The sequence below is a fragment of the Ambystoma mexicanum genome, chromosome 4q (genome assembly GCF_040938575.1).
Source record: "Ambystoma mexicanum isolate Mex_15411 chromosome 4q, UKY_AmexF1_1, whole genome shotgun sequence".
Classification (NCBI taxonomy): Eukaryota; Metazoa; Chordata; class Amphibia; order Caudata; family Ambystomatidae; genus Ambystoma; species Ambystoma mexicanum.
The window spans coordinates 67,771,729-68,925,161 of record NC_090928.1 but is presented as its reverse complement, the minus strand read 5'-3'; the positions used below and the strand labels follow the sequence as shown (position 1 = coordinate 68,925,161).

Below are 1,153,433 nucleotides of genomic sequence, written 5' to 3'. Positions count from 1 at the left end.
TGTTTAGCATTTTTCTGAAGCCTGTTCACCAGAGCTGCATCAGTATGTTGCTGACCAGAACATTTTGATCCCTTTAAGCTGTCCGGGCTAGCTGACAAGTGGGTCTCCCACCGGGTGTCCCCTAAGGACTCCAGTGGGAAGGACAAGGACAAAGAAAAGGGCACCTCTCAAAAAGCTGAGGAGTCCCAGAAGCAATCACAGTCAGGTAAACCAAAACCTTCCTCTCCTAAGACCCAAAAATCTAGTGGGGATAATTCATCTGTGGATGGGAATAAGAGTAGTGGTCCACCTGCTGCAAAGCAGGCTTCCCATGGTACCGTAACCCGCATTCCTGCCACTTGTTGGGACTGTGGAGCTCTGGATCACAAGAAGGGTGACCCCAAGTGTAAAGGTAAGGCACTTGGAGTCCAGGCGGTCAGCCTGAGCTACCCTTACCCCATGTCTGAGGTGGAGGCCACTGTCCTCCCTTCCTCTACAGGGAACACATTTGCGGCTCCTGTACAGATTTCCTTAGTGTCCCTTGGGCCTGGGACCAGTACGCGGAAGTACTGGCGACTATCCCACAGAACCCCTGTAGGTTTTTGAGAAGTGTCCTCTTGAATGGCCAGACTTCTACTGGTTTGAGAGACAATGGGGCAAGCATGACAGTGGTGGACAGGACCCTGCTCAAGCCAGAAGACTATGTAGGTGCTCCTCTGAGAACCACCAGGTTAGCTGGTTGGCCTCCCAAATTATCGCCTGTAGCCTTAGTCACACTCATGATTGAAGACAAGACAGCAAAGTGTCCTGCCCTGGTTCAGGACAATGTCCCTGCTAACATTCTGTTAGGAAATGATCTAGTAGAGTTGGGGTTGATCTCGCATGGTCTACCCATGACTGCTGCTGCAGTCACTAGGTCACAGGTGACACAGGGTCTGGCTGTGAGTCAGGTACCCGAGCCAAAGGCGAAGCCTAAGGCAAGAAGACGCAAGAACAAGAAGGCCACCTCTGTGAAGGGGGCTCCTTCTCTTCCTGCTTTTCCTACAGAACCCATTGGGATCCATGCTCTGGACTTGCTGGGTCCAGTGGAAAACCCAAACTCACCTCCTGAGGGAGAAGAGGCAGAAGACCCTCCTGCGTGAGAGGTTCTCAACCCGGAGGATCACCCTGACTTTTAATGCCTCCCAGGCAGACTTCTGTAAGGGACAGAGAGAGTGCCACTCTCTCGAGGGTCTGAGGAAACAGGCCCTGTCCCAGGCACAAGGAGAAGTGCCTAGAACATTCCGAATCTATTGGGAGGGTGAGCTCCTTGTTAGTGAGCCCACTAAGCCTGAACCTGGAGCCCTCAAGGGGTTGGTGGTACCCCAGGTTTACAGGCCCTTCCTACAGGCCTTCCTACTGCAGTTGGCGCATGAGGTGCCCTTGGCTGGTCATCTTGGTACCAAGAAGACTAAGCAGAAGCTCCCTGTCCATTTCTACTGGCCTCGGATGGGAGTAGAAGTGGAGTCCCACTGAAGGACCTGCCCAACTTGTCAGTTATCTGGCAAGACTGGAGGCAGTGGCATTGCCCCACTGCAACCAATGCCAGTGGTTTGCACATCGTTTGAGAGATGTGCAAACCATGCCTGCTGTTCGCTTACAGAGAGGTGCCTCAAGAGGGTGTTGGTTTCAGCCCCTTTGAGTTACTCTTTGGACATCCCGTGAGGGGCCCCTTGCCTTGATCAGAGAAGGTTTGGAAGCTACCCCTCCAGGTCCCGCAAAGCAAGTGGGGGACTATGTACTTGCTTGGCGGGAGGAGATCCCATGTCCTCCTTAGGGGCTCTTCCAAAGCACCTAGCAGGCCCTTGAGAGTTTTATTAAATCTCTCAACCTGACCATTGGTCTGGATATGAGGCCTCAGACGGAGGATGACACAGATGATGGGTCAGGTGACAGCAAATCTCAAGGCCAGCCAGGAATTGAGCAAGTGCTGGCATGACCTTAAAGCCTCGCAAGTGGATTGGACTCTGGGACAGAACATCCTTGTGATGGAGCCTACCAAGCCTAGAGCTTTGGCAGACAAGTGGACTGGACCCTTCAGGATCATCTCCAAGAATGGGCAAAGTCAATTATCTGGTAGACATGGGAGTCCCTGGTGTAGCCCCTCAGATATTCCATGTGAACAGACTCAAGCCTTTCCACAGGCGAGCAGAAGTTTTATGTCTCTTGCTAGCTTCAGAAGAGGATGAGAGTGAGCCCCTTCCTGATTTGTTGCATAGCAACCCTCAGGATGGCTACGTGGAGGGAGTGCATCTCTCTCCGGATCTGGTGACAGAGCAGCAGGGGGACTGCAGGGCTTTGCTCCGTCAGTATGCCTCTCTGTTTTTACTGACACGAGGCCTTACACCGTGGTGTAGGCACGAAATTGACACTGGTGACAGTGTGCCTGTCAAAAAAGCAGGTGCTACTGTATGTCAGATACCGTTAAGAACCACATCCAGGCTGAGGTCGCCAAGATGTTGGATCTAGGTGTTATTGAATCCTCAACCAGTCCCTGGTCCAGTCCCGTGGTCTTTGTCCCCAAGGCAAGTTCCCAGGCAGGTACCAAGGATTGGAGGTTCTGTGTGGACTACTGAGGAGTAAATGCCGTCACCAAAACTGACGCACACCCTTTGACCAGGGCTGATGAGCTTGTGGACACCATAGGTGCTGGCAAATTTTTGAGCACCTTTAACCTTACCTCAGGCTATTGGCAAATAGCTCTGACGGATCATGCTAAGGAAAAAACGGCGTTCTCAATACCTGAGGGACTCCACCAGTTTAGGGTCATGCCTTTTGGGTTGAAGAATGCCTCTGCCACCTATCAGAGATTGGTCAATCATGCGCTCAGTGGGCTGGAGGCCTTTTGTGTGGCCTACTTAGACGACATTGCTGTCTACAGTTTCACCTGGGAAGAGCATTTGACACATCTGGATAAGGTGTTGCAGGCCTTGAAAAGGGCTAACCTCACTATCAAGGCCACCAAGTGCCAGATAACTCAGGAGAAAGTCACGTATCTTGGTCATGAGGTAGGAGGGGGTCAAATCCAACCTTTCCTCAGTAAAGTACAAGATGTACATGACTGAGAGACTCCCACTACTCAAACCCAGGTGAGAGCCTTTTTGGGCCTCACTGGGTATTATCGCAATTTCTTGCCATACTATGGAACCATAGCTGCACCCCTAACAGCTCTGACTTCACCCAAACAGCCTAGGAAGATTAATTGGACTGTAGACTGTCAGAGGGCCTTTGATGGCTTGAAAGAAAGTCTGTGTAGGGCACCTGTGTTGTGTGTGCCTGACCACAGCAAACCCTTTATCGTCCAGACGGATGCCTGCGGTACCGGAATTAGAGCTGTCTTGTCCCAGTTAGATGACAAAGGGAGGGAACATCCAATCATGTTATTCAGTAGACAACTCAAGGGTAGAGAACTTAGGTGGGCTACTGTTGAAAAGGTATGTTTCATTATAGTTTGGAGCCTTAGGTGTTTTAGGCCCTACCTTATGGGGTCTACGTTCAAGGTCCAAACAGATCATAAGCCCCTGAAGTGGCTTATGCAGATGAAGGGTGAGAACCCAAAACTGCTCAGGTGGTCCATTAGCCTGCAAGGGCTAGACTTCACCATAGAGCATAGACCAGGGAAGAGTCACAATAATGCAGATGGCCTTTCCAGAAGGTATGTTGACCGTCTGGATGAGGGTGTCTATCTCGTGGGAGATAAGGCACCCTAGCATCAGTCTGGGGGTGGAGGGGCGACTGTGATGCTGGAAATGCATTGGAAGGACAGGACCTCCCTGTCCTTGTCATGTAGTCCTTTTTCATTTGTGTTCTGTATTGTTTTCCGCCCAGGAGTCCATGTGGGACTCCTGGCAGTGCAGCTCTTCCTGTTTTTAGTTTGGCGTACAGCCCCATGGGATACCCTTATGGCCCCCATGGGTGGGGGTACAACCCTGTGCCCCTAGTGTATGTTTTAGGGCACCTGTGTGTGGCCCACAGAGCAGGGTATGGGCTGTTGACAGCTCCATGCTGAATTTAACAGACATCCTCCATTTTGGGATACCCAGGCCCTGCCATTGGAATCAGTTGATTCCTGATAGGAAACAAGATGGCCCCTGTGGCCTCTTGCTTTCTATTGCCTGTTACCTTGTTTTCCCAAAGTCCTGGGAAGCCCTGACTCTGTCCCTTCCCCCTGACTGGATGTTGGGTGGAAGTTCCATATATGGTGTTGTTGTGAAGTCCAGGCCAGACTGGCTGGAGCCTTCCCAGTGACTGTATGTTATGGGTGCACCCTTTGGGTGGGACCCGAGTGAATGGAGTTTGTGACCAAAATGCACTTCTTGTTGTGGATGTCTGTTATCTGGTGTTTGACACAATGACTGAGACAGCCCTGCCCGAAACTGGTATGAATGCAGTGTGTAGTGCTGAATGGCTGGGCACTTGTCCCAATACACATTCCTTGTTGTGAGTGTCTAAGAGGGAGGAGAATGGCCTGAATGCACTGTATGCCTGATTGGCTGACTGACTGCTGAATGCCCTTCTGAGCAATTGGGTGCCTGAGTGTGACCCAGCAGAATGAATGGGAGATCAACTGGTATATCTGGGGGCCTCTCACTGCTAGAAATCGTTCAGAAGCTGGAGTTGAAACTGACCTTGAAACTGAAGCTGAATCTCGACGCCAAGCCTGAAGAAGAAGGTTGACTGCTGTCTCCCTTTGCCGAAATCAGAAAGCCGCTGAGCCGTCGAGACTGATCCAAGAGAGGACCTGGTTAGGCACCCTCTTCCCATGCTCCGAGCGACAATCGAGCACCGCTAATCTTCGCCGAAGCTCCCTGGAAGTCCGACTCTCGACAGGCTGCCGATCGGAGACGCAGACTGCTGAGGAGAATGAAGATAAGCACCGGACATTCTGTCCACCGTCGTCGACCAGGGTTCACAGGTTTGCTATAACCGCTGGAGGCCCTTCAAAGCCGGGTTGCCTAGAAGAGGGGACCGCTTGACGCCATGCCATAAATGACCGGAGTCGCAATGCTCCCTTGCCTAAGACTTTTGATTCACGGAGGCGCTCGTCCGCACCGCCGCCCGCCTTATCCTGCCGGAGAAGGCCATGCCGTCGACGCACTGAGGAGCATCCACCGGTGGGTTTCCCACCACCCAAACATCGTAGAGACGTCGAACGACTCAATGCCCTTGCTGGGCCACAGTTATTCACAAACTCTTTGCAATCCTGAATTATCAACATTGAGGTGCCCCACACGCCTCTTCCTTGCAGGACGTCTTCAAATCCCCGTCAACGACCACCTCTGAAACCGAAGCTGCCGCCTCGATGCCGAGTTCACTTTCTTCGAGGAATCTCGATGATCCGAGGTTCCTGCTTTAAAGGAAGCCGCTCAAGAAGGATCCGTCGACGACTCGTCGTCGAAATCTACTATTCCAGGTACATTGGGTGGTAGAAACATAAGAGAAGGAAATAAGACTTATTAAACAATATTTAGACTGGGCTGGTAGTGTATCTTTATTTTACAGGTTTCCCAGGTGGGGGGATCTCCACCCAGAACTGTGTTTACCGGTAGGAGCCAGTATTCTGCCAATTGTTCTAACCAACTGCTTTCCTCCTATATCTATTGTTGGTTACCTTTATTAAGTGGTATGTGTGACATTTAACCAGAATACAGTTGATGCACTTTAATGAAATCTGATAATAATTGTGGTACTACTTAGAACTGTATATATTTGCCATTGTAGATTAACTGAGCACAAAGTGAGTTATTGTGATTGTGTATATAACTTGAACCTTAATTATATAAAGACTGTGTTTTAACTAATACCATGTGGACATTCCTTTGTGGGTGCTTGGGGACTACACTGTACTTAAGAACCAGCCTGCATCACCTTCTGAGAAGCTAGGCCTTGATTGCTCGTCCATTGCTACCAACAATAGAGAATCTTGGCTGCGGTCCTCTGTGCCTCTCCTCTACCATATGGAGAGCAGGAGTACAGACACCCCCCTCCAGTCTTTACAGACATCACCATACCTGCTCACAGGATTGGAGCTCCTCTTTTTCTGGTCAGGACGGCTTCCCTGTTCTCTTCGACTCTCTCGGTTTCTTGGCATCCTTTTGGCGGTGCCCATGTACCAGTGGCCTCGGCGCAGTTAGCAGACTGGTTGGGGTTTCCTTACCCTTGCTTCTCCGGCTCCCAGCTCTCCCGTCTCATCCCTTGCAGGCCAAAGTTGCCTTCACGGAACAAAGGACCTCCTAGATTTGATCAGCTATGACTGCAATGCAGGTTTGAAACTCCTGTGTTTCTCCTTCCTGGCGATGACTCTCCAATTGGAGTCCTTCATCTCTTTTTATGTCACTTGGCTGGGCCCTCCCCAGTGGAGAATTATAGTCCTCTTACTCTTTCCACTGAGTGATCAGCATCACTCGCTCATTCTTCCTCTTCACAGTACCAGTAGTATTTATTTCTTATGGTTGTTCCATAAACCTTAGGTCACAATAACAAACAGTGGTTTGATCTTCTTGAGGCTGTTGATGGTCCCAGAGTGAGTAACTCAGGGAGTTCCTTGGTGGAACAGGAGTCCTTGACACCAAGGGGGGAGTCTCTCCCGGTGAAGTCCTGCTTGCCTGTACCGCTAGGCAAGGTATCGCCTAGCGGGCTCACCTCCCTATCCTCCCAGGGAAAGGCTCCCCCCTGGGGAGAAGTGACTGAATCTTGTGATTCGTCACAATCCCTTCTGAGCAATCAACCTCCAGTTGGGGTGCCACATCACTACCAAAACTGCTCTCAGACCCTGCTCTTAACAATTTAGCCCTAACATCTCACTCCTATTTGCAAAGTGGCTGGGATTGTTGTGTATGAGTGGTCCCATTTAAAATGTTCCTGCCCTAAGGGTAACACACCAGAAGAGCTTAATAGAGCTTACACTATGTAGATCATTGGAGCTACCGGGCCTAGTCTTTCACATGGCCGAGGGCAACAAGAGACAATCTAATTTGTCATTTTTCAAATAAAGATCTTCCTGCTGCACCCAGACAGAAGACTCACACCTCCAAGATGACTTCAGCAAGAGAATATAATGGGTCAGTGGTGGCCTTGGAATCCTTGATAGCTGAGGCTCTGGCCAATGCACAGCAAGGGGACCAGTCCAAATTGTCCATCAAGCTTACCCAAATGAAATTGGGTTTGACCCAGTTAACAGCAAATTCAACAAAGGATTGAGAATTAAAACGGATGTATATCTGAGGTAGAGCATCGAGTTGGGTTTCTGAAAGACAGCAGTTCAGAAGTGAGCCACGCCATAAAAGCACTGCAACAGGATGTGAATGGGATCCAAGCCAAGAATGAATATTGTATGGGTGGTCTGCATACCTGAATCTATTCCGGCGAGCAACATGAAAATCTTTATGGTGACGTTCATTAGGGAAGCGCTCTGTGACCCCCAACTATCTATGCAGTTCTTGATGGTGAGGGCACATTGAGTAGCCAGTCCAAATCCTCCACCTGGTCAAAATGCCCGCCAAATGATTGTCAGACTGTTGAACTACAGACATCGAGATCTGATTCTACGGCGAGCCCATGAATTAGCCAAACTAAACGATCTAGCGGCTAGAATCTCCTTTTACCCAGACTTTACATCATCCATCCAAAAGGCCCGACTATCATTCACCTCTGTAAAGCTCAAATTGTGGGACAAAGGCTTGAAATGTGCGATATTGTACCCGTCCAATCTTCTTATCATTCAAAACAATAAAACACACTTGTTTACTGGCCCAAAAGGAAGCACACTCTTATCTGGACTCCCTCCCAGCCTTTGAAAATACCAGAACCCCTGAGTTGAGCAGGATCTGGGAGTTGTGAGGCAGGCATGGTACCAAGAGTTAGACACAGACACAAAGATACAAGTTTCAACACCTTTATACGTTCTGGATGGGGTTGGAGACTTCCTAACTGGCCCTATATCTAGAATGGGAGAAGTCTCGAACCATCAAAGAAAAAATAACATAGTCAATGTCAGTCAGTCAAAATAAGAAAAGTCTATGTCAGAAACCTATGCTTGCCCTCACGCTTTTACAATAGCTAAGTGTGGGGAAATGTATCAAAACAAAAGAGTATATCAAAAGAAAGTCAGAATGGCAATGGAGGTGGTTCACAACTCCCTTCCCCAAGTTCAAGTCACTGGGGTTCTTTAAGAGTTCCTTTCGGTAGGCCAGTTCGCACAGTTCAAATAGTTCACACAAGTCTTTCAGGCTTCCCTAGCAATGGGTTGGAAAGCATGCAAGGGTCCAGCGGTGCGCTTTTGGTGGAGTGACCTCCAAAAGTGGACGCTTGCTGAAACCTCAGTGTGGCAAGATGCGGCCTGCCACGGCCAGGGAACACACAATGTGGACTTACATTCCTGGAAGCATATGGTGTAGGAATTGTGGCCTTCGGCACATGAGAATGCCAGGGTGCCAGTATTACACAGGCACAATTAACGGGCTAGTGGGAAGAGAAGGTGAGGGAAAGTAGGGTGTATGGTGTAGTACAATGCATGTAGAACAGGCTGGGTTGGGGATGGGGGGGTATATGGAGGGTGTGTGGTTATGCAGACACAATCCGCTGTACAATGTCATGTAATGTTATGGGAGTCTGTAAATTACACTGTTGTTACCAAACCAATAAATACGTTATTAAAAAAAAAAGGCTTTCAGGCTTCCCTCGCCTGATTCAGTTTCAGCTCAACACAACACAGTTCTCTCAGGCTTCACTCGCCTGATTCACCAACAGATCAATATAACACAGTTCTCTCAGGCTTCTCTCATCTGATTCACCATCAGCTCAAAGTAACACAGTTCAAGTATAACGATATTTCAGGGTGACTCTGTCACCATAGGCCCCTCAGGCTTCCCCTACCTGAGTCTGGACCTTTCTTTACTTTAGACAACGATTCAAAACAGTTTTACAACAGGCCCCTCAGGCTTCCCTCACCTGATTTCGGACCTCTCGGGGCTTTATCTTCTTTCAATTCGTATTTCACTCCAAAGTATTCCCTTCCCCAACCTTCTTGGTTGTCGGTTCACTTTCACGTAGAAGACTTTCGAAATTGCATAGAATTACTCAGGCCTATGCATGACCAATTCGACACAATGCATCTTGGTAATCGTAGTTCGAGATTCTTTCACAGTTCACAGTGATTTTCGATAATGCGTTCCGTTCTGAAGGAGCATTCTGTTACACTGTACTTCTTAACAATCAAGTCTTTCTCTATACGCATCTGCCGTCACACGTATAACCTTGCTTGCAACTTTGTTATCATTCACGTCTTCACAAACCAGGCTCTCTTTTCATCCAAGGACTCACCAGCTGTGATTGCTTTCAACGCATCCTTCACTGCTCTCATGTCCGAGATCAGGGTCTCTTCCTCTTGCCCCTCGGACCATCCCAGACACTCTTGTTGTTCCGGTAGAAACTAGTAACCTTTACGCACATCAAAGAAAGGATTCCTCCAGCTTTTTGGCTTTGCTCTCGGAACCCTTTCGGCTTCGTGGGGACACGGATCCCTCACCTGGCTTTTGCTTGCTCTCCTCTGCAGTCTGCTAGCTCCTTGGCCTTACGTTCCCCTGAACCTGGTTCCCAACAGCCCTTGCTCAGCTGTTCCTGCTCGTACCCATCCTTGTTCTCTGTGTGCTTCTTTGCTCTACCTCTTTTACTGTGTTTGGCCGTCAATGTGTTTCAGGTGTGTGTAATTGTGACTGAGTTCCTGACCCTGCATGGCCTCATTAGTGGGACAGGGCCATTGCATCTTACTAGCGGTGATCTTCCTAATCCCAGTCTTCTTCTTCTGCGTCTCAGTAGTCGGGTTGTCAGAGAGAGAATGGGATTTGTGGGGGTTGTAGTATCCCATAAATGCAGAGGGAATATTGGGTAGATAGCTGTCAGGAAATGGGGGGTACCATGTCTCGCCTTCGGGTGTCTCTTCCCCACTTCCTGAGGACCCCTACCCAGGTGATCCTCCCTCGCTTGCCCGCCCCCAGGGTTGGGACCCAATAGCAATGGCCCTTCCCTGGCCAGCTGAGTAAGGTACCCCCAGGGACTGGGCAGCGAAACACCCTTAGGTTTTTCACAGAGTAGAATATTGGAATGCACCCTCAACACCTTGACAGAAGGGTATAATTGAATGATGTAAGTTGAATAAACAGTGTCCCCGATGTCCCCACAATATTACGGTTTAACTCTTCTCTTTCATTGCACCTTTGACTCTATCACAAGGATGCCTACTGGGGTATCGTCCCCCAGCATATGCTTAATGATATAACATCTAAGTCCATTTTTGTCAAAAATTGATGATTCTGGAGCTCGTGCCTCGCCCACTCAAAGTGGGGACGAATAGGATGAGCGACTCCACTTTGCCCTTGGGCAGTTTCTAAAGATTTGATGTTTCGTTTTGTTTGATGGCATGGGTTGGTATTGTCACTGCGTGCTGTGGTCTGGAAATGTGGTTGGGGAGGGAATGGCTCGGCTTCTGGAGAGCAATGCAAAACTTAAAATTACTTCATATCACAGCACAGGGTTATCACAACATGCAGCCTCTTTAGTGCAACATCATGACGTCACCAAATCACTTCTAACGGGATACCCCAATTCCCCCCTCCTGGATGTGTGTATGTTATTAAATTGGAATGTTAAGGGTCTCAATATGCCTATAAAGGCCCACAGGGTACAATCCTACTATAACCAGGAGGGGCGAAAACAATCCTACTGCAATAAATGCAGCTCTCAAGCCAGGACACTGAGTCCTTTGCTAAGCTTTCAGGCTCCTCCAGATTTGTACATCCTTCTCTTCTAAATCACATGGAGTTCTCACCTTAATTGATAAGTCCCTTAGATTCAAAGTAGATAGTCATGAGCGAGATCTGAGGGCCGCTAATTGATAGTTACAGGCACATTTGCCCACACTAACTTGACCATTGTCAATAGATATGCACCTAATATTGATTACCCTACATTTCATAATCTCCTGCTTGGTAAATGTCAGTCAGTCTTGTATTTTGTTTATTTGTATAGCGCTCCCAGCCCGTTGGCATCTGGGCACATTTCTTACATAGCAGTTGCATAGGTACAATGACAAATGTCACAAATTACAGAATGTATTTATTAGAGAGAAAAAAAGCGCAGTAGTACACAGAATGCACCTAATTTACAGGGGTACATTTATTATACATTAAAAGAGAAGCATTCGCCTGGGATTGGATATTTACGGAATTGCAGGCAAGTCGAGTGGTCGTGTGTCTATGGTTCTTGAGCAAGGAGCCAGGTTTTGGCGTTCCTCCTGAATGGGTGGTAGGCTTGTTCAGTTCTGAGTGGTACAGGAAGATTGTTCCATAATTTGGCTGCAATGACAGGGAAGCTACTCCCACCTGCCTTTTGTAGCTTAGAGCCAGGTACTTTAAGGCAGTGTGCTTGCGCTGATCTCAGAGGGTGGTCAGAGGCGGTGCATGTGAAGCTTTCGGTTAGGTAGCTGGGTGCTAGGTTAGCGAGACATTTGTGGGTAAGTGAAAGGCTTTTAGAGGCAATCCTTTGCTTAACCGAAAGCCAATTCAGGTTGCGTTTTACAACGGAAATATGATGCGATCTGGGAATATTCAATGCTGCCCTGATTGCATTATTTTGCAGACCTTGCATCTTTCTCAGGTTATGTTGACTGGTTCCCAGGTAGAGAGTGTTACAATAGTCTAGCTTGGAGAGTACTAGAGCTCTGGCTATGGAAATGCAGTTGGGTGTAGAGAGACATGGTCTGCAGGCCTTGATTAATTTGCATGTGTATGCTGTAGAGGAGGCCGAAGCGTTAACCTGTCTTGATAGGTTTAGAGATGAGTCTATGTAGATGGAAAGAGTTTTCACATCTTTGGACACCTTGATGGAACTGCCATCAATATTCAAAGTTTCAAATTGTTTGCCTAATTTGTTAAGTTTAAGCTTGGAGCCTAAGAGGAGAAGCTCTGTCTTCTCGTCATTAAGACATAGACCTTGTTTGGCCATCCAGGCTTGAATGATAGTGTAGATGTTGTTAAGTACTTTGGTGTCTGTGTCATAGTCTCCAGTGACAGGGATGATTATCTTGGTGTCATCTGCGTAATAAGTGTAGGCGATACCCAGGTTGTCCAGGTCATCGAACAGGGGCTTTGTAAATACATTGTATAGGGTAGGGGAAACTCAAGAGCCTTGGGGGACACCGCACGTGACAGGTGCGGGGTTGGCCCGGGTAGCTGGCGAAAAAACTCTCATTGATCTAGTCTCTAAAAATGACTGTATCATGTGATGGATCTGTTGGAAAAGAGTGCTGCTGATGCTAGGTGCAAGAATAGGAATTTGTGGTCTACTAGGTCGAACGCCGCTGACAGTTCTAGTAGAAGGAGGAGGGCAAGTTTACCTTTGTCTTTTAACTCCTCAATTTGAGTCTTTCAGTCAATTAGGGCCGTCACAGTACCGTGCCTTGGCCTGAAGCCTGATTGCCTTAGGCCCAGGAGGTTTTTTGTTTCTGAATGATCTTGGATCTGCAGATACGCTGTTCTATCAATGATTTTGAGGAGAAATGGGACCGTGGTGATCGGTCTATAGTTAGTGGGGTATTAGGGTCAAGAGTTGGCTTCTTGAGTAACGGGAGGACCCATGTGTCTTTAAGGTTGTTGGGAACTATGCCTGTTTCGAATGAGGTGTTGATTAGTGTGGTGCTCAGGCAGTCAGTCAATATGTTTATTCGGATCAAATAATCCATCAAACACACACAAAGTACAACAACACAATACATATTAAAATAAAATTACCGCCCACTCTTGCTTATAAAATACAATATTCCAGAATAAAAATACCAATCAAATCACAACTCTCTGTAAAAGTGAATAATGATAACACAGAGTGCAAACAATTCATAGAATTCAGTACAATTCAATAGGGTGCATACTTTAAAATTCATAGGTTATGAACATTCATAAGGATTGCTGAGGAGGGAAAAAGAACCACAAAATACCCCCAGTTCATTAGGGCCAAAACTCCTTCAAGTTTTCCAGTAGATGACTATTCTTTTCAGAACACTTGGGTTAACAGCCCCTTTCTTTGAAACATGGCTTTTTTTAAAAATGATAGTAGTGCCCAAGCTGTCAGGACATAATATGCTGTCAAAAGAAACAGAAATGCCGGCCTATAGGTGCGGATGTTAGCTGACCTAAGGACCGGCAATAGGGTTTACCGTCTGATACTTTCATAGGCTGGGCAGAACAATAAAAGATGATCCATGTCCTCTCTAGAATCACCACATGATTTACTTTAATTTATTGAACTCATAGTGCGCAGCAATGGACCCGTGGGCTTGATGGCGCAGACAAGACAAATACATAGAACATAAGCAAGGGTCAGCCAGGGAGAAAAATTAGCAGAAGCAAGAGGTTTAATCAAACAACCAATTGTTTTACTTTTTCTTGAAAGGATCTAGTTTTGTTTCCAGCCTAAGATCCAACGGCATGCTATTCCAGGCCGACGGTGCCGCTATGGCGAAAGCTCCTTTTTCCGCCCTTTTGGATTTGCTTGAACGTAATAAGTTCATTCAGATAACGGAGCATAATGCCCAAAAGGCTCTTAAAAGGTAATCAGGAGGAGGCAGAATGAATTCTCCCCTCCACATGGAGCCAATGCAACGTTCTTCTGGCTGGCGTGACACGGTCACGTCTGGCTAGACCTGTGACAACCCGTACAGCCCTGTTTTACATAACCTGGAGCCGGTTTATTTCGGTTTTACTAATGCCAGTCAATAGACTGTAACAATAGTGCATTTTTAACCTACTATGGCTCTTGCTAGCGTTTCCGCATTAATCTGGGAAATCATGGGTCGCCAAAAATGTGCAAAGAGTCTTAGATAGTAGGCAGCTCCGGAGACCACTCTCCCCACGTGGGCCTTCATGGAGAGGTGCTGGTCCAAGATGACTCCAAGGGACTTTACTTTCTTGAGGGTATCAATCTTTATTTCTCCAAGTTGGAAATTTCTGTACCGGGGGTCCAGCTTGGAGATCAATCTAGGATACCTCACAATTATAAGTTCCGCCTTGGACCTATTCAAAGCCAATCCATTCATGACAATCCAATTATCAATGCATGTGTATGCTTTATTTATCCGGTCTTCGTCTTGTGCATGATCATACATAGAGTATCATCTGCAAAATTTGTAAACCAGATACCTTCTTGCTCGTGCATCGCAAAAAAAAGGAGCTGTAAAGATGTTATAAAAACAAGGAGATAGACTTGCTCCTTGCGGAACTTCATATTCAGTCGGCACTGTAGCTGTTTCGGCAATTTCCAAGCAGGCAGAGCTGACCCGGTTCTGGAGGAAAGAGGCTACCCAGCGGTAAGCATTGGTAGAAAACGCTGCCACTTTTTCGAGCCTGGTGACCAACAAAATATGGTCAACCAGGTCGAAAGTGGCAGAGAGATCCAACAGCATAAGCATGGTTGTGTCTCCCTTGCCGAGGTTGGACAAGAGCCTAGATTTAAGGGAGCTGGGCTGCCCGCCACATCAGAGTACCCACTCCATTTAGCTGTGGTTCCCCTCAGCTGCAGGCAATCCAATCTAGCGCAGGTGATCAGCCAGCATTCTCTTTTAGTAGAACCCCAAATTAAATAGGGCTGAATCTCCTTCACCCGGCTGATCACTGCATGTGCTTTGTCTGAATTGGTTGCGAACTCCATTAAATCCCTTTTCATCTTGAATGCTTCTCCCAGGCTGCTTTTATAGGATCTCATTTGGCCTTTGGTCAACAGGTTATCTGAGGGTGAATGTTCCCTGATGTTTCCGCAGGACAAAGCTTGATATATACACTAGAGCCACATGATTTTCCTCCAATTATCCCTTGCCATTAAAGAGCTAATGATGAAGTGGCATAGGGTAGTGTATTGATTCGCAGAATCCAGAAGGCTATTGGTGCCAGGGCCCATTGGTCCTCTCAGAATTCCATTCCCAGTTCCTTGTGAATAGAGATACAGTGGGTGGATCCCGGGAGACCCAATAGCTTTCTGAAAAATGTATTCTCCTTCACTTAAATATCAGGGGCTTTCTGAAAACCCCATAGTGGTGCTCCATATAAGGTCGCTGCTTTCATCTGGGCAGAGTAGATTTTTAAGACAACATCCAGCGGTTATCCTTGGCAGCAGGACAAAAAACTAGAGATCCCTCCCACTTGTTGACTTAACTTAGCTGATTGTTTCTTGATATGCGCATTATCTTTGATTGTCTCTGAGAATCTAACCCCCAGATAGTCAAATTCCTTGACTCTGGGGATTATCTCCCCATTGCAAAGCATTCGATGCTTCTTCGCCGACCTCTTTCGTCCCATACATCCCATTACTGCAAATTTCTTTGTGTTAATTTTGAGACCCAGATTTTCCATAAAGGCTGCGTAGGCAGAGATCAGCACCTGGAGGGCCCTTGGAGTCCTTGCACTTAGCACAGAGCCATCTGCGTATGCCAGGACTGGAAATGCCCTGTCCCCCAGATACAGATAATCTGCCTTGTGTCCACCAGAGCCTTGAGAAGCCCATAATATAAAGGGTGAAATGGATCAAGGACAAGACACACCACTGCTAGACTCCACACCTGACCCTAAAGCATGCAGTCCACTGTACCCCTGAACCACTGCACACACAAGGCTTGTTCTCCCTATGCAGTTCTTGTAACACCACCAAGATGGCCTCTGGACAACGCATGGAGCCGAGTATCACCCACAACCTTTATCTATCCACTTTGTTCAAGGCCATGCTCAGATCCATGAATGCAAGATACACTCCCTCCCACTACAGAAAACTGAGTTCAAAACAAGTAGGTATAGATTGAGGGTCTGTTCCATAGTACCCACCCATGGACGAAATCCAAGCTGGACATCAGAGAGGACCACCCTCTCCGATAACCAGGACTCAATCTGCCCCAGCAGAACCCTTCCGAAGATTTTAAAAGAGGTGTCCAATAACGAGATGGGTCTGTAGTGCATAGAGCCCGCTGGGTACCCTTTCTTAAAGATGGGAAAAATATAGCTGATTTCCATGAGGGTGGATATGAGCCTGTATCAATGCAAGCATTGAACACCTTGGTCAGCAAAAGGAGCCCAAAAATTCAAATTATCCTGAAAAAGGACTTAGAGGATGGCATCAAGGCCCAGTGCTCGTTTCCGAGCCTGTTGAGGGATGGCCTGAGACACATCCTCTAGCCTAAACTGTGGTGGAGGGTACCTTCTTCCAAGGCTTTCCGCTTGAACCCCACCACCAAACAGTTTGCCAAAATACCCCACCCATGCTGCTCCTTCCACATGCGTAACGCTAGACCTCTCCATTTTAACAGTGAATTGGCCCCCTTTCACAAATTCCCCAAAAGCTTTCTGGTCATTGCACCTTTAGGCACCCAAAAAGCCCTCCCAAGCTTCCTCTTCAATTTCAGTGTTCCTTCTCTTTAACTCCCCATGATAGTGCACTCTGGCCTGATCAATATACCCCTTGTGCCGATCGGTGCTTTCAAGGCCTTAGGAGTGCTTTCTTGGCATTGGTACAGGCCTCATCATACCACTCTCTTTTATGTGGCTTCACATTCTTTTTACAATGTATCGTAAAGCCCATGGGCAAAGCACCCTATAGCTTTGTGAACTGTTCAACTACCTGCCCAGGGGTTGCAGTGCTGTTCAAAATATCATAGATAAGGGATAGTTTCTCTGACAAAGTGTGTAAGTATAGGTTGAAGTCCTGTATTCTTTCCCATTTAATTTTCCTAATCGAGGCGAGTTTTGGTTTTACCAAGCACACAAGGGTGTCTTGGAGCCAACCTACCTACCACTCCATTCAGTTTCAGACAGATTGGGTGATGATCCCTACTGACATCCATAAGCACGTCAAAACCCACAATCCTATCCTACAATTCTAGGGAGATACAAGAATAGTCAATCTTCGACGAACCTTGGTGATTATTGATGATGGTAAGGTTACCCAGTATATTGGGTGGTATGCATCCGTTTACCATGCTCATCCCCCATTCAATGAGCCATAAACACATTTGGAGTCCTTTTGCACACACCCGTCCATCTTTCATCGTGGGCAAGGAAATGTTCAGTGACCAGTCCTCCAGTGAATCTAATAGATTCTTTGGCAGACCTACACCCAATTTGAGGTTAAAAGCTCCTACTCATATGTATTGCTCCTTACGATTCCTCCTGGTTAGAAATAACTAATCAATAAACACCTTGACCTTGGCTAACCTGTCTTCCTCAGCCTTATGGGGGCTGTTAAAGAGGTTCAAAATTATTAATGAGTCCCCCGTAGGGGGTGAAATACAGAGCACCTGTAGGTAGTCCATGTTAGTCTCCACTACCCTAACCCTACAGGTTAGGGAGGCCTTAATGAAAATGGCCAGACCCCCATAACATCGTCCTCTAGCATTTCCTTTCACTGAGATCCCCTACGATGTGGAGCCAACTAACAGTGGGGTGTCCAAGGCCCAGGTCTTTTGCAGGAGAATGACATTGTGGGTTTTTGAAAACTCCACAGTTCCTTCCTCTTCGAATTTCCCCCTAAGACATAATGAATGCCAATGCAGCACTTCAAACCTCAAAAGTCCTGGTATCGGATGGTCTAATGGCTGTATTTTTTTTATTAATTTTGTCCAAAAGTGTCCCTGCACTTGTTGAAAGTCTGGCAAGAAGCTTTACAGAAAGGCGCCCTCCCTCCTTCTTTGGTGAAGCCATGACTACGCTAATCCTGAAGCCCAAAAAAGACCCCAATAATTGTGCCTCCTATAGACCCATAGCGCTATTACCTACGTGTGGTGGTACATATCTAGTTGGTAGATATTAACTCTTGTCAGGAAGTTCTGTGGATGAGGGGGCGGATAGAAAAAGGGGGTGAGTGGTGTAAGGAACTCATGGTGGCAACAGTAAAGACAGACACAAGTGATCACAGTTCAAAGGTGTTTATTAAACTATATGCCGGTTGGAAAAACGCCTAACCTAAACCTAAATCTAAGATAGAAGCAAGCGTCAACCATCAAATGAAAATAAGGCAGTTCTTGTGGCGTTGCGTCAAATGAAAAAGGGCCTATACTAAGAATCCTACTGCCAAACCTTACAACTAAGACAAAAAGGGTGTGGGATAGTTTTCAAGAAAAGAAAGAAGAGTTCACAAATAATATGTCAGGATGTGGTGGCCTGGATCTTCCTTCCCCACGTTTTGAGCATGGGTTGAGGTGGAATCTTTGAGCACAGCACAGTCTTGAGCTCTCCCAGCTGAAACAACAGTTCTGTTTTAGCTTATCAGGAGCCTCAATGGCCAAGTCTCTTTTACCTTCAAAAAGTCTCTTGCCTTCGAGGGTGACTAAAATAACAAACAAACACAAAGTTCCTTTTCAGGTATCAATCACTTTCCATAAATCAAATATACAGTCCCTTTTTAGTGGGTCTTGGGTGATCCTCACTGTTACGGTCACCTGGTTCCACGGGGGCGCCATCCAGCAATCGGTATCCAGGTATCCCTCCCTGCGATGCCCAGTAGTGACCAGCGGAAGAATCCTGCCAGAAATACAGGTAAACAATGTTTAGGACCGGGTAACTGGGATTAACAGCCTCCCACCACCTGGAATGTCTGCGGTCCCTCTGGCCTTCCTCTCACCTTGTTCTTGATGTTGGCGGGATCTCCGTCCTGCTGTCTCGGCAGGGGCGCGTGGTGCTTTGCGGGCTATGGCGGTCGAGTTACTTCACTGATGCCGGCCCGAAGTGAGTCTTTCAGGTAGGTCTTATTGGTATGATGTTTTGCTGTCCTAGCATGCCTTTCTGGAATTAACAATGTCTTTTTTCTCTTCCTTAGGTACGTGGAAGTCCAATTCGTGGCAAAGATTGGATTCGGGGTTCGCTGGTAAGTATTAGCATTTTTGGAGCACCTAGACGCGGCGAGTTGGCGCTTAACGCAGCGCTAAGGTGCCTTGCATTTGATAACCTGTTATCTTTTGTCTTCACAGGTTGCGGTGCTCCACCAGAGTGTAGAATTCCAGAGATGTTGCGGAATGAAGTGCGAGTGGGAAGGTAAGCCTTTTGGCGGAGTTCGTTAATTGTGTAAAATGTCTAATGCCTAGTCTTTCCCTTTCTGCGGGTCCGTCGATCCGAAAGAGCGCTGGTTCCAGGATGCAGGTCGGAAGAGCTGAGGACCGCTAAGGATGGAATTCAGGTAAGCTGCAAGCTTTTCTAACGATGTCTTCTTTCTTTTTCTGCAGATGCTGTTTATCCGAGGTTCGTGGCTGAAGCGGAACGCGGTGAGCGTCACGTTGCAGAATTGCAAACTAACGCGAAGCGTGTCAGTCCAGTCGGGCGTGGTTTAAATAGCTTCAAGAAAGAAGTCCAGGTAAAAGAGTTCCAAGGTGCCACACCCAAACCATCCTTCTGCAAGCCAGGTTCCAAGAAGCCAAATTCTGTGGATGCTTCCACATTGAATGACAGTAACAAAAAGTAGTTCCCAAGCACAAACTCATTATTAAGTATGAGCCTGGTGTCAAAGGCACCAGGACTGGTCCCAAGAAGGCCTAGGTTGCGATTTAGTGGAGACTGGGGTCAAGGCTCCCCCTGGAACATGGGTAGGCCAGGGGGGCTTCGGGGTGAGGGTCGTGACAGCACTCTCCCCCCAAAGCCCCTCTCAAGGTGTTCCTTCTGTCCGGTCCAGGTTTAGTCGGGAAGTTTCGATGGTACCTTTTGATTAGACGTGGTGCGTGAACATTTTCGCTGGGTTCCCAGGATCTATCTTGGGGTCCAAACCCTTCCAATCTATTAGATAGTATAGCTTGCCCCTAGAGTACTTAGAATCCAGTGTACCTTTATTTTCAAATTCTGGTTCCCCGTCGACAAGAATGGGTTTAGGTGCCGTTCCAATACGTGTGCCTGGTTGCATCAACAAATAGCGTACTCGGCTATCCATAGCAAGTCTTTCCAGTCTCTTAGCTCGTGATGTAACATACATCGCAGGTACTGCTCTAGAGTCTGGTTGGTCCTTTCGGTCTGGCCGTCTGTTTGAGGGTGATGGCTAGTGGATAGCCGAATGTCAATTTGTGCCATACCACAGCACTTCCTCCAAAAGTTAGAAACAAACTGACTACCTCGATCGGAGATCAGGACTGACGGAAAGCCATGTAATTTAACAATATTGTCCAGAAATACCTTGGCTAACGTGGATGCATCTGGAAGACCCTTGAGTGGAATAAAGTGGGCCATTTTTGAGAATAGGTCGACAACTACAAGAATGGTGTTAAACCCTTGACTAGTAGGCAGCTCAGTGATGAAATCGAGGGAAAGAGTGTGCCATGGCGCTGGAGGAATGTCCAAAGGTTTCAGAAGGCCAGATGGTTTGTGTTTTTGCAAATTATTCTGTGCGCAGAATCCACAAGACTGAATGTATTGGATGATATCTCTTCGCCAGGTTGGCCACCAGTAGTTCTGTTTAACCTTGGCTAAGGTTTTGGTAATTCCGGGGTGTCCCTCGATTAGGGAGTCATGGTAACTTGAAATAACCTGTTGTTGTAAGTTCTTGGTTTCGATGGTCAGGTTCTTGGTGGGTATGTATAAGCGATTCTTGAAGAATGGTAGTTGGTCTTGGACGGAATACTGTTCTCCTTGCGCTTGCCACGCAAGGTAGGCATCCGGATTCATGCTCTGTTGAATTTCTTTTTTCAATTTTGTGTGGGTTAAGGCAGTAGTAAGGCCTAACAGCTTGTCTACTGGTATGATGGGGACTAGACCTGGAGCCGTATAAACCAAGTCATTAGTGGCAGTACGAGAAAGTGCGTCAGCCTTTCCATTCTTGACGCCGGGTCGAAACGTTATGACAAAATCATATTCGGCGAAGAAGAGAGCCCATCGCAGCTGGCGTGAAGATTGGGCTTTGGCTGTCTTAAGATATTGCAGGTTTCGATGGTCAGTGATTACTGTAATGGTGTGTCTGGCTCCCAGAATGTAGTGTCGCCAGGCTTTAAAGGCGGACTTGATTGCCAATAGTTCTTTGTCTGTTATTGCATAATTTATTTCTGGGGGTGAGAACTTCTTTGACCAGAAGGCCACGGGATGTAGCTGGCCAGTTTCGGGATCCTTTAGAGAGAGGACAGCTCCCATTGCTATACTGGAAGCGTCCGTTTTCACGATGTACGGGAGGTCTGGACGTGGATGTCGCAGGATTGGGGCTGATGTGAATCTTTTTTTTAGTTCCTGAAAAGCCTTTTCTGCATCTTCAGTCCAGGCGAATTTTTTGTTATTTTTTGCAGTAATGCGGTGATTGGGTGTACGATTTGAGAGAAGTCTGGTATAAACCGGCGATAAAAGTTCGCAGAGCCTAACATGCTTTGTACTCCTTTTACAGACGTTGGTGATGGCCATTTCAGAACAGCGTCAACTTTGTGCAGGTCCATCCTGATTCCTCCGGGAGTGAAAATGAAGCCTAGAAACTCTACTTCAGTTACATGAAAATTGCACTTTTCCATCTTGGCAAATAAAAGATGTTCACAGAGTTTGGCGAGGACTGAACGGACATGTTTGACATGGTCTTGTTTGGAAGTTGAGTACACCAGGATGTCATCAATGTACACTAAGGCGCAGACATCAATTAGCTCCCTCAGGACGTCATTCATGAAGTATTGGAATGCTGCCGGCGCGTTGCATAACCCAAAGGGCATGACTTGATATTCGAACAAACCATATTTAGTACGGAATGCAGTTTTCCATTTGTCACCGCTTCTGACCCGAACCAGGTGATATGCTCCCCGAAGGTCCAATTTGGTGTAAATTTGAGCATCTTTGACCTGGTCCAGCATTTCCGGAATGAGTGGCAAAGGATAACGGTTCTTTACAGTGATCTGGTTCAATGCGCGGTAGTCAATACAGGTCCTTAAGTCCCCTTCTTTTTTCGGTACGAAGAACAAAGGACTGGCTGCAGGGGACTTCGATGGACGGAGGAATCTGTTTGCGAGGTATTGGTCCAAATAGGACTTCAGGTGAAGGTTTTCGGGTTCAGTTAGAGCATAGATTCTCCCAAAGGGGACTTGGGCACCAGGGAAAGGTCGATTTGACAGTCATAGGGCCTGTAGGGTGGCAGGGTATTTGCCTGGTCCTTCTGGAATACATCCTGGAAATCGCGGTATTCCTCAGGCAGATTTCTGATTGCACCCAAGACAGATGTCGTTGTTCGGGGAGTTGTTGAACTACTGCAAGCTGTCTTCTGTTCTTGGTCATAACAGGTTAGAGAACAGTCACTGGGGAAGGTTAATTTCCTGTCTCGCCAGTTAATCAAAGGATTATGAGCGACTAAGCATGGCATCCCTAATATAAGCCGAAATTGAGGCGCTTTGATGATGTCAAACGAAATGAGTTCTCTATGCCCATCCTGACACAGCAATGTTATTTCAGCTGTGCATTGGGTAACGGGTCCGGAAGCAATTTCAGTTCCATCAACTGTAGTCACCTTATCAGTAGTCGGCTTGAAACATAAGGGGAGTCCCGTCTCTGCAACCAGATCCTGATCAATATAATTTCCGACTGCCCCACTGTCGATGTAAGCCTCAATGGCATGCATTCTTGAGGACCGTTGGTTGTTGATTAGGATTACTGGTATTGCAAAGTGTGAGGTCGGTGGCTCCTTTCTCTCACTCGACAAACTGACCTCTACGTTTGTCGAGCTGGGTAGTTTTCCGACTTAGGTTCTTTTTCCTCATCTTTCTCAGTGGCCCCGACGACCTTCCTAGGGGGTTTTACTGGGCAGTCCTTCAGAAAGTGTCCTGATTTTCCACAGTACAGGCATAGTTGTAGCTGCCTTCTTTTGTCTCGCTCTTGTTTGGTTAACGGGGGTCGCACTCCCCAAGTTGCATGGGCTCCACAGGGTTTTCTTGTGCACGAGTTACATTGGCCCTCATTACGACCCTGGCGGAAATCGAAAAACGATGGCGGAAATGCAATACCGCCATCGAATACCGCTCGTTGCGACTATGACCCGTCACCGTAAAGTACGATGCCATTAGCGACACCGTAGTGAACGCCAACGTTAACTGCACCAAGTACGCGCACGCGCACCATGCAAAACCGTAATTACCACCATGGCGCAACGGTACGCAAATTCTGACCCTAGCGGACATTTACATAACGCCATCAAGCATGGCGGAAAGTACCAATACGCCATGGCGAGAAATACGGCATCGTGAACCAACCGTAAATGGCCCAACTCAGTGCCTGTACACCACTCCCTGGCCACATTGCACAACACCTCGTAGGTGCAATGAAGTAAAATGCAACCAGTGAAATGCACAAGTCACCCACGCATGCCAACGAACAAATGAATGTAGGGGCTCCAAGTGCCTTGTGAGTGGCCATCCATATTTGGCATGTCACCATTGCCGTACTGATGCAGCACAGGCATGCGAAGGTTCAAGTACAGCAAAATGAACTGAAAGATGAGACAAAACAACAACAGGCCCCCATCGCCTGACACCAATGTAAGGCAACATTCAAAGCAGCATCCTTAGGGAGACTGCACCAGCCCTGTACACATGCCAGTAAACAAACCAACCATCAGCATAAGCATGTACCACACAAGTTGGCAGAGTGACTGAGCAGCCAGGCTCATCTCAAGAGGGGCCAATGGGAGCTGCAGGGCACAGATGGCACGAATACAGAAGCTATTCCAATGGACATGACCTCAGTCTCCCTCCAAGAAACGCACGCAAACACAGGCACCTGTGACCAGCCATTATCTGATAATCACATCATTCCACCAATCCACCTGGCTGACCGGCATCTGTTACACAAAAGCTAAACCCCCGCCCCTAAGCATGACATCATTAAAACAGTCATGATGGCAGCCCCTATCCCTGACCTCACTGGGCTTCGTAGGCAAACGCGGCCAGTACAGTACCACGCAACTATACTCAGAAGCCGGAACCCAATGCAGATCTACTCACAATACATCGCTCCACAAATAGGAATATGCTACATTACTTCCAAAGAATAACGCTACACGGTTAACATCAGACTAAAATGTTAATGCACATCAAATTCACCAAGCCCATACAGCTATTAGGTCATGAACCCCAAAATATCTACATTACTGTGGGCTGCATCCGCAATAAATGACCAGCTACTCCTTGTGTGACGCCCTGTTCCTTCATGGTACACAGGGGCTACATTCACGTCCAAAAAGGCAACATGGAAGCGCCTAGAACCGCAGGCCCGTCCCATTAGGTAGGCACTAGTCCAGCTGAAAGGTAGATATGTTGCTCCTAGCCACTAGTACTGCGTAAGGGCATGTGGCCCATTGGCGATCGTCCCATAAGATCGTAATGGTGCTCCACTGATGAACTCGAAGCAGCAGGTGTCGGGAGTAAAAGCCATCTGCAGGAGTGGCATACAGATGGCAGCGGCAAAAGGGGAGGAGATACCTGTCACCCAAATGAAATGAAAAAGAATAGTATGGCCATCAGAACTTCATTTGAATCACTCACTTCAATGATCACACCAAATCTACAGCCATATGCATGCTAGCCCACTCAAAAGGATCATTTCCACCCATGAATCACTTGCCAATCATAACAATATAAATCGAGGTGAAAACACTATTACAAACGAGTGTTTGTGTGCATGCGTCTGTTAAAACAGAATCCATGAGATGGGATTAGTAACGTGCATAGACACAAGTGTTGGAAGGCGCGTCGAGACAGGGAGGGTTCAACAAGGGCAGATAGACGATGGTCCCACTATGGCAGCTCTGCATCACATAGCGCAGGGGAAGGGGATAGATACCAAAAAGCCATGTACATGGCAAACTCTCTATTAAATCATCTGTCCATGCATCCATACATCATTCCCTCATCCCGGTATAAAAACGCATGATTATTAACTCACATTACATTTGAAATCTCCATTGAGTCTGTGCGTAATGCAGCCTGCAAAATCCACTGTGCTCCAGCCCGGAATTCTAGTGATGTGAAGTAACATGTATTTGGGAACGTCCTGCCTTATCGTCCACTACGCTATTGCGCATCCCATACTATTCATATCAATCATTGCATTCTCGCCATGGCCCCTGTCCCAAGGACATTAAACAATAGAACGTTATATTTGCAGTCAGACCTGTGGGCGTCTCCTCGCCGCTAGCTGAAAACCGAAAGCGCTGTCCTTCAAATTCCTCATTTGCAACATCACGTCGAAAAGGCATCCGTGGGCGCTCGAAATCACAAAATCATCCATGTAGTGCGGCAGTGTGTGAAAATGGCAACTGGCTTCACTCACAAATGGGACGCCCCGCCCGTCGGTGAACCTCGGTACAGTGCTCGCGCAAAGGGGATTGCAGCTGGCACAGGTGGAATGAATCACCACAGGTGGAGGCTATACAGCCTGAAAACACATAAATTGCACACCCAACCCCCTCCCACAACCACACCCACTCCAAAATGCTACCAGCAGGACTAGCGATGTTGGGCCTGGGGGACCTGATAGCACTGCAAGTACTCCAACTTCAAGAAGAAGACGAACACCAACTACTACAACAACCGGCCGCACAGAGGAGACGCAGGAGGAGGAGGAGGGCAAGGCAGGGCCAGCAAGGCCCACCAGCACAGCCACTACCACCACGCAGGCAGCCCGCAGTCCCACGCCTCCGAGCTCATCCGTTCAACCTCACTGATGAGCAGATCCACACCCTCTACCGTTTGGACCGGGACACCATAATCTCCATTGTGGACATGACACACGCTGACCTTGTCAGCATGATAGATAGCCCAACCGCCATCCCACCCCTACTGAAGGTGGTGTCTGTACTCCACTTCCTGGCCACAGGCACCTACCAGCACACAGTCGGACAGTTGCATGGCATTTCACAGCCACTGTTCTCACGGACACTATTGCAAGTGCTCGATGCCCTCCTGAAGCACGCAGACGACTACATCTCTTTACCACGCTCGGAGCAGGAGATTACAAACACAAAAGTTGGATTCCATGCACTGGCCGGCATACCGGGTTGCATTGGTGCCATCGACTGCACCCATGTGGAATTGGTTGTCCCACATGCCATGGAGGCCCAGTACCGCAACCGGAAGCAATATCATTCTCTTAATGTACAGATGGTGTGTGACTCCAACAGGATCTTTACACATTGTTGTGCCCGATTTCCTGGATCAACCCATGATTCTATGGTCTTGAGGAACTCTACAATACCACGCTACATGGAGCGACACGCAGGGAACAGATCCTGGCTACTCGGTGAGTCTCATTCCATGCATGATAATGTGGGGTATGTGATGCGGCAATGACCTGGCAGGAAGGGGGGGGATGCGTACGTAGCAATGTCATTCCACAAACATCCTTTCTTGTCCACATACAGGTGATGCCGGGTATCCACTGAAGAGATGGCTCCTTACACCACTCCGGAACCCACAGGACCAGCATGAGGAGGACTACAACCATGCCCACTCACGTACCCGTGTAGTCATAGAACAGGCATTCGGCCTACTGAAGGCTCGTTTCCGCTGCCTCAGCAGGTCTGGCGGGGCACTCCTGTACCGCCATGAGAAGGTTGCAAAGATAGTCATGGCATGTGTCATGCTACACAACATGTGCGTACGTAGAAATGTGCCCATGCCCCCTGACGCAGAACTGCACGCACCTGAAGATGGTCATGATGAGGCTGGGGATGTGGCAGCACCTCAGGGAGTCCGCGAGGCACAGGAGGCCCGTGAAATTCGTCAGAGTATCATAGATTCATGCTTCTAGCACTCACGCCTGGTGGCTGATACATGGACACGGGACTTGTGGCACTGTGTGTGTCTGGAACATGCACAATGTGGACTGTACGCCTATAAAGGCCTCGTACACAAAGATCAATGTCCACACGTCTCATTGGATGATTATGAAATGTTTATAGCATATGTGAAATTATATTACACACCCCATCGACCCGCCACCCAAGAAAGCCCAACACCCCCCCTCCACCCTCCTACCTCCCCCCCGAACACCAGTGTCCAAAGATGCTCATTGTCAGTGGGCAGACGCTATTGCAAGCCCCCTCTCCGGGTATCAGGGGCACCCCTGCCTGTGGAGCGCAGGTTCCTCCCAGATCTACGTTGGGGGCTGCCCTGGACGGAACTTGCAACGGATGATGTCTCTGCCTGCTCACGTCCATGCATGTCCCTAAGGGTTTGTGAGAGCTCAGTGAGCACACGGCGCACAGCGGCAAGTTCAGCACATACGTCTTTGGACGTCGCATGCAGTTCCCCCCTCAGGCTCTCGGTGCTTCTCTCCATTTGTACCCTCAGGCTCTCGGTGCTTCTCTCCATTTGTACCCTCAGGCTCTCGGTGCTTCTCTCCATTTGTGCCCTAAGTGTCTCAGTAGATGTTTCTATGGCTGCCTTAGTACCCCCACATTCATCAGCATGGTCCTTGAGGAGCGTGGCCAGTTGCTGCTGTTGCACGATCACCTGGTCGAGGGACTGTTGCCTCTGCTGTGCCATGGCCATTTGCGGTGGTGTCACAGAGGGGCTGATCAACTCATGTTGCCTTGCCACAGGGCTTGTGGGGGATGGCCAGTCGTCGTCTTGTGGGTGCCCCTGCGTGGTATCCTCATGGTGTAGGGGATGAAACAAACAGGGGGATTGAGACAGGTCATGGATGGGTCCTACATCGACAGCACCGTTGTCTGTGTCGGAGCATGCTGGCATTAATGCAGTGTCACCTATGGTGCTGCTGCCATCAGAAGCAGTGCCTTCTGTGGCATTCATTGGGGGGACCTGTGGTGCTGCTGGTGTGGGCATGCTGGCTGCTGGGGTGCCTGTTGAAGTCCCCTCCTGTGTGCTGCCACTTGATTTGGGCTGCTGCCGTGTTTTGATCCGTGCAGCTGAGGTGGAGGGTCTTTGGCCGTTGGTCTTGGCCCTCTTTGCAGGTGTGCTGGTAGGGGTGTCCTGCAGCTCGTCGTTTGACTCGGACCCTGTGGTGGAGTAAAGGAGGGCGAGCGTTATTTATGGGTCTGTGGAAATTGGAATGGCAATGTATCACATGCATTGGGGTGGTACCTGAGGGTGATTTGGGTCAGGGCCTTGGAGGTGGTTTCATTTCTGTGTGGATTGAGGATGCAGTTGTTTTGCAGCCTGCAGTTAGGGTGTGCATGCTGTACGTGTAGAGGGTGTTTTTAGGATTTTTAATTATTTATGTATTTAATGTGACTTTTAAAGTGCGCTATCAGGCCAATGTATGTGGACGTTCTCCTGGACATGTGTTTCTGTTGCACTATGTGGACACATGGTACTTCACATGATTGGACATTGTGGATTTAGCATTGTTTTATTTGGCCCACCTACCTGATTCTTCGGATGTCTGCACTCCTTTCTCCATCCCTCCGACTCCCTCTATGCTCTCCATTCCAAAGGTGGAGGCACAGATTTCTTCCCAGGGGGTCAACTTGATGGGTGATTCCGATCCTCCCCCGGTAGCTGTGGCAATGTTACGGTTGGCTGATAGTATGCTCCGTACGCGTATCCGCAAGTCGTCCCATCGCTTTCTGCATTGCTGTGGGTTGCGGGGTGCGGTCCCCACCGCACTTACCCGCTGTGCCACCAGGGCCCATGTGGCCTTCTTGTTCGCAAGTGCCGTCCTGGTCATTTGCGTCGAGAAGACGACGGAAGCATTCTCCTGGAGGGTCTCTGTGAGCACGGTGAGTTCCTCATGGGAGAAGTGGACCTGCCGCTTGCGGTCGCACGCTTTTTTTGCTACTTTTCCCATTTTGTTTGTTTTAACTAGGGTGGCTGTCGGGTTGGGATGTGTCTCAGGGTCGGATTTTTAATGGTTGTGTTGGGATTCTGATTTTATAGGTGTGCGGCGTGCTGTTTCCCGTTCCGGCCCCATGTTTTTACTTCCGTTTCCGTATATTTACGGTCACCGTATTTTGCGATTGGCGCTCATTACGGTGACCGCTATGATGGGTGGCGGAATTGCACCTAGGGCGCCGTACGACGGCGGAGAGGGGCGTTTTGGGGACATTTCCGCCATCGCGGACTTTGCACTTCCGCCATGGCGTAATGCTCGTGCCCGATGGGTCATAATTGGCCGCACTTTACTCCATCGTGCAATGGCGGAAACGCTATTTATGCTATGGCGGTCGGGTCAGTTACTTTCCGCCAGGGTCGTAATGAGGGCCATTGTCTCTTGACCGAACATACACTGCCCGTGGATCCATTTTGGAGCGATCTGCTTTTCGGTCTTGCAGCCGATGATCTAATTGCATGACTAGGTTTATGAACTCCGAACAGTCTTGAGGGGGTTCCACTACTTGAGCTAGAACGTCTTCTAACTCTCCACTTAACCCCCAATGAAACAACGTGGTTCTCTTGTTTTCAGGCCACCTAGCTTCAGCGACCAATCTGTTGAAAGTTGCGATGTACGTTACCAAATCCTGATTTCCTTGTCGGAGGGAAAGGAATTCATTGTCCACAGCATGTTCTCGAGTCTGACGAGCAAACAGCTTCTCCATCTCCCTCTGAAATCCCCCAAAGTCATGTAATATAGGATCATCATGGGTCACTAACGGTACTGACCAATCTGCTGCGCTACCGCTCAAATACGATAGAAAAAAGGCCACCCGAGCTTGGTCATTTAGAAATGCTCCTGGCCTGCAAAGAAAGTGAAGGTGGCATTGAGTCATGAAAGAGGCATATTTCTGTAGATCGCCTGTAAATCGTTCCGGTGGGGCTAAAGGAACTGCTCCTGGTAGAGTAATTTGCACCGGAGTTCAAGAAGCGGTAGGCAGTGTAGGGTTCTGCATCGTTGGATTGCCTCCCGGCAGGGGTGTCTGGCCTGCCTGTGATGTCAAGTATTGTCTGCTAAGGTCTTCTGTGCGCTCCTTAGTCACAATTAAATCTCTTCGGAGAGCATTAGTCTCCTGACAGGCAGAATGAACCTCGGCACGTAATTCTCCTATCAGTTGGGCCAATTGGTGTAGTTCTGAGGTTTCCATGGCGCCCAGGTGGATTTTAGTTTGGAGGCTTCGCGTTCTGTTACGCTTACCTGGTTCCACGGGGGCGCCACCCAGCAATCGGTGTCCAGGTATCCCTCCCTGCGATGCCCAGTAGTGACCAGCGGAAGAATCCTGCCAGAAATACAGGTAAACAATGTTTAGGATCGGGTAACTGGGATTAACAGCCTCCCACCACCCGGTATGTCTGCGGTCCCTCTGGGCTTCCTCTCACCTTGTTCTTGATGTTGGCGGGTTCTCTGTCCTGCTGTCTCGGCAGGGGCGTGTGGTGCTTTGCGGGCTATGGTGGTCGAGTTACTTCACTGATGCCGGCCCGACGTGAGTCTTTCAGGTAGGTCTTATTGCTATGATGTTTTGCTGTCCTAGCATGCCTATCTTGAATTAACAATGTCTTTTTTCTCTTCCTTAGGTAGGTGGAAGTCCATTTTGTGGCGAAGATTGGATTCGGGGTTCACTGGTAAGTATTAGCGTTTTTGGAGCACCTAGACGCGGCGAGTTGGCGCTTAACGCAGCGCTAAGGTGCCTTGCCTTTGCTAACTTGTTATCTTTTGTCTTCACAGGTCGCGGTGCTCCGCCGGAGTGTAGAATTCCAGAGATGTTGCGGAATGAAGTGGCAGTGGGAAGGTAAGCCTTTTGGCGGAGTTCGTTAATTGTGTAAAATGTCTAATGCCTTGTCTTTCCCTTTCTGCAGGTCCGTCAATACGAAGGAGCGCTGGTTCCAGGATTCCGGTCGGAAGAGCTAAGGACCGCTAAGGATGGAATTCAGGTAAGCTGCAAGCTTCTCTACCAATGTCTTCTTTCTTTTTTTGCAGATGCTGTTTATCCGAGGTTCGTGGCTGAAGCTGAACGCGGTGAGCGTCACGTTGCAGAATTGCAAACTAACGCAAAGCGTGTCAGTCCAGTCGGGCGTGGTTTAAATAGCTTCAAGAAAGAAGTCCAGGTAAAAGAGTTCCAAGGTGCCACACCCAAACCATCCTTCTGCAAGCCAGGTTCCAAGAAGCCTGATTCTGTGGATGCTTCCACATTGAATTACAGTAACAAAAAGTAGTTCCCAAGCACAAACTCATTATTAAGTATGAGCCTGGCGCCAAAGGCGCCAGGACTGGCCCCAAGAAGGCCTAGGTTGGGATTTAGTGGAGACTGGGGTCAAGGCTCCCCCTGACCTATGGGTAGGCCAGGGGGGCTTCGGGGAGAGGGTTGTGACACCCACCCTGGGATCCTCCTCTCCCAGGCCTGAATCGTAAAACAGTTCCTATCGATATCAAGGCATTCGGTGGTTGAGTCTCCTGTTCCTTAGGGCCTGATAGGTTTACAAAAATGACTAACAAACACAAAGTTCTGTTCTATGTATTTCTCGGGTGATGGCTTCACCCCTGGTTCCCCCTCTTCTGGCACAGACCCCTTGTTGCTTGCAGCCTCCCTCCAACGGGTTAACTATGGCTTATTTCTCGGGTGATGGCTTCACCCGTGGTTCCCCCTCTTCCGGGTGCAAACTCCTCTTTTCTTTCAGCCTCCCTCCACCGGGTTTAATATGGCTTTCTCTTGGTTCCCAAATCTTAATGTCTTTTCTAATAGTTCATAGTGGACATCCCTCTACCGGGTTCACGTTTGTCAAAGCACTATTTCTTGGGACTTTAGACTTTGTCCCCTCTTCGTCAGCATCCATCTTCCAGGTTGAATCTTGTCAACTTCACATTCACATTTACTTTCAATGTATCAGAAATTCACTTCCCTTGCTTTGTTAAGGTACTTAGGTCAATGGCTTTCGACTGTATGGGGATTTTGCTTGGCCTCCTGTATGATCACTTTGAGCTATCTTGGCAGCTCTCCTATAGCCTTTTTGGTATCTGTATTTTCACTCAGACGGGGATCGACCAGAGTTTCTCGGAGCAGCAACCACGTGGTGCTGGTCCCCTTCTGCAGCTGATATCCCCTTTACAATTTTACAGTTCTTTGAACTTCTCTTAGTTTGCCACTTTGCGACTTTCATTCCCCACAGTCCAGTTCTTATCGGTTTCTCCTTCGACTCACCGGCTGTGATGAATCACTTGGCTTGCCTCGCAACTGGAGCCAAGGCCAGTACCACAGTATCAGGAGTCTCCCTCGCTCCGGTTTATCAGTGTTGATACCCTCTGTGTACCGTTGACATCTGCCGCAGGATACTTGGGCTATTGTCCTCGGTCTTACGATTCCTTCTGCAGAGGATTTGTTGGGTTTTGTCGAGAAGGGCAAGGTTGTGTCTCTCCTCGTCGGCCTCTCGATGTTTGCCGCCTTTCTCCTCCTCTTGAACTGCCTGGTCTGGACAGCTGTCTCGTTGTGCGGTCTGCCTTGCTCGTACTATGCTCTCTTTATCCCCCTTGTATCCCTATGGGGAAGGGAAAGGGCCGTCAGGTGTGTGTGATTCTGATCAATTGCCTGACTTTGCCTGACCCTGGTATTGTGACAAATCAGGTAAACAGCCCTTGTGTTATTGTCTTTCATGGTGTGCGAAAGTATTCATGTCGGAAAAGGGGGGCAGTGTTTTTTAATATCCTACGGAATAAAATGGGGAAAAGGTGCTGAAGGAAGGGGGATACTGCGTCTCACCCATCGGTGTCCCACTCCCACTCCCTGAGGACCCCCCCATCCCGGTGATCCACCCCACCCTCACTAGTCCACCCCCAGGAATTGGATCCAATAGCGATGGCCGTGTCCTGGCCACCTGGATGACAGATCACTGGGATTTAGCCAGGGAGACACCTTCAGGTTTCTCACAGGCGTAGGGTGGCGCAAGCTTTAATCAGCCACTGAGTGACTAGTGTATGTTTTTTATAATGAAGGGAAAGTGTGAAAGGGAATTGTATCTGGGGAATTACAAGAAACTGGAGGCTCTGCCAAAGCTAGGGTGAGTTGGCAGTTAGTTGACAAGTTGTCCCACTGAGCTTGATCATAACCCTGGGGAATGGCTTCCTCCGAAGGTTTGCGTCAGGTTGCTTGATTGTCGTGAAGAGTATTGAAACCTCCGTCCCCAAGTACCACAGAGAGAGAATACAAGAGTACTCCCTATGCGATCATTGAGGCCACAGGTGGGTAGTTCTTGCAGCTCGGATCCACGGGAAATGTTGAAACCCAAGGCAGCTGTAAAGAAAATCTTTATTAGCAATCAACTGAGCACAGTACAAGCAAACAGGCAGAATAAAGAACAGGGCTTACCTAAACTGAACGGTGAGGAAGCCCAGAACCTAAGATAGTTGGTAATTCCGTGGATGGGCACGTGAGCTGATTTCCCCGATGACAGTAGGGAGAAGAACTGTAGGCTGGGTTAAAACCCAACTTGCCCTCCTGTAACTTGATGAAACAAAGAACCAAAATCCAAAGTACTTGATAACGTAATGCAGTGAAGAGACCAATGCCAAGTCCAATTCAGGGTAATCCAAGACAGTCCAAAAAGCGTTCCGAGTTCGAGATGATCCAGCAAACAGAGCCAAAGATGTGAGCAAAAGCAAATCCAAAAACAATCCAAGAGCCAAGAAGCCGTGAAAACACAAGATATCCAAACGCTGTACATAGTCCTCCAAAGAACAGCTGTGAAGCGCGGATGTGCGGAAGTTCAGCGCTTAAATAGCGGAAGCTTCAGCGTCAGCTGATCCGCGACACGTCACGTGACCCGCGGAAGCGACACGTGAGCCTGGTCTCCATGATCGCGGACTTGACTTTCTGCGAGCAGCGTCCTGTAGCCGGCGTCTGCAAGCTCCCTCTTGCAGACGCCAATGAAGGAACGGAGAACCCCTGAGTCTGCATGTGTGGCCCTTGGGGTAAACCCGCTCACGTGACAACCTTCCACTGTGAGGGACATGGAGTGGAAACCTGACTGGGGTAACTGGCGTATTATGAGTGTTGCCTGTCCTATTGTCTGACCCTGTCCTATTGTCTGACCTAGATGTTTGCGAAAAAGGGACAGAATGAGAGGACAGAGTGACAGAGTCCCCCCCCAAAGGCCCACGACCCCATGGGCACAACGGATTGTCCCTATGGAAACTGGAAACCAAACGAGGGGCATGTACATCAACCGCAGGAATCCATGAGCGCTCCTCCGGGCCATAACCCTTCCAATCCACCAGGTACTGCAAACCCCCTTTGAAGAAACGAGAACCCAGGATAGCAGACACTTCAAAAACATCCGGGGAGGAAGGGGAAACTGGAGCACCAGGGGAACGAAGACGGGTAGGACCAGGGCAAGGTTTGAGAAGAGAGACATGAAAGACGGGATGAAGCCGCCATGAAACCGGGACTCGAAGGCAATAGGCCACAGGGTTGATCACTCGGGAGACCACAAAAGGACCAACGAAGCGGTGCAACAACTTGTGGCAACCCTGTAGATGCAGATGACGAGAAGAAAGCCAAACTCTATCCCCCAAAGCAAACAAAGGGGCCACAGAACGTTTCCGGTCTGCGGCAGCCTTCATGGAATCCTGGGATTCTTTGAGATGCAGCAAGGTCTGCGCGTGGACAGCCGAGATATCTCTGATGCAAGAAGAGGCAGCCGGATTACCAGAAAGCGAAAAATCCGGGATGGGCAGGATTTTAGGGTGCTGACCATACAAGGCATAGAAGGGAGAGAAACCTGTAACGCTCACCTGATTCCCGTAGAGGCGCCGGTCTTGACTGGGCGTATACCGTATCTTCAAAGGTGATGTGTAACACACGGCTGGCTCTTTGGGCTGGACCTCTGTGCGCTGTATGTCTGACTCGAAGGGTAAGATGTCTGCAGATAGAAAATATGGGATTAAGGAACTGTGTTATTGAATGTCTCTCTCTTCTTCCCTTTCTCTTCTCCTGTAGAACCCCAAAGGTTAACGCTCTCACCTTAGGTAAGTGAACGCTGTGCTCTCCATCTGCCTCGGGGCAGGGTGCTGTAACCAGTTTCTTCACTGGATAAGGGGAGCAGGCCTCTTGACTTCAGAGGACTGCTGTCCGTCGTTTACTGTACGAACGGTAAGTTTCGAGTAATTCTAATGTCTTTAAAGTCTTTAGTAATGATGTCTCTTGTTTTGCAGGGTTCCGGCGATGGCGGATGACGGGCTGAAGTGAGTTGAAGATGGAGCCCGTGTGATGAATAGAAGCGCCTGGAAGCACGTAAGTAAGCGCTTGTTGCCTGCTTCACGATGCGCTCTAACTGTCTTTTTATTTTGCAGGTACAAGTTCGGAGCGGCTGCAGGGTGCCGGAATACCCACTGGGTTAGATGTGGAAAGGAGTAATGGCACGTGAGTATTAAAGTTCCCCAATGTCTTTAAACGCACCTTGTTTTGTCTTTCAGATGCGGGATGCAGCGCCGAAGGCCTCCGGAGCGTGCGAAGAGTTGGTAAGCTTTTGTCTTTCAGATGCCGGAATGCAGTGTGAAGACCTCCGGAGCGCACGAAGAGTAGGTAAGCCTTTGTCTTTCAGATGCCGGAATGCAGCGCGAGGCGTTGGTGACAGCCGATGGACCAGGTAAGTGAAGAGCTGTCACTGAAGACCGTAATGCTAACCTGTTCTTTCTTGTCTTTATAGGTGTTGCTGAAGACTGGATTCAGGATGGTAAGCCTTTTTCCTTAGGCCCAGGATCAGATGCAGAAGACACGATGAGCGTTCTGCTGCAGAGGATGCAGAATAACGCAAAGCAAGATTCATCCATCGGGTGTGGTTTAAATAGCCTCCTGTAGTGCTTAGGTGTCTCCTTCCACAGCGACGCCTAGGTAAGAAAAGAGTTCCTGCTTTCCAGAAGAGTTCCAGTGTTCTGAATCTAGGGAGTGGCTCCTGCCCCACCCAACAGGAAAAGTAGTTCCAAACAGAAGAGGATCAGAGGCTCAACTGGCAGGCAAGTAAGCAGCATGGTCTGCTGCAGGTAAGTCCACCCAAGCATTATGAGCCCGGCGCTTCCAGCGCTGGGACTGGGCATATTTATGAGCCTGGTGCCACTGGCGCCAGGACTGGGTCCAAAAGGTTCCAATTGGGACTGGTTGGCACTCGGAACCTGGGTTATGGATCTGCTTCCAAGGGAGTTGGGAAAACCCTGACCTTTTGGAAGCAGAGATCATGACAGTACCCCCCCTCAAGGCCCCTCCCAAACCGGGCTTCTCCGGGGGTTTTGGCTTGTCAGGAAATGTTCGGTGAAATCTTTTGATTAGGCGAGGAGCGTGGACATATTCAGCAGGTTCCCAGGATCTCTCTTGGGGGCCGTAGCCTTTCCAGTCAATTAGGTAAAATAGTTTAGGTTTGGAGATCTTGGAGTCCAGAATGCTTTTGACTTCAAACTCGAGTTCTCCATCAACTAGGATAGGTTTTGGAGATTTAGTTAGTCGGGTTTGAGGTTGCACGGGTTTTAATAGAGAGACGTGGAAGACCGGATGTATCTTCATGTGCGGGGGCAAGTCCAACTTGACCGCTACTGGGTTTACTATGGTAGTGATGGAATAGGGACCAAGGTATCTTAGGTTGAATGTGCGTGTCCCTTTTAGAGGTAGATATTTGGTGGATAACCAGACTTGATCCCCTACTTGATATTGAGGGGCTTCCTTCCGATGTTGATCTGCTCCTTTCTTGTATTGTTCTTTAGCCCTTTGAAGGTGAGAAACAGCTTCCTTAAAGGCTTGGGTGATTGTAGAATGCAGGTAGTCTACTGCTGGTGTTTCAAGATCTTGGAGGGGATCCAACTCCGAGGTTCGAGGGTGACTGCCGTACAAAAGAAAAAACAGGGTTTTCCCAGTTCCCGAATGGACAGAGTTCTTGTAGGCATATTCGGCTATCCAAAGGATGTCTTTCCAAGTTTTTTCAGTTTGTTTCAGCATGCAGCGTAAATACTGTTCCAGAGTTTGATTGGTCCTCTCGGTTTGTCCGTCGGTCTGAGGGTGGTGACTGGTCGATAGTCTCACATCAATTTGAGCCAACCGACAGCAACTTCGCCAAAAATGAGAAATAAATTGACTACCTCGATCCGAAATTAGAACCGAAGGAAAACCGTGCAGTCGGACGATGTTTTCGAGAAATTCTCGGGCCAGAGTTGCTGCTGTTGGCAAGCCTTTGAGCGGAATGAAATGCGCCATCTTGGAGAATAAGTCCACGATTACTAGAATCGTATTGTATCCGGAGCATGGAGGTAGATCGGTGATGAAGTCCATAGAAAGCGTATGCCAAGGGCGAGGTGGGATGTCAATAGGGCGTAAGAGGCCTGCTGGTCTTTCCTTTTGACTCTTGTTTTGGGCGCATACTCCACAGGACATTATAAAGTCTCTGATATCTTTTTTCCAAGACGGCCACCAGAAGTAGCGCTTGATCTTTTCTGAGGTCTTGGCCATACCGGGATGTCCTTCCATTAAAGAATCGTGATAACAAGAGATTACTTTTTTCTGTAAATCTGTGCTGGGTAGGTATAATCGTTCTTGGAAATACAATAAGTTGTCCTTTACTGCAAAGTCCTTTCCCTGCAGATGCCAATTCTGCATGTCTGCTGGAGTTACAAGTTGCCTGGCTTTATCCTTAACTTCCTCTATGGATTCTGTGGCGATTACACCCAGAATTCTTTGTTCGGGAATGATTGGTACAGGTTTAGGGTTGATCAAGTGTTCTTCCACTCCCATCCGAGAAAGGGCATCAGCTTTACCGTTCTTTGTACCAGGTCGATAGGTAATTATGAAGTCAAACTCGGCAAAGAATAATGCCCAACGGAGTTGTCTAGAGGATTGGGCTTTTGCGGTTTTCAAATATTGCAGGTTTCGGTGATCCGTAATCACAGTAACGGTGTGTCGGGCCCCCAGCAGATAATGCCGCCAAGCCTTAAAGGCAGACTTGATAGCCAGAAGTTCCTTGTCAGTAATCGTGTAATTGATTTCAGGAGGCGAGAATTTGCGGGACCAAAATGCCACGGGATGCAACTGATTGGTTACCGGGTCCTTTTGTGATAGAACTGCCCCCATGGCAAGGCTTGAAGCATCAGTTTCCACGATGTAGGGGAGTTCGGGGCGAGGGTGTTTTAAGATTGGTGCAGAGATAAATTTAGTCTTCAAATCCTGGAAAGCTTGTTCCGCCTCGGTAGACCATTCAAAACGTTTGTTTTTCTTTAACAAGGCAGTGATGGGCTGGACTATTCGAGAGAATTCGGGGATAAACCTGCGGTAAAAGTTAGCGAAGCCTAACATGCTTTGCACACCTTTTACGGAGGATGGTGATGGCCATTTGAGAACTGCATCGACCTTCTTTGAATCCATACGCACTCCGCCAGGTGATAATATGAATCCCAAGAATTCAACTTCAGTCACGTTGAAAACACATTTTTCCAATTTAGCGAAAAGTTTGTGTTGACGCAATCTTTCGAGGACCATTTTCACGTGTTTCCGATGTTCAGATTCCGATGAAGAATAAACGAGGATGTCGTCAATGTAAACAACAACACACACATCTATGAGCTCTCTGAGGACATCGTTCATAAAATATTGAAAGGCGGCCGGGGCATTGCAAAGTCCAAAGGGCATGACCTGATATTCAAATAGCCCATACTTGGTGCGGAAGGCCGTCTTCCATTCATCGCCCTCTTTTACTCGTACCAAGTGGTAAGCTCCTCTAAGATCCAGCTTTGTATATATGCATGCTTTTCTGACTTGGTCCAGGAGTTCAGGGATCAAAGGTAACGGATATCTATTCTTAACGGTGATCTGGTTCAGGGAGCGATAATCTATACAAGTTCTAAGGTCTCCTTCCTTTTTTGGAACGAAGAACAAAGCTGAAGAAGCAGGGGACTTGGAAGGACGAATAAACCCATTTTCCAGGTATTGATCCAGGTATTGTCGAAGGTGAAGGTTCTCAGGCTCTGTGAGGGCATAAATTCTACTACAAGGAGGAGTAGATCCAGGTATCAGGTCTATCTGGCAGTCATAAGACCTATGAGGAGGTAGAGAGTTAGCCTGATCCTTCCGGAAAACATCTTGGTATTCTAGGTATTCGGGAGGTAACTGGGGAGTCTCTGAAGAAATTGCTGCCAGTGCAACACCAGGTGGACGGTGACAAGTAGAGACACATTCTGGAAACTGGACCGTTCTTGCTCGCCAATCGATCAGAGGATTGTGTTTCTCTAACCAAAGTATTCCTAGAATAATCTGAAACTGAGGGGCCTTGATCACATCGAACACGATCTTCTCATGGTGTCCATCTTGACTTACTAGCGTCACCTCTTGAGTGGTATGCGTTACTGGCCCGGAGGCTATCTCCGTACCATCCACCGTAGTAATGACGTCCTTTACAGCCTTGGGACAAAGAGTTAGATTCATCCTCAAAACCATTTCATGATCCACATAATTGCCGATGGCACCGCTGTCGACGTAAGCTTCAATTGCATGTAATCGATCCGGATTATCAGGGCTAATGAGGACCATAGGTATCACGAAATGCGAGGTCACGGAACTGGTTTTCACGCTCGGCAAGAGGACCTCTATTCTTGTCGGGCGAGGTCGTTTCCCTGCTCAGAGTTTGTAACTTTGGTAACTGCAGCTCCTACTGCCTTCTTGGCAGGTTTCACCGGACAGTCTCGAAGAAAGTGCCCTGAGTTTCCGCAATAGAGGCATAATTGCAACTGTTTTCTCCTTTCCCGCTCCTTTTGTGTTAGAGGACCTTTCAGACCCCCTATTTGCATGGGTTCCCCGGAGTCTACTCCTTTGGAAGGAGTTGGCGGTTTGGAAAATACTCGAGCATCAAACTTGGAACGATCGGCCTTCCTGTTCTGCAGTCTGTGATCTATTTGAACGACTAAGTCTATATAGTCCGAACAATCTTGTGGGGGATTCACTACTTGGGCTAACACATCTTTGAGCTCTCCACGTAGACCTCTATAAAACAGCGTAATCCTTTTGTCCTCAGGCCATTGAGTTTCCACTATCAGTCTGTTGAAAGACGCAATATAAGCCAAAAGGTCTTGATTACCTTGTCGCAACGAAAGAAGCTCATTGTCCAAGGCCTGCCCCTGTGAATGTCTTGCGAACAGTTTTTCCATACTGAGCTGAAAAGCTTGAAAATCATGGAGGACCGGATCATCTTGATTTACTAGAGGGATCGACCAGTCTGCCGCATTGCCACTAAGGTACGAAAGCACGAAAGCTACTTTAGCTTGAACAGTTGGAAAGGCTGCTGGCCGGCATAAGAAATGCAACCGGCACTGATTGATAAATACTGCAAACCTCTTTGGGTCACCAGAAAATCGTTCGGGCGGAGCCAGAGGTACATTCCCAGGTAGGTTGATCTGCACTGGATTCATAGAGGATGTAGAAGGAAGATTTCCCCCAGATGCGGGTAACGGGGTCTGTCCGGCTTGTGACTGTAGCAATTGTCTAGCGAGATCATCTGTTCGCTCCTTGGAAATAATCAGTTCCCTTCTTAGAGCGTTCGTTTCCTGACGGGCTGCATGCACTTCTGCCCTTAGTTCCCCAAGTAACTGGGCTAGCTGGTCGGTATCCGAGGTTTCCATAGCGCCTGGACGGGAGTTTTGTGGTAGGCTTTGCGTTCTGTAACGCTCACCTGATTCCCGTAGAGGCGCCGGTCTTGACTGGGCGTATACCGTATCTTCAAAGGTGATGTGTAACACACGGCTGGCTCTTTGGGCTGGACCTCTGTGCGCTGTATGTCTGACTCGAAGGGTAAGATGTCTGCAGATAGAAAATATGGGATTAAGGAACTGGGTTATTGAATGTCTCTCTCTTCTTCCCTTTCTCTTCTCCTGTAGAACCCCAAAGGTTAACGCTCTCACCTTAGGTAAGTGAACGCTGTGCTTTCCATCTGCCTCGGGGCAGGGTGCTGTAACCAGTTTCTTCACTGGATAAGGGGAGCAGGCCTCTTGACTTCAGAGGACTGCTGTCCGTCGTTTACTGCACGAACGGTAAGTTTCGAGTAATTCTAATGTCTTTAAAGTCTTTAGTAATGATGTCTCTTGTTTTGCAGGGTTCCGGCGATGGCGGATGACGGGCTGAAGTGAGTTGAAGATGGAGCCCGTGTGATGAATAGAAGCGCCTGGAAGCACGTAAGTAAGCGCTTGTTGCCTGCTTCACGATGCGCTCTAACTGTCTTTTTATTTTGCAGGTACAAGTTCGGAGCGGCTGCAGGGTGCCGGAATACCCACTGGGTTAGATGTGGAAAGGAGTAATGGCACGTGAGTATTAAAGTTCCCCAATGTCTTTAAACGCACCTTGTTTTGTCTTTCAGATGCGGGATGCAGCGCCGAAGGCCTCCGGAGCGTGCGAAGAGTTGGTAAGCTTTTGTCTTTCAGATGCCGGAATGCAGTGTGAAGACCTCCGGAGCGCACGAAGAGTAGGTAAGCCTTTGTCTTTCAGATGCCGGAATGCAGCGCGAGGCGTTGGTGACAGCCGATGGACCAGGTAAGTGAAGAGCTGTCACTGAAGACCGTAATGCTAACCTGTTCTTTCTTGTCTTTATAGGTGTTGCTGAAGACTGGATTCAGGATGGTAAGCCTTTTTCCTTAGGCCCAGGATCAGATGCAGAAGACACGATGAGCGTTCTGCTGCAGAGGATGCAGAATAAAGCAAAGCAAGATTCATCCATCGGGTGTGGTTTAAATAGCCTCCTGTAGTGCTTAGGTGTCTCCTTCCACAGCCACGCCTAGGTAAGAAAAGAGTTCCTGCTTTCCAGAAGAGTTCCAGTGTTCTGAATCTAGGGAGTGGCTCCTGCCCCACCGAAACAGGAAAAGTAGTTCCAAACAGAAGAGGATCAGAGGCTCAACTGGCAGGCAAGTAAGCAGCATGGTCTGCTGCAGGTAAGTCCACCCAAGCATTATGAGCCCGGCGCTTCCAGCGCTGGGACTGGGCATATTTATGAGCCTGGTGCCACTGGTGCCAGGACTGGGTCCAAAAGGTCCCAATTGGGACTGGTTGGCACTCGGAACCTGGGTTATGGATCTGCTTCCAAGGGAGTTGGGAAAACCCTGACCTTTTGGAAGCAGAGATCATGACAAAACCAGTGGAAGAGTGCACCGCGTTGTTATAGGCGAATTCAGCCAAAAGCAAGATGCGAAACCAGGATTGTTGATCCTGGAGAATCAGGCAACGCAGATACTGCTCCATGGTTTGATTAACCCTCTCGGTCTGTCCATCCGTCTCCGGGTGGTAGGCCGAAGAGTAACGTGAATCGATCCCCACTAATCTAGTCAAGGCGCACCAAAAACGAGAAGTGAACTGAGGACCCCTGTCGGATACCAACACTGATGGTAAACCAAAAAGGCATACGATGGACTTGAAAAACAATCCTGCCAGAACAGGAGCAGAGGGAATGCCCGAGCATGGAATAAATCGTGCCATTTTGGTGAACGAGTCTACCACAATCCAGATGGAATCAAAACCTTGAATCCGGGGAAGGTCTGTCACGAAATCCATCGTCACGGTATGCCAGTGCCTCGGGGGTATGGGAAGAGGCTGCAGGAGACCCAACGGTCGTCCTTTCCTATGTTTGGATTGGGCACAAACAGAGCAAGTGTTAACATAGCATTCCACATCCCTTCTCATAGAAGGCCACCAACACCAACGTTGTAGAAGCGAAAGTGTTCTTCGATGCCCAGGATGTGCATGAACAGGGAGATCATGGGACCATTCAAGAGCCAGATTACGAATATCAGTGGTGGGTAGAAACAACTTGTTCTGAAAGAAAGGCAGACCGTCTTGTAATACCAAATGCCAATCTGAAAGTAAGGATGGGTGTGTGGAAACCCACTTACGGACCATATCCAGCAGAGTCAGAGAAGGAGTACAGAGGCATATCACATGTTTCTTATCTAGCAGGGACTCAGGATAGATTGGCAATGAAACCCCCCCAGGAGAGCGAGACAAAGCATCAGCCTTACCATGAACGTTACCCGGACGATGCATGATCTGGAAATCGTAAGCGGCAAAAAACAGATGCCACCTAACATGTCTGCTATTCGAGCATTTCAGAGAAGCTAAATCGCGTAGATTCTGATGATCCGAGAATACCGTCACCCGATGTTTTGCACCCAGGAGATGGTGACGCCATACTTGGAAAGCCTCTTTGACAGCCAGAAGTTCTTTTTCGATCACTGTATAGTGACACTCTGTGGGTGCAAACTTCCGGGAATGAAAGGCGACTGGATGCAAGCGTCCAGTAGAGACACATTCTTGAGACAGTATTGCCCCTAAGGCGAACGAGGACGTGTCCGCCTCAACTATAAAAGGGAGATCACTGTCAGGGTGTTGGAGGACAGGAGCAGTGGTAAATGCAGCTTTTAGGGTATCAATTGCAAGTTGTTGATCGTTGGACCAATTAAATGGAACTAGAGGACTGGTCAAAAGAGTAAGAGGTGCTGCTATGGAAGAAAATCCAGAAATGAATCTTCTATAGTAGTTAGCAAAACCCAAAAAAGACTGTAATGCTTTAAGGTTGGTGGGGGTCGGCCACTCCAAAACGCTTTGACTTTGGCATGGTTCATAGTGAGACCATCAGGAGTGATGTGAAACCCTAAAAATTCAATGTTGTCAGTGTGGAATTGACATTTTTCGGGTTTCGCAAAAAGGGAGAACATGCGTAAGCGTTTGAGTACCTCCCTTACGTGTCTGATGTGTTCCTCTTGAGAACGTGATAAAATGAGAATGTCATCCAGATAGACCACCATAAATACATCCAGAATATCACTAAATATTTCATTCATGAAGCGCTGGAATGTAGCAGGCGCATTGCAAAGGCCGAAAGGCATGACCAAATATTCATATAATCCGTAACGAGTGCAAAAGGCTGTTTTCCACTCATCACCCTTTCTCACACGTACTAGATTATACGCACCTCTGAGATCCAACTTAGTGTATACTGAAGCATGCGTGAGGCGATCCAATAGGGTCGTGATGAGAGGAATAGGATACCTGTCCTTTTTAGTGATGGCATTTAGACGTTGGTAATCAACACATGGGCGAAGGTCTCCCTCCTTCTTTGGGACAAAGAAGATAGGGCTGGCTGCTGGAGATGAAGATGGATGTATGTGACCCTTACGTAGGGACTCTTGAATGTAAGTTTTCAAGGCTTGTTCCTCAGGACGAGATAGCGAATATATACAACCTTTTGGGACTACAGAATCTGGAAGTAATTCAATAGGGCAATCGTACAACCTATGAGGTGGAAGGATTTCTGATGATCCCTTATCAAAGACATCCAGGTAGTCTCGATAAGGCTCTGGAATTGCCTCAGCTACAAGACCAACAATGTGCGTGTCTGCCAAGGTAACGGGAGAAGGTTCCAAAGTGAGTTGTGAAACAGTACTGAGAAATTGGGCTGGAGTGCTCTCAGTGGAGGGTGTAGTAAGGCAAAACTCCCGGCAAACTTCTGACTCAAAGAACACAGAACCAGTCTTCCAATTGATCAAAGGGTTATGCAGACGCAACCAAGGGATGCCTAAGATAAGGCCATATTGAGGCATGGAGATCAAGTCAAAGCTAATGGTTTCTTTGTGGTTAGTTTGTATGACCAAAGTAAGAGGTGCTGTCTGTTGTTTAACTGGGCCAGAGACTAACGAACTCCCATCTATGGTCTGTACGGGTTCTGGTTGGGTCTTGGCGATAAGAGGGAGATTAAGTGTGTGGGCCATATTGATATTGATATAATTGCCAGTGGCAACATAATCGATGATGACAGTTACTGAATGTGAGACCTCAATACTGGGTTGTAACAATGCATGTACCATCACGGGTCTGATGGTGCCAAACGCAGGTACCTGGTCCGAGAATGACTTATAGCACTCGAACCCACCCCCGGGTCTATGGTCGAGCTGCCGGAAAACCCTGAGCTTTAGCCTTTGGGCGACGTGGACATTCATTCACAAAGTGACCAATCAACCCACAATAATAGCAAGCATTGTCCACCCTCCTGCGCTCCCTTTACGTGGAAGTTAAAGGACTACATAGACCTCCCACTTGCATAGGTTCAGGAACAGACTCAGAATGAGAGGAACCTGTAGAAGTGATAGAACCAGAAAACACAGCTTCAGCTCTCCGTTCTGAACGCCTGGCATCAACCTGGAGAGCCCGATCTACTAAATCGGGGAACGCTGTGGGCAAGGAAAGAACTACTGATAAAGCGTCCTTCATAGCGTTGTTCAGACCTTTGTAGAATACCACAGCCCTCTTGCTCTCAGGCCATGAAGTCTCGGCTGACAGTTGGTTAAATTTTGTAATATATTCAATGGTTGTTCCCCTGCCTTGATGTAATTCTAATAGTTCTAGATCCCTGGACTGAGCTTTGTGACGGGTGTCAAAGACACGGGACATTTCTGTGACCAGGAGGTCAAAATCGTATAATGCTGGGTTATTGTTCTCAAGAAGTGGGTTGGCCCAAGCAGTGGCTGTACCAGATAAATGTGATAACAGAAAGGATCGGGGAAGGAGGTAGGTCGACACAGGAAGTGTAACTTGCACTGATTTATAAATGTGCGGTACTTGGTGGGATCCCCCTGGAATCTTTCAGGTGCAGCCAATGGAAAAGGAGTGGGTAGAATCACGGGAGCAGGAGTGGTTGGGGCTGGGACCTGGGGAACTGGAGCAGGTGATGCCACGTCCCCGAACTCTGCATCTACAGGTAATGGATTACGGGTACTCTGAAAAGCATCTAAAAGTTGGTGAAGGGCTGTGGTGGCTGCAGCCATGTCCGCTCTTAGTACTGTGATCGCTTGAATCATAGCTGCCATGGGGTCATCCGCGGCACCCTGCATACTCTGCACGACAACGAATGGCTTCACAGTCTGTCAAGTTGCTTGATTGTCGTGAAGAGTATTGAAACCTCCGTCCCCAAGTACCACAGAGAGAGAATACAAGAGTACTCCCTATGCGATCATTGAGGCCAAAGGTGGGTAGTTCTTGCAGCTCGGATCCACAGGAAATGTTGAAACCCAAGGCAGCTGTAAAGAAAATCTTTATTAGCAATCAACTGAGCACAGTACAAGCAAACAGGCAGAATAAAGAACAGGGCTTACCTAAACTGATGGGTGAAGAAGCCCAGACCTAAGATAGTTGGTAATTCCGTGGATGGGCATGTGAGCTGGTTTCCCCGATGACAGTAGGGAGAAGAACTGTAGGCTGGGTTAAAACCCAACTTGCCCTCCTGTAACTTGATGAAACAAAGGACCAAAAATCCAAAGTACTTGATAACATAATGCAGTGAAGAGACCAATGCCAAGTCCAATTCAGGGTAATCCAAGACAGTCCACAAGGCGTTCCGAGTTCGAGATGATCCAGCAAACAGAGCCAAAGATGTGAGCAAAAGCAAATCCAAAAACAATCCAAGAGCCAAGAAGCCGTGAAAACACAAGATATCCAAACGCTGTACATAGTCCTCCAAAGAACAGCTGTGAAGCGCGGATGTGCGGAAGTTCAGCGCTTAAGTAGCGGAAGCTTCAGCGTCAGCTGATCCGCGACACGTCACGTGACCCGCGGAAGCGACACGTGAGCGTGGTCTCCATGATCGCGGACTTGACTTTCTGCGAGCAGCGTCCTGTAGCCGGCGTCTGCAAGCTCCCTCTTGCAGACGCCAATGAAGGAACGGAGAACCCCTGAGTCTGCATGTGTGGCCCTTGGGGTAAACCCGCTCACGTGACAACCTTCCACTGTGAGGGACATGGAGTGGAAACCTGACTGGGGTAACTGGTGTATTATGAGTGTTGCCTGTCCTATTGTCTGACCCTGTCCTATTGTCTGACCTAGATGTTTGCGAAAAAGGGACAGAATGAGAGGACAGAGTGACAGAGTCCCCCCCCAAAGGCCCACGACCCCATGGGCACAACGGATTGTCCCTATGGAAACTGGAAACCAAACGAGGGGCATGTACATCAACCGCAGGAATCCATGAGCGCTCCTCCGGGCCATAACCCTTCCAATCCACCAGGTACTGCAAACCCCCTTTGAAGAAACGAGAACCCAGGATAGCAGACACTTCAAAAACATCCGGGGAGGAAGGGGAAACTGGAGCACCAGGGGAACGAAGACGGGTAGGACCAGGGCAAGGTTTGAGAAGAGAGACATGAAAGACGGGATGAAGCCGCCATGAAACCGGGACTCGAAGGCAATAGGCCACAGGGTTGATCACTCGGGAGACCACAAAAGGACCAACGAAGCGGTGCAACAACTTGTGGCAACCCTGTAGATGCAGATGACGAGAAGAAAGCCAAACTCTATCCCCCAAAGCAAACAAAGGGGCCACAGAACGTTTCCGGTCTGCGGCAGCCTTCATGGAATCCTGGGATTCTTTGAGATGCAGCAAGGTCTGCGCGTGGACAGCCGAGATATCTCTGATGCAAGAAGAGGCAGCCGGATTACCAGAAAGCGAAAAATCCGGGATGGGCAGGATTTTAGGGTGCTGACCATACAAGGCATAGAAGGGAGAGAAACCTGTAACGCTCACCTGATTCCCGTAGAGGCGCCGGTCTTGACTGGGCGTATACCGTATCTTCAAAGGTGATGTGTAACACACGGCTGGCTCTTTGGGCTGGACCTCTGTGCGCTGTATGTCTGACTCGAAGGGTAAGATGTCTGCAGATAGAAAATATGGGATTAAGGAACTGTGTTATTGAATGTCTCTCTCTTCTTCCCTTTCTCTTCTCCTGTAGAACCCCAAAGGTTAACGCTCTCACCTTAGGTAAGTGAACGCTGTGCTCTCCATCTGCCTCGGGGCAGGGTGCTGTAACCAGTTTCTTCACTGGATAAGGGGAGCAGGCCTCTTGACTTCAGAGGACTGCTGTCCGTCGTTTACTGCACGAATGGTAAGTTTCGAGTAATTCTAATGTCTTTAAAGTCTTTAGTAATGATGTCTCTTGTTTTGCAGGGTTCCGGCGATGGCGGATGACGGGCTGAAGTGAGTTGAAGATGGAGCCCGTGTGATGAATAGAAGCGCCTGGAAGCACGTAAGTAAGCGCTTGTTGCCTGCTTCACGATGCGCTCTAACTGTCTTTTTATTTTGCAGGTACAAGTTCGGAGCGGCTGCAGGGTGCCGGAATACCCACTGGGTTAGATGTGGAAAGGAGTAATGGCACGTGAGTATTAAAGTTCCCCAATGTCTTTAAACGCACCTTGTTTTGTCTTTCAGATGCGGGATGCAGCGCCGAAGGCCTCCGGAGCGTGCGAAGAGTTGGTAAGCTTTTGTCTTTCAGATGCCGGAATGCAGTGTGAAGACCTCCGGAGCGCACGAAGAGTAGGTAAGCCTTTGTCTTTCAGATGCCGGAATGCAGCGCGAGGCGTTGGTGACAGCCGATGGACCAGGTAAGTGAAGAGCTGTCACTGAAGACCGTAATGCTAACCTGTTCTTTCTTGTCTTTATAGGTGTTGCTGAAGACTGGATTCAGGATGGTAAGCCTTTTTCCTTAGGCCCAGGATCAGATGCAGAAGACACGATGAGCGTTCTGCTGCAGAGGATAACTGGTGTATTATGAGTGTTGCCTGTCCTATTGTCTGACCCTGTCCTATTGTCTGACCTAGATGTTTGTGAAAAAGGGACAGAATGAGAGGACAGCGTGACAGTTTGACAGCTGAGAACTAGTTCTGCCTCCAGTCACAGTCTCCAGCTACAGCACAAACAGACTCGTTTTTGGGATACTGAGAATGGTAGGATCCCTCTCTGACTGTTTCAATGTATTTCACTTACGCACATGTGTGAAGCGGTTGCATCCCCCATGTACAGCCGCCACTCACTCACATAAATACTAGAGCAGTGTCTTCTGCTTCTGGAACATGTCTCTGAAGTACAGGCAAGGCCCAGTTTGGTACAGAACCTTCCAACGTGCCACCTCAGCAATCTCTACCCCATGAGGCCGACGGGCAGCTGTAAGCTCCGTCTGCCGCAGGGCGTCCCTCTGTATCTGGAGGGTGATAGGGCACCGCTGCCACACCAGCTCAGGGAAGCCTTTCAAAAGCTACTTACTGGTGGTGCTGGTGTAGCAGCAGGTTACCAGTCAAATGGTCGAAAACATTTGGTCGACAGACAATTTGGTCGACACCATTTGGTCGAATGCCAAATGGTCGAATTTTTTTTTTTTTTTTTTTTTTTTACCCATTTTTTGGTTTTTTTTGGGGGGGTCCCCCCCCAACCCCCTTTTTTTCTTTTTTCTTTTTTTCCCCACACGAAAACCCACAAAACACATATATATATAAAAAAAAAAAAAAATTCGACCGTTTGGCATTCGACCAAATGATGTCGACCAAATTGCAGTCGACCAGTTTGTTGTCGACCAGTTGACTGGACACCGTAGCAGCAACATCCTATTTAAATTAAAAGCTCTAAGCTGCTGTGTTGGAGCAGAGAGCTTATCACTTAAATAGTGTGCCGCTGCCACACCAGCATGGGCAGTCTTTCAAAGGCTGTCCCATTCTGGTGTAGCAGCAGTGCACTAGTTTATGAAAAAAGCCCCGCTCCCATGCTGGAGCACCCAGTGCCAGCACGAGAGCGGGTGTTTTTTGTTTAAATAGGGTGCCTTAACCATGCCATCTTGGTGGAGCCCTTGAAAGACTCCCCTGAGCTGGCATGGCATCTGCACCCTTTGAAAAGCTACTCTGCCACGCTGGGAAGCAGCAGCGCCCACCTAAGTTGGACGCTGCTGTCGCCCAGCACAGTGGAGCCTTTTATTTTACATGAGGTGCATCGGCCACTGCCATGCCAGCACAAAGGAGCTCTTTAAAGGCCCCTCCATGATGGTGTGGCAGAGGCTAGGGTGCCTCATGTAAATTATGTTAATGTAGCATCCCAGGCAACTGCCCAGGTCGCATATGCCTAAGGCTGGAGCTTCCTTAATACCCGCAGGGACAGACACATGTAAATTATCTGATTTTGTTACACGTTAACATCAAAATGGTTTAATCATAGTGCTGCTAGAAAGAACCACCTTTTTTGTTGAAATGAGCTACCCGCCTTTCTAAGAAGGGACATTTGTTTTTATGAGGAGCAAATTGTAATATATGTTTCCGTTTTTCGGAGGTGTACTACAGGGGCCACTGCTTTTCCATTGTATAGAATGGTCGGTATGTGCAGAGCATGTAACAGACAATATAGATTACCCCTGCTATCTGCGCAGGGAGTATTAATTCTATTAAAGACTAGGAGGCGAGCATTATGCTTCAACTTCTTTAATTCACTACTCTTCAGCAGTTTCAACAAACTCAAAAACCATAACAAAACACTGAAAAATCAGTCTGAACAGACTTTTCTTCTTTAGAACTACAATCCCCATAGTCTCTGTAGTCCATCTCACTCCTTGCTCAGATATGACCACATCCTGCCCTGAGCTCCTCCTCTCTTTTACTCGCTCTGAAAGTCACACAGCGAACTCCACCTGCAAACTTCACACTAAGTCCTGCAACCGGCAATGACTTGAACCACTCCAAACGAAATGTCGAACTTCCTCGACCCAGGCAACTACCTCTGCTAGTCTCCTACATCAATTATTATTCCGCTCCTCTCCTAGGAATAAAAGAAAGCAGAAAACTCAGGGAGGTTTCCATGTATTGACAATATCATCATATCTTTATCACATACTATCATCCAATATTATGCTCAATACATTACTCGGGTGGGAATTTAATGCTCGCCTCCTAGTCTTTAATAGAATTAATACTCCCTGCGCAGATAGCAGGGGTAATCTATATTCTATGACAAGACTGGAGGCGAGCATTATGCTTGTTCAAAGCTTCCCAACACTGTGACCGCTAAACCCTCGGTCGGCTTGAAATAGAATTCCTTAAAAGTTCGATCATTCGACCAGTCTGCTGCTAGCATGATATCTCTAAGAGAAACCCCTGTCTTAAAAGCTTTAGATGCCATAACTCTGCGCACTGAATGCGCTCCATACTTCCCCACATCTATGCCTGCCGCTTGCATGATCTCTTTCACCCATCTGGCAATGGTTGCCGTGGATACCCCTTTGAAAGGCTTCCTGCGCGCTATAAGCAATTGCCTAGCGTTTGCTGCTCTGAATTCTGCTGTCCTGCACTCGTACTCCTTCACGCAGCCGGCTACACACCACTTAGGTCTACTCAGAAAATATGGATAGTGGACGGAAGATGTCCCAGTCTTAGTTCTCCCCACTATTGTAAAGGATACTCCCTCCGGCCCGAAAGCCTTGCGATCCACCTCTAGGGCTCTTACGTCTGACACGCGTTTACAAGATACTAGACACAGCAGCATCGCCAGCTTATCTGACAGTTGCTTTAGTGACAAATATTTGTTGCTAACTCTCCAGCAGTCTAAGCACCGACATCACATCCCAGATTGACTTATATCAAGGCTCTGGGGGTGCCGAAGACTTGACTCCCCTAATGAGTCGAACCACTGCTGGGTTTTCTCCTGCTGGGACGCCCTCGATAGGGAGGTGCCCCGCGGATATGGCGGACCTGTAGACCCCTATGGTGCGAAACGCTTTGCCCCCTTGTAACAACTGGGCCAAAAAGTTCAAAATCATCACTACAGGTGCTGAAACGGGATGAACACCTCTCCCTCTGCACCAGGCAGTCCACTTGGCCCAAGCTGTGTCGTAGCTCCTTCTCGTAGACGGGGCCCAGGATTCAGCGATAAGCTGCACAGCCTGAGCCGAAATGCCTGGCAACGCCCAGCGTCTCCTGATATCCTGCATGCGATGAGCGGGAGTGCCCCCTTCACTCTCATAGGATGATACGACCCAGTTGGGTCCGTGAGCAGGTGTTCTCCAGCTGGGAGAATCCTGGAGTAATCCACTGCTAGCTCCATCAGCGTTGGTAACCACACTTGCGCCTTCCAGCATGGTGCTACTAACAGCAGCTCCCCTGCCTCCCTCCAACACTTCGCCAGCACTCTGCTCAGCATCGAGAACGGAGGGAACGCGTAATGAGGGCCTCCGCTCCACTCCTGCAAGAATGCATCTGTCCCTTGAGCTCCCGGGTCTAGCCTTCAGCTGAAATAGTCCGCTGTTTGGGCGTTCAACTGGGATGCGAACAGGTCTATGTGTACTGGTCCCCATCTTTCGGTCAACCTCCGAAACACCGCCGGATCCAGTTTCCAATCGCTGGAATCCGTGAGGTAGCGAGAGTTCCAGTCCGCTATCACATTCAGCGTCCCGGGGAGGTACTCCGCTGTGACCGACGTCTCTGACTGTAGACAGAGGTGCCAAAAGTCCTTTGCTAGCTCTGCTAGCATTCTGGATTTCGTGCCGCCTAGATGGTTTATATATCGCACTGCTGAAATGTTGTCCATCTTCAGCAGAACACATGACCTCATCTTCCCTTTCGTGAAGGCTCTGATCGCAAAGGATCCCGCCAACAGCTCTAGGCAATTTATGTGCAACCGGAGCTCCTCTCCAAAAATGGCACGACCATTCCAGGCGTCCATATTCTTCAACCACCATTCCAGCTCCGTCTTGGATTCCTGATCCAACGGCACTAACTGATGGTATCGCAGGCCTTGCCGCAGATGTCTTATCTTCAACCTCTGCAGAGCTTGGTAATGTAACGGCCCTGGAAATATGGCCTGAATAGAAGCTGCTAACAGCCCTACTATCCTCGCTAGAGTTCTGAGGGACACGACCTGCTTCTGAAGGCATATTCTCAATTCTCTTTTGATGTCTCGGATCTTCCGGGATGGAAGCTCGAGCGTCGCCTTCCTGGTATCCAGTATAAAGCCTAGAAAGTCTAGCCTCTGCGCTGGCTCGGTATCTGACTTCTCTATGTTCACCAGGAATCCTAGGGAAACTAGTAGATCCTGGACCCAACGCGTCTGATACTTGAGGGACTCTCGATCCTCGGCCAGAAGCAGGAGGTCGTCTAGATAGATGATTAGTCTTATACCCTTCTCTCTTATCGCCGCCGCTACCGGCTTCATCACCTTGGTAAAGGCCCAAGGCGCTGAGGCAAGCCCGAAGGGCATAGTCCTGAACTGCCAAAGCTGTCCTCTCCAGCGTAAAGCTAGGAAAGGTCTGAACTCCTCCGCTATTGGTATCGTTAGGTAGGCATCCTTCAGATCCAGTCTCGTCAACCAATCCTTCTCTCTGAGCGAATCAAGGAGCTGGTGGATGCCCTCCATGTTGAAGTGACGGTAAACTACCCAACCGTTCAGCTCCTTCAAGTTTATAATTGGGCGCACCTTCTCTTTTCTGTGCACCAGAAACATATTGCTTACAAACATGGGGTCTTACCGGCATCTCTCTATGGCGTTCTTTGCTGCTAGTAGGCCCAGCTCCCGGTCTAGGAGCATCTGCTCTGCGTGCCCCAGATGCTGCTGATGCGGCCTGCGCTCTTGTACGGGTGGGTGGATGAACTCTAAGCCCATACCCGCCACCGTTCGTAACACCCAAGCGTCGCTGGAAAGCTTGCGCCAGTTTCTCAAGAATTTGCCAGTTCTCCCCCCTACTGGGGGATAATATGCTGCTCTCACCTTGGGTGAAACCTTGGCCACGGCCGGCTCCTCTTCCTCTGCGGCCCTCGGGAAGCGTCCTCTGGACGGGAAGAAGGAGTCCTGCTGCCTATTCTCCAAGTACTGTGCTCTGGGATTCTGGGATCTTCTTCCTCCTCGGTTGCGACCAATCGAACGACCCCTGGAGCGACTGGTCCCTCCAAAAACTCGGTTGGGAAAGATTTTCCTGATGGAAGCCTGTGCTTTCTCAAGAGACGTGTAGGTGCCAACGAAGCGACCCATCTCTTTGCCGAAGGTCTCTCCGAGGAGAAGTCCTTGAGCCGCCTCTCCGGCCTCGTAAGAGGCTAAATCACTGAGCTTCTTGTCTATTTTCAATAGCAGGCCTCTCCGACGCTCGGAAGCGATGGCGCAGTTTGCATTTCCCAAAAGGCACACGGCCCGCTGCGCTCAGCCTGCCAGGGCGTCAGGGTCGACTTCTTCCCCTGTATCACTGGCTCTCTCTGCCAGGTCCATGATCTTTGCGAGTGGCCCAGCCAGGTCCAGCACCTTCTCCTGGCTGCTCCTCCAAGATCTATCAATGCCCTTACGAGGGTCCTTGCTCGTCTTTGAGACGAAAGTCAGCATCTTGGGGTCTAACTCCGGCGTCTTGGCCACCTTCCCTGGGAGGTCTGGCCTCAGGCACTCCACTCGAAGTCTCTGGCGGACCTCCTTGTCCAGCGCTTTTCTTAGTCTCTTGGTCATATACTGAGCCACCCTCGGCGAAGGCTGCCAGTCTGACGACCTCGGATTCCGGATGCTGTCCGGATCAAACATCCCTTCCTCCTCTTCTTCGAGGTGTTTCTCCTTGCGGAGTCTCTTTCCTCCGCTGGGCTTGCACTCTTCCTCCTCTCTCGATTCCTCCTCCTCATCTTCCGGCTCCTCTCCCGAGCCTGGGTCATCATCTCCATCATACTCTTCCCCTGGAGCGGGGGTTGTGAGGTCCGGCACTGTCTGACGCCGCAGATATGCTTCCCGGAGCTTTGCGAAGGCGTCGACGACCTCTGGGGTCTTGTCTTTTGCCCCTTCCAAAGGGCCCGGGGGGTCGAGAGGGGCTCTCCTCTTTCGGCCTTGCTACTCCCCTGTGACCCTCTCTCTGAGGGTTCTGTGGGTGTGTGTTCAGTCCGTATGGTGCTGTCTATAGGCTGTTGTAGTCTCGCTTCCAAGCACTCCAGCCTATCTTGTAGAGGTTTAACCCCTAGAGCCACTGCATCTATCAGTGAGTTCCCTAGCACCTTCTTGAAGCTGGCAGCCAGGTCTGAAGGCTGCTCTTCCTCGCTCCACTCAAATTCTGACATTCTTGAGGATGCTGTGTGCCTTAAATACCTTAAAAAAGGTGTCGCAGCACGCCCCTTACACTATAGATGTTGCTGACGGGCCAGAGATCCTACAACCTCTTTATTCTTCCTCCCGTCTGTTTTATGTCGAATTATTGACAAAATATATATATATTTATTTATTATTATTATTATTTATTGTATTTTTTTTCACAAATCTTGTGGCTGCACCGGACTGTACTTTTTCTTGGATGCCTGGGATGGGCATTTGTCAATTAGCGGCCCCTCTGTGCTGGGCTTTGCGTATCAGCAAGCAGATCGCCTGCTTTCGCCTCCAGATGCTCTTCTGCACTAGCGTGCTGCAGCCTGCTCACGAGCGGGCAGCGCTGTCTCTGAGCGCTCCGCCCGCGTTCTGCAATACTGGAACTGCTGCTTCTTCTGAACGAAGTGCGTTCTTATTCACTGCCGGGCCCGGCTCCCCAAACATAGACCGCTCCGTTCCGCGTCGCGAAGAAAACACGCGGAAGCGAGTGGGGATAAAGCCCCTCCTTCCCAAAGGAGGGGGCCGGGAGACTCCTCTGCTCCCTAGCGCGGCCGACCACGTCTCCGCGAAGGAGGGGGCCTGCTGCTGCTAGGCGGCCCCGACAGCTCTCCAATGCTGCCGCCTCGGCTACCCCGAAGGGGATCCGGGCGGCACCCTGCTAACGCGCCTGAACGCTGCAGGTCCTCGTGACGGCGGCTCACACCCCCGCAGTGCCGGTCATATGGCACGGGGCGGCCGCGCTGCGTGCAGTCTTCGCCGCGAAAGCGAAAGTAAAATGCACACGAAAACTAAATGAACGCGTTCGAGCGCCTACGTGCTGCAAAACTAAACTAGCGCCCTAAGCTCGCATCAGAAACACATATGCAGTGTACTCCTCGCCCGCCTATGCGGCATCCTTCCTCAAACTCTAAATACCACACTATAGTAGGGAGCTTAATAAAAAGGCACTTATCTGCTTGAAGAGCAGTAAAAGAAGAGGAGGAGGAGCTCAGGGCAGGATGTGGTCATATCTGAGCAAGGAGTGAGATGGACTACGGAGACTATGGGGATTATAGTTCTAAAGAAGAAAAGTCTGTTCAAACTGATTTTTCAGTGTTTTGTTATGGTTTTTGAGTTTGTTGAAACTGCTGAAGAGTATTGAATTAAAGAAGTTGAAGCATAATGCTCGCCTCCAGTCTTGTCATAGAATTCAGAGCAGGCATATTAACCCTTTGTGCAATCTAACTGGGAATGGGACATTCTGACCCGTAGGATATAAGTATATCTCTGCAAAAGAGACATGAACACCCCTGACTAAATTACAGGGACTCAAACTTTTATCTCTTATTTGATTCATTTTTTATTTAACTTTTTATTTTAGTAGAATTATTTGAGTACTGATTAAATGTTGAATATTTAAGTTTTGTCTCCACTGGGTGCTGGTTTAGTTCTCTGTGAGCCAGAATTAATGCCCTAAATGATTTTTCATTTTGCATTATTCATATTAGCAACGTTTTTTTTTTTAGGATCAGACAGCAGGCAACCATTGACAAACACAGTCGGCCATTGCTGACTTTCGCCAACGTCCAAACCAGCCACGGTTGCCTATCCCCAAGCCAATCATTGCTAACCATGGCCCACATCCCCAATCATAGCCAACCATTGCCAAACATCGCCAATCATGGTCAAGTCTTGCCGATCGTGGATGGCGATTGTGGACCATGTCCGATTATAGCCATCTGTTGAGCCAGTAAGGTTGTTCCGTGGGTTGAATCCCCACCAAAGAGATCTGAGGATCACCTCTAGACTGAGCCTTTTATGCTTTCAGGTCTATCAAAGAGCTTGAAATTATGAGGTTAATGGTCAAGGTGTATTATTGAAGTGGCAAGAGTACATTTAGTTTATGGAGGGTGTTTTGCCAAAGATTATGTGAGAGGAACGGGTAGAGAGAGAGAAAGACAAACACAATTCAAGCACCCAATGTGGCATCCTGAAAATCATCATGGAAGGGATAAACACATGCTATAAGTGTAATCCCCACCTCTGGAACACAACCAATCACTGGGGAACCCTTGAATGGCATTAATATGCATGGCAATTAATCTGTTTTTACATACTGCCTGCGCCGGCTGTATGCATCTCCTTCTTAACAAATGTATGATATACACAGCCTATAAACTAGCTAGACTGGTAATATTGCTTTGGAGAGGATTACTACACTTGCTACAGTGATCTGCATGTGAGCAGGAGTAGGTGACAATTTTATTTTATTTATTTCAAATATTTTCATGGTGAAACATATTCTAATGAGGCCTCACAGCGTTGAAAACATTGACAGCTTGCAAGGTTGATGAAATAGGAACTGTTCCATTTTTTTTAAAAGGTATTTCTATTGACATATTCAAAGAAACAAGATTATTTCCCCTGCCCCCGCCCATCCCACGCCCTCACCCCACCCCCCATCCAAACCAAAATGCTTACCAATTACAGATTCACAGTATAGTCCTCAGCTTCATTTACATAATGTTCAAAATCCTCAAATTGTGTGGACACCATTGTTGCACAAAGTCCCTATTGAGATACTCCAGCACATCAACCCATTCCTGCCGCAATTGTTCTTGTTCTCCTTGCAGGTTATATACATCATCCACTCCAAGGCTACAAACCCCCACAGTTTAATCAGCCAATCTCGAACCCCCGGCGGCTTCTTCTGCATCCAAGCGCCGCAATAACCAACCATGCGCCGATCACCATCAACATAAAGGCCTTGCTCTGCGTTTTAGTGAGTACTATATTCTCTGTGTCAAATAGACCACATAGCCACACTGTTGGAGACCATTTATCAGTTTTAGGAAAGGCTTTAGTTACCTGTTGCATGATCTCCCCCCAAAAATTCTCTAATTCTGGGCAATCCCACCAAATTTGCCGCCAGTCCCCCTTCGTTCCGCACTCTCTCCAACATTCCTCCGAAGAGGCTGGAAACATTGTATGGAGTTTCTCAGGCATATAATGCCACTGATACATAACCCTATATCATGCCTCCATTATCTGTATGCATATTGTTAGTTTAGGGATATTTTCCCACAATAATACCCAATACTCCTTCGGCAATTCAGTCCACAATGTTTTCTTCCATTTAAGCGTATACCTCCAATTCTGTTCTTTTTTCTCATGAAGGAAGTTCAAATACAGTTTAGAGACCATTTGTCTATTCCCAGAGTGGGTATTGATACATTTCTCAAATAGCGTGAGGTCTCTCTCCACCGCTTCCCTCAACCCCGAACTATTCAGCCAATGTTGTAGTTGGTAATATTCAAGCCTATCCCTTTCCTCTAGCCCCAGTCTGGGTTTACACTATTCAAACATGCTCAAGGCCCCTCCCTGTACCATATCCCCTATCTTTATACAGCTCACTTTTCACCATTCCTTAAATGATTCCCTCACCGTCCCTGGGTAAATCTATGGATTCTCAAACAGTGGGGTGAATGGTGACGGGCGTGTAGATAAAGCCCCTCTATCCAGCAGGCGATCGCATATCTCTACCACTACTGATAGCACACTGCTAGCTTTTATATTCAGGGGTCTATCATGTCATTCCAGCCATAACATCCCATCTAGTGGGCATCCAGCCGCTGCTCGATCCATTTGTACCCATCATTTCCCAGTGTCCCCCTTAAACCATTCACGGGGCACCCGTAACTGTGCAGCCTCAAAATACTTTTCAAAGTGTGGCAAGCCCAGTCCCCAATATTCCCTAGATGCTGTTAAAATACGAAAAACCACTCTCGGTTTCGTATGCCGCCAGATATACTTCCTAATTTCTTTATTAAGTTCCTTAAAGTATGATCTAGGGATCATTACTGGAAGAGTTTGAAACTTATACAGCCATCTGGGTAGAATCACCATCTTAACTGTGGCTATCCTACCGAACCATGATATGGATTCCATCTTCCTAGATCTTTTTTTACTTGCTCTAACGCCTGTGTGTAATTGCATTCATATAATTGAGAAACCGTCCTGGTTATATTAAACCTCAAGTATTTTATATACTTATCCGCCTCTGTAAATCGTGAATAGGCAGATAACTCGTCCTTCTGACTTGGGGACAGACCTAGCTCCTAAATTTCCAACTTCCCCCTATTAACTTTCAACTCTGCCACCCGTTAGATTCTCCAATTCCTCGAATAAATTTGGTATTGATTGGTTGGGTTCCTGCAGCATCAATAACATATCATCTGCGAAAGCCGCAATGTTATGAACCACACTCCCAAACCTAATGCCCTTTATTCCATCTCTTGCCCTATTTTTACTTAGAAATGGTTCCAGGTACAAAGCGTATAAGAGGGGCGAAAGTGGGCACCCTTGACGGGTACCCATACTAATTCTGTGGCTACGTGAGATCTGTGTATTAATCACCAATCATAATGTAGGAGACTGATAATCGGCCCGCACCATTTGAACAAATTTAGGTCCCATGCTCGTTTTCCCATCACTTTAAACAAAAAAGGCCATTCTACCCGATCAAGCGCCTTTTCGGCATCAAGCGAAAGTATGACTGCAGGGATTTGTTTAATTTGAACCTTTTCTAGTATATGTGCAACTCTTCTAATATTATCCGAAGTGTGTCTACCTACTATAAATCCTGATTGATCCATATGTATTAATGAAGGCAAGCAAGGTGCTAATCTTGCTGCCAGGATACTTGCATACAACTTTGCATCAATGTTTAAAAAAGCAATATGTCTATAGGACCCACATCACGTCGGGTCCTTCCCCGGTTTCCCAAATACGACAACCTTAGCCTCCGACATTGTAGGCGTGACTGCCCCTTAAATACCGATCACATTGAAAACTTCCATCAACTTCGGGGCTAGTTGCTTAGCACACTTTTCAAAAAACAGCGCCGGAAATTGATCCGGTCCTGAAGCCCTATTTAATGACAAAGCCTTTCTAGCTGTCATCACTTCTTCCTCTGATATCGTCCTATCCAGGTCTGCCAGCTCTTCTGGAGTTATTTTAGGCAAGTCTATTTCAGTAAAATATTCTTGAATCTCTCCCTCCCCCGGATAGTCTGACGTATACAATATTTCATAATGTTGAGCAAATGCTTCAGTTATTTTCACCATCCCCATCGCCACTGACCCATCAGATCGATTTATTTGTTTTATCAATTTTGCAGCGTCTGCACTCCTCAGTTGAAGGGCCAACAGCCTGTCCACCTTGTTGGCCCGGATATAATATCCCAGCTTGCATATCAACAAAGATCTCTCAGCCTTTCTAGTTCTCAATAGGTTTAGCTGGCTATTCACCACTTTCAATGTATTAGTTAACCGCCACGTCCTCAGACTGGCGGTAGCTATCTGAGTCTCCCGCAGTTGAGATTCTAGTTCTAGCTTGGCCCTCATCTTCTCCCTCTGTGCTTTGAGCACTATAAACTGTCCCCGGATAACTGCTTTGAAAGCATCCCATCTGACCTCTTGTCATGATGCCTACCCCCGGAGCACCAGGCCAGGCCCAGCACCCCCGGGAGCAGGCATCATGCCCCCGGGTAAAAGCCCAGCGGCCGCTTATAGGGGCTCTTTGGACTCTGTCCTGGCGCCGTTGGCGCAAGTCTCATGTTGGACATCAGTCCTGGCGCCATAGGCACCAGGCTCATAAAGGAAGGTGTTTTGTGCACTTACCTGATGCAGACCATGCTGCAAGATTCAGGCCTCCCTGAGACCTGAAAGGGACTATTTTTTCATTGGGACTATTTTGCCACTCGGGCGTGGCCAGGGAAGGATACTTACCTGGAACTACTTTGGGGGCTATTTAAGCCACGCCCAGACAGTAGCTCACGCTTCGCGTTGTTCTGCATCCAAGCAGCTGACCGCTCACCGTGTCTGCTCCTGCATCTGGTCTCCAGCCACGCCCGCCTCGATCCTGGAACACCTGTAAGGAAAGAAGAGAAGAGAAAGGTGAAAACCAAGAATTCTATCAAGCTTCTTACCTGCATCCGGAACCTTCACGCCAGCGTTCCTGAGAAAAGACTTTCATTTAAAAGCACTGCGTTGCTCGCTGCAGCGCCGCGCTTCACTCACCTGTCCTCGGGAGTTCTTCTGGCTCCAGCGCGACTGTCTGCACCGGTCGCCACATCTCTGCGCCTAGGGGAGAGACGAAGAGACAAAAGGTGAGCAGAAGGAACATATGAGGAAAGCCTAATTTTCCGCCATAACACTTACCGGTCTTCTGTTGGTGGACCATTCCTCATTTCGGGTCGGCGCCGCTTCGTTGGCAGGCACCACACCCCGGCCCCTATGGGGAAAGGACAAAAGACATTACTGGGGGAATATAAAGACATTAAGAGGGATCGCCCCCATCGCTAACTCACCTGAGTTTACCATCGGCAATTCAATCCCTCAACGCATCGCCTTCATTCTGCACCTGAAATAAAGGACAGATCACAGGTTAGGAAGGCAACAGAAAAGGAGGCTCAACACTTGAACTTTTGTAATCTTCATACTTACGGCGTTCCGCTCAGAAAAGTCAAGTGGATTTTGCCAGCGCCATTCTGAAAACCAGTGAAGTAACTGGACAAACACGCGCCCCTGCAACAGAAGCAGGATGGAGAGTTCATCCTTTCAACCCATAAGGTGTGCTTCAACCGGGGATTTCGGAGGAAGTTAGAGAAGAACGAAGGGGGGGAGGACGGAGCAAGCACACTATTCTGCAGACTGTTAATCCCCTTTCTCATCTGCAGAAGGATATTCCTACTGGCCAGACAAGCAAGATTTGAGGGTCCAGTTCAGTCGGTGTTCCGAGTTCTGCGCATCATGCTCGAAGAGGCCACAGCAACCCAGACTAGACCAGCGCCTCCGTGGGAGTCAGGTGAGCGTTACACCTCTGGAGACACCTCATGAGAGGTATTCATAGCAAAATATTCCTCTATCCTGGCTCGAACCACATTGGCTATTACCTCATTGTGTGGAAGATCTCTAGGAAATCTCCACGCCCATAACCCCACCCGTGGACCAAAGTCCCTAAACTGAACGATCAAAGGGGCATGATCCGACAGAGCTATTGCTCCCAAATCAACTTCTTTCACCTCACCCAACAATTCTACCATCACCCACACATAGTCTATTCTTGATAGCGAATGATAAACATGTGAGAAACATGTAAACCCCTTATCATCGCTCTTTTTCATTCTCCACACATCCTGCAATGTTAAGTTCCCAAAACTTCTCTTCAACACTTGCGAGGGTTGTATCGTGCCTGCCGCCCACCCCCAGACCTATCTACTTTAGGGTCCTAAGCCATGTTAAAGTCCCCTGCTAAAATTATGTCACCGCTAGCAAATTCTTCCAGTTTATTTAATACTTCCAATATATATGCTACCTGCCCTGTATTTGGCACATACACCATAGCTAATGTTTGGATCTATGTGATTTTACCGAACCGAAAACTTCCACTCCCAAAAGTCTGTTTATTTTTTTTTTCAATTTTCCGCAAATATATATGTGGGGGGAGATCCCCCACAGCCCCCCACCTTACCCCCATGCATGTTTTATTCCCTTTATCCCTATATATATATATATATATATGTGTGCAGAAAATTGGGGTTCAAACTTTAGCGGGTCGAACTTTTGCCAGTAGATAATTTTGTACAATACCTAATGTTATCGATTTAAATTCTATACTTTCTACTGCAACACTGTTATCTTCAACAAATGTTTAATGCCTATTAGAACACCCAGAGTCTTCCCCCACCGCATTAGACTTGAATACTCTATCAAACATTCGAAATCTCCCCAGCGCCCTATCCACTTTTCTAATATGTGTATCTTACAACATTAAAATATTCACAGTCTCTTTTAATTATCATCTCTACCTTTCTCTGTTTAGCCAGGGAATTCAACCCCCTAACATTATATGAAAATACTTTGAATATTTACTATATATTTGGTTTCGCGACTAACTGTGTAATCTTCCCCATGAATACCTCTTCTTTTTCCTTCTGTTCAGTATTCCCACCCTCCCTCCCACACTTTTCCACCCCCCTTCCCAGGCCGATGATCCTATGATAACCTCGGGACAGATACCTCAAGCTAAGGCCTGATAGAATTCCTAGGGACATTCCAAGCGGGAAGTCTCCTACAACCTCATTGAGTTCCAAGAATTTCCCGCCGATCCCCCACCCTGACCAACCATTATATCTTCCCAGTGTTATACTCATTTATAGTTGCTAAGGTCTTCCCCCCTCAGAATAAACATTATCAGCCTTTTTAGGAGGTGCCAGTGCCACTCCCTTCCAGCCTACCTCCCAAACCTCTCCCTCGAGGGCCCTTTAAAACAGGTACCACAACCCCCTCGCTTCCCCTTTACCAGTGACCAATCCCAACGCTGCTTCCCTTGCTGAGCAGAAGACCCCGCCCGGCTCTCTTCATGCCTCTCTTCCTCTTCTATATGTAGCAGCGTCAGGCCCTCGGCACTCGCAGTTATGCGATGTTGCGTCCCTTCCAGGATAAATAACAACAAACAAAAAGGAAAGGTCCATTTGTACAAAATGTTTCTTGCTTTCAGAGTCCGTGTGTCAGGGTTATGACCAGGAATGTGTGTGGTGTGACAGGTGGGGGTAACTGGAGAGGAAAAAAGCAGCGAAGCTCAGAGCACAGGGCTTGTGCTCAAAACTCCAACGTGAGCGGTTGCACTCTTCAGAGCTCCAGCCTCGGGGGATAACGTGAGGGGCCACGCCCCAAAGAATCTCCATTCCAGCCCCTTGCACCTCATAGATAAGTGGCGCATGCTCAGCTGCAGAGAAGGGACGCATATTGCTGGGGAAAGGAGTCATAGGGGATCATGCACAGGTGGCACCGCCCCAAGTCCTTAAACCCCTCTGCGCTTCTGAAAGCTAAGTCTTGCACATATTGTTTAACTTGGCATAGTGCATGGAGCAGCACCTGCCTCACCGCGCCGCATGTTGAGACCGTGCATGTCAATCAGGCGCTGCATGTTTGACTACTAATTAGTCACGTGCGGCTACAGCAAATTCTAAACCTGTGGTTTGGGAAGCCGCAAGCTCAGAAACGGATTGATGCTCTGAGCCACGTGCAGTGTAGAATTACTGTATGAGAAGGGCCACACGCGGCTGACAGACGCGCAGGGCACCCGCGTGCCATTCATATAAACGCACGCCAAAAGCAGTTGGCAGCTGCACATAAAAACCATGTGCGGTACTAAGGAACGCACTACCTGAGCCAGGTGCAGCATCGAGAATAAACAGTGTGTTCTAAGAAGCCCGCATGAGTATGGCTTAGACAATACTATAGTGCATGAGACAAGTCTGTAGTGCATGAACGTTTGTGACACTGTATTGTAATCAGAACCATGCAGAGCACTTCTAGTTTAAGCTCTTGTTGCATCGTTTGAACCGCTTCTGAGAAAAACAGACCTGGAGTGCGCAAGCAGGAGGCCAGCACTCAACCCCAAAGCTAAGTGCCCTTTGGTTTCTTGTTCTAGCTTGACTGAAAACACAGCCAAAGAAGGATGCATGTATGTATGAATGAGTGGAATGGGGTTGCGGACGCCTGTGTAAGTTTGTACTTGCAGGTGCCAAAACCTCAGAGGGGGGTGGTTGGTTCGTGCCACTCCTGCGCCTGGACTCCTGGAGCTGTGACACTGTGTAACTTGACCCATGTCTCTCTGCTTCTGGAGCATTGCTGATACAGCTGAATCTGCATACCATTGATCGCTACTTCACCAGCTGCCCGTGCTGCCCGTTGAATGTTCTCTTTCACAGATTAATTTGTCATAGCAGCCACCACATCCCTGGGTTTAGCCCCTGTCTCTCTCCTTCTCGGGCCCACCCTATGAATCTGATCAATTCCTATGTCCTCCGGCTGTATGTCCGTCAGCAAGCTACCAAAACATTTTTGAACCGTAGCCTTCAAATCTGCATCCGTAACCGATTCACTTAAGCCTTTGATACGAATGTTAACTCTTCTTGATCGGTTCTCTAAATCTTCAACTTGTAGCTCCAAGTTATGGGAAACTCTCGCCAAGTGCTCCAACAATTCACTGTTTTGTCGGACCTCCTCAGACTTTTCTGTGAAGCCTTCTTCTGTGATATTGACTCTGCCACACAGCTCTTTCAATTCCCCCTTAAAGGAATAGTGTGCTCAAAAATATTATTGTCCCGAGCGTTTGGACATGTGGTTTTAAACAAACTGTGATCGATCGTAAAAACATTTCCTATGCACCTTACCATAGTTTTCCTCACTTTTACACATGTGAAATCAAGCAGCAGGGCGTGGCCACCTTATGCTAATCTTATCCGTTGCCGCATCGGCCTAAGCTCAAGTGCCCCTGCGGCACTAAATCATATCCCCCGCCCCTGAAGCTGACATCACTATTCCTATGATATGTTCCACCTATTTTCATAACGTTAGTGGGCAGCGTAGCCAAACGCACCCAGTCATCACCTACGTATAAACGTCACCTGCCGCAGAACCTGGAATATCAACACACACATCCTCTCACAGCACAGCGCATCTCAAATTGGAATAGAAAACACTATTTTTGAAGGAAACATCAATACTCTGCAAATTATAATATGCTTTTATTTCACAATAAACCCTCTGTGAACATCCGTCAATTTCAATTTTCAATTCTGTTTTCTTCAAGCATCAAATCTTTAGCATGAGTCACACGGTGTTCCTTTTGATGGAAAAAGCGCCTTTGATGCACCTTGAATCACAAGTCATTGGCATCGGCTTCTTGCTAGACCACCGTAAAAGATGATGGGTTACTCCTCGTCGCTGGTACCGCAAAAAGGCATATAGGTCCGGGGCGATCGTCCCACAACAGATTGACATCCATCCATTCCGTTGTATCTGGCCCTGCCAGTTGAAGAAGCCATCAATTGGTATCTGGAAACGTTGACATTCGCAGTAAGGAAGGATGTAGCTGTGTAGAAAACATAAAGAAAATATATTTCAGTAGCCGTTCTTTATTGAAATGTATCGAAACCTGGAAACAGTGCAAAGATGTGCTTCAGAGTTTATTGTCATCTATTAAGTTTAGCTCGCAATGGGTTGCGGAAGCTGACAGAAAAATTCTAACAACACATAGACGGCATTATAATGGAATATTAGCAAAGAACTTTGGGTGCTGGACGGCCCATGTGCCCGGGACAAAGACAAATACATACGGGTTGTGTTTGCGTGTCACCACAGTATGCCACAACCAACAACCCATTACAATGCAAGTAAGCAATACTGGCCAGAAAATGAAACCTTGATTCATTTTCTATAAGCTCGTCTACCATCAAACTTACATTATATTTGGTATTTCCATTTTCGTGGCGTAACGCAGAGTGCCCGCTCGTGCCCACTCAGTCCAACGCTTCTCATATGATGAAATAACATGTTGCTTTGTCCAATTTTAAAATGGTGAACCATATCTTTTTTTTAAAACATCACAGCATTCTACAACCCATAGCGAATCCTCACTTTCTTCCAAGCGTAACAACAATTGAATCTTGTTAGGAGCAAGTACGTTAAGTTTCGTTTTCCCGAAGGAAACCCACAAATTAAAAACATGCTGTACAATGAGCTTCGGTGTGAACTCTCCACAAGCAACATCAAATGCTGTGACCTTCAATCCTTGCAGTGATTAGCCCGGCTGACCGACCAGGCATTTCAAATATGTTTGAAAAATAAACAAATTGTCAGTGTTTGATCATTGCTAAAGCCAACATTGAATGACTGTATTTTCCATGAGAACTGACTCTCGCGGAGCTGGCAGGGGAAGGGTGCTGGCTGTGCATGGCACTCAGAGAGGGAGAAGCTGATAATTCGGGGCCTAGGAAAGGATTGTGTTATGAAGAGACCTAATGTACTCGACTCTACACCATTTCATCCCAATTGCCACATCTCCGTGGGCCCTGTTTTCGCAGAGGAATGTGCTCTGCGGATAACATGAGACACTGACAAGTCATAAATCCACGTGTCTTTCCATCTCCACTGAACTTCCCGTGCACTAACAACCTACACCCTGCAGTTCCTTTCATGCTGATATCCATCTGACCCTCCTGTGCCCTGATCAGTGAAGGACCCACAAGAGCTGGCTGAATGCGGGAAGGGGGAAGACTTACACTGTATGGCATCCTACAATAGGCACTTCTTACGAAAAAAAGTTGGCAAAGAGGATACATTTGAAAACACAATTTGGACGCTATGACCACCTATGTCGAGCTTTACAGACACCAAGCAACCACAGATATGCATGTTATCTTTCGTGATTTAAATGAATGATTCATAAACAGGATTAAAAGTGCATAATTAAATAATTCTTAATACTTTTAATAGCTTTGAAATTCGAGTTTAATAGCATTCCATTGTTCATGTACAAAGTACCAACATTGGGGAACATATCCCAACAGTTATACTGACCAACACTGCAAATCATTTGTACCGGGAAGTAAACTGTTCAACGACTTCTGCTTTAGGTGGACAGGGCTCGGTTGCAATGTTTTGCGGCATTGTTTGTCCCCTAGGAATAAAATCATGATCGATTCCATGAGTATACATGGCCAACACAGTCAAAGCGAGATCTTTCACAAAATCGAATTCCATTTCCTGGTAGATACTGGCTTGGCCACCCATATTTTGCTTCGCTTTGCAAATGCCATGGTGTAACGGGGCTTCCCAAAGTATCCACCAGTTTTTGACTATTCTCTGCTGATATTCTCGTTATGCTCTAATACCGCTAGTAGTGTTCGACATTACATGCCGTCAATGCCGAAATGCAAACTCTTGGGTCTGTACTCTAGGCACATATTGTAGAACACCTCCAAATCTCTGGTGTGACAGAATTCTGTGAGTCTCTTTAGGTCTCTTGAAAGAGTTTTTATCAAACACGATCTTTTCAAGAGCTTTGTGTGGAGGTGAAGATGGAACCAACCACTTCTTCTTGCGTTCCTGCGATAAAGGTCCATGTTCACATTCATGAAAATGTTGGTTTTCGGTCCATGAGTGAACATTGGAACAGTGGTGCATCAATGAGCGCCATTTTTCAAGTAGAATTTCCACAGACCCATGACAAGTTTTGGAGCTCCAACAAAGATGGTTTGTGAAAGACTGAGACCACTGTAAATTATTTCCCGAACCTTTCTTTTTCCCAGCAGCAGAAATGTTATTCACTGATTTGGCAACGTGCCATACATCAAATTGATGACAAATGTTTGGAAACTGCTCTCGCGTGGCCTCGGCTATTTGCATTCCCTCGATTGAAGATGTTCGACAGATTTTAAAAAACCATGTTTCTCCATGGTCACAGAGGATTTACATTCGGTCACCTACACAATCGCCAAACTCACCATTTTTTTTGTTTCCATGTCTTGAAAGTGGTATGTGCAGTACTTTGCTGAAAATCCTGGGCTATCACACTGTCCGTCGCCAGATAGCCTGAAGCGTTTTCCAGAGAATGTGTTTTCAATTGAGATTTGTACAATTTTCCACACTTCACTAATAGCGGGTAATAAAAATTCTCTTTGATATTTATATGACTGTGTTTTAGGTAGGAGCTGAATTCTAACAAATTGACAGAAACTGGACAACTTACTAAAAGTGGAACCACTGAAAAGCAAAGCTGCTGAACATAGTAGATTTCCAGCTGGCACTTTTCCGAGCATCGGTTGAGCGTACCACGGAAATGTGTTATGGAGCTGGACACAGCTGGCTTGGAGTTTCAGGTTAGTGCCTTGTAAAACACGAGTCACATTCACCAATGGCAGCCCGCATATTGTCCCACTCACTGCATGGACACATTTCAGCCTCAGTATAATCTCTACTAGGCAGCTGTCGAATACAATGTATTTGTGCTCCTTTATTAGCAAATTGTTGTGCGCGAATGTGGTTTGTGACTCAAGTGTGATGGACAAATCGGCCCAACTGCCCATACTGAAGTCGAGATCTTTGGCAAGTTCCTCTGTCAATTGCGTAGAAGCTTCAGTTTCTGTTAGTTCTGCTTGTGCAATTTGCACACGAATTGGAGAAACCGTCAACATCAAATGTTTATTGGGTAGAATTACTTTTGCCGGTGTATATTGTTTCAAGTGGTCTGTGAGGTATTCCAATCCATCTGCATTATATTCAGTATCATCTTGAGTATGTCTCACATTGTAGCAATTGTCCAAGTACACCTTGCTGGCTTCGCCGGTCTTATTCAATTAATTTTCTGGCCATTGGACATAAGCATCTCGAGTCTGCTTATTGACTGGACCACGCTGCGCCTCAAATTGTAGTTGCTCCATGGTGAAATCTGTTTGGCAAGCGGCATATTTGGTTTCATTTGTTGTCTGTGTCTTCATACTTCTTTTCTTTCTGGGCCTCTAGGAGATGGGTTGTAAAACATGTTCAATGTATAGCACATACACAACAGATAGCACTTAAAATACAAAACAATGTTATGCAGAAAAGACAAGCCAAAAACACTTGTAGAAAACAAAATTGTTTGTTATTTACCCTTGTTTTCTTGATTTTCTGTAAAACAGTGGTCTTCTCTGTAACCACCACACCCGCAAGCTGATCCGCCACCTGTGATCCCTGTGCCTCTACTTCTAATTCCACACCTTGTGTATATTCCTTGAATGGAATATTCATTAAAAATAAAAAAATAGTCAATCGTATTGGAAATTAAAAACTTTAATTGCACACAGCGCTTACAAACATACCCTTGCAAAGAGTCTACATCGTTTTGTCAAAATATACATTTAAAATTTCACTGGATTGATGGCAAGTGTACTTGATCAGAGATCACTGTGCAAAACATACTGATTGTGATGTTGCCTCAAACATTTTGCAATGTATTCTGCATTAGGGAGGAAGTGTAACGTTGGAACTGAAATCATAAAAGTTTGAAACACTGCATGTTTATATGAATGTCACTGTCTAATAGTATACTATGTGGGATTTACTTTCTTTCATTCAAGGGAACTGTCAGTAAGCATACCTCATACTCTGGACCTGCTCCAAAGGACAATGTAATTGTAGTCGAAGTACGAGCACCCCCCTGTAACACAGCACTTGTTTTAGTACAGATGAAAACAGCGAAATGGAAATGAGACAATGGCCCTCATTACGACCCTGGCGGAAATCGCGGTGCTAAATGCACCGCGGAGCACGGCGGAAAGCTGCCGATAGCGCCATGGAGGTTGGCGGATTTTCCGCACCATGCCGACCTTGGCGGGGCGGTAAATCCCCATTCCCCATTTTACCCTTCCCCATTCCCATTTTTGCCCCATAGGGTATAATGGGAGTGGGGAAGGCGTTAATTGCGCCACCGTAAAATACGGTGGCGTAATTAACATCAGGGTCCCGTAGCGCCATGGATTTCTCCGCCCGGAAAAACCAGGCGGAAAACGTTCCATGGCGCTACGGAAAGTCGTAGTAGGGCGGACGGGTCCGCCGCGAATAACGCTGGCGTAAACCCACTCCGCCAGGGTCGTAATGAGGGCCAATGAGATGCAGACAATGGTACATATTAAGAGAAACCCTAAATGACACAGGGCCTCATTCCGAGATAACCACACCGCTATTTGCGACATGGCTGCCTCCGAACTCGTCCAAACTCCGGCCTGGTGAATGGAGTAATTACTGGTCCATTCCGAGGTCGGAGGGACCGGTAATTCCCCATTCACCAGGGACATTCCCCATTCCCATTTGAGCCCCTATAGGGCTCAATGGGAAGGCGGCAATAATGGTACCCTAATTTATGGTACAGTTATTGACCCTGGAGTCCCTTTGCGGGTCCCATCCTTAACGCCTGCTAAAAGCAGGCTAAAAGCAGACGTTAAGGAAGGACCCGCAAAGGGAACTCGTAACAGGGCAGTAAGGGTTTAACGGTACTGGTCTCGTTACCGGTGACCGTTAACCCTTACCGCTCTACTCGGAATGAGGCCCATATAGTGTAAACAACCGACCGGATACACTAATAGAATTCATATTCTTTTAAATTCCAAGCATACTATATTCTGGAATTTGAAAGGTAAAATTACCTGATAGGCGCTTGAAGTTGTTGTTGACTCAGGTAAATAAATGGATGCAGAATCTTGCTCCTTCATTTTCAGTGCATTGTGATGAAGTGGCAAAAGGGACAATAAGATTTACATTAGATATGTCAGAAGATCCAACTGTCGAGAATATGAACTTCTGCAAGTCTGTAGAGTTCACCATTGATATACTGGACATGTCGGCGATTTCACCAGGGTCTGTGCTTCCATCAGTAAGATCTCCTAAAACAATTGATATGTCAAGCATACTGATTACGAAAAGATTATGCTTCTTTTTACGGGCAGTATGGCATTGTTTTCTATGGTCATATTCACTTGCTTTAATGCTCCATAAACCCGCGACAGATGCATATTAAAATGTGGTATAGTTTCAAAAGAAATAGAATCTGGTAAATATGCAAACTTTAGTAAGGCACATTTACACCGAAAGCACCAATCCGTTCATGTAGTTGTTACCTGTTCAGTACCCCACAGCTAATTCATCATCCGGGACTCACCCGAGGCAGCGGGTGCATGAGTATAGTTGGAATAGCATTTGGAAGCAATTTACAAGACGTTCTGAGTCAATGCTTTTTTGTGTACTGCATTTGGTTGTACATTTCATCTGTAAAGTGCAGGCTGCAGATGCGGAATTGATTGGCCCTCGAGTCTCCGAAGATTTCCTGGCCTCCACATTCAAACTCGTCCACCCGAAAACCACATCGAACCCATTCTCTTATTAAATCAAGATCCCTTGGGAATTTATGCAGGATTGTGCCCTCACGTTTGATGTGGCTCCTGGAATGGCAACCGAAAACCATACAAGCAGCCATCCTTGAAAAATAGATAAGATCTGTAATGTCAAAATGTAATGAATGCATTAGATTGATGGAATTATATAAAGGTTTTCTATGCAATGTTTGTTTTGGTCAAAGAATAAAAACCTGTGTAGTGTAGTCGAATATATACTTGGATAACGCTGATACAGAATTGATTGATTCATGCATCAAAAGGAAACATGCTTGTAGACATGGTCAGAGAAATATGCGATTCTATCACAATTGACACTGATGAAATTTGCTACATATCGAGATCAGAACACTTTAAACATTAGACAATGGTAAAGTCATTGAGATTAATGAACATTACACTACTGGGTACACTCGGTCGAAATTGCTAGAAATGTTGAGATCAGAAAGGGATGATTATAGTGAAGTTAATAGGTGACCTGCCATTACCTTGACTAACAAACAATTAGATTCAGCAAGCAGGGTAGTTAGTAGCAGGAGAACAGGTCGCGCGATCAAGAGTTAGACTTCCAGTGCGCACAGGTGTTCATAGGTAGCACAATCACGATTTGACTGTCATGATGCCTGCCCCCGGAAGACCAGACCAGGCCCAGCAGCCCCGGAAGCAGGCATCAGGCCACTTGGAGCATGCCCAAAAGCCCCAGTTAGGGGCTGTTTGGGTGCAGTCCTGGCGCCTATGGCGCCAGGCTCATAAAGATAAAGTCAGTCCTGGCGCCATGGGCGCCAGGCTCATTATTGATAACTTACCTGAAGCAGACCATGCTGCATACTCACCTGAGGCAGACCATGCTGCGTGAAGACTCAAGCCAAATGAGGCTTAGGAGGGACTATTTTACTGAAGTGACTATTTTGTTACTTGGGTGGGGCTGTGGAAGAATACTTACCTGGATCTTCTTCCAAGGCTATTTAAACCACGCCCGGACAGCCACAGGTGCTTCGCATTATTCTGCTTGCTGCAGCGTTACGCTCACCGTGTTTTCAGCAGCTCCAGTCTTCAGCCACGCCCGCTTCAGTCCTGGGACTCCTGAAACAAGAAGAAAAGAAGGATAAAGGTTAGAACAGGAGTTTTAACTTTAATCCTTACCTGAATCCTGATCCATTTCGCCACGGAGCTGAAAGACAGAAGTCTTTGAAACATCGCTTCGCATTCCTACGGCGCCGCGCTGAACTCACCTGCTTGGCGGTACTTCAGCATTCCATCACGCTCTCTCCATCTCGCGGCCGCCCTCCGACACCTAAGGAGACAAAGACAGCAAGGTGAGCAAGGGGACTCTCTAAGGCTATACAAGTTACCCCCAAGGACTTACCTGATTTACCGCGGGAGGTACTCACCTCATCTCGGGTCGGCGCAGTCAACTCTGCTTCATCGCCGTACCCTGGCCCATAAGGGGAGAAAGCAAAGACAATACCAGTTACCCCCCACAAAACTTACCTGATTTACCACGGGGGTCTCACCTCATCTCGGGTCGGCACAGTCAACTCCGCTTCATCGCCGTACCCCGGCCCCTAAGGGGAAAACCACAATAGACTTACCTGAATCTTACCAATTGCCATTTGGAAATCTTCAAGTGGATTAATCGGCAACCTGCAAGGAATCGGACAGAGTGAAGATCAGACATTTGAACTCTTATGAACAATTGGACTTTAGAGTCAATACTGGAACTCACCAATTCCTCTACGCCAGTGAATTAACTGGTCATCAACGCGCCCCTGCGGTCGACGCAGGATGGAGAGCTCATCCTTCCAAACCATCAGGTGAGACTAAGGAGGGGACATCAAGAGTGATCTGTGGGAAGACAACGGGAGTGGGGAAGGTGGGTTGACACTCAATTCCACGGGTGGTTAATTCCTCTTCTCCTTTGCAGAAGAATATTCTTGCGAGCCAGACAAACTAGGCTGAGCGGGCCAGTCAAGTCAGTCATCTCGGCGCTACACGTCACGCTGGTGGAAACAACAGCGGCCCAGTTCCGGTCGACGCCCCCGTGGGAACCAGGTGAGCGTAACATTGACTTTCTGTCATGATCTCTGCTTCCAAAAGGTCAGGGTTTTCCCAACTCCCTTGGAAGCAGATCCATAACCCAGGTTCCGAGTGCCAACCAGTCCCAATTGGGACCTTTTGGACCCAGTCCTGGCGCCAGTGGCACCAGGCTCATAAATATGCCCAGTCCCAGCGCTGGAAGCGCCGGGCTCATAATGCTTGGGTGGACTTACCTGCAGCAGACCATGCTGCTTACTTGCCTGCCAGTTGAGCCTCTGATCCTCTTCTGTTTGGAACTACTTTTCCTGTTGGGTGGGGCTGGAGCCACTCCCTAGATTCAGAACACTGGAACTCTTCTGGAAGGCAGGAACTCTTTTTTTTACCAGGAACTCTTTTCTTACTTAGGCGTGGCTGTGGAAGGAGACACCTAAGCACTACAGGAGGCTATTTAAACCACACCCGGTGGATGAATCTTGCTTTGCGTTATTCTGCACCCTCTGCAGCAGAACGCTCATCGTGTCTTCTGCATCCGGTCCTGGGCCTAAGGAAAAAGGCTTACCATCCTGAATCCAGTCTTCAGCAACACCTATAAAGACAAGAAAGAACAGGTTAGCATTCCGGCATCTGAAAGGCAAAGGCTTACCTACTCTTCGTGCGCTCCGGAGGTCTTCACACTGCATTCCGGCATCTGAAAGACAAAAGCTTACCAACTCTTCGCACGCTCCGGAGGCCGTCGGCGCTGCATCTCGCATCTGAAAGGCAAAACAAGGTGCGTTTAAAGACATTGGGGAACTTTAATACTCACGTGCCATTACTCCTTTCCACATCTAACCCAGTGGGTATCCCGGCACCCTGCAGCCGCTCCGAACTTGTACCTGCAAAATAAAAAGACAGTTAGAGCGCTTTGTGAAGCTGGCAACAAGCGCTTACTTACGTGCTTCCAGGCGCTTCTATTCATCACACGGGCTCCATCTTCAACTCACTTCAGCCCGTCATCCGCCATCGCCGGAACCCTGCAAAACAAGAGACATCATTATTAAAGACTTTAAAGACATTTGAGTTACTCGAAACTTACCGTTCGTGCAGTAAACGACGGACAGCAGTCCTCTCAAGTCAAGAGCCCTGCGCTACCTATCCAGTGAAGAAACTGGCTACAGCACCCTGCCCCGAGGCAGATGGAGAGCTCGGCATTCACTTACCTAAGGTGAGAGCGTTAACCTGTGGGGGTCTACAGGAGAGGAGAAGAGGAAAGAGATAGGGACACCCCAATAACCCCAGTTCATTAACCCCGTATTTTCTATCTGCAGACATCTTACTCTGCACGTCAGGCATACAGGGCACAGAGGTCCAGCCCAAAGAGCCAATCGGGTGCTGCACATCACCTTTGAAGATACGGTAGTCGCCCAGTCAAGACCGGCGCCTCTGCGAGAATCAGGTGAGCGTTACAGAACGCAAAGCCTACCGCAAAACTCTCGCCCAGGCGCTATGGAAACCTCGGATACTGACCACCTAGCCCGGTTACTTGGAGAACTAAGGGCAGAAGTGCATGCAGCTCGTCAGGAAACGAACGCTCTAAGAAGGGAACTAATTATTTCCAAGGAGAGAACAGATGATCTTGCTAGACAATTGCTACAGTCACAAGCCGGACAGACCCCGCTACCCGCATCAGGGGCAAATCTTCCTTCAACATCCTCTATGAATCCAGTGCAGATCAACCTATCTGGGAATGTACCTCTGGCTCCGCCCAAACGATTTTCTGGTGACCCAAAGAGGTTTGCGGTATTTATCAATCAGTGCCGGTTGCACTTCTTATGCCGGCCAGCAGCCTTTCCAACTGATCAAGCTAAAGTAGCTTTTGTACTTTCGTACCTTAGTGGCAATGCGGCAGACTGGTCGATCCCTCTAGTTAATCAAGATGATCCGGTTCTCCATGATTTTCAAGCCTTTCAGCTTAGTATGGAAAAACTGTTCGCAAGACATGCACAAGGGCAGGCCTTGGACAATGAGCTTCTTTCGTTGCGACAGGGTAATCAAGACCTTTTGGCTTATATTGCATCTTTCAATAGACTAATAGTGGAAACTCAATGGCCTGAGGACAAAAGGATTACGCTGTTTTATAGAGGTCTACGTGGAGAGCTCAAAGACGTTTTAGCCCAAGTAGTGAATCCCCCACAAGACTGTTCGGATTATATAGACTTGGTCGTTCAAATAGATCACAGACTGCAGAACAGGAAGGCCGATCGTTCCAAGTTTGATGCTCGAGTATTTTCCAAACCGCCAACTCCTTCCAAAGGAGTAGACTCCGGGGAACCCATGCAAATAGGGGGTCTGAAAGGTCCTCTAACACAAAGGGAGCGGGAAAGGAGAAAACAGTTGCAATTATGCCTATATTGCGGAAACTCAGGGCACTTTCTTTGAGACTGTCCGGTGAAACCTGCCAAGAAGGCAGTAGGAGCTGCAGTTACCACAGTTACAAACTCTGAGCAGGGAAACGACCTCGCCCGACAAGAATAGAGGTCCTCTTGCCGAGCGTGAAAACCAGTTCCGTGACCTCGCATTTCGTGATACCTATGGTCCTCATTAGCCCTGATAATCCGGGTCGATTACATGCAATTGAAGCTTACGTCGACAGCGGTGCCATCGGCAATTATGTGGATCATGAAATGGTTTTGAGGATGAATCTAACTCTTTGTCCCAAGGCTGTAAAGGACGTCATTACTACGGTGGATGGTACGGAGATAGCCTCCGGGCCAGTAACGCACACCACTCAAGAGGTGACGCTAGTAAGTCAAGATGGACACCATGAGAAGATCGTGTTCGATGTGATCAAGGCCCCTCAGTTCCAGATTATTCTAGGAATACCTTGGTTAGAGAAACACAATCCTCTGATCGATTGGCGAGCAAGAACGGTCCAGTTTCCAGAATGTGTCTCTACGTGTCACCCTCCACCTGGTGTTGCACTGGCAGCAATTTCTTCAGAGACTCCCCAGTTACCTCCCGAATACCTAGAATACCAAGATGTTTTCCGGAAGGAGCAGGCTAACTCTCTACCTCCTCATAGGTCTTATGACTGCCAGATAGACCTGATACCTGGATCTACTCCTCCTTGTAGTAGAATTTATGCCCTCACCGAGCCTGAGAACCTTCACCTTCGACAATACCTGGATCAATACCTGGCAAATGGGTTTATTCGTCCCTCCAAGTCCCCTGCCTCTTCAGCTTTGTTCTTCGTTCCAAAAAAGGAAGGAGACTTTAGAACTTGTATCGATTATCGCTCCCTGAACCAGATCACCGTTAAGAATAGATATCCGTTACCTTTGATCCCTGAACTCCTGGACCAAGTCAGAAAAGCATGCATATATACAAAGCTGGATCTTAGAGGAGCTTACCACTTGGTACGAGTAAAAGAGGGCGATGAATGGAAGACGGCCTTCCGCACCAAGTATGGGCTATTTGAATATCAGGTCATGCCTTTCGGACTTTGCAATGCCCCGGCCGCCTTTCAATATTTTATGAACGATGTCCTCAGAGAGCTCATAGATGTGTGTGTTGTTGTTTACATCGACGACATTCTCGTTTATTCTTCATCGGAATCTGAACATCGGAAACACGTGAAAATGGTCCTCGAAAGATTGCGCCAACACAAACTTTTCGCTAAGTTGGAAAAATGTGTTTTCAACGTGACTGAAGTTGAATTCTTGGGATTCATATTATCACCTGGCGGAGTGCGTATGGATTCAAAGAAGGTCGATGCAGTTCTCAAATGGCCATCACCATCCTCCGTAAAAGGTGTGCAAAGCATGTTAGGCTTCGCTAACTTTTACCGCAGGTTTATCCCCGAGTTCTCTCGAATAGTCCAGCCCATCACTGCCTTGTTAAAGAAAAACAAACGTTTTGAATGGTCTACCGAGGCGGAACAAGCTTTCCAGGATTTGAAGACTAAATTTATCTCTGCACCAATCTTAAAACACCCTCGCCCCGAACTCCCCTATATCGTGGAAACTGATGCTTCAAGCCTTGCCATGGGGGCAGTTCTATCACAAAAGGACCCGGTAACCAATCAGTTGCATCCCGTGGCATTTTGGTCCCGCAAATTCTCACCTCCTGAAGTCAATTACACGATTACTGACAAGGAACTTCTGGCTATCAAGTGTGCCTTTAAGGCTTGGCGGCATTATCTGCTGGGGGCCTGACACACCGTTACTGTGATTACAGATCACCGAAACCTGCAATATTTGAAAACCGCAAAAGCCCAATCCTCTAGACAACTCCGTTGGGCATTATTCTTTGCCGAGTTTGACTTCATAATTACCTATCGACCTGGTACCAAGAACGGTAAAGCCGATGCCCTTTCTCGGATGGGAGTGGAAGAACACTTGATCAACCCTAAACCTGTACCAATCATTCCCGAACAAAGAATTCTGGGTGTAATCACCACAGAATCCATAGAGGAAGTTAAGGATAAAGCCAGGCAACTTGTAACTCCAGCAGACATACAGAATTGGCATCTGCAGGGAAAGGACTTTGCAGTAAAGGACAACTTATTGTATTTCCAAGAACGATTATACCTACCCAGCACAGATTTACAGAAAAAAGTAATCTCTTGTTATCACGACTCTTTAATGGAAGGTCATCCCGGTATAGCCAAGACCTCAGAAAAGATCAAGCGCTACTTCTGGTGGCCGTCTTGGAAAAAAGATATCAGAGACTTTATAATGTCCTGTGGAGTATGCGCCCAAAACAAGAGTCAAAAGGAAAGACCAGCAGGCCTCTTACGCCCTATTGACATCCCACCTCGCCCTTGGCATACGCTTTCTATGGACTTCATCACCGATCTACCTCCATGCTCCGGATACAATACGATTCTAGTAATCGTGGACTTATTCTCCAAGATGGCGCATTTCATTCCGCTCAAAGGCTTGCCAACAGCAGCAACTCTGGCCCGAGAATTTCTCGAAAACATCGTCCGACTGCACGGTTTTCCTTCGGTTCTAATTTCGGATCGAGGTAGTCAATTTATTTCTCATTTTTGGCGAAGTTGCTGTCGGTCGGCTCAAATTGATGTGAGACTATCGACCAGTCACCACCCTCAGACCGACGGACAAACAGAGAGGACCAATCAAACTCTGGAACAGTATTTACGCTGCATGCTGCAACAAACTGAAAAAACTTGGCAAGATATCCTTTGGATAGCCGAGTATGCCTACAATAACTCTGTCCATTCGGGAACTGGGAAAACCCCGTTTTTTCTTTTGTACGGCAGTCACCCTCGAACCTCGGAGTTGGATCCCCTCCAAGATCTTGAAACACCAGCAGTAGACTACCTGCATTCTACAATCACCCAAGCCTTTAAGGAAGCTGTTTCTCACCTTCAAAGGGCTAAAGAACAATACAAGAAAGGAGCAGATCAACATCGGAAGGAAGCCCCTCACTATCAAGTAGGGGATCAAGTCTGGTTATCCACCAGATATCTATCTCTAAAAGGGCCACGCACATTCAATCCAAGATACCTTGGTCCCTATTCCATCGCTACCATAGTAAACCCAGTAGCGGTCAAGTTGGACTTGCCCCCGCACATGAAGATACATCCGGTCTTCCACGTCTCTCTATTAAAACCCGTACAACCTCAAACCCGACTAACCAAATCTCCAAAACCTATCCTAGTTGATGGAGAACTCGAGTTTGAAGTCAAAAGCATTCTGGACTCCAAGATCTCCAAATCTAAACTATTCTACCTAATTGACTGGAAAGGCTACGGCCCCCAAGAGAGATCCTGGGAACCTGCTGAATATGTCCATGCTCCTCGCCTCATCAAAAGATTTCACCGAACATTTCCTGACAAGCCAAAACCCCCGGAGAAGCCCGGTTTGGGAGGGGCCTTGAGGGGGGGTACTGTCATGATCTCTGCTTCCAAAAGGTCAGGGTTTTCCCAACTCCCTTGGAAGCAGATCCATAACCCAGGTTCCGAGTGCCAACCAGTCCCAATTGGGACCTTTTGGACCCAGTCCTGGCGCCAGTGGCACCAGGCTCATAAATATGCCCAGTCCCAGCGCTGGAAGCGCCGGGCTCATAATGCTTGGGTGGACTTACCTGCAGCAGACCATGCTGCTTACTTGCCTGCCAGTTGAGCCTCTGATCCTCTTCTGTTTGGAACTACTTTTCCTGTTGGGTGGGGCTGCAGCCACTCCCTAGATTCAGAACACTGGAACTCTTCTGGAAGGCAGGAACTCTTTTTTTTACCAAGAACTCTTTTCTTACTTAGGCGTGGCTGTGGAAGGAGACACCTAAGCACTACAGGAGGCTATTTAAACCACACCCGGTGGATGAATCTTGCTTTGCGTTATTCTGCACCCTCTGCAGCAGAACGCTCATCGTGTCTTCTGCATCCGGTCCTGGGCCTAAGGAAAAAGGCTTACCATCCTGAATCCAGTCTTCAGCAACACCTATAAAGACAAGAAAGAACAGGTTAGCATTCCGGCATCTGAAAGGCAAAGGCTTACCTACTCTTCGTGCGCTCCGGAGGTCTTCACACTGCATTCCGGCATCTGAAAGACAAAAGCTTACCAACTCTTCGCACGCTCCGGAGGCCGTCGGCGCTGCATCTCGCATCTGAAAGGCAAAACAAGGTGCGTTTAAAGACATTGGGGAACTTTAATACTCACGTGCCATTACTCCTTTCCACATCTAACCCAGTGGGTATCCCGGCACCCTGCAGCCGCTCCGAACTTGTACCTGCAAAATAAAAAGACAGTTAGAGCGCTTTGTGAAGCTGGCAACAAGCGCTTACTTACGTGCTTCCAGGCGCTTCTATTCATCACACGGGCTCCATCTTCAACTCACTTCAGCCCGTCATCCGCCATCGCCGGAACCCTGCAAAACAAGAGACATCATTATTAAAGACTTTAAAGACATTTGAGTTACTCGAAACTTACCGTTCGTGCAGTAAACGACGGACAGCAGTCCTCTCAAGTCAAGAGCCCTGCGCTACCTATCCAGTGAAGAAACTGGCTACAGCACCCTGCCCCGAGGCAGATGGAGAGCTCGGCATTCACTTACCTAAGGTGAGAGCGTTAACCTGTGTGGGTCTACAGGAGAGGAGAAGAGGAAAGAGATAGGGACACCCCAATAACCCCAGTTCATTAACCCCGTATTTTCTATCTGCAGACATCTTACTCTGCACGTCAGGCATACAGGGCACAGAGGTCCAGCCCAAAGAGCCAATCCGGTGCTGCACATCACCTTTGAAGATACGGTAGTCGCCCAGTCAAGACCGGCGCCTCTGCGAGAATCAGGTGAGCGTTACACTTTCATTGCTCACAGATGTTCTCAGGATAAATAGCAAGGGGTTTATAAAGAACTAGAAAAGTGGGTGTGTACGTAAATTAGTGACATGTTTACGGCACGGTCTGCCCCTGGAGGAGCCTGGAGACACTGGGTCTGGCGCCGCCATGTGAACAATGACCCCTGTGCGGAAGATACCTTCAAAGTGTACATGGTGTTTGACACATTGGCAGATCCCGCCATGCCTGCCCCCTTGGGAACGCGTGGCCACAGGTGCGAACTGCCATTGAGACTGGAGGGGCATGGTTGCCTATGAGGCATGCAGAAAAGGCCCGGAACATTGCTGAAGGGAGACACACTTATGTGGATTGCAGGGTTGCTGTCTGCCTACGGGCGGGTGGAGCCTGGAGACACTGGGTCTGGCGAGACCATGTGAACAATCGCCCCTGTGCGGAAGATACCTTTGAAGTGTACATGGTGTTCGACACATCGGCCAATCCCTCCATGCCTGCCCCCTGGGGAGCACACGGCCACAGGTGCGAACTGCCATTGCGACTGGAGGGGGCATGCAGAAAAGGCCCGGAACACTTCTAAAGGGAGACACACTTATGTGGATTACAGGGGCGCGGTCTGCCTCGGGGGGGGTAACCTGGAGACACTGGGTCTGGTGAGGCCATGTGAACAATGGCCCCTGTGCGGAAGATAGCTTTGAAGTGTACATGGTGTTTGGCACCTCGGCCGTTCCCACCCTGGCAGCCCGCTTGGGAGCACAGGTGCGAACTGCCATTGATACAGAAGGGGAAATGGTTGTGTTAGGGGAGATGTGGTGTGTCTTGCCCCGCTGTACCATTCTCGCCCCAGGTAAAAGATGTGAGTCAAGGGGGGATCCATCTCTGTCCTCCTGTATCTATGTGTATCATCTATTTCTTAATATAAGTGTATTAACGCTGTGATAGTGTATGTAGGTTTGACTCCATTTAGTTTCTCCTAAATGCCATCATTTGCGAGGCCTCTGTCGCTCTGCTGAATTGTCTTCTTTCCCTCCCAGAGCGACGTGCACAGCCAGGCCCGCCATATCCACCCCCTGACAGCGCTGCTCTATTCCTGTTCTCACGAAAACTCAGCTATTTCATTGTTGCTATTAGCAAGTATCAAGAACTGACATGATTTGCTGATCGCAGACTGTGGGACCAATGCCTGCTCCAGACCCAGTGCCACATCCATCTCTGGTGACCGACTCATGCCCTTTGTACCCCCTCACTGCTAAGCTATGGTCCAGTCCCCTCATGCCCTCGATTCCCTTTGAATGCAGCTGCCTATCAAGTCCTCCCTCTGGACCACCCTAAATTGCCCACCATATAACAATCTTTGTGCAGTCATATATCCACTCCTAAAACTAACACTTTTCTCCCATGTGTCTGGAACCAAGAGGCTCAGGGGCAACAACTCACTGATCAGCTCTTCTGATAAGGCACCTAAAAGGAAGACCCTTCCCCCATGCACCCATAAAATTTTGGGTTACAATGCCCATATATTTGTCTGCATTTTGGAAACGACCGCTTTTGATGAAATAACCAATGCCATTCATCTTTCAGCAAGAGGGGTCTGATTTATGGGAGCCAGGAAATGCTGGGTCTGACGAGGCCATGTGAACAATGGCCCCTGCGCGGAAGATACCTTTGAAGTGTACTTGGTGTTTGACACCTCGGCCGCTCCCGCCTTGCCAGCCCCCCTGTGAGCGCACAACCACAGATGCCAACTGCCATTGATACTGGAGGGGGCATGGATTGATACTCTAGGGGGCATGGATTATTGGTGATGGGGTGAGCGTTTACAGGGCACCAACCGTTGCTGTATGTCACCCAAACAAGTGAGCATGTCCTTGATTTACTGATAAATGTAAACAACTATTGATAAAAGAAGATTTTTATTTTGTTGCTGATGTTGATGGCACAAATGTACTACAAATTGTATACTTCTGGTTGCAGCACAGTGTTGGTAAATTCCAAGTACTGTCCGCTGTCGCTGGGGAATTTGGAGCGAATGGCTCCAACGACACAGGCGGGTATTACTCGTCCAACGCGGTATCCAAGCCTCCCATGAAGCCACCATGTAAATGAACGATAGGCCACCAGCCTATACCACCTGCGGAAGAGAAGCATACATACTGTATTTAAATGAACCTCATAAGTGCACAAACCTTATTTGAAAATGCACCCTGTATCCATAGTTACCCATACAAATGTTACTTCATGGATCAATCAACTTGGGCTTTAAAGTGTAGACACATTACAAAAGTGAACACCCATGCAATCCATAATGTTTGGGGCACAGAGAAATGTTGTTTCTTGGTTGTACGTGAGAGACACATAAAATGAACACTATGATTTCCCCAAAGCGCAAGAGATGTATTAACTTGCAAGATCACATTCATTTGGCAGTGATAGATCAAAGTTACGACAATATAGGAGACAAACATGAAATGTTAGTGGCTTCAGTGGTCAAAGTGACATCACATCTGGAGTACACTTACTCGTTACTTGGATTGCGAGGGCAAACTGTTGCGCGAAGTTCGTGCATAAGCACCATCATGATCCTCAACACAGACCTTGTGAGGCAGGCTGCCTTGAAGTCATGCATCTCAGTAACGCATAGCGGTGGTGTGCCTTCTTCCGATATGTAGGCCTTGCATCCTGAGTTTTAACTGCAGCAGCAGCTCTCCTCCTCGGTTGGCATGACCTCGCACCGATTGCAGGTACACCAGGTGGAGACATCTTCCATGCGACTTGCCTCTGGCTCAGAATCCGGTGATTCGTCCTGCTAACTGTCATCCCATGACCCATCGTTTGCGCATCTTTCTCTTTCAACTAATTCTGCCTCGGAATACTGCGGCTCGTGCTGGTAGGGCTGTATTGTTGCCATTATATGACAAAATTAAAATCGATAGTAATGCTAGTAGTAGTATATGTTTGCACGGGCTACGAGCAATGAAGAGAGCTGAACAGAGCAGAAATGAGTCACAGTATATTCGAAAAAAAGACAGTGAAATGATTGAAAAAGCAACTCTGATGTTGTCTGATGAGAAGCAGTCTGTTTATACTTATTGAGGAAAGAGACATCCTGCCATTTCCATGGAGACACGCCATTAGCTCGCGCACAGAGAACGTTGACACGAGATGTGCATTTACGTTGTGAAATGCGCTGTACGTGTCTAGTGATGTCAGCTTCAGGGGCGAGGGTTATGATTTAGTGCCGCAGGGGCACTTGAGCTTAGGGCGATGCAGCAACAGATAAGATTAGCACAAGATGGCCACGCCCTGCTGCTTAAATTCGCATGTGTAAAATTGAGGACAACTATGGTAAGGTGCATAGGAAATGTTTTTACGATCGATCACAGTTTGCTTAAAACCACATGTCCGAAAGCTCGGGACAATAATATTTTTGAGTGCACTATTCCTTTAACTTCCACTATGGAGGCTCTCAACTCTTCCCGCAGTGATGTAAATTGCAGTTGAAAATTATCTGTAAGCCTCCCTTCCATCCCTTGCAAAGACTCCTTAAGGTTCACTTTGCTAAACGCCATTTCTCCAGGCTCCATACCGTCTCTTTTCAATTCATCCCCACTGTGCTTTTTAGTCGAGCCTGCCTGTAAATCTCCACCTTGCTTCCAGTACCGCTCGAGCTGCCCTTCTTGTTCCACCGGTGGCTGCCTCCGTCTAGTGTGGACAGCCATGTCATTTGATTTTGACATCAGGGCCTTATTGGCGTTTTATGTTCCCTCACGGTGGTACTAATACAGTTCGACTTACTCCTATTTTCAACCTTCACTGCCTGGGTGGCCTTCGATCACTGATCATTTTCAATTATAAGTGGTTACAGGCTTCCACTACCTGCAACCAGCGTGGCTTTGTAGCTTGTCCCCTCTATTCCCCCTCAGCAACACTCACTGAATATGAACTGAAGAGAATTGGCCCCAACCCTCAATATGATCCCACAGTACAGCAAATTGGTCGGCAACTTGTTTCTGCCTCGATCAAAAATGATGGCCCACAGTTCTAATGCTCCACCACCTTCAAGGTGCCTCGATCCAGGTAACTCTGCTCTTTTATTGCAGATGATCCCACTCACTGTCTCTGCTTTCCTGAATGTTACACCTTCTTCTGGGACAAAGTTAGTCCAACCATGGGTTTCACTTGTGCATACTCTGTATTATCTAGCCGCCCGAAAAGGTCCATGTAATAATGCCGTCCAGACCCAGTACTGGCCTTTCTGCAGTTCAGTGCCACCAATCCTTATATACAACCGCGCCTTTCCTTCAGGTAACTGGGCCTCCGTATATCACCATCCACCATAGTATGTCTCTATCCCTGCCAGAAATCCTGGAATCCTCAAAGGGCACAAAGCGTCAGCTCCTCCTCAACCCTTCAACCAGACTGCGATATACAATCTTTCCCTTCCCCACTGTGAGCCCACACAGCTGCTATATAAGCCCTACCATAGCTATTGCAAGGGCATACACTTTACCCTGCTTTGGGCTCTTGTCATTACTACCTACTGTCTGTCTGCATTAATGCTGCTTTGAGCCCATTGCAGCCATCACAGCTGCATGCCGGCTTCACCCACTGTAATAGGCGATGCTCTGTTGCTCTGTTACACGTTGGAGTATTTCCACACTTAAAGTCTCCCCCAATCGGGCCCCTGCTGCCATGTACCTGTCCAGAGGGGGAACGTTGCCTGCTCTTCGATGCCTCCCGCTGTGCGCAGTCCGCGTAACTCTTCAATGTACCTCTCTGCCTGGGGGGATAACGCATTACAGTTGCCAGCACATTCTACGTCTCCATGGTAATATATACTGCGCTCCATCCAGGCTGCCCCTGCTCCTGTGAACTCCGCCGACACGAACAACAGCTGATAATCACTTTACTTCACGCCGTAGCTGCATCACGCTGGTCTTCACCGACGTCCTTTCCCTTCCTTTGTCATTATGATAGAACTGCACATTTAAAGTCTGGCACCATAACACAGTTCTTCGTTTGCCTCACGTCTCTCCTGCACCGGCCGGGCCTCCACTTTCTCAGTTCTGGGGAAACTCCCCCACTGGTCATTCCGTTTAAAGTGATCTTTGCACCCACTGTCTAAAAAAGGGAGTGGGAGCCGATCCACCACCAGGAAATGCCCTTCAAGCGCTCTCCGTTGGGTCTTCCTCAATGGTGCCCAGCCCACCAGAAGACTTGTATATGGGCTTGCTTATTCTCGGCCAGGGTCGGAGCAAGGGATCCAACGTACCTACTCACTGGCGGCCATCTTGGATCCTCCAAGAGTATCATCTGGTATGGCAGACTTTGCTAAACCAGGGGATTACACTGAGAACTGCACTAGAAGCAGCTAACATGCTTTGTTTGTTTGTTTGTTTTATTATTTATAATGCGCAAGCGTACCCGGGGGTATCAGGGCGCAGCCTTTACAAGAATTTTCAAAGCTTAGTTACAGTACAAAGAATATGCATGATACAAGAATAGAATACAACAATGTTATGTACAAAACAGTAGTGGGCCAACAAAGCCAGCAGTTTGTTATATACAGGTAAGCAGGAAGGCACACATGGTTACAGTTTGTGCGGGTAGTGCTGGGCACTTCATGGTGTTAGTGGGTCTCCAGTTTCAGCCAGGAGACTACCAGGGAGCAGAAGTTCTGATAAGGCATGTCTACTCTAAGGTTTGTAGGCAGGGAATTCCATAACTTGGCAGCTTTTACCGCAAAGCTGTTGCCCCCTATGGTGGCCCGTTTGTAGTGGGGAACAGATAGACAGTTTTTGTATGCAGTTCTGGTGGGTCTTAATGAGGACTGTCGGTGGAATCTGTTGATCAGGTAAGTTGGGGCTGCATTGTTAAGCGACTTGTGAGTAAGTGATGCAGTTTTCAGTAGAATTTTATCTCTGGTGGAGAGCCAGTTGTTTTGTTGACTGAGTCCTGTAACGTGTTCTCTTCTGGAAATGCCCAGAGCTGCTCTGAGGGCGTTGTTCTGCAGAGTTTGCAGTTTGCTTGTGGTGGCCTTAGTGGCTCCCAGGTAAAGGGCATTACAGTAGTCGAGGCAAGACAAAATAAGAGCTCTGGCGATTGTCAGGCAGCTGGAGTCAGACAGGAAGGGTTTAGCTGCGCGGATTAATTTACATGTATAAGCCGTAGATGATGCAAGGGAGCTCACTTGTCTTTTGAGGCAGCTTGTGGCAGTGGGGCTTCAGAGGAAAGGCTTGTTGAGCGAACTACACTATGCCCACCAGCATGGTGTGATAGCACATAGATGCTTTATGAAGAATAATAGAGTATCTTATTAACAATAACAAGACTATGGGCCTCATTATGACCCTGGCGGTCAAGAAACCATGGTACCGGTAAGCATGCCGGTACCATAGTCCCCGGACCGCCATACTACGGGCTGTGCTCGCGGGTGCCTGACAGCCCGCCAGGTTTTTCCTGGCGGGCTGACCGGGACCCGCGAGCACATCACGTCGGATGCACCGGCACAACTCTGTATGTGCCGGTGCATCTGACGTCCCCATCCCCATTCAGCCCTACGGGGCAGAATGGGGATGAGGAGGCCCTTGATTCCGGCACCAGAAAATGGGCAAGTACCGGGTCCGCCTAACTCGGCATGACCCGGTTCTTGTCCATTAACGGGTGCCGGAAAAAATGCAACTTTGGCGGCAGCCGTGCCGTTTTTACCGGCACGGCTACCGCCAGAGTTGTAATGAGGCCCCATGTGCTTCAGTTAAGGAAGTCAACTTTATCTGTAGGAATGCTCATTTCTACACATATCTCTCAGGCACATTACCTTTGTGTTCCTCTTCCTTGTCCCAGTACCTATTTTTAAGGTATCAGCCTCTTTGACAGAAACCCTTTAGGTGTCGGCATATGAGGAGGGCCATAGCTTGTAGATGTTGTTTGGCACACAGCTTGCAGACTTAATTGGTGCTGTAAACACGCTACTGGTGTAATAAAAATGCTGAAGCCAGGTCTGCATTCAGCCACTTGATTTATAAGCACTCTGTGTTTATTTCATTAAAGTCCTGTTAAGCACAAGCATTGGCAAAGCCACCAGTTTGGCGTGTGTATAATATTAGTAACTTGACGGGCACTGCTTAGATGCCCAGATACTCGCACCATTTTGCACCTGCAACTATCAATGGACAGTTAATATCAATACGACTGTGCCTGGAAAGTGCCTTTACCATGCCTACACAAAAGCCCAAACTGCTGGCATTGCTTTTTTTTAAAATATAATTTAATTAATTTTTCAACACAACCAAAAATACAAACCAAAACACAATGCAATTTACAACCGTTGCATTAACATCAATTAGTCTTCGCCCACTGCCCACCTAATCCCAGCCCCCTTCACGAGCCTGTTTGTCCTTCACATTCAGTATCTGCTATATGTGCCAGGGTATCACCTTCCCCGGATTCCTTTGGATCCGATATTGTTCCAAATAGTCCAGCTATTAATGATTTCCATGCCATCAGGGTACCCACTTCTTCTTCCCCACTCATGCTACTTGCTTCCTGCCATACCACTGTTTCAGCCTCCGCCCATTTCTGTAACTCCCTCCACCACACCTCCACCCGTGGCCTGTGACACTTTTTCCATCCCATAGCAATCCTCCGCTTTGCAAGCACATATGCTATGTCTTTCAGTTTCCCAACATGCTTCAGTTTTCGTGGTCTGGGAAACCCTCCCAGCAGGCAGCCCAGGCCATGTCTATGATGAGGGTGACCCCTTTCTCTGCTAGTTTTGGTGCCACTTCTTTCCAGAAACACTCAATTACTGGGCATGACCAAAACATGTGTGTCATATCAGCGTGCACGCCTGTCGCCCAGCATTTCTAAACTTAGATATCATCAGAGGGGTCATACACGCTCTATGCGTTACATACAGTTGTATTTGCTTTAATCTGGCATTCCTAGATACCTTCTTGTGGTATCCCAGGGCACGCTCCCACATCCCATCCTCCATCTGGGCTCCCACCTCTGCTTCCCAATCCAATCTCAAATGTGTCAATACTTTCCCAACCTTAATCATTACCATCTCATACAAACGAGAGATCTCATGCCCCCCCTCAGCTATGTCATATATCATCCTCATAATAGCGTCTGGTTCCTCCGCCAACACTGTCTCAGGCCACGTTTTCCGAATTTTCCGCACCGACCTGTGATACGTAACATACTGGCCCCCGTGCAATCCCGCCTCTTGCCCCAATCCTTCGAAATCTCTGATGGTACCCTCCTGCCAAATGTCCCCCAACGTTATCAGCCAGACCGACTCCCAGTAGGTTCTGATAATCACCCTCAGCTGCTTATCTCCTTCTGCCAAAGCAACCAGCGGCACCTGCGGGGAACACGGGAGAGGGTCCCCCATCATCCTACATGCCCGGCGCCACATTTTCCAACCCAGCACAATCATCCCCGGGCGCTCCTTCATTTCTGACTCAGGCAACCAGACAATTTCCTTCAGGTAAAGCGGTGTACAGTCCCGCCCAAACAATCTAAATTCGGGGGTCACTTCATCGGAGAGCCATTTGGCCACATATTGCAGTTGTCCCGCTACATAATACACCTCAAAATTAGGTAGTTTAATACCCCCTTTCTCATGAACATTTTGCAACTTCCATAGCGCCACTCTATTCCGGGTACCATGCCACAGGAAGTCTCTACACATACCATTCAGTTGAACAAAAAACCTCTTGGGAATCATGTGTGGAATAGTACTAAAATAATGTAGGAGCCTAGGCAGGACCACCATCTTAAGCATCGCCCCTCGTCCCATCATTGCCAAGGGCAATTTCTCCCAAAACCGCATACATTTATGGATTTTTCCAATTGCCATCTCGGTATTATGCCTATGTTCCTCTTCAGCTGTATGATACACATTTATGCCAAGGTATCGGAAGGAAACAACAGTCCATGGCACTGGCAACACCGGCAACCTTTCTACAGGGGTTCCCTTATAACTACCCAACGGGAAGATACTGGACTTTTGGGGATTCACAGCTATGCCGGACAGCCGCGCATACCTCTCCATCACCTCCAGAATATACTGAAGATTTTCTTCTGGGTATCTCAAATACAATAACAAATCGTCCGCATATAGGATATCAGGTGTCTTTCCCCTCCTACTTCAATACCTATCGTGTCATATTGTTGCCTGAGGTATATTGCCAGGGGCTCCAGAGCCAGAATGTACAACATCGGGGACCAGGGGCACCCCTGTCTAGTGCCCCTGCTAAGTTGCCATCTCTCAGATATCACTGCTCCTGTCCGAACCCTGGCTAGCGGCTCACTATACAGCATCCTTGCCCATCTGATGTACCCTGGCCCCATCCCATACTCTTCCAGGGCCGCTAGCAGCCACGGCCATCTAACCGAGTTGAAAGCTTTTACTGCGTCTAAAGACACAACTGCCATTTCTCTTTCACTATCACTACCCCACTCGACCACCCGATGGAGTGGCCTGTGATTGTGAGTTATGTTCCTGTTCGGGACATAGCCCGTTTGGTCTGGATGTATTAATTTACTAATTACTTTCCGCAATCTATTCACCAGGACCGCCGTCAATATCTTGCCGTCCTGGTTCAGCATCGACAAAGGCTTGTAGGAGCCACAGCTATGCCCTGGTTTATTAGGTTTGGGGAGCGGTATTATGATCGCTTCTCTGAGCGACTCCGGCAACCGTCCCACTTCAAACGCTTCATTAAGCATTTCTAGCATTGGGGGGAGTACTTCTTCCCTATATGCTTTATACAATTCACTAGGGAACCCATCTGCTCCTGGGGTCTTACTGGTAGGCAGCTGCCTAACAACCTCCTGCAAAGTAATTGGTGTGTCAAGTTCTTCTCTTTCTTCTGCACTGATCTTGGGCAATCCAATATCCTCCAAAGTTTCAAATATCTCATCCTGGCTGCCCCCCCACTCTGTCCGCGTATAATTCCCTGTAATAATCCGCAAATTCCCTATTGACTCCCTCTTGGGTGTCCGCTACCTCACCATCTTCTCTAGTTATTGTTCTAATCGGGGGCATAGGGGTTTCACTCTTGTATAGCCACACCAAGAGGCGGCCCGTTTTATCCCCACCCGCATGTTGTCGCTCAACGTACTTTTTGTAATTAAGGTTTGTCAGGAATAAGGGCAAGCGTGTATATACTGGGCTCAGAGGGCTAAAACACTGAAAAATCCAGCAATACTACAATTCCCAGCAGTACTTGGGAGGCTGGGTAGTTTACTGCCGTGCGCGCGTGGGGGCCAGCTGATCTTGATTGCTAACGGTTTATGAGCGGCTCACGGCGCACGGCAGGTGTGGCTTATTTTGTTTGGAGGTCGAAGCTGCGCCGGTCGAGGCAGCATCGGAGAAGTCAGGAGCCGCCCGCTATGGAATTGGTATGAACGCGGAGGCGGCGGGCGTGAGCATTGTGCAGCGGGGAGAGAAGTGATCCCGACGGCTGCTACGGGCAACAGCATTCAACGTCCGGGAAGGCTCAGGAGCTTCCGGACACAAGATAAGTGCAGAAAGGGCTAATCTTTTCTTTGACGAAATGCACACATGATTATGAGCATGCTAACTGAAGTACCCAGTGTTTGTTAGGTGTATGCGTTGCAAAAACTATAGGTAGTACGCAGAGGTGCCTTTAGAATTGCATTGTTCCAACCCAGCAGGGGTTACTACGGGGTATTTATGGAGACAACTACATACTGAGAGACTGTGCATATCTTTCTGTTATGCTGCAAGGAAGCACTTGGCAAATCTTTATGTTCTATACGTTTATGTGCTTGTTAGTACCTATAAGTGTTGCATATACCAGCCCAGGGGGCCATGTGTCATGTCTTCATCTTGGGAGTATTCCCATTGTATGTTTCATCTGCTAACCATGCTTGTTTTGTTTCATGTCAATGACACACAGTGTGTGAGATACATGTATTAAGGTGTTCTCAAGATATAGGTTAGCAGGTAACAGGCAGTACCACCACATATGATATCAAGTATGGTTTACAAGGATTACTAAGTGTAGGGTTCTTTCCTGTACTTCCCCCAGTCCTATCCAAACTAGGTTTTCCTCTACCCTCTATCCGGTGTTCCTAAAACTCCTCACCCTGTCCACAACCTCTCCCTAACCCTCTTCCCCCCACTGGCTGCCACGTGGTGTCCTGTCTATATATATATCAGGTGCCTGTGCCAACCACGGTGGGAGGGTCGACTTCATTCGGCTTCTGTGGTTTGGGGGAGAGTGTCGACCTCTCCTCCTATTATTGTGTATCTTGAGATAATAAGCCACCCCCATATTGGGATACTCAAACCACCCAAGCCAAATGGAAGCGACTCCTCTGCCTTTGGCCGATGTGCTAAAGGCCCTCCAAGATATGCAGTTGGAATTAGCTCAGACAAGACAAGAAGCTGATAATTTGAAGACTCAAGTTCAAAGTTTAGTTGCTCAGAGAACTCCATTGGAGGGATCAAGTGCAATGGGAGTTGCCTCTTCCAGTCAGAATTCCACGGTAATTGTCCACCCTCCCAGTAGTGTCCCTTTGGCAGCCCCCGAACGTTTTTCGGGGGATCCCCGAAAGTACATGATGTTCCTTACACAATGTAGACTACATTTCCTGTGTAAACCTACAGCCTTCGAGACTATCCAGGCTAGAACGGCTTTTGTCATTTCTTATTTGACCGGGGATGCTGCAGCATGGGCGATGCCCTTGGTACAAAAAGATGATCCCCTCTATTATATAACTGGGATGAGTTTTTGACGGAATTTGGCCGACTATTTGATCGCAGAGAGGTGTCTCTAGCTCAGGATAAGGAATTGTTGGGATTAAAACAAGGAGTGCGGGATCTAGTAACGTATGTAACTCAGTTTAACAGGCTAGTCATAGAGACGGAGTGGCCAGTAGCCAAACAAACAGTATTATTTTATCAAGGATTACGGGAGGAACTAAAAGATGCCATTGCACAAGTGGAGCCTCAACCGCGCACATGTACTGCTATGATAGATTTAGCGCTGAGGTTGGATCTTCGCATGAACGAAAGGAAAGGTGATAAAAAGAGACTGGAAGTAACACCTTTTGTACGATTAGACAGAAGTAGGGGAGGAAGGGCAAGTGAAGTAGAACCAATGCAGATTGGAAGTGTCAGAGGGCCTTTATCGGCGGCAGAAAAGGAACAACGTAGGTCCAATAAGTTGTGTTTGTATTGTGGGCAAGCAGGGCATTTTATACGGACATGTCCCAATACCCCTCAGAAGAGTGGGGAAAAAAGTTCGAAGGAGGCGGGAAAAGAATTGGGCCGGCCTTGAGGGGAACACAGGTGTCAGGCCCATTAGAAGTAAGTTTCCCCAGGTGGATTGCAAACACGGTGGGTGGTAAAACTTCCCATTTCTACATTCTTGTTACATTATGTTTTGCTTTGACGAAACAGGAGGTTAGGGCTATGGTGGACTCAGGGGCCACAGGTAACTTTGTAGACATCTCACTGGCTACTCAGTTAGGGTTACCTGTAGCTGACAAGCAGCAGGTAGAAGGAGTCCAGTCGGTAGATGGTTCAACATTAACATCAGGTCCCATACGACAACCGACTGAGAAATTGGAAATGATTTGTGAAGGAGGTCATCAAGAGATAATTACCTTTGACCTTATAGCAGCCCCGCAATTTGGGTTGATTCTGGGAATGCCATGGTTAAAATTACATAACCCGCAAATTGATTGGGTACTACGGACAGTAAGATTTCATGAACAACGGTGTCAGGAACATATTCTACTCGAAACAGGCCCCACAGCATTGTTAATTGAGAAAGTAGTAGGGCCCCAAGTGGTGGGAGCAGTGGAAAAGAGAATTCCCTCACAGTACATGGAATTTGCAAAAGTGTTTGACAAAAGGGTGGCGGAGCAGTTGCCTCCTCATAGGACCTATGATTGTGTTATTGAACTAGAAGAAGGGGCGAAATTACCTTGTAGTAGAATATATGCCCTTACGGAGAAGGAAAATGAACACTTACGAGAGTATCTTGATGAAATGTTGTCTAAAGGATTTATTAGGCACTCTACTTCTCCAGTTTCTTCTCCATTATTTTTTGTCCCTAAAAAGGAAGGGACGTTACGCACTTGCATAGACTATCGTGCATTAAACAAGGTGACCATCAAGAATCGATTCCCTTTACCTTTGATTTCGGTTCTATTGGACCAAGTAAAGAGTGCAAAGATTTATACCAAATTGGATCTAAGGGGAGCCTATCATTTGATATGGGTAAAAGAGGGGGATGAGTGGAAGACGGCATTCAGAACAAAGTTTGGATTATTTGAGTATCTTGTCATGCCGTTTGGTTTATGTAATGCCCCTGCCGCTTTTCAGTTTTTTATGCAAGAAGTATTGCATGAGTTTATTGATCTTTTTGTAATTGTGTATATTGATGATATTTTGATTTACTCAGATTCCCCAGAACAACATGTAAAACATGTAACAGCACTGTTGAAAAGGTTACAAGAATATCAATTATGTGTGAAATCAGAGAAATGCGCATTTCATGTAAGCCAGGTGGAATTTCTGGGGTTTATATTGACAAACACCGGGATTGTGATGGACCCAAGGAAGTTGCAAGCAGTGTTGAATTGGCCTTCTCCACAATGTATAAAAGACATACAATCCTTCTTGGGGTTTGCTAACTTCTACAGACGTTTCATTGGCAATTTCTCCAAAATCGTTAGTCCAATTACACAACTACTAAAAAAGGCAGTGAGATTTACATGGAGCGTGGAGGCAGAGCGAGCATTTCAACAACTAAAATCAGCATTCACTACCGCTCCTGTGTTAAGACATCCTAAACTAGAGAGAGCCTTTCAGGTGGAGACAGATGCTAGTAATGTGGCAGTAGGAGCTATTTTATCACAGAAGGATGAAGAGGGAATTTTGCATCCTGTGGCCTTTTTCTCTAAGAAATTGTCAGGGTGTGAACAAAACTATTCTATTACGGATAAAGAATTATTGGCCATTCGATTAGCATTTGTGGAATGGAGACATTATTTGATGGGTGCAAGACATCAGGTGGTGGTAGTAACAGACCATAAAAATTTGCAATACTTCACAACTGCACAATCACTAAGCCCTAGGCAGCTACGTTGGTCTCAATATTTTAATGAATTTGACTTTGTGGTTACATTCAGACCAGGTAGTAAGAATGGAAAAGCGGATGCTTTATCTAGACAACAAAATGTGGATAATTCAGTAGGGGAAATTAAAACTGTTATTTCACCTGAAAGAACTGTCGGGGCTATTACACAGAAAGTAATTGAACAGGTCAAGAAGGCATTACCAGTTAGACAACTGCAGGAATGGAGTAAAACTCATCCCGCACGTACCATACGGGAAGGTTTGCCCTATCATCAGGGTAGACTGTATTTGCCTACCAAGGAATTGCAGAAGCAAGCATTATACTGGTGCCATAATTCTCCATTGGCAGGGCATGCAGGTTTGAGAAAGATGCAAGAGATGCTAGGGAAATATTTCTGGTGGCCCACTGTAAAACAAGACTCAGAGAAGTACTTAAGGTTGTGTGAGAATTGTGCACGTAACAAGGCAGAGCATGGGAAGAAGAGAGGGTTGTTGCAACCCTTACCAACCCCAGGTCAACTATGGACTTCCATTTCAATGGATTTCATTACGGATTTACCTTCTGATAATGGTTATGATACCATTTGGGTAGTAGTGGATTTCATGTCTAAGCAGGCTCACTTTGTTCCATGTGTAGGAATACCAGGAGCTGGAAAGTTGGCAGAGTTATTCTTGCAACATGTGGTCAGATTGCATGGGCTACCAAAGTGTATAATTTCGGATAGAGGTTCACAATTCACCTCCAGGTTTTGGCGTGCCTTTTGTCAGATGCTGGGAAACAACTGTGCGCTCTCTACTAGCTATCATCCTCAAACTGATGGGCAGACAGAGCGCGTGAATCAGACCCTAGAGCAATATTTAAGAGGGTACTTGGGAGATGGCAGAGATTCTTGGGTACAAGCTTTATGGTTGGCAGAATTCACATACAATAATACCTATCACACTTCCCTGGGGATGGCACCAAATGAATGTTTATATGGACAAGTGCAGAATATGATACCCGAACATTTGCCAGAAGTGGGACAAATCCCCGCGTTACAAGAGCGAAAGCAGTTGCTTCTGGAGATCAGGCAAAAGGCACGGGCAAATCTAGAACAAGCCAAAAGACAATATAAATGTCAAGCTGACATAGACAAGCAGGTCCTAAATATGCAGTGGGAGATAAGGTGTGGTTATCCACATGAAATCTAGCCTTGATAGGTTCGCGGAAATTTCTGCCTCGTTTTATTGGGCCCTACGTGATAATTAAATGTGTGTCAGCCACTGCTATGAAATTGCGTTTGCCAAAAAATGTACCTATCCATCCGGTATTCCATGTCTCTTTACTTAAACCCGCAGCTCCGGGGATGACTGCTAAGAGACCACCAGCCATCATGAAAGAAGGTCAGATGGAGTATGAAGTGAAAAGTATTCTGGATGCCAAAAAAAGGAATCAACGGTTATGGTACCTGATTAACTGGAAAGGTTATGGGCCGGAGGACTGTTCTTGGGAGCTGGCGGAATCAGTACATGCTCCAGGGTTGGTTAAACAATTTCATCGACAACATCCGGGTAAGCCAGGTCCTGGGAAGGGCCCTCGGAGAGGAGGTAATGTCAGGAATAAGGGCAAGCGTGTGTATACTGGGCTCAGAGGGCTAAAACACTGAAATATCCAGCAATACTACAATTCCCAGCAGTACTTGGGAGGCTGGGTAGTTTACTGCCGTGCGTGCGTGGGGGCCAGCTGATCTTGATTGCTAACGGTTTATGAGCGGCTCACGGCGCACGGCAGGTGTGGCTTATTTTGTTTGGAGGTCGAAGCTGCGCCGGTCGAGGCAGCATCGGAGAAGTCAGGAGCCGCCCGCTATGGAATTGGTATGAACGCGGAGGCGGCGGGCGTGAGCATTGTGCAGCGGGGAGAGAAGTGATCCCGACGGCTGCTACGGGCAACAGCATTCAATGTCCGGGAAGGCTCAGGAGCTTCCCGGACACAAGATAAGTGCAGAAAGGGCTAATCTTTTCTTTGACGAAATGCACACATGATTACGAGCATGCTAACTGAAGTACCCAGTGTTTGTTATGTGTATGCGTTGCAAAAACTATGGGTAGTACGCAGAGGTGCCTTTAGAATTGCATTGTTCCAACCCAGCAGGGGTTACTACGGGTATTTATGGAGACAACTACATACTGAGAGACTGTGCATATCTTTCTGTTATGCTGCAAGGAAGCACTTGACAAATCTTTATGTTCTATACGTTTATGTGCTTGTTAGTACCTATAAGTGTTGCATATACCAGCCCAGGGGGCCATGTGTCATGTCTTCATCTTGGGAGTATTCCCATTGTATGTTTCATCTGCTAACCATGCTTGTTTTGTTTCATGTCAATGACACACAGTGTGTGAGATACATGTATTAAGGTGTTCTCAAGATATAGGTTAGCAGGTAACAGGCAGTACCACCACATATGATATCAAGTATGGTTTACAAGGATTACTAAGTGTAGGGTTCTTCCCTGTACTTCCCCCAGTCCTATCCAAACTAGGTTTTCCTCTACCCTCTATCCGGTGTTCCTAAAACTCCTCACCCTGTCCACAACCTCTCCCTAACCCTCTTCCCCCCACTGGCTGCCACGTGGTGTCCTGTCTATATATATATCAGGTGCCTGTGCCAACCACGGTGGGAGGGTCGACTTCATTCAGCTTCTGTGGTTTGGGGGAGAGTGTCGACCTCTCCTCCTATTATTGTGTATCTTGACAAGGTTGCAGAGCCTTTCCCAGTGTTCCGCACACTTCTGCTGTAGTTTAAGTACTAGCTCTGTGTCTACACTTCCATGTTTTAGTTCTCTTTCTAAATCATCTTCCATTCTCTGTAAGTCAGCCAGGACCCCGCCCTGCAGGCCTTTCGATTTAGCGATGGCTACACCCCACATCACCACCTTGAAGGCCTCCCATAGTGTACCTGCCGAGTCAACACTGCCTGTGTTTACCTCGAAATAGTTGATGATCTCATCTCTGATATCCTCTCTAAAAAACGGATATTTGAGCGCCTCTGCATGGTGGCAATATTGCCATCCCAGGACCAGGGGCGAGTGATCCGACAGGACCCTCGCCTTGTATTCTATGTGGACGATCTCTATCATTACATCTGGTGTGGCAAAAACATAATCAAGCCTTGTAACTGCTGGCTTTGCTAATGCTTGTTGTATCAGTGTGCTCTGTCTTGTCAATGTTCCTGTTGCTGTCTGTCACAGACACACCTTGTACCCACCGACTTTCCTTATGTATTGCTCTTTGTGGTTGTTTCTATTTGTGCCTCTTTTATGGATAATTGTATTTGAAAGATTGCATTTCTTGATTTATGTAAGGAATCAGTGGCGATATATGACGAGGATGTATCACTTTGTTGAAATTACTGTTCACACTCTTTGTTGAATATAACATTTTGACAAAAAAAAGTGTAGAACCTAATGGAGGATGTCTTATGTGGTGTGTTAAAGCCCCTCAATCAGGAGGATGGGTGAAATGCACGCTGCCCCTTACAGAATCTTACTTTAATCAGTGGGCCACCTCTCCCATTCGGCAATTCCTGCTCAGCACAGTCATTGTCCTGGCAGCAGGACACCTTACCCTTTTCTGAAACCTCTGCCAGGACAATGTCCCAAGGAGCTCCGGGGAGCAGCAGAGGTGCTCTCAAGTTGCTTTGTGTTAACAGAGCATTTCAATATGAGTCATTAGGTACTGATGGGAAGGAGAGGGGACTATTAGCAGGGACTTTTGTCCCTTTAGAAATGTGCATGAGAGAGAGTGATCAGCAGTGAGACGGTTGCATAATGCTGCAGGCTTTATGAAATAATAACTAAGGCTTTACTCAAGGGGGATTTGTTAGGCTCACATTAATCTGCATGATGCTATTGTGACTTTGCGTGCAGGATGGAGAGAATAAAACTAAAGCCACCCTCTTATTGCTCAACATATTTCTATAATGATGTATAGTGTAAGTTAATAATGAAAGGGTAGTTTCTTATGTAATGTGCTTTGCTTCCAAGGCATTGCTATAAATAAATTATTATTTAAGCACATGAAATGCAAAGGGAATCATTAATAAATATCTATATAAACTAAACCTCTGAAGGTGTGCTTGGTTGCTTAAATTGTCCACATCCCGGTTCCACTATTTAACCAAAGTGTGTGATCCTGGGCAGATAATGTAATCACAACGGGCCTCATTATAAGTTTGACGGTACGGTGCCAACAGTGCCGGTACCGCACCGGCACTGTTGGCACTGTACCGTCAAACTACGAGTTTTGCTCGAGGGTGCCTGACAGCCCACCAGGTCTGACCTGGCGAGCTGTGTGGCACCTGCGAGCAAAACCCGCAGATGCACCGGCACCATTGTGAACAGTGCCGGTGTATCCATGCTCCCCATCTCCATTCTGCCCTATGTGGCAGAATGGGGATGGCGAGCACGGTAATATCGCCACCCGCGAATTATCGGGCCGTCAAACTCGTGATGACCCGATAATTGGCCATTTGTGGGTGGCGGTGTCAGATGCGAGTTTTGTAGTAGCATACGGCTACCACCAAACTGTAATGAGGCCCAATGTGTCTTATCTGTAGCTCTGTAAGTGATTCACTTCAGAGCTTCCCTCATTACAAGTCAGGCGGTGGACCATGGTGCTATTAGCACCATGGTCCATGCCGGATTCCGCCATGGTGGATGGCGGAATTACCGCCCCATTCCAAGGTGAGTGGGGCGGTAATTCCCCATTCACCATTTGCCCTTCCCCATTCCCATTTTTGCCCCATAGGGCATAATGGGGATGGGGAAGGCGCTAATTGCGGCACCGTAAATTACGGTGCTGTAATTAGCACCAAGGTCGCTTAGCGCCTTGGACTTTAACGCCTGCAAAAAGCAGGCGTTAAAGTGTGAATCAGGCGTTAAGGGTTAACGGCGCCGACGGCACCGTTAAACCCTTAACGCCTGACTTGTAATGAGGGCCTATGTGTTAATATATCATGCTGTTATTTTTTTTTTTAAAGCCTGACTATAGAGTTGCTCCATATATAACACTGATATTTAGGTATTTTGCACCACAAAATGATTTGCCACTTGGCTTATTTATGACAACTTATTCTAAAGTCACTTCCATGGTGCCTCCAATTATCAAAAACTGATGATGCTCCTTGTGATGTCCTTTTCTGTGCAGTAATTTCTGTTGGTGCAATCCATATGCAAATTAGGTTTGTATGTATTTTGCCCCAGAGTGTTATGTCCTTGCCTGGGGCACCCAGGCCAGGTGGGCCAAGGCTCGGGGCACCCAGCTGACATCCTGGGGGCACCCAGCTAGCATACTTCGGCAGGGAGCACCCTACAGCCCATGAGCACAGTCTGTTCCATGGCCTGGGGGCACCCAGGCCACCACGACAGACGGCGCCAATGTTGCCCAGCAGGGGAGCTGGCGTCCACCAGCAGGGTTGCCCAGCAGGGGATCTGCTGGGGTACACAGGTAGCGTTGCCCATCAGGGACTCTACTCAAGTGGGAGCCAGCAGTCGTGGACAGTGTTGCCCCGCAAGGGGCACTGTCCTGGTGGAAGGCCCTGGCGGACAGGCCCTTAGCCAGCTATGCAGCACCAGCATGGTGCTGGCAAGAACAAAACGCACTCCTTAGTCCATTAGTTACAACCTGATGAGCCCTCATCGCTTTTATTAGTTTAGTCACGTGGTCACTGCCATGAGACATGAGCACGAGCCCTGGGACATACCATGCTCCCAGGGGGTGCATAGCTCTCAACTTACATGCTTTTGGCGGGTGTCACCTGCCTTGTAAAGGGCTGACTCACCCGCCAAGCCTCCTGCACGCTCATCCATTCCAATGGGCGTCTCACCTGCCAAAAACATAATCAGGTGATTTCACCCGCCTATAAGACAAAAATGGTTGAGAGCTATGGGGGTGAGACACTACACAAAGTGCCTGGACAGAGCTCTCCTAGATGAGTTCCCGGTATCTGTATTGATACTGCAGTTTTATTTGTTTGTTGTGTTAAAATGCCATAGGCCATTAGTAATGTTACCAAAAAAGTAGATTGGGGCAGGGGTGGGCGGTTTGTGGGCGTGAATGAGACCATATGGAATTGCCTGCGCTGCTTTTGGGGGGGGAAAGTAGCAGCACTTCGTTGTGGCTTCACTCTAGCCAGGAGGGGTCATATACATACATTTCCCGCAAATGGGAATAACAGTGGCTGGCAAGTAGCAGCGAGTCTGTGAGACAGCGCCCTGCACTGGCCGGCCTCAGCCCCCAGCATGCCTAATTCTGCAGTATTATTTATTTGTTGTGTTAAAATGCCATATGCCACTAGTAATGTTACCAAAAAAGTAGATTCTATGGCAAGACAAGAGGCTCCTATTATGCATTCAATCTTTACTCTGAAACCACAGCAGCAAAGAAAAAACCTTTACAAACAAAAAAGTTGTAAAGAACAGAACTAAATAGAGTTCAATGTCAATGTAAGGGAGCTCCCCAATCCATCATGGAGGGCAGGTCACCCCCTGCAGGAGACCAATGAGCAGGGACCCTTCCTTATATAAGTCCATTACTCTACACCCAACCCCTCTTTCTTTGCTGCTGATGCTACGGTTAAGTTACTCCTTACAGTCCTTTCTTTACTGTGCTGCCTTGGCTATTTTGTTTTCAGTATGTTCTCTGTGGAGTATTTGCTTTCATAGCGTCCTCTTGTGAGGAAGTGTACCAGTGTTTTTTCACTTTTAACCAGAAAGTATTTATTTGTTTAAGGCAGTTGCCTCAGACCTACTGTTCCTCTCAGCTGCCCACCGCGTGTTTGCTTTCATAGCGTCCTCTTGTGAGAAAGTGTACCAGTGTTTTTCACTTTTAACCAGAAAGTATTTATTTGTTTAAGGCAGTTGCCTCAGACCTACTGTTCCTCTCAGCTGCCCACCGCGCGTGCCGTGCCTTTGAAGCCCTCACTTCAGGCGGTAGCGGGCGGGTGTTGTTTATTTACCAGACCCCCCCCCACTCCCCATTTTAAGAGCACTGCGGCTCAGTGTTTTCTTGTTATTGTGGTGTAGGTTTATTACACCAAGAATTAATTACATGCTGCTCGCGTGTTTGTGTTGTTTTGTTCCCCTTATCAGTGACGCGCGATGCCTCTCAAGAAGCTAGGCTTCAAGCTCGCAGCGCGTCAATATAACGTGGTAGTGTAGAAGGAATTTATCACATGCTGTTCGCGTGTTTGTTTCTTTAGCTTCGATTCCTTATCAGTGACGCACGCAGCCTGCCAAGCTAGGCTTCAGGCCCACAGCGCGCCACTGTGAATTTGTAATGAAGAAGGAATTCATTGCACGCTGCTCGCGTGTATGTTTGTTTGTTTTCCCTTATCAAGAGCGCGCGCGGCCTGTCAAGATGCTACGATTCAGGCCCGCAGCTCGTCACCTTATTTTTTATAATACAAAGTTGATTTATGGCGCGCTGCTCGCGTGTTTGTTTATTTTAGCTTTCCCTCATTTTCAGTGATGTAGGTTGGAGAGGGGGCATTTCTTACAAATATTTACAGATATATATATATTTTTAGGGGTTTTAGGAAGTGATAAGGAGCTGGGCCCAACAACACAAGGTCCCGAGTTGGAATTTTCTGTGGAACTTAGTGTTTTTAGTTTATTTTTCTTTTATTTTAATTTATCAAAGTGTTTACGGTGTGTAACTCCCGCCCCTGCCCCTGGTGCAAACCTTTCAAAAGCTTGGCATCAGGTTTTGCACGGGGGGGGGACGCCTTTTGTAAGGCAACTTCAGGTCTTGCTTGCAGGGGTGGACTGGGAACTAAAAAAGGTCCGGGAAATAATTACTGGGGACCAAAAGAGGTCCTGGAGATAATGTTCAAGTTGTCCCATATGACACATTTTCAACAAACTCAAATGAGAACATTTGGAAATGCCACACAAAAGAGGCCCAGGGTGCAGAGGCCCTCTGGGAGAAATCCCCAGAGTTCCCTATAGTCCAGTCCAACCCTGCTTCCTGGCAAGACTGTGCAGTACGCGGGGTGATTTCCATACCCGCACTTAGGAACACAAATGGTTTGGTTTTCAGCATGTTTTAAGAAGATAAATGTATTCATTTCATTATGGGGTTTTTTCTTCTGGAAGATTTTTGGCACAGCTGGTTTGTCTTGCGGTAGGCATACCATGACTTGCTCGGTTTCTGGCTTTGACTGCATTATTCGGCAAGGTTAACCACTCGTATGCTGCTGAGTGCCACACCCTGCTAGGGTGAGTACTTGGAGGTGCGCTTGCACAATATCTTTTTCTTATGTTCCCCTCTATTTCAACCAGAATATGAGTTGTTGGATGGATTTTAACCCTTACCTGCGGGGTTTGTGGTTATATGTTAAGAGCAATAATAGAATTTTCATTTTTTCTTCTAATAAAAGTGAGATTTTCTGGTTTCAGCTCTTTACGTACATTGGCTAACTAATATTTTCACAGGACAACTCAGTCCTTTGCTCATCATTGCCCCTCCGACCCCCTTCCCCTCCCCCCATCCTTTTTTCCCTCCTCGGCTATCAGGGAAAGGAATAGGATTAATACTGACAGTTCCTTTTTGGATTTGGTAACTGTTACCCGCAGTTCCTTTTTCTTTCCTATATTGATAACATGGTGGCCTTGGGGGGGTTTACCCCCAGAATAAGGGCTAGTTAAACTTAGATCTCCCATTTTTGGGTGGCCCTCTTCCTGGATTAGACTGCTTCAGGTTATCCTTTGGGTCCCAAATAAAGGGGTAAGGCCCAGGAATGGGGGTAAATAAGACTTTGAGGATTGTCAAGGAAGGTTATAGAATGTGTTGGGTCAGATCACCCAGATTTGGTCTGGCTTGGCCTGTTGATGTGTGGGTACCTGCGGGGATAGATGTTAGGCATGGTTAGCCTGCTAGACATCATTAACACCTTTATTTCTACGGAACGGAGTAAGTACTTTTCTCATGTGCCTTCATCCTATTTGGACATTAAGTAAGGTTGCTTTCTTTGGGATATTGCCCCTCAGGGGAATATAGCCCGCTCCTTTCACTGTTTTTCTGGGCTCTTCCCATCCTCGACAAAGCGCATCAAGAGGTGCGCATTATTAGTCCTCTGCTCGAGGGGTTTGAACACAAATGTATTGGCTACTTTGCCGGCAGGGGCCTTGCTTGACCTAGAGTATCTCCTTAATGCCTCATGTGATGGCCAGAGTTTTCTGAGAGTTTTGGGTATTTCCTCCCCTTTTTGTCCGTTTCCCGTGCCTCCTTCCCTAGAGCTAATTAAGACAAGATTGACCTCACAGGTTCTCAGTTGTGAACGAAATAACTATGCTCCCGCTACATGGGGGGTGAAGGAAGGGGAATTTGTTGTCCAATAATAATGATCTTGCAAGCTCTAACTTCTATTGGTATACATCTTTAAATGGAAGGGTTTATTATCTTATGGGTCCCCTTCTCCCGGTGGACGGTAGGATAAAGTTGGACCTCAGGGATGAGGGACAGGTGGTTCCTCTGTTTCCTCCTCATTACAAGTCTTATCTTGGTTCCACTGATGGGTTAAACTTAACATTGTCCTCCCTTCGGTATGGCCCTTTCCCCATCGGTCTGATGCTTCATCAGGTTAATAAAACTAGTGATCTCTCCTCAATTCCAAGGAGGGTTTTCGGATTATTTTTTCTTTGTCGTCAGTTAGCGGTGTCCCTTCTGAAATTATGGGTTTGTTTTGTTATGAGTATAAGTGATTAGAAAGCTCTTCCCGATAGCAGTCTCTCTTTCGTAAGAAAGTAATCCATCTGCCCTTGATGGGAGTTTTTCCCTCAGTTAACTAACATGGATGGACAGATGGTCAGTTCCAGCTGAGTCATAGTTCCAATTTTCCTCGTAAGATTCTGTTGTTTCACACTTTGGTTTCTGTTCCCTGAGGTCACATTTGTGCTCCTTCAGTGGCTCAGGCTCATCAATGCCTACAACGGCTCGGCCCTTTCCTGTTCCCTCTCCGGGAGTCTTTCCTGGGTCAAATACCAACAGTTGGGCTAAGGATGTAAGGATGGGACATCTTTTCACAGGCAGTGGTTGTCCTCTTTAGGGAAGAAACTGCTTGCCAGCAGTCTGGAGTTGTTAGCGGACTATATTGTAGTCAGGAGTTTTTCTCTAGGTTCCAGGTCAGACATCTCCAGGACAGGAACAACGTAATGTTAGACATGACTCTCTTGGCCAAGAGGTTGTACGTTTGGGTTACAATTTGTTGGTTCTTTTCCTTGTCCCTTATATGTTAGGTTCCCCGGTTTGAGGTTAGAATATGGATCCCAGTGTACTTCCTTCCGACTGTTTCCTACTGGGTTGGCCGTTTCCTGGTAGTATAGTTCCCTTGTTTGCCAGGATAGCAATAGTTTTGGTTCAGCTGCGCATGCAATTGACATAGCTGGTGTGAGCCTTCGCAGGGGGTTGCTCCCAGCCTTATAGGAATCTTCAGTGGGGTTTTACTTGTATAGTTCCTCTCTACCCGTGGCCTATCTCTGTTCTGAAGTGGGTAAAGAATGGATAGGCAGTGTCTGGTCTGCAGGGCTTTCAGGTGCTTTAGTTGGAACTCCAAACAAGCTAGGCGTTTTTTCTTCTAGGGGACGTTTTACATTGTGTCTGACTAGTGCATTTTGTTTTATAAGGAAGGGTTGTCTGGGCTACAACTGCTTCTTCCAAGTTATCCAGGTGGTATATTTCTTCCCGTTTAAATGTTTTCCGATTTCAGGCCACTAGATATGGACAGTTTAATGTCTCTCTGAAGGGGAGTGTCATTTTCTTTGTTAACAGTAGGGGTAGCGTAGGGTTTCCACCTCCTATTATCAGGGGTTTTCAACATTTTTATGTATGAGTTATTAAGTGTTTTACAATGTTTCAGTGGGATTACAAGGGGTCTTAGTATCCTAATACATCTCAGCTGCTTTACTGTGGGAACTCGTTGCGGGGTCCCTTGCCCCTTTGACCAAATGGAATAAGTAGGTTATTCGGGAAAAGGGGTATTCTCCTTTGGTTCTTCAGTTAAACATGCTTCAGTGTTTAGGATTTTTCCTGAGGGGAGGGAAAAAGTTATCAAGCAGCTGATTGGTCAAGGGAAGAATAATTGGAATAATGATCACGAGTATAATAATAATGTTGGGATTGATGTGATGCAAGGGCTTTAAACTTGGATAATAAGAGCCTCTTGTCTTGCCATAGAATGACTAATCCCCCTCACTAACGTGAGAAGGGGGTTTAGATTCTATTAAAGACAAAGAGGCGAGTATTATCCCTCCCTCCCACCCTTGATATAATATGTTATGGCATTAATAGCGTGCCTATGCACAGGTGTTTCAAGAAAGAATATTTTTTGGTTTACTGTTATTCCCATCCACCCACCCTTCTTGCTTGTTGTTCTTACAGCTACGAGTTGAGGTTCTGATCAGAAGGGTGACTCACAGTTTCAAGATATGGAGTGCCTGGTGCGAGAGCTTCGCTGGATTTGTCGCCATCGTTTATCATCTGATCTGTGCAGTGGATGTCTAGTTCAAGACAGCTACAGAAAGAGGAGTTGGGTTTAGAGTAATGGACTTATATAAAGAAGGGTCCCTGCTCATTGGTCTACTGCAGGGCATGACCTGTCTTCCATGATGGATTGGGGAGCTCCCTTACATTGAACTCTATTTAGTTCTGTTCTTTACAACTTTTTTGTTTGTAAAAGTTTTTTCTTTGCTGCTGTGGTTTCAGAGTAAAGATTGAATGCATAATACTAGCCTCTTTGTCTTTAATAGAATCTAAACCCCCTTCTCACATTAGTGAGGGGGATTAGTCATTGGGGGCAGGCGTGGGCCCAAATGAGACCGTATGGAATTGCACCACTGCTTTTGGGGGGGGGGGGAAGTTGCAGGACTTAGTCTGGCTCCATTCTTGCTGGATACTCGCTGACTGGACAATTTAGAGAGTAAGCTGTAACTGTCTTGTTCTTAACAGAACGGAGTGGAGCTCCACATTTCATGAACTGTAACTAGTCCGAGCCATATGGCTTCCTCAGTCGAAGCCTCGTATTTTAATGACAAGTTAAAGTTTATGAAATGCAGAGATTCGTTCCGTTATGGGTATAGATTATTCTGAGAGAACGCTTTATAACAACGTCTTCCTCAAAAGCAGCCCCGCATTTTAATGAAAAGCTTTCTCTCCGAATAATAGGTGTTTATCTATTACAACAATGGAGGCAGCTCGCTCGGTACTCTGCTGCTTTTCTCTGTGACAGCTCGGTAGAGGGCCGGTTGTACCGGTACCCAGGCTCACAAAGGCTGGCTAAGGTTTATTATAGCCAATCAGCAATCAGCCAAACACCGCCAAAGACCAGGGGATACCAGAGCGGTATGGGATACCAAATATTAATGAACACCGGCAGCCAAAGCCTTCCCGCTCACTGAAGAAGAAGCAGCTCGGGAACAATCACAATGATGATGTAGGAAGTCACGTGAACAAGAGTAGGCCGTTGCTATGGTCCGTTTCGCGGATGGGAACTAGACACTCCCATATTATTACAGGCCTTATGAGCAAACGGATGATTAAGTGCGCACACCTGAGATTTAGTGATTACGCGCGCAAACCTGAAATTTAGCACTACGTCATCACGCAGACGTCATTAGTATAAAACACGTAAGGCAAGATGGCGACTGGTTTTGCCGCCAACAGCAGGTCCGGGGTTCACAGGTAAGCAAGCGCTACAAGTTCTCTGCTTATTATAAGCGACCTCGGGCTTCTACCCCCCAAGTCGCTTATAATATTGCCAGGTCGCTTGTTGTGGTTTTTGTCCGCTTATCTCACCGATTGTGTGCTTGTCTGTGAAAGGAGAACTATTGTCCGTCCTTTCACAGTTTTCTATTGTCATGCACACGCTGGCATAACTTGCTGCAATTGCGTTCTCTTAACCGCAGCGCGCCCTTCCTAACCAAATGTTTTGCCACTGACATAGCTCCCAACCTTTTTTGTCACCAAGGCGGGTGAAAACACCCGATTTTCTTTTTGGCGGGTGAGGGGCTTGGCCGGTGATTCATCAGCTTTCAAGGCGGGTGATCAGTGTGGTCTCTACGCCCCAACCACAGGGTTCATTCGCATAGTAAAAAGCTCTACACATACACGTAATGTTGCAGTTGGAAACCTTTTGGGGACTGTCTCACATGGTGGGGCTTTTCTGTTTGCCTTGTGGCATGGTCGTTATGGGAAGGTGGGGGATACGCTGAAATATGTACAAAATAAAGAGTCGAACTGCATCCACGGTGTGTTTTCCTTTTTTTCCCTTTGTTTTGTGAAGCATTCATCTCATTATAAACGGGAGCTCAGGCCTCTACCTGCAACAAAAAACTGGGACAGTTGTGGCAGCCAGGCGAGAAACCAAGAAACCGAGAAGCTTGCCGAAATGGAAACATTTTTTCCAAATCTTTTTTAACCACCTTTTCAGTAAAAGTCAACATGTATGTTAAATAAAGCAATTTGAATCTACTGATTTATTTCTGCAGATTAATTCCACCTACAGAATTTCAAAACCTTACCATGCTATAGGCTCCTTATGAAAGACACAAGGCTACGGAGGAAAGGGGTGGTCAGACAGTGAGACACACGCAAGAAAGTGTGGCAGAACATGATAGATAGAACAGGGTAAATGGGGTGCGAGGGGCACAGAATTGGGAAAATGAGAAGGGGAAAGCAAGAGTAAGAACAGGTAAAAGTAAGAAAGGGTAAAAGAAAATGAGAGAAGGCTGTGAGACGCTAAAGAAGGAAGAGGGAGAGAACACGAGCTATGAGCGGAGGGGGATTCTTAAGTGCTTCATATAGAACACATATACATACACTTATACAAACACTATCACCCATCCTGTGTTGGTACTCGTTTATCAACCGCAGGAGAAAAAATGGCTAAGTTGACATTGCCGGGAGTCGAACTTGCAGATCACACACACATTGAGTAGCGAGTGCTCTACCCACTGAGCTATCTTACCAATTATAGCTACTAGAAACCGAGCCATATGATGATGGCCACAGCCCAGGAGCCACAATGAAACAACAATTTTTTTAGGAGTAGCAAGCGAGACCACGGGTCGCATGCAACCCCTAAATGACATCCCTGAAGAGAGTACAAAATGATAGGTGGGGGTGAGAGTGAAGAATGGAGCTAGGACAGGTGAGGAAGATGGGTGAAGCGCAAGGACAAGAGAAAGAAAGGACAAGCAGATAGTGTCAAGAATAGATCTTGGGAGGAAGGAGGGTGACACAGAATACTAGAAAACAAGCCAGTAGCACAAAAAGTACAATATGATTTTGGGGAATGAGATGGTGAGCAACCTAGTGTACATTTCATCAATAGTGTCCAATATTTTGATCATGACAGGTTAGGTAGGACCTATGCTGATACTCAATTCCCCATCCTTCTGTGATTCAACCTGGGATGTGAAGCATTTGTCCCAACTCTTTTACCAAATCAAGAAATCCCTCTACTCCCCTTTCTTTGAATTAGGCAGAGAGCCTATTCGTCCAGACCTTTTTGACTTTACCAGAATCACATTACAAATGTGCGGCTTGCAATCTTTTTGAAGAATCAATATTTTGAAAGGCATGTATAAAAGATTGTGGGCAATTCGCCTTTTGGCATGTTACCTACTCCCAGCAATTGCCTCTGACCATGGATAGGTGGCTCTGTACAGTTGTTTCCTCCGTCCCTTTCAGTGACCTCGATAATAATGGGGCATGACTTCACATTTTTCTTTCGCTGGGTGTGTGATCCTGGGCAAGTATAGAGGACTCACCTTAGCAGGGCCCACTTTAATTTTCACGCCTATTGCTCCCATTCAAAAGTTGCATGGGCCAACTTGGAATAGTTAATTATGTACTAGAACCGAATTAGGTACAACCTCATTTATTGAGGCACTAAATGTGTAACTTCGCTTTGCACATCCCAGGGCCTTTTACTGGCATGCCCTCACCCAACGATAACACTCCCTTCAAGACAGGTTGTGTTAACTTTGGACCGCTCTTACAGCGACGTACAGGTGCCTTTCTTGTGTAATGATATCCAATATTAAGAAGAAACGCTTTGTGTACATCCCATATCCCTCACTAGGGACCATGTATCAAGATATGCAGCTCTCATTCTTCACCCTTCGGTGGAAACTTTGTGGGTGTCTGCTCTGGGTTTGTTGGGGGTTTTGGAAATTGCACAACAGCCCAGTATTCACGACAGAAGTGGGACATCTGTTTTCCTTCCAGGTAACATTGTGTCTGTGTGTCTTTACTGTCGCCCAGCTGCTGCCTACTGCTGATGCATATACAGGTCTATCTCGAGTCCAGGCGAACTGGGTGGCTTCTGCGGGAGATTACCTGCCCGTGCCCAGAGCGGAGCCTTGCTTTGTATGAGAGCCGACAAGTAAGGGCGTGGGGGGGTTTCTTCTCGCTTCCCCCTTCCTGTGTCTCGCTGACTTTATGGGAAGTTCAAGGAGCAACAGCAATATATATATATATATATAGAGAGAGAGAACGAGACCGAGAACAAACTGTTACTTGACGCTTTAGCCTAATGTGTACTGTTGAACCAAAGCAAGACTCCAGCTCCCAGAATGCTTTGAGTGCTTGAAAAGAAATGTAAGGTGTGTTGTCATCCAGGACTGTGTTGTCTAGTTGGTAAGACTTGTAATCTGGAGTTCTGCATTTTTCAGTACTGCTAAGCAACCTGGTTATCAGGTGTATGTGGTCCCATTGGGAAAAATTGGAAGGAGACCAAAACTGCATCTCCCAGAATACACTTTTTGTTTGTTTCTCAGCTGGAAAATCAGTGGTGAATTACATCTAGTTTTCGGGCCAACCTAGTGCCTAGGGGTCATATTCTCAAATATGCCCTGCTGCAAAAAATTGAGCAAATTAATGCAATGTTCCTGCTTAATATAGAATATAACGGAAGGGTTTAGGACCCCATCTCTATCGTTTGATGTTTTCACTAGGCGGTGTAGCTCAGACTTTAGTGTAACATCATTCTAGACTACTTTATCCTTATAACAAGCAGTGCTGAGCTCCTACATCCTACTCCATACTTGTGCAATGATGGCACTATTTAGAACGATTGCATTGCATATCCCAGTTCCCTCACAGGGGACCACAAATCACTGCATTCCCTCTCCCAATCACAACAGTGCCCAAGACAGCCTAGGCAAAGCTTGGTAGAGCTTAGAGGTTAAGCTCAAGCTTCACAGTTGGGTAAGAAATGGAATTGCACTAGGACCAGCTCCCTGCCATGGGTGCCGCCTATACAGAGATGCTTTATATGTAAGTAGAACTGAGGCATGGGAAAACAAAAGGGGTGTGTGGTCTGCTTGCCTTAAATACTTTCCCTTTATAGTGGGCGGGAGGGCAACACTGGATCCTTAGCCCATGTAATTTAAAATGTGAATTTAATTCCCATTTGGTGGAACACTCTGGGGCAGTTGATTTTTGTTAAAATTCGAAATTAACATAATTAAATTCCCAGTGTTTCCTGAAACTATAATTTAATTGGGCGATCCCAAGGCATAAAATAAGCAGTCTCGTATAGCAATTTGCAATGCAATTGTGTAGGTTTGCTAATTAGACACTTGTGAAGCAAAAATAGCTATTTGCCCTGTTAAATGAAAGCACAGCTCCCCCTGATTTGGGTGGCTCTCTATCCTTGTTTCCTCTGTTCACTGCAGTAATCCTCTCTTTCACTAAGTGCCAAAGGCCTGTGTGGGAGTGCTGTCAAGATTTCTTTATGCAAATAATTGCAAGCCAGCAGTAATCAGGATGAAACTTTATTCAGCCAACTAAATCCTTTCTGGCAAAGGCCAGTATCTGTTAACTTTATATTTCTTAAGAGTCATGCAATACCATTCCTTGCATAATTGCAGTATTGCTACTGTAAAATTTTATTGGGGAAGATGCATCATATAGAAGAGTGAACACTTGTACATGATTACACAGCCACATACTTTGGATGGTAAACTTAGTTCTGTGACCTACTGGTCACATACAGCTGCAACCAGACATACTAGTGCTCAACCCATGAGCTGAACCCATACTCCTGTACATCCCATCTTATCGCCCCTGTTGCTTTATACCAGCTAGCCTGAAAGTGAGATGGCCACAAAATACAATTTTCCACCTACCTTGTCCAGTTCTCTGCCTGCTACGCCATCCACTCTGCTTAGTCTTACTGTCCTTCCTCTTACATAATGAATACACAAAACGAACTAGATATGTACACAAAGTAGTGGTCAATATTTCTATCCAGTCTGTACAGTTACAGATCTGCTGCAATACCATCCGCTGTATTTAGCTTCTAGAGCTCACTTTGCTCTGATTCTGATTGCCTTGTATAACAGCACAAACGTGAGAGGTGTCCAAACTGTGTCCATAGCCTTTTTATCATATCTATTTGTGTCCAATCATGGAGGTAACCTTTTACAGACATTCCTCCAGGGCACTCAGTCTACTTGCCCACTTGAGTAGGCTTTATGAAGTGAATGTACCATTTGCAGGGGACATTTAATATTTACTTTGTTTGCATTAAATGTCAAACATTTCACTGTGCATGTCTGGCCTCTGGGTTGCTGCTGCATGCCAAACATAGCCGGTTTTTGGTGACTTGCACCATTTTACAGAAAGCGCATGTACATTTTGTCATCTGTTGCCATGGGTTTAGTGCATTTCCCTTAGGCCGAGTAGGTAAACATAGTTACTAAACCTGCACGTCTAGCAGAAAATCCTAAATTCTCAAATCATCCCATTGTTTACCACCCAGCTTCCCCAACACAGGCCATTCAGTCGAGGGTGGTCTAAAATCCAAAATTACCAAATCATTCCAGTTTTTCTGTCAGACTTTCCCCAGCCCAAACAATAGAGGTCAAAGGGTTGTAAAAAGGACTTTACGTTAAGTTATGTAATTTGCTATTTGTATAGCACCCAAATGTTATGGCTTCGAGAGGGGGGGGGGAGGAGACCCATCTAATAAACGCAGTCTATGAAAGCAATATGGACACAGTACAAAAAATAAACTGCTGAGTCGCCCTGTGTCCATATGAACAGCCCCGGCCCTGTGTCCATATGTATCTGTCCATATGAGTCACCCTGTGTCCATATGAGTAGCCCTGGCCCTGTGTCTATATTGCTTTCACTGACTGCGGTTATCAGACAGGCCTGTCTCCCCGCACCCCCCCTCCTAGACACCATTCAAAGCCATAACATTTGGGTGCTATACAAATATGAAATTACATAACTTAACGTAAAGTGCTTTTTACAACCCTTTGAATTTGATCCCTGTTCCCGCAGTAGTGCTTAAATGCATATTCCACTAATGTTTAAGCTTTTTTTTTGCCTGTTAACATCAAACGGAATCGAATTCTAAAGTGATACCTCTATTCATTTTTGACAACCCCTCAATGCGCCCAATGAAAATGAAGCCTCACTATATGTCAGTTCCATGATGCAGACACACAGTGTATGGGCTCGCAGTATTCAGTATGGCTTCAGTGTTTCACTTTAGACTGGCAAATTGTGAAGAGCATGTGATGCTGTCTGCTAACAGACAGTTATGCCATGCAAGAATAGCCGGCACGTGATGTAACTGCTACTGCGGATGAGATGTAGGTGGTCATGATTAGTGCATATTCTCTCTTGAACAAAAATATATTTTATTAAATCTCATATTTGTTTATTTTTTAGGGAAGTGAAGGAAGAAGGCTCAGCCCTGGTAAGTAGAAATGAATGTTTTGTTATAAGAAGCAGTCTGAAGGAATCTGCCCCAGATGTGGTAACGATGAAGCTTCATCTTAGACTAACACTGTGCACCTTTATTGCTTGTGTGCAGTATGGACATCTGCCATTAGGAGTGTTATGAAGTACAAATGTAAAGCGATATATTTACAAACAAACTACAAGACATGGAGAAAGATACCAATGCATAGCCATTACGTTGGCAGGTCCCTCGATGATATTAATTAATGAGACTATTAATTACGACATTTCCACTTTGATAAACATCTTTGTCTGCGATTAAGGAGGATGACTTTCAAAGAAATTGCATTCAGTAAATCTGACTCATGGAGAGGGCTTTACAATTCACAAAAATAGGTACTCCGGGTAACTTTGTTTTACTCCTGAACAGTATGTTCTCATGGGTAATTCTAAAGTCCCTATCCCTCTTTCTAGTCCCTGGACTTTAATCCCAAGTCTGTGCTCTGTCCTAGCATCTTTCTTGCTTTAGTCCTTAGTTCCTTATATTGGTTACTCTTCTACCTCAATATCCAGTTCCATCGCCAAACCCATAGAAGGTCTTGAATTGCCAGTAGATTATGTCTGAAAGTGGTTGTATTTTGATGTCCCATTCCGTATTCACTGCACATTTCAATGAAATGTTTTATGAGCTTTTATTAAACCAAACACCAAAAAACAGATTGTTTACTCTAACTCAACATACAAAAGAAAAGTTCAGTATTTCTAACTGAACAAGCAAAGAAAAAGTCAACCTATGGCAGGTTTTCATCAGGGCTAAATTGAGATGACATCTGTAGATCGCTTCCTAATCTGCACCGAATACAAACTGAATAGCTTGCGCTTGACTTAACTTGATATTTAGGGCTTTCCTCGTGGGCGCCCACGAGGAAAGCCGTCGGAGGGAGCCTGAAAGAGATCCCTCCAATATAGACGCTATGGAACACTATTTGTACATAAGTGATACAAGTAGGTAATGTACCTGGAATGTTGTGACCCCAGTTAAGACCAAACCATTTCCACTCAGAATCTCAGGCGTAGAAGCGAGTCTCAGGAACACAGGCTATGTTATATTTATTTTCCTTTGGGGTGGAATGTTCTAAATATCAAGTTACTTCAAGTGCAAGCTATTCAGCTTGTATTTGTTGCAGATTAGATCTACAGATACGGTCTCAATTTATCCCTGATAACCTGTGATAGGTTAAACGCGTGCTGACTTTTTCTTTGCTGTTAGTTGGAAATGATAGAACTTTTTCTTTTGTATGTTGATTAGTGAACAATCTGTTATTCGTCTTTGGTTTAATGAAACCTCATAAAACATTTCATTGAAATTTGAATTCAATACAGTATTTGAGGCATACACTGCAGGCAATTTAAGACCTTAGTGATATTTTAGATATTTGTATGATCTTTGGTACTCTGTAGCTTGCCAAACACATTGCTTTCAAATTGTAGATTTACATATATGACTACTAGGTGGTGTAGCTCAGACCTTAGTGTAACCTCATTCTAGACTACATTATCCTTTATAACAAGCAGTGCTGAGCTCCTACAGCGACTTACACACTCCATACTTGTGCAATGATGGCACTATTTAGAACCATCGCATTGCACATATCATTTCCCTCATAGGGGACCGTGGATCACTGCATTCCCTCCCCAATCACAACAGTACCCAAGACAGCCTAGGCAAAGCTTGGTAGAGCTTAGAAGTTGTGCATTTCCCTTAGGCTGAGTAGGTAAACATAGTTAGTACCACATGTCTAGCAGAACATCTTAAATTCTCAAATCATCCCATTGTTTACCATCCAGCTTCCCCAACACAGGCCATTCAGTGGAGGGCGGTCTAAAACCCCAATTCCCAAATCATTCCAGTTTTTCTGTCAGACTTCCCCAAACCATAGAGGTCAAAGGGTTGTAAAAAGCAGTTTATGTTGATTAAGTTATGTAATTTGATGTTTGTATAGCACCCAAATGTTATGGCTTTGAAGTGGGGAGTGGGAGGGGTGGAGAGGCCTGCCTGATAATTGCAGTCTGTGAAAGCAATATGGACAAAGGACTAAAACAAACTGCTGAGTCGCACTGTGAGTCGCCCTGGCCCTGTGTCCATATGAGTCGCCCTGTGTCCATATGAGTTAGTCCATATGAGTCGCCCTTGCCCTGTGTCCATATGCGTCTGTCCATATGAGTCGCCCTGTGTCCATATGAGTCGACCTGTGTCCATATGAGTTAGTCCATAACAATCGACCTGGCCATGTGTCCATATGTATCTGTCCATATGAGTTGCCCTGGCCCTGTGTCCACATTGCTTTCACAGACTGCGGTTGTCAGACAGAACCCCCCTTCCCCCGAAGCCATAACATTTGGGTGCTATACAAATATGAAATTACATAATTGAACGTAAAGTGCTTTTTACAACCCTTTGAATTTGATCCCTGTTCCCGGAGTAGTGCTTAAATGCACATTTCACTAATCTTTAAGCTGTTTTTTTGCCTCTTAACATCAAACGGAACCTAATTCTAAAGTGATACCGCTATTCATTTTCAACAACTCCTCAATGCGCCCAATGAAAATGAAGCCGCACCATATGTCAGTTCCTAGGAACCTCTGTTTGGAATTATAGAGACACTCACTGTATGGGCTCGCAGTATTCAGTATGGCTTCAGTGTTTCTCTTTAGACTGGCATATTGTGAAGAGAATGTGATGGTGTCTGCTAACGGACAGTTATGCCATACAAGAATAGCAGGCATGTGATGTAACTGCTACTTCTGGTGATATGTAGGTGGTCATGATTAGTGCATATTCTCCTTTGAACAAAAATATATTTCATTAAATCTCATGTTTGTTTATTTTTTAGGGAATTTGAGGAAGAAGGCTCAGCCCTTTTAGGTAGAAATGAATATTTTGTTATAAGAAGCAATCTTTCGGAATCTGCCCCAGATGTGGTAACAATGAAGCTTCATCTTAGACTAACACTGTGCACCTTTATTGCTCGTGTGCAGTATGGACATCTGCCATGAAGAATGTTGTGAAGTACAAATGTAAATCGATATATTTACAAACAAACTACAAGACGGGGAGAAAGATACCACTGCATAGTCTTTACGTTGGTAGGTTCCTCAATTATATTAATGAGAATATTAATTATGACATTGCCACTTTGATAAACATCTTTGTCTGCGATTAAGGTGGATGACTTTCAAATAAATTGCATGAAGTAAATCTGACTCATGGAGAGGGCTTTACAATTCACAAAAATAGGTACTCTGGGTAACTTTGTTTTACTCCTGAACAGTGTGTTCTCATGGGTAATTCTAAAGTCCCTATCCCTCTTTCTAGTCCCTGGACTCTAATCCCAAGTCTGTGCTCTGTCCTAGCCTCTTTATTGCTTTAGTCCTTAGTTCCTTATATTGGTTTCTCTTCCACCTCAATATCCAGTTCCAGCGCCAAACCCATAGAAGGTCTTGAATTGCCAGGAGATTATGCCTGAAAGTGGTTGTATTTTGATGTGCCATTCCGTATTCACTGCACATTTCAATGAAATGTTATATGAGCTTTTCTTAAACCAAACACGAAAAACAGATTGTTCACTCTAACTCAACATACAAAAGAAAAGTTCAGTATTTCTAATTGGACAAGCAAAGAAAAGTCAACACATGTTTCAACCTATGGCAGGTTTTCATCGGGGCTAAATTGAGATGACATCTGTAGATCGCTTCCTAATCTGCACCGAATACAAACTGAATAGCTTGCGCTTGAATTAACTTGATATTTAGGGCTTTCCTCGTGGGCGCCCACGAGGAAAGCCGTCAGAGAGAGCCTGAAAGAGATCCCTCCAATATAGACGCTATGGAACACTATTTGTACATAAGTGATACAAGTAGGTAATGTACCTGGAATGTTGTGACCCCAGTTAAGACCAAACCATTTCCACTCAGAATCTCAGGCGTAGAAGCGAGTCTCAGGAACACAGGCTATGTTATATTTATTTTCCTTTGGGGTGGAATGTTCTAAATATCAAGTTACTTCAAGTGCAAGCTATTCAGCTTGTATTTGTTGCAGATTAGATCTACAGATACGGTCTCAATTTAGCCCTGATAACCTGTGATAGGTTGAAAGGCATGTTGGCTTTTTCTTTGCTTGTTAGTTATAAATGACAGAACTTTTTCTTTTGTATTTTGGTTAGTAAACAATCTGTTATTCGTCTTTGGTTTAATGAAACCTCGTAAAACATTTAATTGACATTTGAATTGAATACAATATTTGAGGCGTACACTGCTGGCAATTGAAGACCTTAGTGATATTTTAGATATTTGTATGATCCTTGGTACTCTCTAGCTTGCCAACCACATTGCTTTCAAATTGTAGATTTACATATATGACTACTAGGTGGTGTAGCTCAGACCTTAGTGTAACCTCATTCTAGACTACATTATCCTTATAACAAGCAGTGCTGAGCTCCTACAGAGACTTACACGCTCCATACTTGTGCAATGATGGCACTATTTAGAACCATCGCATTGCACATATCAGTTCCCTCATAGGGGACGGCGAATCACTGCATTCCCTCTCCCAATCACAACAGTGCCCAAGACAGCCTAGGTAAAGCTTGGTAGAGCTTAGAAATTGTGCATTTCCCTTAGGCCGAGTAGGTAAACATAGTTACTAGACCCGCAGGTCTAGCAGAACATCCCAAATTCTCAAATCATCCCATTGTTTACCATCCAGCTTCCCCAACATAGGCCATTCAGTGGAGGGCGGTCTAAAACCCCAATTAACAAAACATTCCAGTTTTTCTGTCAGACTTCCCCAAAGGCAAACCATAGAGGTCAAAGGGTTGTAAAAAGCAGTTTATGTTAATAAAGTTATGTAATTTGATATTTGTATAGCAGCAAAATGTTATGGCTTTGAAGTGGGGAGGGGTGGAGAGGCCCGCCTGATAACTGCAGTCTGTGAAAGCAATATGGACACAGGACCAAAACAAACTGATGAGTCGCCCTGTGTCCATAGGAGTCGGCCTGGCCCTGTGTCCATATGAGTTAGTCCATATGAGGCGCCCTGGCCCTGTGTCCATATGCGTCTGTCCATATGAGTCGCCCTGTGTCCATATGTGTCGCCCTGTGTCCATATGGGTCGCCATGGCCCTGTGTCCATATGAGTCGCCCTGTGTCCATATGAGTAAGTACATATGAGTCGCCCTGGCCCTGTGCCCATATGTGTCTGTCCATATGAGTCGCCCTGTGTCCATATGAGTCGCCCTGTGTCCATATGTGTCGCCCTGTGTCCATATGGGTCGCCATGGCCCTGTGTCCATATGAGTCGCCCTGTGTCCATATGAGTAAGTACATATGAGTCGCCCTGGGCCTGTGTCCATATGTGTCTGTCCATATGAGTCACCCTGTGTCCATATGAGTCGCCCTGGCCATGCGTCCATATTGCTTTCACAGACTGCGGTTATCAGACAGGACACCCCCCGCCTGGACGCCATAACATTTGGGTGCTATACAAATATGAAATTACATAATTGAACGTAAAGTGCTTTTTACAACCCTTTGAATTTGATCCCTGTTCCCGCAGTAGTGCTTAAATGCACATTTCACTAATCTTTAAGCTTTTTTTTTGCCTGTTAACATCAAACGGATTCTAATTCTAAAGTGATACCTCTATTCATTTTCGACAACTCCTCAATGCGCCCAATGAAAATGAAGCCTCACCATATGTCAGTTCCCAGGATCCTCTGTTTGGAATTATACAGAAACGCACTGTATGGGCTCGCAGTATTCAGTATGGCTTCAGTGTTTCTCTTTACACTGGCCAATTGTGAAAAGAATGTGATGGTGTCTGCTAACAGACAGTTATGCCATGCAAGAATAGCAGGCATGCGATGTAACTGCTGCTTCGGGTGATATGTAGGTGGTCATGATTAGTGCATATTCTCCCTTGAACAAACCTATATTTTATTAAATCTCATGTTTGTTTATTTTTTAGGGAAGTGGAGGAAGAAGGCTCAGCCCTTTTAGGTAGAAATGAATGTTTTGTTATAAGAAGCAATCTTTCTGAATCTGCGCCAGATGTGGCAATGATGAAGCTTCATCTTACAGTAACACTGTGCACCTTTATTGCTTGTGTGCAGTATGGACATCGGCCATGAAGAATGTTATGAAGTACAAATATAAAGCAATATATTTACAAACAAACTACAAGACATGGAGAAAGATACCACTGCATAGTCATTACATTGGCAGGTCCCTCAATGATATTAATGAGAATATTAATTACGACATTGCCACTTTGATAAACATCTTTGTCTGCGATTAAGGTGGATGACTTTCAAAGAAATTGCTTTAAGTAAATCTGACTCATGGAGAGGGCTTTACAATTCACAAAAATAGGTATTCCGGGTAACTTTGTTTTACTCCTGAACAGTCTGTTCTCATGGGTAATTCTAAAGTCCCTATCCCTCTTTCTAGTCCCTGGACTGTAATACCAAGTATGTGCTCTGTCCTAGCCTCTTTCTTGCTTTAGTCCTTAGTTCCTCATATTGGTTTCTCTTCCACCTCAATATCCTTTTCCAGAGCCAAACCCATAGAAGGTCTTGAATTTTCAGGAGGATATGCCTAAAAGTGGTTGTATTTTGATGTCTCATTCCGTATTCACTGCACATTTCAATGAAATGTTATATGAGCTTTTCTTAAACCAAACACGAAAAACAGATTGTTCACTCTAACTCAACATACAAAAGAAAAGTTCAGTATTTCTAACTGGACAAGCAAAGAAAAGTCAACACATGTTTCAATCTATGGCAGGTTTTCATCGGGGCTAAATTGAGATGACATCTGTAGATCGCTACCTAATCTGCACCGAATACAAACTGAATAGCTTACGCTTGAATTAACTTGATATTTAGGGCTTTCCTCGTGGGCGCCCACGAGGAAAGCCGTCGGAGGTTGCCTGAAAGAGATCCCTCCAATATAGACGCTATGGAAAACTATTTGTACATAAGTGATACAAGTAGGTAATGTACCTGGAATGTTGTGACCCCAGTTAAGACCAAACCATTTTCACTCAGAATCTCAGGCGTAGAAGCGAGTCTCAGGAACACAGGCTATGTTATATTTATTTTCCTTTGGGGTGGAATGTTCTAAATATCAAGTTACTTCAAGTGCAAGCTATTCAGCTTGTATTTGTTGCAGATTAGATCTACAGATACGGTCTCAATTTAGCCCTGATAACCTGTGATAGGTTGAAAGGCATGTTGGCTTTTTCTTTGCTTGTTAGTTATAAATGACAGAACTTTTTCTTTTGTATGTTGGTTAGTAAACAATCTGTTATTCGTCTTTGGTTTAATGAAACCTCGTAAAACATTTAATTGACATTTGAATTGAATACAATATTTGAGGCATACACTGCTGGCAATTGAAGACCTTAGTGATATTTTAGATATTTGTATGATCCTTGGTACTCTATAGCTTGCCAACCACATTGCTTTCAAATTGTAGATTTACATATATTACTAGGTGGTGTAGCTCAGACCTTAGTGTAACCTCATTCTAGACTACATTATCCTTATAACAAGCAGTGCTGATCTCCTACAGTGATTTACACGCTCCATACTTGTGCAATGATGGCACTATTTAGAACCATCGCATTGCACATTTCAATTCCCCCATCGGGGACCGCGAATCACTGCATTCCTTCTCCCAATCACAACAGTGCCCAAGACAGCCTAGGCAAAGCTTGGTAGATCTTAGAAGTTGTGCATTTCCCTTAGGCCAAGTAGGTAAACATAGTTACTAGACCCACAGGTCTAGCAGAACATCCTAAATTCTCAAATCATCCAATTGTTTACCATCCAGCTTCCCCAACATAGGCCATTCAGTGGAGGGCGGTCTAAAACCCCAATTAACAAAACATTCCAGTTTTTCTGTCAGACTTCCCCAAAGGCAAACCATAGAGGTCAAAGGGTTGTAAAAAGCAGTTTATGTTAATCAAGTTATGTAATTTGATATTTGTATAGCAGCAAAATGTTATGGCTTTGAAGTGGGGAGGGGTGGAGAGGCCCGCCTGATAACTGCAGTCTGTGAAAGCAATATGGACACAGGACCAAAACAAACTGATGAGTCGCCCTGTGTCCATAGGAGTCGGCCTGGCCCTGTGTCCATATGAGTTAGTCCATATGAGGCGCCCTGGCCCTGTGTCCATATGCGTCTGTCCATATGAGTCGCCCTGTGTCCATATGTGTCGCCCTGTGTCCATATGGGTCGCCATGGCCCTGTGTCCATATGAGTCTCCCTGTGTCCATATGAGTAAGTACATATGAGTCGCCCTGGCCCTGTGTCCATATGTGTTTGTCCATATGAGTCGCCCTGTGTCCATATGAGTCGCCCTGTGTCCATATGTGTCGCCCTGTGTCCATATGGGTCGCCATGGCCCTGTGTCCATATGAGTAAGTACATATGAGTCGCCCTGGCCCTGTGTCCATATGTGTCTGTCCATATGAGTCACCCTGTGTCCATATGAGTCGCCCTGGCCATGCGTCCACATTGCTTTCACAGACTGCGGTTATCAGACAGGACACCCCCCGCCTGGACGCCATAACATTTGGGTGCTATACAAATATGAAATTACATAACTGAACGTAAAGTGCTTTTTACAACCCTTTGAATTTGATCCCTGTTCCCGCAGTAGTGCTTAAATGCACATTTCACTAATCTTTAAGCTTTTTTTTTGCCTGTTAACATCAAACGGATTCTAATTCTAAAGTGATACCTCTATTCATTTTCGACAACTCCTCAATGCGCCCAATGAAAATGAAGCCTCACCATATGTCAGTTCCCAGGATCCTCTGTTTGGAATTATACAGAAACGCACTGTATGGGCTCGCAGTATTCAGTATGGCTTCAGTATCTCATGTTTGTTTATTTTTTAGGGAAGTGGAGGAAGAAGGCTCAGCCCTTTTAGGTAGAAATGAATGTTTTGTTATAAGAAGCAATCTTTCTGAATCTGCGCCAGATGTGGCAATGATGAAGCTTCATCTTACACTAACACTGTGCACCTTTATTGCTTGTGTGCAGTATGGACATCGGCCATGAAGAATGTTATGAAGTACAAATATAAAGCAATATATTTACAAACAAACTACAAGACATGGAGAAAGATACCACTGCATAGTCATTACATTGGCAGGTCCCTCAATGATATTAATGAGAATATTAATTACGACATTGCCACTTTGATAAACATCTTTGTCTGCGATTAAGGTGGATGACTTTCAAAGAAATTGCTTTAAGTAAATCTGACTCATGGAGAGGGCTTTACAATTCACAAAAATAGGTATTCCGGGTAACTTTGTTTTACTCCTGAACAGTCTGTTCTCATGGGTAATTCTAAAGTCCCTATCCCTCTTTCTAGTCCCTGGACTCTAATACCAAGTATGTGCTCTGTCCTAGCCTCTTTCTTGCTTTAGTCCTTAGTTCCTCATATTGGTTTCTCTTCCACCTCAATATCCTTTTCCAGAGCCAAACCCATAGAAGGTCTTGAATTTTCAGGAGGATATGCCTAAAAGTGGTTGTATTTTGATGTCTCATTCCGTATTCACTGCACATTTCAATGAAATGTTATATGAGCTTTTCTTAAACCAAACACGAAAAACAGATTGTTCACTCTAACTCAACATACAAAAGAAAAGTTCAGTATTTCTAACTGGACAAGCAAAGAAAAGTCAACACATGTTTCAATCTATGGCAGGTTTTCATCGGGGCTAAATTGAGATGACATCTGTAGATCGCTACCTAATCTGCACCGAATACAAACTGAATAGCTTACGCTTGAATTAACTTGATATTTAGGGCTTTCCTCGTGGGCGCCCACGAGGAAAGCCGCCGGAGGTTGCCTGAAAGAGATCCCTCCAATATAGACGCTATGGAAAACTATTTGTACATAAGTGATACAAGTAGGTAATGTACCTGGAATGTTGTGACCCCAGTTAAGACCAAACCATTTTCACTCAGAATCTCAGGCGTAGAAGCGAGTCTCAGGAACAGGCTATGTTATATTTATTTTCCTTTGGGGTGGAATGTTCTAAATATCAAGTTACTTCAAGTGCAAGCTATTCAGCTTGTATTTGTTGCAGATTAGATCTACAGATACGGTCTCAATTTAGCCCTGATAACCTGTGATAGGTTGAAAGGCATGTTGGCTTTTTCTTTGCTTGTTAGTTATAAATGACAGAACTTTTTCTTTTGTATGTTGGTTAGTAAACAATCTGTTATTCGTCTTTGGTTTAATGAAACCTCGTAAAACATTTAATTGACATTTGAATTGAATACAATATTTGAGGCATACACTGCTGGCAATTGAAGACCTTAGTGATATTTTAGATATTTGTATGATCCTTGGTACTCTCTAGCTTGCCAACCACATTGCTTTCAAATTGTAGATTTACATATATTACTAGGTGGTGTAGCTCAGACCTTAGTGTAACCTCATTCTAGACTACATTATCCTTATAACAAGCAGTGCTGATCTCCTACAGTGATTTACACGCTCCATACTTGTGCAATGATGGCACTATTTAGAACCATCGCATTGCACATTTCAATTCCCCCATCGGGGACCGCGAATCACTGCATTCCTTCTCCCAATCACAACAGTGCCCAAGACAGCCTAGGCAAAGCTTGGTAGATCTTAGAAGTTGTGCATTTCCCTTAGGCCAAGTAGGTAAACATAGTTACTAGACCCACAGGTCTAGCAGAACATCCTAAATTCTCAAATCATCCCATTGTTTACCATGCAGCTTCTCCAACACAGGCCATTCAGTGGTGGGTGGTCTAAAACCCCAATTTCCAAATCATTCCAGTTTTTCTGTCAGACTTCCCCAAACACAAACCATAGAGGTCAAAGGGTTGTAAAAAAGCACTTTATGTTAATTAAGTTATGTAATTTGCTATTTGTATAGCACCCAATTGTTATGGTTTGGAAGTGGGGGGGATGGAGAGGCCCCGCCTGATAACTGCAGTCCGTGAAAGCAATATGGACACCGGACAAAAACAAACTGCTGAGTCGATCTGTGTCCATATGAGTCACCCTGTGTCCATATGAGTTAGTCCATATGAGTCGCCCTGGCCCTGTGTCCATATGCGTCTGTCCATATGAGTCGCCCTGTGTCCATATGAGTCGCCTTGGCCCTGTGCCCATATGAGTCGCCCTGGCCCTGTGCCCATATGAGTCGCCCTGGCCCTGTGTCCATATGCGTCTGTCCATATGAGTCGCCCTGTGTCCATATGAGTCGTCCTAGCCCTGTGTCCAAATGAGTCGCCCGGGGCCTGTGTCCATATGAGTCGCCCTGTGTCCATATGTATCTGTCCATATGAGTCGCCCTGGCCATGTGTCCATATGTATCTGTCCATATGAGTCGCCCTGTGTCCATATGAGTCGCCCTGGCCCTGTGTCCATATGAGCCGCCCTGTGTCCATATGAGTTAGTCCATATGAGTGGCCCTGGCCATGTGTCCATATGTATCTGTCCTTATGAGTCACACTGGCCCTGTGTCGACATTGCTTTCACAGACTGCGGTTGTCAGACACCCCCCCCCCCCTCCCCTCGAAGCCATAACATTTGGGTGCTATACAAATATGAAATTACATAATTGAACGTAAAGTGCTTTTTACAACCCTTTGAATTTGATCCCTGTTCCCGCAGTAGTGCTTAAATGCACATTTCACTAATATTTAAGATGTTTTTTGCCTGTTAACATCAAACAGAATCTAATTCTAAAGTGATACCTCTATTCATTTTTGACAACTCTTCAATGCGCCCAATGAAAATGAAGCTTCACCATATGTCAGTTCCTAGGATCCTCTGTTTTGAATTATACAGACACGCACTGTATGGGCTCGCAGTATTCAGTATGGCTTCAGTGTTCCTCTTTAGACTGGCAAATTGTAAGGAGAATGTGATGGTGTCTGCTAACAGACAGTTATGCCATGCAAGAATAGCAGGCATGTGATGTAACTGCTACTTTGGGTGATATGTAGGTGGTCATGATTAGTGCATATTCTCCCCTGAACAAAAATATATTTCATTAAATCTCATATTTGTTTTATTTTTTAGGGAAGTGGAGGAAGAAGGCTCAGTCCTGGTAGGTAGAAATGAATGTTCTGTTATAAGAAGCAATCTTTCGGAATCTGTCCTAGATGTGGTAACGATGAAGCTTCATCTTAGACTAACACTGTGCACCTTTATTGCTTGTGTGCAGTATGGACATCTGTCATGAAGAATGTTATGAAGTACAAATGTAAAGCGATATATTTACAAACAAACTACAAGACAGGGAGAAAGATACCACTGCATAGTCTTTACGTTGGTAGGTTCCTCAATTATATTAATGAGAATATTAATTATGACATTGCCACTTTGATAAACATCTTTGTCTGCGATTAAGGTGGATGACTTTCAAATAAATTGCATTAAGTAAATCGGACTCATGGAGAGGGCTTTACAATTCACAAAAATAGGTACTCTGGGTAACTTTGTTTTACTCCTGAACAGTGTGTTCTCATGGGTAATTCTAAAGTCCCTATCCCTCTTTCTAGTCCCTGGACTTTAATCCCAAGTCTGTGCTCTGTCCTAGCCTCTTTCTTGCTTTAGTCCTTAGTTCCTTATATTGGTTTCTCTTCCACCTCAATATCCAGTTCCAGCGCCAAACCCATAGAAGGTCTTGAATTGCCAGGAGATTATGCCTGAAAGTGGTTGTATTTTGATGTGCCATTCCGTATTCACTGCACATTTCAATGAAATGTTATGAGCTTTTATTAAACCAAACACGAAAAACAGATTGTTCACTCTAACTCAACATACAAAAGAAAAGTTCAGTATTTCTAACTGGACAAGCAAAGAAAAAGTCAACACATGTTTCAACCTATGGCAGGTTTTCATCGGGGCTAAATTGAGATGACATCTGTAGATCGCTTCCTAATCTGCACCGAATACAAACTGAATAGCTTGCGCTTGAATTAACTTGATATTTAGGGCTTTCCTCGTGGGCGCCCACGAGGAAAGCCGTCGGAGGGAGCCTGAAAGAGATCCCTCCAATATAGACGCTATGGAATACTATTTGTACATAAGTGATACAAGTAGGTAATGTACCTGGAATGTTGTGACCCCAGTTAAGACCAAACCATTTCCACTCAGAATCTCAGGCGTAGAAGCGAGTCTCAGGAACACAGGCTATGTTATATTTATTTTCCTTTGGGGTGGAATGTTCTAAATATCAAGTTACTTCAAGTGCAAGCTATTCAGCTTGTATTTGTTGCAGATTAAATCTACAGATACGGTCTCAATTTAGCCCTGATAACCTGTGATAGGTTGAAAGGCATGTTGGCTTTTTCTTTGCTTGTTAGTTATAAATGACAGAACTTTTTCTTTTGTATGTTGGTTAGTAAACAATCTGTTATTCGTCTTTGGTTTAATGAAACCTCGTAAAACATTTAATTGACATTTGAATTGAATACAATATTTGAGGCATACACTGCTGGCAATTGAAGACCTTAGTGATATTTTAGATATTTGTATGATCCTTGGTACTCTCTAGCTTGCCAACCACATTACTTTCAAATTGTAGATTTACATATATGACTACTAGGTGGTGTAGCTCAGACCTTAGTGTAACCTCATTCTAGACTACATTATCCTTATAACAAGCAGTGCTGAGCTCCTACAGAGACTTACACGCTCCATACTTGTGCAATGATGGCACTATTTAGAACCATCGCATTGCACATATCAGTTCCCTCATAGGGGACGGCGAATCACTGCATTCCCTCTCCCAATCACAACAGTGCCCAAGACAGCCTAGGGAAAGCTTGGTAGAGCTTAGAAATTGTGCATTTCCCTTAGGCCGAGTAGGTAAACATAGTTACTAGACCCGCAGGTCTAGCAGAACACCCCAAATTCTCAAATCAGCCCATTGTTTACCATCCAGCTTCCCCAACATAGGCCATTCAGTGGAGGGCGGTCTAAAACCCCAATTAACAAAACATTCCAGTTTTTCTGTCAGACTTCCCCAAAGGCAAACCATAGAGGTCAAAGGGTTGTAAAAAGCAGTTTATGTTAATCAAGTTATGTAATTTGATATTTGTATAGCAGCAAAATGTTATGGCTTTGAAGTGGGGAGGGATGGAGAGGCCCGCCTGATAACTGCAGTCTGTGAAAGCAATATGGACACAGGACCAAAACAAACTGATGAGTCGCCCTGTGTCCATAGGAGTCGGCCTGGCCCTGTGTCCATATGAGTTAGTCCATATGAGGCGCCCTGGCCCTGTGTCCATATGCGTCTGTCCATATGAGTCGCCCTGTGTCCATATGTGTCGCCCTGTGTCCATATGGGTCGCCATGGCCCTGTGTCCATATGAGTCGCCCTGTGTCCATATGATTAAGTACATATGAGTCGCCCTGGCCCTGTGTCCATATGTGTCTGTCCATATGAGTCGCCCTGTGTCCATATGAGTCACCCTGTGTCCATATGGGTCGCCCTGTGTCCATATGGGTCGCCATGGCCCTGTGTCCATATGAGTCGCCCTGTGTCCATATGAGTAAGTACATATGAGTCGCCCTGGCCCTGTGTCCATATGTGTCTGTCCATATGAGTCACCCTGTGTCCATATGAGTCGCCCTGGCCATGCGTCCATACTGCTTTCACAGACTGCGGTTATCAGACAGGACACATCCCGCCTGGACGCCATAACATTTGGGTGCTATACAAATATGAAATTACATAACTGAACGTAAAGTGCTTTTTACAACCCTTTGAATTTGATCCCTGTTCCCGCAGTAGTGCTTAAATGCACATTTCACTAATCTTTAATCTTTTTTTTTTGCCTGTTAACATCAAACGGATTCTAATTCTAAAGTGATACCTCTATTCATTTTCAACAACTCCTCAATGCGCCCAATGAAAATGAAGCCTCACCATATGTCAGTTCCCAGGATCCTCTGTTTGGAATTATACAGAAACGCACTGTATGGGCTCGCAGTATTCAGTATGGCTTCAGTGTTTCTCTTTACACTGGCCAATTGTGAAAAGAATGTGATGGTGTCTGCTAACAGACAGTTATGCCATGCAGGAATAGCAGGCATGCGATGTAACTGCTGCTTCGGGTGATATGTAGGTGGTCATGATTAGTGCATATTCTCCCTTGAACAAACCTATATTTTATTAAATCTCATGTTTGTTTATTTTTTAGGGAAGTGGAGGAAGAAGGCTCAGCCCTTTTAGGTAGAAATGAATGTTTTGTTATAAGAAGCAATCTTTCTGAATCTGCGCCAGATGTGGCAATGATGAAGCTTCATCTTACACTAACACTGTGCACCTTTATTGCTTGTGTGCAGTATGGACATCGGCCATGAAGAATGTTATGAAGTACAAATATAAAGCAATATATTTACAAACAAACTACAAGACATGGAGAAAGATACCACTGCATAGTCATTACATTGGCAGGTCCCTCAATGATATTAATGAGAATATTAATTACGACATTGCCACTTTGATAAACATCTTTGTCTGCGATTAAGGTGGATGACTTTCAAAGAAATTGCTTTAAGTAAATCTGACTCATGGAGAGGGCTTTACAATTCACAAAAATAGGTATTCCGGGTAACTTTGTTTTACTCCTGAACAGTCTGTTCTCATGGGTAATTCTAAAGTCCCTATCCCTCTTTCTAGTCCCTGGACTCTAATACCAAGTATGTGCTCTGTCCTAGCCTCTTTCTTGCTTTAGTCCTTAGTTCCTCATATTGGTTTCTCTTCCACCTCAATATCCTTTTCCAGAGCCAAACCCATAGAAGGTCTTGAATTTTCAGGAGGATATGCCTAAAAGTGGTTTTATTTTGATGTCTCATTCCGTATTCACTGCACATTTCAATGAAATGTTATATGAGCTTTTCTTAAACCAAACACGAAAAACAGATTGTTCACTCTAACTCAACATACAAAAGAAAAGTTCAGTATTTCTAACTGGACAAGCAAAGAAAAGTCAACACATGTTTCAATCTATGGCAGGTTTTCATCGGGGCTAAATTGAGATGACATCTGTAGATCGCTACCTAATCTGCACCGAATACAAACTGAATAGCTTACGCTTGAATTAACTTGATATTTAGGGCTTTCCTCGTGGGCGCCCACGAGGAAAGCCGTCGGAGGTTGCCTGAAAGAGATCCCTCCAATATAGACGCTATGGAAAACTATTTGTACATAAGTGATACAAGTAGGTAATGTACCTGGAATGTTGTGACCCCAGTTAAGACCAAACCATTTTCACTCAGAATCTCAGGCGTAGAAGCGAGTCTCAGGAACACAGGCTATGTTATATTTATTTTCCTTTGGGGTGGAATGTTCTAAATATCAAGTTACTTCAAGTGCAAGCTATTCAGCTTGTATTTGTTGCAGATTAGATCTACAGATACGGTCTCAATTTAGCCCTGATAACCTGTGATAGGTTGAAAGGCATGTTGGCTTTTTCTTTGCTTGTTAGTTATAAATGACATAACTTTTTCTTTTGTATGTTGGTTAGTAAACAATCTGTTATTCGTCTTTGGTTTAATGAAACCTCGTAAAACATTTAATTGACATTTGAATTGAATACAATATTTGAGGCATACACTGCTGGCAATTGAGGACCTTAGTGATATTTTAGATATTTGTATGATCCTTGGTACTCTCTAGCTTGCCAACCACATTGCTTTCAAATTGTAGATTTACATATATTACTAGGTGGTGTAGATCAGACCTTAGTGTAACCTCATTCTAGACTACATTATCCTTATAACAAGCAGTGCTGATCTCCTACAGTGATTTACACGCTCCATACTTGTGCAATGATGGCACTATTTAGAACCATCGCATTGCACATTTCAATTCCCCCATCGGGGACCGCGAATCACTGCATTCCTTCTCCCAATCACAACAGTGCCCAAGACAGCCTAGGCAAAGCTTGGTAGATCTTAGAAGTTGTGCATTTCCCTTAGGCCAAGTAGGTAAACATAGTTACTAGACCCACAGGTCTAGCAGAACATCCTAAATTCTCAAATCATCCCATTGTTTACCATGCAGCTTCTCCAACACAGGCCATTCAGTGGTGGGTGGTCTAAAACCCCAATTTCCAAATCATTCCAGTTTTTCTGTCAGACTTCCCCAAACACAAACCATAGAGGTCAAAGGGTTGTAAAAAAGCACTTTATGTTAATTAAGTTATGTAATTTGCTATTTGTATAGCACCCAATTGTTATGGTTTTGAAGTGGGGGGGATGGAGAGGCCCGCCTGATAACTGCAGTCCGTGAAAGCAATATGGACACCGGACCAAAACGAACTGCTGAGTCGATCTGTGTCCATATGAGTCACCCTGTGTCCATATGAGTTAGTCCATATGAGTCGCCCTGGCCCTGTGTCCATATGCGTCTGTCCATATGAGTCGCCCTGTGTCCATATGAGTCGCCTTGGCCCTGTGCCCATATGAGTCGCCCTGTGTCCATATGAGTTAGTCCATATGAGTCGCCCTGGCCCTGTCCATATGTGTCTGTCCATATGAGTCGCCCTGTGTCCATATGAGTCGTCCTAGCCCTGTGTCCAAATGAGTCGCCCGGGGCCTGTGTCCATATGAGTCGCCCTGTGTCCATATGTATCTGTCCATATGAGTCGCCCTGTGTCCATATGAGTCGCCCTGGCCCTGTGTCCATATGAGTTAGTCCATATGAGTGGCCCTGGCCATGTGTCCATATGTATCTGTCCTTATGAGTCACACTGGCCCTGTGTCGACATTGCTTTCACAGACTGCGGTTGTCAGACAGGCCCCCCCCCCTCGAAGCCATAACATTTGGGTGCTATACAAATATGAAATTACATAATTGAACGTAAAGTGCTTCTTACAACCCTTTGAATTTGATCCCTGTTCCCGCAGTAGTGCTTAAATGCACATTTGACTAATATTTAAGATGTTTTTTGCCTGTTAACATCAAACAGAATCTAATTCTAAAGTGATACCTCTATTCATTTTCGACAACTCTTCAATGCGCCCAATGAATTTATTTTTAAATGTCTTTATTGGCATTTGTGAGTAAACTTGTACAAGGATAAGATTCTGAAAGCAGTTACATTCAAAATGCAATAACTGGCGTAAATGTGATGTGGTGATCAGCTTATAACCAACGACAAAACTATTAATAAAGAACAAACAAACTAAGGAAGAAAGGGAAAAGAAGAGAAAAGAAATAACAATAACAGTAACAGTGACTGTCCCAACTCTCGGTGTGGTTTCTTAATCAATGTCGCCAGGTTCGGGGAGTGGGTCCGGAGGCGGGTATCGGCTTTGCTCCCTCAGTACAGTTGCTGGGTGGAGCCCTTGGGTGTGGTGGGCTAATCTGTAGTGTCTGTTGCTTTCTAGGATGCAAGGGGGGTGGGTTCAAGGAGGTTTGTAGCTCGTTGCAAAGACCATGTCTCTAAGGAGGGCTTTCCAGGCCTCCAGCACATTGCTCACATCGTCGCCGCCACATTTGTTTCCCTCCTCCCAGGCTACAGTCTCAGCCGTAGTCCATCTTTCCATTTCCCTGATCCAGGGGTCATACCTGGGGCCCGCTGGGGCCTTCCAGGCCATGGCAATTGTTCTCTTAACTAGAAGGCAGGCCATATCCATAAGCTTCGTCAAGTGTTTGATTTTACCAAGTCTCGGATAGGTGCCCAGTAGGCACTCCTTGGGTGTCCACTCGTAAGTTTCTAGGCCAGCATTCCTGCAGGTCCGTTCAGCGGCCTGCCAGAGTTTCTGAGATTTGGAACAGGTCCAAAACATGTGAATCATGTCCGCCAGGTCTGAGGAGCACCAGGGGCACCTTGAGTCCGCTTTGTTGTTGAACGTGGATATCCGGTGAGGGGTCATATACGTTCTGTAGAGTACGTTCAGTTGGATCAGTCTAAACCTGGCGTTTCTGGATACCTCCTTTGGATATATCAGGGCTCTCGCCCATTCGGCCTCTGTGATTTCAGTCCGGAGGTCTGCCTCCCATTTTACCTTCAGCCGGGCGCTCTTTGGGTTGGGTCGATCGTTCAGTTGAGTGTACAACCTGGACGTCGGTCTCCATCCGTCACCAACGTCATACATTTCTCTCAGGAGGGGGTGAGTTTCTGGTTCCTCAGGCCATGCGACCCAGTTCTTTCTGGCCACATGTCTCACTTTTTGGTACCAGAGGAAATGGCCCAGTGGTAGTCCATCTCCTTCTCGAAGCGACTCGAAGTCCCTGAAGAGGCCATCATGAAACATGTCCCCCCATGTGTAGAGACCATGGTTCTCCCATCTCCTCATAGTTGCCAGGTCGGTGGAGGTTTTGCAGACATCCGTCATCATGGGGGTGTCGGGTGTATAAGAGCGTTGCAGGCCCGCCATGGATCTCACCTTGTTCCATACCCGCCTTCCAACCTCTAGTATAGTGGGTGGGTTGGGGGGTCCAAGTCGGGGGTTCCAGAGTAGCTCCTTGGGATACAGCGGTGAAGAGGAGTGGGATAGAAGTTCTAGCTCAGCTGAAGGTTCATCTGAGAGCCATTTTGCCAGGTGTGTCGACTGAGCCGCCAGAAAGTATCTCTGGAAGTCGGGGAGCTGAATGCCGCCCTCTGCGTAAGGGAGTGTGAGGGTATTCAGTGTGAGTCGGTGCCGGGCTCGTCCCCAGAGGAAGTCCCCGATCAGAGAGTCGAGTGTCCTGAAAAAGGGTGGGGGAATGTAATACACCACGTTGGTGAAATAGTAGAGGAACCTGGGGAGGATTATCATTTTAGCTATCGCCGCCCTCCCCATCATGGAGAGCGGGAGCTTTGACCAGAACTGTATGGATCTCCGCACTCCGCCCATTGCGGCCTCCGTGTTGGCTTTGTGGGTGGATATTGGTGAATGTGTGATGTTGAGGCCTAGGTATCGAAAAGTGTCCACCTGCCAACGGATCCCGATCTCAGGAAGCTCCTCCTCAGGTTTATTTTTCAGTCTTGCTAGTGGGAACGCGCAAGACTTCTGCCTGCTAAATCTTATCCCCGAGTATCTTGCAAAGTTGTCCAGAACATCCAATACAATCGGGGCATTCTCCAAGGGGTCGCGCAGGTATAGGAGGACGTCGTCGGCATATAACGAGATGATGTTGTCTGATCCTCCAATGCTGATGCCAGCGTCAAAGAACTGCTTCCTGAAGTATATTGCCACCGGCTCCAGGCCTAGAATGTACAGCATTGGAGACAGTGGGCATCCCTGTCTGGTACCCCTCTGGATGGGCCAGGCCCTCGATATCATGACACCCGTTTTAACTCTTGCCAATGGGTCGCTGTACAGGACCTCTATCCAGCGGATGAAGTGTTCGCCAAGTCCGAACTCCCTCAGGGTTTCGATCAGCCACTCCCAGTAAATAGAGTCAAAGGCTTTTATGGCATCCAGTGAGAGTACTGCTAGATCTTCCTCGCTTTCGGACGTCTGTGAAATGATATGTTGGAGCCTCCTGAGATTGGCGGAGGTGTTACGCCCCGGAACGAAGCCATTCTGGTCCTCATGTACCAGGGAACCGATCACCCTCGAGAGCCTTTTGGCCAATATGGTCGTCAATATTTTGCCGTCGTAGTTTAGGAGCGCCAGTGGGCGGTATGAGTCACATCTATCGGCTGGTTTGCCTGGCTTGAGCATCGGGACGATGAGGGTTTCTCTCATAGTGTTAGGGAGAGTGCCCGACTCGTATGCCTCCGTATATACTGCGTGTAGTATAGGAGAGGTGATCTCCTCGTAGGCCTTGTAGAATTCTGGGATGAGTCCATCTGTGCCAGGAGCCTTGCCTGTGGAGAGGGATCTGATTGCATCTGTGATGTCCTCCACCGTAATAGGCTCCCCAAGTTTGTCCTGTTGTTCCTGGCTCAGCCTAGGCAGTCCCACCTCAGCCAGCGTATCCTTTATATCTGCTATGGGGACCTTCGTCTCATGAGTGTATAGGTCGTTATAGAATTCCGTGAAGGTATCATTAATCTCTTGTCGTGTTCTGCAGGTCTTTTCGTTCGTATCTTTGATCTCCTTGAGGGCCTGTCTCGGGTGCTCTTTCCTGCATAGCCATGCGAGTATTCTGCCCGGTTTGTCAGCTTCCCTGTGGGCCTTCGAGGTGCGCACAGAGAAGTCAAACTTCGAGAGTCTTTCCCATGCCTCCCTGCAATCCTCTCTGATCAGTTTCAGTTCAGCCTCCCTTTCGGTGGTTGGTGGGGCGCCACTTTCAAGTCGCTTTATTCTCTCCTCCACGACCTCCAGTTCTCTCCTCAGTTGTCGCCTGATCCCGCCCGCCTCGGCGATTATCTCCCCCCTTGTCACTACTTTCAGCGCCTCCCAAAGCGTGCTCCACTTCTCGACCGAACCCTTATTTATCGCTAAATATTCTTCCAGCTTTTCTCTTAGGGTTTCCTTGAATGCTGGGTCGGTCAAGGCATCTGATGGCATGCGCCACGTCGGGATGGGGGGGCGGGGGCCCTTGAGGGAGAGCTGCAACAGCAAGGGGGAGTGATCAGATATTGTTCTGCCCATGTATTCTGCCAATTCAACTTGCGGGGTTAGTTCGTTGGCGATGAAGAAGTAGTCCAGTCTCGTGTGGAGGCTATGGGGAGCCGAGTAGAATGAATATGATCTATCCGAGGGGTGGAGGTCTCTCCAAATGTCCGTCAGGTGTAGGTCTGCCACCATCCTGGGGAGGGCCCCAGGAGAGGCGCTATGGGGCATGCGTGGAGCTGTCGATCTGTCCAGTTCCGGGTTCATAATAGAGTTGAAGTCCCCCCCCCATATGAACGTATACTCTCGGTAGTGCAGCAATTTTGCGCATAGGTCCTTGATGTGTGAGGGTATATTGTGCTGGGGAAAATACGAGTTTACTATACACAGGGGAGTGTTCTCAAGCATGCCCCACACTATTGCATACCTGCCCTCTTTATCCAGCTCCGTTCCCATTTGTTGAAATGGTGTGTCCGGGCTCACCCATGTATAGACTCCTCTTGCGTACTTTGAGAAGGATGCGCCGCTACCCTGGCCTCCCCAGTATTTCAGGATTTTGTCTGTGGCCTCCAAGGTGAGATGTGTTTCTTGCAGGAGGGCCAATGATATTTTTTTCCTCTTTAGATAAGAAAAAATCCGGTTTCTTCTTATGTACGTTCCCATCCCTCTAACGTTCCATGTAATTAGCTTGAGTCTTGCTGCCATTGCATAAGTGGGTTCCTCGATGAGGGGAGTGCCACCCCTTCTCCCAGTGTTGCATGAGCCGTATTGTAGGGTGGGTGATGAGCCATTTGTGTGGGGTGGGTAGGCCCGCCTAGGCCCAGGAAATCTTTATTCATCCGGGTTGGGACAGTCATAACAATAACAACTTGGAACAAGTAACTAAAACTAATGCACCCAGCTTCAGCCACCGGGGTGGAGTGCTCGGGGGCCCTCGCGCCGTCCGACCTAGTCCAGGTCTCTGGCGCGAGTGGTTGTGTGCAGGAAAGAGGTCTGCACTGGTCAACGGTGGGTCCGTGGTCTGTGTCCATGGGCGGGAGGTCGAGTGAGCCCGCAGTCATTTAGCGTTCTGATGTGGTAGTTTTTCTTCAGTATTGGTATAGCCTCGGTTCGGTTTGGAGTATAATACCAAAGAAATGGGTGCTCCAGCCGCGTTAGTATGCGGTCAGCTTTTTGGGCGTGCTAAGTGCGTTCCTCTAGCGTGGTTTCTTTGGGAGCCTCAGCAAGGTTATTGCGCCCAATGAAAATGAAGCTTCACCATATGTCAGTTCCTAGGATCCTCTGTTTTGAATTTTACAGACACGCACTGTATGGGCTCGCAGTATTCAGTATGGCTTCAGTGTTCCTCTTTAGACTGGCAAATTGTGAGGAGAATGCGATGGTGTCTGCTAACAGACAGTTATGCCATGCAAGAATAGCAGGCATGTGATGTAACTGCTACTTTGGGTGATATGTAGGTGGTCATGATTAGTGCATATTCTCCCCTGAACAAAAATATATTTCATTAAATCTCATATTTGTTTTATTTTTTAGGGAAGTGGAGGAAGAAGGCTCAGTCCTGGTAGGTAGAAATGAATGTTCTGTTATAAGAAGCAATCTTTCGGAATCTGTCCCAGATGTGGTAACGATGAAGCTTCATCTTAGACTAACACTGTGCACCTTTATTGCTTGTGTGCAGTATGGACATCTGTCATGAAGAATGTTATGAAGTACAAATGTAAAGCGATATATTTACAAACAAACTACAAGACAGGGAGAAAGATACCACTGCATAGTCTTTACGTTGGTAGGTTCCTCAATTATATTAATGAGAATATTAATTATGACATTGCCACTTTGATAAACATCTTTGTCTGCGATTAAGGTGGATGACTTTCAAATAAATTGCATTAAGTAAATCAGACTCATGGAGAGGGCTTTACAATTCACAAAAATAGGTACTCTGGGTAACTTTGTTTTACTCCTGAACAGTGTGTTCTCATGGGTAATTCTAAAGTCCCTATCCCTCTTTCTAGTCCCTGGACTTTAATCCCAAGTCTGTGCTCTGTCCTAGCCTCTTTCTTGCTTTAGTCCTTAGTTCCTTATATTGGTTTCTCTTCCACCTCAATATCCAGTTCCAGCGCCAAACCCATAGAAGGTCTTGAATTGCCAGGAGATTATGCCTGAAAGTGGTTGTATTTTGATGTGCCATTCCGTATTCACTGCACATTTCAATGAAATGTTATATGAGCTTTTATTAAACCAAACACGAAAAACAGATTGTTCACTCTAACTCAACATACAAAAGAAAAGTTCAGTATTTCTAACTGGACAAGCAAAGAAAAAGTCAACACATGTTTCAACCTATGGCAGGTTTTCATCGGGGCTAAATTGAGATGACATCTGTAGATCGCTTCCTAATCTGCACCGAATACAAACTGAATAGCTTGTGCTTGAATTAACTTGATATTTAGGGCTTTCCTCGTGGGCGCCCACGAGGAAAGCCGTCGGAGGGAGCCTGAAAGAGATCCCTCCAATATAGACGCTATGGAACACTATTTGTACATAAGTGATACAAGTAGGTAATGTACCTGGAATGTTGTGACCCCAGTTAAGACCAAACCATTTCCACTCAGAATCTCAGGCGTAGAAGCGAGTCTCAGGAACACAGGCTATGTTATATTTATTTTCCTTTGGGGTGGAATGCTCTAAATATCAAGTTACTTCAAGTGCAAGCTATTCAGCTTGTATTTGTTGCAGATTAAATCTACAGATACGGTCTCAATTTAGCCCTGATAACCTGTGATAGGTTGAAAGGCATGTTGGCTTTTTCTTTGCTTGTTAGTTATAAATGACAGAACGTTTTCTTTTGTATGTTGGTTAGTAAACAATCTGTTATTCGTCTTTGGTTTAATGAAACCTCGTAAAACATTTAATTGACATTTGAATTGAATACAATATTTGAGGCATACACTGCTGGCAATTGAAGACCTCAGTGATATTTTAGATATTTGTATGATCCTTGGTACTCTCTAGCTTGCCAACCACATTGCTTTCAAATTGTAGATTTACATATATGACTACTAGGTGGTGTAGCTCAGACCTTAGTGTAACCTCATTCTAGACTACATTATCCTTATAACAAGCAGTGCTGAGCTCCTACAGAGACTTACACGCTCCATACTTGTGCAATGATGGCACTATTTAGAACCATCGCATTGCACATATCAGTTCCCTCATAGGGGACGGCGAATCACTGCATTCCCTCTCCCAATCACAACAGTGCCCAAGACAGCCTAGGTAAAGCTTGGTAGAGCTTAGAAATTGTGCATTTCCCTTAGGCCGAGTAGGTAAACATAGTTACTAGACCCGCAGGTCTAGCAGAACACCCCAAATTCTCAAATCATCCCATTGTTTACCATCCAGCTTCCCCAACATAGGCCATTCAGTGGAGGGCGGTCTAAAACCCCAATTAACAAAACATTCCAGTTTTTCTGTCAGACTTCCCCAAAGGCAAACCATAGAGGTCAAAGGGTTGTAAAAAGCAGTTTATGTTAATCAAGTTATGTAATTTGATATTTGAATAGCAGCAAAATGTTATGGCTTTGAAGTGGGGAGGGGTGGAGAGGCCCGCCTGATAACTGCAGTCTGTGAAAGCAATATGGACACAGGACCAAAACAAACTGATGAGTCGCCCTGTGTCCATAGGAGTCGGCCTGGCCCTGTGTCCATATGAGTTAGTCCATATGAGGCGCCCTGGCCCTGTGTCCATATGCGTCTGTCCATATGAGTCGCCCTGTGTCCATATGTGTCGCCCTGTGTCCATATGGGTCGCCATGGCCCTGTGTCCATATGAGTCGCCCTGTGTCCATATGAGTAAGTACATATGAGTCGCCCTGGCCCTGTGTCCATATGTGTCTGTCCATATGAGTCGCCCTGTGTCCATATGTGTCGCCCTGTGTCCATATGGGTCGCCATGGCCCTGTGTCCATATGAGTCGCCCTGTGTCCATATGAGTAAGTACATATGAGTCGCCCTGGCCCTGTGTCCATATGTGTCTGTCCATATGAGTCACCCTGTGTCCATATGAGTCGCCCTGGCCATGCGTCCATATTGCTTTCACACACTGCGGTTATCAGACAGGACACCCCCCGCCTGGACGCCATAACATTTGGGTGCTATACAAATATGAAATTACATAACTGAACGTAAAGTGCTTTTTACAACCCTTTGAATTTGATCCCTGTTCCCGCAGTAGTGCTTAAATGCACATTTCACTAATCTTTAAGCTTTTTTTTTGCCTGTTAACATCAAACGGATTCTAATTCTAAAGTGATACCTCTATTCATTTTTGACAACTCTTCAATGCGCCCAATGAAAATGAAGCTTCACCATATGTCAGTTCCTAGGATCCTCTGTTTTGAATTATACAGACACGCACTGTATGGGCTCGCAGTATTTAGTATGGCTTCAGTGTTCCTCTTTAGACTGGCAAATTGTGAGGAGAATGTGATGGTGTCTGCTAACAGACAGTTATGCCATGCAAGAATAGCAGGCATGCGATGTAACTGCTGCTTCGGGTGATATGTAGGTGGTCATGATTAGTGCATATTCTCCCTTGAACAAACCTATATTTTATTAAATCTCATGTTTGTTTATTTTTTAGGGAAGTGGAGGAAGAAGGCTCAGCCCTTTTAGGTAGAAATGAATGTTTTGTTATAAGAAGCAATCTTTCTGAATCTGCGCCAGATGTGGCAATGATGAAGCTTCATCTTACACTAACACTGTGCACCTTTATTGCTTGTGTGCAGTATGGACATCGGCCATGAAGAATGTTATGAAGTACAAATATAAAGCAATATATTTACAAACAAACTACAAGACATGGAGAAAGATACCACTGCATAGTCATTACATTGGCAGGTCCCTCAATGATATTAATGAGAATATTAATTACGACATTGCCACTTTGATAAACATCTTTGTCTGCGATTAAGGTGGATGACTTTCAAAGAAATTGCTTTAAGTAAATCTGACTCATGGAGAGGGCTTTACAATTCACAAAAATAGGTATTCCGGGTAACTTTGTTTTACTCCTGAACAGTCTGTTCTCATGGGTAATTCTAAAGTCCCTATCCCTCTTTCTAGTCCCTGGACTCTAATACCAAGTATGTGCTCTGTCCTAGCCTCTTTCTTGCTTTAGTCCTTAGTTCCTCATATTGGTTTCTCTTCCACCTCAATATCCTTTTCCAGAGCCAAACCCATAGAAGGTCTTGAATTTTCAGGAGGATATGCCTAAAAGTGGTTGTATTTTGATGTCTCATTCCGTATTCACTGCACATTTCAATGAAATGTTATATGAGCTTTTCTTAAACCAAACACGAAAAACAGATTGTTCACTCTAACTCAACATACAAAAGAAAAGTTCAGTATTTCTAACTGGACAAGCAAAGAAAAGTCAACACATGTTTCAATCTATGGCAGGTTTTCATCGGGGCTAAATTGAGATGACATCTGTAGATCGCTACCTAATCTGCACCGAATACAAACTGAATAGCTTACGCTTGAATTAACTTGATATTTAGGGCTTTCCTCGTGGGCGCCCACGAGGAAAGCCGCCGGAGGTTGCCTGAAAGAGATCCCTCCAATATAGACGCTATGGAAAACTATTTGTACATAAGTGATACAAGTAGGTAATGTACCTGGAATGTTGTGACCCCAGTTAAGACCAAACCATTTTCACTCAGAATCTCAGGCGTAGAAGCGAGTCTCAGGAACACAGGCTATGTTATATTTATTTTCCTTTGGGGTGGAATGTTCTAAATATCAAGTTACTTCAAGTGCAAGCTATTCAGCTTGTATTTGTTGCAGATTAGATCTACAGATACGGTCTCAATTTAGCCCTGATAACCTGTGATAGGTTGAAAGGCATGTTGGCTTTTTCTTTGCTTGTTAGTTATAAATGACAGAACTTTTTCTTTTGTATGTTGGTTAGTAAACAATCTGTTATTCGTCTTTGGTTTAATGAAACCTCGTAAAACATTTAATTGACATTTGAATTGAATACAATATTTGAGGCATACACTGCTGGCAATTGAAGACCTTAGTGATATTTTAGATATTTGTATGATCCTTGGTACTCTCTAGCTTGCCAACCACATTGCTTTCAAATTGTAGATTTACATATATTACTAGGTGGTGTAGCTCAGACCTTAGTGTAACCTCATTCTAGACTACATTATCCTTATAACAAGCAGTGCTGATCTCCTACAGTGATTTACACGCTCCATACTTGTGCAATGATGGCACTATTTAGAACCATCGCATTGCACATTTCAATTCCCCCATCGGGGACCGCGAATCACTGCATTCCTTCTCCCAATCACAACAGTGCCCAAGACAGCCTAGGCAAAGCTTGGTAGATCTTAGAAGTTGTGCATTTCCCTTAGGCCAAGTAGGTAAACATAGTTACTAGACCCTAAGGTCTAGCAGAACATCCTAAATTCTCAAATCATCCCATTGTTTACCATGCAGCTTCTCCAACACAGGCCATTCAGTGGTGGGTGGTCTAAAACCCCAATTTCCAAATCATTCCAGTTTTTCTGTCAGACTTCCCCAAACACAAACCATAGAGGTCAAAGGGTTGTAAAAAAGCACTTTATGTTAATTAAGTTATGTAATTTGCTATTTGTATAGCACCCAATTGTTATGGTTTGGAAGTGGGGGGGATGGAGAGGCCCCGCCTGATAACTGCAGTCCGTGAAAGCAATATGGACACCGGACAAAAACAAACTGCTGAGTCGATCTGTGTCCATATGAGTCACCCTGTGTCCATATGAGTTAGTCCATATGAGTCGCCCTGGCCCTGTGTCCATATGCGTCTGTCCATATGAGTCGCCCTGTGTCCATATGAGTCGCCTTGGCCCTGTGCCCATATGAGTCGCCCTGGCCCTGTGCCCATATGAGTCGCCCTGGCCCTGTGTCCATATGCGTCTGTCCATATGAGTCGCCCTGTGTCCATATGAGTCGTCCTAGCCCTGTGTCCAAATGAGTCGCCCGGGGCCTGTGTCCATATGAGTCGCCCTCTGTCCATATGTATCTGTCCATATGAGTCGCCCTGGCCATGTGTCCATATGTATCTGTCCATATGAGTCGCCCTGTGTCCATATGAGTCGCCCTGGCCCTGTGTCCATATGAGCCGCCCTGTGTCCATATGAGTTAGTCCATATGAGTGGCCCTGGCCATGTGTCCATATGTATCTGTCCTTATGAGTCACACTGGCCCTGTGTCGACATTGCTTTCACAGACTGCGGTTGTCAGACAGCCCCCCCCCCCCCCCCCTCGAAGCCATAACATTTGGGTGCTATACAAATATGAAATTACATAATTGAACGTAAAGTGCTTTTTACAACCCTTTGAATTTGATCCCTGTTCCCGCAGTAGTGCTTAAATGCACATTTCACTAATATTTAAGATGTTTTTTGCCTGTTAACATCAAACAGAATCTAATTCTAAAGTGATACCTCTATTCATTTTCGACAACTCTTCAATGCGCCCAATGAAAATGAAGCTTCACCATATGTCAGTTCCTAGGATCCTCTGTTTTGAATTATACAGACACGCACTGTATGGGCTCGCAGTATTCAGTATGGCTTCAGTGTTCCTCTTTAGACTGGCAAATTGTGAGGAGAATGTGATGGTGTCTGCTAACAGACAGTTATGCCATGCAAGAATAGCAGGCATGTGATGTAACTGCTACTTTGGGTGATATGTAGGTGGTCATGATTAGTGCATATTCTCCCCTGAACAAAAATATATTTCATTAAATCTCATATTTGTTTTATTTTTTAGGGAAGTGGAGGAAGAAGGCTCAGTCCTGGTAGGTAGAAATGAATGTTCTGTTATAAGAAGCAATCTTTCGGAATCTGTCCCAGATGTGGTAACGATGAAGCTTCATCTTAGACTAACACTGTGCACCTTTATTGCTTGTGTGCAGTATGGACATCTGTCATGAAGAATGTTATGAAGTACAAATGTAAAGCGATATATTTACAAACAAACTACAAGACAGGGAGAAAGATACCACTGCATAGTCTTTACGTTGGTAGGTTCCTCAATTATATTAATGAGAATATTAATTATGACATTGCCACTTTGATAAACATCTTTGTCTGCGATTAAGGTGGATGACTTTCAAATAAATTGCATTAAGTAAATCGGACTCATGGAGAGGGCTTTACAATTCACAAAAATAGGTACTCTGGGTAACTTTGTTTTACTCCTGAACAGTGTGTTCTCATGGGTAATTCTAAAGTCCCTATCCCTCTTTCTAGTCCCTGGACTTTAATCCCAAGTCTGTGCTCTGTCCTAGCCTCTTTCTTGCTTTAGTCCTTAGTTCCTTTTATTGGTTTCTCTTCCACCTCAATATCCAGTTCCAGCGCCAAACCCATAGAAGGTCTTGAATTGCCAGGAGATTATGCCTGAAAGTGGTTGTATTTTGATGTGCCATTCCGTATTCACTGCACATTTCAATGAAATGTTATATGAGCTTTTATTAAACCAAACACGAAAAACAGATTGTTCACTCTAACTCAACATACAAAAGAAAAGTTCAGTATTTCTAACTGGACAAGCAAAGAAAAAGTCAACACATGTTTCAACCTATGGCAGGTTTTCATCGGGGCTAAATTGAGATGACATCTGTAGATCGCTTCCTAATCTGCACCGAATACAAACTGAATAGCTTGCGCTTGAATTAACTTGATATTTAGGGCTTTCCTCGTGGGCGCCCACGAGGAAAGCCGTCGGAGGGAGCCTGAAAGAGATCCCTCCAATATAGACGCTATGGAACACTATTTGTACATAAGTGATACAAGTAGGTAATGTACCTGGAATGTTGTGACCCCAGTTAAGACCAAACCATTTCCACTCAGAATCTCAGGCGTAGAAGCGAGTCTCAGGAACACAGGCTATGTTATATTTATTTTCCTTTGGGGTGGAATGTTCTAAATATCAAGTTACTTCAAGTGCAAGCTATTCAGCTTGTATTTGTTGCAGATTAAATCTACAGATACGGTCTCAATTTAGCCCTGATAACCTGTGATAGGTTGAAAGGCATGTTGGCTTTTTCTTTGCTTGTTAGTTATAAATGACAGAACTTTTTCTTTTGTATGTTGGTTAGTAAACAATCTGTTATTCGTCTTTGGTTTAATGAAACCTCGTAAAACATTTAATTGACATTTGAATTGAATACAATATTTGAGGCATACACTGCTGGCAATTGAAGACCTTAGTGATATTTTAGATATTTGTATGATCCTTGGTACTCTCTAGCTTGCCAACCACATTACTTTCAAATTGTAGATTTACATATATGACTACTAGGTGGTGTAGCTCAGACCTTAGTGTAACCTCATTCTAAACTACATTATCCTTATAACAAGCAGTGCTGAGCTCCTACAGAGACTTACACGCTCCATACTTGTGCAATGATGGCACTATTTAGAACCATCGCATTGCACATATCAGTTCCCTCATAGGGGACGGCGAATCACTGCATTCCCTCTCCCAATCACAACAGTGCCCAAGACAGCCTAGGTAAAGCTTGGTAGAGCTTAGAAATTGTGCATTTCCCTTAGGCCGAGTAGGTAAACATAGTTACTAGACCCGCAGGTCTAGCAGAACACCCCAAATTCTCAAATCATCCCATTGTTTACCATCCAGCTTCCCCAACATAGGCCATTCAGTGGAGGGCGGTCTAAAACCCCAATTAACAAAACATTCCAGTTTTTCTGTCAGACTTCCCCAAAGGCAAACCATAGAGGTCAAAGGGTTGTAAAAAGCAGTTTATGTTAATCAAGTTATGTAATTTGATATTTGTATAGCAGCAAAATGTTATGGCTTTGAAGTGGGGAGGGATGGAGAGGCCCGCCTGATAACTGCAGTCTGTGAAAGCAATATGGACACAGGACCAAAACAAACTGATGAGTCGCCCTGTGTCCATAGGAGTCGGCCTGGCCCTGTGTCCATATGAGTTAGTCCATATGAGGCGCCCTGGCCCTGTGTCCATATGCGTCTGTCCATATGAGTCGCCCTGTGTCCATATGTGTCGCCCTGTGTCCATATGGGTCGCCATGGCCCTGTGTCCATATGAGTCGCCCTGTGTCCATATGAGTAAGTACATATGAGTCGCCCTGGCCCTGTGTCCATATGTGTCTGTCCATATGAGTCGCCCTGTGTCCATATGAGTCGCCCTGTGTCCATATGGGTCGCCCTGTGTCCATATGGGTCGCCATGGCCCTGTGTCCATATGAGTCGCCCTGTGTCCATATGAGTAAGTACATATGAGTCGCCCTGGCCCTGTGTCCATATGTGTCTGTCCATATGAGTCACCCTGTGTCCATATGAGTCGCCCTGGCCATGCGTCCATATTGCTTTCACAGACTGCGGTTATCAGACAGGACACCCCCCGCCTGGACGCCATAACATTTGGGTGCTATACAAATATGAAATTACATAACTGAACGTAAAGTGCTTTTTACAACCCTTTGAATTTGATCCCTGTTCCCGCAGTAGTGCTTAAATGCACATTTCACTAATCTTTAATCTTTTTTTTTTGCCTGTTAACATCAAACGGATTCTAATTCTAAAGTGATACCTCTATTCATTTTCGACAACTCCTCAATGCGCCCAATGAAAATGAAGCCTCACCATATGTCAGTTCCCAGGATCCTCTGTTTGGAATTATACAGAAACGCACTGTATGGGCTCGCAGTATTCAGTATGGCTTCAGTGTTTCTCTTTACACTGGCCAATTGTGAAAAGAATGTGATGGTGTCTGCTAACAGACAGTTATGCCATGCAAGAATAGCAGGCATGCGATGTAACTGCTGCTTCGGGTGATATGTAGGTGGTCATGATTAGTGCATATTCTCCCTTGAACAAACCTATATTTTATTAAATCTCATGTTTGTTTATTTTTTAGGGAAGTGGAGGAAGAAGGCTCAGCCCTTTTAGGTAGAAATGAATGTTTTGTTATAAGAAGCAATCTTTCTGAATCTGCGCCAGATGTGGCAATGATGAAGCTTCATCTTACACTAACACTGTGCACCTTTATTGCTTGTGTGCAGTATGGACATCGGCCATGAAGAATGTTATGAAGTACAAATATAAAGCAATATATTTACAAACAAACTACAAGACATGGAGAAAGATACCACTGCATAGTCATTACATTGGCAGGTCCCTCAATGATATTAATGAGAATATTAATTACGACATTGCCACTTTGATAAACATCTTTGTCTGCGATTAAGGTGGATGACTTTCAAAGAAATTGCTTTAAGTAAATCTGACTCATGGAGAGGGCTTTACAATTCACAAAAATAGGTATTCCGGGTAACTTTGTTTTACTCCTGAACAGTCTGTTCTCATGGGTAATTCTAAAGTCCCTATCCCTCTTTCTAGTCCCTGGACTCTAATACCAAGTATGTGCTCTGTCCTAGCCTCTTTCTTGCTTTAGTCCTTAGTTCCTCATATTGGTTTCTCTTCCACCTCAATATCCTTTTCCAGAGCCAAACCCATAGAAGGTCTTGAATTTTCAGGAGGATATGCCTAAAAGTGGTTGTATTTTGATGTCTCATTCCGTATTCACTGCACATTTCAATGAAATGTTATATGAGCTTTTCTTAAACCAAACACGAAAAACAGATTGTTCACTCTAACTCAACATACAAAAGAAAAGTTCAGTATTTCTAACTGGACAAGCAAAGAAAAGTCAACACATGTTTCAATCTATGGCAGGTTTTCATCGGGGCTAAATTGAGATGACATCTGTAGATCGCTACCTAATCTGCACCGAATACAAACTGAATAGCTTACGCTTGAATTAACTTGATATTTAGGGCTTTCCTCGTGGGCGCCCACGAGGAAAGCCGTCGGAGGTTGCCTGAAAGAGATCCCTCCAATATAGACGCTATGGAAAACTATTTGTACATAAGTGATACAAGTAGGTAATGTACCTGGAATGTTGTGACCCCAGTTAAGACCAAACCATTTCCACTCAGAATCTCAGGCGTAGAAGCGAGTCTCAGGAACACAGGCTATGTTATATTTATTTTCCTTTGGGGTGGAATGTTCTAAATATCAAGTTACTTCAAGTGCAAGCTATTCAGCTTGTATTTGTTGCAGATTAGATCTACAGATACGGTCTCAATTTAGCCCCGATAACCTGTGATAGGTTGAAAGGCATGTTGGCTTTTTCTTTGCTTGTTAGTTATAAATGACAGAACTTTTTCTTTTGTATGTTGGTTAGTAAACAATCTGTTATTCGTCTTTGGTTTAATGAAACCTCGTAAAACATTTAATTGACATTTGAATTGAATACAATATTTGAGGCATACACTGCTGGCAATTGAAGACCTTAGTGATATTTTAGATATTTGTATGATCCTTGGTACTCTCTAGCTTGCCAACCACATTGCTTTCAAATTGTAGATTTACATATATTACTAGGTGGTGTAGCTCAGACCTTAGTGTAACCTCATTCTAGACTACATTATCCTTATAACAAGCAGTGCTGATCTCCTACAGTGATTTACACGCTCCATACTTGTGCAATGATGGCACTATTTAGAACCATCGCATTGCACATTTCAATTCCCCCATCTGGGACCGCGAATCACTGCATTCCTTCTCCCAATCACAACAGTGCCCAAGACAGCCTAGGCAAAGCTTGGTAGATCTTAGAAGTTGTGCATTTCCCTTAGGCCAAGTAGGTAAACATAGTTACTAGACCCACAGGTCTAGCAGAACATCCTAAATTCTCAAATCATCCCATTGTTTACCATGCAGCTTCTCCAACACAGGCCATTCAGTGGTGGGTGGTCTAAAACCCCAATTTCCAAATCATTCCAGTTTTTCTGTCAGACTTCCCCAAACACAAACCATAGAGGTCAAAGGGTTGTAAAAAAGCACTTTATGTTAATTCAGTTATGTAATTTGCTATTTTTATAGCACCCAATTGTTATGGTTTTGAAGTGGGGGGGATGGAGAGGCCCCGCCTGATAACTGCAGTCCGTGAAAGCAATATGGACACCGGACCAAAACAAACTACTGAGTCGATCTGTGTCCATATGAGTCACCCTGTGTCCATATGAGTTAGTCCATATGAGTCGCCCTGGCCCTGTGTCCATATGCGTCTGTCCATATGAGTCGCCCTGTGTCCATATGAGTCGCCTTGGCCCTGTGCCCATATGAGTCGCCCTGGCCCTGTGCCCATATGAGTCGCCCTGTGTCCATATGAGTTAGTCCATATGAGTCGCCCTGGCCCTGTCCATATGTGTCTGTCCATATGAGTCGCCCTGTGTCCATATGAGTCGTCCTAGCCCTGTGTCCAAATGAGTCGCCCGGGGCCTGTGTCCATATGAGTCGCCCTCTGTCCATATGTATCTGTCCATATGAGTCGCCCTGGCCATGTGTCCATATGTATCTGTCCATATGAGTCGCCCTGTGTCCATATGAGTCGCCCTGGCCCTGTGTCCATATGAGCCGCCCTGTGTCCATATGAGTTAGTCCATATGAGTGGCCCTGGCCATGTGTCCATATGTATCTGTCCTTATGAGTCACACTGGCCCTGTGTCGACATTGCTTTCACAGACTGCGGTTGTCAGACAGCCCCCCCCCCCCTCGAAGCCATAACATTTGGGTGCTATACAAATATGAAATTACATAATTGAACGTAAAGTGCTTTTTACAACCCTTTGAATTTGATCCCTGTTCCCGCAGTAGTGCTTAAATGCACATTTCACTAATATTTAAGATGTTTTTTGCCTGTTAACATCAAACAGAATCTAATTCTAAAGTGATACCTCTATTCATTTTCGACAACTCTTCAATGCGCCCAATGAAAATGAAGCTTCACCATATGTCAGTTCCTAGGATCCTCTGTTTTGAATTATACAGACACGCACTGTATGGGCTCGCAGTATTCAGTATGGCTTCAGTGTTCCTCTTTAGACTGGCAAATTGTGAGGAGAATGTGATGGTGTCTGCTAACAGACAGTTATGCCATGCAAGAATAGCAGGCATGTGATGTAACTGCTACTTTGGGTGATATGTAGGTGGTCATGATTAGTGCATATTCTCCCCTGAACAAAAATATATTTCATTAAATCTCATATTTGTTTTATTTTTTAGGGAAGTGGAGGAAGAAGGCTCAGTCCTGGTAGGTAGAAATGAATGTTCTGTTATAAGAAGCAATCTTTCGGAATCTGTCCCAGATGTGGTAACGATGAAGCTTCATCTTAGACTAACACTGTGCACCTTTATTGCTTGTGTGCAGTATGGACATCTGTCATGAAGAATGTTATGAAGTACAAATGTAAAGCGATATATTTACAAACAAACTACAAGACAGGGAGAAAGATACCACTGCATAGTCTTTACGTTGGTAGGTTCCTCAATTATATTAATGAGAATATTAATTATGACATTGCCACTTTGATAAACATCTTTGTCTGCGATTAAGGTGGATGACTTTCAAATAAATTGCATTAAGTAAATCAGACTCATGGAGAGGGCTTTACAATTCACAAAAATAGGTACTCTGGGTAACTTTGTTTTACTCCTGAACAGTGTGTTCTCATGGGTAATTCTAAAGTCCCTATCCCTCTTTCTAGTCCCTGGACTTTAATCCCAAGTCTGTGCTCTGTCCTAGCCTCTTTCTTGCTTTAGTCCTTAGTTCCTTATATTGGTTTCTCTTCCACCTCAATATCCAGTTCCAGCGCCAAACTCATAGAAGGTCTTGAATTGCCAGGAGATTATGCCTGAAAGTGGTTGTATTTTGATGTGCCATTCCGTATTCACTGCACATTTCAATGAAATGTTATATGAGCTTTTATTAAACCAAACACGAAAAACAGATTGTTCACTCTAACTCAACATACAAAAGAAAAGTTCAGTATTTCTAACTGGACAAGCAAGGAAAAAGTCAACACATGTTTCAACCTATGGCAGGTTTTCATCGGGGCTAAATTGAGATGACATCTGTAGATCGCTTCCTAATCTGCACCGAATACAAACTGAATAGCTTGCGCTTGAATTAACTTGATATTTAGGGCTTTCCTCGTGGGCGCCCACGAGGAAAGCCGTCGGAGGGAGCCTGAAAGAGATCCCTCCAATATAGACGCTATGGAACACTATTTGTACATAAGTGATACAAGTAGGTAATGTACCTGGAATGTTGTGACCCCAGTTAAGACCAAACCATTTCCACTCAGAATCTCAGGCGTAGAAGCGAGTCTCAGGAACACAGGCTATGTTATATTTATTTTCCTTTGGGGTGGAATGTTCTAAATATCAAGTTACTTCAAGTGCAAGCTATTCAGCTTGTATTTGTTGCAGATTAAATCTACAGATACGGTCTCAATTTAGCCCTGATAACCTGTGATAGGTTGAAAGGCATGTTGGCTTTTTCTTTGCTTGTTAGTTATAAATGACAGAACTTTTTCTTTTGTATGTTGGTTAGTAAACAATCTGTTATTCGTCTTTGGTTTAATGAAACCTCGTAAAACATTTAATTGACATTTGAATTGAATACAATATTTGAGGCATACACTGCTGGCAATTGAAGACCTTAGTGATATTTTAGATATTTGTATGATCCTTAGTACTCTCTAGCTTGCCAACCACATTACTTTCAAATTGTAGATTTACATATATGACTACTAGGTGGTGTAGCTCAGACCTTAGTGTAACCTCATTCTAGACTACATTATCCTTATAACAAGCAGTGCTGAGCTCCTACAGAGACTTACACGCTCCATACTTGTGCAATGATGGCACTATTTAGAACCATCGCATTGCACATATCAGTTCCCTCATAGGGGACGGCGAATCACTGCATTCCCTCTCCCAATCACAACAGTGCCCAAGACAGCCTAGGTAAAGCTTGGTAGAGCTTAGAAATTGTGCATTTCCCTTAGGCCGAGTAGGTAAACATAGTTACTAGACCCGCAGGTCTAGCAGAACACCCCAAATTCTCAAATCATCCCATTGTTTACCATCCAGCTTCCCCAACATAGGCCATTCAGTGGAGGGCGGTCTAAAACCCCAATTAACAAAACATTCCAGTTTTTCTGTCAGACTTCCCCAAAGGCAAACCATAGAGGTCAAAGGGTTGTAAAAAGCAGTTTATGTTAATCAAGTTATGTAATTTGATATTTGTATAGCAGCAAAATGTTATGGCTTTGAAGTGGGGAGGGATGGAGAGGCCCGCCTGATAACTGCAGTCTGTGAAAGCAATATGGACACAGGACCAAAACAAACTGATGAGTCGCCCTGTGTCCATAGGAGTCGGCCTGGCCCTGTGTCCATATGAGTTAGTCCATATGAGGCGCCCTGGCCCTGTGTCCATATGCGTCTGTCCATATGAGTCGCCCTGTGTCCATATGTGTCGCCCTGTGTCCATATGGGTCGCCATGGCCCTGTGTCCATATGAGTCGCCCTGTGTCCATATGAGTAAGTACATATGAGTCGCCCTGGCCCTGTGTCCATATGTGTCTGTCCATATGAGTCGCCCTGTGTCCATATGAGTCGCCCTGTGTCCATATGGGTCGCCCTGTGTCCATATGGGTCGCCATGGCCCTGTGTCCATATGAGTCGCCCTGTGTCCATATGAGTAAGTACATATGAGTCGCCCTGGCCCTGTGTCCATATGTGTCTGTCCATATGAGTCACCCTGTGTCCATATGAGTCGCCCTGGCCATGCGTCCATATTGCTTTCACAGACTGCGGTTATCAGACAGGACACCCCCCGCCTGGACGCCATAACATTTGGGTGCTATACAAATATGAAATTACATAACTGAACGTAAAGTGCTTTTTACAACCCTTTGAATTTGATCCCTGTTCCCGCAGTAGTGCTTAAATGCACATTTCACTAATCTTTAATCTTTTTTTTTTGCCTGTTAACATCAAACGGATTCTAATTCTAAAGTGATACCTCTATTCATTTTCGACAACTCCTCAATGCGCCCAATGAAAATGAAGCCTCACCATATGTCAGTTCCCAGGATCCTCTGTTTGGAATTATACAGAAACGCACTGTATGGGCTCGCAGTATTCAGTATGGCTTCAGTGTTTCTCTTTACACTGGCCAATTGTGAAAAGAATGTGATGGTGTCTGCTAACAGACAGTTATGCCATGCAAGAATAGCAGGCATGCGATGTAACTGCTGCTTCGGGTGATATGTAGGTGGTCATGATTAGTGCATATTCTCCCTTGAACAAACCTATATTTTATTAAATCTCATGTTTGTTTATTTTTTAGGGAAGTGGAGGAAGAAGGCTCAGCCCTTTTAGGTAGAAATGAATGTTTTGTTATAAGAAGCAATCTTTCTGAATCTGCGCCAGATGTGGCAATGATGAAGCTTCATCTTACACTAACACTGTGCACCTTTATTGCTTGTGTGCAGTATGGACATCGGCCATGAAGAATGTTATGAAGTACAAATATAAAGCAATATATTTACAAACAAACTACAAGACATGGAGAAAGATACCACTGCATAGTCATTACATTGGCAGGTCCCTCAATGATATTAATGAGAATATTAATTACGACATTGCCACTTTGATAAACATCTTTGTCTGCGATTAAGGTGGATGACTTTCAAAGAAATTGCTTTAAGTAAATCTGACTCATGGAGAGGGCTTTACAATTCACAAAAATAGGTATTCCGGGTAACTTTGTTTTACTCCTGAACAGTCTGTTCTCATGGGTAATTCTAAAGTCCCTATCCCTCTTTCTAGTCCCTGGACTCTAATACCAAGTATGTGCTCTGTCCTAGCCTCTTTCTTGCTTTAGTCCTTAGTTCCTCATATTGGTTTCTCTTCCACCTCAATATCCTTTTCCAGAGCCAAACCCATAGAAGGTCTTGAATTTTCAGGAGGATATGCCTAAAAGTGGTTGTATTTTGATGTCTCATTCCGTATTCACTGCACATTTCAATGAAATGTTATATGAGCTTTTCTTAAACCAAACACGAAAAACAGATTGTTCACTCTAACTCAACACACAAAAGAAAAGTTCAGTATTTCTAACTGGACAAGCAAAGAAAAGTCAACACATGTTTCAATCTATGGCAGGTTTTCATCGGGGCTAAATTGAGATGACATCTGTAGATCGCTACCTAATCTGCACCGAATACAAACTGAATAGCTTACGCTTGAATTAACTTGATATTTAGGGCTTTCCTCGTGGGCGCCCACGAGGAAAGCCGTCGGAGGTTGCCTGAAAGAGATCCCTCCAATATAGACGCTATGGAAAACTATTTGTACATAAGTGATACAAGTAGGTAATGTACCTGGAATGTTGTGACCCCAGTTAAGACCAAACCATTTTCACTCAGAATCTCAGGCGTAGAAGCGAGTCTCAGGAACACAGGCTATGTTATATTTATTTTCCTTTGGGGTGGAATGTTCTAAATATCAAGTTACTTCAAGTGCAAGCTATTCAGCTTGTATTTGTTGCAGATTAGATCTACAGATACGGTCTCAATTTAGCCCTGATAACCTGTGATAGGTTGAAAGGCATGTTGGCTTTTTCTTTGCTTGTTAGTTATAAATGACAGAACTTTTTCTTTTGTATGTTGGTTAGTAAACAATCTGTTATTCGTCTTTGGTTTAATGAAACCTCGTAAAACATTTAATTGACATTTGAATTGAATACAATATTTGAGGCATACACTGCTGGCAATTGAAGACCTTAGTGATATTTTAGATATTTGTATGATCCTTGGTACTCTCTAGCTTGCCAACCACATTGCTTTCAAATTGTAGATTTACATATATTACTAGGTGGTGTAGCTCAGACCTTAGTGTAACCTCATTCTAGACTACATTATCCTTATAACAAGCAGTGCTGATCTCCTACAGTGATTTACACGCTCCATACTTGTGCAATGATGGCACTATTTAGAACCATCGCATTGCACATTTCAATTCCCCCATCGGGGACCGCGAATCACTGCATTCCTTCTCCCAATCACAACAGTGCCCAAGACAGCCTAGGCAAAGCTTGGTAGATCTTAGAAGTTGTGCATTTCCCTTAGGCCAAGTAGGTAAACATAGTTACTAGACCCACAGGTCTAGCAGAACATCCTAAATTCTCAAATCATCCCATTGTTTACCATGCAGCTTCTCCAACACAGGCCATTCAGTGGTGGGTGGTCTAAAACCCCAATTTCCAAATCATTCCAGTTTTTCTGTCAGACTTCCCCAAACACAAACCATAGAGGTCAAAGGGTTGTAAAAAAGCACTTTATGTTAATTCAGTTATGTAATTTGCTATTTGTATAGCACCCAATTGTTATGGTTTTGAAGTGGGGGGGATGGAGAGGCCCCGCCTGATAACTGCAGTCCGTGAAAGCAATATGGACACCGGACCAAAACAAACTACTGAGTCGATCTGTGTCCATATGAGTCACCCTGTGTCCATATGAGTTAGTCCATATGAGTCGCCCTGGCCCTGTGTCCATATGCGTCTGTCCATATGAGTCGCCCTGTGCCCATATGAGTCGCCCTGGCCCTGTGCCCATATGAGTCGCCCTGTGTCCATATGAGTTAGTCCATATGAGTCGCCCTGGCCCTGTCCATATGTGTCTGTCCATATGAGTCGCCCTGTGTCCATATGAGTCGTCCTAGCCCTGTGTCCAAATGAGTCGCCCGGGGCCTGTGTCCATATGAGTCGCCCTGTGTCCATATGTATCTGTCCATATGAGTCGCCCTGGCCATGTGTCCATATGTATCTGTCCATATGAGTCGCCCTGTGTCCATATGAGTCGCCCTGGCCCTGTGTCCATATGAGCCGCCCTGTGTCCATATGAGTTAGTCCATATGAGTGGCCCTGGCCATGTGTCCATATGTATCTGTCCTTATGAGTCACACTGGCCCTGTGTCGACATTGCTTTCACAGACTGCGGTTGTCAGACAGCCCCCCCCCCCCTCGAAGCCATAACATTTGGGTGCTATACAAATATGAAATTACATAATTGAACGTAAAGTGCTTTTTACAACCCTTTGAATTTGATCCCTGTTCCCGCAGTAGTGCTTAAATGCACATTTCACTAATATTTAAGATGTTTTTTGCCTGTTAACATCAAACAGAATCTAATTCTAAAGTGATACCTCTATTCATTTTCGACAACTCTTCAATGCGCCCAATGAAAATGAAGCTTCACCATATGTCAGTTCCTAGGATCCTCTGTTTTGAATTATACAGACACGCACTGTATGGGCTCGCAGTATTCAGTATGGCTTCAGTGTTCCTCTTTAGACTGGCAAATTGTGAGGAGAATGCGATGGTGTCTGCTAACAGACAGTTATGCCATGCAAGAATAGCAGGCATGTGATGTAACTGCTACTTTGGGTGATATGTAGGTGGTCATGATTAGTGCATATTCTCCCCTGAACAAAAATATATTTCATTAAATCTCATATTTGTTTTATTTTTTAGGGAAGTGGAGGAAGAAGGCTCAGTCCTGGTAGGTAGAAATGAATGTTCTGTTATAAGAAGCAATCTTTCGGAATCTGTCCCAGATGTGGTAACGATGAAGCTTCATCTTAGACTAACACTGTGCACCTTTATTGCTTGTGTGCAGTATGGACATCTGTCATGAAGAATGTTATGAAGTACAAATGTAAAGCGATATATTTACAAACAAACTACAAGACAGGGAGAAAGATACCACTGCATAGTCTTTACGTTGGTAGGTTCCTCAATTATATTAATGAGAATATTAATTATGACATTGCCACTTTGATAAACATCTTTGTCTGCGATTAAGGTGGATGACTTTCAAATAAATTGCATTAAGTAAATCAGACTCATGGAGAGGGCTTTACAATTCACAAAAATAGGTACTCTGGGTAACTTTGTTTTACTCCTGAACAGTGTGTTCTCATGGGTAATTCTAAAGTCCCTATCCCTCTTTCTAGTCCCTGGACTTTAATCCCAAGTCTGTGCTCTGTCCTAGCCTCTTTCTTGCTTTAGTCCTTAGTTCCTTATATTGGTTTCTCTTCCACCTCAATATCCAGTTCCAGCGCCAAACCCATAGAAGGTCTTGAATTGCCAGGAGATTATGCCTGAAAGTGGTTGTATTTTGATGTGCCATTCCGTATTCACTGCACATTTCAATGAAATGTTATATGAGCTTTTATTAAACCAAACACGAAAAACAGATTGTTCACTCTAACTCAACATACAAAAGAAAAGTTCAGTATTTCTAACTGGACAAGCAAAGAAAAAGTCAACACATGTTTCAACCTATGGCAGGTTTTCATCGGGGCTAAATTGAGATGACATCTGTAGATCGCTTCCTAATCTGCACCGAATACAAACTGAATAGCTTGTGCTTGAATTAACTTGATATTTAGGGCTTTCCTCGTGGGCGCCCACGAGGAAAGCCGTCGGAGGGAGCCTGAAAGAGATCCCTCCAATATAGACGCTATGGAACACTATTTGTACATAAGTGATACAAGTAGGTAATGTACCTGGAATGTTGTGACCCCAGTTAAGACCAAACCATTTCCACTCAGAATCTCAGGCGTAGAAGCGTGTCTCAGGAACACAGGCTATGTTATATTTATTTTCCTTTGGGGTGGAATGTTCTAAATATCAAGTTACTTCAAGGGCAAGCTATTCAGCTTGTATTTGTTGCAGATTAAATCTACAGATACGGTCTCAATTTAGCCCTGATAACCTGTGATAGGTTGAAAGGCATGTTGGCTTTTTCTTTGCTTGTTAGTTATAAATGACAGAACTTTTTCTTTTGTATGTTGGTTAGTAAACAATCTGTTATTCGTCTTTGGTTTAATGAAACCTCGTAAAACATTTAATTGACATTTGAATTGAATACAATATTTGAGGCATACACTGCTGGCAATTGAAGACCTTAGTGATATTTTAGATATTTGTATGATCCTTGGTACTCTCTAGCTTGCCAACCACATTGCTTTCAAATTGTAGATTTACATATATGACTACTAGGTGGTGTAGCTCAGACCTTAGTGTAACCTCATTCTAGACTACATTATCCTTATAACAAGCAGTGCTGAGCTCCTACAGAGACTTACACGCTCCATACTTGTGCAATGATGGCACTATTTAGAACCATCGCATTGCACATATCAGTTCCCTCATAGGGGACGGCGAATCACTGCATTCCCTCTCCCAATCACAACAGTGCCCAAGACAGCCTAGGTAAAGCTTGGTAGAGCTTAGAAATTGTGCATTTCCCTTAGGCCGAGTAGGTAAACATAGTTACTAGACCCGCAGGTCTAGCAGAACACCCCAAATTCTCAAATCATCCCATTGTTTACCATCCAGCTTCCCCAACATAGGCCATTCAGTGGAGGGCGGTCTAAAACCCCAATTAACAAAACATTCCAGTTTTTCTGTCAGACTTCCCCAAAGGCAAACCATAGAGGTCAAAGGGTTGTAAAAAGCAGTTTATGTTAATCAAGTTATGTAATTTGATATTTGAATAGCAGCAAAATGTTATGGCTTTGAAGTGGGGAGGGGTGGAGAGGCCCGCCTGATAACTGCAGTCTGTGAAAGCAATATGGACACAGGACCAAAACAAACTGATGAGTCGCCATGTGTCCATAGGAGTCGGCCTGGCCCTGTGTCCATATGAGTTAGTCCATATGAGGCGCCCTGGCCCTGTGTCCATATGCGTCTGTCCATATGAGTCGCCCTGTGTCCATATGTGTCGCCCTGTGTCCATATGGGTCGCCATGGCCCTGTGTCCATATGAGTCGCCCTGTGTCCATATGAGTAAGTACATATGAGTCGCCCTGGCCCTGTGTCCATATGTGTCTGTCCATATGAGTCGCCCTGTGTCCATATGTGTCGCCCTGTGTCCATATGTGTCGCCCTGTGTCCATATGGGTCGCCATGGCCCTGTGTCCATATGAGTCGCCCTGTGTCCATATGAGTAAGTACATATGAGTCGCCCTGGCCCTGTGTCCATATGTGTCTGTCCATATGAGTCACCCTGTGTCCATATGAGTCGCCCTGGCCATGCGTCCATATTGCTTTCACACACTGCGGTTATCAGACAGGACACCCCCCGCCTGGACGCCATAACATTTGGGTGCTATACAAATATGAAATTACATAACTGAACGTAAAGTGCTTTTTACAACCCTTTGAATTTGATCCCTGTTCCCGCAGTAGTGCTTAAATGCACATTTCACTAATCTTTAAGCTTTTTTTTTGCCTGTTAACATCAAACGGATTCTAATTCTAAAGTGATACCTCTATTCATTTTCGAGAACTCCTCAATGCGCCCAATGAAGATGAAGCCTCACCATATGTCAGTTCCCAGGATCCTCTGTTTGGAATTATACAGAAACGCACTGTATGGGCTCGCAGTATTCAGTATGGCTTCAGTGTTTCTCTTTACACTGGCAAATTGTGAAAAGAATGTGATGGTGTCTGCTAACAGACAGTTATGCCATGCAAGAATAGCAGGCATGCGATGTAACTGCTGCTTCGGGTGATATGTAGGTGGTCATGATTAGTGCATATTCTCCCTTGAACAAACGTATATTTTATTAAATCTCATGTTTGTTTATTTTTTAGGGAAGTGGAGGAAGAAGGCTCAGCCCTTTTAGGTAGAAATGAATGTTTTGTTATAAGAAGCAATCTTTCTGAATCTGCGCCAGATGTGGCAATGATGAAGCTTCATCTTACACTAACACTGTGCACCTTTATTGCTTGTGTGCAGTATGGACATCGGCCATGAAGAATGTTATGAAGTACAAATATAAAGCAATATATTTACAAACAAACTACAAGACATGGAGAAAGATACCACTGCATAGTCATTACATTGGCAGGTCCCTCAATGATATTAATGAGAATATTAATTACGACATTGCCACTTTGATAAACATCTTTGTCTGCGATTAAGGTGGATGACTTTCAAAGAAATTGCTTTAAGTAAATCTGACTCATGGAGAGGGCTTTACAATTCACAAAAATAGGTATTCCGGGTAACTTTGTTTTACTCCTGAACAGTCTGTTCTCATGGGTAATTCTAAAGTCCCTATCCCTCTTTCTAGTCCCTGGACTCTAATACCAAGTATGTGCTCTGTCCTAGCCTCTTTCTTGCTTTAGTCCTTAGTTCCTCATATTGGTTTCTCTTCCACCTCAATATCCTTTTCCAGAGCCAAACCCATAGAAGGTCTTGAATTTTCAGGAGGATATGCCTAAAAGTGGTTGTATTTTGATGTCTCATTCCGTATTCACTGCACATTTCAATGAAATGTTATATGAGCTTTTCTTAAACCAAACACGAAAAACAGATTGTTCACTCTAACTCAACATACAAAAGAAAAGTTCAGTATTTCTAACTGGACAAGCAAAGAAAAGTCAACACATGTTTCAATCTATGGCAGGTTTTCATCGGGGCTAAATTGAGATGACATCTGTAGATCGCTACCTAATCTGCACCGAATACAAACTGAATAGCTTACGCTTGAATTAACTTGATATTTAGGGCTTTCCTCGTGGGCGCCCACGAGGAAAGCCGTCGGAGGTTGCCTGAAAGAGATCCCTCCAATATAGACGCTATGGAAAACTATTTGTACATAAGTGATACAAGTAGGTAATGTACCTGGAATGTTGTGACCCCAGTTAAGACCAAACCATTTTCACTCAGAATCTCAGGCGTAGAAGCGAGTCTCAGGAACACAGGCTATGTTATATTTATTTTCCTTTGGGGTGGAATGTTCTAAATATCAAGTTACTTCAAGTGCAAGCTATTCAGCTTGTATTTGTTGCAGATTAGATCTACAGATACGGTCTCAATTTAGCCCCGATAACCTGTGATAGGTTGAAAGGCATGTTGGCTTTTTCTTTGCTTGTTAGTTATAAATGACAGAACTTTTTCTTTTGTATGTTGGTTAGTAAACAATCTGTTATTCGTCTTTGGTTTAATGAAACCTCGTAAAACATTTAATTGACATTTGAATTGAATACAATATTTGAGGCATACACTGCTGGCAATTGAAGACCTTAGTGATATTTTAGATATTTGTATGATCCTTGGTACTCTCTAGCTTGCCAACCACATTGCTTTCAAATTGTAGATTTACATATATTACTAGGTGGTGTAGCTCAGACCTTAGTGTAACCTCATTCTAGACTACATTATCCTTATAACAAGCAGTGCTGATCTCCTACAGTGATTTACACGCTCCATACTTGTGCAATGATGGCACTATTTAGAACCATCGCATTGCACATTTCAATTCCCCCATCTGGGACCGCGAATCACTGCATTCCTTCTCCCAATCACAACAGTGCCCAAGACAGCCTAGGCAAAGCTTGGTAGATCTTAGAAGTTGTGCATTTCCCTTAGGCCAAGTAGGTAAACATAGTTACTAGACCCACAGGTCTAGCAGAACATCCTAAATTCTCAAATCATCCCATTGTTTACCATGCAGCTTCTCCAACACAGGCCATTCAGTGGTGGGTGGTCTAAAACCCCAATTTCCAAATCATTCCAGTTTTTCTGTCAGACTTCCCCAAACACAAACCATAGAGGTCAAAGGGTTGTAAAAAAGGACTTTATGTTAATTCAGTTATGTAATTTGCTATTTGTATAGCACCCAATTGTTATGGTTTTGAAGTGGGGGGGATGGAGAGGCCCCGCCTGATAACTGCAGTCCGTGAAAGCAATATGGACACCGGACCAAAACAAACTACTGAGTCGATCTGTGTCCATATGAGTCACCCTGTGTCCATATGAGTTAGTCCATATGAGTCGCCCTGGCCCTGTGTCCATATGCGTCTGTCCATATGAGTCGCCCTGTGTCCATATGAGTCGCCTTGGCCCTGTGCCCATATGAGTCGCCCTGGCCCTGTGCCCATATGAGTCGCCCTGTGTCCATATGAGTTAGTCCATATGAGTCGCCCTGGCCCTGTCCATATGTGTCTGTCCATATGAGTCGCCCTGTGTCCATATGAGTCGTCCTAGCCCTGTGTCCAAATGAGTCGCCCGGGGCCTGTGTCCATATGAGTCGCCCTGTGTCCATATGTATCTGTCCATATGAGTCGCCCTGGCCATGTGTCCATATGTATCTGTCCATATGAGTCGCCCTGTGTCCATATGAGTCGCCCTGGCCCTGTGTCCATATGAGCCGCCCTGTGTCCATATGAGTTAGTCCATATGAGTGGCCCTGGCCATGTGTCCATATGTATCTGTCCTTATGAGTCACACTGGCCCTGTGTCGACATTGCTTTCACAGACTGCGGTTGTCAGACAGCCCCCCCCCCTCGAAGCCATAACATTTGGGTGCTATACAAATATGAAATTACATAATTGAACGTAAAGTGCTTTTTACAACCCTTTGAATTTGATCCCTGTTCCCGCAGTAGTGCTTAAATGCACATTTCACTAATATTTAAGATGTTTTTTGCCTGTTAACATCAAACATAATCTAATTCTAAAGTGATACCTCTATTCATTTTCGACAACTCTTCAATGCGCCCAATGAAAATGAAGCTTCACCATATGTCAGTTCCTAGGATCCTCTGTTTTGAATTATACAGACACGCACTGTATGGGCTCGCAGTATTCAGTATGGCTTCAGTGTTCCTCTTTAGACTGGCAAATTGTGAGGAGAATGTGATGGTGTCTGCTAACAGACAGTTATGCCATGCAAGAATAGCAGGCATGTGATGTAACTGCTACTTTGGGTGATATGTAGGTGGTCATGATTAGTGCATATTCTCCCCTGAACAAAAATATATTTCATTAAATCTCATATTTGTTTTATTTTTTAGGGAAGTGGAGGAAGAAGGCTCAGTCCTGGTAGGTAGAAATGAATGTTCTGTTATAAGAAGCAATCTTTCGGAATCTGTCCCAGATGTGGTAACGATGAAGCTTCATCTTAGACTAACACTGTGCACCTTTATTGCTTGTGTGCAGTATGGACATCTGTCATGAAGAATGTTATGAAGTACAAATGTAAAGCGATATATTTACAAACAAACTACAAGACAGGGAGAAAGATACCACTGCATAGTCTTTACGTTGGTAGGTTCCTCAATTATATTAATGAGAATATTAATTATGACATTGCCACTTTGATAAACATCTTTGTCTGCGATTAAGGTGGATGACTTTCAAATAAATTGCATTAAGTAAATCGGACTCATGGAGAGGGCTTTACAATTCACAAAAATAGGTACTCTGGGTAACTTTGTTTTACTCCTGAACAGTGTGTTCTCATGGGTAATTCTAAAGTCCCTATCCCTCTTTCTAGTCCCTGGACTTTAATCCCAAGTCTGTGCTCTGTCCTAGCCTCTTTCTTGCTTTAGTCCTTAGTTCCTTATATTGGTTTCTCTTCCACCTCAATATCCAGTTCCAGCGCCAAACCCATAGAAGGTCTTGAATTGCCAGGAGATTATGCCTGAAAGTGGTTGTATTTTGATGTGCCATTCCGTATTCACTGCACATTTCAATGAAATGTTATATGAGCTTTTATTAAACCAAACACGAAAAACAGATTGTTCACTCTAACTCAACATACAAAAGAAAAGTTCAGTATTTCTAACTGGACAAGCAAAGAAAAAGTCAACACATGTTTCAACCTATGGCAGGTTTTCATCGGGGCTAAATTGAGATGACATCTGTAGATCGCTTCCTAATCTGCACCGAATACAAACTGAATAGCTTGCGCTTGAATTAACTTGATATTTAGGGCTTTCCTCGTGGGCGCCCACGAGGAAAGCCGTCGGAGGGAGCCTGAAAGAGATCCCTCCAATATAGACGCTATGGAACACTATTTGTACATAAGTGATACAAGTAGGTAATGTACCTGGAATGTTGTGACCCCAGTTAAGACCAAACCATTTCCACTCAGAATCTCAGGCGTAGAAGCGAGTCTCAGGAACACAGGCTATGTTATATTTATTTTCCTTTGGGGTGGAATGTTCTAAATATCAAGTTACTTCAAGTGCAAGCTATTCAGCTTGTATTTGTTGCAGATTAAATCTACAGATACGGTCTCAATTTAGCCCTGATAACCTGTGATAGGTTGAAAGGCATGTTGGCTTTTTCTTTGCTTGTTAGTTATAAATGACAGAACTTTTTCTTTTGTATGTTGGTTAGTAAACAATCTGTTATTCGTCTTTGGTTTAATGAAACCTCGTAAAACATTTAATTGACATTTGAATTGAATACAATATTTGAGGCATACACTGCTGGCAATTGAAGACCTTAGTGATATTTTAGATATTTGTATGATCCTTGGTACTCTCTAGCTTGCCAACCACATTACTTTCAAATTGTAGATTTACATATATGACTACTAGGTGGTGTAGCTCAGACCTTAGTGTAACCTCATTCTAGACTACATTATCCTTATAACAAGCAGTGCTGAGCTCCTACAGAGACTTACACGCTCCATACTTGTGCAATGATGGCACTATTTAGAACCATCGCATTGCACATATCAGTTCCCTCATAGGGGACGGCGAATCACTGCATTCCCTCTCCCAATCACAACAGTGCCCAAGACAGCCTAGGTAAAGCTTGGTAGAGCTTAGAAATTGTGCATTTCCCTTAGGCCGAGTAGGTAAACATAGTTACTAGACCCGCAGGTCTAGCAGAACACCCCAAATTCTCAAATCATCCCATTGTTTACCATCCAGCTTCCCCAACATAGGCCATTCAGTGGAGGGCGGTCTAAAACCCCAATTAACAAAACATTCCAGTTTTTCTGTCAGACTTCCCCAAGGGCAAACCATAGAGGTCAAAGGGTTGTAAAAAGCAGTTTATGTTAATCAAGTTATGTAATTTGATATTTGTATAGCAGCAAAATGTTATGGCTTTGAAGTGGGGAGGGATGGAGAGGCCCGCCTGATAACTGCAGTCTGTGAAAGCAATATGGACACAGGACCAAAACAAACTGATGAGTCGCCCTGTGTCCATAGGAGTCGGCCTGGCCCTGTGTCCATATGAGTTAGTCCATATGAGGCGCCCTGGCCCTGTGTCAATATGCGTCTGTCCATATGAGTCGCCCTGTGTCCATATGTGTCGCCCTGTGTCCATATGGGTCGCCATGGCCCTGTGTCCATATGAGTCGCCCTGTGTCCATATGAGTAAGTACATATGAGTCGCCCTGGCCCTGTGTCCATATGTGTCTGTCCATATGAGTCGCCCTGTGTCCATATGAGTCGCCCTGTGTCCATATGGGTCGCCCTGTGTCCATATGGGTCGCCATGGCCCTGTGTCCATATGAGTCGCCCTGTGTCCATATGAGTAAGTACATATGAGTCGCCCTGGCCCTGTGTCCATATGTGTCTGTCCATATGAGTCACCCTGTGTCCATATGAGTCGCCCTGGCCATGCGTCCATATTGCTTTCACAGACTGCGGTTATCAGACAGGACACCCCCCGCCTGGACGCCATAACATTTGGGTGCTATACAAATATGAAATTACATAACTGAACGTAAAGTGCTTTTTACAACCCTTTGAATTTGATCCCTGTTCCCGCAGTAGTGCTTAAATGCACATTTCACTAATCTTTAATCTTTTTTTTTTGCCTGTTAACATCAAACGGATTCTAATTCTAAAGTGATACCTCTTCATTTTCGACAACTCCTCAATGCGCCCAATGAAAATGAAGCCTCACCATATGTCAGTTCCCAGGATCCTCTGTTTGGAATTATACAGAAACGCACTGTATGGGCTCGCAGTATTCAGTATGGCTTCAGTGTTTCTCTTTACACTGGCCAATTGTGAAAAGAATGTGATGGTGTCTGCTAACAGACAGTTATGCCATGCAAGAATAGCAGGCATGCGATGTAACTGCTGCTTCGGGTGATATGTAGGTGGTCATGATTAGTGCATATTCTCCCTTGAACAAACCTATATTTTATTAAATCTCATGTTTGTTTATTTTTTAGGGAAGTGGAGGAAGAAGGCTCAGCCCTTTTAGGTAGAAATGAATGTTTTGTTATAAGAAGCAATCTTTCTGAATCTGCGCCAGATGTGGCAATGATGAAGCTTCATCTTACACTAACACTGTGCACCTTTATTGCTTGTGTGCAGTATGGACATCGGCCATGAAGAATGTTATGACGTACAAATATAAAGCAATATATTTACAAACAAACTACAAGACATGGAGAAAGATACCACTGCATAGTCATTACATTGGCAGGTCCCTCAATGATATTAATGAGAATATTAATTACGACATTGCCACTTTGATAAACATCTTTGTCTGCGATTAAGGTGGATGACTTTCAAAGAAATTGCTTTAAGTAAATCTGACTCATGGAGAGGGCTTTACAATTCACAAAAATAGGTATTCCGGGTAACTTTGTTTTACTCCTGAACAGTCTGTTCTCATGGGTAATTCTAAAGTCCCTATCCCTCTTTCTAGTCCCTGGACTCTAATACCAAGTATGTGCTCTGTCCTAGCCTCTTTCTTGCTTTAGTCCTTAGTTCCTCATATTGGTTTCTCTTCCACCTCAATATCCTTTTCCAGAGCCAAACCCATAGAAGGTCTTGAATTTTCAGGAGGATATGCCTAAAAGTGGTTGTATTTTGATGTCTCATTCCGTATTCACTGCACATTTCAATGAAATGTTATATGAGCTTTTCTTAAACCAAACACGAAAAACAGATTGTTCACTCTAACTCAACATACAAAAGAAAAGTTCAGTATTTCTAACTGGACAAGCAAAGAAAAGTCAACACATGTTTCAATCTATGGCAGGTTTTCATCGGGGCTAAATTGAGATGACATCTGTAGATCGCTACCTAATCTGCACCGAATACAAACTGAATAGCTTACGCTTGAATTAACTTGATATTTAGGGCTTTCCTCGTGGGCGCCCACGAGGAAAGCCGTCGGAGGTTGCCTGAAAGAGATCCCTCCAATATAGACGCTATGGAAAACTATTTGTACATAAGTGATACAAGTAGGTAATGTACCTGGAATGTTGTGACCCCAGTTAAGACCAAACCATTTTCACTCAGAATCTCAGGCGTAGAAGCGAGTCTCAGGAACACAGGCTATGTTATATTTATTTTCCTTTGGGGTGGAATGTTCTAAATATCAAGTTACTTCAAGTGCAAGCTATTCAGCTTGTATTTGTTGCAGATTAGATCTACAGATACGGTCTCAATTTAGCCCCGATAACCTGTGATAGGTTGAAAGGCAGGTTGGCTTTTTCTTTGCTTGTTAGTTATAAATGACAGAACTTTTTCTTTTGTATGTTGGTTAGTAAACAATCTGTTATTCGTCTTTGGTTTAATGAAACCTCGTAAAACATTTAATTGACATTTGAATTGAATACAATATTTGAGGCATACACTGCTGGCAATTGAAGACCTTAGTGATATTTTAGATATTTGTATGATCCTTGGTACTCTCTAGCTTGCGAACCACATTGCTTTCAAATTGTAGATTTACATATATTACTAGGTGGTGTAGCTCAGACCTTAGTGTAACCTCATTCTAGACTACATTATCCTTATAACAAGCAGTGCTGATCTCCTACAGTGATTTACACGCTCCATACTTGTGCAATGATGGCACTATTTAGAACCATCGCATTGCACATTTCAATTCCCCCATCTGGGACCGCGAATCACTGCATTCCTTCTCCCAATCACAACAGTGCCCAAGACAGCCTAGGCAAAGCTTGGTAGATCTTAGAAGTTGTGCATTTCCCTTAGGCCAAGTAGGTAAACATAGTTACTAGACCCACAGGTCTAGCAGAACATCCTAAATTCTCATATCATCCCATTGTTTACCATGCAGCTTCTCCAACACAGGCCATTCAGTGGTGGGTGGTCTAAAACCCCAATTTCCAAATCATTCCAGTTTTTCTGTCAGACTTCCCCAAACACAAACCATAGAGGTCAAAGGGTTGTAAAAAAGCACTTTATGTTAATTCAGTTATGTAATTTGCTATTTGTATAGCACCCAATTGTTATGGTTTTGAAGTGGGGGGGATGGAGAGGCCCCGCCTGATAACTGCAGTCCGTGAAAGCAATATGGACACCGGACCAAAACAAACTACTGAGTCGATCTGTGTCCATATGAGTCACCCTGTGTCCATATGAGTTAGTCCATATGAGTCGCCCTGGCCCTGTGTCCATATGCGTCTGTCCATATGAGTCGCCCTGTGTCCATATGAGTCGCCTTGGCCCTGTGCCCATATGAGTCGCCCTGGCCCTGTGCCCATATGAGTCGCCCTGTGTCCATATGAGTTAGTCCATATGAGTCGCCCTGGCCCTGTCCATATGTGTCTGTCCATATGAGTCGCCCTGTGTCCATATGAGTCGTCCTAGCCCTGTGTCCAAATGAGTCGCCCGGGGCCTGTGTCCATATGAGTCGCCCTGTGTCCATATGTATCTGTCCATATGAGTCGCCCTGGCCATGTGTCCATATGTATCTGTCCATATGAGTCGCCCTGTGTCCATATGAGTCGCCCTGGCCCTGTGTCCATATGAGCCGCCCTGTGTCCATATGAGTTAGTCCATATGAGTGGCCCTGGCCATGTGTCCATATGTATCTGTCCTTATGAGTCACACTGGCCCTGTGTCGACATTGCTTTCACAGACTGCGGTTGTCAGACAGCCCCCCCCCCTCGAAGCCATAACATTTGGGTGCTATACAAATATGAAATTACATAATTGAACGTAAAGTGCTTTTTACAACCCTTTGAATTTGATCCCTGTTCCCGCAGTAGTGCTTAAATGCATTTCACTAATATTTAAGATGTTTTTTGCCTGTTAACATCAAACATAATCTAATTCTAAAGTGATACCTCTATTCATTTTCGACAACTCTTCAATGCGCCCAATGAAAATGAAGCTTCACCATATGTCAGTTCCTAGGATCCTCTGTTTTGAATTATACAGACACGCACTGTATGGGCTCGCAGTATTCAGTATGGCTTCAGTGTTCCTCTTTAGACTGGCAAATTGTGAGGAGAATGTGATGGTGTCTGCTAACAGACAGTTATGCCATGCAAGAATAGCAGGCATGTGATGTAACTGCTACTTTGGGTGATATGTAGGTGGTCATGATTAGTGCATATTCTCCCCTGAACAAAAATATATTTCATTAAATCTCATATTTGTTTTATTTTTTAGGGAAGTGGAGGAAGAAGGCTCAGTCCTGGTAGGTAGAAATGAATGTTCTGTTATAAGAAGCAATCTTTCGGAATCTGTCCCAGATGTGGTAACGATGAAGCTTCATCTTAGACTAACACTGTGCACCTTTATTGCTTGTGTGCAGTATGGACATCTGTCATGAAGAATGTTATGAAGTACAAATGTAAAGCGATATATTTACAAACAAACTACAAGACAGGGAGAAAGATACCACTGCATAGTCTTTACGTTGGTAGGTTCCTCAATTATATTAATGAGAATATTAATTATGACATTGCCACTTTGATAAACATCTTTGTCTGCGATTAAGGTGGATGACTTTCAAATAAATTGCATTAAGTAAATCGGACTCATGGAGAGGGCTTTACAATTCACAAAAATAGGTACTCTGGGTAACTTTGTTTTACTCCTGAACAGTGTGTTCTCATGGGTAATTCTAAAGTCCCTATCCCTCTTTCTAGTCCCTGGACTTTAATCCCAAGTCTGTGCTCTGTCCTAGCCTCTTTCTTGCTTTAGTCCTTAGTTCCTTATATTGGTTTCTCTTCCACCTCAATATCCAGTTCCAGCGCCAAACCCATAGAAGGTCTTGAATTGCCAGGAGATTATGCCTGAAAGTGGTTGTATTTTGATGTGCCATTCCGTATTCACTGCACATTTCAATGAAATGTTATATGAGCTTTTATTAAACCAAACACGAAAAACAGATTGTTCACTCTAACTCAACATACAAAAGAAAAGTTCAGTATTTCTAACTGGACAAGCAAAGAAAAAGTCAACACATGTTTCAACCTATGGCAGGTTTTCATCGGGGCTAAATTGAGATGACATCTGCAGATCGCTTCCTAATCTGCACCGAATACAAACTGAATAGCTTGCGCTTGAATTAACTTGATATTTAGGGCTTTCCTCGTGGGCGCCCACGAGGAAAGCCGTCGGAGGGAGCCTGAAAGAGATCCCTCCAATATAGACGCTATGGAACACTATTTGTACATAAGTGATACAAGTAGGTAATGTACCTGGAATGTTGTGACCCCAGTTAAGACCAAACCATTTCCACTCAGAATCTCAGGCGTAGAAGCGAGTCTCAGGAACACAGGCTATGTTATATTTATTTTCCTTTGGGGTGGAATGTTCTAAATATCAAGTTACTTCAAGTGCAAGCTATTCAGCTTGTATTTGTTGCAGATTAGATCTACAGATACGGTCTCAATTTAGCCCTGATAACCTGTGATAGGTTGAAAGGCATGTTGGCTTTTTCTTTGCTTGTTAGTTATAAATGACAGAACTTTTTCTTTTGTATGTTGGTTAGTAAACAATCTGTTATTCGTCTTTGGTTTAATGAAACCTCGTAAAACATTTAATTGACATTTGAATTGAATACAATATTTGAGGCATACACTGCTGGCAATTGAAGACCTTAGTGATATTTTAGATATTTGTATGATCCTTGGTACTCTCTAGCTTGCCAACCACATTACTTTCAAATTGTAGATTTACATATATGACTACTAGGTGGTGTAGCTCAGACCTTAGTGTAACCTCATTCTAGACTACATTATCCTTATAACAAGCAGTGCTGAGCTCCTACAGAGACTTACACGCTCCATACTTGTGCAATGATGGCACTATTTAGAACCATCGCATTGCACATATCAGTTCCCTCATAGGGGACGGTGAATCACTGCATTCCCTCTCCCAATCACAACAGTGCCCAAGACAGCCTAGGTAAAGCTTGGTAGAGCTTAGAAATTGTGCATTTCCCTTAGGCCGAGTAGGTAAACATAGTTACTAGACCCGCAGGTCTAGCAGAACACCCCAAATTCTCAAATCATCCCATTGTTTACCATCCAGCTTCCCCAACATAGGCCATTCAGTGGAGGGCGGTCTAAAACCCCAATTAACAAAACATTCCAGTTTTTCTGTCAGACTTCCCCAAGGGCAAACCATAGAGGTCAAAGGGTTGTAAAAAGCAGTTTATGTTAATCAAGTTATGTAATTTGATATTTGTATAGCAGCAAAATGTTATGGCTTTGAAGTGGGGAGGGATGGAGAGGCCCGCCTGATAACTGCAGTCTGTGAAAGCAATATGGACACATGACCAAAACAAACTGATGAGTCGCCCTGTGTCCATAGGAGTCGGCCTGGCCCTGTGTCCATATGAGTTAGTCCATATGAGGCGCCCTGGCCCTGTGTCAATATGCGTCTGTCCATATGAGTCGCCCTGTGTCCATATGTGTCGCCCTGTGTCCATATGGGTCGCCATGGCCCTGTGTCCATATGAGTCGCCCTGTGTCCATATGAGTAAGTACATATGAGTCGCCCTGGCCCTGTGTCCATATGAGTCGCCCTGTGTCCATATGAGTCGCCCTGTGTCCATATGGGTCGCCCTGTGTCCATATGGGTCGCCATGGCCCTGTGTCCATATGAGTCGCCCTGTGTCCATATGAGTAAGTACATATGAGTCGCCCTGGCCCTGTGTCCATATGTGTCTGTCCATATGAGTCACCCTGTGTCCATATGAGTCGCCCTGGCCATGCGTCCATATTGCTTTCACAGACTGCGGTTATCAGACAGGACACCCCCCGCCTGGACGCCATAACATTTGGGTGCTATACAAATATGAAATTACATAACTGAACGTAAAGTGCTTTTTACAACCCTTTGAATTTGATCCCTGTTCCCGCAGTAGTGCTTAAATGCACATTTCACTAATCTTTAATCTTTTTTTTTTGCCTGTTAACATCAAACGGATTCTAATTCTAAAGTGATACCTCTATTCATTTTCGACAACTCCTCAATGCGCCCAATGAAAATGAAGCCTCACCATATGTCAGTTCCCAGGATCCTCTGTTTGGAATTATACAGAAACGCACTGTATGGGCTCGCAGTATTCAGTATGGCTTCAGTGTTTCTCTTTACACTGGCCAATTGTGAAAAGAATGTGATGGTGTCTGCTAACAGACAGTTATGCCATGCAAGAATAGCAGGCATGCGATGTAACTGCTGCTTCGGGTGATATGTAGGTGGTCATGATTAGTGCATATTCTCCCTTGAACAAACCTATATTTTATTAAATCTCATGTTTGTTTATTTTTTAGGGAAGTGGAGGAAGAAGGCTCAGCCCTTTTAGGTAGAAATGAATGTTTTGTTATAAGAAGCAATCTTTCTGAATCTGCGCCAGATGTGGCAATGATGAAGCTTCATCTTACACTAACACTGTGCACCTTTATTGCTTGTGTGCAGTATGGACATCGGCCATGAAGAATGTTATGAAGTACAAATATAAAGCAATATATTTACAAACAAACTACAAGACATGGAGAAAGATACCACTGCATAGTCATTACATTGGCAGGTCCCTCAATGATATTAATGAGAATATTAATTACGACATTGCCACTTTGATAAACATCTTTGTCTGCGATTAAGGTGGATGACTTTCAAAGAAATTGCTTTAAGTAAATCTGACTCATGGAGAGGGCTTTACAATTCACAAAAATAGGTATTCCGGGTAACTTTGTTTTACTCCTGAACAGTCTGTTCTCATGGGTAATTCTAAAGTCCCTATCCCTCTTTCTAGTCCCTGGATTCTAATACCAAGTATGTGCTCTGTCCTAGCCTCTTTCTTGCTTTAGTCCTTAGTTCCTCATATTGGTTTCTCTTCCACCTCAATATCCTTTTCCAGAGCCAAACCCATAGAAGGTCTTGAATTTTCAGGAGGATATGCCTAAAAGTGGTTGTATTTTGATGTCTCATTCCGTATTCACTGCACATTTCAATGAAATGTTATATGAGCTTTTATTAAACCAAACACGAAAAACAGATTGTTCACTCTAACTCAACATACAAAAGAAAAGTTCAGTATTTCTAACTGGACAAGCAAAGAAAAAGTCAACACATGTTTCAACCTATGGCAGGTTTTCATCGGGGCTAAATTGAGATGACATCTGCAGATCGCTTCCTAATCTGCACCGAATACAAACTGAATAGCTTGCGCTTGAATTAACTTGATATTTAGGGCTTTCCTCGTGGGCGCCCACGAGGAAAGCCGTCGGAGGGAGCCTGAAAGAGATCCCTCCAATATAGACGCTATGGAACACTATTTGTACATAAGTGATACAAGTAGGTAATGTACCTGGAATGTTGTGACCCCAGTTAAGACCAAACCATTTCCACTCAGAATCTCAGGCGTAGAAGCGAGTCTCAGGAACACAGGCTATGTTATATTTATTTTCCTTTGGGGTGGAATGTTCTAAATATCAAGTTACTTCAAGTGCAAGCTATTCAGCTTGTATTTGTTGCAGATTAGATCTACAGATACGGTCTCAATTTAGCCCTGATAACCTGTGATAGGTTGAAAGGCATGTTGGCTTTTTCTTTGCTTGTTAGTTATAAATGACAGAACTTTTTCTTTTGTATGTTGGTTAGTAAACAATCTGTTATTCGTCTTTGGTTTAATGAAACCTCGTAAAACATTTAATTGACATTTGAATTGAATACAATATTTGAGGCATACACTGCTGGCAATTGAAGACCTTAGTGATATTTTAGATATTTGTATGATCCTTGGTACTCTCTAGCTTGCCAACCACATTACTTTCAAATTGTAGATTTACATATATGACTACTAGGTGGTGTAGCTCAGACCTTAGTGTAACCTCATTCTAGACTACATTATCCTTATAACAAGCAGTGCTGAGCTCCTACAGAGACTTACACGCTCCATACTTGTGCAATGATGGCACTATTTAGAACCATCGCATTGCACATATCAGTTCCCTCATAGGGGACGGCGAATCACTGCATTCCCTCTCCCAATCACAACAGTGCCCAAGACAGCCTAGGTAAAGCTTGGTAGAGCTTAGAAATTGTGCATTTCCCTTAGGCCGAGTAGGTAAACATAGTTACTAGACCCGCAGGTCTAGCAGAACACCCCAAATTCTCAAATCATCCCATTGTTTACCATCCAGCTTCCCCAACATAGGCCATTCAGTGGAGGGCGGTCTAAAACCCCAATTAACAAAACATTCCAGTTTTTCTGTCAGACTTCCCCAAGGGCAAACCATAGAGGTCAAAGGGTTGTAAAAAGCAGTTTATGTTAATCAAGTTATGTAATTTGATATTTGTATAGCAGCAAAATGTTATGGCTTTGAAGTGGGGAGGGATGGAGAGGCCCGCCTGATAACTGCAGTCTGTGAAAGCAATATGGACACATGACCAAAACAAACTGATGAGTCGCCCTGTGTCCATAGGAGTCGGCCTGGCCCTGTGTCCATATGAGTTAGTCCATATGAGGCGCCCTGGCCCTGTGTCAATATGCGTCTGTCCATATGAGTCGCCCTGTGTCCATATGTGTCGCCCTGTGTCCATATGGGTCGCCATGGCCCTGTGTCCATATGAGTCGCCCTGTGTCCATATGAGTAAGTACATATGAGTCGCCCTGGCCCTGTGCCCATATGAGTCGCCCTGTGTCCATATGAGTCGCCCTGTGTCCATATGGGTCGCCCTGTGTCCATATGGGTCGCCATGGCCCTGTGTCCATATGAGTCGCCCTGTGTCCATATGAGTAAGTACATATGAGTCGCCCTGGCCCTGTGTCCATATGTGTCTGTCCATATGAGTCACCCTGTGTCCATATGAGTCGCCCTGGCCATGCGTCCATATTGCTTTCACAGACTGCGGTTATCAGACAGGACACCCCCCGCCTGGACGCCATAACATTTGGGTGCTATACAAATATGAAATTACATAACTGAACGTAAAGTGCTTTTTACAACCCTTTGATTTTGATCCCTGTTCCCGCAGTAGTGCTTAAATGCACATTTCACTAATCTTTAATCTTTTTTTTTTGCCTGTTAACATCAAACGGATTCTAATTCTAAAGTGATACCTCTATTCATTTTCGACAACTCCTCAATGCGCCCAATGAAAATGAAGCCTCACCATATGTCAGTTCCCAGGATCCTCTGTTTGGAATTATACAGAAACGCACTGTATGGGCTCGCAGTATTCAGTATGGCTTCAGTGTTTCTCTTTACACTGGCCAATTGTGAAAAGAATGTGATGGTGTCTGCTAACAGACAGTTATGCCATGCAAGAATAGCAGGCATGCGATGTAACTGCTGCTTCGGGTGATATGTAGGTGGTCATGATTAGTGCATATTCTCCCTTGAACAAACCTATATTTTATTAAATCTCATGTTTGTTTATTTTTTAGGGAAGTGGAGGAAGAAGGCTCAGCCCTTTTAGGTAGAAATGAATGTTTTGTTATAAGAAGCAATCTTTCTGAATCTGCGCCAGATGTGGCAATGATGAAGCTTCATCTTACACTAACACTGTGCACCTTTATTGCTTGTGTGCAGTATGGACATCGGCCATGAAGAATGTTATGAAGTACAAATATAAAGCAATATATTTACAAACAAACTACAAGACATGGAGAAAGATACCACTGCATAGTCATTACATTGGCAGGTCCCTCAATGATATTAATGAGAATATTAATTACGACATTGCCACTTTGATAAACATCTTTGTCTGCGATTAAGGTGGATGACTTTCAAAGAAATTGCTTTAAGTAAATCTGACTCATGGAGAGGGCTTTACAATTCACAAAAATAGGTATTCCGGGTAACTTTGTTTTACTCCTGAACAGTCTGTTCTCATGGGTAATTCTAAAGTCCCTATCCCTCTTTCTAGTCCCTGGACTCTAATACCAAGTATGTGCTCTGTCCTAGCCTCTTTCTTGCTTTAGTCCTTAGTTCCTCATATTGGTTTCTCTTCCACCTCAATATCCTTTTCCAGAGCCAAACCCATAGAAGGTCTTGAATTTTCAGGAGGATATGCCTAAAAGTGGTTGTATTTTGATGTCTCATTCCGTATTCACTGCACATTTCAATGAAATGTTATATGAGCTTTTCTTAAACCAAACACGAAAAACAGATTGTTCACTCTAACTCAACATACAAAAGAAAAGTTCAGTATTTCTAACTGGACAAGCAAAGAAAAGTCAACACATGTTTCAATCTATGGCAGGTTTTCATCGGGGCTAAATTGAGATGACATCTGTAGATCGCTACCTAATCTGCACCGAATACAAACTGAATAGCTTACGCTTGAATTAACTTGATATTTAGGGCTTTCCTCGTGGGCGCCCACGAGGAAAGCCGTCGGAGGTTGCCTGAAAGAGATCCCTCCAATATAGACGCTATGGAAAACTATTTGTACATAAGTGATACAAGTAGGTAATGTACCTGGAATGTTGTGACCCCAGTTAAGACCAAACCATTTTCACTCAGAATCTCAGGCGTAGAAGCGAGTCTCAGGAACACAGGCTATGTTATATTTATTTTCCTTTGGGGTGGAATGTTCTAAATATCAAGTTACTTCAAGTGCAAGCTATTCAGCTTGTATTTGTTGCAGATTAGATCTACAGATACGGTCTCAATTTAGCCCTGATAACCTGTGATAGGTTGAAAGGCATGTTGGCTTTTTCTTTGCTTGTTAGTTATAAATGACAGAACTTTTTCTTTTGTATGTTGGTTAGTAAACAATCTGTTATTCGTCTTTGGTTTAATGAAACCTCGTAAAACATTTAATTGACATTTGAATTGAATACAATATTTGAGGCATACACTGCTGGCAATTGAAGACCTTAGTGATATTTTAGATATTTGTATGATCCTTGGTACTCTCTAGCTTGCCAACCACATTGCTTTCAAATTGTAGATTTACATATATTACTAGGTGGTGTAGCTCAGACCTTAGTGTAACCTCATTCTAGACTACATTATCCTTATAACAAGCAGTGCTGATCTCCTACAGTGATTTACACGCTCCATACTTGTGCAATGATGGCACTATTTAGAACCATCGCATTGCACATTTCAATTCCCCCATCGGGGACCGCGAATCACTGCATTCCTTCTCCCAATCACAACAGTGCCCAAGACAGCCTAAGCAAAGCTTGGTAGATCTTAGAAGTTGTGCATTTCCCTTAGGCCAAGTAGGTAAACATAGTTACTAGACCCACAGGTCTAGCAGAACATCCTAAATTCTCAAATCATCCCATTGTTTACCATGCAGCTTCTCCAACACAGGTCATTCAGTGGTGGGTGGTCTAAAACCCCAATTTCCAAATCATTCCAGTTTTTCTGTCAGACTTCCGCAAACACAAACCATAGAGGTCAAAGGGTTGTAAAAAAGCACTTTATGTTAATTAAGTTATGTAATTTGCTATTTGTATAGCACCCAATTGTTATGGTTTTGAAGTGGGGGGGATGGAGAGGCCCCGCCTGATAACTGCAGTCCGTGAAAGCAATATGGACACCGGGCCAAAACAAACTGCTGAGTCGATCTGTGTCCATATGAGTCACCCTGTGTCCATATGAGTTAGTCCATATGAGTCGCCCTGGCCCTGTGTCCATATGCGTCTGTCCATATGAGTCGCCCTGTGTCCATATGAGTCGCCTTGGCCCTGTGCCCATATGAGTCGCCCTGGCCCTGTGCCCATATGAGTCGCCCTGGCCCTGTGCCCATATGAGTCGCCCTGTGTCCATATGAGTTAGTCCATATGAGTCGCCCTGGCCCTGTCCATATGTGTCTGTCCATATGAGTCGCCCTGTGTCCATATGAGTCGTCCTAGCCCTGTGTCCAAATGAGTCGCCCGGGGCCTGTGTCCATATGAGTCGCCCTGTGTCCATATGTATCTGTCCATATGAGTCGCCCTGGCCATGTGTCCATATGTATCTGTCCATATGAGTCGCCCTGTGTCCATATGAGTCGCCCTGGCCCTGTGTCCATATGAGCCGCCCTGTGTCCATATGAGTTAGTCCATATGAGTGGCCCTGGCCATGTGTCCATATGTATCTGTCCTTATGAGTCACACTGGCCCTGTGTCGACATTGCTTTCACCCGCTGCGGTTGTCAGACAGCCCCCCCCCCCTCGAAGCCATAACATTTGGGTGCTATACAAATATGAAATTACATAATTGAACGTAAAGTGCTTTTTACAACCCTTTGAATTTGATCCCTGTTCCCGCAGTAGTGCTTAAATGCACATTTCACTAATATTTAAGATGTTTTTTGCCTGTTAACATCAAACAGAATCTAATTCTAAAGTGATACCTCTATTCATTTTCGACAACTCTTCAATGCGCCCAATGAAAATGAAGCTTCACCATATGTCAGTTCCTAGGATCCTCTGTTTTGAATTATACAGACACGCACTGTATGGGCTCGCAGTATTCAGTATGTCTTCAGTGTTCCTCTTTAGACTGGCAAATTGTGAGGAGAATGCGATGGTGTCTGCTAACAGACAGTTATGCCATGCAAGAATAGCAGGCATGTGATGTAACTGCTACTTTGGGTGATATGTAGGTGGTCATGATTAGTGCATATTCTCCCCTGAACAAAAATATATTTCATTAAATCTCATATTTGTTTTATTTTTTAGGGAAGTGGAGGAAGAAGGCTCAGTCCTGGTAGGTAGAAATGAACTGTTATAAGAAGCAATCTTTCGGAATCTGTCCCAGATGTGGTAACGATGAAGCTTCATGTTAGACTAACACTGTGCACCTTTATTGCTTGTGTGCAGTATGGACATCTGTCATGAAGAATGTTATGAAGTACAAATGTAAAGCGATATATTTACAAACAAACTACAAGACAGGGAGAAAGATACCACTGCATAGTCTTTACGTTGGTAGGTTCCTCAATTATATTAATGAGAATATTAATTATGACATTGCCACTTTGATAAACATCTTTGTCTGCGATTAAGGTGGATGACTTTCAAATAAATTGCATTAAGTAAATCAGACTCATGGAGAGGGCTTTACAATTCACAAAAATAGGTACTCTGGGTAACTTTGTTTTACTCCTGAACAGTGTGTTCTCATGGGTAATTCTAAAGTCCCTATCCCTCTTTCTAGTCCCTGGACTTTAATCCCAAGTCTGTGCTCTGTCCTAGCCTCTTTCTTGCTTTAGTCCTTAGTTTCTTATATTGGTTTCTCTTCCACCTCAATATCCAGTTCCAGCGCCAAACCCATAGAAGGTCTTGAATTGCCAGGAGATTATGCCTGAAAGTGGTTGTATTTTGATGTGCCATTCCGTATTCACTGCACATTTCAATGAAATGTTATATGAGCTTTTATTAAACCAAACACGAAAAACAGATTGTTCACTCTAACTCAACATACAAAAGAAAAGTTCAGTATTTCTAACTGGACAAGCAAAGAAAAAGTCAACACATGTTTCAACCTATGGCAGGTTTTCATCGGGGCTAAATTGAGATGACATCTGTAGATCGCTTCCTAATCTGCACCGAATACAAACTGAATAGCTTGTGCTTGAATTAACTTGATATTTAGGGCTTTCCTCGTGGGCGCCCACGAGGAAAGCCGTCGGAGGGAGCCTGAAAGAGATCCCTCCAATATAGACGCTATGGAACACTATTTGTACATAAGTGATACAAGTAGGTAATGTACCTGGAATGTTGTGACCCCAGTTAAGACCAAACCATTTCCACTCAGAATCTCAGGCGTAGAAGCGAGTCTCAGGAACACAGGCTATGTTATATTTATTTTCCTTTGGGGTGGAATGTTCTAAATATCAAGTTACTTCAAGTGCAAGCTATTCAGCTTGTATTTGTTGCAGATTAAATCTACAGATACGGTCTCAATTTAGCCCTGATAACCTGTGATAGGTTGAAAGGCATGTTGGCTTTTTCTTTGCTTGTTAGTTATAAATGACAGAACTTTTTCTTTTGTATGTTGGTTAGTAAACAATCTGTTATTCGTCTTTGGTTTAATGAAACCTCGTAAAACATTTAATTGACATTTGAATTGAATACAATATTTGAGGCATACACTGCTGGCAATTGAAGACCTTAGTGATATTTTAGATATTTGTATGATCCTTGGTACTCTCTAGCTTGCCAACCACATTGCTTTCAAATTATAGATTTACATATATGACTACTAGGTGGTGTAGCTCAGACCTTAGTGTAACCTCATTCTAGACTACATTATCCTTATAACAAGCAGTGCTGAGCTCCTACAGAGACTTACACGCTCCATACTTGTGCAATGATGGCACTATTTAGAACCATCGCATTGCACATATCAGTTCCCTCATAGGGGACGGCGAATCACTGCATTCCCTCTCCCAATCACAACAGTGCCCAAGACAGCCTAGGTAAAGCTTGGTAGAGCTTAGAAATTGTGCATTTCCCTTAGGCCGAGTAGGTAAACATAGTTACTAGACCCGCAGGTCTAGCAGAACACCCCAAATTCTCAAATCATCCCATTGTTTACCATCCAGCTTCCCCAACATAGGCCATTCAGTGGAGGGCGGTCTAAAACCCCAATTAACAAAACATTCCAGTTTTTCTGTCAGACTTCCCCAAAGGCAAACCATAGAGGTCAAAGGGTTGTAAAAAGCAGTTTATGTTAATCAAGTTATGTAATTTGATATTTGTATAGCAGCAAAATGTTATGGCTTTGAAGTGGGGAGGGGTGGAGAGGCCCGCCTGATAACTGCAGTCTGTGAAAGCAATATGGACACAGGACCAAAACAAACTGATGAGTCGCCCTGTGTCCATAGGAGTCGGCCTGGCCCTGTGTCCATATGAGTTAGTCCATATGAGGCGCCCTGGCCCTGTGTCCATATGCGTCTGTCCATATGAGTCGCCCTGTGTCCATATGTGTCGCCCTGTGTCCATATGGGTCGCCATGGCCCTGTGTCCATATGAGTCGCCCTGTGTCCATATGAGTAAGTACATATGAGTCGCCCTGGCCCTGTGTCCATATGTGTCTGTCCATATGAGTCGCCCTGTGTCCATATGAGTCGCCCTGTGTCCATATGGGTCGCCCTGTGTCCATATGGGTCGCCATGGCCCTGTGTCCATATGAGTCGCCCTGTGTCCATATGAGTAAGTACATATGAGTCGCCCTGGCCCTGTGTCCATATGTGTCTGTCCATATGAGTCACCCTGTGTCCATATGAGTCGCCCTGGCCATGCGTCCATATTGCTTTCACAGACTGCGGTTATCAGACAGGACACCCCCCGCCTGGACGCCATAACATTTGGGTGCTATACAAATATGAAATTACATAACTGAACGTAAAGTGCTTTTTACAACCCTTTGAATTTGATCCCTGTTCCCGCAGTAGTGCTTAAATGCACATTTCACTAATCTTTAAGCTTTTTTTTGCCTGTTAACATCAAACGGATTCTAATTCTAAAGTGATACCTCTATTCATTTTCGACAACTCCTCAATGCGCCCAATGAAAATGAAGCCTCACCATATGTCAGTTCCCAGGATCCTCTGTTTGGAATTATACAGAAACGCACTGTATGGGCTCGCAGTATTCAGTATGGCTTCAGTGTTTCTCTTTACACTGGCCAATTGTCAAAAGAATGTGATGGTGTCTGCTAACAGACAGTTATGCCATGCAAGAATAGCAGGCATGCGATGTAACTGCTGCTTCGGGTGATATGTAGGTGGTCATGATTAGTGCATATTCTCCCTTGAACAAACCTATATTTTATTAAATCTCATGTTTGTTTATTTTTTAGGGAAGTGGAGGAAGAAGGCTCAGCCCTTTTAGGTAGAAATGAATGTTTTGTTATAAGAAGCAATCTTTCTGAATCTGCGCCAGATGTGGCAATGATGAAGCTTCATCTTACACTAACACTGTGCACCTTTATTGCTTGTGTGCAGTATGGACATCGGCCATGAAGAATGTTATGAAGTACAAATATAAAGCAATATATTTACAAACAAACTACAAGACATGGAGAAAGATACCACTGCATAGTCATTACATTGGCAGGTCCCTCAATGATATTAATGAGAATATTAATTACGACATTGCCACTTTGATAAACATCTTTGTCTGCGATTAAGGTGGATGACTTTCAAAGAAATTGCTTTAAGTAAATCTGACTCATGGAGAGGGCTTTACAATTCACAAAAATAGGTATTCCGGGTAACTTTGTTTTACTCCTGAACAGTCTGTTCTCATGGGTAATTCTAAAGTCCCTATCCCTCTTTCTAGTCCCTGGACTCTAATACCAAGTATGTGCTCTGTCCTAGCCTCTTTCTTGCTTTAGTCCTTAGTTCCTCATATTGGTTTCTCTTCCACCTCAATATCCTTTTCCAGAGCCAAACCCATAGAAGGTCTTGAATTTTCAGGAGGATATGCCTAAAAGTGGTTGTATTTTGATGTCTCATTCCGTATTCACTGCACATTTCAATGAAATGTTATATGAGCTTTTCTTAAACCAAACACGAAAAACAGATTGTTCACTCTAACTCAACATACAAAAGAAAAGTTCAGTATTTCTAACTGGACAAGCAAAGAAAAGTCAACACATGTTTCAATCTATGGCAGGTTTTCATCGGGGCTAAATTGAGATGACATCTGTAGATCGCTACCTAATCTGCACCGAATACAAACTGAATAGCTTACGCTTGAATTAACTTGATATTTAGGGCTTTCCTCGTGGGCGCCCACGAGGAAAGCCGCCGGAGGTTGCCTGAAAGAGATCCCTCCAATATAGACGCTATGGAAAACTATTTGTACATAAGTGATACAAGTAGGTAATGTACCTGGAATGTTGTGACCCCAGTTAAGACCAAACCATTTTCACTCAGAATCTCAGGCGTAGAAGCGAGTCTCAGGAACACAGGCTATGTTATTTATTTTCCTTTGGGGTGGAATGTTCTAAATATCAAGTTACTTCAAGTGCAAGCTATTCAGCTTGTATTTGTTGCAGATTAGATCTACAGATACGGTCTCAATTTAGCCCTGATAACCTGTGATAGGTTGAAAGGCATGTTGGCTTTTTCTTTGCTTGTTAGTTATAAATGACAGAACTTTTTCTTTTGTATGTTGGTTAGTAAACAATCTGTTATTCGTCTTTGGTTTAATGAAACCTCGTAAAACATTTAATTGACATTTGAATTGAATACAATATTTGAGGCATACACTGCTGGCAATTGAAGACCTTAGTGATATTTTAGATATTTGTATGATCCTTGGTACTCTCTAGCTTGCCAACCACATTGCTTTCAAATTGTAGATTTACATATATTACTAGGTGGTGTAGCTCAGACCTTAGTGTAACCTCATTCTAGACTACATTATCCTTATAACAAGCAGTGCTGATCTCCTACAGTGATTTACACGCTCCATACTTGTGCAATGATGGCACTATTTAGAACCATCGCATTGCACATTTCAATTCCCCCATCGGGGACCGCGAATCCTGCATTCCTTCTCCCAATCACAACAGTGCCCAAGACAGCCTAGGCAAAGCTTGGTAGATCTTAGAAGTTGTGCATTTCCCTTAGGCCAAGTAGGTAAACATAGTTACTAGACCCACAGGTCTAGCAGAACATCCTAAATTCTCAAATCATCCCATTGTTTACCATGCAGCTTCTCCAACACAGGCCATTCAGTGGTGGGTGGTCTAAAACCCCAATTTCCAAATCATTCCAGTTTTTCTGTCAGACTTCCGCAAACACAAACCATAGAGGTCAAAGGGTTGTAAAAAAGCACTTTATGTTAATTAAGTTATGTAATTTGCTATTTGTATAGCACCCGATTGTTATGGTTTTGAAGTGGGGGGGATGGAGAGGCCCCGCCTGATAACTGCAGTCCGTGAAAGCAATATGGACACCGGACCAAAACAAACTGCTGAGTCGATCTGTGTCCATATGAGTCACCCTGTGTCCATATGAGTTAGTCCATATGAGTCGCCCTGGCCCTGTGTCCATATGCGTCTGTCCATATGAGTCGCCCTGTGTCCATATGAGTCGCCTTGGCCCTGTGCCCATATGAGTCGCCCTGGCCCTGTGCCCATATGAGTCGCCCTGTGTCCATATGAGTTAGTCCATATGAGTCGCCCTGGCCCTGTCCATATGTGTCTGTCCATATGAGTCGCCCTGTGTCCATATGAGTCGTCCTAGCCCTGTGTCCAAATGAGTCGCCCGGGGCCTGTGTCCATATGAGTCGCCCTGTGTCCATATGTATCTGTCCATATGAGTCGCCCTGGCCATGTGTCCATATGTATCTGTCCATATGAGTCGCCCTGTGACCATATGAGTCGCCCTGGCCCTGTGTCCATATGAGCCGCCCTGTGTCCATATGAGTTAGTCCATATGAGTGGCCCTGGCCATGTGTCCATATGTATCTGTCCTTATGAGTCACACTGGCCCTGTGTCGACATTGCTTTCACAGACTGCGGTTGTCAGACAGCCCCCCCCCCCCCTCGAAGCCATAACATTTGGGTGCTATACAAATATGAAATTACATAATTGAACGTAAAGTGCTTTTTACAACCCTTTGAATTTGATCCCTGTTCCCGCAGTAGTGCTTAAATGCACATTTCACTAATATTTAAGATGTTTTTTGCCTGTTAACATCAAACAGAATCTAATTCTAAAGTGATACCTCTATTCATTTTCGACAACTCTTCAATGCGCCCAATGAAAATGAAGCTTCACCATATGTCAGTTCCTAGGATCCTCTGTTTTGAATTATACAGACACGCACTGTATGGGCTCGCAGTATTCAGTATGGCTTCAGTGTTCCTCTTTAGACTGGCAAATTGTGAGGAGAATTGATGGTGTCTGCTAACAGACAGTTATGCCATGCAAGAATAGCAGGCATGTGATGTAACTGCTACTTTGGGTGATATGTAGGTGGTCATGATTAGTGCATATTCTCCCCTGAACAAAAATATATTTCATTAAATCTCATATTTGTTTTATTTTTTAGGGAAGTGGAGGAAGAAGGCTCAGTCCTGGTAGGTAGAAATGAATGTTCTGTTATAAGAAGCAATCTTTCGGAATCTGTCCCAGATGTGGTAACGATGAAGCTTCATCTTAGACTAACACTGTGCACCTTTATTGCTTGTGTGCAGTATGGACATCTGTCATGAAGAATGTTATGAAGTACAAATGTAAAGCGATATATTTACAAACAAACTACAAGACAGGGAGAAAGATACCACTGCCTAGTCTTTACGTTGGTAGGTTCCTCAATTATATTAATGAGAATATTAATTATGACATTGCCACTTTGATAAACATCTTTGTCTGCGATTAAGGTGGATGACTTTCAAATAAATTGCATTAAGTAAATCAGACTCATGGAGAGGGCTTTACAATTCACAAAAATAGGTACTCTGGGTAACTTTGTTTTACTCCTGAACAGTGTGTTCTCATGGGTAATTCTAAAGTCCCTATCCCTCTTTCTAGTCCCTGGACTTTAATCCCAAGTCTGTGCTCTGTCCTAGCCTCTTTCTTGCTTTAGTCCTTAGTTCCTTATATTGGTTTCTCTTCCACCTCAATATCCAGTTCCAGCGCCAAACCCATAGAAGGTCTTGAATTGCCAGGAGATTATGCCTGAAAGTGGTTGTATTTTGATGTGCCATTCCGTATTCACTGCACATTTCAATGAAATGTTATATGAGCTTTTATTAAACCAAACACGAAAAACAGATTGTTCACTCTAACTCAACATACAAAAGAAAAGTTCAGTATTTCTAACTGGACAAGCAAAGAAAAAGTCAACACATGTTTCAACCTATGGCAGGTTTTCATCGGGGCTAAATTGAGATGACATCTGTAGATCGCTTCCTAATCTGCACCGAATACAAACTGAATAGCTTGCGCTTGAATTAACTTGATATTTAGGGTTTTCCTCGTGGGCGCCCACGAGGAAAGCCGTCGGAGGGAGCCTGAAAGAGATCCCTCCAATATAGACGCTATGGAACACTATTTGTACATAAGTGATACAAGTAGGTAATGTACCTGGAATGTTGTGACCCCAGTTAAGACCAAACCATTTCCACTCAGAATCTCAGGCGTAGAAGCGAGTCTCAGGAACACAGGCTATGTTATATTTATTTTCCTTTGGGGTGGAATGTTCTAAATATCAAGTTACTTCAAGTGCAAGCTATTCAGCTTGTATTTGTTGCAGATTAAATCTACAGATACGGTCTCAATTTAGCCCTGATAACCTGTGATAGGTTGAAAGGCATGTTGGCTTTTTCTTTGCTTGTTAGTTATAAATGACAGAACTTTTTCTTTTGTATGTTGGTTAGTAAACAATCTGTTATTCGTCTTTGGTTTAATGAAACCTCGTAAAACATTTAATTGACATTTGAATTGAATACAATATTTGAGGCATACACTGCTGGCAATTGAAGACCTTAGTGATATTTTAGATATTTGTATGATCCTTGGTACTCTAGCTTGCCAACCACATTGCTTTCAAATTGTAGATTTACATATATGACTACTAGGTGGTGTAGCTCAGACCTTAGTGTAACCTCATTCTAGACTACATTATCCTTATAACAAGCAGTGCTGAGCTCCTACAGAGACTTACACGCTCCATACTTGTGCAATGATGGCACTATTTAGAACCATCGCATTGCACATATCAGTTCCCTCATAGGGGACGGCGAATCACTGCATTCCCTCTCCCAATCACAACAGTGCCCAAGACAACCTAGGTAAAGCTTGGTAGAGCTTAGAAATTGTGCATTTCCCTTAGGCCGAGTAGGTAAACATAGTTACTAGACCCGCAGGTCTAGCAGAACACCCCAAATTCTCAAATCATCCCATTGTTTACCATCCAACTTCCCCAACATAGGCCATTCAGTGGAGGGCGGTCTAAAACCCCAATTAACAAAACATTCCAGTTTTTCTGTCAGACTTCCCCAAAGGCAAACCATAGAGGTCAAAGGGTTGTAAAAAGCAGTTTATGTTAATCAAGTTATGTAATTTGATATTTGTATAGCAGCAAAATGTTATGGCTTTGAAGTGGGGAGGGGTGGAGAGGCCCGCCTGATAACTGCAGTCTGTGAAAGCAATATGGACACAGGACCAAAACAAACTGATGAGTCGCCCTGTGTCCATAGGAGTCGGCCTGGCCCTGTGTCCATATGAGTAAGTACATATGAGTCGCCCTGGCCCTGTGTCCATATGTGTCTGTCCATATGAGTCGCCCTGTGTCCATATGAGTCGCCCTGTGTCCATATGGGTCGCCATGGCCCTGTGTCCATATGAGTCGCCCTGTGTCCATATGAGTAAGTACATATGAGTCGCCCTGGCCCTGTGTCCATATGTGTCTGTCCATATGAGTCACCCTGTGTCCATATGAGTCGCCCTGGCCATGCGTCCATATTGCTTTCACAGACTGCGGTTATCAGACAGGACACCCCCCGCCTGGACGCCATAACATTTGGGTGCTATACAAATATGAAATTACATAACTGAACGTAAAGTGCTTTTTACAACCCTTTGAATTTGATCCCTGTTCCCGCAGTAGTGCTTAAATGCACATTTCACTAATCTTTAAGCTTTTTGTTTGCCTGTTAACATCAAACGGATTCTAATTCTAAAGTGATACCTCTATTCATTTTCGACAACTCCTCAATGCGCCCAATGAAAATGAAGCCTCACCATATGTCAGTTCCCAGGATCCTCTGTTTGGAATTATACAGAAACACACTGTATGGGCTCGCAGTATTCAGTATGGCTTCAGTGTTTCTCTTTAGACTGGCAAATTGTGAAAAGAATGTGATGGTGTCTGCTAACAGACAGTTATGCCATGCAAGAATAGCAGGCATGCGATGTAACTGCTGCTTCGGGTGATATGTAGGTGGTCATGATTAGTGCATATTCTCCCTTGAACAAACCTATATTTTATTAAATCTCATGTTTGTTTATTTTTTAGGGAAGTGGAGGAAGAAGGCTCAGCCCTTTTAGGTAGAAATGAATGTTTTGTTATAAGAAGCAATCTTTCTGAATCTGCGCCAGATGTGGCAATGATGAAGCTTCATCTTACACTAACACTGTGCACCTTTATTGCTTGTGTGCAGTATGGACATCGGCCATGAAGAATGTTATGAAGTACAAATATAAAGCAATATATTTACAAACAAACTACAAGACATGGAGAAAGATACCACTGCATAGTCATTACATTGGCAGGTCCCTCAATGATATTAATGAGAATATTAATTACGACATTGCCACTTTGATAAACATCTTTGTCTGCGATTAAGGTGGATGACTTTCAAAGAAATTGCTTTAAGTAAATCTGACTCATGGAGAGGGCTTTACAATTCACAAAAATAGGTATTCCGGGTAACTTTGTTTTACTCCTGAACAGTCTGTTCTCATGGGTAATTCTAAAGTCCCTATCCCTCTTTCTAGTCCCTGGACTCTAATACCAAGTATGTGCTCTGTCCTAGCCTCTTTCTTGCTTTAGTCCTTAGTTCCTCATATTGGTTTCTCTTCCACCTCAATATCCTTTTCCAGAGCCAAACCCATAGAAGGTCTTGAATTTTCAGGAGGATATGCCTAAAAGTGGTTGTATTTTGATGTCTCATTCCGTATTCACTGCACATTTCAATGAAATGTTATATGAGCTTTTCTTAAACCAAACACGAAAAACAGATTGTTCACTCTAACTCAACATACAAAAGAAAAGTTCAGTATTTCTAACTGGACAAGCAAAGAAAAGTCAACACATGTTTCAATCTATGGCAGGTTTTCATCGGGGCTAAATTGAGATGACATCTGTAGATCGCTACCTAATCTGCACCGAATACAAACTGAATAGCTTCCGCTTGAATTAACTTGATATTTAGGGCTTTCCTCGTGGGCGCCCACGAGGAAAGCCGCCGGAGGTTGCCTGAAAGAGATCCCTCCAATATAGACGCTATGGAAAACTATTTGTACATAAGTGATACAAGTAGGTAATGTACCTGGAATGTTGTGACCCCAGTTAAGACCAAACCATTTTCACTCAGAATCTCAGGCGTAGAAGCGAGTCTCAGGAACACAGGCTATGTTATATTTATTTTCCTTTGGGGTGGAATGTTCTAAATATCAAGTTACTTCAAGTGCAAGCTATTCAGCTTGTATTTGTTGCAGATTAGATCTACAGATACGGTCTCAATTTAGCCCTGATAACCTGTGATAGGTTGAAAGGCATGTTGGCTTTTTCTTTGCTTGTTAGTTATAAATGACAGAACTTTTTCTTTTGTATGTTGGTTAGTAAACAATCTGTTATTCGTCTTTGGTTTAATGAAACCTCGTAAAACATTTAATTGACATTTGAATTGAATACAATATTTGAGGCATACACTGCTGGCAATTGAAGACCTTAGTGATATTTTAGATATTTGTATGATCCTTGGTACTCTCTAGCTTGCCAACCACATTGCTTTCAAATTGTAGATTTACATATATTACTAGGTGGTGTAGCTCAGACCTTAGTGTAACCTCATTCTAGACTACATTATCCTTATAACAAGCAGTGCTGATCTCCTACAGTGATTTACACGCTCCATACTTGTGCAATGATGGCACTATTTAGAACCATCGCATTGCACATTTCAATTCCCCCATCGTGGACCGCGAATCACTGCATTCCTTCTCCCAATCACAACAGTGCCCAAGACAGCCTAGGCAAAGCTTGGTAGATCTTAGAAGTTGTGCATTTCCCTTAGGCCAAGTAGGTAAACATAGTTACTAGACCCACAGGTCTAGCAGAACATCCTAAATTCTCAAATCATCCCATTGTTTACCATGCAGCTTCTCCAACACAGGCCATTCAGTGGTGGGTGGTCTAAAACCCCAATTTCCAAATCATTCCAGTTTTTCTGTCAGACTTCCCCAAACACAAACCATAGAGGTCAAAGGGTTGTAAAAAAGCACTTTATGTTAATTCAGTTATGTAATTTGCTATTTGTATAGCACCCAATTGTTATGGTTTTGAAGTGGGGGGGATGGAGAGGCCCCGCCTGATAACTGCAGTCCGTGAAAGCAATATGGACACCGGACCAAAACAAACTGCTGAGTCGATCTGTGTCCATATGAGTCACCCTGTGTCCATATGAGTTAGTCCATATGAGTCGCCCTGGCCCTGTGTCCATATGCGTCTGTCCATATGAGTCGCCCTGTGTCCATATGAGTCGCCTTGGCCCTGTGCCCATATGAGTCGCCCTGGCCCTGTGCCCATATGAGTCGCCCTGTGTCCATATGAGTTAGTCCATATGAGTCGCCCTGGCCCTGTCCATATGTGTCTGTCCATATGAGTCGCCCTGTGTCCATATGAGTCGTCCTAGCCCTGTGTCCATATGAGTCCCCTGTGTCCATATGTATCTGTCCATATGAGTCGCCCTGGCCATGTGTCCATATGTATCTGTCCATATGAGTCGCCCTGTGTCCATGAGTCGCCCTGGCCCTGTGTCCATATGAGCCGCCCTGTGTCCATATGAGTTAGTCCATATGAGTGGCCCTGGCCATGTGTCCATATGTATCTGTCCTTATGAGTCACACTGGCCCTGTGTCGACATTGCTTTCACAGACTGCGGTTGTCAGACAGACCCCCCCCCCCTCGAAGCCATAACATTTGGGTGCTATACAAATATGAAATTACATAATTGAACGTAAAGTGCTTTTTACAACCCTTTGAATTTGATCCCTGTTCCCGCAGTAGTGCTTAAATGCACATTTCACTAATATTTAAGATGTTTTTTGCCTGTTAACATCAAACAGAATCTAATTCTAAAGTGATACCTCTATTCATTTTCGACAACTCTTCAATGCGCCCAATGAAAATGAAGCTTCACCATATGTCAGTTCCTAGGATCCTCTGTTTTGAATTATACAGACACGCACTGTATGGGCTCGCAGTATTCAGTATGGCTTCAGTGTTCCTCTTTAGACTGGCAAATTGTGAGGAGAATGTGATGGTGTCTGCTAACAGACAGTTATGCCATGCAAGAATAGCAGGCATGTGATGTAACTGCTACTTTGGGTGATATGTAGGTGGTCATGATTAGTGCATATTCTCCCCTGAACAAAAATATATTTCATTAAATCTCATATTTGTTTTATTTTTTAGGGAAGTGGAGGAAGAAGGCTCAGTCCTGGTAGGTAGAAATGAATGTTCTGTTATAAGAAGCAATCTTTCGGAATCTGTCCCAGATGTGGTAACGATGAAGCTTCATCTTAGACTAACACTGTGCACCTTTATTGCTTGTGTGCAGTATGGACATCTGTCATGAAGAATGTTATGAAGTACAAATGTAAAGCGATATATTTACAAACAAACTACAAGACAGGGAGAAAGATACCACTGCCTAGTCTTTACGTTGGTAGGTTCCTCAATTATATTAATGAGAATATTAATTATGACATTGCCACTTTGATAAACATCTTTGTCTGCGATTAAGGTGGATGACTTTCAAATAAATTGCATTAAGTAAATCAGACTCATGGAGAGGGCTTTACAATTCACAAAAATAGGTACTCTGGGTAACTTTGTTTTACTCCTGAACAGTGTGTTCTCATGGGTAATTCTAAAGTCCCTATCCCTCTTTCTAGTCCCTGGACTTTAATCCCAAGTCTGTGCTCTGTCCTAGCCTCTTTCTTGCTTTAGTCCTTAGTTCCTTATATTGGTTTCTCTTCCACCTCAATATCCAGTTCCAGCGCCAAACCCATAGAAGGTCTTGAATTGCCAGGAGATTATGCCTGAAAGTGGTTGTATTTTGATGTGCCATTCCGTATTCACTGCACATTTCAATGAAATGTTATATGAGCTTTTATTAAACCAAACACGAAAAACAGATTGTTCACTCTAACTCAACATACAAAAGAAAAGTTCAGTATTTCTAACTGGACAAGCAAAGAAAAAGTCAACACATGTTTCAACCTATGGCAGGTTTTCATCGGGGCTAAATTGAGATGACATCTGTAGATCGCTTCCTAATCTGCACCGAATACAAACTGAATAGCTTGCGCTTGAATTAACTTGATATTTAGGGCTTTCCTCGTGGGCGCCCACGAGGAAAGCCGTCGGAGGGAGCCTGAAAGAGATCCCTCCAATATAGACGCTATGGAACACTATTTGTACATAAGTGATACAAGTAGGTAATGTACCTGGAATGTTGTGACCCCAGTTAAGACCAAACCATTTCCACTCAGAATCTCAGGCGTAGTAGCGAGTCTCAGGAACACAGGCTATGTTATATTTATTTTCCTTTGGGGTGGAATGTTCTAAATATCAAGTTACTTCAAGTGCAAGCTATTCAGCTTGTATTTGTTGCAGATTAAATCTACAGATACGGTGTCAATTTAGCCCTGATAACCTGTGATAGGTTGAAAGGCATGTTGGCTTTTTCTTTGCTTGTTAGTTATAAATGACAGAACTTTTTCTTTTGTATGTTGGTTAGTAAACAATCTGTTATTCGTCTTTGGTTTAATGAAACCTCGTAAAACATTTAATTGACATTTGAATTGAATACAATATTTGAGGCATACACTGCTGGCAATTGAAGACCTTAGTGATATTTTAGATATTTGTATGATCCTTGGTACTCTCTAGCTTGCCAACCACATTGCTTTCAAATTGTAGATTTACATATATTACTAGGTGGTGTAGCTCAGACCTTAGTGTAACCTCATTCTAGACTACATTATCCTTATAACAAGCAGTGCTGATCTCCTACAGTGATTTACACGCTCCATACTTGTGCAATGATGGCACTATTTAGAACCATCGCATTGCACATTTCAATTCCCCCATCGGGGACCGCGAATCACTGCATTCCTTCTCCCAATCACAACAGTGCCCAAGACAGCCTAAGCAAAGCTTGGTAGATCTTAGAAGTTGTGCATTTCCCTTAGGCCAAGTAGGTAAACATAGTTACTAGACCCACAGGTCTAGCAGAACATCCTAAATTCTCAAATCATCCCATTGTTTACCATGCAGCTTCTCCAACACAGGTCATTCAGTGGTGGGTGGTCTAAAACCCCAATTTCCAAATCATTCCAGTTTTTCTGTCAGACTTCCGCAAACACAAACCATAGAGGTCAAAGGGTTGTAAAAAAGCACTTTATGTTAATTAAGTTATGTAATTTGCTATTTGTATAGCACCCAATTGTTATGGTTTTGAAGTGGGGGGGATGGAGAGGCCCCGCCTGATAACTGCAGTCCGTGAAAGCAATATGGACACCGGACCAAAACAAACTGCTGAGTCGATCTGTGTCCATATGAGTCACCCTGTGTCCATATGAGTTAGTCCATATGAGTCGCCCTGGCCCTGTGTCCATATGCGTCTGTCCATATGAGTCGCCCTGTGTCCATATGAGTCGCCTTGGCCCTGTGCCCATATGAGTCGCCCTGGCCCTGTGCCCATATGAGTCGCCCTGGCCCTGTGCCCATATGAGTCGCCCTGTGTCCATATGAGTTAGTCCATATGAGTCGCCCTGGCCCTGTCCATATGTGTCTGTCCATATGAGTCGCCCTGTGTCCATATGAGTCGTCCTAGCCCTGTGTCCAAATGAGTCGCCCGGGGCCTGTGTCCATATGAGTCGCCCTGTGTCCATATGTATCTGTCCATATGAGTCGCCCTGGCCATGTGTCCATATGTATCTGTCCATATGAGTCGCCCTGTGTCCATATGAGTCGCCCTGGCCCTGTGTCCATATGAGCCGCCCTGTGTCCATATGAGTTAGTCCATATGAGTGGCCCTGGCCATGTGTCCATATGTATCTGTCCTTATGAGTCACACTGGCCCTGTGTCGACATTGCTTTCACCCGCTGCGGTTGTCAGACAGCCCCCCCCCCCTCGAAGCCATAACATTTGGGTGCTATACAAATATGAAATTACATAATTGAACGTAAAGTGCTTTTTACAACCCTTTGAATTTGATCCCTGTTCCCGCAGTAGTGCTTAAATGCACATTTCACTAATATTTAAGATGTTTTTTGCCTGTTAACATCAAACAGAATCTAATTCTAAAGTGATACCTCTATTCATTTTCGACAACTCTTCAATGCGCCCAATGAAAATGAAGCTTCACCATATGTCAGTTCCTAGGATCCTCTGTTTTGAATTATACAGACACGCACTGTATGGGCTCGCAGTATTCAGTATGTCTTCAGTGTTCCTCTTTAGACTGGCAAATTGTGAGGAGAATGCGATGGTGTCTGCTAACAGACAGTTATGCCATGCAAGAATAGCAGGCATGTGATGTAACTGCTACTTTGGGTGATATGTAGGTGGTCATGATTAGTGCATATTCTCCCCTGAACAAAAATATATTTCATTAAATCTCATATTTGTTTTATTTTTTAGGGAAGTGGAGGAAGAAGGCTCAGTCCTGGTAGGTAGAAATGAATGTTCTGTTATAAGAAGCAATCTTTCGGAATCTGTCCCAGATGTGGTAACGATGAAGCTTCATGTTAGACTAACACTGTGCACCTTTATTGCTTGTGTGCAGTATGGACATCTGTCATGAAGAATGTTATGAAGTACAAATGTAAAGCGATATATTTACAAACAAACTACAAGACAGGGAGAAAGATACCACTGCATAGTCTTTACGTTGGTAGGTTCCTCAATTATATTAATGAGAATATTAATTATGACATTGCCACTTTGATAAACATCTTTGTCTGCGATTAAGGTGGATGACTTTCAAATAAATTGCATTAAGTAAATCAGACTCATGGAGAGGGCTTTACAATTCACAAAAATAGGTACTCTGGGTAACTTTGTTTTACTCCTGAACAGTGTGTTCTCATGGGTAATTCTAAAGTCCCTATCCCTCTTTCTAGTCCCTGGACTTTAATCCCAAGTCTGTGCTCTGTCCTAGCCTCTTTCTTGCTTTAGTCCTTAGTTTCTTATATTGGTTTCTCTTCCACCTCAATATCCAGTTCCAGCGCCAAACCCATAGAAGGTCTTGAATTGCCAGGAGATTATGCCTGAAAGTGGTTGTATTTTGATGTGCCATTCCGTATTCACTGCACATTTCAATGAAATGTTATATGAGCTTTTATTAAACCAAACACGAAAAACAGATTGTTCACTCTAACTCAACATACAAAAGAAAAGTTCAGTATTTCTAACTGGACAAGCAAAGAAAAAGTCAACACATGTTTCAACCTATGGCAGGTTTTCATCGGGGCTAAATTGAGATGACATCTGTAGATCGCTTCCTAATCTGCACCGAATACAAACTGAATAGCTTGTGCTTGAATTAACTTGATATTTAGGGCTTTCCTCGTGGGCGCCCACGAGGAAAGCCGTCGGAGGGAGCCTGAAAGAGATCCCTCCAATATAGACGCTATGGAACACTATTTGTACATAAGTGATACAAGTAGGTAATGTACCTGGAATGTTGTGACCCCAGTTAAGACCAAACCATTTCCACTCAGAATCTCAGGCGTAGAAGCGAGTCTCAGGAACACAGGCTATGTTATATTTATTTTCCTTTGGGGTGGAATGTTCTAAATATCAAGTTACTTCAAGTGCAAGCTATTCAGCTTGTATTTGTTGCAGATTAAATCTACAGATACGGTCTCAATTTAGCCCTGATAACCTGTGATAGGTTGAAAGGCATGTTGGCTTTTTCTTTGCTTGTTAGTTATAAATGACAGAACTTTTTCTTTTGTATGTTGGTTAGTAAACAATCTGTTATTCGTCTTTGGTTTAATGAAACCTCGTAAAACATTTAATTGACATTTGAATTGAATACAATATTTGAGGCATACACTGCTGGCAATTGAAGACCTTAGTGATATTTTAGATATTTGTATGATCCTTGGTACTCTCTAGCTTGCCAACCACATTGCTTTCAAATTGTAGATTTACATATATGACTACTAGGTGGTGTAGCTCAGACCTTAGTGTAACCTCATTCTAGACTACATTATCCTTATAACAAGCAGTGCTGAGCTCCTACAGAGACTTACACGCTCCATACTTGTGCAATGATGGCACTATTTAGAACCATCGCATTGCACATATCAGTTCCCTCATAGGGGACGGCGAATCACTGCATTCCCTCTCCCAATCACAACAGTGCCCAAGACAGCCTAGGTAAAGCTTGGTAGAGCTTAGAAATTGTGCATTTCCCTTAGGCCGAGTAGGTAAACATAGTTACTAGACCCGCAGGTCTAGCAGAACACCCCAAATTCTCAAATCATCCCATTGTTTACCATCCAGCTTCCCCAACATAGGCCATTCAGTGGAGGGCGGTCTAAAACCCCAATTAACAAAACATTCCAGTTTTTCTGTCAGACTTCCCCAAAGGCAAACCATAGAGGTCAAAGGGTTGTAAAAAGCAGTTTATGTTAATCAAGTTATGTAATTTGATATTTGTATAGCAGCAAAATGTTATGGCTTTGAAGTGGGGAGGGGTGGAGAGGCCCGCCTGATAACTGCAGTCTGTGAAAGCAATATGGACACAGGACCAAAACAAACTGATGAGTCGCCCTGTGTCCATAGGAGTCGGCCTGGCCCTGTGTCCATATGAGTTAGTCCATATGAGGCGCCCTGGCCCTGTGTCCATATGCGTCTGTCCATATGAGTCGCCCTGTGTCCATATGTGTCGCCCTGTGTCCATATGGGTCGCCATGGCCCTGTGTCCATATGAGTCGCCCTGTGTCCATATGAGTAAGTACATATGAGTCGCCCTGGCCCTGTGTCCATATGTGTCTGTCCATATGAGTCGCCCTGTGTCCATATGAGTCGCCCTGTGTCCATATGAGTCGCCCTGTGTCCATATGGGTCGCCCTGTGTCCATATGGGTCGCCATGGCCCTGTGTCCATATGAGTCGCCCTGTGTCCATATGAGTAAGTACATATGAGTCGCCCTGGCCCTGTGTCCATATGTGTCTGTCCATATGAGTCACCCTGTGTCCATATGAGTCGCCCTGGCCATGCGTCCATATTGCTTTCACAGACTGCGGTTATCAGACAGGACACCCCCCGCCTGGACGCCATAACATTTGGGTGCTATACAAATATGAAATTACATAACTGAACGTAAAGTGCTTTTTACAACCCTTTGAATTTGATCCCTGTTCCCGCAGTAGTGCTTAAATGCACATTTCACTAATCTTTAAGCTTTTTGTTTGCCTATTAACATCAAACGGATTCTAATTCTAAAGTGATACCTCTATTCATTTTCGACAACTCCTCAATGCGCCCAATGAAAATGAAGCCTCACCATATGTCAGTTCCCAGGATCCTCTGTTTGGAATTATACAGAAACACACTGTATGGGCTCGCAGTATTCAGTATGGCTTCAGTGTTTCTCTTTAGACTGGCAAATTGTGAAAAGAATGTGATGGTGTCTGCTAACAGACAGTTATGCCATGCAAGAATAGCAGGCATGCGATGTAACTGCTGCTTCGGGTGATATGTAGGTGGTCATGATTAGTGCATATTCTCCCTTGAACAAACCTATATTTTATTAAATCTCATGTTTGTTTATTTTTTAGGGAAGTGGAGGAAGAAGGCTCAGCCCTTTTAGGTAGAAATTAATGTTTTGTTATAAGAAGCAATGTTTCTGAATCTGCGCCAGATGTGGCAATGATGAAGCTTCATCTTACACTAACACTGTGCACCTTTATTGCTTGTGTGCAGTATGGACATCGGCCATGAAGAATGTTATGAAGTACAAATATAAAGCAATATATTTACAAACAAACTACAAGACATGGAGAAAGATACCACTGCATAGTCATTACATTGGCAGGTCCCTCAATGATATTAATGAGAATATTAATTACGACATTGCCACTTTGATAAACATCTTTGTCTGCGATTAAGGTGGATGACTTTCAAAGAAATTGCTTTAAGTAAATCTGACTCATGGAGAGGGCTTTACAATTCACAAAAATAGGTATTCCGGGTAACTTTGTTTTACTCCTGAACAGTCTGTTCTCATGGGTAATTCTAAAGTCCCTATCCCTCTTTCTAGTCCCTGGACTCTAATACCAAGTATGTGCTCTGTCCTAGCCTCTTTCTTGCTTTAGTCCTTAGTTCCTCATATTGGTTTCTCTTCCACCTCAATATCCTTTTCCAGAGCCAAACCCATAGAAGGTCTTGAATTTTCAGGAGGATATGCCTAAAAGTGGTTGTATTTTGATGTCTCATTCCGTATTCACTGCACATTTCAATGAAATGTTACATGAGCTTTTCTTAAACCAAACACGAAAAACAGATTGTTCACTCTAACTCAACATACAAAAGAAAAGTTCAGTATTTCTAACTGGACAAGCAAAGAAAAGTCAACACATGTTTCAATCTATGGCAGGTTTTCATCGGGGCTAAATTGAGATGACATCTGTAGATCGCTACCTAATCTGCACCGAATACAAACTGAATAGCTTACGCTTGAATTAACTTGATATTTAGGGCTTTCCTCGTGGGCGCCCACGAGGAAAGCCGCCGGAGGTTGCCTGAAAGAGATCCCTCCAATATAGACGCTATGGAAAACTATTTGTACATAAGTGATACAAGTAGGTAATGTACCTGGAATGTTGTGACCCCAGTTAAGACCAAACCATTTTCACTCAGAATCTCAGGCGTAGAAGCGAGTCTCAGGAACACAGGCTATGTTATATTTATTTTCCTTTGGGGTGGAATGTTCTAAATATCAAGTTACTTCAAGTGCAAGCTATTCAGCTTGTATTTGTTGCAGATTAGATCTACAGATACGGTCTCAATTTAGCCCTGATAACCTGTGATAGGTTGAAAGGCATGTTGGCTTTTTCTTTGCTTGTTAGTTATAAATGACAGAACTTTTTCTTTTGTATGTTGGTTAGTAAACAATCTGTTATTCGTCTTTGGTTTAATGAAACCTCGTAAAACATTTAATTGACATTTGAATTGAATACAATATTTGAGGCATACACTGCTGGCAATTGAAGACCTTAGTGATATTTTAGATATTTGTATGATCCTTGGTACTCTCTAGCTTGCCAACCACATTGCTTTCAAATTGTAGATTTACATATATTACTAGGTGGTGTAGCTCAGACCTTAGTGTAACCTCATTCTAGACTACATTATCCTTATAACAAGCAGTGCTGATCTCCTACAGTGATTTACACGCTCCATACTTGTGCAATGATGGCACTATTTAGAACCATCGCATTGCACATTTCAATTCCCCCATCGGGGACCGCGAATCACTGCATTCCTTCTCCCAATCACAACAGTGCCCAAGACAGCCTAGGCAAAGCTTGGTAGATCTTAGAAGTTGTGCATTTCCCTTAGGCCAAGTAGGTAAACATAGTTACTAGACCCACAGGTCTAGCAGAACATCCTAAATTCTCAAATCATCCCATTGTTTACCATGCAGCTTCTCCAACACAGGCCATTCAGTGGTGGGTGGTCTAAAACCCCAATTTCCAAATCATTCCAGTTTTTCTGTCAGACTTCCGCAAACACAAACCATAGAGGTCAAAGGGTTGTAAAAAAGCACTTTATGTTAATTAAGTTATGTAATTTGCTATTTGTATAGCACCCGATTGTTATGGTTTTGAAGTGGGGGGGATGGAGAGGCCCCGCCTGATAACTGCAGTCCGTGAAAGCAATATGGACACCGGACCAAAACAAACTGCTGAGTCGATCTGTGTCCATATGAGTCACCCTGTGTCCATATGAGTTAGTCCATATGAGTCGCCCTGGCCCTGTGTCCATATGCGTCTGTCCATATGAGTCGCCCTGTGTCCATATGAGTCGCCTTGGCCCTGTGCCCATATGAGTCGCCCTGGCCCTGTGCCCATATGAGTCGCCCTGTGTCCATATGAGTTAGTCCATATGAGTCGCCCTGGCCCTGTCCATATGTGTCTGTCCATATGAGTCGCCCTGTGTCCATATGAGTCGTCCTAGCCCTGTGTCCAAATGAGTCGCCCGGGGCCTGTGTCCATATGAGTCGCCCTGTGTCCATATGTATCTGTCCATATGAGTCGCCCTGGCCATGTGTCCATATGTATCTGTCCATATGAGTCGCCCTGTGACCATATGAGTCGCCCTGGCCCTGTGTCCATATGAGCCGCCCTGTGTCCATATGAGTTAGTCCATATGAGTGGCCCTGGCCATGTGTCCATATGTATCTGTCCTTATGAGTCACACTGGCCCTGTGTCGACATTGCTTTCACAGACTGCGGTTGTCAGACAGCCCCCCCCCCCTCGAAGCCATAACATTTGGGTGCTATACAAATATGAAATTACATAATTGAACGTAAAGTGCTTTTTACAACCCTTTGAATTTGATCCCTGTTCCCGCAGTAGTGCTTAAATGCACATTTCACTAATATTTAAGATGTTTTTTGCCTGTTAACATCAAACAGAATCTAATTCTAAAGTGATACCTCTATTCATTTTCGACAACTCTTCAATGCGCCCAATGAAAATGAAGCTTCACCATATGTCAGTTCCTAGGATCCTCTGTTTTGAATTATACAGACACGCACTGTATGGGCTCGCAGTATTCAGTATGGCTTCAGTGTTCCTCTTTAGACTGGCAAATTGTGAGGAGAATTGATGGTGTCTGCTAACAGACAGTTATGCCATGCAAGAATAGCAGGCATGTGATGTAACTGCTACTTTGGGTGATATGTAGGTGGTCATGATTAGTGCATATTCTCCCCTGAACAAAAATATATTTCATTAAATCTCATATTTGTTTTATTTTTTAGGGAAGTGGAGGAAGAAGGCTCAGTCCTGGTAGGTAGAAATGAATGTTCTGTTATAAGAAGCAATCTTTCGGAATCTGTCCCAGATGTGGTAACGATGAAGCTTCATCTTAGACTAACACTGTGCACCTTTATTGCTTGTGTGCAGTATGGACATCTGTCATGAAGAATGTTATGAAGTACAAATGTAAAGCGATATATTTACAAACAAACTACAAGACAGGGAGAAAGATACCACTGCCTAGTCTTTACGTTGGTAGGTTCCTCAATTATATTAATGAGAATATTAATTATGACATTGCCACTTTGATAAACATCTTTGTCTGCGATTAAGGTGGATGACTTTCAAATAAATTGCATTAAGTAAATCAGACTCATGGAGAGGGCTTTACAATTCACAAAAATAGGTACTCTGGGTAACTTTGTTTTACTCCTGAACAGTGTGTTCTCATGGGTAATTCTAAAGTCCCTATCCCTCTTTCTAGTCCCTGGACTTTAATCCCAAGTCTGTGCTCTGTCCTAGCCTCTTTCTTGCTTTAGTCCTTAGTTCCTTATATTGGTTTCTCTTCCACCTCAATATCCAGTTCCAGCGCCAAACCCATAGAAGGTCTTGAATTGCCAGGAGATTATGCCTGAAAGTGGTTGTATTTTGATGTGCCATTCCGTATTCACTGCACATTTCAATGAAATGTTATATGAGCTTTTATTAAACCAAACACGAAAAACAGATTGTTCACTCTAACTCAACATACAAAAGAAAAGTTCAGTATTTCTAACTGGACAAGCAAAGAAAAAGTCAACACATGTTTCAACCTATGGCAGGTTTTCATCGGGGCTAAATTGAGATGACATCTGTAGATCGCTTCCTAATCTGCACCGAATACAAACTGAATAGCTTGCGCTTGAATTAACTTGATATTTAGGGTTTTCCTCGTGGGCGCCCACGAGGAAAGCCGTCGGAGGGAGCCTGAAAGAGATCCCTCCAATGTAGACGCTATGGAACACTATTTGTACATAAGTGATACAAGTAGGTAATGTACCTGGAATGTTGTGACCCCAGTTAAGACCAAACCATTTCCACTCAGAATCTCAGGCGTAGAAGCGAGTCTCAGGAACACAGGCTATGTTATATTTATTTTCCTTTGGGGTGGAATGTTCTAAATATCAAGTTACTTCAAGTGCAAGCTATTCAGCTTGTATTTGTTGCAGATTAAATCTACAGATACGGTCTCAATTTAGCCCTGATAACCTGTGATAGGTTGAAAGGCATGTTGGCTTTTTCTTTGCTTGTTAGTTATAAATGACAGAACTTTTTCTTTTGTATGTTGGTTAGTAAACAATCTGTTATTCGTCTTTGGTTTAATGAAACCTCGTAAAACATTTAATTGACATTTGAATTGAATACAATATTTGAGGCATACACTGCTGGCAATTGAAGACCTTAGTGATATTTTAGATATTTGTATGATCCTTGGTACTCTCTAGCTTGCCAACCACATTGCTTTCAAATTGTAGATTTACATATATGACTACTAGGTGGTGTAGCTCAGACCTTAGTGTAACCTCATTCTAGACTACATTATCCTTATAACAAGCAGTGCTGAGCTCCTACAGAGACTTACACGCTCCATACTTGTGCAATGATGGCACTATTTAGAACCATCGCATTGCACATATCAGTTCCCTCATAGGGGACGGCGAATCACTGCATTCCCTCTCCCAATCACAACAGTGCCCAAGACAACCTAGGTAAAGCTTGGTAGAGCTTAGAAATTGTGCATTTCCCTTAGGCCGAGTAGGTAAACATAGTTACTAGACCCGCAGGTCTAGCAGAACACCCCAAATTCTCAAATCATCCCATTGTTTACCATCCAACTTCCCCAACATAGGCCATTCAGTGGAGGGCGGTCTAAAACCCCAATTAACAAAACATTCCAGTTTTTCTGTCAGACTTCCCCAAAGGCAAACCATAGAGGTCAAAGGGTTGTAAAAAGCAGTTTATGTTAATCAAGTTATGTAATTTGATATTTGTATAGCAGCAAAATGTTATGGCTTTGAAGTGGGGAGGGGTGGAGAGGCCCGCCTGATAACTGCAGTCTGTGAAAGCAATATGGACACAGGACCAAAACAAACTGATGAGTCGCCCTGTGTCCATAGGAGTCGGCCTGGCCCTGTGTCCATATGAGTAAGTACATATGAGTCGCCCTGGCCCTGTGTCCGTATGTGTCTGTCCATATGAGTCGCCCTGTGTCCATATGAGTCGCCCTGTGTCCATATGGGTCGCCATGGCCCTGTGTCCATATGAGTCGCCCTGTGTCCATATGAGTAAGTACATATGAGTCGCCCTGGCCCTGTGTCCATATGTGTCTGTCCATATGAGTCACCCTGTGTCCATATGAGTCGCCCTGGCCATGCGTCCATATTGCTTTCACAGACTGCGGTTATCAGACAGGACACCCCCCGCCTGGACGCCATAACATTTGGGTGCTATACAAATATGAAATTACATAACTGAACGTAAAGTGCTTTTTACAACCCTTTGAATTTGATCCCTGTTCCCGCAGTAGTGCTTAAATGCACATTTCACTAATCTTTAAGCTTTTTGTTTGCCTGTTAACATCAAACGGATTCTAATTCTAAAGTGATACCTCTATTCATTTTCGACAACTCCTCAATGCGCCCAATGAAAATGAAGCCTCACCATATGTCAGTTCCCAGGATCCTCTGTTTGGAATTATACAGAAACACACTGTATGGGCTCGCAGTATTCAGTATGGCTTCAGTGTTTCTCTTTAGACTGGCAAATTGTGAAAAGAATGTGATGGTGTCTGCTAACAGACAGTTATGCCATGCAAGAATAGCAGGCATGCGATGTAACTGCTGCTTCGGGTGATATGTAGGTGGTCATGATTAGTGCATATTCTCCCTTGAACAAACCTATATTTTATTAAATCTCATGTTTGTTTATTTTTTAGGGAAGTGGAGGAAGAAGGCTCAGCCCTTTTAGGTAGAAATGAATGTTTTGTTATAAGAAGCAATCTTTCTGAATCTGCGCCAGATGTGGCAATGATGAAGCTTCATCTTACACTAACACTGTGCACCTTTATTGCTTGTGTGCAGTATGGACATCGGCCATGAAGAATGTTATGAAGTACAAATATAAAGCAATATATTTACAAACAAACTACAAGACATGGAGAAAGATACCACTGCATAGTCATTACATTGGCAGGTCCCTCAATGATATTAATGAGAATATTAATTACGACATTGCCACTTTGATAAACATCTTTGTCTGCGATTAAGGTGGATGACTTTCAAAGAAATTGCTTTAAGTAAATCTGACTCATGGAGAGGGCTTTACAATTCACAAAAATAGGTATTCCGGGTAACTTTGTTTTACTCCTGAACAGTCTGTTCTCATGGGTAATTCTAAAGTCCCTATCCCTCTTTCCTAGTCCCTGGACTCTTAATACCAAGTATGTGCTCTGTCCTAGCCTCTTTCTTGCTTTAGTCCTTAGTTCCTCATATTGGTTTCTCTTCCACCTCAATATCCTTTTCCAGAGCCAAACCCATAGAAGGTCTTGAATTTTCAGGAGGATATGCCTAAAAGTGGTTGTATTTTGATGTCTCATTCCGTATTCACTGCACATTTCAATGAAATGTTATATGAGCTTTTCTTAAACCAAACACGAAAAACAGATTGTTCACTCTAACTCAACATACAAAAGAAAAGTTCAGTATTTCTAACTGGACAAGCAAAGAAAAGTCAACACATGTTTCAATCTATGGCAGGTTTTCATCGGGGCTAAATTGAGATGACATCTGTAGATCGCTACCTAATCTGCACCGAATACAAACTGAATAGCTTCCGCTTGAATTAACTTGATATTTAGGGCTTTCCTCGTGGGCGCCCACGAGGAAAGCCGCCGGAGGTTGCCTGAAAGAGATCCCTCCAATATAGACGCTATGGAAAACTATTTGTACATAAGTGATACAAGTAGGTAATGTACCTGGAATGTTGTGACCCCAGTTAAGACCAAACCATTTTCACTCAGAATCTCAGGCGTAGAAGCGAGTCTCAGGAACACAGGCTATGTTATATTTATTTTCCTTTGGGGTGGAATGTTCTAAATATCAAGTTACTTCAAGTGCAAGCTATTCAGCTTGTATTTGTTGCAGATTAGATCTACAGATACGGTCTCAATTTAGCCCTGATAACCTGTGATAGGTTGAAAGGCATGTTGGCTTTTTCTTTGCTTGTTAGTTATAAATGACAGAACTTTTTCTTTTGTATGTTGGTTAGTAAACAATCTGTTATTCGTCTTTGGTTTAATGAAACCTCGTAAAACATTTAATTGACATTTGAATTGAATACAATATTTGAGGCATACACTGCTGGCAATTGAAGACCTTAGTGATATTTTAGATATTTGTATGATCCTTGGTACTCTCTAGCTTGCCAACCACATTGCTTTCAAATTGTAGATTTACATATATTACTAGGTGGTGTAGCTCAGACCTTAGTGTAACCTCATTCTAGACTACATTATCCTTATAACAAGCAGTGCTGATCTCCTACAGTGATTTACACGCTCCATACTTGTGCAATGATGGCACTATTTAGAACCATCGCATTGTACATTTCAATTCCCCCATCGTGGACCGCGAATCACTGCATTCCTTCTCCCAATCACAACAGTGCCCAAGACAGCCTAGGCAAAGCTTGGTAGATCTTAGAAGTTGTGCATTTCCCTTAGGCCAAGTAGGTAAACATAGTTACTAGACCCACAGGTCTAGCAGAACATCCTAAATTCTCAAATCATCCCATTGTTTACCATGCAGCTTCTCCAACACAGGCCATTCAGTGGTGGGTGGTCTAAAACCCCAATTTCCAAATCATTCCAGTTTTTCTGTCAGACTTCCCCAAACACAAACCATAGAGGTCAAAGGGTTGTAAAAAAGCACTTTATGTTAATTCAGTTATGTAATTTGCTATTTGTATAGCACCCAATTGTTATGGTTTTGAAGTGGGGGGGATGGAGAGGCCCCGCCTGATAACTGCAGTCCGTGAAAGCAATATGGACACCGGACCAAAACAAACTGCTGAGTCGATCTGTGTCCATATGAGTCACCCTGTGTCCATATGAGTTAGTCCATATGAGTCGCCCTGGCCCTGTGTCCATATGCGTCTGTCCATATGAGTCGCCCTGTGTCCATATGAGTCGCCTTGGCCCTGTGCCCATATGAGTCGCCCTGGCCCTGTGCCCATATGAGTCGCCCTGTGTCCATATGAGTTAGTCCATATGAGTCGCCCTGGCCCTGTCCATATGTGTCTGTCCATATGAGTCGCCCTGTGTCCATATGAGTCGTCCTAGCCCTGTGTCCATATGAGTCCCCTGTGTCCATATGTATCTGTCCATATGAGTCGCCCTGGCCATGTGTCCATATGTATCTGTCCATATGAGTCGCCCTGTGTCCATGAGTCGCCCTGGCCCTGTGTCCATATGAGCCGCCCTGTGTCCATATGAGTTAGTCCATATGAGTGGCCCTGGCCATGTGTCCATATGTATCTGTCCTTATGAGTCACACTGGCCCTGTGTCGACATTGCTTTCACAGACTGCGGTTGTCAGACAGACCCCCCCCCCCTCGAAGCCATAACATTTGGGTGCTATACAAATATGAAATTACATAATTGAACGTAAAGTGCTTTTTACAACCCTTTGAATTTGATCCCTGTTCCCGCAGTAGTGCTTAAATGCACATTTCACTAATATTTAAGATGTTTTTTGCCTGTTAACATCAAACAGAATCTAATTCTAAAGTGATACCTCTATTCATTTTCGACAACTCTTCAATGCGCCCAATGAAAATGAAGCTTCACCATATGTCAGTTCCTAGGATCCTCTGTTTTGAATTATACAGACACGCACTGTATGGGCTCGCAGTATTCAGTATGGCTTCAGTGTTCCTCTTTAGACTGGCAAATTGTGAGGAGAATGTGATGGTGTCTGCTAACAGACAGTTATGCCATGCAAGAATAGCAGGCATGTGATGTAACTGCTACTTTGGGTGATATGTAGGTGGTCATGATTAGTGCATATTCTCCCCTGAACAAAAATATATTTCATTAAATCTCATATTTGTTTTATTTTTTAGGGAAGTGGAGGAAGAAGGCTCAGTCCTGGTAGGTAGAAATGAATGTTCTGTTATAAGAAGCAATCTTTCGGAATCTGTCCCAGATGTGGTAACGATGAAGCTTCATCTTAGACTAACACTGTGCACCTTTATTGCTTGTGTGCAGTATGGACATCTGTCATGAAGAATGTTATGAAGTACAAATGTAAAGCGATATATTTACAAACAAACTACAAGACAGGGAGAAAGATACCACTGCCTAGTCTTTACGTTGGTAGGTTCCTCAATTATATTAATGAGAATATTAATTATGACATTGCCACTTTGATAAACATCTTTGTCTGCGATTAAGGTGGATGACTTTCAAATAAATTGCATTAAGTAAATCAGACTCATGGAGAGGGCTTTACAATTCACAAAAATAGGTACTCTGGGTAACTTTGTTTTACTCCTGAACAGTGTGTTCTCATGGGTAATTCTAAAGTCCCTATCCCTCTTTCTAGTCCCTGGACTTTAATCCCAAGTCTGTGCTCTGTCCTAGCCTCTTTCTTGCTTTAGTCCTTAGTTCCTTATACTGGTTTCTCTTCCACCTCAATATCCAGTTCCAGCGCCAAACCCATAGAAGGTCTTGAATTGCCAGGAGATTATGCCTGAAAGTGGTTGTATTTTGATGTGCCATTCCGTATTCACTGCACATTTCAATGAAATGTTATATGAGCTTTTATTAAACCAAACACGAAAAACAGATTGTTCACTCTAACTCAACATACAAAAGAAAAGTTCAGTATTTCTAACTGGACAAGCAAAGAAAAGGTCAACACATGTTTCAACCTATGGCAGGTTTTCATCGGGGCTAAATTGAGATGACATCTGTAGATCGCTTCCTAATCTGCACCGAATACAAACTGAATAGCTTGCGCTTGAATTAACTTGATATTTAGGGCTTTCCTCGTGGGCGCCCACGAGGAAAGCCGTCGGAGGGAGCCTGAAAGAGATCCCTCCAATATAGACGCTATGGAACACTATTTGTACATAAGTGATACAAGTAGGTAATGTACCTGGAATGTTGTGACCCCAGTTAAGACCAAACCATTTCCACTCAGAATCTCAGGCGTAGTAGCGAGTCTCAGGAACACAGGCTATGTTATATTTATTTTCCTTTGGGGTGGAATGTTCTAAATATCAAGTTACTTCAAGTGCAAGCTATTCAGCTTGTATTTGTTGCAGATTAAATCTACAGATACGGTGTCAATTTAGCCCTGATAACCTGTGATAGGTTGAAAGGCATGTTGGCTTTTTCTTTGCTTGTTAGTTATAAATGACAGAACTTTTTCTTTTGTATGTTGGTTAGTAAACAATCTGTTATTCGTCTTTGGTTTAATGAAACCTCGTAAAACATTTAATTGACATTTGAATTGAATACAATATTTGAGGCATACACTGCTGGCAATTGAAGACCTTAGTGATATTTTAGATATTTGTATGATCCTTGGTACTCTCTAGCTTGCCAACCACATTGCTTTCAAATTGTAGATTTACATATATGACTACTAGGTGGTGTAGCTCAGACCTTAGTGTAACCTCATTCTAGACTACATTATCCTTATAACAAGCAGTGCTGAGCTCCTACAGAGACTTACACGCTCCATACTTGTGCAATGATGGCACTATTTAGAACCATCGCATTGCACATATCAGTTCCCTCATAGGGGACGGCGAATCACTGCATTCCCTCTCTCAATCACAACAGTGCCCAAGACAGCCTAGGTAAAGCTTGGTAGAGCTTAGAAATTGTGCATTTCCCTTAGGCCGAGTAGGTAAACATAGTTACTAGACCCGCAGGTCTAGCAGAACACCCCAAATTCTCAAATCATCCCATTGTTTACCATCCAGCTTCCCCAACATAGGCCATTCAGTGGAGGGCGGTCTAAAACCCCAATTAACAAAACATTCCAGTTTTTCTGTCAGACTTCCCCAAAGGCAAACCATAGAGGTCAAAGGGTTGTAAAAAGCAGTTTATGTTAATCAAGTTATGTAATTTGATATTTGTATAGCAGCAAAATGTTATGGCTTTGAAGTGGGGAGGGGTGGAGAGGCCCGCCTGATAACTGCAGTCTGTGAAAGCAATATGGACACAGGACCAAAACAAACTGATGAGTCGCCCTGTGTCCATAGGAGTCGGCCTGGCCCTGTGTCCATATGAGTTAGTCCATATGAGGCGCCCTGGCCCTGTGTCCATATGCGTCTGTCCATATGAGTCGCCCTGTGTCCATATGTGTCGCCCTGTGTCCATATGGGTCGCCATGGCCCTGTGTCCATATGAGTCGCCCTGTGTCCATATGAGTAAGTACATATGAGTCGCCCTGGCCCTGTGTCCATATGTGTCTGTCCATATGAGTCGCCCTGTGTCCATATGAGTCGCCCTGTGTCCATATGAGTCGCCCTGTGTCCATATGGGTCGCCCTGTGTCCATATGGGTCGCCATGGCCCTGTGTCCATATGAGTCGCCCTGTGTCCATATGAGTAAGTACATATGAGTCGCCCTGGCCCTGTGTCCATATGTGTCTGTCCATATGAGTCACCCTGTGTCCATATGAGTCGCCCTGGCCATGCGTCCATATTGCTTTCACAGACTGCGGTTATCAGACAGGACACCCCCCGCCTGGACGCCATAACATTTGGGTGCTATACAAATATGAAATTACATAACTGAACGTAAAGTGCTTTTTACAACCCTTTGAATTTGATCCCTGTTCCCGCAGTAGTGCTTAAATGCACATTTCACTAATCTTTAAGCTTTTTTTTTGCCTGTTAACATCAAACGGATTCTAATTCTAAAGTGATACCTCTATTCATTTTCGACAACTCCTCAATGCGCCCAATGAAAATGAAGCCTCACCATATGTCAGTTCCCAGGATCCTCTGTTTGGAATTATACAGAAACGCACTGTATGGGCTCGCAGTATTCAGTATGGCTTCAGTGTTTCTCTTTACACTGGCAAATTGTCAAAAGAATGTGATGGTGTCTGCTAACAGACAGTTATGCCATGCAAGAATAGCAGGCATGCGATGTAACTGCTGCTTCGGGTGATATGTAGGTGGTCATGATTAGTGCATATTCTCCCTTGAACAAACCTATATTTTATTAAATCTCATGTTTGTTTATTTTTTAGGGAAGTGGAGGAAGAAGGCTCAGCCCTTTTAGGTAGAAATTAATGTTTTGTTATAAGAAGCAATCTTTCTGAATCTGCGCCAGATGTAGCAATGATGAAGCTTCATCTTACACTAACACTGTGCACCTTTATTGCTTGTGTGCAGTATGGACATCGGCCATGAAGAATGTTATGAAGTACAAATATAAAGCAATATATTTACAAACAAACTACAAGACATGGAGAAAGATACCACTGCATAGTCATTACATTGGCAGGTCCCTCAATGATATTAATGAGAATATTAATTACGACATTGCCACTTTGATAAACATCTTTGTCTGCGATTAAGGTGGATGACTTTCAAAGAAATTGCTTTAAGTAAATCTGACTCATGGAGAGGGCTTTACAATTCACAAAAATAGGTATTCCGGGTAACTTTGTTTTACTCCTGAACAGTCTGTTCTCATGGGTAATTCTAAAGTCCCTATCCCTCTTTCTAGTCCCTGGACTCTAATACCAAGTATGTGCTCTGTCCTAGCCTCTTTCTTGCTTTAGTCCTTAGTTCCTCATATTGGTTTCTCTTCCACCTCAATATCCTTTTCCAGAGCCAAACCCATAGAAGGTCTTGAATTTTCAGGAGGATATGCCTAAAAGTGGTTGTATTTTGATGTCTCATTCCGTATTCACTGCACATTTCAATGAAATGTTACATGAGCTTTTCTTAAACCAAACACGAAAAACAGATTGTTCACTCTAACTCAACATACAAAAGAAAAGTTCAGTATTTCTAACTGGACAAGCAAAGAAAAGTCAACACATGTTTCAATCTATGGCAGGTTTTCATCGGGGCTAAATTGAGATGACATCTGTAGATCGCTACCTAATCTGCACCGAATACAAACTGAATAGCTTACGCTTGAATTAACTTGATATTTAGGGCTTTCCTCGTGGGCGCCCACGAGGAAAGCCGCCGAAGGTTGCCTGAAAGAGATCCCTCCAATATAGACGCTATGGAAAACTATTTGTACATAAGTGATACAAGTAGGTAATGTACCTGGAATGTTGTGACCCCAGTTAAGACCAAACCATTTTCACTCAGAATCTCAGGCGTAGAAGCGAGTCTCAGGAACACAGGCTATGTTATATTTATTTTCCTTTGGGGTGGAATGTTCTAAATATCAAGTTACTTCAAGTGCAAGCTATTCAGCTTGTATTTGTTGCAGATTAGATCTACAGATACGGTCTCAATTTAGCCCTGATAACCTGTGATAGGTTGAAAGGCATGTTGGCTTTTTCTTTGCTTGTTAGTTATAAATGACAGAACTTTTTCTTTTGTATGTTGGTTAGTAAACAATCTGTTATTCGTCTTTGGTTTAATGAAACCTCGTAAAACATTTAATTGACATTTGAATTGAATACAATATTTGAGGCATACACTGCTGGCAATTGAAGACCTTAGTGATATTTTAGATATTTGTATGATCCTTGGTACTCTCTAGCTTGCCAACCACATTGCTTTCAAATTGTATATTTACATATATTACTAGGTGGTGTAGCTCAGACCTTAGTGTAACCTCATTCTAGACTACATTATCCTTATAACAAGCAGTGCTGATCTCCTACAGTGATTTACACGCTCCATACTTGTGCAATGATGGCACTATTTAGAACCATCGCATTGCACATTTCAATTCCCCCATCGGGGACCGCGAATCACTGCATTCCTTCTCCCAATCACAACAGTGCCCAAGACAGCCTAGGCAAAGCTTGGTAGATCTTAGAAGTTGTGCATTTCCCTTAGGCCAAGTAGGTAAACATAGTTACTAGACCCACAGGTCTAGCAGAACATCCTAAATTCTCAAATCATCCCATTGTTTACCATGCAGCTTCTCCAACACAGGCCATTCAGTGGTGGGTGGTCTAAAACCCCAATTTCCAAATCATTCCAGTTTTTCTGTCAGACTTCCGCAAACACAAACCATAGAGGTCAAAGGGTTGTAAAAAAGCACTTTATGTTAATTAAGTTATGTAATTTGCTATTTGTATAGCACCCGATTGTTATGGTTTTGAAGTGGGGGGGATGGAGAGGCCCCGCCTGATAACTGCAGTCCGTGAAAGCAATATGGACACCGGACCAAAACAAACTGCTGAGTCGATCTGTGTCCATATGAGTCACCCTGTGTCCATATGAGTTAGTCCATATGAGTCGCCCTGGCCCTGTGTCCATATGCGTCTGTCCATATGAGTCGCCCTGTGTCCATATGAGTCGCCTTGGCCCTGTGCCCATATGAGTCGCCCTGGCCCTGTGCCCATATGAGTCGCCCTGTGTCCATATGAGTTAGTCCATATGAGTCGCCCTGGCCCTGTCCATATGTGTCTGTCCATATGAGTCGCCCTGTGTCCATATGAGTCGTCCTAGCCCTGTGTCCAAATGAGTCGCCCGGGGCCTGTGTCCATATGAGTCGCCCTGTGTCCATATGTATCTGTCCATATGAGTCGCCCTGGCCATGTGTCCATATGTATCTGTCCATATGAGTCGCCCTGTGACCATATGAGTCGCCCTGGCCCTGTGTCCATATGAGCCGCCCTGTGTCCATATGAGTTAGTCCATATGAGTGGCCCTGGCCATGTGTCCATATGTATCTGTCCTTATGAGTCACACTGGCCCTGTGTCGACATTGCTTTCACAGACTGCGGTTGTCAGACAGCCCCCCCACCCCCCCTCGAAGCCATAACATTTGGGTGCTATACAAATATGAAATTACATAATTGAACGTAAAGTGCTTTTTACAACCCTTTGAATTTGATCCCTGTTCCCACAGTAGTGCTTAAATGCACATTTCACTAATATTTAAGATGTTTTTTGGCTGTTAACATCAAACAGAATCTAATTCTAAAGTGATACCTCTATTCATTTGCGCCCAATGAAAATGAAGCTTCACCATATGTCAGTTCCTAGGATCCTCTGTTTTGAATTATACAGACACGCACTGTATGGGCTCGCAGTATTCAGTATGGCTTCAGTGTTCCTCTTTAGACTGGCAAATTGTGAGGAGAATGTGATGGTGTCTGCTAACAGACAGTTATGCCATGCAAGAATAGCAGGCATGTGATGTAACTGCTACTTTGGGTGATATGTAGGTGGTCATGATTAGTGCATATTCTCCCCTGAACAAAAATATATTTCATTAAATCTCATATTTGTTTTATTTTTTAGGGAAGTGGAGGAAGAAGGCTCAGTCCTGGTAGGTAGAAATGAATGTTCTGTTATAAGAAGCAATCTTTCGGAATCTGTCCCAGATGTGGTAACGATGAAGCTTCATCTTAGACTAACACTGTGCACCTTTATTGCTTGTGTGCAGTATGGACATCTGTCATGAAGAATGTTATGAAGTACAAATGTAAAGCGATATATTTACAAACAAACTACAAGACAGGGAGAAAGATACCACTGCCTAGTCTTTACGTTGGTAGGTTCCTCAATTATATTAATGAGAATATTAATTATGACATTGCCACTTTGATAAACATCTTTGTCTGCGATTAAGGTGGATGACTTTCAAATAAATTGCATTAAGTAAATCAGACTCATGGAGAGGGCTTTACAATTCACAAAAATAGGTACTCTGGGTAACTTTGTTTTACTCCTGAACAGTGTGTTCTCATGGGTAATTCTAAAGTCCCTATCCCTCTTTCTAGTCCCTGGACTTTAATCCCAAGTCTGTGCTCTGTCCTAGCCTCTTTCTTGCTTTAGTCCTTAGTTCCTTATATTGGTTTCTCTTCCACCTCAATATCCAGTTCCAGCGCCAAACCCATAGAAGGTCTTGAATTGCCAGGAGATTATGCCTGAAAGTGGTTGTATTTTGATGTGCCATTCCGTATTCACTGCACATTTCAATGAAATGTCATATGAGCTTTTATTAAACCAAACACGAAAAACAGATTGTTCACTCTAACTCAACATACAAAAGAAAAGTTCAGTATTTCTAACTGGACAAGCAAAGAAAAAGTCAACACATGTTTCAACCTATGGCAGGTTTTCATCGGGGCTAAATTGAGATGACATCTGTAGATCGCTTCCTAATCTGCACCGAATACAAACTGAATAGCTTGCGCTTGAATTAACTTGATATTTAGGGCTTTCCTCGTGGGCGCCCACGAGGAAAGCCGTCGGAGGGAGCCTGAAAGAGATCCCTCCAATATAGACGCTATGGAACACTATTTGTACATAAGTGATACAAGTAGGTAATGTACCTGGAATGTTGTGACCCCAGTTAAGACCAAACCATTTCCACTCAGAATCTCAGGCGTAGAAGCGAGTCTCAGGAACACAGGCTATGTTATATTTATTTTCCTTTGGGGTGGAATGTTCTAAATATCAAGTTACTTCAAGTGCAAGCTATTCAGCTTGTATTTGTTGCAGATTAAATCTACAGATACGGTCTCAATTTAGCCCTGATAACCTGTGATAGGTTGAAAGGCATGTTGGCTTTTTCTTTGCTTGTTAGTTATAAATGACAGAACTTTTTCTTTTGTATGTTGGTTAGTAAACAATCTGTTATTCGTCTTTGGTTTAATGAAACCTCGTAAAACATTTAATTGACATTTGAATTGAATACAATATTTGAGGCATACACTGCTGGCAATTGAAGACCTTAGTGATATTTTAGATATTTGTATGATCCTTGGTACTCTCTAGCTTGCCAACCACATTGCTTTCAAATTGTAGATTTACATATATGACTACTAGGTGGTGTAGCTCAGACCTTAGTGTAACCTCATTCTAGACTACATTATCCTTATAACAAGCAGTGCTGAGCTCCTACAGAGACTTACACGCTCCATACTTGTGCAATGATGGCACTATTTAGAACCATCGCATTGCACATATCAGTTCCCTCATAGGGGACGGCGAATCACTGCATTCCCTCTCCCAATCACAACAGTGCCCAAGACAGCCTAGGTAAAGCTTGGTAGAGCTTAGAAATTGTGCATTTCCCTTAGGCCGAGTAGGTAAACATAGTTACTAGACCCGCAGGTCTAGCAGAACACCCCAAATTCTCAAATCATCCCATTGTTTACCATCCAACTTCCCCAACATAGGCCATTCAGTGGAGGGCGGTCTAAAACCCCAATTAACAAAACATTCCAGTTTTTCTGTCAGACTTCCCCAAAGGCAAACCAGAGGTCAAAGGGTTGTAAAAAGCAGTTTATGTTAATCAAGTTATGTAATTTGATATTTGTATAGCAGCAAAATGTTATGGCTTTGAAGTGGGGAGGGGTGGAGAGGCCCGCCTGATAACTGCAGTCTGTGAAAGCAATATGGACACAGGACCAAAACAAACTGATGAGTCGCCCTGTGTCCATAGGAGTCGGCCTGGCCCTGTGTCCATATGAGTTAGTCCATATGAGGCGCCCTGGCCCTGTGTCCATATGCGTCTGTCCATATGAGTCGCCCTGTGTCCATATGTGTCGCCCTGTGTCCATATGGGTCGCCATGGCCCTGTGTCCATATGAGTCGCCCTGTGTCCATATGAGTAAGTACATATGAGTCGCCCTGGCCCTGTGTCCATATGTGTCTGTCCATATGAGTCGCCCTGTGTCCATATGAGTCGCCCTGTGTCCATATGGGTCGCCATGGCCCTGTGTCCATATGAGTAAGTACATATGAGTCGCCCTGGCCCTGTGTCCATATGTGTCTGTCCATATGAGTCACCCTGTGTCCATATGAGTCGCCCTGGCCATGCGTCCATATTGCTTTCACAGACTGCGGTTATCAGACAGGACACCCCCCGCCTGGACGCCATAACATTTGGGTGCTATACAAATATGAAATTACATAACTGAACGTAAAGTGCTTTTTACAACCCTTTGAATTTGATCCCTGTTCCCGCAGTAGTGCTTAAATGCACATTTCACTAATCTTTAAGCTTTTTGTTTGCCTGTTAACATCAAACGGATTCTAATTCTAAAGTGATACCTCTATTCATTTTCGACAACTCCTCAATGCGCCCAATGAAAATGAAGCCTCACCATATGTCAGTTCCCAGGATCCTCTGTTTGGAATTATACAGAAACGCACTGTATGGGCTCGCAGTATTCAGTATGGCTTCAGTGTTTCTCTTTAGACTGGCAAATTGTGAAAAGAATGTGATGGTGTCTGCTAACAGACAGTTATGCCATGCAAGAATAGCAGGCATGCGATGTAACTGCTGCTTCGGGTGATATGTAGGTGGTCATGATTAGTGCATATTCTCCCTTGAACAAACCTATATTTTATTAAATCTCATGTTTGTTTATTTTTTAGGGAAGTGGAGGAAGAAGGCTCAGCCCTTTTTGGTAGAAATGAATGTTTTGTTATAAGAAGCAATCTTTCTGAATCTGCGCCAGATGTGGCAATGATGAAGCTTCATCTTACACTAACACTGTGCACCTTTATTGCTTGTGTGCAGTATGGACATCGGCCATGAAGAATGTTATGAAGTACAAATATAAAGCAATATATTTACAAACAAACTACAAGACATGGAGAAAGATACCACTGCATAGTCATTACATTGGCAGGTCCCTCAATGATATTAATGAGAATATTAATTACGACATTGCCACTTTGATAAACATCTTTGTCTGCGATTAAGGTGGATGACTTTCAAAGAAATTGCTTTAAGTAAATCTGACTCATGGAGAGGGCTTTACAATTCACAAAAATAGGTATTCCGGGTAACTTTGTTTTACTCCTGAACAGTCTGTTCTCATGGGTAATTCTAAAGTCCCTATCCCTCTTTCTAGTCCCTGGACTCTAATACCAAGTATGTGCTCTGTCCTAGCCTCTTTCTTGCTTTAGTCCTTAGTTCCTCATATTGGTTTCTCTTCCACCTCAATATCCTTTTCCAGAGCCAAACCCATAGAAGGTCTTGAATTTTCAGGAGGATATGCCTAAAAGTGGTTGTATTTTGATGTCTCATTCCGTATTCACTGCACATTTCAATGAAATGTTATATGAGCTTTTCTTAAACCAAACACGAAAAACAGATTGTTCACTCTAACTCAACATACAAAAGAAAAGTTCAGTATTTCTAACTGGACAAGCAAAGAAAAGTCAACACATGTTTCAATCTATGGCAGGTTTTCATCGGGGCTAAATTGAGATGACATCTGTAGATCGCTACCTAATCTGCACCGAATACAAACTGAATAGCTTACGCTTGAATTAACTTGATATTTAGGGCTTTCCTCGTGGGCGCCCACGAGGAAAGCCGTCGGAGGTTGCCTGAAAGAGATCCCTCCAATATAGACGCTATGGAAAACTATTTGTACATAAGTGATACAAGTAGGTAATGTACCTGGAATGTTGTGACCCCAGTTAAGACCAAACCATTTTCACTCAGAATCTCAGGCGTAGAAGCGAGTCTCAGGAACACAGGCTATGTTATATTTATTTTCCTTTGGGGTGGAATGTTCTAAATATCAAGTTACTTCAAGTGCAAGCTATTCAGCTTGTATTTGTTGCAGATTAGATCTACAGATACGGTCTCAATTTAGCCCTGATAACCTGTGATAGGTTGAAAGGCATGTTGGCCTTTTCTTTGCTTGTTAGTTATAAATGACAGAACTTTTTCTTTTGTATGTTGGTTAGTAAACAATCTGTTATTCGTCTTTGGTTTAATGAAACCTCGTAAAACATTTAATTGACATTTGAATTGAATACAATATTTGAGGCATACACTGCTGGCAATTGAAGACCTTAGTGATATTTTAGATATTTGTATGATCCTTGGTACTCTCTAGCTTGCCAACCACATTGCTTTCAAATTGTAGATTTACATATATTACTAGGTGGTGTAGCTCAGACCTTAGTGTAACCTCATTCTAGACTACATTATCCTTATAACAAGCAGTGCTGATCTCCTACAGTGATTTACACGCTCCATACTTGTGCAATGATGGCACTATTTAGAACCATCGCATTGCACATTTCAATTCCCCCATCGGGGACCGCGAATCACTGCATTCCTTCTCCCAATCACAACAGTGCCCAAGACAGCCTAGGCAAAGCTTGGTAGATCTTAGAAGTTGTGCATTTCCCTTAGGCCAAGTAGGTAAACATAGTTACTAGACCCACAGGTCTAGCAGAACATCCTAAATTCTCAAATCATCCCATTGTTTACCATGCAGCTTCTCCAACACAGGCCATTCAGTGGTGGGTAGTCTAAAACCCCAATTTCCAAATCATTCCAGTTTTTCTGTCAGACTTCCCCAAACACAAACCATAGAGGTCAAAGGGTTGTAAAAAAGCACTTTATGTTAATTAAGTTATGTAATTTGCTATTTGTATAGCACCCAATTGTTATGGTTTTGAAGTGGGGGGGATGGAGAGGCCCCGCCTGATAACTGCAGTCCGTGAAAGCAATATGGACACCGGACCAAAACAAACTGCTGAGTCGATCTGTGTCCATATGAGTCACCCTGTGTCCATATGAGTTAGTCCATATGAGTCGCCCTGGCCCTGTGTCCATATGCGTCTGTCCATATGAGTCGCCCTGTGTCCATATGAGTCGCCTTGGCCCTGTGCCCATATGAGTCGCCCTGGCCCTGTGCCCATATGAGTCGCCCTGTGTCCATATGAGTTAGTCCATATGAGTCGCCCTGGCCCTGTCCATATGTGTCTTTCCATATGATTCGCCCTGTGTCCATATGAGTCGTCCTAGCCCTGTGTCCAAATGAGTTGCCCGGGGCCTGTGTCCATATGAGTCGCCCTGTGTCCATATGTATCTGTCCATATGAGTCGCCCTGGCCATGTGTCCATATGTATCTGTCCATATGAGTCGCCCTGTGTCCATATGAGCCGCCCTGGCCCTGTGTCCATATGAGCCGCCCTGTGTCCATATGAGTTAGTCCATATGAGTGGCCCTGGCCATGTGTCCATATGTATCTGTCCTTATGAGTCACACTGGCCCTGTGTCGACATTGCTTTCACAGACTGCGGTTGTCAGACAGACCCCCCCCCCTCGAAGCCATAACATTTGGGTGCTATACAAATATGAAATTACATAATTGAACGTAAAGTGCTTTTTACAACCCTTTGAATTTGATCCCTGTTCCCGCAGTAGTGCTTAAATGCACATTTCACTAATATTTAAGATGTTTTTTGCCTGTTAACATCAAACAGAATCTAATTCTAAAGTGATACCTCTATTCATTTGCGCCCAATGAAAATGAAGCTTCACCATATGTCAGTTCCTAGGATCCTCTGTTTTGAATTATACAGACACGCACTGTATGGGCTCGCAGTATTCAGTATGGCTTCAGTGTTCCTCTTTAGACTGGCAAATTGTGAGGAGAATGTGATGGTGTCTGCTAACAGACAGTTATGCCATGCAAGAATAGCAGGCATGTGATGTAACTGCTACTTTGGGTGATATGTAGGTGGTCATGATTAGTGCATATTCTCCCCTGAACAAAAATATATTTCATTAAATCTCATATTTGTTTTATTTTTTAGGGAAGTGGAGGAAGAAGGCTCAGTCCTGGTAGGTAGAAATGAATGTTCTGTTATAAGAAGCAATCTTTCGGAATCTGTCCCAGATGTGGTAACGATGAAGCTTCATCTTAGACTAACACTGTGCACCTTTATTGCTTGTGTGCAGTATGGACATCTGTCATGAAGAATGTTATGAAGTACAAATGTAAAGCGATATATTTACAAACAAACTACAAGACAGGGAGAAAGATACCACTGCATAGTCTTTACGTTGGTAGGTTCCTCAATTATATTAATGAGAATATTAATTATGACATTGCCACTTTGATAAACATCTTTGTCTGCGATTAAGGTGGTTGACTTTCAAATAAATTGCATTAAGTAAATCAGACTCATGGAGAGGGCTTTACAATTCACAAAAATAGGTACTCTGGGTAACTTTGTTTTACTCCTGAACAGTGTGTTCTCATGGGTAATTCTAAAGTCCCTATCCCTCTTTCTAGTCCCTGGACTTTAATCCCAAGTCTGTGCTCTGTCCTAGCCTCTTTCTTGCTTTAGTCCTTAGTTCCTTATATTGGTTTCTCTTCCACCTCAATATCCAGTTCCAGCGCCAAACCCATAGAAGGTCTTGAATTGCCAGGAGATTATGCCTGAAAGTGGTTGTATTTTGATGTGCCATTCCGTATTCACTGCACATTTCAATGAAATGTTATATGAGCTTTTATTAAACCAAACACGAAAAACAGATTGTTCACTCTAACTCAACATACAAAAGAAAAGTTCAGTATTTCTAACTGGACAAGCAAAGAAAAAGTCAACACATGTTTCAACCTATGGCAGGTTTTCATCGGGGCTAAATTGAGATGACATCTGTAGATCGCTTCCTAATCTGCACCGAATACAAACTGAATAGCTTGCGCTTGAATTAACTTGATATTTAGGGCTTTCCTCGTGGGCGCCCACGAGGAAAGCCGTCGGAGGGAGCCTGAAAGAGATCCCTCCAATATAGACGCTATGGAACACTATTTGTACATAAGTGATACAAGTAGGTAATGTACCTGGAATGTTGTGACCCCAGTTAAGACCAAACCATTTCCACTCAGAATCTCGGGCGTAGAAGCGAGTCTCAGGAACACAGGCTATGTTATATTTATTTTCCTTTGGGGTGGAATGTTCTAAATATCAAGTTACTTCAAGTGCAAGCTATTCAGCTTGTATTTGTTGCAGATTAAATCTACAGATACGGTCTCAATTTAGCCCTGATAACCTGTGATAGGTTGAAAGGCATGTTGGCCTTTTCTTTGCTTGTTAGTTATAAATGACAGAACTTTTTCTTTTGTATGTTGGTTAGTAAACAATCTGTTATTCGTCTTTGGTTTAATGAAACCTCGTAAAACATTTAATTGACATTTGAATTGAATACAATATTTGAGGCATACACTGCTGGCAATTGAAGACCTTAGTGATATTTTAGATATTTGTATGATCCTTGGTACTCTCTAGCTTGCCAACCACATTGCTTTCAAGTTGTAGATTTACATATATGACTACTAGGTGGTGTAGCTCAGACCTTAGTGTAACCTCATTCTAGACTACATTATCCTTATAACAAGCAGTGCTGAGCTCCTACAGAGACTTACACGCTCCATACTTGTGCAATGATGGCACTATTTAGAACCATCGCATTGCACATATCAGTTCCCTCATAGGGGACGGCGAATCACTGCATTCCCTCTCCCAATCACAACAGTGCCCAAGACAGCCTAGGTAAAGCTTGGTAGAGCTTAGAAATTGTGCATTTCCCTTAGGCCGAGTAGGTAAACATAGTTACTAGACCCGCAGGTCTAGCAGAACACCCCAAATTCTCAAATCATCCCATTGTTTACCATCCAGCTTCCCCAACATAGGCCATTCAGTGGAGGGCGGTCTAAAACCCCAATTAACAAAACATTCCAGTTTTTCTGTCAGACTTCCCCAAAGGCAAACCATAGAGGTCAAAGGGTTGTAAAAAGCAGTTTGTTAATCAAGTTATGTAATTTGATATTTGTATAGCAGCAAAATGTTATGGCTTTGAAGTGGGGAGGGGTGGAGAGGCCCGCCTGATAACTGCAGTCTGTGAAAGCAATATGGACACAGGACCAAAACAAACTGATGAGTCGCCCTGTGTCCATAGGAGTCGGCCTGGCCCTGTGTCCATATGAGTTAGTCCATATGAGGCGCCCTGGCCCTGTGTCCATATGCGTCTGTCCATATGAGTCGCCCTGTGTCCATATGTGTCGCCCTGTGTCCATATGGGTCGCCATGGCCCTGTGTCCATATGAGTCGCCCTGTGTCCATATGAGTAAGTACATATGAGTCGCCCTGGCCCTGTGTCCATATGTGTCTGTCCATATGAGTCGCCCTGTGTCCATATAAGTCGCCCTGTGTCCATATGGGTCGCCCTGTGTCCATATGGGTCGCCATGGCCCTGTGTCCATATGAGTCGCCCTGTGTCCATATGAGTAAGTACATATGAGTCGCCCTGGCCCTGTGTCCATATGTGTCTGTCCATATGAGTCACCCTGTGTCCATATGAGTCGCCCTGGCCATGCGTCCATATTGCTTTCACAGACTGCGGTTATCAGACAGGACACCCCCCGCCTGGACGCCATAACATTTGGGTGCTATACAAATATGAAATTACATAACTGAACGTAAAGTGCTTTTTACAACCCTTTGAATTTGATCCCTGTTCCCGCAGTAGTGCTTAAATGCACATTTCACTAATCTTTAAGCTTTTTTTTTGCCTGTTAACATCAAACGGATTCTAATTCTAAAGTGATACCTCTATTCATTTTCGACAACTCCTCAATGCGCCCAATGAAAATGAAGCCTCACCATATGTCAGTTCCCAGGATCCTTTGTTTGGAATTATACAGAAACGCACTGTATGGGCTTGCAGTATTCAGTATGGCTTCAGTGTTTCTCTTTACACTGGCAAATTGTGAAAAGAATGTGATGGTGTCTGCTAACAGACAGTTATGCCATGCAAGAATAGCAGGCATGCGATGTAACTGCTGCTTCGGGTGATATGTAGGTGGTCATGATTAGTGCATATTCTCCCTTGAACAAACCTATATTTTATTAAATCTCATGTTTGTTTATTTTTTAGGGAAGTGGAGGAAGAAGGCTCAGCCCTTTTAGGTAGAAATGAATGTTTTGTTATAAGAAGCAATCTTTCTGAATCTGCGCCAGATGTGGCAATGATGAAGCTTCATCTTACACTAACACTGTGCACCTTTATTGCTTGTGTGCAGTATGGACATCGGCCATGAAGAATGTTATGAAGTACAAATATAAAGCAATATATTTACAAACAAACTACAAGACATGGAGAAAGATACCACTGCATAGTCATTACATTGGCAGGTCCCTCAATGATATTAATGAGAATATTAATTACGACATTGCCACTTTGATAAACATCTTTGTCTGCGATTAAGGTGGATGACTTTCAAAGAAATTGCTTTAAGTAAATCTGACTCATGGAGAGGGCTTTACAATTCACAAAAATAGGTATTCCGGGTAACTTTGTTTTACTCCTGAACAGTCTGTTCTCATGGGTAATTCTAAAGTCCCTATCCCTCTTTCTAGTCCCTGGACTCTAATACCAAGTATGTGCTCTGTCCTAGCCTCTTTCTTGCTTTAGTCCTTAGTTCCTCATATTGGTTTCTCTTCCACCTCAATATCCTTTTCCAGAGCCAAACCCATAGAAGGTCTTGAATTTTCAGGAGGATATGCCTAAAAGTGGTTGTATTTTGATGTCTCATTCCGTATTCACTGCACATTTCAATGAAATGTTATATGAGCTTTTCTTAAACCAAACACGAAAAACAGATTGTTCACTCTAACTCAACATACAAAAGAAAAGTTCAGTATTTCTAACTGGACAAGCAAAGAAAAGTCAACACATGTTTCAATCTATGGCAGGTTTTCATCGGGGCTAAATTGAGATGACATCTGTAGATCGCTACCTAATCTGCACCGAATACAAACTGAATAGCTTACGCTTGAATTAACTTGATATTTAGGGCTTTCCTCGTGGGCGCCCACGAGGAAAGCCGTCGGAGGTTGCCTGAAAGAGATCCCTCCAATATAGACGCTATGGAAAACTATTTGTACATAAGTGATACAAGTAGGTAATGTACCTGGAATGTTGTGACCCCAGTTAAGACCAAACCATTTTCACTCAGAATCTCAGGCGTAGAAGCGAGTCTCAGGAACACAGGCTATGTTATATTTATTTTCCTTTGGGGTGGAATGTTCTAAATATCAAGTTACTTCAAGTGCAAGCTATTCAGCTTGTATTTGTTGCAGATTAGATCTACAGATACGGTCTCAATTTAGCCCTGATAACCTGTGATAGGTTGAAAGGCATGTTGGCTTTTTCTTTGCTTGTTAGTTATAAATGACAGAACTTTTTCTTTTGTATGTTGGTTAGTAAACAATCTGTTATTCGTCTTTGGTTTAATGAAACCTCGTAAAACATTTAATTGACATTTGAATTGAATACAATATTTGAGGCATACACTGCTGGCAATTGAAGACCTTAGTGATATTTTAGATATTTGTATGATCCTTGGTACTCTCTAGCTTGCCAACCACATTGCTTTCAAATTGTAGATTTACATATATTACTAGGTGGTGTAGCTCAGACCTTAGTGTAACCTCATTCTAGACTACATTATCCTTATAACAAGCAGTGCTGATCTCCTACAGTGATTTACACGCTCCATACTTGTGCAATGATGGCACTATTTAGAACCATCGCATTGCACATTTCAATTCCCCCATCGGGGACCGCGAATCACTGCATTCCTTCTCCCAATCACAACAGTGCCCAAGACAGCCTAGGCAAAGCTTGGTAGATCTTAGAAGTTGTGCATTTCCCTTAGGCCAAGTAGGTAAACATAGTTACTAGACCCACAGGTCTAGCAGAACATCCTAAATTCTCAAATCATCCATTGTTTACCATGCAGCTTCTCCAACACAGGCCATTCAGTGGTGGGTGGTCTAAAACCCCAATTTCCAAATCATTCCAGTTTTTCTGTCAGACTTCCCCAAACACAAACCATAGAGGTCAAAGGGTTGTAAAAAAGCACTTTATGTTAATTAAGTTATGTAATTTGCTATTTGTATAGCACCCAATTGTTATGGTTTTGAAGTGGGGGGGATGGAGAGGCCCCGCCTGATAACTGCAGTCCGTGAAAGCAATATGGACACCGGACCAAAACAAACTGCTGAGTCGATCTGTGTCCATATGAGTCACCCTGTGTCCATATGAGTTAGTCCATATGAGTCGCCCTGGCCCTGTGTCCATATGCGTCTGTCCATATGAGTCGCCTTGGCCCTGTGCCCATATGAGTCGCCCTGGCCCTGTGCCCATATGAGTCGCCCTGTGTCCATATGAGTTAGTCCATATGAGTCGCCCTGGCCCTGTCCATATGTGTCTGTCCATATGAGTCGCCCTGTGTCCATATGAGTCGTCCTAGCCCTGTGTCCAAATGAGTTGCCCGGGGCCTGTGTCCATATGAGTCGCCCTGTGTCCATATGTATCTGTCCATATGAGTCGCCCTGGCCATGTGTCCATATGTATCTGTCCATATGAGTCGCCCTGTGTCCATATGAGTCGCCCTGGCCCTGTGTCCATATGAGCCGCCCTGTGTCCATATGAGTTAGTCCATATGAGTGGCCCTGGCCATGTGTCCATATGTATCTGTCCTTATGAGTAACACTGGCCCTGTGTCGACATTGCTTTCACAGACTGCGGTTGTCAGACAGCCCCCCCATCCCCCTCGAAGCCATAACATTTGGGTGCTATACAAATATGAAATTACATAATTGAACGTAAAGTGCTTTTTACAACCCTTTGAATTTGATCCCTGTTCCCGCAGTAGTGCTTAAATGCACATTTCACTAATCTTTAAGCTTTTTTTTTGCCTGTTAACATCAAACGGATTCTAATTCTAAAGTGATACCTCTATTCATTTTCGACAACTCCTCAATGCGCCCAATGAAAATGAAGCCTCACCATATGTCAGTTCCCAGGATCCTTTGTTTGGAATTATACAGAAACGCACTGTATGGGCTTGCAGTATTCAGTATGGCTTCAGTGTTTCTCTTTACACTGGCAAATTGTGAAAAGAATGTGATGGTGTCTGCTAACAGACAGTTATGCCATGCAAGAATAGCAGGCATGCGATGTAACTGCTGCTTCGGGTGATATGTAGGTGGTCATGATTAGTGCATATTCTCCCTTGAACAAACCTATATTTTATTAAATCTCATGTTTGTTTATTTTTTAGGGAAGTGGAGGAAGAAGGCTCAGCCCTTTTAGGTAGAAATGAATGTTTTGTTATAAGAAGCAATCTTTCTGAATCTGCGCCAGATGTGGCAATGATGAAGCTTCATCTTACACTAACACTGTGCACCTTTATTGCTTGTGTGCAGTATGGACATCGGCCATGAAGAATGTTATGAAGTACAAATATAAAGCAATATATTTACAAACAAACTACAAGACATGGAGAAAGATACCACTGCATAGTCATTACATTGGCAGGTCCCTCAATGATATTAATGAGAATATTAATTACGACATTGCCACTTTGATAAACATCTTTGTCTGCGATTAAGGTGGATGACTTTCAAAGAAATTGCTTTAAGTAAATCTGACTCATGGAGAGGGCTTTACAATTCACAAAAATAGGTATTCCGGGTAACTTTGTTTTACTCCTGAACAGTCTGTTCTCATGGGTAATTCTAAAGTCCCTATCCCTCTTTCTAGTCCCTGGACTCTAATACCAAGTATGTGCTCTGTCCTAGCCTCTTTCTTGCTTTAGTCCTTAGTTCCTCATATTGGTTTCTCTTCCACCTCAATATCCTTTTCCAGAGCCAAACCCATAGAAGGTCTTGAATTTTCAGGAGGATATGCCTAAAAGTGGTTGTATTTTGATGTCTCATTCCGTATTCACTGCACATTTCAATGAAATGTTATATGAGCTTTTCTTAAACCAAACACGAAAAACAGATTGTTCACTCTAACTCAACATACAAAAGAAAAGTTCAGTATTTCTAACTGGACAAGCAAAGAAAAGTCAACACATGTTTCAATCTATGGCAGGTTTTCATCGGGGCTAAATTGAGATGACATCTGTAGATCGCTACCTAATCTGCACCGAATACAAACTGAATAGCTTACGCTTGAATTAACTTGATATTTAGGGCTTTCCTCGTGGGCGCCCACGAGGAAAGCCGTCGGAGGTTGCCTGAAAGAGATCCCTCCAATATAGACGCTATGGAAAACTATTTGTACATAAGTGATACAAGTAGGTAATGTACCTGGAATGTTGTGACCCCAGTTAAGACCAAACCATTTTCACTCAGAATCTCAGGCGTAGAAGCGAGTCTCAGGAACACAGGCTATGTTATATTTATTTTCCTTTGGGGTGGAATGTTCTAAATATCAAGTTACTTCAAGTGCAAGCTATTCAGCTTGTATTTGTTGCAGATTAGATCTACAGATACGGTCTCAATTTAGCCCTGATAACCTGTGATAGGTTGAAAGGCATGTTGGCCTTTTCTTTGCTTGTTAGTTATAAATGACAGAACTTTTTCTTTTGTATGTTGGTTAGTAAACAATCTGTTATTCGTCTTTGGTTTAATGAAACCTCGTAAAACATTTAATTGACATTTGAATTGAATACAATATTTGAGGCATACACTGCTGGCAATTGAAGACCTTAGTGATATTTTAGATATTTGTATGATCCTTGGTACTCTCTAGCTTGCCAACCACATTGCTTTCAAATTGTAGATTTACATATATTACTAGGTGGTGTAGCTCAGACCTTAGTGTAACCTCATTCTAGACTACATTATCCTTATAACAAGCAGTGCTGATCTCCTACAGTGATTTACACGCTCCATACTTGTGCAATGATGGCACTATTTAGAACCATCGCATTGCACATTTCAATTCCCCCATCGGGGACCGCGAATCACTGCATTCCTTCTCCCAATCACAACAGTGCCCAAAACAGCCTAGGCAAAGCTTGGTAGATCTAAGAAGTTGTGCATTTCCCTTAGGCCAAGTAGGTAAACATAGTTACTAGACCCACAGGTCTAGCAGAACATCCTAAATTCTCAAATCATCCCATTGTTTACCATGCAGCTTCTCCAACACAGGCCATTCAGTGGTGGGTGGTCTAAAACCCCAATTTCCAAATCATTCCAGTTTTTCTGTCAGACTTCCCCAAACACAAACCATAGAGGTCAAAGGGTTGTAAAAAAGCACTTTATGTTAATTAAGTTATGTAATTTGCTATTTGTATAGCACCCAATTGTTATGGTTTTGAAGTGGGGGGGATGGAGAGGCCCCGCCTGATAACTGCAGTCCGTGAAAGCAATATGGACACCGGACCAAAACAAACTGCTGAGTCGATCTGTGTCCATATGAGTCACCCTGTGTCCATATGAGTTAGTCCATATGAGTCGCCCTGGCCCTGTGTCCATATGCGTCTGTCCATATGAGTCGCCCTGTGTCCATATGAGTCGCCTTGGCCCTGTGCCCATATGAGTCGCCCTGGCCCTGTGCCCATATGAGTCGCCCTGTGTCCATATGAGTTAGTCCATATGAGTCGCCCTGGCCCTGTCCATATGTGTCTGTCCATATGAGTCGCCCTGTGTCCATATGAGTCGTCCTAGCCCTGTGTCCAAATGAGTTGCCCGGGGCCTGTGTCCATATGAGTCGCCCTGTGTCCATATGTATCTGTCCATATGAGTCGCCCTGGCCATGTGTCCATATGTATCTGTCCATATGAGTCGCCCTGTGTCCATATGAGCCGCCCTGGCCCTGTGTCCATATGAGCCGCCCTGTGTCCATATGAGTTAGTCCATATGAGTGGCCCTGGCCATGTGTCCATATGTATCTGTCCTTATGAGTCACACTGGCCCTGTGTCGACATTGCTTTCACAGACTGCGGTTGTCAGACAGCCCCCCCCCCCCCCTCGAAGCCATAACATTTGGGTGCTATACAAATATGAAATTACATAATTGAACGTAAAGTGCTTTTTACAACCCTTTGAATTTGATCCCTGTTCCCGCAGTAGTGCTTAAATGCACATTTCACTAATATTTAAGATGTTTTTTGCCTGTTAACATCAAACAGAATCTAATTCTAAAGTGATACCTCTATTCATTTGCGCCCAATGAAAATGAAGCTTCACCATATGTCAGTTCCTAGGATCCTCTGTTTTGAATTATACAGACACGCACTGTATGGGCTCGCAGTATTCAGTATGGCTTCAGTGTTCCTCTTTAGACTGGCAAATTGTGAGGAGAATGTGATGGTGTCTGCTAACAGACAGTTATGCCATGCAAGAATAGCAGGCATGTGATGTAACTGCTACTTTGGGTGATATGTAGGTGGTCATGATTAGTGCATATTCTCCCCTGAACAAAAATATATTTCATTAAATCTCATATTTGTTTTATTTTTTAGGGAAGTGGAGGAAGAAGGCTCAGTCCTGGTAGGTAGAAATGAATGTTCTGTTATAAGAAGCAATCTTTCGGAATCTGTCCCAGATGTGGTAACGATGAAGCTTCATCTTAGACTAACACTGTGCACCTTTATTGCTTGTGTGCAGTATGGACATCTGTCATGAAGAATGTTATGAAGTACAAATGTAAAGCGATATATTTACAAACAAACTACAAGACAGGGAGAAAGATACCACTGCATAGTCTTTACGTTGGTAGGTTCCTCAATTATATTAATGAGAATATTAATTATGACATTGCCACTTTGATAAACATCTTTGTCTGCGATTAAGGTGGATGACTTTCAAATAAATTGCATTAAGTAAATCAGACTCATGGAGAGGGCTTTACAATTCACAAAAATAGGTACTCTGGGTAACTTTGTTTTACTCCTGAACAGTGTGTTCTCATGGGTAATTCTAAAGTCCCTATCCCTCTTTCTAGTCCCTGGACTTTAATCCCAAGTCTGTGCTCTGTCCTAGCCTCTTTCTTGCTTTAGTCCTTAGTTCCTTATATTGGTTTCTCTTCCACCTCAATATCCAGTTCCAGCGCCAAACCCATAGAAGGTCTTGAATTGCCAGGAGATTATGCCTGAAAGTGGTTGTATTTTGATGTGCCATTCCGTATTCACTGCACATTTCAATGAAATGTTATATGAGCTTTTATTAAACCAAACACGAAAAACAGATTGTTCACTCTAACTCAACATACAAAAGAAAAGTTCAGTATTTCTAACTGGACAAGCAAAGAAAAAGTCAACACATGTTTCAACCTATGGCAGGTTTTCATCGGGGCTAAATTGAGATGACATCTGTAGATCGCTTCCTAATCTGCACCGAATACAAACTGAATAGCTTGCGCTTGAATTAACTTGATATTTAGGGCTTTCCTCGTGGGCGCCCACGAGGAAAGCCGTCGGAGGGAGCCTGAAAGAGATCCCTCCAATATAGACGCTATGGAACACTATTTGTACATAAGTGATACAAGTAGGTAATGTACCTGGAATGTTGTGACCCCAGTTAAGACCAAACCATTTCCACTCAGAATCTCAGGCGTAGAAGCGAGTCTCAGGAACACAGGCTATGTTATATTTATTTTCCTTTGGGGTGGAATGTTCTAAATATCAAGTTACTTCAAGTGCAAGCTATTCAGCTTGTATTTGTTGCAGATTAAATCTACAGATACGGTCTCAATTTAGCCCTGATAACCTGTGATAGGTTGAAAGGCATGTTGGCCTTTTCTTTGCTTGTTAGTTATAAATGACAGAACTTTTTCTTTTGTATGTTGGTTAGTAAACAATCTGTTATTCGTCTTTGGTTTAATGAAACCTCGTAAAACATTTAATTGACATTTGAATTGAATACAATATTTGAGGCATACACTGCTGGCAATTGAAGACCTTAGTGATATTTTAGATATTTGTATGATCCTTGGTACTCTCTAGCTTGCCAACCACATTGCTTTCAAGTTGTAGATTTACATATATGACTACTAGGTGGTGTAGCTCAGACCTTAGTGTAACCTCATTCTAGACTACATTATCCTTATAACAAGCAGTGCTGAGCTCCTACAGAGACTTACACGCTCCATACTTGTGCAATGATGGCACTATTTAGAACCATCGCATTGCACATATCAGTTCCCTCATAGGGGACGGCGAATCACTGCATTCCCTCTCCCAATCACAACAGTGCCCAAGACAGCCTAGGTAAAGCTTGGTAGAGCTTAGAAATTGTGCATTTCCCTTAGGCCGAGTAGGTAAACATAGTTACTAGACCCGCAGGTCTAGCAGAACACCCCAAATTCTCAAATCATCCCATTGTTTACCATCCAGCTTCCCCAACATAGGCCATTCAGTGGAGGGCGGTCTAAAACCCCAATTAACAAAACATTCCAGTTTTTCTGTCAGACTTCCCCAAAGGCAAACCATAGAGGTCAAAGGGTTGTAAAAAGCAGTTTGTTAATCAAGTTATGTAATTTGATATTTGTATAGCAGCAAAATGTTATGGCTTTGAAGTGGGGAGGGGTGGAGAGGCCCGCCTGATAACTGCAGTCTGTGAAAGCAATATGGACACAGGACCAAAACAAACTGATGAGTCGCCCTGTGTCCATAGGAGTCGGCCTGGCCCTGTGTCCATATGAGTTAGTCCATATGAGGCGCCCTGGCCCTGTGTCCATATGCGTCTGTCCATATGAGTCGCCCTGTGTCCATATGTGTCGCCCTGTGTCCATATGGGTCGCCATGGCCCTGTGTCCATATGAGTCGCCCTGTGTCCATATGAGTAAGTACATATGAGTCGCCCTGGCCCTGTGTCCATATGTGTCTGTCCATATGAGTCGCCCTGTGTCCATATAAGTCGCCCTGTGTCCATATGGGTCGCCCTGTGTCCATATGGGTCGCCATGGCCCTGTGTCCATATGAGTCGCCCTGTGTCCATATGAGTAAGTACATATGAGTCGCCCTGGCCCTGTGTCCATATGTGTCTGTCCATATGAGTCACCCTGTGTCCATATGAGTCGCCCTGGCCATGCGTCCATATTGCTTTCACAGACTGCGGTTATCAGACAGGACACCCCCCGCCTGGACGCCATAACATTTGGGTGCTATACAAATATGAAATTACATAACTGAACGTAAAGTGCTTTTTACAACCCTTTGAATTTGATCCCTGTTCCCGCAGTAGTGCTTAAATGCACATTTCACTAATCTTTAAGCTTTTTTTTTGCCTGTTAACATCAAACGGATTCTAATTCTAAAGTGATACCTCTATTCATTTTCGACAACTCCTCAATGCGCCCAATGAAAATGAAGCCTCACCATATGTCAGTTCCCAGGATCCTTTGTTTGGAATTATACAGAAACGCACTGTATGGGCTTGCAGTATTCAGTATGGCTTCAGTGTTTCTCTTTACACTGGCAAATTGTGAAAAGAATGTGATGGTGTCTGCTAACAGACAGTTATGCCATGCAAGAATAGCAGGCATGCGATGTAACTGCTGCTTCGGGTGATATGTAGGTGGTCATGATTAGTGCATATTCTCCCTTGAACAAACCTATATTTTATTAAATCTCATGTTTGTTTATTTTTTAGGGAAGTGGAGGAAGAAGGCTCAGCCCTTTTAGGTAGAAATGAATGTTTTGTTATAAGAAGCAATCTTTCTGAATCTGCGCCAGATGTGGCAATGATGAAGCTTCATCTTACACTAACACTGTGCACCTTTATTGCTTGTGTGCAGTATGGACATCGGCCATGAAGAATGTTATGAAGTACAAATATAAAGCAATATATTTACAAACAAACTACAAGACATGGAGAAAGATACCACTGCATAGTCATTACATTGGCAGGTCCCTCAATGATATTAATGAGAATATTAATTACGACATTGCCACTTTGATAAACATCTTTGTCTGCGATTAAGGTGGATGACTTTCAAAGAAATTGCTTTAAGTAAATCTGACTCATGGAGAGGGCTTTACAATTCACAAAAATAGGTATTCCGGGTAACTTTGTTTTACTCCTGAACAGTCTGTTCTCATGGGTAATTCTAAAGTCCCTATCCCTCTTTCTAGTCCCTGGACTCTAATACCAAGTATGTGCTCTGTCCTAGCCTCTTTCTTGCTTTAGTCCTTAGTTCCTCATATTGGTTTCTCTTCCACCTCAATATCCTTTTCCAGAGCCAAACCCATAGAAGGTCTTGAATTTTCAGGAGGATATGCCTAAAAGTGGTTGTATTTTGATGTCTCATTCCGTATTCACTGCACATTTCAATGAAATGTTATATGAGCTTTTCTTAAACCAAACACGAAAAACAGATTGTTCACTCTAACTCAACATACAAAAGAAAAGTTCAGTATTTCTAACTGGACAAGCAAAGAAAAGTCAACACATGTTTCAATCTATGGCAGGTTTTCATCGGGGCTAAATTGAGATGACATCTGTAGATCGCTACCTAATCTGCACCGAATACAAACTGAATAGCTTACGCTTGAATTAACTTGATATTTAGGGCTTTCCTCGTGGGCGCCCACGAGGAAAGCCGTCGGAGGTTGCCTGAAAGAGATCCCTCCAATATAGACGCTATGGAAAACTATTTGTACATAAGTGATACAAGTAGGTAATGTACCTGGAATGTTGTGACCCCAGTTAAGACCAAACCATTTTCACTCAGAATCTCAGGCGTAGAAGCGAGTCTCAGGAACACAGGCTATGTTATATTTATTTTCCTTTGGGGTGGAATGTTCTAAATATCAAGTTACTTCAAGTGCAAGCTATTCAGCTTGTATTTGTTGCAGATTAGATCTACAGATACGGTCTCAATTTAGCCCTGATAACCTGTGATAGGTTGAAAGGCATGTTGGCTTTTTCTTTGCTTGTTAGTTATAAATGACAGAACTTTTTCTTTTGTATGTTGGTTAGTAAACAATCTGTTATTCGTCTTTGGTTTAATGAAACCTCGTAAAACATTTAATTGACATTTGAATTGAATACAATATTTGAGGCATACACTGCTGGCAATTGAAGACCTTAGTGATATTTTAGATATTTGTATGATCCTTGGTACTCTCTAGCTTGCCAACCACATTGCTTTCAAATTGTAGATTTACATATATTACTAGGTGGTGTAGCTCAGACCTTAGTGTAACCTCATTCTAGACTACATTATCCTTATAACAAGCAGTGCTGATCTCCTACAGTGATTTACACGCTCCATACTTGTGCAATGATGGCACTATTTAGAACCATCGCATTGCACATTTCAATTCCCCCATCGGGGACCGCGAATCACTGCATTCCTTCTCCCAATCACAACAGTGCCCAAGACAGCCTAGGCAAAGCTTGGTAGATCTTAGAAGTTGTGCATTTCCCTTAGGCCAAGTAGGTAAACATAGTTACTAGACCCACAGGTCTAGCAGAACATCCTAAATTCTCAAATCATCCCATTGTTTACCATGCAGCTTCTCCAACACAGGCCATTCAGTGGTGGGTGGTCTAAAACCCCAATTTCCAAATCATTCCAGTTTTTCTGTCAGACTTCCCCAAACACAAACCATAGAGGTCAAAGGGTTGTAAAAAAGCACTTTATGTTAATTAAGTTATGTAATTTGCTATTTGTATAGCACCCAATTGTTATGGTTTTGAAGTGGGGGGGATGGAGAGGCCCCGCCTGATAACTGCGGTCCGTGAAAGCAATATGGACACCGGACCAAAACAAACTGCTGAGTCGATCTGTGTCCATATGAGTCACCCTGTGTCCATATGAGTTAGTCCATATGAGTCGCCCTGGCCCTGTGTCCATATGCGTCTGTCCATATGAGTCGCCCTGTGCCCATATGAGTCGCCTTGGCCCTGTGCCCATATGAGTCGCCCTGGCCCTGTGCCCATATGAGTCGCCCTGTGTCCATATGAGTTAGTCCATATGAGTCGCCCTGGCCCTGTCCATATGTGTCTGTCCATATGAGTCGCCCTGTGTCCATATGAGTCGTCCTAGCCCTGTGTCCAAATGAGTTGCCCGGGGCCTGTGTCCATATGAGTCGCCCTGTGTCCATATGTATCTGTCCATATGAGTCGCCCTGGCCATGTGTCCATATGTATCTGTCCATATGAGTCGCCCTGTGTCCATATGAGTCGCCCTGGCCCTGTGTCCATATGAGCCGCCCTGTGTCCATATGAGTTAGTCCATATGAGTGGCCCTGGCCATGTGTCCATATGTATCTGTGCTTATGAGTAACACTGGCCCTGTGTCGACATTGCTTTCACAGACTGCGGTTGTCAGACAGCCCCCCCATCCCCCTCGAAGCCATAACATTTGGGTGCTATACAAATATGAAATTACATAATTGAACGTAAAGTGCTTTTTACAACCCTTTGAATTTGATCCCTGTTCCCGCAGTAGTGCTTAAATGCACATTTCACTAATCTTTAAGCTTTTTTTTTGCCTGTTAACATCAAACGGATTCTAATTCTAAAGTGATACCTCTATTCATTTTCGACAACTCCTCAATGCGCCCAATGAAAATGAAGCCTCACCATATGTCAGTTCCCAGGATCCTTTGTTTGGAATTATACAGAAACGCACTGTATGGGCTTGCAGTATTCAGTATGGCTTCAGTGTTTCTCTTTACACTGGCAAATTGTGAAAAGAATGTGATGGTGTCTGCTAACAGACAGTTATGCCATGCAAGAATAGCAGGCATGCGATGTAACTGCTGCTTCGGGTGATATGTAGGTGGTCATGATTAGTGCATATTCTCCCTTGAACAAACCTATATTTTATTAAATCTCATGTTTGTTTATTTTTTAGGGAAGTGGAGGAAGAAGGCTCAGCCCTTTTAGGTAGAAATGAATGTTTTGTTATAAGAAGCAATCTTTCTGAATCTGCGCCAGATGTGGCAATGATGAAGCTTCATCTTACACTAACACTGTGCACCTTTATTGCTTGTGTGCAGTATGGACATCGGCCATGAAGAATGTTATGAAGTACAAATATAAAGCAATATATTTACAAACAAACTACAAGACATGGAGAAAGATACCACTGCATAGTCATTACATTGGCAGGTCCCTCAATGATATTAATGAGAATATTAATTACGACATTGCCACTTTGATAAACATCTTTGTCTGCGATTAAGGTGGATGACTTTCAAAGAAATTGCTTTAAGTAAATCTGACTCATGGAGAGGGCTTTACAATTCACAAAAATAGGTATTCCGGGTAACTTTGTTTTACTCCTGAACAGTCTGTTCTCATGGGTAATTCTAAAGTCCCTATCCCTCTTTCTAGTCCCTGGACTCTAATACCAAGTATGTGCTCTGTCCTAGCCTCTTTCTTGCTTTAGTCCTTAGTTCCTCATATTGGTTTCTCTTCCACCTCAATATCCTTTTCCAGAGCCAAACCCATAGAAGGTCTTGAATTTTCAGGAGGATATGCCTAAAAGTGGTTGTATTTTGATGTCTCATTCCGTATTCACTGCACATTTCAATGAAATGTTATATGAGCTTTTCTTAAACCAAACACGAAAAACAGATTGTTCACTCTAACTCAACATACAAAAGAAAAGTTCAGTATTTCTAACTGGACAAGCAAAGAAAAGTCAACACATGTTTCAATCTATGGCAGGTTTTCATCGGGGCTAAATTGAGATGACATCTGTAGATCGCTACCTAATCTGCACCGAATACAAACTGAATAGCTTCCGCTTGAATTAACTTGATATTTAGGGCTTTCCTCGTGGGCGCCCACGAGGAAAGCCGCCGGAGGTTGCCTGAAAGAGATCCCTCCAATATAGACGCTATGGAAAACTATTTGTACATAAGTGATACAAGTAGGTAATGTACCTGGAATGTTGTGACCCCAGTTAAGACCAAACCATTTCCACTCAGAATCTCAGGCGTAGAAGCGAGTCTCAGGAACACAGGCTATGTTATATTTATTTTCCTTTGGGGTGGAATGTTCTAAATATCAAGTTACTTCAAGTGCAAGCTATTCAGCTTGTATTTGTTGCAGATTAGATCTACAGATACGGTCTCAATTTAGCCCTGATAACCTGTGATAGGTTGAAAGGCATGTTGGCTTTTTCTTTGCTTGTTAGTTATAAATGACAGAACTTTTTCTTTTGTATGTTGGTTAGTAAACAATCTGTTATTCGTCTTTGGTTTAATGAAACCTCGTAAAACATTTAATTGACATTTGAATTGAATACAATATTTGAGGCATACACTGCTGGCAATTGAAGACCTTAGTGATATTTTAGATATTTGTATGATCCTTGGTACTCTCTAGCTTGCCAACCACATTGCTTTCAAATTGTAGATTTACATATATTACTAGGTGGTGTAGCTCAGACCTTAGTGTAACCTCATTCTAGACTACATTATCCTTATAACAAGCAGTGCTGATCTCCTACAGTGATTTACACGCTCCATACTTGTGCAATGATGGCACTATTTAGAACCATCGCATTGCACATTTCAATTCCCCCATCGGGGACCGCGAATCACTGCATTCCTTCTCCCAATCACAACAGTGCCCAAGACAGCCTAGGCAAAGCTTGGTAGATCTTAGAAGTTGTGCATTTCCCTTAGGCCAAGTAGGTAAACATAGTTACTAGACCCACAGGTCTAGCAGAACATCCTAAATTCTCAAATCATCCCATTGTTTACCATGCAGCTTCTCCAACACAGGCCATTCAGTGGTGGGTGGTCTAAAACCCCAATTTCCAAATCATTCCAGTTTTTCTGTCAGACTTCCCCAAACACAAACCATAGAGGTCAAAGGGTTGTAAAAAAGCACTTTATGTTAATTAAGTTATGTAATTTGCTATTTGTATAGCACCCAATTGTTATGGTTTTGAAGTGGGGGGGATGGAGAGGCCCCGCCTGATAACTGCAGTCCGTGAAAGCAATATGGACACCGGACCAAAACAAACTGCTGAGTCGATCTGTGTCCATATGAGTCACCCTGTGTCCATATGAGTTAGTCCATATGAGTCGCCCTGGCCCTGTGTCCATATGCGTCTGTCCATATGAGTCGCCCTGTGTCCATATGAGTCGCCTTGGCCCTGTGCCCATATGAGTCGCCCTGGCCCTGTGCCCATATGAGTCGCCCTGTGTCCATATGAGTTAGTCCATATGAGTCGCCCTGGCCCTGTCCATATGTGTCTGTCCATATGAGTCGCCCTGTGTCCATATGAGTCGTCCTAGCCCTGTGTCCAAATGAGTTGCCCGGGGCCTGTGTCCATATGAGTCGCCCTGTGTCCATATGTATCTGTCCATATGAGTCGCCCTGGCCATGTGTCCATATGTATCTGTCCATATGAGTCGCCCTGTGTCCATATGAGCCGCCCTGGCCCTGTGTCCATATGAGCCGCCCTGTGTCCATATGAGTTAGTCCATATGAGTGGCCCTGGCCATGTGTCCATATGTATCTGTCCTTATGAGTCACACTGGCCCTGTGTCGACATTGCTTTCACAGACTGCGGTTGTCAGACAGCCCCCCCCCCCCCCCTCGAAGCCATAACATTTGGGTGCTATACAAATATGAAATTACATAATTGAACGTAAAGTGCTTTTTACAACCCTTTGAATTTGATCCCTGTTCCCGCAGTAGTGCTTAAATGCACATTTCACTAATATTTAAGATGTTTTTTGCCTGTTAACATCAAACAGAATCTAATTCTAAAGTGATACCTCTATTCATTTGCGCCCAATGAAAATGAAGCTTCACCATATGTCAGTTCCTAGGATCCTCTGTTTTGAATTATACAGACACGCACTGTATGGGCTCGCAGTATTCAGTATGGCTTCAGTGTTCCTCTTTAGACTGGCAAATTGTGAGGAGAATGTGATGGTGTCTGCTAACAGACAGTTATGCCATGCAAGAATAGCAGGCATGTGATGTAACTGCTACTTTGGGTGATATGTAGGTGGTCATGATTAGTGCATATTCTCCCCTGAACAAAAATATATTTCATTAAATCTCATATTTGTTTTATTTTTTAGGGAAGTGGAGGAAGAAGGCTCAGTCCTGGTAGGTAGAAATGAATGTTCTGTTATAAGAAGCAATCTTTCGGAATCTGTCCCAGATGTGGTAACGATGAAGCTTCATCTTAGACTAACACTGTGCACCTTTATTGCTTGTGTGCAGTATGGACATCTGTCATGAAGAATGTTATGAAGTACAAATGTAAAGCGATATATTTACAAACAAACTACAAGACAGGGAGAAAGATACCACTGCATAGTCTTTACGTTGGTAGGTTCCTCAATTATATTAATGAGAATATTAATTATGACATTGCCACTTTGATAAACATCTTTGTCTGCGATTAAGGTGGATGACTTTCAAATAAATTGCATTAAGTAAATCAGACTCATGGAGAGGGCTTTACAATTCACAAAAATAGGTACTCTGGGTAACTTTGTTTTACTCCTGAACAGTGTGTTCTCATGGGTAATTCTAAAGTCCCTATCCCTCTTTCTAGTCCCTGGACTTTAATCCCAAGTCTGTGCTCTGTCCTAGCCTCTTTCTTGCTTTAGTCCTTAGTTCCTTATATTGGTTTCTCTTCCACCTCAATATCCAGTTCCAGCGCCAAACCCATAGAAGGTCTTGAATTGCCAGGAGATTATGCCTGAAAGTGGTTGTATTTTGATGTGCCATTCCGTATTCACTGCACATTTCAATGAAATGTTATATGAGCTTTTATTAAACCAAACACGAAAAACAGATTGTTCACTCTAACTCAACATACAAAAGAAAAGTTCAGTATTTCTAACTGGACAAGCAAAGAAAAAGTCAACACATGTTTCAACCTATGGCAGGTTTTCATCGGGGCTAAATTGAGATGACATCTGTAGATCGCTTCCTAATCTGCACCGAATACAAACTGAATAGCTTGCGCTTGAATTAACTTGATATTTAGGGCTTTCCTCGTGGGCGCCCACGAGGAAAGCCGTCGGAGGGAGCCTGAAAGAGATCCCTCCAATATAGACGCTATGGAACACTATTTGTACATAAGTGATACAAGTAGGTAATGTACCTGGAATGTTGTGACCCCAGTTAAGACCAAACCATTTCCACTCAGAATCTCAGGCGTAGAAGCGAGTCTCAGGAACACAGGCTATGTTATATTTATTTTCCTTTGGGGTGGAATGTTCTAAATATCAAGTTACTTCAAGTGCAAGCTATTCAGCTTGTATTTGTTGCAGATTAAATCTACAGATACGGTCTCAATTTAGCCCTGATAACCTGTGATAGGTTGAAAGGCATGTTGGCCTTTTCTTTGCTTGTTAGTTATAAATGACAGAACTTTTTCTTTTGTATGTTGGTTAGTAAACAATCTGTTATTCGTCTTTGGTTTAATGAAACCTCGTAAAACATTTAATTGACATTTGAATTGAATACAATATTTGAGGCATACACTGCTGGCAATTGAAGACCTTAGTGATATTTTAGATATTTGTATGATCCTTGGTACTCTCTAGCTTGCCAACCACATTGCTTTCAAGTTGTAGATTTACATATATGACTACTAGGTGGTGTAGCTCAGACCTTAGTGTAACCTCATTCTAGACTACATTATCCTTATAACAAGCAGTGCTGAGCTCCTACAGAGACTTACACGCTCCATACTTGTGCAATGATGGCACTATTTAGAACCATCGCATTGCACATATCAGTTCCCTCATAGGGGACGGCGAATCACTGCATTCCCTCTCCCAATCACAACAGTGCCCAAGACAGCCTAGGTAAAGCTTGGTAGAGCTTAGAAATTGTGCATTTCCCTTAGGCCGAGTAGGTAAACATAGTTGCTAGACCCGCAGGTCTAGCAGAACACCCCAAATTCTCAAATCATCCCATTGTTTACCATCCAGCTTCCCCAACATAGGCCATTCAGTGGAGGGCGGTCTAAAACCCCAATTAACAAAACATTCCAGTTTTTCTGTCAGACTTCCCCAAAGGCAAACCATAGAGGTCAAAGGGTTGTAAAAAGCAGTTTGTTAATCAAGTTATGTAATTTGATATTTGTATAGCAGCAAAATGTTATGGCTTTGAAGTGGGGAGGGGTGGAGAGGCCCGCCTGATAACTGCAGTCTGTGAAAGCAATATGGACACAGGACCAAAACAAACTGATGAGTCGCCCTGTGTCCATAGGAGTCGGCCTGGCCCTGTGTCCATATGAGTTAGTCCATATGAGGCGCCCTGGCCCTGTGTCCATATGCGTCTGTCCATATGAGTCGCCCTGTGTCCATATGTGTCGCCCTGTGTCCATATGGGTCGCCATGGCCCTGTGTCCATATGAGTCGCCCTGTGTCCATATGAGTAAGTACATATGAGTCGCCCTGGCCCTGTGTCCATATGTGTCTGTCCATATGAGTCGCCCTGTGTCCATATAAGTCGCCCTGTGTCCATATGGGTCGCCCTGTGTCCATATGGGTCGCCATGGCCCTGTGTCCATATGAGTCGCCCTGTGTCCATATGAGTAAGTACATATGAGTCGCCCTGGCCCTGTGTCCATATGTGTCTGTCCATATGAGTCACCCTGTGTCCATATGAGTCGCCCTGGCCATGCGTCCATATTGCTTTCACAGACTGCGGTTATCAGACAGGACACCCCCCGCCTGGACGCCATAACATTTGGGTGCTATACAAATATGAAATTACATAACTGAACGTAAAGTGCTTTTTACAACCCTTTGAATTTGATCCCTGTTCCCGCAGTAGTGCTTAAATGCACATTTCACTAATCTTTAAGCTTTTTTTTTGCCTGTTAACATCAAACGGATTCTAATTCTAAAGTGATACCTCTATTCATTTTCGACAACTCCTCAATGCGCCCAATGAAAATGAAGCCTCACCATATGTCAGTTCCCAGGATCCTTTGTTTGGAATTATACAGAAACGCACTGTATGGGCTTGCAGTATTCAGTATGGCTTCAGTGTTTCTCTTTACACTGGCAAATTGTGAAAAGAATGTGATGGTGTCTGCTAACAGACAGTTATGCCATGCAAGAATAGCAGGCATGCGATGTAACTGCTGCTTCGGGTGATATGTAGGTGGTCATGATTAGTGCATATTCTCCCTTGAACAAACCTATATTTTATTAAATCTCATGTTTGTTTATTTTTTAGGGAAGTGGAGGAAGAAGGCTCAGCCCTTTTAGGTAGAAATGAATGTTTTGTTATAAGAAGCAATCTTTCTGAATCTGCGCCAGATGTGGCAATGATGAAGCTTCATCTTACACTAACACTGTGCACCTTTATTGCTTGTGTGCAGTATGGACATCGGCCATGAAGAATGTTATGAAGTACAAATATAAAGCAATATATTTACAAACAAACTACAAGACATGGAGAAAGATACCACTGCATAGTCATTACATTGGCAGGTCCCTCAATGATATTAATGAGAATATTAATTACGACATTGCCACTTTGATAAACATCTTTGTCTGCGATTAAGGTGGATGACTTTCAAAGAAATTGCTTTAAGTAAATCTGACTCATGGAGAGGGCTTTACAATTCACAAAAATAGGTATTCCGGGTAACTTTGTTTTACTCCTGAACAGTCTGTTCTCATGGGTAATTCTAAAGTCCCTATCCCTCTTTCTAGTCCCTGGACTCTAATACCAAGTATGTGCTCTGTCCTAGCCTCTTTCTTGCTTTAGTCCTTAGTTCCTCATATTGGTTTCTCTTCCACCTCAATATCCTTTTCCAGAGCCAAACCCATAGAAGGTCTTGAATTTTCAGGAGGATATGCCTAAAAGTGGTTGTATTTTGATGTCTCATTCCGTATTCACTGCACATTTCAATGAAATGTTATATGAGCTTTTCTTAAACCAAACACGAAAAACAGATTGTTCACTCTAACTCAACATACAAAAGAAAAGTTCAGTATTTCTAACTGGACAAGCAAAGAAAAGTCAACACATGTTTCAATCTATGGCAGGTTTTCATCGGGGCTAAATTGAGATGACATCTGTAGATCGCTACCTAATCTGCACCGAATACAAACTGAATAGCTTACGCTTGAATTAACTTGATATTTAGGGCTTTCCTCGTGGGCGCCCACGAGGAAAGCCGTCGGAGGTTGCCTGAAAGAGATCCCTCCAATATAGACGCTATGGAAAACTATTTGTACATAAGTGATACAAGTAGGTAATGTACCTGGAATGTTGTGACCCCAGTTAAGACCAAACCATTTTCACTCAGAATCTCAGGCGTAGAAGCGAGTCTCAGGAACACAGGCTATGTTATATTTATTTTCCTTTGGGGTGGAATGTTCTAAATATCAAGTTACTTCAAGTGCAAGCTATTCAGCTTGTATTTGTTGCAGATTAGATCTACAGATACGGTCTCAATTTAGCCCTGATAACCTGTGATAGGTTGAAAGGCATGTTGGCTTTTTCTTTGCTTGTTAGTTATAAATGACAGAACTTTTTCTTTTGTATGTTGGTTAGTAAACAATCTGTTATTCGTCTTTGGTTTAATGAAACCTCGTAAAACATTTAATTGACATTTGAATTGAATACAATATTTGAGGCATACACTGCTGGCAATTGAAGACCTTAGTGATATTTTAGATATTTGTATGATCCTTGGTACTCTCTAGCTTGCCAACCACATTGCTTTCAAATTGTAGATTTACATATATTACTAGGTGGTGTAGCTCAGACCTTAGTGTAACCTCATTCTAGACTACATTATCCTTATAACAAGCAGTGCTGATCTCCTACAGTGATTTACACGCTCCATACTTGTGCAATGATGGCACTATTTAGAACCATCGCATTGCACATTTCAATTCCCCCATCGGGGACCGCGAATCACTGCATTCCTTCTCCCAATCACAACAGTGCCCAAGACAGCCTAGGCAAAGCTTGGTAGATCTTAGAAGTTGTGCATTTCCCTTAGGCCAAGTAGGTAAACATAGTTACTAGACCCACAGGTCTAGCAGAACATCCTAAATTCTCAAATCATCCCATTGTTTACCATGCAGCTTCTCCAACACAGGCCATTCAGTGGTGGGTGGTCTAAAACCCCAATTTCCAAATCATTCCAGTTTTTCTGTCAGACTTCCCCAAACACAAACCATAGAGGTCAAAGGGTTGTAAAAAAGCACTTTATGTTAATTAAGTTATGTAATTTGCTATTTGTATAGCACCCAATTGTTATGGTTTTGAAGTGGGGGGGATGGAGAGGCCCCGCCTGATAACTGCGGTCCGTGAAAGCAATATGGACACCGGACCAAAACAAACTGCTGAGTCGATCTGTGTCCATATGAGTCACCCTGTGTCCATATGAGTTAGTCCATATGAGTCGCCCTGGCCCTGTGTCCATATGCGTCTGTCCATATGAGTCGCCCTGTGCCCATATGAGTCGCCTTGGCCCTGTGCCCATATGAGTCGCCCTGGCCCTGTGCCCATATGAGTCGCCCTGTGTCCATATGAGTTAGTCCATATGAGTCGCCCTGGCCCTGTCCATATGTGTCTGTCCATATGAGTCGCCCTGTGTCCATATGAGTCGTCCTAGCCCTGTGTCCAAATGAGTTGCCCGGGGCCTGTGTCCATATGAGTCGCCCTGTGTCCATATGTATCTGTCCATATGAGTCGCCCTGGCCATGTGTCCATATGTATCTGTCCATATGAGTCGCCCTGTGTCCATATGAGTCGCCCTGGCCCTGTGTCCATATGAGCCGCCCTGTGTCCATATGAGTTAGTCCATATGAGTGGCCCTGGCCATGTGTCCATATGTATCTGTGCTTATGAGTAACACTGGCCCTGTGTCGACATTGCTTTCACAGACTGCGGTTGTCAGACAGCCCCCCCATCCCCCTCGAAGCCATAACATTTGGGTGCTATACAAATATGAAATTACATAATTGAACGTAAAGTGCTTTTTACAACCCTTTGAATTTGATCCCTGTTCCCGCAGTAGTGCTTAAATGCACATTTCACTAATCTTTAAGCTTTTTTTTTGCCTGTTAACATCAAACGGATTCTAATTCTAAAGTGATACCTCTATTCATTTTCGACAACTCCTCAATGCGCCCAATGAAAATGAAGCCTCACCATATGTCAGTTCCCAGGATCCTTTGTTTGGAATTATACAGAAACGCACTGTATGGGCTTGCAGTATTCAGTATGGCTTCAGTGTTTCTCTTTACACTGGCAAATTGTGAAAAGAATGTGATGGTGTCTGCTAACAGACAGTTATGCCATGCAAGAATAGCAGGCATGCGATGTAACTGCTGCTTCGGGTGATATGTAGGTGGTCATGATTAGTGCATATTCTCCCTTGAACAAACCTATATTTTATTAAATCTCATGTTTGTTTATTTTTTAGGGAAGTGGAGGAAGAAGGCTCAGCCCTTTTAGGTAGAAATGAATGTTTTGTTATAAGAAGCAATCTTTCTGAATCTGCGCCAGATGTGGCAATGATGAAGCTTCATCTTACACTAACACTGTGCACCTTTATTGCTTGTGTGCAGTATGGACATCGGCCATGAAGAATGTTATGAAGTACAAATATAAAGCAATATATTTACAAACAAACTACAAGACATGGAGAAAGATACCACTGCATAGTCATTACATTGGCAGGTCCCTCAATGATATTAATGAGAATATTAATTACGACATTGCCACTTTGATAAACATCTTTGTCTGCGATTAAGGTGGATGACTTTCAAAGAAATTGCTTTAAGTAAATCTGACTCATGGAGAGGGCTTTACAATTCACAAAAATAGGTATTCCGGGTAACTTTGTTTTACTCCTGAACAGTCTGTTCTCATGGGTAATTCTAAAGTCCCTATCCCTCTTTCTAGTCCCTGGACTCTAATACCAAGTATGTGCTCTGTCCTAGCCTCTTTCTTGCTTTAGTCCTTAGTTCCTCATATTGGTTTCTCTTCCACCTCAATATCCTTTTCCAGAGCCAAACCCATAGAAGGTCTTGAATTTTCAGGAGGATATGCCTAAAAGTGGTTGTATTTTGATGTCTCATTCCGTATTCACTGCACATTTCAATGAAATGTTATATGAGCTTTTCTTAAACCAAACACGAAAAACAGATTGTTCACTCTAACTCAACATACAAAAGAAAAGTTCAGTATTTCTAACTGGACAAGCAAAGAAAAGTCAACACATGTTTCAATCTATGGCAGGTTTTCATCGGGGCTAAATTGAGATGACATCTGTAGATCGCTACCTAATCTGCACCGAATACAAACTGAATAGCTTCCGCTTGAATTAACTTGATATTTAGGGCTTTCCTCGTGGGCGCCCACGAGGAAAGCCGCCGGAGGTTGCCTGAAAGAGATCCCTCCAATATAGACGCTATGGAAAACTATTTGTACATAAGTGATACAAGTAGGTAATGTACCTGGAATGTTGTGACCCCAGTTAAGACCAAACCATTTCCACTCAGAATCTCAGGCGTAGAAGCGAGTCTCAGGAACACAGGCTATGTTATATTTATTTTCCTTTGGGGTGGAATGTTCTAAATATCAAGTTACTTCAAGTGCAAGCTATTCAGCTTGTATTTGTTGCAGATTAGATCTACAGATACGGTCTCAATTTAGCCCTGATAACCTGTGATAGGTTGAAAGGCATGTTGGCTTTTTCTTTGCTTGTTAGTTATAAATGACAGAACTTTTTCTTTTGTATGTTGGTTAGTAAACAATCTGTTATTCGTCTTTGGTTTAATGAAACCTCGTAAAACATTTAATTGACATTTGAATTGAATACAATATTTGAGGCATACACTGCTGGCAATTGAAGACCTTAGTGATATTTTAGATATTTGTATGATCCTTGGTACTCTCTAGCTTGCCAACCACATTGCTTTCAAATTGTAGATTTACATATATTACTAGGTGGTGTAGCTCAGACCTTAGTGTAACCTCATTCTAGACTACATTATCCTTATAACAAGCAGTGCTGATCTCCTACAGTGATTTACACGCTCCATACTTGTGCAATGATGGCACTATTTAGAACCATCGCATTGCACATTTCAATTCCCCCATCGGGGACCGCGAATCACTGCATTCCTTCTCCCAATCACAACAGTGCCCAAGACAGCCTAGGCAAAGCTTGGTAGATCTTAGAAGTTGTGCATTTCCCTTAGGCCAAGTAGGTAAACATAGTTACTAGACCCACAGGTCTAGCAGAACATCCTAAATTCTCAAATCATCCCATTGTTTACCATGCAGCTTCTCCAACACAGGCCATTCAGTGGTGGGTGGTCTAAAACCCCAATTTCCAAATCATTCCAGTTTTTCTGTCAGACTTCCCCAAACACAAACCATAGAGGTCAAAGGGTTGTAAAAAAGCACTTTATGTTAATTAAGTTATGTAATTTGCTATTTGTATAGCACCCAATTGTTATGGTTTTGAAGTGGGGGGGATGGAGAGGCCCCGCCTGATAACTGCAGTCCGTGAAAGCAATATGGACACCGGACCAAAACAAACTGCTGAGTCGATCTGTGTCCATATGAGTCACCCTGTGTCCATATGAGTTAGTCCATATGAGTCGCCCTGGCCCTGTGTCCATATGCGTCTGTCCATATGAGTCGCCCTGTGTCCATATGAGTCGCCTTGGCCCTGTGCCCATATGAGTCGCCCTGGCCCTGTGCCCATATGAGTCGCCCTGTGTCCATATGAGTTAGTCCATATGAGTCGCCCTGGCCCTGTCCATATGTGTCTGTCCATATGAGTCGCCCTGTGTCCATATGAGTCGTCCTAGCCCTGTGTCCAAATGAGTTGCCCGGGGCCTGTGTCCATATGAGTCGCCCTGTGTCCATATGTATCTGTCCATATGAGTCGCCCTGGCCATGTGTCCATATGTATCTGTCCATATGAGTCGCCCTGTGTCCATATGAGCCGCCCTGGCCCTGTGTCCATATGAGCCGCCCTGTGTCCATATGAGTTAGTCCATATGAGTGGCCCTGGCCATGTGTCCATATGTATCTGTCCTTATGAGTCACACTGGCCCTGTGTCGACATTGCTTTCACAGACTGCGGTTGTCAGACAGCCCCCCCCCCCCCCTCGAAGCCATAACATTTGGGTGCTATACAAATATGAAATTACATAATTGAACGTAAAGTGCTTTTTACAACCCTTTGAATTTGATCCCTGTTCCCGCAGTAGTGCTTAAATGCACATTTCACTAATATTTAAGATGTTTTTTGCCTGTTAACATCAAACAGAATCTAATTCTAAAGTGATACCTCTATTCATTTGCGCCCAATGAAAATGAAGCTTCACCATATGTCAGTTCCTAGGATCCTCTGTTTTGAATTATACAGACACGCACTGTATGGGCTCGCAGTATTCAGTATGGCTTCAGTGTTCCTCTTTAGACTGGCAAATTGTGAGGAGAATGTGATGGTGTCTGCTAACAGACAGTTATGCCATGCAAGAATAGCAGGCATGTGATGTAACTGCTACTTTGGGTGATATGTAGGTGGTCATGATTAGTGCATATTCTCCCCTGAACAAAAATATATTTCATTAAATCTCATATTTGTTTTATTTTTTAGGGAAGTGGAGGAAGAAGGCTCAGTCCTGGTAGGTAGAAATGAATGTTCTGTTATAAGAAGCAATCTTTCGGAATCTGTCCCAGATGTGGTAACGATGAAGCTTCATCTTAGACTAACACTGTGCACCTTTATTGCTTGTGTGCAGTATGGACATCTGTCATGAAGAATGTTATGAAGTACAAATGTAAAGCGATATATTTACAAACAAACTACAAGACAGGGAGAAAGATACCACTGCATAGTCTTTACGTTGGTAGGTTCCTCAATTATATTAATGAGAATATTAATTATGACATTGCCACTTTGATAAACATCTTTGTCTGCGATTAAGGTGGATGACTTTCAAATAAATTGCATTAAGTAAATCAGACTCATGGAGAGGGCTTTACAATTCACAAAAATAGGTACTCTGGGTAACTTTGTTTTACTCCTGAACAGTGTGTTCTCATGGGTAATTCTAAAGTCCCTATCCCTCTTTCTAGTCCCTGGACTTTAATCCCAAGTCTGTGCTCTGTCCTAGCCTCTTTCTTGCTTTAGTCCTTAGTTCCTTATATTGGTTTCTCTTCCACCTCAATATCCAGTTCCAGCGCCAAACCCATAGAAGGTCTTGAATTGCCAGGAGATTATGCCTGAAAGTGGTTGTATTTTGATGTGCCATTCCGTATTCACTGCACATTTCAATGAAATGTTATATGAGCTTTTATTAAACCAAACACGAAAAACAGATTGTTCACTCTAACTCAACATACAAAAGAAAAGTTCAGTATTTCTAACTGGACAAGCAAAGAAAAAGTCAACACATGTTTCAACCTATGGCAGGTTTTCATCGGGGCTAAATTGAGATGACATCTGTAGATCGCTTCCTAATCTGCACCGAATACAAACTGAATAGCTTGCGCTTGAATTAACTTGATATTTAGGGCTTTCCTCGTGGGCGCCCACGAGGAAAGCCGTCGGAGGGAGCCTGAAAGAGATCCCTCCAATATAGACGCTATGGAACACTATTTGTACATAAGTGATACAAGTAGGTAATGTACCTGGAATGTTGTGACCCCAGTTAAGACCAAACCATTTCCACTCAGAATCTCAGGCGTAGAAGCGAGTCTCAGGAACACAGGCTATGTTATATTTATTTTCCTTTGGGGTGGAATGTTCTAAATATCAAGTTACTTCAAGTGCAAGCTATTCAGCTTGTATTTGTTGCAGATTAAATCTACAGATACGGTCTCAATTTAGCCCTGATAACCTGTGATAGGTTGAAAGGCATGTTGGCCTTTTCTTTGCTTGTTAGTTATAAATGACAGAACTTTTTCTTTTGTATGTTGGTTAGTAAACAATCTGTTATTCGTCTTTGATTTAATGAAACCTCGTAAAACATTTAATTGACATTTGAATTGAATACAATATTTGAGGCATACACTGCTGGCAATTGAAGACCTTAGTGATATTTTAGATATTTGTATGATCCTTGGTACTCTCTAGCTTGCCAACCACATTGCTTTCAAGTTGTAGATTTACATATATGACTACTAGGTGGTGTAGCTCAGACCTTAGTGTAACCTCATTCTAGACTACATTATCCTTATAACAAGCAGTGCTGAGCTCCTACAGAGACTTACACGCTCCATACTTGTGCAATGATGGCACTATTTAGAACCATCGCATTGCACATATCAGTTCCCTCATAGGGGACGGCGAATCACTGCATTCCCTCTCCCAATCACAACAGTGCCCAAGACAGCCTAGGTAAAGCTTGGTAGAGCTTAGAAATTGTGCATTTCCCTTAGGCCGAGTAGGTAAACATAGTTACTAGACCCGCAGGTCTAGCAGAACACCCCAAATTCTCAAATCATCCCATTGTTTACCATCCAGCTTCCCCAACATAGGCCATTCAGTGGAGGGCGGTCTAAAACCCCAATTAACAAAACATTCCAGTTTTTCTGTCAGACTTCCCCAAAGGCAAACCATAGAGGTCAAAGGGTTGTAAAAAGCAGTTTGTTAATCAAGTTATGTAATTTGATATTTGTATAGCAGCAAAATGTTATGGCTTTGAAGTGGGGAGGGGTGGAGAGGCCCGCCTGATAACTGCAGTCTGTGAAAGCAATATGGACACAGGACCAAAACAAACTGATGAGTCGCCCTGTGTCCATAGGAGTCGGCCTGGCCCTGTGTCCATATGAGTTAGTCCATATGAGGCGCCCTGGCCCTGTGTCCATATGCGTCTGTCCATATGAGTCGCCCTGTGTCCATATGTGTCGCCCTGTGTCCATATGGGTCGCCATGGCCCTGTGTCCATATGAGTCGCCCTGTGTCCATATGAGTAAGTACATATGAGTCGCCCTGGCCCTGTGTCCATATGTGTCTGTCCATATGAGTCGCCCTGTGTCCATATAAGTCGCCCTGTGTCCATATGGGTCGCCCTGTGTCCATATGGGTCGCCATGGCCCTGTGTCCATATGAGTCGCCCTGTGTCCATATGAGTAAGTACATATGAGTCGCCCTGGCCCTGTGTCCATATGTGTCTGTCCATATGAGTCACCCTGTGTCCATATGAGTCGCCCTGGCCATGCGTCCATATTGCTTTCACAGACTGCGGTTATCAGACAGGACACCCCCCGCCTGGACGCCATAACATTTGGGTGCTATACAAATATGAAATTACATAACTGAACGTAAAGTGCTTTTTACAACCCTTTGAATTTGATCCCTGTTCCCGCAGTAGTGCTTAAATGCACATTTCACTAATCTTTAAGCTTTTTTTTTGCCTGTTAACATCAAACGGATTCTAATTCTAAAGTGATACCTCTATTCATTTTCGACAACTCCTCAATGCGCCCAATGAAAATGAAGCCTCACCATATGTCAGTTCCCAGGATCCTTTGTTTGGAATTATACAGAAACGCACTGTATGGGCTTGCAGTATTCAGTATGGCTTCAGTGTTTCTCTTTACACTGGCAAATTGTGAAAAGAATGTGATGGTGTCTGCTAACAGACAGTTATGCCATGCAAGAATAGCAGGCATGCGATGTAACTGCTGCTTCGGGTGATATGTAGGTGGTCATGATTAGTGCATATTCTCCCTTGAACAAACCTATATTTTATTAAATCTCATGTTTGTTTATTTTTTAGGGAAGTGGAGGAAGAAGGCTCAGCCCTTTTAGGTAGAAATGAATGTTTTGTTATAAGAAGCAATCTTTCTGAATCTGCGCCAGATGTGGCAATGATGAAGCTTCATCTTACACTAACACTGTGCACCTTTATTGCTTGTGTGCAGTATGGACATCGGCCATGAAGAATGTTATGAAGTACAAATATAAAGCAATATATTTACAAACAAACTACAAGACATGGAGAAAGATACCACTGCATAGTCATTACATTGGCAGGTCCCTCAATGATATTAATGAGAATATTAATTACGACATTGCCACTTTGATAAACATCTTTGTCTGCGATTAAGGTGGATGACTTTCAAAGAAATTGCTTTAAGTAAATCTGACTCATGGAGAGGGCTTTACAATTCACAAAAATAGGTATTCCGGGTAACTTTGTTTTACTCCTGAACAGTCTGTTCTCATGGGTAATTCTAAAGTCCCTATCCCTCTTTCTAGTCCCTGGACTCTAATACCAAGTATGTGCTCTGTCCTAGCCTCTTTCTTGCTTTAGTCCTTAGTTCCTCATATTGGTTTCTCTTCCACCTCAATATCCTTTTCCAGAGCCAAACCCATAGAAGGTCTTGAATTTTCAGGAGGATATGCCTAAAAGTGGTTGTATTTTGATGTCTCATTCCGTATTCACTGCACATTTCAATGAAATGTTATATGAGCTTTTCTTAAACCAAACACGAAAAACAGATTGTTCACTCTAACTCAACATACAAAAGAAAAGTTCAGTATTTCTAACTGGACAAGCAAAGAAAAGTCAACACATGTTTCAATCTATGGCAGGTTTTCATCGGGGCTAAATTGAGATGACATCTGTAGATCGCTACCTAATCTGCACCGAATACAAACTGAATAGCTTCCGCTTGAATTAACTTGATATTTAGGGCTTTCCTCGTGGGCGCCCACGAGGAAAGCCGCCGGAGGTTGCCTGAAAGAGATCCCTCCAATATAGACGCTATGGAAAACTATTTGTACATAAGTGATACAAGTAGGTAATGTACCTGGAATGTTGTGACCCCAGTTAAGACCAAACCATTTCCACTCAGAATCTCAGGCGTAGAAGCGAGTCTCAGGAACACAGGCTATGTTATATTTATTTTCCTTTGGGGTGGAATGTTCTAAATATCAAGTTACTTCAAGTGCAAGCTATTCAGCTTGTATTTGTTGCAGATTAGATCTACAGATACGGTCTCAATTTAGCCCTGATAACCTGTGATAGGTTGAAAGGCATGTTGGCTTTTTCTTTGCTTGTTAGTTATAAATGACAGAACTTTTTCTTTTGTATGTTGGTTAGTAAACAATCTGTTATTCGTCTTTGGTTTAATGAAACCTCGTAAAACATTTAATTGACATTTGAATTGAATACAATATTTGAGGCATACACTGCTGGCAATTGAAGACCTTAGTGATATTTTAGATATTTGTATGATCCTTGGTACTCTCTAGCTTGCCAACCACATTGCTTTCAAATTGTAGATTTACATATATTACTAGGTGGTGTAGCTCAGACCTTAGTGTAACCTCATTCTAGACTACATTATCCTTATAACAAGCAGTGCTGATCTCCTACAGTGATTTACACGCTCCATACTTGTGCAATGATGGCACTATTTAGAACCATCGCATTGCACATTTCAATTCCCCCATCGGGGACCGCGAATCACTGCATTCCTTCTCCCAATCACAACAGTGCCCAAGACAGCCTAGGCAAAGCTTGGTAGATCTTAGAAGTTGTGCATTTCCCTTAGGCCAAGTAGGTAAACATAGTTACTAGACCCACAGGTCTAGCAGAACATCCTAAATTCTCAAATCATCCCATTGTTTACCATGCAGCTTCTCCAACACAGGCCATTCAGTGGTGGGTGGTCTAAAACCCCAATTTCCAAATCATTCCAGTTTTTCTGTCAGACTTCCCCAAACACAAACCATAGAGGTCAAAGGGTTGTAAAAAAGCACTTTATGTTAATTAAGTTATGTAATTTGCTATTTGTATAGCACCCAATTGTTATGGTTTTGAAGTGGGGGGGATGGAGAGGCCCCGCCTGATAACTGCAGTCCGTGAAAGCAATATGGACACCGGACCAAAACAAACTGCTGAGTCGATCTGTGTCCATATGAGTCACCCTGTGTCCATATGAGTTAGTCCATATGAGTCGCCCTGGCCCTGTGTCCATATGCGTCTGTCCATATGAGTCGCCCTGTGTCCATATGAGTCGCCTTGGCCCTGTGCCCATATGAGTCGCCCTGGCCCTGTGCCCATATGAGTCGCCCTGTGTCCATATGAGTTAGTCCATATGAGTCGCCCTGGCCCTGTCCATATGTGTCTGTCCATATGAGTCGCCCTGTGTCCATATGAGTCGTCCTAGCCCTGTGTCCAAATGAGTTGCCCGGGGCCTGTGTCCATATGAGTCGCCCTGGCCATGTGTCCATATGTATCTGTCCATATGAGTCGCCCTGTGTCCATATGAGCCGCCCTGGCCCTGTGTCCATATGAGCCGCCCTGTGTCCATATGAGTTAGTCCATATGAGTGGCCCTGGCCATGTGTCCATATGTATCTGTCCTTATGAGTCACACTGGCCCTGTGTCGACATTGCTTTCACAGACTGCGGTTGTCAGACAGCCCCCCCCCCCCCCCTCGAAGCCATAACATTTGGGTGCTATACAAATATGAAATTACATAATTGAACGTAAAGTGCTTTTTACAACCCTTTGAATTTGATCCCTGTTCCCGCAGTAGTGCTTAAATGCACATTTCACTAATATTTAAGATGTTTTTTGCCTGTTAACATCAAACAGAATCTAATTCTAAAGTGATACCTCTATTCATTTGCGCCCAATGAAAATGAAGCTTCACCATATGTCAGTTCCTAGGATCCTCTGTTTTGAATTATACAGACACGCACTGTATGGGCTCGCAGTATTCAGTATGGCTTCAGTGTTCCTCTTTAGACTGGCAAATTGTGAGGAGAATGTGATGGTGTCTGCTAACAGACAGTTATGCCATGCAAGAATAGCAGGCATGTGATGTAACTGCTACTTTGGGTGATATGTAGGTGGTCATGATTAGTGCATATTCTCCCCTGAACAAAAATATATTTCATTAAATCTCATATTTGTTTTATTTTTTAGGGAAGTGGAGGAAGAAGGCTCAGTCCTGGTAGGTAGAAATGAATGTTCTGTTATAAGAAGCAATCTTTCGGAATCTGTCCCAGATGTGGTAACGATGAAGCTTCATCTTAGACTAACACTGTGCACCTTTATTGCTTGTGTGCAGTATGGACATCTGTCATGAAGAATGTTATGAAGTACAAATGTAAAGCGATATATTTACAAACAAACTACAAGACAGGGAGAAAGATACCACTGCATAGTCTTTACGTTGGTAGGTTCCTCAATTATATTAATGAGAATATTAATTATGACATTGCCACTTTGATAAACATCTTTGTCTGCGATTAAGGTGGATGACTTTCAAATAAATTGCATTAAGTAAATCAGACTCATGGAGAGGGCTTTACAATTCACAAAAATAGGTACTCTGGGTAACTTTGTTTTACTCCTGAACAGTGTGTTCTCATGGGTAATTCTAAAGTCCCTATCCCTCTTTCTAGTCCCTGGACTTTAATCCCAAGTCTGTGCTCTGTCCTAGCCTCTTTCTTGCTTTAGTCCTTAGTTCCTTATATTGGTTTCTCTTCCACCTCAATATCCAGTTCCAGCGCCAAACCCATAGAAGGTCTTGAATTGCCAGGAGATTATGCCTGAAAGTGGTTGTATTTTGATGTGCCATTCCGTATTCACTGCACATTTCAATGAAATGTTATATGAGCTTTTATTAAACCAAACACGAAAAACAGATTGTTCACTCTAACTCACCATACAAAAGAAAAGTTCAGTATTTCTAACTGGACAAGCAAAGAAAAAGTCAACACATGTTTCAACCTATGGCAGGTTTTCATCGGGGCTAAATTGAGATGACATCTGTAGATCGCTTCCTAATCTGCACCGAATACAAACTGAATAGCTTGCGCTTGAATTAACTTGATATTTAGGGCTTTCCTCGTGGGCGCCCACGAGGAAAGCCGTCGGAGGGAGCCTGAAAGAGATCCCTCCAATATAGACGCTATGGAACACTATTTGTACATAAGTGATACAAGTAGGTAATGTACCTGGAATGTTGTGACCCCAGTTAAGACCAAACCATTTCCACTCAGAATCTCAGGCGTAGAAGCGAGTCTCAGGAACACAGGCTATGTTATATTTATTTTCCTTTGGGGTGGAATGTTCTAAATATCAAGTTACTTCAAGTGCAAGCTATTCAGCTTGTATTTGTTGCAGATTAAATCTACAGATACGGTCTCAATTTAGCCCTGATAACCTGTGATAGGTTGAAAGGCATGTTGGCCTTTTCTTTGCTTGTTAGTTATAAATGACAGAACTTTTTCTTTTGTATGTTGGTTAGTAAACAATCTGTTATTCGTCTTTGGTTTAATGAAACCTCGTAAAACATTTAATTGACATTTGAATTGAATACAATATTTGAGGCATACACTGCTGGCAATTGAAGACCTTAGTGATATTTTAGATATTTGTATGATCCTTGGTACTCTCTAGCTTGCCAACCACATTGCTTTCAAGTTGTAGATTTACATATATGACTACTAGGTGGTGTAGCTCAGACCTTAGTGTAACCTCATTCTAGACTACATTATCCTTATAACAAGCAGTGCTGAGCTCCTACAGAGACTTACACGCTCCATACTTGTGCAATGATGGCACTATTTAGAACCATCGCATTGCACATATCAGTTCCCTCATAGGGGACGGCGAATCACTGCATTCCCTCTCCCAATCACAACAGTGCCCAAGACAGCCTAGGTAAAGCTTGGTAGAGCTTAGAAATTGTGCATTTCCCTTAGGCCGAGTAGGTAAACATAGTTACTAGACCCGCAGGTCTAGCAGAACACCCCAAATTCTCAAATCATCCCATTGTTTACCATCCAGCTTCCCCAACATAGGCCATTCAGTGGAGGGCGGTCTAAAACCCCAATTAACAAAACATTCCAGTTTTTCTGTCAGACTTCCCCAAAGGCAAACCATAGAGGTCAAAGGGTTGTAAAAAGCAGTTTGTTAATCAAGTTATGTAATTTGATATTTGTATAGCAGCAAAATGTTATGGCTTTGAAGTGGGGAGGGGTGGAGAGGCCCGCCTGATAACTGCAGTCTGTGAAAGCAATATGGACACAGGACCAAAACAAACTGATGAGTCGCCCTGTGTCCATAGGAGTCGGCCTGGCCCTGTGTCCATATGAGTTAGTCCATATGAGGCGCCCTGGCCCTGTGTCCATATGCGTCTGTCCATATGAGTCGCCCTGTGTCCATATGTGTCGCCCTGTGTCCATATGGGTCGCCATGGCCCTGTGTCCATATGAGTCGCCCTGTGTCCATATGAGTAAGTACATATGAGTCGCCCTGGCCCTGTGTCCATATGTGTCTGTCCATATGAGTCGCCCTGTGTCCATATAAGTCGCCCTGTGTCCATATGGGTCGCCCTGTGTCCATATGGGTCGCCATGGCCCTGTGTCCATATGAGTCGCCCTGTGTCCATATGAGTAAGTACATATGAGTCGCCCTGGCCCTGTGTCCATATGTGTCTGTCCATATGAGTCACCCTGTGTCCATATGAGTCGCCCTGGCCATGCGTCCATATTGCTTTCACAGACTGCGGTTATCAGACAGGACACCCCCCGCCTGGACGCCATAACATTTGGGTGCTATACAAATATGAAATTACATAACTGAACGTAAAGTGCTTTTTACAACCCTTTGAATTTGATCCCTGTTCCCGCAGTAGTGCTTAAATGCACATTTCACTAATCTTTAAGCTTTTTTTTTGCCTGTTAACATCAAACGGATTCTAATTCTAAAGTGATACCTCTATTCATTTTCGACAACTCCTCAATGCGCCCAATGAAAATGAAGCCTCACCATATGTCAGTTCCCAGGATCCTTTGTTTGGAATTATACAGAAACGCACTGTATGGGCTTGCAGTATTCAGTATGGCTTCAGTGTTTCTCTTTACACTGGCAAATTGTGAAAAGAATGTGATGGTGTCTGCTAACAGACAGTTATGCCATGCAAGAATAGCAGGCATGCGATGTAACTGCTGCTTCGGGTGATATGTAGGTGGTCATGATTAGTGCATATTCTCCCTTGAACAAACCTATATTTTATTAAATCTCATGTTTGTTTATTTTTTAGGGAAGTGGAGGAAGAAGGCTCAGCCCTTTTAGGTAGAAATGAATGTTTTGTTATAAGAAGCAATCTTTCTGAATCTGCGCCAGATGTGGCAATGATGAAGCTTCATCTTACACTAACACTGTGCACCTTTATTGCTTGTGTGCAGTATGGACATCGGCCATGAAGAATGTTATGAAGTACAAATATAAAGCAATATATTTACAAACAAACTACAAGACATGGAGAAAGATACCACTGCATAGTCATTACATTGGCAGGTCCCTCAATGATATTAATGAGAATATTAATTACGACATTGCCACTTTGATAAACATCTTTGTCTGCGATTAAGGTGGATGACTTTCAAAGAAATTGCTTTAAGTAAATCTGACTCATGGAGAGGGCTTTACAATTCACAAAAATAGGTATTCCGGGTAACTTTGTTTTACTCCTGAACAGTCTGTTCTCATGGGTAATTCTAAAGTCCCTATCCCTCTTTCTAGTCCCTGGACTCTAATACCAAGTATGTGCTCTGTCCTAGCCTCTTTCTTGCTTTAGTCCTTAGTTCCTCATATTGGTTTCTCTTCCACCTCAATATCCTTTTCCAGAGCCAAACCCATAGAAGGTCTTGAATTTTCAGGAGGATATGCCTAAAAGTGGTTGTATTTTGATGTCTCATTCCGTATTCACTGCACATTTCAATGAAATGTTATATGAGCTTTTCTTAAACCAAACACGAAAAACAGATTGTTCACTCTAACTCAACATACAAAAGAAAAGTTCAGTATTTCTAACTGGACAAGCAAAGAAAAGTCAACACATGTTTCAATCTATGGCAGGTTTTCATCGGGGCTAAATTGAGATGACATCTGTAGATCGCTACCTAATCTGCACCGAATACAAACTGAATAGCTTCCGCTTGAATTAACTTGATATTTAGGGCTTTCCTCGTGGGCGCCCACGAGGAAAGCCGCCGGAGGTTGCCTGAAAGAGATCCCTCCAATATAGACGCTATGGAAAACTATTTGTACATAAGTGATACAAGTAGGTAATGTACCTGGAATGTTGTGACCCCAGTTAAGACCAAACCATTTCCACTCAGAATCTCAGGCGTAGAAGCGAGTCTCAGGAACACAGGCTATGTTATATTTATTTTCCTTTGGGGTGGAATGTTCTAAATATCAAGTTACTTCAAGTGCAAGCTATTCAGCTTGTATTTGTTGCAGATTAGATCTACAGATACGGTCTCAATTTAGCCCTGATAACCTGTGATAGGTTGAAAGGCATGTTGGCTTTTTCTTTGCTTGTTAGTTATAAATGACAGAACTTTTTCTTTTGTATGTTGGTTAGTAAACAATCTGTTATTCGTCTTTGGTTTAATGAAACCTCGTAAAACATTTAATTGACATTTGAATTGAATACAATATTTGAGGCATACACTGCTGGCAATTGAAGACCTTAGTGATATTTTAGATATTTGTATGATCCTTGGTACTCTCTAGCTTGCCAACCACATTGCTTTCAAATTGTAGATTTACATATATTACTAGGTGGTGTAGCTCAGACCTTAGTGTAACCTCATTCTAGACTACATTATCCTTATAACAAGCAGTGCTGATCTCCTACAGTGATTTACACGCTCCATACTTGTGCAATGATGGCACTATTTAGAACCATCGCATTGCACATTTCAATTCCCCCATCGGGGACCGCGAATCACTGCATTCCTTCTCCCAATCACAACAGTGCCCAAGACAGCCTAAGCAAAGCTTGGTAGATCTTAGAAGTTGTGCATTTCCCTTAGGCCAAGTAGGTAAACATAGTTACTAGACCCACAGGTCTAGCAGAACATCCTAAATTCTCAAATCATCCCATTGTTTACCATGCAGCTTCTCCAACACAGGTCATTCAGTGGTGGGTGGTCTAAAACCCCAATTTCCAAATCATTCCAGTTTTTCTGTCAGACTTCCGCAAACACAAACCATAGAGGTCAAAGGGTTGTAAAAAAGCACTTTATGTTAATTAAGTTATGTAATTTGCTATTTGTATAGCACCCAATTGTTATGGTTTTGAAGTGGGGGGGATGGAGAGGCCCCGCCTGATAACTGCAGTCCGTGAAAGCAATATGGACACCGGACCAAAACAAACTGCTGAGTCGATCTGTGTCCATATGAGTCACCCTGTGTCCATATGAGTTAGTCCATATGAGTCGCCCTGGCCCTGTGTCCATATGCGTCTGTCCATATGAGTCGCCCTGTGTCCATATGAGTCGCCTTGGCCCTGTGCCCATATGAGTCGCCCTGGCCCTGTGCCCATATGAGTCGCCCTGGCCCTGTGCCCATATGAGTCGCCCTGTGTCCATATGAGTTAGTCCATATGAGTCGCCCTGGCCCTGTCCATATGTGTCTGTCCATATGAGTCGCCCTGTGTCCATATGAGTCGTCCTAGCCCTGTGTCCAAATGAGTCGCCCGGGGCCTGTGTCCATATGAGTCGCCCTGTGTCCATATGTATCTGTCCATATGAGTCGCCCTGGCCATGTGTCCATATGTATCTGTCCATATGAGTCGCCCTGTGACCATATGAGTCGCCCTGGCCCTGTGTCCATATGAGCTGCCCTGTGTCCATATGAGTTAGTCCATATGAGTGGCCCTGGCCATGTGTCCATATGTATCTGTCCTTATGAGTCACACTGGCCTTGTGTCGACATTGCTTTCACAGACTGCGGTTGTCAGACAGCCCCCCCCCCCCCTCGAAGCCATAACATTTGGGTGCTATACAAATATGAAATTACATAATTGAACGTAAAGTGCTTTTTACAACCCTTTGAATTTGATCCCTGTTCCCGCAGTAGTGCTTAAATGCACATTTCACTAATATTTAAGATGTTTTTTGCCTGTTAACATCAAACAGAATCTAATTCTAAAGTGATACCTCTATTCATTTTCGACAACTCTTCAATGCGCCCAATGAAAATGAAGCTTCACCATATGTCAGTTCCTAGGATCCTCTGTTTTGAATTATACAGACACGCACTGTATGGGCTCGCAGTATTCAGTATGGCTTCAGTGTTCCTCTTTAGACTGGCAAATTGTGAGGAGAATGTGATGGTGTCTGCTAACAGACAGTTATGCCATGCAAGAATAGCAGGCATGTGATGTAACTGCTACTTTGGGTGATATGTAGGTGGTCATGATTAGTGCATATTCTCCCCTGAACAAAAATATATTTCATTAAATCTCATATTTGTTTTATTTTTTAGGGAAGTGGAGGAAGAAGGCTCAGTCCTGGTAGGTAGAAATGAATGTTCTGTTATAAGAAGCAATCTTTCGGAATCTGTCCCAGATGTGGTAACGATGAAGCTTCATCTTAGACTAACACTGTGCACCTTTATTGCTTGTGTGCAGTATGGACATCTGTCATGAAGAATGTTATGAAGTACAAATGTAAAGCGATATATTTACAAACAAACTACAAGACAGGGAGAAAGATACCACTGCCTAGTCTTTACGTTGGTAGGTTCCTCAATTATATTAATGAGAATATTAATTATGACATTGCCACTTTGATAAACATCTTTGTCTGCGATTAAGGTGGATGACTTTCAAATAAATTGCATTAAGTAAATCAGACTCATGGAGAGGGCTTTACAATTCACAAAAATAGGTACTCTGGGTAACTTTGTTTTACTCCTGAACAGTGTGTTCTCATGGGTAATTCTAAAGTCCCTATCCCTCTTTCTAGTCCCTGGACTTTAATCCCAAGTCTGTGCTCTGTCCTAGCCTCTTTCTTGCTTTAGTCCTTAGTTCCTTATATTGGTTTCTCTTCCACCTCAATATCCAGTTCCAGCGCCAAACCCCTAGAAGGTCTTGAATTGCCAGGAGATTATGCCTGAAAGTGGTTGTATTTTGATGTGCCATTCCGTATTCACTGCACATTTCAATGAAATGTTATATGAGCTTTTATTAAACCAAACACGAAAAACAGATTGTTCACTCTAACTCAACATACAAAAGAAAAGTTCAGTATTTCTAACTGGACAAGCAAAGAAAAAGTCAACACATGTTTCAACCTATGGCAGGTTTTCATCGGGGCTAAATTGAGATGACATCTGTAGATCGCTTCCTAATCTGCACCGAATACAAACTGAATAGCTTGCGCTTGAATTAACTTGATATTTAGGGCTTTCCTCGTGGGCGCCCACGAGGAAAGCCGTCGGAGGGAGCCTGAAAGAGATCCCTCCAATATAGACGCTATGGAACACTATTTGTACATAAGTGATACAAGTAGGTAATGTACCTGGAATGTTGTGACCCCAGTTAAGACCAAACCATTTCCACTCAGAATCTCAGGCGTAGTAGCGAGTCTCAGGAACACAGGCTATGTTATATTTATTTTCCTTTGGGGTGGAATGTTCTAAATATCAAGTTACTTCAAGTGCAAGCTATTCAGCTTGTATTTGTTGCAGATTAAATCTACAGATACAGTGTCAATTTAGCCCTGATAACCTGTGATAGGTTGAAAGGCATGTTGGCTTTTTCTTTGCTTGTTAGTTATGAATGACAGAACTTTTTCTTTTGTATGTTGGTTAGTAAACAATCTGTTATTCGTCTTTGGTTTAATGAAACCTCGTAAAACATTTAATTGACATTTGAATTGAATACAATATTTGAGGCATACACTGCTGGCAATTGAAGACCTTAGTGATATTTTAGATATTTGTATGATCCTTGGTACTCTCTAGCTTGCCAACCACATTGCTTTCAAGTTGTAGATTTACATATATGACTACTAGGTGGTGTAGCTCAGACCTTAGTGTAACCTCATTCTAGACTACATTATCCTTATAACAAGCAGTGCTGAGCTCCTACAGAGACTTACACGCTCCATACTTGTGCAATGATGGCACTATTTAGAACCATCGCATTGCACATATCAGTTCCCTCATAGGGGACGGCGAATCACTGCATTCCCTCTCCCAATCACAACAGTGCCCAAGACAGCCTAGGCAAAGCTTGGTAGATCTTAGAAGTTGTGCATTTCCCTTAGGCCGAGTAGGTAAACATAGTTACTAGACCCGCAGGTCTAGCAGAACACCCCAAATTCTCAAATCATCCCATTGTTTACCATCCAGCTTCCCCAACATAGGCCATTCAGTGGAGGGCGGTCTAAAACCCCAATTAACAAAACATTCCAGTTTTTCTGTCAGACTTCCCCAAAGGCAAACCATAGAGGTCAAAGGGTTGTAAAAAGCAGTTTATGTTAATCAAGTTATGTAATTTGATATTTGTATAGCAGCAAAATGTTATGGCTTTGAAGTGGGGAGGGGTGGAGAGGCCCGCCTGATAACTGCAGTCTGTGAAAGCAATATGGACACAGGACCAAAACAAACTGATGAGTCGCCCTGTGTCCATAGGAGTCGGCCTGGCCCTGTGTCCATATGAGTTAGTCCATATGAGGCGCCCTGGCCCTGTGTCCATATGCGTCTGTCCATATGAGTCGCCCTGTGTCCATATGTGTCGCCCTGTGTCCATATGGGTCGCCATGGCCCTGTGTCCATATGAGTCGCCCTGTGTCCATATGAGTAAGTACATATGAGTCGCCCTGGCCCTGTGTCCATATGTGTCTGTCCATATGAGTCGCCCTGTGTCCATATGAGTCGCCCTGTGTCCATATGAGTCGCCCTGTGTCCATATGGGTCGCCCTGTGTCCATATGGGTCGCCATGGCCCTGTGTCCATATGAGTCGCCCTGTGTCCATATGAGTAAGTACATATGAGTCGCCCTGGCCCTGTGTCCATATGTGTCTGTCCATATGAGTCACCCTGTGTCCATATGAGTCGCCCTGGCCATGCGTCCATATTGCTTTCACAGACTGCGGTTATCAGACAGGACAACCCCCCGCCTGGACGCCATAACATTTGGGTGCTATACAAATATGAAATTACATAACTGAACGTAAAGTGCTTTTTACAACCCTTTGAATTTGATCCCTGTTCCCGCAGTAGTGCTTAAATGCACATTTCACTAATCTTTAAGCTTTTTTTTTGCCTGTTAACATCAAACGGATTCTAATTCTAAAGTGATACCTCTATTCATTTTCGACAACTCCTCAATGCGCCCAATGAAAATGAAGCCTCACCATATGTCAGTTCCCAGGATCCTCTGTTTGGAATTATACAGAAACGCACTGTATGGGCTCGCAGTATTCAGTATGGCTTCAGTGTTTCTCTTTACACTGGCAAATTGTGAAAAGAATGTGATGGTGTCTGCTAACAGACAGTTATGCCATGCAAGAATAGCAGGCATGCGATGTAACTGCTGCTTCGGGTGATATGTAGGTGGTCATGATTAGTGCATATTCTCCCTTGAACAAACCTATATTTTATTAAATCTCATGTTTGTTTATTTTTTAGGGAAGTGGAGGAAGAAGGCTCAGCCCTTTTAGGTAGAAATGAATGTTTTGTTATAAGAAGCAATCTTTCTGAATCTGCGCCAGATGTGGCAATGATGAAGCTTCATCTTACACTAACACTGTGCACCTTTATTGCTTGTGTGCAGTATGGACATCGGCCATGAAGAATGTTATGAAGTACAAATATAAAGCAATATATTTACAAACAAACTACAAGACATGGAGAAAGATACCACTGCATAGTCATTACATTGGCAGGTCCCTCAATGATATTAATGAGAATATTAATTACGACATTGCCACTTTGATAAACATCTTTGTCTGCGATTAAGGTGGATGACTTTCAAAGAAATTGCTTTAAGTAAATCTGACTCATGGAGAGGGCTTTACAATTCACAAAAATAGGTATTCCGGGTAACTTTGTTTTACTCCTGAACAGTCTGTTCTCATGGGTAATTCTAAAGTCCCTATCCCTCTTTCTAGTCCCTGGACTCTAATACCAAGTATGTGCTCTGTCCTAGCCTCTTTCTTGCTTTAGTCCTTAGTTCCTCATATTGGTTTCTCTTCCACCTCAATATCCTTTTCCAGAGCCAAACCCATAGAAGGTCTTGAATTTTCAGGAGGATATGCCTAAAAGTGGTTGTATTTTGATGTCTCATTCCGTATTCACTGCACATTTCAATGAAATGTTATATGAGCTTTTCTTAAACCAAACACGAAAAACAGATTGTTCACTCTAACTCAACATACAAAAGAAAAGTTCAGTATTTCTAACTGGACAAGCAAAGAAAAGTCAACACATGTTTCAATCTATGGCAGGTTTTCATCGGGGCTAAATTGAGATGACATCTGTAGATCGCTACCTAATCTGCACCGAATACAAACTGAATAGCTTACGCTTGAATTAACTTGATATTTAGGGCTTTCCTCGTGGGCGCCCACGAGGAAAGCCGTCGGAGGTTGCCTGAAAGAGATCCCTCCAATATAGACGCTATGGAAAACTATTTGTACATAAGTGATACAAGTAGGTAATGTACCTGGAATGTTGTGACCCCAGTTAAGACCAAACCATTTTCACTCAGAATCTCAGGCGTAGAAGCGAGTCTCAGGAACACAGGCTATGTTATATTTATTTTCCTTTGGGGTGGAATGTTCTAAATATCAAGTTACTTCAAGTGCAAGCTATTCAGCTTGTATTTGTTGCAGATTAGATCTACAGATACGGTCTCAATTTAGCCCTGATAACCTGTGATAGGTTGAAAGGCATGTTGGCTTTTTCTTTGCTTGTTAGTTATAAATGACAGAACTTTTTCTTTTGTATGTTGGTTAGTAAACAATCTGTTATTCGTCTTTGGTTTAATGAAACCTCGTAAAACATTTAATTGACATTTGAATTGAATACAATATTTGAGGCATACACTGCTGGCAATTGAAGACCTTAGTGATATTTTAGATATTTGTATGATCCTTGGTACTCTCTAGCTTGCCAACCACATTGCTTTCAAATTGTAGATTTACATATATTACTAGGTGGTGTAGCTCAGACCTTAGTGTAACCTCATTCTAGACTACATTATCCTTATAACAAGCAGTGCTGATCTCCTACAGTGATTTACACGCTCCATACTTGTGCAATGATGGCACTATTTAGAACCATCGCATTGCACATTTCAATTCCCCCATCGGGGACCGCGAATCACTGCATTCCTTCTCCCAATCACAACAGTGCCCAAGACAGCCTAGGCAAAGCTTGGTAGATCTTAGAAGTTGTGCATTTCCCTTAGGCCAAGTAGGTAAACATAGTTACTAGACCCACAGGTCTAGCAGAACATCCTAAATTCTCAAATCATCCCATTGTTTACCATGCAGCTTCTCCAACACAGGCCATTCAGTGGTGGGTGGTCTAAAACCCCAATTTCCAAATCATTCCAGTTTTTCTGTCAGACTTCCCCAAACACAAACCATAGAGGTCAAAGGGTTGTAAAAAAGCACTTTATGTTAATTAAGTTATGTAATTTGCTATTTGTATAGCACCCAATTGTTATGGTTTTGAAGTGGGGGGGATGGAGAGGCCCCGCCTGATAACTGCAGTCCGTGAAAGCAATATGGACACCGGACCAAAACAAACTGCTGAGTCGATCTGTGTCCATATGAGTCACCCTGTGTCCATATGAGTTAGTCCATATGAGTCGCCCTGGCCCTGTGTCCATATGCGTCTGTCCATATGAGTCGCCCTGTGTCCATATGAGTCGCCTTGGCCCTGTGCCCATATGAGTCGCCCTGGCCCTGTGCCCATATGAGTCGCCCTGTGTCCATATGAGTTAGTCCATATGAGTCGCCCTGGCCCTGTCCATATGTGTCTGTCCATATGAGTCGCCCTGTGTCCATATGAGTCGTCCTAGCCCTGTGTCCAAATGAGTTGCCCGGGGCCTGTGTCCATATGAGTCGCCCTGTGTCCATATGTATCTGTCCATATGAGTCGCCCTGTGTCCATATGAGCCGCCCTGGCCCTGTGTCCATATGAGCCGCCCTGTGTCCATATGAGTTAGTCCATATGAGTGGCCCTGGCCATGTGTCCATATGTATCTGTCCTTATGAGTCACACTGGCCCTGTGTCGACATTGCTTTCACAGACTGCGGTTGTCAGACAGCCCCCCCCCCCCCCCCCCTCGAAGCCATAACATTTGGGTGCTATACAAATATGAAATTACATAATTGAACGTAAAGTGCTTTTTACAACCCTTTGAATTTGATCCCTGTTCCCGCAGTAGTGCTTAAATGCACATTTCACTAATATTTAAGATGTTTTTTGCCTGTTAACATCAAACAGAATCTAATTCTAAAGTGATACCTCTATTCATTTGCGCCCAATGAAAATGAAGCTTCACCATATGTCAGTTCCTAGGATCCTCTGTTTTGAATTATACAGACACGCACTGTATGGGCTCGCAGTATTCAGTATGGCTTCAGTGTTCCTCTTTAGACTGGCAAATTGTGAGGAGAATGTGATGGTGTCTGCTAACAGACAGTTATGCCATGCAAGAATAGCAGGCATGTGATGTAACTGCTACTTTGGGTGATATGTAGGTGGTCATGATTAGTGCATATTCTCCCCTGAACAAAAATATATTTCATTAAATCTCATATTTGTTTTATTTTTTAGGGAAGTGGAGGAAGAAGGCTCAGTCCTGGTAGGTAGAAATGAATGTTCTGTTATAAGAAGCAATCTTTCGGAATCTGTCCCAGATGTGGTAACGATGAAGCTTCATCTTAGACTAACACTGTGCACCTTTATTGCTTGTGTGCAGTATGGACATCTGTCATGAAGAATGTTATGAAGTACAAATGTAAAGCGATATATTTACAAACAAACTACAAGACAGGGAGAAAGATACCACTGCATAGTCTTTACGTTGGTAGGTTCCTCAATTATATTAATGAGAATATTAATTATGACATTGCCACTTTGATAAACATCTTTGTCTGCGATTAAGGTGGATGACTTTCAAATAAATTGCATTAAGTAAATCAGACTCATGGAGAGGGCTTTACAATTCACAAAAATAGGTACTCTGGGTAACTTTGTTTTACTCCTGAACAGTGTGTTCTCATGGGTAATTCTAAAGTCCCTATCCCTCTTTCTAGTCCCTGGACTTTAATCCCAAGTCTGTGCTCTGTCCTAGCCTCTTTCTTGCTTTAGTCCTTAGTTCCTTATATTGGTTTCTCTTCCACCTCAATATCCAGTTCCAGCGCCAAACCCATAGAAGGTCTTGAATTGCCAGGAGATTATGCCTGAAAGTGGTTGTATTTTGATGTGCCATTCCGTATTCACTGCACATTTCAATGAAATGTTATATGAGCTTTTATTAAACCAAACACGAAAAACAGATTGTTCACTCTAACTCAACATACAAAAGAAAAGTTCAGTATTTCTAACTGGACAAGCAAAGAAAAAGTCAACACATGTTTCAACCTATGGCAGGTTTTCATCGGGGCTAAATTGAGATGACATCTGTAGATAGCTTCCTAATCTGCACCGAATACAAACTGAATAGCTTGCGCTTGAATTAACTTGATATTTAGGGCTTTCCTCGTGGGCGCCCACGAGGAAAGCCGTCGGAGGGAGCCTGAAAGAGATCCCTCCAATATAGACGCTATGGAACACTATTTGTACATAAGTGATACAAGTAGGTAATGTACCTGGAATGTTGTGACCCCAGTTAAGACCAAACCATTTCCACTCAGAATCTCAGGCGTAGTAGCGAGTCTCAGGAACACAGGCTATGTTATATTTATTTTCCTTTGGGGTGGAATGTTCTAAATATCAAGTTACTTCAAGTGCAAGCTATTCAGCTTGTATTTGTTGCAGATTAAATCTACAGATACAGTGTCAATTTAGCCCTGATAACCTGTGATAGGTTGAAAGGCATGTTGGCTTTTTCTTTGCTTGTTAGTTATAAACGACAGAACTTTTTCTTTTGTATGTTGGTTAGTAAACAATCTGTTATTCGTCTTTGGTTTAATGAAACCTCGTAAAACATTTAATTGACATTTGAATTGAATACAATATTTGAGGCATACACTGCTGGCAATTGAAGACCTTAGTGATATTTTAGATATTTGTATGATCCTTGGTACTCTCTAGCTTGCCAACCACATTGCTTTCAAGTTGTAGATTTACATATATGACTACTAGGTGGTGTAGCTCAGACCTTAGTGTAACCTCATTCTAGACTACATTATCCTTATAACAAGCAGTGCTGAGCTCCTACAGAGACTTACACGCTCCATACTTGTGCAATGATGGCACTATTTAGAACCATCGCATTGCACATATCAGTTCCCTCATAGGGGACGGCGAATCACTGCATTCCCTCTCCCAATCACAACAGTGCCCAAGACAGCCTAGGCAAAGCTTGGTAGATCTTAGAAGTTGTGCATTTCCCTTAGGCCGAGTAGGTAAACATAGTTACTAGACCCGCAGGTCTAGCAGAACACCCCAAATTCTCAAATCATCCCATTGTTTACCATCCAGCTTCCCCAACATAGGCCATTCAGTGGAGGGCGGTCTAAAACCCCAATTAACAAAACATTCCAGTTTTTCTGTCAGACTTCCCCAAAGGCAAACCATAGAGGTCAAAGGGTTGTAAAAAGCAGTTTATGTTAATCAAGTTATGTAATTTGATATTTGTATAGCAGCAAAATGTTATGGCTTTGAAGTGGGGAGGGGTGGAGAGGCCCGCCTGATAACTGCAGTCTGTGAAAGCAATATGGACACAGGACCAAAACAAACTGATGAGTCGCCCTGTGTCCATAGGAGTCGGCCTGGCCCTGTGTCCATATGAGTTAGTCCATATGAGGCGCCCTGGCCCTGTGTCCATATGCGTCTGTCCATATGAGTCGCCCTGTGTCCATATGTGTCGCCCTGTGTCCATATGGGTCGCCATGGCCCTGTGTCCATATGAGTCGCCCTGTGTCCATATGAGTAAGTACATATGAGTCGCCCTGGCCCTGTGTCCATATGTGTCTGTCCATATGAGTCGCCCTGTGTCCATATGAGTCGCCCTGTGTCCATATGAGTCGCCCTGTGTCCATATGGGTCGCCCTGTGTCCATATGGGTCGCCATGGCCCTGTGTCCATATGAGTCGCCCTGTGTCCATATGAGTAAGTACATATGAGTCGCCCTGGCCCTGTGTCCATATGTGTCTGTCCATATGAGTCACCCTGTGTCCATATGAGTCGCCCTGGCCATGCGTCCATATTGCTTTCACAGACTGCGGTTATCAGACAGGACAACCCCCCGCCTGGACGCCATAACATTTGGGTGCTATACAAATATGAAATTACATAACTGAACGTAAAGTGCTTTTTACAACCCTTTGAATTTGATCCCTGTTCCCGCAGTAGTGCTTAAATGCACATTTCACTAATCTTTAAGCTTTTTTTTTGCCTGTTAACATCAAACGGATTCTAATTCTAAAGTGATACCTCTATTCATTTTCGACAACTCCTCAATGGGCCCAATGAAAATGAAGCCTCACCATATGTCAGTTCCCAGGATCCTCTGTTTGGAATTATACAGAAACGCACTGTATGGGCTCGCAGTATTCAGTATGGCTTCAGTGTTTCTCTTTACACTGGCAAATTGTGAAAAGAATGTGATGGTGTCTGCTAACAGACAGTTATGCCATGCAAGAATAGCAGGCATGCGATGTAACTGCTGCTTCGGGTGATATGTAGGTGGTCATGATTAGTGCATATTCTCCCTTGAACAAACCTATATTTTATTAAATCTCATGTTTGTTTATTTTTTAGGGAAGTGGAGGAAGAAGGCTCAGCCCTTTTAGGTAGAAATGAATGTTTTGTTATAAGAAGCAATCTTTCTGAATCTGCGCCAGATGTGGCAATGATGAAGCTTCATCTTACACTAACACTGTGCACCTTTATTGCTTGTGTGCAGTATGGACATCGGCCATGAAGAATGTTATGAAGTACAAATATAAAGCAATATATTTACAAACAAACTACAAGACATGGAGAAAGATACCACTGCATAGTCATTACATTGGCAGGTCCCTCAATGATATTAATGAGAATATTAATTACGACATTGCCACTTTGATAAACATCTTTGTCTGCGATTAAGGTGGATGACTTTCAAAGAAATTGCTTTAAGTAAATCTGACTCATGGAGAGGGCTTTACAATTCACAAAAATAGGTATTCCGGGTAACTTTGTTTTACTCCTGAACAGTCTGTTCTCATGGGTAATTCTAAAGTCCCTATCCCTCTTTCTAGTCCCTGGACTCTAATACCAAGTATGTGCTCTGTCCTAGCCTCTTTCTTGCTTTAGTCCTTAGTTCCTCATATTGGTTTCTCTTCCACCTCAATATCCTTTTCCAGAGCCAAACCCATAGAAGGTCTTGAATTTTCAGGAGGATATGCCTAAAAGTGGTTGTATTTTGATGTCTCATTCCGTATTCACTGCACATTTCAATGAAATGTTATATGAGCTTTTCTTAAACCAAACACGAAAAACAGATTGTTCACTCTAACTCAACATACAAAAGAAAAGTTCAGTATTTCTAACTGGACAAGCAAAGAAAAGTCAACACATGTTTCAATCTATGGCAGGTTTTCATCGGGGCTAAATTGAGATGACATCTGTAGATCGCTACCTAATCTGCACCGAATACAAACTGAATAGCTTACGCTTGAATTAACTTGATATTTAGGGCTTTCCTCGTGGGCGCCCACGAGGAAAGCCGTCGGAGGTTGCCTGAAAGAGATCCCTCCAATATAGACGCTATGGAAAACTATTTGTACATAAGTGATACAAGTAGGTAATGTACCTGGAATGTTGTGACCCCAGTTAAGACCAAACCATTTTCACTCAGAATCTCAGGCGTAGAAGCGAGTCTCAGGAACACAGGCTATGTTATATTTATTTTCCTTTGGGGTGGAATGTTCTAAATATCAAGTTACTTCAAGTGCAAGCTATTCAGCTTGTATTTGTTGCAGATTAGATCTACAGATACGGTCTCAATTTAGCCCTGATAACCTGTGATAGGTTGAAAGGCATGTTGGCTTTTTCTTTGCTTGTTAGTTATAAATGACAGAACTTTTTCTTTTGTATGTTGGTTAGTAAACAATCTGTTATTCGTCTTTGGTTTAATGAAACCTCGTAAAACATTTAATTGACATTTGAATTGAATACAATATTTGAGGCATACACTGCTGGCAATTGAAGACCTTAGTGATATTTTAGATATTTGTATGATCCTTGGTACTCTCTAGCTTGCCAACCACATTGCTTTCAAATTGTAGATTTACATATATTACTAGGTGGTGTAGCTCAGACCTTAGTGTAACCTCATTCTAGACTACATTATCCTTATAACAAGCAGTGCTGATCTCCTACAGTGATTTACACGCTCCATACTTGTGCAATGATGGCACTATTTAGAACCATCGCATTGCACATTTCAATTCCCCCATCGGGGACCGCGAATCACTGCATTCCTTCTCCCAATCACAACAGTGCCCAAGACAGCCTAGGCAAAGCTTGGTAGATCTTAGAAGTTGTGCATTTCCCTTAGGCCAAGTAGGTAAACATAGTTACTAGACCCACAGGTCTAGCAGAACATCCTAAATTCTCAAATCATCCCATTGTTTACCATGCAGCTTCTCCAACACAGGCCATTCAGTGGTGGGTGGTCTAAAACCCCAATTTCCAAATCATTCCAGTTTTTCTGTCAGACTTCCCCAAACACAAACCATAGAGGTCAAAGGGTTGTAAAAAAGCACTTTATGTTAATTAAGTTATGTAATTTGCTATTTGTATAGCACCCAATTGTTATGGTTTTGAAGTGGGGGGGATGGAGAGGCCCCGCCTGATAACTGCAGTCCGTGAAAGCAATATGGACACCGGACCAAAACAAACTGCTGAGTCGATCTGTGTCCATATGAGTCACCCTGTGTCCATATGAGTTAGTCCATATGAGTCGCCCTGGCCCTGTGTCCATATGCGTCTGTCCATATGAGTCGCCCTGTGTCCATATGAGTCGCCTTGGCCCTGTGCCCATATGAGTCGCCCTGGCCCTGTGCCCATATGAGTCGCCCTGTGTCCATATGAGTTAGTCCATATGAGTCGCCCTGGCCCTGTCCATATGTGTCTGTCCATATGAGTCGCCCTGTGTCCATATGAGTCGTCCTAGCCCTGTGTCCAAATGAGTTGCCCGGGGCCTGTGTCCATATGAGTCTGTCCATATGAGTCGCCCTGGCCATGTGTCCATATGTATCTGTCCATATGAGTCGCCCTGTGTCCATATGAGCCGCCCTGGCCCTGTGTCCATATGAGCCGCCCTGTGTCCATATGAGTTAGTCCATATGAGTGGCCCTGGCCATGTGTCCATATGTATCTGTCCTTATGAGTCACACTGGCCCTGTGTCGACATTGCTTTCACAGACTGCGGTTGTCAGACAGCCCCCCCCCCCCCCCCTCGAAGCCATAACATTTGGGTGCTATACAAATATGAAATTACATAATTGAACGTAAAGTGCTTTTTACAACCCTTTGAATTTGATCCCTGTTCCCGCAGTAGTGCTTAAATGCACATTTCACTAATATTTAAGATGTTTTTTGCCTGTTAACATCAAACAGAATCTAATTCTAAAGTGATACCTCTATTCATTTGCGCCCAATGAAAATGAAGCTTCACCATATGTCAGTTCCTAGGATCCTCTGTTTTGAATTATACAGACACGCACTGTATGGGCTCGCAGTATTCAGTATGGCTTCAGTGTTCCTCTTTAGACTGGCAAATTGTGAGGAGAATGTGATGGTGTCTGCTAACAGACAGTTATGCCATGCAAGAATAGCAGGCATGTGATGTAACTGCTACTTTGGGTGATATGTAGGTGGTCATGATTAGTGCATATTCTCCCCTGAACAAAAATATATTTCATTAAATCTCATATTTGTTTTATTTTTTAGGGAAGTGGAGGAAGAAGGCTCAGTCCTGGTAGGTAGAAATGAATGTTCTGTTATAAGAAGCAATCTTTCGGAATCTGTCCCAGATGTGGTAACGATGAAGCTTCATCTTAGACTAACACTGTGCACCTTTATTGCTTGTGTGCAGTATGGACATCTGTCATGAAGAATGTTATGAAGTACAAATGTAAAGCGATATATTTACAAACAAACTACAAGACAGGGAGAAAGATACCACTGCATAGTCTTTACGTTGGTAGGTTCCTCAATTATATTAATGAGAATATTAATTATGACATTGCCACTTTGATAAACATCTTTGTCTGCGATTAAGGTGGATGACTTTCAAATAAATTGCATTAAGTAAATCAGACTCATGGAGAGGGCTTTACAATTCACAAAAATAGGTACTCTGGGTAACTTTGTTTTACTCCTGAACAGTGTGTTCTCATGGGTAATTCTAAAGTCCCTATCCCTCTTTCTAGTCCCTGGACTTTAATCCCAAGTCTGTGCTCTGTCCTAGCCTCTTTCTTGCTTTAGTCCTTAGTTCCTTATATTGGTTTCTCTTCCACCTCAATATCCAGTTCCAGCGCCAAACCCATAGAAGGTCTTGAATTGCCAGGAGATTATGCCTGAAAGTGGTTGTATTTTGATGTGCCATTCCGTATTCACTGCACATTTCAATGAAATGTTATATGAGCTTTTATTAAACCAAACACGAAAAACAGATTGTTCACTCTAACTCAACATACAAAAGAAAAGTTCAGTATTTCTAACTGGACAAGCAAAGAAAAAGTCAACACATGTTTCAACCTATGGCAGGTTTTCATCGGGGCTAAATTGAGATGACATCTGTAGATCGCTTCCTAATCTGCACCGAATACAAACTGAATAGCTTGCGCTTGAATTAACTTGATATTTAGGGCTTTCCTCGTGGGCGCCCACGAGGAAAGCCGTCGGAGGGAGCCTGAAAGAGATCCCTCCAATATAGACGCTATGGAACACTATTTGTACATAAGTGATACAAGTAGGTAATGTACCTGGAATGTTGTGACCCCAGTTAAGACCAAACCATTTCCACTCAGAATCTCAGGCGTAGAAGCGAGTCTCAGGAACACAGGCTATGTTATATTTATTTTCCTTTGGGGTGGAATGTTCTAAATATCAAGTTACTTCAAGTGCAAGCTATTCAGCTTGTATTTGTTGCAGATTAAATCTACAGATACGGTCTCAATTTAGCCCTGATAACCTGTGATAGGTTGAAAGGCATGTTGGCCTTTTCTTTGCTTGTTAGTTATAAATGACAGAACTTTTTCTTTTGTATGTTGGTTAGTAAACAATCTGTTATTCGTCTTTGGTTTAATGAAACCTCGTAAAACATTTAATTGACATTTGAATTGAATACAATATTTGAGGCATACACTGCTGGCAATTGAAGACCTTAGTGATATTTTAGATATTTGTATGATCCTTGGTACTCTCTAGCTTGCCAACCACATTGCTTTCAAGTTGTAGATTTACATATATGACTACTAGGTGGTGTAGCTCAGACCTTAGTGTAACCTCATTCTAGACTACATTATCCTTATAACAAGCAGTGCTGAGCTCCTACAGAGACTTACACGCTCCATACTTGTGCAATGATGGCACTATTTAGAACCATCGCATTGCACATATCAGTTCCCTCATAGGGGACGGCGAATCACTGCATTCCCTCTCCCAATCACAACAGTGCCCAAGACAGCCTAGGTAAAGCTTGGTAGAGCTTAGAAATTGTGCATTTCCCTTAGGCCGAGTAGGTAAACATAGTTACTAGACCCGCAGGTCTAGCAGAACACCCCAAATTCTCAAATCATCCCATTGTTTACCATCCAGCTTCCCCAACATAGGCCATTCAGTGGAGGGCGGTCTAAAACCCCAATTAACAAAACATTCCAGTTTTTCTGTCAGACTTCCCCAAAGGCAAACCATAGAGGTCAAAGGGTTGTAAAAAGCAGTTTGTTAATCAAGTTATGTAATTTGATATTTGTATAGCAGCAAAATGTTATGGCTTTGAAGTGGGGAGGGGTGGAGAGGCCCGCCTGATAACTGCAGTCTGTGAAAGCAATATGGACACAGGACCAAAACAAACTGATGAGTCGCCCTGTGTCCATAGGAGTCGGCCTGGCCCTGTGTCCATATGAGTTAGTCCATATGAGGCGCCCTGGCCCTGTGTCCATATGCGTCTGTCCATATGAGTCGCCCTGTGTCCATATGTGTCGCCCTGTGTCCATATGGGTCGCCATGGCCCTGTGTCCATATGAGTCGCCCTGTGTCCATATGAGTAAGTACATATGAGTCGCCCTGGCCCTGTGTCCATATGTGTCTGTCCATATGAGTCGCCCTGTGTCCATATGAGTCGCCCTGTGTCCATATGAGTCGCCCTGTGTCCATATGGGTCGCCCTGTGTCCATATGGGTCGCCATGGCCCTGTGTCCATATGAGTCGCCCTGTGTCCATATGAGTAAGTACATATGAGTCGCCCTGGCCCTGTGTCCATATGTGTCTGTCCATATGAGTCACCCTGTGTCCATATGAGTCGCCCTGGCCATGCGTCCATATTGCTTTCACAGACTGCGGTTATCAGACAGGACAACCCCCCGCCTGGACGCCATAACATTTGGGTGCTATACAAATATGAAATTACATAACTGAACGTAAAGTGCTTTTTACAACCCTTTGAATTTGATCCCTGTTCCCGCAGTAGTGCTTAAATGCACATTTCACTAATCTTTAAGCTTTTTTTTTGCCTGTTAACATCAAACGGATTCTAATTCTAAAGTGATACCTCTATTCATTTTCGACAACTCCTCAATGCGCCCAATGAAAATGAAGCCTCACCATATGTCAGTTCCCAGGATCCTCTGTTTGGAATTATACAGAAACGCACTGTATGGGCTCGCAGTATTCAGTATGGCTTCAGTGTTTCTCTTTACACTGGCAAATTGTGAAAAGAATGTGATGGTGTCTGCTAACAGACAGTTATGCCATGCAAGAATAGCAGGCATGCGATGTAACTGCTGCTTCGGGTGATATGTAGGTGGTCATGATTAGTGCATATTCTCCCTTGAACAAACCTATATTTTATTAAATCTCATGTTTGTTTATTTTTTAGGGAAGTGGAGGAAGAAGGCTCAGCCCTTTTAGGTAGAAATGAATGTTTTGTTATAAGAAGCAATCTTTCTGAATCTGCGCCAGATGTGGCAATGATGAAGCTTCATCTTACACTAACACTGTGCACCTTTATTGCTTGTGTGCAGTATGGACATCGGCCATGAAGAATGTTATGAAGTACAAATATAAAGCAATATATTTACAAACAAACTACAAGACATGGAGAAAGATACCACTGCATAGTCATTACATTGGCAGGTCCCTCAATGATATTAATGAGAATATTAATTACGACATTGCCACTTTGATAAACATCTTTGTCTGCGATTAAGGTGGATGACTTTCAAAGAAATTGCTTTAAGTAAATCTGACTCATGGAGAGGGCTTTACAATTCACAAAAATAGGTATTCCGGGTAACTTTGTTTTACTCCTGAACAGTCTGTTCTCATGGGTAATTCTAAAGTCCCTATCCCTCTTTCTAGTCCCTGGACTCTAATACCAAGTATGTGCTCTGTCCTAGCCTCTTTCTTGCTTTAGTCCTTAGTTCCTCATATTGGTTTCTCTTCCACCTCAATATCCTTTTCCAGAGCCAAACCCATAGAAGGTCTTGAATTTTCAGGAGGATATGCCTAAAAGTGGTTGTATTTTGATGTCTCATTCCGTATTCACTGCACATTTCAATGAAATGTTATATGAGCTTTTCTTAAACCAAACACGAAAAACAGATTGTTCACTCTAACTCAACATACAAAAGAAAAGTTCAGTATTTCTAACTGGACAAGCAAAGAAAAGTCAACACATGTTTCAATCTATGGCAGGTTTTCATCGGGGCTAAATTGAGATGACATCTGTAGATCGCTACCTAATCTGCACCGAATACAAACTGAATAGCTTACGCTTGAATTAACTTGATATTTAGGGCTTTCCTCGTGGGCGCCCACGAGGAAAGCCGTCGGAGGTTGCCTGAAAGAGATCCCTCCAATATAGACGCTATGGAAAACTATTTGTACATAAGTGATACAAGTAGGTAATGTACCTGGAATGTTGTGACCCCAGTTAAGACCAAACCATTTTCACTCAGAATCTCAGGCGTAGAAGCGAGTCTCAGGAACACAGGCTATGTTATATTTATTTTCCTTTGGGGTGGAATGTTCTAAATATCAAGTTACTTCAAGTGCAAGCTATTCAGCTTGTATTTGTTGCAGATTAGATCTACAGATACGGTCTCAATTTAGCCCTGATAACCTGTGATAGGTTGAAAGGCATGTTGGCTTTTTCTTTGCTTGTTAGTTATAAATGACAGAACTTTTTCTTTTGTATGTTGGTTAGTAAACAATCTGTTATTCGTCTTTGGTTTAATGAAACCTCGTAAAACATTTAATTGACATTTGAATTGAATACAATATTTGAGGCATACACTGCTGGCAATTGAAGACCTTAGTGATATTTTAGATATTTGTATGATCCTTGGTACTCTCTAGCTTGCCAACCACATTGCTTTCAAATTGTAGATTTACATATATTACTAGGTGGTGTAGCTCAGACCTTAGTGTAACCTCATTCTAGACTACATTATCCTTATAACAAGCAGTGCTGATCTCCTACAGTGATTTACACGCTCCATACTTGTGCAATGATGGCACTATTTAGAACCATCGCATTGCACATTTCAATTCCCCCATCGGGGACCGCGAATCACTGCATTCCTTCTCCCAATCACAACAGTGCCCAAGACAGCCTAGGCAAAGCTTGGTAGATCTTAGAAGTTGTGCATTTCCCTTAGGCCAAGTAGGTAAACATAGTTACTAGACCCACAGGTCTAGCAGAACATCCTAAATTCTCAAATCATCCCATTGTTTACCATGCAGCTTCTCCAACACAGGCCATTCAGTGGTGGGTGGTCTAAAACCCCAATTTCCAAATCATTCCAGTTTTTCTGTCAGACTTCCCCAAACACAAACCATAGAGGTCAAAGGGTTGTAAAAAAGCACTTTATGTTAATTAAGTTATGTAATTTGCTATTTGTATAGCACCCAATTGTTATGGTTTTGAAGTGGGGGGGATGGAGAGGCCCCGCCTGATAACTGCAGTCCGTGAAAGCAATATGGACACCGGACCAAAACAAACTGCTGAGTCGATCTGTGTCCATATGAGTCACCCTGTGTCCATATGAGTTAGTCCATATGAGTCGCCCTGGCCCTGTGTCCATATGCGTCTGTCCATATGAGTCGCCCTGTGTCCATATGAGTCGCCTTGGCCCTGTGCCCATATGAGTCGCCCTGGCCCTGTGCCCATATGAGTCGCCCTGTGTCCATATGAGTTAGTCCATATGAGTCGCCCTGGCCCTGTCCATATGTGTCTGTCCATATGAGTCGCCCTGTGTCCATATGAGTCGTCCTAGCCCTGTGTCCAAATGAGTTGCCCGGGGCCTGTGTCCATATGAGTCGCCCTGTGTCCATATGTATCTGTCCATATGAGTCGCCCTGTGTCCATATGAGCCGCCCTGGCCCTGTGTCCATATGAGCCGCCCTGTGTCCATATGAGTTAGTCCATATGAGTGGCCCTGGCCATGTGTCCATATGTATCTGTCCTTATGAGTCACACTGGCCCTGTGTCGACATTGCTTTCACAGACTGCGGTTGTCAGACAGCCCCCCCCCCCCCCCCCTCGAAGCCATAACATTTGGGTGCTATACAAATATGAAATTACATAATTGAACGTAAAGTGCTTTTTACAACCCTTTGAATTTGATCCCTGTTCCCGCAGTAGTGCTTAAATGCACATTTCACTAATATTTAAGATGTTTTTTGCCTGTTAACATCAAACAGAATCTAATTCTAAAGTGATACCTCTATTCATTTGCGCCCAATGAAAATGAAGCTTCACCATATGTCAGTTCCTAGGATCCTCTGTTTTGAATTATACAGACACGCACTGTATGGGCTCGCAGTATTCAGTATGGCTTCAGTGTTCCTCTTTAGACTGGCAAATTGTGAGGAGAATGTGATGGTGTCTGCTAACAGACAGTTATGCCATGCAAGAATAGCAGGCATGTGATGTAACTGCTACTTTGGGTGATATGTAGGTGGTCATGATTAGTGCATATTCTCCCCTGAACAAAAATATATTTCATTAAATCTCATATTTGTTTTATTTTTTAGGGAAGTGGAGGAAGAAGGCTCAGTCCTGGTAGGTAGAAATGAATGTTCTGTTATAAGAAGCAATCTTTCGGAATCTGTCCCAGATGTGGTAACGATGAAGCTTCATCTTAGACTAACACTGTGCACCTTTATTGCTTGTGTGCAGTATGGACATCTGTCATGAAGAATGTTATGAAGTACAAATGTAAAGCGATATATTTACAAACAAACTACAAGACAGGGAGAAAGATACCACTGCATAGTCTTTACGTTGGTAGGTTCCTCAATTATATTAATGAGAATATTAATTATGACATTGCCACTTTGATAAACATCTTTGTCTGCGATTAAGGTGGATGACTTTCAAATAAATTGCATTAAGTAAATCAGACTCATGGAGAGGGCTTTACAATTCACAAAAATAGGTACTCTGGGTAACTTTGTTTTACTCCTGAACAGTGTGTTCTCATGGGTAATTCTAAAGTCCCTATCCCTCTTTCTAGTCCCTGGACTTTAATCCCAAGTCTGTGCTCTGTCCTAGCCTCTTTCTTGCTTTAGTCCTTAGTTCCTTATATTGGTTTCTCTTCCACCTCAATATCCAGTTCCAGCGCCAAACCCATAGAAGGTCTTGAATTGCCAGGAGATTATGCCTGAAAGTGGTTGTATTTTGATGTGCCATTCCGTATTCACTGCACATTTCAATGAAATGTTATATGAGCTTTTATTAAACCAAACACGAAAAACAGATTGTTCACTCTAACTCAACATACAAAAGAAAAGTTCAGTATTTCTAACTGGACAAGCAAAGAAAAAGTCAACACATGTTTCAACCTATGGCAGGTTTTCATCGGGGCTAAATTGAGATGACATCTGTAGATCGCTTCCTAATCTGCACCGAATACAAACTGAATAGCTTGCGCTTGAATTAACTTGATATTTAGGGCTTTCCTCGTGGGCGCCCACGAGGAAAGCCGTCGGAGGGAGCCTGAAAGAGATCCCTCCAATATAGACGCTATGGAACACTATTTGTACATAAGTGATACAAGTAGGTAATGTACCTGGAATGTTGTGACCCCAGTTAAGACCAAACCATTTCCACTCAGAATCTCAGGCGTAGTAGCGAGTCTCAGGAACACAGGCTATGTTATATTTATTTTCCTTTGGGGTGGAATGTTCTAAATATCAAGTTACTTCAAGTGCAAGCTATTCAGCTTGTATTTGTTGCAGATTAAATCTACAGATACAGTGTCAATTTAGCCCTGATAACCTGTGATAGGTTGAAAGGCATGTTGGCTTTTTCTTTGCTTGTTAGTTATAAACGACAGAACTTTTTCTTTTGTATGTTGGTTAGTAAACAATCTGTTATTCGTCTTTGGTTTAATGAAACCTCGTAAAACATTTAATTGACATTTGAATTGAATACAATATTTGAGGCATACACTGCTGGCAATTGAAGACCTTAGTGATATTTTAGATATTTGTATGATCCTTGGTACTCTCTAGCTTGCCAACCACATTGCTTTCAAGTTGTAGATTTACATATATGACTACTAGGTGGTGTAGCTCAGACCTTAGTGTAACCTCATTCTAGACTACATTATCCTTATAACAAGCAGTGCTGAGCTCCTACAGAGACTTACACGCTCCATACTTGTGCAATGATGGCACTATTTAGAACCATCGCATTGCACATATCAGTTCCCTCATAGGGGACGGCGAATCACTGCATTCCCTCTCCCAATCACAACAGTGCCCAAGACAGCCTAGGCAAAGCTTGGTAGATCTTAGAAGTTGTGCATTTCCCTTAGGCCGAGTAGGTAAACATAGTTACTAGACCCGCAGGTCTAGCAGAACACCCCAAATTCTCAAATCATCCCATTGTTTACCATCCAGCTTCCCCAACATAGGCCATTCAGTGGAGGGCGGTCTAAAACCCCAATTAACAAAACATTCCAGTTTTTCTGTCAGACTTCCCCAAAGGCAAACCATAGAGGTCAAAGGGTTGTAAAAAGCAGTTTATGTTAATCAAGTTATGTAATTTGATATTTGTATAGCAGCAAAATGTTATGGCTTTGAAGTGGGGAGGGGTGGAGAGGCCCGCCTGATAACTGCAGTCTGTGAAAGCAATATGGACACAGGACCAAAACAAACTGATGAGTCGCCCTGTGTCCATAGGAGTCGGCCTGGCCCTGTGTCCATATGAGTTAGTCCATATGAGGCGCCCTGGCCCTGTGTCCATATGCGTCTGTCCATATGAGTCGCCCTGTGTCCATATGTGTCGCCCTGTGTCCATATGGGTCGCCATGGCCCTGTGTCCATATGAGTCGCCCTGTGTCCATATGAGTAAGTACATATGAGTCGCCCTGGCCCTGTGTCCATATGTGTCTGTCCATATGAGTCGCCCTGTGTCCATATGAGTCGCCCTGTGTCCATATGAGTCGCCCTGTGTCCATATGGGTCGCCCTGTGTCCATATGGGTCGCCATGGCCCTGTGTCCATATGAGTCGCCCTGTGTCCATATGAGTAAGTACATATGAGTCGCCCTGGCCCTGTGTCCATATGTGTCTGTCCATATGAGTCACCCTGTGTCCATATGAGTCGCCCTGGCCATGCGTCCATATTGCTTTCACAGACTGCGGTTATCAGACAGGACAACCCCCCGCCTGGACGCCATAACATTTGGGTGCTATACAAATATGAAATTACATAACTGAACGTAAAGTGCTTTTTACAACCCTTTGAATTTGATCCCTGTTCCCGCAGTAGTGCTTAAATGCACATTTCACTAATCTTTAAGCTTTTTTTTTGCCTGTTAACATCAAACGGATTCTAATTCTAAAGTGATACCTCTATTCATTTTCGACAACTCCTCAATGGGCCCAATGAAAATGAAGCCTCACCATATGTCAGTTCCCAGGATCCTCTGTTTGGAATTATACAGAAACGCACTGTATGGGCTCGCAGTATTCAGTATGGCTTCAGTGTTTCTCTTTACACTGGCAAATTGTGAAAAGAATGTGATGGTGTCTGCTAACAGACAGTTATGCCATGCAAGAATAGCAGGCATGCGATGTAACTGCTGCTTCGGGTGATATGTAGGTGGTCATGATTAGTGCATATTCTCCCTTGAACAAACCTATATTTTATTAAATCTCATGTTTGTTTATTTTTTAGGGAAGTGGAGGAAGAAGGCTCAGCCCTTTTAGGTAGAAATGAATGTTTTGTTATAAGAAGCAATCTTTCTGAATCTGCGCCAGATGTGGCAATGATGAAGCTTCATCTTACACTAACACTGTGCACCTTTATTGCTTGTGTGCAGTATGGACATCGGCCATGAAGAATGTTATGAAGTACAAATATAAAGCAATATATTTACAAACAAACTACAAGACATGGAGAAAGATACCACTGCATAGTCATTACATTGGCAGGTCCCTCAATGATATTAATGAGAATATTAATTACGACATTGCCACTTTGATAAACATCTTTGTCTGCGATTAAGGTGGATGACTTTCAAAGAAATTGCTTTAAGTAAATCTGACTCATGGAGAGGGCTTTACAATTCACAAAAATAGGTATTCCGGGTAACTTTGTTTTACTCCTGAACAGTCTGTTCTCATGGGTAATTCTAAAGTCCCTATCCCTCTTTCTAGTCCCTGGACTCTAATACCAAGTATGTGCTCTGTCCTAGCCTCTTTCTTGCTTTAGTCCTTAGTTCCTCATATTGGTTTCTCTTCCACCTCAATATCCTTTTCCAGAGCCAAACCCATAGAAGGTCTTGAATTTTCAGGAGGATATGCCTAAAAGTGGTTGTATTTTGATGTCTCATTCCGTATTCACTGCACATTTCAATGAAATGTTATATGAGCTTTTCTTAAACCAAACACGAAAAACAGATTGTTCACTCTAACTCAACATACAAAAGAAAAGTTCAGTATTTCTAACTGGACAAGCAAAGAAAAGTCAACACATGTTTCAATCTATGGCAGGTTTTCATCGGGGCTAAATTGAGATGACATCTGTAGATCGCTACCTAATCTGCACCGAATACAAACTGAATAGCTTACGCTTGAATTAACTTGATATTTAGGGCTTTCCTCGTGGGCGCCCACGAGGAAAGCCGTCGGAGGTTGCCTGAAAGAGATCCCTCCAATATAGACGCTATGGAAAACTATTTGTACATAAGTGATACAAGTAGGTAATGTACCTGGAATGTTGTGACCCCAGTTAAGACCAAACCATTTTCACTCAGAATCTCAGGCGTAGAAGCGAGTCTCAGGAACACAGGCTATGTTATATTTATTTTCCTTTGGGGTGGAATGTTCTAAATATCAAGTTACTTCAAGTGCAAGCTATTCAGCTTGTATTTGTTGCAGATTAGATCTACAGATACGGTCTCAATTTAGCCCTGATAACCTGTGATAGGTTGAAAGGCATGTTGGCTTTTTCTTTGCTTGTTAGTTATAAATGACAGAACTTTTTCTTTTGTATGTTGGTTAGTAAACAATCTGTTATTCGTCTTTGGTTTAATGAAACCTCGTAAAACATTTAATTGACATTTGAATTGAATACAATATTTGAGGCATACACTGCTGGCAATTGAAGACCTTAGTGATATTTTAGATATTTGTATGATCCTTGGTACTCTCTAGCTTGCCAACCACATTGCTTTCAAATTGTAGATTTACATATATTACTAGGTGGTGTAGCTCAGACCTTAGTGTAACCTCATTCTAGACTACATTATCCTTATAACAAGCAGTGCTGATCTCCTACAGTGATTTACACGCTCCATACTTGTGCAATGATGGCACTATTTAGAACCATCGCATTGCACATTTCAATTCCCCCATCGGGGACCGCGAATCACTGCATTCCTTCTCCCAATCACAACAGTGCCCAAGACAGCCTAGGCAAAGCTTGGTAGATCTTAGAAGTTGTGCATTTCCCTTAGGCCAAGTAGGTAAACATAGTTACTAGACCCACAGGTCTAGCAGAACATCCTAAATTCTCAAATCATCCCATTGTTTACCATGCAGCTTCTCCAACACAGGCCATTCAGTGGTGGGTGGTCTAAAACCCCAATTTCCAAATCATTCCAGTTTTTCTGTCAGACTTCCCCAAACACAAACCATAGAGGTCAAAGGGTTGTAAAAAAGCACTTTATGTTAATTAAGTTATGTAATTTGCTATTTGTATAGCACCCAATTGTTATGGTTTTGAAGTGGGGGGGATGGAGAGGCCCCGCCTGATAACTGCAGTCCGTGAAAGCAATATGGACACCGGACCAAAACAAACTGCTGAGTCGATCTGTGTCCATATGAGTCACCCTGTGTCCATATGAGTTAGTCCATATGAGTCGCCCTGGCCCTGTGTCCATATGCGTCTGTCCATATGAGTCGCCCTGTGTCCATATGAGTCGCCTTGGCCCTGTGCCCATATGAGTCGCCCTGGCCCTGTGCCCATATGAGTCGCCCTGTGTCCATATGAGTTAGTCCATATGAGTCGCCCTGGCCCTGTCCATATGTGTCTGTCCATATGAGTCGCCCTGTGTCCATATGAGTCGTCCTAGCCCTGTGTCCAAATGAGTTGCCCGGGGCCTGTGTCCATATGAGTCTGTCCATATGAGTCGCCCTGGCCATGTGTCCATATGTATCTGTCCATATGAGTCGCCCTGTGTCCATATGAGCCGCCCTGGCCCTGTGTCCATATGAGCCGCCCTGTGTCCATATGAGTTAGTCCATATGAGTGGCCCTGGCCATGTGTCCATATGTATCTGTCCTTATGAGTCACACTGGCCCTGTGTCGACATTGCTTTCACAGACTGCGGTTGTCAGACAGCCCCCCCCCCCCCCCCCTCGAAGCCATAACATTTGGGTGCTATACAAATATGAAATTACATAATTGAACGTAAAGTGCTTTTTACAACCCTTTGAATTTGATCCCTGTTCCCGCAGTAGTGCTTAAATGCACATTTCACTAATATTTAAGATGTTTTTTGCCTGTTAACATCAAACAGAATCTAATTCTAAAGTGATACCTCTATTCATTTGCGCCCAATGAAAATGAAGCTTCACCATATGTCAGTTCCTAGGATCCTCTGTTTTGAATTATACAGACACGCACTGTATGGGCTCGCAGTATTCAGTATGGCTTCAGTGTTCCTCTTTAGACTGGCAAATTGTGAGGAGAATGTGATGGTGTCTGCTAACAGACAGTTATGCCATGCAAGAATAGCAGGCATGTGATGTAACTGCTACTTTGGGTGATATGTAGGTGGTCATGATTAGTGCATATTCTCCCCTGAACAAAAATATATTTCATTAAATCTCATATTTGTTTTATTTTTTAGGGAAGTGGAGGAAGAAGGCTCAGTCCTGGTAGGTAGAAATGAATGTTCTGTTATAAGAAGCAATCTTTCGGAATCTGTCCCAGATGTGGTAACGATGAAGCTTCATCTTAGACTAACACTGTGCACCTTTATTGCTTGTGTGCAGTATGGACATCTGTCATGAAGAATGTTATGAAGTACAAATGTAAAGCGATATATTTACAAACAAACTACAAGACAGGGAGAAAGATACCACTGCATAGTCTTTACGTTGGTAGGTTCCTCAATTATATTAATGAGAATATTAATTATGACATTGCCACTTTGATAAACATCTTTGTCTGCGATTAAGGTGGATGACTTTCAAATAAATTGCATTAAGTAAATCAGACTCATGGAGAGGGCTTTACAATTCACAAAAATAGGTACTCTGGGTAACTTTGTTTTACTCCTGAACAGTGTGTTCTCATGGGTAATTCTAAAGTCCCTATCCCTCTTTCTAGTCCCTGGACTTTAATCCCAAGTCTGTGCTCTGTCCTAGCCTCTTTCTTGCTTTAGTCCTTAGTTCCTTATATTGGTTTCTCTTCCACCTCAATATCCAGTTCCAGCGCCAAACCCATAGAAGGTCTTGAATTGCCAGGAGATTATGCCTGAAAGTGGTTGTATTTTGATGTGCCATTCCGTATTCACTGCACATTTCAATGAAATGTTATATGAGCTTTTATTAAACCAAACACGAAAAACAGATTGTTCACTCTAACTCAACATACAAAAGAAAAGTTCAGTATTTCTAACTGGACAAGCAAAGAAAAAGTCAACACATGTTTCAACCTATGGCAGGTTTTCATCGGGGCTAAATTGAGATGACATCTGTAGATCGCTTCCTAATCTGCACCGAATACAAACTGAATAGCTTGCGCTTGAATTAACTTGATATTTAGGGCTTTCCTCGTGGGCGCCCACGAGGAAAGCCGTCGGAGGGAGCCTGAAAGAGATCCCTCCAATATAGACGCTATGGAACACTATTTGTACATAAGTGATACAAGTAGGTAATGTACCTGGAATGTTGTGACCCCAGTTAAGACCAAACCATTTCCACTCAGAATCTCAGGCGTAGAAGCGAGTCTCAGGAACACAGGCTATGTTATATTTATTTTCCTTTGGGGTGGAATGTTCTAAATATCAAGTTACTTCAAGTGCAAGCTATTCAGCTTGTATTTGTTGCAGATTAAATCTACAGATACGGTCTCAATTTAGCCCTGATAACCTGTGATAGGTTGAAAGGCATGTTGGCCTTTTCTTTGCTTGTTAGTTATAAATGACAGAACTTTTTCTTTTGTATGTTGGTTAGTAAACAATCTGTTATTCGTCTTTGGTTTAATGAAACCTCGTAAAACATTTAATTGACATTTGAATTGAATACAATATTTGAGGCATACACTGCTGGCAATTGAAGACCTTAGTGATATTTTAGATATTTGTATGATCCTTGGTACTCTCTAGCTTGCCAACCACATTGCTTTCAAGTTGTAGATTTACATATATGACTACTAGGTGGTGTAGCTCAGACCTTAGTGTAACCTCATTCTAGACTACATTATCCTTATAACAAGCAGTGCTGAGCTCCTACAGAGACTTACACGCTCCATACTTGTGCAATGATGGCACTATTTAGAACCATCGCATTGCACATATCAGTTCCCTCATAGGGGACGGCGAATCACTGCATTCCCTCTCCCAATCACAACAGTGCCCAAGACAGCCTAGGTAAAGCTTGGTAGAGCTTAGAAATTGTGCATTTCCCTTAGGCCGAGTAGGTAAACATAGTTACTAGACCCGCAGGTCTAGCAGAACACCCCAAATTCTCAAATCATCCCATTGTTTACCATCCAGCTTCCCCAACATAGGCCATTCAGTGGAGGGCGGTCTAAAACCCCAATTAACAAAACATTCCAGTTTTTCTGTCAGACTTCCCCAAAGGCAAACCATAGAGGTCAAAGGGTTGTAAAAAGCAGTTTGTTAATCAAGTTATGTAATTTGATATTTGTATAGCAGCAAAATGTTATGGCTTTGAAGTGGGGAGGGGTGGAGAGGCCCGCCTGATAACTGCAGTCTGTGAAAGCAATATGGACACAGGACCAAAACAAACTGATGAGTCGCCCTGTGTCCATAGGAGTCGGCCTGGCCCTGTGTCCATATGAGTTAGTCCATATGAGGCGCCCTGGCCCTGTGTCCATATGCGTCTGTCCATATGAGTCGCCCTGTGTCCATATGTGTCGCCCTGTGTCCATATGGGTCGCCATGGCCCTGTGTCCATATGAGTCGCCCTGTGTCCATATGAGTAAGTACATATGAGTCGCCCTGGCCCTGTGTCCATATGTGTCTGTCCATATGAGTCGCCCTGTGTCCATATAAGTCGCCCTGTGTCCATATGGGTCGCCCTGTGTCCATATGGGTCGCCATGGCCCTGTGTCCATATGAGTCGCCCTGTGTCCATATGAGTAAGTACATATGAGTCGCCCTGGCCCTGTGTCCATATGTGTCTGTCCATATGAGTCACCCTGTGTCCATATGAGTCGCCCTGGCCATGCGTCCATATTGCTTTCACAGACTGCGGTTATCAGACAGGACACCCCCCGCCTGGACGCCATAACATTTGGGTGCTATAGAAATATGAAATTACATAACTGAACGTAAAGTGCTTTTTACAACCCTTTGAATTTGATCCCTGTTCCCGCAGTAGTGCTTAAATGCACATTTCACTAATCTTTAAGCTTTTTTTTTGCCTGTTAACATCAAACGGATTCTAATTCTAAAGTGATACCTCTATTCATTTTCGACAACTCCTCAATGCGCCCAATGAAAATGAAGCCTCACCATATGTCAGTTCCCAGGATCCTTTGTTTGGAATTATACAGAAACGCACTGTATGGGCTTGCAGTATTCAGTATGGCTTCAGTGTTTCTCTTTACACTGGCAAATTGTGAAAAGAATGTGATGGTGTCTGCTAACAGACAGTTATGCCATGCAAGAATAGCAGGCATGCGATGTAACTGCTGCTTCGGGTGATATGTAGGTGGTCATGATTAGTGCATATTCTCCCTTGAACAAACCTATATTTTATTAAATCTCATGTTTGTTTATTTTTTAGGGAAGTGGAGGAAGAAGGCTCAGCCCTTTTAGGTAGAAATGAATGTTTTGTTATAAGAAGCAATCTTTCTGAATCTGCGCCAGATGTGGCAATGATGAAGCTTCATCTTACACTAACACTGTGCACCTTTATTGCTTGTGTGCAGTATGGATATCGGCCATGAAGAATGTTATGAAGTACAAATATAAAGCAATATATTTACAAACAAACTACAAGACATGGAGAAAGATACCACTGCGTAGTCATTACATTGGCAGGTCCCTCAATGATATTAATGAGAATATTAATTACGACATTGCCACTTTGATAAACATCTTTGTCTGCGATTAAGGTGGATGACTTTCAAAGAAATTGCTTTAAGTAAATCTGACTCATGGAGAGGGCTTTACAATTCACAAAAATAGGTATTCCGGGTAACTTTGTTTTACTCCTGAACAGTCTGTTCTCATGGGTAATTCTAAAGTCCCTATCCCTCTTTCTAGTCCCTGGACTCTAATACCAAGTATGTGCTCTGTCCTAGCCTCTTTCTTGCTTTAGTCCTTAGTTCCTCATATTGGTTTCTCTTCCACCTCAATATCCTTTTCCAGAGCCAAACCTATAGAAGGTCTTGAATTTTCAGGAGGATATGCCTAAAAGTGGTTGTATTTTGATGTCTCATTCCGTATTCACTGCACATTTCAATGAAATGTTATATGAGCTTTTCTTAAACCAAACACGAAAAACAGATTGTTCACTCTAACTCAACATACAAAAGAAAAGTTCAGTATTTCTAACTGGACAAGCAAAGAAAAGTCAACACATGTTTCAATCTATGGCAGGTTTTCATCGGGGCTAAATTGAGATGACATCTGTAGATCGCTACCTAATCTGCACCGAATACAAACTGAATAGCTTACGCTTGAATTAACTTGATATTTAGGGCTTTCCTCGTGGGCGCCCACGAGGAAAGCCGTCGGAGGTTGCCTGAAAGAGATCCCTCCAATATAGACGCTATGGAAAACTATTTGTACATAAGTGATACAAGTAGGTAATGTACCTGGAATGTTGTGACCCCAGTTAAGACCAAACCATTTTCACTCAGAATCTCAGGCGTAGAAGCGAGTCTCAGGAACACAGGCTATGTTATATTTATTTTCCTTTGGGGTGGAATGTTCTAAATATCAAGTTACTTCAAGTGCAAGCTATTCAGCTTGTATTTGTTGCAGATTAGATCTACAGATACGGTCTCAATTTAGCCCTGATAACCTGTGATAGGTTGAAAGGCATGTTGGCTTTTTCTTTGCTTGTTAGTTATAAATGACAGAACTTTTTCTTTTGTATGTTGGTTAGTAAACAATCTGTTATTCGTCTTTGGTTTAATGAAACCTCGTAAAACATTTAATTGACATTTGAATTGAATACAATATTTGAGGCATACACTGCTGGCAATTGAAGACCTTAGTGATATTTTAGATATTTGTATGATCCTTGGTACTCTCTAGCTTGCCAACCACATTGCTTTCAAATTGTAGATTTACATATATTACTAGGTGATGTAGCTCAGACCTTAGTGTAACCTCATTCTAGACTACATTATCCTTATAACAAGCAGTGCTGATCTCCTACAGTGATTTACACGCTCCATACTTGTGCAATGATGGCACTATTTAGAACCATCGCATTGCACATTTCAATTCCCCCATCGGGGACCGCGAATCACTGCATTCCTTCTCCCAATCACAACAGTGCCCAAGACAGCCTAGGCAAAGCTTGGTAGATCTTAGAAGTTGTGCATTTCCCTTAGGCCAAGTAGGTAAACATAGTTACTAGACCCACAGGTCTAGCAGAACATCCTAAATTCTCAAATCATCCCATTGTTTACCATGCAGCTTCTCCAACACAGGCCATTCAGTGGTGGGTGGTCTAAAACCCCAATTTCCAAATCATTCCAGTTTTTCTGTCAGACTTCCCCAAACACAAACCATAGAGGTCAAAGGGTTGTAAAAAAGCACTTTATGTTAATTAAGTTATGTAATTTGCTATTTGTATAGCACCCAATTGTTATGGTTTTGAAGTGGGGGGGATGGAGAGGCCCCGCCTGATAACTGCAGTCCGTGAAAGCAATATGGACACCGGACCAAAACAAACTGCTGAGTCGATCTGTGTCCATATGAGTCACCCTGTGTCCATATGAGTTAGTCCATATGAGTCGCCCTGGCCCTGTGTCCATATGCGTCTGTCCATATGAGTCGCCCTGTGCCCATATGAGTCGCCTTGGCCCTGTGCCCATATGAGTCGCCCTGGCCCTGTGCCCATATGAGTCGCCCTGTGTCCATATGAGTTAGTCCATATGAGTCGCCCTGGCCCTGTCCATATGTGTCTGTCCATATGAGTCGCCCTGTGTCCATATGAGTCGTCCTAGCCCTGTGTCCAAATGAGTTGCCCGGGGCCTGTGTCCATATGAGTCGCCCTGTGTCCATATGTATCTGTCCATATGAGTCGCCCTGGCCATGTGTCCATATGTATCTGTCCATATGAGTCGCCCTGTGTCCATATGAGTCGCCCTGGCCCTGTGTCCATATGAGCCGCCCTGTGTCCATATGAGTTAGTCCATATGAGTGGCCCTGGCCATGTGTCCATATGTATCTGTCCTTATGAGTCACACTGGCCCTGTGTCGACATTGCTTTCACAGACTGCGGTTGTCAGACAGCCCCCCCCCCCCTCGAAGCCATAACATTTGGGTGCTATACAAATATGAAATTACATAATTGAACGTAAAGTGCTTTTTACAACCCTTTGAATTTGATCCCTGTTCCCGCAGTAGTGCTTAAATGCACATTTCACTAATATTTAAGATGTTTTTTGCCTGTTAACATCAAACAGAATCTAATTCTAAAGTGATACCTCTATTCATTTGCGCCCAATGAAAATGAAGCTTCACCATATGTCAGTTCCTAGGATCCTCTGTTTTGAATTATACAGACACGCACTGTATGGGCTCGCAGTATTCAGTATGGCTTCAGTGTTCCTCTTTAGACTGGCAAATTGTGAGGAGAATGTGATGGTGTCTGCTAACAGACAGTTATGCCATGCAAGAATAGCAGGCATGTGATGTAACTGCTACTTTGGGTGATATGTAGGTGGTCATGATTAGTGCATATTCTCCCCTGAACAAAAATATATTTCATTAAATCTCATATTTGTTTTATTTTTTAGGGAAGTGGAGGAAGAAGGCTCAGTCCTGGTAGGTAGAAATGAATGTTCTGTTATAAGAAGCAATCTTTCGGAATCTGTCCCAGATGTGGTAACGATGAAGCTTCATCTTAGACTAACACTGTGCACCTTTATTGCTTGTGTGCAGTATGGACATCTGTCATGAAGAATGTTATGAAGTACAAATGTAAAGCGATATATTTACAAACAAACTACAAGACAGGGAGAAAGATACCACTGCATAGTCTTTACGTTGGTAGGTTCCTCAATTATATTAATGAGAATATTAATTATGACATTGCCACTTTGATAAACATCTTTGTCTGCGATTAAGGTGGATGACTTTCAAATAAATTGCATTAAGTAAATCAGACTCATGGAGAGGGCTTTACAATTCACAAAAATAGGTACTCTGGGTAACTTTGTTTTACTCCTGAACAGTGTGTTCTCATGGGTAATTCTAAAGTCCCTATCCCTCTTTCTAGTCCCTGGACTTTAATCCCAAGTCTGTGCTCTGTCCTAGCCTCTTTCTTGCTTTAGTCCTTAGTTCCTTATATTGGTTTCTCTTCCACCTCAATATCCAGTTCCAGCGCCAAACTCATAGAAGGTCTTGAATTGCCAGGAGATTATGCCTGAAAGTGGTTGTATTTTGATGTGCCATTCCGTATTCACTGCACATTTCAATGAAATGTTATATGAGCTTTTATTAAACCAAACACGAAAAACAGATTGTTCACTCTAACTCAACATACAAAAGAAAAGTTCAGTATTTCTAACTGGACAAGCAAGGAAAAAGTCAACACATGTTTCAACCTATGGCAGGTTTTCATCGGGGCTAAATTGAGATGACATCTGTAGATCGCTTCCTAATCTGCACCGAATACAAACTGAATAGCTTGCGCTTGAATTAACTTGATATTTAGGGCTTTCCTCGTGGGCGCCCACGAGGAAAGCCGTCGGAGGGAGCCTGAAAGAGATCCCTCCAATATAGACGCTATGGAACACTATTTGTACATAAGTGATACAAGTAGGTAATGTACCTGGATGTTGTGACCCCAGTTAAGACCAAACCATTTCCACTCAGAATCTCAGGCGTAGAAGCGAGTCTCAGGAACACAGGCTATGTTATATTTATTTTCCTTTGGGGTGGAATGTTCTAAATATCAAGTTACTTCAAGTGCAAGCTATTCAGCTTGTATTTGTTGCAGATTAAATCTACAGATACGGTCTCAATTTAGCCCTGATAACCTGTGATAGGTTGAAAGGCATGTTGGCTTTTTCTTTGCTTGTTAGTTATAAATGACAGAACTTTTTCTTTTGTATGTTGGTTAGTAAACAATCTGTTATTCGTCTTTGGTTTAATGAAACCTCGTAAAACATTTAATTGACATTTGAATTGAATACAATATTTGAGGCATACACTGCTGGCAATTGAAGACCTTAGTGATATTTTAGATATTTGTATGATCCTTGGTACTCTCTAGCTTGCCAACCACATTGCTTTCAAATTGTAGATTTACATATATGACTACTAGGTGGTGTAGCTCAGACCTTAGTGTAACCTCATTCTAGACTACATTATCCTTATAACAAGCAGTGCTGAGCTCCTACAGAGACTTACACGCTCCATACTTGTGCAATGATGGCACTATTTAGAACCATCGCATTGCACATATCAGTTCCCTCATAGGGGACGGCGAATCACTGCATTCCCTCTCCCAATCACAACAGTGCCCAAGACAGCCTAGGTAAAGCTTGGTAGAGCTTAGAAATTGTGCATTTCCCTTAGGCCGAGTAGGTAAACATAGTTACTAGACCCGCAGGTCTAGCAGAACACCCCAAATTCTCAAATCATCCCATTGTTTACCATCCAGCTTCCCCAACATAGGCCATTCAGTGGAGGGCGGTCTAAAACCCCAATTAACAAAACATTCCAGTTTTTCTGTCAGACTTCCCCAAAGGCAAACCATAGAGGTCAAAGGGTTGTAAAAAGCAGTTTATGTTAATCAAGTTATGTAATTTGATATTTGTATAGCAGCAAAATGTTATGGCTTTGAAGTGGGGAGGGGTGGAGAGGCCCGCCTGATAACTGCAGTCTGTGAAAGCAATATGGACACAGGACCAAAACAAACTGATGAGTCGCCCTGTGTCCATAGGAGTCGGCCTGGCCCTGTGTCCATATGAGTTAGTCCATATGAGGCGCCCTGGCCCTGTGTCCATATGCGTCTGTCCATATGAGTCGCCCTGTGTCCATATGTGTCGCCCTGTGTCCATATGGGTCGCCATGGCCCTGTGTCCATATGAGTCGCCCTGTGTCCATATGAGTAAGTACATATGAGTCGCCCTGGCCCTGTGTCCATATGTGTCTGTCCATATGAGTCGCCCTGTGTCCATATGAGTCGCCCTGTGTCCATATGGGTCGCCATGGCCCTGTGTCCATATGAGTCGCTCTGTGTCCATATGAGTAAGTACATATGAGTCGCCCTGGCCCTGTGTCCATATGTGTCTGTCCATATGAGTCACCCTGTGTCCATATGAGTCGCCCTGGCCATGCGTCCATATTGCTTTCACAGACTGCGGTTATCAGACAGGACACCCCCCGCCTGGACGCCATAACATTTGGGTGCTATACAAATATGAAATTACATAACTGAACGTAAAGTGCTTTTTACAACCCTTTGAATTTGATCCCTGTTCCCGCAGTAGTGCTTAAATGCACATTTCACTAATCTTTAAGCTTTTTTTTTGCCTGTTAACATCAAACGGATTCTAATTCTAAAGTGATACCTCTATTCATTTTCGACAACTCCTCAATGCGCCCAATGAAAATGAAGCCTCACCATATGTCAGTTCCCAGGATCCTTTGTTTGGAATTATACAGAAACGCACTGTATGGGCTTGCAGTATTCAGTATGGCTTCAGTGTTTCTCTTTACACTGGCAAATTGTGAAAAGAATGTGATGGTGTCTGCTAACAGACAGTTATGCCATGCAAGAATAGCAGGCATGCGATGTAACTGCTGCTTCGGGTGATATGTAGGTGGTCATGATTAGTGCATATTCTCCCTTGAACAAACCTATATTTTATTAAATCTCATGTTTGTTTATTTTTTAGGGAAGTGGAGGAAGAAGGCTCAGCCCTTTTAGGTAGAAATGAATGTTTTGTTATAAGAAGCAATCTTTCTGAATCTGCGCCAGATGTGGCAATGATGAAGCTTCATCTTACACTAACACTGTGCACCTTTATTGCTTGTGTGCAGTATGGACATCGGCCATGAAGAATGTTATGAAGTACAAATATAAAGCAATATATTTACAAACAAACTACAAGACATGGAGAAAGATACCACTGCATAGTCATTACATTGGCAGGTCCCTCAATGATATTAATGAGAATATTAATTACGACATTGCCACTTTGATAAACATCTTTGTCTGCGATTAAGGTGGATGACTTTCAAAGAAATTGCTTTAAGTAAATCTGACTCATGGAGAGGGCTTTACAATTCACAAAAATAGGTATTCCGGGTAACTTTGTTTTACTCCTGAACAGTCTGTTCTCATGGGTAATTCTAAAGTCCCTATCCCTCTTTCTAGTCCCTGGACTCTAATACCAAGTATGTGCTCTGTCCTAGCCTCTTTCTTGCTTTAGTCCTTAGTTCCTCATATTGGTTTCTCTTCCACCTCAATATCCTTTTCCAGAGCCAAACCCATAGAAGGTCTTGAATTTTCAGGAGGATATGCCTAAAAGTGGTTGTATTTTGATGTCTCATTCCGTATTCACTGCACATTTCAATGAAATGTTATATGAGCTTTTCTTAAACCAAACACGAAAAACAGATTGTTCACTCTAACTCAACATACAAAAGAAAAGTTCAGTATTTCTAACTGGACAAGCAAAGAAAAGTCAACACATGTTTCAATCTATGGCAGGTTTTCATCGGGGCTAAATTGAGATGACATCTGTAGATCGCTACCTAATCTGCACCGAATACAAACTGAATAGCTTACGCTTGAATTAACTTGATATTTAGGGCTTTCCTCGTGGGCGCCCACGAGGAAAGCCGTCGGAGGTTGCCTGAAAGAGATCCCTCCAATATAGACGCTATGGAAAACTATTTGTACATAAGTGATACAAGTAGGTAATGTACCTGGAATGTTGTGACCCCAGTTAAGACCAAACCATTTTCACTCAGAATCTCAGGCGTAGAAGCGAGTCTCAGGAACACAGGCTATGTTATATTTATTTTCCTTTGGGGTGGAATGTTCTAAATATCAAGTTACTTCAAGTGCAAGCTATTCAGCTTGTATTTGTTGCAGATTAGATCTACAGATACGGTCTCAATTTAGCCCTGATAACCTGTGATAGGTTGAAAGGCATGTTGGCTTTTTCTTTGCTTGTTAGTTATAAATGACAGAACTTTTTCTTTTGTATGTTGGTTAGTAAACAATCTGTTATTCGTCTTTGGTTTAATGAAACCTCGTAAAACATTTAATTGACATTTGAATTGAATACAATATTTGAGGCATACACTGCTGGCAATTGAAGACCTTAGTGATATTTTAGATATTTGTATGATCCTTGGTACTCTCTAGCTTGCCAACCACATTGCTTTCAAATTGTAGATTTACATATATTACTAGGTGGTGTAGCTCAGACCTTAGTGTAACCTCATTCTAGACTACATTATCCTTATAACAAGCAGTGCTGATCTCCTACAGTGATTTACACGCTCCATACTTGTGCAATGATGGCACTATTTAGAACCATCGCATTGCACATTTCAATTCCCCCATCGGGGACCGCGAATCACTGCATTCCTTCTCCCAATCACAACAGTGCCCAAGACAGCCTAGGCAAAGCTTGGTAGATCTTAGAAGTTGTGCATTTCCCTTAGGCCAAGTAGGTAAACATAGTTACTAGACCCACAGGTCTAGCAGAACATCCTAAATTCTCAAATCATCCCATTGTTTACCATGCAGCTTCTCCAACACAGGCTATTCAGTGGTGGGTGGTCTAAAACCCCAATTTCCAAATCATTCCAGTTTTTCTGTCAGACTTCCCCAAACACAAACCATAGAGGTCAAAGGGTTGTAAAAAAGCACTTTATGTTAATTAAGTTATGTAATTTGCTATTTGTATAGCACCCAATTGTTATGGTTTTGAAGTGGGGGGGATGGAGAGGCCCCGCCTGATAACTGCAGTCCGTGAAAGCAATATGGACACCGGACCAAAACAAACTGCTGAGTCGATCTGTGTCCATATGAGTCGCCTTGGCCCTGTGCCCATATGAGTCGCCCTGGCCCTGTGCCCATATGAGTCGCCCTGTGTCCATATGAGTTAGTCCATATGAGTCGCCCTGGCCCTGTCCATATGTGTCTGTCCATATGAGTCGCCCTGTGTCCATATGAGTCGTCCTAGCCCTGTGTCCAAATGAGTTGCCCGGGCCTGTGTCCATATGAGTCGCCCTGTGTCCATATGTATCTGTCCATATGAGTCGCCCTGGCCATGTGTCCATATGTATCTGTCCATATGAGTCGCCCTGTGTCCATATGAGTCGCCCTGGCCCTGTGTCCATATGAGCCGCCCTGTGTCCATATGAGTTAGTCCATATGAGTGGCCCTGGCCATGTGTCCATATGTATCTGTCCTTATGAGTCACACTGGCCCTGTGTCGACATTGCTTTCACAGACTGCGGTTGTCAGACAGCCCCCCCCCCCCCTCGAAGCCATAACATTTGGGTGCTATACAAATATGAAATTACATAATTGAACGTAAAGTGCTTTTTACAACCCTTTGAATTTGATCCCTGTTCCCGCAGTAGTGCTTAAATGCACATTTCACTAATATTTAAGATGTTTTTTGCCTGTTAACATCAAACAGAATCTAATTCTAAAGTGATACCTCTATTCATTTGCGCCCAATGAAAATGAAGCTTCACCATATGTCAGTTCCTAGGATCCTCTGTTTTGAATTATACAGACACGCACTGTATGGGCTCGCAGTATTCAGTATGGCTTCAGTGTTCCTCTTTAGACTGGCAAATTGTGAGGAGAATGTGATGGTGTCTGCTAACAGACAGTTATGCCATGCAAGAATAGCAGGCATGTGATGTAACTGCTACTTTGGGTGATATGTAGGTGGTCATGATTAGTGCATATTCTCCCCTGAACAAAAATATATTTCATTAAATCTCATATTTGTTTTATTTTTTAGGGAAGTGGAGGAAGAAGGCTCAGTCCTGGTAGGTAGAAATGAATGTTCTGTTATAAGAAGCAATCTTTCGGAATCTGTCCCAGATGTGGTAACGATGAAGCTTCATCTTAGACTAACACTGTGCACCTTTATTGCTTGTGTGCAGTATGGACATCTGTCATGAAGAATGTTATGAAGTACAAATGTAAAGCGATATATTTACAAACAAACTACAAGACAGGGAGAAAGATACCACTGCATAGTCTTTACGTTGGTAGGTTCCTCAATTATATTAATGAGAATATTAATTATGACATTGCCACTTTGATAAACATCTTTGTCTGCGATTAAGGTGGATGACTTTCAAATAAATTGCATTAAGTAAATCAGACTCATGGAGAGGGCTTTACAATTCACAAAAATAGGTACTCTGGGTAACTTTGTTTTACTCCTGAACAGTGTGTTCTCATGGGTAATTCTAAAGTCCCTATCCCTCTTTCTAGTCCCTGGACTTTAATCCCAAGTCTGTGCTCTGTCGTAGCCTCTTTCTTGCTTTAGTCCTTAGTTCCTTATATTGGTTTCTCTTCCACCTCAATATCCAGTTCCAGCGCCAAACTCATAGAAGGTCTTGAATTGCCAGGAGATTATGCCTGAAAGTGGTTGTATTTTGATGTGCCATTCCGTATTCACTGCACATTTCAATGAAATGTTATATGAGCTTTTATTAAACCAAACACGAAAAACAGATTGTTCACTCTAACTCAACATACAAAAGAAAAGTTCAGTATTTCTAACTGGACAAGCAAGGAAAAAGTCAACACATGTTTCAACCTATGGCAGGTTTTCATAGGGGCTAAATTGAGATGACATCTGTAGATCGCTTCCTAATCTGCACCGAATACAAACTGAATAGCTTGCGCTTGAATTAACTTGATATTTAGGGCTTTCCTCGTGGGCGCCCACGAGGAAAGCCGTCGGAGGGAGCCTGAAAGAGATCCCTCCAATATAGACGCTATGGAACACTATTTGTACATAAGTGATACAAGTAGGTAATGTACCTGGATGTTGTGACCCCAGTTAAGACCAAACCATTTCCACTCAGAATCTCAGGCGTAGAAGCGAGTCTCAGGAACACAGGCTATGTTATATTTATTTTCCTTTGGGGTGGAATGTTCTAAATATCAAGTTACTTCAAGTGCAAGCTATTCAGCTTGTATTTGTTGCAGATTAAATCTACAGATACGGTCTCAATTTAGCCCTGATAACCTGTGATAGGTTGAAAGGCATGTTGGCTTTTTCTTTGCTTGTTAGTTATAAATGACAGAACTTTTTCTTTTGTATGTTGGTTAGTAAACAATCTGTTATTCGTCTTTGGTTTAATGAAACCTCGTAAAACATTTAATTGACATTTGAATTGAATACAATATTTGAGGCATACACTGCTGGCAATTGAAGACCTTAGTGATATTTTAGATATTTGTATGATCCTTGGTACTCTCTAGCTTGCCAACCACATTGCTTTCAAATTGTAGATTTACATATATGACTACTAGGTGGTGTAGCTCAGACCTTAGTGTAACCTCATTCTAGACTACATTATCCTTATAACAAGCAGTGCTGAGCTCCTACAGAGACTTACACGCTCCATACTTGTGCAATGATGGCACTATTTAGAACCATCGCATTGCACATATCAGTTCCCTCATAGGGGACGGCGAATCACTGCATTCCCTCTCCCAATCACAACAGTGCCCAAGACAGCCTAGGTAAAGCTTGGTAGAGCTTAGAAATTGTGCATTTCCCTTAGGCCGAGTAGGTAAACATAGTTACTAGACCCGCAGGTCTAGCAGAACACCCCAAATTCTCAAATCATCCCATTGTTTACCATCCAGCTTCCCCAACATAGGCCATTCAGTGGAGGGCGGTCTAAAACCCCAATTAACAAAACATTCCAGTTTTTCTGTCAGACTTCCCCAAAGGCAAACCATAGAGGTCAAAGGGTTGTAAAAAGCAGTTTATGTTAATCAAGTTATGTAATTTGATATTTGTATAGCAGCAAAATGTTATGGCTTTGAAGTGGGGAGGGGTGGAGAGGCCCGCCTGATAACTGCAGTCTGTGAAAGCAATATGGACACAGGACCAAAACAAACTGATGAGTCGCCCTGTGTCCATAGGAGTCGGCCTGGCCCTGTGTCCATATGAGTTAGTCCATATGAGGCGCCCTGGCCCTGTGTCCATATGCGTCTGTCCATATGAGTCGCCCTGTGTCCATATGTGTCGCCCTGTGTCCATATGGGTCGCCATGGCCCTGTGTCCATATGAGTCGCCCTGTGTCCATATGAGTAAGTACATATGAGTCGCCCTGGCCCTGTGTCAATATGTGTCTGTCCATATGAGTCGCCCTGTGTCCATATGAGTCGCCCTGTGTCCATATGTGTTGCCCTGTGTCCATATGGGTCGCCATGGCCCTGTGTCCATATGAGTAAGTACATATGAGTCGCCCTGGCCCTGTGTCCATATGTGTCTGTCCATATGAGTCACCCTGTGTCCATATGAGTCGCCCTGGCCATGCGTCCATATTGCTTTCACAGACTGCGGTTATCAGACAGGACACCCCCCGCCTGGACGCCATAACATTTGGGTGCTATACAAATATGAAATTACATAACTGAACGTAAAGTGCTTTTTACAACCCTTTGAATTTGATCCCTGTTCCCGCAGTAGTGCTTAAATGCACATTTCACTAATCTTTAAGCTTTTTTTTTGCCTGTTAACATCAAACGGATTCTAATTCTAAAGTGATACCTCTATTCATTTTCGACAACTCCTCAATGCGCCCAATGAAAATGAAGCCTCACCATATGTCAGTTCCCAGGATCCTCTGTTTGGAATTATACAGAAACGCACTGTATGGGCTCGCAGTATTCAGTATGGCTTCAGTGTTTCTCTTTACACTGGCCAATTGTCAAAAGAATGTGATGGTGTCTGCTAACAGACAGTTATGCCATGCAAGAATAGCAGGCATGCGATGTAACTGCTGCTTCGGGTGATATGTAGGTGGTCATGATTAGTGCATATTCTCCCTTGAACAAACCTATATTTTATTAAATCTCATGTTTGTTTATTTTTTAGGGAAGTGGAGGAAGAAGGCTCAGCCCTTTTAGGTAGAAATGAATGTTTTGTTATAAGAAGCAATCTTTCTGAATCTGCGCCAGATGTGGCAATGATGAAGCTTCATCTTACACTAACACTGTGCACCTTTATTGCTTGTGTGCAGTATGGACATCGGCCATGAAGAATGTTATGAAGTACAAATATAAAGCAATATATTTACAAACAAACTACAAGACATGGAGAAAGATACCACTGCATAGTCATTACATTGGCAGGTCCCTCAATGATATTAATGAGAATATTAATTACGACATTGCCACTTTGATAAACATCTTTGTCTGCGATTAAGGTGGATGACTTTCAAAGAAATTGCTTTAAGTAAATCTGACTCATGGAGAGGGCTTTACAATTCACAAAAATAGGTATTCCGGGTAACTTTGTTTTACTCCTGAACAGTCTGTTCTCATGGGTAATTCTAAAGTCCCTATCCCTCTTTCTAGTCCCTGGACTCTAATACCAAGTATGTGCTCTGTCCTAGCCTCTTTCTTGCTTTAGTCCTTAGTTCCTCATATTGGTTTCTCTTCCACCTCAATATCCTTTTCCAGAGCCAAACCCATAGAAGGTCTTGAATTTTCAGGAGGATATGCCTAAAAGTGGTTGTATTTTGATGTCTCATTCCGTATTCACTGCACATTTCAATGAAATGTTATATGAGCTTTTATTAAACCAAACACGAAAAACAGATTGTTCACTCTAACTCAACATACAAAAGAAAAGTTCAGTATTTCTAACTGGACAAGCAAAGAAAAGTCAACACATGTTTCAATCTATGGCAGGTTTTCATCGGGGCTAAATTGAGATGACATCTGTAGATCGCTACCTAATCTGCACCGAATACAAACTGAATAGCTTACGCTTGAATTAACTTGATATTTAGGGCTTTCCTCGTGGGCGCCCACGAGGAAAGCCGTCGGAGGTTGCCTGAAAGAGATCCCTCCAATATAGACGCTATGGAAAACTATTTGTACATAAGTGATACAAGTAGGTAATGTACCTGGAATGTTGTGACCCCAGTTAAGACCAAACCATTTTCACTCAGAATCTCAGGCGTAGAAGCGAGTCTCAGGAACACAGGCTATGTTATATTTATTTTCCTTTGGGGTGGAATGTTCTAAATATCAAGTTACTTCAAGTGCAAGCTATTCAGCTTGTATTTGTTGCAGATTAGATCTACAGATACGGTCTCAATTTAGCCCTGATAACCTGTGATAGGTTGAAAGGCATGTTGGCTTTTTCTTTGCTTGTTAGTTATAAATGACAGAACTTTTTCTTTTGTATGTTGGTTAGTAAACAATCTGTTATTCGTCTTTGGTTTAATGAAACCTCGTAAAACATTTAATTGACATTTGAATTGAATACAATATTTGAGGCATACACTGCTGGCAATTGAAGACCTTAGTGATATTTTAGATATTTGTATGATCCTTGGTACTCTCTAGCTTGCCAACCACATTGCTTTCAAATTGTAGATTTACATATATTACTAGGTGGTGTAGCTCAGACCTTAGTGTAACCTTATTCTAGACTACATTATCCTTATAACAAGCAGTGCTGATCTCCTACAGTGATTTACACGCTCCATACTTGTGCAATGATGGCACTATTTAGAACCATCGCATTGCACATTTCAATTCCCCCATCGGGGACCGCGAATCACTGCATTCCTTCTCCCAATCACAACAGTGCCCAAGACAGCCCAGGCAAAGCTTGGTAGATCTTAGAAGTTGTGCATTTCCCTTAGGCCAAGTAGGTAAACATAGTTACTAGACCCACAGGTCTAGCAGAACATCCTAAATTCTCAAATCATCCCATTGTTTACCATGCAGCTTCTCCAACACAGGCCATTCAGTGGTGGGTGGTCTAAAACCCCAATTTCCAAATCATTCCAGTTTTTCTGTCAGACTTACCCAAACACAAACCATAGAGGCCAAAGGGTTGTAAAAAAGCACTTTATGTTAATTAAGTCATGTAATTTGCTATTTGTATAGCACCCAATTGTTATGGTTTTGAAGTGGGGGGGATGGAGAGGCCCCGCCTGATAACTGCAGTCCGTGAAAGCAATATGGACACCGGACCAAAACAAACTGCTGAGTCGATCTGTGTCCATATGAGTCACCCTGTGTCCATATGAGTTAGTCCATATGAGTCGCCCTGGCCCTGTGTCCATATGCGTCTGTCCATATGAGTCGCCCTGTGTCCATATGAGTCGCCTTGGCCCTGTGCCCATATGAGTCGCCCTGGCCCTGTGCCCATATGAGTCGCCCTGTGTCCATATGAGTTAGTCCATATTAGTCGCCCTGGCCCTGTCCATGTGTGTCTGTCCATATGAGTCGCCCTGTGTCCATATGAGTCGTCCTAGCCCTGTGTCCAAATGAGTCGCCCGGGGCCTGTGTCCATATGAGTCGCCCTGTGTCCATATGTATCTGTCCATATGAGTCGCCCTGGCCATGTGTCCATATGTATCTGTCCATATGAGTCGCCCTGTGTCCATATGAGTCGCCCTGGCCCTGTGTCCATATGAGCCGCCCTGTGTCCATATGAGTTAGTCCATATGAGTGGGCCTGGCCATGTGTCCATATGTATCTGTCCTTATGAGTCACACTGGCCCTGTGTCGACATTGCTTTCACAGACTGCGGTTGTCAGACAGCCCTCCCCCCCCTCGAAGCCATAACATTTGGGTGCTATACAAATATGAAATTACATAACTGAACGTAAAGTGCTTTTTACAACCCTATGAATTTGATCCCTGTTCCCGCAGTAGTGCTTAAATGCACATTTCACTAATCTTTAAGCTTTTTTTTTGCCTGTTAACATCAAACGGATTCTAATTCTAAAGTGATACCTCTATTCATTTTTGACAACTCCTCAATGCGCCCAATGAAAATGAAGCCTCACCATATGTCAGTTCCCAGGATCCTCTGTTTGGAATTATACAGAAACGCACTGTATGGGCTCGCAGTATTCAGTATGGCTTCAGTGTTTCTCTTTACACTGGCAGATTGTGAAAAGAATGTGATGGTGTCTGCCAACAGACAGTTATGCCATGCAAGAATAGCAGGCATGCGATGTAACTGCTACTTCGGGTGATATGTAGGTGGTCATGATTAGTGCATATTCTCCCTTGAACAAACCTATATTTTATTAAATCTCATGTTTGTTTATTTTTTAGGGAAGTGGAGGAAGAAGGCTCAGCCCTTTTAGGTAGAAATGAATGTTTTGTTATAAGAAGCAATCTTTCTGAATCTGCGCCAGATGTGGCAACGATGAAGCTTCATCTTACACTAACACTGTGCACCTTTATTGCTTGTGTGCAGTATGGACATCGGCCATGAAGAATGTTATGAAGTACAAATATAAAGCAATATATTTACAAACAAACTACAAGACATGGAGAAAGATACCACTGCATAGTCATTACATTGGCAGGTCCCTCAATGATATTAATGAGAATATTAATTACGACATTGCCACTTTGATAAACATCTTTGTCTGCGATTAAGGTGGATGACTTTCAAAGAAATTGCTTTAAGTAAATCTGACTCATGGAGAGGGCTTTACAATTCACAAAAATAGGTATTCCGGGTAACTTTGTTTTACTCCTGAACAGTGTGTTCTCATGGGTAATTCTAAAGTCCCTATCCCTCTTTCTAGTCCCTGGACTCTAATACCAAGTATGTGCTCTGTCCTAGCCTCTTTCTTGCTTTAGTCCTTAGTTCCTCATATTGGTTTCTCTTCCACCTCAATATCCTTTTCCAGAGCCAAACCCATAGAAGGTCTTGAATTTTCAGGAGGATATGCCTAAAAGTGGTTGTATTTTGATGTCTCATTCCGTATTCACTGCACATTTCAATGAAATGTTATATGAGCTTTTCTTAAACCAAACACGAAAAACAGATTGTTCACTCTAACTCAACATACAAAAGAAAAGTTCAGTATTTCTAACTGGACAAGCAAAGAAAAAGTCAATACATGTTTCAATCTATGGCAGGTTTTCATCGGGGCTAAATTGAGATGACATCTGTAGATCGCTACCTAATCTGCACCGAATACAAACTGAATTAACTTGATATTTAGGGCTTTCCTCGTGGGCGCCCACGAGGAAAGCCGTCGGAGGGAGCCTGAAAGAGATCCCTCCAATATAGACGCTATGGAACACTATTTGTACATAAGTGATACAAGTAGGTAATGTACCTGGAATGTTGTGACCCCAGTTAAGACCAAACCATTTCCACTCAGAATCTCAGGCGTAGAAGCGAGTCTCAGGAACACAGGCTATGTTATATTTATTTTCCTTTGGGGTGGAATGTTCTAAATATCAAGTTACTTCAAGTGCAAGCTATTCAGCTTGTATTTGTTGCAGATTAAATCTACAGATACGGTCTCAATTTAGCCCTGATAACCTGTGATAGGTTGAAAGGCATGTTGGCTTTTTCTTTGCTTGTTAGTTATAAATGACAGAACTTTTTCTTTTGTATGTTGGTTAGTAAACAATCTGTTATTCGTCTTTGGTTTAATGAAACCTCGTAAAACATTTAATTGACATTTGAATTGAATACAATATTTGAGGCATACACTGCTGGCAATTGAAGACCTTAGTGATATTTTAGATATTTGTATGATCCTTGGTACTCTCTAGATTGCCAACCACATTGCTTTCAAATTGTAAATTTACATATATTACTAGGTGGTGTAGCTCAGACTTTAGTGTAACTTCATTGTAGACTACATTCTCCTTATAACAAGCTGTTTTGAGCTCCTACAGCGACTTACACGCTCCATACTTGTGCAATGATGGCCTATGTAGAACCATCGCATTGCACATCCCAGTTCCCTCACAGGGGACAGCGAATCACTGCATTCCCCCCCAATCACAACAGTGCCCAAGACAGCCTGGGCAAAGCTTGGTAGTGCTTAGAAGTTAAGCTCAAGCTTCACAGTTGGTTAAGAAATGGAATTGCACTAGGACCAGCTCCATGTTATAGGTGCCACCTATACGGAGAGGCTTTATATGTAAGTAGAACTGAGGCCTGGGAAAACAAAAGGTGGGGGGGGGGGGCGTCTGCTTGCCTTACAGTGGGCGGGAGGGCAAAATTCTGCTTGCTTAGCCTATGTCATTTAAAATGTGAATTTAATTCCCATTTGCTGGAACACTATGGGGCGATTGTTTTTTGTTAAAATTTGGAATTAACAAAACTCACTTCCCAGTGTTTGCTGAAACTATAATTTAATTGGGTGATCCCAAGGCATAAAATAAGCAGTCTCTTATAGCAATTTCCTATGCAATTGTGTAGGTTTGCTAATGAGACACTTGTGAACCAAAAATAGCTATTTGCCCTGTTCAATGAAAGTACAGCTCGCCCTGCATCCGGGTCGCCCTCTACCCTTTTTTCCTGTGATCAGTGCAGTAATCATCTCCTCCACTAAGTGCCAAAGGCCTTCGTGGGAGTGCTGTCAGGATTTCTTTATGCAACTAATAGTTTCAGGAAACTATTATTTTCCTGTACTTCTAATCTCTGTCAGCAACACCTCATGCTTCTGCACATAGCTAAATGTGTCTTTAACTTTAATTTTTCCAACAGGCATCTTATGAAGAAGCTTACATCAAATTTGACCAGCTTGCCATTTTGGTGGCATATGCAGCAACAGGCATTCTACTGCCAGCACTCACCCCATTTCAAGACTGGATGGGAAAAAATATGACCGATCACATCATCGGCTGGACCTTGAATGTGCGAAGGACATTGATGCGCAGGAGACTGACCCACCAGCACAGCCGGTTGCTTCTGAAGACACAAACTCAGCCGCAGAGGCGTCAGCTGCTGAGTCACATAAGGGTTTGCAGAGCAAAATAAGAAAAGGGGAGACATTTGCCCACTCAGTTATATTAGAGTCGTTTGTAAAGACCCACAAGAATGATTACCTTCCGAGACTTCACTCTCCACTGCATCCTCTTATGAATCTGAAGAGTCCTTTGATGAAGAAACCCCCAGTCTTGCAACCAAAGGAGACTTAAGGAGAGGGTTAAACATTTACTCTGCGGAACTCTTGGAATGCACCCTCTGCCAACTTCTATCGAGAATATGCACGTCGTGTGACTGTCCAATGAAGTACAAACAATAAGAAAAGTCATTATCTCAGATATTTGGCACATTTTTTAATTATGTTTCACTTTGTCTCGCGGAAAGCCATATTGCTGTTTTAAGAAATATGGAAATGATTGACTGTTTTCCATCAATTGATAACTGGCATCAATTTTGTTGCGGATACTGTTTTGAACTGTCTTTTGGAACATTATGGATCGGACTCTGAGTTTTACAAAAACTTTACCGAGGGCAATAATATGTTTGTCAGATTGTTAATTGACTTAATAATAGACAAAATGTCATCCACCTTTTCATTTGAAAGAGATGCTTTCATAGAGGTAGCACTCACTTCACTCGCAGCTCTGAAGACTGATTTTATGATCCTGAAGATTTTAAAGGATGTTAGAAAGGGAAGGACTCTTTGCGAGTCTACCTGAATACAGTCTGTTGGCAAATGGTTACACATCCACCTCCCAAAGATTGTTCCAAACATCCTATGTCAGTTCTTCAATATCAGTCAATACTCTGAAAGCCAACCAAATGCATCAGAGGACGAATGCGCTCAACTCTATCATCCACTAAGGTACATATTAATAAAGCTTATCACTAGTGGATCAACATGGATCATAAATAGATCCATCCTGAACACGCGTCTAAATGATGAAAGACACTTTGTGGCTGTTGCTAATGAAGTTTCTTTGCAGCTCCTGCAGTTTGTCCACACACCAGAAGCAGTGGCAGAATTTTTGGCCACTGGAAAATAATTTATGCTTGATGTTTTGGCCCAAGCAATCATTTTGGATATCAGCCCTTCTCTGCAGCCCCCAGTGCCTTGCAAGGTAATCATGTACTATTGCTATTATTATTGTTTTTATTATTTTATAATATATTATTATTATAAATTAAATATCAGTTAACAGTTCCGATTCTTCAATCAGAAGCAGAGGTAGTTATGATGCAAACATAGTTCTTCACATGATGAAATCCAAAAGAAACATATACAAGAACTAAAGGCATCACAGGGAATTAAAAATATAAATGCAAAACAATGCACTCTAGAGAAACCATGCATTGATCATGCAGCTATTGGAGTGAAGGGAAACTCTATAGTAATCTATATTTCTGATATGGAAATGAAATAGGAGTTTTTCTGTACTAATCTCCTTTTTATGGGTGGCAGATCTGATGGGAGGGGAGATGATTTTGGGAGGGGATTTCAACTAAGTACCTACCTAGAGCAAGAACAGATCACATGGGACACATACAACATTTGCAAAACTCCTCTTGCTTTTATGAGAGAAATTGGGGGATATTTATATGGTGGAAATCTGGTGGCAGACAGAACCACTCATTTATCCATAAAGGTTATTCCAGGATTATTGATTTAGTAATCGACACTAAATCATACCTGAAAGACAACACAAGCAGAAATACACCCCTAGAGAGAAAGCATCACCTTTACATGGAAGAAAAGCAGAGGCATTGCAAATCATGGTGCATTCATCAACTTTCCACTTTGTCACCATGGGTAGATTCGCAAAAAAGTGGTGAGATGTGAGAGCGCATCTCATCACTTGCACCAAAAAAGGAGCAGCCCAATCCATAAAGGGCATCTAAAGGAGCGCATCTTAGATTTGCTTATTCGGAGGCCCTTCAGTGTCCTCCCCCTGCTCCTGTTGTTGAACAGCCATAGCGAGAGGTTCAAATCATGATAGGGTCATTACTGATCCTGTCATGATTTCTTCTTTAAGAGTGACAGCTGTGCTTTAAACTGTGGCTGTCACCCTTGCATTCCTATCGCGCCTAGAAATACATGTGTACAGAAGCGTTATAAATGCCATATCATAGACAGATCCTAAAAGGGCCTGTTTCTTTAAAGTGCACCCCCAGCACCCACAGAGTTGCAGGGAGTGCATCATACATTAGTGGTGGTTGTGCGCTCTCAACACTAATGTCTGCAAGCGGGCTGGACAGTGCATCCTTGCACTACTGTCCAGCCACTCCTGAAATTCGCACATGAGCTTTGAAAACAATGGAATGTGATAGGTCAGAAGGAGGACTCGGACACTTGGGTACGGTGTGCTAGAGTTTTGTGTATTATGTTCACCTTCAAAAAGGACTCATCTTTCCCTTCACCCATAACTCCAAGCCCTACACTATAGCAGAAATAAGGACAAAAGGTCTAGATAACAAAATAACCAAGACAAGATGTTGGGAATTGCTCATTAAAGGGATGGCTACTGGCTTTTGACCCCAACCCTGTGTTTCTTTACCACAGGCCTCTGCCTATATTTATACTTCCAAGCATACCATTTGTTTTGTGCTGAGTGCCATGATGTGACTCCTGCCAGGCTGTGATGCTGGAAATGCATCGGAGGGACAGGGCCTCCGTATCCTTGTCCTTTACTGCTTTTTATCGTGTGTTCTGTTCTGTTTTCCACGCAGGAGTTCATATGGGACTCCTGGCGGTGCAGCTCTCTCTTTTGGTTTGGTGAACAGACCCATGGATACCCTTATGGCACCCATGGGTGGGGGTACAACCCTGTGCCCCTAGTGTATGTTTTTGGGCTCCTGTGTTGGCCCACAGAGCAGGGTATGGGCTGGTGGCAGCTCCATGCTGAATTTGACAGATGCTCTGAGTATCCTCCATTTTGGGGTACCCCGGCCGTGCCATTGGAATCAGTTGATTCCTGATAGGAAACAAGATGGCCCCTGTGGCCTCTTGCTTTCTATTGCCTGTTACCTTGCTTTCCCAAAGTCCTGGGAAGCCCCGACTCTGTCCCTTCCCCCTGACCGGCTGTCGGGTGGAAGTTCCATATATGGTGTTGTTGTGAAGTCCAGGCCAGACTGGCTGGAGTCTTCCCAGTGACTGTATGTTGTGGGTACACCCTTCGGGTGGGACCTGAGTGAATGGAGTTTGTGACCAATATGCACTTCTTGTTGTGGATGTCTGTTATCTGGTGTTTGACACAATGACTGAGACAGCCCTGCCCAAAATTGGTATGAATGCAGTGTGGAGTGTTGAATGGCTGGGTACTTGTCCCAATACACATAACTTGTTGTGAGTGTCTGGAGAGAAGTGAATGGCCTGAATGCACTAAGCACCTGATTGGCTGCCTGCCTGCATGAATGCCCTTCTGACCGATTGGTTGCCTTCGTGTGACCCAGCAGAATGAATGGGAGATGAACTAGTATATCTCAGGGCCTCTCACTGCTAGAATTCGTGTTCAGAAGCTGAAGAGTAACTGGAGTGAAACTGAAGCTTAACCTTGAAGCCCTGCTGGAAGAGAAGAATTACTGTTGCTCTCCTTCACAATCTGAAAGCTGCTGTGTCTCCAAGAACTGACCCAGAGAGGACCTGGTAAAGCGCCCTCTTCCCGAGCTACGAGGGACCATCGTGCACCAGCTGATCTTTGCCAAAGCTCCCTGGTAGACAGACCTTCGACAGGCTGCCGATCCGAGACGGGGACTGCCGCGGAATCCCAAAGAGAAGCGCTCAGACTGTTGTCCGCCACTGTCGACCTCCGTCGCCGTGTTCCTGTTTGCCTAAGAACTTTCCAATCCAGGGTCGCTCTCGTCCGCATCGTCGCCGCTGTATCCCGCTGGAGAAGGCCTGACAGTCGACGCGCCGAAGAGCATCCACCGGTGGGTTTTCCGCCACCCAAATACCACAGAGACGCCGACAACTCAACGCCCTTGCTGGGCCACATTTCTTCAAACTCTTTGCAGTCCAGAACTATCGACACTAAGGTGCCCCGCATGCCTCTTCTTTGCATGACGTTTACGCTTCCCCGTCAACGAGCACCGCTAGGAACGAAGCTGCCACTTCACCATCGTAGCTCACCATGTTCTCCGTCGGACGTTTGTCGACCCGTGACTCCTCCCTTAAAGATAGGGCACTCAAGAAGGGCTGTCGATTCCCTGCAGAGGAACGCTACAACGCCAGGTACTTTGGGGTTGCAGAACTATTGGGACGTCTATTGTGAACAATATATGCAATATATGGACTGGGCTTGTATCTTTATTCTACAGGTTGCCCAGGTGGGGGAGTCTCCACACAGAGTTGTGTTTAACGGTAGTGACCAGTATTCTGCCAATTGTTCAACCATCTTGCTTTCCTTCCTCTCTCTACTGTTGGCTTCCTCTTTCTTGATCTGTGTGACATTTTGACAGTATAGTTGATGCACTTTAATGAGATCTGATAATATTTGTGGTACCACTTTAGAACTGTATATATTTACCATTGTTGATTTTCTGAGCACAAAGTGAGTTATTGTGATAGTGTACATAACCTTGAATATTAATCATATAAAGACTGTGTTTTAACCAATACAGTGTGCGGACATTTCTTTGTGGGTGCTTGGGGACTACACTGTGCTTAAGAACCAGCCTGCATCACCTCCTGAGAAGCTTGGCCTTGATTGCTCGACCACGTACCAATAATAGAGAATCTTTGCTGGAGTCCTCTGTGCCTCTCCTCTACCATATAGAGAGCAGAAGTACAGACACCCCCCTCCAGTCTTTACACAGGCCTCTTTCCTTCTCTTCTGAATAGAGGTTACTCTTAGCCCTTCTCCCTTCGGGGAGACTTTCATCTTTCGTGTTCCCAAGTCTGGGGTCTTCTTAGTCTCTTCCCCACTCTGGGATCCCACTCCTTCTCACTCGCACTGTGGGGTTCTTTCCACCTTCCCCCAACTCTGGATCGTTCCCCATTCTCACACCCCACTGTGGGGGTTCATCCTTTGTTCCCCACTCTGTGGCTCTTTCTCATTCCCCACCATGGGGTTCCTTCTTTCTCTCCCTACTCTGGGGTTTGCCTCTTTCTCTCTTCCTGCTCTGGAGCTTCTTCATTCTCTCCCCAATCCAGGATTCACCTCTCCCTCTCTCTGTCTCTCTCTCCAATCTGGGGCTTCTCCATTCTTTCCCCCTCAGGGATTCTTCTCTCTCTCTCGCCCACCTTGCAGCCCATCTCCTGTTCCACTGGACCCACTGCAGATCTGCTTGCATTGAGCAGCACTCCTTAGCAGGGGTGTAGAGTCTGTTTGGGCCTCCACCAGCTGCAAAACCGCTTATGCAACTCATTAACAAGACACTACATGGCCATCTGTGACCCTTCTCTCCTGCTTGTTCGAAGTGGGGGCCAGTAGGTGGTTTCTCGGTGGGGCTTTTTCTTGGCCCTCCAAGGTATTCCGTTCTCATTCTTGTCGTTCTCCAACCTGTTCAAGCTGCTCGTCCGCTGTGCATGGCAGCGCTCTATAGTGCACACTGCGGGCTGGGATGCCACCTCTGGCATTCTTTCTCTCTAAATGGTGTGAGAAACTAAAGGGTGTCACACGACCAATCCCTTGGATCTGTCATCCAAGTGGCCGGGGCACGGCCATCGCTATTGGATCCAGGCCCCGGGGGTGGACCAGGGCGGGAGGGTCATCTGGATGAGGGGTCCCTGGGGAGTGGGAGTTGGGAACCCAGAGGAGAGACGCGCTATCCCCTTTCCCATTTCCTTATAAACCCTCCAGGTTCCATGTACTATCTAGGAACTTTACAGACTCACACACAGCCAGTCTGTTTGGCATGTCCCAACATCAGGATCAGGCACAGTCAGGCACTTGATCTCGATGACTCACACCTGAATCCTGTTACCTTTCCCCACTTGGATAAATGGCAGAGCATGAGAGCACCCAAGATCACAGTGAGAAGGGCAACTGAAGCCAGCAAGACCAGCAGAACGGAAGGGCAGGAAATCCATGGGAATGCAAAACGACCATGGAAGCAGAGCAGACAGGACCAGGAGGTGAATGAAAGGCTGTGGTCCTACCAGCTGCGGGGTGAAGGTTGCTGCAGAATCCCAAAGGGGCAACTCCCTGCTGCTGTAGAAGGTCACAGCTGTGTCTCATTCATGTGCAGTGTGAGGACTTTAAAGGAGGTGAGCCGCGCAGGGCCAAAAGCCTTGATTAGACGGAAGCTCTTGATAAACTGTATCAGCCGCTGCCGGTGAGTAAAATGGGAGACCGGCATGTGTTGATAAATGAAAAGAACAATGTTGTGCTCGTTGGGTTGTCGGGAAACCGCAAGCCAAAGTACATTGTAGCAAGAATGAAGAATGCCGAGATTGTGCGTGTGTTACTCTCACCTGGTCTCTGCGGAGGCGTTGGGGCACGGTTGCAGCCTTCCCGGGGGTGAAGTCGCTCGGGTCCGACTTCTGCACTTAAGTGGTGACTGGTGGTAATAGGTGATGCTGCTCGGGACTGGTCCTGTGAGGAGAATAGAGGGTGGTGTGAGTATGCCAGCTTGTGCGCCTGATCCACTTCCAGACCTCTTCTCCCAAACCGTGATACCCATGGGATGCGCTGTCCCTGGAAACCTCACCTGTTGATTAGGTTTGGCGAACACTCTGTCCTGGTAGTCCAGTCCTGCTGCGACTAAGCCACTAAATCTCGGGTAAGTATTCCTGTTTGCCTTTGTCTTTCCTAGTCTGTTTTTGTTGTATTGTAAAGTTTGTTGTCTTGTATTGCTGTCCGTTCCACGTTTGATGTTTGCTCTTTTGCTTTCTTCCATTGCAGGTGATGTTGCCGGCCCGGCAGAAGCTCTGGAGCTCAAGGCAGCAGCCGGAGGGAATGAGTAACGAAGCTGCAGCGGTACAGTAGCTGGTAAGTTGTTAACAAGGGGACGCACAGGGTTCAAATGCGGCGCGGCTCTAGGACGGATGTTCTAACCTTGTCTTTCTTCTTCACAGGGTCTGAGTTCGTGGATGCGGAATGCGGTGCTGCGGTGTTGGGATCAAGACCACTGGATGTCAGGAGATGAGTCTGCAGATAAAGCGATGAAGCACCGGTTTCCTGGAGGTGAGAATGCCAGAGAACGCCTGGTTTCAATGGTAAGTAAACTGGTCCAGGCGGCAGTGAGCATCACGATGCACACAAGTGCATAGTAACACGAAGCACCGGCCTTAAGGATGGAGCAGGTTATATAGCTGAGCTTCTGAAGCCACGCCCACCAGGTTCAGCCTGCCTGCCACACCCGATGGGTCAGCACATGAAGACCAGGCCCAGGGAGCCACACCCGATGAGTCACCACATGAGGATTTTCTCTGGAATAAAGGCTTTCAGCTCCTGGAAAGTTCTTGTAAACTAAAAGCTCTCCTGCACTGAAATAAAGTAAAAACACTTCTGCACTGAGTCCAGCCAAGGCCCCTGTGTTTATGGGTCCCAAAGGGACATAAGTGAGTCAAGGGACCGATTGCCCCCATCACTAGATGGTGTGGTTTTTGTGTTCTGGGGACTGTGGCCATGACAGCGTGTGAGAGAAGCCACCAAAGAAATCTGAAACACTTGAGTGTAACCGAGAAAGGAGGCTAAAGTCAAAGGTACAAGCCCCCCCTCATACAGACAAAAGTCATTGACATAAGGTGAAACGAAATATAAAGTTAACGTAAGGAATTAGTAGCCCTGTGTTTCCAACTAAGAACTGCAGATACCAGAAGGCCTCGGGAGAGGAGGCGGGTATAAACCTTTGAACTGTATCCAGTATTGTGGGCTGCACATAGGACGGCAGCTGTGAGAAAGAGAAGCCTGATTATTGAAAGTAAACACACTTGCTACAATATAACAGAGTGACCCGGCGAGACGCCATCGCCTATCGAAAATCTCTGTATTGAACTGTCAAGTACTTTGAAGTGAAAGCGTGAAAGATTGAAAAGTAAAAAGTGTGATGCTAGCGGGTTGAAGGCTTGTGTCTGATCAAGGGAAGCCAGAACTGCCTACAGAGGAAGGTCTGAGCCCAGAGGAGAGGACCTGAGTGAATCAGTGAAAGTGCACCAAATATTTGTTTAAAAAAACATTAAGAGTTCCTGAGTGTTATAAGCTAGTAGAACTGGTAAAGTTAACTGTACTGTGATTTAAAGGCTACAGTGATCCCGACAAAGGGATGCCAAGTGAAAGCAAGGGAAAGTGAATCCCGCATTTTGATAAAGTAACTGAACAGTGGTGTAAAGATGAAGGTGAACCCGACAAAGGGGTATCACCAGAAAGCCAATGAAGAGGGGAATCCTGCATGTTGCGAGCTTGGGAAAAGTCATTGATTCGAGGGATCCTGCCTTTCCTGAAGAAACTGCTTTCTGATGCCTATAGACTCAAGGGGTGCTCACAGTCATGCCACTGTTCCGCCCTGTCCTGTGATGTAATGTGGGAAAGGAGTACACTAGTTCAGCAGTCCTGAACTACTGAAACACTTTTGAACATTTCAGTTTGCACTACACTTTTTGTTATACCTATCATTGTCCTACACCCTTTTGTTATGTAGAGTAAGGATTTAGCAATAGGTTTATTAGTATAGGCCATTTTTGTTTTGACACAACAGTTCTAGGACAGTGTTTTCTTTACTTTGATGGTCGTAGCTTGCTCCCATCTTAGATTTAGGTTTAGATTAGGCGTTTTTCTTGCCCATATACTGTTCAATGAACACCCTTGGATTGTACTCCTTATATCTTATAACCATGCCTTCCTTACATATGGTGTCAGAGTGGGATGAGGCTCAATTGAGAAAAATTAGGGGCATTTCAGAAACTTAGTAGTCAAGCTTTTGATCGCTCAGTTGTGTCTGTCGTACATCTGATAACCATGCTTTCTTTACACTGGGCACACTGCCTCTCGGTGCTTTGGCGCAGTTGAACTCCCCATGCTTAGTGGACACTTTCTTCTGATTGTCTCTTTGAATAATGCTCCTCAAGGGGGCCAGTTGACTCGACTTTCTGAAGTTTTCTAGGGAGATTAGGCACAGCATGTGGCAGAAGCCGAGTCAGCCATTATTAAAGGGCTTATAGGATTATCATACACCCTAGTCCCTACCTACCACATAAAGGCTTTAGTGTCTGGGGGACAGATGGTGACTTATACCCCTCTCTGGGGTTTTTCTGTGACCTCGGTTGGAGTCACCTTCAGAAGGATCCCGCTTACCCTGTCCCCTAGGGGGTGTTAACTGTAGCAGGCTCCCCTCTCTAGTCCCAAAGGGGGTGGCTTTTCCTTGTGTAGAGATGACAATCTCCTTGGATTCATCACAATGCCCTGCATTTATAAAAGTAGTGCAAATTAAATGAGCACATTCTCTGCGCTCCTTTCATTTGCACTACTTTTTGAGACCCTTGTCCTGTGTTTTGAAGCAAATACCAACCTTTGATGCCATGTGACTCGATCTAGCATGCAGCCACCAGTAATAAGAGGAGAATCAATAACATTTGACAAACATTGGAAAAATTAATCACCACTCCAATTGCTAGAACAACTAATGGAATTAGAAAGGAAACACAAAAGCACTAGTGAAAATACAATTTGAGACAAATTAAATCATATAAGGTTCATAAGAAACATTGTTGGCTAAAGGTGTTTTTAACTAAATTCCAAACAGCTGTACCTTGACAAAAAAAGGTTTAATAGGATGTGAGCATTTTTAAAGGGAGTATAAAATATATAGACTATCCCAAAGTAGAAATCATAACAGACTTATCCCAAGGCTCTACAGACGAAACATTTTGGGAGCAATCTTTCAAGAAAAGTATTTTGAGGAATGTTTTTCTCTCCAAAATCCAATGAAGAACATAGAGCCAAATTAGAACATTTTAGAAAAACGCATTTAGTAGGAGATTGGGAAGGCCATCACACCATTAGCTAAGATTAAAGCCCTTGGTCCAGACAGATTCACTGCATCATTTTAATGAATTTTTAGAAAAACCAATAGTTACCTAACTATGCACCCCAAAAGCTCAATGGTGAATGACCAGTGACACCTACCCCTCTTTATCTAGCTTTCTCTCTCTCTCTCTCTCTCTCTCTCTCTCTCTCTCTCACTCTGTCTCTCTAACCTGTCTCTTGCAATCTCTCTCTCTGCTCTTCTCCCTGTTCTCTTCCTCTCCCTCAGGGCAAGAATGTGGTCTATGGGCTCAGCAGTGAATCAGCCTTGATTCATTATATTTCTCTCCTTTCCGCTCTCCCCCCTCTCTCTCGCTCTCCTTCTCCAGCTCTCTCTCTCTTGCTTTTCTCTTTTGCTCCTCCCTCTTTCTGCTCCTCAGTCATATCTCCCTCTGCCTGAGCTTGTGGAATGCACCTCAGAATACTGGCAATTGACTCTGCCACAGCCTTTGCCAGCACAGCATAGGCAGGTGCTCAATTCGTAGGACCTCTCTATTTTCCTTTCTATCTCATCTCCTGTTTTCTCCAATTCCTCAATGCCCCAAAATAATCTGGCCAACTACACCTATACTCCTAGATTCTGTTTTCCTCAGTGGATGATTTTGACATTTCAGCTCTCTGGATTCTTTTCTTTTATTTCTCTCCTAGCTCTTCAAGTATTTGAAAGTCTATGTTGAGACATTTCTTCTGTCTTTTTCTACCCTTTCTACAGCCCCCTCTGGATCTCACTAAGTCTTCTCACCTGTTCTCCTTTCTTCCCTTAAAGTGTATTTCATCTCCTTCACTATCTCCTATCACCGACATAATTCTTCCATCTTACATCTCCGACCTCTCCTTTTGATATCTTCTGTCTTCCTCATTCTCTCCTCTCGCCTCAAGATCTAACCCACATTCTTCACTCCCCTTGAGAGCTCTGTATTCTATTCCTACTCTTCCCGTAATCTCCTTCCTTCTGACTTTCCCACTTCTGCTCTTCTCTATTGCTCGGTCTGCTCACTGCTTTTTCACCTTTTTCGTCTCACTCTGGTACTGCTGAGCCTCTTCCAATCCTCACTACGCCCGCTTGAACTAATCATGTCTTTTATGCTTTCGAGCACCTGTGTCACGGATCTGAATATGACAGATTATATTTAGCTGTGGTGCACAGCCTACTCCATGCACATATTGGTTAGTGCAATTTAAATGTAAATTATTTCCTATACTAAGCACACTACTGTGTGAAACATTTTTTCTCTGTGTTATTAAAGCTGAATATCCAATCTTTATAATACTGTGTATTTATTCTGATGTTCCTTTAAGGTCAAGTGCTTCTTTGAACAATCAAACAATCTGTCTATTCCAAAAAGCATCTCCATTCCAATTATATTCCCAAAAATTCAGTTTATAATAAAATGTCTGTCAATGCACGTTACAATCAATTACTTGAGATTGTCCAACATTAGTTAGAATGGACTAACCCCTAAGCCCCATTCAATCGATTTCTAGTTTGTCCAATTATCCAACATGTTTCCAATGATTTCATTTTCACATCAATTATGTTGTGATAAACCTTAAGGCCACTTGTTTCCAGTGGTTAGATTGCACTGTCAATTATGTGGCTCTAAGCCTTAAACCAACAAGTGTTTTGACCATAAATAATTTCTCTTTATTTTTCAAGGATAATCTAGGCTGGTTCAAAGTCAGCATGCATTTCATAATATGCAAAGTCTTGCTCAATTTAATATGCCTCATTACAAGTTTGGCGGTGCTGGAACAAAGTGGCAGTAATTTTGCTACTGCCACTTTTCCCACACCACCAAATGATATGTTTTAGTGGAATTACCACCTGTGGAATTACTGTGTGGTAAATCTGCTGATTTACAGAGGGGAAAGTGGCAAATACACCTCCAGCTTGTTGCAGGAGGTAAATCCTCCACTTTACCCCAGAGGTACATGAATGTACCACACAGTAATTCCACAGATGTTAAATCCACCAAATGTCCCCATGGTCTCATATCGTTTCCAAAAATAGGCAATTACCATGACCATTAATCCCATGGAAACTCCACAGGGCCAAGTGGCGTAACAGTAATTCAATTTGGAGGTACTACAGCAGATTTACTACCTGAATTCCTTCAAACTCGTAATGTGGTCTTCTAAACATTGTATCAATCTAATGTCCTTAGGGACCTTTTCCAAACGTAACTAAAATTCGGCAAATCGGCAAGTACACAATGGGCCTCATTACGACCCTGGCGGTCCAGGAACTATGGTACCGGTAATGCTACCAGTACCATAGTTCCCGGACTGCCATAGTACGAGTTGTGCTTGCGGGTCTCGCTCTGCCCCGCAGGAGCATTACTCGTCGGATGCAACTGCACGATGCCGATGCATCCAAGCTCGCCATTCAGCCCTATGGGGCCTAATGGGGATGGGGAGTCCCTTATTACCGGCACCTGGCAATGGGGACAGGCCGGGTCCGCCAATGTCATAATCACAACATTTGTCCCCATTGCGGGGTGCGGGTATAATCACGGGTTTGGCAGCAGCCATGCCTGTGTTACCGGCACGGTCTACCGCCAAACCGGTAATGAGTCCCAATTATCAGTAGCATCTGAAAAACAAAGAAGATATAGGGGAAGATGAACACAACATTCTAATATTAGTTTTGATAGATATACTCAATCTCTGTGTACTTAATGGTCCAAAGACCATTATGTACACCTATAGTGTTACCTAATTTTATATCGGTCTTTTGTACAACAGGAAGTCGTATTGTCTGTTTATATACTTATACTTTCTCCTCTATTAATGGTCTGCGAGATAAAAAATAATTGTTTTCACTACTCCAAATGTTTGGGTATCCTCCTTGCATATAATTAATTTTGTGTTTTAAAAATTGAGCGATCAATTCTCTTACCTCTATCAAGTTTACATTCACCCTTGTTAATTTCCGTCTTGAATCTGATGGATGTTTGTTTACATAAATGTCACTGCTGATATTGATTTATATGCATTACATTTGAGAAAAGTCCTGCTTTTCAGTAAGTGTGTTTGAAGTAACAAACGTTTTCATTTCTCAAATAAAGTCATAGTTTTCCTTACATATTCAGGATATTCTAAAGCCTTTCTGCATTCAGCTTCGTTTGGCAAACCACATGGATCTCATATATATATTCAATGAAAAACTTTGTTAAAGGGACATTATGGTTCCAAGTAAAACCGAAAAACCCCTGAAATTCGCCAGTTATGGTAAGCTAAGCAACCATAACTCGCGCCACCACCGTGCACTGCTAAGACGCACACCCATGACATCAAAGATGACATCACAAATGTCATTGATGACATCACTGATGACATCACATGTCTGTCTCCCTCTTTTTTCCTTTACTGGCACATCTAGGCCACATGGTTTTCTTCAGTAACAGTGTTATGCTTGATTTATGCTTGGTTCAAAATGGCGCGGGCGCGCAATGCATTCTGGGAGCTCTCAGAGCCATGTTGGATATTTACTTCACTCCGCAGTGAAAGGCTGCACACATTTTGCTGAAGTGTTAGATTCACAGTGCTGAGACAAACATGTTTTTTCAAACTTGGTATGCAGTCAAGGCCATTTCTGCTGGGAAAACTAACGTTGTTATGGCTTGCTACTGTTCTCCGTGGAACGTGTTTTTAGAGCAGGGAGGCCCTGCGTTCCTTGGGGGGAGCTCTCGATTGACCCAGCTGGCAACCGACGGCTGTTCCTCAACTGTGCAGGTTCAATTCCAGAAGGTTCGAGAATGAACTCCCCTTTGTGGAGTTCCTATAAATGCGGAAACACGGAGGGGGTCAGGTGAGACTTCAGCCAGAGAAGGACGCTCTGTCTGGCCTTCCTGTGAGCTGTGGCACTCTCGGCCTGGCTGTCCCCGGAGTCTTTCAGCCGCTTCTGGGCGAGATGAGGAATCTGATTACGCTCCCGGTGATGTATTTCTTTTTCACTTCTTTACTTCTTCTGTGATCTATGTCCATATTAGTTTTATGAGTCATTTCTATGTACTTGTAATCTTTGAATAAATAGCCGTAAAGAGCTGATTATCTTCTAAAGAGTGCATGGCTGTGAGTTATTGTGTCTGTCTGTTTATGGGTTGAAGTATTTGCTCTATAATTGCATTGGTGATTTATGGTTGTTCCGTGCACTTTTCAGGGGAGAGCAATACAGTCAGGAACTAAAAATTGTAAACATACTATATTTGTAGACTTATCCTTCAAGTATGTTCTTACAGTAATTCTCTTAGGGTCCAGTCATATCATATGAAACATATTCATAGGGGAAGACACAAGCTTGAAAGACAGCAATCCTTTCTGTGCATGAAAATAATCAGTAGTTATCAGCACTTTCTGACAATTCTGTTGTTTTTTATTACTATACTATACTTTCCTTGTATATGTTCATTTTTGTAGACATTGTACTCGCACTACTTTCCTTAGGGTCCAGTCACATCATGTGATACATATACATAGGGTAAATAGCAGCTTTGCAACAGAGCAATCATGTATTAGCATAAAGATAATCAGTTAGGTTATGAATTGTTTCTGCCACTATTTCTGCTTTTTTGCTTACTTCACTTTCCCTGTATATACACATATTTGTATGCGTTATTGTGTATTTGTGTTTTGTGTGTAATAATGCAATTATGTAATATGTGGGTTTTATTAGCTGCTTATTACATATTTCACAGTACACAAAACTCTAATAAGAAAACATTTATCATTTCATTATTCAACATATCAACATTATGAATATTATATCTTCATCATGGATGCTGCACGCAATGCCTAGGTTTCTGCATGAGTAGCTTAGTATACTCGATAGAAATTCATAATAGCATGCTATTTATATCAATGCATTGCTTAATGCACTAATTAGCTCATGATATTTATTCCATGATCCTTGACACTTTTTTCTCAACATTATAATAAGAATACCTTATACAGACATTTCATGAAAAGTAAATTCATATGTGATGTCATCTTTGATGTCGTGGGTGTTAGTCTTAGCAGTGCACGGTGGTGGCGCGAGTTATGGTTGTCTTAGCTTACCATAACTGGCGAATTTCAGGGGTTTTTCGGTTTTACTTGGAACCATAACGGCCCTTTTAACAAAGTTTTTTCATTGAATTTCATAGGTTTTTAGTAGCACAACTTAACAATAATAACTCTGACTTCATGTACAACCCCCTCTACTGAATTTGATGTCCGCAAACTCTTTTAATGTCCGCAGACAACAGCACCACTACCCAAAAAGTCTGGGGGACATATGAACATTTTACAAATTCACAAACCAGCACACATACACATTATATGTAGTAATAAATAAGAATTGTAACCCATATATATAACACACTAACCATTCATTTAAATACAATATGTTCCAAAAATGGAATATACCAAAAGAAGAAAGATAGTCTTCGAACATGATTATCTCACAGAAACTCCACAACTAAGAGCAACATCAGATCTACAGACCACTCAGAACACACCTTACCAGAAGCTAGTAAGTGTACTGCATTTTACTCATATATTTGTAAACTTTCTGTGTTAGATACAAAAAAAATGATGTTTTTTTTCTCACAGAAATGTCTAGTACTCTGGAGTGGCTAGAGGAGCATTTCCCACGTGAGGAAATGTCAGAAGACAGTGAACCTAATGGTAGACACTTTAATATTTATTAATTGGTTTATATAGTAATATACATTTAACATAAATATATATATATCTTTTTTTGTAAAGACCATATAAAAATTGAAAATACTAAAGAAAAAGCAGTGTTGGATAAGACTCTTCAGCACATAGAAGAGAAAATGTACCTACTCTTGGCAAATTTTAATAATTTAAAAAACTTTGTGGAGGATCACTTGAAAACAAACTACATACCATTGTCCCACATGTACCTGTCCCCCCTCACCATATCCCACTCAATTATCCCCAAACCCTCTCCATGAACCAAAACGTTTTGATGAGACTTCCATCCCTTCTTCACTTCGTATAAATCCTATTGAAACCCCCAATTTTCCTGTTTTCTTTGTTTCTGCCTCACCTTTTCTGTCATAAATTTAACATCCATGTAAAATAAAGTAAAATTATTATATTGTGTCCTAATTAATTTCTTGCCTTTTTTTAAAAAGCAGTTCAGGTGTCCGCGGACAGCGCCGGTCTCCGGAATGTCCGTAAATGAAAATGGGAGCATCCTAAGGACACTATCTGTCCGTAATGTTTACATGCAAGTTGAAACTGTTCTAAGAACACACGCGGTGTCCTAAAATGTTCGTAAATAAACAAAATGGGGGTGTCCTGAGGACACTATACCTGTTCGTACTGTTCGTAGGCAGGTTGAAACTGTACAAAGAACACATCAACTGTCCTGGGATGTTCGTAAATAAACAAAATGGGGGTGTCCTGAGGACGCTATGCCTGTCCGTATTGTTCGCAGGCAAGTTGAAACTGTTCTAAGAACAAAAGCCTGTCCGTAACTGTTCGTTTCACTTGTGACGCACTTTTAATCACTTCAGGACCCGAACAGTGTCCGTAGAACACTAACGCGCATGCGCAAAACAGTTTCAGTGCATTTGGTGTCCTGCGGACACCCGCTCCTTTCGCGAACATGTTTGCGAACCTATCATGTGACCGCGCCCACGATGAGCGTATGTTCTGATTGCGAACACTGTTTGTGTCCCCGAACAATTTAAAACTACATTTTCAAGTAATCTACAATATTTTTCAATAAAAACCCACCATAGAACAAGTCCCACATAGTAATCCTGAGTTCCTACATACTTTTTGAACCCTTTTTTCTGTCCGATCTGTCCGCCGACAGCACGCATGTCCGCGAACCGCGCACAAGCACCCCTATAAAAGACCATGCCCTAGAGCTCATTCTCATTGTGTTTCTGGCTATCCTGCAGAACACAGCAAATTTTGCTGCCAATTTGCAGAGTTTCATCTCCAAGCTGATGGCTTCCATGGCTCCACTCATGCCACCTGGTGCTACATCTGCCTCAGCACCACCCCCTCCACCACCACCTCCCCAAGAGCCTGAAGAGGGGAACAGGAGTGAGGATGCACAGGAGGATGAAGAGGATGACGAGAGTGAGGTAGTGGAAGTCCCTACTACCAGCACTCGGCATGAGTCTTGGGTGTGGTGGTTATTTACCATTCGTGGTAATGGTCGTAAGGCGCGAGCAACCCAAGTCACCTGCAACGAGTGCAAAATAGTACTCAGTCGCGGGAGGCATGGTTCATACAGCTTTGGGTCAACTACCATGAAGCGATACCTGGGGCCATTCGCAAGGTTGTACCTTGCGAGGAGCATAGAAGGTTGACTTCCTCTACTTCATCCTCCATTTCCGATCCTGTCGCCACTAGGAACACTCCTGTGGGACAGCGTATTCCTCATGCTGCCTCACAGGCCATACGCAATACTGATGACCCTTACCTTTCAAGGGTCACAGTTGTGTGTATGTACTGCGACGCAGTACTGTGCAGGGGGGAGAGACTTCGTAGTGCTTTTGAGGCTATCGTCTCACAGCATGAGAAGATCTGCTCACTACCCAAGTAAAACCCACTCTACATCTTCCTCTCTCAGCTCGCCCTTTCTTATCCCCGTGGTTGGTGTCCCCCCTTTCCCCTCCTCTCCTAGTGTGTCATGTATAAAAAACCAAAAAAAATATAAAACAACAAGAGCCGCCTTTCACAGTTAAAAAATAGAAGTGAAAATAAATGAAGCAGGGCCCTGAGTATTTTTAAGAAGTCCGCGGACAGTCCACGGACATCGGAAATTTTGGGGTGCAGCCCTATCATAACCATTTCAGTTTTATCTGGGAGGATGTGGTGGCTCTGAAAAGAGCCTTTTGGTGGTTTTTGTTTGTGTTTGAAAAATTTGAAATGCTCAACACCTACTACAAAATGGATGCTGCAATTCCAAAAAAGGATGCAATGCATTTTGTACATTTCTCAGAAAAATCTGATTGCAGCATAAGTAAGATGGACTCTGCGAAAAATGTATGTACTACGAAACATAATATTTTCATTGTGAAAAGAGGACATGCCAAAATCTCTTAAAGGCACAAACAGCCTTAATGACATTGTGCCTTGCTTTCTCCATTTGTGGACCAAATGAAGAAGAACAAAGCCACATTTGTCTCTGCGTAATCCGTGAAAAAATTACTAGAGAATTTGGAAACATGTCCATGACCTTCCCAAGTCCTTCTTTCATTGCAAATTGCAAAGAAATTCCAGACACATGTCCTAAACTGTTCCCTCCACAATGAATTACACTTATGTCTGGATGTTGCTCTGTCTCCAAAGTAGCACAGAGAGGTAGCAAGTCCAACCACTTCATTCCACGTACTCCATGCCAGTGCACTTCCACATGTGGGAGTCCAAGATCTACAGCTACTCCACAGCTTTATGCATGCACCTTCAACCAATGTATCTACGATTCTCCCAAAATCCAAACAATCTGTTTTCTGAAACACACAGCCATAGCTATCCGTTCTTCTCTCAGCAAAAAGAGTATCTGAGAAACTCTCTACTGGCACAACACAGCCACTAAACCTTCCTGACCAATCCCTTTCTCTGCTCATTCTCATTTGCATGGCTCCCCAACCCAAAATCCCCGGATGTAACACCCCATGTCCGCAGACTACCGCCATGTACGCGGACATATCATAACATGGACAGTCCTTCTACCATTTTCATTTCACTTTCTGTGCCATTCCCTCATTGGATATAGCTAAGAAGTCACAAGAACATCCACCAATCACATCCAAGACCTCTACATCTAACTGCATCATCATAGATCAGCACTTCAAATGTACTGTTAATCTCTCTGAGTACAACTGTCATATCATTGGAAAGCACCTTCTACCATAAATACTGTACAAGTCTCCAAGATTTCTACTTGCAGCTGCATGCATATCCATATGCATGAACACAAACTACAGGTATGCATATTTTCTGTATAGTACATGTACAATTCTTATAGATTCATATAAACAGATTAACTGACTTTTAGCTTGTATAATCTATAAAATGAATGTACTGTCATATTTTCCATCTCCTAAAATCAACTGTCACTTCCAAACCTATCTGCTATTTAATTTCTTTTTACACACACATTTTCAAAGCATGTTGAACTAACATATTTGCAGTACAATATGAAGAGTTAACATACTCAAACAAAATTGCATGCAGACAGTATGTTCAAGTATCAAACAACAATACTTGTACAAAAACATAAACATTTATTTACTTATATTTATATACTGCGCAAGCAGCCCATGGCATTGAGGCACTGTTACCGAAATAGTGGTATTCTTTGGTACATTATGAATTCCACAAGGCATACAAATGATATTTTGGTTGGTACAGTTAGTCATTACAATACAGTTTATGCATTAAGAACATATGGTATGTATTCAACTGGTGCGACGCATCTTATGTGAATAAGATAGTTTTCATGATTTTGAGGAAGGCTCTGAGGATCAATGTCAATTAAAAAAAATCATTGTCTAAATTAAATACAGTGCTATATACAAACAAAATTACTAATTTGTTTCCTTTACAATTGCATGAAGACCATTCTCCTGAAAAGAAGCAGCCGAATTTGAAGTACAAAGACCAACTAAGAAGAAACCTGCTCATTTCAGAAAAAAAGTAAGTTGAATACCACCATATTATTTTTACTATTATTCAAACACACTGTAAGGTTAATTCATGCTATTTCTGTGCCTAAAAATAGAGATTGTGCACCATTCTGTCTACAAATCCCCATTTCTTAAACAGAGATTTACAGGCAGAATGGCGCACAATTTCCTATTTTTCGACACACAAATGACTCAACTCAGCCCCTTGAATTTTGATATTATAGAACAAACTGTTTTAATTGTATAACATTAGATTTTCTATTTCTACTTCTCCACACGACTAGCTTACTTTCTACTGTCATCTGAACCCCAGTTTAGTAGCACATAAATTCAAGAATACCCATCCAAACTAGTTGTAGTTGCCCAATGCACACCATTACATACATCTTTATCATCTTACTCAGACACTCATGCACACAGCACACATACATTAAGAACACCCCAACCCATACCTTCTTTATTTTTTCAACAGACCCTAAGAATGCCTACCAAAAATCAAGTCTGTAGAAAGAAATGGAGAAGCAGAGCAAATGAAAATAGAAGTGTCCAAAACAAGCATCCATCTCTAGCAGAATTTGTAAAAAAAAAGTTAAAACAAAACAGCTAATAGTCATTTAGCGAAACAAACTTCAACTACAGAAACGTTGCCTCCTCTATCAAAATGTAAAACGAACCACAAAACAATTAACAAAAAATCAGCTACCACTACAGATAAAACTGCTCCTATAAATCTTGATATAGTGCAAAGTAAGCATACCAAAAAAAGTATTTAAGCAAAAATGTTCCGTCACAGAGTCCTTCAAAATCTTATAAAAACAGGAAAGAAATCAAGCTCAACCCTTAAAACCTATCGTAGGAAATAAATTTTAGAAGCGTTGACAGACAGTGCACTCCTTCTCAAAAGAAAGTTATTTTTTTTAGTGTTACAAAAGGAAACCACTAACAAAACTAATGACTAAATTACAAAAAAGACTTTTCAATAAACAAAATGTCAACAGAAAGAACTTAAGTATCTGTGGAGGTGAATGGAGTCACACTACGAGCACAGAACCATATTTTAATGAAGAAGCATACAAACAAAAGCAAACAAATATAATTGCCATACATAGCAGTGGACGAGGTTATTAAAAAACGAGCTTATGAAAAAGTTAATAATACCATAATGGAACAAGAAATACTGCTTACAAAAATATCCCCAGAAAACTTAGAATTACCTCTCAACTGAATCAGAACGTCTACTATACAAATGGCCATGCACGTCAATGTGTAACATTCCCAAAAAATCAATCCAATTCCTCAATCAATATGTGAAAGACAAAATCAAAATTAAACTACTGCAAAATATGGATACCTGTCCAGTGCGCAAGTACACAGAACTACAAGGACATTCATTGGCCTGCATTACAGGACCTACTTGTAAAACCACTTTCCATGATATCAAAAGGATATCAACACATCATTCAACTATAAGAAATCTAGTCTATAAACTGTGCTATGCTAAATCCAGAAAAAATATTTTGGAAGTGAAAGCCATTTACAGAATGAAATAGCTTTAAACCAATTAAGCAACAATTCTACACATGGCAACCTTTTGCTAAACACATACAAAAAAGAAATACTGAAATTTAAAAGTACATCTGCTGAAGTACCAAACCATGTGTGTGTATGTTGCCGTAGAACATGTTATAAAGTAACACAAAAACTGTAGACCTAACATACAAAATAGAAGACAATGAAGATTCTAAATGGTTTGAATTAGCTCTCTACCTTATAGCAGAAAACAAATACGAAATAACTAACCCCTTAATACTTTGCAGTTACTGTACTACAAAACTTGACAACAACCAAACTCCTTCACATGCTATCACAAATAATTAGGAATTATTTCCACTACCAAAACCCCTACAACAACTCAATTTATATGAGAGCATCATAATTCAAACAGTGCACCCCTTTCAAGCAATAATACGCCTTCAACCAAAAACAGCAAAATTACCTCCCTCTGAATTGGTGAAAGGCATTCGTGGAAAAGTATTTACCATTAGATCTAAAACAAAATGTGCACACTCTGGGAGTGCAACGTCCAATGGAGCAATCTTTAATTATCTTAGTAAATGCTGCACCTACAAAAGACAAATACATTTGGCAACAACTGGTAGATTTACATAAAGTTCGACAAGCCTTGCAATATCCAAAAGACAATAATGAATACTACAAAGACATTAATATTGGAGAAAACTTGAAGAAAGCCACTGAAATAGTTCAAGAGTCACCAGAAGCTGGTCAATTTGAGCTTCTAGATCCTGCTACAGTATCCAATACTTTAGACCATTGTACAATTAATCCATTGCACTCTAATGACACCGTAGAAGATGCACTAGAAACGTACCAAATGTGACAAACAAAAGGATCACCAATCAGCATATGGGAAAAAAGTATAGAAGCACGTGCTTTTCCTCTACTCTTTCCTACTGGCAAAGGAGGAAGGTACGATGATAGACCTATTCAAATAACAGCATCACAATACTGCTCATTACGGATGTATTCTGGAGATCTCAGATTTAGACAAAATGTGGAATACATTTTCCACCTACTCTTTGAAAGTGAACTAGCACCTTTATGTTACAGAGTTGCATACACATTAAAATCAGTATCCCACTTTCAAAATATGTCAGCTACACAATTATTACAAAAAGTGCAAAAAGATGAGGTTTTACAATCAAATATTACAAATCTATTAGCAAATATGCGTCGTACTAAAGAGTACTGGTTTCGACATCATGGAGATGTACATTGTATGATAAGAAACCTTGGCCCACCCACTTGGTTTGTTACATTAAGTTGTGCAAAATATGCATGGGAAGATTTACATGATTTCCTACGCATATCAAACAAAACAAACATAGATATAATAACACCTGGAGAACTTTGTTCTCTAGATCCTGTTAATGTTTCAAGATATCTTCACCATCGCTTCATTGCTATGCTACACTTTATTTGTAATAAACCTGCTCCTCCCCTCGGAGAAGTGCAACACTTCTTTTTTTTTGGAGAAAAGAATACCAAGCCAGAGGAACACCACATATCCACATGCTTTTATGGATTAAAGATGCTCCTAAATTTGGTCAAGACAGTGATGCCACGGTTTTACAGTTTATAGAAAAATATGTCACTTGTGAAATTCCATCAGAAGCAACAAATAGTGATCTTCATGCACAAATTTTACAATTTCAAAGACACAAATGTGGCAAATATTGTCGTCGCAAATACAAAAACAGAGGGAAATACTACACCAAATGCCGTTTTTGTTTCCCTAGACCGGTTACAAAAACAGGTCAAGTGAACAACTTCCTGTCTTCAGTTAGACATAGTGTTAAAGGTAAATCACCTAAAAAGACATATTACATAAAAAAACAGAAGAAGAAAAATATATCAATGATTGCAATGCAATCATTGCCCACTTATGGAATGCAAACATAGATGTGCAGTACATTGCAGACAATTCCACTGCAGTTGCACGATATGTTACAGCATACTTAACAAAAGCTGAAAAAACAGAGCTCCAAGACCGCTGGAATGACCTGTCATCAGACAAAACAGAAATTATACAGCTTGGGCATAAAAATGCTCTCCCATAGAGAATGTGGCTCCTATGAAGCAGCAGATCGTTTAACTGGTACTGCTTTGTAAGGAAAATCTGAAAATATAGTATGGCTAAGTCTTGGTCCTGCTAAATCTAGAAAAAGAGTTCTAAAATCATATGAAGATATAGAAACAATAGCCCAACATGATCCCAACAGCCAAGACATTTAAAAAAACAATTTACTGGACACATACTACCCAAACAGAAGTAACACTTTGGAAACCATATTTCTATACCACATAGCCCAAAACTTTAAATACAAAAATAATATAAAACCTGATGAAAAAAAGGTAAATACAGAGTGACAAATTGTGAAGGAAGCTTAGTAAAACTCACCAAACGAAATTGAATGAATCATATCAAATTGTCATTAAAGACTCCTCAACAAAATGAACTATATTACATGTCCCTGCTTCAACTCTTTAAACCATGGAGAAAAGAAGAAGAAATACTAGATAACTGTGACTCACATGAAGACACTTTCAAAGCAAATGAAAGCACTATAACTGATGTAAACTTTACACAGTATAAAACAATGTTGCACAATGAAAAGCAACACGAAGAACTCCAGGCCCAACTAGATAAGGACACTCCTGACAGTAGTCAACCTTCTGTAACAGGAAGCCAAGAACCACTGGGAGAACCACTAATAATAAATGAGGCAGAATTAGCTATGATAGAAGTAGAAAACACCATGTGTCAGTATGAAGATAAAGAAGACTTAACTCTTCTAGAATCAAAGCTAAACAATGAGCAACGTAGCATTTTTCAAGAAGTAACAAAAGAAATTGCACATGGTGTACAACATGAAAACAAAGAATGCACCTGTCAAAATTACCAACCTATACTACTGTACATCAGTGGTGAAGCTGGTTCTGGCAAAACATTCTTAATCAAAATCATCCGTAAATTCCTTCAACAATTGACAAACAACAAACTGTCAGCTGTTGTCACTGCCCCCACAGGTTTAGCTGCCTACAACATAGGTGGTGTCACTTTACACCGATTACTACTCCTGCTAGCAGAACACCAAAACAAATTGGACTATTACAAACTTTCTACCGAAGCTGCAATGGAACTACGCAGAGCATTAAAACAAATTAAAATGCGACTAATAGATGAAGTGAGCATGGTCTCCAACCTAATGTTGGCTTTGATTCACCTCAGATTGCAAGAAGTACGCAAAACAAACTACGAAGAGCTCTTTTCAGGAAAACACATTATTGATTTGGAGATCTTCTTTGATTGACACCAGTGAAAGGTGAGCCTATTTTTAAAACCTTAGGACACAAACTCTGCCGTAAAACTGTAGGCAGCATAGGAAATGTCAACCTTTGGCAACATTTCCCATACAGAGAATTAACAGAAAACATGCGGCAATCTGCAGATCTCACTTATGCCAACATTTTAAAAAGTATCAGAGTTGGTATACTTTCTAAAGAAGCAGAAGCAATATTGAAAACCCGGCACATTAATGCACTTTATGGCGATAATGCATGTGCTACAGATGTTATGGAACAATTAGCCCACAAAAATGTCAATTGTATTGCCTTAATGCCAACTCTTGCAAGCTGTTTCAAATTCAATGAAACAATGTTAAAAAAAGAAATGCAACCAATATTGGAAATTAGCGCCACAGACAAACTAGACGCACATGGTATGACGCTACCCATGTGTGAACAAGCCACAACAAGACTAAATAGTTTAGAAAAATCAATCTCCAACACAGCTGAATTGGAATATTAAAATTATCCTTAAATTGCAGAGTAATGCTTAAACGTAACCTTGACGTGGACCAAGGACTAGTTAATGGAGCAGTGGGTACAGTTGTTGGCTTTCAAACATACCCACGTGACAACAACATTCAGTTTGTCAATATTCTCTTTGACAAACTCTCAGAAGTAAAAAGGATAGGACGCTCAACAGCTCGATTCCTTCTCTTCAAAGACATGTATGTACGCAGGGAATAATTTTCTCTAACTCTTGCATACAGTCACCATTCATAAATCACAAGGTCTTACCCTAGACGAGGCATTAATTGACATTGGTAACACAGACTTTAAAGAAGGCATGATCTACGTAGCACTATCACGCTTACGTACACTTGACGGTCTATTTCTAATCAACTTTGATGCAAGTAAAGTAAACGCTGATATTCCTTGCATTTTAGAAAACAATAGACTTCATTCACTATACACCCCCATCTAAAAACATATCCTGCTCCACAAAAAGTAAAATGTTGTAAAAGAAAACTAAATCAAACAGAAATACAACAGGATATCACTGCAAATTCTCCAAAGAGAGTAAAAGAAACTAATACTTCATCAAGTACCACAAGCAAAAAAAAAACAATTAGGGAAAGAAAACCAGGTACTTCGTCAAAGAAGGAAGACAAACTCAAAAAAAATAACTCGGATACAGAATTAAATGTAGCAATTAATATTCTATTTCAATTACCACCAATTGTTGACAACATATACTTACACAGTACAGACCAATTGTGTTTGTAAATGTTAGTACTTCATAGAAATGCAACAAACAATCCTAATAACACATATAGTGTTTATGGAATAAGACAACAATTGGACTCCTGTGCTGGAATGGTGAAATTCACTATAAACTCACAGGAAGATCCACAAGAATTTCTAATGTACTTACTACAAGTACTGGAAAATAAAAACATACCTATAAATGAAATCTTCCAGATTTCATACATGTGGAAACATACATGCACTCTCTGCAACAATGTGACACAAGAACAAATCCCCAATGAACGCTTTTTATATATATCAATACCTAATTGTGAATCCATTCCATTTCAGCAACTTGTACAAAATGCAAACCATGGTAGATTATGTTCTACCTGCAATTCGGATAATCGCTCCACTTTACTAATACAAACACATGGTAAATACGTAATTCTAATGCTTTTACGTTACAATGCAGATGGTACCAAAAACAACTGCAAGCTGACTGGATTCACACATGGTCAATTATCACTTAGTAAGAAAACCTTCACAACAATAGGTATAATCTACCACGCAGGAGCCACAACCAATTCAGGTCACTACACTGCATATATAAAAAAGAATTGTGGATGGTTCGAATGTAATAATACCATTATTCTAAAGCAGAGATTACCAGCAAATCTTACAAACGCTTATTTAATCTTCTTAAAACCAAAATGTATTAACTAAACTATACTTAAACCTTAACTAAACTTCTATTAAAAAACTATAAACAGTTAGAATACGCCAACTGGTATCTAACTGCCCCAAAAAATCTGCAACAAGCCAATACCTAGAGCATTAGCCAGAAACAAGTGAACACTGAAAACAAACAGACTGTAGCATAACAAAAAAAAGTTTTTTTTCTCCCACAGACCCAATGATGGGTCTGTGGGAAACACTGGTTTGTAATCTACTAAATATGAGGGGAAAAAATGTTCATTATTCAATGTTATAAGTCATTACAAAATACCAATACTAACATGATCTTTTCTTTTATCACATAAATGAACAAGAAATACATGTACTCCAGTTACTAAACCAAACAGTAAGTATATTATAATAAGTACAACCATTGCAGCAAATCACACCCATAGTGACTTATAACTTTGTTGCTTATAAATTTGTTCTTGGATCCCAAAGTTATAAGTCACTATGGGTGAAATACGCTGCGGTGGTTGTGGCCAGGGCATAGAGTCTTGGCTATGCTCCCAAGACTCTATGCCCTGGCCAGAACCACTGCAGCATATCACACCCATAGAGTCAAACATTTTGACTATGCCATATGGGCATTTTTAATGTCCGCGGACAGAACAGATTCAACTTGCCAGTGAACAATATGGACACCGTCCTCAGGACACTCCCATTTCATGTATTTAGAACATTTTCAGGACATTTGTGTTGTCCGCGGACAAATCAAACACAACAAGGAGATCTACCACCTAAATAAATACAACATTTAACCCATCTCTTACTCTCCCACCCTCCCTAAACAGTCTTACACACCAACACACTCTACTAAATAGCATTTCTCCACCAAGTTTCACCGCGCTGTCCGCGAATTCAAGATGTCAGGCGTTCCCGAAAATCTGACGCGCTTCACGCTCTTCGCCGTCCAATCAGCAAACACATTGCATGTCCGCGGACATGACGCAACCCGGTTAGCCAATGAGGACACTGTCCGCGGAGCGAACAGGGAAGTGTGTCCGCGGACCGAACATAGATATCACTAATTTTTTAACCTATTTTTTGTTAATTTTTTTTAAAAAAAACTGGATGGATTTTCACCAAATTTGCAAAATCACTCTTTTGGGACCAAGACGCTGCTCCTGGTCCAAATTTGGTGAAAATCCGTCCAGCAGTTTGGGCTGTAGGCGTGAGCAAAGTTTTTTCCCCATTCAGTCTATGGGAAAAAAAGAAGTTTTGGGACCCCCCTTATAACTTTGCCCCCCCCCGGACCAAACCTTACCAAACTTTGCAAAAGAAATTCAGAGTGACCCATATACTTTTTTTGCAAAGTTTGGTGAGTATTCGTCCAGGGAGAGCGAAGTTATAAGCCACCCAAAAAGGGCTCTTCCTATGGAAACAGCAATCTAACCATAACTACAAGGCCACTACCATGGCTGTGTAATATATATATATATATATATATATATATATATATATATATATATATATATATATATATATATATATATATATATATATTCAATGAAAAAAACGTTGTTAAAGGGACGTTATGGTTAAGTTGCACTAATACAAACCTATGAAATTCAATGAAAAACCTTTGTTAAAGTTTGTTATGGTTACAAGTAAAACCGAAAAACCCCAGAAATTCACCAGTTATGGTAAGCTAAGCAACCATAACTCGCGTCACCACTGTGCACTGCTAAGACTAACACCCAGGACATCAAAGATGACATGTTGCGGGGGCCACCCCTTATGTATTTATTTATTTTTTTACTTACCTTCAATGCATGCGCTACCACCAAAGGTTCAAACTTTTGGTGTTTGAACCTTTGGTGGTAGCATGTTTCTGACTTTTTCTTTCAGTGCGTTTGTATAATTCCAAGTCTAAATTGATTTTGTCAAGTTGGGGGCTAAGTTATATGACTAATGTATGAACATACCTTTTCACACTTTTGAAAAAAAAACATGGGCCGATTTCAAGCAAATTAATGTAAGAGAATTGGCAAGGACCTGAAAGCATGGTTTTGCAAATGTTCCTGTGTTTTAGTGTCATAATGTAGGTACAAAAAATAGTGATATACCTTTGGTGACTGAGGTATAGCCTGTGGCCATGGTCAGTGGCCAGATTGTCCAGTTCATGATATAAGGTCATGACCCGGACAATCTTTCTACTGGCCTTGATCCGCGAGGGATGAAAAATTGAGTTACCATGTCCACCTGGGACCCGCTATGTGATAAAGTTATTCAAAAGTAGGATAGATTTGAAAGGGAAAAAAATGTGCTTGTGGTAATAGGGTCATAGGGTTGTGTCTTCGCCTTCTGTAGGCTGCCATGGAAAGGGAAGAGGGGCTCTGTACTGAGCCCCCACCTTCTCGCTGTAGGAAGAAAAATCTATTTTTAGCACCCCAGGTTCTCGCTTTGGGAACCAGAGGTGCTAATGGCCTTTATCCGCCATTGCAGGGGCTGCAATGGAGGATAACGGTCTGGAGCCCTCGTTATTTATTTAAATATTTATTTATAATGCGCTGAAGCCTGCAGGCATCAGGGCACACAGATACACTTCGCTTGTGCCGATAACTTGGGCTGCCGGGCAGTTATCCCAAGTTCCAGTCCCTGGAACAGGGGATGAACGCCACATTATTGCCATTAGCATAACAAAAACTGCTAATGTAAATATTGGAAAAATGTATTGAGTCTATGTATGGTCACGTGGCACTCTCCGGAAGGTCCACAGTGACGTCAGACATTTGCGGACGTCAACGGAAGCAAAAACAGTAAATTGGACACAAATGTTGCTATATTGGGGTAAGTATGATATTAGTTAGTTGTAGGAAAATTGTATGCACTGGTAAAAACCAATGGAATTCTCTGAAAAAAAACTTTGTTACAGGAAGTTTATGGTTACAGGTAAAACCGAAAGACCTCAGAAATTCATCAATTATGGTAAGCTAAGCAACCATAACTCGTGCCACCACCGTGCACTGCTAAGACTAACACCCAGGACATCAAAGATGACATCACAAATGTCATTGATGACATCACATGTGAAATTAATTTTGATGAAAAGTCCCTACAAGGGGTAGTTTTTCTAAGGTTGGGAATAAGATGTCAGGGGTGATTGTCTAATGTTAAACATGTAATAACTAGCTAACAATTCAAGACTTACTACACACTTTGTCAGTCTGAAAAAACGAAACCCCTAACCATCGTGTTGCTCCCCCCTTGGGCAACCAAGCTGCGGTCTTCAGACAATCTTTGACAATCTCCTATTGGGGGTGTGGATCACTATACCCCCCCTTGACTGCATTCGTATCAGGCCCCATGTGCACTGTGGTTACTTACTCCTAGATTACGCCTAATAACATACACCTATCTTACTACCGTGGGCAATAACAAATAACATTAAGACAAAGAATCGATTCAATTTATAACAATGGGATACATTTATGTTTATACACACAGCTAAGCATAATGCATGACAATGCAGGCAGTTCTAATGCTATGTCTAATTTGCACCTTTTATACTTCTGGTGCAAAGCTACCATGCAGTATCTATAAGCCTTTCAGGTTCCTAATGTAAGCCTGTCCTGCAAATGTGTGGTTCTAATGCAAGCGCTAGTCGTCCATCACCTTCAAGGGCAAATCCACACTCTCCTCTCCCAAAGCTCTGTGTGTGTGTCTGTCTGTCTGTCTGTCTGTTCAATCAGTTTAGCCTATGCCAAAACCATACTTCCCATTCTGTTGTCAATCAGTCAGTGGCAGGTCTCAAGACTGCCAACTGCCAAGCTCTCTCTCTGCCTCATCGATCTCATCAAGGGCCATAAGTCTGCTGCACCATCTCCAGCCAACTCTTTCTCTGTGGCTCTCCCGATCTCTCTGGCCAACTCTCGCAGTCCCACAACTCTTGCAGACTCCCACAACTCTCCCGTCTCTCACAATTCTTCAGTCCTTTCTCTCCAGCCCTCCTGGTTATAGTCTCCAATGACGCACAGAATGTCTAAGAATGTCTCTCCCTCAGCGTTTAGCAAAATGCCTGCCTGTCTGTGTTTGCGTGCTCCTTGCACGGCATGTCCTGTTACTTCGTGTGCTGTCAGCGTGACCTCATATCTCTCTGCCTTGGCCTTCTGAGTATGTTGCGAAATACATCATCTATTCCCTGTTTCTCCATTCTCTCCACTGTAGGCTTCACTCTGCATTACAAAATGCTCTTAGGCCCCGTCCCTCTCATGCAAAAGGCATCTCTCCATGTCACTCCCTTCACGCAGCCCACACCTTTGCAGTCTCTCCGCGAAGCACACCAGCCAAGCTGATAAGCTTCCCTCTCGGACAAGGGTTCATGTTATCTGTGTATGTCTGCCAATGTTTACGACAGTGTACCATAACATTTCTCCGCACCTAGCAACTTCTGTCTTTCTCCATCAAAAAATGGCTCATAGGCCTCGTGTCTCATTCTGAATGCTTACTAGGGTTTACCGCAAATCTCTCGCAATGCAAGCGCTAACTACATAATGCAAACTCATTCTAAGTGCATAGATACATACATACATGACAATCATCTCTAAATGTGTCTCTACAAAGCATACATGTGTGCTATACTAAATATCTTTTCATGGCATTTCAAATATGCCAGTTTGTGTAGTGCAAGCAATGCATTTTCTCTCTCAGCCTAAGCGCTATATCTAATGCAAACATAGATGAACAGCAAATCATGGTGAGTAAATGTTGTGTCTCTAAAACACTACATGGCACTTCAAATATGTGCAAGTGTCATTCTATTTCAAATGGCAAAGTGGCAGCATGTTTCTCATCGCAAACAAAATATGCAAACATATCAATCTATAAGCAAATCTGCAAATGCATACACAGGTGGCAGTCTAATATTGGATAGTGTCTACTTGAGCAATGTACTATGGATAACTAAACATAATGCAATGATGAAATAGCAATAATGGAATGATTCCATAGCAAAGTGTAGCAATGTAGGCAATGATAATTCTAATGATTCTAACAGTGAGTCTAATAATGGGTAATGGTTCTCTACAGATAGTCTTATGATTTCTCATAATGGGTGTTGATTCCTTCTAATGATAACAATTCCAGGCTTCTCATTTTATCCAATTCCACAACTTGTGCTAGTACAAACAATACATCTGAAGACCCACAATGCATACAAATCAGAGGCACATACAGGGAAACTAAAGTAAGGAAGAAAGAAAGAAACAGCCTCATCAGAAAATGTTTTAGCATTAAAGTTTATCTTCATGTATACAAATGAATTGTGTGTTTTAGGCCTGCTACTGCCCCATGCATGTGCACCATGAGCTGAGACCAAACCCTAAGGAAAGTACTTTAAGAACAAATGACAAGGTTAATGTCTAGATATACAGCACCTTTTGAATTTTAATATTCTGAATGTCAGTGAACAAAACCACCTGGCCTAGATATTTCAGTGAACCAAAATAAGTGAGCCAGATATGAGATGTCATCAGTGATGTCATCAATTACATTTGTGATGTCATCTTACCGTGCCTTGAAACACGTGTGTATAGGCACGTTATAAATGCCATATCATATCTTTGATGTCCTGGGTGTTAGTCTTAGCAGTGCACGGTGGTGGTGCGGGTTATGGTTGCATAGCTTACCATTACTGATGAATTTCTGAGGTTTTTCGGTTTTACCTGCAACCATAAAGTTCCTGTAACAAAGTTTTTTCATTGAATATATAATATATATATTATATATGTGTGTGTATATATATATATATATATTTGCAAAACCGGGAAAAAGAATTCCAATTCTCCCAGGGAGGGATGGCACTCGTGGCAAGACACAAACCGCTGGTATAAATTACTTCCTCAAATCAAACCAATGCAGTATGGCGTTTAATTCAATGTCCAGTTTTATTAGGCATCAGCCAGATTAAAAAGTGCACGGTACAACGCGTTTCGCCGCTTACTCGCGGCTTGTTCACGCTATACACATGCATTCATACATACATATAGACATTTGGGGCAGCTTGGATTGGAATAAGAAAACGGCTGAAACTGTTCCTTTAGTGGCTGAGACTATGTAGAACCACTAGTTTAAGCATAACGTTGCAATCAAGGATCTTATTGGAATACCCAGGCATTATTACCTGTCCATGGTTAGTCTACATCAAATATTTGGCCATAGAGATATGATTGGAAATTGATTTCTCAGACCAACCCAGCATGAATAATATTCCTTATGAATAGGTCAGTAAGGTATATATAGATTGGACTCCATGTGATCAGTTGGATACATGTTGAAAGGGTCTTTAAGCACATCTGTGGATTATCTTGCCTTAAGAATGATGACTTTGAAACATCCTTGGCTGTATGGGATCGATGAATGACCCCTGCACAGCCATCTCACTGCATTTTCACACAGGGTTTTTATGGTAGCCAACCTCCTTCCTTGACCCTCACCACCACTTTCCCTTATTCCGTTACCTGTAACCCTCAAACTCCCTTATTTTATCCTCAACCTGATCCACATTTACTGCATTTTACCAATGTGAAATGTCCTGCAGTAAAATGCTTTGAAACGGCTCAGGGGAAATGGGGGGATACCACTATATGTTGGTTTGCAAAATGTCCCCTCTATATCTTACTACTGGCAGCTACATTATATAATTGGATAAAGCATATCTTGGTACATATCTGTTACCTGAGTGGCCATCTTTTTCTAAGTTAAGATCAAGAAGACCTTGTCTAAATGAATATGGGACTAGAACAATTAGAGATGCACTTTTGCTCTTCAAAATGACAAAGCAGAAACATGTGATTTTCGCACTCTCTAACTACATTATGATAGCTTGGAACTGACATAATAAGATTGCCTGGTATCCAGGTTTGCCAACCCGGACGTAAAGATTTTGCGATAGCAAAGATAGATTATGGGCCTCATTACGAGGACAGCGGTAGAACCCACCGCCGATAGACGGCGGGCTACGACGACCCCATTACACTGTTTCTGCTGCCTGACATCCCGGTGCCACCAGGATATCATGGCAGGTGGCACAATAGGAATGGAGACACTGAAGCACCGGCACGGTTGTTAACGGTGCCGTTGCTTCAGTGAAAACACTGCCATAGGGGCCTGAACTCCCGGCAGGTCAGGCCTGCGGGAGTTCTGTGCCCCTACCGGAAAACTCGCAGTTGGCGGCCTGGAAACGGTGCTGGTACGTTGCTACCAGCACCCTTATTTCCAGACCGCCAAATTTGTAATAAGGTCCTATGTAATCTGGTAGTATGCAACTATATTCAGGGACTAGAACCGTACATGTAATAACATAATTTAGATGGATGTGCATTTGTAAATCTAATTAATGGATTTGCACTTGCATTCTTACTATTTTGTGATGTTTTATATTTTTTGAAAAATCTATTGTTTGTAACTACTGAAAACTGATATTGTGCTGGTTGGTTTTATGAATTTCAAATCCGAAATAAACTAAATGAAAAAAAAGCTACCATCTTCTATTGCACACACAACAAGTTTATGCATGATCGATGGATTGCGGACATAAATTAGCCTCTGGACATTTGCGCTTTCTGAAAATCAGCTTTAGTTCATTTGTTATTCTTTTTGTAATCTCTGATGGCATCATCATTATGTTATAGACTATCTCCCATGCTCCCCTTTAAATGTAAGGAGGTCATCATCTAAAGTCACTCCTACGCTACTTTGCTTCAACATTCAGTTTGATCAATATTTTGGTTATCTGCTTTCTAACGCATGTATTGAAATACATAGCTGTTCTGTTGCCATTCATTCATTAGCTATGTTTGAGAAGGAGCTCCAACTTACACAAAGGCACAAGCAAGCACTCAAATGTGTGATTAGTTGGAGTAAAAGATTTCCAGGCAGTAAAATGTGCTGATTGGGAAATGTTTTGAAATGCTTCAATGACAGGAGGGTGAGGGGAAATGAGTTGATAAAAGAAAGGGAGACCTAGGTGAAAAATCCATATTTCAGAATAGTGCACAAAGCTATTTTTTTTAAGACTAGTTACCATACAATGTCTGAGGCGGAAGAAAGCCCACTTTCCGGGTCTTGTTGATTAAAAAAAAAGGTCCAGGCGAAAGTGAGATCCCCTGTTGAAGAGGGAGATTCAGGAAGTGGAGAGGGAATTGCTGGAGAAAGGGGATACGAAAGAAAAGGGCCTGATCATGGATATATGCACTAAAAGACAGGCGTTCAATGTTCTTGCGATTGGAGAAGTATTTAAGAAACCACATTTTTAAAACAATCTGTTGTTCCGTTGTGTGTCAGGAATATTGTTGTTGCATCTTAAATCAATTACCTCATTCATTTATTTACTGGATTATTGATAGCTGCCTGCTGCCTTCTGGTGGCATGCTTTGATGTTTGATAGCCTAGATATAATGAAGATATTTGTTTAAGGGCCACAGGGAGAGTATGCATGTTGGTTGCAACTGGGGCCATGAGAGCATAGAATAGGCATCCAGACACACATGCACCCATCACCAACCTGCAAATCTGTACACTTATCCTCCCATCATCTAATAGTACATCGTTAGATTTAAAGCCGATGTGCCTCACCTCGTGCCTGCTTGGAAGGGTGCGGTGGGATGCCAGATGGTGTTGTGTAAGAATCAAGTCTGCTGAAATTATTTTTTTTGTACAGTGAGACATCCCTTTCTATGTGGGGTCTCTTGCTGCATTTATCAAGCATTTCCTCTTCATTGTGGAATGTTCAATTTATGTTCCTTCCAACATGCTCAGCTGCATTTACAAACAAATGCTGACCGAGCCAAGGGCAAGGAGAGTAGAATACATGCAAAGAACACAAGGGTCCTCTTGAGGGTGGACAGGCAGAGGCTTTGATTTGCTGTAATAGCTGGCAGTGTAAGATGATAGATACAAGGTGTGTCTGGACATAGAACTTTAATGCTGTGAGATTGCAGAGGTCCTTTTGAGAGCTCCATGATAAGGGCTCTATGATAATGGCTGTCAATCTGTGTAATATGCCCTGAGAACCCCAGGCGTAGCCTTGAACAACACTAGCAGCACTAGAAGGAGAGAGAAAATCCAGGGGAGTCTCAGGTTTGGGCGGGGTAGCATGTAGGATGATTCTGAGAAATTGAGTGTATATATATATATATATATATATATTACATGGCCACAGTAGTGGCCACAGTAGTGGCCATGTAGTTATGGTTAGGTTGCTGCTTCCATAGGAAGAGCACTTTTTGGGTGGCTTATAACTCCACTCCCCCTGGACGAATCCTCACCAAACTTTGCAAAAAAATATTATATGGGCCACTCTGAATTCTTTTGTAAAGTTTGGTGAGAATTCGTTCAGGGGGAGCAGAGTTATAGGGGGGGGGTCCCAAAACGTCTACAGGTGAAACCGCTGGACGGATTTTGACGAAATCTGCGGCAGGTAAAGGGGCTTGGTCCAGAAAGCGTGCTTTTGTAAATTTTGTTACCATACGTGCAGTACTTTTCTTTATAATTATGAAAAAGTAGGTCTGAAATAATTAGTGATATCTATGTTCGCGGTCACACTTCCCTGTTCGGTCGATGAACAAGAAACCGATTGGCTAAGGGGCTGCCGTCATGACCGCAAACACGCAATGTCTCTGCCCATTGGCTGCTGCGAGACGTGTTCTGCGTCAGATGGTTGGATGCGCCCTACATCTTGGCTCCGTGGAAAGCAGAGCAACAACCAGCGTACACATGATTTTTTCATTAACCTATTTTGCTGTGTCACAGAGCATTGGGAAAGGTTCACACAGTAAGAAATGGGTGATCTATGCTTTTGTTCTTTGGCCGTCATGATTTAATTTCTATGGACACCTTGTACATACAGTAAATGTGGGGGATAATAACAATAGCACTTCAGTCCATGGAGTGGGCAGGAAATTTGTAACACTTCAGGCCATGTAGTGGACAGGAAATTTGTAACTGTTGAAAGCACAGGGTTATAGGCAGGCAACATTGAAATTGACAACATGCCGTGAACGCATTATTTTTTCCAATGGCTATTATTATATTGATTAGTACACCAGCATGGGTGGCACATGCAACAGTGGTTGTGGCCAGGGGCTACAGTCTTAAGATATGGGTGATTAATGCACTTGTTCTGGGGGTCGCTCGTCATGATGTAATGTGTATGGACATCTTGTACGCACAGTACACTTATACCTACTTAATGACATATGTGCTATGGCCTCCTTGTACACACAGAAAAGGAGGGGTCCAATAAGGCCAGTATTTGAGCCTGTGCAGTGCAGGGGGGAGTTGTTACATTTGTAAGGACATGTGTGGTGTTAGGGAACATTGAAATTGCCAACATGCTGAAATACATTATTCTTTCTAATGGCTATTATTATATTCAATAGTATGCCGCCATGGGTGGCACATGCTACAGTTGTTGTGGCCAGAGAGTCTTGGATGCATAGCTGTCGGCCGAAGGCCTTACTTACAAGAATGTAGGCCCTGGCCACAACCACCGCCACATGTGCCACCCATGCATAGACCCCTTGTGTTGCATTTTCATTGGCAAGTTGTGGAGAGTGCGTGTAGTGTTGGAAGAACAAAGAGGTGGTTGTGGGGAGATCCTGCACTCTTGGGTGCAGGGCCGAAGGCCATGCATCCAATAATACACTTATACCTACTTAATGACGTATGTCCTGCGGCCTCCTTGTATGCACAGAAAATGAGGGGTCCAATAAGACCAGTATTTCAGCCCGTGCAGTGCACTGGGGAGTTGTTAGATTTGTAAGGACACGTGTGGTGTTAGGGAACATTGAAATTGACAACATGCCATGAATGCATTATTTTTTCAAATGGCTATCATTATATTTATTAGTACGCCGCCATGGGTGGCAAATGCTACAGTGGTTGTGGCCAGGGCCTAGAGTCTTGGATGCATGGCCGTCGCCTGAAGGCCTTACTTACAAGACCGTAGGCCCTGGCCACAACGACCGCCACATGTGCCATCCATGCACACACCCGTAGTGTTGCGTTTTGATTGGCACATTTTGGGGAGTGCGTGCAGTCTTGGGTGCATGGCCAAAGCCCATGCAACCAAGAACAAAGTGGTAAGTTCTAGACTTGGAAGACATTGCACACCCATTCCATGTAAGATCTACAGACATACAAAAAACCTTGTACATACAGTAAATGTGGGGGGTAATAACGATAGCACTTCAGTCCATGTAGTGGAAGCCTCTGGGCAGAGGCACTGAAGGATAACACACCTATAGAATAACCCCCACTACCACACATCACCGAGGTGGTTGTGGGGACACCCTGCACTCTTGGGTGCATGGCTAAAGCCCATGCACGCAAGACTGAAGTCATAATCAGTGGAGTTACAAGTCAATATGGGTGTGGTGGATTGTGGTCGTTGTGTTGATGCCCTCGTGTCTTCACTTCATGCTGCAGACGATGGTCCAAAAAGTAAATTTATAAGCAGCTACTTTACAAGGACCATGTTTTACATATGCAGCGATGGTTGTGGATAGGAACTGTACTCCTTGAAACTTGGTTGTATGGCGTAGGTGGTAGGTTACTCACCGCAGATGAAAGGGCAGCCTACAGGAACTGCAGCATATTAGTACCTTAGATTAGATGAGTAGATTCCCATGTGTAGAAAATTACTGCCAATATACTCCTTACTTTGTTCAGAATCCATAAACATTTTTTTAAATTGGTTATTGTACTTGGCGGAAGTATCACTTTTTGCATTTCTGTGATGAAATAAAAAGGTGTGTTAGTGTTTGCAGTTCTTCCAAATTTACCACATTGCATAATAGACAGTTAACTTTTTTTTAGACCCTCATATTTAGTTTACAAACCAGTGTACTGTGCATTGTGCTCAGTTTCTGTGTTTGCTTTTCTAATCCTTGGGTCTGGGGAAAAAAATCCTTCAGTTCTTATGGAACTAAGTACTTCATTTTGTCCTTTCAGTAATTTCTTCATTTTTCTTATCAATGTTATGTGTGTTGCCTTCCTGCCTATTTTTAACAACAGTTAGATACCTATAGGCATATTCTACCTTTGCATTTGTTTCCAACGATCTGTGATAATCATTTATTTGTGTCATTCTTCCATCCTGTTGGGTAGTTAGATACCTGTAGGCGTATTCTAACTGTGCATTTGTTCCTACAGTTTTGTGATATTCATAACATTTGTGTCGTTGACATATCCTGTTTTCTTTATCTTTCCCATTAATGTTTAATTTGTTGCCTTCCTGCTGATTTTTAACAACAGTTGGATACCTATAGGCGTATTCTGCCTGTGCATTTGTTTCCAACGATCTGTGATAATCATTTATTTGTGTCATTCTTCCATCCTGTTGGGTAGTTAGATACCTGTGGGCGTCTTCTAACTGTTTGTAGTCTTTCACATACTTTGTTGACAATTTTGAAGTACACATTATTTCGTAAATTTTGGCTCCAAGAACATTAAATACGGATTTGTTAGGTTAGCTGGCAACCTCTGCTTTAGAGCAATGGTGCTATCATTACATTCAAACCATCCAGAATTCTTTTTAATGTATGCAGTGCAGTGACCTGCATTGGTTGTAGCTCCTGCATGGTGGATTATTCCTACTGTTGTAAAGGTTTTCTTTCTAAGTGACACTTGACCGTGTGTGAATCCGGTCAGTTTGCAGTTGTTTTGGTGCCATCTGCATTATAACGTAGGAGCATAAGTATTATGTAGGCACTATGTGATTGTATTAGTAAGGTAGAGCGATTGTCTCAATTGCAAATACTACATAATCTGCCATTGTTTGCATTTTGTACAAGTTGCTGAAATGGAATGCTCTCACAAGTTGGTATGGAAACATACACAAATAGCTCATTTGGGATTTCTTCCTGTATCACTTTGTTACAGAGAGTGCATGTATGTTTGCACATGTACGAAATTTGGAAGATTTCATTTACAGGTATGCTTTTGATTTCCAGTACTAATAGTATGTACATTAGAGATTCTTGTGGATCTTCTTGTGAGTTCATAGTGAATCTCACCATTCCAGCACAGTCGTCCAATTGTTGCCTTACTCCATGAACACTGTATGTGTTGTCAGGATTGCTTGTTGCATTTCTATGCAGCACTAACATTTGCAAACACAATTGGTCTGTGCTGTGCAGGTAAATATTGTTAACAATTGGTGGCAATTGAATAGAATATTTATTGCTACATTTGCATAGCAACTTATCCCACTTTCATTTGTAAATTTGAATGGGCCAGCAAGTTCTGTATCTGAGTGCATTTTTCAGTTTTTCAGTTGCTTCTTTGTCGACGTGCCTGTTTTACATTCCCTAATAGGTTCTTCTATGTTTGCGGCAATTGATGAAACTTTAGCTTCTTTTCTTTTCTTTGCAGAATTTGCTATTGCATTCTGTTTCATTTACTTTTCTTTTACCACGTTTCACTTTCTCTGGAACAGGGTATTGTTTCAGATGAGAGGTGGGCAGTGAACACGATCTATTGTATTCTAGAATGCAAGGAATATCAGCTTTGACTTTACTTGAATCAAAGTTTATTAGGAATAGACCGTCAAGTGTATTTAAGCGTGATAATGCTACGCAGCTCATGCCTTCCTTAAACACTGTCTTTCCTATATCTATCAATGCTTTCTCTAGGGTAAGACCTTGGGATTTATGAATGGTAATTGCATATGCAAGACTTAGAGAAAATTGCTCTCTACGTACATACATGTCTTTGAAGAGAAGGAATCGAGCAATTGAGCGCCCTATCCTTTTCACTTCTTAAACTTTATCAAAGTGAATATTTACAAACTGAATGTTGCTATCACGTGGGTATGATTGAAAGCCAACAACTGAGCCCTTGCTCTACGTCAAGGTTATGTTTAAGCATTACTCTACAATTTAATGATTATTTCAATATTTTTTCCAACCCAGCTGTGATGGAGATTGCATTTTCTAAACTATTTAGTCTTGTTGTGGCTTGCTCACACATGGGTACTGTCAAACCATGTACGTCTAGTTTGTCTGTGGCGCTAATTTCTATTATTGCTTGTATTTCTTTCTATAACATTGTTTCATTGAATTTGAAACAGCTAGCAAGAGCTGGCATTAAGGCCATACAATTGACATTTTTGTGCACTATGTGTTCCATAACATCAGTTGCACGTGCATTATCGCCATAAAGTGCATGTATATGCCGCTTTTCCAATACAGCTTGTGCTTCTTGCGATAATACACCAACTGTAATATTTTTTAAGATTTTGGCATAAGTGAGATCTGCAGCTTGCTGCATGTTCTCAGTTAATTCTCTGTATTGGAAATGTTGCCAAAGGTTAACATTACCTATGCTACCAACAGTTTTCCGGCAGAGTTTGTGGCCTAAGGTTTTAAAAATCGGTTCACCTTTCACTGGTGTCAATTTTAGAAGATCTCTGAAAACGATAATGTGTTTCCCTGCAAAGAGTTCTTCGTTATTACTTTTAAGTACTTCTTGCAATCTGAGATGAATCAAAGCTGACATTAGATTGGAGACCATGCTCACTTCATCTATTAGTAGCATTTTCATTTGTTTCAATACTCTACTAATTCCATTGGAGCTTCTGCAGAAAGTTTCTAGTGGTCTAATTTATTTTGATGCTCTACAAGGAAGCATTAGTAATCAGTAAAGTCACACCGCCTATGTTGTAGGCAGCTAAGCCTGTGGGGGCTGTTACAACAACTGACAGTTTGTTGTTTGTCAATTGTTGAAGGAATTTGCTGATAATTTTGATTAAGAATGTTTTCCCTGATCCAGCTTCACCACTGATGTACAGCAGTATAGGTTTGTAATTTTGGCAGATGCATTCTTTATTTTCGTGTTGTACACCATGTACAATTAGTTTTGATACGTCTTCAAAAATGGTGCGCTGATCGTTGTTAAGTTTTGCTTGTTGTACAGTTAAGTCTTCTGTATCTTCTTGATACTGATACATGGTGTTTTCTACTTCTGCCATAACAACTTCAGCCTCATTTGCTATTAGTGCTTGTCCTTATGGTTCTTGGCTTCCTGTTACAGAAGGCTGACTACTGTTGGAAGAGTCTTTATCTAGTTGGGCCTGAATTTCTTCTTCCTGTTGCTGCTCATTGTGCAACATTGTTTTGTAGTGTGTAAAGTTCACATCAGTGATAGTGCTTTCATTTGCTCTGAAAGCATCTTCATAGCACTCATAATTATCTAGTATGTCTTCCTCTTTTCTCCATGGTTTGAAAAGTTGTAACAGAGACATGTAATATAGTTCTTTCTGTTGAGGAGTTTTTAATGACAATTTCACATGATTAACTAAGCTTTGTTTGTTAAGTTTCACTAAGCTCTCTTCACAATCGGTCACTCTATATCTATGTTTGCTTTCATCGGGTTTTACATTATTTTTGTATGCATAGTTGTGAGCTATGTGGTATAGACACATGCTTTCCAGATTGGTACTCCTGTTCGGATAGTATGTGTCCAGTACATTGTTTTTTAGAATGTCTTGGCTGTTTGGATCATTTCTGGCAATTGTTTCTATGTCCTCATATGATTTTAGCACTCTTTTTCTAGATTTTGCAGGACCAAGTCTGAGCCATACTTTGTTGGCTGATTTTCCATACAAAGCAGTGCCGGTTAAACGAGCTGCTGCTTCATAGGCCCCACATTCTCTGAGAGAGCATTTTTATGCCTAGGCTGTACAATTTCTGTGATAATGTTTTGTCTGATGCTAGGTCATCCCAGATGTCTTGAAGCTCTGTTTTTTCTGCTTTTGTTAAGTAGGCTGTAACATATCGTGCAACAGCAGTTGAATTGTCTGCAATGTACTGCACATCTATGTTTGCATTCCATAATAGGGCAACGATTGCATTGTAATCATTGATATATTTTTATTCTTCCCTTCTTTTATGTAATACGTGTTTTTAGGTGATTTACCTTTAACACTATGTCGAACTGAAGACATGAAGTTGTTTACTTCACCTGTTTCTGTAACTGGTCTAGGGAAACCAAAGCGGCATTTGGTGTAGTATTTATCTTTGTTTTTGTATTTACGGTGACAATATTTCCCACATTTGTGTCTTTGAAATTGTAAAATCTGCCCATGCTGCTCACTATGTGTCTGTTGTGAAGGGATTTCACATGTGACATATTTTTGGATAAACTGCAAAACAGTACTATCACTGTCGTGCCCAAATTTCAGTGCACCTTTGATCCATAACAGAATGTGAATATGTGGTGCTCGTCTCGCTTGATATTCTTTTCTCCAAAAGAAGTGTTGCACTTCTCCAAGGGGAGGAACAGTTTTATTGCAAATAAAGTGTAGCATTGCAATGAAACGATGATGGAAATATCTTGAGACATTAACTGGATCTGGAGAGCAAAGGTCTCCAGGTGTTAATATATCTATGTTGCTTTTGTTGCTGTTTGCTATGCGTAGGAACTCATGTAAATCTTCCCATGCATATTCTGCACAACTTAGCGTAACAAACCAAGTTGGTGGTCCAAGGTTTCTGATCATGCAACGCACGTCTCCGTGCCGTCTGAACCAGTATTCCTTTGTACCATGCATGTTTGCAAACAAATTTGTTATACTTGATTGTAAAACCTCATCTTTTTCGTGTACTTTTTGTATTAACTGCGTAGCTGACATATTTTGAAAGTGCGTTCCAGATTTAAGAATGTGTGCAACTCCATAACATCGTGTTGCTAATTCACTTTCATAGAGTAGGTGGAATATGTATCCCACATTTTGTCTAAATCTGGGATCTTGCGAATACATTCGTAATGAGCGGTATTCTGATGCCCCAATCTGAGTGGGTCTATCATCGTATCTTCCACCTTTGCCAGTAGGAAATAGCAGTGGAAAAGCATGTGCTTCTATACTTTTTTCCTAAATACTCATTGGTGACCCTTTGGTTTGTCGCATTCGGTAAGTTTCTAGTGCATCATCTATGCTTTCATTGGAATGCATAATGTAATGGTCCAAAAGAGTGGATACTGTAGCTGGATCCAGATGTTTGAATTGTCCAGTTTCTGATGGCTCTTGAATTATTTCAGTTGTTTGCCTTAAAATTTCATCAATATCTATTTCCTTGTAGTACTCATTGTCATTTAGATATTGCAATGCTTGTCTAACTTTGTGTAAGTCCACTAATTGTTGCCAATTTTTTGTCCTTTGTTGGTACTCCATTTACCAAGACTATTAAAGAATGCTCTATTGAACGTACCACTCCTAGAGTGTGCACATTTTACGTTAGATCTAATGGCAAGTAAACTACTTTGCCACAAATTCCTTTCACCAATTCAGATGAAGATAAATTTGCTGTTTTTGGATGAAGGCATATAATTGCTTGAAATGGGTTATTATGCTCTCATACAAATTGAGCTGTTGCAGGATTTTTGGTAATGGAAACAATTCCAAATTATTTGTATTTGCACGTGAAGGAGTGTGGTTGTTGTCTAATTTTGCAGTACAGTAACTGCAACATATTAGGCGTTCAGTTATTTCATATTTGCTTTCAGCTAAAAGGTACAAATCGAATTCAAACCATTTAGAGTCTTCATTGTTCTCTATTTTGTATGCTATGTGCACATTTTTTGTGTTCCTTTTGTAACACGCTCTGCAGCAACATACACACACATGGTTTGGTACTTCAGCCGATGACCTATTACATTTTAGTATTTCTTTTCTGTATGTGTGTAATAGAAGGTTGCTATGTGCAGAATTGTCACTACTATGCTCTAAAACTGTTGAATTTTCTACGTGGCTCTCACTTCCAAAATACTTTTTCTGAATACGGTTGATTTCCTCTTTTAAGTATTTTGGTGTACCATGCAGAAGAGTGGTATTTAAATTGCCTAATTCTGAAGCTGGACTTTTTGCATAGTATATTTTATACACTAAATTTCTTACTTTGGAATGATGTACTGATATTCTTTTGATGTCATGGAAGGTACTTTTGCAAATAGGCCCAGAAATGCAGGCTAATGAATGTCCTTTTAGTCCTGTGTCTTTCCGTACTGCACAAATATCCATATTTTGCAGCACTTTCATTTTACTTTTGTCTTTACCTTTTACATATTGATTGAGGAACTGACGTAAAGATTTGAAAGCTTTGTTTGGAATGGCACACATTGATGTGCACGGCCATTTGTATACTGGACGGTGTGGTTCTGCTGAATCAAGAGGTAATTCTGAGTTTTCAGAAGATAGTTTTGTAAGCAGTGTTTCTTGTTCCATGATGGTAGTATTGATTTTCTCATACCCTCGTCCACTGCTATGGGTGGCAATTGTGTTTGTTTGATTTTGTTTGTATGCTTCTTCATTAAAATATGGCTCTGTGGTTATTGTGTGACTCCATTCACCACCACAAACATGCAAAAAATTATTTTTGTTCACATTCCGTTTATTGCTGAGTTTCATTTGTAGTTTGGTACTTAGTTTTGTTAGTGCTTTCATCCTATTTAACACTAATATGAACAACTTCCTTTTGAGAAGGATTGCACTGTCCACGAGTGCTTGTAGAATTAACTTTCTACGGTACATTTTAAGGGGTGAGGATGATTTTGGTCCTCTTCTTAGTAGATTTTGAAGGACTCTGTGACGAAACATTTTTGCTAAAATGCTTTTTTTACTATGGGTTCTTCTTACACTATCAGGATTATTAGGAACATTGTTAGCTGTACTGGCAGCCATTTTTTTGACAACATTTCTGTGTTTTGTGACACTTTTTGATGGAGGAGGTACAGTTTTGGTAGTTGAGACTTCTTTTATTATGTTACCCAACTGCATTAGCTGGTCTGTACCAAGATTCTCCTCTAACTCTACAACAGGTGGATGCTTACATTGGGCACCTTTATTTGTATTTGCTCTAATTCTGCGTTCCTTTCTATGGAGTTGCTTTTTGGTAGGCATTCTTTGGTGTCTGTTGAGAAAAAAAGTATACTTTGGTCTGTTTGCTGCAGTGTGCATGTGTGCATAAGTGTGATGGGGAAGCTCTTTGGCATGGTGTGTCAACGTACAGTGACCTCTAACTACCATTTGGTAAGGCTATTTTACTGTTTGTATACTACTACAATGTGCTTCAGATGAGAGAACAAAGTGCCCTTCGTGTGACGAGAACCATTATTAATAACTGAAATGCCAAAAACTTGCTACAGTAACTTATTTTCACAATCTAACCTAAGGATTTCCTATGTTATTTCAGTACCAAACACACAGGGATTTGTCAGCCATTCTCCCTGTTATTCTTTGTTCAATAAATGGATATTTGTAGATAGAATGGTTTACAAATGAATGCTTGCTTTGGTGCCCAAAATAAACAAATAACCCACACAGCCTCTTTTAGGAGTAGTTACAATATGAAGGTTGTACCGTACTTACTTTTTTGTGCAAGATGACCAGGTTTCTTCGGATATGTCGTCTGCAGTGTAGATGCTGTTGATTCTCAGGAGAGTAGTCTTCAATGTGAATTAAAAAAACAATATCAATTACTTTGTGTGTTTGCAGCGGTCATGATACGGCAGACATTACTTGTACTACTTTCGTCAGAGGTTTGAAGCATACTACTTTCAATATGGTACTTGAAAGACCTTCAAAATAACAACATTTTTTAAGGGTTTGCAAATGCCTTGTTCTTTACAAAGTGTAGTATGCATAGGAGAGAGGTTTGTAAGCTGTAGGGCAAAGGTCTAGATGGGCAAACATTTTGTACTTGTTAATGAAAAGCACGATGTCGAAAAATCGGGAGACCCTCCGAAGGACATGTCAGCACTACAATCGGGAGCGCTTACTATTCTCATACGATCACATTGCAAGTAGCATTACTGTAGGCAGTACAGAGTACAGAAGTCCGACATTTTCACATACAAAATTGAGGACTGCCCTAAATTATAGTTCTCAACTCACACGCTTTTGGCGGGTGTCATCCGCCTTGTAAAGGGCAGACTCACCCGCCAAGCCTCCTGCACGGCCATTCATTCCAATTGGCGTCTCACCCGCCAAAAACAAAATTGGGTGATTTCACCCGCCTTTAAGACAAAAATGGTTGAGAGCTATGCCTAAAAAGGCATTCTTGCAATGTATGTACAGGTTATGCGGAAGACAGTAAGCAGTCGTGCGATTTGTTAATGACAAATCGGCAATCTTACACTTTAAAAAGGGGAGCGTTGTTAAGTGTTCCCTATGGACATTTTCTTTTTCTATTTTAAATCATAAGGCTTCCACATGTACTCTGATTAAATATACATACCTGTACTCTATACTGATGCATGTGGACATGTATGGAGCTGTACGTAGAAATTCGCAATCCTTGCACAGTAGCTTGTGAAGTAGGTGCTTTGCAGTGGTATGCGATTTCCATTAAGAATCACCGACAGTAATTTGGAAGTGCGCAATGTTGATGATGGAGTTAAAATTAGCGATGTTCTATGTGATTGGTGGATGATTGTGCGCCCGCTTAGTTGTGTCCAATGAGGGACTCGCTTTGGTACCGCTGTATAAAGGCTGGAAGGACTGGGTAAGAGTTACGTGCCACACGTAGGCAACTCTTGTCCGCTGGTAGGGCGTGTCACATACGGGTTTCTACAGCAAATCCTGCATGGAAAGGCGACTGTAGGCATCAGCCAATCAGATGTTCACATTACTCTTTTGTGTCAAAAGACGGTGCGCACACTGAAAATGGCAGAGGTGCAGAGGGTCAGGGTTTTGCTGCTTGGAGACATTTTTGTGCAAGGCTTACAACACTATGCCGAGAGTAGGCATGTGGCACACCATTTCGATGTGCGAGGAGTGGAGGTGGTGTGGAGCGCTGACACTGATGCCAATGCTGCGGCAATTCTGCAAGTTTGTAGAGACATGCGTAGCATGAACACTCCTTATGTGGTAATTTTGCACTACGGTTGTCAGATCCTCACTCCTCTTGACAGGCGCAGAAGCAGCACAAACACCTCCCTCCCCATAGATTCTTGGCACCTGGGAAATAGAAACCGCAGGCCTCCGCAACCCTCTGGGGAAAGAGGGTTAGGGTCCGTTGAGTGGATGGGTAGAGGGAGTTCAGGATGACCGGAAAGAGGTTCAGGGAATAACTGTGGATGGGTAAGGGGAAATTAGGGTAACATACTCCTCGACTCCTGTGCTGATCTTGCAGGTGATCGTTTGAAGTGACACCGCCCTCTCACACACATCCTAGTATCACACACTCAGAGACTATTCTTTTGGAAAGGCTTTTGTATTGGAGCCTCTAACCAATAATCACCATATGCTCTGGTGTTGCTTTGGGTTTCACAATGCCTGCCTAATCAATCATGAATGACTCAGCGTTACACCTTCATTCCTGCATAAAGGTAAACCCTCCCAGCATCTTGTCATCTTGTGGTAACTCCCCACCGATATGCAAATCACAAGTACCCCACATTACCCCATGTGCAGGCAGCAATCAATAACATGCACTCAAAGTGCTAAAACACTTAGCTCTGGCTTCTGCGGGAGTTCGAGGTCCTTTGGGCTTTTCGTGTTGATGGGCTGTGATACGTCTCACCGAATCCGATTCAACAACAGGCTGTGAATAGCAAAACAAAGTCAGTGCACGTGCGTGCGAAAATAGTCGTTCCGTAGGAACGTTCCCTGAAGGGTTTAAGATTGTTAAGTGGTGCGGTTACTTCAACGCCAAGCCTACTCCAACTCAGGGTTAGTATTCATGCTCTGCATGCAACAAGCAACAGGTTTTCTCGTGCTTCAAATTAGCCTAAACACTTAAGTCTTGTAGCACGTAGCGCGTCTCCCTCCAACCGGATGAATCAGCTGTTCTAGATTAAAACGTGTACTTAGCTTTTCATGTACGCGGGGCCGGGGATGTAGCAGGCGGGCAGTGCCCCGCGTAGGCGTGCCTCCTGGAGCTCGGAAAGAACACGTCCTCTCTTGCCGGGGACCAGGATTGCGAGCGGTGCTTCTTGGGCGCCGCTCGCGCATGCGCAGTAGCGCACGTGTGGTCCTGTTGCTCCCAGCAGGACCGTGAAGCACACGGCCTGCTGGGAGATGTAGTTTCCGGGCGGTTCTCCATCCTTGGGCCTTCTTCAGGCAAAAAGGATGGAGAACACGCCTGGACAAGCTGTTGGCACAACCAAGGGCCTTCCTGCCTCCCCCAGTCCCCCCACAACACTGCCAATAGCTCCAGCCCTGACAACGGTGCTTGCCATTTGGGATACCTGACTTCACGTACTTTGTTGGCAGATTTGGCAAAGCTGGTTGAAGCACTCATGACCATCTTCCCAACAACGAAATTTATTTTTTCTGCTTTACTCCCGAGAGTACAATGGAACAACACTTCTGTTTTCTGTCCAGATCAAAGCATCGGGAGGGGTATCATCAATCGCAGCATGCGTGCATTCATGCTACGAGTTGGTATGTTTTTTTGCAGCCACGAAAACATTACTCCAAGCAATGCGCATTACTTTGAAGGAGATGGTGTTGCACTACCTTCTTTGGGAAATGCGATGTTCTTTTTTAACGTAAGGCTTGCTTTAGAGAAGGTTCTGTAATGTTTGCAAGAGTAAAGCAAGGACAAAAAATACAAAAAAATACCAGATGTCTGTACGATATCTGGCCAAAAATAAAAAAAACGGCTCTTTTCAGAGCCTACCTTAAAGGGGAATAGTACTTTAATGTACCATCGTCACGCTCTGATCCTGTACATGTCCGCGAACATGGCGGTAGTTAGCAGCCAGCACATATCACCACTGGGGATTCAAGGGTGCAGCCGCATGTAAATGAGAATAAGCGGAGCTAGAGATTGGTCCATAAAGTTCAGTCGGTGTGTTCTGACCGACGTACTTTAGTAAAACCGTCTTCTTCCTCGCAGGACACCACACAGCCATGGCTATCCATGCTCGAAAACAGATTATCTGGATTGTGGGAGACTCATGGATACACTGGTTTAAGGTGCATGCAGAAAGCTGCAGTTTATCTGCAAATCTCGGATTTCCACATCCGGAAGTGCACTGGTAGGGCGTGCGTGGCATGAGATGGCTGGCCTTGGTACCTCTTTGTGTTACAACTTTACAGACAGAGCGTCCTCCAGATATACTGATCATTCATTGTGGAGGAAACAGTTTAGGCCATGTATCTGGAATTTCTTTGCAATTTGCCATGAAGGAAGGACTTGCTAAACTCATGGACATGTTTGCAAATTGTCAAATACTTTTTTCCCGTATTGCCCAAAGACAAATATGGCTGCGTTCTTCTGCATTTGGTCCACAAATGGAGAAAGCGCGACGCAATGTGAATAAGGCTGTGTGTGGCTTTTTAAGAGATGTTGGCATGTCCTCTTTCCACAATGAAAACATTTTGTTTCGTAGCAGTTTCATTTTCCGCAGAGATGGAGTCCACCTCACATATGCTGGCAATCAGAAGTTTCTTCACAATTTACAAAATGCATTGCACGCTCTTTTGCAATCACACTAACCTATCTGACAAACCGTTTTCCCCAATCCACTGTTTTTGACCCACACAACACACCACCAAAAGGCTCTTTTCAGAGCCGCCACTTACTCCCAACGTACACTTTATTGCATTTTCTCCGCTTGCACCTTCCCTTTTTCCCTCTGACTGTCCGCGAACCTTTGCTGAACTCCGCAGGGGTCTACGGCCTTCACTTCATAGTTCTATTGTTATACTGAGAAAGGCGGCTCTGAAAAGAGCCTTTTCTGTCATTTTTGTTGTTTCTTATGTTTATTGATTAACAGCACTCGACACACTAGGAGAAGAGGTGAAAGGAGGGTAAGGAATGGACACCAGCCACGGGAATAAGAAAGGGCAACTGAACAGACAAATATTAAGGGTGAGCTTCATTTAGGTAAGGAGCAGATCTTCTGGTGCTCGGTGACTGCAGCCTCAAAAGCACTTAGAAAATTCTCCCCCCTGCAGAGTACTGCGTCACAATACGTGCACACTACTGTCACCTTTGAAAGGTAAGGGTCCACAGCATTGCGAATGGCTTGTGAAGCAGCTAGAGGGAGGCACTCCCCCACAGGAGTGTCTCTTGAGGTGGGAGGATCGGATACCGAGGATGCTGTGGAGGAACTCAAACGACTACGCTCTTCACATGGCACCACCTTCCGAATGTCCGCAGTATGGAACGAAGTGAGGTGTCGCTTCTGGTTGTCGTACCAAAACTGTATTCTCCAAATCTCCGGCGACTCAACACCACATTGCACTGGTTACACTTCACCAGGTTCGCACGTGCTTTTGGTACGTTCCCATAAATGGAAAACAACCGCCACACCCATGACTCCTGCCGAGTGCTCCTAGTACGGAGTTCTTTCACTTCATTCTTTTCCTCCTCTTGTTCCTCAATCTCTACATCCTCACCCATAGATCTCTCTGCAGGCCATTGTTGAGGTGGGGTTGGTGGCGGGTTTGGGGGTGGTGCAGAGGCTAATAACCCAACAGCAGCCATGCAAGCCATACCGATTAGTTACCTTTTGGTCACTACAGCAGTAAAGGCAACACAGCTCAATCTGCAATAGCTAGAAGGACAATGAAGATACGCTCAGGGTGTGGCCTTTTATAGGGGTGCAGGGGTGTGCCTCGTGACCGTCTCCATCCCTACAAAGCGGTGCACACATTTTACACAGCAACTCCTAAGGTGGCCAATTGTTTGGGATGGGTGAAATTACATTTTTACACTCTACAATACTTTGCCTTGTGTCTACAAGTTCATTTTTATTGTTGCGGAAGCACACCAACCGCGGAAACTAGTCCCCACGCTCAGCGTAGGTGCGGTCACAAGATGACGTCCTCAACACATCCGCCCCCGTAATGAAAGTCCCCTGGACAGCAAATGCAAAGAATCAAACATATGCATGCGCACAAGTGTCCTGCGGACAGTGTTCGGGTTCTTAAACTACTTCAGAGTGCGACACAAGTGAGACGGACTGTCACATCACGGAATACCTGGCGTTTGTGGAACCGATGGCGACACGAACGCTAGTTTCGTTTTCATTTACCTCCGTTTTGGCCACGCCCACTTTTCCTACGTTTTTCTCCCCTCTGCCCTGTTTTCATTGGTTGTGACGCTCCCCGACTCGGACTCTTTACCAGCTCCTTCCGGGTCGGGGATGCGTCGCAACGCTTCCGGGTTTTCGTATCCCTGAGCCTTGCAGCTAGTTTCCCGTTCGCCTCCCCCTTGCCAGCTACTACTTCCATCCCTTTTTGTTTTGTAGACTGCGCCTTTCTGGGCGCCGCTTTTTTCCACCTATATTTCCTATTTAACTAGCCTTTCTTTGTTTTCCCTTTTCCCGTAACTTTTCTTACACCCACCTTCTTCGCCTCCTTCCAGTCTGTTACCCCCCTTCCTTCCTTCTACGTTCTACCCTTTTCCGTCTTCCCTTTCTTGTTTTCCTTATTTTTTTAATATCTTTTTTACCAGGTCTTTCCTTCCTTTCTCACTCCTTGTTCCTTTGGGTATCTCTACCATCGCCCTGCCGTGTACCAGACCCTTGCCTGTTCTCCGGATTGCCTATTCTTGCCGCCTAAAGATACCTGCCTATTACTCACCGTGTACCAGACTCCTGCCTGAATTTGGACTGCCTTTGTTTATCGATTTGAGTTCAGACGCCTGTGTTTGTTCCTGGTTGTCTGTGGACTACTGCCCTTCCAAGGCATCACTCCACGGGATACTTCCGGTCTACAGTTCTACTCACCTTTCCGGAGACCAATCTACGAACAATATAGGATTTAGGGGTTTTTTGTGCCTTATAGGCTTTTTCCCCTCCTAGGCGATTCCGGGAGAGGAGCCCCCTGGTCTTCCTTATTGGAGACACGGTGGCTTCCTTTCGGGGCCGTCCTTACCTCCATAACAAAAAAAGAACCTTCCAGGAGAAGAGAAAAGAAGGGTACCTGGAAAGAAGAAGAAGGTGAGGAGTTAGGGGAGGGGGTAACTTCAGAATCTGATTCATCTGACAAAGAGAGCACTGATTCAACTAACAGACCTGACACGGACAGTTAGGAACTGGCGCGATGTTCGCAATACTTACGTTTGTACTGCGCATGTGCACGCATGCTATGTTCACTGTACAGACAGTTCCAGTGTCCTTAGGACAACTCCATTTTGTTTGCCTACGAACTTGACGGCCACCATGCATGTTCTACGGATGGCACCATTTTGACTGCGCCCAATACGGACCACTATACTGTCCTCATTTACACCCATTCCGGACATCTTGTGTGTTCTACGAACATGTATTATCTCGTTTCCAAGCAGTACGCCGAGGTAGTATATTCTTTGGACAGCCCTTTCTGTTTATGTATGCACATTTTCAAAAGATGGTGCAGTCACAAATCACATCCGTCTTACTTCACATTAGACAGCACCCACATTCCATTGCTTGTGGATAGGCCGAAGAGGCGCGCTGTTTGCAAACATTTTACGTCTTTTTATAAAGAAAATCTACACACACACACTCTTTCTCTACAACTACTGTACAAAAACATTTCAAACACACACACACACACATCATTCTAAAGAAATAGCAGGGGAAGCGGATACTGAAACAAATATGGGGGAATTAGGATTCAACACGGGCTGGTTATGAGGAGAAGATTTGTGAGGGGAAGAAGGGATGGATGTTTCGTCAAAACGTCTATTTTCCTGTTCACGGTTTGGGGATGGTTCACTAGGGAATGGAGAAACAGGGCAGGTGCAGACGGGGCAATGATAACAAACTTTTCCTCTAACACAGTCCACCACAAACTCCCGTAAACTTTGAAAATTGTCGTTTAATACGTCCATTTTCTGCTCTATCCTTTTTAGCCTGTCTTCTTCTGTCTCGTTTGCTGCCCTTTCTTCTTTTCTTTACTGGTCTGTTAAAAAAATAAATACATAAGTTAAATGCCTCTAAAATATTGGTCACCATTTTGTATATGCAGAGCAATGTGTACCATTATTGTCGCTATCTTCAGACATTTCCCCATGCGGAAAATGCTCCTCCAGCCACTCAAAAAGAGTAGCCATTTCTGAGTCAAAACAACAGAAAGAAATTATTATTTCTGCACCACATTCCACAAAAAAAACATCACCCATATAAAAAAAATGACCTGCACTCACTCTTTTGCTGTAATGTCCCTTTGTTGTACTGCGTCCCTCCACTGTCGTTACAGGCTGCTGGGTTTCTGTGAAGTGATTACGCTGGAGGCATCCTTTCATTTTTATGGCACCCTCCACTTTATTCTACATGGTCATAAAATGTGTCGTTTTCCTTTCCCAGCTTCAGGTTTCCATATTTACTTATTATAATTAGTAATATCTTTATGTTCTTCTTCTACGTTGTACATTTTTTATGTAAGACAATAGTACATTTTCAGATCCCCCTGCATCTTTGCCTAATGTTGATCCTGTCCTACCCCGTGCACGAACAGGCGCTCAGTCCGTCCCTTTCCAATATCAATAGGGAGGGGGGTTCTGTATGTTATATGTTAAATGTATGTCAAGTACATAGATTACACTACATAGCTCTCAAAATCACATGATTACAATCTATATTCTGCTCAACGACTTCATTTCCACTTTTTCATGCTTGAGTTCCACCTTCCAAAAACCTACTCAATTCCCTACAAAATAAACTTTGCTACGGGGACATTACAGTTAAGTTGCCCTAACAAAAACCTGTACACTTCACTAAAAGAAAACTTTCCTCCTCCCCTTTATGCTTCACAGTAAAACCAAAAAAACCCTGAAATTCGTCAGTTATGGTAACCTGAGCTCCCAACCCTGACACCGCCCCTGTGCACTGCTAACACTAACACCCAGACCATGAAAGATGTCATCTCAAATGTCAATGATGACATCAATGATGAAATCACTTGTTTAGCCCCTTTCTTTTCCTTCCTTGCCATACATATATATATGTACAAACAGCAAAAAAATGTCACTAAAGAAATGTTATACTTCATAGTGCAACCAAACACCACTGCACATTCCCCCATTATAGTCAGCTAAGCAACCATAACTCGCACCATCTACGTGCATTGCTAAGACTAACACCCAGGACATCAAAGATGACATCACAAATATCATTGATGACTTAACCATAACGTCTTCTCACCAAAGTGTTTTTTGTAGTGAATATATATATATATAGTCAGTAAAAAACTTTGTTAAAGGGACGTTATGGTTAAGTTGCGCTACTAAAAACCTATGAAATTCAGTAAAAAAACTTTGTTAAAGGGACGTTATGGTCCAAAGTAAAACCGAAAAACCCTTGAAATTCGCCAGTTATGGTAAGCTAAGCAACCATAACTCGCACCACCGTGCACTGCTAAGACTAACACCCAGGACATCAAAGATGACATCACAAATGTCACTACAAATAAATTGACAGATCATTTTACTATGTAGTTTGTGTCTGCAGCAAAGTCCCTGAGGTGTCCCCTGTCCCCCCTCCCTCAGATTTTATGTGTCTCCTACACCCCTGCTGCCACCTGAGCTCGTCATGGATCGGGTCCACTATGGTGGTGATGGTGTCACGGTCAAGCCGGTACAGGGTGTGGATCTGCTCTGGTGTTAGGTTGAAGGGGGTGGCTCTGATGCGAGGGATTGGGGGCTTGCGCGTGGTAATGGTGGCTGCACTGGTGGGGCATGCTGAGCCTGTCTCACCCTCCTTCTCCTCCTGTGTATCCTCTGTGGTGGGGGCTGTGGTGGTGGTGGTGGTTGTTGTTGCTGTTGTTGTTGCTGCCTTGCAAGCAGGGCCTCCAGCTCCAGTAATGCTGCTACTATTGGTATCATCTTGGTGTGGGAGGGGGTGTGGTGTGTGGGTGTGCTCCTTTTGTGCTGTGCCACACTCCATTGCCTCCACCTGTGCTGATTGTGTACACCTGTGGCTCTTGGAAACACTGCTCAGCGTTATTAACACCTTCTCGGAGAAGCCGGTATTTACTCCATGCCAGTAAGGTACTTTTCGGCCTTCAGTAGGCCGTTATTTGCATGTCCGCATGGCTTGTGATCAGCTCCGGTTTACGGCATGCCGGTAATACCGGCATGTTGTGTGGCGCACACGCACGCCTGGACCGCTATTTACGGCATCGTAAATTACGATGGCGTAAATAGCGGTCTGGTTAGTCAGAATAGCCTGTACCGGTAAGTGAGGCCGGTAATCCTTTACCGGCATCGTTTTTACTTTACCTCCAGCCTCGGAATGACCCCCTAACTCTTTGCTGTAGTAAACTATAGGTTTATGGTGTATGCCGTGTTTCTGAGTCTGAACAGCTAAAACAAAGCCATTTCCTTCATGACAGTATACTATGAAACCCTTTTTGTAATCGGGAAGTCCTAATGTTGGTGCACTAGCTACTCTATTCTTTATCTTAACAAAATCTTCTTCGGCCTTCAGAGACCACTTAAAAGGATTTACGGTGTTCACACATATGGGGGGGTTTGACAATCTCAACATATCCTTGAATCCACTGTCAGTAGTACCTGACCACACATAGAAATGTTCTCATCTGTGTAATTGTATGGGGTTTCAAGATCTTATGTACTGCCCCCTTCTTGGAAGGGGCTATCAGTCGGACCCATTGGGATATATGTCAGGTGTTAAGTAAGGCACTGTCTGTCGACATAACTGTAATTTAGTCTTGGATGCTTTATGTTCCTTCTAAGATAGGGCGTTCAATAAGAGGTGTGTGTCCTGTCTGCAAGCCTTGTATGATGTATGATGGTGAGGCAACCAACAAATCATCCACATATTGGGCCAGAATCACCCCATCCACCTCCAGGGAACTTTTCATCATCTAGGTCTTTCTTAAGTTGTTAGGAGAAAAGAATGGGGGATTCAGTGTATACTTGCGACAAATGCATCCAGGTGTACTGCTTTCCTCTGCGCAACAAGCAAATACATATTGTCTATTTCTATGTATGGGAACCGAGAAAAATGCAGCACATAAGTCCACTACTGTGAAGTGTGAAGCATCCGGTAGAATGCAAGACAGTATCATTGCTGAGTTTGATACTGCTGGGAATTAAGGGATGACCACTGCATTCATAGCTCTTAGGTATCAGATGAAATCGTAGGTGGTCTTTCCCTGCTGTTTGACTGATGATATCAGAGTTTTACATCAGCTGACTTAGAAGTGCTTCAATAACCTGGGTAATTCCTTGCTCTGCTTCTGGCTAGAGAGGGTACTGAGGAATTGGGGGGAGTTTCTTAATGGGAAACAAGGTAAGTTCCCAATTAAGGAACTTGCGTCCCCTGCACACTTTCCAATGTCTGGAAAACCAGACCAACAATTAGTTTGTATTCTAAACAGTGTTTCTAATAATATCTTTTGAATCCTTTGCATTAAACCAAGCTCAAGAAGGTCAATTATCAAAGAAATGAACATTAAGGCAAAATAGGTCACAAGAACCAAAATTCATATTTATTCTTGATGTTGAAACTGTGGATGGCCCAATGCGTTTCGAGTGGTACAACACTTCATCAGGGGCAAATCAAAAATTCTAAGGAAAGATATGTACAAAATTTACATTAGAGTGATATTTTCCATTAAGAACAATTTTGCAAAACAAGTCGTTTCAACAAACTTCAACTGGTATATAGGCTTATTGAATGAGCATAATTAACACTAGATATCCAAAGTTCTGGGTACATTGACGCAAAAAATAACATGTTTTAACTGGACAGCTACCATAATATTTCTATTAGAATAAAAGCAGTAGATCGGTGTCATGGGATTACTTTATAAACTGTGCTGTGCACAAGGTGGTCATGGAATAGATATAACAAGTGTGGACTAAAGAGTAACAGCAGTTAGAAGCGGCTCTAACCTTGTGAATATAGTAAAATATCTTCAAGCGAAGAGGTAGTAGGTCTGGGAAGAGGATCCCAGGTGAACCGACTCATATCTGTAAAAGAGGAGTGAGTATCAGAAGCTAGTAAGAGGGTGCAGGAAGAGAAATCTAAGGCTAAAAAAATAAATAAAAAATAAACTTACAACTGATGGCGATCTATCTGGACACTGAATAATAGTTTTAGCCATGGTATAGTTCCCAAGGTTCTTAGTGGTCCAAGGAGGTGGCTTGAAAAACCCAGATTGTAGCCAATAACCTTTTCAAATGTTCAGCAGGTATCCACTGTCACTAAAAGAAACAACAATGGGAAGAGTGGAAAAAAAGGTACAAATCTTAGCGGGAAAAAATTGGGAAGAGTGTAACTAAAGAGGTGAAGGACTTAGTGGGAAGGAGGTACTGTACAGAGAGGGCTCCTGTGCATATCAAGAATTCCCCTGGGTAGGGAAGATCTTACCTGTTTAACAATAGCGCTGCCAAATGGAGACCGGAGCCCAGAAGGAAAGCCAACGCCATTTGAAACACTGTGCGTGTTTATATTGAGTTCTAAGGCGTGACGTCATCACGCGGATGCGTGTGACGCGGCGTACTCAAATTAGAGTATAATTAGAAGATATGCCATAAGCATTATCTGGGGAAGGCATGTCATCATTAAGGGCAAAGCAATAAAACCCAAGTGCATGGAGTATAAAAAACTGGCGCATCTCTTGATTTCTGAGTATTCATCAATACCCCAGAAAATTATAGGCCGATAGCCTTACTAGACGTCGCAGGTAAGATCTTTGCCACAATTCTATTAAAATCCCTAACCACTTGGAGTGAAACAACAGGCCATAGAGATCCATGGCAATCCGGTTTTGTAAAGGGGAGGGGGAACCCCCCTGAAAATGTTCATATTAAACCTATTGAAGGCAAGAACAGTGAGAAAAAAGGAATTGAATTATTACATGGCATTCATTAACCAGTCAAAGGCTTTTGACATGGTCAAAAGAAATAATTTATGGACCAAATTAACAAACTGGAAATGTCCCGAAGTGGTGATGGAGAATATTAAAGATCTATATGAAGATACCACAATTAAAGTGAGACTGGATAAAGTAGGCCTGTTGTCAGAGAATATAAGCATTAACATCGGGTTGAAACAAGGATGTCCTTTGGCCCCCGGATTATTTAATCTTTTTATATCTGACGTCGAGGTATCCTTTCTGCTAATGAGATCATTCCCGCCAAAGATAGCAGGGTCATCAGTCGGGAGGCTCTTATATGCAGATGATATTGTCCTGATTGACCAGACCCCATAGGTCTTCAACATCAATTGCAAGCTCTCCAAGACTCTGTGGAAACAAACAATCTGATAGTTCAATTACAGTAGGCACATAGTCACTGAATTATGGCCTCATGTACACAATCCAAGAGCCCCCTAATTACTGAATTGGAATGTAAAGAATGTGTTGCTTCTGTGGGTCAGGACATGCTTGCCCTAAAACTGAAGGAGGAAGAGTGGGTTTGCCAGCTTGGTAGCCTACTGTAAATGGTCCTGATGTGGAGTGGAATCCGCTTTTTCTTGCTCCTACATTCATGTAACTGATGCAGGAATCTTAGTAAATGAAAGCTGAAACAATGGTGAAAGGTCAGTTTGCTAATTATTGTAGTGGTGCATTGGAGAGCCCTTGGATCAACTGCCATTGGATACCATAGGGCTAGGCAAGTGTTTGCTTTTCTAGTGTTCTTGGTGTAAAGGTCATTAAGTAAGGTGAGAGAATTGGGATTGACCAGAATGTTGCCAATGTCTGAAACTTCAACCTTTGCACGTTCTTTTTTCTGACCTCAGCTTTTTATTGAACTCCGCAATGAAATCACTGAGGGCTCAGGATATGTCTGATTTGCATCCGGGGAAGTGCAATCATCCAATCAGGTCGCTGGCACAGTAGGTGGAGAATATACATTCTCCTCCTGATGTTTCCAGCCACATGAGGCCCTTCCCCGGGTGGCACCATTTATTTTTCTTAATGTGGGGAGACAACAGGTAGCTGTTGCCCGTCCCCCCGAAAACAACCCAAACGTCTTCCACACTCCCTCCCCACTTACCTGCTGGACAGGAGCTTTGTGCTCTGATCCCAGCGTTCCACCCACTCCCGCCACTTAGTCCCCCCCTTTTCCCTATGGTGGTGGCCATCTTTTCCCTCAGGAGATTGGGTTAGATAAGAATTAGTGCAGTCCAACTGGTGTGGATCCACCCGTACTACACAAAGTGGTAGTGTGACTAAGCAGCCAGGCTTATTTTAAGAGAGGTAATGTGAGATTTAGAGCTATACAATAAAATCAGTAAATGCAAGTATCCAATGAGACAGTTATATAATAAAGCATTCTTTAAAAAGCAGTAATTAGCTGTAACATTACTCCCAAAGTAGGATTCAATTAAAAAAATGCACACTAAAGCAGGTGAGTAATCCATTCATACATTACACATGTTCCAGCACCCGGAGGTGATGTCATTTGAGGTCAGTATAGCATTTATGTAGTAAAAAAAAAGGAAAGGTAGAACAGACGGATAGGTTATGAGAACAGTTAGATTTTCCCAAAGGGATGCAGGCAGTCTATTTTCCCAACATAAAGTGTTCAATATTTAAAACCTGTAACGGTACAAGCACTGCCAAAGCCAATGGGTTCAGAAGGAGGCCTTTAGGGAGCCCTGACAGCCAAAGTCAATGGACAAAGTCGAAGTTCTGGTGCTCTTCTTCTTGGAAATATGTTCTTAAATAGGCAGTGTTCAAAAGGAAAAAAACACAGCAACTCGAGAGGAGTCACCTTTGGGAAGCACCAGCTGTAAAGCCAATGCAGGTAAATTACCTGCATTGGCTTTACAGCTGGTGCTTTCTAAAGTTTCTCCAAGCAGAGAGTGGGAGGTAGATCCTGTTCCTTGGCTGGCTCCCTGAAAGGTTCTTCCCCCACTCCCCTGGCAGACTTGACCTGTATTGACCTGTATTGACTTAAATTCCAGAAACTTCGCAAGACTTTCCTTTTCTCCTCTTCCTTCCCTCTCCCCTGCTAACTCTCCATCTGCCGCTGTGACTGGGAACTGGTCCCTTCAGAGTCATACAGGAGTCAGACCACCCCTCCCCGCAGCATCTTTTGCCAGCACTTGCCTTTGGGCTCCCTTTCCTGGACCAGCCCAACTTCATCCTTCCTGCCCACCGCACTCATCCTCCCTCCCCCTTCCTCCCCCATGCACTTACCACCTTTGTCCTACTCTTGCACAGTAGGATTGTCACAAGGCCTTTATAACCATTTTTGTTGTTCTACTTTTTGATCCCCATGTCCCACCCTCCCGCCATCTTGTCTTGTGGCGCCTGGAAACACTTGTGTATAGGCACCATACAAATGTCCAATAACATTTTAAAAATTTAACAAAACAGGACCTTAGTCTTAGAATTTTTTAGCGGTATCTTGTTGAAGGCTCTCAATAGGAGATAGCAACAGACATTTGATAGAAGTGGCTTTGGATGCAACAGCTGATGGGCTCTGTATAAACGGAGATTACTTGCCACACTGTTAATTAAGAACTGAACACCAACAAAGTGGATTAGCCATAACAATTTTAGGAGGTATGTTTCAAACAGTACGTGTGATAGTGCTTACCACTGAGACACTCTGTCTTTCATGGGTGAAACAAATGATGTGTAGGGTAGCTCAGAAACATCTTATTCTCTATTTAATTTGAAAAGATCTAATCCAACTGCAAAGTGAGGTACTGGATGCTGATCCACTCTAGTTCATTTGGATTGATGTCAGGAGAATCAATGTTGAATGGGACTGAGCGATCTAAACACCTCATAATAGCAACAATGCCAGAATCTACTTCTTCCTTAGGTTGTGAAAAATGGGAATGATCACAGACTCTGGTCACTTGTAGAGGCTGAAATCCATCCTGTACCAAGTCCAAGAGTGTATGCTGTTCTGGAGAGAAGTGCAATTAGTGTGTCACCATTTCTTCCAAAAGCCTAGCCAGCAATGGTAGCTTTCAAATAGGTCGGTAATTAGACAAATCTGGTTGACCTCCAGTTTGGTTTCTTGAGAACAATCTTAGAATTACCCTTTCTTAGAGACATCTGGGGCTGTGCTTTGCTGAGGTAAGGAGTTCTGCAAAAACCACATATGGTTGTACATCAGTTTGATTGTTGCTTGTCTTCAAGAGGCTGCAGCAGGACAAGGTTGCCAGCTTGACCCATTCCAATCTGTAGGTGCTTATCAAGTCCTGTTTTTTTCTTTGCATTCTGTGACTTGTTGTTTGACTTTTCCCTTTATAAAAATCATCCAAAAGTTTAAAAGAAAAAACAGGAATGGATACGCACTTACAGACTGGAATGGGCCATGTTGGCAAACATGCAAGGATATCGGAGGAGGGGACAGAACATTTACTCAAATGTACAGGAGACAGAAGCATGTCAGAGCAGGTTCTGCTGACAGTTCTGCCAGTGAAGGGGCAGGGCATAACTGGGTGAGCACTGGACTGCAACATCTTGATAATTGTCTGTGAAGTTCTTTACATGTTTTGTGAAAAATCAATTATGGACTCACATACTGCAGGGCATGGTAATATTTCAGATCATAGAGCAAATTTATTATAGTAAATTAGTACCTGGCGAGGGGTTGTGGCGGCCACCAAGCTGATGGGGAGGCTCAGAATCCATCTGCCATGAGCCTCCTCACGGCCGGCGGCCACCATCTCCCCTTGCCGGGGAATCAGGTAAGTCTTCTCCCACCCCTCTTGCCTTCCTTTCTGTCCATTTCGAGAGCGGATGCGCTGGAAACACTTCAGTCCCCAGCGAGTCTGCACCTGATCTGCGACAGGCCGTCATGGACAGGCAGAAGGGACTACCTGTAGTCCCTTCTCCATTACCATGGTGGCCATTTTGTTTGTTTACTTTTTTCAGTTCAATCCTGTCCTTTGATTATTCTGGTATGCAGTAAAACTAATCCCAGTTTTTGCTTCCATCTATCCCACCTTCCCTCCCTCTCAGTAATTCTCTCCAATCTTTTGCTCCAGAAGAGATCAATTAAATCACGGAGAAGAACCTGGATGTAACTGCCAGGCTTGAGTACATGTCACCTCTCTGATCTTGGAAGACATGGGCCTCTATTTTGCATCAAAATAGGTAGAAGTCCCTGCCATGTAAGAGCTGATTAACAAACTTGTTTTTTTAAATGTATTTATGAAATGTTCAACTTTTACACAAAGTCCTGAATGTATTGGTATTGACAACATTGCTTAAATACTTTACAGTAGCTAATAAAAAAAATCAAAAACACGTCATCAAGTCAGATCAAGGGGGGATATTCAGCTCATTGCAGCACCAAGCAGAACATATGCTATACATGTCTGGGGGCTCATTGCAAAGAAACAGACAAAAGTGCAAAATGGAGTACATCATTCATTTTGCCGATTAATTGGAGTAAGTAATACTTGTAATTCCACCAGCTATCCTTTAGATGAGAGTTGCAGGGGATACATTTGCAGGAAGTGTTCCACCTCATTACAGTAGACCAAGGCCCACAGCCTGACCTTTGAACACAGACTTGTCTCACTTCCCCAGTTTAGGTCAATTAGCTTTTTGGCCAATAACAGTGCTAAACAAGTGCATTTCTGGACAAGTTGGGGACACACGTTGTTGTGCCCTAGAGGGCCTGAGGAGGGGCAAATGAAAATGGGTCCTCTACTACTTTATCTACTGTATCAGAAACTTCCTGCCAAAATGACACAATATGTGCGCACCGCCATACCAGATGCAGAATGTCTGTCCGCTTTGCCAACATTTCTTACTACTGAGAGAACTATTTGGGGGGAATGGTGTGCCTGATGGATGCTTACCAAAAACCTTTTAAACTGAAATAATTCACAGTCCCACTATAGATCAGACAGTCTATTCCCCAGGAGCTCGTTCCACAAAATCTTTGCATGGCAGGCCCCTGTACATTCAATCCCACTTCGACATGTTGCACAAGCACAAGACTCATATAGTTTCAGTGTGTCAGGGATGTGGAACATTGAGTTGAAGAACGAGGTGAAAGTAGCTTTTGCTCTGTTGTACATAAGAACATTTAAAGTAGTCAAGTGACACAAAGTGCCCATCCAGGGATAGGCCACTGAAGACTTTGATCTGCACTTTGTTCAGCGTAGCCCTTCTCAAACATCAGTGGTTCGCCTGGGATTTTAAAATATGGGAAGCAGGCAAGAGTTTCCCCATTCCAGCCAGATTTTCCAACGCTCCCCACACTGCCATCCAGAGGTTGACTTTGCCTTGGGCGTTCCCCTGGTAGGCCCAGCATGTGTGACTTAATGTCCGCCACGCTCCCCTACATTTCAAAATGCGCTTGCTCTATCGCAGGAATAAAACAAACGGAGGAAAATAGGCCCTGGTCAAGAATATGCAACCACTGGATCCTCCCAGTCAAGACGCAATACCAGCTATTGCCACTTACTCTGGCGTTTCCTGCCCCAGATACAGTGATCCAAGCAGGCAGTGTACACAGTGGAAACAAACTCTAGATAGCTACAATGGTAGATTTAGCAAATGGTATCTGACCAAACATCTTTATCAATCTAATCCTCCTTGTGATGGACAATGGGAACAAACCCACACCATCGTGTGATAGACCATTTTAAACACAGTAACCCACAAATTCACACTGATCAGTGTCCAAGTACTAGTAATTTCAATCCTGTAAACATCTGGGTTCCCAGTGATGACTCTGACATCTGTTGATGTTCTAGTTACTTCTTTATTGAAGTTCCAGTACATCTTTTAATTACATCTTGTCAAGTTCATCAGATCCTAAGACAACATGCACCGGCATCCTCTCAGGTAGGCTACATGACTTCAACTGCTACATTGAGAACTCTCAACCATACATCAACATTCTGACCCACAGCATTCCTTGTCCCTCAGTCAACATTCCACTCATAATACACAGATAACATGGAAACCAAATCACTACAAATCCCTAATTATTTAACTCTGGTAGCAGCCCATGTGAATCCCTGTGGCACTGCAGTTAACCCTGCCATGTCACCAATGAGAGGAAATAGCTTTGATATGGACATTTTCATATTCATAGAAAAAAACACACAGTATCATTGACTGGGGTAGACACATGAATGTATCTACTCTTCTTAACCTCGATATTTCTGCCCAGTTTGAAACCCAGTGCTTTTGTAGAATACTGGCGACTCTAGGCCAGAGGTTCACCCAAGGCTTAGTAATCATACCTCACAATTGTGTTGAATATAATGAAAAATAGTTGTGCTCGCCCCACTTCTCGGCAATAGCATTGCAATATAACATTGTGTCTTTCATAATAGTTACACTTTTCTGTCCTATACATTACTACCAAGCAATCTCAAGTTCCACGTAAGCAGGCCATATTCATAATACACTGCCCTCACGACAACACAGACTTTTCGCATGCAGACACACTCTGGGCCTCATTACGAGTATGGAGGCAGCCCTGCCCTTAAAAAGGGCAGGGCTGCCTCCATACTGGGTCCCAGTACTGGATTCCTTCAATGAGGAGTAACCGGGTCATTCCGACATTGGAGGACCCGATAATTCCTCCTTGAAGGAACCCATCCCCATTTCCATTTGAGCCCCCACAGGGCTCAATGGGAATGGGGACGGAGCTAATAACGGTGCCGTTAGTAACGGCCCGTTATTAGCTCCCTGTTCCCCTCGCGGGGAACCCCCGGGTTTTACCAGGCGTCCTTACCAGGTCCCACAAAGGGAACCTCATAATAGGGCGTCCCGTAATGAAGGGTGCTGGTCCTGTACCGCACCCTTTATTACTGGAGCGCCTAGGTTATAATGAGGCCCTCTGTCTTGCTATACTGCTGTTCCCTCTAACATCAGTCAGTGCCAATTTGTCAGGGAAAGATATTTAACCTAAGTCGTATTTAAGCAGCAATAGCACCAACAACCCTTTGAACCCTGCCACTGAACACATGTTTTGCAGCCCCTGATTATACGCACTTAAGTCCACGGTGACAATTTTTGTTCAACCTGTAGACGATATAGTATAACAAAAATCACTTTAGTCATCCCACACGCACACATGTGACTATCACCACATATAACATCACTAGAATGCTCACATCGCCATGGCGGGGCAAATTTTAGGAAGTTGAAAAGATGCAGGCACACGTACGTCCTTCTTATTTTATTAAGAGCAGCACGCACCCCCCAATGGCTCTTCCACAGAGAGCTTTCCTTCTGTTTGCTCTTCATTTTCAAAGATGCACATGCCAATGGAAGATGCACATGCCAATGGAAGATGCACATCCACATAGTTCCAATACAGTGTTCTATATTCTTAGTATTCAGAATACAGAATATTTACACATTTTCTACAATTAAAATATGAATAAAGTAAGTGAAATCAAAAAGGGAAACAAAACACAATTAAACTTTAGCAATGTTCTTTTACTGGCAACATACATTTGAAAACAACACTTGAACAGTTATCTACATTTGAATAGTGCCACACTAATCTCTTCTGTACATCACATCTGGGAACGATATGTTGAAAGAATAAGATCCTTTTTCTTTCAACTAAATAATTAGTCATCATGCCCCCTCAGGTATAAAGGTCACTCCCTCCCTGGACGGCCACACCTGTCATCATGCGAGCTGTGTGATGCCACTCTCTTATAGTCATCTCTACTGTTTGGCCCACTACCTTGCCTCCACCTCTCTTCAGCGGACCCTTTGGTCAAACTGTGACAAACCCTATTTCTGTTCTGTACCTTGCCATCTGATGTTTTAACAGCCCCATGCAATCTTTTCAGCAACTTAACTTGTTAAGTTTGATACAGACTATGGGCCTCATTATAACCATGCCGATCTGGTAACAATTGTGCTGGTAAGCCTACCAGCACTGTTGTTACCGGACTGGCATAGTACTACTCAGCGGGCGGATGCCGTCCTGTCTGCCAGGGTCAGACCTGGCAGGCGGAACGGCACCCGCCGCAGATTTATTTATTATTTATTTATTCACATTTTTAAAGCGCACATCAGCCCTAGGGCATTGTGGCGTTGTTACAGATATACATTGCTGGTTGCAGAGGAAGGCTCAGAAATTACATTAACAATTAGCTTTTACGGATATTATTAGAGTTACATAGACATTGTAGATTGCAGAGTAATTTAGGGTTAAGCAGGGCTGGGTGTGTGGAGAGGCTGAGGGAGTAGTGTGAGGTTATGTGAAGAGTGTGGTTTTGAGGGATTTGCGGAAGGAATAACGCGAGGGTTCTGCTCTGAGTGCGTTGGGGAGGGCATTACAGAGTTTAGGTGCTATATGGGGGAAGCTGATGCCGTCAGCATTGGCTCTTTTTGTGGAGGGAACGCAGAGTTGGCTAGCATGGTGGCTCCTTTTGGGACGGGCAGAGATGTTCTTGGTTATTGTCTCTGATAGGTAGGATGGGGCGGAGAGATTGATGCATTTATGTATAAGGGTGAGGATTTTGAAGTTGATCCTCCCCTTGACTGGGAGCCAGTGGGCCTCATGTCTGGCCTGAGATATGTGGTCATTTTTGGTAATGTGTTGAGTGGCTCAGAGCACGTTATTTTGTACTATTTGGAGCCTGTTTATGTTTTTAGTTGAGGTGACTGCCAGAAGGGCATTGCAGTAATCAAGTCTGGCTCCTATTGTGGCTCTGGCGATGGGTAAGCAGTTATGAGTGTTCAGAAAGTGTTTTATGGCAACTATAAGTTTGGTGGTGAGAGCAGAGGTGGACGAGATGGCACTGTGCTGTCTTGTTATACAGAGTGCTGAGTCTAAGTAGACTCCAAGGGTTTTAACTGTGTAGATTGGAATATTATTGTTGTCGATGGTGAAGTGAGTGTATTTGGGGTCGAGTTTGGAGAGTATTTCTTTGGGGCCTAGAATGATAATCTCGGTTTTGCCCTCGTTTAGACGGAGACCACCGATTGCCATTCAGGTTTGTATGGTGGCATATATCTGGAGGAGAGCTTCTACGATCCCCAGTAAGGGGGACGAGGACTTTGGTGGCATCCGCATAGTTCGTGTATGCTAAGCCGAATGCATCCAGCCTGCCAAAGAGAGGTTTGGTGAACAGATTATAGAGGATGGGTGCAGTACATGAGCCCTGGGGGACTCCACAGTTGATGGTGGTGGGAGCTACATTAGCCTGGTCAGAATATACTTTCATTGCACTCCCTTCTAGGAAAGAGGTTATCCAGGAGGTGGCTTTGTGAGAAAAATGGGCTGCGTTGGACAGGTGGGAGGTGAGGATGTCATGGTCAACAAGATAAAACGCGGAGGAGAGATCGGAGAGGAGCAGGAGGGCAGGTTTGCTGTTATCCATTATTTTAGTGATTTGGTTATTTAAGTCTAGGAGGGTGGTTTCTGTGCCATGACCTTTGCGGAAGCTTGATTGTGTTCTGCCTAGGATAGCATTGGATTCCAGATACTGCTGGATTTGGTTGCAGGTGGCTTTGTATAAGATTTTGAGGAGGGTGGTGATGGGTCGGTAGTTGTTAGGGCGGGCAGGCCCTAGGCCAGCCTTCTTTTAGGCTTTGGGGTACGATTCCAGTAGAGAATGATGCATTAATAAATGCTATGATGATAGGGACCAGTGAGTCTGCGCATTCTTTGATGATGGTTGGGGGCAGATGTCCCCTTTGCATGTATAATGTTTGATGTGTTTGAGGAGGTCGGTGACCTCCATTTCTGTGACGTCTCTGAAGACGAATAGAGGTATTTGAGAGCGTGGATTAAGCAGGGGGTATATGTGAACTGTCCCGATTCGGAAGAGCTTTGCGTTGAGCTGTTATTTTATCTTGGAGCATTGTAACTTTGTTGATAAGAGCATCCTGGATGCTGGAACACCAGGCTACGTCTTTGATGATTTCATCCTGGCTGGTGGCAGGGGTGGTGAGTTCTTTGAAGATGGAGAATATTTCCCTAGATTTTGAGTTAGCTTTGGAGATTCTTTGGTTGAATGATTCTTATTTGGCTAGGAAAATAGCTTTTTTATACAAGGAACAGATCTCTTTGAATTCAATTAGCGAGGATTGGTTAGGCAAGGCTTGCCACTTGGCTAGAGCTCTGCGGTTATTGGAGCGTAGTGTGGATAGTTCTTCCATGAACCATAAGTTAGAGTGCAAGATTTTTCTTTTTCTTTTTTGGTTTCTAAGGGAGCTATCGACACAATGGCTTGGGTGAGGACGTGGGTATAGGTGTTGGCCAGGGAGATGGGGTTGTTGTTAAAAGGGGTTTGAATTCAGGGAAATTGAGCAGAGTTTCACAGGAGCACCAGCACCGTTATTAACGGTGTCGGGGCTTCCGTGGTCCCCATTCCCATTGAGTTTTATGGGACTCAAATGGGAATGGGGACTTACAATTACTGGCGCCTGACTTCCCGGACCAACAAGGCTGTAATGCCCTGGTGTTTCTGGCAAGCCAGGTGCTGGTAAAATGTGCAAGTCTGTTGGCAACATGCTGGTTTTACCGGCACGGTTACAGCCGGACTTATATCCTATATCTCCTACTTCAAACATCCTTCCTTTTGTGGCTTTCCTGATATCAAACCATTCTTTATTTTCTATTTGTTTCTTACCAATGTTATCTCTAACCATTTGGAAATTAATTTAGCTCATACCCGGCCTACCAAACCAGGGGTGCAGGGTACACTCTCATGTTAGGCTTACTCCCTCTGAGGATCTCAAATGGAGAAATTCCAGTTGTAGTATGAGGAGTAAATCTAGATGCTACCACAAGCTCATCAGCAGCCTTTTTCCAGTCCTTGCTTCAGCAATAGCACCTCTGATACTGTCCTTGATAACTCTGTTAAATCTCTCTACTGTTCCTTTAGTCTCTGAATAATAAACCAAACTAGTTCTATGCTTTATACCATTTCCGTTTAAGAACTTTTCCATTTCCTCCAAAACCAATTGCATGCCATTATCCTTAATGATCACTGATGGTTATCCTTCTCTTTTGAATATATCATCCAAAAATGTAACCTCTCCACTTGTAGATCCATTACTGTCCACCAGAAATCCTGCCTTAATAATTGCTTAGTTGTTGACATACCTTGATGACCCTTATGAGCCCCGGCCAAAACATTTCCTCTTACACTTTTGGGAGGGAACAACTTGTCCCCTCCTCATAAGCATGCAACCTTTACAATGTAATTCATCAAACACCAACCTCACTGCATCAGGAATAGACCCTCTCCTAATTTGATGACTCTTTCACCCACATTCAATGCGTTGCACAGTGTCTCTCAAAACATTGTCTTTTATCATGGTCTCCTGACATTTTTCTTCTTATGCCACATCTTGATTCATCTCCATTTCCAACACTTGATCTTCCTTGTCATCATCATCTACCTCCTGTTCTTCAATCACATTGGTCAACCTAGACAAACAATCTGCCGCCTTATTCTTTATTCAACATCCCATGTGTAATACTGAAGACTGGCAACCTATTTCCTAATCTTGGAGGACACTTTGTCTAGACCTTTAGTGATTAAAATCTCCTTTTAAATGTTTGTGATCTGGCCGATTCATAAACTTCACACCCCACAAGAATGGAATTTATCATAGTCCAATAGTGCAATAATTATTTTTTGCTTTTTTAAAACTGTATGGGTAAACGTAATGATGCATCCCTTCACTCCTTTAAGACAAAACAGCCCCCAATCCATGATTGCTGGCATCAGTAGTCACTATACTTCTCTTGCTTGAATCGTAACTATTCAAAGTTGGTGCCTCACTTAAAGCAGATTTGATATCCCGGAACTCTGCTTCACACATACTGTCCCACTGAAATTGTACACCTGTCTTCACCAGCTTCCTCATACTTACAGACTTAGAAGGTACCCCAGGGATGTACTTGAAATACTACTCAGCCATACCAAGGAATGAAACAACATGTGATTTGTCACAGGGACTAGGATAATTCCAAATGCTATTGCCGAGCTCCACTTTTGGTCTGAAACCCTTCTCTGAGATCCCACGTCCTAGATACTGAATCACAGTACTGTGAAATGTATCGGGAGCATAGCTCAGAGGCAACATGCTCTCCTTGAAAGCATGATATGATATGATACAATATGATATGGTATTTATAAATCACCTATACACAAGTGTTTGAAGGCGCGATGAGGCGAGGGAGGGGGAAACAAAGGGAAGACTGTCAGGATTAGCCCAGCACACCACCAACACTCTCTGTCATCTATACTATCTGGCAAAACCTCTCCAAGCGTTTCACAACATTCAGTACCCCGTTTCACCCGCAGCTGCCTCAGAACTCACACAGCATTGTTACCATGGTGATTGTGGTGTCCTCTCCACAAGCGCAACGCTATCGCGTTTCGCAGGGGAGGAGTTAAGCGAGGTTGCGGTCATCCGTTATAACGTTTCCGGGTTGCCGCACTCGCTGCTTCTAATTTCGAATCAAGGCTAGTGTTTGCCCGAATCTTGCTCTTGTTATTGACCCACCTTGCCCTTCATTTTCCTGTGTAATCCTCCATTGTGAACGACCTCGGCCTGCCTTTCTGACCTGTTTCTGCTTTTCGGATTGCATTACCCTCATTGCTTGTGCTCTGCAGCTTTTTACACACTACTGGTCTGCAATTAGGAGACTCACCTGTGAACTGCTGAAAGATATTAACGTTTCTCCTGATCACCTTGGGTCTGGCTTCCCTTCCCTTACTGCCTAGAGTGAACCTGCACCACCCAAACTCCAAAGCGCCTGGACTAGAGACTGTGATTATTGGCGCATAGACCGACAGGTGTCCTCGTTTTGTCGGGGTAGCACCTTGGACTAGAGACTGTCTATTACCGCTTAGGTGTCCTCATTCCGGCGGGGTTTAGGGCTAGGTTGGGTGGTGTATGAGTTCCTCTTTAGTGTTTTTCCTAAAAACCCATAGTGGTAAAGTCATATCCATCTCGCCTCATTGCTCTCTTCTTGATTTGGTATTTATGTAAATCTCTCGCATTCTTTCTGGTGCCTCGTTCTTATTCTGGTTTTTGGAAGATTATTTTGTTTTGATATCAGGTATTTCCTCTTCTACAGTCAACGGTGTTTGAATACTCCAACTCTTCTACAGTAAACGGTGTCTGAATACTCCAACAACAGATGCAGTGATCCCATCTTTCGGCTAATTGATTCCTTTGTAGTTTGATTAGAAATACAAAGGGATACATTGGTAGGAAGAACTCTACAGCTACACTTCTAGTTATTCTACTGGATTATCACCTCAGGACCAGCAGCCTGATAAAGACAGACAACGATCCTACTAGGCCAGGTGTCATTAAGGTCACGCAAGTGCATGGGAAGGGGAAAGGGAAAAGTGCATGGGGGAAGGGAGAGAGGAAAGCGCAGTACAAGGGATAGTAGCATAAATAAGATAGATAAAAACGGCCAGCTGGTGGCAAGTGTAAGGTAAGTGCATACATAGGTGCTGGTAGGGGGACTGTAAGGATACAGAAAACAGTCCCCAGGTGCAGGGGTTGGCAGGGAGGCAGTGCAGGTGGGCAACTGGCAAGCCTGGGCCCGATATCAGAAAGGGTGGCCAGGTAATCAGTGCAGTTTCTGTCAGGAAATTCAACAGGGGGAGGGGGAGAGAAAGCAGAAGCAAAGAGGAAGGTTTTGAGGTGCTTCCGGAACCGGAGATGGTTCTCCTTAAGTTTCAGGGAGGCAGGAAGGCTGTTCCAGAGGGAGCCCCATGCCGAAGAGAGAGATCTACCACCAACTTGTTGCTTGGAGAAGCGACTGACCCTAGGGGAGTTGGAGGCGGATGAGCGAAGAGCTAGAGAAGGAAGATATTTAGGGAGAGAGAGTTCAAGGTGTTGTGGCCCCAGAAGGCCTTGTAGACAATGCAGAGGGTTTTGAACTTAATCCTCGCAGCCACTGGGAGCCAGTGCAGAGATTTCAGTCCTGGAGAGATACAATTCCTGTGCTTGAGGCCAAGAACAAGTCTTGCAATCCTGTTCTGGATAAGTTGCAGAGGGCGGAGAATAGAGACAGGCAGACTTAGATAGAGGCTGTTACAATAGTCCAGCCTAGAGAGAAGCAGGGCTCTGGAGACAGTGAGCTTCTGGGGGAAGGAGAGGAAAGGAAGAATACCTCTGATGAGGTGCAGCTGGTAGTGTGACTTCTTAGAGACGTCAGAGTTGTGAGGAGAGAAGCAGAGTGTGGAGTCGAAGATGACCCCAAGGTTTTTTGCCTTGCAGGTGGGAGCGGGAAGAGGGCCAAGAGAGGCCGGCCAGAGAGCTGCAGGGAAGGAGGGTGTGTGCCGATGAGTAGAATCTCAGTCTTACTGGCATTAAGGCATAGGTTATTGGCGGCACACCACTCCTGGATGGCAGACAGACAAACAGAGAGGAGGGAAGGAGAGGAGGAGGCCGAGGGTAGCCTGAAAATGAGCTGGGTATCATCCGCATAGCACTGAAAGTTGGGGCAGAGAGCGGCGATGCAGTGGGAAAGGAGTGCCAGGTATTGGTTGAACAGCCAGGAAGAGAGGTTAGATTACGTAGAGCAACACAAGTTTGATCCCCGGATCTCCGCTTAGAAAGCTCTGAGCATTAAGCGTGTGATAAATAACCAATTACAATGCATACTTCTCCTTACTAAGTGCTAAACCATATTTCAGGAAAATATCTAAAACTTAACCATACATCATGCTCTTCCATAGTTGCTTCATATACCAGCATATCATCCTAGAATCATAAAACACCTTGAACATCATGGTATAACTGGTGCATGACTCATTCAAACACTGCAGCAGCAGACACTAAACCAAAAGTCATAGGTTTACATTAGAATAAGCCTTCTGGAGTAATAAATGCAGTGATGTTTCTGGAGTCAGGATGCAATACAACTTGATGGTATGCAGACCTTAAGTTTAGTGTATTCATAATCTTAGCACATTTTATTGTGCCCAGCATTTCTGTAATATTTGGTAAAGGATGTCTGTCTGGTATGAAACGATTAACAAATCAGAAATCAATACAAAGTCTTAGTTTTATATTTGGTTTGTGAACAATTACAAGGGGGGGACCCATTCAGAAGAGGCAGTCCTCTCTATCACGTGAGAGAAGGACTCAGGCCTCTCTTATAACGGAACTCTCCGAGTGAGATTGAAGTGACACACAGACCATCTTTGTCCGAATACACGCGTTAGTGTTTTCAAAATTCATTCATTGGGATCGTGATTCGCTGAGCATGAAACACGGATGTGTTGGAGTGTAGATGCCCGGGCAATTTTTGCCATACTGTCACACACATTTTTTGCAGACTCATCAACCATTGTATTGAGCTACTGGCCCTGAAGATGAACCGAGGGTCCGAAATGTATTATCATTTTTAGTTTTTTCTTATGGAGGCTGCACATAGAAGTCCAGAAAAACTGGTGTAAATAGCACAACTGGTGTTTTGTAAAAAACAAAGAGTTGTTTGGAGTATTATTTGGAATTTCAAGATTAATAAAGAAGACTGTATAGAAGAGGTTTAAGCACCTCACATCTAATGTCTATCTAGTCACTGTTCTAGATTAATGGTGAGCAAACCCGCACCAACAGTGTTTCGACCTAGGTCCACAGTGTTGGCCTCTACATCACCCCATTCTTCTCCATCTCTTCAAGTTCTTATTTTACGACAAGCCTGAAATATATAGGAAAAGACCTTGCCTTCTGCACCACAGGGGTAGAATCAGAATTCATTCTTATCTTGTGCGTGTAACCCTTGAAACATCCTAACTCGTCTCTAAAAATATTGTGACTTCCAACAACACTCAAAACACCACCATTCATGCCACCTACAGCATATACTGCCTTATCTGCATTGGGATGCAATTGTATATTTAATCTCTTCTAGTGAGACCAACTCAGTAGGGAAAAACTTCCTTTATCGGAAACATTGACTTCTCTTTCAACCTGCATATTCTTAAACTGCATCATGGTCCAGAACCAACCCAGTAGGTAAATGCATCTTCCCCCATATGTCACTGGTCTGATATCTACTTTATTAAGATTACATTTCTTGAGCAAGCTAGTCTCAAATATGTTCTTCTGCATAAAAGTGAACTTGGCATCTGAATCTATAACCATCTCAAAGTCTTTCCCTTCTATCATTATGGTAGCCATTGGTTTCTCAACATCTGCATTTTCATCTCCATTAATCCCAACACTGTTTATCACATCTTCATCTATGACATAATTACACTCCTCAAGATCATCAAATAACTCATCCACATAATCCAGTTTTCTTCTTGGTCCTGCAACAATTTGTAAAATTACCCCTCTTATTGCAAACACTGTTTCCTCTCTTCTTCATTCCTCTTCATCTTAAATCTGGCTTCTTTCTTTTTAATGGCAGGTTTCTTTTTGTCAGACGTTTTCCCATGTACAGCCAACACTTCCATCACTTGCACCTCTTCCCTTTTTCTCCATATCAGTCTGTCTTATTTCCAATTCTCTGAAACACTTGTGAGTGTGTTCAACCTCTTTCACAACCCTGAGCACCTCCTCAAGAGGAAGGTTACTTTAAGATCATAAGGCCTCTCAAACTTTACTATCAGTTGTGAGAGGTCAGAAATATGAGGCAGACAACTTGATGAAAATATTTCAGCAAATGCCATTTTATTAAATTAAAAGCTTGGATAAACACCTCACTATCCCTACCCTGAGGAGGATTTCCCTGCCTAAAGTAAGCTAAAGGTAAACACTCAAATAATAGGTTTCTGCCCCTCACACTTGTATATACACCAAAGCAATAAGGAATTATATGGCAGTTGAACAACATCAAACAATATAAATAATATCAGTTCCAACACAATATCTGCTTCTTCTGAAAACCTGGGCGAATTCTCCTTCTCAAGATTCAAAGAGGTCTTTCTTTAAATGTTCAAAAAGGATAAGGAAATCCTGTATCATAACAAAAAGTTCCACTTCAGTTATTTTGCTAATCCATCACGACAACAGAACGTTCCAACTTGAATTCCAAGCATAGTTCACAAAGGTATAATAACACTTTCCTCTTTCTACTTGTTCTCAAGGTCTTGAGATAGCTTCTTGTCATCAACAATTAATACTTTGTAACTTTATTAACTTCAAAGCAAATGTGTTTGTAAGGATGTTTTAGCACCACTTCAACTTCAATACTGCTTTATCAAAACTTTCGTCAATTAGGCAGATTTCAAAACTTCATTAGCTTAAAAACAAATGTTATTGTCAAGATGTGCTGGTATCACTTCAACTTTGTCATAAGCTTTACCTCCCACAGTACTTTATGAGCTTTTACATGGTTCACTCTCATGCCAGCGTTACCACTTCCACAACACTTTGTTCCGGTTTATTCTTGCCAGAACAGAACCATTGGCTACCAATGCTCTTGGTCTGGTATATTCTCCTGGCAGCCAAGACAAATCACTGCATTTCATTGTATGGGTAAACTCTCCTGCCGAACAGATGCAATTGGCACAAAGTTCCAAGACCTGTAATACTTCCTTGCCATGCCCAACTAGTACCTCTAAGTACTTCTGTGGTAAGGGTCAACTCCAAATGTTTTAACAATGTCTTCTGCTTCTGCATTACAACATTAGATTTAGAATTCTCTTCAGGGGATTCTCTCAGTAATTTGCACTAGAGTCGTAGGTCAAGGCACATGTCTGTGTTGAGAGTCCGAATTTCAGAGTTTATCCAAGGTTGACGATGGGAACAGAAAGGTGAGAATGTGAAAGCAGGATAGTGTTATTCAAATGGAGTAATAAGTGTATAGGAAAAGTCAGAAAAAGCATGGTCAATGGAGGAGGCATGAATATGGAAGGGAGATGAGAGAAATTGCACAGTGGACATCAGCCAAGGATGAATTTGATCCAGCATCACCTGATGAGTGAAACAGATGGTTGTGAGGTCACTTTTGCACCTCGAAGAGTTTGCCGAATAGAACTGTCATTAGATGCTATTTCTTATTTCTTTTGCATTTCTATGTGTGTTCCCATATTGCCTATTCTCCTAATCTGTCCATAAATAACACGTGAAAATCGACTGGGAGCAGCTCAGAGCATGTATCTGAATGCCACAGGTGCATGCCTGATACTTTTCTTTGGTATGAGGGATATTTATTGCCATACCTGGATTCGGGATGTGTGTGATAGACACACAAGGTTCTTTGCCATGAAGTCTGTTACTTGTAGGAATGGAACAAAATGTTGCAAATCACAGGATGCTGGATTAAGAGGCTGGACTGGATGGCTGATTCACACAAGGCTTTGGGACGGATAAGAGTCCTGCTACGTGTGGTTAAATAAGTCATTGTTGGCCAAATAATGCATACAAGATGGGTCCACATAGCTTTGCAAGGAATTTTTGGCCCCACTAATATAGAAATTGCCTTTTTATGTGCAGCTGTCTAAATAGTGATTTTGCATGTGCTCATTCAGAAATGATGATTGTCATGTAGCATGCATTTTTGTATTACTTTTCTGGGAAAATCACTGATGGGTTTGACATCCCAAGTGGCTAGGTGCCGCATGGCAGGCAGTCTCATGTACCCCATAAACGGTTATGCTCTCGAATTAGTCTCATAAATACCCTCAGCATACCTGCCAAAATATCTACTTTGAATCAGGAATTGATTGTTTAGTTTGGCCTTTTTATTCTATGCCTTGTACTGCCTGATTGCTAGTGGGATCTACTTGGCATTAGCACACACCATTGTGAAATATTTGGTGCCTCAATATGACAGTGTTATACTTTGGGGACGCATCATTGGCCCGAGCATAGGCTACAATTGGGTAATTTCCCAGCAAGTGTCTGTTTAGAGTTAACTCTACATTTATACCTATTCTACTTATAGCCACACTTTCCATGTTGCTGTCATGGTATTCAAATTGTGGGCAACTATGTGTTAGTAATGCCATATTATGCCAGTTATTGGTCTATGTGATACAACCAAGTAAGTTTGCTACAGAAAGGACTGGTACACAAGGAAATAGGTTCTAACGGGTTCTATACTTATCGTACACAGACTTTAGAGTTTTTCTTGCATGGCCAATTCTTACACCTCTGTACCTCAGTTACATAAAACCAGTTTAGGTTTTCCTTTCGTATTTGACGTTGACCAAGTTTCACACTTCTGCTCTTCCAAGTTGACCAGGTTTCAGGATTTAACATATATTTGTCCACACACTGTATTGGTTAGAACACAGTCTTTATATAATTAATATTCAAGGTTATATACACTATCACAATAACTCACTTTGTGCTCAGGAAAATCAACAATGGCAAATATATACAGTTCTAAATTGGTACCACAAATATTATTAGATCTCATTAAAGTGCATCAAAAGTAATGTAAACCTGTCACACCGATCAATAAAAAGGAAACCAGTGATAGAGAGGAAGGAGAGTAAGATGGTTGAAACAATAGGCAGAATACTGGCCCTGTTACCTAGACACAGTTCTGTGTGGAGATCCCCCCACCTGGGCAATCTGTAAAATAAAGCTATATAGCACAAGCCCAGTCCATATATTGATCAATAGTCTTATTCTCTCCTATAATGTTTTTACCCCCCCAATGTACCTGGTGGAGCAGAGTTCTACGAAGAAGCGTCCATGGATCCTTCTTGAGTGACTCCCTTTAAAGCAGGAGTCACGGATCGTCGATGGGCGTCGAAGAAGGTGAACTTGGCGTCAATGGAAAGTTCGGGGATGCCGAGGCCACGGCGTCGATCCAGGCGGTGCTAGTCAGCGACGTCCTGCGAGGATGAGGTGTGCGGGGCACCTCGGCGATTGAGTGTTCAGGACCACAAAGAGTTTCGGAAGAACGGTGGCCCAACAAGGGCGTCGAGTCGTTGAAGTCTTTGTGGCCTCTGGGTGGTGGGAAACCCACCGGCGGATCCTCCTCAGCGCATTGGTCGTCCTCGACTTTCTCCGGCAGGAATAAAGTGGTCGACGGTGCGGACAAGGGGGTCCTTCAATTCAAATGTTCTTAGGCAAAGGAGCGTGCGCCTCCGGTCATCGTCGGCACGGCATCAAGTGGTCCCCGCGTCTGGGCAACACAACTTCGACGGGCCTCCAGCGGTTACACAAACCTGCGAACCCTGGTCGACGGCAATGGACTTCGACGGCTGCGATGTCCGGGTGCTTCACTTCGTTTTCCTTAGCAGTCTCCGTCTCCGGTCGGCAGCCTTTCGAAGGTCTGGCGTCCAGGGAGCTTTGGTGAAGTTTAGCGGTGCTCGATGGTCCCTCGGTGCACGGGAAGAGGGCGCCTTACCAGGTCCTCTCTCGGATCAGTCTTCGATGAATTCGGCAGCTTTCAGATTGGGTCGAAGCAAATGCAGCCGCAAGTCTTCTTCTTCCAGCTGGGCGTCGAGGATCAGCAGTTCCAGTTACTCTTCAAGTGTAGACACAGCTTCTGAACAGTTTCCAGTGGTGAGAGGTCCCCAGATATACTATTCTGCCTCTCATCCACACTGCTGGGTCACACTCAGCAGCCAATCATACAGAAGGGCATTCATGCAGTCAGTCAGCCAATCAGGCATACAGTGCATTCAGGCCACACTCCTGCTCGACTCAGTGTGACGTTAACATTCATCTTGGCCATTTACTTGCTCTGCTTTTCAGGAATCTTATTCAAATGGAATCATATTGTCTTGTATGCATTGTATGGTTTTCTCAATGGGCACCTTGCTTCCAGGATTCTCCTAGGTATCAGTATTCCCAACGGCACTGCACGGTTTTCACACTCTGGCACCCAACATATAGGCAATACGGGTGAGGTGGTTGAGGTGGGGATACTTGGCTCCTCCTCTACACTCCCCTCTAGGCGATTTATCGACCACTCTCTCATCATCCTTCACATCCAGAGATCCTGGTCTGAAGAAGAATTTCTTCGGGATCCATATCTTTTTAACTCCCTTCAGGCATTCTGCTGATTTGACATGCTCGTCTTTGTTCCAAGTCATGAGCCTGCACTGTCCACTTGGACTACAGTAGATCCACCTTTCCACATACTTCTTATGGTTATTCGGATACAGGAACTTCATACCCTCAGGTGCATGGATACTAGCCTTCACAAAGTCTCTGATTTCTTCATCTGTCAAGTCTTTGGCCTTCCATCCTGGTTCAACATCGATCATGATCTTCATCTCTATGGCTTTCTTTGCAGTCTTCTTGCATTGTGAGATTATTATCTTGATCACACAGCATATAAGCAATATCATTACTATCAGGGTTCCAAGGAACTTGAAAATGTCTGCCATCCACTGTGGAACCCAAGAGAAAAGCCATCCAAACAAATTATCATCAGAAATGTCTTCTACTTCGTCTATCAACTGGCCATCGAGTTTCATCAGAATGTCTATGGCCTCAGTCAAAGTGACATTCTCGTCGTCATGAGAAGGCATGAACGTGCAACATGATTCTCTGATTTTGGCACAAATACCTCCATCCATAGCTGTAATCAAATCCAGGACGTATCTGTTCTGGGGAGTCATCAGTTGTATTGCTCTCATCTCTTCTCTGATAGCATTGAATCCCTTTATAGTAGTATTGATCGTCTGTAGTAATTCCCATCTGGTAATCTGCAGCCATTTGTTATTTGCTGCAACTTGGATCCTTGGCATAAAGATCATCGTGAACACTGAAGAAGTCTGGCTGAACAATCTGTGTTCATATGGAATGGCATCAAAGGCTTCTATTGACTTGGCTGAGAAATAGTTCTCTTTCTTCATTCTTCTTATCAGTTCCACAGATCTCTTCTTTCTCAGGTGAGCATCTGCTTTCGGGAAACTGTCAAGCTCAAGGTCACTTTTCAGAATTACCAATGCTGGAACATGAACATTCACTATTGAGCAAAGTCCTCCCCAATTTTCTGGCAATTTTATATAGGCTCTGGCTCCCCACACCCAATAGTGATCCATTATGACTGCTGCCCAATTTTCATTCCTGGCACGTCAAAGATTCAACCACAGCTCTGATTCTCTCCAACTCTACTTGTACCATTGTTTCTGAAGCACAGATTTTCACTCTCCAAAGGTACTATCTGTAAGGGTCCTCCTCTATCTTCGACCCAGGTCAGTAGCTTGGCAAATCTTGGCCATAGTGGCTTGCATCCATGCTGTACAATGCCAATAGTCGACTCAGGGTGACCAATTATCACCCAGGCTCTACAGATAACCACTCCTTCCCATGCGTCTGGTGAAAGCACTGATCCCCAGATCTGCATTTGACCTCTGTTTTTCCAATATTCGAACATCTTCTTCAGATTTTCCTGAACTTTCAAGCCTTTTGTTTACTTCCCATCTGATCCCAGCTCCTTTCACTCCAGTATTCTTGTATCTGATCACATAATTCTTGGTATGTTCTCTGCCTCTTGTCTTGTAGTCCTGTACATAATCCTCATTATATAGATCTTTCCATTCAGTTGCCCATTTGAGATAGGCATCTCGGCCCATGAACTGGCCTCTCGTATGGCAAAGTGCTATGTGAGAAAGACAATGTACTTTTTGGACATCTATTTCAATAGCTATGAAGATTTTGGACTTCCCCATACTATAAGGCAGGAGTGCACATGCAAAGCATTCCTCCTTTGAGGTTCTTCTTCCCACTTCCTTCATATGTTGATACCATATATTGTTTCCCAAGTGTGCTGTACTGTCCAGGTAATCATTTAGTTCATGATCATCCTCCCTAGCATTTCTCTTAGGCCTGCTTCTTTTCTTGCAAGCTTCTTTAACCATCTCATGTAATATGTCAGCATAATTCTTCTTTACTGGACCATTTATAGACACAAAGATCTAAAAGCCTTTTCCTATCTCTATGCCATTATTTAGCATTGGCGTATGACGGCCATAGAGAGTCTACTATAATCTCCATACATTACCTCCCTTTATCAGGTAACTCATGTTTAGCCATCATAGGTTCTGGTGATCTTGTGTGTAGCTCTAGAGTAGGAATAATCACATAAGGTTTCGGTTGCCTAGTAGTTGCCACGTCTGTACCTTCCTTCTGTTCAGGAAGATTCACAGGAGTCTTTGCTCCATTTACATCTATGTAATACGATGTGCGCACTGTGAGTGAGAGCAATATTATTATAAACAAAACACAAGCATAAATGATGCAGAAAGACGAAAACGTGTAGCATCGTCTTTTAACACATCGTGGATGTCTCTCAGGATCTGACATAATGATATTGCTACTAATGCTGCCCATTTTGCTTTTTTAAGGAAGGAAAACCTGATTTTTATTTAGGACACATTATGCATTCTTTTCAGGAATCTGCTGAGTTGATTCTGTAAATTCCCTCGATCAGCTGACTGCTTACTGGAGAATGAACACGAATTCCCAGTGGATTCCACAGATTGGTCTTTCACCAGACGACATAATGAGTTTCTTCTAGCATGAAACAAGAGTTCTTTCTAGCCAACAATCCTCTGATCTGTCCCTCGAAGGAAAGTTTCACTCCGATCTCAGAGTTCTCTCAGAATATGTATTTACTTGCACTATAATATCTCTCAAAATGTCATTTAATGCTGCATTATTTCTTGGGTCTCTCATGAACATTTGGACATCTGTGTGTCTATTAACAAGCTACGGGCATTCTTCAATCATGTAGTAAAACACTAAACTGACCAGTCTGTGTGCGTTATCAGCTGATAGGGGCATTTGCTCCATCCCCACTATACTCGGGAAGCTGGAGAACTTGCTCAATGATTGCTGTGAGCAATCTCCTTGCGATCGGCCGATTCGGACCATTCTTAGGATCTTGCAGGAAAACGTGAAGGCTACCAGTTCTCCCCACAAGTGCAGGATATGCATGCAATATAAACAGAAAAACTTCAAATATGATCCTTGAAACGCTGTCATTGGGCACCACCATGGACACCTCTAAACTGGAACTCAGTGAGAAATGAATCAGGGTACTGCAACCTCTTCCAATTGTCGAAAAAGAATGCCTCAGTCCAATGAGAACAAACTCCTGTCGCTCAAGATCAAATATCTTCCCTTAACTCCTTTACAAATGACTTAAAAGAGTGTTCAAAACAAGCCACACTCCAAATAACTATTTGTCTTTACTTAACTGCCTCTGTGTCCTTCTTCCTCGTCATAGATCTAGTTTGCACGTGCTGAGGTTCTTCCCTGATGCTTGCTTCCTATGGGTGCGAGGGTGAAGGGGTCTCTCCAGCATACATTTTTATGTCACCAAGGAAAGTCCAAGCATGTGTCCCTTGCACTTTGACTGCAGATGGCGTGACGTCCTGAAAGGGCCGTTGAAGCGGGGTTTGTCCCACTTTCTTGTAAAGTTGCGGATTAAGACCACATCTCTGGGGAATAATTTGGGAAGACAAAGATCTTGAAATACACTTGTTGAAGCATCTCCTTCTGTGTTCTGTACTGCCCAACACCGTTTTCACTGGAACTGATATGAAATGACAGAGATACTTGAAGTCATACAAATAAGGTAGTCACATAGCTCCATTCCTAACAGTTCTGAAGTCGGCTGGGCATCACTTCTAACTCTGGAAGGAGGTGTGAGGGATGTCATCATTCACATCCCTGTCACTATCTCATGGGGGTAAGATGGGGTCCGAACCTGGTTAGTTCCTCAATGCATATAATGCCAGTGGTAGGCAATGCAGCCACCCTTTCTTCAAGGTAAGTTTCAACTTGGCTATTCTTTCTTTAAGCAAGCCGTTGAGCCGTTCACAGATACCATTCCCTTGTGGATGATAATCCAAAGAAAACATATGCTTTATACAGGCATATCTGTTCAAATATTTGATTTACAAAATGAGGACCATTATCTGATCTTAATACTTCACATATTCCCCATATGGGAAACACTTCTCACACTAAAATCTTTGCTGCACAGGTGGAGTCGGGATGTGTACACGGACCAGCCTCAAGCCACCTTGAAAAAGGACAAACTAATACAATCATGCATCTATATCCATTGCATACTTGCAGCATGTCGACATAGTCAATATGCAAATGCTGAAAGGAGACATTGGGTCTTGGAATAAATCGGTGCGCAGTGTGTGCCCAGCAGGACCCTTTGACATACAATGCAATTCACTACATAGAATGCAACATGTTCTAACAAATTTGGCACAGACCAATCCTCTGAAATAGTAGCAGCGAGGTTCTCTCTAGTTGTGTGCGTAGGGTAGTATAGCTGTTACAACGCCACCCTCAATAAGGCTAGAGTTATCACCGGTTTACTAGTGTTGTCTTGTCACCAAAATGCTTCAGAGGGGTTTAAAGAACACCCTCTTCACGTCCACAAATCTTTCTCATCTTGAGATGCTTCTCCCTGGACCTCTATTAATTGTGTCTTTGAAAGATTACTATAACATTCAGACATACTCATCATTACTACCATGCTTTCATTTACATCAGGCATATCAAATGACATAATAATTTCTGAACATGCGCCGGGTTTGGCTTCATCATCTGCTGCTTGATTTCCACGTGAGATAAAGTCTGTCTTTTTATTGTGAGCTGTGCATTTAACTACTGCGATGCCTACTCGGAGCGGTAGTGCCTTAATAAGCCTGTCCAATAAGGCGACATGCTGCACTGGAGTGCCATCCGCTCGGAAGTAGCCCCTCCTTTTCCAATGTGCTAACCCTGCATGTACTGTCTACATCACGCAGGCGGAGTCACTGTACAATGTTACTTCTTGGTCTGCATGATTCTCGAGTGCGACTATCAGCACCACTAACTCTGCAGCCTGTGCTGAATAGTGAGACGGAAGGTCATGCAATCACCAATTTTTGAAACTCCCCATTGGGCATGTGCTTTACCACAGCAGCACCTGTATATCTCTGTCCATCATTTTGATCGATCCTTGAAGAACCATCAATAAAAGAAATTTCTCCCCCTGTCAAAGCATTTTCTTTTATCCTAGGGATTTCATCATAGAATTCTTCATAGTTCGCACTATCATGTGCATGCTCATCCCCTGCCAGTGGTTCAGCTACAAAAATGGCAGGGTTCACTATTCTGCATCAGATTATTTTAATTGCCGGATTTGATATGACTAATTTGTAAGCAGAAACCCTTTGAGACGTCAACGTCCCTTTCAGTTCCTCCAGATTGGCAAACAATGCATGCTCAACCAATAAAGTCATAGAACATCCCATCACTATGCTTGCAGTCTTCTCAATGGCGAATGCAGCAGCTGCCAAAAATAGTTTGCACAGAAAATGACCCCTCATTACTGGGTTTAGAATCCCACTGTAATATGCAAGGAGCTTGTACCCCAATGTGGTTCTCAGCGTGAGGGCTGCTGTCATAACAGTGCATTCCGAATGTGAAAACAAAAAGAATTCCTCTGCATAATTGAGAATCGCTAAGACTGGAGCTGTGCAAATTGCTTTTTTCAATTCATCAAACCCTTCTTCCATTTTCTCTGTCCACACAATTTTCTCATGTTGCCTGTGCTTTCTTTAGAGCCTGTAATAAAGGCCTTATGTATGAACTGTAATCAAAGACCCATGCTCTAACATAGATGCATAGTCCCAAAAATCTTTGCATATGTTTAATCATGTGTAGCTTCTTGGTTTTCAAAATAGCCTCAGCTCTTTCAGGAGTAGCCTTCTTTCCTTCATGAGAAATCAACTGGCCTACATACAACACTTCCTGTTGACAGTACTGTAATTTCGCTTTGTCAGCAAGTGTAATCATCAGCTGAATAGAATTGCGTCTGCAATCTTCCTCCGAGGTGCTGCAAACTAAAATGTCATCTACGTATTGCCACACAACACTTTCTAAGTCAATATTGCTTAAGTCCATCTGGAGGACTCCATTGAAAATTGATGGAGACTCACAGTACCCTTGAGGTAATCTGGTGCTTTTTAACTTAGTCTGTCTGAATGCAAATGACGTCAGATCCTGTGAGCCTATACGTTATGGGATTGAGAAGAACATATTTTTTAAATAAATCACAGTAAAATATCGTGCCCCAACAGGTATCCTGCTAAGATTGTAGCAGGATTAGGAACTAGAGGGAACTCAGCCTTTACAATCTGGTTAATCGGGCGAAGATCTTGAATTAAACTTCACAACCCCCCCTTAGATTTTTTGATGGGGTACACTGCAGTATTACATCATGACTCTGACGTCACTAAGATACCTTGCTCAATCATGGCAGAAGTTTTCTTGGAAATACCCTCATCTGCCTATCGAGACATGGTATACTGTCGTGCTCGAGGTACAATTGCTCCTGGTTTTAATTTAATCTTCACTTCCCTAACCCCCTTCAATAGGCCTACGTCATAGGGGCCTGTGGTCCATAATGAAACTGGCACTTTCACCATGTCCTCATGAAAATCCTCGGGACACTTTTGTGCTATCATCATCTTCTGAGGAACCTCTTGTTTAATTTCTTTTACCCAATAAGTAATACTCATTTCAAACACTACTTCGTCATCAGATGGATGATCTTTAAACAAATCTTCATCAGTGACGTCAGTCAATCTGTAACCTTCCCCAATGGCAATTACTGTACACCATCATCTGCCTTCATTGTCAACTCCATCAAGCATAGGCAATTCTCCTCGTGCTATGGCTGCTTGCAACTCTAAAGGGAACACTCATCCATCTTCCTTAAACATAGGTATCCTTGTCTGAATAAAAACTCATCAGGAATTCTCACAGTTCTACCTACTAGGCCTGATAGCCATGTCAACAGAATGCGTACCCCATAATGAAAAACTTCAGGTTCCAACAGAACTATTTGTATGGTCACTTGTCCTGCAAATGCCATAATAAAATCACTCACGTTTAAGTAACGCATTCCTGCTGTTGAACACACTATGCCTTCATCAGTGAACAAAATTGTCATGTTCAACTTGGTCATTATATCTCGACCCAATATATTAACAGGCGTATGCCTTGAATATAGCAATGGCACCGACATGTCACACTCTCCTATAGAGACTGGTAATTCTTCAGTAAAAGGAACTCTACTTGTAGCTCCTGTGAAACTTTGAGTATTCATGGCATTTCCAGACATTGCAAAAACAAAGAGGTGATGGCTGAAAGGTTTAAACTGAATCTTAACCACTGGCATTGCTCGGGGCAACCCTCCAGACCATCGTTCTTCGCCTGGCAAGCCATTACAGAAGGGGAAAGACCATATGCAAATCAGGCTTGGCCCCACCCCAAAAGGGGCAGTCCAGCCCGAACTGCTAGGTCACATCCCTTTTGCACGAGACCACAAGCATCCCCAAACATGTTTAGCCCTTGTTGGGGCTCATCAGTGAGGAGTAGCTTGGGTCTCTAGGCCCAGCAGGCACGGGACCCACGTCTGGGCAAACCCGTCCCACTCGGGGTGACAAAGCAAAAACAAAGAGGTGATGGCTGAAAGGTTTAAACTGAATCTTAACCACTGGCATTGCTCGGGGCAACCCTCCAGACCATCGTTCTTCACCTGCCAAGCCATTACAGAAGGGGAAAGACAATATGCAAATCAGGCTTGTAATGGCTTGGCAGGCGAAGAACGGTGGTGTGGAGGGTTGCCCAAAGCAATGCCAGTGTTTAAGATTCATTCTAAACCTTCCAGCCATCACCTCTTTGTTTTTGCATTTCCAGACATTGAACATTTTCCCTCTCGTATACATGAGCGCGTTGCGCCCAAGTCTACTAATAACAAAAAAGATTTACCTCCTATACTGTCTACCCTTGGTTCCTCATGAGGATACTGTGTCACAGATAGTATTGAACACATCCAGTCTCCCAGTGAACTGTCCTATTGAGGATACAACCTCATTCCTCTACCTGTAAAAGGATTTTACTCCCTCGACAGTGACACCCCCTATTCTAGGAGTCATTAACTGTCCCGTACTTGTGTTTTGCTGTATCTGCATGGTCGAATGCTGTGACTGCCCTTGTGGCAGATTCACTAGTGCCTGTTGTGTTTGCAAACCTTGCTGCATTCTCGGCACTTGTGTCTGTTGCATCGTTTGATTCTGAGCAAATACATCTCCATTCTGCTGTGAATACGCAAGCGGGTTTAAAGTCCCCCCTCTTGAAAATTGACCGTTTGGCACAAACCCTTGACTTTAACATACACGAGCAAAATGCCCTGTCATTCCACATGCCCAACATATAGGAGGTGAAAGTCTCCTACCCTGTCCATCCTGCATTTTTTAATTATCATTCTGCATGTCTTGAAATCCACCTTGATTATTCTGGAAATGTCCCTGATTATTCTGCCAGTTCCCTTGATTATTCTGGAAACCTCTTCCTCGAAATCCTCCCCTTCCTCGTGGAGCAAACCCATTATTGCCTTGGTCAAACTGCCTTTGGTTATTCATCTTTAGCATGTTTGCTACTTGCTGTGAATTCAATCCGTCTCCACTTGTCAACATCTTTTTTTTTTTTTTACATTTAGTTTAATTCAAACTTTTGTCACAACAGATTTCTTGTCATTTCATTAAAACAACAACTTCCTTAACAGTTCGCAACATCGACTCCAAAACTTCATTTCCAATATTTGATCACAGTGAACACATGATCTGTTCAACAGGTATAAAAAAATAATTATTTCATTTCGCTTCTTGATTGCTCCAGAATATTGTCCAGGAAGTTTATTACTGAGCATGTCAGATGCACAGAACTTCCGCCTAAAATCCTGAGCCACCATTCGTCCATGTTTTCACCTACTGGGGCAAATTGACTCAGGTGAGTTGACCTTTGGCTCTTTAGTTCAGTACATTCTGTTATTAAATGTTTAAGTGATTCTATACTGACCATACAGAATCTACATACATTGTCATTTGATGTTTCCATATGACGTACCACTAGCATTTGCTTTGTTTTATAAGCATTTAAACGCAATCTTAGAAACCCATTGCAATGGTGACGAGATGGACATTTTTGCAAATATTGAGGCATGTTGTCTATCCGATTCATTACAAGTCCAAGTTCCAGAGCAGTTGGTAGTTTATTATATTTGGACAAATTTTGAATCCAAAACCACTGTTTTATTTTCTTTTTTACGTTTTGAGGCTGATCCAACAGCATTGCCATCTGGATATCAGCTGCTTTCAGGACTGCTTCTAACTTTTGCGTCCATTTCTTGAGTAATCCAGTGTACGCAATGGTGTCTCTAGGCGCTAATATTTTGTATGCTGGTTCTGGCTTGGCAATTAACATTTTTTGTAGAATCACAAGGGATTTCCAGACGACCATATAGTTCTTCTAATACAAGTTTGTGCCTAATTATGATAGTTGATATATATTTAGGTAGTCTTAATACTCGCCACCAGAAAATTCCCTCTAGTTGTGTCCAAATTTTATGATCTAGGTTCCATCCTGTTTCAGCTCCAAAGATGATACTAGGGACTACTTTTTGCATGTAGAACTGCCGAACAGGGATTAGACTGAACTTTCCAAATAAAGTGTGGATTCTCGCTCCTTGTAGGGAGAACGTTTCCATACATTGAAACAGGTACGGTACCCAGCTTGTTTCTCGAATCGACCTGTTTACCACTACTCCCAAATAGCGGATTTCAGCCACTTCCTCAATTACCTCATTATCGATCTTCCATTTAAAATTTCGATTTATTTTTTTATTTTTTCCTTTTGCTGGTCCGAACTTCATGATTTTTGTCTTTTTTACATTAATTTGCAGTTCGTTTTCCTCCATATATTTTTGTAGACCTGATAGAAGTCGCTGTAGCCCTATTTGAGTAGAATCGATCAAAACCAGATCGTCGGCATATGTTGCGCAACAGATTTGATGTCCTTTTATTTTTGGAGGGAAGCATTTTATGTTTGTTAGAACATCGGGGATATCAGCGATGAACAGCTTAAACAAAGCAGCAGCCAATGGGCAGCCCTGTTTTACCCTTTTATTCATCTCTATCGCTTCTGATAGATCTCCATTTCCATTTATCTTAACACGAATTGATGTATTTGAGTGGAAGGCCTTTATTGGTTGTGGAATATTTTCTGGGCAACCCCAGTTTGTAAGTCTCCTCCACATTAGTTCACGATTTATTGTATCAAAGGCCTGTTGCATGTCCACAAAGGCGAGAAATAGATTTGATTTCTTCTCTAGGACTTCTAGTTTCAACAAATGAATCATTTTCAGGTTGATCTCTGTCCCGACTCCTTTTGTAAAACCTGTCTGTCGACAGTCTGAAATTCCTTTGTTGTTTGCCCACGTTGTTCGTTTTTGTTGGAGGAAAGTGGCCATTACCTTTCCAATAGTGTCAAGAAGGGCAAACGGCCGGTAGTTGGCTGGATCAGCCCGATTGCCCTTCTTGAAAACTGGCACTACAATCGCCTCAGTCCAGGAGGCTGGGAGTGCCTTTTGTTTAGCAATTCTATTGAATAAAATGGCTATAAAAATAGACTATTCATATTTATGCGCTTTTAACATCACATTGGAAATGCCGTCAGGCCCTGCACCTCTGGAGTTTTTCAGCTTGGAGATAGCAATTTGTATATCATCTTCAGTCTCCGATACTTCCCATCGCATTACCTCTGCATTCAGTTTTGTTGTTGTTCCAAGTTGAGTTTCCAAGAATACACCTTCAAAATGCTTTTGCCAGTCACCCTCGGAGACCCCATTTGCTAGCATATCCGTTTGATTTGCGTTATCTTGATTTAAAATGGGCCAGATCTCCCTCGAGTTGTTGGATTTAATTAATGATAGCATCATCTCACCACGTTCTTGATCTCTCATACAGGAGAACGTTTTTAGCCAGTTTCGGTATTTTTGTCGAAGTTGTTTGATAGGGGATACGGATTTCACTCCCATATTTCATTTTAACTCTCTTATATCTTTATTGAGCAGTTTCTTCTGATCTTTTACAACTCTACTCCATTCATGCCTATGTATTTTAGAATTTTGTACATTCCGTGATCTGCACATATTTTGATAAGGTAATAGTGCTACATAATTTGTCGAATCGTGTGTTGTATAGGATAAGGATCGAAACTCCTCTGTTAGACCTGTTATTTGTTTCTCTTTCAGGCGTAGCCGATTTCGCCCTTGATTTACTTCCAAGGTTTGTTTACAGATCTTTACTTACGATTTCTGGCTTAATGGCCATGTCATTTCCAAGACATCATGGTCGCTGCGTACGGTCTGCACAATTCGTAACTTTATGATCTTATTCCATAGGTTTTTTGATGTCCATATGTAGTCAAGGATCTTTTCATGACCGAAATTTCGCCAGGTGAAATTAGGTGGCATATCGCCAGTTACATGTCCTTTGACCATGCCGCAATCTCTTGCGTCCATTTCATTGTCCCATCGAACTCTCCTTGCAGTTGTTTTCTGTGCTTCCTTAGTTATAGTTAAGATAAGCTTAGTTTCATCATTGAACCATGTTAGGTTCATGTCTCCACATATGATAATCGATAAATCTTGATGTTTCATTTGATTTTTATCAATTATGGTCATTATTGGTGAAAAAAACTTCTCAGTTGTGATCTTCGCTGGATTCCAATGCGTGTTAATTAATAACAGGTATTGTGTTTTCATATGTTGTCCATTTGGTTTTTGAATTCGGGTCGCCTGAACAAAGCTATTTGGGTTTTCTTTTTCATATATTTCACAAGTTGTTCAATTTTTCATCATTGTAATTAAGCCTGAGAAGGGGCGGCGCTGGGCATTTTTCTCTGCTAGATTAAGCAGTGTCAGGTACCCATCACTTACGGGTGGAGTCTGCAACCATGTCTCTTGTAGGCATATTGCAAAATGTTCAGTCAAATCTACTGGGAACTCATCAAATAGGTGTTGGAACCCTCTTGTGTTCCATGATATCAGTGTGGCGAGTCCTTCTTGCTTATGTTTGCCTAGCTAATGCTTTCTCATTCTTGTTTCCGTACTATTTACTTGCAGCGGAAAAGATTGACTCGCTTTTAGCTGTTTCCTTAATGTGTCTCAGCGCTGTTCGTCTGTTTCTTTTTCTTTTGTGTTCTTATTTTGACCTGTAGGACTTTTCGGTACAGATAGTTCTTCTTCCGAGTTCTCAAATCCCAAAAACAGTAGTTCGTCTTTCGCGGCCATAATGGTCTTTCGTACTGCTTTTGATTTTGTATGCAGTAAAACTTGGTCTGCACGTTCTTCTGAAATGTATTCCACTATGCCAATATCTTGTGTGGTCACCGTCCTTAGTATTGGCACTGAATGCAATAGTCGAGTTACATTGCCTCTATTTAGATTTACATTGTTTTCATCATGGAATATGTTTTCAATCCGTATTTTCCCTTGCAACATTTTTGCTTCAATCGACTTTCGTTTTTCCACAACAAGTAGTTTGTTCTGTGATTGTGCTTTGGTAAGCTTTGGATTTAATGTCACATGGTCCTTTCTCGCAGTGTCTCGCTCTGGACTTTCCTTAATTTCAGGTACATTTCTCTGCTTTACTGTAAGTCCCAGATGTCTTTGAGACTCACCTTTTTTTTACGGGTTTTGCCATTGATTGTGATAAAGTTTGCTTTGCGGCTCTTTCGTTTAATTCCTTCATATTTAACTGACTCATTTCATCCATTTCTTGAAATTCTGACATATTGTCATCTCCAAAGTCATCCGAGTATGTCGACAAATCACAGAGGTCCACTGAAGATTTGACTGTTTGAATAGAGTCCTTATCTGAGTCCAGTCTCATTCTTTTTTTGGAATTTTTAGTGTTTGATTTGACTGTTACTCCAACAATATTTATAAGATTTTTTTCTTTCTCCGGGTCTTTGTGTTGACCCTGTTTCTCTCTTGTGAAAAGACTTTGTTTGACTGGTGTTGGCAAGTTTCGTATAAACTTTCTCGAACCGCTTGTTTGTTTTTTTACTAAGGCAAGATTTTTCTTTTTTTCTGTTTTTTTTTTGTTGCAGGGCACTGCTTATCAGCCTTAGGTTGAGAGGTTTGGGTCTCGTTTGCAATGTTTTTTGCTGCACCACCGAAGATTCCGTATGTCAATTTATCTGTGGAACAGTGAGGTTTTTCCGATTGCTTTGCAACATTTTCCAAACAAATTGTCGTAATATTTCTATTTCTTGAGTGAGAGTTTACCTCAGTTTCATTTGTATTAGCAGATGTCATTTCACTGTCACCCACCTGACCCATTTGATTTGATCCTATTGATGGTTCAGCGTTCTCATGAGATCTAAGACCTTGTGACTCCATAGGTTGTCTCGTTTTAGCTGAGCATTCTTCTCCATCCGATGTTTCAGACGAGCTGCCACCACCACTGCCTACAGCAACCTGTGTTTGCACGTTTTTTTGGAGTACCCGCAGACTTGTGGGTACTGTGGTCATGCTGTTAGCATCTGATCTCACTTGCATTAGACAGCCTAGCAGTACTTCTATTAAGGTATTTTTATCGATGTTATCTTTTCTGATTTGTTCACTTAACTCGACATAACAGGACGTAGCTTTGGAAACTTCATTTTCACAATATTGTTTGAATGACGCATTTGCACTTTCCATTTTAGTTATTTTTTCATTTAGATGAATAATTTGTGCGCTGTTATTTTGTAATTCCTCGTGGAGTGATTCGTAAAGTTTTACGAATGGAATCAATGCCAAGGACGTTGCGGCCAATACATTATTATGAATTTGTATTGCAGCCACGGTTGACAGATTTGATTTAAATGACTGCTCATTTTCCAAATCATTTTGTTGGATGTCTTTGATCCCGCTTCTCAACCCTCTTCCGTCTCGCTTTGGCTCTCCTATAGCCATAAGCGGCATCGGCCCAGGTTCATCTGACAAAATAGCCGGCTCTGGCGTTGAACAGCTTGCCATCGGCTGCAGAATAGTTCTGATTCCCTTTCTTGCCTCTTGATATTGAGTCCTTTTCTCATTTTGCAAATTTGCAGGATGGGCATACATTTGTTTTCTTAACAATGATTTGTCCGTGTTAGTTTCAAAAGTTGCTAGCTGACCATGTTTTTCCGGACTTATTTGTAAATTTGAGAGGTCTTTGTTCATCACGTATATTTGAGGAGTTTCAGAGTGTGCATATCTGCCTTTTATCTTACTGGTGGAGGTGAAGCTCTCCGCTAGTTTGCTCTTCCTAGCTTCAAAACCAGCTTTTAAGCGCTCTGTTAATCGAGCCTCACGACCTGCAAAGACAAATCTACTATTGGGTGTGCTGCCATTTGACGCTGCACATTCATTGCTGTTTTTACCATATTGACTTATGCACGAGCTTGATTTTCCTCTCACATGCATTGATACTGTATTTCGCGTGTTTCCATTTCTTTCTTCAAATGATTCCTTGTTTGTTGTTAAGGCATATGTATTGTCGCTTTTTTGTCGAAGCGCTCTGTTAATCGAGCCTCACGACCTGCAAATTCAAATCTACTATTGGGTGTGCTGCCATTTGACGCTGCACATTCATTGCTGTTTTTACCATATTGACTTATGCACGAGCTTGATTTTCCTCTCACATGCATTGATACTGTATTTCGCGTGTTTCCATTTCTTTCTTCAAATGATTCCTTCTTTGTTCTTGAGGCATATGTATTGTCACTTTTTTGTCCAAGGTCTGAAGGATTTTTATTTAAGTTCCTGCCCGTATTCAAGTCTTTGGCTCTTCCTTCAGCGGGCGGGTATGTAAATCTCATTGAATTTGCTTCGCTTTGTGAACACGGGACCTCTAGTTGCAATAGCTCAATGTCTGTTACATCGAATGGAGAGTCAAAGATTGCCATGTTGATTTCAATCTCTTTTTCTCTTTCACCATTGTGTAAAATTTCGTTTGGGTTTAGGCATAGAGCGCTATTGGTATTAGACTTTTCATTTCCTTCAGCGTCATTTGAAACGCCCCCAAGCCCAATCACTCCGTTTATTTGTGCGCCCTCTCTTCCATCTGTGCCTCGCTCATCTCCCGTGTCTACTTCAGCTGCCACACCATTCCCTGTGACACTTGTTAAAGACGTTGAAGACGTATGGAAAGGTGTTCGTGAGAGGTATTTACTTGCCAGTTGCGCTAATGATGGGAAAGCGGGGGGGTCTATCACTCGTTTTTGCACTGTATGATCTGTGTGTGCAACAGCAGCCAGCAGATTTTTTTGCTTTCGACACAGCCAGTTGTATCCCTCCAAATCACACTTACCGGGGTGCAGATTCCCCTCTAAAGACAACGTTTTATCAATCGCCTGTGTAGAGTGCTTTAATTTTGAGCGTGTCAGGGGGCCAGCCTCGGCCATAGTTAACTGCTTACCTGCTACACTGGCAAGGGATCGTGCCGGCTTCACTCCCAGTGAGCTAAGGGAGACACTCCACACGCCAGAGCTGCCAAACAGCTAAACAGCTCCCCACAGCCCTTCTGCCACAGGGCTTACGCTGCTAGGGCGGATCAGGTGTTCTGATGAATCCAGCTGATTGACACGTGACTTGTGGGTCACTGGGGAGGAGGTCCTCGTAATGTTGAAGCGACGGCGTCCTTTTCACCTTTCACTTTTACTAAAGTTCATGCAGGGAAGGAATTCAGCTTCTTCTCTCTGCTTGCTCTCACAATCCAACGGCAATCCAATGAAGTAAAGTAAATGATCCACACTGCCGCCACAGCTAAACAGCTCCTCACAGCCCTTCTGTCACAGGGCTTACCACTACTACTACTTGTCAACATCGCCGTCTCAATGGTGCACTTGGATACATTTTTCTGCACTAACTTTGCCTCTTTGACTTTCCTGATGTCATCTTTTTTGCGATTCTTTTCTTGTAAGAGTCTGCAATAATGCGCAATGGTCAGCTGAATCGGCGCCCATAGTTTTTCTTCCATACCCACTGACATCTTGAGCTGCTTCTGTACTGGGTCTGGCAGCCCTTGGCATAGTATATGGTAGAACACAGGTATAGATTTCCCCCAAGCCTCACATGTCTCCAAAGCCCACTGTTCTTGGAAATTCTGAATGTAAACCAGCGGGTCATCCCTTTCCTGCATCTTTTTCGTCATTATAGCTTGCATATCGGACGTGTTCTGATATAGTACTCTGAGCGCTTTCCAGTTTGGCGCTCTGCAGTTATTGAATGGTGCTCTGTCATGAGCAGTGTTAACCATATTAACACCAACATATCCTGCTCTGGACCAAACTTCATCAGCTCTCTCTCCAATGATGGCAATCAGGAGACCCTTAATGTCCCCTATAGCCAACGTATTTCCTCCTGTAATCTTCTCTAATTCGTGTAACCATTTCCGAGGCCCAGAAGATCGGCAGTTTACACCTTAAATTATCTTTGTCCATCTGGGGCCATGGTATATACTGCGGTCTGGCCCCCCCTTTCGCTAGCAAGGGAAATTGTGAAACCCCAAACCCGTTCCTCGCATCTCCCATCGTCTGCCTGTCCATAGTAGGGACTATGGTTCTGCACTGCCTTCTTCCTGGCAGCGACCTTAATCTGCTCACATAAGGTGGTGACTCCCCCCTCTCACCATGGGGTTGCCCTTTAGGTCAATCTAACCATGTTAATGATTCTGACGCCCGAGGTATAAGTAAGTCTAGATCTGACTATCTTACTTCCTTACCTATTGAAAAACATCACTCAGGACCACATGCGTCAGCTCTCTCCTCCCCACGGAAGGTGTCTCTGTCTTCGTCTGACATTTCTTGTGCCCAACTTGTATAACTTCTCTCTTCTTCATCTCTGTTTAGAGTCAGCCTATCTAAAAACAACTCTTTGGGCTTAATACTACATGAGGCTCCCTCTGTGTCGTACAGCTGCGTACTCTCGAGTCGATCATTTTTTCACTTTCCCTTTAATTCTTTCCTGGTTTTCATATCATGACAGACTTTATCGATCACTTCCCCAATGCTCCTAGAGTCAAATTCGTCTTCCAGATTTGCTCTAGACAGGCCTGGTAATGACTCGTATTCTGGGAAGAACTCTTCTATGTCCTTCCATGTTACGTCTGGATCAGGATTCCTTATTTCATTCTCTAGGCGATCAAGATCATGTACTCTCTGCCTTCTCTTTTGTTCTGTCATTGTCAAGCTCTCTGCGTTTTCTTGCTTCCTCTCTCACCCTGTCTTCCTCTTTTTTCTTTGTATCCCTTCTTTTGTTTGCCCTTCGCATCTCTTCATACATCGCCTTTGTATTCTTTTATCCCTTAATTTCTGTTTTTCCTCTTCCATTCTCTTTTTTCTAGCATTTCCTGCTCTTCTGGTATCGTGTTTTCTTTGCTCCTATTCTCTTCCCTGCTTCTTTAATTGCTCATTTTGATATAACTGCTCCTGTCTTTGTTTATCTTTCCTTTTTGCCTCTTCTTTTTTCAATCATTCCTCCCATTCTTTATCCTTTGTATCCTGCTTGTCTCGATATTCCCTTTGCCTTACGTCTTCGATGCCTTTAACATAGAGTTTCAGCAAAATCTGACCACCCACCCATTCATTCTGTAGAAGTGTTAACTTGTCAGTTTTATCTCTTTCTCCCTTCCATCTCTTTATTTCTCTTCCTATAGCTAAAGATGTACTTGCTCGATCACTCCTCTCTTCATCACGTTTCTCCTTGTCCCTCGGGACCTTAGAGATCACATCTTTCTCAGTATTTTTCTCTGGGTGCTCATTGCTGCTTTGCACAGGCGACTCATATACCGGGTTGCTGTACTCCGCTGCTGCCTTAAGCTACCTCAATGGGTATAACTGGGTATAACCCATTGTCTTTCTTACTTTCGCTGTCTATTCCAGGCGGAGCAGGGGAGCAGAGGGCTCCTAATCCCCCTGTTTGCATACTTTGAGAATCCATTCTATAGGAGGTGGCTCATCTCTCTCCTCCTCGTACATTTTCCAGAGCTCTAGGCTCGCTAGTCGCTTGTCTAGCTTTTTTCCCATATACGCTGCATGCAAATACATCGTCATGTGCTGCAGGACTGCCGTCGATAGTGACCCTCCTTGCAGCCATGGCATAATCATTTTTTCTGTAGTTCCCTTAACCCATTCCGCGCTATACTGCATAGGTTTTGGTGCATGTTTTGGCAATTGCTTTCAGAGGTGCACAAGTGGAGTAACATCTTCAATTTTTGACTCGTCTTTTTTGACTGTCAATACTCGCTTTTGCCACAGATTTAAAAATAAGTTTCAGAAAAACAACACAATATGAGCGTGCACCAATTGTCACAGGCTCCAAACCCTTTGAATCACGTTTTTTACTTTAATCTTGCTAAAAAACACCATCAACTTAAGTTTAAATAAACAATTAGTTTTTTCAACCTTGCATTTCTTCTTTTTTCATCGATCACTTTCGTCTATTATTTCTTCATCATTACGCAATCACGTAAAACAAACAGACATACAAACATACTCGATCGGTCACATATATTTGTTCTCTCAGTCTTTTTTTTTAAGATCCGTCTTGCCCTGTAAAAAAAACTCCTACATAGCTTAAATTGTCCTCTTTAGATTCGTCTTTAAGCAAATCCATTTTCTACCTCTTCCTCTATGGGATTTTAGGTACAATTTCTTCTGTTACGTTCTTTAAAATGCAGGCACAGGGCATACTCTTCTCATGATACCTCTTAATTGCTTGGCGTGTCACAAGTCAATTTCTACTCAATATCTAACAGTTCTTATTCTCAAGTCACGATTACCCCAGCCTCCCTCTGTTACTCGTGTTCCCTTTATCTTTTTTCTTCACTTATTGCCCATACATTTTTGCCACCTTGTTCAGTTTTTACTCAACATTTGCATTTTCGTCTTCCGACTCTCTGGATTGTACGCCTCTTTTACCGCCTCTTCAACTTTCTGTTCACTCAGCTTCCTGTAGACTTGGGAGGGGATTCCGTTTGAAAGCAGGGAACCCGTCACACCCTGCTTGCAAGACTGACAATTAAATGAAACCATTATCTACGGGGAACTTCACGTCCTTTTAGCCAAATGGCAGAGGTTTTATCGATATTGCCGGGACCCCAAAGTTTACTTATGTCGATGGGTCTTTAACCACCCTCTTCGCTACCACATGAACTGATAACCCAGCGCTTTAAGATGAGTAGCGATTACCCTGGAGATGGACAGGGATGCAGATTTGTATTCCTACATCAATCATTGAAACGACTCAGGTAGTTGGCAAAAAGATAACTGTTTTATTATCAATTATCTAAAACAGATACTACAACGAACATCAATGATAATGCTCGATCCTCTTACTCAACGAGTTTCATAAAAAACTGAGCTTGTATACTAAAAACTCATCATCATTGACGTTGACCTTCGTAACTACCAACGTCATCCTACGTGGCAAACTACAAAACCCTACGTGTAACGGTGATAGGCTCTCAGTGGACATCTAAGTATACGTTTCATACTAGTCTAAAAGAGTGAGAATATGTGATTGGTTACTTACCATCAGGTGGGGCAACTAAGCCCTCCCCTCAAAATGACCACTATGAACGTCACTAAATGTATGACATCCTATTGGCTAGACAACCTATATGACCCTTAATTACGCTGCCCCTACAATTGGTTGGCATCCTAACCTTCGTCAGTACTTTTCCACCTACGTCTAGCAGCACGCAGGCTGGCCATCCAGGTGCTGGTGAGCTCATCTTAACCATAGCTTCCCACCAATTAGCATATCTATCCATCATCACCTCAGTGGTCTGCTGTCAATTAGGGCTTTGAACTTGTCCTTGGGAGTGTTCTGTGCTCGGGAGAATTTAGGGAGTGAAGGTACGCTCTGCCTTCATGCGTAGGTGTGATCATTGTTAGGGAGAATTCTCACACAAGTGCTAAATTCCCTCTACCTTAGAGCCCTCCAGCTCTTTTGCTATATTTTGGGGCTTTGAACTTTTCATTTTCAATGTGTTTTACTTTTGTGTTCTTTGGCATCATCTTTTTCTGTGCAGTGGCACAGGGATATCTTTCAGACTCCCCAAGGTGTAAATATCTTCTCTGGGACTGACTACCGTCTCCCAGAGCATGTAAAGTTAAATTGGCTTTACTAGTTTTTTTAAATTTACTAACCCAGCACACACTATCATCCTATAGAGTGCTGGAGTCAAAACACTCATGTTACAGTCAAATGTTACCTTTTCCTACTTTAAATGGCTGGTGGCAGTGGTTTAGATCAACTATCATGATTTTTCCGACCGCTAACAACGCTAGCTAAAAATCGGTTCAGCCAAGTTTTTCAATATGGCGCCCAAGACCTATCTGTAAAAACAGACTCCGATCATCTTTTTTTGCCATTTATTTTAGGAAAGGTCCTTCTTGTGTTTGTATCTGTGTGCCAAACCAGTTTTGGTCCCTTTGTTCATTGGCCTTTGGTGGGCTTCAGTGCTGAAGCCCTCCTCTGGCGCCAGGGTGTCTGGGGTGGACAGGATGTAAGGGAGGTGCCCAAAACTCCCTGTGCTTAGTCTCCAAGGAGACCAGGATGCACTCTGGCGTGATTGGCCAGCCGGCTGTCCGGCAAAGACAGCCACCCTGCTGTGTGAGTGACAGCCAGGCCGGAATGAATGGGGGGAAAACTGTTTAAAAGCATGTGTCTGGGACTTGGAAAGCAGAGTCGACCACTGGAACGAAAGAACCGAAGAGGAGAGGAAGGAAGAGGACTGCTGCAACTCCTGGATGACCGGTGAAGCCCTGCTGCAGGTCCGAATTGCCTGAAACTCCGACGACAGAGAAGCCCTTCAAGGTTAACTTCTTCCCTTGAGTTTGGTGGGAACAACCAACTTGCAAGACACCTGGACAACGTCCTATTCTGGTTGAATTTTCATCAGAGTGCTGTTGAAAACCAGATAGCCAGAGGGAAGGAAACCAGCTTGTGGACTTTAAGGCACTCACACCTTAAACCAACGTCTTGCTACAGCTTTTGAGATCTGCTCAAACTGCCAGGAACAACTGCCTTAGCTACAGCTTTCTTCATTGACAAGGTACTGTGCAATCGTGGTCCAGAAAATCTTTTCGGCCATCGAGAAAGTGCGTGAAACTTTCCTCAACTATGAAGACTTGTCCTTCCCTAAACATTTGTCAAAATTTTCGCCTAGCCACATTTTTTTAAAATCTGTAGCAAAGACTTAACAGTTATATACCAGAACAGTGCTATCCTATACAAAAGACTCTGAACCATTGACTTTGGCCCAGGCCTATTGAGAATAATTGCTGGTTGTATTTAACTGAAACCCTTTGCCCTGCCTATGAATGTATTTGGGCTGTCTATTCTCATAACCTTGTCTTTTCCCTCCTTTATTAAGTATCTGAAGTGCCATTTTGCTCCCACTTCATTTTGGAGCTAAACTTGTTCATTTACTTACCGGTTGGATTTTTGTGGTGCATTAGTGTGTGATATTGAGCTGCTAATGCTAGAGTAATGTTTTCTAACTGACTGAGTAAATAAATGTATATTCTTTTACCAAGAAACCTTGAGTAAGTGTTTACTTGAATCACTGTATTAGCTGGTCCTTTTTGTAACTTGTTCTACCACACACTTAAACTCTTGAGATAGGTCTGACTGCTCAGCCATCGCTACCACTTTACTGTGTAGTACGAGCTTGTACCAAAGGTGAACTTGTGCTTACACTTGTAGACCTAATTGCCTGTAGTGTTCCCCAAGGGTACTGAAGGTGATTCTGCCTAACAATCATCTTGCTCGTCTAACTTCATCCTTCCACGTGACTGAAGACCATGGAATCGAGCTTCTAGAGTCTTTAAAATACTATTTTTTAATAGACCTCTGACATCTTCTTTGTTTTGCTCATGCCTTTTGCACTGGAGTTCTGCTCTTTCACTCGATTTGTATCTAAATGTCAGCTTACTCCAGCCTGATAAAACCTTGGCTTCTTTGGCTCAGCCAACCTCGCCTTTCCGAGATTCCCTTTGTAATTCGAATGCTTTTAACTGTGACACACTTAGAAATGAGGCCTTTTTTGTTCAAGTCCAGCACTGCTATAATACGTAATGGAAACATCCATCCTTTACTTGTCCATATGCAGATATATATATATATATATATATGTTGGCGCTTGCCGCAATCTATTCACTATAAAACTAGCCTCATGAATAGTTTGTCTGCTTGCGTTTCTTTTGCTTCTTACACGTGTAAAATGACTTGATATCTTCATCAGTTCTGTAGCGTAAGCTTCTTCACCTTGGTCCCAGAATATCACTTATCTTTGGCACTTACTTGATGCCTTATAGGATATCTTCATTCTCTTGTCTCTGCATCCTCTATGTACATCAGCTCGAATCAGTGTGACATCCCCATTCATATTGGACATTTATTTGCTCTGCTTCTTCAGGAATATTATTCAAATGGCCATCATATTTTCTTGTATGCAGGTATGGTTTTCTCAATGGGAACTTGCTTCTAGGATTCCCCTAGGTATCGGTATTCCCAATGGCACTGCACGGTTTTCACACTCTGGCTCCAAACATATAGGCAATACGGGTGAGGTGAGGGTACTTGGCTCCTCCTCTACAAGTTAAAATCACATATCATGTACATACCCAACAGTCATGCCGGACATTGCAGTAACCTCTCCATGATGGATGCAGATTGGTTGTGGCGAGTATCTCAGAGTCATGGGTGGATGCAGGCACACACGTTTACGAAGAGCTATACCCACATCACAGACCATCTACAATAATACTGCATCTGTCTGTTAACAAAGCTCTGTTCTCCTGCTCTAGTTGGTACAAGGGCAATATGTTTCGAGTTCAGGGCTAAACCACGTTGGGTAAGGCCATTAGTAAATAAAACTGGCCCTTGATCCAGTTTAGAACCGCAAGGTTGGTGGGAAAGTCAATGTATTGGTGCGGTTAACTTATCATGGCCAGTAACGCCGGCTAGGCAATGTAGGAGATGCATGGCTGGGTGATGCCATGTGCCACAGCCACAACGTGCTGAAATGTGTGTTGTGGCACAGACATGGAGCACAGTGAGCAGGTTCAACAGGGGTGGGATTGCTGTCCCTGTCTCTCTGGCAGTGTCAATGTAGTGCTCAGTTTCTGGCAGGAGGCTAAATATGCTGGTCATTTCCAGGGGGTAAGTTGCAAGGAGACAGAGATGGGACAATCTGTCTGTACACTCTTGGTGTGCCTGCCCTTCAAGCTCTCCTACCCCTCCTCCTTTCCTGGCTGTGCTTGGGGTGGCGTGTAGGCTGGTGAACTACCTGGGGTGTGGACTAGGGTGCAAACTCATCAGCTACCTGTGGGGGCTACTGCTGCTGTTGGCCAACTGTGCCTGGACAAGAATCCTTTGTAGCTGCCTCTGCTCAGTTGGAGCAACAAAGGTGGTGTTCCTTCCATGCTGATGGAAAGATGGGAGTGTGTGGCTCCAAGTGTACTGTCCCTACCCCCTAATTACTAGTCTATTACACGTGTGGCTTCTTCTAGGTGCCTGGATAGCTTATTTGGCTGATTAGGGCCCCCTCTGTGAAAACACGGATAGTATAGCTCAGTGGCAACATGCTTGTTTTGGAATCAAGACGAGATGCAGGTCAACAGGTTTGAATCCCAGGTCCGTGCTTAGAAACCTCTTTGGTATTAAGCGCTTTATAAATAACCAATTTTAAACCCACTTTTAATTATACAATTTGCACTTGCTTTAAATTGGTGCTGAAACAGGAGGAATGTTCCTTCATTATTCATGATGGCGTAAGTCAAAATCATAAACTTTGCATGTACACACATGACATACATCTGCCTTACAAAGAAAGTCTTATGCCTGGGTGGAGCAACTTCCCAACCTTTAGTGAATAATTCTGCCTTGAAGAGCATAGTACCAAAGAAGTAATTTAAAAACTCACAGAAGAAGAAACTTGCTAAATGACTTCTCCAAACCTAGACCGCACGTACAAACAAAATAGAAATTGGAACAAATCTGGAGGAAAAACCACTGACGGGCTTGCCCACCACCAGCAGTTACATGTCTACAGGGTCAAAATCAAGAAAGCCAAGCGAGCACACTGCTCCTACTCATAGAAGCGCGCAACACAGCCAAAAGCAAATGTTTAAGATCATACAAGAACCAGCCGCCTCTAGCACAGCCCTGACACTGCCTCGAGAACTCTGCAACCAAATTGCTGCACTATTTCAGAATAAAGGACATACAAATCCAAGAGCAACGGGAAACTAAAAGGTACACTGCCATCCCTTCTCTGACATTGTTCCACTACTCCTACCTACAAGACTTACTGTCTTCTCTGGACTCACTCAACTGAGCGGCATCCCACCAGCCCCAAACCTCCCTTGCCTCCCTCCCAAAGTTAAACAAAACAATCGTGAAACAGCAAGAGCTGCATGTGTCCTACTGGCTTTGAAATCAGCTTGCGTCAGGCGACTTTTCAAAAAACCCTCATCTGATTCAAATGACGTTGCAAGCTAATGCCCTATCGCAAACACTAATTTCATTGCAAATCTCTGGCACTATGTAGAACAAATGACCTAATTCATGAGGCTGAGCATGGTCTAAGGCCAATGAGAGGTACACAATCAGTCTTCTGTTCAATCTGGAACACACTAAAGAATCAAACCGATTACAACTCTGAGTGCTTTCATTCTACTGGACATCTTGGCAGTGATTGAGGCCAGGAGCCACAAAATTCTTCAAAGGAGATGAGAAGACTTTTCAACAAAAGGAGCTGTGTTATGCTAGATCACCTTCTTTCTTACAGGAAGAACCACAACTTATATCATGGCTCCTTACAGATCACAACCATGCCTGTCAAGGTGTGGAGTACCCCAGGGATCCAGCCTTTCGCCTCTTCTGTTAAATATTTACATGACCCCCCTATGTACCTTATCTGGCCTGGCTGGTCTCACCTGTTACAAATATGCAGATGACACACAGATGATTTCCAAACTCAAAAACAACCTCTCTACAGAGTCACCAGACCTAAAACCATGTGCCTGCGTCAAACACTAGCTTCATCTCTTGTCCCAATGAGATGGGCCGAGATTCAGTTTCATCATCATCCTCACTAATGAACCTCGGAGCAATAATTGACAATGGCTTCACGCTTGAATCATAGTTGCTTGTTCCAACTTCACACTTTAGCATGCAGCATGCCTTGCCTGTCCTTTACTCACAGGACAGATCTACGTTAAAAAATTGCATCCATGACTATGAATGCGAAAACATGCATTGTTTTTAATAATTTTATGCAAAGTAAATTTGGCTGGAGACCCCCACATCTCCCTACTTTAAAGCATCCCCCAACCTAACCCAACCCTATATTTTCACATGAAATCGTTATAAACGATGTCATGTTTCTGCATTTGCAGTAATGGTCTGCTAGTAATGTGGTGATAATAATAATAATTTACCATTTATATAGCGCTACGAACTCTCAGTCATCTCAGTGCTGAAAGGCTGAGTTTGGCCCTGCCGGGATTCGAACCTGTGTGAGCAGGCTATGCACAGATATCAAAGCGAGCGCTGTGCCACTCACAGAACCATGGTTGTGATATCAATAGTTCTGTTGGTGTGCAGTCAAAATATCGAATGAATAATGTCGAAAGTCATAATATAGAAAACAATAATGTCGAGAAAAAAAAGTCGAATGTTTTATTTTTTTATTTATATATTTTTTTGGGTCCGGGAATAAAAAAAAAGGGTAAAACAAAAAAGAAATGAAAAAAAGGGTTTTTTTTCCATTTCGAATAAAAAACGTAATAAAAAACATTTGACTATTTTGTTTTCGACATTTTTTTTCGAGATTATTATGACTTTCGACATTTTGACATTCGATTATATGATTATATGATTATATGTTAAGTCTGGACTACCCAAACAGCCTCTATTCAGGCCTCCAGGAACACTAAAGACAATAGAAAATGCAGCAGCCAGACTTTTTATTACAAAGAAAAGGTTTGAACAAACCACCTGGGTGCTGCGCATACTCTATTGGCTCCTGGTGAATAAAATAACAGACTTCAAAACCTTCTGCATCACAAACCAAAGAAACTGCAAAGTTTCCTTCATTAGGAAGTTCCAGCAATGCAAACCATTGATGGCTCTGAGATCCATTAATGCTGCTTTAGCACTGGTTTCAGCAGGAAAGGCAGGGATGATCCTACAAGCAATCAAAGGGTCGAGCTCGTTTCCCAGGCAACTTTGCCTTGGGGCCTGGGAGCATAGCTCAGGGGCAATGTGTTTGGCTTGGAAGCAAGACAACACAGAGCAAGTCCAGTTTGAATCCCAGTTCCACGTTTAGAGACTTGTCTCTGATATTAAGTGCGTAATAAAAGATTATTTAAAGCAGACCATCAGACTTTCAGGAAATAGCTAAAATGTGGCTATTGAACTTACTACTATAACTAACCATCAAGAGCTGAGCACGGTGTTGATCAACTAAACATCTGTTTAACAGACCACCATCTATGCACCTGTGTCTCCACCAACCAGACTGCAATGGTTACAAGCAGTGAGAGAACCCCATCTTGCATCTGAGGACGTTTTCTCCTGGGCCCTCTTACCTTTGTTCCTTTTTCCTATCTTTCCTGCCTCACTAACACTCCTATCAACACTCGCACGGTATCGATTGCAGCTCTCCCAACCGTGAGGCCTTCCTTAGGGATAACCTGCCTACCGTCCTTTCTCCCTTCTACTGAGAGAATCCATCCCGCCACATTGGTAACGGTGCGTCCGACCTGCACTCCTCAAAATCACCATTCTATGCAGATGTGTCTCGCTCTATTCCACTAACAGTTCCTTGATCCCACTGTTTCACGGAACCAAGTGCAGCAAAGACAACGTTATTGGCAGACGGGCGCTTTGGAAGACCACCAACCTTACCTTACCTTACCTTACCGTTACCGTTACAGAGCGTAATGCCTGTTTGTACACATGCGCGACCCTCGTTCCGGCTCACGCATGCAGGTTTAATAAAGAGGAACCCTTAGGCCCCATTCGCCGCCGGGACCCTGAAACGCATAGACCATAGACGTGTCCGTGTATCTCTTGTGCAGGTGCGTGTGTGGGCGGGCTGGGGAAATCCTAATTACCAACACTTACCTTACCTGTGTTTTCTTGCATGAAGTCAAGGTGAAAGGGCAGTGAAGAGGCAATATTCGGAGGTGAGTGAAAGCAAGGAATACAAATGCTAGTCCATGCTTTTATGCCAAATGTTTAAGTTAAGTATCGCTTTTATGTCAGTACAAAGGCATAAAAAATCACAAATACAAATAGCATAAAATGTAGTTTACAAGTGCATTCATTTGAGGAAAACCTAACTTTTAAAACATGGAAGTAGAATTTAACATACTTTATACAAAAATACGGTTCCAGCAAGGTGTTAAATTTACAATTAATAGCCATTTCGATATCTGCCAAAACCCTCCCTATTAAACTGGCATTTTTCAGCAAACATTTCAAGCACAATTAAATACCTTATAACAATTGATATTTTAGAAAAGTTTTAAATGGAAAACGTCCAGAATCTTAAAATGGGGAGAGTAAACTCTCAGCCGCAGTTGTATGCTATCCTGTGTCCCATGGTAGCTTGAGGGAGGCAGTGTTCGGCAATCTTCAGAGTCACGCTCACTTTGATTACCCCGCCCACCCACAGATGGCTATAGCCATACAAACAGCATCAAAATGAAAAATGAGAAAACACAGCGGCATAGCCCGCCCTCCGACAGCTCCCTTCCTGGGATTGGCCAGTGATGATGTTGTAGCTCCGCCCCTGCCCATTCCTGTCATCTGTATGGGATGCAGAATATCACACAAACCAAGAGTGCAACGAAATGTTAGCTCGCGAACAGTTCAACTCATCAAGCACTACCCATTTCCCAGTGTCACAGCCCCCCTGGGACACACAGGCTGCGTAATAAACCCCACAACACGTTTCTTATATCATAAGCAGCAGAGGCTTTCTTATGCATGATGGTGACTTTCCAATTGAAAGGCCCCAATCACCGTGCAAATCTGTGACATTTAAAGCGAGCAACACAATAAAGCACCATTTGAAAATGTTTTCACACCCATAACGTCTAATAGCTTTGTATCCCAAAACGTAAAGTGTGCTTTCGTGTCCTTAGTTGAATGTTCTTAAAACCATACATAACAACACGCTGGAGGTTTGTGACAAGTCTCCAAACCTAAGTGAGTTTTTACGCCTCTTTTATTGTGTGTCTGAAAGCGCTGAAAAAAAAGTGGCTAAATGGATATTTTGCCTTTGGCAACTTATAGTTTTCCATTCAGGATGTGGAAAATAAAGGTACGCTGATATTATTTTGGCCTAATGTGCTACTATAAGGATTTACAGGTTGTCATGATGCTTTACTATGCAATTTGTAGATTTTACAATTAGACTCTATAGGACAGTATTATTGTAGGTCTTGACACCCAAAACTTAAATATTTGTTCCAATTAAAGCGCGGAAGAAGGTGGCCATGCCCAAATTGCACAGTGGTTTAAAATCCCTGCTTCGCTGTTTAGCGAAAGTGTGTGATCCTGGGCAAATAATGTAATCTGTCACTGGGCCTCATTACAAGTTTGGCGGTAACCCTGCCGTGCTACTGGCGGGTTGCCGTCGGACTTGCAAAATTTACTGGTACCTTGTTTGCCATAAACACCAGGGAATTACGACCCCGGTGTTCCGGAAAGTCAGGCGCCAGTAAATGGTAAATCCCCATTCCCATTTGAGTCCCATAGGACTCAATGGGAATGGAGATGGCGGAAGCACACGCTTCCGTGAAAGTCTGCAGGCGGGTGCCTTTCTGCCCACAAGGTCTGACCCTGGCGGCCCGGATTGCACCCGCCCGCAGACTTGTAGTGTGCCGGTCCGGTAACAACGATGCAGGTACGCTTACCGGTACCGTTGTTACCGGACCGGCACACTCGTAATGAGGCCCACTGACTTCAACTGCAAAAATTGGAGTGCTTATAAGTGATTACGTTTACACCCTCACAATAGGACAGTTTGAATAAGTATAGGGACTAATTAGTTTACCCTGGCGCTCCTCTGCTAGTGGCCCCAATACTGTCACATAGAATTGCATTATTGCTGCACTGGCCCTCCCCCAGTCTCGGATCACTTGATTTGACAGGCAGACATAGGGCCTCATTATGAGTCCGGCAGTAGCCGTGCCTGTAAAAATGGCACGGCTGCCGCCAGAGTCATTTTTGTTCCAGTGCCCTGCAATGGGGACTTACCGAGGTATTACGGCCCTGGCGGTCCCTACGGCAGTGCACCGGAAAATGGGCAGGACGGATGCACCGGCACTGTGTGCAACAGTGCCGGTGCATCCGTCAAGGTCTGCGATCGGGTGACCCACTCGTAGTTTGCCGGTCCAAAAACAACAGTACTGGCAAGCTTACCGGTACCATTGTTTCCGGACTGGCAAACTTGTAATGAGGCCATATTCTCACCAGCCAGTAACTGTGGTAGAACCAACATTACATGTTCTCCCCTGTTGCTTCCAGCCACTGAAGTTGCTCGAGCCCTCCAGAATACTGATCCACACTCGGCTATGTCTTGTTATGCAAGGATATTGAGACACTAAGAGTTGGACCAAACATTGGGAGCAAAGGTGCCAGGAATAGCCCTTCAAAACAAACAGTGCGCAGGAACTAGAACATTACGTCTGCACGTAATATCTTTTACTTAAACTCTGCAAGCTAATCTTGGAGGAAAGATGGGGGCACCAAGCAAGCTCTGCAGCAACACAATCTACTGCCAAACGTCCACATCCAGGCCAATGGAAGATTTGTATTTAGCTCTGCTTGGACTTATGTATTTATAAACCAGTTATGAACTTATCATTTAATGTTAACAGGACTCTGTGGCTGTGTATCCCTGGTTCGTAGCTGCTGGGTTCTTCCCAGCCATGTTTGCTGTATACTTTGCTAGTGAGCAACAAGGACATCAGAAAAGACTGTGCCATGCAAAGAGGCGGAGGTGTGGCCCTCATTGCCTGGGATACCTTTGATATCAGAGAGGCAGAAGGGCATCTTGATCACAACTGTGACTACCTGCCACTAAAAATCAATGTCTCCCACAACTGCACTATCACTATGCATATTGTCTAAAGACCTCCTGACCTATCTCTGATTTTCAGGACTCCCTCATCCTATCACTATCTGACAACATCAAAAAGATGTCCCAAGTCATACTCATGGGCGATCTTAACGTAGGGCTCAATGACCCTAAGGATTTGCATGCCAAATCCCTCAAGAAAGCCCTTTCCACTCTGGGCTTCGCGCAATCTATCTCTGAACCAACTCATGCCAAAGGACGTACTCTCGACTGGATCAGCCAGCATAACTGTTCCATCCAAATCATCGCCAACAATCCGATCCCATGGTCTGACCACCACTACATTCAATTCAACCTTAATACAAAAAAGGGCCCTCTAGGCCCATCACCCCCTGTCCAGCAACCTTTGCAAGGAGCTCACGCAAATTGACGGCCGAAAACCTAGCACCGCTCCTTCAAGTGCCGGACCTGCAAGTGCCATTCTCCAAAAACCCAGAAACCTTAGCCAACACCTTCAAAGAAATTGTCACCCTAGCGGTCAACACCATTGCTCCTCTCACCCTTAAAAAAGCTAAAAAAAACAAACACTCTAACTCTTGGTTTTCACAAGAACTTTTTGACCAACACTCCCAGAAAAGGCTAGCATTATCCGCATGGAAAGCCAACCCAACTGAAGCCACTAGAAGTGTCTTTAAAGCCCTTTCCGTATCCTATAAAGCGAACATCACCCGAGCTAAAGCTGCATCCTTCAATTCCAGAATCAATGACGCCAAATCAGGGTCCAAATAAATATTCGCTTTGAAATCTTTAGGGAATTAGAAAAACCCTCAACCCTTCCTCCCACCCTTCTTAAGGACAAGAACTGGTGCAATAGTATTCAGGCTGCCATGCTAGATAAGCTCAACTCTCTTCAAACCAAAATCCGTGGCCATCAAAAAGCCCTATGCCATCTCATAGCCAACCTGCACAGTGAAACACCTAAGCTCACCACGACCAACTCCTCCCCTCCTTTTCACTTTAAAGATATGACAGAGGTGGAAGTCATCACCCTGCTCAAATCTATCAAACCCTCCAACTGCAAAGGAGACGCCTGTCCTGCCCAACTCATCAAAGATTCGGCACATATCCTAGAACCCTTCCTAACTGCATTCATTAACGCTTCCTTCCAATCTGGCCATGTTCCAACTGGACTTAAAGAAGCATGGGTGCGCCCACTCTTGAAGAAACCGTCCCTCGACCCTACTATCCCAGGGAACTATAGGCCCATCACCACTGTCCCATTTTTACTAAAAACCCTGGACAAAGCAGCCTACCTGCAAGTCCAAGAATTTCTGGAAGAGAACCGTCTCCTCGGCCTTCGGCAATCTGGCTTCGGCCCGCGCCATGGCACCGAGACGGCTTTCCTAGACCTAAAGAACCAGATGGACGATCTCAGAGACGCAAGCAAACCAGTGCTCCTTCTACTCCTGGATCTGTCCGCAGCCTTTGACCTGGTTCACCACAACAATTTGTGCCACCACCTAGCAACAGAGGCCAATTTCTCCCCGAAAGCATGTAAGTGGATCACCTCCTTTCTCCAAGAGAGGGCAATGAAAGTCTTCTCTGACTCCGCCTGTGCCATCCCCAACCTCATTAAATGTGGTGTTCCACAGGGTTCCTGTATTGCCCCCACACTTTCCAACCTCTTCACCAGGCCGCTGTTCAGCATCCTTGACTCCCTGTGCATCTCATATACAAACTATGCGGATGACACGCAGGTGCTCATCCCACTTACCGGTGACTTTGGTGCGGATATGAACACACTCACCACCTTTTACTCCACTATCCAATCCTGGATGGCAGACAACTACTGGCTCTGCCTGAACAGTGAAAGAACTGAGCTTCTGCTTATAGGGTCTCCCACTACTCTTGGCAACCTCGACAAGCAATATACATCCTTCACTATTGATAATATTCCTATCAAGGTCTCGAACTATGTCAAAACACTTGGAGTTTACTTGGACTCGGATCTGACCATGGATAGACAGGTTAATGCCGTCGCCTCCTCTTCAGCCTACTACTCAAAAGTGCTTAACACAGCCAGACCCTTCAGATCCCACCAGAAATGCGTTACCATTGCTAGGGCAATTATTGGTTCAAGGTTGAATTACTGCAATGCCCTCCTCGTAGGAACTTCTCAAGAAAATCTTGCCAAACTCCAGTTGGTTCAAAACAACGCCCTCAGGGCATCCACAGGTACATCAAGAAAATACCATATCTCTGAAGTGAGAAGGCAGGCCCACTGGCTCCCGGTCAAAGAAAGAATCGTCTTTAAAACTCTTACCCTCACTCATAAATGCCTCCATGAGCTTGCACCTCCGTACTTGTCCCAGAGAATCACCAAGCACACCGCCACAAGACCCCTAAGGGTGGGCTACTCTAACAAGATTCTCACACCAATAACCAGGAAAGCCCGCGCCGGGGCTCCTGTTTTCCTACACTGGCCGCCACCCATTGGAACGCACTCCCCACTCATCTAAGAATGAATCGAGTCCCATCAAGCATTCCACAAAGCCATTAAAACTAAGCTCTTTGTATGAAAGGTAAATATATATGGGCACATCCCTGTATAACTGCCGTACTGTTATCTTACGTATACCTGTAACACTGATCATATTTGTACCTCACTGAGTCTGTATTTGCAACTAAGAGAACTATGGTTTCCCCAAGAACATGTGAATCAAAACTTCTTACAAATTCTTGTAACAGCGCCTCGATGCCTCCGGCTGCAAGTGCGCTTCACAAATGTAAATAAAAAAAAAAAAATTGGCGGAGAATCAGGGACGGCGGCATGGCCTTTCAGCTTTTTCAAATGAAAGGGGCCTCGAGCCTCAGGGGGGCGCCAGCAACAGCCTCCATATTGCCACTCAGCAGTGTAATAACACAGCAATATATTCCTTTATATATTGCTCACTTTCTGAGTCTTACAGTGTGCGCTTGCAGTGCTGCTGCTGGAACCCGTCCTGCCGTCACTTCGAGGAAAATATTATCACCTACTTTCAACACTGTTCCTCCACGTCAGCCACTTTCTCATAAAGAAGGATCATTCACAACTATTCAGCGGTCATTCAGTGTTTTCAGCTCCCTGCTGGCTCGTGATAATTGGCAGCTATTAATCTTATCTTTATTTCCCTTATAATGTATGCCCTCCACCCCACAGGAGCCTCAGACTGATTTCTGCTCTAAGCAAGGGGAGCCCCAACCATCATGTTGAAATGGTCCCCCACACATCTTCACCCGGGCCTGCAGCGAATATTCCATTATGTTTAGAGAGGACATTATATCAGACCTATGTGCACCACTACATCAAAACTATTTTGCCCTGACATACCGCACGTCATAACGTTGAATACTATGCACATGTACTAGAGGTGCAGCATTCATACACTTACAAGAACAGTACAAACAATTTTGATAGTGGGGGTGCAAAATATCACAGCCTGAACAAACCTACAGTAATTTGCATCCCTAACTCCCTGAAGTTAATTTACACTAACACAAGTGGTCACCCTGTTTTATATTTACTCAGGTCCCAACCAATCTAGAGGCACCATCTATCCTTTCCCTGGACACCCCCATACCTTTTAATTATGGGGGTGCAAGACATCATGGTCTGAACACACCTATGGTAATTCGCATCCCCTGTCTCCCTGCGGTTAACTCACCATGACACACGTGGTCACCTGGACACACGTGGTCATCCTGTTTTATGTTTAATCTGGTCCCAACCGAAGGAGAGGTACCATCTAGCCACTCCCGGGACACCCCATACCTTTTGATTGTGGGGGAGCATGATATCATGGCCTGGACACACCTACACCAACACAAGTGGTCATCCTGTTTTATGTTTATGTTGGTCCATTTGAAAGCTTGATCACGGTCTGACCCCACATGTTCATAGCTATCTCTGAGGCAGAAAACCCAAGTAGAGGAAAGGGAGGCAGGGATGTATATCTGAATAAGGGATTAAAGGAATAAAAATGTAATTTTTGTAGTTATCTGTCTGGGAATACCTTCATTATGTAACCTGATCAGTCAGAGGGATAGGACATAACAATATATGTTTTTCTTTCAAGTGTTTCCTCTTGGGGCTTTTTAGTGGTAAGCAGTGGTCAGTCTCGTTGGTCAGCTGAGGGAAAGGTGATACAACATTCATCCTTGCAGATGCACAGTACCAAGTGTTCTCTCACTAGTGCCCCTGGGGGACTTGACACCCTGGGGGCATATTGCAGTCACATTTGAAAATGTTCTTTACTGTAAAGTAAGAAGACTATTGTACTATTCATGTACTATTTTAACTCCAGTTCTAGAAAATGTGGGTTAGGATTTGGATTTTGGGACCCGTAGGTAGAACACATGAAGCCCAGTGGGGTGGGTTGATTTTTCAGAGAATACTTAGGTCAACTGTGATTGCAAAGCTTTACCTGCTGTCACCACATACCCCAGGAGTACGTTATTTTGCAGTTTTTTTCTGGCAGGGCTTGTTTCAGTGCAGAAGTGAGCAGAATGCTCAGTTATAAGTTGTTCCGGAAAGAGTTCCCATACCTACATGCTTGCACAAGGCATTGTTTTATTTCTAAATTTCAGGGGAGACAACTCATTTACGTATTGTAGAGGGAAGCCCCTTTCATACAACTATTGGTGCAGATATGCAATGTCTGTATGGCTCATTGATTCATGAGCAAAGTCCTTGAAGTGGTGGAGTGTTTCTGCATCAGGAATAGCATAGCCCCTGGTGAGCTTTAGACACAAATGGTCATTAAGTGGACAGACTTAACATAACAGAAATTACCATTGAGGGGATGGGGTAGAAACAAATTGGTCTCTTGAACTGCCCTTTCGCGTATTTTAACCAAACCCTGATGTGCTAACAACAGACTATTTATTGTGTCAATAGGGTGAACTGCCCCTCGAGTAAGGTAGATTCCCCCTTGGGGGTTTAAAAACGCCAGTCCTGGCATTGCTTTGTATGTCTTTGGGTTCTTTTTAGTTATGCCTCTGCATAGACACACACTGCAGTCTACAGGACAAAGAAATGCCAAAAGCCCTAACCCATGATATATGATATGATATGATATGGCATTTATAACGCGCCTATACACAAGTGTTTCAAGGTGCGGTGAGGCCTGGGAGGGGAAACAGAGGGAAGACAAAGACAGCGATCCTACTAGGCCAGGTCACATTGAGATTGTACAAGTGCAGGGGAGGTGAGAGGGGAAAAGTGCAGAGGGAAAGTCGAGGGGATAGTGTGGTACATAGAATAACAGTAAGATAAATAAAGGATATAAATAAAGGCAATAAATAAGTGCTGCCAGCAGGTGGCAACGGTAAATGCAGCCATCAGGTGTCAAGTGCTAGTCAGGGCTGTAGGGATAATTGAACAGTCTCCGAGTGCAAGAGTTGCCAGTTGGGCAGTGCAGGTGTGTAACTGGCGGGGAGGGGACCTGGGTCCGAGATCAGAGGGTAGCCAGGTAACCATTGCAGTTTCAGATTCAGTCAGGAGATCAGCAGGGGAGAGGAGGAGAGAAAGCAGAAGCAAAGAGGAAGGTCTTGAGGTGCTTCCGGAACCGGAGCTGGTTCTCCCCAAGTTTTAGAGGGGCTGGGAGGCTGTTCCATAGGGAGGCCCCAGCAGACGAGAGAGATCTACCACCAACTTGCTGCTTGGAGAAGCGACTGACCCTGAGGGAGTTGGAGGTGGATGAGCGAAAAGCTCGAGGGGGAAGATATTTAGGAAGAGCGAGTTGAAGGTATTGAGGTCCCAGACCCCAGAAGGCCTTGTGGACAAAGCAGAGGGTTTTGAGCTTAATCCTCGCCGCCACTGGGAGCCAGTGCAGAGATTTCAGTCCTGGAGAGATACGATCCCTGGGCTTGAGGCCAAGGACAATTCTTGCAGCCCTGTTTTGGATGAGTTGCAGAATGTTAATCCATTCATAGAGTTCTTGTAGATATCCTTCCATCATTGAGTTTTCTTTTTGTGCGTCTTCTTTTTTGTAGATGATTTGTGTGTCGTCTGCATAGCTGTAGCATGTAAATCTGTGTTTTTTTAATGAGCTTGATTAGTGGAGCAAGGTAGATATTGAAGAGCAGTGGAGATAGGGATGATCCTTGTGGTACTCCACAGTTGGTGTCTCTTGGAGTGGATATGAAAGGTTTATTCCAGATGGTTTCCGTTCTGTCTGTTAGGAATTATTTAATCCAGAGTAGGGCCAGGTCGGTGATTCCTATTTCTTTGAGTGTCTTAATGAGGAAGTCATGGCTGACTGTGTCGAACGCTGCAGAGAGGTCCAGAAGAATCAGAGCTGAACTTGTGTCAGAGTCTGCATTTTTCTTTCGATGATCACAGATTGAGCAGAGTACCGTCTCAGTTTCTCTCTTAGGTCTAAACCCAACTTGTGCCTTGTCCAGCAATTGGTATTTTTCTATATGTTCCTGTGTTAGACCATAGACGTAGGTTTCAAGTAGTTTTGCTAGGTACAGGATGTTCGAGATAGGTCTGTAGTTGGAGAGGTCTTCCACGTGGCCTGCCGTCTTCTTGAGCAGTGGTTTGATGTACACCGATTTGAAAGAACACAGCACTTTCCCTGTTCTGATTGGTTGAAGAGGTTTCTGTAACATTCCAAGGGTGTGTCTTGTGTGAGGATTCATTTGTATATGTCTGTAGGGCAGGGGTACAATGGGGAGCCTGCTTTTTTGCTATTTCTTACCAGCTTCACGAAAGTCTCTGCTGATATTTGGGGGAAGCTTTGGAGTTTGTTCTGGGGATCCTCGGTTGGGGGAGTGGGTTGTGTATTTTGGTTGACTGGTCTGTTTTGTATGATTTGGTGGATGACACTGATTTTGATTTTGAAGTGGTCTGTGTGGTCGTTGCATAGTTTCACTGAAGGCACTCGGGTGTTGTTGCATCCAATTGGGTTCCTCATTTCGTTTATGATGTTGAACAGTTCTTTTTGGGTGTTTGTGGCTTTGGTGATTCGGTTGTCGTAGTATTTTTTTTTTGCCTTTTGGATTTCCTTTTTGTATGAGCGGATTTGTCGTTGAAATTGTGATTGCGAGTAAACCATTTTGCCATTGTTCTCTTGTGTGATGGGGTGAAGAGTTTTTTCTTGGATATATTGTTGATTGTTTCGGAGATTCATTTATGACGTTTTTTTGTCTGTCTATCGAGTATGATTTAGTCGAGGTTCATGGTTGATGGTATTGTGAGTTTGAGTTGTTCTAATAAGTTAGTATCTTTTATGGTTTCTTCTCATGACAGTCAGAAGTTTATTGGGTTGTTTGGCTGCTTTGACAGGTTGCCTGATCACAAATGGAATGATGAGGTGGTCGCTCCAGAGTATCTGTATTGGCGGTGCCGTGGCGATATGGTTTCTGTTAGAGATGATTGTGTCAAGTGTGTGTGTCCTGCTGCGTGTGTTACTTCTTTAACCAGCTGATGTAATCTCATTTTCTTGAGATGCTTGACTAGCAAATTTTGCGAGTTTGCATTTTCTTCTTAAAACCAGATGTTAATCCCCGTGGATTATCAGGTGTTTGTGTTCGATGGCCAGGTTGGTGATGGCTTCTGTGAAGCTGTCCACGAATGCTGCGTCGTATGTTGGTGGTCTGTAAACCAGAATGAATTGGATATTTGTTTTGGGGTCCATTGTCAGGTGAAGGATTAGGGATTCACAGTTTACGATGTTTAGTGGTTCGTTTGTTTTTATTTTCAGATGCTCTTTGTATGCCATTGCAAGTCCTCCACCTCTTTAGTCTTTCCTGTTTATCTGTGAGCACTTGAAGTTGTTGGGAAGGCAGCTGTGTAGTGTGATTTTGTAGTTATCTAGCCATGTTTCTGTAATGAATAGGATGTCGATACCTTGGTCGCACAGTAGGTCGTATATCTCTGTGGCATGTTTGGACATCGATTTTGCATTGATTAGATTGCAGTGGATCATTTTGATGCAGTTTATTTTCATTTTCATTATTGGCTTTGTGTTGTGGTTGTTATGTCGGTATGCTTCCATGTTGCTCTCCGGATGTGGTGGGTGTTCAGTGTGAACTGTTTCTTCATTGAATTGGTCTGTTAGATTAATTATTGGGTTGCTGATTTCTTCTGCTTCCACTTCTATATTTTGTTTCATTTGGGGGAGGTGTCCTTGTGTTTTTGTGTTATGTGGGGTGACAGCGTCTGTTTCGTTCATTTCTCTTTTTGGTGTGTCTCTTCTTTCTCTGTGTGCCTCCCGTGTGTTTTCAGCGTGCATAGCCAGGTCACGGGTGGTGGGATGTTCCGGTGCCTAGTTAGTTGCAAGATTTTCAGGAAACCTCGAGAATAGAAAGCGTAAGACCAGGAAACCAGGCTGAAGAATCCTGCATTGTGTGTCGGAGATACCCGGGGCCCTCCCGCGTCAATAACCAAAGCGGGGGGAATCACCAGCCACCGTGGTACCATCCTTGGCTCCAAGAACAAAGCAGCATGAGTGACTGATACAAGACCGGTCTATGTTGAAGTCAACATTGCAAGCAGCAACATTGTATGGCGAGCGCTGGAACAAACATTGTTAAAACGTGTGATAAGAAGAGTAAAGTTGAATTGCTGATGACTGACTGAACTTTAAAAACAAGATACAATACCTTTGACAGAGTGGCCCGCCACTGCGTGGGTGCTCAACCGAAGGTCTCTGTAAGGTATTCAGCTGAGGAGTGGCAAAAGTGAAAGTGAAAAAAATGTTATATCAAGAAGATAAAGAGTAATTGTTAATCAAAATGGTTCTGCGATATGTCAAGTAAAATCCTGTGCACTGTCGAAAGTCTTCAATTTTGAAGAAGTAGAGAAGTTGTAAATGTGAAGTATTTGGTCAAGACCCTGCAAAGGTATACCAATTGTAGATTGTGTGTCAAAGAGGGTCTGAGTGAGGCGGAGGAAGACCCGGGGTGAACAGTAAATCACTTGAGAAGTTGTATATGTGAAATCCTAAGAAGTAAGGAACTTTAATGTTTGTTGTGTTGGATCAGGCCTTCTGAAATAAGAGACTTTGAATGACAGACTTTGGCACAGAAGGCCCTGATGTTGAAGTTTTGACTGCATCCTCATGCTAGAGAACCCAGAGAGTGTGCTAAGCTCGAGTGTGACGCCTTGTCCCATGCTGAAAACGTGGGGAAGGGAAGCGAATGGCTTGAATATCCTGACATATCATTTCTTGAACACTTTTCTTTTGCATAACATTATTTCCCACACTATTTGTATTTAGAGGCAAGGATTGGCAATAGGTGTATTAGTATAGGCCCTTTTATTTTCACAGACTTGACTAGGACTGGGTTATTATGATTTAATGGTTGTAGCTTGCTCCCTTCTTTACATTTAGGTTTAGATATGCATTTTTCAAACCCAATTAAAGTTCAATAAACACCCTTGAACTGTGATCACTTGTGTCTGTCTTACTGTTTGATACCATGCCTTCCTTATACAGCCCCACAGACACATGTATAAACCTTGTTAGGTTCTGATCAGATTAACTCCCAGGTGCCCAAGGAGGACCCGTCAGATGGTATGGGGTATGGTACTGGCCTATCAGACAGGCTCAATGCCATGTGATAGATCTGTGCATAACATGCGAGGAGCACAGCAGACAGACTCGCTGATGGCTCTATGTGTGATAAGTACACAGCAGATTCACTAATGTAATGGCTCTGTGTGTCATCCAGTATAGGCACAGACTCACTGACCTGACAGCTCTGCATTTTACATGTGAAAGGGGCACATCAGACAGAGTCACTGACATATGAGGAGTCTGTGCATCACATGTGATAAGCCCACTGGTGACAGTGTAGCTACAATGTGAGGGCTTTGTGTACCACCTGTGATAGGCATGGCACAGACAGACTGGCTGACATGAGATGGCTTTGTGTATAATGTGTGATAGGCACATAACTGACAGACTCACTCGCATATGATGGCTCTGTGTAGAAAATGTGACAGGCAGAGAGCCGGCATATTCATTGACATGTGAGGGCTCTGTGTATCTCCCGCGGTAGGCACACAGCACACCTTGTCACTGACCTGTGATCACTCTGTGTATCACCTGTGATAGGCACATAGTAGACAGACTCACTTGCTTGGGATGGCTCTCTGTATAAAATGTGATTGGCACATAGCCAACAGATGCGCTGATATGTGATGTCTCTGTGTATAACATGTGTCAGGCACTGAGCAGACATACGCGCTGACATGTGACAGCTCTGTGTACAGACTGTGACAAGCACATAAGTGGCAGACCCGCTGTCATATGATGCCTCTGTGTATCAGCTTTATTAGGTACTGCGAGAAACCCGAGGGCGTCCTTACATGTAATTCCCTTGGAACCTCTTCTCAGGTGGCCAGGGAAAGGCCATCACTCTTGGATCCCAACCATGGGGGCAGATAAGCAAGGGGGGAGCACCTGGGTGGAGAATACTTTGGGATTGGAGATGAGATGTCCTCAGGTGAGATACATTATTCCACACTCCCTTCTCTCAAAGGATCCCCTATCCCAAACGCAATCATGGGATAGTGTTACCCCTACCCCATTGACAAAGAAAATGATAAAAGATTTTGCCAGTCTAGAGGCAGCAGGAGGATGGGGAAAAGGGAAGGGGTTAAAATTGTGGTACCCTTAGGAGGGACATGGTATCCCCCTTTGCCTAAAAATGACCTACCTAACCCTCCCCCAACCTTTATGGGCTACTACAAGACTGCTCCCCTCATTTCCCCACTCTTGACTGTTAAATGTTCTAGGACAAGGAAGAGGAGACTGAGAGTAGTAAACACTATGGGCCTCATTACAACCCTGGCGTTGGACCATGGTGCTATTAGCACCATGGTCCATGCCGGATTCCGCCATGGTGGATGCCGGATTCCGCCATGGTGGATGGCGGATTTACCGCCCCATTCCAAGGTTGGCGGGCGGTAAATCCCCATTCACCATGGCCCCTTCCCCATTCCCATTTTTGGCCCATAGGGCTCAATGGGAATGGGGAAGGCGCTAATTACGGCACCGTAAATTACGGTGCCGTAATTAGCACCAAGGTCCCTTAGCGGGATGGACTTTAATGCCTGCAAAAAGCAGGCGTTAAAGTGTGAATCTGGCGTTAAGGGTTTAACGGCGCTGCAGCCTTTTATGGCACCGTTAACCCCTTAATGCCAGGGTTGTAATGAGGCCCAATACCTTCCTTTTACCACTCTGGGACGAAGAAGATGCCTGCAGAGAGTCAGGCATGTCACTTTATTTGTGGTCAGGCAACGCCAAGTAAAGACACACACCTGCAACCTGTTAACTGGTGGCAGGTGTATAAAATGAGTGTCAAAGAAGCACAACAGGGACGCTGTGCGGGAGAGACCAGCAGAAGAACCCTTATGTATGGAGCCAGCTGTGGTGGGACCAGCGCAGGAGCCAGGTCGCCGGCAGAGACCCTGAAGAACTTGTGTGGCCCAAGGCAAGTGGGCCGTGTCGTGGCACAGATGTGGGAGCCTCCAATACAGAGTGCGAGCAGCAGGGGCTGTGGGAGAAGCCTGGAGAGAGAGAGAACACTGTTGCATCATGAGAGAAGGCCTTGAGTCTAGAAAGAAGCTGTGAGGGCCATCAGAGGGAGCTGCCATCAGCCGGTGAGTGTCGCGGGGCAACACTTGGGCACCGGGGCGCTCCGAACAGACCAGAAATGTTAACAGTCTTTGAAACAAATATTGAATTCCGAACCGAGCAGAAACTTGAAATTACATAAAATGAGTGCATCATGAATACCGAATTACATGAACACTTACAATTGAGCATAACAAATGCATTGTAGGGGGCATGGCTTGACAGCCAGGCGATAGAGACGCAGCTCCCTAGAGCTCCTGCATGATCCGGCAAGCCGATCCGACAGGCTGGCACAAAACGCAACGGCAGCCCTAGCCAACTCGAAGAAAGGGTGCCAAAAGGTCTGAGGCACAGTTGGGGAGATGCCAGGGCAAAAACAGAAGACGGAAAGGTCAGGAGAGAGCCCGAAGCAAGACTTGCACTGCCTCACAAAATGGCGGATGCAACATCGATTGGGTGAGCCCTTGCTCGATGTCATGCCCCGCATTCCTGTTTCTGGACACTTGCGGTTATTTACTTCCCGGTGGAAACTGCCCTGGAGACTGTTAACAGCTCACGGAATCCGCTGCACTACAAGGTCCAGAATTCCATCTGCTCGCGGTCACGTGAAACGCCCGCAACGTGCCTCGCGTTCTGAAACAGATTCCAGTACTTAGTGTGGCGTGTCCCTGTAACGGGTGCTCCTAAAACTGACTATTCAGTTTGAGTACTCGATCTACTGTTACTCTGATTCCTGTTTTATTCCTGATCCGGCTTTGTATCAAGGACTATTCTGAACGTCTTTTCCTTCAATTTCTGGCTCCTGGCTCCCTCGGTTGTTTCCCCTGGTTAATGAACCCCTGGCTCCCATTTCGGATTTGTTCTCCGCCTGCTCCCGTATGTTATGGTATTCGGATTTATACAAGAATAAAAGACCTTCAGTGCTACTCTCTGTTAAAGACTTCCACGCACGTTTCCTTCCCTCTGTTGTGCTATCACTATTGCACGAGTTTCCTGCTTCCCTTCCCTTTCAACTATTACACAGAAAATATACAAAGACAGATCCACGGCGCTGCCCGCCGCACAAGAAGACAACGCTCTACATACTGAAGTGACCAAACGGACGCTCTGCTGTTTCTGGTGGTCACTCCCTGGATTGGTTACACTTGGGGACGCTCTGCTGAATACACTTGGGGATTATTTTGGACACTTGCCGTTTCGGTTAGGTGGACCATTGCACAGACTTCCTTCAACTGGAACTTCCATTTTCTATCATCACGTCAACTTCCTACTACACTCTCTAAGGTTACGGGACTTCCGGACTTACTAAGCAGGTAAGAGGGGGCAAGTACGGGGGGAAGGAACAAGTGCTGTATTTTCGTACCTCTTTGGCGGCTATCTTGAACTATCCTTTTCTTTGTTCCCTTAGCTCTGTTGTCGCTGCTCCTGCCTTTCCACTTAAGCCCCTGGCCTGTTAGTTGGTATACTTTCTACAGGCTGCGCTCTTGGGGGGAAAGTCTTGTGCAAACATCGCATTCAAGATATCCCAGAACCATCTTGGTGATAGTCCAGGACGTCCCAGAGTGAAGGGGTTCCAAAAGCGGATGCTGACCTTGTATCCTTTAACGATCTGTATCCTTTTCCAAAATTGCGTAAAAGTTGTGACACTCGATTAGCTCTGCGAGTGGCATCGTGGTGGACAAGAGAGATACCAGACGCCTTGCGCCGGCACAGAGGGGCACTTCAACACCGAAATCAGACCCTTATCTGGAAGAAGGGGACCGGAAAACACCCCGGGGTGGCTGGCGGACCGGGATCGCACTACTGCATGCACAAGTGCGACCAGATCCCCGCAGCACCGGATTGAGAGCGAGAAGGAGTACCCGCAACGAAGGACAAGGGGCGAGTGAAGCCCATGAGGAGAGGCTGTAACAAATAGAGTCAAGGAATAAGGAGAGAGAGAGAGGGGAGAGCTGGACTCCGGAAAGGTGGGTAGGCAGAAGGCACCCTAGAGCCTCTTCACCTTCACCAAGCGGGGCACAGAACACCGCCGAGCAGCTCGAGAAGGCAAACCTGCAGGAACCTGGATGGCAGACCCGCTGGGGTGAGCTGGAATCCAAGAGCACACGGAGCTCGCTCACAGGCTCTTCAAGCACGCCTGCTGCATTATACTTGGGTGAACACTTAAACTGGGTACAGCCCCAGTGCCAAAGCGCACAGACTGAGTACTGCTGCGTACAGAGACACCAGGGAGGACGAGAAGCCGCAGGCTAGGCTGCATCGGGGTGCAAGGTACGCCAAAAAACCAAGACATAGTAAGCACTACATTGGTGGAGGGACCCCACCCCCCCTGGGAACTATCAGTAACAAACAGCCCTAGGGAAAAGGGAAGATCTAGTGGGCACATGAGCGCCCACAAGACATTGCGGGGGGGACCTGAGCGGCAGCAGTGCGCGAGGTGACAGGAGGCAAGAGAGAGGAGGGGGGAACAAGGAGTGCCACGACCCAGTATGATCCAGTGGGGCCAATTACCACCGGACAGCACCCCGCATGAGAGAGGGCAGCCCAGGGAACTGTGGCATCACGGCCGCTCACCAGGGGGGACCTTGGCCTGAACCAGCACAAACATGATTTGAAGAGAGAGGAGAGGGGGGCAGACCGGCGAACACTGATGCTTCTCACGCCAGCAGTAATAGCCCAATAGCAGGCCGTCTGCAGCATAGTGTTGGGCAGAGACCGCCAGGGGCGCTTGATGACACCCCGCACAGGAGGGTAGACACAGTGCACCGGTCACATCACCGCAGTTCCTTGCTGCAGCGGGGGCAATCCCCGAATCAGCCCAGCTAGACCCAGCACGTGGGACAGGAGGACGAGGCTCGATGGCAGAAGTGAGGACAAGACATAACGAAAGGGACCCAGAAGCCACGCACAATCAGCATGTGGCCGGCAGCTCACACCAGTAGACGAGGAGGACCAATATCGTATAGCAAGAAAAAGCTATATTACGAGGGAGGCCACAGTCCATTGGCACATAATCTAACACTCACTAGCTGCAAAAGGGAGGGCCTGGACTCAAATGGACACGGGAGCATAAACAACCCCAATAATGACTATGTAAGGGGAGGCCCGGTCCAGCAACCAGTGCACCACGGTACTCGCCACAAGGGGAGCCTGGACCAGAGACAGGCAAGCAAGGCACAAAGGCGAGCCACAGCAACAACCACAGCTGTCACGCCATAGTCTCTCTTCACAAACGGGGCCCTGACCGGACCTGGTGGGGCATGGACACAGAAGAAGGAGAGAGGTGCAGAGCAACAAGAGCTGCAGCAGTAGAGGACTGGAGCGACACGTGTACTCCCATGACACAGGAGGCCACACTGGTAGGCAGGGAGCTGCTCCAGTACACCGGCTGGAAACGAAAGCGGCGGCAGAGAGGAAGTGAGACTGGTGCCCCGACGCAAACGAAAAAGCGCCACCGGCACAGGCATGTCGGAGAAGCAGAAAGGAGGGAAAGGAAAACAAACCAGCATGGAGGCCTTCACCCGGAAGAACCTGGCGACCTAGATGGAGACACCAGAGAAGCTGGTTCTAGTGCATCCGCTCCCACACAGGTCGAGAAGCGAAAAGAGGAGGGCCACATACTCGAAGCCATAGCGACGCTGAAAACATCACTCGAATATAAGATGGACATGGTGATGGTGGACATGGGACTTCTAAGTCAAGATGTAAGGAACCTGTCAGAGGGTCAACACCACAGAACAGCAAGTGCAGAGTAATACAGCAAACTTAACTACCACCCAAAGCGAAATGACGGAGGCGCTAGATTGTATACGCACCCTGGAGCAAAGGGCCGAGGATGCAGAAGGAAGAGCCAGGCGTAACAATGAGCCTATAGTGGGCCTGCCGGAGGATGAGGAAGGCAGAGAACCCACAAACTACATAGAGAATCTACTGCTCCAGAAGGTGGGGGCAGGGACCTTATCCCAGGGATTTGTGGTTCAGAGAGCACATAGGGCCCTGACCAGGCAACCTCGCACAGGAGCACCCCCAAGACATATGTGTAACGCTCACCTGATTCTCGCAGAGGCGCCGGTCTTGACTGGGCGACTACCGTATCTTCAAAGGTGATGTGTAGCACCCGGTTGGCTCTTTGGGCTGGACCTCTGTGCACTGTATGCCTGACGTGTAGAGTAAGATGTCTGCAGATAGAAAATATGGGGTTAATGAACTGGGGTTATTGGGGTGTCCCTATCTCTTTCCTCTTCTCCTCTCCTGTAGACCCCCAAAGGTTAACGCTCTCACCTTAGGTAAGTGAATGCCGAGCTCTCCATCTGCCTCGGGGCAGGGTGCTGTAACCAGTTTCTTCACTGGATAGGTAGCGCAGGCCTCTTGACTTCAGGGGACTGCTGTCCGTCGTTTACTGCACGAACGGTAAGTTTCGAGTCATTCAAATGTCTTTAAAGTCTTTAGTAATGATGTCTCTTGTTTTGCAGGGTTCCGGCGATGGCGGATGACGGGCTGAAGTGAGTTGAAGATAAAGCCCGTGTGATGAATAGAAGCGCCTGGAAGCACGTAAGTAAGCGCTTGTTGCCTGCTTCACTATGCGCTCTAACTGTGTTTTTATTTTGCAGGTACGAGTTCGGAGCGGCTGCAGGGTGCCGGAATACCCACTGGATTAGATGTGGAAAGGAGTAATGGCACGTGAGTATTAAAGTTCCCCAATGTCTTTAAACGCACCTTGTTTTGTCTTTCAGATGCGGGATGCAGCGCCGAAGGCCTCCGGAGCGTGCGAAGAGTTGGTAAACTTTTGCCTTTCAGATGCCGGAATGCTAACCTGTTCTTTCTTGCCTTTATAGGTGTTGCTGAAGACTGGATTCAGGATGGTAAGCCTTTTTCCTTAGGCCCAGGACCGGATGCAGAAGACACGATGAGCGTTCTGCTGCAGAGGTTGCAGAATAACGCAAAGCAAGATTCATCCACCGGGTGTGGTTTAAACAGCCTCCTGTAGTGCTTGGGTGTCTCCTTCCACAGCCACGCCTAAGTAAGAAAAGAGTTCCTGCCTTCCAGAAGAGTTCCAGTGTTCTGAATCTAGGGAGTGGCTCCAGCCCCACCCAACAGGAAAAGTAGTTCCAAACAGAAGAGGATCAGAGGCTCAACTGGCAGGCAAGTAAGCAGCATGGTCTGCTGAAGGTAAGTCCACCCAAGCATTATGAGCCCGGCGCTTCCAGCACTGGGACTGGGCATATTTATGAGCCTGGTGCCACTGGCGCCAGGACTGGGTCCAAAAGGTCCCAATTGGGACTGGTTGGCACTCGGAACCTGGGTTATGGATCTGCTTCCAAGGGAGTTGGGAAAACCCTGACCTTTTGGAAGCAGAGACCATGACAATATGATTGAGAAGATTATGAACTTTAAGGACCGAGAAAAGATCTTAGCATTTTAGAGAGAAGGTGGGGTGATAACAAGGAATGCTCTCCTTGGACCTTGGTCTCACCTGCACGGGAGAGAATGTGCACATTAGGGCAAGGTTGGTTCAGTGGGTGTACAAGGCTCGGTCATCAGTGACATTGGCAGCACAATCAAGTATTCGTTGTGAAGGTTCCTGCTATCTCAGTGAAATGTTGGCATACATCCTCCACCTTCTGAGACGTGCATGACCTGAGGTTTACATGCAGCAATGTATCAATTGATATGTGGATTCCTTTGTGTGTCACTCTCATGTTGTACACGTACGCTAGTTCCTATTTGGTTACTTTCATTGTGGTGTGTGTTGTGCAAGGTGCAACAATCAATCAATGGACCATTTACTGCATGCACAACCCCAGTGTCGAAATGCCATAGTACTCTGTCCATTATCACTGGATGGGGGTAGCCTTATGTCTGCATGTTCATGTAACACGTTGTTAGGCCATGTGTCGTGGCATTCGCTATGGCTGGTGTGGCGTTTGCTACTTGGCACAGTCATGTACATTTAGCCAGGCATTTGATTGCCAAATCAAGGGTCAGTATCTCAGGGAGGGTTATGACTCCAACCACTCGTGTATGGTGGATTTGTGAATATGCCTACATTAGGACTCTATTGGCATGACTGTCTAGTGGCCAGGGTGGAATGTCTCTTCTGTGTCAGTGTGGGGTGCAGCACTGCGACACACAAGATGCTCAGTGGTAGTTGTGCTTCCATATGTGACTGTGCTTTCACAGGTATGTGACATTCAGACTCTGTTCTGCTGTGTTAAACATGTGCAAGGTTTCACGTGCGAGGCTCTGCCATGGGAATGTTGCAGTGCTTTTGCTGCCTGTGTCGCTTGCTGGCATTCCTCTGTTTATGCCCCCCAGAAGATGAAATTTTGCATGAATTTGAGGCTAGTTTTGTACTCACCCAAGATCAATGTGTTTTGGCCTTGGTGCCTCTCCATGTAGGCTGGCACAGTACTGTTGTGAAGAACCATGGAGTCGTGGGTGGATCCTGGGTAGTGGGCACAGCAGTGGGTGAAGGTTAGGCCAGGACTACACATCATCTGCACGTTCATTGAATGGTAATTCTTACGGTTCCGGTAGGCTGCCTCATGTTGCCGGGGGGCTACTAGTGCTACGTGTGTGCATTCCAGGGCTGCTATGATGTTTGAGACTTGTGCAATGGCATTGAACTGGCAACTGGCCCTTGAGCTGGGTGACCTGTGCCTGTGTGGCTGGCAATGCGATTTGCACATTGACATGGAGCAGCAGTGCATCCAGCACCTGTCCCAACACAGTACAGAACTCAAATAATTCCACCTCCCTGTTCAGTCGCTGGACAGCTTTAATGTCGGATAGGCAATTTGTCATGCTAAATGGAGGAGTTCAAGGAGACATACCCGCCAATCTGACATGGCGTAGGTAGAATCAACAGGCCACGATAGATTATATCTACACTGACCGATCTAGGTTTACTAACATCGATAACTTTGTCATTCAAAAACAAGATGTAAGCGATCATGATCAGCTAACTTTGTCATGGAGTTGGCCTGTCTCCTCTCCACTTCCTAGGGCTACTCATACTTGCTCTAATTTAGTAATTTCAGGTGGATGTAATCGCCTTCGAGGGTCATACCATGAACTTAATATATTACATGACATCTTGTGCTCCAAGGTCAGCAGATCCTTGCTTCCACCTCATGAAGATGGAGTTTATGTTTCAGCATTACAGCTCTTTAAAAAAAAACAATAGCAAATGGTAAACCGATTTTTACTCATAAGCATTTGTTTGATCCTACCGTCCAGCAGGAAAAAGCTCTTCTATGAAGATCCATAAGAACATTGACGACACTTCCTCGAGATGAGCAATTGATTAGGATGCGCTCTCTCAAAACAAAGCATAAGAACTGGATGAGATCTAGAAAGGCCCACATATGCCAACAAAAGGGCGAACAGATGCTATGCACTTTAGCATCCAAGAACTCACGAGATATATGGTATCTTCTTAACCAGCAATCTCAAACCTCTCAGGCCTCTCTCCAAATAAATTCTGTCACAGAAGAAGCCTGGACTGAACATTTATCTCAACGCTATACTTGTCATGATCAACATCATACACATATAGACAACATTGCATCCAAAGCCGCTTTATCATTGGGCTTTGATTTGGAAGACATTATAAACTATATCTCCCGGCTAAGTGCTTCCGGGGCTTGATGCACATTGGGCAAAGATTCTATATTGCATCTTTATAGAAGTGGCAAAGTCTGGCATTATTCCTTCCTCATGGTGCAAATAAATAATAGTTCCCATCTTTAAAAAAGGTAACAGACAATTACCACGCAACTATCGCCCAATTGCCTTTTTTGAAATCTGTGGCAAATTGTTTGTGCATATTTGTCTTGTGGATCTTAAAAAATGGATTCTATAAAACAATCTTTATGACCCTCACCAGACCGGTTTCATCCCAGGCCTTGGTACTGCCGTCAACCTCACTGTCATATCTGCAATATAAACGCAAGCCGCTCAAACCAAGCAGCCTAAATATATGGCATATGTTGATTTTAAGGCAGCTTTTGATTCAATTTCCAGGAATTTACTTCGAACCAAGTTGAAAATTGCTGGATGTCCTCCTTCTTTATTGTCCCTTGTAGTCCAACTACACTCGCATACAACCATTCAGGTGAGATTGACATTGGATGGAAAATAATCCTCTCCCATAAAAATGTATCAAGGCTTAAACAGGGGTGCATCCTAGCATCAATCCTCTTCAATTTTTTGTTTTAAACATGTGTAACAACTTCACCACTGTAATCTCTGATCCACCACACCTAGGCACTGTATCTGTTGTGTGGATTTTCTACGCGGATGATCTTGTGTTGTTATCAAAGACACCGCGAGGATTGCAGAACCTATTATCTGCTTTGGAGTTGTATGTAGAAAAAAAGGTATTACAGCTAAATTTATCAAAGACTAAAATTCTATGTTATAAACTTGGTCGCAGAATTAAAAAAACACTCAAAAAATTGGCTTTTGAATGGTAAGAAACTCGAAGTGGTCGATGAATGTAAATATTTAGGCATTAATATTAATAACCATGTCTCCGATTGCCCCTATCTGCAGAAACTAAAAAAATCAGAATGTCCTCATCTCAAGCTCGGTTAATTAAGGCAAGATACGCAAAATGTTCATATCTCCCCATTATAGTGTTCGACCTTCAAAAAGCCTTGGGCTTTGTATTATATGGAGTGGAAACGAAATCTTGCAAACCGGAATCATTTTGGTCTAAACTTGAGGGCACATATTGGAAGGCTGTTCTGAATCCCCCCAGAAGCCTCCCAATGTGTGTTCTGACATATGAATTGGGGATTCCCGGTTTGCATGTTATGTGAAAATGCAACTGGAAAATATGTGCATTATAGAGGAAATGCCTGATGGCTGAAAAAACCTTATACTCTCTTAGGTAAATTATCAGATTACATCCTCAATTCAGCCCATACATTTGCTGGTGAATGGAGAGCTCATGCTACCCTTTTATTAGCTGAAGCCAACATTACCGTAGATTTGCTGATTGGAAATCCCACATGGGCAAAGAACAAACTGTTCAAAAATGATTGGATAATTGAAAAATGCAGAAAATGTGAGTTTTCAACAGCATCCTTTCCTAGAAAAGAAATTCCAAAATCCATAGATCTATCTCTTAAAATTTCCCGCTTCAAACTTCAGGAAGACATTCATGCGATACCGTCTTAACCTTTGCAATACTAAGTATAGCAAAGCGGGGTGTGGCCAAATTCATAAAGAAAATGATATATGTAGGTTCTGTTCAGAGGAGAACAAATCGGAAACCCTCCAACACCTACTGACAGTGTGTCCTGCACTGATGAACCAATGAAACATGTATCTGAAACCAATCTTTCATGAATATAGAAACTTGATAGCACAAAAGGTCTCTGGTTGAAACTATTTCAGATGAATTTAGCAAGAGTATAGATTGCAATTGTTAGATTCATACACTTCCTGCAACTTGAAGAGTCAGTGAGGTCGTAGTGAAGGAGAAAACGCAATTTTCCTTGTTCCTCGATTCATCTTTCCCTCTTCTTTTTTAACTTTACTTGATTATTGTGATGTGGAACCATCTTGATATACTTGGATGTACCCCTGACAATATTTGTTTTATTGCACTCAAAGTGATTGGAGGAATTGATAAGCAATAATTTAATCGATGTCTACAATTATTAATTTAAGTACGTGTTCTTCCTTTTACATTTTATCAAATACTGTTTTTCCTTTTTTTCCTTTTCTTTCTTTTTTACTATACATCTAATTAATGTTTGTATACAAATCCCGAATCATGCAACATCAAGTAAATATTGAAAGGTTGATTCGTTCAACCATGACAATAAAAAAAAATAGTATTCAAGCTCATTTGAGATTGGCCAATCCCACTTTCGCACAAGACCTACAAAAAGAAGGATGCGCACATTTGCGCACGCTCATTTGAGAAGGGCTTTGTTAAGGGCTGTTTGGCTATTTGCTGGCTTGTGGATGAGTGGGAAGTGGAAGCACTGCTCACGTTGTTCTCCGAATTTGTGTTCCTATGTTAATGTTTGTAACCGTGTGATAGTTTTTATTTTGTATAATCTGCATATTTTGAATTCAAGCTTTGAATGGCTACGATATACAATTTAAAAACAAATGTGCCTTCAAATGAACATCTTGCACTGCATGCCGAAGAGGCAATTGTTACACCTAAGCAAACAATATTAACAGTAAAACTGTCCAAAAGCGAAAACTCGACCTCCAGATCTCACCCGCCTTCTGTTTCGGCTGATATGCGGAAGTACTGCCGCTTCACATTGGAGATAACTGATATTAGTGGAAATTTAATCACAACAACAACATCAGGCATACAGAGTCTTGGAATTCCACCTGTGAATGAACCCGTAGCAAATGAATCACCAAACTTGCTGGATTAATTAAAAACAGGAGCTTCTCACTAACCTCGTTGAAAGAAGAGGAACTTAATAACTCTGCTCCTAAATCTGAAACGAGAGTACTAGCTCAGATTCAAAGAGAATCAATATGTTCTCAGCCTAACCTAATAACACCATCAAATAATTTGGATTATTTATCTATCAGTACACAACAAATGGCACATGATGATAATGATCAAAAATGTGACTCACCTGTGAACATGTCGACGGCAAACGAAAATCATCTCTCTCAACAAGCACAGACACAAATACAAACTACTGAACATCGCGTCACAATGCCAGACACTAGGCTTGCCAAATCTCGTGAGCTCTCCCAGTCACCCAATATTTACTAACTCATTGCATGATTCTTCGACTTTGTCAATTTCATTTAGCTGGCCTACTCCTAGAAAACTAAACAAGCGCCCATCCCTCATCTCTTATCCCCCGCTTGAGAGTGAAACCTTTAGAACAGAAATCACTCTGCAAGCGATGAACACAGCCCTATTTACTTTGGCAAAACTGTATGAGACGCTGAATGTGAAAATTAATGAGCAATCAAGCCTTCTTTTAGGACTATAAACTGTGAAACTCATGAAAACACCCACTCACGATGCTAGTACTAATGTGAATGGGAAAGACTTACAATGAAGCATAGAGAAAGAACAGGACCTTGTAATTGAAATAGCTAATGACATTACTATCAAGGATGAAGTTCCCAGTTCAGATAAACAGCCAATTCATAGTCAAAAGGTAATATTAGAGAACCAATCTGTAGATGAACTGATAACTGTACAGAAAAAATGAAGAAAAAAAAGAAGAACATTAGGTTACGTCCTAACAAAAATACTACTTTGGCACAATTAGCTGTAGATGCCAAAACAATACAACCCGAACAACAGTAGCTACTTCAACTGGATTGCATAAAACAATGTTCGCAAAAAAAGATAAATCATAAAGCTTAGAGCACCCTCAGAAGAAACTCAAAAACATTAAACAAAACACTGTAGGCAAGCGTTCAACTTCAGGTCATTTTATCCACTCATTAACAACTCCTAAGAAAAGTAACAAGCAATTAGCAATCGCACCGTTAGCAAAGAAATATGCTAACCCGAGCTCACAGCAAGATGGGAAAAGACAGAACCTCATTACGAGGTTCACGGAACGGGTTAACAGGCTCCGCTAATGGAGGCGGACCCGTTAAACCCATCCTGTGAAATTACGAGGTCCCCTCGCGGGACACGGTAAGGACGCCTGGTAAAACCAGGCATCCTTAATGGGTCCCGCGAGGGGAAGAGGGAGCAAACAATGGGCCAATCATAATCGGCCCGTTGTTAGCTCCCTCTCCCATTTCCATTGATCCCTATGGGGGCTCAGATGGGAATGGGGAAGGCCCGGGCCCGGGTTCCCAGACTCGGAATGGCCCGGTACTCGGAATGGCCCGGTAATTCCCCATTCTGGGAACCCGGTAAAGGAGCCTGGTTTGGCGGCGGCCATGGAGCTAACAGCTCCATGGCCGCCGCCAAACTCGTAATGAGGCCCAGAGTCATCACAACTCCATACCAATTAACAACTACTTAAGTAAATGTTAGTGAGGAACCAATAGACGTTCTGCTTGCCACCATTGAAGCAGATCAAGAGCTCAAAAGGGCGATACAATTGTCAAAATTGTCAGTAGAGACACTTCATACCAATAAGAAAGCTCCACAAGAAATGGCCTCTCAAATCACGGAGAGACCCATCTTGGAGGAGAGATGAGAACAAAGTGCAAGGTCTGTGACTCAATATTTAATACGCCAAGAAAAGCAAGGAAATGACAAGTGTAATGAATGGGGTCAACAGCTAGAATTAAGCCTGAAACAGGCCATTAGGCCTGAGAGTCAGGTGGAAAAACATGACACTCCTTCATATGACTCCTCTACTAGATCTAACCTCCCGGATATACATAAAGTCAATAAATGAAGAAATCAAGGTTGCTCTGAGCGAACACGTCGTCAGTTAATATTGCAATGTAGAGGAGGGACATATCCAAATTATGATTTAAATAGGACTACTATCCTCAATATATTGGGGAAATTCCACAACTATAAGGCTTAACTACAATAGATATTGATCAAGTCGAGTTCATAAATGATCACGACTCATCTAAGGGCAAAATTTTGATGCAGTCAGGCGTAGTTATGAATTTAATATGGCAGGCACGTGAAGCACTATATGAGCTAGGTTTTTCTTTGTCATATCAGAAAACAAATATACACCTTCACCTGGAGAGATCTATAAGTAACATCACAAATAAGTGCCTACTATGATATGCACAGCCAGAGTTAACAGTGACCCGCTTGCAAGGTCCTTTTAAACAGATCTGGAACATAGAACTCTCATCAGGAAAGTCAACCCACTGTGCATCTAATTAACAATACATAAATACTCTTGCCACTGAATTCATGTTGTCCTCTTGGAATACAAGAGGCCATAAGCATTTAAACCAGACCAAATTAAGTCCAATACTGACCTATGATATTGTTGCATTGCAAGAGGTATGGTCTACTACCCCTATGACATGGTATTTCCATGAACTTTGTTTGATTCTGGCAAAAACCCAGCCGAAACAGAGACCTATGGCGGGACTACTAGTGGCTGGCCCATCCATAACACCTTTGGTGTTGCCAAATATGTACTTACAATTAGTTCAAATCAAAACAATCACGCATGTCGTTACACTTATTAATGTGTATTGGAACCACAAAGGTATTGGCGAAGATCAGTTTGTGCAAGCTCTTGAAGATCTTCTAGACAATATAGCTAGTGACACCTCAATTTACTACACTATACTAGCAGGAGATCTGAACATAAATTGTATAATAACTGGATTAGGTCACCCCCCCCAAAAATCATTAGCCGATGGAAAAAACTCTTGAAAGAGAGACATATGTTCATGCTTAATGGTGCGGATTTGAGTGACTTACCTCCCTCTAATACCTGGCAAAGAAGCAACCTAGTAGCCCTAATTGACTATTTATAGGTAGACAGAGCTCTATTCTCTCTTGTTGACAGATTTGAAGTAATACTGCAAGTAGCAAGTGATCACAACCTCCTTTGTTTAACGTGGCACTGGCCATTGTCACAACCAATAAATCGGACATCAGGGGTTCACGATTTAAGGCTAACGAACAGAAAGAACCGATTCCAGTGGAATCCAAGTCTACTGCAAAACTTAAACATGAATTTTACGCATCCCACGAATACATTGTACCCAAAGATAGAACATGTAACAACAAGATTCCTTTATCGAGCAACTCAACGAGCATTAAGCAAACTGCCTATAGGATAGTTGGATTAAAAGCATTGAAAACAAGATACAAAAATTAGATAAGGGGAAGAAGGATGAAAATGCTCCAAAATGATGTGGAGCATATGTTGCAGGCAATGGCTTCAAAGAGTAGTGCTTTAATATGGGGTCTAATCAATAAAGTAACCACTAATAGACAAATGCCAGCTCAGGTCAATGCGGTTCCTGAACAGGTGTGGTGAACTTTCTATAAGACACTATATGCAGGGACTCCATATAGCAATTCAGTTCGAGTGAATCAGAATTCAGGCTTAACAGATATAGAATTTGATCTGGAAGATATATTGCAGCTTATAAATAAACTGAGTACATCACAGGCTCTGGGGCCTGATGGTTTGTCCGATATCATATTGAAGCAACATCCACAATCATGGGCAAATATACTCAACACAATATTTACTCAGGTTATAGCCATTCGAGAAATACCACCGACTTGGTGAAAAACGATACTACTGCCCATCTATAAAAAAGAACACCTGAAACCTGAAAGTTATAGACCTGTGGCATTACTGGATGTGCCGGGTAAGGTTTTCACAAGATTGTTATTGAGGGATTTTAATACATGGCTTGATAGAATGGCTCTGCAAGATCCTTACCAAACGGGCTTTCTGAAAAGCTTGGGCACTACCATAAGTTTACAAACTCTCCATATAATTAAATCTCAAGAAATTGAAAGGAAGCAGCCATATTATATGGCGTTTATTGACTTTCAGACAGATTTCAACTCTATATCCAGAGAGAGTTTGCAATACAAGCTGTCTAAAGTGAATTTTCCTTCACACATCGTACATTGAATACGCCAATTCGACACAGCCTCCATACAGATACGAAACTCATTAGATGGAAGACTTGCAGAACATATTCCCACACACAGAGAGTTGAAGCAGGGGTGTATAATGGCCTCTGTACTCTTTAACCTTTATATATCTGACTTGGGAGATAACTTAAATGAAATAATTTCAGATTCACCTAGAATTGGTGGGCAAGCAGTCCCCTGGCTGTTTGATGCTGTTGATTTGGTGGTGTTGGCTAAGATGCCCAGGGGACTGCAAGCCTTGCTTATCTAGCTGGAAGGATATATATTGGAAAACCTTTTAAAGGTGAATCAATGGAAATGAAATGTTATTATAACTGCTCCAAAAACAACTAGAACAAAAAATATAATGAGATGGACTTTGCAGGGATTTGAGCTGTAGATTGTTGATATGTATAAATACCTGGGGGTAAATACGAACAACTCTTTCTCAGATCAGCCTTATCAAGAAGATCTAAGAAGAAAAGTTGAAAGAGCAACATCACAAGCTAGAGTACTGTTATCTAGATATGGAAAGTTTTCCTGATCCCCAATAGTCACATTTTACAAACAGAAGGTCACTCCAATACTCTTTTATGGAGCTGAGTCTAGAGCATGGCAGCCAGAGATTTTCTAGGTGCAATTTGAGGCTTATTTCTGGAAGAACTCTCTAAATTTGCCACCTGCATATTGAGACACATATTGAGACACACATTGGGCTTAGTATCATTAAATGGCAAATACACGTGGAGACTATGTGCACCCTACAGGAAATATATATCATCCAATAGTCAGAATATGCTGATCAATATTGTGTCAAATTACATGAAAACGGCACCGCATAAAGTGTTTCAAAAATGGAAGCAGAAATTCCAAGATATTGTACTAGAGGCAGGGATATCAGAGGAATTGTTAACAACCAATCCTAATAGAGCAAAGGCTAAGTTGCGGGATATAGATTGAATGTTAACGAGAGAACAGTGTTCACAAAAATGTTATTTGATGAGCATGCATTGTTGTCTAAGAAATTAAACATATCTGAGCAATATTGGATGAAATTCCATGACCCACAATACAGAGATCACCATTTAAGATTTAGATTAAATCTGTGGCCTACAAAGGAGGTATTCGCTAATCGAAGAATCATTACTAAAGAACAGAATGTATGTAGACTTTGTCAAATACCTGGACAGTTAAAGACCATGAAACATCTTTTAACTGTGTATGACTCCTTGTTGGATCAACAAAGGGAATACTTCCAGCATTGTTTCATGGAGTATGAACATATATCAAGTGAAGCCTTATGGAATATGCTTCTAAACTACACTCACCAGAAGATTAAATTAGCGCTTGTGAATTACTTTAGAGCTCTGAAACTGTCAGAATTAATTTGAATTAACCAATCTAGTGATTTAGCTATGATTTTCACCTTTTTGGAAGTTTTAGATGAAGGAAACACTTGCAGCAACTGTAATAAATGTTGATTATTGTATGTTGAAGTGGATCTGAATCCTAATACTTGAATTTAAAATAAAGTACCATGTTAGCTCAGAGGTCAGTGAATTCTCATAAGGAAAAAGTGCGGATATGGAACTATAGAATCCAATTAGATTTTGTGATCAATATGAATAGCACATCTGGTCATCTTGTACCAATGAATGTATGTTTTATGTTTACACACTGTATTCTGTAAAATCATAATTATGAAATATTTCTTGTTTGATGATTAAGAAATGACTTAATTTCTTACATGTCAAATGATGACATCTAATACTGTATAATTTCAAATTTGTATAAAAATGAATTGTTGAAAGGTTGATGTAATCAACTAAAACAAAACACAAAATCAAAAAAATAAGATGACTTTGCATTTACCAAGGCTTTGATGGAAGGGTATTAGATAGAAAGTGAATTGCATGAAAACAAAATGCAGATAGGGCAGGCTCAAATGCAACAATGTTAATGATGTTTGCCTGGCCAGGGAATAGTTCTAACATGAATAGATCATCCCACTCGGGGAAAGGAAAATCATGTTGCATGAATACCCTGCTTAGGCCACGTCTGGACATATTGAGATTGAGCTGGGGAAGCAAGGGGTTGAGCAGAGCCGTTGCTGGGGATGGGGGGGGGGCTGAGGGGGTATAACCCCCTGCCCCCTCTTTTGGTTGTATCACCGGATAAAAGCTCAGGGACTACAACTAAAAGGCTAGGTGGCCCCAAGTCCTGACAGTCCCGACATTAGCTTAGCCCCGGATCTTTTCCAGACCTAGCAACACCCCTGGTTGAGCATAGAACTTTGTTTCAAACGTCCAGCAGTAATGGCCACAAACTCTGGTTAGCCCTCCATGCCACGAGGAATGGAGCTAGACATGCCCGCAGAATCAGTGCAATTCACAGGACTGCGGACAGTTTTGTGCTGCTGGTAAACATTTGGCTACATCTGATTAAAAGAATTTACGAAGGGGGGCTGAACTCGTGCCTACCGTGGCACAGGAAAGAAGGCGCTCCGGTACACGTGTTGTGACCCCTCCGATCATCTCTTTATATATTACGGCCTGGCTCCAGAAAGTCAGAGGGCACTGGAACTCCTGATTCGGCAGGACTAGTTTGCAGTCGAAATTCCCTGCAAGTGTACAGAAGGGCCTCTGCAAGGGACTTCTGGATCAAGGGGCGCACAGTGTTTGCCCGAAGACTACATCACAGTATAGTTCCAAGAACATGTCAAGGAGAGTTAGCCCAACAGTTTTCAAAGTTTAGTCATGAAATACAAACAGGTGAGTGCCCCACCTCTTCTGTATTTCTAAATGTGCGCAATAATTCTGATAAAGGTTTTCATCTGAATCTGGATGCCGGGCTCACTATAGGATTCTGCAGTGGAAAAGGTTCCTGTGTGTTTCTTGAAATATGTCTGCATCTTTAGCTTTGCTAAGAGTGCCAGGATGCAGTGATACGATCCTGCCGACTTGCTTAACATATGTATGTGCTATGCTCACCCCACGAGCACCCACAGACACCACAGTCCCATTATTTTTTCTTGCAGTGCTCAGCCAGCAAGCCTACAATAAAGGTGCAATCAGGGCCGGCCTTAGGGCAGGAGGCGGGCTGGGAGACCACCTGGGGTGCCATTAGCCCCCTGCCACGCCAGCTCAAGGGAGTCTTTCAAGTGCTCCCCGAGCTGGCATAGTGGGAGAAGGCACGGCAGGTGCCCTTTTGTTATTCCATGCTCCCGTGGGGGCGGGCGCATTTAATAACAATAGGGGTTTTCATTTGAATAGGGCGCTCATAGTATGAGCGTCCTATTCCATTTATTAACTCCCTGCCAGTCGTCGGAGCAGGGAGGTACAAAAAAATGTGGCGCTCCTGCACCCCTACCCCCGCCTCTCCCCCCGTTGACCAGGGGTGCCCGGGGAGAGTGTGCCAATTTGCCCAGGGCGCTGCTTCCGCTAAGGCCGGCCCTGCGTGCAATGAGCTTTCCTCTGAGATTTGTGCAGCGAGTCACGTGTTCACTATAACGCAGAATTCATTTCCCGGCAGGAAAAGTCCCATTAGTCCAAGCAGGAAAATGGCCTCGGATTCAAAATACTCTGCCCTCTCTTACCTGCACGTGAAACACCAGAGGGTCACCACGAGGAGCCCGGGGCTGCTCTGGTGAAGGGAGCACCATCTGAAATGGCAGGTCAGCCTTTTGAAGTCTTGGTCTAGCCCCAAAACCCCAGAGCACACAAAGGTAAGGTAGTTAGGCTCAACCTATCCCAGCCCCTCACTCCTAACCAGCTACAGGTGCAACCCCTTACACAAAACCCAACCCCAGGAGAGGGGTTTTACAGTATGTAAGTCCAGAGTGCAAGCGTTCTCAGACAGTGCGTTCTCTTACAGGTGGAAGTGGGCTGCAGCTCCGAAAATATGTTTGTTTACTTCCCGCCTGAACTTAAAAACGTCGACTCAATGATGTGTGAGTCGGAATATTTGCCGGTGACACGTTCTATACACCTGGCCACATGGTGGCCATTTTTTGTAAATGGTAAATGGCCGGTACATACCAATACAATGCCTAATTGATCGAAAAATGATCTATTCCTCTGTTCTGCTGCTGAAAAACTTTTTTTAAAATATGCTTTTCTTAGGTATGCCCCAAAGCTATAGTTCACAGATGTATATTTGGGAGAGGCCCCCTACTACCTAAAAGAAATGATCACACAGTTTGTGCCAAGACGTCCTTTAAGATCAGAGCCATTGGGACATATTACAGTTCTTGCCTCTAAATAGTCAAACCGCCTGGGCCGGGCATTTCCGGTGAAAGCCAAGAAAGGAACCACACAACATTCAGAAAAAACCCTCAAAACAAATCTATCTAAGTGAAGGTCTCTTGACCCCCGAAGACCCGTCACATTACTAGGCAGGCTATGTTGTCCCATTTTATAGACAAGTCTGAGTCTTTATGTGTGCGCCCCGATGCCCATGGGCTTTCGGCGCGTATAAATAAATAAATAAAATCAACGCATCTCCATGAGGTCAATTTTTATATGTCACGGAAAGCACCAGAACCAATACCATTGTATGTTTGCTGCTCTCCCCCATGATTCTGATTTGTATCATAGATGTAACAATGGAATATGAATCTGAGCCGCCCTGGGTCCCTAACAGAAAATAATTGGCAATGTTGACTGCCATGTATGTGCACGAAGACTGGCGTGTCAATGAATCCCTGTGGGCGCTGCCTGCTGTTCACAGCTGAGGAATGCAGTCTGTGTCCATAGTGGTTCACGCCCCTCAGTCCACAGCAAAAAGTGAGTTGTGGGTGTTAGGAAAGATTTCATAAGTGTATGTAATTTTCCCTCCATGTGTCAAACCCCAAACTTTTTTCTGCTTTTTAGACGCTATTGACTGACTTTGCCAGAGAAGCACAGCCTTCAGCTGCACTCCTCTGGGCTTTCGCTCACTTTTTATGGGGAAACTGACATGACCTTAAGACAGTCAGTACTGAGAGACTTTGTTTCCCTTGGTCCTTTCCTCATGTTGCAGCTTTTGTGCAACATGTAACAAGTGTGCAATATATCTTACCATAAAGCACACTTGAGTCTATAGTAATTTCCAAAGGCCCTAGATACTCTCGCTGGACTTTTTATGAACTGTGCAGATGTGTCATGGACAGGACTCGGTGGCAGCTTTCTTTTTGCATTATTTTTTAACCCTTTCCTGCCATGTTAACCGCGTTTGGCACGAATGTGGCCTGGTTCCAAAATGGCCATGCCACAAGGTTCTTTGTCCTGTCCTTTGGCCATCTTGCCCCTTCACCTTCCCCAGGTCGAGCTGTGGACTGCAATGTCTGATTCCAATACACATCCTGGATGCCAGAGAGTCTGGAGTGCCTGGGAGCACCATGGTCCGTGACTGGTCCACGTATGGAGCATGTCTTTGTGAGCAGATCTCCCATTGGGTCCTCTCTGTTTTGGCACGAAGGGAACTTTTGATGAGGAGGCTGAAAACACCACTACCATGTCGATCTCCTGAGTTCTCACTGAACAAATGATAGGATCCAAGTATCCTGCAACACGAAGCCGAGTCGAGGAACCGCTGGTGACCCACTGGAAGGTTTGGCACCCTGAGCCCGCTGTCGTCCCGTGGGACCCCTCTGCATCTGGTCCCCCTAGAAGGTCTGCAAAGACGCTTTGACCCATTGGAATAGTGGGACCAACTATTCTCGGCACCTTCATCAAACCCTGCAAGTAAGCTTTCTTGGAAGTGTCCCTGGGCCAACCAGTGGACTGACCAGCTTACCCAGTTGCTTTGCTCTGTCACCGCCACCGTTTCAGGAGGCCCTCAAAACTTGGTGTACTGCTAGCCCTGTTTCCACGGCACCCTCACCCCAAATTTCGTACACTTGGCATTCCCAGGTCTAATGTGAGACGAGTGCACCAGGACCAGAGTAAGTGTGGTTACCGTGTTGCCCTGCCGCGGCAACGTCCTTTGCAAGTTTGCTGCATTTGTGACCCTCTTGCCCCTGAAGTCTGCTGCAGTGAAACTGGGTCGATTCATTCACCTGGAGCGGAGAAATCGCCACTATCCCGTTTGGGAATCATCGCTGTATCCCAGGAACTAAAAGGTGCCCAGATGTCCTTTTTGCCGCATTCGAACCTGCAAGCGAAGTGGACTGACCTGCCGAAGTTTGGGACCGCTTGCATTGGGGACCAGTGAGTACTCAATACCCCAACTGGTGGCCCCTAGCACAGGGCCCATTTTTACGCACGAGTGGCCCCTGGGGGGCCCTCTCCTTTCCACTGCTATTGCAAAATAGCGACTCCATCCTGAACTCTCAAACTGCCTCTGCCTTCAAGTGGAGGTCCTGCTTGAACAGTGGGAACTTGTTCTGCATCGCCTCATCCACCTTCCTGAGCTGCTAGAGACCCTGATGTTGAACTGGGCCTAAAGGTTACCTGCACTGCCTGTTTCCCTCCCCTCTATGTTGTCGACAAATTTCATGCAGTCACCCCTTTAGAGCCCAATGGTCTTGTATATATATTGTATTGAGTGTGATGTATTGGTTTACTGAGTGATATTGTGATTCTTTTGCTATGGTCTATGTTACAAAGGCCTTGTAATAAATGTGTCTATATTTTTGATATAACACCTGTCTGGAGTAATTTGTAAGTGTCCTTGCTCTGTGTGCTCATTGAGGTCCTTCAGTCACCCTCACCCCTCCTGAGACTTAGTCTTGACTGCCTGCCATTACTACCCTGATTGGTCTGGCTTGTCCAGAGGTTACCCTATTCCAAGAAACTAGGTTGGCCTTCTGAACCTCTGCCCCTCCAGGTCAGAGTTCAGAAATCCTTAACATTGGGCAGAGATGTTGGCATCATCCATCACGGACATGATGCAAAAAAAAGGGCAGACTTTATTCTCCGTCTGTCAAATCGAGAAGAAAATTTGAGCAAAATGTTCTAGTACATATTTACATTTGTAGCACTTCTCACAGATAGTAAACTGAATTATGCAACATTTACCACGGGCATAGAAATGTGCATGTTTGCAGTCCCACAAAAAAATTTAGCAAAAGGTAGTTTTATGTGCCAAAGTCGACTTGCCCGCAGAAAAAATTTCACATCAGCGTAAAATGCTGCGATTGTTGGAACAGACATTGTTTACTGACTCAACTAATTAAATGACCTAATGTCAATCTCAAGATGTTTTTGCTAATCTGGTGATCAGTTGCGCCCACAGAGTCTATCACGCTGATCCTAAATTCTAAACTTAAAGCGGTCATTTTTAGAAATCAACATGTCTATGCTTAGGTGACAAGCTGGCAACATCAATTGGACTCGCATTAAAGAGAAATCGGAATGGAATTCTACAAGGGATATTTTCTAAACATAGGTAAAGGGATGTATGCGATTTCTTCAAAAATATTTTACCTAATGGAGATTTTACAGAATTTATTTCACCGAAAAAAGAAATTAACTTTTTACCTTTTCTATTTTTTTTAATAAAGCTGGGCAGACCCCATGCAGCCTGCCTCACTCCACCCTATCCTAATGTATACTCTTACCCCGCACCCCACCTATTATGCGCTATACATATACCACCTTACCTACCATTTTCTGTGAAATAAATGCAGTGAAATCTCCTTAGGTAAAGCTGTATTCGGTGAAATGTAGGTATACGTTGTTAAATGCATGAAGTGCCAATGTTTGCACGTAACGTGCACTTGGGCCCCCTCCATGCAATTTTACACATTTAGTAAGAGTACATACAAAATATTAAACCAAGTGAAAACGCCTTTACACATTGTTACAAAAAATAGAAATACCACCTGCCATTTATGCATCGCAGACAAAATGTACCATGGATTCCTGGAGAATGCGCCTGCTTTAAGCAGGTGCGAAAACAGGCGGATTCCACGCACGCCAGCAAGAACATGCCAAGTTGACAGAAATAAAACAATTTGTGCACACCATACAGTAATGACAGACACAGTTATACATCCTATACCTTGCCCCACTCCGCCAGCAGAAAACAAAACAAACATGACGTGAAAGAAGGTGTTAAGGCAGGCGGAATACACTGATGCCTCTCATTCATGCTCCGGGTGACTGAACATGACACTCGTGCTCCTTTCTCCAATTGGCACGAATACGCACTGTTCCCTGTAAACCAACCACAAAAAGAACTAAAGGTAGTCAGTACTGACCTAAATATAAAGTAGCAACATCATTGAAAGGATGCAGGAGAAGACTGTGAGAGATAAAGAACTTCATCATACATATTTCTGGGTAGATCTCTGTCTTCGGCTTGGTCCTCCCTCTGGCACAGCCTCCGTGCCACTCTAAAACTGGAGGAGAACCATCTCCGGTTCCGGAAGCACCTCAAGACCTTCCTCTTTTCTTCTGCCTTCACTCCCCCTCTCCCCTGCTGATCTGTTCTCTCTTGGCACCGTGCCCCTGGCCACCCTCTGTCCTCCGGGTCCAGGTACCTGCTCATCCTGCCACCCTCCCGCACTGCCTCCGGGCTACCCCTTGCACTGGGGTCTGTATCTGTACCCATACAGACCCCCCCTTTTTCTTCCTGCACTTATCAGACCTACCCTGTCTGCTTCCTTAAACCAAGCACTTGCAAATTGCTGGCTGCACTATCACTGTTTGTTGCCTTTATTATTTATTTATTTATTAATATTTATCTGTTTTTCCTCTATTTCGTACTTTCCACCACGTTTCTTTCCCCTCCCCCTCGCACCTGCGCATTCTCAATGTCACTGGGCCTAGTAAGATCACTGTTTTGTTCTCCCCTGTTCCCCTCCCTTGCCTTGTTGTGCTCTGAAACACTTGTGTACGAGCACGATAGAAATAAAATAGCAATATCAATAAAAGATTGCTGGAGGATCTTACCACATCCGCGGCAGCACTTCAGAAAATCCACCAAATTCAAACCTATCGCCAAGCCCAGGGCTAACGCAGTTGTATTCCTGGAGCACAACCAGCTGTATTCCAGGAGTTCCACTTGCATTTTTTAAATGTTTTTCATACAAGGTTGAAAGGATGGAGCCTCTTGTTAGAAAGGGTGAAGCCCTATGAAGGCCTAAAACAAGGGTGTCTTCTGGGCCCAGTACTTTTTAACCTTTATATATTAGACTTAGATGAGCATTTATGGAAGGTTCAATCTTTTCTGCCTAGGTTGGGTACCTGTAAACTCCAGTGGTTGGAGTACACTGATGACTTGGTCCTTATGGACCAAACGCCGATTGGTTTGGAGCGGTCTTTGGCCACCTTAGAACATTACCTGCAGGTAAATGATCTAGTGATCAATACGGAAAAACCCAAGATCATGATTCCTGAAAGGAACGCTTTTGCTGGAGGCGTGGGTCTTCCAATCTTTAAGTTGTGGATGAGCTTCGATACCTCGGGTTTCAAACGTGGGAGGATAGTATTGCTGATAGTTCATTTGCAAGTTTGAGCGCTAAAGCGAAGATATTTGCGCCGCAAATGCAAAGATCAATCTAAAGTATGGACGTTTCTTTCGCCTCCCTGTTTTGGAATTCTTTAAAGTGAAAGCCGCCCCTACTATAAGCTTTTAGTATAAAACAAGAGCAGGCCTGGAAAAGGATAAAAGCGTAGTTGTGGAGAAAGGATGTTGCCCTCACCCCCTAATACAGTCCTGGGGTCCATTATAAGATCTGAACTGGGGATAACTTTGTTTGAAGGGTTGATTGGTTGGAACATTTTAGAGGTGCTTAGAAAGATATTGGATACACCTGTACACTCATCATTTGGAGCATTGAATGTAATCATGGCGGGAAAGCATGTAAAGTCCTCTTGGGTTGGTTAAGCAATTGTGATGACTTATTAAATGAACTTACTCTGAAAAGGGAATGCCTACTCTTATATCCTTTACATTGCATGCAGTGAGGAATGAATATGAAGACGCCCACAGAATGAGTACAATTCAATATATCACAGACAGTTCTGCTCTGCAGGTTAAAATGCGGTTAAATCTGATTCCATTTATTCGGAAGAGGAGGTTGCAATCATGCCTAGCATTGCACATATAAGGAGGACCTCCTTTACACATGCTGTGACACCTCCTATCATATCTTTGTAGATTGCTTCATGGGTCCAGAAAGCCAGCGAATACCAGACCTCCTGAATTGGCCAGGCTAGTTCTCAGGGACTGGACTTGACAGACTGTGTCCAGAAGGATTATCTGGAAGGGAATCAGAGATGAAAAGATGCACCATATTTTCCAGAGGGGACTACATCAGAATATAGTGCTAAGAACAATTCAAGAAGACTTAGCCCAACTGTTTTCAGAGTGTAGTCATGAAACACAAACACAAGTTACAGCAAGAGCCCATTAGTCATGTAATATGCTGCACACATCACATCAGAAGCAATGCATTTCGTGCGACAACAGTGTATCAATTTGGCTCATCCTAGGTCAACATTAGATTCGTATTAAGTCATTTCTCCTTCTCGCTCTACATTCTAAATGACCTATGGTTCATACATTACATTTGATAGCTATATAGTGCAAACAACTTATTTTCACACCATGCCATTAACATTCAAAATGAGGTCTGCTTCAGTTAGGTGACTTTGAATACATACAAAATAGTCCCAACACGTTTCAGTTCATAAGAAGTAATGAACCTTCTTCAAGGCACTGGTTATGTGGGGTTTGTAAGTATTTTTAAAACTGCGAGGAGAGCAGAAAAGTGATTCACAATTGACACTTTGGACCATTTTACAAATAAATACAAAATGGATGCTTCTGTGATAGTCCTTGCTGTACCTTAAAGGTAGGCTGCACACATGCATTGAAGTATATCTCTGTCTACACTTTGTGACATGCAGGAGGGAAGTTATCTTGTGTTAATCTCAGCTCTACTGATCTAAGCCCAATAGAAATGGAACTCTTCTGTGACAGACCAGCCTGAAGGACTCACCTATTCTTTTTCAGAAGGCACTGAAAACCTTCCGTTTTATATAAATCCTCTGTAGGGGGGGATATCTGGTGGCTCAAGAGGCATTGGACCAAATCTCTCTGGTGCTCATTTAAATATCACCTGCACCTAGATGCGGTTATTTCACTCAATTTGCACACTATAAATGCATCAAATCAAATCAATTTCAAGTAATGGCAGGTATTAGTTTATGAGTGCCCCATCTCTTCTGTCTTTCTAAATTTGCAAAATGTTGCTGATAAAACGATTCATTGAAGTCTGGTTGCTGTGCTCACTGTGAAATTATATAATGGAAGTGATGAGTCATGTATATAAGATGCTGGCCTCATTACAAGTTTGGGGGTATTTTGGTGGTAAATCCACTGAAATACCACCCATTAGATTTACCTTTATAGCCAGGAATTACCGCCTGATTACACGTTTTGGTAGGCAGTATTAGTCCCCATTTATTGGAGTCGATAGGACTGCATGGGGATTTCGGCTGAATTAACACTGGCGGTAATTCTGTCGATTTGACTGTTATTTTGGCAGTAAAGAGGCGGAATTACCTCCAGCATAATGCTGGTGGTTTTTCCTCCACATTACCCCCAAACCTCTAGTTCAGTGGTGCGGTAATGCGGCAGTGATGCAGTGGTAACTCAGTTATAGTATGAATGTCATGCTATATCAGCAGAAGCTGAGATCTCTTTGGACTGAGTGGTCTTACTCTATATAAGGAATATACGAGCACATTAGCAGGGACTTTTGCAACTTTATCCCGTCATAGATATGCGGAGAAAGCTCTGTGAAGGACATTTAGGGAATGCCTACTACGCTTCAGTTTGAATTGTTGGGCTACCCTGGAGGTGCTTGGTCCCGTCTTGGTCTCGCTGAGGGCCTAAGACATTATAGGGTATCTAAAACTGGGAAGAAGGAAACATTATACCATCTCATTTTGGAATGTGAAGCAGTTTTACCGAAAAGCACATTATATTTTAAGCATGTTATTTATTCTACCTCGTTGGTTCTTAAGAATAATCTGTGGACACAGTTTATTAGCCACCAACCATCTGTCTCTTTCGATTGCTCTGATATCCTTTTTGAATAACATTTCTGAACAGCTAAGAGATATTCCCGCTTTATCTCTGTCAGAGGAAAGTGTGCTCTATTTGGGCTCATTTTATATTACACATTTTTATTTTTACTTTTTGATGATCTTTGCATATCGTACACTTTACATATATTTATATATTGTCTGGATTTTGAAATAATTGTATACATGTTTTATATTGGTTTTTATAACTGTGAAAGGTTTTATGTAAACCGAATCACAGAAATAAATAAATATAGATTAAGAAAACATTATACTGGTTTAGGAAGGGTTTTAAATGGACATGTCATACTAATATCCACTTATGAAGACAGGGCGGAAACATCACTTATCATATCGACCCCACCTCCTTGTTGAGTCCTTGCCCACTCCTCTGAATTCTAAAATGCCATCTTTGCTCCAGTTGCAATCATTTCGCAACAGAGCTGAAGCCTCCATGGCTTTCAGGAGAACTGTCCATCCTAGGCTCTCTTCATGTGTCATTCTTTCGTGTGTCAAAGGGTACTGTAATCCAATGTTAGCGTCACTAGTGTGAATTAGGAATACAATGTCGTGAAATGGGAAAATGGACTGGGTAAAATAATTAGTTTCAGCTTATTGCAAAAGATCTCTTTGAATATGCACACCAGCGTGCATTTACATAACTCAGTAAGATCTTTGCACGACTTTCATTTTGAGACATAAAATCAATACATTGGGCCTCATTACGAGGTTGGAGGTAGCCATGCCCTTAATAGGGGTATGGCTACCCCCAAACTCGGGTCCAGCTCTGGGTTCCACAAAAGGGGAATTACCGGGTCATTCCGACCTTGGAGGGCCCGGTAATTTCTCTTTCGCGGGACCCGGATCCGGTACGTCCCCATTCCCATTTGAGCCCACATAATGCTCAATGGGAATGTGGAGGATGGTAGCAGCAGTGCCGTTTATAATGGTACCGTTGCTACCATCCTGTTGTGCTCGCGGATGCCGCTCTGCACGCCTGGTCTGTAATGTGGCGGGGTCGTTGTTGCCTTACCGCCACAGACGTAATGTGGCCCATTGTCTCTCAGACAATGGCCCTCATTAGGACCCTGGCGCTAAGGGGTCTGCGCCAGCGTTAGCTTCGCCGACCCCTTACCGCCAACTACGAGTTCCCGGAGCGCCATGGTCATTTTTCCGCCCGCTTTTTGCGGGCGGAAAAATCCATGGCGCTCTGGGACCTTGGTGTTAATTACGCCACCGTATTTTACGGTGGCGTAATTAACTCCTTCCCCACTCCCATTATACCCTATGGGGCCGAAATGGGAATGGGGAAGGGTAAATGGGTCAATGGGGACTTACCGCCCCGCCGACCTCGGAATGGGGCGGTAAGTCCGCCATCCGCCATGGCGTAAAGGGACTTTGCGCCATGGCCGGAAAGTCCGTCGATGGCGGAAAAAATCCGCCAGGGTCGTAATGAGGGCCAATGTAAGGAATACACCTACACTACATGTAGTGCTACAGGGGTCTCCTGTCAAGGCACTGATGTGAACCTCAGATAGCAGCCATTCCTGCACTGCAAGTAGGTAGGACTCAGCTACAGCAGTCACACAAGCCCTCAACTGTATGGCTATGCACCGCTTCACATTTTCAGCCAATCTGTGCTAAGCCACCACATAAGTCACTCAAGCTCAATGGAGGCTACTGCATTTTTTTAATGGAGGGGATAAATATTTGCCAGAAATATGCGCAAGCGACCAAGTGTAGCAGGGAACAACACAGGGAGTATCGGGGCGTGGAGGAGGGGGGGGTCCCCCCTAGAATATTTTGCGTTTTGAATAATGAGTTAAAATGGGTGCATTATACAGTACACTTTGTGGGAAATTGGGTAACATGCCAGTCAGTTTGCAATTGGTTTTGTAGAGAAACTTCAATCCAAAAATGAAATAGATGCAAGTTACCAACAAACGCATTTTCATGATTCCTTTCTCCACAATTTATGCCAGTTTAAAAAATGTTTTCATGCTCGGTGTGCTTATACATTTCTATGCTGTCTGCACCTATATATGCAAAATTTCCATATAAAAAAAACATACTCATAGTATAATTTCTGGCATATTGTGCAAAGCAAACAAAAGAAAACGTTTCCACGCTGGCTCTGCCAATATATGCCAGTAGCCGAAGGTAAAAACATACTCCTGTTGGCTGGGCCATTAAAAATGCCATGACACAATATGAACACATGTCCAAACGGGCTGCCCCAATGTAGGGCAGACTAGGCATGCAATAACACTCATTCTTGCTTTATCATAGATGCCCAGTGAAAAATATCCCCATCCTCCACCCAAATTTGCATTCTGCCCCTGCACATACACATTCACTCGATCATCCCAACTTATTCCCTTGCACGCCCATACATCATACACCATGCATCAGCACCCTGATGCCTAAGGGTTTGGCGTCCTCTATAAATGTTCAAATAAATAAATAAAATACACTCGCTCATTCACCCATACATACATGCATAAATACATATAATATGTACAAAATTCAAACCTACCTTTAGCCTCAGTCTGGGATACTGCTCCTGCCAAAATTCCGCCTGCCTTGATGAGGACCCTCCAGCTCCTGCCCACAAGAAAAAGATGCACAGAGCACTTGCTGGTTTGTGCACATGCCTGCGGGAGCTAGAGCACCACATTGTCAGCACCCCATACAGTCTGAATGTGCGGGGAGGCACAGGAGTAGCCCTCTGCACATACAGAGATGTAGGACCCCAGCCTGCAACCTCAGTGGGCAATGCACGGCTTGGGAAGCAAAACTCCCCCAGTTTTGCATGTTCCACTGGACATACACACTAACATGTCCGTTTGACAGTTTAAGCCACTACTCCGCCACAATGGGCTAGGGCACGGGCGGATCAGAGCCCCTTTGCCCACTATGGACGAGTCAATCAGGCTTGAGCTCCTGCACTAAAGACAGCAGGAAAAAGTGGAAGTCACTATGGCAAAGAGTGATACAAATGGCACATGAAGCATCAAAGAAGTTGTTAGGGAGAATTCCCTTATAAGGCTAATTTCCCAAACCAGGTGAGTCCCCCAGCAGCTTTGCTGGATTTTTGGTTTTTTTTTCTCCTGCTAAGAGTGAGACTCTTTTCCTCCCACTCTTAGGCATGATTTGAGGTATGTCTTTGACTTATTGTGTGCTTATGGGCTATGGGGTCTTTTACTCCACTGGGTATCATCTGATTTAGTGTATGTGTTACAGAGCACATATCTACACCTAATTAAAAGTAAAAAAGGTGAACACGGTAGCATTAGTGATTTAGAGAATGGGGGCAGAAACTCCCTTGTCACACATTTGTAGGAGCTTACCGGGATATGCTGAACGAATAAATAAATATCATGATCAATGGGTAACAGAATTGAAAGGGGAGGGTCTGCCCCAGATTTGGCCTGAGGGAGGGTCCTTTGACAAAAGCGTTCTTGATATGGTACGAGCATGTATTAGCCTCAAGTATAAGGGGAAGCAATGGCAAAATAGAAAGGAGATATTAGATCTCTGGAGATTGTTTGAGGAAGTACCCCCACCCAAAGCTCCGGCACCAAATATTGATTTACCTTCCACCACGGATAATCCACTGATGATTCCGCGAGAGGAAAAGGAACAGCTAAGTACAGAACGACCTGCGGAGGTGATTAGTTTGTACCCAATATTACATAAACCCGCCCCCGCAGCAGGATATAGCGACCCTACTTATGTGCCTCCCCCCTCAACTAGTACCCCACAAAGACCAACCGCACCCCCGCCATACGAAAGCACCAGAGAGCGCGCCCAGGGAAGCACACAGAGGGTGGACATAGAGAAGCTAACGAGCGACTTAGAGTCGAGGCTTACAGTGGCAAGGGATGAACTCTCAAGAATAAAAGACATATGTGAGCGCACAGCGTGCGCCCCCACACCATCAGGACGCACGTCTAGAGCGTCAAGCGAAAATAGACAAATTGAGGAGGGGTGGAAAAAGGGGGAAATACTGTTCAGAATTGAGGAAGAACCGACAAGAATAATAGAGGTGGGAGCAGTAGAAGGGAGCATTGGTGATGTGTCACGAGAAAGAGGGATCAGAGAGGATTTGTTATGTGATGTCAGAGGAGGGGTGGATGAGAGTGATAGGTTGAGCATGGCAGTAGGAGGGGAAAGCGAGGAGGTAGACGGTGCATGTTCACTGGGAACCATAGACGATGAATGGATGGGACGACTAAGAAATAGGGTGGGGAAGATGGCGTCATTGGAGTCAGCAGCAACTAAGGAAAAGGAGGGTGCAACTGGAAAAGGGAAGTTACAACTTCCATTGCTCCACAGAGGGGGTGGAAGACCAAACTACATACCATGGGCTCAGATGGATAAGGCTAATTTAATGAAATTATTGCCCCAGCTGTCAGGAGGGGCGAGCAAGTGGATATATGCATTTGAGAAACATACCGCCGGCATACCGTTGGCAGTAGGTGATGTGAAGAGCCTACTAGTATCCGCAGTAGGAGACCAGGCGGACAGAGTATGGGCTAAGGCTGGGTTCCCGGCTGTGACATTAGAGTGTGACCGCCATGATGGGGCTTCTTTTAATACTGTACGAGCAAGGGTGTGGGACGCACTGCGGGAGACATTCCCAGATACCCCTGATTTGCAGTCAGTAATGCAATGTACAATGAATGACGGGGAGGACGCTATGGATTACATTCTCCGGGTGCAGGAGATGTGGAGAGCGGAGACGGGCACGCCCTGGCACCAATCCACCTCTCTATTTTATTTTATTATTAAGAGAGGGCTCCCAAAGGAGGTGCAGAAGGCACTCGATAAAATAGCGGGCGTTGAGGCAAAGGGGTGGCCAGAGATCCAAAGCATAATAGTACACCACTGCAAACGGATCAAAGAGAGAGAGAGGGAAGTAGCACAAAAAAGGTTGGCAGACGAGGCAAAGTTGGTGCAATCAAAACTGGTGAAGGTCGCAGCAGCGGTAGCAGGGCTCCCACTCATGAGGGAGGGAGAAGAAGGAGAGGAGGGGCAAATAGCAATACAAGGAAGAATAGCAGCGAATTGGGCAGGACAAGGACAACGACAGTGGACCGAGCAGGAGCAGAACGGAGGTCCAACGTGGCAAGAGTGGGCCCCACGAGGGGGAAGAGGTGGGTACAGGGGTCGAAGAGGAGGACAAGGGTATGGAGGAATGGGAGGAAATGGGTGGCAGGGTCCCAGAGGTCCACAGGGGAGCTGCTGGAATTGTGGGAGATGGGGGCACTACTCAAGAGAGTGCAGGAGCAGACAAAACAACGGGTTCCAAGAGACAGAACAGTACGGACACCCCCACCCAGGAAGCCCCTACGGCCTCCCCATGGGACAGTACCAGCAACCAGACAATGTAGGACAAAGAAGTAACGCACAACTACACGGACATCAGTACAGAACACAAAACCACCCACAGAATAATGACAATGTGCAATACACGCCAGGTAACGCTTTCGCCACAGTAGCTAATGGAGCGCCTGCCCCCGCACCTTACAGTGGAGTGTCAGTAGTTTCGGGGAACATTTTCGATCAAGGGGGGGCAATGAGACACCCCGCATAGGACAGCCCACAGAGAACACTTGCGTGTCCAGTACTATCTACGACCCACAATGCATCAGAGGAACCATTGATAGGAGCGCAGATAGGAGACAAGCAGTTCATATTCATGGTGGATTCGGGAGCGGAGAAATCATGCATTAGAGAGGGCCGGTTCCCGTTATCTAATAGAACTTTAGAGACGCAGGGGTTCTCTGGGGCTGTAATTGAAGTTCCTTACACAGAGGTATTGGATGTGACAGTAGGGGGTAAAACAGTGAAAGCACCCTTACTGTACTATGAGAACTCTCCCATTAATTTGCTGGGGAGAGATCTCCTAAGCAAACTAAATATGACAATATCATTCACAGGGAGCGGTATCGTATGTTCAACGCCAGGCATATGCCCCCTCCGCATATTAGCAGTAATACACGGCCACACAACCATGCAAGAGATCAGAGGGTTACCAAGAAACGAGGAGATGTTTATTGAGGGCATGAGAACATTGGCTCTCATAGTACCAGAACTAAAAAGGATGGATTGGAGGATTCCAGCCGAATTCCTTTTTCGTCCCATAGCAAGCCCCGACACTGCTCTTGGGTCAGTGCTATCGTTGGATTTACACGCAGTACACGTATCAGCAAACAGAATATGTGTGATTGGCGTTGACATGGAAGGATGTGAGTGGCGGACAGTACTGTGTACAAATGCAAATATCCCACTGAGAGAGCACTCGGACGAGGAGCTATTTTCTGACAATGAGACAGATGGCGAAATAGTGATGGAGCTAGCAATGCCATGCGACATTGTAGTTAGAGCCAGAAAAACGAAAGTTGAATTAATGGCGGTAGTAGGAGCACCACATACATTTTTTGATGATGACATGAGGTCAGTACCCACTAACCTATGGACAAATGGCCCCCACGATGTGGGGTTACTACATGGGGTTCAGCCTGTGGTAATAAAACTAAAACAGGGAGCAATCCTACCCCGGGTGAAACAATATCCACTGTCACGCGAAGCAGAAGAAGGGATCAGAGAAACAATAGATGCACTACTAGCACAAGGAATAATAGTGCCCTCAAACTCCCCATGCAACACATGCATTTACCCAATCAAAAAGGCGAAGGGAGGTTCATGGAGGATGATACAAGATTTACGTCCACTCAATGATGTGATTGAGAAGGAGTTCCCTTTAGTCCCGAACCCGGCGACAATACTGTGCAACATTCCGAAAACGGCATCCCACTTCACAGTTATTGACTTGAAAAATGCATTTTTCTCGATTCCCTTAGCAGAAGAGAGCAGGTACTTAACAGCATTCACACTAGGGGGGAGGAGGTTCGAACACTGCAGACTACCACAAGGATATTGCGAGAGCCCAAGCATATTCAACAGGGTACTACATGAAGATCTGGGGAATTTGTCTGTAGAAAGCACAGTGATTCAGTACGTTGATGATTTATTGGTTTGTGCACAAACTGAGGAGGAGTGTAGAAAGGACTCAATAACACTCCTGACATTATTGGCCAATAAAGGGTACAAGGTGGACAAGGGGAAGTTACAATACTGTCTGACAGAGGTCCTATACTTGGGTCAGCTGATATCAAAGGATGGCAAGCGGATCATACCAGACAGGGCACAGGCGATTAGAACAGTTGGAGAGCCCAAAACAGTAAAAGAGATGCAGAAATTTCTAGGCATGTGCAACTATTGCCGAGCATGGATATTGGATTATGCAGCGTACACAAGGCCCTTGTTACAGGCACTAAAAGAAGCACAACAAGAAAACAAACACATAGAATGGACAGAGGAGATGAACACAGCATTTAACTCACTAAAAGAGCTGATATCAAGTGCTCCAGTACTGGCAAATCCAGATTATGGGCGCAAATTCTTCTTATTTTCACACTGCAAAGGTACGCTGATGACAGCAGTACTGACACAAAAAACATCGTTAGGGCACAAACCACTGGCTTACTATAGCGGCACCCTAGATGCAGTAATGCAAGGTCATTTCGCGTGCGAGCAATCCCTAGCTGCAGCCGCATTCGCGATTGAAAAAAGTGCCACGATAGTGATGGGCTGTTCGGTGACACTGTTTGTGGAACACTCACTCTTTGCAATATTAGAGCGATCAAAGAGCACATTGACAACACAACGCGCCACAGCGTATGAAATAATACTGTCCAGCGCTAACATCCATATAGTAAGATGTAAAACAGTGAACCCGGCCACATTCATCACAGAGGCATGCACCGTAGAGGACATGCAGAACCACAACTGCGCCACGTACACAGGTGACGAAGGTCAGGATCAAGTGATTTTTGAGAATGCCCTGAACGAGGGAGAGGTGTATTTCGTGGACGGGTCAGCATCAATAGACATGGAGACAGGAGAGAAACATGTGGGTATGGCAGTGGTACGATTAGAGGAAGATGAATACGAAACACTAGTGCAACACCGCCTCCCGTCACACTATTCAGCGCAAGCAGCAGAACTAATAGCACTAATAGAAGCATTGCATGCCGCCAAGGGGTGCGCAGTGACAATATATACAGACTCAGCATACATGACAACAACAGTCCACGGCGGGTTGGCACGGTGGGGGCGGAGGGGGTTCCGACGAGCAGATGGAACACCGGTTCAGCATGCAGAATTATTGAAAGAACTGATTGAGGCCCTGCAAGACCCCACGGCAGTGGCCATCGTAAAATGCCAAGCCCACACCACAAATACAGATTTTATATCTTTGGGGAACGCGGCAGCAGACGCCGCTGCCAAAGCAGCTTCGTATTTACAGAAAGCCGAAATAGGAGAGTACATGTTGCACCACACAGCAAGCCAGGAGGTCCCAACAGGATACAACATGATGCCCACACAGGAAATAATAGAGCTGCAAGAAGGAGCTAGTGCAGAAGAAAAATTGCTGTGGACTAAGAGGGGATGCAGCAAATCGCCGACTGATTTATTGTGGCGACAAGAAAGTTCAGGAAAAGCGGTAATGACAGTAACGTTGTTAGAAATAGCATTTCAACAACTACACTTTCCCGCACACAACGCAAAGCAACACATAATGGCGGAGATACAAGAAGATTGGTTTGCACCTTGCCTCCAGGAACACATCACAAGGCTGGCTTTAGAATGCACGACATGTCAGATTTACAACTCAGGTATGACATTGCGCACACTAAGAGGAACGATACCAAAACCAAATGGCCCATTCAGAGAGCTCCACATTGATTATGTAGACATGGGAGAAAGGTGTAACGGGGCTCGCTACATGATTGTGGTTGTATGTCCATTTTCGAGGTGGGTGGAGGCAGGCCCTTGTGCACGCCCTGATGCGAAGGGCGCCGCAAAGTTCCTAGTGCGGGAAGTGTTTCCGCGCTGGGGAATTTGCGACGTTATTCGCTCAGATAACGGCACGCATTTTGTTAATGAACTATTCAAAGAAGTGACTACGCTATTGGGAATAAAGCACAAATTATGTTCGATTTATCATCCTCAAAGTAATGGCGTCGTGGAAAAAATGAACGGTTTATTAAAAAGCAGATTGTCAAAACTGTGTTTTTCCCTTAAAAAGACCTGGATGTACTGCCTGCCTTTGGCCTTGTTCGAGTTACGAAATCAGCCAAGTAAGGACCACCACTTGTCCCCGCACGAGATCGTCACGGGAAGGAGAATGCACACAGCGCATTCGCCTCTCCGTGAGCGTTCTGATGCACACAGAAGCGCAGCGATATTGGGAGAGGAGTTCACAGAGTACTTGAGAAAACTGACACGGGCAGCGCGCGTAATTGCGAAGCAACTAGCCCCCCCCTCTACAAGAGAGGAGGGGAACACAACAGAATTAGAGACACTGCCTGAACAACCATTACAACTAATGCCTGGTGACCTTATATATGTCAGAAGTTTTGTGCGGAGGTGGAATGCACCACGTTTCCATGGCCCCTATGAGGTAGTGTTTTGCACGCCCACAGCAGTAAAGGTGAAGGGCCTACGATACTGGGTGCATTTGACGGACGTACGTAAAGCTTACAGCACCGCGGAAAGCGAGGTGCAGGACGAGGCACAGGCAACAGCGGACAGTGAAGTTGTGCAGAATGAATGATGGGAATTTTGTGTGCATTAAGTGATGAACAGTGAACGCGACTGGCGCACAACAAACATACTGGAATAAATATGTATATGTATATATAATTTTTTGACTGCAACCTTTGAAGGTTTTTGTAAGATTTTTTGGTTTTTGAAGAAGTTTTTGTCTCTCAACTTTCATTTTTTATATATATAAAATAATGTACGGATAATGATGATTGTAAAGTTACCTTGTCTGTCAACACACCCCCTCCCTCACCCATTCCTATATTTTGTCGAAGCAACGTCACAACGTTACAAATGTTTACATGCTTGTACTTAATGCACTTTTGTGTTTCAAACAGGATTTACCATGGCATCAAATGGGCAGCCTGCAACTAATAGATGTGTTAGATTTAGAGAAATGTTAGTAGATAGATTGACATATTCATATGAATGTGGTTTATCAATGTGTGTTATTGTGTTCTTCATCTCAATATTTTGCCTGATAACACATTGGGTCATAGCGTTCATCTCTACCGAGATGAACGAGGGGGGAGGGGGGAATAACACCACCCTTACCCCTGGAACGAGCTCAATTGCAAACATGAATATTAAAGAGGGTGATTTTTTGGTTTGGGACGGATCACACTTTGTATGGGGTTACTATACTACACCACCCACTGCTGCCCTGTCACAATCAAGGAATAAAAAAATGGAAAATGACACAATGTCCCTACCTGAAATATATAACAACCCCATGACCCTTCCCGCCCCGATCCAAAACAGCGATTTGCTGTTTATTGAGGAAAATGGAAAAGTAATTACAATGACAGAACGCAAGTTCCTACATGAAGAATTAGAAAAGGGGGGTGGGAAGGAGGAAGGGGGGCCTATTCTTACACCTATCGAAACCAAAAGGTACAGAAGGAGGGAGAAAAGTAGGCGGAAAAGAGAGACAAGTAGAAGGGGGTATGATGAGTATTATGGGTTAGGGTTAGACAAGATGGAAGACCCACGACACCCCCACCAAACAAATAAATGGTATGCAGATATGAGTACAACAGCTAAACAGACAACCAATGAAAGCTGTTATGTCTGTTCGCTCATCCCCCATGCATCAGGCACACCCAAAGTGTTGTTGCCAAGAGAATTGCCCATTGTGGATGCCCAATGTCTCCTTCATCTCACACTGTGTAGAATAAAGAACACCTTCCAAGCACACGATGTCTCTTTCAAAATGCTACAGAACAACAAAACGTGCTATTCACAAGCGTCTGGAGTGGTCTGTCTTAAAGAACCTTTCTTTGCAATACAAGGGACACTGTTTTCCGAAAACAAATGGAAAGAAGAAGAAGTACTATGCAAAGCGGAAGCACTGAGAGGTGTCCAACCAGACAAGCTGCGGTGGATGGAGAAAACGTGCTTGCCAACATGGAAAGAACACATCCCTAAACTAACATGGGTAACAGCGATGGAGAAACCCTTCAAGCTACAAAGTGAAATACAAAACGAACTATGCTTCAAGGGAGAAGGAAAAGTGGCAATGGGAACGAATAAGAACTGTAACAAAACTCTCACCATCCCAGACATGAAAAAAGGAACAGCAGCACTAATGGACACATACTGGGTATGCGGAAATAAGGCTTACTTGCACCTTCCCCAAGCTTGGAGTGGCAGCTGCTCAATGGCCACTTTGCATTCAGCCCTAATGGTGATTCCAGAAAGCCACATCGACGGAAATAAAAGGGTGCAAGGAAACGTGAACCAGGATGTGACTTCTCCCACTGCACAAGCGCACCTCTATGTCCTGTCCTCCGGAGGGAAAGGAGAGGAGCTATCACGGAACAAGCGAGCATCGAACTACATATCACAAGCATCATCCGATTTATTGGCACAGATCCCAGACAGATATCGCCTGTTCAGCTCCGCGGAAACGTTTTTTGCCTCACTAGTTTCAAGTGTCCAAGCAAGAGCAAATGCAAAATGGCTCCAGATCACACGGTGGGAACTGATTCAGTTGGCCAATGACACTGAAGAAGGGTTCAACATAATAAAGGTGGAACTACGAGCTCTGCGACTAATGACCATGCAGAACAGGTATGTTCTGGACCTGTTAACAGCAATCGATGGAGGTGTTTGCCGAAAAATAGGAAGTGCGTGCTGCACGTTCGTACCTTCCGAAGACGCAGAAAATGGGTCCCTGTCCCACGTCATTGAAGCAGTACATAACCTGGGCGAGAAGATGAAGATGGAAGGTGGAGCTGAAGATAGCTCATGGTTCGACAATATCTTCTCCTGGGTTCCCTCATGGCTTGGAATGACAATGAAGTTCTTGATACCAATTGTGGTGATCCTCCTCGTGGTGTTCTGCCTGTGCCAGGTGGGCCTCCGATGTTGTGCTAACGCAGTCCCTAATGGTGCAATGATGATGGTGACAATGGGCAACTCTGGTGGTACGATTAAGGCAACACAAGAAGTACATGTACAGACAGGAACAGATAGCACTCCCAAGTACCAGTTAGTGCCTATGTATCGTGATAAGTTCATAGTAGATAAACTATGGCACACCACTATCAAGGAACCCCGAGACGTGGAACTGGAATGGTATGAGGAGGTCTGGGTAGATTTGGAAGAAACTGGCGTCTGTATATATTTAACCTGTACACCAGACGAGTATGCTAGAAGAGGTGAGAGCTTAAGGGGGGTGTGTAGAGCATGGATGCCTAGAAAAGGAACCCCTGCATGGGATGACGCAGTGATAGAGGAACAAGAATGTAGAAGATTGGAAGAGCTAAAGAATTCGTTACTTTAGTAACGAAAGGGGGGAAATGTAGGGGAGGACTGGCCGCGAGGCCCTCCTCACCTGCAGCCTTCTCCCCAGGTGAGGACCATGACTCGGTGAGCGTCCCCTCATGCCACCCGGGCCCAGGTGGAGGAGGATTCACCCGCCGACGACATTGCCCACACGTATCCTTTCCTTGTATTTACCAAAATTTAGTTAGGCCTAGACGCCATCTTGTCTAGCAAACATGGCGTGAGTTCAGCACACTGTAACGAGGCCCCCACCTTTGGAGGGCCTTTCATGCATCTCTGCCGCCTCAGCAGCCCTGGCAGATCCGCTGCGAGCGCGTTCCCATGAGAAAGTCGGAGATGAGCTAAACCCGAGATGCCAACACGGCAACATTCTATCATTCACAATGTAATATTGCACCCCGTATGACCCAGACCGCGAGGCCGGGGTAACGGGGAAAAAAGCTGAAGCATCACTATCTGAAGAAGGTAGAAAACAATTCAAGTATTGGTATTAATGAACTACCTCTGTTTAAAATGTGAATAAACTATAAAAATGTAACGTTATATGATATCCCTCCAGGTCTGGACTAGTGCTGCTATAACCACGGAGAAAGATGTTGACCAAACGTGTAACCTCTATCTGTAAAAGTGTTTTTCAATATTATGTAGAAACTTGAACTCATATATGTTTTCTGAATCACCCAAAGCGGCGAGCATCAATCTCTGTAGGCCATAACCTAGATATCCCTCGTATAACGTCTAATGTACATACAATACGCACACAATGTAGTGAATATAATGTTAGGTAATGAAAAGGTACTGGAACCGACTGTATTAAAGAAATGTGTAATGAAATTGAAATATATATGTGTGTCTAAATAACGTCAAAATAAGGCAGAACAGTATAAAACTTCTGCATTCACTAATCAGCAACGCACGAGGAAAATACCTTTGTGGATATATGCAAGGCCATTCCCTCTCCCACCCTACCAAGCCTGCCAGATAAAAAAGCTAAGACTTGTGCCGCGCTCCCTCACCTCCCCCAACCAAGCTGGCGTTACTTCAGAGAGTCAGAGGCCCCGGCGCCGCAACCAAGGCCACAGCCCGCCACCTGTGTTATTTACAGCACGGTAATAAACCCACGTTTGAACCCACTGATCTACCAGCACCCTCTCATAAATCCCACAAACCCCCCTAGACCCCCCAAGAATCCTGACCCCGTGCAAGGACGATCCCCATCATTGGGACAAGACACAGAGACCCATCTATATAATAACTTCTAACGCAGCAGACAGACATGTATCATTCGGCCCAGGCCCCAGAGCCCAGTCCCGCGACCTAAAATACCGGTCAATAGGACACAGGTAAATCTCACCCCAACCGACAACCACCAGACCTCTCACGAGGTGCATTCCTCATGTGTTGCGTTTATTTTATAAGATAAGCTGTTGAGCGATTTATTAATGAACTTAAATGTCGTTTTCTGAATAACTGCAGTGTGCATGGCCTAGGGCAAATGAGACAGGAAAGGTATTCGTCATTGTCACAGGCTGCCCCAGCATACCAACACCGCGCGGATGACCTCAAGCCGGCCTGCCAGGCCCAACCCAACCCACGAGGCTGACCAGTGACGTCTTCACGCCAAGACCAACCACGCTGCAGCATCACCTATAGTTAGTCGACGCCACCCAATCCCAATTAACTTGTGCCCCCTATAGTGTGTAGGTGCTGATGACGTTTTTTGTATTAGAAATACGCCTGTCTTTGCTATTGTCAGACAGAGCGCTCTCGGAGGTTGCAGAGTTCTTTGCATGCCCTATTCTTGGATAAACTCCCATTTACGCTCACCCGCACTCTGTCTTGGCCTTATTCCCACTACGGGAGAGTCCTTTATTGTCTCTCATTGCGGGGAGGATCGTGCTGAAATTGGGGGCGCTTCCTTTCAGTGTCATAGTGACCCCCAAACATAGACTCCATACCCTGGGACTGACTACTGTCTCCCAGGGCATGTAAAGTCATCATTGTCTTTATTAGTCCAACATTGTGAACAGAACCAGTACAAACCATCTTATTGTGGAAGTACTGGAAGGGGTTAATTAGATTGCCCCTGGGTCTGTTTCCAAGGGGGCACTGTCCAGTCCATCCTTGTCGAGTTTCTGGCTGGTGGCAGTGGTTACCACGCAAAATATTCCACCGGAATATTTCCTATGGGATTTTCCCATTCATTTTAAACGCACCACTTTTTTGGTGCAATGTTAAAGATACCGCTGGTTTATTTATTTAAAATAAAATCACCGGTTGGGTCTTTTCACCAGAACTCTTTTCCAAAATGGTGTTTGTGTCCGTCTCTGTAACTCCAATCAAGGTCGGGCCCTTTGTTCCACTTTTTGGCGGGCTTCTCCACAGAAGCCCTCCAACTGGTGCCACTCTGACTGGGTTCCACAGGATGTGTGGGTGGGGGAATTGGCACCCTGGACTGCGTTGCCTTAGCAACCCAAGTCGCACTCTGCTCTGATTGGCCCAGTGGTGAGCCGCCCGGCTCACCACTTAGCATGTATGAGTGACAGCTAGGCTGTTAAATGGGGATCTTTCTGCATAAAAGCAGGGCTTTTGGGACTGGAACTTCAGAAGTCGCCACAGGACCTAAGAAATCCGAAGAGGGGAGAAGCTGAGCCATCTGCAATGACAACACCACCTGTGGAGCCCTGCTGCAACGACCTAACCACTTAGCCGACGACAAGAGAAGATCTTCTGCTGTAAGAGTCTTCTCCCTTTGAGCTGGTGGGAACAACCAGTTCGCCATTTGCCTTCCAAGACGTCCCTTGGTTGAATCACCCATGCCAAGCACCCTGGCGGCCGGATAGCCGAGCTTCACCACTGTGACCACGAATAAAAGGAACGCACCTATTTACCGAACGAATTCCGCGGCTGGTCCCTTCCCTGGGCAGTGCAACAACGCCACGTTTCCTCCTCGACGAGATCTTCTCTTCCCCTGGTCGAAACCACAAACTGCACCCACTGCCAGGAACAACTGCCACCGCTGGAGCTTCCTCACTTTTAAAGGTACTGTGTTCCACCTGGCCTCCCTTTCCACGGTTTGCTAAAGGTGACCCTTAAATCCTTGGCTTTCCAACTGGGTTGGCCCCCAAACCTTCCAACTTTACCTTTCACATCAAACCAACCTCTTCTGAACATTTTTGCAAAGAATTTAGTGCATTTTAAACTGTGTGATCTTGGGCACATTCCGCCTTGCTCCATTTAAAGTGGGCCTGGCCTATGAACTTTGGCTCTACAGTAGACTCTGCCTTCACTAACTTGCTGAGGTCTTAGAAAAGTGTTCGGGACTGTTTTATTTTCATGACCTGCCTTTTTCTCTCCCTTTAACTTAATTATTGGAGTGCCATCTAAATTACACGCTCTCATCTGTGGCGTTTTCAATGGTAATGGTAAATTTGCCGGAGCCGTTAACCCCTTACTGCCCTATTACGAGGTCGGCTCACGGGACCCACTCTGGACGTCTGGTTTTACCAGACATCCTTAGCGGGTCCCACGAGCGGCCCAGCATGCTAACAACGGGCCCGTTGTTATTATGCTCCCCATTCGCATTGAGCCCTATGGGGGCTCGAATGGGGATGGTCCAGGTTCCCTGAATGGGGAAATACCGGTCCCTCCAAGGCCGGAATGGGCCGGTATTTCCCCATTCAGGGAACCCGGACCGGAGTTTGGAGGCAGCCATGCCTCGTAATGAGGCCCCCAGACATCCCAAAAAGAATGTCGTGGAGGTGGCTGACATTCGTATGGCCTTAAGCATGAGGGCTTGCAATGGCCGGCTTGCCAGCGATTCCCTGGCAAAAAATGCATTAGCCAATGGTTTAAGAGTTTCCTTGATAGACTATATCATGGTTACTTTGGAATCATGGAAACTGATTGAGAACTTTGAGGTTTCGGTCAGAGGGGAAAGCGACCATTATCTACTGGTCTTGAGTGCCTCTCCCCCAATACTAGGGATAACAGGTGCAAGTCAGGGGAGGGACTATAGAGCTCGGACATGCTAGAAAGGCGATAAAATGGGCAACAATTGATAATCAGGTGAACATGATGCAGATTTATGAAAGAATTGTACCGGTGTTAGGAGATTTCTTTGCTATCTATGAATCGCCCAGAGGCGTGGTTGACGTGCATACTGCACCAGTGTACAGCTTGCAACCCTTTTTTTTATAACTAGCCCCAGATCTGTTTGCAAACATGTCACAAAGACAAACCCATTGGTTGACAGTGACGGCAGAAGAGCCATGAGGACATTCTTAGATGAATAAAAGAAATCTGTTCTACAGGTACAATGGCTTTGCAGAAGGCAGGGGCTAGTTGCAACTTCTAAAATATAAGACAAATGAGTTTGTTCGAGACACCTCTGATGCTTTATTGATGTTCATTCATGATAAGGACTCAAGAAGCTTCTGGAAACTCATAGGAAGAGGGAGCAAAGATACCCAAGCATTTACGCAATGCAACATTCCATAATCAGTTTGCTATACACGTTTTACCCAACTATACACGGACACCAGGGTGCCCAAGTACCCAGGAGAATGTGGTCTTGAGGGGACTGAAATAGGGTACACTCCACTCAGATTGACGATGGAGGAAGTATGTGCTGCCCTAGTGAGTCAGAACACTGAGAAAGCTCAGGGCCTGATAAAGTCCTGGTGGACTTGTTCAAGTCGGAACCTGCAATTTGGGTACCCTACCCGACGAGGCTTTGCAATGCAGCATTGTCACTGACCTCTGCTCCCCACACATGCGCACAAGCTGAAATTGCCTCAATGTATAGAGAGGTGGCATAGAGGATCCAGGCAATTATCGCCCCATCTCCCTGCTAGATACCGCGGGCAAGGTTTTTGCCAGAAGGTCTTCTACTTCATCTGGAAGCCTGGATAGATGAGACTAATAAAATTCATCATCTCCGGGCCGGATTTCAAGCAGGTGTAAGCGCTATCGATCAGTGTTTGAGGATGAGACGAGGATATGACAAGTATGCGCTACTGAGAAGTATGAACCTGCATGTGATATTCATCGACCTCGAAACAGCGTCCGATAGGCTCCCAAGGGTCAGGCTGTGGAGAACTTTGGCTCTCTGTTGATGGCCATCCAAAGTCTCTATACTGCCAATGAAGCTGTGATCTGGTGGAGCATGTATGGAAGGGCCACTGGTAATGTTTTTATCCAGATGGGGGTCGCCAGCGGTGCATGTAATGGAATTATCCCCACTAATTAATCTGCAGTGTGATGCATCATCAATGGCTGGGGGTAAATGCCCGATATTAATGTTTGCAGATGATGTAGCGCTCACACCGCTGACCCCAATCAGCGCAAAATGACTGCTCCTAGCTTATGAGGAACTCTGGACTGAAAATGGGCTTGTAATCGATGTGCAAAAGACCAAAGCCATGGTATTGAAAGCAAATCCAGCAAGAACAATAACCTGGAGCTGAAGCTAAAAGACAAGAGAGCGGAGCAGGTCAAAGGATATAATTATTTAGTTCTCACATTCACCGAAAATTGTGCACGATCAGCGCAGATTTCTACAGCCGATGCCACACTGGCTCGGTATTCTGGGCCATGGCTAAATGTACACGTCATTTTGGTAATGGCGCAGTAAACGTGTCACTGGATGCATACATCCTCCAGGCAAGGCATGCTGCTACATATGGGGCAGAGGTCTGGGTGGGATCACATTGTAGCCAATTTACAATAACTGAAAATACAATTGTGAAAAACTTCTTCGGTCTGCCATGAAGCACCGCAAATGTACCTGTTTTCTTGGAGATGGACCTACAGAGAATTGATCCCGTTTGTAAAGCTAAGCCATTATTCTGTTGGATCAGGGTATGGTCAACACCGTGATTGGCAGAGTAACAAGCTTGCGCTAGAGGATGTTTGTTGCAAGAAGGTGGTTGTTCATTGCCATGGTTCACACATATTAAAGAAACACTATATACTTTAGGACTGAGCGAATACTGGAATAACTGTTGCAATGTTGATCCGAGTTCCAAATTAACCATTAAAAATGCCCTGCTGGAAACACAGGAACGCAAGATGTTGGAAACTATCAGAAGCACAGAAGGTTCTATGAGATATTGGGAGGTGAAAAAAACCATGGGTTTTGAAAAGTACCTTGGTACAGTGCTCCCTAGGTTTGCAAGAGTGTTGTACTTAAAACGACACAGAGGTATATTAGAAATTAGTACCCGGCGAAGGCGCAATCAGAATGAAAGAGCCATTCTGATTGGCCCTCGCTGAGTCATTACCAGGCCGGGAACCCCTCTGTCGGGATTCCACAGCCTTTGTCCCCACTGTGGGGGCGTGGCAGCCCCTCAGCCAATGAGGATGCTCGAAGTGGGGCCATCCCCGCTCCGAGCCTCCCCATGGCTTAGAGGCTACCTTCTTCCCCCGCCGGGGACAGAGGTAAGGCTTTTTTTTCCCTCCCCTTTCCTCCCTCCTCCCACCTCCCTGCCCTCCCCACCCCACTTACCTTCTATGCCTTGGTCCCCGGCGGGGGACGATGGCAGCCTCCTGCCATGTGGAGACTCGGAGCGGGGCCATCCCCGCTCCGAGCCTCCACACGGCTGGAGGCTTCCATCATCCCCCGCCGGGGACCCAGGTACGTTTTTTCTTTTTCTCCCCTTCCCCTCCCTTCCGCCCTCCCAACCGCACTTACCTTCTTTATTTTTCAGGAGCGGACGCGCTGGAAACGCCTCTATTTCCAGCGCGTCCGCTCCCGATCGCCGCCATGGAAAGGGTAATCGACTCTGTTTTCCCTTTTCCCTTTCCTGGCAGCCATTTTCTTTCTTTTTTTTTTAAACGTTGCAGCGTTTCGGGACAAAAAAAAGCTTTTAGTGCCCCGGTCACGCATTTTTTCAGAGCCGGGGTACTAATAGCTACATGCCCCGAGCAGCGGGGGCATTGCCGACTCTGGTAATGCCCCGGGGCTTCACTCGGGCCTATAACTATGGGCCCCGGAGTCGGTAATGCCCCCGCCGTTCAGGGCATATTGCTTTATTGCGGAATTGTTGCATAGATGGAATAGCAATGTTTCCAATAAGTGTCCTTTCCGTGAGGATAGGATTGAGACTGTGGTACATGTTCTGCTTATATGTCCTGGCTGCTAAAAAACAAGGAAACAGCATTTTAGGCTGCTGTTTTTTGGCGAGAGCCATTAGAACAACGCAACAAGCAATTGCTCTCTGCCGCAATTCTAGAGATGACTTGGTAGTACAATCTGTAACTAGTGATTTTATCTGGGCGTGGGGAAAAAGATCATATATAATATAATGAAACAGCGATCCTTTTAGCTTGCTTGACGCTGTCATTTTAAGCTTTTACGGCTTAGAGTGGCGGTAAATATTTGACGCCACCGAAAGGAAATAGATTGGTAGACAGCTGGTTGTCAAAAGTGTTGTACGTGCTTGAAGTATATGGTTGTGCATGCCCAAACAATGCTTTTTGTTTATCTTGTGTAGTCTGCATTGATCACCAAAAAATATGTATATCTAAGTTATACATTTTCTGTATGTTTTTAATGTAATCATTTCAAATCAATGTTACTATTTTTATGTCTGGAATTTGTGTCATGAATTGTATGAAATATGTGTATTTATTGTAAGTATTGCTTTTCTGGTCTGTTGAACGAAAACAGCAATTAAACTCAAAACTCGAACTCGATATATCCTTTTCCGTGCCCACACTCGGCATGGAAAACAAAAAAAAAAAGGTAAAGTGAACAAAGGTGTTGCAGCAGGCGGAAAACATTGACACCTGTCTTTACCACCTCTTTTATGCTACGGTGCCTGGAAATTAGCACGAATAACAACTGCTCGGTGTAAACCTCCCATAAAGACAAATGAATGGACTTTCCTTTCCTCCATCTACTCTTTTCTTCTGTCTTTCAGCCCGCATTCTGGGCGTTATCTTTGATTCTTCTCTCTCTTTTTCCGTCCATATTGTCTCTATTGCTCATTCCTGTTGCTGTGCTCTGTTTCACTTTCGTCATGCTCGCGGTTATATTGCTTTTCACGCCACTAAACAACTTCTTTTTTCTCTGGTTTTCTCTCGAATTGATTGTTGCTTATTGTTATTACTTGGTCTCCCTCCTTGTCATCTTTTAGCTCTGCATTATATTCCTAATTCTTCTGTTCGTCTTCTTTTTTCTCTACCTCCCCGTTCCTCTATTACTTCTTCTTTACTCTCAATCTCATTCATTCCCTTTGAATACCGTTGTTTGTATCATTCGATTGTTTTTAAGTATATTCACGGCCAGGACCCCGTCTACCTCTCATCCTTTATTTCGTACTATGTTCCTTCACGCTCCTTGCGATCTCAGAAACTAGTTCTTTTGACTGTTCCTAAGCCACTCTGTGCCTCGCCTCGTTTTCGTTCCTTTTCTCTTTTAGCTCCTAAGCATTGGTATGCCCTCCCCCTTTCACTTTGTTTTTCTTTATCTCTTTATATTTTCCAAACTAATATTAAACTTTATCTTCTTGCGCCTCTAGTTTGTTAAGAGTAAAAACAAAATGATTTCCATCTCTCTGTTGATGTAAGTTTGTACTCATCTGTTTCATTTATGATTGTGCTGTTTGTTTGATTCTTTTATTGTACAGCCCCTTTGTGGAAAGTCGCTCTAAAAATGTTATAAAATACAAATACAATGATCTGTTCTTGCTATTTGCATTTTGCACAGTACACCACAGGGATTTTGCTACTAGCGTAACTATCTACTTTGACTGCCTGTTTCTAAACTATGATTGTTGTATATTTACAATGTTGTGATGACCCTTACGCTGCTGTGCTTTTATTGCTAATGCATGGCAAGACTTGAAGCAAGCCTTTAATGCAGCTTGGTGCCTTGATCACCTTTGCATACATATATCCAATGTCGTGACATGACGTGCGGCGTGTGATGCACAGATCCTCCCGCACATACACATTTCCTGACATGATTTAAAGTAGGGGGACAAATTAATCACGTATGCATTCTTATATGATAGGACATGTTTTAAAGCAAGAATGTAATGGAGCATGATGTATTGATCATCTTTGCATGCATAATCCATGTCGTCTCCTGTCATGACTTGAAGCAGGCCTTTAACGTAGGATTGATGCACTGTTGACACGGCTGGCTGAATAGAGCGCTGAGAAGTCAGTGACGTATCATGGGCCAACATTCATCTCAATCAGTGTCCACAAATACCCTTTAGTGGGCGCCTATCTTACATGGTTGCAATGATGGAAAGCTAACAAAATAGCTCAGTTGGTTGCGTGCTTGCTATGTGACGAATGTGTTTAACTCTAAGTGAAAAGTTAGAATCCAAACATAACCTGCTATTTTTAACTTCTGTCTGTTGTCACAAAAAAATCTGTACAGTGGATCTGTGCAATAATAATGACAATTAAGAATGTTAGCATGTGCCACACTTGGATGGAATTCTTAACTTTAGCCTGCATCGCATCTAGGTAGGATTAAGAATGTTAGCATGTGACACACTTAAATGATATTCTTAACTTTAGCCTGCATCGCATCTAGGTAGGATTAAGAATGTTAGCATGTGCCACACTTAGATGGAATGCTTAACTTTGGCTTGTGTCGCATCTAGACAGAAATGTGAATGTTAGCATGCGCCACACTTATATGTAATCGTGATCACTAGCCTGCCTCACATCTAGATATGATATTGAAGATTAGCAAGTGCCACACTCAGATGGAATAGTGAACTATAGCAAGCATCACACCTAGACATAACTGCAAGGACAGCAATGCCAATTAACCAATCCACTATCAATTTCACCCCTCTACATACACCTCTCAAACTCTAACCAAACACAAGCACGAGCCTACTAGACAACAATCTGCACAAGCTTCACTACACTGCAACACCAAAACAAACCATATATAGACTCGCACAACAGCACACAACGACTACCAACTGTAAAACACCCCAAGCCCAGCCAACGGACCCACCGGGCCTCAAATCTTGGGGATCAGGAATCGAAGTTTGGGTGACCTCTGGGCCTGGCTGGCATACCTGCCTACATTTGAAAACCAAAAACCCTGAGATTTATGCCCCCCTCATATCCACACAAGACTCTGCACATTTGCACATGGCTCCGCCCACACACCCCGCCCACCTGTCAAAAATGTAAACTCGGTTGCTATAGCTGTCATTAGAAACTTATTGGCAGTTTGCACTTTACAGTGGAATGCAATCAATGTGAACGTCCAAGGACATGCATTCGCCTCCCATTCAATCAATACACACACAAAACCAAGAGTGGATATTTCTTCAAATAGTGTTTTTGAAAACGTTAACATGTGTGCATGTTTTAAACTTCAAGAACGAATACAAAGGGTTTCCCTGGAACCTGTAGTACCCAAATTGGACATTTCACGTTAGTTGTTATTTATTTTTCATGAGGTTATATAGTGCAATGGTGAGGTGTCCAGCCTGAAAACCTGATGGCTGTGGTTCAATCCCTGAGGTCGGCTTTACATCATGAATTCAAAGAGGACCTTCCATGTTTCGTGTACCCTCAACCTGAGCCCTGGCAAACTGGCCAAAAAGAATGAAAGCTCAAATGATGTAACTGAGTTGTTTTGTACTTAACTGGGATATTTAGTGTGCTTTATTATTTGTGAATCCCTATGTTGTTCATATCAAGATTTATAATAGAATAGAAGGTAGCAATTGTCCGTGTCCACTGCTAATGCTCTCGGCGAGCTAACAGAGCCTAAAGGGAGCGTAGAATATCCACCCTAATAGATCATGAGCCAGTCTCAAAGTCACCCTGTGTAGGTAGTTCACCCCCAGCCCTGTTTCTTACTGCACCAATATGGCAGATCATTGCCTTGTGCTGGCACAGAGGAAGTGACGAACATGCCTACACCAAAATGGCAGCGCCTTGGAACCTTCATCCCCACTGTTGTCACCATAGCAGGTGTATACTCAGTTGGCGACAACCTACCTGGGACAGTCAATAGAGGGCACATTTTCCTGCACGAGAAATGTAGTCAGGGATCCCTGACTGAGACATGTAGATTGTATTGGCATCACACGAGATGAGGCATTGGGTGGAGAGGCAATTCATTGCTGGCAAATCAGTGCCAGTGATTTTTACTCCAACAAAACCTGAAAGCGGGGTATACTAGGACGTATACATGTTTCGCAGGTCATAATTGTTTTTACCCCCAGGTCTGGTACTAACTTGGAAAGGAGTTGTCAATCCGGGCCCATTCTTCCATTTCCTTTTGTCCAATCCGAATAATTTTAATACTTAAAATGCACTGTATGTGTTATCACACACTCCCTCGTAGTTGTTAGACTAATACATTAAAGAAATTCATGTATTGTCATGACTGGGTGATGAAGGGGGGGGGCAGTGATCGAAGTGAGCAGGAGTGGTGTTTCACTACTTTTCTTTTTTCCTTTTACCATTCCTCTACTTTTTAGAAACAACAATGCGAATCAGTACACTTAGATCTACTTTTGCGACCATATTCACCATTCTATACAGAGGATGTGTCCATTCATGTCCTTGTGCAACTGTAGAGCTGCAACAGAATCCTTAGTTACTACTCACTTAGACTATTGTGATGCCCCGGCTGCAACACCCTGTCACATGCTGCACTAAGCTTCCACCCACCCTCTCCCCTGCCGAGACCACAGTTCCACTACTCTATTTGGCACACTGCTACCAGTAAGGTTTATTTACTTCACAATGAGACAGATCAGGTTCTATGCACTTCTTGTTCCAGGTCATCTGAAGCCCCCTTAGGCCCAGGTCTTTCAACTGCTGCCTCCTTCTTCCATCATGGTTCAAGGCTGCCTCCTTGGTGGAAAACAGCCACTCAGAGTCGTTGGGTTTTACAGTGCCTCACACTTCTTTCTTTGCTTTCGTTAAGTCTTTCTTGGCTGTTTGCTTTTGCTATCAGTATACAGCGATGGACCCTGTGCACTGTCTTTATAAATTCCCCCTACCTGGTAACCTTAGGATTTCATTGGCGGTGGATGAGAACATGTACTGCTTTGTGGAACGGCCACCTCTTTCCGCCAGCTTTTTCTTAAGACGGCCTACCCACCTGGGTTTGTTGTGAGATTTGGACCACCTTCTCGACCAGCCTAAGAATCGTTTCAGTGCCCCAGTACACTTGGCTAGCTAACTGGCCATTCACCCCCACCCCACTATCCAGGGGTGTAGGAGACCCATAAAATCTGGGTGGGGGGACAAGGGACACCTTGGGGACTGTTTTTTTTAAAATGTATTTGTTGTGTTTTAGTCAAAGAACTCGACATTTCACAAAATTAAAACAGCAGTACGTATTAAATTACATATATCATCAAAACAAGAGAAAAGAAGGAAAGAAAACTGAAGAAAATTAAGAAAAAGAAGAGCAGTTCAGAGTATAAAATCCTCTCAGTGATGGACCTTTAGAGATCTTTAATAATACTCTCCCCTGCGCTTTAAGTGCAGATGCTTTATGGAGTTTTGCCACCCCATCCTATCCTATTCCACTTGAACCCTCAATTATGGAACATGAGTGTGCCCCTTTACAGCAGTGTATAGGCTGCAATCATACCTCGGCACCAGGGTATTCACTGGATTTACATGGAACAAGTGCTGTTTTGAATCTCGAGGCTCTGCTTTATTTTTTCTGGGTCACCCAGATGGCTTATGGTGGCCTCTATTAAAACTTGTCTACAACTCATTATTCAAAAATGCCGTTGAATCCCTATTTTAAAACCAGCGTTGGCAACGGCAACCGTTTGAGCTTTAATGTAGGCATGGAAAAGGCCCTTACAAAGCACCGCCATAGTGGCATTAGGTACTCACTGATGGTAGCAGCTGCAAAATGGTGCAAGTACCTGAACATTTAATAGCAGTGCCTGGCAAATGCCCAATATGTATAGACAAGCCAACACTTGCCATTGCTGGTTCTTAGCAGGACTTCAGTGAAGGAAATGCATAGTGCTAATAGAGTGATTGATTGATTTTTGATTGTTTATTTGTATAGCGCCTATGCAAAATGTGTTTCAAAGCGCTTTAAGGGGGGAGGGAGCATGGGAGAAATACAGTTAGATTCCTACAGGTCCTTGAAACAATTAAGAATGTGAAGAATAACTATCATAATCAGCCTGACGACATTTCAGATAGTGCAAGTGCAATGAACAATTAAGGAGAAAGGGAGTGGATGAAGGCATCCCTGGATAAGACATTTGTATTACATCAGTAGTATGTCCCAGCTCCAATGAAGTTATTAACTACACAGGGCTTTGTAGTAAACATCCCTAAGGCAGTGGCTTTATCTAAACCAGAACTGGCACTTGATGCGCCCTTTATAGATCATTCTAGTGTTTTTTTAAAGGAATAGGTTATGGCGTAAAATTAGTCTGCGGCCCGCATGGCATCTATCCACCAAAAACCCATGTAAGTTGCTAACATAGCCCAAATAACATGATGCTGTGTCGCAAGGCAAGATGCCACGCACCCTGACACCAGCTCCCACTACAGGACAGGTCAGAGGTGAATATATACCTCATTTAAGGTTAGTTCTGACTTCAAACCTATGCTGCAGGTAGGATTGAGTGAAAATGGAGTTGATGCAGGAACAGCCTGCTGTGACTATCTCTTCAAGGAGAGGAATCAGACAGCAGCGCAGATGACACTGGGGCAGTGGGAGAGCGCCAAGCCCAAGCTCCCACGTTCCCTCTAAAGAATCCTCCCCATGCCAGCCAGCACCTGGGAGAGGGGGGCCACTTTGTGTATTATCAGGCCGAATCAATGTGCAGACAGATATGATGTAGTGTATATATCTGCAATTATTTCAACAAACGACTTCTAATAGTCCTCGTGCAGGCCTCGTGAGAATGGATCAAGTGTTAGAAGAAGACGCATTCGTGACTGCACCCTTTATCTGGGAACATGAGGCGAGGCACCATTCTTCCTTGTACACATCTCCCCTCTGTACCCTTCTATACCCCACATTCTCGTCTGCTGTACACCCTTTTCTCCCAAGTCCCTTCCCTGCACCCCACACCAAGTCACTCCTCTGACACACTGCCCTCTGCACTTTCTCACTTGTCTGTACTTCTCTCTCATTTGCAAAACCCGAAGCACCTCCTATGCCATTTCTGCCCTACACCACTCTACCTGTGTTCCGGTCTTTCCTGCAACCCTCTCTCCCCTGCACACACTGGTCACCCTGTGCTGCAAACCATCCAAATCTTTCATCTGCACTCCGTTCTTGTTCCCATCTCTCCCGTCCCTTGCTCCTCTTTTTTCTGTCGTCCTGCACCCTTTCTACCCTTTTTCACTTTGCAGTGCCACATTCTACTGCACCCCAGTCCCCCGCTTCCCATTCCCCCATGGCCAGCACCCCACAACTCTCATCTACACTTACTCTGCACTTTCTCCTCAATCTTCAGAGCACCCTTGATATCCTGGCTTACATTTCACAGGTTTTCTCTTGCACGCCTTGCATAACCAACCACTCAATATAGCTTCTCAGAATAAGCTGAAACAGGCATGCCAAATCCATGACCTTAAAAGGGCCCATTGATACCTGCAAGCATTAAATCTTAAGACATAGTCAGGAGCATGGATATTTGGAAGGGGGGACAGACACAGAAGTCCCTAAATCCACGTACTGCCGAGGCTCTACCCCCAAAATATGATCGCACTGCGACCACTCAAGTATGCTGACAGAAACAGCCAGGCTGAATAAAACAGGGTGAAGCTTAGCCAAGACCTACAGAAGATTAGCGCTTGACTTCTTTTAAGAGATGCGCAGGATATGCACCAACAAATGGTTTATTTTGGGCAGGGATAGAGTTCAGTTCTGTGCTGGTAATAGTTTGCTTTATGGAATATAATAACACTTGGTCATAGCGCTTCATGCTAGATGCTTTCAGCTTCTAGGCAATGTAATAACAGGTATTATTACCCTCATTTGAACAACGCTGAATTTATAAAAGGTTAAGTGCACCCTGCTGCTGGGTTTGAACTAGCAAAATGCAGATAGCCCTCATGTCAGAGACCAAGCTTTAGGTGCAGTACCATCCAAACTTCAAGCAGGTGTGAGTTGGTGGGAAGATGTGGAGGGGTGTGCCTTAAGTGAGGCCTACTGATACTAGAGTATACACCAAGTGTTTTCCTTTGCCTACCTTAGACATTACTATGGAAAAGAGCACACATCCCACGTAGTGGCCCTTCTTGAGATTGGCTCATCCTCATTTTACTTTATATGGTTTCATGAGGATTTCGTATACAATGCTAGGTGGGCACAATGCACTCCAATTTTAGTCAGACTTTATATTTAGAAAGTCCTAAATTGAATCAATTACTGGAAAGTGTGGTATTTCAAAATATTTCAGGTGCAGGGGGGACAAAGAACAACCTTGGCATATAGGTTGTGAACAATACAAAACTGAAAAAAAAGTTCCCAATTAGGGAACTTACGTCCCCTGCACACTATCCTAAGGCCTAATATAAGGCAAACAGTTAATAGTCAGTGGTAAGTGGTTCCTATAAAGGGAATCACATCACTATTAGGTTTAACACATTTTAGTCTGGTAATATCTCAATTTTTAAATTATTAAATAAAAACAATTCATTTATAAAATATGATTTTACGGTAGCTGCTGGCTGCTCAGCCTGTTCTCACTCTGTCTCCCTCGATAACACACATTATGTGATGAGCACAGAGTCACTGCAGCATGCGTCGCTGCCTGGCTTCTCCATTGTTCTGAAAAAATGAAGGCTGAGGTTGCGCAGCTGTGCACTGCGCAGGCAGGGCACGTGCAGTTTGTTTGTTCCCCAGCCTGGGCACGTTCAATATGCGCAGGCGCGGGGCAGCAGCAGAAGTTGCAGACAGTCAGTCTACTGTAAGCTTGCAAAAGTAAAAGTAGACTCTACTTTAACTTTTGCAAGCTTACATACAGTGGCGTAACACTACCTTTGGGGGCCCTCCTGCAAGCCATGCTGAGGGGGCCCCCTCCAGTTCGGCAACAAATCATGGGTCGCGCCACACTCCGGGCTGGCCTAGATTACCACGCTTGCGCAATACACATGAGCGTGCTGCTCCAAGGGAATGCTGCATACTGTCCTTGGCGCAGCATACATACGTGTGTGTTTTAATGCATTAAACAGCACACTTTCTGAGAAAAATTGGCTACAAAGCCAGAGAGTTTGCAATTGTTTTGTAGGGTAACACCAGTCCAAAAATCCAATACATGCATGTCACCAACAGTGCACAGGAACATTAATGCTTTCATTAATGGAATGCTTTACTATTAAAAATGACATGCCACAATGAAAACATGTCCAACTGGCTGTGCAATGCAGACCAGTCTAGACACATAATAACATATTACAGTAAAGCATGGCAGGCAACATTTAGACATACCTAGATTGGTTGCACCAAAATGGAAGTCAAAGCAATAACACTTATCATGGTTATTTTTTCACAGATGCCCAGAAAAATATACAATGCCACAGTAAGAAACGGCAAGACTGGCAGCAACCAAAAGCCAGTCTAGCCAGGTAATTACATTTAGCAGAACTGCTTAATCAGCGATGCCCAGTTAAAGAAAGTCAAGCCAAACTAAGAAATGACTAGACTGGCTGCACCAAAATGCCTCTCTAGCCACTGATACCACATATCATGCCTGCTTAGCCTGGAGATGGATTGCCATTACGATTTATCCCACAATCCCTGCCCCCCCACAAATCCCCCTTCCTCCAACCAGCTGCTCCAACCCCCAAAATCAGCACATCGGCCCAGAATTACCTCCACATCCCTCTTCCTTGTCCCAGTGCTGACATATGAGGCACCTTCCTTCATAGATAAGTACAAGGACGAGGAAGAGTGGGGCTAGAAGTAATGAAGATTACAGGTAACTAAGCCAGGCGTTACCTCCATGTCCCGCTACCTCATCCCAGTACTTGTGTATGAGGCAAACTGCCTCATACACAAGTACTGGGATGAGGAAGAATGGGGATACGAGTAATGAAGATTATCAATAAGTAATCATGGCATTAAACACAAGCAGTGGCACAACACCATTGATCTGACTGGGCTTTAGTCCTCTTCCCCCACCCCCTGACATTTTGGGCTATGTTGACTCGACCTGGCTGACCTTCAAATCTGTTGATGGACAGAACAGGACACAGATGTTAAACAGCACCTGTGTTTGTTCCTAAAGGCCCAGCAAATACTTACGTATTTCACTGTTCGTTTTTAGGCAGTTGAAATCATGATATGGGTTTAGTACTTGCATGCCAGGGGAGTGATTGGAAGGGTAGAGAGGGGACAGGAGACCGCTCATTCTCACAACAGTCCATAAGTGGGTGCTTTCAGACTTGAAGGAGAGAGGTAACTGCTTGTAACAGCTGCACTAGAATAGTCTCATTAGAATGCATAAAGAAGTTAGATGCCCCCACACAAATGAATGTGCCACTCCACCATCGCTCGTGAAGTTAGCATCTCTCCCAACATTTGAAGCGTTAGCGGTCTCCCGAAATGTAGGTTTTGTTGAGCCGCTGAACACAAGCACACACACCATTCACCATACACATACACGCACGCACACCCAGCCACCCATACATCTAAGTGTGTACCCTTTCACCATACAGGCACACCCAGGCAGCCACCCGTACATTTAAGTGTGCACCCTTTCACCATACACTCACACACGCACACCTAGCCACTCATACATTTAAGTGTGCACACTTTCACCATACAATGACACAGGCATATCCAGGCCCAATCATGCACTCACTCATTAATGCACATTACATTATATACATACAGATACACACACTTACTTGCACGTACACACATTTAAAAAAATACACTTTCTTACCTTTAACCCATTGGTCCAGGGAACGAGACCATCAGCTCCCTGCAGTAGCCAGGAATGCTTGTTCCCGTCATCTGCAGAGGATCGGGAGGCCCCCGTGTCATGGGGTGGAGGCGAGTCCCATTACTTCAAAAAGAAACGGTTTCTTTTTGAAGTCACTCTGACTTCATAAAGAAATTATTTCCGTTAAAGGACCAAACTGAAACAGAAATAATGTTGTTAAGACGGCAGAGTTACTGCAAACATAAACTATGGGCTTCATTATAGGTGTGGTGGTCCGAAATCAAGGGTGCTGGCAAGCTTTCTGGCACCCTTGTTTCCGGACCGCCACACTCAGAGTATGCCTGCTGGGACCGCTGCATCCGACAGGTCTGACCATGGTGGGCGCAGCGGCCTCAGTAGGCAGACTCATCACAGAAGCACAGGCACCATTAGTGGCAGTGCCGGTGCTTCCGTGAACCCAAGGGGACTAACATTTCTGGCACCTAACTTCCCAGTCTGCCAGGACTTGTAATGTCCCGTTAGCACCGGGAAACTAGGTGTTGTAAATGGTATTACGAGGTTGGCGGCAACCCGCCGGTCACACCGGTGGTTTACCGCAACCTCGTAATGAGGCCCTATTTCTTTTTGAAGTCATAGCGCTCCCTGCCATATGCCTTGGAGGCCACTAGCCTTTAGGCTTCCACGTCATGGAGGTGGGGGAGCCCTCAGACTTCATAAAGAAATAGAATCTTTTTTTTAGTCACTTTGCCTTCATAATGACATTATTTGTAAAAAAAAAATCTTTATGAAGGCAGTGACTTCAAAAAGAAACAATTTTTTTCTGTTTTTAAATTTGCTTTGTAAAAAAAATATTTTCTTTTAAAAAAAAAAAAAATTGTCTTAGGGGCCAGTTACGCCAATGCTTACATGATAACTGCAGCCTGCAGTACAGGCTGCAGTCATATTTTACAGTAGTGACACAAATAATCTGGGGGGGATAAAAGCTATTATATCCCCCCCACTTAAAATTGTGGGAGGATGTGTCCCCCTAACCCCTCATGTCCTACACCCATGCCACTATCTCATATCCTTTCTCATCTTACATCGCCTTCTCTACCTCCTTCCACTTCTCCTCTTCACTGTTTCTACTCTCTCTTCCCCCTCCTCTTTCTGCCATCTGCTCTTTCTTGTCCTTTGCTCATTTTCTTTGCTCACTCTCCTCTTGCTCCTCCATTCACTCTCTCTCTGCTCTTCCTCCTCTACCTGCTCTGCTCCTTCTTTCCACTCTCTCCTCTTTGTTCCTTTTGTATCACTGCATAGCTTGGTCCCAGGCAGGGTCAGACTGGGACAACAAATAGGCCCGGAAAACCAAAAAGAAGTGGCCCACCCCTCGCCTCAAAAAGAATAATAATACGTGTGAATAGCCAAGCATGATGTGCCTGTCTGTTTTCCCCATTTACCACATGTATGTGCACAGTCAAACATTTCATAAAAGAAATTTGAATACAGTAAACGACGTGTGTGTCACGACCCACACTCTGAAGACCCTCTGGCCAACCTATGGGCCAGGGAGAGTCTTGATTCCAGTCCCCACTAAACCCACTAAACCCAAGAAATTGCAGCCTAGGCCTTCTTGGGGCCAGTCCTGGTGCCTTTAGCGCCAGGCTCATGTTTGAATATGGACTTGTGCTTGGGAACTACTTTTCATTAATGCCAGTCTTGTGGAGGCATCCTCATAACCTGGCTCCTTGAAACCAGGCTTGCAGTGTCGTGTTTTGGGTGTGGTACCATGGGGACTATTTTACCTGGACTTCTTTCTTGAAACTATTTAAACCACAGCCGAATAGACTGACACGCTTTGCGTTAGTTTGCATTTCTGCAACGTAACGCTTACCGTGTTCAGCTTCAGCCACGAACCTTGGAAGAACAGCACCTGCAAAGGAAAGAAGACATTGTGAGAAAAGGCAGCAGCTTACCTGAACTTCATCGCCAGCAGTCGCAGCTCTCCCGACCATCATCCTGGAACCAGCACTCCTTCGGATCGACGGACCTGTAAAAGAGAAAAAAACAAGGCATTAGACATTGTACAATTAACGAACGGTGCCTAAAGGCTTACCTCGCCAGCCACTCCTCAATCAGCATCACTTATGAAATTCCATACTTTGGCCGAGTACCGCGACCTGTGGAGAGGAAAAGATAACAGGTTAGCGAAGGCAAGGCTTCTTGAGCGCAGCGCATAGCGTCTACTCACTGCAACAAGGCGCTCCAAAAACGCCCATACTTACCGGCGAAACACAGATTCCGCCTTACCACATATTGGACTTCCGCGTACCTAGGAAGCAAAAGACATTGTTTAAAAGGCATGCAAGAACAGCAATATTCACAGCAATAAGACCTACCTGAAAGACTCAAGACGGGCCAGCATCAGTGAAGCAACTCGATCGCCATTGCCCACCAAGCACAACAGACCCCTGCCAAGACAGCAGGACGGAGAACCTGCCAACATCTAAAACAAGGTGAGGAGAAGTCCAGAAGGGTCGCAGACCTACAGGGAGGTGGGAGGCTGTTTACCCCAGTTGCTCGGTCCTGAACATAGTTTACCTGTATTCCAGGCAGAACTCTTCCGCTGGTCGCATCTGGGCATCGCAAGGAGGGACATCTGAACCCCAAAGGCTGAGTGGCGCCCTCGTGGAACCAGGTGAGCGTAACAGTGTATCCATTGCCATGTGTGGATGCCTAGGCTCCAGCATGCATTTATGTCCTTGGTAGTGGGGTTTGGAAATTTGAACAAGAGTATTGTACATCCCCAACCAAAACATGGTTTAATGTAAAATTACACAATTCTAACACAGGACTATGTTACACCTCCCAGTTCTTCACTAGTTCATTCACAACTGAAAGCTGCTACCGCTGATAAAAAGTACTACTTTATATTTTGCAGATTTGCGACACAGGATCCTTGGAGAAGACTGTATAAAAACACACACAGACTTGAGCATCACACACGCAAAAACACACACATACACACACATGCAGCAGCATCACGTCACCTGTAAAGTACAACTGCTACTGACACATACAAAAATAATGTGCTGAAATATCGCTTTCTGGCAGACAGACAAGGACATGACCCTAAAACGAGCAGGGGAACGTAACAAAGTCATGACACCCATGTCCCACCTTACACGGGATTTGAACAGTGTCAGGAGAATGATCTTGAAAGTAACTCTAGAACGAATTTCAATTCAAGCCGCTGCCAGACACAAAGACTAACTCCCACAAGAAATCGCTCTTCAGTAAACCTGTCTGGCATCTCGAGAATAGCAGCGCGAGGCTCCTTCCCATTGCTCAGATATACTTAACCCTTTTACGCCTGGAGTACGCGGGAGCGCTGTCCAGCACCAAACGAAGCCAACTTTGAACTTACCTTCTATGAGTTCTAACATGAAGGTGAGCTGGTGATTTACGTCTCACCAGACAGCTCGCGCGGAAGAGTTGGGCGAAGTGGCAGCGAGCGGGGGCAACTGGCGGAATGAGGTGAATGAGACGCAGGGCTCATAGGCAGGCGCCTTCACTGTGTAAGCTTGACGTCGGCTGCGCAGCATTGGGAGGTGCAGGTGCTGGCTTTGGGCTACATCAAAGGTTCCCCAGGCCGAGCGAGGAACTGAAGCAATTTGTAAGTTGCAAATTGAAACTTGAAAATGCGGACAGACGGGACTCATATTACAATTCACAGTGAGTGGGCCGAGCTGAGGCAGCACCAGCCCCCCCCAGCATGGCCGCTCCCAATATTTTGTAAAAAAGTAACACTTGTGTGTCTAAGTTCACCTGGCAGCTGGCGCCTTGGTGTCTCTGCAGAGCAATGGAATGTAACAAACTGGCCCAGGAGTGCTTCAGAAACTGCCCCCCTGCCTCCCAAGTGATTTCGGCCTAGCCACAGGCCGATGGGCCAAGGGCGAAGTCCGACCTTGGTCCCAGGATATATAATTGTCTGTGTGCATTCGAGTGTTTTTGCTGCATGACTGTGTCCTCTGATTCGCTACTGTTTTTGCAAACTTCTGATTTCCGAAGTAACTGGAATTGGCTAATGAACCACCCAGCATTTCCGATAGCCATTGCTATATGACATGCATCAGGCATATTGAACTGGAGATCTGGATGGTTCCTGAAACTAATCATGGGGGCCTGTGTCTTTGCTACTCCACATTACCATAGGATTTCAACGTTTGACATCTGTAGGACCCTGTGAGCGAAAGCAGGGGCACAGCAGGTTTACTCTGAGATCAGCACTCCAGAGCCTCTGTCTCTCAATGAACCACGCTTCCCATTTTGCATTTTAAGTCTTACATACATCCACTTTTGATAATTCCGCAGGTTTCTTTACTGCCTCCCAATTCTCTTTGTTTCCCAGTGATGTGTATGCTCTCCAAGATGAAAAGAGGCAGGGCTGTCATGCATGCAAGCCTAGGGATTGGCTATTGAGCCGTAACGTCTGCAACCCTCCAAGGCTTGCACAATGGAGCTGATAGTGCCCCCTGACTCCTAGAATCACCTCAGTCCCATCTCAGAGCCTCACACATGTGACTACACTGCATCATGAACACACAAAACTCGAAATCAGGACGAGTCGGAAGACAGGATCCCAGCCCAAAGCCCATTGTCTTCACTTTTGATGCCTCAACTTCTCCTTGATATTTTAGAGGTTTCCTCTTGTACTCTGAAAACCCTCAAGGCATAGTGCGTGTTAAAATAATGAATTCAGGGTGATGAGTCATCCCTTCAAAGCCTTCAAAAGATGTACAGCTCTCCATAAGTTGATACGACATAGCTTATTATAGGAAAAGTTGGGGTTCAACATTCTGCAGTAATTCACATGCATTTATTCAAGCTTGGTGATAATCAACGGATATGAGTCAAGAACAGAAAGATGTTGTGCAAAGTCTATTTTTGAATGGCAAACACGTGAAATGAAATGGCTCCCCCTTACCATTTACCTTAGGAAATGTAAGCGACTCACTTTAGTAGGGAAAATAAAGCCCACAAGCCATAACAAGCTTTTGTACTTGGAACTTTTCATTGTGCTGATTATTTTGACTATTTCGTGGGTTTTCTAATAATGCTTCTCAGAACAGCAGTGGATTTTTCCCAGTCTTGTGCCAAGTTGCCTCTCCACATGCTTTGAATACGGCTTCCATCTTACTTGCCTCACTCTTTCCGAAGCATAGCCTCTGCATTTTTCCATTTGCAGTAATATTGAACAGTTCACCTGTTGGCTAGATGCTTCAGCCCAATGGCATTGAGGCTGAGAACCTTTATAGCATACGGATATTTCTCAATGAAGGGCCACCATCCAGTTTCATGAGATAAAAGACCATGCCAAAATGTAGCCAGTACTTGCTTCTTCCCATGTGGCTGTACAGTCACACAACTGCAAAAGCAAAAGGGGGAGAGGAGAAGAGTGCCTCTAAAGCAGAGGGACACAATAACCAACTGGAAATGCTAGGGGCGGCATCCTGAATGCAGACCTTCCAGCAGCTAATGCCAGAACTTTAAGATGCGGCATTTGTGCACCCAATCAGGATCGCTGGACAACCAGTCTGAGATAGAAGCAAAAGACACAGACTTGTATTAACGTATGAACATGTAACTCTGGAATTTAATCCTGAAAGGAAAGGTAGTAGTAATATCCCAAAGCCAAATGTGTTTCCCTAGGTTTGTCACGAAAACATATTGCTAAACTAAAATGAATTACATTTAAAATATGGGTTTTAATATATAACATGGGTAACATAAAACATCACACATTAAATGTATATGACAATTTCACTCCAGTTTTGGAGATGAAAGTAGAGAAAGTGTGAGAAGGGTCATAGATGACGCTGAGGTTTCTAGTTGAAGAAGGGTAGAGAAGAGTTTCAGCTGGGAACTGGCCAGGCAGAAGAAGAGATGAGATAGAGCTTTTGGCAGGGAAAAAGAGCTCCTCTGTTTTGGTAGAGTTTAACATCGGAGAGTGTAACATCATCCAATATTTAATGATAGACAGACAGTTGGAAATTTTGATAGAGAAATCAGAGAAGAGTTCAGGAAAGGAGAAGAAGATTTGGGTGTCATCAGCGAAGAGTTGGTACGAGAACCCAAAGGAGGAGATTAGTGCCCATGAGGTGAGGTGTAGAGTGTAAAGAGGAGTAGAACCAAGAAATAGCCTTGTGGAACAACAACAGTTAGAGCAGTGAGTTGAGAGGTGTTGTTGCTGCAGAAGGCAGAGAATTGGCGGGGTGCAAGGTAGGGTTTAATCAGGGTAAGGGTTTGATCGCAAAATCCCAAGAAGAAAGAGGGTATTAAGGAGATCAGAGTGATCAACAGTGTCGATGGCAGCAGACAGGTCAAGGAGAATTAGGATAGAGGATAGGTTGGAGTTCTTAATAGAGGCGATGAAGTTGGACACATTTGTATGAGAGTACTAGACCCCTCATCCCCCTCAAACTGAATACAGATAGCATGATAGGCTGATCAATGCTTCCAGTATTGCAAAAATAAGAATTATAGTGATTTTTGAAGATAAAGAGTGCATATAGGGCGATATATATTTTTGGGGTCAGAATGACTCAGGAAGTAAAGGGTGTCTCCAGAGTTACTTACATATCATGAATATGTACAAATATAATCTGAAAACCGGATAGAAAAGGAGTTATGTTCAAAAGTAATTTGGTTTACCATTTGGTAGTCGAACATCTAGGCTGAAACAGGCTGAGATATTTCTAAGATGGATGTCAAAATACAAAATGGCATCTTGGGAGCAGGTGTCAAAAGTCCTTACTCATGCAGATAATAAATAATTCCTTGCCAACAGTTCACTGTAGATACTATGTCTGGGGTGGTATATTTAGAAGTTTTGGCAGGAAAAGCAGACAATGATTGATAGCAAATCAGATAAAGGCATGGGAAAGCTACCAGTTAGACAGAACAGCTGCACACTTACCAACAGATAAGATGAGCTCATGAGGTTTCACACAGTATAAACTGGCAAGTAAATTTGTCAGGAACCCGACGAGCAGATAAACACTATTTCGTGGCAGGATTTGAAGGATGTATAATTATGTTTAGCTGAGACTGGAATGGGATTATCAGCCTATATGTCAGTCAACCTATGCTTGCCAAGGTGAGATGATGTGGCTTGGTGAGTGGCATATGAGCCAACCAATCGAAGACAAGAAGGGGGTTATTTTTGCCTGAAGGGACCTATCAGATAAGTGTTCAGAAATTGTATGAAGCATTGCATCATTCTCAAAATGCCCATAAAAGGCAAGCTGATTGTAGGAGCTCTGTGTGATGCTTCCAGTGTCTTCTGAACCTGTAATAAAGATGGCTGTGAAATCTCATCAGGGCCTCCGTTCCTTTGTGTCATGCCACGGGACTCGAGACAGGTTTCAAGAATTCCACGATTCGCCAAGAGTCTCGCTAAACCTAATGCAGTACGGAAACACGGCAAAAGACTCCTGCGTTTCCGACCCGATTCATACAGAAGGGCTTGGAAGTTACCTTGGCAACGGTGGAAGCCGTTGTCAAGGGGAGGGAGTAGGCGCTCAGGAAGCAAACGCTAGTCACATGACTTGCTCTTCTTAAGCTCCGCCCTGTCCTAAGATCAGTGCTTCTGATTGAGCCTTTTTGGAATTCTGCTTCCATCTGTGTGTTTTTTGTGATTTCTGCTAACGTTTTACGGACCTGCATTTGGATTTCCCTAGTCTGTCTTGGTACCTCGAACTTCTGGTCTTCCGACATACGGCACTCGTCCCTGGACTCTCTCCTTGCCTGCTCCTTGGTTCTGTCGCCGCCCGCTTGTGTTTTTGATTCGGACTGGTATTTGGCTTGCTGTTCTTGACCCCTTGTATTTTGATGCCCATACGGACTTCAGGTTTTCCTCGTTTGAGTTCCTATCTTGTGTACTCATTTTTTTGTTACTTCCACGTATCTTGTACCGATAACTTTCTCAACCCTCGCTTCCTTGCGGGATAGGAGTTTTCAGCCTCAGCTGCACCGCGGGATATTAGCCTCTGCTGCACTGTAGGATCCTGCCAGCCTCCGCTGCATCGTGGGAATAGGAGTTTTCAGCCTCAGCTGCACCGTGGGATCTTGTCAGCCTCCGCTGCTACGTGGGAGTGTTGTGTTTTCTATCTTGGCCACCCCATAGGACTCGTTGAAGACCAAGACCCGGACTCAGCCTCAGCTGCACCGTGGGAGAGATCTAGTGGAACTAGTGCAGCATTTCCACGACTACTGACTAGATTCCTTGTCCTAAAAATTCTGGGTTTTGCCACTAGCCTCACAGCCACGAGGTCTCCAAGGATTCCAGTCTTTTGATTAATCAATCTCTCTGTATGTTCCTTTGTACATTCAGAGAGGTATATTGATAGAAAGAATTCTTCCTCTACACTACGGGGTAAAGTTCGTGAGGAAGAATTCTGACAAAATCAGAAGCCTCATAAATGGAACCTAACGAGACCCTGGCTAATTTGTTTCAGTTAGTGGCAGATTTGCACACTGACATGGCTAATGCACATGCCACGTTCCAACAACAAATCCTGGAAATACAATCGGCCATGCTTCCCCCCTCCCTTCCGGTTCATCCACCTCCATCTGCTTCGGGTGCAGGTGCTGCAGCCGCACAGGCCGAGGCAGGACCGGTTTACGTTACCTCACAGTTTCCGTTAGCTCCTCCTGAGCGGTTTCATGGGGATCCTAAACACTTTAGGACATTTTTGAATCAATGTCGGTTGCACTACTTATGTCGACCAGGATCTTTGCCTGATTCCGCAACCAAAGCCGCCTTCCTGTTTTCCCATCTTGGGGGTACTGCTGCAGCTTGGGCTAACCCTTTATTGGAAGAGGGTAGCCCTCTATTGTTCGACTGTGATGCATTGATTGCAGCCATGGGTAAGGTTTTCGATACACGGTACAAGGCCCAGGTCATGGAGTTGGAGTTGTTAAGTTTACAACAGGGGGATTCAACTCTTCTGGCTTATTTGGCCAAATTTAATCAGCTGGCTGCTGAGACAGGGTGGCCAGATGATAAGAAGGCCTCACTTTTTTATAAAGGGTTATCTGATTCATTAAAAGATACCCTTGCTTTGGTACCAGTCGTCCCAAGCACATTTCCAGAATTGTTGGAACTGGTTCTGCAGATCGATGCCCGCAAGGCCGCTAGAAAGGGTGAGAAAAAGGGGTTACCTCCTCCAGTATCAATCAACCCTATTCCAACTGCAGGAGGACCCGAGCCCATGCAAATTGGAGCGGCCACACAGAGACCCCTCTCTCCAGAGGAGAGGGAAAATAGAAAAAATAACCATTTATGTTTCTATTGTGGTGCTTCCGATCATCTCCTGAAGGAGTGTACCAAGAAACCCATGAAGAAACAGGGAAACTTGAAAGCTCGACAATAAGAGGAGTCCGTTTGTCGAGCCCTTCCATGTTAATGGTCTCCAGTTTGGTAACGCCCTTCACTATGACAGTTATGTTCATGTTCCCTCCTGGGAATCTGGTTCCAGCTACTGCGGTGCTTGATTCAGGTGCTACAGGAAACTATATCGATTCGCAATATGCCAAAGAGCTAGCCTTACCTATTCTCGCGAAGGACAAACCAGTGTCGGTTAATGCTGTAGATGGTTCTTCCTTGTTGTCTGGCATGGTTACCCATCAAACAATTGACCTTGTTATGGAAACTGGTCAGGGGCATACTGAGACCATTGGATTTGATCTCATTTCAGCTCCACGGCTCAAGTTAATTTTAGGGATTCCCTGGCTTAGAGCACACAATCCAACCATTGATTGGTTCACGAACACTATTGAATTCTTGTCGGAACACTGTGAAAACCAGTGTTGGCAGTCAAAATCTCCAGTAGATAATCCATTTCGTCCGTTGCTGGATGTTACATCCACCATCGAATCAGTGCTCACAGGGGAACTACCAAAAGAGTATGTTGAATTTCAAGACGTATTTGATGAAGGAAGTGCCATGGTTTTACCACCTCATAGACCCTATGACTGTCCCATAGATCTCATTCCCGGATCCAAGATACCTTCCGGGAGGATTTATTCATTGACACACAAGGAGGAACAAGTGCTCAAAGAATACAATGATCAGTCTCTTAACTCGGGGTTTATTTGTCCTTCTCGGTCTCCTTCGGCTTCCCCCCTATTTTTTGTTCCTAAGAAGGAAGGGGATCTGCATCCATGTATCGACTACAGGGCTCTGAATCTAATCACTATTAGGAATCAATATCCTATTCCTCTAATCTCTGTCTTGTTGGATCAGCTGGGTTCCTCAGCTATCTTTACCAAATTAGACCACCGAGGGGCCTACAATTTGGTTAGAATTCGTAGTGGGGATGAATGGAAGACTGCCTTCAAAACTAAATATAGCCTATTTGAATACAAAGTTATGCCATTCGGACTTTGTAATGCCCCTGCTACCTTCCAGTATTTCATAAATGATGTCTTTCATGATATGATTGATCAATTCCTTGTTATCTACTTGGATGACATTTTGGTTTACTCAGCTAATTATGACCCTTATGTACAACACGTCACCCAGGTCTTAGAAACGGCTTCGAGAGAGCCATCTGTTTGCTAAATTGGAGAAATGTATCTTCCATGCCACTGAAGTGGAATTTCTTGGGTATGATATCACGTGCAAAACTTCTATATAAGATTCATTAGGGACTTCTCTACAGTGGCAGCTCCTTTAACTGCTCTCACAAGCAGTAAAATGTTGTTTATATGGGGAGAGGATTGTACTAATGCCTTTGTTAATCTCAAGACGGCGTTTACACCCGCTCCCATTCTTCAACATCCAGATCCCTCCCTTCCTTTTGTGGTTGAAGCCGATGCTTCTGACATAGCTCTGGGTGCTATCTTGTCCCAAGAATGCCCAGATACCCATGGGTTACACCCGGTTGCTTTTCATTCCCAAAAGTTAACATCTTATGAAAGCAACTATACCATAACAGAGAAGGAGTTGTTGGCCATCAGGGATGCTTTTATGACCTGGCGACATCATTTATTGGGTTCAGCAGTACCAGTCCAGGTATTCACAGATCACAAGAACTTACTAGCCTTACAATCGATAAAGTGTTCCACGGCTCAACATGCCAGGTGGCATGAATTCTTTTCAATGTTTAACTTTACCATAACAAACAGACCTGGATCTTTACACACCAAAGCTGATGCATTATCTCGTATGCATGGTGCTCCTTCTTTGAACCGACCCGAGAAGCAGTTGCTTCTACCCCATCAGGTGGTATGTGCTTGTACTCGAAGACCCACTCTTCGTTCTGAACTACTGGTTTGGGTGCAGAGAAATCCAGACGAGGTTAAAAGATTGAGTCTTGATATCATCAGGGGTCTTCCGTATGTCAAAGGTTTGTTATACTTGCCAGATGAGACTACTCGGAAGAAAGCTGTTAGTTGGTGTCATGATTCTAGGGTGGCAGCACATACTGGTACTAAGAAAACCATGGATCTATTACATCGGTGGTGTTGGTGGCCATCCATGGGTAGGGATGTTACTGAATACATCGCTCGCTGTTATGTTTGCGCCCAGTGTAAAAGTTCCCATGCTAAACCAGTAGGTTTGCTACAATCCATGCCCATACCAGACCAGCCTTGGTATATGATATCTATGGACTTCGTAGTTGAACTACCTTCTGTGTCCGGTTTTGATACTATTTGGGTCGTCATCGACTATTTTACCAAGTTGCCGTTGTTCGTACCTTGCCATGGGATACCTACTGCTCCGGTGTTGGCGGAGTTGTTTCTAAAGAATGTCTTCCGTTTCTTTGGTCTTCCCTCAATTATTATCTCGGATAGGGGTTCGCAATTCACCTCTCATTTTTGGAAATCCTTGACTACTTCTTTTGGTATTGATGACAGGTATTCTAGCTCATATCATCCCCAGACGGATGGGCAAACGGAACGTTTGAATTCCACCATGGAGCAATACCTAAGATGTCTGACCCATCAATATCAGGACGACTGGCTCTCAGTCCTCACTATGGCGGAATTTGCGTATAATAATTCTCTGCATTCCTCAACTCAGTCCTCGCCCTTTTTTGCCTTATTCGGACGTAATCCTAGATCTTTGCCCTTGTCCCCTATTTTTCCTGCTAATCATCCCGCAGCGGCCTCTTGTGTGGAAAGTTTGGTGTCGATCTGTAGCCAGGTTAAGCGACATTTGGAACTGGCTCAGGAACGCACCAAACATTATGCTGATGCTCATCGTTCTCCAGCCCCTAGCTATTCTGTGGGTGGGAAGGTATGGTTATCTACGAAGAATCTGCACTTGCCGGGGAGAAGGGCCCTCTTGCCTTGTTATGTGGGTCCTTATGTGGTCACTGCAGTAATCAACCCAGTGACGGTGCGTCTGCGCCTTCCTCTGAAGTGGCGGATACATCCAGTATTCCATGTCTCCCTTCTGAAACCGTTCTACCCAAACACCTCCCTGCCTTCACGTCCGCTGCCTCTACAGATAAGGGAGGGTACTGTCATGCCACGGGACTCGAGACAGGTTTCAAGAATTCCACGATTCGCCAAGAGTCTCGCTAAACCTAATGTAGTACGGAAACACAGCAAAAGACTCCTGCGTTTCCGACCCGATTCATACAGAAGGGCTTGGAAGTTACCTTGGCAACGGTGGAAGCCATTGTCAAGGGGAGGGAGTAGGCGATCAGGAAGCAAACGCTAGTCACATGACTTGCTCTTCTTAAGCTCCGCCCTGTCCTAAGATCAGTGCTTCCGATTGAGCCTTTTAGGTATTCTGCTTCGATCTGTGTGTTTTTTGTGATTTCTGCTAACTTTTTACGGACCTGCATTTGGATTTCCCTAGTCTGTCTTGGTACCTCGAACTTCTGGTCTTCCGACATACGCACTCGTCCCTGGACTCTCTCCTTGCCTGCTCCTTGGTTCTGTCGCCGCCCGCTTGTGTTTTTGATTCGGACTGGTATTTGGCTTGCTGTTCTTGACCCCTTGTATTTTGACGCCCATACGGATTTCAGGTTTTCCTCGTTTGAGTTCCTATCTTGTGTACTCATTTTTTTGTTACTTCCACGTATCTTGTACCGATAACTTTCTCAACCCTCGCTTCCTTGCGGGATAGGAGTTTTCAGCCTCAGCTGCACCGCGGGATATTATCAGCCTCCGCTGCACCGCGGGATCCTGCCAGCCTCCGCTGCATCGTGGGAATAGGAGTTTTCAGCCTCAGCTGCACCGCGGGATCTTGTCAGCCTCCGCTGCTACGTGGGAGTGTTGTGTTTTCTATCTTGGCCACCCCGTAGGATTCGTTGAAGACCAAGACCCCGGACTCAGCCTCAGCTGCACCGTGGGAGAGATCTAGTGGAACTAGTGCGGCATTTCCACGACTACTGACTAGATTCCTTGTCCTAAAAATTCTGGGTTTTGCCACTAGCCTCACAGCCACGAGGTCTCCAAGGATTCCACTCTTTCGATTAATCAATCTCTCTGTATGTTCCTTTGTACATTCAGAGAGGTATATTGATAGAAAGAATTCTTCCTCGACACTACGGGGTCAAGTTTGTGAGGAAGAATTCTGACACTTTGTCCTTGACCACTCTCCAGTGCCAGAGTCTACAGATGTCAAAAGTTTAGTAGGAGAAGAGGGTCCTCCTTTACACATGGCAACCAGTGAAGGGATCCTGAAAATCTTCCAGGGACAAGAACCGAGGCTTCATGCTGACATGCTGACAGAGAAGGGGAGAGGCCCAGGAGAAGTGACAGGGTTAGTGAATCTGTAGTGCGCCCTCATTTTGTCGGGGAAGGCCTCGCTATGGCTGTCAGCATTGAGCACTTTGACATCTGTGGATTATGGTATGTATTGAAAGGGGACCGGGGATAAAGGAAAAATAAAATGTTACGCATATATTAAAGTGATCAATAAGTAATCAATACGAAATCAATAAGTTATCAATAAGCAATCAAAAAGTAATCAATGGTTTAAAAAGTAATGGGGATCCTAGAAAATTATGTAGAAAACATAATGAGTGGTTTTTTCTGTGTATATAAATAAGAGATGAAGAGATACAAAGCCCGGATAGTTCTGGTCCAAGGTGTCATGCACAACAAATCAGTTACACAACGTCGCACCACACTGCCCCGACACACACTGCTTATACTCCCCGGGTCACAGTCCGCCTCCCAGGCCATCCCTTCACCTATGGTGCGTGGGAGTCGTCATCACCGGCGGATTCGGGCCGTGCGCAGAGGCCGGCCCGGTTTGTTGCCTCGTTTCCATTGGCAACTCCCGTGGAGACTGCGTTCGGGCTGGAGCACCCGATCGCGGTTACTTCCTGGTTCCGCGACGGCTTCCCGATCACTTGCTCAAGTTTCCGCTCACGTGACTGGGAGCCGGCGCACGTAAAAGCCGGGAAGTTCGAGTTGCTCACCGCTTCACAGCTGTTTCACAACTCTGTTTGGTGCTTTCAGGATTTACGTTGTTTGCTGCATCGGATTTTGGACTCAGGCTTACGAACCATGGATTGGCTTTCTTGCTCCACGGATACTGTCACTCGGAACTCTGCACGGATATTGGTACTCGGGACTCTTTTGCTACGCTCAACGGATTGCTTTCGGATTTCCCCTTCTGGCTTTTGATCTTCCGACCATAGGCTTCGTGATCAGTTTCAAGTTCCCTTCGGCTACGGAAGGGCTACAGGTATCAGCCGGTACCTACCATCTGGGACGCGGCTGCCCGGATCTTTGACGCTCCCTCGCATCTGACCCAGGCACCCTAGCACCATCCCGCTAGACTTAGGTAAGAAAGTTTTGCACACTCTTTCATATCAAGGTACTGTGTTTGCCTGTGCTAACCCTAACTTCATTTTAACAGCCTCTGGGGTCCTCGGCGTCATCAGATCCGGCGAATCATCAAACCACCTGTGGCCTCAAAGCTCGCACAAGGAGTTCCTTTATTCTCTCCCTGTGGGTGATTTGTGGACAGAGGCCCATTTACTCTTCACTACGTGGCAAGTCAAGACAGACTGTGAAGCCGTTGCGTTGTGATGAGTATGGAGCCTGCAGCTGAGGACCCCGTGGCTGCCTTGGTACAGGCACTCACATTGCTAAGGGCGGATATGGGTGCAGCCACTGCTGCGATACACCAGAGGCTAGACTTGATCCAAAGTACACAACACCCTCTGCCCGCCGATGCTGAGTTCGGGGAGGCCGCTGCCGCGGCACAACCCCCAGCTGTCCAGCCTATTGTTCCCCAGCCTCCTATTGCCCCTACAACACCTCAGTTGCCAGTACTCATGCCCACGTCTTTTCCCATAGCCGCCCCAGAGAGGTTCCACGGTGACCCTAGAAAGTTTCGCATCTTTATAAACCAGTGCCAACTACACTTCCTCTGCAGACCTCAGGCTTTTCCTGACGCCACCACAAAAGCAGCGTTCACTTTGTCTCATTTGGCCGGCACCGCTGCAGCATGGACTAACCCTTTGTTGGAAAATGACAACCCTGTTCTATACGACTTTGAGCTACTGATCACAGAAATGTCTCGTGTGTTCGACACACGTCACAAGGCCCAGTCCCGGGACCTCAAGCTGTTAGATCTGACTCAAGGAAAGGGATCCCTCATAGAATACATTGCTCGTTTCAATCAGCTAGCTGCTGAAACATCCTGGCCTGAACAAAAAAAGGCAGTTGTCTTCTATAGAGGGCTCAACAACACCATGAAAGACGCTATGGCTGTCGTCCCTTCCTTGCCCACGACCCACACCGATTTAGTGGACCTCGCGTTACAAATTGACGCAAGGCGTTCCGAACGTCGGTTCGAAACAGGTGTCCCCAATACCAATTTGCCTTCCTCTTCCTCTGATACAGGCGTCAGGCCCATGCAGATAGGTGGTATTCGCAGCCCCATTACACAAGTAGAGAGGGACCGCAGAAGAACCGACCACGCTTGTTTCTACTGCGGCCTGAAATGGCCATTTTGTAAAGTCATGTCCCAGACGCCCTAAGCTCAAGAATCGGATTTTTCGGAATGCTCAACCCTAGACCCGGGGGCCGGCTCGAGCAATACTTCCATTTACCCGGACAGGTACCCCAACTTTGGCAGGATTAGGCCAGTGCTAGTACAGGCCACGTTAAAACCAATAACCGATATTGTTCACGCTGTCTCGATTTACTTAGACTCAGGCGCCACGGGCAACTATATTGACATTAAACTGGCTGGGTCCTTAAATCTACCTCTGATTACCAAGGAACATCCAGAGCCGGTACAGGCGGTGGATGGCACAGCACTGATTTCAGGCCCAATCAAGCAACAGACCGCCCCGGTGACCCTAACTATCCAGAACACGCATCAGGAAGTTATCTCATTCGACCTGATTACAATGCCACAGTTTGGGATCATATTGGGTCTCCCTTGGTTGCATCAACATAACCCTTTGATTGACTGGAAGTCTGGGCAGGTTCATTTAGAATCTGAAACGTGTCAGAACTATTGTCTCACCGCAACTGACGACACTGAATCACCCCCACGAGCCCTAGGGGCCATAGCGCAACTCACACTACACGAAGACGTTCCTATGGCGCTGGAGCCTCATGTGGTGGGGGCTGTTGCCATTGGTTTCCCTACAGAATACAGGGATTTCCATGAGGTCTTTGATAAGGGTTCCTCGGAGGTGCTCCCGCCACATCGTTCCTACGACTGCCCCATCGACCTGCTTCCTGACTCTGTGATTCCCACAGGCCGCATCTATTCCTTGTCTCCGTCGGAAGAACAAGCATTAAAGGAGTACATACAGGTAGCCTTGAAGGTCGATCATATACGTCCCTCCACCTCACCGGCGGCTATCCCTATTTTCTTTGTCCCCAAAAAGGAGGGCGATCTGCGTCCTTGTGTGGACTACCGCCGACTAAATTCTATTACCATCAAGAATCGATACCCGATTCCTCTGATTACCCCATTATTGGACAGGTTAAGCCATGCCACCATCTTCACAAAACTTGATCTCCGCTGGGCCTATAACCTGGTCAGAATCCGCTCCGGAGACGAGTGGAAGACGGCCTTCTGTACTCGCTACGGATTGTTTGAATATGTGGTCATGCCCTTCAGGCTTTGTAACGCCCCTGCTACCTTCCAACGTTTCATGAATGAGATTTTTCACGACTTGTTGGATGTGTGTGTAGCAGTATACCTGGATGACATCTTGATATACTCACAGGACATGAAGGACCACATATCACATGTCCGCGAGGTACTGTCCCGTCTCCGCCGACACTCACTCTATGCCAAACCCGAGAAATGTCAGTTCCACACTGAAAGTGTGGAATTTCTGGGTTTCCATATCACCCCTGGGGGTTTGGCAATGAACCAGTCCAAGGTCCGTGCGGTTTTGGACTGGCCGAAGCCCTGTAACATTAAGGCCCTGCAATCATTCCTTGGGTTCTCGAATTTCTACAGGTAATTCATCCAGGATTTCTCATCCCTTGTAGCCCCCCTTACTGCCCTGACCAGTCCCAAGTCACCTTTTGTCTGGTTGGATAAACACCAAGCTGCTTTTGATGCCCCAAAGTTAGCATTTATTACAGCCCCTGTCCTGAAGCACCCTGACCCAGAACTCCCGTTCATCGTGGAGGCTGATGCTTCCTCCTTCGCACTTGGTGCGGTCTTGTCCCAACGCTGTCCTTCTTCGGGTCAGTTACACCCGGTTGTGTTTCATTCTCGGAAGTTCTTTGCTACGGAGTTGCACTACACCGTCACAGGGAAGGAGCTGTTGGCCATCAAGGATGCCTTCCAGGTCTGGCGGCATCATCTGTTGGGGGAAAGGCACGCTGTCACTGTGTTCACCGACCACTGTAACCTCCAGGACTTGGCCTCGCTAAAGTGTATTAACAGTTGGCAGGTGCGGTGGCACTTGTTCTTCGCGGCCTTTGACTTCCAGATCAAACATCGGTCCGGTCTGTCCCATGGGAAGGCGGACGCGTTGTCTCGCTCTCCGGGTCGGGTATCCTTGCCTGTTTTCCCGGAAAATCTATTAGACCAACATGTCCTTTGTATTTGCACCCCTCCTCTGCCTTTGTTGGATTCCATTCGCAAATGGGTTTCACTACATCCTGATCAGGTTACCGAGTGGGATCCGGTGTTTCATGATGGGCTACCGTATATCCAAAACAGATTGTGGTTACCAACAACCGACGGTCGCAATCTCGCTCTGGAATGGTCCCACGATAGCGCCATCAATGGCCATCCCGGACAAAAACGCACGTTGGACCTCCTCAGATGTTGGTGTTGGTGGCCCTCCATGAAACACGATGTAGAAGGATACGTTAACACCTGTGCAATATGCGCCCAGTGTAAGCACCGCAGAGGGCGTCCGGTGGGGCTCCTGCTTCCTTTACCCATACCCCCCAGGCCCTGGCACACGGTATCTGTGGATTTCGTAACAGACCTACCCCGAACCAAGGGATTCGATACCATTTGGGTGGTGGTCGACTCCTTTTCCAAAATGGCTCGTTTTATTCCCTGTTCTGGCATCCCTTCAGCCCTGGCCTTGGCCGATCTTTTCTTTAAATCGGTCTTTTGCCTCTTTGGGTTACCCACGGTTATCATCTCAGATAGGGGACCCCAGTTCACTTCCCGTTTCTGGCGAGCACTCACGGTCCTCCTAGGTATCGATTCCCGTTTTTCCTCCGCATATCATCCGGAGACAGACTGCCAGACTGAGAGGGTGAACCAAGCCATGGAGCAGTATTTGCATTGTCTGGTGTTGCAACACCAGCAGTCCTGGCTGGGTTTGCTACACCTCGCTGAGTTCTCCTACAACAACGCCACGCATTCTTCCACTGGCTCTTCTCCCTTTTATGTTTTGTATGGTCAACACCCTCGCACCTTGCCTATCCCAGACCTTGCACCTTCTGATAATCCTGCTGCTGCTGCCGCCTGTGCTCGCGACTTGTCGGCCGTTCAGGCCCAAACCCTTACTCACCTTCGGGAGGCCCAGGAGTCTACGAAGGCTGCAGCGGATCGGAGGAAGACAGTGGCACCTTCCTATGTTGTGGGGGACAGGGTTTGGCTCTCTTCTCGCCATCTCAGGCTTCCTGGTTGTCGCAAGTTACTCCCTCATTTTGTGGGCCCTTATAGGATTTCCGCTGTGATCAACCCTGTGGCCTATCGCCTCTCGGTCCCTGCCTCCTGGCGCATACACCCTGTTTTCCACACCTCTTTGTTGAAACCTTGTCTGGCCCCTACCCGTCTCCGGTCTACGCCTGGCCCTGTTTCAGTGGGTGGCTCGGTGGAGTATGAGGTCTCGGGTATATTGGGTTCTCATATGGTTCGGGGTGGTCTCCAGTACCTTGTGGACTGGGCGGGTTTTGGCCCCGAGGAGCGCTGTTGGGTCCCCGCGTGTGATGTCCATGCCCCGAGGCTTGTTTCACGTTTTAACCAGGAACACCCTTCTTGCCCACGTGGTCGTGGGCCATTGAGGGGGTGCTCTGTCATGCACAACAAATCAGTTACACAACTATGCACCACACTGGCTGATACCCCGACACACACTGCTAGACTCCCCGGGTCACAGTCCGCCTCCCAAGCCATCCCTTCACCTATGGTGCGAGGGAGTCGTCATCACCGGCGGATTCGGGCCGTGCGCAGAGGCCGGCCCGGTTTGTTGCCTCGTTTCCATTGGCAACTCCCGTGGAGACTGCGTTCGGGCTGGAGCACCCGATCACGGTTACTTCCTGGTTCCGCGACGACTTCCCGATCACGTGCTCAAGTTTCCGCTCACATGACTGGGAGCCGGCTCACGTAAAAGCCGGGAAGTTCGAGTTGCTCACCGCTTCACAGCTGTTTCACAACTCTGTTTGGTGCTTTCAGGATTTACGTTGTTTGCTGCATCGGATTTTGGACTCAGGCTTACGAACCATGGATTGGCTTTCTTGCTCCACGGATACTGTCACTCGGAACTCTGCATGGATATTGGTACTCTGGACTCTTTTGCTATGCTCAACGGATTGCTTTCGGATTTCCCCTTCTGGCTTTTGATCTTCCGACCATAGGCTTTGTGATCAGTTTCAAGTTCCCTTCGGCTACAGAAGGGCTACAGGTATCAGCTGGTACCTACCATCTGGGACACGGCTGCCCGGATCTTTGACGCTCCCTCGCATCTGACCCCAGGCACCCTAGCACCATCCCGCTAGACTTAGGTAAGAAAGTTTTGCACACTCTTTCATATCAAAGTACTGTGTTTGCCTGTGCTAACCCTAACTTCCTTTTAACAGCCTCTGGGGTCCTCGGCGTCATCAGATCCGGCGTATCATCAAACCACCTGTGGCCTCAAAGCTCGCACAGGGAGTTCCTTTACTCTCTCCCTGTGGGTGATTTGTGGACAGAGGCCCATTTACTCTTCACTACGCGGCAAGTCAAGACACAAGGAATTTCAGAAGAAGTCATTATAAACTTCAAGTGAATTAAATCTAAGAGATGCAGAGGACAGGTCCCTGTAAAATAATGACTCAAACCCCTATCGGGTATATTTAGGGGCAGAGATAGAGCAAATAGCGCTGAGGATTAGTCTGTCTGTCTGTTATGTGTCTGTTTTAAAATTAAGATGTCAAAGAGCGACAGTGAGTTATCAAAAGTTGAGATGAGGTCAAGAAATTACATTATTTATTTAGGAGAGGTGATTTGCACCAATCAAATAGTAGGCAGGCATCAGTGAAAAAGGCAGAGGTTTTGAGCAAGCGATTGATGGGCGAGCATACATTTGTTTTTCTTTTTAGATATTTTTAAGGCTGTTGGTAAAAAGGATAGAAAAAATGAAGCCAAACATGTGACTAACTTTGCATCCTTAAGGCGGGCGGGTGAGAGGGTTTATTTTAATATACCTCCATAATTTACAGCTTTAAGATACCAAAAGGTCTTGCATGGTAGAAATCCACCAAACTCTTCATGCAAATTAACAACAGATAAGATGGGACATGTGAGAGAAATTCATCTTGCCTCAGACGGGCAACTACGCAGTTAGAAGAAGGGATAAATAGGGGTTTTAAATCCAATTGACACTAAATCCGACATCACATTCCTTTCCTGCTTGGCATAGTTAAGCTAATAAGATATGATATGTTTTAAAAATAAAATTACATACAGATAGGACCATTTTAATACGTGGTGCGCAGTTGACAATAAGCCTGCGCTGGCAGTACACAATGAAGATTGATGTTCAAAGCCATGCTGAGAATAGTTAAAAGCTCTTGTTCAAGGCTGAGAGATAAAAGTTGGCAGAGTCAGGAGAATAATTAATGGTTTCAGGAAAAAACAAAAGCTGCTTTTAAAGTTGAAACCATGGGATAAGTCCTGCGAATTGGAAAAGCTGTGTGCTAAGCTTTATATATAGAAAAGAGTAGTTTGTTGCTTCTGATGGCAGGAATGAAAAAATGTCTGAGAGTGATTAAAACAGAAAACAGAAAAATGAATGAAGATTTATGGAAAGGTGGCCAAAATTACTAAGGTTAAAGCTGACATGTGTATACGTATGTAAGAAAAATGTTTAGAGATTCATTTGTGCAGTTTTGAAAAATGTGTTTCTTTTGGTGCCAGGCTGGAAGAGGTTTGGGGCTGTCCCTGACTCTTATGGAAATATGAAGTTGAACAAGAACTCATTAAATTAATTTGTTTCTTTTTGAGATTTTTTGGGATATATATATATATATATATATATGTGTGTTCTGGAACAGCATTTTTGTTGATTTTTGACAGGAAAATTATATGTGGTTGAACTTTATTTTTGAATATACAGTTTTTTGAATGGGAGACTGTTCCCAGTTATTGTATATTTGTGAGCTGGGGAGACCCCATTGAGTCACTGTTTAGGGTCACACAAATCACTTCTCATTTTTAGGGGGTTAGTTGGTCATTTAGTGGGGTGGTGTTAGATGCCGTCCTGGTTGGGCAAACACTAAGAACGCCCCTGATTTGTTGATTTTATGTTGGGCAAGTAGCCGTCTTTTGTTAAGGATGGATGGGATATTTGGAAGGACATGGGTCCGGGTGCATGTATGGGACAATTGCCCAGGTGAGGAAAAAAGGGAAAATGTTTGCTAAAGAGGGTTCGGTGTGCCTTCAGAAGAAAGACAGATTGCAAAATGAAAGCACAGAAGAGTGCTGTGGGTGACCCCAATAACGAGAATACTGGTAGTTGGGGACAGAGAGAAGGCATGGGTTATGCCTACAATATATTGTAGAATCATAAGGGTGTTACACATCAGAGTTTAAGCATGTTCACCAAAGCCAGAGCAGATTGGATGATCACCGAAGGGGGGGCAGTGTTTTCCTCACCATACAGTATAACTATGCAATATAGGCGAATTTGAAGAAGAAAAGGAAAATGTGTGTAAAATCACACAAATTGAAAAGCATGGCGCTGAGAGTAAAAATGTAATTATGAGTGCAAATTACATTAGAATTAAGCCTGGTGTAATAGTGGATGATATTAAATTAAGCGCAGTGAATATTTATGGGGAATAGCAAGAATAGGGAAAAATATTATATAGGCATATATTAATGAAAATATGTGTATTTAGAATGCAGAAGCAGTGGGGAATGAGGGGAAGCGCTCGCAAAGCGCACTGGTTCTAAGGTCACACACAATGGGCCTCATTACGACCCAGGCGGATTTCGCGGTGCTAAATGCACCGCGAAGCACGGCGGAAAGCCGTCGATAGCGCCATGGGGGTTGGCGGATTTACCGCCCCATTCCGACCTTGGCGGGGCGGTAAATCCCCAATCCCCATTCTGCCCTTCCCCATTCCCATTTTCGCCCCATAGGGTATAATGGGAGTGGGGAAGGAGTTAATTACGCCGCCGTAAAGTACGGCGGCGTAATTAACAACGAGGTCCCGTAGCGCCATGGTTTTCTCCGCCTGGTAAAACCAGGCGGAAAAGGCCGCCATGGCGCTACGGGAACTCGTAGTATGGCGGAGAGGTACGCCATGCACTACGCTGGCGTAAAACCCTCTCCGCCAGGGTCCTAATGAGGCCCAATGTGGACAAAGGGTCATGATATATTTAAATAGTTGTATTGAGAAAACATTAGGTTAAAAAAAGTATTTTTTATAGAAGAACACGCCCTAAAGGTCTGACTTCTAAGAATAAGGAATCCACTATTTAGGGTTTTTTGCAGGGTTTTGTTAAATGAAAATGTAGTTATGGATAAGTAAAAGCAGGCTGAGCACTGATGAAAGGAAGAATAAGGGAGGCTTGGCACAATTATTGGGGAAAGAAATAGAGATGATTAAAGTTAGAATATCTGTCATGATATGCTTACAAGAAAAGACACACACACACACACACACACACACACACTCACTCACTCACTCACTCACTCACTCACTCACTCACTCACTCACTCACTCACTCACTCACTCTCTCACTCTCTCACTCTCTCTCCATAAATGCATATGAGCCTTACCCAGGAACCGCCCCTGCGGCTCGGCTTCCTTTTCATAACAATCCCATTTGTTTTAAAAGGCATGTGGGACTTACAACAGCTGCACCATCTTGTCTTTCATGATTTATATAGGTTTACTGGTGTGTGAGTACAGAACACAAAATGGCCAATGAAAGACCATAAGGAGTCACTCATTGGCCAGTTTTTCCCTTATGCACTGCAGACATGACTGCTACATGGTCAGCATTAAAGTGCATCCTATGTCAAGTCATTTGTAGTACCTCCACGTGTCTTTCCCCTGACACAAGGGCACTTTTGGGATTTGGGATTCACGCATGTCTCTTGTGGCAATGACTGATTTCAGAATGAAAGGAGAGCTATATAGGACTGTCTCTTGGATGATGCCTTATATTTTGTGTGCCACACCACAATACATAGAAAAGGACATGTTTGAATCACATCATGAATGTGGAGTGGATGAATAGGACTTAGAATAATGTCCTAACTAATCTGCAAACAGACCCGTTTTGAGGTGAACAACCTCATGCAATTGTACATGTCCCAGAACCACCTGTCCAGAACTGCCAAATCTCAAGAGGTACCCACAATAGGTGCGCGGCCCATACACAAGCATGACCATTGAGCCACACAAGTATGTGCTGCAGATCAAGTAACATACATGTTACTAATATGCTTGTCAGTCAGTCGTGGAAGTCCAAATAAAGAAATAAAGAAATCTGTTGTCCAAAACTACCCTAATTGACACTACCATTATGTAAACTAACTTAGGTTTGGAGAATGGCTCCCTTCTCCTTTGGATACTTTTAGTATCAGTCTGCTAATTAGTTTGGGATTCTTAAATATCTTCTCATTACTTCTTTGATAAGTCTCTGTAACTCTTCCAATGGGCTTGGGAGTTTTCTGTTCCCTTTTGGGATCTCTTTCGTGGGCTTATTACACGTTTCACTTTCTTGACTGCAGCTTTTAATATACTCTTGGTTATATTCCTGCATTGGGGTTTTTGTTTCCCTTCCTTTATTATGGTTCACTTCATTTTAGCCTGCCCAACCTTGTATCTGCTGCACTGTTTGTGCCTTTTTTCCAAGGTAATATGTTCACCGGCTTTTTTCTCTCTTCAGTCAGCTTTTTAATAACTTGTACTTTCGAGGGGTCATACTTTGCATTCATTTTAGATTCTTTCCCCTTTCCCTAGGATATTACATTCACAGGATCTTCTCTCTCAGTATTGAGCTTCTCAATTGTTTCCCATTTTGGGGTCTGACTCTTTCCCTTGATTTGCTTCAAGATTAACTGTGTTTCCAAATTAGTACTGAGATGAGTTGGATCTACAATATAAGGATCCCCTAATCGAGGCATCCATGGCTCCCATAGTCCTGGTTATCTTATTCTTCACAGGAGAACGTCTTCTGGAGTCTGGTTCTTCAGGATCCTTCTTGCCTGTTGTTGCCTGCCGGTACCTTTCGTTCTTTGGTATGTGGTTTCTAACACAGTCTCCTCTCCTCTTGGTTTCTTGACTCGTTTCGGTGCTCCGTTCTGTGAATATGGGCCCAGGCCCCTTCATGCTTCCTCTTCACAATGGTCCCAGGCTCAGCTGAGTTGTTTACACCGTCGGTCCACCACAGATGTTTCATGTGGTCCCACTATTATCTATTTGCAAGCTGCTGCTGGATTCTTTCATTGCTGCCATGCCGTAGTGTTGGTGTTCTGCCTGACATGCTGGAGCGAGTTTGAAACTTGTGGGCTCTCTTGTTCCTGCTTCCTCTATCTCGATTCCCCAAGGTTGCATTATAAAGTGTACTTGTCTCAGTGGATTGGTTATTTCTATTTAAAGTGACATAGTCCTTTTCAGTAAAATGATGGCATCTCTGTAGAGTTTCTTCATCCAGTTTGCAAGCAAAGAGGTTTCTGGAATTTGAGAACATCTCATGTATGCCATAGTATGTGTCACTGTAGGGAGTTCCTCATGGGAATGGAGCCCTTGTCCCCTAAACGGGAGACTCTCTCGGTGAGGTCCCACTTTCCTCTACCCCTAAGTGGGGTACTGTGGAGTGGGCTCACCTCCCTAGCCTCACAGGGGGGGCATTCCTCATTACTTATTTCATTTGTGTATTTATTGATGGTGTATATTTCTTCAGGAAGCAACTGAGTACTGTCTTATTCATATAGTGATGTGCACATAGATGGGAGCATGTGGCAAGGAATCAACACGATGGTGCTGGGAAGTAACAGAGGGCGAGTTCTGAAAGATATTAACATCAAGGGATCTACATGTAACCAGGTGATGTAACAGGGGGATGAGATGAGCCATTCTCAGGTTATGTGGGGAGTGAAGGGTAGGTGAAGGTAGCTGTTGTGGAGGATCCATTGCTTGCAGTCGATTGTATTGAGTTTAAGCCTGAGTGGTGAGGTGGGGTGGCAAATCAAATGTTGACTGGGAGGTTGTTGACATGTCCGTCTATCTGGTGGATTGTAAAGCTGAAGATATTCATAGATTCTCCACATGAATGCTTGGGGACTTGAGAGAAACAGTCTGGTGGATGCTGCATGCTATTGTGAAGGTGATATGTCTTTAAAGTGGGAGCTAATGCTTTTTTGGGTGTAAGGCTTATCAGTATAGTGCTGTAACATGAAGAACACATTCCTGCTGTGTTAAGGTGGCATCCAGAAAGCCTTTCAGGAGGACATTGCCAACATCCAATGCGTGATCGGGCCAAGGCTTGGACGGAGCATCTAATGTGTTTTACTACAATGATGGACATCAGCGTATGTCCTCATGAGTGCATGTTGGCAGTACACCCTTTTTCAATTCCTTGCTATGTGCTTCTTGAAAGAGAGGTTTCTAATCAAGCCCAGAGGGCTTTGCACAGCTGGTGCAAGTGGATGTAGGTCACGTGAGCTCTGTCCCACCCAGTGGTGTAGCCATGCTGCTTGCTTTCCTTTCTTCCCTGTTAGATCACAATCCATTCCTCCCTATAGCCTTCTAGGGTAGAGCAGACATAGTAAAACCAGTCCCTGTGTGGACAGGTTTGGATCGGGCGATCCCATAACCAGATCCCTTTCTCTGCACAAATCAGGTGAGCTCCCTGTAATGATTTCTACACCCCTCTCCCTCCTTCCAGCCCATACACACCATCTACACTTAATGACAGCAAGGCTGCTCAGTGTACAGTCTAACACATGTCACCATAGGTCCCATCAGAACTACATCAGCCACCACTACATGAGGAGTGATGTTCCCGTTCATCCGCTCAGCAACCTGGCACACAGCATACATCACAAACCGTAACCTCACACACGACTTGAACAACTTCTTCATGAATTATACCCATATGACTTCCACCTACAACAACATCCCAAAGGTCCTCCTGCACAATAACTATAGATTACTATGAGGAGACTGTCCAAAGAAGATGGTCAGAGGCATCGTCATAATTTACAATGGTTCATGCAGATGCACCCAAATTGACATCATCGACATCACCGAAACCTGCCTTCTTTCTCCCTCTCTCCCTGAGCCACGACGACGTGACCTGCTTTCCTTCTTAAAACCCCATGGTGCTCCAGCTTCCCTGATGCCGCATTGTGTCTCCCTCTCACTACCTTGCACATGAGGTAGGAACTCTGTAAAAGCATGATGAAAAGCTTTTTTCAAATTTACATTGCGAAAAGTGAATACATTTTTGCAAAGTGCTCTTCTGAATGCGCCAAATCCGCGCTGCATTGTTGGTTTTGCAACGCTGCCCATTTTATCACCTTAGGGCAGCATGCAATTTGGAAAAAGGGAGATCTACTGAAATTGCCCATTGCCAGCTCTCCTCGTGGCAACTCCATGATGGCCGCTGTGCCGTTCACCTTGGAGGAGGCCCTGAAGTCCTCCTCTTCCACCTACTTGCACCACAATTTGCCAGGAGGGGCTGATAAAATTGGCCTATTGGGGACCAGCAGGCTTTATACCAAAGGCCCACATCAAAAGGCCCTGTCTGTTACGCTGTCTGTTGCCTGGCTGGGTCCTCTCCTACACCACTAATCCCCACGTGTACACGGATGCTGAGGGGTACTCCATACGTTCTGTACACACTGACTAATTGGATCAACTATCATAATTTTTCTAAAGGTCAGTTCCCTCTAGGAACTTCATTGACTCTCATCCTCACACCTGCGACTGTCTCACCTCTCACTTTACCCCATCTGGACCCCCACTTTCTCTGACTGTGCCCAGTTGCTGCGTGTGTTTCACCTTAATCTGCCAAAATCGAACCTGGTTGTGCCCAGCTGCTGCGTGTGTTTCACCTTATCCTGCCATAATCGAATCTGGCTTTGACCAGTTGCCACGTGTGTTTCACCTTGTCCTGCCATTATCGAATCTGGCTGTGACCAGTTTCTGCATGTGTTTCACCATGTCCTGCCATAATCCAATCTGGCTGTGACCAGTTGCTGCGTGTGTTTCACCTGTCCTGCAAATGTCACATTTTGTTGTGCCCAGTTGCCGTGTTTGTTTCATCTGTCCTGCCATAATCGAATCTGTCTGTGCCCAGTTGCTGAGTGTGTGTCACCTTTTCCTGCCAAAGTCAAGTTTGGTTGTGCCATCTGCAGCCTCTTCCTCCTGCCCCCGTTCCTCCTCCACCCCCTCCCCTTCCCACCCTACCCTACCCTCTCTGCTAGCACTCTCTTCTTCTTCTTGTATACTCCTTGTGTGTCGATGTACTGCCCACTTCTGTTTCAACACCCTTCCCATTCTCCCCTCCACCCTACTTGCCCATTTCCTTATATCTTAAAACTGCTTAACTACTCTGAGTGTAGTTAGGCCCAGCAGTCTAACTTTGTAATTAGGCCCAGCAGTCTAACTTTCCTATGCTCCTCTTCCCCTCCCGTCCCTTCCACCCAACCCCCTCCCCTGTATTTATGTCACACCGCTATGCAACTGTTTCACTTCAACTTAGCATTGTATAGCAGCCTGTCTGTCCAGCCCCCCCCGTGTCACCCGCCTTTACCCTATTTGTGTTAGGCACTTTGAAAAACTAAGGACTGTCGTTAGACATTAGAAAGTTATCTTCACTGGTATATGTATTATTTGCACTTATTCATGGACTCCCTTGCCTTGTGCAGGCCTGCATCATTCAGAAACTCAAGGGTGCTGAATGACTGTTGTTTTTTTTCCCACTGTTCCCCTTCCCTTCTTGAGCGCATTGAAACACTTCTCTGTGTATAGGCGCTATACAAATAAACACTAAATAAATAAATGAATATGCTCTTTTTAACAAGTATCCGGACACTTCCTCATTTCCGCAACAGACACAGCCAGTTTCAATATCATTTAACTACCACCCAACGGCAAGCATTGTTTGATGGAGAATTCACTGACTTGGTCACCACAATATCTCTCACTCATCACATCTACTTCTTCCTCAGTGGCTCCACAATACCTACAGATTAATGTGAGGATACTGTCCGGAGAGGTTGGTCACAGGCCTTGTCATCATTTACAATGTTTCACACAGATGCACGCACACATACGTCACGAACATTGGTTTCTTCTAACAAATCTTCGGAGTCTTCCCGCTTTCATCAACAGACAGAGTCACCTTTAAAATCATTTAACTACCATCCAAAACAAACATTATTTGATTGGTGAGTTCACAGGCTTGGTCACCACAATGTCTCTCACATTCACTCACCACAACTACATTTTCCTCAGTGGCTTCAAAATCCCTGGCAATCTATCAAACAATTGGCTGAAGGATGGTGTCCACTGGCTGCTCAACACTGATCCATACACAGTACGCTATAGACCCAGCACACTGAAAAGGTTATATACACTTCCTCATCATCAACACACTATACACCCCGTGTCATGCCTCTCCAATCACACAGAACTTGTTGGAGAATCTGACAATTTACTTTCACATTAGCCACACCATTCCAGTAAAGCAAATACTTCAGTGAGCCAGCAAACAGGCATTCAGATCATTCAGTCACTTCCCAGTTTAAGAGGTCACAGAAGACATCAGCAACGGCAACCGCCTTCTCACATGGGCTGATGCCAGAGAACCTAACCATGACTGAAACTCCCATATCCTAACAATAAACAGCAGTCCTGCAGCCAACATCAACCAACATGAACCTGTGTGCCAACATACCCTGCGACCTTCAACTTCTAAACCATGGTACACCTTAGAACGCAACCTCTACAAAAGCATCATCAGTAGACAAGAAGTAATTTGGGAAATATTCCACCTGCATCCATGCAAGCCCAACTCTGCCAAGTGCGCTGCAGACAGACAAATGATCAACACTGTCAAGGCCACATGCTGCATGGCCACAATAGTCTAAGACACCAGTCAAGACAAATATTTCTTCAAGACCATGAAGCACAGCATGAAGTGTCTCTTCAAAACAAACATACTGTGGTCCCTGGAGGATTCCAACTCCATTAAATGTATTATCATGTATGAGTTCTTCAGGCTCTGCATGCACAAACTCACACCTGAGCGTTCGGTATGCCCATGGCGAAGGGTAACAGACTCGGGCAGAGAATGAGAAAACACAAAAGAGGTAGTACTGCTACTTAGAAAGGCTCAAACCAATTTTTGTTGATGAATGAAGCAAAACATTTAGGTTATGTCGGGGAGCCTTTACCAGTTATACTAATGGAATGTATCCCAAAGTTTATAGCCCATGAAATTGTCCAGGAAGAAAAAACACACACACATCAAGGGCTGTGAGTATAAATTATTTGTATTGAGACAAAACAAAGTTCTCTTGTGAACACTTACATATATAACGAAATTCCAAATTGTAGACAGACGTATATTGGAGTCACAAATAAGACAGTATGAACCGTGTTGTGATCCTTGAATTCTTAAAATGTAAGCAAAAGGTTTCAAAATCACAGCAAAAAACGTAAAAAGAACATGTATAAATCATATTGTCAGAATCCTTTTTGGCAGAATTATTAGAATAGGCAGATCTATGACTGCTGGAACTCACTAGGCATCTGAATCGTAAGATGCACTCCATAAGATTTCATGCACCAGCTACTTCAAACTTGGGCATTACTTTAAGGACATAGTCTCTCACAGATTTTAATAGGCGCTTAATCACTTGTGTATTTGATTTATGCATGTTCTTTTTTACGTTTTTTGCTGTGATTTTGCAACCTTTTGCTTACATTTTAAGAATTCAAGGATGACAAAACGGTTTTATTTTTGACTCCAATATATGTCTTTGTCTACAATTTGGAATTTTGTTATATATGTAAGAGAACTTTGTTTTGTCTCAATACAAATAATTTATACTCACAGCCCTGGATGTGTGTGTGTTTTTTCTTCCTGGACAATTTCATGGGCTATAAACTTTGGGATACATTCCATTAGTATAACTGGTAAAGGCTCCCCGACATAACCTAAATGTTTTGCTTCATTCATTGACAAAAATTGGTTTGAGCCTTTCTGAGTAGCAGAACTACCTCTTTTGTGTTTTCTGCATGCACAAACGTCTGCAACATGACAACTGATTGCACTACACACATCCCATTTTGTACAAAGACTACTGACCAGCCAACGTTCATGACTGTAAACATGGAAAATATGCAAGCATGCCAATGTTCACTGAAGGTCACATCGTACATGGTCAACATCCTCCCTGCCTACTCCGTGCTGTTGCCTCTTCTGACTTGTCGTTTCGCTGGCAATCATCCACCACTCCCTCAGTTGAGGCTCCTTCACTTCCATGCTGAAGATGAACAAATGCTTCCAATTGTCATGTAACCAAGGCTGGGACGCAACTACCTCAGAAACTACTGCCCCGTTATGGATCTTCCCTCCCTAAATGTGGTCTTTGCGGAAGCAGTAGCCACACATGACCTCCAGCACATGGAGGCCACCAAAATCCTTCAGTCCTAGCAATCGGCACAGACATAGCTACCGTCTGTACTGTTGTCTGGACCGTTTTTACTGGAATTGCATTTCACTTCATGATGCCGCATGTTGGGCTCACTCACACTTCGCACTCCCTCTTTCCGGTGCACTCCATGTTTCCATAGTGAGCTGTTGCGTATGATAGGCACACTCGCAGACTGTGTCTGCCTAGAGGAGGGTCGGTTGTGGTGCTCAGTAACACTGCCCCACACACTTGTTCACTTCCCCTGTCTAGCGCTTGCTGCATTTGCCTATTTAGTGCCTCCCCTAGCGTCGCATTGTGGGTCCAAGATGCAGTGTTGGCCTGGCCTGTGGCAGAGTTGTGGATGTATGTGGCATTACAGTTTTACCTTTGCGTGGTTGGGTTTAGAGTCACGTTTTACTTGTGAATCAGCTTGCCGCAAAATAATAACAGTGCTGCCTCAAACACGTTGCACTAATTTTGCGGTGTTTGTGTGAATCGGGATCAATGAGTGGTGCAATTAGAACTTTGCACGTTTTATTGTAAAGATCCTAAGAGAGGAGGTCAAGACATTGCAAGTCAGACAAGCCTTTCCATTGTTAAATGTAGAGTAATGTGGGTCACTTATTACTGTGTCTCTACACAGATGACTAGAAACTGCGCACCTTTTCTGTTATGTGCGCCCCATTGCACACCACCCTTAGGCCTCGTGCTATTCCTTTACCCCGCATCAGCATCGTTGATTTTGATCTAATAAGATGTGCACCATTAATATGCAAAATAAATTAGGGACATTATTTTCAAAGCTAGGAAACAGATTAGTAGGGCTGTGTCTTTTGATATCACAGGACAAAGGTTTCAATTACCTGGTGACATTTTATTGATGGGCTTTTAATGAAGTATCATTGTATGATTTCCTTTGAAGGAAATCATCCAGCGAGGTTCGCGGGAATCTATAACTTTTTTTTTTTCTTTAATTACTTGGTTCATAGATCATAGTAATTAAGTTTCAACAGATATCATGTATACTCATCTACAAGTAATTACTGCAGCTGCCAGCTGTGAGAAAATTAGGCTCATTTCGCTCATGACAAGTTTGCTAACAAGATCCTGACCGTTTTGTTTGCTTTGCCTCTGTTTAGGGAGATCACAGCCTAAACAGCTATTTCTAAGGGGAACAAAATGGCCGCGGGCTCATTTAAAATGTTGCCAGTGACCTCGGCCGCAACATAGAAATAATTTCAACAACATTTTAGCAATTGCATGGCTGTGTCTAAAATGCAACGCAGCAATCTGTTTATTGCAATGAAGAAAAGCAGATGGTTTTAGAGACTACAAATATTGCCTAGCATCATTATGCTGCGCCAGGGTGTAATGAGATTGGAATGGGAGTGAGGCAGTACACAGAGTCTATCGGAAATGCAAGTAATTTGCGGCAAAGACTGCTTTCAGTTTAAGAGAAGAATGCATTACTGCAGGGGACCTCATTGTGAGAAGGGCAGATTTTCTTCCCTGGAATCACTGCATGGCATCAGCCTCTTTAAAAGAAATCATCCAGGTTGGCAACAGGATGCAAAGTTATCAGAAATATAACTTGGCACAAAAGTGCAATGTGCAACCTTCAGTTCCATATGGAATACATTACTTCTTTTTGCTGACATTGTTAACGATAAAGTGAAAATCTATCATGAAGAATGATTTGGAGCATGACAGATTTATAATCTGCAAGTTTTCCACTAGCGCAAATGGCTCTTAAATTTGCACTCTACTGAATTTTGAATCGGCCAAAGGAAATTCCGCTCGTCGCCATGCATAGATTTTCCGCCTGCTTTCTCCCCCGTGCATTCCCAGTTTAAAGCCAAAGCAGTGCAAACTTAAACAAGCATTGGCAATGCCAACAGTTTGTGCTTTTGACTGGCCATGTTCATGCAAATCCCTATTGCCATTTGTGATGGCCGTGATCTCAGCCTGTCGCTCGCGTATCTCGCTGCGCATAAATAACAGGCAAACACGGAGCAGCTCATGCAACGTCTTTTTTATTCTTCATCCCGTTCCAACTGCCTGACCCCGCCCTCCTGCGTCACTTCCCTCCCTGCCTCCAGCCTCCCAAATGTCCCGGAACTGGAGTGTCAACATGACAGCCCCCCCAATTTTAAATGTTACCCAATAGGGTGATGAACAAACAGGAACACTGTTCTCTAAGCCATCTCCTTGATGAGGCCGCAAGGCTTATTCCTGGCTCTCTGAGGCCGAGAGCTGAAACGTTCAGCAGATCCGCTGGCCCTGGATCTTTCACCATGGTCTTCTCGGTCCGACACTTCGGAATCCTCTTGATCTCCATTGTAAGGATCATCGGATACATAGCCAATGCGTATCTCCACTCTTCCACTTAGTCCCCGTGGCCCCCAAAAGGGGAACCTTTTTGAAATGTGAGGAGTTTCGCGTGGACCGCGCCCTGTCTCCTTGGGCCGTGATCATGGAGACCTTCTTTTCCAGTATGATAGCGGTTCTTCTTGAAAAGAAGCCAAATGCTTGTGAGTCTGCGGTTGCTTTACAGCGACTACGTCCCCTATTTCAAGTTGGGGGTCACAAGCCTTTTGGCGACCATCAGCATACTCCTTCATGCGATCTTTCGCAGCCCCATCTCGTTCCCTCATTTCGGTGTCCAATGGTGATCGGTCCTCCTGGGGACTGGCATGGGACAGCAGGGACTGATTTCTCTCCCGAACATGACCTCTGCTTGGTTTTTCCAAGTGGTGCTGTGTGGCGTGCTTCGGTAGTCCCTCAACAACTGGTGGAGCACTTGTTCATAGGGTTGCCCCATGCGCCTGGCAACCTGTAGGGCTCTCTTCAGATTGGCCATGAACAGTTTAATCATACCATTGGCTTGGGGCCCTAATGGGGTGACCTTGTGATGATGGAACCCCATGTACTCGCTGAACTTTGTGAAGCTATGTCTGTTGTACAAAGGCCCATTGTCTGTTTTCACTTTCCGAGGAACTCCGTAGGCCATGAGGATGCGGTTCAACACTGGAATAACATGTTGGGCTGCAGTCGATGAAATGATTTGAGCTTCCGGATACCTTGAATATTCATCCTTGACAGCCAATACGTACCTCGACTCTTCAATAGGACTGAAGAAGTTAGCCACCACTGCTTCCCATATGCCCCACGGCAGTTCAAACATTCCCAATGGCTCGGGATGCCGATTCGGCGTGAGAAGGCAGCACATGGGGCACTGTTTCAGGAGTTCCTCCACCATGGCGTCTACCAGAGGAAACCACACTTTCTGGCGTAGCGTGCGCTTCGTGGAGACCACTCCTTGATGTCCCTCGTGGACCAACTCTATCACCTTCCTCTTTAGAGATGTTGGAATCACGACCTTGTGACCCTTTAGCAGGAGGTTGTCCTCGGAGAGCGCTAGCTCTTCCTTTACTTGCAAGGGCCTGTCCACCTCCTGCCGTACGTTTTCCGATGCAAGGAGACCCCGTTCTTTGGCCCTTTTCCATTGACCGGATTTGAGCCCCTCGCTCATAATCTGGCTTCCACTTCTTGGTCCGAACGGGTTGGTTCAATACCCGCCACCATGGCTTACTGGATCAGGTATTGGAGATATCGGTCTGCTACTGATGGGTTTTCCTCCTTTCCTGGTCTGTGTATGATTTCAATGCGTAGTCCTGCAGCCAGCGCCCCCACCTCGCAATGCGGGGTGGCATTTTGGCTTGTGGGTTGCCATAGAGAAACAAGAGTGCTTGATGGTCAGTCACTACTCGGAATGGCTTAACATAGAGAAACATGTGAAAATGCTCACACGCCCACACACAGTAGGGCTTTCCTTTTCCGCATGGAGTAGGACTGCTCGGTGGCAGAGAGGCTCCTGCCGGCGTATGCAAAATTTGTTTTTGCGTCTGGTCTTTAGAGTCATTTTGGGCCCGGATGGGGCCAGCCCCACTCGACTTGCGTCCACTCTTAGCTCTGTCTTCCGGTCCAAGTCATAGTAAGACATGTTTTCTGCTTGCGCCACTCTTTCTCGAATGATTTCGAAGGCGTGTTGGCAGTCCTATGACCAGTTGAACACTGCATTTTGTTTGGTCAGTGTTCTGAAGGGTTCACTGACCGTGGAAAAGTCCTTTCTGTAACTCCTGTAGTAGCTGGCGAGGCCCAAGAAAGATCTGAGCTCCGAGACATTGGTCGGTGGTGGTGTCTCATTAGGCACAGTGACTTTGTCCCGATCAGACGTCATGACGTTTTCTGAGAACACATGGCCAAAGAAGCGCAGCATGCTTTTTCTAAACTCACATTTTTCCTGGTTGAGGGTGAGTTGGCAGCTTCAAGAACCATGCACACTTTGGCTAGGGTCTCATCATGTTTTCCCACATCGGTCCCGAACACCAGGATGTCGCCGCTATAGTTTATACAGTTCGGGATGCACTTGATTACGTTGTGGACTTCTGCCTGAAAAATCTCGGCTGCTGAAGAGACCACAACGCTCAAACTTTTATACCTGTACAGTCCCAGGTGTGTGACAAAAGTCATGATTTTTCGGCTCTCTGGACTTTCTACCAACTGGTGGTAGCCCTTCTTTAAGTCCAGTTTTGAGAAAGCCGTGGCCCTGTTTAATAAATGTATCATATCCGTAATACGTGGGCCATGTGTCTTTCCCTTGGTTGGGCCGTCTCATGTCCACACACAGTCTAATTGCATCAGAGCCTATCTTCGGCACCGGACCAATGGGTGAGACCCATGTGGTGGGGTCCGTGGCCAGCTCTATGATGTCTTTTTCTAAGAGCTTATGCAGTTCATGCTCCACTTTCTTCTGAATGTACACCAGGATGCACCTGTAGTGGTGGGCTACGGGGCGTGCCGATTCATCAATGTGCAGTTTTATTTGTCTGTTCCGCAGTTTTGCAATGCCTCTGAATAGTGTGGGGTACAGGTCTTTTATCATGAGTACTGGGTCTATGTACTTCTGTACCATGATCTTGAAGAGTACATGTATTAGACCCATTTCGACGGCCGTCTTAAAGCTGAGTATGCAGCCGCTTTCGCTCCCTGTCATGAGCACATGTATCAGCTCTTTTTTTTCTTGCCCCTTGTAGCGGCATGAACCTTCGAATTGCCCTGTACACTTCAGGGGTGTTGTGGCTCCATATGCATATATATCTACAGAGGCCGGGCTTAGCTGTGGCCTTTGTGGCAGTTCTTTGAATACCTTCTCACTGACCACATTCACCGTCGCCCAAATGTCTATGAGAAATTCGGTTGGCCTTTCACTCAATTTTATTATCAGCGCTGGACTGTGTTCGGTGGCTACAGAGTTGCCCATTGTGTATACATATGCCTTCTTTCATTGCTCACTCCCAGATGAGCTGACTTCGGATTCCGGCAGGGATTGTTCTACCAGGTATCGCACGTGGCGTCTGGATCTTCGCTCTGGTCTCACACGAGTGACGTACCTTCTCCTTTCCCTTCTCTCTCCTATGTCTCTCATCACCGGATTCCCGCTCTTTTGATTCAGGGTCAACCAGTCTCTGTGAGGGAAGTGATGTTGACCCCGATGGTTGGGACATCGATGGAAGAGGTCTAGGTTTATATCTGTTGAATTCTTCTCTGCCTCTCTCTCTCCCTTTTTCTCTATTTAATCAGCACACTGCCTTGAAGTGCCCCTCTTCGCCACACATGGTGCATCACTGACCAATGGCGGGGCAGGTCCCTTTATGGGGGTATTCAAAGCCACACTTGAAACAAAATGGCTCCTCTTGCCTACTTTCCTGTTGTAGCCGATGCACTGTGTCCACCGGTGCAGTGGTGTTAAAGCTTTCAACTTGGCCCTTTCCACCCTCGCAAGTGTCAGTATTTCATCTTAAGTGCAGGCTATCTGTAGCGATTTCCACCGGAAAGTCTGGGACTCACATCTGTGATAATTTGAGATCACAGCGCATCTGTGATAGAGTAGTTTGCAAAGTCGCATTGCTTCATTTTGATTCTCATTCTCATGACGGAGGCATCCATCATTTCACCCTTTGCTTGTTTGGGGCTGTGGAATAAGTGGCACTCATAGTCCACATTGGTCTGCGGGTGAAATACGCTGACAGAGCCGCTTTTAAATCTTGTATGGAGTCAATGGTTGTCGCAGTCATCTCATCTATGATGTCACATGTAGCCGGTCCTACCGCCAGTTTGAGAAGGCATTTTTTGTCCATGCTCGTCAATGGGCCCCATGTACAATTCAAAGTCCTTTATCCATCTGGCCCACCTCGGCCCCATGTTGCTGTTATCTGCACCATCAAAGGCGCCTGAGCTGCCAGGGAGCCTGCAGTCTGTAAGGGGCTTGCCCTTGTTGAGCAAAAGGCCCTTAGTCCTGGGATCCCTGGTCCGCATCCTGAGCAGACATCCTCGATTATATAGTTGGCCTCTGGCTTCACTGATGGCCCATACGGCCGCCTAATAGGCACGAGCACTGTGTCTGTGTGTCGCTCTGTAAGTCTCCAACGTGGAAGGCTACAACTGCAATGGCCGCCTCACGGCACAAGCACCATTACTTAAGCCTTCCTCCTCCCCACTCACTGCCATAATGCTTGTCACCTCTGCGGCTGGGGAATCTCAATCGCTCACCTGGAGCGTTCTATCATAGGCGGGGCCCCATTTCACCACATCTGGCCCGGTTTCTGGAACGTTGCAGTTCCTTCGGTGCAGCAGGGTAAACAGCCTTGTCACCTGACACCCGTTCCACTCTGTGCTCTAACAGGGGTCCACGCAATGCCAGTGCGACCCCCTCGTTGCCAGTGTGATGGCCGGGATCTCGGCCTGTTGCGTGCATACCTTGCTGCGCATAATTAACAGGCAACCACGGAGCAGCTCATGCAATGTCTTCTTTATTCTTCTTCCCATTCCAACTGCCTGACCCTGCCCTCCCGCATCACTTCCCTCCCTACCTCCCGCCTCCCAAATGCCCCGGAACTGGTGTGTCAACATGGCACCATTCCCACCCACTTCCTACCCCTCCTCGCCTAAAACACATCCTCCTGGAATCTCTGAGATTGGTTTGTCAAGCCTTGCCATCAAACTTTACGTTCAAAGTACCTGCCAGTGCTTTTTCAAAGCAGTCTTCTGAAAGTTGACTTAATTTGCACTGTAAACATTCTACTGGTGTAATAAAAATATTTTATCCAGTCCTGCCTTCAACCACGCTATTTATAACATTCTGTGTGTCCTTCAATGAGGTTCTTTTAGAAACAAGCAAGCCAACAGTTTTGGCTTGTGTATAAGTACTAGGCCTTTGCTAGGCACTGCTTTTTTATGTCAGGAACGTGGACCTATTTGCACCTGCTACCATTGATGGCCAGTGTCAGTAGTTTCGGCAAATCTACAAATTTGGACTATATTTTTTAACAGGAAGAATTATGAAGGGGAGGTCTTATTAGCAGCGCTTAGTGGTAATTCCATAGTACAAAATCAAACATTCTGAGGCTAATCCATCTTTACAGATGGCAATCTGTCCAGCTGCGCGTTCTCTTTTCATCCTCGCTTAGTGTTTCTGTCTAAGCACCCACAATCCTTTTCAATAAGTACAAAGGAGTGTGCATTACAATAAAGAGGATTTTTTTTGTACATATGTACAAATAATACAATCGTTAATGAAAACTATTTCTTCAGCCGCTGGGATACCCCATTACTCAGAACTTTACCAAATACGGAGTATAAAAACTCTTACATAAAACATTATATTTGGAGACCTGACAAAGCATGCATCCCATTCCAATCCGAAGGGACTTGTCTAGTCCTCTTTTTATTTTTTACATTCTGGAACTTGCAGTCCTTGAGACATAATGGAATCTACAGGTACCAGAATGCAAAAAATAGACGTGAACAACACCTCCAATGTGTCAAGTTAGCTGTCCCTTTAAGGCCATATGTGTTCACTGACGGTGTCTCTTGTCTGGTGGTCACCTGGCATTGAGAAGCAGTTTTAACATTTATGACTGCTACGAAAAGAAGCACACGCAGTGACTAAAGTACCAGCCCGCCAGCGCATGGATACACAAAAGCAGGTAGAGAGTCCTGCATACATTCATTTTTAAAGAGACCACAAAGGCAGGTCAACAGGAACCACCCCCACACTTAATTTATGGGGCTATTCGAAATCCGGCCCCTCCGTTTTACCTGTTCTTTTACTGACTCTCTGTTCTGTACTCAATCACTGGCTCAGATGTTGACTACTTAGAATGAAAATTTGAGTTTAACTGTGTAGCAAGACGAGCCCCAAAACAAGCCCCGCCCACAAAGCTATGTGAACTACGGACTCAATTCTATGTCAAGACTGAGCAGCATATAACAATTACAACTCATAAAAGAACTCATAAAAGAATAATACATCCCAAAAACTACATTTCCCATGAAAATGGGCCTCATTACAGGTCGGGCGGTCCGGAATTAACAGTGGTGGTAAACCCGCCGCCACTGTTAATTCCGGACCGCCCGATCCCGAGTCCTGCAGGCGGGAGGTGATGTTCCCGCCAGGTCTGACCTGGCAGGTTTAACACCGGCCACCTGCAGGTGGACGTGGAAACACCAGCACCATCACGAGATGGTGCCGGTGTTTCCACTTCCCCATTCCCATTGAGTTTATTTATTTGTAACGCATGTTTGTTTATTTGTAACGCATGCCAGACCCGAAGGTATCAGGGTGCGAGAACAAGAATACTTTAAGCTTACAAGTTACAAGGTTACATGGTTACATAAGTACAGGTTAAAACAAATACAACAGGTAGTGGATATGCATTTACAAGTAAGGATATACAATTGCCTATACATTTACAAATAAAAAAAATGCAGTCAAAGAGAAAGGTCAGTTTGGTTGCTAAGTCAAATGTATGAGGTGGCTAGAGCTTATAGTGCATTTCCTTTTAGCCACTTGATAATATTCAATCTAAAGTGTGGGTAAGATTGGTCAGTCCTTGGAGTGGGGGGGAGAGAGTTCTACAATTGAGCTGCTTTGACCGGGAAACTATTCCCTCCAGTTGTAGTCATTTTAAAAGGGGGACTGATAGGCAGTTCGTGTAGGCTTCTCTAGTAGGTCTGGATGTGACTCATCTTTTGAACCTCTCTGTCAAGTAGCTCCGTGCTGAGTTATTGAGGCATTTGAATTTTAGGGATGCAGTTTTAAGCTTAATTATGTCAACAGTGGAGATCCAGTTGGCTTGTTTTCTAATCGTTGATATATGTTCTCTATTAGAGATTCCTAAGGCTGCTCTAAGGGCATTGTTTTGCAATATTTGGATTTTCTGAGTAATGTATTTGTTGGATCCCAAGTAGAGAGCGTTGCAGTAATCCAGTTTGGACAGCACAAGCGCTCTTGTTAGTGTGGTGCAGCTGGTTGTGGATAGGTATGGTTTTGCTGATCTGATCAACTTGCAAGTATCGGAAGTTGCTGATGCCATAGCTCTCACTTGTTTAGCCAGGGTAAGGCTAGAGTTTAGGTAAAAACCTAAAGTTTTTACCTCCTTAGCAACTTTGATTGTGTGGCCATCTATGATAAAGGATGAGTAATCTTGGCTAAATTGGTATATAGAAATGACTGGAGAAACCAGGAAGAATGCCGGGCCAACCCCTTCTTCCAGTCGAGGGGAAGGGGCAGGAGTAGAGTCTGGAGAGGCAGCAACAGAGGCCAGCAGACCAATACAGGTGAGGCAAGATGCAGACTCTCACAAGCACATGGTGTTAACAGGGACCCTGGTGGTAGGGGAGAACAGCACATCTCCTAGAACGATGGAGAGAGATATCAGGAGATGCATGGGTCGAAGAGACAGTGCAGGGTTTCCACATAGAATCCTGGCGAGAACCGATTCAAACAGAAGAGCAGAGGCCCATAAGGTTCACGCGAGAAGACAATGAGTTGCTAGACAGGGAGAGAGCGGAGCTGGAAAAGAAAGGGGCTATCACTCAGGTAGCCGACCATTGGAACAGGTTTGTGAGTTCCTGGTCAAGAGAAAAAAGAAGCACAGACTGGTGATAAAGTTGAGGAACCTGAACACATTGATAGTATACAGGCACTTCAAGATGGAAGGCATCCACTGCAAAGGGATGTATTACAGAGGGAAGACTGGTTAGTCAGGATAGACCTCAAAGATGCATATCTGATGATCCCAGGATCACACGAGGAATATGAAATATCTACGGTTATGTTGGAGAGACCAGAAATGGCAGTTCACATGTCTCCCATTTGAACTGGCCTCGGCCCCCTGGGCCTTTACGAAGTTGATGCAGACGGTAGTGGCTCGCCTCAGAGAACAAGGCATCAGACTGATAATATATTTGGATGACTTTTGTCTAATGGGTCAAGACAGGGAAAGACTTCTAGAACAAGCTAAGAAGACAACCCAATTATTAGAGGAACTAGTGTTTCTGATAAACTGGGAGAAATCTGTGTTAGTACCAGTACAGATGATTGAATTCCTAGGTTTTGTCATACACACAATGACAGCCGCGCTCAGCCTACCGATGGATAAGGTGAATGCGATCAAGAAGGAGATCAGCTCGATAATTGCAAAGAGAGAACTATCTCTCAGAGAGCTAGCCAGACTTGTGTGAAGACTAGCTTCATCCATTCAGGTGATCTTTCCGGGGCCACTGCATTACAGGGCTCTACAACGCCTAAAGATCCAACACCTGAGGAGAGGGTTATCTTACGAGCAAAAGCTGCCGATTTCCGTGGAGTCAAGAACAGAACTATGGTGGTGGTTCAAACGCATGGAGATCTGGAACGGGAGAGCGATATTTGGATCATCCCCGGACCTCGTTATAGAATTGGATGCCAGCCACTGGGGCTGGGGAGCCCGGTGTGGAGAACTGACAACGGGAGGCAGGTGGCCAGGAGAGGAACTAGAGCTCCACATCAATTGCCTGGAGCTACTGGCGGGGTCCTTCATGGTGAGATGCTGGACGCAGGACAAGGTGAACTGTTGCGTACTACTGAAGATGGACAACATCTCAGCAGTACGATACATAAACAGGCTAGGCTGGACAAAGTCCAGGTTGTTAGCAGAGCTGGGCAAGGATTTATGGCACATGTGCCTGGAAAACAAAGTCAGCGTCACAGCAGTATATATCTCCCCGGTCTGAAAAACGTAATAGCAGACTGGAATTCGAGACATCTGAAAGATGCCAGTTACTGGCAACTGGACAGGACAGTTTTAGAGTCATTGATGGAATTGAGAGGTCCAAGCAGAACAGATCTGTTTGCATCCAGAGGGAACACTCAGCTCGTGTGATTTTTCAGCTGGAGGCCCGATCCAGCAGCAGTGGAAATGAACACATTTTTGCCAACGTGGGGACTGGACAAAGACTATGCCTTTCCCCCATTCACTATGATCCCGAGGACGATAGCCCAGGTCAGGAGACAGCAGGTGATGGTAATTCTAACAACTCCAGACTGGAGGAGTCAGGTGTGGCTCCCGGACCTTCTGGAACTGTCAATCGTGAGCCCACTGGTGTTACCACAGTTCAGGGAACTGATTCGTAATCCAGTGGGAGAATGTCATCCACTGAACCAGGAAGGAGAGTTACGACTGATTGCATGGGCGATTTCCAGGATGCCTGGCAGAAGCCAGGACCTTCAGGAGATGCTGCAAAATGTATTAAGGAAGCGTGGGCTCCAGGTACCAGAAAGGCCTACAGACTGGCTTGGGCAAAGTGCACTAGCTGGTTTGTAGAATGACATATACATCCCAATAGAGCAGATGTCATGCAGATCGTCCATTTTTTAGCAGCCCTGGCGGCGCAAGGCATAGAGAACTGTAAATACATTTAGATCAGACATATCAGCGGGCCACCCGAAAATAGAGAATGTGGCAGTGGGAGAACACCCTCTCGTATGTAGACTCCTCAGAGGGATGAGACTATTGAAGCCACCATTACCCAAGTACACTCAGACATGGGACATGAACTTAGTCCTGAATATGTTTACCAGCTGACCAGATAACGACAGATTGGCAAGGAAGGCGATATCGGCAAAGCTCAGCACACAGCTCTTCCTCATATCCTGCATGAGAGTTTCAGACGTGAGAGCACTGGAGATAGACAAGAAGTCATTTTACCCCGCAGGGGCCACTTTTCACGTTAGCAAGAGGACTAAGACGTGTATCAAAACAGTGGCTCATTTGGCCTTTCCGGACTAGCCTAAGTTATGCTTAGTCAGGTGTCTAAAGAAATATGAGGAAATGATGAGTACGCTTAGGCCCGCAGGTGTGTCACAACTGTTTCTATCACTGAGGAAATCATTCAAGAGGTAGTGGGACCAACATTAGCCAGACGGGTTAGATGGTGCATGATACAGGCAGGCATTGACATTGGCTCGTACGGGCTGCATTCTATCAGAGTGGCTATGGCATCTAAAGCCTTTAACGCAGGAGCTAAATTGGAGAACATCCTCAAGGCAGCAGACTGGTCTAAGGGGTCGACATCTAAACAATTTTATTTCAGACCCATAGAGGAGATGCCTGCGTTGGTGGTAGATAAGCTTTAAACAAGCATAATCCGAGCCTCCGGTCTTGACATAGAAAACTGATTTTCCATGCTAGCGTTATAGAAAGTCAAGATTCTATTAAAGACAATTATGTATCACTCGACTATGATATAGAATTGATTTTTATACACAGGGAGTATCAAATGTTAACATTATGTATGTTTGACATTTTAGCTGTAATTTGTATGAGCGTATAATTAGTTATATTATATTAGCGCTTGAAAGATGGTTAATTCTGAAGCATGAAGCGGAAGGCTAACACATCTTCTCCAACAAAACGCCCTTTGAAAAATCATAATGTAATTATGAAACCAATTATAGATGCTAACAGTATAATTGAGGAAATTGAAAGATTACTATCTGACTTAAATCCGCAGAGCACAACAAGTGAAGTAGGGAGTATTAACGTAAAGAATGGTCTGAGAGGTTGCCAGACAATCAAAAGTTTTGGACCATTTTCCCTCTGTTATCAGTGAACCTAAGTTGTTCGTCTCAGGCGCAGCGAAAACGACACATTTTGTGTCAAAAACTGTACCTCAAGACCTAGATAAGTATGACATCTGCCATAAATATGCTCAGGGGGGAATCAAATTTTTAGAATACCTTATTTGGTTGCGCCCTTTTTATAGGAGCACACAGTTCTCTTGGTAAATGCCCAGCAAGTCCCTTGAGTCTTCATCATGTTGTATCCTATCGATTCTGAGATTTTGTAGATTGGGAGCCCTTTGTAATTCCAGCATGGTTATTGGCAGGAAAAACTGGACAGTCTTCCACTCAATATCAGGAATGTTCCAAAATAATGCAGTTTAGAAAAAAGTTGAAAACCCATCTGTTCACTTCCTGTTGCAAAATAATGGCCTGATATCTGTTCTGTTTTTCCCATTCTTAGTCTGAGGTATCGAGAGCTGAGATGCCTCTTTTTGGTCGTAGTGCCTATTTTCACTGAAATTGAGCCAGAACCCTGAGACAGGGAGGGGTAGATCATCTGCAAGCCTAGCCTGTTGCCGGTCTCCTGAAGAAAGGTCTTGATCCAGGCCTGAGCTCCTCAGCCCTGCCCTCTACAACTACCCAGGCCTCATTTTCAAGTGTGCGAGGGCCTGAGTTCAAGGCCTAGGGGTCTCACAGGAATGCAGGACAAAATGTATGGGACCTGAATAGATGGACTCAAAAGACAAGAAAAAAGTGCAGGCACACTAAAACCCCCAAACTATAAGTCACTTAAAACTGCCTGTATCCTGCAACCCCAGAGATCCTGCAATTGAAAATGAAGAAACCCTATTGTTGCTCATTTATCGTGTGACCCCGATTTGAGTACGAGGTTTCTGGGACTTGGATAGCTTATGCAACTACCACCTTAGCATAATTCTTTCAATGAATCCAATAAAAGGTATACAAACTTGGATTTTGCCTGATTTTACAACTGAACTAACACAGCACCGATCCCTTTCTCTCATGAAACCCAAAGATATTTTTCATTTTTTTAGCACAAGCGTCTTTTTTGTTGGAACCTTAAGGAAGGCCATGCCGTTTTGTGTGCATGTTTTTCCTATGATGACATTTATCAGTTAAAATGCAAGACTTCTGTGCATGTCTCTAATTTTTTCTTCTCGGCTTCATGACAGATGCTGCCAAAAGTAAGATAACTGGTGGCTGACCAAGAAATTCCACCACGTCAAGCACCGAAGCCTGTAACACCAACCACAAGGGCCAAGCATCCATTTTCTGCTAGCAATAAACTATATGGCATTGATGATGCTGATATTCTGGTTTGAGGTGGAAACTTATTTCCACAGGTCTAAGGGTCTGACTCTCCAGAGGAACACATGGGCAGATGGCACCAAAGGAAAGCCTGTCAGTGTCATATGACAAATACATTGGGGATGGGATGGGAGACATGGATTATCAGGACCTACACTTAGCCCGAAGATAGAATCCACTCACCCTCTACCCGCTGTTCTCAATTTAGAATTTAGCCCAATGCAATGATCCATTTATCTAGTCAATTATTTAACCAAGCAATTTTAATAGAGGGCAAAACCTTGACCTGACCACACTTTGTTAAAAGAAAAGGATTGCTATTAGTGGTGTGTCAAAAAGAACATTTACTATGTAAGGAAAACCTCCAGATAACCAGACACAGGAACAAATAAAGGAAAGAGGCTTGGTGCACCTCTTTGCAAGAAAAATAAATGTATTTTGTATACAAAAAGGAAAAAGGTGACAGAGTGTGCTGTATATCCCAACTGCCACAGAGCTCACTGGGTTAGTTCAAAGGATGCAGGTTGTTATAAGACATATCACTGACACTTGTGAAGCACACAATATACAGTATTCATCCACCACCCTCATTGGCTACCACCAATATAGATACTACCAGTCCCCTATCGTGCCTGGGCTGATTGGCCACACTCTAAACGACCCCTACCCACTAACACATGGTTCTCTATCTTGTGATCGTGACCCCCTGCTACCTAATTGGTGGGTTGCTTGATATGTTACCCTCCCCATGGGCCTAGTTACATGATGTGCACCTGGTCATTAACATGAGCTCAGCGGATACTTTCAGGGTCAAATTGTCTTGTTCAGAATAAAGGATTGTTTCTTTTGATCCCAGGCATACGGGTGCCCCCACCACGCCTCCCCGTTGCAAGACTAAATTTGTTGGCATCACCTATTGCTCCTCGTATTACAAATCATGGGATGGTTCACTCCTTGCTCCCCCCTTATTAGCTGTCCCTGCCCAGGGCTCCTCCTGGGCCTCTTGTGTACCAAATTAATTGCCGAATTGTGAAGGATTTAGATGTTCTTTTTGTGGGCATCTGACAGTTCAAATGGGATGACCATCATCCTGGGGGGCACCAGTGCCATAAATATAGACCCGGCCTCTGGCAGCTGAAGACCTCTGCCCTGGCTCCCATGGAGTTGTCCTTCGGGACGGGAACAGCCATACCCGTGCTCGGCAATTCACATTCCTTTCTGGTTTCGCAATCCGGCAACACAATACAATTGTATTTTATCTACCAGGCCTGAAGGCCTCTCTTTTTGGTTTCCCTGCTGGGGCTTGAGATGGGAAAGTGATTCAGAATGCATTGTCATGCTGTGCTGCTACTTTCACCAAGGCTTGTGGCATACGAGACCTCACTCTAAATATGGCGGTGCTTCTGTATTTCTTGCAGCGGTGACCAGGGCTGGCATTTACATTATTCTTCATTATATTTAAACTATTGTACTCTGATATCACACAGACACCCTACACCTGGGTCTATCTATGTTTCCAAAACTGCTACAAAACGCTGCAAATGTTACCACAGTCTTGCATATTTTACCCCCCTGTGACCGTGCATTCTCATTTCTTCATGCTGTAATATATTTTACTCAACCTACATCATTTCAGTGCGCATGGGAGCTGGATATGCATCCCAACATTCCCCCTTTAGTTAATCCTCCATTAACTAACCCAGCTGCTTCCCTTGTTCTATAATCGTCATCCTTTGGCACTCACACCCTGCACACATGACGTAAACTTCCCACATTATAGGCATATTTCCCCCTGGGGTACACATAAAATAGATACAAACCCCATCACCAGCTTCATCGTCCCAATGTTCTACATACATTTCTGGATCTGGTGGGGGTAAAGTCATGGTCCCTGGGAGATCTATTGGCCATTCAATTCTCACCATGTGTTTTTTTTTGTGCATCATCTGTTTCAGCATGTATATCTTTTGTACTAGGAGGAGCTATATCTGCCCCTATAGAGACCATCATCATGGCACTGTTCGGGACTTTCTTTATGGAGCAATGCAGTGTAATCTGGCACTTGCAGAACATTGGCAGCAGGAGTACTTTGATAGGGACAATATCTTTGCCCCTGCTCCGAGCCATGTTAGTGCCCCTGAAAACATTGTATCGAACCAACCTTCAGCTTCCACGCCTTCTTCAGTTTCCATGTGCCTCATTCCGAGTCTGGCGGTAACCCTGCCGGTGCTACCGGCTGGTTCCCGCCAGACTCAGAATAATTTATCTGCGAGTCCGGTGGCCGGGAAGTCGGACACCGGTAAATTGTTAATCCCCATTCCCATAGAGTCCAGTAGGACTCTAGGGGAGTGGGGACACAGGAGCACTGGCCATTAACAACGGTGCTGGTGCTTCAGTGCCATGTCTGCCTACCATGGCTGCTGTGCCCGACAGGGTTAGAGTTGTTGTGCACAGCGGCTCCAGCAGGCAGACTTGTAGTTTGTCGGTCCAGAAAAAAGGGTGCGGGTGAGGTTACCAGTACTTAAGTTTCAGGACCGGCAAACTTGTAATGAGGCCCAAAGTCTGTCTTTCATTTGTGGAGGGCCCCTAAGATGTGTGACAAGGATATGTTTCTACATCTTTTGGGGGGAGGTTTCCGATTTTCTTGCGCACACCCACTTCCATGGCCATCAACAGGTCCCGGATATACCGTTTTTGGAGAGTCATCAACCGGATGGCACGCATCTCGATCTTGATCTTGTTCAGCCCTTGTGTGGAGGAAAGGGTATCGATACCCCCTCCCGAACCACAGAAGCCAAAATGTATACAATCCCTCCCACCGTGGTTGGCACGAGTCTTTGGTTCCAAGTAACAGGTGACCACGAGGCAGCCAATGGGGGGAAGAAGGATAAGGGAGAGGTTGTGGATGGGTAAGGGTGCTGTAGGGAAACCAGAAAGAGGGGTAGGGTAACCAATTGGATAGGACAGGGAACTTAGGAAAATAATATCTTTGCCCCTTCACTAAACCACAAGTCGACAAGTTGGACAGACTGGGTGTCACCTACACTAATTATGCAGATGACACCCAGATCCTCATATTCCTTTCGGGAAACTATGAAGAGGACCTGGCTATGGTGAACAAAATATACACCCTCATTCAGGCATGGATAGCAACCCACGGCCTTTGCCTGAATGACGATAAGACTGAGATTCTACTCCTTGGATCCAATTCTAATTTAAAAAATCTAACTCCAAACTACACATCCTTTAACATTTACAATAATATCATCAAGGTCCTGCCGGAGGTAAAAACGTTAGGATTCTACCTGGACTCCTCTCTTAACCTAAAAAAGCAAGTTAACTCTCTCTCCTCTACCACTGCCTACACTTGCAAATTAATCTGAGCTGCCAGACCATTCCTGTCTAGCGTCAGTTGCATTACCTTAGCCAATGCGCTCATCATGTCCCGACTTGATTACTGCAACGCCCTGTACTCAGGAGCCAACAAGTATGTCACTGACAAACTTCAAAGACTGCAAAACAACGCTCTTAGAGCAGCGTTGAACATACCTCACAGAGAGCATATCTCTAAATTTAAGAAAGAGGCCCACTGGCTAAAAATAAAAGACAGAATCCTCCTCAAAACAATATCCCTCACCTCCAAATGCCTCAACACCCTAGCACCACCCTACCTTTCAGAAAAAATCACTAGGAAAACTGCCACCCGGCCACTGAGATCTGCCAACACCTTCCTGCTTGACATTCCCAGATTCAAACTTGCCACGGCTGGAGGATCTAGCTTCCCAGTCAAAGCTGCACAAGTATGGAACACACTCACTACTAACCTTAGATGCCCCCTCCCGTACTCTAGATTCAGAATCAACACCCTCAAATGGCTTCGCTCGAATGACCTATAACGTCTTTCTCTGCCTGCCTGTCTTTTCCTGACCTGCACTATCCAAATGCCCATGACTCACCTTTCTCGCTCTCGCAAGTGTAACCATAGGCCACCCATCTGTTGTTTCACCTCATTTACTGAATTATACTCTCTCTACAATTATTGCATATACTGAATCTTGCACTGTATTTGTTTTCTCGTAATGTAATATAATTTATGCACGTACCAACTATGTAACACTGTAACTAAGCTTTGAGTATTCTTGTACCGCTGCGCCCGGCTGCCCATGGGCTTGGTGCGCATTATCAAATAAATAAACAAACAAAACAAACATACAATCACTCTTAATTGTGACTCTGTAACAACCAGCATACACCCTTATCTCATGAACCTCGAGCACCTAACATCCCTTCACAGACTCAACCTCAATTATCACCTCTCCTGACCAATACTGGCGATATTTGCCCTCATACCCATGCAAGCAACATAAAACATAACAGTGGCATAGACAATGAAATGACATGATTAACGGATGAAATGATAACATATACGACATATGCTGAATGTCTTGATCAGCATTTAGCACTTCGCTCTGTACACCTTGCGTTCTTCCCTTCCATGTGTTCACCTCACACACGGAGGATATTAGGCAACCATAACTTTCCATTCCCGGAGCGTACAGAGGTTGCACAGCTCCAGAAAAACGTTTACAAGCATGTCCCACACTTCTGTGCACCACATCAAGTTCGTCTTCATAACACAGTCACTTATTTCCTAACATTGCCCCATAACAAGTTAATGCCCCGTGTATTCTGAGAATATGCTTAACATTCAACAAGGCCTCTTATCTGAGGCCTGGAAGCCTCGTCAGAACTCCTGAGCAAACATTGTCAGGCAGTATCCAAGTCTGACTCTGCCAGCACTGCGTCAGTTCCCAGCAACTCTCCCGTCTCACCACTGCAGCCCGGGAAGCATCACCACCACGGCCCGGGAAGCATTTGTTTAGATGGTTCACTGCATTCTCAGCGGCCGAAAGAAACAAACGCTCCACGCTCCTCCAAGAGTTTCAGCAACGCCCTCCGCCTGTGCCTCCAAACCTCAATCACCAGCACCTGGCACCGGTGGAGGCGCTGCTTATCAAGCTAGGCCTGCATGCCGTATGCCCCTAACAATGCTTCCCAGGCTTCTGGGTAATGAAGTCCGGGCCCTAAAGTACAGCATTGCCAGGGCTTATTATCTTTCTCTTGGTAACTACGGACACGATAACAGTAGCATGCCCCCACACTCCAACATTACTCCCACTCAATATGATAAGGTTCGGGTGATATCAAAGGTGCATAACTTTTAGGTTTCAAAGCTGTCACACAATAAAATGTACTAAAATAATAATAACACATATGAAAAGTACAAATTTAGCAAAGTGGCACTATAAACCTAGAACATCCAATTGTCACATTCAAGTCTTAGTGACCGTAGGAAGTTCATTGCAGCAAAATTACAACATTCCACTCCCCATTGAAAATGCTACTCCATAGCATATCATGGGAAACGAAAGTGAAGTTCTGCTATAGAAGTTCCATATATCTCCTTTCTTGGAGTAATGCCAGGCAGAAAATAAGAAGGTGTTTGAGCGTCTCCGGCTCTGTATGATTTCTACAAAATCTGCAGGCTCTGAGTGATGGAGCCGCTCTTGTTCTTTGACTAACGACCTCACGAGTTGGCCAAAGATTGAGTCTAAAATGTAAGCACATTATTCTAAATTTTGGGGCCGGATATGTAATTATCACTCAGGGCTATTCAAGGTCTTGCATGGAAAATCACCAGTTTTGAAATGTGAGCATTGCAAACGCTGTTACCATGTTACAATCCAATCAAAATAGCATAACTTTTGTTTGCCCACACCGGGTCGGTTACTAATAAGTCCAGAGAAATTACGGATACTAGCATGGTGGCTGAGATATTATTTTCCAGGGTACTAAGCTTTTCACTGCTTCAGTTTTAAAATATGAAGTTAACATTGACAGCAGGGATCCTTCACTATCGGCCAAAACACATTTTTTATGTAAATTAAGTATTGTCCAAGTAAATTTCGCACTCAGAGAAAGCAGGCCAAGTTTGTGATGAACTATGCACATGGGCTGACTAGGCGGAAGAGGCAATATTTTCTTCCAAATTTGACTTTCCAATTTGGTCCAGAAGGTCGAGTCTTGATAGGCTCTGGTCTCTGCACCATACACTATTGTTGGAACTACTTTCTGCTTATAGAACTTTATGAAAGGCTTTAAAGAGAATTTTCCGTATTTTCTTAGAAAAATTCTTGCTTGTGCAGCTGCAGTTTGGAATGTGCATGCCAAATCAGATGGATGATTGTTGGTGTTCAAACCTAGGTAAAAGTACTCATTTGTCATTTCTATTTGCGAGCCATATATACGCCACTTACACTTGGCTTTTTGATTTGCTGTGTCATTCCGCAAACCAGGATTTTGGTCTTTGACAGGTTTATAGTCAATTGATTTTGTTTGACATGTACCTCCAATGTGGAAAGTACATTTTGTAGACCTTTTGGTGTTTTTGAAAATAGAACTAGGTCATTGGCATATAGAAGCCACAGGAGCGGGTAAGAGCCAATCTTTGGAGGGTCTGAAACTACTGATTTAAAAAAGCACCCAAAACCAGTAATAAAGAAATTAAATAAGGAGGATGCTAAAATGCAACCCTGGTTGAGACCACGATGTGTTGCAATTGGCTCACACAAATTACCATCAGTGGACAGGCGGACTTGTATTGAGATATTTGTATGCAACTGAACAACCAAAGTATGCATGTAGGGAGGGCAATTCGCTTTCTTGAGTTTTTCAAACACAAGTTCTCTTGACACCAGAACAAATGCTGCCTTAAAGTCAATAAAGGCCATATAAATCGGTTGTTTATTCTGATAGCCATAACTCTTAATCACCCATATTGTGAACAAGTTCATTGCTGGTCCCAGGCCCGGAACACATCCTGTTTGATGGGTGTCAAAAACCCTCGCCTATTGACCCATGTGTGTAGGTCCTTAAATAGTAACCTCACAAATATCTTCCATGGAGTATCCAGGAGGGCAATTGGAGGATAGTTTTCTGGTTGTTCACAGTTGCCCATTTTGAAGATTGGTACTCTGAGGGACTTTCTCCATGTCAGAGGGATTTGTCTTTCTTCGATGACCTTAGAGAAGATGGCATAGAGGATTAGCACCCATTCTTCTGGATGAGATTTTAACATGTGGTTGTTGATGTCAACAGGGCCAGGTGCTCGAGAAGTGCTTAACTTGTTAATAATAAATAATAATTTCGCATTTATATAGTGCTACGAACCCTAAGCGCTGCTTATTATTATCGACCTCAGAAGGATGAAAGGCTGAGTTTGGCTCTACCTGCGTTAGCAGGCTCTGCACGGGTGTCAAAGCGGATGTCAAAGCGAGCGCTCTACTCGCTGTGCCACTTGACCGGTTGTTGATCCGAAAGAGTATGTCCGATTTGTCAAAACTCATATTGTTGGAAAATGTCCAGTGGCCTGAATCATCAATGTTTTGGGCCGTATGAGTAGCATACAATCTTTGAAAATGTTGAATCCAGTTCTCTTTGGGGACAGAATTAATTTGGTACACAGATTGAGTGATTTGGTATGCATAATTTATAATCTTCCAAATGTTAGCATTGTTCTTAGAGGCCATGGCTGATGAAATCAGCTCAGACTCTCTTTGGTACATTGCAGCTTGATGGGCTTTGGGCCAATTTTTATACTTCATCTTGAGAACTCGTACAGCGTCAAGCCTCACATAGAAAGGCAAATAAGCCACTTGTTTAATGAGTCTGTGCAACTCTGCTTTCTTAATGATCACCTCCTGATCAAAGCTATGTTTATGCTTATATGTTGGTCTCTGGTTGATTGACGAGTGCAGTCTAAACATGGACATGGCAGCCACATCGTGGCCGTCTAGCATCATAATCTCAGAAATGAGGTTTCGAGGTCAGCTCGAAGGGATTGCTCAAAGTCGAGCAATTGCCCCGCCAACCAGGAAAACCGGTTGCTGTCGCTTGAGAGCGCAAGTAGAGGCATGTATCGCTCTGGAAGAGATGAGGAAATTACCCAGGACCATTTCATTGACAAAAGCTCACGATCGCTATACACCTGTGGAACAACCCGAAAGTCTTCAATAAAGTCAAACATGCTGCATTGGACAAAAACATAATCTATGATGGCACTCTGATTTTCCCTCTTCCACTTGGGTTTCTGGGGAATGTCACCCCTGACAGCGCCATTTACCATAACAAATTATCTATCTCGCATCAAGGATAGCCACTTTTGACTAATTGCCTCCACTTCAGAAGGATGACCCGTGAGGCAGTGAATACTTAAATCACCTGCAAGGATCGTGACCCTGAAGGTAGGGTCTTAAGCAATAAGTTCAACATTTGCTCTAAGTGATGGTGAAAGACAAAATCGGAAATACAATCATGGTTCAGGTGCAACTTCAAAATAGCAAGATTGCCAACGGGAGCTTTGATTTTTCCCAATTATGTGTAAATATTAGGTGTGGCCCATGGTTCTAAAAATAAAATTCAGGACAGTTTTGACTGCTACTAAGAGACCAGCCGATGGACGACCACTATGAGAAACTTTGGCTCAAAGCAAGGATAGTGTGTAACCATGCCAAGTCGGAGGCGTAATATACCAGATCTCTTGAAGTAGGATGATGTCAAAGTCATTAAGGGGATTGTGTTCCAAGTGTAGTAAATGCTTAAACCCGCTGGCTAACTCGCAAGCGGTTGAACTTAGGTTGTGCATAAACCTCCTCCCTATCTGTTTGAGGGAGACCCCAATGACATGCGTTGCAAACGCCGGTTTCTGAAAATGACGAGACCTCCCGCATGTCGTCAAAAGTTCCCTGAGTGCAAGTAATTCTCAGCAGCGGATTTGGAGTAGTGATCACATGGTAGGGTGACCTCACAGGAACATGATCAGTTACCAATATCTCATTATGCAAGTCATCCTGCCTTAAAATAAATCCCATGTGATACAGTTCTGGTTTGGCTTCCTATAAGGTATTTCAAACTATGCCTGACTTGATCCGTAGTCTGGTTTGCGTGAGATCTTGGTGATGTGGAAACTCTACCAATAATATATCTGATGTACTTAGATCTTCAAGGAATTGTGTATCACCAAATATGGAAATAATGCTGCTCCTATTTAGGGTGTAAGTTTGAAAACATCCCCCTCTACACTGCAATAACAGGGAGTGAAAGCTTCTATGGGAGGCCGAGCAGTGCTCCTGATTGGCCATAGTACTTTTGGCAGATATGATCGATTGGACATACATGTCGTCAGGTCTCTCACTAATACTGTTAAATACAGCCTTGTGCTCCCTAATAGGGTGGGTTGTCACTCTCAATCCTATTTTTAGGCACATTACTGGAGATGGTGGAATGTGCGATCTTAGTTTGCCGCTGTTCCAAAGTTAGAAACGTAGGATGCAGGGCCACAGGTTTCATTGGTGATCTGGGGACTGAGCATATGGCTGCATTTGGATGGCGGATTGCAGCAGCCTGAGTGTTGCAAATAGGGTTGTGGGGAGCATTCTCAATTTCCAGGTAGGCAGCTTCTCGTATTAAATCATTGAGTGGCTCATGTACCATTACAGATCTTATCGACAATTCTAAAGGCGTAGTTGACTTAATCTTGTTAGTCGCTTTCTTTGCTAGGTGTCTGAGTTGAGTAAGTGAAAGTGTCAGAGAATGTATAAACTTTCGACAGCTACTCCGGGACGACTTTAGTGGAAGTTTTAGATTCTTAGATTTCTTTACGATAAGATTGTTAAGTGGCAAGGACTTGGAATTAGTGAATATGGTAAACAGGGGGCAGATGGAATTCGTGTTCGTTTGTTCCAGGCCAGAGTCTGCCCGAGAAATTAGTACAGACATCACCCCTTGCTTACTAGGGGCATCATGACACTCGTTAACAGGTTCCCCCCTCAACACCGTTTCCTGCAGTGTTGTACCCACAGCATTTTGGTTGACATTCGTGACATCACAAGTGTCCACTGATCGGGATATCTATAAGGTCAAGGAACTTGAGTCAACCAGAATCAATGAGGTATCTAATGCAGTGCATGGAGACTTAGAAAGAGTGTTTGCTCATGAAATTGAGCATGTAGAGTGTGTTCTATTAGATACAGGGCGGGGCAAAGGAGTGGGTGCAACTTGGTTAATAGTGATTGCTTCCTTTACAATGTCGACCCCCGAAATTTTAGAATAGCGACCTTCGTCTACCGCACATCGAGCAGTAAGATTTAACAGTAATTCTGTGTTTCCATTCATCCTGGCCTCCAACATCTCGTAGAGTTTAATGTTAGAGCTGTGTTCATGGCTCCCAAGGTGACCTCAAGCAGAGGAGGTGCACTTGCCTAGGAAATGACATTCTACGAGGCATTGGGTTTGCAAAGGAGACAGATAAAGGAGCTGAGGAAGAGTTTGAGAACATTATCAATGATTGAGACAACGCAGGTGACGGTTGTGGCAGTTGAAGAGGGCCATCTAGGGACTGATGGTCATGCACCTGAGCCGCAACAAGCATTTCGATCTAGGGCGCATGACTCAGGCCAGGAGATATCAGCTCAGCCCTACAATCATTCTGGCTCTCAAGAAATTCAGAGCGATTGTCTACAGCTGACCTAGAATATTCCATGCCATTGGAGCTAGGGTGTAGGTTCTGCACCTGCTTGCGGCATCTGGTGCCCAAATTAGGGACCGGAGTGGGAGTAAGTTGTTTCAAGATGTTGTCAGGATTGCTTGGGGATACCGGAGAGTTAAGTACAGGCAAATGCTCAGCCCTAATGGGATTGATCATGGCGTTAACTGTAATACTTCACCGGCCGCCGCGCCAACAAGGCGCGAAGCGTGTGATGAACGAAGAGGAAGGCTCGACACAGCCAAGAGTGGAGCCAGACCAGACTCAACTACAGCCGTGTCTGCAAAGTCAGTTACCATTGCGTCTGGAATATCAGAAACAGCCTCCACATTCGGCTGCATCTTGTCACTGGGAACGGCTATATGATAGACAGTTGCATGGGTAGATTTAGCCTTGCAGAAATCATGGATGTCTGCAAATTGCAAAGGGATGTGCCTGCGAGAAAGTGCTTCTGATTGAAGAGCAGACAATTTAGAGCGGTCATACTTCAGGTTTTTGCAGACCAAAATTTTAACATTAGATGGAATGGAGTCACTAATCGGCATAGCAGACTTCAAAGTGTAAGCACAACTCAAATTGCCCCTCGTACTGCATAAATCTGACTAGTTCTGAATTACGGCAAAAGCTGAAGTTTGCAGGAGCTCAAATTAAATAATACAAGCAAACATAAGAAAACGGGCTCTAAAGAGCATTGACTCACCAACTACCCGGCACCCATCCCAACTGCACTCGTCAAAAGCACTCTTTCAAATGTGCGCAGCTAGCTGCTTTTGAAGGCGGCAGGAAGTGGGGGCGGAGACAAGTTTAAACAGTGTCAAAATTGAATATAATTTCCACAAGGTGTCCATAAAATTCCACAAAGGATGGTTTTTGATACAGCCATTGATTAAAGTCCTTCCTGAATCCAACTGCACTCATCCAAAAGCACTCTTGCATATGCGTGTGCATTATATACCTCCTTGGCTTTCTCCAAATTTTGCAGTGCCTTTCGAGAAGCATCGGTTTGCACTCACGTATCGCAGGCACCGTTTCCATCTACGGTATGTAATAATTCAAGACTGACCTGTCTCATGCAGCAATTAGCGAGGCAAGTGGGGAGTCCCCTGAAGCCCCTAACACCTCCACTCCCTTTCCAAAAGAAAGAAGGGCTGTGCGAGGGGTCCCAAGGAAACCCTCCGGGGGAATAAAACCCTGCTAGAAGAGGAGCCGGATGGAACAAGTCGTCCTCTGGAAGCTGCTCCTCATGATGAAAGGACTCACAGGTTCTCGTCACGGAATCCCAACGAATTCTGTATATTAAATAAACAAACATGGAATGAGCAGTGGAAGGGAAATACAATGAGTGTCAGAAGCAGATAGGTCGGAATGTACCTAGCGTGCCTGGAAGGGAAGCCTAACAGAGCTTGTTGCAGGATTGTGGATAACTGGTGTAGGTGGCTGAACAGAAACGCAAGGCTGCAGGGAAGAAAAGAAGGAAAAGGGCAAGTACAGGAAAGAATCTGGGATAACATGCACCCTAGCTGCGAACTCATGTAGCGTCTGGGGAGAGAAGCGATGCACAGAGCCTCGGATCTGCTGTGTCATACCAGGATTCCCTGGTACAACGTGATGACGTCAGAGGACGTCCGACATCCAAACAAGAAAACACTGCACCGCGTCTTTGGAGAGGAGGAGCCATGTTAGGAGAAGGGAGAAGGGAAAACACTTGCAACCTCCAGCGTTGCCAGAGAGAACAGCGGCGCAAGCGAGCCGTGGCATGGTAATGTTTCCGGAAGCATATTTTGGGTTGTTCGGTAAGGGCACTCACTAGGTGACATTCCTAAAGAGACATTCTCCGTGTTATTGTAGGTAAATTCTCCTAACCACAATGCCAGCACCCAGGAGGTCATACCATCAGTCAACAGACAACGCATATATTGCTCCATAGTCTGATTGGCTCTGTATGTTTGTCTATCCTTCTGGGGGTGATGGCTTGTTGAGAGAATGCAGTTTATTTTCAACATCCTACAAAAGGCACACCAAAACTGTGAGGTCAACTGTGACCCCCGGTCTGAAACAAATGTCTTGGGCAAACCATGTAATCGAACAATGTGTTGCAAGAATAGTCCTGCCAACCGCCCAGCAGCAGGCACTACCCTACATGGGACAAAACATGCTTGCTTAGAGAAGTAATCTACAACAACCATGATCATGTCATACTATTGATCTTTCGGTAAACCGGTCATAAATCCATGGAAACATGTGTATCCAAGGGCCCTCCGTAGTTGGTAAGGGTTGCAAGAACCCCATCTTGTTGGAATGATCGGCCCTGCTTTGCATGCACACTGCTGCAAGTAATTATGTACTGATTCCTTCATGCCTGGCCACCAGAATTTATTTTTAACATACCTTTGGGTCTTTCGCTCTCCAGAATGACCCGCCAACGGTGTGTTATGACACCAATGTAATGCCCTTTCTTGCAACTCTTGCGTAGGCAAGTATAATTGCTGTGCATGGTATGCCAATCCGTTGCACACAGTTAGTGACGGATGACCTGTCCTCCAACCATGTAATCCTTCCCCACCAGACCTTTTTGTACTTTCTCCAGAATACCTTTAGTTACTGCCACAATAATCTTTTACAGGGGGGGTTATCACCTTGTTTTCTAGTGGAGCTACCTCTTGATAATGCTGCCTAGTCAAAGCATCTGTCTTCCCATTCTTGAGGCCGGGTTGATAAGTCACCACAAAGTAAAATTCACTGAAGTAATGTGACCACCTCAACTGTGGAGGACTCAATGTCCTGGCTGATCTTAGGTATTGTGAATTCTTGTGTCTGTTACCACCACCACCGGATGACGAGCCCCCATCAAATAATGAATCCACACTTGGAAAGCTGCTCTAATACCTAACAATTCTTTGTCCATTACTGAATAGTTTTGCTTGCACCCTGCGAGATTCCTGGAGAAAAATACCACTAGATGGAGAACTCCATCCTGATCCCGCTGTGACAAAACTGCCCCCACTGCTTATTTAGATGCATCTGTCACTACCTGGAAAGGACTCTCTAATGCAGGATGTCATAATACAGGTACTTGAAATGCTGCCTCAGCCTCCTGCCCCCATGCAAGCTGCATGTTTTTCCTGAGCAACTGTGTAATGGGTGTCACTTGAAAAGTTGCTGATAAACCATCTGTAAAAATTGGCAAACCCCAGGAATGCACATCCTTCACACACTGCGGTGATGGCCAATCAGTTACCGCCTGTGTCTTCTTCTTGTCTATAACTACCCCTCCTGAAGTCAGTATGAAATCCAAGAATTTCACTCTGTCAGTATGGAACACACGTTTCTCCAATTTTGCATATGGTTGATATTCATGCAATCTCTTGAGCACGGCCCATACGTGACTGACATGTTGTTCTGGGGACTCAGAGTAAATCAAAATGTCGTCAATGTATACAATGATGAATGCATCAATATAGCCCCTTAAAACCTCCTGCATAAAATGTTGAAATGCCAAAAGGAGCATTACATAATCCGAAAGGCATCACCAAATACTCAAAAAATCTGAACTTAGTACTAAATGCCATCCTCCACTCCTCTCCCTCTTTCACTTGTATCAACGGATATGCTCCTCTCAAGTCTAGCTTAGTGTAAATCACAGCAGTTTTCCCCTGGTCCAAAAGAACCGAGATTAGAGGTAGCGGGAAGCAATTCTTAATAGTGACCTTATTCAAGGCTCTGTAATCAATACAGGTCGTTAAGGTACCCTATTTCTTTGATATAAAGAACAAGGGATCAGATATCGGAGAACGAGAACTCCCAACAAACCCTTTCTCCAGCATTTCATCCAAATACTCTCTCAAATGTACATTCTCTGCCTTGGTAAGTGCATAGATCCTACTACATGGACGCTTAGCCTCAGGTTTCAGATTTCACTTTGTGAAAAACCCCTGTATACTCTTTAATATATGCCAGGAAGGACCGTCTCCACAGCACCAACCATGTTTATTGTACTGACCCCTTCCACCAAAAATGTGACTGGGCCCATCTTATGTAAATGTGTTTGACAACATTCAGATTTAAAAATGTATGTTTGCTCCACCCATTCAATTGTAGGGTTGTGTTTAACCAGCCATGGCATTCCCAATATTAACCCAAACTAGAGTGCTGCAATTAAATCAAATTCAATCTCCTCCTTATGCCCTGGTAAATGCAGCATGCATACTGGTTGTGTTTGCACTGTGACTGCACCTGATGTCAATAGTGACTGATCAACCGTTTGTACCATCTCCAGATATCCCTTACTAGACGTCGGTATTCCCAACTTGTCGGTAAACTTGATATCAATAATATGACCAGTGGCTCCTGAATCTTCCATGGCTGACACAATTTGTTCAGTTGCGGCAAAAAATAAGGGGGGGTCATTCCGAGTTTGGAGGTAAGGGGAAAACGATGCCGGTAAAGGATTACCGGCATCGCTTACTGCTACGGGCTATTCTGACCATCCAGACCGCTATTAGCGGCATCATAAAGTACGGTGCCTCTAATAGCGGCATGGGCGCAGGCACACAGGCCATCATGCCGGCAATAGTGGCATGCCTTAAATGGGTGGAGATCACAAGTGAAGCGGACATGCAAATACCGGCATCATGAAGTCGTTAAAAGTGGTTTCCGGCATGCCGTAAATACCGGCATCTCGGACCTACCGTAAAATGCCATGTGAAGTGTTCCCAACTGCCACAAGTGCACACAATCAGCACAGGTCAAGGCAATGGAGTCTGGCCCAGTACAAAAGGAGCACATCCACACACCACACCCCCTCCCACACCAAGATAATTCCAATAGTAGTAGCGTTACTGGAGCTGTAGGACATGCTTGCATTGCCACAACAGCAACAACAACAACAACAACAGCCTGCACCACAGAGGGGACGCAGGAGGAGAAGGAGGGTGAGAAGGCCAGCATGCCCCACCAGTGCAGCCACCGTTACCACGCAGGCAGCCCCCAATCCCTTGCATCAGAGCCAGTCCTTTCAACCTAACCCCTGGGCAAATCCACACCCTGTACCGTCTGGACCGGGACACCATCACCACCATTGTCGACATGATACACGACGACATTGTCAGCCTCATTGAAATACGCACCACCATCCCCCCCTCTACTGAAGGTAGTGTCTGTGCTCCACTTCCTTGCCACAGGCACCTACCAGCACACAGTGGGGCACATGCATGGCATATCACAACCCTTATTTTCTCATATTCTGAACCAACTGCTGGATGCCCTCCTCAAGTACACAAGGGACTACATATCCCTACCACAGACTCCCCAGGAGATTTTTGATACAAAAGTTGGCTCCCATGCACTGGCAGGCATGCCAAATTGTGTAGGTGCCCTCGACTGCACCCATGTGGAGTTTGTGGTCCCGCAAGCCATGGAGGTGGTGTACCGCAACCACAAGCAATACCACTCCATCAATATGCAGATGGTATGCGACGCCAGCAAGATCATCACACATTGTTGTGCCCGATATCCCGGATCAACTCATGACTCTATGGTCCTGCGGAACTCCACGCTACCATGCTTCATGGAGCGACATGCTGGACGACGTGCCTGGCTGCTTGGTAAGTTGCATGACTGGCACATGGCATTGGGGGGAGAGATGCACACACCACCATGCTGCCAATGTTGATGTGACTGCACGATGTGCACATCACCGAACACTGTGCCCCACAGCATCACAAATGGTACATGACACCCAAATCCCATAGGAATGAAGTAAGGTCGACACCTATCACTACATGACTAACAGTAAACCTCCCCACATCCCACAACACATGCACCACTCATCAGCGGCCCAAATCCCCCGTAACGCCATCCAGCACCATGCAGTGCATATGCACTATGTTGCTGTCTCCAGCAAATCACCACACAGGAGAAGCATCCCTGGGAGTGCATTGAACTGAACCAATTAGGGAATTCACTGTCTGTCACAGGGCCGCCACACCCACAGGAGTGGTGCATGTTACCATGGGAATAATCAGCGCTGATTGCCTAATATTGCACAGACTACTGCCTCCCTCTAAGTAAATCTCACAGAACACAACACAAATTTGACATGAACACAGCTATATGCGTACATGATGCATGTGCAACAAGACGCCAGTGCACACCATGTATCATCTTGAAGATGCAACACACACCATTAGTCCATGGCACAGGACACATTGAGGGACTGAAAATGGCGTAAATACATCCAGGGACATGTGCATGTGGCCAACGATAATCAGCAGGCATGTGTGACTAGTACAGCTGTCCATCATGAATCGACTAACAATGACCTTTTATTGCCTCTCATGCAGGTGATAGTGGCTATCACTTGAAGCCGTGGCTCCTCACCCCTGTCCGAAACCCACAGAACAGGCATGAGGAGGACTATAATCGTTCCCATTCCCGTTCCTGTGTGGTCATCGAGCAGACCTTTGACCTGTTGAAGGCACAAGTCTGCTGCCTTAGCCGGTCGGGTGGGGCACTCCTTTACAGGCATGAGAAGGTGGCATGAGAAGGTGGCCAAGATCATCATGGCATGTGTCATGCTGCACAATATGTGTATCTGCCGGAACGTGCCCCTACCCCCTGACATTAAACTGCTACCACCTGGTGATGATGAAGGGGATGAAGAAGATGTGACTGGACATCATTGCGGTGCCGATGCACAGGAGGGACGTGCTGTGCGCCAGTCAGTGATTGCACAATATTTCTGACACACATGGTAGCAGAGGGTGACATGATAGTTGGACAGAGGGCACTGGGTGTGGGGGTACATGTACACTATGCACTGTATATGAATAAATGACATGCGCAATGATGAATGTCCACTCAGGTCTTGCTTTTCACACAACAGGTGTATTAAATATAACAATGATAACGAAAGTGCAAAAACCCTCCACCACCCTCATCCCCCTCCCCCCCCACACAACTCCCCCACACACCCTCACTCCCCTCCACCTCCCCTCCACCTCCCCCACAACTCCCCCACACAAGTCACCAATGCCTACATGAGGGTGCCCTGACTTTCAATTCGCACTCCCTGGTCCAGGTGGCGGCATGTCTTGCCGGTGTTCACGAAGAAAGGATTTCACTGACGGGCCCATAGGTCAGCGCTCACCCTCTAGAACCTGTAAGACAAGATAGCTGCACCATGTGAGGGATGAGGGTGCAGGATTCACATACTCCAACATGACTCAATAAGGAGGACTAAGTAAGTTGGCAAAGGGAAGTCCGTTTAATGACAAGTACATCAAACAGAGAAAAAATGGAAATCAGCAGCATTGCGATCACCTGTCTCGCCCTGACTTCCTCGAACTTCAGTTGAACAGCAACTTTTATTCATAAAACCCGTCATCATTGACGTCTAATTCTACAAAACTCGTCATGCAATCATAATTGGTTGGGAAAGGTAACTTAAGTGTAGGTTCTATATCTGTATATGGTAACAAAGCATGCGGATTGGATAACTTATCGGGTGGGGGTCTACGTCCAACCCTCTACATCACGCGTGATGGACGTCACTACAACTGCGATGTCCTATTGGTTATAATATCTATAGGACTCCATATAACTTGGACCATTGTGATTGGGCGGGTTACACCCCTAGACATAAATCCCCATTTTAATTAGCAGCATGCAGAGTGGACACCCCGGTTGCCTGGTGTCCCAAGTTTCACCCTGCCTCCCTTCCACCAATCAGTATTTTAGGGCTATGTGTCAATTGGTTGGCTGGGTATGGCCTCGGAACTGTAGCCTCTTATCAGGAAAAGTTATGGCATCCTCAGGTTCTGGATGACATCAGGCGATGGTACCTCTTCGCGCCTGGCTGTTTACTTGTCTATTCACCATGGATCTGCTTCAGTTTCCAGCTTTTATTGTATTTAATTCTGCTTCGGCCCAGCCACCTGCCTGGGCCTCTCTTATCTTGACCTTCACGGGTGAGCTGGTATGTTCCGAAGTTTGATTCTTGCGAGTTGACGCTCTCCACCCTTTCTCTGGGTGACCTCGATTTCCCAGGCATGAGCTGCTCTCTGTTGAGTTTCGATTTCACTCTTCCTCTCTGTTCTGGCTGGGTAGATATGTATTTGGCGCATGCCGCTTTCCATTATTCTACTAAGCATAGCAAGCAGTATCGTTTTCTTTAGCTTCTTGCGTTCCAAGCCTATTTACACGTGTTTCCTTCCATTTCAGCATTGTCTCTCTCCTGTGTCCATTACATCTATTTTCATAATTGCTTGCGCTGGAGTGTTATCTTCGATAGCCGATTTGTTCATTTGCGAGTCTATTCAGGCACTTATATCATTTCTACTGGCCTTCCATTAAGGCTCTTGGGGTCTCTTCGTGGACCATATGTAGGTACTCCTCATTTCGTATCAGTGGCTGGTATGGCTGTCCAATAGGGTACCGTGCTGCCCAGGGTTGTCTGGTTATGGGCGCTTCAACAGGTACGGATCTTCTAATGTACACTGGGCAGAGTCCCAGTGCGGCTCTCTGTTGGTTCATTTGCTCTTCATACGTCACGTACCTTGGCGAGTACCTTCCTGGTAGCTCGAAATGAAGGGCTGGGGTGCAGGTCATGTCTGGGACCTCCTTTACACTCCCCCTCTGGTCGGTTCATCGACCACTTCTGCTTCATTTTTCGTCTCTATTTCCTTTGATTCTTCAGTATTTTGTTCATCGTCTTCAGGGTTAGTACATGATGGCGTGAACATGTGCGACTTTGGAGTCCATATATTTATCATGCCTTTCAAACTCCCTGCTGTCTTCATATGTTCGTCTTTGTTCCATGTCATTAGCTGACATTGTCCATTTGGACCTGCAGTAGATCCATATTCCTTCATACCTACTTCGTCTTTTAGGATAAGTGAACTTTGTTCCTACTGGCGCAAATTTGCTATCTTTCACAAAGTCTCTTATTTCTTCATTAGTCAGGTCTCTAGGCTTCCATCCTGGTTCAACATTGACCATTATTTTCATCCCTATGGCTTTCTTCGTAGTTTTCTGGCACTGTGTAATGATTATCTTGATAACACAGAATCCTAGCAATATCATTGCTAGTAGAGCTCCCAGAAACTTGAATATATCTGCCATCCATTGTGGGTTCCCACGAGAATAGGTCTCCAAACCAGCTGTCATCGCCCACTTCATCACTTTCATCGATCATCTGGTTTTTCAGGCTTGTCAACATGCTTATGGCCTCTGTTAGGGTTCCGTTTTCTTCATCGTGTGATGGTATAAATGTGCAACATGATTCTCCGATTTTTGCACAAACACCTCAGTGATCATGTCAAGCACATATCTGTTCTGGAGGGTCATCAGTCTGATTGCTCTCAGCTCTTCTTTGATCGCGTTGAACCCTTTTATAGTGGTATTGATGGTCTGCAATAACTCCCATCTGGTTATCTGCAGCCATTTGGTATTCACACCGACTTGGATGTGGGGCAGGAGCAATGTTGTAAACACTGTTGAGATGAGGCTGAACAGCCTCTGTTCGTAAGGGATTGCATGAAATGCCTCTTCTGATTTGGCAGAAAAGTAATTTTCTCTTTTTATCCTGGATACTAGTTCCGCAGATCTCCTTCTCCTTAGATGAGCATCTGCTTTCGGGAAACTATCCAAATTTAGGTCATCCTTGGGGATCACTAGTGCAGGAACATGGACGTTCACTAGTGTGCATATACCTCCCCAATTCTTTGGTAGTCTTATATATGCCTTGGATCCACACGCCCAGTAATGGTCAATAATCACTGCGGTTCCATGTACCAATCCTGGGGCATCTAAGACTTGTCCGCAGTTCAGATTCTCTCCCATCTTCCTCGTACCATTGCTTCTGAAGCATAATTTTGGGTTTTCCAGTGGTACTATCTGCAGGGATCCCCCTCTGTCTTCGACCCATGTGAGTAATTTTGCAAGTTTTGGCCATAATGGCTTGCATCCATTTCGCGCTGTGTTGATGGTAGGTTCGTATTGACCAATGACCACCCAGTCTCTGCAGATCACCACTCTTTTTTCCAATCCGTCTGGTGAGAGCACTGTCCCCCAAATCTGCATTTGGCCTCTATTCTTCCAACTTCGAGCCTCCTCTGGAGTTTCTCCATGAACTTTTAGCTTCTGATTCACTTCCCATCTAATTCCAGCCCCTTTTACTCCAGTGTTCTTGTACCTGATTACATGATTCTTCATATGGGCTCTGTTTCTTGTCTTTATGTGTCAGGGCTGGAGTCATTGGCAGTGTTGTGGGGGGCCTGGGAGGAGTTAAGGAGGCTTTGGGTGGTGCCAGCAGCTTGTCCAGGCGTGTTCTCCATCCTTTTTTCAGGAAGAAGGCCCGAGGATGGAGAACCGCCCGGAAACTACATCTCCCGGCAGGCCGTGTGCTTCACAGCCCTGCTGGGAGCAACAGGACCACACGCGCGCTACTGCGCATGTGCGAGCCGCGCCCAAGAAGCACCGCTCGCAATCCTGGTCACCGGCATGAGAGGACGTGTTCTTCCCGAGCTCCAGGAGGCACACCTACGCGGGGCACCGCCCGCCTGCTACACCCCCGGCCCCGCGTACATGAAAAGCTAAGTACACGTTTAACCTAGAGCAAGCAGTATTATTCTGTTGGAGGGAGACGCGCTACGCGCTGCAAGATCTAAGTTCCTAGGCTGAATCGAAGCACGGGAAACTTGATTGCTAGTTGCATGCAGAGCCTGAATACTAACCCCAAGTTGGAGTGGGCTAGGCGGTGAAGTAACCGCACTACTTAACAAACTTAAACCCCGCAGGGAACGTTCTAAAGGAACGACTTTTCGCACGCACGTGCATTGACTTTGTTTTACTATTCACAGCCTGTAGTTGAATCGGATCCGGTGAGACGTATCACAGCCCGTCAACTCTGAAAGGCCAAAGGACCTCGAACTCACGCAGAAGCCAGAGCTAAGTGTTTAGCACTTTGTTTGCATGTTATTGTTTGTTGCCAACACATGGGTAAATGTGGGGTACTTGTGATTTGCATATCATTCATGATATATTGGGCAAGCAATGTGAAACCAAACGTGACACCAGAGCAAATGGTGATTATTGGTTAGAGGCTCCAATACAAAAGCCTTCCAAGAAATAATCTCTGAGCTGAATGTGTGGTGCCAGCATGTGAATGTATGAGAGGGCGGTGTACCTTCAAATGATTACCTGCAAGATCGGCACAGGAGTCGAGGAGTTATTTCCCCCCTACCCATCCACTGTTATTTCCTGAACCTCTTTCCGGTCATCCTGAACTCCCTCTACCTATCCACTCAACGGACCCTAACCCTCTTTCCCCAGAGGGTTGCGGAGGCCTGTGGTGTCTATTTCCCAGGTGCCAAAACCCAATGGGAAGGGAGGCGTTTGTGCTGCTTCTGCGCCTGTCAAGAGGAGGGAGGATCTGACATTATGTCTTGAACATAATCATCCTTGTCGGGGTCAGTTGCTTCAGTTGCCCATTTCAGGGAGGCATCACTGCCCATGAACTGGCCTCTGGTCTTGCACATTGCTACGTGTGACATACAGTGTGCTGTCTGGACATCAATTTCTACAACCACAAAGATCTTGGATTTTCCTATACCATATGGCAGGAGTGCACAGACAAAGCATTCTCCTTCTGACTGTCTTCGTCCTACTTCCTTCATTTGCTGGTACCATATGTTGTTTCCAAGATGGGCTGTGCTGTCCAGGTAATTGTTAAATTCATTGTTATCTTCTTGAGGGCTTCTCTTGATCCTTAGCGTCCTTCTGTAGTTTGCTATGACTATGTCTCTAAATGCGTCTGTGCTGCTTTTCCCCTTCGGGTATAATGGTGGAGCAGGCTGCCTCGACTGCATCGCTGCGGTAGGAGACGGTTTTGTGCTTCCTTTTCTTTCCTTTTATAGTCTGTCATAAGCTTCCCCCAACCACCATTTGTTCGCCAACCTCCCAACGTGTGGCTGTGTTGTAGGCCTGCGGCTTGTTCCTTGCGTTGGAGCAGGCGTGCTTGCTGTTATAGTTTCTATATTCCTGTTTTTCAGCTCCTCGTGCAGCTTCTTTGCTTGAACTATGAATGGGAACAAATAATCTATTAGCATTTTTGTCTTCTCTGTAAATTCTTTCGTGGCCACTTCTGTTCTTTTGAGGGATTTTACTATTCCCTCCCGTCTTTGGTGTTTCACTTGGCTTTTCTTTGTCATTTCCACTATTCTCTGGGATTGAATGTTCGGCAAGTAGTCTCTCTTTCTCAGCTGCCTTCGTTGGAGGCCTTGTAGCCATTGATACTTGGCCTTGTTTGTGTGAATTCTGTGTGTGGGTGCGTGCCGTGGTCAGTGCTACAATATCATTAATTCCGTGCTGACCCTGTCGCCAGCTTTTCTCTCCATTCATCACCTCAAGTGTGTATGTATATCTGCTAGTTACATTTAGTTTTAGTTTGTTTGTTTTATCATCAGCCTTTCTGGGAACTGGAATCACTATGTAGGGTCTGGGTGCTTTCATAGGACCCAGGCGTTCATTATCCAGTGGGCGGGGCGTACTGATAGTGGGACACTTCGTGCACCAATAAAAAAAGCAGTTCTGATTGTTAATGACAGAAAAACAATAATAATCACTGTACATATGCACATTATCGTTCGGAACGACAGTTTGCAGCATTTTCTTCCAGGGATGTGGGGGCGCCCTTCTGTTGGGGGTAAAACTATGTTACTGTTCTGGACCCCTATTTCGACCGAGTCCATAGTCAATTATTTATTCTTTTCTTGCTCTGATCTCAAAGTGTTGAGTGCTTTTCAAATGTCCCCCTCTTGTGGGTGATGACGATAGTCTCTGGGTATGCCGCACGGTTCTGTTTGCTAGACTATGGAAAAAGGTTAGGCTAGCAACTTTGGTACATCACATTCATTTAAGCATATCTATAGTAGGTGGGGTCCCAGTGAACCCCTCGAACTTGCTTTGGTCCTGAGGACATGCTGGAACCTGTCCAATGTGAAGGAATGAAAGGATGGAACTGCTAAAAATCACACAAAAATAAAATGTAAAAATAAGAAAAAAAATAAAAATAAAAGTGAACATATGAAAAAATAGGAAAAAATGCGAAAAATGAAGAAAAAGAAAAATAAGATGGTGAAATTCTTGTGTCTGCTTTCGCTAGGTCTCTCGGCGGCAAGTTGAAGAACAGCGTCTCTCTCCTTGATCTGCTCCACGGCGGAAAGTCTTATTGTGGATCTCCTCCTTCTAAGGCTCTTCTCAGTAGTGGACGACCATAATTACTTCTCAGTTGGGCTATGATGGCTCTCAGGAGCTTTTTTAATTGCGCGTTCTTTACTGGGTCTCTGAGAAATGTGGGTATGTCAACATTGTTTGGTCTACCCATTAGTTCTGGAAAGTTCTCAATGAGGTGAAAGAAGACATGGTATGCATGTCTGCTGTCTTCTGGTGACAACGACATTCGTTCTGATTTTCTGGTCTCTAGATCATAGGCCTTTTTTGTGACGTAAACAGCCTTTACACTTTCCTGCTGCGTGGATCGCGACCACATAGTTCAGTTTATACCACACTTGGTTTAGGAATCCGTTGTTTCTTGGATCTCTGATAAAGGATAAAGTATCTGTGGTTCTCCCAACGAGTCCTGGGAATTCTTCTATGATGCGGAAAAACAGAGTGTATGTCAGTTCATCAATGATCACTTGTGGTGGGAGCATCTGTACCCTTATCACCGTACTCGGGCAGTACAATAAAGGCTTACGTGATGACAGTCAGCAGTTGCCAGATTATTTTCTTGTTGGCCAGATCTTGAATAAAGTCTGTGATACTGGTAACTCTCCCTACAAGTGATGGATACGTCTCCAATACTAGCCGGAAACAGGAAAGCACATCCTCTGTGATGTTTCTACTGGGGGATACCATAAGTTCTGTGAACAAAGTCTCAAGACTGATTGCTTCTGGATACTGTGTTACACTCTCAGGCAATGTCTTATTTTCGGTTTATCAGAGTCTTTGGGCTTTTTTCAATGCTTTGTGTGGCTTGAACGTTCATATGAGTAGCGTTACTGCAGCTTTGGATGTGCGATTCTCTTCTTTTATCCTGCACCATTGGCTGCACAGAGTGTCCGTTTTATTGTCTTTTATCCCTTTTAATGCTTAAAGGAAATGTTCAGTGTGAGGCCAAGATTTTCACGAAGAGCTCTCTCGTCTTGTCTTTTCTGCTAATGCGTCCTTCTTCCTCGCCATGGATCTTGTCTGCACGTGCTGAGGTTCTTCCCCGTTGTCTGTAGATTCTTCGCAGTTGGATGCAGCTGGAGCGCTCTCTCCTATATATGGCTTGTGCGGCGTGATATGATGGTCGGAGCCGGGTTGGTTCCAAAGTGCATACAATGCCAGTGGTAGACAGTGCAACCATCCCTTTTTTAATGTGAGCTTCAATTTGGCTATCCTTTCCTTCAACAGGCTGTTGAGTCGCTCACATATGCCATTTCCCTCAGGATGATACGCTGACGAGAACTTGTGCTTTATACCAAGCAACAAGCTAAACTGTTCAAAAACTGAATTTCCAAAGTGAACCCCGTTGTCTGATCTCATTACCTCACACACCCCCCATCTAGGGAACACTTCCCTCACCAGGAACTTGGCAGCACAGGTAGCGTCGGGGTGTGTGCAGGGACCTGCTTCTTTCCATCTAGAGAATGGACACACCACCACAATTAAATACCTGTCCCATTGCATACTTGAATCATATCAATGTAATCGATATGTAAGTGCTGGAACGGCTCATTTGGTCTGGGAATGATTCCTCTCACTACTTTTAATGTGTGCCCAGCGGTGAATTGCTGGCAGATTATGCAGTTCACCATGAAAAATGCAACATGCTCTGCTAAATTCGGTGTGAACCAGTCTTTTGCAAGCGTTGCAGCCAGGTTTCCTTTCCTCATATGGATGGGGTAGTGTAGTTGTTCTAATGCTACTTTTAGAAGGGCAACAGGCATTACTGGTTTACCAGTGCTGTCTTGTCTCCACAACCCGTCAGAGGGGTTTAAAGAACACACTCAACGCTTCCATACATTTTTCTCCTCCTGAGGTGCCTCCTCCTGGAGCTCCATTAGCTGAGTCTGCCCCATATTGCTATAGGCTTCTGGTGTGGCTCGTGCTACCATCATTCGCTCATGGGTACGTGCCACCTCCACGTTGATGATTGTTTAGTTTTGGATGCCATGCGCTTGGCTTCCGTGTCCGCTTCATGGTTTCCACGTGACACGAAATCCGTCCCCTTGGTATGAGGGGCGCATTTCACGACCACTATGCCCACTGGGAGCTGCAGTGCTTTTATCAGCCTGTCCAATAAGGCTGCATGTTGCACTGGCGTGCCGTCTGCTCGGAGGTAGCCCCTCCTTTTCCAGCATGCCAGTCCTGCGTGCACTGCGGACATACATAGGCGGAGTCACTGTACACTGTTACTTCCTGATCTGCATGATTCTCAATGGCCAGTATCAACGCCAATAGTTCTGCAGCCTATGCCGAATAGTGAGATGGTATTCGTGCACTAACGAGTACTCGAAACTCCCCATTCACTAGGTGTTTTACCACGGCCACGCCTGTATACCTTTGTCCGTCTTCTTGGTCGATTCTCGAAGACCCGTCAATGAAGACGATTTCTCCACTCGCCAGGGCATTTCCCTTTACCCTGGGGATCTCATCATAGAATTCCTCATAGTTCGCACAGTCGTGTATAGGTTCTCCCTCTGTGAATGGCTCAGCTATGAACCTAGCAGGGTTTACAGTTTTACATTGCACTATTTTGATCGATGGATTACAGATAATCACCTCATAGGCGGATGCTCTCTGAGATGTCAGTGTGCCCTTTGGCTTTTCTAGTATGGCGAACAGTGAGTGCTCTACAAACAATGCCATGGAGCACCCCATCACAATGGATGACGCCTTTTCGATAGCGAATGCAGCAGCAGATAGGTTTTGTTCCCATGGGAAGTGGCCCTTCATGACCGGGTCCAGACTCCCGCTGTAATATGCTAGGGGCTTGTACCCCAGCGAGGTTCGCTGCGCGAGCACTGCTGTCATAAAATAACCATCGGAGTGTGAGAACAGGTAGAATTCCTCTGCATAATTAGGAATCCCAAGAACTAGGGCCTTACAAATTGCCCCCTTGAGCTCTGTAAACCCCTTTTCCATTGCCTCAGTCCATTCGATATCTTCTCTTGTTGCTGGGCCTTTTTTAGGGCCTGAAGCAAGGGCTTGGTATATGAGCTGTAGTCAAAGACCCATGCTCTGACATAACTGCACAGGCCTAAAAAGCTTTGCATTTGTTTTATCGTGCGCGGCTTGGCCATGTTCATGATAGTTTCAGCCCTTTCTGGGGTTACCTTTTTCCCCTCATGTGAGATCAGTTGCCCTATGTACAACACTTCTTGTTGACAGTACTGCAACTTCTCCTTATCAACTTTGTATCCCTTTTCAGCCAGTATAGTCAATAGCTGGACTGAGTCACGCCTGCATTGCTCTTCAGTGGTGCTGCAGATCAGAATGTCATCTACATGCTGCAAAACAACACTGTCCACCGCAATATTGTTTAGGTCCATTTGCAGGACTCTGTTGAAAATAGACGGGGACTCGCAGTACCCCTGTGGCAACCTCGTACTTTTCAGGCGCATTTGTCTGAAGGTGAATGACGTCAGGTCTTGCGAGTCATGGTGCAACGGGATTGAGAAAAACGCATTTTTCAAATCGATCACCGTGAAATATTTTGCCTCATTGGGTATGTTACATAGTATTGTGGATGGATTAGGGACTAGAGGGAACTCGGCCTCAACTATATCGTTGAGTGCTCCTAAATCTTGGATTAAACACCTAGACCCTCCCTTTGATTTTTTGACGGGGTAAATCACTGTGTAGCAAGGTGATTCTGATGTCACTAAGATGCCCTGCTCCATCATGGCAGAAATTGTCTTCGCAATCCCTTCATCCGCTTCTCTGGACATGGGATATTGTCGCGCTTGTGGTAAAATTGCTCCTGGTTTCAGTTTAATTTTCATTTCGCCTGCCCCTTTCAGGAGACCTACATCATAGGGCCCTGTAGACCATATTGCGGCAGGCACTTGGGCCATGTCGTCATCTAAGTATTCTGGTTGTATCAGTGCCAACATCATTCTCTGTGGCACCTCCCGAGTGATCATTTTGACCGAAAATGTGAAACTTACTTCAACTCTTGTCTCCTCCAGGTCAGGGTGCTCTTCGAACAGATCGTCATCGGTGACGTCAGTCACTCAATACCCTTCTTCGATGGCGATAATGGCACACCATTGTCTGCCTTCGTCATCATATCCTTCGACCAATACCACTTTTCCTCGCACTGCGGAAATACTTGTCCCTCCTCTTCGTGCATGGGTATTCTTGGTCTGAATAGAAACTCATCAGGGGTTCTCATAGTTTTGTCTGCGAGGCCTGGCAACCCCACCATAAGCACCCGCACACCAAATGCAAAGACTGCTGATTCTAACGGTATAGCTCTCATAGCTATACGTCCTGAGTACGCTCTGATCATTTCGCACACGTTTGAATAATGCATTCCTGGAGTGGAGCACACTATACCATTCTCGGTAAACGAGATGGTCATGTTTAATTTAGTCATCAGGTCTCGGCCCAGACTATTTACTGGGGTTTGACGTGAATATAAAAGGGGTACATTCATTTCGCGCTCTCCCACTGAGACTGGGAGTGCATCTGTAAAGGAAACTCTACTATGATCTCCAGTGAAACTCTGAGTATCTATAGCCTCGCCGGACAAGGAACACTTGCCTTCTCGTATGCACAAACGTGTCGCACCCGTGTCAACTAAGAAGGAATATTCTTTACCCCCTATGGTGACCTTCACCCTAGGTTCCCTATTAGGGTCTGGCGTCACTGATAGGATAGAGTACATCAGAGTCTCCCGTGAGCTGTCCTATTTCATATATAGGTTTGGTCCACTGTATACTTGTGTGCTGCCCCCATTTCCAGAGTTAACTCCCCTTCTGGAATTAGTACCCTGTGCCATCTGTAGTGGTGCCTGCTGGGGTTGTCCCTGTGGCAAATTCCCCATGTTGCACGCCTGACGCCTGCGGCTGTACTGCGTAATTTTGTGCACCGCCATGCTGCGGAACGGCAGGTTGATTCACCATGCCTGTCCCCATCCCTTGGCTGTTTTGCCACATGCCTTGGCTTCTGCACATGCGCACCACGTGTCCTGTCATTCCACACAGCCAACATACTGGCGGTGGTCGAGCCATCTGTCCATATGGCATAGCTGGACCGCCCATCTGCGCGTTCTGGAAGCCACCTTGAACATTCTGAAAACCTCCTTGGTTACCTCGAAACCCTCCTTTATTACTCTACCATCCTCTTCCTCCAAAACCCCTTGCCCTGTGTTACCTTGGTTATCCTGCGATGGGTTAGTCGCTTGATGTGCACTTGGCTCGGCTGGGCTGGTGAGCATGGCTCCCTCGAGAGAATATTTCGAGAGATTCTTTTGCACCAGCTTTGCCTCCTCTCCCTTACGAGTTGCCTCCTTTTTCCGATTCTTTTCTTGCAACAATCTACAATAGTGTGCAAATAGCAACTGTCCTATCAATTTCTTGAGCTGTTTTTGCACCAGTTCAGGTAACCCTTGGCATAATATATGGTATAATACAGGGATAGATTTCGTCCAAGACTCATGCGTTTCGAGCACCCACGCGTCCTGAAAATTCTGGATATAAATCAACGGATTCTTTGACTCTTTCATTTTTCGAGTCATTATAGCTCCCATATCAGAGGTGTCTGGATATAGCGTTCGCAGCGCTTTACACACTGCTGCCCTACAGTTATTAAATGGCGCTCCGTCATGGGAGATGTTAGTTAGGGTTACCCTAGGATAGCCTGCCTGTTTCCATACATCATCTGGTCTTTCACCAAGTATGGCAATTAGGAGACCCTTAATGTCCCCTATAGCTAAGGTGACACCGCCCGTCATTTTCTCTAACTCATGTATCCACTTTCCGGATCCCAATGTCAGCATTGGAAGCTTATTTGTAAGGTTCTCTCGGTCCATGTGTGGCCATGGAATATATTGTGGTCTTGCACAGTCCTCCTTCTCTTTCCCCATAGCTCTCTGGTCTATCGCCGGGGTGGCATTCTCGCCTTGCCGTCTACCTGGCAATGCCCTTAATATGTCTGCATAGGCAGGTGCTGACACCCCCTCTGACTGTGGGGTGTTCCTTCATGTCGGACGGACTGCGCGGCAGACTTTGGTGCCCTACTTGTGGACCCGCTAGTGTCTGACTATCATACCCCTCGGTCCACTGGGAGCCATTTTTCGCACCGTCTCCCTTCTTCATGTGCCCCATCCTCCGTTTCCCCACCGGAGTCAGATTCTGAATACTCCCAGTTTACACAACTCCTAGCATCTTCTTCGTTCTGCCCAATCTCCAGCCTGTCTAGGGACAGTCCCCTGCTCCCACTACTTTGGGTGACATCCTCAGTGTCATATAGCTGAGTGCTCTCTAAGCGCTCATCTTCCCTTCCCCCATCGGATATCTGCTCTAGCCCCATCGCATCGTATATTTTATCGATCGTTTCCCCGATGCTTCTGGTGTCGAAGTCATCTTCAATATTTGTCCCGCTTGTACCTGGTACCACATCGCTTGCAGGAAAGAATTCTTTTATGTCTTCCCATTCTACTGTAGGATTGGGTTTAATCACTTCCCCCTCCAAAATTTCAAGATCCCGTGCCTTCTGTCTGTGCTTATGTTCTACTTCCTCGTCTATTTCCTTAAGCTTCTTCGCTTCTTCTCTAGCCTTATCTACTTCCCTCATCTGTTCATTTCTATGTTCTTTTGCCCTTCTACTTTCCTCGTCTTCCCGCTTTTTTTACTTTCCTTTTGTGCACTCTCCTTTCTTCCTCTAACTTTAGCATGTTCTGTCTGTACTTTTTATAGGCTGCGTACTGTGTGCAATTGAGCGGTATTCCTTGCTCTTCGCGATATAGTTGTTCTCGCCTTAGCCTATCTTTATTTCTAGTCCTTTCATGTTTTTCTTCCATCCCTTTCCCTCTCTTTCCTTTGCGTCTCATCAGACCTCTCCCTTTGCCTCAAATCATCACATCCTTTTGCATCCAACTTCAGTAATATTTGACCTCCCATCCATTCGCCTTTCGCGAATGCTATCTCCTCACCTCTACCTTCATTTCCTTTACGTTTATTTCCCTCTCTCTCCTTATCTGGAGGTGCACAACTCCGTGCCCAATCTTTCCCTTCATCTTTGCATCTCTCTTTGTCCCTTGAGACTGCAGAGGCGATATTGTTTTCCTGTTATTTTCCTTTATTATCGTCACTACTGTACGTAGGCGACTCATATGCGGGGTTGCTATACCCCGTGGCTGACTTAAGTTCTCTTAGTGGGTAAAGACCCTCTGACTTACTCCCTTCGATCACTGGTTCAGGCAGGGCAGGTGGCACGGTAGGCGTCTCACCCCCCTCCGTACATACATTTACTATCCAATCTGCGGGCGGTTCTTCCTCCTTTGTCTGCTCAAACATTTTCCAGAGTTCAAGAACATTAAGGCGTTTTTCTAACTTCTTGCCTGTATATGTGGCGTGTGGGAAGGTAGTCATATGCTGCAAAACAGCCTTAGAGAGTGACCCATTCTGGGGCCACGGCATAAACATCTTATTGGCGGTACCCTTAACCCACTCCTGGCTGTATTTCTTCAGCTTTGGTGCATGCTTGGGCAGCCGCTTGCATAAATGTGCAAGTGGGGTAACTTCCTCCATTTCTACTTTCGTCACTACCAGTACTTATACAGTCCTTTGACCCTTCAATAGTATCAGCGAGCACCAAGTATGCAAGCTCCAATCCAATCTTTTCCCACCAAAATATATACTGTCAATTTACTCAAAACTCATCAATTCAATGGCGATTCCCTCTTAGTTACAGAATCGCGTAAAGCCAAAATGCATTTCAACCAATCATCAATACAATTATTTCACATTTGACATACAACAGAACACATATGACAGACATTTGACAGACTAGACGGACACCAGCTGGTCATACGTATACCTGCCTTCTAATTAATACCCCGTCATGGGATGTAAACAAACTCCCTTAATTAATGACGACTTTAAACGTCATCATAGCCTAATTGTCCCCCCTCTGTGGGCACTGAGTTCATGTTTCTTCTGACCACTCTTTAAAGCGCAGGAACAAGGCAAATCCTTACATTTTGTCTCAGGTGCCCCCCTGGTAATCCTTACGTTTTGTCTCAGGTGCCCCCCTATATCCACTCTTTATTTCTTATGCTCAAGTCATTAACCCTATATATATATATATATATATATTTATATATATATATATATATATATATAGTCTTCTCTACTTCTAACTACTTTATTTTTTCTCCGCCGCCCACCGTTACCTTTCCCTTACTGGCTCTAATGCCTCCACGATATTTGCCAAAGTAACGAGTTTATTGTTTCACTCACTGATCGCATCGTTTCCTCTCTGGAACTTCTGGATCACCGCCCCTTCCTCTTCCTACTTTTAAGGTTTTCGTCCGATCCGCTGCCCATGGGAATGAGAAGGGTTATGCTTGGAAAGGCGAGTTCCTTCAGACCCACTGCAGATTTTTGAAATTTTACTCTATCATTGTCCACGGGGAGCTTCTCAGTCTACTCAGCCGGAATGGCGAAAGGACTCGCGATCTTACCGAAGGCCTAGAGTTACTTAGTGCCGTTGGCCTAACGGTGTCTTATAATTATATCAAACGATAATCGATGGCCGCAACCATCCTCACGCTGCCAAGTGTTCACGCGGAGAGGAATTCACTGACGGGCCCATAGGTCAGCGCTCACCCTCTAGAACCTGTAAAACAAGATAGCTGTACCATGTGAGGAATGGGGGTGCAGGATTCACATACTCCAACACGACTCAATAATGAGGACTCAGTAAATTGGCAAAGGGAAGTCCGTTTAATGACAAGTACATCAAACAGAGAAAAAATGGAAATCAGCAGCATTGCGATCACCTGTCTCGCGCCGCGTTCCTCGAACTTCAGTTGAACAGCAACTTTTATGCATAAAACTCGTCATCATTGACGTCTAATTCTACAAAACTCGGAATGCAATATAATTTGTTAGGAAAGTGTAGGTGCAGGTGCTATATCTGTATATGGTAACAGAGCATGCGAATTGGATAACTCTTATCGGGTGGGCGTCTACGTCCAACCCTCTACATCAACCTCTACTTGGTTATAATATCTATAGGACTCCAGATAACTTGATCGATTGTCATTGGGGGGTTACACCCCTAGACATAAATCCCCATTTTAATTAGCAGCATGCAGAGTGGACAGCCAGGTGCCTGGTGTCCCAAGTTTCACCCTGCCTCTCTTCCATCAATCAGTATCTTAGGGCTATGTGTCAATTAGTTGGCTGGGTATGGCCTCGGAACTGTAGCCTCTTATCAGGAAAAGTTATGGCATCTTCGGGTTCTGGATGACATCAGGCGATGGTATCTCTTCGCGCCTGGCTGGTCACGTGTCTATTCACCATGGATCTGCTTCAGTTTCCAGCTTTTATTGTATTTAATTCTGCTTCGGCCCAGCCACCTGCCTGGGCCTCTCTTATCTTGACCTTCACGGGCGAGCTGGTATGCTCCGAAGTTTGATTCTTGCGAGTTGACGTTTTCCTCCCTTTCTCTGGGTGACCTTGATTTCCCAGGCATGAGCCACGCTCTGTTGAGTTTAGATTCCGCTCCTCCTCTCTGCTCTGGCTGGGTTGTGAAACTGGGCCTGTTAGGCCTCAGGCAGCCTGGGCACATTTCTGCTTTACAAAATGGAGTGACACTTGTATAATGTACTTTTTGAGGTAGATATATATTTGGCGCATGCTGCTTTCCATTATTCTACTAAGCATAGCAAGCAGTATCGTTTTCTTTACCTTCTTGCATTCCAAGCCGATTTACACGCATTTCCTTACATTTCAATATCGTGTCTCTCCTGTGTCCATTACATCTATTTTCATAATTGCTCGCGCTGGAGTGTTATCTTCGATAGCCGATTTGTTAATTTGCGAGTCTGTTCAGGCACTTATGTCATTTCTACTTGCCTTCCATTAAGGCTCTTGGGGTCTCTTCGTGGACCATATGTAGGTACTCCTTTTCGTAGCAGTGGCTGGTATGGCTGTCTGATAGGGTACCATGCTGCCCAGGGTTGTCTGGTTATGGGCGCTTCAACAGGTACGGATCTTCTAATGTACACTGGGCAGAGTCCCAGTGCGGCTCTCTATTGGTTAATTTGCTCTTCATACGTCACGTACCTTGGCGAGTACCTCCCTGGTAGCTCGGAATGAGGGGCTGGGGTGCAGGTCATGTCTGGGACCTCCTTTACACTTGCATAGGGTACGTGCTGACCTGCAGAGCGAGCTCATCTGCGTCGAGCTAGATGATGACGGTGTGGCCACCTGCTGGGATTGGGTAGCCAGATGTCTTGCATCCATGGCATCGGCTATGCGGCCTAAGACCTGGCAGAGGGCCGAGGCCTCCTCGCAGAGGCGGCTGGTGTTAACTGCAAAGATTTTGGCCATGGAGGCGGTGTTGTCTGTGATGGACCTGCTTAGAGAGGGGAAGTGCTCACGCCACTCCTGTCTGGCCAGTGTGTTGTCCTCGACGAACTGCTGCACAAGGGCAGTCAGCTGTTCTGACTGCTGCGGCCCTGCGGGTGCACCTGTGGTGGTTGATGGTCCTTGGCTATCCTGCTCAGCCTGCTCAGCCTCTATACTCGTCAAAATGGGACTGAAGTGCTCTTCCATTTGCTCCTGACCAGACTGCTCTGGGGTGGTGGTATGGTCAGTTTCGAGGGATGATATTTGGGGGATTCCGGTGGACTGGGCGTGCGGACCACTTCCGATGCATCGTCCTCAATGGGCACCCATATGTCATCATGTGGGTCCTCCACAGTCAGGGGTGCTGTCGCTGCCACCTCTCCAGCCAAACTGGACTCCTCAGAATGTGGTGCCTCGCCTGATTCCTCAGGATGGCCAATGGGTGGTGGTGCTTCGGCCTCTACAGCCCTTGGCGGCATCGGTGTACTGGCAACCTGGTGTGTCTTGCCTGTTGGTGCACGGTGGTCCCTGGGTTGTCCCCTCGAGGTCGAAGGGCGGTTGGCGTCCAGGGTGTGGACTTTGCGGGGGTTGCGTCCTGCCCATCGCTCTCATGGTCAGAGCCTGTGAGGGTCGAAGAGAGGGACGGGATGAGTGATGTTTTGATAGGCATCATACATACATTTGGACAATTGATCATCCACACAATTGGGGTTAATAGACATGTGTGTTTGGATGAGCAGAATCTTCCCAATTAGCCCAACATCTATAATCACTCTTGCGGTCTGCCATTCAATTAAGGCTTTGAACTTGGCCTTGAAGAAGCTCTCTGTCCTGAGAATAAAAGGGAGTGTGGCATGGTTGTATCTTCTGGTTTTGGTGTAGCTCGACCCAAAGACTATTTTGATCTGACTGGAGACCACGTTTTTTGAACCATTCGCTGCATATAATACTATTAAATGATTAACTCTTGACACTTTCATTTTTTTTCATTCCACCTCAAACAGAAATTTGTTTCTTTCTCACATTCATGTAACTACTTGACAGACAACCAGGCTCACGGTGGCCACGACTCTTGGTGCTAGGCCAGTCAGCCTTTCTTGGATTCTTATTCACCATTAGCTATTTTCCAAGTGCGCCACACTGAAACCCTTTCCATTCACTGGGTTCAAGCTTTGCTAAAGTGCATCATGGAACATCCAGGTTCAATACATTCCTATGTATATACATTGGCGCATCACCACAATCTATTCACTACGTAGCGAGCCTCAAGATCACTTTGCCTACTTGTGTTACAGCATCTGTACAAGTGTAAAATGACCTTGCATTTTCTTTAGCGTTTCTTTGCATGAGCATCTTCATTTCGAGCCTGAAATGTTTATCTACGACACCTCCTCTTCAGATCCTATGGAATGTCTATGTTCTTTTGTCTTGTGTATCTTTTCAGGGTGCGTCAGTTCTGCTTCGTATGACATCACCAGTCTTCTTTCTTGCTCATTTTCAAACTTCTTCCGGTACTCTGTCCAGAAGACCATTATTTCTTTGTGAATGCATATAGGGTTTTCTGAATGGATACCTTGTTTCAAGAATTCTTTGCGGTACAAGCATCCTCACTGGTACTCCACGTGTCGCAATTTCCGGTTCCCAACATATAGGCAACATGGGGGCAGAGCTTCTGGTAGGGGTATTTGGCTCTTCCTCTACACTCCCCCCCTCTGGGTGATTCATCGACCACTCTCTCATTAATCTTCACATCACAACATCCTCGTCTGAAGAAATGCTTCTTTGGAGTCCATATCTTTATGACTCCTTTCAGGCAGCCCGCTGATTTTGCATGCTCATCAACACTCCAGGTCATAAGACTGCATTGTTCATTAGGACTGCAGCAAATCCATCTTTTCACATACTTCTTATGGAGCTTTGTATAAAGGAACTCAGTTCCCTCAGGTGCATGAATACTGGCTTTTACGTAGTCTCTGATTTCTTCATCTGTTAGCTCTTTAGGTTCGAATCCTAATTTGACATCAATCACAATCTTCCTACTGCTTTCTTTGTGGTCTTCTGGCATTGTGTGATTATTATCCTGATCACACAGAATGCAAACATGATCATCACCAACAGGGCTCCAAGGAACTTGAACATGTTTGCCATCCATTGTGGAACCCATGAGAAGACTGACGAACCAGCTGTCATCAGCAATGTCTTCCACTTCATCTTCCATCTTGACGTGTAGGTTTGTCAGCATCGTTATGGCCTCTGTCAAGGTGCCATTCTCATCATCATGAGAAGGTATGAATGTGCAACATGATTCTCCGATTTTGGCACAAACACCTTCACCCATAGCTGTAATCATATCCAAGACATATCTGTTCTGCAGAGTCATCAGTCGTATGGCTCTTAGCTCCTCCGTCATAGTATTAAATCCCTTTATGATGGTGTTGATCATCTGCAGAAGCTCCCATCTGGTTATCTTTAACCATTTGGTATTTGCCATTGTCTGGATCCCAGGCATAAAGATAACAGTAAACACTGAAGAAGTCTTGCTGAACAATCTGTGTTCATATGGAATGGCATCAAAGGCTTCTATCGATTTGGCTGAGAAATAATGTTCTCTCTTCATTCGATTTAGGAGTTCAGCAGATCTCTTTTTCCTTTGGGTGAGCATCTGCTTTTGGAAACTCTCCAATATTCAGATCACTCTTTGAAATCCCCAATGCTGGAATATGAACGATCATGATGGAACATAGTTCTCCCCAGTCTCTGGGCAGCTTCATATAGTCTGTGGCTACGCAGGCCCAATAGTGATCCATTATCACTACTGTCCCGTCTTTCATTCCTGGTACATCTAAGATTCGTCCGCAATTGTCAGGGCCAAAACCAAGAACAGACCTAGGCAGGGGGTGCAGAGGGGCATGGTGGGGGCTGTGATGAGTGTACGAGTTATTCCCAGAAAAGTGTATCCATTTAAAAGGCTGCTGTGCCCCTTCTGCAGAAAAGCAGCCTCCAAAAACTACAGTTCCCAGCATGCTCGGGGGCGCCGCGGGCCAATCAGGAGTCCAGCAGGGTGTGGCTCGTCAACGCGCATGCGCAAGCCCCGAGGCACGGGGCTTGCGCTTGAGACTTCGGAAGGAGAGGACGTGCAGAACCCAGCTCCTCCAGAATCACTCGCGAGGGGCCCCGCCCCGCCGGAGAAGCAGTTCGGCCCCTCGCTCCTGCAAGATAAGTTCTTAAACCCATCTTGGGAATCAGAGGGATCGGGGGAGAAGCGCAGGGGGCTTTAGCCCGCCCATTCCTAGCCCCTGCGCCTACCGAAAAGATAAGTGCGTGTGTATCTTAGACGCGCCGCCAACCTGTTGTGGGGAAGTGGAGCGTACGAAAGGCTTGAACGTGTGTTCCCGCCTCCTGGGACCAGGGAGAACAGGGGGCACGGGAGGCGAAAACACACGTGGCAAAGTTTCTGCGGCGGTCTGAAGGAAGACCCCTGTGGAAGTTAAATAACGGCATTTTTTCCACATCAGGAACTAGAGGAGAAGCCTCAGAAAAGTGGCGAACTTGGGCACACTGAGAAGGCCGTGATTTGAGCTCGGGTGGCAACAAGAAATGTTGTGTGTTTGTATGTGTGTGCGGAATGAATGAGAATATGGGAATGCAGAGGGCAAACCCTAACTCGTGTTATTTCTTTTAGCTTCTTGGACCTGCACTGAACACTACGGACCTGCCACAAGACTTGACGGCTTCATCACGGACAGGACACTGAAAACCAGAGCTAAGTGTGCATGCTGACAATGCTAATTAGTTGTGCACTGAACTAGGTGCATGGTTTTGACTTGTATGTAGAATTAATCAGTGGGCCTCAGTCTGACTAAGTGGAAGTGGAGTGTAAATAGCTACTTGGTACCAAGTACAATTGAAGGTGTGCAACAATCAACCCTTTCCCCTAAAATCCCCGTCCTATCCACAACCACTACCCAATCCTCAATCTGGTTTTCCTAATATTCCCCCAACCTATCCAATCAACGAGACCCTAACCCTCCTTCCCTGCTCTGGTCCGGGTAGCCTGCGTAAGCTTCGACTTGCAGGCTCCACGACCATAGTGGGGGTGGTTGGTACTGCGTCGCTCCTGCGCCTAGGACCAGAGTGCTTTGACAGAAATGTTGATTCTCTTCAACTTTTCTCATGCTATTATTTCTGAAACATAGTTCTGCACTAGCCAAAGGCACTATCTGTAATGGGCCTCCTCTGTCTTCGGCCCACATCAGAAGCTTTGCAAGCCTCAGCCAGAGAGGTTTGCATCGATTTTCCACTTGTTCAATAACTGGCTTGTGATGAACAGTTACTGCCACAGCTCTGCACATGACTATGCCTTCTTCCCAGCCGTCTGCAGAAAGTACTGTTCCCCAGATTCACATCTGGACTCTTTCCTTGCAGCTTCAACTTCTTCATTAGTCTTTCCTTGGCAGTTGAGTTTCCTGTTTATCTCCCATCTGATTCCAGCTCCCTTTACGCCAGGTTGTTCATATCTTATCACATGGTTTCTGGTGTGTGCTCTTTCTTTCGTCTTTAAGTCTTGAACATAATCATCTTCATCTGGGGCTGAACATTCTGTCACCCATACCGAGGATGCCGTTCAACCCTGGAACTTAACTCTTGTTTGAAAGAATGCAAGGTGGGTGAGGCAATGAGCTGTTTGAACATCTACTTCAATAGCTATGAATAACTTAGACTTTCCCATGGCATAAGGCAGGAGTGCACACACATAGCAATCCTCCTTAGAAGGTCTTTTTCTCCCTTCTTTCATGTGCTGATACCATATGTTGTTCACCAAATGTGCTGTACTGTCTAAATAATAATTTAATTCATTATCATCCTCCCTTGCACTTCCTTATATCTCTGTCTTGGCAGATGAGCTTGTATAAGAAACTCATGAAATACATCAGTATACATTCTCCGAACTGGGGGAATCACAAGGACATTTGTCAAAGAAATAGGTGCCTTCACATAAGCTACTGGAGTAGGAACAATCACATAAGGCCTTGGCCTTCTTACAGTGTCTAGTTCTGCAAAAGTAACTGGAGTGGGAAGGATTAATGGAACTCCTTCCCTTCTGGAACCATTAAAATACAGAGTGTGGATCAATAGAAACAGAAAAACCATAATGGATGCTGAAAAGGCATATATTATGCACCAATACATTAGGCTCCACCATCGATGTCTCTCCACACGTCGTTGACTCTGCTCACTTTCTGGAACTGCAATGTGCTCAATAGACCACATGATTGCCTGTAATTACTTTTAAGGAAGGAAAAACTCATTTTATTCAAGCAATCTCTTTAGATGCTCCAGTAGTTATCGAATTTGCTCTATTATCTCCACAAATAATCGGCTGATTGCAGGACAATTTATAGGATCTCGCATTAACACGTAAGAGTTGGTGTGCCACCAAACAAGATAAGGGTGTACTTGAAGAAAATAGTAAAAGATCATGACAAGAAGTTTGTGGGCACCGTTGTTAGATAGGACCATCTGTGCGTCCGGAAAGATGTTCAGGTAATAGTCTGATCTGCTCTATAATTGCTGCCAATAATCATCTAATCGTCGGGCCATTTTTAGGATCTTGGACAAAAATATGTATATCAGTGCTCCTCCCAACAAGAGCAGGGTAAGCACTGAGTTTAAATATGAAGACAGCAAGAAGTAGTCTGTGTATGTCAACATCTGACAGCACTATGGCCACCTCCAAAGAGAAACTCTGGGAGAAACAAGTCGGGGAACTGATCCCTCTTCCAGTCATCAAACAGAAATTCTAAATCTGGCATTTTTCCATTGACTTCAGTATTCATAGTCCAATGTCAACAAACACCTGTGGCTCAAGGACAGTAACTTTCTCACTCCTTGTTATAGCAGCTACAAAGAGATTATCAGCGGATCCACAGTCCAAATGTACACTTATCTGTTTACTGGACAGTCTTTGCATCATTCTTCCTCGTCATCGATTGAGTCTGCACGTGTGGAACTTCTCCTTGACTTGCTTCTGAATAGGTTGGGGGTGCGACGGTCTCTCCAGAATAGATTTTCACATCTCCTAGGTATATCCAATCTCGTCTCCCTTGGACCTTGACTGCTGATGGAGTAATGTCCTCCACAACGAAAGGGCTGCTAAATCTGGGCACGTGCCACTTTCTCGTGAAGTTCCTTATTAGAACCTTATCTACAGCAAACAATTTAGGAACACATAGTCTCTCAGGTCCGGTTGCTGTATGGTCTTCATCTGTGCTCTGAGACTGACACCCCATCCACTTGATTTGATTTGAAATGACACAGATACTAGCTGTCATACATGTTAAATACTCACGTAACTCATGTCCTAACAATTCTCCAGTTGTCTGGGCATCACTCCTAGTCCTCGATGGATGAGTCAGAGGAGTTCTCATTTGCCTCCCTGTAACTAATTTGTGGGGTGTGAGGTGGTGGTCAGAGCCGGGCTGATTTCTTAATGCATATAATGCAAGGGGCAGCCAATGCAGCCACCCCTTCTTCAGTGTCAGTTTCAACTTTGCTATTCTCTCCTTGAGCAGACAGTTGAGTCTCTCACATATTCTATTTGCTTGTGGGTGATAAGCAGAAGCAATATTGTGCTTAATACTAAGCAGTAAGCTAATCTTCTCCAATACCTCCTTCACAAAATGGGGGCCATTATCTGATCTCAGCACCTCACATACTCCCTATCTAGGAAATACTTCTTGGACTAAAAACTTCACAGTGCAAGTGCCATCAATATGTATGCACGGACCAGCTTCAATCCATCTCAGAAACGGGCACACTACCACTATCATATTCCTATATCCATTACAAACCTGCAGCATACCAACATAATCAATATGTAAATGCTGAAAAGGACCATTTGGTCGAGGAATTATTCATCAGACTGTTCGCAGTGCTTGCCCATCAGTAAAGTTTTGACATACCATGCAGTTTACTATATAAAAAGCAATGTGGTCTAACAGGTCTGGTACGAACCAGTCCTCCTCAATGGTTGCTGTGAGGCTCTACCTAGTAACATTCACAGAGTATTGTAGCTGTTCTAACGCCACCCTGGTTTACCAGTGTTGTCTTGTTGCCACAGTGCTTCAGCAGGGGATAAAGAATACCCCCTCCGCATCCACAGTTCTTTCTCTTCCTGTGGAGCTCCACCTTGGACTTCCATTAATTGGGTTCACGATAAATGATTAAAGCCTTCATTTACAACCATTATTACAACCATTTTCTCTTTCACATCTGGAGTATCAAAACTAAAAATATCAGAAGAATATGCAACTCTTTTGGCCTCTTCGTCTGTGGCTTGGTTTCCACATGAAATAAAGTCACTTCTCTTAGTATGTGCTGTGCATTTAACTATTGCAATGGCTACCGGGAGTTGTAGTGCTTTAATAAGCCTGTCTAATAATGCGGCCTGTTGCACTGTAGTGCTGTCCGCTCAGAGGTAGCCCCTCCTTTTCGAATGTGCTAACTCAGCGTGCATGGTTGACATCACGTAGGTGGAGTCACTGTACACCGTAACTTCCTGCCCTGCATGATTCGCAAGCGTGACAATAAGCGCCACCAATTCTGCAGCCTACGCTGAAAATTTAGACGGTAGTCTCACACTTGCTGCCACTTCAAATTACCCATTGGCTCTGGGTCTTACCACAGCTGAGCCTGAATGCCTTTCTCCATCAGTTTGATCAATCTTCAAAGAACCATCAATAAAGAGAACCTCCCCAGCTGCTAGAGCATTTTCCTTCACTCTCGGGATCTCGTCATAGAATTCCTCATAGTTTGAGCAATCACTCACTTGCTCATCCAATGCCAGTGGCTACAAACGTGGCAGGATTCACCATTTTACACCTGACTATTTTGATGGCTAGGTTCGATATAACCATCTCACAGGCAGAAGCTCCGTGAGACGTTAGTGCACCCTTAGTTTTCTCCAAAACAGCAAACTAAGTATGCTCAACAAATAATGTCATGGAAGGGGGGGCGTGGCTTGGCGGCCATGCAGTAGGAGGCATGATCGAGAAGCTCCTTCGAGATCCTGAAGCAAATCCAGCCAAACTGGCACAAAACTACTAAAAAGCACCTAAAACTAATAGAAACAGATGTCGAAACATCCATAGATCAATTGCTGAGTCTCCCGACGGAAATCGGAGCGGGAATCGAGGAGAAAAAGGCAAATGAAGACGGCACCAGCGGAAAACCAAATGGTGGGCACGAGCAGCCGAACCGCCGGAGAGAAAGTCAACGCTTCATAACCACAGGCGAGGTGCGGCTGGCTAGGGCAACACCCTGCACAGTGGGAGCCACCCGCAGAGGCGGCCGAAGACAAACACAGGTGGTCCAGGAAAGGGAGCCCGGGCACTACAGAGGTGCGGAGCTGGAGAAGCCCAGCGTGGAGAACGCACCTGAGCTCCACACAAACACGGGCGCGAGGGCTCTATCTCCCTCCGGAGCCACCCCGCCGCAAGATCGACAAAGTTAAGGTGGATTAAGATAATCGGCCAGAAACACCCGTGGCTGACCGAAGACGAACAGAGGCGGTCCAGGAAAAGCTGATACGGACACTACAGAGGTACGGGGCTGGAAGAAGCCTGGTGGTGAGAGCGCGCTGAGCTCTAACTCGGGCGCCGGGGCACACAGGCCCCGTCCCCCTACGGAGCCACTCCACCGGCAAGGATCATAAAGGCGGGTCAAGATAATCAGCCAGAAACGCACATGGCCGGCGGGGGGGGGGGGGAACATACCCAGAGGCTCGGGGAAGCAGCGGCAGGCGAGAGGGGCAGACAATATAAAGGGAAGCGGACTCCGTAGCGCCGGAGACCTGCGGCAAACGGAAGACACACTCAGAGAAGACCACAAGGCGCATTGGGGTGCACTAAAGATGGGCCAGTACGAAACAAGCAATGGCTCAACATTCAGCGCGGTAAGCTCCCCCAGCAGATGAAGAGGGCGCAAAACAACTCACATGACAGTTAAACCCCATAGCGGGGAAGCCCAGGAACTCGAGATATTTAGAGACTCATAGGGCCGGGGCACAGATGGACCCGGATCCGCCGACCACTTGGCAGTACAAAGGCGAGTTCCATAGAGATAATGCCAAATCGGAAAACAGAGGGAATATCTAAACAAACCAGCATAGAAGCCTTCACTAAACATCCGGAAACAAACAACCTGTCCAGCCTGACACAGCAATGGCTACCTCGAGCACAACACAACAGGCGGAAAACACAATTGAAGGACCGATCCTAGAAGCAATAGCCGCCTTGAAAGTGTCCCTTGAGGCCAAAATGGACACAGCGATAGGTGCCCTCAAGGCATCCTTAGAGAATAAACTGGACACTGTTATGGTAGACGTGGGCCTCCTCTGCCAGGACACCAGAAATCTGACAGAGTAACAACACCGGAGCAGCAAGTGCAGCAAAACACCACAGATGTGGCGGTCACGCAAACACAAATGTCAGAAGTTATACAAAAGGTCAAGATCCTCGAACAAAGGGCGGAAGACGCAGAAGGCAGAGCACGAAGGAATAATATTTGCATAGTTGGGCTTCCAGAGGGCGAAGAAGGCAGGGATCCCACTGAATATATTGAAAACATGCTGCTCCATGAGATTGGAGCGGTCATTGTCCCAAGGTTTCGCAGTGGAGAGGGCGCACAGAGCACTAACCAAAAGACCTCAGCCAGGCTCCCTCCGAGAGCGATGATTGCCAGGATCATGAATGTCAAGGACAGGGGCAAGATACTATCATTCTCAAGGGAAGGGGGAATGATTACAAGGAACACCTCCAAAATTACCATCTACCCAGACTATACTGTCATGGTTCAAAAACAAAGAGTGAAATTTGGTCCGACTAAAGAGCACCGCAGGACGGCAGGAGTGCGTTACATGCTCTTATACCCCGCCAAACTTAAGGTATTACATCAAGGGAAATCCTGGTTCTTTGACTCAACTCAAGATGTTCACACATGGATGGACCAACAGGGCATCCCCCAGAAAAGACAAAAGACAAAGAAACCGGAATAACAACGAGAACCAGCCTCAGTGAGGGAAAACATCAATTTTAGGAACAAGACGTCAACATAAATTAAGGTCGCTAAGCCAGATGCAGAGCATGAAGGAGTGACTTGCTTCAATCCAGCTCTGATGGCTAAGGAAAACCACAACCCCAAAATGAACGTTTCACAAGTTCGGATGCCAGTTTGGAGGCATCACGCTGCGGCAAGCCTGTTCCACTTCGGCGGACAGAGCAAGAGAAGCGGCGAGGCCCGAGCAGGGGGAGGGTGGCTGGGCATTAGTTTGGAAGTTTTGGTTTATGTGTTGGTTAGTAAAAAATGTGGCTAGCTGGCACAAGGCACTCATGGTGGGAAGGACAACTTAGGCATTCACAGAACAGCTCGAGTGAGAGGCGACCGGGAAGACCTACAGCAACCAACTAAAGGGAATCACCCCAGATGAAAAGGCAGAGAAGATCGAGAGGAAGGGGGCACGCCCCAAGAGACAGACGAAAAGAGAAGAAACTGGGTGAGAAACAAGATAAAGGCCATGGGACAGCAGAGCCTGAGTAAACAAGACGTAGATGGACCCTGACGAGATAACAATAGCAACCTGGAATGTGCGAGGACTTAACGCCTACGTCAAAAGACTCAGAGTGTACGCCTGGTTAAACAAGATGAAAGCCAAGATAGCAATGCTGCAAGAGGCTCATCTAACATCAGAAAAACAGGCCAAGGTGGGCAAGAAATGGGGAGGACAGGTATACAGCACTACATACTCGAACTATGCAAGGGGGGCGCTAATTTGGATAGCGCTGGGGGTACCGTTTCAACTAATAAAACAGGAAAGCAATCCGGAAGGAAGACTAGTGTTGGTACAGGGAATGCTAGAAAACAGGGAAATATGCCTGATTAACACCTACGCCCCAAACCACGATGCATCAGAATTCTTCAGGAGCTTAGCGCCGAGGCTGGCTCAATACAGGGAGGCTACGTTCAACTGGGAAGGAGATTTTAATTGTACCCTGGACCCGCTCCTCGACAGGTCAGACGATAAACATAGGAAGCCGGCACCCCCTGCTAAGGAACTTCAAAGGACCCTCGCATGACTGCAGCGGGTGGACATCTGGAGGCAGGTACACGGAAGCGGGAGAGGGTATACACACTATAGCGCACCCCACGGCACATTCACACGAATAGACTACCTATTTATGGGTAGCGGATCTCTGATAGAATTCACAGGAATTGACATAAAAGCACGCACACTCTCAGATCATGCCCCGATACTAGCAACATGGGCGCACACCCATAGGAGAACCCCAATACTTACGTGGCACCTTCGAGCCGAGGCCCTAGGGGAGGGAGAACTGGAAGAACATCTGCAAGCGGTGATAGAAGATTACTTTGACCATAGCGAGGGTAGCATAGGAAGGAATGCTATGCTCTGGGATGCATTCAAGGTAGTGATCAGAGGGGCGGCAATTGGGAAAACAGGAGGGTTAAAAGTAACAATCATGGAAGAACTGGACAAACTAGAAAGGGAGATAAAAATGGAGGAACGAAGGACAGAGAGGGCGGCGAGGAACCCATGGAACTACTGGAGTTAAGAACAAGATGCATAGAACTCTGGGAGAAACTAGGGAAGCTGAATTATGGGAAATATTTACAGAGACTCCACGCAGAAGGAGATAAACCTAGCAGATTCCTAGCATGGCTCACTAAACAGGAAAACAAGAGAGAGCCCATAGTCGTACTAAAAGATAAAACAGGGACCGAGGTCAGGAACCAAGAAGATATAAACAATCTATTTGCCGGTTTTTATGAATGGCTCTACGCTCCCAACCCAGAGGTGGAGCCGGAAGGCATTGCAGACGCCCTAGTAGAGATAAGATTACCGAAACTAACAGCTGAACAGCCCAACTATTGGACACCCCCATTACTGTGGAAGAAATCGAGACAGTGATTTCTGAGCTTCCTTCGGGCAAATACCTGTGCCCTGATGGGCTTCCGGGAGAGTTTTATAAGACATATAAGGGCACTATAGCCCCAAAATTACTAGAAACATACCAGGAGGCATACGAAACAACACAACTACCAAACAGTATGTCAGAAACAATAATTGTACCGATCCTCAAACCAGGGAAATCCCCAGTAGAGTGCGCCTCCTATAGGCCGATTTCCCTTATTAATCAAGACGCCAAAATATTTGCTGTGGTCCTGGCTAACCCTCTGAAAGTAGTAATATCCACGCTGATCCACTTAGACCAGACGGGCTATGTCCCAGGACGCAACACATCTTGGAACCTCTGCAGAATGCATTATGTTATAGATCAGACGAACCAGAGATGGGGCGAATGCGCAGTAGTGTCATTAGACGCTGTTAAAGCCTTCGACTCCGTCAGCTGGAAGTGGTTTCTGAGTGTCTTGGCCCACTTTGGTATAGGGGAAGGGTTTCTTAGATGGATTAGGCTGCTGTACAGAGATCCCAGAGCAAGAGTGAAAATGGGAAAACACATTTCGAAACCCTGGAGAATATACAGAGGAACCAAACAGGGCTGCCCACTGTCACCAATGGTATACATATTGGCCCTCGAACCATGGGCGGTCTTTCTCAGGGCAGAATATGGGGACAAAGGGATAGAAATAGATGGAGTATTACACCAGATCTCGTTGTATGCGGACGACATCCTCCTCTTCGTGGAGAACCTGCACGCTAACCTACCTTTCCTCCTAGAACCGGCGGATGCATACACTAGGCTCTCAGGGAGAGCCATCAATAAAGAGAAGTCCGTCCTGTTTCCCCTGGCTGACCTAAAGAAGGTCCCCCGAGACAAACTTACAGACATGGGTCTAGCATGGGCATCGAACTCCTTCCGGTATTTAGGGATAGAGATACACCACGACGCTGCTGAATCGCACAAACGCAACACACAGGTAGCCCTAGAGAAAACACAAAAGGCCATGGACTTCTGGGGGACACTCCCGTTGGGGATGATGGGAAGAGCGGCCATTCTGAACATGGTAGTACTCCCACGACTGTTATACTACTTTACAAACATTCACGAAGCTGAACATAATAATACAAAGGTTCCTGTGGGGAGGAGGGAGGTGCAGGATCGCAATGACAGCCCTACAGAAGGAGTATGAAGAAGGGGGCCTCAGATTGCCAGATCTCGAAAAATATTACTTAGCAGGGCAACTGCAATTTGTGGTCAAAGGGCTGGGCAAGGACGAATCAATAGACAAAACACTCTTCCAGCCAGCACTGAAATCATACTACCTGCGAGAATTACCATGGATCGACAAATCCCTGCTTAGGACCCTGCCAAACATGCTTAAGCTCTCAACGGATCTGTGGGCGAGGGCGTAGAGACTCCAGAGGACAAAAGATCCCTGTCCAACACAGATCCCATTAGCAGGATTACTAGGCACAGACATGAGTAAACTCGCAGCATACAGATGCCATTGGGAAGCCAAAGGAGTAGCGCAAATAGGAGACCTGAGAGTGGACGAACAATGGATGGAGTTCCGAGACTTGGTGGAAGAATATGACATACAGGAAGGTCAATTCCTCCTACATAACAGAATACTATTGACAATTAAGAAGAGGTGGCCGGAATGGCCAGAACAAGAGGACATAGGAGGAGAACTAGATGCATGGTACAATATATCAGAAGGGGGACACACAACATCCAGGCTATACGAACAATTGCTACAATCCAATAACTTGCAAGTGCTACATATAAGAGGACGCTGGAAAGAAGTACTTGGGAGACCCCTAAGCGATCAGGAGTGGACCAGAGTGCTGAAATATCCCAAAAAAGTATTGAGGAACGCAAGGTTTAGACAAGCACTATTATACACGATGCACAGGGCATACCTCACGCCCAAGAGGATGAACAGAATGAACTTGGGAGACCCCCGCACATGCCCTCGCTGCTCCGAAGAGGAAGCAGACATGATACACATGTTCTGGTCCTGCCCAGTGATACAGGTTTTCTGGGATAAAATCAGACACAAAGTGGCCAGAAGTGTACTTCAAATACAAGCAGAAAACCCTGAACTGTACCTGCTGGGCCTGTTCCCAAGAGGAGGCAGACACAGGTCGCACCTTTAAAAAATTAAATATTTAATATGCATACTAGCCAAACGGTGGATAGCAATGGCATGGAATACAAAAGAAGGACCGACAATAGACTCATGGTGGCAGACCTTAGGAAATGGGCAATGGCAGAAACGACGGTGTGGATACGAGCAGTGCAGAAAGGAGAAGGGGAAACAGGACACAAAATAACAGCATGAAACTCCATGATGCAGGATCTGTTCGAACATAAAGAGGAAGGTGAAGGGGATGATCCTAGGGGGGAGGAGGAACAATAAAGAAAGGACACTTGAGGACCCCCCAAGAGCGGGAGATACAAATCAGAAAAATCTTAAGACTGCCACGGGCGCAGAGTTAGCCTACAACAACACGATCGCCGGATCACTCCGAGATGGAAGATGAGGAGGGATACCTATGCAGAGTGCCAGACAGTCAGTTATGTTATATGTTATATGTTTTTTTTTTGTAATGTTAATATAAAATCAATAAAGAGTATTAAAAAAAATTATAATGTCATAGAACACCCCATCACTATGCTTGCAGATTTCTCAATAGCGAACACGGCTGCTGCCAGTGATTGTTTACAAGGGAAGTGACGTCTCATAACTGGGTCCAAAATCCCGCTGTAATATGCTATGAGTTTGTACCCCAAAGTAGTTTTCTGTGTGAGTATTGCTGTCTTGACTGTCCCATTCCTGTGCAAGAATAAAAATAACTCCTCAGACTAATTGGGAATTCCTAAAACCGGAGTTGTACAAATTGCCTTTTTTAGTTAATCAAACCCTGCTTCCATTTCCTCAGTCCATTCAATTTTTTCTTATTCATGTGTGCCTTCTTCACGGCCTGAAACAATGGTCTTGTTTATGAACTATAATCAAATACCCATGCTCTAACATAATTACACAGTCCTAAAAACTGTTGGATTTGCTTTGTCATGTGCGGTTTTGATGTTTTCAAGAGGCCTCCCTATTTTCAGGTGTAACTTTCATTCATTCATGCGAGATTAACTGTCCTATGTACAACACCTCTTCTTGGCAGTACTGCAACTTCTTTTTATCCACTTTATATCCTTTGTCTGCTAAAATAATCATTAGTTGAATCTAGTCTCGTGTGCACTCTTCTTCTGTTGTGCTACAGACCAAAATATCATCTACGTATTGCAGCACAACACTTGGCAAATCCGTATTGTTTAGGCCATCTGCTGGACCCTATTAAAGATTGTTGGGACCCACAGTACACCTGGGGCAAACGTGTACTTTTCAGCTTAGTCTGACAGACATGAATGACGTAAGATCTTGGGAATCTTTATGCAACGGGATTGAGAAAAACACGTTTTTCAAGTCAATCACCGTGAAATATCGTGCTTCGGGGAATGCTGCATAAAATCGTCGCAGGATTCGGAACTAGAGGAAACTCTGCCTCTACAATCTGGTTAATCAGTCTCATATCCTGAATTAAACGCCATGACCCACCCTTTGATTTTTTTATCGGACACACTGCGGTATTACATGGTGACTCTGATGTCACTAAGATACCATGTTCCATCAAAGCTGATATTGGGCCTCATTACGACCCTGGCGTTAAGGGTTTAACGGCGCCGTAAAAGGTGCCGGCGCCGTTAAACCCTTAACGCCTGATTACGAGGTCCCTTTGCGGGACTCGACCTTAACGGCTGGTTTTACCAGCCGTTAAAGTAGGGTGCCGCAAAGGGACCTCGGTGCTAATTACGGTACCCCAATTTGCGGTACCGTACTTAGCGCCTTCCCCATTCCCATTGAGCCCTATGGGGCAAAAATGGGAATGGGGAAGGGCCATGGCGGCATGGGGAATTACTGCCCCACAGACCTCGGAATGGGGTGGTAATCCTCGATTCCGCCATGGCGGACACTGGCAAGGACCATGGTGCTAATAGCACCATGGTCCTCCGCCTGGGTCGTAATGAGGCCCATAGTCTTGAAAATACCCTTGTCTGTCTCTCTAGACATAGGATACTGCCTTGCTCAAGGTAAAATTGCTCCTGGTTTCAACTTAATTTTAACTTCTCCCACCCCTTTTGACAGGCCTATGTCATATGGGCCCATAGTCCATAAAGAAATTGGTACTTCCTCCAAATCTTTATCAAAACATGTGGAACGCTGCCGCACTATCCTCATCTTCTGTGGAATCTCTCGTCTTTCTGTCCTGATCCAATATGTAATGCTCATTTGGAACACTACTTTGTCATATGACGGGTTGTCTTTAAACATATCCTTGTCAGTGACATCATTCAGTCTATATCCTTCCCCAATAGAAATCACTGTTCTCCATGGCCTGCTTTCATCATCGAATCCTTTGAGCATAGCCAATTCCCCTCGCACTATGGCTGCCTGTAATTCCAAGGGAAAAACCTGTCCCCCCCTCTTCGTCCATAGGTATATGTGGCCTGAACAGAAATTTGTCAGGTATTCTCATAATCTTGCCCACTAAACCTGGTAACTACGTTAACAAAATACGTACCACATAGGTAAAAACTCTGGCTCTAATAGAGTTCCTTGCAGAGCTATTTGTCCTGTAAATGCCATGATAAATTCGCCCACATTAAAATAATGTATTCCTGGCTTTGAACACAATATGCCTTCATCATTGAAGGAAATCGTCATATTTAGCTTTGTGATTAAATTTCGGCCCAGTATATTAACTGGTGTCTGCCTTGAATACAACAATGGGACAGACATATCACACCCTCCTATAGAGACTGGCAATTTCTCAGTAAAATGAACTCTACTTGCAGCTCCAGAGAACCCTTGAGCATTCAGGGAATTTCCTGATATGAAAATATTCCCTCTCGTATACATGAGCGAGTTGCTCCAGTGTCTATTAAAAAAGAAAATGATTTACCTGCTATTGTAACATCAACCCTTGGTTCCTCTTGAGGATTTTGCATCACTGATAGTACTGAACACATCATTTCATCCTGTGAGCTGTCCTATTGTGGGTACATACTTATTCCTGTGCCTGTGAAAGGATTCCCACCCTCGATAGTGACACCCCTTACTCTAGGAGTCAATTATTGTCCTGTGTTTGTGCTCTGTTGTATTTGCATGTGTGCGTGCTGTGACTGCCTTTGCAGCGGATTCAGTGGTGCTTGCTGTGGTTGTAAAGCCTTTTGTGTTCGTGGTGCTTGTGCTTGATCTTAGGTGAACCTGTTCCTGCTTTGTGGGCTATAGGCTGGAAGATAAGCTGTCCTCCCTCTTGAGAATTGCCCATTCCGTACATACCCTTGGCTCCCACATGTTCATGAAATATGTCCTGTCATTCCACATGTCCAACACACAGGAGGGAGTCTTCCAATTTGCCCTCCCTGCATGCCTTGACTATCATTCTGCACATTCTGAAAACCACCCTGGTTATTCTCAAAATGTCCCTGATTATTCTGAAAGCCTCCTCTTCCTCTGAAGTGCCCCCTGCCTCTCGGCATAAATCTATTCCCTCCTTGATCCGTCTGCAATTGGTTGTTCACCTGCGGCATACCTGCTGTCTGCTGTGACCCTAGCCCCTCTCCGCTAGTCAACATCAACCCTTTTATAGCATATTTCGACAGCTTTTTCTGTACTAGTTTGGCTTCCTCAATCTTCCTAGCATCTTCTCTCTTTCGATTTTTCTCTTGCAACAATCAACAATGGTTTGCAATGGTCAGCTGTATTTCTGGCCATGGCTTTGTTTCCATAACCACCAGCTTCTTGAACTGTCTCTGTACCTGATCTGGCAATCCTTGACACAAAATATGATAGAATACAGGTATCAATTTCCCCAAAGACTCTCCAGTTTCCAAAGACCACTGTTCCTGAAGATTCTGAATGTAAGCAAATGGACCCTTGCCTTGCTGCATCTTGCGTGCCATAATTGCCCCCATATCTGACGTATCAGGATAGTGTACTCTAAGCGCTTTCCAGACTGCTGCTCTGCAATTATAAATGGCGCTCCATCATGCGCTGTGCTCTGTTCTGTGACACTTGAGTATCCTGCTCTCGTCCAAATGTCATCAGCCCTTCCCCCAACGATAGCTGCTAGAAGACCCATAATGTCTCCTGAATCTAACGTATTTCCTCATGTCATTTTTTCCAATTCATAGATCCATTTCCCTGCCTCTGACGTTAAACTGGGAAGTTTACATCTTAAATTGTCCTTATCCATCTGGAGCCATGAGACATACTGCGGTCTGGCCCCTTCTTTTTCTAACAAGGGAAATTGTGAAATCCCCAAATCACAATCGGTTCCCATTGTCTGCTTATCCATAGTAGGGACAATGGTTCCTGATCGCCTACATCCTGGTAATGAGCTCAGTCTGCTCACATAGGGTGGTGAGTCCCCCCTTTCACTAAGAGGTCACCTTTCAGGTCACTCTGGCCATGCCATAGGCTCTGGTGCCCTTTCTTTTGGCAGGTCCAAATCTGACCACCTCTTTTTATCAGTCTGAAAACACCCCTCGGGACTCCACATACATCACCCTCCTCCCCACGGGAGGATTCCCTGTCTTTGTCTGACATATCTTATCCCCAACTAGTATGTCTGTCATCCTTCTCATCTGTGTTTAGAGTCAGTCTGTCCAAAGACAGGGCTCTATGCTTGAGACTAAACAGGCCTCCATACTTGCCTTGTGATTTCAGATCAATAATTTTTCCCTTTATTTCTCGTTTCGCTTTTTGTCCTCATCTCCTGATCAGCCTTCTTGATTCTGTCTCTGATACTTCCTATCTCAAAATTCTCCTCTGGGTTTACTCTGGAGGGTCCCGGCATTGCTTCTTGCGATGGGAGGAACTCTTCTATGTCCTCCCATAGTACTACTGGACTAGGTTCCATTAGCCTTTTTTCAATGCGATCAATGTCTCGTGCCCTTTGTCTTCTCTTTCATTCCATTTACCCATCAAATGCCCTTTGTTTCTTTGCTTCCTCTCTCACCCTTTCTTCTTACCGTGTTTTTGCTTCTCTTCTCTCATTTGCCCTAAGCAACTCTGCATCTCTGCATCTTTGCATTCTTTTATCTCTTAATTTCTGTTCTTCCTCTTCTTCTCTTTTCTTTTCTAGCCTATATCATTCTTTGATTGCTCTATGCCTGTTGTCATATTTTCTCTGCTCCTCTGCTCTCTATTCTTAGCTTAACTGTTCTTCCTGATACATCTGTGCTCGTCTTTGTGAACTCTTTCTTTTACACTCATCTTCTTTAAATAATTTCTCTCGTTCACTGTCTTTTTTATCTCGCTCATCTTGATCTTCCCCTTGCTGTACTTCCTCAATGCTTTTCCCGTCAAGTTTGAGCAATATCTGTCCACCCATCCATTAGTTCTGTATGAGCGCTATCTCATCATCTTTGTCTTTTTCTCCCTTCCATCTCTTAATTTCTCATTCTATATCTGGGGTCACACTTGGTCGTTCACATTTCTCTTTGTTCCGTAAGACTTTAGAGATCACATCCTTTTCTGGAGTTCTTTCTGGGCTCTCTTCACTGCTATACGCAGGCGGCTCATGTATTAGATTACTGTATCATGTCGTTGCCATAAGCTTTCTTAATGGATACAATCCTTCATATTTCGCACTATCACCATTTACTTCAGGCGTGTAGACAGATCAGAAGGCTCAACAACCCCCTCTTTACATTGGTTAAGCATCCAGTCTTCAGGAGGCAGGTCTTTCCTTCCTCCTGATAAGTTTTCCAAAGTTCTAGGCTAGCTAACCTTTTTTCCAATGTCTTTCCTCTGTATGCAGCGTGCAAGTATGTGGTCATGTTTTTGTTTGTTTGTTTTATTACTTGTATTGCACACCAGACCCAGGGGTATTAGGGCGCATTGCATAAGATCACTCATAGCTTAGTTACACATAAAAAAATACATTTACAATATGCAATATGGTTACACATAGGCAGATTATATATATATATATACATATACATACAGGATATTTACATACATGAGATTCTGGCTAATGGCTAAAACTAAAAACTTGAGGTTCAGCTTTGGGCTGAGAACGGGCATGTTGAATCATAGTTCATAGGTTAGTGGTCTGTAGAGAGTAGCAAACAGTTGGTAGTCAGTACTTGGATGTGTACGGGTAATGGGCCAGTTCGTAGAGGTGTCATGGGTCAAACTAGATGTCCGCGTCTTTAAGCCACTTTATAAAGCACAGATGGAATTTTAGGTACGAATACTCTACTCTAAGGTGGGAGGGTAGCGAGTTCCATGGTTGGGCGCCTCGATCTGGAAACTACTGCCTCCAACTCTGCTAAGCTAAAATCTGGGAATTATGTGTTGCAAAACTGCTTTTGACAGTGATCCCCCTTGTGGCCATGGCATGAACATCTTATCTGCAGTGCACTTAACCCATTCTGCTCTATAATGCTTAAGCTTGGGTACTAGTTTTGGCAGGTCACAATCGACTGTTAATACTTACCGTTATTTTACTCAGGAAATACTTTTCAGAAAAACAATATAATATGAGCGTGAAACAATTGTCACCACTCTGTTTCACTTTACTTCAATCTACCTATTCAATCGACACTATTAACAACTAAAAAAATAAATAATCTACTCTGTCTTTTACCACTATCTGTTATTTGTCGCTCTTCGACATTTCATCATTTCCTCAAAACATACAAAATGCACACAGACACACTGGCCGGCCCCAACATATATCTCTGCTTATTCTTACCCCTAAAGTTACGCCGATCGGAGTATAAGTTATCTCCCTTAACAAACCTTGTTCGCTTGTAGCCTAAGTATATCCACTTGGATTTTGAAATAACTTCATCTAGACATCCCTTGGACGTAGGATTTATAGGCTTAATCTATGACGGTCCTTATTCTATATATATACCTCTACGTGACGCTCTTCATTATTAACCAAATACCCCACCAATCCTCCTTTACTTTCTTCCCATTATCACTTTCCCCACTTAATATCCATATATCACTTTTTGCCACCTTTCTCAATCTGCCCACCATTCGCTTTTCAGCTCCTAACCCTCGGGATCATCTCCTACTCAACTGGCCACTGCAGCCCTCCGTCCGCTCAGCTGCCTGTAGAAATCGGGAGGGGAATTCTGTGAAAGAGGGAACAGTTCCACCTATCTCATTGTGTCTTGCAAGAACTTATTTTCGGCCGCTATCCAGAGGAAGCCTTGCGGTCCTCCAGCTAAATAGCAAAGGACGTTCGATATTCCGAGACCCTTAAAAGCCTACTGGGCAACATATTCTTTAACCATCCTACCTCTGCTATCACGTGAACCCAGAGACCTCGGTCCTTTAAGACGAGGCAGCAATACTTAGAGATGGATGGGGATGCAGAACTTACTCATACATCAATAATTAAACTGACTCAGGAAGTTGGTAAAACTTAGTACTGTTTTATTTGCAATTATCTAAAACAGAGAGTTACAACGGACATCAACAGACGTTGCAAAGTGCGATCTCGATGAATGTAATAAAAAACACAACTTTTATAGTAAAAATTCATCATCATAGGCGTCACACTAGGTGGCAAACTACAAAAACCTACTTGCCCTTCTCTAGTGCAAGTCATCTTCATCGGCACAAAATACACAACGATTCATGGGTAACACAAATTATAGGGCTCTCTGTTACGTGGCCCTCTATAATTGGTTGGCACGCCTGTACCCTTCTGGAATATTCCACACGCTAGCAGCACGCAGGCTGGTTCCTCAGGTGGTTGGGTGGTCGGGCTGGTCATGCCTCCCTTCCCAATTAGCCCAACATCTATCATCACTCTTGCAGTCAGTCATTTAATTAAGGCTTTGAACTTGGCCTTTTAGTTTCCGTTTTCGGTGTACCTCGACCCAAAGTCTATTTCGATCAGACCATGTGACGGGAGACCACGTTTTTGAGCCCTTCGCTGCATATAATACTATTAAATGATGAACTCTTGACGCCTTCAGTGTTTTTTCATTCCACCTCAAACAGAAGTTTGTTTCTTTCTCACGTTAATGTAACTACTTGACAGACAACCAGGCTCACGGTGTCCTCGACTCTTGGTGCTGAGCCAGCCAGCCTTTCTTGGATTCTCCTCCGCCATTAGCTATTTTCCAAATGCGCCATGATTAAACCCTTTCCAATCACAGGGTTCAAGCTTTGCTACAGTGCATCGTGGAACATACAGGTTCTATCCATTCCTATGTATATATATTGGCGCATCGCTGCAACCTATTCACTACATAGCCAGCCTCAAGATCACTTTTTCTACTTGCGTTACAGCATGTGTACAAGTGTAAAATGACTTTGCATTTTCTTCAGCATTTCTTTGCATGAGTATCTTCATTTCGTGCCTGAAATATTGTTTATCTTAGACACCTCCTCTTCAGATTTTATAGAATGCCTATGTTCTTTTGTCTTGTGTATCTTTTCAGCGTGCGTCAGTTCTGCTTCGCATGACATCACCAGTCGTCTTTCTTGCTCCTTTTCACACTTATTCTGGGACTCTGTCCCGAAGACCATAATTTCTTCATGAATTCATACAGGGTTTTCTCAATGGATAGCTTGTTTCAAGAATTCTTTGCAGTACAAGCATCCTCATTGGTACTGCATGTGTCGCAATTTCCAGTTCCCAGCTTATAAGCAACATGGGGCAGAGCTTCTGGTAGGGGTATTTGGCTCTTCATCTACAAATGGATTAAAAACAAAGTATTTCCTAGACTGCCAGGACTTGGCTCTCAGTTTGCCTCAAACCTCAGGACCCCAATCTGCCACCTCATACCAATCCCAATCTTGGACGATGCCCAAGACTGCTCTGTTCACCTTCTTGTCTACCGGCACAGATAACACAGACCTTGGGAACCTGTCAGTGCCCCAGACACCTTCCAGTAGATGATGGTTCCTATCCTTCTGCCCCACCATGAATATGGAGGTGTGCATATGTGGTTGACATCGTGCTGCATAGTAGAATTTGTCCAGATCACATGCACCATTTGTACCTAGATACCCAGAGTGTTCAGAAAGCAGGATTTAAACCTAACAAAACAATTGTGATCCGGCGCTCCCAGTGATATATGCTTAAAATTCATAAGGGAAAAGGCAACGTCCAACCGTAGGAAGCCAAGTTGAAACCATCCAGAATGGCTGAGCACCTATTATGAAAAGAGAACTCAGAGATTGTTTTGGCCCAGGTACTACAGGCATTGCACAATTCTTCACTATGGCCAGGCCCCTCATTGATTTGCTAAAGGGATCACAATGTATCAAGATAACAATGGAGGAGATCTTCAAAGGAACCAAGAACTCTCTATTCCAACAGTCCCTCCTCAACCCTAGACATGCGTCTTTACACAAACCCCAAACTCATCCCTTTTGAAAGGAAATGCGTGGTCCTAGAACTAGAACATCTGGCAACAATGTGGGCCATAGAACAGGAACATGGAACTAGCGCCAGCATTACCCAGTACTTTCCAGTCTTACAAACAGTATCAGTTCATGGTAGCCCACAAAGAAGGGCACTTAAATGTGAACATGGACTTTCTGTATAGACACACTCTAGACAACCCGGGAGGAACTCAAAAGAAGGGGCCAGGAAATATGTGAAGATGACCCTTTCCTGACAGTTGGGGTAAAGGGTGGAATGGTCACGAGGTTCAGGTGCCGCCAACTGCATTGTGATGCTGGGCCCTGGAACAGTGGAGTGAGGATCCTCTGGTCTCCCCTGTCTTTTCCCAGTAGTTTGATAGGACGGGGTTAAGTCATGATCATACACTTTCAAGGATGATCTCATAGCTTGGGAAGACCCTCTGAATTACCAGCAGCCATGCAAGGTTATAATCCCCAAATATTCCCCATATAGGACAGATGAAGCTCCAGCTCACACGCAGGGCCCTGGCATGATAGACGTAAGGAAAGCAGGCAGTCACATTATTCTATATAAAATCTACAATGAACAGAAATACACAGATTGTGGAAACATTTGATTGGGCAAGGAAATGCTGATCCCTAGTATAAAATAACACCCTGAAGTAAGCTCATGTGAGAAATATTCAGTCCTCTGTGACGTGTACGTGGTCAAGTGGGGCTATATGGGGGCTTCACTAAATCAAGCCCTCAACATGCATAGGCAGATTTAAAACCCAAAATGGCAGCCAGTCAACATCAATAGTTGGACCATGATTTTGCTAGGGAGTGGGTAGGCTACAGAGGTTTGTTTTTGGGGGGACTAGAGCCAGAGCCCATGATGGAAAGGGAGTGATTGCGACCAAAACCAGCTTGTAACCCGACATAGGTTGTCAGCCTCCTGGTTTAAATTTTGGGTATAGCCTGTGGTTTCTCTACCACTAAAGAGTCCAAAATGCAGGTGGATGATCTCCCAAGAATCCAAGATGAGAAGAAGAGGACCTGAATTGATGGACCCAGCAGGTAATGAAGAAGCGTGGGGCATTCAAACCCATCAGACTATGAGTAGCTCAGAATTGACAGTACCCCAGAAAGGTATCGTGGGATTGGGATTAATGAAACTAAAGATATTTTCTTGTGTTTTTTTATTTTCATAACCTGCCATGGAATGGCAGGATTAGGTAGCACAAAGAAGGGGACAGAAGGGCACAGCATATTTTATTTTTAATTCATTGTTAATACCATGAGTCAAACTCAAGAGCAATACAGTGCTTTATAACCACAGGGCACGAGGATTGGGCTTAGCATTTTCTACAGTAGCACAGTAGTATTGGTATTGGGAGGGCAGGAATTTTATTTGTCCTGAAGGTGTTGTTGAAAGAGCCATGTTTTATGAGTTTTGCGGAACTGGAGTATGGTGGGGCATTTTAAGCCTCTGCCAGGATTGAGTTTTAGATTGTCAGGTAGGCATGGTAGGAGAATTAATTTTGATAACTTTTCTACATAAGGCACCCGAGGTGTGGAGTTTACCTATCAAGTATGTTGATGTTCAGTTCAAGACTGCTTTGCACATTATACATGCAGATTTGAATATTATCTTGGAGGGGAGAGTAAGCCAGCAAAGCTCATGCAGTGCAGGAAAAATCCAGTCAAATTTGCCAGTGTCTGACATTAGGGGGGCTGCAGTGAGTTGGGCTACCATTGCTTGTGTGGCTATAAGCGTGGTAAGGGTAATTTTTCCCCTTTTAATGTGTGAGATCACGAGGCTTAGATTACCATTCGGAAGTAAGGTGGGGAAAAGGATGGTCTTATTTGGCAAAGAGTGAAGATCATAGCCACACAGTTTGCAACTTTTTGGCTATGTGCTTTGTAAGAAAAGGCTACTGTCAACAATGAAGCCTACACATTTAGCTGAGTGTGACAGCTGCACGATGAATCCTTACAGCCGCATATCATCCAGCCATTGTTTGCAGGGGGGCCAATGAGAATTAATTCGGTCTTGGGTGGGTTCAGTTTGAAGAAGGCATTTCACATCCATGTGTGGATGATAGCCATGCATTCACAAAGGGGAGAGATTTCCTCCAGCGTTGACCTATGCACCAGCTGAGTGTGATCAGTGTATTCATGGATCACTATGTCAGACTGGTTTAGGAGAGTTTCCAAAAGTTCCATTTATAGTGTGAAGATGATTGCGAGAGGATGGAAACTTGGGACTCCCACACGTGACAGGGAGTCACCTAGATCTGAATGTGCCCATCTGTACAGCCTGGTATCTCCCATATAGGTAGGAAATGAATCATTGTATGATAGTTCCAGAGAAGCCCCTCCTGATGGTAAGGGGAAGAGGAGGACCATTAGTTGATCAACTGTGTCGAAGGCAGTCGAGACTTTTAAGAGGATTAGAAGGCACAAGTCTCCTGTGTCAGTAATTCACAGCGAATCGCCCACCACTTGGATGCTTGCAGTCTTGGTGCTGCATTAGGACCAGAAGCCAGATTGGTAATCATAGAGGAGGGAAAGCTGGTTGATTTTGGGAAGTGGCTGAGTTGAAACAACTTCCTCTATAAGCTTCCTGATGAACCGCAGGTTTGTGATGGGTCTGTAGTTGGCTTCGTCCTGAGAAGCAGTACAAAGAGCCGTAACCTTTCTTCAATGCATCTGGGAATTCACCTTTGCTGTAGTAGGTCTTCCCAATGCTGAGGAGAGCATGAGGTGCTGGGCCAGTGAGTTTATTTAATGGAGAGGCCGATTGAAGTTGCATGTGTAAGCAATAGCCTTAAGGGAAGCAAGTGTGTCTGGGTGATCCATATGAGATAGGACCAGGAGGTCAGCGTCTGAGAGGGTGAGAAGCAGCGCTCCATCTTCTCTTATTAATTTAATTCAATTTCATTTTTCTTAGAAAAATAAAATTCATTACATGATCAAAATAGTCATGGTTCCCCTCAAGCTGATATTGTGCACAAATAAAATGTCTCATACAAACTCATTGGTCGTTTTTCATTTTGGTCCTAGTTCAATAGCTAATAAGGTGCCCAGGTATTTGCCTTGGGTTGAAGTTGATTGGCTTTCCAGAAACTCCACCCATCATATCTGCTTATCAGAATCCTTCAATGCAAATATGCGGTGTGTCAGGCAAAGTCTCAGGGTTCTGCATGCTAAATTCAGGTAGTGGGATACTTAGTTCAGCGCATTGTGCTTTCTTAAGGTTTTACAGGTGCCTGTGGGTGGGTCTGAACCCCTTGACCAACCCCTGCACTAGCCACTCCCACCATGCTATGTCTAACAGTACCTTCCAACCCCAGGTGAGCTGTACCATTTATTTTCTTCTTCCACTTCTAATGACTGCTGAGCCTACTTGGCCTGTTGGAACCTTCCTGATCTGACAGACTTCAGGAATGGCCTGTCCCACTTGCACCTTCTTAGGCTTAGTGAATATATCTCTCCCTCGATCCTGAGGATTCTCCTCTGCCCCTTCCTTCCTATCAAAATGCCCTCCCTCCCCGCTAGTGCCTTCAAGTGGTAATGTTCATTCCCCAATAACTCTCCTTCCAGGTGGTAACCATTCCCCTTCAGTGGTTCCCTCTCCAGATGATAACCCTACTGTTCTAAGGAATCTCTCTCCAGATAAAAACCCTTCCCCTCCAATGACTTCCTCTTCAGATGGTAACCCTTTTCCTCCACTTTTATTATAACTCACTCCCCCCAACTTCCAACTCCCTTCGTAACTCTCCTTGCTCTCTAAAAAAGCTTCTCGCTTTCACATCTCCCTTGAACATCTTATTCTGGCTCCTTCTCAAATACCCCCCAGTGCCACACATAACTGACTGCTTACACATGACTGCTGAAGTGGAGAGCTGTGCATCACAGTGAAGTGGGTGTCTCTGAATAATGGGAGGGTCATCTCGCTGATACTGACAACATAGTTAATTTGTCAGAATGTTATGCAAATATGGTTAAAATATAAGTTGATTATTGAGAGTAAGAGAAACTCCAATGTGATACCTTTAACTTCAGAGAAAAATTGTAGTACACAAAGAGAATGATTCCAAAATATATTTGGTAAGCATAAAAGCATTCGCATTTAAATAACCACTATGACGAATTTTAATTAAGTCAATTGTTAGCCCACAAGTTAAACAGATTTGTTACAAAAAAAAAAGTAACAGTTTGATACAACTAATTTTTCAGCATCATATTATTAAAACCAAAACAATATACTGAACGCAATCCTGTTACAAAACTTTAGTTAAGCTACCACTGCTTTACTAGGTATGTTGTCTTTTATTTGGAGGAAGAAAAGCCCTCATACAAGAAACATTCTTTCTGCATTTGCACTTCACTTCAGCTAGGGCTGGTCGAAGCATATCATTGTTTTTGGTGCCAAACAACAACCCTCCTCTAAAATGGATGATGGAAGTAACCACTCTTTATCTGGCCCAAACATTTGCCTTTGGAATGTTTACTGCCCTGGCCCCTTTGATGCTTAATAGTTATTCATCTCTTATTACACATCTAATATCAGAGACCTGTCTCTAAGCGTGGGACTGGAATTCGAACCTATGTTCCTCTGTGTTGTCTCGTTTCCAAGACAAACATGTTGCCCATGAGCTATCCTTCCCGCCCATGCAGGGATGCTGGTGGCATGCACCAACTACATTGGACCGAAGGGTGTAGAACCTTCAGGATTCAAACTCATAACCCTGTCTAACATGTCTGGCTAGCACAGGAAACAGAACTCATGATATTCCCTGACCATAAGGGGCTGCCCCGCCCCTCACCAGAATAACTTCCAATGCAGGGCCAGATGGCCTGGCATCTAACAGTAAATTAGATTTGCTTGGTGGAAAAGCTTTGCCTGGTCTATCAGTATCACTGGACCTCCATTAGGAGAACATCATCAGTGTCCAAGAGTATCTGCAAGCATTTGCGCCAAGTAGAAGATTCTGCCAGAATCAAAATAGACCTTGTGCTTAATTATTATCCATGACATTATCAAGAAATGCTATGGTAAGCATATTATTTCGCAAGAATCGTAAGGGTTCATTATCACACATGTGACAAGGTCCAAACTGATGCTATTAAGAAGATTCCAGGTGTAGTGTATGAAAACAACCCAGGAACTGCAGGAGTGTTTTAACACCAAGAACATTTTTATTTTTATAACAGTGAAGTTTCTCAGCCTTGAATATATGTTAAGAATTGGGTAAAGACATGTACTGGGGCTAATAAACACTTTATCTCATCTGTTTATTAGTGGATCCCAACGCTGGTCCAAAACTTAGGCTATTTAGAAAGAGGCTACATCACTGCCACATAAAGTATAGCAATAAACAGAGAATAGAAACTGTTTTTACTTATTGTCATTTGGAGTCCTGATGGAGCAGCGTTTAGCTGTGAAACATGTTGATTCAACTCTTAATTATTAGTTGTAAACAAATCTGCAACCTCATCATTTTTAAAAAAAGATTTATCATTAAGATGTTCTATTGTTAATCTAAGCATATATTGCAATGTCAACCTAGCTTTTCACCCCTCAGGGATGGAGAAGGCAATGTAGAATCTTAGTAAGAGACACCCAAAGGGTTTCATTGCGAGTTTGCCTGTATTTGTGTCAGAGTTACTGCCAAATTCCTCCAATGTTATTGCCACTTGGTCCCGCAGATTTTCTGTAGGATGGTAAGTGGACTGGTAATGTTAGCGTCCATCTTTTGAATCCAGAGGACTCCCGGAGGATTTGGGCAGATTTACACCGTGTGGTAAATCCGCCATGGTAAATCCACTGATCTTTTGAATTAAAGTGCAAGATTAATCTCCAGCTATTATCAGGATGTAAATCCTAGCCTTCACCCACAACCTCGGCTGTGCAGGAAACTGTCAGTAGTTCTGTTACTGCTTTTACTGCCATTTATCCCATACTTCTGTACTTTTATTGAGGCCCAATGCGGTTTTCACACAATGCCAGAAGCAGTGCTACAAAGGGACATTTTCAAATGCTTTAAAGTTATAATGGCTTGATCACTGTAAAAGAGTGATTTTCATAGCATTTAATAATGACACTGAAGTTCCTATTTAATTCTCATTTGGCTGCATATAAAATATATTGAATTTTGTTTGGTTTTCTGAATTTGTGTGTTTTGACAACATTCATCAATGTGTGTGTGTGCAGATCTTTACAAGCAATCGATTTATTTAAAAAGGGTGAAATGAGTGGCTTAGAAATATCTGAAGGCTTTTTTGTCATGGGTGTTGTTCATGTCTACGTTTCTACATTAATTAATATGCTTTTAAAGAGCAGATGTCAGAATTATTTAAATCATTTGAGATTTTGCTTGTTGGAACAATCTTCTGCATTTTTCGGTTTTCAATTTTGCCAAACATAGAATTTGAGCCCTAAACCCAGAAAAGGCAGCGTCCCACCCAGAGTGAGGCTACTTTGTGGCTAACCTGATAGGTTTCTGGTTTAGCTAAAGCGACAGAGAAGCCCCTGCAAGGACGACTTCTCCCCTTAACATTAACGGGCCCTTGGATGAGATGGATGGCTGAATCCTTCCCGCTTTGACAACACCCTCATGGGTGAATCATAATCTTTTCTGAAGCAATTTCTGAACAAGTTTGCAGGATTTCAAACCACTCAAAATGCATGGGGTTCAAGTTTTCATCAGACTGATTTGCCCCTGTCTGGTTATCATCAACTTTAAAAATCCTGCAATCTGGTGATTAATAACTAGTTATAGACACACGGTTTGAAGCCATATGTTTGAAACAACTACATTTGAAAATGCATTGCGTCAGTATTCATTTTATTACTGTAAATGCAAGTTCGAAATTGTAAATTTCACATTTGATCTGATTTGCGTTTGTATGTTATTACTCTCTTCTCCAATTATGCCTCTCCTATGCCACCTTCCCATTTCTTGGTAACCTTGCTCCCATTTCCTAGTTTTTAAAATGTTTCTACCAGCACATGGAGGATAAAAGACAGACCATATAACCTGTTCTCACATATTGTACATTGGTGTCCTGATAGAGCAGTTTCACCTGTGAAACACACGTTAATTCAACACTAAATTAACAGTTGCAAAGTTAAAACCAGATACTGGTTAATTTTTTAGACGTTCTACCACAAAGTCGACACTTCCCTCCTTGATCAACATCTATTCTGGATGATCTGCTAACACCAACATGAACATTCGACGTATAGGTCAGTAATACTTCAGATATCAGCATTATTTCTGTTGAAGAATTATATTAAGCAAAAACAAGATAGTGACAACACTGCCCGTGTCCTTTCTGACACCTCCTTCATCACTATTTGTTATGAGTGAGTTAAAAGTGAAATCTCAGTGAGGCAGTAGAAGGGCCCAAACTGAGAGCACGCTTCAGTGATTGGGCTAGCTCAGCACTGCTGGAGCCTCACTATTATCTGACCGTGTTTTACAGCTGGGACATTTGATCAGACTTACCCAGCTGACCAACATCTGGTGTCATATATATATACATATAATTCTATTAGAATGATTGTGCATTGGGTTCTGAACATGTGCACAGCCATACTTACCCGATCATGCTAAAATCCAATACAGGAAAAGTAAACATTATCATTTGGCAGTCATTGGAACCCAAAGGAGCGACTGACATCACAGCTTTTTGACCCCACATCCAAGCCCTCACTCCGTCCAAATCAGTACACATGGTTCAATGTTACAAACATTTTAATGGAGCACCAACTCTGATGAGGATTATGAAATCACTGATTGAAGCTAGCAAGTTGTAACCATTTTTATCACAGGCATAACTGTCAAATCTAAAACTCTTTGGTCATTTTTATTTTCCCAAGATGCATGTTGATTTAATCCTAAACAGGACGGATTCCTCTCTATTGTTATTTGACCACCTTCCCTTTCTCATTGCGTTATTCTGAAGAGAACAATAGGTTGTGTACATGACTGTACATCTTTTAATGATAGTAAACTTCCATACACAAATCATAATGTCCTTCTAGGTTGTGATAATGTTTTTGTTCAAAAAGACGTGCAGCATTCTTATTGAGACTAAAATAGGTGCTTGGAGCTGTCATTAGAAATGTAATACTGTAACATTTTAAAAAGAGCCAGTTTATAATGTTTTTATTACAATGTTAGTACAATTAAATAATTTTATTTTTTTAAACCTGCTTTTACAAAGGACACACCATTCCCTATGATATTTTTTCCATATGTGCATAAAGCTGCCAGCAATGGCTGTGAGGGCTCTAGAAAATGGGCACTTCACAAGGAGACTCTCGCCCACATATAAAGAGAGAGAGTGAGGCAGTAGAAGAGCCCAAATTGAGGGCACGCTTTAGAGATATAGCATGACATAGAGGAAAAGAGAGTGCAGAGAGAAAGAGTGAAAGAGGTGGAGAAAGAGCTAGATCAGTCTAATCTATGACTGGCACAATTAGTTAAGATAAAAAATACTTTGCCATAGCAATCACTTGATGGCAAGCCTATTCTCGCAAGACATTGATTTGGTCAGAATCTAGCCATTTCTCTGCCAATCATCTTCCACCCTTCCTTTGCATCTTTGGTCTGAGTAACAGCAATTCTCCAATAAACCATGCACACCCCTTGTATGGAAAGATGATGGCAGACTTTAGGTTGTTATCAAATTGGTGGTTGTTTTGAAAGATATTACAATCTGCCATAGGTTCATGAATGGCATATTTGTCTGTGACTAGTCATGAAAAAGTACTTGCTTATTAACACACTTCAAGAAAACAAAATAATACAATGGAGTAGTTCACATCAGATCTCAGTTTCAGACTGAATTGGTTGGAAAAAAGGCATTTCAGTTTTTAACTCAAATCAATTTCTTAGTTGATTGTCAGCTCTGATAAGGGTCTGTATGTATTGCACTTCATTGTTGCATGTACATTTTGATCTCCCGGTGAAATATTCTTCTGAGTATCCCAAACTAAATGTTGTCTGAAAAATAAATGAAAAAGTTAACAATTCTCCACCTTTTGTTATGACTGAAACTTTTGAATAGTGCCAAAATGGCGTGGTTTAAAATGTGCACGAGGCCCTTCAATATATTATTCTATTTGCAACAATTAACATGCCAGTACAAGGGTGAAAAGTCACACAAATTTACAGTATTATGCTTACGCCAAACAGTCACAACCACAAACAAAATGGGGTCAATATATCAAAATCACCATAATTCTGAAATGTAAATACAGAGCAACATTGGATTGTAAAGGAAACAGTGTGCAGTGCTATCATAGGTGGCCTTATGTATGAACTCTGTATTTTACTAAGAATTGGTTTGTCTATTTCAGCAGCAGGAAGCACCACCGCACTGACCCACCAGAAGAGGAAGCAGTGACCGAAGCAGATGCCTGACCACCATGTCCTCGCTCACCAACTTCACAGTCATTTGCAAGCCATCCAGTCAGGTGACTAGAAAAGATTGAAAGAGTTAAGGGCACCTTCAAGACCCTGTCCACACTCTGCACAACACCAATAAATATGGCGTTGCTAGGCTGTTATGGGGTGATTGGCCCATTGCTCATTGACATGACCGGAAAATACTGGAGGTGCCAAAACACTTTAAAGTGCTGGCCTGTGGTATGCAGAATCACCAGATCAGCAGCAAAAGTGTTCCTCGTGCACCTAGCAACCACAAAGAGAGACAGTATCCCAGGTGGAGGCCTACCCAAAATGTCCTGTTGGAGGTATTTAGGGTGGTATTTGAGGTTGGTGGTATTTTGGGGTATTTCATGGTAAAGTGGTGAGCCTAGCTTTAGAGTACTGCCTGATAATTGTTCTTATACCGGGATCACTAACTGTAACGAAATACTGGACTTAGTACACTTTAAACAATGAACTTATCCCCTTGCAGTATCTTATTTACAATACCACAATATGCCATTTTGGCTTCCATCTCAGACTACAGTTACCATGTAAATGAAACATGAATATTCACAAAGATAGCCCTTCTGTAACCCAGTGTACAATAACCAGTTTGGTTGTTGTCCTATCACACATGACAAAGTGAAATTACCAAAGGCATACAATCTCACTACTGGTTATACCCAGGGCCCCGTGTTACCATCACAGATCAAACATGTAATAAATATTCTGAAATGATTCAACTTTTGAATTGTTATTCTTTATCAGAGGTTAGAAATATGCAAGATACAGACTTAACATACAATGCAAAATGTTCACATAGCCCCTACAGCTTGGTGCCAGGAATCAAAAATAAATATTTCTAAGTGCACTTACTTGCGGTTATGAAAGGGCCTTGCTATGCTAGATTTCAAAATATATATTTTTTTAATTATAAATGAGCCTTAAGGGCAGTGTATTTTGGTAACTAGTCAGCACTCTGAGAAAAATGTCCTTGAGCTTCTAACAAGTCTTGACGGAGACTAAAAAATATAAACACAGTTATGCACGTTTAAGACTTCACTGTATGGTGCCTAAAAATGAAATGTCGACCTCTGACAAGTTAATAATGATATTCTCCACCCAACATGATCCAATACTAAGCATTCAAACATTAGCACTCTCCTCAAATTAACTGAACTCACCAAGGATAATCTTTAAGTTTGTGTCTGTCCCGAACTGCCAACACCCCCATCTAGCTGCCGGCCACCCTCTTCTAAGTTTGGAAACAGCATCTCTCTGCACACATCTGTCCGCAGGGTAAGCAAAACTCTTCTGAGACGGCTGCCTGCCAGGAACCCGAAGCCAGAGAGTGAGAGAAAAAAAACCCAGCCCTTTCCTGACCAGCCTTTTAAAGCATTTTTCCGAAACCTACCCAGAATATAGATCCTACCTACATAAACTGTAGAAATGCCTGCCCCTTTCTGTGGCCTCATGTGACATTTAAAACCACCTTCCTTTTTGTCAATCAGCCAGCCCTCCAGATAGTTCTGAAGCACATGGCCAATCTGCCGGCTTAGAGCAGAACCAAATTGGATGCAAACATAACATTTGCCCCATTTCCTCCACTGAAAGTCTTAAACAATAAGCTAAATGAACTTCACATTCCACACTTCTGACTTTTCACATCTTCATTCAAACACAGTGCACCCAATCATATTTCCAAACTAACCCTGCACAACCTAAATGCCTTAGATTTATCAATCTGCAACACGTTTAGATAACCAGCGTGAACTTTTGTGCACTGATTGTTAGTATCATGGTATCTTATATGTTAGAGGGATAAGGTAAATTAGTATATGTTAGTCTCATGTTTTTATTTTAGTGCAACTCAGCCCATAACCGTGGTGTGGTGGTGTAAAGTGATAACACCCTGTTATGCAATGCCCAATTCAAAACCTTTATTTTTCTAGCATGTGTTCTGTGCATTTCCCATAATTACATCTACTAGATTGAGTCTCACACATGAGTCTCACACTCATGTTCTCCACTGGAAGCAATCTTTTACCATGTTGAAATGCAGAGTCCTAGTTGAAATACATGCCTTTGCTAAAATGTGGACGTTAAAATGTAGAGGTATCCTTGTTGAAATTCAGAATACCTTTCCCTACAGTCCTCACTCAACCATTGCAACAATATTGACCGACTACCTGGTCATGTGTCTAAAAAATATAGACAGTGCAGGATTAGCAGCAGAAGGGCACGCAGCATCCACAGCAAAGACCTGCTAAACTGGACTTCCCTGCTGCATTGCCATTGGCTCATCACACGGGAATTCGACAAATGGCATAGTTACTTGATTGTGTTCTGCCCCCAGAAAGCAAATGATGTATTTGGATAAGGGTATCCCCTTTATGTTTATGCATGGACCATGATGTGGAGTGTGCTCATACCCCTGGCCCATCACAGGAAAATATTCAAATCAAATCAGGCGACAGTACTTGATTGATCAGACCTCAGCACCTCCGGCCCGGCCTGCAGGGAGTGCCATCAATCATGAACTGCAAAAGAAACACTTTTCACTCCATGTCACAAAGACCCACACACCCCACACCAATGCACAATCAGACACCACAAATGAAGAAAAGAAATGCATGCTCAATGGCACGTCAGTCAGCAATCATGCTGGGACATGCAGAAGCTCATCCTCAATTGACACCTTGACATCCTCATTACAGAAACCTATTATACAAACACCTCCTCTACAACCCTTGAACACCTGGTGCCCCCGGAATGCTGGAAACACATGCACACTGAGAAACAGGCAGAGAGGTGGGAGTAGGAATAGTCCAAAAGAGATGCAGCTTCCTCTTTGCCCCATATGCTTCAGCTCTCCGAAGGTGGCAAACCAGCAGATGAAGAAGTAAGAGCCACCCTTTCTACACACTGTGTGCTCATCACCCACTAAAGGCCAGCAGGCCCATCCAAAATGTTTATGGCCAACTTCTCCAACTGCCTCAATGGCCTCACTCAGCTCTTCCAGTCCACTAGTCACCCACTCTTTGCAGATGACTTCTGGATATAAGACAGCGCCACATAATGCAAATATGAGCTCCACATCACCCCTGAGGAAAGGAACATAAATGTTCCATTGTAACTGCTTTCCCGTGAAAATGGGCAATGCTGTGACATCCACCCCCATGGAATCCAGTGCAGAGGCATCAATGCAACCTCTATGTGCTGGTCGAACATTAGCTGACTTGCTTCGTAACCCACCATGAAACAATCACATCAATACAACTACCCCAACCTATTTTTAACTCTACAAAAGCTATTACAAACAGTTCTAAAGAAGCACACTGACATTGCTTAGAACGGATTAACCTCAACTTCCCACCAATCAAACTTCCCACAGGCCCATAGAACAACCCCTTCCACATCTGGGTATAGCCTGGTGTAGAGGCAATGACCCATAAATCAATGATCACAGTTTGTCTCTCCATGTGAGAGAGGGTATGCCCAGACGTGGGTCCCTTGCTCGCTGTGCCATAGGGAACCAGGCTGCACCTCACTGAGGAGGTCCAACAAGGCCAAAACATGTCTGGGGTTGCTTGGTTTTCTGTGCAGAGGGGACCTGGCCTAGCAGTTCGGGCTGGGCTGCTACCATTGGTGGCGGCAGCTGACTGATTTGAACATGGCTAGACCCCTTTTGCAATGGCGCAGACGGGCTAAAAAACGGTGGTGTGGAAGGTTGCCCAGAGCAATTGCCAGTGGTTCAGATTCATTCGAAACCTTCCACCCATCACTTTTATGGTCACAGTTTGTCTCTCCATGTGAGAGAGGGTATGCCCAGACGTGGGTCCCTTGCTCGCTGCGCCATAGGGAACCAGGCTGCACCTCACTGAGGAGGTCCAACAAGGCCGAAACATGTCTGGGGTTGCTTGGTTTTCTGTGCAGAGGGGACCTGGCCTAGCAGTTCGGGCTGGGCTGCTAACATTGGTGGCGGCAGCTGACTGATTTGCACATGGCTGGATGCCTTTTGCAATGGCGCACGGGCTAAAAAAACGGTGGTGTGTAAGGTTTCCCACAGCAATGCCAGTGGTTCAGATTCATTCGAAACCTTCCACTCATCACTTTTGTGGCCATAAATCAATTGTAAACTAAAAGCAGCTCCCAGTGTGTACTAACAAGCTATCTTATGAGCAAAAAGTGACTATTGCCACAAAAACATTACAGAAGCCATAAACGGCTGTGGTGGCCACTGGCTCAACAGACAACTAGGGCAGAACGGTACTATACTTTCTTTCTTTTTTATGTAGATTAAAATTGCTATGGAAGGGTAGCAAGGCCTATGGTGCTCCCTAAGGGAGAGGAATCCACAGGACCAGAACAGTGCTTAGGGCAAGGATTATCATAAAGACAGAGATCCTGAGTCTGTCCCTGTACTGGGTTACAGCCTTCATGTCCCTGGTAGATCAGACCACCACTCATAGTTCCTGACAGTTTAGAGGGCTCCTAGACACTTTGTTCTTGATGGTTGATGGTCCTTTCTTGACGGGCGTCTTCGGGATCACAATGTTGTATAGTTCCTCCTGGACACACTGCTACCAGACACCATCACACCATGATCATAGGTCGCCTCACGAGGATCAGGCCACAAACACTTAAAGGTGTCAGGACCACAGGGTACTATTAGGTTCCCCTCCCATTCAGGGCTATTAGCTTCGTTGTTAAGCATTAGGGCTGGAATGGAGTTTCTTTCTCTCCGTCATAGAGGATGGGGTTGGCACACCAACCTCCCAACCAGCCTTTACTCAGGATATCAAGGTCTTTTTGCTTCTTTCGCCTCTCCTTCTCCCAATCTTACCTTCCTGGCACTCCTTACATTCCCTTCCTTGTCTTACTTCTGTCTTACTGACAGCCTCTTTCCTCCAAATTGCCTCTACCAACTCCCTTCTGTTCTCTAGTTGTTGACTCGCTTATATGTCTTCCATTTCCTCTTCCCTCACTATTTTCTTTCCTTATTACCACTTTGTTCGTTCCCACTACTGACCTGGTTCCTTCTTCTAGGGGTGTTCTCTTTTTTGTTTCTCCTCCCTTCTCCTTCCAGGTGTTTCTATTGCTTTTCCTCACTATTACAATTCTCCATTTGCTCTCATTTCCTCCTTGCCTTCATGCTCCCCCTTGCTCTTTTATATCTCATCCTCTTTCCTTGCTTCCCCTCCCCTCCTCTCTCTTGCCCACTCTCCTTTACCTGCTTCTTGCCTTTTTTCTCTCCCCTGATTTCTCTTGTCTCCACTTCACCACGGCTCTCTCACCTTCACAATGCCACACCCTTAACCCTCGCTCTCTCTCCATCTCTCGCTCTCTCTCTCTCTCAGCACTCCTGGTAATCCGTCGCCTAACACTCCCACTACTGATCTAAAAGCAAGCCTCTTACACCCAGTTAATTGGGCTGCCAAATCCAACTTTGGGGACATCTGGAGGTGCTTAGCATTCACGCTGTGCGATTGGCTGATTGTCCTGCCTCCAGTCATCCACCCAGGTGAACCCACAAACCTTTGGAAGCTTGTGCAGGGGCCCACAGCCACACAGACCAAAGTTATGAAAGGCGAGTCCCCATGTTTTGGGAACATGCAGCTTTATCATGGGGGCTGTCTAACTCCACCATGATACCATAGGATCCAATTTGCGTCTACATGCGTGTGTGTGGTGCACTTTTCAGACCACGATTTCTGATTTTCTCTGCTGCTCAGAGAATCATGTTCACGAACCCTGCAGACTTGTGTTCAAGTTGGCACTGCTCAGGGGGCTTTCATGAGGCCAGGAACTGAACCTCCCAGCCTACATATGAAGATGGGGATTGGCTTGAGGTCCTGAAGGATACACTGTACACGACCTCCTTCACTAGCATCGTTTAGTGGGCTGTGGTCCCCTGTCCCCGGGCTCTCCAGGATCACATCCCATAGCCTCTCCTTCATGACATGGTCACACAGCGCAGAGGTTCCGGCAGTCATTAACACCACTGTCACCCCCTCGGCCATCCCATCCACCCACGAACCTAGCAACAATCTTTCAACCTTCTTTATAAAGTTAGTTCAAAAGATCAGACCAACTGTGTCATACCCCAAAAATGAGCATGAAATTAAGCCACCATCAGAAACCCCGATATTAATTTGCTGATACCTTTTGCAACAAAACCTTTCACAGGTGCCAAAGCAAATAGGCAATATATCCCACAATGCACTCCTGTGTACTAGCCTCCAAGAAACCCACCAAGATGGCGTATGTCTACCAACCCAGCTGTACCACTGATTCTTTATTGTTTAGTTTAATCTGTTATAGCCAGTCCACGTCTGGAAAAGTTATAAGGAGACGCAAGGAAAGTGAGAGAAAGGCGGCGAAGTGTGTGGTCTTTAATCTGTTTTCCACTTTGAATTCTGAACTCAGTCAGTTAGACAGAAACCAATAGAGCAGACCTGGAATGTTAAGGGCGGGCTGGGGCATGAAGACAAAGGGGTGGTGGAGGGGCGGTGTACACATCCAATGGCAGAGGGCAACAATCTCCGTGCCACGCATATCTTCTGCAGCAGGTGTTGTGTACCAACACTTTTCCATCCACACCAGGTTCCCTCTTCAGACATCTTCGAGCATTGGATTCATCTATTATGTTGAGAGTTTTTTTACGCCAGTACCAATTGACCGGTCCTACAGCTCTGAGGCTTGCCCGGAAGGCAACAAACTGTAAAGGCCAACTGCTTCCTACCCAAAATCGACCTATGAGGGTGGGACAGGGGCATTTTCAAAGCATGATAAGAAGGACCTGAGAACTGTAAGGATACAAGTTAGCATTTGCAAAAGAGGAGTGGCAAGAACGGCTCCAGCCATGTTTCAGAGTGCCCTCGAGCCCTGCCCAGATAGGGCGATCATGGAGCAATGGTGCTTAAAGCCTTTGACAATTCAGGGGTAGGACAGGATGGGGCCCTTCTCTGCCGTATCACAGCAAATTATGGCAGTTCACATGCAAGAGGATCCAAGCTACCCTCTCAATGTTAAGCGTGTTCCTGTGCATAGAGCCTCATTGCAGACTCTTTGGTAGCTTTCAAACAAGGCAGTGTATCACAAATACTGCCTTCTTAAACCGCTCCCACATTGCAGCCCAGGCTGAGTATATAGCCTGGAGCTACATAGCTCAATTTTAAAAGTGAAATTTCGCTTTGAAAATCCACCAATGTTTACCTCCACCCAAAGAGCTGAAGGCAAAAAATGGCAAACGTTTCCAGAATATTATAGTTTTTTTTTAAACTGTTGAATACAGGGGAGAAGGTTTTCAGCAGTTTCTTAGGAAGAATGCATGAAAATATCCCCTTTGCCCATTTTCTGCAAGAAAAAAATACACTTAAGGTAGAGTGGTGGTATGGCCCTCTAGTGTACGTAGACCATCTTCATGGAGAGGATGTAAATAGATATTGTTTTAAAATGGATGCAGATTTCCCCAAATACCACTATCTGAATTTCAGTAACTCCATGTTCTCAATTATGTAAAAAAATACTTATGACCAATGATGTCCTCAACATTGCGGCCATTTCTGAACTCTGCGTTGCTGCTTGCAATTGGCAGAGCTTCCTTTTAGCGAGTCGATATGTGGACACGTTCTGTACAAATGTATTACTCCAGATCTTTCTGTTTCTTCTATCACTACAGCTAAGCACCCCGGCTTTTCAGGTTATTCAGCCCATTCTCAAAACAGTTAGGCGCAGCACACTGCTATCTTCATCGGCCATTAAAAAGGGTAAACATGACGACTACCCCTTGCATTCATGATTTGCAGCGGCGAGAACAAACAACATAAGGCTTTGCTATTTCAACAGGCTTCTTCTGTCCATATTGCAACCCATTTCCCATTATGAGGGCAAAGAACTCAAAGATGTTGTTGTTAACGAACATAGGAGGAGCAACTACGAATCTGGCAAGACCAACAACCACATGCACGTGATCACTTAGGCAACGCACTTCCCAGCTCTTTACTCTGACTGGGATGTCCATTTTAATGAGCTCCCATCACACCATTTCCAACTATTCACACGCTGTTATCTTCGAGATTTTACAAGTAGGCCCCAGCCAAATTCCCAACCAATAATCTCAAATTTGTGATATCAGTTTGGGCTCTTGAAGTCTTGAAATGAACGAATGAGGTGATTCGAATGGCACGAGCTATAGTCAAACAAAGTTATTCTGAGGGAAGCTTCTGCAAAACCTTCTTCTGAGCCACAATGTTGGAGGCATAAGAAAACAAGTCCCCACCTTTACACATGCAGGATTTCAAAGTGGCGTGCCATAGACAATCTTTTTTATGCAGAACAAAATATGTAGTACTTAAAAAGCACTGCACGTTCTACCATTAATGGATCTAAAATATATTTAGGGTCTGAAACCATGCCAGGTTGCAGGAAGTTCTGGTGTCTTCTGGGGTAGCTCCCACACGGATCAGAGCAAATGAGTGGCGTAGGGGTGAAAATGGACATAGGACAGAATATGAGTAAAGAGACAAGCTAACAGAGACATTTCTGGTGAATTGATAATAGTACCAAACAACTGGAAGGAACTGTTACCTGGAGCATCAGACTTCGGGAGCTTTAGCACAACCCTGTTTCACTAGCCTTTTGCCTTCCCTTCTGGGTCACGACTTTTATGATGCTCTTTTTCTTTCAAAATGATTGATCTCCAGGGGAAGAAACTTTGCTGGTTCTTTTATTTTGAAAAAATAGTGTAATTAATGAAATAAAAAAATTTAAAAAAATAGTACCAAACAACCACATTGAGAGGTAGAGGACAATTCAGACCAACGAGTGATCCCTCAATAAAAGGGGGGTACCCTTTAAACAACAAACATATAGAGCTTGTGGTCAGTGCTGTTCATTTTATAGGGAGAAGACATTCACAAGTTCAGTCTTATTTTAGGCCTCTGCCAACGTAAGAAAATACATATTTTAATAGTTATTCTTCACAATTTCAACAAAGACATACAATGCTATTTAAATCGCCATTTCATCAAGCCGGTAATCATACAGGGACCAAGGTGGTCTTGTACAAAATACATTTGTTTCTTGAGCAATCTCCTACAGTATCTTGCTACTAAAGTGACTTGTGCTGCGCAAAATCGCAATGGACATACCTCATTCAAAAGCACTCTTCCACTTGCATCCCAGTCATACCATTCTCATTCTCATCATCCCAAATACATACTCAATACATAAAGATCTATACAAACAAAAGTGCCCAACATGTTTCTTTCATTACGGTTTCAGTGTGTTAATCAAAGGAAATTCATCAGGGGCTAAAATATTTTGTAAAAGATACATATTTCAATTACACAAACCATCTCGGCCTCTGGTTAACTTCCAAAACTCCTAATAACGTTTGTCTATCAAGTCTTCAATCCTTGAGTCAGACTGCAACTAATGCAACTGCGAATGTCTTCTCCTATAACAAAACAGCAGACATAAGGAAAATTCAATGCCCAAATGTATATACATTTTAGTATCAATTAGACTACCAATTGCAATTAATCAGTCTAATAGTCGTTATTTACACCGGTCATCTCAAAACGACATGTCTTCCTCTTCTCTAAATCCTCCACATCAGTTAGCATGACACTCCCATGCCATCTACCAAGGGTACAGCATCTGTTCACCCAAGTGTAGTCCCGACTGGTCAACTGGTTTTTAATTAAATACAAAGCTGACAGTGTGCAGGGAGTCTCACTCATTCTAGCCTCTAATCCAAAAGGCCATTTCTTTTATTTAAAATGTTTAGCCCATTAAGGTGTTAAAATGCGAGGAGAGCTTAAGAGACCACAAGCTGGCGCGCCAGCATGATGCTTACCATCCTCAGCGTTCTCCTCATGTTCACAGCCAATACTGTAATCCTTACATCCGCAATCAGAACATTGTGCTATTGCATCTCCTTGAAGTCATATAGTCTAGAAGGCTGAATATGAAAGCAGGGACATCAGGGGGTGAACCCTACTGAAAACGTGGTTCTACGTACATTCAACCAGGTCCCCCCATTTGGAGCAAGGGCTTAGTTTTGGCTTTAATGCTTACCCAAACGCAGCACGTCCATGCCTGATGATCTGGCGTCCTCCACTGGTGCGCGTTTCTTGGTGTCACTGTTGTGTTTAATCTACGTTCAGTCACCACCTCTTGCAGACGGCATTTCAAAAGACTGCCGAAAAACAACACATGGACAACAATCAACAGATCGCTAGGTATACCTTGTGTCTGCGTACTATCTCTCTCAGGGGCAATTACGAGCAAACAGATTTGGGGTACAATAGCGTTCTTAATTGCCTTAGGCTGTATGCTAGACAGTCTTAACCGGGCTGCTGACCCGAGTATATGGCCATGGGTAGGTTTATTCTTCCACGATTATCCGGTGCTCTACATTCAGCCTTATCTCCCATCACGAATTGCATGCGGGCTCCCCGGCATCTCCCTCTACTTCTTGCAGCTACCCGCAGCCAAGCTACTCTCACTATGGATCAAGTGAAAACGGAAGAGCGTAAGAAGGTGTACTAACGTATCACAGTGTGCAGTTAATTAGTGGTGGCCGCGTTGCGGTGCATTTTACCGTGAGCAGCTCCGTTTGCGGGCGTACATATCCTTCCAGCAGCAAACGCATCGGCTTCTCCAGGCTTCAACGTGACAGACACTGTTCGATTACTGGTTGTAACCCATCAGCTCCCAAAGATTTTACTTCCCATTCCTGCATCTGGAGTTTTCAGCTCACTGTTAGACAAATGTCTTTTAGTCCTCTTTCTGTGTTTAATCCATGTAAGAGCACCGCCAAGTGTTGCTGTCTCATTTTCACCCAGATACAAAACAACAGTGTAAGGGCAATAAATCTCGACAAAACTGCAAAGGATCAATGAGTTATGTGCATTGTTGCTCAGCTCGTGACCACACCGGGTTGCCATTGTCAGGCGGACCACCTCAATTGGGTCCACACTGGTCACTAAACAAAGTTATACAGGCAACAGAACGTCACAAGCCCGTAAAATGATCAGTGAATTATGTACATTATTGTTCAGCTTGTGGTTCTACCAGATTTCCGCTGTCAGGTGGACTACCCCGTGTGGGTCCAAGCCGGTCATTAGTCCTTAATTGGTTGGTAGATCATCCAGTCTCATTTAGACCTGATTGCATACTGTTAGTCAAGAAGATAAATTGCTGTTCTTTCTTCAACAGTAGCTTTTTGTCTTCATTGGTGTCTGTTCCCTTTTTCCGCTTGTACGAGATTGACCATCTCAGATCCTCTACACGGTGGACTTGCTCGATCCAATGATCCACCAAGGGAGCATTTAGGGTGCGATTTGTAACACAACTCCTGTGCTCACTTATCCGCAATTTAGCTTTTCTGTCTGTTTTGCCAATATACAGCTTTTTACACGGACACCAGATGACATAAATGACCATACTAGAGTTTCAATTTGTGTGTGTCTTTTGTAGCCATGGAGTTCATGGACCAATGTTTATCGACCTGCTTTTACTCGTAAATGGCAGCACATGCAGTGTCCACGGGGATAATGACCAACTAACTCGGTAAACCCCACTGTTGCAGTAGTGTTCTTGGTTTTATTGGTCTGAGACTGACGTTGTTGCGTGTGATCTGATCTTTGATGTTCCGACTCCTTTTAAACGCAATGTTTGGTCTCGGTATTGGCTGTTGGCTTTTCTCCAATATGTGCCAAACTTTCCCAATTATTTTTTTGATCGCGTTAGACATGTGACTAAAGGTGTTGACAAACACAATCCGTTCAGTTTTTTATTTTTGCATCCTCTGTTCCTTATATTCAAGGAGAGCATCTCTGTTGTTATCTGCTCCTTTAAGCACATTAGCTGTGACTTTACATGGGTACCCTCTTTTAGTTAACCGTTCTTGCATTTTCTTTGCTTCCTTTTTGTAGTCAGACCTTTTGGTGCTGTTTCGTTTGAGCCTGAGGAATTGGCCCAAAGAGAGATTATCGCGAACATGGTGTGGGTGGAAGCTTGAATAGTGAAGTACTGAATTTTTATGAGTCGGTTTGTTAAAGGGCTTCACGTATAGTTTCTTGTTCTCATGGTCAACCGTGATGGTGATGTCTAGGAAGTCCAGTGAAGTCACACTGTAGTTGGATAATAGTTACAGGTATGTGTAGGTATATGTTTTACTACACTTCATTTGATAGTAGCAAAAAGTACCCATTCGCCGAACAGGTTCTGTGGACAGACATGACAACACTCTTATCAATTGTTGAAAATCAACAATCCTGTTGGTCACTGTTCCGATTGGCTTATAGCTTGATGTGCTTTGCACTCTGAAGTAAACTGCACTGAGAATGGGCACGTGTAGCTGACTGACATGCCCCGGCGCAGACGTGGAGGGGAGGCGAGAGTTGGTGTGCTGCTACACACTGGGACCTACTGTGCTCGCTCCCCACCTGTTGCCTCACACTGGCTTGGTGCAATTTATTTTGGTGCATTGCAGTGCAAATGTCCCAGAAACCGTGCATTTTAGGGTTGAGGCCGGTCCTTCTACAACCACATTGATGTTTCACCGATTTCAGGCAACCGTCTCATGTGTGAAGATGCTGACATCCGGGAAAAGGGGTGGGGTGTACAAATGTTTTGTAGCCAGACAGAGCATCTGACCAAGGCTAAGGAAAGACAAAAACTGTTTGCTGCTGATCGACATTGGAAGGAAGCTCATGCCTACCAGATTGGAGAAAAGGTGTGGTTAGCATGCAAATATATTCCCTTGATGCGGCCAAGAGCTTTCCGCCCAAGATACCTGGGCCCCTATACTATAAAGTCCATAATCAATCCTGTCGCCATGAAATTGGAGTTACCATCTCACATGAAAATTTACCCCATATTTCATGTCTCTATCCTCAAACCAATGAAATCCAATGCATGGCTTAGTTCTCTGCCAGAGCCCGAAGTAATAGATGGAGACCCAGAATATGAAGTCAAATCCATCCTGGACTCCAAGGTGGTTTGATGAAAATTGTATTACCTAATTGACTGGAAAGGTTACGGACCTCAAGACCTAACTTGGGAACCCAGTGAACACGTCCATGCTCCGTGTTTAATCAGACAGTTCCATCGCAATAATCCCACCAGCCAGGACCGGGAGGAGAACCACCCTTGAGAGGGGCCTTGAGGGGGAGTGGTGTCATGGTTATGAAGTCAGGGGCACAGGCATGCAGGGGTCGCATGCACAGGAGACCTGGGTGGACACTGTCCTGGCGCTTTTGGTGCCAGGATCATGAACAAAAGTAAACAAGAACATCCATTTAACACCAAAAAGCTTTTATAATGGACATAGCACTTCAGATGCATTAACCTTGAACATTCCATCCATTAAGCAGGATGCATTAACCTTGAACATTCCATCCATTAAGCAGCCCCAAGTGTATTCTTGGGTGTGGCTGCTAATGGATTGCCTTCGCACGTGCTCCCTCTCTAGGAGTGGCAGGGTGTGGCTGGTAAGCTGGCCCTATTGGGCGCGCCCATGATCTCAGCAATATAAGCTGCCCCGATCCTCAAGATAGATGCTTTGTGTTTTTCTGCACTTGCAAGCAGCGCAACGCTCACCGTCGACTGAGGTCAGACTTACCTTTGAAGATCCTGCTCCCTGGAAATCCTGCTTCCTGCCAGCATACTTACCAACTGGGGAAGCTGCTCTTACCTGTACATCTCTTCGGCGAACCAAGTATTCATCTTTTCCCTTTCCGGAATGCCGAAATCTTCATCTTCAAGGAAAGTGAGAGAAAGGCGGCGAAGTGTGTGGTCTTTAATCTGTTTTCCACTTTGAATTCTGAACTCAGTCAGTTAGACAGAAACCAATAGAGCAGACAGATGCGCCTGCAAGCAAAAACAGAAGACAAGGTTAGACATCGAAAAAACAGTCAGTTTAAGGTTGCACTTCGCCATACTTCGTGCTTTTGCTTAAACCATCACTTACCTGCTGTTGGACATTGCGGTAGCATCCATCTTCCATCCGGCCGCGTCTCGCGTCTCACAGCTGCATTGAGGCTGCATTTCCATCTAAGGGAAGAAAAGAGAAGAGAGACATTATTGCGGGCATAAATAGGAGCAACATATAAAGACATTAAACAGAACGAACAGCATCACAAGAGCTCAAGAAAGACTTACCAATCATAAGGAGAAGCATAGTCGCAGCTGCACTAATCCTTATCAGGTATCAGGATCAGTGTAGGAACTAGATCCCATTCGACGCGCCCCTGCCAGAAGTAGCAGGACGGAGAGCTTATCTTCCATAATTCACAGGTGAGCTTTATGGGCCGGCGTAAGCTCACAGAAATCGTACTTTGGGGTGAAGGGTTTGAGAGGTACAACAATCACAGATTGGCGCACTCACACACTCTTATCTCCATGCAGGAGCAGTATCACCATGTACCACCGCTCACAGCTTTTCTATTGAGGGAGAGGCCTGAAGGGGTGATTCAAGTTCAGGGAGGGCTGCAACCATTCCCCAATGCCTCTGCAGAGACCAGGTGAGCGTAACAGTCTCTAGGGTATGGCCAGGGGGGGCACCTGCCTCCCCTACTAAATGTTGTCCCTCCCCCACCCCAGGCAGTAGGTGTGGGACTGGGTTGCTGTGCTGGCTGCCTCTCTATGGAGACTCCTCAGGACCAACATCATAAGGCCGTTCAACCAGTGCTGCCCACCACCGCTCAAAGTGGCTTTTTTGGAAGGGGATGTTGCCATGGCCTGGATGTTATGGGCTTCCATTGTGGTGAGTCGGAGCCAGGTGCCAGGTATGGGGCTTCAGGTCTGGCTGTCGGGGGAGGTAGGATTCCAGGTATGGGCTTCAAATCTTGGTGGTTGCGGGTTTGATGCCCCTTATGGGGCTTGTGTTCCAGGTAGCATGGGGAGGGGCAGGATGCCAGGTATGGGGCTTGTGCTCCGGGTAGTGGAGGGGCAGGATGCTAGCTATGTAGCTTGTGCTCTGGGCAGTGGGGGGTCAGGGCACCAGGTATGGGGCTTATGCTCAGGGTAGTTGGGGTCAGTATGCCAGGTATGGGGCTTGCAAGCTTGGTTGTGGGGGGCAGGATGCCAGGTATGGAGCGTGTGCGCTGGGCGATGGTGGATATGATGCCAGGTATACGGCGTGTGCTCTGTGTGATGGGTGGCAGAATGCCAGCTATGGGGCTTGTGCTCTGGGTAGTGGGGGGCAGGATGCCAAGAATGGAGCTTGTATTCTAGGTGGTGAGATGCCAAGTATGGGGCTTGTCCCCTGGGTGGTGGCATGACAGGCATGGGGCTTGTGCACTGGGTGGTGGGGGGCAGTATGCCAGTTATAGGGCTTGTGCTCTGAGTGGTGGGTGGCAGGATGCCAGGTATAGGGCTTGTGATTTGTGTGGTGGGGGAAGTATGCCTATTGTTGTGCTTGCACTTTGTGTGGTGGGAGGCAGGGTCCCAGGCATGGTACTTACAATCTTGGTGTTGGGGGCAGGATGCCCAGTATGTGGCTTGTGCTCTGGGTGGTCGGGGCAGGATGCCATGTACAGTACTTGTGCATGGGATGTGGAGGGGGCAGAATGCCAGGTATGAGTCTTGCACTCTGGGTGGTGGGGGGAGGATGCCAGGCATGGGGCTTGTGCTCAGGGTGGTGTCGGAGCAGGATGCCAGGTATAGGTCTTGTGCCCTGGGTGTTGGGGGGCAGGATAAAAGGTATGGGGCTTGCAATCCTTATGGTGGAGGCAGACCAGTCATGAGGCGTTCGCTCTGGGTGGTGGGGGCAGGATGCCAGGTATAAGGTTTGTGCTCTTGGTGGGGCGGGGCAGGATGCCAGGTATGGGGCTTGCGCACTGGGTCTTAGCAATGTTGGGACATTTGAGTTTGTACTTGTATATGGTGACTCGACCAACCATAACATGGCATTATTGGGGCATTTGAAGCTGCACTAGGAATATTAATGCAGCCCATGCAAGGTTATACATTACATATGGGTGACTGACCAGGCATGTGTTAGCATTATTGGTGTATTTGAAGTTGCACTTGTTAAGATGGCCTGTCCAGATTACCCAGAAGTTCTGGAGTCAGTTCAAACCGGACTCAATAAGGGAAGTAAATCAAAGTGCAAGGCAAAACACAGCTTTATTATCATCAGAATAAAGCAGGGACAGCATAAAACCATTACATTCTTGGAGCTCTCACTGCTTACATGAAAAACAATGGTTTATATATTCAACATTTTTCATAACTGACTTCATACTGTAATCTTAGTTACCAAAACGGAGATTGGTTAGTGGTGGTGATTAAATATACATTATGGATGGGTAACATTTCTAACTGAGTAAAGCTTGTCTGATGGCTCCTCGTGAGACCACCTCTAAATTGATAATGGTAAAAAGACATAATTTCTGCAATATGTAATTGGCTGGCAGCCAGGGGTGTTATTAAGTCTGGAAAAGATCTGGAACTAAGCTAATGTCAGGACTATCAGGATTCGGGGCTAGCTAGCCTTTTGGTCGTAGCCCCTGAGCTTCTATCCGGGGATGCAACCAAAAGACCTGGGGCTATTGTCCCCTCATGCCCCATAGCAACTCCTCCGGCTGGCACCTTACTTCACGGGTGGCGCAATATTGGGGATTTTCATTGGTTGGCTTCTTATTAACCAACCTTGGACAATTGACAGGCTGTCAAGACATGAGCCAGAAAGGAGAAGGGGGAGAGAGGTCCACGGACTGCTTTCCTTTCAATTAAAAAAGATAAAATCCCTCATTTCTAGACCATGAGCCAGGGTGAACGCTTTGTATTTAGCCTTGTGTTGTGTCTTGTGTCTGAGTGCACGGGTAAAGAGTAAGGCAGGTGCCCAATCTGTATTTGTTGCTAATGAATAGACAATGTTTTTCAATTATGGGTCAGGTGTGATTGGACCATGTTCGGAATTATTTTGCCGTGCATTTATTAGGATTTTAACTAATATCAATGTGAGTGTTATGGTTTGTTTTACCACTGGGGACACTATTAAGTTATTCTGCAGGGATTTCTGTTGTCTGATTATTGCATGCACCTGGCTGACAATGGTCAGCTGTGTTCTTCTAAACTTTAATTAATCTGGGAGTATCCTTCTTATGTCCTAGGAATTGTATTTTATGCTTTCACTGCAATGTTCTGGCCATTCCTCAATTCACTGTAACCTTGGCTGTGGTCACCAGCTCCTGCCTGAGATCTGCACGGATCTGTCTTTCTTTGGTTTCAACATTTCGTGTTCTTTCAAAGTATTGAGGCTTTTGTCTATCTGAAAGCGCACGACAGCCACCATGTTGAAAAATGTGGCTGTCTATCACACTTGCGTTTCTATAGTAGAGATGCTATATTTGTGTGTTGTCTATGCTGCATTAACCTTATGCATAGCTTATGCTAGTATTGTTCATGTCTTATGGATGCTATGTTAATTTTCTTCATGTATAAATGCATATATTACCTAATTTAATATTTGCTTCCCTCCCACTCACTGGCCTCCCTCCTTGGGTCCCCTCCCCTCACCTTCTAGTGAGGCAAAAATCCTTTGTATCATCTTTGACTCTTCTCTTTGACTCTCTCCTTCTCCCCTCACATCACGGACCCTGCCAAGAAGGCCCACTTTCAGCTTCATCTCCTCAGAGGCATTCCTCCTTTCCTTCCCTCAGAAACTCAGTGACTCCAGAGCTCTGGTTCTCTCTAGGCTGGTCTACTGCAACAGCCTCTTCCTCAATCTACCTATTTCTACTCTTTGCCCCCTTCAACTAATCCAGAACAGGACTGAAAGACTTATCCTTAGCCTCAAGACCAAGGACTGCCCTTCTCCAGCCCTTAAACCCCACCACAAACTCCCCCTGGTGGCTGCAAGGATCAAATTCAAGACCCTCTGCATCATCCACAAGGCCGCCTGGGGCCTGGGACCCCACTACATCCAACTGTCTCTCCCTAAATAACTCCCTGCTAGAGCTCTTCGGTTCTCTAGCTTAAACTCTGTGCAGATCAGCCGTTTCTCCAAGCAGAGAGTGGGGGGGTAGATCTCTCTCTTTGGCAGGTCCCTCCCTATGGAATGGCCGAACCTGCCCCTCTCAGACTTGAGCTGGACCTCCTTACATTCTCCTTACATTCTGAGAGCTTCTCAAGACCCTTCTCTTCTCTACATCCTTCCCCCTGCCACACTTGCTAATTGCCCCTCCTGCTGCTTTGACTGGCAACCTGGTTCTCTCATGAGTCATACAGAGCTCCAGGCCTTCCCTGACCAGTCCTAAACCAGCACCCCTGCCCCCCTACCACCACTGCCCTCCTTGGTCCCATCCTTGCCCAGCCAGGTGGGATGGGCCACCCCCGTTCCCTGGCACTTAGCTGATGGACCCCCCCTGTCATCCCCCTGTCACTTGCACCCCCCGGATCACCTCCTGAGCATGTGCCGGACCTCTGGGATGGGCCCTTTCCCACTCCCCCTGTATTTTATACGGCTGCATTATGCCCCTCCCACCCCCCTCCACCACTCCTCTACCCACCTGCACTTCTTGTTTTCTGCACTTGAATGATCCGAATGTCACAAGGCCTAGTAGGACCATTACTGTTCCTCCCTCCCTTGTTGCCTTATGGTGCCTAGAAACACTTTTTGCTGTACAGAGCGCCTCATAAATACTCTATTAATAAAATAAAATAAATATCCTTATAAGGGAAAATCTTTTTTGTCATCCATTGCTAGGTGGCCCATCTTTCTTGGACTTGCCCCCTAATTGTGCTAAGTGTGTTAGGCAGTGTTCTCTATGTGCAGGTATTTCTGTGGCCACGCTCATGGCATAGGAAATACACATAACAGCTCCGATCTGACATCTCTCTCCCTACTTTGCTTGTGTGCTGAAACCATAGATTATTGATACCATGGGCAGAATCAGCAATATATTTGCTTGGGTGCCAGTTCATTTTAGTGTTCTAATCTGTGTGTTTACTACAGGGAATTGTTCTGGTGTCATTTCATTTATCATTGTAACAGTGCTTATGCTGTTTACTGGTCTAGCAGTATTATATATTATAAGTTCTCTTGATGTAATAGAAATTATAAAAGAAAGACTACAAAATGTAAAGAACATTGCTATGCTCATTATTGGTAGTGGTTCCTAGTGATCGTTTCGAATGCCAAAGTTTCGAATGGTAAAGTTTCGAAATACAATGCATCGAATAAATGCATTTAAAAAAAAGAAAATTAATGAGGGGGGTTCCCCGAACTCCCGTTTTTGTACCCCTTGATACCCATTTTAGTTTTTAAAAAAACTTTACCTATAAAAAAATGCATTTTTTGATGCATTTTTTTTTAAACTTTGGCATACAAAACTATATATTCGAAGAAATGCCTGGATACCATTGGTAGTTTATCGACTGTCTGCAAATCTCTGTGAGTCAATTGTCGTCCAGGCACTAAAAGGGAATATCTTATGTCATTCAATATATGTATTTTTCTATCAAGGGATGCGTTTCTTTTGTTTCCTTAAAAAAACAAGCGTTCACAAGAAAAGACTTGTTAATATTGAGATAATATTTTTTTCCAACACTATATAAGTCTTTAGAACGAATAGTAATATTGTTATGCAGAGGTTCCAAGCTCCAAAAAAGGGATAAGTGGTCATGAAAAAGGACAAGACCAAGAAAAATAAAATTGCTTTAGGGTACATCTTTTTTTTTTACTGTAGATGTACCATGCTTTATGTTAGGCAAGCATTGTTAAAGTATGTCAAACTAACTTGTCTGTGTATCTATATTAAAACACTGTGTCTTTTATTATTATTAATAACAATAAGGGTCTCAACAAAATGTGTGGATCAATTTGTTCATGTGCTTCATCGATCTTCGTCGTACCCCTCCAGCCGCGCTTGTACCTGTCAACACATACATTTAAGAGATTCTTTAGAGCTGTCAAATAATCATGTATTTCTTTCCCCCAACACAGTACCAGCATGCTCTTCATCTGTCTGAGCTTCAGTGGGAAGCAGCAAGGGGTGTGTGCATCCGGCGCCGTGTCACCATCTCACGTGGTGTCAGGTGATGTCCGAGCAAGGTTGATTGTGTGAATAGGGCTAAAGGAAGACAATGGAGCCTTGCCTTTTTCAGTGTCTCTTGTAGTTTGACAGTTCACTTCTTTACGAGGCCATTGAGGAGCTCACAAATCCTGTTTGCTTGTGGGTGGTAAGAAGATGAGTACTTATGCTTTATGCCCAAAAAGATAGTGATGTGCTCAAATACCTAATTTACAAAATGTCGTCCATTGTCAGATCTGAACACTTCTCTCACTCCCCACCTTGGAAATACCTCATGTACAAGGAGCTTTGCAGCACATGTGGCATCTGGATGTGTGCATGAACCTCCTTCAATCCATCCGGTAAAAAGACATATGATCACTAGCATATATCTATAGCTGTTACAAATTTGGAGCATTTCCATGTAGTCAATATGCAAGTGCGGAAATGGTCTGGTAGGACGGGGTGTTGCTCCTCTCACTGTCCGCAGAGTATGACCAGCAGTGAACCTCTGCCATGTTTAACAATTTACAATAAAATTAGCAACCTGTTCTGCCAAATTAGGGACCAACCAGTTCTCCGAAATCAGTACTGCAAGACACTCTCTCGATGTGTTTGCTGGGTAGTGCAATTGGTCTAGTGCTATTCTAAGTAACCCAAGAGACATGACTAGTTTCCTGGTGCTGTGCTGCCTCCACATTGTGTCTGTGGGGGACAATGCACACCCTTTCCTGTTCCACAACTCTTGCTCTTCTGGTGGTCCCCTCCACCGTAATTCGATGATTTGCATTGTGGGTAGCGTATTAAAACCCTCCTTCGTCACCAGCTTGCATGCATGTGTATACTTGGTTGGTGTAGTCACAATGTCAGATATTTCAGGAAAATATGCTGCTCTTTTTGCTTCTAGGTCAGTGACCTCGTTGCCACGAGAGATCAAATCGGCACCTCTGGTGTGCACTGCGCACTTCACCATGGCGATGGCCGATGGGAGTTGGCGTGCGTTTATGAGTCTGTCCAATAGTAGCACATGCTGCACTGGTGGGCTGTCTGTGCGCAGGAAGTCCCTCCTTTTCCAACGTGACAGTCCTAAATGTACTATTGACATCACATAGGCGGAGTCAGAATACACCATTACCGCCTCTTCTTCATGTGCTTCAAGTGCCAAATTCAACGTTACCAATTCTGCCACTTGTGCTGAGAAATGACTGCCAATCTCGCACTTGTCACTGTCTCAAAGCTGTTCTTCTCTTTTGCCTTCACTACTGCTGTGCCACTGAGCATTTCGCCATTGTTCTGGTCTACTGACCCATCAATGAAGAGAATGATCCACCTTCCTAGGACATTTTCCTTGACATGTGGTATTTCATCTTGGTATTCAGTGTACTTGGTGCAATCATGCATGTAATTTCCTACCTTCACAATTTTTGTAATAAATCTGGCTGGGTTTACCACTCGCCATCTGACCATTTTAATCGATGGGTTATATATAATTACTTCATGACCAGAGGCTCTCTGTGTAATCAATGTGCTTTTGGGTTTTTCAAGTATGGCAAACAGGGCATACTCGACATATAATGTAACTTTGCAGCCCATGGTTATACTGGCAGATTTCTCAATCGCAAAGCCTGCTGCCGCCAAAGCTTGCTTTTTTTCCTGCTTTTAATGTCTTCACTACTGTACGCTAAAGGGGCGCAAATGCAGGGTTAGTGTACCCCACCACTGCTTTTAATGCTTCTAAGCAATTTAATCCCTGTGCATCTGGAGACCGATCACTGCTCTAGGGAAGAGTAGGAGAAGCCACAGGTGCTATACTCCCTTCGCTATGCTGCTTAAGCATCAATTATTTCGCAGGGGACTCCTCTACCTTTTTCACCATACATTTTCAATAGTTTCAGAATGGCTAGTAGATTTAGTAAATGTTTTCCCTCATAGACAGCATGTAAATAGGTGCACATGTTCTTGTGGCCAGGACATAAACAATTTACCTGCCATGTCCCTCACCCAGTGTGTGTGGTTTTTAAGTTTGTTATCCTTATACCGGGGTGATGCTTTGCCCAGGAGGATAATGGGAGTGTCTCTCATGTTAATATGTCACAGCATAACTTACCAATACTTACCAAACTTTATTTCAATTCTCGCTCACCCTCTTTTACCTCCCTTTCACACCCTTCACCAATAATACTTTTCTTCAACAGATCAATATGTCGGCGTCTCTCTCAGAGACCACGCCTTTTGCATTACACAATGCTTCAGGGTGGCACCACAAACGTCATTCACGCACCGAACATCCCCACCTCGCTGTTCCTTCAAATCCTTCTGAGGGACACCAGATTCATCACTCACAATCCAAGCAACCCCCCTTCACTGCTCCCACACCGGACCACACTCATTGGTCCACACCGCCACTTTACCTTGTCGACTAATAGAGACAAAACTACTTCTACAAAAACCTGAATTATCTCACAACATAAGGCTGGCACCAGCAATTACTACACAAATAAATACGCTACGGCCGTCTTCCCAACTCATGGTGAGGTATTTGTCTCTTCTTGTTATTACCCCATAATGAGATGTATCACGTGATATTTCCAGACCCTTGTCAGAACCTATCTCCTTTACCATTCATCTCTTCATTTCATCACAATCCCCCAATATACAAAAATAATTCCCCAAATTTGCCAGCCCTATGTCGTGAATACATCTGTGGATCTGCTGAAGGTCTTTGATGTCGAGTCTCCCCTAATAGCCAGCTGCCCTCTGCCCTACGGGGTGCCCAGCGGGGACCAGACAGGACTTTCTCCAAAAGGGCACCTGTTCACCTTTCTCTGTTACACGTAATTCAGCTCTCCACAGGCCACCTCTGCAGTCTTCAGGCCATGACAGGGACCACTCGATAATCTGACAACTCCAAGCAAACTATCACCTCTGCTACCATCTGCTAAGATGGTATGGAAAGCCCCAGATTACGCAGAGGTTCTGGAGTCAGTTCAAACTGGACTCAATGACGGAAGTAAAACAAAGTGCAAAGGAAAACCCAGCTTCATTATAAATAAAAATAAAGCAAGGACAGCAAATAATCATTAATGTCTTGGAGCTCTCACTGCTTGCATAAAAAACAATCTATAGGGGGTACAGTTCTAATTGGCTAACGCTTGTCTGATGGTACCACCTCTGAATTGATAAAGTCAAAAAGACATAGTTTCTGCAATATGTAATTGACTGGCACCTTACTTCATGGGAGGTGTAATATTGGGGATTTTCATTGGTTGGCTTCTTACTAACCTACCTTGGACAATTGACAGGTCATCGATACATGGGCCAGAAAGGAGTGGGGAGGGAGGTCCACGGACTGCTTTCCTTTCAATTGAAAAAGGTACAATCCCACATTTCTAGGCCATGAGCCATGGTGATCTCTTAGTATCTGGCCTTGTGTGGCATCTTATGTCTAGGTGTACGTGGAAAGAATAAGGCAGGTGTCCTATCTGTGTTTGTTGCTAAAGAACAGGCAGTGTTCTTCAATTATGGGTCACGTGTGTTGGAACCGTGTTTCAAAATATTTTACCCTGCATGTATTAGGATTTTAGCTAATATTAATGTGAGTGTTGTGGTTTCTTTTACCACTGGAGACACTATTGAGTTATTCTGTGTGGATTTATCTTGGCTTATAATTGTCTGCACCTGGCTAACAATGGTCTGTTGTGCTCTTCTGAACTTACATTAATCTGGTAGTATCCTTCTTGCATCCTGGAAATTGCTATCATGCTTTCGCTGCAACATTTTGACCCTTCCTTAATTAGCTGTAATATTGGCTGTGGTTGCCATTTCCTGTTTGAGCACGGATCTGTATTTCTGTGGTTTCAGCATTTTGTGTTCTCTCAAGCCCTGAGGCCTTTGTGTATCTGAAAGTATGCTGCAGCTTCCATTTTGAAAAGGATGGCTGTCTATTACACTTGCGTTTCTATATTAGTGAGATATATTTGTGTGTCGTCCACGCTGCATTCAACTTATACATTGCTTATGTTAGTATTCTATATGTTTTATGGATGCTACGTGAATATTATTCCTGTATAAATGCATATATTACCTTATGTACCTGTTCTTCATGTTGAGTGCAAATTTGCTTTGTGTCCAATGCATGCACATGTATTGTTGCAACGTTGGTTTTATTACTCTTGCTATCTTTAGCTCAAATTGTGTCCATATACTGCTGTACCTGCCTGGTACAAGGGTGGTACGATTGCCTTAGTGAGTAACGTTTCTCACATGTGTGCTATTGGGCCATGGGAGGGGCAGAAGCAATGGAAGAGTCATCCTTAATGTTTACCTAAATGGCACTGTCATGGTCCAAGGTCCTCAGGCCAATCTCCTCCTCTTCGATAGGCGTTTCCCTCGCCTCATCAACTTCCTCTTATCTCCAGCTGTCCCCTCCTCTCACTCCCTGGCTACCTTACCCACTTTTACCTCCTCCTCTGCCACTCTTCAGGCTACCTCCACAACTCCGCAGGGCGTACCTCTGATTTGTACTCCTCCCCAGAAGGTCTTTAAGGCCAGCAACCTTCTTCATCTTGCCACTCTCAACTCTCGCTCTGCTGTCAAACATGCCTCTGACATCTGCCAACTCCTTGAAGAACTGGACCTTGATGTCCTCGGTCTTACAGAGACATGGTTCACGGCTAGCTCTGTCACAAGCTTTGACACTCTACTCCCTGAGGGCTACAAGATCCTCTCCGCACCCAGATCCACTCGACCTGGAGGGGGCGTAGCCCTGATCTTTCCTGAGTGGATTCCTGCCACTATCATTCCCATTCAGATTTACTCCTCTTTTGAATGCCTTGTCTGCAGGCTCTCACTCTCTCCTAGCCACTCTCTTAGTGTTGCTACTCTCTACCGGCCCACTGGGCAAATCACCTCTTTTCTCTCTGAGTGGGCCGACCTCTCCTCCTCCCTCCTGGCCTCAACCACTTAACTCCTCCTCCTTGGTGACCTCAACATTCACCTCGATTCTCACTGTCCCTCATCACTGCTCTTTCGCAACCTCTGCGATACCCTCTCGCTCTCTATCCTACCCTCTGGCCCGACGCACTCTGCAGGACACACACTTGATGTCTTGATCTCCCCTGGCCTCCCCCTCTCTAGTCCTCTGACCACTCCTCTCTCCTGGAGTGATCACTGCCATCTCTCACTCTCTTCTGCCCAAGCCAACCACACCCCAACACTTCCACATACCTTCTCGGACATCCGACCTATGAAGCGTGTGTCAGCTGAGGCTTTCGCTGCCACCTTCTCTCCCCCTCCTACTCCCCTGGCTGACTCACACCCCGACCCAACCCTGTCCCTTCTCTACTCTTCTATCTCTGATACTCTTGATGCTCTTGCCCCTGTCATGAAGATCCGCTTGAAGTCCAAAGCCAAGTGCAATTCCTGGTATGATTCTGACCTAGCTACACTTAAACATAAGTGAAGGGCGGCTGAGAGGAAATGGAGGTCTTCTTGCTCATCCTCTGACAAACTGTCCTGTCGCCTGCTCCAAAGGCAATACCGACTCTCTGTCAGCACTAAGAAGAGAGCCCACATTCAAGCCTGTGTCTCTGCAGCATCCAACAACTCGGCCGAACTCTTTAAAATCTGCAAGGAGCTTGCCAACCCTGCAAAAGTCTCCTCCCCTCCTCTTGCCTCTCAGGCTCTCTGCAATGCCCTTGCCTCGCACTTTATCTCTAAAACCCTGGACATCCTGTCCACCCTCGCCTCCCCTCCCCCTCCTATTCCCTCTCAGTCTGTGCTTGTTGACCCCCCTTTAAGCACTCCCCCACCATCCTTCTCTTCCTTTCCTATTTTCTCCCCTAACGAGGTCGCTAGACAAGTCCGATCTATGAAAGCCTCGTCAAAACAGGTTCATTCCTGTTCCTCCAAAACCATCAAGGACCACATTGACACCCTCGCTCCTGCCCTTGCTGATTTTTGCAACCACTCGTTTGCCTCAGGATCCTTCCCCTCCCCTCTGAAACACTCCCTTGTACATCCTCTTCTCAAGAAACCCACAGCTGATACTTCCTGTCCGGCAGACTTTCTGGGCAAACTCCTGGAAAAGCTGGCCCTCTCTCAGCTTAACCTTCATTCAGATTCTGTTGGTTGTCTCCAGAGCGGCCAGAAGCACGGAAACTGCTCTCCTCAATATCCGTGAATATCTGCTCTCCAACCTTGATTGTAACATTCCCTCTGTCCTCATTCTTCTTGATCTCTCTTCTGCCTTTGACACGGTCAACCACACCATCCTGCTCAACCGTCTCCGTGATAATCTGGGTATCACTGATCAGGCTCTGGCCTGGCTGACCTCTTTCCTCTCTAATCGACCCTCCCAGGTCCAACTGGGGTCTTTCCTATCATCTATCTTCCTCTCCACCTGTGGGGTTCCCTAGGGGTCTAACCTCTCACCCTGGCTTTTCAACCAATACCTGGCAACTCTCGCTCACTGCATTGCCATTTTCTGTTCAAATTTCCAGTGCTATGCTGATGACACTCAACTCATTTTCCGGCTGCCCTCGGCCACCTCCTCTCCCATCTCTGTCTGCCTAACTGCCATTCAAAATTGGTGTGCCGCCACTGATCTTTGTCTGAATGCCAGCAAGACGGAGATCCTCTTCATCGGCACACCATCTCCATCCTTTTCCCTCACTCTCTGGCCGGCCTCCCTTGGCCCTCCTCCTACCCCTACCTGCGAGGCTAAGAACCTTGGTGTCATCTTTGACTCCACACTTTCCTTCTCGGCCCATATCTTTGATGTCTCTAAAAAGTCAAACTTCCGACTGCACCTCCTCAGAGGTATTCTGCCTTTCCTCTCCTTCCCCCAGAAGCTCATGGTATCCCAAGCTCTGGTTCTCTCTAGCTTGGACTATTGTAACAGCCTCTTTCTAAATCTACCTGCCTCTACTCTCCGCCCTCTACAACTTATCCAGAACAGGACTCCAAGACTTGTCCTTGGCCTCAAGCCCTGGGATCGTATCTCTCCAGCTTTGAAATCTCTCCATTGGCTCCAGTGGATGCAAGGATTAAATTCAAAACCCTCTGCATTGTCCACAAGGCTTTCTGGGGCCTGGGTCCAAAATACCTTCAGCTATCCCTCCGCAAATACCTCCCCTCTCGAGCTCTTCGCTCCTCTACCTCCCTCAGGGTCAGTCGTTTTTCAAAGAAACAAGCTGGGGGTAGATCTCTATCTTCGGCTGGGGCCTCCCTCTGGAACAGCCTCCCTGCCACTCTAAAACTTGAGGAGAACCATCTCCGGTTCCGGAAGCACCTCAAAACCTTCCTCTTTGCTTCTGCCTTCGCTCCCCTTCTCCCCTGCTGATCTGCTCTCTTGGCACTGTGCACCTGGCCACCCTCTGTCCCCTGGGCCCAGGTACCTGCTCACCCTGCCACCTTCCTGCACTGCCTCCTGGCCACCCCTTGCACTGGGGACTGTATCTGTACCCATATAGCCCCCTCCATTTTTCTTCTTTTTCTGCACTTATTCAGACTTACCCAGTCTGCTGCCTTAAACACAGCACTTGCCACTTGCTGGCTGCACTACCACAGTTTGCCTCGATTTTCTATTTATTTTATTTATCTGCGCTCCTCGGCTTCTGCACTTTCCACTCTCCCCCTTCCGTGCACTTTTTCCCTTTTCCCTTTCCCATGCACTTGCGCGTTCTCAATGTCACTGGGCCTAGTAAGATCGTTTTTATGTTGTGTTGTGTTCTCCCTTGTTCCCCTCCCTTGCCTAGTCGTGCTCTGAAACACTTGTGTACGAGCGCCATACAAATAAAATATCATATCATATCATAAGACATAACCATCTGCCTCCCAACACACTTACATTAGAACATGTCATAAAGGGGCAGGCTTCGGCAAGACTGGCATGGCACTGTTGGAATTTCCATTATGCGGACTGTGATTAAGTAAAGTTGTTTCACACTGGCAAGGATATGCTTAACTGGCAGCTAGTGCATTGAGCGGAACATTGCCATTTTTAAAAGAACCATGGGGTATTTAAACAGTTCTCCAGACAGGTTGGCAATTTTATAAACCACTCGGGCCACCCTGAATTGTCATCCTGAATTGATAGCACTGTGCACCATTTGGGCAACACTAAGGTATACTTTGGAGTAACATGGCATTTTGGTGCTAACACCTTGCAACTAATTCTTGTTATATGCATTCTCATCCAAACCCAACTCTGTGTATTGCATGATATCCTGGCACAATATTGAAACTGGTGTCATTTATACTGACCTATGGTGCATTGTTGGCATTGTACTTACAGTTGACACCCTAGCATCAGAAGTATTTGAATATTGCCTTTTTCCTACAGAATTGACAGGTGTTTTTTCTGTATTGGGTGGTCGGGTTTGCCTCTATTTTTTTTCAAATACGTGCACTAGGCCGTCCTCACACCTGTGATGATGGAGTAAAAGAACACATACAAACACACTTTGTTTAGGTCGTCCTCACACCGGTGATGATGGACTAAAAGAACACATACAAACACACCTTATTTAAATATGTATGTCAGATTTAAACAAAGGTTTATTCATTTGTCAGAATGGGATAGGGATAAACTCGTATGAGGGTACATCTTATCACAATAAGTCACAATATTCTTATCTAAGAAGCAGCTGAGCAAAATATTGTCAGGTTAAAAGGAAGGCTAGTCTAAATGTTTTCCCAGTCCCAGGCAAGTAGCACCCAGCTCACTTCTTGACTTCGCCTACCAGCAGGTATTTTCCCCACTTTCCAAAAGTAATGTAGTGAGCTGGACATACTACCCATCTCTATATGTGATGGGGGGGTGAGCTACTAGGGACTGGGTTGGTCTTGAAGGAGTAGGAAGCTGAAGGCTTGCCGTACCCACCAAGACTGCATAAAAAACGAACAGTGAACCTAAAGCCTACACCCAAAAAGAAATACTTTGGAAAATCCATTCTATGTACTGATCAAACTTTGCATATTAAGCAACTCCCATCATTTAGTTTTGCCCATGTGGGGTTCGCAAACCCACCCGAGTGCAGTCCCCAAACCTACCAAAACAAAAAGCAGAAGAACAGCAACCATAAATCATGTGGTCAAGAAGCAACATTTGCACAGAGCCGCTGATAAACTGCTGAGGGACGCAGCATGCCATGGTCCAGCTAAAGGCTACAGTAGAGAATTCAAGATGGTGTCGATATTGTGCCACAAAGTGAAAGCCGCCAAGGTGCTGCAAATCCAATATTTTACCAATGTGGCGAGATTGGGTAAAACGTTTGTAGCCCTATCCAGTTACATGGGCCGCTACAAATAGGAAAGCTTTTCAAGGACTATAAAAGAAGCTGGATGAACATACAAAGGAGGCGAACAAAGGCCTGTAGTGAAGCTGAAATATTGGGACCATCAGGTTGGGAGCAGAACAACTTGTTTCTTACTTCTTCCTGCCTAAGCACGGAGACCGCCAATTGACTTACGGGGGCTACATTGATGGAGGGACGTCTATCTAAATAAGAACTGATACAAGGTTGCATAGTCTGCCAAAAGTTCAGGAAGTGCCCAACCGCAGACCATATTAGAAATACGTTGCAGAGAGGACCAGGTCCCGAAGAGACCTCACAAAGTGAATCCTGAGGAATCGGTCTTGGGGAGACCTGAGCAAGTGAATCCTGAGAAACAGGTTGGTGAGGGGCCTGACCAGGTGAAGGAGCCTCAGGGCTTCTAAAGTAATGGTTTGGACCTCTCTGTTTGACACATGATTTTATATTGTATTGTAGTCTATGATTCCATGGCGGGACAAGGGCTTGTAAGATTGTGTTTGAATGAATTTTATAATTTGGTGTAATGTGTGAGAAACCTGAGGGTATTCCCAAAGCAGACCTTGAGAATCCCAAATTCAGGTGTCCAGGGAAGGGCTAACGCTCTCAGATCCCAACCCTGGAGGCAGACAAGCGAGAGAGTATCACCTGGATGGGGGAGCTTGGGGTCGTGCTCTGGGGAATAACCCAGGTGAGAAGCGAGGTCTGCTTGGGAGAATACCCTCAGGTGAGAAGCAGTATTATATCAGGGAAGAAGGAGAAGAGGATGGGATCCCTGAGATCTTTGTAGGTTGTACCACATCTGTCTCCTTTCCTCCCAATGAATCTCTCTTGCCCAGATCGAATGACCCCTCTGTATAAGGCATATCCCCTAGGAATCCGAACCCTGTTGCACTCAGAAAATTACCTCTCCACAAATCCCTGTTTTTGTGTGTTCTACCCGAATACTCCCAGTCATTCTCCTCCCCATCCCTCTGATTATTATTTCCCTAACTCCCAGTTGTTTCAACAAAACACTACCCTTCCCATGTCCTCCCCTATTCAATGTACAAAACTCACCTTTCTGAGTTGACCAGTCACCCCATTCCCTATAACACTGTTTTCCGATCCTACCCCGTAAGATGTTCAGAAGTTTAACCCCCCCTTTTACAACACGAACACTTTCCTACACTATGACAGATCCGTTTACCTGACATGTCCCAACACAAGGGTCAAGCAGAGTCAGCCAATTGATCAAAATTATACACACCTGATGGCCCTTTCCCTTCGTCACAGGGATAAAAGGCAGAGCATGAGAGCACATACTGAGAAGGCCGAATACACATGTAAACAGCTACACCGACCGGCAGTTCAAACGGAGGAGAAAGGCAGTGAGATCTGGAGGGATGATGAAGGGGGAACTGGCCATGCCCTTTTCAACTCAAACCCGCAAAGCCTCTGAAACGGAAATCATAAGATTACAGCTGGCGTGTGGTGTGACAGGTGTCAATGGCACACATGGCCTTCCTGCCCTGATAGCCAAAGCAGGAATAACCCCTTGCCTGCCGTGGTGCCATCCTTGACTCCCGAGTAGAGGCGGATTTAACAGTGGGACAAAGGCCAAATGCCCACAGACTCCCCAACCCCCCTACTCTGTCTCTCTCACCTCAAAGACAAACAGCCAGGACTGCACATGCCTTTGAGTGAGGTTGTATCTTTTGAACACGTCCCAGCAGACCTTTTTACAACAGGGAATGATCAGTGATGGGAACAGGTAACTATCAGTGACTATTGCTGTGGCACTTTATTCTTGGAATTATAACAGGTTTTAATAAACGTTTTAAGTGTGGTTGTTGGGTGATTAGAAATGATGGTGGCAGAGAACAATCTGTGTGAAAGAATTACTTGCTCATACATTTTACCTCACTTTGGGGTTCATATGTTTCCAGGTGCAGGAAAAATTGCAGTAAATTGCAGTAACACCATATCTGGCACTTTTTACGCACTGGGAAACTACAAATTTTCAAATAAATGGCAGAATTATTGGCACCGGTAATACTCGTGCCGGTAATTCCAGCAATCCGCTCCATGCAGTCCCATAGGACTCCAAGGAATGCAGACTTTCTTACCTTGATGGCACTTGGAATCTGACGATAATTCTGGAAGACTGAGTGCCAGTAATGCTAAATCCCTTTGGTGGTATCCTGCTGGTAATACCGGTGGGATACCACCAAACTTGTAATGACCTCCTTTGTGTCTGTAGGAACATGTTTTGCAGATTCTCAATCATTTGCATTCTGGAACTTGTAGTGTTCAACTGCAATGGGGAAAATATATCTACAATAACAGGGGTTCATTTTCCAAGTCCTGAAGAGTGAAAAAAGTGGTGGTAAAAGCATTTACAGCTACATGTTTACACCCTGCAGGATTAGGTGCAGCACACTTAACACGTTTGCCTACAGTTTCGAGGTCTGCCTGTCAAGTCTTTGGTTTTCCTCCACCATGGCTTTTTATGCTGGTGGAAAAACCAATAGATTCCTATGGAATCTGGCTAGCTTGCAACTGGTAAAAGCAAGGACTTTTCTAAGGAATCCATAGAGCATGATTTGCACAATGGTTAATTGTGGGAGGGATTTACAGTTATTTAGACAGGTAGTGGAAAGGTCACAAATGTGCCTGTGTTGTATTATTTACTTTCCCACAACCCAGTGGAAACGAGTACAATTACAGAGCTGCCCGTTTGCCCCAAAATTTAACAGATGTGCCTATTTCCTCATAATTGCACAGATGGCCGGTTTTGCCTCAAAATTGCACAGAGAGCCCTTTTTCAACACAATTGCACAGAGGGGCACTTTTGCAACAAAATTGCACAGAGGGGCCCTTTTGCAACAAAATTCCACAGAGGGGCCCTTTTGCCTCACAATTGCACGGAGGGCCCTTTTGCCTCGAAATTGCACAGAGGGTTATTTTGCCTCACAATTTGCACAGGGGCCCTTTTGCTCAAAATTGCAAAACAGGGGTGTAAACTTTATGCAACATTGGATTGAAAACACAATTACCCCATACTTTCTTTGATAACCATATTTGTACAATCACTGTCAAGTTGGTTTATCATGTAACATGTAAACATGTTAAGTGATCTATATGAAATGGAGTATTATTTTAGGTTTTCAAACACAAACGTTAATACATATTTGTAACAACTTTAACTGGGAAGATACATTGTCACGTACCTACGTTTCAGACAAGACTCAATTTCTGGCTTCACCACTTAACCAAGGTGTGTGAATCTTGGCAAAACATGTCATCTCACTGTGCCTTAACTATCAAAATTAGGGGCCCCTAGAAGTGATGATTCAGTTCACAGTGTGCACTATTCCAAAAAAAAGTCTCATTCAAAGTGTACAAACTAGTGTAGATCCGTATATAAAAATAGTGAACGTTCATATTCATCATACAAAGTAGCAGATTTTTCAAAATGTGTATATCACCCTGAGGTTATTGGTTACATATTCATAAGCTGTTGCACCCTGGCATGCTAACACTCCACAACCTCAATGCAATAAAACATGTGCTGCAAAATTGACACAAAAATACAATTGTGTGCTTCAAAATGTCATTGCTTAAGGTCACACAACATCCCATTGTATGCTGGAGTATTCTGGGGATGGGAGGGGTTGTCTGTCTTTCACAAGAAGATGTCGGGACCCTAAGTCCCTCTCCACAGCCTGCTGGGAGTAGACACAGTATTTATGGAGCCATTTTTGGATCCATGCTGAAGGTTATAGGAATAAGGTCTGGGGCCTCATTGCTCAGCCCTCGCCGAGGAGAGGGGGTATCATGCTCTATTCTCCCCCGCCAGGTCAAGAGGCCATGGTGGGGGTGTAGGATGGTGGCAAAGGAGAATTGTGGCAAGGGGGGTGTATGGAAGTTGACCAGAGGGTGAAAAGTAATGGGGGAGTGGATGGAATAGGAAGGGGGAGCAGAAGGGAGGAGATAATCAAACCGTTGATGTTTCCTCAATACTTTTCATCATTCTCTTTTGCTTTGGGTTTTTGCTTTTTTTATAGCTCAATTCATGAACACATGTTGAACGAAGGTACATAACTTCAATTCGTAGGGCAAGATTAAGTGAGATTCTCTTCTGTGTCTTTTGTTCAGCGGACGAAGGTGTACAGTTTTCATTGTTCATGGTGCGGCAATAGTTTCTCTTATGGGGATTGGGGGAGTAGATGGAAGATAGTAGTGAATGGAAGGTGAAAGTAGCGGGGGAACTTATGGAAGATGACAGAGGAGTGGATGGAAGAGGAGAGGAGAATATTTTTGAAGAGGTGCAGGAGAACCTGTTATTTTGAAAGTGATGAGCGGATAAATGTGGACAGCAGAGTTTCCATAGGGTGATAGCTTCGGGAGCTTTCGCCACTAAAGGGGCATTTCTCTGTGAAATGTATATTTGTGAGTCTTAATGTCTCCCTCTCCATCTTATATATGTCCTTATCCCACTGATTGGGTGACGTTACACATGTCACCCAACACAAGTGTCAAATCAAGAGATCCTGGGGAAATCACTATGTCGGCAAGACTTTGTGAGGTGAGAAGGCTCTTTCCAACCAGCCATACCACTAAGCACACTCCAATAATAGAAGACAAATTTGAAAATATGGAACATTTGTCCCTAAATTCATCATTGGGTACCATTAATTTACCCCACCCTAATCTCTGCCTCCAAATACCGCCTACACAGGTCCCTCTGTCAATCTTGCCCATAGGGCACTTTGTCTTAAATCTGTCACTGCACCTGACACAAGAAACTCCGACAGTTCATCACAGCTGGTGAGTCGAAGAAAACCGATAGTAAAACCAAACTATGCTGGGCCCAAGGCCAGTGTGAAGTGTCAAAGTGGTCCTATGACGGTCAGCAAAAACCCTTGTACACTCGAAAGTCTTCCACACATTGGAGAAAACTGATTGAACTGTGAATATGTGAAGCCGACTGGGGGCTAAGAGAAAGCCTGACTGGGGGTTGGAAAACCTAGGCTTATTGTTTATGGTTCAGCAGGCCTTCTAAGGCAAGAGACTTTACAGGAAAGAGACTTGGCCCCAGAACGTCCTGGCATTAATGAAAGGAACTGTAACCTTGTGCTGGTGAGGCCCAGGAATGTGATGCGGTCCTGCCTTGGCCTGTGCTAAAACATGGGGAAGGGAGACCCCAGCCCTACCATCCTAACTTATCGTTTGGTGAACAATTCTTTCTTTTCTTGTGAACATCATCCCACAGTACTTTGTAACTTAGTTGTAAGGATTGGCAATAGTTTTGTTTTAGTTTAGCCCTTTTTATTTGACAAGACGCCACTAGGACTGCCTTATTTCTGTTTGATGGTCGTAGCTTGCCCCGTCTTAGATTTAGATTAGGTGTCTGTCTTTACTGTTGATACCATGAGATCCTTACAAATGGCACTGATGGTGTTGGATGGCAGAAAGAAATCCTACGTTGAGTTGACCCATCGTTGACACTGTCTCTTTGTAGGAACTCTGTTTTTTATTTGTTTAAGATCCCACTATTGCCAACAGGCATTTGATCCATCCCATTACATGACATAAATCAGAATAAAACCTTTGTTCAACCACATACATTGTACCACTTATATTATTTTCTCAACCTTCCAACAATGAAAGTCAGAAATATATATTCTTACCCCCAGCTGGTGTATGGTAAGGCCTTGCACATACACACAAACACACTCTCCTACTCTTCCCACTAGCCTATGATTGTTGTCAGGCTGTGTATGGTTACCCTCCAACCACAGATTGCCCTACTGAGCCAAGGCCGCCTTCTCCTCTTATAAGTTAACCTTCACTAGTGTCTGTGATGAAGCCCTTGGCAGGTTTTTCGATTTCTTTCTTGTTTTGGCCTTAGCCAGTGTCTTGGGTATAGCCCCCAGAAAGATCTGAGCTTTCCCTTAGCTAATATCAAGGCCCTCATCTTAGTTTCTTTCTCTCCTCTCTATAGCGTCTGGTCTGTAACCTGTTCTGGCCACTAAATGGCCAGCCCTGGGCTCTTTTACAGTACTCCTGATTGATCTAATTGCGCATTAACATTCCAAATAAACTATTCTCTGCTCTCATTCTATGCAATATGCTATCCCCCTCCCCAAAACGGCTAATAGTCAAGCATTTTTACAGTTTTAATTAAGTTCATCTTTGTGAGTGATGGTTACCTGCAGGTTGGTAAAAAATGTGAATTGGGAAGTGTGTAACACCAGCTGAGGACAGAAAAGTCTGTTCTGCCATTTTGAGGTCGAAGCTCAAACCTCGCGGCTCTGCGATGCTGATTCGGATCTCCTTGGTGTCTCTGAGGAAGTTTGCCACTGGTCGGCTAGGTCAAGGGGAACTATGTTTCCCAGCACAAGCCTGCCTGACGGTAGATGGTGCTTTCCCTACCAGTGATGCAGTGCTATCCAGCAGGAGGAGCAGCACTTCTACTTTTAGTTTCACTATAATGGTTACAGGTGGCAAATCCAACAAAGGTGGGAGAATGGGTGGATTGAAAGGGGCTCCTTTCTACTGCCTGAAACCTGTGGAGAATCATCATTCATGATTACTAATGCTATCTGGGGAACGCAAGGGTCTACTAAATGGGTTTGCCTAATCCACCCAGTAAAGGAGTGTGCATCCGTGGATCCCAAAGACTGTCTGAATCTCCAGTGAGGGACCTGCAATGTGACTTTGCCACACACTCACCTCTTCCCTTCTGGGCTTGAATTAATAGTGGAGAAATGATGAGGAAGAAACCTTGGTCCATAATATGCTTTGTAACCCTGCTACATTAAGCTCAAGAAAAGCCTGTGGCTTAGTTTGCAAAGTGCTGTGTTGAAGCCAGAATGGCCCTTATTTATTTATTTATTTATATTTATATAGCGCGCAAGCAGCCCAAGGGCATTGAGGCGCTGTTACTTGCATGAGCTTAGTTACAGAGGTACAGACGTGGTAGCAGTAAATGGCACATTGCATACAAACACAGACATAGGTATCATTACAGCTTATTTGATTGGTCAATACAGATTAAGCAGTGGGTCCTATTGTTGGTATTCATGCCGCTACGAAGGACCTTATGAGAAGAGGATGGTTTTCATTGCTTTGCGGAAAGCGAGGAGGGAGGCCTCACTTCAGGTGGTGGGAGGTAAGGCATTCCAGTGAGTAGGTGCGAGATATGGGAAGCTGGATCCACCCGCTCTAGCTCTTTTTACTCGTGGCACACAGAGCATGTTGGTATAGGGTGATCTGGTTGGTCTTGTAGAGGCGACGGGGTGGATTCTTTGTGAGAGGTAGTCGGGAGCAGTGAGATGGATGCACTTGTGTGTCAGTGTCAGCGCTTTGAACACGATTCTCTCTTTTATTGGAGCCAGTGGGCCAGTTTTCTGGCCTCCGAGATGTGGTCTCTTTTAGCAATGCCTTGGGCTGCACGGAGAGCACTATTCTGGATGACTTGTAGCCTCTCAAGGTTTTTTTTTGATGTTCCTAGAAATAGTACATTGCAATAGTCTAGCCTGGAGCCGGTGATGGCTATGTTTGTGCAGTTCTCTCTGGAGAGAAAAGGCCTAACTGCGTTGATAAGTTTAGCGTGATATGCAGCTGAGGAGGCAATTGCGTTGACTTGTCTGTCCATGGATAGGTTGGAGTCCAAATAAACTCCAAGAGTTTTGACTGAGTCTGAGACAGGTATTTTGATGGTGTCGATGGTGAATTGACTGAATTGGGAGTCAAGATTTTTTAGCGTGTCGGGGGAACCTACCAGTAGGAGTTCAGTCTTGTCAGAGTTGAGGCATAGTCCATTGTCTGCCATCCAGGCTTGGATGTTGTTGTAGAGATTGTTAAGGGTCAAAGAGTCAGTGTCATAGTTGCCGGTGAGGGTGAGGAGGATCTGGGTATCGTCTGCGTAGTTAGTGTAAGAGATACCCATAGCGTCGAGGATGAGGAAGAGGGGTCGTGTGAAGATGTTGTAGAGGGTGGGGGAGAGGCATGAGCCTTGGGGCACACCACATAGCCCTTGGTGTGAGCACCATTTTTCCTTGTCTTAAATGCTATACTTGCAGTAATCTCGATCAGCTTACCTTTCGTTTTCTTTAAATTAGATTTGGTATGGAATGTTCTGTCTTTTAACTTTTTCCTTATTTCGTCGATAACAGTTTCATCAAAGTATTCGTAGTCCTGTTTTATCTGGGCCTCCTTCAGGGTGTAATCTGAGATAAAGAAAACATGGTATATCAACGCTAAAAGCAGAGGTTTAAGGCACAACCAACCTTCTTTATTCAACCTGCTTAAAGGGGACCTTTTATTATTATTTCTTTCTATTTTAAGACATGGAGTAAATCATTAGTCGCACCTTGGAAAAAACAAGCATTGGCCAAGCCAACTGTTTTGGCATTTGTATGAGTATTAGGAAGTTGCCAGGCACTGCTATTATATACCCAGGCACTCACACCATTTTGCACCTGGTACCATCATAAGACAGTGCTTGGCAAGTGCTTTTTCCATGCCTACACAAAAATCTGAACTTGACAGGTTAGCAGACATTCCAATGAACTACCAATGCTGTGACTGTGAATCCCATGAAAGAGTAAATACGCTTTCACATAGCCAAGCACATTATCAAAAGCTTAAGCATGGGCAGGGAATTTTGTATCTAGTTCCACAACAAGCAAGAATGGCAAAGCTCCATTAACTTATCTTGTGTCTATTTGTTATGAGCAAATCATTACAGAAATCATGGTTTTATGTCATGTCATGCCTTTTTGTCAGTTTCTATATGTAGCTTCTTGGTTGATTCTACCCAAACTAACTTTCACACAATTCAATATTCAACCTAATATCACTGACATTTACAAGACACTTACACAATTCAGCACAATGCAGGTGAACACAAGCAAATACTGTCATTTTCAGCATAAACTACTAACATGATCCTAACTCTACAACTCAACCACTGGGTTGAGGTGTAGAGCTTCTCCAGCAACTTGGGACACAACCTAGCCATAAGGGCAGACCTCATTCATAATAAACTGAATAGGATACCTACACCTGCAATCTATCCTTGATACACAGATCTCAAAAGCCCTTACCAAAACACAATAATGTATGCATCAACATAAAATCAATACATCAGTACATCAAAATCAGTAAACGAATCTTGCTCTGCTCCCTCTGCTCGGATGAAGAAAACCCCACCCATTTGCCTGCATGTCCAAAAATGCCAATAGACCGCAAAAGTGGCTAAAGTACTCCTTCACATAACAATGCTCCAAATTTAAATATGACTTTCCATCGGGCAGATAATGCTGCCAGGGTTCTGAAAATATCCCTGTCAGGTATACACTTTACTTTGCACCTGACCGTTCAGTGTCGATACCATGCACATGGAAACTAAAACAAACAAAGGAAAACAGGAGATGTAGATCTAAGTGCATTTTGTTTCAATTCTGCACACAAATTGAACTGTTTTATCCACTGACAAGGCATGCTCCCTATCCACATTGAATGGATGGATTGATTCCTAAAGTGAATCTTGAGGTGGGAATCATTGTGTGGGGGTATTTTAACAGCTGACGACTTTAAATAACATTACAAATAGGTCCCGGGCCAGGTTAACAGCCTTAATCCACTGCAGGGACATATTTGCAATGTTAGTAAAACAAAGTGAAAGTCGTCGGCGGCGGCATAGGGAAAGCCAAGCCGCCGACGACATTCAATTTGTTTCACTAACATTACAAATAGGTGCCAGGCAGCACCTTAACAACATTAATCTGCCGCCGGCACATATTTCTAACATTAACAAAAAGAAATTCAATATCGGCAGTGGCTTAAAGCCACCAACACAAATTAACAACAAAACAAAAAATTACCAAATGCAAACAAAACACATAGCTTTACACTATGGCCTACCAGAAACAAAATGGCTTACTTCAACAAACAAACACACACTACACAACCTATCATAATACTAACTGCACAGCCAATTAGGCGCTCTTTACATCATAAACACTGACCAATCCCCCATAAATCACTAGATGTACATTTTCACTGCCATTTTAAACTCATACAAAACTATTACAGTACCCTGTTTATTTTTAATAAACAATACTTTAAAATGTATAACATAACTTGAAAGGTGCAGTAAATATATTTTAAAGCATCAATCAAGTCAAATTACTTTTAAATAACATTAACAGATGGCAGCCGCCATTTTGGAAGTAAAAAGGACTGACATATTCACCAAACAATGCATTTGCAGCCTAAGAGTGCAAAATGAGGTGTGTTGTGGGTGGAGCTGGGTGGAAATGGGAGGGAAATGCTATAGATTTTACTTAGCAATTGCAGGAATGGGTGGGACCCATAGCCAAACTACATAAATCCATCCTCATATATCGTCTGCATTGAAAAGCATTACAAATTTGCATTCAAACCCCCTATTTTAAGCTCTTATGTTAATGACAATAGTTTCGGCTTTAAAGGTAGCGCTTTCAGCGCCACCTAATAGCCAAAACTAATAAATAGACTTGCAAAAAAATATTGACTAGCCCAAAAATGAGCCCACCAAAAGACTGCTCTGTGGTGACATGTATAACATTCCCTCACTTGATGCTATGGCTCGTGTTCCAAATAACCAATATTAGACTTAACTGATCATTGAAGAATGTTTTCTACAACAGCGAGAAACAATGACTGTGGTTACAATGTGTCGATAATGGACTTGATTATGATATGATATGGCATTTATAACGTGCCTATACATAAGTGTTTCAAGGCGCGATGAGGCAAGGGAGGGGGAACAGAGGGAAGACAAAGACAACGATCTTACTAGGCCAGGTGATATTGAGCTCGCGCAAGTGCAGGGGAGTGGGAAAAGGAAAGTGTGGGGGTAGGGGGCAGTGCAATACATAGGATCAACAGTAAAGAATAAATAAAATAAATAAAAACAATAGGTAAAAGTGAGGCCAGCTTGTGGCAAGTGCAGGGATAAGTGTAGACATCAAGCGTCAAGAGCTGGGGGGGACTGTAGGGATACAGAAACAGCCCGTAAGTGCAGGGGTTGCCCTGGAGGCAGTGCAGATGTGCAGCTTGCAGGGAGGTGACCTGGGCCAGAAATCAGAGGATAGCCAGGTGACCAGTCCAGTTTCAGTCAGGAGTTCATCAGGGGAGAGGAGGAGAGAAAGCAGAAGCAAAGAGGAAGGTCTTGAGGGGCTTCCGGAACCGGAGATGGTTCTCCTCAAGTTTCAGGAAGGAAAGGAGGCTGCTCCACAGGAAGGCCCTAGCAGAAGAAAGAGATGTACCAACAACTTGTTGCTTGGACAAGTGACTGACCCTCAGGGAGTTGGAGGCGGATGAGCGAAGAGCTCGAGAAGGAAGATATTTAGGAAGAGAGAGTTGGAGGTATTGAGGCCCCAGGCCCCAGAAGGCATTGTGGACAATGCAGAGGGTTTTGAAGTTAATCCTTACAGCCACTGGGAGCCAGTGCAGAGATTTCAGTCCTGGAGAGATACGATCCCTGGGCTTGAGGCCAAAGACAAGTCTTGCAGCCCTATTCTGGATGAGTTGCAGAGGGCGGAGAGTAGAAGCAGGCAGAATTAGAAAGAGGCTGTTTCTGTAGTCAAGCCTAGAGAGGACCAGAGCTCTGTAGACAGTGAGCTTCTGGGAGAAGAAGAGGAAAGGAAAAATACCTCTGAGGAGGTGCAGCTGGTGTGCCGAGGAGGAGAATCTCAGTCTTACTGGCATTAAGGTAGAAATTGTTGGCGGCATACTACTCCTGGATAGCAGACAGTCAGAGATGAGAGAAGGAGAAAAGGTGCTGAGTGTCGTCTGTTGGATATTCTGTGTAGATTTGGGGTCTGGCGGTATTTTCTTACCGCCAAAAATAATGGTAATTTGGCGATGACTACTCCTTGCATTTAGATTGGGTTTGGCCTTATTTCCTTTTAGTGACCATTCCTTATTACATTATATGGGATCAGTTAGTGGTATACATTATTGTTGGTGGTATTTTGGTGAGCATAATTTTTCTGTTTTATTTGTGGCCCCAATATACACAAAACTCTTCTTTTTCCTAGACTGTTCTTGTGATCTATAGAGGCCTCGGACTTACATTCAGAAACACCACAGCTTCACATATAGCATTCTCAATAACCTGTGGTATTATCACTAATTTATATACATTAGTGAACTATGTTTCCATAGGCCTCTTTGCTGGTTCATGTACGCCCAGCAATGTCTATTGTATTAAATTCCACTCAGACACCACACACTGAGTGGAAACATGCACACAGCTATTTATAATTGCTAGTGCTATTATTCCATCTGCATGGAAAACATGACAGATGTATTACCGAAAAAAAAATCTTCCCCCTCTCCCGAAATATTATCCTAAATGCACCAAGAAAAGACAAAAGCAAAAACACTCTACACGGTTCGTTCCATAACATTTGTATTATAAAAAGTTGCATTTGAAAATAATACCTTATTCTTCTTGCTGCCACCTTATCTAACAAACAGAAGAGAAAACAAATGCAGCAATAAAACGAAATTCACTCCTCATTATTTGTAACAATAAGAAGGAAAAATTACAGCGATAGAACAATATTCACTTTGCAACATTACGAAGTGGCAATTAAACACAGGGGATTCCCTATTGCTACTCTCCCTGCCTGATATTTAAAGAAGGTCATCCGTACAGCACACAACCTCAATTCACTTGGATAATTACCAGCTCTCTGTAGCTCTCCCACACACGACCTCCCTTCACTCGCCTCCGAGGAATGGGCCCAGGGTTGTCCTTGTAATCTTGAAGTTTGAAGAGTACAGCGAGAACATGCAGTTCATCTGCAGTTCTCAAGCCGGTGCTAAGTGAGACTAGGAATGCCTCTTCACAGCCCAATCTCTAATGGTCCGTGTCAGCAGCTCAGCAAAAAGCAAACTGAACTTTTTTCTGTCAGACTCTTCCAGCAAGCCTCTGTCTCATCCCCCTATGCTTACGTGGAATCACTGCAGAGACTGCACCAATCAAATTACAAAAACCGTATCATCCTTCCTTCCACAATAGCTCAATTTTTACAGTAAGAAACTGTAGCTAAACTCATTTCCTGGCATGCAGATCTTGCTTCCTGCAAACACAGTGAACAGAGAGAAAAAGAAAAAATCCAAATGCACGTTTAAAATGAATCTCAGAGCATGTCTTTCTGCCTCTTTTCCACATAGAGATTACATTATAATGTTATTGAGTTAGTACTAGTATTAGTATTTGTTAATTAAGTCAGTCAATTAGACAGCTAATGTAGTCTCCCGTGAAGGAGGCATTTCAAGTAAGAGAAAAAGAGAAAATAAAAATATTCTGGTGTACTTTTAAACCTGCAGCCTGTCTCCATTTGCATACCCATATGTTATGCTAGCACATAGGGCTGGCTATATGTGCCACATTATTGCTGTCAATAATGTTATCACATTCAGTGGCACTGTACTCCGAGACACAATAAATTATACTACAGTCCTCATAGCATTGAAAATAGGGGGAGAAAGCGGCAATGCAGTGGGCAAGAAGTGACAGGTATTGGTTGAACAGCCAAGGAGGCAGGTTAGACCCCTAGGAAACACCACAGGTAGAGATAGAGGAGAGGAAGGATCCAAGTTGGACCTAGGAGGGTCGATCAGAGAGGAAAGAGGTCAACCAAGCCAGGCCCGATCGGTGAGACCCAGATTATCACTGAGATGGTTGAGCAGGATGGCATGGTTGACGGTGTCAAAGGCAGAAGAGAGATCAAGTAAGATGAGGACACATGGGGTTTTGGAGTCAAGGTTGAAGAGCAGGTCTTCACAGATCTTCAGGAGAGCAGTTTCTGGCAGCTCTGAAGCCAGACTGATGGTCATGGAGGCAACAAACCAATTCAGTGTGAAAATTAAGCTGGGAGATGGCCAGCTTTTTAAGGAGTTTGCCCAGGAAAAGAGCAATGAAGATTGGGCGGTAGTTAACAGGGCAGGAGGGGTCAGCTGAAGGTTTCATAAGAAGAGGGTGCACAAGGGAGTGCTTCAGGGGGGTGGAAGGGAAGACTCTAGTGGTGAAGGAGTGGTTGCAGAAGTCAGCCAGAGCAGGATCCAGGGTGCCAATGTGGTCCTTGATAGTTTTAGAGGAACAGGGGAGTACCTGTTTTGACGAGACTTTCATAGATCAGACTTCTCTAGAAACCTCATTAGGGGAGAACAGGGGAAAGTAGGAGAAGAGGGGAGGAGAGGTGGCCACACAAGGGCCAGAGGAAGAGAGGGGAGTAGAGGGAGGAGAAGGAGAGGAAGAGAGAGAGGACAGGATGTCCTGAGTTTTTAGAGATGAAATGAGAAGCCAGTGCTGTGCAGATGGCCTGGAGGGGACAGGAGAGTTAGAGACTGCAGCAGGATTGGCCAGCTCCTTGCAGATTTTAAAAATCGATCAGCTGAGTTGTTGGATGCCACAGAGAAACCAGTTTTGATGATGGCTCTCTTCTTGGTGCAGACAGAGAGCCGGTATTGCCTTTGGAGCAGGTGGCAGACCAGTTTGTCAGAGGATGCACAGGAAGCACGCCATTATCTCTCAGGCACCTTGCATTTGTGTTTACTGGTGACAAGGTCTGAGGCGTAACCAGGAGTTGCACTTAGCTTTGGGCTTCAAGCGGATCCTCATGACAGGGGCAAGAACATCAAGAGTATCACAGATAGCAGAGTGGAGCGGAGAAAGGGCTGTGTCAGGGTGTGAGTACGCCGAAGGAGGAGAGGGGGGTGAGAAAGTGGCAGTGAAAGCCTCAACTGACACACGCTTCATGGGTCGGATAACCGAGAAGATAGATGGCAGTGCTGGTGTTGGCTTGGCTTGAGGGGTGTAGAGCGTGAGCTTGGAGGAAAGGAGAAAGTGATCACTCCAGGAGAGAGGAGTGGTGAGAGGGATAGAAAGGGGGAAATCTGTAGAGATCAGAACATCCAGAGTGTGCCCTGCAGAGTGAGTCAGGCCAGAGGGGAGAATAGAGTGTGAGAGAGAGTCACAAGGTCGCAAAAGAGTCCAGAGGAAGTACAGGTAGCATCCAGGTGGATGTTAAGGTCTCCAAGAAGGAGGAGTTGAGTGGTCGAGACCAGGAGGGAAGAGGAGAGGTCCGCCCACTCAGAGAGGAAGGAGGAGATCTGACAAGGTGGCCGGTAGATGATAGCCACAGTGAAGGAATGGCTAGGAGTGAGAGAGAGAGCCTGTAGACCAGGCATTTGAAAAAGGAGAAGGCCTGCGTAGGAATGACAGAGGCAGGAATCCAATCAAGGAAGATCAGGGCTACTCCCCCCTCCGGAACGATTCAACCTGGGCATGGAGAGGATCTTGCAGCCGTCAGGGAGGAGAGTGTCAAAGCTTGTGACAGAGCTAGCCATGAACCATGTCTCAGTGAGACTCAGGACATTGAGGTCAAGTTCTTCAAGGAGGTGGCAGATGTCAGAGGAGTATTTGACAGCTGAGCGAGGGTTGAGAGTGGCAATATGGAGAAGGTTGCCATCCTTGGAAGACTTCCGGGGAGGGGTACAAATCAGAGGTATACCCCTACTTAATTCACACAATAACCCACCTCTCTCACAGCAAACGGCACAGACTTCACCACAACAAACAATGAACACATAGTTCGCAACAACAGCACGATCCTATATGCACACCCAAGCTCAGCGCACAGTGAAAACCAAACTGAGGCTGCCAACAGTACACCACCTCTCACATTCCTATGCCCTCTTCACCCACTAACCCACCCCCCACCATTTTATTTACAGATCCGGCCGAGCGCCTGCAGACCAACTCTGTTGGTGACGGTGCACTATATAAATACCTTTAACATTAGCCCTTCAGTGTATTCCAGGTTGGAAGAGTGCTAATACGTTTCTACCAGTCACAGGAATTGCTGACAAATGTTTACTCAGGTCATAACATTAGGGACAGCAACTTTCTGACACTAGATCAGCAAATAATCCACTTCAGTTTGTCAGCTTTCCTAATGCATTATCCATCAAATAAATACCCTCATGATAACAACTGGAAACAGGTGAATGCAATGTTGCTAGTCTCATTTATCTGATTAAAGAATTAAAAGAATTAAAAGAAAAAAAAGAAAAAATAAACGGAAGGGTTGAATTAAGGAAAGAAAGTGAGGAAGAAAGGAAAAAATGTATAGGTGGGAGACAGGAAATAAAGAAAAATAATTGTTAGTTGATAGAATGAAAGGAATGACAGGAGGAAGGAAGGGTGAAGGTGAGAAGGAAAGAATGAATTTTAGAAAAAAGAAAGCAGAAAATGAAATATGGGAATGAAGAAAATATGGAAGAAACAAGAAATTACAAATAAAGAATTTCGGAAGGAAAAAAAAGTGCGAAAGAAAGACGTAATGAAGAAGGAAAGAAAAACAAAAAAGGGCTGACATGAAAAAAGTAAAGGCAACGTTCGCATGCAGGCAAGAATAATGGAAAGAAACAGAAGGATGGAACAAATGAAAAATGAAGAAAGAAAGAAAGATGGAATGAAGCAAAGAAGGATATATATGATTCGCACAGATCGAAAGGTGAAAATGGAACAAGAAAGAAAGAAATTGAAATATGGAAAGATAAAAATGAACAAATTAAGGTAAGGAGGATAGATGGAAAAGAAGAAAGGGTGTATGAAAAAGGAGAAACATCAAATAAACTAATAGAATAAAACCATGAAAACGAAAAGAAGATAGAAATAAAAAGAGAGAAAATGAAGAGAAAGGAAGGAAGTTTATGCAGGATTCAACTTAATCCAGTCTTGTCTAGCCTTCTCAAAGTGGCCTGCATTGGCCTCGTTCTGCTAAAACTGTGTCTGAGGAGGTTCATAGTTTCAGCAGGGGGGTAGAGAATGCTTATCAATTTTAAACTTTGAGCGCAATGGTCATTTTCATGAACTGTGTAGATTTACATATATTATTTATTGGAGCATACCATCTTCTTCAAGGTAGGGGTGGGGATTCCTCTCAACCTGGGGTGAGATGCCTACTAGGGTGGAAACCATAGCCATTCCTACCCCAGAGGGGGAAGGTGGCAGTTGGGAAGGCCCCAGTCCCGATCCGTTCCTTGTGTGCCTGTGCAATTGACTGTGGTACCACTCCTGTTCACCCCATACCTCTCTGTTCCAATGTTGCTCAGTCTGTCTCCTCTGTCTTTTCTAGAGAACTACAAGAACAAGCTGCCTCAAAGGTGGACTGGAGAGAGAGAGCAGCCCACCAGAGCCAGGAACTCCTATTGTCAGCGCACCCGAATCGGCGGATTAATCACAGAGAACCGCTGCATGGCCTGAAAGAATGAACATGCTCGGGTGCCGAATACTGCCCCCCATTCTCCATGGCAGCAAGACACATCTGTATGATAGCCGCAGACCTATCATTGGAAACGGATTATCATCCCTCAACCGATGTATATCGGTAACAGAGACAAGAGTGACTTCTCAGCAGGAACTATCACATTGTAGCTTTGGACAACAACATGAAATGGGAGCCTGATTGTAGTTGCCGGGCATTATTGATCCATGGCAGACCTGCGCAAAGAGAAAGGGGCAGCGACAGAGAGAGATAGGGAGAGTAATATCAGAATGCAGAATTACTATAGAGAGTGAAGATTTGTGTTTCTGGAAGGCACAAGCCATCAATCATACGTTGGGGAAAGTTGTTGGAGAGGAACCCTATGGTGTTCCCTGAGAGAGGATAGTTAGATAAGGCATTGCGCGTTTAGGCCATCACATGAAGCTGGATATCTTTTGGATAGTAGGGTTCACCTATCACTAGCATCAATCCAAGGTCAAGGGAAGTCTGTTTAGGGTGGGATTGCCTATCCCTAGATTAGAAAGAAAGGGAAGGCCACTGAGCTTGTTGGAAATCAAATAGAACCCTTGAACCTCACCTGAGAGTTGTGTTCATGAGGCCATCTGCAACAAATGGCATCATTGTGAAAGTGTACACCAAAACATAACATGACACAATATGACATATCAAACCAATATCATCTAACAAAACTGGCTTTATGTCCAAAAAATGACATTTGGGTATACATGAGATGTATGTCCTGCAACACATATCGTATGGGGCGCTTAAATAAAGCATGTTGCCATGCAAACTAAGTAATGAGCAAGTATAACCCCTTCCCTTATGTGAGGAAAGTTATATGTGATGTACAAAGTGGAACTTAATGCGTGCATTTGCAATGAGAACATTCTGATCCCAGCTCTGAATGTGGCTGGGAGTTGGGCATGGATGGTCGTGTCCACACACAGGAAAGTGCCTCACGATTCACAAACAATGGACGCTTTTCTGCACGAGGAGCATCCATGCATCCTTTGCTGATTTGGAAGAATGCACAGAGGGGCATGACCTTTCTGTGCATCAGATATGGAGCGACGCTGTCCGGCTTGTATTTCTATCCGGGGACAGAAATGCTGGTTTCCTTTTGTTACAAATCTCACCGTCATGATGAAATGCAATCCCGCCTCGCGGGTTCTGGGAGCATAAAATACACGAGTCAGTGTTGAGTGCGCGCCCCCGACACTAATGCACAGCGCCCCAGAAATGCACACCTTGTGGTTCTGCATACTGTCGCCTGGCCATCTCGGAGGATCTAGTAGCTAGAGAAAGTGCATCCTCGACGGTCTGTAAATCCAGTCTATGTACCTACCTCCTAGCTCACACAGCTGGGCTTCTACAAACCTCTGGGAATTAAGCAAGGCCGGGAGAATAGCTCAGGGGCAACACGCTCGCCTTGGAAGCAAGACGCCACAGAGCAACACAGGTGCGATCTCCGGCTACGCACTTAGAAACCTCTGGGTTGTAAACCATTTGCACTTATTTTTTTAAAGATTTTCCAAGTAATGTTATGTAAATTGGTCCGATATAGCACAGTTGCAGGCATTATGGACCCATTCAGTAGGGTGACCGCTTTTCCCGGGACAGTCCGGGGAAATCATCCTCCATCCAGGGGTCCCGGTGGTTTTTGCGTTTTAGAAACCCCGTTCGGGGTTTGCAGTGTTGGGTGGCTACGGTCATTAAAATCGTAACTTTTATTCCCCAATTTTGAAATCGGAAGGTTGGCTCGAACCCCCCAACCTTTGAGGTACCAGGCGCAACACTTACTGACTATACCACAAAGACTTGCTTGGAAAAGATTGTACAGCAAGCCATGTTATATCAATTAGAGCAAACGCCTGTTATGAATTAAAATGCCATGATTCAAAGACAAAACTACACAAATTGGATCATATACATTTTATTGAAAGGAGAAGGGCTGGAAATAGGGTTGGGTGGTGGTTGTGGTGGCGTTTTGGGGTAGGGGCGGTAATTGGTGGGTAGCGATGGGGTAGTCCCACTTTTAGTTGTTGGCAGTCCCGGTTTATCGTTTTAGAAATCTGGTCACCCTACCATTAAGTCAAATATGATCATGGAGAAATGATGTGAAGCACTAACCAATCAATCACAAGCATCACACATCCCTGCACTGCGCCGCCCCTTATCAAATGGGAATGGAGAAAAAAAAGGGGACTGGTAGGTGCAATCAGGGCAGGAAACATTACCAAAACGAATAACCTGATCCAGGGGCCATTGTTTTCCGTAGAGATCCAAACACGTTTGCAGATTCGGCTAAATAGGACTTTTTCGTTTGCTTTACTGTTTTAGTTGCACGGTGTAATATGTTTGGCTATTGCTTTTTGAGACCCAAGCAATTGTATTTTTGTAGGCATATTGTGTGTTGGTTGTCGTGTGATTTAGAACTGCGGCAGAAGGATCGGGCCTCGTTATGAAATCGGTTAGCATCTTAATGTGACATCTCATTTCTTCCCGCCGAGCCTCGACCACGTGAAAGTGGAAACACGCGTGAACACAGGATGCGGCTCGTGGTTTCATCGCCAGCGCGCCGAGCGGCCTTTTACATTAAGTGCTTTCAGTTAGACCGGAGCCAAATACATTGTCAATAGTGCTGTTAAATACATCACTGAGAGCTGAAGGTGTGGACGATTTCTTGCTTGCAAATGTGCCCGCACTCACTATCAGTAAATAGATAATCTGATTATGTATTTTTATTGTAAACAAATCGAAATCACTCCCTACTATAAACTATGGACTCCTGATTTAATGATAATTCAGTCACCTAAACTTCAATAATGAACTTCTCAGAAGCAGAGTACAGGTCTACAAGTTAACAACAGAGGACTATATAACAGTCAAATAAAAGGCCAGATGTAGATTTGTCCTGTATGTTTGTCGGATGCAGTCTCGTTGCCCTTTGTCACCGCTAGAGGCGGTTGCCTTAAGAGAGCTGGAGACAATGCCAATTCGCATAGTGTCCCCTGTTGTCACCGCTAGAGGGAGCTGTTGCCTTAGGATATGCAGTGCTCCTACTCTGTCAATGAAATCCTGCACTTTGGCCCATGTACATGGGCTTTCACACTAGTGTTCAATATTTGCCTTATGCAGCGATCACTCCGATTCATGCATCGCTGCACTTCTATAGCCAAACATGGAATACTAACAAAGAAAGCTAATATTGAATACACCCTTCATGCTGGATAAATTAACTTTGAAAAAGCTGCTACACTCTAAAAATGTAATTTTTACATATGTTGGCGCGTTAGAAACAGATGAATAAAATAAATACATATTTCTTAACTGTGCTCGAGAAGAAGACATTCATTACTTACCGTAAAAGCATTTCTGATGATTGTATCTGCTTAGATTCACATGCTGTGCATATGTTCAGATTGTTTTTTTCCGCCCAGATAACTGGTCGCCCTATAGCGGAGCTCTTCATGAGACATTGTTTATCTTACCGAATTGTCGATTTAATCCCCGTTAAGCCACTTCGCCCATCAAGAACATATTCGATGAAGACTACGGGGGAATCGTCTATGGCTGTGGGTTCCAGCGCCTAAGATCTGGCGTTCTTACTTCCACGTGGTCGGGCCTTCTGGCCGGCCTACACAGTAGGGAGAGTGGGCTCGGGGTTTGCCATACTGCTATGATGTCTTTCCTCTTTTCCACAGCTTTCCTTTTTGGTCTGGTCACCCTTCCCTTCACCTTTCCGCGACCAAGTTATCCAGAGACCGTTCCCCTTGGATCGGTTGTGGGGGTACCTGGAGGCGTAATCTTGGCATTGGGCGTTCTCCTGAGTAGCGAACAGGTCAATCTCTGGAAACCCCCATTCTGCGAAGACGTTGGAGACAATGTCTTCGTGCAGTCGCCATTCGTACTCTTCTGGCAGAGGAAAATCTCTGCTGAGTACGTCTGCCAGCAGATTGAGTTCCCCTGGAACATGTTGGGATATCAGGAGCATCTTGTGTTTGAGAGCCCATATCTAGATGTTTTGGGACAGCTTGGATAGCCCTGGAGAGTGAGTACCCCCCTGTTTGTTCAGGTAATACATTGCTGTTGTGCTGTCGGTTAGGACCAGCACTGTCTTCCCTTGCAGTTGCTCCTGAAAGGCTTTCAATGCTTTGAACACTGCTAGCTCCAGTACGTTTATATGGTTGGACGCTATCTGAGGGGACCACACTCCGTGCGCTGTCTGTTGAAGCAGGTGAGCCCCCACCCCGTGAGAGATGCGTCTGTCGTGAGAGTGGCTTCCACTGCAGGGGTGGTGAAGGTTTTCCCCTTCAAGAGGTTCTCCCTCGACCACCACTGCAGAGAGAATGAGGGCTGGCGAGACAACTAACAGATCTTCCCATTGTCCGCTGGCCTGACACCACTGGCTGTTGAGCCACTCTTGCATGGGACGCATGCGCAGCCGTGCGTGGGGAACCAAGTATATGCATGACGCCATCATCCCTAGCAAACGCATAGCTTTGTGTACCGTCACCTCTCGACTGGCTACATACTGAGGAACCTGAGAGAGCCTGTTCTGAACCCTCTCCCTGGAAGGGAATACTAGACCGTCTTCCGTACGAATTAGAGCCCCCAGGAACTGTTTTACTTGGCTGGGACTAAGCTGGATTTCTTTTCATTGATAGAAAATCCCAGGCTGAACAGTAGGTCTACTGTTTTTTGGGTGTTCGAAAAACAAACGTCGAACGAGTCCCCCGTGATGACCCAATCGTCGAGGTAAGGGTAAACTGGAACTGAAAGTCTGCACAGGTGTGCCGCTGCCACTTCCAGGACCTTGGTAAACACCCTTGGCGCTGAGGCTATGCCGAACGGGAGTACCTTGAACTGGTAGTGTTTGTCCTGAATCATGAACCTTAGGAATCTTCTGGGCGCTGGTAGCATTGAAATATGAAAGTATGCATCTTTCATATCCAATGTTGTCATGAAGTCCCCCTGTTTTAGCAATGGGATCACCTCTTGCAGTGTTACCATGCAAAACCTCTGGGGCTTTATGAACTTGTTCGCTGGGCGCAGGTCTAAAACAGGACGCATGGTGAGATCCTTTTTGGGTACAAAGAAGTATACTGAATAGATACCCTTGTTTACCTGAAGAATCAGGATGGCTTCTATGGCGTCCTTTCCCAGCAGCGCTTCCACCTCTTGGATCAGGATCTGCAGATGTTCCGGTGAAAGGCGTCGATGTTTCGGCGGTCTGAACTGTGGAGGTCGGGCGAATTCCACGCAGTAACCGTGGGCGACCGTCTTTAAGACCCACTGGTCTGAAGTTATCCCCTCCCATGCCTTGAGGAAAGATGTTAATCGCCCCCCGACAGGGGAGACATGGGAGGGGACCTGGACTTGGTGGTAATTTCTGACCCGAAGTTGACGCTCCTCTGGAATTGGAGCCTCTGCCTCTATTCTTTCCGCGCTTGTGACCCCTCTGGGGGTAGTAAGTGGGGCTTGCAGCAGGTTGACTTGAGTTGAAGTTGCCCGTGCCGAAATTGTTTTGAGCGGCGCAGGCTTGTCCTTGAAAGGGCCGCCGAGAATTCCTGCCCCTCTGTGAAGAGGGTTTTTGGGAAATTTGGTGCAGCGACTTAATAGTCTCGTGCTCCTTCTTGGCTGTCTCCAACGCGTCTACCGCCTTCCCAAAGAGGTTGGCCTCCTCGATGGGTTTGTTGATAATGGATGCCTGGGTCTCAGGCCTGAAGCCCGATGTGCGCAGCCACGAGTGCCTCTTTAGGAGAGTACCCTGTGTGAGAGACCTGCCTGCTGTCTCTGCGGTGTCCAGGGTATTCTTTACAACATTCTGATTGGCAAGTTTGCCCTCCGAGACAATGGCGAGAAGCTTGGCTCTGGTTGGTTCCGGAACCTCCTGACGGCCTTCCTGGAGTAGGTTCCATTGGGCGTGGACGTAGCTTGCCATTAACGTTGTGTTATTGCCAATCCGGACGGTATAGGCCGCCGCCGACGTAACCCGTTTGCCTAAGGAATACAACCTTTTGGACTCCTTGTCCGCCGGTGACTCTTCTGTGGCAAGGGGAACCCCTGCTCTCTTGCGGGTGTTGGTCACCACCAGCGAGTCTGAGATTGCGTGTCCTTTGATATAAAGCGGATCGGTGGGGGAGGGCCGAAAAAGTTTTTCGATCCTTGGGTTCACAGCCCTAGTGTGAGCGGGTGTGGGTAAGGAAGGGGCCAGCCGTCTCTTTACAGAGCTCAAGAGAGGGATAGACTGGCTTGCAGGAGGCTTTTCATTAATAATGTCCTCCGCGAAATCTTGTTTGGGCAAGGCTTCAAGCGTGGCAATTTTAAAGAATTCCGCTGCTTTCTTCAACATGTTGTTGAAAGCCATTTGATCATCCATCGGGGAAGCTTGTCGAATCGGGGCGGATGGGGGAGAGTTGAGGCAAACGATATCAGAATTGTGATCGTCCTGCTGGGTGTCCTCCCAGTTGTCCGTTCCCCCTTGATCGTCCCCATAGTTGTCCAGAAAAGAAGACTCCTCTTCTTCTGTATAGATGTCTCTATACGTGTCCATCTGGACATCTTCTTGATAGTCAACTTGGTGTTGGACATCTAGGTGTTGGGCATCTTGTGTTTGAGGGTTAGGGTCTACCCGAGCTTTTTTCAGCAGAGGTTGATCAGAAGCCCTGAAAAACTGCTCCAGCCGATCCATACACCCCTCAAATTGCTCCGTGGTCCACTTGGATGACCCAAATGGGCCTAGTTGAGTAGGAACCGTGTTCTCCGCCCTAAGGCATTGAGAGGATCTCCTCAGGGTGCTTGAGCGGGCTACCTGGCTTTCTTCGTAAGAGTCTTCGGGATCATCTTCCAAATTTGTGGAAAACTTTTCTGCAGATTGGCCCATAACTGTGGGCAGAACCGGTACTAGGCCCACCGCCGTAGCAATCCTATTGATGCTCTTACCGATAGTCACCGAATCTTCGGGAGACAACGCCTCCGATGATGTGTCGGCAGTGAAAATGTCTTCCGCGGCTCCAGAAGGGCCAGTGGATGGCTTCTCGGGTAGAGGCCTACTCATAGTTTTCGGGCCTGTACGGGCCTTTGAAACCTTGGAAACTGTCGAAGTTTCTTGTTCAGAAACTTCGGCGTGTGTAGTTTGGGGAGTAGCGCCCTTGTTATGTTTGTTATGCCCAGTCGTCATGCGCTGCTGCGGATGCAGGGAAGGCTTTGGATCAGACAGATCCGTTGGCACTTTTGCCTTCTTCAACAAAGTCGTCGAGGAGGGCGCTTGGGTTGTGTGCTTTGTGCGGTGCAATTGTACGCCCCTGTCACCGGGTGTGGTCCCTGTAGCAAGACCAGAGTCGAGCCTGGAAGGGTCGGGGACGGGTGTGGCAGCTCTAGAATAGTCCGCCTCAAGGTCTATAACGTCCGCGTTGGACGTTTGGTCATCCGATGTACCCCCGTCACTTTCGGCTGGTGTCGCGGCAGGGGAGGGAGGCTCCATGCGTGACATTCCGTACGCGGCCCACCGCTTCAACTGGCGCTCCTTAAGGGTTTTAGGTTTAAGGAGTTTACACGCCGAACACCGCTTTTCGTCATGCTCTAGGGGGAAACAAGCGTTACACGACGTGTGCTCGTCTTTCCACGGATATCTGATCCTACACACAGGGCAGAATCTAAATGGAGTCCTTTCCATAGCAGAAGGGAAGGGTGACCAGACCAAAAAGGAAAGCAGTGGAAAAGAGGAAAGACATCATAGTAGTTTGGCAAACCCCGAGCCCACTCTCCCTACTGTGCAGGCCGGCCAGAAGGCCCGACCACGTGGAAGTTCGAACGCCGGATCTTAGGCACCCGAACCCACAGCCGTAGACGATTCCCCCGTAGTCTTCGTCGAAGATGTCCTTGATGGGCGAAGTGGCTTAACGGGGATTAAACCGACAATTCGGTAAAATAAACAATGTCTCATGAAGAGCTCTGCTATAGGGCGACCAGTTATCTAGGCGGAAAAAGACAATCTGAACATATGCACAGCATGTGATTCTAAGCAGATTAACAAGCATCAGAAAGTACCAATACCCTTTTTTTAGGATTTTGTATAAGAGGTAGTGGCGCAAACCATAGGTTGATACGGGATTGAAATTAAGATTGGATATACAGGAGCTAAACGCAGCACTTGGTTATCCAGCATTAACCAGTGAGCAGGAGCTACAATTTGCTTTCAAAGAAACACCACGCACGAGATTTAATATATGAACATGTGAATGAAAAGTATTTCAATTAAATATGATTGATGTCTGTGCTCCCTGGAATGCGTGCACATCAGGGACGTCAATTTACCAAAATACCAGGACTAGCGGCAGTGCTGAAATTACAGGAAGAGTCATCAGTTGATCTTTGGCTCCGATGAGAGCGCAGAAGGTGATGTCCTATGTCTTTCGGCCCTGATGACAACCCAAGAAGATAAATAACAAATAAATAAAACAAACAATACGGGTATGATTAACAAAATAAAAAAGTACTTAAGCTGACAAAAGGCCATTTTAGTTGCTAACCATATATTAAGTACGGTGCTGCTTTGGTATGCCTTGGGGGTGCAGTCACCATATACAAAGTGGGCACACAGCAGCACCATCGTAGACTAAGTGTACTGTGTTCATAAGCAGAACCAGCCATACATGGCCAGTTAATGACATCTCAGGCCGGTTAAAGCATCACATGCAAGTTCAGTCAATGTGAGCAAAAAATAGCCGTCTGCGTGCAGGCACTGTTATAATATGCACGGTGCAGGCTCACATGCTCAACAAGTGCCACCCTATGCTAGGTTAAGCCAAATAGGAGAGGTAAAGTCATCATGTGCAAGATATAGTCTCAAAGGCTCAAGGGCTGGTATCATATTTCAAAGGAATAGATAATCTGCCACTCAAGAATTGCGCCACACTTGTTAGTTCAATATTTTCAAAAGAACATTTCTTTTTATTCCTTATTTGCCCTTTGAATTCTTGTTTGCCCTTTGAATTCTTGTTAACACGTGTTTCGGCTACTCAAGAGCCTTTCTCAAAACAAAACAGGGCTTGATTAGATACATGTCATATTCTATTAGCACAATTATTATGTAATGTTCAAAACATTTTTGTATTCAAAAAGGTTCAAGTAAGAAAAAAAGGAAAAGAAGAAAAAAAAGAGATAAGAAAAAGGGGGTTATGCAATATTAAGTCACATGTATTTTGAAAAATAAATAATGAATAATAAATAATTCACAAATGCAATACATCGCAATACAAATAATTAAATCAAAATGTGCATCCAAATCATAATAAATACAAAACAATATAAGTGATAAAAGAACAGTAAAAGATAAAAAATAATAATGGATAATAAGTAAAATAACAAACAGAGAAACAGAAAAAATATATTGTTTAAAATAATTCCTCATACATAAATCCACATTTTATATTTAGGGTTTCAATATTAAACACAAATTCTCATTTGTATTATTTCTATAATGATTCTATCATGTATTATAGTCTACAGTATCGTTCCCTCTAATGGGTTGCAGTAAATCTACATTCGACACACAGTAATAGATTCATATTTGAGCGCAATACATAGAACAGTAAAGATCTCTTACCCGTTAATTCCATAAGTCCCGGGTAAATCCCTATAGTAAAAATAATGCAGAAAGAAATATTTCCAATCCAATTGTTATTCGCACACAGAAATCGAATCTATTAATTCTCCAAAGGTTTTGGTTAAACTCAACCTTTCGTATGACCATGAATTCTAACCTTCCACTTAAAAGTCCATCACATCTACCTCGCCACTCCACACCTTAATTTATCAACAATTTCGGTTTGTCTTATTTGGTTTCACAGTCTCCCCGTTAGCAAAAAGCCCCCGGTCAGAATAAACTCCCATATGGGTATTTGGATCGCCCGACTGCGGGCGTGCAAAAACGTCTCTTTTCCCTTTCGTTCGGGGACCCACCCCTGATGGCTTACCTGCAGCTTAGTAACAATCCGTCTCCTCGCGTCGGCCTCGAACAGAAATGAGCCGCCGCGGGGATCCACCATGCAATGTATAGCATCACCAAAGTTACACGAATCCTCCTTCTTCTCTTTCTAACATCGTTTTACAGAGCGGCCATATTGGAAAGGTTAAGAATGCACATATCATCCATTCACTTAATCATTGTTTGTATCATGATGGTGTGTCATATTCCCCATCTCCCATTCACATATTGAAATAAATGAATATATTTCTGAACGGACATCTACCCTTTATTATAGGCCAATTTGGAAATATATATTTGAAACAAATTTTTGTTAGCCCCTAGAAATTAAATTCTTGTTATTATCCAAATGGTGTTCCGACTCAGTTTGTGTCGAATGTGATTAGCCACTAACCACCCTAACATAACATTATTTCTCAATTAATCTTGATACAAATAAATGTTATTGAAAGGACTCGGCATTACAGACTACCTTTGCATATCAAATTGTTTATCATTTTTATACATTTTACATATAAAATCAAGGTTTCAAACCATAAAAAATAACATCCATTTCAATATCCATTTGTTTCCTGCTACCAGAAATAAAATACCATGCCCTAACAGTGTCCTTTCATTTCATGACATGTATGAGCATTATCAAATCAGAGGAAATGTCCCATCTCATTATCATGATTAAGACCAAACTCAATCGATCTAAATTTGCATATCAATCTGGCTTCCATCTGTCTTAATTTCTCCTCTATATTTCCACCTCTTTTCCCCATTCGTATCTTCTGCAGTCCAATAAACCTCAGAGTTTTTTTGTTTTCCATTTGATGTTGGAGCTGCCAATGTTGTGCCAGCGGTAATGTTGCATCCTGGCTTCCAATGGATGAGAAATGTTCTCTTATACGAAACCCCGTTTTCCTAATCGTGCTTCCAATATAGATCATCTTGCATGGACATATTATTGCATATATTGTATATTTTGAACGACAATTTATATTTTCTTTGATTTTCATTTTCGTCCCTCTTGAGTCCACAAATTCCATCGTCATGTCATGTGCAAAATCACACATAGTACAGGTACCACATTTTCGGAAACCTGACGTCTTTGGGTCCAACCATGTTCTGCTAGGTTCAGGTTTTACATCTGGTAGAAGAGAAGGGCTCAAGGTCATTTTCAAAGTTTTAGCCTTACGATATGTTATTTTTGGTCTTTCTCCAATATACTCCGTTAGGTGAGGATCAAGTTGTAAAAGATGCCAATTTTTGTTTAACGTTTTCTTGAGTACTCCAATATTGGAGCTATATGTTGTAATGAAATTAATCATCCTGTGCTCAGTATTTGTCCTTCTTTCTTTAGGCATCAGAGTCTGCTCCCAGGTTACTTTAGCTACCTTTTGTTGTGCTGCTTCAATGCATTTCTTTGAATAACCTCTCTGTTCAAAACGATCCTGCAGTAGCTCACATTCTGTCTTGAAATCAATAGTGTTTGTACAGTTTCTCCGCGCTCTGATAAATTCCCCTTTCGGGACATTCCATTTTACCGGTTTGTGGTGGCAACTACCGGCATGGAGGGTTGAATTCACCTCCGTTTCCTTGCGAAAAGTTCGTGTTACCAATCCATTGTTCTGTACAAAGATGGTCAAATCAAGAAAATTTATGGACCACTTGTCATCATAGCCTACAAATTCAATGCCCAGATCATTGTCATTTAATTTGATTTTAAATTCATTCAAATCCAAGCTTGTTCCATCCCAGATTATGAGGACATCATCAATAAACCGGACCCATAGAATCATATGTTGTTTGAATGCCTCCTCCGTGTATACTGATTTCTCCTCAAACATACCCATAAAAAGGTTAGCCAATGCTGGTGCATACTTAGTGCCCATAGCAATCCCTTTCTTCTGCTGATAGTATTTGTTGTCAAACAAGAAAATATTATTCTCTAATGTTACTGCCAACATCTCCTTCAACATTTGTATGTATAAACGCCTTTAGTTTTGGTACACGTTTATTAAAGACACTACAGATACTATCAAGGCAATCAGTAGAATAACTTGGAAACCATCATATCGACTTGCAACCTGGGATGTCCGCGCACTATATACTATCATTGAACATCCAGCGGCTATACAAACCATAGATTTTGAATTCAGACAAGACTCGGCATCGCACTACCAATACATACAAATGTTGAAGGAGATGTTGGCAGTAACATTAGAGAATAATATTTTCTTGTTTGACAACAAATACTATCAGCAGAAGAAAGGGATTGCTATGGGCACTAAGTATGCACCAGCATTGGCTAACCTTTTTATGGGTATGTTTGAGGAGAAATCAGTATACACGGAGGAGGCATTCAAACAACATATGATTCTATGGGTCCGGTTTATTGATGATGTCCTCATAATCTGGGATGGAACAAGCTTGGATTTGAATGAATTTAAAATCAAATTAAATGACAATGATCTGGGCATTGAATTTGTAGGCTATGATGACAAGTGGTCCATAAATTTTCTTGATTTGACCATCTTTGTACAGAACAATGGATTGGTAACACGAACTTTTCGCAAGGAAACGGAGGTGAATTCAACCCTCCATGCCGGTAGTTGCCACCACAAACCGGTAAAATGGAATGTCCCGAAAGGGGAATTTATCAGAGCGCGGAGAAACTGTACAAACACTATTGATTTCAAGACAGAATGTGAGCTACTGCAGGATCGTTTTGAACAGAGAGGTTATTCAAAGAAATGCATTGAAGCAGCACAACAAAAGGTAGCTAAAGTAACCTGGGAGCAGACTCTGATGCCTAAAGAAAGAAGGACAAATACTGAGCACAGGATGATTAATTTCATTACAACATATAGCTCCAATATTGGAGTACTCAAGAAAACGTTAAACAAAAATTGGCATCTTTTACAACTTGATCCTCACCTAACGGAGTATATTGGAGAAAGACCAAAAATAACATATCGTAAGGCTAAAACTTTGAAAATGACCTTGAGCCCTTCTCTTCTACCAGATGTAAAACCTGAACCTAGCAGAACATGGTTGGACCCAAAGACGTCAGGTTTCCGAAAATGTGGTACCTGTACTATGTGTGATTTTGCACATGACATGACGATGGAATTTGTGGACTCAAGAGGGACGAAAATGAAAATCAAAGAAAATATAAATTGTCGTTCAAAATATACAATATATGCAATAATATGTCCATGCAAGATGATCTATATTGGAAGCACGATTAGGGAAACGAGGTTTCGTATAAGAGAACATTTCTCATCCATTGGAAGCCAGGATGCAACATTACCGCTGGCACAACATTGGCAGCTCCAACATCAAATGGAAAACAAAAAAACTCTGAGGTTTATTGGACTGCAGAAGATACGAATGGGGAAAAGAGGTGGAAATATAGAGGAGAAATTAAGACAGATGGAAGCCAGATTGATATGCAAATTTAGATCGATTGAGTTTGGTCTCAATCATGATAATGAGATGGGACATTTCCTCTGATTTGATAATGCTCATACATGTCATGAAATGAAAGGACACTGTTAGGGCATGGTATTTTATTTCTGGTAGCAGGAAACAAATGGATATTGAAATGGATGTTATTTTTTATGGTTTGAAACCTTGATTTTATATGTAAAATGTATAAAAATGATAAACAATTTGATATGCAAAGGTAGTCTGTAATGCCGAGTCCTTTCAATAACATTTATTTGTATCAAGATTAATTGAGAAATAATGTTATGTTAGGGTGGTTAGTGGCTAATCACATTCGACACAAACTGAGTCGGAACACCATTTGGATAATAACAAGAATTTAATTTCTAGGGGCTAACAAAAATTTGTTTCAAATATATATTTCCAAATTGGCCTATAATAAAGGGTAGATGTCCGTTCAGAAATATATTCATTTATTTCAATATGTGAATGGGAGATGGGGAATATGACACACCATCATGATACAAACAATGATTAAGTGAATGGATGATATGTGCATTCTTAACCTTTCCAATATGGCCGCTCTGTAAAACGATGTTAGAAAGAGAAGAAGGAGGATTCGTGTAACTTTGGTGATGCTATACATTGCATGGTGGATCCCCGCGGCGGCTCATTTCTGTTCGAGGCCGACGCGAGGAGACGGATTGTTACTAAGCTGCAGGTAAGCCATCAGGGGTGGGTCCCCGAACGAAAGGGAAAAGAGACGTTTTTGCACGCCCGCAGTCGGGCGATCCAAATACCCATATGGGAGTTTATTCTGACCGGGGGCTTTTTGCTAACGGGGAGACTGTGAAACCAAATAAGACAAACCGAAATTGTTGATAAATTAAGGTGTGGAGTGGCGAGGTAGATGTGATGGACTTTTAAGTGGAAGGTTAGAATTCATGGTCATACGAAAGGTTGAGTTTAACCAAAACCTTTGGAGAATTAATAGATTCGATTTCTGTGTGCGAATAACAATTGGATTGGAAATATTTCTTTCTGCATTATTTTTACTATAGGGATTTACCCGGGACTTATGGAATTAACGGGTAAGAGATCTTTACTGTTCTATGTATTGCGCTCAAATATGAATCTATTACTGTGTGTCGAATGTAGATTTACTGCAACCCATTAGAGGGAACGATACTGTAGACTATAATACATGATAGAATCATTATAGAAATAATACAAATGAGAATTTGTGTTTAATATTGAAACCCTAAATATAAAATGTGGATTTATGTATGAGGAATTATTTTAAACAATATATTTTTTCTGTTTCTCTGTTTGTTATTTTACTTATTATCCATTATTATTTTTTATCTTTTACTGTTCTTTTATCACTTATATTGTTTTGTATTTATTATGATTTGGATGCACATTTTGATTTAATTATTGTATTGCATTTGTGAATTATTTATTATTCATTATTTATTTTTCAAAATACATGTGACTTAATATTGCATAACCCCCTTTTTCTTATCTCTTTCTTTTCTTCTTTTCCTTTTTTTCTTACTTGAACCTTTTTGAATACAAAAATGTTTTGAACATTACATAATAATTGTGCTAATAGAATATGACATGTATCTAATCAAGCCCTGTTTTGTTTTGAGAAAGGCTCTTGAGTAGCCGAAACACGTGTTAACAAGAATTCAAAGGGCAAACAAGAATTCAAAGGGCAAATAAGGAATAAAAAGAAATGTTCTTTTGAAAATATTGAACTAACAAGTGTGGCGCAATTCTTGAGTGGCAGATTATCTATTCATATTAGTAACCAAGGAGGTAGGGGATTGGTTCCTCCAACGAGTGCCACATAGGATGCGACACGGCTGAGAGGCCAAATTAAACCCATCTTGGTCGCCAACAGGAGAAGTTGTACCGACAAATATCCCAAAACACAAATATATTTCAAAGGAAGCCTCCATCAGCAAACTATGGTCCTCTTATGACAAGCAGAGGCGGATATCTACAGACTCATCATGTGTTCATGTTTTTCCATCAGTGACAAAGTTACTGGGCTCGGTGAGCCAGATGAGTCACCCGCGCTGTGATCCAACATTACATGGGGAAACCTCAGAGCTCCACCATCCCTTTGTGAAGGGGTACCTGGAGATCAGTGATCTAGGAGGAATCACAGGAGGCTTCCCGAGACTTGATGGACGATGAACCCAGACAAAACCAAATGGGAACAAGTGCTAACCCCTCAACATTATTCTAGTGACCTATTCTAGAGACGAAAGCATGAGACCTGGACCCTAGCTCAGAATCCCAAATGGCTTGTCCCGAGGTCTGGCAGTCTCTCGCATGGATTGGAGTTTGCATACCGTACAAAGAACCAGAGTGTAGGAAAGACCAGATGGGGGCAAACACCAGCAGGGCAGCCACCATCTTCAGACTGCCTTACTAAAAAATGGCAGCAGACCCCTTCAGAGCCTTGTCCTGTGGAGCTAAGGTCCAGTACGTAAATGAGAGAGAGTATGAAGGAGACAACATGTTACACCCAAGGGAGTATGCACATGAAGAATGGATGCGGTGGACCTGTCTAGTGAGGACCAATTCAAAGGAACTCATCTAACAGGGAAATGGATCGAACAATCGGGGCCCAGCTTGACTAAAGCTGCCAATAGGCCACAGAATAAGAAGGACAGAGAGCCCTTTAGGTATTGGAGTCAAATTGGGGAAAAGGACAGTGTTCCTGGAGGAGAAGGCAGGGCAGAGAGAGTGAAGGGAGGTTAATCAACGGTTTTCCAAAGCATTAACAGCAAATACCTTTCTGTCAGGTTTGGGTGCTAGCTTCTTGTGTAGGGTGAACAACTTACAAATACAAAGGTTATCAACCTCACAGGCAGGGATCTCTCTGGTCACCCCACCCCAGTCACTTTATCCAACACCAACATTTGGCTTAGTCATAGAGCAAAAAACACACTAGGGGACTGGGGGTGGGTAACTGACCTGTAAATGTACCCTCATGTTTTCACGCACAAAACACACAAGTCTTTGACTTCATTTATTTTCATTTTGATGCTGTCAATGTGTACAACCTATCTTGCCCTCCAACCATGCTAACTATGCCCTCTGGAGGTGAGTAATCCCTAGGTTGCGCTGATGTGCCGCTTATCTAGAGTTAGGGGACAGAAGGAAGAGGCTTGCCCTATCTAGTCCAGGCAATGGGTGAGTTTCTCAGTAACAGTGGTCTGATATAGCACAGTTTAAAACAACATTTTATCAAAAACCTGTATAACTAATTTTTTGTATTTTTAATTTAAATTGGGGGGTCCCCCAAACCCCTGTTTTTTGCCCTTTAAACCACACCAAACAATCTCAAATATTTTTTTAATTGGGGGGGTCACCCCAAACCCTCAATTTCCCAATTTAACCCTTTAACCCTGTAGCACACCCAAATATACATACATACATACATTTTTGAAAAAAATATGAATTGAAAGATTTTTTCCATGAAAAGACTGTAACCCGTCCAGATTGGGTAAAGCTGCACCAGAATTTGAAAACAAGAGACAAGTTTACAATTGTGACCAAATGTTGCCATTTGTAATTGAACTTCAAGTGAAAAATGATGTTTCCATTCCAGCATTTACCAGACAATTTACAGTAGCATTAAACTACAGGAAGGGACAACAGATGAAAGATCCTGATGCATTTGTGTGCTTAAATGAATCCATAAAACAGCAAGAATTAGAATGCGAATATACACCATAAATAGAGATTAGGGATGGACCCATTCAAATCCTGGTGGACAATAAAGGGTACCAGGACATTAATTTGTAATAAAATACAGCATCTTACTATACTGCTGATTTCAGTAACCCAGTCATCAGAAATATTCCTGAAAGCTATGTGACTGCACAAGGTGAATTACCTGAATCATTGGATTCTAAACCAAAGGAATTCTTTAAAGTTCAGTCTATGTACCCTTATGAGTCAAATTAAGTGATATGCTGTCATCAGGATAATTGTGTCCTATTTGAATGATATGAACCTGAAAGAGAAAAGCAGCATATTGAAGTGGAGGTCAATATTCTAAAATATTTGACGGTCGCTACTCTCCATAGAGACACTGCCACACGTTTAGTGGAAAGTACAGACATCCCTCCTTTGGAGGATTTCGCAAAGTTTTCTAAAATGGTAGAGGCGCAGATTCAAAGCGCAGCTACTCGTACAAATGAAGAAGAAAAAATAGCAATTGAGGAAAATATTTATGGAGTTCAGACAGGTTTTGTCAAAGATGCCTGGGGCTGTGGGCTGACCAATTTACATGTTGCCACGCTACGAGAGGACATGGTAGGGAGCCAGTATGTTGCAACAATATAGGTTGCCCCTAGCTTGTCTGGAGTCACTGGCTGAAATAATTAAAACATTGGAAACTAGAGGCACCATTAGGCCTATTCATAGTACATCAACTACTCCCATATTAGGTGTGCTGAAACACAATGGCCAATGGCATTTGTGTGTAGACTTAAGGGAATTAAACAAAAGGGTACCTGTTTCAAGATGGCCTCTTCCATTTACTGATCAGGGCCTTGCACAGCTTCATGGTTCAAAGGTGTTTACCACATTGGAGCTTACAGCTGGATACTGGTGTGTGCCACTAGCTGAAGATATACAAATTGTATTTGCATTTTCCTTTGACAATTCACAATATGCATGGTCCCGGACCTCTTTTGGGTATGTCAATAGTGGGAGTGAAATTATTTGGGATATTCCTGAGCAAGGCACTCCCAGGTGCAGCTAAGAGAACAACTATAGTTTATGTCGATAATGTGTTAATCAAGAATGAAGATTTGATAAGTAATTTCAATAAACTTAGACATGAACTCAGCCACCTACAGAAGTCTGGGGCAAAAGTATGTCTACAGAAAGCACAATAGTGTTTAAAAAAGAGTACATTTCCTAGGCCATGGGTTAAACCCACAAAAGAAAAAGGTGGAAGCAATTCAGAAACAAAAAGATCTCACCAATCTGAAAAGCTTAAAAAGCTTGTTAGGAATGACAAGTTACAGCAGGAAATGTATTGAAAATTATGCAGAGATTACACAATCTTTGACAAGGTTATGGAAGCAGGTGTACTCTGGAAATGAGAAACGGCACAAAGTGAGGCAGTGCCCAAGTTAAAAGGCCGTCTGATGAAAGCTCCATCTTTAACATATCCAATAAGAAGTCAGCATTTCTTTATAGAAATAGGATGCACAGATCAATGGATGTCAGCAGTGATATACCAAAACATGATGTGAATAACAAGACCATTGCATATGCCATCAGGGCATTGTCAGAGGTAGAGACAAAATTTAGTGAATGTGAAAAGGCACTTTTAACAACTGTTTGGGTATTGCAACATTTCGGTCCGATAATTCAAGGGAAGCGGGTTATTGTTGAAACAACTCACCAGCCTTTACAATTCTTGCAAAATAAAAGGATCAGATCAGGGAATTTGGCCCAGTCAAAAATCACATCATGGACATTAGCACTACAGGGATTTCGTGTGGAAGTAAGATATTGACAGAACAAAAAGAGCCCAGTTGCTCCATGGCGAGCAGATTTTCATGACTGTGCATCTGTATGTGCACTTGAGGCACATAATTAGAAACAAATGTAGGTTAATTGGAGCAATTCCCACACAAGGCTTTCAATGAAGAAACATCTAAAGATCTCCCAACTGTGTATGTAGATGGATGTGCATATCATAAGGAAGGTGGTTCTGAAAAGGAATTGGTGGCAGGAATAGGAAACTGGTGGATTAAATGCAAAGACATAGCAAGAGCAAGCATGCAGCTAGGCCCCAAAAGCAGTCAAGTTGCAGAATTGGCCACCATGTATAAGGCAATATCTACAGCAGTAGAAAATAAACTTAAAGAAATAGTTTTAGTCACTTTTCCTGATTGCGCACTAGTTTTCTGGAGTATTCACCTGGTTGGAAATTGAAAGGAATGCTCACATATGTCAAGAAACCACTTAAACATGGCAAAGTGATTCAGGCCATAGACAAACTTGTTTCAGAAAAAAATACCTGCCCATCCATTGGAGGTAGATGCATGGTCATTTGAAAACACCAGGGGAAGACAAGGAGGGAAACGATAAGGTAGATCAATTAACCAAAATTGGGTCTGTGATGGGTGAGTTATTTCCCATTGAACGAGTGCTTGGTGAAAAACAGTTGGATGCAATAACACGCTCCAATTCTCCGAAAACGTTGATCAGCCCGTGGCACAGTGGAGTTTTGATACACCTGATCAAGACTTGATTAATGCACAAAAGGAAGATCTTATTTTAGGCCCATTTTACAACCACTTGCTTGATACAGAACAAAATCCTCTGACTGAAGAGAACTGCAGAGGGAAAGAGGAATTGAAGGTTTTGTTAAAAAAACAAAAGAGAATTAGTTTACAAGATGGGCTGATGGTTAGGGAATCCGTGTCAGGCCAAATCCAATGGGTAGTGCCTTTGTCATTTCTGGCCACAATGCCATATATATATATATAACAGAGGGCAGTGGGAATATGAAATGCAAAAATTAGCCCGTTCCAAATGAAACAAGTCCTTGACCCACCTAACAAACAGATGGTTCATCTTAAGGAGCTTCTCTGTGGAGAACCTTTATCCCTGTGTTTGAACCCACAACAGAGAGGAAGGAAGAGTGTTTCGTATGCTGGATCACAAAAAGGGACACACATGAGGTATTGCATCCCATGATATACCTGTCTAAATCCAATTGGTGGAACAATACTAAGAATAGAAGAAGTTTGAAGACACTGGCACGGTAGGACAGCAAGAATGTCACACATTCAAGAGGCAGCAGTTTTACGTTATTCTCCCACTACATGGGACACTTTCTCTTATGGGTGCTCTATTCGAACTACTTATTACTAATTACTTTTATTAGGAGGATGGTTTTATTGAAATAGATATGCAAATGGTATTTAAGATTGGAACAGGGTGTGGCGAAGTGTGACGATCCTTCAGATAGCGTCTCTTCTCCCAAGGCCCGAGCCCCTTTCCATGAGGCTAGGAAGGTGCAGCCGCTAACCAAAATTTCGCCTGGGGTGGTTATATGCAGGAGGAACTCAGAGCGAGGAACTCGCCTCCTGGGGATAAGGACGCACGTCAGAGACACAGTCCCTTCAACTCCCAACTCTGTGAGCTGACATCACAGTCAGAAATTCCTGCATTTAGTATTATGTCTAAAACTCTGTGTTATGGTAATACATGCAAACGTACTGGTGGGACAAAGGTGGAAGTGAACCAGAATTTAAAACCACTACCGCTAAATAAGAAAAACACTTGACCAGCTGTAGTTCATTGAACTGATGTTACATTGGGGCCGTCCCCGCTACTTAAACTGAACAGTGAGGAAAGACTGTGCTCTTCGTCATTCTCAGACCCGTCCAGCTTGGGACTGTGCGGTTCTGGGCTCATCAGAGCCATTGCAAATTCACAAGGAGAACCCAGCATGTGAAGAGACCACCTGTAAGCCCATAAGACTGGACTTGGGCTCCACCAGACTGCAGCAAGGCCAGCCTCCAAACTTGCAGAGACGAGCAGTGGGATGCCCAAGAAGAATCTTGCAAGTAGTTTGGAAGCCGGCGCAGCAGAAGCGGAGAGAAAGCAAGGTGGTGGCATGACCTATCATGGGTAGACCGAGCTGTCCGACAACTATGCCAAGACCCCCAGTATCAGTTGGCCGCCAGAGAGAAACCAGGCTCAGAAGTAACATACCCAGGCGGTGGCTGGAAGAAGTAGTAGTAACAGGAATTGATCGGCCGATACAGGAAGAAACTGTAAGAAGAAGAGTCGACCAACAACACCCAATGAAGCAGGTGAAACATTCCCTAAGTGAAGGTAAAGGAAATAAGCCTATGTCTGGGAGGGGGCTGGCAAGAATGAACAGTAAATAGAGATGTGAACCACTTAGATGCACAGATCCCTGGGCAGTTCCACAAGAATGTGAGGCAAAGGTTCCCATATCATTAGGGAGGTGAGGGAGGAATCCTGTTCCAGTCTTTTTTTTCTGTTTTTGTCTCCACTTTTATGTTACATGGGCAATCACACACAAGCCTTTTTTTCAGGGGGGGGGCTGTGGGGCTGAGTTCCATACGACACCAGTTTGCCATGTGTTTACGTGTGCGCCCCCATGATAGTGATACCCTTCACCCCCACATTCATCTGCCTGTTCCATGTAGCTTCCATGCCCATGGAAAGCTAAGTCATGAAAATGTGTTCAAGGTAACACAACTAGCTGCCAGATTCCTCCAAACTAAACAGTATTCCAAACACATAAAATATTATTTCTCTACTGTGACGTTAATGGAAGACAATAGAGAATTTTGGAAAATCGATTACGCTTTATATACCCTGCCGCCAACCATACCAGCAGTTATGGGCCATGGAGACTGAGTTAAAGGCCCAAGCTAAACAAGGAAGGTTCATGACTCCGTAACTCCCGGTGCAGATTGAAGGGGGTCTATGAAGCCATTTTTGTTCAGGGATTATTTTGGGGGCAGCTAAAAAAAGGGGGGGAAGCAATCTGCCTGTGGTGGTTGTAGAGATCTGACTGCTTCGCCAGGGAGCATTTAGCAATATGCTGAGGGGTGAGGGAGAGGATGGTCTTGATAAACTGTGTCTGGCTCTGACTGGCAGCAAGAAATAGAGTAGTGGCACAGAGTGTGGTCAAGTTAAGGTGGGGCCTGTAGGAGCAGGGGCTCCGAATTTTAACCGTTAGTCTCATTATTTCAGCATGCACAGGTTAGCATGTGTTTGAACTTCAACTGGGGCCCAGGGTGTGAAACTCACTACTGGACTCAAAAGCGTGAGTCTCAGGCAGAATTAAATAGATGCCAATGCACAGAGCACATGCTTGAACTGCACTTTGATTCAGGATGATATTTCAATTAGCTGAGATGCACTAAATATAATACTAACATAACATTAACATACTAATTAACCCAACCCCAATTAACATGTAACAGATTCCCATGATAACATTTTGTGCAAATTAGTTCACTGAAATATCATCCTGAATCAAAGTGCAATTTCAAGCATGTGGATGACATGTTCACAAACGCGTCTGCACTTCGCGATCGGGTCTGTGCTTCGTGGACAGTTCGGAACCTCATTTTCTGCTGATCTAGAAACTTTCAAACTCATAATTTACCCTTGCCCAGCTCCTACACATAGTCTTACTCATTGTCCATTAACAATTTAGCACAGAGCACATACTTGGAAGAATATTAGCAAAACGGCTAGTTATCTTAAAAGTGGCATCATCTATTGTCATCCAACCTCCCCAAGAGCCACTACCACAACCAGCTGGAGGACCTACAGAACAAAAAAGCGTGGTACTTCCAAAGACAATGAAGAGGACCAAGAAGATCAGGTAGAGGAAGTGCCTAGCGGTAGCACCCAGAGAGAATCATGGGTTATGGCAGTTCTTTACTACTCTTGGGAATGTAGCAAAGGCTAAAGCTACCAAAGTGAAATGCAGTGAGTGCAACTTTGTACTCAGTCGCAAACTACCTGGACAGTACTCCTACAGGACCATCTCAATGCACCGCCACATTAAATCCAACCACTGCAATGCTCTCAGAAAAGTTGCCTCATCTTCCTCAACCAATACTGTAACCACACAGCCTAGTTCTTTGGGACACAAAATCCCATCAGCTACCTTGCATGCAATAAAAGAGGCTCTTGATCCATATCTTTCATAGACAACAGTACTTTGTATAGACTGCAGGGGGGAGCAATTTCAAAGTGATTTTTGACCTCTCCTGCAAAAAAGGAAAACAAAGAAAAAAAGTTCCTTTAGGAAGTACCTTTCACAGTAAAAAAATAGAACTATAAGCAATAATCTTATGTACTCCATCTACTTTACATTTCTCAAAAAAATAGAAAGACTCAATAAGATTCTCCAACATTTCCATTAACATTTTGTGAAATGTGAATGGAAAATGTGGTGTTTATCCCCCTTCCAGAGATTGGAACAGGGGATAATGGGCCGGCAGCCCAAGTTATCAGCCAAAGTGAAGCAAGGGTGGATAACGAGGGCTCTGGCCCGTTATCCCCTGTTCTAGCCCCTGCAAAGGGGGGTGAAGGCCATTAAACTAGGGTGGTAAATAACAGCAATTTCCTTCCTACAGCGGAACACATGTGGCATCCAACTGTAGGAAGGAAAATCCTTTTCCTATGGCCGCCATGGAAAGGGAAGAGGGGCTCCATGCGGAGCCCCTCTTCCCTTTCCATGGCAGCCTGTGGGAGGCAAAGACGAAGAGAAGGAGTGAATGCGGCGGTGACTTCTGCCAGCGCCGAAATAGGGTAAGTAAGGGGGTTAAAACAAAAGAAATGGAATGGAGGGTGTGTGGGGGAGATGGCAATAGGGAGAGCCGGCCATAAGGCGGCTTGGAGTGTGGGCTTGTTGTTCAATGCCATGTTCCTAGCCACCTGATTTACTGGCTCCCCCACCCAGGGTGCTAATGGACAATTATATACTAGAGAAAAATATAAAAGGACAGAAACAATTTTCGGTCCCAAATACTTTTCTCTAGCATACAATAAGGGCCATAATCGACGGTCCTTTATAACTATCCATGGTGTCCACAGTCCCGTTTCCAAGCCATCGAGCATTAAAAGACCTGGATGGCACGTGCACACCATTGCACAGAGCAGCCCTTCTACCCTTTTTACTTTTATATTTGTAACACTCTCTCAATGCCTGCTTTCAAACAGTCACACATAAATCCACCAATCACGTCCAAAAACTGTACATATAACCCTATGACCATATTAAGCTTCCACACACCAACTGCGACTTAAAAATCTTCTACAAACCTTTTACATTTGCCTTTTGGATGCCAAGGTGGGACGCCACTGGCTAACGACTGGAGGAGAGGAGTCGCAAGGGGGGGATGTATCTTAACCGTAGCATCCCTTTAGCAATGTTTTTTTCTGTCAATTTAATAGGCTTTCATAAGTGAAAATGTTTCATGGTGTTACATCACTGTATAAAAGTTATTAATAATTCCTCTTTTCATATATATGAAAGTGCTATAAACCTCCTTTAAGAAACATATTTTTTGCAACACATACTTATGTCTGTTATCAGCAGCGCATGCTGGGGATTGAAATCATCATTCAATTGACTTTGGCATAAGGCTCCACCATGACCCCAGCCAAACCAAAACACTCCTATTATTCACTGCACCTACCCTACATCCTAGTTCAGTGTCCACCATACCCTAAAAATGTAACCAATGGCCAGTGCTCATGGCTTGCAGCCATAGCCAGTCTCCAAAGCCATGTGACATGGACTTCTACCATGCTGCATTCCACAATAAGCAAATCAGAGTACACATTTGTGTTTGCCAACAGCCAGGCCCACTACCCAGACACCAAATGTATATCACTAGTTTTTCTACTTACATTCTTACACTTTGGAAAAAGAAAACAAAAGATATATTTCCAAAAACATGCTTTTAGGTCCTTGCTAATGCTCGTCACACAAGTTATGATATGATATTTTATTTATAGCGCGCCTATGCACAAGTGTTTCAAGGCGCGGCGAGGAAGGGGAACAACAGGAACAAGACAACGATCTTACTAGGCCCAGTGAGATTGAGATCGCGCAAGTGCAGGTGAGAGGGAAGGGGAGAAGTGCAGGGGAGAGGGAAGGGGAGAGGGAAGGGGAGATGTGCCAGGGTAAGGGGAGGAGGTGCAGGTGCAAGACATACGATAAACATCGAAAACTAGAAGTGCGGCCAGCAGGTGGCAGTGCAAGGGTTAAGTACAGAAAAACAGGTGATAGATAAGTGCAAGTATGGCCAGTTGTAGGGTTGCAGATACAGCCCCAAGTGGGGGTAGCCAGGGGTCAGTGCAGGTGTGCAACTGGGAGGGCAGGAACCTCGGCCCATGGTTCAGAGGGTAGCCAGGTAACCAGTGCAGTATCAGACGGGAGATCAGCAAGGTAGCGGAAGATAGAAGGCAGAAGCAAAGAGGAAAGTCTTGAGCTGCTTCTGGAACCAGAGATGGTTTTGCTCAAGTTGAAGAGAGGCAGGGAGGCCATTCCTGAGGGAGGCGCCAGCCGAAGTGAGGGATCTGTTTGTTGTAATGTAGTCCACCACTGCAGGCTGTAACCGCAAGCAGAATATTTTTTGCCATTCAAACCTACCGCTTTGCCCATGCTACATACTCCAATGAGCAAATAACAGTACACATTTCTCCTTGCTGACGGCCAGACCCATTGCCCAGACACCAATGTCATATCAATGTTTTGTGTACTTACATTTTCACACTTTCAAAAAAATAAAATACAGCACATATTTGCAAATCCATGCTTTGAAGTTCTTGATGAACCTCCTTGTGCATCTTTGCTGCAATCCCATCTAGCATTTCAACCTGTTCCCACAAGCAGAATGTTTTTTCTGCATTCAAACCTATCCCAATTTCTAAAAACCTTACCACATAGCCAGTCCCTGGTGGAAATGCTCACTTTAACACCATTGCTAGTCCCTCATTGTCAGGGGCAGTAGCCAGATTGTCCGGGTCACCGCCTTAGGCCATGACCCGGACAATCTGGCCACTGCCCATGGTCACAGGCTATACCTCAGTCACCAAAGGTATATCACTTTTTTTGTACCTACATTATGACACTTTTCAAAAAATAAAACACAGACTCATTTGCAAAACGATGCTTTCAGGTCCTTGCCAGTGCCCTTTGCACGAGTTTGCTGCAAACACGCCCATGTTTTATTTTTTGAAAAATGTGAAAATGTATGTACATAAAATAGTCATATAACTTAGCCCCCACTTGACAAAATCCATTCAGACTTTACACAAGCATTCAAGTTTGGGTCTATAATCTGTCTGAAATCGTTTCTAAAAATGTTGAGACTCCTCCTCTAATTTTGCCCCCTCTTTACAAAATCCCACCAAGCTTTGCAAAAACATTCATATCTAGGTCTAAACTTTTGTGCAGATTCGTCTAATGGTACCACCTTTATAAGCGTTTAGAATATTTTGGGCCACCCCCTCTAATTTTGTTCCCTCTTGACAAAACAGCACCACACTTTGCAGAACCATTCAGAGCCAGGTCTAGAATAAAGTTCCAAAATTTCATGCAGTTTCATCGAGTGGCGCCAAAATGATAAGCCACCCAAAAACTGCTTTTCACCAACCCTGTAATGCCAAAATAGCCATGGCTGCCACCAAACATTCCAGGTGTTCGCGAACATCACAGGACTGCCCCGGACTGTTCATGGACATCAGAGTTGAAAAAGCACTCATTTTTTGGGCTTTTTAAGGCCATATTCCCATCCCATCCTCACCATCTGTCATCTCCCCAGAGATTGATTAATAAGTTTGACAAGTGCAATGTTGTGTTTTTTAACATGTTTTCACTGCGATGTTCGCGGACACCGGTAGATGTACGAGAATTCAACATGGCGGGAATTCCCCAAAAAATATAACACACATCAATTTTTTTATTGACCATTCAGCGGGTGCGTCTGATGTCCGTAGACCTCACGACGGCCTCTGGACCAATCGGAGGCCCGTCCGCGGACTGACCAGGGAAGTAAGTCTGCAAACCGAACCCAGATTTCAGTAATTTCTTTTTACCTACTTTTTGGTTGTTTTAAAAAACTACTGGACGGATTTACACAAAATTTACAAAACCACGAATTTGGGACAAAGCAGCCCCTCCTGCCGCAAATTTGGTGAAAATCTGTCCGGGACTTTGGGCTGTAGGCATGAGCAATGTTTTTTTCCATTGCGTCTATGGGAAAAACAAAACATTTTGGAACCCCCTATAACTTTGTCCCCATTAACGAAACCACAGCATACTTTGCAGGCTCAATCTGACGGGGATATATACTTCGTTTGCAAGGTTTCGTGAGGATTCATCTGGGGTTGGGGGATGGGTGAAGTTATAAGCAGCCCAAAATGTGTTCTTTCTATGGTTTGAGCAACTTGACCATAATTACACATCAACGTTAGAAACTCAGCCTGATGTATATTGATCTATGTGATTGATATGAAAAAATTATGTTGAAGCCGAAAATACACCCTTTGTATTTCGTACCTTTTGTACCTTTTGTATTTACTTAACACACACCCCCACATTACAGGGCCTGTGGTAGGTGTAATCCAGACAGGGACCTGCTCTTAGAGAGACACAGCTACCACCCTAATGATGAGGCCAAACTATGGTAAAACGCATGTATGGGGTTGCTGTTGTTACTCCTGTTCAGAGGAGAATTGCCTAGAATTTTGGTGCTACGGTGCACCAGGGCAGGACAAAGACTGATATGTAATAGATATTTCTCTTCTGTGAAAGAGATAGTGAACTAAAGAATCTGGCCGGTCCGGGACTAATGGCCGGCAGAGGGACTCCCAGAACACCCCCTTGTGTTTGCATCCATTATCAATAGTGCCATATAACGGTGCCACTGTTAAGCATATTGTCATGCTAGTTCTTGAAGTGCCTCCAGATAGTAGTCATACCAGCCTTTCCTAGTTAAGAACATTATCACTTCAATTTCTACATTGACCCCTGTGACATGGTCATGCAATGATACACTTGTCACTGGATTTTAATAGCGAATAGACTCATATTTAATGTTTTGTGCTCTAGTGCTATTACTACAAACAGTAGGGATTCTCCCAAAGTAAATAGTGCACAGTATCTACGAACTTAAAGCAGAGTTCTTGCTAGAAGTGTCTATCACCTTCATTGCAGCAGACTGAGAAAAAAAACAAGTATTTAACCTAATCATACAATACCTTGTCTCTACTTCAAACACACCTACCTATAAAGTAAAGTCACACTTACATATAGAGTAAAGTCTCAAAAGGACAGCTATTGAAAATGTTCCAAACCCTAGTCTTAACAAGTCTTTTAGCCTACAGGCTAACCTAAGCTGATAACATGAATGTAGCAATGTTTGTCCCAAAGCAAAGTTCAAAACCTAATACACAGTCCAGTCCTACTCTATGTGACATAGTCAGGGGCCTGACCCTGTCAAGGGGGAGTGGAAACACCTCTCAACCTGGGGCAGAAGGCGTATCAGGGTGTTTGCAAAAGGCATTCCAGCCCTAGAGGTGGGTTGATGGAATTGGGAGGACCCCAGTCACTGTCCCCTCTGCATACGCCTGGCTACATTTGCCAAGTACCACTTATCACCACCCCAGAGCCTTCATGTAATGTTCTGGCCAGTGTTTTCTCTATTTCATTTCAGTTCTTGAGCGAACGCCAAACCCACCAGCAAGAGATGCAGCGGTGAATGGGAAGCTAGTGGTACATCATGCAACGCAGACCAGCAATCCAGATGCTCCTTCAACTGGGAATACAAACTCTTAAATTGACTTTGTTTGTAGTGGGCTGTCACTTTGCTGGCTGACCCATTTTTGACAAGGGGGCATGGCTTAAGGTCTCTTTTATCATTTCCCAAATCAGTAAACCAGCCCCTGGGAGAAAGCTAGGCTGGGATTGGTCCAGGGAACCAGTTGAGGGGTAGGGCCAATGGAGGAGGACAAATGAGGGCATAAAGGTTAAAGGCAGTGTGGGTTGTTCAGGTAAAGTCAGGGGAGAAGGCAGACTGAAAGACCAGGTGGAAGAAGGATGATGCATCTAATCACAGAATAGAATTACAGAGAGTGTGTAAGGTGACATTTTGGTTAGTGAGAGAAAGTGGTGATTGCTTGGTAGAGTGACTGAGGTCAAGTGTAATAGTAGGTGCTGCAAGTGAAGCTGATTCAACTAAGTGGATGCAAGAGTGAAAGGGGTGATTGTGCGAGAAGGGGCTGGAGTGTAGCATAGTAAGAGTAGCAGCTGGGGGAGAGTGTAGTGGAGACATGGGCATCATTTTAGGAGGGGTCAAGGGTGTTTGTCCCCCCAACTTTTGTAGCACACCATTTTGTCCCACTCATTTGGCAGGGAACCTTTCATTTAGATGTCCCACCCCCAACATACAAAGTTACTCCACTGGATGGATAGTAGGGGGAGAAGAGTGTAGTAGAGAGAGTAGTGGGAGAGGGGAAGGATGAGAAATAGACAAAGAGGGTGCCAGCAGTTAGAAGACCATTATAGAATAGTCAGAAGAACATTAGCGGGGCAGAGAGAGGAAGGGAGAGGGAGTGGTAGAGGAGAGCGGAAGGAAGAGAAGGTAGGAGAGTAGGAGAAAGGGAAAGGAAGAAATAAACATAACACAAGAGCATGAGAGTGCAACATGGGTGATTGGAAGGCACCAATACTCAAGATAATTTTTCTTATGGGACCCAAGGTTAGGATCCACCTAGTATTTCCCGAAGGCAGTAAGAGAGATAAGGCAACTGCATTTGGGACCGCTCCACTAGAAACTCAGCTCTTAGATGGTGGGAGTTTCTGATGTCTGGTGACCACCTTTGGATTTAGGACAGTGTGCACTAATGTCTAGGGAGACCAGGCAAAGACGAGAGAGGGGGGCAGCCCTTAGTGAGACCATGTTCAGACATCTAATAATAACGCTTGAATCATCTTTGAGAGTAGGTTTGTTTTTGAGGCCATCTGTGTCATCTAATACAATAAAACATAAGTATTCCTTTGGGAATGCTCTTGCAGTGGTCACTCATAGTCTGGTCTTTCCTTCAGGTCTTTCTGCTCTCAGTTTGGGCCACAAAGCCTAACCCAGGTTTCAGGCTTCAAGCCTCATTCTCCTTTAGGCTTTTAAAAAAATATTGTTAATCAACAATTACTGGTGGGAATTACTCAGCACTTTCGTTACTCACAGTTCATGGAAGGTCTCTTCCACACCTTGGATTTATCATGTTTATCATGTTTCTCAACAGGTCCCTCCTGGGTCTTGGCTCTCTCAGGCTTCTCAACAGGCCCCGTCTGGACCCTGCCTTTCCCAGGATTCACAATTGCAGTAATGGGTATTTCTCTGCCCCATCTCCTCCTCATTAGGGTCCTTGCCAGGCAGTGGATAGTGTGTTACCCTCCTGTCATGTGTCAGGCCTTTCTCCTTGTTACCTTAGAGTCACTGGTGGATAGCCTTGGGCTTAGGCTTTTGATTTTTTCCAAAAGTCTTGTAAGATGTCTTCCCAAGTCCCTGGTCACCTTCTCTTTCCAGGGCCTCCATCCTGGGCCAATGCCAGACTAGCATCTCTGATTTTCTCTGAAAGGTTTCCTGCTTTCCTCCAGGCAGCCGTCATTTCATTTGTAACACTTCCAGGAATCTCTCCTTGTGTCAAAGCGGCAAGAGTAGCCATGTCGGCCTCCTCCTTGATCATTTATAGTCCTTAGGATGGAGCTTGGCTCCTGATGTTATTCCTGATAGTTTATTCTGTATTCCTATTTGAACTCTGTAGGGGCCTTTCACTTCTATCATTATTGTATTATTCGTGCAGTTCTGGCATTGTTTACGTGTCAGATAGTCTTTATTGAAGTAAGAAAGGCTGTCGACCTCTGAAAAGTGTCTGTGAAGAGAAACGCCTTCTTGAAAATGTTTTATTCACAGCTTCTCCTCCTCAGAGACTTCAATGTTCATATTGATTCCTCTGATGTGGCCCTACCCTTCTGCAACCTTTGTGACTCTTTCTCCCTCACCATTCTTCCCTCTGGTCTGACCCACTCAGCCAGGCACACTCTGGATGCGCTCATCTCTGCTGACCTCTCTCTCTCTCTCTCTCTCTCTCTCTCTCTCTCTCTCTCTCTTTCTCTCACTCTCTCTCTCTCTCTTCCGCCCCCCCCCTCTCTCTCAGTACACCTCTCTCTTGGTCTGATAATTCTCTCCTCTCCTTTCACCTTGAGCTTTGGGCTCCCCGGCTAAGTCTCTGTCCACACTGCCAACCTCCTTCTCTGGTTCTATGTAATTTTCCCGTTTTCTGAAGGTTGCATATCAAAAAGACTGATTATTTTCGATCGATTTCGTGTAATTAGTAACATTTTAAAATGAGCCAAAATTAAAAAAATGAATTGCAGAAATATATTAACAAATATAAAAAAACATTACTGCTGTTTTTATTTTAATTCATGGGGGTTTCACCCTCGCAAACCCCCCTTTGCTCAATGCCGCCCCTTCAACTCCCATCCGCATACACACACACTTTGTCACACTATGGTGCACACAAACAGACACACACACACACACACACACTAACACACTAACACACTAACACACTAACACACTAACACACTACATATACACATACACTTACCTCTGACTCGCGCAGCTTGTCCTCTCGGTCTCGCCATGCCTACCAGCCCTTGCGTGCACTCGTGTGCGGCGCAGGGGCAGACAGTTCGATTTAGAAAGACTGCTCTGTGCGATCAAAGAGCGGTCTTTCTAAATCGAACTTTTTTGGTTTTGCTTTTTTAAAATAGGTCTTTTGACCTAATACCCCTTCTCCGTCATCCGACCTAGGAAGCGAGTGTCAGTAGCTGCCTTTGCCGCCTCTTTTATTCCGAGATCCTTCTCATTGGAACTCGCCTCCTTCCGTCCCCCCTACTCTCTGGCCGCCCTCCTTGTGCCACATCCCTTTACCCTCTTGTGAGTCAAAAAACCTGAGTGTCATCTTCAACTCCTCTCTCTCCTTTTCACCTCATTTCTCTGACCTTGCCAAGAAGGTTCACTTTTTTGAGCTGCACCTCCTCAGGGCCATTCTCCCTTTCCTCACCTCCCCCCAGAAACTCAATGTCTCTGGAGCTCTGGTTCTCTTCAGGCTGAACTACTGTAACAGCCTCTTCCTCAATCTGCCTCTTTCCTCCCTCCGCCCTCTCCAACTAATCCAGAATAGGACTGCAAGACTTATCCTTCCTTCCAAGTCCAAGGACTGCATTTCTCCAGCCCTAACATCTCTCCACTGGCTCCCACTGTCTTCAAGGATCAAATTCAAGACCCCCTACATCACCAACAAGGCCTTCTGGGGTCTGGCATGGTGCCACATGCAACTTTCTCTACCTAAATACCTCCCTGCTAGAGTCCTTCCCTCCTCGATCTATCTCTAGCTCTCTTCAGGTCAGACATTTCTCCAGGTAGAGAGTGGGAGTAGATCTCTTTCTTTGGCAGGAGCCTCCCTCTGGAATGGCCTCCCCTTCAGACTTGAGCCGGACCACCTTAAGCTCTGGAAGCTTCTCAAGCCCTTCCCTTTCTCCTCCTCCTTCCCTCTCCCCCTTCCTTGCTCATGCTCCTGTGCTGCTGCAACTGGCTGCCTGGTCCCTTCTGAGTCATACAGCGACCGGGCTCTCACTCGACTAAGTCTGCCTCAGCACCACCTTATCAGCACTTGCCTTTGGGCATCCTTCCCTGAATAGACTACTGAGTCTGGTCTACCCCCTCTCCTCGCACTAGTTGACCCTCATCCTGTCCCCCTGCGCTCTGCTAGACTACTGAGTCTGGCCCACCCCCCCTCCTTGCACTTGACCCTCATCCCATCCCCCAGCGCACTTGCCCTCCTGGCTCCCCCCAGCACCTACTCAACCCCTGGGGCTCCCTCCCTCACCCTCCCCTTACCTTCCTGTTTACCCTGACCTGCCCCTCCCCCCTGCACTTCCTGGTTGCTGCACTTACACGATCCGAATGTCACAAGACCTTATAGGACCGCATATTGTTGGTTATCTCTCCTTCCCCCCTCCCTTGTCTTATGTTGCCCGAAAACACTTTCTGCTGTATAGGCGCCATACGGTTTATAGTGATTACATCGAATGCCAAAGCATCGAATGCCTTACATCTAAAAAAAAAAAGCAACGAAAAAAGCATTGAATGCATTTTTTTTCATTTTTCATTTTTTTTATGGTGGGGTCCCGCCCCACCCTTCTTATTTTACCCCTCAAAACCCATTATAAATTAAAATAAAACCTTTACCTTTGAAAACAATGCATCCAATGCTATTTTTCGATGCATTTTTTTCGATGCTTGGTATTCGATGCAATGACTGGATACCGCGCCATACAAATGCTCAATAAATAAAATAATGAACATGCCAGTTTCACATTTCCTCCAGAAATATGCTAAAATAGTTCTAATAGTGCCATGCCAACATTGCCTCATTTTAGAACATTGCTCGACAGGTTTCCACATTTCTCGAGAAAATAACCATGCAGGCTTCACTGTGTAACCCAGGAAATTGCTATACCATTTTCAGCTTCCCACAGAAAACTGCCATGAGAGTGTGACGATCAGCAGGATGGAAGCACCTTCATGGGGGAAGAAGTGTACTAGTGAACATATAGTTACAGACTGCCCACATCTAATTCCGGTCTATGTAAGTGGGCGCCAACATATTGTAGATAGGATCGCTACTGGTAAGATTAATAGAGAATGAAAATAAGGTGCAGAAACCTTGCAGCCAAACAATCCCCCTGTGTTCTATAACCACCTTCCACTTGATATGCCATTGTGAAGCTAATGCCAGATTGTCCAAAGAAAGGATCTAACCCCGGAACACACAAGCTACCAATGAGCACAGGGAATTAAGAGTTGTTATAATAAATCCAGTCAGTGCTCGTCAAACTCTTACTAATAAAGGGAACCATCATGACCAAACTGGTAGCATTCAGTCATGCAGAGTCAATGGGATACCTGTGTAAGGCCAAATCCACTTGGTGCATATAAGGCGCCTACCAGCAGCACCACCATCCACACATGCCACCCACATCCTAACACAGGTTTGCTTCTATAAGACAATATAATTGCCAATAACAGAGGCAGAAGAAAGATTGCTTCCTTGCCTGAACTGTCTAGGCGCCGAGCTCAATAACAGTACTCCCTCCTCCAAGGAGGTCTTCTTAGAGTTGGCTTGCAGGGCAACCATCTAAGAAACTTAGATACCAGCCTATACTCATTCATGGAAGTTGTTGGTTTCACTGCCCCACACCAATTGACAATATGATACAGCCACTGAGCCCATATTTTAGGAATCCATAACAATCTTGACCTCTTCACCACCCAAATTAAGGAAGGTAGAATTCAGAGGTAAGCAAGTAGTTGCCTTGATGATGCTTTCTACCAGCAACCTCTAAAACGCAAGGGAAAGCTTACGCAAAGAAGGGTGCTTTAGTAGCAAGCATGCTGGTCTACGTGATAAGGACCCACACATGTGGCTAAAAAAAGCCTATGACTTTTCAACAGTTTATGTGTGGAGAATTACCACGTGGCATCACATGCTTAATATGATGGATCTGCAGGTGTGTGCCTCTCAGCCTGCATTTGTAACCTTCTTTTGCTTGTGTTAAATTGTGCTTCAGCTGTTTCAGAGAATCATACTTATTGAAAGACTTATTTTTTTAACAGTAGCACTGAAGGCGTTACTGCATGTCATGCAGAGCACACATATTCTAATTTGAAACACTGAAGCAGGGGGAGAATCTGGTAGATTCATTTTCCTGCAAGGCAGGATGCCTTTCAACTCATCCCTTGGTGGTCAGTGGAAGACGGCTGGACACATACGCCAAGTTGACCACAAGTCTATTAAAGTGGACCTTGTCCAGGCCAAATAGGTCCTTGATTCTCGGATTTTGAAACTTCTGAAAACGCCACAACCCTAACTAAAACAGATAAGTTGCATTGGAGAGCATATATGAGCACGAGGAAGGATGGCATGGATAACACAGTTTGCAGGGTGTGGTAAAAGCCTGACCTGGGGATGAGGCAGTACTTCAGAACTCCCAACAGCTGCACCTTCTTACGCAGGGACACCTTGTGATCTATGTGTGCCTGAATGTTGCCATTATGAAATTCCACACATGAATATAACATATATGGTTGCCTCTTTGCTTGTTTACGTTGCGGCACAGTTAAACTACTAATCATCCTCTAGCACCTGCTCATTTGGGGTACCCTCTTCAATTTTGCCAGCTTAATTTCCTCAACAACATATTTTGTCATACTTTAACCTGTTTTGTCTGAAGAATATCTTCCACGTGCAACTGTCTTGACTTCCCCCCATCATGTCCCATCGTATATATCATACGTTATCTTGACCTCAACATCATCTTTCAATATAATGAAGGCAGGTCAATGGAGTTGAGAAGTAATCCATCCCATCTGCGCCTTTGGTAATGGCGTGATAGGATGCGCCCCCTTCATATCATGCTGCACCTTCGATAAACTTGACGAGTGTGCAGCCAAACAGTGCCATTTACTTAATCCAGCAACCACTAGAAGCACCGGTAACGGTGGGATTGACATTAGACTGTCATTCACATCTAACATTTAGAAGCAGAGATACATGTGATTCAATTACAGTGATAATTTACCAATAGATGCAGTGAGAATAGTGATGAGTGTAAAATAACCATCTCTCACTGTTCAGTGCGTAGGAAGATGTGTATTATTGGCCTGCGTCACTCCTCCTAACTCTCGTCTCAGTTTTCAGGACACTGCCCATGTAGAGCAATATCCTCTACAACCCCTTTACCAGTAGAGTTCTCTCAAGGGTCTGTTCTATGACCCCTGTGACTTTCACTTGCACCATGTCATTTGGAAAACTCATCTCACATATTCTTGCGGATGGCACCTAAATTCTCTTCTCTTCCGTTCTCGTTACCCCAGTTCTTCCCTCTTGCATGACTGACTGGATGACTGACTTTCACCACTCGATGAAGAATAAGTCTCTGCTGCTCAATTCCTCTAAACTGAGATAATTTACCTCCTGACTTCTAGTACCTCAACCAACTTTCCCTCCCCTTTTCCTGTCCGGGACCTCCAATTCAGAACCTTCACTGCATCCCACATGGCACGCATTGTGATGGTGCTATTTGAAAACAATCTCCAACTTCAACAATGAATTACTTCTACCTCCAAGGGTGCCAGGTCAAACCTCCTTAACAGACACACAATCTGCCCATTCTCATACGTTACACTAGAGAAGTGGCTAATCTCCACTCTTATACTGATCCGACTGGATCACTGATCCGGCCTCCACAAAACGTAAATGTACGGCACAGCCATGGCTGATGATGCAGGGCAACACATTATAACCCACAAGGAAGGGATGTGGAATACTTCACACCATTTAAAGGGGAACACTATTGTGTTATGTTTCAGAGAAGTGAAACATTTCTTAAAATAAGACAGGTCTTTTGTTAAATGTTCAAACAGATATAACATGCATCGGTCAATAAGGACATATGAATTCAGATACAATGTAATAAATACACATCACAAGTTGAGACCACCAGGCTAACCTTCTCTTGTTATGCTTGTTTCAGTTGTAGGAGCCCCCCTGCCTGGAATCCTCTCAGTGTCGAGGCCTGGAACTTCTTGGGGACAAGTAATCTTCAGATCTGGAGCAAACGCAGCAGCAGCTTGTCTTGAATGTATTCTCTTGGATGATTCTGGGTGAGCCCCCTTAAATAAGATAAAATAGGATATTCAACTTCATCAATGCCTAATTATACTTAGGCTAGTTGTATTTCTTGGATATTATAGCAAATCAAAAATATGTGACAGCATTTAGATTAAGCAGTAGGTGAGTTCATTGAAGAGTTTACCATGTTTAATATTGACTAATTAAAATGCTCAGATAATGTTAAGTGATTTGATCACTATTTGACTACAGGCCCATACAACACCACTGACCGGTTCACCAAAAACTCTGCATGCAATAAATGGACTGTTACTGCATGCAGATGTGTATTTTAAAAGAAGACCATTAACGCATGCATGAGACATCATCACCATTTCCTGTGGCTATGTAAGCAAAGTAAGTAGTCAGTCCCAACCTGTAGGGGATTGAGGTAGTGCTGCCAGACATGATGGTTATGGGCATCACTGTAATATGAAATTCTCTGCGGTAGAGTTAGATGCGGTGGTGGAACAGGTGGCAAAGATGGCACTTCGGCTATCTGGCAGAACTGTGGACCTTGGCTAGTGAAAGCCAGTGGTGTGGGCTGCACACCCTTATTCTAGGTAAAGAGTCAAAGCCATGTACGTTAAGGGTGTCATCGATCTTGCTGTATTCGTAAGGTTCAAAAAAGTAAATAACTCCAGATTTTTGTTGAGACAAAACAATGTGTATCCAATGTGTTGACTACTATACTGCGGTCAGTGCCAAAAAGCTACAAAGCCTATGCATTTAGGACCAGTGGTCCATCATCAGGGCATAAAGATGTGCATGTCATTAGGAAGGCATCGGGACCCCATACAATCAGTGTAGCGAGGGCAACCCCATGCCAATAACAGAAAGATACATCAATAGTCAACCATGTGGAAACGTTGAAAATGCACGTAGTGATTACATCCCGCCTCTACAATTACATATTCGATATGACAACTAGCATGGTTAAAAAGAGACACAACGTCGCGTAAATGTCAGTGATCACATGGTCCAATAAGACAGTATGAATGTGTAGTGGGAATCAATAAATCAAAGCAATGAGAACAATGGAAAAGGGAAGGAAAAGACAAGGGAGAAAAAATAAACAGTCTGGAATTAGGCAATGAATCATACCAATTTCGGTGCTGTATTTGACTACAAATGAAATGCTCCAGAAATGTGCCTAATGTTTCTCAATAACATATTTTGCACAATTCCATCTCCTTGGCACATAGAATGCGCATGGGGGTCTGCGTGTCTCAACATGTCACAATCATCAGCTGCCCATCTGGCAGCGCACCCTGTAGCACTTAACATGTATGACTCTGGCTCTTTAGCTAGACGAAGGGTTTGCAACCCACACCACAGGATTTCAATAGCCAAGGTCCACAGTTCTCCCATTATCTCGAAATGCCACATGCAGATGCATTTTCCAATGGGTATGCACCCCTCACTTTGACCTTAATCAGAATAACCAATAAACAATTGAGAATACTTAACCTACCTACAGCGGTGCCCGGTCACACCAAGAATTTGTGAACTTCTGCTATCTGGACACTTTATGTTGAAGACCAATGCCCAGAGGAGGGATTGCTTTTGTGAGGCCATCAGAGATTGCGTAGTGCTCATTTCTACCCACCACCGAACCAGCATGGAGATCAAGAAGTGGTGGAACAACCTCAAACCCTGGACCTGCTCTCACTAGAGTGGGAATGTGGCCCAAGGAGGAGAAATCATTCGAGCAGTGGTTCTGTGACTGTGGAAGAAGAGGGCCCTTTCAGCCATTGAAATTGTGGGACCTGGGGCATTGCCTACATGGACATAGGCGCAGGAACAAATGCATCTGGAGGTGAGAACAAACAAAATATGTCAGACCTGCTCTAGTTACCTCACATAAGAAAATAAGCTATCTATCAGTCATAACCAGGGACATGACTGATAAGGAGAGAGGTGACAGATAGAGAGAGAGACATAGACTGAGAGAGTAAGAGAAAGAGTGAGAAGGAGAGAAATTGTAAAAGAAAACCGGATGAGAGTGGGAAGCCATAACAGATCAACAGTAGATCTTAGAAAGTCCTGGAGGGAGATAGATACAAAAAAGGCCTAGACAGTAGAGGTTACTGTGCTTTTGAATACATTGAGGATATTCCTGGGGCTAGGGATGCCTGTGGAAGAGTGGAAGGAGACCACATGGAGGTCTAGAAATCTGCATGGACATATTTTCCACATTCCCAGTCTACCCAGACCAGTTGCATTCATGTATAATAAAACACAATAAAACGATTCTCTTTATTGTGAATTTTTAAGGCCATCTATGACATATGTGCTGTAACCTCAACATTGTATTTAATCTAAAATATCTCCCCTTGTTTGACTACCTTGATGATCATGTCAGCAGGTGGCTCACATTATCTTTAACAATGATGGGATGGGTGGCGGTCACACAATGCTGATCATACCCAAATGGATATATCTGTTTCTGATTGCACTCCCTACTACCAGTCCAAGAGCCCCCAAAGACATCTTACTATTCTTTTTTGGGACGGTAGGACTCTTGGGCATCAACAGAGTGTACATACTAGACCACATGAGTCGGGGTTATGTTTATCACCAATCCTACTGATTTTAATTTTTGTCTCAGTTTCTGCATGTTATGTTCTGGTCCAGGGAAGAGGCTTCTAAGCGATTGGGTAACATCATGAGGGTTAAACAAGTGTTCACTATCAATTGCATATGTGGAGGTCCCTCCCTGGTGGAGATCACCTTTCCTAAGGATGTATGTCAGATTTGGGAAGGAAGCTGGATTTGTTTGTGGGAGAATGTTTCTAATGGCAAATTTGTTTCTTCACCAATGCTGTTACCCCACATCCCTCAGTCTGCCACGATCATATTCAGTACTACAGAATGAGAGATACCCTAAAAAAGTAATGGGCTAGTTTCCTGAGGCACCCTGAGGTGAATACACTGGTCCAGAAAGAGGTTACAGTGACTCAACCTTGCAACTGGTAGCTCAACTTTATCCTCAACGGCAGACTTGCAAACTCTATAAAGAGCATGCCACACTGATATGATATGATATGGCATTTATAATGCGCCGATACACAAGTGTTTCAAGGCGTGATGAGGCAAGGGGGGGGGGACAGAGACAACGATCCTGCTAGGCCAGGTGGCCTTGAAATCGCACAAGTGCAGGGGGCGGGGAGTGCGGTGGGTAAGTGGAGGGGGAAGGAAATTAAAAACATGGAAACATGGAAATTAAATCAACAGCTTGGTTTCACTAGAAGCCAGTGGCTGATCATCAGCTGTCTTACACACACCGTCTTCCTGGGCTCCCAGTCAATAATTAGCCACTACAGATATTTACATCAACTGTACCATACTTATCTGAAACTACATATCATGACCCAGCCAATCTTGGGAGTTTCCAGAGAGGCATGCTAGATAGATCAGACTTTATGAATCCTGCTTGGTCCTGTGCACCATATCAGGATTATTGTTCAGATATAACAAATGTTTTAAGTACAACTGTGGAAGAAACTGTTCCACTCTCGAAACTGAGTTGCCTGCTGGGATTGTTCACTGCATGCAATTCACTCAATACCAAATTAATTGTTGGTTTCCCTTAGGTGGATTGCCCTGAAAGGGATGCATAAACATGTCCCCACACACAAAGATTGGTGGAATGTCATAGTACACATTCATCACTCCCGTTGTAGACAGGAGGATCTTTTGAGCTGGTTTTCAAACGTGTCTAGCCTTGCTTTGATGTTAATGGATGTTCGATGGTATGCATGCACATGGCACCATTTTTTTATTCTCTCATTTCACTCTTCCAATGTAGACTATGCACTTGAATCCTGTTTGTAACATGTTTAGGGTTTATGTTTACTATGATTCCTCTTTTCTTTTCATCTATTTTTATTATTATTTGTTATTATTATTATCAGGGTATTTCTTGAGCACAGACCTAGCTTCGATAAGTAACGGAGCACAATCATAGGGGGAACAACAGAGTGTGGGAAGCAGGGAAACAAGGAAGTGGGGAGCCAACAACAGGGAGGAGGAAGGTGGGAAATGTGTCTGCAAGGGATCTACAAGCAACCAGGGGATCAGATCACCCAGACCAATGCAGAGTGGGGAGTGAAGGGTATGTGGACATAGGTGTTAGAGAGGAGCTATTCCTCCTTGAAGAAGGGGGGTCTCAAGTTCCTTCCTTCCTGAACTGTAGAAGTGGGAAAGTGGATCTGATGTTGACAGGGAGGAGGTTCCAGAGTCTTGTGGCATAGACAGAGAAGGCCTGTCTTCACATGCCCTTATGTCTGGTGGATCGTTGGTCTCCAGAGATGCTGAGGTTCTCAGTGAGGTAGCTTGGGGACTTCAGGTTGACAGTCTTGTAGATGATGCAGCAGGATTTGAAGATGATACATGGAGCTAGTGAAGTTTGATGAGGGTCGGGTTGATGTGGTCGAACTTGTCCTTTGATGAGCCATGCTACAGCATGCAGGGTACATCACAGGGGTGCCAGGGTAGGTGCTGGAAGGCCTTCCAAAAAGGCATTGCAACTATACAGGTGGGAGAGGACCAAGCCTTGGACAGCAGATCTTTTGTTTTCTGGGATGAAGGGCTTGATTTTCTGCAGGAGAGAAAGATGGTAGCAAGCTGTCTGTGTCGTACCTGCTATTTGTTGTTTGAAGGAGAGGGGTTTGTCGATGTCGAACCCAAGGGACACAGGTGGCCATCTGATGTGTAAAGCCCTGAGGCACCCAGCTGAGAGTCAGGTCTGGATGTCAGGATGTTCGCTGTTGTTTGTCAGAAATAGGAATTCAGTCTTGGAGGGATTGAGATTCAGGGAAGTATTGGACATCAGTGACTGGATCAATCAGAGGCAGGCCTTGAGCCTGTGGATGTCTTTGATGAAGTATATTTTGAGGGAGAATTGCATGTCATCTGCATATTGATGGATGTGGATGTTGTGTGGAGCGAGGAGGGTTTCAAGTGGTACAATATAAAGATTGAAGATAACGGGGGAGAGGATGAATCCCCGCAGAACTCCACAGGTGATGGGTAGTGTTGGTCATCTAGAGGAATCAATTTGTACAAACTGGTGGCAAATAGCAAGGTATGATTTGAACCAACTGCAGATGATCTTGCAGATCCCCATGTGGCGATGTAGATTGACGGTGAGTGGCTGGTGGTCTACTGTGTCAAATGCTTGGGAGAAGTCAAGGAAAACCAGGAGACAAGGATGGACATCATTAAGGATATTAATGGCATCGTCGATCACCTTGATGGTAGCTGTTTCTGTGTTGCATCTGGGTCTGAATCCAGATTGGTAGGACTGAAGGCGGTAGTTGGCTACAATGTGTTGGAGGAATTGCGCGGCTAGTGCTTTCTCAAGGATCTTACCCAGGAAAAAAAGATGGCTGATGGGGCAGTTGCCGAAGTTGCCAGGGTTCAGTGTTGGTTTCTTGAGAAGCTGTACAATTGGTCCAGCCTTGGTCAATCAGACGGTGCCTTGAGTTAGGGAGATGTTGATGATTGTCAGGTAAGGAAGGAGAGCTTCAGTAGGAAGGGTTGTGAATACAGAGGCAGGGAGGATATCATCTATGTACGTAGTGGCCTTGATGGATGCAACAGTGCTAGTGAAGTCTTCCATAGTGAGTGTCATGAAAGTTGTCCAGGTTGTTATGATTTTGCAAGATGGGATGTGTAGTATTCTGTCAGTTGTAACGTTGGTGTATATGTATTTTGGCCTATCATGCTGATCTTGTTGATGAAGAAGGAGTTAATGGCCGTGGATGTTTTGATGGAATGCGGTATGGGTGGGATCCAGCAGAGGGTTAATGGCATTAAAGAGGGCTCTGCTTTCATTGTTACCCTTGGCTATGATGTTTTGGTTGTAGTTCAACTGGGAAGTGGGCGTCAGGCGTCAGTGTGTAGCACAGACTTCCTTGAGAAGGGCAAGGTCAGATGCACTACAGGATTTTCTTGTTTTCTTATCGTTCAGTTGTTGAAGTTGAGTTCTTGAATGTAACAGGGTGCAGAGGATTTATGCTTGATGGTACATTGCTCACTGGGGCATGGTGGTTGATGTTGGTGGCAAGGGTGGTGTTAAGTTTTTTGGTAAACGAGCCAAAGTCCTGGTTCGTCAGAGGTAGATCAGCCCATGTGAAGGGGAGTTTGGTGAGGTCTTCTGTGAGACCCTCTACTTGGAAGTTCTTGAATGAGCTGAAGAATTGCTTGCTGGGTTTCCAGTGGGTTTGCTTGACAATTGTGGTGTGACTACTGTCAAAGGAGATTTCCAGATGGCCTGACCAGTCAAGCGGGATAGGAATGCTTTGACAGAGGATGGGAAGGGTGGTGATGATGAGGTTAAGGATTATTACCTTTCCTGTGAGTAGGGTCCTTTGTGTGCTATGTGACATTCAGAGTGTCAAGTAGGTAGTGGATATCTTCCTTCATTGACTTGGTTTGTGGTTTGCCAGGAATGTTGAAGTAGCCATGGAAGATGTAGTTGGCATGCCTGAGATATATTATGGTAACCAAGTCTGTGAAGTCTTCGATGAAGGAGGTGTGGGGCTCAGGTGATCTGGAGGTGAAAAGTGACAGTGTCGGTTGGAGAGAGCCGGAAGTTGTAGGAAAGGTTTTGAAAGAGCCTATCGTGGCAACATCCAGTCAGGTGCATGGCCATGATGTTTTGTGAATGATGGCAAGGCCTCAGCCAAACTTGTTTGGATGGTCTTGTTGTAGGATTCTGTGTGTGGAGGTAGATGTTATGCAGGTTTCAGTAATAAAGATGGCTTCCAGTCATGTGTGATTATGAGGTCAGCGATGTTTGCTGCATGGTTGCTTGCTGAGCGGACATTTGCGAGCATAATTTTTTGTTTTATTGCTAAATGATGGAGTGCTGATGGCATCTATGGTGACGTGGGTAAGATTACTGCAATGCGATGTCATGATGTTGCTGCTGAACGGCGTGTTTGGCTATGAGGGTTGATGGTAGGGATGGTCTGTTGTGGAGAAAGGGGTAAAACACATATTCAAGAGACCTTACACGATGTTAGAGGATCATGGGTTCTGGTCCTGAGGCTTACCAGTGCCAAACAGGAATTGCCCTTTTCTTCATCTGTCTTTCACTTTGGTTGCCCGTATGAGGGATGCCCTTGATGTCAGCATTAAGAAAGAAAGGGAAGGGGCAGCGCTACATAAATGGGTGGGGCTTAAGGTATGTGACCAAAATCCACTTGCACATGCTGAGGAACTGCAAAGGAAATGAGGCTGCGTGAAAGGCGTGAACACTGGTGGTGGGCGGAGCAGCTGAGTGGCAAAACCTGGTCACATGACCAGCACCTTCTTCAATGCTGTCTGGGTGGATCTTGCCTGGAGTCCTTACGTAGCTGCCTGGAAGGCGTGAAAACTGGCGGCGGGCGGAGCAACTGAGTGGCAGGGCTTTGTCCATGATATATTGTTTGTGACTTATATGTAATATGATTATGATTTTTTGCCTTTCCGCTATAGCCTGCTGATTTCTATATCTCACTCTATCTTCCATATGAATTTCAGTCGTTTTTCTGTGAGATTTGTGGAGGTCAAGGGGGGGGGTTCCCAAATGCTAAGTAGCTATTGTTGGTATCTTATGTTGATAACGGTTTTGTTTTTCCAAGATGCATTTGTATGCATCATCTATTTAGTCCCTCATGCTGACGTTGGTACAATTTTTCCATACCTGGAAACCTTAAACTTTCAGAAGGGGCAAAACAATCAAAGTATTTTGGGCCGTTTTTATGATGTTTTTTAACATAGGAGTATGCCCTAAATATTGCATGTGCTTTGTAGGGAATCTGCATGCAACACTCATCGTGTGTTGTGTCATTGAAATGCTGCTTTGCACATTTGTTTAATTACTCCTACATAAACAATGCTTAGCAAACTCACCCTTTAATCGGGAGGTCAGTAAAAATAGGTTGCATTCCAAATACTTGCCCTTTGTTCATTTTACCGCCAAACTTCTAATGAGGGCCTGGCATATCTGCATGTCCGAGCAGATCAGCATATTTGCTAGTATTAATCACACATAAGTGGCTGAACATTTATAAACCTGTTCCTTTTTTCATGTTGCAAATTGAAAAATATAATCAAATGAAAAATACATAGCAGAAAAAGTAAAGATATCGGCATTGTCATAACTTCCTTCCATTGAGCTGCATTTACAATGTACACATGAGTGAACCCTTAACCAGTCTAGGCTGCACATCCTCTTTGAGAAACGCAGCCAATGATTTTTTTCCAGAACAGGAAAAAACTGTCTATAGTAGGTTTACTAAATATATTAAGGTTGAATGCAGAGAACACACTTCGTGTGTTTGAAATAATGCTGTCTTTATTTCCCTTCAACACGTTTAACAGATATTTCGTGTTTTTTATTTATTTATTGTGTTTTCAGTTCAAGTACATTTATACAAATACACACATGAAAAAGTTAAAATAGATAACAGAACACAATCTAAAAGTACAGAACAATATTACAAATCTTCATTACATCAGTGCATTCTTAGTAAAAAATGATTCTGGTACTATAGGGGCCTCCCCAATTAATAATCACATATACAGATATGGTCCAATGGGCCTTGTTTCGTTCTAGGAAGATGCCGATTAACATCTTAACCGAGGCTATAATAAGCAAAATTTATGAGCTAGTCATAAGCCTGCACCATAACTCTTAATCTGGGAAGTTGAATGAATGAAACGCCCAAAACCTTGTATTCTGTGATTCAGAAAAAATTGACAAAGCATCACTAGATGGAATATTGTCTCTGAAGAGTCAGATCCACACAATCTACAAGTTCCCAATTCCCTAGGGATTCCTAGCTTTGGACCAACAATGTCAAAGGTGGGGAGACAGTTCAATCCAAATTTAACATACCAGTCACGGTATTTAGACAATTGAAATTTGACTAAGTACACTAGGGGGGAAGATAAAGGATTCCTTTCCTGAGTAACATTGATCTATCCCAATTTTGATCTTCTTTTTCAGAGTTCCATCTGGCTCTGAACCCTTTCAAGTCTAAGGCAGCAAGCATGTTTTCACATCTCCACTTAAATTAAAAAAAAAGGATTAATGTCCTTCGATAGTAATGCCTTGAGGTAGAACCCAAGAGTACATTTGTTGAATAAGGATAAACTCCTCTTGATGTACTGGGACCATAATGCGGTCAATCCCAGTTCCAATCTGATGACACTAATTGGAACTGAGATCAGGAGCCCCAGCACTTGTTTCAGAATTTTGGCCTCTAGAACATCCAAAAAAATGTCCTATTTGAGACATTCATCAGCTCATATCCATACAGGACAATGGGAGACACTTTCACTCTGTAAAACTCAATCAATGGGATCAATGAGTACGCACACAGTTTGGTTTTTAGAACCTTGGATAATGAAGTACAAGAACAGATTTTTAGTGTGTTTTACACGCTGGTTTTTGACTAATATTACAAAGCCCAAATAACAGATCGATTCTATTCTCTTAATTGCCATGCTACTAAGTTTCCATGTATAACCTTTACCTTTTTTGCATGCTTTGCTAACCATAATGCATGATTTTCCATAGTTAATCTGCAAATGATTCATATTAATGTACTTCTAATCCCCCGATAGCTGGCATTGGAGTCCTGCCGGAGTATAATCCATTAGGGTGAGGTCATCAGCATAGACTATGTAACTCACCTTCAGACAAGACCACTTGGCAGTGTAAAACCCCCACTCCCTACTTTCAACCCATAGATCAGCTAAGTATAGATTAAATAGAGTAGGGGCTGAAATGCACCCTTGGCGTTCTCCCTTCTTCAGATAAATGTTCTTCGAGAGCTCTACCAGAGTGTTTAATATGACTTTGGCAGAATTGTTAGTATATAGCATTTAAATCAACCACAGCAAATGCAGATCTATCCCCCAACTCAACAACTTCAACCATCGCAAAGAAATATTCACATTGTCATAGACGGAGGATAGATCGATTGCAGAAAAAAGAGAGAGCGACCCAAGTAAGACCCAATGTCAGACATACAGGCAGTCAGGGCCAGCCCACTTAAAACCGTGCCTGCCCTTCTCCTAAAACCAGTTTTTAAGGGACTAAAACGATGAGTTTCCTCTGCCCACACAGTTACTTTCCTAAGTAATAAACTGACAAACATTTTTGAGGTGGTATCGATCAGTGAGATAGGTCAATAGCTGGAAGGTTCATGTCTATTGTCCTTTTTATAAATTGGGATTGGTATCGAATTGGTCCAGGAGATGGGGCAGATACTTTCTCTGGCAATATGTGTAAACAAATGATAGAGAATGTCAGACCAAAGTACAGGATTGTTCTTAAGTATGCCATTCGTCATTGCATAACGACCAATCGCTGTAGAATTCTTTAACTTGTTAATTATGAGCTCAATATCTAATCGTTCAAAAGAGGGGAACCCAGATGAAGTGTTAATACTGTTAATTTTCAGAAAACTTGTGTTATCATTATTAGCATCATATTTGTTAGTAAAATATTCTATCCACGCTTCTTCAGATACATAGGAAAATTGGACGTGAGGTTGTATCTTACTTTTATTATTCAGTATCCACCATATGGCACATGTATCCTCCCTGACGATCTTAAGCAATGGCTCTTGATTTTTCCCAATATATTTTTGGTATGGATAAGACCTACACCAATTCCTATAATGATGCCTCAAAACCTTTTTTCCTTTCACCTTCTCTGCCCAAGTCATATCGGGGCATTTTCACAAAGTCCTGAAATCCTTCCTCATCTGACTTTTATTTTAAATCTCCCTGTCAAAGTTGCTACAATTCGAGTATAGGAGAATACTTTGCGCAACCACTGTTCTATCCTCCGCTGGCCTTCTCAACCTAGCTAACAGAACAGGAAACTTCCCTGGTGATGACTGTGCAAGTTTCTCTTAAAAAGTCAGTTTATTCCACTAATTTAATAAATCACAATTAACTTGATTATAATTATGACTATATTGAATAAACCTATTACCAGGCCATGAGACCACTAGAAGCTTCCTTTTCATATACACAGATAACTGTATCATAGCGAGGTCACTTGCATTTGTTTTTCACTATCTTCAGATATCCCACCTCATCAGCCTCAACATTCTTTAAGAAGACATACTCGATAGTAGAGGCAGAGAACACATTTGAACAAGTTGGCCTGAGGGTACCATTATACAACAAATTGGTCTGCAAAAAAGCCCATCTGGAGAGAAATGTAGACCAAAACCTCCCTTGATTGCCCTGCCCAACAAATGGGCGATAGGAACAACACTTCTCATAGCATCAAGTTCTTCCCAATCAAAATCCGTAACAAGATTTTTACAATTAAAATCACCAGCTAAGACAATAGGGCCGTCCAGGTACTCAGCAAACCAATCAATTAATACGTTTTCAATGTCATGTAGAACTGCATTTAACTCCATACTAATAGGGTTAAAATACATGTTAATTATCAAAACTGCTGATTGTTGCTGAGCTTCCCTAGTGTCCAGAACCTTTGGTATCAGGGTGAGTATTCACTTGCACAATACGACAAAACTTCAAATTTTAATGGCTGTTAGCAGCCCTCCCTTTGGCCTCCCTCTCAAACATTTCTTAGCTGTTTTGGAATCCATGAAAAACCCATACCATGCTGGAGTAGTCCTCAGCCAAGTCTCTTTAAGGAGAATTATGTCAAATTCATCAAACGCTGTCTTCATATCATTGTTCAGAAGGGAATTAGGGCCACAAGAGGTCCAACCTAATATTTGCCAATTATTACTTAAAGCCTGATCTGCTTCCTGCTGTAGTTGGAAGAGCGGTCGCGAACCAGCCCCAACACAAAGATTCTGAATCATAGGAAACATGTCTCTGTTGATCCATTTCAAAGTGACATCTTATTGTAATGTTTGCCTGTGCATGATCTTTTTGGATGGCATCTGCATGGCGTGCACGGTAACACTCAAAGCCTTTTAATAGAATGTCTTCTTGTTGCGCAATTAATAGCCTCTCAATCATCGTAGAGTGGAAAAAACAGCACATTTCCCAACTCGAGCGTGATCAAATAAATGGACACATTTGATGTCAAACGAAGAGATCGAACTTAATTCTGGGATGGTAGTTGGAAGGGCCAGCACTCTGCGTCTATTTAAGGGAATGTTCCAATCATCCTCAAACACAGATTTGAAAATTAAAGAATGCCCAGCACTTTTTCGGAGTGGGCCACCAGACCCCATCACAGTATATAGATTGTTTTCATTCAAACACTGTTGCGCTGTGGCAAGACAGCTCCCTCTATCTCGCTGACTTGTCTGAAATGAAGTGAAAAAAGAGAAAGTAACTCCAGGATTCTGCGCCAACTAATGACATACAAAGGAATTTTAACTGCTTTATTCCGTCAAGGTGCCCTTACGTGATAACACATGTTTCGGCTCAGCAGAGCCTTTCTCAAATCTGGGCTAATAATCACAATCAACAGCACCAATTTCAAGTTACATTTTTTCTCTTTCCATAATCGTATATTTAATGCCTGGGATTGATAGTATAAGTCTTTCCGTAATGCAGAGAGCTCACTCACTCGCGTCGGCTACAGTTATCAAGTTCAATTGGTGCTTTAAGAGTAGCCGAGTGGACTAGCTGTACTAAAAAGCCACACTTTCCTTACTGTCTGAGATGAATTCCCAGCCTCAGATGTTCGAGTCATCCATTTGACCACTGGGGCCATGATATTCCTCTTTGTCCTTGGTGCTTTGTCAGCACCAGACTGGTCTCCTGCTTTTCTACCCCTGGTATCCTGGATAAGTTGATTATCGGGGTGCTTGTTGGTGAGGAGATTTCACACTCTTTCCTTGGCACCTTCTTAGCCTTTTTTGGGTTTGGAACAGAGAGAGGTTCTCTGAGGTAGAACAGGAGACCTTGAGATAGATTAATCTTCCAGAGTTTCACTGGTATACCCTGCTTGACACGTACTATCAACTTTCAAACTATCGTCAATAATAACAATACTTTCAAGAGGCTGTAGATAGTTGTTCTACTTTTGCTCTCTTTTTTTGGCTGCTAAGAGGATGTTTCCATAAGAACTTCCAGAAGCTCTTGTTCGAAGTCTTTAAACCGCCTTTAATGTTCTTTGGCTTTTTCTTATTATACAGATTTGCGATAGACATTTCTTTGTTAAACTTGTCATCAGGTTTTACAACATCAGGCTGCATAGCATATTTGATGACAGTTCTCTCTATTGCTCGTTCTTGTGGTTTAGATAACTCGGGCAGGTTTAGCTGGGCTGGGTTAGGGCCTAAGGAGTCCGGATCTCGTTGAAATACTGTTGAGATCCATTCACTAAGACTTTCTTTATCTCATTCACTGTCAAAGTGTTCATGTGCCACTGTATTATAAAAGCGAATGAAAGATTGCAACACTACATTTAGTGTGGTAAGTGTACTCCAACATGCGTCAAAAGAGTCATGAAAGCTTGAGTCGTCACCTTGAAGACGTAGGGAAGCTCGATCACTGATCGTTGGAATATCATTTAACTTGCTGCTTTCGGGTTGTCTCCTTCGGACGCACACCCACAGTTACCAGACCTCAAGCCTTTAGGCCCGGAAGAGGTGAAGCAAAGCGTGATTCGGCGAAAGAGCGGTTTCAGCACTCACCGTTCTTGAAGTCAGTGGCTGCAGCATACTTCACGCAGTCCGTTTGACCAGCCCTCTCACTGCCTTTCTACCAGCGTTTTTATGGTCGTAACCTCAGAGATGGGATCTGTCACCCCGCACAGCACACACAACAACAGACCAACAACAGACCAATGGGTCAGCAGGAGAACGCCACACACTGATGGGACTGCACCACTCTGCACCACACATATTTCCACATATTTGTATTCAGTTTGAAAGTGACCATGTGGGGAACCATAAGACTTATTACGAGTTTGGCTGAATTATCTCTGGTAATTCAGCCAAATTCTTTTATCAATACCACCACTCCCTTTGGTGGTAAATATGCCATTTTGTGATTTGCAGAGAGGCCATGATATGCTCTATAAAGGAATTCTATTGGGCTCCATTGAGGTTTGGTGTATTCACTACTGGGTGTATTTCCACCATCGGTAAATTTCTTCAACCAGCCAAGTCATTGCGATTGTCCTCCAAACCTGAAATATGGCAATTTGGTCAACGTTTCACCTAATCTGTTACTGCGATTTACTTACTGCAATCAAAATACTCTTACTGAGGCTCCATGTGAGCTAGTGCAGTAGTAGAATGTGCTATTTGTAACTTTGCTGTGCATGAAGAGCGGCAGTACGCACATATTTGGAGAGCTGGAAGACTGAAAGATGGCTGCCATGTTGGAGCCTCTACCTTACTGAGCAATTGTGTGTTCCAATTTAGTTATCTTGTATTTTTTGCCAATGTTTGATCAGGGCATCTGTAGGCAGTGAAGGAAAATGCAAATGTCTCAAATTGAAACACATCATGATGGCATAGTTGGTGCGGGAGAAATAATCAGCCTCATTCAGAAGCCTATTGGCTCGCAACATGGAATTTACTTTCTACTCCGCTGGTTCTGGCTCCTAAAAGTAACAATGCTGGACTGGGACTGGTATTGTTGCCTTTTATGGATTTCAGCTGAAGGTTGAAACTATAGCTCTCAAGTTCATTCATTATGGGGGTTATATAGATGTTTAGGACTCACAATTGTATAATTTGGTTGATATCTGGAGAACGTTTCTTTCTCGGTCACAGATAAAAGCTAGAAAGGATAAACCATTTGTGGTCACACTGCCAGCATAAGGTTTACCGTTTACCCCCCCATAAATGCCTGTTTTACCACTGCCATTTTAAAACTGCCGCCTGCACATAGATCTGGAGAACCATGTCATTATTTCTGTATTCCACGTCTCTGTGGGGCTCTTAGAATAGGGGGGTCACTGATTATCCTGTTTTGGACCGCTTTTAAATAAAATACATACAAATATCAGTATTTCAAGAGCCGTCTAACTCCTAATGTTGTCATCTGACAGAGACCATTAATCGTCACCACTTCTTATTCACAAGCACATCTGAGGGAAATCTCTCATCTTGATGGTTAAGTGGCCAGTCTGTCAACATTTCATAAGTGTCACTGCTTTATTACTTGCTATCTTTATTGTTCTCTGTCTGGCGTGTATTCGTTTCAAACCGGCTTAAACGTGAAGTGTGCTCTAGGTGGGCTTCCATGCAAGTTGATCATCTGCATTTTTTTCCCAAGTGAAATATAATTCCCTCATTTGGCCCAGCAATAGCTTTCCCTTGTTCGGAGATTATGCAAGCAATTATCAGCTTGGGCAGTTCATCGATTGCCTTTGAAGTAGACGTGGTTTCTCAGCATTTGGTAAAGAGAGATCAGTCTTTGATCTGTGCTCTGTTTGCGAATGCTTGCTTGATAATCCCCAACACATGTCCACGCGAGACAGCAATCTGCAATTAATTAGATCTACGGATCATGCGCAGTCATGATCAAACTCCTCAGCGGACTCGGTTTGCATCATACTTTACTGAGGTGGCGCGGACAGCAGTAAACTCCTATTCTCCCCCTTGCAAGTCAATGCTATTCCTTTCCCCAACCTTCATTCATGTTCACTGTTGCTTGTGATTTTCGAACCAACTCACGCCACTGTGCTTGTAATGGTTACCAGTCATTTGGTCGAAAACCAAATGATGGAATGCCAAATGTTCGAAAAAATGGTCGATTTTTTTTTTTATATGGGGGGTTCCCCCAACCCCCTTTTTCTTTATTATTTTTTTTTTTTACCAACCGAAACGAAAAAAAAATATATAAATAAATAAATAAATAAAAAAATTCGACCTTTTTTTTTCCGACCAATTGGTATTCGACGAAATGGTCATTCGATCTTTTATTTTCGACCAAATGACTGGACACCCTTTTAATTCCTATCTGCTTTCCATTGCTTTATGTTGCCTCACTCTAACATTTCCTTACCTTGTCCTATGTTGCTGGCCAGTTCTCTTTGCCACTCCCAGTGAGGTCCCACTTGGCCAGACCGCTAGGGAGGGTCTTGTTAAGTGGGGTCACCACCCTAGCCTCAAATGGGGTGGCCCCCACTGGGAGAAGGGATGATTGCTATCGATTCATCACATTCCTCCGTAGTAGATTGAGCTTTGCCTAACTGACACTTAATTACGGTTGTTATGGAGGTTTTTCGATTATTAGGCAGGCTGTGACTGTAAATGGCAGCATCTCCCATTTTGGTTTGGGCCAACGCGTGTTCTAGCACAAGCACGCGATTGCTTGGCTCAATGAGTGGAGCCATGTCTGCTTTGCTCCACATGGCAAGATCTCTCGGAGGGCAATGGCAGGACCAATGTGATCACAAACGTTGCCTTTCTTCAGCAACTGATGTCACTTAGTGGGACATTGCTATGCTACCTTTGCGACCCTGTGACCCTGTCAAAACAAATATCTATATTTTAAAGTGTGAGGTGTCATGTACTGGTTGCCTGCTGCCTAGTGGGTCCTAGATTGGGAGACTGGGAGGGGGGGTCCTCCCCATACCAGCCTTAGACTCATAGTTCACTTGCGTGCTGAGGTACCCAGCCCCTCTTTGTTACCTCACTGGATGTTCACAAAACAAGGTGGGAAACTTTGTCACAGGATCTAACCCTCCCTTGATCAATACACTTCCTTGGCACAGGCGGTCCCTTTTTCCCATCCAATATGTATAGGGATTGGATATGTGTTTTATAATGTTGTCCCTTTACTTGTTCAGTCAGTGTGAAGCCAAAGAAAGTAACATAACAGGCTGCCACAACTTGCTTCTCTCTTCGTGTACCTGACATGCCTCCCATGGGCCACCTTGCCTTCTCATTCATTCAAGAGAGGACATTCCTATTGCGGTTAGGACTGCAAACCTCCATCTATCACGAACCGTGACAGAACCCTGGTCTGTCTTCTCTTGAAGGACAGCAACACCCAGCTCCTAATGTGTGGGGTGATTGCCAGGCTGACCTATTTTTGAGCATCAGCACTGATTGTCAGTGATTAAGCTTAATTATGATTTGATGTTTTGGCAACTTTATTCTTTGAAATGTCATTCAGTCTTTGCCTCACCGCAAGCAGCAACAGTGTGAACAATGCTGGCGCCGCAGTGCAAGCTATTCAGTTTCAGTAATAACAATGAGCCAGAATGGGAAACTGCTGGAGGCGCGTGCTGCTCATGCCAGCACATTGCTGTAGTCAGCCAGCATGACATTAGTGTTGCTCCACTACTGTAATAACTGACAAGACGGTTGCAGCAGGTCGGGTGGCTCAGGCATGTGAGGTGCACCAATGTGCAGCTGCGTGTCAGGTCACCGACTCAGTCTAAAGTTCACATGGATACCTGACTGTAATAAGTGATGCAGAGTTTATCAGTGTAGTAATGATTTGGGGCCTCATTACGACCCAGGAGGTAATCTTCCGTCATTACCGCCATGGCGTAATGAGCGTTTATGCCGTGGGCCGAGGGCGTAAAGAGCGCCACATTACGACCCATCGCGCACGAGCATTACGCCATGGCGGTAATGCAATTAACGCCATGGCGGAAAAGGCCCCTACCGGCATCGTAAAGTGAGCAAGGTGCACTTCCGCCACCGTAAGTAGTGTCCACCGTAATTAGCGGCCACCGTAATTAGCGGCCACCGTAATTTGCGGTGGCCGTAAAAAGCAGAACTGGAAATAGCGTCATCGCGCCGGAACGGGAAACAGCACGTCGGCCATCTTTAAAAACACAATCCATTGCCATCCTACTGAACAACACCAGATCCAACCCTGACACCTGTCCCAACCAATCACCCACCCATCCAACTACCCAAAAATGCCTAAAGCTGTTAAGAAGGCATGTGACCGCCAGCGCCAGGAAAGATTCAGCCGGGAGGAACTCTGCACGCTTGCGGAGACCCTGCAAGACAACGCAGCTGTTGTTTTCTCCCCGGAAATGACCAGGACAGCGATAGGGAAAAAGAAGGCCATCTGGGCCCTGGTGGCCGAGCGCGTCAGCGCGGTGGGGACCGTACCCCGCACCCCACAGCAGTGCAGGAAGCGCTGGGACGACCTTCGCATACGGGTCAGAGCCGTCATCTCTGCGAACCGCAACCTTGCCTTAGGTACCTGTGGAGGGTCAGAATCCCCACTAAAACTCCAACCGTGGGAGGAGATTTGTGCAACCACGATTGGCATGGAAGCCATTGAAGGCGTCGGAGGAATGGAAAGGGGAGCTCCGACATCAGGCGATGAAGGTAGGTGCCTCAAACAAGACATGCCATAGTCACTGCAGTCCATTCATGTGTAGCACAAGGTTGCCCTAGAGTGTAAATGCAACACATTTCCACACTGCCCATAGCCACATGCGAGCACCACCCTGTATACACTGCTGGCACCCGCATACCTGCATCCACATTCCACACTAAAAGGAGACAACCTGCATGGCCCTGCCTGAAATCTGCCTCATCTACTGACCAGAATAATGTCTATCATTGTCATTCCAAAGTCCGCAGACCCATCAATAATGCCCTCCCTCCTTTGCTCCACCACAGGCACAGATTCACACCCCGAGGACCAGGACACCCCTGCGACAAAGAGAGCCAAGAAGGCCAATAATACCGTCCCCGCACCCTCAACCTCAGCTGCAGTGAGGCAGACCCCACAACAAGCAGGACCCACTGCAAGCATACCGGACGTCCCACCGGCAAGCACCCCTTTAGTCAGCAGGCCAGCAGCAGCTCCTCCACCTCTACCAACATTGCCTGCCACAGAAGGCACTGGGTCAGCGGCAAGCAGCAACATGGGTGAGACAGCTGCAATAGCTGCATGTTCAGACTCAGACATTGAGGAGCACGAAGGCAGAAGCCCCACTGACCTACTACATTCCCCCTGTTTGTCAGATGCCAGCCCCCATGAGGATCACACACAGGGGCACACAGAGGTAGAGGAGTGGCCTTCTACCCCATGCCCAGTCCTCAGTCCACAGGAGGGGAGCAGCCCCTCCATCACACCACCAGCACTGGCCATGGGCCAGCAGGGGCAGCAGTCCCTCGAGGACATCACAGAACGGCAGCAACAACTGTCCACGATGCTGGCTGAGCATGCCGCGGAATGTGTGGGCGCTAGGGCAACCATTGAACAGGCCACGGAGACCCTAAGGGCCGAAGTAGCACAGAGCACTGCCACCCTGAGGGATGCCATACAGGCCATGTCCAGGGACATCTGTGCTGAACTTGCCGGCTTGCGTCGTGCACTCACTGAGCTCACCCACACCCTACAGGACGTGCATGCACGGGGGCAGGCAGGGACATCCTCCACTGCCAGTTCTGCACAGAGCAGCCCCGTCCGACGTTCCGGACGTAACCTGCGCTCCACAGCCAGGGGTGCCCCGGGGGCCGGGAGAGGGGGCTTGTAACAGCCTGTGGCCACTGTCACAGGCATCTGTTGACACCTACATGGGGTGTGTTGGGGTGTGCAGGGGGGAGGGGTGTGTTGGGGTGTGCAGGGGGGAGGGGGTGTGTTGGGGTGTGCAGGGGGGAGGGGGTGTGTCACGACGTTTCATAGTTTAAATACACTTTTTTCTTTCCCAAAATGAAATGTATGGACATTTTCATTGCGTATGTGTGCTTTATTGGTGTACAGTCCACAGTGTGCATGTCCCAGAGACACACAGTGCCCCAAGTGCAGTCTCCATGTGATTCACACCAGCCGTGTGTGCTAGAAGTAGTGGTCGATGATACTTTGGCGCATTGCACGCCCCTCCTGTGCGTCGCCTCCTCCATGGGGTGCCGCCCCATCTGCACCCTCCTCATCCTCATCGTCAGGTGGTTGCAGTTCTGCGTCAGGGGGCAGGGGCACATTCCGTCTGATGCACATATTGTGTAGCATGACAAATGCCATGACAATCTTTGCCACCTTCTCATGGTGGTACAGGAGTGCCCCACCAGACCTGCTGAGGCTTCGGAACCGTGCCTTCATTAGGCCGAATGTCTGCTCTATGACCACACGAGTACGTGTATGTGCACGGTTGAAGTCCTCCTCGTGCTGGTTCTGCGGGTTCCGGACTGGTGTAAGGAGCCACCTCTTCAGGGGATAGCCTGCATCACCTGTATGTAGGCGAGAATGTATGTGTCAGTCATGTCGTCTGATCAAGAACATGATGTGCCAACATGGCTTGCATCCAACTGTTACTTCGGCTCACTTCTACATGCACTAATTGATTCACACAATGCAACCAGTATATGCTCATGGCTCCCATGGCCTGTTTTGCATGCCATCACCCAATGTATGCAGAGGGGTTGAGTGCATTGTGAGTGCCCATCCTCTGTCTCCGTTCTCTGTGTTACTCACAGCCAGGTGGAGTATGCATCACCCCCCCCACCCTTTCAGCCAGGTGGAGTATGCATCGGTACGTCATTCACCTGCCCACTTCCATGACATTGGACTCACCGAGTAGCCAGGATCTTGGGCCTGCATGTTGCTCCATGTAGCGTGGTATTGTGGAGTTCCTCAGGACCATAGAATCATGGGTTGATCCGGGGAATCGGGCACAACAATGTGTGATGATCTTGTTGGAGTCACAGACCATTTGCACGTTGATTGAGTGGAACTGTTTCCGGTTGCGGTACGGTACCTCCATGGCACGTGGAACCACCAATTCCACATGGGAGCAGTCGATGGCACCAATGCAACCGGGTATGCCGGCTAGTGCATGGAAACCCACTTTGGTGTTTGCAATGTCCTGGGCAGTCCGTGGTAATGAGATGTGGTCGTCTGTGTGCTTGAGGAGGGCATCAAGCACTTGGATTAGTGTTCGTGAGAATAATGGTTGTGAAATGCCATGCAAGTGCCCCACTGTGTGCTGGTAGGTGCCTGTGGCCAGGAAGTGGAGTACAGACACTACCTTCAGTAGGGGGGGATGGCGGTTGGAGTTTCTATCATGCTGACGATGTCGTTGTGTATCATGTCTACGATGGCGGTGATGGTGTCCTGGTCCAAACGGTACAGGGTGTGGATCTGCTCAGCAGTGAGGTTGAATGGATTGGCTCTGATGCGTGGGATTGGGGGCTGCCTGCGTGGTGGCACTGGCTGTGCTGGTGGGGCTTGCTGGGCCTGCCTTGCCCTCCTTCTCCTCCTGCGTCTCCTCTGTGCTGCCTGTTGTTGTTGTTGCTGTTGTAGCACATGCATTGCTATCAGGTCCTCCAGCCCCAACATTGCTAGTCGTATTGGTATCATTGTGGAGTGTGACTGGGTGTGGGAAGGGGTGGGGTGTGCTCTTTTTGTACTTCCTGAGTCTGTATTGCCTTCACCTGTGCTGTTTCTGTGCACCTGTGGCAGCTGCATTCACTTTACATGGCCCTTTACGGTTGGTTCGCGATGGTGTAATTAGCACCATGGCGGTAAGGTACTTAGCGGGCTGGGTGATGGCGTTAGGTGCATGTCCGCTTGGGTCGGCATTTGCGTACCTTTCCGCCATGGCGCTAAGTACGGTGTGGCCGGTCGCGTGCGCACACCCTTAGCGCAGTTAGCGGCAGCGTTAACTACGATGCCCCTAATGGCATCGTAGTTAACGGTCACGGGTCATGATCGGACCTGGCGGAAAACGATGGCGGTAACCATTTACCGCCATCGTTTTTCACTTAGCGCCAGGGTCGTAATGAGGCCCTTTGTCTGCATTAGTCCATCACTTTACTACCTGAAGAAGGTGCATTTGCTCTATTTTCTGTGCATATACGGTTAAAAAGTCCTACTTTTCACTTATAGAATCAGAGGAAATTGACATTACCTGTGACGTGTTTAAAGAAAGAGGTAAACATTTAATGCATCATTTCGAGACACTCATTCCAGGTGATGTTACAGAGATGTCAGGAGTGGTGCACACATCACTCCCAATGAGCCGATGGGAGTTGGCTCTGTAGGGTGGGTTAAGCAGTGGGAAAGGCAAGCTGGAAAATATTTGGGCACTGGCAGTTATTTACAAAACACCACACGAACTGTACAGGTAGCCACTTCCTTGCATATGGTCTATTGTGCACACTGCATGGTAAGCTCCCAAGCACAGTCAGCCCCATCACACTGTCCGCGTGTGCTGTTCAATTCTATAGTTCTAATATTAGTTTGCCACATTCTGGGCTCGTCTTTACCAGGACATCTGCTACTCTTGAAATCAATGGGGGTCATTCCGAGTTGGGCGGTAGCCATGGTGCTATTAGCACCATGGCTGCCTCCCAAACCGGGTCCGGGTCCAGTCTGGCAGAATGGAGACTTACCGGGTCATTCCGACCCTGGAGGACCCAGTAAGTCCCCATTCTGTAGGCCATTCCCCATTCCCATTGAGCCCTTATAGGGCTCAATGGGAATGCGAAAGGCGCTAATAACAGTACCGCAAATTGCGGTACCGTTATTAGCTCCAAGGTCCCTTAGCGGGACCCACTAAGGACATGTGGTCAGACCACACGTGCTTTGCGGTTCCTGCTAAGGGACCTCGGAATTGGGCGGTAAGGGTTTTCCGGCACCGGCATCATTACCGGTGACCGTTAACCCTTACCGCCCAAGTCGGAATGACCCCCACTGTCTTCAATCCTCCTTCCTTCGTAAAGTCCATGAAGATATCCCTGGGATCACTGCCCTTAAGTTACAGTAGTGAACTGTAGTATTCTTTCGGGCTGGGGAGCGGTACCGCAAACAAATTTCAAAAGATGCCAGAACTAATACACGATGTAGATTTGCAGACATTCCCAGCATCAAGCCTCCGACATATGAGCACAGTTAATACATACATCAATAACGCTGGCCCACCATATCAACAATCTTAGCACAGCAGCCAGATGATTCCCACTGATCCTGTTTTTGGAGTTTCAGGCGTGAAGCTTCCACGCCAAAGCGAATGAACGCAAGCCCCTTAATATGTATGCATAGTCAGCATTCTACGGCAACTAGCACTCACCAGTTCTCTTATTGGCACATTTTCACCTAGAACTGAACATCACACGTTCTGCCTTATACCTACTTACCTTAAGCTGTGCGAGTTTAACTTCTGCAGCAGGTGAATGATCGCATTTGTAGTTATATTTGCTGAAATAAAAAGTATTTTCACTGAAAAACACTAAACAACAGTTACCAGGCCCATCCTAAATCAGCTGCCATCAGGGGTGTTGCTAGGTCTAGAAAAGACCCGGGGCTACGCTGATGTTGGAACTGTCGGGACTGGAGGCTAGCTAGCCTTTTGGTTGTAGCTCCTGAGATTCTATCTGGGCAAAAGACCAGGGGCTACAGTCCCTTTAGCCCCCCCTAGCAAGGCCTCTGGTAGCCATACATAAGAGGAAAAAGGAGTGAGCAATTGACCAGAAGATGATGATTTATTAATAGTACATAATCCAGGGGCGGGACAAGACACATGTATTTCTGTATTTATCTATTGAGCATTTATTAGGTGTCTATACAGCCAGATGGTGTTTCCAGGCACCGCAAGGGAGTAAATAACATGGCAAAATACAGTCAAATATACAATCGTGGTCCTACTAGGCCTTGTGTCATTCGCACGTGCAAGTGCAGCGATGAGAAGTGCTGTAGTGATGGAAGGGTGTGGGTGGGGAGGGGCAAAGAATGGGCAAGTGCTGGAGGGCCTGGGAGGGAAGTGCCAAGGGGAGCCAGGAGAAAAACTTGGCTACCTACTAGGGTGGACGAACCCCAGGATGGGATGCCCAGCCACCAGGCAGGGGGCCCGCAGGGTGCAGTGCTGAAGGGGTGCTGGTGTCGACTGGTTAGGAGGCCTGGTATCCTGTGAGATTCGTGAGCACCATGGCTACCAGTGTCAGTGGCAGTGGGGTGATTAGCAAGGAGGGAAGAGAGGTAAGATGGTAGGGAAAAGCAGAGTGACAGACAGTAGTCTCAGGGGAGTTGGTATTTACAGTGAGGTGTTATTTACAGTGGAGGTAGGTATCAGGCGGTCATGAAGGAGTAGGAATAATGTGAGAGTAAGTGGAGGGTGCTCCTTAAAGGTCTAGGAGGAGAAGCGTTTGCACAGATTTAAAAGAGTGGATGATACAGGAATTTTGAACATGTGAAGTTTGGGAGTTCCAAAGGTCAAGGCTAAAGGGAGAAGGGTTGCGAGAAAGCGCAGGGCAGTTGAGGAACAGAGAGATTAGGGAGGGTGCTGGAGCGGAGGATGCAAGAAGGAGGGGGACATGACAGAGAGATAGTGATTTAGGGGGAGAAAGGTCATGAATAGATTTGAAGACAAGCAGTAATGATACATTGCCGTAATCATACAGTAATATGTTACCACCAATGCTACCTACACACAATGAAATGTTTGTTTTATCATCTACAAAAGTTGAAATAATATGGATTAATGCCATCCTCCATAGGCTGATCCCGAGGCCTTTACTTCATGATACAGGCTCTGAGTTCTCCAATCTTCTGTCACGTTGCTCCATAGTCAGGTTCTCGCTCTTAGCAATGCGACCTCTCACCTTATCTCTCAGCCAACTCACCAACCTCCTCTCGCAGCAGCTTTGCCCACTCCCCCACACATAGTGATGTCCCCTGCTCTACTCTTTTCTCACTTACCTACAACCTCTGTCTAGCTGATGTCTTCTTGCCGAGTGTTACCTGCGAGACACTTTTCTCTTTACACTCCACCCATTTCCATGTTCTTTTCTGGCATCCCAATCACACTACCTCCGGATGCTGCGCCCATGGCTCCTTTTATAGGGTGCTAATAGGCATAAGCCCTTCAATAGAGGATTAAACCTGGGGCTTGTGGGTTTATCCAAGGTAGGAATGCACCCTTATCACACCTCTTTCAATGCAATAACCCATTCAGTTCAGAATGACCCTTTTCCAGATCTGTCTATGGGGTTCTTTTAAGATGGGCACCACTGAGGAATCGAGACCTATAGATGCTAGTTTGCCCGTGTCAAAGGTTGCCTAAAAGTTGACCAAGATGTTGCTGCTTTATATGTGTAAGACTGAAAGTTTCATTCTGAACTTCTGCCCTGAGGCCCTGAGTATTTTTGATTTTCCCTGACTTGGTTTATCTGACTTTTCTCTGATGAGTCTTCATTAAATGCCTTTTCCACGATGACAAAAACGGATTCCAACCCAAGAGATATCCTATGCCTTTTGCAATCGCCCTTTACTTTGTCTAGAAAACTTCGCCTGCACTTACTGAGTCCACCATCCTTTCACCAGACATTTACTTTGCATACATTTACTTCTTCATGCCTTTACTTCATCAACATCTTCATATTGTGAAGGTGGATAAACCTGTGGTTAAGATTAGTTAAAGGTTAGGGTTGGGGTCAAATGGTGGCAAAGCAGGGGGAGGCAAGGGGTCTCCTCCTGTAATGATGAAGTGAATGCGAGATGCAGTGAAAGACAGGAGAAGTAAAGGTATAGAGAAGTACATTTGACCAAGTGAATGTATGGCGTAGTGAATTCAGGGGAAGTGAAGATACACACCCAACCTTTCACAGTTAGGATGAGCAAAGTTTACTCACACAGTGGCTTTGTGTGTTCCACTCTTTTGTGACAGCCCTTTTGGCTCAGGTGCAGTACAACTTGCTGTACCACATTGTTGCCCTTAACTACAACCTGCTATGTGAATTCAGTATTGGGTCCAAAACTGTTTCTAGGAAGGAGTGAGTTAACTAGGCACGTGGCTTTTTCATGTATGGTTTTGGCCATTGTGTGCCTTGGAGTGCCTGGGCTGCATTTGCCATAACCAGATTTGAAATATGTGTGAGCAGTGTCTGGATTCAAAGTAGGAATCCATAACTGAGAGAAATAATGTGAAGCACTTTACAAAGGTTTCACTTGATAGACCTTTGTCTTCCTCCATCCCGCAGTGATTGGGTGGTCATTAACAGGAATGCAACCCTGGGATTGGAAGCCGAGTGAACCCTCACCTCCAATCTCTTTTTTAAGCAAAGGGTCATCATCCTTTTTTTTTCTCCAAGTCCTAAAATACAGAAGAGGATGCCAACCAGAACAGGGATTGTGAGGAAGCACTGCCGGTCTCTGCACCCTTTCAAGGGTTGCTCTAATAGTAAAGCTCTGTCTGGTACCTGACGACACTGGACTGTGTCAATGAGAGAACCAAGCAAACTCTTTATCTAAAAACATAATGTCTTCATGCAGGGTGTATACCTAACCACTGTTTATATGCTTCTGCCTGTAACCCTCCGCTTTGCTGTTGCGCACATTGTTTATGCTGTCTGTAACCAAGAGACTTCTGGTTGCCTGTAACCTTAATCAAAAGCTCTTATATAATCCTGTAACAGCGCCTCGATGCCCACGGGCTGCAAGTGTGCTCTACAAATGCAAATAAATAAATAAATGGTGCTCTATTCCTTTGACCTGGTAGGACCCGACAAGTGGGAAGTGACTCCCAGGAAATTATTTCTGTCCAGGCCCTTTGTGGACCCAAAATGATGAGTTGGAAGCTTTGGATGCTCTGCAGTGGTACATGCAGGCGGGTGTGCTGCTCCTCTACTTTCTTTCTTATGCTTTACTGTTCCTATACTTTTATATTGAAAATAAATTATTCCAGAATGGTTTCATTTTAAATAAAAGTATAGGAAGAAATTGAAACTTTCACTTATACTCTGCCCCTTAAACAGCAGGCACGTTTGTTTTTTGTGTACCCCTTACTGGGGATTCCAACCTGGAACCTACTGAATTGGCTCCAGACTCACATCACGGCGAGCTTTCGTAAAACTGCTGGCTTGCTGTTATATGTTCAGTTGCCTGCTCGGGACAAAACCAATTCCCAAGCCCCATCATAGCCCTGCTCCCGCAATAATCCGCATTTTTCTTTTACATTTAAGCAATTTAACATGAAAATACTGCATGCACAGTTGTATGTGTAGTTAATGGCTAGGTGGGAGGGGTGGCTTTAGTCTTTAGCATGTCCCTTAAGAGGTGGGAATGGTGGGTGATTAGAAACGGGGAGGGGGCGTAAAGCTGCATGCTGTGGGGGGGCAATGAACAAAGGTAATAGGGTTGTTTCTTTCACTATGTTTCTTTCAGCCTTTACACAGTGGTGGAAAGGCGGAACCCAAGTATGGGGGTTGTGGGGGGGGCGTGGCAATGGGGTTTGTGGAGTGCAGGTCAGCAGGGAGCCTAGTACCATTACTTCTTTTCGAACACCAGCAACCAACAGATGCCTTCAGACAGAGAACTAATTTACATACAACCGCAGTGTCCCATATTACATGCCCTCCAGAAGCACTGTTTGACCTTGTTACCACACTGACCTCAACGATGAAGAGACAAAGAAATACGCATATGGATGTCTGGTAATTGACGGAGTATGTATTGTGCGGTTATAAAGCTTAATCCAGGGTAGACCCAGTGAAGACATCAGTAGAGGTGTCCTCAATCCCCTTGCATCACAAAACCTGTTCTGATACCTGGTCTGATGCCACTGCTGTTGCACGGATCTGATGTATGTTAAAGGACGGCATCACACCCTATCACCGACAAACACACACGTATCACTCTGTCACGACTCCCACTCACAGAACTCCTGTTGCATGTGGAAGTGAAGCCTATGTACACCATAGGCTGCAATAATCGAGTGCAAACTCTCTGCATGGATATCTCCTGGGTCAGCAACGCGTCTCCTGCACTGGCCGAGCAGACACAACCAGCCTCGTGGAGAGTTAGTAACAAACAAACACTAATGTAGAATTTCTGAGGATGAATTGCTTTCTTATACAAAGCACCAACATCTTTACTTAGCTTAAAGGCATGTCAAGTATATTCTCAAAACAACTCTGTGTGGACAGGCATTGTTCAACGGGATAATGTGTCCCGCTGCATTCCAGTCGAGTCTGCTCTCCCCATGAGAGTTAACCTTGACTGCTGGATCAGAGCTAGCAAAAGGAGAGCCAAGGCAAGCTTAAGCAAATCCAGTCTCCATAGGGGGCTCCATACCCTGTGAGAATCACCCTTAACAATGTACAGTTCTAGATACCAAGCACGGCAAAATGGTCCTCATTCCTGTGTCCCTCGACTGAACCCTAGCTGGAAATGGTAGATTTGCTAGACTCCAATAGAGCAATATGTTGGGATGGCTCTGACTGCCTACACGGACCATACATGAATAGAAGACACAAGCAAACCTTTCCAGGATAAGGGATTTTTTAGTGGGGTAATTGCCACGATGCAGACTATAAAGAGAAGTGGACTCCGTCCTGTATGATCCATCTTCTGAACTGATATTTGACAATGATAGGGACTGGGTACCTTTGGATTGCCAGCTGCTGTTAGAGTCACTTGCATGCATGATCTTGGAAGCATAGAGCATGAATTAGGTGAATGTTTAGAATGGGGAGGTGCATAAGCAAGGTCCAGCCCTTTATGAATAGTCAATATACCAACTCAGTGCAATTACCCATGACAACAAACACACTTGTCTTCCATAACATAGCTCATGCCCAAGGGGACCTGGTTATACGTGTCTTTCACTAACACTGACAACATTCTTTGGGTTTTTTAGACTCATACCTTTAATGTTGATAAACCATATCTACCATCAGGAATAATCTCTTTTAAGCTTGAAAGGAAATGCACAGGCATAACATTTAGCAGTATGCAATAAAGATATCTCCTTCATACTTAGCTGAACACTAATAATGTGGTACAACAATGTATTCACTTGAGCTATAATCCACTTTGCATCAACCCATCCTCCTAACGTGCCTTGTACATACAGTCCCATCTAGAAGTCCAATAGGGAAGGCAACACAGTCCTGCATGCCTAGGAGTTTATTGTGCAATTACCCATTTCCCTCACTATCAAAAACTAAGAATTGATGCCGTTAGAGTTGAGCAGGGTGGCACCGGTACGAGATTACCGTTTCCGCCTCCCTTACAGCTTAAACTGCAAAATCCAAATGGAATTCCACTGGCTTGTTATGGGAAACCTCTGGATTCCTAGGGAATCTTCCTGTTTTTAGCACCTGATAAAAGCAGATGGATTCTATAGCAATCCATGGTAAACGCCTAACAGCGAGCATGTGTGCTGGGAGCCAATTATAGACCATTGTACTAGGAAGAGCAAAAAATTCATGTGCGCTGGTTTTCCCCACATATAAAGTACATTTCATAGAAGGGCCTAAGTGCGCGCCCCCTCTGTGCAAATTACTCTTTAAAAAAAAAAGACTCCCTAGTTTTTACAAATAAACAACTGTATATTGCTCTCAAATGCCAAATCAGTCATCTTAGAGGGGGATCAAAGATAAGTGAGTCAGTGACCGAACTAAATTCTCTCAGTAGTAATAGTCAGATATTAAAAAAAAAAAAACATAATCACAGATCTGGATGCAGAACAAAAACTTGATTTGGTATATCACTGAAAAGTTTTATAATGACTTGCGCCTCCTGCTGCTTGATTAGCCCACGCTGTGTTTTTTGCTAGCTCGGCACTATTCATAAGCGTTGTCACCACAGGCAAAGCCAATCTGATGTAGGCAAAAGCTTTTAGCACCGGCTGTCTGGTCCTGTAATGATCTGCTCGGCCTCTACATTTAAAGTACCGCTGCTGTGCTAACATGTTTGTTCTTCGGAGCACTGCACCAAAGAGGCAATTGAACAATGCGTGCTTTCGTATGATAGCATATCATTTTCACTGAAAAATGCATTCCTTCCATACATGTTTGATTGACTTATGATGCATGCTTAGCTTCGCAGAAAAGCAAATGTATGCCAGGTACAGCAAAAAGTAAGAAGAGAAACCAAAAACTTGGCACGTGGTTGTGTATGCGACATCGAGCAAGCTACTCCTCACTGATGAGGCCCAACAAGGGCGAAACATGTTTGGGGATGCTTGTGGTCTCGTGCAGAAGGGATGTGATGAAGCAGTTCCATCTGGACATACCCCTTTGGGGTGGGACCAAGTTTAATTTACATATGGTCTTTCCTCTTCTGTAATGGCTTGGCAGACGAAGAATGATGGTCGGCAGGGTTGCCCAGAGCAGTGCCAGAGGTTAAGATTCGTTCTAAACCTTCCACCTATCACCTCTTTTGTTATGCTATTTTGTTAGTGATGGCATGTACCCAAACACTGACATCTCAAAACTGCACTTGCACTTTCAAGTAGTTTTTTCTTTCTGTCAGGTACAACCATAATGCCTCCCTGCATTAAATGATGCCCGGTTTAGTCACGCATAGATCATTATAGTTTAGCAACATCAGTGGGTTGAGTGATATTTGTGTGATTAGCAGGTTGCAGGTTCCAATCCCGCAAAGGCCAACTTAGCAGTTTCATGCTTCTGAGGTTGATAAATGAGTACCAACGCAGGTTGGGTGGTAATACATAGAGCGCTTATGTAAAATCGCAATATAAATAACAAATCATTATCATATATCCGTGGTTGTCATAAGAAATGTCCATGTCATCTTGGCACCATGGGAAATATTCCCATTAAGAAGGCTATTCTAACTACTGGTCTATTGACAGAGCTACACGACAGTCATAGTCGGAATATGAGCGACAAACTCGAATGTAGAGCCTAGAGGTTTATTTTGGATAAAATCCTTGAAAATTGTAAAACAAGAAATAACATTCTTGCTGCTTCCCCCCATAAAGGGGCTTAGGCTTGTTTGGCCATTGTCCCAACTCTGCAACTTGCCGCAGCTGGCCACCCAAAGCACTGAACGGATATTCCAGGGTCACCTCTCCTTTCCTTTGCATATTTCTTTTCTTTTGCTGTCAGGCTGGCAATTAAGCTGCTCATATTTGCCCTCTGTGGCACTCTTAGGGGTGATGGGTTAAGAAATAATGAGCCTTATTACTAAGGGCATGGCTACCCCCAAAGTCGGGTCCGGGTCCTGAGAAAAGGGGAATTACCGGGCCATTCCGACCTTGGAGGGCCCGGTAATTTCCCTTTCGTGGGACCCGGAGCCGGTATGTCCCCATTCCCACTGAGTCCCTATATAGCTCAATGGGAATGGGGAGGATGGTAGCAGCAGTACTGTTCATAACGGTACCGTTGCTGCCATCCTGGTCTGCTCGCGGGTGCCGCTCTACATGCCTGGTCTGACCAGGCATCCATAGCGGCACCCGCGAGCAAACTCGTAATGTTTGCGGCATGGCAACAACGGCGCAGGTAGTACTACTGGCGCCGTTGTTGCCTTACTGCAACAGTCGTAATGAGGCCCAATGGGTCTGTAAAACTGGGTGATTGCAATCATGTTGCCATCCCCAATCCACAGGAACAAGATATTCTGGTTCTTTGTGAAAATGTCCCCTGGGAGAAATTTTCCAGGTAGGCGATTTTTTGCCCTGCACCCCTAAAACCTTCCCCTACATATTCTAGGATGGGTATTGTTTACTATTCTAACTCCAGCCCTAGAATATTTGGGGAAAGTGCTTGATTTGCGTGACAGCCCAACTTTGGAGACATGTCACCCCCTTGCGACCTTTTCCCAAGCAACCTTATCACTGGATCCTGAGATTCCCTCGTTCCTTCGGACCCCTTTTAATGTTCTTGTCTCCTATACCCCCATTGCCTATCGTTTCCTTCGGTCTCCTTTTCCTTAACACATTTGCCAGGAGCAATGGCAAAGAGGGTTAAGTTGTTCCTTTCTGTTGATCTTCTTTTGCTAGAGCGAAAAGCCCAACTGTGTAATTGTTGACACCTAGCAACACCAGCTATCACGCTAATGTCTATTTTGGATAAAACCCTTGAAAACACTACATTAACAAATAACATATTGAACACATTACACAGCTTTACAAAATTTAACAATAAGCAATATTTACAGAAAGGGTTACATCACTCCATCTATGTTAGTTGTTACTTCATTTAAGAAGACATAAGCCCTCATTACAAGTTTGACGGTTCAGAAACAACATGCTAGTAATTCCGATTATCGGCAGTCATTCCGGACTGCCAAACTACAAGAGGGGATGCCAGTAACAATGTTGCTGGTAACAGCGCACACTGTGCTACCGTTGCCAGTAGCACAGGTAACTGAAACTGTGGCACGCCCGTGAACCAGTGCCGGAAACTCTGGCACCACGGAAAGAAGGCAGCATTACAACAGAGGACTTCCCTGAACCACAGGCACAAAAATGCTGGTGCCACCGAGAAAGTCATGCCGGAAACACTGGCACCACGGAGCAGGCGGTAACCAGGCCCAGATGTGCAGGAACAGGCCACAGGTGTGTCCAATTGACCCAGTTTCACACAATAAGCACAGGGACTACTGAAAAGGACCACACCACCACACCACACACCCACACACACCTTTCAACACAACCATGCGGCCACTCATAGCAGCAGTCATGGACATAGTGGAGCTGCATGCAGGAATGCAGCTCCATGAGCAGGAGGTGCAACAGTGGCGACGGGCAGACGAGGAGGAGGATGCAGAGGAGCAATAAGCAGCAAGTAGTTCCCCAGAGGCGTGCACCCATACCCTGCACAATGGCCACACCCTGGTCCTTGACTGACAGGCAGAACCACACACTTTACCACCTGAACAGGGAAACCATCTTTGCAATAGTGGACCTCATCCAGGATGACATCCAGAGCATCATTGGCATCCGGACTGCCATACCCACCCTGTTGAAGGTGGTGTCTGTGCTACATGTGCTTGCCACAGGCACATTCCAGCACACTGTCGGGGAGCTGCATGGCATCTCCCAGCCAGGATTTTCAAAAGTGCTTGTGCAGGTCATGGATGCCCTCCTGCGTTCATCATATGTCGCAGCACGTAGCCCTACCAATGACACAGGCCCAGGTGAATGCCACCAAGGTCCGCTTCCATTCTCTTGGGCTGGGAAGACAGCTCAGGGGCAACACACGTGTCTTGGAAACAAAACAACGCATAATAACACAGGTTTGAATCTTGGTCTCACGCTTAGAAACTGGTATCGAGTTAAGCATGCTGTAGTGTATGCTGCATTTCCACTGTGAATGGTTGTTTTGGTCTGACACATTGCATTCACTGCCCTCAGCATGTGTCCCTGCACTGGCCTCTGCCGCTTCCACTCCCTCGATTCCTTCGAGGCGCAGCACACTGCTGCATTTCTCCTCCCACGGCATGAGCTTGATTGGGGAGGCCGACCCACCTCCAGTGGCCAAACATTCTTCCTGTGGGCCAAAAGCAGGTTGCAGCCCCTGATGCAGATGTCATCCGACTGCTTATGGCAGTCTCTTTGGGTGCGTGGGACCAGAACCACGGCTGACACCTTCGATACCACCTCCTCCCAAATGGTATTTTTGCAGAGTTGGCTACTACACCAGTGGTCGGAGGCAAACATTCCCCCAGCATCTTCCACTATGGTCTTCGTCAGCATGGTCAGTTCTTGCTTCGTGAAATGTGACTTCTGCTGGTGCACATCAAGAACTCTTGATTTGATGACTGCCGGATGGCAACAGGAAGTTGGTGATTTTATGTGGAGTGTTTTTTTTAAAATGGCCACCGGCAAGCTTCCAGTTCCTGCAGTGACGTTTTTTCCGGTTCCAGTATTTCCGTTGATGAAGTTTCCATCCTATACACACTGGTAACAGTGCCACTGGCATTTTTTATGAAGGTGCCATCGATTTTAATGGACATTGACAGTGTTTCCATCATGCCGGTCGCACCGTTCCCGGCATGCCGGATTGGACGCTCCCATAGGGTTGTGATGTGGCAGTGATTACACATTTGCGGTTTCCAGAAATGGTGCCACTGGTTCCACAGCATCACTGGCACATAACCGGGAAACTCGTGATATAGGGCCTCATTACACGGAAGGCGGTAAGGGCTAACGGTCACCGGTAATGCTACCGGTGACCGTTAACCCTTACCGCCTTACTACGAGGTCCCTTTGCGGGACCCGACCTTAACGGCTGGTCTAGACCAGCCGTTAAAGTTGGGACCCCCAAAGGGACCATGGTGCTAATTACGGTACCGCAATTTGCGGTACCGTAATCAGCGCCTTCCCCATTCCCATTATGCCCTATGGGGCAAAAATGGGAATGGGGAAGGGCCATGGTGGCATGGGGAATTACCGTCCCGCCAACCTCGGAATGGGGTGGTAATTCCCCATTCCGCCATGGCGGAATGGGTAAATTACCGGCATGAACCATGGTGCTAACAGCACCATGGTTTAGCCCCTGCCGTGTAATGAGGCCCATAATCTCTTACTCCTGCTTTCTCATTCTGCACTATAAATCGACATTGTGCCAAATCTCTATTTCCTCCTTCAATTGTGGAGACTTGTCTACATCAGGAATACTGCATCTGGAAGAATCTCAGTTAGCATTTACACTCTTGTGATGATGAAATCCACCACCGACAGGGCCCAAAATCAGCTATTCGCAAAGTCAAAATACCCTTGGTTTGACATGAAGTGCAGGCAGGGGAAGAACATCCTAATCCATGCTGTAATTAAGCATGACCTCAGGGTGGGCAATACTGAGATCATTCATCTAGGAGGACTGCAGATAAGATCAATGTTTCAAATACCTTTGGCTCTCTTGTAACCCTGGGCTGCAGTGGGGTGCAGTTGGTCCTTCCCTATGAAATGCAGTCATTTCCTGGCTTCGGTGTGGGAGACCCAATTTAGGAGCCTTTATGGACTAGCAGGTCTGGCCTGTGCTGACAGTTGGAGAACGGGTGGTTAGCAAGGGTTTCCAATAACTGAAATGAGCACTCGGGAGGTATTATGACTATGAGTTCTCAGAAGTCCCTGAAGTTCCCAGGGGCCAATTTTGTGTCGACTGGCCTCTTTTAATCTGAAGGCAGCATTTAGGCTCCAGCCCTTTGTAGCCCGTTTAATGCTATCTTGGCCTCCGGGGTCATCCTTGCCCCCTGGGAAACTGCTGGGCCCCATTTTTTAAATTAAGGGAGAGATAGCATTGAGGGTGCTGCTCCTGTTTTCTGGCCCCAGCCTAAGTCAGGGCAGTCTCCATGGGAACCACCACCTCCAGTCTCTACGGTCAACTGGATAGGGAGGGGCGCCGCACCAGTAAAATAAAAATAAATGTCTGTTAACAAGAGATGGGCCAGACCCTGAGCTTTTATCATACTTCAATTGGACACAGAGACCATGGTGAATGTTTTAGGGATTCCAACGTGGACCCCTCTTTATTTGAACAAACCTTTTAAAATAACATTCCTAACTCCTAACTCTTAGTCCCCTCTAAATTTCCACTGGCGTGAGTTCTTCCTAAAAATGGATCTGCTCCATCAGCCCACTGTTTCTTTGACGGGTCACGGGGAGACCCAAAGAGTGGAATTCATGCACCAGAACCCCTGCTTAATACCTGTCACCACCCACTGATGCATGAGGCCAGAGCGGGGCCTCCATGGGTGGTACCACCCCCTAGGCCACCTCAGGCGGGCCGCCACTTCCCTCACTTATCTAACGTCAGGGCACTATACTCTGTAATATTAGGTTTAGGGATTATAAACACTCCCCACTACATTACGGAATAGTTAAAAATATAGACAATACCACACTTAGTTGTACTGTACACTAAACAGTATTATAATTATTAACATACATTTACCTATAAAAATAAATATACAAATAACACATAAGACTTGCATAGCATATATTAAATTATAGAGATGACTTTTGAATCCAGTCATCCCTGCACAGCACCTTCATCGGTCTCTCCCAGGGGCTGGGTGGGGGGTCTGCCCCTTGATGATGTTGGGGTATGACCCGCTGTTCTCTCTTCTGGGTGGCCAGGTCCATCACTTGGGGCCACCCTAAAGCTCTGTGGCGCCCTCCCTCAGTCTGCTGGTTCTCAACACTGCAACCTGCGGCCTGGTTGTTTTCTTTGGGGTGACCCTGTAGCCTAAGAGGCACCCCTCAATGTCACTGCTGCACCCGTGGCCAGGTTAGTTTTTCAGGGTGGCCTATAGCCTGGGTGGCCGCCCAGCCCTGTGGTGTCATGTTACCTCCAATCAGCACCGCCATTGTTATGGGGACACTGCCTCTGTCAGTGCTCTTCAGCCGGTGTGCTCTTCTGGGGCAGCACATGACACATATTTACCTGGGCAGCCACGATGAGGCAGCCCAGGACTTAACCAACTTAATCGCTCTTCACCCGGGCTGCCTGATGTGGCGACCTTGGGCTTATCTTCAACACTCTGCCTGCTCTTCGCCTCGCCGGTCAACAGGCTGACACAGGGCATGGCAGGGTTACCTGGTTCGTACAGTCATCCCCCGACCCCCACTCCTTCAAGGCAGTCTGGACTGAGTAGCTCTCTGGATCTTCGGACCGGCAGCACCATGCACACTGCCTGGCCCATTTTCTGTAGATGGGCCCACCTGGTCTGGCCCCCGGAAGGCTGTCAGCTGTGACAGCGCTGTGAGTGGCCAAGCTTCTGTGGAGATGTGGAGATGCAGGTCCCAGACCATGGCACTACTACAGGTTGCCCAGCACACGCAGCCCAGCTCTAATGTTCTTCAGGCCCTTGAGTGGCACTCGAGTCAGTCCCTAGGAGATGCAGGTGGTGGGCTTCTGATCTTCACCCAGGCTCCTCCATTGTGGCAGCAGAGGACTTTTATTCACCCGGGCAGCACAGGACTTCACAGGCTTCACCGCTCTTCACCTCTGCTGTCTGGTGGGGCAGCCTGTGGCTTCACTTCACCGCTCTGCCCTCTGGGATGCAGCAGGCTTTGCTGCTCTTACCCACCTGAGGCACATGGCAGGCGTGACCCAGGAGGACTTTGCCAATGGGCTCACTGCACCAGCCACGAGGCAGGCCGACACAGGGCATGGCCAGGTTGCCCAGTTCGGGACATCCCCCGTTGGCTGCCCAGACTGAGTAACTCTTTGGATCTTTGGACCTGCAGCATTGTGCATGCTACCCGGTCTATTTACTGAAAATGGGCCTGTCCGGTCTGGCCCCTGTTTAGGCTGACAGTTGTCATGGCCCCTTGAATGCCCGGGCTGCTCTGGGCATGCAGCCCAGGCCAAGGGCACATACGCCGAGTAACTCAGCACCCTCAGTCCAACTCAAACATTTCTTCAGGCCATGGAGGGCCATTTCAGGCCACGGACCCCAGAAAGTCGTTTTCGTTTTCTCTTTTTTCCCTCCTCCCTCCTTTTCTTCTTGCTCCTTTTCTCCCCATTCGTTCTCACTATAGTGTTTTTCTGCCCCCAGCCCATTCTTGGGCAAGGGAGGTAGGGGGTGGAGGCGGGGGGGCTTCTGTCTTTTTGTTTTTCTTTTCTTTTATTTCAACATTCCATGCAGTCCTATGGTGGGCTAGATGGATCAGTCCAGAAAAAAAACACATACAAAGACAATGTACACACTACATTTAATAATGTATTGTATTTCAACCCTGGTATTGGTTTTCTTATTCCTAGGTTTCCCTTAGGGGACGAGTATGTAGGCCTACCTAGCTGGGCTCATTTTGTGCCACGGTCTCCAATGGCTTTACATGCCCATCCTGCTCTTGAATGCTGCAGGCAATGTCTTCAGTACGGTACTGTTGACCACGGTAGCTGGTTGGGTAGATGAAAACTCTACACAAGTAGCAGAGACGCTTGAGCAGGGTCCCAGATTCATGTTACTCAGAGCCACATATTTAGACCTTAAGAAAGAACCAGTATTCTTGAGTTTTGTGTATCTCATAACTGCCTTTGGTCCATATCCCCGAGACCTCTTATCAATGTCTTGCGGAAAGAAGCGATCCTTCTCTGGTTAGAATCATTCAGGCTCTTCACGAGAATACTCGGGAGGATAGCTCAGGGGCAGCGATCTGGCCTTGGAAGCAAGAGGACACGGACCACCACAATTTCGATCCCCGGGTCCGCGCTTAGAAACCTCTGGGTATTAAGCGAGTTATAAATAACCTATCATATCATACAATAGCGTGAGGTTTGTACATAATGGGGATATCGCAGACTAATTTTCAATTCAGAAGGGTGTGTTTTTGTGCTGTGCTTTAGCCCCCATCTTCTTTATTAACAATGTGGATGCAAGGCTGAAAACAGAGGGTGAGGGTACCGATGCCCAAAGAAGGGGAACAGTTACCGTCTCCATCCATCTATTCGTGGATGACGCTGTCCGTCTCTCAAACAGAGAATGATCTCAGGAAATCGATGAGTAGTGTCGAGCGATATGGTGTGCAAAAGGGTCTTGCGATCGACAAAGTGGATGGTTATGGGGAGACAAGCACACCTTAAGTCAAAAGCAAGCTGTGGGTGGTCAACACTGGAAATAGCGCAACACTACAATTACTGTTCTTCCTCGGGTTCATGAAACCCCCAATTTGTGAAAAAGTGAGTCAGCCCTGAAATGAGTCGTGGTGGCCATTTTGAGATTCAGGCATAGATTTGGTGGGCTCATAGTTTGTGTCCCCATAAAAGTTCATGGTCGTAGTTGGTGCCGTATATGCCTGTGAGCTCTGAGAACATGATATGGCTGATCCCATACAAATGGCGAAAAACGGTATCCAGTCATATCAGCGATGGAAAAACCTTTTTTCCAAAAAATAAAGTGCAAAAAGATTGGTTCTCGAAATACTTTTTGAAAAAAAACATTGTAATGTGATTAGCACCAATAATATTTGTATTTATTAAGTTTATATAGTACTGGATATCATTAAAAAATAAAGGCGTGTGTGTGGAGCTTGAAGGGAAGGGGCAGAAAGGGAGGCTCGGGTCATGAAAATGTGTCAGATGGGTTGGGGTTGGGAGATGTGAAGGATCAGTAAGGGGAATTTGCGGGTGCACCGCATAAATAAAAAAAAAATAATAATTTGCATTTATATAGCGCTGCGAACCCTCTGGCATCTGAGCGCTGCATAATATTTATTACCCATGGTGTGTGGTACTCATTTATCAACCTCAGAAGGATGAAAGGCTGAATTTGGCTCTGCCGGAATTCGAACCTGTGTCGGCAGGCTCTTCACGGATGTCATTGTGAGCACTCTACTCATGGTACTATCGGACCGGCTTCTATAGGTAATAAATACATCATACAAATGAAACAATATGTGTGGGAAATTAGATTTTGACATATTGGGCCTCATTATAAGGTTGCCGGTCCGGTAACAATGGTACAGGTAAGCTTGCCGGTACCGTTGTTACCGGACCGGCAAACTACAAGGTCTGTGAGCAGGTGCCTGTCACGAATGGTGCCGGTGCATACGGCTTCCCCATTCCCATTGAGTCCAATGGGACTCAAATGGGAATGGGGACTAATATTTACTGGTGCCCGGGAATGGGCGATTACCAGGTCCGCCGGGGCTGTAAAGTCCCGGTAATTGCCCATTCCCAGGCTACGGTAAATTCAAGACTCTGGTAATTAACAGCATGGATACCGCCGAAGTCGGAATGAGGTCCATTGTTTAATTGTCTTGTTATGCAATAAAAGTACACTAGATGGCAGAACATGACAACGAAACAATGTGTAATACAATATTATTCATGATGACAATGCCTAAACGCTTTTTATCTACACTACATTGACGTTTCGTTATTTATTTAAAACGTTGTTTTTCCAGCGATTTAACGACCTATAACCACAGAAAATACCTTCTTCAAAAATTACTTTTAATACCCCAATGCTTTCCCATAATATTGGCCAACAAAGATCTTATCTTGCAAACGCTAAGTAGCCATCTGGCAAGCAGGACTGTTCTACGGATCCGAGTCTGGGCAGCCTAGTGTAATACAATCTCTAAAAAAAACACCTGCGGTTGGGCTTAAGATGTGCCAGTGGTTCAAACACATTAGAAGAGTGCTGCGTTTTCTGCACCTAGAGAACCTTTGGGAAACCCCAGCACTGGTTTCTTTGTCACTTATCAAAGAGTTGTTGTACTCAGGCCTTGATACAGGGGTAAAGGTTGAGGCAGCACTGCTCGAAGCCAGATTAGGCCTGGATTTCAATCTGATGAGTTCTAATGGCTTTGAATTCTACCTAGATAACATAGGGCCTCATTACGAGTTTCCCAGTCCGGATACAATGGTACCGGTAAGCTTACCGGTACTGTTGTATCCGGACCGGCAAACTCTGCGTTGTGCTCGCGGGTGCCTTTCATTCCGCCAGGTCTGACCTGTCGGAATGAAATGCACATGTGCGCACAGCAAGCCTGTAGCATTAGCACGATAATGAACCGTGCCGGTGCTACAGGCATCCCCATTCCCATTTGAGCCCAATAGGGCTCAAATGTGAATGGGGATCAACCGGTTCCAGCACCTGTGAAAGGGCAATTACCGGGTCCAGCGGGGCAGGAATACCCCGGTTATTGCCCATTCGCGGGTTCTGGATATTTTCGGACGTTTGGCGGCAGCCTGCCAGTTTTACTGGCAAGGCTACCGCCAAACTACTAATGAGGCCCATAGTGCCTCTGCAGATGCCCACACTAAATGTAAAATATCACCTTGGCATCCTCCTGGTAAAAGTGTTAATAGGAGGGAGGGCTGAGTGTGACAATCATAAGTACCTTCATCTATGTGGTAAGGCCCAGGAAACAGAAGCCCACATCCTTTTCTAGTGTGCCCAATATTGCTTCCTCAGGCATGGTATTGTCAGTCCCATTTTCCATGAGAGCAGGATAACACGTTTACAAGATGCTCGCATCTGGGCTTACTCCACACGAAGTTTGGTTGCAGTTTTTGCGCTTTCCCCCTACATACAGAAAGTGGGAGAAGGCAGAGGCCCCTCTTGTTGACTAGTAGCCAGCCAGCAACTGGCTTAGCATCTTAAGCAGTACTGAAAGGACTATTTAAGAAGTGGTTCTATGTGAAAAGACCTAATTTTAAAGGCCTCAAGCAAAAAAGATTTACAATGGCTGATTTTCTTTTGATCGTAAAAACAGCACTGTAAAGGTCTTTTTCTCCTGAAACCTTTAACTTTAAAATGCGTTTTAAAAAATATATACATGGGATTTCACCCCCAGAGTCCCTAGTTGTTCCACTCCCCCCCACCCCCTCAACCCACCACCACCCTTTCCTGTGGGATTTCAATGAGTAAGGTGATGCAAATACAAGTCATATACCTGGGCATCGAAGCTGCTCAATATATCCCAGAATAATGCTAAAACTATCTACTGAAATATGTTGGGTTAAGGGTACTCGTAAGTACTTGGGGCATCATTACGAGTTCGTCAGTGCAGGAAAGATGTGGTGGCAATTCCATTGCCACCAATTTTTTTGTCAGTAAGAGAATTATCGCCTTTTTTACTGCACTACCGAAATTATACATTTGGAGGTAAAGTGGAGGATTTATCTCCAGCAACAAGCTTGAGGTAAATGCATCGCTTTATCTCTTAAAGTCCTATGGGCTCCAAAAATGGGAAATTGCTACTACTTCTAATTCCATGGTAAACACATGGGAACAGGTGGAGATATCGATAATCGAGTTTGGTGGTAACTCGGCTAATTTACTGCCATATTATCAGAATACTTGCAATCAGGCCCTTGTTATTTATAATTAAATCATGGCATTTGGAGCAGAACACCTTTTTTCATCAACCGCTCTCATGATTACCATATATTAACTCGGGCATGTCATTATGTTTAAATTATAAGTTAAGTTAAATTATAATAATTTTAACTCCTTCTGCTGTTTGCAACAGGAAAACATGTTATAACACAGAATTCCAAAAATCTCATAAAATAAAAAACAAAGCTGTAGTCACCAGGAGAGAATGACGCAATGTACTGTTCTCTAAATATTAAGGTGTAGGATTATGGACTGCAAAACCCCAGGGGCATTTCTCGTGTTTGTATCAAGATGGACAATTGCAGCTAAGGAGAACAAAATGTCCTCCCCACCTGCTGCTATAATGAACTGTGCTTGACACTGGAGCCTGTAGTTTCCAGAAATCCTTGTCTGCACTTGCACAGAGAGCTGAGGTTTTATGTTTAAGCAGTCATACTCCTATTGGAGTCGAAAGAAACCTGGGGCAATATATAAAGAGATGGGATCGCCCACAATCAACCAGTAAGGTGGTCCTCATATAATTGCAACAGAGTGGCATTGGCCCTCATTACAACTCAGGCGGTAAGGGGTTTACGGCGCCGTAAACAGCGCCGACCCTTACCGCCTGAGTACGAGGTCCCTTAGCGCCATGGCGGACTTAACACCTGCTTTTAGCAGGTGTTAAAATCCATGGCGCTAAGGGACCATGGAGTTAATTACGCCACCGTAATTTACGGTGGCGTAATTAACGCCTTCCCCACTCCCATTATGCCCTATGGGGCAAAAATGCGAATGGGGAAGGGTAAATGGGGATTGGGGACTTACCGCCCCGCCAAGGTCGGAATGGGGCGGTAAGTCCGCCAACCACCATGGTGTAAACGTAGTTTACGCCATGGTGGTAAAGTCATGGCCCAGGCGGTAACTTACCGCCTGGGTCGTAATGAGGGCCATTATCACAAACAAATTTAGTATTAATTTACTGTAGGTGTGCTTGTACAGGAACTTGGTTTCTGTTGTTAGGTCAGAAAATTAAGACTTCTTGACTTAGCAAGAGAGCCGACAATCATGCCCACTGCCCTCTTAGAGTTCAGATACAGAAATGAAGACCATATGAAACCAGTACAGAGTATATGTGTCAGTGACTCTGTATTCACTGGTGCAGGCCAATGAGCATGCGTACTTAATACAGCAGCACCACAAGTTCTTACTAAGTCAGCACCGTTTTGAAAAATAGTTAGTATTCACTGTCTGAGGAAGAGGACCATGTGGTCTTGAAAGCTAGTAGACAAAAATATGGAGTTAGCTCAGTTAGCTCAGTAAAGGTATCGCTGCAAGATCCCCGGTTGTATTTAACAACCTGACTTAACTTTCAATAAAAATCAATTACCTCAAACATAATGTAATAATTCACCTTTCATTATCTTTCTACACTTTCAAGCATATCTCTCTTTTTCTTCCATCTACTAGTCCTTGTAATATGGCATTCATCTGTCTTTTGTGAGAACATCTACCCATATATGTCATTGCTGAGCCTGCTATTCATAGAACATCATTTCACCTTCCAGAACTATTCTTCAGATTTCAATCCTCTGCTCGTGTACCGCGTATTCCAATCTGCTAAATTAATGCTTCTTTAATATCATGCGTTTGTGTTATTTTCCCAAGTACTTCAATGTCCATGTCCTGTAAGTTCTTTGTCTTTGCCTCTTGATTTTGATAACTGCATTGAGTTTTCACACTTCTTAAAAGGGCGACTGGTATGAATGGAAAAGGGAAACCTATAGATACACTCTCCATTCAAGCTGTTTACTGTGGCTTTGAACATATCATGAATTGTTTTGTTTTTTTTGGCCCTTTCATTTATGCTTGCATTTACCTAGCTCTTTTTTGTGTATAGATAAATGTTTCACTTTGTTGCTATTTGATGGAATCTTTATGACAACACAATTACAAAGCTGATATAATTTCTTAACCATTTTGCAAGATCTTTCATCATTTGTTACTCTTACCTATGTTGTCATTTTTTAAGTTATTGTGATCTAAATTATTGTGAAATTAGATTTGGTTAGCGATGGGCGAGCCTTAAATTGCCCGACTTGAATGCTGGTTCGATTTTTTTAAGAAAAGATTTGAGTTGTATCAAGCCATTCGAGTCTCCATAGAGACTGCTAACCAGTTGAATCTAGTTGATTTGGTAAATATCCGATTCAGCTCAAATCGGTTCGAATCGATTCAAGCCTTGGTCACAGTAGCTTGATTTGGGTTAAAACAACATTTAAAATCCATGTGGATTTTAAGAAAGGATGGGGCAGATTCTCAAATTATTTTTGGGCACAAGTGATGAGATGCATCTGTGGAGAAGTCATTTTGTTATTTGTTTGAGTTCATGTCCTTTAGTTATGATATTTCAAAAGAAAACCCTGTTGAAAGTGTCTCTTTGGCCTATGTGTGTTATCTATCGATCGACCGTCAGCCTTGTGACAAAGCCCTAAAGAATTGTTCATGTGCTTGCCTGCAAAATGGTGAAATATTGCTGTCCGAGCACTCCTATTACTGGGTGTGTGCATATATGTATGGTTTTGTCCAAAAATTACCAAATAAAAAATACGGAATGCGTGATTTGGCCGAATTTCGGCCATTTGAAAAATCCAACAGCCGATAAGTTTGACCAAATCACGCATTCGGTGCTGGGGGCTGCAGGGCTGTCACTCGCACCCTTGCTCACCATATTGTGTTTTTGATTCTATATCCTTGCTCACCATATTGTGGGTGTCCCGGGAAAAAAAAAGGAAAGGACCCTGCAGCGCCAGTTCCCGATCACGGAAGTGAAAGGGAACAGGCGTTGCAGGGTCACAGCGAGTCGGAATGCAAGGTAAGTAGGGGACAGGGGGTTGGGGTGTGTTATGGGTGTTCGTAGGGGTGTTGGTGGGGGTGTGGATAGGGGTTTGGGCAAGTCAGAAATGTTCAGGGGAGAAAAGTCTGAAATAAACTTCGGTCTTTTCTCCACCAAACATTTCTAATTAGGTCTTTCACCCTCAACCCGTGTGTGTATATATATATAAATATATATGTATATATATTCACAAAAGAACGTTGTTAAATCAATGACATTTGTGATGTCATCTTTGATGTCCTGGGTGTTAGTCTTAGCAATGCAAGTAGGTGGCGCGAGTTATGGTTGCTTAGCTTACCATAATTAGCGAATGTGAAGGGGTTTTTGGTTTTACTGTGAAGTATAACATCCCTTTAACAAAGTTTTTTTAACTGAATATACATATGTATATATAGCAGCGAACAAAAACAAAGGGGATAAACATGTGATGTCGTCAGTGATGTCATCAATGACATTTGTGATGCCATCTTTCATGTCCTGGGTGTTAGGGTTAGCAGTGCACAGTGGTGATGGCAGGTATGGTTGCTTAGCCTACCATAACGGGCGAATTTCAGGGGTTTTTCGGTTTTACTTTGAACCATAATGGCACGTTTGAAAAGTTTTTTTTAGTGAAGTGTACAGGTTTTTGGTAGGGCAACTTAACCATAACATCCCCTTAACAAAGTTTTTTTTGTGAATTTTACGGGTTTTTAGTAGGGCAACTTAACCATAACGTCCTTTTAACAACGTTTTTTTTTTTACTGAATTTCACAGGTTTTTTGAAGGGGAACTTAACCATAACATCGCGTTAATAAAGTTTTTTTGCTGAATATACACTATCATCATGTGATGTTGGGAGATATGTAGTATAATTTACTTACTTTATATACATGTAACATAGAACATACAGAACCCCCTCGCTATTGATATTTGAAAGGCACGGACTGAGCGCCTGTTTGGGGACGGGGGTGGATGAGGTCAACAGTACCCAAACAGACAGGGGATATCTGAAATTTTACTATTGTCTTACACAAAAAATGCACAACTTTGAAAAAGGACACACAAAGACATTATAAGTACTAATAAATAGGGAAACCTAAACGTGTGAAATAAAAATCATGCATTTAATGACCATGTTGAAAGAAATGGATTATACCATAACAAAAAAAAGTATGCCTCCAACGTAATTACCTGACAGAAACTCTGCAGCCAGGACCGACAGTAGACGCACGCAGTACAACAAAGGCAAAGTACAACAAAATAGTAAGTGAACTTCATTTTTCGTATATGTGGGTGTACTTTTTTTGGTATGTGGGGCACAAAAAATAATTTCTTTCTGTTGTTTTGACACAGAAATGTCAATACTTTGGAGTGGCTGGAGGAGAATTTTCCACATGGGGAAATGTCCGAAGATAGTGATAATAACGGTACACACTGCTCTGCATAAGCAAAATAATGGTCAGTATTTTATGGGCATTTAACATATATATATATATATATTTATTTTTAACAGACCAGGAAAAAAAAAGAAGAAAGGCCAACAAACAACACAGAGGAAGACAGGCTGAAAAGGATAGAACTGAAAATGGACACACTGAATGACAATTTTAACAGTTTAAGGCAATTTGTGGAGGAGTTTGTGAGAGGAAAAATACGTTATCACTGTCCCACCTGTACCTGCCCCCTTCTCCATTCCCTAGTGAACCATCCCCAAACCTTCAAGAAGAAAATAGATGTTTTGATGAAACATCCATCCCTTCTTCCCCTCACAAATCATCCCCTCACAACCAGCCTGTGTTGAATCCTAATTCCCCTATATTCGTGTCAGTATCTGCTTCCCCCTGTATTTCTGTTGATTGAAGTGTGTGTGTGTTTTTAGAAAGTTTTTGTATATTAGTTGTAGTTGAAGAGTTTGAGGATTTTGTTTTTTAAAAAGACTTAAAATGTCCACGAACAGCGCGCCTGTTCGAACTATCCGTAAGCAATAGAATATGGATGTTCCAACGGCAATACACCTACCCGTACCAATGCCAACCAAGATGGAACTGATCTTAGAACGCACCATCTGTGCAAGTTGTGCGTAAATAAACAGAATGGGGCATCCTAAGGACATTATACTTCTCCGTACCGCTCACAAATGAGATAAAGCATGTTCTTAGAACACACCAGGTGTCCGGGATGTCTGTAAATGAGCAAAATGGGAGTGTCCTAAGGACACTATACCTGTACGTATCGTCCGCAGCCAAGATGGAACTGTCCGTAGTAGAGGCGCAGTGGCCGGCATGTTCGTAGTCAAACAAAATGGAGGTGTCACAAGGACACTGGACCTGTCCGTACAGTCATCAGATGATGTACGCACATGCGCAGTACACCCATAAGGACTGCGAACATTGCGCCTGTCCCTAACTGTCCATCTCACTTGTGCCGCACTTTTAATTAGTTTCAGGACCCGAACACTGTCCGTAGAACACCCGCTGACATACGCACGTCCGTTACTCTGCATTTGCTGTCCAGCGGGCACGCATTTCCCTCGCGGATGTATTCAGGACGTCATCATATGACCACACCCACGCTGAGCATGTGGACTAATTTGCAGTTTCTGTGCTTCTGCAACATTGCAAAAGAACTTATACATACATGGGAAATTAATTTACAGAATAAAATGACCATTTCACATGTGCCATACAATAGCTCTACCTATGAACGTGTCGTTTAGAATTTTAGCAGCGCTTTTGAGTGATCAATATGGTCACGAGGCGCACCCCTCCACCCCTATAAATGGCCACACCCCCGAGCTCATCTTCATTGTGCTTCTGGCTATAGCAGTTTGAGTTGTGCTGCCTTTACTGCTGTAGCGACCATTTGGCAACTAATCCTTATGGCATCCATGTCTACCGTTGCTTCATTAGCCTCAGTACCACCCCCAAACCCTCCACCACCACCACCTCCCCAAGGGCCTGCAGAGGGATATACGGGTGAGGATGTAGAGATTGAGGAAGAAGAGGAAGAAGAGAATGAGGTGGAGGAACTCCGCACTACAAACACTCGCTGGGAGTCGTGGGTGTGGCGTTTTTTTTCCGTTTGTGGGAATGTACTGAAAGCATGTGCGAACCTGGTCAGGTGTAACCAGTGCCAGTTGGTGCTGAGTCGCGGGAGACCTGGTGCGTACAGCTTTGGTACGACAACCATGAAGCGACACCTAACTTCGTTCCACAGTGCGGACATTCGCAAAGTGGTGCCATGCAAAGAACGTAGTAGATTGAGTTCCTCCACAGCATCCTCCGTGTCCAATCCTCTCACCACAAGAGGCACTCCTGTGGGGGAGGGCATCCCTCCAGCTGCCTCAAAAGCCATTTGCGTTGCTGTTGACCCTTACCTTTCGAGAGCCACAATATTGTGTGTGTATTGTGACGCAGTACTCTGCGGGGGGGAGAGTCTTCGAAGTGCTTTTGAGGCTAGGGTCACGGAGCATCAGAAGAACTGCTCCCTACCTAAGTAAAGCCCACCCTATATCTTTCTCTCTCCACCTGGCCCTTCTTATCCCCGTGGTTGGTGTCCCTTCCTTACCCTCCTTTGCCCTCCTCTCCTAATGTGTCGTGTCCTGAAAAGCAGTAAACTGGAAAATAACAAAAATTACAAAAAAGGCTCTTTTCAGAGCCGCCTTCTCAGTTTAACAATAGAACAATCAAGTGACTGTTGTAGGCCCCGCGCATTTTTGGAAAAGTCCGCGGACAGTCGTAGGACACACAAAAATGGAGGGTGCAAGCGTAGCAAAACCAATGGACTTTTCGCTGGGAGTAAGTGGTTGCTCTGAAAAGAGCCATTTGGTGGTGTTGTCTGTGCTTCAAAAAATGTAGGTTGGAAAAAATGGATTGCCAAATAGGTGACTATGGGGGTCATTACGACCCAGGCGGTAAGTACGCCAACTTTACCACCATGGTGTAAACTATGTTTACACCATGGTGGATGGCGAATTTACCGCCCCATTCCAAGGTGAGCGGGGCGGTAAATCCCCATTTCCCATTTTACCCTTCCCCATTCCCATTTTTGCCCCATAGGGCATAATGGGAGTGGGAAAGGCGCTAATTACGCCACCGTAAATTACGGTGGCGTAATTAGCACCAAGGCGGTTTAGCGCCATGGATTTTAACGGCTGCTAAAAGCAGCCGTTAAAATCGGAATCAGGCGTTAAGGGTTAACGACGGCGTTAATCCTTAACGCCTGAGTTGTAATGAGGCCCTATGATTCCAAAAAAAGTTGCAATGCATTTTGTACATTGCGAAGAAAAATCTGATTGCCAGCATATTTATTTATTTATTTATTTATTTTAGCATTTGTAGAGCGCACTACAGCCCACAGGCAACGAGGCGCTATAAGGAGTTTTTAAGGAGGCTTGCTTGAGGGGTACAGTATGCAGCCCCAAAGGTCTGTTTAAATACATTTGCTTATGCAAATTTGCATGGTTACATATGATACAGATTGATTGTTACAGTTGGTTACTAATCTTGTCTAGGTATATAGTCTCCTATACATGGTGAATACAGTAATAATGCATACCTAGAGTGACAGGCTCTTTAGATGAAGAGCTTGGTTTTTAAGGCCTTGCGAAAGGCTGTGTGTGAGTCAAGATGGACTCCATCCCTGCGAAGAATGAAAGAGCGGCGAAACAAAATGTTTTCATTGTGGAATGAGGACATGCCAACATCTCTTAGAAAGGCACAAACAGCCTTATTCACATTGTGCCTCGCTTTCTCCATTTGTGGACCAAATGCAGAAGAACGCAGCCATATTTGTCTTTGTGCAATTCGGGAAAAAACTATTTGGCAATTTGGAAACATGTCCATGACCTTCGCAAGTCCTTCCTTCATTGCAAATTGCAAAGACATGGCCTAAACTGTTTCCTCCGCAATGAATGATAAGTATATCAGGATGACGCTCTGTCTGTAAAGTTGCACAGAGAGGTACCAAGTCCAGCCACCTCATTCCACACACGCCATGCCAGTGCACTTCAACATGAGGAAATCCAAGATCTGCACATAGACCACAACTTTCTGCATGCACCTTCAACCAATGTATCCATGAGTCTCCCAAAATCCAGATAATCTGTTTTTGAGCACACAGAGCCATGGCTGTCTGGTCTCCTGTCAGGGAAAAGACGTTCTCACAAAATTTCTCCATACAGAACACACCCACTGAACTTTACTGACCAATCCCTACCTTCGCACATTCTCATTTGCATGCGTCTCCACCCCATAATCCCCGTTGTTAATAAGCGCTGCCTGCAAACTACCGCCATGTTCGTGGACACGTACGGGATCAGAGCATGACGACTGTACATTTAAATATTATTCCCCCTTTCCCCTTTAAGGTGGGCTCTGAAAAGAGCCGTTTTTTTTCTTCTTTTGGGCAGATGCCTTACAGACACCTGTTATTTTGTTTTTTCAAAATATTTTTTGTTCTTACTTTACTCCTACAACCATTACAGAACCTTCTCCAAAGCAAGCCTCACATTCCCAAAATAAGCCGCATTACTGGGAACAATGTTATCGTGGCTGCAGAAAAACATACCAGCGTGTAACATAAAAGTGCGCATGCCGATATTGATGTTACACCTCCCAATACTTTGATCAGGACAGAAAACAGAACTGTTGTCCAATTTTCCACTAGGGAGTAATCCAGAAAAAATGAATTTCACAGTTGGAAAGATGTTAATGACTGCTTGAACCAACTGTTCCAAATCTTCCAACAAAGTACGTGAACTCACGTAGCCCAAATGGCAAGCACCGTAGTGCAAAAGTACCACATGAGGAGTGGTCATTGTACGCTTCTCGGTGCAAACTTGGAGAATTGCCGCAACGTTGCGATCAGTCTCAGTGCTCCACACCACCTCCACTCCTCTCACATCGAAATGGTGTGCCACATGCCTACTTTCGGCATAGTGCTGTAAACCATGCACAAAAATATCCCCAGGGACCAAAACCCTGACCCTCTGCACCTCTGCCATCTTCAGTATACGCACCGTCTTTCGACACAAAAGAGCAACATGAACATCTGATTTCCTGATGCCTACAGTCCCCTTTCCATGCTGGATTTGCTGTAGAAACCCGTATGTGACATGCCCTACCCACAGACAAGTGTTGTGTACGTGCGGCACGTAACTCTCAGCCAGTCCTTCTACCCTTTCCTCATCACTCGCGAATCCATTCCCTCATTGGACACAGCTAAGCAGTCACACAACCATCCACCAATCACAACCAACATCCCTACATCTAACTCCGTCATCAAAATTGCGCACTTCAAATGTACTATTGAACAATCTGAAAGCAAGTCACATTCATTGCAAAGCACCTACTTCATAAAATACTGTGCAAGTGTCGTGAATTTCTATGTACAGCTCCATGCATGCGCACATGCATGCGTATAAAGTACAGGTATGCATATTTTAATCCGAGAACATGTGCAACCCTTATGATTACATTTAAACAAATTTATACCACTAAATCTGCATAGCCAATACATACCAACGCTCCCCCTTTAAGTGCAAGATGTCCGATTTGTCATTGACAAACCGCACTACTTCTTACTGTCTCCCGCATAACCTATACATATGTTACAACCCCCCCTATTTAGCGCGAAACTCAATTTACCATTAGAAAATGGCACCATTTTTTACTGTGTACCGCCTACATAAATGCTACTTCCAATGCGATCTTATGAGAAAAATAAACGCTCCCGTTTGCTGTGGTGACATCTCCCTCTGAAGCTCTCCCAGTTTTTCGAAATCGTACTTATAATATGAAAGTACAGAAATGTTTCCCATCTACTATAATGACCTATTGCTTACAAACCACTCTGCTATAGATACACAGCTTAAAAGAAACAAGGCATTTTCATAACCTAAAACCTTTACTCATTTCTGAAGCACATGCAACTAACATACGTCAAATAACATACAAAGGCAGCACATAGTGAAGTGAAATGCACACATGCACTGTGTTGAAATATCAAAGGAGAATACTCTGACGAAAGATGCAAAATTACAGTGTACAGTAACATCACTGCTTTAAATACACAAAGTTACTAACGTCTTCTTTTTACAATCGCAGTGAAGACTACTCTCCTGAAAACCAACAGCATCTACACTGCAAACGACATAGCCGAAGAAATCTGGTTATTCTGCAAAAAAAAGTAAGTACAGTACAACCTTTATATTCTAACTATTCCTCAAACAGATTGTGTGGGTTATGTATTTAATTTGCGCACCAAAGCAAACAGTGATTTCTGAACCATTCTACCCACAAATCCCCATTTATTAAACTAAGAATAACAGGCAGAATGGCTCACAAATCCCTGTGTGTTTGGAACTCAAATAACATACAGAAGCCTTAGAATGTTAGTACTAGAAAACAAATAGCTGTTTCAATCGTATGCAATTACATTTACTGTTAATGCTTCTCCTCACCACTAGCCCACTTTGTACTCTCATCTGAAGCACATTGTAGTGGTATATAAACAGAAAAATAGCCTTCCCAAATCATTTTAAGAGGCCAATGCGCATTCACACACCACCACAAAAAGCTTCCCCATCAAACTCATTACACGCATGCACACAGCACACATACATTGTACAACAGACCAAACTATGCCTTCTTGTTTTCAACAGACCCCAAAGAATGCCTACCAAAAAGCAAGTCCGTAGAAAGGAACGCAGAAGTAGAGCAAATAAAAATAAAAGTGTCCAACCTAAGCATCCATCTGTAGCAGAGTTTGTAGAGAATGTTGGAACAAAACAGCTAATACAGTCGTTTAGCGAAACAAATGAAGCTTCAACTACCGAAACTTTACCTCCTCCAACAAAATGTGGCACGAAAGACAAAACACTTTCCCAAAAAATATTGGCTACCAGTACTGCTAACAATGCTCCAATTAATCCTGATATAGTAACAAGAACCTATAGTAAAAAAAGTATTTTAGCAAAAATGTTTCACCACAGAGTCCTTCAGAATCTAATAAGAAGAGGACCGAAATGATCCTCAACCCTTAAAACCTACCGTAGAAAATTAATCCTACAAGCTCTCGTGGACAGTGCAATCCTTCTCAAAAGGAAGTTGTTTATATTAGTGTTAAATAGGATGAAACCACTAACAAAACTAAGTACCAAACTACAAAAGAAACTTATCAATAAACAGAATGTGAACAAAAATAAGTTCTTACATATTTGTGGAGGTGAATGGAGTCACACAACAACCAGAGAACCATATTTTAATGAAGAAGCATACAAACAAAATCAAACAAACACAATTGCCATCCATAGCAGTGGACGAGGGTATGAAAAAATCAATAATAGCATCATGGAACAAGAAACACTGCTTAAAAAAATATCCCCTGAAAACTCATAATTACCTCTCGATTCGACTGAACCAGACCGTCCAGTATACAAATGGGCGTACACGTCAATGTGTGCCATTCCTAACAAATCTTTCAAATCTTTACGTCAGTTCCTCAATCAGTATGTGAAAGGTAAACACAAAATTAAAATGAAAGTGCTGCAAAATATGGATATTTGTCCGGTGTGCAAATACACAGGACTACAAGGACATTCATTAGCCTTTTCCTATTTGCAAAAGCACCTTCCATGATATCAAAAGGATATCAATACATCATTCAAATGTAAGAAATCTAGTGTATAAAATATACTATGCTAAAAGTCCAGCTTCAGAATTAGCCAATTTAAATCACACTCTTCTGCATGGTACACCCAAATATCTACAAGAAGAAATTGACCGTATCCAGAGAAAATATTTTGGAAGTGAAAGCCACTTACAAAATGCAATAGTTGTAGAACAGACTAGCAACAATTCTGCACATAACAACCTTCTATTACACACATACAAAAAAGAAATACTAACATTTAAAAGTGCAAATACCAAACCATGTGTGTGTTGCCACAGAATGTTTTACAAATGGAACACAAAAAATATAGACATAGCATACAAAATAGAAGACAATGAAGATTCCAAATGGTTTCAAGTAGCTCTCTACCTTTTAGCCGATAACAAATATCAAATAAGTGAACCCCTAATATGTTGCAGTTACTGTACTACAAAACTAGACAACAACCAAACTCCTTCACGTGCTATCACAAATAATTTGGAATTGTTTCCACTACCAAAAACCCTGCAACAGCTCAATATGTATGAGAGCGTCATAATTCATACAGTTCACCCATTTCAAGCAATTATACGCCTTCACCCAAAAACAGCAAAATTACCTCCCTCTGAATTGGTGAAAGGCATTCGTGGCAATGAAGTTTATTTTCCATTAGATCTAACAGAAAATGTACACACTCTAGGAGTGCAACGTTCAATAGAACATTCTTTTATTGTCTTGGTAAATGGTGTACCAACAAAAGACAAAACAAATTGGCAACAACTGGTGGACTTACATCAAGTTAAACAAGCCTTGCAATATCTAAAAGAGAATAACGGATTTTACAAGGAAATAAATATTGACGAAAGCTTAAGGGAAACAACTGAAATAATTTAAGAGTCATCAGAAACTGGACAATTCGAACTTCTGGATCCTGCTGCAGTATCCACTCTTTTGGACCAGTACACAATTCATCCATTGCATTCCAATGAAAGCATAGATGATGCACTAGACATTTACCAAATGCAACAAACCTAAGGTTCACCAATGAGCATATGGGAAAAAGTATAGAAGCACATGCTTTTCCACTGCTATTTCCTACTGGCAAAGGTGGAAGATACGATGATAGACCCACTCAGATTACGGCATCAGAATATCGCTCATTACGAATGTATTCGGAAGATTCCAGGTTTAGACAAAATGTGGAATACATATTCCACCTACTCTTTGAAAGTGAACTAGCAACCCTATGTTACGGAGTTGCACACATTTTGAAATCTGGAACCCACTTTCAAAATATGTCAGCTACGCAATTAATACAAAAAGTACAAGAAAAAGATGAGGTTTTACAATCTAGTATACAAATATAACAAATTTGTTTGACAAATATAACAAATTTGTTTGCAAACATGCATGGTACAAAAGAATACTGGTTCCGACGGCACGGAGACGTACGTTGTATGATCAGAAACCTTGGACCACCGACTTGGTTTGTTACACTAAGTTGTGCAGAATATGCATCTCAAACAGCAAAAAAAAACAACATACATTTATTAACACCTGGAGAACTCTGCTCTCTAGATCCAGTTAATGTCTCAAGATATTTCCATCATCGTTTCATTGCTATGCTACACTTTATTTGCAATAAAACTGTTCCACCCCTCGGAGAAGTGCAATACTTCTTTTGGAGAAAAAAATACCAAGCGAGAGGAGCACCACATATACACATGCTTTTATGGATCAAAGGTGCACCTAAATTTGGTCACGACACTGATGCCACTGTTTTGCAGTTCATCCAAAAATATGTCACTTGTGAAATACGTTCACAACGGACACATAGTGACCTGCATGGGCAGATTTTACAATTTCAAAGACACAAATGTGGCAAATATTGTCATCGCAAATACAAAAACAAAGGTAAATACTACACCAAATGCTGGTTTGGTTTCCCTAGACCAGTTACAGAAACAGGTGAAGTGAACAACTTCATGTCTTCAGTTCGACATAGTGTTAAAGGTAAATCACCTAAGAACACGTATTGCATAAAAAGAACAGAAGAATCAAAATATATCAATGATTACAATGCAATCATTGCCCTCTTATGGAATGCAAACATAGATGTGCAGTACATTGCAGACAATTCCACTGCTGTTGCACACTATGTTACAACCTACTTAACAAAAGCAGAAAAAACAGAGCTTCAAGACCTCTGGGATGACCTATCATCAGACAAAACACTATTTTAGAAATTGTACAGCCTAGGCATAAAAATGCTCTCTCATAAAGGATGTGGCGCCTATGAAGTGGCAGATCGTTTAACCGGTACTGCTTTGTATGTAAAATCAGACAACATAGTATGGCTAAGTCTTGGTCCTGCTAAATCTAGAAAAAGAGTTCGGAAATCATATGAGGACATAGAAACAATTGCCAGAAATGATCCCAACAGCCAAGACATTTTAAAAAACAATTTACTGGACACATACTATCCGAACAGTAGTAGCACTTTGGAAAGCATGTGCCTATACCACATAGCTCAAAACTTTGCATACAAAAATAATATAAAACCTGATGAAAGCAAAGGCAGATATAGAGTCACAGATTGTGAAGGCAGCTTAGCGATACTTACCAAACAAAGCTTAATTAATCATGTTAAATTGTCATTAAAAACTCCTCAACAGAAAGAACTATATTACATGTCTCTACTACAACTTTTTAAACCATGTAGAAAAGAGGAAGAGATACTAGATAACTATGACTGCTATGAAGATGCGTTCAAAGCAAATGAAAGTGCTATCACCGATGTGAACTTTACGCAGTACAAAACAATGTTGCACAATGAACAGCAACATGAAGAAGAACTTCAAGCCCAACTAGATAAGGACTCTTCCGGCAGTAGTCAACCTTCTTTAACAGGAAGCCAAGAACCACTAGGACAGCCACTAATAGCAAATGAGGCAGAATTAGCTATGACAGAAGTGGAAAACACCATGTGTCACTATCAAGAAAATATAGAAGACTTAACTGTACAACAAGCAAAACTTAACAAAGATCAGCGCACCATTTTTGAAGATGTAACAAACAATTTGCACATGGTGTACAACACCTGAAACAATATCCTCTTCCAGAAAAAGTAAAACGTGGTAAAAGAAAACTAATTCAAACAGAAATGCAACAGAAGCTGACAGCAAATCCTTCAAAGAAAACAAAAGGTAAAGGTTCATCAATTACCACAAGCAAAGAAGAACCTATTAGGGAAAGTAAACCAGGTAATCCTTCAAAGTAGGAAGAGAAACTCCGAAAAAAGCACTCAGATACAGAACTAGCTGGTCCATTCAAATTTTCAAATGAAAGTGGTGTAGGTTGCTATGCAAATGTAGCAATTAATATTCTATTTCAATTGCCACCAATTGTTAACAATATTTACTTACACAGTACAGACCAATTGGGTTTTCAAATTTTAGTCCTTCATAGAAACGCAACAAACAATCCTGACAACACGTACAGTGTTCAGGGTATAAGACAAGAATTGGACTACTGTGCTGGAATGGTGAGGTTCACTATAAACTCACAAGAAGATCCACAAGAATGTCTAATGTACTTACTACAAGTACTGGAAAACAAAAGCATACCTATAAATGAAATCTTCCAGATTTCATACATGTGGAAACATACATGCACTCTCTGTAGCAATGTGATACAGGAACAAATCCCAAATGAGCGATTTGTGTATGTATCCATACCTAATTGTGAATCCATTCCATTTCAGCAACTTGTACAGAATGCAAACCATGGCAGATCATGTACTATGTGCAATTCAGACAATCGCTCCACCTTACTGATACGAAAACACATAGTACGCACATAATACTTATGCTTTTACGTTATAATGCAGATGGCACCAAAAACAACTGCAAGCTCACTGGATTCACACATGCTCAAGTGTCACTTGGGAAGAAAACCTTTACAACAGTAGGTATAATCTACCATGCAGGAGCTACAACCAATGCAGGTCACTACACTGCATACATTAAAAAGAAATGTGGATGGGTGGAATGTAATGATAGCACCATTACTCTAAAGCAGAGATGACCATCTAATCTTACAAATGCGTTTTTAATCTTCCTAAAGCCAAAATTTAATAACTAATGTGTACTTCAACATTACCAAAAAATTAAGTGAAAGACTACAAACAGTTAGAATACGCCAACAGGTATCTAACTGCCCAAGAGTGTATAACAACGACACAGATAAATGAATACCACAGAACCGTAACTACAAATGCACAGTTAGAATACGCCAACAGGTCTAACTGTTGTTAAAAATTGGCAACAAGGCAACAAACATAACATTAGTCAGAAAGAACAAGGAAACACTCAAAGAAAGCAAAGAAATAGTTTGTAGCATAGCAAATAAAGGTTTTTTTAATCCGCCAAGGATTTTTTTTCCTGCAGACCCAAGGATTTGAAAAACAAACACAGAAACTGAGCAAAATGCACAGTACACTGGTTTGTAAACTAAATATGAGGGTAAAAAAAAAAGCTAAACTGTCTATTATACAATGAAATAAATATTCTTAAAATGCAAACATTAACATGCTTTTATCACAGAAAAATTAAAAAAGGCTAGTTCCTCCAAGTACTACAGTCACGTAAGACATATATGGATTCTGAACAAATTAAACAGTAAGTATAATTACAGTCATTTCATACATATGCGAATCTACACGGCTAATCTATGGCAGTAATATGGTGCAGTGGCTGTAGGCTGGACCTAACATCTTTGATGTATAACCTACCACCTACACCCTACGGCCAAGCAACCAAGACTATAGGTCCTACCCACAACCATTTCTGCATATCAAAACCATGGTGCTCTAATTTGACTACTTCTAAGTTTAGTTTTGGGTGCTTGGTCTGCAGCCATGCAGCCAAGACACTAGAACGTGCACACAACCACTGCACCACACCACGCCCATGTTCACTTATAACCTCACTGCTTATGACTTCAGTCTTGGGTGCATGGCCTTTGGCCATGCACCCAAGACTCTGGGTCCTGGCCAGAACCATCAAAGCATATCGCAACCATTGTGGCTTCTAATTTCATTACGTTTAAAGTTGGTTTTGGTGGCATGGCCTTTGGCCATGCTCCCAAAACACTACGCCCTCCCCACAACCACCTGAATGATGTTTCATAGTACAAGTGTACCTATACCTGTGATATGCTGCAGTAGGTGTGGCCACATGCTACAGACGTGGGTGTAAGGCCATAGATTTTTCAATGTATGGGTATGCAGTATATAAAATCCATAGTGGCTTACAACTGCAGTGCTTATAACTTTGTTCTTGGGTGCATGGCCTTCGGCCATGCACCAAAGACTCTACGTCCTGGCCACAACTACCACACCATATCATACCCATTGTGGCTTGTAACAACACTACGTATAAATGTGTTGTTGGGCGCATGGCCTTTGGCCATGCAACCATGACGGCAGGCCCTCCCCACAGCCACCTGAGTGATGTTCAATACTACGGGTGTATCTATAGCTGTGATATGCTGAAGTGGGTGTTGGCAGGACCTAAAGTCTTAGGTGTATGTCCATACATATTTCAATGTATGGGTGTTAAGTGGCTTATAGCTCCAGTGCTTATAACTTTGTTCTTGTCTGCATGGCCTTTGGCCATGCAGCCAAGACTCTACACACACCCAACAACCATCTGATCGATAACGAATACTACAGGTGTACCCATTGCTGTGACATGCTGCTGTGGTTGTGTCCAGGGCCTAGAGTCTTGGAAGTATGGCCTACGGCCTACGGCCTACGGCCATGCACCCAAGACTCCAGGCCCTGGCCACAACCACCACAGCATTTTAAACCCATGCTTGCTTATAAATCGTAGCACACCCATAGAACGAAACATTGCAACTGTAGCATGTACTGAATTTGTAGCCAAGACTCTAGGCCCTGCCCACACTCACCAGATACATAGTTGATTGTATGGGTGTGATGTATTAATGTGATATGCTGCAGTGGTTGTGGGCAGTGTGTGCATACTTGGGTGTAAGGCATACAGCCTGCAGCCATACACCCAAAAGTCAACATCTTGTCCACAACCACCGCACTATATAAAACCCATGTTGGCTTATAAATTAAGAGGTTATAACTTTGTTGTTGGGTGCAGGGTCTCCCCACAACCACCTGAGTGATGTGCGATACTACGGGTGTATCGATACATGTGGTATGCTGCAGTGGATGTGGCGATATTATAGACTCTTAGCTGTATGTCCATAGATATTGCAATGTATGGGTGTGCAGTCGCTTATTACTCTCGTGCTTACAACTTTGTTCTTGGGTGAATGGCCTTTGGCCATGCACCCAAGTCTCTACACACTCTCCACAACCATCTGACCCATGAGCTATACTACTGGTGTATCCATTGCTGTGACATGCTGCGGTGGTTGTGACCAGGACCGAGAGTCTTGCAAGTATGGCCTACGGCCTACGGCCATGCACCCAAGACTCTAGGCACTGGCCACAACCACCACAGCATATTACACCCATGGTCGCCTATACATGAGTAACACACCCATACAATGAAACATTATAAGTGTAGCATGTACTCAATTTGTACCCAGGACTCTAGGCCCTGCCCACACCTACCAGATACGTAATCGAATGTATGGGTGTGATGTATGTATGTGATATGCTGCAGTGGTTGTGGGCAGTGTGTACATGCTTGGGTGTATGGCATACAGCCTATGACCATGCACCCAAAAGTCTACGTCTTGCGCACAACCACCACACTATATAAAATCCATGTAGCCTTATAAGTTAAAAGATTATAACTTTGTTGTTGGGTGCATGGCCTCCCCACAACCACCTAAGTGATGTGCGATACTACCCTTGTATGTATAGGTGTGGTATGATGCAGAGGATGAGGCCATAGTATAGACTCTTATTTGTTTGTCCATAAATATTGCAATGTATGGGTGTGCAGTAGCTTATAACTCTAGTGATCACAACTTTGTTGTTGGGTGCATGGCCTTTGGCCATGCACCCAAGTCTCTACACACTCTCCACAACCACCTGATCCATAAGCAATACTAAAGGTGTATCCATTGCTGTGACATGCTGCGGTGGTTGTGGCCAGGGCCTAGAGTCTTGGAAGTATGGCCTACGGCCTACGGCCATGCACCCAAGACTCTAGGCCCTGGCCACAACCAGCACAGCATATTACACCCATGGTCGCTTGTACATCACTAAAACACCTACACAATGAAACATTATAATTGTACCATGTACTCAATTCGTACTCAGGACTGTAGGCCCCGGCCACACCTACCAGATACATAGGCAAATGTACGGGTGTGATGTATGAATGTGATGTCCTGCAGTGCTTATGGGCAGGGTCTACACTCTTTGGTGTACGGCGTACAGCCTTCAGCCATGCACCCAAAAGTCGACGTCCTGCCCACAACCACTGCACTATGTAAAATCCACATTGGCTTATAAATTTAGAGCTTATAAGTTTGTTCTTGGGTGCATGGCCCTTCGACCATGCACCGAAGACTGCATGCCCTCCCCACAACCACTTCAGTGATGTGCAGTAGTACGGGTGTATCTATAGATGTGGTATGCTTCAGTGCTTCTGACCATAGGCTGGACACCTAGCTGTATGTCCATAGAAATAACAAGGTATGGGTGTGCAGTGGCTTAGACCTCCATTGCTTATAACTTTGTTCTTGGGTGCATGGCCTTTGGCCATGCATCCAAGACTGTACACACTCCCCAGAACCATCTAATTGATAATCAATACTACAGGTGTATCCATGGGTGTGACATGCTGCGGTGGTTGTGGCCAGGGCCTACAGTCTTGGAAATATGGCCTTTGGCCTACGGCCTACGGCCATGCATCCAAGACTCTAGGCCCTGGCCACAACCACCGCAGCATGTCACACCCATGGCGGCGTACTAATGAATAGCAAACCCATAGGAAAAAATAATGTAATTACGGCATGTACTCAATTTCAATGTTCGCTAACACCACGCGTGTCCTTAGAACAGTTTCAAGTTCCCTGGGCACAGCACGGACTGAAATACTACCCTTATTAGACCCCTCGATTTCTGTACGTACAAACATCCCGATCAAGGCGGGTATAGAAAATACATCATGAACACCTACCGCCAGAACAAATGCAGTTTTTCACCCATCTCTTACTGTCTGAACCTCCCCAAGCACTATGACACAGCAAAATAGTTTTCGAAATAGCATGTTGCCGCTGGGTGCCGCTCCGCTGTCGGCGGATCCAAGATGTCAGGCGCATCCAAACAATCTGACGCAGAACACTTCTCACTGCAGCCAATCGGCAGAGACTTTGTGTGTCCGCGGTCATGATGCCAGCCCCTTAGCCAATCGGTATCTTGTCCGTGGAGCGAACAGGGAAGTGTGACCGCGGAGCGGACATAGATATCACACATTTTTTGAGACCTACTTTTTGGTCATTTTAAAGAAAAGTACTGCACGGAAGGTCACCAAATTTACAAAAGCACGCTTTCGAGAGCAAGCCCATGCACCTGCCGCAAATTTGGTGAATATCCGTCCAGCGCTTTGCCCTGTAGCCGTGCGCAAAGTTTTTCCCCCATTCAGTCTATGGGAAAAAATGACATTTTGGGACCCCCCTATAACTTTTCCCCCCCTGGAACAAACATCACCAAACTTTGCAAAATAATTCAGAGTGGCCCATATACTTTTTTTTGCAGTTTGGTGAGGATTCATCCAGGGGGAGCAAAGTTATACGCCACCCAAAAAGTGCTCTTCCTATGGAAACAGCAACTTAACCATAACTAGACGGCCTCTACCGTGGCCGTGTAATATGTATATACCTAATGACCTAATGTGTGTGTGTATATATATATATATATATATATATATATATACACACACACACATATCTAACAGGATACTGTGCATGGGAGCAATCATGTGGAATATTTCAAAGGAATTCACTTCATGAGTAAATCAGCCAGCTGTTGGTATTAACATTGAATTAAGCAGGGGTGTTGCCAAGGGAGTCTGGTGGGGCTATAGCCCTGAGTCTTTTGCTTGTAGCCGTAAATAGAAGCGCAGGGGCTACAACCAAAAGGCTAGCTAGCCCTGAGTCCTGACAGTCCCGACATTAGCGTAGCCATGAATCTTTTCCAGACCTAGCAAAACCCCTGGAATTAAGTATTTGTTTGACATTCGATGTGGAAAATATGTTTTGATGTTTAGTACATATGTAGCCTAATGAGGAGATTCTTCCATGACTGTGGTGGATGCATACATCCATAATTAATTGAAAAAGAACCAATACGCCCAGACATTAAAGCTGATTAGCATCAGGGAAGGACACTCAGCCAAATAGTTGACTGTAAATGCAGTCGGGATCACACAGTGTAACGCCTGCATTTTCCAGCCACTGAGGTCTTCCCCAGGTGGTGCCATCTTGATTGTGGTAGTGCAACAGGGAGCCTCTTTCTGTTGCTTTCATTGCTACTTTTCACCAGTTCTTTTGACATTATTGTTGCTCAGGCACAGGTGTCAATCATTGCAAATGCATTACATTTTTCTTCAATAGTGGTAGGAACATAGTACCTATCTGCAACCTCTTCTAGTACACATAAAAAGTGTGCATTTTTGTTAATTTCTAGACTTACTTTTCATAGCTCTTTTCTACTCTTTGCTAGGCAAATGGGCATATGAAATGGCATTTTACCCTCCTTCTTGCCCACTTAATTTGGAATTTCTTTGCCTATTCTCCTGTGCTCAGAACCCATTTGGAGGGTAGCCACTGACTGCCCCTCTGACTCGGGACCACTAGTGCTCACACCCCAATTTCGCATTGTGCATTTCCCATTGTCTGGGTCCTCCCTCCTTACTTCCACGTTGCAACTTATTGACTGGGTATTTTCACAAGTGTCACATAACGGCATGTCAACTTCTGGCATGTGACACTTATCTGTGTTTTGCACGGAGCCTGTCATTTCTGCCCCCTGGAATATCCCGGGGGCAGAATAATATTTATAATTATTAGGCAGTATTCTGAATTTAGTCTCACCACTATACAAATATCACCAAAGCAAGATAGCCCAAAATGCCACAAAAATACCACCAGGCAAAATATCACAAAATACCATGAAATACGAAATATAACCCCCAAAAATATCTCCTACATGCCTTGCAACACACCCACCATCCCCCACCACTCTGAGGCATACCACACAATTTCCCCACCTCCTCCCCACTTACCTTCTGGACCAGAGCTTTGTGCTCCGTTCCGGTGCTCCCTCCTGTCCTCAGCACGGGCACATAATCCTTACAGCAATTGGGCTGCTAAGACCCTATTTTTAGTGTCTGAATTCTGTGTTGCCCATTGTCTCACAGGGGTAGGGTATGTTCCAATTTATCCTTGTAACCATCAGCCTACTGCGCCCCCTGTTATCCTGATCCCTTCTTCTTCTCCATCCCTGTACTTATTTGAAATGGAGAGGGGGAGATGGGGTGTGATTGGAAATACCATATTAAGGCTGAAGGAGAGTGGGTTGGTTTAAAATTGTGGAAAGGGGGAATACCATGTCTCGTACTTGTGTATCCTCCCAATCCCCTGTGACCCTCCCTCGCTTGTCCACCCCCAGGGCGGGATCCAAAAGCAATGGCCCTTCCCTGGCCACCTGAATGAAACATCCCGAGGGAGTACGTAGGAGAATACAGTCAGGTTTCTCACATATGTAAGGTTTGTATTGTTGAGATAGCATACATTCATCAACTTCCGTGGGGAATTAAGTTCCTGTAATTATTATGAGAGATTTGCCACGATGCGACAGAGACATGCACCGCTTCCTGTCATGCGTATTACTACAAAAGCACAATTTTGTGTCATCCCCATGACTTTAAATGTGAGTGTTGCTAATGGCAACTTGAATGCTGATAGTGTGAAAAGTTTTAGAACAATGAACTGCTGAAGTTTACGTAGAACTATGGTGCAAAGAGCCATATGGCAAGGGTAAGCATTGGAGACCACTTAAAAAGATTTAGGAAAATGTATATCTTATACTTTTAGCATTGTCTACATCATGAAACCTACCCCACATTTTTTTTCTTTTTTAAGCAATCTGCAATGCTTACCTTTGCCATAAGTGGATATGTGTTTGTGTCTGTTCAAAATGTTCAGCATATTTCCCAACATGCTACAAACCTGAATTTTGGCCTTTGGGTCGGTTCCATGCCGCAGACAATGTGAAAAGTATCAAACATACATTGTTCTATTTTTTCAGTTTTTTTAGGTAGTCTGCAATGCTTACCGCTGCCATATGGCTCTCGGCACCGTAGTCCTGCCGTAGTTCTACTTAAACTTCAGCAGTTCATTGTTCCTAAACTTTCCACAGCATCAGCATTATAGCTGACATTAGCAGCACTCACTTCTGAAGTCATGCGGTGACACAAAACAGTGCTTTTGTAGTAATGCACGCTTCAGGCCTATTTGTACAGCACGTATGTTGAGGTTGCTGCTGCCTCGGCCATAGATCGGTACAACAATAATATTGCAGCCCAATCTCAACACTCCAAATCAAAGTAGCTGGAATTGCTTGCGTTGTTATACAAGTAATGCAAACAACCATGCAACATCATCATCTATAAGAATTAATTGAATGAACTTCCAACTAGGACTGAAGTGGGAATTACTGTGCAAAGCACGGGCTGCTAGTATTTATATAAATAACAAGTTGTACTGCTTTTATCTGTAATATTATATTATTTAATACTATGCAACTTTCCCAGATCTTCAGCTAGGATTGAAATTCCCAGGAACATATGTAGAGCAATACTGTTCCTCTCTGCAGATTATGCTCCTGTTCAGGTCAAACAAATCATGTTGGGTGCTCAAGAGAAATGGAACGTGCATCGGATAGATTAAAACAGCTGTAAGTGTGTTCATCCATCGCTCAATCATCAACCCTGTAATCTTCCACCTGTACAATCGTTGAACGGTTTCATTGATATACTATTTACCAAATATTGGACAGTTACACGTTTGGTGGCGAACTGAAGGATCAGAACCATATTTGGAAGATTTTATGTTTGTGGAGACAATACCTTGATCTGTGTATTCTAACACTCTTGCATGCCTGCTGCTTTTCTCGTGGAATTCCACAAAGACATGCAGGATTAAAAAGAAAATAAATTGTGTTCCTTTAAAATAAACTGGATAGTTTATGTTGGCTTTGAATGAGAAAACTCAACAATAACATCAGAAACACAGATGAAATTATTTACTGATCTGCACCATTTTCTTCAACCTGTTGCACACTGTTACTGATTGCCTTACCTTTAGAGACTTACTGATTACCTTACCTTTGGAGATCTTGGTGGATTCGATACAGTCTGCACTGGTACACAAAGAAATCTTGCCTTTGTTGACACCCGCAGGGGCATTTTGGGTGGTCGCGGTGGCGGTGGTTGAGCAGGTTTTTCATACCTCCGAACCATGTAATACTGCTCTTCGGTAATCTCTTCCACATGGGTCCTGGATGGCGATAGTGCAGGTGCTTCCACAGGCTTGTTTACCAATTGAACAGACATGTTCATACGATACACTGGTATTTCCCAAATCTCCTCAGGCTTGGCATGAGTACTAACAAGCAAGTAGGCGTCTGTGATTTGTTCTTCAAGCTGTATACAGGGAATGGCGGCTAGAATGTCATCCCCCATGGTATTCAGATCTCTCACTGAGACTTTAACATTAAAAGGAAATGGAAATGCCTGGCAAAGTTCGGCGAGACTGTATTGCTTCTTGTCATGAATTACTTCCACAAAGTGACCTTCAGCATACATGGGAAGAAAAGATTTCTCATACATCCCGGCCACAAATTTCTCACAAGCCAAAACATCAACTGCTGTTTTTCTTCCATCAGTTTCAAATTCCAAGGACTCTCGTTGCAGGACCAGAAGCTGATCCCCTACGAGTATGGATGATAACTCTTCATGGACTGGACAAAAGGCTTTGGTCGCTACCACATGAAGGGGTTCTTTGCTGCGTCTGGCAATGTGCAGATCGTACGCTGTATGAAATGTCCGTGGCCTTCTCTTGAACTTTCCACTGTAGCTCTTCGGAATTAGGAAATGTTTTTTGGGGGAATCGCTTCCAACCTCAGAGGCTAAAGTTCTCAGTGCTTGGACCTTTGTATGGAACACAATTTCATGGCCATGCTTGAATGAATTGTACGATTTATGTTTTCCCACCGGTTCTTCTATGACTTCAGCAACCATAGGAAACTCCATGCTAGTTCTTTCATAGATATCGAATAATGAGAATGCCTGGACAAAACACTTCATATCGCAGTGCTCTGTTACATCTTTGACTTCAACATCTAGATCAGATAGAATGTGAACAATGTCCTTTCGAACTGGAAAAAAAGGATATTGGAATGAGTTTTTCAAAATAATCTTCTTCCTACACATATCCAACAAAAACATTACTATTATGAATGAAATAGAAATCATTTGTTTAGAACCTGTATTGGAGGTTAACAGATGCAGGACCTTTACCAAAAGTGTTAGAGCTACTCTTCTGACAATGAACAAGGCCAAAATGAATATTTCTGCTCTGGTAAGTCATGGAGAGCCAAAATGGTCTTCTTAGTTCTCAGTGCAGAGGATCTGCCAGATAATTGTCCTTTCAAGATTAACAACGTTCATTATTAGTGTTATTAAATTCATGCTAAAAATGTAAACTGGAAAGTTTCAATGCTTAACCTTATTTTAGTTTCTCAAACACAGTCACATGAAATGCAAAATAGTCCTAGTACAATTATGATGCAAAGGCTTGGTTCTATTAAAAGCACTAATGCTACTATTATGCACTTCTTTTTTGTTAAAATGATAAATAGCACCAGAAAAACAAAATCTACACATTCGATACACCTCTGTGTTAGAGCCCCTCCCTCCTGTGCTCCTCCAGCAAACCAGTGCACAGTGTCTACATGTTACATCCTCCGTGAAAGCAGCAAGACCTCTTTTCAGTGTGACCAAGCAAACTCCCATCTTCTGATTTCAAGACAAATGCCAAATCAAGGGAATGCAAGGCTGAGGATGCCTGGCAACCTCCCATCAGTCAATGAACTGGGTCTGCTTATCCTATGGATTTGAATCGAGAGCAGTAGAGAGAACAAATGGAAGGGCAGTATGGGTGAATCACCTCCGTGTCATTTCACTAGGACTAATTACATTCTATGGCTTGACACAGAGGCAACTATTATGAATAGTTCAAAGCTGCACTATCACAACGGATGGCGCATGCACAATGGGTTCCCAAAACTACAAATACAAATCAGAATCATCAGATTAGTCAACAGCCCTTAGGAATGTCTTCTAGCAGGGCACTTGCCCAAAATGCTTGTGATGCCATAGCCCCCAGAGAGGAAAGTGCCCCAAAAATTGAAACATCCACCCCATAATCCATCTGGCCCACCTAGCCAGAGATGGGCAAGAGATGTGCTTATAAGATGTAGAAAATCAAATGAATAAATCACCATTTGGCCGCCAAAAGTCAGCTGTTGCCAGCTCATATCGCGTCAAGCACTGAACAACAAATAGTTGAGGAACGTAAGGAAATGTAGGGAAATCGATAACTCTGGAAGCCTTGTTAATTTGTTTGTACGAAAAGATACTCACTCCAGATGCAGCAAAGACCCTCCCTGTTTCATCCAATGTGTGTCTATCAGAAAAACACGGAAAGGCAAACAAACACATGGGGCCTCATTCCGAGTACGGCGCTAACCAATGGCGCTATTAACGCCTTGGTTGACGCCGTACCCGGACCGGCAGCGCCTTGGTGGATGGCGGAATCACCGTCCCATTCCAAGGTTGGTGGGGCGGTGATTCCCCATTCACCAAGGCTCTTCCCCATTCCCAAATGAGCCCCCATAGGGCTCAATGGGAATGGGGAAGATGCAATAACGGTGACCGTTCATTACGGTCACCGTTATTGGCTTGGGGGCCCCTTTGCGCCCTCGACTTTAACACCTGCTCAAAGCAGGCGTTAAAGGCGAGGGTGCAGAGGGAACTCGGAGTATGGCGGTAAGGGAATACCGCCACCGGTCTTGTTACCGGTGGCCGCTATCCCTTACCGCCATACTCGGAATGAGGCCCATGATCTTAACCCATTCTCCAGACAGTGCCTTAAATAAAAGACAGGCTGGCTGTGGGACGGGTATAGCGCCAAATCCACACCCACCATGACAGGATAACTTGGAAGAGGGGTCAGTATAATCTTAATACCTTTCAACAATTTAACAATGTACAAACCACCGGATGTTCCCCAATGGGTAGACCTCCTATTAGATCATGAGGAGTAGAAATGGTTGACTGCCATAGAATAACCGTATAGTATAGTATGACGGCATCCCGACCGATAAGCACTCATCGGCCAGCCCAGGTCTCCCACACAGAGCTGTTGAAGTGAATGGTACTTGGAGGCCAGTATCTTTTTTTTAATTCTTTTTATTGAGGTTTAACAACAGTAATCATAGCATATCACTGCCAAATCTACAGCAATTTTCCCATCTGCCTATAAGCAACTGTTAGCAGCACTAAATGGACATAGGAGAGAAGTAGCAGACAAGGAAGGATTCAAATTATAGATGCAATATATCCAGGCATGCCCAACAATCATGTAAAAGAATGGCTGTGAGAGACACTAGACTCCTAGGTGGCGACAGCCTTATTAAGCAGAGTTTCATGGGTAATACGAAAGGCAAACTAGATATATTGTGGTCATGAGGGCAGGCGGGACATCTGTCTAGAGGTCTCTGCACAGCTGTTTGCCCAAATTAATTATTTAAACCACACTGACCTCAAGGGGAGGTGTAGGGCACATCCAGTTCAAGGCTATTTCTTTACAAGTTATTAAAATAACCAGGTTAACCAATCTACTCTCAGTTTAACCAGTTGGGAGAGGAACCCACAATAGACAAGGTGAAGTGGTATAGTCGTTGCCACTATTAAGGAGAATGTGCGTGTAACCTCAGACCCAAAACTAATCACTGATGGGCATAACCACGTTAAATGTAAAAAATTGGCATCATCCAACTTGCATCTCGGACACAATCCAGGGGAAGTCTGATTAGATTTACGGATTTTAACAAGTGTGCAACATAGCTGGTGTAAAAACCTAAAGTGGGCAATCAGTATTTGTGGTTCATTGAAATGCGGTTTGTCTGGGTGAACGCCTCATCCTTGAGAGCCACCCAGAGGGCAGCTTTTCAACGCCTTGTGGAGCACTTGGTGCCCCCCTCCTTCCAAGTGGACATTAATATATACTTTAACAACATATATGAGTGAAGACCTGGTTTAGTACTATGAGATAGGATATGGTTTGCTACTTGCGAAGCAAGAAACACAGCAAACTAAGCTGACATTTCTCCTCCCATTCTATATTATGGCAGTGTATGTGTCAAAGATGATGCTCCAAGCTCGCTGAAGTGTAGCAGTGTACAGATAATGCCATTGCTATAAACATCATAAAGTTTAATTAGGCCAAGATTGATTAACTCTCTTACAATGCTGTAGTCAAATGTAAAACGCAGCCCTTCAAATCGATGTAAATACACAATACCTATCTTAGGGGGGATTGGTTATGTTTGGTATGCAACTCGTAGCAGCCCCAATTTGTTTTTCAAACTAGGATTAATCTCTACCACCCATGTCTTGGGCGGTCAGGAGAATAGATTTGGGGGTTGTCGGTTTCTTCTCTAATCACATATTATGGTTGAGAGGTGGAGCGTTATACAAAGGAATTGAATGCTGCGCAACAGGTATCAGTGCGTAGGGTTCAAGGTCAGCAACATTGAGGGCCTCTGTATTCTTATAGGAGCATCAGTACATCCCATGCTAATCACACTTGCTTCCAACCCACCCCCAGTGAGGGTGGACTTCATCTCATAGAAAACGTGTAGGGCAGCCAGATGGGATTGTTAGTAAACAAGTACAAATATTTATGTAGAATAATCATTTTAATAAAATAAATTCTCACCATTGTGAAGATTGGAAGCCTACCTAACTTATATACTTGATAAAAACTGCTAGAAAGAAGGGGCATGAAATTAAGTTCGTGCAACAGCTATTGAGTCCTGGCCACTTTGATTCCCAGAATGTAGAGGTCCTCTGGGCTGCACTTAAGTCCAGCCAGATCAACCAGTCCAACAGCTGAAGCAGTTAAAAGTTACGCCCAGATTTACCCCAGTTAATTTGAAGCCATGAGAAACAATCAAAGTGTCAGACTTCCTGAATCAATGGGGGTACCTTAGTTGTGGGACCTTAACAAAAAGTAGATTGTCTGCATATAATGAGATAAGAATAGGCCGATTATAAAATGATAATCCACTGTGGCTGTGAAACTCCTGTAATATGGGGAGCAAGAGCTCCAACGTCAAAGCAAAAGGAATGGAGAATTTGGGACATCTCTGCTTGATGCCTTTAGACAGTGAAAAGGGTTTTGATACTGCACCATTCATAGAAACTCCAGCAACTGCAAAGGTGTAAAACAATGAGGCTAGGGACAGAAACTATTAACAGACCACCCCATGTATTTCAACACTGTGAGGATCAAATGCTTTCTGTGTGTGTCTGTGTTACTACATGATTACTTTCTGGATTGATCAGGGCCAGTACACCAAAGAGTTTCTGCAGGTTAGAAGCAGTGGATCTACCTTTAAAAAACTCTAACTGATCAGGTAAAACTCTAGTAGGGGAGCAGTATTCAAGCTAATTTCTTGGCAAGAATTGTATTATCTAAATTTAGCATTGACAGAGGATTGTATGTATGCATGTTTATGTATGAATAAAGACTTATAGAGCATGACTATGGCCTGAAGGCATCAAGGCACTAGCACAAAACTGCTTGGGGAGAAAAAGCGACTCGTTCAGAACTCTAAAGTATATGTCTTCAAATTCCTTTGAAACTGAAGTTGATCAACGGTATCACGAAAGTATGTCGGCAGAGAGTTCCACATTGCCGGAGCCAATACAGAGAAATATCTTCCTCTTGCTCATTTGCTATGATAACTTGGAGTGCTAAGCAGAATTTGAGAGGAGGACCGAAGTAGTCTGGCCGGCTCATAAAGAGTATGTTTGGACCGAAGGTATTCCGCACCAGTACCATGAATGGTGTGGTGTACTAAGCGTTTTAAACATAATCCGGCTACCTTTCGGAAGCCAATACAGCTGATGGAGCAGGACCAGAGAGTGCGAGTGCCTCAGGGCTCAGAGAGCCAATTGGGTTGCTGACTGTTGTAAAATCTGTAAGCGCTGAAGCAGCGCAGCAGGTTGCCCCAAAAGAATACTGTTGTAGAAGTCAATGGAACTCATAATCGAGGAGTAACCACCATAGTCAGAGACTCAGGTGGAAGAAAAAGGAGAACTTTCCCCAATACTTTCAGCTTGACGAAGCCAAATGGGCCACAGAAGAAATGTGGGCTTCACTAGATCCAAACACGAGCAGTTTAACTCCTAAACTCTTAACTGCCTGTACCTGCTCAGGAGAAGGTCCTAAAGAAGCAGGCCAATAGTCAACACTGCATGAGGCTCCAGTGGGAGGGGAACCAACCACTAGGACCTCTGTCTTATTGCCATTAAGCTGTACCCAGTTCCTGACCATCCAATGTCAAACAGGCAGTACCTCAACTTAGAGGGAGGGTTCACCGCCGGGGCAATTTAGAAGAAAGAAAAATGTGTGTCATCGACATAGGTGTGGAAGGTCACTCCATGGTCAGAAATAAGGCTGGCCAGGGGATGCAGGTAAAGTTTAAACAGCAGGAGGGATAAAGCTGACCCCTAAGGGACACTGCATGTAAGAGCCAACAGCAGGGATTTACAAGGGGGAAGTGACAGTCTCCGGAATCGGTCAGTCAAGAATGATGAAAACTACAGAAGTGGAGAGCCAGTAATACCAAATCCTTCCAAACTCTGTAGCAGTATCCCATGATCAACAGTGTCAAAAGCCTTGGAGAGGTCAAAGAGAATCATGAGTCTGACCTCTCCGCATTCCTGGAGCAAAGCGATGTCGTCAAGGATGGAAATCATCACAGTCTCTGTACCCATGAGAGGGCGGAATCCAGCAGACTGAAATGGGTGAAGATGGCTGTGGGCATCAGGAAATTGAGAGAATTCAGTAGCAATGGCCTCCATCAGCTTCATGGGAGGAGAGAGAGAGAGAGATAGGTTGGTAGTTCTCTGCCAAAGATGGATCAATATGGGTCTTCTTCAATAATGGTGAGACAAAAATGGACAGAAAATCGTAGTATGTCAGTATGTCAGGGGCCAGATTTTTGAGTATGGAATGAATATCATTACCGTGAGCTATAGCTGGAATTAATCAAGATCCCCTTCAGTAGCTCCCCATGCTGCAATGGGTAATTTAAAAACAGTTTTAAACCACACGATCAGTCACCCGATCCGCGTTGAGCCCCGTTGTTTGGACTGGTGCTTCAGAATATGCTGGTAGTGACCGCCTAAATCCAGGCAGCCAGGTTGTGCCTAAAGGATCCAAGTCTGTCAGTGCATTAGGAGCGTAACTGTACCCCACAGTGACTTGCAATGTTCAATCAGTTAAGATAAAAGTAATTAAACGAGGCCAGCAAACTGCATGGGAGCACAGTCTCACCACTAACAGTCTCGCAGGCGGTCCCGCAGTACATTTATGCTGTCTATGAATTGGTTGAATAGGTACACTGTGATGCGTCGACCCGACAAAAGAGAAAACAGACTCTGCATCTGAAAGTAATGAAATGCAGCAGACACGTTAACCACACAAGTGAAGAAACTTTCTATTCCTGAAAGCCTTATGCCCGGAAGTCTAGTAAAACAAACATACGTTATGCCATTCAGTGACAAATTTAAAAATTCCATTTTAAAATCAAATTTCAATCAGTTAAGATAAAAGTATCTAAACGAGGCGAGCAAACTGAATTCGAGCACAGTCTCACTGCTAGCAAAGGTATGGTCTACAGTCCACCTTATCCTTTATTTGGTTTTGCGAGCCGTATTAGAAGCGTATTGTACTTCCAGGAATTTCATACAACTATATACTCAAATTCCTTGACAAATTCAGCAAGCAAATTGTTTGGGTCAGTGGCCCTGCCAGAGTTTTGTTCCGCAATAGTGCTTAGTGCTCTTCAGTAGTGATTGGTAAGTTTAGCGGTGTACATTGCTTGTCATAGAGCCACACCATTCCCATGCACTCAAGATACAATTTAATCTGGACCATCATCTGCACTGTGGTGAAATATAAGGCAGAAGAGTAATCAGTAATCAGAAAACACTTAATTAATGACCTATGGGCTGGTAGCAAGGGGATCATCATGAGTAGTGATGGCAATGGTTTCTGAACAACCACACTCAGTAGTAATCATCCACGACTATACACTACCCGGGAGGTCACCTTCAGCATTTTGTTGGAGTATTTTCTGACCTGTCTAAAGACCAGATCAGAGAGAGAAACTGGCTTGAACCGCCAATTGTAAATCCAAGGATTAGGTGGTCATATTTGCGGCATAAGTATAATAGGCGAAATGTCTGAAGAAGTTCTAGGCAAGTGCAAGCAATCGACCACTAACCTAGTGATTTTAAAAAAACCTAACCAGTGATCTAGCCTAGAAAAGACGTCATGGACAGATGAGTAAATGGTGTAGTCGCTCTTATTGTTGTGATGTTTATGCCATAGATCAACCAAGGTCAAGTCATCAATATAGTCTTTAATGACAAGAGCTAAGCGAGGGTGGTATATAGGGTGAGTGCAGAACTATCCAGGAGGGTATTTAATGCAACCTTAAAGTCGCTGCCTGTTATCATTTTCACTTACGACAAATTCATAATAATTAGTAAATAATAAGTCAAACATTTGATGCAGCAAAATTCGGTGCCTCTAGTTTAACGGCAATCTTATATGAGCCCTCATAATTGCCAGCGACAATCACATATCTGCTATCAGCATCAATTGTTGCCACTGCTTGCAGTAAAAAATCAATATAGCAGAACAGAATGAAAAGGCTAGAAACCACAAAGGGAAGTTGGTTAGACACTATCTTCCCAGCCTAAATATGAAGTTAAGGACATTGCAGCCACATGCCACATACATAGAACAAAAATTAAATGATAATCTGTCAATAAAACCCCTGAACCGTACTTGAAATAAGTCTACAACCTGTGACATCCCAAAAACCTGTCAGGGGTTAAGACCCCCTGGCAATACAATTGTCAAACCCACGATACGTTTGTAAACATTTTTAATACAAAATAACTTTTAAAACAGGCAATCACAGAATGCTACCAGACTACGCAAGGCCATAAACCAGGCATACATCACTGTGGGCTACGCATTATAGTAAAAATCAATCATAACATAGGGCAGCCAAATGGGACTGAGAAAGGGCCACCACAGCCTTTCAGGGGATCTCTTTATATTGTGACGAATGCTTGGATGTCATCCCTTCTGCCATGGGAGAGAACCCTGCTCCTGTGGCCAGGGTGGTGCAGCCACAGTCCAATAATGTCCCTCAGGGTGGTGTACTACGGGTGGATCACATGGGGAGAGACAACCCTCATGGGATGAGGGATGACACCCTAATAGATACACTGAATATCCCTACCACTGTCCCAGCTCTCTCGCCCTCTTAACCTCTCCTGAATCCTGGAATCTCTCATACCTCTATGTATGTGAGTAAGTAAGTAGAACTGTGTCCTCCTCCCTCTTTACCTCTCCAGAATCCTGGAATCTCTCATACCTCTATGTATGTGAGTAAGTAGAACTTTGTCCTCCTCTAAATAGCACTGAGACAAAAAAGAGCAGTTATGACACCTTAGAGAAATATACTGAAACGAAGATGAGTGGAGTGCGGAGAGCACCCTGCGGTACCAGAGTGAGCAGACCAGCATGTTCAATCGAGCTGAACCTGGCTATGAAATAAAAAGGAAAGAAGGACTTCTTACAACAGGCGTTCCTCCCTGCAGGAGCTGCGAGAAAAGGCATGTGTCTACGGGAGACAGGGAGAGAGCTGGGACGCCCAGGAAGAAGAGAGATCCAGAGCCGGTCCTGAGACAGAGGAAGGCATGGAAGGCTGGCGGACGCAGGCAGCAGGCGATCCTGAAGCTTGGGAAGTGCAACGGCTTCCAGAAGGACAGTTGGTGCTGCAGATTTGCTGCAGACCAAACAAAGCCTCCCCAAGCACCACAAATCCTGCGGCTGATGTAGGAAGTTGGGAGAAAGTAGATGCCCTCACGAACCAGGAAAACAGGTACGCTGAGGGGCAAAACAATGCTGGGAAAGAGAGAAGGGGATGGCAGGCAGAGAAGGGAAGAAATAACCCAGACCTAGGGTATGGGACCTTGAAAAGCAGAGAAAGTGGTGCAAAGCAGAAAAGGGGAGAAATACTCTGACCGGAGAGTCTAGGGGTATGAAAGTAATATTGAAGAAACTTGCACACATATGATAATATACGGTAGTGCTTGGCAGGAGAGTAAACCAAGCTTACCTAGAAGGAGAAGTACCGAAGGCAGGCAAGTCTGGGACTGACACCCATAACAGAAATATATCAGTTACTCATCCTCATAGTGACAGTACTTGGGAGAAATATGTTTGGCTTTGCAATAGGTATTACTTGGCAGGAGAGCACACCAATACTATCTAGAAAGAGAGCTGTTGAAACCTGGTGAGTCTTGAACTCGCATGCAGATAAGAAGGACAATTGTTACTCCTCTTCATAGTCACAGTACCGGGGCGAAGAGTCAACTCGGTTGACTGTGCAAGGGAAGAGAAACCTGGGGAATGGAGAAAACCCTGGGATTTGTGAACATTGTAGCAAAGCGAAGAGAAGGGGGACATTCTCTTGGCTCTTCAGGGAATTGGGAAAGAAACCTGGGAAAAGGAGTTGTTCCCTCTGGGACAAATTAAGAGAAGACAGTCATTGGCCCTCATTACGACACTGGCGCTAAACCATGGCGCTATTAGCACCATGGTTGGTGCCGGTATCGTAACGTGTTCACCATGGTGAAATGGGGAAATACCGCCCCATTCCAAGGTTGGCGGGGCGGTATTTCCCCATTTCCCCATGGCCCTTCCCCATTCACATTTGTGCCCCATAGGGCATGATGGGAATGGCGAAGGCGCTAAGTACGGTACCGCAAATTGCGGTACCATACTTACTGCAAAGGTCCCTTTGCGGGTCCCTTCTTTGACGGCTGGTCTAGACCAGCCGTTAAGGTCGGGTCCCGCAAAGGGACCTCGTAATTAGGCGCTAATGGGTTAACGGCGCCACAGCCTTTTACGGCGCCGTTAACCCATTAGAGCCAGGGTCGTAATGAGGCCCATTCTCTTGACCCCTATGGAACTTTGTTTGTTTTTGCACCATTTGGAACTTTGTGTTCTGAAAAGAACTATGAATGACCGGCTGAGAAGACAACACCTTTGCACTTTATATTGAGTTGTTAGTGTGAGGGCAAAAGTGAATTTATCTTTATTTTGACATCCTGACAGACCCATTTTGAAATGTGTATTGAGGCAGGCAAACCCCTCTTAGAGTTAGGGCTAGTGAGGCTTTCACCAACCCTATTTTCCTTTAAATTAAAGTCTAGCAAACAAAATGCCACTTGTGTGTCGAACTCTCTCTACTGCCCTCTGACACCATCTGCAACAAGGACTAGATTTCTTAATATTTGTGGTGATGAATCAGAAGTGTCCTCCAGCGTGGTGAAAAATTAGCCTTCTTTTGACATAAGATCTTTAGTTTGGCAGGAAATAACATTGAGTTTTATACACTCAGGTACGCAAGTTTTACACACTCCATCAAAAGGTGGTCTTGAGCACTACACAAATGGACTGTAATCAGGAAAGATGAGGAGTTTTGAAAATTATAATGTAGGCCGCCCATTTTGCAAGATGCCTTGAGGACAAGATACCTATCCCTATTGCTGAACACGTTGCAATGATAGGTAGAGGTGGTAACGAAGGAGCAGGCCCTGGCCACACGGACCTATGTACTTTCCCCAGCTATAAGTTATTTGAAAAGGCAGGGTTTCCCAAAAGGTCTGGTAGGATTCTTATGAGGTACATCTTCAGCAGGATATTTTGAGTGGCCCAATGATTTGGATATTTTTATGCCTCAAACTATTCTCCAGATCTTCATTCATTGATCATAATGACTTCCTTTTTAAGTAAGGATATTTCAGACACCAGATACTGTTAGTGGTTTCAACCACATTGATCCTCTGTTCGGCCTCTCCCATTCTCATGTGGAGCTCCTCTATTTTATTATGGGGTTTAGAGTATCTAATGTTAGATTGATGTTGCCTATACTCGGTTGGAGCTGCTATAGAGTCAGGAGAGTCTCCCAAGCAGGTGGTCTATCATGTGTAGCATTGTTCTTGAACTCTTCTTCCACTTTATCAGGAGATTTTCTGGCAAAACATTCAACTTAGTTGTATTTTTTTAAGAAACTTGATTTGCCCACCATGGCACAGCACACATATTGGTGCAGAGTTTCTGGGATATAAATCTGCTGGACAGGTTTGCAAAGCAGGAGCTTTTGTCAGCTAGCATTGTTGTGTCCGAGATATGTCGAGAATGACGCTGACAGGCAACCACGTACAATCATGGAGAGGCCATTATTCATGCAAGGGGACAGATACTTCAAGGACAGACCACTGTGCAGCAAATAAAATTTAAAGCATGCCCTGTATATACTTTCTCTTTCACTCCACAAAGTAGAGTAGGGTGTAGCACTGTCACCAAAACTATAGCTGAGCCAGTCAGAGAGATGTTGAATGTACCCCACCTTCAATGCATTACAACTCTGTTTCCAGAAGTAGTAATTGTATGAAACGTTGCTGAGTAGGATTATGGCCAAGAATGTAGAGACGTTTGTTCACACATATGTAGATGTGGGCCACCAAGTCTCCAATCTGGCGGGTGTTGCTATACAGGCATTATTAGCATTTCCACTCTGCACGCTCACCTCACAGTACTTATAGCCTGGCACTACGTCCTCAAGCCTACAAGAAAAGCCAGTTTGGTCCTCAATACAGAGGAATCAGCAAATCTCTGGGCCTGTGTGCTCGTGGCACGGCTCACCAGATATCCCAGTGAGGTGACAACAATGTCCTCCTCACTACAAGATTGCTGCGCTACAAACTGCTCTTACATTCCTGCTCGTCAGCACCCCATGGAACCAAGGATCTTTGAATTTGTATTCTAGATATCTGTGATATACCTGAGGATGCTCATCTGTCCCCCGCATCCTAGAAACCATGAGCTTCAGCCTATAAGAAAGAACCAGTGGAGTGGACATGCCTTTACCTGAGGTTTTCCAGTACATTTGGGAAGGATGGAATAGTATTGAGCAGCCGGTGGACCTCTTGAGAACTAACGAGTACAACACCTGGCTCTGCCAGAATGGAGTTATGAGTACAACTTGTAACTTCTATATCTGCAAGTGCAATACAATCCTGGAAATCACAGTGAAAGGGATAAAGTTGGAATGTTTACCTTGGTCCCAGCCCTAAAGAATGCATAATTTGCCAAATCCAGAGGTTCCAGCCTCCAACTGAAAAACATGTGCAGTTCTTTGTTAAGGCTTGAGGGGAAAAGATCTAACTGGAATAAGACCCATACTTTCTGAAAGTAAAGAAACACTCTCCTTTGGAGATTGCATCCAACCGGACCATTCCAAAACACCATCTGCTTTCACATTTAGTGAACCTGGAATGAACTCTGCTCTGAACATCAATTTTCATGGTAGGCAGAATTCCCAAAAGACTACAACCTGACTTGACATGTTTTTAGACCCTGTCCTCAGAGCTTGTTGCTGTAAGATTGTCCGTTCTCAACTGAAGCACACATCAATAGCTGCTTTTTGCAAAATTCTGAATTGAAAAGGAGCCTGCCAGAATCTCTAAACTATTTATGTGCAAGCGAGACTCCTGCTTCACCATATCACTCCACTTGATTGTGGGCCACACCATGCTCCAGAGCCTTTGAGGCTGAAATCTGATTCATCGAGAAGTCCTCAAACTAGCAGGTCATTATTATGATCTTGATGCATGCACTTCTGGGAATAAAGAAGGTGCATTATATTATGGAGATATAGATTGAGTTGTGTGATAGTAAGATAAAGCACACATGGTGGTGTTCTCCCATTGATACAGGTGGCGAGGAAAGTGGCTTACCAACCCCAATGTATATTATCTGGGAGAGTATATTCATCACCTGGATGACTGAAAGTATGGAGCTCTTGGACACCCAACTCCATTTCTATGGCTCTAGATGTTTTGTGAAATGGTGCAGGCTGGGATAGGCATGCTAAAACAGGCATAATTCTGTTATACTAACGGCACAATTTGGAATTTGTTTAGTGACTTAAATGGATATCTAGACGAATGACTGAAGAAGAAATCTCAAGTGCTGTGTGTTCACACTCCGAGTGATAGGACTGCCAAAATTTGCAGTAGGGTTAAAAAGAAAGTCTATCCATTATTGCAAATTATCGAATCATAAAAAACTGGCAATGCATTTCAGAAATACATCCTTCATCATGGCCAATCTATACAGGGTAGTGGGGAAAAAGAAAACAAAAAGCACATGAATGATCCCTTTGTGTGTGTACTGCCACTACCAAGGTATGTACATAAAAACAAAAAAGGGCCATACCTGTCAATGAGGACTAGAGAATTCAGCTTCTAAAAAGAAGGAATATAAGAGTAACACCAATGAACCAAAAAAATGATAGAAACACACAAAACAATATAAGGAAGGCCACAGATCAATTCAAAGGTACCCGTGCATTCAAGCAATGTAAATCAAATAAAACCCACATAAGGAATCAACAAGGAAAAACATAAAAATTAAAGTAAAAAAACACAGAGCAAATGTTACAAGAAAAAGACAAAACTTTAAAGTCACAGGAAAGTGCTTATCTTACTAAGTGAAGGAGTCTGGGAGCAGCAAGGCAAAGGTGCTCTGTGTAGAAAAGGTACAGCACTACTGAACAGTGGGTCGTATTATTTGAATTAAAAAAAGATAACCATGTCTTGATAATGCAGTGACGCGATTACGTCAAAGAACGTCTAAGGATGTTTTCACCACGTATAACGCAATTACGTCATTAGGGAGTTACGTCACACTTAACGGTGAAAGGCAGAGAAAAACAAAAACAAATCAGTCAAACAATTGAACAAAGAAAACAAAATAGAATACAAGGACTGGAAAACATGGTTAATATAGTGAACAGGAAATTCGATTTTGACAGAGATGATGTTGAGCGTATCATCAATAAAGCTTCTGTTTCTAGAGCCACTGGGCCTAATGCCATAACTAATCACATGCTGAAATTAAATAAGGTCTTGTGGTCAATTCTCCTGTTGTTTCTTTTCAAGGACATTCTCAGACAATGACATATGCCAAGATCTTGGAAAGTATCAATTATTATACCAATCTACAAGAAAAGCAATCGGGAGAATCCTAATAGCTACAGACCTACAGCATTTTGATGCTGATTGTAAAATCTTTTGTGCTCTGACCTTGAAAAATCCTGAACATTGGGCCACACACAGAGGCATCCTTTGTACATTGCAAACATGTTTTAGGAAAGGTATGTCCACAACTCTTAATAGTTTAGTCGTGTCTGTGCTAAAAGATAGAGTGTGGTACAATGAGAAAACTCCAGTCTCCACTTCGTTTGTGGCAATGATCGACTTTTCAAAAGCTTTCGAAACGGTCAACCATCAAACACTGTGGCGCAAACTAAAGAGCTGGAAAATCCCACTGTCTTTGCTAGCCATCTTGGAATATATTCATAAAAACACAAGAGTAAGTGTTAGACTAGATGCCTCGGGCATTCTTATGGACAATGTTCCAACAACAAGTGGCCTAAGGCAGGGTTGTATACTTGCCTCCTGCCTTTTTAATCTGTATTTGGCTGACCTCGAGGAAGCCTTACTGGATGCTGCCTTGATTAGTCAAAATATTTGAGGGCTTAAAATTAATTGGTTAGCATACGCCAATGATGTTGCCCCACTTGACAGTACTTCCATCGGTCTTCAGCGCTCACTAAAGGCTTTAAGTCCTTATGCAAAAAAAATGATCTGGTCATTAATCATGAAAAATAAAATATTATACAATTTCATAAACAAATGACCAGTTTGGTCATAGATGGTGCCAAATTGACGTTGTTAGTGTGCTCACCTAGCTCTGTTTTTCAATCACAGGGTGTCCCAGCAAGGAAGCCCTAGTCAAAAGACTGCACATTTACCATTAAGCCGTTGATTCCATACTATATAGGGAAGGTCATTCCATAGGGTGCTTCATGGTTTGGAAGCCGAGCCATTGGCTTACGACATGCCATGGGTAAGAATGGAGGGCAGAATTTGGAAAACAGTCTTTGGTCTACCAGCCTCCTTGCCTGTGGCCTCTGCGATATAAGTTAGGTCTCGACTCACTCTTCTCTTGGTTTCAGTAGAGAGTGGTTTCTCTCTTTGGTAAAATCCTGTACCCCTTGAAAAATGTGTTCTATGAAGAGCTCCAAGGTGCCCTGCATAATAAATCTTCTAATGTATTAATGAGAATGGAAACCTATTTTTAACTTTTCTGTTAACTGCTTTTATGACTATTTTGTTGAAATAAAGAAATAAAAGAAGAAGAAACCTATTCAGTAGCCATTATGATCTATTGCGGAAGGGAGCTGATAGACATAGAGGTCAATACATTAAGGGTAAAAAAAAACAATTAAAAAGATGGATTGGATAAATACTATATTTCAAACCCAGAGCCTTAAACTGCACTCCACACTTGCTGCCATAGACAAACCGTTGGGCTTGCTGCCAAAATACTTTGTTAAGATTCCCTGTTCAAGTACTTGACTGCAATTTGTAAATTTTCAATAAAATTTCCTTCCAACAAAGGAAATAATATATGCTTGGTCGAAGTGCAGAAATCTATATAATAACACTTGTGATTATTGTAATGTGGGAGACGCTGTTCAAAGCTTGAAACACATTATGGTTGAATGCACACAGCTCGTAGATATCCACACTAAATTCCTGGGGCTTTTTCTTTTGCTAAATAATAACTTATGCACTGAAGATACTTGGAATGGAATTAACTCAGGAAATTAATTGTTTTTAATGGATGAAATCATAAGATTTTTTACGAGAAATCGGTACCATAACAGTTTTATAATGTGAAATGAGATTAATTGTTAGAAATATATATTTGTGGCTATGTTTTTATGAAGTCTAATGACTGATGGAGTGGCTAGTCAATTATGCTGTACCTAAATTCATATTGTAATTGGTTATTTATAACTTGCTTAATACTGAGAGATTTCTAAGCGCAGACCCAGGGATCGAACCTGTGTTGCTCCATGTTGTCTTGCTTCCAAGGCAAGCACGTTTCCCCAGAGCTATCCTCCCTAGACATTGATTGTACTTATTCTAATGATGTTGTATTAGCACTAGACTTTATTGGTATGTTTACCTGTTTTAATAATGCACTGTTGTGTATATGTGTTAATTATTGATTGCATTAGATATTTCTTGTTTTCTACTTTGTGAAAGATCATTGTTTTGATCAAAACACATCAAATAATACAAAGACACTACTGAAGAAAGCTCAGGTTGAAAAAATTAATTCATAGAAAAAGTATGTGCCAAAGAGTAGTTCACATCTAGTGATGACGTTATTGCTATGAGACTTCATAAAAATCAAGCAACAAGAGTAAACTCGTGGAGTACATTTAAAGGCAACAAAAAGAAGTCCCTTTCACATGAATAGTAAGATTTTAAACACTGAAACAAAAACGACTTGGTCTTTGTTTTTGTTGTTCAAATAAAATTAAAGAGCCATGTGGAAAGTGGCCAAACTGTCATTACCAATGGATAAGCAGCATTTTAATTTACAAAATAAGGAGGAATCAAAGACCCCTGTCACATGGAAATGGGAATTTTACACATTGAAAACTATAACAGCCTGCACAGGTGTGTGTAAATAAAAACGGTTTTAAAAAGTAAAAGTGAAAAAAATATCACTGCTCACAGAAAAATGTCAGGAAAACAAGACATGATGTGCAGGTTGACCAAATGTAATGCATATTATGTTTCACCCACAAAACTCCAGAGACATTTGAAGAGCCACTTTGTCTTCATGGAAAATGTCAGACCCAGCCAAACTCTTTTGCTGGCTGTGAACAAAAAACTTCACAAGGAAATCTTCCACTCCCTGCCTGGATGACACATCACCAATCTAATGACCAATTGAAATAAAATGTCCTGCTAAAGGTGTCAATAGTCATTGTTCTCCAGGCTTGCTGGTTCTGAAAGCATTGACTTCAAGAAAAGTTACTCCTTGGCTGGAGCATGACTAATATGTGTAGAAATGGGGGCACCCACTTAAAAGAGAAAGCTTCCAACACAAAGGAGATTGATTAAAAACAAATGTGGGCACAGGCTGACCTAGTGAAAACAATTGGCCGGAAGCAGGAGCAGGACCATTTGTCCCACATGAAGATTCACAATTAATTTAAAATGACTATTATCATTTAGGCCTTTTTCTCAGCAACCATAAGGCAGATTGATTTCATTTTTGTACAATTTTTATGTAAGTTCCTGGCATTTTTGTTTATATAAAATCCATCTATCTGTGACTCTGGGAAATGTAATGGCCAGTTAAACTAGGTTTCTGGCTGATCTGAACATGCTCCAAATGTGAGAGCTGGTGAGAGGGTGGACAAATAAAAAATAGGGACATGCTTAATAACTTACATGTTCATAACTGTTGTGCTTTTTATGGAAACGGCAGAATGGTGCCCCATGACCGTGCTATATGGTACGGATTTGGTGGTCAGCTTATCTAATTCACAATGATTTGCTGAATCAGAAAATATGTTTAGTATGGCAGTTGCTAGTAAAATTATGGAGTTGTGATACCTAACTAGTTTTTGCTAAAACGTTGAAAGAAGAACAAAGGGCGATTACAAATAGGAATTGCCATATGTTGCTCACGACCCCTAAACCAATCCTGACTCGGAGGCTGGGTTTGGGGAGGAGCAAAAAGGTTAACTGTTCAATCCTAGTAGCAGGGATTATTGCAGGTTACTTCCCCAAGATTGTAAAATTGGTGGTGTCATTGCTGCAATAGAAGGGGGACAGTACTACGACAGGGGACAGAAAAAGGAAACAGAGAAAAAGGGACACAAAAAAAAGGGAGAGAACAGACAAGAGACAGACCATCAGGAAGGCAGCTGAAACTTACCATCTGACAGCTTTAAGGAGACACCAGAAGAGATTGCTGAGAGTGGATGTGGGCGGAGCTGTCTATTTCTAGGAAGGCCTCAAATCTGACTCGTTCTTATGGTGGATAGCGGCAGGCCATCTTTGAGAGTGGAGTGACCAGACCAATGTCTTTCCAGAGTGTCCTGAGTTGCAGATGGCTTTTCTGAACTGTAAACAGAGGCTTGCTATGTAAGTAGAACTGAGCCCTTGGAAAACAAAAGGTGGGGGGAGTCTGCTGAACTTGAATCCTTTCCCTTTATAGTGGGTAGGGGGCAAAACTTGTGTAGATCCTTAGCTTATTTGACCAAAAATATTAATTTAATTAATTCCCCTTTTGGTAGAACACTACAGGGTGAATTTTGTTAAAATTCGAAATTAACAAAGCTCACTTCCCAGTGTGTGCTAAAAACTATAGCCTATACATTAATTGGGTAATCCTTGTTGTCAAGCTGACCCCGACTTCTTAAGGAAGAAGGGTGTCTTTGTCCTTAAATCAGTCCAACCTTTTTATCCAGCATCCCCAACACAAGCCTTTTAGTAAGGGGGTTCTGAAATCCCAAACTCCCCAAAGCATTCCAATTTTTCTGTCTGACTTCTCAACATTGACCAAAGCAAGGGGGGTCTGCAAAACAAACAGATAAATCACCCTGTGCTTATTTTAAAGCAAAAGTGTGGGCAAAATCATAATGACCAATCTTGAAATCCTACTGCTAGCCTTTTAAACCTGCAGGAAAATCAAAATCGCACAACATAACAAGATAAATGCCTTTTTCTTTTATCAGTGACATTATTTTGAGAAGTGAAATTTGCAGAAAGTGAGGAATTGTGATTGTGTTCTTTTTAACTCACTTTTGTGATTTATTTATGCTGAGAAAAGTTGATTGTGTTGTGCCACAGATAAAGTTGTTTTTGACATTTTCGTGCTCATTTACTTTTCATTTAAATGAATACCAATATATTTCCCGTACACGGGCCTGTTTCTTGGCTCATTGTTAGCTCAGGGGAGAGGGATTCAAGGGGAATGATATGTGTCTGAGATAGGGCTAAAAAAATAATCTATTAAACAGTTTGTTGCATAACCATGTGAGTGGGGAGGGAAGGAACTCCCTGTGTTGAGGGTGGCTTGTCAATAAACTGTGACAAACTGGGGGCTGGGATTTATCTTACTATTCCTGACCCATGACAAGTAAATTGTGACAGTCTATTCATTTTGATGCAAATGCATTAAGGTGGAGGAAAAGTCATCTTTGTTTTGTTAAAGTGCCGTTGGGACTTAAGAGTGCGTAAGAATGTATATGATTGAGGAAATCAAGCAGGAGCAGGGTGATTTTGCCCCTGAATAAAGAAAGTTTCATTAAAGTGCAAAAAGCCAATTGTAAAAATGAGTACTGTACAAATTGGGGAAGCCAGGGAGCATCTCCTAACTAAATTGTTTCTCAAGGGAGAATGGGTTGAGGAAGATGCAGTAAACTGGCAAACCAGAATTTTGCGGGAGGTTACCTCGGTAAGCAATGATATTTGGCCTGAAGTTGGAATATTGGACAAAGCACTTGAAGCATTTTATATGACCACAACTGCTTGTGATGAACAGATACAAATGGCTCAGCTAACGGCTCAGTTATACTGCCGAGAGGCCCCAACAGCGACCCAGGTCACCGAATATTTCACAATTTGTAGGTGCTGAAGGAGATGCGCCGGTTGCTCAAGATAAAGGGCATTGCAATAATCGATAGAGCCAGAGACCAAAGACGAGACAGCTAAAGAACAAAGGTGCTGCAGAAGATATGGGAGAACCTTACGCATGATGCAAAGTTTAAACTGGATAGCCTTACATAACCCCCTAACCTGGTCACCCATTGACAAAGATGCTGATAGCTTGACACTGAGATATTTTACAGTGGCTGAGGGAGGTGGCAGAGGGCCAAGCTCATCCAGCAAGATGCTGTGGACCAAGGAGAAGAATCGGGTGGCGCACCAACCACCAGGACCTCCGTCTTATCGCCATTAAGATGGAGCCAGTTACTACCCATCCACGCATGGACGGCCAAAAGACAGGCACGACAACGCACAGTGGGGGAAAGGACGGCCAGGTTAAGACAGACTAAGATTTGTGTGTCATCCGTGTAAAAGTACCACTGAAAAACAAAAGAGTGGATAAGTTTAACTAGACAGAGAATATATATATTAAAAAGAAGAGGGGAAAGGGCAGACCCCTGTGGAACTCCACACATGACGGACAGAGAAGCAGAGGTGAAAGGAGGAAGAGAAAGAGGTTGAGAGCGGTCAGAAAGAAAAGACAGTAACCACTCAAGGACCTTGTCAGAGACACCAACAGCAGGAAGCCAATTGATTAAAATAGCATAGTTGAATATATTGAACACCGCAGAGAGGCCCAAAAGGATCAGGGCACCAATGCCGCCCTGGTCTACAATCTGGACCAGATCGACGAGCACTAACACAAAGACAGATTCCGTGTCCCTTACAGGGCTGAATCCAACTGGAAGAATTCAAGGACAGCAGAGTCTTCCAAGAATTAACAAAGAAGGGGGAGTAACCAAGGTATCAAGCAGCTTCATGGGAAAAGACAGTAAAGCAAAAGGATGGAAATTCGAGAGGAGAGAGGGATCTAGCTTTATTTTTTTAAAAAGAGGAATAACAAGTGTGTGCGCTTCAGAATGTTAGGGTTGTGCCCAGTAGAGAAGGATAAATTAACCGCTGCAGTCACACAGGAAGCAATGCAGGGAATTATCTCTTTCTAAGTGCTCAACGGAATAGGGTTTGTAGGGCAAATGGATTTAAGGCTCCGAGTGGCCAAGATAATGGGCCTCATTACAACTTTTCCGGTCCGGAATGCGATGATTCCGCGGCAGCAACAATAAAGTCTCTGCATCTGCAAGGTTGCGGAAATACCGGCCGATTACGTGCTGTCGGTCGCGCGCACCACACAGAGGTGAAAACAGTGTAACCATCGCCACCGAAACACCCACGGAAATGGACATAGCGATGCCACAAGTAGTGTAAAAACCATGTCCGTCGCCACGGACACGGAACCGGAAATACCATGATCGCCAAAACCGGAAACAGAGAGGCGGACATCATATAAAGCACAATCCATTGCCATCCAGAGTCAGCACAAGCAGATTCCACACAGTGAGAAGCCAAAAAGGACCACCAGCATGTCTGCCAGGATTCCAGCCCAGAGGCAAAGCAAACAGCGCTTTAGTGAGACGGAGCTAACTGTTTTGGTGGACCATATAGTGCAGCATGCTGAGATGCTGTTTAGTGCTGATCAACGGCGTGCTACACAGCAGCGCAGGAAGGAAGTGTGGGCGGAAGCAGCACGCAAGTGCACCGCTGTGGGCGTGACTGCGAGGAGCGTCAAGGACTGCCACAAGAGATGGGACGACCTCAGGCTGAGGGTGCAGAACCTGATCTCTACACACCGCCAACGCAGCAGTGGGACAGGTGGAGGGCCCCCTTCCCCACTGAGGCTGCAAACATGGGAGGAGCGCTGCAGGAGTGTCCTCCACCTTGAGGGCATCCATGGGATCGGGGATGCTGAGGCAGGAGTGAGCCCACCTGCAGATGCTGGTAAGTGTGCAAATATGAATGCCATATGAGTACATGTTGCGGCCAGGAGTGGCCCAAAGGACCCATTAACAACCCCCCACCCCAGCCAGTGCATGAGTGGGCTAAAGGACCCATTAACAACCCCCCCAGCCAGTGCATGGGTGGGCCAAAGGACCCATTAACAACCACCCCCAGCCTGTGCATGAGTGGGCCAAAGGACACAATCATGATCCAGATGACGATCCACATCAGTACAATACATGTCCGTCGACAAGCATATGCATGTAAATGCTACTGTTAACTGATCAACCTGTCTGATGCATGTGATGCAGCCATCAGGCACCACCACACAACTAATTGCATGCCCTCTGTGTCCCCACAGCCATATCAAGTGACAATGACACCGCACAACAGCCCAGGCAATCAGATCCTGCACGTGTGCAAGCCAGCACCACTGCCAAGGAGGATGCTGCCAGCAGTTCTGCATCTCTGCCCCCAGTAGCATCTGCTACACATGTGCCAGCCACCATCACCAACATCTCCGCCATCTCCACGCTGCCTGATGCAACACAGGTGCCACGGGCACCCATCATGCCTATACATCCCACCACAGAAAGTATCTGCACTGCAGAGGAGGCAGCATGTAGCGACAACAGTGCCCCGGCACTGCAGTCTGATACAGGGCCACAGGAGGAGGTGCTCACCCTGGATGACTTGGCATCGTTCCATGAGCTGGAGTTCAGCCCCACATCACTCCACAGTCCGATGAGGTCACCTACCCCCTCAATGGCTGAGCTCAATTCCCGCATGCAGCGGATGGAGGAGCAGCAGGCTACCCTCACCCAGCTGGTGGAAAGGCAGCTTGAGGAATCCAGGCTGCAGAGGGAGTGCTACAGCACATCTGTACGTTGCCTCTCAAGGTCCATTGGACGCTTCGCCAGCACAATAGTGACCCTGGCACACCATGTGCGGGAGGGCAATGACAACACTTCGAGGATTGTTGAGTCCATGTTGATTGGCCAACAGGCACATCTTGCACATTTGCCACCAATCCCAGCTTCAGTGCCATCCACTACTATCACCCCATCCAGCTCCACCTCTGCCAGTCCACGGAGGCGCTCGAGTCGGCTAACAGGGCCCTCGGGCAAGGATGCACAAGCGCCGAAGCGCACACGGAAATGATGGCATGTGTGTCAGGCACTGCAGGACACATGGGGACTAGAAGGGTGTGAGGAGGTGGGTACGTTTGGGTGGTGGGGGAGGTCCATTAGGGGGTTTGTGTATTGGGGCCTGGTTGGGGGTGGGAACGTTTGGGTGGTGGGGGAAGTCCATTAGGGGGTTTGTGTCATGATGCCTACCTCTAAGGAGCCAGGCCGGGCCCAGCAACCCCAGAGGCAGACATCATTTTCCCCAGGGAAGTCTCAGCGGGCCCAAGTCGGGGCCCTTTGGACTCAGTCCTGGCGCCTTAGGCGCCAGGCTCATAGCGGACCCCAGTCCTGGCGCCTTAGGCGCCAGGCTCATAGAAGAGGATATGTGTTTAAGTGCTTGGGTGCACACTTACCTGATGCAGACCTTGCTGCATCCCAGACTAAGCATTGACTTAGCTGTAGTGTTGATTGAATATCGCTTACAAAGTGGGGGCTCGGAGCCAGGATATTCTGGGTTAGAATTACCACTTGTGCAGATTAATACAGTGTGCCAACTGACCAGATACACATATCCGGTTAGATCACCACGCTGTTTTACACTGTGAAAGCATCCCTCAAAGGAACGCTCTAAGGAAACGGTCTGTTTTGCAAAATAAAATACAAACTTCTGTAAGTCAGGAAGGAACTCAAATTCCAGAATGACGACCTTGGTAGATATGAAAATAGCCAAAGAGCACTTCTTACATAAGCTATTTGTGAGAGGTGAGTGGACTCATCAGGACCAAACGGTCTGGTTGCAGGCAATCGCGCAATCGCGCAACAGGTCACTGAAACAGGGTCAGATAAATGGAGAGATCAGGGTCCATTACATGTGGCCCTGAGTGAATTATACATGGCTCCTAAAGCTAAAGATGAACACGACAAGATGGTTAGGATAGCGGCATATTTGTATCTATATATGGGAGCCATGCAGGACAAATGTGCTGAAGGCCAAGATCTGGCAAGTAGGCGTTAGAAAAGGCCCAATCTGATCTGGTCTCTTCTGAGCAGAGGCTGCAGAGGAGCCAGGAGTCAGAAAATGATAGTAGGCAGTATATCATTAAAATAAAAGAGGACATGTATATATTGCAACAAGAAAAGACAGACCAGGATACCAGAATTCTGGATTTGCAGAAGGAGCACCAAGACAGTTTGGATTCCTTACTGCAGAGCCAGAAAAAGCTGGAGCAACAGATCAATTTCAACAGGGCATGCTCAGAACAGGTAGCCACCCTGCAAATCCAACTAGATAGAGAGAAAGAGGAAAGCAATACATTGATTTTGAAAGACCTGGATACCCAGGCAGAGTTTGATGAAGAACGCCAGAAATCTGGTGCCTTTCAAAGGCAGAGGGACGACCTGGCGTCACAAATGCAGGCTCTTGGTCAAGAAAGGGATACCTTAGGCCAGGAAGTCTGCCATTTAAAAAGAAAAATTGAAGAAAATTACTTGGCCCTCCAGGGGCTGGGTGACCTCCAAAAAGAGCATCAGGGCTTGCTAGATCACACCAGGAGGGTGGAGGAGGCTCTGGCAAGAAAGGAGCAGGCTAGTAGGGATGGGACTGAGGAGGTAACCCTCCTGCAGCAGAGACTGGCCCAGTACTCCAGGACCAATCAGGAGGCACAGAGAGAAAATGAGGCTCTCTGTCAGCATAATGATAGGCTCCAGCAACAGGTAGCCATGCAGGAGAGACTGATAGTCTAGTAAGGCCTTAACTGAGGAACTGAAAGTGCAGGCTCTTGTATTGCAACAGGGAGCAGGGGCTGATAGAGACGAGGTTCGCTGGAAAGGGAAACGCCTGACCATAACCTCAGGAGCCCTGGTAACAGAGGCCTTCATCTCTCCCAGTCCCTGGACTCTGCCACCCCCATGCCCCCTGGCGCGCATGAGCACAGGGCCACAGGAATGGCAGATTACTATCCAGCCAAAAGTATGGGGCTCATAGGCCAGTACCACCCAGGAATGGAGGGGCGGGTATCCGGGTATGGGCACCCAAGCACAGTGCAATTTAGTGGGGAACCCCAGGAGAGTAGGCCCATTAAGGGCATCCTGAAAACCTCTACCCAGTTAGGTCAGTGGGGGGGGTACCCATCACATCCTGGCAGCAAGGAGGGATCTGAAGACTCCTCTGAGCATTACAGGACACAGGAGTCCAGGTCCCCACATTCTGCCAGCCATTCCCAGGCTTGCAGAATCTGGGAAAACCTGCAAGATCAGACGGGAACCTCTGGGAGCAGTGCTTCTGAGTCAGAAGACGAATGGACCAGGGTTACCCGAACCAAAAAGGCCAATAAGGCAAAAAGGGCCTTGCTTAAGGACCCATTGAAACAAATAAAGGCAATAAGGAGTGTCATCACGCCTTATCATAAGAACGCCAAGTATTCTGTTTGGGAACACTTGGAGCTCTATGAGCAAATGATGGAGACTTTCCATTTGAAGGACAGCAGTAGCTGCATCCAGTACGTCAGATGGACCTTCTCACCAGAATACTCCAGTTTCTTTGCAGGGCTGGAGGATCAAAACCATTCAAGGTGGTCCACATACAGGGCGGCCATCTTGAAACATTTTTCTGTGCACAGAAATCCTCAAGAGGCTCGCAAGGCAGCCTACAATTTGCAATGTGGGGAGGATCAGGCCCCACAAGAGTTTGTGCAAGAATTAAAGCATGCTTTTGGGCAGACCACCAGAAGGGTGCACACGGATAGCAGAGAATTTATCAATACGTTTTTCCATGCCTTACCCAAATACATAATGACCCAGCTCGTGAGAGATTTTCATGAGAAAAGATCTTTAGACTGGGTCATTGAACAGGCTACCCGGATCTATGAGGTGCAGAAGCCCATAGAAAATAAATGTAATGCGCAGAAAAACCCCAAAACCAACAGCATCCCTGCTGCTGCCAAGGTGGCGGAGGTAAAGGTTGCCCCCGTTTTAGATTTGGAGATGGGGGGGCCTAAAAACCTGCCTGCACCAAATAATTCACAGCCCAGAAGGCCCTCGGGCCAGTCACAGACAGGGAGTCGAGGAGGTAGTCCCACAAATGGGGTCCCCCGCTCCCCTGACTATGTAAGTCCCCGCTGCAAGGGAAACCGACCAATCCTGGGTTATGTGTGGACTCCTCCAGCCCAAGGGGGGGGATCCAGCCAAGCACCTGACCCGGGGAACTTCCCTCCTAACTTCCCCCAGGAGGGCAGAAATTCACCAAATCCTGGGCAGAACTTTTCCCCAGGTATCCACCCAATTTCCAGCCCCAAAATCATCCATCCTTCTTTCCCCAATTCCCTGAGCCCAGACAACCTAATCCGGGAGAGGGGAGGCCAAGGGTGGAGGGGGACCCGAATCTTCCCAACCCAGGGTATTACCAGAGAAGGGATAGCTACCCTTCCCGGGATCAGCCCAGGGGAGAAAATAGAGCCCCGTATCAGCCTGAGCGGGTTTCCCAGTTAGAGCGCCAGGTACAAAATATGGCACGAGATCTGGGTCACATACTGAGGGCTCAACAGAACCCTCAGATGAGCATGCCACCACAGAATGCCCCAAACTCTGGACCTGGTGCTCCAGAACAATGACGGGGGCAGCACCCTGATAGCCCACCGGTTCCCAGGGAGGAGGCACAAGGGGAAGGGGGGTGTAAAGCCTTGGAGGTAGCTTCCTTCCCAACTTGTAAACAGCCTCTGGAAAACCAGGAACCGGAAACAAAATCTCCTGCCCCTGAAAGCCTGCCTCCCAAGGAGCAGAGGGGGGGTAGGAGAAACAAAGGACCCAAACAGACCCACTTTGTGGAGGAGGTACAGGTCTTCCAATTTGAAGGAGAGGGATCCTCAGAAGATCCTGGGAAAAGGATCTTCTCCTTCAGAGATGGGGGAACTCCTCGCAAGGAAAAATGGGTCCCAAGGGATGCCAATTCAGATTGGGGAGATGTGGAGACTGAGCTACCGCCGCCCATCATCTCATCCCAGAACCGACAATACCAAAATCCCATGGGTCAAACCCATCCTGATGATTGCCTCCAAAAAGGGGGGGGCGGCCCAGAACCCGAAACCATCTCCAGTTGCCAACTTTTTCTTTCAGATTCCCAAGACGCTTCACAGAATTCTGCCCAAATATCTTCGCTAGCAATGTCCAAAAACAGAAAGTTAGCCCACCAGTTGTCCAAAAATGTGCATTATCTGTGCCCCCTTGAGGAGAAGGAGGGAAGATATTATGCCCCGGTACAAGTACAGGGGCAGGGTACAATTTTGGCACTGGTGGACACTGGATCCCAAGCTACCCTTCTGTCCAAAAGGGCCTTTGATGAACTAAATGCAGGAAGGGGGAGAATTACCGGATTCCTCTCGCCTCTCTTCCTGGACAACTGCAGAACTTTGACGGGAAGGAAATTCCTGTCGAGGGGACTGCAGATTTGGACATCAAAATTGGGCGACACAAGGTGAAACACCCGGTCATAGTAGTGACTCCAGAGGGCACCCCTTGTTTACTAGGGAACGACCTCCTGAGAAGGTTGTCACCCCTAATAGATTGCGTAAACAAGGTCCTCTGGACCCAGACTAGCCGACCAATAAAATTAAAACAGAGTGTTAACCATGTTAGTTTAAACAGCACCTGCCACATGGTTGAACAAAAATCTGACCAAGTAGAATTTCACTTCCAGAACAACCAGATTCCAGACGTGACAGTAATAGCAGTAGGACAACAGACTGGTGATGGGGGGTCCTCTCTATTTCTGAAAATCAACCTTCCTTCCAGTTTAAGGTGGTATTCCACACTGGAAGGAAACACTCTGAAATTCTTTACTAATCCACAATCAGAAACTCCCACTCCTATAGTCCAGGAAGATGGGAAATCAGCTCAGAGCCTGGCTGATATTCAGCAAATTGGAGAGCAGTTGTTCATCCCTGTTCAGTTAAATGATGGGAAGGACTCTATTCTCGCTCGAGTGTGTGTGAACAACGGTAAGAGCTTCATCAGCGAAGCCATGTTCTGCCAACTCCCAAAAGATCCAGCCATTCCCACATTCAAACTGATAGACAAATGGGAAATGGACCTGGAAGCACCTAATTCCAAACATCTCCTGCCAAGCAGGTGTATGCTCAAAATCTCCATTGGCAACAAGAGCATAGTCCATAATTGTTGGGTCGTGCGAGATGTCACTGCCGCCTTTTACTTAAGCAGTGACATTCTCAATCGCTTTGCCATTAGTTTGGACCTAATAAACTTCAAAGCTTGATCCCGATTAGTGGATAATCCCATGGGCTTTGATGATCCAGAAAAAGCATTTAGGTCAGCTCAATTGCTACCTTATGCAGTTGAAATTCAGATTAAAGAGGAAATCACCATCCCAGAAAGGACCCGACAATTCTCCCTGGAAGTGAAAGTTAAAAGAGGACAAAAATTGAAAAACCCTGATGCTTACATACATCTAAATGCTTCTCTCCAACAGCAAGGGTTGGGGGTAAACCCAACACCATTAGTCAACATAGAACATGACACCATTCCAATAGAGGTGGATAACACTGACTTAAAGAGTATTACTCTAGCCGCAGGCACCATTATTGGAATGGCGGTTGATGACCGACATTTTTCCATTGATCTAGGAAATTAACTGTTAGGACCAATTCCCAAGGACTGCTTTGACAGTGACAGTGATGACAACACAACACCAGACAGGATTTTCACCCGGCATGGGGGGAACTTCCTGGGGTACACTTCTTGCCCTTATGGTAAGGAAGATGTGACTTGTGACTTCAGGAGGGATGAGGTGATTTTCCAGGTCCATGAGGGCTGCCTTTCCCACCTGAAGCCTCCAGTCCAAATCAGCACTCTGACCAGGGACTTCTCCACCCAGCTGGAGGAGGCCGCTGAGATAGCCAAACCAGAAGTATTTCCAGGCTTCAGGCAGATGGTGGAAGAGAGAGTCAACCTAGCGGATGCCTGTGTGACTCTGGAACAGAAGGAAAAGTTGAAACAAGTTTTCTTGGATATCCAAGATCTCTTTGCGGTAGACTCATATGACTGTGGTCGCACCGACATCCACACCACAACAATTCCCACGGACCCTGGAATGACTCCAGTGTTTGTGAAGCAATATCGTTTGCCTCTCGCATCCATGGAGTCCCTTACTGAAATAATTAAGAACCTTGAGTCCCGGGGAATAATCCGTCCAGTACACAGCACCTTCAATAATCCGGTGCTGGGAATATTGAAGCCAAACGGCCAGTGGAGACTCTGCGCCGACCTTAGGGAGCTCAGCAAATGGGTCCATACTTCCCGATGGCCCCTGCCCTACATTGACCAAGGGCTGGCCCTGATCCAGGGGTCACAGGTATTCACAGCAATAGACCTGACCAATGGATACTGGACCGTGCCTGTCAGTAGGGAGGACCAATACAAACTGGCTTTTACCTTTTGGGGCCAGCAGTACACATGGACCCGGACTCCCTTCGGATACCTCAACTCCGGCAATGAATTCAACATTTTCCTACATAAGGCCATGCCCGACCTGGGTGCGAGGGGTAACCTGGCTTATGTAGATGATGTCCTCATCAAAAGTTCATCTGTGGAGGAACACATAGCGGAGATCCGTTATGTTCAGACGCATTTGAGGGCCGCCGGAGCAAAACTTTCCTTCCAGAAAGCACAGTGGTGTAGAACCCGTGTTAATTTCTTGGGGCATGAGATTACTCCTCAGGGTCTCTGTCCCCAGGAAAAGAAAGTGGAAGCACTTCAGAAACTGAAAGACCCCACGACTCTGCGGGAACTAAGGAGCCCCCTTGGACTGACTAATTACAGCAGAAAGTTCATTGAAGGCTACGCAGAGATCACTAGACCCCTGATTCATCTCTTGAAGGGGGGGGGTCGAGTGGGAATGGGGTCCAGAACAATCCGAGGCAGTAAGACAACTGAAAAGAAGCCTCTCACAAGCGCTTTGCCTAGCTTACCCTGTCAGAAACAAAGAGTTCTTCCTGGAGACAGGGTTCTCTAATACGTGCTTGACGGCAGTATTATACCAAAAGCATGACAAGGTCAATAAAGTAATCTCCTATGCGAGCAAAACTTTATCCTCTGTGGAGGAAAAATTCAACGATTGTGAGAAGGCACTCCTGGCAACGGTGTGGGCATTGAAGAATTACCGCCCGTTTATCCAGGGGGAACACATCATAGTGAAGACTCCACACCAGCCTCTGCAATATCTCCGAAGTGACAGAATCCGGGCCGGAAATGTGAGTAATTCCCAAATTACTTCCTGGATTCTGTCAATGCAAGGCTTTCCTGTGGAGGTCAGATATGGCCAAAACAAGAAGAGTCCCCTCGCGCAAGGTCTGGCTGATTTGCATGATTGTGCCAGAGAAAACTTTCTCGAGGACGAAAGTCTAAAAATCAAGGACAACATGGAGGCATACCTTAATTCCCCACACAAAGTCTTTGAAGAAGACAAGTGTGAGGGAATGCCCACTGTCTATGTGGATGGATGCTCGTACCATGTTGACGACAACGGGGAGAAAGAACTGGTGGCCGGCGTAGGGAATGCATGGGTGAATGAGTCACCAGAACCCTCCGCTGGATACAAAATTGGTCCCCAAAGTAGTCAGGTGGCAGAATTGATGGCTGTGCATCAGGCCATCCTCACTGCTGTTCAACATCAACTCCACGAACTGGTCATAATCACAGATTCGGATTATGTACGGAACGGGTTCGTGGAGCACCTAGTTAATTGGAAAACCAGAGGCATGTTATGTGCTAATAACAAACCCCTGAAACATGGGAAGTTAATTGAAAACATTGATGATCTGGTCACATCGAATGGCATGACCATCTACTGGAAAAAGATCAAGGGTCATTCCAAAGTAGAGGGACCAGGCAAAACTGGAAATGACTTAGCTGATTAGCTGGCCAAAACCGGGGCCATCCAAGGGGATCTAATAGAAATAGAGTCCCTGTTGGGGGAAATCCAGGTCACTGCTATCACCATGTCCCAGACAAATGCTCACAATGATCTTTCAACTGCACAATGGAGTAAGGAGACCCCTGATGCTGATTTAATTACAGCTCAGAAGGGGGATCCAATTATTGATAAGTTTTACCAACACATTGATGACCCTGAGAACTTTCCCCTGACGGATACCGATTACATTGGGAAGGAGGACCTTAGAGTGTTGAAGAAATGTCCAAAGATGTTCCGAATCCAAGACGGTTTGTTGGTAAGGAAATCCCAAGCTGGCCATGATCAGTGGGTGTTTCCTACCTCATTCCGAAGCCTGATGTTAAGTCACGCCCATGATGCGGCCACCGCCGGTCATAGGGGGTTTCACATAACACTGGAAATCTTAAGAGAGGTTGCATACTGGCCACACATGGGACAAGACCTCGACCAATACTTGAAGGGGTGTCTTGTGTGTGCACAATTTCAGCCATCATCCCTCACACACCGTGCGCCTCTCCAAAAGAGGGGGATGACACTGCCATGGTCAGATTTGCAAATCGACTTTGTAGGCCCTGTAATCCGCTCATCTAGACGAAACAAGTACATGTTGACCGTTACATGCTTGTTTACCAAGTGGGTGGAATGTCTCCCAGCCCCAAACTGCAAGGCAGAAACAGCAGCTGCCCTGATGATTAACCACATCTTTTCCCATTTTGGTCTGCCTCAAAGGATTGAGTCAGACAGGGGTAGCCACTTCACCAGTGAAGTAATGACAAAGATGTGGGAGATACTGGGTCAAAAGGAAGTTACATATTGCTTACAGGCCAGCTTCTTCTGGAGCAGTGGAGAGATACAACCGAACCATTGTGAGCATATTAAAAAAGTTTGTGGCAGATTCTGGGCCAAGTTGGGATATCCGATTACCTCTGGTCCTAAATGCCATCAGATCTACCCCTTCATCTGCAACTAAAATGTCACCATTTGAGTTGATGACTGGACGCAAGATGGTGCTTCCCCAGCATTTGCTCTACAGAACCCAAGAGCAAACATTGATAAATGCCTCCACCACTCATGAGTATGTGGAGAATTTAAGGAAACACCTCCAACATGCTTTTGCCTATGCTCAGCGGAATCTAGAAAGATTAGCTGATAGCATGAAAACCCACTACGACCTGAAGACCACCAGGAAGGAATATACTGTGGGGGACCGGGACTATCTATACAATTTCCAAAGGAACCAGGCCAAACAGGGAAAATGCTTGCCTACATGGAAAGGGACCCTTTAAAATTATAGACAAAATCTCCCCTGTTGCATACAAGATCCGCATCCCCAAAGGCAGTTTGGCGGAAGGGGAATACAAGTGGGTACATATAAATCAGCTAAAGTGTTGCCATCCCAGGCACACGCTGCAGCAACTGGAGGAGTCCTCTGCAATACCAGAGGGGGCCGCTCCAGAGTAAGTCAGTTCAAACTCTAAAATATTCCACATATCAAAAATATAGTAACGTAATGCAAATGTTCCCTGTTATATATTGTTTTTAAAATCAGACTGCAAAATGCATTCGGATGTATAAAATGTACATGTTCGCCACACCATTAATAGTGGTGGAAAAATGTCTAGGAATGTATATTGCCGCTTTTGCTTTATCATCATAGGAGAGAGGAAACCATGGGGACTGACCAAGGAGGACGACCGGGGACTGGGAGCAGAGACCCGAGGGGCCAGGGGTACCACCCAATATTCCCATCAGGACCGGCGAGGAGAACCGATCGATCCAACTGGGTGGAGGAAAAGATGCTGAACTGTGCCATCTACAGAATTGTAAGAAGATAATGGGGACATACCAGTGCAAGGGCTCAAAACCTCCTTTGCACCCGACTTCCCCTCGACTTGAATCAAAGCGTAGTCGGGTGGGGGGGGGGGTTTGTCAAGGGTTTTGACCCATGTTGAATCAATAGACTGGGTAGATGTGGGGATGAGCTGTTGCCGCCCATTATTCTATCCCAGAACAAACTAAATCAATAGACTGGGTGGATGTGGGGATGAGCTATCGCCGCCCACATTCACGCCAGAATAGGAGAACTGCGCAGTTGGCACGAGACTACTCCAAAGATACAACCTTCTTGTGGGGGGTTCCACATCACCACTCTACTGTAGGATGCCATCAAAACAATGTTAAGCAAGGGTCCTACACTATCAAGCAAAAGACCACTCTATTGAAATGCAGTAATTCAAGACAACTCAAGAATGGATGCAGTACTGACAAATTCCCCAAGGCGGCGCTAGCGGTCTAAACTCTGACAGGGAAACTGTATTTAGGAGTTGCAAGAGGGGCAGGGACTTCAAAGCTTGTTGGTTAATTGAACATCTTAGCCACCTGCTGTTCCCAGAGGCCAAGAGGCTGAGAACTCTTAACACCTCAGAGGCAGGATATCACATGGCCCTTTGGAGTGAGAGGGAGGGGGTTTCCCCTTCAGCCTGGAGGAGAGAGACAATAGCCCCTTTCTGTTGAATGGGGCATGTTAATTTTGAGTGTTTCCTGTCAACAGCCCTCTGCCAGCAAGGAGAGACATGTGATCACTGACCCACCCAGACTTCTGGAGGCAGACCCAAACACTTTGGGGAGTTGAATTGCAACAAATATATATTTTATAGAAACAGTGATAACTTATTGTAACCAAATGACAGGAATGTACAACTTTGAGAGTCTTAGTTTGAAAAATGCCCTCACGATTTGAGTCCAAACTCCAATTTGTACCATGTTCTGGGGCAAAACCCCGCTAATTATGAATATTGTAGACAATGTGTTTAAGCTAGAGACATGGAAAGTTACTGTTCTGACTTGAGAGTCGTGTAGACCGTTGAGACCTCCGTCCCCAAGTGACGCACAGGGGAACCAAAAGAAACCCGCTGTGCGACCTTTGGGGCCACAGGTGGGAGATGTTACTTCCCGGATCCACGGAACCTCTGGAACACTGATGCTCCTGCAAAAAGAACGAGGTTAAGTACCAGGCAAATGCAATATATCACAAGAACCAAAGGATCTGGATAGTCTTACCTATCCGATGTTTGGAAAACCCGAGAAACCTAGGAGGGAGGTTCGAGACTCAGATGAGAGGCGGTCCCCAGAACAAGAGGGAACGCAGACAAGCGTGGATACAGAATAAGCCACCTGTAGAGCTGAAGGCGTAACTTGAATTCCCAAACGGGCAATGGCGTAGAAGTCCAACAAAGTACCAAGGGATGATCCGAAGGCAGGTGGGGGTCGTGTCGAGATTCAGCAATAGGTAAGCAGTTCCAAGCAAAGATACAAAAGGATAATCCGAGGGAGTCCAAGTGAGAGTTCCAAGATCAAGGTAAACCAATAGTGTTATCAAACGTAGCGCCAAACAGGGTCTGAAGACAGCTGAGAAGCGATGAGTGCTCCGTGCATCAGGCTTTATATACTGTGCGCTTCGGGGTCATGTGACGTCCACCAAAGTCACTTGGGAACGCCGCTCTGAATCACGTGAGCAAATGAACAATCGACGCAGAGGTGTTCCGCCGCCCCTTCTGCTGTATGTTCTCCATGGCAACTGCCAATGCAGGAAGGGCTGCAACCGAGCCCGTAAATTGTACCTGGTACGGAACTTTCGTTCCTTTGGGTAAACCAAATCACATGAGTCTCGAACCCTGGAGGGAGTCATGTGGGAAACCGGGGAAGGTGTTGTGGAGATGTTAGCAGTGTTCTGGTGTGCAGAGGATCGTCTAACATAGCCACCCCACAACGGCCCACGACCTCGTGGGCAGGACGGGTGATCCCTATGGAACCGGGCTACCAACCGAGGAGCGTTAAGATCCAAGGCGGAAACCCAAGAACGCTCCTCCGGTTCTGGTGTGCAGAGGATCGTCTAAAAGTTACTGGGATATATGTGGAAGGGAAATGTACCTTTGTATAATTTTTGATGAAAATCCCATATTGCACAACCCACTAAAATCGAAAATAAGTTGCCATTTTTGAATGCAAGCTCCTAGAAACGCCAGAGGCGGAACAGAGACTACCTTAAGCAAGGTGCCATATGTACATGTAATGTCAACCACTTGTGTACCTGGGAAATATGTATTTGAATCAAATATAGATTTGTGGGCAAATTGACCAGGGGAAGATCATCTGACCCATAAACAGACCTCATCACTCTGACTCACAACCCAATTCCCCCAATCATGGGAGAGGGGAGAATCGGGCCAATGACAAGTAGAGAGGGGCAGGCTCAGTTATGCTAGCCTCTCCACCCACTTTTTAAAACACATAAAAAGAGACTGCTGGGACAGGTAGAGAGATTCAATTCCATTTTCTGCGGGATGCTCTGCCGGGAGACTCCAGACTTCACATCCATCAATCTCCAAAGACCAGAACTTTACTTCAGAACTTAAAGCAAGGGCCTAAGCCCACAAACTGAGAACTCTTCTCAGCAGGCCTCAGCATCCTTAAAGTCATCTGCAAACTATTCCACAGCCGGGCGAGCTGTTTGAATTCTGTGCCAAGAACTTTTGCCGGAACCACAGACCAGACCCAGATCGCTGTGAGCAGAACCAGAGATCCGGATCGCTGTGAGCAGAACCGGTGCCTGATTGACCCGCTGAGCAGAGAGAACCGCCGCCGGACGTGTTGACCAGATCCGTGACGAGGCCTATTTCAAATTTATATTGTGAGTACCTAGCAGAACTGTGCAGAACCAATCTCTTAGTTAAAATAATCTAATCCAAAATATTTTAACCTAAGTAGAACTGCCTCCTAGTAATCGTGTCATCTGTCATCTGTCATTTGTAAAGCTGCACAACTGTCACCTGTCAATTCTGCAGCTGCAAACTGTCACCTGTCATTTGAGTTTTACTTTAAATCCGAAAATCTACCTTTATTAAATCGTCTGTAACTCCCTATACTTTTTCCGCAATCACGATTTACGCACTTGCGAAATTTACCGCGAGTTGCGATTTTGGCTCAATTTCTCCACTTGTCAAAATAGCAGCTCCATTCTTTCCTTTGTTAAAAATCTGTTTGCAACCTGGTAATAACTCATAGAGCATTGCTAAAGTGAGCCTGAACTAATACCAACAAGCATCTCTCACTCACCCTGAATCTCCAGAGGGAATTAAAATCAGTTAGCACATTTTCCCATCCATTGCCATCACATTTAAAAGCATTTTGGGCCTGCGTTTCAAACTTCTGCCTGTTTCCTCTAAGCTTGCTGGGGGGGAACTGAATTCCGTATTGTATTTGATTGTATTCCCGAAGACTGTGTGTGTTACTTCCATCTCCTTGCATTGCATATAGGGGGGGGGGGTGAATTGCCACCAGGGGAAAAGTGATTACATTGTCTTTTGTTGAAGCCATATCAAGTTATTTTCTGTACTGCATTTCATTCATCATTGCGTTTCCTTGAACCATATAAAGCATTCTTTCCCACCTTATTCTTCTGTTTCTATTCATAAGTTACCTCTTGCTGATTACTGCTCATATTCACAAGTGTAATATCCATTATCAATTTATTTATAGAAGTGTGATATATATATATATATATATATAGTTTAAATTTTCAAATAAACCTTTTAATTTGCAAAACAAACCTACTTCTTGGCTCAGTGGGGTCAGGGGGATTCTAAGAGGGGGGTGTTATACAAGGGTTGTCATCCAGAGTACTGAACTGGACATAAAAATACATCAATAAGGGTTTTCCTCAGCATCCCAGGCTAGGCATTGACTTAGCTGTAGTGTTGATTGAATATCGCTTACACATTCATGGGCACTATTGTGTCAAAGTCCATTCAATCCTAGACCTCTTTGTAAGCATCACAGGTAGATAATACTTCACTCCAACCTCCACACCAGAGCAACTTTTAGCCTCTCTACAATAAAGACGTGCCAGTAACTTTATCATTTTTTTTGTGGCCAACACGTACATTACGCAATGAATAAAGCGGAAAGCCATCCAGAGATTAGCAGTAAGTGGAGAGAGGGAGGGGGAGTGGCCGGCATTCCAGGGGGCGACCCCTGGATGTTTGAAGAGGGGGGCTGGGAGGAGAGCAGTGGGGAGATTGGTGGGGAGGGGGCATGAGGACAGGGCTTCCTATGGTGTCTTCCTCGGTTAGTGGTGAGGGGAGGTTAGCGGGGGCAGGGGGAGTAGGAGAGATCCATTTCACAACTACAGCTGCACAAAGGACAGAGCACAGCAGGATTTCAAAATGGAAACATTTAGGGAAAAGCCCCTAGAATCATGAGTAAAGCTAGAGTTCAGCCTAAATGCTCAATGAGTTTGTGGCCTCGCTTAAATGATTTTAAGTTTAGCAGTTTCAAAGATAAACATAACATCCTTTTCTGCAGCAAAATAGTGCCATTGTAGTTGTAGTAGACTGATAGGTGAAGGCCCCATATTCCTGGATGTTTCTGTTTGGGATTGATAAAACCGTTTTCCTTTGAAAGCACTGCCTGATGTCTGATTTTGCAATGTTTGCATGCCATGGAATTAACATGTGGAACTGGTTACATTGTAAAAGCTTGCTTGAGAAACACATGTATCCCATTGTTCAAAGTTAGAACTTGGAGGTGGGATTGGGAACTTATTTAAGGGATGATTCTGGCAAAGGGGACGCCTGTAGCAAGAGGCAGGCGAGAGAGAAGGAGGCGGAGAGGACAGTATTAACGGAGAATGTGTAGTTGTCAGAGAAAATAGACTGAAAGCAGGAGGGGAGGTTGAAGGAGGGGAAGTGACTGGAGGGAGGAGGAGGAGTTGGGGAAAAGAAGGCCAGAGTAGAGAGTGAAGGCTACGATGGAATGACCAGTATGGGGTGTGAGAGGAAAGGCCAAAGAGGATGGGGTGGGGGAAAGTTACCGAGAGAGGAGGAGGGTAAGGAGGAGGAAACCGACAGGGGGAAGAAGAAGAAAATAAGGTGAAGGAGGAAAAGGGAGGACAAAGGATAAAGTGAGAGGAGCACATGCACCCGATGCTAAAAGGCTTTGTGAAGCAGAGGGTTTAGGCTATGAGTATATAGTGAGGTGTGGAGGAGGTGGCGAGGAGAAAGGGGACACAAGAGACTCCAGGGTTAATACAAGATAGTCTCCAAGGCACAGGAGCATTGCATCTCTTGAGGAGGCACACACGGGAAGGGACTAGAGAGGCATTACAATTAACCAGGAAGATGACAGGTGTGCTGCACTCCAACCTGTAGAGATCATGAGGTAGCCAAACTACAGGTGCAAGGTCTCGAGCCTACCTCCCTATGCCCTCCTTCAGCCCCAAACCGTAACACGATCTTCTTTGCTGGTTTCTAGGCAGAGACGTTGGTCCTCTGGCTGGTGGTAGCCCCACCACATGTTATGGTCTAGGAGTGGAAACACCTCGCAGATTCCTCACACCCAGTAGGAAGGCTCTAGAGTCAGGACAAGCTAATGTGGACCAGAGTCAACTGCACCATGAGTGAAGAAAAAGCATGACAATCTGTGAATCCGGACTGTGAGTGAGGAAGAACTCATAACCCCATTACGGGGCGTAAGCCAGGATTGAGAGATGTATTTGCTAGGCAAGGAATTGGGGCTCCCTCTGGAATCAGTGACGTGTTTCTTATGGAACCAGTGATTTGTTTGTTGTGATCAGATACCTGCCCCCCATTACCCTTCATTTCTTTAAGCTTGAAGAAGTGGGCTCATATGGAGACAGGTTTCTATAGTTTGGTATTAATTAGAAGAGGACACAGAAGGGGACCCGAATTCTGATATTAAGACTGGGTATAAGAGGCCTCATTCCACTAACTGTCGGGGCCAAAGGGAAAGCACCGAGGGTAGGATCTGGGCATTAATTAATTAAAAAAGCTATACGTTTTTCCTTTTGTTTTTCTAAAAGACTGGGTAACACACTCCCTGGACTCAGACTAATGTTAATCTCGCTTAGCATTGTGGCTCATATGCACACTCAAATAACTTGAGAATAAAAACCCTCAGCAGTTCTAAGCACGGAGCGACATACAGGCATTGGCCCTAAAGTTGACCACTTTGGGGCTGATTCACAGAAGCATTTTATAATGGCACAATCCCATTGAAAAACGGTCTGTGAATCAGGCCCTTAGTCTGTTAGTAATGATTTAAAATACAAACATTGCGACTAAATAGCATTGCAATTTAAGACAGCGGAAAGGAGAAGTGGGGAGGCTGGAATTATTTCAGTTAAATGACCCCACGACCAGTGAGGTAGGGGACACGCATTTCATTTCATTGTCACTTTATTTCGGAAGCATATAAATAATTAAAAACTTTACAAATATTAAAAACCCATACAGTAGCCAATTCCACACCATAGAACATACTTTTAAATGTTTAACTCGTACCCAGATTTAAATGGTTTAGCAATGTAGAACAGATCACAATAATACATGAACACTATCTATGGTACATCAAGGACTGGATACATGAATGGTCCATGCTACTCGGCTGGCATGCTTGGCCAGTGAGTGTGCTGTTTGAAATGACTACTGCTCCACTTAGAACGTTCTCCACCACATGACACATACACCTATGCAGCAGACCATAAGAAACCTAACGCCATGCTAGACTGATGGAATTCTCTCTCTGACATTCAGGGAATCAGTGCATTGCTCCTCAGTACCCCACCCAGAAGGAACATCGTAAACAAATGCATCCGATTCTCTGTCAATACGTGATCCCAGGACCAGACCTGATGAAGTTGCTCTCTTTAAATCCATGCACCTGTGATCAAGTTGCTCTCCTTAAGTCTTTGCACCAGAGATCACGGATAGAGGCACATATCCCAGCAGGGCAAGTGTAAGCAGGGCACTTGCTTCTCGGATGATTGACCCATAGAAAATATTGCACTGGGCGCTGAGTTGCTGAGAAGTGTATAGTAGCCTACGCATATTAGGGGGGCCCTGTTTTTCAGTATTTGCTACCCCGCAAATACCAAAACCCATGCCTACCTAGGGCCACTGATTGAGCCCTATATATCTTCAGAATGGAAGTTACTGGTATATGCACTGAGCAGAGAAAAATAGTGTGGCACACATTATAACAGTGATGCCTCCATGTACAAGGCTCTCTTTTTTGTTTGCACTAATGAGGCAACGTGTCACCTCCCAACAGCCTGTGATGCTCTAGAAAGAACTAATCCCCTCCACAGGCCCATCGGACGGACGATGTGGGCCCCTTAAGTACTTCTTATCATTTTCTTTCTTCAAGCCAGAGCATTTAAAGTGGGAGTGATTTATAAGTGATGGCACATATAAGAGAACATTGTTTTGGACAAGACGTTCTTTTTAAAAAAAAACTTTATTTAGTACAGTGCAAGACATACATCACCAGAGACACGTATACAGTTCAGTATATATCAATACATCTTGAGCATAGTAATAGGCATATAGACGACCCAACAGAGGTCAATCTGGAGATTAACAGGCTTTCCGTCTGAACTCTGTTTTTGCATATTCACGTAACACTCCTCTCTCTCATTTGCGTATGTCAATTCTTTTACCCACAATTTAATGTAAGGGGCGACCTTCGATTTCCAATGGGTAAGTATGCATTTTTTGGCAATTAAACATCCTAAGTTAAACAAACATCTTATTTTAACAGATACCTTGCCAATGTCGCCAAACAGATATTTGTGGGGTAGAAGTGTTGGGGGGATCTCAGAAATCTCATGAAGGCTATTAGCAACTATTTACCAAAACTGCATCACCAGGAGGCAATACCAGTACATGTGATAGGTGTCGGCCATGTCCGCGCCGCATTTGCACATTCAGCAGTAGCCGACGGAGTAAACCTGGCGATACGTGCAGGGGTGTAATGTAGGTGGTTTGGCAACGTAAACTGTATGCGCCTATATCTGGCAGCAAGGGAAACTTCCTTGGTTAGACGGCACCAGCAGAGCCATTGTGCGTCATCTATCGGTCTGTTGAGATCAGATTCAACTTAGGCCTTGCATTTAGTGGTTGTGTCAACGCAGCTTGGCACGCTCTATACAGTCTAGACACGAGATCCATGGGGTTTGCAGCAACTGCCACTGCCCCCAGGAGCTCTCATTTGCTGTGCTCAGTTGGGAACCGCAGCACGCATTCACACAAAGGAGCTGTCTGAAAAGAGGTCATGTAGTGTCATCGTGCCCTTGTGGTCCCATCCCCTTTGTATGTCTTTATTATATGTAGGAGGGAGACCAGGGCAGTTCCACAATTGAATCGCACCTTGGTAAGGCCTTGGTAAGGGGGGGAGCTCCTAACTCTTGTATCTTCTGGCCCATTCACTTACAGTTGTGTGGACCGGATCAAACGTATCGCACAACTACCCATGTACACAGATATCTGAGTGTTTGTTAGCTAGGACATTTGTGCTTAAACTTGTGGGTGAGGTGCTTTACTTTTCAAGGGTCGTATGTACTGGTCGGTTTTGAGGAGGATACCAGTAGCCGGCAAACTCCGCCAGCGCCCCTTTGTAGTATAATTCAAGGTCTAGTGCTTGTAGGCCACCCTGTTCATATGGCCTGGACATGTCTTCCCATTTCATCCGAGAGGTCCCAGGGCCCCATACAAAACCCACTGCCAAGGATCGCAGCCTATCGAAGAACGAACGGCGCGCCTCCTCTCCTGTCAGGCAGTATGTCTATATCCCCAGAGGAGAGGAGGCTATCCATTCCTCCCTGTGGCTGTGCGGACACACGTGGATGCATGCAGTCAATGTAAGTGTATTTTTTTTGATTAACGCGTATGCGTGCATGCTTGTATGGATGTACTTTGGTGTTTATTGTGTGTGAATGGTGTGTGAATGTGCGGGTCAAAGTGTTTCTGTGTGTTGAATGTGTTTGAGTGTCATTCCCCACCCCTACATTTATAGGCCAAGCTCAGTGGGGACCTTACATTTAGGGGTGGGGACTGCTTTGAGCATGGGATTCTTTTTGCTTTACCCTGAATGCGCACAGTACCATGTATCCAGGGTAAAACAATAAAATACTCTGGGCTCCCCGTCTCCTTGGGGGCACAAGGGTGGGCTGCGGGGCATGGCCAAACCTGGCATTTTGCATTAAAGGAAATAGCATTTTGGGAACATATGAATTTCTTAGGTTTTCAAAACGCTAAGTGAATTTATGCAAAATATATGTTTCAGAATTAAAATTGCCCACAATTTTTAATTTGAAACATGTCTGTGATAAGAATTCCTTTTTAGTGAGTAATGGAAGTTGGATTCTGCTGTTTTCATTGGTCACAATGCTCACCCTAACAAAACAATGGGCCTCATTACAAGGTTGGAGGTAGCCAAAACCGGCGAGGCTACCTCCAAACTACCTCCAAACTTGCAAGAAAATCCGGTTGTTCTCTTCTCGCTCGCTGCAGACAATCAGACATCGCTGGAATCAGTCAAAACAGTGAATCTCACAGATACCGCCATACTTTGCTATTGCAGTCGTGACACAGCCTATGAAGCTGCCTTAAATAGACTCCAGTCAACTTCCTGTAGTTAAAGTGATTGAGTGCAGAAAGTGCCTTATGCCAAAATGGGATTTAAAAAACACTACAGGTGCCGCATTATAAGTGTGGTGGTATCTGGGCAGAAAATCTGGTCCGGTGCTATTAAAGATCCATTCCATGGAGTCCTATTGGATTCCATGGGGTGATTTAATGGTATTACCGGCGATGTTGGGCGGTAATATGCCTGATTTACCTCCAGCTCTTAACCCTTCTAAATTCATAGCGATCACTGAAGTGTTACTGAGTCTCCCGTGAAGCAGGAAGCCTGCAGGATCCCACCACATCTGCTCTCAGAGAGACACATCAGGAAGCAGCGGCAACAACACCTTCACTAGCAGCCCATTACTCCTACAGAAAAGGACAGGAAGTTCAGTAAACTCACCACACGTCTTAACTATTTTCCCAATGAATGGAAGGATAGCAATCTGCTGGTATTCAACAAGGTTGGCTGACTCTAAAGCAGGTATTTTGGGGAGTGTGTGAATTAATCCTGTTTTTAAAGTGTTTGGGGAGATACCTTGATGGAGAGAGTCTTTGCATATGTGAAGGACAGCGTAAGGGTGGATCCAGAGAACTGATTTTTAATAGAGATGGGGAAGGATGCCGTTCTTGTGTAAGGTAGGTTTTAGTGTTGCAAGAGTGTCACCGATTTTGAGAAATATATATGTTGTCTGATTTGAGCTATTTTTGTGATGAAAAAGTTGATAATTGTCCTGAATTTTCCTGTGGACATGGGGATTACTGGGTCAAGCAATGGTTTGGAACAGTGTTTCATTGCCACAAAGAGGGCGTTACTCCTGTTAGCGGCTACACAATTGTCAGGGGGCAATATATTCCTTCCGCTTTAGTGATGAGCTCCCGTAAAAGTCAAACAGGTGAGGCCCAACATAAACCATCAAAAATGGTTCAATGAAGAATCCATTGCGCTCAAACAAGAAAAAAGAAAAGCTGAAAGGAAATGGTTGAAAGACCCCAGAGAAGCAAATAAAACCAACTGGAAGAATGTACATATGGAATACAAGAATAAGCTGACCATATTAAAAAAAACACATTAATGAACAAATTAATTCGCCCACAAACTCCATAGGTAAACTTTTCAAAATTATGAAATCCATAAACCCAAAGCCCTCTCCCCACCATTTCAACTCACCAAGACAGATTGCGAAAATGTACAAATAGCATTTCAAAACAAAATACTCAAAGCTAGAGAGACTATAACAAAGTGCAAGACAATCAGCCCACCCCAACCTAACCATATCAGTGAAGAAACCCAAAAAACTCACAGTCCTAAATTCCATTTCACAACTATAACCACAGACATCATGAGGAAGATTCTCTCCAAAATAAGCTGCACATCATGTACAGAAAACATACTACCTCCAAAACTGATACTCAATAAGCCAGAAATATTCATTTCATTCCTTACATGAATGGTAAATGCCTCCTTTAGAGACCACATTGTACCAACGACAAGAAAAACAGTAACAGTCACACCCCTGCCCAAAAAAACAGAAATTATTCAACAGGACCCATCAAATGTTCGACCCATCACCAACTGCAACTTCCTATTGAAAATATTGGACAAGATTGCCACAGAACAACTACAAGAGTACATAGACAGCAACAATCTCCTCCACCCACAGCAGTCAGGATTGAGGAAAGCACACAGCACTTAATCCGCACTATTGGATCTACAGGCAGAAATGCTGCGACTCCTGGACAAGGGTAAAACAGGATTGCTGATCTTACAACTTTCGTTTTGCTGGATCACCGGAAGCCCAGAGAGGCCCTAGACCATATCAGAAACTGCTCCCAAGGGAGCCAATGATTGGATAGCTTCTTTCCTCCAAGATAGACAATCTAAAATAATCTGGGGAAACTATGCATCTACAACTAAACCAGTGGATTGCGGCGTCCTACAAGGAGCCAGCTTCTCTCCACTTCTGTTTAATTTGTACCTACGGTGCCTATGCACATTGCTAACCCAACTTGGCATATTCTTTATGAACTTTGCTGATGACACACAGTTGGTGTTCGAACTCAGTGGAGATTATAACCAAGATAGCACAAAACTAACACTCATCTACAACACCATCGAAGCCTGGATGAAGGCTAACTGGATGTGCCTCAATGGCACCAAAACTCAGTTTATGATCTTTAGCTCACCACATGCCAGAAAAAAACGTAGTCCTGCTTACTCTACATTTAATATCAAGGAAACACCAATTATAGTGTCGGAAAAAGTGAAAACACTAGGGGCCTCATTACAACTCAGGCGGAATGGGTTAACAGAGTCCGCTAATGGGTCGTAATCGGCCCGTTGTTAGCTCCCTCTCCCATTCCCATTGAGCCCTATGGGGGATCAAATGGGAATGGGGAAGGTCCAGGCCTGGGTTCCCTGAGGGAGGAATTACCGGGCCCTCCGAACTTGGAATGGCCCGGTAATTCCCCATTCAGGGACCCGGTAAAGGAGCCCGGTTTGGAATTTAGGACTATGAGTTTTTTGGGTTTCTTCACTGATATGGTTAGGTTGGGGTGGGCTGATTGTCTTGCACTTTGTTATAGTCTCTCTAGCTTTGAGTATTTTGTTTTGAAATGCTATTTGTACATTTTCGCAATCTGTCTTGGTGAGTTGAAATGGTTGGGAGAGGGCTTTGGGTTTCTCTATGGATTTCATAATTTTGAAAAGTTTACCTATGGAGTTTGTGGGCGAATTAATTTGTTCATTGATGTGTTTTTTTTAATATGGTCAGTTTATTCTTGTATTACATATGTGCATTCTTCTAGTTGGTTTTATTTGCTTCTCTGGGGTCTTTCAACCATTTTCTTTTTTCTTGTTTGAGCGCAATGGATTCTTCATTGAACCATTTTTGATGGTTTATGTTGGGCCTGACCTGTTTGACTTTTACGGGAGCTCATCACTAAAGCGGAAGGAATATATTGCCCCCTGACAATTGTGTAGCCGCTAACAGGAGTAACGCCCTCTTTGTGGCAATGAAACACTGTTCCAAACCATTGCTTGACCCAGTAATCCCCAAGTCCACAGGAAAATTCAGGACAATTATCAACTTTTTCATCACAAAAATAGCTCAAATCAGACAACATATATATTTCTCAAAATCGGTGACACTCTTGTAACACTAAAACCTACCTTACACAAGAACGGCATCCTTCCCCATCTCTATTAAAAATCAGTTCTCTGGATCCACCCTTACGCCAAACTCGTAATGAGGCCCTAGAAATCTATATGCAGGCATCACTTGGAGCAGATGCCCAGGTAGCATACTTAAAAAGAAATTGCCAATACTACCAAAAGCTCCGGAAGAAAATCAAACCCATATTAAATAAGCAACACAGCACAACCATAGCTAGAGCCACTATTCTTTCAAGATTAGACTATGGAAATGCCCTAATGCTGGGAGCCAGTAAAACATGCATAAATCAATGCCAGGTGATCCAGAACAATGCGGTCAGAACCATCACCGACAAAACAAAAAGAGACCACATCACAGGAGAAAGGTGGGACTTGCATTGGCTAGCAATAGAGGAACGAATCACATTCAAATCCTTGATGTTGGTTCACCGCTCCACAAATGGAAAAGGCCCAATATACCTTCAAAAGCAACTCAAGAGATGCGAACCAACTCGAAATCTCAGATGCATGAACAAAGGTCTTTTACAGACCAAGCCATCAAAAAAATCAAATGGCTTAGGTAGGACTTTCCCTACCAAAGCAATAGCAAAATGGAACACACTACCCGATACTTTAAGAACTGAAACAAATTTGAAATGCCTTAAAAAGAAACTAAAAACCTTCCTATTTAAATAATCACCTTCTAATTTGAGCACCGTTATATAATGAGTGGCAGTGGGTACTGCTTAACACCTTTAAGATGAGCAGTTCCTTGTGCTTATATATTTTGTGCCATGTTTCAGGCTGCATGAGAGCAGCAGGGATGGGGTGGAACTGAGAGGGATCTGGTTGAAGTTGTGAGGATTCTGTGAGTGATGGTTGGCCCGGGTTTTTTGGTATGTGACTGTAGGTGAAACATTTCTGTGAATAATAATCACAGCTCTATGTTTTTTATGTTGCAGTACAGCACGTTTTCCTTAATTCGTGTATCATTCTACTCAAAATTATAATCACTGTAAGATCTCCTTGATGTTGGAAAAAAGACAGGCGTTCCAGTCCCTGACTCTATGCAGGCCGTAGAAGGCAAAAACAGGCAATGTCCTTGGGCCTCATAATAAGCATGGCAGTCCAGCAACTATGGTACCGGTAAGCATGCTGGTACCGTAGTTCCTGGACCGCCATACTACGAGCTGTGCTCGCGGGTGCCTGTCAGCCCGCTAGGTCTGGCCTGCCAGGAAGAGCGGCACCCGCGAGCACAGCATGTCGGATGCACAGGCACTGTTTATAACAGTGCCTGTGCATCCGGCTTCCCCATTCCCATTGAGCCCTATTGGGCTCAAATGGAAATCGGGACTGACAGGCACCGGCACCCAGCAATGCAGGAATTACCGGGTCCGACAATATCGGAATTACCCGGCAATTCCTCATTGACGGGTGCTGGAAAAAATGCAACTCTGGCGGCAGCCGTGCCTGTTTTACAGGCACAGCTACCGTCAGGTTTATAATGAAGCCCCTTGTCTTTGATCTTCGACCAGGGACACTCCTCAGAGCTGGGTGGAAGAGCACTGCAAGGTAAAAAAGAGAAGTCAGTAAATTGTCACTGTTTGGCAGGAAAAGCAGTTGGAGGTGGAGCTGGTCCATTGCAAGTCACCTTCATTAAACACAGGGTCCTAGTTGACCTTTTAAAAGACAACTGTAACCCCCTGTTGTGGAGACGGAAAGAAAAACATTAAAAGATGCCCCGTTGTGTGATGATGCACAGGGGACCCTTTATGTAAAAAAATAAGGAATACGAGTAAATGACAGGAAGGGGCATGCCAAAACTAACTCCTGCAGGGCTGGGCTGCATAATTACTGGCACTCCAGAGGGGGAGCTCCTTTCTTCACCTACAGGGATGCATGCCGGCACACCCCTTGAGGGTCAAGGGAGCACTTTGTCAATTGTAAAATGGATTTGCGCCCTGCCAGGTCCACACAGATTCCCCGAGCCGCTGCCGGCAGATGTGGGCCGGGCTGAGTGAGCGTTTGGGAGCAACCCACGCTGCAATAAATGCCGGGCTGCAACTAGTATACGCAGGCAGGTCACATAACATTAAGGGGACTCGCTCCATATTGCTGATGAGTGCTGAGCTGTACTTTGCATAAGCAGCCCAGTTGATAAAACCTTTTGGGTTGCCCCCCCCTTACTCTGATGCCACTGCCTGTCTGCCAGAACAACATGCTGCCTGCTGTAAAACAACAGGAACAGAGGAGAAAGTACTGCAGAACAGTAGGACCTTGAGACAGCCCTGGCCAGGATGTTATAGTTTACAGTCTCCTCTATAGAGACTCTTATGTTTTCTTAAAGGACATGATTTTTATATGTTTAAAGAAGTTTTTATATATTAAAAATGACTATTTTTTAGTATTTGTAATGTTTTTGTTTTCTTAGTTAGGCAGCTGCTTTAGGTATAACGATAGTGTACACATATGGGCTCATTTCGAGTTTAGCTGGTCAATAAAAGAGTGGTGGTGATTCCGTTACTGCCACCTTCTTTGATGGTAACAGAATTACCACTATTTTTACCGCTCTGCCAAATCCTAAATCGTCCACTTTAAAGCCCGATATCAGCGGAATTACCACAGCAGAATAAGTTCTCGCATTATTTCGGCCAAAAACCCCATGGAGTCCTACAGACGCGGGAAATGCAGACAAACACCACCCAACCATCACTTGCAATCCCATGGTAGACCCACGGGACCAAGTGACAGTTTACAGTAACTGATTTTGGCAGTAATTCAGCGTAATTACCACCGAATTACTGCCAAATTAGGAATGAAGCCCATAGTGTCTTGAGATTTGATCTGATAGGATAGGTTATTTATAACGTGCTTAATTCCCAGAGTTTTCTAAGTGTGGACCCGGGGACCGAACCTGTGTTGCTCCATGACATCTTACTTCCAAGGCAAGCACGTTGCCCCTGAGCTATCCCCTTTTAATATAAAAAATTACAAAAAGTTGGTGTACTGGGAGAAAGGAAATAAGTGATAAAAAACAACTAATGATAGCGTACACCAGGATTTTGTTGTTTGTTTATTTATTTGTATGGCGCACCCGACACAGGGGAATCTGGCCACCTTTACATGGTGAGTAATAGGAATACTTCCAGCTTAGTTACAACATGTACATAGAATGGAATGACAGTAATATAAAAGGATGTAAGGTAGAAAAATACAATAAACAGATATGAATGAGTAAACATATATATATGAGGCGATAGGAAACTTCATAATCAGCTTGTGGATCGATCAGATAGAGGGAAAAGTCTATTTCTAGTGTGTTCTGATGACAGTAATACTAGGGCTGGCCAAGGGTGTCCTTATTGTCTCTCCTTGTGTGTGATTAAGTTGTTATAACGTAGTGCTTCTTCCCTATGGGTTTTTGGGGACTCCAGTCTCAACCTGTGCCTTTCATCCCTAATCCATTTCACAGAGATGTGCACCAAAGCTATCCAGAGCTCAGGTAAGCAGGGGTTGAGACAGGTAAGAGGTGGGCCAAGTGTTTAAAGTTAAATATCATAAAAGTATATTGCTGTGCCCGCTGCTACACAACTATGGGAAAAGCATTGTATGGTGGTGTAAACTGAAATTTATTTTTTGTTCATTTGTACGGCCCGTATACACAAGTGTTTGCAGGTGCCACAAGACAAGAAAGGGGAGGGGGGAGCATGGGATATCATGAGAAAAAAAGCAACAGGAAAGCAAAGAGACGGTTATATTTGCCTTGCACAATACTACTGTGCAAGTGCTTAAGGAGATAAGTGCAAGGGGGTGGGAGGTAGAAGGAGAAGTGCAAAGGAGGGGGAACTCCTGGGGGGCAAGTGTTGTGCAGGCTGAGGCAGAAAGTGCCAGGGGAAAAAAGGAGTAGTGGAGGTAAGTGCACTGGGTAGGAGGACTGGGTAGGGAGCCGGGAAAGGTGGCCCAATGGCAAGTGCTGGCGGAGGATGCTGTGAGGGAGTGGTAGGGGGTTGGTCTGGTTCCTGTAAGACTCAGAAGGGACCAGGCCCCAGTCGCAGCGGCAGGTGACGAGGTAAGCAAGGGAGCGGGAGATGGAAGGCAGAGGAGAAAAGGATGGTCTTGAGAAGTGTCCAGAGCTTAAGTAGATCCGGCTCAAGCCTGATGAGATGAGGGAGGCTGTACCAGAGGGAGGCGCAAGCTGAGGAGAGGGATCTTCCTTCAACTCTCTGCTTGTAGAAATGTTTTTACCTGCAGATAGTTGGACCCAGAGGACTGAAAGGTTCTGGCTGAGTGCTATTTAGGGATGGAAAGCTGGATGTAGAGAGGAGAGGAGATGTGAGGAGACGTAGTTTACTACCTGCACTGCAAACTGTAGAACTCAAATCCTGGCTTCCCTACTTGGCCAAATTAATGTGATCCTTGGAAAATCACTTTGCATCACGCTTTATTTTCATCATTGTCATCATTTGCATAAAAGATGAAATTACTAAGGGCATACCCTTAAAGTGAACTTCATGACACATATCATTGAATTTCAATGTCCTTGTAGGCCTCCTACAAGATTATACAAATCCTCTTTTCAGCAATTCTGGACATATAATAGAGCCACCTTGTTATTTAATTAGTGAAGGCTACTTGGGCATTTCTTATTTTCTTACTCCTAAACATCAGATTCAGCCAGGTCTTCCTAATTGTTTTGTACAAGGGCTAGAACAATAAACAGTGTAATAATGATTTGTCATGGTAAAGACAATGCAGACACTTTGTGGAATCACCTCTCCGCCAAAAGGCTGTGTGTGTTCTGACAGGGAGAATTCTTACTCCCATTTTCAATAGCAGTGTCTGATCCTTTGGTCTCAGTCTGTCCAGGTAGGGTTCAAACCCTTTTAGGTTTCTCAGCCCCAAATAACTCTATAGAAATCAAGAGTTCAGCTCCACCTCCCATGTTAACAACAAGGATTATTCCATAGCTCGGATAAACATAATTTGGCTAACATTGATCTAACATATCTAAACTATGGTAGGATTCCTGACCATTTTTTCGTAAGACATCCACCAGGGATTCACAGAAGGGGTTCAGATTCATAGGATTCCATAGTTTTACCCTGAACGTAAGTAGTCTTAATCCCTGCACAGACTCAATTCGATTGAGGCCTATCGCCATCTTAGCTGCTATTGACGTAACACTATTTGGAAGTTTCAACATTCTCTTCAAAATTGTATTGTCCTTTATTGCTACTGAATTGCAATTATTGTCTGCCCAAGGTTCTGAACCATAGGTGGCAGCAGCCACAAGTTGCGACCTCTACTGCACACAATGTGATTCTATCTTCAAGTTGTATGGAGAATTTCACTATTCCCTCTCCTCCTTGGCTAAGGATATCACTGCTTCTCTCTTTTTATGGTTGCCAATTTACTCTGTTATCAATTCTCACTCCCAAGCAGTCAAATACATCCACAATGTCAAGTGGGGTGTCATTTATAGTGAATGTTGGTCGTACAGGTCTCTTCTTGCCTGGGCGTTGACAAATCATTATTCGGGTTTTGGCTAAATAAACTATCAGCCTTTTGTCTTCTGCCAAGCTATTAAAAGTGGATATTTGTTTTTGAAGTCTCATTGGCATTTTAGATATTAAAATGGTGTCATCAGCAAAACATAGAATCACCATTCTCTGGTTTCTTTGGGGCATCTGCTTCCAAAGCCATTTAATAATTAAGTTATAGTTGTAAAGGGAAAATAGCGCAGGGGCCAGAGCACACCCATGTCTCAATCCTGTTTCATCTCTAAAGGGAGATGTGTTAGCCATTTGCTGGTCACCTCTAACGACTGCAAAGTTTCCAGTAAATAGCAATCAGATAGCCTTAATTCGTTCATATGGGATTGCAAGTTGCTCCAATGAGTACCATAATTTTGCTTGTGGAATAAGACCAAACGCAGCTTGGAGATCAATAAAGGCAAGACCATTATTTTGCCCCTTTAAAAGGACACACTTTTATAGTATCAGTAAAAGCCGAAATACCTGGTCTATGGTTGACACATCTTCTCTAAAACCAGACTGCAAGGGGGATAACATTTCATTTGTGGTGCACCACTGTTCCAGTCTATTTTGTAGGATTTGCCAAGTATCATCCCCAAAGCAAGGAAATTGGTCTGTAGTTTTGGAGGAGGTTGTGTGTACCTTCCTTATATATGGGAACTACTATTACCCCCTGCCAGCTATGTTGTATCAACCCAATCAATGTTATTTAATTTAAAAATGTTGGAAGAAAGGAATCCCATATCTTGGGTTCTTCTCTGAGAAGGCCAACGGGGATGACATCTGGACCCAGCTCTTCGTCTGCTTTTGGACAGGATATGGCGATAGAAACCTGTGTCATTGTGAAAGTGTAGGTCATTGTCACCACCTCTTCTCGATTAGAGTTATGATCTCTTGGGACTACTTCCTCAGGTAAATTGTGTTTATATAATTTTGTCAAATGTTTCAGCAGTTCCTTCCCCATAATTCCATTATCTGCAAAGCCCTTATCCATAGCCTTAATTTATTCAGTTGACGAAATTGGGATCCACAAGAAGTAATTATTTTAAGGAGGCACTACACAAAAAGAAAAACCCATGCATTATTTTATAAACTTTAGAGTTGATCTGTATATAATAAATTTACCCTCAATTATGCATTATAAATGCATATAATAAATTTACCCTCATACACTAAATTTATGAATTATGTATATAATTCATTTACCCTCAATTATGCCTTATTTTTGGGATGAAAAAATCCCTACCCATAGATTATAAGGGTTATACCAATATTGTGAATCAGGAGTTTTGCGATCAAACAGGGAAACTTAGCCAGAAGCAGACTTTGCAAGGTTACAAACTGCAAGGTGACTTGCAATATCCTCTTTACTTACGAGAGTGGGTATTCGTTTCCTTATAATATTCCTTTTAATAGGGATTCTGGCCGCTGCACATTCCCTTACGAGCCAAAGTCCCACGAAGCACAACATCTGAGCTAGTTAGAGTGGGGTTTGAGACGGCCCTGAGCCTGTCAACGAAAATACTAAGGAAAGTGAATTGAGAATCTGGGGTTTGTATATATCAGCCAGCCCATTCTCTGAACCTGAAATGTGTGCCTTAACCCTTACCACTTTACCTATGGTAATGAGTGGCATAACCAGACTGCTCCATCCCCTCATCTCCCAATTCCCGAGTCACTGTTGCATACAGTACACAATGTATCCATTAAAGAGGGGGCAGTGACGTGGCAAAAATAGAAAATGAAATGGTAGATTTCTGCAAAGGGCAGTAGTAGGAGTGGGGAGGATACCAGGTTGCTTTGCCAAATCAGGCTTTTGCATGCTTTGCTATGCTTTCTCATGCTTTGTTCATGCTGTCATGCCGTTGGCATGCCATGCTGGGCCATGTTATGCATGCTATATGTAACTTGATTGTTTGAGCCCCTTGTTGACCCCTCTCAACATTTGTCTTGCTACCTATTCTTCACTGCTCACTGTAATTTTGCTCTTCTGTGCCCCTGTGAGATTTTCACTTGCTAAGACTTGTCTGCCTGGGTGTCCTACCATGACTGGCTTCTCTGGTGCCCAATGTATGTTGCATGAACGGCTCTCAGTAACCATACCTTGAACTCTGATCATTCTAGGTTTTTCTAGGGACCCCACCAGCACTCTTCCCTCTCTGGAATACATACTCTGAACTTCACTTATGAACAGTGGCGTCTCCAGGAAACAAATTCAGGGGGGAGGTACAGAGGGAGCCACAGACAAAAGTAGGGGGGAGGGCATCTATAAAAGGGCAATCAATGTGTTACACTTTTCCCAAATTGACGTGGGCAAAGTAGTCCAAAGTGGCACAGGGGAAGTAAAAATCGTGTATTTATACAACAAGCCATTATGTTGGAAAGACATTACAGATTCTGATACTTCAAATGCCAGAGCATCAAATTTAAGCAGAATGCCATGAATCATAGGACAGTGGAAATGACAATGGTCTTACTATTGACCCAGGAGAACATGCAGTGCACAGCATTGGGTTTGGAAGTGCCAGAAGTTATATATATATGTTTTTAAGTTGGAAGATGTTAGCACCAAATGCCATGTTACTTCAAATTAGTGTTTGTCAAATGCTGGCAATTTACAATGACCTGTGTTGCTCAATTACGGGGAGTTGCTCATAAAAGTGCCAACCTTCCTGAGGTAATGTTTAAATACGCCATGGTTCTCTAAAATACGGCACTGTTCAGAGCAATGTGCCAGCCTGTCATTTACGCATAATACTTAATCACGGTCAACATAATGCCAGTTCCAACAGTGACATGACAGCCTTGCCCAAGCCAGCCCCTGTATGGCATGTTCTGATGTAAATGAAACCTTAAATCCACCAATAATAACATCACATGCCTGGACATGCACCATATGTAATGTATACCCTTGCCGTGGTTACAATAAAGTGCAAACTGCAGCTTCAAAAGCCCCACTAATTGGTTGAGCCCCAATATGCAAATCAGTGCCCCACGAGTTAAAACTCAAATGATGTAACACAGGCTGGAAGTCACAATGTGTAAGGTATAGCCTCACACACCATGTCCTGGTCTGGCCATCATGTTTTAAGTGCACATTCAAATGTCCCTTAACACGTCTGGTAAGTCACCATGTAAAAGGTGTAGACATGCAGCAAATGCAGCCATCATACACAAAGCAGAGTCACAAATGCCCTCCAATAGTGCCTTCATAGATTTGCTAAGTAACTAATGTGTAAGCTTTAGCATCACTGCAGAAAGTACTTCTCCTGAGGACACACAAACGCAGAACTGATCTGATTTACAAGACTAGCATTTTTTACAAATCAATTTATTTTCAACTGTTTTTCCTCACTCAATTTGCAACATGTAATTTAACTTGAAAGCAAAACATGTTAAAGGTAGGACTGAATCTGAACATGCGTGTTTGTGTTCACGGATTACACAAAACCATTTACATTAATAAAGATTAAAACGTGAATTTCTGTGGCTCAATGTGAACCTGTCAATTACAACATCCATGTTTATTTGGGCAGCAAGTCTGGACTCAATTGCCAGTGTGGCGATTTCTCGGTCATTGTTGTGAGCAGATAAGACTTTATAAATGTTGGTGCAGAAAAGCTTCTTTCACATGAAACGCTACTCAGCGGCAAAACACGAGCAATTTTACAAAGTAGGTACAGTTCAAAGTATGGAACAGCATGCGGCTCCAGAAAGTTTGTGAAATCCAGAATTGTGTTCCCCTTAATGGCATCAGATGCCTTCTTCCTTGCCAGGGTTACCAGTGCCTGCTTTAGTTATGTTTACAAGTTCTCCAGGTTACAGGAATAGAATGTGGCCATTGGTGACAATTTCTCAAAACTGAGAAAATAATCAGATAAGGGATTTCGTGCATGTATACCTTCCATGACTAGCAAAGAATCTTTTGAAAAGCAGGATTTTAGTTCTGCGATTATTCAGTCAAAAACGACATACATAATCATTTTTTGTGCACAGTTTTGGTCGCTGCCCCAAAGTTTCCATTAAGGCACTCATTTTTAAGTGGAAAGGCAGTCGACAATCATGCGTTTCAGCCTCACCAATTGTAGGTGTTGCATATCACACTTACTGCTCAGGTGGACTGCTCCGTCCCAGACATTTTTTATTGTTGCATCCAACAAGGATGACAGCTGAGGCCAAGTCAGGATCTGCTTGCTGTAACATATTTGATAGAGTCTGGGTCCTTTTCAATATGTTTTCAAAAAGCCCAAGTGCCAAAATGAAGCTGAAATCAATGACGTGCCGAATCTTGCCTCTATTGCTCTCTCTATATGTCTACCTTCTACAAATACATTGAGGGTTTCCAGAAGAGGCTCGAGGTTTTGGAGGACAGCTTTACAGGCAGAATATTGGCATATCCTCCTTGTATCAGACTTAAGTGTTTTAACTGAATGACCTGTTTTAACATTTCTATTTGAACACTTACAAACACAGAGTGAATGACAGATGTACTACAAAACAGAACAAAACAGCTTCTCCAATTTTACAAAAAACTCAGTTGCTGCATGTACGTTCTTAACCGTGTCAACAATGACTAAATTGCATATTGTGCTGGCATTGAGAGTCAAGATTCCCTGCCGATTTCAAATGCAAAACAGTCTTCCAACTCACACATTAAGGAGATTTGAGGAACAAAATAAATCCTCAACTTTTTGGGCTTTAGGTATACATGGAACGGTTCTCCGGCAAGGCGATTTTTCCAGGAGGACAAGTTCCATCTTGTTCCAGCCCAATTCCTCCCCTGTATAAAACCCATTGCCAAATTGGGTTTTATATACCAACCAGCGCTGGTCATTGGGTCTGAGATCCAGCATCAGATGTCTCCCTGGATCTCGGACCCGGCCTTCCTCAGCCCTGACAAGCCTTTACCGAGCCCAAGTCTGTGCTCCTTTCTCCAGTCGTCATTCATGCGTTTGCAGGCTCTATTTGCCGCACCTGTTTTTTTTCCTGTGGCCTGAAAGGGACACCACGAGAATCAATGGGCCATGGCCATCCCAAGGGTGGGGGCCATCACTGTTAAAAGCACTATTGTTTTCCAAATGTGGATCTTACACTTTCATTGAAAACAAAAGTCATTTCCAAAAATGCTGCTTAAACTTGACTTCACTAGTTTTCTTTGAAATGTGTTTCTTTTTTTGTCAGCCTGCCACGCAAATACCCTGTAATTTGTGTACCCCTTCCTTTGATGTTATGTGCTTGTCAAACTGCTTAATCACAAATAAATCCTTCTGTTGTGCTGACAGCAGTTATAGGAAATTAAACTGTAGCTTCATGAGTGCCAACATTTGATTTCACTACAAGGGCAGAAATACCACCAGCTCCACCTTGAATATAAGCAAGCGACCAGCCAAACATATCCCCTGGCCAAACACATTTTATAGCACTTGTTTTCTTTTCTTGCAAAACGTCATATGATTAACAACCAGTTTTTAACATATAACATCTTAGTAACGGTCTTTCAACCTGCTGTTCTACCCTGGTAGCCTTATACTGTAGAGCGTATCTATGGATCCCTTAATGTACGGAAAAACACTGCATTACCAACAGTGTTTTAGGCGAACCACTGCCATGGGAAGTGGTTTACAGTGGATTTGATGTACAGTGTGGAGTTTGGAAAGAAGCAACATGAAAGAAATTTCACCATTATTAAACTATTATTTTAAACATTTCTTTTGGGCATAGTTCAACTGCCAGCTAACCCCCTCGGAACTCTGCCCCCCTCCTCCGAACTTTGCCACTACCGTGGCTCTTGTGGGATGCCCATTACATTTTTTCCATTTCCACCACTGAATTCCAGGTATTGTACAAAAAGACTGTATCTAAACGGTTGCAAGAACAAAAAGTTCTACAAATGCTACCACCAAAGGTTCAAACACCAAAAGTTTGAACCTTTGGTGGTAGCATTGCATGCAATTAAAAAAGAAAGAAAAAAACAAAAACGGGGGCTGCAGGGGTGTCCCCCGCAACACCCCGCTCACTATACTGTGTGGTATAGTGAGCGGGTCGTTGCGGGGGACACCCCCGAAGCACACCCGGAAACAAAAAAAACAGAAAAAATAAACAGTATAGTAAGCGGGGGTTGCGGGGGAAACCCCTGCAGCCCCCGTTAAAGAAAAAAGAAAAAGAAAAGGACCCTGCAGAGCTGGTTCCCGATCACGGAAGTGAAAGGGAACTGGCGCCGCAGGGACTCAGCGTAAAGATAAAGGTACGTGGGGTTTGTTTATGTTGGGGGTGTTGGTGGGGGTGTGTTGAGGATGTGTTGTCGGTAGGGGTGTGGGTATGTATGTGGTGAACTTTCCGGCCGTGGTAAAATCAGCTGCGGTCGGATCACGTAGATCCGAATTCCGTAGCAGTCTATTGAATAAAAACAACACCAAACAAGCACCCTGTAGGGGAGACATTTTAAAAATCAAAAAAACACTGTCATGAACTGGAACTCTGGTAAGTAGGGAACGTCATTGTGTGCCATTTAGTACCCGCTTTGCCCCAGAATGCATTGCATTGTTGCATTTCTCACTTCCTGGCAGGCGCAGGGAGAACGCCCTCATGAGTCATGACATTGGACCAGCCACTGCCCACTGTCCACTACCAGACATACCAGCCTACTCAAGGGTGCATCAGTACATATCCTCATTAGTACCAGTACTGAGACTATGACCAAGGGTCACTCCTTCCCAACGTTGCTATGGCCTCACAGAATGGCTGCTCCGAGTTGCACACCAGGCTCTTCATTAACCTCATTGCACTGACATTCTCAACCTCTATGCTCAAATATACTACACGCATACCAAGAATGCCACTTCCAGATGGCACTTCATGAATATTCATTTGTTTATAGTAGATTGATACGGCACCTCCCGTGTATCGCAATCACTTTGAAGTGCTAGGATAACCCTTCAAACTAACATCAAACAACAGTATACTACAACTCTGGAATCAACTTACATATCACAGTGCTGGGCAATGCGTCCTAGCACCAAGGTGTTAAGCTTAGCCTCATTTTGCATTCTTTGCTCTGCTTTGTTACCTGGGTATCGGATCCAGAAGCTTCGGGTGTCGTCCATGGTGTTCCCAGGGTACGTCCCTGGCCTGGTAGACAGGCAGCGTGGACATGCCCCCTTCTAGACAGCTCCAGTCATATATAACGAAATCGCTAAGAAAAGGTCCCTCCCAACACCACGTAATGCAATCGTTGCCCAGTGTGGTGGCGCCAGGACAGAGTTGACACTGTAGTGAAAGGGGTGACAGGGGTGGTACTCAAAGATGACTGAAGGTAAGGAGGCCAAACAATGGGAAGGAAGAGAAGCAAGGAGCCAGATAGAGCAGAAGGAACTTAGGCAGTGAAAGGTCAAGAGGCAAGAGTGGAACAACAAGGAGAGAACAGGATACAGGAGGGCTAGGCAAGACTGTGAGTCACGTAATGTCTCCTGACGGTGCAGAAGAGGATTGCGACACACATTGTCTGTCATAAACATTGCTTTTCAAGGCATCGCCATGGGATTGAGGCTCAACCTCACGTTCCCCATTGGTGGGGCAGCACACCAAGACAGACGCACTGCACATGCAGGGAGCCAGAATGCTGGTCCACTGCGCATGCACAACGTCTCAACATGGCAGCCCCATCTGACGGTGTTGCCGTTCCGGTGGTGGCTGGCACTGAGGATGGACTGCAATGCCCCAGGGGTGGTGACAGCATCCAAGCGCATGAGAGGACAGTGCCACCAATCGAGGCACTGCAGACAGCACCCAAAAGAATAGGAAGATGATGCTAAAGGCTAGTGAAGAGGAGGTTTGGCTGGATTAGGTGGAGGAAAGGGGTATGTTTTTAAGCTTTTGGTGAAGGTGATGGTGGAAGGGGTGGCGCGGATGTCATAACTAGATAATTATACAGTTATTCTGTATGTAAAAAAATATACCTATTATGTTACACTTGGTAATATAATAATGTGGACAATTTTTAAAGTGCCCGAGCACAGACTGAACGGTCTCTTATGTCAGGCATGCGATAATTGTCTGCCAGGATTCTCTCCTTACAGGTATGTCAACTAAATGATATTACACTAAGTAGTGGGAAGGTGGGAGGGGTGGGGTAGTGAGGGTTATAGATTGTAGCTCAAATTTGTGTGCAGGCATGAAAGGATGTGAACATGACTATGCAATCCATCTGGCAAATGTAAGGCAATATAATGAAAGGTGCACAGGCCCAGCAGTGAAACAGTAGTATAACATAGCTATTGTTCAATTTAAAACTACACAGCAATGTGTCCGTTCTCAACTAGTCATGCATGCATTTTTAATCTGGTACACTCCATTGCTTGTTGGGGAAATCTCAGATTCCTACCCACCCTTCAATATTGCAAATGTAAGGAAGAAATGGTCCTTTTGACCCCCCTACATCCTGTATGAGGTGGAAGTTATGCTTATTCAATTGCTGGAGACATCCCTATGTCCACCTACTGGCAACGGAGCTTGGAAGCCATTGCATGACACATAACAAACTCCATTTCATACGTCCTCAGACTCCATTTTGTACTATTCCCGACTCCATCTTTTATTAGGCTACAATGTGATTCCAAACAAGCCCTCTATCCCTTCCTGCAGCGCCTCACCGAGTTAACCCAAGCAGCCCCACCTCGTCCTCCCCTGTCTGCACCACGGCTGTCCTGTTCTCACAGAAGCTTGGGCTCGAATTGTTGCAAACTGAAAATGTATTTCTTCTCTTTCTCTGAGATCATTGCCCTGTGTGTGACCGGGCCAAAGCCTGGCCTGTGGAAACCATTATTCTCCACAAACATGCCCCTGTAAAAGTATATTTTGCATGAATACCGCCTGATAGCAAACATTGGCCTAAACACATTCACATTGCACTATAAATCGCATTGAATGAACCTGAAAAAGGCTGACTACGCCCCCATTTTGAATTATCTGCCATTTTGATCACCTCTTACTTTCTGTCCCATATATAGAATTTGTGTTTTCGGCTCCAGCAGAGTAAAATGAACTTTGAACTGTTTCCATGATGTCAATGTAGATAATACTGTTGAAGCTGCTAAAGTGGATTGTTTGTCCTACACTGAGAAACCTTGAAGTTAAACAAAAGCCGTACTCATCAGTAATTTAGAAACCATCTGTTCCAATAGCGCATTCCCCGTTCAAACAGCAAAGTAGAATTATGAATAGTTGAAAATGCTGTTCTTGCAGAAATCTTTGTTTTCGCTCCTTGAAACTAAGCTGACAAAGTGAAATGTGATTCCTCCGCAGTACAGCACGCCCCATCCCCGGACGGTGAGCAGCGTTTAGTATGACATCACGACAAGGTTCCCCGTATCAAGGCCTGTTTGCTGAAAAACACCAGCCACGACGATTTTATGTTTGATCGGACCCTGATTGATTGAAATCAGGTGAGACATACCCTATTCCTAAAATTCCTGATATTTGTTGCAAGTGTTGTCTCTGCAGAAACAAACGTAGCCAGGTAAGATCGCAATGTAAGTATGCCTGGGAAATTGTCATCCTGTTTCAGGTTATTATTCCGCAGGGAAAGACAATCTTTGAAACAAGGCCAACCGCCGCCAACCGAAGGGTCGCCAGCTTATTTAATCTACTGTAAGTATGGCCTGGGAGCTATCATATTTAATGAAATTTGGCACAGACAGACCAGGCATGTTTCTGAACTTCAGTGGCCAGTTTATGGTAGTTTTGAAATTGCCACCTAGAGCATTTAAAATCTGTATTGTTGAGAAAAAGGCTAGGCCTGCAGCATTTGATGCAGTTAAAGATTGGAGAAAGGAAGCTATGCAGCAACTGGAAAGTAGAGAATAGCATGCAGGTAGACACATGACGAATGCTCAGAAAGCATTATTGCATGATCAGCAGAAACAGTCAGAACCCATTAGAGATATGGATAGGGCTTTCCAATTAGATATGGAAAGATGTATCCCTCTCAGGATTTTCATACATCAGACGAGTTAATTCATAAATTATTGAATGAACGTAGAACTGTTTCAACTGCACCACCTCCTTTTGTGCCTCCCCCGTTGTTGTTCCTCTTCTTCCTGTTGTTGTTCCTCCTCCTGCACCTCCACCCGTGCCAACAGTTGGCATCCCCATAATTCTGTCTGCACCGCCAGCAGTATTGCCTCCGCTACCTATCTATTGTACAAGGTTTGTATGAACTCTCTTAGCCAGGTGGTTCTGCTCCACCTGTAGTGGTTAAAGGGGCGTGAGCTGATCCAAGAATAGTGACTCATGGCACAGTATCTAAAGACAGAAAGAGAGAACTATATACGCGGGCTAAAAAGTACATAGAAGAGGGTGATGAATTGGCTGTTTTAGTTGCGATTTCTGATCAAGGGGGTATTCCTGAACAGAATAGTTTGATAGAACGGATGGGAACGTATTTAGTTGATATATGGAGTGATTGGACGGACATGAATGTCCCACAGGGGTTGAGGGATTTGAATATCCTTGCCCGCTCAAGGGACACTGCAGAGAAAGTACATGAGCATGTAGAGAAGGTGTTTGAGTTTAAAAGGGAGCTAGATCGGTTACAGAAAGGTATGATGGATGCTAATGGATGGCTGGCTTCATATGTGCAGAAGCGATTTCTTCCTCCATTGAAACCAATGAGTGAAGAAATGCGCATTTGCACAAGAGACGCTCTTAGATGGATTTCGGATGTTTCAATTTCTCCCATTGAAGTGCATGACACGTTTAGTCATTATGCTCCGGCAATGCAAAGGAAAGTGTTACAGGTGATGGTTGAATATTTACAAGATGAATTTACGAAGAGAAAGGAATGTTGTCCTGCAGATTTCATGGTTATTTATAAAAGAGCATTTTCGCCCGATATGGCATTGATTTCTTTGTCACTTGCTTTAGCCTTGTTGCTTAATAGATGCTGAGATAGATGCCTTGTTGCTTAATAGATTGCCAATGAGCGACATTTGTTCCGAAAGTAGAGATTCCAGCTAATGTTGCAGCAGGAACACCTGCCACCACAATTGAAGCACATTATGTCTCACAGTTTGTCCATGTCCCATTTTCTAGACAGGAAGTGAATACCATTAGGCAATCAATTCCAGATATTAGGAAGAATCCAACAGGATTTTATAAAGAAATTGAATCTGTATTGCATTCATCAGTTTTCACGCTGGGTGATATAGATTTGTTGTTTCCCGTGATACTTCCTGCTGATTTGTGGAAGCAGATTAGAACTGTAGATGATCAGGCAAGGATCGGTGATACATGGGATGCCTTTGTACGAGTAGATGGGGAAAGGAATGCCAGTGAGAAACCGCCACAGGTGATACTGATGTTGCCAGATAGAATAGTGACTAAATTAAAAACTCTGGTTACTGAAAAAGAATCATATGGGATAAGCTTACGTTTTGCATGCAAGAGAAGTCAGAGGGTGCAACTGAGTATTTTACCAGATTTCAGCAAGTATTTTCAGATTTTAGTGGTCAAGATATAAGTACAGAGCCAGGAAAGAGGCTGTTTATTGATAAATTTGTGCGTGGATTATTGCCTGAAATCCAATCACAGATTATGACTTCTGAGAGTGCTTGGCAAGCGAAATCACAATTTGAAGTGTTACATATGGCTCAGTACTATGCAAATATGGTTAATACAGAGAAAGAGAAGGTGGAAAAGAAGAAGAGAGACCTGAAGACTAGAGTGTTATTGCAGCAAATAGCTAGAGGAGCCAGAGGTGAGAATACGTAGTTCAGAGGCCAATTTACACCACAGGGTGGGGCACAACTGGGTCAAATACACATAAACCAGTGTGCATATTGTAGACAGGATGGTCAATGGCGAGCACAATGCTGGATCCTTCTGCAGAGATCAAATAGCATGCATGGCGCCATGAGTAGATGATCCAGAGGCCGTCCTGGGATAGGGGGTCCTTGTAGAAATCAGTTTGCACAGAACTAACAGGCACCATCACAAGATAGTCAGCAACAGAGTGTTAATAGTGGGAATATTTTTGATAATCCTTTGAATATCTACTTTTCTGAAGATTTCTCTTTTGATGATAAACTGTTCTGTTAGGACAGCCCGAAGCAGGGTCTGGAACCGGTACCTATTCCTGTCGATCAGAAAGGGCCCTACATTGAAATGAAGGTGGAGAATAGGGAGCATCTCTTCTTGATAGAAACAAGAGCACAGAAGTGTTCTATTGATCATTCACGGGTTCCAGATATTCCACTGTCAAGTCAGAGCAACATTTCTGTAGGGTTCTCTGGTACGCTAGTGGTTAGTCCGGTCTCTCGGCCGGTACCAATTTCACTGGGACCATTCACTGATTCTTGCCCATTTCTATTGACAACAAATTGTGGCGAAAATTTGTTGGGATTGAATTTATTAAAGAAAGTGAATGCTGTGATTTACTGTTCTCCAGATGGAGTGTACTTAACGATTTTGCCCCAACAAACTTCTGTTCCACAATTTTTGTCTATGCCTTTACCAAATGAATTGAATAAGATTCCCACATGTTTATGGGCAGTTAATGAGAATGATATTGGAATTTTACAGGTTGAGCCAGTTAAAATTGTGTTGAAACCAGATGTTAAATTGCTGCGTATTCCGCAGTGTAAGATTTTGGTTGAAGGTGAACAGGCTTTGAAAAGTATTATCTCTGATTTCGTAGACCGAGATGCAATTGAAGAAATTGCAGGGAGTGTGTGCAATAGTCTGATTTTACCAGTCTATAAGAAAGGGGATAATGTGATTCCTTATCGTTTTATTATTGATTTCCGTGCAATTATTAAGGTGGTTGCTCCACAGTTTCCGATTGTACCCAATGTCACCACAATTCTGACTATGATTTCAGCCACGGCTACACATTTTTGTGTCGTGGATTTGAAAAACGCTTTCTTTAGTATCCCTGTGCATGTTGATAGCAGATATTTGTATGCGTTCACCCTAGGGGGATGCTCGTTCACATTTACTCGTGTGCCGCAAGGGTACACTGAGAGTCCAGGTATCTATAGTAGAGCGTTGAAAGAGCAGCTTGATATGCTCGAGTTGCCTTCCACTTGCACATTGTTGCAATATGTTGATGATCTACTTCTAGCCGCTGAATCTGAAGATGCCTGCAAAGAGGGCCCCGTGTTGCTGCTTATTCATTTAGCAGAGCATGAGCATAAGGCTTCATAGAAGAAATGTCAGTATTGTCGACAGGAGGTCGCCTATTTGGGCTATCTCCTGTCGATGGAGGGAAGAAGACTGACACCTGAACGGATACAAAGCATCTCTGATATGTCTGTTCCAAATACACAAAAGGCGGTCAGACCTTTAATAGGCATGGTCTCATATTGTAGACAGTGGATCCTGAATTCTTTGTTGTTGTTAAAACCTATGTTGGCACTGACAAAGAAGGACATTTAATAATAATATTTAATAAAATCATTTATAATAATAATATTTTCTTTGACTTTACCGTGGAACATGAATTGCCAGGAGGTTTTTGATTTGCTTCAGGCTGTGTCGTGTTCAGCACCAGTTTTGGGCACACCAAATTACGAAAAAGGCTTTGTTTTGTATGTGCATGAACGTGATGGATATGCTTTGGCTGTTATGACACAGGAACATGGTGGCAAGAATAGGCCATGCAGCTATTTTTCCTCCACGTTAGACCCTGTTGCATGCGCTTTGCCGAGATGTTTGAGAGCTGTAGCTGCTGCTGCTGCATTCGTGAAACAAACTGACGGTATAGTTTTCGGTCACTCTTTAACCGTGATGGTTCCCAATCCGTCAACGTTCTATTAAGCAGAGCGTAGACGCAACATCTCACATAAGCTCGACTAACAAGGTAAAAGCTGATTCTATTTGCTCCGCATATTCAAATTAAGAGATTTTGTTTGTTGAATCCGGCTGCACTATTGCCTTCTCCACAAGAGAAGGATTGCAGTGACGAAATGTCAAATGATTGCCTCTTTATTACAGAACAAAGGGCAGAATTGATTTAATTGATACGCCTTTAAAGAATCCACAAGGGGAGCTATTCTGTGATGGCTCCTGTCTTAAACTACCAGATGGTACTTCTACTACTGCTTATGCAATCACCACATTAAGCACCTTTGTGGAGAGTAAACGAATTCCGCATAACTCTGCGCAAGCTGCATAGATCATTGCATTAACTAGAGCTTGTGAAATTTCTGAAGGGCTTAGTGTAAATATATATGCAGATAGCCAATACGCATTTGGGGTGGTTCATAATTTTGGCCGACTATAGGGTGAGAGAGGATTCTTGAACTCACATGGAACAAAGATTCAACATGGCACTCTGATAGTCCGATTGCTATCAGCACTTGCGCTTCCTACACAACTAGCAATAATGAAGTGTGCCACACACCAGAAAGTGACGGACGATGCAGGAAAAGGAAACACTTTTGCTGACAGAATAGCCAAACAGACTGCTATTGATTTGCACTCAAAAATGTACATGCTCGATTCAGCAAGATGGGTTACTGATACTTGTATGATGGACGAAGGGGTTAGCGGTGTAAATAAAATTCAAGCTGAAGCTACTCCAGAAGAAATCAGACAGTGTGCTGAGGGTCCAGCGGGTCTAGATGATGAGGGTTGTTGAGTGGATAATTAGAAGCAAAGATGGATGCTACCCAATGCCTATGTCACTGCTATGGTCACCATGGCTCATGGCTCAACACACATAGGTGCTAAAAAGATTTGTCAACAATTAGATCCCCTCTGGTATAACACTAATATCCAGAAAACTGCTGAACGTTTAGTCCAGAGATGCATGATATGTTTACGACATAACATTGGGAAGGGAACACCGACACTGAAGTGCACTTTTGGTCCCCCCTCCATGCCTTTTGAGGTGATCCATTTTGATTTCATTGAGATGGAACGTGGCCAAAACTATAAATATGTCTTAGTTGTGATCTGTACCTTTAGCAAATGGGTTGAGGCTTTCCCACTAAAAGACGCCACAGCACAGCTAATGGCCCACATTTTATTGCTGCTGTCATCCTGCAAGTATGTGCGGTTCCACACGGACGGTTCCACTCGGCCAGACATGCTCAGAGTACCGGCCTTTAGGAACGCCATAACGGTTTATTAAATAATAAAATCGCTAAAGTTTGTGCACATAGCAATCTGAAATGGCTGGACTCTTTGCCAATTGCCTTACTATCGATGCGGACGACCTCAGAGTCAAAGACAAGGCTCACCCCCTATGAGATTGTCATGGGGAGACCAGCTAACGTATGGAATGTACCGAGGCCCAAACAGTTTAAAGCTATTGAGTATCCGCTTTTGTCTGATTATTATGACCATTTGCCTCGAAACTTGCGTTGGATTCACCAACAGGTACGAGCAGCCCTCCCTGTAAAATACGAGGGTCCAGGTCACCAACTCCGACCTGGTCAGTGGGTCTTGGTGAAAGATTTTGAGAGGGGCACCTGCCATGCACCTCGTTGGAAGGGACCCCATCAGATCCTTTTGGCTATGCAAACTGCAGTACGAGTGACTGGAAATAAACACTGGATCCATGCGACACATGTGAAGAGGATTCCTTTTCCTCTGCCCTATGACGAAGGGGAGGAGAAGGGAATTGATGATCCTGATGCTCATAACGAGCCTGCTTTGAGCGACACCGAGGGCGCACCGAAAATTCTTCCTGAGCCCGTGAGGCCTGAGGAGATTGTTTCTTCTTCTATGAAAGTCCTTCCTGGGCCCGTGTGACCTGGGGAGATTGCTTCTTCTACTTCCATTTCTTCTCCACTGTTGATCAATCTTGTTTCTGAGTCTTCATCTTCTTCAGGAAACGATGATGCTTTATTCACTGATCATTCTGTATCTGGAGTTTTAAGGTACTATCTGCGAACACGGAACAGGATTTAGATTTAGGGCCTGCTGACATTACATTAATGTAAATAGAATAGGAAAGTGCAGCTAGGATTCTGTACCCACAAGAAACCAACGTTGAGCCAGTCCCTTGTCATTTCTCTGTGGCATACAATAAGAGGCAGGGACCGGCAAAGTTACCTTCAATCAAGATAAGCCACGTGGTCAGGTGCCACCCACGGATGAACTAAAAAAGCCTAACAGTGGGGCTTCTTAACAGACGCTGAGAAAATATGCCTATTTTAGGAGCCACTGGTACTAATAAGGATACTGATCGTTTTGTTGATGGTGAATCCACCCATCGAGGGCCATGGTCCCTGAGGACCAAACGGGTACTGATCACAATAACAGCTTGTATTGTAATTACATTGACATTCGGGTTTTGGTATCTGGAGGGTGCACCTCCGCTTGATATTTTATTGACAACTGCAAGTGTCTCCACTATGTCTCCACCATATGTGCATTTGCACACTCTTCATCCTGGGACCTCCAACATACAGGGGGTTATCACAACAACACCCTCTGGATGATTATGAACACCACACATGCCATTCTGAATAAGACCAATTGTTGGATATGTTCACATCTGCCACAACATGGGGAAAAGGGATTGGGCTGGTATATACATCCTCTCCCTCTAACTACTGCTTGTTATGCTTCACTCAGGGCATTATTCTTCGGCCGATGGAATGATAGTTTCACTTGGAATTTTGATGGGACTAATCTAAGACACATAGGCCAGGAAAAATAACTAATCGCTTGGTAATGCAGGACATCACCATTAAAGAATTAATGGTGATCAGTGTTTTTGAAGATAGTGATTCAGGATGCTCTGATGATGATACATGGTTTTCGGATGATGCTAATGTTTAAGTAATGCTCTTGGCTTAGGCCAAAAGGAGGGTTTGTAAAAGTATATTTTGCATGAATACCGCCTAACAGTAAACATTTGCTTAAGCACATTTGCATCGCATTATAAATAGCATTTGATGGGACTAATCTAAGACACATAGGCCAGGAAAAATAACTAATCGCTTGGTAATGCAGGACATCACCATTAAAGAATGAATGGCGATCAGTGTTTTTGAAGATAGTGATTCAGGATGCTCTGATGATGATACGTGGTTTTCGGATGATGCTAATGTTTAAGTAATGCTCTTGGCTTAGGCCAAAAGGAGGGTTTGTAAAAGTATATTTTGCATGAATACCGCCTAATAGTAAACATTTGCCTAAGCACATTTGCATCGCATTATAAATTGCATTGAATGAACCTGAAACAGGCTGACTATGCCGCCATTTTGAGTTATCCGCCATTTTGATCACCTCTTGCTTTCTGTCCCATGTTTATAATTTGTGTTTTTGGCTCCATCAGAGCAAATTTGAACTTTGCACTGTTTCCATGATGTCCATGTAGATAAGAATGTTGAAGCTGCTAAAGTGGATTGTTTGTCCTACACTGAGAAACCTTGCAGTTAAACAAAAGCCATACTAACCAGTAATTTAGATACCATCTGTTCCAATAGTGCCTTCCCTGTTCAAACAGCTAAGTAGAATGATAAATAGTTGAACATGCTCTTCTTGCAGAAATCTTTGTTTTCGCTCCTTGAAACCAAGCTGACTTTAAACTCAAGAACAAATGATAGACAAATATAAGCAAGCAAAATAAGGAATGTTACCTTTGTGTCTTATGTTTGGAAAACATGTGAAATGTTTAAAGGAAAACAACAAACTATACAAAGATGTTTAAACATGAGTTAGTTATGTGTTAAGGCTATGAACCCTTGGTAAATGTATTACACAAAGAGGGGCTGGACGATGTGTCCTGGATTCTGGAAAACTTGTATAGATACTTGTGTTTTTGAAATGTCCAGCACTCTCTCATCTCACGGTGTCTGCTTGCACACATTGCGGGGTGTTGCATGCCAGACAGCTGCCTGTTAATAAATGTACATTATACTTTTAACTTGTGACTGGCGTATTTCTATTATGTAGTATTAAGCCTTGATATTCTTTAATCTTTCACCCCAGATCCTTCAAACCCCCCACCTTTAGGAATTATTGCCTGCATAACCTTTGCCCCACTGTGTTCCTTTCATGTAGCAGTTGGTGGGACCCTTCCCCATACAGGCCACCCTAGATTGCCACGCATATAACTAATCCTGCGTGATCATATATTCTCCCTATACTAACACCTATCAGTCCTCTCGTTTAAACCATGCGGCGCTAGGCGAATGAATCTCAGAATGACACGTTTAGATAAGGTACCTGGACCACTGCATCCCTGTCCCCACTGAGGCCCAGGTTAAGAATGTGCACCTTTTACTACAGTTTATAGACGACCCCGTATTTTTGTATAAATTGTATGTCTTATATCGATCCTTGCATGTCAGTAATTACTGTGTAGTTTAGATTAGTTAGACAACCAACTGTGTGGACTCAGCCTGACCTTCAACCCTCCCAGATGAGCCCAGCTGACCCACATGCCACAAGAAGCAACAAGTTCAGCACCAGCCAATCGAGCAGCACCACCGCCATGTAGTGTATAATGTATTAGCTGAATGAGCCAATGAAGTGGCATCATGTAACACATATAGAATTTGTCATCAATTATGTGTATTGTGGTTAAAATGTCATGTTTCTGTATTGTTGGCAGAGCGCTCTCGGAGCAGCAGAGTCCTCTGTGTGCCTCACTTCACTTTACTATTATATAAAGCATACTTTGTTGGACTCACAATCTTTCTCCTGGTCTCATTCCCTACTGGGGTGTGTCCATTTATTCTATGTTTGGGTTTGTATTTTTTGGGGAATTGCCACTTTCACAGACTAAGCTAGGTCTTTGATCTTTATAGAATGTTCGTGAATTAACTTGCTGATTTCAAGTCCATAAATAGCCTCCCATCCATTGCAAGGTGGAATGAATTCAGAAGCTAACATTATGGAGCATATGATTTAGGCAATATTATAAAGTCTGCTAGGTAGTCACTTTCTGTGGCTAGAGCTAGTCAGATGATTTTGTTAAGGTTCAGTGTGTTGTCTCCGAAGCTGCACTCATCAAATTCTTCATTGTGAGAATCCAGGTGCAAGATTCTCTAGCGTTGAGGCACTTCTATATCCAGAAGTCAATCAAGCTGTTTCCCTATGTTGCACACTAACATCCTTGGCCCACTCACAATCTCTGTTGTTGTCCCTCACACCATACCTGCAAACCACTCCCAACACCACCAGCGGCAGGATTACTCCTCTTGGAAACTACCCTGTACAGTTGACTGTACGGGATAGTGTGCTCTCGAATGCGGCTTCCTGCTCACCTTCATTCTGGGTAGCACTCCCTTGAATCCCGCACCTGGAACCACTTCCGCTAGCCCACAGAATGAATGACGGTATTCAGGCACTTGAAATTCCTGATGCATCACAGTCAATAAGCGCAACTTTCAGTGCCCCCAGTTCGGCTTGTCTGAATTTGTCAAGTCGGGATTCGCTTATGGTGCTTCCCTTTTAAGACTCTGCATCCATGTGGATAGAGACATGCAGGATCTTCAAAGTCAGACGATGAATTTGCTGAAGATCTCAAAGATACCCCAGTGTGCCATCAATGGAGAATGAAATTAGCATATTTGTCTGCTATAATATGCAAGGGCAGCTAAGAGGCCGAGACCTGTTCTGATTAAAATTGATGCTTCCTGCGACACCAAAGACAATGAGCCTCCAGCACAAATAGTAAGAATCCTTTTGCTACGGTTTCACCTCCTAGTTTCTTGTTTTGTTTAAGGGATTTGTCAAAGTTAGCCTCAAGAACACATCAACCCTCGAAGACAGTTAAAAGTTTCCATTTTTAGATTAGTAAGGTGGATCACTAAGGGCTATCTCTCTCTTTCTCGTCTAGTGAAGGCTGTTCCCTTCCTAATCCAGGTGTTCCTCAGCCCCAGGTTTGTCACTAGAGATCGGTAACACCTACAATATAAGAAGCTTTCTATTGGTGATGGCCCAAAGGCTAATGCCTTCTCTAACTAAACTCCCTCTGGGAAGAATCTAGGTGGTCCCTGTAATATGTACTCCATACAGGAAGAAGCCAGGGTTGGTGCCTTACAGACACTGAAGCCTGACTTGTTTATTACTTTCCAAGCCCATTTCATCTCCTTGTGTCTCTCTGTCACTCTCCTTATTGTCCCCTACTCTCCTTCTCTACTACTCCACCCACCATCCCTCCTCTCTCTCCTCACCCTTTCTCTTCTATCCCTCCGATATGCTCTTCCTACTGCCTACCTACACCCTCTGATCTTACTTCCTACCACTCTCTCACCCCTCTCCACACCACTATTACTCTCCCATTTTCACACCACTATTTCTCTCCACTCTATTTCTACTCTCCCTTCTCCACTCACTCAATCTTACCCAGTCACCCTCCTTTCACTATCCCAGTCACCTCCTCATTCACAACCTACTCTCGCTCTCTCACTCACCTTGTATGCACACTAAAATGAGGTACCACTTTCTACCACCAACGAACACTTCATCTTGCACACTCCTTTATCAATTCACTTCCACACTCCTGTACTCATTCATGCTAATGTCTGGCCTCTTGGCCTCCCCTTTCTTTGACCTCACCTGAATAACCCTCACCTTCCTGCTGCCTGTTCCCCCTTTTACCCTTGCGCCTATGTTGGCTCTCTTGCTCACTTGGTTCCTGTGTCCAAACGCTGCATGTCCTTTTTCCAGGGTAAGGTGTTACAGGCGAAAGAACATACAAAAGGGGATGAAAGTCCCACCTCTTTCTTGCATGCAGAACCGTCAGTTTTAGGCAATGGTGTCCCGCTGCACTCAATGTCCCAGTTCATAAGAGGGCTTTCCGGGCCGGTTCAAGATACCATCTTGAGGAGGGAACTGCTCTGCGGGCTCCCTTGCAGATGAGTACAATATCTCTTTTGATGAAAATGTGAACATCACGTGAGATCTCAGCGCATTCACTAGTGTTGGAATTTTGCTGGTGCAAGTCGTATAGCGGCTCTGCTTACGTCAGCCTGCTGAGCGGTTTGTTCTGTGTCCTGCAGCTGTTGGCTGTCTCTCTCAGGATCAGGTTGTTTGCTGGCTGTTACATCACTATGGCTGACAGTACTTGAAGTTCTGTCGATCAAACAGAAAGAACTTTGCCCGGATTAGGCAGCGCAGGTACTGGATGATCCACAGTAGTACCTAATTTAAATATGCAGGCACATGAAGAATGAATATGGACTGGGGCCCTCCCAACTGCCACACCTGGTCTCTGGGTCAGGACTGGCTCTGAGAATCTCTATGGTGTCCTGTCAACACAAGCTGAAAGAGGCCCCATCCCCTCTAGAATGGGTCAGGTGTCTGACTCTGTCACTGATTTTTGGCCGAGATATGGACACTTTAATCTTTGGCACGGTGCTTGGCTGGGCTCAGACTGTCAATAATGAACCTCAGAGGTACTCACTAGTCATTTAAGGTGGTGGCAGCTATTATTTTCGCGCTCTGAAACACTTGTGTACGAGCGCGATAGAACTAAAATATCAATATCAATATCAATTACCTTACTTATACAAACTGTGCAATTTGCATAATGGCTGTGAGCTAGAGAAAGCCCCACACATGTTATCTACTTTGTGTCTAACATGTGAGACTTGATTGTGTGTGGGTGTATGTGTGTGTTTGCGAGAGCTGGTGTGTTATCCAAAGGTCATGGGTCATGTATGCAGCACTTCCACCCTTGGAGTACAAGAGCTGAGCCTGTGCATTCCAGCATAGATCAGCCAGGCACACTGCTTGGGAACTTGCACTGATCCCGGAGATCAGAGCCATTTCTCGAGATTTCTTGGGACAGGTCTCTCTTCACTCCATTTTGTAACAGCAGCTCTGCAGGTATCATTATGACGCACAGAAGTCTTTTACACAATGTTCCATAGCAAAACAAACTATTGGACAGTTTTTCTGTGTACCACTGCACGCCTCACCAAGCACTTGACCAGATGTTTTCTTCTCTGCCCAACTCCTGATTGGCGAACCAGAGCACCATTCACTTGTGGGCCAAAGTACCATTAACTCTACTGAACAAGCATCACTAATAAAACCACCATGAAGTTACCATGAATTGCTTTATAAAAGGCTGCCCTTCCTAATACTAGGTTAATGCACATTCACTATCCCAGATTTGTCAGTGGAGACTGAACTGTAGTTTGGGACACAGAATTGGTACTCTGTCATGAAAGCCTCCTATCCCTTCACTTATACTGTAAAGACGCATGACAATTGAGCATATTTGGTGTGTCCCGTAAACGTCTAACATTCGGCCAATCTCCCTCCCTCCACACTTCTTGGGAAGTCTGCTATTGTATTAGGTGAACAGAAAGGCAGGAGTCCCTGACTTCCAGATTTTGGGAACAATAAATATGTTTTCTGAAAAAATGAAATCTGGAACAATGGATCAACAATAAATACAATATTTGACTCAAAATAAAAATCAATTTCGTAATTATATTTCATAAAATGTCTTCAAAGATACAAACAATAGCACAATAAACAATGCAATTACTCAACCATGAATTCAGTTAATTCAAACCATACAACACACTCAAACCAAGTACACTGTTTGCTACCCGTTTGGAAGTGGCTCACATTACTGCAGCATCAGCCCGCTCTCCAATGGTTGCTTGCCTGCAAAGCCAGTGGGTCAATAACATTAACTTTAGTACAATCTCGAGTGGTGGGGCCACTGGGAGTGCTGTTTTGGACAATCCTTAAATGGAAGGCCTCCAGTGTGGCAAGTTTTTCAGCTGCTTATCTTTTTGGGTACTTTGATACCATTCCATTAAGGTTCCCCAATGTTCTATAGGTGCCTGATGCTCTGTTTGGCTGGTCGAATGTGAATTAATCGGCCGAGATTATTTACCAATTCCCCTGATGCAGACTTTCATAAATCAACGTTTCAACGTCAAAACCGGCGGGTGCTCTCTTGGAGTAGGAGGAAGTCAATTCCAGCAAAATTGAGTCATCCAGTTTTTCTCCTACCTAACCATCAAATTATATATTTTCAAGTATAGTTTTACTTTGCCTTCAGCGTTGTGTAATTCACAACTTTCCCCTTAATGTTGTAATTTCTTTTGTAGACAGTTCTATTTAGTGTATGATTTAATTGTTAATAGCAGTCAGGCCAGGGAACTGATTTGGGTGAAATTATTTACTGTGGTACCTCTATGTGAATATTGACAGGTGGTTCCAAGTCATTTCAACCAAGGAAATTACTTCAATGTAATTCACTTCGTTGAAATTACTCTGAAAATAAACTTCAAATTCGTTTTTTGGGGGGGCTCCCCACATGCTCCCTTCCCCTTCACTGCCACCCCCAAACTCTTCGCCATCATGCTTTTAACCCTTACCAGACAAATACACATGAAATTCAAAGTATTTTCCAAGTAATGTTCATGAAGTAAAATACATTGAAATAATTAACTTTGTGGAAAAAACAGTATTCGTTAATTGACATAATGTTTTCAATGGTCTGTAATCCCACTCCTTTTAGCTGTTACAAAAGTAAAGAGAAAAAACTCAATTCCATTTTTTTCTAACATTATTGTACATTTTTTTACAATAGTTCTTTTGATTACTAAGGAGAGATGATGTATGTCTCAGGAGCTGAAACCCTTTTGCAGATTTCAAGCCTGTGTCACATGCCTGGTCAATCCAGAGCCGATCAAATCTTGTGCCTTACGTGCGGGAATCATTCCACAGTGGTTGAAGTAGCATTCAACATATGCAGGCAAAAGTATGGGGTCAAGTAAAAGAATATTATGGATGGCTGTTTCAGGAGAGCGCTATGGACATATGTAAGTAGGTATCCGCTCTTGTTTTGCCATCTGATAAAACATAATCTAGTGCACATGGTATAAGCGTACACTTAAAGTCAACAAAATGAATACTAACTCCTGGCGTAGTGCCAGGAGGATTTATTGGTAACAGTGTCTTTTACTTTGAAAAATTGCCATCCTTAAACACAAACGAACAGTGCAACAAGTGCCTTCCCACACCTTCAGATGAGTGATTATCTTCCATGGTACTATGCTCAGCACAAGGTGAAGTGTTGTCTGAGGCCGATCAAGTGTGTCTTCAGAATTCAGGTACTGTCATTCAATACGAGTTGCCCGAATCGTTACTGCAGAGTTCTTTATTGCTGTGGATTCCAGTTAGTTTTTCTCCAGTACCGGACGTCTTGTGACCTTATCCTACAGTACCAAATGTGTTTTTGGCTAATGTACTGTGTCCTGGGTCTGTGACTTTCATTGTTCAGCAGCCGTATGGCTCTTCACTTGTGGTTCCCACACACACACTAACCTTCTCACAGTTTTCAGCCTGGTTGCACGCTGGTGGACTCAACCTGCTCACCCATGCCTTTGTACTGTTCTGCTAAGGAGGGGGGAAGGCCAAACTCTTCTGTTTTGGATTCAGAATGACTTCTTGAAATGTTTCCCTCATAAAAATATTTGTATCTGCTGGCTGATATGCTTAGGCAAAGAGTCACTCTTGCCCCAGTTCAGTCTAAAGATTCAGAACCCATGTCTTATTCTTCTGTCCTTTCTCCAATGGTCCTGAGGCTCTCCCTAATGGTCCTGATCCCTGGCTATCAATTGAAAGACATCCAGGGAGTTGGCCTGGGGAACCTTTAATCAGTCATCACTACAGCAAGATACCTGCTCCACAGGTTTTGATTCCATGGAAAAAGAAAGCAAGACTTGGGTGGCCGCTGGAATAGACCTTAAAAAATGCTGGTCTCGTATTGAGGCAGATTCAGTCGGCCTTTCTATTGTCTCGCTATTATACTGAAATACTGCTCAACATTGAAACATTTAAGAGATAATAGAAGAGGGGTAGAAGGTTTGAATTTGCCAAAGAAATCATTTTATGAATGGTTTTTGGTAAACTGAGACCTCACGGATGCTGTTGCTTGAGGAATGTCTCACAGTGTTATTGGGAGACACCATGCTTACCCCACAACATTCAATTTAAAACCAGACATACAAGAAAGTGTTTTAGATCTTCCTTATGATAGGAAAACTGTTCAAACCAAAGACGGATGAGGTTCTACAATAGTTTACGAATGGCCTCTTTATAGTCTGGTCATTACAAAGTCTGGTTATTCAAAACCTAGGTCATTTTATGAATAATTTGCAAATTGAAGAATGCTATTGAAATCTCTGGAAATAGATAGAACAACTACACTGATATTGTATCATTTTAGGAGACATGAGAAGGAAACTAGAAATACTTTCCAAACAGATTTTCCATACTATATATCGAAACTGAACCCTGAACACTAAGCATTACATATCAAGCAAGTAACCTGTGTACTTACTGTAAGGCTGCAGAACAAGGACTCTGACACAAAGGTGGCATATTTGGGGCAATAGACTAAACAAAGATAAAGCCTATCTTTCCTTAGTTCTGGGAGGGGTTTCCCTGCCTCAACTAAAGATCTAGGGTTCCTTTCAGGATGTCTGTTAAAGTAAAAGTATCCACCATCCTGTGTCAAGAAAACCTTATACTACAAACTAATAAATAACAAAGCACTGTGCTGATCCCAGGAGAATGCCTCCCTTCTCCTGGGTTATTGTCCAAGTTCCTTCCAATGTCCCTTGGTGGACCAGGAGAATGCCTCCCTTCTCCTGGTGTTCAGTCTTAAACTTAAACAATATGGCAGAATTACTCCCCTCCCCAGGTCACAAAGTTCAAAATAAAGTTCAAAATAATAGACCTGGCAGGATGATTCTCTTCCCCGGGTCACAAAGTTCCAAAGTAACAGTTACTTCATAAGCCAGGACAATGCCTCCCTTCCCCTGGCATTTGGTCTCAGTCTCAAATTAGCCCGGGGGAATGATTCCCTTCCTCAAGCTTGTTGGACCTTCCTCCCGATCCACGTTAACAGGAAAATAACTCCCTTCTCCTGGTAGGTATGATGCAGTCTCCTATAATCAGAGGGAATGACTCCTTTCGCCTGTTCTTCTCTTCATTAAGTTTCACACTTACGACACACAACTCTGAGTGTTGTGAGGGTCTGAAACCCTGGTTTCCTTCTTTTTCTTTGGTTCGGCCCACTTGGTTCACTTCCCTGCCAAGTACTATGATGAGGAAGATGGCTCCCTTCCCCTGGACTTCTCTTCATTGGGTTTCACCCTTACAACACACAACTCTGAGTGTAGTGAGGGTCTGCAACTCCGTTTTCTCTCTTCTTCTTTTGTTTGGCCCACTTGGTACACTTCCCTGCCAAGTACTGCCACAAGGAAGATGACTCGTACTGCTCTCTTGTATTGGGTCCTAGACCCTTGATTCTCTTCTTATTTGGTTTGGCCCACTTTGTTCAGTTCCCTGCCAAGTAATGCCATTAGTAAGAGGACTTGTATCACTCTCTTGGGTTGGGTCCTGGACACATGTTTCTCCTCTTCCTTGGCTTGGCCCACGTGGTTGAACTTCCCTGCCAAGTACTGCCATGAGGAAGATGACTCTTATCACTCTCTTGGGTTGGGTCTGCGACCCCGGTTTCTCTTCACCTCTCTTTATGTCCCCTTGGCTGCCTCGCTTGCCAAGTACTGACACAAGTAAGATGGTCCTGCTAGTAATCTTGGTACAGGGTCTGTGCCTCCAGCACCTTTTGGCCCTTACCGGTCCCCATGCCTCTCCCGTTACTGTGTCTGTACCTGGGATAAGTGGCTGGTTCTTCCTGAGGTCCTTCTCCTGCTCAGAGTGTTGCGCAGGTTTCTCTGCATCTCGGTTCCTTTGCCTTGCGGATCTCCTGCCGGACCCTTGGAGTAACGGTAGGGGCGCTGCTTCCTGCATTCACATCACCGACTGTCAGCCTCCTGGGACCATCTGGACGCTGTGGGGTAAAGGAGTCCCGTTGTCTTCTTGACTCCGGGAGCAGACTGCTCTCGGCTCCTTCCTGGCCTTCTCCGCATCTCTCATCTTGTTTGATTGTGTCTCTTTTTCAGGCAATCTTTCTTTGGTCTTTATCACATAAGTGGGACCAATCCTCTGCAGAAGTCTATACCACTGCAGTTCCTTCTTAGCATGGTTCTTCATTGCTTCTTTTTCCCACCTCATCTCAGTACTTGAGTTAGCTATGTTCCTGATGTTGTTCTTCATCTCAGTACTTTCCAGGACTATGAGATAGTCTGCTTTACAAAAACACATAGACCTACTCTCTACAAAGAGATTAGCAGAGGAAGAAGAGGCTAGAATGGGTGTGATTTTCCTATAAGGGCTACATATTGGATGGTCGTCCTTCTCCCTGGGGGGAGTCCCTCCCTAATTATACCGCTCCCAGGGGGATTATCAGGTAGCGGTCTCACCTCCCTGGCCTCATGGGAAGGAGTTCCCCCTCAGAGAGAAGTGATGACATTCAGTGAATTGTCACATTACCATCACACATAACTAAGTTGTCACTTTGGCATGCTTTGTTATTACCCAATAAGTAAGTAATATTTAAGAAAAATTGTAAATGGATACAAATTGATAAACAATATGAAAGCTAACAATCATTTTTGGAAAATATTATAGATGGTGACCTATTTTTTGCAGCAAGTACATTTTAGCAATTTCATTTTATTCAAACTAATATATTTATTGTTGATATATTCATTTTAAAGCCTTAAAAAAGATCCAAGAAGGATCAAAGCACGTCTCAGCACTAAGAATTCTCAAAAATATTTCATATACCAAGAATTTTAAAGAATTTGTTATTAATGATAATTAGAAATGCACACAGAAGTTAATTGGGAGAAGAGAAATTAACTGGAAAAGGCATTACAGAAACGGTTTATATTTGAATATTGAAATATTTTGAATAATATATAAGGTGAGTATGCATTTGCAATAGATGTATTAGAATTTGTTTTAATTCTGTTAAATGTATATTCTACATGTGTTTTTTTCTGTAAATAATAACTGAAAGAGTGAGGCAACCTTATAACAGAGGTACAGATTAATACATTGTAATTACTATAAAGCCTAGGTGTTATTAGCAACGTTGAGCTTAGGTTACCCTCAACAAAAATCTTCTACAATAAGAACAATAAGGAGCAACCTCTTCCCCTACAATCTTTTTTCTTTTCTTTTTAGAATTTTGGGATTCTGTTTTTTCTTTTGGATTAAATAATTAGAGCAACACTTAGGTTTTGCAGCCTCACAAACAAAGAAAACTCTGTTTTTCACGGTAATAGTATTAAGTCTTATGAAAGCAAACACAGGTACCTGCTATCAGCAGCAGGCCATATAAAAGGGCCAACTAGTACACTACACAAACTACACTATCTGGGAATGGGAGGTTTTGGCGCAATGCATTTTGTCGAAGGAGAATTCGTCGCATTTTTTACAACAGATTTTTCTGCATATATATGTGGGTTTAGGGAAATAATGTTGTAGGTTTAAGGGGGTGGGGTTTCGGGGGTCTCCCACTTGCATATTTATGCAGCAAAATCAACCTGACAAGAAATACAAATGTGATGAATTCTCCTTTGAGGAAGTCTATTTGAGCAAATCACCCTAAACCCACCATCCACCAGGGAAGAGCCCTGTCACGTCATATTGTAGAGCTGTTCAGAATATTTAAAGGCAAGACACTTTATGCCATACAGAAGCAGAGTGCAGAACAGCCAAGAAGAATTTGGAAGAAGCCACACATCCCCGGTCTAAAGCCCTCCCCCTGGACCCTCACGGGCAGCCATATAGTGACCTCTTATGAATAACATAATGGACGTTCTGCAGCTCATATAGAGGGATTCACATTTGCATATACACAGCCATACCCGTCACCTTAGGTTGATGTCTGTCCAACATTCCCTTGCCACTGGTACCTTCCAGGACTCAGTTGGCATGTTGCATGTATCATGGTCAACATGAGCATGCATGCTCACAAAGGTATTATGTGGCCTTCAATGCCTTGCTGCAGCCCATATTGCACTACCAACCACCAAGGGAAGCCACCAATACCACCAAAGGAAGATTTTATGGTATCGGCCAACTCCTGAACGTCATAGGTGCCCCATACTGTACACATGTCCCATTATCGATGGCCCCATGTGCCTGGGAACGGGTGTATATAGGAATTGCAAGATGCAAAAAACACCAATGTGCTCATGACATGTGATATGGAGCTAGCCATCGCTCACAATTGTTCCCAGATTCCTAGCTCAACACACAATTCCATGATAATGCTTATCAGGACCCTCAAGTTTACTTTGCCGAAAAACAGAGGTCAATGGGCATGGCTCATAAGTATGACATTCCACTGTTATATGCACTGGCTGGCAGTTGAGGATGACCTGACAGTATAAGCAGTAGCAACATGATAGGGGGTGAGTATGGTGAGAAAATCCTTGAGAAATGAAGGGGGATTGAGCATACAGAGAGAATACTCAGGTAAAGGTTGGGTGGTAAGTATGCAGACGGAATACCTAGAATATGAGGGGGGAGCAGGAAGAAGATCAGAAGTGCACAACATCTCCCCACATAATATCAGCTTTGCCCATTTTGCCAATCAAAGATGTATGCATATGCCATAAATGGGGGATTTCTTCAAATGTGTGTTGTGACATGTTCTTTTGATCCATTATCACAAGTGACACAGGCTACACCCTCCTGCATCACTACTAACACCATATCATGACCACCCCCTCCCACCCCCAAATGCCAACAGGAGAGACACTACAATGAAGCATGCATCCATACCAGATACACCATGGAGATGGCTTTCAAGCTCTGAAGGAAAGATTCTGCAGCCTACAACAAGCAGGCAGAGCACTAATGCACACACCTGTTACATAACCTCTGCATCATATTAGGAATCTTATTTTTGTACAAAAACCCAAATCACGCCACTTCACTCCGTGGCTCAAATGTTTTTCTTCCCTAAGAATTCTCTTTTTACACAAATTGATAACACTAGTTGGTTCAAGAAGATTACAGACTCTTTACCTCCACAACATGTACAGTCAAAACACTTTGCACGGGGTTCACTTTTAATAAGATATAGCATATTGAAACATGACTAGATCAGACACTTAGCAATACACTTTACATGAAGTGTAATTTAAATACCATGCAATACCTTCCGATTTGCAAACACAGGTTCACACATGCAGCACTCAGCATTTTTTATCACCCTGTGCACTTGGAAATGCTAGCAATGTTGGAGCACAACCAACTTTTAAAAACAAAACACTTCTTATATATATAGAACCCTTCTTCCTTCACCACAATGCCATGAAGAATTACTCTTCTACCAGAGGTCACGTTGCCACTCTCAGTAGAGAGTGTGCTTTTCAATCAGGTACTTAACTTTTTATTTTATTTTGGCAAGACACTTTACTGCCCCAGCACAAACCCCAGATATTCAGTTTACATTCAGCACCCCTCAGTTTTAAAACAGTGTTTGAGGAATGGTGAAGTGTTGGGAATTTCGGATTTTATGCACCTCTACCTTCAGGGAATTTTAGGGTTGACAATGAGAAATAGGAGACCCCAAGAGACTATATTTTTATTCACACTGGAAGTGATATTGTTGATTTTGAATTTCAACAAAATCAGCCTGTGTTAGTAATCGTTAGGGGAATTAATTAAATTATCATATAGTAAAAATACTAAGGGTCTGCTTAGTCTGCCCACCCAATCAATAATGGGAAGATATTAAATCAAACAGATCCCCTCAAGACTTGTTTACCTACATAGAATCCCATTTTTTCTTTTTGCTCAGGAAAAGTCCTCGTCAGGGCTCCTAGATATCTCATAGGGAAAGGACAGGGATCTGGTCAGATGGCCTAAGTCACGGCTAGCCTCCAGCATCCATCCCCTTGATTTGCCTCTCCTTATCTAGGACGAGACAGCTTTTAGTATTTCCCTGGTCTCCTCCAGCAATGTGGTCAGCAGTTCCAACTCAGTTGATATCAGACTGCTCTCCCCGACTCCCATTGTGCGACACCTTATGAAATCTAAACCACACCCCAAATGATTACATTTAAAATGTGCCCGTTTATTGGCTCTTGATCTGGATTGAACATCTGCTGTCCTCCCCTTGCAATGATTGGTTCCCGAAGTTAGTGGACATCATCCCTATGGACTCAAAACTCCACCCTTGGGAAATTGCATTTTTTTACCACTATTATGCCTTTAAAAACTACAACATGACACCTTTATGTAATGTCTAAATAAACCTAACAATACATATATTTGTGAATTCTTCACATCAGCCGGACTTAATGAAAAAAAGTCATGTTTCGGCACGAGGTTGGAGGTTTGAATGATTGATTTTTTAATTAAATAAAATAACAGTTATGAACACAAAATGTTCTATACAGATATCTCATTTATTAAGCTATGTGAGAAACCTGAAGGTGTCTCCCTGACTAGCACCCGGGGAGCTGTCATCCAGGTGGCCAGTACACGGCCATCGCTATTGATCCAGTTCCTGGGGGTGGACCAGTGAGGGAGGATCACCTAGATTGGGGGTCCGTAGAGAGTGGAAGTAGGACACCAATGAGTGAGACGCGGTATCCCCCTTCTTCTAACACCTTTTCCCCATCCTACCATGTAGGATACTCAGAAACTCTACCCCTACCCCCTTTTCCGACACAAACACTTTTGCACAACACAAAAGACAACAGACTAACACCAGAGCCGTTTACCTGACATGTCCCAACACAAGGGTCAGGCAAAGTCAGGCAACTGACCAGAATCAGGCACACCAGACAGCCCTTTCCCTTCCCCAAAGGGATAAAAGGTGGAGCACGAGAGCACACTACGAGTAAGGCAAACTCTACAATGAGACAGCTATCCCAGTACAGCAATTTAAGAGGAGGAGAAAGGCGGCAAGAACCAAAGGGGCGACAAGGAGAGAAGCAACCTTGCCTTTTCCAACCCAACCCTCAAAGCCTCTGTGAAAGGAATCATAAGGCCGCAAACAATAGCCAGAATGTGTTGCAGCAGATGTCAACGGTACCCGGAGCTCTCTACACTGATAAGCAGGACAGGGAGACATGCTTGCTGCCGTGGTGCAGGCCTTTACTCCAGAGACAAGAAAATTCAAGTGGTTCATCACAGCCGGTGAGTCAAGGAGAGAACCGATAAGAAACCGAACTGTGTTGAACAAAAGTTACCACTGGCAAATTAAGGGAAATTCAAAGAACTGTTAACATGTTAGGGGGAAAACCAGCTGCAGAGGGGTCCGGCACCATGTGGGTGTTCATTTAAGAGACTCTAGTTGATTCCACATTTGTTGAAACTACCAATACCACAAGGCCCGAGGAGAGCCGCAAGAAAAGGTGAAATTGGTCATACAGAGGTCTAGCAAAATCCCCCGTACAGTCGAAGGTCTTTGACCAACAAATCATTGGAAAACCAAGGGAAGTGAATCATGCATAGTAAGAAAGTAGAAAAAACGGAGAGGCTGGCAAATATGAACCCGACGGAGGGATGCCTGCAGAACAGAGCAAAGCATGATGCACCGATGATCATTGTGTTGACAAGAGTGAACCCGACAGAGGGATGTCTACAGTGGATTGTCTAAAAGGACAATACGACTTGTGAATACAACAGGTGAAGTTGTTTGTGTGGGGTACATTTACCAGCCCCACATAAATTCCCAACAAAAACTGCATTTCAGCAGTCACCCAAAAATGGCAGTGCTTTTGTCTGCTGAGCACATATGGGGCGAAAGTTGAGCACAGTCACCCCAAGGATAGCTGCATTTTGTTTCATTCATGTTAATTCAGAGAAAACAAATCAAATTCAGAATGGCTGTGCATTGCTGTTCTGTCATTGAAACGTTCAAGGCTGCCCAAGAAAATGACCTGCATTTCAAACGGCATCACATTGGTGCCTACTTTCATGTCAAACATCACACAGTTTTGATCTATTAAAACTCAGCCCTGTCCATGTATTTCATTTTGAAGCCCATCAAGATAAAGCCATCCTTCCCAGAATGGCTTTGTTTCATCAGTAAAGTCCATGAAAAGCAAAAGAATTCTCATTCAAGTTCGAACGGCTTGGATTTACTTGTTTGAAATAAACGAACACATGAAAAGTACTTCAAAAAGAAAGATACTTCGTGTCAATTACCAAGGAACTATTTTCAAACATATCTCTGTTTCTAGAAACTGACCAGATCTATAAAAGGCTTTTAGAAAGTAAATGCAAAGGAAAGCTGTGTACGGGAAAAACCGCAACACATGTAAATCTGTTGTTGTAAGGCAGAAAATGACCTTGGAAAGCTATTAGTGACTATTAGTGACTAAGGCTGCAAGGGCCCTGTTCTCATGACACTGGCCGCGTGATAATTACAGGTTCTCCCAGACTACCAGGCAGAACTGCTCCCAAGGAAAAAGGATGGGGGAAGCCCTGTGTTTGGCTCATAGGTGTGATTTCTTCTGCATTCATTCCCAGTATCCACTAGAGGACTTCAAAGGGGGAGTCATGACAACCCTTGTGCAAGCTGACCCAGGGAAGACATTTTGGCTGGGGTTTGGAATGACCGCCCACATTTGGGGACAAATCCAGCCCATTTGGTTGAAAGACCTTTTCATATTAAGACATTTTTCTCTGCAATCTGAATAAGCAGTAATGTGGTGATATGAAAGTTTGTATGTGATTTTTAGATAAGCATAATAAGACTATGTGCATCTTTCTGGCACGTGGAGGAAGCATAAATGGCACAGATATTAAACTTGGGGAAAATATGACAAATCCTATTATGCTTATGTATAGCCATTTGCAGAATTTGTGCTAATATGTTCCTCCTGAAAACGGCGAAATGGTGCCCAAGCGCGAGGCAACATTGCACAGAATTGGCGTTCGAACTGGAATATTCCTTGTAAAATATGGGATCTGCCTATCTGATTTTTGTGATGGTGACAACAGTGAATATGAGATTTTTGTTCCATACCTTATTTTGGTAAAAGTAACTGTGGTGAGACAAAGCAAGTCATAAAATGCATACACTTAAACTGATGTAACTTCCTTAGACCAATCAGCCTGGAGTGAGGAGGCAACCCCAAGAGCCTGGCCTATCACATTCAGGGGGTAAATCCAGGATACTTCCGCCCATATTGTAAAATTCTGTTTTGTCACTCTGCCTATATAAGAGGAAGACAGGGAGACACAGGATTCAACATTCAAAATTCACCCTGCAAGATTCCAAGATCCAGAACCAGGTCCAGAGGTAGCTGACCCAAATCCCGGCAGAACCACCTATCCAGAACCCCATTCATCCCATTAATTCAGGGAAAAAGCAGGAAAAGGCTCAAGATCCCTTTAGGAGAGTCCAGTGACCAGACCGTTTTGCCCAGCTGACCCATGCCACTGTCCCCAGTGACCCAACTTTGCCCAGATGTTCCCAACAAGAAGAGCCCAGCGGGCCCAGTACCCAAATCTCTTGACTCCGCTGCCCATGACCAGATCCTCGGCCCCGCCACCTAGAGACCCTGCTAGTTGTCCAAATTACCAAAACCAGGCTTGCCTTGTAAGTATGCCATCAAAAATTACCCACAAACTGCATATCCTGCTATTTTACCTTGCATCTTGTTCAAAACCCCATTTAAATCCCATAAAAACCCTAGCCAATTTCCAAATTGCCAATATCCTCTGTTCACCCTTTCCCTAGAAGAATCTGTTTAGTCTATATCTGTTAACATGTTTATTTCCTATTTCCTTCAGTTACCTATGTAAGTCCTTAGTATCATTTGGAATAAATTAATTAATTTCCCATTGAAAACTCACATTCATTACGAAAGTAACAATTTTGTTGAGTGTTTTTACTAATTATAGCCTTAAAAAATAGTCTCAGTAGAACAAATCATTGTGCTCACAAAACCAATTTTGCCCGTGTGGTTTACTTTCCTTTTAAAATCCGATTTGCATTTCCCATAAAAAACACATATCACCATCCCATAAGAGTCACCCCTTCCCCTCAGTATCCTATCTGTTCTGTGTCTTTATTTCCCATATGATTTTGCCTGCTAAACTCATTTTCTTAGCTGTTTCCCAATTTAAAGCCCGTGTGAAATAAGAAATTGCAATTTTGCCACATGTGATTTTTGCTGCATTGTTTTCCTCCCACAATCGATTTTCTCACCTGTGTTCATGTTGCTTTAGTACCCTGCTCAGTAGCCTTTAAGCTTCCTTGTCTCTTTAGAACAGCCACACAGATTTCCATCCTATCTATTCAACAGCAAATGTAAATTGATCTCTATGTAACAAGTGCAATCCGAGTATGCTATTTTGCTCAATTTGAAGGTTTTCATTTTTCATTTTTGGCCTCCCATTCTGGGGTGGTGGGTCAAATTTAAAAATCGTTTTTTTCCCTCTTCTTGCTGACTCCTTGCCACTGCTTTCCATCCACACAGAATTCAGTTAGCTGGTGTTTGGGGGAGTGTTGCAGGGGGAGTGCATAACTTAAGTGCCATCTATGACTGTGGAAAAAAGTAATTTTGCTTGCATTTCTATGTAAAATGTATATCAATGAAGTCAGAAAGTTGAATTCATTGTATTATAACATTTTGCGTTATATTGTCACCACACTGGTGATTGCTGCCCTAAAATTTGTTCCGCTCTGATTTTTCATTTGAATTCTAAAAATAAATAAATATTTCTTTGTTACACACCTGCCTGGTTCGTGGTCCACTGCCACGTGGGGTGTTTGTTAAGGTGAGTGTGAGACGGGTTGGGTGCCTCTTCAGAAAGGAACCCAGGGTTCAAATAATAATAAAAATAAAAAGGCATTTTATTGTGCGCCACCTTCAGTGTCAGGGGAAGAAGTCTCTGGCTGGGGTTTGCCGTGTCTTAAAATCTGTTACATTTGGGAAAAGCCGTAGTGAACCCGATGGAGGGAGACTAACATTTGAGAAGGTCTGTGCCCGGAAAAGGAGGATCCAGGGGTGAAAAGTCATCCCCCAACGTACATTCAGAAAAAAAAAACTTTTTGTTTGTTATTTTGAATACATCAGGTCCTCTGAGGTCCTCAGAGGCAAGAGACTTTTTGTATAAAAGAGACTTAACCATTGGAGGTCCTGCTATGCGAGAACAGAATTGTAGTCTCGTGCTGGGAAAGCTTGAGCTTTTGCTAGGCTCAGGAGTCCCACCTTATCCCATGCTTAAAATGTGGGGAACGGAGACACCCGGTTACCATATCCTGACTTATCATTTGTGAACACTTCTTTCTTTCTTGTGAACCCTATCCGACACTCTTTTTGTATTTAGTGTTAATGATTGCCAATAGGTTGTTCTTCGTATAGGCCCTTTTATTTGACACAACGCCACAAGGACTGCCCTATTATTATTTGATGGTCATAGCTTGCTCCCATCTTAGATTTAGGTTTAGATTAGGTTTTTTCAAACCTGCATATACAGTTTAATTAACACTCTTGAACTGTGATCACTTGTGTCAGTCTTTACTGTTGCCACCATGAGTTCCTTAACCTATTCCATCTCCCTGAATCTCTGCTTTGAAACATTTTCAGGGAATCTATCATCACATTTCAGCTAATATACTTTAGCTCCCAAGGTCCAATTGTTAGGGGGTGGGGTCAACAGAAAGGTTGTCTCATGTGATTTCCAAGGATATCGGAGTCATTATCATATGACTTATGGTTCCTATGGCACTCTTTTATTTATACATGATTTGAACTTCTACTAACATCATTTCTATTTTCTTTAATAAACATCACATGTAGCCTTGGGCTGATCTTCTTTGTAGGCTGGTATAAATTCATTAACATTCTTGCCAAGTCAAAAGCTGAGCCATGGGTCTGCTTATCTCCTGATGCAAATGAGGACAACTCCACCCCTGAGTCATAAAGCACCTTCTGGTGTCTGTCAAATGTCATCAGCTCAGGGAGAGAGACCATGTTGCTTCAGCGATATCCACATCTGACACAACCTTCATCTCCCAAGGATGCATGAAGTGGTCAGCAACAGATCTGTTACCTGTGGCCATACATGCTTTGCGATGCTCTGCCAGGATGCATCACACTCTACTCTTCAGATTATCCCAGCGTTTTGGCAGCCCTTTGCTCTCCACGAGTACATCGACACAGCTCACGGGCGTGGTACCACAGTTGAGCTTGCTTGCTGGGTGCAGTTTTGGCAATGAGGTTGCCTACCAGCATGGTTGCCTCTTTGGCTCCCTCCTCTGCCAGGATTGGCAGCCACTGCCGGTAAAGGTAATCTCAATATTAAATGTTACTGGGTGATTTACAGCCACACTCTAAATGAGGCCTTTGACTGCAACGCTCCCTCCATTTGGTGGCATAAATACTTGGGAATTGGCAGTTGTGTTGTTGGGATATTTAGGGAAGCAGAGATTGCCCAGGTGTGTGACCAGAGGGTTGTGTACCGGGGGTTCCAATTATCTGAATTATTTAGCTGCATTGTGCAGTATCTTTAGTGCGGTTTTCTGGCGTGGCTTTTTTCAGGAGCAATTTGTAAAGTTGGGAGAGGCACAGACAACACTATCTGAAACATCATTAAGTTTATTGTTTATTTTTTCTAAGTCTTCAGTTTCAAGGTATGATCTGCCAAAAACATTTTCTGCTTAGGTCTCCGCTGTAATAAGTATGCTCGGTTCAGTGTGATCAAGGGTAGACTGGAAACCAAAGGAGGCCCTGGAAATCATTTTCAAAGTGGCCCCATACTACACAATTTCAGCCAGCCCACCTTTTTTCCTATGAGAACATTTGGAAATACCGTAGGTTCCCACATAAAAGAGGCCCGGGGTGCAGAGGCCTACCTGGAAATCTGGCAAGTTCCCAAAAGGCCAGTCCACCCCTGAGTGTGATGTATCCAAACATTACCTCGTTCTGCAATACGGCAGGAACCTCATAATAACTCTGGAACAGCCCATAGATCACAAAGGAACTGAACAGCATCGTAGCAGTAACTTTTCATCAATAAATGTCAAAAAATGTCAAACACGAAGCTAGCACAAAAGGTGAAACGCGGTCAGATGGTCCAGTTTCTGCTGGCGGCCTGCAGTCTTCATTAGCCTCAGTTCATTGCACTGTGACTTATTGTAATAGATTACTGAATGTCACTCAAGCAAGCGAATATGAGTACCACTGCTCGGGGTGGTATGATATGTTGCGCTGCATTCCGAATGGTTTAGAAAGATAAACTATGCCCTGCGCTCAAACGTAACCTGTATTATATCCAAATTGACGCGTGTGGTTTTTAAAAGGGCTCAGCAGCAACAGAGATTAACAGCATGACATTTTTACTCGGATTCCCAAAAGCAGTACACGTTCGGGGGAGGGACAGACCCTGAGAGGCATTTAATCCTTGACAGTGTGAGTCTATTGCATTGTACGCACATCAAAGCAGACATGATATTGCCACAGCACTTAATTAGATCCCACTTGACATTTTTTTTGTTTTAAAAAAACATTCCAATTCATGCTAAATGTCTAAATTCTGCATTCACAGTTTTAAGAACATACTGGCGCGGTCTGCTGTTTTTGATATGCTCACATTAAATATCACGTCCGTCACGTTTCGCGTTTTTTTTTACTTCTTATCCGTCGCCATTGTTGCGCAATGGGGATCTTAAGGTACTAATGTATCATACCCCTTCCTCTTATAACTTTATACCCCTCAATAAATATCAACTATCTGAGTTGGGATTGCACCTCGGCCGCCTTACGAGTTGGGCAGGGCCCTGGGCGACTAAGTGCCCTCCCCGCGCGCCCCTGGTCCACAGGGGGAGCTAAGGGGGCAGGATGCGCCACATTTGTTTTCTACGTTCCCGCTCTGGCGCCTCGTTGGGGGTTAATCACTGGAATAGGACGCTCATGCTAATGCATCAGCGCCCTGTTCCGATGCAAACTGCCTCGCTCCCGCATCAGAGCGGGGAAATAATCATATGAATAGGGTGTTGCTGCAAAGCATCAGCACCCTATTGTCAGGTGTTGCTGCAAAGCATCAGCACCCTATTGTCAGGTTTATTGTCAGGTGTTGCTGCAAAGCATCAGCACCCTATTGTCAGGTGTTGCTGCAAAGCATCAGCACCCTATTGTCAGGTGTTGATGCAAAGCATCAGCACCCTATTGTCAGGTGTTGCTGCAAAGCATCAGCACCCTATTGTCATTAGATGCGCCCGCCCCTGTGGGCGCATTTAATAACACAAGGGTTCCTGCCACACCTTCTGACACTACACCCAGGGTCATCTTAAGCACTTTTGGGGCCTTGGGCATGGATATCTTTGGGGCCCCCCTCCACCAAACCAAAGGAATTAAGTGATCAATAATATCTGCCCCCTGCGTGATCACAATCCATAGGTTGACAAATCTCAAGAGGATAGCTCAAGGGCAACGTGCTCACCTTGGAAGCAAAACGACACAGAGCACCAGCTGTTCGATCCCCGGGTTCGCGCTTAGAAACCTCTGGGTATTAAGCGTGTTATAAATAACCTATCATATAATATCATATGCTGCCTCACAGCATTCAAAATAAGAATGTTTACCCTCTTCATTCTCGCTCTAATCACAATGATAAACAAGTGCCATTTGAAGGCCAACATTATCAGTCTACAAAGAGGTTACTTCTGTTCTAGTTTAGCTAAAGGAGACTTTTTATCAAAAGCAACCAGGAAGGTATGCAGCCTGTAGTATTAATGCAGGGCCATATGTAACAGGTACATGCAACCCAAAATAGGCAGAGAACTCACATTTTCTGCTTCACAGAACGCAAACGTGCTCAAGCATGGACAAAGAAAACCAATTGGAAGGAAGGAGAAAGCTACACATACCGTAGCATGGATAGTGGATGCAGATTAGAAGCTATTTGGAAGGTGTCTGTATCCAGACAGACCAAGATTGTAAGTGGGACATGGTTTTCAAGTGGTGTTGCCATTAGAGATCAACGGAACAAGTGCCTATGGTGTCCAATATTTCAATTCTCACTATTATAGTGGAAACAACACTAATGCCACTGAAACCATGAGTGATGTTTTTATGAAGCTCATACCCTGGAAAGGAAATATCTATGAAGGGCTGGCAATTCTGAAAGGTTTAGGAACTGGCAATTTCGAGAGGCTAGTCAATACAAGATTAAATGAGATGCCCAGGATCACACATTGGTTAAGTGGTGAAGCTGGGATTTGTGCCAACTCTGCAATTTCTGCATTTGAACATTGTCATTACCAGTTCTTGCCGTGAACTAAAGTAATCTAATGTTATAAAACTGACTTGGAAAGTACAACAATCACATTGCCAAACAAGACCATTTTTAAAACAAAATATTATAGAAGGGTGTAACACAGAATGATTCTAGCTTTATTCTCTCCATCATCAAGAGAACTATATAAGACCTAGCATACACATCAGTGTGATTTAACAGATTTAATCTGATTTTGATTTTGTATTTAAAAGCTTTACATACTTCCAAATCCCTGGCTTGTGAAATTGCCATTTATAAACATGCAGAAAAACCTTTGACTTTTACAAAAATGCAAAGCGTGTTTTGGTGTCAAACGAGCAAACTTTAAATTATGCTTGCCCGAGTCCTGCACCATATGGTCCGCTTCCTTCTGTCTACCACCCCTTCCACTCACATGCCCTGCATAAGAAGAAAGATCAAGTAGTGGGCTAAACGATACCATCAGCATGCGAGAAGGCAAATATCACAGACGACAGTACAATAATGTACAAAATATTAGCTGATTTGACCAGGATCACTGTATTGTCTGCTGGCAAAGCCAGGATACAAGCATTAATGCTTTAGTTCCAAATTTGGATACTTATTCATCTCTTGCACTAACAGTTTATGCTCATGGTTGGAGGTGATTGCCTAGGTTTTACAACACCCCATCTGAACAAACCGATTTCTAGACATTCTCCATAAGGAGGACATGTTCATTTTTATTGCAACGCCTATCTGGTGCAGGTACATTGCTGATAATAGCACCCGTTGTGCTGCAAGAACAAGTACATATGCAGGCAGGTTTATAAACGGCAGGCATAGGAAAGGCTCAGCCAGCCTTATAGGAATGTGCTATTCTAATCTTGCATAGGAACACGTATCTCTGCAATGAGTGCTTAACACACTGAGCTAACTTCCAAACCATTGTGGCTCTCGATGTACCAATATGCATTTCAAATTTGGCTATTGCACATGATTAACATAATCCCCACAGGAAGGAACGAATGCTACAGGAGTTGTGCAGCAGGGAACACGGAAACTAAATATACCACAGTGAACACAGAAAGCACAACATGATGAATTGATTGAGACAGAATGTACTTGCCAAAACAGACAGGCAATAGGTTTAGAGCCCCAGCACCATGCCATTAAATATTCTGATGTGTGCAATTTAAGTCTGGGGAACAATGGAATCTTACTTCTTTAGATCAGGTAGCCTTGTGGGGCCCCCTCCAAGGTGGGGGCCCTGGGCAAGTGCCCCTGTTGCCCTCCCATAAAGACGTCTCTGACTACACCAGCTCAGGGGAGCCCTTGAAAGACTACCCCGAGCTGGCGAAGCAGGGGGCTAATGGCGCCCTAGGGGCATGGCTTACCAAGCGGCTGCCCGGCCCGCCCTGCCCTAAGGCCAGCCCTGCTGAAAAGTAATTCCTCTGGAGTAATTAGTGCCAGCAGTTTACGGATGATTTTCGGTGGTAATTGTGCCAGCGGTAATTCTGCAGGAGGAATGAATGCCCGTTTTTTAGCAAAGCTTAATTTGCCAGAGTGGTAAAAGTGGTGGGAATTCTGTTACTGACACTTTTCCATTTACCGTCTAACTCATAATGATATTAGTTATTTCCCCCATGCAATATTTCTAGGTAACCTATGAAGTAAATGTCACATGCAATACCAACTAATAATCAGCTCGGATTTTAAAAATAGTACATACAAGTGTTTATCACTACCACCATATGCATAATAAGGCCTTGGTTAAAAGTGCCAAGGACGGGGTATCTCGTCCTTGGGATTACCTCAACAGTGCCAAGGACGAGATACCTCGTCCTTGGCACTTAAGGGGTTAATAAAGGAGAACATGTTAGAAGACTTTGAATGGTGAAATATCAAAATCACCAAAAAAAGGCCTTGGCACTGGGGGAGGGGGGGGAACCCATGGCAGTTAAAAGATTCAGTAAGGCCAACACTATAGATGCCCAGTCTCCCTAAAGTGTATAATGCCGTAACCACTGGTCGATGCAGAGGTCAAATGTATGATCCTATGGACAAAATTATGAATAAAAACTAAAATTGGTATTACAGATCTCGTCTTGGCCACATCCATCCCTAAGGTGGTTCTCTGCACTTTCTCCATTCATTCCTTACTCGCCCGCCACGAGCACATCAGGCGTCGTCCGGGATGCTGCAAACCCCTTGGCACTTCACCCAGTCCAATAGTATAATATGCAAGTAGCAACTATTGGTGACAAGCAGGGGTGCCGAGTATGCAGGTGCTCCGGGGCCTGGGGCCCCCCAGGAAAAGCAATCTGCCTAAATGTTCCTATCCTTTCAATGGAATGTCCCTAAAATCTGGCCTCCGGCACCCCCAGGGAAATTCAAAAGTTGGCTCCCCTGGTGACAATCAATATTGTTACAATGATTTAGAAATCCACTGAACATCCTATTTCCACAATAGCACACTGAAACACACTACTCACACACGCCCCATGCCTACTCTGCTGAATGGAGGGCATTCCATCACCAGAACAGTCTAATGCAAGCTCTGACCAGCCACCCAATTACTGGAATAGATCAGGGCACAGGAAGGCATTAACAAGACAGTGTCTGTGGTACTTCCAAGCAAGTTGCAATCTCAAGGTGTAGGTGACACAATCTTTTGTGGAAATTCAGTGCAGATCCAGCCCCTGAGTGCAAATTGCAGAATTAGCGGCTCGTGTTGTGGGCATTCAGTGGGGCCAGGTGCAGTGTTTTCCTATGGCTGCTGCCATGTATCATCAAGGACTCCAGAATCCATACCAGCTGGGGTTGCCCACTCCACTGACCACACGTTGTTACGGATTCCGGAGCTGGGTGTTCCAGTTGCCATGTTTCCCTGCTACTGCTGCCAGCAAACAAGTGCCTCGGGAATCAGAGGAGCCTTGTCTGCCCACTCTGGTGAACAACAAGGCACCCAAGGCTAGAAAGCAAAGCTGCATTTACCTGAGATGTCGCCGTACATCAAAGGCCCTGGGTCAGTGGTGCCTTCCCTGCAGGCACTGATTATGATGAGGCATGACTGGGATTGCAGGTACCCCTTAAGTTACTTAATGATTTCCCTGATAATAACTCACTGTATGACCTATTCATGGCTTCCTGTTGCTCACACACACCCTCTCCCCTCCTGTCTCTCTACACCACTATCTGTCTAGTCCCTCGGCCGTTCACAGGAAGTGGTGTCCATTTACAGAGTTAGCACATTTTCTTGAATTCCTCCCGCTGAGGATTTCTAATCTAGTAAGGGAATCGTCGCCTTGGATGCTGTTGACAGTGTCTGCATTACAAGGGGAAATCAAATGCCAGGCAGTGTTGTCAACTTAAGGGGTCTCAGACTGTCTTGTCTGCTGGTGTATTGGCATAGGTGATCTACCGTTATCTCAACCATGTGATCCAGAGTTGGGATCCGCATGGTGTCTCTTAACTGTCTTTTGGTTGCAACTAATGCTTGATACCTTCAAAATGATGTCAACCACATTTGCGTAATGCGCAGGGATTCGCAATGTTCGAGTCTCTGAGCAGTATGCTCTCATTTGTCTCAGTGAGCTCATGTTGTACACTTCTGAATGCACGCGATTCTTGTTGATCCTTCCCTGGGGGATATTTTCTGTCACCTGTCAAGTGTCTCCAACTCTGCACGATCAGCTGATGGAGCATCTCATCTAAAGTGTAGGGTTACTGTCTGTTCTTGCACCATGTGTGCATGTGATATCCGACTTGGAGTCGCTCTGAGTCCTGTGACTATCAATAAAGCTTTGCCTAATAAAGTAAACAATTAATCACAGCTCATAATAGGAAAAAGATGGAGGAATCATGCTGTAGCTTGAAGGTGGGGCCAAGCTTTCTTACGATTAAACCGGAATTCGAGTTCAATTGATACATCGACCTTGTTGAACCCCCTTATGCACGTGCCCTGTATCTTTATTTTAGGATGGGTACTCTTAGGCTGACCGCCTTTACTAAATCGTGGGGCAGGACAGGTACAGGCATTTGCCCTCTGAGTAGCTTTAATGAGGACATAACTACTCATTTTTGAATTTTTTTGCGCTAAGCTCAGGGCCCTGAGACTCCTTTATGTAAAACCAATTATAAGAGCCGCAGGCCCTCGCTGCGTTTCAGAAGCATTGCTCGCTTGTAGAGAAACTGAGTCCCTGGCCATTGTGCGCAGGGTAGCTAAATACATGCATCGTGCCTAGTTATTGATGTCTTAAGTTCCGGACATTCCTCAAGACCATCCTTTTCCTCTTCTTACTTCCCTCTCCCCCTCCCCTGCTAACAGCCCCATTGGCATCAGTAACTGGCTGCCTGGCTCCATCTGAGTTCTACAGGGCACCAGGCCCCCCCTGCCCAGTCCACTCCCCTCCTCACACTTAGCATGTGGACCCTCTCCAACTGCACCACATGCAATATCTTGCACTTATTCTCCTGGTCGCCCCTCAGCACTTGCCTAGCTCCTGTGGCTTTCTTCCCCCACTTTTTCTTGCGCTCTTTACCCTGCATTTCCCTTCCCGCCCTAGCACTTCGCAATTTGTGCTGACTATGAACTCCCCCCCCTCTCCCTTGCACTTCTTGTAACTGCACTTGAACGATCCGAATGTCACAAGGCCTAGAAGGAGCGTTTCTGTTATCGTTCTCCCAGGTGCCCCTCTTTTTGCCTTGTGGCGCCTTGAAACACCATTTCTTGTATGGGCACCTTACAAATATCCAATAAATAAATCAAATAAATAAATAAAGAGCAATGACACTTTGATTCTTGGGGCATAATAGTACTCAATAAGTTTATTTATGTGTGGGCCTGCGAGTATTCTCTCCCCATTCCAATAAAACATTTTGTTTTATGTGATTTGCGCGCATTGAATATATCCTGGCCTTGTTTTAGTAAAAGCATGTTAGCACTATTACATTTTTGTTCACCCCATCTTAATACGTGCTGGTCATATTAATTGGATCTTGATGTATTTTTGTCATAATGATATATATGTTTTTCTTTTAGATAATTTGTTATTTTATGAATTGATGTTTGATATGTGTCTTTGCACTGACTAGTCTGTTTGGCAGAGCGATTACTAAGTTTATTTTTTGCATTTAAGTATGGATATATACATTATAAGATTTCTTTTAAATGTACATGCTTCTAAATTACATCTTTGCTGCTATGTTACCTGGAGTATGCACTGTTAATTGGAATTCATTAATTTATGAACAGGCCTTTTTCTTGCAATCTGTATATTAATTTCACATGTATGTTTTATACATGTGCTCCTCTTTGCAACTGTTTAACTGATAAATTGTATTTTGAAAACGTTTAATGGCTTTGTGCCGAATACAAAGTAACTGACTGACTTATTAACCATTTGTTGAAAGATCCCAGAGGAAGCACAGAAAACCCCACCAACTACTGGCTAATATCAAACATCCCTTTCCCGGCCAAGCTGCTAGACCAAGCAGGGCTAACCAATATTACACTGCAATGGATGATATCATTCCTGACAACAACAAAAAAGGAAACCACCTGCCTACCCACTTTGAGCTTAAACTCAAGCATACACACTTGTGGTGATTCACAAAGCTCATGCCCCTCACCGCTACTCTTCAATATATACATGCATCGGTCATGGAGCTCATCAAGGAACACAGACATTCATGCTGCAACTTTACAGATGATACTCAACTCATCTACAAAATCACGACACAAGTCAATGCATGGATGAGTAAAAACAATCTTGAACTCAACCCAGATAATACTTATAAATCATGATCACGCCCAACAACGCCTCTATGCAACCGCCTATACCATGGCCTACAGAAATGGGAATGCGACCGAAGCCTGCAAAGGTGTTAACAACCTCAGAATTCTGATAGACAATGACCTTACACTAAAACCTCAAGTTAACCCAATAGATAAGAAATGTTTCTTTCTATCAGACGGATATTACCCTTTCTCACTCGTCATGTCAATAATAGATTATGCCAACAGCATTAACCTAGGCCTGCCTGACAACCTCACCACAAAATAACAACATTCCAGAACGCAGCAGCAAGACTCCTTCTAAGACTCAATGAGAGAGAACATCACACCCCAGCAATAAGATCTCTACACTGGATACCAATCAAAAAAAGGATCTACTTCAAAATGCTTGCATTGTTCAGAGAGCAATCCATCGCCAAGGAGCAGAATGGCAGCAAGAAAGAATCCCCATCTACAGACCAAAACTAGCAATGGCATATGCCATGATCCCAAACATTATTTGAAATTGAAATAGGGTGGAGCAGCTTTGTCAAACATCTCAACGAAATGCTGAAGGAAATATACACAGTAGATGAACAGCTGAACTTTCGCAAAGCAGTAGAAACATGGCTCTGTGACATGCCAAGCTAACTCATGATTCATTAACCATTGTCATGGAGCGAGCAAACATGGTTGTCCACTGCACAAAAGTTTCCAGTTACTTAAACTACCTGCGCAACAGTGATTTCATCCCATGCCATGATAATCAACCTCCCTTTCCCCATTAACCCAAACTAAAATTCTCCATACTGCTGCAAAAACAATAGACACTAACCAAATATGCCACCTAGACACTAACCAAATATGCCACCTGCACGCTCCGTCTCTAACTTCCCCACCCCACATTTACACTAAATAGCAGAGCACCACAACTCTTCCAATAACTCACACAATCACAATTTAGACAATTATTCCCTATGCCACTGGCATACAAGGCTAGCAATATGAGCTCAAATGCCCACACTCGCACCAACCGATACCACATAGAAGCAAACACACACACAATGATCCATTTTTTTCGAATTGAAGCTACCAACACAACAGCACAACCTGGGCCATTTCCCTATCCTCCCATTAACGAAATTCCCTCTCTACCGTTATTTTTAGAGCCGGCACAGCGTTTGGAGACCATGCAAATTGCAGCATTGAACTGTATAAATCCCATTAATGTACGATTATTTTTCCTTGCAAAACTTGTTGAATATTCCAGAACCCTGTGAAGCCGAAAATCAGGTAAGTCGGAAAAATTAATTCTGCATCTACCAGTGGCTAGGCAGTAAGTTCAGAGAAGGCAGGCTCATTAGCTCTGATTTAAAATGTGTTAAATAATGTGCCAAAGTAGACCCTAATTAAGGAGAACAGCTATAGAGCCACTGGCCATTCCGCTCTGCCAAAGGGAAGAACTGCTTGTACTGACATAGGGCAGAGCTGTCCAGTTCACAAAAGGTGTGCCTTAGTGATGGTGGAGAAGATAGTGTCCGGTTAGGCAAGCCACGTGAGAGATGGACTCCTCTGAATTCAAACACTACATTTGAGTTTCTTCTTTGAGGTTGTCTTTGTCTCAGATAGCAACCACAGGAAATCTGTCTCAGTCTCTTGCTGGTACAGTCAGTGGACCCCATTATAAGTATGGCAGTCCTGAAGTATTGGTGCCGGACCGCCATACTACAAGAATGCCGGTTTGGCCATGGATACTCCGGCAGGCCAGACCGGCCGGGTTTTCAGGACCCTGCCAGCATGGTTGTCACTGAAGCACAGGTACTGTTAGCAACGTTGCCAGTGCTTCAGTGACCCCATTTCCATGGAGTCCTGTGGCACTCCATGGAAATGGGGATTTACTGTTACCGCCGCCGCTTGTGATATCCCGGTGGCACTGGGATATCAGGTGGCGGTAACAGTGTTACAGGGTTGCCCGTAACCCACTGCCTACTATTGGCCATGCTAGTGTGCCAAAGGAAAGAACTGCTTTATCTGGCATAGGGCACAGCTGTCCAGTTCACAGAAGGTGTGCCTCAGCAATGGTGAAGAATATAGTGTCTAGGCTATCTGACTCAGTCACTTGCTGGTACAGTCAGTGTCTGGTACTTCAGCATGTTTGTGCCGGGTCTGTGCAGTGACAAGGCAGCCAGGCTTCCTAGGAGCCGGGGATCCTTGGGGTCATGTGACTTGACTTTGCCTAACAGGTCTAGCTGGTACAGTGTTGTCTGACTGCTGTGGTAAGTTTGAGCAACTCAAAGTTCATATCTGTCAGGGATAGGGGTAGGCAAGGACAAACACAAGACAAACATAAGGGTGTTGTGGGGGTTGTTATGTCTGGGTCTGCTGTACAAACACTCTCTTAGAAATTGCAGCCGTATAAAAGACAGCTTTGCCCTATGTACAGGAAAGCAGCACTGAAAAAACTACATTGCCCAGCAGAAAGTGTTGTATAACTACAAATCCCAGCATGCCCTGGGCCAATCCGGACCAATCAAGAGCCAGGCCAGGTGTGGCACATCAACGCGCATGCGTAGAGCCAAAGGCATGGGGCTTGCACTTGAGACTTCACAGCCAGAGGACGTGCGGACCGGAGCTCCTGGAAAATCACACGCGAGGGGCCCAGCCCCACCGGAGCAGCAGCCCGGCCCCTCGCCTTTGCAAGATAAGTGCCTGCCTATTTCAGAACCTAAGGGGAACATGGGGAAAGTACAGGGGGCCATTGCTCGCCCATCCACAGCCCCTGCACCTCCGAGTTAAAATAAGTAGGCATATCTTTGGCGCCGTAGTGTGCGGCTAGCATTTTGGCTGGGGAATTAACGTGTTTGAAGCTCCATATAACCTTTGGGGTGTCTCCGCCTCCTGGAAACCTGGAAAAAGGCTCATGAGGCGAAAACACTTGTGGCACTATACTTCCTAGCACACGTGTACCTGCGGGGGTCTGGGGAAAGACCGCTCGTGAGAAATTAGAGGAAAAAATGGTTACGCCGGCAAGGGTCTGAAGAAAAGACCACTTGTAGCCAATTGTGAACTCCGGTGCATTTTTACTTATTTCTGGCGCAACCATCCACGCGCGGTACCGCGCCCTGATTAAAGAACACTATGCGTAATGTGTTGTATGTATGTGAGTGTGGCATGAGTATGAATACTTACAAACTCAGAAGGCACACACTAATATTTGTTCTTTCTTTTAGCTTGGACCAGCTGTGTGAAATCCACCGACGTGCCATAGGACTTGACTGCCCTACCACGGACAGGACACTAAAGACCAGAGCTAAGTCTGCATGCCAAGTTGTATTGTCTGATCTATGTACAAAGATAATGACATAGGGTTAGCCAGTGAGGGGGCAAATTTATGTGTAATATGGTGCTTATGTGAAAGAACATAAGGCGCTCTATAAATAAACAAATCAATCAATCAATCAATCAACTTGTGCCAAGCACACCTGAACAAAAGTGTGCAACAATCAACCATTTCCTAAATTCCCCCGTCCTAACCACAACCTCTACCTCATCCTCAACCCGGTTTTCCTAAATTTCCCCCTGCCCATCCAAACATCGAGACACTAACCCTCCTTCCCTGCTCTGGTCAAGGAAGTCTTTGTAAGCTTTGACTTGCGGGCTCCGTGGCCACAGTGGGGGTGGTTGGTATTGCGTCGCTCCTGCGCCTTGGAATAGATATCGTGCCAATGGGCCTCATTACGACCCAGGCGGAGGACCATGGTGCTATTAGCACCATGGTCCATGCCGGAGTCAGCATGGAGAAAGGGGGAATTACCACACCATTACAAGGTTGGCAGGGCGGTAATTCCCCCTTCCTCCATGGCCCTTCCCCATTCCCATTTTTGCCCCAAAGGCTCAATGGGAATGGGGAAGGCGCTAAGTACGGTGCCGCAAATTGCGGCACCGTACTTAGCACCAAGGTCCCTTTGCGGGTCCCTACTTTAACGGCTGGTAAAACCAGATGTTAAGGTCGGGTCCCGCAAAGGGACCTCGTAATTAGGTACTAATAGGTTAACGGCGCCGCAGCCTTTTACGGCGCCGTTAACCCATTAGCGCCTGGGTCGTAATGAGGCCCAATATCCTAGAAACCAGAAAGTTGCATGCTCACACAAAGTGCTCAATGAGCATAGGCATTTTACTTCTGTAGATTATCTTGCCAAATGTGAAAGAAATTATTTGTAAAAATTCACAGATATCATTTGTGAATTATATAAGTGGTCAGATTTTTAATGACCTCATTCAAGGAGTCCGTCATTGGGGCAACCTATGTGCAAACACCACATGTACAGGATGGAAATAAACATAGAAATAAACATATCCAAAATGCATGGTGGACCCAGAAAAAAACAAAACAACCAAAGTCACGAATACACAAATAAAAGGGCAGAAAAAAAAGATTCTGATTAAAAACGTCCATCAATTATAGTATATTAATGTGATGTTAATGTTACATTCAAATGAATGATAATACCTGCAACTGTCAAGATCTTTCTAGTATCTAAGTAGGAAAACACAGACAAAAACATATAGTCAATTGCTTGTAGAATAAAAACAAGAATACAAATACCAAAAGATATCAAGAGGTAATCGAAAAATAATTACCTGCACCTCCACAAGAAGGAAAGGTCTCTACCTCATAAAGAAGAAATCTCAGTGTCAACATTGTATATCACTGATGCCAAGCAATTTTCAAGATGAGGTAGGCCTTAGTTTCACTTACCAAGCTTGAGCGTGTACCATCCTGTGAGCCTGGTACCAGGGCCTGTAGAAAACTGGTAAGAGCCTACCTGTTGGTGTTCATACTTGCATTCTTTTTCTGCCCTTTTATTTTGTGTATTTGTGACTTTGGTTGTTTTGGAACTTTTCTTTTTGGGTCCACCGTCCACTGTGCATATGTGTATTTCTATGTTTATTTCTATTTTTATTTTTATCCTGTACATATGGTGTTTGCAGATAGGTTGCCCTGATGACGGACTAGGTCTGAAATGCATTGTCAGATCTGAGAAATACTACTTCTGTCCTCCTTGAATGAGATCATTAAACATCTGACCACTTACATTATTCACAAATGATGTCTGTGAATTTTTGCAGAGAATTTCTTTCACATATCGCAAGATAATCTACAGAACTACAATGTCTAAGTCATTGAGCACTTTATGTGAGCACATAGTTTTCTGGAATTAGGTTTCTAGGCTATTGACTTTGCATTGAATACCCTATGTGCCTAGGGTTTTACTGCAGTGCTCCCGGTACTTTGTTTTACTTTCCCATAAATTGCTTAACAAATTGCACTGATGTTGTTGCCCACCATCCTAAGTGTCTTGTTCTAAGTTGTTCTAAGTTGGAGCAACTCACCATGCTTTATTGCACTTTGGGAGTCATAGGTAAACATCACTGGACAATCTTAGCCCACCAGTGTGCACTGTCATCCTTGCAGATTACGTTTTCACATAAGACAACCAAAAAGACACGCTAGGGGTTCCAGACTGGTAGCCCTAAGAATGCCCACCATTGACCTCTAGACTTTTGTAGCCCAAGCTGGAAATTACAAGAATCATTGCACAACAGCTGGAAAGGTCACCCACCTTTTAGAAGCTGGCTGGGAACCATAACTCACGACATGCTCTAGGACACAACGGTCTGCATGAATATTTGGATAATGACAGAGCCCAATATTCAAGAACCTTCTGCTTATTTGTGGTCCTCCTGGGACCTCTGCAGTTCCAGAGAGACGTTGAGGAAGAATGCTTAACTAGCTTCATGAAGAACGGGAGCCTTTAGCTCGCAGCAGCTTCGCTCCGCACTTCCTTGCTCAGTCTGAGGTCCAAGATGGTACCACTGCAAGTGTAGCCTTTGAAACTTCCAAAACCCATAATTAATCAGCGCCCTCAGGAAACTGGCCAATCCTGGAGGATAAACAATTGAATAATCAGCTGACCAATGGATTTTAAAAAACGGACTAACCAATAGCAAGGGCGCAGAGAAGCCATGAGAGGGGATTAACCAATACCGTTCTGTGTTACAAAAACAGGGTAACTCAGGGTAACCAAATGAACTATAAAAAAGAGAGAGACAAGACCAGCCATTGTGAAAGAGCTGGCAAGGAGAGAAGACATATGATGGGAAGCTCTCTGGTGAAGGGGCGATTTCTGCTAACAACCAGAAATCTGGCCCTAGGGACAAGGAAGTCCAGCAGGAGATTGGGGCAGGACATTAGGGCAGAAGAATTTGCTCCAGTGCTTGATGTGAACTGGAGGGTCTAAAGAGATCCTTCACCAGCAACTCCACGGCAATTGACTTAACAGAAGCCCTTATCTAGTAAACCTGTGGGAGGATCCTACGGTGAAGAAAACCTTAAAGAAGACAACTCACATCCTATGAGCTGAAAGCCAGGAGTGAAAGCACAAGAGGGTGTAAAGCAGGCACACTGGAAGATCCCGGGATAGCAGCAGACTTTTGAGATAGATTTGATACGTTTGTCGACAAATGTAAAAACTTGTTTTTGAAAAAAGCATAGGGTCAGCCTGAGGCAGGGAGACTTTCAAGAGTAGGTTTTCAAGACTTTGGATGGCCACATTGAAACTTTGTTTTCGTACATAAGGTGCCCAAAAGGACAAAAACTTGGAAGTTAGGGCTAACAGAAGGTGTGGAAAAACATCTAAATCTGCACCCGGCATTTATGTTTTCTAATCTTGTTCACTTTTTATATTTTGCTGTTCCCCTTTTAATTCCTAGTTTCAGCCATAGTACCCGTATGTATTTTTCCAAAGCTTTGCTTGGGAATTCTTCTAAGGGAGGTTCTAAAGCATACTTTTGTTGTATTTTCTGTCAAGTTCAAGTAACCCAGCACTTGCAACTGACACACACTAGGAATCACTCTAATGATACTTTGAGTAAAGAAATCGTCTGAGTAAGGATAGATAAACCTATACTCACACTACCACCATGCATTTGGAGAGTATTCAAGTAGATAATATTGTGGCTGAAAGAAAGCCCCTGATATCTATAGGAATGTCTTCCTGTGGTGAACCTTAGTAAGTGCCTGTGACTTCCTCCATGGATACGTGAACATAGGCCTCTTGGAGATCGATGACTGCAATGAGTCTTGACTGTGAAGCACAGTCTAGTGAAGTGCCTGCACCCTGAATATCATGTGTGTGTGTTTGTTTTTATGGCATTTTGTGTATGAACGAGGTCTGTCATTTGCTCTAGCCTTAATGCTATATAATTCTGGCTTGCTTGGGAGGCATGTTTAATGAAATAGCTTTGAGCCCTAATCCTTGGACCTTCCAGAAGCTGAACATTGCTTGTCATGTTTTTTAAAGCTCCCTAATGACTTCTCTGTCACGACCCTCACCCAAAACCCCCTCTGGCAAACCCATTGGCCAGGTGGAGTCAGGACTCGGGCCTCTAGAGCCTGGCATCCTCTTCCAAAATCCTCTTGGGGCCAGTCCTGGCGCCTATGGCGCCAGGCTCATACACCATGAAAACAATGTGCTTGGGAACTACTTTATTGTGTTGTCAGCCAACATGGAGTAATCCACATAGCTTGGTTCCTCAGAACCAAGCTATGCGGTCTAGTGTTTTGGGTGTGGTAGCCTAGGGACTACTTTCCCTGGACTATTTTGTTGGGGCTATTTCAACCACACCCGAGCAAGACAACACGCTTCGTGTTACTTTGCAGCTTGCAACGTGACGCTCACCGTGTCCAGCTACACCCCCGAACCTTGGAGAAGCAGAACCTGCATGGAGACAAAAGGAACATCATTAGCAGCAGCATCTTACCTGCAGTCTTCATCTTTAGTTACTCGCAGCTCCTGAGAACAGCTTTCTTTGGATCTGCACGCCTCTCGGACTGCACGACCTGAAAGAGGAAGATAGAGGCAACATTAAGAAAGCAGAAGAGACATTGCAAATTAGGAACTGCTCAAAAGGCTTACCTGGCTGGTCGCCTCTCGGCTGGCACCATTATGGAAATTCCATATGCGCTGAAGAACACCGTGGCCTGCAAGGAAAGAAGACAAAACAGGTTAGCAAAGGCAAGCCATTGCAGCGCTGCGCATAGCGCTTACTTAACGCATCATAGCGCTCTTAAAGCGCCATCATTTACCAGCAGGGCTCAACCAAGCCAGTTCGCCGCGCTGAAGCTCTGCATACCTAAGGGAGAAAAAGAGACATTATTAAACAAAGAGAAGCATGCAGGATAGCAACAATACTAAAGAACAGCAATAAGACCTACCTGAACGATATCAAACGGGCCGGCGTCAGTGAAGTAAGTGGACTGCACACACACCCACGAAAGACAACGCGCCCCTGCAAAGAAGGCAGGACGGAGAGCACGCCTAACTCTACCACAAGGTGAGGAGAGGGCCCCTGAGGGGCTGAAATCATACGATACGGCGGGTGGAGGGAGGATACTTACCCCGGTCGGCCAGTCTTGAACACAGTCCTCCTGTATTTTCAGGCATAACCTTTTCCCGCAGACCACATCTGGGCAAAACTGAGAAGCATACCAGCGTGTAACCGGCTGGGTGGCGTCCCTGTGGATACCAGGTGAGTGTGACACTCTCTTAGCATAGAGCAGACACTACTGCGCAAGACGGGCCTTGCACACTTAACAGCTTCTGCACAGGTTTGTGTTGCCTCTTCTGGAATTAATGGTTCTCCATGAAAATGTTGCCTGAAATTTTTTTCCAGTGAGGCAAGGTTTTTTCTCAGGCTTGTAAAAGGCCTTTCCAACAGACTCTAGGACTTTTGTTATTTACTATTCTAAACTCCAGTTCTATAATATTCGGGGTACGTGCTTCATTGTAGTCAGTGTTGATATTTGAGTAAACATTGACCCCTGGCGACATTTTCCTAGGCAACATTATCACTGGCTATCGAATTTATTATTTTGCTGGTGCCAATGAGGGAGTTAAACCATCAGCTGATATTCACAAGAAAGTCTTCCTCTGTTTTCCAGGATTTGAAATGCTGCGGTTAAATGAGGTTAAATTGAGTGCTTCACCCAATTTGGATTATATTTTCAGTGTTAGGTGGCTACTAGAGAAGATATAGAGGGTGTCTTTTCTCCTGGTTTCACTCTGCAGGGCCTCTCCTCCCAGGAGAATATTTTTGCTGCACTCTATATCCAGAAGTTCAAACCAAATGCTGTACAATCCTTCTGGTTTGTGGGATGGTGGAAAGTGAAAGAAAATGCATGTGATAAGGTGATGTAGTCTGATTTGAAATGTAGAAATGTAATGCTGCTTTAAGAAGTACACAAATATGAACACTGCTATAGTAGTAAGCCAACCAAATAAAAAAAAACACTGGCTTGGTTAGATGCTCGACTCTATGTAAACTGTAAAAATGTTCCTCTTGGCAAACATAAGCGAGAAAACCTTGTTTCGCAATAGCATGCCCTTCACAGTTAGGCTGTTTTTCTGAACCTTAACCATTATAATTGTACAGGTGTATTCTGGATGACAATGCTTTGTAGTAGAAAGTAGGTACGCTGAAGTAAATGCAAGTTGGAGGAATTTCCTAAGGGATTGGGACTTAGACATCATTGCACCAAATCAAAAATCTATTTGGACCACATGGTCAAGAGATTCAAAATCCTCAACGATTGACTTCATATTTGCGTCTCAAAACTTACTTCTAATATCATCCCCGTTAAGAATAAAAACGATTACCTACGGAGACCATGCCCAACTATTGGGCACGGTGAAACTCAATTGTCCCTTATTAGCAGTTGACTACTCCACTACTTTAACTGTAATTGATCGTCCATCAATTTCTCTTAGATGGAGTTAAGGCCTATGTAAACGTTTCGTACAACATGTAACGCAGGCCATTGCCAACTACAACATCATTAAGGGAACTTCCACCTCTGACCTTGAGAAAATATATGCTGAAGTCATATCTGGAAACTTAAGATCCTTTGGCAGGAAAGCCCCCACCTCTACACATTTTCATCCCTTTGACCCCCTGAGGAAGGCACGGAAACGGGAAAAAAACAAGGCGCTCAGACACCTGAGCAAACTTTAACTGCCTCATGAAAGTTATCTTATACAGCGGAATCGTATCCTATCCATCTACAAACAAAATTTAAAGCATACAAGAATATTAAGATACAATGAGACGAATTGTAAACTCATTAGGGTGATAATTGCCCATTAAACATGGACTATCTGGCGAACAATCAAGAGCAATTGCAAGCTAGCATTATCATCATCGTCCAATTCCATAGCGGAATCGACTTGGATCACTTACATTTCACAAACATTTCAGATCCCTCCTAAATTCTGGAATTTATTTCCCAGTCCTTTGTCATATCATGACCTGCCACGTTTGAACTGGACAACTGCAGATCTGAAGTGGGCCATTACTAAACTTAACTATTCCAAATCAGCCGGTCCTGATGGCTTTCCGCTCTGCCTGTACAAAACAGATCCCGATTTATGGGCTGAGATTTTAAAAGTCAAATTTCAGGCCATTTTAAATCAGGGCTTTGTGCCGGTCTCCTGGCTACCGGCTAACATTATACCGATATACTAAAAAGGTGACCCCGCGCTGCCCCAGAATTATCGGCCTATTGCCCTTATCGATACTGAATCAAAATTGTTCCCATCTCTCCTGATCCAGGATTTAGAAAAACACATTGAAACGAATGAACTATATTCCAAATACGAAACAGGATTTAGGAAAGGGATGAGCACCTCGCTTAATGCCATAATAATGGTATTTATCATTGCTGGAGCTAAACAAACAACCGCAAATCCCGTTTACATTGCTCTTATCGACATGTCCTCAGCCCTCGATAACGTGGTACGGAACTTACTATGGATCAAACTTACTGCAATGGGAATCCGCCAGTTCTAATATACTGGTTTATAGCATTACATTCCAATACCTCATATAAAATCAAAATTACATCTGATGGTCGAACAACAAAACCGATTACCACTGAACTGGGGCTGAAACAAGGCTGCAACCTAGCCGCTACTTTCTTCAATCTATACCTCGCTGATCTCGACAAACACTGGGAGCACAGAAATTTGTTTTCTGTAAATATTGGCCTACTGAAATTGAAATGGATCGCTTTTGCGGATGACATCATTCTATTCGATCGTACCCCTGCAGGTTTGAAACTTAAATTAGGTCTATTCGAACAGTTCGCGATTGCCCACAATTTAACACCCAACCCGGCTAAAACTGCAGTTATGAAATTTGGGCATCGAAACAAAGTTGGCAATTTTCAATGGAGGATCATGGATACTACTATTCCCTCCATCACAGAGACAATCTATCTAGGATATCATCTTTCCGAGAACAACTCCATCAAAATGTGGTCTGATATACTAAAAAATAAGATCAGACCGCTAACATCTCAGCTAAAACGTATCCACGCAAAATACTGTAAGTTCTCACTAACTCCGGTATTTGAGTTTTTAACTCTAAAAATAGAAACTGTGATTCTATATGCTCTAGATATCTTTCTATGTGAAATGGGTCCAATCCTAGACCAACTGCAAGGTACTTCTCTGAAAACTGCTATGTGTCTTCCAATGTCTCTGCCTAATGCGGTCCTTAGACATGAGCTAGGTCTGATAGCAATATCCACTCATTGGAAATGGCGCCTCCTCACGAATTATGCAAAAATGATTTATCCTCTGCCAAAGTCATTATTCATTGATATGAGGAAAACAATGGAAACTAAGCCTACGATTCCCCTAGCTGTATACCTGACCAAAATACACACTATTCTGAAAGAGGCCCACATAACTGTGGATAATGTTCATATCAGACCTGCTAAAAAAAAAGTTATTCGAACTTGACTGGTGCTCAACGATTGCACAAATTGGTAAATATAAACTGTACAAGGAATACTACCTATTTACAAAATTGAGATTACCAAGATATGATCATATAATTCTATTTCCCTGTAATCATACGCGACAAGCATAGCTCTGATTTAAATTTAAACTGCTTTATACCAAAGAGAGGATTTCAAATTGGGATAAGAACAATTTGCTAGTGGATAGAAACAAATGTAGATTTCCCTCTTGCACTGGACCCATGGAATCTCTCAAGCATCTAATTCTATACTGTCCTCATTTTAACCAAATACGTACGCTTCTACTCATGGAATTTGTGAATGTCCAATATATCGACTGTCTAACATTCCTATGGGTTAGAATGATGCAAGGCACACACAAACCTTTGATTTATGCCTTAGTGAGGTTTTGTAAAGTCATAGAAAAAGAATTAATTACTTATGCTATTACCAATGTTACCAACACTGACTAAAGAAATCTGGATATTTGCTTTCCTTTCTGTGAATTACCTAATCTGTGAATTAATAATTGCTTCTTAATCATGAGTTAGCTGAGTATGCTCTATGAGGCATTTTATGAATCTTATGTAAGAACTTATGTATATATTTTTTTTTTATTGGCTACGATGCACGAGTACATAAATTACCAACTGTTATGAACTACATCTGCTCGATTTTTTAACCTAGTTTTATAAAAAAAAAGGTTTTTATTACTGTGTTTTATCATATGTTGTATATTGAATGTTGTTCTTGGCCCCTTTTTCCGATAAGTGTATAATTTAATGCTTTTATGACATTGTGCTTTTTGTAAAGGTTCTGTTATTGATATAATAGAATCAAGAACAAATAAAGTTTTAAATGTTTTATAAGATGCATGTGGGCTTTATTTCACTGGACCAGGAGAAGTGAAAGGGTTACGATTCATCTTTGAGGTTTGTACAATAAGCAGGAAGAATGAAAATATACTCCCTAGGATTGCCCTAATGGGCACCTTAGTGTATGCCCCTCATCGGTTTCAATGTATTCAAAGGTTTAGAAGTACAGACGTGTTTTGGCAGTGGCAGGGTCACTTTTGGATTTGTTTGTGTTAGCCTGTTCTGTCAATATATGTTATTCATTTTGCTTTGATACTATTAAAGGAATTTACCAATCAACATCATTTTTTGATTGGATTGTGTGAATTGAGGTTCCTTCGACAATGGGGAGGCTAACAACTCATGTTTTTTTCATTTATATATTGTCTGTTTTTCCACCAATTCAGAAATATGGGGTTGGGGTTACTTTTGTGTCTGGAGCTGTGGAGGAGCAATGAGTTCCCCTTTCTTCATGCTTTCTTTTAGTGTAGGGAGAAAGGAAATTCTCCTCTGGTTTTTGGGACACATTAGGAGGGATATCTACACTTCTTTGCTACCCCAGGCACCAAATGTGTGAGGTGTGAAGGTTTTCCATGTAGTACTGCCCTCTCCAAGCTAAAGGAAGCACCTGTGTGGGTTACTCAGGTTCTTCCAATAGTCTTACAGTGCTTGAATGTGCATCTCCAAATCTCTGACCCATTTCATGTTGTCCTTCTTCAAAGAGAGGGATTATGGGAGATGTTGTTTTTCCCTGTTTGGTCTGCCAACCAGTTTTGGGCATGGGGCAAGCTCTTCAGTGTTCTTCCTGTTTTCCGGACCTAACTACTGTCTCCCTACGTTTCTCCTTCCTCTTAATCCACAGATTACTGATCCACACCCATCCCACGTTTTCAATCTGAAAAGATTATTGTGAGGTTTGCAGTTTTTACTTGTTGGATTTTCCCATTGAATCCAAGTGTAATGGTTTCCCTTGATGGGCCCAGTAACAGTTGGGGGGTCTACCCTATAACTGACCTCTGACCAAGTGCAGGTGACTTCATCACAGTAGGTAGTACATTGGATGAGATCTTATAATGTAAAATCCCTTGACTTGAATTTGCATTCACTGCTGAATCCAATTCTCTTACTTTGGAATTATTGGACACACAGGAATGGTTCAACAGTGCCAATGGCATGGCCTTTTAGTGCTCATAGTTGTTTAGAATGTGCATTAATGAATACCAGTTTTCATGCAGACCAGTCTCTTTGAAGAGGTTGGCTGTGAGTAGTTATCATTTGTCATATGGAACTGGAGTGGTCCTTTTGTTTGAAGTGTCTGTCTGGATAGGTTTAGCCTGGTTGTTTTCATACTTCCTAGTATGTTGCTAGGTTAATAGGTAGGGTCTGTGTAAGGTGATCAAATCAAGTGTGTTTTTTTTAATAAGAATGGTGTTTGCATCTGAAGGATCGGGCTGCACCTGAGGGTGTTGTAGTGAATGGCAGGGAGCGAAAGCCTAGGCTCAGGTTCTATGAGGGAGATGATTGGAAAATAAAAATGTTCTACCCCATTTCTTCGATCCATCTTCAAGGTCTTTTTATGGCCTGATGGGGTCACCCATCAGTACCCTGATGTCCAGTTGATTGTTCCCTTTCTCCGTTGGCCATGGATTCTGCTTCACCTCTGGTACATCCCGACCCTTCTCTCTCTTCACTTTCCTTGTCGCTTTCTTCTTGAAGTACTTCAAGGGGTTCTCCTTTCTCTCTTCTGAAGAAGGAGGCATTCTGAGTCACTCGCTTGTCAGCTCGGGCTGCTGTGATCATGGATCCCTTGTGGCCTGTAAAAATCAGTGCTTGTGGGCCAAAAAGTGGCATGTCTTTGTGTGTGACCATTTATTTCACTATGACACTCTCACTCAGTCGGAGGTCTGATGTCCGGTCCTTCCGGTTGGCATCAGCGTATTCTTGAATTTTTCTGCTTTGCAGTATCATCTCTTGTCTTTGCTTCACGTTCAAGTCTGTTTGAGGTTCGACAGTCCGAGTCATGGGGAAGACATGTGCCGACAGGACGGCCAAACATCGGTTCAGCGGGGCATATCCCTGAGAAGCTGTGCGGGGTGCTGCGATAATCCCTCAGGAGTTGGTAAAGGGTCTGCTCCAGTGGTCTGTTTGTGAAGTTGGCCACCCTCACTGCCTTTTTTAGGTTTGCCATAAAGCGTTTGACTGTGCCTTTGGCCTGTGGCCATAGAGGAGTGACCTTCCGGTGGTGGAAATCCATGTATTGGGTGAGTTCTCTGAAGTGGGAGCTGGTAAAAGGAGGTACATTATCTGACTTCACCACTTGTGGGATGCCGTACGCTGAACATTTTATCCAGTGCTGGGACCACAGCCGTTGCTGCAGTCGACCACAGGATTTCTACCTCTGGAAACCAAGAGTGTTTGTCAAGTACCACCAGGATGTATTCGCTGTTCTGAAGAGGCCCAAAGAAGTCAACAGCAATCTCCTCCCAGATGCAGTCCAGTAGGGGCATCATCAGAAGTGGTTCGGGGCCGTGTGTAGCTGGATTCTGAGACATACATGGCAGGACTTCAGTTTTGTTTCAATCAGTTCATCCATACCGGCGAACCAGACTTTCTTCCTAAGTATTCTCTTAGTCGACACAATCCCACAGTGACCTTCGAGCGCCACATCGATGGCCTGCTGTTGCAATGGTGCCGGAGTCACTATCCTGTTACCATTTAGCAACAAGTTTGATGGTGTGATGGATAGCTCGTCTCTCACTTTCATGACTGTCTTCCAGAGTCTGTGATCGATTTCGGGATTGGAAACAACCTGTTCTATTGATCTCTGCCTGCCGTACTGGATGCATGCAGCTGCCAGCTATAGTGTGGGGTTTTTGGCTGTCGCCTACTGCCATTCGGCCAGAGGTATTGTTGGAGGAATGGCATGATGAACCACCGAGTTAATGTAGCCATCAGCTAGGTTGACTGATGGCCGGGTGCCCGTTAGAGGATGCCTGAACAGGAAGTCTACCGGGTTGTCTTTTTGTCCAGGATTATGGACTATGTTAAGTGGTATTCCTGTAGGCATAAGCCCCACTGGGCAATGCGTGGTGGCATCTGGGCCGTGGGTTTGCCATATATGGTGACGTGCACTTGATGATCTGTGATCACCGTGAATGGCTTTCCGTATAGAAACAGAAGGAAGTGCTTGCATGCCCTTACGATAGTGGGACTCTCCTTTTCCGCTTGCGAGTAGCATTGTTCAGTGTCAGGCAGGCTTTTACTGGCATATGATGCAATCCTTCTGGGGGCATGGTCACTGCCCGAGTGTTGAACCAGGATAGTTCAGAGTTCTACGGGGCTAGCGTCCACTGTGACCTGCGTGTGTAGGTTGGGGTCAAAATATGACATGCACATCAATGCTACTATTTGTCTTCAGATCTAGTTAAAGAACTCTTGGTGAGATTGTGTGCATGAGAATTTACTGTCTTTCTTTGTAAGAGTGCGGGTTGGGGCACTAGCGGACGTGAAGTCCGGGAGGAAGCGTGTGCAATAGCTGGCTAAGCCTAGAAACTAATGGACCTGAGCGACATTTGAAGGATGTGGGGCATCCGTTAGGGCTTTGATCTTATCAGGGTCTGGTTCTATGCCTTTGTCTGAGAATATATGGCCGAAAAATGTGTGTTGTTTTATTAAATGCACACTTCCCCTTGTTGAGCTTGAGGTTCGCTTCACTGTATCTGGCGGACTTTCATGAGAGTGGCGTCATGAGACTCTTGTGATCTCCTGAAGGTGAGGTTATCATCACTGTAATTGATGCAGTGTGGAATCTGGCAAATTACCTTCTGGATTTCCTCTTGAAAAATGTAGGCGGCAGATGATATGCCGAAGTTCAGTCATTTACAATGGAAGAGGCCAAGGGGTGCACTGAACGTGGTGATATAGCGTGACCCTTTGCTGATCTCGACCTGTGGTAGCCTTTATTTAGGTAGAGCTGGGAAAAGACTCTGGCCCCGTTTAGCAGGTCCATCATGTTCGTGATGCATGGGGATTGGTGGTGTTCACGTTGAATGGCTTGATTAGAGGCGTGCATGTCAATGCAGTCTTATCTGTCCTTCTCTGCCTTTCTTGCCGACAGGCACCACAAGTGAAATCCATGGGGTGGGTCCCGCTGCAGGCTCAATTATGTCAGCATCAAGGAGTGACTGTAGTTCCTTGTCCACTTGGCGCTGGATATTGAATGGTATGCCTCTATAGTGTTGTGAAGTTGGTTTATGAAGCTCGATTTTTTCTCCCTTTCAGTTTCCCAATCCCTTTAAATAGCGGCGGGAAGGCTGCTTCAACCTTGGCCACCGGCAAGATGTATTTGCTGGCCGTCAGGTTGTTTAGGATATGGATAAGCGCCATTTGAATTGCCGACCTGAAGCTAAGGATGCAGCCACAGGCTACCTCAGCCTTGATAACATGGATGGTGATGTGGTCTTGTTTGTCCTTGTAAGCACATGTGACTTTGAAGGCCCTGACACAGGGCAGTGGTTGTTTTGTGTCATAGGTGTATATGTCCACTTGAGTCTTCTTGAGGTGAGGGGGTTGGAGTAGCCATCTGTATTCACTTTCAGGCATCACACTTCCAGTCGTGCCAGAGTCAATCAGGAAGTCAAAGGCCCTCCCTCTCACTTTGAGTGGTAATGTCAGGCTGTGTTCCACTGCGTTGGGGGCTCCCTAGGGCATAGAGGTATCCTCTCTCCATTCTCTCCGAGCTGGATGGCCACTCTGAGTCACTCGTCTAGGGTAGGCCTCCTTCCTATGTGCTTCGTTTCTGGCCATGGTGAATGGCGAGTTCTTGCGCTGTGAGGGTGACCTGTAGCATGAAGTTCTGTGTTCTCTGTGCCCTGACCTGGGTGTCCTCAGTGCACGGCACATGGCCTTGAAGTGGTCTTCTCGTCTGCACGCAGAACAGTCCTGTCCTATGGCGGGGAACGCATCCTCATGCGGGAATTCGTATCCGCACTTGAGGCAGTGGCTTTTGTCATTCTTCGGCCTGGTGGCGTGTCACAATCTTTTGCACAGATTCTTCTTTAATCAGGACCAATGGGCTGATCTGGAGGTTGGTCATGGTCGAAACTTGGAGTTCCAATGCAGTGGTTGTCTGGGCTAGCAGTAGTATTTTGGCTAGAGTGTGCAGCCTTGTTAGGATTTTTTTCTTAAGGATAATGGACTCACACCCAGCCATCACTTGTGACTTGATGGCCTCCTCTTTGGAATATTGGTGAAATTAATTATGTTTCACCTTCGCTCTCAAAAGCGTCACAAACTTGTCCATGGTTTCACCTGGGAATTGCCTGGTGGTGTGTAATACGTGACGCTCGTAGTTTACTTTTTTGTGAATGGCGAAGTGTTCACCCAGGATGGACTTCAAGTTTGTGTAAGTGTATTCAACGTCTCCGGGTAGTTCAAATATACTGTCCCTGACCTCGGGTCCATCATGAGTGTGATCAAGCCTGTTGTGTGTTTATCATCTTGCATGCCCAATGAGGCTGGGTATACGACTTACTCCTTGATCCATCTGGACCATCTTGTCAGTAGTGTCAAAGGAGAAAAGCAGGAGCACCGCAAAGGAGTCCCTCACCTGTTGCCCTATGGGCACTGGGGCAGGAGCTGGATCTTGGTCTCTCATGCTGATGATGTGGGGCTTGTGTGTTGGGGGCTGCTGTATTCCCACAGGGGACAACTATGTTGGCAGTGATGTGACAGATAGATGCTCCCAATGCTCTGAGGCTGAGATATTCCCTCAATGTTAGTCCAGGGAAGATAGGAGTGGGACCCTAGGGGCTCATCCAGCTCTGCCACACATGCAGTTTCTGTTTCGCTGTGTGCCAAGCGCCATTCTTTGCTGGTGCTGTGATGGGGAGCACACTCCATCCCCCTCCTTCTACTATCAGCGCCTCTCTGCCTGTGTATGCACTCGTGTTAAATGTCTGAAGGCTTAGAGTACCTGCAGTTGTGCGTGCACATTCCAATAAGTGCGTAGTGGCCTGGGCCTGTCGGCTCACACCCCCTTATTCTGCAGAGCCATGTCTTGTTAACTGACGGTCGTGGACCATGGAGTGGGTGTGCGGCAAGCAGCCTACATTGTCCTGACACATACAATGTTTTATATCATGAACTTTTTTTTTCATGAGCGGCGACCGTTGCCAGGCATGGTCTCCTTGTAATGCATGTCTCTCAGCAGACATTACCGCTGGCAGCGAGATGCTTGTTTGATGAGCAGAGCCGGACTTGGGGGGGTGAGCCGGGCGACCGCCTGGGGCGCCATGCCCCCCAGGGCGCCATTAGCCCCAACCATGCCAGCTCGGGGGAGTCTTTCAAGGGTTCCCCCGAGCTGGCATTGCGGGAGAAGGCGCAGCAGGCAGCCTTTTACTGTAAAATGTGCCCGTGGCGGTGGGTGCATTTAAATTCACCCCTCCGCCGGGGGCACTTTTCATAAGAAAAGACATCATTAGCCCTACACCACGCCAGCCCGGGGGAGTCTTTCAAGGGCTCCCCCGAGCTGGCATAGTGGCAGAAGGCGTGGCAGGCGCCTCATTGTCATTGAATGAACCCACGGCGGCGGGCTCATTCAATGACAATGGGGTGCTAACGCACCCTATTTAACCTCCTCGCCGGAGCGAGGAGGTAAAAAATAAATTTAAAAAGTGGCCCATTCTAGCCCGCCCCCTTCCGCCCCAGCCCCTGTTAACCAGGTTGGCGACGGGGGGCGCCAGTTCGCCCAGGGTGCTACTGCCCTTAAGGCCGGCCTTGCTGATGAGCTATCCTCTGGGGCGTGGCGCCCACGCCGTGCAGGCGGCCAGGCAGTCGCTCCAAACGCGAGTGGAGCCCTCACTCCGCGGGATTAATACGGGAAGCAGCATGCAGGCTCATATCCGCCCGCCTCATTGCCAGTATTGTGTCCCTGCTCAGTGCGCCATGCACAAGCTGACGCAGGACACAAGATTTAACAAACCGCGCAACACAGGACTTGGCAGCAAACTAAACTTTATTCCCCCTTGTCCCTCCTACATCATATGTGGTCACATGGCCAGGCTGGGCTCCCGTGGCTTCTCAATCATGTCTGTTACAGCGGACAATGTCACGACAGTACAGTTATCCTCAGGGCTTTAAGTGGGGTAAGAAATCGAGGGGGGCCCTCATTTGGGGGCGTGGCTTGCGGGGGCGTGGCCTAAAACGTACGCAAATCGTAAGGTATGCACACACATATATATGCATGTTATATATCTGTGTGCATACCTTACTATGGTTTGTGTACTTTGCAAGCCATCTTTTCTAAACATAGAAATATGTATTTCTATTTTTAGAAAAGATGGCTTGCAAAGTACACAAACCATAGTAAGGTACGCACACAGATATATAACATGCATATATATGTGTGTGTGTGCATACCTTACGGTTTGCCTACTTTTCAGGCCATTTTTTTTAAAAAACATTTCGGTTTTATAAAAGATGGCTTTGAAAGTACACAATTCAAGCCATCTTTTATAAAGCTTTGACTACGTGTCCGTCGGCAAAGCTTTATAAAAGATGGCTTGAATTGTGTACTTTTCAAGCCTTCTTTCATAAACCTCGAAAAATGTCAAGGAATCCCCAGGTTCGCCGAGGGTTAAAGACGCCTCGGCGACCTGGGGAAACAAAGGGACAGTAACTGCCTCTGGTGACCCCTCGCGCGAGAGGTCACCAGAGGCAGTTACTATGATTTACAGAAGTGGCAGCCAGGCACAGCATCGCTGTGGTTGGCTGCCACTTCTGTCAGATCGCCTGACTTCATGGCAGGTGCATCTCCCGTCGCGGCTCCCGCCGCGACGGCATAATGCATCCCGCCAATGTTGCGTGTGGTGGGACGGGGGCCCCAGCAGGGCCCCGGCTCAGTCCCACTTTTTGGAGACTGCCGGGGCCCGGCCCCGGCAGGCCCCGGCCCACTTAAAGCCCTGGTTATCCTAAATATTGCAACGCCTGGAAAGTTAAAGTCCCATTGGAAAGGGACAAGCTGCAATCTGTATGGTCTTTATTGTGCTGTTCGTTTCGGGAGAGCAGTGACATTTCAGCTTGTGAACAAATTACTGCAGGTATTACTTTTGCATCCGAAAATAACACAGATCGACAACAATATACATTAGCCAAGTCTGAGCATTCCCCAATAATGATAGGTAAGGTTGCAAGCTCATGGAACTACCTCGCAACAGAAATAGCATGGTTTGGGGAGTGTGGCACAAGTTGAGTAACTCAATTAGCCAAAAACTCCAGCATGTAATATAAACAGAAGAGACACTCTAGTATATGCAAGGCAGAACCAAATATTTGAGCAGGGTCAACTGTATTACAAAAGGCAGGAAGAAAAACAGATTCATTAGGTCTAGCTGCCCTTCCCAGCAGCAAATCACCATTTGGAATGTCTGTATACTGAAACTCAGCCCAACTAAAATATGTGACTTGCAGAAATGGGTGGATTCAGAAACCACAATAATTTCAAGTCATTACTTTCGAATGGTTTACAGCTGTGAAATTATATGTATTTTCATGAATGGATACAGTAAATGGGAAATTAGAATTCTGACATTTGCGAATTGGATATGGAGCTGCGTGTGTCGAGGCCAAGTACAGGATAATGGCTTATGTAATTGGGTATGACTAGAGTTGCTGTAATTATATTATGAAGCGTGTTATTTTGCGCAAATTCTCTTACCATAATTGTCAAATCACCAATTAAATGGTTAAAGTATAAATGGTGTGACGATGTTAACAAGTTTAGCAAGGAGAAGTGCATTTACTATGCTGCTCCAGTGTGAACAATTTGGATTTGCTTTGCTTTATTCTTTTGTTGCATGCGTACGCCTTATAAAGCGTGAACCAGACGTATGGTGCCGACACGAGCCTAAATGCGTGGAATGGGGAACAGAAAGAGTCATGTAAAGACCAGCACACTACATCATAGCAGGATGAGAAGAAGGGTTGTCAGAATGCTTAAGAAGCCTACAAGGAAAATGGCTGTGCTGGAAACCTTTAATCAATAGAATTCATAATAAATCACATAGTACAGAACGAGGCGAGAGAATGGCGGGAAAAAAGCACACACAGAGGGTAAAATGCCAGTATAGAAGGAGAAACTTCTCAAAATTCTCTACCTCTTTTCCTCTTTCCCTTCCCTGCTCATCAACCCACTGCCGCTATCACTGGTGGGCTGGACCTTTATGAATCTCACAGGTTACCAGGGCCCTGCCCAGTCTTCACCAGCACCCTCACACCCACCGCACTGCTCTTGTGGGGCCTTTACCTGGCAACTGTGCATCCCACCCTTGGGATTCCTCCGACCTTGCACTTAGCCGGCAGCATCCTCCCCTGGCACACCTCAGCACTTTCCTCCCAGGCTCTCACCAGCACTTGCCCATATTTTGCACCCCACCCCCCATCTCCGCATTTCTCTTCATTGGACTTGTACGTCCAAATGTAACAAGGCCTAATAGTACCACAATTGTATATTTTTTGCCATTACTATGTACTTCCCTTGTTCCCTCCCCACTTTGTCTTCTGGCACCTGGAAGCACTATTATGTTGCATAGGCGCCTAACAAATGTTAAATAAATAAATAGATACATGTATTGACAGAATAGTGTGGTACCCTTAATAACACTGATGCTCTACCCTTTCATGAAAAAATAACCAATGCTGTGGTTCCTTTTGTAAGTATAACTGTCTCTGTGCTGAAAAGGGCTAGTCTACATAAGACACCCTAGTTCAATAACTTTTTAAAACATTATTATTATGTGTTTGGTTCACAATAAACCTTTCACAACAAGAAATACATCATATATTCATCCCTAATTACACTTACTTATAACTCACATTGATAAAATATGAATACATTAATTCAAAGTGTACAATTAAAAATCCTGTATCAGATCAAACTCATTAAAAGGACATGGCTAATAAAAAACAAATTGATTGAGCTTACATTACAAATCAGTAAGTGCTATCAAAAAAGGCACCTTTAAGGACTTGACTGTTGCTAATACTAAACCAATATTAGACCCACTGCTTACTATGGACCACTATTCATAAGGAGTAGGGATCTTGTAGTGCAACAAAAACAGACCGCAATAGAGTTGTCTCAATTCCTTTAAAGCAAGGCAAAACGCCACCTCATGCTTTAGTCCAGGTCTGTGCCACGGGTATGTCTTTGCAAAATCTACAATAAATGGGGCAATTGTGCAACGTAGACCGTGCACCAAGAACTTAGTTTGTAGGATATAAGTTCAAACTGATTCTTAAAAACAGCCCTCTCCACCAAGCATGTGGACATGTATTTAAATACTTGGAAATTGTATTAAAGGGTTTCATCTCCTGATTAAAATGGTAACATCACTTAAACGTTTTGCATTGAACTTGTAGGGATATATATGTATATACACGTATTTTTAAAAGCAGCTATTACAAAGTAGATAACAGGGTTTTCAATAGCAGCCAGTAAAATGGGTGCTCATTTTAAATGCACTCAGTAAAATGTTCAGCAAAATGTTTTCAGTAGCAGCCAGCAAATGGGTTGCAAGTGAGGGCAAACTAGTGACACAGATCAGCATGTTAATGGGGTCAACCTTAAGGTGGAAAAGAGATAGAGAGGTGAAACGCCACTGGACAGTCAAGTAGGCCTTTTAGTTCAAAACAGAATGCAGAAAAAGACAGAGGTTCAATGCGCATATATAACAATTAGGTCAATTTTATCTGTGAAGAACTGCATTGGGAAATAACATATATAACAGACTAAATCTACTATTAACAAAAACCCCAGTAACTAATCAATTTCCCCGGTCAACATTGCAATGCAGTTCGGTAGACACGGATGGAAATTCATTCTGTTCCATGGAGAAGAAAATATGCACAGTTAAAAAAAAAAAATGAGCTGTCTTTTTGTGCAGTCTGAAAACTCCTTTTGTTCTCGCAGGAAGTAAATAGTTACATGAAGGCCCTTGTAATGTGATTGACTAATGTGGTGAGATGTTTTGGAGGTGTCAAAGGAAAGGCAGGGCTAATTGTGATGGACAGACAGAGAAAATATAGGGAGCTGAGCTGAGGGGAGTAGTCAATCATTCTGGGATTCTGCTTCTTGCCTGTGTCACGATCCGGTGATGGGCTCCTGGGCTGCAATCTGAAGACAGTGCTGGGGGAGGTGGTGCCCTGGCTTTGAAGTATTCCCGGGGCAGTGCGAAGGCTGTTGTTCACCCGCACAGATAGCCACGACAGAAAGAGATTAACCAGGAACTCCGCAAATCATTGTAAGTGAGGTTTATAATTGAGGAGAACGTGGGCTGAGTGCATTGCAATTCAGTCAGCATAGGGATTTAGGTTTAAAACGAAATGTCATATTGTTCTTTCCTTTTTGTTTTTTTCTTTGTACATGTTTAAAGAGAACAGCATGCCACGTTGACAAATGCTTTCCATATTTTGCCATGTGTTTGTGTCTTATCTCTTAGAGGGTCGAAGCTGTGCCCACTATTGGTAAGAAACTATGACTTTGTTATCATGAAATGTAACATTTTGTTTCTGATTATATACCGCTGAGTTCAAAGAAAATAATAATAATTATAATAGCAGAAATGAGGCTGATGCTGTTTTTTCTTGTTTCAATTCATGCATCTGAAGATCACTATTTCAGGGGGAAAAGGAGTCTAGAGGGCTCTGGTGTTCACACCACAGTGGTAGAAAATACAGCTGGAGGTAAAATCAGAGAAAAGTGGATATTTGTGTAGATAGGATAGAAGAGTTGTGTGTGTGTGAATGTGCTTCACCTCGCATGCAAAAAGGGGAAGCAGTATCCTTCATGGGACTTAGGTCTTTGGTGTAAATAAACCACTGACATGAGCTACTTGCAAAAAGTGGCATTATTTATGGTATTACTGGGTGCCCTAAAAGTGTACTAAGCCTGGGGTTCGACTACCGTCAGCCAAAAGTGTGTCATAATTATAAAGAGTGAAGGTTTGTCTTATCATAGGGCAGTGTTATAGAAAGTATACTCATCACTATACCACAAAAATAAGATACTACTAAAAAACTACTGCCAAAGTAAGCTAACACTAAATTACCACCAAAATAGGAATTTGCTTCACAGGCAAAACCTCTTACATATTATGGTGGGTTGGCCCAGTGGAAACAGACTGTAAAGCAGCTACTGGGGATGGCAAATTTTGTGAGCTTACTGTACGCTGGAAATTGAACTCCATTATGTCTCAAATTGAAGCCACATTTTCAGAATTGGTGAAGTACTTAGAGGCAAAACTATATGCGCATCGGGTATGGTCATCAGACAATGCCATACAATGGCACAACCGCATTAGTGGGGAAGTGAAGAAAGAACCGCTTGACAGCGTTTTTGAAGAGGGCAGCAAAATCCAGGTCTGTCTTCTGAGACTATTTAGAGCTACTGACAAAAATTCTGAGAGAGACTGCTTGATAAGACTCTGTGCCAAAATCTGGTTGATTTTAAATAGATCTCTATGAATGGAGGAATATTATGCTGGGGTAATTAGCAGACTAAACATCGAATTAGATGGGGCTAATGAGCAGGAGAAAAAGTTAAGATCAGAACTTGAGTTATGTCAAAAAGAAATGCAGTCAAAATGCAATGAATTCAACACCCAATTGTCTCAGAGTGTCAGGATCCGTCCCTGGAAGCTGTGGCATAAGTGGAAGGTATTGTCACGGAGAACCTTCAGGTAGCTGGCTAGCCCTCATCCAAGATGGCTGACATTGTTATTTAAGCAAGCCCCGCCCACTTTTCTGTGCGTTGTATCTGTGTTTGTCTCTTCGATACTAGCGCTCCAGCTAAACCCCCGTTTGGCTTTTCCTGTGCCTTCTGCAGTTAATTTCCTACCCGCCTGTCCTTGCTAGCCTCCACCCTTTGCTCGTTCTCGGCTCTCTGCCGTTTCGTACTCTCCGCCTTTTCCTTTCACTTTCGGCTCTTTGCCCCTCCAACTCGCGGCTCTAGTCCGCCTTCCTCGCGAGTCTTCTTGTTCCTCCCTGTGCCCTTCGTGGATCTGACATTCTCTGGGAAGTAGGGACTTTTACTAAACCTACCCTTTCATTCTTTACAGCTTTGTTTCGAGACAGAACTTCTCTCCGTTCCGTGTCATCCTCCTCTTCTTCTTTTTACCTCCTGTCTCCCTTTATACTTTCTCCTCGCCCCTGAACCCGGCAACTACTACACGGATTGGGTCCAGTTTTCCTCTTCCTCCGCTTCATTCCATCATCGCTGTTGCTACACGGAACGGACTTTCCATAACCGCTGCTTACCTGTACTTAACTTCGGATTACAATCATCCAGTCCCAGCCTCTGAAGTAGCTACTTCCAAGTTCTACCTCCTAAAGATTCCACAGGGTTTTTTGCCGTCCATCGCTTTTTCCCTGTCGCCGGGGCTTGGCACCTCGGGGCCCCCCAAGACAGGTTCCACTTCCTGTCGAAGTGGCCTCCGAGGGAGCTAGACCCTATTTACATGACAGGAAGTCCAGAGAAAGGCCTACCAAGGAAGAAACCAAGACTCTCCGAAAGCATTCCAAGCACACTAAGGACAGACAAGAGGAAGCAACAGCTGAGGAGCAGGGTGGTGAAGGGGAACAGTCTGACACAGAGAAGGAAGCATTTTGAAGATAGGGAACAAGAATTAAAACACCTGAAAGTATTAGTAAGTGACATCAGACAAGACAAAGAGGAGGTTATCCTAGAGATGCAAACTTTCCAGAGAGACAATATAGAGAAACATGGTGAGCTTCAAGCTATTGAACAAGAAATAGCTAAAATGTTCCAAGAGAGGGACAAAAGGGACAAAGAATTTGATCAATGTCAAATGAAAATGAGTCAGATGCAGGATGTGATTAATAAAATGGGCGATGAGAATACTTACCTATGTCAGGAGGCAGACCGGCTCCATAAAAAGTGCAAAGATTTGGAAAAGCAAATATGTGGTTTCAGGCCTCAGGACAAGCAGCAAGGCACCACATTCAATGGGATTGAGGTTAGCCCCATGTCTACACGAGGGAATAATGTCCCGGTGGCTGGACCGGTGGCCGGGCCTGGTTGTAATGCCTTTGGGGGGTTTGACTCACCCATTGGCGGTTGCCACCAACCCCACCCACCTGAAAAGCGGGATGAACAATGGAGTAATGCAACTCCAAATATAGCACCAAGTAGCCCTATCAAAATAATGAAATCAATTAAGGCCCTAATTAAACCCTTCAAAAAGGGGGGGTGATTGCTGTATAGAGGATCATCTGCAAGTGGTGCAGGATATATTTAAAGCCCTAAAAATACCGAAGAAACAATACAGACAATACTTTCACTTAACTCTGGATATGGCCACAGCGTGCATTATCAGAGGTTTGAATGAACACGAAAACATGTCCTGGGCAGAATTTGAAAAGGAGGTTAGACAACATTTTTCTCCATATCAGTCACTGCAGGATGCAAAGAAAGCTGCATATACAATGACAGCTCAGCCAAATGTGTCACCTCGACAATTTCTCCAAGAGTTGAAAAGAGCATTCTCTCGTTTTGATGTATCCTTAAGTCCCAACTCCACTGAGTTTAAGACTGCTTATTTCTATGGCTTACAAAAAGATATTATATCACAGTTAATTCGTGAGTTTGATCACGAGAAGTCTCTTGAATGGATTGTAGACCAAGGTACTAAACTTTATGAGTGCTCTATTGCCAGAGTGGAGAGGAAGATAAAATGAAAAGAAACAAGATCAAAATCTAAAGACTACTCAGCAACATTAATGGACATAAGATCTACCAAAATGTCACTTGAATCAGCCCAAACTCCAGTCAGAAATAATATGACAACCGATCTGAGGGGGGCACCAGAGAGGCCACCATCCCAGGTGCCGATATTTCAGTCACATGATCCAAGCAATCGAGAGAGTTACATTAGCACTAGGTACATGGGAGATAGACCCAGGGTGGGATATCGGCCTGAATTACAATCAGAGACAAAATCAAGATAAAAGAAACAATAGTCCCTACCAGACATTAGGGACACAGAGCAGATTTGACCTCAACACTATGGTGTATGGCAACCAGGACAGACCACTATATGTGGATCGGTTCATTGAAAACAGAAATCAGCATAGGGGACAGTTCCCACAAAATGAAAGACAAAATATGAACTATGCCACTATAATCAATCACCACCACCAATGGATCACAACCAAAGAATTAATCCGCCATGTACCCCACCCTCCATGAATCAATAGTTCAGAAACAATCCAAATAGAAATCAATCTCCCGAGAGTTACCAGAACAGATTTAACCAGGTTGAAAGTAACCAGTACCGGCCTAGGCCGCAAAGAGAAAATTCTAGAGAAATGGACAGATTTCAATGTCTTGAGGCCCACGTAAAAATGTTGTCTGAACAGATAGGGACGCTCTCTGCATTTCAAAAACAGTCATCAAATGAGGGGGCGGAAGGTTGCAGAAGTGATCTGGGGCTTCTGATAACAAATGACTAAATACTAATGGCACCTGCAATGATAAAAATGCAGAATACCAATTTTGTGTAACGGTCCTGAATTGCTTACTGATTTAAATGTGAAGATGCCCGCAAATGAGAATGAGGCATAGGTTGCAACGACACCTAAAAAGAATGTTTGGTTTAATCTGGCGTTGAATCGAACTATTGAGGCATGTGCAAATGAAGAAGAGAAAGGAGAAAATAAATGGTCATTTCCAAAAGAGCAAAGAGACAGATTCAAAAAAGACCTCACATGCTCTGATAAAACCACTGATGGAGAATTAGGTTTGCCTGTCGAAAAAATCTCCCTACATACTCAAAACATATATAAATTACAAACAGGAAAAAAATTGTATTAAAAAGGAGGGCACAGTCCAGACACCCGAGGAGTTCTTTGAGCCACATATATTTCAAGAGACTAAAAAGGATGGTGCTGTGCCAGATGCAAATAGATGCTCAGAGTCCGAATATGACAAGATAGCATGTGATGTTTATTAGCATGTTCAGTTGAAGTACTACAGTGTGAACACTGATGGTCCCCGAACAGAGGGGCGTACAGTGGCTACACTCTAGATGACTTCTGAACGTGACAGGACAAACCAAAATTCCCGAGATAAGATGAGCAAAAAGGAGGGAATGATATCCTTTCATTTATCTCTGTGTTTGGCAAAAAGTGAGAGGGGCCTGAGAAAAGTGAGTCCTGAGGTCAGTAGAAATTCACACTTTCTATGTGCATTGGAAGAAATTGAGGACAGGTATTATGCTCCCATTACTGTGGAAGAGAAGTGCAATACATTGGCAATGATTGACAAAGGTGCACAGGCCACGATTATGTCCAAAAAGTTGGTAAAAAGTATCAATGAAGGGATATCCCCACGAAATCATATCAGGGTGAGACAAAACGAAGGTCCAGTACATCATTTTAACGGTGAGGAGGTACCTATCGAAGGTGTCACCGAAGTTGACATAAAGATAGGAAAACACAGAATGAGACAGGAAGTATTGATCACATCTATCAGTGAAATTCCATTCCTGATGGCAATAGATTGCCTGAAAAGGTTGTCACCCTTTATTGATGCAGTTAATGGGGTATTGTGGTCTCTAACCAAAAAACCATTAAGGCCTAAGAAGGTAAAATCACAAAACAGCAGTATAAATGAATGCCATACCATTGCTAAATCAAATGATGCAGTGGAGGTGTATCTTCAGAACAGCTGGGTGTCTAGTGTCACTGTTATCCTGATGTGTCAGGACAAAATGCAAAGTGAAAAAGAAAAACAATCCATGCAGATTTATTTGGATCCTGGGAAAAAATGGCAGACTGAAATAAATGAACACACATTGTGTTTCTACTTAAAAGAAGAGAAGTGCACGCAAAATACTATCCCTAAGGTAGCCGCAGAAAAACATATCACAACCCTCTGCTGAAATACATATGGAAGATGAGCAGCCGGGGATCCAGATTGGTATAAATGGCCATTCTGAATTGGTAAAAGCAACGTTAGCATTTAAACAGGAAGGAGTTTTATTAATGAGAAATTACTTCAGAGAATAATGAAAGTGAGGAGATCCCAAAATTCAGAATTAAAAACCAGTATATTTCTCAGTTGGACAATCCAGACTTTGAAAATAGAATTGCATAAAGGTGCATGCCTAAGATTGCCATTGGTCAGAAAACATATACCACAATGTGTGGATAGTGAGTGGGACACAAAGTGATTTTTATTTGGGAAATGACATTATGAACAGAAAGTGTATGGTGTTGGATTTCTTTAACCAAAACGTGTGGTCCTGACTAGGAGGACCTGCACCTGAATTTGAAGATAAAAGACAGGCTTATCATTGTGCCCAATTCGTGCCATATGCAATTGAGTTACAGGTGAAAAAGGAGGTTACAATTTGTGCATTCACCAGACAGATCACTATAACACTAAAGCATGGACAGCAGATGAAGGATTCTGATGCATTTGTGTGCTTAAATGAATCCATGAAGCAGCAAGGGCTGGAATGCGAATATACACCATTGGTGGAGATTGGGGATGGGGCCATAAAAATCATGGTGGATAACAAAGGGTGCCAAGACATTTATTTGGGGGAACATTCTGTGTTAGGAATGGCAATACAAAAATCACATTACACTGCAGATTTCGACAATACAGTGATTGGAAACATCATTGAGAGATATGTAGATGCACAGGGTGTGTTGCCAGAGTCAATGGACTCCCAACCTAAAGGGATATTTAAATTTCAATCTGTGTATCCTTATGATTCCAATGAGACGGTGTGCTGTCACCAGGAGAATTGCCTATTGTTTGATTTAAATGAAGGTGAAACAGAAAATCAGCCTATTGAAATGAAGGCTGATATTCCAAAATATTTACAAGTGGTCACTCTGCAAAGAGATAGAGCCACACAATTAGAAGAAAGCAGAGGTTCCTCCATTGGAGAATTTTCCAGAATTTTCAAAAATGGAAGAGGAGCAGTTTCTGTCAGCAGAGTTTAAAGAGGTTTTTGCAAAGGATGCAAACAATTGCGGCCTAACTGATTTGCATGTTGCCACACTACCAGAAATGTAGTGTAGAAATCCGGTATTTGTGCGCCAATATTGGTTGTCACTGGCAGGCTTGGAGTCACAAGCAGAAATAATTAAGAATTTAGAATCCAGAGGAACTATCAGACCTATTCATAGTATCACAAACACCCCAATTTTAGGCGTATTGAAGCCAAATGGTCAATGGAGTGTGTGTGCTGACTTGAGAGAACTAAATAAAAGGGTACCATTATCTATGCCACATTCATTGATCAAGGCCTTGCTCAGGTGCATGGGTCAAAGGTGTTTACCACATTAGACCTTACATCTGGATACTGGTGTGTACCATTGGCTGAAGACATTCAAATGTATTTGCATTCTCATTTGATAAAACGCAATACGCTTGGTCCAGAACACCATTTGGGTATGTTAATAGTGGGAGCGAATTTGGTATATTTTGGAGAAAAGCACTCCCAGATGCGTTGGAAAGGGGAACCATAGTCTAAATGGATGATTTTCTGATTAAAAATGAAAGCCTAAAAAGTAATTTTGTTGAGATTAGACATGTGCTTAGCCAATTGCAGAAGGTGGGTGCCAAAGTATCTTTGCAAAAGGCCCAATGGTACAAAAAGAAAGTCACTTTCTTAGGCCATGAAGCGACTGAACATGGATTGAATCCACAAAAGAAAAAGGTGTAAGCAATACAGAAACTGAAAAATCCTACTAATATGAAAGGTCTAAAAAGTCTATTAGGGATGACAGGATATAACAGGAAGTTCATTGAGAATTATGCCGAAATTACTGAGCCCTTGACCTAATTATTGAAGCAGAATGTACCCTGGACATGGGGAAAAAGAGCGATCTGAGTGTCACGCTCACCTTAGCTCTGCGGGGATATCAGGAGCCTTCATTTGGAACCCTCTCTTGCTCGCTAGGAGGACTGCGTCTGCGGTGAGAATCAAGAAGACCAGTGGTGAAAACAAGGACCTTGGGTAGCTGCAACCCCCTCCCTCCTCTCCTAGCCCCCTTTGTGAACTCCTTTCTCCCTATATGCATGCGCTCACCTTAAGAAATTAGAAGGCTGGCTCTCCATCCTTCTTTCAATCCTTAGCAGGGGCGCAATAGTTCAATTCCAACAATTGCTTCACTGAGTGGCAAGGTTAGTGCTTCTATTTCCTTGTCCTTATCTTATTGTGCAGCCTTTCCTTCTGCTGGTGTCAGTGGCTGCTCTCTAAGTGCTTTCCCTCCTTTTCTTGCGTTTGCTGGTGCACACTCTGTATAACATGCCTTTCTCTGTGTGCTTTCCTTCCTTTCTTGCCTTTTTTAATCTTATTGTGCAGCCTTTCCTTCTGCTGGTGTCCGTGGCTGCTCTCTGAGTACTTTCCCTTTTTTCCTGCTTTGCTTGTGGGTACTCTGTCGTACGTGCCTTTCTCTGTGTGCTTTTCTTTCCTTTCTTGTCTTTTTCCTGCGTGCTCTCATTGAATGAAGCGGGTTGAAGAGTTGATTATGTCTCATTGTATTCGCGTGAGCAGGCCGCGATGAGGCCAGCCCAGGTCTCCTGTTTTTACTTGTTGCGCACTGGGACTCCTGCCGGATGATGCAGCGGCTTCGATGTGGAAGGCACTGTAGCGGTAGTGGGCTTGTCAGGGCGGAGGGGCACGGGTCGGGATTGGGCGTAAACATATGGCGCGTGTCCAAACTAATAACTTTAAAACTTTTCCCATAGCGCGGACAACCCCCAACTTGTCCGTCGGGATCCCTCCAACTTGAACGTGGGAACAGATGCTGTGCTTGGGGCGGTTGGGGCTTCCCCAACGTCTCTGCCCTGTCGTGTTAACAATATTGCGCTTGTTCCGGTTGGCTCATAGTGATTGACTGGGGTGATTGCTGGGTGATGTTTCTTATGGAGGATTCCTGGGGTTTCTTTCTCTCTGGGGATGGAGTTGACGAGGATGTTGATCCGGGCAACCGTTCTGGTCTAGGAACGTGTGGGCTTCTTCCGGGGACTGGAAGAAATGGACTCTTCAGTTGTGTTATACTCTGAGCCGTGCCGGGAACAGCATTGAGTAGACCAGCTGGTTGTCTCAAAGTCTTTGTCTGACGTTGGTGAAAGCTCTTCTCTGTGCTTGGACAGCGGCCAAGAAGTCGGGGTAGAAGTGGATTTTGTCCCCGTCGTGGAGCAGTTTTCCCTTCTCCCTGGCCAGGCGGAGAGTGGCATCCCGGTCTCTGTAATTTAGTAATCTCGCAATAATGGGTCTGGACGGGGCACCAGGGGCTGGTCTGGCGGACGGAGTCCTGGGCGCTCTCTCTATCATAAACAGTTGTGAGAACGCTTCTCGGCCAAAGAGAGAGATGCAAAGTGATTCAACATAATCTTCCATTTTCGTCTGGAGTTCATGTTCTCTTACTCCAATGATTTGGATATTGTTCCGTCTGGAGCGGCCTTCTAAGTCCTTGCACTTAGCCATGGTTGTGGTCATTTGGCTTTCAAGTCTGGCTACCTTGCTCGATAGGGCCGTTGCGCCGTCGTCCAGGTCGGAGACCCGCTGTTCGACCTCTGTTAATCGCTCCTTGTGGGTATCGATGCAGTGTTGCATTAGGTCTACTTTGGAGGACAGGTCGTCCATTTTGCTGTTTAAGCTGCCGATGCCCACTTTTAGCTCCAAGATAAGTTCTTTTATTTCAGACGGATTGGTCCCTGATGTTGCTTGGAGTGAGCAGCCAGGCGTGGGTTCACTCTCATCTTGTAAGTGGGGGGCTTTCGGAGTCGCACCGTTTTCAAAAGTCAGCTTCCTCTGCAGTTTATCCGCCTTCCCCATCCTGCTTTGCTGAGTGTGCGAGTTCTCCCGGTAGCGTAGGCTTACCACCGAACGGAGGCCTCGCAGAGTCCCCCGCAGGGGTTGGCAAATGCTGGCGAAAGGAGAGAGAGTTTGGAGTGTTGTGACTGCTTTCTGGTGGGGTGCTTCCTGTACGTGGCCCTGGGGAATTCGAGAACTTGCACTGTGGTTGATCCGGAGACTAAGGAGTGATGATCGTTCGAGTCTTACGTGGAGTAGGTCGATGAGGGCCCTTCACCGCATAGGGTTACGTTTGGAGGGGGATGCTTTATGTAGCGGGATTCTGTTGCATTCTAAGCGTCTCGCTGGAGCAAAGGCCCTGGGGGTTTTATTAGTTTTAGTTGTCGCTGTGGGTAGCAACGCACGGCTCACTCGGCGGTGTGGAGTCCTGTTGCCGCGGGCCTCAGAAAGCAGCACGGTTTGTGGGTGGGGGTCGCGGGGGCATGGTGTGTATGCTTATGCCTGGATCTCTCCCCCTTCTAAACTCCCGCGCCCTGCCGTCTATACCTCAATCTGTGGTCCCGCCGTGGGTCTGTTCCAGCTTCCACCTTCGAATCACTTCCGCCCAGGCCGCCTCCGTTCCTGCCGTGTCAGAGTTTCGGTGCTGTGGCTCCCCCGGAGTTCGTCCCGTGCTCAGTTTACGCCACCCGGCGCGGGGGGTATGGTCGCGCACCGAGGGACTCCGGGGGCTGTCTCAGGGTCTGATGTAGCGGATCTGCTGGTGCGGCGCCGATGGCCAGCGCCCCGCCACAGTGACAATTCGCCGGCCGGTTCATGATGCGCCGGGCGCCTGGTAGGGGGCGGTCTTTCTGGTTTCCTCTGCACTTTGAGTCTCCTCTTGAGCTGCGATTGTTAGAACAGCCTCGGCGTCGGGGGGTGCCTGGATCGAATGTTCTCCTGGGGCTGCCCGCGCACCAAGATGGCCGGCACGCGTGAAATGGTGGGCCTCAGCACTGGGTGGGTCGTTCTGGGGTGTAGAAAGGCCGATTTTCTTCCAGATTCGAGGAGAGGGGAGCCGAGAGGCTTAGGAGCCGGGAACCACCCTTGGTCATGTAGAGGCAAGCCGGGAACAGCAGGATTTGTACAGATTAATCCCGGGCAGAGCGGGAGCTCAAGCCGTGGCGGCCATCTTGGGTGGCCCTCTAGCGCCCTCTCTATTGGGGATTTATTATAATCATTTGATAGACACTGAACAAAACCCCTTAACTGAAAATGATTGTACAGCAAAGGAGGAGCTGAGAGTGTTACTAAAGAACAAGAAGAGAATTAAACTACAGGATGGTTTGATAATTAGGGAGCCTATGACAGGTCAGACACAGTGGGTGGTGCCTCTTTCATTCAGATGATTAATGTTGCACCACCCTCATGACGCAATAACTGCAGGATACAGAGGTTCACAAAAAACTTTAGAAATTTTGAGGTATTATGCTTACTGGCCACATATGTCCCAGGATGTGGAATTGTACACCAGGGGGTGTCTGGTATATGCAGAATATAAACTTGCTTCACCATTGCATAGTGCTCCATTAATGAAAAGAGGTTTAACTCTTCCATGGTCAGATTTACAGATAGACTATGTTGGGCCTGTGAAAAGATCAGCCAGAGGAAATAGATATTTATTGACAGTGGTGTGGCTAATGTCGAAATGGGTGGAGTGCATTCCTGCACCAGACTGCAGTGCACACACAGCAGCCACATTGTTGGTAAATCATATATTCTCAAGGTTCGGGTTACCCCAGAGGATAGAATCAGGCAGAGGAAGTCATTTCGCAAGCGCTTTGATGAGCAAGGTGTGGCAGATATTGGGGGTAAAAAGGAAATTGCATATTTCCGATAGGCCCACCTCCTCTGGAAATGTGGAGAGAAACAATAGATCCATAGTGGAGATATTAAAGAAATTTGTGGCAGAGGCAGGTTCCAGTTGGGATCTACGGTTACCTTCAATATTGATGGCCATTAGGTCGACTCCTGCTAAAGCAACAGGCATCAGTCCTCATGAGGTATTGACAGGAAGAAAAATGGGGCTGCCACCACATTTATTGTACAGAACACATGAGAAAACACTTGTAAGTACATCCACGGTTCACAAATACGTGGAAGGATTGAGGAAGCACTTGCAACATGCATTTGCATTTGCAGAGCGAAATCTGGAAAGAGCTTCTGAAAGTGCAAAGGCATATTATGATAAAAAGACATAAGATAGGTGATCGGGTATATAAATATAACTTTGGAAAGAATAGACATAAAAATTCTAAATTTCTCCCTGCATAGCAAGGGCCATTTGAGATTGTAGATAAAATATCCCCTGTGATTTATAAGATAATGAGGACGGAGGGTGAGATGGCGACAGAGCACGTTGTTCATGTCAACCAAATTAAGCCCTTCCACCCAAAGCATGAGATCAAGAGACTTGAGCAGGTGGAAAACAGCTAAATGTACTAATTGCAATGAAAATAATGACAGAGTAGGTAATAGTGTTAAAACACAGTAAATGTATTTGTTGGCGGGTATATTTAGGAGTGACTGTTTCATAATGCAGGTAATCTAATGCCTTGAGAGCAGGTACAAGGCAACAGGTATTTTACTCCATGGGTAATCAGAAATATGGTCTAGGGCATAAGCAAAAGCAAACAAAATTGCCACGCTTAGTCTTTGACAAAAGAAATATGATGCCGTTTTTCACAAAAGGCGTTGAATCCGACTGAGATGTTCTGAGACTGTGGTAAGATTGTGTGGTAAGATTCTTCTGCATGGGAATTACTGTAATGTATAATGATGCAAGGTGTAAAATGTTGTTTGTTTTTCTATAATGTGTGTTTAATTGCATTTCTCTAAAAGTGGCACATTCTGGAAGCTAGGATGTTGTGGGGCCATTTCTATTTAAAGCCAAGTAGTGAAAAAGGGATAGAAAGTCATTTTGTGCTTGTACTTGACCTGTCTCTTTCTATTCGCTTTAGAAAATACTAATCGATTGTCCTGGCAGGGCCAGTTCCCGGAGGCCACGGGATTGGAGTCCATGGGATTGCAGTGCACGGGATTTGAGTCCACTGAAGTAAACCACAGGGAAGTGAAGCCCCCGGACCGAAGTATGGGAGTGAAGATAAACAGACTGAGATGTAAAAAAAAAACACACAAAAAAAAGATGACTTCTGTGAAGAAAGATCCATGGAATCCCAAGCCGGAAGGATCCCACTGAGAAGGATACTGTTATGGAAGTCTGGTGGTCAGGACATCTCAGAGGTGTGGTCCTGAGGATTGTGGATGTGAACATAATTGACATCTGGTGTGAGTAATTTTGCTTTCATACCAGTTGAGATTTGAACTGGGGACAATGAAAATTGTGTAAGTTATTTTATTTTTATTTGTTGTTTTATTTTATTATTGTATTTTTGTGCATACACATGAAAAAAGATGGTTGCTGTATGAAATACATAGACAGAGACTATAATTTAGAAATGTTTTGGGGTTTTGCAATCCATGGACATGCAAACAGTTACATTTGTACGCTTCAGTCGGAAGTGTGCATGCATGTTATGCTATCACACATGCACGTGCATGTGAGGACTGATCACTATATTTATTGTATTTCATTTTGATTTACACTTAGGCAATTATTCATTGTGAAATATGTATATGTTCATTTTTGTTAATGTGATGTTATTTCAAAAATTTCTCATCTGGCAACAATGGGGAAGGAGAGATATCCTGTGACACATACATTTTAGACATGATCATAATCATAATTGTCCGAAAAAGGAGAGAATGTGTAGGGATATATATAGCAGTATTTTTAAAAGCAGCTATTACAAAGTATACAAATGACTGGGTTTTCAGTAGCAGCCAGTAAAATGGGAGCTCATTTTTAATGGACTCAGTAACATGTTCAGCAAAATGTTTTCAGTAGCAGCCAGTAAAATGGGTGCTCATTTTAAATGCACTCAGTAAAATGTTCAGCAAAATATTTTCAGTAGCAGCCAGCAAATGGGTGCAAGTGGGGCAAACTACTGACACAGATCAGCATGTTAATGGGGTCAACCTTAAGGTGGAAAAGAGATGGGGAGGTGAAGTGCCACTTGACAGTGAAGTAGGCCTTTTAGCATAAAACAGAATGCAGAAAAAGACAGAGGTTCAATGTGCATACATAACAATTAGATCCATTTAATCTGTGAAGAACTGCATTGGGAAATAACATATATAACAGACTAACTCTCCTATTAACAAAAACCCCAGTAACTAATTAATTGTCCCGGTTAAGATTGTAATGCAGTTCGGTAAACACGGATGGAAATTCATTCTGTTCCATGGAGAAGAAAATATGCACAGTGATAAAAAATAAAAAAATTAGCTGTCTTATTGTTCAGTCTGAAAACTCCTTTTGTTCTCGTAGGAAGTAAATAGTTACATGAAGGCCCTTGTAATGTGATTGACACCTCCAAAACCTCTGACCACATTAGCCAAAGGAAAGGCAGAGCTAATGTTGATGGACAGACAGAGAGAGTTGAGCTGAGGGGAGTTGTCAGTCATTCTGGGATTCTGCTTCTTGCCTGTGTCACGATCCGGTGCTGGGCTCCTGGGCTGCAATCTGAAGACAGTGCTGGGGGAGGTGGTGCCCTGGCATTGAAGTATTTCCGGGGCAGTGCAAAGACTGTTTTTCTCCTGCACAGATAGCCACGACAGAAAGAGATTAACCAGGCGAAGTGCAGGAACTCTGCAAATCATTGTAAGTGAGGTTTATAATTGAGGAGAACTTGGGCTGAGCGCATTGCAATTCAGTCAGCATAGGGATTTAGGTTTAAAACGAAATGTCATATGCTCCTTCCATTTTGTTTTTTTTCTTTGTGCATGTTTAAAGAGAACAGCATGCCATGTTGACAAATGTTTTCCATATTTTGCCATGTGTTTGTGTCTTATCTCTTAGAGGGTCGAACATGTGCCCGCTGTTGGTAAGAAACTATGACTGTGTTATCATGAAATGTAACATTTTGTTTCTGATTATATACCGCTGAGTTCAAAGAAAATAATAATAATAATTATAATAGCAGAAACAAGACTGGTGCTGTTTTTTCTTTTTTCACTCCATGCATCTGATGATCACTATTTCAGATGGAAAAGGAGTCTAGAGGGCTCTGGTGTTCACCCCACAGTGCTAAAAAATACTGCTGGAGGTAAAATCAAAGAAAAGTGGATGTTTGTCTAGATAGGATAGAAGAGTTGTGTGTGTGTGAATGTGCTTCACCTTGCATGCAAAAAGGGGAAGCAGTGTCCTTCATGGGACTTAGGTCTTTGGTGTAAATAAACCACTGACATGAGCTATGTGCAAAAAGTGACATTATTTATGGTATTACTGGGTTCCCTAAAAGTGTACAAAGCCTTGGGGTTGACTACCGTCAGCCCAAAGTGTGTCATAATAATAAAGAGGGAAGGTTTATCTTATCATAGGGCAGTGTTATAGAAAGTATGCTCATCACTATACCACAAAAATAAGATACCACTAAAAAACTACCACCAAAGTAAGCAAACACTAAATTACCACCAAAATAGTAATTTGCTTCACAGACAAAACCTCTTACAAACTCCTGTGTTAATCCAATTGTTTAACCAAAGTTTATGTTTACTGCCAAGGGATTCTCGGTTATGTAATCCAGTGTGATGTCTAAAGATTTCATAATATTTAGACAGCCCACTTCCCAGAGTAACAGAACCTTGTCTTGTTTAGACTTCAATGCTTTATCCAATACATATAATAACGTGTTCCGTTCCGGTATTAAACATTTCTTTAAAAAATGTATTAATTTCCATTGTGGCCTGGCAATCAGTCATAGCTAACCTAAATCATAGCAAATGATTTGGACAGAATCTGCCTTTGGAAGACGCAGGACTCTTCTCCAAAACAATTCCTACCGTTTTTCTCAACATTGGAGGGGAAAAGTTGTAGGATGTTTCTGCTCCATAAATTAACAAGGGCATGACCTTCTATGTATAACCCCTTTACAATGGTTAAATAAGACTCCTGGACATGTTCACGTAAGCGCCATTGAAGCTCCTGCGATCCAGAGACATGAGAACAGTGACCTTCTGGGGGGTGGGATAAGGGGAGGGAGTTGGGGAGAAAGGGATGTGGAGGGTTGAATGTACTGATGTCAATGTGAAGAAATGCAATAAAAATATGTAAAAAGAAAAACACCTTGATGGTAGCAGGAGGTCAATAATCCAAGACAACAGAGGGCCAATGTTAAAGAAACAGTTTCGTCCCACATTAAACAGGCCCAAAACAAGTTAGCTGAAAAGGAGAGACCCTTGCATCCTACATTTTTAAAGTGGGAAGTCCCAGTTTCTGTAAAAAAAGTAACAATTCAAAACTAAATGTTTAAGGGATTCTGGACTGCTGTTTACGAAATAATGGTTGACCTGCATATTCTGGTTGTCCTGCCAATCGTTTCAAGGTTGGAAATTGGTTTAGACGAAATTGCAGGTAAAGAAACTGAAAGTTTGTGGCATGGAAACAAATTGTAAGTGCTCAGACCTTCCACTGTCTCTACCCAGTCCATAGAAAACCGTTTCTTTTTTGTTTTTCATGGTCTGTTGATCAATTCTTCTTCAGAGGATTGTATAGAAGATCGGGCATCTTGGTCTGCAAGCCAGTAAGTAATTCAGACGAGTTGAGAGCTATAATTTTCCCCAAGTCAATGTAAATAGAGTTTGGTGGGGGTCTGAACATTTTTGAATAACAACATAGCTGTCTCCAAAGGGCTCTATATCGTAGTGAAGTGAGACCCAACTCATGCCTAACTACCGAGTTAGGGATTGAGTTAGATAGTCGAAGGGTCTCCTTCAAGATCAGTACTTGGATAGTGCTTAAGTAGGAACCTATGTCAAACTGCATAATGTCCAATCCATAAAGTAAAGTAGGTTCAACTTCCGCCAAGTAAAATCAGATGAGAGGAAGCAATAAGTATTTGCACAGTTGGCCTTAAAGTATTTTAAGTTGTTTAACCAAGAGCCATGATTTGTGTCTCAAAGTATTCTTCCAGTCAGTCTAAGAGCTACGATTAGACATAGTATAACCAGGATATCTAATAGTGGAGACCTTTTCCAGTCACTGGTCGCCCACCCATCAGTACATTGTTTTGCGTTTTTTCTTAGTGGTATACATAATGATTTCAGATTTCTCCCCATTTATCATAAGGTGGTTGATGGTGGTGTAGTAAAAAAAAAAGACTCCAACTTTCTGTGAAGACCCAATAGGGCAAAGTGTATTGCTTGGTACTAGCATTTAAGAGGGAATCCTCAATATTTCCTATGTGGGGAGAGTGCGATGATTGTGAAAGGTCACATCATTGGCCCCATGGTCCAGTGTATTATCAGTGATTCTGTCAAGGTGCCAAAACCAGCCAAGGGAAGTTAAAGCCCTCTGGATTTCAGGGAGTCCCACTTGCACTGTGAAGCGACCCCTGGAGAAGGCAAAGGGGAATACCCCAGAGCTCCCTAAGTACTCCTAGGGCTATATAAAGAGACAGAGGGCACCTGTGTGTGACACACTGCTCCACAAATCTCATGACGATGAGTAATTTTGAACATTTTATTAAAGAAGGAAATGTGTATTTGCAAAACATTTGGGTTCCCAGAATAGGGGTGGCCCCTTCAGCATACCCCAAGCTCCAAGTTGGCTCTCACCTACTTAACCCAGACTTTCATATTCCTCACAATGACTCTCAAATATCGGTAGACTACTGCCAGCTGATCTGTATAGTCTGGATCTCTACCTTAGTGTAAGGGGGGGGCAAAAGGCCATGGCCTTATCTAACTCTGTTCCGCAGTGACTTCCTAAGGGATCTAGTGGGTTGCCTGGTTCGTTTGGCTCTTTTCTTTCAATGGTTAACTCCGCCAATTATTCTCACTCCCCTGTCTTCTCTCTCTCTCTCTCTCTCTCTCTCTCTCCCCCTCTCTCTCTCTCGCTCCACACTCCTTCAACAGTTCTTATTGATCTCACCCACTTCTCCTATCTCCACCCTCCAAACTGGTCTCTACCCTCTCCTTTTGCTTTGTGGTCTTATCTCCCTCCCTCGTGCTATCTCTCTCCCTCAAAACATTCTCTCTGTCTTCACTCTCCTGTGTGATGAATCCTACGGACTCCTCACTAAACCCCTGCCTAAAGTCTCCTCCTAGGTGACAAGGGAAAGGCAGACGCTTTCTGATCTTTGGGGGTAGTATTCTGCAGGAGGATCACCTGGGAAGAGAAAGGGCCCAGGGGAATGAGAAGACTCTGTTAGATAAGACGCAATATTTTTTGGCCATTAAGGAAGACATATCCTCCATACTCTATAATGGCTTGCTACCATAAGAATCTTTTTGTTCCACAAACTAAACATCCAAATGTGGGTAAAAACAATCACAAATCCCTAGGCATTGATATAAATAAAAACCTTTCCAAACCCCTGGAGTTTATGAACTAAAAACTCCTTAACTCCAAAAGGTACAGTGAAAGGAAATCCGTGAATAATAACGATTCAAACTCTAAAGAACTTTATTCCTCTTTACAATCAAGTCTGGTGACTGTTGCTTATGATATTTCTTTAATGAATATTATCTGAAACACAGGAACTGAAATTAGAATAAGAATGAAAATCAAACCAGAAAAACTAACTTTGCCATTAGAGACTTCAAGTACCATATTTCCCAAAGTACTGGGACGAAGAAGAGGGCTAAAGAGGAACAATGCTGCAGGAGTGGTCAGGTTGTTAATAGAAATGACCCACACCTGAGGGAGACTGGGCGGCTTAAAAGGCACCCTCAGGTGCAGGCCATTGGTGAGCAGAATGAGCAGGAAGATCAATGTGATTTGTGAAGGCAGCTAAACCAACGAAGAAGCTGTAGAAGGGAGACGACGCCGGGAACACTGTTAAGCAGAAAATAGTAGGCGGTACTGAGAGGGTCTGTACCTACAGATACGTTAAGTGCAGAGGTTGCGAGGCAGGATTCGTGCAAGAGGGAAGCTTGCCCTCTGAAGACCTGTTTTGTATATGCAGCGGGAAGCGAAAGCGAGGGAAGTTTGCCTTCCCAAGAGGCTGTCTCCGGTGGCAGGCGAGCACCACAGAGCCTTCGGAGCAAAGGAAGCTCCAGTTACAAGTGGCGCTGAAAGTGGTGGACCAGGAGAAGCTGTTTGCCAGGTCACAAGAAGCCACTGAAGCAGAAGCCCTGTGAGTAGCGAGGGGATCAGATGTGCACACCTTATTGGTGAGTTCACCAGCTGATAGAGACCCCAGAGTGCTCCGAGACCATTCACGTGTTCAAGGCAGGAGTTTACACTCATGTTTGAGTGTCAGAGATAAAAAATCAGCGAAAGCATTGTTAGCTAAAACAAAATGACTGTAAATGTAAGCATGTGACTTTGTTGAGAACCTAGCAACCTCAGAGAGCAATATTAGTAAAAGTTAATTTCTACAACCATTGCCCAAGCCAAGAGATAGCAAGAACAAGGCAATTCAAATACAACAGATATTGCCACAGGCAGAAGGGGACTAATGAAAGGTCCAAAGGTTGTGAGGTGTGTTGCCCATATCTTGAGAAGCATATAACAAATGCTGGTATAAATCCACATTGCCAAAGGCAAGGAAAAAGCAGAATAAGATCTTATCCTTGTCAGTATTGGATTACTTATGCAGTGGGGAAACAAGAGTGGTAAGAAGGCTGCCCTTCTGGAAAAGGTTATTCAGAAGGAGGGGAGCATAATTTGCAGAGGAGTATTAAAGGGTGCCAATGTGAATCTTGTTTTCCCTAAAGAGTTGCTAAAGGTTTGATGTTACAAAATAATACACATTATGAAGCTGTTGTAAAGCTGGTAAAGCTGTTATAAGTTGATCCCAACCACAGAAGCACTTACCGTTTGTGTACTGCTGTTCGGTTAGGGGAGCATACCCGAATGGCAATCCTTTGAAGCAGTAGGCCTGGTATGGGAGTAAACCAGGTGTGATTGAAGTAGTAGGTCTGGTATTGGAGTAAACCAGGTGTGATTGAAGTAGTAGGTCTGGTATTGGAGTAAACCAGGTAGAAGCTGAAGAAGTGCTATAAAGTTGTGCTGACAAAAACAATTATTGTTACTCTTGTGGTGCTGATGAAAGAAGTGCTAAAAATTGGTGCTGACAAAGATAATGTATGTTGCTTGGGGTGCCGAGGAAAGAACTGTATAAAACCGCTGTAGAGGAGTTACATATCTTCAGAATTACTCAGTTGTGGCAACACATCCTGACAAAGACAATTGTTGTTACTACTTGTGAACTAAGAAAATATTCTTTCTGTGAAGAGGATCATTCGGAATCTTACTCTTGCTCAAGGAATATTTTGTTGTTGCCTTTGAACTGCCATGGATTATCTTATTGAGAGGGACAGATATCCTTTATTATATAGTGTTTCCTTTAGTTTGTTTTAAGCAGGGAAATCCTTATCAGGGTTTGAGTTCATAAAATGGCATCTTTTGAAAAAACCTTCACAAAGCTCCCCACCTCACATTTCTGATCCCTCACACCTGTCTCTGCCCACCAACTCCCTCCTGGTCTGCCCTTTCATCAACACTCCTCACTCCCAAGACCAATCCTTCATCCACTCTCCACTATCCCCCTGACTCACAAATACCACTCTCATATACACACAGATGCAAACACATACAACCTGTCCCACACCTACTCTTAACTTACCCCCTCCTTTCTTCCTATCCTTCCTCCAGTCAGTCTCTCAATCCCTCACAACTTAATTGTTGTCAATGTGAGGGGTCAGTAAAGTGAGGCGGACAACAGCTTATTTTTTTCAGAATTAACTATTTTATTAAAGAAAAAATGTTTCAAATAAATCCTTGCTAATCCTACTCTATCAGGGAATTCCTTACCTAGTCTAAAGGCTAAGGGAATAACTCCTAACATAAACAAACTGGTCCTAACGCTAAACAACAAAACACTCAAGGTGAACCATAAAAAACATAAAAGAGTAAACAACAAATAACAAGTAATTTGGACAACCATCCCTTTCCCAGGATTGTCCAAAGTTAGCTCCTCAAATGTTCAAAAGGGAAATAACGTCTTGAACCAGTTCCTGTAAGTTCCATGTAAAACAACAGTCCATCAAACAAAAATCCACTTACAACAGTTCTTCAGCTTTCAGTTGAAAAGAACCCCTTCCAATTCCAGCCAAGAAAATAGCACCAATGGTAATTCAGGATCTCTTCTTTCCAAGATTTTTTTTCCACCATTCAAACAATAGATTAACAACTTCTCCTTCTACAACTTTACAAGTGTTGAGGACTTCTGCAGCGTTCTTGGTATAATTGTCAGGATACTTCTTTTCTTGGTTGTTGCTTTCCTCTTGACAGTCACCCGTGTAGTACTGTTACCATGGAAACAGACTTCTTTGTTCCATAGTATGCCACTACTTCAACTCATTTTAATGCAACATCCACTGAGAGTGTTATACACAACCACAGTTCTGGTGTTTCTGATTCAATTCTGTACTTCAGGTTTGTGAGGCAATTTAAAGACAAGACTCTTCGACCACTACAGATAGGCAAGGCACTCTTTTTGCCTATGCTTCAAGAAAAAAGGCTGCCTCTTCTGTCTGTTTTAGTGCCACAAGGAAAACCAGCCTCTGCTTCCAGACTGACTTTCTCTCCACTCCAGCAGTCTCAGCATTACAGATTATTGGCTCAATTGTCTTACAAGCACTCAGCTCCCTTCCCCAGCTTTATTCACACATTCTGGTTCCAGTAGCTACCTTGAAGCTGTATTGCCACACTTCCAGCTTTGGATAACAATGTCACACTTGTATCAGAGGACACTGGACCTTTAACAACTGCATAAGTCATGTGGATATATTTAAACAGTGCTTTCTTCACTATGGAAAGGGTTCTCCTCTTGGCTTGGATAATGTTTCTTTTTCTCATTAGTTCAACAACTTCTAGGTTTAAAGCATACTTGTTCTTAATGTTACAAAGCTTCAAAGGAGAAACATATTTAGGCACATGCTACCACTCTTTAAGCTAGATCGTTAACCTTAAATAACTATAAGTGTTTGCAGATGGGGAGCAGGTGCAAGTGGACCTTGGTCAACTGGCCTAAGCCCCGCCCACCTGGTGCCTTCTTGGTTACGGCCCTTTTTTTCCTACTTAGCAAGCCCCGCCCACCTGGTACCTTCCTGGTTGCTGCTCTTTTCCCTAGTTAAGGAGCCCTCCAGCCTCTTTTCCTTTGCAGATGGCGAGCAGGTGCAAGTGGATCTTGGTCACCTGGCCTAAGCACCACCCACATTCTTAGCCCTGCCTCTTTCTTCCTGGTCTTAACACTTAGATCAAGGGAGTCTCTTGCCCAGGCGTCCGAAGCGAAGGGCAGACAAAGAAAAGGGAAATTCCTGTTTGGACCTTTTCGGAACAGGATGATCCAGGGCCCAAACCGCTGATCGGACAGCAGGTAAGCATGCACCAACATGTGTTTACTCCCTCTGTCCCCACAGGCCATCCCCATTCCTCTGGTCTCCCTGTGATGTTCGCTTGTGCCCCCCTTCTTTCACAGAGGTGTTGCCTGTTTTGCTTGATTCTTCTACTCTGCTCCTCCCCCACCCTCCAGCCTACTTCTGCAGGAGTCTGTCTTGATACATTCTGGTTTCATCATTACCGTCTTGTGGCCAATGCTGGATTTGACTTTTATGGACTTCATTGATTAACAGTGCAGCACCCTTTCTCATGGTGGCCCTGAATCATGCTGTTCCCATCTTGATCTTGTATCCAGGCTTGCAACATTGTGTTTCTACTGACTTCTGCAATTTTGACTTCTTACTCTCTGTTCTCTCCTCCTCTCCCTTTCCCCCTTTCTCTATCCCCTCTCCTCCTCCCCTTACTTTATTCTATGCACTTACTCTATCTGAATTGTCCCTGGACCTAGTATGATAGCAACCTTGTCTGTCTCCTCCCACCTCCCCTTACTTGTTCTCCCTCGTAACCCCCTCCGGCACTATCTGAAATGCCGTCAGGCCTAGTATGATAGTCACTTGTTTTGTTCTTCGCGTCCCTTTCTGCACCCCTATCCCTCACCTTTTGTTTTCTCCGGTTCTACCAGAAATGTTGTCATGCCGGTAGTGGCCTATCTGTTTCCATCTCCTTCCTACTCTCGCCCTCCCTTCCTTATCTATGTCTTAGCTCTTACATTATCTGAAATGTCATCAGATGGAGTACGATAGTTAATTTCACATCCTTGCTGTTCATGGCCTGTAAGAATGGGCTGATAAATACCAACAACAGGGCACACGGCCATATAAAAACGCAAGTGCCAACAGTAGCTCAGACTCCGATATCCCTGAGCAAGAAGGGAGAGCGACTGCAGATCCCCAACCAGCCAGCACATCAGCACAAGAAACCAGACCAACACAACCGAAACACACAACTAACACTGTTTTTTTAGACAGAGGAAAAGGACAAGACGGGGGAGAAAGAGGAAGTCAAAGGATGCAAACAAGGTTGCAAACGAATCGCAGTTAGTGGTTAACTTGTCAAAACAAACTCTGTCTACTCGTGAGATACAAACCCTTGAGAAAGGACTCAAATTTGTACCTACTTACAGTACTAATAAGTTCCAAACGGAAATTGAATTATTCAAACTTGTTCGCAAATTAAAACTAAAGACATTTTTTGCAGAGAATACACCGCCAGCTACAGTTCAGCATCTGAGTACAGTGAATTTAAACCGAGCAGTACCTTTTGTCCACCAATATAGGTACCGGCAATAGACATTTTTTAAAAAATGGTACTCAGTGATCTGAAGAAAATGCAATTTCAAGCACCTAAAAGATCTAACTTGAGCAGAGGCGAACTATCACAAATACGCAATCTGTTTAGCGATGACTCAATAGTCATCCGTCCTGCTGACAAGGGCGGAGCTATGGTGATCCAAGATGCATCACAATATCATTTAGAATGCTTACGTCAACTATCAGAGTCTAACACATATAGACTATTACCGCAAGATCCTACACCAGAGACCAAAAGAAAGCTAGCAGAAATCCTAGACAAAGCAGTGGAAGATGAATGGATTAGCACCAAAACGAGAGCATATCTTTTTACTCCTTATCCAGTGATGCCTCATTTGTACACTCTGCCGAAAATCCGCAAAAGCATGACTAACCCACCAGGAAGACCAATAGTGGCAGCCACGAGGAGTTTGTTGCAACCACTTGGAACGTACATAGACTTTTTTCTCCAACCAATTATTCAAACTACAAGTACTTACGATAAAGACACGACACATTTTCTCCAAATACTAAACACTATTTCCCTGACTTCAGAAGACATTCTATTCACGATTGATGTGGTCAGCCTCTATACCAGCATTCCGCACGACCTGGGACAACAAGCAGTACAAGCCCTCCTACTTAGAACAACTGAGATCGGAGCCAATAAAGAATTCCTTATCATTCTGCTTGATTTCATTTCCAAGAATTCTTTCTTTAAATATGATGCTAAATACTACAACCAAGTATCAGGAACGGCGATGGGAGCTACTATGGCACCCGCGTATGCCAATTGCTTTATGCATCAATTTGAAACAACACATGTATTGTCTAATCCAAGATGGAAACTTCAGCTGAAATCATGGATCAGATATATAGATGATATTTTTGGCGTATGGACAGGGAGCAAGCACGATCTTCAAGAATTTCTCAGTTTCCTCAACAGTATAGACCAACGCATTCAATTTACATTAGATATAGGCAACCCTAATGTTCATTACCTTGACGTACAAACGGTCATTCAAGCAAATAGAATGACCACTACACTTTATACAAAACCTACAGATCGGAACAATTTATTACATTGACTTAGTTTTCATCCTGCCAAGACTCTGCAAAATTTACCTTACGGACAGATGTTAAGGATTAAAAGAATAGTTAGTGATCCCGAGGATTGTCACCTACAATTGCAGAAATTACAAGAAAGATTGCAAATAAGAGGGTATCCAGAAATGGATTTGATCACTGCCAGTAACAAGACCGACGCACAAGAACGTCAGCAATTATCAGTGAAAAAACCTGTGAAAGACAGTCCTGAATTGATTTTTGTCACTAAATATTCTATACAAAGCAAGCAAATCAAAGCGATAATTCACAATAGATGGAATGTTCTTACCAGTGACGAACGAACTGCAAATTTGTTTCCTACTCCACCTACATTTGCTTATCAAAAGAGCAGTAATTTACGGAATCTGTTAGTTAACATGAAAGACAAGATACCCACAACGAGACCTGATAAATTCCCTGGAACGCATCCATGCAGGAGTTGCGGGAACTGTAACAATGATATAAAAGGGAACACAGTTACACACCCACGAACAGGCAAAAAACTCACGTTGAGACAACATGCTACATGTCTTTCAGAGAATGTAATTTATGCAATCAGATGTTCCTGTGGGAAATACTATGTTGGAGAGACCTCACGTAAGATCCGCATTAGAATTAATGAACATAAGTCTAACATCAGAAACAAGAACAGAATGTCAGCCGTTGCTAGGCATTTTAACGATAATGGACATACGGTGAGCCAACCGAGATTTTTGGTACTTGAAGTAATGCCTCAGAAAAGCCAATCTTGGGACATTAAACAATGGCGAGCACAGAAAGAAGCTTATTGGATTGACAAGCTCGATTCACTATCACCGAATGGGATGAACGAAGAACTTGACCTCAGCTGTTTCCTTTGATGCATGAGTGGTTACATCATGAATTATCACGATTGAGTATGCAATATGCTTCAGAAAGTTCAGCAACACAGTGACCACACCGAAGATCAACCTTAACCTCAATGTATTTCTTTCTACTCACATTTTTGATGAGCTGTATAAACCAACGTTGTGTGTAAAGAATCTCACATATATCTGACATGATCTGTCCTGTCCGTCTTTTGTTTTCAATTTTATTTTATTTTTTACTTATCTTCTATTCTAGGTAATTGTAATGAGTTTCCAATTTTGTCTCATTCTCACTCTTTTCCTCTTTTTAGGTAATTTCAATTTGTTTCATTTTCTTTTTTCAGTTGAGTTTTTTTGAGGGTATTCCTTGATCAACATCTAGAACTTGTGCCGTTCATGGTGTGCTCCCTCTCGTTTTCACCTCAACTTGAGGTTACTATTGAGTTTGAGCGGAAGACATTTTCTGTCTATTACCGGCCCCACTTATCTGGTTTTAGCACTTCTTTACCGTTCCCAATCAGTTAAGTATCGTTTTTTACATCATATGAGCAAATTGAGTAGCGTCTTATTTCGAGCTGTTGATATTACTGATTGAACATTTTTAATATATATTTTTTCGGTTTGAGTAGGTGTACTACAACATTGAAGGTAATAGCGCACTCCATTACGTTCTAACATAATACTATACTGCCCATTAGCAGCCTCCTCACTATGGCTGCCGCATTTACTACGGCTCTCTGACGTTTCCCTAGCAACAGAAGGTAAACAAGTATAAGTATCAGGTACGCGCAGGGCACGCTCCTGTGGCGTCCACCTCGGATTCACTCGCCTGTCGTTGCTGGGTAAGATACTTTCTCTTTCTGGAATCTGTACATTAGCATTTGGATACACTTGGGCTCTGCTAGCTTAACACGTATCAATGAGTTGAACACCATGGTGCATGTCTCTTTCAGACCGAGTCTGCACGTGGTGAGCATCGCGTAGACGACTACTTCAAGATTTGCATTTATGCTGTGTTTTACGGCAAGGTTAGTGTATAGTTATCTATATGACTTCACCAAATCACAGAGAAAGAAATAGCCCATTGTTCATTCTTTGTCTCTTTTGTTATCTTTTCTTTTATTTCTATTCGCCTTGATACTTCATCATCATGGGGATTTGACAATATGAAACAACAGAAACGTTACGGCTTTGCATGTATGTATTGTTTCTTTTCTCCATGCGATACATATTTATGTCTCACATACACACTATCGATCACGGTCTGGGCATGTGTTTATGTCTTTACACGCATATAATTGTTTGCATCTTTGGTCACCGATTTGGAACATGTATACTCGTTGAAAACGGGGACTTACTCCAGGCATATTGGAACACCGCAACCACGATAATGGACTTGTTGACTGCTCTGTTTACCTGCTTTTCCATGCATTTGTTTATGCTTTTTCCTCAACTATTGCTGTTTACACGTAATTAATTGTGGGTAACAGATTTGCTTGTTGGTTTATTTTTGACAATCGAATCATAGCACTTTGAGTAAGAGCTGGCCCTGACGAAGGAATTCATTTTCCGAAATGCATTGGCCATTTTTTGAGCTCACCCTGCACATCTGCTTTCACTAAGATGTACAATCGCTAAATGCTATATATTAAGCTAAGAATAAATAGCCATACTTTGCAACAATTTGATGAAAACTGGCTATTTCTTTTGATCAAATAACATAGAATTGACACACCACGTTGTGGTGATTGGCAGTGCAGCCCGCACCGCTGGCTTAACGGCCTTGGTCCATACCCCCTGCATGGCCTGTAAGAATGTCATTGTATTTTCCCTTGTTCCCTCCCTTATCTTGAAGCGCTTTGAAATGAAACACTGTTAGGCAGAATTACATGCAGTACACTTTGGGAACACTACACACAATTAAGACTACAGGTGTAAGCACAATCTCATCTTTGGTATAAGTCTGTACTACACAGTTTTGTGGTAGCTGGGCTGAGCAGCCAGGCTTATCTCAAGAGGGATGTGAGCAGTACAAGGTGTTACACAAAGGACTTACAATCACAGTGGTTCAAACAAACACTTACTTAAGGTTTCTTGGCAAAACAATATTAATTAATTTACACAGCCATTTAGAAAACATTCCACTAGCAATAAGCATCTCAATATCACACTATAATACACTCCAGTACCAAACCAATAAGTTTCTGAATAAGTTAAGCTCTCCAGAAGTGAGAGCAAAATGGCACTTCAGTAACTTTAAAAGGGATTAAAAGATACAAGTTATAAGAATTAAACACAAATTCTTTCTTAGGCAGGGCAAATAGTTTCAGTTCACTACAAGAGGCAGTTCAATTCAATAGGCCTGGGCCAAAGTCAATAGATCAGTGGCTTGGATAGGCTAGCACAGTTCTGGTAGTAAACGGTTAAGTCTTTGCCAATGTTCTTAGAAGTAGTTTGCACAAAAAAGAGTTATAGGTCAGATTAGGAGCAAACAAGACTCCAAAGTTGGGAAAGTTTCACAAACTTTCACGGCGGCAGAGAAGATTTCTCAACCGCGTTTACACAGTACCTTGATAATGACGAAAAGCTGTAGTTGAGGCAATTGTTCCTGGCATTTCCTACAGATCTCTCTGTTCCTGGGCCTCAGTCATGGGGACAAGAGGGAGGACGTCGGGAGGTTCCTGCACTGCACGGGGACCGATCCACGAGCTTGGCAAGACGTCTCTTTAAGATGTGAGTGCCTTAAAGTCCACAAACTGGTATCCTTCTCACTGGCTATCTGGTTTTCAACAGCAGTAGGAAGAAAATTCGACCATTATGGAGATGGTTTCCAGGTGGCTTGCAAGTTGGTTGTTCCCACCAGCTCAAGGGAAGAAGTCGTCTTTGAAGGTGCTTCTCAGTCGGGGAAGTTTCAGACTATTCGGACCTGCAGCAGGGCTTCACCGGGCAAACCAATGGTCCAGGAGTTGCAGCAGTCATCTTCCTTCAGCTCGTCTTTGGTTCTTTCGTTCCAGTGGTCGACTCTGCCTTCCAAGTCCTAGAGACCTGCCTTTTAAACAGTTTTCTCCCATTCAGTCCAGCCTAGCTGCCACTCACCCAGCAGGGTGGCTGTCCTTGCCGGACAGTTAGCCAGCCAATCATGCTAAAGTGCATTCAGGTGTCCTAGGAGACTAAGCACAGGGAGTTTCGGGCACCTCCCTCACTTCCTGTCCACCTCAGACACTCAGGCGCTAGAGGCGGTCTTCAGGACTGAAGCCCACCAGAGGCAAATGAACAAAGGGACCAAACCTGGTTTGGTGTGCAGAGACAAACACTAGAAGGACCTTTCCAAAAAGAAATGCTGAAAAAAGTCGATCGGAACCTGTCTTTACAGAGGGGGCTCAGACGCCATCTTGAAAAACATGGCTACGGTGGAATTTAGCTACCGGAGCATTTAAACGGGTCATGGTCAGGAAAATCATGGTAATACCACCGCCACCAGCCATTCTGAGAGGAAAGGGTGGCATTTGAGTGCTACATGAGTTTTCTAGGCATAGGGAATACTAAGTATGGTGTGCTGGGTCTCGCAATTTAAAAAGACTAGCAAAGTCAATTTAACTTTACATTCATTGGGAGAGAGTAGTCAGTCCCAGGGAAGGTATTTAAACCTTGAAAAGTCTGAAAGACATCCCTGTGCCACTGCACTGAGGGTGCTGTGTGACACACAAGAAACGATGATGCTTATCGATTTGTCTAAAACTCTGAATCCAAAGAACACAAAAGTAAAAACACACATCAAAATACATGAAAGAGTGGGAAAAAAGGCTCAAACTCTTTCCAGGTAAAAATTAAAGTCCTAAAAATACAGCAAAGTTGCTGGAGGTCTCAAAAGGTAAGGGAAATTAGCACATTTATGAGAATTCTCCCTAACAAACACATTGAGCTTTCCGGACTGGCAAACTACGAGTTCTGCGAGCGGGTGCCTTTCTGACCTGGCGGGAGGAAAGGCACCCACTCGCAGACCTTGACCGATGCACCGGTGCATCCATCCTCCCCATTCCCATTGAGTCCAATGGGACTCAAATGTAAATGGGGAGTAATATTTTCCGGCAATTACCGGGGCCGTAATGCACCGGTAAGTACCCATTGCCAGGCGCTGGAAAAAGAAAAAGGACTCTGGCAGCAGCCATGCTGTTTTTACCCCCACGGCTACCGCCAGACTCATAATGAGGCCCATTATGTATAGGCGCTATATAAATAAACTATCATGTCATATCATTATTTCCACGTATTAACACTGAGATGCTTTCTAACTCCTGCCAGGAATCACAATTGGCCACACGTGAACCTCCTTTGATGCCGTAAGTTTTTGTAACAATTGTGGAAGTCAACTGTAGGGTTTTCAGAATGATTTAGCAAGGGTCCCCCTTTAATTAGTGGTACGCAACCATTCTGGCAACATTAATAGTTCAACAATGGGAAATAAAATGCTTTTCTTCTTACGCAAACACTCTGACGTTTACTAGATTTGCGCGTAATACATTTCCATTGTTAGCAAGACTCTTCACAACGACAGTTTATACTCGCTTCTACTTTTACGTGAATCAATTTAGAGCGGTTAACAGTTACCGGCAAGGTTTTCAGAGTGAACCTGAACACCAAGCTTCACTAACCGGCTCCAGGAACACTGTGATTGCAGGCTGCTTCACTTTCCCGAATTCTTCCACTTCTACTACGGCTTTGGGCACACTTGGGACCCACGACCCTCTGCAGCACAGGTGTCTCTGGTCCGGACACGCCAACTAGAAGCCTCCTTCTCTCCTTTGTCGATCGGCTTGCTTCTTGCTATGGGTGTCAGGCTTCAGCACGGTCACAGCTCTGAAATTACAGCCACTAGGTGAACCTGGGAAGACCTTCACTCTCAGCACATCTCTCTCACTGCAGCCACGGCAATTCAAGGTTTGTGAACACAGTACTCTCTCAGAACTTGCAGGTGAAAGCTGCACACTCCATGTCCTGGTGTCGCTTAAGTGATCCCACTTCCTCATGAACTGCCAGACTGGTGCTCTTCTCCTTCTATTACTGCCAGCCTTCCACTCCTGCTCCATCTCCTTCCTTCTTCCCCCTCCTGTTGCAGCCTTTTATGTCTCTTGGGTAGGGTAATTGATTTCAGGTGCAGGCCATTACTGTTAATTTCCTCACCCTGACAAAGGCTGTTAGGCCTAATTGCCTGTCCTCCATGTCTAAATGCCTCTTCAGCCTTTTTCTTCGTCTCAGTCCCTAGATTCTGGGACACGTTGTTCACTTTATCAAAGTTAGGTTTTCCCACTTCTTTCATTTGGCAAAAAGCCATCAGAAGGGCAGGATTATGAGGAAACCTAAAAAGTGTTCATCCCAGTCTTCCTGGTACGTTTCCCACCTCATATGATCCTCCCACAGTACACCACTCCCAGGGTCAGGATCAGAATGTGTCTGCCTTTCCCTGGCCGCATGAGGAGGGTCCCAGACCAGGTTTCTGTGGTGAACCCAATCAGATTCTTCACAATGAATTTATCTTCTTTCATTAAACATAAAACACATATAAGGAGTACAGCATGTCTTCATAAACGGGAATACAAATCCGGAGCAAATATTTCTTCACAGCATGTGGGAATTAAACAGAGAGGAACAAACTCGTTTTGACTGAACATCTATCTCAGGGCTGTTATAACAGCACATGCCAATGACTTGGAAGAGACTACATTTCTAGCAATCCCTATAGCACTACAGCACTATTCCCAGTCTTGCAAACTCTGATGAAATATCTAAGGGGTGCAAAATAGAGGGCGCTTGTTTTTTAAATCAAAATACTTACAGGGAAATATATTCAAACACAAACTCTTTGCACTTGTTTCTCCATGGCGCTAAGGAAACAACCAGTCTGAACAGACACCTTGGAGCAAAGCTCGACGCAAAAGACAGCAAGTGGTTAATAAATACACATTGCAATGGCAATGAAATATTAGAGTCTAGACTATCACAAATGTTTCTAATGTAAAAGGGAACATTGTTCCACAATATTGGCGCTAGCATCGACAAAGATCTATCACCCATTCTTTCACAATTGCATTTAGGTCTACAGAGTGACCCTTTTTCTCCAGACCTTGAAAGTTTATCTTAATAGTGTTAGTATAATGTTTAGATATTGAAGGTGAGACTGGCGTTATAATAGACCTTATTAGGAGTGATAGAAAGTGACTTAGATTCAATGTATTTGGATACCAGTAGCCAACACAGGTATCGATGGGTGAGTATGATATTTTCTCTTCAAGGCCAATTAAGCAGTAGACAAGCACCAGCAGTGTGATTTATGTGTAACTTATAATGGAGAACCAAGAGAGACTCAGGGTATGATTCAGAGGTGCATGTTGAAATGGAAAAGTTCTGTGAGACACTTTTCATGAAGACATGGTGAAAACCGAGGATAGCACAGGGGCAACGCACTGGTCTTGGAAGCAAGACTACACAGAGCAACAGAGGTTTGAATCCCGGATCTGCGCTTAGAAACCAAACTCAGGTATGGTATTAGGTGCGTTATTAAAAAAGAATTAAATGAATAAATAAATGCATTCCAATGTATTACGGCAGTGGCGGAAATGAACGAAGCCTGCCACTCCTGCAATGCCGTGATTTACAACATGGCAACAGCCTTGCCAACCTCCTCACATCCAAGGATCTGGCAAGGACTGCATTCTGAGGCAGAACACCCTTCCTGCACCAGCCAAAAGATGCAGACATTACTGGTACCCTTGGAGGTGCTGTTAAAGCCCACAGCACACATTCTCCCATTATGTACATAGCATTTCTCAGACTGCAGCACCACTTTTCCAGGTCAATGAAAGTTTAAGAAAACTTTCTTGAATTAGAAAAGTGGTAGTCTTTTGAGAAATGCTCGCTAAGCCACTGGAGCACGTTTCCCTGACAAGACAGATTTGACCATATCTTGCTGATGGAATGCACGACATGTCCCCTCCAATATTTCCACCCATCTCAGAATGGTGGTATTGGAAACTGGAGGGGAGAATGTGAGCTTTCCACGCTATATCTAGCACGGACTCTGATTCAGGCACTGAGTGATAGTGAGGTCCCACGAAATCTTGTGACCTTCATAAGGAGACCCCAGAACTGTTGGGAGACTTTTGGCAATACATTGCTCCTAGACCTTTCTTTTGTTGAGTCTGACCAAGTAGAGGAGCTTTGGGTTAAAAGAAACATCTCTTTCCCCTCCCTAAAGACGGTGCTTGGAATCCTTGTGGATTTCACTTGTCTATATGACACCATCTTTCATATTTACCCCGAGTACTGTCACAAAGATGAGTGGGCATCAAAGAGATACATAAACTAAGAGGCAGTTTAAAGGGATTTTATCTTGAAAAGTAACAAAAGTAAAAGGGTTCAACCGAAACAAACGGCAGCATGACTCCCCTTGGCTTCAAGTAAGTGAAAAATAGATACTAGGATGATTTATCCGTGGGTTGAAAAAAGTAAACAAAAAAGTCAGTTTCTGGATTTAAGAGTTTCAAACTATGGGTCCCCCTAGCTGGCAATCCACGGGAACAATAGTCACTCACAGTCTGAGGTGTTTTATGTGCTCTCATCATTTCTTTCAAGGAGTCTGAGTCTGAATTTTTCGTTACTGTTTCTGACAGTTTCTTTATTTATATATTATTTATATTTCAATTGTTTATTTTACAGAAAAACGAATCAGACAACATGTCGACTAAACAATAGCAATATAAAAAATACACACAACCCAAAATCAGATAAAAATTATCCGTCGAGTGATATGAATCAACAGCCATCGAACAGGGATCTATTAGGAGGAGAAAAAGAAAAGAAAAAAACACATCATGTGAAAATGCAAAGCAGAGAACAGTCCTTGGTCTGTGAGTCGCACAACCACGCAGTCCATATATGGGCGACCACTGGAAGGGACGGCGAGGGTTAACAAATAACATTTCCAAGGTCTCTGCCTAGTCTTTGGCAGGTTAGCCTAACTAGAGGGCCTAACTCTGACTAATCCCCAATCCCCCTTATGTTGCTGTCCTCATTCGACCTCCAAAACTCTCATCCCTAGTAGATCTTTCATCTCGAATGCCCTATTTATGCTTTTCTCTCCTACCTTACTCTGAACTCCAACCCCATTCTCATCGCTTTGCTACGCGCTAGTACCTCATCCTTCCGCTACTGGCCAACCAGTTAGGCATATCCGTTGATGTCCTTCAAGGTTTGCAAGGGTGTCAGCTGCCTTTCCTGTTATTGCCCTTGCAAGGCCTGCACTGCCTCTGCTACCCTGGCCTTAAGGGCAGTGCATGTGGCAGAAGACCCGGTGCATTAAAAACGGAGTGTTTTTTCTAGGCTCTGTGCTGCATGAATTGCATGCAGCACAGATCTGCCGGCCTTCCCAACTCTTCAATTGAATAAACGAGGATGTTTATTTTTGCCAGAATCACTTCGGTTTCATCTGTGTATGTAACTACCGCATGACCTCCTGCAAGTGTTGTGTACTATTTTAAGCAACATTCCTTATATGCGCATAAACGGTTATGTTAGATGGATTGTTGAGCTGACCAATCAAAAGCAAGGAATCTGATTAGAACAGGTCATGTTTTACAACATGTTCAAATGATGGGAACAATTATTTAAATAAATATAAATTACCCAGCATTGCTGCCAACATGCATCCTTGGCTGTTTATCTAACTTATTGTAGCTCATTACTGTTTAAATGCTTTTGTACATAAGCGCATTACTTACTATGTGGTAGGTTGAGGATATCTTTCTGCATGGTGGCACCCTCTATAATGTTGGCATTGGGGTGGCATAGTTGCCTGAGGTCACTGGCATCATATCAGCCTTTCCAGTGACCTCACAAGGGTAAAGCATCATGTGATGTCACTTCCTGTGATGTCATTTTCCGACACCCTTGGCGTTTTGGTAAACGGTTGTCTCTGTGAGTATGTGGGTCACCTTCCCACTCTGTCTCCGACTGCAAAAGCTTTCCTTCTTGCATCTTCCTTTTAATTCCTCCACTAGTTACTGCTTCACAATTTCTTCTTCATTCCCTACTATCCTCATCCCGATGTACCTCTGTTCACTCTTAGGCTCCTCTGTCCCTCTCACCACTTCCTCCTGTTCTTGTGGTACCCACAACTCTTTTGCTCCCCCACTCTTCCATCTCCTTTCCCCAGGGTCCTAGGTCACTCTCTTCCCATCCTGTTGAGTCAGTCTTTTAGCTCTCGTTACCCACAGATGTTTCTGCTCCCCATCTCCTGGCTCTCTCCTCCCAAGCTCCGGTTTTTCCATACTTCTTTCCTTCTCCCAAACCAATAGCTCTGCTCTCCTCCTCTCTCATGGTCTCCTCCTGACCTCTGTTGCAGATGCCTCCAAAATGATCTCCTCTTGCCGCTAGCATGCCCGTCTTTCTCGCCTCTACTTACTTCAAACTGTCAAAGCCTTCTGCCACAGGCCCTTCCCTTTCTATGGCATTGGCACTGCCTTCCATCCTCTTTCTGATCTCAGGGAACTTAGGTATGTCTCCCTATGCGATTGATATGGAGATTTGTTGATGTTGCCTAACCCTGAGGATAACTAGCAATTTTGATCTGGGACACAGAGATCGCTATTCCCTCCCCGTGTGGTGTCCTCTCTCTGCTTGCCAGGCCCGGGTCCCACCCTCAGGGAGGACTTCCTTACCTAACATGACTCAGGTGTATGTATGTGGAGACCTTGTGAGAGGACAGGTTAACTGGTAAAATGTTCTGTCTTCATTTGTGTTGCTCTTTGTCTTTCTGTGGTTTTGAAACTGGTTTCTGCACCTGCATGAGGTGAGTGCCCCCTCCTATGGTTTCCATCTCTGCTCCTTGCTTGCCCACTTTCATTTTATTTTCTCTACCAGAATTGCTCCCAGGAGATCTCAATTGAGGATTTTGCCTAATTCAGTTCTGATAGGAGGAGTTTAAGATCACCCTTGGTTGTGGGTGCAACATCTTTGAGGCTTTTTTGATAGCTTTCTCAATCGATCTCATCCTTCCTTCCACTAGTCTGCAAGGGGTATATTGGGACTGAAACATGTTCTTGATGTCCTAATCATTTGGTCATGTTCTAAACAGAACAGCTGACTTCTTCTCTTCAATTGCCAACATCTTGGTCCCTCTTTTCCTAAAAAAAAAACGTTGCCCTGGTACTAATGCCAACCTCTGTGAAGTGTGCCTTCAGGATAAATTCATGGAGTGGGGTTGGGGGAGGGGGGGACCGAGCAGGCATTACTTAGCTGGCCTCTACGGGCAACAAAAGGTGCTGACAGTTCAGGCCATCACGGGTTTCATTGTATTTATTTATATATTTAATTGGTTTCTTATGACGTGCCTAATACCATACCTGAGTTCGGTTTCTAAGCACGGATCCGGAATTCGAACACCTGTTGCTCTGTGTGGTCTTGCTTCCAAGACCAGAAAAAATTCCCCTGTGCTATCCTCCCTTCTGTGAATCAGCAGATGCATTGTTTCTTCTCACAGGTTATGCTCACAAGTTCGATTGCAATCTAGCTGCTCCGTCCCCGGAAGCCCGAAGCACAAAAGTTCACATGCAAAAGCGTAGTGTGCGCTGGCCTTCCAGCAATGCGGCATCCACAGCGCGCGGGAAGCAGGGAGCCAGAGGCCGGAGCCTGCAGCAGGTAAGTGGGGGAGGTGGTGGGAGCAGGGTGGATGGGGCAGAGGGGGCCCCATAGCGGTTGAGGGGTAGGGGGGAGCTTCAACAGGGACTGGAAGAGGGCATATTATAAAAAGCTTCACCTGGGGAAAGCAGTCTTTTGTCCTCGAATTCGCAGGTGCGGCCTTTGGAAACAGATTCCACAAGTTATCTCCCCAAACACAATATGTCAGAAGGGGTGCAGTTGCTAGTGAAGCCCCACTACAGTGAAGGCAGTGCCCATCTTCTCAACATAAAGGGAAGCCTTCCCTGTTCTCACGGCTGCTGGACGTAGAGTCTGAGACTTGTGGGCAAGGCTCCTGTGTGTGGTTTTGCGATTGATTTCTATCTTTCAGAGGTGCAATTGTAAGTACAACGCAAATGCAGTGACACCTATCTGTTTAATTCCTGATAATAATCACGTGCTTCCAGCATTTTCTTAATGGCTGATTCTGTTTTATTGTGCTGTGAAGAACAATTGCCACTGGTGTCTGATTTAAACTCGTCCATGACCAACAAACGAACAGAGACATTCAAAATGGCCGTGTGCATTCGAGGGACTTTAAGCGGGACGTGCAGGAAATGGCACCAGATGAGCCAGTGCAGTGTATGAAAGAAAGAAAACAGAGAGGCGCTCAATGAGTCAAGTGGACGACACACGTGCAGAAGGTGGGCCACACCAAAAAGGAGGCTACGCATTGCAAGGACACAGCTGTGTGCTCGCTGGGATGTTAGGATGACACGAGCGCTACAAGTTTGCGTAAAATGGCTAGTGCAAAATTAGGATACAGAAACTTGCAGCACAGAGTTGCGTACCCGCAGCATTCACGCAAGTCAGTGCACCTTAGAATAAGGCATGCCACAACGCCACAATATGTGCCTCCAACTTGGGAAAAACAACAATGACATGTTTGTTGTGGCACTATTAAGGAAAGTCAAGGGAAGATCATAAGACGAAAAGACAGTAATTTGGGGATATTATTTATTTATTTTTGTATTTGTAGAGCGCACTACAGCCCACAGGCATCGAGGCACTATGGGGACGCGTAAGAGGGCTTGATTCACGGTTACAAAAATGTAGCCCAAACAGAATATTCTTAGTACAGATTGTTTTGTTGCATAATACATTGGATGGACGTTGCTTAGATGCAGACACAGAGATACATAAAAGTGGAAATAAAGCCCTTTCAAACAAAAAGCCTTGTTTTGATGGCTTGCTGGAAGGCTGCATGAGAGTCAGTCATCCTAATCTGGGACGGGAGGGTGTTACAGAAGGTGGCGGCCATTGTTGGGAAGCTGGTACCACCAGCACACACTCTGTTTGTGAGGGGAACAGTGATTTGATTGGAGTAGGCCACTCTAGAGGGTCTAGATGGCGTGTGTCTGATGATCCTTTGTGCTAGTTAAGGGGGAGCCAGACCGTGAAGACATTTTATGTGTCAGGGCGAGGGTTTTGAAGACAATCCTTTCCTTGACAGGGAGCCAGTGTACCTGCCTTCTGACCCCTGAGATATGGTCTCTACGTGAGATGCCCGTAGCGGCCCTGAGGGCATTGTTCTGGGCTATTTGAAGTTTGGCAAGATTCTTGTAGTGAGGTCCCAACAAAGACGGCGTTACAGTAGTCCAACCTCAACCCAATAATTGCCCTAGCAATGGTGAGGCAGTTCTGTTGGGAGAGGAAGGGACTGGCCGCTTTGAGCAATTTGGAGTGAAACGCTGCGGAGGATGCAATAGCATTAACCTATCTGTCCATGGTAAGGTTTGGGTCGAGATACACGCCCAATGTCTTGATGACTTTTGAGACAGTGATGGGGATGTTTTCAACGGTGAAAGAACAGTATTGCTTGTCCAGTTTACCCAGGGTGGAGAGGGAACCAATAAGTACAAGTTCGGTTTTCTCACTGTTGAGACATAACCAGTTTTCTGGCATCCAAGATTGGATCATTGAATTAATGGAGTTGAGGGTGTTCATGTCCGTTGGATAGTCACCCGAAAGGGGGATAAGCACATGAGTGTCATCTGCATAATTGGTGTATGAGATGCCCAGGGTGTCCAAGATTCTGAACAGGGGCCTCATGAAGAGGTTATAGAGGGTAGGAGCTATGCACGAGCCCTGTGGGACACCACATTTGATGGGACTAGGGATGGCACATGAGGATTCAGAGAAGACCTTCATCACTCTTTCCTGTAGGAACGAGGTTATCCATGCACAGATCCTCGTGGAGAAGTTGACTGCTGAGGAGAGATGATGGCAGAGGGTTTTGTGATCCACCAGATTGAAGGCAGCTGAGAGGTCTAAAAGAAGGAGCGCAGGTTTGCCTGCATCTCTGAGGTCATCCATTTCATTTTTTAGGTCAAGTGGTGCCGTTTTGGTGCCATGTCGTGGCCAGAAGCTGGACTGGCGTAGACCAAGAAGGTGGTTGTCTTCAAGGAATTTTTGGACTTACAGGTAGGCTGCTTTGTCCAACATTTTTAGCAAAAAGGGGACAGAGGTAATCGGCCTGTAGTTCCCTGAGACCAATGGGTCAAGGGAGTTTTTTTTTAGAAGCGGTCGGACCCACGCTTCCTTGAGTCCAGTCCGGACATGGCCAGACTGGGAGGAGTAATTAATGAAGGAAGTGATAAATGGAGTGAGGGAGGAGGCACAGTCTTTGATGACCTGAGCTGGGCATACATTGCCTTTACAATTCGACGGCTTGATAGACTTGAGGAGATCAGTGACTTCAGGTTCACTCATGTCTGTGAATTCGAACACTGGAGCCTACCTAGGATGAGTGACCGGGGCGGGTGCATTCAGACTATTAGCTAGTAGATTGGACAGGGTGCTTTTGGTGGGCTAGGATTTTAGTGTGCAGGGTGTTTACATAGAGACACTTCAACTGAGCAAACATGATTATACACAGTTATGGAAATACTGAATAGTAAACAAAAGAAACACTGTATTGATCTGGCAATAGCAGGAAAACCACCCATCCCATGGGTGGACTGGAAAGAGTATTTGGCAAATTTTATAAGCAACATTGACAATGATAATTTATTACACTCTGTGCATCACCAGGAACGCAGCATATTTAGGCAAGTACTGCTACTCAGAGATGGAGAAGACAGGAATGTGTATGGAAGAGCGATACAACAACTAGATCTCTGCTACTACCTGAAAACTAATGTGAGAGTCAATAGATATTATTTTTACTTAAGGAAGCAAGAAGCAGATGTGACAGTAGAGGAATATGTTGGTGTGTTGAGGAAATTAAATGAATGTGCATTTTTGGCAGAGGTGTAACGCAGGATAAATTAAGAGAGCAAATTTTAATTCATACAAACAATAACGTGATACAGAAAGATTTGGATGAGCGCCAACCCAACATTACAAGAGATGATAGCCATAACAAAGAAAGTGGTAAACCATACACTATTACACTATGTGCCAAGGGAATGAAGGAGAAAGAGAAAAAAAGTTTTTGCAAATAATGGCTGTCACACAAAAAGAATCGAAAGACGGCCTAACTAAAGGAGAAGAAAAACTAGAAGCAAGAAAAGAGTGGAAAAAATCAAAGTAACAAGAAACAGGAGGGATCAAGAATTATTTTCAAAAGGGGAAATATTTCAGTTGTGGTAGGTCGGGGCATTCCCTCTTTCCCTTAGCTGCTAATCACCCCACTGCCACTGAGACTGGTGGCCTGGTTCTCATGAATGTCACAGGATTGTTCTTCCTGCTGCACTGCCCCTGTGGGTCCCTGCTGGGTGGCTCTACATCCGACCCTTGGGAGTCCCCCGCACTAGTAATTAGTTTGAAGCCTCCTCCTTGGCTTCCCTTAGCACTTCCCTCCCAGGTCCCCCACCAGCACCTGTCAATTCCATCTCTGCACTTGCACATACGAATACCACAAGGCCTAGTAGGACTAGAACTGTGTATTTAGTGTTTTGCAATGTTTTTTCTCTCCCCTTGTTCCCATCCCATTTAGCATTGTGGCGCTTTGAAACACAATTCCGATGTATAAGCGCCTAAACCATGCTCAATAAATAAATAAATATTTGCCATGTAGAATAAAGGGGCACTTTGTAGCTGCGTGTGGGGGAGGAAGGGAAGTGAGCAATCCAGGAAGATTAAAGTTTATGCAAGGGAAAGATGAAGCAGAAGTAGAAGTGGTGACTGTAGTTAAGAGTAAAGGGAAGAACTCCCAGAGTGCATGTTTAAAGTGAACGGGATTAGCACAGATCTGATGGTGGACTCTGGGTCTCTGTACACTATCATCACCAAAGAAAGGTGGATGGAGGTGTGCCAGAGAGGTTACAGTGCTGAGTTTCACTAGTCAGACATGAGGAACCCAGTGGTCTTTTAGGGTTCTACTATGATTATGCAAGGGTACAATAATGCCCTACCAGTGTTCAAAGGGAGGATGGCGGTAGTCAAAGTATATGTGACAAAAAAGGAGGGGAACGTATTTGGTCAGAAGACCAGGCTAAGCTAGAGATAAAATTGAGTGTGGGGAATGATGAACACGTGTCTGTAATGATTAACAAAATAGGAAGTAAGGAAAGGAATGTCAAGGTTGCTCAACAAAGAAGGGAAATATATTATTTCCAAGTGTGTTCCAAGAAAGACATTGGGAAACTGAATGGGTATAGTCATAAAATAGTCCTTCAGTTGAGACAGAACTGGTGTCACATCCAGTGACACACATTCCCATTGCTTTGAGAGGAGAAGTGAAAAAGAAATGAGAAAGATTACTCAAGCAAGGTGTGATAGGTACAATAGAGGTGTCTGTGTGTTTCCCTTAGTGGTCTCTAATAAGTCTAATGCTAAGATATGGGTATGTGTGGACTTGTGGGATTTAAATAAGAACATCATTGTGGAAACACATCTTCCAGTGATTTCAGAAATGTTACATTTGATAGGTAGATGTATTGGTTTATCAGCTGAATACTAGTAGATTTCACTACATAAGGAGTTGAGGAGAACCACAAGATTTATTGTCACATTTGGGATGTACCGCTACTTGAGGATGCCCTTCAGGTTAGTGTCTGCAGCTTGGTCTTCCAATGGATCATATTCCATATGTTAAGTGATGTTATGGGAGTAAACGTGTTATAGGATGACATGCTGGTATATATATCATAAAGGAAGGGAGCAACACAATATGCGGTTGAGCAAGGGGTTAAGAAAATTGGAGGAACATGGATTAACAGTAGAACACAGTTAATGCAAATTCCACAAGGAAGAAGTGAATTACTTAGGAAATACATTATCTAAAGAAGGATATACACCAAAGGAAGATGTATTGAAGATCGGTCAAGGAAAAACCATTGCCACAGAATAAGGAAGAATTATGTTCATTTTTAGGTCTTGTAGATTTCTACAACAAATTGATCAGGGGATTTACAGAGATTGCACATCCATTAAGGTAGTTGAAGAAAAGGAAAGTCAATTTGACTGGAATGAAAGCAGTGCTTCCCAAAACAGAAGGAGACCGAAAGAAGATAAGATCCTTTGCCTCCCATGCAGTTACTGAAACAGAGACGTGTTAATTCATCATCAAAAGAGAGCTCCCAGGATGCTGCTATGGGGAAAACATTTCTGCCCGTATGTTTGGGGAAAATAATTTATCAGACCGACAGACCATACACCACTAGTTGAGGTCCTCAATGTTCAAGGGATATCAAAGCCATGCCAATGATTGCAAGGTTGGGGTTGAGACTCTTAGAGTATAATTGCAGAGTTGTATAACTTCTGGCGAAAAGGAATTGTGTGATGGATTTCGTACAAGAATGCCTGCAATGGAAGCAGACCATCATCCGGAATAAAGCATAAAGATATAGTGGATACACTATTTGGGGAACAAGTGTGACATTTAAGTGCACTGAATATAGTGGATTGGGAAGAGCAGAGAGAACATGACATTGCATTCAAAACAATTGTGGGTCAAGAGGTTGTGGCAGGATAAGAGAAGTTAAGGAGAAACTAACAATTGAAGGGGTCTGGTTAATAGGAGGGTTCAAATTAATTCTCCAATTGTCAGTTAGGGAACAGATTGTCTAACTAGCTCATGAAGGACACCCTGGGGTTACAATAACTAAGAGGAAAGTGAGGGAAAGGAACTGGTGGCCCGAGATGGACTCACAAATAGAGAGAATTGTAAGAAATTATGAAACATGCGATAATTGCGATTAAAATCTCTCAACAAGTAATGTAACTTTGTGCCCACTTTCACTTTCTAAAAGACGTTGGATACATTTAGGGATAGACATCTTGAGGCCATATCAGTGTTTAGGCAAGTGTGACAAAATGTTGGTTGTGCTTATTGATCACTATTCCAGGTGGCCATAAGTTGCTCTCATGGATAAAGTAAACACAAATAACATAATGGTTTCCCTAGACAACATTTACAAATGAGAAGGAAGTCCAGAATCAGTTTTAAGCGTTAATGGGCCACAATTTGCAACAAAAGAAATGAAACAGTTTTGTGAAAAAATGGGGTTCAAATGGAAATGTACTCATGTATACCAATGGTAACGAATCAAATTGGTTATTGGCGTTTGTATTCACAAGCCTTGGCAAATAAAATGGACTGGAAAAAAGCACTATGTGAAATGGTGTGGAGAATACAGGTGACGCCACATAGCACGACAGGGATTTCTCCCTTCAAACTAATGAGGGGTAGAGAACCTAATTGTACATTCTTGTCATCATGGGTAAAAGAGAGGGTAGGGATAAGTAAGGTCCATGAAGGCTTCATGGCAGGCAACATACTTGCAGTTCAGAAGAAATTTAGAGATTACCACAATGCTAGATTTCCACCCAACAAGAGAATGAACGTTTGCACGGTCAAGGTGGGAGATTTTGTTTGTGTGAAATTGGAAAGACAAGGAGTGAAAGCATGTCTAAATACTCAAATCCTATGAAATTGGTCCACATACTAAAGAATGCTATAAGAGTGGAAGATGGAACAGTTTGGAATTTGAAAAAGTTGTTTTATGTGATGAGTAGGAAGTGAATAATAGCACTCAAGGTGAAAGATTGAATGTTCAAGGAGTGTGGGATTTTCCCTTTGATTTCCAGACAGGATGGAGTATGTTGGGAATGCGAATGAAGGAAGTATGGAAAGGGTAGAGTATAGGACAGAAATTCCAGTCATGGAAGTATATACAAATCAGGGAGAGAATTTCTCACAAGAAGGATACAAATCACAATAGGCACAACAGGATGGGGCCAGAGAGTACAGAAGATATCCAAGAGGTCTAGAGATTATGAAATGTGTGCTTTGTGAGTGTTACTATGTGTGTAAAGTAAAATGGGGCATACAGAGCGTTCTTCAACACGTTTTCTTAAATTCCTTTTTTTGTGTTCCTACTTAAATGAGTTTAACTTCCCATTTGTTTTAAGCACCTTCTAAAATCTTCTTTATGATGTTATTGTAAGAAAAAGAGAGGATTGAGATGTGTAGTGGCTGGAGTTAAAGTCGATGTGACTGAAACACTTGTGTTGCATCCTGAGGGGTTCTAGGTTCGAGAGTGGAGAGCAGTTGGAGAAGAGCTGTTGGAGGAGGAGTGAACAGCAGAGAAGGAAGTGTAAGCAGGGTTGCTATGATTCTGAAGATAAGCTAATAAAGGCGTTGAACCTTACCTGCATGCCCCGATTCTTCAATGAGGAGCAGTTATTGCTTGATAAGCAGGTCTTCAAAACTGAGGCCAGGTGATCATATGTAGATCAAATTTGATAACAAAGGAGGTTCCATATGTGACAGAGTCAGGGTCATGACCCTGTCAAGGGGAACAGGGAACCCCCAGAAGTGGGAAGGAGTGAGGGAGCCCCATTCCCTGTTACCCCCCTCACATACCATGAAAGCTACCAGTGGTACTACCCTCTGTCACACAATGCCTCCCATTACTGCTTCTGGACAGTTTTCTCTTTCTTCTCTTGTAGAACTTCAACTCCCTGAATGCACCTGGTAGCAATGAAGAAAACCTGGACTAGAACAACAGGAGCGAGAAATCCAAAATTTGGCAAACAAATTTTATTTTGGCAGTATGCCATAACAGTTGCATACAAACACAGCACAGATACACATAAAGAAAACATGAAATGGGCAAAACGTACCATTAAAATTGACAGTAAAAACAAAATACACAGAATCGCACAACAAGACAGTAAAAGCATAAAGAGATAATATAATTGTCAGTTCGGCATGCAACACCAAGTCTTTAACTAATGCTAGGGAGTCGCTTTTTTTACCCTTTAGGAGATAATATTCATTCTCCAAGAACTTACTAAACAGCAAAAATAACGTCTAATGATCTAGCGTTCTTACATACGTTCTCTGCATCAATCATCGTCCGAATCTTCTTGTTGTTTAGCCACGCTTTTAGATTGCTTTTCCTAGTATAAATATGTACAGGGCACAGAAAAAGGAAATGCTGTAAGGACTCCCTGGCGGTAAGACAAAAAGGTCACAAAGGCAAACTCTTTTTTATCCCACTTGGCCTTGACCACGGCCTGCAGTAAATTACTTAGACGCATCTTCACAAATAGGGAACGCTTTGGAGGATCCTCGATCAAAGCTATGTTTGTGGTTCAAATAGTCATACCCCATTGACAGGAATAGGCATTTTGTGGTATAATCAACCCACATCTAGTCAACATAGGCATCGACATCAATTTGTCTGATGCCCCTATTAATAGACCCTGATGAGTGCCACAGTTCATCTAGTTTCAATGCATGGAGGAGCCTCCTTATGCAGGAGAACACAGGAGGGAGCTCACCCTGGCATACGATAAAATGTCACAAATCACATCTATACAAATATGGCACCTTACACAGACTTGGAACAGACATCATGCACAGATAGCATTCAGAGCCTATCCGACTGCTCCAGAAAATAACTAGAGAAAACTAATTCTCCGGTAAGCTAGCGCCTTACATGATGATGGTAACATTATTGGGTGAAGAAAACATAGAGGCACCCATTTTTTGAGCATCTGTCACGCCAAGTATTACCATTTCTATACTCCGTAATCTGGACCAGTGATTATAGCTACACACTATTTAATATTTTTCTCTCTAGAAATCGATAAAAGTAAGTGGAATTAGCAACACATTGTGAAAATTTCAAGTTATCACTCGATTCAGGCCTAGTATGATAGTCGCTTGTTTTGTTCCTCCCCGCCCTTTCTGCACCCCTCTCCCTCACCTTTTGTTTTTCTCCGGCTCTACCAGAAATGTTGTCAGGCCTAGTACAGTAGTCGCCTGTCTGATTCCATTTCCTTCCCACTCTCCCCCTCCCATCCTTATCCATGTCTTAGCTCTTGCACTATCTGAAATGTCGTCAGGCCGAGTACGATAGTTAATTTCACATCCTTACTGTTCATGGCCTGTAAGAATGTCATTGTATTTTCCCTTGTTCCCTCCCTTGCCTTGAAGCGCTTTGAAACACATTGTGTATAGGCGCTATATAAATAAACTATCATATCAAATCATATCATATCATTCACCTGTTCATAGAAGTTAGGGAAAGGGCATTTTCTGACTGTTAATTGATCACCAAAGTTGACGTATATATCCAATGGGGAAATCTCGCAGCAATGTATATGGTATAAATCCCAATGAGAATTAACTGTCCATTCTTTCAGATCAAAAACCTTGCATCTGCAAAATCATATATTGCAATTTGCAACTAAAAATGTGCACAAAGAAACTTTTTCAAAGCTGACTTATCAATAATTCTGGTTACCATCAGATACCCTATCCAATGGAACTTGTCCTCCTGATGAGCCACATTGAGGTGGTGAAACACGTGTTGAGGACACAAGACATATTAAGAGGTGGGGCATACGGAAATATTAAGAGAAGGATAAAAAGTCACATCAAGAATTAAATAAATATGAAATCTTGAGGACAAAAAAACATATTAAAAGGAGGGCACAAGGATATACTGAACGGCAGACACAAGGTTACAGAATAAGATTGAAACATGTCAACACCTGTGTGTTTTCGTTGAGGATATATGGATGGACACACCAAGAATCAAATCAGGAATAAACTGAATACCTGTGTATTTCCTGTTCATAAATACAACCTGTTTATTTTCACTCATTGGGTCTCAGATTCACAGAATACATTCTTTCTCTGGCGCTTAGTACAGAAACTACAAAACTCAGAACCTAATCTCACTTCTGGGCAGACACAGAAGGAAGTCTCTTTATGAGCGACGAGATCATCCTACAATTAAGGAGAAGCGCCCAGATACTGAGTGAATGTTTGCATTCTTATCTCACCTATGCATGGGATACACTTGCTAGCTCCATCTTGCTTTGAAGTTCATATATGTAAGGTGTACTCACCTGGTTTCAAATTCACATGGTTTGTTGGGTCTTCTCTACAGTGGTTTCTTATGGCATCTTTTCTGTGCTACACTTTCAATGCTCACATCATTTGGTTTGTGGACTTGGGATCCCTATCTCATTGCCTCTTCTTTTTCATACTGTTATGAGATTACTATTAAAGTTGTCCTTATCTCAACAGTATGATTAATGTTCTTGTATTTTCTTTCTTTTGCCTTTTCAAATTGTTCTCTTTCATTTGTTTAACTACTTTGTTATCGTGTTGTCTGGACCATTATGTGAATTGTGTTGAATTGATCTACTGCTTTTTCTTTCATGATCTTTTCCTGTTTGTAGTAATTCTGTTGTTTTGGTTTATATTATGATCCTACTTAATTTGTCATGTTTATTTATTTCCTGGGTTTATTTTTTAACTATTGATGTTCGGTTGCTCTATGTATATTATGTATTGACAGCCTAGAAAAAGACTCAGTGGGTTAAAACATGTGTCGGCTGTGCTTCCTTCCGGTGATGTGCACCATTAATAAATAATTGTGTTTATATGTCCAGTCCATATATTTATTAGCCAGCGCAGTGTGACTCTGATTCTATTCATGTATGCATCGATTATTTGAGTATGGTTGGGCTCCGGATCCCCCTCTATCACTGACAGCTGCAGCAGGCTATTACTTTTTTTAAATTTATGAATATGTTATGAGTACATGGGATTCAGTTTCTAGTGCCCACCTTGGTTCTTTTAACTGGGTTCTTAAAGCCTTTTACCTGTATAACTCAGCCCCAAACGGAAAGGCCGGCACAGACTGGCCCACAGAGTCAGGTTAGCACTGGACGAGCAGAGGGAAGTAGCAGCCCACACACACACGGTATAGAAGGGAGGCCACTGAAAGGCAGAGTGTAGGTTGCAGGAGTGAAGTCAGAAGGTGCGGGGCTGGGCCACAAGACCAGGTGGAGGAAAGACAGCGGAGCCGAGTGCTGAGGAGTTGGTGGCAGAGTTGGAGCAGAGTGCAGGTGAGGTATTTGTGAGAGTTGTACCAGTTGTATTTAGTGGAGTGTGAGAAGGGGCGGTATAAAAGGTGAGTGAAAGGGAAAAATAGATAGATTGAGGGATATGTGTAGAGGGATTAGTGAGTGAAAGTGTGTGTGTTTGTGTATGTGTGTGTGAGAGAGGTAGAAGGCTGCAGAGAAAGTGCAAGGCAGTAGTGGGAGTAGTAGTGAGTGCAGAGTGGAGAGAGGTGGTGAAGGTAGTTGCATGAAATAGGCAGAGAGAGTGTGGTAAGGCTAGGGCATAGAGGTGTAGATAGGGGATTGTGTATAGGGGAGATGTGAGAGTCGGCTTAGTAGGGAAGTGTGAGCAGCGCATCATATCCCTGGGAAGCATAATGAGGAGGATTGAGAGGAGCAGAATGACGAGTGGTGTGAGCAACAGAATGAGGTAGTCTGAGAGAGAGAGAGGAGCTAGGAGGAGATGGAGGGAGAGTGCGGAACATGAGAGGGACAGGAGGGAGGGAAAAAAAGGTGAGAAAGAGACAGAGGAGGAGAGAAGAGGGGGTATTAGAGGGGAGGTGGGGAGAGAGTAGTAGGAAGATCAGGCAAAAGAGAGTAAGGCAGTGGGAGAAAGTAAGTGAGAGAACGGACCAGGGAGTTTGGTACTGCAAAAGCAAACCATTGAGTCCTATAGACACAACTGGGGAGTGCTAGTTGGACCAATCCAAGATGATCAGTCAATTTTCCCAATCCCTCACAATAGTCTAATTAACCATTGTGCCTTCGAGAAGACCCAGAAACTCAAAATCAAACCTAGGAAAGTTGCAATTTTGGGTTACAAATGTTTCCTAGATTTCTGATAAAGGAGTATTGCAAATGCGTTAGTGCTTGTATTCCTCTCTATATGGGAGATTATTCAATGTGACATTCTGCTAACTATTTTCAGCCCCATGACATTCAGCAATACTATATCCCAAACTGATGTCATGGAATGTTATTTTGTAGTCACTGCATAATGCTCATCATAATTTATAGACAAACACTCAATTGAATTTGGAAAATATTACATACAAAAAGGTCATTTCTTGAATTTACCCCTTAATATTCAGTGCACATTTGATGGCGTTCATCCTGTGTAGCTTTGTACATTTGCTCTGATAAATGCAAATGGTAACCAAACAATGTGTACTTACATTTCATCACTGCTTGAAGTTCATAGACCGTAGAAAGCACAATTGACCCTTTAAACCTATCAGGGAAAGGGCTAGCGGTGTTCTCGTAGGTATTCATAAGACTGTGTAGAAGAACAGTCCTTTTTCTGTTCCGAGGGATTTTCCATTCTGCTATCTCATTCAGTGAGTAGATCTGATCATCACTGCATTCAAAGAATTCTCCCCTGCAGGACAGAGCTAATGCAAAAGGGTGATGTTGCCCATCTCTCAGTACCTCACAGTTCACAGACATCACGCCATCAACTTCACCAACTGAGTGGAACATGATCTTCTCGCCACTCTTTATGATGATTTTTGGCAGTTTTACATCTTTCGGGCTGTAGTAGCAAGGGTGACCAAAGCGGATAGTCCCAATGGGGACAGTGCTTGCGATCTCTTCGATAGAGAGAAACGGCGTAGTGTCTGCCTCGATCTGAAAAAAACCTGAGGAGAGAGCAGCAATTAGACAACCACTCCAAGATAACCGGACTGCATCACTCCTGTTGTGTTCATCATCAGTGTCACAGTGGATTCGGATAGAATAGTACAACTTCAATTACAACGGCAAAGCATAAAGATGAACCCTCATGTCCACTAAATGAAAAAGGTTTGCTTTCTGGGTGGAATATGTCACACTGTCTTTCCGGGATTAGAAAAATACATATTCCACACTGAACCCAGAAATCTTGAATATCTCCCAATTCGCGTATGATGACATGATCGACTTCGCCCTTGTCGTGCTTCACAGAATCTAAAAAGAACACCACTGCCATTGTTTGTGCAACAATAATATCTTTTAAGGAGCATTGTGTTATGTAATATCGGCTGTAATAGTGTGGTAAAAAAAAATGCAAACACGTCTATCCATTTTTATTTGCTTACGGGGGTAAGGGTATTGATCAGGTGTAAGGGGCATACAGGGTGGGTATTCATTACAAAAAGCAAAACAAATGAGTTGCCACTGACAGCGTTTTTTGCCAGAAGCATCTAATTTCTGGCAAAATGACCTAGGGTGCCACTGCTTTTAGACCAACCATCTCTGAAAAAAAAGATTGACATTGTGACCTGCAAAGACTACAGCAGAGAGATTTAATCTTCAGAAAACGCATGCCAAACATTTCAGAAAACAACCCGTACCAAACCATCATGTCAGGCAGTGTGAAATATGAGGGATTTGGGAGCAGATCAGGAAAGATGGCTGTAGCCATAGATGCCTTCAGAGGTGCATAGCTATCAGTGTTGTACGTGGTGAAGATCTGCGGTGTCTTCACTCACACTGCTTGGTCTAGCAACTCCCTTGCCTTGCCGCATTACGGCAGGTTTAGCATCCCAATCACCACTCTCTGCTTCCTTCGCCTCCACTCTGGCCTACATGTGGCCAAGAAAAACAGAGAAACCAAAGGAACAGTGCATGTGCCCACGCCGATGAGGCTGAAGTACCTCAGGTATGGGATACCTTGGGTATGGTCAGCTGAGCAACCTTCTCTATTCCCGTCTGGAACAAACACTTTCCATCACTCCCCTACCACTGTATTGATTGTGGTAGCAGGGCACCAGGATTCCCTCTCTTTTTAGGTCTCTTGAGCATTGAAGGCCTAAGCTGTTAATGCTCCCCTAAAGCTTTTCTACATTGGCTGTTCCTTCCTATGCTCCTACGCCATGTGCTGGGCACTCTCTGAAGATCTCTAATGCCGTTGGGGTTGTAGTGGGAAACGTGAAGGCTTTGTCACCTGCATCAGCGCCTGCCGGATATCTCACAGGCTAAGCTTGCTGGTCTCAGACATGGAGACTTCACGAGTTTGAACCCCGTGGGCAGGCCAACTCAGTCTTTCCTCCTTCTGAGGTCAGGAAAAGTAATACCATTAAACTGGTTAATAATAACTCCTGTTATTGCAGCATTGAGAAGTAGGAGGAATCTGGTATGAAGCCCTATGTAGGAACGTGCATCATTACTATTATTATTATACATTACTATGAAAATTGACAACTGAGACAATAGGGCTCACTGCTCTTCTTCCATTACCCTCTGTGGTCTGCAACGGTTATAAAGAAGATGAAAGAGGACTGCTCTGCTCACACATAATAAAGTTTGCCAGCAGTCATCGTAGAGTGGATCAAGGTAACATTCTAAATAAAGAGTAAACCATCTGCTCTGCTGACCCTTGCTCCTATGCTTGTTTGTTTGTTTTATTCATTTGTATTGCGAGCCAGACCCAAGGTATCAGGGCGCAGGAGCAACAAGGATATTCTCATCTTAGTTACAGTGCTGTACAGTAATTTACAGGTAAGTACATGGGTAGGTACAGGTGCAAGTGCAAGGCAGAAACATTGAGATGCAATTTACAATATGTATATAAGGAAGGCAGGCATGGGTGAAATTAGCAGTAATTTTGCTTTATCCACTGGATGTAGTTGCACCTAAAGTGAGGATAAGTTAGTTTACTTCCACTACCTCCATTGCTCATACTTGCCCTGTGTGCACACGCCGGTGGCTGGAGCACAACAGCCCATCCACGTGCAGGCACCCAGAAGATTTTGCTTGTTGCTGCCTCGCTGCCCAATTCACATCCAGACATTTTGTGTGCTGCACAGCATCGAATCCTGGAGCGGTTTAGAGGAACAAGTCTATGGAACCCTGCATGGCCCCAGAACTAGTGGTGATGACCTCATGAAAAAGGTCTACAACTAAGAGTATCCATTTGTGCATGACCTAGGATCCAGAGAGGGCCTGCTCCCCCATGCAAAGCCTCACTGAAGATCCTACTCCCTTCTAGCTCTGTCTTCCCTATCCCAACACATGACCAGAAATCACTGGCTCTCTGCAGCGCCAAACGTTGCATCAGAGTGGAGTTTCAGAACCATGTGGCACTGATCGATCCTGGAACTAGTGGTGAGGGCTTTAAGAAAAATTACAATACTTGGAACCTCTCTTTGTGCATGTACACGAAGCTTGGGGAGTGCTGTTCGCACACACTTTGAAACAAAATGATTTTGCACCCATTGCCTGTGTTCCCCTGCAGCCATTGGAAGTAAGCGTTGGATTTGCCCATGACGTATAAAAAAAATCCTCTACTAGTGCATCTAGACAGTAATTCCCCTTAATGGTATAGGACATTCCTACTACCTTCACAGTTTCTGTTAACTAAATAAAACATACTATATACCATCATGTGAGAGTCACCAACTACTATGATGTCAGATTTTTCCCCACTATGTTGAGAGCAGTTATCCTCAATAAATAACAAATCCAAATCAAACTGGATGAATGGATAATTCTTCTGGAGACATATATGTGACACAGACTAACGTTAACATGACAGTGCCTTAAAATAATGATTTCATTCTAACGAGGTGGACACGTTGTGCAACTGGTTTACAGCTACCCTCCTGTGGTAACCATATCTGGCGAAGATAGAACAGTAAAAAGGGCAAATATACATATGCTTATATACACATCAAATACCTTAATTAATGCACTGATGTGGCTGTTTCAGGTAATCTCTCTTGAGGGTTGCAGCATATTTTTAGATTAGCAAAAACATTAACCAGGCCAGCTTTGGTATTGGACTAATTTCTATTCATGTAACCTAATGAGTCCAACAAGAGCCTTTAATCTTCAAAGGCGCACCATTGCAGTGATGCTCTGAAGAATCATCAGCTACACTCCACCACAACTATTCAATGGAGCCTTCATAGGTAACTTTTCATATCCTCAACACAAATGACACTAAATCTCTCCATTCTGGGCCCCTAATGGTACAAGAAAAAACCTTTAACCACCAACCTAAACCAGTTCTAACACAACCAGCCAAGAACACATAACCAACAACCAGCCCCCTTAACATTTGCAATAGAAGAAACACTCTAACACCGGTTGGTGACCATTAACCAACACCAATCTGACAGCTAGGGCCTATGAGTTCCAATGCTCTGGAGTTCTCACTAGCTGAGGAGGTAGAATAGGAGAGAACTCTCAAGAGTAATTCACCTTGGACAATTTATAAGCTAGATAAAAATGCTCTTTGAGAATTCTCATTGGACATAACTAAATGTATAGGAGGTGTGTTGGAAAGTATTGTTTTTCTGTTAATACCGATAGGTTTGAAAGGAACCTACTGAAAAATCCATTATGTTTGAAAATGTTCAACTCTTCTCAAGGATCCTCTTAATTTACATTCTTTGATTCAAATAAGTAGAAATATGTGCAAGGATTGGCACACATTTTACTGGTTTATAAATAAGAATTGATTTTTTACAAACATTCATTCAGTGTTGTTGATTATATTCTCTTTCACGGCATTTGTACACCATTAGTCTAATTTGAGTATCACATTCTCTTGAGTTTTAAATAGTTCTCCTATATCATGCTTATTAATATTATTGAATTGCTGTCGAATTTAGTAAGCCTACGGGATACTTTAAGGTATCCTGCAGGTTTTAAGATTACATAGAAGACCGGCAAGCTCCCAATTTCGCTCTGGTATAATTGGAAATATCTAAAAAAACGGTTATCTATATCTAGTCCATAAAGAGCACAATAATAGGAAAAGAGGACAAGCAAAACTCCAAAAGCTAATGGAATTTGAAAGAAAAAGGAAGGAATCATTCTCACTCGAGAGTTCAAGACAATTGGTATAAGAAGAATACGATTGCTAAAGGAAAGGGAGTTGTCGTCTGAAGTAGGGGTACAAGCATAGAGCTTGTGTACTTAGATGCTGATGTGGGCAGCCAATGACTCTAAGTCTCTGGCTACCATGTGTGGAGGATTATTCTGGAAGTAGATCCTGAGTAGTTAGAAATGCTATGATACTTGCTAAGGCCTTAAGTTCTTTATGTTGGTGCCTCTGGAAGTTTGATCCACCACCTGCTACATGATGTGGAGCCCAGGAGAAGTAAGGTGAGAATCCCCTCGTCTCTCCCATAACAGTGGAGGCTTGATGAAGGACACAGCCACATGGCTTATGCCACCACTATCACTATAAGATTTCAGACCCAGGATATTAAGATTGAAATCTGTAGGCCTTGCAAATCAAGACCTGTTGTGTTTTGCAATAACCTGCCAAAGCTCTCCAAGGTAAAATCCAGTAGTAGTAGCAGCTGTGCTTGCAATGAATGAGCACTGGACCACAAGGTTGATAGGGTCCTGACAGCTTTATTCACAGAACTCCATCTGTGCATGCATGGATCTGCAATATCCAAGATGGCAAACCAGTCTTTTAGAATCTTTGGCCGCATCAAGAAACTGATAAAGCTAGAGCAAATGCACCAGGCAGCTAATCACGTGCAGCTTCAAGTACAGGAGCAGTTGGTGGTGCACGAGTTGGAGGAGCAGGCACAGAGGTGACAACACGTGGTGGAGAAGAAGTTAAAGAGCCAAGGGGAGGGAAGGAAGCAGAGGGGGTCGGAGAAGGGGTAGAAAGGGTACGTAAAAAAGCACCATATGAGTGGATGGTGGAGAGGTTGTAATGAGGAAAGAGAGGCAGTTGGAGGAGTGGAGAAGAAATGGAAAGTGAGAGACGGGAACAGTTGGAAGTCCGTTGGAAATACCCGATGGAGACAAAACAAGCATAAGTGGGAGAAAGAACACGCATGGGCGGGACATGAAGGAGTTTAGACATCAACCAGCTCAAGGGCTATAGAAGCAGTTTAGTCACATGTACAGAGGCAAAAGTGAACGACAGCTCAGTGAGGAGTGGCGCAAGACAGGATTGGGAAATCATAGATTCAGCATCCTAAGGCATGTAAGAGAACCAGAATTCAACCAGGCACCTAGATACCCTGTGGGTGCACTTCAACTCTGGAAGCCACTGTCAACCCTGCTATAGAAACTCCTAGAGCTGGAACAAGAAAACCTTAAATATCTTGACAATGCCATCCAACCAGTGGCTGCTTAAGGAGGGCTACTCAGCCACCAAGACATCAATCAAAGGAGCAACTGTGTACAAGTGATTGTCAGTAATACCAGGGAGAAAATCAGAAGAAGCTTTTGTAGAGACATTTTGAATTGAAAGGAGTTCTTGCTATCTATTCAAACCTGTTTTGGGTTGCCCAACATTGTATTTGGTGCTGAATAAACCTTGTGAAGGCAATCCTTCAACTGTGTTCTTTGAGGAGTCCACTTGGCTTCATGATAGATGGGAAGCTCATCAAAAGACCAGCCCTCGATCTCCAGAGACGACTCTCAAGGTAGTCACAGTATGACCCACAGCCAGCTGCTCCTTCAAGCCAACCTAGATGCTGCTGGATTTGACCTCTTCAGCATAGAATATGTGGCTATTCCACCAGAGGCAGGTGTTAGCGCCTACAGGTTGAGGCTTCAGTTTCCTGAGGGAACCTTTGGGAGAATTATAGCCAAATTATGATTAGCCCAAAGGTTTGGCATTGATGGAGGAGCTGGGGTGATGGACAGTGATTATTGTGGGAGATCAAGATTTAGCTATTTAATCACAGTTGCCAGATGTGTGTAGTGCAGGAAGAGGACACAGTGGCATGAGTAAAATGTGAGAGATACCTCCAAGATTGACAACAGAGACTAAAAACCTCAGTCCCAGAGAGGGATGGGAAAGGGGGTGCATACCCACTAACCATAACCTGTGAGACCATGCCCAGCAATTGCCAATTCAGTAGTGGTTCAAAGGAGATACCAATAGGGACAGTGCACAACTACAGTTTACCCCAAAATCTACAGCTGTCCAAGGAAATAATAGGTCTCTGCAGTCCGACTTTCAGAATATAATTTCAGGGGACAAGGGGCTCCAGGAAACAGGCGCATACTCATTAGAAAGAAGAGGGCTGCTATATCAGGTGGACAATAACCCTGCTCGGAACGGACAGTGAAATTTCCAGTTGTGTTTCCCACCATCCTGAACAAAAAGTAATTGAACTTGCCCATTCCTACCTGACAACTGGAAATCATGGAAAAGCTAACATACCACACCATGTCTTAAATTGACTCTTTTGGCCTGGAATATACAAGCAGATTTAACACTACTGTAAGCCTGTGAAATCTGTCAAACAACCTCTCACAGTGATGTAGGCCAAGCAGCCCTAAAACCCCTTCCTTTTATTGATGTCCCCTTTTCCAGTGTGTGAGTGGACATCATGGGGGCCCTCAATCCCTCAGAAAAATAGGAATATGTGCATCCTAAAGGGTGTGGATTAAGCCACTAGATATCCTGATGATATCCTGCGGCCTTCCTTCTCAGGAACCACACCACCCAACACATTCTGGAACATTTAGTACAATATTTCTCCCATGTGGGGTTTCCAAAAGAGATTTTAATTGTGCTAGCTCGTCAATGAAGGTGCCGAGAATTGGGATACATTTTTGAGTTGCATCATTTGTGGAGTTCCCTTGTCTTCACGACAGCCCGAGAGGGGTGCAAAGAAGTTGAAAAGAAGCCTAGGGCCTGACAAGTCTGACATATGCTTAACATGTGGCTCTGGGAGGGAGTGATTGTGGAGTTTTTGAAAACCTTGACCCAAACGGACAGCCAGTTGGCCACCCTGTGCCACCTCAACAGGGAGACCATTATTGCACTGCTCACCTCAGTAAAGGACGACATAGGGAGCAGGATCTACATCTGGACAGCTGTGCCCCCACGGCAGGAGCTTGTGTCCTCCCTACAATTCCTCTGAACTGCCCCCTTCCAACTCTCTGTGGCCATGATGCATGGCATGGCACAGCCCACATTCTGTGTAGTGTTGGCCCAGGTGCTCGTAGCCCTCCTGCGGCAAGTTCAACACCACATCTCACTGCCTACCACCCCAGCCCAGGTCAATGCACAAATTCCCAATGTGATCACAGCCGGGGACTGTACCCATGTTGCGTTGGTGGCCCCTCAGGGGCACCAACCAGTGTACTCTAAGGGAATCACTACCACTTCCTGAAAGTGCAGATGACCTGCGACCCTAACCTGTACATCACCCACCACTGTGCCCACTACCCTGGCTCCACGCATGATTCCATGGTCTTACAGAACAACACACTGCCAGGATACATGGAGAGGCACAGAGGACAATGGACCTGGACAGTGGGTGAGGAAAATTGCCTGCATCCATGTGCTGCAACGCACCTGACCAAATGTGGGGGGGGGGTGGGTAAATAACTACACAAAGAATGGCATGGTATGCAAATGCAAAATTCGTACCTGATCACCTCTCGCACCAGCGTCACAGTACAGCCCAGGGAGCATGCACATAGTACAGACACATGCCACAAAATGGATGCCCATATGCATGCACAAGATGTCCATTGCCCTGATACTGTGTAATGTCACTCCCACACTTTATAACGTGACTAATGGCTGTGCCTTCACCCATGCACAATACTCCAGATACCCACAGCTGCCCTGGCTAATGACCCATGTGCGTGATCCACAAACACTGCAGGATATTGCCTACAACCCTGCTCACAGCAGGACCCGTGTGTGCATAGAGCATACCATCAGCCTCCTGAAGGCAGGTTTCCGCTGCCTCGACCGCACCAGTGGAGTTCTGATGTATGCACCAGAGAAAGATGGTAAAATTGTGCTTGTGTGTGCCATGCTGCGCAATATTTGCCTGAAGAGAAATGTTCCGCTAACCCCTGACATGGACATGCCACCCCCAGAGTATGAGGATGCAGTGCCTTTGGCAGAGATAAATGCATGCGTTGCCTGAGATGACTTGAGGGATGGGAGACTGGCTCGCCAGGGACAGATAGAACATTTTTTTGGTCACATGCACATGGTACAAGCCATACACGACTGTATGACACTCACCTCTATCAATAAACAAAACAATGACACAATCAGGAATGTCCTTGCATTGATGAAGTATAACAGTTTGAATGATATGATGTACCCCAACTATCCCCCTCCCCTCACCAACTCCTCAGCACACTAGCCCTCCTCCCCCTACAAACTCCCCAGCACGATTTCCCCCCTCACCATCCCACCATCCCACCACCAACTCCCAGCATGGCCACTCAGGGCAAAAAGTGTCTCAATGTTAATTATGTTCATGGCTTCTTTCCCCCCATGCCAGTCCCTGGTGATCTTGAGCCCAAATGGTCCTGGGACCTGTGCCTGGGTGTACCCTTCTGCAACTCCTCAGTGGGTGTCTTTGAACTGGCAGCTATCAAGCCTGGTTACCGGATTGCTGGAGTGTGACCTCCTTGCTCTTGTGGATGTCCTCTGCAAGTGCAGAGACCCCTTCTTCTCCCTGACCCTCTGCCCATACACTGTCATGGTGGCAATACTGGCAGCTGCCTCCGCCTGGTTCCTTGTCATTGCTCGCACAACCCTTGCTGGCAGTCATGGATCGACTGCAGGTGTTCAGAATGGGTGCACCCAATTGCCTTCATCTCCCTCTGTCGCCTCTCCATCTTCTCCAGCCTCTGAAGCATGGTGTTGCTTGGTGGTGTGTGCCAAATGGGAGGGGGCTGCGCAGTGGCTCTCGGCTGTGGGCAGGGGTACCATAGGATGGTGTGTCGATATCTGGCTCAGGTGTCTGGGCATGCTGGTGGCACTAAGGGCTCTTGGGGGTTTGTAGCCCTCCGGCAGGCAGTTACACTGGGCTTCTGTCCCCTGAGTCTCTAAAGCCACCCTGCCTGGAGGTGTGGCCTCAGTGTCAGTTGCAGGAGAGAATGCAGTGGGCCTTGAGGTGCTTCTGGTGTGCTGTGGTGTTGCCGTAGGCTTGGCCTTGCTGGGTGTCTTTTGCAAGGTGTTGTGGTTGCTTATGAACCACAATCCAGCTGGCACAGGGTGCACCAGCAGAGGTATGGTGTGCATGGCACTTGGATAGCTCACTTGCCACCCCTTCATGGTGCTGTAACGCTCAGGGGTGCCCTTGGTGCCCTGCTCCATGGCTGATGTGGAGAATGGCTGATGTGCCACCCGGTCACTTCACCCTGTTGCCATGCCCACCTCCTGGGTCTGCTGACAAGTGTCCCTGTCCACTGGGGCATCTTATGCTAGGCTGACATTTGTATTTGTATTTGTATTTTATTTATTTGTAATGCGCACCTAACCCGAAGGTAGCCAGGCGCAGAGGCAGCAAGAGGGTTGCAAAGCTTCGTTACATACGTGTGGTGAGGTCCAGCTAGGGTTACATTGCTGGACGTATCACGCCAAGTAGGAGGGTAGAACATGTACATTAAAGGCAATACTATAAACATATTTACATTCAGTGAGTAGGGGTAGAACATAACATGTACATTAGGGCAATAGGGCAATACTATGAACATATTTACATTCAATGAGGCGCCGCATGGTAGTGGCGAATCTGGGTCTCTAAGAGTCGTTATGAGTCGAGAGATTTCAGCCAGTGGACGGTCCTAGCTCTGAACTGGTGGTAGGGTAGGTCCTCCCTGCACGACGGAGGGAGGGAGTTCCAGAATTGTGCTGCTTTTACTGGGAAGCTGGAAAGTGTGCATGCACTTGTACTGGGGGTGGGGGGTTGACTCACCTCCTGCCTCCTGGCTGCTTGCACCCGTCTCCGTACCGCCGACTCCCTCTATGCCCTCCATGTCCAGGACTGTGCTGCACTTTTCCTCCCAGGCAGTGAGAACCAATGGTTCCACAGTACCACCTCCAGTTACCAGGGACTCCTGAGAGGATAGCTCAGGCGCAAAGCACTTGCCTTGGAAGCAAGATGATGCGGAGCAACACAGGTTCGATCCCCGGGTACATGTTTAGAAACCTTTGGGTATTGAACGCGTTATAAATAACCAATTACAATTGGGACAGGAGTCCATGCACGCTGATCCTCAGGTCATTCCATCTTTTTCTACAGTTCTCCCCATCACGGGGTACGCTGGCAACAGGTTTTTCGCTGCCTACTGCCATACAACTCCTCACAGTGGGCAACAACTTCATCAGTGAGGACTACCAGTTCCCCCTCTCTGAACTTAGGTTTCCTCATGCGATTTTTAGGTACCTTGTCGCTGGTCCTCTCCTGTGACATTTTGCCTTGTTTCCAGGTCCGCATGGCTGCATGAAGTGGAGATTCTGGGTGGATTGACTTTTTCAGGATGCCTGCCGGGGCAAATAGCATTACCACCAGAGTGGGGCGCGCATTCACTCCAGGTTGTGATGTAGCGCTAATACAGCCACTCAGCAGAAATTGTGCCGGAATACCACAGGACCATGATGAGCCCCTAAGTAATTCCTGAAAGTTTTGTAACTATGTGAGAATATTTGAGTTAAAAAGTAATGAAGAACTACACTTTGAGAAACAATGGTCTTGTGTTATTTATAACACTTTCTCATAGTAACATGTGCCTAATCTTCTGCCATGCACTACTCATCAATTTACATTTGATTTTCTTGCAAAACCATGGTTGGTGAACCTTGTGAAAACAAGACTCTCCTTGATTACAGCTGTATAAATAAATCAAGACATGAAGCCTCAAAAGGGTCAGCACGGCCCAGATCAAGAATGTTCTGAAGATACCACAATGCTGCCGCTAGAAAGTAGTTTGCAAGTAAACTTTCTTTGCTTTCACCCTTTGCTGGCAATACCAGAGACTTGCATCTGGTGTTATATTTTTTGGTTTTGTGAACCATTTACATTTGCTAGTTTTAAACATAAAGTTGGTCTCAGGTGCAATATGTGGGTCCTGCACTTTGCAGAAGGAAATTTATTTTTGGCGAATTGGCCCCCTTGGGTCCAAACGCTTGAATTTTGTTTTCTTGGTGGTCAAAGTGGCTATCTCCGGAAACCCATAATAGAATAGAGGTATTTGGAAATATTTTTTTTAAACGAAGTAAAAAGCACTTCAATTAGCTGCTCTTAAAATGCATCGTGTGGGTGCGAATTAATGTTAGCTTCCACGAGTTTCAATGTAAATCCTAATTTGAAAGTGCACCTGCCTACACAAAATCCCCGTTTAACTTGCTGTTGGCCAAGTGCCCAGCTCTGTCTGTCCGTTTAAGAGAAAATTAATTTATGTTGTGACAGGTTTTAATGCAATCCTGCCGGCATACAGTCACAAATTTTAAAACAATTAGGACCCTAACTTTTTTGACTCCGTACTCACAATTAAACGTGGGAAAAAAGGTAACAAATAAAGCGGAAGTAAAGAAAGACGAGGTAGAAAGGTGTAGGGGAAAAAGATCTCCATGGGGGGGGGGAGCACTCCAATAAATAAAAATAAAATTAAAAATGTTGCAAAAATCTAACGTTTTCCTCAATTTTTTGTCAGTTGCAAAAATGTTCAAATCTCATTTCTGGCATAAAACCAGGGACTTCTTTGGGGGTCGCCCAGTGTTGCAACTGCGACCCCTGAGGTCTCCCTTGCTACCCCTGTGGTCTCTCTTGCTGCCCATAAAAATATTGTAAAAACTATCTTTTTTAAAAAATTGAAGCTCCTGGGTTGTGGCCAGTGTCATGTGGCTCTTTGTTTATTGAGTGGCTGGCTTTCTTGTTCAGGTCTCTTTAAAAAAAAACAGGGGGTTCCACAAGGGTAACACTGAGCAGTGACCCTAAATAAGAAAGAATAGGGAGTAGCAAATAATTTGTCTTTCTGGAATTCTATTCAATAATTGCTAGACTCATTAAAGGTTTATTTCAGGCACACTTCAGGGGTGAGCCACTGTTTTAGTCTGTTCTTAAACACCTCAAATTCACAATACAGACAAAAACATCCAAAAAGAATTTAGCATAGAATAAGCACCCATTTTAGACTATGTATTTTGCTTTTCACAAGTTGCAGTAATAGCATGTGTTTTTTTCTGCCGTTGTCACTGTTACTATCAACACAAGACATTCTATCATGGTGTCCCCGGTCACTTGACAAAATCCTTTTGCCTAAAAGCTTGTGTACAGTGTAGAAATGTTTGACCATAGCACATGCAGAGGAATAACGGGCATCGATCCCTAGTAAACAGGTGAGGGCCTTCCAAAATTTGGACGTGAACTAGGTACCACGATCAGAAATAAGGACTTGGGGCAACCTGAAGAAACAGAATACCTCCCGAAAGAACATCTCTGCCAACCTGGTGGCTGAGGGTATGCCTTTACATGGGACAAAATGAGCCATCTTCGTAAATGAGTCGACCACTACCCATACAGTGTCAAACCCCTTAACCCTGGGCAGGTCTGTAACGAAGTCCATTGTGAGGATATGCCATGGTCTCGGGGGCATGGGCAGTGGTTGGAGCAGGCCAAGAGGACGTCCCTTCCTATTTTTGCACTGCGCATAAATAGAACAGGTGTTAACGTAGGCGTTAAGGTCCGCTCTCATCGAGGGCCACCAACACCAACGCTGCAGTAAACTCAGAGTGCGCCTTTGGCCTGGGGTGACCATTAATGGGGGCATCGTGGGACCATTCCAGGGCTAAGTTGCGTGACTCTGTGACTGGTAAGAAAAGCAGGTCTTGATATAAAGGAAGACCGTCACGTAACACCAACCCCCAATCCGATACCTGTTCAGGATGAGATTCAGTCCACTGACGAATTGTGTGTAAAAGGTTCAAGGGTGGGGTACATAAACACACTACATGTCTCTTGTCTAAGATTGAATCGTGAAAAATCGGGAGAGAAACACCCCCTGGGGAACGGGAAAGAGCATCAGCTTTCTGGTGTGTAGTTCCGGGCCTGTGTTTAATGACAAAATTGTAGGCAGCAAAGAACAGATGGCACCGGACTTGTCTGCTGTTGACGCATTTCAAAGAAGCCATGTCCTGCAAGTTTCTGTGGTCGGAGTAGACTATAGTTTGATGAGAGGCCCCTAATAGATATTGGGCCTCATTACAGGTTGGGCGGTCTGGAATTAACAGTGGCAGTAAACCCACCGCCACTGTTAATTCCGGACCGCCCGATCCCGAGTCCTGCAGGCGGGAGGTGATGTTCCCGCCAGGTGTGACCTGGCGGGTTTAACACTGCCCGCCTGCTTACAGATGTGGAAACACCAGCACCATCACAAAATGGTGCCAGTGTTTCCACTTTCCCATTCCGATTGAGTCCTGTTGGACTCAATGGGGATTTACGAATTCCGCCTCCGGAATTCCCGGGACACAAGGGTCGTAATGCCCTGGTATTTCTGGGAGTCACGGAGGCGGAATGGTAATACGAATCCAGCGGTAACCAGGCGGTTTTACCGCCTCAGTTACCGCCAGACTCGTAATGAGGCCCAGTGTCTCCAGACTTGGAACACTTCTTTTATAGCCAGCAGCTCTTTTTCTGTGACCGTGTAGTGTATCTCTGTGTTGTTGAATTTGCGGGAGTAGTAAGCCATGGGATGTAAGCAACCTGTGTTGGGGCATGTTTGGGATAACACGGCCCCCATGGCAAATGAAGAAGCATCGGCTTCGACTACAAAAGGAAGATCGGGATTTGGGTGCTGGAGAACCGGGGCCGAGGTGAAGGCAGCCTTTAGTTTGGTGAAGGCTTCTTGTTGCTTTGTGGACCACAGAAACGGTACCCGGGGACTGGTGAGGACAATGAGAGGGGCCGTGATGTCAGAAAACCCAGATATAAAGCGCCTGTAAAAGTTGGCGAAGCCTAGGAATGACTGCAGGGCTTTGAGAGAGGTGGGTACAGGCCAGTTTAATACTGCACGGACCTTGGATTCGTTCATAGACACTCCCCCAGGTGATATATGAAAACCCAAGAAGTCTACGCTGTCTACATGGAATAAAGACTTCTAGGGTTTGGCATAGAGTGAGTGGGACCGTAACCGGGAGAGTACTTCACGGACATGATTCACGTGTTCCTGTAGAGTGGACGAAAACACCAATATGTCATCCAAATAAACAACAATGTATACATCAATGATGTCACTAAAGATGTCGTTCATAAACCGCTGGAACATAGCAGGTGCGTTACATAGGCCAAACGGCATGACAGTGTATTCAAAGAGCCCATACTGCGTACAAAATGCTGTCTTCCATTCGTCCTCTTGGTGTATCCTGACTAAATTGTATGCCCCCCGGAGGTCTAGCTTTGTATATATCGAGGCGTGCATTAACCGGCCTAATGGGGGGCCAATAAGAGGAATGGGGTACAGATTCTTGATGGTTATGGCATTCAGGCGTCGATAGTCTATACAAGGATGCAGGTCCCCTTCCCGTTTCGGTATGAAAAATATTGGGCCGGCAGCAGGTGAAGTTGACTGTCGTATGTGACCCAGGCTTATAGCCGTTTGTATATATTCCTTGAGTGTTTGCTCTTCCCCTGGTGATAATGAATACACTCTCCCCTTGGGTATGTCTACGTCTGGTACCAAATCGATAGGGCAGTCATAAGGCCTACGTGGTGATAAGACCTCTGCGCACCCCTTATCGAATACGTCGAGGAATCCATGATACTCAGTAGGAATCCCAGAGACTATCGTTCCCACCATGTGTTGGGGTGGATCGGTATCCATCAGGGGCGACTCCTCCAGCACAAGCCGGGCTACTGCCCCTAACAGCTGTGAGGGCATCAGGGTCTCTTCCAGTTGAGTAAGGCACGCCATCTGACAAAAAGACGACTGAAAGTACAGTCGGCCGGAAGCCCAGTCAATCACCCGGTTATGGAGGCGGAACCAAGGTATCCCCAGGATTAGGCCAAAATGTGGGGTAGTGATTAAATCAAAGGTAATCATTTCCTTATGGGCATCCTGGATGACCAAGGACAAGGGAGCAGTTTGTTGTTTGATAGGACCCGAGACAAGTGCTGTGCCGTCCACTGCATGTACTGGTTCAGGCCGTGGCTTAGATTGCAAAGGCAAATTGAGAGAGAGAGACAATCAATTGTCAATAAAGTTTCCTGTGGCGGCAGAATCAATAACAAGGTGGACTGAATGTGTGGTGTCAGGAGTAAATAACAAACTAGCATGTATCACTATGGGTTTCAAACCAGCATGTGTTGGTATAGGTGGTATGGAGGTCTGATCGTGGCTCGTCCGTGCCCCCATCTTTAGGGACGAGCCTTCTGAAAACCTGGGGTTTTGAGGCAAGGGCGCCTAGGACATTCCTTAACGTTGTGTCCATTAAGACCGCAATAAAAACAGGCATTAGCTGTCCTCCTGCGTTCCCTTTCTGTAGCCGTGATAGGGCTGCGGACCCCCCCAATTTGCATGGGTTCCCCTTGAGAATCTGTTGGGGTTGGAAGGGCAGAAGAAAAGCCGGCCTCTGATCTTCTCTCGGCCCGTCTAGCATCTACCTGGAGGGCAAGGTCGACAAGCTCATGATCGAGGACCGGCAAGGATGGGATTACTGCCAAGGCATCTTTCATGGCATCATGTAGGCCCTTGTAGAAGACTACTGCCTTCTTAACTTCAGGCCAAGCCATCTCTACGGCCATCTGATTATATTTGGTGATGTAGTCAATGAGCGAGGACTTGCCTTGTGCTAAATTAAGTAGTTCTAAATCCCTAGATTGAGCTTTGTGTCTTATGTCAAACACTTTAGACATTTCTGCTACCAGGAGATCAAAATCGTACAGTGCCGGGCTATCGCTTTCTAACAGGGGATTGGCCAATGTGGCCGCAATCCCTCCTAAATGAGAGAGCGTGAAAACTGCCTTTGTTGTTGAATCAGGGAAGGACTGTGGTTTACACAGGAAATGCAGCTTGCGCTGATTAAGAAAGGTACAGAACCTTCTAGGATCCTCCTGGAATTTTTCTGGTGCTGCCAAAGGGAAGGGAGTGGGGACGATAATCTGGGTAGTGATGGGTGGGGCAGCCTGAGGAGCGCTGGAAGGAGGTGTGGGGTCCCCAAATTCCAGGTCAGCCAGTTAAGCATGGCGTTCACTATGAATAGTGTCTAGGCATTGGGGAATTGCTGCGGGGGCAACAGCCATATCTGAGCGTAGGATGGAGATGGTCTGAACCAGAGCAGCCATTTGGTCCCCAGCAGAGGGATCCATGTTCCGGGCGATATCCGGCTTCTCAGTCTGTCAAGACTAGATGGTCGCGAGGAACAGGGATACCTCCGTCCCTAAGCAGCCAACAGCGAGATAAAGAAAAACTCGCTGTTCAAAGATTAGAGCCACAGGTGATAGAAACAGGATACCCAAGGCTTCCGGATTGCTGCTGAAAGGGAAAGGGCAAATTAGGTGATGGCAAAAAAAAGGTAAGCAAATTTCTATTATACAGGAAATAGAAAGAGCACCTACCAGAAGCCGGGAAATGGTGGGCAAAAGATGGTTAGGGCAATACCTGTTCCCTCAGTGGCTCAAACAATACACAAAGGCACTGTGATGAATGAGTGAGTGCCTTTATACCACAGTGGAATGCCTGTAGTCTTCTGAAATGGACCTGTGGCTGATGGAATGGCAAAAGAAGGCAGAGTCCAGGTCCGTTGATCCAAACAAGGGGTAATCCTTAAACAGTCCGTAAACAATCCGAGGTCAAAATCAGGTGCAAGAATCCAAAGGCGTGGTACATAAAGGACAATCCATAAGCGATCCGTAGACAAACCGAGGTAAAAAAAACAGAAAAACAATCCTAAGGCGTAGAACAAGAGGGATGAAGCAAATGGTAGTCCGTAGAACGAAGTCCAGAGGTCTTAGTAGCACGAAGAAGCATGAATCCAGGTCGGAATGCCAAACACCATAAACAATCAGTTGAGAAGCGCAGTCTTGTTGGATAGCGTTTGTTTTATACAGCGACTTCCGTTACGTGAGCCTGTGGGTCACGTGTTGTGTCACGTGATCCTACGACTGACGTCGCGCAACAAGTGCGTTTGTCTCTTGCAGCCATGGGTGTGGCTCGCGCCTGGATGACAGCGTTCCCGGAAGGAAGGTACTCTTCAGGCTTCGTTTACCCGTTCTGTTTTGTGCATACAGATGCCACGGGTGTCGCCACCTCAGGTATTTACAGTGGCTCCTCCCGTAGCACCCTCTCCAGTGATTCGGCAATGCTGTCCCCACTGAGGGAATGAAACCTTGATGCGGGCAGCGGGGGGAGTTAGGAGCGCCAGACGCATGCTCCGGACCTTTCCTGGAGTGAGATCTGGAGTGGAAACTAGGTATCTGCTGAGGGTGTGTAGGGGAAGGAGTGCCGGGACACGTGGGCATGACAAATTTCTTGACTGGTCTGAGGGAACTTCATCCAGTAGTTTTAAAAATATTCGACAGAGAAGGGGTTACCACTTGTTCCTTAAAACCTATATATCGACCTTTGTGTTTTTTAAAGCAGAGAGGTTGAGCGGGGCTAATAACTTTTAACTCTCTTGATGGATTTGCTTGAAATGTACCACATAATTTATCAAGAGCCCCATTAAACTGGAAAGTATAAAAACGATTTGTCTGAAAAGTTATAAAAAAAACATTAAAAAGCTGTTTTCAGCCTACTCGCATTCATTTTCCCATAGAGAAAAAGTGCTGTCTTTTAACAGCCGTAGTGTGAAAACCCCTTGGCAGATTTTGACCAAATAAGAAACAATTTGGGCACAAAGTGTTGACTTTATTTCCTTGACTGCTGCGGGGTAACTCCATCCAGTAGTTTTTGAAATATTCGACAGAGAACACAGTGCCTTCTGTGGCTTAAAACCTTCATATTGGTATTGGTGCTTTGCAGCAGAGAGCCTGAGAGAGGCTAATAACTTTTCATTTGCTGGATGGATTTGGATGAAATTGTCTAAACCAGGCAATTGTCAACAGCCCCCCTAAACTGAAAATTCTGGTAATAAATAATCAAATAATGAAAAAGTTAAGAAAAGATTAAAAAAAGCAGTTTTCAGCCTACCCCCAATTGTTATCACATAGAAAAGAAGTGCAGTTTTTCAACACCCCTAGTGTGAAAACCACTGGTTGGCAGATTCTGACCAAACAAGAAGCAATTTGGGCACAAAGCGTTGATTTAATTTTCTTGACTGTTTGGGGTAAATCCAGGCAGTAGTTTTTCAAATATTTGACACAGTACAGGGTGTCCCTCCTCCTTCAAACTTTTATTTTGGTTTTGATGCTTTGCAGCAGAGAGGTTGAGAGAGGCTAATAGAATTTCTGGGAGGAATCTAGGGTTATTCCGTTAAGTAGTTGTACAAATATTTTATAGAGAAAGGGATGCCCTTTTCCCCAAAGTTATAGCTATATTTGTGTCCCAAATGAAAAAGCTGTCTTTTTTGTTGTTGCTCGAAGCGAGAGATAGCCACAGTTATAACTGGTATAACTGGGATTAGCCACAAAAGAAAAGTGGAAAAAATGCCAATTAGAGGAAGAACAATGATGAAATGGCGTCAGGCTAGATGTGGGTAGGGGGAAAGAGGAGACCATGTGAAATAGAAGTGTTGGGCGGCAGGGCACTAACTTCAAAGCTCAAACATTTTTGCATAACCGAGGTTATCCGGAGGGATAATCGCAGTAGTGATAGAAAACTGGATTGGGAAAGATGAAAGGACAAGTTTTAGGGGGAATGGGAGAGGGCTAGGGAGGGAAACAGACTTGTAGGGAGGGGGCAGAATGGCACAAGGAGGAGGGCACTTGGTGAGTGCCTGAAAGGGCAGGGAAGAATTTGGGATTTTGCATGCTTTTGATGCATAACAGCAGTTATTTGTGTGTGTTTAGTGATAACTGTGGTTATCTGTAGTACATTGATAACCGCAGTTTTGGGGAAAACGTTTTTAAAACAAAGAGTAAAAAAAAAAGATTAAGCCACACAAAAAGGGAATTTTTGTCAGAAGTCTAGGCGAAGAGTACAGGGCAGAGGCTATCTCTCACTGTATGCAAGTAGATTAAGGGAGATTCCAGAGACAATGCTAGCAAATAAAAGATTATAGGTGCATACCAAGCTGTTAGTTGAAACAGGTATTCACAGGAACTGCAGGAGCAGACTGTAAACAAAGACAGAGAAAAGGCAAAGACAAGCAAGTACACTGGGCAACTTGGATAGATCAGAAATAAGGGTGTACTGGAATATGATAAGGGGTCTCCAGGGATTAGGGAAAGCCCTTGGGATAGGTACCAGCAGATTACTCTTAACAGTCATGCAGCAACATCATGACTTAGGCGTGCCGATGAAACTGTTGTACTCAGTGCAAGGGTAAAACTGAAAGACCATATACTGAGGCAGGTACGACTTCCACAGACTAGGTGAAGGCAACAGAAGTCTTCCCTTATCTGATCTGAACGGAGACCAACAGGGTCACACTGTAAAACGGATTCAAGTGGAGACACCACAGTGGACCAAGATGTATACAAGTAGAAAGCAGCGTTGAAAGAAATAACCAGGTAGAGGACAGGATAGGATATCAGAAGCTAGAACAGGCAGGTTGCAAGGCAAGGAGCCCAGAGGAACAGGGCAGAAGGCAGAGGAGTGTGGCAAGGCTGCCAGGCAGGGAAGCCCAGAGGAGGAGGAGGGCAGAAGGCAGCAGAGTGCGGCAAAGCCATCAGGCGGGAGCCCCGAGGAACAGGGCGGAAGGCAGCGGAGTGTGGCAGAGCTGTCAGGCTGGAGCCCAGAGGAGCAGGGCGGAAGGCAGTGGTGTGCGGCGGAGCCGTCAGATGGGAGCCCAGAGGAGCAGGGCAGAAGGCAGCAGTGTGCGGCAGAGCCGTCAGGTGGGATCCCAGAGGAGCAGGGCAGAAGGTACAGGTGGGAGCCCAGATGAGCAAGGCGGAAGGCAGCGGAGTGTGGCAGAGCCGCCAGGTGGGAGCCCAGAGGAGCAGGGCGGAAGGCAGCGGAATGTGGCAGAGCCGTCAGGCTGGAGCCCAGAGGTGCAGGGCGGAAGGTACAGGTGGGAGCCCAGAGGAGCAGGACGGAAGGCAGCTGAGTGCGGCAAAGCCGCCAGGTGGGAGCCCAGAGGAGCAGGGCGGAAGGCAGCGGAGTGTGGCAGAGCCGCCAGGTGGGAGCCCAGAAGAGCAGGGCAAAAGGCGACGAAGTGCGGCAAAGCAGTTAGGCGGGAGCCCAGAGGAGCAGGGCGGAAGGCAGCGGAATGTGGCAGAGCCGTCAGGCTGGAGCCCAGAGGAGCAGGGCAGAAGGTACAGGTGGGAGCCCAGAGGAGCAGAACGGAAGGCAGCTGAGTGCGGCAGAGCCACCAGGTGGGAGCCCAGAGGAGCAGGGCAGAAGGCAGCAGAGTATGGCAGAGCCACCAGGTAGGAGCCCAGAGGAGCAGGGCGGAAAGCAGCTGAGTGCGGCAGGGCCGCCAGGTGGGAGCCCAGAGGAGCAGGGCAGAAGGCCGCAGAGTGTGGCAGAGCCACCAGGTGGAAGCCCAGAGGAGCAGGGCAGAAGGCTGCAGCAGACTGGAGAGGGAGCTGAAAGCATCAACAGCAACAGGAATCAAAGGCCAAAAGAGGATTTCCAAGAAAGGTCAAAAACTGATAACAGGAGCACCAGCACAAACTCCCAGTGGAAGCAGTTGACTGACAACTGCTTCTGTTCAAAGTGAGCTTATAAAGGCCCTCCCAGCCAGCAGGGCGCCCTCCCAGCCAGCAGGGCAGCAGGGTGGAGCTGATTGCAGACTCTGGCAGCTGTGTTCAATTAAGCCCAGTCCTGGCTTCAGTAGCCTGCAGCAGTAGCAGCAGTGGCTTCTAATTAAGTGCTCTCCAGCTCTCTGCAGCCTAGCCTGCAGTAGCTTGGAACAGGTGAATGCAATCAGGCCCTCTGCAGCTCTTAGTAGCTTGCTGCAAACACATGTATTTAGTATGCCTCCTCCAGCCCTTTGCCTTTTGGTCAGCATACATGTCCCAGAGTGCATCTGCTGGTTTAATCCTAAAGCCGGAATGGAACATGCAATTAGATTAGTCCAAAACTGCAGCAGTAAAACATGGAAATAAAGGCATAAAAGCATGTAGCGGTGCTGGGTGGCAGGCGAGTAGGATCGTGACAATTTTACAGCTATAGCGAGGTGGGTGATAACGAATGTGGCCGAGGGCTATAGCTAATGGGTTACTTTAAGGAATCAAATGGTGCAATATGGAAAGTGGCCGAAGCCCAAGGCTAATGGGCCCCAGCAAAACCTAGTTGGCAACATGTCAAGAAGCCACAGAGAAAGTCTGTGGCCAATGACCATGGTCAAAGGCAATAGCTAGTGTGCCCAAAAGAAACCTAAATGTGTGGCCATGGCCAAAGGCCCTGCCTAGTGGGCCCAAAAGACATGTATAGTGGACACAGCCAAAGCTGGTGCCACCTAGTAGGTCCAAATGAAGGATATTGGGAGAAGATGCACCATGGACACTCCATCTAGTAGGCAACATGTGAAGGGGCCACAGAGAAAGGCTATGGCCACTGGCCATGGCCAAAGGCCATTGCTAGTGTGCCAAAGGAAACCTAGTTGTGTGGCAGCTGCCGGAGATTGGGGCAACTAGCCATGGCTGAATACCATGCCTTCTGGGCCCATTTACGAAACCTATTGGAGCAATATGCAGAGTGGTCACGGCCGAATGCCGTGGATATTGAGTTTGGGTAGCCAGATACAACCGTCTATAAAAGGAACTTGCTTCTGACGCTATTTAGCAGTCATTGGGAATCTATCAGAGGCGCCGGTGGGTGATTTCTTCTGCTGTTTATTTGAGACCTGAAGCCTTTTGCATAGATAGGGCTGTTAGACATTGATTTTAGGGGTGTGTTTAACCATTGCTGAACTGAATGTCATAATTTTTTTTGCAAACATTTTTGAAGATCTATTTCATTGAAAAAAGGTATGTTTGGGAAGGCTTGCTTGCATATTTGCCTAGGTGTCCAAAATAAATGTGAACGTGAATTTCCCTTAAAATTTGTTAGCACACTTTAAGGTAAGATGACAGGTCTTTGGAGAGTGCTGGGGGAAAAGTGTCTGCGTGGTCTTGCTGATCATTCAGACAGTGGAATTAGTGAGGGGATGAGTGAGTCTGTGATGCAACACTCCACCTAACTTGATGGCGCAGGACCTTGTGCTTCAATGGATTCTTATAACACATGCTTGCACATGACTGGGTTGAGCATAATAACTGACAGACATGAGCACTTAAATTAACTGTCATATTTATGAGCCGACTTCTAGCGAAAGGCAAAAGTGTTTGACTTGATTGAAGTTGTGCACAAACACGACTTATTTAAATGCAATAACTGATACACGCACTTGAATTTATTTTCAAATTAACTAGCACACTTTGAGAGAAGGAGAAACATCTTTTGGGGGAGTAGGTTGATTGAACTTGGGCTTACACAAAACTTGGTTGAGCGAGGTAGCTGACACACTTGAGTACCTGAATTTCCTGTCAAATTTACTAGAATACTTTGAACGAAGAGCAATCGCCTTTGGGGTGCACTTGTTGATTGAAACTGTGCGCATGAACAACTTGGTTAATTGCAGCCACCATCCCACATGAGAAAATTAATATATTTTCAAATGTATTAGCACACTTTGAGTGAAGTGGAAATGTCTTTGGGGTGTGTGGCTTGATAGAGCATGCACTATCACGTGGCTCGGTTAAGCACAGTACTGACAAACATGAGCATTTCAATGTCTTGTCAAAGTTATTAGAATACTTTTAGCAATGCGAAAATGGGCCTCATTACAACTCTGGCGGTAGCCGTGCCGGAGTTGCATTTTTTTCCGGCACCCGTGAATGGGCAAGAACCGGGTCATGCCGAGCTCGGCGGACCCGGTAATTGCCCATTTTCAGGTGCCAGAATCAAGGGTGTCTGGATCCCCATTCTACCCGATAGGCAGAATGGGGATGGGGACGTCAGATGCACCGGCACATTCAGAGTTGTGCCGGTGCAACCGACGTGCTCTGCTCGCGGGTGCCGTTACACCCGCCAGGAAAAACCTGGCAGGTGAAACGGCACCCACGAGCAAAGCACGTAGTATGGCGGTCTGGGAACTACGGTACCGGCATGCCTACCGGTACCGTAGTTCCCAGACCGCCAGGGTCGTAATGAGGCCCAATGTCTTTAGAGCATGCTGGTTGACTCAACACATCCTCACATATGACTTGGTTTAGTGAAGTACCTGACATACAAAGATGTTTAACTTTCTTCTCACATCTATAAGCACACTTTGAGCAAAGGGCAAATATTGTTGGGGTACACTGGTAGATTCAATATGCACTCACACACATCTTTGCTTAGTGCAATAGATGACATGAGTATTTAAAATATTTAGCAAAAGTATTAGCACGCTTTGAGGGAAAGGCAAAAGTCTTTGTGGCAAGCTAGTTGAATGAAACACTGTCATGCATAACTTAATTGGATGCAGTAGCTGACACACAAGCACTTGAATTGCTTGTCAAATGTATTACCACCCTTTAAGAGAAGGGCCAACATCGTTGGGGTATGCTGGTTGATAAAAGGTGCTCAAACACAACTTGATTGAGCACAGTAGCTGTCATACAAAAGCATTTAAATTTAATTTCAAATGTATTATAACGCATTGAGTGAAGAGCTTATGTCTTTGAGGAACACTGGTTGATGAAATGTATCACAACGCATTACTTGGTAAGGCGCAGTAGCTGGCACACACAAACATTTGAAGAGATTGTCAAATGTATTTGCATGCATTGGGTGAAGTGGCGCTACCAAATTTTCAAAAACCCACTCAGGTATTTGCCTTTCTCAGTCGAGTGTGGCAATAATGAACAACAACTGGTGTGGGAGGAGCATGGAGAACATGGGACAATAATAAGACACTTAGGAACATAGCAGGGAACACATTAACACATTGGCGCAAAGAACCCATGATTAGTACAGGTAGGTACAAGTTATGAAGTACACTGATGGATGATTATGATTTGAGAAGCAATACATTCCTGTGTAGTTGCTGTCCGGCAGAATTGAGTTTCCCATCCCTGCAGTAACTGGGATGAACCCTGCTTTGCTTCAAAGCGAGGAAGGGTTCATCCCCCTAAGGCCATGTTGCCTAATAAACGAGCCCACCTTGCACAACCACTTAGAGAAACATGGCCTAATGGGGCTGGATCCCCTTGCATCCCCTTGCTCAAATATTTGGATACCAGGATTTTACTCAGGGTGTCATGTTACTAGTTGTCACGGCTCGCTCCCTTTGCTCCCGTTCCCGTCACTTGGGGGCATGTTTTGGGGTTTATTCCCTACTGGACATTTCCTCCAAACCTTATTCTACAGTGCTGTGATGAACTGGGAGCGCTAAAACCTTATTTTCCAAGTTACTTCCCTTCCGGATCCATTCCAGGTTTTTGGCAGCCAGCATGCTACTTTAATCTAATGACTATGCTTCCCAGAATGCCTGGCTCACTGCTTCACCTCCTCCCTTGCAGGACAAGGTTGGGTGGAGGATAGGCAACACCTGTGGCTGCAGGTGCAGCAGGCGGCACACCTGAGGGGTGTGCTCGTTAAGCAGCTTTAAAAGCCTCAGTTTGCTTCAGTCCAGCGCTGGTCATTGTTGCAGTGTTCCTGTTGTGACTGGTCCCTTGTTCCTTGTACCTAGCTTTTGTGCCTAGTTCCTAGTTCCTGTTTCTTGTTCCTCTGCCCTGGATTTCGGATTTATGTGCTTAATTGATTTCTGCTTTCTGGATTTCCCTTTCTGTCTTCCTCTGTCTGCAGGCAGCCTTTCTGTGCGCTTTACCCTTTGATGCTGCCCAATTTGCCTGTGTTCTCTGTCTCTTTGATGCTGTCCTTTGCTACTGAAAACCTTGATGCATTAGTCTTTCCCTTTATAGATTTAGCTTCCTGCCTTTTCTCCTTGGATGGGTGGGAAAGGTTTCCTTTTGTGATATCATTTTCCCTGCTCCTGGTCCTTACTTTCTATTGGGATCCATTCCATGTTTTCCATTGCACTTCTGCATTTATTTCCAATTGATTATTAGGTGTGGGGTGCTGTTGTAACTAGTCCCTGTGTGAATGCCTTTCGTTTTCCTCACTATTCTATAATCACAATTCCTACTTTCCCCTTGACTTGGGTCTTATGTATTTAGTTATCCTCCACCCATTGCTGTTATAGCCTTCTGGGTCCCTGTTTGATCAACTGGGTTCGTGGGTTTACTGACATTCAAGTGGTCTTTTCCGGTCCTCGTGAGTACTGTTTCTAAGTTCCTTATTCAGTATCATCCAGAGTGTCAGCTCACAGATCCTGTCCTTGCTTGCCCTCTACGTGGGCTTAGCGCTGTCAGTATCTGTAATAGTATAGTGGGTAAGGAGTTTGCCGACTTTCCTTTCAGTCATAAGGAGGTTCTAAGTGCTTACCCCACATCCCTTTTCATATATTGGTATTATTGTTTCACTCTATTTGCACTCCTGGGTTTTAGTATACACGAGTCTTGGGTATTGTATGCACGTTGTTAGATTCAAAGTTGTTCACTGTGCGATTCCGTGCACATTTCCCTTGCCATATTCATTGCCTTCTTCCTTTCTTAACACTAGTGCAGAAGCTTACTCACAACACCACAAGCACTTGTTTCATATTGGGATTTTGTTTTCCATGGAATATTTCACGACAGATTGCTGGGTTTAAAAGGTGGGCACCTTTTATAATTTGCCAGCATATTCATTGTAACATTTCCTCTCTCTCTCTCAGGTTATTTTTCTGGTGTTCATTACTGTTTTAAAAAGTCCAATGCTATTTTCTCTTGCAGACTTTCTTTTAAGGGGAAGGTCAAATTAACTGCATTTGTATATTTCACTTTAAGATATATGTTCACTTACTGTGTGTATATTCATGAGTACCAGCTTTTGATTTTCGCTATGGGTGCAGAATGTGCCTAGGCCTATGTTATTCTTGCAGCTGGTCATTTTTTCCCCATTTCAGTGCTGCTTAAATGTGGTTAGTTGGGGTTGTGATGTATCACAACAGTCACCAAGAGAGCGTCCATAAAACGAGGGGCTTGCAGCATGCTGCTTAACCAAAGTGTGTGATCCATGGCAAATATTTTAATCTCACTGCGCATTGCCTAAACATATTGTGATTTCTCAAAGCCTGCTTCTTTAATACATAACAATACCACCACTGTCAAAACATGACAAAATCAGTTTGTGATTAATGAATGTGTTTGAGCGATGGGTTACAAGTGTTTTACATTTTAGAGTGGCCGTGCCCACTGTACATGGCCAAAGGACATGACTAGAGGTTTGGTAGTGTTTGGCCATGCCCACCAGCCATGGCGGCCGAAGGCCATGGCTAGTTGTCTGGTAGTGGTTTAAAGAGGTCAGTGGACATAGCCAAAGGCCGTGCCCTCTGACAATGGCAGAAGACCATTTTAGTGGTCTGGAAACATTCTAAAAATCTATGGAATAACAAAAACCTCTGAAATTCAGCAAAACCCATCTTAACTTTGTGTCGCATGTTGCACAGCCTATGACCACAATGGTGACATTACAGATCACATCACTGATGACATCACTAATTGCATGGTGTGTGAGAACACTGGTGACATTCCAAATCACATCACTCATGCCATCACTGTTGACAACACTAAGTACATTATATATAACTGATTACTTCAATAATGGAATTAGACATAACATCATTTAGAAGTTAGCTCATGAAAACTTTGATTACCGTAATAACAATTTAGGGCATCGACTTGGCCATGACAAAGGCTGCGTTCACTGACCAGCATCAAAGGCCATAGGCAGTGGTTGGATAGTGTTAAAAAATACCAATGTCTATGGTTAAAAGCCATGCCTAGTAACCCATCAATGTTTTAAAATATACAGTGGGCAACGTTTAAAGCTGTAGTCTGTGGCCACTGGCTAGTATTGTGTTGAAGACCATAGCTAGTGGCTGGTTCGTGTTCTATAATACACAGTGGGCAAGACCGAAGGCCATCGCTTATTGCATTTTATTATTTTAAAGTATACAGTGGAAATGGCTCAAGGTCAAAGGCCATGGCTAGTGACCCAATTATTTGTTGGAATATATAGTGGCCACAGCCAAAGATTGTGGACACTGGCTAGTATTGTGCTAAAGTCCATGGCTAGTGCTGCACCAGTGTATATAATATACAGTGGATCTGGTTGAAAGCTGTATCCATTGGTAAAGGCCAAAATCTATGGTTGGTAGCCTGTTAGTGTTTTAAAATATTCAGTGCACTTGGGTAATAGATGTGACCACTGTCCATAATTCAAGGCCATGACTAATGCCCATTCATTTGTTAAAATATATTTGGGCAGGCACACTGACCATGGCTGAAGGCCATGCTTAATGCCAGTTACTGTTGTAATGTAAATAGTGATGTCATCAGTGATGTGTTCTGTGATGTCATCATTGTGGTCATAGGCTGCCCAACAGGGGGCATGAAGTTAAGGTGGGTTTAGCTGAATTTCAGTGGTTTTGTTGCATTAAGGTCTCACCTTAACGTCCCTGCAACTAAAGTTTGTGCCCTGAATATATATATATATATGACATGGCCTGCGGTAGCGGCCATGTAATTAGGGTTAAGTTGCTTAACCCATAGGAAATAGGAAGAGTACTTTTTGGGTGTCTTATAACTCACCCCCCCAGACGAATCCTCACGCAACTTTGCAAAAAAGGTATATGGCCCCGTCAGATTGATTCTGCAAAGTTTGGTGAGGTTTCCTCAAGGGGGAGCAAAGTTATAAGGGGGTCCCAAAATGTGAGGTTTTTCCAATAGGCGCAATGGAAAAAATATTTTGCTCATGTCTACAGCCCAAACCACTGGACGGATGTTCACCAAATTTGTGGCAGGCGTGGCGGCTTGGTCCGAAAACGTGCTTTTGTAAATTTGGTGTAAATCCGTTCAGTAGTTTTTTTTTTAAAACGGGCAAAAATAAGGTTAAAAAAATGAATGATATCTGGGTTCGGTCCACAGACAGGCCTCCGATTGGTTCAGAGTGCGAGAGGACATCCGAGGACATCGGACGTGCTCTCTGATTGGATAGTGAAATGCGCAAGGTGTATCAGATTTTTGGAAACACCCGCCATGTTGGATCAGTGGATAAGCCGCTTGTGTCTGCGGACAGCGCCCTGGGGGAAAAGTTTGTAAAACACAATTTTGGTCATTTGGTGGTGGAAAAGAGGTTGAGAAGGGTGGGGGAGTGGGAAAAAGATCATATCCGGCTACGGACACTGCGGTAGTTCCCGGACAGCGCCATGAACGGGCGGCTTGGAAAACACATTATTACAGTTATTTGGTGGCTGAAAGAGGGCATAGAAATGGTAGGGAAGTAGAATGAAGGTAATGTGGAGCTGTTTTTAAAGGTGAAAAAAGGGATTGGAAATGCTGCCGATCCGCAGACAATTTTGGTGTCTGTTGACATTATTTCGATTGCAGGGAGGTCAGGGTGAGTTGTATTACTTGATGATGTATGGTATATACTTCTTACATAGTCAATTGTGTTGTGGTGGTTGAGGCCAGTGGCCAGATTCTGGGGGGCATGGCCACAACCACCACAGTAGTAATATGTGTATAGTAATTATAGGTAATGTAGTAGGAGTATGGCCAGAGTACAAAGTGTTTGTAATATGGACGAATGATGTAATTGGACTGTGTATGGTACTTATGATTGTAGTACATTTGAGGATAGTACTTATAGAATATGTATTTTATTATAATTGCTATGGTTACTTAGTTGTATAGCGTTATCAAGCTGGAATCTTTGGTTTATTTTCTGTGGAAAAAAACAATATAATTTATTAAGCAGGATAGTTTAAAAGCTGTAGTTGTATACAATTTTACATATACTTTTTTTTACCCTCATAAATGGTACATTCTAAGTACTATGTTTGGTACAACATTAGTGTCTGACACACTGTTGTTGTTTTGACATTAAATAATCATTGGGTCATTAGGGAAAAAACATTGACTGTATTACATTTACGTGAGTGTAAGGGAGATAATATGTTTGTTTGAAGTATGTTGTGATAAAGGGAATGTTTGAAGTAGTTAGATACCTGTTGGCGTATTCTACCTACATTACAGGTAAGAAGATGTTTTGTCATGTAAGAATTGAAATGGAATATTTGAAGTGTTTTGGAATGAAGGGTATTTTTCAAGTAGTTACATACCTGTTGGCGCATTCTAACTAGATTGATTTTCAAAAGTACTATTGTAGTATTATGGATGTAGTTAGATACCTGCTGGTGTATTCTAACTGTTATTTGTGCTATAGTTTAGTGACTAAATTTGGGTTGAAGGAATATTAAGTAGGCATTTGTTAAATGTTCTGGTAACCTATGTTTTGGAGTAACAGAGGTATTGTTACATTCATACAAATCACTTATTTCTTTGACATATGCAGTGTAGTGCCCTGAAGTGGTTGTGACATCAGAGTGGTATACTATACCTACTGTTTTGAAGGTTGCCTTTCCAAGAACACTTTGTGTGTGTGAAGCCTGTAAAGTTAACTAGGAATAGACCATTGAGTGTACGCAGACGTGAAAGTGCTACGTAACTCATACGGTCTTTAAAGACTGTGCTGCCAATCTCAATCAATGCTTGATCTAGGGTTAGACCTTGTGATTTGTGAATAGTGACAGCATATGCAAGAGATAAAGAAAATTGCTCTCTGTGTACGTTAATGTCTTTGAAAAGAAGGAAACGTGCTATTGTCCGGCCCATTTGTTTAACTCCTGCAAGTTTGTCAAAGTGGATGTTGACAAACTGAATGTTGTTTGTCATGTGGATATGTTTGGAAGCCAACTGTACCAATTGCTGCATTGACTAAACCTTGTTGATGCCAAGGTTACATTTTAGAATTATTCTGCAGTTTAGACACAAAGTCAATATTTTCTCCAAACCAGCTGTGTTGGAGATGCATTTTTCTAAGCTATTTAGTCGTGTTGTTGCTTGTTTATAAATATGAAGTGTCATGCCGTGCACTTCTAGTTTGTTTGCGGAGCTGATATGCAGTATGGGTTGCATTTCTTTTTTCAACATTGTCTCATTGAATTGACTACAGCTTTCAAGGGTTGGCATTAAGGACAAATATTTTAGATTTTGTTGAGTTAATTGTTCCATGATATCAGGAGCAGATGTGTTTCATCCATAAAGCTCATGGATTAGTCTACTATTTAAGATGGATGTATTTTTCATCTTTAGTAAGCAGGCCAGTTCTAATGCTTTTTGAAATGTTAGCATAGGTGAGGTTTGCAGACTGATGCATGTTTTGAGTTAGTTCTCTGTAGTAAAAATGTTGCCATATATTTAGATTTCCAATGCTGCCGAGGGTATTGTGGCATTGTTTGTGTCCTAATGTTTTGAAAATACGTTGACCTTTCACTGGTGTTAACTGTAGGAGGTCTCTGAAAACAATAACATGTTTTCCTCCAAACAGTTCTTCGTAGTTGATTTTTAGGACTTCTTGCATTCTGAGATGAATGTAATCCAACATGAGGTTGGAAAACATGTTTGCTTCATCTATCAGGTTTTAGAATTCTGCATACTTCAGTAGCAGCTTCTGGTAATGTTTATTCATCTGCTGATAATTTGTAGTATTCTAATTTGTTTTGGTGTTCTTCGGGTAGTAGCAGTAATCAGTGTACGGTTACAACCTTCAATGTTGTAGGTAGCCAAACCTGTGGGGGCTGTTATTACAGCCGAAAGGTTGTTTGTTATGTTTTGTAGAAATGTGCTGATTATTTTTATTAAGAATGTTTTACCAGAACCAGCTTCAGCACATACATGCAGGAGCAGCAGTTTATAATTTATACAGTTACAGGTTTTGGTTTCATGTTTAAAACCATGTTCGATTTCTTGAGTGACTTCTAGATACATGGTGAGTTGTTCATCATTTAGCTCTAATTCCAGCATTGACAAGACTTCCTCAGATTGTTCATATTGACACTTGGTATTTTCTAACTCAGTCATGGCTATTTCTGCTTTATTTAGAATGAGTGGTTCACCAAGTTGTTCTTGTAAGGGAAGGTTGACTGCCGTCAGTAGTATCTTTGTCTAGTTGAGCTTCAATTTCTTCCGCTTGTTGGTGTTCACTGTCCAACATTTGTTTGTATTGTTTGAAATTGTCATTTGTTATACTGCTTTCATTTGCTTTGAATGCAGCTTCAAATGAGTCATAGTCACCTAATAATTATTTTTCTTTTCTCCATGGTTTAAAAAGTTGGAGTAGGGCCGTGTAATACATTTTTATAGGCTGTGGAGATTTAAATGATAACTTTATATTATTAATTGGACTAGGTCTGGTGAGTTTCACTAGGCTTCCTTCACAAGTTGAGACTGAATATTTGCTAGTTGTGTCACTTGGTGTGACATTGTTTTTGGTGTGTAGTTTTGGGCAATGTCGTGCAGACACATGTTTTCCAAAGCAGTACTTCTGTTTGGGTAGTATATGTCAATTACATTGTTTTTTAAAATGTCCTGGCTGGTGTGATCATTTGCAGCTACGTTTTCTATCTCTTGGTAGGATTTTAGTACTCTTTTTCTGGAGGAAGCTGGTCCAAGGTTCAGCCAGACAATGTGTTCAGATTTGCCATATAAGGTTGTACCTGTTAAACGGTCTGCAGCTTTGTAGCACCTGCATTCTCTGTGGGAGAGCATTTTTATACAAAATCTGCACATTTTTTGTGATAGTGTTTTGTCAGATGATATGTCATCGCAGAGGTCTTTAAGCTCCATTTTCTCAGTTTTGCTGAGGCTGTAACATATCTTGCAACAGCAGTTGAATTGCCTGCAATGTATTGTATGTCTATATTTGCATTCTACAAGAGCGCAATGATTGCATTGTAATCATTGATGTACTTGGATGCTTCATCCCTTTTTAATGTTGTATGTATTATTATGGGATTTGCCTTCCAACCAAAGACATCAAGCTATTTACTTGTCCTTTTTTGAAAACTGGTCTAGGGAAGCCAAAGCAACATTTGTTATAGTATTTGTCCTTGTTTTTATATCTATGTCAGTAGTATTTGCCACACTTATGTTTTTGGAAGCTTAAGACTTGTGTATGAAGGTCACTATCTGTGGTTTTCTGAAGGGATGTCGCAGGTAATGCATTTTTCAATAAACTGTAAAACAGTGGCGTCACTATCATGGCCAAATTTAGGAGCATCTTTTATCCACAAAAACATGCGGATGTGTGGTCCTCCTCTGGATTGATATTTTTTCTCCAAAAGAAGTGTTGCACTTCCCTGTGCAGAGGGGTAGTTATATTGCAGATAAAATGTAGCATGGCAATGAAGCGATGGTGAAAGTACCTTGATACATTGACAGGGTCAGGAGAACAGAGTTCTCCTGGTGTTTTTATATCTATTCTGTCTTTATTTTGGTTTGCAGTGCATAAGAAGTCGTGCAAGTCATCCAATGCCTTCTCTACACAACTTAAAGTAACAAACCATGTGGGTGGGCCTAGGTTCCTTAGCATACAACATACATCAGCATGACGTCGGAACCAGTATTACTTTGTACCATGCATGCATGCCAAGAGATTTGTGATACTTGACTGCAAAACTTCATCTTTATCTTTCATTTTTTGAAGCAGTTGGGTAGCGAATATGTTAAAAAGTTAGAGTCTATTTTTAATGTGCGTGCAACTCCATAACATAGAGTTGCTAGTTTACTTTCAAAGAAGAGGTGGAAAATTAATTCGACATGTTGTCTGAATCTGGTGTCACCAGAATACATTCTTAAAGAGCGATATTCTGATGCACTAATTTGCATAGACCTTTCATCATATCTTCCTTCCTTGCGTCTACACTTTTTTCCCATATGTCCATTGGGGAACCTTTGACTTAATTCATTTGATGTGTTTCTAATGCATCATCAATGGTGTCCTTGGAGTGTAGTGGATGAATTGTATACTGGTCTAAAATGTTGGCTGCAGTAGCAGGATTTACACGTTCAAATTGACCAGTTGCTGGTGAGTCTTGAATAATTTGGGTGGTTTCTCTTAGGTTTTCCTCTATGTTTATATCTTTCTGGTATTCATTGTTTTCTTTTGGATATTGTACGGCTTGTCTAACTTTGTTTAAGTTGTTGCCAAATTATTTTGTCTCTTGTTGGCACACCATTAACTAGTACAAACAAAGATTCATCTACTGGTCGTTGTACTCCTAGAGTTTGTACATGTTCTTTTTGATCTAATGGCAAATATACTACTTTGCCACAGATGCCCTTTAGTAACTTGTATGGCGGTAATTTGGCTGATTTCTGTTGAAGGTGTATTATAGATTGAAATGGGTGCACTGTTTGTATTATAATTCTCTCGTACAAGTTAAGCTGTTCGAGAACTTTCGGAAGTGGGACTACTTCGAAGTTATTATTGATAGCACGTGATTTGGTTATTATCAAGCTTTGTGTTGCAGTACTTGCAAACTGTTGAGGGGTCAGTTATTTTGTATTTAGTTTCTGCTGTTAGATATAAAGCTAATTGGAACTATTGTGATTCTTCATTGTCTTCTATTTTGTAGGTTAGATCTACTATGTTTGTGCTCTTTCCATAAAACATTCTGTGACAACAGACACATATTTGGTCTGGTATTTCAGCAGATGTGTTTTGAAACTTAGCTATCTCTTTTTTGTATGTCTTTATTAGGACGTTGGTCCTTCAGTTCCAAAGTATTTACGTTGGAAGTGCTCCATTTCTTGAAGCAGGTCTTTGGCTGTTCCATGTAGGAGAATGTTATTTAAATGTTGCTATTGAAGAGCGGGACCTTTTGCATAGTTTAATCAATGCACAAGATTCTGTATAGTAGAATGGTGTGTCGCTAAGATTTTGATGTGGTGGAAAGTCCTTTTGCAAGCAGTACCTAAAATGCAGGCTAATGAATATCCTCACAGACCAGTGTGGCTGCACAATGGACACGAGTCTATGGTTTGTAAAGTTTTCATTTTACTTTTGTCTTTTAGTTTCACATAGTGATTGATGAATTGTTGTAAAGATTTAAAGGATTGTTGATGTACATTACACATTGAGCTGCATGTGCATTTATGTGTACACTGCATGGTTTGTTTGGGTGAAAGGAGCATTTGGTTCAAAGTTTGCTGGGGACTTTTTTTCTATAAGGGTTTCTTTTGCCATAATGGTATGTTCCATACCCTCGACCATTGTTTTCTATGGCAATTGGGTTGTGCTGTTCTTGTTTATACGCTTCTTCATTGAAATATGGTTCTGTGCTGCTTGTGTGAATCCATTCACCATTACAGAAGTTTGAAAAGGTTTGTATATTGAGACTGCTCATGTTTAGAAGTAGTTTTTGTAATTTATCAATTTAGTTAGTGGTTTCATTCTGTTTAAATCAATACAAACAATGTTTTCTTTAGTAGAAAAGCACTGTCAATTAGAGCTTGCAGGATTAGTCTTCTGCAGTAGTTTTTAAGGGCAGATTGTTACTTTTCAGCTGTTTTATAAGATTGTAAAGAACTCTACAGTGGAGCATTTTCTGTAACACACATTTTTTGGATTGCTTTACCATGACTAGGTTAACACTGGCAGATAGAGGGTTAGGTTTGTTAGTAGGTCTGCTTTTCTTTGTACCTCATTTTTCACTTTTAGTTTTTGTAAGAGGGGCCTTAGCTTTTAGAGTTGTGGCTGGTTTAGGTTTGTTAAGTAAGGTTACTAGCTCTTTTGTTTTAATGTTTTCTATGCATTGTTTTAGAGGTGTATGACTATACGGTAGAGTTGTATTCTTATCTGCTCTATTGTTTCTTTCTTTTCTACTGAGTTGCTTTTTAGTAAGCATTTTGTTGTGTCTGTTGGGTAAAGAGAAAGGGGGTAATTCATGGATTATTTGTGCCGAAAAAAACGGGATTTGTGCGCCGTTCTGCCCGCAAATCCCCATTTGTTAAACAGGGATTTGCGGGCAGAATGGCACACAAATCCCGTTTTTTTTTGGCGCAAATAATCCATGAATTACCCCCAAAGTTTGCATTGGAAAGTTGTGCATTGTATATGCATGTATGGTGCATGGGTTTGTGGGTGTGATTGTAGAGGTGAATAGAGTGCTGTTTGATTGGGAGGTGGTGTATTAGGTGTGCTTGGGAAGGTTGTGAGAGTAAGAGTCTGTAGAGGTGTGATTGTGTCGGTTAGTGAGTAATGGAGTGGTGGTGTGATGGAGTATGTAGCGTGATTGTGCTGTTTTGGGCAACAGAGTGGGTAGTGCAATGGTGGTGTGTAGATGGGAATAGTAAGAGTGTGAATGGTTTAATATAATGGGCTAGCGTGACATAAATATTGTTTGAAGAGCGTAGTCTGGAGTAATATATAGTGGAACTGTGCTGCTGTAATCACATACATATACATAGTACATTAATGTGATTAATTTGTTGGATGCAAAGTATATTCTTTTTCAGGTGTGGTCTTCTGTAAAGTGCTTGTTTCCTGTAATTGTAAAAGAAAGTTAGTGAGGATATGTGGTAGTGGCGAAGTACTTTTATTAAGCAAGGTTTACATTTATGAAGGAAGGAATGGAGGGGAAAAATTGTTAATAAAATTGGTGGACGGTTAAAAATGGTTGCTTTTTAGGAGCATGTTCATGAAGATTAAGAAATGTGTAGGTGCATTTGTAGAAGCTCTGTAACGTTTTGTAAAAGAGAAGAAAAGTTGTTAGAAAAATTTTGTAGTACACGTTTAAATGGCAGTTGGTGTGTGGAAGTTTAATATGTTAGGAGTATATGCATACTTGCCAACATGGTGCATTCTAATCTGTAGCTGTTTATGCAGTCCTAGATGTTTTGTTTGCATTCTGGGAATTGTAGTTCCACTTCCTCCATTGTGGAAGTTGGAGTACAAGTCACAGTGTGTAGAGAAAATTACGACTGCATAAGCAGCTGAAGATTGGAATGGGTTATGTTAGGAAGTATACATGTACTGTCTATATATTAAACTGGCACACACTGATTGCCAATTACGAATGGTGTACAAATCTATTGTATCTGCTTTTACTTTCTTTTATGAAAAAGTGACACAGTGCTGCTGTAAATGCAGATATGCATTTTTGAACTTTCTTCATAATGCTTCCAAAATAATATATTGTGAAAAGCACAGCATTTTTATGTTTATTTGATATACATGTCAAAGTTTTGAATCGTTAAGTTGTGTTTTTTCTTTGCATTCTGGGACTTGTAGTTTGAGTTTTGAAATGGGCGAAGTTAATTGGAAGTGAAAGAATGCAAATGAAAAAATAAAGATTTAACAAGCAGGCATAGATGGGAAGGGGTGATGTTGGGACTATGCACTTGAAGTAGTATTCACTACACCCCAGGCGTCTCCAGGCTCAGTGAGAGTTTTTCTGAGCAATCTTTGCCTGTGATGTTGGGATGTATGCATGTGGTGCCAACATATTAAACTGACAGACACTAAGTGCCACTTAAAAATGGTCTAAAGATCTACTTTATATGCTTTTTCTTTATTTTATGAAACAGTGACACAGTGCTCCGATACATGCACACATGTATTTATATTTTAACTTTCATTACAATGATTGTACATAGAAACATTTTGAAGTGCAGAGCATTGTAATTGTTTGCTGCTTCATGTGAGCAGGTGATGAATGCTGCTATGCATGGCATTTGCAAGAGAATATACTTATTGAGAAGCTTATTACAGGGTAGGTAGCAGGAACATTATATATATATATTACATGGCCGCGGGGTTTTTCGGTTTTACTTTGAACCATAACGTCCCTTTAACAACGTTTTTTCACTGAATTTCATAGGTTTTTATTAGAGCAACTTAACCATAATGTCCCTTTACAGTTTTTTTACTGAATATATATATATATATATATTAATGAGAAGCCTATTACAGGGTAGGTAGCAGGAACACTATATATATATATACATATATATATATATATATATATATAGTGTTCCTGCTACCTACCCTGTAATAGGCTTCTCATTAATATATATATATGTGAAAGGGTTGAAGAAAACATTTTTTAAACTATAAGCATACCTGTACTATGTTTTGTTAGATGCAAATTGTGTTGAATCTGGAAATAGAAATCTTGAACAGTTGCACAGTAGTTTTTGATGCAGATGCCTTTAATTTTCCGAGATTGTACTCTGAGAGTTCAAGTGTGCATCTGAAGTGTTGAAGTGAGATAATAAGAGTAAGGTGTAGAGGTTCTGGATGTGAATGGTGGATGGATGTGTGACTCTATGAAAGCAGCCCAATGAGGGAATGTTGAGAACATGAAAGTGGAAAGGGTAGAAGGACTGCTCCTGTGTTACAGGGTCCACGGACACCATGCTAGTCCGCGGATGGCACATGCCACATCCAGCTCTTTTGTGGATGCCTGGCATGGAAAGGGGACTGTTGGGATTAACAAATTTGGTTTTCTGGGTGTGGTGTACAGGAAGAGAGGGTTGCAGGAGTTTTGTTTGCAGGAGTTGTGAGAGCACTGACAATGGCTATGGCTATGTGTTTAAGAAGGCAGACTGTGTGGATTCTGGCAAACTCTTCAATTCAGTCATTAAAGGTTTATGCTGAAAATCGTGGCATCCTTGGAAGTATGGGATTGGCAGAAGTGGCATGCAGTGTGTGGCTTAAACTGGGCAAGCTTGTTTTCATTCTGTGAGAGTATCGCTTACTTTAAATGTCCAGACATTGTGATTGTGCATTGTGGAGAGGGCAGTTTGGGGTGTGTGATTCCAGTATCTTTGCAGGTTGCCCTGAAGGATTTCTTTAAAAGCCTAATGCAACTGTTTTCTACTGCTAAGATTATTTTTTCTGAAATAGATCAGAGGCAAACATGGAGATGTCTGACACACTTTTTCAGTTCACAAATTGAAGAATCAAGGCAGCTGGTCAATAAAACTGTATCTGTTTTTTATATGCTGCAGGAATATCATCTTTTGAGAATGACAATATACGTTCTAAAGGTGTGAATATTTTTGTCAAGATGGAGTTCACTTCACAGATGTCGGAAATACGATTTTCCTTTACAATGTTAGGAATGCATTGAATAAGTTCCTGTAATAAAATTGTAAAGGAAGTTGTAAAGTGTACAGTACTACTGTACATAAAAGCAAGAGGAAAAAGTGTTTAACAAACCCATAAATAAAAAGGGTTATTTTCAGAGCCACCACTAAAGATTAAATAACTTAAATTGTGTTTAATTTTCCCACCCACCCCTTCGAGTTGCCGCAGCATCCGCGATAGTCCACAGACGGCACGTGCCACATCCGGGTCTTTTAAGGTTGCCTGGCATGGAAAATGGACTGAGGAGACGGCAGGCAGTCATGGGTGTCTGTGGACATCGGAGGATCAGTCAATCTGGTTTCCTGGGTGTGGCGTAGTGGAAGAGGGGGTAGCAGGAGTTTTGATAGTAGGATTTGTGAGAGGACTGAAAATGGCCATGGCAATATCTTTCAGAGTGTGTGGATTTCCGGGGACTCTTGGGTCCATTGGTTGAAGGTGTATGCTGAGCACTGTGGAATACCCAAAAATCTTGGATTCCCTGAATTGGAAGTGTTCTGGTATGGAGTGCGAAGCATGAAGTAGGTGGACTTGCTCCCAATTTGTGCAAATATGGGTGAATTGAAAAATCAAGACATTATTATTGTTAATTGTGGTGGGAACAGTTTGGGATACGTGATTGGAATTTCCTTGCAGTTTGCAATGAAGGAGACATTGGGAAAGTTGAAGGAATTGTTCCTTATTTTGAAAATTATTTTTCACGTATTGCCCAGAGACAGATGTGGATGCATTCCAGTTCATTTGGTCCGCAAATGGGAAAAGCGAGGTGCAACATCAATAAAGCTGTGTGTGCTTTTGATCAAGATGTTGGCATGACATCGTTTCATAATGAGAACATTACATTTGATAGGGCCAACATTTTTCAGCGAGATGTAGTCCACCTAACTGATGTGGCTATTCAGATTTTTGTGGAAAACATTAAAAGTGCTTTGAAGCAGTTTCTGTGAAAGTGAGAAGAAATAATTAAATTCAGTGAAATGTTTTCTTAGTTCAGTTTGTAAAACCAAAAATGTTTAAAAAAAAAAATATAAAAGCCAAAAAGGTTCTTTTAAGAGCCACCCTTTTTGAACACGTAACAATTAAAATGATTTCAATTGTTCCACGGCTTACATTTTTTAGAAGGCTGTGGACTATGCTGGGTGCACAGGGGCCTGTGACTTTTTTTCTCACTTCTATTTTTCAACTGTAAAAGGTGGCTCCTAAAGGAACCTTTATTTGTGTTTTTTGAATTTAGTATTTTTTTGGCATTTATTTTTTCCAGCAGATGCAAGGTAGGGGAGGGAATGGAGAGAAGGGGCACCAACCACATGGACGAAGGGGCAGGTGAAGAGATGAAGATGCTGTGTGGCCCTTAATCAGGAAGGTGGCAGTGTTTCTCATGCTTCTTGACGGCAGCCTTGAAAGCACTCTAAAACTGCTCTCCAATACAGATCGGTGCTTCACAGTACATACATAGCACTGTGAACCTCGAAAGGTAAGGGTGAACAGAGTTCTGTATGGCCTGTGAAGCCGCCACTGAGATCCTCTGCCCCAATGGAGTATCCTGTGTGGGGACAGGATCAGATGAAGATGATGGGGTGGAGGAAGTGAACCTGGTCTTAGCTGAGAAAGGTACCTCCTTTCTCAGATCAGTTGCATGGGTCGATTTGGTGTGGCGCCTCATGGAAGTAGTCCCATAGGAATGCAAGCCAGGTTTGCTGCGAATGAGTAAACCAGGGACTTCCTCTACTTCATCCTCATCTTTCTCTTAATCCTCCTCTTCTGTATCACTGTGCCTGTTCCCCTCTCCAGGCCCTCCAGATGTTGATGGTGGTGGGGGTGGCTGGGAAAAATAAATGGCCATAAGAGATCCCATGGTCTCCAAGAAGTTCTGCAAAAGAAATGTGCCCAGCAGTTAAACAGGTGCTCTCTCCTGTATAATCAGATTGAGAATGAGGAAACATAATGGGTGGGTCCCTTTAGAGGAACCGTCCGTGGACAGTCGTACTGTCTACAGAATACATAGTTGAAAATAGGCCTTTCAAAATTGTAAAAATGAGCCAGATCAACGTAGAATGGGTCTGGGCGCTGTGTAAGGGTAAAGCTTCTGCTTGAAACACCCTAGAATGGCTGGAAAAGCACTTTCAAACTGTCTGCAGCCACGGACACCATTTGCAGAAACCGCCTTCATGCCACACGGGTGCACTCATATGATGATGTCCGCGACCGTCCGTGGCCCTGACGACCGGTCCGCGGAAACCCATCCGGCAGGAGATGCAGTGCGCAAGCACCGGGTGTCCATAGAATGGGCGCAGACTAATTTATAGTGTGTCACATGAAAACGGACATGTGCGGACATGGTGCTTGTCTGGGGGAACCTCTATTTTGAGTGCAGACACCCCAGACAGTTGTACTGTCTGCGGACTCATAATGGGAGTTTAAAAAAAAAAGAGGAAATATCACACAACAATTGTTGTATATATGGGTTTACTGCTATATATGGGTTTGCTGTGCTAGGGGAATGCCAAGTGTTGCTATGGGGATGAGCATTCTTTATGTGAAGTCATTGGGCTGTGCATGGTTGAGGTCACAATGCACTGCTATGGAACTTAGGATTTGTTATGTATTGTATTTCGGCAGTTGGAGATCTGATGCTGTCCTGGTTGGGGGTCTCAACTATATGTCTGATACTTGTCCCAATAAATCTACATTTATCCTCAACTGGTGTGTCTTGCCTCACTATATTGGCGACGAGGATGGGATACTGAAGAAGTCAGAGAGAACACCCAGGCAAGCCTTGATGGTGAAGCAGTTTTGAGACCCCCAGCCCAGCGAATCGTTGCGGACCAACTCTGCAGTCCTTGTAGATTACCCAACGATTGGATTGCGGCGGTCCTTGAAGAGTGGATCGCCGTTTGCTCGTCATACGCCGTCTCCAGCGCCGTACACGCTGCATTGAATTTAAAGGTATTTAAAGACACAGAGGTCGGCAGCTGCCAAACCCGAGAGTTGTCCGGTCACAACACAACCAGTGGTAATTTGTCGAAGAAGTATCGGGACACGGCTGTTGCGTTGTGCAGTGTGAGCAACATGGCGAGTGCGGATCGGTGTGTGATGTGATACGGCTCTCAACGAAGTGTGTACAGGATCTAGTGGACCATCTTGCTGTGCCGCGAAGAGTGGGTGGCTTCACTGAATTCCTTCTTTCTGTAGTCGTAACGCCAGCTCATGCGAACCAAAATTTTATACATGGACGGCGAGTGCGTACTTGGTCACGTGACAGCATCATAATTTCTTTTCCTTTCAATCTCCGTTGGTTGGAACTGACGCCTTGACCCCAGGAAGCTGCAACGAGATTCGTCAACCGCCTAGGGCCCTTTTGGGAAGGCGGCAACGTGCTATCTGTTGAAGAAAAAGGTCGAACATACACTATTATTGGTCCAGGTGAGAAACAACGTGGCAGGGTTTGCTGTTGATTAGTAAATTTAACAAAACTTTGGTCATGTGAGTGAAGAAGAGCACCACTGCTATAGAAGATATTGATACAGTTACTCCTAACATGGCTTTGTCTGGTGTCCCTGGGCCACAAATGTTCATGCCTACCCCGGGCCCCCCTAGGATCAAGTGGGGCCCATGGAAAAGGGGATTTTTGCATTATGTTAAGGCGACATGTGGAAATGGTATGTCTACGGAAAGGAAAGTATCCATGTTAATGCACTTTTTGGGCTATGAAGGGCAAATAATTTATGAAACACTGCCTGATATTGCAGAATTGGACATGGAAGATGGTGGTAATGACTTTGACTATGCTTTACTTAAATTAGACAAACATTTTGAGGCAAAGATCAGCACGGTGTTGGAACGTTATCATTTCGGAATGAGATTCCAACATGACAGCGAGTCAGTAGAAGAATACATTACAGCTTTGAGACACTTGTCATTGAATTGCAAATTTGGTTGGTCATTAGATGAACATATAAGGGATCAGTTCATGTTACATTGTTCAAATGATAAAATTCGAGAGGAAGTGTGGTTGAAGGACGATCCTGATTTAGATGAAGTTATAACTATTGCTAAGAGGATAGAGCACACATTGAAGTGTGTGGCGAAATTGGGTACGAAAGAGACGAAACCTGTTCAGCCTATTGAAATTTTAAAGATTAGTGACCCTAAGAAGGGGGGTACTAAGGAGAAAAAGAAATCGATAAATAAACTTGTAAGAGGGAATGACTCAGTTCAGAGCAATAGTGGGGCTGGGCAAGCTCAACTGAGTAATAAAAATACTCAAAAGGAGGTTACTTATAGAGGTCCAAGAAGAGAGGAAAGTTTATGTTTTAGGTGTGGGAGTGCGCGTCATTTATAAACTTCACCGATATGTCCTGGCTGACGAACAAATTGCTCTATATGCAAGAAGTGGGGTCATTTTGAAAACTGCTGTAAAAATGATCGTATAGCTGGGGCTAAAGGGACCATGTTTGTTGAGGAATGTGAGGTTGTATCATCAGGAGAGGGTGAAGAGTCTGAGAGTGAGGTGGTCACTGTTAATATGGTGAAATGTTCCCAGAATGATGAGTGTGAACATCATGCGGTGTGGGTTAAGGTGAATGGGCAAACAGTAAGAATGTTAGCAGACTCTTGTTCAAAGATTACTTTGATGTCAAGGGGTACTTATGAGAATATAGTACATGGTCGAATGGAAGATTTAACACCATCTGATAAAAACCCTGGGGACTACAATGGCGGGAAAATAGAGCTATTGGGGTGCTGCATGGCTCATTTCAGTTTCAAAGGGAGAATGACATATGGCAAAATATATGTTAGAAGGAAGGGGGAAACTTTACTCGGGTGGAGAGAACAAAGAGGTCTGGGCATCAAACTGGACCCCAATAGTGAAGAACAAGTCCTTAACATTGGAAATGTTGGAGGGCCTAGTAGAGGGGGGATGTTAACAGTGATTTGATAATGAAATATCCCAAAGTCTTCAGTAATGGAGTAGGTTGTCTGAAGGGTATGGTGCATAAAATAACGTTGATAGATGGGAGTAAGCCAGTATGTGCGAAACTGAGACCATTACCTATGACGATGCGTGATGCTGTGAAGGAAGAACTAATGAAACTGGAAAAGGCGGGTATCATTGAACCAGCCAAGGATGTAGAGTGGATTTCCCCGGTTGTGATGGTACGGAAGCCAAGTGGTGAATTAAGAGTGTGTATAGACTTAAGAGAAGTGAATAAGTGTGTCATAGCTGATCGACATCCCCTACCCAATATGGGTGAATTACTGAGTCGAATTGGTAACGCTAAGTTTTTTGCGAAGCTAGACATGGCAAGTGCATACCATCAAATAGATTTAGATACTGAGTAGCGAAAACTTACTGCATTCATTACGTATGAAGGAGTTTATCAATTCCGACGTATGCCGTTTGGGCTAATATCTGCTTCATCAGTATTTCAAAAAGTGCTGGACAAATTACTAAAGGGAGTGAAAGATGTCTGGTGCTTCCAAGATGATGTGTTAGTATGTGGGAAAACTGAAGAGGCATTGAGAGAAAAAGTGGAGGTGGTTCAAACGATATTCAAAGAGCGTGGAATTACGTTATGTGGTCAGAAGTGTGTCTTTTGCACTCGTACGGTGGAGTACTTGGGCCATGAAATATCTGACGGAGGTCTTAGACCCAGGAAGGATTTGGTGGATGGGATAAGAAGAATGCAAGTTCCGAAAAACAAGGCAGAATTGAGGTCATTTTTAGGTACCATAGAATTTTACCATCGTTTTGTAGAAAATGTTGCGGATAGGGTAATACATTTGAGAGCTTTGCTAAAGAAAGGTGATGAATTTGACTGGGATAGAACTTGTCAAAAGGAGTTTGAAGAAATAAAATCGAAAATTGATATGGCGAAACCATTGGCTATGTACGACACCAAGAAAAAGACTATCTTATCGGTGGACGCTAGCGAAATGGGAATTGGTGTGGTTATGTCCCAAGTAGGAGTGGATGGTATGGAAGATGTAGTTTTACATGCTTCACGCATGTTGAAAGGGGCTGAGTTGAATTACTCAGTCATCCACTCCTACTGTCCCAACTAGGAGTGGATGGTATGGAAGATGTAGTTTTACATGCTTCGCGCATGTTGAAAGGGGCTGAGTTGAATTACTCAGTCATAGAAAAGGAGGCTCTAGCATGCCATTGGGGAATTGAAAAATTGAAAAATTTTGTGTGGGGTCAGGAATTCATTTTGAGAACTGACCATAAACCATTAAAGGCAATCTTTGAAAGTAAAGGCCTGGATGAAGTCTCAAGAAGAGTTGCATGCTGGGTAGCCAGGTTACAATGCCTCAAATTCAATATGGAAGTTGTCCCTGGGAAAAGCAATGTACAAGCTGATTATGCTTTGAGGTTAAGGGTGGATAGTAGTGATGATGAGGAGAGTGAAAAATGTGGTGATGCTAGTAATATGGTATTTGCGACCACTGAAAGGGTGATATAGAGAGAAGAGTGGATTGAAGCTCTGCAGTCTGATGATATGTGGAGACGCATCATGGGTTTCGTCAGAGAAGGTTGGCCGGAAAAGAGATTGTTGTCGGGAGAGGAGAGATCATTGTGGGAAGTAAGAGTGGAATTGTCGGTGAGGGATGGCGTATTATATCGGTGGGACAAATTGGTTGTTCCTGGGGGTTTGAGAAGAAGGCTGGGGGAAATTGTCCATTGCGGTCACGTGGGTGTATCCAAGACTAAGGATGTTATAAAGGGTGATTATTGGTGGCCATGTTGCGATCGAGAAATCAAGAGAGTTGTAGGTGAGTGTGTAGTGTGCATTAAATCAGGAAAAAATCTTTCGGCGGTGGTCCAGCCAGTAAGAAAGACGTTGGTACCGGAAGGTGTGTGGTAAGATCTTGCCATTGATGTTCTGGGCCCTGTCGATATGGGTAGGGGACGAGGAAGGTTTATTATTTTCTTAATAGATATGTTTTCAAGGTGGATGGAGTTTAAAGTATTGAGGGATGTTTCAAGTCAATCCATTGTGGAGTTTTTAGAGAGTGTTTTTGAAAGGGAGGGATTGCCAAGGACCCTTCTCACAGACAATGGTCCACAATTCACAGGTAAGTTGTTCCAAGAATATCTTTTCAAATGTGGAATTCAGCACAAGAAGACTGCATTGTATTATCCACAAGGGAACAGAATGGTTGAGAGAATGAACCGTTGTATAATGGATGGTATTCGAGGAGCAAGTGCATGTGGTAGTGATCGCAAAGTAGCAGTCAAAGAGCGTTTGTATGCTTTACGGATGGCCCCTAATGCTGAAACGAGAGTAAGTCCCTTCGAATTGATGAGAGGGCGAAGAGGTAACACTGTGTTATCACTGGCATGGTTGGGAAGAGTGAGGGAAACCAATGAGGTTGTAGAGGAAGTTAAAAAAAAATGGAAGAATGAAAGGGTAAATGGGTTGAGAGGATGAATGAGAAGTCCCCAAAGAGGAAGGTAACAATTGTTGAGGTGGGTGATTGGATCAGAATACGGAAGCCCAAGCCCGTAATAAACAGGAAAAGGGATCTGTTGTACTCGGATCCTGTCAAGGTTGTCCAAGTGTACAGAGGTGCCTTTAGGACAGAGAGCGGCCAAATTTGGAATTTGTCAAGAGTTGCGAAGTTAAGAAAGCAGATGTCTTGAACCATCCTTGTGATATGTCAAAAGTGCAATGTCTGCTGATGTTATATTTTATATTCACATTTTTTTTTATTTCTATACCCAGTTAAGCTAAGTAACATTTGTTATTAATTTTAAACTTTGTTCAGATAAGGGGGGGGGGTGTGTTGTATATATGGGTTTACTGCTATATATGGGTTTGCTGTGCTAGGGGAATGCCAAGTGTTGCTATGGGGATGATGAGCATTCTTTATGTGAAGTCATTGGGATGTGCATGGTTGAGGTCACAATGCACTGCTATGGAACTTAGGATTTGTTATGTATTGTATTTTGGCAGTTGGGGATCTGATGCTGTCCTGGTTGGGGGTCTCAACTATATGTCTGATACTTGTCCCAATAAATCTGCGTTTATCCTCACCTGGTGGGTCTTGCCTCACTACAACAATAAACAAAACATTTAGTATAAAAAATATATTTATTCGCGAATGGGAAGGGGTATCGGAATGGGAAACATAAATGGGAGAATCAGGAACTTTTGTACAATAATTATGAGGGCAGGAAGGGAGTGAGGTTTCAACAAAGTCTTTCATTAAAATGTTCAGAATTTGCTGTGGGTGATTGCTGGTGACAAGGGGGGACAGGTGCAAGAAGGACAGTGAAAGGGAACATTTTGAATGACATGATTTTTCACATACTGTAAAAGTTCTTTGAAATCATTACTAAGTTCATCTAATTTGTTGGACAAGTTCATGATTTGATTATTTACAGTTGGGGATAGGGCTTCTGTTTGTGATTCTGGGTTTGGTGATAATGAAACTGGGGCGTGGTTTCTTCATGAAAACTATGTACTGTAAGAAAATAAAAATGATTACTTTAGTAAGGTATGTACAAAAGACATTATTTGTTTACATTAAAAAATCTATTGTATACCATTGGAGATGTTATCGTCGCTCATTTCTTTTGGGAAGTTCTCCTTTAACCATTCAAGTGTGCTTGCCATTTGTGTGAGGAAAAAAGGGCTTCTGTTTTATAACACATGTTTATATAATGAAAGCTAATAATAGAGAAATAAATACAATGCACTTACTATTTTGTGAGAATGCGTTGGACAATAAGCTTCCGGTGTTTCTCAATCGGTATGCAGCGTTGTAGTGAGGAGCTTATATGAAGTGTACAGTTAGGGTTTGTGATTGGTGCATTCCATTGTAATGTGTGCTAAATAAAAAAATGAATTTGTATTTATTTATATACAAAAAGTATATTGGCATGTTGTAAACACTATTTGTAATTCTATGTACATCTGTTTGTTGGTTGCTGGGCACATCTTTTTTGGGTCTCCCCTAGGATTCAGAGCCTTGTAAATGCTGCCCGACGTCTGCAGACTACCACACTGTCTGCGGACTCATATCTGATATATTGGGGGGTCGTATAATATAAGGAACTTATAGCAGATTAAAGGGACACTGTTAAACAGCTCTTTCAATTGCTTAATCCGATTTTTAAATGTACACATGTCCTCTCAGCAGACTTTATTGTGAGCCACTTGTTGGTTCAGTTTTAGTTGACTTTGTTTCAGGTTCTCAACACCTTCTTGACACTCCTCTCTCAGGGCAGAAAATGGAGACTCTCGCTCTGAATTCATTTGTTGCTGTATCGCTAAGTAATTCCTATCCTGCCACACATCCATATTTATAGAGGTCAACTGTTGCATCATTCTAGATTGCCAGGTGTCATGTTAGTGTTCCGCCCATTCCCCTTTAATGAACAATTTGGATAGAAGATGTTTCTTAGCCATGTTCATTTCTACAATGCTCATTGTAAAATGTGTTCTGCACCTGATGGATCCTCTATGCCAGGGTAAAATCTCAACCCTGCTCTTGCCTAGTTTGTATTCGCAATCTTTTATTTACACACACAGCTCTGAAATCCAGGGTACCAGTTTGGCTGGCGCCCTCACAATGTAACCAGCTTTCTATCCAGTAAATGTAACAATACCTTGAATGGGCTAGCCTGCTGTGCTACACTGTCATGGGTGAAAACACTTTTCTCTATCACGGCACAAGCCCCCACTTTGTCACGGTTTATAACACGGCACACGCAAGCCAGGGAACTCCTTCCCCTGCAATGAATGTGGCGCACAATAAAACGCTTTTACGCTTTTTATTTTTTTAGTATACTGCAGATTCTTTTTGAGTAGGCCTCCAACCCGTCTCGCACCCAACCTCCACGAATATCCTGTGTCACAATGGACTAGGAACCAGGCCGGATTGTATCAATAAGATATTTATTAATTTATTATTTAATGTCAAAGGAAAAGCAACCAATTACAACAGCCACCAATGTTGTGGCACCACAAAATGCATAATCACTACAAAACAACCAGTTTAAGATATACTGTCACGTTTACTTCCTTTTTTTAATGGTAGAACAGAAAAAGAACAATTTACCACACAATGATAGCACTAGAACAAGAACAATTTACCACACAAAGATAGCACTAGTGTTAAGCACTCCCCCTGCAACACTCAACCCCCCAAAAATCAATTGGACTTGATTCCTTTGAATGGAAGGCAGTGGCAGTGGGAGTAAGAATACAGGGGGGAATCGGTTTTGGTGTGGTGCCCACAGAAACAATATGGGGAGCCAGCAAAGCAGGGGAAAATCCGTTTTTGGAGCACCAATGGAAGAATGGGGTTTTTATTATTTCTCACAACTGCTAGGGGAAAGAGATGAAAACAGGGAATTTGCTTGCTTATGTTTAGACACACATGCAGGGCTTTTAGGGAAGACTAATCAGCAGACAAGGAGAAAATCGATTTTTAGAATATACAACACATGGGCAATGGAAAGGGAATGCAACTGGAAAATCGTTTTGACCACACAATAGGGAAAGAGGAACAAAAGCGGAAAATCATTTTTATGATATGATAGGTTATTTATAACATGCTTAATACCCAGAGGTTTCTAACAGGGATCGAACCTGTGTTGCTCCATGTCGTCTTGCTTCCAAAGCAAGCATGTAGCCCCTGAGCTATCCTCCCGAGACATGTTTGGGATGTTAAGCTTAATTTCAATGGAAAGGAAATGCAAAATAGAATTTGTTTTTTACTGAGGCTGCAAATGACAGGTAGGCTCTGGGAAAGGGTTAGTTTATGAAAGGAAATCGGTTTTGGGTTAGGACAGCAGGAATGACAGTGGCAGATGGAAATTTGTTTAACAGGGTACAATTTAAACACAGGGACAAATTTGTTTCTCAGATCACAATGGGATGAATTCTTTTGGGAAACACTTCCTAACTGTAACAATTAACAAAAACACTGGCAAAAGGATTGCTGGTTTCGAATTGCATGAATCCTAATCCTATGAAATTCAATGGGGGAATTAATGGATTTACTTACAACAATACACCACGGATTTACACAGACACATGAGGGGTTTTTCAATGGGGATATGCTAACATACACAGGCAAACAATAGATTCTTCTATGGGGAGATGACTGTAATACGGGCAAACAAAGGATTCTTGATTGGGGAGATGAAAAATGCACTGGCAATTAGGGGTTTCAATGGGGAATTTTCAATGGGGGAAATACAGGATTCAATGCTACCAGAATGAAGGGTTTATGCAATTTATGGCTGGGGTTATTGCTACTTACATAGCAAGCCTTTGTTTAAGGCTCAGGAAAGCCAGCTACATCTCACGACACTCTGGAAAGCTAGGGAAGGGATCTGGTCACTCCACACTCAAAGATGGTAAGTTTAAGCAGCCTTCTCTCTGTCCTCCTTTTTCGGTAACCCGTTTTTTTTCCTCTGTCCTAGTGTGGTCCCCCTTATATAGAAGAAATGACATCACCAATTTTACAACCTAGGGGAAATACCCTGCAATGATCCCTTCCGCTAGGATTGGACAGTTACCCTCTCTGTCTCCGCCCCCAGTCAGGATTGGTTTAGGAGTTTGGAGCAACATCTGTCTTTTCCCGTTTGTCATCATCCTTTGTTCTCCTTTTAACTTTTTGGCAAAAGCTAGTTATGTATCCCAACTTCATAATTGTACTAGCAACTGCCATACTAAACATATGTTCTGTTTTAGCTGATCCTGGGGAATTAGATAAGCCGACAGCCAAATCCGTATGATGTAACATGGCCATGTGTCACATTTTTGTTGTTTCCATAAAATGCACAACAGTTATGAAGATGTAAGTTATTAAGCAAATCCCTAATTTCGTTTTCCACCTTTTCAACAACTCACATTTGTAACATGATCATATCAGCCAAAAGCCTAGTCTAACTGGCCATTACAGTTCCCACAATCCCAGGTAGAGGCATTTTATATCCCCACAACCGCCTGGAAATTACATCAAAAATGGTATCAAAATTAAATCAATCCACAGTATGGTTGCTGAGCAAAATGCCTAAAATGAAAATAGTCTTTTAAATTAATTGTGAGTGTTCCTGTTCAGCAAATGGGATGGTTTCTTCATCACGCACAGCCATCTGTGCCATTGGGCCAACCTGTGACCAGAGGTTTTTATGAGTCTCTTTGAAGTTAGTGTGTGCTCTTTGAAGTGGGTGCAACAAGGATTCACACCTTTTAGTCATGCCCCAGCCAAGGATGGCTTTCTTTTGAAGTTCGTGCTTTCTGTCTGGAGGATAATGAATGTTGAGGCCTTTAGCAGCACCAAAATTTATTGTCGGGTTATTAGATGGGAGATGTGACATCCAGCTGGAAGTGGGATTTCCCTTTTTGAAGTTTTGCCCTCAGCCAGAACAGGTTTTTTTCCTGAAGATTAAGTGTCTCTTGAAAGGTCACTGGAGTTTTGTGAGTGGAACATAATATACATTGCTTTGGTCAACCCACACATCATGTTTATCTTTCCTGACATTTTTCTGTGAGCAATGATATTATTTTCCATTGTGGCTTTTTATAGCCGTTATTATTTGCAAACACATGTGCAGGCAGTTTTTGCTTTCAATGCTGAAAAATCCTGTTTTCCATGTAATAGGATTCTTTGATTCGTCCTTCTTTTGTAAATCAAACTGCTGCTTGCCCATTGATAATGGTAGATGGGCCCCATTTCCACATGGCTATTTAACTTTACATAAAACCAAAGCAAAAGCAAAGCTGTTGTTGCAGTGTTTAATTGCCTGCCATTCATGTGAACACAAAAGCCAGGCCATTTTGTTACAGGGTTTAAATGCCTGCCATTCAGGTTAAAGGGACTTCTGTTTGGGGCCTTTAAGTGCACCGCACACATTTAACAAAGTTTTTCATTGAATTTCATAGATTTGTATCAGTGTAACTTAACCATAACGTCCCTTTAACAATGTTTTTTCAGTGGATATATGCATATATATATTTATTATAGGAATTGTTTTGTGTTTTATAAACATGTGACTTACGATAGGAAGTTTTAACATCCTTTTATGGGCAGGCTAAACTGATATTGGTATTTGTTGTTCTTGATATAAGCATTTGCATTTTATGTAAGATAAACAATATTGGCACCTTAGATATTGCTTCTAGCACTTTGCACTTTGCACTTTAAAATTGTATTTCAAGTACCCTACATATTCTAGTTGGAGAGCAATTGGAGTCTTTTTAGAAGATCAGTTGTCTAAATTTAATTGAATTTGATGATCTCCAACTCGGTGAGTGTCATTTTGGACTAAGCATTAGATGCTTCATACATTATTGAATTTGGCTGCTGTAAACATGCACTTTAGTTCTGCCAGATAGTATTTTACTATTATTAGTGGTAATACTATGCGCACCATGCACTTTATCAACAGATTGCCAAACACTATGCACTTTAGATCGGAACATATAACATCCAATATGAGTAGCACTATGCACTTTAATGATAAATCAAATTCCCCAATATGCTTCTACACTAGTATATGCATTAGCATTTTCAATACTCTGCATCCAGATGTATATAATGGCGGCGAGCATTATGCAATAATTATACATAAACGTTATATCTATTGACGACGACACACTGTTGCTGTTGTCAATATACGCCATTATTATTAATTTGGAGATCAGCACTGATATATGATACTATGTGGGAGTGCAGGTGTGGACAAGTGTGTATGTTTACAAACTCGTTCCAAAATGGCCAAAACCGTTTTCAGATAGACACTAAAAAGCAGTCCTCTTACTATTGTTGATATTAAGTCACATGGGGTATTTTAACTCACGATTATGTTCGGGTCATTTGTTGTGAACAAGCGGACGGAAGCCCGCGAAACGCGTTAACCCCATCGAGAATGCGCCAGTCACTTTGGGGGAACCACAATGTGTGTGTTTTTTGATGCTGATTCGCCATGAGAATTTGCGAGGATTTTTACATAACTAAAATAAAGTGGAAGATTTTTTTAATTTGATTTCCTGGATTTTGTTTGGATTGAGGAGTGCTCCTCCAACGGCTGTTTAACTAACAGGATAAAGGACATATATATATATATATATATATAGAGAGAGAGAAAGAGAGAGAGAGAGAGAAATTGACTTAGTGCTCATTGGAAAAAGGAAGAAAATATATAAGGTTTTGTGAAATGGTGATAATATCTTGTGCTATAATTGTATGCTGTTGGTGTGTTTGTCAATTCTGTGCAAGCCCCCCAGGGAAATATGTTGTACAAAAAGTACTGAACCTCTCTTTTTTCTATTTGTTAGATAATTAACTCTCTTCACTTCCAGCCTGGAGGCAGGAGGGGATACCGGTAAGAACCCCAGGCACAAAGCCAGAAGGGGAGGCTGGAGTGCCCACTCCCTGATGAAGAAAATTGAGTCGGACAAATAAACAAAGGGAATATCAAAGGGAAGTTGCCAAATGTCTGTTTCATACTCTTAAACCAATCCTGAGAGAGGGTCTGGAGTTGGGAGGAGACAGAAGGGTAACTGTCCAATCCTGGGTGTGAGAACTCTTGCAGGGAAATCCCTTAGATTGTAAACTTGATGGCATGATCACTGGTATATAAAGTGGATGCACTATGAGGAGAAGGACATAGCTGAAATGTATCATCTGACAACCGCAAGGAAACACCATAGGAGAGTACTGAGCCTTGCCTCTGGGTGAAGCTGTCTATTGCAGGGGAGGCCTAAAAAAAGCTGAATGGGCCTTATGGTGAAGAGCACTCCACATCCTTGAGAGTGGAGTGCCATATCCCTACACTATCTTTCCAGTGGGTCCTGAAATGCAGCTGACTTTTCAGAACTTTAAACAAAGGTTTTCAATATATATTTAACTAAAAATATTAATTTAACTAATTCCCCTTGGCAGAAGACCACAGGGTGAATTTTGAAGTTTATTCCCAGTCTGCGCTGAAAACTATAGACTGTAATTTAATTGGGTAATCTTTCTGTTCAGCCTTTAACTGGAGGGGGTCTGAAATCCAAAATTCTCAATACCTTCCAATGTTTACCATTAAGCTTCCCCAACACCGGCCTTTAAGTGGAGGAGGTCTGAAATCTAAAATTTTCAATTCATCCCAATTTTTACCATTGAGTTTCACCAACACAAGCCTTTAAGTGGAGGTGGGGTCTGAAATCCAAATTCTCAAATCATCACGATTTTTACTGTTGAACCTCACCAACACAGACCTTTAAGTCAGGGGGGTCTGCAAACAAACTGCTACATCACTCTGTGTTTATTTTAAAGCAAAAGTGTGGGTGAAATCATAATTGCCATATGCATTTGTACCAATCTATAAACTCAACTGCTTGCCTTTTAAGCGCGCAGGAAAATCGAAATTGCACAGCACTAGACATGTAAATGACTTTTGTTCATTGACCAGTTTGATTTTTTCGTGAAGTGTCATCTGTAAAAAAAAAAAAAGTATTGTAATGTGTGCTTTTGCCAACCCCCTGTTGTGATTTATTTGTGTAACAAGAATTTAATTGTGAGCCACAAAGAAGGTGGCGTGAGTAGTTTAGTGTGAATTCTATTAACTATAATTCAAATAAATACAAATATATTTCCTGTACACCGGCCTGGTTATTGGCTCATTGGTAGCTTAGGGGGAGGGATACAAGGGGCATGATGTGAGGCTTAAATAGGGCTGAATAAAAGAACTGACATTAACCGTTTATTGTGTAACACTTAGCTTGGGGAGGGAAGGAGCTCCCTGTGTTGAGGGTAGCCTCTCAATAAACCGTTACAGTGTGGTGAGAGCGCAAGGCGATAGTGGGAGTAGTGATGAGGGCAGAGTGAAGCAGGGGCGGAGCTAGTCAGTAGAGACAGGTGGCGATAGTGTGATAAGATGGCAGTAGAGAGGAGAGGGAGAAAGGAGAAGCGATTGGGAGAGGAGCGAAGTGAGGTAGAGACGAGAGGATAAGTGGAGCTAGAAATAGATCAGGACAGTAGGAAGATCTCAGTGGTAGGGGCACAAAGATAGATATAGAGGGGGAAATAAAGTCATACAGAGAGAGAGAGTGGGAGCTAGACAGATAAGCCACAGCCTTTAAGTTTCACTCCCAGATTTAAAAAGACCTAGAGAGTAGGGGTCACCAGGTTTTAGAATGAATTGGGTACATTCTGGAGTCTAGAGGCGCCTGGGCTAGGGTGGAGGGAGCCCACAGGGAGGTCTAGAGAGCTCTAGAGACCCACTTAGTTTCAACCGTCCGAGCCTGCCCAGACCAGTAGTTGAAAAGCATAAGAAAGCACGCTACAAATACTCACAGGAGAGTTGGAGGATTCATTGACATTCATGTCAATAATAACTGCAGTGGCGTGTTCTAACTCACGACCGTCGGTTACTGTGGTGTATGAGTTGCTCTGACAAGTGTAATAATGTGTTCACTCCTGTGAGTTTGCATTGTCTTTGTGTTTTACAGTGGTTTGCAGGCACCTCTATAATTGTAAGGGACCTTGTGTGTATTTAATAGAATTAACTTCATATTATTTGTAAGGTTTCACTGTGCAACAAGCTGAAAATATATTCAGAGACATTAGTCATTTGGAAGCAACTGTAAAGTGTGGATATTCTCTGGGAGACAATTAAGTCAATGTAGAGTCTCATGCTGAGGGTAATTCACTATCTGTAGAGACGTTAAAAAGTGCCCAAGGGGAAACATCTGGGATAAACAGGAAGATATGATGGGCAAAAGGTGGGGGTGACTTGATACACAGAGGTGATTGCAAGAATAGAACGCTACAGTGACATGTTGCTTTTTACCCTGCTTAGAGTAATAGGTACAGAGAGAAGTAAAGGAACTTCAAAAGTATTGTTGCAGGGGACAGACCTTATGTATGCTCGGCAGAGGGTATGGATGGTGTTCCAAATAACTGAATTCTCAAATAAAGGGCCAATCTGTCTTCTGGCCATGGCAGAAATATGTAGTGTAGACTGAAAATGGTGTCTTCCAGGAGTAACAATTGAGAGAAATAGTAATACAGTGTGATTCGACCATCCCAGCACCCACAGTCTCCACTTTTATCACCACCCCTGTGCTCACATTCACATTGTTTACCTAGAAACTACACTCGTCTGTGCTCGGTTCGACCATCCATTGCAACGTTAAACCGCCCAACAGAGATTCCCCCTTGACGACATACCCAGCAACTGCCCTCAAAGCTCTATGCATAGTTCCTAGTGATGGAATCTGACTAACTGTTCACTTATGCACCTATGTCAGGAAGACCCAGTTCATATCTTGCCATTAAAACCATTGACCACCATCTTGGTCTTACCAGCACCCTGCCTTTCGTCGTCCCAGGGAGCAACGGGCAAACAGCCACCGGTGTACTACTTATAAAACACTCTCATCCAACACTAGCTTGGAAGAATCCCATTTATCAGTCAAGGATCCAAAACACAATCCAGCTAAAAAGACAATTCAATCATTGTGTCATATTTCATCAGTATGAAAGGTTGAAGGGTTAATGTGTCTCCCACGTATGTCAAACATTCAACTCAGTCATAAAAACCCGGCCTCGCCCATCTTGCTAAAATGTTTCTATTACCTCACTGCGTCACAGGTGTCTACATTAACCCGGTGCCACCTTCTTGCAAATGACTGCATTTTTTCTTTTCTTTTATTGAGTTTGGTCATGTATTGAGCGAGGGAAGCAGCAGAGGGCAGAATATGAGAGCATAGTAGGATTACTGGTTAAGGAACGAGGTTACAACAGGGTTGTGTTACACTACAGCTGAGCAACATGAGCAGTAATTAGGGTTTAGGTGGAGGCCGCTGGGACAGGGTCGGGGCAGGAGTCAAGTCCTAAAAAATAAAGTGGGGGACTCATTTACATACCAAGTGAATGTGCCATCACCAGAAATTAGCATATCAAGGTGCCCTCTGGAAAAAGTAAGGAACTCTGGAAAAAAGTGGGCGGGGGGACTCCGCCAGCCCGCGTGTAACCTCGACTTTTGCCCTGGGTATTAGTGTGCGTAAAGAAGGTGGTCCTAGCCCCTGTCACGAGAGGAATACGCAGCACTCAAGCAGGCATAGGACCTCCACAAACACCAGCATCGGACCATTCTTTACTTGCACTGAAAACAAACACCTCCAGCCTACGCCAGGGTAAACCTGCTGCACTAGAAAAACTATCCAGTATTGTAAACTGTAATATGTGGGGACTCTTCTGAGTACCCCGTGTTTTCAGTATGAACTTGCAGATTGAGGAATGCTGTTTGATTTCTACATATTGTCCATCCCATTGTTGGTCCGCCAAGATTTGGCAGGGGACCCTGCCACAGTATGTACATGTTACGTTAAAGGTTCTTGTACCGCGCACTGTTGCCACCTGCGTGGTCTCTTGATGCTCTGGCGGATCTGCAATGCAAGGAAGGTGTCCGGTACGTAAGTAGGACCTAGCGGGAGAAAGAGAAAGAGAGCTATGATGTGCTGTTGGCAGCTTCAGTCCGGGGAAACCAATCACTGAGCGGAGGTGTGTTTTTCGGTTGGTAGTCGCCTTTTAGTGATGGGCGAGATTATGCGTGGTTTGTTTCATTGTCGTTGTTTAAGTTTAAACAATAAAAATGCGATTTAAAAAAACAAAAAAGAGGAAATCAATATTGTGCTTGTTTGAGCTGTGTTTATTATTGCATTATTTACAAGGTGGAAATAGAACTTGGGGTAAAATAGTTGGGAAGCTTTTTCATTTGTATGCAGCGCCAACCTAGTACTGCAATTCTCCCATCAGCTTGACGGGCAGGCTACTAAGTAGCAAACCAAGCAGGATACCTGATAAGTACACCCCAGGTGCCCACTTCGGACCATACAAGTACACAGAAGTCCGTTTCTTCGGGGCTGCATGCGTCACAACTTCAGGTTTTGAAACTTACCCCTACATCTCCCCCAAATGATTTCCTGAGTCCCCTCTCGTACAGGATTTATAGTGCCAAGAGGGAGACAAAATGACAGAAATTGAGTAATACAAGACAACTTTGCATTACATTATAGTGAGTTTAACCCACACAGACACAGTAAGGAGCAGTGGAAGAGGGCGTTCTAGAGAGATAATACATAGGGAGAAATGGGCTCTGGTTGGTAGTGCGATGTATGGACATTTACTGACACGCTTCTCATCCCATTATTTAAAACGCATTTACTCTCTCATAAGCCCTTTCAGGTGCGTGGTGACTGCACAAGGAATGATCATAGAGTCCGGGTCACACTCAAAAGCGAAATATTTCTACTCTCAACACTAAAAGTCATGACCCTCCTATGCAGGCCAAAAGTGGCCAAACCAAAGCACAGTCAAAACGAAAGTGACACACTGACAGCTCCAGTACGCGATAAGAATTCTTCCATTCGTAGGTTAATGACACAGTGTGAATCAGCTGATTGACAAAACCAATGACTGCTTTGACAGCATAAAAACCATGAGAGTATGAGAAGAAGGGAGTTGGCTTGCACTGTAAAGTTTGCCACAGTACAGGTCAACCTTCAATCTCTATTTGATAGTGTACTGCATAACAAATTCACTGAAGTCCTACTTATATCTTCCGTATAAAACAACTACTAAACACTCAAACTAAAAACAGTTACCACAAGCTGTGACCGCACGCAGGCCCCCTCACATTGTTACCTGCCTTGGAGCTGTACTCCAAAGCTATCGTTTGCAGGCTTGTTGGAGGTGCATAAGCACCATCTAAAAGCCCCCTCTCAGGATTCTCAAACTTAGGTGGCTTCTCCCTGGTTCCATATTGAGCATTGTGAGATCTTTAACCCTGAGAGTCTGCCCTACTACACAACTGGATTGCCGCTCGCTATGTTGTCCGTTTGCTCCCGTCTGTCTTACCCCCTCCCTTCCCCCCTCCTCTCCCACCTATTCTATGGTGCTCTCTATCTCTCCTATCTTCTCTAACTGCTTCTCCATTGACTATCCTGCTCTCCTCACTAAATCTGATAGGAAAAAGTTTAAAGAAGACATTCTGGTCTCCAACCCAGGCTGACACCTATCGTGCTGGTGGGGGTGTTGCCCTTATCTTCCCTGAGTGGATTCCTGCCTCTGTCACTCCTATGCAGACCTACTCCTCTTTTGAATGCCTTGCCTGCCAACTATCTCTCTCTCCTAGCCATTCCCTTACTGTGGCTACTATCTATCGGCCACCTGGTCAGATTTCTTCCTTCCTATCCGAGTGGGCGGACCTCTCCTCCACACTCTTGGCCTCAACCACTCAACTCCTCTTTCTTTGAGACTTCAACATCCACCTGGATGCCTCCTGTCCCCCCTCCTGACACTTTCACGACCTCTGCGACTCTCTCTCACTCTCCATTCTCCCATCTGGCCCAAATCATTCTGCAGGGCACACGCTCGATGCTCTGATCTCCTCTGACCTTCCCCTCTCTGTCCCTCTCTCCACTCCTCTCTCCTGGAGTAATCACTTTCTCCTATCCTCCCACCTCACCCTCCCTACCCCTCAGGCCAAGCCACCTTCATCACTGCCACCCTCCTTCTCAGTCATCCGACCCATGAAGCGCATGTCAGTTGAGGCTTTCGCCCCCCACCTTCTCATCCCCCGCCCTTCGGCTGACTCTCACCCTGACACAGCCCTCTCAACTCTCCACTCTGCCATATCTGATACTCTTGATATCCTTGCCCCTGTCATAAGAATCCACCTGAAGCCCAAAGCCAAGTGTAACTCCTGGTATGACTCAGATCTCGTCACCCTAAAACGCAAGTGCAGGGTGGCCGAGAGGAAATGGCGTGCTTCATGTTCATCCTCTGACAAACTGGCCTGCCGCCTGCTCCAAAGGCAGTACCGACTCTCCGTTCTCACCAAGAAGAGAGCCCATATCCAAGTCCGCATCTCTGCGGCATCTAACAACTCGGCTGAACTCTTTAAAATCTGCAAGGAACTAGCCAATCCTGCTGCAGTCTCTACCTCTCCTGTCCCCCTCTCAGGCCCTCTGCACGGCACTGGCTTCTCACTTCATTTAAAAAACTCCTCCAAGGAAACTCTCTCCGACATCCTCTTTGTCATCCCTTCGCCAGACCTATGGACCCTTCATATGGTCTCTGTGCTCGCTCATTTCTCCTCTTCTCCCATTAATGGTGGCACCCATTGAGATGTCCTCTTGCCCTCCTTCCACTCCTCTAAGGCCATCATTAATGTCTACTCTAATGGGACCGTCTTGGTCCAAGGCCCTCAGGCCAACCCTCACCTCTTTGATGGACGTTTCCCGTGCCTCATCAACTTCCTTTCTTCTCCTGATGTCCCCCCTCCTCTGTCCTCGGCTACCTTGCCTTCCCCCTCCCTCTCTGCCCCCTCTCGTGCTCCTTCTACACCTCCGCAGGGCATACCTCTGATCTGTACCCCTCCCCCGAAGTCCTTCAAGGATGGTAACCTTTTCCACATTGCCACTCTTAACTCTCGCTCTGCTGTCAAACATTCCTCTGCTATCTGCCGCCTTCTTGAGGAACTGGATCTCGATGTCCTCGGTCTCACTGAGACATGGTTCATGGCCAGATCTGTCACCATCTTTGACATACTCCTACCTGACGGCTACAAAATCCTCTCCGTGCCCAGGCCCAACCGTGCTCGTGGGTGTGTTGCCCTTATCTTCCCTCAGTAGATTCCTGCCTCTGTCACTCCTATGCAGACCTACTCCTCTTTTGAATGCCTTGTCTGCCAACTCTCTCTCTCTCCTAGCCATTCCCTTACTGTGGCTACTATCTATCGGCCACCTGGTTAGATTTCTTCCTTCCTATCCGAGTGGGCGGACCTCTCCTCCACACTCTTGGCCTCAACCACTCAACTCCTCTTTCTTGGAGACTTCAACATCCACCTGGATGCCTCCTGTCCCTCCTCCGGACACTTTCACAACCTCTGCGACTCTCTCTCACTCTCCATTCTCCCATCTGGCCCGACTCATTCTGCAGGGCACACTCTCGATGCTCTGATCTCCTCTGACCTTCCCCTCTCTGTCCCTCTCTCCATTCCTCTCTCCTGGAGTGATCACTTTCTCCTATCCTCCCACCTCACCCTCCCTACCCCTCAGGCCAAGCCACCTTCATCACTGCCACCCTCCTTCTCAGTCATCCGACCCATGAAGCGATTGTCAGTTGAGGCTTTCGCCACCCACCTTCTCATCCCCCTGCCATTCGGCTGACTCTCACCCTGACACAGCACTCTCAACTCTCCACTCTGCTATATCTGATACTCTTGATATCCTTGCCCCTGTCATAAGAATCCACCAGAAGCCCAAAGCCAAGTGTAACTCCTGGTATGACTCAGATCTCATCACCCTAAAACGCAAGTGCAGGGTGGCCGAGAGGAAATGGCGTGCTTCATGTTCATCCTCTGACAAACTGGCCTGCCGCCTGCTCCAAAGGCAGTACCGACTCTCCGTTCTCACCAAGAAGAGAGCCCATATCCAAGTCTGCATCTCTGCGGCATCTAACAACTCGGCTGAACTCTTTAAAATCTGCAAGGAACTAGCCAATCCTGCTGCAGTCTCTACCTCTCCTGTCCCCTCTCAGGCCCTCTGCACGGCACTGGCTTCTCACTTCATTTAAAAAACTCAGGACATCCTGTCCTCACTCTCCTCCTATCGCCTCCCTCCCTCTATTCCCTGCTCTTCCTCTGGCCCTTCTGCAGCCACCCCTCCTCCCTCCTTCTCTGCCTTTCCCCTTTTCTCTGCTGACGAGGTTTCCAGACAAGTCCGATCTATGAAAGTCTCATTGAAACAGGTTCACCCCTGTTCCTCCAAAACTATCAAGGACCACATCAACTCCCTGGCTCCTGCCCTGGCTGACTTCTGCAATCACTCCTTCGCCACTGGAGTCTTCCCCTCCCCCCTTAAGCACTCCCTTGTGCACCCTCTTCTTAAGAAACCCTCTTCCGAGCCCTCCTGCCCGGCTAACTATCGCCCAATCTCCATCACTCCCTTCCTGGGCAATCTCCATGCTGAATCTGTGGGTTGTCTTCATGACCATCAGAGCACGGAAACTGATCTCCTGAACATCCGTGAAGACCTGCTCTGCAACCTGGACTCTACACTCCGTGTGTTCTCATCTTGCTTGATCTCTCTTCTGCCTTTGATACTGCCAACCATGCCATCCTGCTCAACCGTCTCCGTGATAACCTGGGTATCACTGGTCAGGCTCTGGCGTGGCTGATTTCTTTCCTCTCCAATCGACCTCCCAGGTCCAACTTGGGTCCTTCCTCTCTGACATCTTTTTCTCTACCTGTGGTGTCCCCCAGGGACCTAACCTCTCTCCCTGGCTGTTCAACCAATATCTGGCACTCCTTGCCCACCGCATCGCCGCTCTCTGCCCCAACTTTCAGTGCTATGCGGATGATACCCAGCTCATTTTTAGCTACCCTCGGCCTCCTCCTCTCCTTCCCTCATCTCTGACTGTCTGTCTGCTATCCAGGAGTGGTGTGCCGCCAATGACCTCTGCCTTAATGCCAGTAAGACTGAGATTCTACTCATCGGCACACCCATTCCCTCCTGCTCCTACCTGCCAGGCAAAAAACCTTGGGGTCATCTTCGACTCCACACTCTCCTTCTCTCCTCACATTTCTGACGTCTCAAAGAAGTCACACTACCAGCTGCAGCTCACTGTGTCCAGAGCCCTGGTTCTCTCTAAGCTGGACTACTGTAACAGCCTCTGCCTGCCTCTACTCTCTGCCCTCTGCAACTCATCCAGAACAGGACTGCAAGACTTGTCCCTGGTCTCAAGCCCAAGGACCGTATCTCTCCAGGACTGAAATCTCTGCACTGGCTCCCAGTGGCTGCGAGGATTAAGTTCAAAACCCTCTGCATTGTCCACAAGGCCTTCTGGGGCCTGGGGCCGAAATACCTTCAACTCTCTCTTCCTAAATATCTTCCTTCTCGAGCTCTTCGCTCATTCGCCTCCAACTCCCTCAGGGTCAGCAGCTTCTCCAAGCAACGAGTTGGGGTAGATCTCTCTCTCCGCAGCAGGGGCCTCCCTCTGGAACAGCCTTCCTGCCTCCCTGAAACTTGAGAACCATCTCTGGTTCCGGAAGCACCTCAAAACCTTCCTCTTTGCTTCTGCTTTTTCTCCCCCTCTCCCCTGCTAAATTCCTGATTGAAACTGCACTGAATCTGCACTGGCCCGCTCTCACTGATCTCGGTCCCTGGCCCAGCCACTTGACCCCTGCACTGCCTCCCTGGCAACCCCTGCACTGCGGGAGTGTCTCTGCATCCCTACAGCCCCTCTCCCAGCACTTGTCTGCACTTACCTTGCACTTGCCACCAGCTGGCCCTTTATTATTTATCTTGTTATCCTACTACCCCTGTCCTGCACTTTCCCCTCTCCGTTTCCCCTTGCACTTTCCCTTCCCCTCTCCCATGCACTTGCGCGATCTGAATAACACCTGGCCTAGTAAGATCGCTGTCTGTCTTCCCTTTGTCCCCCCTCCCTGCCTCGTCGCGCCTTGAAACATTTGTGTATAGGCGCGTTACAAATGCCATATCATATCAAAGCCATGTATTTAATAGACAAAACTAAACGCCATGTACTTAATAGACATAAATAAATAATAAAAAACAATCATGATTTCCATGAGGTTTCTACCAGGGACACTCTAATACATTCAGGGAGGTGCTGTGATCATTTAAGTGTTGCACTTTCCTCGATGGCGTGGTATAGCTCAGCAGCAACGCGCTCGTCTTGGAAGGAAGACGAATCCCGGTTCGCGCTTAGAAACCTCTTCGGTATTTAGCACGTTTAAAACAAAACTATAATGATGACTTGCCTCTCACTTCGGGGCAATAAGAATATGGTAAAAACTGCTATGCGGTTACATCAGCCGGCCGCACAGCACAACTAATTAGAACACTTATGAATCGGACCCCATGGCGTTGTCTTTAAAGCGAAAGTGAAAGTCTGCGCTGAAGCAAACGATTATGCAACTCTCTTCTGTAATTTTCGTTGGCACATAATAAAGAATGGAGCAAGCAGGCCAGCTGAATGATACAACTCTCACACAGGAAGGGTGACTCATAAGGAACTACTTACTGTGAGCAACTATGACTTGCTCCTAACTCATTGTTTAGTATGATTTTCTCATAGTAACCTCTTTGTGAAACAACAGCCCTCTCCAAGCTCAAGTCATGGGATAGATAGAGTAACTTGTTGGTGAATCGTCCACATAACCTGCTCCCAGCAAAAATGGAGCAAAAGGAGTGGCCCTGTGTTTGCAGCTCAAGCAATAAGCAGCGATTGAAATCGATGTTGTTATGCGGTAATTAAGTGTACACTGACACCCAAGGACAACAGGACACGCCTTACTCTTACTTTTACTTCATTCTAACTAACCCCTCCCTGAAGCACCTCCCTTTTCTCCTCTGCTGTTCTGGCCATTAATCCTTTGGGTTACCTTCATCTTCCCTCACAACACCTCCCCCTCACATATCTCCTTACATCTCTGTCACACCTCCTCAATGAGTCTGCAGGGCCTTATGATTGTTCGCTTGTGTCGCCCCTCTGTATCGTCTCCTCTCCTCTTTCTGCTGGTGCCAAGACATTGGGCCTCATTACAAGTTAGCCGGTCTGGATTTAACAGTGCTGGTAAAACCGTACCGGCACCGTTTTCCGGACCAGCTAACTGTGAGTTCTGTAGCCATGTGGTGTTACAGCCACCAGGTCTGACCTGGCGGGCATAACGCCACCAGCCGAATACAGGCGCAGAAACACCGTCAACCAAGGTTGTTGCTAGGTCTGGAAGAGATCTGGGGCTACGCTAATGTCGAGACGGTCAGGACTCTGGGCTAGCTAGCCTTTTGGTTGTAGCCTCTGAGCTTCTATCTGGGGCTACAATCAAAAGACCCAGGGCTATTGCTCCCTTAGCCCCCCCTAGTAATGCCGGTGCTGGCACCATTTCCACATGGTGCCGGTGTTTGCACTTCCCCACGGGAATGAGGATTTACAGAATGCCAGCTCCGGAATAACCGGATCACTGGTGCTGTAATGCCTCGGTAATTCCGGCAAATCCAGAGCTAGTAAATCCACACAAGTCCGGCGGCAGCCTGGCGGTTTTACCAGCACGGCTACTGCCGGACTCGTAATGAGGGCCATTGTCCACGTTCTCTCCTCCTCCATCCTCCTGTGATCTCGTTTCTTGTCCGGTATCTCCATCTGCCATGAAGTGATTGAAGAAGGATGCATTCCTCGTAACTGTCTCTAGGTGTTGGCAGCTGTCACCATGGTCCCTTTCACATCAGTTACTCAGAGGGGCATGCTGTCGTAATTTGCGTCTGTCTTCCTCTGTGTCCATTTCTTGGCGAGCACCTCTTCTCCTTCCCTGAACTCCTTCCAACTTGCTTTTTGAGTCTGGGCCATTCTTTCCTTTGTTGCTTCCTTTGCCTTTGCATCTGCCTCTCACTTCCTCCTCTAGCAAGTCTCAGTCTTTAGGTTGTCTGGGGGTCTTTGGGTCCCTTGGGGTCAGCGTGTCTTGACCTGGTGTGCTCTCATTAGGTCTCCGGGTGGTACTGCTGTCACTGAATGTGTTGTGTTCCTGTGTAGCATGCGGCATAGGGCTTGCTGGATCTACATGCCCTCAATGGTCACCTTCTCAATGGTCCTTTTCATTGATGACATGACCCGCTGTACCATTCCGTTGACTTGTGGCCATAGCTGTGTTACCCTCTGATGGGGGAACCCCATGTGTTTTGCGAATTTGTAGAAGTCCTGACCATTGAATGGCAGTCCATTGACTGTGGCAACAATGCCCCACTGAATACTTTATCTATGACCCCAACAACCTGGAAACCTCCTCTACTATTACCAACAGGTAGTCCGAGGACTCGAGTGGCCCTTAGAAGTCCATTGCAACTCTGTGCCACACCTTCTCGGTTATGCTTGTTGGTTGCATGGGGAGTGCCCTGTAGATTCTTGTCGCATACTGACATGGTAGGCAGCTTCTTACTACATCTTACTACATCCTCTACCATTGCACTCATGAGTGGGAACCATGCCGACTGTGCTAGCAGTTTCTTGGTTGCCTCTACTCCCCGGTGATCTTCATGTGCCAACTTCAACAACCCCCTCCGCAGCGATGATGGGATGACAGTGCAGCAGCCTCTTAACAGTATCCTCTGTTCTGGCACTGCAAGTTCTGCGCTGATCTTTGGCATGCGTTCCAACTCCTGCCGGTTTGCCCCTTCTCAATGATGTGATAATCTTTCGTAGTCTCTCCATTTGTTGGAGGCAGTGAGTTCTTCGCCCAATCTGGTGGACGGGTCATCCTGCGCAGCTCTGAACAGTTCTTCGGCGGTGATAGTGGGCAGCAGGGCCTGTTGTGTGACAAAGCATAAGGTAAGGTACCACGCAGCTTGTGGGGGAGTACGTTGTGCCAGAATGGCCCTTAGGCCAACTGGGCTGGTGTCAACCCCAGTTCAGTGTGCAGGTGTGGATTGAAATATGCCAGGTGTGTAGCATTTGCCAGTTCCACTTTGATCATGTTGAATGCCTTCTGGCAGTCCTGTGACCATCTGAACGGCTCATCCTTCTTCAACAATCATTTCAGTGGCTCAGTGGTGATGGCATACCTCTGCAGGTAATGGGCGCAGTACCCGGCCATACCCAGGAAGAATCTTACTTCCCCCTCGTGGGTGGGTGCCTGTAGTTCGTTGATGGTGCAAACCATTTCCGGGTCAGGCTGCATTCCTTTTCCCAAGAAGATGTGGCCGTAGAAACTCAATTTTTCCTTGCCAATGTTGTATTTTTCATAGGCCAGGGTAAGCCCCACGTCTTTCGGGATGGTGCACATGCCCATGAGTGCCTAGTCGTGTTCCTCCTGGGTGGTGCTGTACACATGGATGTCATCAGAGTAGTTAAATGCCAGTTTGACCGGGAGGAGCAAGTGTCTGATAGTCTCCTGGAAGATCTCTGCGGCTGACGAAAGTCCACAATTTAGCTGATTGTACCGGATAAGACCATCGAGAGTTGCAAATGTTGTTATCCCTCTAGATTTGGGGTGTAGTTCCAGCTGATGGTACCCCTGATTGAGGTCCAGTTTGGAGAATTTCATCGCGCAGTTTAGATTCACAATCATGTCCTCTATTTTCAGGGCAGGGTGCCTTTCTCTCTCAATGGTGGTGTTCGCCACTCTCATGTCATCACAGAGCCAAAGTCTGTTTCCATCTTTGGGCACCACGACTAGGGGGGAAATCCATGGTGTGAGCCCCATAGCTTGTTCAATAATGTAATTGTCCAATAGTTGTTGCAGCTCGCGTGACACAGTCTCTTGCAGGTGAAACCCCACTCGTCTTGGGTGTTGTGGGACCGGCTTGACTTAATCGCTGATGTGTAGGCGTATGACTGTGTCCTTCAGTTTTCCGAGGCCTTTGAAAAGTTTAGGAAATGCTACCTTGACCATCTCCTTGTTGACTTGTGAACCCTGCAGGTGGCAGAAGGACAAATAGCCGTACTGATCCCCACTGCAGATCACTACGTCATTGTCCTGAGCATGTGGACGATGGTGTCTATTTTCTTTCCATTCAACCAAAATGCCTTTCAGAATTTTCCCAATGATGGAAGTGGTACGCTGGCCCCCCAGATGGTGTCAGGTGTTGAATGTTTCCTGAGAGGAGGAATTCTTGTTCCCCCATAACATTGACGGTGGCCCCCGTGTCTATGAGGAAATTGTGTGTGACGGCGTCCATCATCACTAGTACCTTTGGTGCTCCACTGCCATCTTGTTCCCCTTGTATGAGGTTGACAAATACGTCGGGGAAATCGGTGTCCTGTCCATACGAGAACTCATCCCAGTTTGCGGATGGGTTATCTGGGTAGCCGTAGAAACTGGTGTAGCATTCCGGCTGTGGTGGCTGGTCATTCATAGGTGCATTTATGTATTCCATACCTTGTTCAATTGCCCTCACCATTCCCCTTGGCTGTTTTGGGTAAAATAGCGGTTGTCTGCACTGCGAGGTTGGCAGACTTGGTCTGTACGGTTGTCTCCAGTTGTTCGATGTCGTCTGGGGCTGACGGGTTGACGGAAACGGTCTCCCCTCTCGGCAGACTGCTTGTAAATGGCCTTCCCTGCCACACCTGGAGTACCGTTGACTCTTTTCTGGAGAGGGCCCTGCATGAGAGAAAATCTGGCCACATTGGTAGCACAGTCTCTGCTGGCGTGGCCCTGACCTCATCTGTGGGTATCCTTCCCTCTGTGGTCCTCTCCGCAGGGTTTGGTGGTCTCGTGTACCCCTTCATGAGTCTCTGACGCTGGTGAGAACTGCTACTGTGTCATCTCTCTCTGTTCTCTTTTTTGGTGTCTCATTGGTGGAAACTTGAACCTCCCATGTACCGTGATCATCTCAATAACTTAATTGATTGTCAGGGGTTTAATCAGGAGCTGTTTCCATAGCAAAACGACGCGCACCCTTCAATGACGCAGAGCCGGATTGCTTTGTCATCTGAAAAGCTGAGAATTGGCTGAGAATTAGTAGTGGACTCACTTTTGGTGGAGTCGTGTGATGAACTCCTCCACCATCTCATGGGATGCCTTAAGGCATTGATTGAACACGTCCTGTTCATAGTCTCTATTTGGCTGCATTATGAGTTTCTTGTCCAGGGCCACTACCAGGGCGTCGTATGTGGCTCTATCTTCCACTGGCGCTCTCACTTTCTGGGTCTCCTGCACTGCCCACACAAGGACGGCTGCGCTGCACACCGGCTGCGTGACCGATTCATTACATCTTTTGCCTTCGTCGCCAGTTGTTACATGTTAATTAAGTGTACAGTGACGCCCAAAGACGACAGGACACATCTCACTCTTACTTTCACTTTATTCTAACTAACGCCTCTTCCTCCCTGAGGCTCCTCCCTTTCCTCCTCTGCAGTTCTGGTCGTTAACCCTTTCGGTTACTTTCATCTTCCCTCATCTTCCCTCACAACAGATTTTATCTCTAACTTTGCATTTTAAAAACGGAACATAATATCTGTGCTATCTGAACGGCATGCAGAGTAAACCAGTGCAACCTTTGTTCTCCACATGTATTTCCATATGCAAAACCGTATCTAACTTAATCTGCTCCAGAGTGACAGCAGCAATTCCTTTATTCTTCATTACCTAAAACACAAGCAGCTAAATTAGTGCAAAATGTTATTGTATTACCTGGTGAAACAGTAAGGTGAGGACTCTTATGTAGTGCCCCCTTTCCGCATATGAAGTACACATGGAAGTTTCAGTATAAAATTGTGGGCACTGTGAACTATGGACTCTTTAGGAGTCTGGATGTATTGGTAAAACATATGGCATTTGGAAATGTTTCCTGTTTTATAATTGCACTTGATGTATAGTTTGGATACCCAGATGCAGCAAACTGCCTTCTTGATAGTGGAGGAAAAAACAGCAGTAATGGTTGGCAGTAATACGGCTTGTCATGATACTGCATATTTCCAAAGGAGACCAACATTAACCTTAACTTTATATTGGGCAGTAATGGGCATTTACCAATTTACCACCTGTGGCACGAGCAACCGAGTTTGTCAAATTCGTAAAGAGGCCCTATGTATATTATAGGGAAAAGATATCTGACAAATGTCTCCATGGAAGCGTTAGATTGTTCAGCAATGGAAGTGCCTTGGCATGTCTCACCAGCTGGGATCTGTCGCCCAAACAAAAGATAACTCGTGCCAGAGGTTCATTATGTGTTTGTCCAAGAGATTTGAGAGATAGCTAAACAAATAGAAAGAGGTAGAAAGTCCAAATGGTTTCGAAGCAGAAGCTGGCATACCGAAGAGGTACTTTTCCCAAGGGCAACAAAGCAGTAGGCCTGAGAATGAGACAGTGGGAATGTTGTGGGGAGCCTTCAATTCATAGCAGAGGAATTTAGAGCAAGACACCTCTTCCCAGTAACATTTGACTGTCGGGCCCCAGACAACCTGTGATTAAAGGTGGGTGCACTCCTTAAGGTGAAGCTGAAAGCGCAGGGCAAGCCGGGAGCATGGTGTGGAGTCCACATACCAAGGGGATGACAATGCAGAGGGGAGCGCGCTGCTCGAGATGGCAGCAGAAGCAGTGGCAATCGGGGGCTCCCCACACCTGAGAGGATAAAGACTTTGCAGAGCAACCTGGGAGCAGACAGCTGGACCAGAAGCCTTTGCTCTGATGGAAGAGGGGCCAGGATATAGAATCACATGATCCGTGGAAGAACAGGGACACAGCAGGACAAACGCCAAATAAGAAATTAGGCAATGGCAGGGCAGACTCACATGAACACAATGTGCAATGTCCGGTTATATATCTAAGACCACAGGGTATTGATTTTCTGAAGCGGGTGATGGAAGCAGGAGATGTATACAGATAGAAGCAGGAGATGTACGTTTACATTTAAACATGCATTATTTCAATGTAAATGAGCATAAATGCACGTATTTTAGTATGATTATTGTATCACTAAAAGACAGAGCACAATGCAACTTGCATGCATGTCATGGTTCAAAACCACACTCTGCTTCCTCTTCATGAAGCACATCCTGTTCTAAACCACTGTGTCTACGCTTGAAATTCAGTATTCAGCGGCTATTAAATGCGCCCTCTTTTCAAGCTTTCATTTCTGCGCACCCATGACCCAGTGGTGGATGAAGAGCTGGGGGCAGGAGGGCAAACTATGTTATTAAGTTGCAAACCAGAAATATTTTTGTAAACACTAGCATACCGGCCCTTAAAATTAAAAGTAATGCTGCTGGCTCAGGGTCGCTGCCCTAATTAGGTCCCTCATTGCTGAACTTCCGTGCTTCAGGTGACTCCACCTCAGCCCCCAAATGTACATTCATCACCTTAACATCTGGAAAACATACAACCGTTCCCTAACTTCAGCTTCCATGTTTGTATTTCAAAATCACTACAGAGAACATAAAAATCCTATTAGACACCTCATTCAAAATTTTTGGAAGGGTCTTGTTGGGTTATATAGAGTCTTGGCTTCGAGGAAGGGTCCGTCCTGATGGACATTCAATTTGGTTTTCGACCAGGACTGGGACCATTGAACAGGGTCTTAATTTGTATCTCCTCATCTCTAATGTTGTGTTTTGCATGGGAGGGGTGGTTTGCCTTTCCTTTATGGACTTAAGCACAGCCTTTGACAAAGTCGATAGACCTAAGTTATGGGCTGTGCTGGGGTCGTTGGGGTGCCCAGAGGAAATATTAGTGGTCCTGCGAGAGATCCATTCGGAAAACAGGGCTAACGTTTGTACTGGACCGGTGGACCAGTGCATGCAGTGTTTCAATGTTGGGATGGGGGTCCGGGAGGGGTGTGTGCTTGCCCCAATATTGTTTACACTGAAGGCCCTGGTGGGAAACCTGCGTGGACTATTTGAGCCTGGGTGGTAGAGCCTTTCCGGTTCTGGCCTATGCCGATGACACAGTCCTCTTGGCCAGAACCCCAAGGCTCCTGCAGGCCTGAGTCAATACCTACTCAAACTTTATGAATGGACTGGGTCTAAAAATCAATTCCACAATGTCTGCAGTGATGGTGTGTGTAGGAAGGAAGAGGCCTATGGTGCTCAAACAAAGGCGGCGACTTTGTATGGTGCCCCAATGTGGGGTCATACAAAGGCCATGGAACTCCCGGTGAAAGTAAATAAGTTCCTTAAACAGCTTTTGGGCCTCCCTGGCTCATCCCCTTATGCATCTGTTCACAGGGGATGGAGTATTGGGAGGATGAATGGGCAGCTGTCCCTAGTAGTTTTTGGCTACGCATATGAGCAAACAAGCATGATACCTTATGCCATTTTATTATTAGATGCACTATGAGTCGGGAAAGTTGGCACAAAATTCCACGGCTGGTGTATGTAAAGGAGTCCATGTGCTCCAGCAATATTGAGGTTCAGTTCCCCCCTGATGCAGTGTTGTATCCCATGCAATTAAGAGTCTATAAACAGGCCTTGAACCAGGGGATATATGAAACGCGGACCAACTCAGAACCGGCAACCTATTCTGAAAACCAATACTGATAAGCAGAGTTGATGAGAACCAGCCTTACCTTCAGTGGGCCTCGAAAAAGAAGGTCAGATGGCTCATAACACGGGCTAGGTTCGATTGCTTACAGTTAAGGGGCAATATGGAAAAGTGGCCAGGCTTCCTAATGATCCAAGCTGCCCAATATGTGGGGCGGCAAGGGAAGACCTGAAGCATTTCTTTCTATTTTGCCCTGCATATCGGAATATCAGAAGGAGTACCATCTTGCAGGTAGTCAAGATTAATAATATCTGCCTTTATTGGCCGGCATTATTGTTACTTCTGACGGCTGAATTGGAACTAACCGCTTGGGCCCTCCTGTTTTATCTGAAAAGAGCGATGTACCTGAGGAAGAGGTTAGAAAATGTCTTAACTGTTTAGAGATGTATGGTTTTAACCTGTCTGTTTAAGGTTTTGAAATTGTAAAAGGTTCCTCCCCTTTTTTTATTCTGTAATGTGATGAATTGATTGTTGAAAACATTACTTTTATCTGTTCATGATGTTTGTGTTTGATGGATGTTTTACTCTGAATAAACTTTGAACTGAAGAACAATTTAACTGCCCTATGCTTGAACAACTTCCATCTCGCCAACTCAGCTGTCTCCTCTCCTTTGACTTGAATTCTATATTTCATGTCATTCTGGGGCTCCTTCTTTGGGAGTTTCTCATCCCAAATTTTGAACGTCTCCATATTCTGCTAGTGATTATCAACTTTACCCTAAAAAAAGGAAATAGCTTGGCGCCAGTGTCTCATTATGGGAAATCTGTGAAAATCAAACTGACTGGATTAATTTCTGGGGATGAAATGTTGCTTTATTAAAGGCATGTCAGGGTCACTTCACAAATTGACACAATGAAACTTCCTCTTTTTAAGCCCCTTCAATGTTGTGCTCATCAACTTATTTCACCCATTTCTTTCCTTTTAAGCTCCCCGGTTTTCTAGCACTTCTTTCCTAGTTGCCTTCCATGCTTTTTTCTCTCCAGCCTTATTTATTTAGATATTTCATTGTTTTTTTTTAACACGCTTAATACCTGAGTTTGATTCGAACCTCTGTTGCTCTGTGTGGTCTTGCTTCCAAGCAGGGGTGTTGCTAGGTCTGGAAAAGATCTGGGGCTACGCTAATGTCGGGACTGCCGGGACTCGGGACTAGCTAGACTTTTGGTTGTAGCCCCTGAGATTCTATCCAGGCTACAACCAAAAGACCCAGGGCTATAGCCCCCTCATCCTCCCCAGCAACGCCTCTGCTTCCAAACCAGCACGTTGCCCCATGCCATCCTCCGTTGTCTCTCTTTGTTCTTTGCCTTTCTTTCTGTGTTCCTCCCCTCTTTCTCATTCTGTTTTCTCGATCACACGACCGCATTAGAACCAAGTAGTGTTAATTTCTCTTTATTTTACCAAAACCATCTATTCTCTTTCTCAATCTTTTAAAGCCCACGTTTGTTAACATTTTTACAGTTTGTCTGCTCGCTATTTTCTGTTCATCTGGTATATTTCTGTACCAAAAAAAAGGACACGTGCACTTCGTTCTGCCTAAAGTGCTCTTGTTTCTCATCAATTCCTGCCCCACTATCCCTATGCCAGCAGCCTTGCGAACCCTGACACGCCTCTGTTTATTGCCGTCCTAGCTTTGCCAATAGGCGCCTCCTGCTGCTGACACATTTTAAAATAGATGGTCCATCAATCTAAAATGTCTTTTGGGACTTTAGAGACAAGAAGGGTGAAAAAAAAACAGTAAGCGCAGTTGTTCTTTCAATTCACTTACCAAGCTCTCTAACATACTCTCTTAACGTGTGCAACTGTAGTCCCTCTTCTCCTCATACCTAAGGCTTCCTCAATAAGAAAAGAGTGAGTACCAAATTGTGCCAGGTCCAACCCTGCCTACCCCACCCTTTTCACAGCTAGCCCCGTTTCACAATGTTGCAATTCTCGTGCATAAAGAATGTTTCCCTCCCTTTCTGTGTCCTTTTCTGTACAACATTCACTAAAGTCCAACGTTGTTCAGCCCTATTGCTACCGCACTGCATCCCTGGTCTGTTTTACTCCCCTTGATCCACAGCCACACACCACCTCCTGTCCAACTTATGTCATTCACCCTTAAGTAACCCTACCCCTTCCCTCCAACCAACACTGAAACCGGAAATTTCTCAAACAGCAAGACAGAAAACAAGGCCTTAAATAAACCACTTTCCCAACTCGAGTAACACACTTCATCCTTTGCTGCCATTAATCTGTGCAGCAGAAATCTCAAAAACGGTCTACGGTGTTCCATACTCTCTCCTCTTTTCCTGACCCAGCCTTTCAATATCCTCCTGCCCATTTCACCGGCTGCGGGCTCATATCCCTATAACCATTGCTCATAGGACACTTTACCCGCTAGCTTAGTTGAAATTGTCACTCGGGACAGCCCTCTCTTCGGTAATCTCATTATAAAATGTACTACATCATCCTTTCTTTCCCGTTCCGTCTTTATCATCTGACCCGGTCTCATCATGGTCCTACTTGCCTGAAATTCTTTCCATGCCAACCGGTATGACTGGTATGAGGCCGTTGTGGATTCTGCACATGAGCTTACAACCTTTGGTACTGCTGTGGGCAAAGCTTCTGCTGTTGGAGCAACCCACCAAATCTCGACCACTGTGAACAAGATAGTGGGCCTCATTAGAAGGTTGGAGGTAACCATGCCGCTTTTAGCGTGGTTGCCTCCATACCGCAATCCGGGCCCGGGTTCCTCGAATGAGGAATTACCGGGCCATCGCAACCTTGGCGGACCCGGTAATTCCCCGTCCGAGGAACCCGGGCCCGGTCCATCCCCATTCCCATTCGAGCCCCCATAGGGCTTAATGGGAATGGGGATGGAGTTAACAACGGGCCCGTTAATGGCTGGCCCGTTGTTATCTCTCTGGGCCCCTCGCGGGACCCGGTAAGGAAGCCTGGTTTTTCCAGGCGCCCATTGCGGGTCCCGCGAGGAGACCTTGTAATAGGGCGGAACGGGTTTACTGGCACCGGCACCTTTACCGGTGCCGGTAAACCCATTCCGCCAACCTTATAGTGAGGGCCAGTGTGTCAGCAATACCGTTGTCCATCCCTGCTATACACCTTTCTCTAAAAACAATGTTCCATCTCAGACACAACAGCACTAACCTCACAAACGCATCTTTGCTGATCACTGACACAATGCATCCATTATCCACTCTGAACATTAGATTCCTGTTCTCTGAACTCTGCCCCCACAGTCCAATCACCAGCAAGAATTCCAAGAACGCAACGCTAGGCCTTTCCGCCAACCACTTTGCCGGGCACTCTCTTGCACGGCAACTCCGTTTCCCAATGTATTCCAAAACCATGAGCCCCTGCCACATTCGAAAACATCGTCACATTCCATTGTACCACTTCATCCTCCTGTCGAATTGACATACCGCTGTATCCTTCCAGAAAACACTTCCACACTTCCAGGTACCTTTTTGTCCTCGCTGTCACCCTGATCCTATGGTGCAGGCTTTTTGTGCCCAGTAAGGCTAATGGTATTTGTTTAAAGAAAGCTGTGCCCTGTGCCAGCACCCACCATGCAAAATTCAGATGGGCCAGTAGCTGTTGTATTTTTCTCACCTCACAACTTTCTTTGAATAGACTACGAATAGAAGTAGCGGAACTATGTTACCTGCTGGCCTGCCCCTGCTCTCCACAAACCTTTTACCCTTGACACAGGGTCATTGCTCTCCACAAACCTCATCGCTTCACCCCCTCCCACACACAATCCAAACCCCAAAACAAATACACCTGCTATTTAAGGGAATGTTCAGTGCAGTGCAGTGAAGTGCAAGTTTCAACTTCTTCCTACACTTTTATTTTAAAACTAAACCATTCCAGAACAGTTTCTTTTTAAAATAAAAGTATCGGAACAGTGGAACTTAAAGATAAAAAGTATAGGAGCACCACTCTCGACCGCTCAGAGAAATGAACTACCCTATCATTGAGTTGTAGACACTAGCCATCAAGTGGCCAGTCTACAGCCTCAGGTATGACCTCACTGGATGAAGGTTCCAGCTGAAAACCAACCACACCCACTTGCATGAATGGCGAGGAACAAAGACACACACCCTTGCATTGTCAGGAGGTTCTTAGCACTATAACCTTTCTCCTTCACTGTAGATTGCACGGCAGACACCAAACAGGCCCCTGTACATTTTATTTTCAGATATCCTCAGGTAGTTAGCCAGCACAGAGAGAGGATAGAAGAGGAGGACTTAGAGGAAAGAGTGGAGATTGTGACAAGGACATTACCCTTGAGAAATCCAGAGCCAGTCCTGGCCCTGAAGGGGAAGGCAACTGGGTTATCCAATCCCTACCCATTGCCTAATAGACCATTAGGTACAAAACCAAGTAATTCAAAACCTGTATGGGGCAACCATACTGGGGAGCCAGGAGACAAACCTTCCCATATGAACTGGAACTTTGGGCTGGCAAAGCCGTAATAGGTATTCTGTGCAGAGAAGGGGTGTTGGGCTTAACACACTCTTTATGCTTTTTTCCAACATGAAATACCTCTCAGGTGAGGAAAGAGCAGCTGCATTGGCCAGGTACAGAGAACCAATCAAAGAGGGAAATGGGGTTAAAAGGAGATCACAGGAAGCAGGAAGTGTGGGTTCTTCCACTGAGGATAGAAGAGGAAAAGTCGGCATATCAAGAGACCAGCTGGAGGAAGGATGAACAAACGGTAGAGGGTGGAGGCGATTAATGGAGGTCATGTATTGACATAGTGAGTTCAAGTGTACTGCAGTGTAAGTTAGCGTGAATTTGAGATGAATGGTATTAGGTGAGATAATGTAAGGACTACCTGCAAAATTGTTGTTGGAGTGAAATAAGTGTGATGTAATAGTGGGGAAATGTAGTAGTAGTAGTAATGGTAGTAGTAGGGTGGAGGTGAAAATAGTGTATCGGACGCTACTGAAAAGGAACAAACAGCACTGTCAGCCACTAGCAGTATGGGCTTGGGGTAAATTGCGGTAAATTGTGGTGCAGCGACCTTCTCTTTTGATGCACTTTGTTTTAAAAATAGTCCCTAGCGGTGCCCGCGTTCTTTGCTTGTTGGGCTGGAAACCCATGGCTCATTTGTGGCGCCTGACCCTACCTCCATCACTGCTACCCTGATGGGTTGCTAAATTTCCTGCATGGCCTCCAACTGCATCATGACTGACACAGTTCACTGGTGAGCTGGTGCCTAGCAAGACCCCCTGCACCTGTGATTGGCCAGTCTGGGCCTCAAGAGCCCAATCAGAGAGCAGGCAGGCTGAGCCGACCCCCTTACCAGGGCCCACCAGTAGGCCCTCCCAGGACTGCTCACTTCACATTGCATGCACCAAGTGAGACTGCTAGGTCTTCCCGGCGAGCCTCATGGGCAGGAGGCATCCACACTGAAGATCACAGCAACGCTACATTGCAGGTAAGCCCTAATGGCCTTCGGGTAAATTGCAATGCCCACTACAGTGACATTCGTTTTTTGGTGCACTTTGTTTTAAAAATAATGCTCTGTGGGCCCGCAGGCTTTGCTTGTTGAGCTTGGAAACCTGTGGCTCGTTTGTGGCGTCTGACCCTACATCCATCACAGCTGCCCCGATGGGTTGCTGAATTCCCTGTGTGGCTTCTTTCGCTGGTGCCTCGCAAGTCCGCTCTGCACCTCCTGTGATTGGCCAGCCTGGGCCTCAAGAGCCCAATCAGAGCCCAATCAGAGAGCTAGCAGGCTGAGCCAACCCCTCACTAAGGCCTACCGCTAAGGCCCCTGTCTGGCACTGTCCAGAGCTGGAGGCAGAACCTCTTCCTGCCGCACTCGGCAACTCTCCTAAAGGTTTTCTCGCTGACTTTGTCCCCTACACGTCACAACCATGGACAAAATCTTGATTTCAATTGCTCTGGTAAGGAACATTGATTGCATTGTTCCACCCACCTTCCTTGGACACTATGGGCCTCATTACGAGTTTGCCAGTCCGGATACAATGGTACCACTAAGCTTGCTGGTCCCGTTTTATCCGGACTGGCAAACTCTGAGTTGTGAGTGCCTTTTATTCTGCTAGGTCTGACCTGGCAGAAAGAAAGACACCCATGAGCACAGCATTTCGGATGCACAGGCACCGTTATAAACGGTTTATAACGTTTATAACGGTGCCTGTGCATCCGGCTTCCCCATTCCAGTTGAGCTCTATGGGCCTCAATGGGAATGGGGAAGAATTTTCTCTAGTGCCCAGGAATGGGCAAATACCGGGTCTGGCAAGGCCGTAGTGACCCGGTAATTGCTCATTTCTGGGCACCGGATAAAATGCTACTCTGGCGGCAGGGTTGCCATGAGGCCCTATGACTGCTCTAATTGTTTCCTGCTCCTTTTCCTACCTGCCTAATCTCTAACCTCCAATCTCTGCACCAATTGTACTATGCATTGTCCTGTGCTTCATACTGATTGTTTCTCTACAGCTTTCTTAAAGCCCTGCTTCAATAAAAAAATTATAATGTAAATCCCTTTTCCTACTTTCTACTGTGCTGCAAACTGTGCACCCACCATTTTGTAGTGATTTTTAATGCTTTCTGGCAAAATTCGATTTTAGGTGTGCTTTCCAATTGGTTATTGATCTGGCATTTCCAGCATGCTCATTGTTTTTTAGCTACTTGGCTTCCTGGAGAGATTCTATTGTTGCATAGGTGCCTCTCACCCTCTCCCTGGCTATCCTCTGATTCCCCCCTGTCTCTGTACCCATGGTGATAGCCGTCTCCCATATCTATTCAAACTGCTTCTCCAGCACCAATCCTCCCTCTCTCATGAAATCTGGAAGGAAGAATTTTAAAAGGGCACTCCTGAGTTCCAACCATGGTCTGCTCATCGCAGACACCTACTTCAATGCTTCCTGCAGACAGACTATCACTGACATTCTCTTTGCCATTCATTCTTCTGATGCATGGACACCCTAGATGGTCTCTGTACTCTCCCCTTTCTCCTCCTCACCCATTACTGACAGCACCAGATGGGAAGTGCTCTTGTCTCACTTTGAATCTTCTAAATGCACCATTAATGTCTATCACAATGGCACTATCATGGCCCAGAGCTCTCAACCCAACCTCCTCCTTCTTGACAGATGACTTCCATCTCTCTTCAACTTCCCCCTCTACTGCCCCCTCCAACCCTCATTCCCTCACCCCCCCAGTGGTGGCACCTCACCCCTGTGCCCCCCTCGAATATCTTTTAAAGGGGGCGACCAGCTTCACTTAGCTACACTCAATTCTCGCTCTGCTATCAAACACTCCTCTGACATCTGTCACCTCCTTGAAGATCTTGACGTCCTTGCTCTCACCGAGACGTGGTTCAAGACCAGCTCTGTTACTGTTTTTGACACTCTTCTCCCCAAGGGCTGCAAAATCCTGTTCAATCCAAGGCCCTTCCAGCCCGGTGGTGGAGGGGCTCTGATCTTCCCTGAGTGGGTTGCTGCCTCTATCAACCCCACTCAAACCTACTCATCCTTTGAAAGCCTAGTGTGCAGGCTTTCTGTCTCGCCTACCTTCTATCTTACTCTCGCCACCATCTATAAGGGCCCCGGACAAACCTCCCTCTTCCTCTCAGAATGGGCTGACTTGTCCTCCTCTCTTCTTGCCTCCTCCCCCATACTTGTCTTCCTTGGGGTCTTTAACATCCATCTGGACTCCCCAGATGCGGCTGCTGCTCTCTTTCATGACCTCTGCAACACTGTGCCACAAGTTTCTCCCTTTCTCACCTGTTTCTCTTTTCTTGTGACTTTCTTGGGCGTAGCTTCCTCCTTTCTTACTGTCCGGGACTTGTATAAACCTGGACGCAGGTCTTCGGGGTCCAGCGTGAGGTTGTAGCCTTCTGCTAGGAAGCGTTCAGTATCTGGGCGAGGAACCAGGAAGAAGGTGAGTCGGTTCGAAGGAGTCAGGCTCCGATTCTGAGCACAGGGATTTTCTAGGAGATTAACCACAAAAACAAGGTAAGGGGAAAGGAATGAAAGGGTTCCAGGAAGGAAGGAAACAAGGTATCAAGGAGAGCACGAAGTGAACTTCGGAAACGCTTGTCTAACTACACCAAACAGTAGCATTGAGACGCGCGGCGCCGTGGGGGCATGGCCTTTTTCTAGCATGCCGTACGTTGCATGAAAAGGCTGGTGTGCCGCGTTTCGGAAGTGCTGGCCATGATGGTAGGGCCGCAGAGTTTACACCGCGGTGCATCATGGACCATGAAGTCCAGAACGGGCGAATTCCGCGGATCATGACACACTTTTTCCCTCACTATCCTTCCCCAACCCACTCTGCCGGACACACCTTGGATGCTCTCATCTCTACTGACATCCCTATCGCCAACACTTTGACTACCCCTCTGTCGTGGTCTGACCATTCGCTCCTCTCTTCCTGCCTTGACCCCCCCTGTTCCCTGATAACGCCCCCACCCGCACTGCCAGTCTCCTTCTCTGTCATTCGACAAATGAAGCATGTCAGCTGCTACATTTTCTTCTTCCTTCATCCCTCCTCCACCCACTTCATTTGACTCTCCTTCTGACACTGTTCTAGCTAACCTCCATCTCTCTATCTCTAACAACCTGGACATCCTTGCCTCCGTCACGAGGACCTGCATGAAGCCTGCCTCCAAATGCATCTGTTGGTATGACTCCGGCCTGCCAGCTTTGAAACTGCAAAGCTGCAGAGCGGAAGTGGCAGGCATCTAGCTCATGCTCCGACAAACTGGCCTGCCGCCTACTCCAAAGACAATATTGTCTCGCCATCTGCTCCAAGAAGAGGGCTTATGTCCAAGCCTACATCTCTGGAGCCACCAATAACAAGGCTGAACTCTTTAAAATCTGCTGGGAACTTGCCAATCCTACTGTAGTCTCCTCCTATCGTCCTCCATCCAAGGCCCTCTGCTCTGCACTGGCCACCCACTTCTCCTCCAAAACTCTGAACCTCCTGTCCTCTCTGTCATCTGCTCCCCCCCACCCACACCCTTCTCTCGCCTCCCTTGGCCTCCCTTTTCTGACATACTTTCCTCATTCTCTCCGATTGCACCAGATGAGATTGCTAGAGTTGCCTGCTCTATGAAAGTCTCCTCTAAAATGGTGCTCCCCTGCTCCTCCAGAACCATTGAGGACAACATCACATCTCTCACGCCAGCATTGGTTGACCTCTGCAACCCCTCATTTGCCACTGGCTCCTTCCCTGACTCCTTAAGCACTCTCTTGTGCACCCTCTCCTTAAAAAGCTGTTTGCTGACCCTTCTTGCCTGGCAAACAATCACCCCTTTTTTGGACAAATTCATGGAGAACTTGTCATCCACCAACTGACTCTCCACACCGAAGTGTCTGGCTGCCTCCATGACCACCAGTCTGGTTTCAGGCAGCCAGAGGCATGGAAACTGCTCTCCTGAACACCCATGAAGACCTACTCCGGACTCAAGCACTCCCTCTGTCCAGATCCTCCTAGATCTTTCTTCTACCTTTGACACAGTCAACACTTCCATCCTCATAAACTGTCTCCATGATACCCTAGCCATCACGGACAGAGCACTGGTGTGGCTTACCTCCTTTCTTTCAAACAGATCTTCCCAAGGGCAAATGGGTCCTTTTCTCTCCTCCACCACACTTGCAAATGGTGGCATCCCTCAGGGATCTAACCTATCGCTATGGCTCTTCAACATCTACCTCTCACCTCTGGCACACCTGATCTCCACCTTCTCCCCTCATTTCCAGTGTTATGCTGACAACACACAGCTCTCTTTCAAGCTGCCATCCTCTTCCTCCTCCACAACCGCCCTCATGCCTGACTGATATTCAGGCATGGTGCTCTGTCAATGATCTCTGCCTTAATGCCAGTAAGACAGAGATCCTTCTCATTGGGGCGCCTGCTCCTTGGTTTCCCCCAACTCTCTAGCCAGACTCCTTGGTTCTGCTCCCCTGACCCACTTGTGAGGCAAAAAAACCTTGGAATCATCTTTGACTCCTCTGTCTCTTTCGCTCCACCCATCACGAACTGTGCCAAGAAGTCCAACTTTAAGCTGCACCTCCTCAGGGAAATTCTACCTTTCCTCACCTTCCTCCAGAACCTCAACATCTCCAGAGCTCTGGTTCTCTCTAGGCTAGATTACTGCAACAGCCTCTTCCTCAGTCTGCCTCTTTCCTCCTTCGTCCCCTTCAACTAATCCAGAATAGGACTGCAAGACTTCTCCTTGGCCTCAAGCTCAGGGACCGCATCTCTCCAGCCCTAAAATCTCTCCACTGGCTCCCGGTGTCCACAAGGATCAAATTCAAGACCCTTTGCATCATTCACAAGGCTGTCTGGGGCCTGGTACCTTCCTACATCCAGCTTCTCCCCCCCTAAATACCTCCCGGCCAGAGACCTTCGGTCCTCTGGCTCCAGCTCTCTGCAGGTCAAATGTTTCCCCAAGCAGAAAGTGGGAGGTAGATCCCTTTCCTTGGCTGGCTCCTCCCTCTGGAACAGCCTCTCTCCCCCTCTCAGACTTGAGCCGGATCTTCTGAAATTCCGGAAACTTCTCAAGACGTTCCTTTTCTCCTCTTCTTTCACTCTCCCCCTTCCTTGTTAAGTCTCCCTCTGCTGCTGTGACTGGGGCCTGGTCCCTTCAGAGTCACACACAGTCCAGACCACCCCCTACAGTTCCCCCCCAGCATCCCTTGCCAGCACCTGCTCTTGGTCTCCCTTTCCCAGACTAGCACAACCTGGTCCTCCTCATCCACTGCACTCATCATCCCCTTCCACCTCTTCCCCCGGCACTTGCCACCTTGGCCTGCCCAGCACTTGCCCGCCACCACCCTTGTGGGCAGCCCACTCCTGCACTTCTCTCTCTACCCCATCCCCCTGCACTTAACCCTTGTCATGTACTTGCACGGTAGGATTGTCACAAGGACAATATAACCACCCTTTGTTGTTCTACTTTTGTGATTCCCATGTTTCTCCTCCCCATCTTGTCTTGTGGCACCTGGAAACACTTGTGTATAAGCACCATACAAATTTCCAATAAATAAAATAAATGCCAGTCCCTGGCCTGGCTGGGTCATCCACTACAGCCATGACTCTGCATCATATTTCCCCCATTATTCTCCCTACTCATCTGCCATCTGTGGCCTGTTTTCTTTGTCAAATTGCAGATATGCAAATCCCCCAAAATGCATCTGTACTTTTCTGGTCACATCTATATCCTTGAAAAGTGGAAAGCACCACTCTGGAACCTCTCGCAGTATATGATAGTGTATATCAGGAAGGCTGACATCCAATTCTCGATCGTCGCTAGCACTCTAGGTCTCCTAGCTAACTCCTATTCCTCCTCCTTTGAAACCTCTTTGCATCTCACCTCCCTGTGTAATAGCATAAATAGCTCTACAAACTCCCCTTTCTAAATTCTTTCTTTCATCACCATCGTGAGATGTGACCCCAGTGGTTAAGCTACCCTCCATATATGACAGGCTAATTTTCCTTTCTTTTGTACCCCCACTTCCTCCATACTGTCCCTGTCGCTTGTTTCTTCTCTGCGTTCTTACATTCCTTCACCATCTTTACCCTTATTGATATCCTTATTTGTGCCCTTCGCCAAGCCCCTTGCCTTCCCCTTTCTTTTATTAACTATCCCTATTTCATTCCCACGGTTATCCATTCTCTGTACCTTTACGCAACTACTCTTCAGCTATTCCTTCTGCTTGCCCCACCCTTCTTTTTCCCTCTTACTTTCAAGAGCGCATGCCGCAAGCTCCACCACCTTCTTTGCTTCCTCCATCTGCTACTTAACTTATTCCTGGTTATTTTCCCACACCTTTTCATTGCCAGGGCCATTCTAACCTTTCATTCTCTGCTTCTAGCCTTCACTCCCTTCTTTTCTTCTATTTATGCTGCTTGCACCCGCCATTCTGTGACCACATCATGTCTGTGCCTTGTTGGCTGCTTTGTCCTCATCTCGACCGCCAACTTTCCTCACTCCACTTCCACTGCTGTGTGCAGATCTTGTCCTGTTCTGTCCATCATTGTATGAGCTTTTTCCATTCCTCAGAGCATCCCACCATGCTCTTCTTTCACCATCATTTTGTGCTGACTCCACAAGTGACACTCCCACATACTCTGACACCTCCCCGTCCTTTTCGCACCTGTCCTTCCTACTTGAAGTAGCTTATTCTTCAACCTCCCACCCTTCTTCCAGGACCTCCCATGCTCCACTTGCAATGCCCTTCACCTTTCACACTATTATCTATGCTCAGTTGACTGCCTTTTTTAACCAATGTTCTTGTCTGCCATTCTCCACTTTCCCACTCAGACCAGCCCCACAGTCAGGGTATCCCTCTTGGCCAATTGGGTCATTTCAATTACTATGGTGGAACAGTTCTTATACAATGAGCCTCCTCACCCTCTGTTACACCCTTTGTTTGAAGTTGTGCCGCAGTGAGGACCATACTTCTTCCTATGTCTTGTACCCTAGGTCCTGCAACAGACTCCTGTGTCCTTCAACTTGTCGGGTTGATATTCCCGGGGGCCAGAAGAGCCGTCCGCGGACCTCCGGGGCTGGGGAGGCCCCAACTCCTCCCGCGTCCCAAAAGGAGTATGAGACACACCCAAGAGCAAGGTAATACGCTCAGACCGTATGCATCCGGAGAGACTCTCGTCCTTAGTGGGGCTCGCAGGCCCTTTGTACAGCAGTATGAGGCGCTACTCGCGTCACCTGGGAAAATCGTCACAAAACCTAACGCCACTTCGGGTTGGTTCCCCCGAGTGGTAGGGTTAGTATAGTTACCTATGGAAGGAAATGTTGGTGGATAAGGACGGGTCAGGTGGTACACTTGGGCTGTCCCTAACAGTTGTTACACCAAAATTGTTACAAGGGGACACTTGGTGATTGGCTAAGGGTAATGGCGTCAGTGATGAGCCCCTTGTGTTCTGATTGGTTCTCCCGCGAGCCCCCAAGCCTGGGACCATCACCGATCCCAGCTTGTGGTGTACCTGGCGTTGGCAACAATGTGCAACTATGTGTTTGTGGCAGACAATGGACAGGTCTTGCTAGTGGCTGATGATCACGCCTTTCCCATCAGTGTAGGTGTCCAACTTGTCGCTTCGTTGTTGCAGACTGAGTCCCAGACGTGGGACCCTGGTGACTTTCTGTCCCGTGAGCTTGGCACCTTGTCAGTTCGGCTTGGTCATGTGTGGAGAGACCGTAGCTGGAGCAGAATTATGAGCATTAGATTTGTAGTTCATCTCTGAGGAATATTTGGCATTGGCAGGTGTAACCTTGGCGCTGAGAGCGTGGCATGTGGGTTGAAACATTGCAGCCTTGGCTGTGGGCTCTCGCTGGGACTCGTTCTGCATGGTCAACGCTTTGCTTTTCCTCTTGGGAGGATTTTCGTCTGCAAGGCTCCTGCCTGGGGACTCTTGCTTGCGGCCTACTTGGGTCTAGTTTCTCGGTGCCGGTACATAACCCATAATATGGGGGTCGCGGGGTGACAGAATGTCACAAGCAGCATTAGGTACACATGGTGGCATCTTCATAGGGATAGGTAGTGAGAAAGCATCAGCAAGCACATACATGAGGTCTTCAGGCGTCTTGCATTTCTGCTGTGCTGTAGATGGCCTATGTGAAAAATAACAACGATGCATGTCCGTGGGTATGTCAGTCTGCTACGTCATAGCACTGAGTATGTTTTTCGTGTGGGTTGGTGTGTGAGTGACCAGTGTGCATGGTGGCACGTGTGTTCTTGTCTGTTGGCTATGTTATCATGGCATCTCTACCGATGTACATACTTGCGGCTGTTGTTCTAGTCGAGCTGGTCCATGTCACAGGCGTCGGCTTGACCGGGGCCTTGTAGTGGGCATGCTCCTCGTGCATGTGGGCTACGAACACATGGTACATTGTCGTTTGGTAAAGAAGGGAGTTGGTCAAACTCCTCTCGTGGGGGGTGCTTGGGCTGTGGTCCCCTAGGCCATGGTCTGTATGAGTCTGGGGGGAGGGTATTGTCCCATTCTCCCACTTCAGTCCCCCCTCTGGTCGACTTGTCGACCACAAAATGATCTGCTCTCTTATCTCCGCGTATTCTCCATACTTTCGTTATTCCAGCCAGGTGTTCATAGTGGTTCACATGATCTTCAAATGACCAGTACATGTAAACGCATCCACCACCAGGCTTGCAGTAGACCCACTTTCCAACATAGCTCTTGGGGTTTCTTGGGTTCTCTACCTTTACAGATGGTGGTTCCAGGTGTGTTCCTAGTATTTGCTTGTGCAACCTTTCTCGTTCCTCTATTATTATATCTGCATGCTTGTCGTCTTCTGCTGGCAACATAGCGTGCATGGCGATCATTTCAATCATTTCATCTGTTGTACGTGCTGTTTTTGCTTTCCATAACCTTAATCCTAAAAGGGCAGCCATACCCAGTATTATGCACCCAGCTATTATTTTAAGGCCATCCGACAACCATGATGGAATCCATGACCACAAGTAGGAAAACCAGCTGCCATCTGTCTTCACTCCCTTAGCTTCTTCTTCCATCTTGGAGTGTTTCTTGGCAAGTTGTGATACTGCCTCAGTAAGTGTGCCATTGTCTGCGTCATTTGCTGAGATGAATGTGCAACATGATTTTCCAATTTTTGCACAAACTCCTCATTCCGTTGCCGTAAGGTGATCCAGCACATATCTATTCTGCAGTGCAACCATTTGTACTGCCCTCAATTCTTCTTTTATTGCATTGAATCCATTGACGGTGGAGTTTATTGTCATCATTAGCTCCCATCTTGTTATCTGGAGCCATTTTGCATTTGCATATGCCTGCAGTCCTGGATGTATTATTGATGAGAAGAACATTGCTGCTCTGCTAAACAGTCTGTGTCCCGGTGGAATGTCCCTGAGAGCTGTTTCGGATCTACCTCATAAGTAGTTTCCCGTCAGTGGTTCTCCTTGTCTTTTCACTCTCGACAATATTTTTGTGTCGTTATTTTCTTTACCTTCTTCAATCGTCACAGATATTTTCCTCCTTTTGTTCCCTTCTTCCATCTTAGGGAAATTCCCCAAATTGACATCTTTTTGTGGTACCACTAATGATGGTACATTTATGTGTACCATTGTGCATAGCCCATTCCAAGATGGCGGCAAGCTGCGGTATGCCTTATCTCCGCAGGCCCAATAGTGGTCCATTAAAACCACTGTACCGGCACCCTTCTTAGTTATTGTCACTATCCTTTTGCAATTGCTGTTCCTTCCGACATGGACGTCACTGTTGTGTTGGTAACATAGTGTCGGTGTAGTTAGTGGAAGTATGACTACTGGGTCTTCGTCCTTCTCCAACCAGGTCACCAGTCCAGCTGTCTTTATCCATCCATTGAAACATTTGTTGTTTTCTTCGTCCATTTCGCCATGTTTGGTTTCGTCAGTGTTACCATCTCGCTCCCCACAACCCCTTCTGTCCATCCTTACTTCGTGTATATTTTCCCATATATTAGCAGTATTGGTCTTTCCCAGCACCCCATTACTCCTGCAACTTCATTTGCGTGCCATTCACATGGTAGGTAATTCAATGTTACTTCCTTCGACTGTGAGCATCTTCACTGAGTCCTTTCTACACCTCTCCTCTGTGGTGATGCATATTATTATATCATCCACGTATTGCAGCACCGTGCTCTCCATCTCAATGTTTCCCAAATCCATTTGTATCACTCTGTTAAAGATGGATGGTGACTCACAGTACCCTTGGGGCAACCTTGTATTTTTCCATTTTGTGTTGCGGTACGTGAAGCTTGTCAGGTCTTGTGAGTCAGGATGCAGAGGCATCGAAAAGAATGCATTGTTTAGGTCAATCATGGTGAACCGTGATGCCTCTGCTGGTATTCCACATAGTATGGTGGCTGGGTTAGCTGTTATGGGGTACTCTGCTTCTACAATGTAGTTCAAAGGTCTGAGGTCCTGGATAAAATGCCAAGACCCTCCTTTTGCTTTGTGCACAGGGTACACAGCAGTGTTGCATGGTAACTTTGATGGTACTAGTATACCATTGTTTATTAGGGCTGTTATTGTTTCATATATGCCGTCATCTGCCTCTTTTGCGAATGGGTATTGCTTGACTGTTGGTAACATTGCTCCTTTTTCAGTTTTATTTTTACTCCTCCAATGCTTTTGATGCAGCCAACGTCATATGGACTGGTGGTCCACAGAGATGTTGGTACTGCCGCCATGTCTTCCTCGTAAAATGGTACTAGTGTAGGGGCAGGTGCCTCTAGTGCCATGGCCATTTTTTGTGCCACTTGCTTGCATGTTACTTTCAACCAGATGTTAAGGCTCATCCCAAACACCATCTCTCCCTCTCCATTATCGTCTGAGAAGAGCTCCTCATCCGATACCTGTGTGAGCCTGCACCCCTCTGCCAATGCTATTACAGCTCTCCAGGCCCCCTGTTCCCTATCCTGGGCATGTACTGCGATGTAGTCTGCAGTAGCCATAATGCTCTGGATGCTTACTGAAATCATTTTCCCCTCCTTTTTTTACTTGCTGGTGTTTCTGGTCTGAATAGGTAAGCTGCTGGCCTCCTCCAGATTTTGCCCTCAATTCCAGGAAACCATGCTATTGCCATGTCTGTCCCATATTGGAAGATGTCTCCATCTACTGGCTCAGCCCTGGCCACTGTTTAGGCACAATAAGCCTGCAGTATTTGTCGTGCTGTGAGCATGTTAATGCCTGGTGTAGAGCAAATTATGCCCTTATCCGTGAAGGAGATGGTCATATTCAATCTGCTCATGATATCTCTTCCAAGTATGTTTACTGGTGACTGTTTTGAATACAGAAGTGGAAGAGACATGTTGTGATCTCCAATAGATAAGGAGATGATATCAGTGAAGGGAACCAACCCTTGAGCCCCAGAAAATCCTTGAGTGTGCATAGCTTCACCTGACAGTTTAAACTTCCCCTCCCTTATGCAACTAAGAAGGAAACATTTTTGTCACCTATCGCCACCTGTATGTGTGGTTCCTCCGCTGTGTTAGGTGTTACTGATAGGATGGGACACATCAAAGACATATGTGGGCTGTCCTATTGTGGGTATAGTGGCTGACCGCTTCCTGTGTAAGGGTTGTGACCCAATATTGTAACCCTCCCTAGCTGTGTCTGCTGTATAGGGGCATCAGTTGTTGATACTGCATTGTCCTGTATTTGTGTGAGCTTTTGTACCATTTGCACTTGATGTTGTTGTGCGGTTATCGCTTGTTGCTGTGGTGGTGTATATGTTTGTACCTGTGGCTGTGGCTGTGCCTGCTGTACCTGTTGTTGTTGTTATTGTGTTTGTGGTTGTTGTATGTAGGCTGGTGTTTGTAGCTGGGGTTGTTGCAGTGGCGCTTGTTGTTGGGGTAGGCATTGCTGTGTTCCTTGCTGTTGTTGGTAAAATTGATGTTCCCCCATAGGCCCTTGCTCCCCTTGTTCCCCCCAGGCTACTTGGGGGTGTCTAATCCTGCAAGTACGTGACATGTGTCCCACCATCCCACATATCCAACATATTGGTGGTTCTCGGGCCTGCCATGGAAAACCCCCCGGGTTGTCTTGGTACCCCTGTTGTCCATTTGTGTTGTAGCCCCGGAACCCTCCCCCTTGTTGTTGTGCAGGCAGGCCATAACCCCTCCCTCTCATCTGACCGCCACTCCCCCTGTACCCATTTCCCATCTGCATATACCCTCCTCCTGCGTATGCCGTGTATGATATGATTTGGCATTTATAACTCGCCTATACACAAGTGTTTCAAGGCACGATGAGGCAAGGGGGGGGAAGAGGGAGGACAGACAACGATCCTAGTAGGCCAGGTGTCATTCAGATCGCGCAAGTGCATGGTAAGGGGGGAAAGGAGAAGTGTGCGGGGGGAAGGGAGAGGGGAAAGTGCAGTACATGGGAAAGCAGAATAAATAAGATAAATAAGACAAATAAAACAGCCAGCTAGTGGCAAGTGCCAGAAAGTGCAGACATAAGTTCTGGTAGGGGGACTGAAGGGATACAGAAAAATGGTCCCCAAGTGCAGGGGGTGCCAGGGAGGCAGTTCAGGTGGGCAATTGACAGGGCCTGGGCCAGAGATCAGAAAGGGTGGCCAGGCAACCAGTGCCGTTTCAGTCAGGAATTCAGGTGTATGGTGGGGGCAGGGGCATCTGCTGTGTTATTATTTGTGCTGGCTGCTGTAACTGTGCCACCTGCTGTTGTGTTTTGTCTTGTGCAACCGTGACCTGCGTGGGGGCGGGTGTTGTAATTAGTGCTCCTTCTATGGCATATTTTGATAGTTTCTTCTGTACCAACTTTGCCTCCTCTGCCTTTCTATCTTCCTCCTTTTGTTTCATTTTTTTCCTGCCACATCCTGCAGTGGTGTACTATGGCTAGTTGTATTTCTGGCCAGGCCTTAACTTCCATCCCCACTATTTTCTCCAGCTGCCTTTGTACTTGTTGCTCCGGGCGCCCTTGTATAAGTATATGGTAGAAAAATGCTAGTGTTTTATCCCACGTTTCCCGTGTTTCCAGGCGCCACTTCTCCTGAATCTCCTGGATGTAATCAACAGGGTCTTCATTCTCACACATCTTGCATGACGTTATTGCTCCTATGTCTGACATGTCTAGGTACTGGTCCCTCAATGCCTGCCACAGCGCGTGTCTGCAGTTTGCAAATGGTGCTCCATCATGTGACGTGTCTGTTATTGTGACCCCTAGGAAGCCCGTCCTTTTCCAAATGTCATCTGCGGCATCCCCCAGTATTGATATTTGGAGCCCTTTAACGTCCCCCACCGCTAGTTTTTGCCCCACAGTGTGTTTTTCCATCTCATATATCCACTTCCCAGCACCTCCACTTAGTGATGGAAGCCTGCATTTTATATTTTCTTTATCGGCATGCTTCCAGGGGACATATTGTGGTATGGCCCCTCCCCTTTTTGTACTCCTTCACCTCCCCCGTTGTTCGTGTGGTTATATTTGTGTATTCATCCTCTTCCTCTGTGTCAGGTAACTCTTCAATGTTGTCAATGTTACAGTGGTCTGTTCTTTCGTCCTCTGCATCCTTTCTCCCTCTCCAGTTACCCTCTTGTCTCACCGTGGGCATGCTCGCCCTGTCTTCCTGCCTGCGTCCTGGCAGGTCCCTAAGTCTACCGACATATGGGGTGTGCGCAGGGGTTGGTGTCAGTGGGTGTGGTGTTCGTACTGGTGTCGATGTTAGTGGTTGTGGCGTTCTCCTTGCTGCCTCCCTTACCTGTGCTTCTCCTGTGTTTTCTTCTCCCCTCCTTTCACATGCCCACAGTGACTCGCAGTTAGTGCTCGTTATGTATAGTTTGTCCAAACTTTCCGTATTGCCATCTCTTCCACTTTTTCCCAAACCTTCTTCTTCCTCGCTGCAGAACCCATCAGGAAATGACAATTCCCACTCTGTGCGTTTTCCCCCCACTGTTACTGTCCTTAAATCTATTAAGTCCATTTCCTAGTGCTCACCTCCTTTAACAGCTGCCCCTGTGTTGCCGTTGTTGCCACCTCCAAGTCCTGGCATGTATATTTTTTAACTCTGTGTTCCACTCTCCTATCTCCTTTCTCCTCTTCCTTCTCTCTGTTAAACGAATCTTCACGAGATCGTGAGTTACCTCTGCTTCCTGTAGACCGTGGAGTTGAGGTTGCCAGTATGTCGATGTATGATGGCCGATGAATGGGTAACGCGAGAAATTAGTCCAATCCCCTCCTGGTGAGTTAACACAGGACGGCACTGAAACAACTCCCAACGCCACGGGTGGCACTTCTCAGAATTTGCGTGACGTCGGGACAGTGTTTCCACTGGCTGAGAAGGCTTGATGAAATCACCGATGAAAACAGGATTGAACTCAGGAACTCCCAGCAGGCAGCAAGGCACAGGTACCGGCAGGACACAAGACAGGCAAAGGGAGGCAAACTGAAGAAGGCAGAACTGACAGGAAATTCCCCACTATAACTAGGAACCCAGAGATAACCTACTCTACCATAAACCAGGGAAGGACAAGGTATCAGAATGAAGGAGCAGAAAGAGTAGGAGGACCAGGAAGCAAGACCGGAATAAGGAAATGAGGCAGGATTGGGCAGAAAAGGATAGAACAGGAAACTGGGGGACTGGACAACAAGTACCAGGACTCCAGCAGCGCATACACAGTAACAACCGCGTTGAGACGCGTCGTCCCTGTGTATGCGGTGCCCTTTTATGGCTCAGGGTCAAAGCGAGGCTTGGAACGCATGTTCCGACACTGCGCATGCGCGGGACGTCGAAACACTGACGATCCGCGCATGCGCAGATCCTCGCAAGATGGCGGCGTCCACGGCGCCCATCCGAACCGCGGGTCGGCGTGAGGAGAGACGCCACCGCGGGTAAAGTCTCCATGAAGGAGGAGACCGCTGCGGCCGTGGACCAGGGACCCCAGGACAAGTAAGTGGCGCCCGCGAGCGAGCGCGCGGTGTGACACCATACCCCCTCCCGGACAACCCCGGAGCACCGGGTTTCCAAGGGTAGCGGAGATAGAAGTCCCGAACCAGGCGCGGTGCATGCACGAAGGAGCGCGGTTCCCAAGTACGGTCACAAGCAGGATAACCCTTCCAGCTGACCAGAAGCTGCAGAGCACCTCGCCAAATCCGTGAATCACATATCTCATGCACCTCGAATTCAGGGACCCCCCGAACCAAGACCGGGGCAGGACGGGAACAGGTACGACCCATAACATCGGGCACGTAGGGCTTCAAAAGGGAAACATGAAAGACAGGATGGATCCTCCAAGAGCGGGGCAAAGATAAACGAAAGGCAACAGGTGAAATACACCCGTGATGCGAAAGGGACCAAAAAAGCGGGGGGCTAGTTTCACAGGTAAGTTGCGTACTGGTAGATTCTTGGAGGACAGCCAAACCATGTCCCCAAAATGAAGAACAGGCTCTGGGCTCCGTCTCCTGTCAGCCTGCTCCTTCATATGTGCTTGTGCCGCTGCCAAGGTACCGGCCGCCAGACGATGTTGATCGCGAATCAGGGACACCAGGGCATCTGCAGATGAAACGGCGCTGGAAGATGTTGGATGACTAGGCAGCAGTCGAGGATGAAGACCGGTAGAGCAATAAAAAGGGCTGAGTCCTGTAGCGGAATGAACAGCGTTGTTGTAAGCTGCTTCCGCGGTGTCCAACCACTCCGACCAGTTGTCTTGGGTAGCATTGGCATAACAACGTAGGTATTGCTCAAGGGTCTGATTGGTACGTTCCGTCTGTCCATTAGTCTGCGGATGATAGCCGGAACTCAGGGCTCGCTGGATGTCCAAATGCCGACACAGTTGGCCCCAAAAGGAAGAGATGTATTGAGAGCCTCGGTCAGACAATATCTTCTCCGGAAGACCATGAAGGCGATACACCTCGTGTAGGAAACATCGTGCCATCTGGGATGCAGTGGGCAGTTTAGGAAAGGGCAAGAAATGAGCTGTTTTGGTGAAACAATCCACCACCACCATTATACACGTGAAGCCACCAGACAGGGGCAGGTCAACGATGAAATCCGTGGCGATGGTATGCCAAGGGTATGGAGGCGTTGGCGTGGGTTTTAGAAGACCAATGGGTCTCTTGCGAGGAATCTTGGTCTGGGCACATACCGGGCAAGAGTCCACGTATTGCTTTACCATTGTAGCCCATCCAGGCCACCAGTACTGTCGTGCAACCAGTTCTTGTGTTGTACGGACTCCACGGTGACCGCAAACGACGGAATCATGACAATTCTGTAAAACGATTTTCTGGAGTTCCAATGTGGGAACGTACAGACGATCCTTGAAGAATAATAAGCCATCACGTTCCCTGATGTCAGCACGTTGTAGTATCTGTGTTCTTGAGGGATCCGTCCGTGTGGCCTCAGTCAACTGTTGGAGCTGGGGAGTCACCATCGATAGGAAATGTTTGTACGCTATCAAAGGTTCCGCTTCCTTGACACTTTCAACGTTGTTTTCCAGAGACCGAGACAAGGCATCAGCCTTAGTGTTCTGGGAACAAGGAATGTACGTGACGGTGAAATCGAACTGTGAAAAGAAGAAGGCCCAACGAGCATGACGGGAGGTTCGGCATTGTAAAGAGCGCAAGAACTGTAGATTACGATGATCCGTGCGAACCACCACCGGGTACCTCCCACCCAGCAAGCGATGTCGCCATTCCTCGAAGGCAGCCTTTATCGCCAGTAATTCTTTTTCTATCACTGCGTAGTTTCTCTCACTCACTGACAACTTCCTCGAGTAATACGCCACCGGGTGCTCTATTCCCGTGACTGTATCTTGCTGTAGTAGGACCGCCCCAATTGCGTAGTCCGAGGTGTCTGTTTCAACCACAAACGGTTTTACATCATCTGGATGTCTAAGAACAGGAGCCGACATGAATGATCTTTTTAATTCCTGGAATGCCTCCTCGGCCTGCGTGTCCCAGAGAAACGGCACCTTGGTACTGGTCAGGTGGGTTAGACTGTTGGCCAGTTGAGAGAAGCGTGGAATGAAACGCCGATAAAAGTTGGCAAAGCCCAAGAACCTTTGAAGTGACTTCACGCCATGTGGCGATTTCCATTCTTGAATAGCTTGCAGTTTTGCGGGATCCATCTGTACTCCTGTGTTGCTGATCACGTAACCCAGAAACTCCATGCTCTCCCTATGAAATTGACACTTCTCGATTTTGGCATACAGACCGTTGTGTATCAATCTACGGAGGACTTCCTGTACATGCGTCACGTGTGCAGTATGAGTGTCAGAAAAAAACAGAATATCGTCAAGGTAAACCCAGACAGATATTCCGATAAGGTCAGAAAAGACATCGTCCATGAACCGTTGGAAGACTGCCGGGGCGTTGCAGAGGCCAAACGGCATCACCCTGTATTCGAAGTGACCAATAGGTGTTTTGAAGGCCGTCTTCCACTCATCTCCCTTCTTAATTCACACCAAGTGATAGGCCCCTCTTAGATCCAGCTTGGTGAAGATCTGTGCTGATTTCAGGGATTCGATGATGTCCCGGATGAGTGGTAACGGGTACCTGTCCTTCCTCGTAATCTCGTTTAGTTGACGGTAGTCGATACAAGGACGCAAAGTGCCCTCTTTCTTCTTGACGAAGAACAACGGGAATCCTGCAGGGGATTTGGACGGCACTATATAGCCCTTGTTGAGGCAATCCGTAATATACTCCTGTAGTATGCCCTTCTCGAAGTGAGTCAACGAATAGATCTTGCCGTGGGGAATGATCGCACCAGGCAGGACGTCAATGGAACAATCAAAGTGCCGATGGGGTGGTAGTGGTATGTCCTCAGGCTTAGAGAACGCCTTGTGGTATCCGGCATATTCATGAGGAACCGATTGAGTGGCACATAAACGAGCGGATACATCAGCAGGATTGAGGGACTCCAAAATTGCAGGAAAGGTTTCGTGAATTACACAGTCACTAGGACAACGTGTCGAAGAGAACACCAAGGAGCGAGCGGTCCAGTCAACCTGGGGATTGTGATACAACAGCCATGGTAAACCCAACACCACCGGAAATGAAGGAGACTTGATGACGTCCAATGAGATACGTTCGAGATGCCCTTCCACAGAGAGCCACAAGGAATCGGAGTGTTGACAAACCGGACCAGAAGTCAAAGTAGAGCCATCGATTACCTCAACCACCGTTGGTCGTTCCTTGTTGTGTAAACGGATTCCATTGGTAATTGCGAACGAAGCATCGATGTAGTTGCCAGATGCTCCGCAGTCCAAAAGGGCCCAGGTCTTCACACACTTTCCAAGCCAAGCAACACCGACTTTCAGGATCAACAAGGGTACTGAGTTCATGGGGGGAAGGACGGATTCAGAAGGGCGGCCCGCTGCTGCCTTCGCCTGAAACAACGGGCCTGTTAGTTTTCCTGTTTCTTCAGAGGACGTAATGGACAGGTACCTAGAAAGTGGCCAGAACCACCGCAATACATGCACAAGTTCTTCTGTCGTCTTCTTTTCTTTTCAGTCTCGGATAACGGACCTCTGACGGCACCCAACTGCATGGGTTCTGGAGCTACCTCGATAGAAACAGCCGGTCCAGGGTTCTGTGCTGGAGGAATTGGTTGATACCTGTCAGATCTGCGGCGTTCACTCCGTCGTTCGGTTAACCTGTGGTCAATGCGTAAGACTTGTCCCACTAAAGCAGGCAGCGTTTCTGGCTCCGGAATGTGCAGCAATTCGTCTTTGTACTCCTCTCGTAGTCCCCGACGAAACAAGGTTTTTTGAGTGACTTCGGGCCATTGTGAATCAGTTGCTAGTTGTCGAAACCGACTGATGTAGTAGATTATGTCACCTGACCCTTGCTTGATCTCCATTAATTGATTCTGGGCCATGGCTGCCAAATTGGGCGGTTTGAAGACATCCAAAAAGGCTTTCTCGAAGGCAGCGAAATCGGCCAACAGAGGACTGTTGGTAGAGACCAAAGGTGCGGCCCAGGCGAGTGCATTGCCAGTTAGATTTCCAAGGATATACCCGATCTTAGCTTTGTCTTGAGAAAAATGTGTAGACCTGAATTGGAAATGGATCCGTCAGTGAGTACAGAACTCGGCCACTCGACGCGGATCACCATCATACTTCATCGGAGTGGTGTAAGCCATGGAGTTCTCAGGCGGTGTGACAGGTTGTGCGGGATTAGCCAAACACCGATCCAATGCTTGTCTGAGAGTGTTGTTTTCCTGGCGAAGAGTGGTCATTTCCAGGCGCATGGCACGCATTTCTTCACGTAGTTCCTGCATGTCGTCCATGTCAGGACTGAGGGATAGGCGTCTCAATCTGTTAAACGAATCTTCACGAGATCGTGAGTTACCTCTGCTTCCTGTAGACCGTGGAGTTGAGGTTGCCAGTATGTCGATGTATGATGGCCGATGAATGGGTAACGCGAGAAATTAGTCCAATCCCCTCCTGGTGAGTTAACACAGGACGGCACTGAACCAACTCCCAACGCCACGGGTGGCACTTCTCAGAATTTGCGTGACGTCGGGACAGTGTTTCCACTGGCTGAGAAGGCTTGATGAAATCACCGATGAAAACAGGATTGAACTCAGGAACTCCCAGCAGGCAGCAAGGCACAGGTACCGGCAGGACACAAGACAGGCAAAGGGAGGCAAACTGAAGAAGGCAGAACTGACAGGAAATTCCCCACTATAACTAGGAACCCAGAGATAACCTACTCTACCATAAACCAGGGAAGGACAAGGTATCAGAATGAAGGAGCAGAAAGAGTAGGAGGACCAGGAAGCAAGACCGGAATAAGGAAATGAGGCAGGATTGGGCAGAAAAGGATAGAACAGGAAACTGGGGGACTGGACAACAAGTACCAGGACTCCAGCAGCGCATACACAGTAACAACCGCGTTGAGACGCGTCGTCCCTGTGTATGCGGTGCCCTTTTATGGCTCAGGGTCAAAGCGAGGCTTGGAACGCATGTTCCGACACTGCGCATGCGCGGGACGTCAAAACACTGACGATTCGCGCATGCGCAGATCCTCGCAAGATGGCGGCGTCCACGGCGCCCATCCGAACCGCGGGTCGGCGTGAGGAGAGACGCCACCGCGGGTAAAGTCTCCATGAAGGAGGAGACCGCTGCGGCCGTGGACCAGGGACCCCAGGACAAGTAAGTGGCGCCCGCGAGCGAGCGCGCGGTGTGACACTCTCCCACTACTTCACCTCCTATTTCCGCTTGTTTCCTGTGTAGTTCTTCCAATACCTCTTTACTCACCTTTGCTAATATTCTCTCTTCTTCTTCCTTTCTCCCCCATATTCCCCCTTCCCGCTTTAATATGCTCTCTATTACTTTACCTTCTTCGTACTTCCGGGCGCTTTCAGATAATGGGCCTCCTTACAAATCAGGCGGTCCAGAAATAACGGTGGCGGTACACCCGCCGCCACCGTTGTTTCCGGACCGCCTGATCCCGACTCCTGCAGGTGGGAGGTGATGTTCCCGCCAGGTTTAACCTGGCGGGTTTAGCACCGCCCGCCTGCAGGCGGACGAGGAAACACCGGCAGCATTACGAGATGCTGCCGGTGTTTCCATGATCCCAATTACCATTGAATCCCATAGGACTCAATGGGAATGGGGATTAACACCATACCGCCTCTGTGATTCCCGGAAAACCAGGGTTGTAATGCCCCAGTAATTCCGGGAATCACGGAGGCGGAATGGTAATACGAGTCCGGCAGTAACCAGGCGGTTTTACTGCCTCGGTTACCGCCAGACTCGTAATGAGGCCCAATATCTTCCTTTTCCACCGTTCCATTTCCCTATCCTTCTCATTTCCTGTTGTTCCGCGCGTGACACCCTCTTTGCTATTGACCTCATCCGCTCCTCCTCCTCCTTCTTCCTTTTTTCTGTTCGTTCCTTCATCCTCGCCTGCTCATCCCTATTCTTCTTTCTTTCCTTCTTCCTTTCTCGTGTTTCTTTCTCGAACTGTCTGATGAGTGCGCTTCGTACTTCCCTTAATTCAGCCAACCTTTCCTCCAACATTTCTTCCTCTACCTGTGGCAGTCGCCCTTCTCTCGTTTGACTCACCTCTGTCCCTGTCTGTGCGTTGTCCATTTCTTCCTTGTTCACTCTCCTCACTGCGTCCTCTTCTTCCCTTGTTAGTGTCCCTCTGAGCTTCATGAGTACCTGTGCTGCTATCCATTCATCTGGTCCTATGTTTGCAATGTTTTCCACAGTTCTCTTTCCGCCCCCGTGCCTGCCTGTATTGTGCTTGAGTCTATCGTGCCCGTCGCTGCCATCCCCCTCTGGTGTCTATCTGTAGGGGCATATGGTGGAGGGCTGTACCCGGGGTTTGAGTGTCCCTCAGCAGCTGTTAACTGTTGTCTGGCGGCTTCTCTTAATTCTGTTACTGGGTACAACCTTCCCCAGGGGCATATCTTCTGTCCCTTCCTTTTTCTCCTTTTCCTCTGATACTGCAATCGATCTTTCTTTCTCTCTCTTGCCCTTTTCTGTGCATAGTGCGTTTCTGCATGCCGTACTTACATCCCCTTCAGTCTCCTTCTCCTCTTTTACCTCCTTCTCTTCTTTACCCCCTTTCTCCTTTTTTATCTCCGCCACTGTAAACATTCCCATATCTCCTGGTCTGGCTCCCTGGAACATTTTCCATAAATTGAACATTTTTATATGGTGAGCTAATGTCTTTTCTTTGTAGGTGTTGTGTATGTATGTCAACACGAGTGTTGGGTGTTTGAATTAAAGCTGCCGTTAGGCGGCCACGGTGTTCGTATTTTGTTGTCTGTCTCTTGTGTCCAGTCAATGCTGTACTTTATAATTTTCTCCTTATGTGGTGATAGTGACGTGCAAATGTGCTGGAGGGGTGTGGTTAAAGCGCTTCCTCTCATCACCCACCCAACTCCTTCCCCCGACCCATAGTATGTAGCCATGTTACAATTTGCTTTTCTTGATACCAACCCTTTTTACCTGGCCCCGTAAATTGGGTACTTCCAACCGTCCGCTGAAAAGTAATACAATTGCAAGTGTACAGTTCTTTCTCTTTTTATTATTTGTTTCCCTTGATATGACTATTATGGCCCCCTGCGGCCATGGCGCACGAAGCCCCCTGCGGCTGCGTGCCCTGTGTTGCATGCTTTTAGCCACCCCACCTTCCTTTCTTCGTCAGACCTCTCCCTCCCCTTTCTCAACCCCCTTGTCAAGCATGACCGGCGTTCTCCGTGTGTGCCCACCACTCCCTTTTTCGCCCCTCCCTTATCGAGTGCGGCCAGCGTTCTCTGTGCGTGGCCTCCTCTCCCCTTCTGTCCTGCCCCTTTCTGCTTCCTGTCCCCCGGTCACCCCTTTATTAGCACGAGATGGTCGCGGTGTCCTATACAAGCCTTACGGGTGACGTCACCAACCTCTGCAAGCTACTACCAGTAAGAAAACCTTACAAACCAAAGATCGCGTGATATTCTTTAACCCTCTTGTTCCCCGTAAATCCCACAGCTGTCTTCCCACTTCATCTGTAGTGGAGTATGCAACACTCAATAAACTTATTACAATCGGACTGCGCACACTGCGTCGCCTCGCGTGTGAAACGCCCCCCCTCCCTCGGGGAGCTTAACCAGCCAATTGTCTTCCACACTTGGGAACAAACTAGCTACCTCCTGCGGGAAAACATCATCTACCTAACGAGTTTCAACACTCAATTAGTAGGGATCCTCATCTACTCATTGATCTATAATGTCAATTCTTAGCAAAGCCACACCCCTCTCTTACAGGTGCCCGCGATCTGGACAAATCAGTGCCTTCGAACAACCACACGTGGCAGCCTTGAGCTCCACCCAATTCACTTTGTGACGTGGTAGAAGATGGCCCTCGTGCCTGTCCCACTACCACTCACACGTCTTTTGCCACTTATTAATCAAATCTTCTACAACACACTGTAAACTCCTCCCGCCACCCTCATTACAATTCCTCCCCCTCCCACACAACATTACATTGCTGGTTGGGCGTGTCATACTCACCAAGTCCTCGTGAGCCGGGTCCGCTCGACCGCGTGCACCCCTCCAAAGCAGCTCGCCACCTCCCCTCGTCTGGACCACGTCTGGACACTCGCCAACCGCGGGTGCGATACTTCTCAAGTCGGCTCCCGAGGGCCAATGTCCGGATTGCGCTGTCCGGTCTTCTCGCAGTTCTGCGATGGTCCTGTAGTCCTCAAAAGAGGGCAACGGCCAAGGGGGCCGTGCTGCTGGGTTGCCTCGTTGCAAGAGGTCTTGGAATGATGCCGTCAGGTTAGGTAGACCTCAAAACAGATCTCAGCAGTGCCTCCAACTTGTCGGGGTGATTTTCCCGGGGGCCGGCAGAGCCGTCCGCGGACCTCCAGGGCTGGGGACACCCCAACTCCTCACACGTCCCAAAAGGAGTATGAGACACATCCAAGAGCAAGGTAATAACTGCTGTTTATTAGAGTAACGGCAGGGATATGCTCAGACCGTATGCATCCGGAGAGGCTCTCGTCCTTAGTGGGGCTCGCAGGCCCTTTTTACAGCAGTATGACGCACTACTTGCGTCACCTGGGAAAATCGTCACAAAACCTAACGCCACTTCGGGTTGGTTACCCGAGTGGTAGGGTTAGTATAGTTACCTATGGAAGGAAATGTTAGTGGATAAGGACGGGTCAGGTCGTACACTTGGGCTGTCCCTAACAGTTGTTACACCAAAATTGTTACAAGGGGACACTTGGTGATTGGCTAAGGGAAATGGCCTCAGTGATGAGCCCCTTGTGTTCTGATTGGTTCTCCCGTGAGCCCCCAAGCCTGGGACCATCGCCGTTCCTAGCTTGCGGTGTACCTGGCATTGGCTACAATGTGCAACTATGTGTTTGTGGCAGACAATGGACAGGTCTTGCTAGTGGCTGATGATCAAGCCTTTCCCATCAGTGTAGGTGTCCAACATGTCGCTTCATTGTTGCAGACTGTGTCTCAGACGTGGGACCCTGGCGACTTTCTGTCTCGTGAGCTTGGCACCTTGTCAGTTCGGCTTGGTCACGTGTGGAGAGACCGTAGCTGGAGCAGAATTATGAGCATTAGATTTGTAGTTCGCCTCTGAGGAGCATTTGGCATTGGCAGGTGTAACCTTGGCACTGGGAGCGCGGCATGTGGGTTGCAACATTGCAGCCTTGGCTGTGGGCTCTCGCTGGGACTCGTTCTGCAGGGCCAGTGCTTTGCTTTTCGTCTTGGGAGGATTTTCATCTGCAAGGCTCCTGCCTGGGGACTCTTGCTTGCGGTCTACTTGGGCCTAGTTTCTGGGTGGCGGTACATAACCCATAATATGTGGGTCGCGGGGCAACAGAATGTCACAAGAAGCATCAGGTACACATGGTGGCATCTTCATAGGGATAGGTAGCGAGAAAGCATCAGCAAGCGCATACACGAGCTCTTCAGGCGTCTTGCGTTTCTGCGGTGCTGTAGAAGGCCTATGTGAAAAATAACAACGATGCATGGCCGTGGGTATGTCAGTCCGCTATGTCATAGCACTGAGTATGTTCTTCGTGTGGGTTGGTGTGTGAGTGACCAGTGTGCATGGTGGCACGTGTGTTCTTGTCTGTTGGCAATGTCGTAATGGCATCTCTAACTATGTACATACTTGTGGCTGTTGTTCAAGTCGAGATGGTCCATGTCGCAGGCGTCGGCTTGACCGGGGCCTGGTAGTGGGCATGCTCCTCGTGCATGTGGGCCACGAACACATGGTACCTTGACGTTTGGTAAAGAACGGAGTTGCTCAAACTCCTCTCGTGGGGGGTGCTTGGCCCGTGGTCCCCTGTATGAGACTAGGGGAGGGTATTGTCCCATTCTCCCACTTCAAACTGAATCCCATTCTTTCTCTATCGCTTCTATTTCATTCTTCCAGTTCACACCTACTTTCACTCGCCTTTTTTCCCTTTCTTATCCCCATCTCTTCTTCACTCACATCCCTTTCTCCATCCCCTTTTGTCTTACTATTTTCCTCTGTTCCTGTCTATATTTCTGGCTGTGAGCATATCATCTTGTGTCCAATCTCCCTTTTCCCCTTATTCCCCTAATGTCTTGGCTCCTGTCACTGGCATATTATCCTCTTTCCTCACATGTGTCTTTTCCCCAGCCCTCCCCCTTCCTCATCTTGCCCCAAGGCCCTATGGTCACCCCACTCCTCTTTTTCTTGGGGCTACCACAAGCCTACATGTCCACTGCTGTGCCTGCCAATGTAACCCTTCTCTTAAGCCTTCCACAATCCCAACCCACATTAATGTATTTGTTATTCCATCTCTCCCTCAACCTCCTCCTACACTTCCCCCATCCGACCTGCTGATTTTAGTGTGGCAATGTTGGCTGTGATGTGCTCCTCTGAGGGAGCCGCTGCTGGTGGTGCCATTGTGCCTTCTCGATGAACACTTTCAATAGAAAAGGATTCCGGTACTCATGCAACTTCCGCCCACAATCCAATCACTGCAGCAGGCCAGCGCAGTGCGTCATTGCGTTTTCCCTTCCCCTTCCGCCCATGGGGCCCTCTTTAAACTTCCTCAGTGGACTGGCCAGGGACACCAGAATGGCATTCTGCCCACTAATAAGCGAGACACTACGGGAGAGCATCTCTTGGTTGCAAGCAAAGTGATGCTCTCTTTCCGATTCTCTCCATACCACCAGGTTTCAAGTACCTCCCCATGCACCCAGCTATTTTACCCTCTACAAAATGGCTGTCTCTGGCGCATTTGCTACTGTTTTTACCAATATTTAATGGAGATCGGGTCCCAAGACCCTCATTTTCTTTAACCTCGACTTATTTTGAACTTCAGAAGCAATGACTTATCCTATTATGAGAGTCTCGGATCCCCCCCCTTCTGGTGAGGATGTGTCCCCAGAAGTAGCTGGTGCACCTGGCTGGACTCAGAGCAGCTGCGCCCTCCCAGGAGTCACATTGGTTCCATATCCATCCCTCATAAGCAAGTTTTAAAAGCAAACATGACAGATGCAATGTATTAGAAATGAGAAAAGACAAAAGAAAAACATGTGACCATACACATGCGCAGATATTACTGCAATATGGAAAGGGAAAGATAACTAAAGAGAAAGGGTCAATTAGAAAATGAGAGTTATTGGAACAATGAGGGAATAATTAAGCCAGAAAATTCTTAATGTGGGAAAAACACAATCAAACATGGGACAAAAAAATATCCTTTGGCGCCGGATATATGTACTAGTAGGTCTGGCGTAGCACACGACAGGGTGGCTCTCATTGCACACAATTGTGAAATGCACCTTTTCAAGCAGGACAGCTTCACGAAGGGAACGCCTCTTTGTTTTATTCAATTCAAACGGACTATTTTGCGAGATCATAGTCTATTGTTCCACAATCAACTAGTCACTGACTTAATTAATAATACCTTTGAGAAAAAAGAAACAATCACATTGTTTTCTATTTGTATGCGCCAAAGACATTTGATTTGGTTTAGAAAATATATGTCTGTTGCACTGCATTTAGAGTTTGCATGTCCCCCTAATTGTATTGGATGAGTGTGATTTATAAGAGAAAACCTAATTCTGGCATAATGTTAAGCATTATTTGCCATTTTCATCAAATCATTTTCAACCTGGCTCTAGAAATCATGGAATCCGGATCATCTCAAATGAATACAAATATTACTCCATATATCATAATTAATGCTGAAAGGTGCTGCAAATACTATTAAAACATTGTAAAAGGCTTTACAACCCACCCCGAATACACGATAAATTCACGGATCAATGTAAAAACATATGATACACTTCTATTTCAATTTAGCATAACCAGATATCAGTTAGGCCAATAAGACAGCTAGGTTTAATTGTCATTAGGAATGTGACACACGATGCAGGATTCGATGCCTTTTTATTGGACTAACTGAAGATATTATACAGAGATGGAACAAAGCATTAGCTTTGGAAGTGAACAGACTCTTTCATCGGATGGTGCAGAGTGAAATGATTGGTAAAGAGAAAGCCACAGCAGTACTTTTTCAAAATGAAAGATATTATACAGAGATGGAACAAAGCATTAGCTTTGGAAGTGAACAGACTCTTTCATCGGATGGTGCAGAGTGAAATGATTGGTAAAGAGAAAGCCACAGCAGTACTTTTTCAAAATGAAGAAATGAAGAAAAAATAAAATGAAGAGCGTTTGAAACTTCATTAGCTAAAGGAACAGTATGCTTGGAATGTGGTGTGGAATTGCTGTCATATCTAAACCACTATAAAAACACCTGGAAGCAATGATCACATAACAGTTTGAAAAGAATACATATTTGTAGCTGTGCATTTCATTTCAAAACACCCTTTTCACATGCAGCTGTTATGTTAGGACTAGTCAGTCTTAAAGCAAGCCTGTGCAGTTCCCTAAAATGGCTGGTATTTTTAAAAGCACATCATTTAAAAACTGAGTCAGTGTTGCATTCTACTCACACAGTGTCTAAAAATGTGTTTTAAAGCCTCTAAGTAGTGGCAGGACACTGTAGTGATGTATGTAGATTCATCCTTTCACTCAGCTCTGTGTAGGTCTCACCTACATATTTTCCTTGTGTGCATTATTTGCATTGGATGAGGTATACAACATTGGATGATCTAGCAGAGTCTCTGACGAGGACTACATTTCCATTAGATCAAGAACAAAGAAGGCATGGATCGTGCCCATGCAACGTCAAAAGATGCAAAACTTTCCAGCACGTATGCTCTGGATCTGTCATAACAATCCCGCAGACCAAACAATACAGACAAAAGGGACATACAACTGCAGTCCCCAACCTACCTCACTCAGAAACTCAGCATCTCCAGACCAGCATCTCTGGTCCACCAGAATCAAGGACATGTGCAGACACGAGCTCCAACGGTGCAGGAAGTAAAAAATAAGAAGACAGGCCTTCTCTTTCTACGGCCCAAGACTCTGGAACCTGCTCCCCAACAACATCTGACCTGCCCCCTCACTTTTGCAGTTCAAGGAATGGCTCCTCCCTAACACCTAGGTCCATACACCGTCCTCACCCCACCATACCTGAGACTGGGTTATCTGATCCCCACTGTTTCCTCCCCTGGTTACTTGTAGATCTGTTGCTGACAATGGCCTTCCCTCTCATGTTGTTAGATCCCGACTCCATTGTTTCTCTCCTTCCTAACCTTGTTCTTCCCCGTATGATTGGAAAGCGCTACATTGCTTCCCAGAGCTGGGTCTGTGCTCAATAAATACCCTAATAACAATAATGCCCTAATAATAACTCCAGAAAATGCAATGTTGTATACCTCATCCAATGCAAAAAATGCACACAAGAAAAATGTGTAGTTGATACCTACAAGGAGCTCATTGAAAGGCTGAACCTACATAAAGACACCATCTCAAACCACAAAGCAGAAACCCCAGTGGGTTGACATTGACAACCCATAGGCACATATTGCAGTATCAGTGGTGGCTTTAAAAGGTGACCTCTCGAATACCAACAGAAGAGGACGTCGGAGCTCAAGTACCTGAAGATGCTTAATCTAAAAGACAAAGGTCTGAACATAGACAATGGTTTTATTACACCATGGCCAACTTTGAGCCCAGGGTCCAGCAACCCAATCACATCAACAAAGTCAGAAGACAACCGTCCAGAACGATCTCTCACCAGCAGCTATTGGTCATTACTGTTCAGGACCACTAACAGGTTAGGTCACAGGACACTGACAATGGAAATCTCGAATGTCTAAGATTAAATGGGTGGCACTACTTGGGTGTAGATGTGCTAATATAACAGCAGACTCTGGACTGTTCAGAAATGGATAGTGTACTTGGCATCGGACTTACTTTAAGGAATCCAGGAAACCATTGTGAAGCTTGACGCATATTGAGACAACATTGGAGATTGCACATGTTAAACCTTGAAAGCATATTTTGTAGTGCCACATTGTATAGCTAGGAAACCTTAGCAACTGCCTTAAGATCACAACAATGTCCTGACACTACACAAAAACTGCAAAACCCCAATTTTTAGACTATGTGAGGAAAATGAAACACTGATGCTGATTTCAAATTATGCTTTTAAACCTCTCACTTGAATACACCTTTTAAATAAAATCAGTCATTTTAGGAATTTACAAGGGCCATTTATGACTGCCTGGCCTAACATAACAGTTACATGTGAAAAGAATTTGTTTTGATAATTCTCAGCTAGAAATGTGTAGTTTTCAAACCATTATGTGATCCCTGCTCCTAAGAGATGTTTGTGGTCTTGTGGATAAGATAGCAATTCCAGAACCACATTCCATGCATACTGTCCATTCAGTCAGTCTAGTTTATAATCAAATTATTTTCATTTTAAACATGTATTGTGTTGCGGCTTTCTCTTTACTAATCATTTGCCTCTTCATCGTCGGATGAAGACATCTGAGGGACTTTGAAAGCTAATGCTTTGTTCCATCTCTGTACAGTACCTTCAGTTAGTCCAGTTCGCCTAGCGCCCCATAAATTGGGGAATGGTTATTATCCCAAGCGCTAATTACCACTCCCGAGGTCAATACGGTTATTAGCAAATACTGGTAATGGCAATGTAGGTTTCGGATTTGTGGTTGTAAAGTTGGAAATGTTTAATAATGAGTAAAATACATTCTGTTAGAAAACGAAATGTGCTTTTATTTTGTAATATAAAAAACAATGGTGTCTTTAAGAGTTAGGCATTTAAACTGCAAACTTGGTTGAACTGGAAGGATTTTAACATGAGAAAACATTAGGCGTCATTTTAAAAGAAACTTTTGCTTTGGGAAAGTGAAAGCTTTTCACATGTTTTTGCTTTCTCTTTGGTGTGGTAAATTCCGTATTGCAATATGAAAAAATATCCTCCCATTGCTGTTTCCCTGTCTGCTTTTGAAGTCAGAATATTCGGAATGCAGCCAATACCAGCAGTTATTGACTGCCCTCTGGATATTCTGATTGGCTGAGAGGGGCTCAACAACGACTTCCATATGCTAGTACGCTTTAAGGCCCTGGGGTGTTATAAGGTGGGATACACACTCATCGGATACTATAAATACTGACTTAAAGATACTGAATTACATGAGGGCCATTATGAATGGCTTAAGAGACCTAAGGATCATGGATCCCATGACTGCCTTTGTGCCAAAATAAAGTATTTTGACTGACTGAGTAAGAAACAAGGAGACTCTTTATTTTTATGAAATAAATTAAAAGGTGAAGTTGTGAGACTGGTGTGCGGTGCTGTTTTATCATGGAGACACAGCCGCGTGCACTGAGGAAGAAGGAAGTGTGCACCAGCGAATGACAGGTAAAGATAAAGGGAAGTGGCATTAAGGTGTGAGTGGAAGGTGAGCCTTGCAGTGTGACTAGGAAGTGGAGGATCACAGCAACAGAAAAGGCAGAGGTAGAAGTACCAGCCCGAGAATGGTCAGAAAAGCTAGGCAAGGCTAGAGAATAGCTCTGCACAGAGGGAGCATTGTAGCTGGCACTGCCGGTCAGGAATGTAAGTTCAGAGCAACTACCTGCAGATAGTGCCCGAAATTTGCTTGAATTTCTCCTTCCTGAATGATGGAGACAAACAGAATGTTATCAAAGATGTGCTAATGAAGAAATAGAACCCGAGGAGGAAGGCATAAGCGGTCTGGTAATGCCCCCAGCGATAGTAACAAGCCTGAGCAAAGCACAGGCTTTGTCGTAGCCCAGGGGGCATTACCAGACCAGTAATGCCCCCCCTCCTAAGCTTCTATGGCTATTATTACTCCGGCATGTCGTACAGGGATACTAATTTCGTTTTTTCTCAAGCTGAGAAACAATATTGAAACCGTTTCTCAGCTCGATAAAAAAAATGGCCACCAGGGATCGGTCAGAAGGGACTACATGTAGTCCCTTTTCCCTTTCCATGGCAGACAATGAAAAAGGGTAAACAAACAAAATGGCCACCATGGAAAAGGGGAAGGGAGTACACAGAGTACCTTCTCGCTTTCCATGGTGGCTAATCGCAGGACAGAGATGCTCTGGGAACACACCTGCTCCCAGCGCCGCCAGTGTTGGACAACGCAGCAGAAGGTAAGTGGGGAGGGGCACAGTAAGTCTTAAATATATGGAAAAGTGGGGTTGGTGGTGTGGGGGAATGGGGTGTGGGGAGCACACTTACCTGATTCCTGGTGAGGGAAAGTGGCAGCCGCCCTCTACGAGGAGGCTTGGGGCAGGGTCTTTCCCTGTGTGGTGAGGACCCCATTCCAAGCCCCCTCATTGACTCGGAGGCCACTACACACCCCTCACCATGTACTAATGGATCCTATGAAACTGATTGTTCTGATTTTTACTATTCTAATGTGATTCCTTGCTACGTAACAGATAATTCAAATACTGGAAGTTGAACCAAGGATATTGAGGTGTAAAATGAGATCAATGAGATAATAAGAACCCTAAGATAAGTTGTAAATCATTATGTAGATCAAAGGAAGAAGCCACAGCCTACCAGTTATACAGCAGTAATATGTGCAGCTGGCTCAACATACCTTTACAAAAGCAAACACAATGAGGACAAAGTGGTCAACAAGTTCACTGGTGTGAGAAATGATAAACCAATGTGCAACAACTTGTGAAGTATTTAAAAAAAATGTAGTTGAATGTACAAATAAATACATGGAAAGTTGTCAATTATGTGGCTATAACAAATGTTTATTTAGAAACATTTGATTGGAAACTTTTACTAATAGAAGTTCTGATATTGAAAATGAATTATTTTGAGTGCACAGGGGAATATACTATTTGAGAAACTAAAGAAAATATATCTCAACACAAAACTGCAATTATTGAAATGTTTACAAATCTGATAATATAAAACCAAAAAGACTTATAAAAGCCAGGCCACATATACCCCTCAAAACTGATCTTATTCTCGGAGCATAAGAGAAAGAACATTGATCCAATGCATTACCATGATATGTTTAATAACAAAGAAGAAAAAGATGGTTATTACCATGTAAATACAGAGCTGATAATTAAGCAGGCAAAAGATATAGGACGTAGATGGTCAGACCTGACTCAGAATAATATACATTCTATAACTCATTGAACAGCAGCTAGTAGGATCAAAGAAGCACAGAAGAGGGTAAAGACGGAGAGGAAACATAAAGATGCTTCAAATTAAAAATGAATGCAATCATTGAAAAAGATCTGGAAGACAAATAGAACATTGTGAGTGTGGTAATGTTGATTGCCCTTTCATTAACTATGATCAAATTGCTGAAAGAGTTACTGCTGAATACTTCAGAATGGAAGCATGCTTCTTCAAAATGAATCATCGGTCACCGCATTATATCCCACTCGCATCGCAAGAGTCAGTCAGATGAGCAATACACGCACAACTACAATGCCTGGAAACAGATACCATTAACACCCTCTATGGCCATTTTCACTGCCAAGGTCATTGACCTACAAGATAATTCCAACCTTACCCTGTCCCCCATTAGAACTAATGGGGAAAATAAGTGGGCCCCTTTAACGGAGTCGGAGAGCAGTGGAACTACTGAGCCAGCAGTCCCTGCAGGCATGTGCAGCAACCACTCTTAATTGTGCAAACAGATGGATTAGAGTTAGACCAAGGAATCTGGCAAGCATTCATCCAACCCCATGCTCCGCCTCAGAACTGGAAGTCACCACCAGCGGAGGTACGCACTAGCCAAAGCCTGCACCTGCAACCTAAACAGAAAGTGGGAGTTGGAAACTCTAGGATGGCAAATGCTGTTCTTGAGGTTGCAGTCCAGCAGATAAAAGAAACCCACCCAGGCCCAGAGAAATACAACTCCAAAACACCTCTTACATTGGAGTCATCTTTTCCCAAAGAGGAGCTCGGAGGTAGGGCCAAGGCTCTATTTGAATATAAGGCCCTGTGGGTGAGCTGGAAACAGAGGATGCTGGTTGGAGCAGGAGCAGGAAGAAGAGCTTGGAGAGACCTGGAGCAAGGAGTCCAGACAAAACTTGAGAGAGGTTGGAGAAATCTATGGTGGAGGGGGTGAGAAGTCAACAGGGTATTTGTGAAGTTAGAGGGAAGGGGCAAAAGATCAAGGAGAGGTTTCAGGAGAATCTAAGGAAGAATCTGAAGCATGTCAGGAGGTTGGTTGGTGGTCAAAGTCAAAAGCAGGATTTTGGAAGTTTGTTGTTATTGTTGGAGGTCAGAGAAACAATTGAGGTGATTGGGGAAATCAGAAGGTGGTGAATGGAGAATTTCTGGATGAGGTGTTTGGGAAGAGACATAGATGAGTGAAGGAAAGATCAAGGAGGTGGAGGAGGAGAATTACAGTGAGGAAGAAGGTAGAAAGATCAAGGAGACTGTAAAGGAAAGTAATCAAGAGGTGGTTGGCACAACAGTTCTATGTAAGTTGGCTCAATTCATTTAGTCGAATACAAATTGGTAATTTTTCTTTACCATATGTTTCACTGGTAAATGCCTGGGGAGAAACCCGCACTCCCAATCACCTACCCCTCCTGCCCTTTCCATATCTCTAACCCCAACCCACCATCTACCAAATTTCTGTAAAAAAAAGCAATAAGCAAAAATTTGACCAATTTGTATTTCACCAAAGTGGTGAATATTGGCACAAAAATTATCGAGTCAGTTGAGGAGAGGAGGGACACGGGGGGGAGTTAGAGGAACTATCGAGGAGGTTTCAGAGAGGAGGGTGGATGTTAATCTGGATAAGTAAATTGAGTCAAGGGGGGTGAACTTGAAGAGGAAAGGGAAAATGCTGCTTATCCAGAGGTGCAGCATAATGAAGAGCTAAATGAGGAAGTTGGTAAGGGGTCCATTATTAGAAGGTTTTAGAGCCGGGGTCTGCAACATTTGGCTCTCTGGGTGTTTTGGAGTATAACTCCCATCAGCCTTATTCATCATAATCAATGGTGAGAGATCATGTGGATTGTAATCCAAAGCATCTGGAGTGCCACAGGTTGCAGACCCCAGTGCTAGACGAATAAAGATCAGATGATTGAAGGGGCTGGAGTGAGAGGTCCTAAGGAGGTTGCAGATAGAAGTACCCCAGACCTTTGCGTGGGGGAAGTGGACAATTACCAGATACCTAAAAAGAGATGGTGATAGATAGTAGAGAGTGGGATATCTGCACCAGGGAGATAAAGGAAATCGTAAGGGAAAGCCCAGTACAATGACAGCATAAGGAGTTGCGAGAGGGCCTGTCTGACTCTAGGCAAGCTTTAGAGGTGGGAGGAGGAATGAGCCGGTGATGTGGCAAGGAGGACAGAGCTTACTGCAGAGGGCCAAACCAGGATGGTCGGAACCAGGGAAAGTTTGGGAGGACAGGTAGTGAAGGCAGGATCACCACAAACTAAACCAGTCTCATCTCCATTCTCGATTCAAGTGGCCCAGAAACACCTGAGTTGGATCTTTTGATGGAGAGGGTTCAGGAACCCCTGAAACCTGCATTGCGAAGATGCCTCAAAAGACTGCCAAGATGCTCCCATTGATAAAGAACACAGGCTCCAAGATGAGTCACATCAAAGATTTTGTTTGAAAGCCTTTTTAGTGGCCTTTATCCAACCCAATTTATTATTTTTCCCAACCTGTACACAATCCTCAAATAAACCCTGTTAAACCTAATGTTGAGTTTGGGTTGTATTTTGAGTCGTGGTGGCTGTCCTGACAGTGGGTAAATAACCAAACAACTCCCATATGCTGTGTATCCCACCTCAGATCCTATCATCCTCCTATTTGTAGTCTGGCACAAATATTTTGGCTTGTATGTGTCGCTAAGTGCCACCTAATAGCTACATTTAAAACCACCCTTCACCAGAAGCAGAATGGAAACAGAGATGAAGGGGCACTGCAGTAAAACTGTATAGTGTGATCTCAGCTCCTATAATTTAAAGAAAAACATGCTGATACATGTGCAAAATAAGACAAACAAATCCTGACTGACATCAGAATTAGAGTAGTGATAAAGCAGCAAACAACCAATTAAAAGTAAGTAGCTAGTAGGAGGTGTGGAAGTGTGGTGGGGGAATTATGAGGAAGTTGATGGGGCGCAGATGTTGGGGGTCCATTGGAGTGGCGGGGTACTATTAGTTGTTAAGGTGAATGCAGATGGGAGCAAGAAAAGCAAGATGCAGTATGAGATCAATATTTATGGGAACCACAATTGTGTTCACCATGCACTCCTATTGATGATGTTTGTGTATTTGGATAAATGTTAAATAGCACAATAGTGCTTTTAGGACAATTTAAGGTGCAGGGGAGATAACAGTCAACCCTGGCATATGGGTTGTAAAATATATGAAAACAAAGTAAGTTCCTAATAGAGGAACTCCCGTCCCCTGCACACTTTCACTAGCTCAAATAGAGCCCAATTATTAATATGACTTAGATACACGAAATATGTGTGTACATACTTTGCAATACTTATTATTTAGTTTAAAGCACAAACATTTTTTTAGTATTCAATGAAGAACCTCCACACATAAATTGTAGGTATTTCCAGTTTCTTTAATTTTCAATAATTCATAGTTGCCCAACGCGTTTTGAGAAGTTCAGCTCTTCTTCAGGGGCATATTGAACAAAATGTATCACATCTAAAGGGAAATTTCAACAAAACATGTAATTATCTATATGATAATATATATTCAAAGTCAATCATAATTCAATATATTGTATTCACATGCATTCTCATCAGGAAAGAACCCAATGTACTGCTGGCGTAGGTAAACATCATTAAAGTAAACATATTCACTCAGTTATTCAACTATAAAGTTGTTCGGTCTATTCTATCCTAGAAAATCAGGTGTGTCCAACAATCAATATACCAAATTCAAAGTTTCAAGTAGTAGATATTCTATATATTTTTTTAAAAAAAGGCATTCAAGGGTCTGACCGCCAAATGGCGGTGTAATAGAGGCATTCAAGTAGGAGATATCATTGTCCTTGTCGGTAGTTGACAAGAGAAAGAGTGGTTCATTCATAAAAGGAGGGCTATTAATCAATGATTATGCATGTTGAGAGATATGAGGCGGGCTGTATCTTTACAAAAGAATATTAGTCTCAAAACGTTTTTGTGCTTACCCTTATGGTAAGGAAAGTAGTCACCGTGAAGGTAGAATGGCAACAATCTCAACCCAGAGGATCCGGCAGAACACGAGATGCTGTGACTTCTCTGACATCTGGGTCGTACTCTAATGTTTAAAATGTGTAGAAAAAGGCGTTAGAGCCCGATCTTGTAGTTTAAGGAAGCAAGGTAGTGCAGAGGAGGATCTGCTTACCTTCTCAGTCCGGCAAGAAAGGAGAAATGGCATGTCCGTTCCCGTGCTCCTAGTAAGAGTACCGGGCAGCACACTGAAGTAATGGCGCTTGACTATGACGTCACTGCGCAGTGGCGTCAGGTGACGTCACTATTGTAAACAAAAAATCGGGAAGAGTAGTGTACGTTAGTGGCGAGTGCAATAAAACATACGAAGGTAGAAAATGTATTAAGGGTGTATGGAAGTGATCAAGTTCTGAAAGGTAGGTAAGACGTCAGAGCGGACCGACGTCTTGGGATAGAAAGATCCCTTAGAAACATAAGAGCAGAGTTGGAATAGTTCTCGAGTGGTAATAGCGTTCATGGGTGTTCCTAAGAGTAGGTCTCAAATGGCATACCAGTAAGGTAGTTGTGAAACAACAGTAAAAAAAACATACTAGTGGTTCTGGGAAATGTGGTTGTGTAGGTACAAATGTTTCACCTGTACAAAAGTTTAGAAAAAACATACTTGTAGTCCTTTGCAACGGTACTGCTTAAAGCAGGTGTATTCCTTTAAAAGTCCATTCGGGCTCACACTTTCTGATTCAACTCGCCTGTTGTTTTGAGGCTTCCAGTCTACATCACCCTGATATTTCATGGAAACCTTTGTATATATGTACAATATGCATGGGTACATATATCATTACAAACAATGTTCTACATTGAACGTCTGTCTCAATGATGGGAGACTTACACTCTAATGAGTAACCAGTTCACCTTTGTTACATTGGAAACTTTGTATCATTTGTTTTTTTTTTAAGTGTATATTGGACTAAATTTGGCAAGAATGGACCTAAGTAAAAGTCTTCGTTTAAGCCTAATGGAGTCATGGCATCCAATTTATGGATCCAGAATAATTCTCTTTGTGCCAATTGTTTGGCTAAGTCTCCTCCTCTGGGGGCTGTTTGAAGCACCTCTAGTACAACCAGTCTCAAATGAGATATATTATGTCCATTTTCTTTGAAGTGTCTGGCAACTGGGGATTTTTAATGTTGCCCGTTCGTATATTGGATTTATGTTCCGTCCACCTCTCACGTGCTTTGCGGGTGGTCTTGCCCACGTAATATTTTCCACATGGACACTTTAATCCGTAGATCACATTTTTACTTTCACAAGTGGCAAAGTCCTATAACATTATTTTTTTACCGCTATTAGGGTGTCTTATGTGGTCCTCCTTGATGAGGTTGGAGCAGTGTTGGCAGTTGAGGCAGGCATGTGTTCCCATCTTCTGTTTTCTGAATGTGGTTTGGGTTGGTTTCTTCATTCTTTCTGCCCTAATTAGACTATCTTGAAAGTTTTTGCCCCTCTTATAGGCTAACATGGGCGGGTCGGGGACTAATCTGTTCAGATTTGGATCTGATTTTATCAGATCCCAGTTTTTGTTGATTATTCTCTTGATTTGGAAACTTTGGCTGGAGTATTTTAAGGTGTGAATGAGTCTCGTTGTGTTTTTCTTGGGTTTGTCCTGAAGTAAATCTTCTCTGGTTATAGCGTTAGTTCGTACTAATGCTTTGTCAATTATTTCTGTTGGAAATCCTCTTTTCTTGAATCTGTCTTTCATGATTTCTTGTTCTGTTAGTAATTCTGTAGGATCTGATGTGATTTTTTTCAATGGAAGAAATTGAGAAAAGGGTAGATTGTCTTTCAGATGGAGTGGGTGAAAGCTACCAAAGTGTAGGACACTATTGACGTCTGTTGGTTTTCTGTAAATTCTTGTGTAAAATTCTGTGTCTCTTCTTTCAACTTGTACGTCTAGAAAATGTACTCCAGGTGTTCCAATTTCTAATGTAAAGGTGATGTTCTCATGGCAGTTGTTTATGTAAGAGAGGAACTCTTTTAATTCATCGGCGGTCCCTTGCCAGATGCCGAAGATGTCGTCTATGAAACGTTTCCAGAATTTGATTTTGCTTTTCCAAGGTTCTTTGTTCAAAATGTGATGGTGTCCAAAATGAAACATGAAGATATTTGCATAGGATGGGGCTACCGAAGAACCCATTGATGTACCGGATATTTGAAGATAATATTTGCTGTCAAATCTGAAGTAATTGTTATACAGGATGATCCTAATCAGTTCTATTGCAAAGACCTTGTTGATGAGTGTAGTATTATGCCTGAGGAGAAACCATTCCAGGGCCTCTATTCCGGCTTGGTGGGGCATTGATATATATAAGCTATTCACATCCAGTGTGAATAGTATTAGATCCGTTTCATCAGTTCTTATTTCCCTTAGTAACCGTAAGAAATGTGCAGTATCTTTTAAGTAGGTAGTGGTTTTTTGTACCAATGGTTGAAGTGCCTTATCTAAATAGATGGCAAGTGGATGAAAAATACTTTCTGTACCAGCTACTATTGGTCGAAAGGGCGACTGTCTGAGATTTTTATGCACCTTAGGAAGTGCGTAGAAAACCGGCGTAATAGGAAATCTTTTAATGAGAAAATCTCTTGTGGACTCAGTAATCCAATCTTCGTCGTGTCTATTGTTTCTTTAATCATGGTGCTGATAGACATGATGTGGTCATTATCTAGGACGATGTAGATATGTTGATCTTGTAGAAGTCTGAGGCAGCCATCCTTGTAAAAGTTTGTGTCCATCAGGACAAAAGCTCCACCTATGTCCGCTGGTTTAAGTGTGACCGTGATATCCTCTGATAATTCCTTAATATGAGTTTTAATTGATGACTCCTTATGTTCATCTTCGTAGTATTACTGTATTTTAGACGTCTGATGTCTTTCGTGGTTTTTAAGTTGAACAGATTAATGACAGGATGATTGACCTGAGGGTGGAATGTACTTTTATTCTTCATCTCCAAATAGTCAGATTTGGGTTTTTGTCCTATTAAGTCTGGTAGACCATCAAAGAATACTTTGAGCTCCATTTTTCTGATCAATTTGAAGAGATTAACTTCTTCCTCAAAGACACTGGAGTTGTTAGTGGGAATAAAGGAAATCCCTAAATTCAATGTGTCCATCTGACTTTTAGTGAGAATTTTGTTGGAGATATTCAGAATTATGGAATCTGTTATTTGTTCCTTTGTCTTTGTTTTCTTTTTCCCTCTGCGGGTTAGTCTCCTCCTAAAAAAGGTATATCTGGTGTCGGGGTAGTTGATGGTCATGGTGGTTTTGGTACTGTTCTTTCTGATATGTCTGGTCTTCTAGGGCTTGTTGGTGGATTTATTTCGGTGTTGTCCCTTTCTCCACTGGTAGCTTCACTGCTGTCTGTAATGTTGGCTGGTCCCTGCGGTCTTGCTGGTCTTGTTGGGTTTGGCCTGGTATTATGGTAAAATTCTTGCCAAGAATAGACTATGTCCCTTGCGTAGTGTATTTATGGGGGAAGGTGGGTTCATTACTTTGGACAGAATATTTGCAAATCAAAGGGCATGGGATACTACGGATGATTATTTAAAGTACACCAAGCGTCATCTTCCTCATTAGTCTAAAATAGGACAAAACGCCAGAATGCTGTAGTGTCATGTTCTACATCGGTACACAGACACTTGGGACAGTTATATATATATAATTATTTATTGAATGAATACACATATATATCATAAGTGGTAAAGGGGATATGAATGAGCCCTGCTTCCTTCGTGTTCCTTCCAATGGTCTTCTCGTTTCTTCCACCCCGTCAACATACTCCAGAATCCTCTTGTGTCACTGCATTCCACAGGCGGGCACCATACTACACATCCCCCTTTTTTCACTCCTGACCATAGTCCTCCAGATATATTGACCTTCAATAACCTCTTCCAAATCTTGATGTTGACGGTGATATGTTTGTTTCATCTGACAAGGAAAATCCAACACCATTTCCTTTGTTCCCGCTCACATCCTTTCTGCCACCCATGACCTCATCAAGCCTCAATCTCTTAGCCATCGCTCTCACCAAATTTCATACTTTTCCATCCTTCATCCTCACAGCATGTTTGAAAACTTCTATTACTTTAATGTGTTTAGAACGCTGATATCCATCTTCTCTCAGCACAGGCAATTTGATTCTGACCCAGCCTCCCACCTACAAAGGACTGTTTATTATCTTGCAACACCTTGTTTTGTATCTGTCTCTCCCTGATACGTTCTTTCACATCATCCAACACCACTTTGATACTGGTCACAACACCCATCCAACCTGGAAACATCCTGGTACTGGCCTTGTTCTCTCTGCTATGCTTAAAAGGGAAACTCCAGTGGTGCTGTGAGGCGTGATCTATGAGCTACCATCGTCCTCTTCACAGCTTCCTTTCAATCTTTCCCATTAGACCGCACCCATCTAATGGCCTCTTTGATCACCCTATTATATCTCTCCACAACCCCATTTGTTTGGTGATGATATATGGCACTAGTCTTGTGGATAATGGCCCTCCCCTTAAAGTACTTGTCCATTTCTCTCGACTTGAACTGAGAAGCATTGTCCGTAAGAACTACATCAGGATAACCCTCACAGCCACACAACTCCTCCAAAAACTCAAAACCCTCCTTTTCATAACATGCAGGGTCATTAACAACTCTGCCTATCTGGTTAGAACATCTATAACTACAATACAGTATGTCTGACAACCACCACTCCATATAAGTCCAATCACATCAATCACCAGTTTCTCCTATGGGCTCCCCTGTATGTTCGTGAGAGCCATTGTAGAAAAAGAAAAGGAAAAGTAGCCACAAACTACCTGGAGTAGGAGGTAGTTTGTGGTTCCTTTTCTTTGTCTAGTTTGGAAACCCTTATATACCACAAACCCCTCCATAAACAAAAACAAAGGGTATAACCTGTTGTATAGACGTGAGAGCCATTGGACATTACTCACTCACACAAACTTTGTCACAGTTAGTACAAATGATACAGTTCCTAATGATCCTTTCAATTTGGGTATCACATGCTGCCCACCAATAGCTGTTCCCTATTCTGCGCTTAGCCTTCACTATTCCTTGATGACCTTCATATCCAATATGTATCAGCTTCTCCCTGATTCCTTCTAGTGGCACTAGCTTATCTCCCCTCTTGAGGATACCATTTCGGACACACAGTTTATTTCTTTTGTTCCAGAAAGCTTCCATTCCCAGTTTCTGTATAGTCTCTTTACTTAATCCTCCTTTCATTAAATCCTTGATGATGATACTCATTTTAGTATCTTTCAACATTTCGTTGCTCCACTGCTGCTTTGAAATTAATGGCTCTGACACTTCACAAATTACATCTTGATCCTCATCGTCACACTTGGTCTCTACTATTGTTGCCATTCGGGACAAACAATCTGCTGCATAATTCTTTGCTCCAGGAATGTATGTTACCATAAAATCAAATTCTTGTAATCTTCATCCATCTTCCTATTCTACCCAATACTATGTCCAGGCTCTTCGTAGAAAACACTTTAACCAATGGCTTATGGTCAGTGTCCAACTCAAATTCGGATCCCCCAGACAAAACGTCTGAATTTGTCTGCAGCCCATCTGATAGCTAAAACTTCTTCCTCTATGGTTTCATATGCTTTCTCTGGACCTTTCAACAAACGTGATGCAAATGCTATCACATGCTCCTTTCCTTCTTCAATTTGCGTCAGAACTGCCCCCAATCAACATTACTCACATCTGTTGTGATCACTGTTTGTCTTCCCCCCTTTGTAGCTTTACAATTCCGGCACCTCTGCTATAGCCCTCTTTATGTATTGTAATTCGGCCTTGCAGCTGTGATTCCGACACAGATTTCTTGTTCATCTTCATCATTCCCCTCAGGGTGACAGTGTGATCGGCAAATCCTCAAATTAACTTGGAATAATACTCTGCAATACCTAAGAATGTTTTGACTTGCTCCTTGCAATTTGGTTCGATCATGTGATGTGTAACTTCCCCTCACTGAGAGGGGAACTGTTTGAGAACTCTTTCCAGTCTACATTCATGTTGCTCTTTGTTTTCAGCATACAAAAAAAATTGTCTTGGAAGAAAATAACACCTTTTTCTCCATCAAATATTCTGTACATAACTTTCTGAAACACTGAAGCTGCAGATATAAGATCAAACAGCATCATGTGGTATTGAAACAGCCCTTCAGGAGTTTTAAATGTAGTAAGATGCCTGGATTCCTTATGCAATTTAACTTGATGGTATGCTGGCGTAAGGTTGAGGGTTGAAAACACCTTCACTGGACCCATTGCTGAAATCAATTCTGGATTGTTGGGTAGGGGGATGCCTTTCTGGGATCACACATTTTTTTTAATTCCCTTAGGTCAATACAAATTCTGACGTTTCCTGAGCTCTTCCACACCGCAACTAGAGGTGACACCCATTCAGGTGCATCGATACTCTCTATGATGCCCTGTGCCCCCAGTTTCTTCAAATTCAGCTTTGCTTCATCTCTCATAGATATTGGAATACTGCAGTTTCTGGGCTACTGGTTTGCAATCCTGTGAAAGCATTATGCGATGTGTGATTACTCTTAAAAAGCCTATATCATCTTTGAATACTTCACATTGTATTTTTTGGGCACTCTTTTCTGAGCTCTCCACCATAAAAACGGACTCCATTGGGTTCTGATCCAGTCTAACCTTCACCAACTTTTGGTGTGCCCAGCTCATGAGTGGAGATGGTCCTTTCTTTGACACATATATGCACCCTACGGCCTCTCTTCTTTTGATAGGACAAAGATGCTTCAAACCAGCCGTTAAGGTCAATTTCCAATCCACCATAAGCTCTTGGATTGATGTCCACTTTATGTAAGTACTTGGGTCCAAATTTCATCCAAGCCACTTCCGAAATGAGAGTGTATTTAGCTCCCGAATAAACCATCATCACAACTGGTACACCATTAACATGAATGACAGTTTCTGGACTATCTACATCTCCTTCTTCACTCCCTACCACTGAAACACACTCTCTACCTTCTTCATCACAGTCTTAATTTCCAATCCAGTTTGTGAAGGTATTCTTGCTTCTACAGCACCTAGTCGGATGCCCCCTTCCATTACAAATTCTGCAAATTATTCTAAGCATGGGGCAAATCAGATTGCTGGCCCAATGAGAGGGGCTAACACACCTGTATCACATCTTTGAAGCAGCCTGCCCCCTTATCCTTTGTCTGCCTCACCTTCATTGAAATTCCATGGCAAGGCCCCTTCTGTTGTCTCTATTATCTCTGTTTTCACTGTTTTATCTAGACTCTCTGTTATCACTGTTCCACCTCCTTCTCACACTCTGATTGCTTACAATTGCGATTGATTCCCCACTGGGCTGTTGAGTATTTTCTGGGACAGTCTTAACTGTAATTTCTTTCACTCTGCCGTCTAAAGTCTTTACACATTTCTCTCTGTGTGTTCCTTAGCCATGCATAGAACAGTCTCAAGAGGTGAATTATTCTCCACCCATAGCTTTTCTCGTACTTTACTTCTACTGCATTCTAACATAAAGGTATTCCTCAACCTTTCTTCTGGCTGTTGATTGAATTTGCATGTCCTCGCTAGCTTCCACAGAGACGTAATGTACTGTTCTAAACTCTCTCCCTCTTCCTGTATCCGTCTCCCAAATTTGTATTGCTCTAGAATAGTGCTTAATTTTTTCACAGTGTTTGCTCATCTTCTTTATCGAGTTTTCATATTCATTCATGTCCCCACTTCCATCAGCCATCAAATCAGGCAGGTCCTCAAATTGTTCCTGGCCTGCCAGTCACAGACAATATATGAATAAAGATAATTTCTTCTCCACACTATTGGTGCCATATACAACATTAGCATTATGTTTGATTGCCTTAAGCCACCTTTTCCACGGTAAAGTAGGTTCATCAACTTCTGGCAGAAACATTGCAGGTGGGGGCCCATTGTGCATGGCCATGTCTCCTGCACCCCTTTGGGTAGCTGTGGTAGCTGTGGTGAGCATACACAAGTAAGGTAATTTCACTACTTTGGTTTGTGTTAGTCCTAAATTTAATTTGATCCAGCATCCCCATCAATATTACTCAATTAAATATCCAACATTGAAGAGATGAAGAGAGCAAAGAAAGAAGATTTAAAAAAGAAAAAAAATATATATATATATGTATATATATATATATATATATATATATATATATATATATATATATATATATGGGATACATTACTCACCGTAATCGTATTTCTGATGCTTGTATCTGCTTAGATTCACATGCTGTGCATAGGCCGACATCTAGTGGAAGCTGCGGAGTATTACAGTTTGTTTTTCGAAAGTCGAAAATGGGCGTCGACACAGGCGTGCCAGTAATACTATCCCTAGTGTGACGTCCACTGTACCCAAGATCCCTCACGCGTGTAGGATCCTCAGATTGTATTTTTTCTGACATGAGGAAGCATGAGGAGTAGCGTGAGTACAGATAATCCAAGCAGATAGACAGAAAAGGTAAGACTACAAGCAATCATGCGCCTTCTCTCGGAGGGGAGGAAGGGTGGGTCGCATGTGAATCTAAGCAGATACAAGCATCAGAAATACGATTACGGTGAGTAATGTATCCCTTCTGAGGCTTGTGGAATCTGCTTAGATCACATGCTGTGCATAGATTAGCGAGCAGTACCAGAAGAAGGAGGTGGGATGTGAGAAGGGTCATGAGCAAACAGGTGTCTTAGAACCGCTTGTCCCACTTGTGTATCTGTCTTGGAATGAGTGTCAATGCAGTAATGCTGAGTAAAAGTGTGAATAGAGCTCCAAGTAGCCGCTTTGCAAATGGTGTCGAGGGGAACATTTGCAATGAAAGCCAGAGTGGCACCAATGCCTCTAGTAGAGTGGGCCCTTGGCGTAAAAGGCAGAGTCTTGTCAGAAAGAGAGTAACACAGCTGTATACAGTTGATAATCCACTTCGAGATAGCGCCCTTAGAGACGCGATCCCCCTCTCTGCCTGTAGCTACGGAGACAAACAGTTGATCTGTTTTCCTTAGCGGTCTGGTTTTATTTACATAGTATAGGACCGCCCTACGCACATCTAGGGTGTGTAGTTTCACCTCAGCCGAGCTTTGCGGGTTCTGGAAGAAAGCCGGAAGCTCGATGGACTGGTTTACATGGAACTTGGATATGAATTTAGGTGAGAACCTAGGGTGTGTGCGTAAAACCAGTTTGTCCTTGTGGATAGTAAAGAAAGGATCCTGCACTGACAGAGCCTGAATTTCACTGACCCTTCTTATGGAGGTAATGGCTACTAAGAAGGCCGTTTTATAAGTCAGGTGTTTGAGACTACTTTTATGCATGGGTTCGAATGGGGGTCCCATGAGCTTAGCTAGCACCACGTTGAGGTCCCATCCTGGCGGTGGGTTCGAAATAGGAGGGTGAAGTCTCTTTACTCCTTCCATGAAGGCTTTAACCACTGGTACTTTCCACCACGAGACCTTGTTATGGGATGTGGTGTAAGCCGAGAGGGCTGCCAGGTGTACTTTCAGCGAGTTAAAAACCAACCCTGCATCCAGCAGGTGGAGCATGTATGTCACAACGTTGGAAGGAGTGCAATCAACCGGGTTGATTTGTTTATTCTGGCACCAGATAACGAATCTTTTCCACTTATCAAAGTAACAGTGCCTTGTATTTGGTTTCCTGGACTCCTTTAGAATGTCCATACACCTCTGTGGTAATTTGAGATGTCCAAACTCTATGACTTCAGGAGCCATGCTGCTAGGTTCATAGAGTTGGGTTCCTGATGCACTGTTTGACCCTGTTGCTGGGACAGTAGGTTGTACCAGGCTGGGAGTCTGATGGGTTCGCACACCGCCATCCTGCGTAGGTGTGGAAACCATGGTTGTCTCGCCCACATGGGAGCAACTAGGATGAGCGTCATAGATTCCTTGTTCATCTTGTACACCACCTTCCTGATGAGAGGAGTTGGTGGAAAAGCGTACGCAAACATCCCTGACCAGTTCATCCACAGGGCATTCCCTTGGGAGTCCGGCTGGGGGAACCTGGATGCAAATCCTGGGCATTGTTTGTTTTCGCTTGTGGCGAATAGGTCTATAGTGGGGAAACCCCACTGAGAGAAGAGATCTTCTACTACGTCTCTGTGAAGGACCCATTCGTGTTCTTCTGGGAGGGAGTTTCTGCTTAGAGCATCCGCTAGGGAATTGAGCTCCCCTGGAACATGTTGCGATGACAGGAAGATGTTCCGTCTGAGTGCCCATATCCATATTTTCTGGGCAAGCTTGGACAGATTTGGCGAACGAGTCCCCCCTTGCTTGTTCAGATAGAACATGGCTGTCGTGCTGTCCGTCCTGATCTGCACCGACAAGTTCAGTAGATGGGGCTCGAACGCCCTTAGCGCTCGGAATACTGCCAGAAGCTCTAGCAGATTGATGTGGTTCTTGGCTACTGAGTGAGACCAGAGACCCTGAGCTGTGTGGTGGAGATGGTGAGCTCCCCACCCAGTCAGGCATGCATCTGTAGTCACCACGGCTTGTACTTCGGGATCGTAAAAGGGTTTCCCCTTTGCGAGATTCTCTCTTGTCCACCAGTGTAGGCTCTGTACGAGTGTTGGCGAAACGACCACTAGATCGTCCCAATGACCACTTGCCTGAGACCACTGTTTCGCCAACCATTCCTGCATGGGACGCATGCGCAGACGCGCGTGGGGGACCAGGTAAATGCATGACGCCATCATGCCCAGTAACCGCATAGCTTTGCGCACTGTTATCTGTTGACCTGACTGATAATGCGGAATTTGCAGAAGTATATTCCGAATTCTCTCTTCCGAAGGGAAGGTCAATCCTTTCTGAGTATCTAGGATAGCTCCTAGAAACTGTTTTGAGGTGCTTGGCACCAGACTTGACTTTTTCTCGTTGATGGAGAAGCCTAATTCGTGGAGGAGGTCGATAGTCCTCTGAATGTTTGACCTGCAAATTCCTGGGGTTTCCCCCGTTATGAGCCAGTCGTCCAGATAAGGGTACACCGGGATTGCTTCCCTGCGTAGGTGTGCAGCCGCCACCGCCAGTACCTTGGTGAATACCCTTGGTGCTGAAGCTATCCCGAAGGGCAGTACCTTGAATTGGTAGTGGCGACTGTCCACCTTGAAGCGCAAGTACTTTTTGTGCGCTGGGAGCATGGAAATATGAAAATAAGCATCATTCATATCCAAGGTTGCCATGGAATCCCCCTTTTTTAGGAGGGGGATTACCTCTTGTAGCGTGGTCATACGGAATTTTTGGGGCTTGACATATTTGTTGGCAGGCCGTAAGTCCAATACTGGGCGCATTGTCAAATCTTTCTTTGGCACAAGGAAGTAAGTTGAATAGATACCCTTGTTTACCTGGTGTCCTGGGACGAGTTCTATCGCGTCCTTTTCTAGCAGAATGGCGATCTCCTCGAGAAGGATCCTTTGATGCTCTAGGGAGTGCACTCTTTGTCGTGGAGGATGATTCCGGGGACACTGCAGTAGTTCTATACAATATCCTGCGGATACTGTTGACAGCACCCATCTGTCTGAGATGATCCCTTCCCAAGCCTGGGTGAAGGTGGAAATGCGTCCCCCTACTGGGGTTGCGTGGCAAGGGACCCTGAACTGAGCGTCACTGTTTTGGTGGAGGCGTGCCACCGCCCTTGTTGGGGCTGCCTCTGCCTCTTCCACGACCTCTCTTGTTACCCCTGCCGTAACTCTGGGTAGACTGCTGGTTGTTATTCCATTGTGTACCTTGTCCCTGGGCATAGTTGCCTCTTTGTGAATTTTGGCCGCGTGGGCGACGAAAATTATTGTTCCCCCTCTGGTTAGGGGGTTTGTTGGTAAGCTGGCCAAGGGATTTGAGAGTCTCATATTCATCTTTGGCATTTTTAAGTGCGTCTTCGACCGCTTTCCCAAACAATAGGTCGGGTTCCACTGGCTTGTCTATTAAAGAAGCCTGGGTTTCTGTCTTGAATCCCGACTGCCCTAACCACGCATGTCTCTTGATAACAGTACCTTCTGCTATCAATCTCCCTGCGTTGTCAGCGGCGTCGAAAGTTGCTTTTAAAATGCAACCAGACACGGCTCTCCCCTCTGCCGAGATCCGAGCCAGCTGGCCCTTTAACGGTTCTGGAGCAGAGGCAATGAGCGCCGCGACTTCTTCCCATTGATGGCAATTGTAACTAGCCAACAGGGTGGTGGAATTCGCAATCCTTGCTTGGTAGGCGGACGTTGAGGCTACCTTTCTGCCAAACCCGTAAAGTTTTTTGCTCTCCTTGTCGGGAGGAGCTTCTGATGAAGATAAGGGCGTGCCAGCCCTCTTTCTAGTGTTGGTCACCACTAGGGAATCTGGTTTAAGATGTCCCTTTATATACAGAGGGTCAGACTGGGCTGCCCGGAAAATCTTTTCAATTCTGGGGTTGACAGCTCTGGTGAGGTTAGGATTCACCAGGGAAGGATCTATTCTTCGTTGGATGGATTTGAGGATAGGGATGGTCTGAGCGACCGGTCTTCTCTCTCCTACAAACTCCTCCGCGAAGTCCCTTTCCTCCTGTACACCGTGGGTGTCGATGTGGAAGTGTTCCGCTGCTCGAGCGAGAACCTCGTTAAGGAGGGGCTGGTTATCAACTGGAGAGTCAGTAACTGGGGCTTCGCTTTGTACTGGGGAATCTACTCTGTAAATTTCCTGCTCATCTTCTCCCTCCTCCAGGTCCTCATCCTCTGCATAGTAATCTGTCCCGGTTTGTTCTTCCATAATTGCAAACTCCTGGTCCTCTTCAGGGAAAACTTGTCCCTGATAACTGGGGAGTGGAGTAGAATATGGAGTGGAGTAAGGCTGAACCTCGAAGGGTTCAGGTCTTTCGACCCGGGGCTTTTTACTTAGCGGGATAGGATCGGAGGAGCCTGAGGGTGTGGCTTCTTGAGGGTTATATGAAAGAAAGTGTTCTGGGTTCTTATCATAAAAATCAGCCAAGGAAGACATCCTAGACATAACCCTGTCTATGTCTTCACTGGACCATTCCCTGGAACAGGGTATTAATTTAGCAGGTGATTTATTTTCAAGGGTAGACTTGTGTTTGCTTGTCTGCTTAGGCTTTACAGGGGTGGAAGGCTGTGCTTTCCGCTGTTTCCCCCCTTCTCCGTGCGTGGAAAAATGTTTTCCCTGTCCCTTGGGGGCCCCAGCGACTTTCGACGCCTGGCGTCGAGGGTCTGGAAAGGTATCTGTGTGCTTCGGGCGTGGGGCCTCACTGGTGTTAACCGCGGTCTCGGTATCTTGGAGCGCGGCCTGGGGGTGGAAGTCGTCTTCGTCTCCCGACGATCGAACTTCCGTTAGTGTGTGTAGCGAGGCACTCTTGGCAAGAGTGGATGATTGCCTTGCGTCGTGAGGCGATCTCGATCGAGAGCGCCCAGAGGACACCGAGTCGGACCGTTCTTTTTGTGCCTCTTTCCGGGAAGTCGACGTCGTCGAGGTCCGGTTGGTCTTAGTGTGTTTAGTGTGTGTTAGGTGTGTAGCGCTTGCGTCGCCGGGGGTCTTCCCCATAGCCGCCTTGCCGGACGACCTTCCGAGGTCGGGGACCTGCGCTCGTCGGCTGTCTTTCGACGCCGTAATGCCCTCGCCGTCCGAAAGTACGGCGTCGCTGCCATCGCTGAAGGCGCCCTCCGCTGCCATGGCCTCCTGCCTGGCGTGGTGGGCCCAACGCTTTGTCGAACGGTCCTTAAGTGTCTTAGGTTTAAACCTACTACACGCTCTGCAGTTCGCTTCGGGGTGATCCCTCGGCAAGCAGAGATTGCACGTGGCGTGCCTGTCGACCCAAGGGTATTTGCGATTGCACTTGGGGCAGAATTGAAAAGGGGTACCCTCCATACGCACCTTAAGGCAGCGGGCTGCTAAGTGTAGGAATATATATAAATGTAACTATATATCAAGAGTGAAGAGTATGTACCACCCCCCACTCTCCCTACTTGTAAGGGCCGAGGCCAGCGGCCTACTAGGCCCGGGCCGAGGCCAGCGGCCTACCGAGGCCCAGATCCGTCGTGCAGCAGTCGACGGTCGATGACTTCTCCAGCCGTCGTCGAGGTTGAGGGTCGACGTTGGGGTGGGGAAGGGAATGAATAAGAATTAAAATTATAATAACAGCAAAAGTATGGCTAAGGCCAGGGAACTCCGCAAGATGCTTCCGACCAGTATGGCGGAAAAAAACAATCTGAGGATCCTACACGCGTGAGGGATCTTGGGTACAGTGGACGTCACACTAGGGATAGTATTACTGGCACGCCTGTGTCGACGCCCATTTTCGACTTTCGAAAAACAAACTGTAATACTCCGCAGCTTCCACTAGATGTCGGCCTATGCACAGCATGTGATCTAAGCAGATTCCACAAGCCTCAGAAATATATATATGTACTGGGTTGAGGAGGAGGCCCTATGCATAACACTCATAGAAAATGGCTGCCCGTCATGTGAATGACCCAACATTGATGGGTACTTTACTTTAATCACTTTCACTTCAGCATTGGTTGCCGAAAACCGATGTGCAGCCTTCCTTCAGAAGCAGCCGCCTGCTGGCCTTACCTCATACAGCGGGTGGCCTCCCTTTAATTCCCTTGCAGCCTGCCCAGAGAAATGCAGGTGCTGCTCACCGATGTGCAGGGCTTGCCAAGGTGCCTTCTGACACTTGGGAGTTACATATATAATTATTTTTTGAATGAATACACATATTTATTATAACTGGTAAAAGGTATATGAATATGAACCCTACGTCTTCTGTGTTCCTTCCAATGGTCTCCTCATCTCTTACACCTCTCTCACCACACTCCAAAATCCTCTCGTGTCACTGCATTCTGCAAGCACCATTCTACAGATGCCCACACGGGGTTAGACAGAAGTAGGAGCGATGATGGAAAAGGAGGAGTTGCAGACCATTCCTAAAGTTTGATGACTGATCTTGTCCTAAGCTTCAGGGACATCTTATTATGTAAGATAGAGCACTGTAGAAGTCAGAAGTAGTTACCATTTTTTTTTTTTTACAGAATTTACAAATGGGGAGGAATGTTGTTTTCTGCAAATGGACAAAGCAAGTGTGACTGTATTTTTGTATAGTTTGTTTTATTGCAAACAGGCAACCAAGATGGAACTCAAGCCTCCCATTAATCAAAGACAATAAAGTGCTTTCTTTATGTTCAAAGTTTGTTCCTATTTTTTACGTTTTTTAAACCACTCTCACAGCCATTCTAGAAAGTTGCACTTGATGCTTTAGGCAGGTGGGTATGGCAATGTAAAGGCTATTGAATAGTCCATGCATGAATTTGCTCTCACTCCTGATGCTATAGTGTGGTGTGACGATATCCCCTGCCTTGACATGGCTGTCAGAATGGGGGTGAGTAAGAGGCCAAGCCCAACCACTATGTGGGGCTACAACTAGCATTAGGACATTCCCAAGTGCTCCTAATGCATAGGGGCAGGAAGACAGTGGATTGTTGTGCAGACAGAACAACCTATAAGGGCACTGGAGAAGCTACTGTCCAAAGTAGCATGGAAAGGTATGCAGAATCTCTGAGGCAAGGCCTGCAGTGTCAGACCCTGAAAACAGGAATGCTGAAGGGGCGCATGAACAGTACACAGAATAGTGATTGCCCCTACTTGTAAGGGATAAAGCCTACTAAGGTACATCACACAAACACCATGCTTAACGCTATGGAAGCTAGAAGAGAAGGGAGGAGGAAAGAACATGTGAGTAACGAGCTATGACTCTGGGGCCCAGCACCTGTGATATCCAGATCATGAGTGTCTTGAATAAATCAAAGATGCTGGACTGCCTTTTTGCAGGCTTGCTCCATGAGCACAGACACGTAAAAAAAACAATTAACTCTACCTGTAGAGGCACATTTATAAAGCGCCCACCAATACTGGCGAAGAAACAGTCAAAGTCCCCGTCTGCAGACCCTTACGGAAAACTAGGCCCCAGAGTGGGTAATCTGCAGGTATAAATCAGGTGGAGGTGTTCTAGGAGTTGAAAGAGCAGGAGTGGGTGGAGATGTGGCAAGATGTAAAAGCTGGGAAGAATCTGTAGGTCAAGCTGGAAGGAGAAGTGCAGAAAGAAGAAAGATTTAGAAGTGTAGGTGGAAGGAAAGGGGATTAAGACATCGAACAGGAGGAGGAGGGTGAGGTGAGAAGTTCAAAGATGGTGAAGACAAAGAAGGAGGTAGGAGAGCCGTGGAAGATGAAGGTGAGGAAGGGGGGAGAATACTGAAGAAGTTGGAGTAGAAGCTCCTCAAGGAGGAGGGGAGAGGAGATAGAAGGTTGGAAATAATAAATTACAAGTAGGGGAAGTTCCCTAGAGAGATAAAGAAACTGACCCTAAAGAAGAATGTTAACCCCCACATATTCATTGTCTGAAGAACGGGTGGGGCGCGACCAAGCATGTAGCAGAATTGCAAGGAGATTAGTCAACAGTCAGCACCAGGGACAACAGCCAGGTCCTGCGTGAGGACTCAATGTATGAGTGAACAGCGAATCAGTGAGGAGGCAAGTGAGACATGGTTGTGGCAGAGGTCTGAAGTTTGACTGGTTCTCCAAAGATGAGGTGAGAATGGTATACAAGAAACAGTAAGGAAGAGAGCACTGTACACACAAGAGGATATGCTGCCCGTTAAGAGGACCAACAAAGGCTGTGAACAGAAAGGGCACAGAATACAACTAAGATACATGAGCTTGCTTCCCACTGGGGGTATACACTGAATGGTTTCAGGGTTTCAGACAATGTCACATGAAACTCTAGTCTTCTGAGCAAGTCACTATTATGATGTTTCAATCCGAATGCTCATGGAAAAACAGAGCAGGAGTAGACATCTGTGTCTGGACCTCAAGACTCGAACAACAAAGCAATGCTCACAAGACAATCACATGTACAGCTGCAGTAGCAATAGAAAAGTGACTATCTCCTGAAAGAAGAGCCAGCACACTGTTAACAAACATAGCACAATGCACAATAGAAAGACATCACAAAGGAAAATGATAAAGATATCCTGCTGGAAAATTCAGCAGCCAAACTCTGAATGAACAATTACACAGGCAACAGTGAGGACCAGAACAAGAACACCAACCCTCACACCAATATGCAAAGAAAGAACATAAAGTCTAAGTAAATAAGGCTCAAGACAGGAAATGAGGAGTAAGAGAGTGCGTAAGAACACTGGAGAGTAAAAGCAAGGTTACTGATGATTGGAAACTACGGACTGGAATCAAGGAACTGAGGAGTAAATTACATATTAGGGTCCAGGAAATTACAAAGTATGGACTGGAACAATGGACTAGAATCAAGGAAACTACGGATTGAAACTCTGGACTGGAAAAAAGCAAAGCACAGACTGAAAATCTGGATTTCAAACAAGGAAACTGGACTGAAACTGAACTGGAAACAAAAAACGAAAGACTGAAACTCTGGACTACAATCAAGATAATAATGGACTTAAACTCTAGACTAGAATCAAGGAAACTGCTGACAAAATTACAACTAGAAACAAGGACTACAGCGCAAGATGAAGGGACAACAGGTAGGGAACAAGGCAACTCTGTGCAGATAGTAAAGGGTGCAGATAGAGCAAGGGGACAGAGACATCAGGCGAGAGTAAAGGACTGCTGGTAGAGAGCACAGAGCTTCAGGGCATAGGCACTGGGCTGCAGGACTGATGATATGGGGCAGCAATCAGGTATCAAGGGCACTGGAACAGGAGCAGGTTCAGGCAACAGGGCCAAACAGGACATTGTGGTTCAGATAGAAGCTCTGGGGGCATGCTCAATGCACGATAAACATGCTCCCCAAGGCAGCTGCTTAACTGAAACAACTAGACTGAAGCAGGTTCATTAGCTGTACCTGGAAGACCACACCTGAAGATTATCTGCCTCTGCCCTCTCTGAACTACAGAAAGTGAAAGCAAAGTAAGACCATTGGACCTCTAGGGCAGGGGTCTGCAAATTTTGGCTCTCCCATCAGCCCTGCCCAGCATAGTCAATGGTGAGACATCATAGGAGTTGAATTTCAAAACATCTAGAGATCCGCAGGTTGCAGAACCCTGTTCTAGGGATTGTAACCTTCAAAGTCTTACACATGAATAGCCAGGTTTACCAAAGGACCATAAGGTGTTTTATAGGTCATGTGATGTGTCCAGTACAAAAGGGAATTTCCAATCATTTCAATGGGCATGTAAATTGAGAAATATGCATGCATATAATAATGGATGGATTATGATTGTGTATCGTGAGTCCCAGCTAGGCCAGGTAAGGCTCCAACTAGTGTTCAAGTGGCAACGTTTTTACAGGTCAAGTGACAGTAGAATCAAGGAACTGATTCAGGGATGTTAGCTGATCCACCAATCAGAGACTTAAAGATTCTCCCAGTCCACCTCATCTCTTGCAGATGCTACATATCTTGGTGTCAAACACAAAAACTACAAGAAGTACTTATACAAACCCTCGGGGCTACTTCCCTGCAGTGACTCCACTAGAAGAGGTATGGTAGCCACACTGTGGGCGACCTTTAAACTAAATACAATGAGGGACATCAGTGAGAGGCCCAATGACACTTTGTTCATCAGCTACCTTTTTGAAATGAAGAGGCTAGTCTGTTGTGTTGCCATTCTGACCAGTTTTGCGTTTACCCACCTTCACACATTCAACCAAATTAAACTGCTTAAACCAATCTGAATAGTTTCATCCTCTATGGTGTGCACTTGGCTTCGTGACAGCGGGCGGTCAACCTTTGGGTGCAAGAGATTATTTGGTTTTTTTCATCAGTGTTGGTGAAAAAGTCCAATTTGATGATAGCCTTCCTATGTGTGGTCAAGTCAAGATTGCATTCCCACCAGAGTGCCACGTTCTTGACCCACTACTTTAGGTTGATTTTGATGGGGAAAGAAAAGCGAAGAAAATGCAGGTGTTTTTTTCACTCTTTGGGTGCCCCAAAAATAATGAGCTTCGTTTTCCCAGCATTCACGCTGATCCAGTTGGCCTCCAGTCCTGAGAGCCAGCTGGACAATCCCTAAAATGGATTTGGCCTGCCAGAGTAAAACTGTACCTTGTGCAAATAAGAGGCTTCAACTGGATTGAAGCAAGCTATTGCACCGATATTCATAATGTCCTTATTGGTATGTAAAATGTGAGCAAAGGCAACAATGGAGAGCCAGTTGACACAAATCACTATATATTTCCTTTAAGCAAAACCTACAAGAAGAAAAGAACGGCAATGAAAATTGGTCATTGAAAACATGCTGAATATGTCAAGATGCCCAGAAAGAAAGTGGCCCACATCAGTCGGGTAGAAAAGCATTACCTTTGATAGGAGGCACTGTCAGACACTGCACACCCCAAAACACAACATAGACACAGAGAAGTGTCTGCTCTCCTACAAACCCCATAAAAGTATATTTCCAACTACTGGACCTCAGGCATGTAAGGTAGGTGAAATGAAGCGGACAATAATTTGTATTTTCTGGACCAATTCTTATCACGAAATGAAATCAAGGTTCGCTGCTGCTGTGACTTCACATATGAGTAACCACGTGACGCATAGTATGTGGAAAAATGTAGGTATTCATTGTTTAAGAGCTGTAAAGGGAGAGACTGTAATAAAGTGCTTGTCTTCAGACATGATCATCTCTCGTATTGTCATAGTTTCAGTGATGAAAAACGTATGCATATAATCAAGTACCCACTACAATATAATATAACCATATTGCAATTATGTGACCAAAAAAAAGGGAGCTCAAAGCTGAGTTTCTTTGGATGGCCAGTAAACTCCTTGATGACTTGCAATATCTTTTTACAAACAGTAGTGCGCATTGCATTGCTTTTACTAGATGGCCTCGACATGCTCAAATGTATTTCCCTGATCCACAACCCCTCACGTTGTTGATACATATAATACATCTAGAATCTGTTCAGTTGAAAAAAACACTAATATGCAGCTTCCAGATGGTTTAAAAAAATATTTCACGCAGATGATTATAATTTATTTAATAGTTTTCTTTTGAGATTCAAAGCAAGTGATAACATGAATATGAATATCGATTATTGATATCCACTGCTAAACTCTAGTAGTGCACAAAATCAACATATCACCTTGAATAATTCCATATCAATGGCTGTAATTATTTACATATAGCTATTTTTAGCAGCAAGGAATGTTACAATCTGGTCATTTTTTTAATTATGTTGTTGTATGTTGTATCTTGTTGTAGCTGGAATTCTCTATGCTGGCTTAAGTAAGGCCTCATCACGAGTTGGGCGGTAGCCCTTAAATGCGGCGTTAACGGTATTACCGCCGAATTAAAGGCTGCCCCTATCACGAGTTGGGCGCTTAATGGGCTGTTTTACCTCCTGCTTTTTTACAGAGGTGATAATCCCATTTAGCGCCCTGTATTACGTCCGGCTGTATTAACATGTGGTATTAGCACCGAAAATTACCCATTGAGTCCAATGGACCCAATGCGGAATGGGGATTTACCGTTAATGCCCAACCCGTGATCCGATGGTAATACTGCCGGACAGGTGGGCACTAAAGCTATTATTGTTGGGTGTTATTACAGCCGGAATACCGCCCAACTTGTGATAGGGCCCATTGTGATGTTACAACTCAACAGCAATACGTTACGACAATTGTATAGTGAGGTTATGCCATTTTCACATTACATGTGTAGTGGTGTCACACCTAAACCTGAAAAAGAACGTTATTTACAGGTCTTTATACAGACATTGCAGGTTGATATCCATTTTGTATGAATGTAATGTGTCTCTAGATATTATAGGTATAACATGACCACAAGCATTTGAGTATGAGGCAAGGGTATTCATTTTGTAAATCAACACCAAACTCCAAAAATAGAGAAACAACAGCCATAAAGACTTCTGTGGACAGAGTAACTACCTGGAAAATCAAGAGGCAGGTCAATGGTCTCCTGGCCTTTGTTGTCCTCTTTATTATAGAAACTTGCTGTGATTTTGTTGATTTTAATTCCAATGACTTTGATCTCTTCTCCTGTCGGCAGGCAGCATTCATTTCCAAAGAGTTCATATATGGAGCCTATAGGAATACATGTATCAACAAACTATATAAAAACTCTGGCAAAGCGATAAACATACATAAGCAATCCATCTATAATCTGTAAACATACACAGACAAATGAGGCACACTTTCTGTGGAGCCTGCAGTGTTTGGTCCTTCAGATGTTTTGGACAACAACTACTAGCAGGGTGACTTGTGAGGCAGCACTAAAGTCATAAACACAAACGTATGGAGAGCTGCAGCTTCCAAACCTCTTCTGTGTCTACAAGAAACAAAATTGTACATAATAGTGAATATCTCTGATATGCAACTGACCAGTGACAACATTGAAGTTCTGTGTAAGGGGTTAAATTGTGTATCAATAAATAACATAGAACTTTATGTTGATCTATTTAAATTTTGTATAAAATGTAATTTAATGGTTTTTCTCGAACAAAACATTTAATCCTGTTACAGTATCACCTGGGACTCTATAACCACTCATACTCTGGCAGATGTTAAGAATATTCATCTTCTTTCATCATTAGAAAGGGATTTTAACCTATTCACCTAATAATTCCAGAATAATAGAACAACTTAATATTGCCCAGGCCATGACATTACAAATGGAACTAAAGAAGCAATCCACATTTATATCATTATCCTCAATGGATAATGAAGAGTGTATAGTTTTCAACCTATTCACTGATGAAATATAGAAACGTAAAGACAAACATAATCATAGAAAACATCAGTTTATTCTGAATATATCAGTACATGAATGCAAAGCTTTAAAAACTTCGGAACTAGATAGCTCCATCGTAATAAAACATTTTGATAAGGGGGAAATGTAGTAGTATTGAATAAAACAGACTGCATCAAAACAGGCATCGGCCATTTTAACACATCAGGTTGGTACACGAAAACAGACATGACTGCATTAAATGAGTTAGTTGCAAAGTTCATTAATACTCAAAATACAACAATGGTATGGCCTAGGTATTATAGCAAATGAAGAAAAATGTTTTCTGTGGGAGTTACACCTCACCATTATTCTCACTATATATTTTCCCCTGAAAATAGATAAAGATTATCAAGAAATACCCTCCATCAGACCAATATTTGGTGGATTGAATTCCAAATTAGATCCATTGTCTGAACTATTAGAAAGCTATCTTAATCCGATGGTGAAATTGTTGCCATTTTATACTCGGGATTGCATGCATGTGCTAGAAAGGGTTGTATGTGATTTTACCGAAGTAAAATTCAGAGTGGTAAGTTTTACTGAGGTAAAAAATACCAAAAATATACTGTTTTTATTATTTGGGGGGGTCCCCTCCCCCAAGCCCCCATTTCAATACCCTTTTAATCCCATCCTCACCCATTTTAACCCCTTAACCCACTGCCATATATATATTTATTTAACATTTTCTGTATTTATTTGGTATTTTTTACTTTGGTAAAACTTACCACTCTGAATTATTTTTTGATAAAATTATTGGATACCCTAGAAAGATTGTCAAATTTGAATTGGAACAATGATTATGTTTTAGGTACATTAGATGTCGTCACACTGTACACCTCAATCAAACATGAATTGGCTAAGGAGGCCGTTAGTTATTTTTATGATAAACAAAATCGGCTTCATACGTCCATAAGCATCAAATGATATTGGAAATGTTAGAATTAGCTCTTAAAAGAACTACCTTTTTACTTAATGGTTCATTGTACCAACAATTGATTGGTGTAGTGATGGGAGCTAAATCTGCCCCCTCTTTGGCCAATTTCCTCTGGGACAGGAGGAACAAACAGATGCTATCATTCACCAGCTAATAACATTATGATGTACATGTGTTATATAGATGATATCATATTGATTTGGAAGGGTAATTAAATTAATGTATTTGAATATTTCAATTATCGAAAGAACAATTTCTTTGGCATTAAATATTCTATCACGTACAGCAAAATCAGAATATTGTTTTTGGATATGAAAATTTGTTTGCATAATGGGGAACTCAAGACTAAAACATGTTGAAAGACAACTGAAGCAAATTCCACTCTCCATAGTAAAACTTTCCACTTGCTGAATGTGAACAATACAATTCCAATTGGTGAACTTATCAGGGCCAAAAGAAATTTCATTTGGAATCAATATTATGACTTTGAAGCAATACCTATTGGTAAACATTTTCATGAAATAGGGTATGATAAGACCATTAGGAAGGTGTCAGCATTATCTAAGAAAATGTTAGTTACCCAAGAGTCAACAGACATCTACCAATTCAATCATATTACATTTGTAACTAATGAATCGGATGTTGCAAGGCTATCTCCGCGCTTGATACTTGTATTCGCAGTCTGCTTGTTCACACTGTACAAATCAATATGCAGTCAGCACAAATAATTATAGTCCACACTATGAGTCCAATCTGATGTTGTCTTTATGTTCAATTTATACGGTTTGTGAACTTAATCGCCAATAGCCGACACGTGTTTCGACATTGTGGCCGTTCTCATGGCTATATTGGTCCAATTCGCCACATTCAGATACACATGAACGCATTAGCATTGCCATTATAAACAAAATTTGTATACACATTGTTCGCAATGAAAATAAACAAAGCATTGTATTTCATGTTACCAATTTTTTTTTTAAATGAAAACATATCACACAGGTTGAAGTGGGTTTCGAGAGATGCAAGCATTCATGGAGATGTGAAATAAAGAAAAAACCAAATACTCTGTTAACAATCGAGTTCAAATCGAATTGCCATTTCATTCCTTCATTGTCATGCCTGATAAATAATATGGTGAACTAAGAGCCAAGTGCATTAGTGATCTGTTTGCAATGTCATGTGACCATGCCAGTTGACCACCCGTTACTCTCCTTCCTTAAATTGTCCAAACATTCACCCGTGTGAAAAGTCCCGCTACTATTCCACCCAATTGTGCTACTATAGTCAGGTGTCCAAAAGTATTGAATAGGCTTACCCTTATGGCGTGTTACTTTCTTGGAATCTATATAAACAAATACAATCGTAATGTGCAATGGTTAAATAGACCATTTAGTTATCCAATGAGTTTATGCGCTACATGGATAAATGCCCACCTTGTAGTGTTGTCAGGAGAACAAAACGAAATTCGTAATAACTTCTGTTGATTCTGAGCCTCTCTGGGATAGTTCCCTGTAACCTAGGAAGTTTGACAGGACACTTTTAAGTAATACTATTAGGTTATGCTTGTGCATGTTATGGAAGTTATATTATTTAATCTTACCTATTCCTTTGGGATCGATCCCTCCTTCCTCTATCTCTTCATTGCATCCTCTCGCGCTAGACGCAATGCTATCTTATACTGCATTTTGTGGCAATTCCGCGGCCGCAACGTCCGTTCGGCGTGATGACGTCACGCGCATAATAACGCGCAATGAGATTTCTGTACTGAATAAGGGTCTTTCCTTTGCACCTGTAACTTATACTAACTATGTAGAGTTTCAAGTTGATTTGTTCAAATTTGTACGAAAATTGAAATTAAAAAAATACTTTGCAACTCAAGTACGTTCGTTTATACCATCTGAAACACAAGAACCTCTGAGTAACCTGACTTTGTCAGACCTCAAGAACATTGAGATTCTAACGTCACTCAATACCGAAGGGAATTCAGACCTGGATTCGATCTGTTCAGACTTAGGAGTGCATTCTAGGAATTTGGAAATTCAGCAAATAAAAAATTCATCCAAATTTACACTGCATTTTGCTACTGAAAATTTGATTGATATTTTTCATAAATCCATGATTAGAGACATTCACAGTACATTGGATAAACTCAAGTTTTCAAAGGGCATCTCCAAGAAATTTAACAAAGGGACATACAACCTCACTAAAGATGAATTCAAAGCTCTGGATTCCCTGACGAAGAATCAATTGATAACCATTAAGGAAGCCGATAAAGGGGGGAATGTGGTAGTACCTAATACGAAGGACTATATCCAAATGGGTATGAAACATCTTAACACACCACAATGTTATAAAATCCTAAAAACTAATCCTACCAAAAATATAGTTACAGAGTTGGGTAATCTAATTTCTAAATGGCATTCTATGGGACTCTTAACGGATGAGGAGAAAAAGTTTCTTATTGTTAACAAACCAACAATGTCGGCCATATATTTTTTACCGAAAATACACAAGTCGTATCAATTGCTGCCAGAAGTGAGACCCATCATGAGTGGCATAGGATGGGCCACAGAGGGCCTATCTCAATATTTAGATGAGGCTTTGAAACCTTTTGTGACAGAGATCAAGTCCTATATTAGAGGTAGCACACATGTGTTTCAGTTTCTAGACTCTGTGGAATGGCAATCACAATATTTGCTTGCGACTTCAAATGTGACAGCGTTATACACCAGTATTGGGCCTGATCTGGCATTAAATGCCTTAGAATTTACTTTTAGGAATTGTTCAGCTTCACATTGGAAGCATGTTGATATGTTGAAAGAATTCCTGTTATTCACGCTAAGGAACAATGTATGTTTATTCAATGATCAGTATTTCTTGCAGGAGAGAGGGGTAGCAATGGGCGCAAAATTTGCGCCTTCATTGGCAAATCTCTTCATGGCACAGTATGAAGAACAACATATACAGACATAATGGTTTTGTAAACAACATTATTGGATGGAAGAGATTCATAGACGACATTCTAATAGTGTGGGATGGTACACTAAATTCTTTTGAAGATTTTGTGAGACATACTAATAACAATGAATATGGGATCCAGTTCACGGGACATGCCAATCCATCACAGATTGATTTTCTAGATTTGCACATATTCATTGTTGATAACCGAATACATACCGCTACTTATCGCAAACCCACCGAGGTGAATTCAGTTTTGCATTCAGATAGCTGCCATCAACGAGGCACAATAAATAACATTCCCGGAGGTGAATTCTACAGAGCACGTAGAAACTGCAGCAGAGATTGTGATTTTGAGCAAGAATGTATTTTACTTTAGAGAAGGTTCCTTGAAAGGGGATATAGTCATACATGTGTTAATCGAGCAGCCAATACATACATGCACACTAAACAAAAAGATTTGGTCAACAACAAGAGGAAAGATAGATCGCAAACACAGCCTATTGCCATTATAACACAATTTACTAGAGACAGCAGTGCGTTGTATCATTTGGCAAGCAAACATTGGGACATTCTCAAAATTGATAAAGATTTGCTACCTTTTCTTACAGATAGGCCTAAATTTACTTTCACCAAGGCACCCGCCATCAGGAAGAAATTGTGTCCGTCCTTTTTGGATGTAACCACTAAACCAGAAGGTTCAAGATGGCTTAAGAGCGATGGTGGCTTTCACAAGTGTGGGCATTGCAATCATGTAAATATGCATGGGACAAATGAAAAATCTTTAAGGATCAGTTTGGCAATATAATTAATATAGATGTCCACATCAACTGCAAAACATGCTATGTTGTGTACATAATCAAATGCATTTGTGGTAAATATTATGTGGGCAGCACTATCAGGCAGCTAAGGATACGCATCAGAGAACACTTGTTAAGTTTAAGGAACACAGAACCGAAAACACCTTTGGCCATACATTGGCAAAAAGAACACCAAATGGATGATGTACAGGATGTAAGATTTTTGGGGCTGATGAAAGTCAAAAAGGGAAAGAGGGGTGGGGTCACCCAATTGGCATTACGCAAAATGGAAGCCAAAACAATTTGCCTTTTGAGGTCCACGGAATATGGTTTAAATTCAGACCACGTGATGTATGGGTTCTTGTAAATATATAAAGAATGTTTGATTTGTCAATGTAAATGCAATTTGCTCAATGGCCTGTGCCACTCCATACTGACCACCCGTCAAGAACATATGGCACAATAATTAGAAATTCTTTTCAGTATAACAGGATGCATTCACATAATGGGTTAACAAAAAAGTGGTATGGAACACACTGGATTAGCACATTCCTACAGCTTAGAATTAATTCAATGAAGTCTTCATTTAAATCAATAATTCTAACAATGGGAAAACACACAATAGATTTCATCTGCATGCTCTTTTGACAAAGGGAGAATGTTGTATATTGGTGTAGGGAAGTATTTCCCGCAAAGATTTTTCAAGGGTCCTAGCCTGGATCTAACATGGCGGCCCGTTCGCGTAGCACTGCATTTGGGGGCGTGGTGACATCGCGCGTTAGTATGCGCATGACGTCATCACGCCAAACGGGCCTTGCGGCCGCGGAATTGCCGCAAAATGCAGTATAACATAGCATTGCGTCTAGCGCGAGCAGACGCAATGAAGAGATAGAGGAAGGAGGGATCGAACCCAAAGGAATAGGTAAGATTAAATAATATAACTCCCATAACATGCACGAGCATAACCTAATAGTATTACTTAAAAGTGACCTGTCAAACTTTCTAGGTTACAGGGAACTATCCCAGAGAGGCTCAGAATCAACAGAAGTTATTACAAATTTCTAGCATGGTCACATGACATCGAGAACAGATCACTAATGCACTTGGCTCTTAATTCACCATATTATTTATCAGGCATGACAAGGAAGGAATTAAATGGCAATTCGATTTGAACTTGATTGTAAACGGAGTATTTGTTTTTTTCTTTATTTCACATCTCCATGAATGCTTGCATCTCTCGAAACCCACTTCAACCTGTGTGGTTTGTTTTCATTTAAAACATTTTTCTTGGTAACATGAAATACAATGCTTTGTTTATTTTCATTGCGAACAATGTGTATACCTTTTTGTTTACAACGGCAATGTTAATGCGTTCATGTGTATCTGAATGTGGCGAATTGGACCAATATAGCCTTGAGAACGACCACAATGGTCGAAACACATGTCGGCTATTGGCGATTAAGTTCACAAACCGTATACTTTGAACATAAAGACAACATAAGATTGGACTCATAGTGTGGACTATAATTATTTGTGCTGACTGCATATTGATTTGTACAGTGTGAACAAGCAGACTGGGAATACAAGTATCAAGCGCGGAGATAGCCTTGCAACATCCGATTCATTTTCACTACAGTGTGAACCCGTTGTGGAGGGTTCTCAGATTGCGAGACTTCCGCTGCTGATGTTTAATTTGTGCTAACTTTGTTAAATAACTCAATAGGTTGGCGAATAGCGCACAGATTCCAGTATCAATCCACAGAAGTTTCTAGGTATGATAAGTTTCAGAGCAAACTAATTCACAAAATTACGAGTTTTCATTCAACTGTAAATTTGTCGATTGACAGGCAAACTCGTTTAACGTTACCACCACTTGGTCCTGTGGGTTTACCACAGGATTGCCATTGAAGGAAGGGTGGTTTTAATCCACATTTTCACAGATTTCAGCTGACTAACCACACTCAGTACTTTTCCACCGGTACTTACACCAATATTTGTCCTTAAAGTAACAGAATTACGTCCAGCATGATGCTGGAGGAAAATCCTCCACTTCAAGGTCGGTCTTATAGTTCAGTATTGTGTTAAAGACAGCAGTAATTCCAATACAGCCCAAAACAGTGGCAGTAATAGAATAACCAACATTTTTTACCCATACCACCGAACTTGTAATGAAGCCCTTTGATAGTAATACACCTATAACGGACACTGTTCCAATATGGTTACAATCTTAGATGATGCACAGTCTTATCTTGTTCAAATTACTCTCATTATTCAAGAGAAATCAAGGTGGTGCCCTTGCTATTTTTTATGTCAGAAACACATGGCAAATGTACTGTGCTGTTCTTCAGATTATCAGGTGAGTCTGCGTACTATAGAGTTGTTAAAATGAATAAAACAAAATGAAAATAACAGATCATGGTATTGCAAATACAACAAACACCATAGACTTGCTCATGATCCATTACACTTACGATATAAGAGTAATTTCAAGATGGCGGTTTTGCCATTTTGAATGCCAGACACACAGCACATGTACCACAGTTTCCATCAATCTATGCGGTAAGTGTATATATGGAATACAATAATCGATCAAATAAATATAATAGAGGATCATTATGTATATCAACAGGCAGTTATAGTATTAACATATTAAGTGTTATAGTATTGTAACGTACCAGAGTTGATCCATTACCTGTGTGCTTGCTGCAGCCCCTGAAACATCAGGTTTGTCCCTGCGAGTTGGTCTACCTATAATGTAACTTAAATGATCTGACCATGTATCTATCCTACTTGACATTGCAGCAGGCAATTACTTTTTTAGCATTTGTACCTTTGCAACTATTGTAACCACATTTGTAACCATTCTACATAAGCATCTACTGTAACCGTCCTCTTAAGTACAAGCACCCAGTTGCCTCTGGGTTAGGTGCGCTATATAAGTGTCTAAATAAATAAACCTATCCATAAGCATGTGTTTTTTACTCAAGTTATTTTTCAGGCTAACAAGCCTGTTATCAAGGATTAAAAGCAGGGTTTTTTAGCCAATGTGGCCAATTTAAGTGCACATGCGAGACATAAATTTAAAGAAGACCCACCATAAAGGGGATTCAACAATAGAGAAGATTAGGTTTTACATTTTCAAGACTAATTTAAGTCAACATTAGTGATTTACCATCCAGCATAGCATTACATCTAGATTCATTAATCAGTACATGTGTACGGTTTTCCAGGTACCCACTACTATGTCTACAACAGAGTTATCCTTTGAGCTTTTATCCAGCTTTACCTGGTAGGAGTTATTACGAAAAGGTATAAAACATATAAATCACATGGATATCAAGTGTAGTTATGGTGTGATATTGTTACTAATATGTGAACATGGAAATATTCTTCATGTAGACCCTTCAGAAGGACGCACTGCGGAAGAAATTGTTCCACTAAGTGAGAAACACGTGTTGGGCAAAGGAAGAGAGGTCCTATAATCAATTGTATCAGAGAAACCTAAGAACAAATTAGGATATTGATATTATGTTTATTATGAATGTCATAGAAATACATAAAATTAAGAACAATATTGTATGTAATCTTTAAGTTTGTTTTGATCAATGTTTCATCACATTTAAGTTTAATTTTGAAATTAAATATTATTACAGGTTTCTTATGTCTATTTTTTTCTTATATTGGTCGCAATAAAAGCACATTGGTTTGTAAAAAAATAAAGTGTTGTACTTCGTGTGCATTATGACAGGTGTAAAACATTAGCATTCCAATAGCCACAGACATAGTCATATACGTTCACCGTTTATAATTACCAGCTCAGGAATCACCACAACACCTGTGTAATTGTCTAATGTATACATTTTATTAATGAAAGCAACATCATTGGGATGAACGACTGCACAGCCAAGCTTAAAAGAGACTGACTCTGTAACAGCCCCAAAGGACTTTATGGTGGACTGAACCCTTGATATTGTACTTATAAAAACCTCAATTGGACTTACCTTACCGACTGTTGTCGGTTTCATGGTGTTGGGGACCCCCCACTCACTGAATAGTGTGTCGATCACTCCCACTACATGGTGAAATGCTGCCCAACAAGGCTGAAACATGTCTGGGGATGCTTGTGGTCGCGTGCAGAAGGGATGTGACCTAGCAGTTCGGGCTGGACTACCCTTTTGGGGGTGGGACCAAGCCTGATTTGCATATGGTCTTTTCCCTTTTGTAATGGCTTGGCAGGTGAAGAACGATGGTCTGGAGGGTTGCCCAGAGCAATGCCAGAGGTTAAGATTTATTCTAAACCTTCCAGCCATCACCTCTTTTGTTTTGTTCATGAATGGGAACCATACTTGGTTCCTCAGTATCTTTTTCATGTTTGTAACCCCCGGGTGCCCTCGTGTGCTATGATCACTAGCACTTTCCTCGGGCTCCTGGGGGCCACTAGGTGGTTGCCCTGCAGTAGTGTCCCTTGGTCAGTCGTGGCAAGCTCATTCTGGATTTTCACAAGCCTCTGGAGATCTCTTTTGTCCACCTCCCATTCACAAATGGTTCCTTGTGAAAGTGCTGTCACTTTTTGGTGTTTGTTAGGCGTATTGCTGCTTGGATCGTGGGGTTTGCTCTGCTCCTTATTGCAAACAATCCGCTGGTGATGGAGGGAGGGAGGGCATTAAGTGACAAGTATCCTCTGTAGGCTTCAGCTTCTTTTCCCATTGCTTCATCTGTGTTTCCTTCTGGGTGTCTGGATAGGTAGTCAGCTGGATTGGCGTCACCTCCCGGCTTGTGGACAATACAGTAGTCATACTCTTGCTTTCTAATACCCCACCATTTCATGCGCAGGGTCATTTTGGTTTTGGGGTTACCGAACAGGGAGAGCAATGCCTGAGGGTCTGTGATGAAGATGAATTTCCTGCTGATGAAGGGATGGAACTTCTCACACGCCCAAACCACTGCCAAGCTCTCCCTCTCGGCCTGGAAGTATGCTTGTTCGATAGTCAACAACGCCCTGCTGACATAAGCCACAATTTCAGTCTTGCCGCGGTTGTTTGGGTCAATTTGGGCAAGTATGGCTCCTAGGCCCAATGGGTTAGCATAAACAGTAAGTTCTGTGTCCCACTCCGGATTAAAGTATGCTAGCCAACGGTTGTTGGCCAGTTCCTCGTTGATGGTGCGGAACGCCTCTTGGCAGTGCCCATCCCACTCGAACAGGGAGTCTTTTTTGAGAAGTTTCCTGAGGGCGTTCCTGAGGGTCGCGTAATGTGGCAGGTAGCGAGCGCAGTATCCACCAGGAACGAGCACAGTTCAGCGACACTGACCTCAATGTTGATGATGGCGCTTATCTTCTCGGGGTCAGCCATGATTCTGCGATTGGAGAATATGTGGCTGAAGAAATGTGGGCTTTGTTTGTTGATAGCACATTTGGGTCCATTGAAGGTGAAGCCTGCTCTGTGAAGTATGTCGATCACTGCTTTCAGCGGTGCGTTGTGTTGTTCTTGTGTGATCCCAAATACTAAGATATCGTCTCCATAGTTTAGCACCTAGCGCATTCGGAATGGGGGAGATCAGTCTTCGAATAGTCTCTTGAAATATCTCTGCTGCAAACAATATCCCAAAGTTAAGCCACTTGTAGCGGAACAGTATCTTGTGCGTTGTAAATATGGTAATTGGTCTCGGGGTGGGGTCAATGACGAGCTGGTGATACCCCTGGTTGAGGTCCAGTTTGGAGAACCGGGTAGCCTGATTGAGTCTCACCAGGATATCTTTGATGTTGGGCTCCGGGTGTCTCTTCTTCTGGATTGCGGTGTTGGGGATTTGCATGTCCACACAGAGGCATAGGCATAGGCGGCCGTCAGCATTGGGCACCACAACCAGGGGGGACACCCACCGTGCGGGGTCACTCACTCTCTCAATGATGTCATTGGGATAGGGCCCTTAGGATTTGTGCCCCTGGAGGTAGGCCTAGTATTTTTTCTGATGGATCATACACTATGTCAATCAGGGCCAGGACCTTGGCAGTCCGGTAGCTGGTGAGGCATCTCCCTGGTTGTCAGGCTGTGTATGACATGGATGTAGTAGTTATCCGTCGTCCTCTGTGTATTAAGTCACAGTGGAATTGGTCTTTTGATTGGAGTGGAAGGGGCGCTCTGCGTGCCTTTGATGGGTGTAGGGGGGTACATACTTGCTATGGCATTATAGGCTCCATCTTTCATGACTTTTATTCTCACCCCTGTGTCTAAAATGAATTGGTTGTTCAGTCCCCCTATCTGTACTGTGACCTTTGGTGCTGTGCTGTCTTCCGAGGTGTCATATATTAGTTGCACGTATTCCTTGCTGTATCTGTCGTACTCAAAGTATGGTTCTCTTGTCGGGTTCTCTTCTTTGTCAATCGGTGGGTTCTCATAGGGGTCATGGGTGTTGTACTCTCGTCCGTGCTCTTGTTCCCGTGCATACCCGAAGTCGTGCGGATAGTCAAAGGTGTTGGAGTATCTACCTGATGGGTCAACGGTCAGGTTTTCCACTGCTCTTATGAATCCTTGATGTGCAGGGTATGTTGCAGTATTTCTGCTTCAGAGAGTTCTCCCGGTGTTTCTCTCTTGGTAGACCCTGGGAATGAGTCCTCTTGGTGGGTTGTATCTCCTGTTTGGTGCAGCCAATTGCAGTGACCTGTATGCGGCTAGCATTGGTGTTTTCTCCCGGCACATTGCTTGGAAGTGGTTTCTATTCTTTTTTTTAAAATTTATTTGCATTTATATAGCGCACACACACCCCAGGAGCATCGAGGCGCTGTTACAAGATGACATCTTAGTTGCAGTACATAGAGAAGGGCAGCAGGGTTACATTAGCCCACAAACTTACATGGCTTAGTTTAGGTACTTAGGTAGGAGGCTGGGTTACATTAGCCCCTAACTGAGTTTGGCTGTTGATTGTCTAAATGCATACATACATCTTTCTCCACGCATAGTACAGTGTAAGAGGGCTACCTATGTTTGGCATAAAGCATCTCACTGTGGCTGTATGGGTGACTAGTACGGCCTGTGTGACATTTTAGGCTAACAGTCTGGTTTTGATTACTTTGCAGAAGGTGAGATGAGAAGGTTCAGCTATGAGGGCATCTGGCAGGGAGCTCCAGTGCCTTGCAGCAATGAAAGGGAAGCTTGCACCCCACCTCTGGCATGTTTGATTCTGGGAATGGGCAGTAGGTTGGTGTATGGTGTTCTTGTGGGTCTTGACATGTGGGGGATGACAATTCTATGACAGAGGTAGAGGGGTGCTGTGTGATGTATGCATTTGTGCGTGAGGGCTAGCGTTTTTAAGAGTAAACGCTGGCTGACAGGCAGCCAGTACGCTTGTTGTATGTCTGCTGATATGAGTTCCCTTTCGGGAATACCCAAAGCAATGTGCAAGGCGTTGTTTTGAATAGTTCAGAGTTTGTCCAAGTTTTTAGCCGTGTTCCTGAGAATAGGACATTACAGTAGTCCAGCCTTGAGCCTATTAAACCTCTAGCAATGGCTAGGCAATTTGTGGTGAAGAGGAACGGTCTGGTGGCACTGAGGAGTTTGGAGTAATATACTGCCAAAGCAGCGGTTGCGCCAATTTGCCTAGACATAGTTAGGTTGGCATCTAGGTAAACTCCTAGGGTTTTGACTGATTAGGAGACTGGGATGGTGGTGTTGTCTATGGTAAATGACAGGTACTGGTCATCAAGTTTAATGCGTCAGTGGGGGCTAACAGTAGTAATTCAGTCTAGTCCCCATTAGGACCGAGCCAGTTTTCAGCCATCTATGTGTGGATGGTGTTGTAAATGGAATTAAGGATTTTGGAGTCAGCCTCGTAAATACCGGACAGGGGGATGAGCACATGAGTATCGTCAGCATAGTTGGTGTACATGATGCCGAGGGAGTCAAGTAAGTTGAATAGAGAGATGGTGAAAATGTTGTAAAGAGTGGCGGAAAGGCAGGAACCCTGAGGAACTCCAAATCGGATGGTGGCTGGGGATGCAGCTGCTTGGTCTGAGAAGACGCACATAGCTCTACCTTGAAGTAAGGAGGCAGACCACGTGATTGCCTTCGGTGAGAAGAAGGCTGAGGTAAAGAGGTGTTGACATATTAGTTTGTGATCCACCAGGTCAAACGCCGCTGAGAGGTCCAGGAGGAGGAGTAGGGCCGGTTTGCCTCTGTCTCTGATATCGTCAATTTGATTTTTGAGATCCAGTAAGGCCGTGTCAGTTCCGTGGCCAGGACGGAATACGGATTGTCGGGAGCCCAGGATGTTGTTTGCCTATAGGAATTGCTGGACTTGCAGGTAAGCTGCTTTGTCAAGGATTTTAAGTAAAAATGGGATGGTGGTTATGGGCCTGTAGTTATTGGGATTAGATGGCTCGAGAGACGTTTTCTTTAGAAGGGGGCAAACCCAAGCTTCTTTGAGAATAGGAGGAACCATTCCTGATGTAAAGGAGACGTTGATAAACACTGTGATGAATGGTGTGAGCAGGTCTGAACACTCCTTTATCAGGGAGGTTTATCAGGGAGGCTGGGCATATATCTCCTTTGCACATGGATGGTTTGATATTCTTCATGATTTAGGTGACTTCAGTCTCATTGACCTCTGTGAATTAAAAAAAAGTGTTATATTAGAGGCCTCATCAGTGTGGGTAGGAGGCTGGGCAGTAGTGTAGGGTAGTGGGGGAAGTTGGTTGGCTTGGATTTTGTTCTGGAGGGTGTCAAGCTTGCGGAGCATAGCTGTATGGATGTAATCACACCAAGCTTCATTTTGTGAATGGTTTGGGGGGGGGCAGGAGTTTCTAGCTCCCTGAAAATAGTGAATATCTCCTTGTAGTTGGATTTAGCATTGGTGATTCTTGTGTTGAATGAGTTGGCCTTGGCGCAAGTGGCGGATTTTTTGTATTTGTTGAAAAATTTGTTGGACTCAAGCTTGTCTGAGGCAAGTTGGTTGGTTTGCCATTTTGATACGGCTGCATGTTTTTTTGAGCACAGGTCTGAGAGTTCTGGAGTGAACCAAGTGTTGGAGTGCTTGGTGCGCTTGGCTTTACAGATAGTTAGGGGGCGATGGCTTCAATAGCATTAGATAGTATGGAGTTGAGGGAGGTGGCAAGTGCATTAGGGTCTTTGGAGAAGGGGGCTGATAGTGCTGGAACCCTGAGGAAGGGGGTTAACGTTTCTTTGGTGAGGGGGCATGCACTTCTGGTGGTGGAGGAGGGGAGAGGCGTGATGATAGGTTTTTGGAGCTTCAGAGGGGAGATGGTGAAGAGGAAGAGGTGGTGGTCCATCCATGGGAGGGGAGGGTTGGCTGCGATAACCAGCAGGCAGTTGTGGTGGGATAGCCAGTTGATGGTCCAGCCTTTATTATGTGTTGCTTTAGTTATGGGGTGAGAAAAACCTAGTGTTTCCACAGCTTTGGCTAGGGCTTTAGCTGGGGCATCATTAGGATCCTTTAGTCCTAGGTTAAGATCGTCTGCCAGAATTACCCTGGAAGAGGGTTTGATGTTGTCCGATAGGAGGTGTGTGATGGTGGGATGGAAGTCAGCCATGGGAGCAGGGTGGGGTGGTAGACAATGTGCAGTGTGATCGTGAAGTTGTGTGATGTTGTGATTTTGAGAGAGAGGAGGTCACAGTTACTTGTGTTGGATTGGTCTATTTTTCTGATGGCTATGGTGTCTTTGGCCATGAGAGCTACCTCGCCTCCTTTGGAGAGTGGGTGATCTTGATGGTAGATAGTGTCGCCCGTGGGGAGTGCAAGAGCCAGGGCAACCATGTTTCTGTAACAGCACAGAGGTCGAGGTTATGGGTGGTGATCATGTCGTGTATGTCTGCTGCATGGGCTGGGAGGGGCTGGGCGTTAATAAGGGCACATTTAAGGGAAGAGAGATCAGGAGGAAGGGGTTAGGGGTTAGGGGTTGGGGTGGCTACTGTTAGTGGCTTGACCTGGGCAGAGTGGTAGGATAGGAGTTGTGGTGGTCATGGTGATGGTAACCTTGCCTGTGGTGGTAGCAATGCCAGTGGGCACATTTGAGGCAGTGTGAGGCATGTAGGCAGGCAGCACTGGAGCGTTGTCAGTAACAGCGGCATCAATGCAATGTTTAAGGAGCACGGCATGCTTGGTGGAGTGTAGGGTGTGAGATGAATCACCTGGAGCATGGTATAGCTGTGAATCCACAAATCTAGCATGACCTGAGGTTGTGGTGATCGGGCACGGTTGGATGATGGTATGCTTTTTCTGCGTGTAGTTGTAGGAGATGGGTGCATTTTGTTTCTTAGTGGTTGGATGAATTAGATGGGAGTGTGGTCTGGGGACCTGTGTCCTGGGCGGGATGTGGCAGACTGTTTGGGTGTGTGAGGGGCCGCTGCATGGTAATCCATAGCTCTGGAGCAGAGTCTCTGGTTGCGGTCAGGGTTGCTCATGGGTCTGAAAGGTAGGGAGGTGTTTTGGTTCATGCTCGCAGGTGCCTATGACAGGGATGAAGGGGGGCACTGTGTAAGAGCACCTTATGGTGAATCATACTAGCGCGTAGTGGTCAGGAATACAGTAGAGGCAACAAATGGGAGGTTACTCTAGTCTCATGCACATCTGTCCGATGACTGGGCATTGGCCTGTGTGGGGAAATTCAAAGCCGCATCGGTAGCACTGTCTCTCAGCTGGGGGGGCTTCGGTTTGGACTCCGGGTTTCTGGTCAGGTCTGTGGCTCTGTGTATCGGGTCTGTCCCTGTGGGCTGGTGGCCAGGGCTGCGACAGTGGGCCTCATTATGAGGTGGGTGGAAAGGGATTACCGGCACCGGTAAGGGCACCGGTGCCAGTAATCCCTTACCGCCCTACTACAAGTTCCCTTTGCGGGTCCTCCCTTAATGCCTGGTTTTACCAGGCGTTAAGGACGGGACCTGCAAAGGGACTTTGGAGCTAATAACGGTACCGCAATTTGCGGTACCGTTATTAGCGCCTTCCCCATTCCCATTGAGCCCTATCGGGGCTCAATGGGAATGGGGAAGGGCCCTGGTGAATTGGGAATTACTGCCACCCGCCAACCTTGGAATGGGGCGGTAATAGCTCCATTCACCAGGGCGGAGTCGCTAAGGATTTGGAGGCAGCCATGGCACTAATAGCACCATGGTTACCTCCAAACTCCTAATGAGGCCCAGTGCGTGCCTTCTTCGGGTTCTCCATCGCTGCTGCTTGCACATCTACCCTTTCATAAAGCCTTGTGTGGTCTGCTATTTCTTGCAGCGGGAGGGGTTTCTTCAGTAGGTGTTTACGGAACTGTGAGGATATGCACCCCTCTATTACCCTCAGTCTGATGGCTTGATCTTCGTTGAAGTTGGCGAAGTCCCAGTGTGTAATGCTCCTTTGGAGCCGGAGAATGAATTCACCTTTTGTCTCGCGTGGAAGCTGTGTGCACTGGTTGAACGTATATCTTTCGTAACCCCTGTTGGGAAGGACAACAAGCTTTCTGTTAACTGAGGCAGTAAGTCGATGGTATGTTGTTTTTTCTTGGGGTGGAATGGTTTTCATGATCCCCTTAATATCCTTCCCTAAGAGATTTGTGAAAATGTCTATTTTGTTGGGTGCCTCCTGATCACCTACGGCTCTTATAAAGTCTTCAAACTCCTCCATCCATTCCTCCCACCACTGGCTTTGGTCGTGATGTGGTTGCAGCGTTAATGGGTTGCGGCGCCACAGAAATGTGGCCCTGGATGTGAGGCTTGCCACCATGACGGCTTGCGCCCCTGCATCTGCCGCTAACTGTGCTCCTTACATTGTGCTGGGAGGACGTGTTTGCCTTGTCTAGATGGGTGGGTGTGGCTGATGTGTCTTCCCTCCACATGGCCTCCTGGCACCTTTTGCGTTATCCTTGCTTGTGTGCTCTTGCACTTGACTTGCACACTGTGCGGCTGGATGTGCGTGGGCTTTTCCGCTGTGCTTGGTAGGTTCCCTTGTTTCCTCCACTCTATTTTCCTTCTTCCTCTTTTCTATTGGATGCTGGGGGCCCTTTTGGGTTTTTTTGGTTTGTTTTTTTGAGGGAGGCTGCGTGTGTCTGTTTTATGCAACCTCTGTGATGCTTGCTGCCTCTGCATGCTGTCTCAGCCACATCTCTGATGGGCCATCCTCCTTGTCCCTTGCGTGTTGCCATGGATGGGGGGGCGACACTGCGTGTTATCTATGATACGCGGCCTCCGTTTCAGTGAGGCACGTGTCAGGCTCCTCCGATTGCCATGGGCTCCCTCTTGGTAATCCCCCGGGCGGGCCTCCTTACTGCGGTGGTGTCAGCCATCCAGTCCTGCGCACGTGCTATTGCGCTGGCCTCCTCTCCCTCCGGCACGTCCCTCCTTGCGGGCCAGGCGATGCAGCAGTGTCTTACTGCTGTGCCATCTCTGGTCCGACCTCTTCTCCCTCCACGGCTACTCGTTCAGAGATCTCCTCAGGGTTCCGGCCTCCTCCGTCTGCTTCACCTTCCTTTCTGGCTGTGCGTTTATGCTGGCGACAGTCTCCCTCCTGGTCCGCGTAGTCTTCCTTCAGCTATGAGCTGTTGGTCGATGTGTGTCGCGGCGCTTTGTCGCGAGTTGTTGAGGCCCACCCACATGCGCACCCACATAACACACGGGACACCCTGTAGTTTGCATCTATCTCGGGTTTTCTGGCATGCAGTGCCACCTGCATGACTTGGCATCTGTAGCTCTTCTTGCAACCTCGCCATCAAAGGTCACAGGGACCTCTGATGTCTGTATTTTCCTCAATTATAAAGTAACTTACTGTGTTGGTTGGACACTCCAAATAAGGGTGTCTTGAGAGCTATGATCCTTATTTAGATAGACTCACATTCTACCCTCATTTAACACTCATTCAATGTAAAATGTGTTTACTTAAGTGGCCAGTTTCTATGAATTAAATGCCTGCATATGTCCGCAAATCCAGAACTTACCTGACACACAAAACAAGAACTGAATAAATAAATCCTACCTGTCATAGTAGGATAGCAGGAGAGGTAGATGCAAAACCTGTGGTGTACATGGATGCAGGCTGGACGTACCTGGGTCCTGTGTGCCAGTGTGCATTGTGTGGGTCTAGCAAAGACACCTGGGAGTATGTTAACAGAAGGGGAGTGCCCAAGGCCTAGTATTTCTGAAATCAGGTTGAACGAGTTTTCAGGACCTGCAGTATCAGCAGCCCTGCCTGAGAGCCTCACCATTCTCACATCTAATAGGCATTCGAGCAGGGATGGCGGAGTATCTTTAGTGTTCATAATGATTTTCAGTGTTTTCTCCATCTCTCTTATAACACTCCTTCCTCAATGTGAGTTATTGGGCGTCAAGAATACCTGGTCATTTCTTCCAGAAGTCTACCCCATTGTCTCCCATGACCTGTAGAGCTCTCTCATACAGCATATGCAGCCACACGCCAATATTGAAATCAAATTCCCCACCCGTATATGCTGTGATAAAGGCAACTCCAAAACTTCTGTTTCCAATGATGTTGAAACCCTGCAGGGGCTTCTTCACTGAGAGGCTGCGGAGGTAAAAGCAGGAGAGAATAAAAAGGTGAAATGTGGGTTCTACGAATCCAGGTGCACCGTCCCTTGGCTAGAAAAGGATTGACAAGGCGGCAGGAAGGGGAAGAAAGGCATTTAGCGAGTGAGGAAAATAGGGTTAGGGGTGGGTAGAATGGTGCAGTCAAACAATACTGCAATCTCTAATTCACTGTATGTCCAGCACCGTACTAGGTACTGATCCCTGCCAGTGTTCCTTGGAGAGTTTTGAACAGGATCTAAAAAATTAACCCATGGCATGCAGAGGGGCAGGGTCATGGTCATGACCCTATCAGGAGGGAAAAGGGACTCCTCCCGATCTAGGGTGTATGAAAGATCTGACCCTACCCTAGAATCGATGAGTGGCAGTTGGGGAGGGTCTATACCCTGAAACACACTCATGTACCTTGAATATTATTTTAGGAACTGCCTGCTGTCACCCGATGACTTCCAGTACTGTTTCTCTTTGCCTTTTTTCAGGAGAGCAGCTCCCAGAATGGGCCTGGGTGCAACCAAGAAAACCTGGACTGGAAACAGGAGAGTGGAATCAAAAAAATAGCAATATAATTGACTGGGATTTGTCTTGCCCTACAGAAATGAGCTCCAATACCTGACCTACAAACCCACAGGCGAAGAGTGTGGTCACCGAAAATGAACTGAGAGTGAAAATTGACTGCATGTGAGCAGGAGATATGCAAAAACATACGCAGAAATCCCAAGCTGAACTGGATGTAAGGTTCACCAGTACATAAAGAGATCCAGATAGAAAACGAGAAGCCTTAGCGCATGGCTGCCATCCTACAAATGGAGAATGAAAAGGGATGGGGTTAAACGCCTTTGTAAAGACTTTCAGAGGAAGTCCCACCCCCCAGATGGACAGCTTAGCCTTAGATTGGCTAAGGGGAGCATGCGACCCAGGAGATCAATAAACGTCGGCAGGAGTGTGGAAGAAGGTCGGCTGGGCTATAAAAGCCAAACCAGCAGAGAGGAGATTGAAATGGGTTTGGCTTAGGCCAGGTGGAGCAGTGGTGGCCCAAGTGGCCAAGCAGTAGACGGGCAGTGAGTGTTAAGGAGACTGCAAGTGTTCTGAGAGAGTGCTGGTAAGGTATTATGTGATAGTGAGTGCCAGCGGTTGAGTGTAGTGTTGTCAGGGGGAGTGCAAAGGTGAGAGAGGGAGAGAGAGAAAGTAAGAGATAGAGAGAGAGAGAGAGAGAGAGAGAGAGAGAGAGAGAGATAGAGCGCAAGAGATGTGTAGTGAGATTTAGAGAGGGAGTGAGAGTGAGCAGAAGGTATAGAGAGTGCATTGTAGAAGAATGGCGAGAGTGTGGAAGGAGTTGTGATAGCAGAATGGAGTCGGAGCAAGGTATTTAGGAGAGATTGGTGGACTGTGATAAGATCAGGACACAGATGCATAGATAGGGGTTTGAGAGTAGAGAGACAGGAGAGAGAGATTGCTGTGCTTTATTGTAATTACATTTTTGGTGGATTTGTGTGCGTGGGAGGAGGTCTTATTTCGCATCTCTCTGCACATCCCCCTCTGCTTGCTTGTGTGGAGGGCAGTGCCTCTGGGTGCCGCCCTAATTATGATAATGCTGGTAACCAGCCACTGCTAATGGCAGGTTACTGGCAGTCTCACCTTACCGTTACGGGCGCCCGATATTCTGATGTTACAGGGATATTACAGGCCCCAGCGGTAAGCTTCCATTCCACAGAGTCCCAGAGGACTCCATGGAATGGAAACCCCTGAAGCACCTGCAATATTGTTAACGGTGCTGGTGCTTCAGTCATTTGTCTGCCAGTAGAAACCTGAACTCCCAGCAGGTCGGGCCTGCCGGTAGTTCACAGCCACTGCCAGCATTTTTTCCAGACTGGGTTAATCACAATGAGGCCCAATGTGTTTTTCTGAAACCAGCAAACTGTTTACTTTGGCATTGGGAAAACGTGGAAACATGACTATATAGGCCCTCATTACGAGTCTGCCGTAACCTGCCAGTGCTACCGGCGGGTTACCGGCAGACTCGCCTTACCGTTTCCACCGACTGACATCGCTGTGCTATCGGTATATCACAGGCGGCGGAGGAACAGTAAGTTCTCATCCTGAAGCACCGGCACTGTTAGTAACGGCGCCAGTGCTTCAATGAAAAATCTGCTGATAGTTCACAGCCCGTTCCGGTAGACTCCAAGTGAGCCGGTCTGGAAAAGATACCTTTATTTCCAGACCAGATCACTTATAATGAGGCCCTATGACTATTGGTATAGTCTTTTCAAAAGTCAGGAAATGTATGCATTGCACAGCGTTGCTGAGTTCTATAAAAAGTACTAATTTATTTCTCAGGAGCACTGATTGTGTGTCAAACTGCGTGGCACTGTCTTTGCTGTGTACCAAATGCAATCAATTAGACATCAAGCTCACTTTAGAATGTCTTTAAATCCTCATCTAATTGTCATTGAGACTTCAGGGCTAAGTCTAAATGGCTCATTTGCAACTAATTTGCATTCAAATATATTTAGAGGAGACTCAAATATTTTTCCCAAAATCATATTGCGTGTTGACCAATGTTACTGGCCATGTGTGCTTAAATCCTTTGTTTCCTAAACGCTCCTTTGGGGAACCCTCAACCATGGTACATGTCCTGTGTTACATTGTCTCTGAAGAAAGTCTGTTGCATGATGTTGCATAAAGCATAAAGACAAAAGAAAATCTCAACTTTCTTTGAGTATATTAATGGTGAAAAGCAGCAAATCACTTGTAGACACTTTACAAATGTTAACGCAGTTGTGTGTGTCTAATTTCATTAATTCGGGTGTTCTGTTTCTCTCCATGCAAACACCTGTCTCTATAATTCACCCATAAAAAAACAAGTAGAATTGTATATGCAATATGCCACCCCATTTGTCCTGCCTCTTTCCTAATATTTTTTTTTTGTGGCTATTATATGCTAGTGCCACCTTTCAGTTGAAACCAGTGCATTAGGGTAGAGCTAGCTGGGAGATGCGATATGAAGGGGACACAAAGCTTGTAGGTGTTATTTGGTTATTTACCCAATTATTGACTGCTAGTGGCCATGATAATACCCATGGCCATTCCCACCCACTTCCTGCCCCTCTCTTCACATAATGCATCCTCCTGGGATCTCTTTGAGCTAGTTTTATGAAGCAGTAACATCAAACGTTGTGCTCGAAATGCATGCCAGTGTTATTCTAAAGGAGGCTTCTAAGAGATAATTAGCCTCATCACGAGTCTGGCGGTATACCGGCGGTAATACCATCGGGATAGCGGCAGCGCAAATAGTGTTACCGCTGCTGGGTCCGGCGCTATTAGCATCAGATCACGAGTAGCGGTCCGGCTGTTATTGCCATTCCCCATTGGGTCCATAGGATCCAATAGGGTTAGGGGGCACTATTACCGCCAGCAGTAATTGCACCAGCGGTAATAGAGCCGAAAACGTACGGTAAGTGGACATTTTTACCTCCAGATTTTTGCTCGAGGTAAAACTCCAACTTACTGCCCAACCCATGTTAGGGCAAGTCCTGAAATGTGGCGGTAATAGCATTACCACTGCATTTAAGGACTACCGCCCAACTCATGATGTGGCCCAATGGATTAATTGGAGCTGCAAATAAGCTACTGGTGTAGTAAAAATGCCTTAACCAAGTGTCCCTTGATTTATAAGGTGAATGTGCATCCTTCAATAAGACCGTGCTAAATACAAGGATTGGCAAAGCCAACAGTGTTGGCTTGCATATGGGAATTAGAGGTATTTGCCAGGCACTGCTGTTATATGCCAGGTACTCTCAACATTCTGCAACTGCAATTATTGATGGCAAACAGCACAAAGTACAGCACTACTGCACAGGTAGCAATTTTTTTTCGCAGCACCACCACAAGGGTGCGGTGCAAAGACAGGCCATTCAGTCAAAAACGATTTTAACATATAAGATGCAAATCTATTTTTACAGTTAAAAGCACACGTGCTCATTTAAAAATGCATACTCTGCCTATATTGCTAGAGACACATTTGTAAATTAACAGCTAACCTATTAACCATTAACCTGACTAATAAAACCTTATTTAACATAACCCACTAATAAAATGTGTTCTCCACTGCAGAATTAGGCATACTCTGAAAGCCATTTAAATGTGTGTGCAGATTTTTTTTTTCTTCTCTTCTCTGCCTGCTTCTCCGTGTTTTTGTGCACAGTAACTGCAGGAAGAAGGAAGTCAGATTTGCAACAATTGCAAATGTATAAACGAAGCTATTGTTGAGAGTAGGAGGATGAGAGATGATGGATTTTTAGTGGGCAGTATCGGGGAAAAAGACAGGCAGACATTTTTCTGCACTACTGGGGAGAAGACCTGGCTGTGGCACTCCTGACTGAATGCAGATTCCTGCGTCCTGCTACAGTCAAGATTTGGCAGAGCTGGGAGGAAGACCTTTTCCTGGTTGGAGGCATTCCTATCTGCAAAAGCTAAGAATTCCAGGCAATGACCCCGGTTTGAAAAGGAAAGGCGATCCTTTTACTGGGGTTAATCTTCAAGGGAACCACATTCCGAAAGAGAACAGCTGAAGAAAACTCTGAACAGATAAGGTAATTACATAAGCGTGGGAGCCGTGTGTGCACGAAAATATGCAGTCAGTGTAGGAAAGGGGATTCCTGTGCGTGTCTTAATCAAATACCAATGTTGCAATTTGAGTTCTGTTCTCCGCCACTCTCTTTGCAGTGTGTCATAGACAATGCTTTTACTGTACCATTTTATTTATTTCTGTAAAGAATGAGATCGTGTTTAAATGCAACTTTTATAATACAGAAAAATATTTGAAAACAGACGGGTGGTGTATTTACTATTTACCATTACAATGCCGATGATGTGGGGAGATTTTTAAACAGTGCAATGGTCATTTTAAGACAGATGTGTGCATGTCAGAATCAGTATGAATAATTGTGAGTGACTGTAGCATAGCTCGTTGGAGGTACATGAGCCAACGGGAAGAGAGACTCTCTGAACATAGCTCCCTACCGTATATAAGGTAGTGAAAGTTACCACAAGACTACCATATATAGCTCTCTGTCGTAAATAAGTCAGTGAGTTCGCCCATGGTGGCACACCAACACTATCACTGAAAAATGTGGTATTCCTAAAATGTAGGTCTGAGGTCTCTCTAGTGATCACACGAAAAATCTAAGCAAAGATAAGGGATTCTGGACATTGGGGCCACAAATAAAACAAGGGAATTATGCTCACCAAAATACCACCAACCACGTATACCAAATATGCAGGTCTGGGTGCTGAAATAATGCATGTCCATTGTATTATTGTTGCACATGGCCAAATCTGAATACAAAGAGTGATTATTGCTAAGTTATTTTTCGGCGGTAATAAAATACCGTCAGGCCCCAAATCTCCACAAAATACCCTACAGTACCATCATGGCAGTACATGGTAAATGCACATCCTATGCATACACAAAAGCCTAAACTGTTGACATTGTCAGTGCTTGTCCTCTCTTGCTATCTCCTTATCCAAGACAAGGTCTTGTGTAATTAGTAGGTGAATGCACTAACGGGACCACTTACATGTGCACTTACATGTTGTACGGTCCCTTCCATGCAATTTTCCACAAATGCAACGCCAAGTGTACAAAAAAAACAAAGGTGTTCACACAGACAGAAATCACTGTAGCGTCTTTGTTTTACAGTTCTTGTAGCGCTACATGTAAATGCCACCTACCAATTATGCTTGGCAGGCGGTTTTTACAATAAATAACTATGGAATCTGTCTGCTGGTATCAGGCAATAAAAACAAGCAGATTCCATTCAAATCCAATAATTTCACATCTGCATGAAAATCTCACGCTGAGGTAAACCATGTGAACTTTACAGGTGGAGTTGGAATGCATAGTGGCAATGTTGCTTCCATTGCATGCCACTACTCCACCCTCAAAACAAATGAAAATCCTGTGAAGCGTACACATGAGGCATAAACTGTGTTTACTTTGGTGTGTGTACCTCACTGTTACATTTCGGGGCATATCAAGCAACCCTCAATGGGGCTCATTTAATTAAACGTGTTAATTGCAAGCAGGGAATCGTAAACGTTACCACGTGCATACTGTTGGGTTCCCTGAATTCAACTGTAAAGTTTTAAAGAGCAGAGTGCAAAAGCAAAGAGTAGGACTAGGCGTAATAGCCTTTACTATTTATGGTCTGTTTTGTAAAAAACATACAAATGCTGCATGCAAATTACATTTTTCTGACACATTTACAATAGAGAGGGGAAGCAGAATGTTGTCAACCACTCCATCATTGTTTTGCTTGAAAAGTTACAACAACGAAATCTAGACATAGGAACTCACAACCATGCACGGGCATGCCTTCTCTGCTATGCAAACTTCCACAGTACTCCACAGTACAAGCAAATCCCTGATTTTGTTTAGTTTGCATTTTATTGCAAAAACGACATGCAAAAACAGATTTACAGATGGCGGAGGCATTCCCAAAAAGGGTACGTGTACAATAGGACAAAGATGAGAACCAGTGGTGAGCCAGTTTATGAAGGTGTACATACCAAGTGGGACATATACCTGGGACAAACCAAACAAACAGAAAGAAATACATAGACAAACAGGTGATTTTGAAAGGTAACATTAACCTAAGGGGGCAAGTGCTCCAAACGAATGATTCATAGTGTATAAATATATTAAAATAACATTTTTAAGCATCACTGGAGTGAGTGGTCGGATCAGTTAGGAAGGATGGGGGTGTCGGTAGGGGAGTTCCCTCTTTAGCAAGTAAGTGAAGTTTAAACTGAGCTTTGACGAGATCCACAGTTGGGCTGGCTTTGATAGTGATGGCTATTGTGTTCCAGTGGAGCTGGGCTAGAAGGGAGAATTAGCAGAAGTGAGAGGAGGCACAGGGCAAGGGACAGTGAGTACAGTGGAGGAGAGGAGGGAATGGAATGGTGAGTTAACAGAAATACAGTCAGACAGGTACTGAGGAGCAAGACCATGGATTGCTTTGATGACTAGGAGAAGTGAATTGAAAAGGGAGTGGTGGTGCATGGAGAGCCAACCCGCAGTTTGTCGGTAGGTAGAAGTGTGGCAGGGATCTGGGCAGGTTTCAGAGAGTCCTGATAGTAAAGTTGAGGACTTGTTCTTCAGGGAGGAAGTAGTATAGAGGAAGGCCATGTACTAGGCTTGAGCGCTTGTCAGATTTGCTGATGACAAAAGTAGAGATTAGAGTTTTCATACAATGGTTAGTGGTAGTAATTAATTTTTGCAGTCAAAGGTCGCTGTCAAGAAGTACTCAAAGGTTGTGAGCCTTGGGTGAGGCAGCAAGAGAGTCAAGTAGGAAGGAGATATGAGAGTGGAGTGTGAGGATGGCATTGAAGGCTGGAAGAGCGATTACTTCTGTTTTTTAAGAGATCCACATGAGGCAGCAGAGAACCATCCAGTGGCAAATTGCAGTGAAACAATTGGTAATCCATTCTGAGATGGCTGGGTTGAACAAGGGATTGGAGGAAAGATTTGAGTCTTATCTGCAAAGGGGTGATTTTGAAAGCTAAGGGGCAAGATAAGTCTTCCCAGGGCAGAGGTTGTTTATAATTGTATAGAATAACCAAAACACAGACGGTAGAACAACATGAAAATCCATTGTATTTTTAGTTTTGAGTGAATGCTGTCCGAGTCACTAATTGCCAAATATTGTCAGTACATAGTATGACAAATCCCCAAATGTTGTCACTTCTCACCAAGGGGGGGGGGCTTCTCATGAGGGCAGGGTGGTGTGGCCACTAGCCAACAGTCCCCATGGGATTGTACGGAGGAGGAGGATCTCAGGGGGAGAGATTCCCTCTCTGGGAAGAGGGACAACCATCTAGGGTATGGCCTGGGACATCACACCACAACCACACATCCTCACTCTCCTTTCTCGTTTTCTGAGAGCTCAGTACCTCGTAGGAACATGTACTATTGTAAGACCCAACACCTTGTCTATTTGGGAAATACTGGGACAAAAAGGAGAATACTAGACCCTGGTAGATCTAGGAATGAAACGAGTTAGACCTGCAGAACGATGAAGATCTCACCCGTGAAACAGAAGAAGGACTTACTCCTTACACCAAGAGTGTGCTTGCAACATAGTATAAAGGTTGACAAAGGAATAGACCTTTTGTGGAGTCAAGCCGAATGAGCCATCAGGCACAGGGCATCTCCAACACAGGAGAATTGAATCCTGACCGGGAGCCAACGCGGAACAGAGGACGCAAGCAGGGAGAAGCAAGACTTCCTGGAGGACTTTGCAAGAGCAGAGCCACGTAAACCACTCAGAAGAAGGGAAGCTGAGCAGCTCCAGGACAGGAGACACACAGACGACCACAGACGCCACAGACAAGAGCACGGTGAAGTAGAGATGCTGAGTTCAGCCCCAGGAAGCTCTGGTATGGTACTGAGTCATGAAGCAAGATAACGGGTGGTCCAGGAAAGCTGGAAGGAGCACAGGGGCAGTCACCAAACAGATAGAGGCAGCTCCCTTACAGCATAGTAACGGGCAAGTGGCTACAGGCTCACGGGAGGAGTGGAAAGGTGCTATGGTGGCACATAAGATATATAACAGGGGTAACAAAATCCTAACCACAAACAACAGAGAAGAAAGTTCTGGGACCCTAGGTTACACAGAGGCAAGTCATCTTCCTCATGGCAGTAGAGTGAACCAAGTCTGTCAATATATCAGAGCAGAGAAAAATACGGGTCTGGGGCCTGCACCCAAACAAGGAGATAAGTGCAAGTCATTTTCCTCGTGGCAGAACTTGGCAGGAGAGTGAACCAAGTCTGCGAACTTAAAAGGGCAGAGAAATATGGGTCTGGGACCCAAACCCAAACAAGAAGAAAGATACAAGTAATCTTCCTCATGACTGTACTTGGCAAGTCAGAAGACAAGTGCGCTCTACTGGGGAAACCTAGTCAAGGATCATACTTGTGCATGAACTGTTGAGAAAGAAGGAAAACAGTGAAACAAGGATCCTCAGGGAAATTGAGTCATTCCCCTTGTGTATCATTGAGGCTAAAGTGACTCTGAAACCAAGATACCAGGAAAGGGAGTCATTCTCCTGCTAGTGCTATATACACAGGGAAAAGCCAAGAAGCCTGCGGAAGGGAGTCATTCCCCCAGGTTGGAGAAAAGATACAGTCAAGAGAAGGGAGTCATTTTCTTGACAATTGAGAGAATACGGAATCTTGAGGGCAGAGGAAGGGATTAATTCCTCCTGGCATGCCAAGTACTGTGTTGAGAACAAGTGATCCAGGGGAAGGAAGTGATTCCTCCTGGAGTGAAGAAACAGTGAACTTTCTGATGCAGAGTGTTATAGGATTGGCAGTCTTTTGTTTATGAAGCATTGGAACCAGGGGAAGGGAGTCATACCCCCTGGTTAAGAACTTGTCACCATAACTGCGCCATCCAGTCCAGGAGAAGGGAGTCATTCTCCTGTACCAAGAACATTGATGCAACCTTCTAGTTTAGTTATAGGTGTAAAGGACGGAATTGGAGATTTTGACAAAGGGGGTGGACTCTTTAGTTTACACGGACATTCTCAGAGACCCCTTTAGTATTTTCGTTGAGGCAGGGAAACCCCTCATAGAATTAGGGAAAGTTAGGTTTTCTCTTTATTTTCTGGTCTGGGCTAATAAAAGTGTATAACAATTACAATGCCACTTGTGTGTAAGACTCCTTATTCTGTACCCTTAGAATGGTTGGAGGGTTGAGGGCACTGTTCGGACTAATTATTGCATTGCAAACATTCTAATGTGTGTCCATCCATCCATACGCATCTAAAATGGTACATAGTAAAAGGGTACATCCACCCCAAATATTGTTGCGTGCATGCTTCCTCAGTCCCACCTTCTTCTATGCTGTGGTAGGCAGGGCAGGCGCACAGAGCGAGGCATGGAACGTGCATCGTCATCAGGTAATTTCCTATTGAAAGTAGTTAAGTGTGGAATCCCTGCTCTTTGCTTGCTTGCTTCAAAGTCCTTAGTGATTCTGCTCTCTGTCCGTTCACTTCCCAGCACTTGCTGCAGGGAAGGTGGGTAGAGCATGGGGAGTGCAGGAACACCGTTCTCCAGCATTTCTGCACTCACCCATTCCCACACTACTCCAATGCATTGCTGTGACATACACTAGGATGGAGATCAGCTAGTGCAGCACCTCTGGGATGCTGTCAAATGTGTGGCTACTCTATCACAATGCAGATTGCAGGAACACTGCAGTCTCTGCAGTGCAGTCCACATCCCTAGCCCCTTTGCCTGGAAACAGAAAAGCCACCTGTGCATTCTGCATTTTCCTTCTGTGCACCATCATAATGCAGCCCCATTGGACCCCTATAGTGGTGGCGAGTCCACAACTGCTGATTGTGGTGCTTTAATGACTGACATTTGTTGTAGGGCTTCCTGGTGGAGTGCCCCCCTTTTCATCGCACTTCAATTTCACTGCTTCTCAGACTGCCTTTTTAATATTTGTGATTCGTCCCCTGCCGCTAATGTCGTTATATCGCTTCCATCTTTGCCTTCCTTGTTCCCATGTCCTTCTTTTTATCCATGTGAACCTAAATGTATTGTCTGACCATTTTTCTTTACTTGCTAGGCCATCAAGTCTAGAGTTCACATGGACCATCTTTACACTCCCTATATTGTGGTTATCTTTCTCTTATTCTAACTCGTGTTGTTCTTTTCCATATTTGAATTATTGTTGTACCATCTCATTAATTATGTACAGCACTTTGGCGTAAAGTGCTTTAGAAATGTGATAAAATACGAATACAAATAATGGCTGTGAGGGGTCTGCCTGGGCATTATATGGCAATCCCCGGAAATGAGATGAAAGCCTGTGCATTTCATGGATATCCCTTGCAATGATTGGAGTAGCTGGATGTTCGATGGCAATCTCTGGCAATGGTATGAACAGCTTATCATTCCATGGCGAAACCAATCAATCACGTGAGTAGTGAGGCAATCCGTGGCAATGGTGCTCATAACTACGCATTTGAAGGCAATACCTGATGATACTGAGAGTACCTTAGGCAATTCCAGAAAACAGCGTGAGTACCTAGGTTTCTGGTGTATGATGGCAATACCTAATATAGGATTTGAGAAATGCGCCCCTCCGCCGCGGGTGCCTTTGACAAAAGACACCATTAGCCCCCCACCACGCCACCTCGGGAGAGTCTTTCAAGGGCTCCCCTGAGCTGGCGTGGTGGCAGAAGGCGTTGCAGGCGCCTCATTGTCATTGAATGCACCCGCAGCGGCAGGCTCATTCAATGACAATGGGCTGATGACACGCCCTATTCCTATTATTACCTTCTTGCCGGACTATTTTTGAAACTTTAAGATTCCTACAGATTTCTGGTCACAGAATGTTGGCATCTATGTAAACCCTGTATTCATGCATTTATCAGTATATCTTTTTACTTATACTATGCTCTGGGAACCTTCCTCCTTTGCCCGCTAAGGGACAGCATAGAAGACGGTTTGTTACTAACACAAAGACCTTATAAGATGAAAGGTTGGTTATTATGTAGCACAGAGTACAGGGCTCCAGAGTAGATTTTGAAATATTGGGAGTATTATTTTATTCCCTATTTTTTTTTATTGGAAGTAAGATGATTTTTTAGGGATTAAAAAAGTAAACTCCATTCCCAATGGGAGTAGTTTATAAGTGAGTAAACATTTTTAATTATAAAACAAATGTTTTTGTAAACATATTTCTGTGCAGCTAGTTAGTCATGTACAATGAAAGATACATGTTTTACTCTTAAATCCGGCAGTAATAGTAGTTTCTTCCGGTGGCCCTACATTTACCACACGTCCAAACATATACACGGAGGTGTGTGGTGGAGAGCAGAGGCTTCTATGTGTCTGTTTTCAATTGTTTGCAAGGAGTATTTTCACTGCGCAGTTATAATTTTGGGAAGTATTTGCCTATTTTTAGGGAGTAAAAGTGGCTGACACCCTTTGGATGGCTAAGAGCGAAGCATTTTTGTTGTGGGAACGGAAGGATGCTTATCGCTTAGTGATATACAAATGAAAAGACATTGGGGGATACATTTGCATTGCTTGAGCAACTGGGGCCCTAAGACCACAGAGAAATGGCATAACTGCCCAGATGCATGGACACAAGTCTCCGAAATTAAAGTCTGCGCTTCTGCCAAAGAGGTCAAGGGCTCACGATTCTCTTGACCTGATAGCGATGCAGACTATTCCAGCCCGCCCTGGCCTATACTTCACAATAATTGTAACTCCAGGGTTGAGCTGACACAGCCATCACATGTGAAGTATTGAAGCTCGGTTGAAAACAGTGTGCAGACTTCATCATAAGTAAATGTCAAGTGCTTGAGGTTAATGCCATTTTTCGAATGCCTCCTCGTTGCATTGTATCTGACTGAGAGCTTCCTCCGTGATGAGCGTACGACAGTTTCCAATCAATTTTTAAGATTAGAATTTTGTGAAATGACAAGGCTTCAGTCATGTCTTAATTAGGGCAGCCACCTGCATCTTGATGTGCCTTGTATATTCATGAACAGGCCAATCAGGTTATTGTGACCCCTGGTTAATGACAGCAGCCTTGCAACATAGCTGTTCTACTGTTCCCCATGGAGTACTGCCTTCGACAGTTACCCACCCACAAACAAGAAATCTATGCACCGCCCGGAGAGCACCGCCCTCATTTATCATGTGATCGTGGCGCAAAAAGTCAACTCGTCAATAGCCATTGGCTAGTGATAATTGTCTCTTGGTGAGTCAAAAATTGTGTGCTCTGTGTATGTATATAATGGAGTTGGCCAGTGACTTTTTATGGCGCACTGGCAACTTGCAAATTGACATTTTTACCTCTGCTGTGATCTTCGATAGTTGTCCTTCATTTCAAAAGGGGTGTTATATTTGTTGACCTTATCTGCTGACTTTGGCTACCCAGGAGCTTGACATGCATTGGGTTGAGTACATGGAAAACATCAACTTTGTCACACAAAGAAAACGCAATGAAACACTCAGTTAATCAGTCGCTCACAGATTGTACCCCTTTGACGGGGTTACCATAAGTCTTGCAAACAGTACAGAGAACTTTTAGAAAAGTTCCAATATTTTCAAGCTGAGTTATTGATCAAAGAAGAGTAAAATTCTCAATTGTGCTTAATCAAACAAGTGATTTAATTTTTCAATCAGAAGAGGAAGCCAGCTGTAGCCTAAAATATTCCAGAGCCAAATCCCCTATCGGGCCGCATTCTCCTCGTATCTTTAGCATATGACTCCCTGCAATAGGAGGCACATTCCTCATCCTTATGCATCTGGTAGGGCACAGCCCAATTATTACCATCTGATAAGGCGTAATAGGTCTGATAATAAGTAAAGCACACACTGCCCTGAAACACTTTTGTATAGGCGCGTTATAAATGCCATATCATATCATCATCATCATAGGGATTTCCAGAGTCCTACTTTGAGATTTCTGGAGTGTGCATTGTTTATGTTTCTTTTTTAAAATCTTTTTTTTTATTGATACGGCTGAAAAATTCAACCTTTCAACTTTACACTGTTTATGTTTCATTTATAGCAGGCCCCGGATGTCTCACAGTGGGCTATCACAGGGCTATCACAGGGTTATGGAGTGAATCTTTTCAATGTCATCTAAAATCAAATTCACGATGACAATTTGTTTTACGTATTCATCATTTCCCCAGTAATCTTCAGTCTATCCATGAAGCCGCTGGGAGCCCTCCTAGCCACACACAGCATCCACATCCACCAATACGCCGATGACACACAGCTATACCTCAAGATTGACTCCATCAAGGACATCCATAAGCTCAAAACTGGCCTCTCGCTGATGCATACTTGAAGCTAAACCCCTCCAAGAACGAATGCCTACTCCTCACCAACAACACTGAACACCCAGACATACAGACCTATCTATCAACATGAACTCTGAGGGCTTCACATCTGAGCTCACCTCCTGCACCAAGTCCCTCGGGTTCCACATCGACAAACACCTCACCTTCAAGGAACACATAGCAAACAAAACTCAGACAGCTTGGTATCAGCTCTCCCACCTGCGGACAGTCAAGTCCATCTGGCCCGCACAACTTTAGATCCACCGTTTAAGCACTGGTCCTTTTCCTCTTGGAAGGGGGCAAACCACTCCTCAAAGGCCACCCGTCGTCCTCCCTTGTGCCCCTGAGAAGTGTCCTACACACGCCTGCATGCCTCATCATGGGTCTATGGCGATACAACCACTTCCCCCTTGCCCTCATCGACCTTTACTGGCTCCCAATACACACACAAATAACCTTCAAGTCTTGCTGCGTCATCTATAAATCTATAAGGCAGTCACCCTCAAGTCACCCAGCTTCCTCATGGAGAAAATCAGCATCTGCGGTGGACAGTGCACGACCAGAAGCCAGGACACATGCAGACTTGACATCCGCTGCTGCAAAAAGAAAAGGACCAGAAAACAAGCCTTCTCTGCCTACTTCCTAAGACTAAGGAACCTCCTCCCCGTCAGCATCAGACTCGCCCCCAAGCTCCTACAATTCAGAAATGAACTCAAGGCCCACCTCTTCAAGGAGTCTCTCCTCCTCAACAGATAGGCCATCACTTCGCGCCACTTGACTCGCTAGATGCTGCCCGCCCCTCTCCTCCCCACCACCCGATACAGCTGTACCCCTCCTCTGTGCCCCTCTGTATCCTACCCCCGCTGTATATCTGTACTGTTGTTACCTCTGAAAAGAGCTCTGTTATGCATCTATACTGTTGCAAACCTCTGTAAAGCGCTCCGTTATTAATCTGTATTGTTGTATACTTTTGTAAAGCACCCACTGCTTCTCGAAGCTAGGTTTGTGCTCCATAAACACAATAATAATAATAATAATAATAATAATAATAGTAATTCATCTTGTTACAATGTTAACTCTCAGTGATGTAAAACTAGGGGTAGGTTATGGGCTCTCAGGGTATGAAGGTAACAGTAGAGGTGGTGAGCAATTATAAACTACTGATGCTGATAACCTCTAATATGGTTGCCTAAGGGATCAATTAGTGATTTATAAACACCTTAAAAACACATGTAGAGGAGCAGCCGAATGCCTCTACAGGAAGTCCCGCCCCCTACCGCCTGTATGTGGGAAGCCTGAACCTGCACCATGCTTAACACCAGTAATTGTGACCATACTGCAAAAAGTGTTCGAGAAAAGGTATCCGTTAAGAAAGCCATGCCAGCTGTATCCCAGAAGAGATGACAATCTAAAGAAGGAACTCCAGAGGGAATCTGATAAAGAGCAAAAGAGGAAGTGGTGACATCACAAGAGACCAGAAGTGACACACTAAGAAGGTCAGCGGAAGAGAATGTATGTACCTTATAGAAGCTGATGACGAAATAAGGAATCGAGTGAACATTTTTGTGTGGGGAAAAGAAGATTGCATACGCAATGTGACGCACTGAAGACAATGCAAATCGTTCAATAAATGTGCAGACACAGCAATGCAAGTAGATTAAGTGATCATAGAAGCTGGCTATACATAGTGAATAGACTGCAGGTGAAGCCACCAATTTATATTTAGAAACTGGACATCAGTGTCACAATTTTAGTAAACTCATACCCACAGAAAAGAAGGATCAAAAACTGTGTCACAGCGCAGAATTGGCTGGGAGTATGAAATAAGAGTGAAAGGCTGCTTGGCCTGATGTCAAGACTGGAAGCAGCCACTGGTTATCTTTTCCCAAAGGCAGAAAATGTGAGAAACCGGATCAGCCCTTATTAGGATACAAGGAAAGAGCACCATGAGTGCCAAGGTTATTAATTCAAGACAATTAAATGCTATAAAATGGGCCGAATTGCAGTCTCCTGTCACGTAAGCAAAGGATGAAAATAGGAGGTGGGCATGCGGACCAGAACTGTGATAAGCGTGTACCCATACTCCCTTATATTCCCATGGAAGAGAAACTACTGCAAGGCCAAGTTCAAAGACAGTCTGCATGGCAGAAAGCATGGGCAATGTCAGATATGGGACTAATTGGATGGGGAGGTGAAATCAAGTTCACCTCCTGGCTCCTGGGTCTGAGCTTACGTGCTGCTAGTGAGCTGGATGTTCCAGACATGGTATGAGTGGGCTAACCAATTGTAGAGGGCCATATAATGAAGGGGCATATAGTTTAACAAATAATAGTATTTTGTGTATTTAATAAGTGTTGAGGATGACTTGCAATAGAGGCAGGCTTATTTTGTCCACCTGATAGTAGATGCAACCTGCCCCAGTATAGAAAGTATGCTTAGATGCTCCTTTTGAACCAACCACAAAAGGTTTTTCTTATTTGCCACGTAGCATGACATCACTTATGACAAGTTTTGAGTACTTAAGTGTGATTTTGTATGAAATGCATTGAGAACTTGAACGAACGTCCGTTGTTGTTCGTTGTAATGCCCTGTTTTAGATAATTAATTTTAAAACAGTAGAATGACACTTTGCCAACTTCCTGACTCATTCTGATTACTTAGGGTAAGAGTTACTCAATACTCAATGTATCCGGGCAGATACAGATATTTATTTTTCATAAGTGGGCAGCCCTTTCTCCGTCAAATAATTAAAAAAGTACTGGACCAAATAACCCCAAACCACAAAAGCATTGCAAGTCAATGCTTTGTGCAGAAGTTGTTTCAAACCTGGTCCAAATCTGACCAGCGGTTTTGGCTGTGCGGTCGAGCATAGTTTTACCTTTTTTTGTCAATGGGAAAATAAATGGAGACTAGACGAAAGTCCCTTTTTTTGTTTTCGTAATAACTTTTTTTATTTTTTAAAGAATCTTTCCCAACCTTTCCAGTTTGGGGGGGTGGGGCTGCAAGTACAAAATTGCCTCCAATATTTCAGTCAAATCCATCATGCTATTTAAAAGTTATTAACAATTCATTTTTTGATTGCCTATGTAACTCTGACTCAAGTTAACTATACTATATATATTGCCATCCTATAGTTAAGTTTGAGCATCAAGATACATAGGGCCTCATTCCGAAATTGGAGGTAGTCATGGTGCTATTTGCGCCATGACTACCTCCAATAACGGTACCAGCACCGGTCTCGTTCAATGGGGACTTACCGGTGTAGGACCGGTAAGTCCCCATTGAAAAAACCATTCCACATTCCCAGTGGAGCCCCCATAGGGCTCAATGGGAAGGGGGAAGTAGCTAATAACGGTACCGCAATTTGTGGTACCGTTATTGGCTCTGATTTCCCTTAACGGATCCCGTCCATAATGCCTGGTCAGACCAGGTGTTAAAGGAGGGACCCGCTAAGGGAACTCGTAGTAGGCGGGAAGGGATTACTGGCACCGGTCTCCTTACCGGTGCCCGTTATCCCTTACCGCTCCACTCGGAATGAGGCCCATAGAAAACCCAAACAAGTTATTGCTAATAACTTATGACTCGCATGATAGATTTGGCTGCTATTTTGCAAACATAAAGTCTGCCATGCTCCCCCGCCCCCAGATTGGAAACTTTGGGAAAGATCCATTACAAAATGAAAACGTTATTAAAAAAGTAAAAAAAAATGCAGTTTGGGCCTAATCCCTATTCATTTTCCCATGGAGAAAAAGTCCACAAATTTCTGCACGGCGCAAAGCAAAATCCGCTGGACGGAATTGGACCAGGTACAAAACAACGTGGGAACGAAGTGTTTTTTCCATTTCTGGTAGTTTTTAAAATATTTGGCAGAGAAGGGGGTGCCCTCCCCTCCCAAAATTATAGCTATATCTGTGATCGATAACTGTAGTTATTACAGGAATAACTGTGGCAAACAAAAAACGAAAAGTGAAAAAAATACCATTTGGAGGGGGAAAAAGGATGAAATGGTATCAAACTAGAGGTGGAGAGGGGGAAAGAGGACCATGTGAAATTGGGGACTTAGGCGGATCTAGGGACCAAGTTCAGAGCTCGAAAATGTTCTCAGAAACTTGGCTATTCTGCGGCATAACCATGGTTATAAAAGAAAATGTGATCAGGAATGAAAGTGCGTCACACAAAATTACGAGTGCAGCAAAAAGAGAGACAGGGTTTGCTTCCTGGCCCTATCTGACAAGTCTGATTGAATGCCAGAAGTTGAAGATAAATCCAACAACTCAGCAAGAGGGGCTGAGAATTCAAGCTAGAAGATAAAGAGGTGAAGTTAGAGCCTAAAAAAAAGGTTAAGAAGCAAGGGACCAGGTAGAGGTCTAAGGAATCAGAGTAAAAGCAGGAAGACCACGGAGGATCCAGACTGTGAATAAGTCCTGGAAGAGTCTTCATAGGAGAACCTTATTTTCTTTGTGCTTCGGCCTATGGATACACTTTGTAGAATAGGATTTGTGAGCTCTTTTGTTGGCTAAGAGTTGGACTATTTGAGGTTTAGCATGGGGTAGCCAGGCTGTTAAGGGCTTAATAAGTATAGGTCTGGAGGGTATGGCTTACGAGGGAAGCGGAACAGATGCTTCTCATGCAAGCACCATGATTCCATGGCCAATTGAGGCTCTGGATGCATGAGAATAGGAGCCTTGCAAGCTGGCTCTTCTATGAGGGTCTTCTGATTCCCCGGAGAGTGAGCCAATACAGCAGGGGCTGACTCTGGATCCTGTGGAGAGGGGTGACGAGGGGTCGACTGCTCGGCGGTGGCAGATCTAAATGGCGACTGGGACTAGCATCAACCATGCTTGAGTATGAGAGCGGTATTTCATGACCCTGGAGTGGTGCCAAGGGCCTGGGACCCAGAAGGAGATTCACCATCTGGGCCCGAATCGTCTGTATTCCAAAGTGTTTGGGCCAGCACCACAGAGTAGAGAGACGCAGATGGTGACCAAGCACAGTAAATGGGTGAGATGCATAGAATCATGGAGCCAGGTGGAGAGCTTTGCATCGCTTCGCGAGAGCAAAAAGAGGAGTCAGTCTCTTCCGCTCAGCAGTTGTCCCTCCGTGCCAGTGACTCCCCCGAGGTGCTTCTTTGTAAGGCATTAAAGGGCCATTGGAGACCGCAGATAGGATGGGCGGCCTCCCTTGCATTGGGCTGTGCTCATGAAAATGATGATCCCCCTCTCGATACCTGGTTGCAGTCCCCTGAGACAGGCTCACCCTGGGATGACCCTCCCAGAACATCTCAAGCAGCCCTGTTTGGCAGCCGCCCCTTGGACTCTCTTACAGTGATCTGCCGCATCTGAAAAAGAAGATGTGGGACTTTCATATTAATTCCCATTTGGGGCTCTGAGTGTCCTTCATTGGCAGTGTTTGATTTATTGATCTATTTGGTCTGCAGTGTTCCATCTCCCGTGAGTGCTTCTCTGATGACTCTCTGCTGACCCTATGTTACCGGCAAACCCTGTTCACTTGTGAGCTGGAGGGGATATACTCTGAATAGTGATCCGCCAGGTGTGCTCATAGCTGCAGTGGAAAATCCAGGTATCAATGCTTCGGTGATGAGGTTAGTTGGTAGTTATATACAATGCTACAATGCCTTCTAAACAGAAATCTACCCAATCGGGGGACATTAAATGCATCATGCAAGCCCAGAAAACCTCTAAAAAGGACCAACAACGCATGGTGGCACAGGTAAATTCTCTGCAGGCCCAAAACACTCTAAAAGGCCTGCCAGCCACGAAAATGGACCTGAAGCTCATGCTTGAGGATATCAAAAAGGAGATGAAAGATAACACCTCCTCACAAGCAAAATCTATAACAGATCATGATGAGCATGTGAGAGCAGTGGAAAGTAGACTGGCGGAAGTGGAGGATACTCTTTGTGAGCAAGCACATGAACAGGCAAAATTGGCAAAAAGTGTGAAGGTCCTGGAACATCAGATGGAGTTTGCTCTTGCTAAACAGGTCAATGGAGAAAATAGAATGAGATGTAACAACATTCGGATATGAGGGATCTCAAAAAAGGTTTCAGACAGTAAGGGATTCCATTCTGTTAAGTCAAAATCTGGCGCAGGCAGGGGTGCTGTTGAGCAGCCTGCAAGATGGATGCCTAGCTCTCTTGCTCCGTGGCCCGACGGCTGAATATCCGCCTGAATCAGCGGTTCCCTGCATCATCCGCAGCTGAGACCGTGGGCATTGTGCTGCTTACCGACTGAACAATATTTTGGTCGTTGTCGAGGCGAAAATCGGAGCTCCGGGGCCGCTCCACTCCCGTGCTGGGCGCCTGACGACTGGGGCCTCCTGGACGCGTACTCCAGCTGCGGCCCCGATCCCCTGTGCCCTGCGTGGGTCCGCCCCCTGGCGCTGACTGACTACCCGGCTCCTTCGCTTAGCTGTGCGGTGGGCTGCCGCTTGGAGCGGCGGGCCTGATCTCCTCTCTGCCCGCATCGGGTTTGGGCCCTCGCGCGCCTCTGGGCGGCGCTCACTTCCCCAGCCCCGCTCTCCCTGCTGCGGGGTCCACCTGTGTTCGTGGCTGGCCGCGCGGCTCCCCTCTCCGGCCTGCCCCTGGTGGAGCAACCGCAACGGCGACATCACTCCTGCAGCTGGCGGATCATTTACATCACACCGCGGGGGCTACTGGAGCGGTCCCCCGCAATGAACACACCGGGCCGGATCCGCCTGGCGGCTCCCCCGCCGGGTCCCTCGGCCCCGCGGTGGCGGCTGGGGTGGTCCTGCTGCCTCTGGAGTGACGCGGCACCCCGCTGGTGCCTCATGGTCCAACTGCCACTCCGGATTGGGGCCTGCTGCCGCTCTGACTGCCGCCTACATCCTCTGCTGAACGCTTTCAATTGCAGGTGAGGAGCTGGGGGCCTGAGATTGCTGCGCACTGACCTATACAGCGCTCAGTTCTGTGTTGGATGGGAGATTGAGGCCCCCCCTTCCCCTACCGATCCCCGAGAGCCCGGGGCCGCAGTGCCAACATCCTACAAAGGCTGCCCTGCGGAGTCTCAGCGTGCCCTCAAACATATCCGGCAAAGCACGCGGGGCCAATAAAACGGGGGCAATGGACAAGTATGCCAAAACACTTCCTAGACAGGAACAGGCGGGAGCTGCCCTGTCTCAAGACGAGCCAGACGCACCCTCATGTCCCCCTCAGCCGGACCTCACAACACTAATGGAAACTATGGCAAAGAACTTTGCGTCATTCCACGAAAAATTGGATGACATCAACGCTAGTGTGGGCTCAATGCGCACCAAACTGGATCAGCACGGTGCAGGGCTGGTGGAGGCCAAGACCAGGATCAGGGCCAATGAGGATGGGGTGCACGCGCTCCAAAACACTGTCGCAGACCTGGTGCGCGATATGAAACAAGTCAAGGCAAAGTGCGACGACTTAGAGTCCAGATCCCGCAGGAACAATATTCGCATTGTGGGGGTCCCGGGGACGTCCCTCAAAGGCAAAATGGAACTAGCCGTTGAAAAGCTCCTGAGAGACCTTTTGGGCAATCCTCAACTCTCTCCATTCTTCACAATTGAACGCACCCATCGAGCGTTGGCCCCCCGCCCTAGGCCGGGCGATTTCCCCAGGCCAATTATGGCCAAAATCCTCAGCTTCAGGGATAGGGATCACATATTGCGCTTGGCCCGGGAGAGGGGTGAACTGAAGTTGGAGTCTCAGACTATCCGTATCTTTCCCGACTTCTCCGTGAATGTTCAAATTGAGCGCAGGCAGTTCAACGGTGTGAAAAAGCTCCTCAGAGAAAGGAAAGTGGAATACGCCATGCTGTTCCCTGCCAGGCTAAAGCTCACCCACCGCAATAAGATATACTTCTTCACTGTCCCAGAGGAGGCGGTGAAATTCATGGAAGCCCATATTCCCCTCCCTGGCCCGGTAGACGAGCCATTGGACGATGGTTGAGGAGGCCCGTCTTGACCCCTGTATGTGGGCTTCCTTCTGTACCACCGGCACACTTGACATTTTCTTGCTGAACTCATGTATCCTATATCTTGTATATCCATTGTTATTAGTAACTTGTTGTAATATCTCCTGTAAACCTAACTGGTGATACCGCTGTATGATCTATGGTGTATTGCACCGATCATTCATTTAAGTCGGGTTCACGGCAGCAGCGACCCCCGCTGCAGTTGCAATGCCGAGGTTGGCTTGTTGTTATTACTTGTTGCGCCCCAGTTGGGCGTACAGGCGAGTGTTTGCCTGTTGGGTTTGGCATGCTCGCATTAGGGACTCGGGTGGGTTTGAGAGCACTGCTGTGTTGGGAGGAGCAGTGAGGGGGGGTACAGTTGTGGGAGGTTATAACAAAAATGGCAAGGTAGTAGTGGCTCTGGGCGCGAGGCAAGGTGCCATTGCATTGAAAGCCAACGCATGTTCAACAAACAATGCCACCAATTGCTGGGATGTCCCCTGAAAACTGCAAAATGGCTGTTAGGCTAATGTCTTGGAACATCAGAGAGTTTAGCAACTTCACAAAGGTCCGCAGGATAACTGCGTACGCCCAAAGGCATGGGGTCAAGATACTCCTCTTGCAAGAAACCCACGCCCTTGCACACCTTTCGTCCTCTCTCGCTCCGGCATGGGGCCCCAACAAATATTACACTGTTTACTCCTCCCAGTCCAGGGGTGTCCTCACCTTAATTCATAAGTCTGTGGAATTCTCCCTCCGCACTAGTCACATAGATCGAGAGGGTAGATATGTGATCCTCCACTGCCTGCGCACTAATACGGAATGCCTTCTGGTTAACACATATGCCCCGAACATAGATGCACCTGAGTTCTTTGATGGCATCAATGTCCTTCTCCAAAGATATGTTAGGGTCCCGATCATCTGGGGGGGACATGAATCTAATGTTAGACTCCGAGTTGGACAGATCAGGCGCTGCTCCCAGAATACTGTCCAGAGCCGCTCGCCGGCTCCACGCCCACATGGTCTCTGATGGTCTAGTCGACGCCTGGAGAGCACTCCACCCACCACTCTCGGCATGCAGATACTGCCGCGCACGCTTTCCGACCACTCCCCGGTCACACTTGACATAATCCTGCAGCCTTCCCTCCCCTGCCACTCCAATTGGCGCTTTAAGTCAGAAGCACTACATGATATAGTCTTCAAGGCCGACATCCTTGCAGATATCACCTTGTTTTTTGATAACAACAAATGCCACGACACAACAGATGGGGTTCGCTGGGAGGCATTTAAGGTTTTTATCAGGGGTATGTGCATCTCCAGGGAAGCTGGGGTCCTGAAGGATATTAGGAACTCCTTACGACGTTCCGTGACCAAGCTCAAGGAATTGGAGCGCGAGTACGCTTCTGCCCCTTCCCCACCAAAGTTGGCACAGATACGAACGGAACTGGACACATTTGAGGCCCTCGCTCTCAGCGAGATAAGATACTACGACCGACCCGTTGCGGCCCGGAAGTATGGCAAAGGGGAAAGTCCAGGTCGAACTCTAGCCCGACTGACCCAGATCGAGGGGGGCAGACCCCGGATTGATAGTATTATTGACAAGAACGGAGTGCGACAGTGTTCCGACCAACCCATTCTCGAAACCTTTGCAGATTTCTATGCAGCCCTCTACGCTCGGCAACGCGAGCACAGCCCACAGGATCTGGATCTCCTCCTTGATCACATCCCCATGTCCCTTATATCTCAGGCCACCAAAGAGCAATTATACACACCCTTCACCCTTGATGAAATCGCTGTGGTCATCTTGGCCCTCCCTAAGCGAAAAGCTCCCGGTCCAGACGGCCTGACCGCCAAATTCTATCAGGAACATGTCGGCGTACTGGCCCTGCATTTGCACGAGGTGTGGGATGAGTCGCTATGCCTCGCTATCCTCCCCCAATCCCTTTGTGAGGCTGTCATCACCGTGCTCCCCAAACCGGGTAAGCCTCTTGATGAATGCGGCTCCTATAGACCTCTGTCCCTCATGAACACCGATACAAAAATTTTCGCCAAGATCATAGCAAATAGGTTCCTCCCCATCATGAAATACCTGATCCATCCAGACCAAAGTGGGTTTGTCCCCGCCCGCTCCACTGCCTTAAACATTTGGCGACTGTTCAATGTCATCTCTAGGATTGACCCTAATGCCAATGCGGTTGCTGTGACTCTAGATGCCCAGAAGGCGTTCGACATGGTTTCATGGCAATACCTGTGGGTGGTGCTTGAGAAGATGGGAATCGGCCCGTGCATGCTGTCCTACATTAAACTGTTATATACCAACCCCGTGGCCAAGGTCCTGTTTAACTGTCATCTGTCAGCGTCCTTCACCCTCCACAGAGGGACACGTCACGGATGCCCATTCTCTCCCCTGCTGTTTGCGATGGCCATTGAGCCCATGGTGGTTAGTGTACGGGACAATCATACTCGCAAGGGGATATGCCTACGGGATACCCCTGAAATTATATCACTCTACGCGGATGATGTGCTTCTGTACATCAGGGACCCCTCGATCCATCTTGACCCAATCATCCGCAAAATAATCAAAATTGGTCCATTCTCGGGCTTCACCATAAATTACACCAAATCAGAAATCTTCCCCCTCACGCCCGCAACTCCCTAACCGGCATGCGAATACCCGCTCAAGTGGTCCCCCGGGGGCATCAAATACCTGGGGGTCCAGGTATCCCTCTCGAAATCCTCCTTGTTGGCTAATAACTATGTGGCTGCCACGTAATATGCTGAGGCCAGGATGAGATGGTGTAACCTGAAACTCCTCCGTACTACAAATGGCTACCCTTGCGGTCATTTCCGGGCCTTGCCCCCACGCATGATAAGCTCCTTATGCGTCACTGGCTGAACCTGGGATATCACTCACTATCCGACTTGTTCCCCGAGGGGAAATTCATCACCCCGCAGACATGGAGGCCAGGGCACTCCAAGTCCTCTCTGGAGTTGCTGCAATACTTTAGACTCAGAGCGGCAGTGCAAGACATGTGGCCCTCATACCCGGACGAACCCCTTGAGTCCCCCGAGATCTCCTACGTTGCTAACTCCGCTGGGGGCAGGAGCATAGTGTCTACCCTTTATAAAATGCTGATGGCACAAGGCCTAGAACCTCCCCATACGATCCGGTGCGCATGGAGCCGGGAGCTGGGGTTGGACATCACTGATAGTATGTGGGCAAAAAAGTGCATACACACACGCAAGGTCTACCTCAACTCTAGATTTAGATGTGTGCAATACAAGCTACTTAATCGCCTGTACTATAACTCCCATGTGGTTGGAAGGTTTGCAGGCGATCACCCCCACCTTTGCCGGAGGTGCAGATCCACTGATGCAGACCATGCCCACATGTTCTGGTCCTGTGGGGCACTGGCCCCATTCTGGGAGGCAGTACTTGGGGCCCTCTTAGAGATGGTGGGGTTCCGGATCGACCCTGACCCCCTGGCTCTATTGTTTAGGCTGTGGGAGGGGACTGAGGCAAGGCGTGTCGCTAAATTCCTGAATGTGGGGGCGATAGTGGCTAAGAAATGCATTCTGCAGTGCTGAAAGCAGCGGTCCCCCCCTTATCTGGAGATGTGGTTAAAGACTCTTACCTGGACGCAAATGTGTGAAGAGGACTATATTAGCACTCTGCCTGTGAGGGCTCGCCCTAAAAACGTATGGACAGAGTTTTGCAGCTATCTGAAGAGCAGGGCGGACCTACAGCTTCTGTCTTCTCGTCCATCACCTGAGCAGCCGACTGGGCGGTCAGAACTGTGAACCGTAAATGGCCTTGCCGTATTTAATCTGCTCCTATGAATGTACGCGGTCTGCTGTAGAGACTTTACATTGTTATCCATGCTTTCAATATGTAACATGAGCTGTTGTTGTAATGTGTAATGCGCCAGTCACTGCTTCTTGCCAATAAAGAAAAGTAAAAAAAAAAAAAAAATCTGGCGCAGGCACGCTCCAGAATCATCGGAGCCTGTGAAGTGAGACAGGGTGGCTCAGGGAGAAATAAGTAAGATTTAAGTGGGCAAACCATGCAGGTTGCTATTTGAACTAGATGGAAAGGCATATAGCATCGCCAAGTAAGGGGAAGTTGCAGAATTAATGGACCTGAGAACTGTTCCCCGGGGACCAACGAAACTTCAAGGTATGAGCGAGCCAGGAACAGGACGCAGGGATTTGGAGGAGGCTGGGGAAGAAGAGAGCACTCGGACCCGGGGGGAGAAGGGTGAGGAGGGGAAATCTTATGGGATCCTTCATGATCCTCTAAGAGTTTGAGGGGGGGCATTTTGTGGGGGCTTATTGGATTGGGTGGAATGCAACTTCATTGGGTGGGGGAATTGACCCCGGATTGGGTGATCATGGTCCTGAAGGCCTAGAATCAGGATGTGCCCGGTAACCATAGGAATGTCACACGCTAGTTGCAGGTTTTTGGTCAGATATTTAGGCCTGTTTGGCCTGAACATTCAAAGTTTGTTCCTTTGCAGTATGCGGTTGATGATAGTATATGGGAAAAGGAGAGTTTTCAGAGACAAGGCAATAAGGCAGGGAGGTTCGGGAAGGCATAAGATTCCTAATGACTGATTTGGGGTTTGAAATCCTGAACGTTCAGAGCCTTAACACTCCTCAGAAATGTTATTCTATTCTGTGTAGGTTGTGCAAAATGAGGTCATCTATTGGGTTTCTACTGTAAAAAAACGTACCTACTGAAACAAGATGAAGGTAGACTGGGACATCAAGACTACTCAACACAATATTTTGCTTCAAGTGGGGCAAAGATATAGGCTTTACAAGGCAATACATATATAGAGGTCCAGATGGGAGATACTAGATTCTCAAGGGATTGCTGGGTGGTTAACTCTTTACATTAATAACTATGTATGCCCCAAATCAACACCAGGAACATTACTTATCTTTTCTGTTTGGAATGTCGGGAGGAATTTGCGAGGGTCTGGTGGTGATCGGGGGGTTATTTTAATTGTGCAATGGATTTGATACTTGATAAAACTCTCCCACCTACAGGAGTAGGTAATAGGAATAGATCAGTTTTGGCTAGATTGTTTAGTGATCTGAGCTTCATTAAAACATGGTGTTTCTTCCGTCAGGAGGAGAAAGAATATTCAGTGTGAAGCCACCTCCATTCCATTTGGGAAGAGCATACCAGGTAACATCAACCATGTTAATCCATCTGATATTGTGAAGGAGGGCCTGGCCTATGTTGAGTCACTAGGCCCTCCTTCCACAAACTCGCATCCCCTAGATGCGGTGGAGCAGACATCTGTATCAAGGTTGGGCTGAATAAATTAGTATCTTGGAACATTGCAGGAATGGCCAAGAACCTAATAAATAGTGAATGGGTGGAGTACATAAAGATGTTTAACATCATTTCCTTACAGGAGATGTAAACCTTAACTGACCACCATCTGCAGGTCTACAAATCATTTCATACTGCAGACAATAAAGGAGCTAGAGACAGACCGTGGGATGGATTCACCACCTGGGTTGACTCCAAATTTAACTGTGTTTTTTCATCTGTTGCCACTGGTTCTGAACACCTCCAGGAAATACACTTTAGCAATGGTAGTGTATGGGATAAGGCACAGACTATTGTCTTTTTCAACTTCTACAACTGGTCATCAAGTAACCTTTACACGTGGACCATTAACCTCTTACAAAATAAGAGTAGAGTTGGTCAGAGCGAGATTCTGGGGTGAACCCAGTATTATTCTGGTTGGAGATTTATTTCAATATGCAGATAGAGCCATTGTGCCCACTCGAGCAAGTGCTGGATGGTGCAGATGCACTGTGGGACATTCCATCATTTAGATCAGACTTCCCAAAGCACACGCACAAGCTTGCACTCAGTACTAACCGAGTGCTGATTAACTTGGAGCTCAGACCCACCAATGGTAGAACGCCAGGCGATCAGCCAGCCAGGAGTACCTTTATCAGTGGTGTTAAATCTTCCCACATAGATTTTGTATTCCTAAATATATGAGATTGATCCATTTTAGTGGACATGTGAGTTGATACTAGATCTGACAGTGACCATAGACCGCTTGGTGGGAGCCTTGTGCTAAAGAAGAAGATAGCTTGCTCCTCGGTGAGTGGACCCCTGCTTATAACATTGCCATCTCGGTCACACCAGGCAGACGTTCACATAGCAAGCAATAGTAGATAACAATCTTCAATCTGCCATCTATGAGAAAGTGTTACCAGAATTGGAAGCAATCTTTAGCCCTAATGCACTTGAAGAAAGAATGACCTCATTATTTGAGGCAATGATGATGAAGGTAGGGCCTGTGGTATCTAAACCCTGCAAACCGACTAAGGCCCCATGTAATTGTTCTAACTCTTGGTATGATAATGAATGCCGTAGAGCCAAGAGAGATATAGTTGAGTTGGTCCAACATGGAGGCTCACGTGACACCTGCACTCTCCAACTAAGTAGGACTAACTATAAAAGCTTAGTTAAAGCTAAAAAGACGGAATACGATAATGGTGCCTGGCAGGGATTGTTGGATGCTGTACGTAAAAAAAGTTCTGTAGGAAGGTTTCACAGGCCAGAAAGGATGGCAATTCAATATTGGCCTGTTTCATTTCAGAGAAGGAATGGGTGCACCATTTTTCTAACTTGTATGCTCCACCTGGCATATCCAATAAAGTAGCAACATATTCCTGAGACCCAAAGGATTTCTCAAACCTGAGACCTCCTCTCCTGGAGATTAGGAAAGCGTGGGAGTTGCAAAAGTCAAACAAGGCCCCGAACCCCGATATGGTACCTGTCGATTTATTTTAAAATGCTCCTGACATATGGGCAGCTGATTGTTACTGCATATTTAATAAAGTTATTGAATCAGGTACGACACTGGAATCCTGGACTAAGGCCATCATTGTTCCACTGTATAAAAAAAGGGGGCAGGACTTCCTCGGAAGTTATAGGCCAATTTAACTTCTGAATGCCTCTGGCATTCTTTTCACCAGAACTTTATTAGTACATCTAGAAGATTGGGCATGTCGACAGAATATCATCAGTCATCTCCAGGCTGGCTTCCAACCTTGCATAAGTACTATAGACCATGCTTTCCGACTTGAGCTGCTGGTCCAAAAGTATGTTCACTTAAGGAAGATGCTCTTGTATGCTACATATATTGATTTGAAATGTGCCTTTGAAGCTGGCCCTCATGCAAAGTTGTGGAAAGTTCTAAAAGAGCTTAAGATCCCTATCCAGCTTTTATGCGGGATCCAGAGTCTATATAATAGCAGCACTGTGAGAATCAGGTGGAACCTAGCGGGGGATCTAACGGCACAATTCCTATTGAGCAAGGGGTGAGACAAGGGTGCTTCCATGCACCCACTTTATTCTATTTGTTCATCAATGGAATCATAAGTCAAATTACAGATCTACAAACTGACGCACACAAATTAGGGCCGGATACAATTCTGCTAATTCTATTTGTAGACAATGCTGTGTTGCCCTCATCGACTCCTGCTGGTCTCCATCAGCAGTCAGAAGCATTTTTGATGCCTGAAAATTGTGTGGGCTTATTAATAATTATGAGAAAACCAAGTCAGTGGTTTTTCAAAAACCAGGGTCGAGGGGGTCCACTGGATTCAGGATCATAATCGAGGGACATAGCATTGAGCAGGGGGACTCCTTTGTGTACCTAAGCATTACGTTTTCTGGGAATGGTAGCTGGACAAGCCAGGTGGACCGGGCTATGTTGTCCCTGGAGAGACAGTGCAACGCTATTCTGAAGTTTCTAACACCCTGTTCTGCAGTTTTATAATCAACAGGGTAGAGCTGCTGCCTGCTTTGGTGCAGAGTTATGGGGTTATTTATCTAAATAAATAAATACATAAGTTTGAGGAGTGTTTTGGTGTTCGGGACATATCCTGCACAATATTGCTGCTTTCAAGTCTTTCTTCACTGCCTACTACATGTGTCCTGTGAGAGTGGTTGCTGTCTACAAAAGCCCCAGTGGCAGAGGAGCGGGCGGAATGCGAGGAGTGTTTCAGTGTTCGGGACACATCCTGCACAACTTTGCTGCTTTCAAGTCTTTCCTCACTGCCTACTATGTGTGTCCTGTGGGAGTGGTTGCTGGCTACAAAAACCCCACTGGCAGTGGAGCGGGTGGAGTGCGAGGAGTGTTTTGGTGTTCGGGACACATCCTGCACAATTTTCCTGCTTTCAAGTCTTTCCTCGCTGCCTACTACGTGTGTCCTGTGGGAGTGGTTGCTGGCTACAAAATACCCAGTGGGAGCGGAGCGGATGGAGTGTGAGGAGTATTTCGGTGTTTGGGTGTGCAGGCTGGTGGTGGAGAAAAGTGTGGGCCGCCCCCCTCACCTGTACCTTCATCTGACTCGGCATATCAAGCTGCAGAAGACTTCCAGGGTAAGCTTGCATATTTCCGCCCCATAACTTCCTACCTCAGGTTATATTCAGAAAATGCGACCCTGACTCTTCCGTGCATGTGCCTCCTCTGTCATGCCTCTGAAAAGAAAGCACACCCTGCGCATAGAAACACTCAAACCCGGCAAGCATGTTCGTAGTCCTACACGTGTTCCTAAAGCCTGGAGTCAAGTGCTGCGGGCTAAGAAAGGCAAATTGGACAATATATTGGCTAATGATAATTCCATGCAACAAAAGATTACTGGCTTATGGGATCGTACACTGTTTACGGGAAGCTCTGTGAAATCACGGATTAAATACTCCTACCTAGATGCTCTGCCTACATTGTCCACACAGACTTTAGACACACTACCTCATACGGCGGCATCTATGGTAGAGGGTAGTACAAGCCTCTCCCATTGTTCGGCAACCATTGACGACAATGGTTCTCTACTCAAACTGTGCCAAAACCTAAAAAGTGTACCGACAGCACCTAGTGGCACTCCATTAAATTGTGCTTCTGATCACAACATATACTCTACTCCTGATGTGCAAGCAATTGTGTTTCTGACGCAGACAGCCTAAGAATGCCGCGAGGATGAAGAAATGTCCATAGCCATTGCACAAATCTCTGCTGAAAGGAGGAATTCCATCTACTGCTCGAAAAAAGTTCTGGAGGCAAAAATAGAAGCAGTGTTGGTTTTGTGCACCAGTATTGCATCAGAACAAAGAGAAATTAAACTTTTATTGTCCAAAGAGGTGGGGCTACCAGCAAATGAAAGCCACAAGTCTTTTCTGGTGCACTCCCAGGCTATTGCAGGCACAGTCGGTCCTCGGGAAAAGGAGACAGTGCTGTAAAAAAAACGTAATAATAAAACACCTAACCAAGCTGAGACCCTCAACATTGTGCTGCGTCAGAGAGCGATGCTATGGGTGCGTTTTGCAATGAGCTCTCGATGATTGACAGCCATGAGATATATGTAGCTGAGAGCCAGGACGATATCAGTAGCATTAATAAGGCTAAGAGAAATAAGAAAATAATCGTTTTTCTGAGCTCATCCCTAAGATGTTCCATTGAACCGCTGGACTCTGTGATTTTGACCTGTCCCTGGGGTGCACCTTAGCGTATGGCTAAATCCCAGAGAGACAGTACTAGTTGTCAGGTTGTATTGCATGGTCCAATGGACAAATGGGTCGATCCTAATATCATCAAGGTTGCCACTTCTACCAATAGAACTTCGACTACACCAAGATCATTGCCCGCATGTGCTAAATGTGTGATGATAGACGTTGACCGGACTCGACTACTGGGGCCATTGCCAATTCCTCATGTCTTGACTGTCTTTGTCCAGCCACAGAATACACACCCACACGTGGTTGCCATTGTACACAGCAAGCAGATGCAAATTTCTCTGCCTCTATGGGTTGTATGATTCAATTAGATGAAATTCATCCTAAGAGAGAGAGCCCTCTTTTGAATTGCACTAATTTGATCACCATATTTAAATATATCTCTTGCTTAGCCAGTATTACCAGCCAGGAAATTTTACAGATCGAACTGCCTAAATGGGACAGTACGCTTAATTGGGCATTTATTGAATTCCCGCTCATCAGTTGTAACCTCTCTGTTATGGACATATGCACAAGAGCTGAATGCAAGGGGACTTAAATTCATTATATGCAACATGTCAGATGGGCAAAAATACCAATTACCTCATCAGGTCTCCAGTACCAACATGTACTTGAGAGACCCGACGGCATCAGTGGATGAAAGGCAGATTAATGATGCACAACAATGTGCGTGTTTGCAGTAGGCCAACCATCATGCTGTGAGGAGCGAAGGAAGAGTCTTTAGTGCTCAGAACACTACTTGACTTCAGCAGCCGGATGGTGTAATGAAATGGCTTAGCTGGGACAATTGCGTTTTTCGATCATTTCTTGTTCACCCTGTTGGCATGGCTTGTATTAGAAATTGTGATATTTTTGTGTCGCCAGAGACCTGGGCCCGGAAGGCATTCTTGATTGACGGCTACAATATTATCTATAAGACAACCAAATGGGGTGATAGAGGTAGACCTAGTGGGGGCCTTGCTATTGGCCCTCTGCCTAGGTATACACTCAAGGATCACTTTATGGCTAGGCCGTCACTGTATGTTATGGCGACCACTATGACAAATAAGGGGCGCCAGCTCCTTATCATTAACATATATGACCCTCCAGGTGGGGTAGAGACTAGGGGCATCATTGTCAACATTGAAGATACACTATTACTCTGGAACAAGGCTTGTCCCAGGGGTGGGATCATTATGGCTGGTGATTTGAAATCCAGACTTTTACGTGTGTGAGGGGAGCCATGCAGTAGATCAGTAGATCAGTATTCCTGCCTGCACATGATTCTATGTAGCTGAATCCGGTTATGATACAGGACCCCATTTGTGTAAATGCAAAGGAGCCCAATCTAGTTAGCCCGAAAGGCACTTGGACAAATGTTTTCAGTTATATCAGGCTGGATTATGTGTTTGTGGACAGATCTAATGCTGAACATTGTGGGGCATTCACTACCACGTTCAATTCTGTCAATGACCATGCACCCTTGGGTTGGGCCTATAGAACATCATTTATTCGTCGCCCCAAATGTATGCAGGCCTCGGTCTCAGTCAACCCGCAAGGCAATCATATAGTATTGAATAGTAACAATGTTGTGGCAATCAGTAATTTCATCAAAGGCAGCCATTATATACTTATGAATTGGCTAATTGAACAAGGTTGGGATGTCTCTAAGGTCAGAATGGTAATAATCAGCTGCATCTGTTTAGGAAGATGATTGCCCTCCCCCCCAAGCATCCTAACAACTTTGATGTTGTGGTTCATCATAAGATTTGTATTTATTGGAAACTGTAAAGGAATGAGTCCCCCCTCCCTCTCAAATTGAATGTAATGAAGATAGACCCACTCCCTCTCAAACCAAACGTAGATAACTTGTTGGCGTGATCAATGACTCTAAATGTTGTAGAAATCAGAAATGTAGTGCCTTAAAGAAAAGCGCTTTGGAGGACGATCTATTTTATGGAGTCAGAATGTCATGTGCACTAGAGAATGTGTCAGGTAGTACATGTTATGATACATTATCAAAGAATCTAGGTTTAAAACTAAGCAGACCTGAAGTTATGGGTAAAAATAGGTTGGTCAGGCATTTCGTAATTGGTCGGACATTCTTCTTTTAAGACAAAGTCAGGCACTCTAAGATGGATGCTTGCTTGAGCATACAAAATGGTTGATTTTTTGCTAATTCATGATGACCTCAATGCACAGTCTTTTTTTTATAAAAGTTCATACAGGGGACAATGGTGAGGAGAATGAGTGAGTAAAACCAGTTTAGACTGGGTCTGAGTGGCAGATCGGCCGACGAATCACAAGCAGGAAGAGGGGTTGTACATTAATAATGCCATATAAGTCAACGAATCACAGGAAGGAAAGGGGTTGTGCTTGTGATCAGGCCATTACCTCACCTTCCTAAAGTGTACAAAAGGGAGGGCGAGCTTAGAGATTTTAGCAGCGTCCCAGAGATGTCCTGTAAGCTGTATGATGTGCCTGCTGGAAGAAATAAACTTTCTGTCTTTCACAATTCTGCTCCAGTTTCCTGATTTGCTTCTGAGTGTCTTCCTTACCCAGAGATGCCAATGCCCAGGACAGAGGGTGATGGGACCCTCCTCCACATTTAGCGAGCCACTGCCAGGAGGTTTAGGATGATACTTCTTCTAGTCTAAAGAATCAGGTACATTCATGCTATGGGTCTGGGAGAAAAGAGTGGGATGGTGGGGGCAAACTGCAGATGCTCACACCTCATTAAGGGAAGGGATTGCCCGGACCTGGTAGCATGGGTGGGGGCCTTGGCACCTGGGGGTTGGAGGCCATTCATTTTTGGCAGTCTTCCAAGAAAAATTATTTCAAAGTTATTTTTGAAAAACTTCCAAGAACATTTGAAATTAGGGATTTTTCGAGGGTCTTCCCAAAAAATGATTTAATTAATTAATTATTTTCCCATTTTTGGGAGACACATTTTAGGGGGGGGAGAATTCTGGAAGTTTTTAGAAAAAACTTTAAAGTTACCCTTTTGAGACCACTTTTAGAAGAAATATTTTTGAGTTAATGTTTGAACAGCTTTTAGAAACAATTTTAATTACTTGTGGGGGATTCCCCTCAGGAATTTTTGGGGAAAAAACTATGTTTTTTAGCAGCTTAGAATGTAACGGGAAGGTGGGGTAAACGTAACTTAAGAATATGAGTATTGTATATATTCAGTAATTGACTTGTGAGAGGACAAACAATTGAATTATTGAGAACTTGACTTGTGTGTAGCCAAGCAAGTAAGAGGTATTGTGAGAGAGGCCACGATAAAAGGATATGCCCTGTTCCTGCATTTTAAAGAACGGATCAGAAGAAATCTTAAACCTAAAATCCCATAGTGGAAGCAGTAGGAGACGAGTTCTGGTTAAAGACAGACTTAAAGAGGTTGATTTAAATTCCATATGGAGTACTGATTAGGGGGCAAGAACGGTTTTATAGAAAAGATAATAGAGGAAAATATATGTGGCCAGCCGAGTGTGTTTGTTTGTCTGTTTTGTTTTATGTAATTGTGTGTTGTGCACTGTATTTGTGTATATACATTGAAGAAATATGAGAATGTATTTTATTATGTTTAAGATGAGGATGCATTTTATTGAGTTTAAGAAAAATTAGCATCAAGCCAGAAAATTTACATGTTCAATTATGGGGAAAAAATTAGATACATATATACTATGGATCAAAGTAAACAAGCTTGCATTGTTTAAATGTTGATAAAAATAATATTTGGTGAAATAAATGAAGAAACTGTTGAAAAAAGTGCTTCACTTTGAAGCCTTATAAAAACCAAAATCCAGTAACTACGGAGTTCATTCTTGTATTTGCTAAAACTAAACATGTCAATTTACTTAATTAACTTTATACGGCGAAAAAACACATCGATCTTGATAGAAACGAGCAGCAGATAAGGCTGACAAGGATTTGAAAAAATTGTGTTTTCTTTTGCAGCTAACTGCATAGTAAGAACAGCTGTATTTCTGTCAACAAAGGCTTTCAGAGTTTAAAAACTATAGATAAGGATAATCGCACCACATCAGGAATATGGAGGCTAAAATATATTCTTTTTAAAGGAAATTGATGTGCGTATTTGACAGAGTGCCAAGATAAGACTGCACGCACTTCTGGAGAATTAATAAGTGCTTGCTCTACAACCTACGCAGTTAGATGAGATAAGCTATGTTCACAATGAACGGTCTTTTGAATGGAATGTGATTCAGACTGCGTACGACGCAGTGTTTAAGAAATTACAGAAGCTGTTTTTGAATTATAAACGGTTGATCAATTATGTGGTGAAATCGTGATTGAAGCCTCATGGTTATTTGAATATTTCTTTTTAGGCCGTCTCATTTGTGATAGCAGTGCAGTGGTCATGTTAAAACTAGCTGGCAATGAATGTCTTTTTGATTAGGTGCATTGTTGATAAATGCCCATAGGATATCTGGGCTTTATCTGTAGTAAATAATGTTTGCAAATAAGAAGAGAATGAGGCATTTTATTTTTTTTAAGTAACATTGTTTTTTTTCTGCGCCATACTCTAGGAGATGAGAATACAGAAATATTGTACTACAATGGTAGCAGGCATATGAATTTAAAAAATGCACCAAATAAAGTTGCACAGTAGACAGGTGTCAAGCGAGGGAGAGATGTTTCCAGTGATATATATATTACATCTAAGAATTTTGAAAACATTTGGAAATAAAATCAGAAAAAGGGTCCAGGATCACACTAGTTGAGAGAGGTGTAGCTGAGATACAAAGTGTGTTTTTGTGTGCAAGATACAGCAAAAAGCAGGCCAAAATGTTTGTGAAGGTCATTGGGGTAGGCACAGCAAATATCTATTGGGGAGGAAAAGGATAAATGGAGCAATAGGCAATTTTGTTAGTTGACAAAATATGGTAAATATAGGTGGAAATGAAATCTTTATATTTTAACACAAGGGAAGCAGCGAATATTGAAAGAAAGCATGCAGAAGCATGCACATGAGAAAGGTTTACATACAAATCCATATAAATGAAAAGACATTCATGTAGATGCATGAAAAATGGGAGGCATTTATGTAGATACACTGACATGAGAAAAAACACACGCACGCACATTTGCAAGCACACACTAAGGAACACGCAGAATGTTTTTTTAATTTTTCAGTTAAAAAGCTAGCTGACATAGACAATAGTTGGTCCCTTTTGGAAAACCTAGTAAGGGCAGAGATTTGTGTATTTATATTTAGAAATATTGAGATTCTTGCAGTATGCAAGCAAGAATGAAGAGCGGTAATTATATTTTACTGCAGATGTAACCAAAAAGGCTAGTTGAAGTAGATAAGGAAAGCGGTTTGGGAAAAAGTGGGAGTGGTGGTGAACTTGCAGGACAGGAATGTAGCACTGGACGGCCTTGAGGAAAAGTCTACCAAAGTTAAAATTGGCTCATGATAAAGAGAGTTAGGAATGCAGCACTTGTGCATTGCGGACAAATAATTAAGCAGACTTTTGTACACAACAGCTTGCAAAGGTCAAAAGTTGATTAAACAGAGAAAATATTCAGGAGTAATGGGGAAAGTTACAAATCACAAACAAGTGAGTGTATCACTGGCAGGTTTTGGAATCAACAGCTTGTACCAATTTAGATTGAAAATGATAGACGCTTGTTCTGCCTCAAGCATGAGAGCCTTGTCTATGGACAGGGTGTTTTAAAATAAAGACCAGAATGACAAGCGTGACATTAGTTGAGGACAAAAATATGTCAGATCAAGAAGGGGAGAATATTTGAGAGAAATAGGGTGCAGAGCCATTGTCCCTGTGATGCACAGACAGACTGTGGGAGATGAGATGAATGAAAGTTTTTAGATTCCATAGCTTCTTTTAGTAGAGAAAAAAGGAGCTAGACAATAGCATATATATTTGACTGTGGATGGATAAGGGCCAAATAAGATGCAAACCTGAGAGTATAATTCTGACGCTAGGAAATTGATGTATGAACTAGAAAAAATGATAGCAGGCGACACATTAGCTGCAAGAGATATTAATGGTCTTTTAGCTGCTATTCTTGAGGAAAAGGGCTGATGACATATTGGTGAAGGGTAGGATATTTTAGTTTTACCATGGTTTAACACTGCTCATAATGGAGCTCCGTTCAATAATTACAGAGCGGCTGTTTGGAAAGCACCTCGAGTGCTTTATCTGGACATATCAGATATGGGAGCTATAATGACGAAAAAATGCAGGAAAGGGATGGCCCGCTTGTTTATATTCCAAGAGCAATGGACTTTGGGTGGAAATCTATACCTGTGTTCTATCATATACTAATGCCAAGGGCTGCCAGAGCCCATGCAGAAGCAATTTAAGAAATGGGTGGGTATGGAGGTAAATCCATGGTCAGAGATACAGCTGACCATCGCGCATTATTGCAGGCTTTTGCAGGAAAAGAATTTCAAGAAAGATGATATTAGGAAAAGCGAAGAGGCAAAGTCAGTGCAGAAAAGACTATCCTAGTACACCATTGAAGGAACAATGTTGACTAGTGGAGACAAATTAGGCTCGCAGTAAACAGCAAGCATGCCACATGTGAATAACCAAAGACAGTTTGATCAAGATAATAATGGATTCATGCCACAAGGTAGGAGAGGCTTCCAAGATAGAGGCGTCCAGAATAATCAGGGATATTTTCAGAGTAACCAGGTGGGTTTCAAAGCATGCAGAAGAATAGTCAAAACATCCAGGAGGGGCAAGTAAGGAGACCTCCTGTATATTGGACATGAGGTATGTTAGAGCACCTTGCACGCATGTGTAGGAGCCAAGGATTCATGCAGAAATAGGCAACTCCTGAGGGGGGGGACAGTACGCCAGCTAGTGTACAGCTCACAAATCAAGGAAGTTTTTTTTGCCCAGGTCAGACACAGTATCAGACATGAGTACTGGGAGTGCAGCAGATACAGCAGCTTAGGAAAGGTGCAAACATGTTTTACTGCAGAGGGCAAGTAAGTGAGCCCACATGCAGGCTCAGCAATGTGCAAACATGAAATAAACAATGACACATAGAAATGAAAGTGTTGGGTTTAACAGGGAGAAATTATTTTACAAAAACTGAGGAATGCATGCATCCACAGTAGGACAGCTTCATAGGGTGACTTGATGTGTTCAGAATTGTTAGTGGCACTATGCCTTAAAGAGTGCCAAGAATTAACATAATAACGGAAGAACAATTTGTGTTCTAGTGGTAGATATTGGGACTGTATGTCCATGCAGCAAAGACAGAAAAGTGGTGAATGAATATTCGAAGGTTGCGGATGTTTATTGAAGACTATAAATGTAGTTTTTGTTTAGTGAGAAATTAGCAGTCTCTGGAGGAGAGTGTGTTATGATGAATGTTTGGTATATGTGTAAAAGGCACTTGCCAATGATTTAAGGGGAGTGGATAATACAAGCCTAAGCATGATGATGTTGTTTAGGTGACCAAGGAGAAGCGTGTTTTGTTTTGTTCTGAGAATGCACCATTTGAATATGGGTGCATCCATAGGGCATGAACAGGGCAAAAGACTGATGAGACGTTTCTGGTAGAGACCAAAGGTTTTTATTATTGTAGCAAAAACATAGTATTATAGATAACTGTGTGACCTAGTGGAAAAGTGGTGAGAGTATTTGGTGAATTCAGTGTCAGACCACGGATATTATTGAACAAAGAGGGGGGACAGAGGACCACCGAAAAATTAGAAACAACCATGAAGAAAGGAAACATGGCAAATGATCAAGGAATGAATAATAAAAATGGATCATGGAGGACAGCAATGGTTCTCATAAAAAGGTTTAGGTTAAGTCACGTCACGGATGGTGATATATCTAGACACGGCTTAATGAAGTATGAAGTGGTGCTTTCTTTAGGAACATCACATATTAAAAGGAAAGGAAACATTTTAGTATATATGGCGATAATGTAGCAACATCTAGTATAAATCAAAGAAAATTGGAGAGAATGTCAAAACCGATAGGTGTACTTTGGGACTTTTGGCATGGGTCCAGAAAAATGAAGTAGGAGAAAATGAAAATAAATAATTTACCTTAAATGGTATACGAATAAAGAGCTCAGTTTGAAAAAATAGACGTCATCTGGATAAAATAAATAAAAAATGAATGATGGAGAAAAATGAATGAAGAAATGATTGGATGAATGAATCGATAAAGAACTAAACAGGGAGTATAAAATGGACAAAAAATAGAAAATAAACGGCATCAATGATGGTTAAAGGCCAACATTGAAAATATTGCACAGAGCATTAAAAAAGCATTAGGGAGTAACCGAGAATAAAAAGGGGTATGGTTGACCAAAATTGAGTTAACCAGACAAGGACAATTTTTCAAGGAGAAAATACAAGTGTAAGTAAACTATAATTTTTTAAGTGTATGTAATGATATTGGTTTATGTTACCGATGAAAATCATGGACTTTGCGTAAACATAGGAGGAATGTCTGCATGGCCTTAAATAGGTGAAGAGACAGTATATCATGACGCAGGTAAGTAACGGTTCACACCACAGGGTGTGGACACACTGTTCATCATTATTAAAAGTAAGAGGACCGAGGTAATTAACAGAAAAAGAGGTAGATAGAGACACAATGTCTTCAATTATGTAGCAATGTTTTCCCAAGATAGTTGCAATCAGGTGAATAGAGTAGCATATAGATGCAAGCATGGCCACTTCAGACAAACACAGGACACAGAAAGCATCAGACGACAGTTGGGAAACCTTTTATACATTTCAATAGTTGGAAGAACGCCAACAAGGGCAGAGTTTAAAAATATATAGAAAAATGTTTAGAATAGGCAAACAATGTAGTTTTATGATATAACATGAAGGCACATATTAAGAATTGGTGCCATAGTCTAGAAAAACAGGGGTAGACTAGAGTAAGCGTAGTGGGGTAAAGAGGAGATAATGTGCAGCAAGAAGTTTTAGTTTGTCTCAATAGGATTAAGACAAAGCACAGAAGAAAAAGACCATGGTCCAATGCGATTAGAAGAAAGATGGCGAAGCAAGGCAGAATGAAGCATTTACAGCTAAGCGACAAGCATTTACAGCGAAGCGGCAAGCATTTACAGCTAAGCCGAAAGTATTTACAGCAAAGCAGAGAAAAAGACTAAGTATTAAGCCATAGAATCATATAGGGTTAATGAGAAAGTATTTTTTGTGTACACCAACGAATGCACAAAGCCTATGGGGCCGATTCATGGAAAAATTGTGCGCCGAAATCGGTGGCGCAAGCAAGAAAAATCCAGCACACGCGTGCGATTTGCTCGCAAACGATTCATGGAAGTCTGTGCGCGTGTTTTTCCTGGGAGCTGCGCCAAAATTGCACGTGGCGCACATGTCACTGTACATCCCGAATGCTGTGCGTGACGCACACAGCGAAAGTGCACAACGTGTAGCGCACACACCAAAAAGGGGGCGGAACACGCGGAATGGGGAACAATGCGTGAAAATGAGGGCGTAACTGGGGAAGTACTGCTGGGAAAAACACAGAGCTCCCACACGCTTGCGAACAACACGTATTCATGGAATTGAAAATGGAAAACCCGCGCACACCAAAACACGCGCACAAGCGTAAAACGTCTGCCACACGAAAGCAGGCGGAAGTGCCACCGCGCAGAATAAAAGTGCGCGCAAACAACAAACACGCATATACAGCTACGATGAATGTCCCATTTCGCGCAGCAGTGATTGTGGGACGCCGTAGGAGGAGGAGAATAGCCAGGCCCTACATTTACTTGCCCAGGACCAGTCTTTTAGGGATGCCTGATGACCAGGTCTATGGCAGGTATAGGTCCCCACCTCATATCATCCTAGACCTGGTCACCGAGTGGGAGGATGACCTCACATCCCCCACCTGGTGATCCCCTTTGAAAAGGTGCTCAATGTACTGCATTTTTCGGCCACTGGGTCATTTCAGTGGACAACTGCCATGGCTAGGGGCGTCTCACAGGCCACGCAGTCACATCAGGTGTTGGCAATCATGACTGCGCACCCCTCAGTCCGCAGGCACATATACATGCCCAGACCACCCGCAGAAAGGCAAGCCGTGGCCAGGAAATTTACAGGGTGGCACACTTCCCCAAAGTGCTTGGTGCCATATATTGCACACATGTGGCCCTACGTCCATCTAGGGCCACAGAGAACATCTACCGTAACCGCAACTGGCATCCCATCAACGTACAGGTTCCATGCGATGCCCAGGGAATCATCACCACTGTCCATGCAAACTATCCTGGGTCTACCCATGACAGTTACATATACAGAATGTCCGCGCTGAGCCAGGCCCTGGAAGGTGGGAAGCATGGCAACACATGGCACATCAGTGAGTAGAAATGTCTGTGCACATGCACAAACCCAACTAATGACAACCATCATCACCTCCCCAGGGGACAGTGCCTTCCCTCTGAGCACCAACATGATGATGCCAATACGGAACCCCACCACACCACCCCAGGTAAGATACAACGCAGCCCATATTGCAACCAGGGCCATAGTGGAGCGCACATTCAGAGTGCTTAAGTCACGCTTCCGCTCCCTTGACCGCTCTGGTGGGCAGCTACTATATGCACCGCCAGTAGTGTGCAGAATCATTGTGGTAGCATGTTTTACTGCACAATGTTGCAACACGGCGGGGCGTACCGGTGGACATGACGGTGCCCCCACATCCCCAACCACACGCACATGCGCTGCGCATGGGAGGGGAAAGGGCATGTGGCGAGGCAGCCCAGACTCAGCTTGTGGTCACATATTTCACCTAAACTCCCACCCATATGGAGTGCACATAGGCCTGGCACATAACAGGTGACAATCGATGATGACAAAGGGACAGTCAACTGTCACAACCTTTCCACCCAGAGAATGTTTCCACGGAAGTGCGACATTGTGTGCAGCCCTAGCTACATAAACATAACCAATCCTGTGTGACGAAAAAGGAACACATGCAAGGTGCATATCCCACCACCCCCTGCAAAACAGGCCATGAAAATCACTGGTATGTCAGCCAAACCCTCCCAAACCACATGACCCCTGTCCTCCATGCCATGCCATGGCATGCAGCAGCTACAGAGCCAACCAAATGCACAACACATGACAACATCGTCATTAAGTGCAACGTGAGAAATGTAAACAGGCACGAGACATTCACACCTGACATGGAACCTGAAAAACTCACTTGGCAAAAATCTCCACACACACAAAGGGGGTCATCATGAGTATGCCGGTATGCCATGGACGGTGGCGCTACGTCACTGGCACCGTCCATACCGTGCCGCCATATCATGAGTAACCCTGGTGGGTGCCTGATGGCCCGTGAGGGCAGACCTTGCAGGCTGTGTGGTGGTCGCCACAGCTGCACCTGCAGACACCACTACCGGTGGGCTCGTGTACATATGACTGACTGTCGGGTCACAAGTGCACCAGGGTCGGATGCAACAGCAGCATCACCTGGAGCCGCAGGGGGTGGTGGCATGCCTGCACCACCACGTGCCTGGACATCCTGCCCATGTGGTGCACCCCTGTCTCTTCCCCCTTTGCGGCCACCCTGGCCACCATGGACTTCACGTACTCCCTGGTCACCCCGGCCAAGGGCCCGACCACTCCCAACACTGACAGGACACCCAGCTGAGCCCCCTTAACCTTTGGTGGCCTCCCAACCATGGCACGGGTGTACTTATGCCAATGGAAGGTGCACTGAACAATTTTCCTAGGCAATTGGGGTGAAGGGGGCAGGGTATGTGATGATAGATGCACCCCTGTGCTTCTGCAAGGCTGCCTGTGGACCCTGGAGATAAATGATGGGTCACGCAACGCTCAGGCACCCCAAAAATACAAGAAAAATGTATACGCAACCCCTGCAGCCTACATGCGTGTAAAAAAACCTCACGCAGTACGCTGTGGCACCCAGGAACACAAAAAAGCATACGCGATCAACACGCGGGCTATGAGGACCTCAATAAATGGGGTAGGCAACAAACAGGGGCACCCGCAGTGGGAAAAAATAGCGTGCAACAAGTGTGCGACTCACCGTCTGCCTTGTATGGAAAAGCATTACGTGTAGGCACTGTAACCGCTGTGTAGTAATCGTGTGTGAACCCCAAAGTCGGAAAAACACACATTCGGTCTCCATGGAAAGAACATACAGCGTGCTGCAGACCCACACGGACCATGAACGCGTGCAGAGGGAAACTCTGCTGCTGCCTGCCTGCCGACCACGTGCCCTGCTATTTGGTGTCTGTACAGAAGCCATAGCCAGGGATCCTGTACCTGAGACCACCTCTGCTGACCCAGAAGACTCCCGACTGGTGTACCATTGCTCCACAGCCCAGCCCCAGGACCAAGTTGCCCACCCACACCTGCCTCTGGGGTTGCCATGTCCGACTCAACACCATCTGGGGCCAGTGGCAACCCCCAGTCAGAGAGGCAGAGGGCTGGTGGAGCGAGTCCTGGGGAATTATGATGCCCTCTTCTCAAGTTTGCACCTCGTCAGGGATGGACAGAGGAGGATCTGGAAGGACATTGTGGATGCCATCAACACGGAGGGGGTGGCATCCCACTACTACGACCGTGTCCTGAAGCGCTGGGAGGACTTCAGGTCCAGGGCCCTCAGGAAGGCCTGCCGCCTCGTTGATGCTCGTGGAGAAGTGGGGTGCCAGGACCAGCTGACCAACATCCAGATGAGGGTCCTGAGCGCATTAACCAGCGATTCACCACCAGGTCCTCGAGATGCAGACCCTTCCGGAGTGGAGTGGTAAGTGTCCATGTGTTCATCTCCAGCGTAGTGTATGTTGAGGCGTGTCAGGTGCGAGCACCTTGGACGTATGTCTGGTGTCTGGCATGCCCCATATATGAATGTCTGTGTACAGGGACATGGCAGTGAACCATGTGAGTCCGGTCAAGCGTGTGCAACGACAATGGTGTGTGTGTAGCTATGCATGATGTGCAACTGCATGTGATTTGCACACATGATTGCATGCCTGTGTCTGTACCTGGCCATGTCTTTTGTGTAAATCATGGATGCTGATATCACCCTCATGGACATGCATGGTGTACATGTGCGTGTTACTGAGTGGTGAGTGTGTGACTGGGAAACGCCATGGATGCATGACACATGCACATCTCAATGCGTGCTTTGACTGTTGTGGCCTAGCTGTCCATGATTGCAGTGTGATAGGAGGTGGACACGGACGGATGCATGACTGTGCGGTGGTGTATGTGCATGTATGTTGCTTGCAACGACCTGTGTGTTGTGGAAGGTGATGATGGCTATGACAGGGCTGGTTAGGGATGTTTAAGTCCATGAATACGTGGTGCGTCAAAATGGGATTTGGCGCACGCAGCTGCCGCAAGCTGGCGCATGCTCCCTCTGTGCGCCAGCCGCTTGTGCCACTTCTGCGCTTGATTACATGAATTACCCTGTAAGAGTCAAATGGGCTGAAAAGAGGGAGAAATGACTGTTAAAAAACATGTTTGTTAGAAGCAAGGAGAAAAACTTTAGGTCAGGAAGAAACTTGACCCACTTGCCAGTATCCAAATGACTTTTGTCTCTATTTCGATTTTTAACAGAAAACAGGAATTCCTGATAAAAGATGTCTTCGTCTGCGCCTAAGAGATGGAGAAGACAACGACGTGCCTTTCTTGAGATGTTGTTTGTATTGATTATGTATTGTTTCAAGTGTCTCTATATCTGAGAATGTCGATCTAGAGAAAAAGGACAGATATAATGTGTATAAAGAGAAAGCCCAGCAGACATAAGAGCAGAGAAAATGAGACAAGCAAATGTATTTATTGCCTACAAAATATATGTTTATTATAAACAAATCAGGTTCCAGCAAATATGAATGTATATGCAAAAGGGAGAGAATTAGCAGCTTTGATACACAAAGAACGAACATTTCTGATGAAGCTTTGTCTAGGATCCAGGGATATCCAGAAAATGTCTAAATAAGTTTATTTAGAAGGCAGGTGAATTTTGACAGAACACACAAAAAGGGATTTAAGGGGATGGGTTGACAGGAAATGTACTGATAATAGAGACATACTTATTTTGCAAAGAAAACTCATTCAGTTTTACATTACAGATGGACAACGAGGGACCTGTATGTCTCAGGAGATCGAAAGCATCTAACCACGTGAGGAGAGAGAAGTCACAGAGGAACCCAACTACATGCATTACATTTGTTCTAAATATTTCTGCAAAAGACTCCCCCATCCTTGTGTTCCATTGCTAAAATGCCCCCTCTTGATGACATTTAACGGACATACGAACTATGAATACGAGTGTTCTGTGGAAAAAAGAGACACTAAAAAGCGAAAGTACCAGCCTTAAGGGCCTAAAGACTTGCGGAAAAGCAGCCAAAAAAAGAGGACAAAATCAACAGGAGACAGACGGTCAGCGGATGCTAAACCGAGATGTTGGTGTGGCAGAGGAGTAGCTCTTATCTTTGTCCTTTGTGTGAGTTGCACAGGGAAAATCCATCGCATTTCCTTTTTTTATGACTGTTTTATAAGGATCTCAGGATTCACTTTCTTAAGACCCTGTTAAAATCGTCCACAGTTCACAACCTCAGGGATTCTCTGACCCTTTGTAAAACTACAGCAAATAGGGCGACAATCTTTGCAGTGTCTTCTTACATTCATAGGGCTTGGGCTGAAAGAACTAAGGCCCTGACTCTATTATGCCATAACGCAGAAGTTAACATTGCTGGGACTTCCACTTAGAGAGTAGTAACCTAAGTATCGCCTGTTATTGTTTTATTTTTGTAGGGCCTATTCTATTACATTGGAAAACAATGGCACAGTACAGCACCTCACGTTATTTTGTATTTTTATTTTTTGAACAATGTATTTTAGTGCACATTACTGGGCATACTCCCCAAAAACTGAGTGCTCCTCTTATATGTTAAAGGATTTGGGAAGTTTTAGTATTATATTGGTTTTAAAATTGGAAATTGATGTGTTTGATTTGTGATGATGAATTTTATGATTGGCATATAAGCGGTGCCTTAATTGTGGCCACTGTGACGAATCCCAGGATATCACCACTGCTTCCATAGGGGAAGCCCCTTCCCATAAGGCCAGGGAGGTGAGGGCACTACCCGCTAGTCCCCCTGGGGATGGTTCTCAGCGGGTTCATCTCATGGGAGGGAAAACCCTCTGTGGGACCAGTGATGACCATATTGGGGGAACGCTGTATGTCCACCCATCCCCTGAAGCTAGACCCTCTTCTACAACCTTAACAACAACCCCTTCCCTATTGAGGCCATGAGTTATTGTCACCCTACCATTTCCCTAGAAAGTACTCGGATTATGAAGAGCACAACCGACCAAAGGGAGATCAAGGATAGAAGTACTGAGACGAAGAAGAACCCCATTGACTCTCAGGAGAACCTACAGATTAAACATACTGTGGCAAGGAGGAGGTGCAGAGCCATGAAGAGTACTTCTAGGAACCATAATGAGCAGTACAGTTGTTGCCAGCTGGTCATTGGTCAATGTAGATTAGAAAAGGAGTAGAGACTCCGGAAGCAGTTGTCTAATTCTCCCTGGAGGAGCTAGCATGGTGAGGGAAGGTGGAACGAAGCAGAATATGAGGCCACGAGGGGTACTGGAAGGACCAGGGCCAGTCCAGAATGGAAGGACCAGAACGTGAGCTGGCCGAGAGAAGTGCCCCTTTTTCCTGAAGCCTGGGAAGTGTGTGAAGGGAAGGCAGTGCTGCCTAGAGGGAGATGCAGATGACAGGGTTCCCGGACAGACCAGAGCCCATGGCTACACTCCCTAGAAGTTAGGGGGAGCACTCAAGCTGGCTGATCAGAAACTAAGAAGGTGCAGCCCGCATCTTCATAGTCAAAGTGCCTGGCAGGGTAGTGAAACAGGTTTGTCCCGCAACAGGAGAAGCTTACGGGTCTGGGACCCACCAAACGAAAGCAACACAAGTCCTCTTCCTCATGGCAGTGCTTGGGGGGGAAGGGCCCAAGTATCTGAAGGCAAAGAAGAGGGCTCTGGGATCCACTACTATGTGAGAACATGAGTCATCTTCCTTGTGGTTGTACTTGGGAGAAGAGAACTCCAAGCACCTGCACGCAAAGAAGAGGTGCCTGGAACCCACTACACGAAGATGACATGACTCACCTTACTCATGGTGGTTCTTGGGAGAAGATGGCTCCACGTACCCGAACATAAAGAGGGTCTTGGGGTCACTCAAACGAAAAGAAGGGAAACCAAAGAGCAATTTACTAAGAACCATACCTGGCAGGGAAGTGAACCATGTTGGCCCAAATTGAAAGAGGGAGAAGCGGGGGTCTGAGGTACCTCCAGGAGACTTTTGCTGAGGTCCAAACTTGGCCATTGTGTGAACCAAGCAGAAAGAGAGAGAAGCAGAGGTCTGGGGCCTACAAAAGTCTTGACAATTGGTAAGGAAAGCCCAGGGGAAGGGAGTTATTCCCCCTGTTGTGATAGTAAGGACCTTGTGAAGAGGCCAAGAGAGGAGAGGCATCCTCTTGGCTTTGGAAAGGCAGAGAGAAGCCAGGGGAAAGGAGTCATTACCCAGGCATTGGGAAATATGTTTAGAAGCCTGGCTTTAGGAAATATGTTAGGAAACCTGGTGTTGTGAAGGATGATAAGAAGCCTGGCATTGAGAAATATGTTAAGAGGCCTGACATTAAGAACTTTGTGTTGCACCTTTTTTGACTGACTGTGAAAGGCTAGGGAAAGGGAGACTTTCCCCCTGGCATAGAGAACTTTGTGTTTCACCTTGGAGATCCCGAGAAAAACCATGGGAGAGAGACATTCCACTTGGCATTGGGAAATTTGTTTTGTAAAGCATAAAATCCTGCAGAAAGGATAAGAAACCCTCTTTGGTGATGTCTCGGCCTGCTCAAGGGAGTCATTCATGCAGGCCGAAGATAACCAAATCCTTTCAAGACACCTAGAAGAAGGGAGTCATTATTTTGGACCGATCTCCCCCGTGTTCTGTTAGTTTACTTAAGAATTAGGTGTAAGGGACAGAATGAGGTTTATGCACACAAGCCATTGGATATTTATGATTTCAGACATCCCGACAAGTTCCTTAGCATTTACTTTGAGGCAGGGAAACACACCTTTTAGAGTTAGGGATAGGTAGGTTTTCCTTTTCTTTTTACAACTTAAATAAAGCTGGTTGTTTCAACATGCCGCCCTTGTGTCAGTGTCATCACTCTGCACCCTTTGACCACGTGCATTTTTGTTGCTGATATTGTTTAGAAGTGATGACCTTTTTATATGCCTTAATGTGGTTTTATGTGTCTCATTAATGCACTTTTATGGCTGCAGGCAAAGTAAAGTTATTGATGATGATGAGCGTTCTGTTCATTCTACGTGGCAGTCCACAGAGGGTACTCTGGAATAGACATGATCTTGTTATCCTCTACTCAGGTTCTATCAGTGTCATCGGTGTACATGGGTCTTATAAATTTATCAGACCATGCCCAAGTCCTTGTGAAGATGTTGAGGGGTCCCACTCAGGTAACGTTTAGGAAGACATGGCGCCTCAATGATTGGGTTTTAAATGATGTGACAATTAGGACATACGTGGAGGAGACCATGCATTATTACTTCTGGGAAAATGAATCAGAGGGTATGGATTGTAGGACAATTTGGGATGCGAGTAAGGTGGTGGTGCAAGGGGAATTTATTGTAAGATCCTCAGCACTTTTGAGAGCCTGGGAAGGGGCTAGGATAGAACATGATAACATGGTACAGGCTAAAGAGACAGAACAAATCCATAGTAGACTGGAAGCTCATGTGGTGGATAGATTCACACAGATGATCATTCCGGCTAAATAGTCCAATTATAGCAGGGGAAACAAGGTTAATCCATTTTTGGCAGTGAAACTTTGCAAACAAAAACGGAGGAATTATATAGCTGAATTAAAAGATAACCAAAAGTAGGGCCATTGCGCAGGAGAGGATACATTAAGGTTAATTGAATCTTACTATGGCAAGGTAATAGCTTAGGAAGTTAGGGCTGCCAAAAGCAAATCATCCTCAGGGCGGGGGACAGAAAAGATGTCAGGCCCCCGTTCATACGGAGGAAGTATGCAAAGCCATAGGCGATCTTCCCTGTAATAAAAACCTGGGCCCAGATGGTTTCCCCAACACTTACTAAAAAGTGTTCAATTAATTGCTAGTACAACCATTGACTAAACTATTTAACTTGATCTTGCAAAAGGGGAAAGTATCACAGGATATGGGACAGTCAACAACAATCCTGGTGCTCAAACCTGGTAAAGACCCAAAATATTGTGCATGTTATCGTCCTATTTCTATCCTTAACAGGGATGTAAAACTCTATGCTACGATCCTGGCGGTTCTCCTGATGGGAGTGCTTCCAGAGGTTACACACACAGATCAGACAGGTTTTATCAACAATAGATCTACACACGAGAATATCAGTAGAGCTATAAATCGTACTGAATGGGGTAGAAGAATGGGGCAAAACATGTCAGTAGTAGCGTTATATGCTCACAAGGCATTCGACAGTATGGACTGGAGATTTCTGAAGTTTACACTTCAAGCATTTGGGATGGGGCTGAGATTTATGCAGCTGGTTTTGTCTAATTTCCAAATTCACTCCACAAATATTAAACTTAATGGGGAGTTTACCCCCCTTCTGACTACCACTAGCGGGACACGTGAGGTATGCCCATTGTCCGTACTGATTTTTGGAATGGCTATGGAACCCCTGGCCTGTCTTATTGGGGGGAGGAATAAAATTCACGGAATTGCATGCAATGGGGCCCAACATAAAATAGCCCTATATGTGGATGATGCGTTATGTTCTTGGGGGACACAGAATGAACTCTACCCTTGGCAATGGAAATTCTGAGTAACTTTGGGGCGATCTCTGCATTTCAGATTAATTATTCAAAATCTAAAGTACTCAACGTGAATGTGACCCCTGAGGTAGTGAAGCGACTCTCCAGCCAATACCCCCTAAAATGAGAATTGGAAACAGTTGAATATTTGTGGATCAAACTAACCAAGTCTCATCAGGGGCTTTACAATGCTAATATCTGGAATCTCTGGTGATCAACGATTGAGATGGGATCTGAATAAACTGTTGTGGTTGGCACGAGTGGCAGCGACAGTAACGACACTGCTACCGTGCCTCCTCTTTGTATTCTGAGCACTGATAATGATTTCAATGTGTATGGTCAAGCGTTTAGAGGCAGAAATGGTCTGGTTCATTTGGAATAGGAAAAGACCTAGAATAGCAAGGGAAATCTTAACTAGCGCTCCTCTATAAGTGGGGTTTGGTATTCCAGACATTAAGAAGTATCTTGTTGTGTGACAACTGGCTCCCATGCTGGAATGGCCCTTGGAAAAGAGAATTAAGAGACTGATGGACGTGAAACAATGTGTGGCTTCTATTCCTTTTCATAAACTTTCCTTCCTGGAAGGACTGGGGATAAATGTGGTAAGGCAGCTGTTGCCGATCACGGTGAGTTCCTTATCATGCTGGTATAGAAACCTGCAAACTCGAAATATTCCTTCTTTTATGGGTCCGCTTTCACTGCTCACTCCTAACCCAGAGTTCACACCAGGATTGGATGCAGCCTCCTCTAGCAGATGGGATCACAATGGGATTATCCAGCTTGCTGATCTCTACATAGAAGATAGACCAATCATGTTTGAGGAATGCAAGGGGAAATTCCACATAGGAATACTGGAAAGGTTTTGCTATGCCGAAATCGAAAATTGGGTTACAAATGGTAGGGTGTGGCAGGCTGGAAATAGAGTGCTGAAAGCATTGCAAATCTTGATGTCAGGGTGCACAGACCAGGGAGGATATCTAAACTATACAGGCTTTTAGACAAAGATACTCTGGAAGATAAATTGACTCGCTGGCAGACCGAGATCTCATTTGAGCGAGAGGATTTAGGGTGTCCAAATGCACTCTGAAAGCCACAGGAAAACCCCACACCCTGGACTAGGGTATTAATGTAACACAGTAAAATAAACTAAATATAAGATATGCTTTCGCTTTTACCTTACCCCACGTAGAATGAGCAAAATGGCACCTCATTATTCCCGGCTATACTGGCATGAATGTGTTGAGATGGAAACCCTAGGACACATGTGGTGGATGTGTAGTAAAGCCCAGATCTACTGGTTGGAAATCCTGGGTCATATCAAGGATATTACAGGTATTTTACTATTTATGGGCCAGTCTGTGGTGGTTCTGGGGAATGTGGTAGAGGGGTCATATGTGGCCTCAGCGGCCCGATTGTCAGTCAATGGTGGGTTAAGATATGGGGAGTATTGGACATCAAGAAAATAACTGCTCTGGTGTCCAGCAGTTTCCCAACCTTTGTGTATGGTCCCCATTCAAGGAATATGTGCGGGATAGAGAGAGCACTATAACAGACCTGCTCTCTTGAAGAACCTTTCGATATGGTGAAATTAGGTCTCATAAGCACATGAGGCGAAGGAAATGAAAAGGGGTATCAGTATAGTTGTGGATCTGATACAACCTCTCCGTCTTGTCCTATTTTGCTAAATGACCGCTAGTAATGGTTGCTTTTATTTTTTATTATGTGTTAAATGGCAGTGTTTGTAAGTTGCAAGGCATGGCCGGGGCAACACCCCTGCTAAGGACTTACATATGACCATTGCTTGCAAATACTGTAAAACTTCATTGGAAAATTAATAAAGAAAGTTTGTAAAAAAAACAATAATAATAATGAGTACCTGGTGAGTATCCCCACTCCGAGCCTCCACACGACTGAAAAGCTGCCATCGCCCCCCGCTGGGGACTCAGGGATGTTTTTTTTTTCCTTTCCTTCTCCCTACCCACCCTCCCTGCTCTCCCAACCCCACTTACCTTCTGATTTCTCCTATTCAGGAGCGAACGCGCTGGGAACACTCCTGTTCCCAGCACGTCCGCTCCCGAAGGCCGCCATGGAATGGGAAAACAGACTCCGTTTTCCCTTTCCCTGCGGCCATTTTCTATATCATTATATATCTATTTTTTTTTCTGCCCCGAAATGCTGCAGCGTTTCGGGACAGAAAAAAATGCTTTTAGTACCCCGTTCTTGGCTTCGGCTCGGGCCTATAACTATGGGCCCCAGGGCATTACCTGACTCGGTAATGCCCCCGCCGCTCGGGGCATATTGCTTAAATATAGGTTTGGAATGTTCTGTTTGCCACATCCTTTGGACATTGTGTCATAGATTAGAGAGTCCCATGTGTTACAAGGATTTATAAGATTAGGTTATCCTTTATGTTTGGAACTACCCCGCTGTAGGTGGTGGGCACTGGAAGAATCCCGCACTTTACGTTGTTCCTTACCTGATACTGTTTACACTTAGTCCCTTTTCTCTTTTAGAGGCTCTCCAAGTTCCTATATGCATTTGTTCCAAACCAAGCACTGAAAAGCACAAAAATAAACCTGCTTCTTTGGAATACAACGAGTTATTGTTACGTGTATCACTGCTCAACCTCCATCACTCTGTAATGTTCCCAAAATGTTGTTAGAGATAAAATCATGCTGCTGAGGATGAGGGGAGGGGGGGGATTAAAGGTGAAGTATGTGTATGTGTGTGTGTTGCGTTTACCTGTATGGCGTGTTTGAGGTCCCTCCCATAGCTTCTTTTTTGTTTGGGGCTGCGCGTGACAAGAAATACTTGGACATAGGATTATTTTCAATAATGGACTGTTTGTAATGTTCGCGTGATTTAATGTGTTCTTCCTCTTTTCTAACTCGGCGAACATAACATGGAAATTGTTTGGTATTATCAGACATCCTTGGAGCTTAAGGACTTCCAGAGCATCTTGTGCTTGTTTTGTGGGGCAAGGATGAGGAGCAGAATGTTAAACAATCTTCCTGTGAGAAGCTTTCCCCCTGGCAAGAATTTGCCAGTTGTAAGGTGGATAATTGAACCAGCGCACTGTCCTGGGAATCACATTGGTTCAGCTACCCCATGAAGTTATTTGATTTGCACTTGCCATGATCATCATTATTTTCATTCACTCATGCCTCAATGCATCCTATCTGACATACCCAGCACAGTACATAATTCATGTACTCATCCATGCTCAAAGCTATAAATCTAGCTAATCCAGTTTTAACAAGCTCTGACAATTCAAACAGCTGTGGCATTTCGACAGGCAGACATGTACCCCTTCATTTATTGTTAACATTATAAATTATATATATAAAGCAATACCAATTTACTATTGGTATTAACATTTTCGATACAAAGGAAGCAAGCACTGGCAATGACAACAGTGTGTGCTTTTGTGTAGACATGGGAAGGGCACTTGCCACGAACTCCCTTTTGATGGTAACAGGTGCTAAATGGTACGAGTATATGGGCATCTAATAGCAGTGCCTGGCAAATGCCTAAATATGTATTTACAACCCAGAAGGAGTTAAAACATTTGTATACACCAGCAGCGCACTTACAATTCCAATAAGTCATTAACTCTCAGAACACGCAATCAGAAATCACTGGCAGGCACTTAAAAGTCCCAACTTTAATGGTATGGTATTTTGGGCAGGGATGGGCAGAAACTGGGTGGAAATGGCCATAGGGGTTAGCATGGCATGGCAAAGGGCAGTCAATGAGTGAGGAAATAACCAAACAACACCTACAAGATGTGTGTCTCCTCATATGCCATGTCTCCCTATCTGTTCTCTAATGCAATCGTTTCAGCTTATGGTGATGCAAAAGCACCACCTAAGAGCCCAAACAAAAAATTAGACAAGCTAAGTACTTGGTGAGAGCTACATCGTTGCCCCAGAGCAGTGGTGCTTTCATGGGTGAACCTGAACCCAAAATTGCCTTGGAAATGGTTTTGAAAGTGGCCGCATTTGACATGATGCTAGCAGGCCCAACCACTCTTAAGTAGGGCTTGTTTTGTGGGGCCTGCAGTGTTTCCCACAAATATATTTGAAAGAAAATTCGTAACATTTGTGCATTTTAAAACACATTTGTCCCTTAATAAGTATTAAAAACAAGTTACCTGAAACGTACACAAATGAGGAAAAACTTGCATGAGTGACAAACAACATCCGGGAAGCTTTATAAGACATTCTTTACTTCAAAGGGACATGGTAAAAAGAACAGAAAACCAGGGAAACCCTAGAAATGTGTCCCATGGTGTATGGGTCCAGTGGGACATTTCCAGAGTTCCCTGTAGGCCATTCCACAAGTAGGTGTTTGCTTTTGCTGCCTCTATGGTCTGCAGTGCTTAGTTAATATTATTTCAATGTGAGCATCTGTCAGTATCATCAGAGGACTGGTTCACCTGACTCTATTTACGTGAAGACTTGACTGTTGATGATCCCTTGTGAAGCCTTTGTCGGTTCTGGGTGTCGTGAAGAAAAGGGCGTGACTCTCCGGACGCCACCCTGCAAAATAGACTGAGACCTCAGGAGGGGTGGAGTCCAGAGTGAAAAGCCAAAGAACAGGAAAAAATCTTCCCCAAAGGGAAAGAAAAGCAGAGTTGGATGAATGGATCCACAACCAGAGAAGACCAAGACCAAATCTGCAATTGGGAAAAACAAGGTTACAGCAGAACGGCAACAACAGGAAGGTCGTTAGATATGTATTCACAAAAGGACACATAGAAAGCAAGACAGGGTAAAGAGGCAGGATATCAGGACCAAGGAACTGCCGGAGACAAAAGAAACAGACAACCGTCTTTTAAAAGAAAGGCTTCCTTCTTACTCAATCCCCAGGGATGAGAACTGTCCAGTTTTAGTCACTCTTGAGACTGTTGCATTTACTGTCCCACTTGTCAAAGAAAGAAATCCAGATGATCCAAGAACACTCTTTCCTGAAACACTGTAGGATACGAGGTGGGGGTCTGGAGTAGGTGGTCCGGTCTCATAGACAGTGCATCAGCAAGGACGTTCTGGAATCCTGGAACATAAGTCAGCTGGAAGCGAAATTGGGCAAAATAATAAGCCCAACGTGCCTGTTGACTATTCCTACATTCCACGATTTGCAGCACCTGTGAGTTCCGGTGATCAGTCCTAATCTGTACAGGATGACTAGAGCCTAACAAAAGATGCCTCCATTTCAGGAAGGCTTGCCTGATGGCAAACAATTCTTTTTCTAGAACAGAATATTGTCTTTCGCCCTCAGATAGGGTCCTAGAGAAGTAGGCTAATGGATGCTCCACACCGTTATCTTGTGTTTGTTTCAACATTGCTCCGATCGCCTCCTCAGAGACATCGGTCTCTACTATGAAGATTCTGGTAATATCGGGCTGTCGAAGGATGGGAGCCTTTGTGAACAATGCTTTCAATGTTTGGAAAGCATCCTCCTGATCCGAGGACCATAATTAACTGACACCTTTCTTTAAGAGGCGGGTGATGGGTAGAATGATATTCGAGAACCCTGGAATGAACTTCCGATAGAAGTTAGCCAATCCTAAAAAGTACTGGACATGTTTCACAGATGCAGTTGATGGCCAGGTGGTGATTGCCATAACTTTACGTGAATCCATAGAAATATCAGTTTGTGAGATGACGTAGCCCAGGTAATGGACGTTAGATCGATGGAACTGACACTTCTCTGGTTTCGCCCGCAGATGATTTTCACGCAGACGAGTAAGTACTTTCCTTACATGGTAGTGATGTTCTTCTTCCATGCTGGAAATGATAAGGATATCATCCAGGTATACGATTATGCATTGAAACAGCATGTCTGAAAATAAACAATCCATAAAGCGCTGGAAAACAGCAGGAGCATTTATTAGGCCGAATGGCATAACCATATATTCAAAATGGCCAAATGGTGTTCTAAAGACTGTATTCCATTCATCGCTGGAGCGGATGCATATTAAGTGGTAGGCGCCTCAAAGCTCCAACTTAGAAAAAACTTTTGCTCCATGTCGAACCTCTAGTATGTCTGCAATGAGTGGCAAAGGGTACTTGTCTTTCTGTGTGACCTGGTTTAATCCACGATAGTCTAGACATGGGCGAAGTTCAGTAGTCTCTTTTTTAGGAACTAAAAAAAAGATGCTGCATCCAGGGACTTGGATGGTTGGATGAGCCCATTCTTAAGATAGTGGTCCAAATACTCCCTTAGGGCCAGTTTTTCAGGAGCAGATAGAATAAACATCTGGCCAAAAGGTATGATGGCATCAGGATGGGTATCGATAGCACAGTCCTCCGGGCAATGGTGTCCAGTCATTTATTCGAAAACAAAAGGATCGAATGCAATACATTCGAGTCAAAAGGACCAAAAAATAAAAGACTGAATGCCTTTTTTTAATGTATTTTTTGGGGGGTTTGGTATAGGTAAAATTAATGCTTTTTGGCCTAAAAACGGAGGTTTGGGGGGGAGTCCCCCCAAAAAAAAAAAATTCAGTATTTTTTTTCGGTCCTTTTGACTCAAATCTATTGCATTTCGATCCTTTGTATTCGATCCTTTAACCCATAACCCCAGGCGATGTGGAGAAAGAATTTTTTTCTTGAGTGTCAGAAAAGACATGAAATTCTGAGCATTCAGCAGGTATGTTCTGAATATGGGCCAGAGATGAAGTGGTTGTTTCCGAGCCGCCTATAGAGGTGGCTAATGTCAATCCTGAGGGCTTTTGTAGACATTTGGACATACAGTATTCAGAGCAAAGGTTCCGCCGGCCCAATTCACATACAGATTGTGGAGTTGTAGCCAAGTCATTCCTAAAACTACAGGATAGTGGGCTGCCTTTATTGTGTCAAAGGAGAGGAATTCAGGGTGGTGATTCATCTGTAGTAGTAAAGGTTTGGACTGTTCGTTTATGGGTCCATAAGATAGAGGTTCACCATCTATCTATACCTTCCACGGTTCAAACCATTTCCTTGGTTTCTCAAAGAATCTTATGCAGAGTAGCCCACTTGTCATCCAAAAATAAACCCATAGCACCACATTCCACCAAGGCAGGAGCGGAAATTGGTAACTTGTCCTCGGTTATCAATATGACTTTCAGGACCACGAGAGAAGTGCGCGCAGAGGACTCCAAAGAACAAAATGAATAGGAGCTTTCCATATCCTCCTGTTTCCATGCTCCATTTCGGAATGTGAGCTGGTGTTTCCCGCTAGCCGAGGAAGCACAATCGGACGATTTCGAACCATGTGGTTGGGGGAAGCGCAGTGCAAACACAAACCCTATTCAGTTCTGCGACTTCTCTCATCCCAGGTTAGGGGTCCACAAAGAGATCCCAGCTGCATGATCTCAGGTTCCTGAGTCGGTGTAGGAGTGGCACCCAGGGGCGGAGGAACACCTTGGACTAACCTGGATACAGAAGAGCGATATTTTCTCTTTTCTGCTTTTCTCTCTTGAGTACAAAAATCAATTTGCAAAGACAAATTGAGAAGTGCTTGAAAACTGTCAGGCCTGGTGACTCTTGCTAATTCATCTTTCACTTCCTCATTCAATCCCCGTCTGAAAAGCGTGAAATAGGCATTCGGGACCAATCAGCATCTTTGGCCAGTTGCCTGAACTTTGTAACATAGGTTAACATGTCCTGTGTACCATGTTGGAAACCCATCAACTTCTCCCAGGCTGTAAACATGACCACTGGTCGATCAAAAATGGGCTTAAAAGAGGCTAAAAAGGCATTGTAGTCATCCAGGAGGTGGTCTCCAGAGGCGACCAGAGGCATAGCACAAGGTAGGCCGTTACTGGTCAAATTGAATACAATAACGCCTACCTTTGCCCTGTCAGTGGCTTAAAAGTGGGTTTGAATGTGAAATGTACTAGACAGGAGTCTAGAAACTGGTGTATATTTTTTGGTGATCCATCACATTTTTCCAGGGCTGTACCCAATGCCAGAACATCACAGGTCAGGACCATTTGGCAAAGGGCAGCATTCTCTGCCTTAACATTCGGCTTTTCTGTGGACAGCTCCTGCATACCACGTAGAAGATCTCGAAGGGGATCCATTTCCTCAGCTGGAAGAGGCTCTGGGCATCTCAAACTGTCAGTATCATCAGAGGACTGGCTCACCTGACTCTTCTTACGAGAAGACTTGACTGTTGATGATCCCTTGTGAAGCCTTTGTCGGGTCCGGGTGTCGTGAAGAAAAGGGGGTGATTCTCCGGACGCCAACCTGCCTGATAGACTGAGACCTCAGGAGGGGTGGATTCCGGAGTCGAAAGCCAAGGAACAGGAAAGTAAAACTTTCCCCAAAGTGAAGGAAAAAACCTGAGATCTGTGTTCTGCTGCACACAGAGTTGGATGAATGCATCCACAACCAGAGAAGAGCAGGACCACATCTTCAATTGGAAGGGACAAGGTTCCAGCAAACTGGCAACAACAAGAAGATGAGTAGACAGGTATTTATAAAAGGGCACTTAGAAGGCAAGCCAGGGTAAGGAGGCAGGGATACAGGACCAAGGAACTACAGGAGACAAAGGAAAATGGCATAGAACAAAAAAGCAGGGAAGCACAAGATAAACAAATGAAGATTACCAGGAACAAGGAGCGCTGAGCAAGGTAGGGCAACTGCAATACCAAGTGTTGAGACGCAAGGTCTAGGACTCAATGTATGGCATATATGTAAGAGGAAGCAGAAGCCACTACGTTCCATGTCCAAGAAACACTGGCGTGAGGCGTCGGAACGCCTGCGCCAATGCCGTCAGCCATCTTGGGAGTAAGGATGGCCCTTGTGATCCCATCTGCCACTCTGGGAGTAAAAATGGCGCCTGCAATCCGCGGGCGCTTCCTCAAGGATGACCAGAGGGACCAGGGCCAGTAAGTCGTGACTGCATCAAGGTTTGTGTATCTGCTGCTTTTCACCTTAATGACCTGCTGTGCATGGTGGGTCTCAGAGCTGGGGAAGTGGTCTGGATCTTAATCGGCCATCTCAGGAGCTAAGGAAGAAGAGACAGCCAGCTTTTTTGGGAAATGTATTGGACATTGAATAAAGGATACACACTTGGCAAGAGGCATACGTTCGGCCATGTTAGAATGACATTGAGACTGAATGGGATCCCCAGTGTACCTGATTATGCTATAAGCCTTCTGTTGTGGTGCTAATCGAAAGAAGAATTTCAGAAGGTTTGGGCGTAGGATAGGTGATACAGAGAGGTCCATCTGGTTTAAATGTTCTTTTTCAAGGTATTGCCATGACTTTGCAGTTGATGCAATAAGGAGGGCGAGTAGCCTCTCTTAATGGTTCCTGCTTTTGATGCTGAATGTCATTTGCACTGGTCAGCTTTCAAGGGAAACACTATTGGGTGAGTGTTGAAGGAATATAGTAGCCAATATATGGATATTTCTGTTGTTTTCCAATAAGAGATCCTTTGCCTGAGAATTTGTTTCAATGACTACTGAAAATAGGATTAGGGGGAAGCATTTAAACAAGGAAACCAGGGCACAAAATGTGGGAGCAGGCAAGCAATACCAGTGAAAAGAGTGTAAAGGGGCAGGTGAGCCTATGCAAATTGGTGAGCTGGCTTTTTTCCTTAAGAGAAATAAGCAACAAAATGTTAAATGGATATTCGGACTTCCGGCTCAGTGATGACCAAGATGGCCTTGCGCTGAGCGAGCTCCCCTGACCTCGGACGTGGCCCACCCAGGAGCAGGCCGGTCTGCAGGCCGTTGTGTGCTCTGAGCCCTGTGTCAATAGTCCTACGTTATTGTGATGCGGGTTGGGAGGTCCTGACGCTGTGAGAGGCTGTGGTCGCAGTGATACGTGAGGCTGCGAATGGTCTCACCAGGCCATTTGGTGACTGAGCAGTGATTCCTGAAGGCCACAGAGCAGATCCCCATCTCCTGCTCAATCACCCCTCCCACTGCGGGCCCACCTGTGGCGTGGGTGAAATGGATCCTGGCTGTTGTGCCACAGGTCCTCTCCTGGGCTCCGGTGCCTTCTGGACCCCTGCACTGTTCTCCTGGCCACATGTGAGGACTTGGGGATCTTGGCCACCCCAGGGCCCCTTACCAGTGGCTTCACTGACACGTTAATGTGCAAGGCTGGGCTGCCTTGTAGTGTGCTCCCCCTACTGTGGCAGATCATGGCCCAGAATTAATGAATGGAGCCATGACTACTGTGGAGGCCGCAGTCACAACTTAGAGGCCTCCTGAAGGGGCCCCTGCAGATATAGGCAGCCATCATTGCCAGAGACCCATGTAGGGCAAGCACAATTTTTGTGCTGGGCTACCCTGGAGGAGGGGCATCTATTTAGTGCAGGTGCCTGGTCTGCCCTGGAGGAGGGGCGTCTATCCAGAGAAAGTGTCTTGTGTTGGGGACTAGGTCCACCCGAAGGTTGGTGAGACTGCTCTGGGCCTTCGAGCAACCTGGTGTGGTGGTGCTGGGCTGCTTGGGCTGAACTGGAAGCTTCCAGTAACCCTGGTAAGCTGTCTGGCGAAGCATTGGCATTGGCAAAAGAAGCTGTGGGGGGGGTCAAGGTCCCTCACAAATAAGGACCTTTTGGAATGCATGGCTACTCTGGTGAAGAAGCTCTCGGCCACTATTTGGAAGGATATTGCTGTGGCGACTGAGGGACTACAGAAGTCACTGGATAATTTATCAAAGGATCTGAGGCAAGTTAATACCCGAGTGGGAGACACTGAGGAGGCCATTTGCTCCCTCCAGGAGGATGTTATTCATTTACAAGGAGAATTAGCTGTAGAAAAACAGGGTATGGAGGAGCTGATCTAAACTATCGAGGATCTGGAGAATAGGCCTCAGCGCGAGACCTTCAGGATTCGGGAGATTGAAGAGTAGACGGAGGGCACAGATCTGAAGGTGTGGGCTCTCGGTTTCTTCAAGGATGCCTTCCTCGGAATGCATCGTGCTGGATAGAGTGCACAGGGTGGGTCCCGCCGGAAGGGCCCACGCAGTCTGCCGAAGGGCATCCTGATGAAATTCCACGCATTCACAGTTAAGGAAGAGATCTTCCGGGCAGCTAAATCAGGGGCCGAGATACCCTACGGCAGGCATAAGCTCCTCATCTTTCAATACCCGGCAGCCCTTACACTCCAGAAGCGCCTGACATTTAGACATGTGACCGCGAAGCTCAGACAGGACCAGGTCCCATACCGGCCCTTTGGGCTGCTTGTCACATGGGAAGGGAAGTAATGGCACTGCAAGACGCCGGATGAGACGGCAAAGATCCTGGAGATGCCCCTTGAGCACTCAATTGAGGAGGACACAAAGATAAGATGGAGGCGAGTGAGGGGCAGGAGCATGAAGGAAAGGAGGGGTGCCTGCTCACGGCACCCCAAGCTGACTGGCAATGTATGGCGTAGAGTCTTGAGAACTGCAGGCCCAGAGAATCATGGCATGTATGAGGGCCTGTGTACTATGTGCTGTCTTGTTTGGGGTTGGTGCTTTCCCCGGGCGAGGGGTGGTGGGCTTATTCTGTGGAGGGTAATGCTCTTTTGCGGGACAATTCTGCCTCTACACTCTGAAGAGGGGTTAGTGACATGGTTAATTGTTGTGGTTTTGGAGGTTTTGTTAATTGTTGGGATTTTTGGATGCATTTGGAAGGGGTATGCTGGCAATTTCAATCTGGGGGAAAGTGCAAAGGGGCGTGCTTCTTATTTTAGGTGGTCGCAGGAGGAATAGGGAGAATGTGATAGATTTTCAACTCATGCTACAGGTGGGTTGGAGTTGGGGTGTTTGTCACATCACGTTCAGGACCTGAACTCTCCCAGGAAGTGGAGCACTTTAATACTTAGATTGAAGCATTCGCAGGTGGATATCACGTTTCTTCAGGAAACATATCTGCGCCGGGTGGATGTTGTCAGGCTCTGCTCAAAGGATTTCCCACAGCAGTTCCTACCCACAAACCACTATAAAAAAACAGGGGGTAGCCATCCTTATAAGGAAGCGGGTCCTGTTCCAGGCTCAGGAGACCAAATACAACATTGAAGGGAGATACCTCTTTGTGACAGGCTTTCTTGGCGGTGTACAGGTTACGCTTGCAGTGGTATATGAACCCAATGCAAGGCAGAATGACTTCCTGTGCTAGGTACTGGGGGAGTTGCTAGTGTTCTCTAGGGGCCATATCCTTGAGGGCGATTTTAATCTTCCCATAGACCCAAATTGGATGTGCCCAATGGGGATTATAGGGGATTTCTCTGCCACTCTCCTCAAGCAGCTCTCAGATTCCCGCATGGCCGATGTGTGGCGGTGCATGCACCCAGAAGAGAGGGACTATACCTTTTTCTATAAATCCCATTGAGTATACTCCAGGATAGATTATTCCTGGGTGGAAGAGGGATTGATCTCCAAAGTGAGTAGTATCGATTTAGGGTCCATTGACTTCTCAGATCATGATCTATTACCATGAGTCTCAGTATTCCCCCATAAGAGACAGGCCATAGGTGCTGGAAACTCAATCACACTCTCCTCAATGACCTGGTGGTGAGGGAGGAGGTGGGGGGTGACGATTTCTGAGTTCTTTTAGACAAATTCCAGTGGACAGGTCCCAGAGCTGACCCAATGGATGCATTTAAGGCATGTATAAGAGGTCTTTTCATCTCCAAAGCAGCAGGGATAAATCGACTCAGAAGGCAGCAAACCATCCTACTGCGGCAGGAGGTAAAGAGTAGGGAGGTGGAATACAGGAAAACAGGGGCCTGTAACATGATGGAAGCATAAAGAGCGGAGTTTAGCATCTTGCAGGCTATGCAGAGGTATTTTGAAGAAGGGAACAGAGCTGGTAAGATCCTGGCTTGGAAGCTAAAGCAGAAGGCTGCGTTCGGGGGGCATAGCGAGTATTAGGGATGAGAGGGGTAAGTTGCTGAGTGCCAATTGCGACCTGCTAGGGGAGTTCAACATATTTTACAGTAAATTATATACATCAGGCCAACCAGACCTGGCCGCTATAGGGAGGTTTCTAAACCAGTGCCCTCTGGCCTGCCTGCCCACCGAGCAGCGTGATCTTATAGATAGGGAAATCACTAAGGAGGAGATAGTGCAGGCGATCTCATCCCTGCGGGTGGGGAAGGCCCCTGAGCTCGATGGTCTGTCAACGTCCTTCTTCAAGCAACTCTCTGGCGTTCTCCTGTAGCCTCTTCACGACCTGTTTAACCAAATGTTTTCCCATGGTGCTTCCTCACAGACCATGGGGCAGGCCAGGATTTCTCTCATGGTAAAGCCAAATAAGGATCCTACCGCGTGTTTGTCATACAGGCCCATTGGGATGTTAAATGCGGATATAAAGATATATGCTAAGATATTAGACCTAAAGTTGGATACGGTTCTGCTGCTTTTAGTGGGGGAGGACCAGGTGGAATTCGTGAAGGGGCACCAGGGGGCAGACAACGACCATAAAATTGTGAATCTTATAGAAGTAGCTCATCGCACAGGCCCTCCGGTCATACTGCTAGGGCTTGACGCTGAGAAGGTGTTTGACCGCATGCAGTTGCCTTTTCTTCGGGAGATCCTACACAGGTGTAACTTTGGGGAGGGCTTTATTAAGGGTGGGTTTACACTGTATTCTTGCCCGACAACGCAGGTATTGACCAATGGTGCTATATCTCAGGGTTTCACACTCTCCAGGGGTACAAGGCAGGGATGTCCCCTTTCTCCTCTCCTATTTGCGCTGGCGGTGGAGTCTCTTGAAACCAGGGTAAGAGCGGAAGAGGGTATGTATGGTATTCCGTATGGTGACGTTGCCCACAAAACTGTGCTTTTTGAGGATGATGTGCTTCTGACCCTGGCCTTGGTCCCTAAGTTGATGGAGATCCTAGACGCTTTTTGTCAGAGATCAGGGTTTAAGGTTAAGCTCATTAAAAGCAAGGTTTTGAATATCTCCTGTGGGGCTGAGGTATTGAACACTTTAAAGTGGACAGCACCGTTCTCCTGGATATCTGGGAAACTTAAATATCTGAGTTTCTATCTCATGCCCACCTATGAGGGCCTGTTCTGGGCCAACTACCCGTCTCTGTTCAAGGCCATTAAAACTGACCTGTGATCTTGGGGGATGAGGGCCATATGGTGGTTTGGGTGGGTTGCAGTGATTAAGACAAATATCCTACCCAGGCTGCTTTTCCACTTTCAGGCACTCCTGGTTAATGTCCCGACCGGTTCTCTAGGCAGGCTAGAGAAGGAGATTATGGGCTATGTTTAATAGGGGAAAGAGCCTGCATTTCCAAAGCAACACTCTAAAGGTCTAGGGTTAAGGTGGGCCTGGCACTACCTGACATGAGGAGATATTTTTAGGGCAGCTCAATTGCGGGTCTTTCGGGATTGGATCAACCCCACCTCTAGTCAACTCTGGCATCGCCTGGAGGAATTGGGACAGGCAAACCAATTTTATATCTCCCATGGCTTCCTAAGGGGGACAGACCTTTGAGTATCTACGGGGTTCCTGCTACTGGGGTGGCATGTGGGTCTGAGACTCAGTGAATGAGACCTGGGGCCTTTCCTCCTTACCCTCTCTTCTTTCCCCTATACATTTTAACCCCAGCTTCCAACCAGCCTATGATGGTAAGACCTTCTCCAGGTGGAGAACTGAAGGCTGTGAATTCGGGCTGCCTACATTTTATCCCCACCAAAAATATTGCCGTATATATGGTCGTTTGTCTCGCGTAGGCGATATTTTTTTGGGGGGGATAATTTGTGGGAGCAGAGGTTGCAGGGGTGTCCCCTGCACATTTAAAAATAATGCGGGGGTGTCCCCCGCAGGGTCCATGGCTCAATATGGCGATATTTTTGTATTGTGATATTTTTGCTGGGATATTAACACATGGAACCGAGAGGGCCAGATTAACTCCTTTGCGTCCTGCAAGGACACTTTTGGAGTGAGGGAGGAGGACATGTTTCAATATTGGCAGCTTCAGCACTGGGCAATGCAGCCGCATAAGAGGCAAGCAGCCACAAGACTTCTTACCGATTTCGAGACGCAAGTCTTTTCGATAACTCTCTCTGGGGGTGTTGTGTCTAATCTTTATACCTGCCTGGGCAGATACAGCAGGGGTCCACTACCATCCTATGTGGATGCATGGCATAAGGACTTGGGCTGTGTGCTCTCCCCCGAGGAGTGGAGGGGTGTGCGGAGGGGAGATGGGAGGGCACCTAGAAGTGTCAAATATTCTGAACCAGGGTATGAGTTCCTGGCAAGAGGCTACTTAACACCTGATAGGTTGTGACACATGGGGAACTGGAGTACGGGCGGGTGGTATTGGAGGTGGATGTGGAGAGGTGGGCACATACATACATATATGGTGGCACTGTCCTCAACTCAATAGGTACTGGTCTGAGGTAATAACCTCAATTAACTGCATCTTGGGGCTCTCATTCCCAGTGGAGCTGAGTGTATGCCTCCTTGGAGTCCTTCGGGGGATGCGGTTAAAGGACAGATTCCCAATGCTAGGTTGGTACATATGCTCTTTGCTGCAAAGGCCACTATTGCATCCTTTTAGAGGTCTGCAACACTGCCAAATGAAGGGTATTGATGGTCACGTATGTGGTTGATAGCCCCAGAGAAGGTTTCTGACATATGCTTGGGACCACAGCAGAGACTCTACCTGCCTTGTCCTTGAGAGTGATGGGACTGATGGAATGTCCCTAGTGGCATGAGTGAACTGTTTGACTCGGGTTGCTGCTAGTTGGCCCTTTCCCGCTGTTTGCCATTGTCTGTACCACTGTGGGCTCAAAATAGAACACACTGCATTCAAGTTGTTTTGTGGGGACTAACGGGGAGCGGGAGGTCTTTGTGTACCCAATCCGTTATCCTTGCCAATGCTTCCCAATTTCAGATTTCTCAATTTAGCCAATCCATGAGCAGAATATTGTCAGTTTGATTGTTTAAATGATAATAAAAATGATTTCAACCAAAATAAAAAGGATACTCCAAACAAGTGCTCCGCTGCTCCTCCAGAACTATCAAGGACATTGTCTCCCTTGCACCAGCCTAGGCCCATTTCTATAATCACTCCTTTTCCATTGGCTCCTTCCCTTTTCCCACTCAAGCACTTCCATATGCATCCTCTTGTCAAAAAGTCATCTGACGACCCCTCCTGCCCGGCTAACTACCACCCTATCTCCATTAACGCCTTCCTGGGCAAACTCTTGGAGAAGCTGGCCATCTACCAACTGACCAACACACTGAATCTGTTGGTTGTCTCCAATACCACCAGTCTGGCTTCAGGGCAGCCAGAGGCATGGAAACTGCTTTACTAAACACCCATGAAGACTTGCTCTCAAATCTTGATTCCAACTCTCCATCTATTCTTATCCTTCTGGATCTTTCCTCTTCCTTCGACGCGGTCAATCATGCCACCCTGACAAATTGGCTCTGCGACTCCCAGGGGAGTTGCTAGGTCTGTCAAAGATCCGGGATACATTAATGTCGGGACTGTTGGGACTCGGAGCTAGCTAGCCTTTTGGTTGTAGCCCCTGATATTCTATCTGGGGCTACAACCAAAAGACCCGGGGCTATAGCCCCTTTAGCCCTCCCCCCCCCAGCAACGCCTCTGGTGACTCTCTTGGCATCACAGGCCTGACACTGTACTGGTTGACCTCATTCCTGTCTAACCGACCTTCCCAGGTTCAACTAGGGCCCTGTTCTCTTCCCTATTACACTCTCCACCTTTGGTGTCTCTCAAGGCTCTATCCTCTTGCTGTGGCTCTTCAACATCTACCTTGCCCCTCTGGCCCATCTGATCTCCTCCTTCTCTCCCCACCTTCAGTGTTATGCAGACAACATGCAGCTCTCTTCAAGCTTCCCTCAACTGCCTCCTCTTCGTTCTCTCTCATTCTTGAATGTCTGACTGCTATTCGGGCATGGTGTGTTGCCAATGATCTTTGCCTTAATGCCAGTAAGACTGAGATCCTTCTCACTGGGACCCCAGCTGCCCCCTTCCCTCTGGCCGCCTTCTATGGGTCCCCTCCCCTCACCCTCTTGTGAGGAAAAAAACCTTGGTGTCATCTTTGACTCCTCTATCTCCTTTTCTCCTCACATTCCAGACCTTGCCAAGAAGGCCCACTTTCAGCCTCACCTCCTCAGAGGCATTCTCCCTTTCCTCACCTTTCCCAGAAACGCAATGTCTCCAGAGCTCTAGTCCTCGCTAGGCGGGACTACTGCAACAGCCTCTTCCTCAATCTTCCTTTATACTTCCTTTGTCCCCTCCAGCTAATCCAGAATAGGACTGCAAGACTTATCCTTGCCCTCAAACCCAGGGTACCGCATCTCTCCAGCCTTAAATCTCTCCACTGGCTCCTGCTTCTAAGATCAAGTTCAAGACCCTCTGCATCATCCACCAGTCTTTCTGGGGCCTGGAACCCCGCTACATCCAGCTCCCTCTCCCTAAATACCTCCCTGCTAGAGCCCTTCATTCGTCTAGCTCCAACTCTCTGCAGATCAGTCGCTTCTCTAAGCAGAGAGTGGGGGGTAGATCTCTCTCCCCTGCAGGAGCCTCCCTCTGCAATGGTCTCCCTGCCCATCTCAGGCTTTAGCCAAATCTCATTAAGTTCCAGAAGCTCCTCAAGGCTCTCCTTTTCTCTTCTTCCGTCCCTCTCTGCCTCCCCTGATAACACCAGGGCCTGCCGCAGTGACTAGCTGCCTGGTACCCTCTGAGTTCCACAGAGAACCAGCCCCCCCACCTAGTCCACCCCCTCCCAGCACTTAGAATGTGGAACCTCACCCCCTACACCCTATGCAATCCTTAGCACTTGTCCTCCCGGCCTCCCCTTAGCAGCCGCCAAGCCCCTGGGGCCCCCTTGGACCCGTCCACCCCCTTTTTCACTTGCACTCTCTGCTATTTAGCCTGCACTTCCCTTCCAACACTAGCACTTCGCATTTCATGTAGACTGGCAAACCCCCTCCCTCCTCTTCCTTGCATTTTTAAATTTTATTTATTTGCATTTATAGAGCGCACAATTGTCCTCGGGCATCGCAGCGCTGTTAAGAAGGCTTACTTAGTTACATAAGTGCTAGATGACATACATACATACATGTTGACTAACCCCCATTTGCAGGGCGGCTTACTAGGTTACATAAGTGCTTGCACAGACAGAGGCCGGCTAAGTGGCACAAACAAGCTAGCCAGCCCCATGTTGCAGGGTGGCAGCAGCATACAAATGCAGGTCAAATTAGGTGGCACAGACTGCACTTCCACGATCCGAATGTTATAAGGCCTAGTAGGACCATTATAGTTATCTTTCTCCCTTGCCCCCCCATCCCCCTTTTTGTCTTGTGGCGCCTTGAAACACATTTGTTGTATAGGCGCCTTAAAAATATCCAATAAATAAATAAAAATACTTTGAACAATAACTGTCCATCAAACCTTAAGGTCATGGTCCAAAAATCAGTCCATTCTGGGTGCTGCTAATCTTGAAATGAGTACCCTGGTTATCGCAAGCCTGCCCCTTCTGTCCTTACCTTGGCTATTTCTCCTGGGCATTATCTGCCAGGCTAAAGGAACTGACAACCTCTGCCTTTCTAAGAAGTGGGTCATTTTAACATAGCACCAATGACGCTCTAGTTTCAGAACTCCTTGCGCTCACCTGAAGACCCATGTATGTACATGTCACTTGTTGCATTGTTTTGGAATGCTATAGATTGAGCATGCAAAACATGAGGTGCTGGGCACTATTTATCAACACTTTCTGTATATCTTGTCAACCATAAGAGGACTTAGTGCACAGTGAGCAGAGTGTGCATTTCTAATGCAGGATTTCCATTGCATCAGTTCTGATTCCTAAATGGGCCCGAGGGCTTGCCCCCAAAATGGCACCTCCTGGTAATAACAATTTAGTCCTTGTAGGGCAAAAGTGAATAAAGTTATTGGCTGGTCTTTCCTTGCTTACTACTCCAGCATCTTTTATCAAAGTGGTCACTTCCTGAGTCCTTGGTGACGTTACCTACTGGGATTAGTTACCTTAATTCTGCATCAGGTACTCTACATTGGTAAGTAATTTTTATTTTTATTTTTGTATTCTTTCTTGGTGTATAGTATCTGTAATATTTTAGCATGAAGTGGTTTCTTAGTCAATGGGCCTCATTACGACTCAGGCGGTAAGGGGTTTACGGCGGCGTAAACAGCGCCGACACTTACCGCCTGATTCCGAGGTCCCTTAGCGCCATGGAGGTTTTAACACCTGCTTTTAGCAGGTGTTAAAATCCATGGCGCTAAGGGACCTTGATGTTAATTACGCCACCGTAATTTACGGTGGCGTAATTAACGCCTTCCCCACTCCCATTATGCCCTATGGGGCAAAAATGGGAATGGGGAAGGGTAAATGGGGATTTGGGACTTACCGCCCCGCCAACCTCGGAATGGGGCGGTAAGTCCGCCAACCACCATGGCGTAAACATAGTTTACGCCATGGTGGTAAAGGTACGACCCAGGCGGTAACTTACCGCCTGGGTCGTAATGACCCCCATTGAATCTTATTCCGTTTTGGGTTATTTTCTCCAGCTAACTGGTAAACATCTGACATGGGTCATGTTCGTTGTTTGGATTCGTTATTTTTTCACCTTCACATTGGTATCCATGTAAGTTGTCATTATTACATTAGTTATTTCGTAGTCGTTATATTTTCCATTTGTTATTTTAGTTTCACATGTAAGCTGTAATATTAGGTTAGTAGAAATATTGGGTATGATACATTGAAAGAATAATTGGTAAGCATGGCAACAAACAATCCTAAACTAAAATACCACAAGAGAGTTCTCTCTATGTAATTAGATATATCCTTATTGAACGAATTATACCCCACATGGCCTTACTTTATTGTGAACAGCATGGTCCCAGGTTTGCTATGTTTTGATCTTTAAAGATACAATATTGTTATATTTGATGGTAAACATTCTTTAGAAGCCTCCTGTTGACCCAAACTGTCCAGTTAACTACCACAATGTCTCCATCTTCTATCACTACTCTAAAATACAAGTCTTCAATAGGTTCACTTGCTATCTGGAGACTAACAAACACAGAGACCTTCAGCACTCTGGGTTCTGCTGCCACTACTCCACTGAAGCAACACTCGCCCATCTCCCCAATCCTTTGACCTCGGCTGACCACTTTAGTCTCCTCTCTTCCATCCTTATCCTTTTGGATATGTCTGCGGTCTGTGTCTGAAATATGTAGTTTTTGCCTGTGATTTTGTGCATAAGGGATGGAATTTAGCAGTTACCGCCGTACTGCCATATAAAATGGGGGGGTGGACAAAGATTGATTTGCATATGATCATGTACCTTATATAATAGAATGGCAGGTTGAACAAAAATGGTCTGAAGGAGCTATGTCATAGGTTATGATTCATTCAATACGTTTCAGCCATAATCTTTTTGTTTTACTCTGTCTGCTGGCTCCAAAACTGTGGGCCGCTCAACTCTCCTGCTAACACTCTCTAACCTTGGAATCCTAGACACTGCTCAGAGCTGTATTGCTTCCTACCTTGCAGTCATATTTTGGAATAATAAAAGATTGAAGCCCCAACCCCTTCTCCGTAAAAGTTCAAGGCTCTCTCCTGCAACCACATCTCTTTAGCCTGTAACCGCCATCTTCAGCACAATCATCTCCTCCTTTGGTTCCACTCAATTCATCTTCTTCTTAACTTCCTTTACCCCTGACCTCTCATTGAGGATCTCAGACTCCTCAGTCATCAGGTAATGGATGGCCCTTCCCTGTCTTTTTAACTCATCCAAAACAGAAGTCATGTACCTTCCAACCATCAATGCCCCAACTTTACTTCCCTCCCCAAATTATTTTCTACTTGACAGCATCCACTCTCCTAATGTGAAAAAACATGGGGGTCGGCATCAACAGTGATCTGAAGCTGCATCTCCTCAACAGCCATGGCTGCAAAGTAAAACTTGATAAGCATCAAGAAGAGCCTTCTTCTCTTCATATTCCATTTCATAAAATATTTCATGGTCACTCTAGTACCCAGTTGGCTTGACTACTGCACACGCTTCCCCTGCTCCTCCCTCTCCACTCCCTGTCTGCACTTGACAAATATGTTCAACTTCACCACCACCACCCTTTGCAATCGTCCCCTCTCATCTCCAACCACTGCCCACTGTCTCCATGCCAACTGAATCTGCATGCACAACCAGTGCTTCTCCAAATTTCTAACACAAGTCTTCAATTTTAGTTGCGGACTCCTTGCCCCCTAATATGTCGACTCAATCTCCCACTACTCTCTTTCCCATACCCTTCCCTCTAGCACCTTCCTGAATCCATCTGACCCTCACATACCATGCACATCTTTCACTTCCACTACAATCTATAAAACTCAGGCAGGATTAGAAACAATGGCCAGGCCAGGCAGGATTAGAAACAATGGCCAGGTCAGGCAGGATTAGAAACAATGGCCAGGTCAGGCAGGATTAGAAACAATGGCCAGGCCAGGCAGGATTAGAAACAATGGCCAGGTCAGGCAGGATTAGAAACAATGGCCAGGTCAGGCAGGATTAGAAACAATGGCCAGGCCAGGCAGGATTAGAAACAATGGCCAGGCCAGGCAGGATTAGAAACAATGGCCAGGTCAGGCAGGATTAGAAATGACACTAAAACATGTGCAGCAGGATTAGGAAAAGCCTATGATTTCAGGTATGACTAGAAATAATGACTCTCCGGCATCTTCACTGCATGTACATTTTATTAAACACGTTGGACCTGATTCTGAGTCTGGTGGTAAATTGTAATTCCCCTTTCCCATCGAGTCCCATGGAAATGGGGAACACGGAAGCACCGGCACCGTTAATAAAGGTGCCGGTGCTTCCGTTATGGCTTGCCTACCGTGGCCACTGTGTCCGGCAGGGAATGCCCCGTTGGGCACAGCGGCTCCGGCAGGCAAACCCATAGTGTGGCAGTACGGAAACAACAGTGCTGGCACACTTGTAATGAGGCCCGTTGTTTTTAGCGCAGAACTTAGTTCCCTGAGCCCTTCTTCTGTGCGGCCAGTCAGATACCTTCATGGCCTCATTAGTGCCAGGACTCAGTAGCACCACTTTCTGCCTGCAGGGGCAGTCGCCCTACAAAAAATCATTGGCGGCTGTAAAACCACCCCATTCCCTCAAATAAAAGCTTTGGATAGTTTGAGAACACTTGCTTCATTCGCGTGGTGGACTTTGGGGCAGGTATTTTCACAACACCTGTTTGTAAGTTAATCAGTCACCAATAGTTATGAAGATATGTCATGTTATATGACAGATTTTGCTATCATTTACAAGCTACTGGTATGAAAAGCCATTGGTAAGTTTTGCCACCAAATCCCCAGGTTCTTATTGAAAGGTATTACCATGAAATGCCAAAGTCCTTACTCCTTTCTCAGGGTTTGCATCAAATATCCTTAATATTGTGTCATTAGCTAGGTATTGTGAAGCTCCTTTTGTATGTAAAAAACATTAGCAAAACCAACAGTTTTGGGCTGTGTGTAGGCATGGTATCCTCATTTTCTATTCACTTCCATAATGGTACTAACTGGGCATAAGATAATATGTGTAATTAAGCCATTACCTTTTACAGAGGGCTGCTCAGAAACCACACAGCTAGACTCAACAGATTCCAGGATGATGTATTTTGGACATGGAGGGGTAGGTAGTGGGTGGGACTGGCCATAAGGACTAGCATGGCCATGGGCAGCTAATGGGTGGGTAATAACCAAACAGCACTCACAGGTTGTGTGTCCTTCCTTAAATCTCATTTCACTTCTACCTGCACTTCAATAGTTTAAACTGATAAGCAGAACTTTGAGTGTAGCCTGATATCCAAAACGAAATATGCCTTCACAGCTACAGCACACTTGCACCATTCAAGCTATTAAGGGCACATCCTGTTTTCTCCCTTTCTCAAAGAGCATGAACTCCATGCTGTGTGTATTCTTTCATAATGTACTACCTTACATGCAGAAGGACACTTACATCATGTATGTTTATAAGGCTGGCCTTAGTTTGGCCATTCACCTCAGCTATGTACCATGTAAATGACAAAAGGTGACCATTGTTGGTCCTTCCACCAATCGCAGACTAATAAGGGATTAGAACTGGGGATGAAAAACTCTTAACCTAAGGGGTCAAGCCAACAGCCCTGGTCTAAACTCATGACCTCACAGTCAAATTATCTTTTTGAAGACACACAAGACAATTTAGTTGAAAAATGCAATCATGTCTGTATTAAATGTAAAATAGGCAGCCATTGAATTGCTAAAAAAATGTTTGTCAAAAATTCCTTTACTTAAAGCATTCTCACTGAAAATATTTTGTTGAAAATATTCTGTTAAAAATATGATGTATTGCTCCTGAAGAAGAGAGGTTCACTCTCGAAACGCTTAGAGCTCATGATTAATATAATCTGATATTATTGAGTGAATTGAACTCCTATTTTGATTTTTTATTAAAAACATTCTTGATTGTATGCATCCTTGAATGTTTTTGAAAACAATTGTCACAACAAAATTGGTTATCTAAAGACAAAACTGATTTGAATTACTCAAGCTATTTAAATATTGTTTGGGATTTTGATTTTCAATACCATTTGGTGTGCAGGGGACGGGAGTTCCTATTTGACAATAGGAACTTTGTTTGTTTCACTAAACTCATGGCCTGCAAGGATCTGAAACCTGGGTCGATGAACTTCAGAATAGGTTACCTTTTTTGCTTTCTATCTTCCCCTTATTTTTTGACATTTCTTTGAGTGATTTTCACTCGACCCAGGGACAGGCACTATTGACAACTTCACTCTGACGAAACGAAAACTATTTAAATGGTTTATGTTGGCTGACAGGGCTCCAAAATATATTTGGCATCAATGAGGGCACTGGAACCCTGTTCTGCTGAAACACCAGATTCTATAATGAGTAATCCACCTAGTGGATCCATAAAAGACTATGGGCCTCATTACGAGTTGGGCGGTATTCCGGTGGTAAATCTGCTGGAATACCGCCAATGGCATTACCGTTACCACCACTTGGTCCAGCAGAATTACCGGTGGTAGAGATAATCGCTATTGGGCTCTTTCTGGCATTTTTGGTGGAATTACTGTTGCTGTAATTCTGCTGATTTTGCCGATTGTCGGTGGAAAGTGGGAGGCTTTACCTCCAGCATGATGCTGGAGGTAAATCCCCCACTCCAGGGCCATACTCCTAGTATTACTTGTAATGAGGCTGCATGGCCCCCATTCACAGAGCGTTTTCAAAAGGGGTTTTGCCATTATAAAATGCTGCTGTTAATTGAGCCCTATATGTCCCTTCACAAAGATTTGCCCTGGAGAAAGTGAGAGCTGCACATGTGCATTTCTGATTCGCTCCAGCTCCCTTACACCTGATTCACAAAGCCTAAAACAGGACCAAGTCTGAGGAGGCCTGGAGTATCTGTGAAAAGCTTGACTTCAAAGGCCATTCACAACGATTTGCTCACGTGCATCACAGAGAGGCGCCAGGAATTTCCAGATTTGTTACCCTTTTGGGCTTTGTAAATCAGGTAAAAAGTAGCAGGAATAAATCCCTGATGTGCTCCAGTGCAAACCTTTGTGAATTAGGCCCTATGTGTGATTAACTATGTTGTATATTAATGGCACCACATTTAAAAAAAAAATCTTCCCCGAAAAAGTGCTTTACAAATACAATAGTCCAATAGTTGCAGAACTCTTCAGAATGATTAGCTTAAATAATGAAGTTACTATTTCTGATATAAAGATGCATTTAACAACCAATCTTAAAATAGTATTTGACCGAATGCACGTGCAAAAAGCCTGCAACAATGACAGAGATGCCCCATTCAAGACCACTTTACATTACATTACAAAATCATAGTTTCATGGGTCTCAGATAATGAATTTAGTACACAACTAGCTGTGCCCAGTATATCGTTCGCTCATCTAGAACACTCTCCTCTCTGTTTCTTGAGCTCTTTTTTTCTGTTTTTCACCCTCTATCTATGCTCTCTTTCTCACTCTACATCTCTCTTTCACCCCGGCGGTAACCGTGCCGGTATTACCGGCGGGTTGCCGCCAGACCCGTAAATATTTACCAGCATCTAACTTGCCGGTAACACTAGGGGATTGCAAGCCCGGCGGTCCGGAAAGTCAGGTGACGGTAAATGGTAAGTCCCCATTCTCGACTCCACAGGAATGGGGGCCACGGAAGCACCGGCACCGTTATTAACGGGGCCGGTGCTTCCGTGACAGTCTGCCTACTGTGGCCGCTGTGGCTGCTGTGTCTGACAGACTCTGACATGTCGGGCACAGCGGCTTCGGCAGGCAGACTCGTAGATTGCTGGTCTGGAAACAACAGTGCTGGTAAGCTTACCAGCACCGTTGTTGCGGGACCGCCAAACTTGGAATGAGGCCCTATGTGCGTCAGATTTGGATAGTCGCCTTTGCTAAAACCACCCCTGCCTTTGCTGATAGTTGTGTGACAACAAGAACTAGAAGAAAAACGTACATCGTGAGTGGGAGCTGGATTTTTTTGCAAAAGCGGCTATTAAAAAATGTAATAATTAATGGCAGCATAATTTGGCAGCTCTCTGACAGAGAGATAATACATTAAATATGGACTGACTTTATATCCCAACCTACCTTCGAAGCAAGCCCACCTCTAATAAATGACGTAAGCAGTGTTTTCACCTACTTTTACACTGCTGCTGCCCGGTTTTGATGTAGAAGCTCTGTCAGCTCACTTGCGTGTGGCAGAGGTCCCGCACCCCTTTACCTCAGCTACGGCCTCCGGCATTACTTTTTTCTCAGTTGCCCACATCTTCCACGATTGGTGGTGACAGCTACATACTACGTGATAAGAGCGTTGCATTGATATCCCACCTGCTTAGCACTTACTATCTTCCCGGTGTGCAGGTGTCCTGACAGCTGCCAGTTAGTTCGGTGCATCTGAAGGAAAAGGAACGTCCAAGTCGGGACGTCTACTATCCTCATGTGAGTATCTTGACATAACATTACTGTCTTCATAAGTGTTCCCACAAAATTGGGCCTTTCTCCCTCCTGACATTGGGGGGTCATTAAAATTTAGCTGGAAAAATGCTAGTAACTGCGTGATGCCGGTATTACCATTTCCTGCACACCAACCGCCGGAATTACCGGCACATTACACAGGTCCTGGGGCAGAAACGATAGTACCGGTACCACGCGATTACCGGCATCAACAAAAAAGTGCTGGTTTTTCCGGTATAAATGTGCCGGCAACAGTGATACCGGCACCCAAACTGCAGAATCACAGGCACCAATAATTCTGTCACCAGAATAACTGGTGCCGGAATTAACAGTGCCAGAAATTGCATCATCTCAGGAAGAAGAAGCTCAAGGATGGCCATTTTAAAAGTCAATCCACTTAAAATCCCCTACTTCCTGCTGCCATACAGCCCAACTGAAAGTGCAGACATGCCTGAAAGTGGCAAATCTGAGTCACAGAGGTCCGGCTTCACAAGCCAAAGTTCGGAATGGCGGACACTGTGGTCATGAATGCAGAGGCCCTCTTAGAGACTGGCAACGGCAGGACCAGCCAGAGCTAGCAGGAGGTGGCTGACAAGGTCACAGCCATGGGGATTGTCCCACGCAAACAACAGGACTGCCACAAGCGGTGGGACAACTTGCTGCTGAGGGTCCGAAACATCCTGGCCACCATAGAGGGGAATCTTCTGCCACAGGAGGAGGGTCGTTGGCACCCCCAGGGCTCAAGTCGAGGGTACACATGGGGGGACAGAGTCCAGCCACTTTTTTCAGAGGGTGGACTCAGTGCCCCCAGGCTAAAATCAGAAATACTGAATGCCATATTTTAACTTATGAATTAAATCCGACCTCAGGGATCGAAACACAGTTGTCAGGTTTGCAGGCCAGACACTTCACCACTGCACTATATAACCTGATGAAAAATAACAGACAACTAAAGGTGAAATGTCCCGTTTCGGTACTGCAAGTCCCAAGGAAAACATTTGTATTTGTATTTGGAGTTTAAAACAGGCACACCTTTTAACTTTTTTGAAAAACAATATTAGAAAAAAATATCCTTTCTTGGTTTTGTGGGTGTGTTTATTTTATGAAAGGCAAATGCAATCTGGGTAGTTATGCAAAGCCAATTTAATAAAATGTGCACATTTCACCTTGATATGCTAATTTCTGGTGACATCACATCCCATTGTGTTTGTTGATGAGTACCCCCACTTGAATTTTTAGGACTTCACTCCTGGGCACTACTGTCCCTCATGCCCAGGGAGGAGACGTGCAGCTGCTTCTTGCACATGGAGGACGTCAAGGGAGTCAGGGCAGCAGAGACCGGATCTGGGACCCAAGGAGATATCGGTAAGTACAACAAACCCCATGTAAATGCAAATGTTGAGTCCAAACACATGCATCCCGAGGCAGATAAACACCAAATGGCAAGGGAACAGGTCCAACACGTGTCAGTCACAGCAAATGGCCTAATCACACACACATGGCAGGGTATCAGATCAACCTCCAGCATAATGATGGAGGAAAATTCTCAACGTTTGCTCCAAAAAATTGGCAAAATTACCACTTGATTTTTCACCAGTGGTAATTCTGCCAAAAATCCCCAATGGAGTACTATGGACTTCAGAAAATGGGTATTTTCACTGTCTAACGCCACTTCTAATGCCGTAGTAAATGCACGGGAAAAAGTGGTGGTAAGTGTAAATCCATTTGGTGGTATCTTAGAGGATTTACCTCTGAAATACCTCAAAATTCGTAATGAGGCCCACATGCGGTAATACCCCATGTCCCCAACTGGGTTCTATGGACTGCAAAATGGGGGGTAACAGAAGGGTCTGCATGACTCGTAATTGTGCAGACCCTTCACATCTCTGCGTGCTTACCACATGCCGCAATGGTGAACGAGTTTGGCGGTATTACAGGGCGTAATGCCATCACACGCATAATCAAGCTCTAAGTCGAAGCTTCCATGCAGTTTATTGATGTTGGTTTTGATTCTTTGCGAATCTAGCTTCAGGTATTGCGCACTTCTTAAATTCAAGAAACTAAACTAAACCAACAGCTGAAACAATATTAAATGGATGCCGAATTGGGTTACTTTTGTTTTGGTCTTGTATTACAAGATATCACTCGTAATACATCTTTCTCCTTACCAGAAGACTACTGTGCAAGAACGGCGACTTAAGTGCCTCCTAACCACCTGATAAAGCTGATTCCTACGTGTGCTTTGCACTGCTCTGCTATTGCCATTTTGCTTTTGTGGTTTTGAGGCAATGATAATTACACTCCATTGCTATGTTTTAGTGGTTTACCGGAGTCTGCTTGTCCTCAAACTACATGACAACTAGGGTCCTGATTCAAGAGGACTGCTGGTCACAGGCAGGAGTGGGCCAAATGACCTCCAGCGGAGCAAAATCTGCCTCCATTTGCACTTTGGAGGCACAGGTCGTGTCCTTGATTTGCCATCTGTAGATGAATTTCTTCCTCTTAAACTGCATTCCGGGAAGCGTGCCCCAACAAACATACACTCATAAGAATAATTACATTGTGCGCAGAACTTCCTCAAAAAGTATCAAGGTACAGTAATAGCTACAACTTTAAAATGCATGGAAAACTTTCAAGTAACATTGTACTTAAATATTAATTAATTCCCCCTGCACGTCAAGCAATAAAAAAAACAACCCTACATGACGTTGATGTCAACATATTATTGATTAACTTAGACTCTTTGTTCACCCATCTTCTTCCAATCATTTTTGCCCAACTATTATTACGGTGTAAGATTAATTGGATTAATTTAGTGACAGACAAAAACCTACAATAAACATTATTAAGGTGTAAGATTAATTGGATTAATTTAGTGACAGACAAAAACCTACAATAAACATTTGACCATCGATAAATCGATCAAACTAATCAGCGGTCCTTAGAGAAATGGGAATTCAAAATAGCACTACGCCTGGTGTAATCATTCAGACTTGTTTGATAAAAAAAATATCCATTTATTTAAGTGTTCTTGGATCGAGAGTTAGCAAAAAAAATCACATCCACTTTCATTTCGGCGACCTTCCTCTTGTAGTCGTTGAAGAAGCCATCAGTGTCTGGTTGCAGTGTGCCTTGCCTAGATTCCATTGCCAAAGTCTATTGTGAACCAGCTACCCATAAGATTGCAGAATGCACGACAGAAATCAAATGGTTAGCAGCGATTTGGAACTGATCTGTCCCCCTTTTGGAAGGCCGAGACAATCCCTGCTGTCATCCATGATGAACTCTGGCTCCTTCCACCCTTCTCTAAAATGCTAAAGACCCCTGTGAGGATCCCTGCCCAAATAAGAGTTCCCTATGTTATCCAATCGCGTGGAAACCTGTCAGGCCCCAAAGCCATGTCCTTGCTTAACACTTCTACAATCACTGATAAGTAATGGCAAGGTAGGGGGAATGTGGAGTGCTCTCTAGCTACACTCCCCTGCAGCTGATCAAAGGCAACTGTCGAATCCCCATATAAGGGGCTGAAATAATAGGACCAGTGAATTACTGAAATACCCACATTATGACCACGTGCTCTAAAAAACATCCAGCCGCTATCTTCCAAAACGTATCAAAATCATTTTCGAGAGCGTCCAGGTGGAGACTGTCCCAACTCCCCTTGTAAAGTGGCTCTGTACTCTGTACTCCCCTTGTAAAGTGGCTCTGTACTCTGTACTCCCCTTGTAAAGTGGCTCTGTACTCTGTACTCGCCTTGTAAAGTGGCTCTGTACTCTGTACTCCCCTTGTAAAGTGGCTCTGTACTCTGTACTCTGTACTCGCCTTGTAAAGTGGCTTTACAGAGCACATTAAATGTGTGCTCTGTAAAGCGCTTTGGATTAAGGCGCTATATAAATAACACATCACAATCATAAAGTCGTGGGACACACCGGTACGTTCTGCTGACGTATTTTTAATTTGTACTAAAATAGTTTATGATATATGCTTTTTGATTTGTACTGAAATAGTTTATGATATATGCTTTTTAATTTGTACTGAAATAGTTTATGATATATGCTTTTTGATTTGTACTGAAATAGTTTATGATATATGCTTTTTAATTTGTACTAAAATAGTTTATGATATATGCTTTTTGATTTGTACTGAAATAGTTTATGATATATGCTTTTTAATTTGTACTAAAATAGTTTATGATATATGCTTTTTAATTTGTACTAAAATAGTTTATGATATATGCTTTTTGTTGGTTTACAGGGTCTGCTTATCCCCACATTACACGGAAAGTAGAGCCCTGATACAAGATGACTGCAGGTCACAGGTCGTGTCAGGCGAAATGACCAGCAGTGTCGTGAAACCAGCAATAATCACCTCTATTTTGGCTTTGCCGGTGCAGAAGATGTTTCGCTTGATTTGCCACTTGTGGGTGAATTTTTGGGCAGTTTTGATTAGGACGCAGTAAATGGCGACCATTGGGAGGGCGGGAGCAAAACGTTTTGCGGCTCTGTACTTGGCCAAAAGTTTGGCTGTTGCAAGCAAAATTGTCCAGGTTCCATCTGTATGCGAAACTGGCTAAGTGGGCAGATTGTGCCTGGGATTTGCCAATTTATCCACAGAGTAAATTTCTGAAGTTGCACCCTAGTTATGGGGTGCAGGGAGCAATCTGCTCACTGGATCCTGAACATGTTAGGAAATGCGAGGAGGTCCTTTGTGGTCACATGTACTGGCAGCATGATGTGCTTCATGGGCTCTCTGTTGCTACTGAATTGGTATGGTGGAGTTGATATTTTTATTTGCCTTTCACATTGTGTTTTGTTGTGTTTGATGTGTGCCCTTCTTGGACATGGCACCCTGTCATCACAGTGAATGGACTAAACTTGTGTGCCTGGCCCCAATATTTGCCAACCTCTGCACTGAGGACCATGGTAAGCCTGGATGAGGACAGCGAGTACAGCAAAGGGCTCAGAGCCGCAGCGGTAGGAACAGCGCAATGGGCAGGTGAAGAGACATCAACAATGAGGCACTGCGAGTTTCAGTGCAAGATGTCATCATGGCGTGCCCTGACCCAGTAGTGAGGCTTAGCCCCATATCACATGCATGGAGTAAACACATCCAGCCGTGTTCCGCTGGCCCCAATAGAACCAATGCAAGGAAGTGTTTCCAAGTGAACTTGGCTGAACACCTACTTCTGGGCTACGTTGGGACCATTTCTAAAGCAGGGCCCTTAAAGCCATTCGGCCAAATTTCCTATGTCTGCCCGATTTCTCCACAAAACGTAATGAAATTATTGTATTCTAACAAATTCAAAAAGAAGAGTAACCTCACACAAAGGCACATCGGAAGAGATCTATCCCCCACCTCTGCCAGTGCAGAAGGCCTCGCATTGTGTTTTTAACCTAGTGGACACTTGCTCCTGATATGCATCTATCCCCCACAGTACCCCCACCCACACATGTGTACCCAAAGGAAAGTTGCCACCCTTCAAAGTCTTCAAAAAACATATGTTGCATTGTTAAAATATTCAAGCGCGCCAGATGATAGTACAATGTAGACCAGACTTGCTAAGATTGTGTCTATAAGATTTCTTCTCAGTTTGCGAAATTGGTGGTGTGTGTTTCCAACGTCTCGCTTCACAGTCCTCAGGGTCATGGAAAGAGGCGAGCCTCCATGGCCGTTTCTTTCTCCAGGACACAGCTGTGTCTTTCGCTTTCGCCTGTGTATTCCCTTCATGCAGAAGCGTTGCTAGGGGGGGGGCTTAGAGGGCTATAGCCCCTGGTCTTTTGGCTGTAGCCCCGGATAGAATCTCAGGGTCTACAGCCAAAAGGCTAGCTAGCCCCGGGTCCTGGCAATCCCGACATTAGTGTAGCCCCAGATCTTTTCCAGACCTAGCAACACCCCTGCCTTCATGTAAAGATAGCGTGCATTGTGTTGAAATAACAGTGTGGAAATAGAGAATGTAATGTAGCACAAAAGTCAGCACAGTTTCTCAGTATGCGGGTCTTTGTAATGTGCAGAAAAGAGCCTCCGCAGCAAGCAGGCTGAAGGGCACACATTAAATGTACAACTACTGAACTATCGAGTTTTAATAAAATGGCAACTTGTGACTTATGTAACTCACTATATGTTAGCTGACTTTAACTATTTCCATTTGGTTTGACAACAGATACGTCTTCAATACAGAACACTTTAAAAAAGTGTCTGAGGAGAACCGTGTTTATTAGCACAAAGTTGCAGGATGTGTCCATGTCCCAGGGCATACTTTTTCAACGTTCGTCTCACTTTTCATGCGTACCCCCCTTGTTTTTCATTCCTTGTCGCCCACATTGTATGATTGTCTCTACGCATACTTTTGACCTCTCGTGTATTTTTGTCTTTATCTTTTTGCCACTCTCTCGCTGCCCCAGTATTAATTAATACCGATTACAGAATTAGCCAGTCTAGTCTTTGCTCTGTAACTCGAACACTTGTTTATATCTGACGAGCTTACACATCTGCGCGCTGTGGCTACAGATGTCAGCAATATGTAAAGTCGCGCAGGTTTCAGCAATGCAAAGGGCGCCTGTCAGCAAGAGAAGGCTGTTCGCTGCCGCTCACCTTGGTAGTAGACGCCGGAGAGAATGCGCAACACCCGGGGCAGGGTCTTGGGGTCCAGGGCCTGGATGAAGGTCTTGAGGGTGGACATGGCGCTGCTGGCAGCAGCTGGGCCCGCGCCGGGCACTTGTCTGCTCTGCAGCGGTGGAGCAGGTAGTGGCTCACAGCCGAGATGGAGCCGTTACCGTCTCATCCACACACCCCTCACCAAGGTGAGGAAGGCGGGGGAGGGAGGCCGACGGGTCCGCAGCGGTCGCCTGTTCCTCCTGCGTCCGGGAAACCCGTCGAGGCCGTCAGTGTGGCTAGCCAGAGAGCGGGGTATACCCAGCCGGGGAACCCAGAGGCCCCAACTGCCAGTAGCTGAAGACAGACAGGAAGCGTGGTGAGGGAGAGGCGGGCTGCCCTCTCACCAAAGCAGAGCACCCAACACCCTCGGAATCCTGGCTATCAAGATTGGTCGAGAAATCGTAATGTTGATAAGAACCTAAGCATGTGAATTGCCCTTTCTTATATTCCCTTTACAGCGTTGAATTGTTTTAAGTACAATAATCTACCATATCAGAAAATGTGCAATATTAAAAGAGTGTCGGCGTCATATAGAGGTTTCTTTTACCCAGAAATAAACAGTCTGTGCCAGCCTCCTTTCTTTCTATAATGTGTATTAAAAGAAATTAAATCTTTCTAGAATTGCCACCTGTTTCCTCATGGCTCCTTTAAACTTTCTGATGAATGGCGGGTGTGGGGAGGAGGTGCATTTCTGCATAATATTTACAAATCAACTTGACATCTTCCGTTCACAGCATTACGACCCAGGCGGAAAACCATGGTGCTAATAGCACCATGGTCCATGCCGGTAACTTACCGACTCCGCCATGGAGAAAGGGGGAA

The 1,153,433-nt window shown here is 44.3% G+C and overlaps 1 protein-coding gene across 1 annotated transcript; it reads right to left on the bottom strand.

Annotated features, from left to right (window-relative positions):
• Nucleotides 1-595,671: 595,671 nt before the first annotated feature.
• Nucleotides 595,672-1,152,886, bottom strand: THEMIS (thymocyte selection associated). The gene is made up of 7 exons (XM_069607495.1): nt 1,152,549-1,152,886; nt 1,050,650-1,050,805; nt 916,391-916,852; nt 746,186-747,237; nt 680,703-680,865; nt 634,813-634,941; nt 595,672-596,943 (listed from the first exon to the last, which is right to left on the bottom strand). The coding sequence occupies exons 1-7, from the start codon at nt 1,152,634-1,152,636 to the stop codon at nt 596,933-596,935; spliced, it is 2,061 nt and encodes a 686-aa protein (XP_069463596.1). The 5' UTR covers nt 1,152,637-1,152,886; the 3' UTR covers nt 595,672-596,932.
• Between the last annotated feature and the right edge of the window lie 547 nt (nt 1,152,887-1,153,433).

Coding starts and splice junctions, on each gene's coding strand:
- THEMIS (XM_069607495.1), bottom strand. CDS start 1,152,636: ATGTCCACCCTCAAGACCTTCATCCAGGCCCTGGACCCCAAGACCCTG. Junction 916,853..1,050,649: donor CCTGCCTCTTGATTTTCCAG/GTAGTTACTCTG, acceptor CTCTCTCCTCAG/GTTTTTTTCAGATCGAGGCA. Junction 747,238..916,390: donor ACTTCAAGCAGTGATGAAAT/GTAAGTACACAT, acceptor CTTTTTTTCCAG/TTCGAAAGGACATTGTTCAC.